At 48.4% G+C, this 1095253-nt stretch overlaps 11 protein-coding genes and 5 long non-coding RNA genes across 44 annotated transcripts in view; 7 read left to right on the top strand and 9 right to left on the bottom strand.

Moving 5' to 3' along the window:
- Nucleotides 1-5128: 5128 nt before the first annotated feature.
- On the top strand, nt 5129-38038 carry PIK3R6 (phosphoinositide-3-kinase regulatory subunit 6). 5 transcript variants are annotated; one of them, XM_083804791.1, is made up of 23 exons: nt 7100-7920; nt 8024-8177; nt 11370-11436; nt 14124-14456; nt 18050-18167; nt 20686-20769; nt 21817-21908; nt 23700-23768; nt 24020-24152; nt 24978-25047; nt 25441-25624; nt 26031-26178; nt 27120-27206; nt 27463-27919; nt 28703-28802; nt 29566-29688; nt 30165-30275; nt 31790-31880; nt 32570-32640; nt 32876-32966; nt 33446-33516; nt 34573-34685; nt 35443-38038. In XM_083804791.1, the coding sequence occupies exons 5-23, from the start codon at nt 18155-18157 to the stop codon at nt 35597-35599; spliced, it is 2265 nt and encodes a 754-aa protein (XP_083660917.1). In that variant the 5' UTR covers nt 7100-7920; nt 8024-8177; nt 11370-11436; nt 14124-14456; nt 18050-18154; the 3' UTR covers nt 35600-38038. The 5 variants fall into 5 exon arrangements, with proteins under 5 accessions (XP_083660916.1, XP_083660917.1, XP_083660918.1 ...); XM_083804792.1 differs by lacking the exon at nt 11370-11436; XM_083804793.1 differs by lacking the exon at nt 14124-14456.
- Nucleotides 38039-46751: 8713 nt separating this feature from the next.
- On the top strand, nt 46752-68277 carry LOC310883780 (bMERB domain-containing protein 1-like). Of its 4 annotated transcripts, none has more exons than XR_014573861.1 (7): nt 46752-46922; nt 55165-55285; nt 61036-61109; nt 64451-64565; nt 64688-64761; nt 65107-65350; nt 65848-68277. XR_014573861.1 is itself a non-coding variant. In XM_083804635.1 (7 exons), the coding sequence occupies exons 1-6, from the start codon at nt 46859-46861 to the stop codon at nt 65489-65491; spliced, it is 567 nt and encodes a 188-aa protein (XP_083660761.1). In that variant the 5' UTR covers nt 46754-46858; the 3' UTR covers nt 65492-65524; nt 65848-68277. The 4 variants fall into 4 exon arrangements, 3 of the variants coding, with proteins under 3 accessions (XP_083660761.1, XP_083660760.1, XP_083660759.1); XM_083804635.1 differs by lacking the exon at nt 65107-65350 and adding an exon at nt 65373-65524 and having other exon boundaries at nt 46754-46922; XM_083804634.1 differs by lacking the exon at nt 65107-65350 and adding an exon at nt 65373-65532 and having other exon boundaries at nt 46755-46922.
- Nucleotides 68278-68396: 119 nt separating this feature from the next.
- CCDC42 (coiled-coil domain containing 42) lies at nt 68397-77798 on the bottom strand (the record flags this gene model as incomplete). Its single annotated transcript, XM_083804784.1, has 6 exons — nt 68397-74644; nt 75670-75891; nt 76351-76548; nt 77070-77174; nt 77279-77615; nt 77722-77798. The coding sequence occupies 6 exons, from the start codon at nt 77796-77798 to the stop codon at nt 74231-74233; spliced, it is 1353 nt and encodes a 450-aa protein (XP_083660910.1). The 3' UTR covers nt 68397-74230.
- An 18030-nt stretch (nt 77799-95828) lies between these two features.
- LOC310883850 lies at nt 95829-103851 on the bottom strand. The gene is made up of 5 exons (XR_014573895.1): nt 103825-103851; nt 99839-100673; nt 98443-98924; nt 96149-96285; nt 95829-96044 (listed from the first exon to the last, which is right to left on the bottom strand). It is a non-coding gene; the product is annotated as an uncharacterized lncRNA (long non-coding RNA).
- Nucleotides 103852-131639: 27788 nt separating this feature from the next.
- Nucleotides 131640-234773, top strand: MYH10 (myosin heavy chain 10). 2 transcript variants are annotated; one of them, XM_083805033.1, is made up of 42 exons: nt 131640-131740; nt 134288-134665; nt 147470-147626; nt 169504-169531; nt 180018-180120; nt 186074-186103; nt 189786-189878; nt 193663-193726; nt 195368-195466; nt 196441-196584; nt 196891-196986; nt 200696-200814; nt 201236-201388; nt 201805-201978; nt 203741-203914; nt 205678-205792; nt 209311-209504; nt 209906-210027; nt 210343-210412; nt 210512-210672; nt 211306-211414; nt 211497-211628; nt 212586-212792; nt 214142-214279; nt 214910-215033; nt 217210-217381; nt 218098-218310; nt 218422-218566; nt 219935-220141; nt 220955-221059; nt 222098-222250; nt 223291-223539; nt 224093-224305; nt 224873-225085; nt 226445-226606; nt 228071-228199; nt 229515-229603; nt 229844-229967; nt 230078-230286; nt 231553-231661; nt 232050-232222; nt 233059-234773. In XM_083805033.1, the coding sequence occupies exons 2-42, from the start codon at nt 134321-134323 to the stop codon at nt 233201-233203; spliced, it is 5961 nt and encodes a 1986-aa protein (XP_083661159.1). In that variant the 5' UTR covers nt 131640-131740; nt 134288-134320; the 3' UTR covers nt 233204-234773. The 2 variants fall into 2 exon arrangements, with proteins under 2 accessions (XP_083661159.1, XP_083661160.1); XM_083805034.1 differs by lacking the exon at nt 186074-186103.
- A 1229-nt stretch (nt 234774-236002) lies between these two features.
- On the bottom strand, nt 236003-262702 carry NDEL1 (nudE neurodevelopment protein 1 like 1). Of its 7 annotated transcripts, none has more exons than XR_014573955.1 (11): nt 262605-262702; nt 255202-255299; nt 253659-253812; nt 252227-252375; nt 251055-251191; nt 249009-249182; nt 247984-248075; nt 245496-245647; nt 243566-243697; nt 242374-242408; nt 236003-237757 (listed from the first exon to the last, which is right to left on the bottom strand). XR_014573955.1 is itself a non-coding variant. In XM_083805038.1 (10 exons), the coding sequence occupies exons 2-10, from the start codon at nt 255285-255287 to the stop codon at nt 237750-237752; spliced, it is 987 nt and encodes a 328-aa protein (XP_083661164.1). In that variant the 5' UTR covers nt 255288-255299; nt 262605-262702; the 3' UTR covers nt 236003-237749. The 7 variants fall into 7 exon arrangements, 4 of the variants coding, with proteins under 4 accessions (XP_083661164.1, XP_083661162.1, XP_083661163.1 ...); XR_014573956.1 differs by lacking the exon at nt 262605-262702 and adding an exon at nt 261558-261698; XR_014573957.1 differs by lacking the exon at nt 262605-262702 and adding an exon at nt 256475-257154.
- A 6904-nt stretch (nt 262703-269606) lies between these two features.
- Nucleotides 269607-275495, top strand: RNF222 (ring finger protein 222). The gene is made up of 2 exons (XM_083804834.1): nt 269607-270475; nt 271663-275495. Exon 2 carries the CDS (start codon nt 271690-271692, stop codon nt 272332-272334), a length of 645 nt encoding a protein of 214 aa, XP_083660960.1. The 5' UTR covers nt 269607-270475; nt 271663-271689; the 3' UTR covers nt 272335-275495.
- Nucleotides 275496-291925: 16430 nt separating this feature from the next.
- Nucleotides 291926-302613, bottom strand: PIRT (phosphoinositide interacting regulator of transient receptor potential channels). Of its 2 annotated transcripts, none has more exons than XM_083804859.1 (3): nt 301988-302613; nt 301378-301656; nt 291926-295514 (listed from the first exon to the last, which is right to left on the bottom strand). In XM_083804859.1, exons 2-3 carry the CDS (start codon nt 301378-301380, stop codon nt 295092-295094), a joined length of 426 nt encoding a protein of 141 aa, XP_083660985.1. In that variant the 5' UTR covers nt 301381-301656; nt 301988-302613; the 3' UTR covers nt 291926-295091. The 2 variants fall into 2 exon arrangements, with proteins under 2 accessions (XP_083660985.1, XP_083660984.1); XM_083804858.1 differs by having other exon boundaries at nt 301378-301505.
- Nucleotides 302614-362064: 59451 nt separating this feature from the next.
- Nucleotides 362065-367654, bottom strand: LOC310883779. The gene is made up of 4 exons (XR_014573860.1): nt 367561-367654; nt 366446-367421; nt 366027-366269; nt 362065-365466 (listed from the first exon to the last, which is right to left on the bottom strand). It is a non-coding gene; the product is annotated as an uncharacterized lncRNA (long non-coding RNA).
- Nucleotides 367655-367915: 261 nt separating this feature from the next.
- On the top strand, nt 367916-384102 carry LOC310883778. The gene is made up of 4 exons (XR_014573859.1): nt 367916-368041; nt 368719-369514; nt 377187-377337; nt 378928-384102. It is a non-coding gene; the product is annotated as an uncharacterized lncRNA (long non-coding RNA).
- Nucleotides 384103-521257: 137155 nt separating this feature from the next.
- Nucleotides 521258-774084, top strand: SHISA6 (shisa family member 6). 4 transcript variants are annotated; one of them, XM_083804849.1, is made up of 6 exons: nt 521258-521963; nt 535676-535836; nt 580282-580377; nt 748935-748997; nt 760937-761062; nt 769341-774084. In XM_083804849.1, exons 1-6 carry the CDS (start codon nt 521293-521295, stop codon nt 769889-769891), a joined length of 1668 nt encoding a protein of 555 aa, XP_083660975.1. In that variant the 5' UTR covers nt 521258-521292; the 3' UTR covers nt 769892-774084. The 4 variants fall into 4 exon arrangements, with proteins under 4 accessions (XP_083660975.1, XP_083660974.1, XP_083660977.1 ...); XM_083804848.1 differs by having other exon boundaries at nt 760937-761089; XM_083804851.1 differs by lacking the exon at nt 748935-748997.
- LOC310883868 lies at nt 580424-633363 on the bottom strand. Its single transcript, XR_014573903.1, has 2 exons — nt 619178-633363; nt 580424-613128 (listed from the first exon to the last, which is right to left on the bottom strand). It is a non-coding gene; the product is annotated as an uncharacterized lncRNA (long non-coding RNA).
- Nucleotides 774085-775769: 1685 nt separating the features above from the next.
- DNAH9 (dynein axonemal heavy chain 9) lies at nt 775770-995893 on the bottom strand. Of its 6 annotated transcripts, none has more exons than XM_083804841.1 (70): nt 995280-995893; nt 994005-994908; nt 991156-991352; nt 989338-989496; nt 987834-987964; nt 985540-985751; nt 985112-985345; nt 982742-982909; nt 980295-980411; nt 978772-978922; nt 977639-977753; nt 975573-975641; nt 974210-974336; nt 971480-971735; nt 970184-970425; nt 968361-968496; nt 966903-967099; nt 966397-966821; nt 964317-964539; nt 962190-962356; nt 960972-961842; nt 958963-959093; nt 957708-957834; nt 954126-954278; nt 953014-953139; nt 952119-952358; nt 950904-951064; nt 949672-949828; nt 948715-948819; nt 945456-945613; nt 942836-942974; nt 941333-941620; nt 940648-940858; nt 938242-938369; nt 937625-937733; nt 937063-937210; nt 935252-935426; nt 930045-930218; nt 929074-929281; nt 925574-925739; nt 924430-924532; nt 922839-923078; nt 915660-915821; nt 914667-914863; nt 913787-913949; nt 911513-911636; nt 909333-909475; nt 906493-906654; nt 905285-905518; nt 898639-898899; nt 894865-895290; nt 891862-891981; nt 882970-883158; nt 881437-881672; nt 879479-879601; nt 877618-877822; nt 869920-870084; nt 867450-867590; nt 863471-863641; nt 861473-861595; nt 848245-848438; nt 841905-842053; nt 838558-838685; nt 821244-821471; nt 817454-817645; nt 816769-816960; nt 815821-815991; nt 813151-813333; nt 805945-806334; nt 797348-799346 (listed from the first exon to the last, which is right to left on the bottom strand). In XM_083804841.1, the coding sequence occupies exons 2-70, from the start codon at nt 994350-994352 to the stop codon at nt 799119-799121; spliced, it is 13392 nt and encodes a 4463-aa protein (XP_083660967.1). In that variant the 5' UTR covers nt 994353-994908; nt 995280-995893; the 3' UTR covers nt 797348-799118. The 6 variants fall into 6 exon arrangements, with proteins under 6 accessions (XP_083660970.1, XP_083660969.1, XP_083660967.1 ...); XM_083804842.1 differs by having other exon boundaries at nt 995433-995893; XM_083804844.1 differs by lacking the exon at nt 797348-799346 and adding an exon at nt 775770-787763 and having other exon boundaries at nt 994005-995804.
- On the bottom strand, nt 820109-821235 carry LOC310883865. The gene is made up of 2 exons (XR_014573902.1): nt 821049-821235; nt 820109-820938 (listed from the first exon to the last, which is right to left on the bottom strand). It is a non-coding gene; the product is annotated as an uncharacterized lncRNA (long non-coding RNA).
- Nucleotides 995894-995945: 52 nt separating the features above from the next.
- ELAC2 (elaC ribonuclease Z 2) lies at nt 995946-1011589 on the bottom strand. The gene is made up of 24 exons (XM_083804847.1): nt 1011315-1011589; nt 1011187-1011237; nt 1011043-1011113; nt 1010421-1010485; nt 1009703-1009760; nt 1009129-1009197; nt 1008454-1008609; nt 1007893-1007951; nt 1007172-1007230; nt 1007011-1007083; nt 1004714-1004826; nt 1004124-1004222; nt 1003788-1003926; nt 1003626-1003711; nt 1001864-1001973; nt 1000990-1001086; nt 1000412-1000550; nt 999725-999763; nt 999453-999562; nt 998950-999049; nt 998744-998864; nt 998458-998536; nt 997579-997723; nt 995946-996838 (listed from the first exon to the last, which is right to left on the bottom strand). Exons 1-24 carry the CDS (start codon nt 1011572-1011574, stop codon nt 996596-996598), a joined length of 2541 nt encoding a protein of 846 aa, XP_083660973.1. The 5' UTR covers nt 1011575-1011589; the 3' UTR covers nt 995946-996595.
- Nucleotides 1011590-1027481: 15892 nt separating this feature from the next.
- Nucleotides 1027482-1095253, top strand: part of MYOCD (myocardin) — a 254475-nt gene continuing 186703 nt past the window's right edge. For 4 of the 6 annotated variants that reach the window (XM_083805192.1, XM_083805196.1, XM_083805184.1 and 1 more), the window contains exons 1-2: nt 1027482-1027769; nt 1030135-1030233. The gene's annotated coding sequence lies outside the window, so the exon portion shown is untranslated. The remainder of the gene's footprint in view (nt 1027770-1030134; nt 1030234-1095253) is intronic. The other 2 variants (XM_083805201.1, XM_083805195.1) reach the window with 2 other exon arrangements.

Below are 1095253 nucleotides of genomic sequence, written 5' to 3'. Positions count from 1 at the left end.
CTGCTCTTTTATGGGTAGTTTTAATGGTGCACTGGGCACTTCCATCAGCAGGAAGCGATGGGGTAGCTCCAGCTTTGCCCAATCTCCAGCAGCCAGTCCACAGGAGATTGGGCAAGGGATAAAGGAAGAGATGTGTCCTGTCTCTGCATGCTACAAGAGCACCATCAGGACCCCTCTCTGCTGCAGCCTGGGTGACCGAGAGGTGTGTGGCTCCTCTGAGATGGGGCATAATGGAAGGGGCAAAAACAATCTGGGTATGGGAGAGATTGAGCCATGGCAGAGAGTCCTCCTCTGTTTAACTTCACAGCCATCACAAAAGGAAGGATGTGCTAATCTTTGGTGGGAAGCCAACTTCTGCCCATCGTAAGGAGCCATCTGTGCTTTATCATATGGCTCGAGCCTGTGTGCAACCGAGATGCTTCCAGTAGTTGTGCCAGTCCCTCAGGCCAAAGACCGCCCAGACAGGGAGGGGTGAAGCCTTCAGAAACTGGAGGGATGCTGGTGTTTGTCCTGCTGTCTCTGCTTCCTCACTGAAGGAAAAGCAGGAGAGGCACTTGTCCTGAGCAGAACTGCTCGAGGAAAGATGCTTTGGTGAGGAACAGTGCCCAGGTAGAGATGTCTGCCTTTTACCTCAACTCTACTCTTTCCTGGTAGTCATCAGTAAAGGCATGACAGTTTTTGTGGGACCAAGCCGAAGCCCTCCTGCAGCCTTCCCATGCTGTCCTCTGCTCCTGGGGAGCTCAGGATCAATGACCTCTGTTGCAGTGAGTGAGCAGCCTGGTGGGCTGCATGCTGGGGACTGGAGCCAAATGGAGCCCCCAGTCCCCTTCCAGCTTGGCCTTGGAGGCTGGGCTGAGAGGTGGTGTCCCCCTTTCCACGGCCATTGGGGTTGGAGGATCAGGGAGGGTCAACGCTGCCCTCCATGTCCCCGTCCTCCAGCACGGAGCTCGGTGGCCGTGCGGACATGTAGCTGGAGCTGTGCCGGAGGCGGGTGGCCGCAGGGCGCCTGCAGCCCGTAACTGCTCCGCGCTGACGGGCAGAGTGGGCGTGGGTAACGGCTGCTGGTCGGTGACCATAAACCATGGCGAAAAGCAGGCTGTGACACCTTTGTCTTTCTCGTTTTCTGTTAGGATGTGTTTACAAATATTTTAAGACAGTGGGAGAGATGCTTTCTGAACTCTCTCAATATGACTGGGGTGTCTGAACGTGCAAGCAGTGGGGCTCCGGTTAGCATGCACTGAGCCGCGTTAGTCACCCCAACGCCTTCGGATACCCCTGGTGCATGCAACCGTGCCAGGAAATCCTCATAGCTGTACTGCTCCCTCTGCCTGCTTATCTCTGCCTATCGATGCATCACTGCTGTAACACGCACACGTTTGACCTGGGTGTACGTATATACGGGTATGATATATCTGCTGTGATATAAACGACACATCCAGCACAGATGTGGGCAGGTGGGTGGGAGTTCACCCACCCACTGCAGATTTCTAAAATGTCTACGTACTTTGTATGGTTAAAAAAAAAAAAAAGGAAGTTTAGATGTGTGTGGGTCTGTGTGTAGCGTGAATCTTTCTTACTTTAAGAGATCCACCCTGCCTGAGCGTGTTATTAAGTACAGCAAGCAGTGCAATACGGGCATGGTTTGGGTGTTGACTTATGGCCGTGCAGAGCAGGGAGGTGCACGTGCACACGCGTGCTCTCACTGCAGAGTTTCTCTTTCAGTAGGCGCGTGAAAAACAAAGCAAAACAAAACCTCTGCAGCCTGTTGCTCTGCCCACAGCCAGGCCATGCCAACACGTGCAGCCCCCAACCGTGAACGTTTTGCTCCAGTGTGCTCAGGTCCCCCCGCGGCGGGGTGAGGATGGGGGCTGCATTCACCCTGCGGCACCCGCTGCCCCCAGGGGCTGCCCCGCAGGAGCTGCCTCATCCCGAGGGTGCTGGGTTGTTCCCATGGGACGAGGGGAAGGTGAATTTGGGCTGCCAGTGGCTGGAGGGGACTGAGGAACTGGGAAATGACCTCCAAATAGAGGCTGCATCATTGCAGTGTGGGGTGCTAGAAAGAGGAGCTTCAGCTATTCCTCCCAAATTCTTTTTTTTTTTTTCCAATTGTCATTGGTTTTTTTTTGTTTGTATGTTTTTTTTTTTCTCTGGGGAATTTCAAAGCTTCATTTATGATGTTTTTTTTCATTTCTCCTCTGTGGTTTACATCCATCTTTCTTCTTTCCAGAGCTCTCCATCCCTGGCTTTAAAAAGCTCCAATATATAAAATCCCAAAGGTGATGGGCAATAGGAAAAAGATGCCTGACAGTGAGGAGATGGGAAGAGAAAAAGGAAAGAGTAAATCAACAAAGTAGTTTGTCATGTTGTAATGCACACCAAACAAATCTGGCATTGCTCGTTGTGATGTCCCTGTATAGGAAATGCCGGTCTGGGCTGCGAAGCAGAGGCTGACCCAACAGAAATGTGTCGGTGCCAGCAAGGGGACTCCAGTGAGGGAATTCTTCAGGACCACAAAATTAGGAGAGAGCAGGTGGTATCAGCATGCACTTTTAGTTCTGCAGGCAACACCTTTCTATATCTGGTGGTGTCAGCGATCCTTCTGTCCCATCGGGTGACACCGGCAGGTCTCCCCATGTCTCACTTGAGAGGACGATGCCCCTTGCCCCATCCTACAAGTGCAGATGATCCCACTGTGGAGGAAAGAGGATGCAGGGTGCCGGACCCATCCGGCAAGCTCCTTGCTGACCTGCCATGAGGAGGAAGGACATGGCCAAGGCACGCAGGTGACAAACAGCAGACGCGGGAACACCTCAGCGTTAAGAGAGGCAAAGGGGACACTGGGGGCCAGGAGCATGACAGCAGCCTGCACCCACCTTGTGCGTTAGGGGTGAGAGGTAGACAGGGAAAAGCTGGTCCTGTCCGTGCTGGGAGGGGAGGCCCCTGGGGATGCTTAAAGGTGTCAGAAGGGTGATGTTGGAAGTGCCAAAGCTGTTTTGGTATGAACTGTGAGGAGCTCAGCTGGGAGCTGGAGGCTTCTGTATGATTGTCAGCAGCAGGGCTAAGTGCACCCAGGTGGGCTAAGTGCTGTAAATCACCTGAGATGAAGAAATTCCTGCCCAGGTGTTTTGGGAATGAGCCACGGGATCCCTCTTGTGGGGACTTTTGGGAATGGGTGGGGAATAAATGGGGTTGAGATTGGAGGACAAGTGAAGGACCAACTTCACCGGGGGGAAAGGAGCTGGAGAGCTTTCACCTTAATTCACCTGCTGGGAAAATGCCAGCGCAAACACACCAACCTTTTCAACAGACCTGGGAACAAGGGGAAATGAGGGATTGGTGGTGCTGCCTGTAAGGGAGCTGGGGAAACATGGACCTGGTGCAGCGACCACAGGCTGGGTGGGAGAGCGCTGCCCACGGCCTGAGAAAGGTGTCATTGCCAGGCTGGGGGGCGGAGGACGGAGGCACAGGGTGCCTCCCTCTGTGGCTTTCTGGTGTGTTCATTGATGAGCTGGAGGAGAAAACATCCGAGTTATCCTCCCAGGTGAGGCTGAGCAGAGGAGGATGGTGACTGTGCTGGAGAATCATGATTTAAAGTGAACTGAGCTGACACCAGTTTATTTTATTTTTATTTTATTTTTTTACCTACCCATAGGGTGCTGTTCAATGGAGACCAGCACCAAGTTTCTCCTTGGGGCAAAAGTGGCACCTACACTGGTGTGGCCGGGGAGGTGGTGGTTCTGCTGGGAAGGCAGTGGGGACGCTGGGGTCACGGGCTGGCTCCGAGCTGCTGGGTCCCCACAGGGAGTGAAAGGCCACCAGGCTTGGCCAGAGGACTACCACAGGCATGAGGCAGCCGTGCCCACCCTCCTTCCTCCAAGAGCTGCCAACCGATGGACGCGGTGGTCTCCGAGGGGAGGTGTGATGTTCAGACCCAGCTGGAGAAGGCCGGCAGGGGATGTTGCCAGGAGCGCTCAGGCCAGGTAGGGTGAGCGGGCAGAGCTGCTCGTCGCGCTCGTGTGGGCATTGGTGTGGGATGGCTTCTGGGGTCTGGCCTGGGGTTAAGCAATAACCTGCCCCCTTCTCTGCCTCACCCAGCGGGCTGGAAGCTGCAGCGGTGTTTCGAAAGCCCTGCTCGTGCTGCCTGAAACACTGCCGTAAGAGCAGTGCTGCTGCCTGGCTTATCAGCTCGCCGAGTGAATTGGAACAGAGTGGCTGTGATTAAAAAGCGCTATTTCCTGCTGTGTGCTATCGCTGGCAGAGCTGATAAGCTCGAGGATTTGATCTCATTCCAGAACTGTCACCTTGGCACCCCCGGGAGAGCTGTAATTTCTGGGAAGAATCTGCTGGGAGGTGTGGGCAGCGGAAACGTACAGCCCTTGGCTTGTGGGCACGCAGCACTTAAGATCTGGACAAAAAGCCATCCAGTGTGGTTTCAAGCAGCTGATCTCTTCCGCGAAACAGGCAGTCACTGGCCGTGCGTGCAGCCCGTTGGCACGAGGCAGCTGCAGCACCCGAACGCATCTCCTCCTCAAAATGTCCTGCTCACAAGCAGTGGCCTCGACCAGCGGTGGCTTCTCCATTGCTGGCACTGCTGGGTGCGTGCCCAACACATTGAATGGTGGGATGGAAAGGAAAAGCTTGCTGATTTCTTATCATCTGCCTGCTCAAGCTTATCACAGTCATTTTGCTTGGATTTTCAAACCCATAATTAACCTGTAGGTGAGCAGTTGTCTCTCCTGTTGCTATTATCTTTATCAGATAAGGCCCTTGCAGGACATGCCATGAGGCTCCCCAGATGTGAAAAGTCCATGGCTCATTATTATTGTCTTGTACTTGCTTCTGTTTTCTTACCACAGACTTTTTCAAGACAAAAAAAAAAAAAAAAAAGGTGTTGAAGATGACTTAGTTTGGACAAATCAAAAAGGCAAGGTAAGGACCACAAAACTGGCAGTTTGCTTGGCTTCCCCAGTCCCCCAAATACCCCCATCCTCTTTATTTGTTAAAGAGAGAGGAAAATCAGAATCAGGCTGGAAAATAGAGACGTGACACAAACATATCAGTTTGGTCTGTGACATGCTACCTTATAAACTGGAAGAAAAGCATCCCTTGACTAAAACGTTGGTGATTCGGACATCTGCCAATGGAGCTTTCCCTGCAGGCTGGGTGGTTTGGGAGGAGCAGTGCTCAGACAGCGTCCTTTTCTTTGTGCAAATACCTTTGCTTCCCTCAGAAACCCAGTTGGCTCGCTAGGTCTGTTATTATAGCAGCCACGTAATGATAGAAAATTAAAGTGGGGAAAACTAAACTGTCCCTGAATAGAAAACAGGGCAGGAGGAGAGGTGCCCAGAGCTCCCATTTGACAAGGGAAGCTGCTTTGTGCTTTCGCTGGGTGTGAAGCAGGAACCAAGATGGGAACCAGACAGCAATAGGGAGGAGAAGCAGCTCCATCCCCAGCAGCCTCAGCACCACTGCTGGAGGTGGGCGCTGGGCCCTGCTGCAGCTGCGAGCACCGGAGCACGACGGCCAGCACAGAGCGGGTCCCACCAGCACGTCACGGCCCGCTGGGTGTGTAGCACTGTGCCCTGGGTGTGCAGCACCGTGCCCCCAGGTTGTGCAGCACCATGCCCGCCAGCAGCGAGCTGCTGCTGCTGGTGTGGTTTCATGTGCTGGCGGCTGTCCCAGCTCAAGAGACGCAGGCTGTGTGCTGTTCCCCCAGCAGGAAAGCCCCAGGCTGGGCAGCAAGTTCCCCTCTGGGCTGGAAAACCCCTCTTGAATTAGTGCTTCAGGTGAGCTCTTTGTATTTGTTTTAGCTGGAAAGATTTCTTCCACAGAAGGAGGATTCAGGGATTCAGAAAGCACTTTGTATCCTGAGCATGCACAGAACTGTATAGGCATGGCCCTTTATGGTGCTCCTACAATACCTGTAAATCCCCGAGGATGATGTTGTGGGACAAACAGCTGTTTTGTACTGGGTCTGTGCTGTTTGCCACACAAGTTCTCTCTCTTCTCCCTCTCTTTCTTTTGGTTGTTTCCTGTTGTTTGTTTGTTTGTTTGTTTGAGCTAAATGAATTTTGGGTCGGGATCCCAGTGGTGACGGCACTGAGGAGGTTGCTTGGTGTGCACGGCAGAAATGGGCCAAGGGGAATGCCAAGCTCATGGCATCCTTCTGCTGTAGCTGTGTGGTGAGAGAGGGTCTGACTGCAATGAAAATATGTCAGGGGTGAAGGTTTGGGTCCTTCAGAGGCTGACTGAGAGGGAAGGAGTAAAAATGTCCAGCAGCAATGGGAGATCCTGGCCTTGAAAGGTGCCTGTGCAGCATCACCAAAGCAGGAGCACGTCCAGTGAAGGGGTGTAAGGAACCTGGTGCCAGCCTTTGCCCCTCCTGTGCTACTGCATGGGGATAATCCCTGTCACGGTGTCAGTGTGCTGGCTTCACCCCTCTCTTTGCTTTGCAGTTTTCATGGAAACAGTTTCTGCATGGACACTTCTGCCTGCAGCAGGGGTTCCTGCCCGCTGGGTACCTCCTGCTGTAGGACAGACGCAATGTGCTGTCAGGACATACAGACAGGCATGGGAAAGTAAGGTATTTAACAGCACTGCCCAAACCTCAGCCACAGCATGCTGAAGAAGCTCCTCCTGATCCTAGTAGGGAAAACCCTTTGCAAACAGGACCCCACATGCACATGCCCCTGCCATGCTGCCCATGGGGCCGCTGGCACCACCCCTGCCATGGCCACCAGGACACATCCATGGGTCCTTCATCAATGGGAGCAAGTGTGAACGAAGCCAAGAGAGGGGAAATGTGGGCGTTATCATCCAGTGCTGCATGTGGCTGCTGCTTCCCCAGAGCCTTCCTGCCTGTGGGGCCATGTGGGGCAGCGAGCCCCCACTGCGGGGATGCCTTGGCACCAGCGCAACCAGTAGGGACTGGAAGCAAATCACACCGACAGCCAGCCGAACGGCCGCCTCCTGCTTTTCCCTCCTGGTCAGGAAGGAAGTAGGTTATTTTTAAATCAGGGGCCCAGGTATGTAACTGTACCTAATGCTTTTTCTCATGTAAAAGAAGATGGGAAGTGATACGGTGTCGGCTGCTGTTCTCACGCTCCTTCTCGGAGCGCGTTCCCCCACCCCATTCCCTTACCCCAAAGGAGCTCAGGGCCTCAAGCATCACTGCAGGTGACACTTGGGGGCTGAGCACACCCAGCAGGGCCCCAGACATGAGCGGGGACAGCCCTGGTTTTGGCAGTCCCCAGATAGGCTGATGCAGACGTGCAAATGGGCTGCGGTCCTAGCGGAGCGTGGGGCCCCGCAGCAGCCCTGAGCAGCCTCACCTGCCCCCCCCCCCCCGCATGGCCTCATTTCAGCTCAGCCCGGCTGCTGTGGCCCCGCCACCGAGTCACGAGTGGTGACAACGTGACGCCCCGCTGAGCACAACCAGGCCTGCTCTGGCCGAGGACGCTGCCAATGCGATGACGAATTTCCCCGTGACCCCTTCCCCGGAGGGGCCGGGTGTCCCCTGCCCCGTCCGCGTCCCCACATTGGCACCGGGCAGCCAGGGGCTGCTGTGGGCACCCGTCCCCACGGCAGGGGCTTTGTGCAAAAAGCAGATGTGCACGGCGTGCTCGGGGCTGGAAGAGCTGGCAGGGGCACAAAACTTCGTGCTGGAGCTGGAAAAGCCTCCCGCTTGGACAGACTCCTCCTTGTCTCTGTAGCAACCCTGTTTATTTCCCAGCGCGGGGTGTGCAGCGTCAGGCACTCTTGCTGCCCGGGCTGGGAGGCAGCAACCTCCACGCCAGGAGGCCCGAGCCCTGGCTAGGCTGTGCCCCAGCAGCCCAACCTGCACGGCTGGTTTTTGGGGATTAGGGCAGGGCAGGGCTGGAGCCCTCTTCCACCCGCTCCTGCACGTCCGGAGAGTGCCGGGTGAGCGCGACCCACGCGGTGACAGCTTTCTCCTTAAGGGGCTTCTGTCTGAAAGAGGAAGTTGTCTTGAAATAACTTCAGCGCTTCCCTTTTCACTTTGCAGACTTCGAAGCGTGCAGCCGCCCCGGCGCTGCCCCTGCACCCGCTGGGCAGAGCGGAGCCCCCGATGGCTGCCCCCGGACCCTGCTGTGCCCCTCCGTGCTGGATGCGACCCCAGGTGCACGCCTGATGCTCCTGCTGCCTGCCCCACCAAGCAGGTAGGGTCCGGACGAAGAGCATCGGGTGGCTGTGCGTGCACGAAACGCTGCTCTCACCCTCCTGCCCTGTCCCTCTGCTGCTCCTCTGGGAGACCCCTGCTGCTCTGCTGCTCCCTGAGGAGGTCTGCTGTGCTGTGCTTTTACCGGGCAGCTCTGTATATATCAGAGGTTGGAAGTGTGCGTGTGTGTGTGTAAATGCAGCATCACCCTGGCATCTTCCCTGGAAGACCCTGGGAAGCGCTTGAATGGGGTTGGTGTGGTTTTCTTGCCTGGGGCGAGGAAGGGGAGGGGGGCACTGATGGTGCTGGTGAAGGGGAACGTGCTGCTTATCTGCAGGAAAGGAGGATTTGTGCGAGCTAGCCTTGCCAGCCAGCGTGATCCTGGTGGGAAACAGCATTTGCCCTGGAGTTTGTCCCCTGAGGCTGCCGGCACCCTGGGGCGGTCCTGGGTGGGCTTGGTGTTGGTAGTGCTCTCGCTCCGGCATTCATCCGAGCCCCCCCATACACCCTCCTGGCAGCCGCTCAGCCCAGATGGAGCAAGCAGCTTACATCACTGATCTGGGGCTGTTTCAGTGCTAGCTCATGCTTATTCATTTTGCTCCGTGTGAAACAGCTCCCTCCCAGTTGCGAGGACCGGAGCCGCTCCCGGCTGTCACCCGCTGGTGGCCGAGCTCTGGCTGCTGCTTGCGGGTGGCTCGCGCCCGTGCTGGCCGCTCGTGCAGTCGTGTGGCCTCCCACCTGCCCCTGCCCTTGGCCCGCTGCCTCGGCCCTCCCTTGGGGGCCCCAAGCGCTGCGGCGGTGACAATGGCAATCAACAGTGATGGCAGTGGCGATAACGCGGAGAGCTCAGCAGCCCCGGCTGGAAAGGAAACTAAAAAGTGAAGTGCTGGGGGCTTGGGTTTCAAAAACAAAGCAGATGAGTGAGCTGCGTACATGACGCAGGTTTTAGCTCTTCCTTTGCATTCTCTGGCAGTCTCTTTTGGCTGCCTCTGAGGTACCAAGCCCGAGTGGCTGCACTGTGACCACTCGCCTCCCGGAGATGCTGTTGCCCTCCCAGGGGAGCTCGCTGGGTGTCCATCCAGCCCTGTGGCCACGTTTCTTTTGTGCCCCTTGGCTACGCCTGAAGGAAACAATTTCCTCTGGGCATCAAGGGCTGACCGATCACCTCTGAGACTTGCACAAGCTTTTCCATGGGTGCGTCTTTTGCTCTGGTCCTGCAATCAGTGCATGGCTTCCAAGACTCTCAACCAGTATCCAAGTTCCTCTGTGGATGGTCCAAATCCACAGGACATTACTCAGCCTTTACAGCTGAGCATCCAGAGGCATGTCCTACATCTGCAATGGTAGAAAATACGTGTCGGTCTGGTGAAATATATGGCATGAATCTGTTCTAACTATGCAGCTTTCTCCCAGGTTTGATCGGAGGAAAGAGCTTGGTACCACAAAGCCTCTGGGCTGTCCCGGTGAGACCTGAGCTCGCTGCTTCGCAGGGCTCTGCCCTGCAGCCCCTGCCTCCAGCCCTGAGGTGCTGAGGCTCCAGCAGCTGGCACTGGGCTATCCTGGCATCAAGTGGTTTTGGGTTGCTATAAACTTCATCTGGGATTGTGCTTCCACCCCAGCACATCCAACAGGCTGTTGGGATGGGGGCAGCAGCATCCCTCCCCAGCAGTCCTGAGTGCCCAGCCTCGGGGGGATTTGACACAGAGGAGCTCTGATAGTCACAAGAGATGACAGCTGCTCTTCTCTTTCGGAGAGAGCTGGCCCAAGGATCCTCTTGGCTTGGTTGTGCTCAGCCTTACCAATGCTGACCATGTCACCTACCCAGAAGCGGGGGCTCTCGGGCCTTTCTTCCAGTTGCTTTCTTGGTTTTTGAGTTTTGCTGGTGCTAATGGCTGTGCTGAAGGGAGATGCCGTGTTGGCTGAGTCACGTTGTTCTATTTTGAGGTGTGACATGCCTTGAAGACAGCACCGTCCATCAAACGTGGTTTGGGCAGGAGCTCTCCAAGGGAGCTGCTGCTGTGAGCGAGCTGTGCCCCATGGGTTTGGGTTGTTCAGTCCGGAGTGGCCTTACTGGGGGATGTTTACGGTCCTGCCGAAAGCAGGGGGTTCTGCTGTTGGCTGTACCATGTAATTAAACCTCATTGTTGGGCTTGCCCTCATGGTTCCTCACTATATGCTTTCCCCTTCCTTGCTCTCCATGTCAGCCCTGTGGCAGGAGGCTGTTCCCCGCTGCCAGGGCATTGCCAGGAGCACCCCGTAGCCCTGTCCTCCACCGACACTGGGGCAAGGTGCCATCCCCAATGTGCTGGTGTCACCCTGGCTCTGGTCACCCTGCCCTGGTGGACCCCCAAAGCCCCGTGCAACTCTTCCACCCCCCTGCAGCCCCAGCAGCTGCTTGTGCTGCACCACAAGACTCTGAATGTGCCCTGAAACTGCTGCTAAAGCCCCAGATGTCTTAGTAAGGGGTCTTAGCAAATCTTTAGCAAGGATTTGCTGTCAACACGCAGCTGCTTTATCCCAGCTGGTGATACAGAGTGTGTCTGTAGGGTGAAGGGACTGTGCCGTGCATTTATTTCCCCCCTCAGGCTGACAGCACTTGCCTGGGCTGTTTGTGCGAGCAAACCTGGCAGCAGTTTTCAGAAAGCGTTTATTTTTTCCCTCCGATTGTTTTTCCAAAGCCGACTCCGGGAATGGAAAGAGAGATGCTAAATCTAAAAAGCTGATGCTTCCGGAAAACTCGTTTCTTCCCTTAGAAAGAATGAAACGTGACGTTGGCGAGGAAGTCTCCAAAGAGCCGTTAGTGTCCAGGAAGCCGCTCCACTTCCACACCAGCTTTAGCAAAGGGGTTTGGGGCTCTTTTCATCCTGACGGGCAGATGAATATCCGCAGTGGTGTGGGCTGTGAAAGCGTTTTGTTACTGAAGAGCGTCCCTCTCGCCCCCTCTCTCCGCGGGCGTGAGCCTCCTGGCAGGGACGCGCCTACCGGAGCAGCCGGCAAGGAACCGGTGCAGCACAGAGTTGCTGGAAAGCAGAGGCTGAGCTCGAGACGCCTTTCCTTGGCAGGGAGAGCCTGAGGGAGAGCATCTGGTTTCGTATCAGAGCCGCCTGAAACCACAAGCCCTGCCAGGTTTTGGAGCTGAAACTGAAAATGGGTCCAGAAGGGATCGTGCGTGATTCCCCTGCTTCTTCTGCAGGTCTCCTCCGCCCCGGCAGCCTGCTTGAGTGGGGACAGAAATAAGGCTCCTCAACAGACTCTCCCAGGTGATTTTTATGTGTTTTTTTGTTTCATAATGAGAGTTTGGCTTAGTTTTCTCTTTAAATGTGGCACATTGCGCTCAGGTGGTTGGTGTAAGGTGAAATGGAGCTTGCCCTCAGTGTTCATCCTTGGCCATGGGTCGGGTCCTTGCTGGGGCCTGGAGCTGTTGTTACCCGGATGGTAAGGGGGGTGCAGGCTGGGTTTGTTCCACGTTCCTACCCAAGCTGTGCAGTGGGGCTGGAGGTCAGGATCTGGCCCTAAAAGCAGCCGCTCCCCTGGCAGGTGGACATGGTCTAAGAGGAGGGCACAACCAGGAGGGCAGAGCTGCTCTGACAGACAGCGCTGGAAGCTCTTGCCGTGGCATCGGGTTGTCCCAGTGTAGGTGGTGACCCTGGGTCCCAGAGGAGCAATCACGTGGCATTTTGGGGCTGTTGGCTGCACTCTGAGCAGCCCAGGGGTTGTGATGTCAAACAGGCAGGTCGCCTTGGGGGAAAAGTCCCGCTCGGAACTGCCTCCAGCTCCCGCAGGAGAAAACCGCCTTTGGCTCATGTTCGATCCTTCTGCTCCAGCCACTCTCGTCGGAGCTGGAAGGAAACGCGGGTTGGGAGCCGCCCCAGCGTGAGTGCTGTGTAACGTTAGACTTTCAGAGGTGCTGCTTCCATAAGCGAGCTGGCCTGCAGCCACCTGCAGGGAGCAGGGGGAGGGCAGTGTGAGGGGTGGCGGGTGCTGCTCTGCCCCGCAGGACGTCTGCCACTGCACGGCACTGCGCCGCGGGCGCTCTCGTGCCTCCCCTCCAGCTCTGCGCCTGCCGACTCTCCCTTCGGGACGCCCCGGTGCAGCACAGCTCGCTCACTGCTGCCGATGGTATTTGCATGATCTTTCCTTGCTCTGGCTCCTTTGGGGTGTCTGCTGTAGGATCGGGAAGGGCTGGTGCCTGGTTGGTGGCTGGCGGTGGGATGGGGAGAAGGGAGAGGAGGAGCATGTCCAGGGAACAGCTTTCCATAACCTGCTCCTGGGCAATGCACGGGTTTTTCTTTGCAAGCGTCTGTTATTGAGCTGATAAACTGGCACAGGAAACCTCAGACATACCCGTGTAGTGAGTTTGTAACCAAATACAGGGCTTCAGAAGGCGTGGAGAGACAGTCTTTGGAGCGGGACTAAATATATCTCGGAGAGAGCAAGCGTGTGTGCATGAGCTGTGCTTACCCTGCTTCGTCACTGATGTCCTTGGGCAAGCTGGGAGAGGGGACATCCCCCAGGACTGGGCATGGTCAGCAGGCGTCCAGGCAGTGATGCTCAGGACCCCAGCCAAGGTGTGCTGGGCAGTGGAGGATGCTTGAGTGTGAGGGCAGGATGGAGGGACCGAGCTTCCCACCTGGCTTTGGGTTTTCTTCCACAGCTTTAGGTATTTCTGCGTCACTCCTTCTGTCTTGTGTTTCACATAGTCTAGGGGGTTGTGTTTTTAGCAATTTCTGCCAGCTTTTGACAGTCTGAGCAGCAAGTCTTTTGGGGAGCTCGTGAATCCCCGTGTGGAAGGCCGCCAGGGGACGGCCTCTTCCCTGATTGTGGTGGGGGCTGAGACGACTCACATGGATGGACACTTTTCCATCCATCTGCCGTGGCATTTCCAACCCCACCCCAGGCAGTGCCCTCCAAAAGCTGCCTACCTGGGCTGCGGCCAGCAGAGGCTCTCTGGTGCCAGGGCAGTTCTTACGGTGGCTGGAGGGGACCACGGGATGTGGGGGCTTTGTTGCTGAATGGGCTGGGGGAGCTGTGCTGCTGCAGGGTGGGACATGGCCTCCTGGGGCCGAGCTCTGTGGAGGCACTTGGGTGCTTGCTGGCAGTATGTTGGCAGCTCTTCCAAAACCCCTGGCAGCCTTGGTGGTGGCACCATGACTGTGCCGCGCCGTGCTCCAAGGGTCCCTGCTCAGGGCTGCGAGGAGCCTGGTGGGCAGGGGGTGCTCCAGCCACAGGTAGCACGGTGCTGAGCCCGGACCCGGGCCCTCTGGGACCATAGGTGACATGTCCTGACACTCACAGGGGCACTAACCCATGTTATAACTGAAACAATCCATCCCAGGCTATCTCAGTGGTGCGCGGAGGGTGGGCTGATGGATGCTGAGGAACAGGCTCTGCTCACACTTTCTCTGCCACCCTGGTAGCTTAGAAAAGGAAGACATAAAGACCTTTAACCTGTGATCTTATCTGTGTGTTTCTGGGGTGAATTGTGCTTTCACTGCCAAGTTCTTCATTTTCATGAATATAGCCAGATGCTGCCCATAACTACCCCAGCTCCTGGGAGAGGTGGCTTTGGAGTCACGTAGGTTTTATCACTAAAAGCCTCATGGCTATTGAGAACTGAAAGGAGGAATGTGGCTTCCCTTCTTCGTTCCCTTTCTTTTATTTTTTTTTCCTGTAAACGAAATAAAATACAGCTGATGCCTTGGGTATTTTAAGAATTGCAGAGAGGAAGCAGGGAACTGCAGCTCTGCAAAGAAGTGGGATGAGCGCAGAGAAGCCTCTGGTCTTGCTGAGCTGGCAGACAGCAAAATAACCAGTTACGGGATGAAATGTGTCTCGTGTCTGCTGCAGGGAAGAGAAGAGATGCATGGGGAGGAGGGGGACAGAAAGCGGAGGAGTGGTGTGGTTCAGGGAACTGAGCAGCTTCTGCCTCTCGCCAACACTTTTGCAGGGCCAGCGTTTACGCCCCGTGCCGCCGTATTTCCCCTTGGCTCCGCTCTCATCTCCCCACCGTCGTGTGTGCTGGCTGGGGCCTCTGAGCCCTTCCTGTTTCGGGGTAGAAAGCTTGTGGTCACCAGTGAGCAGCGGGCTCCGACACACGCACGCAGAGCAGAAGCGAGCCCTGGCAGGGTTCAACGTGGGCTGCCGGTGCCGGAGCTCAGGATTGCTGCTTCGCTGCTAGCTCCTGCCTGCATTGCCTCCTCCTCCTTCTCCTCGCCATGAGCCTGCCGGGACCATCCCATGCCCTGCGGTGACGCTGGGAGCTGGAAGGACACAAGGGAAGGTGAGTGCAGCCCGGAGAGAGGTTGGGGATGCTCCTTCCTTGCGTGGTCCCCCCGCTCCCAGCGCAGCGGGGAAGACGTGGGGCTGGCATGAGGTGGGAGGTATGTCCCCAGCCTTCTGGGCACGACTCCTGGAAAGCATGTAGCCCTCTCTCTTGCAGGCTTGAGGTAGTCCACCAGGTGTTTTTTTTCCCAGAAATGGGAAAAATATCCGCCTGCATTGACACAGGGGCCAGCAGCAGCCCCCCGCTGCTGGGTCTTGGGATGTGGCACCGTTGTTGCTGAGGGCCCCCTGAGGTCCCCTTGGCCACCCTGGCTGAGAATGTTCCTGTGTGAGACGCTGGGCCAGCTTGGGAGAGGGGACCTGGGTCAGAGAGGGGCTGCAGCACATCTCAGACACATCTCTGTGCCAGCTCTCCCCACTCAGCACCAGGGCTCACAGCACGTGTGGATCAGGGCTTGATGGGCTGTCACCAGGGCCTTCAGCCCCATGGTCTGCGAACAGAAGGGGTGGAGATGACAAAGGGGCCTTGGCTCTGTGTCCCCTGCATGCATCCTTTCCAGGTGAGAAGTGGTCCCAGCATTGCACAGTGTGTCACATCTGGTCCCTGTTTGTGGCTGCCGCGTCCTGGGAAGAGCCTGGCTGGCAGAGGGGTGTTGGGGGCAGAGCCGTGGTGATGGGGACAGATCCTGTTGCAGCCTCGCACGGCTCTGGGGATCCCATTACTGGACACCATCTCCCACTACCCTGCACCAGCACTGGCATCTCCATGTCTGCAGTTGTGCACACTGCTAAAATGCTTTTTCACCCAAATCAGTGTCTCTAAATGTGGCATTGGTGCTTGAGATGGTTCCTGTGTCCCCCAGGGACGCTTCCTTCTAGTGGTGGCCAGCGACCCCCTCCTACCCACATGGCCTTCCCCAGGACAGGGGCTGGCATCTCCTTCCCAGGGCTCCGAAGGTCTTTGCTCCCTGCCAAGCTGAGCTCAGCTGGTGGTGCCATGGCCATCTGGCACAGATCAGCCTGGCTTCATTAATGTCACCTGGGCAGCAGCCCCCAGCTGCACGGCTGAGGGACCAGGGACATGGCTTTGGCAGCCAAAAGCTCTTCTGAAGAATGGCCGAGCCAGTACACTGTGTCGACGGAGGCTGGCGTCTCCGGCATTCCCCGTCAGCTGTGTTTGCTTTGTGAAGGCGAACGGAGGTGTCTCCCTGCTGCTGCTCCAAGCAGCAGCCCGAGCTCTGGTCTGAGAGTGCTCTGCACAAGGCTGAATTAGCCCTGGTAGCAGCACAGCCTCCTGCAGCTTCAAAGCCCTCCTCGCCGTGTCACTGGGCTCAGGTTTGTGCTTGTTGCTGCCAGGGAAGCCCTGGTGAAGCCCAGGAGGGGAGGTGGGCACTGTGCCCACCCACGGGCTGATGCCATCCCTCTCCTGCCATCTTCAGCCCCACCTCCCCTCCCTGGGAGTAACTGGGCTGACCCTGACCTTTCTCACCAGCCTGCTTCTACCTATCTCCTTTTGCGCCTTGTACAAAATTTGTCCTCCTGCTGGACTCTGAATATGCCGGGGAGTAGTTTGGGGAATTTTATGTTGAATTTTCTTGGGAGACTCGAGTCCTTGGAGCAGACAGGCGGGCTGCTGGCCCCATCTCAGGTCTTTGCAAACAGCGAGGAGTGCCAGCACTTCTTAAGCAAGCAGGTGACTGAGAAGCAAAGTTTCTAGGGCCCGGAGCAGCTCACACCACCCCGAGTTCTTTTCTAAATCTGGAAAGCGAGCACCGGTGCGCCGGTTCCCTCCCACGCGCGGGTAGGTAGGATGCGGATGTGGAAAACCACCGACACAATTAGCAGCCGCCTGCCTTTCGCTTCGGCAGACGCCTCTGCAGGCCCCGAAGAGCCCGGCATGCACCCAGCCCCGTGAGGGGGCTTTTTCCCCGCAGGAAATATCACTTTGAGAGCCACGGTGCCGACCAGCCCACCAGTGATGTAACGCAGCTGTGTGGTGCTGGGCAAGGAAAGGATTAGAGCATCGCTCGCTCCTGTAGCCAGTGGCTGGGGATGGTACCGCCATCGAGGAAATACACACAGCCAAGAGGAAGCCAAGCATGATGACATCCCTGAAATAGAGCAGCACCAAGGCAGCCCTGAGGTGTTAGACACTCCTTGGCAGCCTCCTCGTCCCCTCGCCGCCGCCCCAGCAGGATCTGGCTGTGCTGTCCCAGGAGGTGGCAGGGGATGGGGACGCGGGGCTGGCACCAGGTCGGGTGCTAAGGGTGTGCCGCAGGAAGGAAAACCCTGCGGGCATTCCCGCCACTCACCCACAGGAAAGAAATGGTTTTCTGAGCTTGGTAGTCCCTCCCCTGCCCCACCACATGTCCTGGGTCTGCAGACCGGGGTGTTGGTCTCGGAGGAAACCAAACATCCATCCCCGCAGCGATGTCCACGTGCTGCAGGGACGCGACTCCCAGGTCAGCATCAGCTGAGCTGGGGGGTTGGAAGTGCCCCCTGCTCCCTGCCCTGCACCAAGCCATGCAAGGAGAGGCAGGGGTCTCCTGTCATTAGCCTCGGGGCCACAGCAGTCCCTGTCCTTGCCTCCCTTGTCCTCGCCGTCTTCAGTTACTTGAGGCTGGGAGCTGCCCAGCGGGTGGTGGAAATCTGCAGTGGTGGCTTGGAGCCAGCCCCAGCCACAGAAATAAAGTCCAGGCGGCTCTGGGGTGGGTGCTGAAAGCTTCACTTTCTTCAGGAAGCTTTTAGTGAGCATCTAGGAGCAGCTGAGAGCAGGATGCTCTTAAGCACGAGTTGTGTGTGGCTGGGAGAGTTCTCGCAAGTGTTTGTCCATCTCCTGCTACACTCGATGGGTTGGGTGGGGGATATGTACAGATTTAGGGCCTAAATGGGCAGAGACAGTTCTTAAATCTGTAAATTAAATTGAGAGATTCCTAAATAGAGCAAAGACATGAGCAGGAGTGTGGGCTGATGGTCTGACTGTGCTTGGTGGGACCCAGAGGACTGACGGGGTCCCATGGGTGGGGAAAGGGCAGCTGCGGGGACGCTGCCTCGCTGTGGGCACTGGGTGGCCCTGTCACTGGCAGATCTCCCTTCCTTCCTCCTCCGCTTTCTTTTTCCTCTTTCTTTGGAGAGAACAATGCTCGATGGCAAGGGAAGCTGTCTGGCTCCGGGCTGGCTTCCCTCTGGAGCGTAACCGGCTCCTGGGCTTTCCTCAGGTTTTGTTTCTCTGGGTGCTAGATGGGGATGGGAGCAGACCAAGGCAACAAATTAGAAACCTCGTGGAAGTTCAGCTTCTCTTCTTTATTTATTTTTATTCCTTTTGGACTTCACATTTTGGGCTCAGTTTGCCTTAACCTGAACATTTCTTCATAAATCCTGGGGAGGAGAGGGCTCCTGGTGCTGCCCTGCCTGGCAATGCCCATCCGCGGGGGCTTCTTGCAGCAGGTCCCGAGCGCACAGCTGGGTTCAGCTGAACCTTTCTGCCCCAGAAACCCCAACATGGGACATGCCCTTGGGACTCTGCCTCACGATGTGCTCTTGCCATCCCCGCTGCCAGCCCCAGCTGACCGTGTCCCATGGTTTCTGCAGGCAAGACACCGGACCCGAGGCCATGCCCGAGCAGAGTGAGCAGCAGCCGCGCACTCGCCCATCGTTGCAGCCGTGCCCGTGCCCTGCTGCAGCCCCAGCCCGGCCATGGAGAGCACAGGTGGGTGATGCTGCTGCACGAACCCTTCCCCACCCCATTCCCTCCACTGCCCCAACAGTCCCCAGTAAATACTTGTCTATCTAACGAGGATTGATTGTCGCTGGGCAGAGCGATACCACGGGACCCTGCACTTTGCAAGGCATTGGTAAACCCTGATGGGTGGTGGCAATTGAGACACGAAACATCCAAGGAATGGCCAAAAGATTTGCTGTAGGGTGCCACCAGGTCTGGTAACCAGTCACAGTCAGATTTTAAAGCAATCTCACATTTTGTTATCAGTATATCAATGCTGAAATGTTTTATTCCATTTACAAGCCACTGCTGGCTGTTGCTAGTGGGCTGAGAGCATTTTTAGATCAAAGTGCCCCGTGTTTGTGTTGGAAGGGGTGTTCTGATGCTTCGCTCCCCACCAAGAGACCTCGGCGTATCACGACTGCAGTCGCTTTGATTTACAAAAAGAGGACACAGTATTTATACCAACGCTCAGGAAAAACTTCCCGTAGTCATTAAAAATATACACAAATGAAAAGAATGGGAAGTTTCATGTAGTCCATTACAGTGTGTAATCCCTCAGTGCAAAAACAATGAACATAGTAGTGAAAAGGAGGAGCTTTACCAAATCACTGCAGGGAAAACAAAAAGGAGAGAAAATACAGATTTCTAAAGTAAAACTTTGACATTTCCTCAAATAACACTTCCAAAATGAGAAAGATCCCATTTCAAAGGACACTTCTGTGCTGTAACCGTACTGTGTGGGTATGATGGCATCAGTATGCTGGCCAAGATGGGATTTTCCCCATGCATACACACAGCTTTGGCAGCACACAATGAACAATTCTGAACCCAAACGTGTGGTTGTCTTCTAACACAGCCTAGACTGCAGTCACAGCAGTAAGTGCTCCTCTGCAGAAGTTTGGATTCCATGGATCCCCTGCCCGAACATCCCTAACGGGGTGTGCTTCCCTGGGTAAACAGGATATTTTGGCTGTTGTGCTGTGTGCTCAGGAATGGGTCATTCCCCATACTTTAAAGTTTGCATTTCCCAGTCCAGTTTCATCCAGGGCTTGTGCCTGGTGCCCCTGGTCACCATCCTGCTGGAACCTTGTCATTGCAGCCCTGGGCTCGGGGAGGGCACGACTGGCTTGTCGTGGGTCTGGCCATGCTGCCTGCATGGGAGCTGGGGCTGAGGAGGCTGCAAGGATGCTGGGGCGGGCTAAGGGCTCCTGCCTCCCTGCTGTGCATAACTGGCGGGGAGGCTGGTGGCCCTGGGGTGCCACTCGATGCTGCTGAGAGATGCATCAGGAAGAGCCAAAAATCATCTCTGGTTCTTGCATCAGACCTGTCCTGAGATGGGGCATGGGTCTGCATGGGACAAGGGGGCAGATGCTCAGAGCTGCCCCGTCTGCCACACGATCATGTCCCTGCCCACAGAAGCCTCAGGTTGTGGCTCGCTGGAGATGCCTCTTGCAGCTCCCGTGTGGCTGAGTCTCCGGCTGAGCTGTGAAATCCCCCCAGGATTTTTTCCTTGTAGCTCCCAACCAATCTCCCTCAGGAAAGGGGTTACTGTGAATACTGAGGTCCTGCCCTGGATCAGGCCATGTTCTGGCTGCTGTAGCCTACGGAAGGAGCACATCACCTGATAATAGCCGACTTTATATAACGAGTTTCTTACTACAAAGGAGCAAAAGTCCTTTTGTTATGGGGGAAGAGAACCCAGAGCAAGGAGGGCCACAAAGCCCGGCCATGGTAGAATAAAGGGATCCTGCATCTCCCGTCCGATCCCCAGCATGCCTTCAGGCCTTCCACATTTGGCTTTTATTTCACAGCTGCAATGTCCCAGCGCTGACATGCGAGCTCCCTCCTGATGGCAAGTCCCCACCCCACAGACGAGTCATGCCCCAGATCAGCTCTGAGGTTTTCAGATTTATTTTTGGCCGAGAGCAGGATGCTGCTCAGCTCTGACGTGCACAAAGAGCGGGTGGCAGTCACCGGGCTCGGTCCCTGCCTCGGGGTGCTCAGGGCCCATGGGTGGCAACTGTGGGCTGGGAGAAGCTGTGAGAGCTGGGTGGTGGGTGAGGGTGAGGCCGAGTCCACGTGGTGCCAAAAAGCAGAGGTGTTTCTGCTCTTGCACAGTGCCAAGCTGTGGTTTTCTTCCTTTAGCTTGTATATTTAATGTGCGATTTTGTAATTCAGCAAAGGGAGAGGGATTCTGAAGAGCCTGCGCAGAGCAGTCCTCTGCAGAGCATCTGTGCCACCATGTCCCCCCAGGAGGGCTTTGCTCCCCGGTATGGCTCCATGGGCCACCAGTCCATGGGGTGGCACTTGTCCCCCTGGCTCCAGTGGCCCTGGGGAGGGCTCTGACCTGTTGCCATCAGGGCTCGGCCAGGTCTGAAGCCTGCTGCTATACCCATCCTGAGGGATGTGCACCCAAACCAGAGCATCATTCCCCCTGGGTGCCCTGGGTGCCGGTGTCCCAGGGGTGCCACCCAGGCTGCTCACGTCCTCTTTGTCCCCACAGAGGTGGAGTCGGACATCCTGCGCCGTGTCCGCACACTGCTGCGAGAGCTGGACGGCCACCACCCCGCCTGCCAGCGCGACCGAGGTGAGGTCCTGGGGACAGCACCGCTGCCACCCGCACTGCGCACCGGGCGCTGCGTGGCCCCAGCCCCACACTGGTCCCCTCTCAGATGACACCAGGGGACACGAGGTGACCTCACGTTCCTCTGCCCCTTCCAACCTGCTCTTAGAGGTGCCAACTTGCAGGTGCCTCCATGCACCAACCCCGGTGTTTTCCATCCCTCCTCCACGTGGTTCCTCACCCTAACCTCAGGCAGGGGTCCAGCACTGGGGCAGGACACGAAATGTCAGAGCCTGGGGCTCTGTTCCCAGCTCTGACACCAGCTCACCCCACAGCCCCTTCCAGCTCGCTGATACCTGAGTTTCCCAGTCCCTCCCTGCGGGGCTATTGCTTTGCCATGCACGGCTCAGCTCCGTGCTAGGGAGCCAGCTGAGATCCCTGCGTCACCGTAGGGGAGAGTAAAACTCTACTTGACCCAGCAATTGGACTGCTACAGCCCCGAGGAACTTAATTGATTTTGAAAAATTGATTTTACTTGGAGCACGCAGGATATTTTACAGTTAATTAAATCTGATTTTTGTCTGGAATGAGCCTCAACAAGTCTGCAGGGCTGAAAAGCTTTGTGGTCCTTGCTCCAAGTTCTTGGGGTCAGCAGCCACACCGTGGCTCAGGTGTTCCATGCTGGGACCAGCAGGAACCCCAGATCCCTGGGGCAGGCAGCGAAAGCAAGCAGGGAGGGAACAGAAAAGAGACTTGATGTCATTTAGTCCATTTCCATGCCTTGCTTTTCGCCAGCTCCCCAGGCCCAGGTTTTTTGGGATGCTTTTCCAAGCGTTTGCCGGTGCTTGACATCAATGCTGCATCTAGAGTGAGGGCAGCGGTGTGACTTGTCCCTGCAGAGGGTCACTGATTGAAGCAGAGGGTGGAGAAGCCTGGGTGAGCTGTGAGAGTGATCCCAGCGGTGCTTTCTGCAGCAGCAGTGGCCAGGTCGCCCCATTCCTCCACCACACACAGCTCCCCACCCATTGCGGCTCTGCGGGGCAGCCTCACCTCTTGTTTTTCCCTTCTCAGGGATGCTGCGATGGACACTGCACAAAAAAATTGACCAGAATCCCAGTAATAGCTCCATCCTGGTCAGGATCTTGGTGAAAGAGCTGGAAAGGGTGAGTGTCACCTCACAACCATCCCTCGGGAGGGGGTCTCACCTCCCCTGCAGTGCTGTCTCCATCCTGTGGCACCCCAGCCTTGACGATCCCCTGGGTAAGGGGTTTTTAGGGAGTTTAGGGTTTTTGGAGTCTGGCTGGGGACTGTAGCTCACAGCCACAGGCGGACAGTGTTTGCAGCTTGCAGACTGCACGGTGCAAAACACTTCCAGCCGCCCCCAGGTCCCCCGCAACCCTCTGGGCCATCTGCAGCCTCAGGTACAGTGGAAATTTCTCCTCCCTGCCACTCGTTTCCTTCCGAGCGGTGTCAGATCAGAGCCATCCAGCCCCGTATCCTGTCCCGAGAGCATCTGACGGAAACTGGGCGATGCATTTTTTGATTCATTGACTTGTCTCACTTTCTGAACTCGGGTGAACCTTTTGTACCCGCAGCAACCTGCGGCGACCAGTTTTGTGGTTTGATGCGATGCGACGTGACGAGCTCACACCTTTTCTTTACGAGCACACCTCAGTTCTTCCGGTGCCGAGAGGAAGAGCCCACTTCCCCCAGTCCTCCCCGTGTGCGGGGACACATACCCTGCCCTCCCCGGGCAAGGAGCCCCCTGCATCCCTACTGTCAAGTGGCTTCTGCACGTCCAGGTAGACAGGAATGCCCACATCGCCCTTGGCTAGGGATGCAGGAATTCCCCTGGTGGGGCTGAGGTCTGCTTTCCCCTGCAAAAGCCATCTCAGCCCCTCCCTGCTATGCTTTTATCCCTACGTTGCTCTTATTTTCATGTGCCCAGGAGGGATGTCAGGCTTCCTGGTCTGTAATTCCCTTTGTCTCCCTGAAGCTCCTGGAAATCAGTGCCATGTTATTGTATTTTTTTCAGCCTGCTGGTACTGCAGCAGCTCTGAGCAGGCAGTAGCAACCACTGATAACAATTCAGCAATTTCATGCTTGAGCTCCTCTGGGGCTCTGCCCAGAGATCAGCTGGGCTCAGCAATTCCGTATTACTCATTTCATTGATCGTTTCAAAAGCTTTGCTGCCATCGGTTCAATTTAACTCGGATCCATCAGCACATCTTCCCTGAAAAGAGGTGCAGGGGGAGGCTCCCCAGGCACCAGCAGCAGCACGGTGAGGAGCTGCAAGCTCTGCAATGCCTTCCTGTCTGTCCAGCAGGGCCACAAGAGCGAGGGAGAGCATCCAGCCCGGGGCACCTTCATGCTGAAGCCCCTTTTCCATTAGGGCAAAACAAAGCTAGATAAGGCATTGCCCCCTCCCTGGCAATGAGGATCTGTGAGGTTTTTGGGGTGGAGATCCCTTTGTGAGGTTTATCTGAGGCTGTTCCTGCTGCTGGAGCAGTGCTAGAGCCGGGCCAGGCTGTGGGCACGTCCTGCTGGCTTCCCACAGCCTGGGACGGGGATGCACGTGCAGCTCTCCTCCTGCTCTGGTTCCACACCCACCAAACACAACAGGGGTTTTTCCCAGAGGTTTTATATTTCCATGCGAATTTTCACATCAGAAATGCACTCCCTGGTGAGCTCAGATAGAAACTTTTGTTCTCCCTCTCCCACCACGGGTGCTGCTCCTGCTCTTGATGGTCTATCACACACCCATAGCAGCCCATGGCCAACTCAGGCAGCCTGCCAGGCAGGACCTGTCCACCCCAGAGACACCCTGCCCACCCTGATAGCCCGGGGAGAGATCCCAGACCTCACCCTGGTGCTGGGAGCATCCTCCTGCACCCAGAGCATGCCAGGAGCCACGGTGGATGCCCCAGCACTGACCGTGCCTTTCGGTCCCGCAGGCGGAGCGAAGCGACTACCGACATTATATCATCCCCCTGCTGCACACGCTGATGTACACCCTGATAAAGGTAACTGCTCACAGGCTTCACTGGGACAGAATCCTGGGGAATCAGAAAAATGCATGTCCACAGCACTACGGTGGGTACTGCTGGAGGCTTCTAGACCATCGCAGTGCCTGGTTCTGCTTCATAGATTGCATTTCAACCCAGGCTGAATGTGGTGTAGCTCTGCACCCCCTTTCTTGGGGTCTGTTGGGGGGAGAGCACCCTTCGGGATCTTTGCCTGTGGCATCTCCTTACCTGCCCCTTTCTTGCCACAGGCTCCCTGTACCTCCGACGAGCTCTGCAGCAGAGTGTATGACTTCTGCAAGAAGCTGCTCACCCTGCCCAAGCCTTTCTGCACCATTGGTTTGGACTACGCTGTCAGGCTGAAGATGGAAAAGACAGCACCGGGTATGATGGCTTCCCTGCTCTACCCCTGGGTTTGGGGGTTTTCCTTTGCCTAATGCAATGAGCCATGGCAGGGATTTCTGCATGGGGCTGGCCAAACACCTGGGGTCTTCAGAATATGCTTGGGTGGGAGGGTTCCCCTCTCCTGATTTCAGGTGGTTTCAGCAGAAAACCTCCTGCTGTTGGTGGAAGCACCTCTGAAATCACATGGGGTTCCTGGGAGTCTGAGCCCAACTGCATCACCCTGACCACTGCTCCCTGCTACCTCCGGAGCTCCAAGGTCCCCCCCAGCAGAGGTTTAACCCAGCTAAGAAAAGAACTTCTCTGGGGAGCACCAGGAGGCTCGTGAGAAGGTTGCACACTGTATTGGGTGCCTGAACACAGCGGGGTGGGTGTGGACCCTTGGGTTGTCCCCACCCCAGGGCCAGGTGAGGGTGAAGCATATCGTTCCCCACTCTGAAATGTGTCGTGCCCTTCGTATCCTTCATATCCTCCGTATCCAGCACTATCCCCCGATGTGGCCCCATGGCTGTGCCTGGAGCCGGGCTCTTCCTCCTGCTCCTGGCCCCCTCCTGAGCTCATAATCCACTAAACAAAGGAAGGGAAATACAGGAAATTATCCCTGAATAGAAGGGCTTTTCTTTTTCTGTTGCACAGCCTATCTTTGTCCTTGATTATTTTTAACCCGGGGCCTGGCTCTCGGCTCTCACCTCGGCTCCCCAGCACCGGGTGCCGGCCGCCTTGGCAGACTCTCCACGGCCCAGATCCTGGCTGCGTTGTTCTGCCTCTGCTCTGACTCCTGCCTCTTTGTCTTCTCACCTTCACTAGGTATGCTCTACCAAAGAATGGTGATTTCCGAACAAAGTCTAAAAAGCGACCCGTACCCTTACCAGGAAAAGTGAGTAGCATCTCTTGAAAGGTGTTGTGACTTCTAGCTCTTTTATCGCCTCGTCGTTCTGTAGTGAGTCCGTCCCTTTCCTGCACCCTGGGTCACAGTTGGATGCAGACACTTTGCGTACAGACTGCATGGCAGGAGGCAGTCGTGGGGGATGCAATGTGGTGGCATCCAAACAAGCTTTGTGCCGGGAGGAGCACGTTCCTCCCACCTGCCCCCGTTTATTTCCGTGGGCCTGGCAGGCATGCAGGGAGGGTGTATCTGCCGTGACCCTTCTCTGTGTGGGCAGAGGTGTGAGCTGCATGCACCAGCCCCAGCATCAGTAACGGGGAGTCCTCATCTAACCTCATCTCACCTCCTCATCTCCCTCTGTTCCCACCCACCCACCCCACGCAGGATTTTCATCTTCGCCGACCCGGAGCTGCTCTCCGAAGCCATCTGCAACGCGCTGGTCACCGACACGCAGGCGGCTCGGCTCTCCCAGAGCCCGCGGGCGTGCATGTGCTACGTGATCATCCACGCCATGCAGGCAGCCCTGGGCGAGGGCTGCGACCTCAGCGGCTTGAGGATGAGCCTCCAGGTAACCAGCAGCACCAGCACGGCACCACGTATGGTTTTCTAATGGTCCCACTCTTGCTGGGCACTTTGGAGCTTATGGCAAGTGGGGAAACTGCCCCTGGCACCTGGATGCTGGTCTCCATCCTGAGTACCCCCAGTGTTACTTGCTGGGCTGGGCAAGGTGAGGTGGCTGGGCAAGCAGGGGTGGAGATAAACTAAAAACCCTTTGAAATATGAAATAACAGCTGCAGCAAAAGCCAGAGGTCTTGAATCTTCAGGTTTTCACAGCAAAGACGGGCTCTGGGGCTGAAACATGGGCTCACCTGTGAGCACATCTTCACAGGGTGCATTTGCCCCCTCCTGACATCCTACCTGTGGAGCTTCTCCTCTTTTCACACCTCTGGGCTTTAACAGCATCTCTGTGGCAGGACATGTCCATGAGTGAGGTTGAGCACTGGTTCCAGCAAGTGGTGGCGGCTGTCGAGTGTGCGGGAAGCGAAGCGAGTGTGGACCGTGGACAGCACGTGGAGAGGCTGGAGAAGATTTACTGCGCCCTCCTCGGCTCCTTGCCACCAGGTGAGGCCCCTGCCCTGCTGCCTGTCCCCGCCATTGTCCTGTTGTCCATCCCCAGCCCCCTCTGCCCCAACTTCAGCAGCATCCATCACTGGGACCGGTCCTTGCAGCCCAGCTCTGCGCTGCAGCCCCATGTCGGGGACGGGATTCAGCAGGCAGGGCTCTGTCGTTTGCAAAGGGAGCTGTGGGAAGTCCCTGTCAGCCAGGGTGCTTGGTCTGCAGTGCTCTGCTGGCGTAAGGTACCTCCTGGCATGATCCAGACTGGGGACACACCACACCCCAAAACCTCGCACCAATGCGGAGGGCAGTGGTGCTGCCTCCTGCCCCCACGACAGCAGTGCTCTGTCCCAGCGTGGTGACACTGGGGCCACACGGACTGTGACAAACATCCCCATGTGCCCTGGCTGTTCCTGGTGCGAGGTCCCTGTGTCCTCCTCATCTCCCCAGAAAAAGCCAGAGGCTGTCCCACAGCTCGGAGATAGGAGCAGCAGCCAGTGGTGCAGGGAGAGGAGCAGGACCATCTCCTTTCAGTCTCACTGCTTCTCGCAGAGCCCTAATGGGGTAGAAACAGCCAGCTGTGGTGGGGTCAGAGGGTCCCTTCATCTCAGCTGAGATCACCAGGGAAGCTCCTGCCACCTGGGTTGGAGGCTCAGTGCTAGAAAAGGTGTTCTTTATTCTGCAGTCCCTCTGCTGTCTGCAACAAAGCAAGGTCGTTCAATTGCCTGTGCCTCAGTTTCCCCATCTTCACTTCTCCCTTCCCCCAGATGTGCAGGTGCTTTCTCCTGGCACTCAGAGGGCTGGGATGGCATCCTCAGGTCTGCCCAGGGGGTAACCAGGGTGGGAGAACACCCAGGGCTATGGCAGCCAGTGGCTGAAGCAGAGCACCTGTGGGGGTTCGTGCATGGCCTGCTCCCATGTGTTAAGAGCACCCTTGTGTCCCCCAGGTGATGCTCCCCTGGTGAGGCTGCAGGGCATCCCTCTGCCCAACCCCAACATCAGCTTCCACCTCTGGAAGGAAGACGACCAGCTCTGTAAGTGGGGCGTCAGGGCTGGATCAGGGGAGCTGGGGGGAAAGGGGTGAAGGAGATGAGGGGGGCACCCCTGTGAGATACCCTTAGAGCACCTAACATGAGTGATGTTGAGCTGTTCATGGTGGAGTGGGAAATGGGGCTGAAGGGGGGATTTGGGCCAGCTGTGGTTGGCGTGAGAAGAGGGAAGATGGGGCAGGACGAGGGCTCAGACTGGGTCTGGCTGCGTTTCCCTCCCTGAGCTCCCTTCTACCCACAGGGAAGGAGCTGGTGCTGTTCATCCGCCCGCTGTCGCAGAGCTGCGAGCCCGATCGCCTGAGCCAGGACCTGGACAACTTCGAGATCCAGGACATCATTTCGGAGTGCGAGTGTTGTGAGCAGACCCGCTTCTCCGTGCTCTCCACCGACAGTGGCATCGAGCGGGACCTGCCGCTGGTGGCCGAGGAGCCCTTCGCCCCTTGCAGCGCCGACACGGAGCAATCCCGTCTCCAGAGGAAGGGCGGCATTAAAAAGAAGCCATCCCCACTGGAGAGCATGGCGTTCCTGCAGACCGGCTGCAATGGCCCCGGGGCGAAGCCCGCAGCCAAGGCGCAGAAGAGGACAGGCGTCCCCGCCAAGCCCCCGGCTCCACTCCAGAGGCTGCACACTGCGCGCGTCGTGCTGCTGGGGGACGACCGGGTCCTGGGGCGCCTGGCCCAAGCCTACCACTCCTTGAGGTGCCTGGCTGGTGGCCACAGCACTGTTGCGTGGGGGAATGGGGTTGGGGCTTCGCTCTGTTGCAGCAGCCAGGGTGGCTGGGGATGGGGTTGGGCTCCAGCGCTGCCTGGGACAGGATGGGACCTGGGCATTTTGCACCCAAGTGTGTCCATCGTAGAATGAGTCACAGAATGGGTTGGGTTGGAAGGGACCTTCAAAGGTCATCCATCCACCCTCCCACCATAGGCAGGGGAATCTCACAAGGTTGCTCAAAGCCGCTTCCAACCCAGCTTTGAACACCTTCAGGGATGGTGCACCCACAGCTTCTCTGGGCAGCCTGTGCCAGGGCCTCACTGCCCTTATGATGAAAAAATATTGTCACTGGCTGCACTGCCCAAATGATGACACGGGGAGTTTTTCCCCTCTGTGCATGAAATGGGTTAAAAAAAAAAAAAAAAAAAAAAAGACCAGAACAAAACAATAAAACAAGACAAGACGTTTTCCAATGTACAAGGGGAGAACCCTAAATGAAAGCTCCTGGCCCAGGCTGGGGCTGGGCTGCGGTGCAGAGCTGGACACAAAGGGGTGGCTGGTCCCAGCCCAGAGCCCACCCATGGGACACCCCTTACCCCATCATCTCCCCTGGGAGGATTTGAGAAGCTGGGGGCTTTCCTGCCACCTGTTGCATTGGGCACAGGAGACAAACAAGGAGGGTGCATGCTTGTGTTGCAGAGCTGCTGTCGGGAGCCGTTTTCTTCCCCCTTCACCCCTGAGACATGGCTATTTCTTCTTTCCATGTCAAGGAAGCGAGAAACACGGCGTGTGTTCCTGACTCCGAGGCTGAACCTGCAGTTCTACTACATCCCGGTCGTGACGGGGCAGTCGAGTGCGCCGACAGCCGCGGTGAGTCTGGTCCTCCTGCTGCCGGGAGCTGCCGTGTTTTCTGGAGGAGGAACAGGGGGCTCCCGGGTTTCACACCGGTGAATGCCTGGTTCCTAAAACAAGGAGGGTGGGAACCAAGGTGGGACAGCTGGGCTGGGTTTGCAGGCTGCCTTTGGGGATCCATCAGCCTGGGAGATGTTTGGGTCGCTCCAGCCACCCACAGGGGTGATAACTCACAGCCCAGACATAGTACTGAGTTCTGCCGTTATGCTCCAGCTGTGCCCAGCTTTAGGGGGATAAAAGGAGCTTTGGCAAAGGACTGGTGCTCATCTCACCTCCCAGGCTCTCAGAGGAAGCAGTCGCCTCTTTCTGAGGGCTTTGCCTGCTTGGTGGGGCCCCAGCTTTTGTTTTGCAAGTCACCACATTGCAGTTTATCTTGGGCAAACTTTGAGCTTTGAGACAGTCGTACTTATTACGATATTTGAAGGTGGCCCAGAGCTGGCTGTGGGTCCTAATGGATTTGCCATTATAAAAATTAGTATTTCTTCTTTTAATTATTCACTGATTTTCTGTTCTTGAGCACCTGCTGAGTGAGTGCTGCAGGAAATGTTTTGCCATCTTCTTTGGATCAAGCAGAAAAGCGGGTCACAAGTGGAGGGCTCCCTACGGGCAATTTGCTTCCTCTCTGCCTCCTAGCATGGTTTCCCCAGGAAAAGCCCCCGTTTCTGTGGCTTCAGGTATTTTGAGCTGTGGTTGTGCCCTGAGCTGTGCATTTCTCCCACAGACCCATGATGCTGCCAGCCCCGAGGAGCTCTGCGAGGTGGCCGGGTACCTGGGCAGAGCCGACCCCTGGTACGAAAGCAACATCAACACGCTGTGCCACATGATCCCCAAGCTGGCCACCATGGTACGAGGAAACCTCCCCACTTCCCCGGTGCTGCCCGAGCCTGGCCCCTTCCCCAAACCCCTGTGGCACCCAGGGATGAGCTCCTGCCTGCAGAGCCCTTATGAGCTGTGGGTGGAGGCTTTCGTCCTGCCGGGGATGGTGCAAGTGGCTGACTGCCCCAGCCCACAAGGCCCCATTTGCTGCGATGTTCTTTTTTGGTCAAGGGACAGGAAATGGCAGATTTCAAGAAAGCAAATGTAAATGAGGCATTTGCTGAAATACCCCAGCTATCATTTCCTGGCAGTTTGAGCCACCATTGATAGCCTGCAGAAAAGGCTGGCAGTTGGGTGCAAGCCTTCGCCTCTTCCATTGGCTTTGGCTAAGTTGTGGCAGAGCGGCCGAGCTCATTGCTCAGTAATTAGTAGGAAGGTGTGCGGGTTTGTGGCAGTGTTTTTGTGAAGCGAACGTGGCTGATCCACAACATGATTTTCCCCCAGCCTTCCTCTCCGAGCAAACATCTTGTGACTGATCTCTTCATCACCGACGTGATCGCCTACTACGTCCGCATGGGTGCCCAGCCCGTCTGCTTCCAGGTCTACACGGTGAAGGTGGGTGCCCCATCTCTGGTGCTGCCCCGTGGCCCTGCGAGGCTTGTTCCCCGTTGCTAGAAGTGCTCTGCAAAGCCACTGGGGTCTTTGGGCAGCTCTGAGCCTGGATCTCTGTGCCCTCCAGCCCTTCACCTCCTTGCCAGGCTCCCAGGTCTGGTGGCTCCATGTAGCACAGCTCAGCTGGAGTCAGTGATCCTGGGAAGGCTATTTCAGGATCGTGAAGGTCAGCAAAGCAAACCTTGAAATCACCCCCCACACCCATAGGTTTCTTGCTCTGCTCGACATGGGTTTGCTCAGGAGCTCTGTGCCTCCTTATGCTTTGGGTGCTGTGGTCAAATAGGATTTTTCTGGGTGGCTTTGCTAAAACCTTACTATACCTTGTAGGGGCTTTGCAGGGTTTCCTGAAATGCTGTTTTTCTTTGTTTCCTGCGAGCTTTTCTCTGAAATGGTATCAGAGTGAGACCTGGCACTTGGTACGAGAGCAAAGAACTACTCTATTTGGTCATGAAATACCAACCCCCATCTCTGGCAGTTTTCCCTCTTCATAGCTTAAGTGACACCAATTCACATATCTCCTTTTAATCTAACTGTGGCCAACCCGGTGATCTATTGCACCAAAGGAGCAGACATTGCACGGGCAAACTGGCACGTGGCTTGCAAAGAGCTGGAAGACCTTTGGGAATTACTGGTACAGCGTCGCCCAGACTTGATCTAATAACATGTAGCTTGTAAACACCCGGAGTACCTGGTTCTCAGCTTGTGTGGTGGGGGATTTCGTTCTCTCTGAATTTTTTTCTACTCATTTCTCCTCCAAGACAGAAATCAAGAGCAAGTGAGAGAGTGGGTGACTCAAGCAGGGGAAGAGGAACTGACTCTAGATGTGGTTTTCAGATAGAGGCACCTAAACTACCCTGCTGTCATACAGGGTATGATTCCGCCTCATCTGGAAGCACTGAGCCTGCTTCACCTTTTTGGTTAAGACCACGCTGTTCCTGTTCAGCTGCAGAGAACTTTCCTGGAAGTGAGGGTCAAGCCCCACAAGAGCTGGATGTAAGCAGAAGCTCTCCAGGACATTATCTATATGTTTTCTCAAAACAAGCCCATGAAAAGAAAAATAACACATAGGTCTTAAGTGACCAGTTGATTTAGGTGTATCGGAGAGAAATTACATGCCTTGAAGCTAAGCCAGAGTCTGTGGTCAGGCTCCCCTTGACCTGGGTTGCCTCTGGGTGCATGGCTGGGGACAGACTCATCCGTGAGCGTGCAGTGACACCCAGTGGCAAGGGACACTGCCCATGGCTCTGCCCGCTGCCTTGTACCCTGGCAAGGTCTGCCGTGCTCCTGGGCTTCAGAAATCAAAAATCAGATCTCTCCATCCCATATTCCTCTGGCCGCCATGGGGAGGTCATAGATTCCCTTTCACACCTGGGTGCTCTGGAGAACCTTCTGATGTCACGACCCCAGTGTGGTGTCACAGGGTGACTGAGGACAAGGCGTTCTTTCCTCTCTTTTAGGTTTTCTTCAATGACCCAGCACTGGAGCCAGCTGAGGACGTCTTCCTCACTGAGCTGTGTGCCCAGGTGCAGGACAGCATCTCCCACAGAGGTGTGTGTTTCCTCCCCATGGAGCTCCACAGATGGGGCTGCCACCCTGGTGGGGTCCCACCTGCCCCAGCTCCCTTCCACCCAGTCCTGAGCCTGCAGCAACCAAGGCCATGCCATGCGATCATGGGGCTGCATCCATCATTCCTCAATGAGCAGGAGGTTCCCTCAACCCCTCTGTCTCCCTCCTGGGCAGGTGATGCCAGCCTAAATGAGACATCTTGTGGTCACTGGCTCCTGGTCAATCAGGTTTTGTAGGGGAGGCTTTGGTTGGATCCAGGAACCTCTGAGGTTGGACCAACATTTTATTCTGGCTGAAGGAACAAGCTGATAGCTTTAAAAACATCCCCTTTTCCAGATGTTTTCCCTGTTAGAAATTCTGCTTCCTTGAGTTATCGCTGATGGGACAAGGGCGCTTGAAGGCTGGTCGCATCCGGCACCCCAGTGTCTGATCCAATGGACGCTGGCCACCGTGGTTGGGCACAGACCCTCTAGTGAGTCCGTGGATCTCACTCACTGGTCCTTTTGAGGGCACAGAGCCCAGCTGCTGTAGGCAAGGACTGGGGCTGGTGTGCCCACCCTCAGCTGCTCTGTGATGGAGGGGTGCATTGTCCCACGGGAGGACCGCTCTCCTCTGGCTGCAGATGGGTGGGATGAGGGAATCCTCAGTCCTTCCTGGTTCCTCCCTTGCAGAGTTAAACCTGACCAAGAAGAAAACGACCCTGGAGGGCCCTGGCATAGATCTTGCAGTAACGTACAAGAAGGTAAGTGGGGCTCTGGGCAGCCCAACATGCCCCTGCCCACACACCTGGCACAGATCTCCCCAGAGCAGTGATCAGGCCCTCCTCCTGTCCCCTGGAACTGCACTCCGGGAGAGGACAGAGAGGTCCCGATGAACTTTAAAAGTCTGTTAGCTAACCCTATATTTGTGAAAAACTGTCCCAACGCCCCCCAGGTGCAACTCTCTGCGTGGCTGAATTAACAGAGCCTTTCCCGCAGGTTGTGGTGAGCGACCGGGCAAAGGAGGTGTCAGCGTCCCTGCGCTCTACAGGCCTCGTGATGAAGGCCATCCCTGCTGATGAGGCCGAAGGTGGGTTCCTCCGGCTTAGGAGCAGGTGAAGGAGGTTTGCTGAGTTTTCTGGTGCTCCACAGAAAAAATCCGACCACAGTACTTAGTGCCAATCGTGCCTGGGCTGTGGGGTTAAATCCGTGACGTACACATACTGGTGTCACCACGGCCTGTGGTCGTGTTTTCTCGTGAATGCCGTGTGTGGGGCTCCCTGTAACCCGGGGTTCTGCTTAACTATAATCTGGTCTTGGCAGCACCTTCCTCTTGCTGCAGCCTTCCTCTTTCACCTTGCCTGGAGCACAGCCTTTGAGGTTTCACCCTGAGCATGACCCCATGCAAAACCCTGCGTGTAGAGCTTGCTGAAGTCCTCCTCTTCTGCCAGCCAGCACATCCCATGGCCCTCTCCCAGGGGACCTGGTATGGGACGAGGCACCGTCTCCACTTGAAGCTGAGCTGAGATCGTACCACTGTTCAAGGCTAACACACTGCTTCTGTTGCAGATCTGTTGTGTCTGAATGTGAACATCACTGAAATCATTAAGATCAACAACTTGTCGGGACGATCCTTCTCAGTAAGTGGCTGTGGATGCACCTGGCCCTGGAGGGGTCGGCCTTAAGGAAAGTCCTTAGAGCAATGGGAAAGGGGGAACTCACCATGGGGAGGGGAAGGTTCTGGGGCCATCCTGCGCTGAGAGGGTTTTCCACGGAAAAGTCCGGTTTTTCAAGTCAAAGCCCCAAGTACTGTCCCTGCTGCTTGATACCACACCAAATCCTGTGGACACCCTGAAGGACTGAACTGTCACCGAAATTCTGTGACCCCAGTGACAAAGTGGAGAAAAAAGGCTTAGCCCCAGACATCATGGCCCTGCTTGGGTAGGGGAGGGGATCTGTAGTTCTGAGATCAACCCCATTAGCTCCACAGCTCCAGCAGCAGAGTCCTCTCCAGACCACTTGTGTCAACCACTTCGGGGCCCACCAGAACTGAGGCTGTTGGGGAAATGCTGTACCAAAGCATAAAAGGGAAGCAGGAACTTCAATGAATCTAATCAGCACCTCAGAGAGATGGATATGCAAGAGATAAGACTGAAAAGCAGGGCTCCTGTCCCTCTCGTTTTACATGAGATGAGACGCTGTCCTGTGGGGGTGTGTCCCTGCAGTTTGGGTTGCAATATTATTGTATTTTTGTGCCTTGGACATTTGGGGTTGCCCTGGAGCCTTCGGTTTCTCAGCTGGTGTTTCCAGATAGCCAGTACTCTCTTGCTTATTTTCACCTGGCTTTTGAAAACACCATGGTGCTGTGGCCCATGCTGCCCACCAAGGTGCACCAAGGCCCAGGAGAACTGGCCACGTGTCCTGTGAGACACCCCAAGCCTTGCAACCTGTTCAGATTTTGCCAGTTTGCAAAGTCTGCCCTAGCAAGCTTTGGCCAGGTTGTGATGTCAGAAAGTGGAAGAGAGAGACACTTCTATCTTTAATCAGCTACCTTGAGTCACCTCTGAGGTTAAAACAGAAAGAGAAAGGCATCATTTGTCCCTTTCATACCCAGCATGCACACACCACCAGTCACCGTGTGGCACAGGGCAGGGAAGTGAAGCACTCACTGGGCTCCTCCTCCTTTCTCAATCCAGGCTGTGGCAAACAGGTTGAAAACACGCGATATCAAAATCAGGAGCACAGAGCAGAGGCCCTTCACGGTGTGCCTGGACAAGGACAGCAGAAGAACCTACAGGAATGTGATCAGGTGAGGATGCCCCACGTGCCAGGCTCTGCACATCTCACCCGTTACCTTGCATCCCTCCCAGGAAGAAGGGCTTCCAACGTGGAAGAGCTTTTCCCCATGGAATCCTAGTCCTAATGTGGTTATATTTGATAAAAGACCCATGGGTAAATCCATTGCTTTTCCAGGGAAAGCAGGGCAGAGTGGTGCTCTCCTACCTTTGCATTGTGGGGTGGTAGTGTGAAAAAAAAAAAAAGTTTCCTCCATTTTAAGTAAGGCTCTGTCATTAAGATGGTAGAAGGAAAGGTAGATCTGAGATCTTAGATCTTCTAAATTGTTTTGTGGAGCTGATGTTCTCTACACTGACTGCAGTCCTCACTGGGGTATCTCAAGCATATGAAGGTGTGGGGAGAGTTCAGCCCTGCTAAAAGGGCAGGGATTGCTGTGGCTATAGTGGTGGCAGTGACATATGATGTGCTGGAAGTGAACAGTCAGGGTCTGCGGTTCATGTTCCATAAGCCACGTGGAGCATAGGTAAAATGTGAGTTTCTGAGAACTGAAGTGAGCCAGGCTAAGGCCACTGGTTTTGTGGTTAAATGCTAATATACAGCAGCCCATCTTCCCAGCCAAAACCAGTCTGAAAGCACAAAAGCAGCTGTGTCTCAGCATGACAGCCCTCCTCTGCAGTCAGCAGAGAGACTTGAGGTTTAGTCTGAGCTCAGACTCCGGCCCTCAAGGGCAGGTTTGCACGAGCGGTGAATGTGTTCTTGTACTCTTGCAGTGTGGAAGTTTCGCCCTGCCTAGAGCCCAGCTACTGCTTGCAAAAAACAAGGACAATGAAATCCAACGTGCACGAAGCAGAGGATGTGGGCCTTGTGAAATACATGCCCAAGTCTCTGCTGTTGCCCATCAACACGTTTGCAGGAGTCATCCAATGAAGCAAATGAGAAAAAGCTGATGTGAAAGATGTGACATCTGGGTCCTCAAAGAAGGGATGGAAAAAGAAAACACACTAAGAAGCCACCAACAGTGATTTTACGACCATAATGGTGTTTCTAGAGCTGCAAAGGCAGAGGTGGAGAGGGCTCACGGAGGACAGCTGCGTGCTGGTGAATGGCAGTGGTGACCACAGCCAAGGACCCCTGCCAAGGGGCAGAGCTTTCCTCAAGAGCTGAGACTTTCAATCTTTTGCACAAATCAGGAAAAACCTTTGAGCTTTTTAATTTCAGGAAAAGGACTGAGGAAAATGCAGCTCAGGTGATGGTGTGTGCTGTGTTGTGGATCAAAGAGCAATTACTATTGGTAATATTTATTACTGTGGTGTCTCCTGGCCTGGCAGAGGATCAGGGCTTGTTTTGCTGGGTTCTGCACAGCAAACTTAATTCTGGCACAGGATGATGTATTTAGGCAAACCGGCAACGGCTCCCCTGACTCAGCCAGGAAACCTCACTGCAAGCCTGACCACAACCGGGAGCGTGTGTGCGTGTGTGTGAGACTTCCACTGCAGGAAGCCAGTGGGAAACCTGCTGTTGTTTCAGAGGGTCTATAGAAGATAACAGATGGTGTGAAACAGGGATGTGGGAAATCTAGTGCAATATTTGACGGTGCTGAACTGGACTAGAACTGCTCAGGCTGCCGAGGGTTTGCTCTGAGAAGCAACCTCCTGCGATCGATGGAGAAGCAGAACACCTGGGAGACTTCTCTGTTCCTTTCCTCTGCTGCTATCATGGTGTAGAAACCCTCCCCTCGTTTGCAGATGGGCTCCAACTAACCCACTTTTATGGATGGTCATGTCAGAGGCCTTGTCTTCATTCCAGCTTGTGGCTGACTGAAATAATGGAAGAAACGAGGTGTGTATTTATTGACTCTCTGAATGTGGTCTGAGGTATCTGGGGCGTCTCCAGGGAGTCTTCCAGAAATTTGTGTTGGAAGGGATTTGGGATCAGTCCTTCTATGACACTATCAGTTTTTACTCTTTTGGCTCCCAGATAAATCCTTACCTGGGTTGCCTTCACTCAGAGGTGCTTGCTTGGATCTCCTGCCCTAAGGAAGTGTCCTTCGGCTTTGTCTGTGTGCGTAGCAGCTCCTCCAGCTCTCCCTGTCACCCATGGGGAGTCCCTGGGGCCAGCTCTGCAATATGAGGTGATGCTGACCCAGCTGCTGTGGCACTGGCAAACCCCTCTGTTAGCCCCGATGGCTTGTGCCAGCTGGAGAAATGCTGGTGTGGGCTCAGTTTTTGTAGCCAACCAGAAGTCAAAGCTGTAGTTTGAGGCTGTGGTTGCCAAGGGCAGACACGAACCTCCTGAGGACAGCTCAGTTCTTCCTTGGGAAAGCTGCTGAAGGTGAAAGAAGAGCCAACTATGGCAGGGCGAGTCCCAGCCAGCAACGACACGGGGGATACTGGGAAATGCTCCCCCCGAGCCATTTCACCCACGCCTGGAGCAAGGTGCCCACCTCTATCCAGGTGTCCAGGTCTGGAGATCCTTCCTCTGACCTGCCCCACACCTGTGGGTTGTCCTCCTGGCTATATCTCACTGAATCCCCCAGCTGATGTCCCTCATGCTCACCTTGGCACAGGAGGCGTTTTGCCTCCTGTTCCCAAGCTCAGGGTTTATTCACTCTCATTTTGAATGCCCCATGCAGACCCAAATTAGCACTGAAATACATTACTGCGAGTAAAGCAACACCAGAGCTGTGGGTGGGTGATGCGTTATTTAGCAGTGTAAAGAGCCTCCTGGTCCCCAAAAGTATTAAACTGCCAAACAAGCACAAACACCTGAAAGACCATGTTAGGCAACAGCAACATGACCATTTCCCCAGCTCCCCAGCCTCAGAATCCCCCCGCAGGAGTCACAAACCTGCAAGAAGATCTCAGCAACCGTGTTTGGCTCTTCAGTACTGTTTTTCACCTCCACTCACTCACAAATCAAGAATTGTTGCTGCCCACCAATGCCAGGCTTAGTCAGCAAGCATTTTGGCCCTGAAGGGAGCTGAATTTGGAGAGGAGGCTTGGGAACGAGTCAAGAAACATACGCTTGCACCAACAGTCTTCCTCTGTGAGCTGCTGCATATGCTAACTTTGGGCTTAAGGGGGTGGCCAGTGGCTCTTCACACCTCTGCTCCCTTGGGGCTTCATTTTGGGGGGGTCACACATCCCTGGCATGCCTGGCTACTGCTTACAAAGCCATGAGGCCATGCTTTGGGTTGGAGCTTGGTCTGCGGTGTCCAGAGTTGACTCTGTACCGTTGTAAATGATGTAGATGGATTATAAGTTATTTGTACAGGTGTCAGAGATGATCTGTATCAGAAGATGCGATCATTTTAATGCCAATTGAAAAAATATATATATATATATATATAAAAGCACAGCAGAACTGGACAGAATTGTTGGTGTTTATTTTTTATATTTGCATGCAGCTGGGGTGAGTGAGGAAAAAGTTGGTAAAAACTACTAAAAAAGAATAAAAGGACATTTGGCCCTCTATGCCTGATGTCTTCTCCTCCCCACCCTGGGGCTACCTGCTGTGTAGGTAAACGCTTCATTTCCATAGTGCTCTTTTGTGAAGGGACAGGCAGAAATGGGAAAAATGCAGAAATTTGGAAGCAGGAGTCTGTATCCCCCATGCTGGCTGCCCCTCGACTCCCCACTGTGCTGCCGTAGTCTGTCCCCACAGCCCGGCCCCCTCCAGCTCTGTTTCGCCCCAGTCTGAAACACCGCCCTTCTCCAAGCATCCTCCGGAGCCCTTGTACTGATCGCCACTGCTTGTTAAAGCGGAAAACAATTCATGAACTTGTGTCAATGAATTAGCTCTGCTGTGAAAAAGTCTTTCACGGGTTGTTTTAATCATCCCTTGAAATCGCGGGCAGCGAACGCAGCTCACAGAGCTCCTTAGCACAGGGGCAGTGTTGGGGTCTCCCCTGTGCCCTGGGAGCTGCCAGCTTTGGGACAGCTCCATCTTCTGCACAGGGCCTGGGCGAAATGCCTGGAGGAGCATGGCAGTGTCTCAAGGGGATAAGGGGGGACATAACTGCCTGGGGGCTTTGGGGCTGTGGCAGCTCTATCTTCATCTCTTTGCACGCCCAGCATGATGCTGAGCAGATGCAAAGCTGTCTCCAGTGGGACGATGGGTGACACTGAGCTGGCTTGCCTGGAGCCTGTGTGTGTCCTGGTGTGGTGGCCTGCTGTGTCACCCCGTGGTCCCAGCAGTGTCACGCTGAGGCTGGCTCCCAGCATGAGTCGCTGCCTCCTCCTCCTCCTCCTGCATAAACCCGGAGCAGCCTGGGCAGCCAGCAGCACTTGCAGGTGCCAGCTGCCTGAGCTCTGCATCCTGACCAACCTCCCCCTTCCATCACTGCCTTGGACAACCCCAAAACACCCGCTGGCTATAAACTATTCAACACTTTGTGAAAAGGATAAAAATCATCTCTTTTCCAAGAGCATTCTGCACCAAAATGAAAAACTTTGGAGGCAGAATGAACCCAGCAACAAGAAATCCCAGTATAGATCACTTCATGTATGGAAAGGAACCCCGCAGCTGACTGAGGGGGAGGAGGATGCTGTGCAGGCACCATTAACGGTGGATGGATGTGTCTTCATCGCATGGCCTCCCTGCACCACTGCTGCAAGGTGCCAGGAGTAAATCAGCCCTAACAGCAGTGTTCAAAGCCCCATCCATCCATAATTCATATCCCACTGGGGTGATTTCGGAAGCTCTCTGCTCAGGTAGCTCTTCCCCTTTTTGGCTGCACTGTGACCCCCCCTACCCCTGCCTCCCTGGGGGTGCCGTCTCCTCCCCTTGCCTGTGTAGGACTAAATCTGTGTCCTAAACTGAACCTGCTGAATCCAGGAATGTCCTCAAGCTGCCTTACCTGTTCCCTTAAACTCAACAGCACACAGATTTCATCACCTTGGCAAGATTGCTTACAAATGAAAATTTGCTGGGCTGCACTCATGAAGAGATCTGGGTCAGAACTTGAATGGGGTCGGGGACAAACCCCAATCCTTAGGGGCCTTTCAGCTGTCATCAAAAGCTGTTGTTAGTTTAGTAGGTGCTTCCCGGGTCACAGGGCTACATCACCCCGTTGCAGAGGGATCCATTTTAGTGACATCTCCCTGAAGTTTTACAAACCGGCTGCAAAACCCAGAATATTTGTCTAAATACATATTTAATGTGTAACATGCAAGTGGCATCGTGATCTCTCACCCTGCTGTGTCCTGGATTTGGTAGAAAGTTGTGGATAATCTCTTTCTGTGCATACATTGATTACAGATTATCTGTACATCAAATGCTTTCAGTGTAATTAGCTCCCCTTTTTCTGGCACAAATCCACTAGGCCATGCAGAATAACCTACCAGAGTGACTAAAGATAGACTTGTCCTCGAGCCAAGAATAGCTGGAACTCTTCATTAAGTCGCTGCTTTCTCCCAGGAATTCAAACTCAAGTTGGGAACGATTTTAGTGTCAAGAATTTATCCCAGCCTTATTACCATACAATACCTCAGGAACTCTAATTACGTGCTAGTAGAGTACGTGGCTGCAGCGCTGTGTGAGCAGCACACCCCGGAGCCCTGCGCACAACCGCGAGACGGGTGCTGCAAAAATAGCTGCGATGGTTTAAAATGCTGTGGCTCCTTCAGCTGGAAGTGATGGCCTTCGTTTGGGGCCAATTAAGGGGATTGCATGTGCTCTGTCTGTCTGATTCCATGAAAAATCAGACGGTGTGGTTCAAGCACCACAGGGGGAGGAGAAGCCTTGCAAGGAGGGGTGGTGCCAACCATGTGGCACCCATGGGGGTGTCCCCAGAGCCCCGACCTCCCTGGTCGGAGGTGTTCAGAGTTGTTCAGCCACCACAGACACCAGCAGTGAGCATTTAAGGTATAGCCCAAGGCTTCGTTTCAGTGTAATAATAATAATTAGTGGTTTATTATTATTGTTAAACCAAATAGCACATCTTGTCCTGATTCAGGGAAGGATCGTATTTATACAGCTCGAAATATGTTCTGAATTGCCAACCATTATGGAGGTGAGTGAGGCAGAGGGTTCATTTGCTGAAGAAACAGCACCAGTTTGGTTAAACTAGTCTCCACTGCGCTTTATGCTATTTGTGTGTGAGGACTGTACAACACAGGTGACCCAGTTTCTTCTCTGGTGGTCACAGACTCTGCAAGCCCCAAGGGTAAGGAGGGGGATGGACTTGAACTGGTCCGTGTGAGACAGCTTCGCCCCGAGCCGGTCTTGCTGAAGTAAGAAGGTGCCAGGGCATTTGATGTCACTGGGAATATGATGCAGCCCAGAAGAACCAAACTGCCTTTGGGGAAAACATGATGTATTTTCAGCCACGTCAGTTGTTATTTTTGCATTACTGTGAAACAACTGGCCAAAAAAAAAAAAAAAAAAAAAGGTGTTGAAACCTCTGTTTCTGTAAGTTTTATTTTTACACAGCAAATTGTAAGGCGAAAAGTGATTATAAAATAATGTTAGATTTTTACTGTTTGGCTACCTGACGGTGAACATTAGCACATTTCAGATGCTTGTATAGAAATCCTTTTTCTTTTTTAGCCCCCCTGGTGTTAGTCCAAGGCCTAGGCTGGGCTGTGCACTTCTCCTCTGAATTCAATTTGATTTAATTGTGCTCAGGTGGAAAACCATCATTAGTGCTGGGGAACGTGTTGTGCACAATGACAGTCTTTGTAGCTCGTGCAGTTCAAATTCCACATGGATCCATGCGCACATACTCTGTGAGACGTTTCAATGGGTCCAAGTAAAGCAGTTGTAGTAGGTGAGGCACCATTTGCCAACAAACGCCAAAGGTCTCTGCTTTTAGTGACACAATGTGCAGGAGCGGCAGGTAGTTCTGTTGTACGGCTGCTGCAGATGGATGGGAACCCAAGCAACCCACTGAACCAAACACTTTATCTTGCATTCTTTTATTTTTGTTCCCAAGTTACAAGGAAGCTACTGAAGTCACAGATTCTATCTTTCTGGCAGTTATTTTATGCCAGGATATTGAAAATCTTTCCTTCAACTCCCATCCATGTGCATCTCACGTCTGCAATTGATTTAAGTAGTGTGGCTCTCTCGGAATATGGAATCAGGTGAAGCTCAGTGGGCACCGATCTCTAAATGTTCATTTTTCTTGTGGAGCTGATTAGAATAGTAAGATCCTCTCCAGCATTCTCCAAAGGCATCTGTAATTCAACTGCAACTATAGCATGCTGCTTCATGGACTGTACTGAAACCCATCCAGACAAATTTACACCTACTTTTTGTAATGAGTCTTTTCCCTAAATTGTAGCTAGATATTGTCCATTTACAGTAAGTCCATTTAGGTGTAATTTAACAAGATCAGGTGAGCGATGTTTTTGAGAACTGTGGAGTTATTCTGCATGTTCTGCATCTTAAAAGTGAGAGATCCTGAGCGGTCTTTTCTTCTGTGATGGAACTTAATGCCTCTAGGGCATGGTTTGTGCTGTCGTGGTTGCCCCTAGTAAAAGTACTCCTCACTTTGGCCACCTTTGAAGTACAGGCAAGACATTACCAGTCTGATTTGAACTCTTGGGTGAATTATGATTGCAGCACGATACAGAAATTCTGTGCCTGTAAAATATGGGTCTCATTTACACACCTCAAAGAATCAGGCAGCTCCCGACCATTGCTGGGGTGAACACTCAGTAGTGCTAATGTAGGGAAAAAAAAAGGATTCTCTCATGAAATATCTTGGCACTCTCAGCTTGACATCTGTACTGCTGCATTTGTCAAGAGGGAGCCAAAGCAGAGGAATCTCTGCTCCGTCTCTGCTAACTTAGATTGTACATTTCTCTGTGAACGGATACAGTTTTTGTGCATGGTTTCTCCCTGGGGCCACTGGTTTTGCTGTGATATAAATTACTTTTCCGGCCAAAGGCATTTTTTTTTTTACTTGAAATTGGGTGTGTTGACACCATAAAACTGTGAACCCAGACATACAGCTGAGTATGAGGCAACTTTAAAATTAAGCTTTGCTTCACCTTTAATATTTAGAAACCCTGCCTGAAGAAATCAAGCAACAGAAAAAGTAGTTATCTCATACTGACCTTATCAGTACAACAGACCGGGAAGTTGTTGGTACCAGGGCTTTGGTTTTGAAACTTTGAAAACATTTCTAGCTCTCATCAGGTTGAAAGGTCAGAACTACGGAGGTAATTATAACACTGAGAATAGTAGGCTTGTTCTAACACAGGTTTTTATCAGCAGCAAAAGGAATTTTGAGCCAGGAAACACAACCACGTGCTGAAATGATTTTAATAGTCAAAGCATGAACTGAGAAATGTGAACATGAATTTTTGACAAATTCTACAGAAAATAAGCTCATTAAAAAACTCCAGACAAGTTATTCTGACAAGACATGGATGCTGCCCTGAAGCATTAGGCATTCAGGTCCTCGGGACCGACCTGAGGAAGTGCTTTCTCGAGAGGTGACGAATTGAAATTCTAAGCTTCCTTTTATCATCAAGACGTGAGCAATTAAGCTGGCAGTGAAGGGCCCTGCTCACATCACTTGGAAGTGTTTTTGAATACTCTGACTTTGTTGCATGTGCCTTAGAGGCACCTGCTGTTTGCTGCTACCTGCTCAGGTTGTTTGAGGGGCTTCAACAAACCTGGTCCAGCCCAGCTTTCTCCAAGCTGCAGTTTCATGCTCTTTGTACTTGCCAGCACCTGCCCAGGGTCTGGGAGGTTGTATTACTGTTTCCTGATACTGGATAATGTTCTACTCAAAAAATTACAATGAATGTGCACTTTCTGTTATGTAGGCACTTGATTTCCACAGAAGTAACTATGTACAGGGAAATACTTTGTGTTTTTAAGAAATATTCTGCTAGTGCCATGAAAGCGTTGCTGTTAGTGACGCTCTTCTGATGAAGACCAAGGTGAAAATCAGCTCAGGATCCATTAAAACTTCTTTGCTGTGGATTTGAGGACGTAGAGCCTCTTCTGTATTTTCTCTGCAAAATGGATTTGTACGTAATGATTGCATTCAATACAGCAGACCAAGTAGTGTGCATTAATTGGATCACAACTCTTTCTATGACTCTGGACTGCTAAATGTAATCCCATGTTTTTAGGGAGAATAAAGCAAGCACATAGAGTGCTTTAAATTTAAAGTGCAGACCACAGCAGATCTGGCTACTCATGGCAAAGGTAATCCTGTAGAAAATTTGACTGAAGAACCGATTAAAATATTTACACGTTCATTTTCACTGCATTGTGGAGCAATCAAAACAAGGTGAGTCACTTCAGATCTGAGTTCATAATTGCAGCAACAGTGGATGCTCATCATTTAATGAGCTGAGGAACAATCAGCTGGTGGGCTATTCTTACTTTTGACATGAAATAACAAAATAACAAAATTCTGTGGCTATATATGTGCAGGAAAAAATTTATCTCTGAGCTCAGCCTTGCCTGCCTGAGTGGGAGCCTAAGTTAAAAATGACAGCACAGCTCCTGTACATAGACCAGAAAACTCAGGGTGTTCCTAGACAATTCACTCGAATCACAAAACGCAGTCTTTCTCAAAAAAACACTGTTTCAGCTCCTGCCAGGGTTACACACAGGTTCATGGCCTCGTGGCTCGGTGCTGCTCCTGCCTGAGAGCTGCTCCTGCATTTTCAAACAGTCGCTAGAGCAAGGTGCAGCTGTGGTTCCCCTGCTCTGAGGCGCTGCTGCTGCCTTCCTCGCCCAGAGCAGCAGCTCCCACATCCTTGGCTCATGCACAGACTCTAGATTTTTGTCTCCTTGCTTTGCTACTGGGTTTATACACCACAGTTCGCCTCAGTGAATGAGGCACTGCCTCCCTTGCAAGTGTTCTCTTTTAAAGTACTGGGGTGGAACAAAGCTAAACAGCTCTGACTGCATGAAGCAGAACACAGTTCTCTGGTTTTTGCACTTGGGAGTTCCAAGATTTGGCTCAGTTTATAACAGTGGCAGCAAGGACTAGCTCAGCAGCCTGTTTCATTTGGCGGGAGCAGTTCGACAGGAGGATGCTGCAAGGTGCCGAGAGCAGGTACCGCAGTAAAGGCTTTTCTCTGCAGGGTGTGATATTCGGACCCATCCCTTATGTTGCCATGCTTCTATTTTGCTCACTGGCAGCTCATTTTACTGCAGCCTGGGCTGCTCCCTGAACCAGCGACTTCATGTGTTTTCCAAGGGTGAAGGAATCCCCTCCGTGAGCCCAGTCTAACCTCTTGCCTTGGACCCTGCTCCTGGGGACATCAGTGCCAGCTGCAGGCATGTCCTGGCAGAGCAATGTGTCCTAGCAGAGGGCCTGTGCCCCCTCTGTGTGCTTTGGGCAAGGTGGTGCTTAGCTGGGTGCCGTCGCGGAGGACTGCAGGTTGTGGATCCCAAATGGAGCGGTTGCTTCTGCTGTCAGAGTCCCAGTGAACGGCATTCAATCCAGCTGGTAGCTGGCACCACCAAACACGAACACAAAACAGTTTTCTTTCACATTTTTATCAATGATTTGGACGACGGGGTGGAGGACACCCTTAGTAAGCTGGCAGACGACAACAAGTTGGGTGCAAGTGTTGATCTCCTTGAGGGTAAGAGGGCTCTGCAGAGGGATCTGGATAGGCTGGACCGGTGGGCTGAGGGCAGCTGTATGGCCTGCAACACGGGTAAGTGTGGGGTGCTGCATCTGGGTCACAGCCACCCCGTGCAGCGACATGGGCTCAAGGATATGGCTGGAAAAGGTGCCCAGCAGAAAGGTGCGCTGGGGATGCTGGTCTGCAGCCAGCTGCCCACGGGCCAGCAGCGTGCCCAGGTGGCCAAGAAGGCCAGCACCACCCCGGCCAGCCTCAGGACCAGCGTGGGCAGCGGGGCAGGGAAGGTCTTGTACCCTCGTGCACAGCACCGGTGAGCCTGCACTTCCAGCACCACGTTCAGATTTGGGCCCCTCAGCTCCAGAAGGGCACTGAGCTGCTCGGGCCTGGGCAGAGGAGAGCGGCAAAGCCACGAAGGGGCTGGCAGAGAGGAGCTGGGGGGAGCCACTGAGAGAATTGGGGCGGCTCGGTCTGGAGAGGAGGCTGAGGGCAGGCCTCACCGCCCAGTGCAGCTGCCTGAGAGGAGGCTGCAGGTGCGTGCCGGTCTCTTTTCTCAGGCAGCGAGTGATGGGAAGCGAGGCCATTGTCTCCTACATCGGATATCAGGAAGGATTTCTTCATGGACAGCATGGGCAAGCACTGGAAGGGGCTGCCCAGGGAGGCGGTGAGGTCCCCATCCCTGGCAGTATTTACAAGACATTGTGTAGTGCTGGGACACGGTAGGTCAGGCTGATGATTGACTTGACAACCTTGAGGGCCTTTTCCAACCGAGGTGGTTCCATGACAGTATGACCAATGTGAAGCCCTGCAAGCGGGAGGGTTTTAAGCCCATGCCGGTTCCCCACCGTCCCAGTACTGCCGGACTGGGAGAAGGCACTGGGGTGGTGACACCTGTCCTTGCGGCATCCCACAGAAGAGCTCGGTGGCGGGAGGAGAGGAGCAGCTCTCACAGCCACAATCCCCGTTCCAGTGGGTGCTGCCAACAAACCTTTGACTTCCAGACCACCGCGTATTTTTGAACGTTTTTTAAACACTTGGCTGTTTTATTTTTCCCCAGGGGGAAGTTACTCATGATGGGAAGTGCAGCCGCCCATGCCCACCTCCTCGCCCTGCTTTTAGGGGCCCCGCTGAACCCCGCATCCCCCCGCAGCACGCCCCATGCCGGCTCTGCACCCCCACATCCCCATTCCTGGCAGGAACCCCAAGCCCGGGGGCTCCACCAGGCAGCACCTTCCAGCCCCACTGCTGTGACGGGGGGGGGGGGGGGGCTACTTTTATTATTTTATCCTTTATTTATTTATTTTACCGGCTGTTTCCGAGGCGGGAAGGGGAGAGGGGGAGCGCACAAAGGACGGACTGGGTGGGGACCGGGCCCACCCCGCGGCCTTGTGAGGGGGGAGAGCCCCTGAGCGGTGGGGCCGAGGAGCGGGGCCGGGCCTGGCCGGGCCGCAGGGGCCGGGGCCGGGGCCGGGGGGGCGGCGGCGGCCGGCAGGGGGCGCGGCGGCCCCGGCGGAGCGGAGCGGAGCGGGGGGGAGCGGCGGGAGCCCCCCCCCGTCCCCGCCCGGCGGAGCGGAGCGGAGCGGGCAGGGCAGGGCCGGGCAGGGCCGCGCCGTGCTGCGGCATGGAGGGGACGCGGACCCCCCCCCGGTACGGATCGCTCGAGTCCACCCGCTGGCCGGAGCCAGGTGAGCTCCAAACTTTCCCCCGGGTGGCTCCGGTGCTGCCCCCGGCACCCCTCCGGTTCCCCCCCCCCGGGCTCGGGTACCGGAGCCCCGCGGGGCGCCCCGCAGCGGTACCGGCCCTAAGGGGAGCGGGGCTCGGGCTGGGGGAGCCACCGGGCATGGGGCGGGGGAGGAACGGGGCAGGGACGGGGGGACGGGGTGCACGGGGAGGGAGGGGAGCAGTGGGGGAAGGAGGCTGCAGGGAGGGAAGGGGCGGCTGGGGGAGAAGGGATGGACAGCAGGGGCTGGAGGGACGGGAGGACGGAGGGGAGAGAGGGTGGAGGGACCGAGGGATGGATGGAGGGGAGGAAGGATGGAGGGACAGAGGGCTGGCTGGAGGGGACGAAGGGTGGAGGGAGGAATGAGCCCCCCACCCGGCTGGTGCTGCCCAGAGAGGTGCGGAGCCGCCCTGCTGTCAGGCCCGGCTGTGGGCACGGCTGTGACCGGCAGGCTGGGTGCCCACGCTGCCCTTCGCTGCCTTTTCCCGTTCTGACCACTTCCTCCAGAATGAAATGGGGTGGTCCTGGGGGGGGGGGGAAGGTCTGTCCAGGGGGATCACCCAAATCATAGAACCTGGCCTTGGGGTGGGAGGTGATATCCCTCACATCTGGGCTGTGGGCACCCTGCGGAAAGGAGGCTCCTGCAGCCCTCCTGCCAGGGCATCCTTCCAGCTGTAGTCCTAACCTATGGACAGCACAACCTCTGCCCTTCCCCGTCCCTTTCTGCTCCCCGTTAACCCCTTGCACCCAGCAGGACAGGGGCAAGCAGCCGCAAAGTCATGGAGGGAGGCATGGAGCAAACTCCAGCACCTTGCTTGATGCTGCTGTGGGGTTGTTGCCCGTGAAGCTGCTCGGCTCCACGGAGAGCTACCTGAAGTGTCCATCATTCTCCTTTGTGCCTTCCAGAGCAGCAATATTTATCCCCGCCATCTCCTGCCTGAGAAGAGTGTCTGGGCGAGGGCGTGCAGGGGTCTGAGCTTGTCCTGCAGGACTGGTGTGCTCGGCCGTGCACTGCAGGTTCTTGAGGTTCATGTCCCTCTGCCGGGCACCGCAGGGGACAAGCACTGTGCCACCTCTGTAAACGCTGCCCCAGAGACGGGCAGCACGTTGCGGTTGCTCTTGTTATCAAACTTGCAGAGCAAGAGCTGATGTTGGTGGGCTGAGTGCCTCCTGCCCATGCTGCTTTCTATGGCAGGGAAAAACCCACAGCTGACTTAAAGGCCTCTTGGGATGTGGCCCAGGTAAAGGGCCCTGACCCCCCTCCTTGGGGCACTGTCGATCAGCCGCCCAACTTTAATCATGAAATAAATCGCTCGCAACTCAACCCTGAACTGGCTGCTGCTGTGACTCATCCCAGACTTGCTGCTGGCTGTCTAAATGTTTTCACCAAAGCCATACGGAGTGAAAGTCTCCAGCTATTATACTCCTCATTAACGATACTGTCTTCCCCTGGGCCATGCGTGATGATCAGAGCATCCCCAAGCTGAGATCAAAGCTTTCTCCCCTTGCTTGGTTTCCCAGCTGGAAATGCTGCCTGTTGGGGCACTTTGCTTGGGCAGCGTGGGGCAGATTTCCTTGTGTGGGGCTGATTTCTGTGTGTGGGGCTGATTTCTGTGCCTGGTGCTGCTGCCGGACCAAAGGGGCGCTGGGCAGCGTGGCTGCACACACGGTCATCCCACTGCACCCCTGAAGGGACACTCAGACTGTGAGCTTGGACACACGTTTAATGAATGCCCCTGCCGTAGCCCCTCGCTGGTGCCAGGCACTTAGAAATGGGTGTTAGAAACCCATTCTCAGCTTTGGCAAAACCACCTCTGGGGACATCTTTATCTCAGCTGTCTGCAGGGCTTTCAGTCCCTCGTGAGCTCTGAGTGTCCACGCTTCCATCTGCGGTGGCTTTATGGAGTCGCTGCCATCACACAGGCTGCACGGGGCCCCAGGCTGCGCGGGGAGCTGTGGTGTGGCCTGTGCCTGTAGCTGGGGGGATCAGGGTCTTGGGATCCCCCGCGTCTGCCTGGGGAAAGCATCTCCTGCACTAGCAGAGAAGATCCATGCAAATCCCATTCGTTTGTCACAGACTTACGTCATCACATGGAATCACAGAGGAATTTGTGTCAGGAGGAAACTCTGGACATCTGGAGTCCAACTCCCTGCTCAAAGCAGGCTTAGTTAGGTCAGGTCACTCACAGCCTTGTCCAGAAGGAATATTGGACCAAGGATCAGATCCCTTGACCTCTCCAGTCCCAGTTCTTGTTTCCTGAAGGGGAAACATTTTCCTGCTGTCTAACTGGAACCTCCCATGTTCCAGCTTGTGCTCACCATCTCTTACCTGATCTTTGCACACCTCCAAAAGGAGTCTGGCTCCCTCTTCTCTGCTTCCTCCCGTTAGGTAGCTGAGGACAGCCATGAGATCCCCCTTCACCTTTTCTCCTTCGGGTTGAGCAAACCTGCTTCTGTCAGCCTCTCCTTGCCCATCTTGTGCTCCTGTCCCTGCCCTTGTTCAGATGTTCAGCTCTTGGCAAGACTGCCTGTGGTCCTGGGCAGATGCTGGTGGATGGAAGGGGTCTCCACCAGCAAGCTAATCCTATCAGCCTCCTGTAGGGTAGGGTATCCTATCAGTAGCTGGTGGGTTGCTGCCTCTATGCATTCACTGGTTTCTAGTGAGGGTTGATGGATGTTTCTCGTGCAGAGGATTAGCTCTGTTTCCCATTGCCCAGGTGTTCCTGCACCCCACAGTGTCTCCGGTCCTGCTTCCCAAGCCCTTGTTTTTTCTTGGTGCCAATCAACGTGAAGGATTGGCTGATGTTGGGCAGGGCCTCACCCTTATGAAAAAGCCCAGCAACAGCAGCTTTGGGTTTCTGATCCCGAGGACTTTCTCCATTCCTCACTGAAAATAGAACGGGTGGGGAGAAGGTGCTTGGGGCAGATTTTAAGGAGGCAGAGGGAAGAGTTGGGGGCTGGCGGAGGCCCGAATGGCAGAGGCAGAGGGTGCTCCTGCCAGAGGGTTGTGGGCTTCATTTTGCAGGAGCTCTCACCTGGGGCTGCCCTCCCTCCTGAATTAAGCAGCTCCAGGCACACGACTCCCTGCTTAGAGCTCTTCTCCAGGACTTACTGCTCCAGTGAGATCTTCCCTGCCGTGCTGAGGACACGTCTTGCCTTAGGGACACAGAGTGCCCCGTCCCAACCACACCACCAAGGGGAGCTTCCAGCTCAAATCCTGCAACAATTGCTCTGCTGCATGGCGTAGACCTGTCCCTTGTCCCCACCCCACGGGTCACTCCTGACCTGCAGCCTCCGCTGTCCTACAGAAATGTGACCGCGGGGTGCATGAGGGCAGCTCCTCCTGCGCACCGTGTCCCCAGCCACGCTGAATTCCCTTGTTGCTGATTTGAACCCAGCCCGAGCCGAGCCAGCAGCTCTCTCACCGCTGTGGGCAGCTGCCTGTGGGCTGACATCGCCCAGCACTGCCTCCTCCTCCCTTCGTGTGCACAGGCGAGGGTTCATTCCCGCAGCTGGGACGGCTGCGGCTAATGAGGTTCTGGGATGAGAAGGGAGAAGGAGCGATGCTGACACCTGTTTCAAGCCATTGTGCTCACCGCTGTGGGTGGGAAGCAGCTGGCTGATGACCTGAGCCACGAACTTCTGCCACCAGTGATCAGAGCTGTGCTGGGGGGTTCGTTCACCCACCCAGGCCAGCAGTGACAGTCCCGCTCCGCCGGGCCCACCCCTGTGCTCCGAGCAGGGCTCAGATCTGTCCTTGGCTAATGAGAGCTGCAGTCAGCTCGTGTCTTTGTTTACTGGAGCATCTGTAAAACAGTCAGCCTTGTCATTTCAGCCTGGTCACTGCAGGGACACTTGGAGCAATGCAGCTTTTCCCTGACAGGCCTAGAGCCGCACCGAAGTGCAGGGAGCCGCCCCAGGGAGCGGCTGCCTACAGGTGCACGGCGGCCGTTCGGTCTGCACCCTGTGTGTGTTACCTGCTTGTCCGCTGCCTTCTGTAGGGATGTGTGAGCAGGGCACACATACAGGGAGGTGTGAGCAGGGCACATATACAGGGAGGTGTGAGCAGGGCACACATACAGGGAGGTGTGAGCAGGGCACATACAGGGAGGTGTGAGCAGGGCACACCTTCAGGGAGGTGTGAGCAGGGCACATACAGGGAGGTGTGAGCAGGGCACACATACAGGGAGCTGTGAGCAGGGCACATACAGGGAGGTGTGAGCAGGGCACACCTTCAGGGAGCTGTGAGCAGGGCACACATACAGGGAGCTGTGAGCAGGGCACATATACAGGGAGGTGTGAGCAGGGCACGCATACAGGGAGGTGTGAGCAGGGCACACATACAGAGAGGTGTGAGCAGGGCACACACAGGGAGGTGTGAGCAGGGCACACCTTCAGGGAGGTGTGAGCAGGGCACACATACAGGGAGGTGTGAGCAGGGCACATACAGGGAGGTGTGAGCAGGGCACACACAGGGAGGTGTGAGCAGGGCACACACAGGGAGGTGTGAGCAGGGCACATACAGGGAGGTGTGAGCAGGGCACATACAGGGAGGTGTGAGCAGGGCACACCTTCAGGGAGGTGTGAGCAGGGCACACATACAGAGAGGTGTGAGCAGGGCACACCTTCAGGGAGGTGTGAGCAGGGCACACATACAGGGAGGTGTGAGCAGGGCACACACAGGGAGCTGTGAGCAGGGCACACACAGGGAGGTGTGAGCAGGGCACATACAGGGAGGTGTGAGCAGGGCACACATACAGGGAGGTGTGAGCAGGGCACACATACAGAGAGGTGTGAGCAGGGCACACATACAGGGAGCTGTGAGCAGGGCACACACAGGGAGCTGTGAGCAGGGCACACACAGGGAGGTGTGAGCAGGGCACATACAGGGAGGTGTGAGCAGGGCACATACAGGGAGGTGTGAGCAGGGCACATACAGGGAGGTGTGAGCAGGGCACATACAGGGAGGTGTGAGCAGGGCACACCTTCAGGGAGGTGTGAGCAGGGCACATACAGGGAGGTGTGAGCAGGGCACACATACAGGGAGCTGTGAGCAGGGCACATACAGGGAGGTGTGAGCAGGGCACACCTTCAGGGAGCTGTGAGCAGGGCACACATACAGGGAGCTGTGAGCAGGGCACATATACAGGGAGGTGTGAGCAGGGCACGCATACAGGGAGGTGTGAGCAGGGCACACATACAGAGAGGTGTGAGCAGGGCACACCTTCAGGGAGGTGTGAGCAGGGCACACATACAGGGAGGTGTGAGCAGGGCACACATACAGGGAGGTGTGAGCAGGGCACATACAGGGAGGTGTGAGCAGGGCACACATACAGGGAGGTGTGAGCAGGGCACATACAGGGAGGTGTGAGCAGGGCACGCATACAGGGAGGTGTGAGCAGGGCACATATACAGGGAGGTGTGAGCAGGGCACATACAGGGAGGTGTGAGCAGGGCACACCTTCAGGGAGGTGTGAGCAGGGCACACATACAGAGAGGTGTGAGCAGGGCACACCTTCAGGGAGGTGTGAGCAGGGCACACATACAGGGAGCTGTGAGCAGGGCACACCTTCAGGGAGGTGTGAGCAGGGCACACATACAGGGAGGTGTGAGCAGGGCACACACAGGGAGCTGTGAGCAGGGCACACACAGGGAGGTGTGAGCAGGGCACATACAGGGAGGTGTGAGCAGGGCACACCTTCAGGGAGGTGTGAGCAGGGCACACATACAGAGAGGTGTGAGCAGGGCACACCTTCAGGGAGGTGTGAGCAGGGCACACATACAGGGAGCTGTGAGCAGGGCACACATACAGGGAGGTGTGAGCAGGGCACACACAGGGAGCTGTGAGCAGGGCACACATACAGGGAGCTGTGAGCAGGGCACATATACAGGGAGGTGTGAGCAGGGCACGCATACAGGGAGGTGTGAGCAGGGCACACATACAGAGAGGTGTGAGCAGGGCACACCTTCAGGGAGGTGTGAGCAGGGCACACATACAGGGAGGTGTGAGCAGGGCACACACAGGGAGCTGTGAGCAGGGCACACACAGGGAGGTGTGAGCAGGGCACAGACAGGGAGGTGTGAGCAGGGCACACATACAGGGAGGTGTGAGCAGGGCACACCTTCAGGGAGGTGTGAGCAGGGCACACCTTCAGGGAGGTGTGAGCAGGGCACACATACAGGGAGGTGTGAGCAGGGCACACACAGGGAGCTGTGAGCAGGGCACACACAGGGAGGTGTGAGCAGGGCACATACAGGGAGGTGTGAGCAGGGCACACCTTCAGGGAGGTGTGAGCAGGGCACATACAGGGAGGTGTGAGCAGGGCACACCTTCAGGGAGGTGTGAGCAGGGCACACACAGGGAGCTGTGAGCAGGGCACACACAGGGAGCTGTGAGCAGGGCACACACAGGGAGGTGTGAGCAGGGCACATACAGGGAGGTGTGAGCAGGGCACACATACAGGGAGGTGTGAGCAGGGCACACACAGGGAGGTGTGAGCAGGGCACACATACAGGGAGGTGTGAGCAGGGCACACATACAGAGAGGTGTGAGCAGGGCACACATACAGGGAGCTGTGAGCAGGGCACACCTTCAGGGAGGTGTGAGCAGGGCACATACAGGGAGGTGTGAGCAGGGCACACATACAGGGACGTGTGAGCAGGGCACACCTGCAGGGAGGTGTGAGCAGGGCACACATACAGGGAGGTGTGAGCAGGGCACACATACAGGGACGTGTGAGCAGGGCACACCTGCAGGGAGGTGTGAGCACTGCCACCAGCCCCCTGCCCGTGCCCGGGCGCAGCCGCGAGGCGCTGCGGGGTGGCAGTGCAGCGGGATGCTCGGGATGGGAGCTCAGCATCCCGGTCCCTTAGCAACCGAGGTCCTGTCCCCTAGCAACAGCAGCCCGGTCCTGTAGCAACCGCATCCCTGGTCCCGTAGCAACCCCAGTCCGGTCCCTTAGCAACCCCTTCAGGCCGATGGAAACCAGGCCGGGGACTTGGGGGGGGGGTCCTGGGCTTGTTTGCAGCAGAGGCAAGAGCTGATGGGAGGCAGCGCATCCAGCCCCACGCTGTGTCCAGCCCACGTATCCTTTGGTCTGTCCTGAGCAGGCGCTGTCTCCTAGGAGCATCCCAAGAGTTTAGGATGGGGAACGACTGAGGATTTGGCATGCTGGTGTTGGCTGAAAGTGGCCTGGATGGCTGCTGGAGAGGGAGGCATTCTCCGAGTAATCCTCATTCGTTTCTAAGCCTGAAAGGGAAGAGAACTATTCCCCAAACCAGTTATGCTAACCTAAACTATTCATATTTCCACTATTAAACCTTCTCCACCAGCAGCAGCATTGGAAACATGCCTCACTCTGGGAACAATTTCTCCAGCAGTTTTGGGGGCAGAGGACCAGTGAGTGCGGGGTGCTTTGCCTTGTGCCTTTGTACTGATCTCTTCCTGCCCTGCATGGGCGAAGTCACAGGGCTGCAGAAAGGCAAAGTCTCGCAGCAGAGATGTGCACTGTGGAGATCCAAAGGAAGCACAGTTTTCCCCTGATGTGTATGATTGTTAATGTTGTCTCATAGCCTGGCCTTGCTGTAGCTGCTGAGCCCCCCCCTCCCTGACCTGTGCTGCGTGTACATCACAGGAGAGCCAGATTAGCCTGCGTGTGATGAATGCGCTGCTGCACGTCACTGATAACAAGCTCGGTGACATGATGCTGAGAGCCAGACTGGCAGGGAGCTGGGAGCTGGCCTCATCTATCCCATAAAACAGGCTGGGGGTTGATGCAGGCTGTGCAGGCTCGCAGGCACTGCGTGAATCAGTGGGACATCAGTGGGACATCAGTGGGACATGGCTGGAGGCAGAGCTGGTGGTCAGAGCAGGATGATGTCTGCTGGACTCTCATCCTGCCCATCCCTCAGCTTGCCACCGCACTCTTCTAAAATATGAGAGCCTCTTTTTCCCACAATTTGCTGTGATGTTTTTGCCTCTTGTCCTGAGTCAGTGACATCCCCTTTTCCTGACTGTTTCCCCAAGTGGTCTTTCCATGAACATGTCGGGCTGTTTCCTCTTGCAGCAGCAACCTGGAAAAGAGCTTAAAACTGCGCATGCTTACTGGTGATGCTGTCTGGTGTTTGCAGGGGGTCTGGGAAACCCCATCGTCCTCAGCACCTTAAATGTCAGCTGCTGGCTGATGTGGCTCTGTTTTCCTTTACAGAGGATGAAATTGTTTCCATGGCCGACTCCACCACCACCATCGATGACATCGAAGGGGAGCTCTTCAAAATCGAGAGGATCAGGGAGATCCTGGTGAGGAGGGAGTCGGAGCTGCGATACATGTGAGTGCTGGGAGCCAGCCTATTTCTATGCAAACCGAGTTCATGGCATGGGTTTAACCAAGCTATAACACGCCTGTGTTCCACCATGAGCACCCCATCTTCTCAGCAGGTTCATGCTCAGCTCTTGGGCTGGGATTGGGAAGGGACCCGAGGTTTGGTGGCTCATTGCTGCTCTCTGAAGATACTGCTTTGCCCCAGCGCGCAGATCTCTGGCTGTTGAACAGCCATGCGCCCACAGTTTACTGTCCCCACGCTGCAGCGTTATGCATCCTCCCAGCTCCGATGTGTCTGGACCAGCCTCGGTCCCTCATTCCCAGCGCAGCCTTTGCAGCCAAATGTGGAGGGAAGGGTTTTCTCCAGGGCTCACAGCAATAGTCAGAACAGTTTTGGAGTAAAATTTTGGATGCCTTTCATATTTAAGGCAATCAATAGTCACTGTGCTGCAGTGACTGAGGGTGATGAGGAACATTTTCTCAGGATATATATTGGTATCTGCTATGGTGTGGGAGGAGAAGGACTGACTTACCCACACTCCAGGTTATTGGCACAATGGTCTCCACTGAGCTCTTCCCTTTTGGAGTATCAGCACAGAGAATTTGGGTGCACAGAGTGCCAAGATCAAAGTGGCCCTGACAAAAAGAATCACAGGATCATGAATAACCAGAGTTGGAAGGGACCCATAAGGATCATCAAGTCCAGCTCCTGTCTACCCAGCAATTCAGACCATATGACTAAGAGCACAGTCCAAATGCTTCTTACACTCTGACAGGCTTGGTGCCCTGACAGTGTCCCTGGGGAGCCTGTTCCACTGTGCAACAACCCTCTCGGTGAAGAACCTCTTCCTGATATCCAGCCTGAACCTCCCCTGTCGCAGCTTGACACCATTCCCGCGGGTCCTATTGCTGGTCACTAAAGAGAATAGATCGGTGCCTGCTCCTCCACTCCCCCTCGTGAGGAAGCTGTAGGCCACGATGAGGTCTCCCCTCAGCCTCCTCTTTTCGAGGCTGAACAGGCGCAGTGACCTCAGCTGCTCCTCATACTTCTTCCCCTCTAGGCCCTTCACCATCTTTGTAGCCCTCCTCTGGACACTCTCCAACAGTTTCACGTCCTTGTACTGTGGTGCCCAGAACTGCACACAGTGCTCGAGGTGAGGCCGCACCAGCGCAGAGTAGAGCTGGACAATCACTCCCCTCAACCGACTAACGATGCCGTGCTCGATGCACCCTGGGGTACGTTTGGCCCTCCTGGCTGCCAGGGCACACTGCTGGCTCATATTCAGCTTGCTGTCAACCACAGCCCCCAGATCCCTCTCTGTGGGGCTGCTCTCCAGCGTCTCATCGCCCAGTCTGTACGTATAGCCAGGATTGCCCCGTCCCAGGTGCAGGACCCGGCACTTGCTTTTGTTAAACTTCATGTGGTTGGTGATCACCCAGCTCTCCAATCTGTCCAGATCTCTCTGCAAGGCCTTTACACCCTCAACAGAGTCAACAACTCCAAGTTTAGTGTCATCAGCAAATTTTCTCAAAACACCTTCTAGTCCTACATCCAAATCGTTTATAAAAACATTGAAGAGGACTGGCCCTAAAATGAAGCCCTGGGGGACCCCACAGGTGACAGGCTGCCCATTTACCACAACCCTTTGAGCCCTGCCCGTCAGCCAGTTATTCACCCATCATGTGATGTTTTTGTCTAGCTGCATGCTGGACATTTTGTCCAGTAGGATCTTATGAGAAACTGTGTCGAGAGCTTTACCGAAAAGGCAGAAATAAAGCCAGTTTGACGAAGAGAGTTGGCCACAAGAGAAAAGCTCATGAAGCAAAGCTGCGACAAAGCTGCACAGCCCCTCTGGGGCCACTGGGGTCTGCAGTCCTGACTCTGGCTTAGCGGGCAGAGGCGACTGGGAGGCAGCCGAGAAAAAAAGCAAAGATCCAAGGGGCTGGAAGGCTCACTGCAGCGTGAGATGAACAGACGGCGCTCCCAGCACAGCTCTGCATATCATGCATGTGGTCTCCAGCTTGCAAAGACCTGCATGCCATCAGCGAGAGGTAAAGCAGGGCGCTTGGCCAAGACACCTCTGAGCCAGGAACATAATGGGGGCCATGCCCTGGGTCAGCTCAGGGCTGCAGAAAGCCGGGTCAGACCCATGGAAATGGGGCTCCCAGCTCCCTGCACTGCCCTGGGGCAACCCTCAAAGTCCTGGTGTGGGCAAAGAGCGAACATGCCACGCACATGGAAGTGAGATGTTATTTGTCGGCCTCATTAAAATCTCAATGATCCAAATCAAAATTCAACACGCAGTTATGATTTGAATTGCAATGATACTAGCATTCGTGGTCTGAATTGATTATGTTTTTTTTATATCACTAACTTGCTATAGTCAGCCCAGTTCTGAACTCCCATGCTGTCAGGTCAGCCCAAAACCTGGGATTTTTTGATGGTAATTGCAAAAAACTGTATTTACTGGGCTGCAGCACTTGACATGCTGCTGTTTTAATGTGTTTGGGTCTCTGCTGGTGCCTGCACCACAGGGATGACAGGAGCCTGGCAGTGCCCGTGTAAACCCGCTGCCTGCAGTAGCCGTGAGCTGGGCTGTGGTCTCGTGGCTCAGATTTGGAGTGATGACCTCTGTGAGGGATCAGCACAGTTTGTCCCAAATCTATTGCTGAAAAGGATTTTTGGAAGTCATAAAAAGTGAAGTACTTAAATGCTTTCCATGGCAACCAGTACCTAAATCTCACAGGTGCTGTCAAAACTCACAGCTCTTGGTTTTCCTTATCCCGTTATTTGTTTTCTATGTCCTGGGGTGGGTACAGCTGCAAAGTTCATCACTGGGAAGTTTTTGGAGGCACCACAATTGCATGTCTGAGCAGCTGGGAGCCACTGCTGGGGACAAGGGAACTCCCAGGTCTGGCTTCTGCACGATGGGTTTAGACAGGATGGGGATGTGGGGCTGCAGTGGGGATTTTTTCCCAATGGGGGGAAAAAATAGGATCAGTTGGACTGTAGGGCTCAGGGAGACGGACATCTCTGTTGATGTGCCACCAAGCGGAGATGTGACTCGTCTAGTCAGTCCGTAGGGATCACTGTTTTCTTCTTGCTGGAGATGTCAACCTAAAACGTTCCAACATTTCTGAGATGTCTGTGCTGAGGAAAGCAATGACACTCCCGGTATTTCTTCCTTTATAGGGCAAAAGAAAGGTCTGAATTTCCTACGAGAGGTGCAGCTTCACGCCTCAACTACTCCGTGCAGGAGTGACCTGCTCCAATCCCAGAGCCAGGCGGGGCAGCACAACCGTGGCTGATGCTGCAACGTTATCTCAGGTGGCAGAAATAATCCCAGCTCCAGCAGCAGCCTCCTGGCTGCTTGGCTTTGCAATCTCTCCCAAGTTTTATTGAAATGACAATTTTTATTAGTGCCCGTTCATTACTTTTATTATCAGTTTTCAAATGATTTAATTCGATTTTAATTTTAATATTTCAGTTATCATTTGACTCTTTATTTTAATTTTAATAAGTCTATCACCGGCAATCAGCCAGTTGCCCATGTGTCCTCTGCAGCCCTCCTGCTCATGCTCTTCACACAAGCTCAGGGCTCAGCCACCAAGGCACGAGGAGCAGGCGATACGAGGACAGACAGACCTCCCTCTTCTCCCCACACAGCTGCCAGCCGTTGGCATTGGTGGACCTGCTCAGTGCAGTCTGCAAACAAATGAAGACACTGTCAGATGGAACAAGGGAATAACAGAGCCAAGAGGAAAGACTTCCTCCGCCTGGGATATTCTCCTCCTACAGCGATATCACACGGGGTCCCTCTTCATCAGTCTGTTCGTTTTCCTTTCTCTAATTAATATTTCTGGTGTCCTCGGCACAGCTGACAAAGCTGCAGCTTCGAGTAGCTCCAGTGTGACTCATATCAGACTGGGTGGACGGCGTGACTCAGTGGAAGGGCCGGCAGGATTACTGAAGGTGCAGACAGGGCTTTTAATAACGAAGGCACATTTGTTCAAGGTGGCACCAGCTCGTGAGTCGACTGTGTATTATCTGTAGACACAGATCGTGTTTTAGGGTTTCTCATCACTCACAGATGTGGAGCTTCCTAAAAATCTCAGCTGAGCTCTTCCAGGATGGATGTTTTGCCATGCGCCCTGCACAGCATCCATGGGGCGAGTTCTCCTGCCTTCAGGTCTTGGATGACCTTGCGAAGCTCATGCTAAGATGCTGGGGTGCTTGGTAGGGTTCAGGAGGACATACAGAGTCTCTGTCAAGGTAAAAAAAAAATGGGTTGTCTGATTCCTTGATTTCAAATGAGCCAGTGGCCCAAATCCCCTGATTAGGGAGCTTTGTTTCCTGGGTGCCTCAGTGCCGAGGAGAAGCTGCTTTAGCAGCTGCCAGCTGGGCAGACAGTGCTGAGGCTCGGGATGCAACTTTGACTTTTCCCAGTCCTCCCAGCGAGGGATAATGTGAGAGGTGTTCAGGGAGGGCTCAGAGCAGGAGCAGAAGCGTCAGATGGGTCAGTCTCATCATGCTTTTGTTGGAGATGTGGCTGGCCTTGGCCAGCCCCAGGCTGATGCAGTGCTAGAGACTGAAGGGAGGCAGATGGGGCTTGGTGGCCCTTGCATCACTGCTCACTCTCCGTATGAGCTGCTGGCAGAAGGCAGGAGGACTTGGAGGAAAGGACCTCGAACAAAGCAAGGAGAGCTCTAATGCTAGAGGCTGCTGGCAGGAGAGTGGTGGGGAGCACAGCGACGAACCAGGGGCAGCACTTGGTTATTGGGGTTGTGACTTCTCTCACCTTCTGGTGTCACCTACCCAGGGAGATGCTTGAGGGTGGCTTGGTTCATGGTAGAGGGAGGTCTCAGCCATGAGCACTGTCAGCTGTTGGGATTTCCTTCACCGTTGGAGAGTGCACAAAACCCTTCAAACTGAGGCATTAAAGTTCACTGTGGCCAGACATCATCATTCCTCGATCTTGTCTAAGTGGGGCTTCAGTGAGGGCACAAGCATGTGATTCTTTTTGTGATAAATCAATGAGTAAACTGGGTTAAGCCTTCCCCACTAGCTGCACTCACACTGGTGTACCTTTGGGGGTGGCTGAGCATCCATGGTGCTTCCTCCTCCTCCCCGGGCATCACCACGCTGCCCCAGCACAGTGTGTGCCACCCTGCCGCTGACACCTGGGCTAAGCTCGGTGCCTCCTTGGGCTTGTCCTTCTTGGTGTATTGCTGCTGGCGTGAGATGATTTCATTGCCCACGGCTTCAGCAGGTACCTTTTCTCTTGTTGAAATGACCTTGCTCCTCAGCGGGCACCTGCAAAGTTTGCACACTTTTCCCCTGTGTTGTATTTCATTTTTCTGACTCTTTTTTTTCATTTCTGCAGAAAGCCAGTATTAAAGTGTCAGACTTTTTTCGGTGGTGGCAGTTTCCCTTTGCTTTTGGATTTTGCTATTTAAGGAATGTAATTTTTTTTTTTTTGGAGAAGAAACACAGCTGCTATTGCATGTGCCAGGTTTTAATAAGGTATCATTGTCATTAGAGTGACAAAACTTTTGCTTTGCCAACAGCTGGTGACACAACCCGTTTAGCTGCAAAAGCAGCTCTGAGATGAAGTGGCTGCCGATTCCCATGGGAAGGCAGGTAGATCTGCGCTCCCCACCATGGGCACTGAGGGCATGTGTTGGGTTTTGCTCTGGATGTTTTACACCTTTCCTCTCCCAGCGTTTCCCTCAGTGGTTTCATTCGTGTCTCTGCAGGATGGATGACATTCAGCTTTGCAAAGAAATCAGTCGGCTGAAAAAGGAGCTTCAAAAACTGATAGCCCTTCCAGGTAAGGCTTTGTAAGACTTCAAAGAGCTGCACCCTGCCTCTGCACTCAGCAGAAAGATTGCCATGAAATGCAAGAAGCTTTTCACCAGGTCCCCCCTTGAGATGCTGCTGCTGCATAAGCAGCAGGAACTTGGCTCCTTGGGTCTGACCCGAGGTCTTTCTCGGGACAGGGAGACCTCGTCCAGGCCTGGGCGGACAGCAGAGGAAACAGAAGGGGAAGAAATATGAGTCCTCTGAGGAGCAGCATGGGCCTGGTAGAGGGGGAAGACAGGGAAGGGTTGAGTTAAGTTCCAGTGAATGGTGGGACCTGCCGCGTCCACCGAGAACATGGCTTGGGTGAGTTGAGGGGAGAAGCAGGGGACATTGTGAGACCGCACCTTGGAGGCAGCGGGATGAGAGAGGCCTTCAGAGGCCTCAAGAGCATGGAAAGCAATGAATTGATGCTGTGACCATGTCAGAGATGTCTGTCAGCGGCAGGGCAGAGGGCAACATCTGCCAGGGCAGGGCTCCTGGTTGCAGCCAGGGTAAGGTGGGTGCTGGGTGTCCCTGTCACAGCCAGACCTGCCCTGCCCTTCTGTGGCCAAATCTCAGCTCTCTAAAGGATCCCCTTCAGCCAAAATACTTTAATGAAAGCACACACCAAACAACTCCAGGTTCGAATGAGAAAGAACAAGAAGGGATTCCCCACACGCTATTGCCATCGCTGTTCATAAAGCTGTGATACCGCCCAGGACACCCCCATTCAGCCCCAGGAAGGGCTCTGGCTGTGTTTTCAGGACCAGGTGGGAGTCAGGTCCCTGCTTATTTGTACTCATGCGAGCCTTAAGATCCGGACCTCGGTTACTTCCACCACAGGTACCTCGCTGAAGATGCTGTGCTCACTGAGACCACGGAGTGGGTAGCAGGGGGCGATGCCTGGGTCCAGCTCTGCACATCTGCTTCCCAGAGCAGCTCAGCTCAGCGGGTCTGTGCCCGAGGTTATCCCCAAGCCAAGGGTGGCGGGGACCTTCTCTGCTGCCGTAGTGACGCTATGCTGTGTGTGTTTGTGAAACACCAGCACACAGACTGAGGCAGGTTAGAGCCCAACAGCGGCTTAATATGCAGGTCTTGGTCAGATTAATACAACCTGGCCGCATCAGAGGGAGGTTCAGGCTGGGGGGGGGGGGGAAGATTCTGCCATGAAGACAGGAGCTGCATGAGAAATGTAGACCCACATCTCGTAGGGATTTTTAATTCAAACAGCTTCTAGTTTGTAAATTAAGGCTTGACTTAAATGCTAGTTTAGGAACAGAATTAAACTTGTTGTTTTCTGAAGATTGAGGAATGTGGCTGGCTTTCCTTCATATGCTTTGGTCTTTAATTTTCAAGTCTTTTCAGTGTTCCCAGATTCAGCTGAAGCAGGAATGCTGCTTACATGAGGGATGCTCTTTTTGCCTTCTTTATAACTTGGCTCAGATCAGGCTGTGCTGGAAAAATCCTGCAAATTGCTGGCTTTGTGAGACTGTAGCAGCAGATCACTCATAAAAATGGGTGTTGAGGTTTGGTTCAGAGAAGGATTCAAAGACGTCAGTGCTTACTCAGAGCTCAGCCAGACCTGTGGCATGAAATCTCACCAGACCAAACTGCCTTTAATAATTCAGAGAGATACCGTGGTCATGATGGACTCTGACATCAGCAGGTTGGAAAAAAAGGTGCAGCGTTTGTACAGTGGGTTAACTCTGACATGCTCTAACTCAGGAATGCAGACTGCTAACGAACTCCAACTAAGCCGATATGTTTGTGGCCAGCCTGATGTTTCTGATTTTCACAGCATCCTAATGACACCATAAAGTGCTTCAATTCCTACCAGACAGGTGGGAGCTGCTGCCAGAGGCTGTGGCCATGGCCCTGTGACTTTCCATTAACTCTTCATGGTGAAGGACCTGTGTCTGTGTCCCAGATCAGGTTTTTCTGCCGGGGAGCTCGAGCTCACTCCCTGCACAAAACCACAATTGGAGGAGAAGCCTTTGTTTTCTGGGGGTGTTCCCAACAACATGATGATAATGAATTCCTTCTACTCAGACCCCCACAGCAGCACCTTCCATCAGTACATAGCAGACTTTAAACTACAAATCAATCCACAGTTTATGTAACTGCTGAGACCCCGCTGACAGGGTTTGCTCCATACTGTGAATTTTGCTGCATTTTTATTTAGCTGAAGGAAAACTGGAGATTGATCCATCGTGTGCTGGATTGATTTTGGAGCTGGCTGCTGAATTCAGAAATGGTGTTAAATAGCTGCAGCACAGACAGTCACAATTTCCTCCCAAGGTAGCTCTCCATTTAGATTTAACACTCCTCTATCATCTTATAGAATCATAGAGTGGTTTGGGTTGGAAGGAACCTTTAAAGGTCATCTAGTCCAATCCCCAAAGATCTCCACATATCCTGCTTGCCAGTATGTACCAATTTATATAGAACATGACATCACAGTGATGTGAGAGTTTCCTGGGTCTTCACTAACTCACTGCCCAAAGATACGTGGCACAAGTGCTTAAGTTAGGTCAGTCTGGGGGTGCAGGTGACAACCAGGGCTAGGACATTCAAAATAGCCTGGCAGACACTTGCGGTCATCCTTGTCATTGGGGGTAGATGGAGCCCATGTAAGTGTTTTTAAAGGTCAGATGCTCTGGGTAAGATCACAGGGACGGTGCTCAGCAGGGAATAAGGCTATGAAAAGCAGTGGATCGTGTTTTCATGTCTTTCTCTATATGGGATAGTGGTGCAACGTGTTCCCAGAGCACATGGGCATTGTTGATAATTCCCCCCTTCTGTTTTTGAGTCACTTGGATCCCTGGCTGGTTTCTCAAGGACCTGGCTGAGTGACAGCCGGGTGGGGTCTCTGCAGGCTAAGACCATAGTTGGGTGTGCTGAGAGGGGAAATGTGGGCTAAGCACATCCTGGCAGAAGGATGACATCTCAGTCTGACATTTCTGTGCACCTTGGGACCAGGTGCCCACCCTCTTCAGCACTGACCCCTAGAGAGCCATGCTGTCCCACCAGTGAAACCACTTTGCTTGGGGACCCTTCCTCTGCTTTGTGAAGCTCCCAGTTGCATCTTGCAATGCTCATTCCCATGGAATTCTGGGGAGAAGCCCAAAATCCAAAGTTTGATGACGCCAGACCCAGGTGGTTTGAGATGAGGTTGTCGCTTATTTAGCAGCCTGTATCTGGGTCCAGGCACTTTGGGTTGTTTTTTTCCCCCACTCTCATATCTGCTCCCAAGTGTAGCAGAGCAAGCTTGGCCTTGGCACGGGAGGGATGACTACCGCTGGTATGTGAAATGTGCTTCTTGTGCTGCAGAGACCGAGAAGTCCAACGAGGAGAAGCAGAGGGAGGAGGAGCTGGTGCAGCAGATACACAAGCTTGTGGAAACTCGGGATTTTCTGGTGGATGATGTGGAGTTTGAGAGGCTCAGGTAGCTGGGTACAATTTATTCCTTGCAATGAGGACAGTGCAATCTGTCCTTAGATCGGCGTTATGCCTTGCCAGATGCCTCGCTGCTCATTTCCCAGGTGCTAACCAATCTCTTTATCACAGGGAGAGAGAAGAAGACAAGGAAATGGCAGAATTCCTGCAAAGTAAGCTCTCCAAAAGCTACCTCCAGAAAGCAAGTAGGTGGCCGATGAGTTTTATTCCTCCCATTGAACCTCCCTGCCAGTTTCTCCCTTCACTAAGCACTTTGTTCACAAGATTTCATTGCTCTTTGTAGGGCGAGCTTATCTGGAGGCCGTCTGTTGCTGGAGGAGGGTGTGGGGAAATGGCAACTTTGGGGTGCTGGTGTTTGAGATCATATTGTGGAAATATCACAAATCAGTAGAGATGCTGTGCTTCCATATACCCTCCTGGCACTTCTCAGCCACCATGTCCTATGAGAGCTGGGACAAGTGGGTGTCCTTTCATGGTTCATGTACTTCATCTGACCTTTTCTAACCATCCCCTTCCATTTCATCACACAGTTAGCTGAGGTCACAAGTCACGGTATCCATCCAGCCGTCCTCTCTTCATGGCCTCTGGTGGCAGGCCACCCTTCCCTGTGCCTCCATCACTGCTGGAGGAACACCTCCCCAGTGTGGTGGGCATCTCCTGCCTGGGGTCCCAGTGCCTCTGCGTGAGGAGGGGCAGCACCACAGCCCTGAGAGGAGCTCTCGGAAGAAGCAATGGGCCTGTGCCCTTGTCAGCAAGCACACACGAACCCTAAAGGTAACAATGCCTCTCTCCATAGCTCCTGTCAAAGAGAAAAAAATGACTTCCAGGGGGCAGCAAACCTCCGCTCCGTATATGACCAAGACAGGCCTCACGCTGCTCAAGGAGTGCTGTGGCTTCACCTGCTCCATCATGTAGCCAGTCCCCAGCTCCTCTGCACAGGACATGACCGTGGTAGTGTACGCCTCCTGGGCTGGGTGACAGGGGTTCCTTGGGGTACTGGGGCTGCCCGTACAGGGTGGGTGAGCGCTGATATATGGGACACAGGGCTCCTGGCACAGCAGGAACGGGGTGCGAGGGACCACCAGGCTGCAGCCCTGCTCTATGGGGCAGTCACTGGGGAAAGATGCCAGAGCCCCACTGTGTCCTGAAAGGGGCTGGAAGGGAGGCAGCAGAGGTGATGGCTGGGAGGAGGCCGAGGAGATGGAGAGAAGCATGAAGGGGATAATGTGGTTGCAACCCATGGTTTCCTATTTCTTTCCTTTTCTCCCCAGGTCTCCAGCCAGAGTCCACTATCTGCTGTCCTCCGAGAGTTTCAACCTCCCGTCATTATTCATGCTTCCCACTGCAGCACCGCCACTGAAGAGACTTTCCAAGTGGGCTGGTGCAAGCTTGAATGATGGCATGTCTCCTTGGTGCCACGTCAATGGTCGTCTCCTCCATGACATCAACACTGAATCCCACCTGAGCTCAGCTTGGCAGAGGTGTGTGCAGCAGTGAGCCCACAACAAAGAGGTTCTGCACCTGCCAGAGTAATAAAACAAGCACTCGGAGCTAACCTTTGGAGAACATTGTGCTCCACCATCCAAGACACGCTGTTGCCACAGATCTCATCCTTGGCCTTGTACCAACTTGTGAGTCTCTGTGGGATGGTTCCTAAGGACTTTGTGGGGAATGTCTCTGGTCTGGGGTTTGTTGTGTTTGCCTTGATGTTATTGCCAAGTCCCCTGTGGCTCTGGGTAGATCTGTGGGAAGTGGGAAGGGCAGTCCCCTGAGCCAGCTGAATGAAGGGCTAATTCTTGTAGTTCTTGTGATGTTTTCACCTGAGTGCAGCTGTAGTGTGTTGAACTACAGGCAGATGATCTGCTTTCCCCACCTCGCTATTACTGGGTTCAGTTTCAGCTCCAAAGAAAAAGAGGAAATTAGAGAAAAAGAGGAAAGGAGACAAAATCAGACGAACAGAGCAACATGCAAAGGAAGATGAATCCAAACGGGAGACTAGAAATGTGGCAGGGAAGGTGGAAAGAGCAGGTGAGAGACACCCTCACTGCCAAGAGGGCACTCAGCCCTGCCCTCCAGCACCCATCCAGTGCCCCTGGGCTTGGCACCATGAGCTAAGTCCTGTGTGAAGGGCTCACAGCACCCCGAGGTCACCCAGTGTCTCAGTCCTGCTGTCCCTTCTGAGCATCCCCATGTGGAGACGGCACAGCCAGAGCTGCTACACCCACTGCAGCAGGACAGGGGCTCTCCTCAGGGAGTGTGAAGGCCTCTCACATCTCCAGCCCTGCCTGCCCTGTAGGGTGGTGTGGTTTCACTGGGTGGCCTAGGGTGGCTTCCCCTTCGGGTGGCTGCCCAGGAGCTTGGGCTGCCCTCTGGCCAGAGTGCTGAGGCCTTCAGCTCAGCCCTGCTGCAGCTTGCCGGTGGGCCTGGAGGTGGTGGGTGCCTCTGCCTGGCCCAGGGGCCAGCGTGCCCATGCCAGAGAGGTCACAGCCCACCTGTCTCTTCTCATTGCACCTGAAAGCACATTCATCCCTATAAAACCACGCAGGTGGGACACTTCCTGGTGCAATGTCACAAGCAGGTCCAAGTTCCTCCTGCATTTCTCTATCAGCACTGCCAGAAATCCCAGTTCTCTAACCTTTGAAAGGGGGTTTCCACTCATTTGTCCTTCCTGCACAATCTCCTCTCCATGTGGTTCTTACCAGCAGCAATGAAAGTCCACGAGCTCTTAAGCAATCCCTTTGCACACTCACAGGCTGGGGTGCAGGGCCCCAGCAGGCTGTCACGGTACCTGGCCGTCTCTAGCAAACTTGACCCCGCTTTGGTTCAGGTCTCCTCTGAGCTGACCTCAATGGTCTCAGTCTGAAGCCTGCTTACATTTTGTGCTGCTTATTGTTAACGACCTGCTGCATCCTACAACCACCCCTTGCTGGTTCCTGGTGTTCCCCTTGCTTTGGGGAGGCTCCACTGCAGGCTGGAGGGAGGATCACAGAGGAGTGAGTGGGTCGCAGGGAGCTTCCCTCTGCTTTGCCAGCCTGGTGTAACAGCACGAGGTGCCTCCGCACCGCAATACACGGCCGGGGCTGTTGCTCAAGCAGCAGTGACAGGCCAGCATCAGTAGCATCCAGCCTGGAGCTGGCGGGACAGATCGGGCCTCTCTTGCTCTCTGCTCTTCCAGACCCTGTCCCGTGGCTGCTGTGCCTGGCAGCGCTGCAGCCAGACGTGGAGCAATGTGGGTGCTCACTGAGACCCACGCAGACCCATGGCTCAGGGCCTACAAGACCCCTCTCACTGTGCTCGCCTTCCCCAGGCCTTGGGAAGGGTGAATTCCTGAGCCAGGATGTTTTGTTGGGCCAAGAGGGAGCCAAAGGCCGGGAAGGGCCCTTGATCCACTGCTTGGTCCCCAAATTCATCCCTACCTCCACACCTCCAGGCCCCAGGAGCCAGACTTCAGCTGCTGTGCAGTGCTTGGGCAGGCAGGGAGGATGGCCAGGAAGGAGACGGGGAGGATCCTGACCTGTTTTGCTCTGTGTTTGCCGGCTGTGTTTGTGTGGCTGGTTGTGGAAGACAGGCTGCTGTCCTGGTCATACAATCCTATTTGGCCTGTGTTTTACCTGATGGCAAAGGTGCGCAGCACACGGGAGCGACACTCGTTCATGTGCATTGATTTCAACCCAAACAAATAAATGTCTGTTGGAAGCTTGGCTTGTAAATATCTTCTCCTGCTTGGGGCCTTTGCAGACATACGTTAGGCAGTGTCGCAGCAGGGCAGTTGGAGTGGAACAGGAAGAAGGTCCCGAAAAATCAGGCTGGGTTTTGGAGCTCCCTGGTATTGCAGGACAGAGCATCCCATGCCGCAGCAGTAAGATATCTGACCCTTCCCTTTCTGGCTGGTGACCTACCATTTCACTTTTGGGTCAGGCTGAAAAGTCTTTGGAAAGGCAGGAGACTTCCTTTCTGGGTGAATATCCTCACATCTCTGTGAGCACTCAGAACTCTGCACTGGGTTAATATCCTTTAGCATGCGGAGCTCTGCACTGTTTTGGTGTATTTATTCATTTATTCACTGACACAGGTCTTCTGTCCTCGCCAAGCCTAGTGGTACCATTTGTGGATGGGTTGTGGCACATCAAGGGTCTCCTACACGTGATGCTTGGCTCAGTGGATCTCTGAAGGGATCTGGCTGCACCAGCTCTCCTCCTGGCCCCCAGCTTGTTCCCTCCTGCCTCCCCCCCAAGGTGCTCTCTGGAAGAGGAGAGGGCCTGCAAACTGTAGGTTCTCATGGATTTTGGTGTTGCCTGTCCTCATTGAGTCAAGAACAGGAGAAGCACCTCGTGGTGGCCATGCTGGGGAGGTGGGAGAGGGGCTGGGTGGGAGCAGAGAGCAGGACAGCCTCTGTGCATCGCTGCAGATGCGTAGCACCAGGGAAGCTCAGGGTCACCCACGGACACGACGTGTGCTTTGGTGCCAGCGACTGCTGAGAGGGGGCCAGGCAGCTCCGGCACCCACACCCTCTCTTGGATCAGGCAGCTGAAAACCGTATGTGCAGAAACAATGCTCTAATTTGTGTTTAATGGCTTTCACGTCTGCCACCTGGCACCCACTGGTGCTTGGCGCGCCAAGTCCTGGGTGAGTGCTAATTAGGGGGTTAACAAGCCAGTAACATCTTCTGAAGTCGCGGCTGAAGACAGCAGTCGGTGCTAGCACGGGGCTGTGTCCCTGCCTCCTTGCAGAGTGCCTAAGGGGAGGCAGCAGTCTGCAGGTGAGAGCACCAGGAGGGGGCTGGAGGTGACAGTGCCCCTCCGTACGGCCATGTCGGAGCACATCCCGTCCCTCGGGCTCACGGTGGCAGCAGGCACTTCTGCTGCTCGGGGGCACAAGCCCCTACAGTGGAGATCTCACCATCAGCGGTGGGACGGGAGCAGTGGGGACCAGCATCTCCAGCTCCTGCCCACGCTGATGGAATAGCAGGCTGCTCCAGGGGAAATGCTGACAGAGTCCAGATTAAACCAGTAACAACATTGCAATGTGCTGGGGATTTTCCATCAACAAGAGGCAAAACAGACTGTGAATGTAGCCAATACTTTAATCATCTCTTCTCTGTGCCAAGAGAAAGAAATCTTACAAAAAACAAAACAAAAAAAAAAACAAAACAAAACTACCCAAGCCCAAAAAAATACAATGCAAACAAACCCAAACCCTGCAATTCCCCAAGAAAAGGCAGGCTATTAATACAAAAAATCTGTTTATTATACACAGCATCACAGAACTTAAACCCTGATACCTGATTAGGTAATTTTAGTCTCTGCTTCCATTTCCCACGGCATCGTGAGTCACGTTGCTTTTGCTTCACCCCCCACAAGAACGCGGATGGGGCTGGTAGGAGTGCGTCTCTGTGATGTTCAGCACACTGTGCTCGGGGAGCAGGTCCTGCCATCTCCTTCGCTGGTGCTGAGGTCCCCAAGCCAGCAGGATGACTCCAGCGGGAAGGAGAAGGGGAGCACAGGGGATGGTGCAGGGAACCCTGCCAGCACCGATGGTTCCCTCTGCGGAGCAGGACTTAGGACTAGTGCAGCTCCAGCCTGGCATCTTCTGAAATCTCAGAAGTACTGAGGGCAGAGCTTGTCTTTTTGCTAGTTTGGGAATGCCTTGGCTGGCTTTGCCTTGGTGTAGCTGAAAGGATTTCCTTCCCTTCCAGATCCTCAGGGAAAGAGCAGAGGAAGGATGAAATGAGTTTCCCAGGCTGGAGCAGCCAGTGCCTGTCCCCCACACCCGTGTGTTCTCTGGTTCCCCTTCCAGGCAAGCTCATCCAAGGATCCCTTCATTCCAGCCATGGCAGCATCAGTGCACACCTGAGGTACCACCTCGTGCCCCTAGCCCTGGGGGCACCATCTCTTGCCAGTGCTTCTTGAAGAGGTGTCTTTGGGGGCTCCTAGTCATGAGAGGAGAGGATCTCAGGTTATTTGGACCTCTGGCAGTCATCCAGGGCGCAATCACCTGGCCAGAGCCCCTCCAGCAGACCCATCTGTACAGAGACCAAGTCATTTGGGGCTGGAAAGTAAAAAGGTGCTGTTGTGGGGGTCACACATCTCTGAGTGCTGCTGGCTAGGAAGACCATCAGCTGTGGCTCAAGCAGGCATCAAACCTCCTCTGGAGTGCTCAGGGAAATACCCTCCTGTCATGCCTCAGCTTTGTCCCACCACCCTGCTCATGACAAACATCCAGCAGGTCCCTGGGGATAACTCCTTTCCCCTGCTGTGCCCACAGGTGGGGATCCCTGGGCAGGTTCCTCTCTCCTCTAGCTTGTCTGCAGCCCCTGTAGTGCACAGCCTGCCCTTGTCTCTTTACAGGAGCTTTCTCAGCCGTTCAGAAGATCACAGTCTGTGTCCGAGGAGCAACACCATCTCTCTGGCTCCATGGAGGAAGGAGAGGAGAGGAGGAGGGATCTGGTCAGATCGGTGCCTCTTGTTCTCTTTCTTTCCCGATGCTGAAGGTTCCTCCAAAGAGCTCAGCTCAGGCATCCAGATACAGGACAAGTCACTGAACATGCCAGCACTCAGTGTCCAAAGGACTTCAGGAGACCAGGTCCATCCACCTTTGCTCTCCAGATGCCCAGCCTGGAACCAGCCATACCCACAGGCCACCACGTGCAGAGCGGCAGGCTCAGAGCTGCAGCCCCCCATTTTCCTGGGCACAACCTCTCCTCTTCCATGGCCAAGTGGTGGCCACGGGGGAAGGAGAGGGGACAGCTGAGTCACCTTTCAGTGTGGGTATAAATGCTCCTGGTCCCTTTGGCTGTATCACTGCCAAGAGGAGATGCAAGGACACAAGCACACAACTTCATCTCTGCTGGGATGAGTCATGAGCTGACTTTTCCAGTGCAGGCAGCAGCTTTTTACATTGTCACCAGTGCCTTTACGAGACATTTGCCAACCTCTGGGCCCCTTGAGGGCATCAGCGAGATGTGCTCTCCTGCTTGTTTTTATCTCTCCCTTTGGCTGCTGGGTGCTTGGCCTCGCAGAAGAGCAAGAAAGGCCAGGATGCGAGGCAGTGCAAGATGGGGAGCTGCTGCTGACCGTGGGCTGAAGGCTCTCAGATCCATCCCTGGCAAGGAGAGCTGCTATCCAAGGAAGTTTCCAGCAGAGCAGATTGCCATGGTCCCCACGAGACCCAGCCTGGGGTGAGCACTGGATCTCCTCATGCAAACAAAAAGGAAGATGTTTGCTTCCCATTGAGAAATTGATTTTCATTGGCCTCAAGTGCTCTGCACTGCTGGCTTCCCAAGGCAAACCCCGCGGTCCCACCCAGGGTAAGGTTTCTGCTTGCTGGAGAGAGAGGCCCGGGCATGGCAGCAGGCAGGGGCTGCCCTGTTATGGGTTTGCAGGACTTGCAGGTTCCTTGCACTGCAGACCCACAGCCCCATTTACCAAAGCGAAGGCCTCCCATTGTGCTTACCCCACCTCTGCTCAATCCCTCCCTGAGCACCCCTCGGGACACTCCAGTCCCTAAGTCGTGCTCCACTCTGCTGAGGTGACAAGTAACTGCCCCCTCCTTCTGGCTGGCCTGTGGGTGGGAAAGCGACCTCTTCCTCCTCTGTCCTTCACCTTCTGGGGGGCCACGGGCCCGCCGTGCTGCTTCTGCTCCCAGGCTGGGCTTCTCTTTCCTCCTTGCACCCTGGGGTCAAGGACTGGGTACACATACACCAAGCAGAAGAGAGCCCAGACCACAGTGCTGGTTTCACGGTGACTTTGGTAGGACATTGATCTGGGCTCCTGCCACAGAAAGGACTCTGCAGACTTCAGCACAGTGGGGCTGTGTTAACAGCAGGGCTCTCAGTGCACCCATAGGCTCTGCAGCCTCTTCCCCCATCCCAGGGCTCTGGTTGCCTGTGCTCAAGGCCAGCCCTGGTGTGGGACAGCCATGTAACCTGGGATCAGACTGCTGGAAAAACAGATAAGGTGTGAGGTGATGTGTGGAACCTTCACTGGAGATTCCCCCACCTTGCCTGGGAGCTGCATTTACATTTAGGCCCTTGCCCTTGGTCTTTACCTTGCCTGTGCCTGGCTGATTCTCATCTCGACTTGCCAACTTGGCTTTCTGGCTTGATCTTGGACCTGCCTCATCTCAACAGACCAGCTTGTTAATCGCTGGCCTTCAGCTGTGAACCTCTCCTGCTTTTGCTCACCTGCCATGGGGCACCATCCTGTTGGTGAGATACTCTCCTGCCTGCCTTGCTGTCACCTTCACTGCTTCCCTTGAGGAGCAGCCCACTCTCCTGCTCTTGCTCCTCCCTGACAGTTATTATCCCCATTTTACAGAATGAACATAATAAAATCATTAAAGTGTGGGCACATCGTGGCTGCATAAAGTTGTAACATCTTTTACTTTTCCTTGCCAGCTGAAATGCAAACTGCCACTCACCTCCCACCGCTCCGGTGATCTGCTCAGAAGAACACAGGGCACGTCTTGGCCCACACTGCATTTACACGTCAAGTCTTCAGAAATAAATGAGCTCTCTTTTCACATATAGCAGCTGAGAAGCAATTACTACCCTTGCCTCTGCAATGGAGGCTTTCGCTGTTGTGTTTTCTTCTGCGTGTTGCACAAGGGCATTTTCTGCAGCTGGATGGTAGCTCTCTAAGCTTCGCTTGGCCCCACATGGGGCTGAGCTCAAGAGGTTTGAGGGAAATCGGGTTCCTGCATTGATCCTGTTAGTGCACACAGTGAGCAGCCAAATGCTTCCTGCAATGCCTTTGGTTGGTTTGTCCTTCACCTGTAACTATTCTCCACATTTTTCCTAACAGAAGTGTGGGGATGAGTTCTGGCACATAGTGCATGGCTGTGCAGGGAAATCTACATCCATGCATGTGCTGGCTGTGGTGGCTCTGAAGTTCTCCTGAAGCACAGTCCCACATGCCACTGCGATGTCCCTCTTGCATATCTCAGAGCTTAAAGTGGGTGGTAGGTCCAAATGTGAACACTAATCCCTAGCAGAGCCTGTATGCCGATATCCCAGCCTGCTCTTGCTATCTTGCATGTTTTGCTGGGACGCTGTATCCTGCAACCAGAATCCTATCTGCTGGACAAGGCACCGTATTGCCTCTGGGCTGAAGCTGTGTGATGGAGTTGATCTGATGGTTCCAACCCTCCCAAGAAATGGAGGCTTATTAAAACATTGAACTATTTTTAATAGTATGAAAAGGTCTCAGTGACTGTAGAGGAAAGAAGAGCCAGAAAGGTGTGAAGCTTCATTGGCATAACCTATGGTGGAGTCTACAAGATCCGTGGGGCCCTCTGTCCTCTTGCCCTCCCACCCTGGTGGGCCTTTGCTGGCAGACCAGGTCAAGGTGGCACGTCCCTTATAGTTCCGTAGCCTTAGCTGCTTGTTGGTGTTTCTGTATGTCCTTCCTTTTCACCTCCATAGAGATGTCTGTGAGGTCTTGGATAAACTGCTGAACCTAGAGTGAGGAGGAGAGATGGGAGAGCTCAGAGCTGGGGAGTCTCCCTGCAGGGATGGAAACGGCAGGCCCTTTGCTGGTCCTTTCGGAAGGCAAATTTCACTGACCAGGCTGAGCAGGAGGATAAGGCCTTTGCCTTGCTGGATCTGCACCACCAGAATGGGCTTTTGGGGGTGAGTTCAGGGCAGAGGTGAATGGATCAAACCTTGGACATGGTTGATCTGTATCCCCTGCCCTGGCCTACCTGTCTCCCCCCCTTGTGCCCCACAGGGCCCACACCCTTCTGGGCCTCCATGTACAAGACAGGCCTTCCTGAGGTCCTCTGCCCAAGAGGTGAAAAGGGAGGAACCTGCTGGGCAGCTGGAATTCCCTGGGCTCTCCCCTCCCTCGGGCAGCTGAGGGTTATAGCTGCTCCTCTTTCTGAGCAGGGAGAAAGGGTCTGGGCTGGCTGTACCATGTCCAGCTGCATGTGGTTGTCATCCACTGGCACGTTCAGGCTTCTTTTCATCTGCTTGCTAATGCACTGGAAGAGGTTGAGGATGGCCATCCTGATGGTCCCCAGCTCCAGGGTTCTCTGGGTAGCTATGTTCTGGATGTGGGCCCAGCGAGACTCCTGAGGGAAGAGGAGATGTGCAGCATGTGGACATACCCCACAAAGATGCTGCTTTCTGGGGACCCTGACTTGGAGATCTCAACTTCCACACTCATCTGGTTTGCTAGGGAGATCATGAACTTGCTGGAGGTGGTTCAGCTTGGCATGATACAAGCTGATTGAGGAACCACCACAGCTGCTCCTTGCCCCAGGAGCTTCTCCATCTCAGCCAGCCCCTGCAGTCCGTGTCTGGTGGGTCTCACCCCATGTGCAGTCCCCACAGCAGGGCACACTGAGAGCAGCACACCCCACTGCCACCCTCCCAACCAGGCTCTGCCCCAAGGGACGCAATTCCTGGAGCCTGGGATGTCCAGCAGGGGGATTTGGCGAGGCCCTCTCAGAGCGATGCAGGTGAAGCTGAGGGCCTTTCTGTGCTCTGAGAGGGGACTACACGTCAATGTGCCTCGTTACAGCCCCATTCACCACGAGTCAGGTTATTTTTGGACTGGGTAAGGAGGGAGGAGAGAGGATGAGCCCTGTTGGGCAGATGTTGTGTGAAGTATGAATACAAATAGTAATAAAACCCAGCAAACCCGATTTCATTCCAAGTCCTGAGCCACCAGCAGTGGAGGCCATGAGATGTGCCACACTGAAGCCCCACCGTGAGGATGCTACTGCAAGGAATGGTGACTGGAGGTGGGTATGGAGGTCAGGTAAACTTGAGCAGCACGTGGCAGAGCATGCTTGGGTTTTGTGCCAAGCAGAGCTCCCCAAAGGCTGGCTCGCTTTTCTCTGCTGGCTGAACTCAGTGTGAGTTCAAGCAAGGACTGAAAGATTGTGATGGTTTTGTGAGAGCCTTGTTATAACCCTTGATGTAACCTGCCCCAGACCTGGCCTGGCTGTCTTCAGTCTACAGCCCCCTGGAGGGATGAAGCCCCATTACTAGGGGCCTTGCCATGATCCTATGGCTTTGTGATGAGCCATCAGCTGCTCCTGACACAGCCAGGCCTTGGAGATCTTCCCCTGCCCACCCCATGTTTCCTCACCCAGGTGAGAACATCACTGTGAGCCTCATCAAAGCGCAGTTTGAGCTGAGCCAGCTCGTTGTTGTACTGCAGGATCTCTTCATCTTTCTCTTCAGTGTACTGGGCCAGGAGCTCCTTGGCTTGCTCAGACGCTTCCCTGCGCCCCCGTTCTGCCTGCAGCAGGTCTTTGTGCATTCTCACCAGCGTCTTGTAGCGCCAAATGACTGTCTGGATCTCCTCAAACTGCAGGACAAGGCTTAGTAAACTGCAGGGGTTAGTAACCTCCCTGCCCTCCCCTCACTGTGAGCAGCAACACATCCCTGGTACGAGAACTTCCCACCGTACCAGTCCCAGAACTGCCATATTCAAGCTGTGCTATTGCACCTCTCCCCTGGGTGATCAGTGCTCTGATAAAACACAAAGCACTCCTGCAACTGCCTGCACCGAGCCACCTGGACATGGGCAGGGGCCAGCTGGGGTTTCAGGAGTATGGGCAGTGCATGGCGGGGTGCCCAGGCACCCCTGAAAGAGCAGCTCCCCTTTGCAGGCAACCTCTTCCCAGCCCATCTGAGGTCTCTGGGTTTGACTACTGCTATGATTTCCTTGACTGTGTCTTATCTCCTTTAGGTCTGATGCCAATGGAAGCCCCCCCACCCCCACCCCCCTGAAGCCATGAGCTATCTTCTTCATCGCCAAACTCACGTGCGAGGCCTTCACCACATCCTCCAGGTACTTGCTGAAGATGGAGTACTTCTGCACTCTGTCGCTGAGTTTCTGGTGCTTATTTTTCAGGGCTTCCAGTTCCTTCTTAGCTCTCAAAAGCTCACTCTGCTTTTGCATCTTCATCTCTCTTTCCCTGCTGGCTTTCTTTAGAGCTTGGATTCGCATCTTATTGTTTTCCTGGTGATACATCCTCCACCAGCACACACACACATAGGGAAAGAAGGAGCTGGGTCACTCAACAGCACTGGCAGCAGTGAGCTTCCCAGAGGAGAGCCCAGTGCTGGGGCACCCCTGGGAGCACGCTCACCCCCAGTTAACAGGGCCATCTCTCTAGCACTGACACTTTGGTCTTGGAGACATGGCACTACAATTTTCAGACCTACTGGTATCTGTCCTTGGGTGCCAAAAGTGGAGACAGGATGAGACCCTCCTGGGGGTTGCTCGGGGCCCTCAGGGCATCCCACTGGTGCACAATGAGCTGCCTCCTGCACTGACCCTTCCAGGGCTTTCCATGTCTGTGGTGCAAAGCCCTGAGCTGCCCTGGTTCCCCTGCCCCCCCAGACCTGTTCCTTGCACCTCCAGCCTTAATGGAGATGTGGGCAGACAGGGGTGTCCCCAGGCTCTCTTCCCAAGGGAGGGCAGGAGCTGGTGGCGAAGCCTGGGGTGGTGCTGGCTACGCTGAGAAGGGGCAGCTGTACCTGTAGGACCTTCCCAGATTTCTTCATGTAAGCTTTGAGCTGAGCCTCCTTGATCTGCAGGTCCCTCCACCGGCAGGCGATGGCTTCCATCCTCTCCCTGAAGGCCTGGTAGGGCCAGAGAGAGCATGGCAGGGCTCCTGTGCTGCAGCCACCCTCCAAGAGGCCACCAGCTGGCCCAGCCGTCACCAGAACCCTGCCACCCTTCTCACCTCCTCCTTCTCCTCCAGAGTCTTTTGCATCTGTTGGGCTTGTTTCTTCTTCTCCTGGAGGCAGATAAATGGACTCAGAGAGTCCTCCTCCGTCAGTCTGAGTTTCCTGCAGCAGAAGTTTTCACTGAGATGACACGCTGGGCTCAGCGCCTCAGCGGGGGTTGGCCTGCCCTGAGCTGTCACCGCTCCCCAGACCCATCTCAGGTCTGTCCCAGCAGCATGAGTCTCCCAGGACCAGAGGGGATCCCACGGAGGGAGCAAGGGGGTGTTACAGAGAGGAACAGGGTGGGGAGGGAGGCGCAAGGGAGAGCAAGGTGGTGGAGATGAGGAGGAGAGATGAGTTCACTGTCGTGGAGATAAGGGATGGGAGTGTGCCATGTGGGGACAGGAGGGGGGGAGGAGACAGGGGAAGAGGATTGGGCAGGGTGGAGGAGATCCCTCACTTCAGCAGGGTCAGGAGATGCTGCTTGAACTGCACGCTGAAGTAGGCCGGCAGGTCCTCACTGCCCCTGGCAGCCATTGCTCCAGCCACCAGCAGCTCTCTGGGAGCCCAGGGCCTCCTGGTGCAGCTCGGCCCCGAGGCACGCCAGGCACAGCCCTGCCGGCCCACGGGCTCAGCGGTGTGTAGGAGACACCCCCAGGTAGGGCATGGACCAGGGGGCTCCTGCCTCTGCTCCCCCAGGGCCTTCCCTTTCCCCGGCTGTGCTGGTGGCCACTGGCTGCCGGTGGCCTGTTGGCCCAGAACAGCTTCCAGGGGCAGTTGGAAGGTGCTTGGGCAGTTACATGGCAACCGAAGCGGGGCTTTTTGTTACAAACCTGGAATTATTGTCAGGCAAACATCACCCTGAGCTCACTATGGACCAGTAAGCTGGGGAAGGGCTGCCAGATCTGTCCCCTTTAAACAGCAAGAAGAGGGATGGTGCAGGTGGGGACCACTAGGGATCCTCCCTGGGAAGGTGCTCCCCACCTCCTGCCGTGCGGACTGGAGGAGCTGGTGGTCCCCAGCAGAGCACGGGACCCCGCAGGGCGAGCAACCAGGAAGGGAGTCCCAGCACACCCAGCTTCATGCGCTTGCTGCAGAAGTGACGGTGATCTGCTCTGTCACACAGAGCTGCAGAGCCGTGCATGTCCTCATCCTCCTGCGTCTGAGCTGTGCTCTCTGAAATAAAAAATAAAATAAAATAAAATAAAATAAAATAAAATAAAATAAAATAAAATAAAATAAAATAAAATAAAATAAAATAAAATTAAATTAAATTAAATTAAATTAAATTAAATTAAATTAAATTAAATTAAATTAAAAAAAAATGGGGGGAGAGCAGTCTGAGGCAGGTGCTGGGCACTATGATCAGCAACTGAGGCAGTTAAAGTTCATTATCATTATGCATAATTGGAGACAGACATTTCCAAGGGGAAGCACTGGCTGACTTCCCAGCCTCACTGAGAATCCCCCATACGTGACACTGTCACATGCATGACAGGCAGGCTCTGGGGAGCAGGCACTGCCACCAGCCACCCTCCTGCCTGAAGGCATGTCTAGCACCAAGGGCTGCCCCGAGCCTTTGGACTCACGTATTTCATTGTTCCCTTGGAGCTGCTGGTCTTCCACAGCAAGAGGAAAAAGTGCAGCCCATTATGAAATCTGTGGGGTTTTACTTTCCCCGATAGGTGGCTGTGGGATCCTTGAGCTTCACTCTGATGAGCAGCACTACAGCTGCTTGCGTGTTTGTGCAGGAAGAAGTCCCACTGGGTTTTGTTCTTGCTGGTCAGCAGAAACTGTAGTGAGTCCAAGGGGTTCACTCAAATGGTAGCTGGGCTGGGGAAATCTGGGGACCTCCCAGTGCTCCTGTGGCCAGGGAAAGCCCCTTCCCATGCATCCATTTCTCCACATGTTGGCAGTGGGGAGCTGATGATTTCCTCTGCTTCTGCCTCCACCGCCCCATTTCGGCAGGCAGCAGAGCTGCTGGGGCGGGAGGTCTGTGCGCCTCGTTTGTACAGCTCCTGGTGACGGCCACTCCTTGTGGTGGGCTCCATCACCACAATACCATAATGACGGGCATAAAACATGTGCATTGTGGCAAACAGTTCTGACAGCAAGGCCTGGTCGACCCAAAATGTTATTCGGGGGTCACCTGCGGGCTGAGAAAGCTGGCTGAGTGCAGGACTGGTACATCCAGAAGATGTGGGGGGAGATGCCCTGTGTACCTCAGGTGATGTCTGCTGGGGTGAGCCCACATTGTGCACCCTCTCCTGAGCACCCAGCTATCCCGGGGGGTGTCAGAATGGCCAGGGAAAGCTGCCCCCGTGCCAGCTGTGGGGTGGGAGCTCACACATTTCATCCAGAAGATGCCGGCCCTGTGCCTGTCCTGCAGGGGCTGTGATGGCCTTGTCCTGATGGGAAACCCTGAGAAGGCGTTTCACCGCAGTGGAAGTGCCTGCAGACAGCTTTTTTTTTTTTTTTTTTCTGTTTTAATGTTCCTAATCACTGTTTGCCGCTTTTATCCTCACACTGAGGTTTTATCTTTGACAAACGCTTTCCTCCTCAATAGGCTATGCATTAAAAAAGAGTTTCTTCCTATTATGCTCTCCATAGCAACTGCATCAGCTTGCCATGAATAAATTACCCCTGACTTGACATCCCTTATTAGAATATAGAAAATGCCATTTCTGAGTCATAGCTACCCAGTAGGAACCTTCTCTCTTCATCCCTTAGGTACATCCCCCATTTTTTACACTTTGAAGGAAACTATTTTTTTTTTTCTTTTAAATCTCCCGTGCTCCTGAAGACCCTGGAGTTGAAGCTTGATGGAAAGCTGATGCAGACTTTCCCTTCTGGCCATCAGAAGCTCCCAGTACAAAACACTTTTGGTGATTCCTCCAAATCACACCAAGCTCTGTATCGGCATGTCTTTGAATGATCACATCTCTTCCCAGCACCTTTCCCCAGTTCTTAGGTCCCCAAGGGATGTGCTGAAGGGAGGAGATGACCCTCCAGGGAGATTGTCCCTATGCCTTGGGGACGCAGACACCTTGGAGATGCTCGAACATGGCTCTCCATCAAGTGCTCTGCCCTGGACAACTCCAATTAGCCAAAAGCACTTGAATTTTCCATGGGACTGTGTGACCACAGCCCAGGAGAGGGAGCACTTACTAAACAAGTGTGCAGTCCCCGCAGCATCCCAGTCCTGCCCCGTTCCCCAGCCTCAGGACAACTGCAGGCAGCCTTCCCGAGGGTGGCAGGAGTCCGGCCCTCGGGCACAGCCCTTCCTCGGCCCCTGCCCCGGCCATGTGCATGCAGCCGGTGCTGGTGGCAAGGCAGGATGAATTTGCTGATCTATAAGGGAAGGGGTGGGGGAGCCTGACTCACCGCTTAGCGCCTCTCCCCACGTCGCTGTGCTCCCCTGCTACCTTCTCTGAGTCATCTGGTGGATTTCGGCTTAACCCTGCAAAGCCAGGGCTGTCGGAGGTGCCCATCTCCCCTGGGAACATCAGTGCCTCTTCTACAGGCTGGGCTTTGCTCTGCAGAGCAGAGGTTCTCCATCCCTAGGGTTTGCGGGCACTGATTTGTCCCAATATCTGTATCTGCACCCCAACCCGGGGGCACCTTGGGGTGCACCTCCCACGCCACGGGCTGGGAGGAGGCGCAGGCTTGGGGGCTGATGCAAGGAGCAGCAGGAGACAGAGCTAAGAAGTGGTTTCCAAACAGCAAGCTCTGCACCTGCTTGCAAGCCAGCACACCCTAAAATGGATGTAGTCATTTCCAGGCATCTGTGAGACAGCGCAGGCTGATGGGAGAGCGCAGGGCAGCTCTGCTCTGCCGTCAGACAGATGTGTGGACATGGAAAACCCTTCCTGGCCGCTGTCTCTCCCACCTGGGGCAGGGTGACCTTTTCTGATGCAGTTTCAGTTTCCAGCATCCGTCCTGGCCCCAAACCGGCCTTTGTGGTGTCTGCAGGGCAGCCGCTGCGGGTGGCCCTCTGAAGGTGACAGCAAGTCAGGAGCACCAGCCTTGCCAATGGGGTTGTGTCATTGCAGGATATGTCCCTGTTACATCAGGGTTTTGCTGCTGGTCCCTGTGTGTTTATGTAGGGACTTCTAAGCCCTGAGCTCCTGGAGTCACGGGATTATACAAGACTATTCAATCTCCATGAAACAGAAGTTTCCAGTTAAAGAAACCCCCCTGGAAACTCACAACCCCAAAGGTTTCTGCGTGCATCAGGCTCTGCGGTCAGGGCAGCAATTTGTCCAGCTCCCCTCTTGCAATGTCATCTCTGTTCTCATTTAGCTGGGTTGCAAAACTTAAACGTACTGCTGACCCCACTAATGGAACTGCACCTGGGTGTGTAGGCTTCGTTGGAGAGGGTTGTTCCACACCTCCCTGCTGTGCCTGCTGCTGCAGCTGCTGGTCCCATCCTGGCCTGGTTCGGCCTGTGCAGGGGATGCAGAGGGCAGCAAAGCCAGGAGATGAAGAATATTTGCTGTGAGCTCTCAGCACAAGAGAACAGCAGCCTGGATATTTGGGTGAAGAAGGGAGAAAGGGAACGCTGTTTCCTGCTGCAGAAGACCAATTCATCTCAGGCATCTGGGGATGTTTCCATTTTAAGACTTCATTTGCTGAACACATCTTTATCGCAAGTGAATGAGACCAAAAAGGAGTTTGCTCGTTTGTGTACAGAGAGGTCCATGAATCAAAAAAATAAGGGCGATGCAGCAGGGATGAGAAGCAAACTATGACTCAGTGTCCAGACACCCCCGCGGCAGCAGCGATCGCTGGACCATGTTAAGATGGGTTTATTCACTTGCTGTGTGATGGGGAGGGTGTGATGCCTGGCAGAGCGGGCTGGCTCTGCTTCCAGCCTCCAGATGTTGCCTCTTCTCCCAGGCAGGTGCTTCTGCCCCTTCCCAGGGGTTTCTGGGCAGCAAACTGCCCCTTACCCTTGTTCAATTCAAGCTGGAGTCTGGGTTGTGTCTGCAAATGGCAAGTTTTAAGGGTAATTATCCAAAGTCATGGTAGATGGATTCAGTGGAGACATCCCCATGGGACAGGGCACCCCAAGGTCCCTTTGTAGATGGCGAGGGGGTAAGCGCTGCCAGGGAATAACCCTTCTGATGCCCAGATCACCTTCTGGAAGCTTCCGCTTCCCTCCAAGACCTATCCAGGGCACCTGCCATGAAAATTGACATACCCAACTTGGCCACCTTGAGTACCCTGGCTGGGCCCTGCAGCCCCTCACTTGACCTGGTGCCTGCTTAATCATTGGGTTCAGCCCCAAAATGCCCGAGTTCGTCTTTTGTGGTGCAAGTCATCTCCAACCCAGAAGCACCAAGAGCATGGTGGTTTCCCAGGGAAGCTCTGACAAGCACAGCCGGCATTGTGGCAGCATCAGGAACGCAGAGGGAACATCGCTGTGAAAAGAAAGGATCTCCTTTGTGTCTTAGAAGAGTTTTGCCTGGGTGAGTCAAGTCCCAGCCACAGCACCAGCCTGAGGCAGTTCTCAGGCTGCCCAGCATGGGGACAGGGATGGTGAACTGATCCTGAATGTTCCTCTGGGCAGAGAGACCCACCATGAATCAGTCCCCCGGCTCCCACGCTCGGCTGTTCTCCAGCACACCAAATTGCTGCAGAGATAATGAATTTCCTGTGCTCTTCCATCAGTCAAGGCTGCCTCTCCTACCACAGCTGCAGGAAAGGTCTTGCCCTCTTTTCTTCCCCAGCAAAGGTTTGGTCACAGTTCCACGGGAGCTCAGACGCACAGCAGGATAACTGCAAGGCCCCAGCTTCTTGGATCTCTTGGGCCGGGTTCAGCTCTTGGGTAACCAAGAGGAGCCCAAAGCCCTTTCCCAAGCACTCAGCCCCGGCTTAATTCTTTCTCTGGGGCTTTGAAAACCTTTCTGCCAGGCCTGGTGGCACCAGCTGACACCTGACTCCACTGAGCCCCAGAGGAGACGTGGGCACAGGTGGGACTGCGGAGGGACCGGTGAGCACCCCTCAGGGCACAGAGGTGCTGGCAGGAGGAGGAATAGGGCCCTGGTGTGGGCAGAGCCACAGCGGGGTGCCTGGGTGTCTCAGCTGTACTGCAGCTCCTGACGAGGCCCAGAGCTGAGATACGTGAAGTCCCTCTGGGGATGCTCAAAGCGTGGATGGAGGCTCAGGCTCCTCACAGCGTTCAGAGCCACCTGGCCCTCGGTGTTGCAGCACGGCTCAGACCCAGAAGCAGACCAGATCTGGCCTGAATCACGTCACCTAAACCCAGATGTGCAGGGCAGGATGTTTCCCTGAGCCACGAGGCTCCGCTGGTGCTCGCAGTTGCTGAGGAGGGCACATTTTTGTGTGCAGCTGGGGCTCTTCTGAGTGCTGACAAAGCACGCTACGTGGTCAGCCAGCAAAGCCCCTGTCTATGGTGTTGCCTCATCCTCCGTTGCAGCCCAGATAGGTCTGACTGTCCCACCATGCTGGACATAAACCCCAGGGGAGGATGCAGTGATATGGGAGCTGTTTGCAGGCTGGGGTCACCTCTGGGAAGGGGATGCTCAGGGCCTGATACCTGCCAGGAGACCAGGCTTTCCCCACAAATCCCTACAATGGTGCAGAAGCCTTCTCAGGTCCTTTCATGCTGCTCTGTATTTGTGCACTAGTTCCCTTCTCACTCCTCAACACAAATCCTGCTGAAATCAGTCCCGAGTGAATGACAGAAGGATTTCAGAATTAGACCCTGCAAATGCACAGTTTTGCCCGATTTTGTTTTTAGGCACTGCAGACTCCTCTTCATCCTGTGACCCCCCCGAGCACCTCCCTGCACACACACAGGCAGTGCTGCCATCCCCAGGCTGTGTCCATGCAGTCCACATCACCTCCAGACCTGCATTTCTCACCCTGAGTGCATGCAACCCCACAAAGCCCAAATGCACATATACTCACGCATTACAGCTGCACAACCCAAACCAGGAGGGAAAATATAGCCCAGAAACACAGGGCCAGCCCCAGCAACCTCCTCTGAACTATCTCTGCAACCAAACCAGGTTTTGATGGATGTGTTAAGCTGCCATAATCCGTCCGTGATTCTCCTGCAGACACAGCCCGGCCCCTCGCCCTCAGCTGCTCATTCCCAGCCCTTCACACCCCGACACTGGCACAAGTGTCTGGGTAGCCCTGACCTGGAACCGACTGCCTGGAAAACAGCATGGCCAAAGTAAAAGAGCAGCTCTAGAACCCACAGAGCATTTGCATGGATGAAGATTGTGCCCAGGAGTGGGGCAGTGCTTGCAGAAGGGCAGGAGATGGCTCGTGCCCCAGTGGCCGTGCTTCAGGCTGCTGCCTCCAGCCTGGAGATCTGCCCCGAGCAGGGCTGAAGCTGGGGCTGGGCTTCCCGTGTGCTCTTTGGACATGCCCCGCAGCCCAACATGCTGATACAGCTCGCAGCATCACTTCTTCCTTTCTGCCGGGTCATCAGGCCTGAAAAATGAGGACATGAGTTTCATTTGGAGTGAACTGATCCATTTAGAAACCATTTAATGATTCCTCCTGACTTGGTCCAATGTCACTCTGATGATGGGTTCGTGGTCTCTCTCCTTCTTCTGGCCAGGTTTGCTGCTTTTCATCATGCCCACTTTGAAGCATCCCCATGAGCTCCCCCAGGCCCCCAAAATGAGTACATCCCATGTATCCACCTGGTCTTTAATCCTACCTCTTCTCTTCTGCCTGTTTTCTCTCCTCCCCTTTCATTAACTCTCTGGTCACGTCTGGATTTCTATGAGGATTAAAGCTAAAAAAAGAAACCACCAAACTCTTCTGCATTCCCTGCATCCCCCTCTGTTAGTTCTCCTTCCCCACTGAGCAGAGAGCTGAAGCTCTTCTTCATCTTCCTCCCTGCAGGTGTTCTTCCTCCTGCCTGCGGTGCCCCTGCACGCAGCAGCCTCTGCTCTTCCATCACGTCCCCCTCACTTTTCTACCCCTCCACGTTCAGATTTGCTCATGTGCAGTTCTTCCCCAGTGTTTGAGGGCTTGTGCAGCCCTCCGGCACCTCTCCCAGCACATCCTTCCGTGCTGCGATCAGTTCCCCTGGTGCTGAGCTGAAGTCATGCTCAGCACTGCCACCTCTCCTGCCCTCCGTGCCCCCCAGGCCCCCTTCCAGGAGGGTCCCTGCGAGCTGATGCCTGCCTGTTTCTTTTCTGTCCGTACCCCACAGCTCTTGTCCTTGGGTTTTGTATCCTCACATTTCAGATGAAATTCGCCCATGTACCTTTCCCCTGCTCAGCCCTTATTTAAGCTGAAAATGATGAGTGAAGAGCTCTGATTTGGATGTGGCTCCTTTTTTTTTTTTTTCCACCCAAACTGGCCCCATCCACACCTTCTCCCTCTCAGCAAGGTGCAGCAGGGCTGGTACAGAGGACAGGGAAAGCTGTGTGCATCCAGCTCCTCACCACGCCGCCACAACAGTGAGGAGGTGATGCCATCCCCAGGCTCGGGGAAAAATAGCAGAGGCTTTGAGCAGCGAGGAGGAGATGGGAGCCGAGGCACACACCCAGGGGCGGTGGGCGCTGGGGGTGAGGAACCAGCTCTGGTTTCCACATCTGTCTCCTCCAGCACACAGCCCTGGGGCTCAGCAACCCCCAGAATCTCACACGTGCTCTGCAGAGGGAGCAGTGCTGGTCTGCGGCGACACACGGCTCCTCTTGCACCAGCTGGCCCAGGCTTGTGCCCTCCCAGCACGTACTGGTATGTCACTGGGAGCCCCGAATCTCCCAAATCTCTCTGCAGAGCCTCTGAGGACAGGTCCTGCCACGCTGCAGGTGGAGGTGTGCCCTGCAGGGCTTCGTGCTGCCCTGGGGGTGGAGAGGGAAGGTGGGCTGATGTGCCGCGGTCCAGAGCGCTCAGGGAACATGCGGCTGCACAGGCTGAGCCAGAGGATGGGTTTTACACACAGATCTGGGCTCTCAGAGCCCGGCAGGGAAGAATGTGTCCCAGATTGGGCAATTTGGATATCTTCAACTTCCTCCATCGAGCTCTGAGCCAGATGGATGAAGCTCAGCTGAGGGGGCTGCTGGGCAAAGGCACCTCTGTCCTTCCCTTGGTGGAGCTGAGGAAACTGGGGGCAGAGCAGGACACGGGTCTGATAGAGGGCTGCAGCCCTCCCTGCCCTCCTGTCCCTTTCCTTCCCCTCCTCCACTTCTGCTGAGTCCCCAGACCTTGCTCTCCCCTCCCAGGGACCTTGGCAGTGAGGTGGCCAGGCTGTCCCTGGGGTTTGGGAGGTCCCATGGAGGGGTTGGGGCCAACCCTATAAACCAAGGCTGGCTCCCTGGGTACTGGGGTCTCTTCTTCCCCCTGGTTCCTCACCCCATATTGGAAGGTGATTTCTCCATCCCCTCCTCTCTTCCTCTTCAACCCCCATCCTGTCCCAAAAGCAGTTGCCACCAAAATCCACAATGCCATGAAAATTAACTGGTAAGGGGAGAGCCAGGAGGATCCCATGGAGCTGGGAGCTCAGTGCATGGTCTGTGGGGAGAGCCTCCCTGGGAAGGGATGGAGACCTCCTGTCTCAAAGAAGTTCACACCCCAAAGTACCTGCGTTTGTGTAATTAATTCCCTGTCTGAGGGCAGCACAGTGACACCCCTGAAGGGGCTGTCACAGGGAAGGACCCCCAGGGCGAGGTGATGGGCGTTTCCTCCGGTCTGGTCCTTTTTGCAAAGTGTACAGCTGGAAGTCTACTAAGGCAGTTTTATGGGAGCTCATGCTGAGAGCTCAGATTAATTAGCTGGCAGCACTGCTAATGAACTCTGTTGTGATGAGATGTGCTGGGAAATGCACAACTTGGAGGCCTTTGGGAAGGGGGGTCTGGTGGTGGGCACAGTCCCTCTCCAGCCAGGCTGTGTCCTCGTGCACAGTCGTATCTGTTCCCTCCACCTGGACAGCCACAGCCACATCCCTCTCTTTGTCTCTCCTCCATCCCGTCCATCTCCTGAGATCCTGCAGCAACCAGCTCAGACAGCCTGGGAGCATTTCCCTGCTCGCTGGCCCTGCGGTGCAGTAGCTTGGAGGCCGGGCTGAGGCTGGGGCTGCTCCCACCACTCCTTGGGTGGCAGCAAAAGAGGTCTGGGAGCACGAAGGATTCCTCCAGGCTCCTGTCTTGTCCTCTGGGAACAGCTGGGAGCCTCCAGGAACTTCACATGTCCCATTTGCTCCCCTTTCCAGCCCAGGTCTCCATGGTGGGGACAAAGGACACCATCAGCTCCTGGGTAGAAACTTGTCTGACTTGCATTTAATAGCACCACTGGCCTGAGGTTTGCAGGTTGCTTTTTTCTCACCTCTAAATTCGCACCCCACTGGTGTTATCAAAACAGCACTCCCTCCAGGGCCACCTTCTCTGTACAGATGTTTGGAAAAAGGCAAGTTTCATTTGCACCAACAGTTTTGTACTTCTGCCTCAGGACAGGAAAGATGCCAGAAAAGCCCCAGGAGCGAAGCGGCATGTCTGGTGCTGGCAGGCACACGGCCGTCCCTGCTCTCCTTCCCCTCGTCCCCCAGGCTGTGGGGCAGGGACATGCTCCATCAGCAGCCCAGGTCCGTGGGTGCCTGTCCCAGCTGAGCATCCGTGGGGTAGAGAGAGAGACTGCAGCTCTTGGGCAAGTAACCCCCAGCCCATCGAGCCTGGATGCTAGCTGATGGCGCAGGGCTGGTCTGGGCTCTGCGATGTGTTTCCTACTCTTCTGAGCCCCAGCAGCCTCAGGACTGGGGTCCCAAAGGGCTGTGAGGATGCCAAGCCTCCTCTGTTGGCCACCTCCACGTTTCAGATCCCCACACTCATAAATAAACCGGGGCCACACTTGGAACCATGGGGCAGGCCCCCAGCCAGGGGCTCCCCACAGCTCCCCGGCTCCTTCCCTCCTTGGCCGCTCTCCGCTGGGAGGACGGACGTGTCTGGGAGATGTGAGCGCTTGAAATCCTGCCCGAAAACAAAACATTTCCCATGCTAGGGAGCCAAAAGAGACAAAATGGCCAGTGCTGAGTGCTGGTCCTCACCCTGACAGGAAGGGGAAGGCAGGGGAGCACCCAGCCTGGCCAGCACGCCAGAAGCCATGTGGATGCAGGCAATCTGGGGGAGCTGCGAGGAGGAACTGGTGCCCAGTCCGTGCTCAGTGTCCTATCCCGAGGCACATCCTCCACATCCCAGCTGCTCGTTGCAGGAGCTGCTCTGGTCCAAGCTGGGGGCAGCAGGATTTCAGGGGGCAGTGACTCCCACCCCATGGAAAGCAAGGGATGAGGTGGCAACCCAGCCGCTGCCTGTGCTGGGGAAGGGCAAATAGGTCTGGTGGCAGCAGGGCTGGGACAGGGGGTGGGTATGGACGTGCCTCAGAGCTGCTGCCACCACCCTGCAGGAGATGCTGAGCCCTGCCAGCAGGCAGGGATGTGCTCCAGACCCCCAGGTCTCACTGGGGTGGCATCACAAGGAGCTGGCCACCACCATGAAGAGCCCTGGGAAGCACCATGGGCACCCCTGGAGGGGTCTGTGTCCCCTGGGGGGGGGGCTAAGTGAAGGCAAGGAGCTTCTGTCCCACAGAGTTCAGTGTGTCCCTTGAATCACAGCAAGGAAATTCAAACTATGCGCAGGGCAGAAGAGTTCAGAACAAGCCCAAGTCCCCAGCCAGCCATAAAAGTCTGACCAAGATGAGGCAATGCAAAAAACTCATAATTCGGGCAAGCAACAGACCCCAAGCGGAGCACAGCAGCTCGTGGGGATGGTGTCAGCTCATCTCTGCCTCCAGGGTGAGGCTGGTGTCTCCGACGGTGGGTCTGCGTCAGGTCCTGGTGGGAACTTCAGCTCCTGGGGCAGCGCAGACAGCGAGGATCTCTGGGCACTGCTCAGCACCACCAAGGTTAGGCTAAGGCAAACGGAAGAGTGGGGGCCTGACCTGCTCTGCTAAGCTCTGGAAGACGGCGAGATGCAGCCGGCATCTCCCCTACAACTTGTGCCGAGACCAGGAGGGATGTGGAGCCCTGGGCTGATGCTGTCTGCGTGCTGCTTTGGCTTCCAATCCCCAGGCTTGCTGGAGGGGCTACAGGGGACATATCTCTAGGACACCCTGATCTTGGCGAAGGCTCTCAGGAAGAGCAAGAGGTGGCAAAGAGCTTGGCAGACCCAAGCTGAGGAGCAGGGCTAGGCACCAAGGCAATCCAATGTTGAAATGAAATCCCTCAAGCCCTCTGAATCCTTCAAGCAAGCCACAAAGCTGGCCAGGGTGGGACCTGCCTAGGAGCAAAGGGCAAAGGAGCATATTTTGCGTTTCGCTACCCTTAAATAGGGAAGCAAGAGCTGCCTGGAGCCCCTACCCCTGGTAGCAGAGCGACCTTCGGCCCTGCAGGAGGCTGTGCACGCCGGGTGCGACCTTGCAAGAGAAGGCTGAAGAAAACCAAGCCAACCTTTCTCCAGGCACACGGGCTGCCAGGGCCTGTCCGGGAGGTCAGAAGCAGGAGGCCAGGAATTCAGGAGAAGAATGTATTTGTTGTTTGCTTTTTGGGTAATGCGTTCTGGGTTGTGGCTAAATCCTTCTTCCAAAGTGCTGAGCCTGTTGTGAGAGCTGGGAGTGACCCACAGATGCATGCAGGGGAAAACCCACAGCACATTCCTGTCTCTCCTGGGCAGGCAGCTCCGTGCCCCTTCTGCTCAACTTTCCAAACCGGGAGGAAAATTGCTGCAGGGACGCTGGTTGGACCCATCAGCCCCAGGACGTGGAGTCCCAGCAGGTCCCAACAGGTCCCAGCAGGTCCCAGCATGTCCCCCATACCGGGAAGCAGTCCCCCAGCTGGAGCGGAGCCCATTCCTTCCCAAGACATCACGCCCCCGAACCCGAACTCCTCAGATCCCACTTTCATCAAACTCCCACTGATACGGGGAGCCCACCTGGAGGCACGGAGCCCACTCCCCAAGTCTCAGCAGGTGCTGAGCCCCGGCACCTGCAAAACCAGCGCTGCTGGGGCTGGGAGCCTGCACCGAGGGTGAGCAGGGGCAGGATGCGCCAGACGGATATGTTTCTGAGTGGGAATGCTGCTTACAAGTGTGCACAAACGCTCTTGCTTCCCTGGGGACCCCAGCAGTGACATTTACTGCACTTCTTTGGAAGGGGCCCAGACAGGCAGGAGGATGGGATCCAGCACAAGGTCCCTGCAGGCAGGCTGCAGAGCTGCAAGGCCCCCGGGGAGGAGGAGAGCTGAGCCCACGTCCCACAGCCTTGCCTGCTGCTGGGTCACCCCCAGAGCAGGAGCCCAAAGGGATGTGAAACCTCTGTTTTGGAAGGGGATCATTCAAGGGGGCTTAGACCCAGCCATGAACCTGATGAGGCTGTTGTGCCCCACCACGTCTGCAGGACACGGAGGGGGCCCTGTGCAGCTCTGGCTTCTCCACAGCACTTCTCGTCCTCACTGGGGGGTCCTGGTGGAGAGGGGAGCACATACCTGGGTTCAGGACCTGCTGCTGCAGTGCTGCCACCCTGCTTCTGGCACATCCTGCCACAAGCAACCAGGCTTGCGTTTGCAGCTGGCCTTTTACCAGGGACACCCGCCACAGGGTGCAGCCCCGCATCATCCCCGTGTCCCCCAGCAGGAGCAGGGCAGCCCCGCGGCTCCCACCCGCCTGTCCCGTGGAAGCACCGGGGGAACAGACGCGCGGAGCGGCCGCTTCCCAGCACCGCTCGGGGCCGTGCTCCCTGCTGGCCTCGCGCTGCCAGGCCTCTCGCCGTAAATCAGAGGATTTCCTCAGCGCAGCACTCCTGCTGCCAGACCACAGCTCTCGCCTTTGTCTCTCCTTCCCGACTTCCTCCCTCCCGTTCTCTTTGCCTTTGCTCCAGAGTCGAACCCCCTTTTTGTCAGGATGCGTTGGCAGAGCCCCGGCCCGTCGCTGCGTGTGTTTACTTGGCCCCGCATGGGACATGAAGGCAGGGGCCAAATCCTTGCCCACCAGCATGGAGAGCTGGCTCTGAGCAAGCAGCTCCAGCAACAGTGGCTAAATTGTCCAGTTTTGGCTTCCATCCCCACAAATTTTTCACCTCCTGTGGTTTTGAGGCATTTGGGGCATCCTCCATGTCCAGCATGGTGTGTCTGCAGTGCCAGGGGAGGGTGCTGGTCTCTGCCCTGCTGCCGGGCAGGACAGACAGACAGACAGACAGCAGGGAGGGCTGGGGATCACAGATCTGCCCCACACCTTGGGTGGTAAAGGAGCGATGTGGGGCGCAATCCCAAAGTCGTTTGGAGCAAAGTCAAGGGGTTTGCAGCCCCACAGCAGTGCTGGAGCCCGCGGTGCTCCCACCAAGTGGGAAGGATCCCAGGGCAGGGGTATCATCCTGGGCATTGAGGGACAGGGCAGTGAGGGAGAGGGCAGTGAGGGACAGGGCAGTCCTGTATCCCAGCCAGGGCCTGCAGAGACAGAGAGGGACAGGGAGATGAGGCACAAAATGGAGGGCAACAGAGGCAAGCTCCTCTGTGCCCAACCATGGCCTGAAGCTGTCCGCTGAATACCCAGCGCATCTCCCCTGGGACTGCCCGGGGCTGTCCTGCAGCTCACAGTACCTGTCCTGTGTCCTCCTGGGGCCGGGGCAAAGAGAGGTGGCACTGGGTCCTTCGGTGACAAGCCAGCCTTCCCTGGGGCCTCAGGGGAAGTTAGCTGGGGCTGCGCAGGGCTGAACCCGAGACACTTCAGTCTGCGGGGAGTGAACTTCCCTCCCTGCCTCCATGCTGGGAGGAAGGCAGTTCATCATGAAACAGCTCGGGCAGCAATCCTCACTGAGGAGCCTTACCCAGAACCTGCCCCGGCATGGCAGCACATGAGACATCAGAGCAAATACTCGCTCCTGGCGCCGTGCGTTGCGCAAAGAGCCGCGGTCAGCCCTGGCAGGACCTGGCCGTGCCCAGACACCGCCCGCCCCAGGGGTCTGTCGCTGGGGACAGGAACCGGAGTCAGGAAGGCGATGGATGCTGCTCGAGGGGTGTGAGGAGGAAATCAGGAGCTGAAAATCTCTATCAGCCCCGAGCCTACTACTTCATTAACAGCGAGGCATGCAGATAAGGACAGACACGGCTCCAGGAGCTCCTCTGCAGGACAGCAGCTCCATCGGGCCGGGCTCTGCCAGCTGCACGGTGCCACGGCAGGGACCCAGTGCCACCATGTGCCCAGGTCGGTGCCGAAGGTGCCGTGACAGCAGCCAACCAACCTGCTTACTGAGATCCCTCCCATGAGAAGGAACAGGGAGAGATGTCTCCTGGCGCTGCATTTTGTTTTCCTCCCTGGAGAAGGCTCTGACACAGCGTGACAGGAACCAGAAACCTGGCTCCTCGCCGCTCGCTCTGCCCAGCTCCAGTCCAGCAACAGGCGCCGTGCTCAGCAGAGGGGTTCGGCTCATCCATCCACCCCTGCTCACTGACCAGTGACGTCCCAGCTGGGAGGTGGCTTGCAGGTGCCCTGGATTTCCATGCTTTGTCCTCTTGCGGTGGGTCGGCCCAGACTGGCACTCTGACGCAGGTCACACTGTGCAGCATCCGAAGTGTCCGTGAGGGCGGCTGCTGCCATCTTCCCATCCCCTGGGGCTGCAGGTGCCTGGTCCCCCTGCCCAGCTCACCGCTGTTCCTTGGGGGCTGACAAAAAGGGCCTCTCCTTCGCTGCAGCTCTGCAGTCTGCGTAAAGCCCAGGTGGCAACAGCCCAAGGCGCTGAGGAGGGGCCCTGTGCAGTGAGTTGGGTGGTCATGGTGGTGGGACCCTTCAGCAGAAGGGAAAATCCACCACGGGCTCCAGAACTGCTTCAGACTGCTGGAAGGCTGACAAGATGGAAAAGGAGATGCAGGCAAAGAGGGAGTGCTAGGTTTTCGCTATTAAATTGCAAAGCAAAGCAAAACAGTCAGTGTTTCCACTCCATTTGGTGTCCTGCTCATTTGGCATTGCAAACTGAGACGAAAAATAGGGTTTTTTTGCTGCAAGACTTTTCACACAATCCCATTTAGAGAACACTGGTGATATTGCACTGGTTGAAAGATAGCCGTCCTGGATGCCCTTCCTCAGGAGGTGGCTGCTGAGTGGCCTGTGCCATGGTCCCTTCCTTGTGCTCCTGTGGTCCCCAGAGGCTCCACATATGTAATTGAGGAAGGCTGAAGAGCATCTTCTTACCTCCCTGGTACTTGCTGTCCTCTGCTGGGCGCTTGTGGTGCCATTTCCCAATTCGTGTGTGCAGTTTGGGGGCCCAGGAGCAGCCCTGACAAGCTGGAGAAGGCTGTGAGGTGGCTGGGGACCTGGAGCACAGGGCCCATGAGGACAGGCTGGGAGAACTGACTTTGTCCAGCCCAGAGAAGAGAAGGCGGAGGGGGATTTACTGCTAGCATCCATCTCCATCCATGCAGATATCCTGAACGCAGACTTCAGCCAGCTGAACTGTGTTGACCCCACTCAGAGCTGGGGTTGGACCAGAGGCCCTCTGGACATCAAGTCTTGTATTTAAAGAGGACTAGCCATGGGGCCTTGCTCAGGGCAGCACTAAAAGGACTTGTCTGCCTACCCACCTCCGTGGCCTGTGAGACTCAGAGAGCCCAGCTCTGTGGGAGGCACAGCGGGGTCCTCCCCGGGAGCTGCCACCAACAGCCCTGGGGTGGGAGAGCCCAGAGTGCCTGGGGACCTGGGCCCAACTCCCCCGGTCAGAGTCTGGCTAGACAGAGCTGCATCTCCAGACAAGATTCTGGTCCTGAGACTGGAAAAATAGTTGAATCTGTTCACGTAACTTGTCCTAGAGGAAAGGGATCAGCACCCAGGAGGCCCACTTGGCAGTTGCCTAGCTACTGGGCTATAGGAATGCTGTAGGAAGGGCTATAGGAAGGCATTAGGAAGGTTGTAGGAAGGCTATAGGAAGGGCTCTTCCTCAGTTTCCCAGTGGCATCGCCTAGTGCCTGTGCAGCTGCCCTTTGGTGTTGCGGCACACTGGTTTGCTCAGACAAAGAAGGGGACAAGGCTGTCACCCAGCCTTGCCTGGAGGTTGTCCTCAGACAGAAGAGGACTTGAACCTTGAGCCTTATCTGCTTCCTAAACAGCTTTTAACCAGAAGAGGCATCAACACCAGACTCCAGGGGTCCAGGCTGCAGGGACAGAGGGCTGTCAGGCAGAGAAGGAACAGGCAGAGACTGCACAAGGGGGGCGGTGAGGAGGGTTGCATCCTCCCATCCTGCTCCCACCTGGGCTCTTCCTGCCTCCCCGCAGAGCACCACATCCTGCACGGCCCCGTCCCTCACCGGGAGGCTCACTCCCATCACAGCCCTGGCAGCCCAGCTCGTAGCAGCCTTTGGGCTCAGCTTTGCTCCCTGGGGCTGCCCACGGATGGGCACCAACCCCAAGGGGCTGGGACGGTCCCTGCCCGCGCATGTCCCACGCGCTGGAGGTCGGCCGCTGCCTCTGGTTGCAGGATTGAAGCCCCGATGCGCAGCTTCGTGGTGGGAACCACTTTTAGCCAGCAAATGGCTCTTTGCAGATGCAGAGAGACAGGAAACATCTGGATTGTCATAGCTGGCAGGTTCTCCGTAAACACAGGATACGTTCATTAAACAGCCGATTTCCCTTCCCAGCCTGCGGTGGGTGCCAAGAAGGCCCTTGCTGAGGTGGGGCGAGCCCCAGTGTGGTCTCCCCTTCAGCACCACACACCTCCTCCAAGGGTGGGGGGGCAGGTTTGGGGGTGCCAGGGCTTGGGGTGCCCCCAGTGACCCAGCTCTCAGCCCCACCGCACCCAGAATTTGGCAAGGTTGGGCTCTGCAGATGTCTCCTGGGGGGACATGGTTGTTGATGTGCTGTGGGTGACCACCAGGGCAGATGGCCACAGGTTCCCATTGCTCCTGCGTGGCCTCATCTCTTGGTGGCCCACACACCAAACCCCCAGCACTGCCTGGTTAGTACAGACTTTCCAAAAAGGAGGGCAGATTCTGATGCAACCACCCACAGCCCAGCCTGAAACACCACCTCAGGAGACGGCACGGTGTTGGCTTCCTTCTCTCTTCTTGTTTTGGTCTTTGAGGGAGCAGAAAAGGATTCCACACCGAGCACTGTAACAGCTCCAGCAAGACCCAGCAGAGAGTTACTGCCATCTTTAATACCACCTGGGAATCTATCAGTGGGGAGAATTTTTTATGCAAACTTTATGGTTAGGGGGCGATGGGATCAGGGAGTTGAACCTGGAAGTTTTAGTGAACTTTTCATGTTTCAGCCTCTGCTTTCCCCAGTGTTCCTGTAAGTTGTGCAAATGGCTGAAAGGACTCTTGAAGGAATCATTCAGGACAAAGCAAGGCTGGTGCACGCATCAAGCACGGCACTGTGGTACCACACCTTTGCCTTCCCTGGGTCAGGTTTCCCCCACGCTCCCTCGCAGCGGTCCCTGAGGATGCTCCACATCGGATCTCCTGGCTCTGGAGGGTCTGCAGAGGGGAGATGCAGCATAGGGGTGGCTGCCTGGCAGGTGCGGCTCACCCTCTTTGGAGATAAATGGAGGACTCTTAGTGCTAAGCTAAATTAACCTTGAAAAATTCATGTCACAACTGACTGCAGCAATTAGTTGCTTTTAATGAGCTGCTTCACCCAGGCTGATGTGCAAAGGTCCTGGAGGAAATCAGCATTTTCTGCACATGCCCCGACGGCTGGTGGCTGATAGGAACTGGCAGCCCCCTCCCGCTTCCCGGTCAGGAATTCCCACGTTTCAGCTTTTGCACACAGGTTTGTAAGCACAAGCTCTGCGATGAAGGCTCCTGAGTCTTCATTGCTGGTGCAGCAGTGATTTTCAGGAGAAAGGCAAAGACATTAATTTATTAACAGATGCTAGGGAAGGACAAAGCGTGGCAGCATTTAGTGTCAGATCCCACCTACCACACTGTCCCGGGGTCTCTGCCCTCCTGAGGCGTTTCTCTCTGCTGGCCAGCCCAGCTGAGGCGCTGAAACAAAGCAGTAGCCTTGGTTCTGGAGGTAGGAGAGGCACCAGGTGTTGCTGGCTCTGTCTGGGGGCCCTGCAGAAGACATCTGCCTAACCCATTGCCCTTGCTCCCATTCCTGTGCTCTGCTCTCCCCCAGCAAGAGGAATGCAATGCACGGGAATGCTTTAGGGCCATGCAATGGTTTGGGGTTCCCTGGGGAAGCCAAGCTGTCCTGCCACCCTCCCAGGGGGCCATCACGTGGGTGAGCTGCAAGCACCTCCAACCTTCCTCCCTCCTGCAGGGGTCGGTGCCCCAGCATTGCCTTTTCGGGGAATTCATGAGCCCACACAGCTCCTGGCGAAGCTCCATGGCTCGTCTAAACCCGCTTGCAGGATCAGGAGCCGCTCTGACAGCTGCTGGACCAGATGTCTGGCTCGTCTTCCCCCGCCTGGCTCTGCAGGTCGCTGCTCCCACGTTGCATCTCCCTGCCTGCTCTCGGCACCCCGTTAGGGGCCCCGTGTGGCCCCTGAAGTTCACCACTATCTCCCGCAGACTCGCTTGGAGGCATGGCTCCTCTGAACCAAACCCTCTGTCCGAACCTGCCTTGGCTCCAGTCCCTGCCCCGAGTCCTGGTGCTCGGCGTTGGGCTCAGACACGCAGCAGCAGTGCTGCTAGGTGCCACGTGTGCCTTGGAGCTGCGAGATTTGCTCTCACAAAAGCACTGCATAACCCCCAACCTTACATTTAGCTGTTCACAGGTCCGGGTTGGAATAAAACATTTTCTAGAGATTCCTCTGAATATGGTGTAAAGTAAATACGAATAAATCTAACATGGAATTCTTTTAAGTGTAACCACGCCTGGTGCATGCCCTCTGTTTGGCATACAGACTCCCAGTTTTCTGTTTTAAAAGTTATAACCCCATAAAATATCTCCTGTACCAAAGATAAAAAACAGATTAATATCTACCCATTAGCCACTGGAAGAACACCAATGTTTTCTTTTATTTTTCCTGGTGCAGCTCAGAGAAGCCCCTGCTCATGCCTGCACCTAGGACAGTGGGTCCAGTGCAAGCTGGAAACTCACCTCAACACCTCGCAGCAGTAGCATTCTCTATCCCTACCAGACACTCCACGAGCAGAGGGGATGCGAGTGTGTAAGGTGTGTAGAAGAAAGCTTTTCACAAGCAGCAAGACTGTCCCCATCCCCAGGGTGTACATCCCCAGGGGTCAGGAGGCCACTGCAGCACAGCCCGAGGGTGAAAGCACCACATTCTGGGGGGAGCTGCTTCCTAAAATCACCATCTAGCTGCTGTCTGATAACCTTGGAAGTAGTGGCACCAAACCCAGATTCCTCAAGCATGGGGCAAACCTGGATGTAATTGAGCCTTGGAATCTGCTGCGGTGTCAGATTTTGGTGCCAGAAGTGTCAGAGAAACAAGAAGAGCCGTGGCAGGATGTTGTATGTTTTTGCTGTGATTCAGCAAGCCGCATGCAAAAAAAAAAAAAAAAAGAAAAAATCTGTGCAACAACTTGAGATTCACCAAGCCAAACTCCAACCCGCTTGTTTCTCAAAAGCTTTGTCATTTCCTGGACGGTGTCATTAAAGGGGATTGAAGTGTTCAAGACTTGCTCCAAATGTGGCAGATGTTGCAACGCACCCTGGAGCTCTTTCTAAGTACGCACGTGCTTTGCAAGCAGAGCACTCCAAAAAAGGGCAAATCCTTCTAGGTTTGGCGTTATTTGCTCAGATCTACTTTCGGGGAGTTGATTACCACACCTGGGCTGGAGCACCCAGGTCTGAATATCACCGATATCCCCCACCAAGCCCTGGAGACACCTCTGCCCCTGTGCCTCGACATCCCCAGTCCTACGTTTCTCCTGCTCCTGTCCCGAAGTGCTCCTGGACTGGGAACGAGCAGCTCTGGGTCAAGCCAAGGCTTGGTCCGGCACAGTCCCGGCAGGCCTGGCTTGCTGTAAGTCTAGGGAGGAGCCGGGACTGGCGGAGACCTGCTGGTGCCTTACACATGCACACACACGGGGAACGGCTCCACCAAAGAAACCCCTGCCCCGTATCCGCACGGTGTCAGAGCCGGCCCCAAGGTTCTGGGCTACAAATCCCTTCTCCAGCCTCCCGGGGTGCAGAACAGTGGGGACCCCCCCGTCCCATCCCCACCTCGGCTCCACCAGCCCCACTGCTCAGACCCCACGGGCCCCCCAAGAGCCCAGGACAGGGCTCTGTCCCCAAATAACCTGCGGGGTGCCGGTCCTCTTCTGTGGCTTTTCGGTGTCTGGCAAGGGGGCTGAGCACGCTGAAGGTTTTCTCTTGGTGGCAGCCCAAGCGTGGGTCTCTCCCCCTTCACACATTTTCTTGCAAGAATAAAATTCTTTTTTTTTGGCATTTTAATGTCTCTGTTGAGACTAGTAGGAAGTGGTCAGCATGTTCTAGCTGACTGGAGTCAGCAAACAGGCGGGCAGAGAGACAGCAGGACAGTTTAAGCCTCTGTGATAGAAGTGTTTGCTGCAAACACTAGCAAAGCAATTCCCCCTTACTTAAGTTCTTTTTTTTCTGGATTTTGCATTTTACTGCAAGAAAATAATATCGATTCGGAGTCGCTTTCTTTTAAACCAAACTGGAAACATTTATTTTCATATTAAATAATCCAGGTGAACTTCCCCCGCTTTAACTCTTCTCTGAAGACACAATTAATAGCAAATGACAGAAACAGTCTTTCCTGTAAAATTGGAATAAAGAAACAAAACATTGTCTTTAGAATTGTTTGTGTTGTCAAAACTGGAATAATTAAACCCAAATGGAAGTGAAATGTATCTATGATGAGAAAACTGTTATGGGAATCAGATAAAAGATTTAGAGGCCAAGTTTGAAACCCCGCGTTCATCTCGACGGATCTGTGACCGGAGCTGGTACGTGGCTGCCTGCCAGCAGGCTCGTGCAGCCCCCAAAATCCCAGGGCCCCATCTAAATCCAAGCCATAAACATTTGGGGGAAATATCCATTCTGTTTTCTGAAGAGCCCGGTGCACTGGTGAATGTTGAACAGACACTAATGACAATAAATATGGCTTTATCTATGATTTAGACTTAAAGCTCCTGGAGGCAGAGCGCATTTCCTATTCAGGGAGTTTAGGACTAGGAAAAGGCAGTAAACCCTTTGTTTGACCTCCTGTATATGCTCATTTTGACCCGTATTCAGCCTGCAGCTTCTCTCCTGGGTAAATCACAACCTCAGCAATGTCTGCAGAGCGGGGGACACCCCGAGGTGGAGCATCTGCCCCTGGTCCAGCTGGCTGTGACCAAGCCCCATGTCCTGGGGTATCCACCAGGGCTTCAGCAACCAGCAGAGCCTTCCCCAGGGCTGCCCCATGACCTGGGGACAAGACCCGCGCCAAGGCTTGCTCCATGGACTCCTCATTAGCGAGGTGGAGCTCGTTATCAGTGGGTCCAGCCCAGCAGGAGGTATGAGGAGCATCCAGCTGGGACGGGTGCAGCCCCATGGGGTGGGTGTCTGCCTGGTGGCACCCTGTGACTCAGGGGCTTGCAGCATCTCGACTGATACAACGGAGAGGATGAAAGGTGAATCTCGGGTGAATTCCTCCCACAGCAAATTTGTACCGAGCTGGAGACCCACCTGCTCCATCCATCAGGAGTGAGCCCCTCCTAAGCAGCCTCCTCTTGCTTTGCCCCAGGCTCTTCCACTCCTGTTTCTGGTTGGAGCAGCCCTCATCCAGGCACCGGGACATAGATCCAGCTATGAATACGCGTGTTTGCCCTGGGATTATCTGAAGACGTCTAGCCCAAGTCTCCTGGAAGCCTGAAGGACCACAAGACTTCTCCTCTCCTTGGCGCACCCCCAGGGCAGGCAGCTCCATGATGTGCTTCTTTGTCTCTGCTGCACATCCCTGTCTGCCTTTCTGAAGGTCACCCATGCCTGATCCAGCGGGATCTCATCTGCCTGGTGTATCTGGCACAGGTCCCTGCTTTCTGGAGCAGGCTCCTGCTCTGACATCGCTCTGGAGGTACCAGGGCTGTGAAGGTTTTTGGCTCCTTGCAGGTGGGGGCAGGGAACAGGCAAAGCTTCTGCTTCTGGCACAGCACAAACCTTATGCAGGTTTAGTTCCCTGCATGACTCCAGAGGCCATGAGCACTGCTAAGGCTCTGTTGAAGCTGATTTCTCTGCCGACACAGAGGAAAACCTGAGGAGGTCACCCCCAAAACTGCAGAGATGGCTTCAGGGCCACCCTGGTGCATGCAGGAGGCTGGATGCTGCTCCAGGTGGCTGTCCATGTCTGTTCCTGCTGCCGCTGGGTGCAGAGCACGGCCTGTGACATCCCAGACGGAGCAGGACTGGTCCCCACTGATGTGACAGCTCCAACAGCAACAGCTGAGTGGCACAGGGATGGTCACAGCAGGAAGCAGCACGGGGCTGAAGGTCTGCAGTGACCCGTTGTCCGTCCCTGGGGAGCCTGGTGTGGCATAGCAGGAAGAAGGGAAAGCTCGCAAAGGAGCTGCAGGGATGTCTGACCTCACAGAGGCCCCAAGCAAAGAGAGCGGGATGGGATGGGGTGGGGTGAGATGGAATAGGGTGGGGTAGGACAGGGTGGGATGGGATCATGTGTGATGTCCCAGGAGCACGCTGGGGACATCAACAAAGGGCTATGGCTGTGCCTGGGATACGCAGCTGGAGATAAGCCCCCTCCGGTATGCTGACTCCAGATAACTCCCACCATGCGTGCTCGATCAGCATCTCCTCCTGCCTGCAGAGCCCCAAGCACATTCCTCAGGGTTTAATCAGCCGGGTGATGGGGGCAGGTTCCCAGGGCAGGAGAGGAGAGGAGAGGAGAGGAGAGGAGAGGAGAGGAGAGGAGAGGAGAGGAGAGGAGAGGAGAGGAGAGGAGAGGAGAGGAGAGGAGAGGAGAGGAGAGGAGAGGAGAGGAGAGGAGAGGAGAGGAGAGGAGAGGAGAGGAGAGGAGAGGAGAGGAGAGGAGAGGAGAGGAGAGGAGAGGAGAGGAGAGGAGAGGAGAGGAGAGGAAGATGACTGCTCTGGGAGCAGAGGAGCCAAGCTGTTTTAGGTACTCTGCATGGCCCTGGTTGGGTTATTTATAAGGTCTGAGGTCAGGATCTCTGGATCGAAACGCGCTCATTTCTGCTGCATGTGCTAAGGGCTCCAGGGCTCCAGGGCCCTGAGATCAGCTTCCAAATACAGCCCGGTCCCCGCAGGCACCGAGCCACCCCGCCGGCCCAGATCACGTCCCTGCTGCTCCCCGGGCTCGTACACACGCTGCCCGCTCCCCCTCGCCCAGGAGAAGGCAGGTGTGGGGTGAGACGAAGCAGAACACAAACATCGCGTTCATGCTGGCTGGTGCTAATCAAAAGCTGATGCTGCACAGCCCAGCCTGCAAACATTGCTGGGGATCTGTGGGAAAAATGGGAGCCGCACGGCAATTCGCGCCCCAGCTGCTGCCTTATCTGCTGGAAACGTTATCTCGTGCAAACTGGAGCTGGAGCTATTTTATTTTCAGCTGAGTAAAAATGTGTCAGTTTTATATTTATATATGAGGCCACAATCCCATGGGAAATTAATTTGCCCAACGGCAGAAATTCTGTCATCATGGGCATCAGTCAGTCTGGGAATGGGGATCTCCAAACCAGGGCTTGAAATTGGGGGAACAGCTTAAAATAATAAGCACGGGAGGATGCAGAATAGTGAGCAATTTATGTGTTCCTTCCTAAATGTAAATGTATTTAAGGTGCATTTTGTCCCCACAGCCACCCCAGGCATCCATAGCAAACTGGGAACCTCCCTGGGGACACCCTCGGCTGCGCAACCCTGGGCACATCCCTGCAGAAAAGGGTGCAAGGCACAGCAAAGCCAAATCCTCACCTCTGCACGGGGCTGGGGGCAACCCAGTCCCCAAACCCTGCCTCCCTCCCTAGACGTTCACTGGGTGCAGAATATCCCTTGTTATATCCCCCCAGCCCACCAGCGGCCGTGGAGCCCCTGCAATTTGCCAACCTGGACAGAAAGACGGACGGACAGTGCCATGGCTGCCAAGTCACATAGAGGCATTTGCTGCCCAGACTGGGTGGCCGATGAAAGAGCCGTGGGGATGAGCAGGACATTTTGAGGATTTTCTCCTTGTTCTTGTCCTTGAGACAGCAAAGAACATGGGCTGTCGTGGAGGGGAGGGAAGGGAAGGGAAGGGAAGGGAAGGGAAGGGAAGGGAAGGGAAGGGAAGGGAAGGGAAGGGAAGGGAAGGGAAGGGAAGGGAAGGGAAGGGAAGGGAAGGGAAGGGAAACACCAGTTCTGTGACAAAAATGGGAAAGACAACTTCTCCCCAGCCTCATGTCCCCATGCTGTGGCTTTGTACCTGTTCTCCCCAGCCTAAGCCCCATTTTTATATCTAAAAAGCCACCTCCAAGCACAAGACCTCTCTCCCTCAACAGCTGTGCAACCTCAATCATTCTCTCCAGCCACCTCTTCCCTTTTCACCCATCCTTAAACCCAAACACTCGCTAAGGGAGGGAGGGGGGCGGGTAAACCATCCCACCCTTCACTGGGGCTCCCAGTCCCAGTCCAGCTGGGACTGCTGGGATCAGCTGATGGATGGGAACAGGACCCATTCCGTTTGGACCCCATCACTGCCTTCCTCCACTTTCCTGCTTTGGCAGTTCTTTCTTCAAATCCACAAGCTTCCTTTAAGCCTGCAAATGTTGCTGGGAGCTTTTATCCTTCCCTCTCTGCTCCATCCCGCATTGTGAGCCTGTATTTACAGACCTCACTGCGGCCGTGCAGAGTGCACAGGCTGGGCTCGGGCACTATTATCTAGCCAGTTAATAATGCAGCTGAATCCCTGAGGTTTAATGAATAAATCCAGGCTGTTTTCTCATGGAGACACTCCCACCATTGAGAGTACCCAAAGTGAGTTGGCGGCAGCCTGATTTATAGCCAAAAACACCACGGCCACGCCAAATGCTTTTTCTTCCCTTGTTTTTTTTTAAGGGGGAAGCCATTCTCAGGGATTGGCACAGAGGGAGATGCTCCTGCAAATAGCGGGGTTTGGTCGGACCCAGAAGTTCGAGTTTCACACGGTAAATGGAGACCGGCAGCAGCGCAATCCCGAGCAGCTCCAAGGCTGACGTAAGAGCAGCCCCGGAGCTGGCTTGCTCACCACATACCTAATTTTCCCATATAAGGCCAAGGAGAGCAATAACTCTCCTGGCAAGCAGATCAATAAAAACAGATGGTGGGCTTACAATTAGAGATTAAGCACATACCAATCCAGAACAAACAGGCCATAAATCATACGTGAAGGAGGGTATTTATAGTTTAGATCACATTCCTTAATTAATTCAAAATGGCCCAGAAAAGAAAATAATACAAAACTGCTCTTTTCTGCTTTGTTCTTGCCTTGGTTTTGCAAAGCTGCATTCTTTTCCTGGTGGGGGGGAGAAGGGGACGGGGCAGCCATGGGAGCTACAGCTGTGGGAGGAACCCGGCTGATGGCAAGAGGGCTGCAGAGCAGCACAGAGTGTGCAGGGAGAGGGCTGGAGCACAGCCGAGCCCTGAATTTACCTGCACACCCCAGGTTTGTGATGCACAACCCATACATGCACCTCAGAGCCAGGTCGATTACTGGTGGGACACGGTGATGGATCCGTGGGAGGAGGCTGCAGCAGCTCCAGAGGCATTTCCATGATGGGCATGCTCTCAAGCCATAAGTAGGGATCTCCTGAAGGACAGTACAAGAGATCATCCATTAGTACAAGTCCTGCTAGCAGGGCTTTTGATCTTAATAGCAATTAATGAGCCCACTTTGCATTTCATTTCAATAGTTTTATACAGAAATTAGTCCACTAAACTAACTTGCACTACAAAATGATAACAAACACCTTGCTCTGGAGGGGAGTGCTAAGCTGGAGGCAAACAAACAGGACAGAGAAGAAATGCCAGCCAAAAGGGTATCAGCTCTGAAAATATACCTGCAGGTATATTATATAAGGGTCCCAGGCTTTCTGAAGCAGCTCTGTGATCCAGTCCAGACCTCCAGGATAGTTTGCAATTATTAATTTTAATGTGAATGAGGTGCCCAAAACCCTCCAGCAGTCCAGGCTTCAGCAGCCATGTCCTGCAACTTGTGCTCTTAGCTCCAAAATGATGCAGCTATCTCAGAAGTCTCCTGTGCACCCTCCTCCAATGTGCAGGGGCTGCCGGGGGGCACTGTGCCCATTCCACCATGCAAATGATGGCTTTGCAGATTGCACAGGCACCAAGATATTTGTGTTCTTGCCACAGCTCTGCATTTCATGGGTTTTGTGGGGGTTTTGTGGACTCAAAGACACAAGATGTGATCCCAGCCATGACACCTTCTCAAGATAGCCGTCATGCAGGCATTGACTGACAAGCAAGCCTAATCAGCATGCAGAAGAGCTCATTAGCTGCCCGCTATCAAAACCAATCTGATGACAGCCGAGGATGGTGTCATAAATCAGGAGTCCCGATCAGGAGGCTGTGGTGGGGCTCTGCATGCTGCCTGTGGGACGTGGGCCCAGCCCTGTGACCGCCCAGTGCATTGCCAGACAAGTGGGGACTGGGTGGGGGTGGGTGGCAGGTGACATCAGGGGCCACTGGAGGTGACACTGTTGGTCACATAATTGTCGGTCTGGGTGGGCTGCACAGACAAGAGGTTCCATCACAGGGCAGGGGGTGGATCCCCAAAGCATCACTGGGGGCTGTTTCATGGGCAGCCCAGCTGCAAGGACCATGATCTTCACCAGGCAATAATTAATTTACCTGCATTATAGAACTGTAGAATGTCCTGAGTTTGGAGGGACCCACAAGATTATTGAGTATAACTCCTGGCTCCACACAGCACCACCCAGAAACAAACGCTTATGTCTGAGAGCGTTGTCCAAACACTTCCTGAACTCCGGCAGGCTCGGTGTTGTGACCTCTACCCTGGGGAGCCTGTCCCAGTGCCCAACCACCTCTGGGTGCAGACCCTTTCCCTAACCCCCAGCCTGACCCTCCCCTGTCCCAGCTCCATGCCGTTCCCTCGGGTCCTGTCGCTGTCCCCAGAGAGCAGAGCTCAGCGCCTGCCCGTCCGCTCCCTGTGAGGGAGCTGCAGGCCGCCATGAGGCCTCCCCTCGGCCTGCTCTGCTCTGGGCTGAACAAACCCAGGGACCTCAGCTGCTCCTCATACGTCTTCCCCTCTAGACCCCTCACCATCTCTGTAGCCCTCCTTTGGAAGCTCTCCAAGAGTTTTGTGTCCTTCTTACATCGGGGTGCCCAGAACTGCACCCAGCACTTGAGGCGAGGCCGCAGCAGGCCGAGCAGAGTGGGACGACCCCTTCCCTCAGCCGGCTGCAGTGCCCTGAGGCACCCCAGGACATGGTCGGCCCTTCAGGCTGCCAGAGCCTGCTGATGGCTCAGATTTGACTTGCCATCAGCCACAATTCCCAGGTCCCGTTCTGGGGGCTGCTCTCCAGCCTCTCACCCCCCAGGCTGTACGTACAGCCGGGGCTGCCCCATCCCAGGTGCAGAATCTGTCACTTGCTCTTGTTAAACTTCATGTTGTTGGTGATTGCCCAGCCCTCTTATTTGTCATGATTTCTCTGCAAGGCCCCTCTTCCCTCAAGGGAGCCAACAGCTCCTCTTAATTTACATCCGTAAACTTACCTAATAAACATTCAAGTCCTGTGTCCAGATCATTTATAAGGCTGTAACCCGTGTACCACCCAGTCCATGAGCTGGCATCACTTTCTGGGGCTCTGTTCCAGCCAAGACAGGACCCATAACTACCACCAGTGTCCTGGTTCAGGCACCATTTGCTGCTTGCAGGGCGTTCGACCCCCGTGTGTCTCCAGCTTCCCCATCAGCACAGCCACCACTGCACATCTCACACACACCTCAGCTCCAGTGATATCTTTGTCCATGAAATACACCAAAAGATGCCTTTGTGTTTCTGCTGGATGGATGTGGAAGGAAACAGCCCCTTAAAAACTCTTTTTGGGGAAATGGTTTAACATTGTTTTTGCTCTTACCAAACCAGAAAAAAATGTTTTTGCCCCTCTTCTGTACCCTGAACCATGTCTCCAACATTTCCATTCTTCTGTCCAAAGTAAAAATATGTTGATATTTTTTACACAGAGCGTCCACAAAATTTTGACCTACCAGAGGAGATTTTTCCTCTGACCAGCTGGAACAATTCCCTGCGATCACTGGAGTCAGGTGTTCAGAGGCACGAAGTCCTTTTAGCCCTGAAGGAAAAGCAGACCCTGGTTGTGCTTGGTGCTGGGAACCGCCTCTGACAGATGACCTGAGGAAGACCATGAAGCATTTTATAACAGGAAAGAAATGCCACAGGAGGTGCCCATAATTTAGCAGGGTGCCACACCCAGGAGCTGGACCAGGTTTGCTGAGACCCGGCAGAAATGGGTCTGCCTATTAGGAGATGTCCATAGGATCTGCCTGGGGTGATCAGAGGGATGGTGCCCCCCAGCTCTTCGCAAGCTGCTGCCACCCCAGCCCCAGCCCTGCTGCCTGAAGAGGTGGGGAGCTGCAGAGCGAGGAGCTGTTGGCAATCCCCTCCAGGCAATATTTGGCAATTCCTGGCACTGGGGATGCAGACGGGCACGGCGCACAGTGACTGTATCTCCTCCTGCACCCCTGGAGCAAATGGGGCTGTGGTGCTGCTTCTGTGCTGGACTTGCTCCCTGCAAACAGGTGAACATCCCCATTTTCAGCCCCCTCCACCTCCACAGAAGTCCCCTGTGTGGCTTTCACATGGGCAAACCACAGATGGAAATGCCTCCCGTCCCATCTCCATTAGTCACAGCTTTTGGGCAGTATCCACCATTTTGGGCATCTGCAGCTCACAGGCCCAGCCCAACACTTCCCCTGGGGACTTCTGGCAAGGAAAGGATGTTCTCAGTGGTGTCCTGGTCCCACAGCAGGTGGGATGGCTCGTGCTGGGACAGATCCAGACCACAGTGGAGAAAACAAATGCCCAGAGCTGTTGTTTTTGCCCATGACTCTTCCTGCTGTGACAGTCATCCCAGTGGCACATGATATCCCTGAACCTTTGCAGGATCTGAGCTATATTCGCAGTCCCAACAGCAAGGTCCACTCTATCCTGGGGTGCAGCAGATCCTATCTGTCTGCTTTCATCTGCTATTAAATCACTCCAGGAATCCTCCTCTAGCAGTTAGGCAGCCTCCTCCTCCCTTCTGGAAAACAACAAAAAAGCTGTTTTGTCAGTAAATGCGATAAAAATCTTCCCTTCATCTAGATTCAAGGAGAAGCTAATCAAAATATTTTCACAAACCTCACAATACTGCACTTGCCAGGGTTTTTGTGGTGTCCTGATTGCAGCAGGTTCCCCTCAAGCATTGCCCCAGCCCAGGAAAGGAAAAACTGCAGCCCCCAGTGCCCAGGGACATCTCCCATTGTCCCCATGGCCATGTCCCCAAGCTCACCATCACCATGAGGTGCAACTGTCGAGCAGCCAAAAGCCTTGCCCACCTGTGGGTGCAGGGCTGGGGAACAAGTTCACTCGCTCATCTGGCTGAGCTAGAGCAATTAAAAGAAAAGCAGGTTAAAACCTGCCGTTCTGCACAGCACCGGACAGGAGACAGCGTCTCAGGTGAACCCAGCCGTGGTCTGCCCGGTCCCATGCTGCCCACCCAGCTGTGGCTCTGCTCTTGCACATCCCTTGCCCTGCTGTGCCCCTGCCCATCCTGCCTGGGGCGTGTGGGTACCAGCAGCCAGCCCCTACCTGGGTGGCTGTTGAAATTGTGCATTGCAGCATCCCATGGGTTGGCGCCCGGGCGTTTCTTCCACCTCTGTTCACACGGTGAGATTCAGTGTGATGCAAAGAGGCACGTCTCAGCCAGTGCCGCTGAAAGTTAGTATTCCCTGTGTCCCAGGTTGTGAGCAAGCTCGTGTAACAGACCCACAATCATATCAGGCTCAGATGACTGGGCAATGCCCAAGGGACGTCCTTGTCACATGGATCTGCTTGTCCTCCCTGGGCTACCAGCCTCCCTGCAGCGCAGCAGCTCTGCTGCCATCCCCTCTGCTCCCACCATACCCAGCAGCTCTACGTCCACCCTGCTTCACCCCGCCATACCCAGCAGCTCTCCATCCACCTCTCCTCCTCCCACCAAACCCAGCAGCTCTCTGTCCATCCTGCTTCATCCATAGCCAGCATCCCACCCCAGATGCTATGCTCCATCCATCCCACCTTGTCCTACCCACACATTCAGCTACTGTCTCCAGCTGTGGTTGTTGCCAGAGAGTTCCCTGGATGAAATGTCCCTGGTGGCCCTTTCTTCTCAGATTTGCAGAAGGTCTTAGTAGTTTTCTGGGTCAACCCTTGCAGAATCGAAGGCAGGCTGCCTCCTGCAGCACCCTCAGGGCAAACATCATTGTCCACAGGCAGACACAACCAGAGAAGTTCACCAAGCCGCAGCAGGATGACTGAGATGAGACCGAGATCTTGGCATGCTTTTATTGACAGCTCACACACCTCCATGTCCCCTTGGCACCAGGTTCTGATAACATCACCAGCAGATGGGAGCTGCCTTCCCTGGTACCGCTGTGCGCTTTCACCGTGCAGACTGCTGCCTGCCTCCTCACTTTGCATCCGTTTATGAGGCTGCGGTAACGAGGATGGGATGTTATGTTTCCATTTCCACCTTTCACTGCAATTTGCTTAAATGTATTAGCACTGACGTGTGGCCCAGCCCCTGCCTGGCCAGGTGAGCCACATCCGCCAGAAATGCATTTCATTTGTATCCTCTGTAGCTGTGGTGGATCTGGGAAGGCTGCTTTAAACACACAAGAATAAGGATCTATGACAAAGTCATATTTTTCGTTTGTTTTTCTAAACAGTATAAAGAAATCTGTGCTGCTTTGCTCCTGGAGATAATACACTTTTCCTGTGTATTGTTACACGCTATTTTCCTTCATGTACTCTATTTTTGGCACATGCAATAAGCCCTAACATCCTCTCCTATCTCTACGTTCACTGGAGTCCAGTTTGAAACATTTCTGCCCTTTATCTTTGCTTTTCCAGTGCTGAAGCGATACCACATATCCTTTAGACTTTATTTTTGTCTTATGAATCACCAACCTTTAACCAGGATCCTAGTGGCTATAAAGAACCCCTGTTCAACAACAAACAGAGCAGGGGCAATACCGCAGCGACTCCCCGCAGTCTCCTCTCCAGCAGTAGCTCTGGCAGCAGTTTGCATCCTGCCGGAGTCTAGACAAGCCTGTTTGATCCAGCAGAGAAGTATTAGTTCAAGCTCTGGACTTTGCTCCCACACATTTTTATCAAACACTCTCGAGGTGCATTTGAAACCTCTAAATCTTCCCCTGTTAACAGCCCATTTGCAGATGGAAAAGGTATTTCTGCAGTCTTGCGGGGGCCATTTGTCAAGCAGGATTCACTAATATTGGCTTCCTGTAAAAAAAGGTGTGAAATATTTGTGCCAGTTTCTCCTCCTATGGAAATTTTGATGCTCCAGCACCACACTGCTCTCTGGGTTCACCTGTGGCAGAGATGGGTATCCGTGTCCTGGGGTCTCACTGACTGACGGCCTGGGGAGGCATTTGGAAAATACCCAACTCTTGGGCAGCTCAGCTCTGCCATCATTTCTGCTGGAAATTGTGAGCTTCACCACCAAAGCCTTGTCCAGGGGTGGCAGGGGACTTTCCCTCCATGCAGACCTGAAGAGAGACCCCTGGGGGCTGCTCTTGCTGTTCCTTGCATGCTGAGCTTGTTGGGGTCCCTGGTTCCTAGGTGGGAACCTCTGCGCATGGGGTTCCTGCCCCGCACCAGGCAGGTGGACCACTGGCGTCTTCACGGTCCAGGAGATGTCCTCCAAGCTTGCACCCCTTTGCAGTTTTGTGCTTGTCTTGTGTCTCCTGGGGAATAAGACATTTACCATACTGCATGGGCAGGCTGAGCCTCGTGCCTGTTGCACACCTGTGTGATCCAAGCCACTGGGCTGGCAATGTGGTTCCCAACACCGCTCACACTCTGAGGCTCTCCGTACCCCATCCTTCTACATCTTTTTGTAATAAACTCTCACTCAGGCCCTTTATTTCCATTATAGTTTATTTATTCCATCATCTTTGTGTTTTTTTGTTTGTTTGTTTGTTTTTGTGTTTTATTTATTTATTTTATTTTTGATTGAGACTTAGCCCAGTAGTTCTGGCTGCTTCAGAGTGCCTAAGACCCACGAATCGCATCCCTCTACTGCTTCTTTCCAACTCAAAACATCCCCTGTATAAAGTGAAATGCCCCCAACCCCAGTAAAAATGGTTTTATTTTGCTACGCAGCCCCCTGGTGCTGCCAGCCACCCAAACGGCAGTGAGGTCATTGTATCCTAAAGGAGAGCTCTTTGCTTGTGAGCTCGCTCCTGTTTTTCCAAGCCTACCTGCCAGAGCCCTGCTAATGCATACAACGTAAAAATACTTGGCATAAGTCACCTCTCCCAGAATTTTTCCCCTTGAAAGCAGTGGAAATATTCCTCCTACATACGCAGTGCATCGGGTCTGGGTGTGAGTGGAGAGTTGTGTCAGCCGCTTTCCCGCGGTGATCAGTGCACACCTCCACCCCTGTGTGGGCGTCCAGAGTGATGTGATGCCTGGCTCTTCTCTTAGCCCTTCTCTGGGGACAAGCTGGGGCCCCGCTGGGCTTTTCCAGCTCCTTGCAAAGAGATGGGTGTTTCTCTGGCTGGGAGAAGACATCTTCAGGCTCCTCCTCTACAGCCCTGGCCTCCTCTCCCTCCAGCTAGCAGTTGTTCTGCTAAGGAGTCTTTGCCCCTTGCACTTCTTGCTTACTTGCAAGAAATTGTGTATTTTTCTGTTTGTATCTACTTTTATGCTTAGATTGCACAACTCCTCCTCCACGGGGATGAGTCTTTGATGGCAAATCTAATGTTTCCCACGTGCCTACATGTGTGCCTTTCAGTTCGCTGCTTTGGAGTCTAACTTACAGACAAAAAATGTCCTGATTGCAGACAGCCTGCTGGTCTGCTTGTCCTCCTCACTGCTGATCACATCCCCAAGGATTTCCCAAGCTAGAAGATGCACTGTCTGTGCTGACACAGCCCTAAAAAGCAACAGGGTCCCAAGTAAATCCTAGATGTGTATGAGCTTTGTTTGTTGTGTCCCGGGTTGCCTAGGTGCAGAGATGGCAGAACTTTCTGCCTTGGGTCCCCGTCCCTGCAGTGCTGGGGCCACACTCACTGCCAGGCTGGCAAGAGCCCCACAGCTGGAGGGCTCGGTGTGGACCAGGTTTGTTTGCTTACCCAAAGCCAGCTCTGGGATTTTCACCCCTGGTCTCTGTTGCAGTTTGGTGTTGTGCTGAGGACTTGGTTTGCCTCCTTGCCAAATGGCACGACTGGCTCTCAGCTGCAGCCTGGTCCTCACCTCCTTGCATCTGCTGCTCTGACAGCATCTCCCCTGGTCTCATTCACCTGCTGATCTAAGGATACCTGAGACTGCTCCAATAGCTTCGTTGTTGACTTTCACTGAGTTACACAAAAGCCGTGAAGTGTCAAGTGCTGAAACCTCGCTGCCCCACCTCTCCCTCGCCAGTGGCCTCCATAGCCTGCAGCTGCAGAGGGAAGCACTGCTAAAAGTGCTTCCCGCTGAGCTGGGAAGGGACCTCTGGGTCCATCTGGTCTAACCCCCTGCTCAAGCAGGGGCACCCAGAGCAGGGTGCCCAGGACCAAGCCCAGATGGCTTCTGGAGATCTCTGAGGAGGCATTATTAAACTGCTCCACTCTTACTCCAAGTGCTTACTTAGACCCCAATGGAGGCTCAGCAGTCCAGGCTCACCAGGGCTGTGGCAGAGACCTGCTTTGGTCTGGTGGCTCTGCTCTGATGCATCCAGAGAGCACCTCCAGCAGCTCTGGGCACCATTTCTCCACCATGCAGTCCCACATGAGGAGCGAGGCTCTGTGCATGGGTCTCTCTGCACCACAAACACAGCAGGAGCAGCCTGGCAGCCACAGGGCTGGGTGAGCATCCCAGGCCTGCTGGGGTGCAGTGCTCATAACGTGGACATCCCTACAGCAATGCTGGTCTGTCCCACCCACTCGTGGGGCTCGGATCCAACACCTCCATGCCCCTTGGCCACAGCTGCAGAGCAGAGGGCGTCCAGACCTTGCCCTGCACACTTCAGAGCACAGCAGATCAGCTGGACCTGCTCCAGCAGCATCGCTGCCCCTTGTCAGAGGGTTTCGGTACAGATTCCCAGACTTGCGATGAAATCACCCATCAAAAGGCAAGCAGCGGTGCTCCCGCCAGACATCTGCTGTGGGCTGCTGGGGAAGGAGCTGGGAAAATAAACACATCGTCCTGCACACGTCTCCTGTGGCTGGGAGGATGAAACCAAACCCATCCTCATGGCCCCAGCTATGAGCTAGGTCGCCTCAGCTCCTGGGCCATCAAACACACACGTGTCCCCAGTTAGCAGGTAAGAGATTCACCTCCTGGGCAGGGACTTCCAAGGCCACAGGCAGAACCTGCCTGGCCAAATTTTGAATGTATCCAAAACAGGAGGTTGTCAAGGGCTGAGTAGGAGCAGGATGGGGAAGGAGAGAGGAAATCAGGAGAAATACCTGGTGAGAATGGCCAAAAAAAACACAGAGCACAGGGAGATGAAGTGGAGAAAGGAAAAAAAAAAATTAAAAAAAAGAAAAATAGAAAAAAAAAAAGAAGGGTGAAGGAGTTACAAGATCTGACCCAGCACCACGTGGATGCCCCTCCTGGTGGCAAGGCCCAGGGCAGGTGAGACAGCTCCCCACTGCCTGTGCCTAGTCCCTTGGCATGGAGAGCCCAGGACAGCACCGCAGCAGGATGCAGGCAGGGGGCTTGTGCCTGCCTTGGCACGGCTCCTGGCAGCACCGGGGCCTGGAGCACGGTCACTGCCCCCTGCAGCCACTGTCACAGCAGTGACGTGACCAGCGAAGGCTCAGCCCCAGCATGGACTCCCATGGGATGCTTTCTGCCAGGACACTGGGGAGGTGGTGGGGTCTGTGAGCAGAGGGACAGAGACGGCACAGGGCAAACCCCAGGAATAAAGAGGAAAACACTTCCTGGGGTGCTCCTTCCCGATGAAAATGGGGTTGCTCCTCTCATCCCAGCATAGCATTCGGGCTCCAGCTCTGTCCCTTCCCTCTCCTCTGCCCAAAGGCCACCCAGCTCCTAGCGCCCACCACGTCCCACGATGTCTCTTTGTTCCAGGAAGAGTTTCAGCTTCTGGAAGACACGAGTCGGCTCCTTAATGTATTACAATGTAACAAGCTTGGACAAAGCAGCTTCAAGTTTCCCCCCGGGGGGATTCAGCGAAAGCTGTGATTTATCACGTTCTGCATGCAGCACTTCCCCAGGCCGAGCGCCAGCCCCAAACCATGCTAAAAATGTTCCTCCTGCCGTGGTCGCTGACCTGAGTGTGACTCAGTGAGCGGGGGGAGGACAGCAGCTTCTCGCAGGGGTTTTATCCCTTCGTGCAGGAACCCTTTGGAAATATTCATCGCCCCTCTGAGGCACTGGAACACCGCTGCTACTTCAGAGGAAAAAAGGAGTTAAGGATGATAAAGTGATCGTGCGTGCTCACGCTGGCATGGGTCCAGGAATTATGGGGGCCCCAATTCTGAAGAAAGAGATGAGTTTCGAGGAATTTGCTGCCATTCCCAAAGGTCTTCCAGTAATGGAGTACTCCCAACAAGGCAGAGAGCAAGAATCCAGTCGTGTTTGCAAACCAGAGAGTTGTCTGAAATCCCTGCCATCGCTTCCAGATATTTTTCTTGCTGATCCTGTACTTGTTGCAGAGCTCCCAGGATGCACTTGTGATCACAGCGAAATGTGCTAATTACTAACCGGGAACTGGTTATGTTTAGGATCATGAATTTATGCTGCAGGGTCCTTTCAAGTTAACTGTAACAGCCTCGATTAATCCTTTATTTACAGTGAGCCAACCCAGGTGGAAACAAGCAGAGGGGAAGAGGAGCTGGGACTCTCGGGTTCAGTTCCTTGCTCTTCAGCTCAGTCCCCGACCCTAGACACTGCTTGGCAGAAGAAGGCAGGCCTGGTGGTGAAGATACTAAACCAGGCTTTAGGAGATCTGCAGCCAGTTCCTGGCTTTGTGGCAGATTCTCTGATGACTTTAAGTGAGTCTCCTAAGCCACCATCCCAGTCCCAGGGCACGCAGCAGGAGCAGGTGTGTGCAGCATCTCCAGCGTCGGGATAATGTCTCCTGTTGGGTGAGGTGAACGCTCTGCATCCCTGGCAGTAGGGTGGGGGGCCCGTGCCCAGCCGAGGAGTTCAGCACCGAGTGCCCACTGCGTGCCCACCCCCAGCACGGATGCCCTTTGGTTGAACATCCCATGCCCTGGCCACAGGAGGCAGAGCAGCACTGAGCTGCTGGAGCTCTCCCAGGGCTGCCACAAGGAGGAGACAATATGGGTTTATGGCTACCTGGGTGGCGCATTCCCAGTGCCCAAGCAGTGGTTGGTACTGGTGAGAAGGTCTCGGCCATCTCCAGCTGCACAACCACAAATCCATGTGTTCTGCCTCGGTCCCAGCCCATGCTGGAGCTGCAGCGTGCAAGCAGATCAGCCAGCAGCCTCGTCCCACATTAAAGCTGCTGCAAGTAAAACCAGAAAATACAGTTGTCTCGCCAGCAACCGACAAGGCAACGGCCAAACCAGCCAAGCGGGATAGAAACCGGTCAGGTAGCACCGCTCAGCCCAGTTAGGCTGGGCTGGGAGCAAGGCAACGGGCAGGTTTAGGAACCACTCATCAGGCTCCTTCCAGATGCCTCCGTTTGCACACCCAAAAGCCACTTTCGAAGGCATCAACTATGGACAAGGAGGAATGTGGGCGACATCTCACTGCTGGCCCCAGTGGAACCGACCGCAGCCCTGGGGACACGGAAAGGCAAGGTTTCTCCATCTGAGAGCTGCCTGAGGTGGTGGTTAGATGTGATGGAGGAGTGGGTTTGGCTTGCTGGGCTGCACAATGAGGGGTAGGAGGAATCCACTATGCCCTAGATAAGGAGTGGGGCGCACACAGGAGTGTTGGTGTAGATGGCATCACTCGCAGGGCCTGCTCAAGCTCCACTTGGCTAAAGACCTCTTCCCCTTTTGGTGGGTGGTGACTTGACTTCAATTATTTGTTCCTTCAGCTCTTCTGTGGTGAATTCTGCAATAGGAGCAATGCCATCGGAGACATTCCTCCTGGACTGGAGTTCTGGAGAACTCAGAAACACCCCTCAGAATGGAGGGGGGCTGCCATCCTCCGCTACAGCAGCTAAGGGCCCCTGGTTGAGATAGCAGAAGCCAACCATGGGACAAATGCATGTGTGGTTCATCCTCTGAGGGCTGGTGGATCTGGGAAACTCCTTGCCAAAGGAAGCTGTGGCTGAAGAAGGTCTTCATGGATTCAAGGAGACACTGAATAGATGCTTGAGAAAGAGATCTGGTGAGATTTGCTAAACCAACAAACCACAGGAGGCTCAGGAAATCTTGCATGTTGAAAGAATCTGGAGGCTGGGAGAGTATCTATGGAACCAACTGCATCTGCTCAACCTAATCTTACTCTTCCCTGTTCACTTATGGCTGCTGTTTCTATTGGATTTCGCCCAAGGGTTGGGTGTTAGCTCCTCCAGCAACTATGAAATCCTCTTCTTTTCCCTAAAGGGGGTCTTCAGAAAGGAAAAATTATGTGATTATGGAAGATGACCAAGGGAGAGAGAAATCAAATGATAAAAACTCTTAAACTGGGGACATGGGGTGGGGGACCCCAAGCTAAGCAGCCCCCAGGCTACATACCACCCTGAAAGGCTCTGCTTGGAGATGTGGTGGGAGAGGGATGGAAATAGGTCCCACTGTCAGTGGGATTGCTCTGTGAAGCTGTCTACTGCTCCAGGGAAAGGTCAGCTTGGCTGGGGCCGCAGAGGCAGAGTCACAGAATCACAGAATCATCTAGGTTGGAAGAGAACTCGGGTCCAATGGCACAGTGGGTGTGAGTAAGAAGGTGCAAAGAGCTGCCAGAACCTCATCAAGAGGCTCTGGAGGAGCCAGACCATTGCTGAAGACAAGCAACGGGCAAAACAGATATTTGGTCCGAACCAATAGGAGGTTCAGGAGCTAAAAATCCTCCCATGTCTTCAATTATACCAGCAAAAAAAAAGGCACCTTGGACCTTCTTTATCTCAACTAAACACGTGGCAAGATCATGTCAAAAATATCTTCCCAGCCTGCCTGTGTCCTCCTGCAGAGATGGGTGTGCAAGGAGCCCCAGCCAGGCCCCAGCAGCAGGGCTGGGAGGCGTGAGCCCCGACCCCAAGCTCACTCCCTGCTGCGGGGAGCATGCAGGGCTCGGCTGAGCCCTGTCCCGAGAACCTCCAGCACGGTGGCAGGGACCTCGGACAGGAAGCTGAAGCTCCACCAAAGTGGGCCTGCAAGCATCCAAGATGTGTTGGATGTGAACTCTTTCATCCTTAATTTATTTCGTTAGTGTGTGTCCGTGGCTTAATGGGAACCACCCATGAAAATCCCTCCTTCCCCTTTAATCGTTAGGGGGCTACTCAACGAAGAGTGTTGTGACCTGTAATGTATTACAGCAAAAAAAAACCACACATCTGGACACAATCAGCCCCATGCAGCCATCAAGGTGGGGAGTGGGACCCACTTGTCCCAGTGCCCTGGGCAGGAGCAGCACTGAAGGATCCGTACAGCAAAGGGGTAGAAGGGGCAAATCCCAGACTCGGGTCCGCAGCCTTTCCCCAGACAGTCTGCCAGGACATCAAGCAGTCAGAAACAGGAGTTTAATTTCCAGTTCAGCAGAAAATGAGGGCAAATCTGCCAGGTTACAGCCAAAGAAACCCCACCATTGCTGTGTTTCCATGAGGCCATTTCTCTCGCACCAGTGCCCGATGGAGACGCAGGAGCTCAGCCTCCATTTCCAGCCCCAGAGCAATGACAGCACCGTGAGATGCTGGGCCGGGTGCAGGATGTACACACAGACGTGGGGGCCCTGCCCCAGGTGGTTTGGGAGGGTTTCTTTTTCTCCTTGAGGGATAATTTCACCTCTTGGTGTTTTTTGTTTTTACAAAAATCTGTAACTTGGAACATTTTCTGTAAAAGGAATCAAAAGCAAAAAATCCTGGTTTGGGGACAAAGCTATTTCCAGTGGAAAAGATTTTGCTCTGCTCATTCCTGGAGAAAATTGCAGACACGGCGTAACTGGAGGGAACGTGCTGATGGGGAGCAATGGGGAGAAGGGTGGGAGGTGGAAATATCTCCATCCAGCTGCAAATACCCTCAACCAGGGATCCTGGCTCCACCTCTGTGGCCACGTCCTGGACCAGAAGGATGCTGGAGCGAGCTGTGCTCCTTGGTCCCGTGGTGACTCAGTCTCCTGCCCTCCGCTGCTGGAGCTGGGAAAGCTCTCGAGAGCCGGCCCCCAGGCCTGCAGAGGAAATCAGCCCTGTCCAGTCACCTGGAGCTTGCTGACAGATGATTTACTTTTCTGACTTGGCTGCCACTGAGGGACCATCAGCTGCTGTGTGGTGTCCTGGCTGGGGGCTGACCTGCAGGAGAGCAGCTCTGCAGAGAGGGACCTGGCCGTCCTGGTGGACAGCAGGCAGAGCGGGAGGGAGGCAGCAATGTGCCCTTGTGGCCCAGAAGGCCGAGGGGATGCCGGGCTGCATTTGGAAGAGTGTTGCCAGCAGCTCAAGGGAGGCGATCCTCCCCAGCTGCTCGGCCCTGCTGAGGCCACACGTGGAGCATTGTGCCCAGTTCTGGGCTCCCCAGCACCAGAGGGACATAGAAGTACCGGAGAGAGTTTGGAGGAGGGCTCCTAAGATGGTGAGAGGACTGGAGCGCCTGTCGCACAAGGACAGGCTGAGAGAACTGGGCCTGTTTAGCCTGGAGAAGAGGAGACCGAGGGGAGATCTCAGTAACGTATATATAAACACCTGAGGGGAGGGTGTCGAGAGGATGGGGCCAGTCTCTTTTCAGTTGTGCCCAGCGACAGGACGAGAGGCAGCGGGCACAAACTGAAGCACAGGAGGTTCCGGCTCAATGTGAGGGGGCACTTCTTTACTGGGAGGGTGACAGAGCACTACAACAGGCTGCCCAGAGAGGCTGTGGAGTCTTCTTCTCTGGAGATATTCAAAACCTGCCTGGGTGCCATCCTGCGCAAGGTGCTCTAGGTGATCCCGCTCAGCAGGGGGTTGGGCTGGATGATCTTCAGAGGTCCCTTCCAATCCTGCCCATTCTGGGATTCTGTGCCTCTGTGACCCTGCAGGCCTGGCTAGGAGGAGGCCAACACTGTCACTGAAGCATGAGGCCTGGAGGCCTCAACCACCAGCCAAGAGATGGGCCAGGGCGAAGCCGGCAGGGCCAGGCCGTGCTCAGGCTGAGGGGTCCCATCCTGGGAGCCGAGCACAGCCGGGGGGCTCAGCTGGGAGGGGGGGGTCCATGGCATGGGGTTGGGGATGGAGCAGCCGGGCCGGGGGAGGCTGCAGACAGATGCTGGTGGGTGGCCACCGTAATGCTGGGAACCCACGGAGGTTCCAGCGCAGGGTATCCAGGACCCCTCTTGCCCGGGTGGTCTCGCTAACCACAGGCACTCAAATAATCACCAGTTCAGCGTAAAAATAAACAGGAGCATCTCGACTATCTGGGCCTTCAGGGCGTACCCGATTCTCATTTTGAAGATGGTTTCTTCAAAGGGCTTTTTGCTGGGAGAGAGGAGAGGACCGCGGCACCACGGTGTTTCCCTGCAGAGTGGGTGATCGTCCCGGCACAGGTCAGCAGGGCAAGGGGCTGTCACCACCCACACACGGTCCTCGGCACGGAGCATCTCCCGATGTGTTCGTGGTGCTCAGTCCCTGCTGTCACCCCGGGATGATCCCGGAGGGGCTGGCGGTGCCGAGCCGCAGGTTGCAGCTGGCCCAGCCCTGCTTACCCCCAGAGGCCACCTCGGAGGCGAAGCGATGGCGGGGCTGATAGGGACGTGCTGAGCGAGCAGAGTCAGGGTGTGGGGCAGGTGGTGTCCTGCTCTGACTCATCCCCAGCCAGGCTCATATCGATGTTCCACCAAGGCTACACAGCCGAGCTCGCCGCAGTCACTGCTGGCACCGGAGAAGGGCAGGATTCAGCCCTGTGGTCCTGTCCTGGGGATGAAATGCAGCCTGGATCCAGCTGTTCCTTCTGCCACTGCGTGTGCCAAGCCAGAGAGGAGCCACCAGCTCCTCTCCCTCCCAGCCCAGGAACGGGGCTGGAGCACGCTATAAAACATACACAAACATTTGCCTTCAAGGCTTTCTACCCTTTACCCACCCGCCCTGAAATTACCACCATGAACACAACTTTTTCCAGCAACAGAATTGCAGCTGGAGCAAAGCAGCATCCCTCAGAGCAGTCTCCGGAGCTGCACTGCTTCACACGGGCCGGCAGCACGGCCGTGGGGCCCTGTTTCTGGCGGGCAGCGGGGCTCTGCGCTGCAGCAGAAAGGTTGGGAGTCAGGTCCAGGGGGCACCTGGGGAAAGGCAAAAAAAGAAACAAAATCATTGTCCTGCAAAGGTATTTGTGCAGGCTGCCGATGTGTGCTCGCAGCTATGGGATGAGGGGAAGGACTGCTTAGATGCATCCAGCAGCACAGCGTGTGTGTGAGAGAGAGAGATTTCTCATTAAAAGCAATCTTTTCCAAGTTACTTTGCCCTGAGATATCAGGTTTAAAAGATTTCATAGAAAAGGGAGAACTGAAAATCTTGAGGCAGCTTTGGCAGTCATAACAAACGTATATGTTACATGCACAGAACGGAATTAAGCTGGAGTTACGGGGAAGCTCAGATATCAGTAGTCTGGGGTGAATAATATTACAAGTTCATTGCTATTAACCTAAGCCCAAACATTAGAAATCCAGGAAATTCGGAGCTGAGGTTAAGCGTCAGGGAATTTCAGGCATGCCAGGAATGCAACGATCCGGCACAGAACACCTGTAGTGCAACCAGGGAGGGGAGAAATGAGGGGGGTTACATCTAACCCAGCCCAAGTGGGCGCGCGGCTCCCCGGTGTCACTGCGGAGCAGCAAAAGCACCTCCAGCTACGCAGAGAAAAGGGGGGGGGGGGCATGGTTGTGAATTAACAAATGCATTTGCACACAGCTCCCGTGCATGATTTCGGGTGGTTTAGCCTGCCTGCACATGTTCCTCCCGCTACACGTGCAGGCTTTGGTTATCCTTAAGCAGAAGTCAGGATGTTTTAAAAGAACCAGAGAGCCAGGGGACTAAAAAGAGGGAAAATTGAATTTTTGTGCCTATGAAGGGAAGGTTGGAAATGTGAGCAGCTTGGCTGAGTTTGCAGAGAGCCAAACCAAAGCACGTGGCTTCAGACTGGGTAGATCCGCGCCCTTTCCCTCCCACTTTCCAGCCAGGGGTGCTGCCTGGATGCTTCTGCAGCAGGGGCACGTCTGGCCACTGCAGTGTTGGCAAAGCGGGGACCAGCCCAGTAAAAACCAGTGGGAACCAGGGCCAGGCAGCTCGCTTGGGAGGCTGAGACTGGAGGCTGGTTGGGAATGGGAAATCCCAGCTCTGCTCTGGACTCCTGCTGAGCTGCTTATTGCGGGCCACTGCCAAAACGCGTCGGGACCCCACAGTGATGCCAGAAGGGCCCGGTCGGGGCTGCAGACACAGCACCCGCCAGCAGCGCGCGATGAGGGGGCTTCGCTCGAGGCCACCTCTCCCTTCCAGCTGTCACTCGCTGTTTGCATCCAGGGCCTGCACCCGTGCAGCACCGCAGGAAGCCTTGGAGTTGCGATTAATCCCCTGCGACAGCTCGCTGCAGGACGCAGGAGCGTTAACCCCTGCGGCAGGCGCGCAGGGGTTAAGCAGGCAGAGCCGTGCAGCGGTTAATCAGATCGGAATCCGGTTTAATTGCAGGTTGCCGTCAATCCTTGATGCCTGCTCTTACAAAGTGATGGAAAATGACAAATATTTATCCCTGCTGTGGCAGCAGCCCTTTATCTTCCCACACTGTCATCAGGCTTTTCCAGCCCGGCTTTCGGTAGGGAGCGTGTGAGCAGATACTATATAAGGGTAAAAGCTGGTTTGGGCAGCTGTCAGCGTTTGCATTCGCTGCATTCCTGGGAGGAGAGGCTGGGGGAGGAGGTGTGAGGTGAGAGGTAGCTCCTGGGCACCCAGGTGCTGCTGGAAGGGGACCCGCAGGTCCAGGGAGCAGGGCAGCATCGGCACCCTTGGTGGGCACAAAATGAGGGGTACGTGGGACCCTGGCCAGAGGAAAGGGGGTGCACCTGGTGTTAGGTGCCCCTCTGCAGCCCTTTTAGCTGCCTCCTTTGGAGAACCTGGGCTGGGAGCTGTGAAAGCATCTCCTGCTGAGCAGGACCTGCCTGGCCATCAGCAGATCATGGCTATTCGAAGCTCCCAGGAAAAGGGTTGTTTCCAAAAAAAAAAAAAAAGAAGAAGAAGAAGAAGAAGAAGAAGAAGAAGAGTGGAGGATTATTTGAAATCTCTCCCTTCACCAGATGCCTTTGAGGCAGGGCGTTTTTAAGTACTGGAAACAAATAAATCGGGTGCTCCTGCTAGGCTGCCGAGCGGTCCTTTGGCTGTGACACAGCTCATCAGCCTTGTGCTGCTCGTGCATTACCTTGCTACCGTGGGCAGCGATATGATCCCGAGCGGGTTTGTCTCCCAGACATCCTGCAATATCTCACCTCCCGTCAGGCGCTGCTTTCTTTCCTCCACAGCGATCTTGGTTTTGGGCGGCCGCCAGCGTTAAACGCTACCAGAAGGGCTGGCGGGCGCTCAGCCCGGACTCGCTGCAGGTCCCGGTCGGCTGGGGGTGAGGGCTGGCTTCGTGGGGACCCCGACAGAGAATTTACATTAAAAGGGGAGGAAAGAGGGGAAAGAACCCTACAGAAAAATGAAATTCCTGACAAGGATGTGTTTATTAAACCCCTCCATCAACCGCACCTCCTGTAGTGAACCGATAGCCCCGTCCCCTGCAGCACGGGCTGCCGCTGTTGAAAGCAGCCCTGTTAATTGCATGGACATGCTGATGGCTTGGTTATCCCACGTGTGCTCAAGCTGGGGGATAGGGGGCTCTTTATGCATCTTGAAATAGTGACTTTGCCCCCTGGGGTCACTCCATTCCCCAGCTGAACTTGGGGGATGTCCTTCAATCGCCTCAGCTCTTCTCAGCTCTTCCGTCCTCTTTGGTGGCTGCACCACGCAGAGCCATCGTTCCTCCGTGAGCACTATTTAAACACAATGCCTGTGAGAGCACCCTCCCTCTGTGCTGACTTCCACGTGATTTTACCCTGAAAAATCTCTGAACTCAACCAAGCTCTCCTGGAGGCACAGCAGCCACGGTGGAGGTTGTCTGAGCAGAAAAAAATGCAAAAAAGGGTTATTTTATTTCTCCCAGAATAACGTTTAGTTTCCCCCCCAGTGATGAGACCTGTTGGTGCTGGAATAATAACACACATATAAAATCACAGCTAAGGAAGAATAAATAAATAAAGCAATGGAAACAAAATAAATAAAAAGAGCTACTTTAAAAAAAAAAAAAAGAGATGAGGATTCGATCAGCCTCCTCAAACCCTAGGGTATAAATACAACACCCTCGGGGACGCCCCGTGTTTCCAGGCGGCATGGAGCTGGCTGGGCTCACCAGGCCGGTGCAGTTGGGTTACGGGGACACTTTTAAGCCGGTTGCAGATGGCTGAGTGCGGGTGGTTGCAGCCGCTGCTGTGCTGCCGTGCCACGAGTTGCACCAGGGGCTGCGCCCGCTCGGCTGAACCCAGCAGGGTTCCTCCTGCAGCGAGAGCAGGCCTTCCTGCGGTGCCTTCCAGCAAAGTCAAACAAGACCAAGGTTAACATCCAGGATAATTAATAGCTGCGTGTTTGTTTTACAAACAACCTTTTCAGATGCTCAGACCAATCTCATCCATCTTAAACAGATGAGAAAAGGCACAAGTCCAATTAAATATAAAATCATTGCATCATTTGCAAATCACCTTTATCTTCTTCCTGAGGCTCTATAAAGGATTGCCACTGTGGTGCTTGGCCTCTCTCTGCACTGGTGAGCCGGGAGCAATTTCTGAGGAATGCCCATTAGCCCCTGGTTTCTCCGTGCCCCGACACAAGCTGCACCCACACCAAGGTGGGAAATGGGAACGCTGCCTGCAAGGGAGCAGGACGATGATCATGGGAACGGGCAACGATCACAGGAATGAAGAGATGATGACGGGAACGGGGCAATGATCACGGGAATGGGGCAATGATCACAGGAAGAAGGAGATGGTCATGGGAATAGGAAGAGGACTGTGGAAATGGGGAGATGATCGAGGGAACAAGTTGATGCTCCTGGGAAGGAAATGGGGAGATGATCAGGGGAACAAGGCGATTCTCCTGGCAATGGAGTGATGGCCACGTTGGAAGAGCCCTACGTACTGTGATGCTCTGCCCTTTCAGCCCCTGATGCCCCATGGGACCAGGCCCCCAGCCGTGGTGTTTTGTACCGCTGGGCACCCTTTCTGTGGTACCCAAACCCTTCAGGCCCTTCCCTCTGCTTGTCTGCTGCCCTTCCTCTGCAGTACCACATTTTCTGAGCTCAAAACAGGGCCGCTCAGAGGGTCGGCAAGCAAGGGGGGTGGTTTAAAACTCAAACCAAGACTGCACACAAGCTGAGTTGCCCCTGCTGAGGTGGACAAGTGCCTTGGGTGCTCTGCTCCAGCCCTTTGCTGATGCTGAGCCCTCCCGTAGGGCATGGGGCAGGCTGGGTCTGTCCCCATTCAGCCCAGGCACGTGGCTTTAGGCCCCCTGAAGCCTGCACCACACCTGCACCACAGGGACAAGCCGCAACAGTGATCACCCCGGCCTTAATGGTGCTGTGCAGACTCGTTTTCCCTCTGGGGCCAGGGGAAATGCTGGTGCCCAGCAGATGCTGGAGCTGACCTCCAGCAGGGCAATGTTCTGCGCAGCCCTGCCAGGGGCTAACTGCTCCTGGCCCTGCTCATCCTCACCCACCCGAGGGATTTCGGAGCAGGGACTGGTTCCCCCGTCCCTTCTGCCCAGCGCAGGGAAGGGGTTGGCACATGGCCGAACGGTTCCCAAGTCAATGACCAGCTGATAGCTGAGTATTGGCTCGCTAATTAAACCGGTAGGGTTCAGTCAGTCATTAAATCGGATGGAATTAAATTGAATTAGATCGTGGCTGGGGGCTAGCATCCCAGGGTGAGCCTGGCTGCCAGGGCTGCGCTGGGAGCTCCCTGCACAGCGTATCCGACAGAGCCGGCATGCTGGAGGGCTGAGGTTTGCTGCAGTACGGATGTGATGGAGGATTGCCAACTGCTTCACCCGGCAGGAACATCCCCCGGGAATAACGCATCTCCCAGCCCGTGCTCTGGGCTCAGCTGCTGGGTTTCCAGGGGAGGGGGCTTCCCCGCTGGCCCTGAGCCTCCTGCTGGGAAGCCAAAGATGAAACAGGCTCAGAGGAGGACTGTGAGGACCAGCTGGATTGTAAAGGCCAGGTCTTTGAATGCGATATGATAAAAACAAACTGCACGCGATAATGATAATGGAAGGAGAGCGCCTTTTCCCCCTTTCAGGCACCTTGTGCCTTGCAGTGGTGAACTGGCTGAGGACAGGGATCCTTCCTGCCCGTAGGACCCAGAAGCAACGCATCAGCATGACCAGAAAGGACTACTTGTAGCAGAAGACATAACCTCCAGAAACTGGGTCTGCCTCAGCCCCTGCTGGACGCAGGAGGTGAGGGTGGCTGGGATGTGCTCCCCTGGCCCTGCCTCTGTGAGGTTCTGGTGAGGGAGCTGGGCAGCACATCCTGCCCGCCCTGGGGCTCCTGTTTCACAGCAGAAGCCGCGGTTTGCACCCTGCAAGAAGCACTTACACGTCCATGCTGTAGCCCTGCTCCCTTGCCCGCAAGGGGTGAAACCCTTGAGGCCACCGAGGGGTGCCTGGGGCCACGCACCCAGCTGGGCTGTCCCCAGGCACAGCCCCAAGCCTCCGGGATGGCAAAGGCACCGCCGAGCCCAAGGTTGCTCCTGCAGCCTGACAGAGAACAGCAGCAGGAGCCGCTGAGCAGGACGAGCATCTCCTGACTGCCCGTCCCCAACACCCGCACGTATTTGGGTCCTTTCACAGACACCTCGGTGCTGGCCCAGAGGGTGAGAATAATTTATTTGAAGACAGGAGAAAGGCCAGGGTGCCAGGACGCTCATGCGAGCAGGCGGCAGCTCCTCTATAAAAGGCCCCGCGATCGCCTTCCAGACTGGTGATTCAACAAATGCAAAAGTAATATTCAAGCTGCCTGCTGTGCCAACTGCTGGCTGTCGGCGGCAATAAAAATGCCATAAATCAGCTCCAATTAAAGGCAGGAGGCTCCGGCTGAAGCCGGGAAACTCCCCGACATGCCGAAATCGCCGAGGCAAACCCTGCACGCCGTTACTTGCCGCTTGCAGTGGGCGATGGTGCAGTGCTGCAGCTCTTTGGGTTTTTCAGGGTTAGGAGAGTCGGAAGAGACCATGCCTGAACAGAAGGCAGGATTTGGGAATGCTTTCTGGGAATGCTTTTCCACGGTTTTCCAAGGAGATGCAAGCTCCTGGGGTCAGGTCTGGAGGAGGTGAAGTTGCTGCTAGCTGCCGAGAGTGCTGACGGCCCCATGGGATCTCCTGGCGCGCCCGCCGGCCCCAAGGAGCCCACACCCCCTGGCACAGCAGGGAGGCTGCCCAAGAGCAATATTCATCTCTGAAACAGGCCCAAGGCTCTCAAGCAGCCGTCAAATCTCTCCTTGGCAGGTCCGTCAGCTGCCTTCCCCACCTTGCTTTTCGGCCGTTTGCTCCTCAGAGTGGGCCCTGGAGAGTTTTTCTCCTCTGGGGTGTGCAGGGACATCTGACAAGCCTGAGGGGGCGGGTGGGAGGCCGGGTGTGGAGCTGGGACATGCGAGAGCAGGCTCGGTTTCCAGCATGGGTCCCATCCTGCCTGCCCGCCCTGCCCCTGCCTGAAGCCCAGGGGTGCCCATGCAGCCAAGGGCAGCCCCGTCCCGATGTCCCCACGACTCTCGGCATCTCACCTGCCCCATCACGGCCACGAGGTCACCACGAGCCCTGCACGGAAAGGCTGCTTTTGTCCTGACTCTGATCCTCCACTTCCATGGAGGAGGGCTTTCACTGGGGGCGCTGGATGTGCCCCAATATGAACTTTTTACTTTTTTGTGTGTTTGTTTGTTTCTTTCTTTGGCGATCTTTTTTGGGGGTAAAAAGGAATGGTTTTAGTTGAATCTTGTCCAGAAAAAAAGCACTTGGAATGGAAGTTCTGGTCCCAGCAGCAGGATTTGTCCCCTTCAGAGCGGCCATGGGCCATCTTCTACCCCCCCGCTCCGTTCCCCCACAAGGGTTTCAGTACTGTGAATTATTTCAGGGGCAGCCCCCTGACTTCTGCCCAGCTCTTGGCCAGCCCAAACCTTGAGCCATGCGGGGAAATCACGTTCCTTGGCAGCACTTCCATATGTGACAGATCTTAAAACCATTGCTGGGTTTGCCCAGCTACAGCTGTGCACTTGTTTCATATCAGAAAATGTGCTGGCACCGTGGGTGGAGGGGTAGGTAGGACAGGGGATGGACAACCAGGGGATAAATAAGATTTCCAGCTGGGGTAGCCAAGGTGGCTGCTGTACAGGTGCAAAGGCAGGAGCCCTGCCTATGGGCAATGGAGACAGTGCACGCTGCAAACAAACGCACGCTACATCCGAAATACGCAGAGGGGAATCTTCCTCATCCTGTGAGAGCTGTGTGGCGTGCTCATCCTGCTGGCGGCCGAGCACCTAACCTTGCACTTGTGCTGGGTTCTGGATGAGGCAGATCTCCCCTGCTCAATGTGCCCTTCACAAGCGGATCTCTGGGAAAACACCACCATTTCCTTTATGGGTTTTGAAATCTACAAAGTGATGGCTGGGTTGGAGTGCTTGATCTTCTGAGGTCCGTTCCAGCTTGAAGTGCCCTATGGCCCTATGATGCCTGAGAAGTTTTCCTTCTGGCCTTTCCACTATCTAACGGCTGAATCATTTTCCCTTAAAAACAGTACAGCTAATGAGAAGTGTTTCTGCGATGCAAACTGTTATAAACTGGGAGGAATCACAGGCTCCCAGCCGGCCGGCCATGCAGGGGCAGCTCCCCAGACCTGCAGCACGCGGCTTTCCTGGGGACAATTTCCGATCCCAGGGCGTGGTGAGCCAGGCGGGGGAGGAAAGATCTCGCAGACAAGTTCCTGCTTCGAGGGGAACGGGAGGTTCAGATTTCGGGCTGTTTTTCACAGAGGCTTGTGAATGAGCTCTCCTTTTCCTTGAGGGAAGAGAAACGCATGCCAAACCCTGTGCAGAGGGTGGAAGGCATGGCTATGAAAATCCTGTTCTACCTTCCCAGCCTCTGCTCCTTGCCAGGGCGTTGGATGGAGGAAAAGGGAAGGAAGAGGGAAAGCAAGGAGCAGGCCAACACAGGTCCTGGTGCATGGCCGGGTCTCGCTCCTTGCAGGGTCGCAACAGGTTGATCCAAGCCAGATCTCATCCCACGTCCTCCGCATTGTCCCTTCGCGGTGCAGAGGCCAGCTGCCTTTCTGCGGAGCATCCCGCGTCCAGCACAACCCTCAGCACACAGCCTGCAGCGGGCAGGGGCTCGCAGGGAGGGAACGCAGACCTTTCGCTCTGCTGCTCGGATCTTGACTCAGCTGCTGCAGAGGTGGCTATTTTTGCTGATCTGACATCAGGTTCACAGCATCCTGCCCAACGATCTGTTGTGCAATCCCCCTTTGTGAGTAAGAAGCAGACTTTCCATTCCTGATTTAGCTAACTTTTTAAACTATCCAGGGCTAAAATATATGATGGGTGAGACAATGAAGCTCATATTTGGTTCTGATCCCTGCGAGGCCCGGGAGAACACCTCCTGTTTCAGAACGTTTCCTATTGACATAGGAGATAAAAAAAAGGCATGGTCCTGGAGGACAGCACGCTTCAAGAAATAAGTGTAACCTCATGTTACTGTAATTTATTACATCTCGGAAGGCTTTGAAACTTAAGCATTAAGCATGAGGCTTAAATTTCCAATTCTTTTCAAGCTTCTGCCATAGAAATGTTTACTATACAGTCATTTTATTGTGGAATAATTTTTCTTTTATTCCTACACTTCTCTGTTTTGATCCCATGCAACAAAGCAGCCAGTTTTTTACATGAGCAATTCTGCCTTTCCCTCATGCCTTCTTTCTGAAGGTGTCAAAGCACATTATACATCAAAAGTGCTCTCACCTCTGAAATGGCCAAGGTGAGAATGAAACCTCTTCCTTTCCATGGTGAGCGAGGGCAGGGGAAGGCACCGTGCTGCCCGGAGTCACAGCAAGCCAGGATTTGAATTAGAAACCAGATCCACATGAATGTCGTCCACATGTCCCCTTGTCGCCACTAAGCACAGGCCAGGCCTGTGCATACAAAGCTCCTGTATTTAAATACTTCATTCCAGCTCGGTAATGTTTGGTGCTTGAAGTTACCGAGAACGATTTGACCCAGAAAGACGCTGAAATGTCCTGCTTAGCAGAGACACGGGCTCCTGAGGGAGACCAGAGCTGGCTCTGTAAATCTTGGAGATGCGCCCAAAACCTGCCGCAGTCAGAAAGCAGGGCAGGCAGGGAGGGCGCCAGCCTCTGCAGGAAGCGAAGACGTCAAATAGTCCAGGGACGAGGGTTGTTTGGCTTATTTGTGGATGCCGGTAGGGACACGGGACCGAGCAAACAGCTGTTGCACGTCGGTTATGTGTTTTCTCCTTGCAGAAGTTTGTTTCCCCAGCAATGTCCAGAGCAGTGCTGGGATGTAAGCACCCATCTCCCGTAATGGAAATTAGTTTCTCGGTACATGCCAACAGCAGTAAAACGTCTACATTAAAAGTGAGTGAAAAGCATTTTTCCCTAAATCCTCCACATTGTCTCAAAAATCTCTAGCATTCCCTTAGACTTAAGTGGTATTTGTTTACCTGCTTTGGTTCCAGCTCTGGAAACACCCTGGGCGACATGCTTGGCTTTAAGTACATGAATGCCCTAGTAGCAACAGTATCATTAGTCTCATGTTTAAAGGTAGGGAAGCAATTTTAGGATTAGGAAATAGCTGAGTTCCTATTTCAAACAAAAGCCCTTTAAAAATGTGTTTTGTTTTTTTTTTAGCCTGCTCTTTCCAGTCTCCCGAGGAAGATAAAAATATCATCTTTCCCTCCATGGGTTAAAAACATTCAGTGGATTTGGGGAATTCCTTCCTAACACTGGTCTGGATAAAAATAATTGTGTGATAAAAATAATAACTTAATGCTATAACCCTGACATGCTCCATGTGGCATCTATGGGATCCTCAAAGATTTTCCGTGGAAATCATTTTCTAAAAGAAACTAAAGTCTTCAGTGGCTCGTCACTAGAAAAGTGTTTTCTGCGTGATGCTTCTGTTTTTCCTTTACAAGATGTTGGATGCCTAAAAATGGAAGTTCTGTGACTGAAGCAGCAGGACGTGTGGGTGCTGCGTGTCCAGCGCCTCCCATGCTGCGGCCCGAGCTGCCCCGAAGGCAGTCGGCACCGGCACACACCGCCCCGAAACGTGCTGCCGTGTGAGCGTGCGGCTTTTCCACAGGGAGCAAAGCACCCATTGGGATGCTCCATTGCAAAGAGGGGCTGGCACTGCTCGGTGAACGCCGGCCAAGCATCTCGTGGAGGCCTGCTGGCCGAGCAAGGGAGGGTGGCAGGTCCTGTGAGGTGCCACACACCAAACGCCTGTGTGGGCGCAACGCGACGTCCGCACGGCGCTGGCCTGTGGCTGCGCGGGGCGGCTCGCCACGCAGCTCCGCCGTGCTGGCCTCGGGAGTGGCAAGGCGAAAACAGCTGGGGAGTAACCAGTTCAGCCTTTCGGCTTTCATCTACCTGCGTTTGCGAGTCAACACCCTTATTTTTCTGTGAAACAGGATGTACGAGACCTCCCACTGGAATGGTAATTAAGAGGGAGACTTTCATATAAATCCAGGTGCCAGGAGTTGCGCAGGAACTGATTTGTGTGCTGAGATGAGCAGAGATGACCGAATGATTTCTAGCTCTGTGCCAAGAGCCTGGCTCCCCGCAGCTCCCCTTATTGCCTCCCTTTCTGAACTGAGCAGTGAGCCCCCAAACGCTAAGCTGTACCGAAACGGCACGTGCTGCTCTGGAACATTTCCACAGCCATGCTTCCTAACCGCGGGAGACACCCTTCCTCCCCTCCCCGCTTGCTGCCCTGGTCAGGAGGATCTGCCACAAATCCCCTCCACCCAAATAGCTCCAATTCCTGAGCCACCCGCATTTGCATTTGGCCTGGGCGGAGAAGCGGACCTGCAGCTTGGGCGATGGAAACCCTCGGTGCCGCCAGCTACCTGCTGGCACGCGGGGCTGGCCGAGCTGCTGGGAGCAGAGCCTGTGCCCTTTTCTGGGCGGTTTAACGCACCACGTGCAACCCCAAAGAGCTCTCAGGAAAGGCTTGGCAAAAAATCGTGGTTTTGAGGTTCTCCATCTCGCAATCGCCGGGCCCATCCCAGAGCCAGCAGCCCCGAAGGCCACCGGCAGCGGTCACCGAAGGCTTTGGGAGCCCCCGGCCGTGGGTGCTGTCCCAGGGACACTGCCAGCAGCTTTTGTTTCCTGCCACAATTTTCGGCTCACCCGCTTCATTTGGAAAAGCCTTGGCAAGCGGGTGCGGGCAAAAATACCCCTCAGGGTTAGGTTTAAGGAGCCGGAGGGCAGAGCCGGGAGCTGAGGGGAGTCCCAGAGGATTCTGTGACAGAGGAGTCGGGGACCCACGAAGGCTGGAAAAGCCCTCCGAGATGTTTTAAACTAGAAGAGGTTTGGGTTAGGCTTTAGGTGTAAATTGTTCACTGCGAGGGCGGTGAGGCGCTGGGGGGGCTGTGCAGAGGAGCCCGGCGGTGCCGACCCCGGCTGTGTGGGACCCGGCCCTCCTGAGGGGGAGGCGCGCGCCCGCCCCGCGCTGCGGCACCGCGCCCCCCCCCCCCTCCGCTGCAGCGTCGGGAGCGCGCCGCGCCCCCCGCCGGGCGTGCTGCAGCGCGGGGCGGGGCGCCGCCGTGACAGACGCGGCGTGCGCCCAGTGAGAGGCGCGCTGCGAGCCGAGCGGCCAATCAGCACCGGGGAGGCGGTGCGAAGCGGGGAGGCGGGGCTTGGAGGGTAAGCGTGTGGAGGTTGCTATGGCCGTAACCGCGGAGCGGCCGCGCGGCGGACCAATGGGCGGCGGCGCTGCGCCGGACGGACGCGCGCGGCGCCCAATGGGAGCGCGGCGGCGGCGGGGGGCGGCGGCGGCGGCGGCGGGCGGGGGGCGGCGGGCTCGGTGTGGCGCTAAAGGCGCGCGGCGGGCGGGGGCGGGGCGGCGCGGGGCTGAGCGGCGGCGGCGGCGGGTGGCGCTGCTCAGGTGAGGGCGAGGCGGGGGCCGAGGGGGTCGGCGGCGGCCCCCGGGCTCCGGAGGGGGGCCCCGAGCTCCCGAGGCGGCCCCGGGGGTTCGGGGCTGAGGCGGCGGCGGCGGGGCCGCCACACAAAGCCCCCGTTGTGCGGGCCGCGCCCCGCTGAGGGCAGGGGAAGGGGCGGGCGGCGGTGGCCATTTTCTGCCGCCCGCAGCCCCCGGCCGCGCTCCCCCCGATCGTGGCCGACGGGGCCGGGCCCTGCGCGGGGGGCGCTGCCCGGGGTGGGGGGGGAGAGTGGGCGGCGGGGCCCCGCCGCTTTGTTCCGCCGAGCCCGGCGGGTTCCCGAATATTTTTTTTTCCCCGTTTTTTTTTTTTTTCCTCTCTTTTTCCCCTTCTCCGGGGAGCGCCGGGTGCCTGCGCGATAAATGTGCGCGGCTGCGTGCTGCGGCTGGGCGCTATTGTGAGGGGAAGAGCCCCGCGAAGGGCAGGGCAGGGCGGGCGGCGGCCGGGGGGGGCTGCAATTAAACACGGGGGGTGGGGAGAAATGATGGGGGGGGGCTGCAATTAAACACTGGGGGGAGTGATGGGGGAGGTCTGCAATTAAAACCCGGGGGGAAAAATGATGTGGGGGGCTCTGTGCGATTAAAAAACGAGGAGGGAAAATGCTGGGGGGGGGGGGGGGGGGGCTCTGCAATTAAAAACCCAAAGGGGTAATTGCTGTGGGGGGGGTTCCGTGCGATTAAAACCCTGGGGGAGATGCGCGCGGAGGCAGCCCCGATCCCCTGGACGTACCGCAGAAATGCTGCGGGGCCAGGCCGTGCCTTGCTTCAGCCCCCTGCCCGCAGCACCAACGTCGCCGCTCCGGTTGTCACCCGCGGTGTCCCACCTCCAGGTCCTGCCGCAGCGCCCTGCAGAAGGACGGGGGCCGGGCGGTGAGACCCCCGGCTGGGGCTGGGAACAAAGCCATCCCCAGAGAGCCGTCCCCGCGAAGGGGAGCAGCCCTGGGCGAGTGCTGCTTGGTCTCCGCTGGACCATCAGTGGTAATCCAGCACAGGGGAGGCGAGCGGCTTTGTGAGCTGGGGTAGGAGGCTCAGGTATTACAGTGGTGGGCTTCTCGAGCTAAACGTAGCGTTCCTTGAGTAATTTCCAGTTGTTCCTGGCCAAGAAGCCCATTTATTGCTTATGGGGTCCCTTTAGCGTTTTCATTTTTCTCCACCGGACTTTTCTCTCAGAGGCTCCTCTGAAATACTTTAAATGTTGAGTCATCACCTCTTGATTTGAATTAAGCAGTCTGTAGTAAACGGTCTGCTCCTCAGACCTCTGGAGGATTCAATGACTTCATGCTTACTTTACATTAAAGTTGGACAACGTAACAATCCTCCTTGCCATAGATGGAGACGCAACTATTGTATTTAATTACACGTTCTTCTGAGGGCGGGCGTGTTGCAAAACTTCCAACAGCGCGCATACCGTAGCATGAAAGATGACCAACGCAGTTTGCGAAATCTTCCTTGCTTTTGAAGCTAACCTCTAGGTTACCTGCTGGAAGAGGTTACCATTTGCTAATGGGACATTCTCCAGCAGAAAAGATCTAGTGTGTGAATAAGCACGATCTTTAATGACCTGGGCAGAAGGTGTCTGGCTCGACCTTGTTGCTCTCGGGGCGGTTACAGATAAAAACTGCCGAGTCTGGGAGTCCTGGATGTGACGGTGTTATTAAGGAAGGATGCGGTGGCCTCTTCCTGATAGGTGCAGATTGGTAAAATGAGTGTGCGGGAGCCCTTGTCAGCAGCTTTTCATTCACCTTCAAATTACCTGTGAAGCTGCTGGAAAATCTAACTTTGGTAGTCTTTGTGCCTCGAGGTAAACCTGGGAGCTAGAGATGTTTTTTGGAACATGGCAATGCCAGTGTTCACAACTGCCAGCAGAAGCAGGCTGTAAAAGTACAAAGTCTTATGTCTTCAGGAGGAATATGAGCAAGGCTTAGCTAGGTGGAAGGCTTGCGGAACCCCCAGGTGTCAATGAAGTTCTCATCTGTAGCTGGAAGTTGGCTTTTACAAAGTAAATGTTCTGTTATCTTACGTGCTGTAGGTTGCTGTGGTTAGCTCTGCGCTGAACACTCTGATATTCACTGTTTAGTGGAATTTAGTGTGCTGACTGGCTAGCTTATGTTAAAACTGCTCCTCTTCTTTATTTAAGCACAGAAGACGAGCATGTATTTTTTTTATAGTTTCCACTTTTATTGCAACGTACGCCAGCTAGGAAGAGATGGCTAGGTTCAGTTTATACTGCTTTTTCTGCAGTGGGTCTGGGGGTCATATATGGAAGACCACTTTCATGTATACAGCGGTTTGATTGTTCTGAAGGCCCCTGTGTGTGCAGGGGCTCTCAGGTGCACAGCACCTTCTTCATACCATGGAAGACCTCCACAGTACATAGTCATCCGAGGGGAGATGCAGGTGTTGATGACGGGGCGTTTAATTGAGGGCATAGTTCCATTCCTCCGTAAGAACCCGGTGTGTAACGTGCTTCTTGCTTTTCTCCTTTCTAATTTGCAGGGTAACTGGTAGCGGACACCTTCACTTCCCACAATGGCACAGAGATCGGGACAGGAAGATCCGGAGAGATACCTCTTTGTGGACAGGGCTGTAATTTACAACCCTGCCACCCAGGCTGATTGGACTGCTAAAAAGTTGGTGTGGATTCCTTCGGAGCGCCACGGTTTTGAGGCAGCCAGCATCAAGGAGGAAAAGGGGGATGAAGTGTTGGTTGAACTGGCAGAGAACGGAAAGAAAGCACTAGTGAATAAAGATGATATTCAGAAGATGAATCCCCCCAAGTTCTCTAAAGTGGAAGACATGGCAGAATTAACCTGTTTAAATGAAGCCTCTGTATTGCATAATTTAAAGGATCGGTATTACTCTGGTCTCATCTATGTAAGTACTAATTACTAGATTCATTACGGTTGCTAATTCAGCTAAAGCTTATCTGATTCCCATTCCTTTACTTATTTGAAATGGAGGAAGTGGGTCTTGGCTCTGATTTTGATAACGTGAATACTTTGTGTCCTTTGCATTTAGATTAGTCCAGGGTCTTTTTCTGTGCTGTGTACAGGTCAGGAACTCTGTTGTCATAAAACAAATAATAAAAAATTCTCCGATGGAAATAATTCTGCAAGCATCTTTCAAAAATAGAATGCTAAATGGCAACTCTGGGTGCTTAGCTCATGCCGCTCGTTAGAGTGCTTGCATCAGACATGCTTAACTGATACAGTGAATAGTATCAAATGGCTTGTTTGAACTGAGGGCAGATTACAAAACCTAACTTTGCTGAATTACTGCTGTTTAATTGCTCATATGAATAAGCATGTATCTTGTTTTAACTTGCTGTGCATTAAAAATGCTAATAAGAGGCTATGCTATTACTTAAAAGTTGAAGTTGGAAAGTGCTAGGAATGCAAAATGTCTCTTTGGAATCTAATATCAACTTAGTGGGCCAGGAAAGAATGTGTTCAAGTGCTTAAAATAAACCAATAAGATAAAGCTTTCTTTTTCAGTGGTTTTGAAGCGCTCGTTGGAACATCTGGTTTACTGCTATCGTTCTATCGAGTCAGAAATCACAAAGCCATTGATGCTGCTTTTGACCCCGTTCCTTCCTTGAACAATGTTGAATGAGTGTCTGTGGCATACAGTTAAGAGTAGCTCCTTGTCTCTTGGCAAACCGCTTGCATAGTGACTTGTTGAGTCAGAGTATCGCTGAGAGCTTCAAGTAGACTTTCTATCTTAAAAGAAGCTGCAACATCTGCTTAAATACTTGGCTCATTTTAATAAACACTTGTCCTAAAGCTTAAATCCATCTTATTTAGTACCTCTAGTTAGTTGGCTTGTTTCCCCTTCCATCTAGGTACTAGTCGGGTATGTCTTTTGCTTGACCTTTGGTAATATTTGGGCGTAATAAAAAATCATACGCGATTTCAAAATATTCTTCATACCTGTGCTTTTGTGTTAGTTTCCTGTGTGGGCTTTTGTTTTTTAGTATTTCAAGGTCTTCCACCGAGAACCTTACAGCGCAGCTCAGCAAAAAATACTTCTGGAAACCTCCCTGCAAGCTTATAAGTAAACTAAATGGCTAATTAGCGAGGACTGGATTGAAAATTAAAAGTAAACAAGTTGATAGGTCAAGTCGTGAGTGTACGTGTGAATCATAGCGCTAGCTATGAAATGCTAGTTACGATAGTTGTGTCAGTGTAACAAGAGTTAAAAGTTGCAGACCTTAAATGCCAAAGCAAGCCTTAATCTAAGGACTCCATACAGGAAGCGTAGCCACAGATGCTTCTGGAGGATGCTGCTGAGAACCGGTCGCTCTTCTGTATACGCAGGTGTTACCCTGCTGGGACACTTTGGACCACTGACAAGTTAAAGCACTCTCTGTCTTGGAGGGAGGCTGGCTTATCGTGTATGTGGAGTTTCAGTGATCTCATACAGGTGGCTCACCTCTCTTTCCCCCCACTCCGCTTCCCAAAAAGGTGCTCTCTGTTTTCACGCTCTGAGTGCTGAGGCAGGCTCTAAAACTTGGTTCCTTGGCACCGAGCGGCGGCTGTCACGTAGGAGGATTACTGCATCAGTGTGTTACTCATGACCTCCCCGCCCCCAGGCTGGAAGAAGTTGGTTGGGATCAAGAAGCTAATGGACTTGTTGGCCTTAACTGGAGGTCTGAGTTCCAGCAGTGCTGCTGGAGGATGCTGCTATTACCAAGAATAGTTATGGCTTGTTTGAAGTAAAAACCCCACTTACTTTGGGGGTGCGTGTGTAGGGGAAATCAGTTGTGAGCACTGTTAGAGTAGAAGCTGAATATTGGCAAAGATCAATAGGCCAGAGAGAAAGTTCATCGGCAGTTGGAGCTGATGGCAGTTTTAGCACAGTTCCCGTTCTTCTCTCCATCGGAGATCCCTGAACTCCTTCAGCCTTGAACTATTGCTGCTGCTGAGAGCACACCCAGCAGCGGTGGCTGCTTCCTGTGTAACCTCCTGATGTACGCTTGGTATGGAGAGCCAGAGCTAACGGAGCTGGTGAAGTGGATTTTGGCCAGATATCCACAGCAAGGGGCAGCTGAAGGCGTGTTTGTGTTTCCAGATAACCGTAATAACCAAACTGAAATCTTGCATTTTGGTGCTGGTCTTGAACAGTTAAGGTATAGAAACCGCATCAGATTCACCATCTCCTAATTCTTAATAGGTTCTTAATAGGTAGCTCACAACATTGCCTTTCTAGGAAGTAGAAGGTGTCAACTGAAGTAGGCGCACGTTTTCTTTCAGTCCCTAGAAAGGAAACAGGAGCTGGGGAATTTGGCCAGCTGTCTAGTCATCTGTCTGCAATCTACCTCGTCAAGATGAGACTGCTGGAGGACCGGGAGGACTGACTAAAGCTAGCTCGTGCCAGTCGGCATGGCCCAACTGGTGGTGCTCATCTCATCGAGGAGAGTTTCACGTGACATCTGACGAGGGCTGGTGAGGAGCTCCTGGCACTTCTGATATCTGTCGCGTGCCGTGACCATGGCCTCCGAGTTGTGTTAGTAGTGTGCTGGGGGAGATGAATACAAACGGAGAACGGGAAGACCAGTGGCTTGCTGAAGGTTGTACACGCTTGGTTCTTTCTTTATTTCTCGTCTCCTCATGACAGCACAGAGGATGAAAGGAAGCAGGACTTGTACAGGAACTGCTGGGAAGAAAGGTTGGAGTATCAATGTTGGTGATCGCAGTTTTGCTTAGGAGATGAAATAACGTCATTTCTTGCTCCGTTTTTAACATCACCTACTCAGTTTCTTGCTGTAAGGTTTATTTTCAGCATAGCTGAAGAATCTTAAAACATCTTTCCTAGAGAAGGTGTATTATTTCAGCAAATTATTCTGAAGTATACTATATATCATCACCCTGAGGAGGGGGCAGGTCTGTCCTTATGGCCTATTGTGCTTGGACTTTGTCCTTCTCAGCCTGCTGATGACTAAGCACAATCCAGCCCAATCTCCCAAGTGATCTGTGCTCGTGCTCATGTTTAAGAGTTTTGGTCGTCGTGAAGTGCGAGTGTTGGTTCTATGGAGGCACAGCCCTCCAGCACGCTTCTTCATTCCTGCTGCATTTGGTGGCAGTTTTCACCCTGGTTATTGCTACAATAACCAGGGTGAAAACTGCCACCAAACGAATTTTTCCAGACTTTGTGCTAGGGATATCAGCATTTCTTACGGCAAGGATGTATGACTTGAATCACCGATATTCTTCAGTGTATAATTAGCAATATTCTTCGGAGCAGTCAGAATCTGGGGGTATTGGAAAGGTTCCCAGGAGAACTGCCGAAAGGCTGGGGGTTATTCTGAATGTTTGGCATTAATATGCTTTGCTCAGGCTAGTCTTGTGGTCGTTCTTCAATATCCTTATGCCTGCTGAGCTGAGGTCTAGATGCCTTTCTGGGAGTGTCGCTGTAAGAAGTGGGGGTCAGAAGTTCTGGTTCATCCACTCAAGCTACAGACCTTGGGGACCATCTTTATTTTTACAAGACCTGCGTGTAAGATGCCCTCTAGGTATCAGCCCTAGCTTGTAGTTTGTGGTGAAATTGCGTCAGGTAGACAGGATCTTTAAATCAGACCACAAAATGGAGGCATCCCCTGGATTTTAAGGGTCCATCAGCCACGGATGCTGTGATGTTCTCCGGACCGCTTGCTTTAATGCTCTGTGGCAAGCTGCGAGGTTGCTCGCCTCGTCACTGCGTCATGAGGTTCTGGGTTCCTTGTGGGCCAGCTTCTGAACTCACAGCCCAACCGTGGGCGTGAACGTAGGAGATGGGTGCTGGGCTGGGGGCTGTCACTCGTGGCTCGGGTGGTGTGGTGTCACTTGGCTCTTCTGGGGCCGGGGGGGTGAAGTCTGGCTGAAGCAGTGGCTTTGGGAGCTGTAGCTGTCGCCTCCAGCTGAATCCATGGGGAGAAGGGGGACATTAGAAATGGGCCTCTTGTTTTGGTGGGAAGGGATGGGGCTGGTGGGGGGGGGGGGTCACCAAGAAGGGAGGGTTTTGTTGGAAAGCAAAGTGCTGGGGGAGAGACGCTGCACCTCACGGTCCGGAGGGGCAGAAACTTTGCTGCTTTGATGGCGAGCTACAAATGAGGTCTGAAGGCTGCAAAGGAGCCTGTGGTGTAGGAGGAAGCATTTTCTCCATCTTGCTTTTCTCTGAGCATTTTGCTATCAGCAACATCACAGTCTATTCAGAAAGGTTATACATAGACATGTCAGTTATGTTCAAAATTAGGTTTCTGTGTGAAGTTTACTACCCAATTTGACTCATAGGGCTGATCTGAAGGAAAGAACTGAGGGAATATATATTTTTTTTTTACTGTTTTCTTCTCTCTGCACTTGGAAGAGAAAGAACTTGGCTTGATGGCTACTCACTGTGCGACTGAATTATTTGCTTTCACTTCAGAGCAATTTTTTTCTTCTAAACTGAATTGAAGTACATTTCAAGGGATGCTACACGGCTCCTAGGACTCTGAAACACAGAGGTCAGGAGTGTTGCTGGTCGCTAAGTGATGTCTTGGTGCTTTGTTAGGCAGCATTCTGGATATAACTTTCTTAGTATCTTGAATTACGTCACTTCAGTGTTTCAGTTGGTCGAAATGCAACTGGCTGCCGAGATCAGGAAAGTAAATACCTCATTTCTGCTAAATGGAAGGTGAGTTGTTCTCAATGTTGCAGACACTGGCAGCGATTGAAAAGGAAGAGCTAACGACTTACTATTTCTAAGACGGGGGGGGGGGTGAAACTAAAGCTCCGCTTTTGTGTCAGTGCTTCCATTTTGATGGAAAATGGAAGGGTCTTCCTTGCCTTTTTAAGCATATTTTAAGCGTTCCTGTGTTGATACATGCTGTGTGAATGGAAAAAGAGAGCCTCGTGCCCATGTTGTGAACAAGCATTTTGTTAAAGCAAAATGGGTTTCGTTCTAAATACACCTGCAAACACGAATAGCATGGCTCCTGCATGGGCTTGGCACAGCTTCCTGCTTTTCCAGGAGAGCAGAAAGCTGAGGGTAATGTTTGAGCACACGGCTGTATTTTAATGGTCTTGACGGATAAATGCAGTCTAATATCTGAAAAGCTCCTGGAAAGGTGGCTGAGTGTCTACCCAGGGGCTCTGTAAAAGTTCCAGAGTTTGATTTTGTGGTCTGATTGAAGGAAGATGCGACAGGACCAAAAGTATTGCGCTTGTGCAGTCAGAGGTTCCTGTCCCTGTACCCACTAAGGTGGGATGAAGGCGTTGCTCACTTAAACACGGAGTCTGATGAACTCAGTATCTTTTAGGCTTTATAAAAACCTATTTGGAAATATGTTGCTCCCTGTGTTCCATCCTAGTCCCAGCTCTCCTGGACGAGGAAGTCATTGCCCACAGTTGACTCCAGGGCTTTGGGATGCCCCCGTAAGTCAGTGCAATAACTGCTGAACAGCTTCCTGACCTTGTTCAGCCAAAAGGATTAAAGTTAATAGAAGTCCTCCAGCGCTTGACTCCTCTTTAACCCGTGTCAGTATCTGTCTCACCTCTTGCACTGGTGTCACTGGGGGATGTTCCCTGGGTGCTGGCAGTCAGGGAGCCCGTGGCCGAGATGCAAAGAGCCCAGACCTAGCCCTGGGAAGGCTCAGCTGGGGACACGTGGCCGAGGTGCTGCAGGTGAGGTCAAGTTAGAGGTGAGCGGTTTTGCTGCCCTTTGAAGAAGAGCAGAAGGCTTGGGGAGCGGTGCTAAGGAAAGGGTTAGGTTCAACTCTGAAACCTTCCACGCTTGAACTATGGATTTTTACCACCCACCCCTCAGTTTTATTTTAGCAAAGACTCTTCCAAAAGGGTTGGAAAGTGTTCGTGTGGCTCTGAGAGCCTGTAGAACTCTACAGGGAGAGCAGTAATTAGCAGCATGTGCCCACTGGTTTTTGCCTACCAGCAACGAAGAAAATGTGCTTGCTGCTGTGCAGTTGCAAATACTTCAGCAGATATTTTTGATAATTACCACTATTATTTCTGTAATTGGTATGTAGCCCTGTGCTACTTCCATTTTTTTGCTGTACTTTCTATTTTATTGAGGCAGAAGGGGGGGGGAGGGTGAGAATTACGCTGCAGCCCCCAGTTCCAGGGCCTGCTGTGGGTGTAAGGTCTCATAAAACTGCACTTGAGGAGCAGCCTGTAACTGGTTTCTTCTCTTAAGCTCCTGTTCCTGTGAGGCCAGAACATAACCTAGAACAATCTGTGTTATTATATAAGCCTCTAATTGCTTTAATTTTTGTGCTGGTCCAGCTGGGAGTGCTTCACAGTACCGAATATTGCAGACTGGTAGTAACAGAGCCTGCAAGAATGTGGGTTTGTAACTTGCCTCGGCTTCTCCTCAGCACAAACCAGTTGCTGGCTCTGGTACCTCATATAATGCAGCAGAAACACCAGGGCTCAAATTGTAAGTGCTACTTAAACTTCAGACCTTGTTTTTAGGCTAATTCTGACTTTTGGAACGTGATCAAGTTGAAAGAGTTCAGTGTAGCTTTCCCTTTGCTAGAAAAATCTGAGGGATTTCTAGGGGATATATTAATATCCCTTTTTGCCCCCGGGCAAGAAGAGATACAAAGAAGTGCGTGTTCTTGTCAGATATTCTCTGCTTCTATTAAAAACGGTGGCTTAGCAGCCTGAAAAGGTGCAATAATTTGGTTCCTGGTCTCTTGTTTAAGCGCCCAGCTGAAGGAACGCGCAGTGTTGAGGACACCCCCTCAGGCCACACGTCTGCATCAGCGCTCCCAGGTAGCCCGTGCCAGCCTTCTGCAGGGCAGTCAGGCTCCAGAAGGCCGTACAGAAGCCTTGTGAAGGGATATTAATACCCCTCTGGCCCGGGTGCAGCCCGGGATCATGTTTGCCCTCGTAGCGGCTGGTGTGGCTGAAGCAGCCGCGCTGTCGCACACGGCGTCAGCCTCGGGGAGGGGGAGCCGCCGGAGCGGGAGCGTAGCCCGCACTGCTGGTTTAAACTTTGTTCTGTCTTTGAACAGATAACCCGGAGCCTGTAAACGTGACAGCACAGTACTGGTGAATGCCCTGTCTGCTGGGCCAGCTGTAGAAATCACCTGTAGAGAAGTCTCTTCCGCAGTTTGGGCTGCGCTTTTGCTTTAATGGCTCGTGTATGGGTTGTGCTCCGTCCCTTTCTCATCGCCCTGAAGCACAGGACTTGCACTTCAGCTGCCCTCAGTAGCATCCCGTGGCTGTCGTCCCCAGCCTTTGTCGCAGCTGAGGCTCCCACTGCCCTACAGCGTCCCCTCACCCTTGCTGGCATCCCTGACCCTACTCGCTGGGTGCCCTCAGGGCTGACTTAGTTTTTTTAGCCATATGGGCCTGTTTGTATGGAGATGGCTGGGGTAGTTCTGGGGTTCCAGGTTGCTGACGGTGCTGGGGAGCACAGGCTTGGGGTGGTGATGGTGGTGTGGGGCTGGAGCAACCATGTGGCCTCCCCAGCCCTGTGGGGGAGGAGCACGGTATCTGGCAGGGCTGCTGCTGGGCATGGTGGAGAAGGAAGGTGTTCTTCCTAGGCTACAGCCTTCGGCTTTCCTCCCCTGCGAGGCTGAAGAGCTGCCTCCCCTTCTGTGCAGCTTGAATTTAGGCTGGGGAGCTATATCATTGGGGTAGGGGGCGGTACGTGGGAAAACCGTGCCAAATTCGGAGGCTTTAGTGGGGCTTGGAGTGTGACAGGCACCTCCATAACATTAGGAGGTGAAACTAGGCAAGAATGATGTTATGGCAATGCAACTTCCCGGTCTGGAGAATGGGCTGTATGATCACGTACATGGGGTGCAGTTCTTCTTTTCCAGATAAGAAACTAGAGGTCCATAGGTCCATGCTGCAGTTAACTAGCTGTAGGAGATGCCTAGGTGCTTATTCCAGCTTGATTATACACGTAGCCATAGAGTAAGTCTGGCATTTCCTATATTCGAAGAACTGCAGGTAAATGTTGAGTCTGGATGCTCTCTGCTGAACTGATTTTTACAAAGTCAAAACAATGACCTGCATCTTGCAGATGCACTCTGAAATGACTCTTCAAAGAGGCTTTTTGGTGTTGCAGCAGAAGCTGCCAACCTAACGGCTGCAACAGCGTACTCCTTGGCGCAAGAGCTGCGGCCCACATGCGTGCATCTCTTTCTCGGGCTGCTTGCTGCTAGCAACATGCTGTCGTTTTCAAACGGGCCTCTGCAAGGAAGCTGAACTCCGCAGTCTGGGATAGCTTACCAAGATCTAAATTACTAAATGATATACTACTGGATAAAAGCTTGTAAGCATCTGGAAATATTCAAATGCCACAATTAGTGTCCTGAAGGAGAGTTTGTATAACAAAGCTCTGTCAGAGCGCTGCTTTACTATTTGTCTCTGGAGCCTTGCCTGGAGCGCGCGCATTCCAACGTGCCGAGCTGCTGCTGGTTGATGTTGTCTGCATCCTGTCCCTCTGCAAAGCAGAAGTGCCTTTCAAACTGTTAGCTTGTTTGCAGCTGATTGCCTGATCTTGAGCTGAAGAAGGATCAGTATATGTACCTACCCTGTCTGCTGAAACCTCCCGTCTGGTTCTTTGTCCAGACTGGCTGCTTTTCGGTGCTTGATTCTCACTGCAACTCAGGTTCCTGGCAGTCCAGGCAGAGTTCAGGTCCTGCAGGGCAGGGAGGAGGCTCAGGGCATCGCTGCCCCACCTGTGTGTCAGAGCTTTGGGCACCTGTAAGCAGCTGCCTGGTGGAATTCAGTAAGCAGGGTGTTTTTTTCTGTGGCTGGTCACTGAGAACCTTCTCAAGGTGTTTTAAACAATCTCAACTTTCTCATGCCTTCAGCTTGCATGCGGAAAGCCCATACCTTCTCTTTTCACGTTCTCAAACTTACTGTCTTATAACAATGCCCTGTGAAACTTGCAGTTACAAAATAGCTGGATAAAATACTTGGTGCCGTTTATCTCCCTCCCAATTAAATTTGACTCAATAAAAGCAACACCCTCCCTTCTCCCACTGTGCTTATATTGCCTAGCAAACCAAGAAAGCTGTCTTGCCTTCTGGAATAGATGACAGGAAATTTGGGACCCTTGTGGGAGATCTTGGTTCCATCTTGAATGAATGAAGGCTTTATCGTATAGTGATGTTTTGACAAAAGTGTGACTCTAAATTCTGCAGGGAAACGGCTGGAGAGCGAACTGAGTGACAAATATGCAGGAAATCAGGATGCTGGAGTTAAAGGTGCTGCATGTGAAAGAGCTCTGTCATGGTAAAGACTTTAGTGGTCAGTGGTAAAAGCCTGTCATCTGGACCTCAAATAAACAAACCTCAGTATTGATGAAACTCTCAAATTGTTCATTTGCTTATTGCAATCGCTCCGGGTTCACTGATCCATCCAGTTACTGCACTGGGAGATAACCCAGAAGCCTTTCTAGACTAGATATCGTCCACAGAGCTCTGAAGAGTTGTTGAGCTTGCTGTTATAAAACACGTCCTCTATGCACCTGAACAGTGATAACGCTCCCTGCGATGGAGAAACAGAAGAAGCTAAAGCAAGCAGGGGAGGGGAGTCTTCAGATGGGTGTTCCTTCCCCTAGCGCTTCATATTTTTTCAAGCACTTTAAAAATTTTTGTTCGTTTTTATTTACAAGGTCGCTTTGTTCACATCTGGGGCAGGGCAGTGATACTGGAAAACTTTCTTAGGAATATAAAAGGACCAAAGCAACTAATAACGCTTCAGATGACTTTGGAGAGAACAGGGGTGTGACTGGAAGCCCCTGTAATGCAGCGAGCGCGGATCACACAGCTTAACCATCGGTTACCGTCTGAGAGCTGGCAGCCTCGGCAGGATGTAGCCCGCCGAGGTGAACTGCCAGCCTGCGAAGCTGGGTAGGGAAAAAGCAGAGCAGGGCTCAGAAGTGCTGCGGGGTGAAAGGGTCTGGAGTCCTCCTGGAGGAGGGAGGGCCCCTGGCTCCTGGGAATTCGTGCTGCTGTGGTGGCCAGAGGATGTGCTGGGACAGAAGTGGAAGCAGGCTTTAGCTGCATGAATTCTGTTGCTCATGACCAGGCCTCATCTGTCGGCAGCAGTAAGCGAGCCTTTGTCATCAGGTGAGGCTGTAGTGCAGAAATAGGGCACGGCTGCTGCGCAGTGAGCTGGAGCTGGTGATCGCAGGGTGGCTTGCTGAATGTGTGCCTCTTCTAGCTATCCTTATCTGAAGGCTAGAGTGAAAATCAGGCTTGTGATTTTTCTGATGTCTTCAAGCCGCTGGTGCTACTTGTGGTTGAATGTAGGTGACCTCACCTGAGCCCAGCAGGGAGGCTGGCTGCCTGGGAATAGGCTCCGTATCGATCGGTTCCCCAGTCAGTTGTACCAGGCTATCAAAGCAGCCGTCCTGCCTTCCTTCGCCCTTATGATATCACCAGCAGCCATGAATGAGACCGGTCAGGAAGCTCGTTCCATTACCAATCAATCCATTTTTGACACTTGCTCTCCATAAAGAGAAGTTGCCAGCCCCGTGAGTTACTGCAAGAGCAGCAGAGCTGGCAGGAGGGGCGGTGGTAGGATGGTGTGCTTGGGAGGGAGGCCAGGGAGGAACTGCCCTCCCCAGCAGGCCCATGCTTACCTTGAGTTAATGACTGATAAGTTGTTCTTTGTGCTTGGGTCAGTTGACCTGATAACATCTGTTCCCTTTCTCTTGAGAAATAGATGTTATTACCCAAGATGTTTGGCTGGGTAAGGTGCTGCGGTGCTTATCATCCAGCAGATCTGACCACAGCAGAGAGATTCCTTTCCAGTAAGGGCATTTGACGTAAGATCAAATTCTTGTTCTTTATTGATAGCTCCTGACTCAACTCAGATCACCTTCTGTCTCTCTTTCCAGGATCCCTTTATGTGCAGAAAGAACAGGTTCCTTTTCTTCCAGATAAAATCATATGAATATATTATAAAAATAAATAGGGAATTTAAAATTCCTTGTTCGTACAAATGTACCAGAAAGAAAGATTCACAAATCAACAAATATAGGAAGAGTCTTGAGTTACGGCTTGGTGTTGTGTAGGCTCCCAGCAGCTGGTGATGCTGCCTGGCTGACTCTGTTCCTCCCTCCTCTGAGACTGCAAGGCAGGAGGAGAAAGTCTATGTGGCTCCCAGAAGGATGCTCGCTGCTTCTGTCAAAAGAAAGCTGGTCTCTTGCTAACACTCCTCTGGTAGTAAAGATGTGAATGATATTAATGGCTAAAGTAACATACTGCCGTAACTTGCTCGATTTTTCCTTTCGTTTAAAAGAAAAAAAAAAATTGCGTAATGGATTGAGAAGAGATGGGAGCCACTCTAGTGCTTTGGGTGCCTTGGTTCAGGGCGACACCATGACTTAACTAGTTTTTGGTATGGTGCGAGGCTGTCTTGCTGAGATCTTACCTTTGATACGTAGTAAAGCCCACGCAGCTGGACCAGATTCAGCTGTATCTCCTAGTTGGCAAAATGAGTGGTTTGTTATGTTTTTCTTCCATCCCTATAAACATAATAAATACCAGCAGCTTTATAGGTGTATGTGTGTACATACCGCACACACGATAACTTCTGTAGAGCAGAGATTGAACTGTTCTCGAGTTATCTTTAATACTTAATTCTTACAGAAATGTGGTGCTCTACGTATCGCTTGCAACGTGTGCTGAATTTTATAAAAATTGATTTTTTTTGTGCGTGCAGACAGAAATCCCTCAATAAGATGACATTACTCTTTGAAGTCAAAACTTGTTCTTTAATCTCTTGACGATAGAGCACTCCTGATAATGTTAAAGTTGATACTGAACAGAAGGCAGGTTATGAAACGCTGCCCGCAGTGCCAGCTGCCAGGCTATCCATCACCTGGGAGAGGGAAGTGGAAGGGATGATGTCTCCAGGAGGAGGTTGCTTTGGGATTGAAAGAGACCGAGCAGAAACGAGATGCAATAACAGGAAAAAAGTAGGATAGCAGAAATAATAGGCTTTTTCCTTATCTAAGTTACTTACTAGAATAATTACTTCTTAGTGCAAATAACTAGGGTTTGCTACTTGCAGAAGGCCTCTGTTCTCTGCTCTTATCGACCACTGGTAGTCCCAGCTGAAATTTTTTATGAAGAATATGTCGTCCTTCTACTTTTTGAAGTCTGGTTTTCCACACGTTATATTTCAATTTAATGTATATTTCTTTAACATTATGAAAAATTTTAAGGTATTTAGTAGTTGGCTTCTTTTTTCCCTCCTCCATACAATGTGATACAGAAAATGTCTGGCCCCTGTTGTAAGCTCTTTATCTTTGTTTAATTTAACAATTCATACAGGAAGATTATTGGATAAATCAAGAATATTGATTCCTCCAAATATGAAAACTGTGAACAGGCATTTTACTGAAAGAGTTGAACATCAAAAGATGTCCGTACTCCTGGAACTTTACAGGTGGAAGGGAGATTTAAATAACAGTATGAAAGAGGTCATACGCTCTATTTCATACTTATTCACATTTATTATCTTTAAATTACTCTTTATGCAGGTAAAGAGCCTTTTAAGGGACCTAGAAACCAATAATTTGAATATAACATGTATTAAAGTTGGTTAACAAAAGGGACCTTAATTCTGATGTAAGATAATTATTATAACCTGTGGAAAAGTGTCTTGCTCTTTATGGTTTTATTTCAGTACTGTGGTTACTAACAGAACCCTTTTTTTCTTTCTTTTTAAGACCTATTCAGGGCTGTTCTGCGTAGTTATAAATCCTTACAAGAACCTTCCGATTTATTCAGAAAACATCATCGAGATGTACAGGGGGAAGAAGCGCCATGAAATGCCACCGCACATTTATGCGATATCAGAATCTGCGTACAGATGCATGCTGCAAGGTAAGACTGGTAGATGTTAATTAGTTGATTGCTCTGAACTTAATGTACCTAAAACCCACGAGCTTTGTTTTCCAGCTGTGTAGTAGCTTCTAACACAATCAGAATTTCTTGTAGTATTCGAAGGAAAAGAAAATGCTTTCTATCTAGAACCTTAACGTTTCAGAATAGGAATGATTTGGAGCCTGACCCCCGTTGGCATGCTCCTCCGGCTTCCTGAGGCACAGGAGCAAAGTGATGCTAATAGGAAGTGTACTGTGCCAGCTGGGGGCACTGGAAGTTGTAAGAGAAATTCTTTCTCCTACAAGGAAAAGAGATAAGATTGATGTCAAGAGTTGTTAGTGTGCTGTCTTTGAAGTTTGAATGAAGTAAGAACGAAAAAGTGTGACTGGAAAAGGGAAAGCTTAAGTCTTAACAGCTTGTTTCTATACTCCTGTAAAAATGTTGACATTCTGGCCCCGACAGAACTAATCTGAAGTGACAATGAAACGGTGTGTTTTGAGTTCAAAGAAAGGTCAGTCAAATGCCTAGTGCCAAAGATTTTTTTCCTCCAAGCGCTATGGATTTCGTCCATAGTAGAATAGTGTAACGTTATGGTGGGCACACGCTTTGGGTTGAAACTGAGAATTCTGATACTTACATGAATGTGTTGAAACAAAAACACGCTGGTCTTGTGCAGGTGCTGTTCTGATACGGTGTGTGGTGGAAACACAGCTAATACGGTCCCATATCGGTTCGTAGTTTGCTCTGGGGATGGCTGTCTGTGCTCGGGCTACCTTCCTGAGCTGAAAACATCTGCATACAGAATCTAGAAAAACATGTGTAATGAAGAGGCAGGCCTGAAAAATCTCCTGTGTTGTGCTGTAGGCCCATTACAGGCATCCTGGGAGTGGGTTAAAAGCTGCTTTGCTCAGACAAACTAAGAAAACTGCTTCTGCTACCAGCTTAACAAACCATTAATATGTAGCAGTTTTTAGACAGATATTTCCTGTCTTTAAATAAATCGTGTTAAGCCTTTGTTTCTTTAGTTGTGCCCCTGTTTGTAGGGCTGCTTAATAATAAACTGTCAGTTGTTTTTTTTGCTGGGTGCTGAGCACTTTTTCATCCTAGAAACAATTCTGCCATCACCACTGAGAGGGGAGATAAGGGGGCACGGGCAAGCAAGAGAACAGCAGCAAGCTGGGGTGGCCCAGACTTGTCATGCTTCTTAACGAATATTTTGGGCTGGGTTTTACATTACGCTGGGGGAGAAAAATGATGGCCTCTTGACCAGAACAACCTAACAGCTCAGATCAGAGGATCCCTAAAAGTACACATTTGTGACAGAACAGAACAAACTTAAAGATCATCTTAATGAGTTTGTTCACAGAAGTCTCAAAATTCAGTGGTTTGTGGATAAGGGCTTCCCAAACCAAAAGCACAGTGTCTTTTAAATTGACTTGCGCTGTACTAGATCAGATCTGTTTCAAGAACTTGCGCTGTCAGTAGTTATCAAACTTTAGATCCTCTCTCTTTGTTCACAGACCATGCTAGTACTGACTTATATCTCTGGAGATCTTGCCACGTGATATCTGGAGATCTTGCTATGTGTACAAATTTTACTGGTTTTGGAAGGTGAAGCAAAACTTTTTTTGCATACCTTGGGTTACAATCTTGTTTTCTTTCCACACTGATATATAGGATTTTGTTTTGTATCATCTCTATTCACATCTTTCTGCGCTTGCTTTCTTTTTGATTTTGGTAATGTGAATTGTTTTCACTTGAAAAAATGAGAACGTAGATTGGAATAAAAATAGCTGGAAACAATGCAACAGAAGCGTTTTATTATAGAATAATTTCTTCAGGGTTAACTAAATCTGTGTTTCTGGTGTCCTTCACCTGTTTGGAGCTGTTCCCTGTTTATTTTAGAAAGCGATTGAGATCAGCCAGGGAACTTTCCGTTGATGGCTTGCCTTCACAATTGCTTTGCTAAGGATAAGTAAAAGCTCTGGAATAGACGTTAGCAGTTCTACACTTGGCAAATATGTTACTTAGCAAACTGTTCTTGCCTGAGTGGGTTAGTGTGGAAGAAGAGACCTCCAGAGGAGGGGGAAAAAGAATGCCTCTGATTTTTTCTAATGGACTTGGTGAAACTGTTCACAGACACTGCTTTACTTTGGAGGAAGGTGGGGCGCAGAGTTCTTCTGGACATGTTTGCCTGAAGTATGAGACACATTGCTGATTATATTGGTGATTTCCCTGGCTTCATGTATTCTTGCGAAGCAGCGATGGGTGATGATGAGACTGCCTGGGGAATATTTAAAGTGGGATAAGTGGGAAGAGAGGTGTGGCACCACCATGCTCACTATTGGTCCTTCATTGCTTGCAGAGACTCTTGATGGGAGCTGGTGCAGAGGAACACAGCAGCACTTGAGGGAACAGGATTTAAGTCTTCAGATAATGGGAAAACTACACTTGTAATTATAACAGTGGAGGTTATTTGGAGCATCAAATAATACTTGTCTTAACAGTAGGAGATTATTACAATATTCAACTTAATTTCTGTCTATCATTTGCAGCACAAGGTCAAGTACTGAGTGTGCCTATAATTTGGTAGGGAGAGCTGGATTTTCCCTGCCAGCCAAGGATTTAACACAATACAGTGTCCTTCATCTTCTAATTTTTCCTTATCTTTTGCTAGACTCTCCTAAATGAATGAAACAGGAAAAAAAAATGTGTAGGAAACTTGGCTAGTAGAAATAAGTGTCTAACCAAGAACTAGTTGTTTTAATCACAGTGCTTCAGATTAAGTCATCAGCAGTCTCTGCTAACAAAGCTGTATTTGAAGCATAATCCTTGACAAAGATGCTTTTTCTGGGAAGTTACGAACATAAGTGGTTACAAAACTTTTTCTACAGTTCGCATCCATGTTAGTGCACGTAATTGCTTTGGGAGATGGGATGGTAGAGGGAGAGCGGGTTGGGGATTCAGTTCTTATTCCAGTTAGATTGCAAATGATTATTTTGCTACCGTAGCATATTTTAGTTTCTTTTGATATGGGTGACTACTGTGTTTCCAGTATTTGACTTCTAGAACTTAATTATTAGGATTCAGAACTGAGATTGAAACCATAGGAATGCAGTTTCTTTAGATAATATGACCATACCCTTACAGAAGTACTTTAACCATTAATTTAGTTGTTGGCTGCGTTTTCCTGGCCTGCTCAGTGGTATTTTGTTCAGTATAAAATCATGTTTACTTTCCTTCTAATCATAACTACTAATTTTGTAGGTGTTTGAGATGTGTTTACACTGATTACCAGGATAGCTGGACCTGAGCTCTGTGTCTAAACACCCTGACTTTTTAAAAGGCAATTTCTCTGTGCTGGTAGTCAAGGGCAGAAAGTAAACATGCTCCTGCTGGGGCGGTTAAGGCTTTCATGCCTTTAATTCAGAGCCCAGATGATTAGAGATGAACTTCAAGTTTCTGCTAATCTGAACCTTGGTATGTTTAAGACAATATTAGGGCTTACCCTAAAGCAGAAAGCTTTATTTTGTTTGTGAAAACAAAAAGGCTGTTGGTCAGCAGAAACAGAACTGATGCATCTGAATAGTTACTCATCTGAAATGGTGCTGGGAATGCTCCATTTTGTCAAACTAGTGATACAAAGCTCGTCTGAAAGGGCTGTATGGGAGCTCTGCTGGCTGCCAGTCATCAAACTGCTGCTCTGTTCTTGTCCCCTGGAAGAATTTCTGCCGAGGACCTTCAGCGCTGCAGGCATCCCAGGTCAGCTCTCATCTTGCCCTTCAGTGGGGAGGAGAATGGGCTGGAATCTGTTCTGGTATTTGTTAAGCAGGGAGGACAAAGGGTGGGGAGGGGAAGGAGCCAGAGAAACAGAATGTATTCAGGAAGCCCAGTTTCTCGTTTCTGAGAGCAAATAGTGTTCTGTGGGGAGATGTATCGCATTAGTGTAAGCTGTCACAAGAAGGAATGGGGTAGAAAATTGTTTTTAATGGCTGTGTTGCAGGTGGGCAGCTCAGTGGTGGTGCAGCCATGATGCGCGAAGGATTTGAGACGAGCTTTGCAAAGAAAAGCAAACCTCTGGTGACTGCTTCATCTCCTAAGCACTGACTGCTCTGCAAGCAAGCCTTGCAGTAACGATTGTGTGAACAGTCTGTTAGTACCAAGCAAGACTTTGGGTGCATTCTGATTATGACAGTCAGGATTTCCCTACTGGAAAGGGCTCATTACCTAGTGTCCTGACCTCAGAAGGTAACATGCGATGTAGCTTTACATACTGGGTTTCCCCTTTCTTTCCCCTAGTAATTATTTTTCAAAATAGTGTGGTAGTAGGCTAAGTGTTGCTTCGCAGGTGGTTTAGTGGATTTCTCCTGTGCTTTCTCTTCATTTTCCTAATGTTATGTTGGAGCAGTGAGTGCACATAACCCAGGGGCTTGTAGGCACACTGGAATTGTTTAGCCCTAGACAGAAATCCTGTGCATTTATGCATAGGGTTGGAGTAGGCACGTTTCACAAAAGAATCCCAGACAGAGCTTTTCAAAGCTGCTGGACAGTTGACATGGTCATAAGGAACTGGTGTCCTAATCCCTGTGACAACATTGACCTTAATTCTGTTTGGTAATACAATTTGCAAGACTTGCTGATGTTCTTCTGTACTGCTAAAAATGACAGGCAATGAGAAGCAAACATTTTGACAGGGACTCGGATTTTCACTAAAAATCTGATGTCGTATGTCTGAGCGTTCCCTTAGGACTGTCTTTTTTTTCTGACTGACAATGGAGGCTTGACCCGATCGCGTGAAAGCAGCGCTAACGTAAGTAGTAAAAGCACTAGAGAAAACTTGGCTTTCTCTTCTCCCCCTGTACTTCTAGAGGAAGCGTGGCATTGTTTTATTGGGTCTTTTTATTCATTGACTCTTAAAAATGCTTCGGAGGAAATACTAAGGGAAATTTGTTTGCTTTCGGTTGCCAAAGACCAGCTTGCCTACTGATATTACTCTTGTATGATTATACTTAGTCTCTCCTTTTTGTCCTGTTTCCCCGAGGACGTCTTGATGAGCACTAAATTAGCGCTGATATTTTAGGACTGCCTTTAATCCTGTTCCAGGGAAGGTTTATCGGAAACTGCGTAATACGTGAAGTGAACACTCGGTGTTGGACAAGCTGGCACTGCCTGCAGGTGCAGTGTTCTGCTCTGTACAGCACCAGATTGACTTACATTTCTAGTTAATCTTGACTGAAGTCCTTCCTTTGGGGAACTGTTTCTTTTTTTTTAATGGAAGAAAATAATGTAAACTAAAATAAAGGGTGGCAACCCTCTTCTGTGAAGGACTACTAAATATTCAAATGGCAGGGGAAAAGATCACTATGAGATTGAAGAGCCTGGGAGCCATGACTAGTATTCTCATGTGAAGGGCACATAAAACCTGTTATATGTGCAATTAATATTCTTGGCATTTTCATAATAAATATTCTGACTTATCAGAAGATTCCCCAAAGCTTTTTAACAAGTCACAAGGTGCAGGGTGGCAGTCTCAGCAGAACCATCTGCTTGGTAAATGCAATGTGAAGGATTTGGAGGTCTCCTCATCATTACGCTGATTTGTGTTTTCATTTTGTCTAATCAGGCTGGCATGGAATACAAATGCTTAGGTGACAAAGCAATCTTGGTTTTCCTGTTATTGTATGCCAATAGGGATGTGACACACAATGGTTTTAATGGCTGGAAGGAGGGAAGGAGAATCTTAAAGGAAGAAATCAAGTAGAATAACTGAAATCCATCATGCTGAAACTGTCTTCCGCCTCATTATTTCTGAAGTTGAAGCAAAATGAGAAATGCTTGTCAGCTGAACCCATTGAGCAGTACTTCATCTTTCTCCCCACTCTTCTGTTCCTTGGTGCCTGTCTACCTCAGTGACTCTGAGGTTATTGATAGCTTCATGCCTTATTAGACCATCTCTGAATGATATCAATAGCAATTATTTATTGAACAAACTCAGCTGAGCTTAGTTTCTAGGATGAGACTGTCACCACAGTCTTGTTTTTTTTGTCAGTGTTGTTACTGTTTGAGAAGCTTTTGGTAGGGTAGTACTTGGGACAGCAGTTCTTAACCTTTGTCTTTGTGTCAGAATGTGTTTGGAGCCCTGCTCTAATTGGTGTTCGACTTCAGGGTTACAAACGTAATTAGGCATAATGGTACTTACAATAAACTACTCTTTTCTTAACCCTCAGTTGCTTAGAAGTATTACTTGGATTGGTTAACTTAATTTGTGTGTGCGCAACTTCAAGAAGTAACTTTTGCATACTTAAAAATGAGAGAGGAGTGACAAAGCTTACGTGAGTGTTCTTAGTTTCTTCTATTCTTCGTTTCTTCAGTGCCTGGCGGCTTCCCCCGCTTCGGAGGTTGTGGCAGGTTAGCCAGCTCCACGGTCCTTTTAGTCCATCATCCGACCAAATGATGGTAACTTGACAATGTACTGTGCAAGCTGACCTCATAAGTGATTTGTGACTCTGCTAGCCTATAGACAGGAATTCAAGACCAAGTGCATATAACTTATGAAATCATTCATGCGATGAATCATTTCGTGCCTGTTCCTCAACCAGCACCATCTGTTAGAGCCCTATTCCACAGTTCTACTTCAGTTTAAACTCCACCTATTTCTGGGTAGTTGTGAAATAAAAAAAAAATCCTTTCTGCTTGTCTATTTGGTTTTATCCTTTAGATGCCATACTTACTCCTTGTGCAAAACTCATAAATGCGTTCTGATCTTGAGCACGTTGCGGTGTAACAGCGCTGCTAGGCGGTGCGTGGCTTTGCACGGTCGCTGGTTTTTGTCACTCACGTCTGCGTTCCCCTGGAGCGTTGAACTAAGAGTTTAGCTCCACTGTAACTGCTACCAAGCTCAACTGCAGGAGCTCCTTTTTCCTCCACCCTCCTAGTACTTAATTTCCTCGCTGTGTTCTGGTGAAGAAACAAGTAGGAGCAAATGGAGAGAAGTGGTGTGAGGGGCTGGTGGTGTGCTGCTCTTCGTCGTCAGTACTCCAAGGCTCACGTCACCAACACGGTTATCAACGTGCATCTCAGTGCAAGCTTCTGCTGCTTTCCTAGCTTCCTTAACCAGGAGCAATGGTATCATCTAGGATCCTTTGCTTGTCTGCCCCTGATGCTTTCAGGTATTTGGCTGCCTAGATACTCCTGGCAGCCTTGGTGCATTTTCCTCAGTGGCTCAGAGTTGCAAGGTGGCGTGCATCTCTCTAGGCTGCAGTTTCAAAGAGCGAGCGAGGTGTTTTGCATGTGAATGGAAGGAAGCTCATGGCTTTCCAAACACTGGGGGCATTAGGATTCTTTTTATTCCAGGGCTTTTTTTTTTGGCAGGGTGGTGGTAAGGCCATCAGCTGGTGTGTAGAAGGAAAATTCAGAAGAGAAAGCAAAGCAAAGTGATCCTAGCTTTGTCTTTGCTAGTAAGGAGCTTGGGGAAGTTCTCAGGCTGGGAAGTTTTTCTGTTTTTTGTTTTAGGAAGATGGTGTCAGAATCATCCTGAAGTTGCAGGGTTAGTAAACAGAAAAATGATGGCAGCACACTGCAGGAACCAGGTTCTCCATCTCGGAGATAGCCTCGCTGACCTGCGGCTGCACACAAACACGTGGCACACAGCTGCCGTGGTACCGAAGCACCCGGACGGTAGCCATGGGTCACCATCTCTTGGAGGTTCCTTTTCAGATCCAGGAACCTGAAGAGCAGTACGTGTCATCTGCCAAACGTGTTGGTGGAAGCTGCTCCAAAGTACAAACCTAGCCTTTGCAGGAAGACATACGTACACGTGGTTATACGTGTATAAAGGCCCAGTCTGGCTTGTCTCAGGAGACATTGTGCCTCTCAAATGCACTGACCTGTGAGTGGGTCTGCATGGACAAGAGGTCATCTAACACCACCTTATGTGGCTTTTCAGAAGGAGCTTGCTAATGATCCTTACAACAGGCTTTTGGGTAACTGCAATGTGGGGAAAGGCCATAGCACACCGAAAGGACTGGCTGAAGACCACCCAGTCCTATTCATTCTTTCCTGCTTTTTATGGCTTGGCAGGGTCGCTGCTGAAAATCCCACGGAACATATGCTTTTGTTCATGCTCCTTACAATTTTTTTTTCCTCTGGAAAAAGAAGGGGTTCCGTGATGAACCTTGGCTTACATTTATTTTTGGGGTAGCAAAAACAAGAGCCCAGTGTGAAGGACTGTATCTCAGAGCTTACAGCAGTCAAGTGGCACCTGGGATGTATTGCGAGGCATAAGCTTACCTTAGTAGTGTTGGAGCTGTTACTGCTTTAGTAGGAGCTCTTGGATGAACCAGAGCTGTAGCAATCTAAATTCATTGGTCAGCAATAATTACATCTCAGGTGGAGAATGGGATCAAACCAGGGAATGCTGTGCCCTAAACTTGAATACACTTGTATCTTCGGTGCTTTGTGCAGCTCTGGCCTTTCCCTGTCTTGGGAGGAGAGGAAATAAGACGGGAAAACATTCAAAGAACAACACGAGTTATCAAAATTGCATTCAGCATGGGAATGATAACTGAGGTCAGAAATAACAAGTCTAAATCTGAAATGGCACAGGGAGAGGGAACCGTGATCATGCCTCCCACCCATCTCTTCCTATGCAAGAACAAAGGGTCATTAATTGAAATTCACCAGCGACATGTACAAAACAACAAAAACAATTTTTTAACAGCGTAGCTAAACCGTGGTAGTGTGTGCCTCAAGATACAGCGGCTGCTGAAAACCTATGCTTGTCAAAAAAGCAACTTGAAGAATTCATAAACTTAAAGCCTGAGGTTGACGGATCAGGAAGCTGCAGGAGGAATTGCTGGCTACTGGGAAAGTGTTCTGGGGAAACATCCTTACCTGTTAATTTTGGTTGTACATCCCTGCTTCTACCTGTTGTTGGAGTGCGATACTGATTCGGTCCTGGTATATCTGGCTAAATCAGGAAGCTTACCTGAAACCTGCATGCAGAAGAGCCCAAGGTTGGGGTGTAACAGCCTGCGCCTGCCTAACGCTGGTGGCTCTGGAGCATGGTGGGCGAGCGGGTGCCCCACTGAGCAGTGCCTGGGGTGGCAGGAGGCTGCTCGCAGCTGGCTCCGAGAGCTGGCGAGGCTGTCGGAAGCTGTAGTGCGGTTCTTAGTTTAATGCGATGGCACGGAGCTCAGTTACTTGTTCCTGGGGTCTTTCCGTAAGTATTATTTCTCACTACACTGAAGTGTTAAACTGGCCATGAAGAGGCAACTGGTGAAATGGCATTTTCTTTTCTTTAAATAGTTCTTCGTGATTGCATTCAACATCTCAAAGGAAATAGATCTAAAAGATTAGGTTGTTCTTTTTGCCTTTACAAAACCATAGGAAACATCTTTAGCGTGGGGATGAAATCAGAGTTGTCAAAAATTATTGCAGTGTTATCAATTTTTCTTTATCCTTGTTTTTTTCACTTCCCTTTCTTATTGAAGACTAATGCTGGAAGAAGCAGCATTAGGTGCTGGAACTGGGAGGAGAAAAGCTGTAGCTGAAGGGAAAATGCTGTTCTTTCCTGCCCTTCATAGGGGTGCACCAGGAGACTTCTTCCCCCCTTCGTCATGCATCAGATTGTTAGGTGGAAGCGATATTAAGCAATGTAAGCAGCATTCAAAGTTATTTTGTGACCGGTTCATGAGCATTTCTGATAGGGAAGTATTTTTTTTTTTAACTTATCAGCAGATACAGAAGACTATCAGATGATCCTCTATTCTTCCAGAAGCAGCTGTTTGCATCAGGTCTGTGTGCTCAAGGGGGAGAGAGCGAGGGAAGGTTTCGAGGCTTTGCCCCCAGTGACTACCATAAGGAACACGCGTTGCTTGTGTGTAGTCAGTAGTCAAGGGAGAAGTGCCTGCACACGTGCATGTGAGTAAAAGCTCTTTTGGCCATAAAGAAATGAGCATCTTGGCAGTTGTTTCATCTGAAGGCAGGATTTAGATTGTGAAACTTCAAGTTGCTGAGGTGAAGAAGTTTGAGAACTTGCAGGTGATGTAGGTGGCGGGGGGGGTAAGTGTAGTGTTTGTCTTCAGCTTCTGGCTTTCTTTAAAAACTATCAAAACCTAGGCTTCAAGGAAATCTGTTTAGAATACAAGAAGGCAGCATTAACTCGTGTCCTCTGAGGAAGGGATGCCGATGTTTGGCATTAAAGACTACCCACCCACCCCTTACAATGTTAATTGGTGACAAAAGCAACGAATCGCTGCAGAACACTGGTGGGTGGTTGCCCTCTACCCTTCTGTACCTAGAAGATACCCTTTAAGCACCGCAGTAAGCACCACAGTGCTGGGGTCTCAAGCTCTCAAGCTATTGTCTCTTGAAATTCCTTATGGGACAGTAACAGTGGCTCTTACAAGTTCCTTAGGACAGTGTTTTGGAATTTGGTAGTGTTTGGTGATTCAGAGGTACAACTCAAGTCCATTGCTGGAGAATGGAGATGTGGGAGGCCTGTGCACCAGGTCTGAGACTTCGGATGGTTTCAGTGAAACACATTCCTCAAGGGGCTGAGGACAAAAAGCCAAACCGCTGGCCACGTGGTGTTCAAGTCACAAAGCCTGGCTATGTCCTGTGATCATACTTGCTGTTTTTCCGAACTTGTGGAGTTCAGGCAGAATGAAATAGCTTAGGAAGAGCCCACTAGAGTGTGTGTTGGTTCGTAGCCAGTTTTGCTAAGTGGTTTGTGCCTGCTTAATTGTTTGGGAGGGAGAGGAGCAGAAGTAAATTAGCGAGCCTAAATGACAGATATGACTGCTCGAGGACCTCCTTGAATCATTGTTTCGGTTGACAATGTAACCTTTGTCTAGACAAAATTGTACTACATGGGAAACAACAATTTAAGCAGGGTTGATGGAGATTAGAAACCACTGCTATGCTGAGTACTCTACAGCCTAAATAAACCTTTTCCAGCTTGTGGTTGCCAACTACTACTAATCTTAGGTTACTTCTAAGCAGTATGCAAATATAACTGAAAAGTGAGCACAGGGATGGCCTGAGTCGGAGATTTAGGAGTTGCTCATTTCTACTGGGAAAGCTCGTTGGGAGCCACAAATCAGGCTGGGAACTGCTCATCTGTATCATCTGAGGAGCAATAAGCATAAACAAGTCCTTGCAGCTCTAGCTGGGGCAGTTCAGGAACTTGCTGCCTTACGGATCGTTAGTGCCCTTCAGCGAAGCTGCGTTAAACCCGTGTGTGAGAACCAGTCGTCGGCTTTGCTGGGGGTTCAGCGACAGGAGTTGCTCTGGCTGGCCCGATGGGCTCACTGCCATGGCGCTGGGAGCGCTGTCCCAGCCGAATTCGGGTGGTGCTGTGCTACCGGTACCGGCAGGGCCTTCCCCTGGGCCCTCCCGCAGCACGATCAGCCCGTGGCACTGCACCGTGTCCCTCGCCTTCCTCCGCGCTGAAGGCCAGTGCGCGTTCTCCGCTCGCCTCCTGACCTGCTGCAGCTGCCCTGTTCAAAAGCCCGAATAAACCTGGCGTTACCTTACAGGTCGGGGGGGTTTGCAAGCATTATAAACCCATAGCTGCTTGAATGGCTTTGTTGGGGAAGGAACATCTTCTCTCTTAATTTCTTTTCACAGACATAGCAAATCTGCTCTCATTTCTAAGCTGGGCCTACCGAGCTTCTCTTGCAGTGCTAAATAAAGCAAGGGAAGGACTGACAGCGAAGGCACAATGTTTGAGCTTCTTCAGACTTAGAAATTGATTTTTATTTTTTCTGTCTAGTCCTCACTATCTGGTGTATAATGGAGAATCAACCCACGGTTTCATTAAGTGGGCAGGACGTAGTCTGACAGCTATTTGTTTTCTCCTTTTATGCTGATTAAGCCCTGGCTAGCAAGTCTGAAAACAAATGCCACGGTTTTTCTTTAGGAATTTGGGTAATTTCAAGCTAATGTTGCCAATGCCTAACACTCAACTTCTAAAATAGCTTCAATTCATAGCTTGCTTCATTCTTCCAGGATTTGATGATGCTGTGTTAGGTTGGCTGTTTGTGCGGCAGCCTGGGCTATCTGGGGTGAGGAATAATGAGTGTGGTCATGAACTCTGCTGCAGACGTGCGAGAAATACTTGTATGCAGCGTACGGTTTGCCATAAACAAGTTGTAGGGTAAACCATGGCTGGGGTTTGACTGACCTCTACCATGCTTCATTTAATAATAATTAACTTGAGGTACTTAGCAGTCAGTCAGCAAGCAAAACTGAAGCGTGGCTGGTGTGATTTATCTCAGACCTCACCTCTTCTAGAGCAGGGGATAGAACCACAGTTCTTCATGGCTTTTTTTTTTTGAACTTCACAAATTACAGGAACCTATGTGGTCTCTTCATCAGTGTGCCTGTCCCCGTAGTGATGAGGTGCTTTCTCAGCCCTTCACGAAAGGTTTGGATCTATTTGGAGCATGCCTTGGCGTACGTGTATGAAGAACACAAGAGGCCGGACAGTTACTGGTCTGTCAAAAGTGGTTTGTGGCGGTTCCCTGCGACAGCTGCCTGGCTTGTAGGCAGAGGAAACGTAGCAGACACAGTCTCCCTGTCTTGTATCATGTTGTGTGGGAAAGAGTAGGTAAACAGCCATGGTTGGGAATTAGTAATTGATTTAAGTACAACAGTGCTGTTCGCTCCTGTCTTTGAAGTGGACGGCACTGGGCTGGAGGACGAGGTACGGTGTAATTCTTTGTGGACTGGTGTCTGAGCCACTCCGGGGCTTTCCAGTGAGTTGTGTGGAAAAAGTGGGAGTGCTGATGAAACTAAACTATTAAGTACAATTATTCTAAATCTTTTAAAGCCACTGGGTAACAATGAGGAGTGGGAGTGCATCTGAATTTGATCTTCTGGTATAAACTGCAGCATTACACATTTTAGGACAATTAAGAGAAACTTGCAGAAATTCTTACTAGTTTCAAAGCAATTTGACTTAAAAGTAAGAACTTTCAAAATATGAATAAGCCAATGGTGACAAGAAAGAAAAAGGTAAATGCAGTTTCAGGGTGCAATAAGGGAGATACTTTTTCCCCTAAAGATAAAGGTGCCGGTGCCCTTGATCACTTTTAATCTCCAGCAGTTCCTCCGAGCTTGTAGAAGGTTAGTGCAACTGTCCTAGTTGCCTTTCTTGAAGATGGCTGTGGTATATCCCTGTGTCACCTGAACCTCCTGAAGAGAGAGAGTAACCTCCCAGTGACGTGGTCCAGCACCCTTAGCACTGGTGGATGTGTCCCGTCGGGTCCTTCGGGCATGTGTAGGCTCAGGTTCCTGAAGTTGGTAAGGGCTGATTAAATTTAGGTGCTATAGCTTGTAGCATCAGCTTCATAGTGTTAGCAAATTACATGCTTTCTAAAACATTCACTTGCATGCTTAATGGGTTATTGTTGGCAAAATACTGGGTTCCTATAAACTGCCTTTGTCTTTGTGGAGTTGCAGAATGTACACCGAAGAACGATGACTAAGCTGTACGTAGCAAAGGCTATTGCACAACTAAAGGTAGAGGTGAAATGTAGGATAAGCAGTGCTATGGCAGGAATCTCATGGGGAGCGTAAGTGTCGGGTATATTTGGTCTGCAGTAAGGTAGGTCCTCAGCAAACCAACTTGTGCCTGTCAGTCTTCCTGTTATGCTCTGGAGATGTTTGTTGCAAGTCGCTTCGTAGTGTTAAGTGTTTGATAGTTTATGGAGTAACTAGGCAACATTTTAAAGATCAACACAAAATATAAAGGCATGCTTCATCTCTGTAACCAGATCTTTTTCCATGCTTATCAGTCCAGTGGGACTCTTTTTGATTTTAAAAAAGTTATTCAAAGCTTGAAGTCCGAGAATGGCAAATTGTCAGACCACCTGTCTCCTTTATAATTTTGTGTGGCTTTTGTGACCCAATCCTGTGAATACTCTGCAGCAAAATCTGTGCTGATGGGAAGGTCTCTTTCCTGGAGGCAGTGACCCATTTTCACTACAGTTGTCAGGAATTCAACTTTTAAATCTCTTTGAATTGACTGATATTTGAGCCTGTTAACCTACAGTAGAGGACAAATATCTATAGAGCTTCCAAGCCTGACAACATCGACAACAAACAAGGGAATTAGTGAGGTTATCAAGCTTGTCTAGGTTTGGCTATTACACTTGAATATTAAGTGCTGTCTAAAAATAAAGCCCTCTGTTCCCCCTACACCACCACCCCTTTTTGGGAAGATAACAATTTGTCCCATTGGAATAAATCACAGAAGTCCCCCTCTCCTCCCCGCCAAACAAAGCAGCAGCCTTGTTAGCTATGCCTGCTACAGAGCCGAGGCTGCTCACTACGGGGCAGGTATTTGATGCTGTGGAGAAATAAATGGGGAGGCGTGTCAGAACGGGTGACCTGGAGGAGTCTTGGGCTTGGCGTTGGGGGATGAGCCTCGGTGTAACCGCAGTTACAGTGCCCCCTAACCTCCTGCTGTTCCTGCTGGTGGAGGGAGGGGTGTGTAGCTCCCCGTAGCTCTGTCTTTAACCTGTCTTGGGAAAGCAGGTTAAAACTTTTGTGTTTGTCCTTTTTCTAACTAACCTTTTTATCTTGGCACGCTTTTTTCCCATGTTCCTACCGAGGTGTTCTTAACCTCGATGCTCGTCAGTGGAGAGGGAGGCGCCGGTCTCTGCTCCCTGGTGACCATGACGGGACGCAGGGGAGCGGCACAGCGCTGTGCTGGGGGCTTCGGACTGGGCCTTGGGAAAAACTCACTTTCTGTCAGGGTGGCCAAACACTGGGGCAGGCGTCCTAGCGAGGTGCCTGATGCCCCATGCCGTCAGTGAGGGCTTTGGGGCAATTCCCTTGTTAATGCCCTGAACTTCTGGTTAGCCCTGAAGAGGGCAGGCAGGTGGACCAGACGGTCTTTGTAGGCCCTTTCCAGCTGAACTGTTCTCGTCTAAATAACGACCAGAGGCAGAAGGGAAGGCGCTTATAGAAAGCGTGGGGTGGTTCTGAGGAGGTGAATGTTTGTATGAAAGCCACTGGATTTCACGGTGACAGTAAATCATATCCAAGTAATGAGCTACATGAAATCTGAAAGCAGATAATACAGCTGTGGAACTGTTCTGATAAGCGTGTGGCTTTGGTAACATGGTAGCTCACAAACTGGGCTTTTTAGTAGGGCTTTTGTCGTTCACTATGTGGGGTAGCCCCGAATGATTCTTCATTCATTCCGCATCAAATTGAGATGGTGGATCCAGGTGGTGGCTGTATTTTGGTGTAGTAAAGGGTAACCAGAGCAAAGGCAGTTGTAGAGGGCGGGCATCTGTTTACCTGCAGGCTGCTCTGTGGTAACATTTCTGTGCCTACAGCGCTACTGCCTTTAGTTTTGTTAGGAAACGTGAAGACAGATTCATCCTTTTCTGTGTGATTATCTTCTACCAATTTATGAATGACTGTAGTGTGACCAAAGCAGAACCAAGTCAAGCTTTTAAGAAAAGCTGCTTTGTTAAAATACAGCCATTCCTTTGTAGGCGGGCTCTATAGCTTTGAGCTATGACTTTTCTGAACATCCTGCCTGAACCAATTACCCAACAAATGTACGTAATGGTACATCTGGAACCTTCCCCAGAGTTAACGGGGGTTTTGTTAGGTCTAGTTTGTTATGGGGGAAATGTTCTTCTATGGTTTGGAGGGAGGGAAGAGGAGGAGTAAAACATGCTTGTATTCTAACAGTCAAAGCTTATTTTATGTATTTGCATGGTGATGTAAACACCAGGATCTGTTCTTACGAGATACTCAAGCAGGAAAGTGTGGCGACTCTTGCAGCCAGCTTTGTCTGAGGAGCTGCCAGCTGTCCCCATAGGAGCGTACTCTGGGGAGATGTGAAGTAGGTTTAAGGAGAGTATAGGAGAAAAATAGCTTTCAGAGCAGCAATTCTTCTTGTCTTTGTTTTCCGGTAATTCTCCTTGGCCTCTCTTTGAAGACTTGGAAGCGCTCAGCGCTGCCCGGCATGCCTTCCCCGCTGCGGCAGCCTGCACCGGTGAGGTGGCTCTCGGCCGGGGAGCAGCAGGTGGTAGCACAGCAGCTGGCTCCTGCCTTGGGGCGTGAGGCTTTGCTCCGGGTGGGGGAGAGAGGAGAGCAAATGATGAAAGGTGCTTCAGTGCCTGATACCTCCAGGTTCTAAATGGGTTAGTGGGTAGCTTAAGCTGATGTAGGGATTAGCTGTTCCCAAAAGAAAGGCCATACATCACCACATCTCACTTATGCTGGCTACTCTTTTTTTTTCCCCTTTTATATAATTTTTCTGATAGGATTAGTTTTCTGCTGGTGTGAGTCCCTGATCTGTTGACCACAGGCCAGGCGACCACCCTCACTAGCTCAGAGGATGCAGCAGGAACACGTGCTTGGGATGGAGGAGATGACACCTTCAGGTGGCAGAAGCCATCGGGTTGGGGACTGTCTGCAGCTCACCCAAGGCAGGGAACGTGCTTTTGTGGGGGCTTTAGAGTGACCGGAGCGTGGGCTGCTGCTGGAAGGGGGGATTCTCTGGCTTTTTGTACGTGAATTCCAGTGACAGTGTGGCAGTGCTATAAACTGGATGCTCGGGGTGCTGGGCTGGTTGAAAATGAAACTTCATTAGCCAGATCAGCCGCTGGCGCTAGCGGGGTTTGCATCTGTGCAGTTGGTCCCTGCTTCAAAGGGGGGAATGGGATGGAGAAACGGGGCAGGGGAGGCAGAGACACCAGTGGCAGCTCAAGTTGACCAACAGCCCTGGGGAACTTTAGGCTAAGGCTATTGTCAGACTGTGTTTCCTTCGTGCTTCCTAATTCTTCCCTTTAAAAGAACACGTTACTCTGTAGAAAGCTTATTTCACAAGCAGAAATTTGAACTTTTTTTTATTCTTAGACTGCACAATTTTGGGACTTTTTTTCCAAATTTACATTGCACAGGTGTACTATAATATTTTTAATGTTAATCTTTGTAATTTGAAGACCTTGAGAGAGATTTACATCCCAGCTGTATCCCTCCAAAGTGAAGCAACAGGTTCCAATGGGACTTCCTTGTTCCTTTAATAACGAAGGGTTGGTCTGAGGGTTGCGTTGAATGGAGGTAAGAGGGGGTGCAGAGGCCTGGGCTGCTGCCACTCGCTTGTCTCTGTGCCTGTATTTGTCTGAGCAAAACTGAGCAGCTGTGTTGGGTGAGCACCTCCAAGCAGCGAGCTGGGATGCCTTAGCGTGTGGCCGTGCCTGCTCGGGGACAGGGCTGTGCTGGCGCGGCAGGAAGGCACATGGGGTGCCCTTTGCCTGGGAGACTGGAAGCTGCTCGGTTGTCCCAGCCTTCGGATGAAATGTCCTGGGTCCCGTGGGGGTACCCTGCAGCACGTTTGTGCTGGTGCGAGAAATGGTGTTACTGAAGCTGTCTTAGAGGTGCTTCCCCCCGCCCAAACGGTCTGCTAGAGCACGTACTGGAAGTGTAAAGCACTCGTCGTGACTGCCCGGAGTACCAACCATCGCAGACCGAAGCATCCTCACCTGCTTCTGTGGAGCAAGAGAGACAACTAATGCCATGCTTACCCATACTCGTCATGAGACTGACTGACTTGTATTTCCTAGGTCAGTTGCTATGAAGGTTGGCAACGCAGATAGTCTAATCTGTTCTGCTTTTTACTCCTGAAACTTGCTTATAAACCCCAAGGGATTTGTTGGTCTAGTCTTTACGTCTTTCTGCAGCTGTCTCGTGTGGCGTGTTATCTCATGAAGGCCCAGTTAGTTCTGGGACTGTTTTTAAGAATCTCAATGCTTATGTGGAGATGTGTTTTCATAATATTTTCATGTTTCCATGAACAACCACCTCAAAATTCTGTGGCATTTAAAAAAAATTAAAGCTATTAAAATTATTGCAAGGGTTAGCAGATTATTTTTTTAAGACTCAGACACATTCTGTCATAATAATCTGTTTAATGGGCTCACTGTTGCACTTCAAGTTGAAATTGAATCAAAAAATCAGTCTTTTAAAAATATTGAGATGTGCGTCCAACGTGAGAAACGCAGTTCTTCTCCCCTGTCCCAGATGATGAGTGTCCCCGCGGTGACCGATAAGGGTTGAGTTCTTCTGGGACACAGGCTAGCAGATGTGGCCAGTGCTCTGGGGATGCTTTAGGAAAGGGCCCAGCTGCTCTGAAAACAGACCCCAAAAAGACCCCAAATTGTTTTGTCTGGGGGAGGAAGAAATCAAAGCAAACAAACCGTAAATCACTCTTCCCTGTTAGTCCCTTTGCCAGAATCTTGTTCAGAATGAATCCAGGGCAATGGGCGCTTCTCCTCTGGGACACGAGTCAGCCAGCACTTGACGAAGCGGCGTCCTGAGCCCTCCGGCTGCACCGCCGTCACTGCAGTTGGGTGCTGGATCTGGCCGTTAGCACGAGTGATCAGAACTTGAAGCTCGTGGTTGTCTGTCTTTCTTTACTTCCACCTTCATGGCTTGTGACTTTCAGAGTCCAGATGGAGACAGTAAAACAAATTTGCAGTAACAAATTGGAATATCCGCTAACTTCCTCCAGACCTGTGCCAATTCAGGCTCCTCGACATAGAGAATGGAAAAGGTTTTCTGCACTTGCTGAAGTTCCTGGTAATGATAAAATACCTACAGCTGTCTGGACTTTCAGACACGCTTCAGGACAAATTGGGTTGGAAAACTCATTTATACAGTGCCTTGCATGTTGTGGAGCACAAGCTTTGTGTGGTGAACTGACAGGCAAAATGTGGGATCATACAGAGCACTAACACATGCTGCTGCTTTCTATTGAACTACTTTTGTTTTCAAGGCAAATGTTATCTGTGTTCTTAGCATTTTAAGAAGTAATAAACTAAAGAGCTGATGTTTAGAAGAGGTTTTATTATTTGACAAATTGCATTGGCCTAGATGCAGTGACAAAATTGCAGAAAAGTTATTCCTGAGGAGTCAAAAGGGACAATTGAATTGTCACTTTAGAAAATGTCTCTGAATATTAAAGCAAGAAATACCAGCTTTGCACTCATGGTACCAACTTGGCATTTGTTCAGCAGTTTCTTCTAAAAGAAGAAATAACTTGCGTTGCCCTATGTTATCTTGATTTTGCTGGCATACAGTGTTGCCTGTGAAGTTTGTGAGTCAGGGTTAGCTACGAGTCAGGGTTAGCTACGAGTCAGGGTTAGCTACCCCTGGAATCGGGTCAGGGTCAGAAAGTTGCTCGCTTTTCTAGCTTGCCCTGACAGCTGGCTGCATGGTGCGCCTGAGTACTGGAGTTCTGTGCTTCGTCTCCTGCTGCTACCAAGAAGTAATTTCTGACTGGGCTTGCAGGACCAGCTGCCCTAAATCAAAGCCAGAAGAACGAAAACCTTCAGGCTATGCTCTTAGTATTTCTGCTGTCGTACTCCCCCTGCTTTTGCTTACTGTCAGCTTTTAGTTCCTGCACTCCGAGGCTTTGCCCTTCCTTTTTGGTGAGTCTGGGCAGAGCTGCTGTGCATCACACAGGTGGGGGAGGTCCGGTACCATCCCCGCAGCCTCGCTGGGAATACTTTGAATCTCACTTCTTTCCCACTTTCGCTTACGTGACTTGTGCTCCCTGCTGAAGCATCACCCCAGACCGTTTGAATGTTAGTTGTCTGTGCAGTGGCTCAGAGGGATCGCTGGTATTTCTTGCCACTTCTGAACAAGCAGGTACGAGGGGTTCAAAGTACAGCCCTGTGCATGTTTTAACGCTTTCACTGGGAAAGCACCTTATACTTTCCTTCATACTTGACATTAAAATGAAGCCTAAAGCTTGCCAGTGGTGCAGTCCACAAGCGCCCGCTTTAGCTAGCTGTAACAACATGCAGTAGCATCTCCCTGCTTTGAAAGTCCTTGAATTCACGTCCTTCAAACTTTCTGTTCACAGACTAATTGAAAGTGCAATGTTTTGCTGAGACTAGGTCTTTTTTTGCCCTGTCTGCTTTTTTTAGGTGCTTTGTCTATACAAAGGTAGCTGTTTGATCTAATGCAGTTTGGAGCTAGAAGAGGGGTCTCAGCTCTCCCTCCCACCAGCTGAAGTTTTGGGGCGGTTGTGTCCCGATGTGTTTTAGGGCACGGAGTCAGCCGGCCACAAATCGGACCAAAACCCAGCACGGTCCAGGCCGCACTCCTGCTCACCCCGGGGCTGCCTGATGCTGACCTGAGCACTGGCACAGCTGGAGGAGGAAACCAGGACGCGACGGCCCCTTCACAGCCCCTCTATTTGCCGTGCACCCGCTGCCTTTGCCCGTCTCAGCCCCAACCCCGGCCTCGTCCCTGCATCAGCAGCCCTGCCGGGCTGTGCCGAAACTCCCCTGCTGCTGCGGGCCTGCTCTGGGGCCACACCAGCACTTCTCAAATCCCAGGGGCTTGGCGGGCAGCGTCAGGGAGGGAAATGCAGGTCACTTGCTGGCTTTTACACGCTGGCGAGGGCTGAAATTCTACTTCAGCACCGATATTACACAACAGTGTTACGAGCTCGGCTCGCTTCGAGGGTAGGGTGACTGCAAAGCTCTGCAGTAGCTTACAGCGCGGGTTAGCAATAGCTTCTCTGGACCCAGTTAGAAGTGATGTAAAAATGGTTTGCATTACTGTGCTTACCTGAAGTGATGATAAATATGTTGAGGCTGTATGTATGAACATAGATCTGTTTCAGAGCTGTTGAGCATGTTGGAGAGAGGCCTTGTAGCAACTGAAGCTATTCGTCGTATTGGGACTGGAATCTGTGTCCTAGAAGGAATTCTGGTCATCGTGTTGCCTCTTGCTCCCTTCCTGTGCTCCATCACAGCTCATGTTTGAGGAAAACGGGTGGTGGGCAGCGGGGAGTCTGATACGTGGACCCAAGATTTACATTTCAACAAGTCAAAGCTTGATTGTACTCATTGTAATGCAATCCGTTACAAATGACCGATTGGGAAACAAAGCGTGTGAAGTCCTTAGTTTGCAGGAGGCAATTGTGCTCCTCTTGGTGTAAGTGACAAATAGCTGAAAACATAAAAGCAGCAAAAACTTTGTGATGCAAATTTATGAAAAAAAGTTGAACTCATCGAAAACTCAGGCTCAAGCAGGGGAAGAGGGCACCTCTATCTGAGATGTTTTACTTTCTGCAGGTATACTTGAATGTTTTGATTATATAACTTTTAATATGTAGTGTATGATGAAATATGTTCTGTAAATATCCTGTAATTATGAAATACCTCTTCTAGGGTATAACTGACCTTCAGGCATTCTTTTCAAAGGTCATAAGCGCAGCAGTGGGAGTCAAAAAAGTGCTGAGCCACACCGTGTTGGGGAGTTAACTCTGTTCAGTGTTTCCCTGGATGTCCTTTTGACGAGCCTGTAATGAATAAGCTAGATCATGGAAGCACTTCAGGCGTGCATGTTAATTAAAAAGAATGAAAAGCACTAGAGGAAAGCTCTTGCTTGCTTGAGATATTCATCCTATTTCCAAGTAGTCATTTCTGGTCATTAGTATTGTGTACATGAAACTGTTTTGCCTCTTGCTTGATGCTTAGTATTTGAAATTCTTTATTCAATGAATTTCAGATGAGACAGAATAAAAGATGTAAGGTCAGCTTTGTCTGAAAATGTTTAAAAAGTACTGTGCATTATTATGAAACTTAATAGAAGATTTTTGTTTCATGACGTGGCAGAACTTCTGTGAATGTCTAAGGTGGTGTTTGTTGGGGGGTGTGTGTGAGAGCTTAAATAATTAAGCAATATTATTAAAACTAGTCTGAGAGTGCCCTTAGAATTGTTAAGCTAAAAAGCTAAATTATCTAAATATTCCTTCCAAAGAAACTGTCTTGTAAATTAAGGGATAACAGACACAGAACTATAACCGTGTTCATTCTTGTTTTTGCAGACCGTGAGGACCAATCAATTCTCTGCACGTAAGTAAATGCTTATTTTCTTTTGGGCATTTTGGGAAATTCTTGTTGTCAAAGGGGAAGGTCTCAAGTTCCAGGGGGTCTCTGGTACAGCTGTGGTAGTCCCAGTCCTGTCTTTAATCTTGTCAGGCAGTGACTAATGGTTAATGATGTAGCATGAAGTCATGTTTTATGTAGGGAAACACTCTTTTAATAATGTAATTCACCTTATTGAAGGCTTTATAGGCTTATGTGGCATTTAAGAACTGTAGTTTAAAAATGTCAGTTGAGATCTGAATCAGAAATAATCTTTGAAATGTACGTATCTGTCTGAAATGCTGTATTATATCTACTCTGTGTGTAGCCCCTCAGGGGGACGTGAATCAAAGTTGGTCTAGAAACGCTGCTGAGCAGCAGCGTAGCCTTGGATCTGCTTCAGACAGGAGAGCTCTGAACAAGCTGCCACTCGGTTTCCTTCCTGCCTCCTCTGTGTGTGCCTGAGTTTGCCCCCACCCAGGAGCAGATTTCTTGCTTCAGCTGAAGCTTCCTGGGGATCTGGAAATGAAGTGGTGTGCGAGTCAGAGCAGCCGAAGTGCGTGTTCTAGTTCGTGCCACCGCTGAGCCCGTCTGTCTTTGGGCTACTGTTGGAAGGGGCGAGCCAATTTGCTCCCCCCTCCCATGCAAGCTGTGTGTTTCTGCTGCCGGTGAAGTTAGCCCTGGGAGCTGGCACTCAGCGTAAGCCAGTTTGGGGAGCTAAGCTAGCAGAAAACCGACCTTAGCACAGAACGCGGCTTTTTAATGGTAGGGTTCTCCAGGCCTGCACCCTGTGCGAAGCGCAGAGTTGGGGAAGTGTCCGTGTTGATGGCAGCCTGGTGGCTAGGCTGCTTCATGAGAACCCACCCGGAGTACTGCGCTCAGCTCGGGGACCCTGCTGTAAGAAAGACATGTTCAAGTGAGTCCAGAGGAGGCCACAAGGATGCTCAGAGGCTGGAGCACCTCTCCTGTGGAGCCAGGCTGAGGGAGCTGGGGCTGTTCAGCCTGGAGAAGAGAAGATCCCGGGGAGACCTCACGGCGGCCTGCCAGTGCCTGAAGGGGGCTGCAGGAAAGCTGGGGAAGGACTCTGTCAGGGGGTGTGGTGGTAGGGCGAGGGGTAGTGGCTTTAACTGAAAGAGGGGAGATTTAGATTAGATATGAGGAAGAAATTCGTTACCATGAGGGTGTGAGCCTCTGCCCAAGGCTGCCCCAGGAGCTGCGGGTGCCCCATCCCTGGCAGTGCCCAAGGCCAGGCTGGGTGGGGCTGGGGGCAGCCTGGGCTGCTGGGAGGTGTCCCTGCCCATGGCAGGGGCTGGAATTAGGTGGACTTTAAGGTCTCTTCCAACCCAAACCATTTGGTGGTACAAAACCACTCCATGGCTCAGTTCTGGAACTGTTTGCAATTAGCAGCCTTGGATATAACTTGGATGTGCTCAATTATCTGAGGGTAAGGGAAGACGTGGTAGCTTGGCTGTGTGATCAGCCGACCATGCTGTGTGCCAGCGTACAGCAGCTGCACTGAGGCCATAGCGTGAGAGGATGCCAGCTTCCTGAAATAGCTCCGTGGTTAGGTTGGGTACTGGGAGGAGACCTAGGTTCAGTTTCTGCCTTGGTGTGAAGGGATTCAAATCTTCATCTCCTACTTCCTACAGACGTGCCTTAACTATCAGATTGTAGAGAAGACTGAAGATGGACCCTCTCAACCTACGCTTTTTTTCACTATAGATATTACGAATACAAGGTGTTTAGGGCTGGGGGATACAGAAGCAAGTACAATTCTGTAGTAAGATCAAGGTTCACCCAGCTAACACAGCCGTGTCTAGGTCTCTGGTCCCTGCCCCTAGTAGAACTTGTGGCTTTGTGTTAACTACTTTCTGTGCAATGTACAAAACAGCTCTGAAAGCGGGGATAACATCCCAGAGTGAAAAAGGCCTTGTCCTCTGAGTTTGTGGATGCTGCACTAGCATGTGCTTGCCTCAGGTGAGCTCTGCTGAAGTAGCTTCATGTTTTTTCTGTGTCTGCATGAACTTTGTACTCTTCAACATGGTCAGCCGAGGTCAGAGTGGCAATGCTACAGGATTTAGTGAAGACCTGATGTGTTTGTAGATCAGAAAAAGGCTTTAAGATATATTGTTTTCAGTTTTGTTATTACCTCACCTGTAGGGTTAATGTAAGCTCTCAATCCTTCTGGACTGAAAAGGCAGTTGAATCCTGTTTTATATCTAGTGCAGCACTTCAACATGGAATATTTTGGAGCTTGTGACAGGTTCCATGTCTTGGCTACCAGGCAGTTGGTAAGCTGCTTAGTTGTACATCCATTTGCAGAGAGAAACACAGACGGTGAGGAGGGGACACGCTTTCTTATGGCCAGACCTCAGAAGAGGGTGACCACATCACTTCTGAAGCCTGGAGTTGCTGGGGACTGCTCTGAAAGCCGTTATAAGATCCTCAGAGATGGTCCCACTTCTGCTGGATGTCAAGTATTTGTTAACGGATTTACTATTCCATCTAAAATCCCAGAAGCAAGAAGCAATGGACAGTAGATCTCATAAGGATTTCAACACTGTTCTGGAATCATACTGCAAAATGTAGTATTGAAACTGTTACTACCATGACTCTGGACAAGTTTTGCTACCTATAATTTGCTGTCTTGGATGTACCAATGTTAAGGAATAAACTTAGCAGACGTGTGGCAGTGTCTGACAGAAGCTGAGTTTCTGAGCAACGAATTCCAGGCTCTGTTGGCTGCCTTGTTGCCTTAACTTGCATTTTCTCATTGAAGTACTTATGCAGCAGCATGAAGAACCACTTACTGTGTATTACAAAGAAATACAAATTTCTTCAGTAATGTGGACAGATCTGTGCCCTCAGCATTATGAACGGTAAGGTACCTTATCTCCAAACTTGACCTCTAGGACCAAATAACATCCAGTCTAGGTCTTGCCTTGTGAGAATGTGAAGGCACATCAGTTGTTAGGCTCCAAGGGTTCTGCGCTCTTGAAGCTGACCACCTCACCTCAGCTTTACCGGCCCAGGAGTCTTTGCTGATGCGACACTGCTATCACCACTTGGATGCTGACTGTAGAAAAGCATCGTAGGTATTACCACATTGCTCTTCAGGTTAACTTTTCTCTTGAAACACAGATGTCTTGGTGCTTCTCTCCAAATTGGATACAGACCTAAAAAGCAGCACATCAAAAGCAACTGCATTCTCTTGCGCAGTGCTTTTGAACAAATTGGTTATGGAGACAGCTGCCTACTGTTCCTAAGGAGGCTTCTCCATGGGCTTCATGGCAGAGCCATATTCTTTTGTCAGGTTTGCATTATAAACTCATTACTTGACACCTGGTCAGCTGGGATGTTAAATGACCTCCAGCAAGGCTGTGGCGAACTTGTTTGTGTAGTAGACCAAAAGGATGTCTAACGCACTTTGCTCAAGGGTGAGCTAGTGTCCAGGACTCCTCTCTATTGCATTGCTGCTTCTGTGGTGAAAAGGCAAACTGGACACTTTCCTTCCACGCCACTGGTTTTACAGGTCTTAGACTAAGGCAGGAATAAATAAGGTGGAAGGAGTGTGTCTTAACTGCACTGGAGGTGGTTTCAGAAACTTCTTTGGCAGTTCATAAAAGGCTTGATGTCTTCTAATCCCAGACTTGTTGTCTCAGGGCGTCATTCATCTGATCGACCCCGATCTTCAGTAGAGCTGAAAGACTTCAGAATACTTTTTCTCTTCTCCAGTAGGAGTAACTCAGAGGAGTATTTCAAGCTAGCTGCGAGAAAGGAGACATCACAGAATCATAGAATGGTTTGTGTTGGAAGGAACCCTAACGCCCATCTAATTCTAGCCCCTGTCATGGGCGGCAGGGTCTCCTCCCAGCAGCCCAGGCTGCCCCCAGCCCCATCCAGTCCGGCCTTGGGCACTGCCAGGGACGGGGCACCCACAGCTCCTCAGGGCAGCCTGTGCCAGTGCTTCACGCTCTCTGAGTAAGGAATTTCTTCCTCATATCTAATCTAAATCTCCCCTCCTTAAGCTTAAAGCCATTACCCCCTGTCCTATCCCCACACCCCCTGACACAGAGTCCCTCCCCAGCTTTCCTGCAGCCCCCTTCAGGCCCTGGCAGGCCGCTGTGAGGTCTACCCGGAGCCTTCTCTTCCCCAGGCTGAACAGCCGTCGATTTGTGCATGCAGGTGAGTGGGGAGTTCCAGCGTGCCTGCCACGCTCATCTCTCCCGTTGCCTTGGCTGTAACTGTCTTTCTGTACATCCTGGAGAGGGATCTCTCCTACTACTCAGTGAAGGTCTGCCTGGTTAACATCTTCACTGATCTCTTCCTACCTCTAGTTGATCAAGTTTCCCGTTTTTACAACTTGCCGAGAATCACCTTTAATTTAGTTTTCCCAAGAGAATTGTGCTGAAGAACAGCCTGTCTCACTGAAACGCTCATCTAAATGCAGCGTGTGGAATAGGCTAGGCTGATGGAGAGTTCTGCAGGCAGGCCTCTCATTACGTCCCGCTGTTCTGGAGGTAATGGGATTACTTGAAGGTTTCCTGTCCCAACCTAATCACCTGCTGACGTTCCCTGAGGAGCTTGGGGTCTGTCATGCCCAAAAGATGAGTTTTGCATAAACTGGTGTGATGTTAAAATTACTAATCTCTTCTCAAAGTTGAACCTAACACCAGGAATGGAAAAAAACTACTGCTGCTTTCTCTGGATGCTTGTGTCAGCAGAACATCATGTCCTTTACCTGGCATGGAGGCTGCCTCTTCAGGAGGGTGTTACTCACCGCCAGCTGGTGTGGCTGTCACTCAGTTCTCCCATCCAGACTTGCTGACATAGATGAATTTTTGGTCTTGGTGTGGAAACAAGAGTTGCCTTCGAACATAAAACAATGCGCCGCCTTCTCTTCCTCTTTTTTTTGTTACTTTGTTCTCTCTCCCTTCTTGTCATTCACTTGCCTGTTCTCCATCTTTAAGGAACCAAATGCAGACAGTGGTCCCAGTAACTTCATGTTCCTTCTAGCCTGTAAGTACCCTGTAAGCCTGTATTAACCCCGCATCCATAAGAAATCAATTACGGAAAAGTGCTAACTTTACACTCTGCGCACACCGAAATGACAAAATAGACAGCGAGGTAAGATGTGAAATTGTAATGAGAAGCTGTGCAGGCTTTTCTCTTTGAGAAGCTGCGTCTGCTGGACTCTCGGTAAGATCTGTTGTTTGTCTTTGATTACTGTTCTCTGTTAAATAGGAGCGCGTGTCAGGCTGCTGGAGGCTGATGATCAAGATGAAGAAACTTTTGTTACGGCGTATTAGGAATATGAGAAATACCCAAACATCTCCTGGGTTTGTTGTCTTTAGCTGCAAGGTGACTTCTGGAAATTCAAACATGCAAACAAACATGCCGTACTGCACTTTTTTAAGCAAATAGATTCTAAATTTGAGAATCTTACTACAAGCTTATGGTATTCTCAAAACTGAGACTGGGTTTGATAAACAGTCATTTAGCAGATGCTTGCAGCCATACAAGGATATCTAATCTGAATTGGCTTCAGTAGGAGTGGTGGGGCGTGGAGGGAATAGAGGCTGCTTATTAAAGGACAGCAGCAGCAAATACCAAGCATTTTTGTATACAACCTCTGGCCAGAGTCCAACTTGTAACATTCCCTAGACAACTGGTGTTGAGATGATGAGAAGCATCTAGAGGGGAATGGAGAGGCTGTAAAGCAGCCTTGTGAATAGTAAAGCCAATTAATACTCCTCTGTGCTAGCCCAAACTATCACTTAGACCTCTTCGTTACAGAAAATTAGCCAAGTAATTAAAGCGTTCTTTTAATTACAGGTCTCGGCTGTAAATATCTGTTTATAACTGGCAGAAGACTTGCTCAGTTGCATCTGGGAATAAGTCCCTTCTGTTCTTCGCAGCCGTTGTTGTGAGGAGGACAAAGGCCTCTTGTTGGGGCTCTCACTTGCGCAGTTACTTTCTCCTACAAACAACTTAAGTGCACGCATCCGTGGTTTGGTGCCTAAGTGGCCACTTGGTGTGAATCGAAGCAGTGCTGCCTGCAGAACTGAGCAGCAGGTCGGCTTCCTGGGTCTCGTGGAATCAGTCCTCAAGGGGAACTTGCCCAGGTGCCAAGGTGGTGGTGCCGTGTCTCCTCCTGCCGGGTGCTCAGCTCCTACAGGGCCTCCTGCCCCCAGGTTAGCTTCTCATCCCAGGGCCTCCTGCTGATCAGGAGTGACAAAGACTGATCCTCCTGGGGCAAGGGAAAGGTCTGAGTCCCTGCATGGAAAAGTACTAGCTTGTTTGGTTCGTTTTCGGTATTTTAAATCACTGAGAGGTGATCTGTAATAGGGTAGATTAGACAAACTCAATCGGATCACCCCGGTGTATTGCAGATGCTTGTCTTCACAAACCTTGTTCCTGTGCAGTAGGGACTGTGTGCATGGGCAACAAGACGAGGAACAGTCTTTCGCAATTTCAAAGCTTTCTTTGTACCTGTTTGTGTCCTTCTGTCCTATGTGAGTGCCAGAGCTACATCTCAGGTCCTGCATAGCCCCTGCTCTGCCGGGGAAATCAGTGACTCCCTGGGCTGGTGCTAGATGGGCGCCAGCCCTCACAGTGGGACGTCAGCAACTTTAAACTACTGCGAGTGTCCAGACAACAGAAGTCGCCACTACAGGAAGAGGCGGTGGTGTAGCCTAGTGCTGCGCCTGTACAAGATGTGTAGCTGGCAGTAAGAGGAGCGACAGTTTCAGTGCTGTTTTCCTTTAGAACAGTGCTTCTGTTAGGATAGGTCTTCCACAGGCAGGTGTTTGACCTGCTGATACAACAGAAGTTGCCCCTATAGGTGAGCCGCGTGGGAAGAGCACACCGCTCTCCTGGAAGTCAGACCTCGCCTCCCATGCCTGGACGTTGCCTCTTTGCTTTGTGACCTGCGAGTCATCTCCCACTGTGCTGGTTTTGCATGTTTTCAGATGGTAATCTGCTCAGCAGAGGAAATGCCTCTCTTACTTCTATGCGAGATTTAGGTTAGAGTAGCTTGGGGAAAAAAAAGGTGCAGCTGGTTGAGAAGTCAGTCGGTAATTCTTGCTAACCAAATTGTAGCTGAGATGAATTTGCCTGAAGAATACTTTCCTTTATTGAAAATGACACTGTAGGTTCACATCCAGTGAATTTAAAATCATGTAGAAACTTTAAAGTGTTCTTGCTAGCTAAGGTTTTCCTACTTTACATGTGCTTGAAGCTTATTCAAAGCAGAAGCTTTGCTGGTGTGGGGACTAGTGCTTTAACTCCAGATAATGCAAAAATTTACCTGTGACCCTCAGACTTCGTTTGACCCATCTCTAACGTAGTTTGTACGAAGGGAGAGAGCTTTGTTAGTTAATGGAATAACCTCACACATCCAACTTGAGCCTAGTGCTAAAGATGGCTTGCTTGGCTGATTCCACCTGGTGTGCCTGGCATATTCCATAGATGGAGTTGAGATTTGATTTCAGTCTCCATTTTTTTTCTGCTAGTAATGGAATTGAAACCAAAAGAAGGGGTGAAATTATGACCTTACTGCAATCATCAGCAAAGTTGCCATTGACTGAAGTAAGGCTAGGATCTCAGCCAAGGGTTTTCAGTGTTTAATTTATGGTAACATATTAATTGAGTTGTATTAAAACAAGGTTTTGAAAAAGTTAATCTTTAGCTTCGTGATATCATTTCCATTCCATAAATATTGTACATTGTGTTACTAGAAGTTTACCTTTTTTGGGCAGGTTGGTAGAGGTAGAAGATCTTAATTTATTTTTTATAACTCGTGTTTGCCCTCCTGGGAAAGAATTAGAGCATGCAGATGTCCTTATTTCTATAAATGAAGAGGACTTTATCCTAAATCTTCTAATTCTTTTAGAGTATATGGCAGCAAAGCTATCTAGCTCTGTATCCTGCAGGAAATATTTGGCATACTTGTAAGCTCCAGGGAGAGGAGAACTAGGATGATAGCATCCATTAGTATTGCTTTTGAATGAGAACTTGCATAAAGACCTCTAAAAATCTCTACTAGATTTAAGGACTTTTAGCAAAAGGAATGTATTGCAAGCTTTTGACCTTCCCGTGCCACACGAAGCTGTGCTGGTGTGTATGCCAGAAAAGCCTCTTGATTAGTGAACTCCTCTAAAGCTGGGTGCTGCCCTTTAGGAGGCTAACATCTGGACTGTATTTACTGTGCATTTTCTTTTCACTGGATGTGTCAGGGTAGGTTTTCATCTTTAAAATTTAATAAACTGTTTCTGTAACTTAACAGAAAAGATTATTTATCTAGTTTTAAAGTCACAGCTAGCAATGTGTTCCCAAGCTCTGATGACAATAAGAACAAATTGTATTGGTTTAAAATGTAAATGTATGTTTTGTTGTACTTATTTCCTTACTTCTGTTACTTGCTGGTGTAGTTTTAGCATTAAAAGTATTTTAATATACACTTAAAAACAGGCAATACTGCTTTTATTATCACTTGTAGTCATAAATTATGTTAATATGAGCATTACACTAAAGGGGAAACTAGAAGTAAAGACAAATTGGGAAGCAAGAATGGGCATTGGAGGTATATTTTCTGCTTATTGATCTTCACGTTTGTCTGTTACAATTTTCTATGTAACAGACATAGGGGCCTGGTAGAAATGGGATTTTTCACTGAATTAAAAAAAAAAGTGTTTCCCCTTGTAGCGGTCCCAAAGTACACCCAGTTTGTGTAGCATATTGATGGTATCTTGGCAAAAAGGAAGCCCAGTTATTCATTAGCTAATTCTTGGAGTAGTTGTCTTTGTAACCAGCTCTTCAGGTTATACATTCCACGTTTATTTTCCATGCATCGAGCAAAGCTGGTGTAGCCAACACGTTTTGAGGGGCCTGCCTTCTGCTCCTGCAAGCTTTTCAATAGTCAAGTATTTGTGACTTCTGCATTTTTCTTCTTGTGTTCTGTTCCGATTATATCCGTTTTCTTGTGAGGAAAACCAGAACAAAAATGGTTTGACAGGACGAGGTGGGTGCTTCCGAGATGCCACCAGTAAAATCCGGTGCCCTGGGTAACCTCTGGTATGGCAGACCGCGGTGCGGTAACTGAGGCTGGGATCACATCCCATAACCTGTCTGCACAACCGTTCCGTTCAGTGCTCTCAGTTAGGTGTCTTCCACAAAACCTGCTCACTGTTCTGCCAGGTCAAACACATCAAACACCACCAGAAATTCATGCCTAAAGTAGGGGCTGCTAGGAACTAAGCACCTAAATAAGTGCAGGCGAGCTGCAAAACTGGCACACAGCATGGTGGGGGAAGGCATTAGGAAGACTGCAAAAGAATGTGCTTAAATTCCCCCCAGCAAATTCACACTTGTGTTTCAGAATCGTAGCTGAGAGCTTTGGAAGCACGTGCAATGTATCCTTGCCACTTTTCTGGAGTAGTTGGTTTCTGAACGCTAACTTGAACAACCGTTGAACGACACAAGAACTTCCACTCTTCCAACGTAGCCCCACATAATGAAATGCTTTTTAGTTTCGTGTACTTAGCGCTGCCACTGGTGGTGTCCATCTCGTGCGGAATGGGCTTCTTCAGCACGGCTGAAATGCTGTTGAATCATGGTGAAGTCGGGCCTGGCAGTCCCCTTGCGTGGATTTATTTAATGGACTGTATTTAACCAGATCTAGGTTAAAAAGGCTTGTGCCGTCATTTGTGGTCACTGTGACAGATGTGGCCAGACCTCTGCCTGTACCATCGAGGCAGCTCCTTGCTCTGAGTTTGGGATGCCCCTTACGCAAATCTGGCACTAAATTCTGTCCAACAATCTGCTTTCAATCTGCCTCTGTCTTAATGTTCCACATCTGCTGTCCCTATCGACCTGTGTGCTGTGCCACTGCCCTAACTCACTTGGTGCTGAAGCTGCAGCCCCGTGGCTGTAAATGTATTTGGGGCTCGCTAAGAGCGAGGTGAGCAGTGCAGAGAGGCTGGATGTTTAAAATGTTTTACTGGGCTTTGGAACTGGCTTCTAGAGATGCTAAGCGTTTCCATCAGCCCAGTAATCCTCATAACCGGGTCCTGGAATATAAGATACACTAACTGTTTAATAATTGAAATATATATGTATCCGCACTGTGAAAAAAAATCTGTCTCAGTCTTTGTGATCAAGGCAAAGAACAAGTCTGTTTCTCATTACTTACGGTAATGTATGAATCCAGGCATACAGTCAGAAGCTTTTAATCAAACTAATGTTATATATTGTATCAACATCCTAATGCTGAGGAGATCTTTAGGATGTAGAAGGTATTTTAAACAAATACTTTGCAGTTCCCTGCCACACCACTGCTTTTGGATTTAGATGGTTACTGGGGTTCTGTTGCGTAGTCTAAGCCATAAATGGAATGAAGTGAGGTTGTTTTAAACAAAGAATTGATATACTGTTGAAAATTAACTTTGAGGAAAATGTTTAAAATGTTTTGCAGAGGTGAATCTGGTGCCGGGAAGACTGAAAACACTAAGAAGGTTATTCAATACCTTGCTCATGTTGCTTCCTCCCATAAAGGAAGAAAGGACCATAATATTCCTGTAAGTTGGGAAATCTTTTGTTTTTTTCTATTCTTTTGGTAAACTGCTGTCTTCTCTTGGAGAAAAACAAAACAAAACAAAAAACCTTTTGAATCAAAGATAAGCTGTAATATAATCCCTGTAACTTTGATCAACTATTATTTTCTCTTTATTAGTGGCTAAAATGAGTGGTTATGTCAAAAATTCTAGTTAATGTTAACTGTTTAACTGCTTTTTTGAGATTATGGGCTTTATGCAAGAATTGTAACTAGAAACAGTATCAAAACTTTGCTACGTCTACTTCGTTTTCAAAAAAACTTCTTCAACTCTGGTGATTCCTAGTGGATTTATTTCCCATTACATGCAGCTTTTAGTACTAGCACATGTGAACAGAATTTCTTTCAAAACTTAACTGGGGGAAAACCATCAAGTTTAAAAATTGCCATAGACCTTCCGTATCTAGAAATCAGCAGCTAATAAAAAGCTTGGCTTTATTGCATTACCAACAGGAGGGTATATATTTTTAAGTTGGAGAATCTTGATTTTTTTTTTTGTAGCAAATCGCTAACTCTGATCTATGCAGAGCTTTATTCAAATTTGCTGCTAATCTCTCCCAGAATTTGCACTGAATTTTTAGCAATTCGCAAAACATGAATGGGTTTAAATATCTGTTACTATGAGGACTTGGAACACTTAGCAGCGGAGTATTTATTTATCTTTACTACAAGGAAGAAGCCAGCTCCAGTCAATGCTGCTGTATGCCCGCTTTTCTCCAGGAGTACCGCAGGCATCTGTGGTGGTTGGAAGCTTTCAGGCTGCATCTTCTGACCTAGCAGAGATGTCTGTAACTTTTCTTGTGTATGGCACGTAGCATTAAGGTGCTCAGTGGAATCATAGACTTGTTGAGTGTCAGGACTCAAACTCCTGGAGAAACCGGAGATGACTTTTGACCAATTTGTGAAGAAAAGAAAACCGAGAATTTGAAGGGGGAGAGGAAGAAAATTGCTCTGCAGGCAGACTTGGAGGAATCTAGCTGAACGTATGGAGGGAACATGAGTCTTCACTCTAACTGAAATCAAATAACGTGACCCTATGTATTACTTGTCGAAAGTGTTGCTTGTTTGTTACACAGGGGAGAGGAAAATTAGTCTTTCTCAATGTATATCATGCAGTCTGAATGGGCTGCAGGTTGTGCCTACATCAGTCGCAGGCCTTAAAAAGAAGTTTCTTGCAATGGAGTGTCAGCAGCATTGGGCATGTGTGCATGGCATTGCATGGTATGTTGGGAGGGGACGGGGCTCCGCAGAAAGCTGTTCAGAACGTTATCCATCAGACTTGATTTTCTGCGTAGGTTCTGGTTCGTGGATATTACTGGTTTTCCGCTGCATAACTTGCAACAAAACCAGCAGCACCTTCTTCAATTTCTACATGAGTAAGATTGCCCACAGCTTTCTGGGGGAAAGTGAATTACGCAGCGTGGGTTTGTAGCAACTACTCTTAAAGCAACTACTCTTAAATAGTCTACTGATAGAATATCTTAGGATATTAGATATCCTAGATACCTAATTAGATATCTCAGGATGCCTCCATTTGAAAGAGTTCCAGAAGTCTCTCATCCAGGTGCTTTTCAGAATGGGTCTCCCTTCAAAGCTAGATTACGTTGCTCAAGACCTGGGCTGAGCAGAAGATTTTGAAAAACTCAAGGGATGAAGTTTATATGACCCGTCCAGGAGCCTAACCACTTGAAGCCCTCTTTCTGAATGCCTAAAAAGCACTGGATATTTCTTTGGCCTTTTTTGTGCTGCATTTCCGCAAGCACTTGGTGCCAGTACGCTAGCTAAGAGAAGCACCCCTTCCTGAGCGTTGTCAGCACGATTCCTGTGGCTGCTCGCTGGGCCTGGGAGCTGATGCAGGCTCGGGCTGCTGTTCTCAAAGTCAGCCTTTAACTGAAAAGCGTTTTCTCCATTGTGCTTATTTTGTGGCTGATACGAGGTGAGGGGACGGGGAGAGAGGAAAGTTGGGGTAGAAAACATCAGGGAGGGGAAGGATGAGTTGCCTTTTTAATGCAGCGTTGTCAAATTCACTTTAAACCCCTGGTTGAGCTGCAACTTAATTCTGTACTTAGCAGTGCCATCAAATAGGGTAGTGGTGCTTATCTCAAGAGTTTAGGAGATGGTTGTCACAATCGGCTGCTTTGTGAGCCATTGATGACTGGCATGATGGAGACTGGAAGAGTTTTATTCTTTGTAAAAGGCAGCTTAGGCACAAAAAGGAACAGGTTAGTGTCCTGAATGAAAGTTCGGTGCTCTGCTCACGCACTTCATTCACTGCAGTGCCACGGTAAGCACTGAGTTAAGCAAATACGTATGGAAAAATGCAGATTGTTTAACCAAACCAGCTTTGAAAATACAAAGGAGTCTTTCCTTTTTCTGTATCAATTTGTTTTTATTTATGGCAGACAAAGAATGTCCAACCTCCACAACTAACACTGAAAAGCTAAGTAGTGCCAGAACTGGAGTTAGATGTGCAGTCCTTGTTCCTCTTTACATATTCACCAGCAGGCTGTAGAGGGCTGGTGGTGATCTGTAACACCATGCTGTACAGCATTCCTCTTCTGCTAAATAGGCTTGTTAGACTGCTAGTCATGGATTTATTTTTATCCATCCTGATAAATAATTATTGCTGACATGCATTAATGATACTTCTAAATGCTGCATGGATTTTTTTCAGAAGCATTTTGCACGCTGATGAATGAATAATTATTTTCCCAACACTGTTCTGAAGGCTAGGGTGGATTTTATGCCTGTTTTGCCTGACAGACTGTTGTAAAGCTGTTAGAAAAAATGTAGCTGACAGTTCGACACCTCAGGCCGTGGCCAGAGTAGCACTGGTGTTCTGCCATGTCCCAGCTGCTCACCAAGTGCGTTTTTGGGAAGAGCAGGTTGTGAAATGCTTGGCTTATGCAAGGAGCATCGCGCAGGAGCTGTGCCTGTCCTGTGGAAGACAACGTTGTCACCTGGGGCATTCAGCTGCTCGTCCGTGAGAGTTTTTCTTCCCAACAGGGCTCACTCCTCTCCTGCTAGCTAGTAGCTGTGTGCCTGCAGATGAGTCCCGCCGAGTCCCTGGCATGTCGTACTCAGGCAGGGTGCTGTGGGAAGGCAGTCAGTAACGCATTGTAACCACGGAGAGAGGAAATACCGTGCTGAACAGCCTTGAAACTGCAGCCTCCCAACTTGAGCGTTGGAGTCCATAGCCACGCTGTCTCTCTCGTTCTCTGCCCAAGGTACTGTCCTGGGCGCTGTGCTAGGCAGCGAGGGTGGGAGGTGATGTAGAAGAGAAGCAGTGTTATTGGGGGGCTTGGCAGAGCGAGGTGAGGCTAGGCTAGCCCCTGAAATTAGGAAGAGAGGCTAGGCTTTCTAGAGGCAGCTGTACTTGCACCCGGTTATGAGCATAGGCTTATCTACAGATTGAAGGTGGGAGGAAAGTGAGCCTGAATCCTCGCCCAGGGCATGCTTGGTTGAGCTTGGGAAAGGGCACGTGTACAATCCCCTTAGTGTGGAGCAAGGGAGAGAAGCTGGAAGGCGTTTGTTTAAATCACGGAAAGCTTTAGCTTCACATCCCACAAGTCTGAGCTCTGAAGAACTTGGGTGAGCAGGATGTTAAGAACTTTGCAGGTAAAGCTGAGTGTTTTGCAGGCAGAGAGCGTATCATGGTTTATTCCGTGGTTATGGTGCTGCGTGTGGAGCAGTCTTACAAAGATGAGCACTGTGCCGTGGCTTTGGCATCTCAGACCAAAGGTAACCTCGCTGGTGTTATTTGGTCTGCTCAGCTGCCCCCTGTTCCTGGGCCACAGGCAGCACTGCCTTCGCTCTCAGTTGTCCTTCTGTAGGCCCAGGAGGTGGGGAGAAAGTATGTTTGGAGGAAGAGAACAAGGACAGGTAACTGCTGAGTTTGGGGAGGAGGCTGATCCCTCTGGAGAGGGGCTTGGGCAGGTTAAGCAAGGAGACGTGGAGGAAAACGAGTTCTCATGGGCTCATCACTCGCCTGTATACTGAGGTGGGAATAAGAAAGGAATGAAATTGTGGTATTAAGGAACGCGTTACAGAGCTGCTTTAGCGTGGTTACATAGCAAGCCTTAATTCTGGCCCTTGGGTTCTGCTTCAGTTTGCAAACAGGTTTTGGATAGGGAGGAAAGTCAGTGCAAAATAGAAGAACAGCACCGAAATGCACACCTGACCTGGCACAAGGAGAAGTGCTCTCTGTCGCTTGCTGCCCGGGGTGGTCACTAACCGGTGTGTGCTACCGGCCGACTGAGGCTGGGGAATGGTCTGTGCTTGTAGACTGCGGAGGGGCCTGGACCCTCCTCGTGGTCTCCAGGTGAGAGCAGCAGGTAACAGACGGACTGCCAAGACTCAAAGCAAGTAGCTAAGTTCTATGAAAACTCTATCCAGCCATCACTGACTCCGTTTGCACTCATCCGAACCAGAGCTAGACAATACCAAGATGAAAAGAATTAGACTTTTTTTTTCTTTCCCCTGCACCAAAGCCCTCCCACCCCACAAAACCTCTATTTTCACGAAAATCCAGCTTGCACGATGGTGCTGCTTTAAGTTTCAGAAACGACTATAAATACTTTCAGGTTTGTGACTGCATTTATTTGCCCCTGCAGCTGAAATGCTAAATGGTTTAATTCCTTTTATTAAATTCAAAGAGATGAAACTGGTTTTGAAGCGCTGGATCTTGGGTAGGCCAGTTCAGGCTGAAGCTTCTCATAGGGAGGATTTCCCAGATGCGCTTTAACTGCCCTGATTTAAATGCAGAGGAGTTGAACGTTGGTCTGGTGATGCTCAGCTCTACTCCTGGTGAGGGCAGAAATGGAGACCCCGAGGGAGCAGTGATCTGCTCTGAACATGGGTAAATGAAATGCCTCCTAGGTGTACCAATCCTCTTCCACTGAGTGCAGCACTAGTCTCCTGCTGGAACAGCTAACCTTATTTTTAGATACCTTAGTTGTTTTCCAAGCGGGTATGATTCAGCTCTGCTAAATTCACCCCGCTTAGCTGAACGAGCCAAACCGTTGCCAGCTGCTTTGAGGACCTCTCTCCAATTCTGTTACTTTGTGCTAAAACAGTTCTAAAGCTTTAGAATAATAGGCATTGAGGAAGTGTGCATCTGGCTTGGTATGAAAATCTCTTCCCCATATTTCACGGCATTTTCCCCATAGGCTCTGTGATGTGAAGCTCAAGATTGGAAAGCTTGCGGACAGAGTAATGGAAGTAATGACGGGATTTAAAATCTGAGCACTTCTGCAGAAACTCTGCAGAGTTGAATTTTGGGGGCTTTTATTATCTTTATTTATCTTCCATCCCACTTGGTGTTTTGTACCCTTCTTCCTGGCAAACTTTGTAGGTTTTCAGTTTAAGATCTTGCTTCTTATGTGGATGGTCACTCCTGAAAGAAAGAAACAAGACTTCTCTCTATTGTAGGCTTTGCAGTTGTGAAGTACATGTTGTACAGCACAGAAAGAAAACCTCAGGCTCCTTCAGGATGGCTTTCCTCCTAGGTTCTGTCATAACCTGCTTGGTATTTTTGAAGAATAATGATCATCTTATCCATACCAAACCACCTTGCAAGGGCTAAGACTGGAGAAAGTTACTTAGTGTTGTGGGTTTCTTTGTTATTTGGCAAAAATGTGGAAAACCGTGTGAAACTAATAATGCTGTCGCCCTTTTTCCTTGTTACTCAAGGTCCATCTGTCATCTTGCATTTTATTTGGAATTAGTTCTTTGCATAAACACAGGTTTTAGCATTTTGCGCATGCAATGACAAGTGAATAACTTTCTAAAATTAAATAAGTTTCTATGAAGTGAGTTTATAGTTAAGCTAAACCTACTGACATTAATAATTTGGGATGTAACTTTTAGCTGGAATGCTTGCTTGCTAACATATGCGTTTGTTTGTTTGCAATGAACAGCCCGAATCACCTAAACCCGTGAAACATCAGGCAAGTGTTTTTCTTTATGCTTCTAAAGTTTTGTAGGTCAACTTAATACATTATTTCTATTTTCTATCCATTTGTATTTACCTGTACAAGCTTTCCCACGTGCTTTATTCAGCTAATAGTAAATTTAGTAACTGTTTAATGGCTTCGTTGAGAGAATGGACAGAGGCTCCTCGGCACCACCAAGCACTCCCACCCACCGGCGGGGGCTCTCCTCCTCTTAGCTGAACTCCTCTAGCAGGCTCTGCGTCAACGTGCTGCTGAGAGTACAAAACTTTTTAATGCTAAATAACCTACTAAATAAATGGCAAGGATCATTGGAAGTGACAAAATACTTCTGGTTAACGTGTGATTTTGCCTGAATGTTTTTATAGCTGCTTGGGTAACCAGAGAAAGACTTGATTCTCAAGCGCGTAAGGCTCACCTGGAGTCGGGCATCTCCCCTGACCTACTGAGGTGATGCTCATTCCCTGTTGCTGCCTGAGTTAGCGTTTCCTTGTTGGAGCTTGAGCTGCCCTTAGCTCCAGCCAGCCCACGAGCGAGCAGCTAACGCTGCCTGCTCCCCAGTGCCTACCCCACAGGCAGCAGGAATCGCAGCGCTGCCGGGGCCTGAAGGGGCACAAAGAGGAGGGCTGGGTGGAAGCTGAGGGTAAGACCGTGGAAAGAGATGAGCGATTTGCTCCCACGTGTTATGCAAGGTACATGCTCCAGTCTCTAACCTGAGGTGGTAAGTGATGCCTTTTTGTCACGGGCACAAGCCTTTAAATAAAGAGAGAGCTTTGCAAGAGCTCCGTGTGGTGTGACCAAGGCCTGGTAACTCAAGAAGCTGCCACGAGTCAGTTCAGCTGATTGTATTCCCCCCCTTGCGTTTTCTGAAAGCTGGCTGTGGTGCAACTTGGAGGGGGGAGGAAAGAAGCTGTGGTTTATTGGAGACCCAAGTCCCATGGACAGCTGTGATGCCTTTGCTAGTGTGTGGTAACTTGCTAAGCCTCTGTAACCCAATCATGTGTCTGAGCCCCCATGGTCTCATTTTCAGAAGTTACAGACATTCTTAGTATTTAACCTAATCCTTCGTCCATCCAAACCTCAGACAGTTCTAAGTTTTTCTGTTGTTTTTTTGCTAAAGAATTTCTCTGTTCCAAAAATAAATGGAAGAGTTGAGTTTAACCCTCCTTTTGCTTAGAATTAGCCTGCCAGGGTTGAGATACACTGCTTGTTGCCAAACACTTGAAATGTGTCAGTGGAAACATGCTAATCCAGAAGTGTTGATATTGCATAAACCATAATCATTAACATTTCTGTTTCAATGTCATTTTGAACTACAGAGTGGATCCCTGTTGTATGTGAGTAGCATGTAGTTTCCCTGCCTCACCCAGGCTTCACAACGAACCGAGTCACTGGGATGCTGGTTTTTCTGAAACTGAGACAATAAGCCCTCCTTATCTTGACGTTGCCCTGCATGAAATGTTGCATGACTTCACTTTTTCCACAATATTGCGATACTGCTTTTTCCAAGTTCTGCTTAGATGCCTATGCTGGAGGTATGCCTACAGGCCAAACTTAAACTCTTTCCAAAGCACTAAATGCTTCTAAAAAGATTTTTGAGTGTAAAGCAATCTATCTAGAGATGAAAACTATGAAATCCGTTTCAAAATTTCCACCGCTATTCTTCTCTGAAGCTGTTCTGCACTGCGTGAGAGGTTTGCTCTTAGATGGCCACGAGAAGTCTGCTTGTGAACGACAACTGCAGCGGCTCGCTAGGCTGTGATCGCTGTTTGTCCTCGCTGTTTTCACCCACGTCTGAGGACACAACTGAATGTTTTCTTCAGATCCCACGGGATGCACGTAGATGTGCTCTTAAGAACTCCGCATTCAGTTGCAGAACTTGAGTACAATTGTTTTATGACTTGCTGCAGAAGTTCCCATGCACGAAGCTGCATTACTGTTGCGGTGCACAGAGGCACTTCAGAGCATGGACGTTGCGTGCCTGGAGCGCGCTGCTTGCGTGCAGCACCGTGACGCTCTTCAGTGGAGCTGGATTTTGAAGTCAGTGTGCTTTCTTTTCCAGAATAGCTAGAATTTGAAATGTAAGCTGGGACGTGCTTGCTGCGTTTAATATACGTAATGTGGTTTATTTCAAGCTGTGTACAGCACGGTAAGCAAGCTTCCCACTTCTGGTTTGGTGTCTGAACAGGAGCTGGTCGTGTGGCTGGGAGAGGGGACGGGCGGAGTGGTGTCAGCGAATGCTTTTCCACTACCTGCTGCCTTTACACAGCAGCCGGTTAGGCTATGAATTGCAGATGTCCACGTAGCAGCGATATGTGATCTAGCGTTCTTCCAGTTGTGATTTATTTTTTTAGAGTCCTTAGGAGCTCTTTTAAATAGATAATGGTGGTAGACCTAACCTGAGGTGTGTAGGCATGCCTGCGGTGTGTGGCCTGACTAGCGGTGTGTTCAGGGCTGAGATGAACACAGCCATTTCTTCTTTAGTTACTGCAGAGTTCAGAGAATTTGTAGTCCCAAAGGGAATACGTTTGGATGTAGACAAGCTTTGGGCAGATAGCCTGAGGTCCCATTAGAGAATGAGCAGCCATTCCTTCACAGAAGGACTTGAAATATATTTGAATATAAAAATAAAAGCCTCTTTCAGGTGTTAACTAGTGACTTTTTAAAATTCCTATGTAAGAATTGACCTCGTGGAAGTCTCAAGAGACTTGCTTCCATTCTTAATTGCTCAGTGTGCGGTCTTCGTCCATGCTATAAATAACTGGAAAAAGCAGGTTTAAGAACACAAACTTCAGTTTTTAAAACTACATTCCAGAGACATACAGCTTCATTTTTTTTCTTAAACCATCCTTCAGAGCAGGAAAGCAATATCATATTTTCCTATGTGCATACATGCCTCTTGGGCTCATGGAAGCAGCACAGACGGTTTTTGTTACCAGACCTCTTCATGGACAGCAATTGTAGAAGCTGTTGTGCAATTTCCTTAAGATAAGTACTTTGATTTCCACATCCATTGGCTTGAACTTAAGGAAGCATTAAAAAAAAATGCATTAAAGCTGCTGAGCAATTTTGGTTGAATTGGGCAATTTGAAAATGATCTTTGTGTTCGGCGTTGCTGGGTTCCCATTATGCCATTGTGGCGTACTTCTCAGGTGCATTCACTTTAGGTCAGATGTTGCAATAACATCAATGTAAAGCTGATGGAAAATGAGCACTTTGCTGATTTAAAAGTCGATATGAGAAATACGAGTACGTTGTCAAATCACTAACGAGATGGTATATGAGTCACCTTGCACTAAAATCTTAAAAATTAAATTTAATTTTATTTCTCTCGAGCATTTGAAGTCTGTGCCTACTTTCATTAGCCCTAAATGTGAATTTTGTTTTTCCACGTTCAATGATTTATGACATCCATTGACTCCTGTTCGGTCACCTCTGTGTGTGTACGTGTGTGTGTGTGCGCTCTTAAATGACAACACAAAACACATTCTTCACTGGTTGGAAGAGACTATTGGCAGATCTAGCAGTGAGGGGGAAGGATGGTAACCTCCTTCTGAAGACGGTATCACTGCCACAACCTGGGTAAAATGACTGTCAGGAAGAAGCAGATTATAGGAAGCCTTCATCACGCAAGCACTGTGTTTATGTCCATTTGCTTTTCTGTTTGTATGGTTTTTAGGGGGAGCTGGAGCGTCAGCTTCTTCAGGCAAATCCCATTCTGGAATCCTTCGGGAATGCAAAGACGGTGAAAAACGACAACTCCTCCCGCTTTGTGAGTTACTCCTTTTCTATTTACAGTCTGTAAATCTTGATTACTGTTCATGGAGAAACTCCTTTTTAGGAGTTTAAGTAGTATCAGAAATTTTCTTTGCTCTTTCCTCAGTGGCTTCAGGTTCTGTTATAAGGCTTTCTGCGTTGTGTTGCAGTCACTGAAGATGAATCCTCATTGGCTTTTGGCAAAACTTGCTTTAATTTTATCTAGTTTCCAACCTCCACTATCCTTGAAATGATAATAGCATTAGTAACATAATGAATGCAACTATGCTGTCAATATAAACTATGGTTTGCGTACGCAAATTACTGCTGTATATCTATAAAGGATGAAGGAATACAGCATCTCTAGGATTTGGCTAAATATGTAGCCTTCCTGTCAATAGCTGTGACTGTATCGATTGGTTTAGAGAGAACATCCTCAATTAAAATAAAGCACCAGACTTGCATATAAAAACACTTCTAAATCTCGATGTGCTTCTGACCCCTTTGCTGAAGAGAAGCCAGAAAGTGTGACTTACCTTCAAGGTGTAGGGCATCCTCACGCAGCAGGTTGAGTTTTGTTGGGTCAGTGCCTCGTTTTATTGGTAGGTAACTCTTTGTGCGTTCCATTGTTCTGAAACCAGTAGTGGAATTTGGGGTGAATAGCTATTTACCACTTTTTTAAAAATTTCCCTTAAGAAAAAAAGCAGTCTCCTGTTTTCAGGGGAAAGAGGTTTTTAGTACTGCTTTATAACTGTGTGGGAGGCATTAAGTCTTTTTTTTTTTTTTTTTGCAAGAACTGAACTAAAATTTACAGAACAAATGAAAGATTTCTTGGCTGCCTTGACGTTTCAACGGTTGCTTGGATTTATTTGTATGAATTCAGCTCAAGCGATAAGGACTCTGGAAAGTTGCATGGTTAAATCCTTCAGATTTATCAATCAAGGAGGGAGAGCAGAGTACTGTAGAAATTCAACTTCAGTAACTTTTTATAGCCACATTACTTAAACTACTGGCTGATGCTCGTATAAGTTGCATTAGGATTCATAATATCAACAGGTTTCACTGTGCAATAATTCTTTGTTCCATTTCTCGAATCCATCAAAGCTTGTACTAATTTAATGAAGATACTTTTTTCCTGCAAGATGTTAGCATCTGCTCTGTGTTATGTTGAAGCCTGCATTGCCATCATGAACATAATCACTCAGATGGCTCCAGCTCTATTTTTATAAAGGAGCAAGTATAATGCATTCCAGATGGTGTCGTCTTTATGCAAATAAAAAAAAAATCTGACTTAAAAAACGTCTTCCCACAAAGTGAGAACTGCTGTTGTTCAGCACACACAGGCTTAACAGTCTTTACTGTGCAGCATGAAGAGGCCAGGCTGTCCCCTGTTTGCTGATAATGCCAGGTAATAGTGAAATAAGGCTAGTGTTCGGTCACTTTTTCCCCTCACCTCTACAAAATGCATGTATTTCCTGTGTTTCAGGAAATAAAGCCTGGAGTTTGCAGTGGATAGGAAAGTTAGTTCTGGAATATGGACCTAAGAAGACAAATGCTGCTTCCCTTCCTACGTGGTTTTAAAAAAGCCATGTACTTCAGTGCTGTAACGGTAGCGTAAACAGGATCCTGTTGGAGACTAATGGTGGTCATCTAGCTGAGAGATTAAAGACTTCAGAGCAAGGTTTTCCTGTGCTCGTTGAAAGGGCATATTCATATTTCACTCTCAGGAAGATAAACTAGATCAGTGACCTCTCTAGTATCGGCTTCAGTGGTGACTGAGCTTGGAGGCTGAGAAGGTCCCCGTCCCCTGGTGGGCATCTGCCTCAACTGGCTGTGTTGCCTCTGTTTGTTTCATTCCTGGGGCTGGGGGCTTGGCAACAGAAATGTAATAACTTTGAAGTGCGAAATAGAGTAGAGCACTTCTGAATTATACCAGGCTAGACCTTATGTAGTGCTTCATGCTTGCTCTCACACAAAACGTGACAACCCAAGCCATGTCATTCGAAGAAGCATCTCTGTGACCCGTTGTGTGAAAAGCTGTCAGCTGCCTCGCTGGACATGCGGGTACTGACACGTGTGGTATATCTAGTTTATTGGCTGAATTTCAGCAAAACAACGGTTTTATCTGTGTAACAGTTCCAAATATAGCTTTCTGGACGGTTACTGAACAAAAAATATGGTGCTTTAGTTCGAAGTTGAGCTTAGAGCATTCTGTTTCTTCATACCCAGAAATCTGTGTTCAAGTGCCTGGTCTCTTACGGGGGGTGCTTGCAAACAAGCCCCAATCTTTCCAGCAGTCATTTTAGCACCACTGACTTTCCAACCAAACTGCACGTTAAGCAGTAGGGTTGTAAGCACTGAAGCCAATTTGAAGTATTCCAACAGTTCTCCTAAAACTTGGAGAAATCCCTGAGCTGAGGGTGTGCAACTGAGTCAGAGCAGTCGCTTTGCTCTGAGGCCGAGTCGAGGTAAGGCTGGCTTGGGGGTTCCTTTCTCTGGGTGCTCTGGCCTGGCTGGGGAGAGAAGCACAGTCAGGCTTGTACACACAAACCTTTTTGGCATGAATGGGCTTTATCAGGGAACCAAGAGGTCAAGGGTGTTCTGGTAAGTGATGGTTTGAATGATTGCGGTAACTTGTTCAGGTGTTGTAATTCTGCAGCGTGGCAGCGTACTGCGGAAACACTTAGTGGGTCAGGCCATTGCTGGAATACATCTATTCTCCACACTAGTAGAGCAGAATATTTAATATGGAAATCAGTAGTACATTCCCTGAGCGAAAGGGATCCGCCAAACAGGAATTCTCTTTAACGTACTAATAGCAATAATCTGTCAGACTTGAGATATGGGAGGACCTGGATAATGATTTCAAGAAAGCTTTCAAAAGGGCTCCACGGAAGATATTAGTAGGTGACTTTGTGCAGATATCATCAAAAGAAGCATTCAGCTGGCTGTTAGCAAATTGCTGTGATACTCCCTGAGCTCCAAAACCTGTTTCTATGTAGATAAGACTATAGAAGTTGCATGTGATGAAAACAGAGATCCTGGTGTGGTTGCAGAGTATTCCCACTGGTTTCTTCAGACACTTGCATCCAGGGAAATACCAGTTTCATGAGCACAGAGACTAGAAGTGGTCCAAATCCAAGACAGAACCAGTGGGGACCGTTTGTGGCAAGCGACAAACCAGGCTGGGGAACTGAAGTGGCTTGAAACTGATTTGTTTGAACTCTGAGACCCAGTACGATGTGTTCACTTGCAACCAGTTTCTTCCCAAAAGCCAGCGTGTGGGGGAAGTATGCTCTGTATTTTCTCCTTTGTGGGGAAAAGGAGATGTGTGTGGAAGAAAGGGGTGTATTGTCTCTCTAGGTCCCTTCTTTACAACCGCTAGACAAGAGACCGTGGAGGTAGCAGACAGCCTGGTCCTAGGACAGGGAGTAGGATTGTGATGGCTGGGGTAGGCAGCATATGGAGATTTGGGATTGTTGCAGGTAGAGCAAATGTGGGCATGCCTGAGGATGTTGGTGTTCCATAGAAATGTGCACACAGAAAATTTCAGCATTGCTCTACTCACACTTAACGTGTTCTGTCAATGTGAGAGTCCTGGTGCATCAGTCTTCAGAAAGTGTTTGAATGCAGGGTAACGTGTTCCACTGACGGGACGAGTACGCTGAATGGAGAAGTTTTCACTTGAACTTGTGTGAAATGCTTATTACCCAACGTGCAGGTTGCATTGTTTTCATACAGACAGCTGAGTTGTCGTAATGAAAAAATAAGTACTTACAGAAATCTTTTTTTCTTTGCAGGGCAAGTTCATTAGGATTAACTTTGATGTTACTGGTTATATTGTCGGGGCCAACATTGAGACATGTATCCTCCTTCATGCTACGTCAGTGTGAAATGCAAGTTTCAAATGTTTTTTAACCCTTGATCTTGTTGGAATGTGGTGAAAGGTTACCATATTTCTGGATTCCTTTGACAATGTCTCTCCTCCTTTGTTTCAAAACAAGTGCTTGAATGTCATGAAGCCGGCATGCTTCCTCAGGCTTAGAAATTGGATATACCAACACTTAGCACTCTGAAGTCTGCTGGAATTTTAGGCTAGACTTAAAAACAGGGTTTGTCAAAGGAATTATTTCAAGCGTGCTTGTTCTATGTATGTTATCTTTCTGAGGGGACACCAGAAAAACCCCACTTTCCTACCTGGAACCACTGTACTGTGCCAAAGGTTGCCCCTCAGTGCTGCAAGAGCAGCTCTCTGCTGGGATGGAGATGGTGCTCAGCAATGAGTGACAGCGCTGGAGGTGCTGTCCTGCCGGTCACCTTCTGGTTTTGCAGGGCTTCTGGATACCGGGGAGGTTCGGCAACACAAGGCCTACTACCAATTAACGCTGAAGCCTAATTCAGTTGTAGTTTTAAGGTCCATTTTTATGTGTGATTGCATAAGAACAAGTAAAAACACTTATCCTGAAAGCCTTCTCTAAAGTTGTTTTCTAAGGATGTGTAAACTTTTCTAGTCTGTTTAGCTGCTTCTCTGTGGGGAATAGAAACAGGGTGGCCATAAAGTTATGAAATGAAGAGCCTTGGTAAACAATATCTTGTGAGTATTAATCATAAACATTGATGCAACTAAGCTTTCATTCTGTGCCTGTGAGTTACACTGCTTCATTTTAAGGATAGCGTGTGTGTTTGGTACTGTCATAAAATATAATTTCCCAATAAGGCTGGGAAAAACCTGCAGTTATTCAAAATATGCTTTAATGTTGAACAACTTTTTTTTCAATTTGGTGCTTAGTACAGGAACGAGGGCAGTTCTTGCTTTTATGAAAGTTTTGAATAGTTTTGCCCAGAGGTTTATGAAAACAGGAGGATTTATCTTTTAGGGAATTCTTTCTTCATCGCAGGAACTTGCCTTTGTGTCACTTCAAATAGTGGTCCCACATTTGTTTTACAATATGGAATATCAAGACATGAAAATTTAAGTAACACAGCAGCTTGTTGCAGCTTACTGGACACTATCAGCTGCACAAATTCGAGTTTGGAAACTTTTTAAAGGCAATGAAGAATAGTCTGTTTAAAAAAATATATATATACTTGAAAGAAATGCTGAATGTACTAGAAAGAGTACTTTAGTGTTCAGCAGCTGCTGGGTTTTTGGTACTTTGAGTAGGACTCAAGTCCTAATAGAAGAATGATTGAAAAAGAATGAGACCAGCTCCCCCTCCCACTTAGGTCTCAGTGATCCCTTACAGACATCAGCTGTGTGTGGCGGGGAAATGTAGACAGCATCCAAGAAACGAGTTTGCTGGAATTAAATGTGGGCTTCTATCTGTCTGAATTTGAAACCCCTCATTTCAAGTTACTGAAAGTTTGTATTGGATGTAGTTCCGTCATTAGTATTAAAGATCCTTTTGGTCCTTACATAATTATATAGCCTGCTTTGAGTTCCGTGTGCACTGGATGGCTTTTTTTACCAAAAATTCTAGAGCATCCTTGACTAGCAGTAATCAGACTTGTTGGAGAAGTCTCGCGCTGTTCGTCAGGCTAAAGATGAGCGGACGTTTCATATCTTCTATCAATTGCTAGCCGGAGCAGGAGAGCACCTCAAGTGTAAGTTAAGAATCTCACTGTTTAAATCTGTTGCATTTGTGTGCTGAGTTTGTTATTCTAGTGTTAACACAGTTGAGTTTGAACTGTTGTTTGGTCTCGAAACAGCGAGTTTTAAAAGAAGAAAGAAATGAAAAGCCAGGTGGCTTATTTTGAAGTAACTTCTGTGTTTTGTCAAGTATGCTGTCAAACAACTGTTGCATTTCAAGCAAACGGCTGCTACATGACAAAGTCCTGTTTGGGCAGCCTGGTGTCCTCGGTCTCTGGCCAGGAATCGCTGGATTGAAACGGCAGTGTGCTCCCAGCTGATTAATAACAAATCTGGTTGGCAGTGACAGCCGTACCCACACCGGGCAGTGCCTTCAAACCAGGGAGAATAGCAGCCATTTCGTCAATACATAATGAAACTTTCATGAGGCTTTCTTCACCCTTTGCAGTACTGTGCTGGTTATCTTCTACCCTTTTCTCCTGGTAACTGGGGATTCCTGCTAGGCTGTGATAAGTGAAACTATTTGAAGGTACAGACTTCAGAGAGTTGACCCACTTTTTGTCCTGTGTTAAATAAACTTGCGTTTAGCATCCTTGATCTGTTTATCATCAATACCCAGCTCCACTTCTGCTTGTGTCTGTTACCTTCGAATAGAGATGCTTGTTTTAGGGTACTTGAAACAGGGATTTATGATTATGCTAGACCTGAGTCAGGTAATGTTCTTTTTGCAGGCATAATGCATTAAAGAGCTAATGTAGGATGCTTCAGATAGGTGTTCTGGGAATCTGGCTTCAGCTTTTAGGGTATACTTATCTTTTTAGTTTTAAAAGAATGAATTACTAAGCTGGTATAATGGCTTGTAGCCATAGTTGAGGAACTGATTTTGTAAAGCATAGGCTGTGTGTTTAGTGAAAACAGTGTACAGGTGGGTGTGAACAGCAGTTCCTTAGCTTGTTGTTCTTTCTCTTCTCCTTTACCCCCAATACAGCTGACCTGCTGCTTGAAGGATTTAACAATTACAGATTTTTATCTAATGGCTACATCCCTATTCCTGGGCAACAAGACAAGGATAACTTTCAGGAGACTATGGAAGCAATGCATATCATGGGATTTTCACATGACGAGATCTTGTGTAAGTTAAGCCTCTTGGATTGTTAAAGTGTACTTCTTGTCCCGTGCACGTGTGTACACACTTGCTAATTTAATGTCACCAAATTTAATGTTGTTTCGGTGTCTTGACAGCCTGCAACAAGTGTTTGCTTAATGTAAGCTTAGAGTTGAGTTAAAGACATTTGCCTAAAATGTGTGGTACAAACTTATTTCCTTTCTGAACTTGTGCTTCAAGTTTGAAAGGAAAATGATGTAAGTAACAGAAGAAAAATTTGCTAAGTTGAACTCTCTTCAATTAAACTGGTGCATATGTCTTTCGTTAACACAGCAATGCTGAAAGTGGTGTCTTCAGTGCTACAGTTTGGGAATATTTCCTTTAAGAAGGAGAGAAATACCGATCAAGCCTCTATGCCGGAGAATACTGGTAAGTTGGTCACGCTTGTATGGCTTCCTTTAACTTGAGCTGCAGTTTTCTTCCTATCGTTTGTTTAGTGCATATCTTTGGGTACAGAGCAGCCTTCTGAGCTTCCTTGTTAAAGTTTCTTGGCAAAAAGGCACCATGATTGCGATGGTAGTAGCCAACAGGCAGTTATTAAAACTCTCATCTTCCATTCTCATAAAAGCAGACAAATTCAGGTATCCATCAACGGAATTTATGCTGTTTGCATTGCTTCTAAACTTTAAGTATTTCAGTTGTAGTCCTGTTTATTGCTATCTACAAAGACTTAAGCACTAGGAAAAAGTGCATGCTTAAATCCATTTGTTTTCTTTGGTTCCTGACAGCAGTTTTCTTGCCAATGATAAGAACCCTGGAGCCAAGCACAACTTCCATAGTGAAACGGCTGAATGTAAGAATGCTATATTTCAGAAAATCTGATTTCTGAAGTGGTATGGTAGTGTGACTAAAATTTATCAGTACCCTAAATGCAATGCAATCAGCGTTTTGAGGAGTTCTTTCTTCACTAAAATAGCTGATGAAGCAGTTCTCAGATTTTGAATTTAGTACTTCAGTTGTGGCCTTTTAAAGGCTGTCATGGAAAGTCAGCTTTGAGAACGGACCTCAGTGCATGGAGCAGTAGGAATCATTCATGAGACCTGCTGCACACGCACGAATCAAATTCTTGTCTGTCTTGTTTCATAATTGCCCTAAATTGCTGTGTGCGCGTACTGCTTGGAGTGTCCAAAACTTTTGTGATTTCCCAGGGCAGTGGCCTGCTGCCCAAAGTACTCCAGCAAGCAGGTATGGATTAAAGCTCGACAATCACTGACTGGACACTTGGCTGGCAGTTGGCATTTGGGGTTTTGCAGGGAGAAAGAAAGGTTGGGTGGGTGGTTGGGTTTTGGGGCTTTTAGTGTCACCTGAGGCAGCTCAGAGGAGTATGTTTCCATTTAAAAGGTGGAATGTACGAAAGATATAAATGCCTCTTACTTTCTGACTATCTTCACTTTTGTTTTATTACTGTTGGTTTTGGGCATAGAATTCTAAAGCATATCTATATCCAATAGTGTGCTATTGAATAATTTTAATACCGAATATAGAATTTTGAATAAAAAAGTGAAGATGCTGAAAAGATAAAATTGCAGTTAAAGCATGTTGCTGTTCTCCTGCATTTTAAAACTATTTTACTAGGTTATCTGGTGATATTTTTTTACTGTACCGTTTTAAAGACACGGAATGAAACTGATCTTCATCTGCTTGTCATCTGTATTGTCACACCTCACTGATGGGTTTCCCTAATATACTACAGAGAAATAAGTGTCATGACAGTGACAAGTTTAGAGGTGTCTGAAATAGGGCAGATTTGTCTCCCCATAGACAGGAAGGAATTTGTGTGGGTAGTAAAGTTGTGAATCCAAACAACGTGGATTAAAAAAAAAAAGGAATAGTTAAAGAACCATTTCAAGTATAAACATAAGAGATAGCAAACAGTTCATATAGCAGTCCTGGAGGAAGGGGAGAGAGAAGCTGTTTTTACAGAACCAATTCACACTTGCCAGGTTTAGAAGCCTTTCTTCCAAAAGGTTCATAAGCAATTTCATAAGGTTTGTACTTCAACTGTAACAGAAGCTTTTCCAGCATCTTTGCATTATCCAGAAAGTAAAAGTCGGATAGCCAGGGCTTGCTACAATCAGTGGACAATTAAGTGGACATTCCTCAGCTGTAAGTGAACAAGATGAGTTGTATGTTGGTTTTGGTGCAACATTGATCAAGATGAAGAAAAAAAAGAAACAATCCTACATGTCAGTGATAGAAAAGTTGCACAGAGCGCTTTTAAATGATTTAACTGAAGGAGGGAAACCAAGTGAGTGAAGTAGCATGGCCCGCTGTTGTCTCTGCTGTTGGTGCAGCCCGGGATATGGCTGCTGTTCTGGCCTGCAATTGCACACGCTGCCGGCTCATGTGGAGCTTCTCATCCACCAACATGCCCAGGTCCCTCTCCTCAGGGCTACTCTCAATCCATTCCCCACCCAGCCTGTGTTTGTGCTTGGGATTGCCCTGACCCAGACCCAGGGCCTTGCCCTTGGCCTTGCTGAACCTCACGAGGGCCGCACAGGCCCACCTCTCAGCCTGCCCAGGCCCCTCAGGACAGCAGCCCTTCTGTCCAGCACGTCGACCGCACCACACAGCTCGGTGGCATCGGCAGACTTGCTGCGGGTGCGCTCAGTTCCCCTGTCCACGTCCCTGACAAAGATGTTAAACAGTGCCGGTCCCAGTGCTGGCCCCTGAGGAACACCGCTTGTCGCTGATCTCCACCTGCACACTGAGCCACTGACCGCGACTCTGAGTGCAACCATCCGGCTAATTGCTTACCCACCGAGTGCTCCATCCGTCACCTCCATGCAGCTCCGATTTAGAGACAAGGATGTCATGGGGGACAGTGTCAAATGCCTTGCACAAGTCCAGGAAGGTGATGTCAGTTGCTTTTCCCTTATCCACCAATGCTGTAACCCTGTTGCAGCAGGCCACCAAATTTGTCAGGCACGGTCTGCCCTTAGTGAAGTCAAGTTGGCTGTCACCGGTATGGCTTCACTAAGGGCAGATTGTGCCTGACAAGTGCTCATGTAGGTAGCTAAAGTGAAAGGAATACTCAATTTGTGATGCCATGTTAACTTCACTGATGCAGCTATGTTTTGATGTGTGAACCATTCTAATGAACATGTAGCAGACAGAACTGCAGACTTTAAAATCAAGTAGTAGCATTTTGAATACCGTACAAAAACATCCTCTGCTTTTATGTTGGTATTATCTTTTTTTAATGTAGGTTTATAAAAAAATATTTTTATTTCAACAGTAAAACAATGAGCTGCCAAACTAGAAAGCTAAGAGGTTGAAATACTTACTGAGTAGAGTGTGGAGAGCTTCCTGCTAAAGGGCAACACTTACCCAGACCTAAAAATATCTTTAGCGTCACTTTCATTTTTAGACATTTGGAATCATAAGCACCTAGCCTATTGGAAAGGTTATTTGAAAAAAGGGGTTGATGCAGCGAGAATATCTGATGAGGGTGTGGGTAACGCATAATTTCAAACAGTGAACCAGGACACCAGGAGAATTCAAGCTGTCTAAAAGTGAGCTGCTGTATGCATTATTCTAAGCAATTTAAAACATGGGTTTATAATATTTTGTATAAACAATGTATTTTGCTGTAGTCTACAATACAAGCATTCATAGCATTATGCTGCCATACCTGCCTAAACTGAAGCACAGGTTTTTAAGCAACCTTTAACGTGATGGAGTTGATGTGTGACACCATGCTGTGCTTTTTTTTTTTTGGAGGTGAGAAAATGTTCCCATTAAAGTAATGAAATGAAGGCCTGTGTGTGGGCAATAGACTGCTGCATGACCTCCTTGTAACTTTGTGAAATGTAGCATTTTCCGCATTCCCTTAAGGAAGTTCAGTGGGTACTTCTGTAGACACTTGCGTCAACTTTTGGGATGAAGTCCCACAGACACAGGCTTTGCAGTAGGGTAGGTCTGTCCACAAGAGAAGCGCATCTTCCTGACAGCTATTTTGAATAGCTGTTAAATTTTTCAGTTGGTTCATGAATGCCTTTGTCAGTAGCCTGTTTCACCCATGTTGCTAGCTGCTGTGGAGGATTTAAGCACTTACATTTATTACTTCAATCTCCAGTTGCACAGAAACTCTGCCATCTACTGGGAATGAACGTGATGGAGTTCACCCGGGCCATACTGACACCACGCATCAAAGTCGGCAGAGATTACGTTCAGAAAGCCCAGACCAAAGAACAAGTAAGTTGTGGTGCTATGAAGATGAAACTGTACCTCATCCTGATTCCTTCTTAATAAGGAAAGGTGGCATTAAATGCATACTGGCACCAACTTTGTTTGCTGTCCTCATTAAACATCCTTTAAGTGGTAAAAGTCAGTGGTAGAGTAGAAGAAGCTTCCTTTTCCTTGGCCTTCTGTTGGTTTTATCCTTTCATGTAGTTATACATACCAAATGCATAGAGCTTTTGTTTTTATGGTACTGTGTAGAAACGCATCAACATAACATCAAACTGCATACTATTTCAGCTGCTTGTTTTCTTTCCCCAGTGGTATTAACGCCGTTGAACTTCTGTTGTTGCTCAGTTATTTTTGATAACATCCATGTCCGTGTTCTTTTGATGACTTTTCCAGAGTAAATAAACTTTCCTGTTTGGATTTACAGGCAGACTTTGCAGTGGAAGCTTTGGCAAAGGCCACCTATGAACGCCTCTTCCGCTGGCTTGTTCACCGCATTAACAAAGCTTTGGACAGGACCAAACGACAGGGAGCGTCTTTTATTGGAATTCTGGATATTGCTGGGTTTGAGATCTTTGAGGTATTTTAAAACACTGATCAGATTTTTCTTTTCCTCCCCATGTTGTTGTGCGTTCAGGATTAACTGTAGAGCTACTAAACACATGCATGTTCCAAGGCTGCAGAAGGGTTTTGGGGTTTGTAGCACATGAATGCTTTGACAACCCTGAATTATAGTGCCAAAAAATCAAACAGTAAACCATTCTCTGATATGTGATGTTTCTACAACAATTATGTTTCCCTATTACGTGCTAGTTCAGTATAGGTACCAGGGAACATAAGAGACTTTGAATAACCTGTTTTCCAATTTTCTTTACAATGTACTTGAATGTTGCAGGGCTTTCAGGGGATTTCCTTACAAGGTCAAATTTTTGACTTCCAAATGTGTGGTAAATCCTGTCACTGAATTATTCTTGCTTACTAATGTTATTTTTGTAGTTGAACTCCTTTGAGCAACTCTGCATTAACTACACCAATGAGAAGCTTCAGCAGTTATTCAACCACACGATGTTTATCCTGGAGCAAGAGGAGTACCAACGAGAGGGTATAGAGTGGAATTTCATTGACTTTGGACTGGATCTGCAGCCTTGCATTGACTTGATCGAAAGACCTGTGAGTTTGTGCATTAATAATACTCTAAGGAGAAGAGGTTCATCTCAAGGGTTTGTCTTGCAAATTGTAGGACTGTACAGAGATTTCTTGCAAAGCTATCGTGGAAACAGTTAACTTGAATGCTGAATTCCAAGGCCTAAAATGCCACGTATTAATAAAAAGTATTTATCCTTAAGGGGTTTTGACCCGATATTAGGGTGAAACACTCTGCTAAAGATAATAAGCAACTATTTTTATACCTTTTCCCTTGCACTAATGAAGTCTAGTCCTTTCACTTTCATATTAAACCATGGCAGTGCATTATAGGAGCTTTAGTGTGGTGACTTAGTAAGAAAGCTTTTCAAGACTTAAGGTAAAACTTATAATTTGAAATCAATGGAAAAAAATCTGAAACTCCATTTAGGATAAACTTTCTTGCAAATCTGCCTTTTGAATAGGACAGTAATATTTTAAAGGTGGTGTTATCGCTGCACTTTGATATTCTGGCTGCTCAATATACAGAAGCTGAATAAGACTTCAAAGCAGTAGGAACAGCTGGTTTCAGGAAGGGACTTGGAGGACTGAGGATCATAGTTCCTGCAAGGTTCTCTTTGCATGTCAGAAATATGCTGTCAAAGTTATTTTATGACTCTGTTTAATTAAAACTAGAGCATTGCAGTTACTGCTCTGTACGTTCATCTGTGTGTACTCTAGAGTACCCAGAGTCGGCAGTGCCAATGATGCTGTGCATCCTGAAGAGCAGAACAGACACACTCTGGCATTGGTGGTTTTTTGTTTGGTTGTTTTCTTCTGTTGCAGTAACAAAAGGGAAATCTTATTTCAGTTATCAAAATGTTGCATTTTGAGAGTGGAGCTTAAAGTTCTGTCTCCTTGGAAGGTAAAATCTCTGCCAAAAAGACTGGAGGCTTCAGAATGGGGGTGTTCTCAATATGCAGATGTTTTAAGTGAATATTCTAAAATGCATTGAAGTACTTTTTTTTAAAGGAAATGTCAGTATGGTCTTAATTGTTCAGCAAATGAAGTATGTGATGCTATGTAGTAGGCAAAATATAAACATCTTCAAATGTTTAATTTCTGAGTTCATTAGGAACTTAGGAAATACAAATCTTTATGGACTATTTTTCCATTCTGTTCCTGTGTATATCAGTCTGTCTTCCCTGAGGAAAATGATTGTCAAACAATTCTACAGCTGTACAATGCAAGTGTTGCTTGTTCCCTACTTCATTCTAAGAATAAACAAACCCTCTAATGGAGTAGTGTATAAAACTGCTGGCTGCTGAAGTTAAGCCTGCTGAATCCCTCTGGATGCTGCTACTGCATATCAACACAAGGCTTGGCAAGGGAAGGCTTGGTGGCTGCCACAGTAGCATCAAGTGGCTGGGAGGGATAATTGTCTTCAGTTTTGCCAACATTAAAGCATGACAGTAACTACTGTGGAAATCTGGGTGAGCTGCTGCATAGGTATGTGCTGTAGAAATGTTTGGAAGGGAACTCTGGAGGTCATCTATTCCAGTCTCGTCTGAAAGCAAGGCTTCAGGCAGTACTAGGTCAGCTCTATCGGAGTCCATATACATTGGAATGAATTTGTTTGAACCAGTCATAATGCCTTCATGGAGCTGAATTCCCCCACAGTTTGCTTTAATTTATATCATACTAGGATCAATTTTTTATTGTGGCATTCAATTACGTGTTTTGAATACAAAATATTATGAAATATATGCATATTAAATAGTAACACAAATAAAATCCATCTGAATTTCAGGCAAATCCTCCTGGTGTGTTAGCATTACTGGATGAAGAATGCTGGTTCCCTAAAGCTACTGACAAAACATTTGTGGAAAAATTGGTCCAAGAGCAAGGAACCCACTCCAAATTCCAAAAGCCAAGACAGCTCAAGGACAAAGCAGACTTCTGCATTATTCATTATGCAGGGAAGGTAAGAGTTAAATATTAGATACTTGGTTAGAAACGTTGGTTTAAGGAAAGTGTTATGAAGTACATAGCTACCAAATTTAGAAGTACTTGTGCAAGAAGGTGGCCTGGTTTTATTTTCTTGGACATAAGGGAGTGCCCTGGTGGAACTCTTGTTACCAAATAGCAGACAGAAATGAAAAATATTAATATTAAATAAATATTTCAATTCACTGAAATTTTGTTGTCAGGCCTTAGAGGTGAGTTTCTTCAGGGCTTACTAGAGTAGTCTATTCAGAGTATCTGTTCCCAAGTTGATAATGCATAAGCAGGGCTATGTCAGTACCATCGTGTTCAACTTTATTCCCTCAGTTCAACACAAGACTGTTCCCTTCTATAGCTAAGCTGATACCCTTTCACCTTTACTGTTAATTCAACCTTTATTTTTCTGCTGAGGGGCAGAGCTTGGATGCAAGGTAAACTGGTCCATGAAGCAGCCATGTAATCCTTGTCAGCATTTTGTAGACATTTCATGATCACCAAGTCTATTCTGTAGGGTCATACTATGTAACCAGTTTCATAAATAGCCAAACTTAATCCTAGTACCATTTCTTGCCCTGATTTAGAAGAAACTGACTGTGAATTGTACTATCTTTTAATTTAAAATATTAATGATATCTATTCATTAATGTTTGGTGGCACCAACTAGATAATTGTAGCAAAAAGTAAAATAAATGTGTTGCATCAATATTTAAAATAATAACTTAGAAATAGTCAATCACTGTTGCTACAGTTAATAGTAAATTGGCTGTGAAACAAAAGATTGCCTTTAGATAATCAAAATGAAGTAAAATATCTTTGTACCCAAGTACAAAGAAGTAGTTGTTTGGCAGCAGCCGGCCATTCTTCAGAACATTGCAGGCACTTCTGTGATACTGGCCCTGCATTCATTGTGTTACCGTCTTCTGACAGAAGGTGCTTTTCAGTTACCAATCTGAGTGTGTATTTCCTTCAAAAGTGAAATCCTTGTAAAATATCTTCCTGTAAGAAAGACTAAGATGCTCTCAGCTGGTTTTAGATGGTGGGAGTATTTGTATTTGGCTTGCCTTCCAAAGTCCTTATTTAGAAGTAGCTACCTTTTGGTCTGGTTGAAGCAAAACCATGCTACCCAGAGGTTCTGTTAGATTTTTATTTTTTAGAGCTCTCTTTTGCATTGTGATGAAGTCCATGTTGGTAGCATGGAGTTTGCAACTGCTGAGCTATAGTTTCATGGCAAAACCACAGAACTGGTTCTTTCAAAGATAAGATCTTTCCTTGTTTTGTTTATAGAACAAAATGTTTAGGTAGATCTGCTATAGTGAAACTAAAAATTTATTTTTTCAGCATGTTCTTAGTTTAACCTAGGTATTTATGTACAATAATTAAGGTCTGTGTTGGAGTTCTTTCTACATCTTCACAGCAAACAGCAAAGCCTTATTTTGTTAATGCTGCTAAGCTGAGAAATGTATGCTAGCTACTAGTAAGCAAAAAGTCAGATTAAGTTTAAATTGAATTCATTATTATTTACTTTTACTCTTTCAAGAGAACAATACGTTTTAGTGGTACTTTGAAGTGCTCTGAGGAGAGACAACTAACTTCTGGCAAGCGAATATTAAAAAGAATGGGAGAAAAGTTATCAGTATACTGTTTTGAAAGCTTATTTTTAAAGCTAGAAAATCTAAAATTAAGAAAATCTAAAATTAAGGCTGGTAGTATATTGTGACCGTTTGCAATTTGTCTGCTCTACAGGTAGACTACAAGGCAGATGAGTGGTTGATGAAGAACATGGACCCCCTGAATGACAACGTGGCTACACTCTTGCACCAGTCTTCTGACAAATTTGTTGCAGAACTTTGGAAAGATGGTAAGAGGTCATGCTCTGAGTACAGAAGTTGTTAGAGATTTCTCCTTGCTGGATTAGTTCTCTTTTTTTGTGCCTGTTCTGTCCTCACTTCCACCTCTTCATTGTAAATATCTACAGTGTTTTCTCTATGGTTTAGTACCAAAAGTACAAGAGGGAAGCTGCGTTGCTCTTACGGCCCTTTGCACATATACCATTTCTGAGTAGCTGCTTCTCACATTCATTATTTGAACTGATAACTCACCTACTACTTGTTAACCTGTGTCAAATTTTATCTGTAGAATTATGTCTAAAACTCCTGACTTGCTGCATTGAAGTCCTGAATATAAACAGCTGCATCTTACATGAGCAGCACAGTGCAGGGGTGGGTGATACCCTGGAAAACTTATTTCCTGAAATAAAACTCATTAACAGCCAAACCAGTGCTTAGATATTCCATATTAAAATCAAATGCAATATTTTTCCTACTAAACTGCACGTTGCTGTTTAACTGGTTTAACCTGCACGTCAACTTAAAGTATTTCTCGCCATTTTTTCCCAAAATGCTCCAAGAAGCAGAAATAGCCAAATAACTACTAAGCAGGGACTCTTATAGTTTTTAACATCACAGTATATTAATAACAGTATATTTACATGTCATAGTGCATAAAGCCTGTACTTTCTTACTCCAGGAAAAATTCCAGCTTGTGATATAGGTGTTGCTGTAGGTTAATTCAGAGTTTCCATCTTCTCAGGAGTACTTACTTGGCTCAGCTGCAGAGAGGTGTTATAATGAATATATTAAGAACTTTTTGGTTGGGGATCTGCTCCTTCCCTTTTGCGTACATGTGTAGAAATGAAAGTGGTTTGGTCCAAACATTCAAAACCTGCTTCCACAGATAATTGAAATGTGCATGGAATATGTTACGGCCTAATAGCCTTTGTAGCACAGTTAAGTCTGCTTGCAATTGATAAACCTGTTCTGTATACTAACTGAAGTGTCTTGTGTGTCTGCTCTTCTGTCTTTCTGTTTTTGCTGTTTCTCTGCCTTAGAGATTCAGAATATTCAGAGAGCCTGTTTCTATGACAATATTACTGGTCTTCATGATCCACCAGGTGAATGGATATAAAAACCATAGGCCTACTAAAGGCAGGGCTGTTGTATCTACAGGAAAACCATTTTTGCTCGTAGGCTTGCATGAACTTTTTCATTTCATGCTAAATTTAGGTATACCTCCACAAGGCAAATGTTCTGAGTGCATACCTATTCAGTTGCTGCTGCATACATATAGCATCTATATTATGCATTGCATTTAAGCATTGCAGATGAAAAGGTTTGTTGCTTCCTAGTTCCAGAATTGCTTCTTAAATGATAATTCTGGTAGCTCCAAGTATTTGAGACAATGCATAAGCTTTATAACACTATCAAGCTTCTTTCTGCAGTCCAACATTGACAAAACTCTGGATGGTTTAGAATGTAGGTATGGCTTTTGAGAAGGGGAGGTAAAGAATCTATGAAAACTATCAGAAATGCTGCAGTTTTATTAGTGGAGTAAATAAAATAAATTTCTCCTTGACTTACTGGAGTTGTTGTATTTTAAAAACATGTTTAATATTTCCCCTCATAGAAATTGCATGTTTTTTTAAGGTATTAAAATTAAACCACTTACTTAGATATTTTGAAGAAGCTTTAGATATTTTTATCCAACCTCTTCATCCTTCCCTTCTTCCTCTCCAAGTTTTGAAATGTGTGTGTGAAGCTTGTGGCTTCAAACTTTGCAATTATTACTTGAAGCCTGCTGTTCTTGATATACTACATACTTTAGGCTACAAGTGGTGTTTACTTAAAAAAATAAAAAAATAAAAAAAATTACTGGAGAGTGAGTTGAGAAGTTCTAGCCAATAGGTAATTTCATTCATGCTGTTCAGTGACTGCTCTTAACCTACAGGGAAGACATATTAACTTTAATATTGATTATTTCAATATAAATCACCTTAATATAGTTGGAGGACAGAGGGGAGCAAAAGAAAAGACACACAAATTAATTTTGATTTATTCACAACATTTTAAAACTGTACCTGGTCTTAGATATGCCAGATAAAACTGAATGGTGTCCAGTTGTTAGTGGTGTCTGTTGGGTGCGTGTTAAGTTGTTACATTCATCTTCTGTAAGATTGATTCCCAGTAATTTCTATCCCCCTTCTTCTGTAGAACTCAATTCTGCTCCAAAATAAGTATTTGGGATATGCTCTTATGAACAACTTGCTACCAACTTATTCTTCTAACTCTAATAAGCCGCATAGATTCTTGCATTTAAAACTATGTGTGGAGGATCTGGGCTCTGCTCTGTGCTACATGAGACTTGCAAGTGGTTATCCAAACTTGTTGCCCTGTATTTTTCTGCTTTTAATCTTCCTGTTTTGTATAGATTTTTGAAAGCCATATGCATACGAGTATGAAATAAAATACTGTCACTTTCTGATTCTTTATATACGAAACTAATTCTGGTAGTGTTTCCCTTTGCTTTGGTGTAACTGAATGTAAAGATAACATTACAAAAACTTAAATTACGTAATAATAAAAATTAAATTACATAATCTCTTGATTTCATGGAGAACCAATGCATGTTGTATGTTTATTCAGTACTAAGTACCAACTATTATTAAGACGTAAGCCATCTTTTTCCATGTTTAAGCAAGCTGTTCAAATAACTGTTGACATGCACATAGAATCACAGTCTTGTTCATGTTTTTGGCCTAAGGGTCTTAATGATGACAGTCAGATTTGTAATGTGGGCTGCTAAAGAAGCAGCCAGGGAGATCCTTACCCAAAATGTTTCAAAATCAAAGAAAACCTTTCTCTATTCTGATGCTTTATGGCAGCTTTGAAGTGCATGGGTGTGCAGTTTTCCTGTTTTGAAACCCCTCTTTTGGTGAGGGAGGTCTCTGCAGTTGTATATAAAACTTGAAAGAATTATTCAAAATCTCTGAATAGCAAAAGTCTGGCAAATACTTTTTCCCCTCTTGTCACTGAAATAATACTATTTCCAACTCTTCTGTAGATCATTGCCTTCAAACAAATTTGAGCATTCAGTAAAACTCATACTTAACCTATATGATTGTCATAAGTGACTCTTCATTTTAAAAAAATATGAACAGATAACTAATTCCAAATGTTCAACTCAGAAATATTTTGTATGGTAAGAATTCGAAGAATTGCCAGTTTCTAGGCAACTGTCTTTCTTAAAAGTTCACTTAAAGAAAATGGCTTTACTGGTCATGTGGAACTGCAAGTAAAGAGCTGGATATTTTAGTAGGTTCCTACTAAAGCTACACTACTCTGCTGTATAAGTTTGTGGCTTCTGGTTCCACTGCTTCTGCACAGCGTCCCTAATACCTGCTGACTGCCTTGCCTACTGATGGCATCTTCTGTCATTTGTTCCACAAAGCTTTTGCTGCTGCACTATTGCTCTTCTTTCTGTGCATCTTTATACCAGACAAATATTAAGGTTCACTTAATTATTTTCTCTTGTCCTTCCCAGTGGATCGTATTGTCGGTCTGGATCAGGTCACTGGAATAACAGAGACTGCTTTTGGCTCTGCATACAAGACCAAGAAGGGCATGTTTCGTACTGTTGGGCAACTGTACAAAGAGTCTCTCACCAAGCTGATGGCAACGCTCCGAAACACTAATCCCAATTTTGTTCGCTGCATCATTCCAAATCATGAAAAGAGGGTATGTGCTACAGACTACTCCTTGAATTCTTTCTCCTTCTTAATAAGAGTATTTATATGCACTTTAAATTATGCATGCTGTCTGGGTATTCCCTTTGAAATGAGAAGGCAGGTGTTGCAAAGCTTTCACGCTGACCAATATGCTTTGTGCTACCTGATCTAGTAGTTGCTTTGCGTAACTTGATCTAGTGGAAGGTGTCCCTGCCCATGGCAGCAGGGTTGGAACTAGATGGTCCTTAATGTCCTTTCCAGCCCAAACCATTCTATGAATATCTTCTCAGTATTCCCAAATGCACCCCCGATTTAGACAGTTGATTTTATAGAGAGTATCTTGAAAAATTAAACTGCAGTTTTTCATGATTGCAAATTAAAAGTTTAAAAATCGTGTTTTTGTTTGTCCAGGCTGGAAAATTGGATCCACACCTAGTTCTAGATCAGCTTCGTTGCAATGGTGTTTTGGAAGGAATAAGGATTTGTCGACAAGGATTTCCAAACAGGATAGTCTTCCAGGAATTTAGACAGAGGTAACAATGTGCATAGTCTCTTGAGGTTTTTATTTTTGAGATGAAGTTTCTTGTTCAATTATTGGAAGGAAAAAAAAACCACACAAGTAGAACAAAATCCATATCAGTGTGTGATGTCTTGAAGTGGTTTGAACTCAAAGCAGTTAAATGCTTAGTTTATCCTAAAGAGAATAAGGAAGGGAAAGCAACCTAAAATGGGCTTCTGGAAAAACTTTCTGGAGGAACTTCTTAGTCATGCACTTGATGATAATACCTGTATGGGTTTATAAAAATATCGATTACTGGTAAATATAAAGACTCTTTTTTGACTTCAAGGTACGAGATCCTTACTCCCAATGCAATTCCAAAAGGTTTTATGGATGGTAAGCAAGCCTGTGAGCGGATGGTAAGTATTTATGCCTAAATATTGTTAAAACACTGAAAAGTTGAAACAAAAAATGTCCTTTTCTTGACAAAAAAGCCATATACTTGTCTATCCATGTAGATCAGAGCCTTAGAGCTGGACCCCAACTTATACAGAATTGGACAGAGCAAGATATTTTTCCGAGCTGGTGTCTTGGCACACTTAGAAGAAGAACGAGATCTGAAGATCACAGACATTATCATCTTCTTCCAGGCAGTCTGCAGAGGATACCTGGCTAGAAAGTATGTGTGCTTTTATGACTGGATCCGCTTGTGATCACAAGTCTCTTTGATAGGTAGCTTGGCTTCAAAACTTCTATCTAAAGAGAGATTTTTCTTAAGAAAGTATGTTGCCTGAAATATTGTAGTTGTGTCCAAGGCAAAGAGGTAAGTCTTCACCTACTAATTCTAATCAGACTTTGTACCTTCATTCCATAACAATATCTGCTTTTCTAGGTCTTGACTTTATGACACATGGAGCTGTTTACTTAAATATGGCTAATGATGGCAAAAAATCTCTCCTGCTCAATCATAAGTTCTCAGAAGTACTCTGGAAAACTGTTTTTATGAAACTAAGGAGGAGTTCGCTGTCTAATCCATCCTGATTTTTATCTCTTTGAGGAAAAAGTCTGTTAATAAATAGCATTTGGAAAATGGAATCCAGCCCTTGCCTATCGCCTTTACTTAAGGAGTTAAGTGATTGACTTAGGTCAATATAGTCATTAAAACTTAAAAAAAAAAAAAAAAAAGGTCTGCAAGTGCTCTAGGGTTGGGTAACCTTTGTAAAAAAAAAAAAAAAAAAAAAAAACAAAAAAAAACACAGATGGGTGCATATGATGTTTTTAACATGAAATGCTTTGCTCTTTCTGTCTTCAGGGCCTTTGCAAAGAAACAGCAGCAACTGAGTGCACTGAAAATCCTGCAGAGGAATTGTGCTGCATATTTAAAGCTTAGGCACTGGCAGTGGTGGAGAGTCTTCACAAAGGTTTGTTATATTCTGTTACTTTCCTTGACTTTTGTAAATAGGTGAATGTGGTTTCTCACTTGTTCATTTCAAAACTTTGCAGGTGAAGCCTCTTCTTCAGGTGACTCGTCAAGAAGAAGAACTTCAAGCCAAGGATGAAGAACTAATGAAGGTGAAAGAAAAACAGACAAAAGTAGAAGCAGAACTTGAGGAAATGGAAAGGAAACATCAACAGGTTTGTGCTGCAGATCAGCTTTTAATATGTGAAATGTGTTGCACTACCTCCTGTATTGAGGGAGGCATGTAGGAGAGACCTCTGATCAAAATACTGCTTTTATCAGATGAGTTAACTGCCTTCACACTTGGCTGAAAACAGGAAAATAAAAGTTGAGCATTCCTTCAGGAATGTGGAAATACTGTATTAAAGGAAAAAAAAAAAGGCAAAATAATAGTTCTGTTAGTGTTCCCTGGCTTTGAAAGAACCTCACTAGCAGCAGCATTTTTCTCTTCAATTATGCTTTCAGGGTGGGATATTTCCATGCTGTGTCATGGGGACATAGGAAAAAATTTTTGACAGTTATTGGGCAAAACATAAATGAATTTATAGTAAATAAGACTGGTACCACTTTGAAGAACAGCTGAAAATGTGTCAATAGAGACAGATACGTATTTGTCACTGTGGTAGCTGAGACATGATAGAACTGTGATGGATATCTAGAATGGGAAAATTTTAATTCCTATTCTTGAGTTTACATAGCAAGAGGTAATGTTTCAGTTCTATTCCAGTGACTGCAAGAGCCAGCCTCCCTCCAGCTACCTGGAGGTAGCTGCTCTGCTACTGTGCAAGGATGAGGGGTGGTTCCAGCAAACAGGCACTTCCCTCACCTTTTTGTTGCTTGTAGAACAGTGCAACTGGGGCAGGTGCACTGGTGGGGTCTGCTCCTTAAAATGGGAGGGGCAGTTGAGTGATTGTTGCTGTAGCCCTATTCCTGGAGTTGGGGTCTTCTGGACTGCTGATAAAGCCCTGTGCTAAGTTTTCACTTTGGGTGTGAACCAGGTAGTCTAGAATTGGAGCAGAACTTAGTCTTTAGATAACTTTGTAGTTGTCATATGTGTGTAGTCTCACAAGAGACTTCAAAACATCAAGTTTTTACTGCTTTATAACTTTGTACTACTTGTCTAATATTTGCAGCTTCTAGAAGAGAAAAACATTCTTGCAGAGCAGCTGCAGGCTGAGACGGAGCTCTTTGCAGAAGCTGAGGAGATGAGGGCTCGCTTGGCTGCCAAAAAACAAGAGCTGGAAGAAATTCTCCATGACTTGGAGTCCAGGGTTGAGGAGGAGGAAGAAAGAAATCAAATATTGCAGAATGAGAAAAAGAAAATGCAGGGCCATATTCAGGTATGCCTCTTGGTACCCGGAAATGGAAAAGCATGCAAACAAAACAGTTATAAGGGTAGGAAAGCTTACCACCTCCACAGCAAGGAGGAAGTCAGTTCCTTAGCACCACATATGGAATAAAATTAATTTGAATTTTTTCTTTTATCTTACTGTGTTCAGTGTGTTTAGATTTCTGTGGGCTCCAAAGGTGTGAGGATGAGGAAAGAAAAAGCAGAAAAGTCAAAATGCACTGTTCTATCTATTGCATATGCAGATAGAGGACTAAAGGCAGCAAGCACTTCTGAGTGGGCAGGAACCAGGAATAGCTGCATGGGTCTTACCTGTTTTTTTCTAGAGACTGATGGGATAATATCAGTTACAATACCAGTTGTGGATGCCCCATCCCTGGAGGTGTTTGAGACCACATTGGATGAGGCCCTGGGCATCCAAGGGTGCCATCCCTGCCCATGGCAGAGGGGGTGGAACTAGGTGATCTTTAAGGTCCCTTCTAACCCAAGCTGTTCTGTGATTCTGTAAGAAAATGTTTTTTGATTAAATCCAGTGATTATCATGAAGAATATTCCTCCTTTGAATTTTTATGAAACAACTTCATCTCCTTTGAGTGAGTTGTTTTTTGTGAAGACTTCAGATGCTTCCCTTTGAACACCTGGAGACCTTAAAATCCTTATGGGTTGTGGGGATCCATAACTTAACTGTCTTTCAAAATACTCAAAGTACTTGATAAATCCCACATCCCACAGCTTGTGATGACTTTTAATAAGTATTGATGAATGAAGAGAAGCACAATAAATTATTACTTTTCTGCTAGTATTTAAGTATTTGTGCCAATCTCTGAACAATTTCAGCTGTAATGTTGAGCTCTAGACTACAGGAATTCAGTCTCCTGATTTCAGTGTGAGTCTCTTCCCAGACGATTACACTGTTATACCCAAGGCCCTATTCAGATGCAGTGTGCTAGAAAGTATATGACATAAAACCCAATCTAACTTGTTTGTCATTAGGTAGTGCTGGGTCTATTTTCCCTCTGTGATGGATTTTTATTTTATGTGCAAAATCAGGAAGGTGAAAGATTGTAGTGGAGTGAGTAGATGTTTCCTAGAGAGCATGCTTCAGCCAAATCTAAAATACAGAGTACAAAAAAAAAAATTCCATGTGTGTCACATGGCCCTTAATTTCATTACCAGTTTGTTAGATTCATTTACAATATCAATAAAATAAAAGTATTTTTTTTAGTTTTATTTAGGGCAACTGGCTCTTTAAAATAATACTTTTCCACCCAGCAAAAGAAATAAAATGTTGACACGTAGGTAACCTGGAAAATGCACACATGCACTTGCCTTTCTTCCCAGGACCTAGAGGAACAGCTTGATGAGGAGGAGGGAGCTAGACAGAAGTTGCAGCTTGAAAAAGTGACAGCTGAAGCTAAAATCAAGAAGATGGAAGAAGAGATCCTACTGTTGGAGGACCAAAATTCCAAATTTTTGAAGGTGAGACCAGTATGCATGGGTAGAGATTCTGCTCATAAGTGTTAGTAATGCAAGTGATGGTTCTCAAAACGTTTGAAGCTGCTGCTGTCTTACCATTAGAGTTCGTACCTTGAAGACTTGGTGGGGTTTGAACAGGTCGAAGCTGAGAGACTTGGAGTTTTTCAGAAATGACCTTTAAAAGGGTGGCGTTTGCCATGTGTTCTTAATGGTTTCATGAGTCTTCTAATCTAAGAGCTTTAAACATTGTTTGTCATAGCTACGGTTGTTCTTTGTTAGCCATACAGATGCTACCATTGTTTTCTCTGATCTATACAGATGCTCTTGGATGACAAGTGAAAGTGACCTGGTTTTGCAAAAGCGCGCAGTAAATGCTGTACAAAAACAAGACCTTCCATGCCTTAAATTCCAAATCTCTCATTCTTGGGAAAACAAATGTTCATGTTTCTATACTATTCAAATTGATCCCTAAGATTGATGGGTCAGTCACATGAAATAAAACGTATTAATACACTGTATGTGAGACCTCTATATGGATTTCATACATTCAGTTATTTGTGCTGTTTAGAGACTCTTTGAGTCATCTTTTAGAAGTTATTCTCTACACACACCCCTGCCCTTTCTCCTAACTAGGAAAAGAAGCTGATGGAGGATCGAATTGCTGAATGTACTTCTCAGCTGGCTGAAGAAGAAGAAAAGGCCAAAAACTTGGCCAAACTCAAGAACAAACAAGAGATGATGATCACCGATCTAGAAGGTTTGTTCTTACTACATTTGCCTATTAACAACTGGGAGGTGACACCAGAGAGGAATGGATCGCCTGTCACAGCATTTGCAGTATCTGTCCCATTCTGCTAAACATACCCTTACATGTGGATACCTTAATAGCTGTTATTTGTTATCTATCTTGTCAGAAACTGTGCTTTTTCAAGGCTTGTTGCATCTGGCTGCTCCATCTTACTCTTCTTTAACTTGTTTTTCAGTTTTGAGATTGTTTCAGTTAGATGCATTCTGAAATTCATGATGTTGCAGGAATTTTTTTTAGTAACAAAGTAAAACATCTGCCTTGTGACATTGCTACACTTTTCTAAATAGCATATTAGGCAAACATATTTCTGAAATAGTGTTACTAGCCAAAGCATACTAGAAGCCTAAGCAAATCTGAATTGTTTTGTTAATGTTTTGTTTATCAAAAATAGTTCAATTTCTCTGTCTGTTTGTTCTGGATTGTTTAGCTATGTTGTCACAGGCTAAACCTGCCCTATATGTAACCCTTCTTGATTTAAAAAAAAAAAAAAAGTGGTACATAGCTATTACACAATGTGAAGAAACTGCCAAGTCCAAGCTGCAAAATATAAGGCAAAATTGCTCTTCGTGTCCTAATTTGGAAATAGTTTTTCACCAACTTTATTATGGCATGTCTTACTACATCTTTTAAAATGGATGTGCTTATGGGAAGAATAGCGAAGCTTAATTTTCTGTTATAAGTAGGTATTGAACTAATAGGGATAGTAGGGGATTGATGTGCCTTTTCTTTAAAAATCATTCAGAGACCATAAGGTGAGCATAAGTAAAGCTTGTTAACTGGAAAAAAAATGCTTGAGTAGTTGTTTACTCAAATTAAGATTAATGTTTTTGAAGATATTTGACAGATGGGTTTGGTTATGGTGCCATTCCAAGACATTTTGGATGACCAAAAAAATGGAAATTAAAGCTTAACTATAAGGCATGCAATTTATTGGCTAGTGAAACACTGTAGAATAATATTTACTGTTGGAGATAGTTCAAGAAGCCTTAAAGCTTTCTCTGCTAGGGTCTTGGCACTGTTAGGCACTGAAATTCGGACCAAAAAATAATTCAATTTACTGTGAGCTTTCTCAATTACAAAGTTGGGTCTTGTGACAGTGTTCTATCTAAAGCTCCTGAGAACTGTAATGTGAAAACAGAAGGGAAAGTGCAATTTTTTTGGTCAAGAATTGTTTAGAGAGACTATTAGTCTTTTTTCTGGAAAATCCTAAATTGCCCTGGGTGGCACTAAGAGATGATTCTTGAGCATGGCTCTCTTTCTATATAGAAGATGAGGTCTTAATCCAGGATGTAAAAGAAGTCTGTACACAGAAGACCCACAAAATATTGACTAAGTCTAATAATTTATGATAACGTATGTAGAATTGTGCTAATGCTATGCTAAGAACTAGTGATTTGGCAAAACCTTCCTGTCACTTCAGTTTATTAACATACCTAGCCATTAGCAAACTGCTAAACAATGCAGCTAGAAACTATCTTGCTCAGACAACAGGCAGATAAACTAAATGCATTGTATTGCTATGGCACCGATCAGTGGATGTCTTTCACAAAGAAGTGCCTCAGGGCAGGAGTATATCAGCTTGAAAAGCAAATTACTCTAAGGGTCACAAACCTTGCTAAATACCAATGCGATGTGACTTAATGGCACAGATGTTTCCAAAAACTGTGATTGTCCAAGTTTTCTTAAATCTGTATTATTTTCCAGTAGACCTTTTGGAGTCTTGCCTAGCCCTTCAAAAACTATGCAAACTGTCATTTTTTCCAAGCCTTAGTTGATCTTCGTTTTTGAACCCGTATGCCTGTTATCATCTGTCCTAACAGCTCAAGCTGCCCTTCTCTTAGATCCCATTCCTATTTTCTGTCAAGATTGGGTTGTTTCTGTTCCCCTCAAACTTTCCTTCCTCTAGAGTTGCCGACTTTTTTCTTAACTTTCTATGTCATAAAGCTCTGCTTCGTTATTTCATTTTTGCCTGTCAGCCTTCCAGTTACAGACTGGAGAAAGAATTGACACAGTATAAACTAAACTTCCACCCTTCCTTCCACCCTGTTCCCCTGCCCATGAACTGTCTGAGGGTAATTGGAAGAAAAAAAAACACAACACTGATAAATCTTTGTCACTTTCCTAGAGCGCTTAAAAAAGGAGGAGAAGACCCGTCAAGAATTGGAAAAAGCTAAAAGAAAACTTGATGGTGAAACAACAGACCTACAGGACCAAATAGCTGAGCTGCAAGCCCAGATTGAAGAACTGAAGATCCAGCTGGCCAAGAAAGAAGAAGAGCTGCAGGCTGCTCTTGCCAGGTCAGAGCACCATAGGGCTTATGACTACAGAAAAGTGGTGGAAAGCTACTCTACCAGACTGCTTTTCAGTTGTATAGAACTGGGAATATTAACACAAGCCAGTTCACACTTGTGCTAGGGCATCTGTAGCCATCCATGTGCTGTGAGTGGACATGGCAAAAAAGGAATTTAGTGTTCTATCTGTGTCCTTGCTCTACAAAGCAGACAAAAAATTGTGTACTTGTGAAACTAGCATTGGATCTTTATAAGCTTTTTAGTCTCCAGATTCAGGCTTAAGAGGGAAAAACATGAGATTGTCAGTGAGTTGTCTTAATGGTCAGAGTATTTCCAGTGATTGGGATAAATTATCAAGACTTGTGCAGTAGTCTTGCTGTCACACAAAAAATAGAAAGGGTGTTTATATTATATTGAATAATGATCTGTTATTTTGCAGAAAGAGAAAATTCTACAAACAGGGTGCATTTTTGGAACAGTGTTTAGTGGCATTTACTAAACTGGAATACTTGGATGTTAACTTGAAAGGTTGATGATTCTTATAGTGCATCTTGAGGCATTGTGCTTGTCAAGACATTAAGAAAACTACTACTGCACTACCTAAAAAGTTTTACAAAGTCTATTTTTTCTAAACTATCATTTGTGTATATAATTAAAGCCAGACTGTTATGAGAATAGATCTGAGGCTAAGAATTATTAACTGCTGTGCCCCTGTTTAACAGAGGTGATGAAGAAGCAGTTCAGAAGAACAATGCACTGAAAGTGATAAGAGAGTTGCAGGCTCAAATTGCAGAACTCCAGGAGGATCTTGAATCTGAGAAAGCATCACGCAACAAGGCAGAAAAGCAGAAGAGAGATCTAAGTGAAGAGTTGGAGGCTTTAAAAACTGAATTGGAAGATACCTTGGATACCACTGCAGCACAGCAAGAGTTGAGGTAGGGTCATACACCTGTGTAAGGCACTAATAAAAAATAGTCTTTAATTTACCAAAGACTAAAATGTCGATTTTTTTTTTTTTTTTTGATAATCCTTGATGCTTGCTCTAGGACAAAGCGTGAGCAGGAGGTGGCTGAGTTGAAGAAAGCAATTGAAGAGGAAACCAAGAACCATGAAGCACAGATCCAGGAAATCAGGCAGAGACATGCTACTGCCTTGGAAGAGCTCTCTGAACAGCTCGAACAGGCCAAAAGAGTAAGCAGAAAATGAATTACAGAAATGTATTGTTCTGCCTCAGGATTTTACACAAGTAATGTAACTGTTCCAGTCCCTTCCACTGACATCTGCGGAGCTAAGTTGTCTTTCTCTTTCCATATGTTACTATTGTAATTGAATCAAATACATCACACATGTAACTATTAGATAGTCTTGGCATCTGTCTGAAAAGTCTTCATTAGACTTGGAAACAGTGCACCTAGAGATAAAAGTCACCTGGGAATTATCCAGCTGGCCACATGCTTATTTGGTGAAAAGCAGTTCTCAGCATGAGAGAATAGCAGAATGCTTCCAAATATGGTAATTGTAGCATCAGGACTCGCAAATAACCAAGTAGAGTGAAGGTAGTGTAATCCAGATACTCTTAACTTAGCACTTGTCCTGTGAACTCCAGTGCTAGATATCTGTGGAGCGTCTTGCCTATTTGGACAGCTGTAATGTCTTCTCTGGTAACCAGAGCAGGTAGGAGGAGGCACCACCTTGTTATTGCACTCAGGCTACGCTAGTAGGAATAATGCTGTCTGAGTGTCTTGTTCCAATACTGACAGAAAAAATAAATCTGTAGGCAGTTATAGTAATGGTTGTCCACAAATTTATTTGTGGACAATTCGTATACTGTAGTAATATTTTTATGTAGGGAGTACATGTTCTATGTAGGGACTTCCTTAAAATACTGAGAAATATAGCAGTTAATGCTGGTGAGAATCACATTTTCTCACCTGAAGATCTCATGCATATACTCTCTTCTTGTTCATTAAATGCTGTCACTAACAGTATGAAAAGATGGAAAAATACGCCACAATTTTAAACAAAGGTCCTCTGAGATAATGTCAGTTTTGGTGATATAGTAAGAACGGGACTTAAAGTAATTGGCATAAGAGATATTTCAAAAGATTTTTGACAAATGTCAGAGCAGTGGTAAAAAGCGCTTTGTTATGCACTTCCAAGCTGCTATGCCTACTAAAATCAGGGCAGCTTTAGTTAATATCTTTCCCTTTATTTCTGTGAGATGAGCCATGCTGATCTGTTAATGGGCACATTCCTTCCTACTTACAGTGCTACTCCGTCATTTTACAGCACTGATGTCCCAGTTCTTGTCATGGAAGTGTCTTCTGGTGCTCGCTGATACCTGTGGTGTTTGCAGGTGGATTAACTTGCATTAACTTGTCTTTGGCTAACATACACAGAATCTCACATGGCAACGCTTTAAACACTCTACTTGCAACGTGCCAAGCTCTTGTTTTATCTTCGAACTTGTAAACCAGATTTGCTGGACTGAATATATTTTTTAGCAGGAGACGTTATTGATGTGTAACAGTGTTGAATTTTTCTTTTTGTCTTTCCTAGTTCAAAGCAAATCTTGAAAAAAACAAGCAAGGCCTAGAGTCTGACAACAAGGAGTTGGCCTGTGAAGTGAAGGTATTGCAGCAGGTCAAGGCAGAGTCTGAGCATAAGAGGAAGAAGCTTGATGCTCAGGTACAAGAACTAACTGCTAAGGTCACTGAAGGTGAAAGACTGAGGGTGGAGCTGGCGGAGAAAGCTAACAAGCTGCAGGTAAGGCTTTATGGAAGTCCTAAACTGCTGAAAAATAGGCAAGAAAGTATAAGCCTCAAACGTATACAGAAATAACTAGGAGAAACATCTTTCAAAGATGCAGTTACGTTTACGGGAGCTGGGCTTGTAGTTGCCATGGGAGGTGACCTCAGTCATGCACTTGTGTGTACTCGAGGGCCCTTAAAGTGGTGGTGTGCATCTGAAGCAGACAGCCCAAAAAGAAAAAAAAATGGAAAAAAAAAAAGAAAATGAGCAAAAAGGAGCCAAGACTGGCCTTTTGAGCTATGGCAATGAGTACTTTAACTCAACCTAAAGCACTTCAGAAAGGGGATGGCCCAGTTCTCAGAGGAAGATTCCATGTAGTCTCTCACAGTATCCCATAAGTAGCATAGCCTAAAATAACAAGAGTTGGCACCTGGCAGTAACCTTTGCGCTGATGCTTTGAACCCAGCTGCCACCCTGATAATCCCTGAATCCATGATCCCGTAGGGTATATGGCCCTATAATTAAAGATAGCATTTAACTCTGAATGCAGATATTGGCATGCAGATATTAGAACGACATGCTCTGCTAAATGGCATGCCTGCCATGTTATACCACTGAAGTTCAGGTTTGACTTCCAACTTTGTTTCTAGTCAATCTTCTATATTTTTAGCTAGTGGTATCTATCGCTCTGCTGGGATCTAATGCTGTCTTGCCATGCTTGGGATTTGTTGTTGAGCTTTGTTTTCTGAAGCTCCAGCTCCCAATGGGATGTAGGATTTGCTGTGAAGTCGGCTGCATGGTGTTACCTTTGTACTGCTTGCTTTGCAGAATGAATTGGATAATGTCTCAAGTCTCCTGGAGGAAGCAGAGAAGAAAGGCATCAAGTTTGCCAAGGATGCAGCTAGTTTGGAATCGCAGCTTCAGGATACACAGGTGCGTATGCAGTGCAGCTTGAAATTTGCTCTCAGGCTTTGTTCCTCATTGAAATGCTAACTGCATGGCAGAAAATACACTTTCTTTCATGGTTCTGAAAGTCCCCTGGGTAGAATCTGTATTTCCCATTGAAGTCTAGTGAAATGTGATGTATAATGACTTTTCAGTTACGTGTGGAGCCAATTTTGCAGTATCTAAGATTCTGTACTTGATAGACTGTAGCCTTTCAGTTTCCCTTTTATTTTTGTCTGTGGAAGATAAGTATTAAGTCAGGAAAAACCTTTTGAAGCAGAATGTTATAATGTAAGTAAATAAGGTCCTTGGGGTATATGAAAGGTATGAGAGACAATACTGTTGTTTACTTGCAGCTTAAGTTCTTAAAACTACCAGTGTTTTTTTATTTTAAATATTGCAGCTTTATTCATGTAGTCATTGCTCAAATATACTTCTGCCATGTATAAAAATGCTGATGGTGATTCCTAGAATAATGCTAATCATAATTATTAGCATAGAGATCTGTGAGGAACAGGGTTGGGGGGAGGTTGTTATAGCTTTCATTAATTTCTGTTATGACAGAAGTTCACATTGCCAAATTACAACTGTCTTTAAACTGACCTGTACATTTATGCAATACAGAGAAACTTGGAAGCATACTTGCAGGATTTACTGCTGTATTTTCTTCCTAGGTGATTTTAAAATAGGTACTCTGATTTGTCCTAAAGAAGATAAGTAAATTTTGAAAGTGACTTCTGTGTTCGTTCATTCTTTAAAAAAAAAATAATATAATCTGTGAACTTCTAGAATGCGGTGGTATGGATTCCCTAATCAAAAATGTCTTATTAAAGTTTGTTTGCCCAGAACAAACGATGAATACTTTCTTGGAAAGCCAGACTGCAGGTGCTTTTCATAAGCATGTCTCTGTACAAAAATACTGCAAGAAAATAATTAAACCTGAAACTCTTATGGAGTAGTAGAGGGTGGTATTCTAAGGCCAGGATCAACCAAACTGAGTTTTGAATATGCTTGTTCATGTAACAGGAGCTTCTTCAGGAAGAAACCCGCCAGAAACTCAACCTGAGCAGTAGGATTAGGCAGCTGGAAGAAGAGAAGAACAACCTGCAAGAGCAGCAGGAAGAGGAGGAGGAGGCCAGAAAGAACTTGGAAAAACAAATGTTAGCCTTGCAGTCGCAGGTAAGTGGTTGTAAATGGCAGGACTTCTGCAAGGCCTGTACGTTCCAGGTGAGATGGAACAGGTGCCCCAAACCTCTTGGAAGAATGTCATCTTAAGTTGCTAAGCTGCAATCCATCATATCTGAAAAGCTGTGGTGGTCAGGTGAAGCCCCAGAGAAAGCCAACCATATCATGGGCTGCATCAAAAAGCAGCATGGCCAGCAGGTTGAGGGAGGGGATTGTCTCCGTCTACTCCACCATTTAGACCCCACCTGTAGAGCTGCATTCAGCTCTGGGGCTCCAGCATAAGAAGCACTGTGGAGCAGGTCTGGAGGAGGGTCACGAGGATGATCAGAGAGGGCTGGAGCATGTCTCCTATGAAGAGAGAGGCTGTGAGAGAGCTGGGGTGGTTCAGCCTGGAGAAGAGAGGGCTCCGGGGAGACCTCACAGCGGTCTTCCAGTGCCTAAAGGGGGCTGCATGAAAGCTGGGGAGAGATCTTGTCAGGGAGTGGAGTGATAGGACAGGGGGTAATGGATTTAAGCTTAAAAAAAAAAGGGGGAAGGTTTAGATTAGATAAAAGGAAGAGATTATTTACTCAGAGGGTGGTGAGGCCCTGGCCCAGGCTGCCCTGAGGAGCTGTGGGTGCCCCATCCTTGGCAGTGCCAAGGCCAGGCTGAATGGGACGGGGGCAGCCTGGTGTTGGTCTAGCGGAAGGTGTCCCTGCCCATGGCAGGGCAGTTGGAACTAAATGATCTTTAACGATCTCTTTCCACTCAAGCTACTCTATGATTCTATGATTTAACTTCCAGAAATACTGGACTGGAATTCTGAATAAAATTTCCTGTGGTCTTCCTCCATTTGCAGTAATGAGTAGCACAACTAACTGTAACGGGAAGAACTTCATGTTGTTTAATATGCTGCTAGTTCACAATTCTTGTGCTGCTTTAACTGGTGATGATAGCTGTTTCTGGCTTTGTACTTCGGACCTGATGCTCTTGTTTGATGCTTTTGTTTCCTTCTCATGATGTACTAAGTATCTTTTTCTTTTGATAAACTTCAGTTAGCTGATGCTAAGAAAAAGGTAGATGATGACTTGGGAACCATTGAAGGCTTGGAAGAAAATAAGAAGAAATTACTGAAAGATACGGAATCCTTAAGCCAGCGCCTAGAAGAGAAGGCAATGGCTTATGACAAACTCGAAAAGACAAAGAACCGCCTGCAGCAAGAGCTGGATGACTTGATGGTGGATCTAGATCATCAGCGCCAGATTGTCTCTAATTTGGAGAAAAAGCAGAAGAAGTTTGATCAGGTAATCTTGTTTCCTGTCATCTTGCTACTTTGTATGACTTTTTAAAATGGCATCTTGTTTATATAGTTACTACATAAATGAGTACTGTAAATAGAAGGATCCAGCTAGAAGAGTTCTGTTACTGGTAAATTTGATGTGCACCGTTTGGCCCTTGCTATGAGAAGGCACTTATGATTTCAGTGAGCTAAATTCCATGTTTGAGTCTTGTTAGATTAAGAAATAAGCTTTTTATGTACAAAAAATAAACTATATTAAGAACAAAATCTCGACTTAAAAAGCATTATTGTAATTCCTTGTAATAGACTAAGAAAGGATGTGAAGACCAAAATAATGTAAAACTTACATAGTCTTGAATAGTAGCTTCCTTTCCTCATCTCATCCCAGAACAGCTTTAGTTGTTTCCTTACCAGCACTTTGATAAAGTCGTGAGAGGCCAGTGAACTTCTGAAGGCCAGTTAAACTTTGAGCATTAACCATTTGATTGACTAAAACACAAGGCGGAAAGGACCTGGTTATAATATTTGAGATAAATTAATTTATTTCTTATGTTCAGATGCTGGCAGAAGAGAAGAATATTTCTGCCAGATATGCAGAGGAAAGAGATCGTGCTGAAGCAGAGGCAAGGGAGAAGGAAACCAAAGCGCTGTCTCTGGCTCGAGCCTTGGAAGAAGCCCTTGAAGCTAAGGAAGAATTTGAGAGACAGAACAAACAGTTGCGTGCAGATATGGAGGACTTAATGAGCTCTAAAGATGATGTGGGCAAAAATGTAAGTACTTTCCCACACCTTATTTTTGTTATACACTGCATGGGGAATAACACAGTAAAACTCTCTCATTAGAGAAGTATGTTTGACGCTAAATTAGAGACACTAAATTAGAATTTCCATTTTTTGAAGCTGATATGCAACCCAAGGTACTGGAGAGGTGAACACTTAAAATATGGGGTTGGGGTAATCATTCAGGCTTAATTAACGTTATCTCTTGAAAAGATGTGAAGGATGTGCAGAGCAGAAGTTGCTGGCCAAATGACTTGTGGCACTGGAGCTAGATTTAAGAGCTTGTCTCACTACTACTTTTTCTTTGTCGCATTGACTGTGTCACGCTGCACAGCTCATCTGTCTAATAATCTGCATAGGTTTTTGCTGGGTTCTCTAATACAGACTTAAAAAAGCTGCTCTGCCTGTTCTGATTTGGTGTCAGAACACAAAGCATAGTGTACTATGTTCATGTAATGCTTTATTTCGCTGTAGTAAGTGTTTTTGTTGAGATACCTGGGTCTGATAAATGTTTGTGAAATGATAAAGGAGAGGGTCTGATAAATGTTTGTGGCTTAGGTCCATGAGCTGGAGAAATCCAAGCGGACTTTAGAGCAACAAGTTGAAGAGATGAGAACTCAGCTTGAAGAACTGGAAGATGAACTGCAGGCCACAGAAGATGCTAAGCTTCGTTTGGAGGTGAACATGCAAGCTATGAAAGCCCAGTTTGAGAGAGATCTACAAGCCAGAGATGAGCAGAATGAAGAGAAAAAGAGGATGCTGGTTAAACAAGTATGTCTATTTTACTACACTTCATAGAGGGAAGGGTGTGAGGTTCTTTTGCAAAAGCTCTGGCTTTGGTGATAACTTTCTACTAGAAAAATAAAACTATTTGCTTAAAGATCCCATCCTATAGAAGTCCCTAGCATTGGTCTTCACAAATGATAAAATGTCTTGTTGAAGACTGGCCACTGTCAACTGTTAGTCTTCTACTGAGGGACCTTGCAAGGCAACTGGATTCTGGTCTCCTAACCAAAAGCACTCAGTGTGCAAGCAGAGTCTTTGCTATTGCTGCACAGGTGTATTCCAAGGTCACTGGTATGTTATTTGGACTCTCAAGCCCATCCTGTTTGGTGTAGAGTAACAAATCCATGGATCCTGAGATAGACTGAAGGACTGTAAGTGAACTGCTTCCTAAATGACAACCCTGGAAAAGATTTCAGATTTTCCAGACTTAAAAACTCTAGAAACACGAAGCAGATCCAAAGACTCAAGAAATGCCTTTAAAATTTCATATTTTAAGAGATGTTTCTAATTAAATGCTTCTAAAGCTTTGTAGAGAAAAACAACAGTATTTCAATATTCATCACAAGAAAACAAGAACTTAGTTACTGAAAAACTAGGAATTATCAATGTAAAGATCTTGTAGAAAGAAACACAAGCCTTGGAAGGCTTTTGAAGTTTTACAGTGCAAAATGCCATTAACTGGCATGGGATGAGAACAGAACCCTTGACCTAACATGAGAAAGGAAGCTTAATTCAGGGGTGAAAAGTATGTTCTTTCACGTTGGTAACCTGTGTAATAATGACATTTCTCACAAGTCTTATTTTTGCGTAAGTTTGGCTTAGTTCTTGTTGGCTAGCTGCTTAGCTACTTTGCTTTTCTGTTTTGTTTTGGAAAAAAAAATAGTGTATAGAATGCTAGTAGCACTGCTGTTTCTAAGAGAATGACTTCATTCTTTTACGGGAGGAAAATGAGGTGATTCTACTTCTTATTTTCCTTTTAGTGGTTCAATCATAACTAGTGACGTCTGCCCCAGAGTGAAACCTAAATGTGGATAGAAGCACTGGGCAAAGAGCTGATCGCTAAATAGCTAAACAGATGAAATGAGAATGCTTCAGACACTGAGTTATTGTCACAGTTTTCTCTTTTGTCAGTTCGGAGGTCTGTGCTTCCAATTTGTGGATTTGTTTTTGCCATCTGCAGTGTCTTCCCCTGTAGATTGCCTTCTGCATTCTCTTGGTCACTCATTACTCAATCAAGTAATGCTCATTCGGCTCTACAAAGGCCTTTTGGATTTTCAGACCATTTGTTAAGATTTCGTGTTTGTTCCATTCCTGGGATGGAGCCTAAGTGTCTTGATTTCACAGGTGCGAGAGCTGGAGGCAGAACTGGAAGATGAGCGCAAGCAGAGGGCTCTTGCTGTGGCAGCCAAGAAGAAAATGGAGATGGATCTGAAAGACCTGGAAGGTCAGATAGAAGCTGCAAATAAGGCTCGAGATGAAGCAATCAAACAGCTACGTAAGCTCCAGGTAAGTACAGCTAATCAACTGAGCTGCTTTGTCCCCTGGTGGCAATCTGTCAAGGGTGATGCCTTCCAAACTGCAAACATATCTAATGGAAAGCAAGAGGGGTATCTGACTCCACTGTGCTGGCATGTGTCAGAGTATCTGGCCTGAACTCATCATCTGTTCAAAATTCCTCTCATCCTTTTGTTGCTAAGGAGTTAAGGTTGTCCCCAGTGTATTGTTATTCAATAGTCAACTTTTTGTTTCAACACTTTGCATAAAGATTTACTGAATATTGCTTTACAGACTGCATTTCTTACATTGTGTGTCTTTGAATTTATTGATTTGGGCTCAGCTCTTCCTGACTGCTTCTTCCTCAAGATGAACATCTTAAGGCATTTTCAGCCAAAATGCTTTAGAGAAAAAGGAGTAACTTTCAGTTGCTTTAAAAAAATCTGCAAGAAGCCCATTCTTTTCTGTTTGGCAAGAGAACGCAGCCCATGTGTTGAGGATTTATTTTCCATTCCCAGGAAAATATTCAGCATTTGGTAGAGTTCAGTTTTGCCAAAGGCTTTCAGTGCCATGACCCAAAGGTGCGGGAGTGTGAGGTCATGGCAAGACCATGTAAGGCATATGGCAAATTAAATTGCCTTTCTGCCCTGTCCTCTCTATTTCTTGGCAATCCAACCAAGTGAAGACAGTTCTGGAACTGAGTCCAGGCTCAGGATGAGGAGGAGAGGCTAGGTTAAAGCAAGAGGTGCTGGTCCATAAACAGTATCATATTCCTCTACCCCAAAAGAACAGGTCAGATAGAGAGCTGAGCTGTGTGCACTTTCATAAAAATCAAATCACTTAATGATCAGATTAAAATCACTTAAAATAAGTGATTTTGTGCTCAGTGGCATTCCAGAGATGCAAGTACAACTTAAATGCAGTTTCTCTCTAACTTTCATACTCTTTTAGCATCTTAAGTCAAACTTGTGAAAATTCATACGCACTGAGATCTTAGCAGTGTGTATTAATTGGAAGCTAAGCATGTGCTACTAGGTTATATGTACAAAATGGTGAATTGCTACTTCTGGACTGAGAATAACATCTTAGCTTGCATACTTGCAATAAGCTTTTTCAGTCAATTAAAGTATATAGATTTTTTTTTCCAAGTCATTCCAAGCTTCCCCTTGGAATTCCAACTTCCACGAGTTTCACGCTTGATTTCAATTGAGCAGCTCTTTATTTGAGCTCTTTTCTCTACAAGAAATATACCAAATAAATGAGGTAAAGCCCTATAGTGAGATTTCTGACAAAGAATGAGTGATACAGAGATGAGAAAATGAAGTTTTACTATAAAAGTAACTGAAAAACACATTTAAGTGGAATGAAGGTACTTTGAGGGGGGGAGCCTTTCCTCTTAGGAGATGAAAAGCTACAGAGCTACTAATCTCATGGTTGTCCTAATGCAACATGGCTGTGGTTTTCTTCTAACTACAGGCTCAAATGAAAGACTACCAGCGGGAGCTGGAAGAAGCCCGTGCATCCAGAGATGAGATCTTTGCACAGTCCAAAGAGAGTGAAAAGAAGCTCAAAGGTCTCGAAGCAGAAATACTCCAGCTCCAAGAGGTGAGATTGAAATCCATGACATTTTTTTCTTGATAGAGTAAGAGGAAGATTAGGAGGGGAGAACAAAGAAATGTAAAAATCTATACTGGTAAGCTGAAGAGAAATAAGAGACAGGAGACCTTTCTCTTCCAATCCCATCACCCTGCTTCCTGCACCAGATCTTCAGTGAGCTTATGGCTAAAAAGGAATCGTTGCAGTAGCCTCCACTTCATTTCTCTGACTGGGCCACATGAAAGCTTTTCTACTGCTTAAATAGACTTGATACCTCACAAAATGTGCAAGGTGGTTCAAAAGTCTATGAAGGGTGTGGTGTACAGTGTCAGTACTGAAACTGATGACTGGAAATATTAAAACCTGAGAATCTCTCCTCAGTGGCCATTTAATTCTGCAGAGGCTTGTTGCTGTCATCTTGGTTCTTCATCCCTCCCCTACAGGCATGTGTTCCCTCACTGTTGGCAATTTGTGTAAGAGCTCTAAGACTTGCTCTGCATCACTTATCCATCGTTATCTCCTTGTTCTGCCACAAGGTCAAACATTAGCAAAATTTCCTTATATGAAAGACTTTGCCTCTTTTTTTGTGTATGTCCTGTATTAGCTACAAACTGAAGTTAAAGCGATCACAGATTTCACTACTTTCAGCCTTTACAGGTGGCCTACAACTTACTGGAGCTTCTTCATGTGTTATTCTCTTTTGTGGACTTCAAATTTGTCAGTCTTGCACTTGCAATGCATTTAGTTGTGCTTCTTAGCAAGTGCCTGGGTGTTTCTTCCACACGATACAGTTGATAATATAAGATTCAGTGCTGGTTATACTACTGTGCTCTAATTTTCTGTATTTTTCTTACTTTCATGCTGTGTACTCTGGAGGTGTAAGACCCTAAATGACTAAATTCAGTGCTCATTTTACATTATGTTTATTATATTTATTAGAGCATGTGACAATGTTTTCTTCTTATTGTTTAGGACTTGAGTGTCACTAACTACTTTCTGCAAGGAACACACTTGCAATACAGTACGAATAATACTGAAGTGGTTTTAGAAAGGATGAGTGAAGCATTATCTTAAATATTGTCAGTGTTCACCGTTCGGGGACGGGAAAAGTAAATCCATTGCAGTCATATGGCAGTTAAGGGGAAAGAAACTTCATGATGAATTGGCTGGTTGTTACCAGCTAGCTTCAACAGCTGCTGCTTCTGCTTATCTATTAGAAGACTTCAGGGATATTTCATCTCCCAGAAGTTGTTGGGAGGCTAAATTGATTAAGTGTTGCAGGATTTCTGAGATGTATAACAAGTCCTTCCTGAAACCTTTGCAGGAGTTTGCTGCGTCTGAAAGAGCCCGTCGTCATGCTGAGCAAGAAAGGGATGAGTTGGCTGATGAGATTGCAAACAGTGCTTCAGGAAAGTGAGTCATCAAATGTATGAATGGCGCATCTGAAGAACTGTGGGCACCAGCAGCTGTGGTTCTCAATAGCCTGCGTGCAAATTCTGTATTAATCTGTGCTTATGAAAAACTCCCTTGTTATGAAGGGAATTGTCAAATTGCTTCTTGTGACACTTGCGATGCCTAGATTATCAGAAGAAAACTGGCCAGTTGCTGTGTATTGAATCTGAATGTGTCTTGACCCAAATACTTCCTTTCTAGGTCAGCACTGCTGGATGAGAAGCGCCGGCTGGAAGCTCGTATTGCACAGTTGGAGGAAGAGCTCGAGGAAGAGCAGAGCAATATGGAGCTTCTCAATGAGCGCTTCCGAAAGACCACGCTGCAGGTGAATCTGTGGTGTTGGCCATTGCTGTCGGGACATGTTGTGCTTCAACGTGTGGTTAAGTGTGGGCTCTGACTAGCACCAAATGATCTATTTTCCTTCTCCTCTGAAAGGTTGACACACTTAATTCTGAGCTAGCTGGAGAGCGGAGTGCTGCCCAGAAGAGTGAAAACGCACGGCAGCAGCTGGAAAGGCAGAACAAAGAGCTGAAAGCCAAGCTTCAGGAACTGGAGGGATCTGTGAAGTCGAAGTTCAAGGCAACAATTTCTACTCTAGAAGCCAAGATTGTTCAGCTAGAAGAACAGCTTGAACAGGAAGCAAAGTAAGGAAAAAAAAAAAAATCTGTTTGCCTTGTTTGCTCTGTCAGTAGAATGTGTGAAACCTCTGTGCCTTAAGTTATTGTAGGGCTGAGATGCAAGCTTAAAATGCAAGCATTAGGTTTCATTATTTAGAAACCTACTGTCCAAGGGACAAACTTCAATGAGATAGTTGAAAAATGACTGAGGTTGAAACTTTCAGAATCTGTGCTCTTTAACTGAAACTCCTGAATTAATTCTTGAAGTTAACCAGGTGCTTGTGCTGACTGGTAGGCTCAGGATCCACGGGGTGCTGAAGAAGTTTCTTGAGATAAAACATCCCCTTGGGATACTGGTCTCTTTGGCTTGACAGCTTAGATTAGTTGAGACATTCTGAAAAGAAGGACCACAAAGATGCTGGAGGGGCATCTCTCCTGTGAGGAAAGGCTGAGAGCTGGGGCTGCTCAGTCTGGAGGAGGAGGCTCAGGGTGCTCTGATCAACGCGTGCAAATACCTTAGGGGGGAGGATGCAGAGAAGAGGGAACCAGGCTCTTGTCAGTGGTGCCCAGGGACAGGATGAGAGACATCAGGCACGAACTGAAACGGAGGAGGTTCCATCTGAACATCAGGAGGCACTTCTGGCTGGGGGTGACCAAGCGCTGGCACAGCCTGCACAGAGAGGTGGTGCAGTCTCCTCCCTGGAGATCTTCAAAAGCTGCCAGGACGTGGTGCTGGGCAAGCAGCTCTGGGTGACCCTGCTGGAGCAGGGGGTTGCACCAGGCGACCTCCAGAGGTCCCTCCTAGCCTCAGCCATTCTGTGAGATGACACCAGTGCTCTGCAGGTCTGCTTTCCCCAGTGAGTGCTCCCACGTCTGTTCTTTCCATCTCAGTCCTTGGAGGGCTGTTTTTTGCTAGCTCATCCTAGAAAGATTGAAAGGAGACTTGTACCACCATCTCCGTTCCTTCTGGCTCTGGCAGAGGACCATGTTATTGGTCAGCAATAATCCTAAAGCTGCTCTGCTGAAACGTTGTGAAGAAGCACTTTGCTGTCCCTCCTTCTAGCCTGCAAACCGTACTTGTACTGCCTCAGTGCTAGTACTTTGCTTTTAAAGCTGCCTCCCAGCTAAGCCCCAGGATATTAAAACTGAAGTCAGTGCTGTTAACGGTGATGGGCTTGTTAAGAGGGCTTAAGCCTCAGTTGCACAACGAGGCAAGAGCTGGTCTGGAAAGAACCTTCCAGAGGCTTCCAGCCTCCATGTACTGAAACAAATTGTGGCTTTTCTTTATTCTAGGGAAAGAGCAGCTGCTAACAAATTGGTGCGCCGCACAGAGAAGAAATTGAAGGAAGTCTTCATGCAGGTGGAAGATGAACGTCGACATGCAGATCAGTACAAGGAGCAGGTAGGTGGAGTGGCTTAGCTTTGGAGGTTTGTTTCTCAGAAAAGACAGAAAACTTTGAGCAGAAAAGCACTGTTAAGAAGTGCTTTAATGAAATGATCTGAGGGAATCCTAGTCTTGATGACTAAACTGCTAGAGTAGTTCCTTATTGGCTCCTAGCAGTCAAAACCTCCTTGTGTTAACTCTGTTGTGACGATCTGTTAGGCATCCTGGTCTCCTGGACCCAGGAGCTCTACAGTGTTTCCAGGGATCCAGACTGGAGTCTGCAGTGAGGCGGCGTATCCAGCAGGGGTGGCTGGGGAGACAGGGTGTTAGCTCACCTCTTCGACCTCTCAAGTTGCAGGGTTGCAGCTGCTGAATTTGATCCCGATGACCTGGTTTTGTATTTTAGATGGAAAAGGCAAATGCCAGAATGAAGCAGCTCAAGCGCCAGCTGGAGGAGGCTGAAGAGGAAGCCACACGTGCAAATGCTTCCCGACGTAAGCTTCAGCGTGAGCTGGACGATGCCACTGAGGCCAACGAGGGCCTGAGCCGGGAAGTCAGCACCCTGAAAAACAGGCTAAGGTGAGTGGTGCCGGCACCAGCAGGCAGGGGTTTATCTGGGCCCCTCTGTGCCCATAATGCGTCTCCTGACCATCCAGCTGTGGAACTCCAGAAGCAGACCCAGGGGATGGGTCCAACTGGAGTCTGCTGGGAATGGCTGCCTGAGCCTGATGATACCAAGGAAGTGGCCAGGCCACAAGAATGTTCCTGACAGCTCCTGAGCCTGAGCTCTTTGGAGCTGAAATTGGCAGGTTCCCCTGGGGGCTGGTGGTTCAGTCCAGCTGTGGGTAAACATGGCAGAGATGAGACAGGTCTGTCAGGCTTTGCCGGTGGCAAGCACTGATTCCCTTTTTGCTGGCCCACCCTGCGGGAGTGTTTCAGCACCTTTTTTGAGAGCAGGTCTTTGAGATCAACATTTGTAGAGAGTACAGAAGGGGTCAAAGGAGGTGGTGCTAGCGCAGGACAAAAACCATCGTGAGATGCAGAGAGCAGCTGAGGAGGCAGGAGGATGCAGTGCAGCACTTCACAAGCGAGCAGTCGGTATTTTTTTCAAAGAACCTGCCCTGTTTAGTACTTGGTCAGTGCTCGGTGCTCACACAGATGATATTTTTAGTTACTTGGGAATTCCTAAATTAAAGTGGTGTAAACTAAGAAATCCTGGAGTACCGGCATGTGTTTGACTGCAGCATGATGACCCCTGTCAGAGAGGGGTGGTTTCAAAACACGCCTCATGGAACTCGTGGTGTGATGTTCCCTTGCAGCGCAGCAGGGAGCTCTTTCGGGGCACCACCAGCACCGTGGTGCTGGCTGTGAGCGGGAGGTGATGTCTGCAGCTGCGTTCTGCTTGTTGTTTGCAGGAGGGGGGGCCCCATCACCTTCTCCTCGAGCCGATCTGGGAGGCGCCAGCTGCACATCGAAGGGGCCTCCTTAGAGCTCTCAGATGACGACGCGGAGAGCAAAGGCAGTGACGTGAACGAAGCGCAGCCAGCCCCTGCTGAGTAGAGCCCCTCACACCATTTGCATGCAGAGACCTTTTACACAGTAGTCGGCAGAACGAGGAGGACTTTCCTGACCACCAAACTGCCTTGTGGCCCTAAATCTGCCTTACAAAATGTCGGCATGCTACAAGGTTACTTATCATAGGTCAACTATGTCTTAAGGCTCTCCAGCCTCACCATACTGTACCCTGCTTCAGATATAGGTACAACTGCTTTTTTATATATAGTAAACAAAATGGGATCGTCTCTGTTCAGTGCATCTATTTTCCAGATACTCATTGTAAAGCCATTTTATAAAGCATCATGTGAAGGATGAAACTTTTTTTTATCAATACAGAAACTTCATTCCCAGAGGGTAGGTGGTTGGGACAGGCCCATTGTCATGACTATGCATGCTTTGTTGTACAGACAACATCCTTCCATTTCTTCTGTGCTCAGACGGCCTCGGCTGTGTTGAGTCTGTTGGATCATTGAAGACCAAACTGCACCTGCATCTTTTTCTCCTAATTGTTGTGATCAGCACACAATCAGTGAGTGAACTGTGAAAAGGCGTTGGGAAGTGTTAGAGGGAAATGTAGGGATGAATGAGTAGTGTCCATTTTTTAACCTGCAATATCATTTTGAAGTGTTCTCAGCACCTGCTTCATCAGTTAGTGTTCATGCAGTACAGGCAAACTGAAATAGCGTCACCGTTCCTCTCTGTACAGTACTTCTGCGTTTGTAGTGTCCTGCTATTGACATGCCCAACAGATCTGTATATATATTAAGGCTAGTATAATGTGAACACCAGTGGAAAATAAGCATACAACACAGGCAAAATAATTTATTAACTTATGGCTGAGTAGTCGTCAGGACATGGAGCCGAGAGGCTGCACAGTGAGACCGTGGCCAGCCTGGTGTCACCGATGGAGCCGGGCCGAGGGCAGCGGCGCCGCCTGTGCGGGGCTCCCGCGGAGTCTGTGGTTTACAGGGGCTCGGAGATGGATGTTGCCTGCCTACGAGTTAACATGCCAGTGGATGTGAATCCTTTTTTTTGTTGTTGTTTTTTTATTTTGAACAGTATTACAGCGAGTAGTTAGCATTCTTTTTGTTTAAATAGCTGAAAAACTGACATTACAGAAAGTGCCTTAGACACTACAGTACTAAGACAATGTTACATATAATTTGCCTATATAACAATGATTTAATGTATTAATTTTGACTGTGCTTCATATCATGTACCTCTCTAGTCCAAGTGGTATTATTGATATTAGTGACAATGAATCAGTGTTAACTAGGAAACTTCCTCTGCCACATGCTCAAAAAACATGGATTTCCTTTTTTTGGTTAAAAGCTTTAACATCTGTCGCAAAGGTTTTGTTGTGTGTGTTTGGATATTTTTAATCAAACTGGCTGTTGACCACCAGGCATCTGACTGCAAATATCTTGTTTTCTTGTATACCCATATTTCTAGACAATGATTTTTGTAAGACAATAAATTTATTCATTATAGATGTGGCCGCCTGCTCTGTTTACTTACAGGAAGAGCTATCTCCTGAGGCTGGCATAGACCTTAATAAATGAGAATATGACTGGAAGCTGCCTTTTCCCTTTTTAGTGTTTTGTGGTTTTTTTGTTTGCTTTGGCTTTTTTTTTTTCCTTAAATACAGTGTAAATTACCAGTCAGGCCTGAGCCTTTGCCCTTGAACCTTCATGGCAGTGCGGAGCTGGAGCACAGAGGGAGCTTCGACCCTACCTGCTCATTTTCTACACCATGGCACAGGCACAACACCTTCCTCTGAGCTCCATTGTGGTTTGGAACAAGCTTTGCTCTCTTTATTTTACTTTTTCTTTAACAGATGAAGTTTCTGTCGAAGTGTGGTGTGGTGTCAGGCCTGGGGTGGTGGCAGGAGGGAGCAGGCTGCAGGCAGAGGTGCTGGGGGCTGCAGCAGGCGGGGCTGATCTCTGCAACCTGGTCAGGGCTGAGAGGGCTGAGGGCAGGCTGCAGGCTGGGTCTGCCGGAGGTGCAGAAACCAGGGCAGGGGCTGGGCCCCTGTTCCATGAAGGGGAGCTGGGGGTGTTTGGGAACGTGTGAGTGCCCCTGGGGGCAAACCCCTCCCTGACGGTTCCAGCTGGGAGGGGCTGAGGCTGGAGCTGTTCTCAGGGCTCTGGCCTCAGGTCCCCCCTGGGGGCTGCTGGCTCCCTGCTCCTGCGCCTCCATCAGGGCCGTGCCTGCTGCTGCTTGTCCTGCCGGCAGGGAAGGGCTTTGCCACCCTCCGCAGTCTTCTCAGCGCTGCACGGTTGGGCCTTTGTCCGCCCCATCGTCCACGTGTGTGACTGCCACAGCTGCCTTCCTGCAGCGTGCAGGGCACCCAGGCTCCACGCGCGAGCAGTGCGTGGGGTTTGGGGTTTTCTAAGGGATGGCTGGGGGTGACTGCCTGCGACAAAGGGGTCTGGGTCTGTCCCTGTGCCTCAAGGGGGCGGGTGCCTCTCCCCACCTCCACCCATGGGGCACAGGGCAGGGACTGGGGCTGCTGGTACCAGCCGGGAGCAAGAGCAGTGCCTCTGGGGCCAGTGCAGGGCTGGCCTGGGCAGCAGCAGGAGGGCCTGGGGCTCTCGGGGGGGGGGGGGTCCCAGGAGCACCTGGGCTGGAGCTGAGCCCATGCCTGTGAGAGCAGCTGTGCCCGTGGGGTGCTGCTGCTGGAGGCAGCGCTGGCACAGCCCTGGCAGGGGTGCACGGAGCCAAAATCGCTGGAGGCTGCAGCTGGAGGCCTCAGCCACATCCCCAGGCTCAGCTACAAGACAAAATACAGCCACTGCCACCTTTTCTGCAAAATCCACAGATTCCACGTTAAAAGAACTTTATTTTCGGAAGATTACTTGCTCAGCTTAGTCATTTTGCTGTTTTTAAACCGCATCAATATCTGTGTCACCTCGGTGGTATGGTACACTGTCCTATTGAAACATGCCATATAGATTTTGAATAAATAAAGCTACAAAGCCCAAGTTATGTACAAAGATCTTAGGCAAAGGTATTATGTTTACAAACCTATGTACAATAAAACAAATGTAAACAGTCAAATGCAGCAGAGGATGCACAGGAAAGGAGGATCATACAAGCCCTAACAGCAAGGGGTGATGTTCCCACCGCCCTTCTGCTGGGGGCAATGTTTTTTTTTCTCAGCGCTTGTAAATAAACCGATGTAGAGCTGCAGAGCCAACGGAATGTGATGGACCAAACTGGGAAGAAGATCTTTTTAACCTACTGATCAAATCCCAGCTGGGCTTGCTGGTTCATTTTGAAATCCACCAACTCTGAGGCACATAGACAGAGAACTCGCACAAATACATTGCTTGAAAGACCCACAAGGTACACAGTCGCCCAAAACTGTCACAGAAGCCTGCAGGTGACACTGTGAAATCCAGTCATATATTACACAGATCTGAACATGGTTTTGATGGTTATGGGGTCCTGGGAGGGGGCATGGCATGGGCAGTGCGGCCCATTGGCTTAGCGGCTTCCTAGCGAGCTCAGCGTCTCGGTGCGGAGAGGCGGGGAAGGCTCGCTGCGCAGGGTGGCTTCCCGGGGCTGGGGGCACTGGGGTGCAGGCACCCCGCAGACCTCAGCTCATGACAGCAGCCGCACGTTGCTGACCTGCCCCAGGTCCCGTGCCAAGGCTCCAGCCCCATTCCCGCTCCTGGATTGGGCTCAGGGCTGTGACAGTGCCTGACAGGTGCTGGGCTTGGGCCGGGTGCCCCCAGGGCTGCTGCCACCCCTCTGCTTGCTCCCCCTCACAGCCCAGCCCCAGCCGAGGCGCAGCCCCCCCGCTGCTCGGGCTGCACAGGCAGGGCTGCAGCTGCTCTTGTCCTCCCTCCCCTTCCCGCTCCGGGGCAAGGCCAGAGGCAGACACCCACCAGCTGCACCCTGCACAGCCGTTATTTATTAATCTGCAGTAACTCAGTTACAGACCCGGACCTGATCCCCAGCTGCAGATGTCTTGCCCCCTCCCTCACCTTACCCCGTGTCTGCCTTGAGGGGTTTGAGCCTGCTGGGGAGGAGAGCAGCTGCGTGGTTAAGTGGCAGGATCGTGGAGGGGACGGGCAGCGAGAAGTGTGGCCTTTCAGAAAAGCAGCGAATGTTTTTGTCACACCAAACCTAAGTTAGAGAAGAGATAAAGTGACAGGTCAAGGAGCACCTGGCCAAGGTTTTGCAGCCCCTGCAACAGAGCACGACGTGGCTCAGCTTGTGCGACGCGGCGTGGGGCCAAGTCAGAACATGTCCACTACAGCAACAGGAGAAAGTTAACTATCAACAAGACACGAGGGGCTGTGAGCACAGGGCCTCCTCCAGCAGCAGCCAGGCAGGGACTGCTGCACACAACGGGGCAGGTCGTGTTCCAGCGGGGTGGGAATGGGGAGGAAACTGAAGCAGTTCGTCTCTTGGTGGGCTGAGAAAAGCATCCGCAAGTCCGAACACCACCTCGCGCTGACTCATACGCTCAGGGGGAGCATGCCAGGTGCTGATGAAGGTCTGGAGGCTCCCAGTCCAGGGGAACCTTGATCAAAGCCATTTACTGCCCTGAGAGGAAACAAGAGACAGGCAGGTGAGTGACAAGCAACCCCGGGAGCTGGTCCCGCTCACCTCACCCACCACCAGGAGCTGGAAGACAGACCCACCTCCTTCCTCCTCAGACACCTCACAGCACCCTCCCCGAGACACAACGCAGACGGGGCAGTGGCTGCAGGGGGAGCCGAGGGGCCCCAGCCTCGGGGGCACAGCCACACTGTAGGCCTGGTCCCCCTGCAGCTCCCCTTCCCCGCGGGCTGCAGCCGCTGCCAGGCCCAGCAGGGCACGGCCGGGGGCAGCTGCAGGGCCAGCTCCAGCCAAGCCCCCGGGGTCCGACACGTGGCTCTGGGCAAGCTCTTCCCAGTAAAGCAGCTGGGGAAGCGTGTACGTACACAGGGGTGTCCGCACAGCTCCAGGACAGCCGCACAGCGGAGAAGGGCTCTGCGAGCGCCGGCTGCAGACGCTGCAGCACAGCAGAGGCTGGGGGGCAGCAGGGGCTCCCCTGCGAACCGCCAAACCCCCAGGAGCCCCGGGCTCGCCCCCTCCCAGAGCTGCTGTGGGAGGTAAAGCACACAGAGCCCGCTCCCTGCGGGCTGGGAGAGGGGCACCTGGCTACGACAGCTTCTCGCTCCCTACATGGCTGACACTGACATCTTCTCTAATCAGGCTCAACTCACAGCACCCGGAGCGCACCCCCGCTGCTCACCATCGCCACAGCCTCAAGGCCAAGGAGCAGTTCTTTCCCTCCCTCCCTCCGCCAGGACAGCTCACCCACCCACCGGCTGCCCCGGAGCGAGCACCTCGCCCCCGCGTGCTGCCAGCTGAAAGTGGGAACAAAAAGAAGCTGGAGGGCTCCGGGAGCAGTCAGAAGCAGCTGACCGGGAGCTGTCTGCTCTGAGGCCTCGGGCTGCACCCAGGGCAGCGCTCAGAGGAGCGCGGCCTGACGGCCTGCCAGCAGCTCACATGAGCAGGGCCTCAGGGCTGCGACAGGCTCACGACTGGCCCCAGGACAGACGGCTGCGGGTTCCGCACAGCGCTGGTCCCGTGCTGCTCACACTCACCGCTGACCCTACACCTCCCGGGTCTGGGATGTACAGACCCTGCCAACAAACCCAGAAGCCGCTGCCGTTGTGCTGGACAATTACAAAACCCTTCCAGAAGAGCAGATGAAGAGCTCAGCTGCACACTCGCGAGCAAGGTCAGATTCCCACGGTAACCCGGGGCTGTGCTGCTTCCCACACCAGTGCTAAAGCACGGAGAAAACACCTTTTCCATCTCCTCCCCACTAAGCTTGAAATTTCAAGCCCCATTGGAGTATTACTTTGATACATTTCAGAGACGAGTGCCTCCAGGACCGCCTGCAGCAAAACGCTGCTGGAGGAGGCTTAGGGGCAGACGCGTTTTGCTAACTGATTTGAGCGAAGGGGCAGGCAGCCAACCTCCTCCCAACATGACTCTGCAAATTACTTATCAGCTAGAAAGCTGCTCTGCCAACTAGGACAGGGGAGAAACAAAAAAACAAACAGGATTAAAACACGGTAGTTTGCTTCCTTTTGAACAGAAAACTGACGTTCAATCGCAGCAGCATGGAAGGGTCACGTCTGGCGAGTCACGTTAAACCCAGGCTCTGCAGGTTTGTCGTGTTTCCCTGGGCAAAACTCGGAGCCCTTCTCGCGACAGACAGACGCTGCCCCACGAGTGCCCTTGCCCCACGTGCTGCGCCCTGCCTGGGCTGAAGTGGGACAGAAGTGACGGCCGTGCCCTCGCAAGGCAGCGATCGGCTGTGCCGTGGCACGAGGCCGAGGGCAGCGCACGCAGCAGGGGCCGCATCCCCACAGGGCTCCAGCTGCACTCGCTGCCCGCGGCCGCCCCGCACTGCCCGAGGGACGCATTTGAATTAAATCCCGACACGTGGCATTTGTGCATGGCACTACACCAGGGACCGGCCAAGCCAAGCAGCCTTCGCTTCTGGTATTGCTACTTTTGGGGCACTGGCTGCTCCCAAACAGGGTTTCACCCCGTGGGGAAGTACTCAGCCGCAGCCACCCCCACCCAACAGACCTGTCCGTGCAGGCAGCTTCACCTCTGAGGGATGCCACGCACGTCTAGCCCTGCCCAGCTCCTGCTCTGAGGCACGTTTGGCAGCACGGGCCCTTTTCAGTCTCCCAGAGGTACACAGACAAGGCCAGAAGCCACGAAGCCATCGGGCACTCCGCACAGACGCCACACAGCTGGGACGTGACCCAACCTAAAGCACCAGCATTGCAAATTATCCCACGAAGCCTCAGACAAAAGGGAGAACGATCCCCATCTCAGAGCCGGGGGCAGCAAGGGGATGAACGCTGCAGACCCGGCGCTGTGCGGCACCCCCCGTGCCGGGGCAGAGGCCTGTGGGCACCCCCAGCCTGCCCGGGCGCTGCCCGCAGCTCCGGCCCTCGCGGAGCGCCCCGCTGCCTGCACCGCAGCCCAAGCACTGGGGAAAGGCCAGGGACTCCCTTCTGAGTCCTGACCTCACTCTCCGAAGTGAAACCACCGGTGGAGCACGTCGATCGCTCCAGAGGGACCATGGCCCTGTAACCTATCTTTACAGAAAAGCTGTTTTAGGCAGGGGTGATGTGGATTTGCTGGCAGCAGCGCCGTGAGAAGTGGTGAGCATGAGGACAGCGGTCACGCGAAGAGGTGCCAGCACTGCGCAAGATGGGGAGTGCTCCCAGCACTACGATGCACAAGGGAGACAAGCAGGCTTTCTGATGAAGATGGAGAAGATTAAAACCTTGTTTAGAAGCTTTGTGAGGTTTCCCCGTGATTTGCTAATTAAAAGAATATCAAGACAGAGCAGAGCTCATTTGCGGCAGCAGCTTCTCCCCGGCTCAGCTCCCAGTGAACCCGCACTGTTCATTGTGTACTGCTCGCCCAGACTTGCCCTCGGTGCAGAAACAAAGATCAAGAAGCAGCTTTGATTCGCAGGAAGCCAGATCAGTAAGTGGGGCACAGGAAAAGGCTTCGAACAGTAGCAGCAAACGGGGGGATGCTGAAGGCTGGCCTTATGGCTGAGTTTATAGATGTTTTAGCAGCCATGGACTTCTGTTGTTAACAAAAATGCACAAAAGAAAGAAATTAGCGTTACTGCAGTTAGAAACAAAGGAAAATAAAGTTAAGTGGAGCAATTCTTTAAGAAAAGAAAACAACTGTAGTGTGGTGGATGACTACTGACCAACGAGAACAACCTGGGAAGGGAGGTCTTGTGCTCAGTCTCCGGGGCCAAAACCCTCCCGTTGTGGCACACCCAGAGCCAGGAGGAGCACGCACATCACTCCATGCTCACCGCTCCATCCAGGCTGGCACACACACGGGGTGACCGCACGCAGAGCTGGCGGTGCCGGGCAGCCTGGGGACCTGCCCTGGGTGATAAATCCCGGCCAGGCCGCTCGCTTCCTGCCGCCGCCACTTTCCCCGCTCGCTCGGACCCGACCCAACCCAACACGCTCTGCAGCACCCGCCCTGCGCTCCTGCTCGGGGCTCCTCACAAGTCAGGCTCTGGCGCTTCCAGCGGAGCTGAAGCCACCGGTCCCTGCTGGGCACGTCCCCCGCAGCTGCTTCTGACGGGCCCTGCCTGCCTGTCCTGGCAGCAGCATGAACCTCGCGCCCATTTCCAACTGCTCCCTCTGCCCTGTGATTACTTAAGGCAGGCTTTTACTCACTGATCTGTATTTCGAGCTGTACTTTGCATTTAGCACAATGTCTCTGAGACTCCCTCGACCCGTAAGCATCACACAGAACCTCACCAGAAGATTGTCTCGCAGCTGAACAACCCAGCCTGAAGAGTACACTGATGTGGTCAAAGCACACTTGGAGCCCAGCTTATCAAGGAAGCACGAGCAGAAGGTTCCCAGACAGACGAGTGCTTTACACCAGCTCCCTGACCCTCCCGAGTGCACCAGCAGCACAAGGAGGCACAACAACACGCAGAGCGGAGAAGCAGGCAGGAGGATGGGGCAGACTGAGCTGGCGGGGAGCTGTGCTCCAGATGGGGCAGGGCACTGACCCTGCACACTCCCTCAGGAGCAGGATGAGCCCTGGGGTCCTGCTCCCGCTGCTGACAGGGCAAGGGGCTCACAGCCCTGCTCCCCTCCTCCCCCCTGCTCCGCAGCGCCCTGCGCAGCACCTCGGTGCCTGCTTGCTTTGCCACGACCACAGCTACGGCAGCTGAACGTCAGCCAGCCAATGTCCAACGCAGCGCTGAAGGAAAAACATGACCAAAGGGCAAAATTCACCAAGTTTCAAAATGAAGATTTCACCAAGGTTTCAAAATTCACTAAGTTAGCAGCGCTACTTCGCCCCGTATCTCTGATGCGTCCGGTTCAGTCAGAAGCATGCAGGTATTTGAAAAAATATTAAACCAAGAAAGCAAGCAGCACTCAGTCTTATAGTTGCAACTGGTCACAGCACCAGAGAAGTTTATCTAAAGTAAGGAGAAACAGAGATTATAGCCTCAGGCTTTGCTCATTGCCTATTAGTTCGTAGTGCCAGGAGAACTACGTCATGCAGTTAGCACAACCACCAACGCTGCACCTCCAAGCACCAGAGTTAAAACGCATGCAGCTTATCATGTAAATGAATTCATTTACCCATGACCAAGGTGGGGAATATGACCTTTTCACGCCTAGTGGAGAAAAATTGAAACAGTTTATGCACACAATACAGACATTCTTGGGCATAACCCTGGATGCAAGGAACGGGGAAAAGCAGGGGTGCTGAACCAACCCTCGCCTGCCCTCTGCTCTGTGACCCCTGTGTAAGGACACTGCTCTGCATGGGCAGGGGGGGATCCCCCTCCAGTGACCACCAGCACCCCCACCACGCTCCAGTGCTGAAGTGCATGACCCAAATAAAAGCTTGGAGCACTGCAGAGCACCTTACAGGACGTGGATTTGCTCAGCTGCACCTAATGTACCCACATTTAAGAAGGCTCCCTCTTTTCCTGGGATTTTTTTTTTTTAAATAAGGAAGACCAGGGAACAGCAAGACCCTCAGTTCCTTTCAGTATTAGACCCTCAGTTCCTCAGAATTACAATCAGGGCCAGGGACATCAAGCAGAGGTGCTTTCCACGTTTAAACTTTAGCTTGCTTTTTTTAAAAGAAAAAAAAAATCATAGCCCAGCAGATTCACAGAAATGCCCTAAGAATAAACACCGACTGCAATGACTCTGACGTGCCGGAAGGCAGGCAGAGGAGCAGGGTAGAGGCAAACAAGCAGTTCATGCCCCAAGGAGCAAACACCCAGTCTTGGCTCACCGCTGTCCCTGCTCAGCTGTTCTAGTGCCAGGCCTCTGCGGAACCCATCAAGGTCAGAACCATTTTATTCCCCAACTGGATCGAAGTTCATAACAATTAAGAACAATTACAAGAAGCGAGCAGCTATTGGAGACCGTTCTCAGGTGCTGTTCTGCTAGGTCCTGGTGTCTGCACAGAAAGATCATGTTCCTAAAGGAACGAGTCTGGAGGAAACTGATATTATGCTAGACTTGGTAGAGCGTAGAAAAAGGAAAAAAACAGTAGGTAAGTCCTGCCTCCTCCAACTCTCCAGCAAAGCTCACTTGCAAGCCCAGCTATCCTCCAAACGTCCCCCGGAGCGATGCTGAGGTGACTGCTCCTATCCCTGCTCCCACCACGCCAGCTCCTGCACCTTGAGCCGCCTGCTCAGCTCCACTCAGCAAGCAGAGAGTAGGCATTTGAGGAGAGATGGAGGTTCATCGAACATTTTAACCAACAAAATGGCAAAGGAAAGTAAATGGAAGCGTAACGACGTGACTGAATTACCTCTGTCACAATCCCACCACCCAACAACTGGCTGTTCATAAGGCAGCGGCTGCAGATTGGACCGGGTCTACGAGCACGCGTGGCTGATTCAGGCTCCAGCGACAATTTGGGGCGGGGAGGAGAGTACAGGGGCTGGAGAGAAAGGAGGAGAAGAGGGGAGAAGAAAGGGCACTCCTCAGCTCAGCCCCTCGTGCCCAGCCGCCGTGACGTGCAAGGGACCGCACGGCGGGGCCGGCCTCGCCGCCGTGAGGGCTCTGCCCGGCTTACCGGTGCGGACACAATTATTCAGGCTTTACACGGGAACTGCGGCGGCGTGTACGCAGCACAGACACCGCATCCACCCCCAGGGCACCAGAGAGGCGGGAAGGCAAAGCGAGGGCAGCTGCGAGGGGAAGGGGCAAGCCCCTGACCCCAGCAGCACATACGAGAGGAGGGGAGAGACAGGACAGCAGGGCTCAGCAAGGGTCTCACAACGTGCGGGCGTGCGCATCAGTCATTTCCACGCGCTCCTCTAGCCTGCTAACATCCTCCAAGTCTGCTGTAGAAGCGCTCTACCAATAGGCTGCCTTCCTAAGCCTTTTTCAGCTACAACCTGCTCTGAGCTGCAGGCAGCCAGCCCAGGTAACAAATGTGATGACAATCTGGATAATTAAAAGTGACCCCCCCCTCCTCCCCCCATGCAGCAATCAGCTTATTTGTCACACCACACCTCAATATAGCCACGCTGCCTGCTAAGAGCAGCTCTAATCTCTCCCTAGCACTATCCCGACAGCTTGCACACGAAATGAAGCCTGGGTTGCAAGCGTAAGCACTGCTGTGGGGGTGTGTGGACCCCGGTCAGCCTCCCAGTATGCAGACAACCCTGAAGTCTGTCCGATTTGCAAATGATGATGACCTTGTTAAGTATCTGAACACTTCCTTTCCAAAAGCAACCAAAAATGGTTGCTGTGAGAACTCTGTATGCCAGTTTCTAAGCAGCAGCTTGCCCTGCTACCCACATAGCAACGTGATTCAGCTCACAGGAGAAGGATTGCAGAAGCCCAGCTTGACTGTTCTCTATATGGCACTCTTTAGGTTGCTAACAGCTCATTTAATGCTCTAAAATAAATCCTAGATTGAGGGTGTGCTGAATATCAGCATTAAAACTGCACTGGCTTGGGGTTTAACAAGGAAGACTGGCACCACGGAGGGAGCACGGAGGGTGTTTTGCCCGGTGACACCAAGCCCGGGTTTCAGTATCACCGAGTAGCCCCGGAGGAGCGCTCGGCTGCGCCTCCTGCCCTGCAGCGCTGCTCATCCAACCACAGGGACGGGGACGTCCTCCTGCTGAGCCACTTCCCCATACGAGGGGAAGTCATGTGAGAGTGGTTTTTCCTGTGAAAGCAGTTTCTGGCCTCCCAGCTGATGCACAACGCAGCCGGGACGAGTACAGCTGCCCCTTCCATCAGCCAGAATTACACAATCAGTGACATTTTCTTTTCCACTAATAGAGGAGGAAGTAAGGAGGGCCCCACCCTCCAAGCGAGCCTGTGCTGCCCACACTAAGCTGTTCGTACCGAGGGAGCCTCCAGATATGTGGTTAAGGCACTCCCCACGCACCAGTAGCTATGGCAACTCCACCACTATTTCCTTGAGATCCTTTTGAAGGCCACGGTCTCCCCACCAGCTGGGAGATGAGGCAGCAGAGGGGCAGAACTGGTGCTGACATCCTACCAGCTGAGAGGTCACACACTTGCTTTGCTCTTCGCCTTACCTAAGCCTACATTATTCTTGCTTCTCTGTCCCCTTGAGAATTTGGCTCCACAAATCATTTGTCTTATTGGATGAAAGCTGTGGTGGGCTAAAAACAGGCCAACCCACCCCCCGGGCTTCACGTAGCACCCTGAAACATGCTCCCCCCCCTTTAGTGTAAAAATAAACCCTGACTTACCCTTTGTCAAAGAAGGAAGTATGTCCTGGATGAGGGTACTTCGCACCATTGCTGTTTATCATGCTGCTGTTAACGTTCCCTGAAATATAGGATTTCCGCGATGCCTGGTCCTTTGCAAAATTTCTGCAAGCAGCTAATTTGGATTCTAAGGCCTGTGAAAGGAGAAAAAAAGTAAGATTAAGAAAAATATTTTACTGCTCAAGTTCAGGCTTTGACATGACCACAGATGACCGTGATCTGTGTGATCACCCCAGTGTAATCATCTTTGGCAAAAACTGAACTAAATGGGAACAAAGCTCTCATTTTCTCTCTGTCATCCATCCACAATTGAAACCCACACAATGAGATGCTGATGCTGACTGCCAGGCACATTTTGCTTCCATCAGGGCTAGGATTTTAGAACATATCAACTCTCATTTAGGTACCGAAAGTAAGAAGGTAACTTGGCAGAAGTTACTGAAACCTCTTGCTTTAAGAACTTGAGCGAGGCTGGCGTAAACTAACCGGAGGACTCAGAGAGAACAAAAAGCAGAATCGTCAGGTTTTGGGAGTGACTGCACATTTGGAAAATTGGAATTTTTCCCAGGACAATGTCTTCTGGCATTTCTTTCTTAATCATTGTCTGAAAAACATGGCTAGTTTCTTAATCCTCCCTGATAATCTTCAGCAGAAGAGGTGCTACTGACACAGCATAAGACAGCAGAAACAAAGGCAGCTAAGCCCATCCTCAGGGTTTCTACCTCATCTCTACTATTTCCAAGCTAGCCTTGCAAGATCTTTTTCCCCCTGTGCAAGGTAACAGACCTGCCTCATCCACCGACTCCTGGCAGGAAGGAGACCCAAACCCTGATTCTCTCCTCCACTTCAGTACGTTCCCTGCCCTTTCTGCCATTTATCACAAACCGAGGTTTAGCTTGGTAAGACTCTCTCTGGTCCAGCAGAAAATCCTTGCAATTATTTGCTATATCCACCCTGCACGTGTATGAATTCCCACACTCGCAGGCACATGGAGACAAAATTTCAACTCAATAGTACATGGGGCTTTGTCAGATTCCATGTAGTAAAGTACTCCATTAATACCTTACTGATGTACTAACAAATAAGGGAACGCTAACATCTTCTAGAAACCCCTTTAATCTTCCTTAGTGATTTTATATAAAGATACCTATCTATCTCTTGGTCTCAAAGCATCTTTCTACTGGAAATATCCAGTGTGATCTGCATCAAGTAATTTGCTGTCTCACAAGCAAGCAAGAAAGCTGAAGGGAACTTCTTGGAGAGAAAGGGAGTCTGAGGCATGGGACGAGGTATCCTGCGTGTAGCCAGCCCAAAGAAATCCTGAACATCCTATAATTATTACTAAACAAATGCATGAGCTGGAATTTTGCATCACTGGCAGAGCGTGTGTTTAAGAGTAGGCTGGGAAAGAAGCATGCTTATTTGGCATTTCCTGTCCTTGCAGAGTAATCACACAGGATTGTGATTAAGCTCCCTAAATCCCCTGCAGACTCTTACTCACAACGATCCCATTTTAAACATGCCACTCCATAACCCTGAGTCGTCCTGTTGCCCTTTCAAACCAGCTTTGAGCTCACCAGCTCCAAATGTAAGCAAAGATGTCATTTTTAGCTCAAACTTTGCTGAAACAACCATCTTGACTGCAGCTATTTCTGTTTTCAGCGTTAACCACAAGGGACAGAGGAAAGCCAGCCCTGGAGGCCAGGCACCGAGGCTACCCATGCTTCCACTCAAAACACTAACCACTGTGGCACTTAAAACAAGCTTCTCGTAACTCAAAAGTCACGTCTTCATTCAACTGGAAAGCCTGGCATCCTAAGAAACACCGTAACAGATGTTTAAACCACTTCTTCCCTGCTTAGAGTTGTAATCCCTTTAAAGGCTCACACATTTCACTTCCCGTTTAACTACACATGGGAACATTTGGCTTTCTCCTGATTTATTTTTTCCCTTTCTTACCCAAAGGGCTCTTTTTTAAAATTTATTTATTTCATTTTTCAGCAACACTTGCAGATCTCCTCAGGCACAAGAAGAAACACTGACAGTCCGATTTCAGCTCACCTGCTGTGACATAAAACAACTATGCAATGGGCACCCCAAGTCTAAGGTTCAGTTCTGAGTCCTGGTCTCATTACAGAGAAAGCTGCGGGACTCATTTGAAATATGCACAAGTGCCCAGTGATGTCTAGCCCCATGTACCAAAAGGCTTGAAGATTGTTTTTACTCCAAGTATGAATTTCATCAACAAAGCTGGCATCAGAACTTCAGCAACCTGCTCTACAAATCAAGATTAAAAAAAAATAATATATTATTACATACTAAACACTAGATGTGGATGATTTGGAAGAGACACATTGGAAACTACGGCATGAACTCAACCTGGGCCACAGCCCTCTATAATTTGCTTACAAGGATGAGAGCTCAGTGACAACAGCACAGAACTAGAGACACTTCAGGACAGAGCACTCACCCCCACTTTCCGTAAGAGATCTCCCACAATGTTGAGTGCAGATATTCTAGCTGAAGGAGTAAGAGGGCTGGTACCAAATCCGTTTGGAATAGCTGCAAACAAACATTTTATTACGTGAGTTGCTATGTGACTTGCTCCTCCACAGTTCAATTTTTTAAATAACTTCAGTATCAAAGGGTAAATCCAAAATCCTACTGCAGGCTCTTCATACTGTTACTCCACAGTAACACAGGCTGCACAATCACTAGCCACGGAAAGAATAAAAAGCTTAATTCCTGTCCACTGCCTCCTTTTCCATTAGACCTACATGCAGAGTTCATGCACTCCCCATCTGCAAGGCTTCTGCCTGCAATCTATCTAATGCAACCAGAGCTTCCCCTGGAATCTACTCTAATTTAGAAAATAAATGTCTTAATCCTTGTGATTGTCCAGAGCCTTCCAGATGAGAAGAGGACTGGACTAACATCCTGCTGCCTCACAGAGAAAACAGCACCCCTGAAAGCAACTGTGGTAACAAAGGCAGTCTAGACTGTCACAATTACTACCCACCATCTACCCACCACTGCTACCCTGCACTTAAGCTGAAATATCAGTCACTGCACTGCCCTGCAACCCCAAACGTGCTCTACTGCAGCGTACAATCCCCACCACCCCAAAGCAGTAGCTCAGCTTCTGAATCTTTCTTTTCCGTAAGATTTGCTCATGATACTCAGTAAGTAGGCCTGATGCTGGCCCACGATTTAAAAATGTAATTTTTAAATAAATAAATAAATAAAATTTAATAAATTTAAAATTTAAATAAATAATTTTTTTTACATATTTTAAATTTAAAAATGTAATTTTTAAATTACATTTATGTAATGCCCGTTGGATCCACATGTACCACGTTTACTTAAACATGCGGATCATATACCACATGATCCACATGTTTACTTAAAGTTCACTAACATGGACCTGGTCTGAAACTATTTTTGACAAGCAGAGCATAATCCCAAACAACTAGGCACAGCTTCTAGGAATTCTACCTTTTGGGGAAGGAAAACTATTTTCTGATCCTTTTCCAACAGGTGTAGCTGGCAAGGAGAGAGACGCCTGGACAGCTGAATCCATCTTTTCACAGTCTAGAGTCGGAGAACTAGGTGCAGACTTTCGGGTGACTTCTTGTTGCCTTTCCCGTACCGCGAGCTCTTGCCGTAAGTCTGAAGTTGGAAGAAGGAAAATACAAAACACACACATTATATTAGCAACAGATTTCTCTAACATGCTAATCGTTTTTTGAGAGGGGAAGGGGGAATACTTTGCAATAACCGAACACTAATTCGCTGTTGCTGGCTTTCTCCAGCAAGGAGCCCCGTCTCAAATCAGACAGCTCGATACCAGCACCTCCCATTACAGCTGGATGTAAAGAGGCAGCAGAGATCCCCCAGCCCAGAGAGCTGCGTGACCCCAGAGGGCACAGCAGGTGACTTGACCTCAGCATTCTTCCCCACTTGTAGTTTGGTTCCATGGAAAGCGTGCTTCGAAATACTTAGCTGGTTACAAATGCCTGCTGAACTGCATTCAGCTCCTGCTCAAATAGAAGCTGGGAAAACAGATTAATGACCTGGTCTTGTGTTTCTAATTCCTCATGTTATTTTTCCAGTTAATAATTCACAGGACTGCACACCAGCCAGAGACAGTCAAAGGGCTGTATCCAGTGTTTCTTGACTCCTCGGCAAATGAAAGAGCAGGCTGAAGAAGCCAGTAGTCCAAACGAAAGAGAATCATAGAATACTCTGAGCTGGAAGTGACCCACAAGGATCATCAAGTCTGTTGTACAATATGGCTTTTAAGTTATCCTAAATTTTTAGGAAAGATTTTGAGCAAAACAGCACAACTGAAATGAAATCCGATTTGGATTCCTAGAAGAGTATTTGTGGCTGTTCAATCAGAAATGTTGTATCTGATTTTGATATCATATCTGTTCTTTCAGTGGCTAGCATTCCTGCTTGCTTACATGGGAATAACGTGCAACTTTGCTATTCCAACAAATGCTAAAAAATTTCCAAAGAACTCATCCAAGACAGAGGACGTCTCATTTGATGATTCTTCCAGTGTTCTAGAAGATAATCCCCTAGGTTTTGCTGTTTTCTCCAGTATTATTGCCCTAACCCTAGGCTGCAATACATACATATCTTCAGAAAATTCTTAATCTCCCTTCTCACATTTATTATAAATAAAACTGTTTTCAATAGTGGCTTTCAATTTGTGGGGCACAAACTTGCTTCAAAGAGGCTCACAAAGAACACCAACAAAAAAATCCCAGCCTATTGTCAAGTGTATGGCCTTACAGTCAGATCGTGGTCTTCATTGAGGAATTGTTTTAGAGCGCTTCACTTTGGAATGAACGTTGAAAAACACTGAACTACTGCAATGGCAGGCTTATGAGCAGATTGCCCCATTAGAGAAGTCGTGTTCCCCAACCATTAAAAAAATAGAATACCAATAAAAGAAAAGTTTCCCCCATGTCCTCAATGTGAAACACACCAGGGAATTCCCAACTCTTGATTATAACCCAGAAGACTATCTTAAACATCTCTGATCCTACAGGTCTAACCACAGTCTTTACTGGAGTATCTTTAATAAGCCAGGTGATTTCCAACAGATTTAGAAAGTATACAGTAGAAAGAATTTTAAAAGATAGTTGTTTGCCATTAATCATGCATTTCCCTGTCATCTCCTGTACTTTCCCTTCCTATACAAGGCACAAAACCACAGACAGTGGGATCTTTTGGAACACAGTTCTCAACTCCATTAGATCTGCGGAACACAGTTTTTGTCTACTCACTTTGGTTAAAAATCCTGAACGAATCTGATATTAATTTGGCCCTACATGCAGATTTTTTTTAGCTACAGTGGACATACAAAGAATAGAGAATATACTGTTAGTAAGCAAATCCCAATGCTTACATTACAATACCAGTTTGAGTGTCATTATGTGAGCCTTTCTATAAACACAAGCTTTGGTTGCTACATGTCTGTTATCAAGCCAACTATGTACCAAGACACAGAAGTAATCAAGAAAGCCGTACCTCTCGCTTCATCCTTTAATCTCTGTACAGAAACTAGCAATGATTCCTTGTCATCCAGTTCACTTTCTAAAAACGCATTTCTCTCAATGGCCTGGTTCAGCCTTTGTTCAAAGTCCTCCAATGAAACTATTGTTGCCCTAGAAACAAAATCCAGAATATTAGGTTCTTCGGCTCAACTAACATAAAAGCGTATTCAAAAACATACTAGAGGAAAAATGTTAGCAGGGTCTACATTCAAGTTAGTCATCTGAAAGCTATGGAAATGCTTCTCCGAAAGGACTAAAACTCCAGAGAAGCCAGGGAGTGAGATGAAAAGAACATGATAGCATCTGGCTCTCTGAAATGTACCAAAGAGCTGGAAAAGAGCCAGTCTAGCGCACCTCGCTCCATTCTTCCCAAGCCATTCTGCAAAGCCGTATATTTTATCAGTGAATCACCTCAGGAAGAACAGGCAACAGCCCAGAAAGCAGGGCACTGGGATATTCGTTCCATGATTTCAGTGGGACAACTCATATGTGTCAAAAGTTAGTCATGAGGTTAAGAGCCTTGTGGAAACTGGGACTCAGCTCTTAGATCTTTTTGCCAGATAGCCGGAGGCTCATTCCTGGTCCCACTGAATCAATGGCAAAATTCCCATTCAGCAAAACGGAAGCATGATCGACTCCAAAACTGGGCGTTTCTAACAGCAGCCTGTTCATTTTGTGCACTTATACAGGCCACATATGTTCCCTACAGTCATTAAGCTGTTATGCAAGGAACAGGAGACTCCTTTGGCCTGTTCAATTTAAAAGGGACTATGTAAAGCACTGGCTTCTTACTTCAAAGGGGCTTTGAGCTACAAGGATCACAAATACAAGTCACCCAGCTGGTAGTATCAAAACCAGCGCACTGGCCTGGCTTGCTCTGAGCCTGCTTGTGCTGCTCAGTTCTCACATGAGCATGAAGCATTTTAGGTTTTGCCACAAGCTTTTCTTGATGTAATATAACACTACCAGCTGATGGAGGTGAACTCCGGGAGTAAAGTTGCACTGTACAAAGAATCAAGCACCATTTTTTTAAACCATGTGCTTTTTTTTTTTTCCTCTTTAAAGAAATAATAAAGTGATGAATCTGAGTAACAAAGAAAAGATCTAGTGAATACTTTAAGGAAATCAGAGGACTGCAGCCTTCACCTCTTTGCACGTTCCAAGTCATCGTTGGCCTGTTCCAGCTCCCTCACATACTTATGTAGCTGATCTTTAATGGCCCTTGTCTGGCTCAGGTCATCCTCTAACAACGACACTTGCTTGTAGCTTTGTGCATACTGGTGCTCCAGTTTCTCCTGAAAGAAAGAGAAGTAGCGAGATAAACATCAGTAGCATACACCCTCCAAATTATCAGTGGTAAAACGGGACAAACAAAGTGAAATACTAGCTGCAGTCTGCTGATCTGGGATTGCTGGTAACGCACAACAAAAAGCGTGAAGGCAGAAGGAACATACTCCAAACATCAAAACTGGACACAGGATAAAATGACAAACACCGCATTGTGCGCCGACTTCTCATCACCACCCAGCTGGCTGCTCAGAGATGCATCCCTGCATCTGTTCCTAACAGCCTGCACTGACAGCTGCTCTGAAGCCTCAAACATCTAGAAAAACAGAGAGAAATCTAACTGCACAGCCTCCCCTTCAGTGCCCCTCTCCCCTGACAATAGCCACACTGTTACCAGAATGCATCTGACATCTCCGTTACCAAAAATTAGAGCTGCTGAAATCTGTTACAAAACCTCCAGGTCCACAAGCTTATCTTTGAGAAACTGGAAGAATCAAGTCCCAGACATGCTCTCATCAGCTCTAAGGGTACAGACATGGTCTTATGGAAAAACTACTGACCTTAAAAAACACGTACTGGCCTTACAGACATAACCAGGACTGGATATGCGAACAAGTAATCCCCCAAACCCTATTTCCGTTAGGTACGTTTTCCAACCCTTGCCTTCACTAAACTAATCCGAAGTTACCAGAAAAGATACTTTTAAAGAACCCCAAAGAGGCAAGAATTTGTTAACACAGAAGCATTAATTAAAAGGCATCATCTGCACACACAGATCCTTATGCAATTCCTGTCTCCACAGATATGGCTGTTAAGAATTAGGAAAAATCGCTCAAAGATGTGCACAAATCACCCATCTTCAGCTTTCTTTAAGGTCTCGTAAAACCAAGGAGACATTCTGGCAAAAAAAAAAAAAAAAAGATTGCAAAGAAAGATGACAACGCAGTGGTCTGACAAAACATACTTGTGTTGTCCACCCTGTTGCTATGCTGATGTTGCCTGGGTAAATAATAAAGCTACCACTTGGCAAAGCCTAGAGAATTCAAATAAACAAGCACAAACTCAATGACAAGAGTTTAATGATGTGAACAAGAAAAATTCCTCTAGAAATTTCTCTGGTAGGTTGCTGCCTTATTTGGAGCACATACTGGAGATCCTCAAGACAGGATCTTAAACAGATGACTCCTTTACTTCATTTGGATATTCAGTGACCAAGAACAGAAAAGACAAACTAAAATGATATCCAAGACACATCTGTAGGAGAGGCAATGCCATTACACACAAGACCTACCTTTAATGTTTCCACTTCATATTTCAGTCTTTGGTTATCTGCTTGCAAATCCCTATTCCTCTGCTCAGCTTGCACTAGCTGTGCCTCCAACTCAGCCTCTAATTCTCTGCTTCCCTCCTGAAATTCAGCCAGCTCTTCGCGAGCTTCCTGGAAGCTGTAAGGAGACAATTTAATCAGTTGAAAATGCAGCATCTCTCAAGTTAAAACAAAGTCCACGGCTCTTTAAAAACAAACAGCTGAAAAAACGCGAGTTTTAAAGTACTTAAGCTTCATCCACAGACCTCTGCAGGGGAAAATGAAAAAATGGGGAAATAAAGAAATTACATTAAGTTTAGCTATAAAAGGAAATTCACTCCCTCACATCAAACAAACAGCTACATTAAATACATGTGCAAATACAACCTGTATCAAGGCTGTTTCCAGGAATCAGGGAACCTGATGAATACTTTGTACTCCCCTAGCTTTCACCCTAGCAGACTTGACAGAGTCAGTAAATAAAGTGAGCTTTTAACCTGCTTCTGGTCAAGCACCGTAACAGAACGAGTTACCGTATCTCTGCACTACCTGGAAATTTAAGGTTGCTGAAAAGCATTAAGCTTTGAACCTTAGGGTTACTAAGCACTTTGGAAGGAAGCCAGCACTTACTAACCTTGTACCACTGCAAGGTATTAAATTGCTAAAAGTAGCCACTCCGCATACTTCACTTATTAATTTTTCATCGTTACCATACGTCATAGCTCAGCTCCTAGCAAGCTGCAGGGAAAACTAACAAAGCTTTAGGAAACTACATACCCACTGGCATCAGGGGGAGACTTTTCTGCCACCCAAGAACAGCCCGGGAAACCCCCCACGTGAAGGACAGGCCCCTTCACATGCCCACTCCCATCCCCATTCCCGGGAAAAAAAAAACAAAACCAAGGCCAAACAGAAAAGCAGCTTGCACATTGGGCTCTTTGGGCTTGAGAGAGGTTTCACTTCTATTGCACACAAGTAACACTGAACGCAAGAAAAGCTTTCCAAAGAGAACAAAAGCTGGGAGCCTCCAGTCACTTTTTGTAACCAAAAAGCCTCGTGCCCCCTTAAAACATGCAGTGGCACAAACACAGGCTGGACTACGAAGTACAGTGCATTTCAATAAATCGCAGCAGCCACCAAATCAGTCACTTTTTATACCAGTAACTAAACTGCGAGAAGCCCAAGGGACCAGCAATGATATCACAAAGCCCAAAGGCAGCTACTTGCAATAAAACGTCAAGTTACTACTCAAGGCAGCACTTTAATTATACAAAGATGCACGTGATAGCAAAAGGGGCCCTCCTCTTGCTCAAACATGCCCAAAACATAGCCTTGAGTTCCTGGCATGGTAGCACTAAGGAACACTCCGCTTCCACAAGGCTGGTAACATAAAAGCTGGATTTAAAGCTGGAAATAAAGACAGCTTTTTTTAACAAACACCTAATACTCATTTTGGTAAAACCTTGCAGAGAATCAGATTAAGCCACATTCCGATCATCAAGAACTGTCTGCAAATCTACAACAGTACCTTTGCTTGTACTTCAAGGAAAGCTCTTTCCAATACGCAGTTTCCTCCTTTGGACTTGAAAAAGTTGGGATTTCTTCACTGTCCATGATCAGTACGTCCTGCAGGGCACAAACACAAGGACGTGCTCAAGATAGGCAGACAGGCAGACCGCCCCGAAACTGCTGCTGGGTGCTGGGCTTCATGGCACGGCCTGGCAGTGGCATCCAGGCTTGGCACTGGCCAGCAGGACGCTAACGATCCCCAGCGACCATCACTCGGCAGATACCTGCCGCAAGTAATGAAATATCATCCGCCTTCAGGAAAGGCTTGTGCAGCAGCCTGAAATGAGACCAAAAGCGTCGGCTGCGTGCTGTAGCTGTCACTGAAGCATTAGCTAATGCCACGTGCTCGTTTAGGACCACCGCTGGTAAGGATGCTGAAATTTACAGCTACCACAGTTCCCACTTCCATTTGGAAAATGTTCTCAGAGGTTCTGCCTGCTGCTGCCGGCACCACGATGCACGCTGCCATTCCTGTTAGGGCAGCAGAGGCACGAAACGAGCGAGCCCAAACGCTCTGAGGTCAACAGCCAACGAGCCGTGCTGTGGGCGTTAAAACTCCATTTACTCTCCCCAGGTTGAGCCCAAGCTAATTTCTGCTTCCGTACCGATGAGGCAGGTAACAGCGGCCACCCCGACACTCGCTGTGCCCTCCCCAGCCACCCCAGGGCAGCCCTCCCCAAACCCCGTGCCCCCCCCCAGGTCAGCAGCTCCTGCCTGCCGGGGGCGTCACCGGGCAGGTGCCAGCCGCGCTCTGCGGTGCGGGAGCAGCCCCCGGGGTGTCACGCAGCCACTTGGGAGCTCTCTCCGAGCTCTTACTCGAGGCAGTCATTTCTCTCCACCCTCTCCAACAGCCAAGACTCAAGCTTGGTTATAAACTCCCAGAAAGGAAAGGAATAAGCTGAAACCAACCTCTTCGCTATGGCAGAGGCTTCAGCCAGCGCTCGTTCCCAGCTCATGCTGGCAGATTAACCCGCCTTTCCCTCTCTGACAGGCGTCAATAGCCAGCGCTGTCCCTCCAGGCCTAACCGTGTCACGCTGACACGTCCCGCATCGCCGTGACCCACATTCCAGACGCCCAGAAGTGGGACAGAACACCCCAGCGCTCTCACCAGAGGGCAGACGGGCTCATTCCCCAGCCCGGTACTTAGCTCACAGAGCGAGGCACAGCCAGCACAGCCGCTCTTCGGCTGGGACCGCAGCTGCCACCACCCAGGGCATGGGACCGAACTCACCCTGTGGGTGCTCAGCACCCCAGAAGCGCCCCGACTGCCTCCCTGTGCTTCCTGCACCTCTCAGCGCTGTCAGATCCAAGCTGCCCGTCACCGGCCAGGCCCCCACGCTGCCCGACACCTGACCGCGTTTCCTTTCCTGCGCTGCCCTGAGCTGAATAAAGCACCCGTGTGGGGCACCGCCAGCCCTCCCGGCACGCGTCCGTGCAGTCCTGCTGTACCTCCAGACGAAAATGTCTTTGGCGTACGCGCTTCAGCTGCCGCACCTGTGGGCAAGGCGGTTTAATGGCAACCCAGGAACAAACGGTGCAAAGCGCCTGCTTACGGTGGATGCGGAGCCCGTGAGTCACCTCCCGAGCCGTCAGGGCTTCACAGCCGGCAGCAAGGCGAGCAGACAGCTGCTGTGGCTCAGGCACACGTCAGGCAGCTCCTGGACTGCACGCGCAGATTTGGGGGGGGGAAGAGAAAGCGACGAGCAGTTTGCCTCGGTTACTGCTGCGTGCTGTCCGTAACACCAGTCCCACACGGATCACGCTGAAACCGCTTCAGTAAGAGTCTCCTGACCTTCCCCTCAGCCTCTCCAAGCGTGCCAGCCGAGGGCCTAGAGCAGCAAGCAGCACATTTTCCCCAAAATAACACAGGCATAGCACTGAACGGGGTCAGCTCCCAGAGCTCCAGAGGAGCTGATCTAAGGAGGTAACCCGCCAGGCAGCCCCACGTCAGCGAAATCCAGGATGCGTTGAGAAGAGAGCTAGCACGAGGAAGTGCCTTGCGTCATTTCCTAGAAGTGGGCGCCACAAGGCGCGCCTGGGCCCGGGACTGCTTCCTGCCAGGAGGCTGGGGAGGGCTGCCCGGGCCCCCCACCGCTGAACCTGGGGGTTTTCCACCCCTTGTCCAAGCACCGCTTCCCTGGAGACACCGAAGGCAGGAGACTCGCCCCGCGGTGCTTCAAAGCCGTCAGCGCCCCTCGTCCTTCACCAGTGGGGTGTCGGAGAGGGACAGCGCCGACCTCCCCAGGCCTGTCCGCGGCCCCTGGCACAGTTTTTAGGCGGTGGCAGCTCGCGCCCACCCGTGCCCGCGGTCCTTCCTCGTGCCCAGCTGCCAGCCCTGATTTTTCACCTGCCTCCTGTGCTGCGGAAACACCTCCGCCAGACACCGACACACTAAGCTCTGACATCCACATCCCGGTACGCGTGCACGAAGCTGTACCACTCGCTTCCTCTCACGTGCGCGGGGGACAAGAGCGAGACAGGAGCGCACACAGCACACAAACGCGGCGGTTCGGGGCCAGAACGCTGCTTTGAGCGTCAGGAGAGGCAGGCAGCTCCCACGCCTGCCACCGCTCCCCATTCCCTGGGTTCACCAGGGCACAAGCGCCCAGCCTGAGGCATCTGACGCGTGGGACGGCGTCACCCACGGCGTGCCGAGGGTTGCACAAGGAGCGCTTTGCTGCAGCGCGTCGCCGGCTGCCCCGGCTCGGGGCTGAGCCAGAGCACGACAAGCCCTTCCCATCCCCGGGCTCCGCGCAGACATGGCGCTGCCAGAATCGAGCCTTTGACAAAGAACACTGAGGCTTTGAGGACACGGACAAGACAATGCAGCAGCGTCTTCCAGGGGAAATGAGAGCAGGCTTATGCCGCTGCCCGCTCGGAATTCATGACAGCACAGCTCGGCATTCACGCAGCGCCCTGGGAAAACTCAGTTGCGCGGGCATAGCTCCAGGTCCGAGCAGCCCTAAAACAAGAGCTGCGTTCAAAGCGCCGTGGCTCCTTTCAAGCCCCCAGTACACAGCAGCGGGACGGAGTAACTCTCCTCTTAAAATGGAACAGCTTTTCTATGCTGTGATTGCACACAAAAAAAAAAAACACACACACATAAAACTGCAGCTTGTAGGTTATGAACTTCTCTAACTGCGTCTTTTTTCTCTTCTTTTTCTTTTTTAAAATGGGACAAATGTGGTTTCCTCACCTCCAGAAGCATCCCGCCAAGTGGGACGCTCAGCATTTTCTGAACCCCACATTCAGCAGAAGGAACTGAACTAACAGGCACCCGGCACTTTCCTCAAGTGCGTTAATGGACCTTGCATTCAAGGCCAAACCGAAATCTTCACTGAGCCACCCCTCAGCTGAGCCATTAAAACACAAACACAGCACCTTAAAAAAAAGCTGCCCTGGCTCCCCATGTGACTGGAGGCTGCAGCTAGGGCTCTGATCAGATGTCAGAGCACAACACGACGCTCGACATCCAGCGCAGCGCTTGGACTCCTCTCCGCCCCTTCCCACAGCTCAGAAGCCGCTGCTCCGCTCTCAGGAGGCAGCTCAGCGACACTTCTCGGCTCACCAAAAGCTACAGAAGCACATCCAAGGCGATTCGGAGCCTTGCTCAGATGCAGCTGCGATCGCCCAACACTTCCAGGGAGCAATCACGGAGAAGAGGCACAGCAACGGCACTGAAGGCACCAAGCCGTGGCGCGAGGCGTCCCACATCCATGCTTTGTTTGCTGACCCACCACCAAAGGTGGCACAACCGCCAAGCGACCTTTGGAACTGAGCAAATAGCCACCTAAAATAGGACTTGGCAGAGAAATCCTGCCAAGGTCACATCCAGCCTCCAGTTCCCCGGGCTGTCGGAGCCCCAGAGGGGCCGGGTGCCTGCCCCTTGGTGCTGGAAACGGCTCTGCCAGGAAGCATCGCTGGGGCCCGGCGGGCAAACCCAGGCCCTCCACCTCCTCCCATCTCAGGAAAGCAGAAGAAAACTTGTTTATGCCATTTCTGGTTGTCAAATCACAGGAACCAAGAGGTAACCCCCGAGCTGGCGAAATTCTGGATTTGTTTATTTTATCTCAAACCCAATTTTGGGCTCAAAGCATGGCTGGGCACCTGAGCACTCCAGAGAAAAAAACAAAAACAAAACAAAAAAACATAAATTTTTGTTGTCTTTCACTTATTAGAATATGGAAAACAAACAAACAAAAGCCGTGGATTAGGTTTCTGCAATCAATTTGTGCTTGTTTTTCTCATCCTGAAATAGGAGCTGGAGGCATTTTCATACGCGTGTTGGAAGGCTGCCTGCTCCCATCACTGCTTCGGAAAGCGAACCTCTGTCTTTTCCTGCAGTACTATTTTTGAACTGAATGTTCTCCGGTGAACCACAACAAATGCCTCCTTGCCTCTTCCAACAGCAGCATACGAGCTTTCAGGAGGAAAAAAGAAGTCAGAGAGCACGGCGTCAGCACAGCGCTCCCTCCCCGGCCGTAACCATAAATCCTGCCCTTCCAAGGCAGGCAGCGCGGCAGGCAGGAGAGAACCAAACCGACCTGCAGGATCCTTGAGCCAGGCTCAGGCTAAAAGCCTCCGGAACAGCCAGACACCGTACAGTAAAGCCTTCTCATCCTGACAGCCTCTGTGGGATCGGCCTTATTAATGTAATACAGCAAGCCCGTCTTGCATGCATGGCCAAGGCTTGCACGCCTAGCAAACAGGGTACCTGGAGGCGGAGAGAGGGACGTGCACCCCCACACCAAAAAAAAAAAAAGAGCAAAACCAAACCAACCTTGCCACATTAGCCAGCCCTGCGACACAAGCAGGGAAAACAGAAGGAAGGCACTAATATGGGAAGCCTCTTTTCAGAAATGCAGCTACAACTACCAAAGGCATCAGAATTCCCTGTTAAAACCATCGTTTCCTTCACACACCTGGCAGCTTAAGACAACCTGCCTCGCCTCTACTTGCTCCCAGCAGCACCACCGAAGCACCTCCTGCCCAGAAGCAACGGCCTCATCTGAGAGTTTAAGGCAAACACAAAGAGCCTGTGACAGAGGCCGGCACACAGGTCCCTTGAGCCTCCCCATTATCTCAGCAATTAATGCCATCCCAGTGACGAAATTCCCTGGAAAGGCGGTGGCCATAGGGCTGAGACGCTTTTGGACACTGCCAAGCGAGTGACTGGGAAGCTTGAAGGGAGGAGCACTTAACGCAGGTTTCTCCTAAGGTGGGGGAATCCTCTGTTGCCTTTTAAATCCCTTACAATCTGGCGGTGCCAGGGAGGGAAAACCTTTCTGAAAAGGCCACCCAGCCACAAGTCACAGGCTGGCCATAAGCAGGGGGACTCGGGTCCCTTCAGCAAACACTTAACGAGATGGAAGTTGTAAAGAAATCCCCGAACTGTGCTCTGATCGGGGCTGTGAAGCTCAGCGGGCTGTACCAGCAGAAGGCCCCTCTGGGGCTACAGCCGTATGGAGGAAGCCACGCTTTGATGGGAGCGTCTCCTTCTGCCCCGGGGTGAGCACAATAATACAGTGGTGAAAACGCACTTTGCTTGAGCACACTTCGATTTTATCTCGATTACGTTTGCAGGGACACAAACATCAAAACACCGTACGGATCTCCTTTTTTAGTCCAACTTCCCCCACTTCTCAAAAATAACTGAGAGAGATTGAAGGAATAAGGAGCAGTTTGCTCCCGTGCTTCTTGGTAGCCTAATGCCAGCCACCTCCAGTGACAACTCTCCTCGTGGCACCAAGGTCACGGACATCACCAGCCTCACATTCCCTTTCTCTCCACTTTTCCTTTCCCTTCTCTTTCCCTCCCCTGCAACGGAGGTGTTATCTCACACACCTGCGGCTCCACGCGATGAGGAAAGGAGGGTTTTACCCCCAGGAGGTGGGGAGGAAGCTAAATCCGTACGCCTCTGGATATACACCTTCACCTTTGCACTCTTGGTAACGCGCAGGATCAAACTTCTGCGCACCAAAAGGTGGACGCCTGGGCTCTGGCTGCACACACACAACACGGACACAGCCCGGCCAGGTCTTGTTCTGAGAGCGGGACAGAGCCGAGGCAGCCCTGACGCCAAAGCCCCAGCCCAAACCCCACAGCACTCACCCCCACCCGTCACACCCCTTACAGCCGCACCTACCCGGCGCTGCCAGCCAGCACGTCTGTGCAGTCCCACCGCTGCTGCGCCACATTTAAATACAAACAAATAAATATCAAAGCCTCCCGGCTGCTTTTCTGCCCCAAGACGGCTCCTTCCTGGGCCGGTTACCAATATCTCACAAAACACTGACCTTGCCAAGGCCGCTTACCCTCTGTGGCGTCCAGGAATTTTTACGCCAAGTAAAAATCGCTCGAACATCCAAGGAGCTGCACCGTGTCACTTATTCAACCGTCACTTCGAGCTCCGCGGGCCCATAAAGCAGCTCTCTGCCCTCACGACCATGCCCGGGCGGTTTCAGAGGGCGCAGCCAAGCCCTGAGTCACCGAGCGCAGCCCGGGGAGAGCACCGAGGGGAGCCGTGTGGGCGCGGGCAGCTCCCCGCCTCGCTACCGCGGGGAGATGCTCGCGGGAGGGCACGTAACCCAGGGCCCGGTGCTGCCTTCTCGCTCCCGTCAGCGCGCTCGGCCTTCACGGCTCGTCTGACGCGATTTGGGTCAGAGCCGTCAGACCCCGGGGAGAGCGGGGCGGGGGGGGCTGCTCGTGTCGGTAGGGCACGGGGCCCGCCGCGCCGCGGGAGGGAGGCTCGCTGACTGGAAGACACCTGAGGGAGACCTCCCCGAGGCGAGGACCCGCCGGGCAGCCCCGGGCCGTTTCTGCCGGAGCAACGAGCCGGGCGGCGGCCGGGAGCGCGAGGCCCCCCGGGGGCGCGGCGAGGACGCGCCCCGTGCCCCGGCTCCGTTACGGGGCTGCCCCAGGGCCCGCTGCCCCCACGCCACGGCAGCCCCGGGCAGGCCGCGGCCCTGGGGACCGGCCGCGGTGCCCCCGAGCCGTGGCGGCGCTTTGGGGCCCAAAGCCAGGAGCGGGGCGCTTCGCCCCCTCAGGGTGCTGGGGGGGGGGGGACTGGAGGGGGGGGGCAGAGGCTCGCGCAGGGCGGTGGCCGCGCAGCCCGGCCGGTCGCGACAGACGTGCGCTCCCTCCAATAGCAGACGGCGGAGCCGCTCCGCCGGCCAATAGCGCTCGCGGGGGGGCGGGACGTGCCCCGTTGTCAGTTGGCAGCCAATCGGCGGGGCCGCGCGGGGCGCCCCAGGCCCCCGGACTCCCCCCCCCCCCGCAGCCCGGCCGAGCCCCGCAGCCCCCCCCCGGCTCCCCCGCACCCCCCGGCCCTTGGCCCGGCCCGGCCCGGCCCCGCCGCTCACCGGGGCGCATCGCCCGCCGCAGCCTCCCGGCCTCGGAACCGCCTGATCCGGGCACCGCGGGGCGGGGCCACGTTATTACGCGAGGCGGGGGGGCGGGGCGAGGCGGGGGAGGAGCTACGAGGCGATGGGCGGGGCTACGAGACCAGTGGGCGGGGCTACGAGGCGAGTGGGCGGGGCTACTAGGCGATGGGCGGGGCTACGAGGCAATGGGCGGAGCTACGAGGCGAGGGGCGGGGCTACGAGGCGGCGGGGGCGGGGCGTCCTGTGGCCACGCCCCCTCCTGGGGCCGGCGGCGCGGGGTTGGCCGAATTCCCCACTTTTCGGGGCAGAAACGGCCGCGGGCAGGGCGGCGAAGCCCTGGAGCCCGGGCCCGGTGCCCGGCGTGTGCTCGTGCACCCCCCGCGGCCCCCGAGCCCGGCTGCTGCGGGCAGCCCCCGCGCCCCATCGCCCCCCGCCTGCAATGGGGCGCCGCCGTCCCCTGAACCCCGCCCCGGGGGCAGCGGGGAGGGGGGGGCGGGAGGCAGCCCGGGACAGCCGGCCCCGTCCCGCTGTGCAGCCCCGCGCGGTGCTGGGTGCGCGCAGCCCAGCTCCGGGCAGGCTGGGTGCCCGGAGCAGGCTGGGTGCCCAACGGTCACCCGTTGAGAGCCTGATGGGCCCCAACCTGCTCCAAACCCCTCCCAGCACACAAACAACCCCTGGGGGCCTGCACCCACCCTGTGCCCCCTGCGTCTGGGGCTGCCCCCATCCACGGGGCTCCCCGAGCTGTGCCCTAACCCTTGCAAACCTACAGCCCTGGAGCAGGCTGGGTGCCCGGCACTCTCTGGAGGGGGTTGGGTGCCCACCGTTGTGCTCTTGCAGGGGTTGGGTGCCCGCCGTTACGCTCCGAGCAGGTTGGGTGCCCATCCCGGTGCTCTGGAGCAGACTGGATGCCTGTCATGGCCTGGAGAGGGCTGAGTGCCCATCTCAGGAGCAGGTCGGGTGCCCACCATTTTGCTCTGACCATGTCGGGTGCCCATCTTTTCTCACCGTGCTGCCAACACCACCCGTTGGCACCGTGTCCCCGCTCTCGGTGCACTTTTCCCGACGCCCCAAATCTGCCCTCACCCCCCGCCTCCTCCCAGCCCTGCCTCTGCCAGCAAAGCCGCAGCAGCGGGGGCTGCCTTTCCCAAGATGCCCGCCGTGCCTGCCTGGTTAACGCCGATTTTTAAGTCAATATTTGCTTTGAGGTGCCTCCCGGCTGCACCCCATTGTAAGCCGGAGCTGTTCCCAGGCGCTCGCCCAGGGGCTGGGCGTTTTCGGCCGCACAAAGGAGCAGTCACTTAGCATTAGGGGCCGCACAATGCGGCCGTGTCTGCCGCTACCCCGGCCAGATTTGTGTTTCGCCAGCAAAAGCCCCTCGCCTGAAAGGCGGCCGAGAGAAAAGGGAGACGAGAGAGACGTGATGTGCTGGAGCAAAGGCGGCCTCTCACGGAGGGGGGCAGGAGCCACGGCTGTCCCACGGTCCGGGCGTGGGGATGCCGGCGATGTCCCACGGGGGCAGCCCATGTGGGGAGGTCACTGTGGCGGTGGGTGAGCAGGGGGACGCGGGGCGGGGTGGGCTGTAGGTTTGCAAGGGTTAGGGCACAGCTCAGGGAGCCCCGTGGATGGGGGCAGCCCCAGATGCAGGGGGCACAGGGTGGGTGCAGGCCCCCAGGGGTTGTTTGTGTGCTGGGAGGGGTTTGGAGCAGGTTGGGGCCCATCAGGCTCTGAAGCAAGTTGGGTGCCCCCCATTCATCTCCAAAGCCGGTTGGGTGCCTGTCCTTGAGCCCTGGGGCAATTTGGGTGCCCGCATTGAGTGTTGGAGCAGGTCAGGAGCCCGCTGTTTTCCAAGGGGGGCTGGGCACAACGCACCTTTTAAGAGCTACCGTGCTTTTACTCCCAGGCGTTCCCTCTGAGAGGCACTGTCAAAGGCACAAGTAGCCCCAGGGACTGGATTTGGGGAGAAGCGGCTTGTCCAGACAGGAGCATCCAGGCTGGGGGGCAGAGCTGGGAGCAGCCCATAGCAGGGACAGGCCCCCAGTGGGGCACACGGGGCCGTCAGCATCTCCCCTACATCTCCCGTGCCTCCATGCTACCACCAGCACCGATTATTTCCCAGTGTAAGGAATTTCTCATTCCTTATAGAGCCAAAGCAGCCAGGGGAGGGCTGGGTTCTGCAGAGCCTTAGGGCGAAGGAGGCTTTGGGAGAAGGAGAGGCCAGGACGGGGGGGGGGGGGGGGGGGGGGGGGGGGGGGTGCCTGCCCTGGGCTGTGCTGGGTGGCACCAGCGAAACGTGCTTGTGGCTGTGCTGCTGTGAGCGTTTACCCATGGGGACGTGGGCTGAGAACCAGCAGCTCATTGTACCCGGAGCCCTCGGGAGCTCTGCGGTCGTCCCCATCCAAATGCCACACCAAGAGCTGCGGCAGCGTTTCGTCCTCGTAACCCGGTGGGTTGAATCGTGGCCATCTGAAGCCATCACCAAATGGATCTGGGCACCAGGCTGGCAGGAGGTGGCTCGGGTGGGGATGGGGCGGTGCACCCCCAGCAGGGGCAGCGGGAGGGGACGGGCGAGGAGGCAGGGACGGGGAGAGACGGGCTGGGGAAGGGAGCAGGGATGGGGCTGGGGGGGACATGGGAGGGACATGGGACAAAGGCAGAGACACTTAATTTATCCTCCCTTTACTCAAAGTCCCCCCGCCCTGAGCTGGTTGCGTACATCCACACAGAGGCTTTTTTGTCAGTAAAAGCTGCTATTTTTACTGGCTAATCTGAGTGCTGCTTTTGGTGCTGGGCGATATTTGCCCAATTGTTTCTTTTGACAGACTTTGCCAGCAATTCTTAAAAAAAGCTGTTCACAGCTCTGCCTGCCTACTGAACGCACAGCCGCCCCCCAGTGATGATTTTTTCTTGATTATTGCCCTGCTGCTCACTGGGTGCAGGGTTTACCCCTTGTGCACCCCACATCTTTCGGCACCCATCTTCCTGGGGGTCCCTGGGTGGGGATGGTCCAGGAGATGCGGGAAATGTCTCCAGAGCTCAGCCCTGGCCAGGGGCGCTCGGGTCACCCTTCCCTTGCTGGGCACCTTGTTTTGGGTGCATAAACCCAGGCACGGCAGGGTGGGGAGGATGCCCTTTGAGCCGAGCATCACATCTCGACAGCCCCCTGGGTGTCTGGTGGGCAGGCTGCCAGGCAGCCCTGGTTGGCAGAGCAGCTCTGCACGCACACGCTCCGTTTGCAGCACTGTGTGGTCATAAACCCCAGGAAAAATCGTTAAAGTAACCCAGATCGTGAGCACCGCCATAAGTGAATATCGAATGCTCCTTTTACTGAGCCCGTTTTTCCTTGTGCTGCTCCGAGACGTGTGTTGAAGCAGCAGCTGGAGGCTGACCTGTTCTGGCTCCTGTTAAACTGCCCCGCTGCTACCCCAGCCCTCCAGGAGCTGGGGCTGGGAGGAAAACAGCAAACTGCAGCAGGCTGGCAGCCAAAAATGCAGAGAATAACTCATTTTGGTACAGGACCCCAAAACGCAAACTCCAGCAGCCTGTTCTGCTAACATTGCAGGGTTTCTGTGCCTTGTCCTCAAAAATATGGCTCAAAGAAACTGCCAGTGAAAAAGAGGTGAGCATCTGAGCCGGGGTGTCCCCAGCACCTTGTCATCTCACCTGGCTCTCTACCACACTCGCTCCTACCTGTGCCAGCAGCTGGCGTGCAGGGGATGAGGGTTCAAACCCCGGTTGCATCCCAGACTCCTGCAATGGCCCCATTCAGGCCTCCCATGCCAGAAGCAAGGGGAAAATCCACCTTTGCTGGCCACGTTGAACCAGAGGATTTGACGACAGGTTCAGCATGCTGCTTCCCACCCTGGCCCTGTTCCCAGGAAGGATTTGCCCATCCTTGTGCTTGCAGAATGCCCAAGCCCCTCTGCCCTGACCACTCCGGAGGGCTAGAGGCAGCTGCCAGCCCCGGCTGAGCAAACGCCGCCTTCTCCCCAGGAGTGTCTGCCTGCTCGCTGGAAAGCTGTGTGCTTTCTCTATTATGCAGGAGGTGCTGTGGATTAGCATTGCAGCGGCACCCCATCCCCTTAACCATCTCCCCAAGGGGCTGGGATGGGAGGTGAGGTGGGACCGGGGCAGGGAGGGGATGCTGGAGAGATGGGGAGGCAGAGGGGATGTGGGCCAGATCCTGACACCCCATTTGTGCCTTGCTCTGAGAACAAGGCCCAGGGAAAGCCAGCTTCTGGCACTCTTGCATCTGTTTGTGGTAGCAAATAATTCATCAAAACCTATTTGCCTCTGGCTTTTGGGGCAAATGGTGGCAAAGCTTGTGTCCATATGGGCCAAGCCTGCCCTGCAAAGCAGGGACCAAGCCCAGGTGTGCAGTGGGAGCTGGCACAGCCCTGACACTCCCCCAGTCCCCATGGGGTTGGGACTGTCTTTGGGATGGGGACTAAAGACGGGGTCTGTGCAGCTCAGGGGAAAAGAAAGCCTTCATGGAGCCCCTGGAGACCACAGTTGCCCTCCCAGGTTTGGAAAAACCCTGTGTGCCACAGGGCTGTGTGGCTCTGCATGGGCCGGGTGGGACCAGAGCCGATGTTTGGTGTCAGAGCAGGGCAATGAGGGATTGCACCCGGCTCACGGCAGGCTGGGGCTGCGATGCCCGGGTACCACAGGTAAAAGGGAAAAAAGGAAAGCAAAAAGGTAAAAAGGAAAGCAAAAAGCTAAAAAGGAAAGCAAAAAGGTAAAAAGGAAAGCAAAGCAGGCAGCACCCGCTCAGCAGATCCTCACCCTGGTGGGAAAAGGGGAATCGGAGAGGGGTTTGGGGAGGCTCCAGCCGTTCCCCGGTGCTGACGGGCATTTCTCACCCCGAAGGGCCGGACCCAGATGTCTCGCTGCAGGAGGGTGCTCGCGTCCCACCCAGCCGGGGGCAGCCCCCCGGCCGTGGCACCGCCAGCTCCGGGCCTCGCCGCTCCGCGGGTGCGGGCTCGGGGCTGCTCCGCGCACCCGGGTTTGGTTTTTGGGGGGCAGCCAAAGCACGTACGAGAGCACCACCTCCTGGGCGAGGCACAGAGCACCCGGGAGGCCGCTGAAGGAAGGGCTCCTGCTGCTGCTTCTGGGGGCTCGGGCGTGCTCCCCTGAGCCTGTCCCCAGGCTGGGGACATCTCTGCAGGCTAAGGCCAAACGCAGGTTTACTTCTCCCCTCTTACCCTCGGCTCCTTCTCACCAGTGCCAACCACCCGCTGTGCTTGAGAGGTGCCTGGGAAGAGGTGGAAGGAGAAGGGGCTGAGCAGAACCTCCTGTAAAGCCTCAGATCTGCAGGTCAAGATCTGAACATGAAATACAAACCACAGTAAGATGTCGAGTAAAACTTCCCAAATTGGCTGCCAGTTAGAGACGTGGGCACAATGATTCCTCCTTCCCGAACTGAACACTTCACCTGGCTGAGCAGCAAAGCTCCCTGTGTGCATCTTGCCACCAAGAATAAATTGGGATTTTTCTCACCAGGATCCTGGCCCCAGCTGAGCAAATGGACAGGGACATACCTGGGATCATCGGAGACTTCCCTGTGCCATCGGTTAGAAGTTGCAGCACGGACTTGACATGGAAATGCCGAGACCTATGGCACCAAACTCACACAGAGATCAATCTTCTGTCTGTAAGTGTGCTTTGAAGATAAGCAATTTTATGTAGCTATACATGATAGCTTTGTGCCTCCCGTCTGCCTGGTGGTTGGGAGTAGGAAGTCTGGGTGATGCTGGGGAAGATTCGCAGCATCCTTTCCTCCTTGTAAAAAGCTGCAAAGATCTGCCCCAAATCTGTCACCGTTGCAGGGAGGGGACCCCGGCCACCCCAACCCCGCAGCCAGGGCTGTGTCCCCTCCTGGGTCAGCAACGTCCCTGGTCTGCGGGAAGCCGCCGGTTCTGGGCAGAGCAGCTCTGGCTGTGGTCATGGGCCAGGAGCTGAGCTTGGAGCCACCTCCTCACCTGGAAAAGGGATCCTGGACCTGGCTTTGTCCCTGAACCTGGCCTCTTGTTGTTCAGGCACCGTCAGACCCAACCCTGTCACCCAGCAGAGACGCGGCCGTGCGTGGAAATGGGGCAAAGGCACCGGGAACGGCCGTGACCGGGAGAGGACGAAACTGCTGACAAAGCCGGGGCCGCGATACACCAAAATCCCTTTGATTTCAGTGAGGCCAAAGCTGCCGAGGGAGGCAGACTTGTTTTTCCAGTGCCTATGTATAGTGCCGTGAGCTCATAGTTTCCGACGGCGGAGAGTATCCGAGCTATGGGAAGCAGGAATTTCCACCCCGCCGCGGTGCCAGCCGGGAAGCTGCAGGTGGGGGCAGCGCGGCCGCCCCGCATCCACGGGCACTGCCCCGGTCACTTCTCCCCCCACAGCGCCCCGGTGGGTGCCAGCAGCCCCAAGGAGAGGTGGTAGGATGGGGGTGCGCACCCCAAAGGTGCCGGTGGGACCCCAGCCCTGGCTCAGTCTGCAGAGCTTTCAGCCTCCACCAGTGTGAGAAATTTGGGGTAGTGAGGGGAGTGGCTCTGTCCCTGACCTGCGCAGCGGAGCGGATGGGGATGATGTGCTCCAGATCTCCCTACAGCTCGCATTGGGATTTCATGGCAAAAGAGGTCCCCTGGGCACGACCCCCACCAGAGGTGCTCTCTGCAGAGGCCAGATGCATTTTGGTAGCTGTCCCACGGCACGGCATGGCATGGTGAGGCTGCACCCTCCCTTTTCCTTCCAGAAACCAGCCTCGTGTTGTAACCGCTGCGCCCACGGGTGACTGATACTGCTGCCCACGCCTGCCACCCGCTGCCCTGCCAGGGCGTGAAACCATCCCTGCTCCCATTGCAGCGACTCTGGGGATCCATCGATGAGTTTTTGGGTGCCAAGGCTGCATTAATGTGCTCATCCACCTCTTTCCTGCTTGCCCCATAGTTCCTGGAGAGCCTTGGGCACCTTCCTGAGGTTGGAGGGGTGCAGGACCAGGGATGGTTGTGCAGAGCCTCTCTGCCCCCAGGCAGGATCTCTGCTTGTTGTCCAGGTTTCTCCTGAACCACGGTGGAGACTGCAGGTCCCCAGGGCATTCAGGTCCCTTGAAGCCAGGTTGGCCACCCTGTGGCCACCGCCTGGGCTGGGGAGGCTGGGAAGAACTGAGGTGGTGGCAGGAACCATCCACCCTGCAAACAGTTTTTGGGAGGCTTTGGAGGGAAGATGCCTCTCGGCTCCTTGCCTGGGGGTCAGGTGAGGAACGACAGCACTCCAGGATAAGGGGCAGGACCACAGGAAACCTTCTCTCTGTGGGTTTCCAGCCCTCATGTGGCCAAGCTGTGACTCACAGATAAATGCAGGGGTCCCACCTGCCCCAAATCTGCAGCAACTGATGCTGGAAACCGCCAGGCAGGAGTGAGGTGCCAGTGGCTCGAGTGCCTGCCCCGCTGTGAGCTTTTGGGGCTGCCCCCAGCCATGCTGGGGTTTGGGTGAGCAGCCAGCAATGCGGCCGGGGGGCAGCACCCCCTCTGCCCCTGTTCCAGCAGGGTTTGATTTCATTACACAAAGGCAAGCAGGCAGGACCTTACCGCCCAGCCCTGCCTCCGACGCCTGACGCTGGCTCCTCACCCACTCCCTGGTGAAGATCAGGGCTTTAAAACCCGAACGAGTTCCTCCACATTCACTCCCCGGGAGCTGCCCTGTCCCCGCTCCTGCTTTTACGTAACGTGCCCGCATGAAACGCGCAGCCACCACCTCCGTGTTATATAGGCGTCCCGGTCCCCGTCCCGGCTGCTGCTCGGCGCTGGGGACAGTGGTGCCGTGCATGGAGAAGACCCTGCCCAGGTGCCCTGCAGCAGGTAGGGGGGCTCCGGGGCACGGGGTGAGGGTCTCCTGTGGTTCTTTAGGGAGCATCAAGTCCCTAAATCAGAGCAGGAGTTGGGGCTTCCTCCCCTTGAGCAGGGAGGGGATGGCTTCTTGTGTCTGCGTGGCCATCCCGGTGCTGGGCTCTGAGAGGGGCTGCCGTGACCACATCTCCTGCAGCTAGGGGGATGGTGAAAACTCCAGAAATATCTGTGAGGACACCCATGGGTGCACTCAGGCTTGCAAAAGTGGGTGCAGATTGTGTTGGGTCTGAAAACACTGGGGGGGCTGGAGGGTTGCCTGCTTTATGGAGCTCCAGCTGCTGAACCACTCTAGGAGAAGGGCGCTGAGCATCCCTCCTTCACCTTTTCTCCCTCTCCCTCCCCTGACCCCATGCTCCCTGCCCTCGGAAGCACATGGGTTTCCTTCAGACCCAGCCCATGCAGGGGGCTCAGGACCGAGGTGGCCGTGGTGGCCCCGCGCTCCCTGGTGCCCGAGGCCAGGGCAGGGGCCGGGTGAGGTGTCAGGGCCGGGCTGTGCCCTGCCCGCTCTGACTAACAGCAGACGCCGCTCCTGGGGCTCGCAGCCCGCACCGTGCTCCAGCGGTGGCCCGGCCACCGGGCTGGGACGTCCTTGGAGGGAGCCTGGTGTGGGGCTCGCTGCCTGCCCGCACACGCTCCCTCTTCACCCCCCTGCCCCACCTGCCCATCCTCCCAGTTCCTCCACGTCCCCCAGGGTGGGAAGGTCTCCTTTCCTCGGCAGGTTTCTCTGTGGGATGGGTCTTCCCACCTCCCATGGCTCTGGAGCTGACGGCAGAGCACAGAGGCACTGGTGCCACGCACCGAGCTTGCTTTGCCTGCAGCAGGGTGCCAGTGGGTGCAGCCCCTTCCAGGGGCTCGCACCTTTTCCCTTTTCCCATGGAGTTTTGCAGCTGGGGCTTGTTGCTCCTGGTGGCTCCAGAGCTGAGGTCCTCCCATCATCCCTTTCCTGCACCAAGTTCCAAACAAGTGGGTTTAATACATTAATGAAAATGCCCTGCCTCGTGGGGACCGTGCCTCATTGCCACCCACACATCTGTGAGAGGGCAAGGGCAAGAGAGCAGGGAGGAGGAGAGATAGAGCATGCCAACCATTGTGCCCCAGACCTTATTAACCTTATCAACCCCCCGCATCTTTCCTCGCAGCTGGGGAGCACCCGGGGCCCAGCAGGGATGTCGGAGACCTCGTCCAGCAAGGAGGCCCCCCCGGCCGAGTGCCCCGTCTGCTACGAGAAGTTCCAGCCGCTGGAGCACACGCACCGCAGGCTCAGCTGCGGGCACGTCTTCTGCCATGACTGCCTGGTGAAGTGCCTGCTCTCCGCCAAGCTGGACGGCCAGGTGCAGAGCAGCATCATCTGCCCCGTCTGCCGCTACGTGACTTTCCTCAGCAAGAAGAAGGCTCTTTGGCCGAGCAACCTGCTGACGCTGGAAATGCCCCTGTCACCTTCCTCCTTGTCCCAGCTGGCCAAACCGGAGCCCAGCAACACCTTGGTGGTGCCCAGCCACTTTGTGATGCCGGTGCAGAGCTTCGACCGGTGCCGCGGCACGGGGAGCAGCCCCAGGGACTCGCAGGGAGAGCTGGCACGGGAAGCCCACATCTTCGTCATCAGCAGCCACGGGATGCCACTGGTGGACACGGACTGCTCCTCCCTGGGGAGGAGAAGCCTAGCCGAAACACGCAGCACGGTGTCCTCCAGCTCGGCCCTGGGCTTGAAGTGCTGTCAGTCGCCCATCGCCCTGGCCGTCCTCCTCATACTGACCGTGGCCATGCTGGCGGCCGTGCTCCCTTGGCTGCTGCTGGTGAAGAGGGACTCATAGCAGGGATGGGACCGGCTCGGCTGCTGCAGTGCTGCCTCTGATGCTGGGGCTGGCGCCTCCTGGAAAACCTCCCTGGAGGGAGCCCAGAAGCAGCTCCAGGGGAAGCTTTTCCATCTGGCCAGGGACTTCTGGGTGTTTTTGAAGATCTCTGGGTGCTCACATGCTGGATTTTTTTGCATTTTGGCTAAAACGTGGCTTCTCAAGACCTGCTAGTGGGTTTCTCTGGCATTTTAGTGGCACAATGGGGCAGGAAGGGACCCAGCTCGCTGCCCACGCAGTCCCAGCCATGCCCTCCCTCAGCCCTGCTCTCAGGTCCCCAGGGTGGGGGCCATGCTCCTGCTGCCACCGTGTCCCTTCTGCCCTGGGCGTACAGGGACAGGCAGCAGGGCAGGGGGCAAAGCCAGGTCTAGGCTGTGCCAGGGGCAGGTTTGGGAATCCCACCCTGCTCCCCATGGTGTGGGCATCCGGGATGTGCAGCTGAGATTTGGGGATTTCTGTGCCCTGTCTAAAGGAAGGGCGAGCGGGGGCTGCTGGTCACCCCCTGCCAGAGCTGCCAGCGGTGACGGCGACGTCCTCCTGCCACGCTCCCCCCGTGGCTGGGCACCCCAATGCTGCCTCTGCACCCTCACCACCACCTTTGTCCTCCTGACCCAGTGCCCAGCCCCGTGGGTGCTGCTGGCCTCGCTCATTCTGGAATGTGCCCCAAGGACCTCGGTGCTTTCAGACTGCCTGACCCCTATGGAGCAGGAGCAGGATGTCCCTCGCTGTCACCCGCAGGAGGTGGCGGCAGGCAGGAGGGTGGCACTTGGTCCCCGTGCTCCCTAAGTGAGATTCCCACTGCCTGGCTGGGCGTCAGGTGGCCAGAGTGCCACCGAGACAGCTTTGGGATCATCCAGGACGTTTCAGGGGGACAAATAAAACCCACCTGGGGCTGGGAATGCTGCTTGATGGGAAAGGATCAAGGCAGCCCATGGCCCACCTCTGGGCAGAGCCAGGACACCACTCATTCGCCCCCGTGCCTCAGTTTCTCCACCTGCGCACTGACCCCCGCACGAAGCACTGGGAGATCATCTGAGGAAAAAGTGCTTGAGACACCGCACCGGAATGGAAATCCTATTTCATAACAAATAATTACCTGACAATAACGCGCCCATGCCTCATCGTTTAATAATTACCCTTGTTATGACGCCATGTGTCAGGGGAATTACTGGAGGGTGCCAGGGAGCCACCCCCTTTGTAGGGGCTGCCCGGAGGTGGGAAGGGGTGGAGGAGCCCACTTTTTGCTGCTGTTGCTGGAGTCTCGGGGATGCTTGGCAAGGGGGTGGCAAAGAGCCTCAGCAGCAGCTCCGGGGTGCGGAGGGACATCCTGAGATGTGTCAGGGTGGAAAAATGGAAGAGGGGACCAAGAGGTGCCGTCAGCAGGGACAGGCAGTGCCGTGGGCCTCGGCTGGGGCTCTGGGGGCATCCCCCCCTTTCGGGCAGGAGGTTGCCACAGGGTGGCACTGCTTGGCCAGGGATGGCTGCGGGGGCTGGCGTGGTGGCAGGAGCAGCCCTGGGCGGTGGCACCCTGCCCCTCCAGCCCCTGCCTTGGTGGGCGAGGGTCACGGAGCCCCCCCGGGAAGTCCTGCAGCAAGCACACCCCGGCGAACCAGGGCCCAGTTGTACCAGCAGCCACTGCAGCAGCCCAGAGCCCCCCGCTGCTCGGGGCCAGCTGAGTGCCCCCGGCCCCACGTCCTCACCAGGGCCACCCTTGGGTGCCGGGGCCTGTCCTGGGGTCTGTGTGCGTCTGGGAGGGTGATCCCAGCCCCTTCCTGTGCAGACGGAGAAGCTGCCAGCATCCTGTTTGCTCCTTATTCGTGCTGATGGCCGGAGCCAGACCTTCCTGAGCCCTGTCCGGCTGCAGGTCCCTGGGGGAGGTCTGGTTCTCCTCACACCAGACCCCCAGGCGCTGCGCAGCTTCACCCCCACCAAGGGCATCGCAGGGCTCTGAGGCCATTTCCAGCTCAGCGCTGAGTCACTCAGGGCTTTGGCTCCTTGTGGTGACCTGAACATTTCAGGGACAGGGGCAGCTCGGGGCCGTGCATCAGGTGGCTGTGTTCTCTGCAAATGTCCCGGCCCCCCCCCTGCTCATCACCTGCCGTGGGGACACTCGCGTAGTCCTGCCTTGCCCCTGCCGTCTCCTCCAGCAGACACCAGCACCGGTCTGTGGGCGGTCAGTCACCCACTCGTGTCCAAATTCTCCGGGCAGCATCTCCTTGCAGAGTTACTGTCAGCTGCAGGCTCCTGGCACGCCGCTGGTACTTGCGATTCAGGCTGGGAGCTGCTGGAGATCCCTGGGGATGCCCTGGGGGCCCTGGCTCCATCCCAATCCCTTCCCCTTTCCCCTTTTCATTGCTGGAGAGGGCTGGGATGTCCCGTCCCTTGTCCCCTTGTGAAACTGGGGCCCTGTCCCCTGCCACAGCCCAGAGGCTGTGGTTTTCATGAGCAAACCCAAGCTGCCTAAGGCAGGAGCCCATTAGGGCAATTATTTTCTAAGTGCATTTGGGAGGGAGCTAATGGCTCTCCTGCAGATAAGGAAGGCCAGCATGCATGCACACAAAATTAAAGGTCAGCTAACAAAAGGGCCAGAGGCATGTCCTCCAGGCAGCTCTGGAGGAGGGGACACATCCCTGGTGGGCAGGGGCTGTGTAGGACCGTGCAATGAGGATGAAGGGCTCATGCGATGGGGCAGGATGCCAGGAGCTCTGATGCTGGTCTGGGACTGCTCTGCAAACATGTGGCAAGAAATAAAGCCCAGCTTGGGCTGAACTGGGGTAGAGTGTGGGCATTTGGGGCATTGGGAGAGTGTGTGTGCAAGTGTGTCGGTGTGTCCTCATGTCCAGCAGGCAGCTGGCTGTGCTCAAGGTGCAGTTGGACGTGTTTCACTATCAGTGCACAGGTTTCCATGCCTGTTTTCATGCCTTGTATTTTATTTCAAGCAGGTGCCGATGTATGTGCGTGCCTCAGTAGAAGTTTCCAGAGACACTTGAACTGAAGTGAGTGTCCGGGCACCTTCCCCCCACCAGCCCTGGGGCTGTGGCACCAGCTGTCCCCAGGGAGGGACATCTGGCTGTGTGTGATGTGGAGCCTGCCCGTGCTTTTAAAGGAAATCAAAGTCCCCTCTTCACTGTTGTGCTCTGCATGGGTCAGCCTGGGGTGTCCCTTCCCTCAGGACCCTGTGGTGCCCACAGCTTCACCTGCTCCAGCAGCACACCTGCCCGGCCCGGTGGGGCTGGAGCTCTCCTACACCTTGGTCCTGGGCAGGGAGATGAGGGTGGAGGTGCCAGCGGACCCCAGGAGCTGGTGTGTCAGAGGCTTTTCCCCTTCTCTCTGGTAGGAGAGGTCTCCAGACCACGTCCCTTCCCAGGAGCCCTGCGGCTTGGCTGTGGGCTGGATGAGAACAGAGACATGGCCCCAAGTCGATGAGCAGCATCAGAAAGTCATTGCTCTTGGGGTGGCCGCCTGGCACTGATGGCATTCCTGGTGCCAGCCCTCAGCCTGCTCACAGTGGGCACCAACTCCTGCCGTGGGTGCATGGCCCTATCCATGCTGGGTACATCGAGGCACAACCCCAAAATCTGCCTTTCCCACTCACCCATGGCAATGGGGTGCACCAGGCTACATGACCCTGAACCAGCAGCCAGCAGCCCCGCTGCAGGCAGGATGCTTTGGCGAGCACCGCCAGGTATCGCCACCGCGAAGGCAGGCAGGCTGGCCTGGGGACCTGCCCTGGGCGCCAGCTGGCTAGGAAAGGGGTGGGGATGTGTGTGCCAGCTCAGTGATTTGATAAGCATGGCCATCTGGAGCAGGCTCGGATCTCCTGCTGCAGGTTTCGGAAGCCTGTTGAGAAAGGACTCGGGCACAGCAGCTGTCTGCCCATGCAGGTGCTCCTGAGGATGCTTCTGAGGATGTCTCTGAGGATGCTTCTCACATGGAGAAGCAGGGCGAACAGATCCTTTCCAACAATACGTCCTCTGCCCTTCTGAGAGAAAACTCTCCTGCACTTCCATAACTCCCGTAGGACCACCAGCACAGTCACCATGAGCACAAGGGCTTACTGCTCTCTTTTTAGGAGAGGGAACAAAAACCACGCCAGGGCTGATGGGTGTCTCCCAGGCAGGGAGGAGTGATCCACAGGCAGAGCGTTGCTCTGAACTAGAATAGCTGGGTGAGGAGTGCGTGGCGATGGATGGGTGTTAGGTGGGTGGTGGGGCTTCAGGTCAGTGTGAGAATGGCACTAGCTGGAGGTGGGCAGTAGATGGATGCGTGCCTGTGCGGGGACAACAGGCTGTGGGGGGTGACCGGCAGAGTGGTGCTTGTCCACATTTCTCCATGCTGTGTGGACAGCGGAGAAAGTGGGCATGAAGACGACACACAGGACTCTGTAAGGTGACCTGAGCCTTCCCACGATACTGTGGCCCTCACGAACCCCCTTTTGGTTAGCTGGCACCGTGAGCTGTGCATACACCAAGGCTGTGCTTGCAGCTCTGCCCAGCTGGTGCGGGATGTCCGCGTGGAAAGGGTGGGTGGGAGTCCCAGGAAACCCCGGCCAGTGTTGCAAAGAGGCAGGGCCAGAACCGCCATCAGGCTGGCAGACAGTCCTGATGCGTTTAAGACGTTCTCCTGCACAATGTCCTGCCATTAGCTTTGCCATTCCTGACCCACCTTCCACCAGTGGCCCCATGGAGTCGTCTGACTGCAGGTGGATGTGGTGTGCAGCAGCCAGCGCAGCATGATGCTGGCTGCTCTGCAGGACCCGGGGTGCTGCTGGTCCCAGTGTCCCCCAGGTCGTCTCCTTCCCTTCCTCTGCCTAAAATTGCTGGCTTGGCAACCCGCCCTCAGTTTCCAGTGTGGACAGGACCCGAGGAAGATCCCTGGCAGCTCCGGTGTGTGTGATTTCCCAGGCTGGAGGGCACACGCTGCCCTTCCCACGCCAGCAGCTTTGCCTGGTGGCAGCAGGGCTGTGTGCTCTGGGTAATGGCTGCATAATGCGTCATTAGCAGGAGAAGGTGGCGCTTTCATGGCTCGGAGATGGGAGAGGTGGGAATTGCGCAGGGCCCAGGAGTGCTTACTGGCCAGGCACGTCAGCAGGCTCCATTAGGAGCCAGCCTCTGAGAGCCCCGGCTGCATCAGCTGAAATTTCGGCATGAATAATTGAGAAGAAAGCTCCTCTGAGCTTCCTCTCCTCCCCTGCACCCAGCCCATGAAGGCTGGAGTGGGGCTGGCCTGGGTTGACCAACTGGTGTGGGACACGGACATGGTGACACTGACCCAGACAGGTGTCCCCATGCCTGGGTCTCTCCAGCCAAGATCTTCTAGGCTCCACCTCCAGCACACAGCAGCCACCTTTTCACATTGCCCACCTGTGCCAGCATATGGGGCATGGCCCCGGGCTGGGCTCTTTTTCTGGAGCCTTGCAGAGGAGTGGGGTTCTCCAGACCTAAAATGGGCCTGGGGGCCTGGCAGTACCTGCGGGGCTCAGCTGGTGTCCCCCTGACACATAAATGCCCGTGGCTGCAGCAGCTCACCAGGACCAGATGCCCATGTCCTGCTGAAGGTCTGATTGCTTTTCTGTGACAGCCATTCACAGCCCTATTTTGTCAAAAACTTAGCAACCGGACACAAAAAGAACCAAAAGCCTGAAACACCTTCAGATCCCGGGACAAGCAGGGATGGGCGATGCTGAGGCGGGGTGTGCTTGGGGTGCTGCGGGGCTGGTGCTAAGCACCCAGCTCCCTCTGCACGGACAGATCCTGGAGCAAGCATGCAGAAGCCCTTACCCTGCTCTGGGTTCATCTGCCACCACATGCTGAGAAATGTGTACATGTGACGGGAAGGTCTAATGTTAATTTAGTTGGCTCTAAGATGTGGAGCCTCCAGGAAAACTTGTCCTTATCTGCTCAGATCCATCAGGAGTTGGAGCTGCTGGGCATTGATACAGGGCAGGATTGCACGCAGCTGCTGGGAAATCAGGGGTGTCCAGGGACCCTGGGGGAGAGCATCCTTGGGCTGTTCCCAGCCAGGCCCCAGAGCTGCAGCGAGCCCCAGGGAAGCAGAGGGATGCCAGCCTTGCACAAGGGCTGCTCTCACCAAGAGATACTCTTTAGCTTTATTCCCAGCCCCTGGGCGAGATCCTCTGGCTGCTGGTCGCGGTCACTTCTCACCCATCTCGCTAATGACTGCAGAACTTTCAAACGAGCACCAATTAGCTTCTGGCCAGCACTCCTGGGCTGATCCATTTGGAGCCCAGCCAGGGCTCAGGCAGGCATTAACGGAGCTCAGCTCATTAGTGGAGGCTGGGAAGAGAAGCAGGGCTGGGCTGGGAGGGGTGGCAAGACCCGGGGGATGCTGTGCTGCTCCCGGGACAGGACGGCACGTCCCTCCCATCCCAGGGACTCTGGAGGATGTAAGGGTGCATCTGTTTCTGCTGGCAGCTGCCTTTGCCCTTCCTGGTGAAAAACAAGCAGGATCATGCTTCCCATCCTGTAAGTATGGCCACAACCAGGCCTGAAGGGCCGCTGAGGGCTGTGTTGTCCCAGCAGGTGGCTCCAGGATGAGGTTCTGTCTCTGCCCGAGGGGGGACAAGAAATCTGGGCTCAGCCCAGCCATGCGCTTTCTCTGGCTCCTGGTGAGCATGTGAATGTTGCTGGACATTAGGAAAAGCACACACTTTTCTTCTGCCCTGAACCTGAGGGGAGGTCTGGAGCGCCCAGCTGAAGCCAAGAGTCTCATCTGGAGGCTCTTTAACAGCTCAGCCCTTGTCAGCTGCTTGAAGGGACGCTGTGTGTCCAGAAGGGCAGGAAGATGGGACAGGCAGCGGCACCCTTTGTGGCTGCACGTGCCACACGCCCTGAGCGTGACCGATACCAGCAGCCGACTGCAGCAGCCCTGGGTGGGGACAGAAGCGAGCCTGCGAGTCGCAAGGCGGTGCCCAGCCCCAGGAGCTCAGCGAGATGGCATGAGGGTGATGATGGCATGAGGGTGATGACGGCACGAGGGCAATGTCAGCAACGGGCTGGCATGCGGAGGGAGGAGGCACTGTTCTGCCTGCTGCTTCCCACCCCGTGCACTGCCCTGCGCACCTCCACGCTGGGCAGCTGCAGCAGTCAGGGGGCTGGGGGGGCTCAAATCCCAGTTCGGAACCCGCGGCTGTGCGGGGAGGGGCAGGGCTCACTGCAGGGGGCTGTGCAGTGGGGGAGACCCAGCTCCTCCAGGACACCCAAGCCCTGTCGCTACCCGTCTGGCGGTGCCTGCGGGTCCTGGTCCTCGCCTCGGGTCTCCTTCCCGCAGTCTGTTCTGCTGCCCTGCCTCTGAGCAGAGCTGGCTCTGCCCACGGGTGAAGCACAAATTTAACCAAATTGCTGCCTAGGGGCTGGCTCCTTGCTTGATCGGCCACGGGTGGACATCAGCTTCAGGCTGGTGGGATGCCCAGGAAGGTCAGCTCCTGCCCCAGGCAGAGGGCACTCGCTCAGAGCTGGTGTCCCAGCGGTACTGCCTGGGGTCATTGCCTGTGATCTCCTGACAACGGCTGATTCTGAAACGTCTTGGCCCCTGGAGTCACGGGGATTTGTAAGAATCACAGGAGCTCTCTTAACATGAGTTTATATTTGAAGGAAAAAGGATGTGCCCCCCCCCGCCCATGACTGCAAATGCAGAGAAACCAGCAGTGACTATTTTTATAATGTACTTCCTCCTTTTTTATTTTTTTTTTAAATAAAAAATCTTACTTGCACAGGAGGGGGTCTCCCCATATTGCCTGAAAAGGATTAATGCTGCTGCTGTTTGCTACTGACGTTCTGTCTCTATCTGGCATATTCTACACATTTTCCAGCTCTTGCTGTCCCCTGTGTAACAGCCGCCCGTGGGCAGAGTAACCACAGCCAGAAGTTCCTCTTTTACCCCACCACCTACTGTCAGTAAACAAAAGGCTTTGAAAAGGAAGGCAGCAACTTTAATGAAAAAGTCCCAGACCGGTGACACCAAAACCCTTCCTCCAGAGCAGAGCAGAGCAGACCGCCGCAGAACACCCTGCCCAGGCTCTGGTCCATTTCGTGTCCCCAGGGCACAGCCTCACACCCTGCTCGATGTGGCTGGTGCCACCCCTTGGTATGGGGATGCTCTGGGCCACGTTCTGGGGTGATAGGAGGTGGTGCCAGTTCTACCTGGGGCAGGATCAGGCCCCCAGCGTGCCTGAGTTTCCAATGTCAGTTACTTGGATGGTTTGAGGCTGTGGTGAGCAGCATATCCATGGACTTGAGCAGGAGCCTTCCTGCCCTGGGAGGGCAGACGGGATGGTTCAGTGGCTGCAGGGCCACCAGTTGCTGAGATGCCAGCCCTGACATCAGGCTCATGAGCCCCGGGAACTGGGGGCAGAGAAGAGCTGCTGGGTTCTCCCCGACCACGAATTCCCATGATGACAACTTGCCCATGAGCCCCACTGCAACTGCTGTTGGCCCAAGGAGATAAGTAATAAGGCTGACATGGACAGCAAAGGCCTGATACTACCCGTAAAGCATTATTTTGTCCAACCTGCTTTCTAGGCAGTGGTGACGGTGGGCATCCTCCCCTCAACCCTCCTGTGGAGGCTCGAGTGTCCTGTTCCCTGTGTGCTCTCCCTGGGAGCTCTCTAACTGGGCAAGAAATTGCTGCTGGAGCTGGGCTGAGTGCAAGCAGCATGTGTGCAAATGGCACCTCCATCACCCACGGGAGTCTGTGGAGGTCTTTCTGAAATGGTGGGGAACGTCTCTCCTGTAGCACATCGGTGCAGCTCTGCTCTGAGCCTCTGACAGATGAGCCCCAAGTGCCAGCGCTGCCCTGTCCACCGGTGTCCAGAGGGAAGGGCTGACGGGAGCACCAAACTTCACCTCGAAGGGGAAGTCACAATCGAATAAAGCTTGGTAATGTCTTAAATGACTGAAACCAGATGTCCGTAACGGAAAGTGCTGAACAACCCATCGATGGGTATTACGAGTGCTTTCATCCTGCACAAAGTCTCTGTGGACTGCATCAGGAACACAGGAGGAAGGAGACACAGATCTTTTGGTTCCCTCCCACCTGAAAGCTGTGCTTTGAGTCAGCAGGGAGCTTGTTTTGGTGTTGATCCACCACCAGTTTGACAGCTGAAGCACTAAATCCTTTCTGACCTCTGTAGCTCCAGTAGATCTCTAAACAGAGACCTTCTGAGCATTTCAGTAAGTGCTGCTTAGAAAGTGCCTGAGATCTTGCTGAGATTAGCTGAAATGTATCTTAGACCTCCACCCAGCCACCTGCTGGGTTTTGTTTAGGAAATCCTCTGTCCTGCTGAATTTTGTCGTCTCCTTCTCCCAGCAGGTGCACCCATGTACATACGAGGTCCCCAAGCACATCGGACCCGCACCTCAGGCCAGCCCCCAGCAGCGAGCCCTGCTGAGCCTGTTCTTCACATCGCGGAGAGCTTGGCAGACCTGGTCCTGCCTGCCGGCCGGATCCTGCCAATCCACACCTGGCCCCTGCCAGGACAACTTGCAGTCGTTCTGCTGCCACCAGGTTGCTCCTGTTGGGCTCTGGCCGTGGGTCGGAGTGAGCATGGTGTGCTCAGGGGGGATGTGAAGGCGCCGTGCGGGGTGGCTGCACTTCTCATGCCCAAGGTGGTAGTGATGCACCCGGCAGATCCGTATAGTGCATCTCTGTGTGTTTTCAGTGGCAGGTTTGCAATAGAAGACCACGTCTAAGGGTGGGGTGACGGAGTCCTAGTTTGGTGCTACTCCTCTCCATCTGCTTGCTCCTATTCCTCATATTCTGGTCATCTTCTGTTCCTTATAACAGATAACAAAAAGAGATGTGAATACTTTAAAAAAGCCTGCTGATACCTAAGAAATTCAAGATCTATCCAGTTAGGACATGTAAAATCAAAATTCTGGGTCTCAAGGGACCATTGACCACCAGCCCTGTCACCTGTACCAGCAGTACCAGAAGTACCAGCAGACTTCTGCCTGGATGACAACCAGGATGTCCCTGGGCTCACAAGGGCAGCCAAGCCAGCTTCACCTGGGCACTGTGATACTCAGGACCAGCCTGGGTAAGGGTACAGATACGGCTGCTAATATTTGGTCACAAAAGGAGTTTTTCTTCTGGAGGATCTGGACAAACCATCACAACCATGACATCAGAGGGGTTGATGTGCCCCCCCCCACTGCCACCAAGGTGCAGAGGAGGGAAGAGCAAGGCTGTGATACAGGGGGCCAAGCCTACTGGGAGCATGCACAAGCCACGGATGAGGACTCCTGGCATGCACTTGTGTAACGTTTTGGGGTTAAACCAGCAGGCAGGAAGAGCTGGAGGCTGCTCGTTTTGGTGAGGAGCAGTCCACATCAGGGGGGTGACCGTGGGAGCGCAGGAGGAGGGCTGCTGGTCCCCAGTGCCCTGCACACATGGGCACCGAGCCCCAGGCTGCGAACCCCCCCCGAGCAAACAGCGAGAACAAAACCACAAAAACCCCAAGGCTGGGAGATAAGCTCTTGGGTCAGTAGGGCCCTGGGCTCGGGCCAGCTCTCCCGGTGCTGCACAGAAGGGAGCCTCCAAGGGACAGGGATGTGCAGATGCTTCCATCTTGCCTCTCCTCCCCTCGGTGAGGCCGGCCCAGCTGCAGACCTGGCAGGGGCTGACTATGCCAGCCACAGTGCTCTGGGGACAGGGGAAGAGGGGTGTCCCTGTGTCCCTGGGGTGGAAAGGGACATCAGAGACGGGTGCTAGGGCATGCAGGCTCTTGGGTGTCCACTGTGGGAGAGGATGGGACAAGGAAGGTACCAAAGGTGGGAGAAAGCCCTCGGTGCCCTACTGTGGGCACACGCCACGAGAGGCAGGATTTCCTGCTGGTAGCAGTGCCCGGCTGATTGCTGCTGCCCAGAGGTGGGAGCCCCGAGGGCACCAAGCCCTGGCTGTGCCCGCACCCCTCCAGAGGCTGCCCAGAGGAGGAGAAGGGCACTGGAGGCACCTCGCACACCCACAGGTGTGGGGACACGCTCGTGATTTGTGCCCCAGCCGGAGAATGGTGCCCACCCTGCCCAGAGCCACGTACACTGGTGAGCATCAGAGAGGAGACAAACTGCAGAGGGGAAAATGGACCAGCAGGTCACACCCCATGGGGACCACCGCCTCCCAGGGGTCTTCACGAGCCTGGCAGTCGTGGTAGGGGGAACAGGTGGTGACGGGGACCTTGCACCCATTTCCACGGGGTGTTGTCCCCAGGCAACGTGCCGAGACCTGCGCCCAACAAGGGACAGACATTGAATGGTGACAAAGCCTCAGCCAGGCTTTGCGGCTGGATCGAACAGGCTTAGCATTCGCAATTAAAAATCCCAGAGCAAATAAAGGAGGGTGTTGTTAACCGCTGCCCTTCCTCATGTATAGCTGCAGTATCCAACTAATGCTTGTTACAGGCTCTTATCTGGAGGCGCATCAAGGAAATGCTTGAAGGAGGTAGTCCCAATGGCACCTGGGTGGAAAAGCACCCGGAGACCTGGTGGTGGAGGGTAAAATCGAGGTGCTGGCCAGGGCATCCCACCAAGTGCAAGGGCTGTGAAACACTGTGACTCAGGCTGCAGCTTCCCCACCGTGAGGAGTGCAGAAAACGTCCGGGCTGCCTCTTGCAGTCACTGCCCTCGGGATGAGAAATGCGGAAAAATCAGTAAATAAAAACTTTTCTCGCTAACTGTGAGAGGCTTTATCTATATAAAATCATGTGAGCAAATATCTCCCGGGAGGCTGATGGTTGGGGATCTCATCATTTGGCAATCTTCCTCCTGCACTGTGTTCGGTCTGTGTGTGCCTGGGGCGCTGCCCTGGCTGAGATGCCAGGGCCGAGGGGAGGTGAGTCCGGTCCCAGCGCACGTGCAGTGGGGGCATCGCCCTCGTCTCTGCCTCCTCTTTGTCTCACGCATTGCTATAAAACCTTTAGGTCCTTGGGACGAGGTTGGCTCTGGGGTGTCCTGCTGTCATTATTGTGTGGCATACAGCTCCGAGCACTGCAGGACTGTTACTAGTTAATTCAGGCTAATTGGTTCCAGCAGCCACACGGGCTCGCTGGTGAGGAGGAACATCCCCTTGGGACACCAGGAAGGAGGCAGGACACCGTCCGCGGCGGTGCTCACTCGACACACGGACATTTCCACCCCCGTTGGGTTCTGCAGTGGAGTTATTGCTCGCAGGTGAGGCCAGAACCGAACCCTTTGCAGCAGATCCCAGCCAACCTGGAGGTTTCTGCGTCACCTCCATGGGGCTGATCTTCAGCATGGGCCCAGCGCCGCACCGCCTGATCTTTGTGCCCACTGGAGTACAAAGTCTGGAGCAGCCTGATGTTACGAGAGCGTAATCTCAAAGCCAGTGCTCAAACATGGCACTTTGTACCCAGTTTCCGTGTGTTCAGCATTTGTCACCAGGCTGTGTGCCATACCAGTGCTGTGGTGACATGACCTTCCCTTGGCTTTTCCCCATTGCCTTACTGCGAACGCATCCCCTGCTGGAGGAGCCTTGGGCAGCCCTGGAGCTCACGGCAGTGTCACACGGGCGTGTGGAGCTGAGCTCGGCCCCAGGACCATCGGGGCTTGCTCTTGCCCCTGTTTGCTTGCTCGTGCCCCATTTGCACAGAGGTCTCACTGTGCGACAGCCTGGGTCTGCGTCATTCTCAGTGACTTTCTCTATTTGCCCAGGCTGCAATTATCTCTGTGAGGGTGCTGGCACTGCCAGTCCCTCGGCCACTAAGAGCTGTCATGAGACAGCTGTGGCTCTCTAGGACCCGTAGCTCACAGCATCGTCTGTGACCGATGAAGAATGGAGCACATAAACCCCAGGTACAAACCCCACTCCTGGTTTCCACCCAAGCCACCTTCCCCAGACTCATTTGCACAGGCTCCTCACATCAGACCCATGCTCCTGCCCATCATTAATCCACCCCAGAGCATTTTACATGTAATGTTGCTCCTGAAGCGTGGCTATCACCGACAGGTCCGGCTGCCCTGCCAAGACCTCGGCGCTCCGCACGGCTAGCGAAGCGTCCCTGTGTGTGCCGAGCTGCAGGTACCTTTCCCCCAGGGGTCCGTCTGGGTGGGCGATGCTGCAGGGAACAGCAGACCCTTCCCTTTGGCCTTTTGGGATGCTCTTCACCGGGTGAATGATGCTTTGGAGCTTCCCGGCAGGTCAGGATGCTCTCCCAAGTGCGAGTTTCCATTTTGGCTTTGCTGGCGCCGCGAGTCAGTTAAATCCCAGCTCCCTAAAGGGGACCTCGATGTTGAATGTGTACCAGAAGACCCAGAAGACGAGGCTGAAGGCGAGCAGCAGCGACCCCATGTAGATTAAGAAGTCCCAGTAGCTTAGAGGAGCAAAAATCCCCAGCAGGAGGAGGATCAGGCCAACCACATCGCACAGCAGGGCCAGCAGCAGGATGGCAGCGCAGTGCCCGGCCAGCCCGCGGAGGGCCATGGTGCAGCCCCCGGCACCGGCAGCATCCCACGGTCCCTCCCCGCAGCCCGGCGCTGCCAGGAGGAAGTACAAATGTCACAACACACCTTGCAGAACAATCGGGAGGGAGCGCACGACACGGCTTTAACCGTTTCGTGGCCCTGCCGTCGCTGCTTTCGCTTCTCCCGGAGCAGATCTCAGCGCTTCCCTCGCTTTTTGGGGAAACTGAAGCAGCGGGGCTTTGTCCGGAGCGTCAGAAATACACCTCCCTTGCAACACCTCCAGAAAGCAGGTCTTGCTGGAAAGCCAGAAATCAAACAACCTGTGTCATCGCCCATCCCCAGAATGAGAACTGTCAGGGCAGTGACGTGTCGCTGCATCAGGCAGGAATTCCCAGAGCTCCTGGCTTGTCTCGGAGCAGCTGGTGTTGCTTGGTGCAATCCCGGACTGATGCTCCCTGCTCCCCCTTTGCCGTGTAGCACTGGGCGCATCCTTATCCCCCGTCCATGCCTGCTTGGCAAGCAGGGAGAGGCTGGGGGTGGCGGAGGCTCCTGGGAGCCCTTGGCTCTGGGAAGAAAAGCCCAGGGCATGACCGCTGCGGGTGGCAGCCACCCGCCCATCTCTCGGCCACCCTGAGGCTGCAAGGCTGGCGTCAGGGACAGGCTAACGGCCGGAGGGACGGGGACACCACCTGCCTGGCCCCAGCGCTGTGCAAACCAGAGCATGAGCTGCTCTGCCCGCTCCAGGAGGTATTTTATTCATTTATTTATCTATTTTTTCCTCCTCATCTCAGAACAATGAGGGCTTTTGAATATGCAAATAAATAACTACTCTCTTCTTTGTGCATTGTCACCCTCCAGGGCCTGGGGGAGAATCTGCTCCTTGCCAGCCCTGGATCAGTCACCCAAGGGCTGGCAGGAGGTGCTGGGGCACAGCTGCTTTCAGGACCTGAGCACCCCGTTTTCAGGAACCAGATACATTTCCTGTGGTCTTTCAGTGGGCTACTGTGATAAAGGAGATGGACAGAGGATGGAAGAGAGGTTTTGCAGCCCGGTTCAGCTGCATTTTGATGAACCTGCTGGAAGTTTAGCACTGGCCCTAGTCACAGTTTTTCAATGAGAGCCCTGTCACTCTCCTCACCCTCTGGAGGGAGGGACCTGCTCATTGTCCTCCCTTCTCTCCCACAGATGTATCCATGTATCCAGTTCCAATTTCTTTTTTTTTTTCTTTTCTTCCCACCCCCTCCCCCCCAAGTCTTTACTTTTTGTTTGCTGAATTTCAGAGAGCTCTCCCATTAAACAGACGGTTTCATGCCTTGAGACTTTTCTGTCCCTTCTAGCCCGTCTTTCTGCAGCCTCCCAACAGACATCAGCCACAGGGGACAGGGCATCACCCCAGGAGTCCCCTCAGACCAGCGATGTCCCCCAGAGCAAGCAGCTCACTGAAGACGGATCTGATGCAAGGAGCTCGCGTCAGCCCTGGCCTGTCCAGCCCCACGCTACGAAAGGCCGGTGCCACCTTGATCTCATCAGGTCAGACCAAGAAGTCTTCTCCTCTTTCATGCCTTGGGTATGAAAAAAAGTCCAAGAAAACTTGTGGAGGTCATTGCAAGCCTGAAACAGGAACTGCTGACCCCACTCCAAGGGCGGAATGCCTCTGGCACCTCCGATCCCTCCGGAGGAGATGCTGCGTGGTGGAGTGGCCTGTCCCATGCCTCCAGAGTTCCCCCAGGTTTGCTCTGAGGCCTGGGCAGCATTTACCACTCAGTCAAGGCTTCCTTCAGGCCCTAAAGCCGCAGGTGGCGGGCTGGTTTCAGCCCTCGGAGGAGGAGAAGGAGGAGGTGGGCTCGGAGCTGGCCGGCGCTCACGCACCCAAATGTCTCAGCGTGGGGAGGTGCAGGGGGGATGGAGGCTACTGATGGGAGAGTTCAGCAGTGCCAGCTCTCCCCTCTCTGTTTGCCTCCTGGCTTTGATAAGCCAAACGTTGCACAGCACGTTGGGGGATACCAAAGGTCCAGCTTGGATTTGCTCTGCGGGAGGAAGGGTTTTTATCTGGGTGCATTTCAGTGGTGCTGAACTATGCCAAGCAGTGTGTGACAGCAGCGATTTGCCCATGATAGCACTCAAGGAAATGCGACACACTAAATAAAGTCACTCCCCTGGGCTGGGAAGGAGCCCAAAGGTTTCCAGAAGTTCATTCACCTCCAATTAACAGCTCAGAAAACTGCACCAGCTGCATTTTGTTCCCAAGGCATTAAATAAAAAAATAAAAAACAGACAGCGCTGCCTACCTCTTCTGCCTTTTTCTAGCCCAGTTCTGCTGTAGCTGGAAAGATGATGTTGGAGGAAAACGCTTGCTCCCGGAGCTGGCCCAAAACAGGTTTGCAGAAGTATGCGGCAGGAGCGAACCAGTTCTCCAAAGGGAGCAGCGAGCACAGCTTCCCCCGGTTACACACTGGTCGGGCGCAGCGGGAATTTGAGCAGGTGAATGGAAGTGCTCTGACAAAATCTTTGCCTAACAGGTGTCAGTCAATATTTGTTTAACTACAGCACGGGGACATGAATCCTTAAAAATGGGCACGGAGGGACTGCTTTCCTCCAGGCCAGCCCCCGTGACAGGTTCAGCAGGCGAGAGCTGGCTCAGACCTGGACGCTCAGACCCGGTTGAAGGGACAGCTCGCCCACTGCTCCTCCGGGACCCAACGCAAGCAGAGATGGAATTAACTTCGCTGCCTTATCCCAAACCCAAGCACTGTGCAAAGCTTGGTGTCAGCAATGGGCACAGCAGCCAAAGGTGGGACCCTCGGGGGCTGTCCAGGCATGGGCGCAGACCAGACCCAGCGTTCTACACCCTCAAGCCCTGCGGGGGAAAACCCACAGAAGAACCAGAAAGGGTCTGGAGCCCCCTCCCACCAAGCATGGGGGCAATCAAGCTCCCACCTCCCACCTTGCTGTGAGCACCAGGCAAAGCCAGGGAAGGCTGGCGGCACCGGCACAGGGAGGGGCTGCAGCTCTTCCCAGCGTGGAGTTAAACTGGGAGCCTTCAGGGCCCATCTCTGCTCCAGTGCCTTGGTCCCTCAAGCCAGGATGCCTCCGAGTCTTCGCACATCCGAGCAAGGCAGGGAACCTTCAGCCCCATCTGACCGTCCCGGGAGCACGGCTGAGCTGATTGTAGATTGCAGCCCTCCTGTCCATCCCACCCTTTAAATCCCCAGCTCATTGCTGCCAGCATGCAAGACCTAAGCCTGCATGTCCCTGCACATCCCCATCTCCCTCCCTGTTTTATGCCTTTGCCAGGGACAGCCTTGGGGGCCTGACCATCACCGTTTCTGCCTGCACCCAGCAGGGACTTTCTGAGCTGGTCTCAGCTCTGCAAACAGTTTGCCCTTCCCACACCTGTGCTCAGCTTTACACTTATTCAGGACAAAGGAAATGAAAGCACTTTCTAATAAAACAATTCTTTCCACCCAGAGAAGACAGGCAGCAGGGTGGGCAGGAGCCAAACTCGGCTGAGACCTCCGAGGGCTTTGCCCAGAACCAGCACCATGGGCTAATCCTGTGCAGGATTAAGAAGGGCAGAGGAGGGGAAAGCTTGGGCATGAGCCAGGCCATCTCCATGGCAGGGAGGGCAGAGCTGTGTCCCCGCCGATGCTGAAGAGCTGCACCATGGCCCCTGCAGCACCCACGCTGCCATCCCATAGCCCTGACCCACACTGACCCAGGGTCTCCCCAAGCAGCACATCCTGGTTTCTTCAGGAAACACTTTGCTATTGACACCCCCACCCCCAGCAGCTTCCATCCTTTGTCACAGGTAGGTCCCTGGAGGATGACACCACATCTGCCAGCTGTAGAAACGCCCCAAGGATTTGGCTTTAACCCATACAGAGCCCACAGAGATCGGCATCACCAGGGCATCGCCACCTGGCCCCCGGGACGAGGCATAGGCAGAGGAGTCGAATTGCTCGGTCTCTGCTGCCCTGCTCCACCAGGACCCCCCCAGGCATGGTGCCTTGGTGTGGCGTGGACCGGCACGGCTCTGACCGGCATGGCTCCAACTGGCACAGGCACCTTATGGAGTGGCACGGCACGGCACTGCATTGACCGACAAGAACCAGCACGGCATCGCACGGCACAGCACAGGCACGGACTTGACTTGGCACGGACCAGCCCCAGCCCCAGCCCCCAGCCCTCAGCCCCAGCACACGCGGCTGGGGGGGCACTTCCAGGCCCTGTTCGTTGGTGCCTGGAGCCCCTGGCCTGGTGGCAGGGTGGCTGCCCTGTGGTGCTGGCTGCAACCTGCTACCCCGGCTGAGTTAAAGAAATTAAAAAAAAAAAAAAAAAGAAGGAAAAAAGAAAAAAACAGCACTGCTTCTGTTGCTGCAACACACAGAGGCTCTGGGTAACTCACAGCCCGATGTGGCTGCAGGGTTTGAAAACCCTCGGTCACGGCTGCACCAGGCCGATGACCGGATTTATTGCCTCCGTCTGCGTCAGCCTCCGCCTGCGTCAGCCTCCCCTTGCATCAGCCTCTGCTGGCATCAGCCTCCCCCCGCCTCAGCCTCCCCCCGCCTCAGCCTCCCCTCGCCTCCCTCCGCAGGCCGAAGGGGCGCAGCCAGGCCGGGCTGGCTCGCATCCACCTCTCGCAGCACGCGAGTCCGAGCTGGTGCGACAGCTGCCGTGCTCCAAGTGCCGAGATTTGAGATTTTTTGCCAGGGGGAGTTTTCTGGGAGGTTGGAGCTCGCCCAGCAGGATGCTGCCTGCACCCCGGGCTGTGAGGAAGCAGTGGGAACACCTCGGGGTGCCCATGGAGGCCGGTAGCACATTGAGGCATCAGCCGGCCCGGCTGGGCAGGGGCTGAGGGCTTGGAGGTGCAGGAGAACCATTTCCTCCTTGACCCGCTCGGCAGACACGATGAATTTTGCTGTGGATTTCCTGTTCTTTTTATAGAACAGGGGAAGCAGATTGCATCAAATCTAGCTATAGTAAGAGATGGGCATAATTGCATTTGTGGCTAACCTGATATTTCCTTTAAAACATGGTGGGGCTTTTTGGTCTGATTCAAAGCATCCTGGAAGGATTCAAACAGGCTTCAGCAGGGGTGGAGAGGAATAGTGGGGAGCAGTGAGACCTACTTTGTGGGAGCATGGGAACGACCCAAAGGAGCAAACTGCCCTGTGGTCAGATCCAGGGTCCTTCCAGCCTGGTGCTGTCTCCAGCAGTGTCAGGAGATGCTATTTGGAGATGGCCATGATGCTAGAGGGCACGTCCCTTTGTATTTACTGTCTTGTGGGATCTGCTGTCCATAACCCTGCTTTGAACCCGCAGACACCTCCTGGTTCTGCAGCCTCCCATGCATGGCAGCGGGACAAGGAAGTTCTCTGGTCCCGCAGCACAGAGGCAGGATTTCACTTTGTGGAAGCCCTGTGGGGTTTGGCTGGGCCACAGCAGGGTGACACAGCATTGTGTGTCAGCTCCCAACAAAACCCTTGAGAGCAGCCTCCAACCTTGCCCGCACCTCCTTCTCCTGAAGTCGCTCCCACCCAGCTTCTCTCAGCTGAAGATGACCGTGCATTTCCCAGGGCTGGGAGCAGTCTGCATTGTGTGCACAAGCACAAAATCCACCCAGCCTCCCAGGAGCAATAAGGCATTTATACTTCATGCAGCAAAGAGGAGATCTGGACTTCCGTCTGCATCTTGAGCTTTGAGCTGTTAATTTAGCTCTCCCTTCAATTAATGTTTTGTCCCTTTACCCCAGTGACCCCCTACAGATCTGGGTAGCAACTGCTAGGACACACAGGATGAATGCACCCTCCTCAGGAGCTTTGCTGATCCCCAGGCTGTTGCCTTCATCCTCACCTGGGCAGGCTCCGTCCTCTTGCTGCCTCCTTCCCGTGCCACCCACACTCCCCCCTCACACCTCACGAGAGGTGTCTGCAAAGCAAACCCATGGACCTGAGACCCTCACCCAGGGCACGTGGCCAGCACTGAGCAAACCTGCAGCTCCAGTCCCCTCATCCTCCCCCCGCTGTCCCAGCCTGGTGGCCCCCCAAGGCCACAGCATCCCCCATCACACACCTGATACCGCAGCCTTTCCTCTCCAGCATCAGCTATGAAACACCACACGTGAGACCACAGCAGCAAGGTGAAAGTCCCTTGGGATATTTCGCTTTAATTAAATTGAATATTCACGTTATAAATGGCCAACTTGGAATCCCATTACATTTGTGATCTCAGTGACTTCTTATCCTATTAACACTTCACTGACTTACTCCTCGGTTGTGAGACATGGAGGACAGAACCCCCTGCTCCATTTTCTGCTCTGTTTGGTGCTTCGAGTCCTCCTTTCACATCCCTACGGGCAGCGAGCCTGGCGAAGCAGCCTCTGGCTGCCCAGCAGAGCTGTTTGCAGCTGAGGCCATCCCAGGTGCCTCCTCCAGCCTGGGCAGCGCCCAGCACCAGACCTGCAGGCTGGAGCCAGACAGGGAATGGGGATGTCCTTCGGGTTGCTCTGTGATTTCTTCCTTGCAAGCCCTGCCATTTGTTTCCTTTTCCAACTGCTTCTAATCCTCGAGCAGCAGCTTGAGATGAGCTGCTTCTGCCCACTGCAGCTGAATCAATAGAGCTTTCAGCCTCGTGCCAAGCCAGGGCTGAAAAAAATAGCAGCGCACCGCTCAGTGGGATGAATGGCTGAAGAATGAACGGAGGTTTGCTGGGTCCGGTGCCAGACCATGCACCTCCAACACCCCATTCACAACCTGGCACCAGCCGGCCGGGGATGGACGCTTCTGCACTGCCCAGGAAATGCAGCCTGGGGCAAAAGGACATGTGTTCCTCGAGTACCCATCACCCAGCTGTGCCAGGCCTTGGGGCTCTCCAGGCACTGGCCCACCTGGATCACATCCTGGAGGGAGCCCAACCTCCCAGCTCAATCAGGTCACTTGAATGCCTTGGGCCCTGGGTGCCCCAGGCTATATCTGCAGGCAGAAATGCTGAAGTGGCACTGTTTTAAGGGAGTTCAGCCAGAGGTGGCCAGGAGGTTAAATAATTCTGCATGGGGAGTCAGATCTGGGCCCTGAGCACAGTCCCCACAGCTCCAGCTGGTCCCTGACTGCACCGACCACATCTCCCTTTTATCTGACCATCTGGGCTCCTGACGGTCTGCAGCAGCAGGATCTGTTATCCTCCCCCCTTTTGCTGGGTGTCTTGATGTTATCCAGAGCTCCCAGCATCTCTGGCTATCGCCTCTGCCCCGCTGCAACTCTGCTGGATGCAACATCTGAGATGATGGAAAGTTGTTCAGGCTGCGTTGATACCCACCATCCTAATTCACTGCAAAATATTGTAGAGTTTGCTGTACCTCTTTTCCACACTGTCCTCCTCAAACTTCATTGCCAGGAATCTCCCACTGCTTTAACGGGCCTGATCCATGTGAGAGGGTGGGAACACTCCGTGGAGGCAGATCATGGCACCAGCTGAACTTTGCTCCTCAGATTAGAGGACTTGGAGGGATTGTGACAGCCCGTGGCTTCAGCATGTCGCACATCCTGAAAGTCCAAACTGATCTGAAGAAGTGGGCAAAACAGGAGGAGCAGAGCATGTTCGCTCTATCAGTACTAAACAGTGGTCTGCAGCAAACTCTGCCTTGGCTCTAAGCTGCTGGGAGGTGGAGACAAACCTGGAGAAGGGTCTCTGTTTGCATGCCCCATTCATGGGACTCTTCTCTAGAATTCCCTGGGAGCTGTTGGTGGAAGTGTGGCACAGAGTTAGGGAAACCTACGGGTTTACACAAGCTTCTTCTCATTAGCAGTTATTGGAGATTATCAGACCCTGGCTATCTGTCAAATACATTGCAAATTCTCTCAGAGCACCCCTGCTGGCTTTTCTGCCTCCCATGGCATTGGAAGAGCAACCTGGCTGCCTCAGCTTTACGGTGGAGATGCAGACTGCAAAGAGGACCTCGGTGGGGTCTCCTCTGCCGTGTTCCTCTTCTGCTTCTGGTCAGCACCAAGCTATGTCCTGCCCACACTTGGGGGTGCTGAGTCCTCACCCCACCACAGGAGTCAGGGCACCCGAGCCTTAGCTTGCTGAGCTGGGGGCCTGGCCAGAGGTGCAGACCTGATGGGGGTTGCTGCGGGATCCAGGATGGATCAGCTCTTTGGAAAAAGCAGACTCCTGTCCAGAGTTAGGAGCTGGTTGATGTTGTGCACCCATTTATGTCAACCCAGGTTTTGCTGTCCAGAAAGAGATCAGTTCTTCAGACTGAGAATTAACATTTCAAACTTCTCTTCTAAGGCCTGCTGAAAACATGAAATTAAAGCAAAAACCATGCAGAAAGGATCCTCGCTTTCCTTGGTGAATTGCCTCAAAGCACACATTTATTAAGGCAGAAATACAAAGTGGTGGAGACAAAGAACTTGCTTGCTTGCTTGTAGTCCAGTTCTGGGCTCATGGAAGCGCCAAGGCTCAGTTTTTGGGTGGCTCTGGCAGAGAACATCAGCGTGACTGGAGAGAAGCTACAAAACAACTTAGTCCCTGCAGGCCTGGGGGAACAGCCTTGCTTAAACACCTTCTGCCAAGGGGAGCTAAAAAATTCTGCTTGTGGTGCTGCTCCTCAGCTTGACCCTGTAGAGGAATAAATACGTGTGAACGCCACACCCCCGAGCCAGAAGTGAGCTCTAGTTACAGCCGTGTCTTGGCCACCTGTCATAATAGAGCCACACGTGGGAACTGCAGGCCATGGACGTCACATCTGCTCTGCTCTGGTGACGTGCGTTGTCCATTCTGGTGGCTTCCTCTGATACAAAGCGGTGTGGCACCGCGTTCTCCCGCTGCCCCTCTCCTTGGCTCTGGATGAGCGGCCTTGGGCCCGCCATTGTGTAGGTGCGGAGTGCCGACTGCAGGCAGCAGCGCTCACCCCAGGGCGGGGCCCGCTGGTTCCTCTCCACCCAGGCACCCTGCCGGAGCAGCCGGGCACCAGCCATGCTCCGAGGAGCGCTGCTTTCCCCACGCGTGGCGGTGCTCGGCTGCTGTGCAGGATGCAGAGCGCTCCGACCTGCCGTGCCGGGCTAGGCCGCAACATCCCGCTCTCCTCTTTTTGGGATTCCTTGGGTGAAATGCAAAGTTCGCTTACACACTGGGCACCGGTACAGTGTGTTCTGCCTGTAGGGAAGAGACTGTCTGGGGTAATTTCCTCTAGGAGGGTACAAAAGCACGTTTCTTTTTATGGCTAATCAGCGGAGGAGGGTGGAGGGGAGGGAGCCTTCCTGGGAAGGCCATGGGCTGCCCTCAGCGGTTGAAGAAGAAGGACTTGAGGCTCTGCAGGAACTGTGACTTCTGTCTCTGCTTCTGCTTCTTCCGGATGATGGGGATCCAGACTAGGCCACAAACGAGGAGCATCAGTCCCATGGACAGAAAAGCCGGGCCACACATTTTGTAAACGTTTTTGTTCTTGATTTGGATGCAAGACAGGCTGGTGATGACCATCCCAAAGAGGAAGACGGCTGCTCCGACAGACACGACAATGACGGGCTTGTGGTATATTTCCCACTTGCTCCGGGACGCGCTGGTCCAGACGGACTCGCTCCGGGAGCTGATGCAGAGGGTGCTGGCCGTGTTGCTGGTCAGCAGCTCCTTGGACTGAGGGGACTTCTCGCTCCCATCAGGGCTCTTGGGGGGATTTTCCATGGTGACAGGGTCAGAGGAGGAGACCTGAGATGGAAAGAAGAAAGAGCAGTGCAGGACTACTGCTGGAGGATGGACTGAGTGCTTTCCATCAAGTCGTTAATCAGTAGCATGGCCTCTGGCCAAGTCAAATGGAAGTGGAGAACACTTTGGGAGTTGCTGCAGTGGGAGGAGAGCACCACACCTATCTGAGCAGTGGAAATGAGGAATAGACAACTGAGTCCTGCAGGTAGGCAGGACTGAGGGTACCTGCAGGAGTCCTACTGCCAACCCATGGACACCAGGACAGATTATGTCCGTTCCCCAGCTTCCAGCTCCCACAGAGATGCAGTGGTGGGATGATGGTATCCCTGGAACTCTTTTTCCTCCCAGACCCCCACTTACACTTCAGTCTTGTGGCATGGTCATCTGGAGGAGAGGAGGCTCTGGGGAGACCTTATCGCACCTTTTCAATGTATAAAGGGGACTTACAGAAAAGACAGAGAAAGGCTTTTTACCAGGGCCTGTAGTGGCAGGATAAGGGGAAATAATTTTAAACTTGAAAGAGGACAGATTTGGACAGGGAATAAGGAAGAAATTTTTCACCATGAAAAATGTGCCGTGGCACAGGCTGCCCAGAGAAGCTGTGGATGCCAGATCCCTGGAGGTATTCAAATTCAGATTGGTGGGGCTTTGGGCAACCTGGTCTGGTTGGAGGTGTCCCTGAACATGCCAAGGGTTTGGAATTAGGTGATTTTTAAGGTCCCTTCCAACCAAAACCACCCTGTGATTCCATGATCTCTTCCCCTTGCAGGTGGACAAACTGAGGCAGGGGTGCACCACATCGGGACCACGCAGCGGAGACCTGGAGGCACCTTCCTGAGGGCTGAGCTCCTGCTTTAGACCCCTGGAGTTGGCTGCTCCTCGCTGTCACATCCAGCTCGGACCTGTCAGCCCTGTGCCCTCAGCACAGAAGCATTTCCTTGTTAAGTGCCCAGGAAGGGAGGCAGGGAAGCTCCCATCACACAGTACGTATTCTCCCAGCTCTGAGAGGGCTCACAGCTCGCACTGAAACGCTGCGCTTTGCGGTGGTGGGGTCAGAGATGTGGCTGCCTCAGGGACCCTGCCTCTGCATTGTTTTTTCACCTACTCGAGGAGGAAATGTATTTTCCCAGAAACAGCATGCCTTTAGCACACAGAAACCATTATGGTAAAATGGAAATGCTGTGCATTATGTTAACCAGCATTTCCTCGGGGCTCTGCAGAGGAAAACAGGGCATGAAGCTGGCTGGGGAGTGCTCACGGCCTGCGGGACCCTGCACACTGCTGAGCAGCCCTGCAGGGATGAACCCACCAAGCTCAGCTCTTCCTGGGCACCATGTGAGCCTTGAGCCTGGCACTGATCCAGAGCAGCTCATCTAAAACCCTGCTCAGGCCCTTGTTTGGCACAGCAGGCTGGGTGTTTGCCTGCCCGTCAGACAGTTCACAAGAAGATGCACAACATGGGTTACGCCAGCCTGGGTTTGCATCCTGCTTTGGCTGCAGCGAGGTGTAGAGGAGATGAACACAGAGCCCGGCGCCTGCAGCTCATTTCCCGCTGCTGCTGAGCAATGCCAGGGCTTGCAGCTTGTCACTGCAGCTGCACGGAGCTGCAAAGCTGCTCCAGAGGCACAGTCGTAAGGAAATCCATCCCCACCTGGGCCATGCTGGGCCCAGTGCCCACCTAGGGATACCAGTGGCTGGGTGCCAGCCAGCACCTCCCTTGTTCTTTCACCCAGGTTGCCTGCCCAGGTTTCTGGTTTATTCTGATGCAATTTTTCAGTTTATCCCCCTGCCAAAGCACCGGAGCACTGTTGCAGAAATGCAGCCCTGGTGGTACCAATGCATTTTGTGCTATTTCAGGTTTGCCCAACTTGGGCCAACAAACAAACAAACAGACAAGACAATCACAGTGGGCACTGTTTACATCCCTCCCATCTGCAGCTTTCCCCCTTCTCTATCGAACCAGGAGTGGCAGGGGCACAGCAGAAGACACACATCCCGATATATCAGCTACAGCGCTCCATCAGGGGTGACCAAGCACTTGATGAGTCTGGCCACAGAAGCAAGCCCTGGTTTCCCCACTTCTCCTCCTTTTGAGCTGCTGATACTCTCTGCAAGCTGGTGCAAAGTCTTACCATAGATGTCACTTTGATAGTTACTACCATGTTAGATGCAACATGCACGAGGAGCGGCTGAGGGAGCTGGGATTGTTCAGCCTAGAGAAGAGGAGGCTCAGGGGCGACCTCATCGCTCTCTATAGGTATCTTAAAGGAGGCTGTAGCGAGGTAGGGGTTGGTTTATTCTCCCACGTGCCTGGTGACAGGACGAGGGGGAATGGGCTAAAGTTGTGCCAGGGGAGGTTTAGGTTGGATATTAGGAAGAACTTCTTTACTGAAAGGGTTGTTAGGCATTGGAATGGCCTGCCCAGGGAAGTGGTTCAGTCACCATCCCTGGAGGTCTTTAAGAGACGTTTAGATGTTGAACTTAGTGATATGGTTTAGTGGAGGACTTGTTAGTGTTAGATCAGAGGTTGGACTAGGTGATCTTGGAGGTCTCCCAACCTAGACGATTCTGTGATATGCTCCTCTGTCAGCTTCTGTGATGCAGCTCACTTCACACTCCTATAAGCTGAGGGTCTGAGCTGCCACAGGGTCCCAAGACAAAAATACTGAGAGCAATGGGGCACATCTTCCTGCAGTGTCCTGGGGACAAAGCAAGGCAGGTTCTGCATGGACCAAAACATGCCCAGGAGTCAGCCCAGCCCTCCGAAAACATCCCCAGCTGCAGTTCTGCAGAGACATGCCCAGATCCTCTGTAACTGTTTGGCTGGAGTGCACAGCCTGTGCACCAGCCTCCTTGCTTTTCTAATTCAAAGCTGAGCTTTGGCAAGGCTCTTCTTGACATTTCATCCTAGGCAGCCATGGCATTTCTTGTCTTTCTTCTAGCATCTATCGTGGAGAGGTTTTATGATCAAGGCACAGTACAATTTTAATTTGGCTTTGTAGCTGGAAATTTGCTCTCTCCCCTGGAGCGGTGCCCACGTCTCTTATCTCAGCAGCCTAATGCAGCCTGTCCTGCCCAGCTTCCAGGCACCCTGCTCCCTGCTTGCCCCTGTGCTGCCGCCCTGCCTCTGCCTCTACACTGAGCTCTGCAGAGAGCCTTCCTCTCCGCTTTGCAGAGTGTTAATGTCGGGCTCCTGCAAAAACCATCTTCTTCCTTCCTGTCTTGCATTTGCACTAGAGTGGATTTTTCCCTTTTATTTTCTGGTGTAACCATTCGTCTCACCACAATTCCCAGATGCTGATTGTTTTTCTAGCACTTCCCAGCAGAGAGTGATTTTTTGATCACACTTTTCTCCACGTTTGGTCTTTTTCCTCTAATTTAGGTACTCTGCTTCATATTTTTGTTTGTGCTTTTGCATGAGGCTCTACATATTTCCCCCCGTTAGCTAGGGAAGGATTTCACTCCCTGCAAGTAGCTGAGAATTTGTTACCAGCTCTGCATGTGTCTGCAGCTCTTGGGAGAGCTAATGTGATTTCAGCTCCTGCTCTGCCCATGCTCCATCCCTAATTCATCACAGATGTGCTCATACTGGAAGATGCAATGCTTGTACTGAGCAGCCAGGCAGCATAATGCTATCAGGTTTCCTCCACATTTTTAATAATTATTGTTGTAAGGAGAGCATCAGCAGATGACCAGTTGCTGGCTTGAAAATGCCTCCAGAGCACGTATCAGATATCATGTCTGGTGTTGTGCTGCTGCCTCTGAAGCCTTGGGAAGCTGTTGGTGGCAGAGCTAAAGAAGGACAAACCTTGTTTGATGTTTCTCCTCATTTTGCTTTTCCAGTGCTTTGTGTGCAGATGTTCGGTGTTTGAGCAGGGGGCTCAGATGGAGCACACCTGCTGGTGGTGCTGAGGACCTGAGTGCCAAAGCAGTGCAAGAGGTGCTTGGGCACATCCTGGACTTTGTGGGCATCTCACGGTGGTGCTGGGGAGGGAGCCTGTGACTGAGCAGGGCACCTCAGCCCTCTGTCCCCCGTTTCTCAGCCCACCCATCTGTGGAGGGGCCTCTGCACCCACCAGCGCCCAGCAGTGACAGCTCTCATCTGGGTGGCTAAAGCAAGGAGCCACACGGGGACCCGTCTGGGGACCACCGATACACTCGGGAGGAGCATGCTGGGCTCACGGGCAATCCGTCCCTCTCAAACGAGTGCCACCAGCCTCACACAGCCAGAGGCAGGAGGTGGCCTCACGAAATGCTGAGATGGATACCCAAGAGCTTTGATGAACCATCTCATTACAGGTGATTTAATTTGCCTGCTAGTCTGTGTTCTTACAAGGGCAGCAGTCAGGTCTGTCTGCAGCCATGGGGACCAGAAATCCTTTAGATGCCTCGAAGTCTGAGACCAGCACAAAAGTCCCCAGGCTCTGGGGGACCAAACAACCTGCAGATGTGGCCGGAGTTGTGCTATACCCGGTGACACAGCCCGGTCTGAAGGCCCTGCTCCTGTCCATGGGCTTGTGCCCTCTTGGCAATACAAGGGCTGGATTTACTTCTCCAAATCTTCAGCCTGGCCACCTCCTTTATCTATGGGGAGGCAGCTGTGATTCTCTGGGAGCTTTCTACATGCTCCTCTTATCTCCTTGCAGCACCCAGCTTCTGCCACTTTGCACAGCCAAGAACACCACAGCTTCCCCAGCTGGGACAGGAACCACCTCATCCAGGGCTTGGTGCCCACCTCCACCTGGCCTGTCCTCTTGGGCAGCCCTCTCGGCATCCGCAGGTGGAGCTGATCTCCATCCCAGGGCTAAGCGAGAGCCGGGAGCACCGGTGGTGTGGGTGAGCGTGGCGCTGCCTGGGACTGGGGGTGATGCTGCCGTGTGCAGGGCAGTGCTGAGGGGATTTTGCAAACCAACTACCAAATTTTGTTGTAAATCCAAGTTTCTCTGTGGATATATTTTGCCTTCCTCTTTTGTCAGGATGCCTCCCTGAAGAAGGTGTCCCACCCCACCGCCTGTGGCACCAGTACCACAGCTGGGTTTGGGTGAATGGTAGCTCTGGTCAGATGGAAATCACCCGAACACAGATGTGCTCATCCTTCTCTTGCCCATCCCTGACCCAGCGATCTGAAGTCCAGATACGGCCACACCAAAGCTATGGGCTGTCCCACCGAGAGGCTCCCTCAGACCCTCGCACTGTCCCACGGCTCTCTGGGGTTTCCCTTGCTTTGGGGAAATGGTATCAACAGGTCCTCTGCTGAGCCTAGGGGTGAGACCCAATGGGTTCATTTGTCCTTCAGCCAGAAGAGGTCTCCTGCCTGCCTCCCCAGTGGGTGGCCAGCAAAGTCCTCACTGGTGGGTCATAAGTGGGAGGAAGCCATAGGGAAACTGATGAAAACTGGGAAAGGTTTTTTGGGCATAGCTTTTCCTGATGCTCTGGGGTACCTCTGTCCGACTCTTCACTAAGTCCTGCTCTACCCTCAGTACACGCCCCCCCAGATGACAGCCGTGGGTCCGTGTTTGCCAGGAGAAGGGACTAGCTGTGTTAGGGAACCCAAGTGGGATGGAGGGGTGGGGGGCAAGGAGGGTGCTGGACCGACGGGCACGTGCATGCTCTTTGCAGAAACTTGGTGTTGAGATGCCTTGCCCAGGCCAAATTTAATTCAGAGTGGCTATCAATCAGGTCCAGAGTTAATCAGAGCAAGGTGCATATCCAGTGAGCCAGCGTGCCCAAGTTCCCCTAAAAATGAGGAAGGTGGGCACTGTGGGACCCCCATGGCCGGGGATCCTAGAGGAGCACTCAGCAGAGGGGACAGGAGGGTGTTGGGTGGGACAGGGAACCCCAGGGGAGGGACCGAGCGCCCACTCACCATGCTGTGCCTCGGTGGTCCCGGCCGGTTGCACCAAGCATCCCCCGAGTGCGCAGGTGGGAACCCAGCTGCCAGGGGGCACGCAGGGAGCGGTAACGAGGGACGGATCCTGCTGGGCTGAGCCGGCTCTGCGCAGGGAGAAGAAGGAGCTGTGTCAGCACAAAGCACAGTGCTAGAGCCCCGTCCTCTCTCCTGCCATCCCCACGACCCCACTGGGGCTGGTGCTGGCCACGTGGGCACCGTCCCTGTGGAGAGGCGAGCTCTGCTCTGAGGCCAGGGCTGGAGAAATAAGGCGAGGTGTCAGGGGACTGCACGCTGCCTACGAGCCCCGCCGCATCCTGGATGTAAACTGAGCCGGAGCCAGCGTCCATTTGCTGGTGTAGTGGAGCTGGGTTGGGCCCAGCCTCCAGCATCCCTTGGGAGCAGCTTTTCAGCATCACCCAGGGTTTGGATGGTCCCACCAACACTCTCAGGCTCTCGATGAGTGAAGAGCATCTGCAAGCCCTGTTTCGGGACTCAGCAGGAGGATGACCCCAGCCTTGCTGCGCTGCATCCCCTCGCCCTTTCCACCACCCCCAGAACCAAGCCCATGGAAATCCGCCCTACTTACGTGGCTGCCCACCGCACCGGCGGTGGGACAGGCTGCAGCTGAAGGTCCTCCTCTCCTAACCCATGCTCACTTCCAGCTCCGCATCCCTCCGGATGTTGTCTATCAGGCTCTGTTGAGTGTAATGAGCATATCCCAGCTCTGATGAGCTCACCAGCCCATCAGGATATCGTTTAACTCTTTGTTTCCCTGCCTTGGGCTCCTGCGAGGCCGACTTCTCGGCAGCTTGCCTGGCAGGGCTTGATGAAAGGCCGTGGCTTGGAGGCAATCCAGCGGCGTGGCAGGAGGAGCAGGGTGGGTTGGGGGCTAGAACAGGGCTGGGGTTTGCTGACTTGGACTTCGGTCATCAGCAAGTCCCTGAAGCCTCTCCAGGCTGTGATTTCTGCAGTTCCCATGCAGGGGGTGGTAGCCAGCATCTGCAAAACACTTCGGGGCTCTTGTTGAGACATTTGATGGATGCAAGATATTAGCAGCTAGCTATAAATTAACATCCTGAGCCCATTACAAGGAGGGGGATGGAACGCAAATCCACAGCCACACTTTAAAACCCTCTTACATCAGTGTACTTGCTGCAGGGAAGGGATCCAGACCGACACAGACATTGCTGGTGGCCAGGACTGGGCTCCAGCATCGGTGGCCAACCCCAAGGGCTGCTCGTTGGCTCAGTGCAGTAGCAGCACCCAGAGCTGCACTAGGGTCACGGGCAGGGAGCAGGAGGGTGGGATGGCTGAGCAGTCATGGAGATGTCGTGGGGATGGACAGACCCTGTGCAGGCAGTGGGATGGGTGCAGGGCATCCCAGGGCAGTGCATGGGGCTGGAAGGGGAGGAGGAGGGTCCAGAGGGACCGTGCAGGTAGGAAAGCATCTCACTGGGGCATGGGGAGCTCTGGCAGGAAAATCAGGGAGTTTGTGTGAAGATGAGGTCCCTCAGCTTGGCTCTGAGCAGACCTTTGGCCAGGGGTGGTTGGGCATGGGCCAGATTTGGACCTTTTCAACAAGGAGCAGTGGGCTCACAGGCTGGGGCAGGGGCAGAAGCAGAGAGAGACAGAGGTGGGACAAGCTCAGCATCCTAGTCTGTGCTCTGCTAGGGCTGTCCTCACCTCCTGATGGGGGGCGGGTGCGTTAGCTGAGCACAAGGGCCAAGCCCCGGGGAATGGGGTGGCTCCAGTGCATTTATCTGAGAACCAGGAGCAAGAGGAGCCAGGTATCTTGAGGGTGTTAGGGGATAAAACGTTTCTCTGTAATTGGGAGAAATGGGTGGGTTTGGGTTTTCTAATCCAGGTCCACGGGAGCAGATTATTTAGTTTAAAGTAGCAGTTGGGGAAAAAAAAACAGAGGTGGAAAGGCTTCACTCCAGCACGACCTGGATGATTTCATGAGCTGCTTCTGCCCCATCCCCAGGCTGAAGGGAGCTGGTGCTGCCCCCGGGGATCACCCAGCCTCACCCAGCTCCCATCAGGGCCCCCCTTTCCTTTTGCCCCCCAGACTTGCCCCATGCTGCCCGCAGGACCGGCCCGTGGGGACAGAGCAGGCAGGGGCTTGGGCACGGGCTCTGGGCAGATGCCTTTTGAGCCCCCCCTTCATGCCAAGGCAGCTTGCCCAAGGCACGGGGGGGGCCCTTAGGGCCGGGCTGTGCCCCGTGGGCTGGGTGAGCGGGGTGCCCCCACGTTTGTCCCTCCTGCAGCTGCAGCGGTTGCAGATCAGCCGGGGGGGGGGGGGGAAAGGGGGTTCCCCCGATCCCGCAGCCCAGCCGGGCCCCCCGTGGGCTGTCCTGGCCGCTGGCCCCCGCCGCAGCCTCCTCCGTGGGTGCCTGCTGCCCCCTCGCGGGGCCGCGAGGCCACGGGCCCGGCTGTCCCCGAGCCGTCCCCGAGCCGTCCCCGAGCCGTCCCCGAGCTGTCCCCGAGCCGTCCCCGAGCCGTCCCCGAGCTGTCCCCCAGCCCGGCGGGGCCGCCCCCACGCGCGGACGGGTGCCCAGGAGCTGCGGGCGGCTCGGCTGGAGGGGGCGGCAGGGGCCGGGGGTGTCGGGATGCGGCTCCCCAGGTGCCACCACCCCGCGGTGACAGCAGGGCAAAGCACGGGCACCGCCTCGGCTCCTGGCCGCGTCCCCTTGTCCCCAGCCACCCCACCCCACGCCAGCACGGCTCCTTCCTTCTCCAGGCTTGCTTCTAGGGCAAGTGCGTGGGTCAGGGATGGCCAAGCCCACCACAGCACGTTATCCTTTCCCTGGATGGTATGGAGGTGACGTGACCCTGTGTCCAGGGAGTCGCAGGCAGCTCAGGCGGCTTCAGAGACGCTTATGGCCACCTGCATCGCTCTGGGCTGGTGGGCTCAGCAGCACGAGGAGATGCGGTGGGGTGGGACAGGCTGGGATAGGGTAGTGTGGGGTGGGATGTAAGGCCGAATGGGCAGGAGATGCCCAGGGAAGGGCATGGAGCCCAGCAGCAGGCAGCTGAGGAAGTGTGGATCTGGGTTATGGAGGAGCAGAGAGGCAGCAGAACCCCCTGGGTCATGGAAGGCAGGGTGGGCACGGCGGCACGAAGCTCCTCATGCAGCCTGACTGGGTGTTGCTGGGTGGGGAGGTCGGGCTAGCCCTTCCCAGCCCATGGTTTGACTTTCACCTTCCAGCCGTGGTGCTGGCGGCTGGGTTGTGGCTCTTGTTCTGCTGCTGGCGCTGCTGCTTGATGGAGAGCTCTGCACTCTGCCTGAGATGGCTCCTCATGTCCTCAGAGGCCACGTCCACCACCATGGACATGGTGATGGAGCGACTCCTGCTCTTCGGCACCCACCACTCTCCTCTGCTTCTTCCCATGCTGATGTGATCTCTCTCAGTAGGCAGATGTGTCCTGGGCTCCTGAGGCCTCCATGGCACAAACTCACTGCCCCAAAAGTGGGCAGGGGCATTCACCCAAGCAGTGAACAAGATCGGTCCCATGTTTGCTCTTTGCAGCCCTCCTCCTCCCTCTGGCCAGGTGCCTCCTGGGCAGCCTCTTCCTTTTTCCATCTCCCCTTGAGGTGTTTCCACGCGAGCCTTACAGCCTGCCAGGGAGGCACCGTGTTCTCTGCCTGAACTGGTGGTTTCCCAGGTGGTCCAAACACCTTGTGCTGGAGTGTAGGAATAGGAGATCCCCTTCCCACCACTTGCTAAAGGTCAGGCTGCATGGTCCTGCCACATCCATGCAGAGAACCTGTTCACTGCTCCATGCCTAGCAGAGCTCCTGTATGTCTCTTCCATTTCCAGCCCCAGGTCCATGCTCCTTCCTCACCCAGTGCCCATCAGTGCCCACGGCAAGGAGGGAGGTGGTGGTGCCGGCAGATGGTGAAGGTCTTTTCCAAGCAACATCATTCCACCACAACAAGAGGAAGGGAAAGCACGTGGCTTTTGGATGTGGTGGCATCACAGAGCTCCTGGAGACCTCGGCACCCCCTGGGCTCCTAGCTGGGGTTTCAGGCCCAGGGCAGACATCCCTGGGGGCTCACAAGGATCCAGGACAACCAGCTGCAGGCATTCAAAGGGGACAAAGGAAGCAAACAGGGAACAAAGCAGATACCTTCATCTTCTATAGCACCAGAGTGGGAGGTGGGTGACAGGAGACAAAACCTGCCCTCGCCTCAGGGATGTGTGTGGGCATGGGGGCATCTGTCCCCAGACATCCCTGCCTCAAAGCAGCAGCTGTCCCTGAGCAGTGCTCCTGGGCCGCAGCAAGCCCACCCTGGGGTCTGTGAGACCGATGGGGAGACAGGCTGGAAGGCACATTGCTGCTCATGTCCCAGCTCTGCCACAGATAACACATGAAAGTCACTTTATTTGCGTTAAATGGATAAAAACAAGGGTCTTTCTCCATGGGAGAGAGCAGGGACCTGGGCAGGTGCCTGGGAAAGGAAAGGAAAGGAAAGGAAAGGAAAGGAAAGGAAAGGAAAGGAAAGGAAAGGAAAGGAAAGGAAAGGAAAGGAAAGGAAAGGAAAGGAAAGGAAAGGAAAGGAAAGGAAAGGAAAGGAAAGGAAAGGAAAGGAAAGGAAAGGAAAGGAAAGGAAAGGAAAGGAAAGGAAAGGAAAGGAAAGGAAAGGAAAGGAAAGGAAAGGAAAGGAAAGGAAAGGAAAGGAAAGGAAAGGAAAGGAAAGGAAAGGAAAGGAAAGGAAAGGAGCTCTGTTCCTCTTGTGTCCCATCTAGGGTGACAGATGGGGTGCCCCGCCTCTGTCCCCACAGCTCTACCCGCAATGGGAGGCCACTTTCCCACGGGCTGCTGCAGGGTCCGGCCAGGCAGAGGACGACATCCCAGCTCTGGGGACGAGCGGGGCTGCGAGCCCGGTCCCTGCAGCAGTAGGTGGTGCTGTCGGCCTGCTGGGATGAGGCTGCTGCATCCTTGTGCAGAAGCAGACGAAATCTAACCCGGCATCTCAGGAGTGCTGCGCCCAGTACGGGACTCTGGCAGGGGAACCTGCACCCCAAAAAGCCTTTTCCATCCCCTCTTCCCCTCTCCGCACTAGTTCCTCTGTCAAAGCCTGTGCTGCAGCTGACGGGCACTGCTCCTGCAGGGCTCTGCTGTGCAGGCTGCCCTGTGCTGGGCCAGCATCCCCACCCCAAGTGTGCTGGGACACAGCATCCCTCTCCCAGGTGCTTGCCTCATGGCACATGGAGCTTGTGCATCCCAAGACGAGATGACAAAGGCGGCCCCAAGCAAGCCCAGCAGCAGCCGGTGTCCCAGCTGCACATCACCTCCCTCCCTGGGGTGCAACTGAGACCTTCCCTCCAGTGGTGGCACATGCAGCAGTGTGCTCAGCAAGGCTGGGGCACTGATTTCCCTGCCCCATGCAGATCTCCTGAGGCGCACAGAGGGTTTTGACCCATTTTTTTCCTTTTTTGGCTGTGGAGATAATACTGCAGAAATCACATTTTGGTGTTGAAAAAATGTTAAGCTTGAACAGTGAGACAAAGAAAAAAAACATTTTAAGCCAAGCTACAGTGGGAAGCCTAAAAGGTCAATTCAAAATTCAGTCCCATAATATTAAAGGCACATTTTTCCATACGGCCCCATTGAGGCCAGGAGAGCCAGCTCAGTGGTCCTCTGGGAGATGTTTCTGCTCATCATTAACAGCAGAAAGCCAGCAGAAGAAGGGTTGTGGAAGCTCGTGGTCAGCTTAGTCAGCTGCTTTACCCTGTGTTTTACCAGCACCCAGAGCTGAGGGTCCCCAGACTGCTGCCCTGGGAGCAGGCAGCCAAGCGAGGGGCAGCAAGGGACAGGTCCTCGAGCTGCATGGGGACAAGAGCGGCTGGTAAGTGGGTGTTTCATTCAGCACTAGTTGCCACTGAGGATTTGAAGAGACAATACGTACCATGGCATTTCTCTACTACCATTCCTCCTGTGCTGTGGTTTGATGTGGGTCATGCCCCGAACACTTGTAGAATGGGGGAAGAGAAGATACAAGGGAAGATAACTGGGAAGGGTGCTGGCCTGCAGTGCCTCTGGAGACCGTGGCCAACAAAAAGGGATGTCCAAGGGGATCTGTGTGGTAATCTGCAAAACAGCAAACCAAGCCTGAGTTCACTTTCTTCCTCCTTTCCCTCCTCTCAGGGTCCTGTGGCAGCTCCAACCTGTATCCCCAGTCTCTGCATTGATAAAGATCAGCTTTCCTACAAATCCGGGGTGGGAAAAGTTGGGGTTGAAGGGATCGGGGTGCAAACGAGGCCATGAAGCACCTTGAGATCTCCAGCTCGCTGGAGTCACCATCCTCCGTGGCAGCGTGGGGGAGATGCGCAGAGGTGCCTGGGCTTTCACTCCTGGACTGACCGCAGGGACTTGATCAGGGTGGAGAAGAAGCTTCCATACTTTGGGTACTTTTGCCCTTGCTCATGGAGGCCGGGGAGACCTCAGCACCCCTCAACCCATGCCGGCTGCTCGGGCTCCCACCCCAGGTCCCAGCCCAGCATGGGTCGTGCCTCCAGGTTCAGTGCAAGCAGAGCGGTGGCGTGAGTAAGCCCCTGCTGATAAGTGGCAGGATGTCACATTTTCCAGGTTTGGCATCTCAGATTTGTATTGGGGTCCTTCACTAGCTGACAGGGAAATGTTCTTTATGTTTAAATTACTATGGGGGTATAGATAACAACTCCATAATTAGGTTTGCACCTTTGAAATCTTATATTTCTCTTGCAGCTTGAATATTTATGCAATCACTGAGCTTAGTGCGTCCCAGTTCTCCACATTATTTATTTATTTATGTTCAACAAGGCCGTAGTTGTTAAATCACAATGTTTTCAATAAAAGGAAAGAAGAAGAAAAAAGCATCCCAAGCCCAGAAGTGTTTTTCCTTCTTTCCTCCAAGCTTCAAGCTCTTACCTTGAATCCTTTGTAGGTAGAAGCCCTGGAGAACAGTTACCCTCCTATTCGTAATGTGTCTTTAAAATGTATATAAATTTTTTCTCTAAAGGAGAAAAAAGCTTGTCCAAAATGGGAGCTGGGGACTTCTTGCTGAGCAGTCCCATCTCCCACAGAGACGCCAGTGACATCTGTAACATATTCCGGCAGCACCGGTTACCACCATGGGTCTGGATCTCAGACATTGGGCTGCAGAGGATCTGGGGAGTGAAGATCTTCTCCCTGATCCACATCTCCTAGGCAATAGCACAAATACAGCAGGACGATAGACGGGTGAGAGCTGAGACAGTGCTCACACTTGGCAGGAGGCTATGAGGCTTTCTTGTCTCCTCTGATGCTATGTGACCCGGTTCCCATGAGAACAAGCGTGGGGATGTGCTCCAGGGAGCCCTTGCAAGCCATGGTAGATAATTAGTGCAGGGATTCTGTGACCAAGAATGAAAGCAGGAGGACCATCAGCTACATGGGCACCAGGGCAGATAAAGTCAGGGGAGAGGGATGGGCTCGCTTGGTCTGCATCTGGCAGATGCAGCTCCAACCAGGGCTGAATACGGCTATGTCTCCATGGCAGGGTGGGACACAGCAATAGAGAAACTCCAGCCACAGCGCCGTGATGTTTCTGCAGCTTCCCAAATAGGCCTGTCCTTTACGGATCCTTGGTTCCCCACCTGCCCTGTCCCCCATGGCAGGAGGCTCGCATGGTCTTACTTGCTGGCCAGGACTTCTCCTGCTCTGCTGTGACTGCCGTCAGTGCAAGGCACGCAGCAAGTGGCCGGTGAAATTGAGGGCATTACAGGTTGGGAGGATTTCTGTTTGGAAATACTTTGTACATGGATTAGGGATTAAAATAAATTTATGAGACAATTGCCCACTTCAATTAGACAAGGACATTAAAGCATATTTACCCATGGCTTGCTCTTAGCTGCTAAGTGGGCTGCAGAAGGACGTGGCTTCTTCAAAGTGTCTCATGTATTTATCTTTTTAATCGCTTTTTTAAGCATACATGGTTTATTGCTTTATTGATTGAACAGAGCTTTGAATAATCAATATGGCTTTAAGAATTCACTGGGAATGACAGAATTGCAATTAAGTAGAGTATGTGGAGAGAGTGTTAACCCATCTCATTAATTAATGAGGTCACTTTTTCAAGTGTTTCATAGGAGCCGTTGGGAAGAAGGTGGCAATTTATTGTAGTCCCTGGAGGTGTTTTTCTCCTTCCTTCTGCACGGTTATCTCAGACTCCCTGCTCTGTGCTGGTGACCTTCACGTGTCCTCCTACAGCGTCTTTGTGCAATGCAGGGCAGGACCAGGGCCAAGAGGAATCACAGCCTGTCCCGGGGCCAGGGCCTTCTGCTTCGTGCCTGCTGCATCCCTGGCCCTGGGAAGGGACCCTGGGGATGGAGCCAGCCCCGTGTCCTCGCCCTTCTGAGGCTGGGAGAGGCAGCAGCTCCTGGGAGGTCTGCTGGGTGTACGTGGGCTGTGGCCTCAAACAGGCCCCGACAGTTTGGGCTGTGCAAGTTGCTTGTTTGAAGCAGCCTGCCCAGCTCCGGGTCCCACAGACCTGCCCAGAAGGAAGCTCTGGGGACCTTTTCTCACCCGCTCTTGACAACACTCCGCATCCATTCACAAGCCCTTTGCAGATGGAAACTGGGGGAAAAACACATCTGCCTGCACCTTGAGCCAGCTGAGCATTTAGGAAAAAGAGATTTATGTTTATATTTACAAATAAAACACCTGTTATGTCTCTGCTTGCACTTTGCAGTATGTGCATTGTTCAGGTAGGAAGAAAACTGCTGACAGCTCACAGAAAGGTTTCCAGAGCATGAGCACTTCAGATATTCAGTGTTTGCTTGTCCGAATATCCTTATCTGAATATCATCATTCATCGTTCCCTTATATACAAAGCTTTGGTCCCCACCTTCTAATAAGAAGCCAAAAAAGTGCTATTTTAGGCTTTCTCAGTGAATTGTTTGTGATTAAAGGGACCAGTTGGGAATAGCCTCGGAAGCTGGGAAGTCTCCACACGAAATATTGAGCAATTCTTAAGACAGAAAACTTTGCTGAGGTATTTGTGGCACAGAAATGGGACTGGTCTAAGAATGACAATTAAAAGGAGACAGAGAAAGCGGCAGCATCTGATGGCTCATGAGGAGAAAGTGTTTTCAGCAGGGCCAGGCTGAGATGGACACAATCTCTGGGTCAAGTTAGACACTCCCCTTCGTGCTGGGGCTTCATGCTGGGGCAGTCCTTCAGTGGTGGTGACTGTAGGAAAGGGCTCAGGAAGTGCCTCTACACATGTGGTGACATGCATCTTCAGATTTTAAAAAGGAAATTTGTCTTGGTGGAAAATGGATTTTGAACAGACTAGTTTGAAATTATTTTTTTTCTTTCCCCAAAATAAATAAATAAATAGATATATAGGTGTGTTTTATGGAAATATCACCCTGTTCAAAACAGAGCTGTTTTTATTAAACTTGGTGCAGTAATCTCCCATGCTAGCACTGCTGGGCTGAGAACTTCCTGCAACGTGAGCTCCATCTCTCCAAGCTGAGTGAAACCTGCACTGCGTCTCCAGGGATGTCAAAGGCAGAGCCCTCTGCGAACAGGGACTGCAAAATGTAACTCGTACTGGCATCGCATTTTGGGGAACTATGTAAGAAATCTCTTGACAACTTGAATGCAGTGAGGTTTCATTCAGCCCTGACCCTGCCATTCCCATGTATGCCCTGGGGTGGTCTGAGTGCATCGGGATGGAGACCCAGAGAGCCTGAAATTTCAGGATTTCAGGAAGCCTGAATTCCTTCTTTCACTAAGACTTCCAGTAGCACCGTAGTGGGGTAGACCACAGGGCTACCTCACCCAGGGTCAGCAGCAGACAAAAGCAGATGCTTTTGTGGGTATAATACAGCAGCAAGCAGAAAAGCTAGTCCCCAACCCTGCAGGAAACCTGAGCTCATGCATGACCTGGATAGGACCATTTTGTGCATAAGGCAGACTTTGGTCTGTACTCAAAGACCTACTTTATGCCAAGTTTTTGTACAGGAAAAAAACATCTCCATGAGTGGTGTGCCCTTCTTAACCTGGCACCTCATTTGGCTTCAGCAAATGCGGGACCTTGCGAATCCTGGCCCAGCTGTGTGCCTGGAGCTACTGTCCAAGCATCCTGGGTCCCTGCACAAAGCTCGAGGAGCTTTTCTGGAGAAGCCAGACCCACCGTGCACCGCACAGTGCTGCTGGCCCACTCACTGCCAGCTGCAGAATTATCCAGATCCAGCCCAGGTCCTACCTTGGACATCTCTGCAAGCAGATGGCACCCGGTGGCTCTAGGGACAATAGCTTGTAGGACACAGTTACGTCAGAGCAACCACAACTTATTTTCCTCCGATGTCTTCCTCTCCCCAGGCAATGGGACTGATGTAACCAGGCCAATTTCTACCGCTTGGCAGACTGACATAATTAAAACAAGAGAGCTGCTGCATGTTGACACACTTTTAAAAGGGAAGGGCTGGTAAGAACCTAAGCGACAACAACAAAAATATTTATGTGAATATTTTATTTATTAAAATTCCTCCTGAATGATTCTAAGTCCCTGATATTTATTGATGGCCATCTGAGGATTAACTAAATGCAATGAAGATTTTTGCATATATATTGTGCAGGCACACACTTCTTCCATTTGAGTGTCAAGAGGGGTGATGAATAGCACGTATTAAATCCATAGTGGTCGTGGAGAATCAATCCATCTCCTCTGGGAAATTAGCTGTGTCAAGGAAGGCAACGCCGAGGGAAAGGCAAGCAGCAGGCATACCTGGGGATGGACAAGGGCTCCTGTCATATCGATCCGTGGAAGAGCTGCTTCATGGCCAGGAGCGGGGCTGCCTGGAGCAGAGTGAGAGCTGGTTCAGCTGGGGTTAGCTGTGGAGCCGTGTGATTTCAGCTAAGCTTTGTCATGAAAGCTGAAGCAGAGACATAAATACCTGATCCTCGGCGTGACTGCTGGTTGTGTGCCATCTATTGCAAGGCTGGACAATCCAGTGGGACGCATCTCACCCAGCCTGAGTGATGGGACTTATTTTCTGGTTGAGACAACAAGTGTAGGAACCTCCACTTGGGCCGTGTGATCAGAGATAGAGCAATACAGTTGTTGGATCCGGATGAACATTTCCCCTGCATGTACATGACTGAATCTGCTCTGCTGTACTCCAGGCTCCTTTCAGGTCTTTTCTCAGCAAGCTCTGTCTTTCCCTAATAAAGACTATGGCAATTTCATGATCTGTTTTCCAAGTTTCAGATCTGCCATGTAAATAACTGTTTTATCATTTCAGATTTCCATTTCTCCATTATTCCGCATTTTTCTAGCAAGCATCAATGAGAACCACGTGGAAACAAAAAGCAGGTCAGTGGGACAAATTAATTCTCTCTGTCCTCTATGCTAAGACTTTATGAGAAGTGGCTAATCATCTTTGATTCCTCTGGTACTCCTGGTAATAACATTAGCCACGACCAACTCATTTAGCTCATCTGAGGATTTAATATCTAATTCAACAGCACATAAGAAGAGAGCAGGCAGCAATGTTCAGGGAGCAGTAACCCTTTTTCATGTGCTTGCACTTTTTTAAAACAGCTTACAATGACCTTTTGAAATTAATTTATCAGTTGTGAGAATCTGCTAGACCTCGGTCATAAGGTTTTTGCCTCAGGGCCTCTGCAGATGAGTAACGGCATCTCCTGCTTTCCAGTAAAGGGCAGAGCAAAGACCCTTGCTTGCTGCCCTAAAAAGTCTGTCTGGGTTCAGCCAGCCTCCTCCCCCTTGTTCATCATGTGTGGAGCAGGATGAGACCAGGTATCTGCCCATCACTACCAGTTTCCTAACCTCCCAGGGGCTGCAAAGCCTTTAATTTCTCCTTGTCTTGGTCTACCACCGAGGAGGTCCCACGGTGCTGTGCCCATCTCCCACTCAGCCCAGGGAGGTGCACGGCGGGGCCGTGATCTGCAGGCTGCACCAGGCATGCCATGGCGGAGGATAACGCTAAGCCTATTTGAGCTCCAAATGTCTCCATTGTATCTGGTTTACATAAGGAGCTATAAATATTCATTCTCCTCTCCCGCTTGCTTGTTTTCCTTGTTTGCATTTTTAATTGTTGTGGCAGCTGCGGCATTTTTAAATTCAGTGGTGAGATCTGTGTGGCTGGAACGTGCTGGGAGGACGTCTGATACGAGTCCCTTCAAGCTGGGAAGCAGCTCGCAGCATGGCCACATCATGGATGTTGCCCTTGGGCTTCAAGAGCAGAAGGATCCAGCAGAGCAGAAGGAATGGGGTCAGTCAGTGGCTTCCTTTGGTATGTCTGGCCCTGTCTAGCCCTCTCATTACAGCATCTTTTCTCTCATTTGGACATAAAGAATGGTGTGAAGCGCCTTCCTTAGCTAGTTTCAGAGCCAGGAGCCTTTACGTGCTGGGCTTTAAGAGTGCTTGGCTTTGCCAGGCATCTCTGGTTGGTAGCTGGAGCACCCTGCCCTGCTGCCAGCAGAGCTCAGTGGTCCACGAGGCGGCTGCAGGGCTCGCCCAGCCCTGGGGGCAGGCACGAACTGCAGGGCTCAAAGCAGAGCCCCAGCTGGCTTTGGGTCTGGGGCGGGGAGAAGGAAGGTGACGACCTTGATTTATTTATTATTTCAGTCTGACGTTGGCTTGCACAAGACTCCTGCACACCTGAGTACTGCATAAGGGAAAGGCTGGGGTCTGTCCTGGGACCAGCAGACAGATCCTGATCCTGGCTTTGTCCTTGTTTGTTGGGACTCGCAGAAGCTGCTCCCACGCTCTGCAAGCACAGGCAGGAGCCTTCTCCGAGGGAAGGGACCACCATGGGGACTGGCACTGGGATGCCCACGTGGGTGTGTAAAACCACAGTGGTGATAGGGATTTGTTTGAGAATGGTGTTAATAGCGATATCTTTCATAATTAAGACATCAATTAAACACTTGAAAATTAGGCGGAAATATCAAATAGCGCATTAACTGGAAAATTTTCAACCAGTGTAATCCTATGGCCTTGTGATGGGTGGGTTAATTATCCTTCATTAAACGGAGCTGAGATCAATCTCAATATCTCGCTATTATTTCAGTTTCTCAAAGGGGAGGAGAGTTTCTTGTCTCAAATTTTCTGCCTGCTGTACCCGAGGCGGGCAGGTCAGGCTCCCAGGCACTGAATCACACGTGCCCAATGCCCCCCTCTTCCCCCACCGCCCAGCACTGCACAGCCTTTGGAGCTGTGAATTCTGTCCCTGAGGGACAAGAGAAAGGGCTCGAGGTCCCATCACGCTCATGGGAAGATCAGATCTGGAGAAATGGCGTGAGGGGCCAAACTCCCAAATGCCCATGAGTTGCATCACTGAGGTCTGCACCCACATCCCTCCTGTAGCCCCTGGCTTCTCCCCATTACAGCAGTCCCTGTAGATCACGGTCTTGCTCTGGCATGGTCTGGATACTGTAGGTCACCAAATCAGTCCCTTTCATTGATGGGACCTCCCCAAGTGAGCCACTGATTGAATATCATACAAGAAAACCGCAGCACCCGTAGGCTGGAGCTGGAGGCTCTCTCTCATGTTCCCAGCCTGACTGTCTCTCTGCCAGTGAAACAGAGAGTCTGTGTTAATCAGCACTCAGCTTTTAGTAATTACATTATTTATTGCAATATGAAAACAGAATAATAATGATAATCACAAAAAGGAATTAGCCTGGCCAGAATGAGGCTGTTAATTTTGCTGTGTCAGGTTGAACAGGATCACTTTCTGGAGCATTTTTCTTGGAATGGTTCTGCCTTGTCTAAACTCACTTATTAAAAGCTGGCTGTGCTGCCCCTGCTAAGCCAATGTCTCAAGGTCAACAGCAAACGTCCCTCTATGGGGAGTGCAGTAACGCAGGGCCCGAGGTCAACGGATGAATAAACACACCTTTCTCTTATTATAAATCTCTTTTATCCCATGTGCTCTGAATGCAGCTGCCTTTCTTTGGCTCCAATCTGCAATTTATATGGCAGTGTTTTCTCTGCTGGAGGAATCGATACACCTGGACAAGACTTGAAATCAGCAGGATCCAGCACTGGCCAGAGGAGAAGGCTGAAATTTATTCAGGAGGTGAACTCTCACACTAGTCTGAAAACTAAAATTGTTTAGAAGAGCTCTGGGGACACACACCCCAGGGTCATGGAGACCCACGTTGGGTCTGGTGGAGCTCAGCTCCCATCCCACTCACCTTTGCCATTTTTCTTGTGTGTCTTCAAAACAAATTAGCTCCGAGCTCAAATTCTCCCTGATTAGCCCCAGGTTGCAGCGTCTTTCCTTTGAGTCTGTGTGAGATACTGAGTTAGGAAGAAAAAAAAAAAAAAAAAAAAAAACCACCTCTATGTCTGGAGGGGGGAAACACAAAGCTTTCTTTCTATGTCCTTTCAGGCAGAGATGCAGTGCCCCATAGCTGTGGCTTCCACCTGAGGCAGTTTTCAAGCTCTAATGAAATCCTCCTCTCCCTCTGAGCAGAAGACATTAAAAACAAACAAGCAAATCTTAGATAACTTGAAGGTGGCATTTCCAATGTTGTCACCTCTGGTGATTTTAATTGCAAGTTCTGAGATGCTGGGATTTTCTTTCAGTCCTGGGACCATGTGACAGTGATCAGGCTCTGCTTCATTTTTAAGAAGTGGGGTGGAAAATGTAATCTGTGAATGCTCTGAAACCAGAACAACCACCCGGAGTGGTCTAAAATGGAGTTTCTTCCCATACATAATTTTGGAAACTGTAAAATCCTCAGTTTTCTGCAGTAGCCGGATGTCCATGTTCTAAGATTAAAGTTTTCAGACAGATATTTCAGGTTTCAATAAGGACTATAATTTCATTATATCTTTTAATTGCAGACCTCCAGTATGCAGTTTTATAACCCCAGCTAAAGACTTGGGGTTGGAAAGGATCTTGGCATGGTGTGGTCCAGACCTTTTGTGGAAAGCAGGGGCACATGGCTGTTGGCTTTCATAGCAGGCAGAATTGGCCAGTTAAGCAGGGCTTAACTGACTGATTAGATCTCATCATTATCATGGTATTTGTATTTAAATGTGGACAGGGGCTGTTTCTCTCTACACGTGACAGTGATGACCAAGATGTGTGCGCTGCTCCCCTGCCAGGCCAGGAGAGCTCCTCTTCATGCACCCACAGCTTGGCTGTGCCAGCTTGGCAGGCTTGGGCCTCTCTCAGGGCTAACTTCTCACTATCATGGATCGTCCTTGCTCTCCTTTTGCTTGAGACTTTCTGTTGTACGATCCAACAAATAACCCTGATGATGGAGAGCCTCTCACCTACCAAAAGGCATGTGAAAATCGCATGCAAATGGCCTTCCTGGTCCACTTTCTTTTTACCCTCCTTCACTATCCAGGTTCATGACATGGGATGAAGTCATTGCTTAGTAGAGAGGATCTGTATGAAGAGCTACCAATTTTCAAACAATGACAATTTATCTCCTAAACTGAAAGAAGCCATATAAATAAACTGCAGAGGCCTCTTGCCTGTGAGGTTAGCTGTGCAGAGAATGAAATGTAGCCAGCCTTCGCTGGGAAATTGTTCTGCCCTGAATCTTGGCTAAAAAGGAGTCGGCCTCCAAACGACTGGTGTTGCTGCTTTCCCAGTTAGTCTCCAGCAGTGTAGCTCCCCAATGATGGGTCCAAAGTGTCCCCTGACTGGGCTGCAGGACCATTAGGATTAGTGCCATACCCAGGTAGTGCCATACTCTTACGCCCATGCATGGTGGTCTTCTGCTTCAGTAATGCATGGGGCAGCCTCAGCTCTCCCAAGCCTATTCCAAAGGTAGGACAGGGTTTCCAGCAGGATTTTCAGAGGGTCCTGAACACAGCAGAGCTGGTATTTAATGATCTGGATAAGCCTGTGAAGTGCAAGCAGGCAACGAGCCATGGTGGGGAGATTTTAGTTCACTCCGTGGTTTGGTTCACACCGTGAGGTTTGTGATGAACGTGATGGGGTTGGGTCAGAACCCAATTCCTCTTAACCTGCCCCCTCTCCTGAGCACCAGAGTTGGACTGGGCTGCAGCCGGCACTGTCACCACCACGGGGCGGTGGCTGTGGCACTGAGGCCTCGCGCAGGGCTGGAAGCACGTCTGGGATCCATCGCTGCTGCCCTCCCAGCCCCACCTCATACCTCACAGGTGATGTCTGCAGGGACGTTTATACTCCTGTGAGGGACAGGTTACCTCTTCCAGGGAGGACCACAGCCCAGTACTGCCCAGCTCCAACCTCTCCTGAGGGCAGAAACCAACAGAGCAGAGGTCTGGGCGTGGGGCAATGGGCTGCAGGTGCAAAGGGGTGGTGGGGCCAAGCCAACCCTCCCCTGCTAGGGGCCAGCAGATGCCCCGAGCCCTGGAGAGGAATGAGGTCCAATGTGCTGTTCTTAGCTCTGCTGGATAATTTAGCAAAGACGGTCTGTTTGCCCAAAGCTGGCTATTAGCCCATGCAACCATGCAAAGCAGAGGAGTCATCGTGGGGGTGAGCCCTGTAGCAAAAAGCCTTGTGTTTCTGCAGGGGTAGTGAAGCACAGCAAGCTCTGCGCTTTCCGACTGTGCATGCAGAGAGCAGAGCTTCTTCAGTTAAACAAAACCAAATTCATTTTAGCCCAACTGTCATTTGGGGGTAGTTAGTGAATCATACTTCAACCCAAATGAATGTTATGTCCTCACATGGTAAACAGGAGCACACATTATCTTTGCAGTGATGAGTCCTAGACAGACCACAACAAAATTGATTTTTCTTGAACCGAGCTTTGCTTGCTGTAAGGGAAGTTATAGTACATAGATCTTGGGACTGGCGAAGCGGGAGCCGACATTAGGCTCTTCTATTTGCGATCCCTCACTGGTATCACAAAGCCAAGTGTGAAGCAGGTTGGAGGAATCTGGCAGAGTTGCTGACAAGACAGATGGACCTCTGGGAGAGCACAGCAGGGTCACTGGATAAGGATCAACGTTATGGTTGCTGCTGGTTCTCTAAGAAAACAATTTTCCCTCAGCTCTCCAGATTTGAGGATTCATGAATCAAGTCACGTCAGCCTCCTCAGTCTTTACTTCTATCCAGCTATCCATCCCAATGCGATGAGAGGCAATTGTCAAAATCTGGGCAATGGCTTCAGTTCCAACCCCATCAGCAACTTCACAACAATTTCTCCCTACCAGCATTAATCACAGAAAAGGTAAAATGCAGCACAATGCAAAGCACTGACCTGGGTTTGGAAATGCATAGTCTGAAAACACGAATGGTGTGATCTCCCTGCCTCCCTGATAGTCTGGGCTCATCGAAAGGGAATAAAAACCTATTTTACTGTGTAACCATATTTAGCAGCCCAAGTTCAGAGCTGAAGGTGAAGCAAGGAGATTTTGGACTGAAGTCCTTCAAAAATACAGGGATGGCAGTAGAATTATAATTAGCACTTCTTTTTCTGAAATAAAAGGAAAATGTTTTTCTAAATTTAAAACATGCAAAGGTGCACTGTTATCTTTGAAAATCTAACAGGTCTGATGCATTTTAGTTGTTGACAATTCCATTGGACATTTGACTGGCCAAGCTACTACATTTTGGCAAAAACTTGCACCTAGATTTCAGACATACTTTTGAGAAGCTCTACATCTCACAAGCAAATTCGTTCAGGCTCTTAAAACCCTTTTCTTTGTGTTCCTTGCATTGCAGTGTGTGCAGTTTGTTCTGATAAATCTAGTAGTAACTCCTCGGTGGGGACATGGGTATCCTGTGTCCTGTACCAATGTGAAAGGCTGGTGCTGAAATGCAGACATTACCCACTGTCAGCGCTGTGATTGCTCGTGCCTACTAGACTGATGCTAGCGCAGGGTGGAGGTCGCATGATTATAGGGTAGAAGTAGTCCTGATGTCTGCAGCCCAATTATTTCTAAGATGCATATCTGCTGCCCTAGATTGATCCGTGCTGCTTGCACAGTGAGGCACTGCTATTTGAACACAGTGGGATGGAAGCAGTGGAAAAACTGCTGGGTTATTATTAGATTTATCTCTTAGTCCTGAGCAGCAGGTGGGGAAAGTAAGGGGACAGCTTATTTTAAAGAGATGGAAAATCCCTTGTTCTGGGAGGTACATCTGAGGAGGGAAAACAAAACAGCAATTCTCCCCTTGGGAGAAGAAAAAGCTTCAGGCCTGCAAAAAGCCCGCAGAGAAGAGAGATCGGCGGTGTCATCCTTTAGACGAGTGAAGCACTGATGGGATGAGACATCTCAGCCCGGCCAGGTTGGGAACTGCTGCTGGTCTGGACCTACATCCGACGGCAAAGCACCAGGACGTGCCAGGCTGCTCAGAAGGTACACTGCCTCCTGCTTTGCAGGGGAAGCTGCACCAGACGACCGTCAGAGTTCCCTTCCAGCCTAAGCCATTCCGTGATTCTGCAATTCTGTGAAATGCCCCTGTGCTGTGGCCATTTCTGAGAACTGTTTTCTGGTTTTCAGTCACCCACCATGTAGTTAACACAATGTACTTGCCTATAAAGCTGGCTCCTCATCGGAAAGGTTTCTTTGCTAGTAGAACATATTGCTTGTGGCTGGACACAGGGTGAGCAGGGCTGAGCTGCGGAGTCCACTCATGCACTCCTGCGAGCTCAGCAAGACGTGTTAGGAAATAACCCTGATCCTTGGAGTGGCTGGAAGAAAAGGGTGAGAGTTTTAATAAAATGCACGTCACCCGTTTCAGATGGAACAGAAAGGCCCCCTAGGGATTAATTGTATGCAAACCACAAAAGAATGGCCATTAATTTTCTCCCAGCTCATAACATACAATTTTCCACTAATATGAAAGCTTTAATAAGACTACCCATAACCTTTATGCGTTCAGTAGCGGTCCTGGAAATTGCAATTATCTTGTGCTCACCACAGAATGTGTAATCCCAGCAATAGGAAAAATGTCATCTCGTGAAAAGGTTCCCAGCCAAAAGCCATCATTACTGTATCGTACAATTTGTTCGGCTGTGGTTACTGCACAGCTATGATCAGCTTGGGCATGGGTTAGGACTTGGACAGGGGGGTTTAATGCTCTCCTAATGGAGTCGCTGCACGGAGGCTGACCGCAGCCCTGTGTGTCGCCGCATTTTGCGCAGGTCGTGGCTCTGGCCCCAGGGTGGTGTTGTCCGAAGGGGAAATTTTGGCAGCCCCGCTGCTGAATTGTCTCATTGAAGGCCGTTTTTCTCACCTCCTGCCCGGCTTTCCCGGGCAGGCAGAAAAGCAGCACACTGTCCTGTCGCTCCGTCTCACTAGGTGGAGATCTTTAGTTGTCCACTGTGCCGGGCTTTGCTTTGCTGTCTGCAATCAAGATCTGCTGAGAAACTCGGCCGTGGATTTTCAGATGCTGCTTCAGATCTTTAATTTTCCGCTGGGATATACAGCTCCCTTTGCCGAGGACATATGGGCTGCCAGGAAATAGGTCTTTTTGTGGTTCCACTTTTAGAACATTCCGTGTCGGATTTTTATCATTTATTGACTGAAGAGAATGAACACACTTGAAAGGAGATTTGCCTAACAAACTAATGAAAAGGAAACAATAGCATAAACAAGGAACAAGGGCAGCTCTCTGCTGCCAACGGGGGGCCTTCGGACCCACCCTCACCTAGCAGGATGAAAACTCAGCACAGACCCTCTTAAGTTGAGCTGTTCCAAGTTTTACCACATTATCTTGAATGGAATTTTGCTCCTGAACATATAGCTTGCTTAAACCAGCTCTCAGCAAGTAAAGTGGTACACGCACTCTTATTTTTTCGGAGAAAGATGGGGAGCTCTCATTGGCAGGGCCAACAGGATTAAGCATCACTCTGTTCCAAATTTCTAGCTAGCAATAGCAAAGAAAAATGAGATCCCATGGGTGGAAGGTCAATGTTTTTCAACAGTAACTCTCTCCACTGCAGCCAGTAATTAATCAGGAGGCTGGCTGAACCCCGAGTGTTGTTGGAAGTTGAATATTAATTTGCCCAGTCTTGGAGGCACACAGCTGGGTGCCTTAGATTTGACAATAAAATTTCTAGTAAAACAAAATGATAAGTGACAGAAAGGTGAAAAGGATGGGGTAGCCACACATGGCAGGTATATGGACTTTTGTTTAGGAGTTCCTATGGAAAAGTGGATGAAAAATGAAGATTCATTGAAAGGAGCATTTTTTATTTTTGCCACAAGGGAGCATTAGGAAGTATCTAGATCTTAACTTGAAAACAAAGATATTCTGCTGGAAACTTGTATCTTTTCAGAAATGTTTTAGAAACATTTAAGTTCAGGGGCAAATCTGTTCAACTGATTGCTGAAAACTCTTCAAGCTTTTTTTATAAAAAAAAAGACTGAAAAATGTCACGCAGAGGGATATTTTTCTAGGAAGTGTTAGCAAAACGCTTTTCAGTGAATCATTGCAGCCTGCTTTCACTCGGCAACTTGCATTGTGAGGTTCTGTTTCATCTCTTCATCCTTACCTGAAGTATCTGCACAATGGGTGGCTCTGTTTTTAACTCAGGAAAGCTAAAATATCAGTAGCTAAGAAAGGAAAACAAGAGCAGAGTTGTTGGATGGTGGCCGTGGGGATGATGGAAGGTTGATCCTAGGGCTGGTCTGGTAGGTCTTCATTGGAGAAGGATGCGGATGTGGACATGCTGCAAAGCTGGAATGTGGAGGAGGAGGGAAGAAGGTGCAGGGGAAACGTGGTGCAGGGATGGGAGCAGAGTGGCAGGGAGCTGGGTCTGGGCATGGCTCTGGTCTGCGACGGGGCTGCCTGTTGGATCTTGGGATGGCAAACCTTGCTTTGAATATGTCTCGGCATGGGAGAGAGGGTGTACTTTTCAAAGAAAGCAGTATTTGGGGAGATTTTCTTCTTTGTAGGAAATCAGAGCAAGATCCCCAAAAGGCTGTCCTTTTCCTTTTCCCCCCTCCTCCCTTTTCCTTTTCTTTTTTATTTGTCTTTTTGCCTTTACCTTCTTTTTTCTTTCTTTCTTTTATCCTTTTCCTTCCTTCCTTCCTTGCTTCCTTCCTTTCACATTCCCCCCTGGGATCAGCTGTGATGCTTGCATTGCAATACTCAGATGAGGCAAGCACATCTCTGCTCTGCAACCATTTCTGTCAGAAAGACTGATGGACACATGCAAATGAGGACAGAGAAATTACTTTGTGACACAGATTTGTTAAGGAACTGATTCTCAAAGACCCTGGCTTCTGGAAATGCAGGGTGGGCAATGGGTGGGAGGGTGATGGACGTCTGTATTTTCAAAGCAGTAAGAAGAAAATAGGGACATGTAACAACTCACTATGGGGACAAAAATGAATTTTCAGTTTCCTTGTGCTGGGTTTGATGCATGTGGCTGAATGTGGGGAAGAGATTAGGCTCCCCAGTAATTACTCTTCCATCTGCACTGAGTGTCTGGAGCACCATGTGGCCTCTGGGGAGAGACCCTGCTCCTTCTGAGGGTCTTTCCTCCCCAGTACCTTCATCAAAGGAAACCTTTACATGGCCAGATTTTCTCTCTGGAAAATCTCTCATCTCTCATCTGCCCATCTTTTTCCAGTGACTGCAGGGGGAGCCTTGACACAAAGATTAAGACGGTCATCTAACTTTCAGAGTTAAAATGGGTGAAAGAAATTATCACTTTTGATGGAAATCTGTGAATTAAGCCTTAGATGGGAGAATTTTAAATGCTCTCCAGGAATCTGCAGTACAGTCACTAGCCAACAGGCTGGTACTTTGCTACTCGTAGTAGAGCTTCACCAAGAAAAGGAGGGTAAAGGTTTTTATCTTGCTCTGAAAACAAGCTAATAGATGCCTCAGAACACCTTTGGTTAAGTTCAGCACAAGCTGTCAAAGCTAGGGAACAAAACCTGAGCGAGAGGCCTCCTGGTATGCAGCTTCCAACAGCCCATAGCCCGAGAGCTCATGTAGGAGTATCTGAGGGGAGACAAAGAGAGAGAATGCGACCAATTTCTAGGGCTACTGATTTCTAAACATTATCTGTCATCTTGGTAGAAGATGTCTTGTGCTAATCTGTGAAGATGATGTGTCTGTTGCTCCCACCAACCTGGCTCCCTGTTTCTGGTTGGGCCTATGGAGACCATATCCTAACTGATGAGAATCTGGACTGAAGCTCCAAGAAGGAACAAACCCAGCTTGGGTTTAAGATCCCAGCTGGTTTCCACTAAAAGAGATGATTAGGGGGCTGTAGCATATGATGTGCAGAGACAGACTGCAAGAACGGAACCTGTTTGGTCTCGGGAAAAGAAGGCGAAAGGGAGAGAGAGATCTTATTGCTGTCTTCATCTCCCATGGGAAGATGTAGAGAAGACAGACACAGATTCTTAGAGGTACATGGAGTTTGGCTAAGGGGCAAGAGGAAATAGTTGCAATACAGCAAACACTGATTAAATATTCAGAGAAATATTTTTCTGAATATTAGCTGTGGGGGTGGTCAGACACTGGAGCAGGGGTCTGGTATGGCTGTGGGATCTTCATACTCAAAGATATTCAAAACTCACCTACGCTAGGCCACGAGCAACCTGCTCTAATTGAGAAATCTGCTCAGTCTGCACAACCTCTATTTCGATGATTTTCATCTTGCCAGCACTTAGCAGAGGGCAAACATGAGAAGGAGCAAGAGAAGGGGTTTATGCCTGGATGCCAGAAGAGGCTGTTTATCAGTCAGGCTGGGGTATCCTGTCCTTCAGAGGCTCCACAAATATGCCATTCAAAGTGGATACTTTTAGTGAAATGTGCAGAAGGGAAGATGGACCTGACACACCAAGGTGAGTCTTTGAATGACTTATCGTCACAGACTGGCAGATGCAAGGCAGGGTGAGCAGTGCCTCTTCAGGGCAATATATTTTAACTGAAAACATTTCTGGATGAAAAACAGCAGTTAATCATATGGAAAAGTTAGACTCAATAAGAAATCGGGCTTTTCTGGAAAGAATACACTTTAGAAATCCCTGGTGAATACACTCATGCTCCCTGAACTCCTGAAGTTGCAGCAAACCCCAGGATCCAACAAAGGGCATATTTTCCTTGTTCTCAGCTGACTTCAATATGGGCTACAGGGAAGTGTAAGAGGTTTTGGTGCTGGTCCCAGAGCAGGACATTATGGCAACTGGAAGGATGTAAAGCCCCCCAGGTCCTGCTGCCCAGCATCCCACAGGGCTACCCCTTTAGGAACCAATCTGTCTGTTATGGAGGCTTTGCTTTTCTCCTCAAAACCAGCAGGCTGCATTCACATAGTGGATAAGGTCCTGAAGTCCCACTCCAGTGCTTCTAGAAAAGCTCTGCAGGAATTCCCGGTGTAAAGCCTTTGCTCTGGCCTTTACACTTAAAAGCATCTCCTTGTTATGCCCCCGGTCTGCTGGGGAATGGGGCCTTGGACAGAGATGTCTCCATTGTGCTGCACACAAACAGCTCTCAGGGCACTGTCTGTCTGTACACAGGTTAGTGCTCTCTAAAAAAAATGGCATTTGCATTATGCACCTGGCTGGGAAGTGGCGGGGTCTTGCAGCAGGACTTGCAGAGGTGGCTCCTGAGAGCACGGATGCTCAGACAAGGACTGTGGGGCCCATCAAGAGAGGCAGGAGGGGTGCAGCAGGGAGGTGGCCTGCAAGGGGATGATGCAGGTCCCTGGGGATTTGTGGTCTTTGACTTGCTCAGTGAAAGCAGCGTTACCATGATCCATGCGCAGCACAAAATGTCCTGCACAAATAATCTGCTGTTATCCTTTCACCACAGCTGAGAACTGAGTGCTTCAGTCATGCAGCTGGCCCGTTTACACAGGAGACTTCCCCAGCCTGCTTCCTGGGCTCTCCTGAGGTACATTTCTCTGCAGCTGAACAAGGAAATGTTTCTCCAGTGTGCTTTGCATGAGCACACCCCCCAAGAGCCACAGCAGAGCAGACCCTCACCTCCCTGCTGCCACTGACTGGGATCCACTGGTTTGCCCGCCCAGGAACAGCCCAGTCGACAGGACAGGAGAGACCCAAGGTCCCAGGAGCCAGCACTTCCCAGACCTGGAGGTCTGACCATTCCAGCGATGGTGGAGTTCATCTCCGGGAGCTGACTGGCCTGAGGTCTCAGCCCTGTTTTTGTCCGTGTTGTGGCTGCATTAGCAATCGTACTGCCACAGATTCCCAGTGCCACCATGGAGGTGCTGCCTCCAGCTCTGCTCAGCTGGCACTGGAGTGGGGAGCATGCTGAGATCAGCGTGTTCCCACCTCCAGGACATCAGTGGGTATCTGCAAGCTGCTGTGATGTCAGCTTGGGATGAAGGCGTGCAGTTCTCTTCCCTGTCTCACCTCTCGCTCTGGGTACCCACATCTCCACATCCTTGCAGCTGATGACAGTCACCTCATTACTAAAGCAAAGAGACAGCACTGGAGTGGTGGCTGAAAGTTGTCATTCAACATCATGATGGGGTAGTGCAGCTGTTCCCCACTACTTTTTCTCATCTCACAAATTCCTGTATGAATGACAGCTTTGGCTTCCCCCAAGGACAAAGATTGTGGAGGGATGGTGTTTCTCTTGCAGAAATTGGGAATTCAGCCTTAGGGTGGAGCACTGGCTGTCCAGACCCGCCACCAGCAGCATCTGTCTCAGCTGCAACCCACAGCTGTGAGTTTCAATGAGCAGCAAAGCCCAATGACCTGCCACAACCCTGCAGAAAAGTGGCACCGGGCATGGGGGTAACTAATAGCTGGGCCCACTTCTTTAAATTGCCCACCACTGTCAACAATCCCTGTCATTGAGGAGTAACCTGATGTCTTCAGATGCTGTGATTCTTGCCAGGATTAATTTTCTGGTTGGCAGAGAAGGCCAACGTCAGAAGCTTTTGCCAGGAACAGTGGAGAACAATTCCTGGGGTGGTCGATCTGTTATTCAAGTCAGCACTATTGTCACAGGTGGTGAAGAAAGCAATTAGGCTGCAAACACAACAAAATAGAATGGAGACTGAGATCCTAGCAACAAGACCGGGAAGGGACAGAGCTGGCTTGCCTGGCCATGATGACTACATCTTTCTTCTTAACCCTGCAGCACAATAAAACTCAGCCCAAACTGGTGCAGGCTTCCATGTTGATAGGGGTTGGGGCAGTTTCTATGAATGTAGAAGTTTCCAGTTATGCACAACACTGGGTGTGGAAGGACTTTTTTTTTTTTTTTTTTTCCATTCACAATTCTTCTGCTTCCTATTGCTTTATAAAGTAGCTATTGCTGCTGTCACAGTCCCACGTGGCTGGAGGTCTCGGCAGGTACAGAGCTCCACTGAAGTTCTTCCTGGCTGGAGAGGAGCAGATCAGGGCTGGATATTGTGGAGAGATCAAACCTCAAGGTGCAGTACTGGGATGCAGAGACTGCAGGCAGGCGTCTTTCACAAAAGCCCCATGTGGTTCTTGCCATCCATTGTACACATGTGCACACCAGATCTGTGCCATATACCTGAGCACACCCTTGCAATAGATGGCAGTGGACACTGCAGTGGGTCACATCTGCTCCCATCCAGCAGCCCTGTGGGGACTGGCTCACCACACAGAGGAGAGACTTTCCTTCCCGATTATGAAAAGACCAAGCCAGGACTGCATCTGAGTTCAGCTTTGCTGGGAGCCAACTACCTCGAAATGTTCAGGGTATAAAGCAAAACCCAACCAAGTAACGATGAGCAAAAGCTCTCTTGCTCTGAGTCCCACATTAAAGGCTTGATGTGAATCCAGGACTTAGTGAAGCTTGTGAGCTATCTGCAGTCAGGGTGGAGGAGCCTTCTTCCAATCCAGTGTGTCACCTTGACCCTGCATCTTCTCCCATCCCTTGTCCTTGCTACTTCCTTGCCTGCTCCCTATGGGCTTGTGACCCAGATGATGAGGCCACTGGGATCCGTTTTCCTCTTCTTTCTGCTATCCAGGTAGATATTATCTCCTGGTCAAGGACAAAACACGCAGCTTCCTTGGCTAACCTCAGAGCTTAAGACATCTGTACAGCATAATGTCTCTGTGACACCCAAAAGCTCCAAAAAAACAAGATGTGAACAGGAAGCAAGGCTGAGACAGCTGCCTAGTGTTGGATCTGGTCTCCTGTCTGCTCTTTCTTTATCAGCCATCATATGAATTTCTGTCTGTGGCTTCTTCTTCCTTTTCATTCATGAGGAAACCAGTGTCTTAAGTAATTCCTTGTAAAGGGCAGTGTGGCTAATGATAGCTTTGGGTGTAAAACAAGGTAAATATGAGTCAGCAATATGTCTTACATCTATGATGGCCAGTTGCTTTCTGGGCTGCATTAGGAAGAAGTAGCAAGAAGGTTGAGGGAGGTGATAACTTACTTCTATTTAGCACTTGTAAAATTACATTTGAAGTGCTGTGGCTAGTTTGGGGGCTGGAGCTCATGATGGTTGTGTTGAGACACAAGAACAGGCTGAAAGAGCTGCATTTGCTTGGTGTCAAGAAGAAAAGGCTGAGGGAGATGTTACTGCTGTCGCCAACCCCTTAAGGGCAGCTACAGAAAAGCAGGGCCTGACTCTTGGTGGTGGTCCATTGCAAAAGTGTAAGAGGCAAGACACAGCAAAGAGAAGTGACTAAATATGAGGAAAAACAAAAATTTCAAAGTGAAGGACATGCAGCCCTGGAGCAAAGGTACAGTGATGTTGCTAATGCTGTCCTTGGATACTTGGAACTTGACTGGATGAAGCCCTGAGCAACCTGCTCTGACTTTGAAGGTACCCCTTCTCTGAGCAGGGGCTGGACTGGAGGCCTCTGGCAGTCCATTCTGATATGAATTATTCTATGAATCTATGATTTTCAGGCTGTCTGAAAAAAAAAGAATTATGCTGGAAAAACAATCCCAGCAGGGGTGAGTTTGCTTAGCCACTAATCAGAAAGGAATTGCTTTCCTAGTGTACTATCGTAGCTTTACACACTTAATCTGCATCTTTGCTGCAGGAGATGGGAAAATAACTGATTCATTCATAAAGGAAATTCAATTAGGCAGCAGACCCAGCCTCATGGATACTTAAAGGGCTGGAGATGTGCTGTGAAGGGCATTGGTTGGCTAGCTGTGCAGAAAATCCCTCATAAGTCTTTACTACAACTTTATGAGGTAAGGAGCAGCTCAGCACTGAAGAATTAGACTTGATTTCTCCTAGGAAAGGGGGCAGAGCCTGTGACCCACTGTGGGGTTGGGGTGGCGAGAAGATGGGGTCTGAGGTTGGACCATACATTTAGCCTGACCATGGGAGTTAAAGCAGGGCTTCCAGCAGGAAAATCTCTCCGAATTGGCTTTACCCACAGACATGGCTTGCTTGTGTGATAGCTCTTGCTTGGTGAGAACAGTGCTCACGCAGGTCCTGGCTGCTGCTCCCAGTCACTCCTGGACCTTACATATTCCCATGCTGTAACCTGTTATGTCACACCCCAACCCTCCAGCTGTGTAGGTTCAGGGGACAGGAGGGAGCCCAGATTTGAAGATGGATGTGGGTTGAGCTCCTCAGCTGGTCCACATCAGTAGAGCCATGGAAAAAACTTCACCCAACTGCTTCCTAACAGATGAACTTCAGCCTCCAGCTCCCCACTGAATAGGGCTGCATGGATGGATGGTACATAGTGCAGCTTGAACCGTAGCAGGCCAGGCAAGGTGAGATGCAGCCAGTGCCTGTTGGCCCCATCAGAGCAAAGTGTTTGTCACATGCCACTGGTAAGGCAGAGACTCTCAGTAGCTCTTGTTTCTCCTTTACTTCCTCTTTTGAAACTGAAATTTAGGGTTTTTCCTGAACATCTCGCTATCTGTTACACAAGCATAGCAGAGCAGAAACTCCCCAAAGGAGGAGAAGTGGCAGCTCTTCTGAAGGACAACACAGCAGACTCCCCAGTATGCTCCTGCCAGCTCCAGCTCCTCTGACCTAGCCATACTGACAGCACATGGACCCAGTGTCCCCTCCGAGCAGTTTGGGAGAGCCCCTCACTGCTGATACAGCATGCATGGGCCACAGCCAGAGCTTGGTGAGCTGTACTGCCAGGGCTGACACAGGGCTACTTCCCAGACAGGGATTTGCAAACGTTAAGTCCTGGCTTAGGCTTTGCTATCAGTGACACATCCAGAAGTTCTGTTACCGCACGGTGGTAATCAGCCCAGGGTGATGGCTTCCTCCCAGCTGCTTGTGCACCCCCAGCCTCCACGCTGGCAGGGCTGCAGGAGAAGCAGAAAACTCCTTGGTTCTGCATAAGCACTGCTCTGCAATAGCTAAAACATCGGTGTGTTATCACCACTACTTTCACAAAAAGTCCAAAAAGCAGCATAGTATGAGCCTCTAAGAAGAAAATTAACTGTATTCCAGCCAAAACCAAGACAAGGCACCATCTTGTGCCCTGAACTGCCATGGTTTCAATTTTATTCAGTAAATCAAGCACATATTTATCAAGCTTCTGGGTGACTTTACTCATCAGTAAGCATGATTTGCAGGTCAAAAAGGTCTGTTGCATGGCAGAAAGCACCTAATGAAGCATTACTTTATGCTTCTGGGGCTTAGGCATTGGTGGTGCAGGTACAAGAGGACAGTACCACAGCAACCAAATGATCTTCCCAGTGGCTCTCTTTATTTTTTCACATGCTCTGTCCATAGCAGTTTTCAGCCCTTCCTCACTTACGACTCCTGAGGAGGTCTGTGCACCAGTCAGTGTCACTAATGCTTTCTGCATGGGTTTCTTTTGCTGTTACTGTTGTTTTGCTTCATTTTGTTCATAATTCTCCCAAAGAAACTACATTCAAATCTGTATTTGCACACATAGCTAAGTCCACACTGACCCATATCTGTATAAGATGATAATATAGCCTTGCATCAGTGTCAGGTGAGACCAGTGATCCATCCTGCACAAAACACTGTCTCTGAAAGGCTTCTGAAGGACATAAGGACAGGCCCAGCATGCAGTGATACTTTCCCAGGGCACCTTCCCAGTCTCCTGAGTCAGAGTACAAGGCTTGTTCCACTGTCTGGACCTGCCCTAGTTCTTGCACAAATGAGCTTTGCTCTCAGCAAGGAAGACCCCATCATGCTGGAAGAGCAGAGCTGTCTGCTTGAATCCTTATCCCAGCAATCTGTGTGAGATTTAGAGCTTGACATAACAAAGTTCAAATTAGCTGTCATGTTTTTTCCCAGAACTGCCATGGTGCATGAAGTCCTGCCTATGTTGCTCATTCAGACACACCTGTAGAGCTGTCTGTCAAGATCTAGCTTTTGAGACGAATCTTTTGGGATGGAAGATGTGGAATAATATCATTATTATGTATCTGATTCTGATGTTAAAATCAAGTGCCTTGGTGCATTGGAGAATTTCACTGTATAGGTCTTTGAAGAATGATCTGCAGGGTAAATCCCTCTCCAGCTGAAATCTAGGATGAATAGACAAATGCTGTCCTTAGCTGGAGCAGGGAATGTCTAGGAAATGGACCTTGAAGAAATGAAAAAAAAGTAAATGCAGCAGTTTCTCCTGCTGTGCAGCTGCTGAAGCAGTGAAAGACAGAGAAATATGAAGGACAGGCTACCGTAACATATGAGCTCTGTCAACAAAAGAAATGTCATGTCAGCCTTGGATGAACACACTCAAATCAACAATGGACATTGGATTGACTCAGCTGGTGTCAGGATGTCCTATTAAGAGATGGATGACTTCAGAGGAAGAATTTCTCAATCCATTTATATGAAGGATTCACTTCTAAATTCAAAAGGAGGTTCAGAGCAGAATTGCTTTAAAATTTATAACCCAGCATCTGTATCTCTTTTGTTTCCCTGGTGAAGCAAGTGGCAGGAAGGTGAAATATTCCCAGAGGATGGCTGGACCTCACACCATTGCTCAGACCCTCCACACTCAACAGCCCTCCTACAGCTGGGACCCATAATTCTTGTCTCTTCCTGTCCCTGGCACTTACTCTGGTTGAGCCAATATAATCCAGAGCTAGATCAACATTCTATTACAGGCTTGGACTCCAGATAACTGTGCTAGGGTCATAGGCTTTGAGCGATGCAGGTATCTTCTGTCTAGGATAGCTTGCTTGTCCTAAAGGCATCCTAGAGGCAGGAAAAAAAAATATTTCTGTTGTCAGTCTGGGGGAAGGACGATGAGGAATTGCCACCTCTCTGAGACCCTTTCAGATTTCATATGTGCTCTTTCTTTTTTCCAAGTTTGCAGGGCACCAGAATTACTTTTTCACTCTTCCACTGGTATAGATTAGCATTGATACACTAAAGGTAACTGGCTGAGCTCATGTGGCATTTAGACACCTAGAGAAATGGCACCAGTGACATTCCTTTGGCCCCTGTTAAGCCCTTTGAGAGATGGGCTTGGCATAATCCCTGAGATGCCCGAGTCTCTGTTGCTACATATGTGCATGGTGACCGAGGACCCAGAAACATGCAGAGCTGCTTGAAGCCTAATTCCTGCCTTACCCCTGCAACATCTTTCTCTGCCTGTGGTGGCTTGATCAGGTTAAAGCTTAGAGCACATGAGGTAGCCACCAAATGTGGTCACAGGAGTGAAGGCAGTCAGTAGGGCTTTCCTCTGAAACGGGTGAGACCTTGGTTCATGTCCTTGTCAGCATCTAGCCTCGAGAAGGTCTGGGGTAGTTGCATTCTCCTGCCATCCCTTTTCATGGGATAATTAGTGCTTACTGGGTCAGAGGGAAGGTGCTCCGTGTGCTAGCTAAATGCAGCCTGAGAGTGATGCAGGAGGAGAGGCGAGGCAAGGCAAGGCAAGGCACACCTGGGCTTTTGACCTTGCCTGATGAATATACTGTTTGTGAGTGGAACTGCTCCAAAAGACCGGGCCACCCTCTTGTTCACTGAGCTTCTTCTCTAGCAGGCAATCCTGGACCATTTATTTCCAGTCCCTTATTTACCAGCTGTGATCTCAGCACAACCTGGCGTGAGATCAGCAGCCCCTTGTCTTCTGACCACATCCAGTTTTCCTGACTTAATTTTTTTGCAAGTGATCACATGGCAAATACCAAGCTGGACTTTCATGGCCTCAGGAAAATTGTGGTGTGGATCCTGTTCCAGCAAACACTGAGTATTGGCCCCTGCCATTTCTGCCTGCTTGCTTTGATGTGTTAGCCTAAATCCTGATGTCTCTGACCTCACGAGCAGAGTTTCAGGTCGTCCTCGAATGACCTTTTCGTCCAAGGATGAATTTAAATAGGGCTGGTCAAAATCACTCTCAGAATCAGTAATGCTTTGTGAATTTGTCAGGCTTTCAGGTTCTTAAAATCTTCCTAGGAGCTCAGTGAGTTAAGTCAGATTCAAAAGATGTCAGCAAGCTCACCGATGTACAAGAGAAATCAGGAGGGCAGAGCTGCAGAATGTTGGAGGATGGGAACAGGATTTGAAAGGACCTCAGCAAAACAGAGACATTGACCAAGAATGGGCTGTTTTTCAGGTTTTTGTTTGAAATGATTTGAGGCTTCTGAGTCAATATGAACACAAACCAGGAAGGCCACTCTGTGGGGCTCTCTCCTGTCCCCCAGCCCGCGCTAGAGCAGTGCAGACCATTTCTGCGGGTGAGTGTTGTGCCAGCATGCTCAGCTTGTGCTCTGGCCTCCACCTGCAGACACTGCTCAGCTGCTAGTCAGGCTCCTTCGCCAGCTCTTCTCTTCAGGTCTGTGCTGATCTGGGCCTGCCCCTAAGCTGCACAGCACTGTCACTGCTCCGGCGGTGGGGAGGACTCCGTCACAGAGGGCGGCTCGGCTGCAGGCCGCAGCAGCAGGCCTGCAGAGCACGGGCCTGGGTGCCTGCAGGGGAATGGCTCTTCCCTCAACTGTGAATCACCAGAACTTCATGGACGGGGAAGAAATAAGAAGTCATGACATCTCTGAAGGTGCCTCTGTTAGTTCCTTGTCACCTGTCATGTTTACAGCCGGCTAAAATCTTGGAACTTCGTAACACATTTCATTTTTGTTTTCCCTGGGGACAGGGAGAGCTGGCAGCTGTCCGTGACCCCACAGGGACCTGCCACCCGGAGCACCAGCCAGCCCCAAGTGCTCAGCATTTGCCTTCCAGGCTGTTTCATTAAAAGGGGTGATCAGGGGGCTGTGCTAACCCACGCAAGCCAGGGATGAGGTCTCTGGGTGGACGTTCCCCCCCCCCCCCGTCTCTGCAGCTCCCCATTACAGTGCCTTGGCTTGGTGATTCCTCCCCTGCACCAGGTGTGTTCTGGGGGTCTGTTCCCCCATGACAAGAAGAAACCAGAGCTGACCCACTCCAGATCAGAGCAGAGAGTTTTGTTACAGAGTTTTGTTACAGAGTGCAGTTGCTCCCCGTCTTGGTGGATAAACACCCAGGGAGTGCCAGGAGAAGACATGCAGAGGACACGGTGTGGAGGCTGTGTTGGCTATGGGCTTCTCTGCCTGGGCTCTCTCACTTCCATCTTTCTTCTCCAAGGGTTCAATGGTGCAGTGAAGAAAAGAAGCACAGACAGCAGCTACGCAAGTGAAAAAAATAAAATAATAATAATAAAGCCAGGAATGCTGATAGCAATTAATGTATGTTAGAAGTTGCAAACTGAAGATAACTGTCAAGCTGATGCATCTGGGAAAATCTGTGGCTGGCACAACAAAGGGATAATAAAGCATAAATTTTGAAGTATATCATAAAATAAATCTGTTCTGAATTTGGGAAGAAGCGAGGTGAATAGTACATGAGGATGATGAACTATTTTCTGGTACCTTGACAACTAAAGATGATGCTAAACAGCATTTGTCATCAGTGAAAATATTTATATCAGCAAGCTTAGAAAACTTTTACTCAAGGGACTTGAAAGAGTTGTCTTCCTTGGCAAAGAGTATGAATTGCCAATAGGCCTAGAAATGCTGGAGACACCATTAAAGGTCAGAAGAGCACTACTGGTCTGCCAAAACTGCAGCTGGGCAAATGCCTGTGGGCTTGAGAGATAGATGCCAGTCATGGAAACACCATAAAAAGTGAGATGGGATTCTGTCAAGAGTGAAAATGAATATGTTTAACTCCAGTAAACAACCTTAGAGAAAGTAGGTCTCATCTGACTAACCTGATTTTTTCTTTTTTTCTTCTTCCTTTTTTTTTTTAATGATACACAGATTTCATTGGTAATGATATCTACAGAGGTGTGATAAAGATAGATATTTCATGACACTGTGATGGAAAACCAACTGTCCCCAGAATCAGTAAAGCTCAAGCCAAGGGGATGAGGGATCTAGCACCCTCTGAAGAATGAAGTTGAGGGATGAGTCTCACCACAAGGAGATATTTCTCATGGGGTTCCAAAGGAGACTGGACTTACTGCATGTTTGAAGGACTTTATTTCAAGCTATTTAGTGGAGATATAGCTGTAAGAGTTAAAAGACTGCACAAGGAAACAGATCTCTGGTTCCCATCCCAGCTTGGCCACAAGATTTGTTAAAACATTAGGCAAATAACATCAATTTGCTGTGCTTTAGTTTTGCTGGCTGTACACCAGGAATATGTCTGAATAGGAAAGGGGAAGATTAATGTCCGTGTATCCCTGGCCTGGGATATGATATGCTCCACAGCATGGAAAATGAAAGTAGAGTTATATACGTTCCGTTCATTCCTGCTGGATGAAAATGCACCCCAGTCCAACCCATGGGCAGCAGGGATGTTCGGTCCCACTTTTCAACAAACTAGAGCTGCTAGGGCTAAGTGGCACATGGGGTTGTTCTACCAGGCATTGCTTAGATTGTCCTGGAAAATCAGGGCCCTGATGTTTTCTGGAGGAGCAACAAACTGTGATAACCCAAGCTTGTCTTAACAGAGCTCAGTTCATCCTTGGCCATTTTTCTTAACTGTTGGTCTTAAGAGAGGACTTTCACTCTCAAATCTTGGATTTACATAAAATATATACTATGCACCTTTTTATTTTATTTATTTATTTATTTATTTTGCATGTTCCTTCTGTTGAAGGCACTGAAGATATCACTTATAGCTATGTCCTGCTTTAGGATCCAGGCTAGGGCTGGCGTCCTTTAGACAGAAGTATGCAGTGACTTGACGAGAAGCAAGTGACTTTTCTCTTTCCCCTTTGATGTTGTTTATTTGTCACTCAAGGTTGCAAAACTTTCAGCTCAAGTGACCTTTTATTACAGATTATTTTCTTCTCCAATTTTTCAAATCACTCACAAGAGCACACCATGACTCTGTATTTGCCATCAATGTTTATGTAATCTATCAGACTCATTCATAACATACGATATTTTGCTAGGTTATCAGCCCCAGTTCCAAGGATGCTTTCCCAAAATCCAGTAATACCAAACTAGACTACCAACCTCTCAAAGGTCCTTTTTAAGAAAGCGATTCCATTTCCTACCTATCCATTAAACCATATTTCCCTGGGTTTGGTGCCCAAAGCTTCAAACCAAACTTCTGCAGAGCATGTGTTGTCGTGACAGCCCACTGCTGTCTGCTGCCTCCCACAACCATGTCTAGCATTGCCTGTCTCACAAATACATCATGTACACACTAAATGACATATATAGAAATGGCATTCCCTATTAACTCCAATTCTTACTATTTGGAAGAGTAAAACAGAACCACTTTGTCATTTATCTTGGTATAACTGAAACAATCTGGCCTAACCACACAGCTGAAGTGTTTGGAGCCTGTTTACCTGCATATATCACAATTTAGAGTAAGTTCTACCTTTTCTTTCTACATGGTTTTTAGCAGTATCAAAACCCGTTTTTGCATTTCCTTTGTAGTATTTGTATCTTCTCCAAGACTTTGACTTCTCCTTTATCATGATAATATTTTTCCTTAGTTCTGCTTTTTCTTTATCTCCCTTCTTTCTTGTTTTGAGAGTCTTGTGTCCTTAGCAGTAAAATTTCTGTCTCAGAGACCTAGGGCAGGACTCATCCAACAGATTTAAACATCTTCAGTGCAAATATTTACTTCTGAGCTAGTCCAGATTCCCTTTATAGTTGACAGAAGCTCTAGGTATTTTAATGCACCTTCATCTCATCCTTAGGTAGGCGTCTACGTTAGGGCAGATGAATCATGCTCCAGAAGTGTCTCTTCTCTCCTCTGGCTGTCAGGGGAGTCGAGGGTGACTAGCTCAGATGTTGTTTTCTACAATGAGGTGACATGAGTCCCACTCTGTGCAGGAAACATTCTCAGCCCTGAAATGTTCTGCTTCCCCAAACTATTATGAAATTATCATCATAGCATTCAGTTTTACCTCTAAGTCAGCTCATAGACTCACACAATGATTTTCTCATTGTCTGATTTGAATTTTAGATCTCTTCAGACTGACTAGGCTTTCTCATCACTGGTTTTAGCACTTTCAGTTGCAGCAGGAAGCCCTACATCATTGGCCAATGTTGAAATAAAAGATAAAGATTTACCTTTGGTTTGGCATGACATCCCGATCACTGGATTGATGAAAGGTTTGTGCATATAATTTTGTTCTTTCCTTTATCCTTTGTAATTTCTTTCTGCTTTGGTGTTTTCATTCCTTTAGGCTTTTGTAAAACAATTGCAGTTTTTGCAGCTATTATGCCTCTGTCCAAAAGCCGGCACTGTATAAACTATTGTGTTATTTATTATCATTAATATATATATATTTAATATGTACAGTCCTGCCTTCAGCTTGTCACTAGCTTCTCTAATTCTTTGTTGCTGTTCTGTCCTTGGGATATGCTCTTTTCATGTGCTCTGCACACTCCTTGCATTTTGATAACTCAGTCACCTGCAGCTTCTTCATCTTCTCCCCCTCCCCGCCCCACAAAAAAAATGAAAAATAAGTAAATCCATAAGATGATCTGGCACTTTCTTGCAATCTGTTAACTCAGTTTTGCTAAGTTAAAGTGAAGCTCCAGTTTTCTGGAGTTGAATCCCCATTCTCATCCACAGCTGTCTCAAATTCAGATCTCCAAAAGGATGGGAATCACTGGAGCTCTTTGCAACCCTTGCACTTCGTCATATGACACATCGTTCATAGTGCTCTTCAGCCAACATCATTGCTTTTTTTTCCAGTATCTCCATGAATTGCCATGAAAAGCTGAACTCTTACATGACAATGTTCATTACCTGACACACTGCAGGAGAGCATTAGCTGTGTTTGTACCCTTGGCTTCTCCACTGTGCTCTTCTCTCACCATTCTTCTCACTATTGTGTTTCAAGATGCACTCTTCTACTTTTACTTCCTTCCCGTGCCACATTGAGGTATGAGGTGAGGATTAAGAAATTAAATCAAGCAGGACCGCGAGGAATTTGTGAGGGATCGAAAAGTTGCCTCTGATGCTCTGTCAGGACAATTGCTTTGCTTGACATTGGTAGGAGATTTGACATGGAAGAGTGTGTCTCAGCATCCTGGGGAGCCAGTTGCCTCTACACAGCAGAAAGAAGGAAATCATTTGCCGTGAGAAAGATTAGGGTTTGTTGTCTTCAATAATTAAATCAAAAACAAATAACCTTTTTTTCCCCTTAAATTTTGGTCAGTAACTGCTAGAACACGTTAATAAATATTGTCAGGCTGTTAAGTTTTGCACTTCATACTCCTACCAAGAATGGAACATTTTCTTTATGTATATTTATTTAAGCAATTATATAGCTTAACACATATTTATCAGGCTGACAAATTCTATTCACATGAAATTATGCATCTTTAATTGATAATTTGTGTTAAGCTCACTTGAATAGAAATTAAAATTCAATTAACATGCATTAAACTAGTATTATAAAATGATCTTGGAATTAACAGGATACAGGGAAAAATATGTCTAAACTTGGTCTGCATTTAAAATGGATTTATCAAACATTGCTGCATTGTTTGTGGTAATGTGGTGAGAGAGTTTCTGGTTGCCATATTCTTCAGTACTTGAGAACTAGAAGAAGTCTTCCTCAGGCACCTACATTCTTCTGCAGAGAAGGTTTTTTTCTTTCTTGATAATCACAGTCAGCTTTGCCTGCTCTGGGCAGTATTTTGAAAACTTGGCATGCTCAGCCCTCACTGGGATATACTCCTTTCTTCACTGACTTTAGAAAAGCTCTTACTAACTCCTCGGGTCCTTGGCTGCAGGGATTTATGGTGAATTTTATAAAAAAAATAAATAAATAAAAATTAAGTTATAATTACACCTTACGGTTATCTGTCATAATTTTACTTTCCATTATAATTGCTTTTCAAAGGTTGTCCTTTTTTTTTTTTTCTTTTTAATGTAGATTTTCTTCCAACATGCAACATGCAGAGAGTGGGGTTCATTCACCCAAAAATTAACACATGAGAAGACAGGGAAAAAGGCTTAAGACTACTGTACAGGCATTCCCTGTGGTCACTGGCAGGAGGCAGACTCCCCTTGGGCTGGTGTGTCCCATCCTATGGCAGACGTGGGAGGTAGGTAAGTGGGCAACAGTCTCCCAGACAGGGTGGACACGTCCTTCTGCTGGCTTTGGGGTGCCACAGCTTCTGGGAGTTGGGGACGGATGCTTGGCTCAGTGAGGAGCTGGCTGTGGTGCAGCAGGATGTCGGACTGATCTCGCAGCTGGCACCAAATGGTTGCTGATGCAGTTATTGTGATATGCTGGGTCAGATGCTGTGGTCAGCTTCACCGCTGCTGACTCCACCATTCACATGGAGCTGAGGTGATCCTCCCCAGCTGCTCGGCCCTGCTGAGGCCACACGTGGAGCATTGTGCCCAGTTCTGGGCTCCCCAGCACCAGAGGGACGTAGAAGTACCAGAGAGAGTTCGGAGGAGGGCTCCTAAGATGGTGAGAGGACTGGAGCGCCTGTCGCACAAGGACAGGCTGAGGGAACTGGGCCTGTTTAGCCTGGAGAAGAGGAGACCGAGGGGAGATCTCAGTAACGTATATATAAACACCTGAGGGGAGGGTGTCGAGAGGATGGGGCCAGTCTCTTTTCAGTTGTGCCCAGCGACAGGACGAGAGGCAGCGGGCACAAACTGAAGCACAGGAGGTTCCGGCTCAATGTGAGGGGGCACTTCTTTACTGGGAGGGTGACAGAGCACTACAACAGGCTGCCCAGAGAGGATGTGGAGTCTTCTTCTCTGGAGATATTCAAAACCCGCCTGGGTGCCATCCTGCGCAGGGTGCTCTAGGTGATCCAGCTCTGCAGGAGGGTTGGACTGGATGATCTTCAGAGGTCCCTTCCAACCCTGCCCATTCTGGGATTCTGTGAGAGCCTTTGGCAGTGACCGCATGTGAGTTTGGCTGGTTGAATAAGTGAAATGCTCAGGCCAAAAAGCCATTTCAGGAGGTTCTTGTTTCCTGTGCAAAAGGACAGACCTCCCTCCAGCCTGCTGCTGCAGCTCCAGGCATCAGGCTGAAGGCTCTGCATGGCTTGGAGGTTTTTGTACGAGTTTCCTTTTGTGCACAGCGACTGAGACATGTCAGGGTAGGCACTGGCATTGTGCTACCTAAAGAACAGTGGGTAGAGCTTTTTAATTCCATGTTATAAACTGATAGCAAATGCTAGCGTGCAGAGCAGGGTATGTTTGGCCAAATGTAAAAATCCAGCAGCATCACTTCACCTATAAACAGGCTACAGCAACCTGGCACAAAGCACCTGCTGAAGTGGAAAGGACTTTGTTACACATGACAGACCCTGTAAGAGTTCTGTTGTAGAAAGTGTCCTCACTTGCAAGAGATGGGAGGAAATGAAGTACTTGGTCCAGAATTATTGAGCTCTGTAAGCACTTTCCTTTGCACGAATATCCCAATGCTTTCATCTAAACCTTCTCAAAAAGGTCTGTAGATTTTGATGTAAGAGGATTTATTTCTTGGTAACACCTTCCACCTTTCACTTTTTACATTCTGTGGGATTTCAAAGGCAGAAAAGGTTTTGAAAGAGATACCAAGTAATTCTATTGGATAAGTTTGGTGCTAATTAGATGATAATGTCTTTCCCTCGGTGTAGCAACTTGTTCTGTTTATGAAATGAGAAGCCTCTTCAAAGATGTCAATTTGGGAACATTTTGTAATGAAGATGAATATTTGTATAATAAAATCAGTGTATCTGTGTCCTGAGAGATAGATACTTAATATATTGAGTTTATCAAGGTCACTTAATGCTGCAATTGCTCTCTAAACTAAAGAGCCATCTAAGTATAAGCATTAGTTATATTAATTGGGGAATTAGTTAGTTATCTGACAGTGCTTAAACAATTTTCTTACCAAACTCAGAAAGACCAGAGAAACCTCTGCAAAGATAATTAAGATGAGACAATGCCTCCTCTAATGATCATTCATGATTTAGACTTTCTTTAAGAATTAATTGTGCTCAGAAAAAAAATATTTTGAGAGCTAGTGGATTGAGTATATAACACAAGGACTAAGAAGCAGAACATCAACTGTCTGTAAAGATCTGATAGAACTGGAGGGAGATGTCAGAAAACAGCATGAGCATGTGGAAAAAGCCCCACTTCAAAGACATACCATGAAATTCTTGCAGAAAATTCTTAGGAGACAGTTCCAGAAATTGCAGTGAGGCAAAGGAAATGGTGGTAGGAGGCAGCTCTAATGATTGCCTTGGGGAAGTGGTCTCCAGTGAGATGACAAGCAAGGACCTGAACCTCTCTGAAGCCCCATGCAGCAAACTCCTGGGCATCCCTTGGCCTCTGGGCTGGGTGTTGCATCCTCCCCAGCCCCGCCAGCCAGGTGGCTGCTGCCAGGAGCTGGGGAGCTGGGAGGAGGCAGGATGTGGCAATGGGATGAATTTGACCTCCTGCACTCTTCAGCTTCAGGGCCAGGAGTAAGAGGTCACTTCTGGGGAAATTGGGACATTTTGCTTGCAGCAATTTCATTGGGATGATAGGATTTATGGTGTTAGCAGCTCCCAGTTGACACCAAACTGCTTAGACTGGGAGGGAGCTGGGCTTCTGTAGCGTGGTGACGGGAAGCCCATGGGGGGATCTAGCAGCACTGCTGCACTGCTCCAGAGGTGCCCATAGCGAGGACAGGGGCACAAGGATGGGACAGGAGGTGGTGGTAGAGATGGCAGCCATAAGGGTGGGAATGGGTCATTTAGGTTATCTCCATCCCTGGCAGCTCTCCAGATCTTGCTACACATATCCATGGCTTCCTGACCTAACATGACTGTCCTGCTCAAAGTGGGATGCTGGACTGAAGACCTCCAGCAGTCCCTGCACACTGAGACTTTCATGTTTCTATAATCCTTTCATAAGCATTGAAATAATCTGTCTACCCTCGGAGCATCCTTTCCAAGATGGAAAGGCTCACCACACTCCTTTACACTATTTGTAAACCGGTGGCAGTACACAGTAAAGATTTTGAGCAAACCTTCACACCTCTGGAGAGAAATGGAAAGATTTCTGCTTCTCTTCAACACCCAGAAGCACCAAGGCACAGAAGGATGAAGGTCATGTGTCCAAACAGTCATGGAGCCAGGGGAAGAAACCAGGAGTCCTGTCTTCCTCAGGAGACAAACCCCAGCCAGCAAAAAACAGGATCCAGGAGGCCTGTCTTTCAAACAATGCACCATAAATTGAATTTCGTTCATCAGATTTCACATCAGGATAAATTCATCTCTAATTAATTGCAGTCCAGCAACTTTATGGCAATCTCTTCATGAAATCACTAAAAAATATGACCTGGGTCAGACCTTTGCTCAAAGGTCCTGGTGACTGTGAACTTTGGCTCTGCATCTTCCTTCCTCATATGTTTATAAAGACCCCCAGAGCTCCTGGAAGGGCAGGAGAGAGCCTGGCATCCAAGGTTGCACGAGTCCCTGCTGCAGGACGGCAGCGTCCCCTCCCCAGGGGACACCGGGCGAAGAGCATAATGGGGTAGGCATGTTCTGTAATGAAGAGGCAGTTTGTGGTGTCTGATAAGAACTACTTTACAACGGAGCATAATCTACTGTAACACTTTATTATGCCTAATGCAATGGGAGAGTAAACAGGGCTGACGAGAATTAAAATCAATTGCATTCTCTTCTCAATAGCGATATCAGTTTGTCGGTAATTACTTGTTTGTTGTCTTCATTGTGAATCCGAACAATTCCAAGGTTGTTAATGCTCCAAGAGAGAAAATGAAATTACATATTCAATTTATTCTACGCAGAAACAAATTACCAGAAAGAAAAGAGGGGATTTATTTGCATTCCCGCGGTGGAGTTGGTGACGTCCTCTGTGATGGAGCTGCCGCCCTGCTGTGTCCCTGGGGAATCGGTGGTCCCCACACAGCCGTGTTGGGCTCTTGGCTGGATCAGGGCTCTGGCCAGGAGCTTTGCTGGTGCCCGGCCTTTGGGAGCTGCCTGGGACTGGAGCCCACATTCCTTGTCCCTTCTCTGCAGGGAGGAGAGGACATCTGGGGGTCCCTGCAAGGATAGCACTGCTCTCTGGCACAGAGTGGTGAAACCAGACTGTGCTGGAGTCACAGTCATCTGGACTTTCACCCACCTGTGCTTTGTGATGCCCAGAGCATCCCAAACCCATTCTCCATTACACCAGTGCTATCAGAAGATCTACCTGGTTTTCCATGGGCATGAATGTATTGGGATACAGGGACAAGGGAGACGGTTTCTGCAATAAAGTATGTGAATTAGTTTAAGCTCTTTACTGCAGGAAATGATATCTTTACCCAGTTAATTTTTACAATGCTTAAATTCGTCTTTCTTCAAATCTGACTTAAATATTAATGATGCTTTGCATTTCTAGTGCCTTTCATCTGGTGATCTTAAGTGTATCTCTGAAAAAAAAAAGTGGTTGGTGGTGTGGAGATTTTTTAAATGTCTTACAGATACTAAAATGCAACAAATCACCAGAAGAACCTGCTTCCACTCTAAAACACAGAGGCTGCATTTTACCCTCTTTGTGCCAAGGTTCAGCCTCAGCGAGCCTGTCCTATGGTCTGATGAGCAATACAGAACAGGACATCTCAGCTGGGGAGGGCAGAGTGCTTTAATGACACCTCTTCTAATTAAATATGGATGTTATTTGAGCTGGGATGTAATTAAGTAAGACACACCATGAAAAAGTGTCTCTTTCAGAGAGAAGGTCACTTGTTTGATGTCCAGAAGCAGAAAGTTGGTCTGTAAGGGGGCTCAGGACAGCCTTGAGCTTGTCAGTGTACAGAGCAGTACAAGACAGTGATGGAGAGGGACATATATTCCTCTGGGAGGGGGAAAAAGAGTCAATATGTCATACAGCTGGGGGAAGGAGCTGGACACCAACATGCACAGGGCAGAGGGATGGCAAGAACATTCCTTAGGAGCAGTGCCAAGGAATGGACTCATACAACATGTATAGAGGGGATAGGAAAAAGGTGAGCCGAGGCTTTTGTGACCTCTCCATGGTTGTGGTTGCAATTTGGGCCCTCTCTGGGTGCAGTGACTTGCAGTGGCTGATGCTCCATAGACCAGCAGAGAGCCTTGTCAGTTGCTTGCATTGATTCAGGCACAGGACCAGTGAGACTCCAGCAAGCAGCACAACCCTGAGATTCAAGTGGCTGCTAAAGCAAGGCAGCTGCTATGCTTTGAGTCTGCTCCAGGCCCAGGGAAAATGACAAAACGGGAACATTTGCCAGAAAAGAATGCAGAACTAAGTGGGGAAAATGCATTTTAATGAAATGCAAATATGTTTCCCAGCATCTAGGAGGGAATTAAAAGCATAAATAAATAAATGAAAACCAGGAGCAAGCATTTGGCACCAGGCTTCAAACTCTGCTTAAAGGGACCGTCCCAGCCCACGCTGCCTGGGCACATCCCTGCCTCTCCTCCTGCCGCCTCACCTTGCAGGGCATCGCAGGAAAGGAGCGAGCACTGCTGCTGGCTTTGCAGGCTGTTAGGTCTGCTGCCAGCACTGTGCTGCTGGGGACTCTTTCTAGCCCAGCTGTGCTTGGACAGCTCTAGTGCTTAACTTCAGTCTGGCTCAGGTGAATCTTACAGGCAGAGGAAAAGCCAGAACACTTTCTCCCTCTAGAGTGCATCTAGACATAGACCCTGCCAACGCTACTCGCCGCAGGTCTGAGTGAGCCCTTCTCTGTTTTCATGGTAAGGCATCAGCAGGGCTTGGTGCATTTTCTTACCTCTGTGCCTTTCCCAGAAGAGCTTGGCAGGCAACTCCTCAGGTGAACCCATCCATCCCCTTCTCTCCTTTATGTATCTTTAGCCTCTTTCTATCTCCGGACAGGAGATTGCCTCACATAGTGCCTGTGCCTCCTAGCTAAGCCCTAACTCAGCTGCACTGCAGCGAGGGATGCTGCTGTCCCCACTGCCGCTGTCCCCACTGCCACTGTCCCCACTGCTGCTGTCCCCACCGCTGCTGTCCTCACTGCCACTGACCCCACAGCTGCTGTGTACCCCCCCCACACCCCCTGCCTGCTCCCTGCTCACCTGCCCCCAGCCAGGAGCACGACAGGCCGGTGGAAGGAGCAATCCTCCCCCGCAGCCTGGCACAGCTCCTGTGCAAACGTTTTGCCTCTTCTGCCCTGATTCAGCACTGCCGCAAACCCCACGAGGCACCTATCTGGAACTTTAGGCCCAAATAACTTTGCAAGTGTTGTTTTCCTGAGCAACATTATTCTCATTTAAGACTACCCTGTGTGCATAAAAATCTCTCTTAATGATTTCTCCGTCAGCTGTTTCTTTTCAAGACCTTTTTCTCCTTCCTAGAAATGCGTGACACACTATGGAAATTATGTAAAGCTCCTGCACTCTGTGGCTATGAATAGTGGTTTCTATTCTGTGGTGGTTTATATTTGGGTTTTATAATCACACTCATATTTTAAGTTTAACCAAGGCAAAATTTCTCTAACAAGGGCAGCAAACAAAGGAAAGGAGTTTAAGCTGAGCAAACGAGCGCAGGAGTGTATCCTTCACTTTCTTAATGCTTTCCTGCTTCAAATTATTCCCTGCGCGTTCCATTTAGACAACGTATACAAATGATTTGTAGGAGTTATTCACCCTCGAAACATAATAACACAGCAGGGCTGTGTCGCTCGTAGCTCCGTTCCTGCTCGTTTCAGAGCAGCCACGCGCTTTTGTGTGGAACTCTTGCCCATTTGTTCTTTATTAAAAAGAAAATTAGCATGAAACCCAGCTCTCCGCTTAATAGTCTCCAAAGCTGCCTAGCAAATACTTTTGTTAAACCAATACAAATCTCTGCTGTAATTCCGCTCTCCTAAATGGAAGAAGTGCACACAGTAGATTTAAATGTTGGCCGTGACTGGCGACAAAACAAGGTAGCTGTGCTTGAAGCTGTGCGTTATTAGCATGACGCAAGACACGGCTCCCTGAGCTAATGGGAGCAGGAGGGAAGCAAGGGCTGGGACTGGAAAATAGCGTCTTCCAGAGCATGGCCTTTTTATTTAGGCTATTGGGATTTTCTGTATGGGCAGCGGGCCTTGTATGGCACTTCAGAAGGGATTTGCCAGCTCTATTGCAAACATAACTGTTCTCCAGCAAACCGGCTGGCATATTGGTTACTCCCTTCCTTAGATATTTACAAGTCCAGGCTAAAAGTTCATTGGGTTGTGGTCACCAGAAGACAGAAACTTCAGGCAGGCTTTCTGCAAAGGCAAAAGCTGGCCAAGGAGGACAGAGCACCAGTCTCGGAGCTAAAGCTGCTCCAAGGATGTCAGACTACCTCGGGTCATTTCACGTGGAAAGCAGTTTGTGATGCTCTGGAAAGCCGTGGGCTGCATGGCCATGGGAGCTTCTCATCCAGGTTTGCCATAATCACTGACAGAATAGAAATGATCAGTACTTTTTGAATCCTAAATAAATGTTTTCTACACAAATCTTGTATGATAGAGAGAAAGTGCCTGATTCAAGACATTTGCATGTGGTTTTTTTGTTGTTGTTTTATTTTGTTTTGTTTTTCTTATCAATTTCATTTCTGTAAGGAACTGGTTTGTGAAAGAACAATTTAATGGAAAACTACTTACGTCAAGCTTTTCCTCACTTTTTGTCATCAAAAAAAAAAAAATTCAAAATAAGAAAAAGAACTTTTTTTTTTTTCCCTGGCAGAAGTTGGAACCGCATGTGATTTTGTTGTGCTTTCTCCAACAGTTTTGGTCAGAAAGGGACAAGCTGTCTTCATTACAAGTGAAAGTTTCAGCTGGGCTTTGGGAAGGCTTACTCATTTTAACAATACTTTTACAAGGATACGTCTCCCAGGTCCTAATTCTGCATATTAATGCTGACAGAAGACAAAGTGCTTTGGCACATTCAACCTGTCTCTCATGTTTTATACTTGGATTCCCTGCTGCTACATGGTCAGATAAATCACTTTGAAAGTCAGTGCCCAGACAGGTTGTCTGTCTCCCTCTTGCCTCGACACAAAATTGACCGTGGATCTTTGAAAACACATTTTGGAAGGTCAGATGTAGCTATTCCTCATTCCTCCTCCCTGGTGTAAGTACAACCCTTGCCCTAAGACAAGACCTTGGAGGTCAAGCGTTGTCCCAGACTCGTCTGCCTCTGCCACCTCCTGGACTTGGAATGTTGGCCTTGGCTCTGCTGAGTGCTAGGGTCTGCATGCATCAATATATGGAGGGACTGCACCCAGGCAGATGGGGAGCAGGAATGTGGGAGTTCATGGAGGAAAAACAAGGGCCAATGTGGTAGATAAGGGCTGATACAAGGGGGAGATGCCCAGGGACATCCTTTTCCACAGTGATTCAGAAAACCCAGGTCTATGGGTAAACAGAATATGAGAAACAAACAAACAAACAGATAAATAAATAAACACCCTTCAACTGGCCCAGAGTCATGATGTGAAACTGGAGACACAGCCTTGAGGGAAACATAACCTATTCCATGCCTGCTTCGTTGTCCTTCCCCCCCCCCAAATCACTGCTCTGCTCCATGATGCACAACTCACACCCAGCCCAGCTGCCTCTTTGGTGGCGACTTGTCCTAGGAGCAGGTTTTGACACGTGGGAAAGATGAGATGAGTTACTGTGTGAAGATTCAGCAGTGAGGGTGAGAAATGGAGAGTCAGGGTGAGACAAGTCTCCTCTCCCTTCTGCTAGCATGCAAGCTGAGCGATCCCATCTGCTGCCCGTCCTGCTGCAGCTGTCCCCAAAACCTAGGACCCAGCTGTGTTGGGGCCCTGCATGTGAACAGAGAACAGAGCAGAGGATGCTGTCACTCAAGAGCCACAGAGCACATTTTGTCAGGAGGTATGTCATAACTCAGCAGAGGAAACGAACCAGCAGTTGCCTTAATGATGTGTTAATTACATGAGTGTCACCATTCCCCATCAAAGGCACCTAATCAGGGGAGAATGCTGAATACATGTTTTTAGATGCCTCATTATGTGGCTTGCATAGAGCTCAGTGAGCCTTAATGAATGGGTTTATTAGATGGAGGGAGCCTGCAAGTCCCAGGTCTGCCCATGGAACTGAGCAGAGGATGGGGACAGCAGGAACCTGGGTAGCCCAACCTCTGCCAAGGCGACTTCTCTAATCCAGACCCTCATCTGTGGTGCCCACAGCTCAGCTACTGCAGATGTGGCAAGAGCATGGGTGAGACATATGGACATGGGCATGGCGGGCCATGGGTTGCTTCATTTCTCTTTTGGACTGAAACTCTTCTAGCTGGTTCCTTCTGTCTGAGTACAGATGGCCCATCAGGGGCGACACTGAAGTTTTAAGCTGGTGTCTGCCTGTGATCCTGTCAGCAGCTGCCTGTGACCCTGTCCCACCTGAAGCCATGGAAGTGCTGAGTGACCAGGATGCAGCATGCAAACCGGATCGTGCTGTGTGCAGGAAGGCGCTGTTGCAGGAAATACAAGGACATGAAAATTTACTGCTACCACTTACTCTGCTGGCTCGGGTCACTGCAGCCTTGGCTGGAATTTCTGAACCATCAACTAGAAAAGGTCTTTTCTTGATTTTCAAACACTTCCCACTTGTTCAGTGCATCCCATGCTTTAAGGGCAGCCCGTCCACCATCAGAGAGACCAGTCACATCCAGACCTGCCTAACACACATTAAGATCCCACCTGCCCGTCTTTGCAGCAGCTCTCTGGGCTGTCCCACCCGCAGTGAGACCATACTTTCAGTAACCTGCCCATTTATCTGTACTTATTGACGTCAGACCACAAGGGCAGACAATGTCCTCTGTGTCCCTTCACAACAGGCAGGGGAGTTCCCAGCAATGGCCACTGTCAGGGACCGAACAATGTTATCACTGAGCACAATTCTGCTCGTTATTTCCATGCTTTTTGTACTGCACCAGATGGATATTCATTAAGGTGAGTATAAGTTTTAGGATGAACCAGCTTTCTTTTTTAAAACCACTGTTCTAGCAACCCTGGCAGTTTTATTGAGATTTACAGGAAAGTGACCAAGAAATACAATGGCCAAATCAAGATATCTGTAACCAGACAACAGGAATGTATTTCCTGCTCTTGAAAGTCTGTGCAAGTGGGAAGCAGACCACAAGTTTCTGTGAGTTAGGTTGAGAGACCTGGTTAAGGAGCACAAATCATAGCTGGACGGGTAACCCTTGATGTGCCCATGGTCCGTCCCGCAAAAGCACTTTCACCTGGATCAGTCTCAGGATGAGGACCCCCAGGACACTGGGAGACTGCAGGAGGCTGTCTGCTGAGGGTCCATGGCTAATGGCCGGGAGGGACAGACAGTTTGTACAGGACTTCCTGGGAATTTAATCTGACCTGGAAAACATCCATGTCAAGTCCCAAGTAAGACTGTCTGGGAAGAAGGAGGAAGAGCTGCTGTCTGCCATGCATGGTGTTCCCCAGTTCACGTGGACACTTGGAAATGGTTTGAGGGCTCCTGAGAGGAGGTGGTTGGGCTGGGAGCAGCCTGAGACAGGGGGACCCCTGGAGGCTGAAGGTCCAAGAGCAGCTCAGGCCTGAGGCTGACTCCCAAGTCCTGGTACCTGTAGCCTCAGCCTGGACGTGCCCTTCTGGTCCAGGCCAGATGGCCTGAAAACCACCCCTCCCTGGCTCTTGCCAGGGAAAAGGTCCATGCCAGGGAGTCCCCTGCCCCTCCTGGGTAGGCAGGGACACCAGCATGGCCCGGAGTGACAGTGAAGTGACAGCCACAGCCCTGCTGCGGGAGCACCCTCAGATTTATCGTTTGCAGGAGCAGAGGCTGAGCTGATGCACAGCCCCTTGGAGCTGATGCAAGGAAAGCCAAGAGGACAAGACACCGAATATTCTCCTTGCATGTATGAGAAGATCAGCTGGTAAAGACACCGAACGGTCTCCTGCTGCAGGCATCGTGTCTTCAAAAGCCACCAAGTCCCACTCCTTGGACTGCAGAGCAGCAAAGCTCTGTCCTTCAGCGAGTGGTGGGGCTGGCTGTTCCCTGCAGGAGCAAGTTCTTGCAACCCCTGTCACACTAATTGCAAAGAAACCCGGCTGCGTGGCCTCCTGGTGGGTTTTCAATCCCCTTCTGAGCTGCTGCAGGTTTTGTTTCCCTTCAGGATCCTTTGGCAGCCCTGTTATTTTGTGCTCTGCATGTGTCATTCTTTATAAGCTGGAACTGTTCAGTGCTGGGATAGAGGCTGATAAATACTGAGGAGAAAGAGATTTGGAACACCTCTCATTTTTTTTTCCTTCTTTTTTTTTTTCTTTTTTCTTTTTTCCTTTTTTCTCTTTAAGTGTCAAATCTTGTACTGTTCCAGCTTTCCTTTCCACAGCCCAATTTCCTCTCTGGAAGCACCTGCTGAGGCAAAAAGGAAAGGGAGTGAGGATGATTTGCAAGTCACATACAGCTCTGAGGATGGAGAACAGGACAGAGTGATGTCTCTCTGTAATAAACTGTGTCCTTCAAGTCAGGAAGCCCCCACCCTGAGGTTTGTGGACATGGGCCTCACAGACCCTCTCTATCAGCAGATACTTGCTGTTAGCCCAGGGCAAGACTCACCAGCCGTGTTAGAGGAGGGGAACGCATTGTCCTGCTCTCTGGAGGCTCCATGCTGGACACTTCCACCTGGGTGGCCTGTCAGTTGCTCAGCTCCTGGGCATGTTGAACTCAGCTCCCCCCTTCAGCCCAGGATTCACTCCAGGAAGGCCCCAGATGTGACACAAACATGTTCATTCCCATTTCTACCTTGTTCCAAGGCTAAGCCAGAAACCTCCTGCCCCATCTCCTGTGGCGGTGGCAGACTTGGTTCTGCTCAGATATGCAGTCAGGTTCCCCTTTGGAGCCACCACGCAGAAAGCAATGCAGACAGACACTGAGTGGGAAATAAAGGACAGCAAAGAATGCCAGAGGCATCTTCTCTGCTCTTTTGGAAGCCTTCTATTTTTTGGATGCCTGTCTGTTCCCAGCACAGGACCAGAAGAGATCAGACTGTAACCTCTGCTTTCTCTTATGTGATATTAGTTCTGCACCTCCTCTTTCCTGCCAAATTTCTCTCCAAGCACAGTGCTAAAACCTCACAGGCCTTGAAAAGCATTCATTTGAAATCACCTTATTAGACATGTAAAGTTCATTCTGATCGGAGATGCGCACAGCCCATGCGTGCTGTACCCCAGCGGTGACACGGGGTAGGGAGCTGGGGAGCTCCTTGCCATCAACATGCCTGGTCTAAGGAGAATCCTTCCAGGGATCTTCTCACAGGTGTAACAGATCTTTTTATGCTATCTGTTATTTTTCTGCCTCTCTGTAATCCCAGTAAAGGTTCTCCACTGGAGGGGTGAAGGTGTTTGGAAGCAGGCAATTTTTGTTTCTCTGTCTGCAGAGAGAAGCTGAGCTGCTTATCAAGCTCAGCATCTTTCTGTCCCCTGGGGAATCTCCTTTTCTGTCCATGCTTCAGATTCAGTTGGCTTTCTGTCAACTCCAGAGTTTAAATCTTCTTTGCTTCTCCGTACTGATGGGTGTCAAGTCACGCATAAGCACAGGGGTTGCCCCCATGATTTAGTTGCCTCTTTAGGTTCTGGTTTCCTTCTCATTAATTGTCTCTTCATTTTATTGGCTCATTTAGCCCCCTCTCAGTAAAGAAGAAAAGACTTTGAACAGGGTGCTGACTAAATACTTCTGGATCTTGCACCTTTGCCTGCTTTGTTTTCATCCCATTGCAGGGAAGGATCAAAAGGGAACAAGTTTAATCACGGAAGATGACAGCAACAATGCTGAAAGCACTGGGAATGTTACCACAGATGCACAACCTCACTCAGGAAGCTGTAAACATCCCTTTCAACTCCTAAAATAATGAAGGTGCCTGCCACCTTCTTGTCCTCTTTGATCTTTGCCAGCAGCTTCGGCTCTGTGGGTGACGGTGGGTGATGTGAGCAGTGGCAGAGGGCGCAGCGTGGGGAAGGCAGGAGCCAGTGTCCCGCTGTGGGCTACCCCTCTCCGTCCCTGCAGAGCAGGGCCTTTCCCAGCATCGAGGTGAGGATCCTGAGCCATGGCTGGGCACCGTCACCATGTCCTCTGGGGACCCAGCAGGGCTGGAGGGTGACTCCAGACTGCTGTCCCCATCCAGACAGTATGCATGGGGCTCTGCTAGAGGAAGCCCAGACCCCAGCCACTTGCAGGCATCGATACAAATAGTTCAGAGGACTCCACAAAAAGCCTTCAACAAGCCTCAAACTTTGCTCCCTGAAGCAAAACAGGCAGCAAATGAATTTTCACGAGCCCACGAGCTACCAGGGGGCAGAGCTGGCAGCAGTGCAAGGTGCCGGCAGTGGTGAGGATGGTTGTTAACCACCAGCTGTTCATCTACAGGTGGAAATTTCTTTCTGCTGTATCCTGACTATACAACCCAGTGCTGATCTAAGGGGAAGCTCCCTCTGGGAATATGAAAAGCCCCAGCTCTGCTTACCCATCCTTGCAAATCCCAGCAGCAGCGTGGGAAGAAGGAGCAGGAAGCACTGCACACTCCTCTTGAGAGAAATCACTAGTTTTTGCTAAAAGGGAACAACTCTCATCTCCACCGAGCAGGATTCAGCCCTGCATGCCTCCAGGTGAGACATTTGCGAGCTCATTAGCAAAGCCCTGAGGTCTAGCTAATAAGTGCTGCTTGCTGTTCCAGCATGGGAAATCAGGCTGCCTTTCTAGGCAGATACCTTTATTAAATCAAGCTGTGACCTTCGGGACACTTAGACAGACACGGGCTTCCACTCTCAGTGCACAGAAGTGGGTGTCTGCTAATCGCTGCCCCCCTGGGTCCTCACAACGAGGGTTTTCATTTTTCCCCACACTTAGGAGTAGTTAGAAGGGGGCTGAGCTGTGAACTCCATGCCCAGAGTGCCAAAAGGGAAAAGGCTTTGCTCTCTCAGATATTTCTGACAAATCTAATAGCTGTGCTATGCCAGCAATAGTGGGGGTGATTGGAGCTCAGCTGGGAGGACCGGGCTTGCTCCAGCTCATGAGAGTCCTTGTCTTGGGTGAAAACCTCCCTGGGATTCAGGGCATGACTCTTCTGTCAAGATAGCATCGGTGGCTGTAGAGCTCAACTGATGCTTGAGTGTTGCATGCAGATAGATCAGGTGGGTTTGTAGGGGCTGGCTTATAGGGAGCAGGGCAGAGGGGCGAATGCTCCAGGAGCAGATGCCCAGTGAGCAGGATGGGAGGTGGGGGCTTTCTGCAAGCCCCAAGGAGCAGAGAAGCGGGGCGGGAAACACTGACACAATTAAGAGACATGCTTCACCCCTCTTCATCCATCCAGCATCTGTTTTAATGTTCTGGCTGGCTTGATTGAAAACGGTAACCCTTCACACCGTGGCCCCCTGCCAGCTGTGTCTTTCCAAGAGTTGCTGCTGATGCATTGTGGCTGCCGGGGGAGAGATCGTGTCGCCTCCAATCACCTCAGCCATTCACCACTAAACGACATCAGGCACGGCATGCATGGCTGGCTTCCTCCAGTCATCCTCCCGTTTAGCACTAAAAGCCTGGATTTGACGGCAGAGGACACGGCTTTGTTCCTCACCTTGCTGCTGAGCTGATCATGTCTCTTTGTGACTCAGTTTCCCCACTGCAGATTAATTTCATTTCCTTTGCTAGCACATTGATAGCCACTGCAGAAAGTGCCACACTTGGACAAGGGGTCACTATTCTGCTACAGAGATTTAGGTAACTGGTCAAAAATGTATAACTCTGCCAGGAAAACAAACCCACTCTGTTTCTCTTTCACAAAGTCCAGATTCTCTAAATTTCTTGTGGGATGATTATTATTATTTATTATTATTATTATATAGAGGAAGCTTTTTACATTTTAAGTATCAAAAAATTATTGGTTTTCCCCATTTTGCAATTTTTTTCCCCCTTGTTCTAATTTTCTGCGGAATTTTGCCAGTACTGGATGGCTGGCAGACATGGGCTGTTTCAAAGCTCTCTTGTCATTCTGCCATTACACAACAGTGAGGGTTTGGAAAAGGAAAAGGGGGAAAAATAGGAAGACACTTTCTGCTGGCAGAGTAAATAGTTGAGGAAAAGATATAAAAGATATAACTTCAAACAAATGTAGAATTAAAAATAAATCTAACAACTTTGTTCACTTTACAGAAGTTCTGTATTGAAAAATATGTCCTCAAGAATGATGTCCTCCATCAGATCAAAACCCTCTGCAGCTGGATTCATCTGTGATTTTGAAAGAAGTAAAAATATTTATTTGAGAAAGCTTCTTGTCCTGATGCCTTTGCATATTGTGTCTGCATGTAGGTGCAAATGGCACCCTCTAGAACAGCCACAAGAACTAGCTCCAACTACATTGAGCAGGGTATTTTCTTTCTCTTTTTTCTTATTTGCCCTCTACTATGTCCTTCTGGAACTTTTACTTTTGGGGCTGAAACACCTTATTTAGGGGAAAAGGGTGCATTCAGAAAAGAAGAACTACATTGGATCCAAAGCATTCAGGACAAGCGGTCAGAGCAAAACCATTCTTTTGTAAGCCGTCAGGGGGACAGGTCTGGATGACAGGGTGACAGATCCTGCTGTCTGTCCCCATCAGGGCTCTGCGCTAGAGCCTTCCGTGCCGTGGGGCTCAGCGCTGGGCTGGTGGTCCTGCCGTGGGTGGGCGGCGCTGTCCCTTCGTGCAGGGGTCACTGTGCCTGCTTCAGGCTGTGGTGATCTGGGACTGAGTCCTCCTGGAGATGTCACACCACAGCATTGCTCTGGACCTTGTGGCACATCCAGAACAAGACGCACAAGTGGGGTCCCGTGCCCCCCGTCCCACAGGAGTGTATCCCCAGCCAGCATGTCCCACGGTGCGGGCGGTGGTCAGTGCGCAGCACTGCGCATGGGAAACCTCACAGTCACGCTAGTGAGACTCTCCTAACACTGAATTGTTAACACTTATCTTAACCGTCACGTTATTACCACTCCTTCTCTTCAGTGCTCATGAAAACCACCATAATAATTTTAAGAGCATCTTACGTAGCCCATGAGAGACCTTGAGGCAGGAGTCTGCTGCATGCATTCCGTACAAAGCCAATGGGTTTGTATCCAGCTCATACCACACCTCTAACAATTTTGTGGAAACTGCAAACTCTAAAGCAGATAAAAATGTGCCTCTGTAGGTTATAAAATGCCACATCCAACAATCTTTTCTCCTCTAGAAAATGGACAATGAATGAACAGTGTTCCTGATAGGATATGAATAAAGAAGGTGGCTGCTGGACTATGGAGGGGGAGTAAATGAGAGAGAGCAGCATGTCCCAGGCTTTCATCCAGCACCAGGGCAGGGACCAGGGAGATGTCTGTGCCTGCACGGGAGGCAAGGTCTCCTCGGCAGGGTGGTGCCTACACTGGCTCCTGGAGCACCATTCCAGGCCTCCCCATTGTGCCCTGGAGCTCTGTGCTGCTGGGACTGAGGCTTTTCCTGCAAAACGTCCTCTACTTGATAAAGTTATGTCCACACTTCTGCACTTTCTGAACCCTTTGCTCCTCCACCCCCACAGCTGCTGAAGTCACTGTGCCTGTTTTAGCACTATGTTGAGTCTCCAGTTGTTTCCAGCTCAGTGGGGCGAGGGTTTCCATCCACCTCCACAGCTCCTTTCCATTTTCAATTGCACATGGTACAGGTCTACGTGTCTGCTGCAACAACCGCTCCTGGGGATCTACACTTGTGATGAGCTCAGAGCAGCCACAAAACCCTGTGGTACACACTGGTGAACCTCACAGCCATTTCTTGCAGGAGCAGGTCTGTTTCTGGTCCATTCAGTGGTGCACCAGCCCCATCCCAGCTTTTCCCTGCTTGGCAGCTGGCTCACATTGCCAGAGCTTTATGAAGCATGTTCTTTCTGGGAGCTGCTGCCTCTAACAGTGGCTACACCAGCTGCTTCCCCATTCTCCTCCTGATTTACCAGGAGCTGTGTTTGGCAGTGTCTGTCACTCTGCAGATATCCGCTGCTGTAGCTAATGCTAAGTTTCCACAATTATTTAACTCTCCATGAATGCCCCTCACAATGTGTTTATGGACACTGCAAAAGGCTTGTTTCTGTTTTTCGATATTTTTTTTTTTTTTGGCAGAACCTCCATTCCCATTAAGTAACCAAAGTGCAGGTGGCACCATGTGGCAGGCGAGTTGTTTATAAAGGGCAAGGTCTGCGGTTCTGTGCATCTTGTGACTTGTTTCAAGTCTATTTACAATCTCATATTCCAACTGGGTATGAGGAAAAAACTGCTTTATAATACCTTTCCCAGGAGTGATCTCCACCACACTGATATTTTTTAGTTGCTCCTCTTCCAGCATGCCAACACACATAAATGCTCTAGTTTTGGTAGCTTTCCCTTAAAATCTGCAGCCCATCTTTGCTCACATCCCTTTTTTCTTTCTCTGTTTCTGGTGCCCTGCATGGTTTTTATTGCCAGCTGTGTGCTGAGATTCCCTCTGTTCACTGCCATCAGACAGTGCCCAGAGCAGCAGGCACAGGGCAGGCTGTTGGTTGACTGCCCTGTTCTCTGTTCCTGCTCCTCAAGCAATTTCCTCCGTCCCACGAAGTGTGGAGCCAGGAGACTCACCCAGCACTGCTTTTTGTGGTAGCCCCCACCAGAGCGCCTGTCCCAGCCCTGCTCTGCCTTCTCGGCTCACCAGCGCAGCTGACCTGCTGCATACCGCTGCCTTCTGGCAATGAAAGGAGCCTTCGTCAGCTTTCCTCTGGCAACATTTAATGAACCTCCCTAACTCATCAGTGTACAGCCTCACCTCGGTCCCCACAACATGTGATGTATGTTAGATGCAGCGAGAGGATGCTCCATCATCACAGCTTTTCTCTCCTGAGCAGGAGCCCAGAGGACACAGAGCACTCAGTGCTGGGGCTGCAGGGCTCTAGTGGACAGCACATCCTCTGCCCCCGGGCGTTTGCCATGGGGACAGCTGTGAATTTGTGTAGCTGCTGCTGCCCTTTGGTGGTAGGAGGACGGTTGGACCAGATGAACTTGGAGGTCTTTTCCAACGTTAGTGATTCTGTGATTCTCCCTGCCTGCCTCAGGAGTGCAATGGGACCTGGCAGGCTGAGAGCCTTCCCCCCACCTTCCCCAGCTCCCCGGCATTCAGGGCTGGATGATTTATACTCTCATGCTTATCTCAAACCCGGTGCCACCACCATCCAGCGAAACAACAAATGCAACCCCTCTGCTCTGATCCTGCTGTCTCATCTCAGGTCGCTTCATCAGAGGAGCCCTGTGTGGTGTAAAACATCCCCCTGCTTGCTCGGTGCCCGTGGAAGGGCTGCGGGAGGAAAGGAGAGCCACAGCTCCGAGACGGGAGAAATGCTTGGCTGTAGCAGATCATGCTCCTTGTGCAATGAGTTCTCTCATATTTTATTTTAAATTAAAACAATGCTTAACCTTGATAAATTGTGATTTAAGCTTATAAGAAAATAGACTCAGGAATAAATAGCTTGCTCCAGCGTGAAATTGAATAAATCCGAGTTGAAACGCAGAGTGTTACTTACAGAATAACAGTAAATGATGTGTGTGGTTTATTGTTAAACAAGAGCAGAGCTCTGGAAATGAGGTTAAAAGGAAAGCTGTCAAGGGTGTATTTTGCAGCTCTTTTCCAGGAAAAAAAAAAAAAGAAAAAAAGAGAGAGAGAGAAAAAAAAAAAAGAAAGAAAGAAAGAAAAAGAAAGAAAACTCTGTTAAAGAGGAATTAGGATGGGAGCATTTATCACTTATTGACTGGAATAAGTCTTAGCAAGGCAAAAACTAGCAATATCAAGAAGGTGAGGGAGTCAAGGGGCATGATCAGGTTAAAAAAACCTGCAGACAAACCTGCAGAGACAAAGTTATTAGAGTAATTCCAGCTTCTCAAAATATTTGCAGGATTTATGACATATATGTGACCTCTCTCCATCCTTTCTGGTGCTACGGGTCCCCGTGAAGAACAGATTTTCTGAAGCACTTAACATCGGAGAACCACCAACATGGAGGGACAGGGAAAACAAGAACTTGTGGGTGCTGAGTAGGTCTGGGAGGGGGGCAGCCACATGGGATGTGGTGCGGGGACTGCTGGCACCGTGTGCCTTCGAATACAGCCCCTGAAACACAACTGGGCTGCTGAACCCTCCCCTCACCCTGCTAGCTCTGTTCTGGGTGGGCATCAAGAAGAAAGCCTTCCTGCTCTCGCTGGTAACCAGCATGCTGGCTCTTGACACTGCCTGGTCAATAAACCTGCTCTGAGGTTTCTTGGCATTGTAGCAGCTGGGATGTGAGTAGATGTAAAGATCTCATAGGAGTTTTCCAACAGTTACATCTTTTCTCCCACCTGAGGAGCAGATGAATGCCAGCCCTGCCTGCCAGAGCTGGAGGAGAGCCCTTCCTCCCCTGCACTCAGATGTTCCTCTGGTAGGGGAGCTACAGTGAAGTCAGTAAGAGCTGCACCAAACAGCTCACACACCTGGGGAGCTGTTCCCTGAGGGCAGTGCCTACAAGGTCTCGCAGCCTGCATGAACAGGAGGCTAGAACAGGGAGACGTGGGGGTAACTGCTTGTGATAAAGACCATGGACAGTCAGAGCTCCCACTGCCAGAGACTGGAGCATCCCTGCATGGGAGCACAGGCATGGACCTCGCCTGCTCTGTAGAGGACACGTCTGGGGAATCTGCCCCTCATTAGGAGGGTGTAGGGACAGGAGAGGGAAGGCGTTCTGGAGGAAGCATCTCCCACCACCCAAGCAGCACAGTCCATTTCAGTCTCTACATCATGGCTCTCTGCATATGAAGTTTGAATTTGGAGGAGAAAAAGAATTGGGTACTGGATGTCCCATATCTTAGTACTGCAAACTTGTACCTCAGCTTTGATTCCTGGAAAAGTAATTAAGGAGAGTAGCACCTGGAAAATACATGGAGGTGAGTAATAGCCAGCCTTGATTGTCAAAAACAAATCTTATAAAACCCATCTAATTTATTTCCCTAAGAAGGCAACTGATCTGTGGGCAACACAAAAGCAATAGATATTATCTGATGCTGTGGCTGCTGTGGCACTTTTAACTCTCTCAGTCATTAAATTCCCATAAACAAGCTGAAGAAATATGTTTGAGATGAATTTACCACATGGTGACACAGAACTGGGCAGACAACCAGGCTTAGAGAGCAACTACCGACAGCTTTTTTTCAGCCTGAGACAGCTCACACATAAGGCCTTCTCCAGGCGTGTTCACCATCCTCATTTATGAGCCGTACCATGGAAGATAAGATGTTCAAGTTCCCTGTGTTTGAAAATGGCCTGAGGTAGCAAAGGACTGAAAAGGACTTTAAATGACGTTGAGACTGAGGAAACAACCAAAAAACAGTCTGAAGTTCAGTAAGGATGGTGCAAAGCACTCCTTTTAGGTGGAATCTAGCTGGGTCTGGAGGAGGTGACCGCTGCTCCAGCCACCAGATGCAGCTGGGGGATCATGCCCAGCTCGGAGAGCTGCACAGTGAGACGACCACAGTAACCCAACAGCATCCACAGATAAAAACCAAGGATGATCAGAAACCTAAAACCACTAAAAGTGGTCAGATGAATTGGGGTTGCTCAACTTTGGGAAAGAGAAGACAGTTGTATACTCAGCTTGGAAAAGGCTGCCGTGAAGGTGGGCCTTGTGCCAAGAAATGGTGGCCAAGAAATATTTGTCTAACGGTACAATCAGCATCGCACCAGATGAATTGCATGAGGAGGGTCTAAGCCTGTCACCAAAGTCATCAAGGAGAAGCTAGGCAAGAGGTTGAGTTGGTTTTACTTTGGAAAGGTATGGAGCAGACAGTTAAGGTCTGTGGGATCCTTCACAACCTTGTGGGTCTGTTCTTTAGTACAAAAGAACTGAGAGCTTTCCTGTTGATAACACCCCTTGTTGGCTCCAGGCAGGGAAACACAGGAAGAGCCTTTGGCAGTTTTTGGTGTCTTTTGCACTCTGCAAACAGCAAGTGCCCCGAAGCCCTGTTCACAGCTGTGCTACCCCTCTACAGCAGAGAATGGAGGCAAATCCTCAAGTCCCTCTGGAGGTGCTGCCAGGATAGCCCCAGAGTGAATTACCTGATCCTATTGTCCCAAGGTCTCCAGGAGCTGGAGGACGGAGGGGTCCCCCCTGGCAACTCCTTGCCAAGGGCTGAGTCCCCGTGGCCAGCTGGGGAGGTGTTACAGAGCACTCATCCCTTCCCAGCTGCAGCTCTTACAGGAGAGAATGATAAAGCTCATGGTATTTTCTACTCCTTCAGACAAGGTTGGACACCTGCTATGCAGAGTCATCTCGGAGCTATTTGTAATTACCTCACCATGTTGGGCACTGACCTGTAAAACTGATGGCATTCACCTGCCATGCAGTGAAAGCTTGGCCACATGCTGCTTCAAATGTGACTGAAAACACCACTTTCTGTCCATCCCCACTTGTGCCTCATGTGCTGTTCACACTGTGAATGCCCACCGAGGTGTTACCAGTGGGTCTATTTAAAATTTGTGTAAGCCTTGCTTTCCTGTCCTGCCTAACCCCGCTGTGATGCACGTGTTTCCTTCTTGCCAGCTTTGCTGTTTCAAGTGGCCTCCTGGGTCATTCTGCTTTTCTACCCCTTGGTTATACTTGTTTCCACTTCCCCTGCTCACATCATTGCCTTTAGGTAAAAACTGTACTGCAGGCAATGGTGTAAGCACGGAAATTGCTAGCTGTCCAGCTCGGCTCCTCTGAAATATAGCTGGTAGCTATCTGCAGGGGAAGATAACAATTTTCTTACCATATTCTCTCATAACTATGAGCCAGCCTTGTGCTGAATCTTCCCTGAAAATTGCTCTCCTGAGTTTTAGCAAAAATGCAACAAAAATATATCCCGGGCAGTGAGAGATGCTTCAGAAATTTCTCCATGGGTACTTTTGTGCCCAGGAGACAAATTTAGGTAAGGCTGCCCACCTGCTCTGCAGAAGTGCTGGCCCCTGGAGTGCAGAGGGGGTCATCTCCACATTCATGGCACTTCGATGATTTCATTTCAAGGCTGGAAATGGTCAGGAGGGAAAAAGTTGTGGTCTTGAATCTCTTCATCCGACTCAATCAAGCCTGTGTTTTCCCATGACAGCATCATCTTCCCCATCTTTGAGAGTGCTGTGGCACCCCCTCAAGCAGCTTGGGCTCTGGTTCCCAGTATCTGTCCAGTGGGAAGATTTGTCAGTACTCCTGGAGCTTGGAAAGGGTGACATTTCACTAAAATCAACAGGACCAGGGTATCGATGTGGTAGTAATACCTGCTCCAAAAAGCTCCTGGTTGCTCTACAGCTTCCATGACTCCAGTCTGTACCATTCACAGCAGAGCAGAGCCTTAAGGGCACGTGGCACTTTGCATTGTCCAGGATGCTGTCTTCATTGCTGCTGAGCAAACTCAAGCAGCGAGTGTGTTGGGAGTTAATTGCTTGCTGTTTGCAAACTAGCCGATGAGTGTTTGATTAGTTTCCTTAATTTAGACATGATCATCTAAATCTAAGGGAGAGTCACTGAAAAGCTGTCTACAGCTAGGGACTCAGAGCAATTCATTCAGTATTGGTACTTCCTTTCATAATTTCTTTCCAACTGCATACATCATTGTCTTTGTTTGGGTTTTGAGGCTCAGAAAAAAACCTCTTCAAATTGATCTGTGAATCTTCTGTTTACCCACAACAACTACAGCAGCAGTGACTAAGTGTCCCGATTTGCTGCTTGAAGTCTTGGCTCAGCACTGCTCTCTGATGAGGTGTGGGAAGAAGCAAAAAAATTCTCACTGACTCTAGCATTTAGGGTCACCTCTACAGAGCAACCAGCCTCTGGCAGGCAGCAGCCGAGCAGGTAAGATGCAGTATGTCCAAGCATTCAGCATCAACCACATCTGTGGACTTTCTATTTGTGAAAAATCAACTTCAGGCTCATCACTACCACTGAAAGTCTCAACAAAGATTATACTGAATATCTCTATTCCCCAGATAAATCCAACTTTGGAGTCAAGGTAGGGCATCTTTAGGGAGATCTGCCTGTGCTCAGGGACATACCTTTTCTTGCCTCTCTGGGATATGGTCACATTCACATTTTAAGCTTCCAGAAACTGAATTGTGCTCACACTAAACTGTCATTTACTAGTGGCTGAACTGCCCTAATGCCATCTGCTCTGGCCATGCTCCAGCCCCTACAAGTCAACGGCAGGTTCTCCTGATTGACCTATCAAACCTCAAAGCCATTAAAAGACCTTTAACAGAAGTGTGATCTATTACTGACAGGAATCAATGTAAAGACTGATGCTAGTGTTTTCTGGAGTAGGTCCTAAAACACTTATTATTTTAAAGCATCCATGCAATCTAGAAGCAGAAAAGACTGGAGAGAATAGTTATAAAGCCAGTCTGCTTGGGAAGTGGGTGCTGTCAGTGCTCAGCTGTCAGTCATGGGTAGATGAAGAATGGGAACTATCAGGAGGAAAAGCAGGGTTGAAGCCAAACACTCATTTAAGATAAAAAATGTGCAGTTTTGTGGTGAGGAAAACTAAGATCCTTGCAGTTTGGCACTAGCTCTACCATTCTCTCCAGAGTATCAAAGTCTTCCTGACCTTTGCTGAATAGAGGATGTCTTCTTGGGATGGAAAGCCAGCATCTGCACTGTGTATGTAAAAGGGGTAGAGCTGGGAGCGTGACCAACCTGTCTGATCTCCTGTGCAGGCAAAAGAGAGGACTGTCCTGCTTCAGGGATGATGAGAATATGTCCCTGGCGTTGCTGTCTCACTTACTGACACCGTAACATGGTGAAATCACACGACATCTTCACTCAGGTGAATGACAGAAGATGTTTATCATTGTACTCCCTCTCAGCAAGTGACAGAGGTCATGAGTGGAACAGCAAAGTGAGCCGAGCCTTCAGCGAGTGAAAATGGTACAGCTGGGCAGCCGCCGGGGCTGCCACTGTGTCAAGGGCAGTGCTTGATTGACTCCAAGTCTTGCAACAGCAGCTGGAAGAGGGGCTCAGCAAGCCCCAGCTCAGCAAAGCGTGACGTGCTCAGGACTCCAGATGGACCTCAGCCTCCTTGGAAGTAGGTCAGTGACAGGCAGTAGGATTTGGCCAACTAAGCAGAGGTGCCTAAAGCCTCTGGAGGGGCTCTAGGCCATCCTGCCTGTCCTCCAGCTGTCTTTCCAGAAAGACAGTCTCCTGAACGTGCTGTGTCAGATCTGCCCTGGGCAGATGTCTTGCTCACCCCAAGATTCCTGAAATGGGACCAGACCTGTTTTGTTTATGGCATTACAGGGGAATCAGTCCTGAATTTTGAGTGAAGCAGATGCTTTGCTTGAAATCACCTGCAGATCAAAATGGTTCTTCTGTGTATTCAGCCTTTGTAAACTGTGCCATCTTACCAGCTGAGCTCCTCAGGGCTGCTCTAGGCTCATTCTTTCTTTTTATTTTATTTTTTCTCTTTAAACATACTAGGAGCAGGTCAAAAGCACAGCTGAGTGCTGTGAGGTGGAAGCTGAAATCAGAGCACTTCCTTTTCTATGGTTACAATGATCTTGGACGTCTCATTTAACCTGTCTGTACTTTGGGTCCCAATGACAAGGCTGGAGGTAAAGAAATGCAAGACTTCCCTACTTCATATGCTTGAACTGATATGACGCTCTTGTAGGACCTTTCCACTAGCTGTTGGAAATGTGCAAATCCAGTTCGCTAACGGAGGTGTTCAACTTAGCTCTGCACAAGGTTGTTGCTCATTAGTTGACAAAAACAAATTGAGAAGCATTAGTTGAGCAAATTTTGATCAGCTTTATTGGCCATTCCCACCTCCTGTAGGTGATACACCTTGTGCTGGCCAGAGGCTTGTAGGACATTCCTAACATCCTATGCTGGATGGAAATGACAGCTAGAAACTTTATGAACTCTCGTCTTGGGGCTAATTTACTTTCTGATCATGTTGCAGCAAAACACAACACCCACTGGCAGAGGCATTGCTTCTCTTCTGTCATATTGTGAGTTTCTCTCATGTGTCTGAGAAACATAAATATGATGTAAAACACTCCCTGGACTCCACATTTTTTTGAGACACACAGCACTTTATAAAGGAATAATGTGTGTGCATGCACAGCTCACAACAAGACATTACATTCTGCACTGCAGTCTGGCCCACGACAGCAGATGAGACAGTGTCTTGGTGGTGCAGCTGAAGTGGGAAATTCAAACAGCAGGGAAATTGGAGAACAGAGCAAATAGCTTTGCAAAAGTCCCAAGTCTGAATAAGCAACCTCATGAGTCTTCAAAATGAACAGAAGGGAAGTGGATTGTCTGCAAGATGTGCAGTGACGACGTTGTTTGCATTTCGCTGTCTTCTAGGAAATATTATAATTTTACTAGTTAGCACTTCTCAAAAGGACAACACACGCATTCACTATTTGAATGAGCCATTGCTGTCACATCCACCTAAGCTGCCATTGTTGTTGCTAAAAGATTTTACTTACGTATTTTGCCTTATGTGCTAGAGCATTTCTGAGTAGACAGCCCCAAATTTGATCTATGTACATTAACTTAGAAATAATCATAAATAGCCCTAGAAAGAAAGTGGATTTCATTCCCATGAATGAATGGAAGATCTCAGCCAGATCATATTAGACTGGTAGTCCAGCCAAGAGGCCCAGGTTGCCCTGCTCTGGTGCAGAGCCCTTCTGCATCCAGGTGCAGCAGCTGAGCACAGCTGCATCACTCAAGCAACTTGTTTGTGCATGACCCTGTTGTACATGTCACATTCAACCCAGACCAGGAGACTCATTACTGAAACAGGATCCTACAATAATAACTTTCTATTTTGGTCATAAATATTTAGGGATTCATCCTTGTCTGGTAAGTAATTTTCCTGTAAATTGACCTTGACAGACCACACCAAGTCAGTGCAATAGAGCATCATAAACAGGACAGCACACCATGTGTATTGGAAATTGAGAGCTTTCTTAAATATGATACAGACATTTAATTAAAGCAAGTCAGATATGTAATCCTGCAGAGATAATGCAACTAACTTCGCAAAGTTAGGCATTGAGTCTCTGCATTTTTGCTGAGTCCTGATTCAGGCTTCCAGACATTTTCAGAACAGAGTCCCCCTGGAGAAGCTGGCCCTACAGAGGTAAGATAGGTGCCAGAAGAAGCCTACAGGTGGACATCTAGACACAGATCTGGAGCTGAATCTTACTCTGCATGCTGACATGTCAGATAGCCATAAGAAGGGGGATTGAACCCCTTGATGTCTGCTGGATTCAGTTTATAACATCCTAGCCCATGACTGTATTTCTGGGATTGATGCTGATATGCATGGTCTGTGCCTGCAGCTCCCTCCTTTACCCCTGGCCTTCCACAGAACTGCAGAATCCGGAACAACACTTTGCAGCAAATTGTGTTCAAGTTGAGTTTAGCCCCTTGCTAGTCATTTGCAATGCTAATCTTGATGGAATGCACACACCAGTAATGGGCAGTTAATGGGCTGTCTAAACTTGCTTAGGTCTCTTTCAAGGATGAGGTTTGCAGTAATAACAAAAGCTGAAGCACTTCACAGGGTTAGAGGCAGGGACAGTTTGCCAAGTCATACTCTTTCCTCATTGAGAAATAAGGAATAGCACAATCTTTAAAAAACCCTTGGCTCTTACTACTCAGTTTCTTAGAACTTAGGTTGAAGACAGCAGCACGCCCTGCTTTGATTTTATTACTCTTCCTTCCTGTTGGCTTGCCTGGAGAATGTTTTTTGCTGTCCTGTCAAGAAAAAATGTAGATGAGGCAGTACTGAGTGTGCTTCGTTGTTTGCACAGCTCAACACAGGTTTTTGACACAGACGCCACAAGGCACATGCTTCCCCTTGATTCATTTCTCTTGTATTTAATAATCCTGCCCAGCTTTCTGACTTAGCAGGTTCAGCAGCTGGTGGAGCTCTCTAATTCCTATAGCTTAAGAATGAATCAATTAAAAAATATATATATATATTTTATATATATATATATATATATAACTTTTCAGATGTCAGGGACCCTTCCCAAAGAATACCTGTCTTCAGCGTACAGTTTCCTATCCAGCTGATTTGGTGGTGAGTCTCCAAAAAGGATAAAACTGAAAATCTGTCCTGACAGCAATAAGACAGACATTTTCTGCTCAAACACATTAGGACACTCCAATACAGAAACAGCAATTAAGAACCAAGTCCCTTTGATGTACAACAGCAAATCATGAAGCTGCAGATAGGAAGATGGAAGACCCGTTTGCTAGTAAATAAAATCAAGGTGGGTGACAGGAAGAAAGATAAGGCAGAAAGAACCCACCGTGGGCACTGCAACTGATGTCAACTGCCAGATGAGCGGCAGGACGCCGGGACGGCAGCGGAGCGCTAGGCCTCAGCGGTGGGGTGGCTTCAGCAGGGTCCTCTGAGGGGCTGAGGTGGGGCTGGGTCCATCTGCGGGGGGCTCCCCTCTGCCTGCTGCCTGTGCTGCCCTTGAAGCGATGAACAAGCCATCTCCTCTGATGGCCGAGTCCAGCAGGGCTGCTCACACGCAGGCTGCTTCTGCCTGGAAAAGGGCAGAGGCGGGAGGAAATGAGGGCTTTGGGGGGAATGGCAGCCGGGGAGAAGCACTCGGGAGAGGTCCTGAGCAAAGGCTGGTGTAAGGAGAGCAGGTAGGAAGCCTGGAGAAGGGGGACAGTGGGAAAAACTGTTCTTTGTAGAAACCCAGCACCACTTACCGACCTTCAGCCTGCTAGAAATCCTGTTGAAACATCACGCTGGGGCACGGGGAGAGGCACAAAGGCTGGCTTATGCAAGGCCTGAGTTCTCCAGGGAAACATCAGACTGAGCTGAGCCCTTTTGGCTGGGAGACCAAGGATTTCCAGGGGAGTCAGCGTACCCCAGGTGGGTTTTGTGGCTGATGCTGTGTGACTTGAGAATCACAGCCACTTAAGATGAGCTAAAAGAGCAGCCACTATCTGTTTGCCTGTCACAATGGCTTATTGATTTACTGTGCCAATAACTCAGCAAGTATTACAGGATAGACATGAGAAAATATCCCTCTTAAAATAAAAAAGGGGGGGGGGGAAAAGAAAGAGGCAAAAGAGTGCCTGTCTCCCAGTTGTAAACTTTAACTGCTCTTCACTGTCACTTGCCTACTTAAGAAGTTATTAATCCCATTAAATAGCAAATAAAGACAGTATCTGCCAAAGGATATGAGCCACTAATAAACTGTAATAACTAATTACAGTCACCCATTTATTTTCACTTCACTTTAAATTAAGTGTCTGGGCTACTTAATTGTGTACAGCAACTCCCTCCCTGCATGAGCAAATGTACCAGGCAGATCCCAGGCCTGATGCTGGGAGCATGGGGTGCTGAGAGCCTCCAGCGCTAATTGCCTGGAGAGACTTCACCAAATTAACTGCAAATGGTTGTTTAAAGCCCTTGAAATTTCTTTCGCCTCTGTTCTGAGCAGCCATGGAAAACGAGATTTGGAAGTGTGAAGGAGGCTGGGGAGCAGCTTTGAGATGTATACACGGGGGGATTGCTTGGTATTAAGAAGTCCCTGCTGGCGTCAACAGATGGACCCGAGGTGCTTCTGTTTTGTCAGGATGATTCAAAGCTCACAAAAGATGCTGTCAGCTCCTGCGATTCTTCCCCTCCCTCCTGGGTGACAGCTGTGCTGGAGAAGCTTTGGGTAACAGCTGCTTACAGTCTAGGGAGGAAGACAGCCCCATTAAACACTGCCCACCATCACTTTTCCAGGGGTTATTTAATCACAGAATGCTTTGGGTCGGAAAGGACCTTAAAGATCATCTAATTCCACTGCCTCTGCCACGGGCAAGGACTCCTACCACTAGACGAGGCTGCTGAATTTCATCAGAAACCAGTCTCTTTTTCCCATCAGAGGTGGGAAGGGAAGATCTGACCTTGCTGCCAGGCTCTTCAGGGGACCAACAGCCCATAATTGCCCTGAACCACCTTCACCTGTAACACCTGCCCCTGCATGTCCATTGGCCCAGAAGAGTCCCTGAAGCTCTCAGCCTGAACCATGCTGTGGGTAAGTTTGTGCCCAGGCTGGTTCTTAAATGATTGCTTATGGGGCTTCATGGAGTGACCCTGGAGCTGTTCTTGTTACCCTGAACTTGTCTGATGGTCACTGGTTCCTCTTACAAATGTGCACCAGTGCATGTTGCCGAGGGACCTGCTAATTCTTCTTGGTGCTTCTCCTGTAAATCAACCTTTCCATATCCTTACCTTCTGCTAGCAAAATCAGACAAAGCTATTTCCTTAAGAGGGTCATGTTGATACACTGGACAAAATCCCAGTTCCCAGGTAAGCAAACACTTCTCTCATATTTCTTTCTTATTTACAGAGAATACATTTCCTAGCTAAACTGCAGCACCACGTAAAATAGAGATGTTTCTAAATACATCTGCCGGTGCAGTAAGACATTGCTGTTCCCTGGAGACGCTGGCAGTACCCACCGCACATACTGTCCAGACCTGGCTTCTCATCAGTGCAGTTTCAGGAATTAAAACTTCCTGAATTAATAGAAACAGAAGAGAGGTGAAGCTGGCAGTGCATCTCCCAGGTGTGCCTGTGATGCTTGCTGGAGGAGCTCTCCTACTTTGCTCTGCTCCTGCCTCGAGCGCAGCGCTGTGAGAGCAGCACAACATCTCAGGTGGAGATGGCCACCCCTAAAGGAGCAGAGATCCTTTCTGCTTCCTAGTTACCTTCAAATCACCCTGAACTCATGGCAAAAGTTAGTGTAGAGATAAAGTGTACTGAAAAAGTCCAAATATAGGTAACCCAGTTACAGTACGATAGCAGAGTTCTGAGAAGTTTTGTCCTCCATCAGGCAGATTCAAGCTGTCAGAACATTTAACCAATATCACCCTGGGGGATCTGGCTTTTATGCAAGAACTCTTCTTCCTGAAATTTCCTCTGGAAAAAAAAAAAAAAAAAAAAAGATGATAGAGGCTTGGAATGTGTATAATCTTCATACACAGCCTCCCTTAGAGTTCCTGTTTGAGATAAAGCACTCCTCCTGTCGTCCCCATGGGTTTCTGTGAATGATTCAGCCTGAAGCTCATTCTTCGAGGTGCTCAGAGTTCCTGAACATGGAATACGGTGCCATCCTTGTGGCGGAGGGAAAGGGGAGATCTGTGGTGTAGATGTCTGTGGTGTAAATGTCTGTGGTGCAGATGTCTGAGCACATTGTCCTTCACTCCCTTTAGAGTCACAGGAGAGTTGTGGGCATTTCTAGATTGTGATTGATTTGACCTATAAAGGGAAGCGGGGGCTATTGGTTTGTATGCCAAGATCTGCACCATGACTGGGTGAATTCCAGCCTTGTGTTTCATAGAAGGTGCTTTGACAAGTGCACTACTCACCTACATCGAAACAGTGATGTGATGATAACTAATCTTTCTGGGGTGACAGCAGATTTGGCATGCGTTACGTCTAATCTGAGTTCTGAGGGACACCATGATAAGATTCCTGGTCAAGATCAAGGGTGCTTTTTTCCCCCCACTATAACTTACGTCACAAAGCATTAGCTTGCTGCGAGTCCTAAATCATGTGTTATGTCTAAATGGGGAAAACAGAAAAGAGCATAAGCTCTGGCAAGATAAATGTAAAATCATAATAAGGCAGGCCAAGAAATATTTCTAGGAACAACTTGCTAACAGTATAAAAACTACTAATAAATCCTTTTGAAACACATCAGCAGCAGGAAGACTGCCAGAGAGTCTACAAGGCCAGTAAATGAGTGAGGCATGAAAGGAGCAGCTCAAGGAAGATAAGGTGAGAGCAGAAAAGCTAAATGAATTCTTCATATTGACGTTTGCAGTGGAGGAGCTTAGGGAAATTCTATCCGTGGAACTCTTCTTTATGGGATATGAATTGGAGGAACTGTCTCAATGAAATGAATAGTTACAAAACCCCATTGGGGTTTGGAAGTGGCAGGTTTGTGGATAAATATGATAAAAAGTAAAGGCCTCTGCATAACATTTGTCAGGGGACATGTTTCACAGACGTATTAGTGCTCTTTAAAGGAGCAAGGGAACATGTATAGAAGGGTGATTTGATCGATACGGTGTTCATGGATTATCCAAAACCTTTTAACTAGATCAAGCAGAACTACGGAATAGAACTAGGAAAATATACAGAACAGCAATAAGGATGTTCAGAAGTATACCATGATCTCCACAGGGGGAAAGAAGAAACTGAAGGGAACTCTTCCATCAGGAAAAGCAATGTCCTAGGAGGTACAAGAATGCCCCTCTAGACTGTAAGTGGCATGCAACAGGAGAATAGTACATTATCAGGTTGTTTCTTAAAACCTCAAACCAAGAAAGAATCATTAATATATGTAACTAATGTAATTAATATGTATCATACATCAGCCAGTTTAAAGTAAAAATAAGGAAGTATAAGGAAGTATAAAAATAAGGAAGTATGTTTTTATTCAAGTTATAATTAAACCATGGAATGATTACTGCAAGGTGTTGTGGATATCAAAATTGTGCAGGAATTCCTGAAGCTATTAAACAAACAAACAAACAAACAAACCCACACTATGAAGACATGTTAAGTAGTGATTTAAAATCTCTCATTTAAAAACTCCCTGAGCTACTGACCGGAAGCAGAGGAAGATACAGAGAAGGACATGTCTCATACTCGTACTTAAGTTTGCACTCTGATTCTTTCTAGACAGAGGATACAAGGTTGATGCACCCTTCTTCTCATCCAAGGTAGACCTCTTTTCTCCTTGTCTTGCTCCAGACCTCTGACAGCTGAGTTGATGAACGTCAACTGAGCATGCAGGATCCACAGTCTTGGAAACCAGCCCTTAAAGCTGCCTCTTCAAAATAAGTGTGCAGAATTTGTTCTTAGGAACATTAAATGAGTTCAGTTTGCTGGAAAACTGCAGAATTTGTTCATTAGTCCAATACAGCAACAGCTGGCAATGGTCATGACATCCACCAAAGATATGTGGCAAGTGACCATCAACTTCTTTATGTGGATTATTTATCTTGAGGATCAATGGAGACTTGCTGACCTTTCTGTTCCATGTGTTGGTCACCATTAGTGGCAGCTTTCCCAATTTTGTGTATTAGATCCATGATGCATCCAATGGTCTGATTTTCTTCTGTAAAGATCACTTTGATCTCATAGCAATCATCGCAGCTCCAATCTGAGCAGCTGAACCAAATTTTATGTGATAAGACCTGTGCAGAAGTATGTGCTTTAACTTGTCCTGCGATATTCACTGTCTCTGGCATTGTGATGTTGAAATCCACAAATGTTTCCTGCTGCTTCCCATGGCAGATCAGAATCCTCCAGTGAAGTCTGAATGCCATGGATAGATGTGAAATTTTGCACAAGAGCTCAGTCAGTTGGAGGTGGGTATTTGTGAAGAAAAACTGGGACTTCTGATTTAGTTCTGGGTTCTTCTGAGGAAGGGAAATCAATATTCTAGCCATGTGCAGCAGTTCCAGTATGACTGAAATAAACTACAGTTCAAACCTCTTTTTCATCAGCTTTACAGTATAATCCACTGACAGGTGTCTTTGAAAATAAACAGCAGAATGATGAAAGCTAAAATTCAGCATGACTAGAGCCTTCTGCTGGGTAGATGCTGTGATATGAGTGTTTATATTCACTTTGCCTACATGAGTGAAGGGGAATGCTACATTGCAGTGGTTGCAGAACAATTCAGTGCTTCGTTACTTCTTAAGAGGTTCAAGATTATTTTGCGTTTATTTAATTTTTCTTTATTTATTTTTATTGTTGTTGTTAGCTGCTGTAGCTTTCCTACAAGGTCCTGAGCTTTGTTTTCCACTATATAAAGCACCTCCACCTCGCACCTGTCCTGAACTTGTCTCTTACTAGCTTCATCTGATGACCCCAATCTCCTAAACCATAGACAAAGAAATCAGTTCTTGTCCATTTCCTCTCGGTAGCTCTGGATTTTGGAGCCATCTAATGCAGCTGACACTTTTACAGCTACTTGGATGTTATAGATGTGGAAGCCATTCTGCATCTTTCATTTTCCCTGTTGCTCCTTGAACACCTTCAAGTTCTGCTATAATCTTTCTGATTTACATGATGTTAAATTATTTAATCAATACAAGAGCTCTCTCCCATGCCACAGTGGCCAACACAGAGCTCGCTATTTTACGTAGGAAGTTAGGATCATTTTTTCATCAAGCAGATGACTCTACAATGATTTACACAGAATTTTAGCAACCCTTTCACTGACCAGTTTTGAAATCCTTCTGTAATTCTCCCTGTTTAGCTTTTGCTCGTTACACTGAAAAAACACTGTTACCAGCAAATTTTACTTCAATATTCACCTGCTTTTCCAGGATGTATAACAACATGTTTGTGAATACTGTGAGGGATGAGGGACTAAACCCAGATTTCATAAAATTTATGTGGAAATTAGGGTTTAGCACCTAGAAACAAGGCTATCTGAGCAAAGGTGGAATAATTTATCATTTACGTCCCATTGCCAATAAAGCCCTACTAAGTCTAAGTGAGGAAAGACTCAGAGCTGGTATAGTAATGCACAGATTCAGTGATAATAGGGGCAAGCATGATCCTGGTCCTGATTTGAACCTTTTGCAAGAGACAGCAATGTTCTCTGCCTTTTCCATTCCTTCAGCCTATACCCTGGTTATTCTGACAGTCTTTGTTTGGCTGCATTTTATAACTGTTATTTCACATCCAAAAACTTAATTTAATATATTTCATGTGTGTAAAAGTGGAACATTTCATTAAAATCTATCTCTGGTACGGAGGGTTTGAAACAAACAGTCAGTGGGATGTTACAGGAATCAATTACTCTCCTTTGTCAATGAGGACAGAGCAGGGAGCTTTGTGGGTTTGGTCTGTGACAGTGACAATTCACAACAAGGTTATGAAAACCCCTCCAGCTGGCTTCTGCCATGAAGCAAGTTGTCAGTGGAGGTTTTAGAGACATGTGAAGCTCAAAAAGTGGAGCTGATTGAAAACTGGGAGGTTTTCCCAGGGGAAATTTCTAAGTGAGACAAAATTGTCAAATGCTCTGCATTTAAGTTTCCAGGCAACAGCTGGAAACTAACCCAGCATTTTCCTTTTGGAATAGGTTGTTCTTTAGCTGTGTTTTCAAACTGAAAAGTTCAATTTTTGTATTGCTTGCTCTATGTTTCCCTTGGTGAGAAAGCCACAGAAACAACTGGGGAAAGACACTCAAAGAAATAACAACTTTTTCCCTTATAAAAAGAAATGTTCTCAATAACTTCTCGACCCTTTTGTACTTCTGGGGTCCTGTTATTTTCTCTCTGCAAGAAGGGCTTTCTCCATGTTGTTACAGAAAGTAGAGGCATCATCTCTCAGTTTCCAGTTGCAAAAAGCAGAATGGAAGATCTGGAGAAAAAGAAAAAATCCATGAAAGATTTTGCTTGGTTTCTACCCACCAGCATTTTCAAATTAAAGTACATAGAATGGAAATTTTCATTAGTCACAGTTTCTGGAGAAATGGTTTTTAATAAATCCCCCAAACTGGAACCACAACAACAAAACAACCAACAGAAGCCATTTCATACAAATAAAATCAAGTTTATACAAAGAGCTGAGTCTGTAAAGCAGAGGGAAGCCTAGCAGAGCATGCCTTTGACAACAAATAAAGTTCTGGTCATTAATTGCTGATGCTGTCAAACTCTGGGAAGTGCTGGCACCCAACCCTGAGCCCCAATGCCAGGGAGTAGGTCTAGGCTGGATCAGCTGTGTTTGTTGGAGAATTGATCTACTGAGTCTGGAGCTGAACAAAGACAATAAGAGACCATGGTTAACCTATTAAAATGTTGTCACATCACTTGTCCCAGCCCCATCTTCCCCTCCTGGCACCTTCAGTGCCTTGCAGACATATTCTGACACCTCTGCTCTCCATCCTCCAGCTCTTCACATCTCCTGCTCCATTTTGGTCTTTCCAAGGCTTCATACACACCTCCCCTGCCTCAGTTTCCTCTACTAATCCTCCCTGCCCAACGTGCTCCCCTCTCTGCCACAAGACACACCAACTCCTGCAGGCTGGTCTCTTTTCTTTGCCCTTCTCCCCAGCTCCCTCCCTGTCACAGCTAATGCCTCTATGCTGAGTCCTGTCCTGTCTCCCACCCTTTACCTTCTCCCAATGGACTGTGCCTTTGGAAAACAGCAGATTTTTCTTCCCCCGATATGTGTATGGCCTCACTGGCCCTGCGTGCCTTTTGCTGGTGATGGTACGAGCCAGGGCATGTGTGCATGCTCTGCTCTCACACTTCAGTTGCTGGACACATGTTGACCACAGCATGGTGTCTTCAGCCAACGGCGATGTCCTTGGGACATTTACTCATTTAAGTGCAGGGTTTGATGTCTACCTCAGAGGGGTTTCTAATGTTTTCTTTCTGGATTAAGTATTCAGCTTTAATAGCTGCAGAAAAATTACTAACTCCAAGCTTGACAGTATCACCCTGGGACTGTAATTATGATGTTCAGAAACAAAGCAGTCAGCAGCACAAGCTGCTGTGATACTGTGCTTTGCTTGTCCCTGTCAGGGCTGCTGCTGCTCTAAGTCAGATGGTGCTAACTGGGCCACACTGGGGAGAATCCACCCTGTGCCGAGGGCCTGTGTGAAGCAGCATCATCACAAAGCCATGTCAGGGACATTTCTGGTAAAGCAGGTGCTACATACCCAGAGACCACCACCGTCCTGTGCACAGAGACATGGATGCAGTTGTCCTAGGACAGCAGATCTTTCCTGTGGCTGGACGAGGATATGGCTGGATCTGTTCTTTTTCAGAACTGCAGAGTTCTCCATGCTCTTGGGACTATAAACTCTGCTTGCCCTATAGGAAGAGTTAATCTTGCAAGAGTTATGTGGGATTTAGCAGAGATTCTCCTGAAAACTGGAGAATAGAGAATGACTTCCCTTAGCTTTTGTAGGTCAAGCTCTCTGCCAATGAAACCAGCGGGGGCTGGGATCCCAGTCACCTCCTGTGGATGTAAACCTTCATAATACTGGAATCATTTAGGCTGGAAGGGACCTCTTGAGATCAACAAGTCAATCCTCCCCCACTGCCCAAGCAGGGCCAGCTGCAGCAGGCTGCACAGGACTGCCTCCAGTTGGGTTTTGAATGTCTCCACAGGTGGACTCTATGATCTCTCTGGGAAACCTCTTCCAGTGTTCAGTCACCCTCACAGTAAAGCAGATTACTTGACTGAGTTCAGATAGAATTTATGTGTTTGTACTTGTGCCTGTTGTCTCTTGTCCTGTCAGTGGGCATCACTGCAGAGGCTGGCTCCCAGTTCCTCATCGTCTTCCATCAAGCATTTATGCACATTGGAACTGAACACATGCACATGTGCCCCTGAACTGTCTCTTCTCCAAGATGAACAGCCTCAACTCTGTAGTCTCTCTCTATATGAAAGATGCTCTAGTCCCTTGATCATTTTTATGACCCTGGGCCATATTCAAAAGAAATCATCTCACCAAAGCTGCCAAGCTCTTTTCTGAACCCCAAATAAAGAGGAAGAAGGGTCAGATGAAAATCCTTTGTGCTCAGTGAAAACCAGCTATCACCTTCCATTTCAGTCATCTTTCCTTGGTCAGTTCACCAGGGCATGCACAGGGCATTGTGCTGTGATTTTCTCTCCAGGCTCTGGCTTGGGATCTCTTTGTTCTCCTGCAGGGAAGCATATAACTGGATGCTTCCCAGTCCTTTTTTTTTAACACCTTTGTCTGTAAAGAGGTTAGAGATTTGAGATCCTACTGATCTGCAAATAATAGTTCATTATTATTCCCCAAGCTCAGAAGAAGCTTCAGTGAAACATAAACATTATGCTGAAGTCAGGGAAAAAGTCTGCTCATCTACCAAATGTGAAAGTAATCCTCCCGTTCCTCTGCTCATTCTCTGATTATCCCAGTTCTCTTCTTCAGGTGCTCAGCTTCTGGAGCTGCTTGTCTTTGTGCAGGCCTGAGGTCACTTTTCCTCCAGCAGATCATTCTCTACCTTACGTTCCCCCACCGTATCTTTATTCAAGCTGTATTTTCTGAGAACAGATGTGCATTCCTGGAGGAGAAGTGATGATTCTCCTCTCTTTGGATTTGCAAGGATTCATCCACCAGCTGAAGCACAAAGAAGCCCCAGAAACGGGGTGGGAACTCAGGGTTCTCTTTCCCAATAGTAATCTGAAAATGTCAGTCCTTAGAAAGGTTCCTTCCAATGATGGTACACCGTGTTCTACCAGAAACAAATGGCCTGGTGCTACTTTATGCCCTTGACATGAGCCTATGCCTCCTCTCTGTCATTTAAGGAGAATTGCAACAGCACTTCCCTGCTCAGTCCTCCTTGGAGTTATTTGCTGTGTATGAAAACAAAAAGCAAGAATTCTGCAAGACATCAATTTGACTCAGTTTTGAATGTCCCTTTGGGACTGCAATTAGCTGGTTCTCTCCCTTCTGTGCTGATGCAGCACCCCATTCTGACTCCTGTTCTGCCTAATGAGGACAAGTAGTGCCCCGTGGCCCCCCGAATATTTGCTGTGCACTGTCAGAGAGAGATGTCCGAGCATGAGCAGGGGTGGTTTGTGTCGGTGTGGGAAACAGGATGAGCAGATAAACAAAGCAAATTATGTTTGCCCTGAGGGGAGCACATTTCCCTCAAGGCCTTGAACAGCCTCTCAACAGGGTCCAGAGCCAAGGGCCAGGATTATTTGCCTTTCCTAAGACTTATTTTCAAAAAGAATTATACGCCCCAGTGGTTCCAGTGGTGGGGACTGGTCACACTGTGAGGAGTCCCCTCTGGTCCCATGTTCCTTCATCCTCGCAGTGCATAATGCTCCGTGCAGTGCTAATGAGCCTCCACTTAACTGAGCAATATTTGTTTCTTAATTTGTGAATGTTGTTGCTCTTCCCTCCTCTAACGGTCACTGGAAGTGTTATTTTTTTGTAATACGGCTTGTCCTACAGTCAGTGCAAATGGCACAAAATCTCCCAACATTCAAGTTTCCATCTCGGGTCCCTGGGTTCGCTCATGAGATGGAAACAAATGTACCAAATGCCATATAACAGACTGTATTTCCCAGGCTCTGGTCCCCACGCTGTTTCCCTGCTGTTCCATTTCCCTCTCCCACTTCAGCCATTCCCAGTCTCTCCCCAGACCAAGCAGTTTTGGTCCTGATGGCTTCTTTCTTCAGAGCTAGCTCAGCCCTCTGGACTGTGCTGCCAGACCAAATAAAGATGAACTTTGCCTTCAAACAAAAGGCAAAGTACTTTGTCTTCATTTTTGTATAACTCCTTGGCTTAATCACATCACACTTCCACAGATGGAGTTGATAGCTCTCCCAAACAGCGTAACACAAAATAAAACCAGTAATAAAAATAACTGGCCTAATCTTGTTCCTGCCGGCAGTGCTGGTGAAGAGATAATTTTGTTGTTGTTGCTTGTGATAGATGCTATGATCCTGTGGTGATGGCTGACTACGGGACCTGTGTATCTAGAAATGTAAATGGGCTGGCACCATCACAGGCAGCAGTCCTCAGCTCCCTCCTGCTGCGTTCGTTCCTGCTTCGAGTCACGACGTTTCTCAGCATCTCTGGAAAGGTGGGACATAGCAGGAGGCCACTTCCCCTCATTGCCACTGTCCAAGCGGTTTCTTGGGGCAGGAGGGTACCTTTCCCAAATCCTGACCCTGTGCAATCGTTCCACGTGCTCTGGCTGCCCTGGCCCACTGGTGGGATAGGGGAGTCCTCTCCTGCATGCTGGGTGCTGGGAGAAGCTGGTGTCCTCCAACGTGGGGCAGCCTGGGGTGGTCCTCTGCTGAGCCAGGGTCAGCTTCTGCTGGGACATTCCTGCAGTAGAAAGTAAATAGTATGTTTGGCTGGTGTTTTCAGGTCTGTGCTGTTTTATAAACACCCTGACTTTGAGTTATAAGCAATCAATGAACCCTTCAAAAACACAGACGTTTGAATTCCTGAGTGGCATGAGTGCAAACGTGTGCCTGCAAGAGCAGAGCTTCTGAGCTGAGATGTGAGCAGCGACCCCCGGAGAAGCCTGGCACAGCCACCCTATGTGCAGCCCACCCCCGGGGCCAGGACCAACCCCTGCGGTGACCGATGTGCTCAGACATGGGCTGCACTCACAGTGCCGTCGTCTCGCATACCTGCACGGCAGACTTAGAAAGGATTAAAAGAAAACTCCCTCTCTGCACATTCACCATGGCTTATTCATAAACTCCATAGCCTGGAAATTAGGGAGGGATAAACAGAGGTGTCTACTTTGGGTGGAAATCCATCATCTTCTGTTTACTTACTTGTAGCAGGTAAAACAAACACCAGAAGCAGGTGATTCCATAGAGCAGGCTGGTGGTCGGGAAGAGCAAGTCGAGGGGTTTTCCTACAACCACCCAGCAGGACTGGGTCAAAGAGGTCCCCAAACCTTCCGGGGGGTCGGGGTGGGGTGGGGGGGTCTGTTTTCTGTCTCCTTCAAGGACAGATATTAAAAGGCTGTGTGATTAAACTAATGAGGTCTGGAAAAGTAGATACCAAATCCTGGCTGGGGGGGTTGTATCAAGCATTGAGGCTTGATGGATAATGGATGGGAAAACATCCCTTTGCTTTGAATAAGGGATTTCTGTTTAAACATCAGCTTCCTGAGAAAAGCTGACGTTTTCCACATGAATTTCATCAGTGAAAACAGCATTTTTTGGTGACCAGTGCAAAGAGATACAAATCTTTAAACAAGTACTGACAATCTGTGAAGTAGAGGAATTAAAGCCCTGGATTCCATACTCATGTTATTGCAGGAGGACCTCCTCTTTCACTTGTTTTGAGTCATTTTTATGGGATTGCCTGTCTTTCATAGATTCACAGAGAAACTTGGAAATGACATAAATTTAACTGAAAAATTCACAATCAGAAAAAGACAAAGACACCAGATATGCAAAAATATGCGTGTCTTTATAAAATACCTATAAACAAATATATGTATTTATGTATGTTTTAAATAACCTTATAACTTCAGAGCAAATCTAGACATTTCAGGAGGAAATGCACTCATGATCTACAGGGTCTATGAGAAATAGTACTGCCTTGTGTTTCGAATAGCACAGTGTAGAAGAACAAAAAATGTTTTGTTTTTTTTTTTCTAATCTTTTCTCTCTCTCTCTTTTTTTTTTTTTTTTTTTTTTTAAAGCTTCTGTTCTCTGTGCAGGTCACACCAGAGGCAAATTTTTTCCCTGGGGCTTGTCTAATGGCTATCCTCATGGCCTGCCTGCCTTTGTTACCTGGCCCAGCAGTGTAATCAGAACAGGCTCCACAGACGTACCAGCCATTGGAATTAATACTCTGTCACATAAAAGGGTCGCAGCAAGCGTGGGGATGTTATTCTTCTCAGTGACAGGGAGAGCAAGGCCTTTTGTGGAATCATAACATTGCACGGTGTTCAGAAAAATAAATGCAGGGTTTTCTGCCAGGTTCACCTGAGGCTGCTGAGCTCCACTCAGAGCCAAGCTTTTCCCCCAGCCATGAATATGCAGCAGTGCTGGAGCCAAAGGTCCTTCTCGTCTGTGAACAAGTACCTAATCTCTCTGAAGGCTCAAAGCATCGCTCCTCTTCTGCTTAATCCTCTGCCCTCCTGGCAGAGAAAGCTCCAGCCACAAGAAATGGCTGGAATAGCTGATGGGAGAAGCTTGCATGACCTTGGTGAGAAACAGAGCAGGACAACTCTGCCTGCTCTGGCATCCCTGCCCTGCTCCTGGACACCTCTGCCTCCCCAGCTGACCCCAGGATGGGGACTTGCTGTTCCTTTCCACCAGCCTAAGAGAAATTCTGCTCACTCGTAAGTTTTCATGCCTACATTACAGCATTGATATTATTGCTATCTTTTAGTGTGACGGTCCCTGTAGACAAGATAAAATCAATCCATAGCCAGGAGCTCACTTGAGCTCAACACAAAATCTGTTAAAAGATGCAGCATGGGGGGGGTTGTGTCCTCCCAGCTTCACATGACTGTGTCCCCCGGCCACCGGTGGTCAAAGCAGCTGCCAAAGGGCAGAACACTGCTTCATCCCGGGAAGAATTAATGAAGCATGCATGAAGGGAGCAGGGCCACGGTGGAAAAGGCAGTTCTGCAGTCGATCCCCTTGGTGCCTGCACTGAGCTCAGGGAGAGGATCTCCTCTGCTGGCCTCTCCATGGGAGCTGAGGGACTCAGCCCTGGTGAACCCCGAGGGTGGCCCAAGTCTGAGGCTGGGGCCAGATTCACCCACCTGAGCTCAAGCCTGGAGCTAGAGAGCTGAGCGTGGGCCGGCCCGACCCAGGGGAGATGCACACCAGCAGCAAGGGGCTGACCCCAGCGGGCAGGAGGCCCACCTGCTGGAGGCCCTTGGCCCTCCTTGGTGAAGGCAAGGGGAGCTGAGGAAGCTGAGGTCTGATGGGAGGTGTTCAGCTCTTAGACAGTGATGGTAAGGAGGTGAACTCAGGTTGAATTCCAAGGCAATGAGTTTGCTCAACGGTATTTCAAAGAAATTTCAAGAAATCCGATCACACTTAACCATAATATCAAGCAAAACAGCTTTAGGATTGGAACAACTGTGCATTGACAAGCTGTGCTTATTACAGTGAGTCAGAGTAATGCACTTGAGATAAAATGTGTTTGCCTCATGGCAGCAGGTACTAAACTTCTGGGAAACTGAGTGATTCATAGCCCTGAATCCTCTTGAGGATGATAACAATCTTTGGTGTAACAGAGCCCTCCTTAGAAGTTAGTCTGCTCTTTAATTGTCATCCCTGGCAAACGTATTCAAAGAAAAATACAGCAACCTTTTTAGCTGAAAATGTTATAGGCCTTTAAATAGCAATGAAGATGAATAAGGCAAGGCTGCTGGCTTTACTGGGCTTATATTCTGCATTTAGAAACAAAAATCCTGAGCCATGGAAAATTGGTAAATATCTCGCACCCTGCACTGTGCAGCGGAATCAGGTTGGCAGCCAGCTCACTTTGCATCTGAAGAGCTGCAGCTGAGCTTCAACAGAGCCAGGCAGATCCTCAGAACCAGCAGGCTCCTCAAGGACAACCTTTGCCCTCGGGCTGTGAGTTTTAGCCATCTGGGCAAGCTGCCCTTATCGACCAGAAGGGCAAAAGAGCAAGCGGAGGCTCACAGCTCAGAGCATCTTGGTGATGTGCCAGGGAAAATGTCATGGACCAGACTCTCTCCTGAACTGAGCAGGGCTGGATGCATTAGCCAGGGCTTGGGGCAGGACGTTGTCAGCGTTGCACGGCTTCAAAAGTGGCAGTGGGCAGGGGGACCACAGGCCCCCTTTCCTCTTCCAGTAAACCCAAGTGTATGATATCCAGACTGACACTTTGGTCCTTCCCTCCTCATCAGGATCTGGTTCAGTGAGGAGTGGCCACCAGCCTGTGCGCAAGGCTTAGGCACCACTCCACTTGTCTACAATCCTTCGGCTTTATCCCCACATCCCTGACCATTCAGCCACACTGGGAAGTGACAGGGCGACCCATGGATCCAAGCGGTGGAAAAAGCTCTGCCGACACAACATGAAGGGTTAGCCCTGGGTTCTGGGGCTAGTCCTGCGGCTGTGGATTGCTGTGTGTAAAGGGAAAACCCAACCTATGTCAAGCTGATGTTGGCTTAAAAGCTGGGAGCAGTGCACTCACCTAGGGATGGCAGAGAGGAGCTCATGGGCCTCCCAGGGTGGCAGGAGCAAACAGGCACATACCCAGGCTCTGGGCTATCCATGATAAAGGCAGCTTCAGCCCAGAAGCTGAAAAGCGGTGTGAGCAGGGAGCTGAACCCACCTTATCTGATCTTCTCAGTGAGGTTCATTACCACAGGTTCGGTGCTCTTCTCACAAGTCTGCACAGCTTCAGGGGCATGGCAAGCCCCAGATACTGACATCTCAAGTGTCTTTGAAGCTGATAGCTGTCTGTTTTCATAGTCTTTGTCTCCTTTCCCTGTACTCCATTTGCAACATTCTCTTTTATCGTCTCCCCTGTGCCTTCAGACAGACAGCAGTGTGCATTTAAGCAAGGCAAGAAAACTGCACGCTGGCTGCAGACTGCACAGTCCATTCACACACATGGGAACAGAGGCATAGGATGGCACACCAGGCTTAGGACACCTCCATATTCCCCACGTCAGCACAAGGCAGACCTTCAGGATCCCACAGCCCTTCTTGTGTGACTCCCACCACACAGAGGAGCTCAATTTCAGGCCCAGAGTGACCCACAACACTGCAAGGATAGGGGAGGGAGCAGGTACAGGGAAGCTTAGGGACAATTTGGTCCAGTAGTCTGGGACTAAACACACTAAACAAGGGAGTGTTGAGTGCTAATTAAACCACGAACTATGCAAATTCTTATAATGTAAGTTTTTCCCATCTAACTGAGCAGCCTGGAAATCTTCAGAAAGAAAAAAGATCCTACAATGGCTAAATCATGCTCTCAAGGGTATGGTGGGTTTTTCTTTGGACTCTAAGGGATGCTTACACATGCCATAGTTTCAGTGCATCAGTTAGGTAAAGAAAAACTGGTTCCAGAGTAAAAAATACTGTTCTTGAGCCTATGAAATAGGGATGGTCTCTGAAATGTGATGTGACTCTCATTTCTGAGGGTTTTAGGACACTCTCTTCACTATTACCTCTGCAAGTCTTCTCAGGACACAGCTGCAAAGAGGGAATTCTAGCTATTGTGATGTAGAAAGCCAATGCGATCTTGGACAAGTGAACTGTGGATGATGGGGTGGGGTCAAGAGGAGAACATGGGACCCACATCTGGTACTCCAACCTTAAAATCTCAGATCTCTGAAGGAAGGAGAGCAGAGCTGTAGGGCTCCACTGGTCCAGGAAATGAAGGTTAAGCGCTAGCGGGTGGCTCAAATTCAGACATTTTTACTTGTTATTTTTAATTTTTGACTTCAAGACAAATTCATCTGGTTGTGGCCACTGCCTACATCTTGGAGGGGAAGCAAGAACAAGAATTACACAGGACAAGCTGGAATTTCCCTGCTCCCTGCTGCTTGAGGCACACAGCAGCTGCTGCTGGGAACGTCTTTGCTACAGACAGAGCCAGTGGGAGGAATTGTAATTTCCCCGTAGGCTCAGTTTTGTTGAAAAACCCTCCTTCCTCTTTCCACTCCCAACTTCTCCCCAAAAGACACTGTAGGCTGTGAAAATGATGAGGACAATAAAATGTGTTGCTCAATTATCCTGTATAGGAGTTGATATAATTCCAGCCCACGAGCACAGAGTGCACAGCCTCCCGTGTCCCATAGATTAACACAGTGTGCATTACATTTGCTGCGGAAAAGATTAGGGAATCAAGGGAGATGGAGGGGCCAGCTTTTATTTAATCTAATGGTTGTTCTATCCGATTTCCTGCAGGCTCTTTTGATTTTCAGTAAGCAGGCAATAGAGATCAGCTGGGTTTTTAAAGACTTGTCGACACAACTCCTGATAAATAAAGATGAGCTGCAACAGGCGAGTATTCTCTGTGAAACAAAGCAGATGATACCCTGAGATCATTTGGCCAGGGGCATAGGAGCGGGTAGAGTATGACAAGGAAGAATTAACATGCAGAGCCTGGAATCTAATATTTCCAGCCATAATAAGCATCAGGAAGATTGTGAAGAGCTGTAGAAAATCAGTTTACAATGCAAACCCAGCAAGGATGCAAGCACTCCACTCCAGGGTAAGCGTGCTCATGTCTTTTAGGGGAAATGTTTGGTAGCCTCCTACTCCTCCCTGTGTCACCAGGGGAGCCCCCAGCGGCAGGTCCTGCATCAGTTCAGCTTGTGCAAGAGTACACACACAAGATGAGTAGTAACAGCAGTGTGGGGAGCTGGGTTAGATATCTAAATGCATAAGACCTCAGTACACTGATAAGTTCTTGACATGCAGCGTGAGCAGCTGATGTGCGAGAGGGACAATTCTAAATCAGAATGTGGTGAACAGCTCACAGTTCCCATCCAAGCCAGGAGCTGGAGTGAAGGAAGCAGCAGGATGCCAGGACCAAACACTGAATATAAACATTCACCTGCTCTAGGGGGGTCCAGGACTGAGCTTTCTCCACTCCTTGAGGTGTCTATGTCCAGAGTGCACTTCTCCAGAACTGGTCTCTGTTTGCTTCTGGCCCCTACAAGGCCATTCCGTTCTGATGGGTGCTGGCAGGGCCTTTCTCTTGGAGAGGGGCAGGTCATTTAAAAAGCTCACTGGCCAGGCAGGAAGGATCTGTCTGCTCCATGCTCGCCTGAAATTCATGAGACATCTGTTACATGAGCAGTTATACCTATATCTTATCAGCCTTTCCAAATCACATGCACATTCTTGTGGGCAACTTCTCAGTCCCATTATTCCTGTTGTGCCAGCCCTTGGCAAGATTTTCACCACTGATGTGATTGTCTTCTATGCCTCCAGAAGATATCTCTTGCTGGGCTCCTGTCTCTTATTAATGAGACTGACATTTCTCTGTCATTTTGTGTTGTTCTGTGACTCTCTGTCACCAGATGACTAAAGTTTCTTGCCCCATGCATGTGTGGGAGACCTCTCATTAAACACAACTGCTGAGGGGACTCACCTCTGTTCCTGTGCCAGCAGGGGTCTGACAAGGATTTCGTATAACATGATAGGTTTCAGAACAAAGGGCCGTCCCTATCATTCCTGTTTGTCCCATGGTTCTTGCCACCATTATCCCCAGCAACACTGAAGACCTGTAAAACTGGACCTTTAAAACACAAGCACCATGCTGAGCATCTGCCCCTGCAGCATCAGTTTGTGGTGCTGTTCCACTTGCAGGCAGTCCAGGGAGTTCCCTGCAGAAGTTTTCTGAAGTGCTCTGTTTGTTTGTTTGTTTGTCTGGGGAGAGTTAAACAATATGACAGCACCTACAAAAGGCTGGGAACAATGACAACTTCAAGATTTTTTCCCAAGTGCGACATCTGGGGATTGGGATGGCTGCAGAAAGCCCCAGGCCCCTGTGGTCTCTGCCAGGTCCATGCAGTGTGGGGTGTCAGGGTCACCCCAGCTGGCCCAGCCTGGCAAATGAACTCAGCAGATTTTGCCGCAGCTCTTGAAAATGTTCCTGCCTCAGCTGCCTGCCCTGTCCCTCCGCTGTCCCTGCGGCACGGGGTGGGCTGGACATCCACTGCTGCAGGCACTTCAGCCTGGCACTTAGAGCAAACTTGCTTTGATCAGCAGTTTAATCAAGTAGGTTGAGGTGAATCAGGGTCATTGCGGTGTGGATGCACCTCTCCTTCCTTCCATCCGCTTTGCTCCACCAAGCGCTGGCTCGTGGCAGTGCAGTGGGGCAGATACCTGCACCACGACATCGGTAATAACCTTTGATATAGCTCATGGAGGGGTGTGGAGAGCTCTGCAGTTAAGGCACTACGACAGGGTGGGCAAATAAAGACCATCTAGAGACAGACAGGGATATAAACGAACAGGGAAGGAGGAAAAAGAAACTCTGAAGTGCGTTCTGGAGCAGAGATAGGTAATGGCAAGACAGATAAAGAGTTTCACGTGCTGAACACCTGACACACAAAAGGAGACTGGTAATAACTCCAGCTCTTCTCACACTGCCTCTGTGCAACCTCTGTTCACTCCCCAAAGGGATTTAGGCTTTCCACTGAACACCCCTCCTCTATCCACTGCAGGACATAAGTGAATGGCAGTCAGAGACTCCCACTGACTGGTCTCACTCACTCTCTTGTAGGCATCATGCTGAGGTGGGAATCCACAAGCGATAGGTCAGCCGTGGACTCAATCGGTTTGGCATTATACACTGTACTTTGTAATTATTGAGGCTGCATTTAAACTTCTTCTAAGGGCCAAGGGAACAATTTTTGATTTATGAAATAATATCTTTTCCTTTTCTAAAGTAAATATTTGGTGTCTGCTAAGGTTGGCTCTAATTCATATCTTGCTGCAGGGTAAGTTCTGTAATAATGTCACTGTGTTTGCGATAACAGACAATAGCTTTGTTATAAACTATGGGAATTCAAGTACCAACCAGTGTTGCAGCAGAGATTCTCCAAGGAGAGGGACACGGGAAATGACTACTGTTTATTGCTGCTGGAACATTAGCAGCAGCTAGGTTAGGTCACCTAAAGACTTCTGCGCTAGATGCGTTCTAACTGCTCATAACTTTTCAAAGCTTTGCAATTTTCTGCTTGTCATCATTTTTTCTTTATGTTTCCTCTTAGCTGGTTCAACTATTTTTTTTTTTTTTTAAATCAGAGATAATTCCTTATGAAAAAAAACATAATTTTTGCAACCAGACTCATACAGCACAGTTGATTGACTGCCACCGGTCAGCAGAACACTGCTGTACCACATTGATGGAAGGAATCATGTACCTACTTCTTGGAGACCCTTCCATTTTCAGCAATTACTCTACTGGGTCAAGACCACAGAACTGGTCCTTTCTTCTCTATTGCTGTTCCAGGTGCACTTTACAAAGCATGCACTTGCTAAAGGAGTCACACTGCCGTGTGAAGGATGCAGGAGCTATGGGAAAACAGCATGATTGTGTCCTCTATTTGCAGTAGGAGCTACATTGTCAGGGATTTCACTCAGAAGCTGGCATCTCTAGACAGGAGAATGAAAGTCCCATCAGATCCAAATTTATACCTAGATCAAGAAAATGTTCAGGATTACCTTGGTGGAGTCTATTGCTTCCCTCCTTGCTGAAGGAGATGAATAGGTCTGACTGAGGCAGCAAAGGAGCTTTGTATGAGGACTAAAATGACAGCTCTTGAAAAGCAAGGGGGAGAGAAGGATATTGAGGCTGCAATAGCAGAGTACACTGTCACCTGGAAGTGGGATGTCAGGATAAACTTGGTCGGTGACCTCAGTTTCTATTGTGCTATCCGTTGGCTCTGTTAATAGTTGAGTCCTTCACTTCTGCTGTTCTTGGTTTGACTGGTGAGACTGAACAAGCCCCTGGTTCGACCAATTTGTTCGTATCTCCTAGTGCCTCCAGCTCTCACATAGCAGTTCAGCTGGGCAGCAAAGTCCTGGCAGGCCTGAGGAGCAATACAGGCTGGCAGACACAAATGACACCCTGCTCGCTGAGAGAATCATTGCAGACATCCACTGGGAGTCCCACAGTGCTTTGGTGCAGTCATGGAGGGCTGCAAGACGTGGCAAGCTCAGACTAGTCTGCTGCTGTTCAGACACTCCTCTTTTTTACTTTCCTTTAAAAATTACTACATCTTTTCATCTTTTCCTCATTTCAAGTCTCTTCTCTCTCTCTCTCTCTCTCTCTCTCTCTCTTATCATCACAGGAAAAAAAAAAAAAAAAAGGCTTAAGCAGAGTTTGATCTAAGGATGCAAGAAGGCAGAGGAACATTTAACAAAGTTTCCTTCTCTTCTGGTTTTGCCTGTATTACAACAGTGCTTAGCTCTTTAACAGTGTCTTTCATCGGGTGATCTCAAAGTACTTCACAGGCACTGTGCAGTCACTGCCGTGACTGTGCCAAGGCTGGATGAATCCACTGTGAGCCCAATTGGAAATGCACCATTCTTCTAACTTTCTGAGGGCAGCTCCAGCCTTCATCTTATCTTTCATGTCTGGGCTCAGCCCAGAGGAGAGTGCTTTGTTTATATGAGTAAGTGCTGAATTGCACAGGCTATTTTTGAGTTATGGGTATCTGAGAAAGCATTCTGCTTTTCAGTTTCTTGGAAACCAGCTATAAAGCTTTTATGTCGCTGTTGCTTATATATCAGGAAAATGCCCTGAAGCAGAGGCTTCCAACTCGTAGTCACTCATCTTCAGGAAGAACTTACAGATGATGTTATTTTGCCGTGTTGAAATTGATAGACTTTTTGCTATTTTGGAGGATCTACTTAAAAAGATGGAAAAGAAAACAGACCCGTGCTATATGAACATCTGGGCAAACTGTTGTGACTGAGACGATTAATGTATGCTGTCCCTCTCCACTAATTAATATCCTTGAAAAGCTCACAACTTGCTTATTTGTGCTTAGGATTTGAAGAATGCTGTTGCCTCTTTCAACAAAAAAAATAAAATAGAAAAGTCACTCATGTCGTGGTGATAGTGGATTCTACTCATTGCAGCAGTTTTCAGAATAGGGTTTACAGTTTTATTGAATTCAATAGGCTGTGGTCTCTGCAGGAGCTATTACATCAGTGTTCAACTCCTTACCAGATGCCAGAGACCACGACCAGTGTTCACATAGCACAACTGGATTTCTGAAGTATCTTCAACAAGGAGAGATCTGTGTAGCCTGAAGAGCCTAGGTGTTTCCTCTGTGGAACATTTGTTATATGGAGAATTAAAATGCAACGTAAAAAGATGATATGAGCAAAGGAAATCCAAAGAAAAGAGAGCTTTTGAAAATATCCCTCCATCTGGAGTGGGGAACAGGGAAGATAAGCATGGACCAACCCACACCTTTGAGAAACACTTTGCTGTTGGGTTTCGAGACCGACAACTACAAGCTGGAAGTGTAAAGGAAAAGGACTGTACATAGCATCATGTCCTATGTTGAGCCTGTCCCAGCCAACAGCACTGGACCTTCTAGTCCCTGCTTTTGGACCAGAGGTCTAGTATACAAATCTTCCCCTGCCAGTGGCTGTGGCTGTACACTGAGAAATGCCAGCAGGAGCAGGGATATTTGCCAGTGCTACTGATGGTTAAATTAAAAGGAATAGCAGGAGGCATGGGTTCTGGAACTGCTTATTTTGTCAGATCATTTTGCAATGACTGTACCATGCACATAGTTATTAATAGTCTAATGACATCTCCACCTTCTGCTTTTCCCACTTTGCAATAGCACAGGGTTGAATGCCAAAGTCTTAACTTTCCCAAGAGGTAATTGCATACTTGCACGTGACTTTGGCTGGATTTATTTTGCACAATCAGTTCTCTCCCTCCTGAGAAGACAGGGTGGGTTTTAGGTAAGCCAGGCTGCAGCTACATTGTCCCCCTACTCTCCCGGAGAACACCTGCACTCTGTCTGAGCAGTCTCTGTGGTGCTAAACCATCACCTTCTGCCTTTGACAGTCCCCAGGTAGCCTTTCTCTGGTCCCTGTGTTCCTTCTACCTTAGACCTGAGAAGCAATGGCAGGAAGCAAAGGGTGGCAGAAGCTGTGCAGAAGCACCTGAAGTGCTCAGCAGGTACGGACACTGCGGGATGTACCTCATGGGCACCTTGCAGGGTGAGCCACAGGCAACAGAGCCATGTTCTGCTGTGCTTCGCTACATGAGGAGGGGTCTTTTTCCACCCTCATAGTACTGGTCTGGCACAGCTGGCCCTTAGCAGGTCTTCTGAACCTCCATGATGTCCATTCATGCCTTCACCATGATGTAGCTCTGTACAAGTCCATGGAAAAGACTGTGAGAGGCTCTTCTCTCCAGCTTGCTGCAGGACTAAGACCTTCCTTTCAGCTCCCAGCACAGGACCATGACTTACAGCCAAGTCAGAAAAGCAGAGATGTAGCCAGAATGCACACATTTGGGTAGCAGACGCGCTGAGGTGGTCTCAGAGACACCACAGGGCTTGTAACCAGAGCAGGCAATCCCCACTCCCTGTTACCACTGCCTGGCACAGGTGCTGGAGCAAAATTGCTGTTATCCCATGGCAGATTCTTGGAAAGAGCCTGTCCTTGTGTACTTCCCTCAGCCTTGCCCCAACAAGTGACAGATGTTCCCTGGTCTAGATGGTAGATCTCGTGGGGAACATGAAGCCACACACACAAGTTTCATGTCAGCATCAGCACAGAATGTTTCTGCATGCAAACACTTTTCTGCAGCAACATCTCCCTGTATGTGGGTTCAGGGAGGCCAGCCACAACCACAACCCGTAACTGCATGGTTTTCTTCACATTGTGAAGTTTTCTTTCCTATCTCTGTCAGATCCAAGTTGGTGCTGTTCAGAGGGGTCAGCCCTGATCAGCCAGGGGAATCTGGGGCTGATCATATATGACATGTTGTTGTGCCTCTTGGAGAAGCGTGGGGAGAAGGACCTCCCATTCCTTAAAAATGGTAATAAAAAGTGAGCTCAGTGGTAGATTGCTGTGTCCTGTGTGAAACAACCGGCTAAGAGACTATCAGGCTTTGTGTGCTGTGGGTTTAATCCCCAGGCCTTGTACTTGCAAGGATACCACGTCTGGGCCTTGTGTCTGTGCCTGTATCTTGTTCCACACGTCATGGTGGATGTAGCATTTCAGCATTTCCAGACAGTGGGGTGCCCTCAGCTCTTTCTCTTTACTGCACACATGGGCACGCTCAGAGCAGGACAGGACTGCATGCACAGTTTATTTCCATGGAAACTGAAGGAAATCCTGTCTGAATGAAGGAAAAAAATAGGCTAACATGGACAGAGGATCCCCATGATCCCAATTAAGTGTACTGCGGACAGAGGAAACAGGAGAAGCCTTTAACCCAGTGCCCACTGTTTGCAATACCATAGTGAGAAGGCTGGCCAACCACTGTCTGATGTTGCTCACATCCACGCTATGGGCACCTGAACCACAGAGGAGCAGGAAAACAAAGCAGGGATACAATGCTGCTTCTACTGACTTTGATAAGGTCCTTCTGAGCACATAAATGTTCTTCAGCAAATAATCCATCTTCTTTCTTTGTGGGTTAATGTGGGGCATGGGGTTCTCTGCTCCTTTAATCACCAGGAAAGAATAGCTCAGTTGTTTTTACTGCGTGTTCAGCTTGGTCTCATGTGCCCAGGTCTGCCTGGTGTTGAAACAGTTGAAGGCTGGGACTGCGTTTACGTTTTTCTGCAAGAGACTGGGAAGACCTGGCCACGTAATTAACAGCGTGTCTCAGGATTTTGGAAGGAACCAATAGGTTTCTTCTGCATCAAAAGTATGTGGCATCCCACTGCAAACAATACATTAAGTCTTAATTTCTTCTATCAGTGCAGGTGATGCTGATCTGGACTTTTCTTTTGCTGGGCAAAGCCTGGAGAATTATATTTGTTGTTCATCGTTTAACATGTACTTTCATCACACTGTGATAAAATATGGATAGTCTGGACAGAACGCTCTCTGTCCATTCAAGAGCCCTAAAAAGTGATTATCAGCTTTCAAAGAGGGCAAAAATTAGCCAAATAGCAAATCCTGGTTTTGTTGCCATCTCAATCTGTTTAATGCATTCCAAAGAATTAATGAAAAGTGATTTGTAAGCAACAGAGTATCTTGTGGGGTGGGTTGATGGTGTGCGTGGAGAGGTCCTCAGCCACCACACACTGTCAGCTTCAGTGCCAGTAACCACCACTAAAAGGTGCCCCCAGTTCAGAAAAGAGGGCAGCTCCAATCTTCTTTGCTTTTACACCAGGCCAACGCACTGGCTTCATGGACTTTTTTGAATTTACACTGGAGATCAGGGTCTTCCTCTGTGCTGGAAGATTGTGGGACATCGGCAGACCAAGGCCTGAGGCACACAGCTCATTGGGTCCGCATGTCCCCAGAGACTCCTTGGAGCACAATCAGAAGTGGGTGAGGACATTATAGTGTAAAACAGGTTATTTCTTTGCATTGCAGATCACAGGTGAATGTACCTAATCCTTGTACCTTGGATAGCTGTGGGAGCAGTCTGAGCCCACCAAACCTGGCATCAATGCAAAACACATCTGCGACAGTGAGTCCAGACCCTAAAGAGGATACACAACCCCGTGCTGGCTGGCTGGACCAGGCCCTTCCCTGCCTCCATCCCCACTGTCGGTCAGAGCAATCTGTACTTTATTCTCAGGACTGGTCTCCAGAGGCTCCTTCCCTCAATCCGTTTCAAGCCGCAGCGCATACAAGTTATCTCTGTGTCTCTTTTTGGTGTTGTCCCTTCAAACACCAAAATGGCTGTGGCCAGAGGGCTGACACTGACCTGGATCCATCCAGAGGAGAAACTGCTGAGCAAACCCCAAGTTGAAAAGGTTTGAAACTTTCCCTGCCTCCCCTGTCTCTCCAATCTCAGCCTCCCCTATGCCGGAGGCACTCACAGCACGGGCCTTTCCTGCTGCTGCTAGTTTTTCCTTTCTTCTTTCTGTCTTGGAAGCAGCAGCCTTTCACACTGCCTTGTTCTGTCTGAGGCCCTTGTGATCAGCAAAAGTCAGAAACAGCTGTGCTAAGGCTCCATGAGACACTGCTGGGCTCACAGAGCCATTGGGAGGAGAAGCAGAGCCCACTGTTCTGACGGATGCAAAATACCTTTGCTCTGTACGCACCAAAAGAGACCTTCACATCATGTACATGAGGAGTTGTGCACAGTGTTTTCAGATAGGAAAACCCAACAGATGCTCCTATTCAACAAAAACCCATTGAGTCCTTCATGTGGGCACACTGATGGCATGTTCAGAACCACCCTGTTTCCCTGGTACCTCCTGACCTTTCCGCTGCTTGTCCCTGTGCTGTGCACAGCTCCAGAGTCACTGAGTGGTTGAGGCCAGACACAAGGAGTGGATGTGATGGCCGTGTCCAGTCAGGCTTTCAGTATCTCCCAGGGTCAGTGCAATGTAAAGCATAATTAAAAAGAAACAGACCAGGGGAAAACATGACAGAAAAAGTCAATAATTATCCCCCACCCCTCACCCCCCCCCAAAAAAAAATATTGTAACACTATAGCACTGTAAGCTAATGTTACACTCAAAAGAAAATCAAAATTGTTAAAGGAATAGGGGTTCATCCCAAAGAGCCAATTGTCTTCGACTCTACATTCAGTATACTATTATGGGGGAAAAGCACATCACACATATATAATGTATAAATATATATATATATATGCAAATATATAATATAAAAACATACATATATATGTTTTAAATTCCAATTTAAGTAAGAAATATAACTGACTGACTCAAAATTATCCTCACTGCAAGGTGTCTCTGCAGGGCAGATGGTGACTTTCTTAGTCATATTTGGTCTTCTTTTAATGGCAATGGTAAAGGTTACTGCTTGTGTTTTATATCAGCTCATTTTGCTTGAAATGCAGGTAGGAATGATTGTCTTGAAATTGCTAAAAAAAGCAGCTATTGGGGGACTGTGGAAGAATAATCTCTCTTTTCACAAAATAAGCATTTTCCAGGTTAAACACCAAATTACCACTGAAACATCTCTCTGCTGGAAGTGGCCTCCTGCTGCTGCCTTGTGCCAGGACCTGGCCTGGCCATGGGCCTGAACTACAGAGGAGGCAGCACCCCAGTGCACCCAGTGCCCTCCAGGAGGCCATGGGGACGGGGAACACCACTGCTGATCCAGGAGTTGCCCTCTTTGGGCTGGCCAGGGACAGGGAGCCTGCAGGCATTGGGGAGGCTCAGCATCTCTCAGCTGCACCAGTGTCTGTGGGCAGTTTTGCTTCTTTGATGCCATGTAAAAGCTTCTTTGAGAAGGGCCTTCCATCTTTAGGACTGCCCCAGTACCTCCATCATTGAATGCTTTCCTCCATGTGCCCAGTACGTCTTTCCCATCCTCCGATTCACTGCAGTAGTCGGCGTGCCCACCTCTGCGCCCTGAGCCCCGGCCCGGGGAGGTGGAAGGAGCACACCGGGTGGTCCGTCTCTGATTCCTCAGCTGACAGGTTTCCAGGGCAGAGGCTCCAGAGGACCATGGAGAGCCCTTGGGAACCTCCAGCTTTGGAAGGATGGTGAAGTGGTGTCATGGGTGTACAGTGGTCATAGAGTGCTGCAAGTTAAGTCCCTGTTAAGCACTGCAGCCAAGGAGAAGCTCAGCACCACCCTGCCTGGACTCATCCTCTGGGATCTGCCTTACCTCCGTGCAGCAAAGCAGAGTGATTTGTCTTCCTCCTCTGTATACATAGTCAATGCTCCTACTAGTCCTGGGGGCTCGGGCTATCCAGCCACTGTTCCACATTGCAGCAGAGACCTACGCAGACAAATTGCAGCAGTGGCAGAGCAGCTGAGAGGCCAGCCAGAGGCGGTGTTCCCTGGGCAGCCCTCTGTGTAGGAACAGCAACACGACGACTCACAGCACCGATTACAGGCATTGAAAAGTGATTGGGCATCCTGCCTGTCAGGAGCATGGCATGAGTTCAGGCCCTGAACTTCCCAGCCTCATCGACCACAGTGCTCAGTGACTGACAGCACTTAGAGCAGCAAAGCTATAGCACAGCCAGCTTTGGCCTGAGAGCCGTTCAACAGAAGCCAAGGGGACAGCCTTCTCCCAGCTGTGCTGGGAACCCACCGGTATTATTTCCCAAGGACCAGTGCAGAAGACAGACCATAAGGGGAACCCCAGCCAGGATCCCACAGGAGCTGGACAGCAGACGTCTACCTTCTGCGTGAGGGTCCCCAGTCGCTACCTTGAAAAGTCTGCATTTGAAAATTCCATTATGCCAAGCTGCATCGTTTGGCACTGCTAATATCCTGCCCCCAGCCCAGGCTGCCCCCAGCCCCATCCAGCTTGGCCTTGGGCACTGCCAGGGATGGGGCACCCACAGCTCCTGGGGCAGCCTGCGCCAGGGCCTCACCGCCCTCTGAGTAATGAATTTCTTCCTCATGTCTAATTGTAAATACCCTCTTTACATATCCTTGTAAAAAGACCCTCCCCAACTTTCTTGCAGCCCCCTTTAGGCACTGGGAGGCCACTGTAGGGTCTGCCCAGAGCCTTCTCCTCCCCAGGCTGAACAGCCCCAGCTCCCTCAGCCTGTCATCATAGATGTGCCCCCATCCTCTGAGCCTGTGTTTCCTTGAGCAATTAGCTCTGGAATGACTAAAGACGTTTCCCAAACAGTCTAGCCACAACCCTGGGCCCTGAGCTGGGAGCAGGAGGAAGCCTGGAGCCCCAGACTGTGGTAGAAGTTATTTATCATGTCAAGAAGATGGCAAGTGGAACTTGTAACTGGCCAAGAGTGAGGAGGGGATGTGCAGGGGATCTGCAAGGAGGATGGAGAGGTCTGGAGCATGGAGGCAGATAGCCCTGGTAGGGAAGAGCACAGTCCAAAACAATGAGCTGGGCAGAGAAATCATAAAATTGTTTAAGAAATTTAAAAAAGTTGTGAAATCTTATTTTTCTCCTCACCCTTCCGGGTGCACATAAAACCAAGCTTCAAACTGTCCCTGCTGCTCTGAGAGCTGGAAATGTCTGGTTTCTGCCCACAGGGACTGCTGTGATTCTCAGGCAGCTCTTCCTTCCAGCAGCTGTGAGCTTTAAGGATCGTCCTAAAAACCACAGGGCTCATGATAAAAGCTTTGCTTCAGATTTTATCATGTACCAGCAAGAGCTCTGCTTCCAGGCCACTGTCACAGTGACAGTCAGGAGGGGTTATCAGCACAAAGCGCCAGCGTTCGCTTCCTTGGAGAGGGACATTATTGTAATGAGAAAATAAGAGATTTCAGCCCAGCTGAGCTCTCAGTCTGTATTACCTCGGGCAGAGAAGAACGTCTTTAATATCATCAGTAGAATATGAGTCATCAGTTTTGTTTTGTTTTTAAAGAAAAAAAAAATCTGCTCTGTATTTTATCAAGAGGAGAGAAATAGGTTGAAAGGTAATTGGATCCTGTTGCTTCCTAAACAGCTAAATATTTACATATAGGCTGGGCTATTAATCATGGCCCCATATGGCAGGAAAGCTTGCCATAGCACTCTGGGGAAAACTGCAGTGCGCAAGTGTGTTTGTCTCACAAATGTCTCCCTGACAGCTTCACTTTCATCACAATCAGCTGTGACACCATAATTACAGATTTGGGGAGGTTTTCAGCCTCCAAGTGATTGATTGTTTGATACACACAATTTAGAAGATAGATGTTCCTATTTAAATTAACTACTTAGCAAGGGAACTGGCTACGCAGGAAACAAAGTGGAAGTAGTACGTGACTGTGCCAATGTCCAGGAGAAAGCCCACAAATGATTCCCAGCCCTTTCTCCTCCCAGGGCCTCTGGGTAGATGTGATGGTAGATCCGTAAGTGTGGCTGCTGCATGTTCAACCTCTCACCTCTTCTCTCCAGCAACTTCTTCAGCTGACCACTTGACCCTGCTGCTCATGGGCATTTCCAGATTCTGGATCCCTGAAAAAAACTCATGTTAAGTGACCAAAAGAAGAGATCTTGTCTGCTGTAGTTATTACTGGCCACTGATTTATTGCTTTTGACCTGCGGCGGCACTGATCCCTGCTACCTCCAGCATGAGCTGCCCTTGTCCCAGTGGCAGTAAATCCCAGGGAGGGACAGGGTGAACACAGTTTCTTTCCATTTGCTCTGTGTTTACCAGCTGTCAGTTTTACAGAACAATTGCATTCAGGGTTGTCTTCTCCTGTGTCAGGACTGACCGTTTTTTATGTCCTCTTCTGTGGATCCTAGTAATTTGTCCTTGCTCCTTCTGCCTTTTTCCATTAAGTCCTGTATTTACAGCATCTCTCTTTTGCTCAGGGCATGGGGGGTGGGACAGGCTGGGAAGGTGAGGGGAATTGTCCTTTGTGTGAGAGAGCAGGCGGTGTGATGGAGCTCTGCCCTGGATGGATGTTGTTCCAATGAGCACTGGTGGGTCAGGCCTGGAAGCCAGAGCAATGTGGATGCTTGTGCACACACACTCTGTGCATGCTGATTTTGCGTGTTTGACCATGCTGGCCAGCCTGCTGGTGTTTGCTGGAGGGAGATGTTGGGTTTGACCAGTTCAGTAATTACAAATTAATAGTAAATATAAATTGATATTAAGAAGCTAGACCGACATGAGTGTCAGAAAGAGCTGCTGGTCAGCTCTTTCCACTTTAGACAGCTGTTTGGAAGGCCTGGATGTTTTCACAGGCTGTCTATCACTCCTGAAAAAAGCTGCTTGAACAAAACCAAAAGCTGTTTTTTTTTTTTGTTGTTGTTTTTTATTTATTTTAAATCTGCATGTGTGGTCTTCTATCCCTACAGCATCTCTTTACTGAAGCAGACAGAAATCCCTGACCTGCAGTAATGTTACATTTCCCACAGAGTGCCACACGACACTCCTTGTTCTTTTCCAGAGGACTGTGATCACTGGGACGAACCATTAAGCTCCTTCTTGCGTTCCCTCATTCTCTGTAGAAGTCTTTTCTTTCTTGGGTCTTGCTCTTTCAGATCTGTGAACGTTGTGTTGCTTCCTTCACAGTGGCCCCCCTGAGGGAGGAAGGATGGAGGATATGATGTTCCACACCAAGCAGCTTCTCACAGCTTGTCTCATGATTACTAAGGAGCTGTGCTTATTCCTCATCCAAATCATTTGTGCAGCCCTGGCAGTAACTGTATAGCCATGGAGGGAGCCAAGGTGACCAGTTAGCTGAGATCACAGCCTTCTAGTGCCTCCATGGTTTAGTGACACAGCCAGGGCCAGTATAATCTTAAATCCCATGAGTAACATCTGTTCAAGGATTAAATTGTGGTTGAAAGCAATATGCCAATTGTATATATGAATAGACTTTATTATTATTATTATTATTATTATTATTATTATTATTATTATTATTATTATTTTAAATCAAGAAAGACAACATGGCAAAAGTCAGACTTCAGTTTTCAGCCCCGAGCCTTTTCCAGACCCTGCCTTCCTCCAGATCTGCCTCAGGTGTGTGCTACCAATGTGGCTCGGGCTGAAAGGCTCTTCCTTTCTCCTCTCCATTTCCTTCTGTGAGGTCTCACCTGCATCTGCCCCACACACACTTGGTAATGAAGTGCCCCATAAACCATTCTTTCTTCACCCACAGGTGAACAGGCAGTCCTGACAAACCCTGACACTTCTTCAGATTTGATGTTGTAAGTTGCTCCCAGGCTGGCCTGTAGGACACCTTCTTCCACCCAAGAACCCAGTGCAGCTTAAATGAATGGGAGGGCTCCTGCAGTTTGTGTTGCACTACATTTTAACCCACTTCATGAATTAATATCTTTGTGGACAAGGAAATGCTGACATGACATAAAAGCTCTTTTACCTCAGCATGTTCTTTTCAGGACTAATTAAAGACAGACACTTTTAGCATCTTATATTAGCAAATCCCTTCCTTAACTGTTTTAATTTTATTGATTAAGTTCAAAGTCTTGTGAAATTTACTTTGCAGGCCTTTTAATATGAAATAAAATTAGTAGCTAGTATTTATATTCTGAATGAGCTATTCATGGAACCTTTCCCAAAATGCAAAGAGGAGGAAAAGAGGGAGGCATTCAACCTTCTTTGCATGTAATGCTTGCCTGAAATTTGAATGGTAAATTTTAATTAAGCTAGATGGATAGCAGAAATGATTGTCAAAAGCTAATGAAAATTTGTTTTTACAGAACTCTTTTTTTTTTTTTTTCCTGCAGTAGGATGGACAGGTGCAGCTGGCAGGTTTGGCTGGTGGTAAAAGTCCTCTGCTCTCTGAAATTGCTGATCTGATCTGCTGTAGCTGAGGGTGTCGAGGAGATGCACTTCACCTGCACTGTGCATGACCACTTGGGAAGCCTCTCCAATGAAGCGATCCCCTCTGACTCCAGTAGGGCCTGGATCAGGCCAGGGAGGTGTTTGCTGTGTTTCTGGCCAACTGGACTGTGTTAAAGAAGCTGAAATTAAAGTGTCAGGCATCAGAGACAGCAAGCAGGACTTCTTTACCTGATTGCACCACAATTTGTGTCAAGGAAAAGAGCTCAATACAGCAGTTGAGTGACTCTTTTTAGGAGTCCCCACCCTCAGTAATGGCACAAACCCAAAACTTACTTCTCCAATCTTGTTGCCCTAAGCCTAAATATTACTTTGTGGCCAAAAAATGAGGTTGTGTGGAACCTGAGAGATATTATTTGGGTCTTGGTTGCTAGACCAGACCAGCGCAGACAGCAGCAGGGATGCTCTCAGGCCATTTAGACCCAGCAAGTTGAATTTTTGTGTGATGACAGGGATTTCTAAAAGGTTCCATCCAGGGTTTGCCTCGTGCCATGAGCCACACAAGCACACATAAAGGTCTCTAATCTAAGCAGGTGAATGATATCAGGTGAACGAGGAGCTAAAACACAACCAACAGCACATCAGAGGAAGAACCAATGGAGGAATTACAGCCCACGTCCCATGGTCTCTGCCTCCGCACAGCGGTGTTGAGGCCGTACCACATGCACTCGGGACTGATGACAAGACTGTGAAAGCCTGCAGCACTGCTTGCACACACTCTGCTTTGCTTCCTTGCACCAACAGCCCTGCTTCAGGGCCCCGTTTCACTCTGCACATGTCACTCCAAGCCTCTGCTGCTTTTAGTAAGGAGGTTACCTCCTTCCTGAGCCCGCTCGTACCAGACAGCAACGTTTCCATTTCCATAGTAGAGCATTGCACCTTATGGCCACATTTTTGAAGCCTGTGGGCATGACATTCATGTCTCTTCAGCACCATATGCCTCCTCTGGTACTTCATTTTTGTATTCTTAATTCTAGAGCCTTCAGTGAAGCTACTTTGGATTTACACCATCTTAGAGCAGAAGAAAATGAAGAAGGTGAAGCCCAGTCAATTAATGACTGCTTCACAGATCTTACAGAATTGCCTTTGTAATTAGATGCTGAAGTACCCCCTGGTTGAGAACAGGCATAGAAACTGCTTTTTTTTTTTTTTTTTTCCCAAGTTATCTGGAGATCTCAAAATGTAGATAGGGATTAGTGGGATTTTCAGTGTTTCACCCTGCATAAATACCAAATATACTCAGACATAGCTTCGCAGTGCTATCAGACTGTGATTTTGCAATTGCAATGGTCAGTTTGAGAAACTGAATACATATTATCTGTAAAAAAGTTACCATGTTGTATGCATGTGGATATGTGCATAAATGTGCACTGTTTTATGCACATATCCACATGCATACAACAGTGTCTTCACCTTTATGCTTTAATCTAATGTAAGAAGAGTTATTAACTATCTCTACTAAGGGACAATATTTGTAAGGCAAATAGACATTTGCCTAGGCTGAAATTTGCAATAAGCTTTGAGCTCAATTTATCTTCTGGATGGCAGAATTTAGCTTTTTTTTTCCTCTTTTTTTTTTTTTCCCCAGTAAAAATTGCAGGTGAGACAGTAACAAATATGTGTATATATATATATAAACCTCAAGGCAAATACAATTTTGTGTTGGTAATATATGTTCTTGACAGAGTTAATGCTTTGGTAGCCTTTTCCTTGACCCCTTTAGATGACATAGCCAAAAATAGTTAAAAATGTGATTTATGATGAGTCCTGCACTACTTTCCTGGATGTATCTCAGAGATGGATTTGAAAAAAAACAAAAACAAACAAACAAACAAAAAACAACCAACCAACCAAAAAAAAATCAGCTCCTCGGAAGTCCCTCTGCTACCTGTCCCCAGTCTGCATCCTGAGTGTATGAGGGACTTGCCCTCGTGTTGTTTGATACAGGATGCTCATCTCCAGCATTGAAGACAAGCAGAAAACTTCCCAAGCAGGATGTTTTTGCAGCAGTGGTATCCCTTCCAGCATCAAAGTACAGACCAAGCTAAGAGCTGTAAGTATTTGGTACCAAAGGAAAATGCCATAAATGAGACTGCACCAGGCCAGGGCCAGAATTTCAAGGCCACGTTTAAGGGCTAACACATAAATCTGCAGCCTGAATTTCAGTTCCTGGCTTTGCCTCCTGGCTCCTGCGTGTCCCTGGGCTCTCTCTGCCTTGGATCTATAAAATGGAGATGGTATTAGTTCCTGGCCATAGCAGCGTGTTAGGAGAATATATCTATTGATGACTACAAAGTGTTCGGGTAACTATGGCAACAGCGTGGCAGTTAACTCGGGTGCATATTCTGCCTTTTAGTGTCTTGCGAGAGAAGTCAGACACAGTGCTCAAAGCCTCTCCCCACGCGCGGTGCTGACTCATCAGAAGCTGCCAGCCGCTCTTCCCGTGAATTATTCTGGGGAGGTTGCTTATGTTTGGATTGAAGCAATGGAGGAAATTTTTCAAAAACACCTTGCTTTATTGCTTGCTGGACAGATTATGCCCAGCATCACGGCTTTAACTTGGAAACAGTCCATTATGTTTTATGGCTATAGAAAAATAAAGCTGAGATATAAAATTTATTGCCATGAGATAATGAACTGCAGGGGTGAACGTTCAGTGTAACACTTCTCTCTGCAACGTGCAGCTCTCACTCAGTGATCATCCTACCCACCTCTTTGCAGTTTGTTTATATGATAAGGACGCCCTGAGCCTCCCTGGTAATACACCAGCATTTTCATTTAATCAAAACAATTTAATCCACTACAGAAAGAATCTAAGGCAGGCAGGGGAGAAATTGATCCATGGAGAACAGCAATGGAGAACAGCAATGTCATGAAGAGGGAAATCTTATCTAAACTCGGGGGAAATATGGGTGGTTGCTTTTTGTTATATTGCTAGCTGGAAAGCTTTGAAGAGATAGGCTGGGACAGGCTGCACCTGCTGTCTGTATGCATCCCTGGAAGGTGTCTGCAGTGCAGGCACAGGAGCTGTGGAAGTGACGGAGATACACGGGAAGGGCCTGGAGGAGCCCCTGGAAAGGCAAAGAGCTTGCAGAGGATGAGCCAGGCACTGGCAATGCTGTCACCTAGCTGGGCACCGTCCCTGCTGGGGCTGCTGCAGGAGGTGAGTGGAAACGTCTGTCCCTCTGTCCAGGAGCCAACCCTGTCCTCAGTGAGTGAAGGGGACAGAAGTCCCAGCAGCTCAGGTGATTTTGTTCCCTTCTCTCCCCTTTCTGATGAGAGAGATGAGTAAAACCCAACATGTCTCAACTTTTGTATTTGAATTAAAGACCTAGTCAGGTCTAGGTTGTCCTTGGAGAGGAGAGAGATTGCACACATTTATGAACCTGGGTAAGCATCCACCCTCCATGCCTTTGCAAAACCAACTAGCCAAACAACAACAACAACAAAAAAGAACAAAGGACCAACCTCTCTGCACCTCTGATCCTACTCCAAAAAGCAGCAGGAGGTAGGACCTCACTTGAATACGAAGCTTGATTTTTTATATCCATTTTCCCCCATTGTCTTTAAGCAGAGCTGTATTTTATTTGTATTTGACAAATAATGTGTATATGACACATTTGTTTGTGTCGTATTGTTCTACTATTTTTTTTTCTGTCTAATGCTTTGGAGCTGCAGGCAGAGCAGTTAAAAAACATTGATGTGAAGCCCATCCTTACCTTTCCTTCACCTGAGCCCAGCACTCCCTAAAAAGTTTCTTTCCCGATGGATTCCCTCTGGCACAGCCAACGCTCTGCGAGCCAAGTGCACTTCCCCTCTTGCCAAGGACACTTGTCCAGCAGCATCGTTTAAGGAGGCTCTGCTGGCTCCTGGCCAGGGATACAGTACAGCTGATGGCTTCAGCTGATGACTTGCCTTTCTCACGGATGGCAGGGCTTCCATCAGAGCATCTTTGTTTTTCATTGCAGATTCAGGGAGATGAGCTGAAATTTTCCAAAATGATTTAGGAACGTTGCATTCTACTTTCAGAACCCAGTGAGGTCTAATAAATGTGTCTTGAAGTGAAGGCATCTTGAACATCTTTCCCTGTGTTAATACACTATAAAGCCGTTTCAGAGGTTCCCTAAGTGTTTTAGAAGCATAGCTCCCCTTAACTTTGGATGAAACGAATATTTTCACAGACTTAACAGAAAGCCAAACTCCAGGCACTGATTTCACTCAAACCAGCATCAAGCCATAACCTTCCCTGGACATGAGTCTGGATTAGTCATAACGGAGGAGTAGCCCCAGACCTTCATGTTTGACTGAAATGAAATGAAAGTGGGTGTAACTGATACAAAGCTGCTGGAAACCATGCCTCTTAGGGAACCTTCCAGCTTTTTGCAGGGCCAAAAAAAAAAAAAAAAAAAAAAAGAAAGAAAAAAAAAAGTAATGTTTAATTATTTTTGTCTAGCCAATCTCTGTTTAGGGTTGTTAAGTTTCAAGTTCCGGGGTTGCCCACAGCCACAAAGAGCTAGCACCATCTGCAAAGAAACACATCATACCGTTGGCTTCTACGTTAGGGACTGAGGCTGTACGCAAAAGGTATTGCACTAAAAAGGAACTGCAAGCCAGATGAGTTGTCCGCAGGAGCCTTTGGTTCCCTGATCGCAGAGCAAGTCATCTTCAGCATTTACAGCCCAGGTCACCCTCACTCCTCAGCGGTACCCAGGGTGCGAAACACCCCAGCTGGTAAGTGCTCTGCGTTCCTCTTACTAGCGGTTCATCTTTTGGTAGATGACTTGTCGCACTAAACTTGCTGGAGTGGACAAGGCAAGATCTCAAATCAATGTCCTTGGAGAGTGTGTGCTGCCCAGCAATGTGTTTGGAAGCAGGAATAAATAAATCTTCCCAGACCCTCACTGCCAGTAATTGTTGAACGTAGTACCAGGGCAGCCCAAGGAGCCAAGACCCCACTCGCAGGTCGATGACTGCTTAAGAGTTATACACTCCTTCACTTACTCATCCCAGCCGACAGACTCATGGTGTGCCAGACCAGCCCGGGTACAGAAGGTGACCACAAGACTTAGGCCTGGGAACAGGTCCCACGAGGGAAGGTGTTACAAGGAACCTATTAGAAAGAGACTTTTCTGGGAAAATTGGACCTCCATGGCAGGGTACACAATGTTCACAGGCACCAGTACAGAGGGGAGAGGACTGGTCTAGACCTGCCTCCTGCCAGCTGGAAGTCAATGAATGAAAACATTCTGCTCAGCATGAGCAAGAGCTAGTGGCAAACTGGGCAATTCAGGTTTTGCTCCAGGAGGCAGTTTTGACTCCATTACTGCAGCGAGAGGCAGCTAGCATCGCCCCAATTCACTGCAGGCTTCCTCGTGTGCAGGGGGCACCTCTCAAAGGGAAGGAGCTCCTGTGCACTCTTTGCACCATCCCTCTCTTTAATCATTTTCAAAGTTTGGCACTAGCCCAGGAGAAGTCTGGAGATAAGTCTGGTCACAAAGCAGCCCTCCAGAAACCAACACATTTTGTCTGTTTCCAAGGGAGCGGGTTTGCTCTTTGATCTGGTGGCTCCAAGGGGAAGGGAAGGGCCTCACATCTTGTTAAATGCTTTATTCACACACATGTAATTAAGATATCCTGTATCTACAACTCGGCATGCCTTTAATTAGAGACATTTCAGCATTAGAAGCGCTGGCAGAAACAGATAATGGTGTTGCCTTTGCGCACTGCCAGGAGACAAAACCGACCACGGGAAAAGACAATTTCCCCATAAATTAACTGTGTGCTCTGCCATGCCATTTGATTCTCTGTCCCCCACAAGGCTGATGGAAAGGAGATGAAATGAGACCACTGCCGTCCAGAAGTTCTTGCCAAGTTCACAGAACGCGAGAGCAGCTTTGGCCATGTGGGAGGCACAAAGACACGCACAGCCAGGCATCCTTTTTAACGCGGCTGGTGGTGGAAAGGGCAAAAGAGCCCATCTGAGGACATTCAGGGCCCTGTCTAGCCTCTGAAAAGACTTAGCATGGTGCAGTGGCTTTGCCCCAGGCCACCTCACACTTCCAGCCCCATGCCTGAGTCTGGTCCGTGCGCTGCAGGATGAGAGGAAATCCTTCATTTTCCTACCTTGTGTTGTTTGATTCCCTCTGGGCCTCAGGCTTAGTGCCACCCATGGCCCTGGTTTTGGAACACAGACATAGATGCCCACGGCATGTGGATAAGGCCAAGAACACTTCCCTCCAAGAACACAGATCCTACTGCTGGAGTCATCTCAGGCTGTTAATCTCTTGTGTAGTTCAGGATGATTTCCCTGTGTTGCCCCCATCACCAGCAGTTGATAGGGACTCTGAAGGCTGGCAAAAGTTGTTCAAGCCTAGGGCAAACTAAGGTGTTCAGGTGACAATGATCGGTGATGACTCAAGGGGAAAGGACAGCAAACTGTCCAAACCCACTTTCTCATGCCCTGGAGCAGTGCAGTCAAATGTACAGCTCCATCCAACCTCACTCACAAGGTCCTGGGTCTTCATGGCCCTGCTCAGGGAGAGATGGGGAAGAGGAAATCTCTTGATTACAGAACTTCTCTGGTCTCAGTCTAACAATGTGTACAGGGAGAAGCCTCCAACAGCTGGGGGCACAGATGTTATTTGAGAAGCTAAAGGCCAGCTGAGAAAAGTGGCAAGCTGAAGCCAAGGAAACTCAGACTAGAAACTAGCTGATCATATTTAACCATTGCAACTCCATGACTAAGGATGGGGATTTCCTCCAAATCCACACATTTCTCAACCATTTTCCGGTGTCTTTCTGAGAACTCTTCCATCCTTCCAACACAGGCAGTGACTTTGATGAAGAAATCTCAGGATATAGTTTCCTAGTCTGTGTTATCAAAAAAAGTTCAGCATAGAAATAATTCTACAATGGTCCTTTCTTCACCATCACCTCTAGGATTATTCTTGCCCCTCTCTTTCATTTCAGAACAGTTGCTTTGCTGCTACAGGACTGTGATCCCAGAGGATTACAGAGGCAATTCATGAAATAAGAACAGGGCACCGATGTTATCTGTGGGCTACACACATTTTGATTTAAGTGCAATGCTGGGCATTTCTCATACTCAGGGGTTGATTTAGGGGAAAGATACTAAACTGAGCAATAAAGGAAACTGCCACTTGAGAAATCTGTTGGTTTTTTTTTTCACTATCTTATCTTTACGTGTGAGTGAGAATTATTCTCTGACAAAATGGCCACCCTCCCTTTCCTCAGCAAGGGAAAGAGTGTTTTGCTTTCAGTGTTCTGAGCTCTTTAGTTACTTTTAACAATAATGCAGAAGATTGTCTTCTCTACTAGAATGTATCTGGCTACCAGCTTTTTGCCATTTCCTGAACGTGGACCGAAGAGGTGCAGCTTGGCAGCAGGGAGCAAACCTCCAGAGGAGCCCTGTGGTGCTGGCAGAGCCCTGCGCTGGAGCCCTGGTGGGACAGGCAGGAGGAGAGGGCAGGAGGCATGGCCAGGAGGAGTCAGCAACACCAGCAAATGCTGGGGGCTGCTTGGGGGAGCCAGGAGAAGGCACGCAGCTTGTAAAAATGGTGGCTTTGCCTGGGGACCTGAGCAATGCAGATTTTACTGAAAACCAAAAGGTATCACAGAGTTTTGAACTGGGAGCAGGGCTGTGGGGAAAAACACAAACAAACAAATAAACAAACAAACAAAGCAAACTTCTCCCTTGCAATGGCTGAGACAACAGGGTGGCCAGCTGGCTGCAGGTGGGCAGTTTTTTACAACAGAGCAAAGCTTCTCTAACTTCAAGAGGTTTTTTTATCCTAATTTATGTTCGTATAACACATTTTTTCTGAGTTCAAGAGGTATTTTGCTATTTTTGTGCTCTGTTAAGAGAAAGGTGTGGACAGATCTATCTCAAGTCTGTTGTCTACTTGGAGTCTTGCTTCATGGTGCAAGTGTTGGGCTCATCTCATCTGACAACCAACATCAGCTCTGTTGACATCTTCGGCTGTTCTTGTCCAGACTCCCCTTCAGCCAGCAGAGAAAACAGCACTTCTGCTTTACTGCTTAATGCCCCTAATCTGCCAAAGGATGCTGCGAGCTGCCTCCTGAGAACTCTTTCTCTTGAATGACTACAGGAGAGTCTAAAAAACACACAGATTTTAATGGGAACCTGTATCTTTAAATACATCCAGAACAAAAAGAGGTGGCAGATTACCAGGACAAAGGAATTCCCCATGGGCTACACATAGCACAAACCATGACAAAGACATTCAACAGTCAGAGTCAATAACTGAAAATTAATACCAATCTATGGCACAGTTATAAGTGAAGGAATAAATAGATAAAAAGAAGATTTTATGAGCTTCAACTCAAGAGAAATTTGGAGAATCACAGAATCACAGAATGTTAGGGATTGGAAAGGACCTTGAAAGATCATCCAATCCAATCCCCCTAGAAGACTGGGAGAAGTATGGGAGATTTTGATTTTGGACTTCCTATAAGCAAGAAAGTGGTTTGACGAATGATTCTAAATTTCCCAAAAGACTCCCTTAATTAATTTAAAATCATAACCCAATTAACATATTTATCACTAAATATCCATACAATTAATTTTACTAAGCATCCATACAATTAATTATGTACTCAGAGATGATGTATGGTAGTTGGGGAAAGGAAAAGAAAAAAATATCTGGATTTATTATAGATAAGGAGGAAGTTGATTTATGAAAATCATAACCCAGAATGTGATGAATGCCCTTTCAGGTGCAAACCTCAGCTCTATTTTAGTAGCAGAGTAAGCACCAGTGTGAAAATTGGCCACACGTTTCTGGTTTTAAGAGAGGTGAGTGGGTAAACTCTACTCCAGTTCTACCAGGTCCCAGTCCTTGGGGCCAGGCAGGATCGAGACCCTTCCAGGAAGATGTTCTTAGCAATGGGTTGGGTCAGGCACAGGAGAGGCAATCTGCCTTCCCTCCATGCTCATGTTCAAGCTTTCTTGTCCTGAAGACCTCATCAGGGCCTAGGGAAAGACAGGGTGTCAGAAATCCATCTCAGTAGGCAAACAGGTGGGCTGGAAAACATCTGTTTGTAATGAAAAGACTGGTTTAACTTTGTCATTTTAATCAAAATACCAATTTGGGGAAAATGCTCTGAGTCAATACTTCTAAATGAAACATTTTGTTCAGAGGTGACATTCAGAACAACTTTGCCTTTGAAGAGAGAGAAAAAAAAGTTTGCATTTCAGTTTTGCCAAAACAAAGCATATTCTCAGGGAATATTTTCTTGCTTAGTGCTTTTACATGTCTTGTTATTCTGTGGTTATAAAACCACTCAGACAATGAATTTTACATCTGCTCCAATATTTCTCCGATGTTATCTAAACCTATGGGTCCTGTTCTGCCCATACATAAACCTTATGCCATTCCGACACTGCATACTTTCATGAAAGGTTTAGTGGGCTACAGATTTCCTTACAGAGATTTCAAAAATCATTGTCATCCGAGTGTGATCTTCCTCTAACTGCTCACCTTATGGAAATGGGCTGCTGAGTGCTTCTGACCCATGGACGGTGTCCGAGCACATCTCAGAGGTCTCCAGTGAACTTACCCAAGGATTCAGAGTTTGGACACCTAAGTTTCCCTCTGCAAATGCTTTCCGTCTCATCAGGGAGAAGACAGCTCTGCTCTGGCTGTGTGAGCTTATTTCGCCCCTTCCACCTCGAAAGACTTTTGAGGGGTACCTATAGCACCTCGGCTTACGAGGAGATAACTTTGTCTTGTTTTCCTCTAAATTTTAGATCTAGAAAAGGGCATACTCCTGCTCAAAATATGCCCTAGTTTCAGGTGGAACTTCCAGTGTTTATTCTGCAGCCTAATAACACTCCAAGTGGTGCTGCTAAATACAAGAGAGACTTGTTTCTCCCTGGAGATCAAAGCTACACCAGCTCAACTGTGCTGTGTAGCATTGCTGCAGGGGCTGGCTGGAGAATCATTATGCTGGAAAGCCTTTTACCTAAGATTTGTTCCCAAATGTCTCAGTACACCAGGCTATCTGTGAGCTGATAAACTCTCTCTGAGTTTGAAGATGAAGGAAAAGACACCCAGGTAAGAGGATTCTTCTCTTTGGGTCTCATCTCTGGGAGGTTTCAGGTGACCTTCCCAGGAACCCCCATTGATAATTTGTCTGCATCATCCTCTTTCTTCCTCTGATGGACCGGTGTTTATTTTCTTATCTTTTTAGCCTGAGCAGGGAGAATTGAAAGATGCTGGAAGCAAAAGTTCATTTCTGCCAGGTCATTAGGAAACCAATCAAAGAGGGGATGAAGCTTTGGGTGATGATTTTCACTGACATCAGAGAAGAAGGGCATGGTCTTGCCTATTCAAACAGTTCAAAGAATTCTTCATATGGAGGAAGGAGGACTAAATACAAAGATTGAGATGAAAAGAAAAAAAAGAAAAAAAGAAAAAGAAAAAGATCAAATAAGCTTTAAAAACCTGGATGCATGTGGTCTCAGATGCCTTCTGACAATAACATGTTATTGCTCATCGTTATTGCAAGACAGCATTAAAACTGGTCTAGGACTTTAATTATACATTTCACGACCGTGGTATGTTGCTATTTCTTCTGCGTATAGGAAACAAAGAAAAAAAAGTGAATTTCTGTGTTTATAATAATGATTTGAAGGACAGTGAAAAGGTCCCCAATTTGCAGTTTACCCACAGTTCCTGCTTTGAGGTCTCATAAGCCTAACCCCACCCAAACACACTGTGCTCTGGACTTAGCACTGAAATTGCTATAAGCTGGTAGTTTAATGGGACTTCCTAGATGTTTTGAGAAGGCTATAAGAAAGTGAGCGCTAAATAGATCATAAAGAGAAACTTCTATTTGCAAAGGAGAACAAATGGGAACTTTTAGCCCTGGTACAGCATGGGGTACAGCAGAGCTGCAGATCACTGCCACAAAGCTCTCTCTATGCAGAAACCTTGCACAGAGCCTGGGCCAGCACATCCCACAGCTTCTGCACAGAGAGAGGAATGTCACTGCCAGAAGGAAGCTGGAAATCTTGAGTTCTCCCTACAATCCTTGCCCCTCTTTGGGAATGATGGGGTGTGGGGCTGTATCCCCACATTGCTCCTGGGCACAGGGGACGTGATGCATTGATTCAGAGCGCGGTGGGCTGTTGTGCAGAAGGGATGGTGGCCAGGTGGGCAGCGTGGCACAGAGGGATTGCTCAGCACTGGCAATGCTGGATTTGTGCCCGGGCACAAGGCCCCCAGGAGGAGTGGCACTGGGACAAGCCACTCTTCGTCCCATCACTTCTCCACTGCTGAGCATCTTTCCATTGGTCATCCATAAAGGATCCTCAGCTGGAGCCACTCCTTCTCTGCCCAGGCTCCTCTCCCACAGTCCCAGCTCATCACCCTGCTGCAAATCACCATGGGAAGTGTTTTTAGACTCTTTTCTACAGGCAAAATGTCTAGGCTATTTGTGATAGGCATCAAAGACAGGCATCCTTTAAAGGGAGTCCTCTGCTCTTCCTCTGGCTGCAGCAAGGGACCAGGGCAACCAGCTCTCACTCTGGGATGTTAAGAGACAGCAGGGATGAATCCTGCTTCTGCTGCTGGTGTCGTTTGTGACTTGTCACTGTTGCTGTTTGTTTCTGTGGGAATTGCCTCACTTACTCTAAATAATTTAGAATTTTGTACACAAAAACTAATCAAGAACCCAAATTATCTCCTTTTTAAGCATGGGAAGATATGCAGAATCAGCCTGAAATCATTTCAAAGATAATAAAGGCAGATTCAGTGAGAGACCAAAAAGCATAGCGGGTACAGCTGTGAGCTGGTCTAGGTTTATCTCAGCTAGTGAAAAGCAGACAAAAGGTACTGGTATGTTGAGTATTTCATTTTTTAAACAAACTACTTGGTTGCATGCAGATTTGGAAAAAGAATGAATATTCTGCTTCAGCAGCTGAACCAAAAAAAAAAAAAAAAAAAACAGAAGAAAAATGGCACATGTCACACCGAAACAAAATTGGTGCTGTTTCTTTTTAAGCGAGACAAACGCTGCCTTTAAAAACACTATTTTTAGTCCACTCAAATTTACCATTGACATGAAATGAAATGTTCGTCTTCTTTGCAGAACCTAACCCTCCTGCTAGATCTTTTTCCTTCAGTGGGGGGTCAAATTCCAGAACATTTCTTGTCACTTTGAAATGTAGTTTGCCTCTGTGAATTTTAGCTTTCTGGTACTTTCAGTGTTTGTTAAAACAAAGTCTGAACACAGCTTTAGAGGGCCTGGGTCACTGTTACCCCAGTCACCAAATGCCTCCACCTCTGTGCTCATATGGGCTCACCAGAGCAGCACAGTGCAAGTTTTCCCAGCTTGGCTTTTATTTAAAATCCAGGATGAAGCCTATTGCTGTGAACCCACTGCTGTTCTCGGATAAAAGCCCCATCCTGCTGTGGGGAGCAGGCAGAGCGTGGTCACAGCAACCTGGCAGAGCAGGGCACGTCTCCAGCTGGGCACTGTGCCCCATGGTGAACAGATGTATTAGGGAGGGAGGTGGTGACAAATTGAGTTTTCTCTGACATGCCAATTGTCTGAATTATGTGTCCCTCCACCAGAATGCAGCCTGTAATCACAGCAATTATACATGACTATCATTAATAATTGCATTTCACTTCAATCAATTTTTACTAAAATATAGCCATTGTGCCAGGTTTCAGTTAATTTTTCCTATATGTGTGTCTCAGGCATTTGCAATATTCTTGTGTGAAGATCATTCAGGACAAATGACAGGATGACATGCTACATTTCTTGGGGGAGCCAATTTTTAATTAATTGTTATTCATAAACTAATTATTGGATTTACAAATGAGTTCTCAGGAAATTCATTTAGCCCTTAGAAGCTGCATGTCAGCCATTTGCAGAAGGATATGAGTCTGCTTTTCTTCGTAGGAGTGTAAATCCATGACTTGAAATGCAAAATAGCTTTTTCCCTGGAGCTCTGGGGTGCTGGCCAAGGTCATCCACCATCCTCCCTGTGCTGGCATTTGTCCTGCCTCAAACTTGGTTTAAAAGCAGTTTTGAGAGACAATTTCCTTACAGACCTGAATAAAGAGGTGAAAAGATATCTGTAAGAGTAGATGTTCAGGAGCATCTCCAGGAGAAAGCTGCCATGTGATACCTCCAGGAAGCTGAGAAAAATGTACATTTGTTTTATCTTTTATTTCTTTTCGTTGCTGCACACCCAGCCAGCACAGAGCAGCCAAGTCTCCTTTCCCTCTGAGCAGCAGCGTGTCCATAGGGATGTGCACATGCTTTCCATGTGCAGCTGCTGCCTTGCATCCCTGTGCCACCCTGTGCACGAGCACCTGAGTAATGCAAGAGTCTGAGCAAAGAAGGGAAAGGAAAAGTGAGCTTCCACTTCCTCCTGAGAGCAGACATCCTGGGATTAATGGTTATTGGCTGCTATTTCTCCTCGTTGCTGGAAGGATCTTATTTAAAAGGCCATGAAGATGAATGTTTTTCTGCAGAGAGTTGCAAGAAGGGTCCTCTGAGAGCTGCTGGTGCTGCTGCTCCCAAAGCTGGGAGAGCACTGCCAAGCATCTCGTCTCTGCTTGCAGGATTGGCTTTAAAACATGGGGGGCTGTGGTCCACCTCTGCCAATTCTGCCACCCTTGATCCCTGGACCACATGGACCACCTGTTCTCTGGAGAAGTGGGAGCTCTCCTTGCTGCTGCTCCTCATGTTGCACGAGGACACGTTGCCCTTTGCCTTGCCCCTCATTCTGGCTGCGGTGGACAGCTGTGCAGAAGCTCCTGTCTTCTTTCCAGGTTGTTTCAAAAAGTCGGTGGCCAGGGGGAGGAACAGAGGAGACATCTGCACAGCTCCGGGGCCAAGGGCAGAGCGGAGGGCCCGGGGCCATGCTGAGCAGCTTGGCTGTCCCTCCTTCTCCCTTCAGGAGAGCTCAGAGAAGTGCTGCTCACCATCTGTAGCAGCTCCTCTCCCTGGCTGGTCCCCAGAAGGAGCGAGGGGGGTCAAGGGCAGCCTTGATGGTGTTTTATCCAGCTTGGCCTGACACTACAAATCCCAGAGTTTCCATTTTCAGGTCCATCAGGGACCAAGATGTCACCATGATCTTTGAGGGAGCTCAGCTGATGGCAGTCTGTGATGGGGAAGGACATACTTGTGACAGCAGGAGTGCAGGGTTAGCATGAGCTGCACAGAGGAGGAACACGCTGAGCAAGAAGCTACTCCAAATGAGAAACAGGCCCATCTCCTACTGTAAGGCAGTACTGTCTCAGTGGAGAGACAGTGGTGCACTAAACATTGTACCTACAATAAGAGGACTTACGGGCACCAAGGCTTTTCTATTTTCATGCAGAAGTTGGGCAAAATGAGCTGAAGTTTGGCTCCGAGGGAAGAGAATGTAGCACAGATGCCCTGGAGAGCCAGTACTGATGTTCTGATTGCTAACAAGGGTTGTTGCACAGGAGCTGTGGTCTCGCTCTTTAATCTGCTCTTGGCTCAGGAGCATTGGTTCATTGCAATGAAGCTTGCTGCTCCTATGTCAAGTGTTGCATTATGGCAAACTCAGGTGAATCTGCAGTCCTGGATGTTGCCTCTATTACAGCAGATTGTCTGAGCTGCAGGCAGTTCCCTAGGAATGTTCATTACCAAATGCAAAAGGATCTCTCATGGAGTGCAGGAGGAAATTTGGGAATATTAAATGGGTGAGAGGAGGAAGAGACATCCCCTGGTGAGTGCTGATTCCTGGTGAGTGCTGATGACCATGTTGATCTTTCACCTGCAGTTTTTTTTTTTTTTTTCAGCACTTTTGTCTGGCCACCACACACTGTGCCTGGACCAGGACTCAGCTGTGAGCCTGCTCCTCAGAGCCCCAGCTGGGTCTGCTCATCCCATCACCTCTAACTTACACCCTCTGCTGTCCTACTGGTGTCTGCATGAGCATCAGAAAAACACGGAAGGGAACTGTGAATAGAGACACAATGCCCACTCCTTCCTCTAAGGACAATTTTCTGATTAAAATTTATTATTATTATTATTATTATTATTACCTGGGCTCCAGGTGCCAAGTGAATCCTCATGTGGGCAGGAGGTTGCCCTAGTGAATCTTGCCATGAAACTGGCTCCTTGTAGCTCATCTGTGGTGTGCTTTTCTGTTGAGCAACCTGTCCTCAGTCAGGGGTCTTAATTGTTTTCAAATACATAAGATGTTTGTGTTGTTCTTGCCGGAGGTGCTAGTCAATTTATTAAGTACTGTCAATGTCTGGCTGTGTGTTAATGCAGAGATGCTTCTGACTTGTGGTTTGTAACTGAGGGGTTTTGAAGGTGTGACTCTGCCTGAAACCCTGAAGAAAGGAGGTTATTTGAAATGCCATTATCTTATGGCCATGTCACCTTTCATCCCTGCACTGTATTTTGAAAGTCAAACATGCCAGCATGGATAATCTGAAGAAAGCTTCTCAAAGCCCTCCCAGACAAAACGGATAGACAGATGTCAGAGGTTCTGTTACAAGGAAAATCTTGGTTCAAACTGAAATCAAAAGTTGCTATGAGTGCTCCTAAAATGAATGAAAAATGTTCTTGTTTATCCTACTGAAGTTTGCAGAAGCAGCAAAAATCCGTGTACACTGAAAACCTCAGTGATTTGTCAGCTATCATGAAACCAACCACTTAATGGATGGGAGGGCAGAGCATTTTTAATCAAGTCCTTCAGATGTTCAGAGGAGGGAAATGTTGATTTTGGTGTCTCTTGGGAATTAATTTGGGGTCCAGCCGCTCTGCTTCTGGTCCAGGAGGTGACTGCTCAGCCCCCGGGCCCCTTCTGGCAGCCTATACATTTCCTTGCCATGTGTTGGAGATCCAAGAAGCAAATGGGATGCCAGCAAGAAGTGAGGCTGGCAGCTTCCCTGCAAGAGGCCTGCCCCCCGCCCAGAATAGAAAGGTGTCAGAAACTAAGCACGGGCTTAATTCCCCACTGTTTTGACTGCAGAAGCTGGAGCTGTGACTCCACCTGCAGTAATTTCCATGTTCCTGGGATGCCCATAGGAGCTGTATTTGGAGGATGGTCTTGGTTTGATGTAACAACTGCACCACAGCATACAGATCACGTCACTTTGGAAATACTGTAATGGTACTATGTCAGGTTTCTTTTCGGGATGCTATGTTCAGTTCTAGATCCCTTGTCTCGGCTGTGATGCATCAGAAAGGAGCAGCAGTCAGTCATGGGTGAAAGACAGAGCCCAGGCTTGGGACAGCGGAAGAAGAGGGGACAACCGACCTGATGGAACTGCCTGGGGTTCCAGGGGGCAGGACGGGGGGTGAAACCCTGCCTAGACCACACAGACATGGACTTCTCCTTCCCCTGACTCAGGCTTGGGGCAACATCTGAGAAGCTGATGGTAGGACACCATGATACCCTGATACCAGCGACATGTCTCTAGTGTGACTCACTGTCACTAGATTTCTTCAAGGCCACAGTTTAGCAGAATTTTACAACACAAAGTGTTGTAACACAATCATCACATTACACAACTTCTCTTCATCCACTCCTCATCACCTCCATCATGCTGGGGACACCCTGTGTGTTATCCAGCAAACATAATGCAGAGGAACCATCTGAGTGATGAGTGGCCCCAAATTCCTGGGTTTGTTGACTGTACCAGGCAGAGTCATGCAGCAGTCATGGCTTTGAATTTGCTCTTCCATCTTCTGAAACTCAAGACAGAGCTGCAAGATCTCTTGCACAAGAAGGGACTCAAGTGCACTCCGATCCCTGAGCCATTTTCCACTGCAAGGAAAACATCCGACTGCACTCTGCAGGGCTTGGAGCAGCCTTTCGGCAGTGTTCACCTCCCCTGTCCATGTGTGCAGTGGGACCTGGTACAATCTGACCCACTCCTGTAAGAAAATCTGGGGCAAGTCTGCCCTATGTCAGGGAAACCCCCAAATATTTGATCCTTTACAAGCTGAAACAAGGACTTTGCCTCCCTGGCTGTTCTGTTTCTTCTGCACACCCAAACCCACCTGCTGGCCCAGACCTGAGCCCTCCCTGCAGTGTCACCCCACTGCCAGCTGTGGTTGAACCAGCTCAGTGGGTACCAAGGTGTTTGGGAACAAGGGATTAATGGGCAGGATGAAGGCACAAGTGTGGCAGCATCAAGCTCTTTTTTCTGGGGAAACCAGGCGGGAGAACCAAATCCTTTACCTCCTCTCTCTTCATATTACTGCTCCCCTCCCTATTCCCATAATGCTGGCCTGAAAGTTGTCCTGCACATTTACTTGGTAAAAGGAGATGACATTCCTAGTCCCTCTAGAAAGCTCCTCAAAAGGGACTGAATTGTCGATGGGTTGAGATGAGAACCCAAGAACCTGCAGAGCCCAGCACTGGGCATGGATTAACTGCAGTATCTTAGGATAAGTGACTGGAAAACCCTTAAGTATTTATTTTTCTTTCAAGAAGATTCTTTCATGAAAAAAACTCCTTTTCTCTAACAGATACACGTTTTAATTTCAGCCTCAATGCTTCACACTTCAAATAAAATAAAAAGATTTTTTCATAGTAATATTTCTGTAGTTTCTGAGGTGGAAAGAAAAACAGCTGAACAGAAGTGTGTATGACAGCAAAAATGCACAAAACCTCTGAAGACATACACCAGTGAGACTGCCTGTCTCCGCCAGCCCTGTGCCTATGTTAGCATACTCATTCCTCGCCTTGATGCTCTCTTAACTCATACCCGTTGGAGGCTGTTTCCCAGACAAATCTAGTGTCTGGTCCCTGCACAGGGACAAAGCCAACTTTTTTTTTTTTTTTTTCCCATGTTTAATTGTTCCCAATCTTCATCCACAAATAGCTGACTTTAAGGAGAAATATTCAAGAGCTTCTTTGGTGAGTCTTTTCTGTTTGTCCCCAAACAAGGTAACATTTGTTTCAAAGGGGCTAGGCTGTGCTGCCTGTCTGGCCCATAGAAGGTGTGTTTCTGCAGGTGGAAAAAAAAAAAAAAGTTTGTGAACCTTTAGGGTTAACTCAAACTGCAAGATCACCCCACACTGAAACTCATACAGCCCTGATTGTTCTTTGGCTTTATAACTGTGATTAGATTGAGACCCCAAGACTGTATTGATTTTGGCTGTTAGTAGAGTTGTCATTAGGTTAAAAGTGGCTTGAGTGATGGAGGGGGGCAGAGGTGGCTGCCGCCTCCCAGCACAGTTCAAGTAACTGAATTTTGGAAAAGGGCATTAGCTGCTGCCTACAAAAGGCAGGGCTGAATTGCATCCACCTGTCTTCAAGGAGAGGTACCAGTGCTGAATGCACTGAGCATGAGTTGCTCCTCACTCATGCAGGAATGCTTTGCTGCAGAACTGGAGATGTTCACCTAAGCCCAGCCTCTCTCCATCCCAGAGCTGGGGCAGGGTGGGCAACTCTGCAGGAGCACTGCCCCGAGGGGCAGGAAGAGTGGCTGGGGCAGGCGGCCAGCTGGGGAGAGCGGGCTTACAATGACGGAGGTGAAAGCCTGATTCCTTAGCCTGCGCTAGACCTGCCAAATGCAGAGCCCCCCCACCAGAGTAGCAGTGGGCAAGGCAGGTGAGCGAGAGGCAGGACACAGGCAGGCTGGTGACCTGCAGTGCTGCACTAGCGTCCTTTACATCCCTCCAAAGGAGATGGCTTCGCTTGGGCATAGGCAAAGCAGCCTGTTGTCTTCACCCTGCCCATAAAGATCTTCCAAGCAAACGTTTTGGACTGGTCACCAAGATGAACGTTACCTCTGGTAGCAAAAGGGATGTAAATGACTTCCCGTTTTCTTCATGGAAATCAAAGGACGAACGGCAACAGCAGAAAAAAAATACACAGTAAAAACTACTCATTCCAATTGACCTTGCTGGTTTTCCTTCGTTCCTACAATAATAATTTATAGCCAGATTTCAAAACAAAATGGTGAGTCTGGAAAATATTGAAATGAAAGTATTTGCCTTTAACTTGGGTTGTTTCTTCTCTCTCACTCTCTTTCTTTCTGCTTTTTTTTCTTCTTTTTTTTTTTTTTTTCCAGCTGAAACTATTTACTGATTCACAAAAAGTTCTGAAATAGCATTTTTTGAGAACATCAACTATTTGTCACAGGGAAAATAAAAAGAGACCCAAAATTACCCGGCTGTCTGTCTCACATTCTGCCATTCACCCCCTACCTGAGCTTGTCCAGTCTTTGGCAGCTTTTCTCTTAAAAAGTAAAAAATGGCTAATATCACACAGGGTATCTGCAGCCAAGTCCCTTATTTCATCTTTTAGCCTATGAGTCATGCAGTTTGCTTCCCAGGTTGTGGGAACTGTTCTGAAGCAGGACTGCAGGGAAGGGATGACCAGGGTCATCCCACTGGGCAAGTCTTCCTTGACCCCGTGTTTATGGGGCATCATTAACTGCAGAACTGGAACCTCTGGTTGATTGTCACCCTTTCCAAATACACCTGATGCTAAACCTGCCCCCCAAACTAATTTCTGCCTCAAAGGGTTTGAGGAGCCTGGTGATGAATGCCAAAATATTTCAGCCCATCATTATCCACTGCTGTTCTTGCAATAGAGAAATAATTGATAAGCTGAAAGAAAGCCAGGAGGGAAGCAATCCTGCACTCTCTGCTGGTGTCTTTAACTCCTTCAGGCACTGCCATGGAATGGGATCATTCTCCCCTGCCGCGTAATGCCATACCAAGAAAAGAACAGCTGTTAAAATGGATATACATATATTTTAAATATCTGATCTAAATATTGCAGTACCGAGGGAACAAGCCCCCTGATACTGCCCTGCTGTTGTCCTAAGAACCCAAGAAATGCCTACCCTGGCCGAGCAGCAGGGGTTGGCATACAGGGTCTGGGTCCATGCTGATGTGATGTGAAGGTCGCTCCTCTTGCTGTAGGCAGCTCCACTCCAAAAGACACTGAGAACAGATAGACCTCGAATCTCACTAAGTTTTTTTTTTTTTTTTTTTTCTGGCACCTGTCTCAGTGTCACCACAGTAGTTAGGAAGGTATGTATAGAAACATAGAGTCAGAACACATTGCAGATGAAAGTGAGCAGAATTAGAAAAGATGGATGAAAATGCATATGCAAATGAAGCTTTCAGCCCTGTCAAGAAACTCACCACGGCACTCATTTATTACTTTATTAAGACAGCAGATGGCAAACTGCTAATGAATGTGAAAGACATTAAGGATTTTTATAAACAAACAGAAAGATGCTAGAAGAAGTACTGGGAAGAACTGCTGGGTTTGGCAGCAGAGCCATACAGACACTCAGGTAACCCCCCCGTGGTAGGCAGGAATGGAGGTGGGGCTGCAAAAGCTCTAACAAAGAAGACCCCTGGAGGTGTTCACTTGTGATCTGTGCCCTTCTGGGTGTGAAGAGGAGCAGGGAAGAGGCTGAGATCAAGCATAGACCTGCTAGGAAGGGTAAGGCAAACCAGACTTGGAGCTTGAGCCAATCCTTCTTCCCAAACCAGCCAAGGTATTTTGGAGGTCATGAGCCATGCCAAGAGTTTGATTGCAGGTGAAATATGGGCCTCAGGGAGCTCTCCTCTGTGCTTTTCCCACCACAGCACAGACTGAGCAGAGAAGCAGAGACATAGACTCTGTGAGCAGTGTCCCCAAAGCCACCCCATCCCGAAGGGCATCACCAAAGCCAGAGGGGGGCACGGCTTCCTGGCTCCTGGTCCTGCGGCCAAGCCCAGCAGGTCCCTCCTGAGGCATTTCCAGTTCCAGGTGACTTTGCTGAGCCAGGATTGCTCCTCAGGATGGCTGCTCAGTACTGATTTTCAGATGCAATTGTTTAACATTATTGGTATATTACGCACCTCTTCTCTACATAAGGAAAATTATAAAATCTTCTAGTTTACTATTCAGATTTTCCTCCTTTAACCTTTTGCTCCATTAGCTGAACACCAGCTTCCATGACCAGTTTATGCAAAGGGGTACGATGGACCTTGTACAGACTAAACAGCACTATAACTCTGCACGGAAATCTGCCATAGATCTCCTTCCTGGAGAAGATGATCCATAAAGTCTTCAGAAATATGAATCCTATCCTTTTCAGCTGCTGCTAAAATCAGAAGCACAGACAGGTAATTTCAGCCAATTGAAACTTCCCTATTCAGAAGATCGCCCCAGGGGAGGTTGGATGGCTTTATAGCCAATTCAATTTGGACTCCATAGTAAGTATAACAGGTCTCAAAATACTGATCTGAAGGAAAGAAGAATTTCACAGATTTCACAGATGCCCTTTCCCTGTGACAATGCATCTTTAAGCAACTTGTGAGGGCTGAGATGCTCGGAAGCGTCAAGGAAGAGTTTGTATGATTTTTCCCCCAGGACTTCTAAGACTCCTCATAGCATCATGGGCAGATGAATCATAGAATCATAGAATAACCTGAGTTGGAAGGGACCCACGAGGATCATCGAGTCCAAGACAGAGCACCTTTTGTTATGGTACCAGCAACACTGGTACCATAACAAAAATAAAAAGAAGAGAAAGATCAGAATTAGTAAAATTATGAGTCAAAAACCACAAACAAACAAACAAACAAACAAAAAAAACAATCACAATTACAGAAACTGCAGGAATAAATGAGATAAAAATTACACTAACAATAACTGACTCCTTTGTTTAAGAGAAAAAAAATGCTACGTTAACTTGGTAACTACACACCCAACACACCTTCTTAGGAGGAACAGTTCCAAGCAGAAAGCAGAGACCTCAAGCACATTTGCAACCTTAACTGCTTATACAGATGTCCACAAAGGACCGGATTGCCGAGGCTTTCTCCCCAGTCCATGGAGACATACATGCATGTTCAGGGCACAAAAAAAACCCAAGCACAAACACAGGCTGGGTGGAGAATGGATTGAGAGCAGCGCTGAGGAGAGGGAGCTGGGGGTGTTGGGTGACAAGAAGCTCAACATGAGCCGGTAATGTGCACTTGCAGCCCAGAAAGCCAACTGCACCCTGGGCTGCACCACCGGCAGCGTGGCAGCAGGGCGAGGAGGGGATTGTCCCCCTCTGCTCTGCTCTCGTCAGACCCCATCTGGGGCCCTGCGCTCAGCTCCGGCCCCCAGCACAAGAAGGACGTGGAGCTGTTAGAAGGAGTCCAGAGGAGGCCACGAGGATGCTCAGAGGGCTGGAGCACCTCTGCTGTGGGGACAGGCTGAGGGAGCTGGGGGTGTTCGGCCTGGGGAAGAGAAGGCTCCGGGGGTCACCTCACAGTGGCCTGCTCATGCCTAAAGGGGGCTGCAGGAAAACTGGGGAGGGACTCTGTGTCAGGGGGTGTAGTGATAGGACAGTGGCTTTAAGCTAAAGGAGGGGAGATTTAGATTAGATATTTGGAATAAATTCTTTACTCAGAGGATGGTGAGGCCCTGGTGCAGGCTGCCCCGAGGAGCTGTGGATGTCCCATCCCTGGCAGTGCCCTAGGCCAGGCTGGATAAGCCTTGGAGCAACCTAGGCTGGAACCAGATGATCTTTAAGGTCCCTTCCAACCCTCCCAAACCATTCTCTGATTCTATGCTGCTGGTGCTCAGAGAGCAATCTTAGCCAGGACGGACAAGGTGTAGAAGCTCAGGAGCTGGGGTAGTAAAGCTGGGAGAGAATTGTAGTGAGAGGATTCACATGCTTTCCAGTCCTCTATGTAAATTGGAAATGAAAAAGTAATTCCATAACCAGTCATTGAGTATCTAAGGAAGATAGGGAGACAAGCAGGATGAGAATTAGGCCTTTCATGCACTGTAGTAAGCTGATCTGACGTCTCATTGCTGGAGTTGACACTTATTACTGGAAATCTCAGCTTGTTTTTTACCATCAATGAGTCTTTTCTCATAATTTCCTCAGATTTCTTCCTGTCAGGTCACTTCAATATTTCTTTGAAATAAAGACAGCCTTGTAAATAAACGATAGCCGAGATGCTTCCCAGTGAGATAAGACAAGCCCTGTCAGGAGAAGAAATGAGGTTTTGGTGCAGAGTCAACAAGAAGCACGTCTTTTGTTGCAATTGCTAACTAAGTGTAATTAACTTCCTGATGAGGTTCAGGATCTTAAGAACTGATTGGAGTTATAGACTAATAATTATTCATGAGAAATTAAAAGACACTAGTTACAAGGAACTGAATGCTTAATTTTTTTTTATTTTTTTTTTTTACAAAGTTCACTGAAGCAAACACATCTGTGAGGCAAGGCTACTGATGAATTCTCAGTCTGCTTTTGGGCAGGGCTCTGGAGGGGAGTAGAGGGAAACCACCTTCCTTAATTTCTCCCTAAATCTAGTCTCAGGGAACTGTCAGGCTCTGGAGGGAGAACAATGCAGCTCCCCCAGTGTCAGAAATTTCTTCCGAATGTCCTACTCAAGGCAAGAGATTGTACAGAGGTCAGAAGGTGAATCCCGTGGGCATTTCAGGGTTCTACAAACTCCATCAGTGCTCCATCAGTGACCTCCTTTATATGAAGCACGCAAGTCATGTACCACACTTAGGGAGGAATCCTGGCTCAAAGCTTACAGCACACCCTGAGCATGCAAGACTTGCAGGAGACAGCAGCAGCTCTGCTCTGTTCTGAGCAGGAAAATAACCAAAGCTTATTTTATCTTTCAGCATCAGTAGCTTCTCCTTTGATCCAGAACCAGTAAGTCTGAACTGCCACTAAACTGGGAAACTACTGCCCTGGCACAGAGAGAAATGGCTTGCTCACATCTCCTGGTTTTAGAGGATTACAGCATTGTTGGGAATTCCCTACACTTGGCCTTAATTACAACATTGCAAATTAAAGGCTAATCAGCAGCAGCATGCCAAATTCTCCAGGAGTCCTGCAGCTCCGAACAGATCCAGGCACATCTGAACTGTCTGTACTTGTTCCTTGCAAAAGGGTCTGCCTGATTATTATTTAGCTGTTGCCAGAGAAACCCACGCCAAAGACAGCCTTTTGGGCAGGAGTCTAGCAGGAGCCTTGGCCAGTGCCAGGGCTGAATTCCCTGGCAGCATCGTGGCACTCACCGCATGCTGCTCCGTGCCACTGTCAGTTTGACAAGCCTTCTGGCAGCTCCAGGTGTTCACGTAAAATGTCAGATGTAAAAAGAAAGCACTAATTTGGAAGATACTGACCTAACAATGCAGTCAGGGTGTTTCTGGTACTCAGGCCACTCACCCAGGGAAATGAGTCAACTGAGAAGAAGAAATTGCTTGTACACAACAGACCAGAGCCGGATCTTTGAGGGATGAGGTGGTTGGGTAGGCACCCAGCTCTCCAGCTGCATCCCATACATCATGAACTTATTTTATTATAAAGGGCATCTGGCAGTGAAACAGAAGCTGAGGCTGCCTGGTCCTTCCTGTCCTGGGCTAGCTTGCTGGGAATACAAGAGAACAGGTGGGTAGGACTGGAGACAAGGACTCCTTCCCAATAAGAACAGGTCCATACTCCGGTTGTTCCCCCATGGGTGAGAACCTGCCGTGCTGCTCCATACAGAACACACACATGCACACACACACTCCTTAGTTCTTGCAGGACAGGCTTTTAATCACATCCAGCAGAAAGTGTGTCAGTCTAAATCAATGCAACCTGCTTTTGGGTGAACAGCCTTGCTCTGTGCTAGGTGGCTCTAGTTAGACACACAAACATCACTGCACAAGGAAGCCTTGAGAGGCATGGAGAAGTAATAGTGTAAACCAGCAGTAAGGAGTCTTCTGCTCCATTCTCGCAGTGCCAGGGATATCTGTTTAATGCTCCCTGCTCTGCTTTCCAGACAAGAAAAAACAGCTGAGAAAAAAATAAATAAATCAAAAGCAACTGTCAACACTTCAACATTTTGCTTCCTATTTGGCCTTTCCTTCCCAGAGCAGCAGCCCTCAGGCTCAGCAGAAGCTGGGGCTTTCATTAGGGTGACTGAGGAACCCCACTGCTGCAAGAGACACTTGCTCCTGTGATGTAAAAAGCCAGAGGAGCCTGAAGAACTATTTCATACATCTTCCTTTATCGTCTCGATGGCAGCCTTCCCCTCCAGGGTCTGGCAATGTGCACGTCACACCCCAACACCTGTCGCTGAGCTTCACATCCACCTCTCGCAGGTCGGTGGCTCCTCACAGCTGCCCCCATGCAGCCAGTCATGACAGTCCAGCTCCAGTGAATGCACAAACCAAGGTGTGATAGCAGGGACAAGAAAAAAAAAAAACACAAACAAACAGGAAGATGAGAAATAATCCTGGAGCCTTTCCTCCCTGAGGTGACTTGTCCCCACTCTGCTGGTCTCCCCAGCTGCCAGTCTGCTCTGGGTCCTGGCATCACACAAGTCTTCTTGTTCCTCCCATTGCCACCTCATTCTCTTGGTCCTGCCATGTATATTGCCTCTAAGGTGAGCAGAGATAACTGTGCTGGTAGCAAAGCACAGTACTTGTCCTTCCATGACATCTCCTCTTTCAGTTACCGCTAGTGTTGCAGATTGTGGCGTTTGAAAACTGTGCTATCAGAAATCCCCTCTGGTTAATACGACCCAGCTTTTTGCTGTGATGCCTCCTGTCCTGCCAATGATAACACTGTTTCTGGCAACACTCATGCCAGCTTGCAGTGCTGTATGCCGTATTCCCTCCTCCTTCTCTCTGAGTGCAGGTGAAGATGTTGAATTCACGCCCCAGAGCACATCTGCCCACCTGACATTCAGGCAAGCACACCCAGAAAGTCTGGGTCCACTACAGAAAGAACTAAATAGCATTATCGTTCTCAATTTCGAAGGCAGAAGGTAAATGGAGATATGGTGACACTGAATATATAAAGTAAATGTGTTTAGTTTTGCCAGACTGCTTGATAAAGAAACGCTAATAAAAAACCGAACAAGCAGGAAATTCAATTCCAGTCTCATCATATTCTACAGAGATGTATTGAACTGGCATTTCTATAAATTGAAAAATATTTTTGTCACCAGAGAAGTAAATCTATATAACTAGAACAAAGTGCTGGAAATGTGAAATTTATGAAAAACAGAACGAAAACAGAGAAGAAACTCGTGTGCCGTTTTGTCTTACCCAAACCATGTCACAGAATGTGGTAGGCAGGTCCCTTGGAGCCAGACAGCTATTACACTGAGATCAGGTGTGAGCAGGGCATGGGATTGCTATGACTGTTGGTGGTGTTAAGGTAAAACCTATTTGGAACAATTTACTTATGGCCTGACAGATAATTTTAGCCCAGGTAGGAGTGTCTGCTAGTTCCCTCTTTGCAGGACACAGGACCAAAGGCTATATGGCAGAGACATGCACATTCTTGGCATTCTTCCCCACACAGCTCCCCAAACCAGGATTTACTTTGTCCTGGAAAGTCCGGGCTCAGACCCCACAGGGTGAGTGGAGGGCACTCAGAAGGCAAGGGCAGGATCTGGCTTTCAGGTCAGCATGTCCCAGAAAGCTTCCTGGGGCAGGCAGATGCGACACTGGAGGTTGGAGTCGCTCCATATTTCTCTGGTGCAGCAGGTAGAGCCAGCTGGGACCCCTGAGGGCACTTCAAGAGCTCCTGCATCCCATGCCTGTCCGTTCCTTGGTTCTGGGCAAGCTTGTGCTGAGCTGGCCCACCTGGCTATGCATGAAGGGACTGCAAAGTTAGTGAATGATGCCCTTGTGAGTGACCTTTTACAACTCTGTCATCCATGGTTGCCATTTCTGTATCCAAGCAGTCTTTGCCTCAAACAGGGGTTCCTCGGAGAACTCACTCCATCTTCTTGGCATCTATCAGCCTCTGGGTGTAGAAACCTCATATCTTGCTGGGAGTCAGAGACATAGTTGCCTTCATTCAGCTGTCCATGTATTTTGCAGCAAAGTGTTACAAACACCATCAGTTCATCAACCAGTCCATCTGCAGGCAGGGTGCTTGTCCAAGTCCTCCCCTCTCCCTTTCACTTCCTTCCTTGCACTTGTCATTTCTTCATCTTCTTCTTTATGGATGATTTGGATTCCTTGTCAAAAGCTTCCAAGGAGGAAGACAGATTCTTACCCACCATTTACTTTCTCTGCTTTTTATGTAGCTATGCTTTCCCAGCATGCATTTTTTCTTTGAGAGATATTTCTAATCATACAATCACAGAATCAAAAGCTATCCCAAGTTGGAAGGGACCCAGAAGGATTATCAAGTCCAACTCCTTCATCAAGTCCTACTTCTAAGGGCCTTTGCATTCCCTTTGACCCCTTCCTATGTTTTATTTCCCCATTTTCATCTCTTACTTCTTCCTTTGCCTGTCTAATTCATAGATCTTACTCTGAGAAAAATGCCCGTACCTGTTCCTTTTTACACCCACTGAATTCCATTGCTCCACTGAAACATATCTCAGAAACCAGGGGATCACAGACATACCCTATGTCACGATTGACTCAGACACAATGATAGAAAACTAGACAGCAGTGTTCAGCAAAGAGACTGTCTATGCAACCGAAGCAGAGAATGGACTGTCAGGTTTCTCCAGGAGTCTCTCAGTACCTTGGTATATCAGGGTCTCCTCCCAGAACTGCTTGCAGTGCATAGCTTTAGTTGATAAACTGAACGAACTTCCTTGGGCTAATTTGATCTGCCTTTATCTTCACTTTGAAGACCAACTTTGAATCAGCAACTGATGTACAAAGAAATTTGAGAGTCCCACAATGGTTTCCTGTAGTCCTGTTTGGATTCTGTTTCCACTTCTGCTTAATCTTGACACACCAACTGAAACTGCTGTGAAAACTGCTTGGCACTAGGGAAAGATTTCACATCCTGCCCAGTCATTGAGGTGAGACTGGGAGATGAAACTTAACAGCTAAATTAAATCTGATCTTTATGGTAGAAACAAACAAGATCTAATGAGCACCTCAGCAGTCCCATCACACAGTCCTGTCCCTTGGATTTGTGTTGACAAAGGCTGCTGATGCCAGTGGCAGAAACCTGAGAAAAATCATTCAGACATGAGTGCAGTGTATAAACAAAAGTGTCTTTCTCCTTCACGAACTAATTCCTTTAGAGCTTATGCATGAAGTATAAAGTTGAATTTGAGTTAACAGAACATTAAGGGAATAGTGACAAGGGAACTGGTCCTCTGCAAAGAATACATAAACCAGATCCATCACTCATTGGATTCTGCCTTGGGGTCTTCACATATTCTTTTAATTTCTGTTCAGCATCCATTCTTTTGGAGAGGAGAGATGTCTTTCCAAAACTCACTATTAATTAACTGATATATCCCAAAGCATTTTCTGTGGTCCCACAAGCTTTAAATCAATGCAGCATCAAGGACTGCACTGTTCATCATGGGTCTTTTAGGTAATAGATAAAAGGAACATAAAGAAACATCTATTTTTCTATCTACTTTTAAAAATCTTGGTAGGTTAAGGACATGGTCTGGCAATAGTTTAACTGTTTACCTTCAGGATTCTTCACCTCATGTATTCCCAGAAACTTTACTAGTGTCAACTGGACTAACTGGTGTAACTTTGGATGACGGTCCTCAGAAGAGACTGTAGGCACTGCTAAGAAAGAGAACCAGTGCTTTGCAAGGAAGAATTGGGTGCGTGATACCTCTCTGGCTAGCTTTCATTGTCCCGTGTTTGGGATATGGATCTTGAATTCTTCTTCTGAGTGTCCTAATTCACACCCTAGTGCTTAACCTTGAGCTCTGAATCATCATGCTGTGTCAAGGGGTTTAAATTTCAGGCATAGCAAAACTTACAAGAGGGTTGCCTAAGTCAGTTAAACATACCTAGCTTGTACCTCGTGCTTTAATCTTCATTTGAACATCAGCTTGGCTAATATTTTTCTAGAGCTGATAAGCCCTCTCACCTGAAAATACTCACTTGCACTGCATTCATCCAACAAACCTGGCCAAGGGTACGAGGAAAAGATGTATTTGTCCTTCCTATTCTCCTGAAGAGCAGCTTTTTTGTGTCCCACCACTCCACCCCACCCACCAGGAGAAACACTAAAAATACCAAACCCAGATCTGATGGTGCCTTTAACAACTTCTAAAAGGGAGCTTCTCCAGATTGTCTCATTCCTCTTGAGTTCTTCCCGTGTAGGGGCTGGACCAACACCTTAATAAATGACACTCAGCAGAAGCCACACTGTATGAAAACTTGGTTTAGGACAGGTCTTAGATAATAAGGTCTCAGTCTATGCAACCATATAGTGAAAAGCAGCAGGGAATACTCAGTGCAGAATACAGCTCTTTACCCCTAAATCGGTGACCCAAACCCAATGCAAACAGCACCTCTACTACTACCATAACACAGATTTACACATGGGATTTATTGCTAGCTGCTGCTTCCTGACAGGTTGGGGTCCACCATATGGATTCTGGGAGCCTTTCAGTAGCTGCCTGAGTTTGGTTACCCCCATTCAACAGGCTCTGCACCTTTGCACTGCAGCTTCCTCAATGCATTGTGCTGAGTTTCTGAGGGCACCAACACCACAGCCTGTGTGATGGAGCAGATGTTCTTTCAAGCCCACATTTTCACTCCTGTGCTACCCTCCTCGCACAGTCCCTCTGCAGGTCAGGGCTGACAGGGATGTCCCCATGGGTCCCATCTTATGAAGGCCCCTGTGGGAGTCACTTCCTGATGAACCATCAGGTTGTACTTCAACCAAACTACATCAGCCTGGTGACAGATTATCTCTACTGTGATGGTCGTTGAAGGAAATCAAAGTGCATAGCTTTTCTTCAAAATACCTGGAGAAATGGACCTGATCAGCTCCATGGATCCACCTCCCTGTCCTCTCAGCCCTACTGGTTTCCTGGGGTGAAAAGAAGAACATTTTATGGCTTTCCATAAAGCCATAAATGAGTGTGGCAAGGCACACTGCTAGCAGAGAAGGCAACGCTGGCTACTCTTCTTGGTGCCATTGAAACCTGCTTAAATCCCTTGATAATGCTGGAGCTATGGGTGTCACATAACTTGAAAGTTCAAAGGAGTCCAGCAGTGCTGTTTGGTGTTTGGGCCCCTTTTTCAGGCTTTCAGGCCTCTTATAACAATGTATTAGAAGGGAGACTATAGGAGCTCTCAGACTCCAAGGCTTACAGGCAAGAAGAGGTTTAATCTAATTGAAAATTGAGCCCCATTTGAGGTCTGCATAGTATGAAGAACAACTTGTAGCCCATGGTGCTATGGTTGCACTCTCATGCCTCCAAGTGGGGCAGCTCTGTGACATCTGCTCAGGGAAATCCCATCCCAGAGTCAGTCCACAGAACCAGCCGAGAAGTTGGGAAAGTTCCCTAAAGCAAGCAAGGACAACATGTCTGCTGCTAGGAGAAGTCTGGAAAATCACTCTTCCACACCCAGATGAGCTAGCTCAGCATTCATACCAGCCAGCTCTGCTTGGAGGGGAAAGGAAAGAAAACAATTAGTGAGGAAATAAATGAAAAAAAAAAAAAAGGAAAAACAAAAACAAAACAAGAACATTTTGCTACAAGGATGATGAGGTGAAGACCTAATATTTCTGCAAAATGACAGACCAGATATCCATGAAAAGCACAAAAATGGTCTCAGATATATGCACTTGCAGCCCAGGAGAGGATGGGAATGTGAATAAATTTATTTTGCTTTTGTCCATGCTGGGACTGTGTTCAGAGGGGTACTCAATATCCATTTTTTATATTTTTTTCTATCATCCACCAACCCTCTTCCCTCAGTTCACTGGAGTCATCCCACATAAGGTGGGTGGTAGGACTTCTGACTCTTATCTGGGCAAGAGATGCCTCTTGAAGACTCACGCTGTTGCAATGGTGGGTAGGAAAGAAACAGACATCTTTGACAGCATTTTGTCTCCCGGTTTCTTTCATCATTTGCATTATTCCATGGAGCAACTAAAAATGTTGTTTTAAGTGGCACTGCTCCTTTATCATCCCAACTGTCATTTGCCAGAAAATTCAGAAAGCCAATGTAGAGCTTGAGTTTATTAAGAAACCTCACTGAAGCCTGTTCTCACTCATCTTACTCAAATAACTACGCCCATTCTCATCTAGCAAGTCAAGCCTGACTCAAAGAGCAGTGAACTGTAGGAGTGAACAGAACAGTGGCTGTTGTCCCTGCCTGGATCTCCCTCATTTGCAAGGCAGTGCTGGGACCTGGACTGTCTGTCCTGGAGTCAGTGGGACAGACTGTCTTGGTGACCAGCAGGTCTGACACATACCCCTGTTGGCTTTGCTGTCAGTGGAGTCTGGTGCTTACAGAACCTCGTGCATGAAGGAGCCCTGTTGCACGGTGCGTTACTTAATAGTGTTCTCCAAGCTGGGGCTTAAGTCCTGTTCCAGACTCTTTTTCTGCAGGATTGATCTTCTTCCCATGATCCAAGAACCTTTAGGCTTTCACAACTTGATAACAGCACTGGCAGCCTATTCCACTTCGGGGGACTGGATAAAACCACCCTTAAAGCAAGGGATAAATCAATAGGATGGGATAGGGCAAAGGTGGGAATAAAAGTAATTGGGCAATCATAAGGCTGGTAGTGAGAGGAGCAGATTTCCCAGAGGAGCTAGCCAAGAGTAATACATGTGTAGGCTTACAAAAGAGCTCCTGTAAATCGAAATAACAGATGTGGTCGTGAATATAGCCTTTGTCAGCACAGTATAATTGGGATGTTCAATGGCTTCATGAAAATGCATTGACTCCTAATTGCTATAGCACCTGCATTCCTCAGCTAGCACAAAGCTCCAAACCTTCAAGGAGATCATAAAAGAGCTGAAAGTTTCCTGGCTTGCAGACAGCTGCATTTTTTCAGCTCCCCTGGCAAACTGCACAGTGACAGCTTGGACCAGCCCCAGCAAGTCCACTTGGCAACTGTTCCCTATTTTGCTGCGGGAAGCAAGCAGGAGATGACACAGGCTCCAACAAAATGAGCACAGAGGTTGATTTTTTCTTCTTTCTGTTGGTCAAGTTGGCAGTTCCTTGGGCAGGACTCTTAGAGTAGTGGGAATGAAGTGAAATGATCTTACTCACCTTAGAGAGTCTGGGCTCCTTCAGTCAGCAGGGACTGAAAACTCCCTTCCTGGATCACCTCCTTTTCTGCTGCAGTGCTTCCAAGCACCTCTTGCAATCACTCAGCATCACACAGGAGTTAATCGTAGAGAGCTCCTGGCATGTGAAAGTGTCCCAAGTGCCTTGAGTTTAATCAGGCCACAGTTCTTACTCCTAAGCTCAGCAATACTCTGCAAACAATGCTCCAAAACAACAGATTTCACACTGAGTACCACAAGGTCAAACTCACCCTGTGGCTCATGGTTCCAACCAAATGCCATTTTGCAGCTAGAAGACCCCATCGAGCTCATAATCCATCAGCTGTGCTCAGGGTGGCATGCTGCTAATATAAATGATACATACCCTCACACCGCGCCACCAACCCTGCTGTCAATTCGTGGCTGGGTGGGTGCACATCACAGGTCTTCCCGTTCCCCAGACCTTGCTCCCCAGGGCTGAGGGGTTTGGTGACTTTTTCAAGAGGATGTCCTGAAACCCCAGCTCTTGAAGCACCAACTCAGTCCTTCCTGTTTTCACGCACATGACAGATGGAACAATGTACTTTCTGGACTTTGATCTCTGTTTTCTCTCTGTGTTTCCTCCTAGATCTTCCCTTCTTTCCATCAAATTGAAAGAGAACTTTCCCTTATGGCAAAGAACTTTTCAAGGAGGTCTTTCACTTCCCAGTATCCGTGGATCTCTACTTCAGCCACATCTCTTTTTTGCCTACGTCCTCTGCATCCTGGACTGTCCTCTGCTGCCCTTCACACTCGCTGTTTCTCCAGCCATCAGTGACACTCATTATTTCTGAATGCAAAAAGTATGAAAGACAAAAAATTCTTTCAAGTTGCAGAGGCTGGGCTGTCTTGTCATTAATCTGTGGGGAAAACAAAGGAAAAAAATAAAAAAGAAGCAGCAATCACTAAAAGCATCTCCTCCCTGAGCAGTTTGAAAGGGACGGAGCTCCTCTGTGATGTTGGCAATACCATGCAGCTCTGCAGGAGAAACACAGCGATCTGCAGTGGAGGTTTGTAGAGGTGCAAGCAGCAAAGAAAAAATGATCTTGCTTTAATGAATAACCTTAAAATTCACGTGTTGTAATCTCCTCTAATGAGTTACTTCTCCTTCACAGAGTTAGGGTTGCAGACATTAGGGTTGCTCTTGATTCATCCTGTAAGCAAAGTAAAATATATGAGCTTAAAAGTATGTACAATGGGTTTCCTTATGAAAGCAGATGTTCCGTCTTACTAGAGCTGCCCCTGCAAGGAGTACCAATCCCACCAGCACGCTGCAGTGCTCATTAGGAGATCCCATTAGGAATCAGACCCCAGAGCTCTGCCCACACCCTTTGCCCTGTCACACTGCTGCCTGCTCGAGGTCATCGATGGCGATGTGGCGGGGATGTGGCAGAGGATGCTGCTGAAGATGTGATTGTGAAGCGCTGCGGCAGGGGTGCCAGCACGTGCTGCCCTGCTTTGGGACAGGATGAAATGTGCATGCCAGCTGACTGCTTCTGCTGCCACATGCCCCTGAGCTGATACTGGCATGACTGCCTAGGAAAGGGATTGCGTTAGCACCACTCCTGTGGCCTAGGCCAGCTGGGCTGCCAGTCTCAAAGGCTCTTCCTCATAGAAACGCGCCTCATAGAAACGCACCTTCAGAGTTAACACTTGTGCCAACTGTTAGCAGGGCTACATCTTGCTTTCAGCCTTGAAACCATACCAATATGTATGGTCCTGTATGAACCTGAATTCAGCATCCCATGCATGTCCAGCTGGGAGAGATTTACTGAGTCTTTGAGGCTCTCCATCAGCCTTTTCTGTTATAACTCCTTTCACAATCCAAAGTATTTGCCAAGCATACTGTGCATAACCTTCTCCCCACACGCCTGCATAGACTGGCGTTTCACTCCAAGCTATGCTAACCCATAGCTCTTCCTGAAGTCATCAAGTTTCAGTTGTATTTTATTTATCATAGGTTTACACTTCAAAATTTAACCTTTTAGTATTTTGTAAGGTGATCTCTTGAGAAGGCAGTGCTTCTTCCTTGCCACATAGACATGGTTGCCTACAGGCTATACACAAATAGTCTTCCAAATCTTTAGCCTTTTCCACTTCTATCAGCTTTGATTTCTTGTAACCCCCTGTGTCCAGCCACTAAGACATACCTGGTGGGTTCTTGCTTTTGTTCTAATTCTCTGAGTGAATAAAGCATACCTGAGAACACTATCACTCTAAGTAGCAACAGGGAAATACCTGTGAACTGTTCCAATGCAATCAGGAACTGTTCTGGAAACATGATATCACGGATTGCCCAACTGAAGTGCTGCTACACCAATGCACACAGCTTGGTAAACAAGCAAGAGGAGAAATTCGATGGTGAGGCACTGGAACAGGTTGCCCAGAGGTTGTGGATGCCCCATCCCTGGAGGTGTCCAAGACCAGGTTAGATGAGGCCCTGGGCAACCTGATCTAGTGGGTGGTGGCCCTGAACATGACAGGCGGGCTGGAACTGGATGATCTTTGAAGTCCCTTCCAACCCAAGTCATTCTATTCTATGATAAATAATGGCACTCTGGAGGCCATCCATTAACCCTTTAGCTTCTCACTCACCTTGGTGTCCCCAGCTCTTCATGGACACTTGACATAGGCATCTGCCCACCAGGAAGACCTTTGTACCTGCTGCTCTGCTGGTGCTGCTGCTCTTGTAGAGATGAATCTTTCTCCACGCAGGAACTGGGCATCTCTGGTATTGCTGCTTTTCTTGGCAGTGGCTCCGTCTCCACCTCCAGAAGGTCCCTTCTCTACAGTGAAAGAGAGGATTTTGCCCAAGGTTGCCCCAAGGCTCAACTTCTTGTAATGAACAAACAGACGAATCCCCAGAGTCATTGCAGAGAGCTGAGACCAGGGTGGGGAGCACCCAAAGAACAGCTAAGGCTTCATGTGATGCTCAGCCAGCACCCAGGATGGAGAACAGCAATGGGCCACTCAGTCCTCTGAGCCTTCATGGCAGGTCACCAGGTTCTCTGTATAGAGGGAATGGGGACAAGGGGTTTCTTTCGGGGTTCTGTAGCCCCAGGAGCATGGCCAATTTGTTGGCACCCTTATATTTGTGCTTCCCATCCTTGGTTCAGGACTCAGAGGCGCTAATGCCCCACTTCAGTCCGGGAAGACACTTTCACCATGCTTTTCCAGTTGATTTAATTCCTCTGACACTATCATGTCTCCATGGCACCTGCATCATTTATAAAACTCCTCCCTGCCTGCCAGGGGACAGAAGATATTATTGAGGGTCTGGAAGGTTATGCCACCCTCCCACTCAACCCCTACGAAATAATTGAGGAACCCTTGGTGTTCAGCTCTGTGTTTTCCTCTTGAATGACACTCCAATGCCAAGGCAGGGCTTATGGGCTTACAAGAAACAGCTTTTGTCTGGTCTCACTGCTCTCTAGCCCTTTGCAAATCTTTCTGGAGGTTCCTGCAGGTACTGTTTTGCTTCTTAAACATTTTAAACCAGAATGATGTTTAGCAAAGCTAAGGCTTAAGCAGCCTCCCTGCATCTGTCTCAGTTGGGCTGCTCAATGGGCTTCAGTGCACTGAAAGCTGATAACAGCAGCCCGTCTTGGAGAGCCTGGGTCTACATCCAGGCTGAGAAGCTCAGCAAAGTCAGGGGATGGCAGCCCACAGCGTCTGATCAGGAGTATGCTTCATGGCACAGTTTTGAGCTGTACTAACCAGGAGTGTCTCAGGGGTTAACATGGACCAGGGACAATTTCCATGGAGTTTTGGGGAAACAGCTACGTTTTTACGGAGTTTGGCTGTATGGCTGTACTAGCTATGTTGCACCAAAGTCAGGACTGGAAAGAATCCTTGGGGTGTTTAGTCTCTAAAACACTCAGACCATGGTTACCTCTGAGAGTAGCGGTTCTGAAAGGTTAAAGAGTTAGTCATTAGTTGTCCTCCCACTATTATGGGGGAGGTATACAGGGACCTAAGAAATCCACCACTGTAAATACACAGGGAGAGTGTGCTGCAGCATCAGATCTTCCAAATTCCTAAACCAATTACATGCCAAAAAAACCCCAAGATCTCAAAAATGTAATGCAGAACAAAGCCAACAGGGTTATTTCTTAGCTCCACACATTATGTCCCTTGTGTTTTGACTGCTGTATTTTGACTGCTGTCAGCATGGTCTGTATACAAGATTAATTAAATTAACTCTTTTTTTTTTTTTTTTTTAAACAAACTGTAGAGTACTGTTTCTCCATTTTTAGCACTTGTTTTATTAAAAATGAGTCTATGAGTTTATATATTAATGTCTATACATATAACTTACATTTATATACACATATATAAATATATATATATATACTAGACTCCCTCACCACCACAGGCACACTTTCATTAAAATGGGTCTTCATATGTCAACCACTATTTACATTATTTAGGTGACATGAGAGTTTTCCATACAAATTTTGTTACAGCTGGGCAGCTCAGGAAAATTTCCAGAAAAAAGGCAAAAGGACACAAAAAAAATGGGCATTGGTGTTTGTTAGCAGGAAAGAGAACAGAGAACAACGGACCTCTGGAAGGCTCTGCAGATGAGCGATGGGTAGCAGAGTGTTTGTTGCAGGGTATGTGAACATGACCTGCACTGCAGAGAGAGCCCAAAGCAGGAAGGGGATTCCCCCCGTATTCATTTAGGCTTGGCTGCCAGGATTGGTTTCTGAAATGTAGTTGGGCACATAAGGATGCAAATAAGCACCCAGTAGGATTTTTAAAAGCACATAATCCCTAGTAATTTTGTGGGAGGAAGGCACTCGAATACAGATAAGAATCTAGTTTTAAGTGCCTAGCCATTTACAGAATAAATCCCAATAGATGCCTACCTACTCTGTTAGATACCTACACATATTTTTCTTCCCTGGAACCAGCTTAAACAGGAGCCTCTGGTAGTCCACAGAGATGCAGTTTCAGTTTCTCAAGACCTCCTGGCAGGCAGCAGCACCAGGAGGGAAACCTTGAAGTTTCTGTAAAGCAGCACCCCCTGTGATTGCTGTGAAGAGTCTGTCTCTGCTGAAGGCGTAGTAACAGACTGGTACGGCACCAGATGAATGCTCTGGCATTGTAATAGTCAATTATATGCAAAATGCATGCACAGTCATTACTCATTAATTAATTTAAATAATTGACTTCTTCAGAAGTATGTATGATCTGTCTCTTCTGCAGCTGCTTCATTTGGCTGATCTATTGTTCTGTGGACACATATTAGAAATGTTTGTGAAAAGCACAAAATATTTAGTTTGTGAGTACTGTGCAAGTAAATATTCTTTTTATCCAAGTACTCCAGAAGCAATTAATTAACACCATATCCTCAAAGAAGAGAGCCTTTCATAAATCATTGTCAGTAAAACTACCTGGTCTGGTTGCTGGGGAAAAAAAAAAAAAAAAAAGAGTTCTATTTGCACAACCTTGGACAAGTCTAAAGCAAGAACAGCCCAGCTGGGTGAGAAGCCTCCCACCTAACGAACTCAGGCAGGGATCGTGAGAAGGGAGCAGTGCCTATGGCCTTGATGGCTCAAGCCCCATGCTGGCAGTGCCCTAAGGGATGTGTGACACCGTGGCACTGACATCCATGATAGGATTCAGGGCTATGCCATGCCAAGCCCCATCAGGAGGGCATGGCCACCTCCGCTGGACACAGCACTTGGAGCCAGCCCCTTTTGTGATGCACAAAATTCAGAAGAATTCCCGCTTTTCCAGGAGATCCTCTCCTTTTTTTCCTCCATCTGGGCCTTTGCAGATGTTTTACTGTTGCCCACCACCAAGGAGACTTCAGCATCCTTGTTTTCTCCCTGACTTAACCAGAAATGGTGTTAGCCTGATTATTGACAGTCTTTTCTGGGCTGGTAGCACCTGGACAGTGGATATGGGCCCTTGACCAGCATGGAGGTCTTTCCTGACCCTAAGTTAGATCTAAACTTGGTGTCACAAACTTCCTTCTCCTCCTTTTTTCTTTTTCTTCTTTTTTTTTTTCCCTTAGTGGCCAGATGAGGACTTCTGGATGTCAATAATTTCTCTTTTAATGCTGACTCTTCTCCTGACCCACACTGTGCTCTCACCCAGGCCACTGTGAATGTCTTCTCCACTGCGGGTGCCTTGCTTTCAGCAAGGGTACAGCAGAGGCTGGACCATGCCAGAAGATTTTCAGAAGAATGACACTGATTTGGAGGAAGGCTAAATGATTATAATTAAGATTATCATGTTTTGGTTTTGTTTTTCTCACTTCCCTTTTATCATCCCAACTATAATGTGATTCTATGATTTTCATCCTAGCTTTGCAGATGGAGGCAAGTATTTAGTCTTTGTTACTTGGTAATACCAGAGCCCTTCTTGACTGCAGAAGGAATCTATCTATTGTAAACACAATAATCCTTAGCACAACCCTTCCAAACATCATGGGGAGAGACACTGAGCAAGGACTTGATCACAGATCCAGTGAAGTTACTAGTGGGAAGAAGTTACCAACTGTGGTCACCAAAACAAGAAAGGAAGAATATCTTTTCTAAGCGAATAACAACCTGCAAAGGAGGATACTGCAATCTCTGAGGAGATTCAATGTGTATTTTAAAATCAGATTTGGGAATCCAGCCATCTGTCCAAATATTGAAATTCATCAGCCATTTCAAGTGGGAGTTCGTCAAGCAAAAACATCCGAGGGAGCTCCCACGCCTGCTGTGTTACTGGGCTTGGGCCACAGCCAAACACCATTGACACAGTTTTCTTGCTCTTGCATCTTAAATTTTTTTTTTTTTTTTTTTGGCTGCAAATCATCTCTGAGGCTGTGCAAAATCTATCTGCCAGTTTGGCAAAGTCACGTGTTATGTGAAAGTACTACAGGTGCTAGTAGGATTTTTCATGTGTGGATAGAGACAGGAGAATGTTCCCTTTCCGTTGCTCCCTTACACATCCCTTGAAGAAGGGACCCAGCAATGGCCTGCCCTGCACCACTCTGCTGTGTTTCCTTTCAGACCTTCATTAGCAAGACTTTTTTTTTTTTTTTTTTTCTGCAAATATCGTGGTTTTTTCAAAGTAAGGAGAATAACTAAACAAAGCTAGGGAGAAAAGCTGGCGCAGACACCTCTGTGAGAGGGCTCAGCAGTGGACAAAGTGGTTGCAGTTGCTGCACCAGTGTTTAGAAAGCACAGTTCTGCTCTGGAAAGGACATTTGCCTCCCATCTGGATCCATGCTTTCAAACAGGGCTACTGTTGGTACTATTTGCCACAAGCTTTGAGCCAGAAACTGGGCAATTTTTATGGAGCGGCCCAGATCTGCAGTCTTCAGGCATTGCAGGAGACAGAAGAGCCAGGCCAGAAGCAGCGCGGGTGGAGATGCTCTTAATATTGCCACAGCCATGAAGGGGCTGATTCAGCCTAGACTAAGGAGTTCTGGCTGAGCAGCTAGGAAGTGCAGGGAAGAGTGCGGCTGTCCCCAGCAGAAGGCAAAGGATGAACAAGGTCAAGGTCTGCAGGACACAGATGCGACATGAAAACTTCTGCAAGTGATGGGATTTCCACCGGGTCTAGAGCCTGCCTTCAGAGCAACTCAGTCTACCCTGGGAATGAGAGCACCTTAGCTCCCTTCATATGGCTCTGTTCCAGGTCCCTGACTTGCTAGAAGGTGTGGAGAGCTGCATCTGCCTTGCACTCCCCAGGCATGGCTGCTGTGCCGTGACACAGCCCAGAGAAGGTGGGCAATCTCATGCTGATTTGACTCATGATTTTTGATCTCCAGCATTGTCATTTCAGGAGATGTTTTTGGTCAAAGCCACACTTTGGATGGTTTTGTAGGATATCCTGAATAACTACGGATAAGAAAATCAAGCCTGGGACCTAATTGTTCCTGTGCTTTGAGTAAAAATCTGGTTCTGCGTCATCTATCCCATCCCAAAGCGTCCCATCATCTGCTAGGCTTTCAAGATAGCTCTGTTCCAAAACCCTGGGCAGATTCAAGGGCAGAAGTGAAGCAGCACATGGCAGACCTGGGAAGTCTTCTTTGCAGAGAGCTCTGGTAAAGAAGTTGTCCAAGAGTTTCTGAAGGCAAATGAGGCAGGGGGTGAAATCTGTATATCATGCAGTTGGTAGGAATGTACATTGTTTCTCTGAACAAATAGCTGCCACATCAGGAGGCTACCACCTGAGGCTTTCCAAATATTACTTCCAAGAGAGATTGCTCTGCAGCTGGGATTAATTCCAGCAGTTTAACTTGCATGGATAAACCCAGTCTCTCCAAGAGAACCATGTCCTCTAGTTGTAAGTCAGGGGTGCCCTGCTGTGTTGAAACACTGTGCCCCTCTAAACCTACCAACAGCATGGCTGTAACTGGTCTGGAGAAAAGTGGATCCCCTTGAATATCTTCTCTCCATGGTGGGCCAGGGTAAAGCCACATAACAAGGTCCCCGGTGGGTCACTGCAGGCCGACCTGCTCTGCTGGGTGCGGGAAGTCACAGAGGTGAAGAGTGACGGTGGTGCCCCACCATCCACCACAAGGTGGAAAGCAGAGACAGTACCAAGGGTGGGAGAAGGCTGCCCAGCGGGGGAGCTGCCAGCTGCACTGCGCCCTGTGTGGAAACCTAAACACTAGTCCTTGTGTTCAGGCTCTCTTTGAACAGTCAGAACAGGTTCCTGAGGAACTATTGGCTTTCTATAGGCTGTCCCCATCTTGTAGATGGACAAAGGTCACTGTATATTCCCAAATTGCAATAAAGATTGAATTATTTTGCTTTTCTACATGTCCCTGCCCAACAGTACTCACTCCTCTTTCCTGCATCCTCTCAACTTGGCTTTTTGTTCATGAACTCAAAGTTACAAGCTTTTTTTTTTTTTTTTTTTTTTTTACTCGGGGGATTTGGGAAGTTTATAACACAATAAATCTCTCTGTAATCTCATAAATATAAATGGCAATATTGTGAAGAATAAAAAAGGTGCAGAGAAATCAGAATAATTAAATCTGAGACTTCTAATACCTAATGAGTCCCTTTGTCTCAGGCTGTGATTAGGAAGCCATCATTTGTTGCATTTTCTCTGATGGAGAACTGCAGATGAGAAAACTGATATGCCCTCAATGCTAGATTTGTGCAGCACCAAACACCAGATGAACTGCATATACTGAAGGCTTGGGTAAGGTCTGACTAGGGCATGCTGGAAGATTAGCAGACGAGCTTCCAGTTTCACAGCTATGGGGAACATCTGGCAACAGATAAGCAACAGCAGGATCTGGCAAATTATTTCATCTACTGATTTAATCAGTGTTTGGAAACCCTCTGTGCACCAATATTTCTCCCCTGTGTCTTGTCTCTTTTTAATATAGAAAATCTTCAGTGTAGCACAGACTTGAAACAGGTCACTCTGGGAGGAAAATTCTGTCCTCACAGATGTTTGGGATCAGCTAGACAAAGCCACAGCTCATCTGATCAGATATTGGAGACTGCCCTGCCCTGCGAGGCAGGGTGGACTGGAGATTTCCAGAGGTCCCTTTCCACCTGCACTTATACAAATATTTTATTTCCTTATCCTCACAGACTTCTAAAGGAGGAGCTAAACCAAGCTGATGTATCTCGGCTGTAGCATCTCACCTTGTGGTGATCTTGATCCTGTAAGGTGCTGTGTGCTTCCTCTGGTCTGAATCAGGCTTCTGTAGCATTCAGGAGGCACCCATAGCTTGACTCTGTTTCTTGTTCTAATACAGAGAAGATGTCAGATTTTCTTTTTGGATTTGTCCTTCCTACTCTGGAAACTTGCATAGAAATGGAACAAAAAACCAGGCACGCCTCTGCTCTCAGCATAAGGCAGGATCAGAGCTTTCCATGGCAAACATGGAGAAATGTTTCTGAAGCAGAAAACAGACATGATAGTTCCTCCATTCATTGTTCCCTTGACATGTCACAATTCTCTACCAGCATCTATTTAGAGGAACAAGGCTCCAGGTACAACCACTAGCCAGCTGAGGTGGAGGTAGGATCTCAGTTTGGCTCCAGCTGGAAATAGCAAAGGACCTGCCCCTGTCCTTGCCCCTGACCAAACTGAAGATGGAGTCACCTACTGCACACAGTCGACCGGGTGAGAGCCTTTGCCCAGACACTGGTCAGTCCTCAGCAGCCTGAGCCTGCACCTCTCACATTCCCCCAAAGCAGGACAGCTGCTGAGCCTTCTGGGACTTCTTGGGGTACATCGTGAGATGACGTACCGCCGGGATGAAGGTACATGGCCAGGGACAGGCCCTTCTCAGAATGTCCTTAGGCAGCAGTGAGCAGTGCAACAACGTCAGCAGAGGTCGGTGTAACAACATCAACAGTGGTCAGGCGAAGAACATCAGCAGTGGTCAGTCCAGCAGTGCCAGCAGTGGTCAGTCCGACCACGCATGTGGAGGTTCTTCACAGGCTCCAGGCAAGCAATGTTCTCTGAATTTCAGCAAGAGAGTGCATTTCTCTTTCTCCCACGTCCAGACTGTTTCAGCAGCCCTAGCTGGGGAGGTGATGCACAGCCTGACTTGGAGAGCTGGAGCTTTGGTTTTACATCCCTTGAGGGAGGAGGAACCTCAGCACATTTGTGTGGAGTGACCAAAGCCAAGACCTGAGTGCAGGTTGCTGTTTTGGGATGGGTTTTCAGTAGCAGTATCCCAATGACATAATTTCAGGTAGTTCAGACTTGTGTGTTTTGATCTGAGCTTTTCTTTCTCAGCTTCCTTTAAAAAAGAAGGCAGCAGGAGAACAATTCAAATGAGGGGCTTTTAACTCTATTATAGGTGCATAGGCAGTTCAATGAATCTCTGGTTCTGTATAAGTGGTATCTGTACAACATAGGTTAACTGGACCTCTCTAGACATTTTGCCAGAGAAACTGGCCTTCCTCTGTTGATTTTATGTACTTCTGGAAGCCAGATTCACCCATACTTTGCCAGCAAGGGTGGAGAAAATAGATACAGGGTTAAGTATTAAGGGTAGAAGATCTAGACTGCCCCAGATGAAGCACAAATACTTATGAAATGAAACCTTGACAATGAGCTGCATCTCATAAACAGAAGTATTTACTTCATGGGACAATTGCTTTATAGAATAAATTGCTAGGATACTTTCCCATCCAATTACACCCCAAAACACTGTGGGATGCTTTGGGTAATCATGATCAAATACCACCAAGCTGTCTTATAACATTAAAGAAAATATTTGATTGCCAGAAATCCATTACTGAGTAGACATCTGTGCACTGAACTCAAACCATGAGAGTATTATTCATTTTTTTTGCAGACTGGTTCCCTGTAATATGCCTACTCATACTACTGTACAAACACAGGATTTGCATTGACTTATGAAGTCCTGCAGCTTTTCATACTGTACATTAATTAAAAATGTTTTGTTCACAAGAGAGGAAGGAGAAAGTTTCACGGGAATTTACAAAGAACTTTCTGTAATTTCAGGAATAGATGCAGGGGCTCTGGCTTGGGGTAGGCTGGGACATTGTGGGGAGGCACTGGAAGCCCATGGCACCACTGCCTGTGGTGAGCAGGTGAACACTGACACAACAGCTTGCATGGGGGTCACTCAAAACTACCTCTCTGATAAGCAGTGCTACAGTTAGTAGGCCGATACTGTGCTCAAATAACATGCAAAGCTACTTAAGCGGTCTAGTTTTGACCACAAAAAATATGTGTCTGTTGCTCACTGACATGCCAGATATGTGATGCTCCCTTGCTTATGGAAGAGGTCCCGATTTATTCTCTATTTCCCTTGGAAATGACAGGTCTCCCTACAGCTTCTTAAAGGATTATGGTAAAAAATAATCTGTCCTTTGTGATGGTTATGAATAGTCAAATGTAATATCAAGGACTCAGAACCAGCATTGTTAATCTAACACCATCTCTAACTGAAAGCATCTGAGCAGAGGCTCAGATGAGTTTCTGGAGAAAAAAATACTTTCCCCTTTTAAATACTCTGGCTGGAGATGCAAGTCTGTACGAGCCTCAAAGGCAACCTGTTGCTCACAGTACAATCTTTTTGAAGCTGTACGTGGCACTGAAGGGCGTTAAGGGGTCTTACCTGGAAAGACAGGGATAAACTAGAACAAGTAGATACTGATGAGTCCAAGGAGACAGCTCCCCAGCAGAAGACAGCTCCAGCAATACCTGGCTATGGGAACATGTAGCCAGAGGAAGTTCATTCTATGTGAACAGCAGGGTCAGGGGAAGAACTACAGAAATGTTCAAAAGAAATTCAGATTCCTAGCAGTTTGTTTTCCTGATTAACTTACTTATTCTGAGCAGTCCTTCTTTTTGTATGAATTATATGTGTCTGCAATCAGCAGGACTTGGGAGGCTGCTGCCAAAAGGACAGTTCATCTGCTCCAAAATACAGAGATTAGCTCTTTCTGGAAGAGCATCTACAATCCCTGTGGTTGTACCTGTAAAGAATCTAAGCCTCGGAAACTCAATTTTACACCAAAAAGAAGAAACAAAAGAAAAAAGAAAAAAAGAAAAAAAGAAAAAAAAAGAAAAAAGAAAGAAAAAAGAAAAAAGAAAAAAAAAGAAAAAAAAGAAAAAAGAAAAAAAGGAAAAAAAGGAAAAAAGAAAAAAGAAAAAAGAAAAAAGAAAAAAGAAAAAAGAAAAAAGAAAAAAGAAAAGAAAAAAGAAAAAAGAAAAAAGAAAAAAGAAAAGAAAAAAGAAAAAAGAAAAAAGAAAAAAGAAAAAAGAAAAAAGAAAAAAGAAAAAAGAAAAAAGAAAAAAGAAAAAAGAAAAAAGAAAAAAGAAAAAAGAAAAAAGAAAAAAGAAAAAAGAAAAAAAAAAGGGGGGGGGATGGGAGGGAGGGGGACAAGGTTTGTTTAAAAATGCCAGCATGTCAAAACCTAAGATGTCAACACAACCAAGAATAAACATAGAGCTGCTGACCCAAGTCAGGTCCCAAGCGCCGCTCTCCCTTTCTAGCTAAGCTAAACCAAAACATCATGCTTGATTTTTCCCTCTGCCCTGTGTGGAGAGACTGAGAGGAGGCCCTGGAGTCACAAGCTGAACCACATGAGCAGAGGAAAAGGAAGAGGCTGCTGTTCGTATATTTGTCCCACAGGAGTCTATACGGTGATTTATAAATATTCATTTCATGATAGGTGCTTATGCAAATAGCCCTGACTCTGCAGAGTTTAATTTATCCTTGGAAATAGAGTTCTTGTTACTGATTCCACACTATTTTCCCTTTAAAAGAGATTCCCTCATCTGGTACATCACATGCCTAGTCTCTCCCCAGGAATTACCAGCAGAGAAAAGCCCATCACACCCACCTGCCCTGTGAGTGATGATCGCTTCCTCACTGCTCACGCCGCTTTTTTTTAATTCTCTTGCTTCAGTCTGAACAGATCCAGAGAGTATGTACGGTTTAGAAACCTAAATGATCCTGGTGGAAACTTTGGTTGTCCTGGTGCTGCTCAGTGACATTCCTGCACACCTCTGCCCTCCACCCTCATCTGCTCTCTCATTTATTGCAGCAAAACCGAGCTACCAGCAAGAAGCTATAGGGACGCTCCCAGCCTCTCTCTGTCCTGTGTTGTGGCACTGAACACAGAGGGTCAGATGCACACTGAAGGTGGTGGGTGAGTGGGAGGCAGGGTGGACCCCCTCAGAGAGGGACCTTTGCTACCAGACCTTCTCTCTGTGAATCTCCTGGGATCCAGGACAAGCAGCTTCTCCAGTTCCTGCTCCGGCAGTTTCTCAGGAAGAGAGCTGGGCTGGGAGGAGGCACACCTGAGGTTATCGAGGGCTTTGCTTGTTGAGTAGCAAAGATTCTGCATTCACCCCAGAGAGCAGAGAACACAGCTCCAAGAGCAGCATCGCCACCTGCTCCTGCACGCTGCCCCTGTGCCAGAGCCTCCCCCTGCCTCCCCCTGCAGCTTCGTGGGGAGGTGACGGCCAGCACTAACCACTGCAGGGTGGGGGACATGCACTGTGAAGGTCAGCTCAGCATCCAGAAGGCACAGCCCAAGCCACTGAATGATGAAGGACTCCGCATAAGGCAGGGACAACTCTGAAAACCCTCCTGGGCTTTGCATTGACAGCGTGCTTTTAGGAAACCCCAAACACCTCGCTGCTTGCTCCTGGCTGTAGCGAGCAGGATGTCAATTGAACTTGGCAGCACAAATATTAAACAGGGTGAGGGTGGGGGTTAGGTGCTCACCGGCCCTGAACAGATCCAGTGAACAAATATGTTAATTTAAAAAATAATGCAAGCAGTGTGCAGTAAAGATTTGTGGAGCTCATTAATGTTTGAAAACAGCTTTGACATCTGCATGTTCTGTTCAGCCGAGACTTTGCTGTTCAGCGCCTGGGAAAGAAAATGTAGCAAGTGAAAGGCTTTCAGATGTTCCCAGAGAGCCCGTGCTCGGGAGCAGGATCACCCCTGCCTCATTGCAAAAACCCTGGGACTTCCTCCCACGGCTTTGACAAATGCCTCTAATACAGTCGTTAATAGCAGGTCCTTGCAAAGTACTGTGAAATTGTATTTGATATTACTGAGCAGCCCAAAGAGCAATTACCTTCAACATAATGTGTCTGACTCAGATTTTATGATGAAAATATAGTTTTAGTGACAGAAATGTTCACTTAATTACTCCCTATGCACATAGGTGTTGCCATTCATGTTTGTCCAAGTCCACATCACTGGCAATTAGCATCTGCCGCCAAAGTTACCAGCAATAGCTATTTTATGATCGCAAAAGGGATGGATTTCCTTCCTCTTCACAAATGACTGTGGTTCACACAGAGTGTGTTTCACTTCTTGCTGATAGCCACAGGGAAGCCGAATTCTTGTAAATAAGTGAGTAGGTCATGTCAAGAGTATGAGCTGTTGTCTGTGTGGAGGAGAGCTTATTACAGGTTTATATTTACCCGTCTAAAAGCAGATCCTTATTAGGCTACAGACAACACAACATCCTGCCATCAGCTGTTTGGTACAATCTGTGCAGTTTAATTAGACAAGTCCTGGAGAGGAAACCAAAAATGCCAAGGGGAAGTGCCCAAGTCAAGAGATTTCGGTTTGTGTCCCAGCTGGAAATCCTGCCATAAAGAGATCTATAGGAATTTGTCAGGAATGAGCCATTTCAGAGAAGCAGGTGATTTTGCCACAGTTCCAGCCAGCTAGGAGCCTGTCCCACAGCCGTGCTTGTTGGTGCTGTCCTGCAGGTGGCCAGCCCTGAGGCCCAACAGACCTGGAGATTCCAACCACCATGCTGTGTCTGCCAGCCTGGGCTCTGTTTTGCTATGCCCACAGCTTAGAAATGTGAAATGATCATAATGATGAGAGTGATGTTTGCAGCATCCCTTGTGAAAGAGTACTGAATGGGTTTTCCAGGGACCCGAGCCTGAGGCACTGCTGTTCTCATGCTCCAGCCTCTTGCTTCTCAAATGCAGCAGCACTGGCCAGGTACTGTCCCCATGTGGGGAGGACAGCTCACAGGAGAGGAATGCATACAACTTTTAATCTGTGTATGGTTTGAGGATGCTTTATTTTTACAGAAGAAAAGGCCACACTATCCTTTCATAGAACACACCACTCTGAAGTATTTCAGTCACAACTCTTTGCACTTTGTGGTTTTCAGTCAATATGAAACATATTCACACTCCCAAGACAGAAGGTACTGTATTACTTTGTCATTGTGACCAGATATTCCAAAAATGACCTGGGATTGTTTTACTGTTTTGAATAAATATCTTCTGGGAGCTGTAGTTTGAACACGTGAGGCACAGACCTTGCTACGGGGTCAGATCCATCACTGGGTGGATCACAATGCTCCAACAGTGTTGTGATTCCCATGATGTGCAGAGTCTCTGCTTCAGTGTAAAGTGGGTTACACCGTGGCAAATGCAGAGTGATAAAACTGCCAGCCTCAGAGGAGAGTTTCAGAGCCACTAGTAATAGCATCCCTTTAGTTATTTGTCATTCCAGGAAAGCACTGCTTGACTCTACATGGAGGTGTACCAAAAACCTCCCCCCAGAAAGGAAATATTTTGAGTTGAGTTGAAACAACAGGGAAAAAAATAATAACAATAAGAAGAAAAAAGCTTCATTATTTGCTTTTAATAAGAGAAAATCAAAACACTCTTCAGCCTTATGAAAAAAATTTCCTTCCAGCTTCATTGTAGGAATTAGACACAAATCTCCCCAGAGTTATTGCTAGGGACAACACCAGGCCAGTTTCATGTATGATGGATCTTAATGATGGGATTTCATGTGTGACTGTATGGCAGAGAAATGATGCAGGGATGAGAAAGTACCAAGCACCAGAAGAGAAGACAGAGAAAACTCGTTACTGCGGGAGAAGTGAGCATGGGGTGCAGCTGAGTGATACCCCTAATTTGTTATAACCTTGTTTTCAGGATTACATCATCGGAAGCTGTCACACTTCCCCACACTATTTCAAGTGAAGTTCACTTTTATGGAATATTACTGATAGAGGAGAGGGTAGTCCTCCTGTGAATCTTCACTCCTGTCACTGTGTAAAGGAAAATCTCACAGTGCAAGAGGAAAGCAGAGTGAATGATGTGTGAGAAAATGTATTTCCACACAAGAGAGATTTTCCTGTAAATAGGATCTTGCTGAGCAACATAGGCTCTGCAGAACATGTCAGCTTGTGCACTGGGAGGTGCTAATAGCTTCTTGTATTGCAGGGAGAGTTTTTGGCTGATGAGGGCCTGAGAGAATTTGACAAAGGCTGGTCTATGTTGGCTGTGATACCCCTATAGAGTAGGATCTGACGGACCTAAAGTCACAACACAGTAGAGGGCTATCAGAGAGACTGTACGTAACCTATGCAGCAGAGCTGTGCTATGGGACACCCTCATCCTGCATCCATCCATCAATACAAAATGAATGAAACAAAACCAAAGCCCTGGCCAAACCCACTGTCCAGAGAGGCTTTTTTGTTGTGTTGTTTTGTTTTGTTTTGTTTGTCTCAGGGTTTTGAGCCACATTCTGTTGCATTTCAGGTGTATTTTATTTCCCGCAGGTGATGGCCATCATCTTTGGGCTCAGGAGGTACAGTTCTGGAGATGCTGCTCTTCTGACAAGTGCAGCTCTCACTGCATTGCTCTGCTCTTCGGTGTCCAAGCCTGCAGACAGACAGCAAGGAGACCTGTATCTCTGCAGAGCATTGTCCCGTCCTCCCCCAGTGGATCAGGCTTTGCCAAGGAGCACCTCTGCTGAGCTGTCTCCCTCTGTCACCATCCCTTGAGCCAGCATGGGAACCAGAGACAATTTTCTGACCCTGATGATGACTCATTCAGTCTGTGGATTTAGCTTGAATTTTTAGGCCAAAACTGTGCACAAAGATGAGTGAGTGAAAACATCAGTAGCACTGGGGGAGCTGGATTTGTCCTTGCTGCTTTCTGTCAGTACTGAGCTCCTCAGAGAAACCTTCTGTTTCTGCAATCACTTCCAGAAATTATTCATCCCAAACCAAGACAGGAAACTAAGGCTGGATGAAGGGTTCTTCCTATTGTAGAGAGAAGAACTAAATTACTTTAGGACCTCCTAAAATAGTTCACTTCCTTTTTAGGGATGTATGTTTAGTAAGAAATGGTTGAAAACAACAGTACTTTAGCCCAGAGAAGCTCTTCTGTGTGCTTTTGTATGCTACTCAGGATGAGGAGAAAAATGATCCCTAACTGAAGAGCTTTGGAGCAGCAGCAGTGTGATGTCGGTGGGCGGCAGAGCTGGTCCATGAACCATGGTGGAGCAGGGTTCACTGTCTGTGTACAGTGCACATGGTGGGACACAGCCATGGTGGCTACACCATGCCGTGAGGATCCTGCCCCACCACTCTGCTGACAGCCTCATTGAACATTTCCGCTTCCAGCTTCAGCGAGTCTTTGGTGAAATTTTTTTGGTATTGTCTCCTGACAGCTGGTTTCATGTCGTGCTGTTGGCTGCCATTCACTGAAACCAAAATCACTCTGTTACAACACTCCTGTGGGTAGCACTGGGTGAGCGCTACCAGAGGTGGTGAGACCAGAGACCACTCCCAGCACCTAGCACCAGACTTTACAGAGCAGGTCTTCAGCTGGGCAGATATCCTGGAGACCCTCTGTAGGCACTGGAGAGAAACAACCTCCTGGGGAGCAATTCATCTGCCTCAAAGGAATCACACCCTAGGAGGCTTATTTGTCTCTGCTGACCTTAAAGGCTGGTTCAGGAGGGTTTAATGCTGAATTTTACTTCTGCTTGCAAACAATATTCATTCTCAGACTGACTTATTTCCTGTTGCCAGGCTTTTTGGTGCAGATTCTGTGTCATTGTTCAAAAAGGAGGAGAATTTGCATCCGGTGTTGCTCACTGCCCAGTGCTGAGTGGTCAGATGGCTTTATCTGTGCAAGGTGCAGATGCTGAGGTCTCTTTGAACAGATTTGCACACAGGCTGTGTGACATAGTCCAAATCACATGTGTAATGAAAAAAAGCTCTGCTTGAATCAGAACATGAAGAAAAAAAAAGCGGGGGGGGGGGGGGGGGGGGGGGGAGGATATTGGATATTGGATATTACCCAACCACCCAAATATCTGCAATAAACAGTTCTCTGCAGTTCTCTGCTTTGTAGTGAATCAAGCTCCAAACTTTCATTTGCAAAACTGATGGAAAAACAGGCTTGCTTTTTAAACACCACGTCCCTCTACCAGGAGGTGAAAGGTGTTCAGACTGCAGCTCTTCCATCCAAGTAGGTGCAAAAGAGACCCATGGTTCCTGCTTAGGTTTAGGTGCTGGAGAGAGAGGCACAGGACTGTGAAGGTCAGGTACACCAGCATGTGCAAGCTGTTTGCCAAAACAAGAGAAGTTTTGGAGGCAGGAACTGAAGGTGCATCGCTCTTGGGCAGGCTGTGAGCTGTTCTGTGAATGTTAGCCTCTGGCCTGAGTAAGAGTAATAGTAACAATTAATAATAGAATGCTTGAATTATTGATAGCAGTAATTAATAATTGAATAACTAAATTCTAGGCACTACTATAGGGGTTCTTGTCACTGTAACTCAAAGTATTTTGCAAATGTTAGAAAATTAATGTCAGAATATTTTGTCAAAGGCAAAACCAAAATAAAACAATTTCCTTGGGCCACTCCATCAACATGCAAACACTGTGGACATTTTCCTGAGAGGGATCTGGCAGGAAAGCCCCCGGGGCATGGTGATGGTGCCACACTCTCAGGAATACCTTGCTCCTCAGGAACCTCCTACCAGCACAGGGACTCCACGGACATGTCCAGGCTGGTGCATGGCCAAAAGCAGGGTGGCGAGAAGCAGTGAGGGATTTCTGGGCCTGTGATGCACAACCAGGGCTAGGCTGGGACCTCTGCTCCCATCTGCCATCTGCTCAGAGGAGGAGGCAGTGGAAATGGCAGGACATACACTGGATCTCCTTTTCTCCTTTTCCTTATCTTCTGGTCTCATGGACCAGAAAATATCACCCTTAATTTCACCTTCCTCTAATTTCTTTGTTAGTCAAATAATTTCTTTCCAAGACACATGGTCCTCACATCAGGTGGAGAAGAGAAGAAGAATCTGCCACACCAGCGTGGTTCTGGCTTCTTGTTTCTTTGTCTGTTCTTGGGGTAACACAGCTGGAGAACCAGTCCAGTGTGTCTGGAGGACATGAACGTCCTCAGACCTTCTCTTCACACACAGGGTATAAGATCATCAGGTGCCTGCTCCTGTTTCAGGTGCTTCCTACAAGTTAATAATCACACGGTAAATCTGATTTAATGACGAAACTTTCTGTTTAAATCACTTGGTCCAAATTTTAGCTCTCTCTCAGACCTCTGTTCCTCCTCCATCACTGTTAGTGTTCTTTGGATTAAGGCAGAAGACAATTTCCTAGGTAGTGCCTTTTTCATATTGTGCCAGTTATGCTCATTTTCACTTTCTCATTAGAAAATGTCTCAGCTCCAAAGCATCTCAAAGTGTCTCTCTACCATCTGTAACTGCTCGCTGTTCCTCTCATTTGTGCAATGGTTCTCTCTCTCTTTCCATGCAAGGCTTTGACTGCTTCTTTTGTGATTTCCAAGAGCTAGGATATAAATAAGGACATCTATTTTCCACCACAAACAAACTTCTGTTTTGAGTGGTAACATTCATAAGGACAGACAGTGGCTGTTAAAACTATTTTATTTTCTTTCTGAATATCAAAAGATTCCCATTCACCTTGAGTTTTGACACTTCTGATATACTCTGCTCTTTAGAATTAAACTCGTGTTACCATCAAAGAAACAGAGGGCTAAAGGGGGGATTTCTAGACACTTATGGAAGTACACTTCACTTTTTCACTTCAAAATAAAGGACTCTTAGAAAATAATGCAAACAATTCTTTCTGTAGTACAGAGAATTGTATTGCTCTTGGTCAGTCCCTACTGGCTCTCCCCCAGGCCTCAATAAGGATTTGCTCCATAACCTTCCCAAGGACCAAGGTGAGGCTGAATGACCTGGAGTTCCCTAGCTCCTTCCTGAAGATGGGTACAAGGTTTGCCTTTCCCCAGTTGTCATGAACCTCCTCCAGTTGCAATGACCTTTCAAAAATGTTAGAGCTTCACAAGGACAAAACCCAGGTCCATCCAGATGCATCCTATCCAGTTCATAGTACTTATGCCTGCCTTAAGTGCTCTCTAACTGTGTTCCCCAACGGGGGGTACTACTTCATTCCCAGAGACTCTGCTAGCAGCTGGGCTGTGCTGAGCAAGGGGTTTGTCAGGGACTTTGACATGTGCCTAACAACTTGACTGGGATACGACCACACCTCTTGACCTTCTCTCAAATGCCACAAACTATTTCTAACCATAAGAAAACCCTGCCCGTGAATCACCTTTCAGAGCCAACTCAAACATGACCATTTTTTTCCAGAAGCCACCAAATGTCACTAGACTTCCAGAAGCTGAGTCCTGCAGTGTCCAAATTAACAATGTGGTGGTTCCGCAAAGTGCGGGAAAAACTGTGGGAGAGACCAGGTGAAGTCAACCACTGCAGCCCAGCTGAATAACACAGCTCCTGACATTCCTCATCACTGGCACTCACTTGTGCATGTACCGATGTTCCCTTGAACCAGAGCATGGGTATGGGATGTTTTAAAATCAGTCTGAATCTAGGTCAAAGGCATGAAATGAGTTTGGGATTCTGCAAATTTTACTTGATTAGTAAGAAAGAACAATGTCTTTAGAAACATTCTTCCCACTGTCTCCACCGCTCTTCTACCACCTCCATTTTGGCTCATTACAAAACCTGGAATTAATTGGTTGCCAGAACAAGTGATATTTTGCCATCTGCTGATTAGCACTGCTGTGTCTTTTGGACAGCAGGCAGGGGTACTGGTGGGCCTGAAGTGCTGCTTGAGCTGAAGGCTGCTTCAGGTTTAAATCAGAGTTATAACCCAGACTGTTTCTCTTTAGGTTGCAGTCTGGTGCCGCCTTGAAATACACCTTCGTCAAAGTGCAGCACAACATTGCACCTCTATCCATCAGTCTGGTGCTTCCAAGAAGTCTTCAGATCTGAGTGAGAAGAAAAAAACTGAGAAGGGTTGGTAGGAAGGGACCTCCTCATGAAACAGGACTACTGCAGGATCAGCTGGATATTGCTGTCTCTGGATCAGGTCCCCCTGGCTTTGTCTAGCTAAGTCTTGAAAGCCTCCAGAGACAGACCCCACAGCCTCTTTGCATTACCTCTTGCAGTGCTGCCTGACACTGGGGAGAAAATGATTTTCTTAATGTCCAGTCTGAATCTCCTCAGCTGTAAGTGGCTTCAGCCCCTTTTCCTGCTGTCCACCACTCTTAAGGAGGTTGATTTCATTGCAGAAAATTAGATCACCCCTTCCAGCTGCAGAGACTGAAGACCCCATCTTCAGTATCGTTACAACTAAAAACCTTTGGTGATGAACCAAGTCTGCTCAAGGGCTCCAGCCTCAAAGCACAGACAATTCCCCTGCAGTGTCTTGGAGAGAACAGCTCTGTGCATGCAAACCTGGCCAGGCCTCCAGTGCAGTAGCAAAGAGGATTATTATTTAACTTCTGCTTAGGATCCCTCCAGACACGCTATTTTGGCACTGTATTGACTTGAAGCAAGGTGTCTTTTTTCACCAAATCAGTGTGTAAACCTGTAAAGTCTCTTCTGCATACATGCATATAGACATCCCACTTGTCTGGTCTTGACACCTTCTGCATTACAAAGGCCATTTTAGTAACTGCACAAAAAGAAGCAGAGAGAGCTGTTCACAGTCATCTAGGGGATAAACAGCAAAGCAAATAACTGAATCCCAGTCACACTGCTTGTCACCCTAGCCTTAACCTGCTAAAACCAAGGTGAGCTGGCCTTCTGCAGCTAAGCTGATCCTTCAGACTCCCATGACAGCTTCCTGCCCTGTGCTCACATTGGAAATATTAGTTCTCGGGGTTTGACTAGCTCCTGCCATTAGAAACTGCCTTTCCTTCTCTGCCTTTCATCTTTAGGCTCATTGACCTGGTTAACATCTTGCCCACTTCACCTGGCAGCAGCAAACTGCACAGTTCCCCCTGTGCAAAGCCTACCTGCTCAGCAGATTTGCTCTGGAACGTACATGACTTCAAAGAGCTTTTTGATATGATCCCTTCGCTGTCTACAGGAAGGATATTAAAACACACTGTTACATTCAAAATGTCATTATGAGCAGAAAGAAATACATCTTAAATATAGAGGAAAGATTTATTGTTAGTAAAACTGATGTCTCAATAGTAATTATACTATTGTCCAAATTACCTAATAATTATGGAAAAGTCTCCTGAATATAATAGCTAAACTTGTTACACAAAATCTCCCTAACACCTACCCTTTGTACTCTGTGGTTATGTTCACCCTTTCTGTGTCCCTCAGGGTCCTCAGAGGACCTCCGGGGGAGATGGTGACAAGTTTTTGTCATCCAGAATCCTCCGCCAAGAGGAGCACAATGCTCATGGTGACGATAGCTTCCTCCTCACTCTTAGGTCTATTTTTACAGCCACCTGCAGATAGTTCCAGGGCAACTTCTGCTGTCAGCAAGGCCAAGTACCAGGGATCATCAGTGATGGAGTGACAGCTCTGGTCTCACAGATAACTGCTGCCACAAAAATGTATACACTGACGTTCTTCGGTAGCTTTAGCAGGCTGAGAGTGGGGCTTTCCTAGAACCAAACAGTGATTCAGGTTTGCCCTGGAGGCTGTGGAGAGTGCTACAGTCAGACAGTTTTCAGAAACCCTTCTGGGCATTTCTCTGAGGACTGTCACAGCTCTGAGCAAAACCAAAGACTTTGGTGATGTTTGGTGACATCCACACCCCAATCAGCTGAGGCTGTGAGCGCACCCAGAGGGAGCAGGTCCCTGTCGAGCATGCTTCACAACACAGTGACCAGCACCATGCCACGCCTGCACTGACTGCAAGCGTCCCGTCTGTGCCTTGTCTGTGTACCGGCCCCTGCCAGTGCAGGGGGTAGTCACACCAGCAAGCACCCAGGGCAGTGCTGGAGAGACAAACAGCACCCACCAGTTTGCCTTTGCCTCCGGGAAATCAGGTTTCCCATGTACAGAGCAGGACAAACAGCCCCTCTTTGCTGGTGCTTCTCAGTGTCAAGGAGACACAGGTATCAGCAGGTCACATCAGGTGTGTGGTGCTCCCTCCAAAACAGGTGTTTCTGCCACAGTTTCTGTCATGCTTCTGTGTGCAGTCTGACCCACAGACATCTGGTGAAATAAAAGCTCTGAAAGGCACAGCGAGGAGGAGGATTTGCACAAAGCTTTTTCTCGGTGTGTAACTCCTGTTCTGCTCATACATTACTCGTGGGCAGATTGTTATTCTCTCACATCTATGAAATAACTCAGTGCAGAGTTTCTGTGAATAATTTCCCAGCTGCAGGTGCTCAGCAGTCTGTTAGAGGGGAACATCCTTTGTACAAAACCCAAACTGTTCTGGTTGGGTGCTGCTCATGTGGCATGTTTTTGTATCTCAAGATGATGGCCTTAAAGCACATAGGTGCTTCCTTGCTGAAAAGACAGTAGAGACTGATGGATCATCCCTAAAAAACATCTTTTTAAAAGAAATCCCTTCCTCCAGTCTTTCCTGGAAGGCAGACAGGAAGAAGCACACTTTAAGGTGTCTCGCTCTGCATCTGATCTGTCTTCTACAGGAAAGGGGTTTGGTCTTCTGGACACCACAGACACAGTAATGAATTATAATTAGCAGCAACAAACAAGTCACTGACAGTGTGCTGGAGTGAACCTGTTCCTCACTGCAGGTAAGAAGGGCTTGGGATGCCCAGATCCTGCACCCACGCAGCTGTGTGGCTTCCTTGTGACCTGTCCAGGAGCTTCTGCTGTTTGCACATGAAGGCCACAGTGTCAGGAAAATAGAAGGTCATGTAATGGGGGCCGGCGTTCACATTTAGTCAGAGCCCTGACGCAAGTCTGGCTTATGCCTCTACCTATAGTTCCTAAATGGGATTTATAGGCTGTTGTGTCTGTGGGACCAGGGAACAGTTAGCTTGCTTTAGTGCAGTGGCAAGTGCAGAAAAAGACCAAAGAAAGAAGGGAATAATCTCTTTGGAAAGGAGTTATAAAGATATTAAACATTTTTAAGTCCTTGTTTTTGAATGACTAGGTCTCTCATGATCTTCATGCCCATAAGATGCGTTATTGCCACAGCTCAGCAAGGCTGCACAAGTTAATGTCATAAGCACACGCAGGGCACGGCACTGAGTGCTGCTCTGTGGGTAGTAAAAAAAAAAAAAAAAAAAAAAGCAAGAATTTCCTTGAGTCATCAGAGACCTTTCAGCAAGGAAACTCAGAGCCAACCAGCAGATGGAGGGCCACAGTCATTTGTCTGGAATTAATCCCGGTGAAGATCATGCCCCAGACTCAGCAGGGAAGCAGCGACAGCTGCAGCACCAAAACCTGCTGGGCTCCAGCAACTCTCAGTCAAGGGCAGAACTTGGCTTTGTATTTTCTTTTAATTATTGTTCTACACAGGGCTTCAGCCTGGCTGCTTCCACTGAGAAGTGGATGCTCCAGGTAACAGAAGTGCATGCTGCTCCCTGGAGCATCTCAACCGACGGCAATGAAGTAGACAAGTGAATGCTGGGGCTGCATAGGCTGGAAATCCTAGTGAGTCTGCAGAGAAATAAGAAGTTTTATATCCACAGGCCAGACTCTGTGTTTTGAGAGTGTTCTCAGGTACCTAAATCTCAATGAGTGAGAAATGCCAGTCTTTTCCCAGCTTTTTTTGTTCCTTGGTGTGATGGTATGTCAGTATGAGGTGCCTGAGCTCTAACTGGACCTGACCTTAAATCCCAGTTCCATTCCTTGCACTTCTCATGTAGGCTGTAAAGGCTGCTAACACCTGTGCCTTTTGCTGCAGGCTACACAGGCTGTGGCTTGGTGACAAAGGGCTCTGAGGAAGGTTCCAGACTCAGACAGTCCTGTAATGTCCCCGTTCTCTGTTTATCCTCACCCTATGCTGCAGCTCTGTATCTCCCACCAGGTCCACAAAGCTGTTGCTAGGCCTGTCCTTGGCCTTTAGCTGGAGACATGACCAATATTAATAAAACCTGCAAAGCCTTGCTAATCACGTAAAATTAGATCAGTTCCCTTCTTGGTTTCAGCACAATCTCCCAAGCAGTTGTGTTGGCACTGACAATGAGCAGCGATGGCAGGGATGGAGATGTCACTGCAGCCAGTGTCCATACCATCAAGCCATGGCCGCAGTGAATGAAGAGTGAGAATAAAAGCCACCTGTGCCTGTTTGCTAGCTGGATCTCTTGTGCACGTTCAATTCCTGTTGGCATCACAGCCTGGGAAAAGTGAATATTTGCACTCTGAGGGCACAGGCAGACAGCGTAAAGAGCCAGAGCCTGTTCTTCTAGACAGGATAATGGCTTGGGATGCTGGTGCTAGTGCTGGTGTATACTGGATTCTTCTGTTATCCTTCAAACCTTTGCCTGCAGCTACATACCAGTTTGTGGCCCTACTTCATAGAAATTCTGCATCCTCCTCCAAGGGTTTGATGTAGTAGCTATCCAAGTGCAAAGAAGAAGCTGATAGCTTCAAGGAAGGAGGGTCATGTACACAAAAAGCCAGGGGCTGTGAGATCAGTGCCTGGTCAGTTCCACCAGGTGGGTGCTCCCAGACATGTGCCAGGGAGGAGTCCACTGTGCAGCCACTACGTTACACCATCATCTCTGGTGCACCAGATGAAAGGGCATGGCTACACGTTTTGCTTTGAAAAGTTCAAGCCTTTTGCTTTGCTAGAAAGGTGACTCCAGGCAGGCTGTTCGCCATCAGCAGGTGTCTGCATGTTCACATGCATGGAAGAAGCACTAAGCTGTATCCCAGTGTCTCCTGGCTACAACGGGCAGAACAAAACACAACCCTTTACCCAGGGCTAGCAGCAGGACAGGCATTCAGATGGGCTTTGATCAGCTCTGTCCTGAAAGACAAAGCCACTGAAGTCTGGATAGTAGGCTGTATGTCATTATCCAAAACTCTGACCACGGTTGAATAAAGATTGCATGCATCCAACAGACATTCAGTGATACTCAGGAACTGATTCTGTTTCTCTCTGCTGAAAGGTCTTTATGTGCACAGGGAACTTCTGTTGCCTCCAGGTACCCTTCTGCATGCAGCCCACGGGGTATTCCCACCATCTTGTCTTGCTCCACCTCTGTGCCTGATCCAGAATTCCCTGCCATACAGTGTGCTTGGTTTCTACCATTGGAGAACAGATGAAATCCCCTTTGGAAGCTTCTGGCCTTCTGGCATTTTGCTTTTCCAGAATTAGTCTCCAAATAACTATGGTATTTTTGCAATCTGTCTGAAAGCAATTAGTAAACACGAAAGAAAGGTGAAATTCATCAAATAAATTAATCATTATTAAAAAGAAAATCAGTTGGTGCAAGCAATTACCGTGAAAAGTCAGGTCTGCTTCAGCTGGGTGTATTTTTGGAGATGTGCTGGCCTGTCTTGACACAGCCATCTGTAGGGTCTGCCTCTGCATGAGGTCTTGGGGGACTTTACACAAGCACCAGAGAGAAGGGAAAAGCTGCCCTGAATTCTTCCAGAGCTGCAATCTGCTACAGAGCTTCATCTATTATCAGGGAGAGCAGATGTGAAAGCCCTGAATGACATCTCTAATGGGTCCTGTTGTTAGTGTCTCATTTCTGGCTTCAAGAAAGGCAATTGGATTCTGGAGTCTCTGGGAGTGATGGATAAATGACAAGCAATTTCATGAGCTAGAACTGAATTGATGTGAAAGCGAGAAGCTAATTGGATTATATGCTTGTCAGGAATCTTTTTTGCTGCACTGTCAGGATTGTTCAGAGATACGGGCTGCTTTGCACAGAGGCAAGTCACAGCTGCAAAGAAACCAGCTTTCCTCTCTCTCTCCTGATGATGACAGGACCGCCAGTGACAGCAGTGCTCCTCCAGACCACCACAAAACCAAGAACAACATTGGGTTCCCAGGTCTTCAGAACAATGTTTATTGAAATCTTCATTAAACGCCTTGTCTCCCTTTCAAATCTGAGGGATGGTCCCACTGTCGGGGGCAATGGATCAAGAAGGAAGAGCAAGGCTTCTCACAGTGGCACATGGTGGGAGAATGAGAAGCTGCAGACAAGCTGAGATGAGACATTCCAACAGGATGTAACAAAATCTTCTCCACCCTAGGAACGTTGCAAGGAGTAAGAGTGGTAGCCCAGAGAGTTTCTGCAGTCTCTCTCCTTAGATGTTTTCAAGACCAGACCGGGTCACATCCTGAGCAATCTGGTCTGTTCATAGAGCTGACCCTTGACTGAGGAGGAAATCAGACTTGAGACCTCCCAAGTTCCTTTCCCCCTTGAGTTATCAAATGATCCTGTCATCTGGGAACCAGATCCACTTTCAATGACACCAGTACCAAAAATCTTCTCTCGTCTTTTAGTACAGAGGCTAATTCTGTGAAATGAATATTCCAAAATATGAAAATGATCTAAATTCATGGCACTATACCATGTTGGAAGGAAGTGTTGGGGAAAAAAATCCATGGAAATGCTGTTATCAAGTCCACTTTGGTCCTACACTAAGAAAATGGTGACTCTTAGCAAAGTCACACCCAACTTACCCATGTGGCTTAGTGAATTTGGCACCAGTCTGGTTATCACTGACTACCCCTCAATGTGGAGTCGGTACATGCATGACATCAGAATAACTGCTCTGTCTGTAACTGGTGTCATCCCGTTTTGTCAGAGACTGTGAATTCAGTCCTTGCTGTTTATTTCAAAATGCAAAATAAAATCTCCACTAAATCAGATGGAGCCTTGGCACTTTGTCCCAGGTGGTTCTGGCCAAAGAGTGCCTTTTATGCATTTCTACATTCATCCCCTGTGACAGTCTCAGGAGTCTGACCACAAGGTGGTCGGTGATGGGTCCCCTCCCTGAAGACACAGAAACCAAAGACCTGGTGGGAATTATACTCCAGATATCCTTTTGGCCTGGCCTGATAGAGAGTTGTTTCTCTGCTAGAAAAGAAAGTAGGAAAAATCCAGTCAGTATTTTGGAGAGGGTGTAGGGCCCTGCTATCCGAATCTTGGCCTGGTCTGTCCCAAGGAAGAGTGTGCCATGGAAAGGCAGCTGCCAGAGGATGACAACCAGTGTAGAGAAGCTCTGAGCCCACTGAAGTCCACGAAGTTCTCTCTGGTGAATATATTCACCAAGGGAGGCTGAATGGTGCTCCGAGCCTTCCTGAATCCAGAACACCGCAGCACTCAGGGTTCAGGGCGCTGCAGGTTGGGACTGCAGAGCGCGTGGTCCCCTCTGCGCCCCAGGTGACACAGCAGGACTCGAGTCCCTCTTGGGGACACTATTTGCAATAGGATGTCACTGCCCAGCAGTAATGTGGGGCCACCCCTATCTTCTCTCACATGACAGGGAGCAGAACATTTGGGCTGTAGGCGCAGGAAATCCAGTTACCTCCCTGTCAGGTGGCAGTGGGGGTGCATTCAGCAAGAGAAAGATAATTGGAGCCCTCGGTGAAGGTACAAAAGCAGTTTGGATGCAAGTAGAACAAATATTTTCCTGTGCTCCGAAGTCTGGTGCAGTGGAAGGTGAACATCAGAAGAAAGGTCCCCAGGACACCGGTGTGCTGTGAGCTGAAGCGGTCAGACAGAAAATGTCTTGCTGCCACGGAGCTGGAAGGCCAGGGACTTGAGGCGATCGTGGTGGCATCAGGGCTTTTGGTTCCATCCAGCTGTGAAATCTGCTGAATTAGATCATTTTTCGTTGTCTCCATTCTTTGAGAGGGCATTCAGAGAAGGGATTGGGCAAATGTCAGAAGGATCAAGAGGGCTCCATTAGTGTGAAGGTCTTTATTGATTAAAGGATTTAATCTTGACTTTTTAGATGTTTATTTTTGCTTGTTGTAATCAATTTTAATTAAAATGTCTTTGTGGATTTTTCATCAGGTGGCTCTGTCATTTGGGTTTCGGGATGCTTTGTATTTTCTGATATTTAATCAGTTCTGTTCACAGATATTTTTTTCCCTTTAAGATTACCTTCACAATGAGCTGTGCTCTTCAGAAAAATACAAGTTTATTAAACAAACAGGGATCTCGGGGGACAAAAGAAACACTGCAGCTGCTGGCTATCATTTTCAAAGTACACATTTCCCATTGCAGCTCATTGGCAATGCAGCACGGGCTGAAACTCATCACTATCATTTAAGGCGTACGATATGCAGCAGAGAAATTGAAGCCACTGATGCAGACAGGCTCAGTAAAAAGGGGGGCACTGAAGTCCACGTGTATTTGGAACTCTCCTCTGGTTCACAGGTTTGATTTCCAGCTCTGTGCGGGGACACCAGCAAGTGCTTTCCCCGTTCTCTGGACTCAGCCAGAGAGGACAGAACCAATGCACTGTGGCTGTGGTTCTCCCTGTTATGGTGTTTGGAAATTCCTAGTTCTGGAAATCAGTTCAACTCATCCCCAGGCATGGTGTCACTTCAAAAGCACATCGCCATGTTGTAGGTTTCTGCTTCCCGGAAAGGATCCTGCTCCTTTTCTTTAAGTAAAAAACATCTGAAATAACTGTTCACCCTGGCTTGGCAGAATCTGGATAGTTGTACAAGGGCAGCTCTGAGGAGACTGTGGGAAAGGGCTGGGGAGGGATGCGATGTGACAGTGTCTGCAGAAAACCAGGAGGGAGGGTAAAAAGCAAAGACTGTGGGAGCTTGGGAAAGAGGTCAACGTCAGAGGAGCAGTCTCTCCACTCCAACACCACTTTTTTAGTGTTTGGCTACATCCACAGCCTCTGAACATCAGGAGCTGCACAGAGCCAACAGTGATGGTATGCTCAGTGAATGTGGCAGGATCCATTCCCCAGGCAAACAAGAACTGTGCATGTAACACAGGAATTAGGTTCCCCATGTCCGTGGGCTCCCAAGGTAGCATTTCCATTTTTCTTTCAGACTCTGTGACCTGGGCAGTTCAGGCACTGGTTTGGGGGATGCTCACACCTCTGTCTGTGCAGCACATGTGAGGCAAAGCACCATGGGCTGTGCCCACGCCTTCCCATGGCCCCTGGGCCATGTTTACACAGCACAGGGATGATCTGGGGACTTCCTTGCTGGTCCCCTTGTTTTGGAGCTGAATGGAGTCTCTGAGCCCTTCTAAGGTGACTTTTTCTGCAACTTCTGGTGTTTTAAAGTACAGGCCCTGACCCTGCTTGCTTGCTTTTTTTCCATTCTGTGCCGTTACAGTGAAATCAGATTGTACAGTTTCATTTTAACTCCCTTCCCAACCCAGCAGCTCAGCATAGCCACTGATTACATGACTGCATTTTTTTAACAGGATGAAAACCTTTTCTATTCATAAACCATATGGGCTTTGTTTGGCTTTGTTTAACAAAGCTTAAATTTGAAGCTGCAGACTATTCGGTGCCTTCCCACAGCATACGCAGGCAGCACATGTCCCTTGCTGACAACTCAAGCAGATCAGATATTATTTGCCAAGAGATTATTCATCCAATATGCCTGTTATTCACAGTGCAGTTTTCCTATTATTCATCAAATTTTACCATCCTACCAGCTGAATTCTCAAACCTAGCAACCCTTGCTGCTCTGTAGCATCAAAGTGAACCAGCCCAGCTCCACATATCACCCGTGCTCTGGGAAAGGAGGTGTCTGAGCCACCGACAGCTCCACCAGATCACTGGAGACTTCCACGGTAGGTTCCAGAGGGCTAACTCCGTTGGAACAGCCCTGTCCCCAGCACTTTTCTTGCACCCTCACCCCGGTAATAAAGAAGCAGTGCTGTTGATGGACACGAGCTCAGAAGTGTGGGTGCCGTAAGGTGCCCCCATGGTGGGCCATCACCCGTGCTGTTTCCCTCATTGGCACCAGGTTCAGGTGTGGTCCAACTGCTGCAGAAGGCATGCTTAGGGCCTGGACCCTGGGGACATGGAGGGGAGAAGCTCTTCGCAGCTTGTCTCGGAAGCAAGCAGTCATATTCCAGAAGCTTCATGTGATTTCTTTCATAAAATATTACAGGGTATTAAACCTAACCTGATTTCCTGGGTTAAAGCACTTTTCTGGCAGTGGTTATTTTATTAATGCTTTATTTTTACATCTTAATTCTTAGATTTATTTCTTGATTCGTTTAGGAGCACAATTGTCATGCAGTTAATGAAATAAGTAATATTTTCTCATTCCAAGAAATCTCGTTAAGCTAATTAGCATGCTCCACTGGCAGATGAGTTTGATTATACTCTATTAAATGTGTATGTTATTTATTTCTTTGCTTGCTAGGCCCTGTCTCCTCCTTCCCCATCTGAGGTTGAGGAAGGAATAAAGCCAGGACCTGTCACCCCTGGAGAAGTCACCCCTGCCCAGCATAACGGGCAGGCTGGCCACTGCCACCCAGGGCAGGGGAAACCTTCTGCATCAGGGGGCGAGCAGCTCCACTCCCATGAGAGGCCACTGCCGGAGCCCATCTCAGAGGCTTCCCCTATTTAAAGTGAGAGACAGAAGAGGCACGGTTCAGTGTCACCTGTCCAGCTCCGTGCCGTCTTTCCATATCCAAGTCTGGTGCCACAGGTCCAAAGCAGGTGACAAATACTCTCCAGGGTCTTTCCAGTGTGAGGACATTTGGTCCAGTGCCACTTCTGATGGAAGGAACTGTTTGTGCCTGTCCTTCCCTGTGGGTCTATGCATAAACCAGCACCAAATGAAGTGGAAATTTGTTGTTAAACTATGCAAAACCTCGTCTAGACACACTCATTTCTCTTTGATTATAATTCAGCTGAGATCGGTTACTGACAGAGTGATATTAAATCAAAAAGAAAAAAAATACCTGTATGCTGCTTCCTCCATCTGTAAATCGAAGCCAACGAATTAATTGTGACAACCACTCGTGGAGGGCTCAGGACATCCTGAAATTTTGTTCTGAGCTTCAGCTTCCCAAGGACCAGTTTGCAAAGAGGGTTGCAGGAGCTGAGCTGAGTTTCAGTTCATTTATTCCAGTAAACTGCAACTGTGTCACAGCATGGGGCAAACCTGCCGTGACCCCTGCAATAGGTCTGAGCCAAGCTCTGATTTGACCAGCCAAGTTCAGCAATTAGACCCACCTCTAACACCAAACAGATGACAAACTGCTGGGCAGACTGGGATTCTGGTCAGGGTTTTGGGTCTCTCTGTGGCATGTGGAGGTGCAGAAATGTCTCTGGGTTTGGGAGCAGAGCCGGGTACCGTCTGTAACATCTCAAAGCAGGAAGGATTGTAAGGCTCCAGCATCCACCTGCAGGAGGTCCAGCTCTGTACCTGGGTGGCTTTGTGTCTATTGCTGTGTCATACCCGGGGAAGGATGATAACTAATAATACAAGAAAAGACATTGAAGAAAACCCAGAGGCCGGGGTGCTCATGGAAGAGCACACAACTGCATTTCTAGAGCAGTCCAAGTATTACCATTCTTCTGAACCTGGTGCTTTCTAACAGGAAGGAAAGAAAGCAAGGCAGAAAACTGCATTTCCACCACATTACTGGGAGGTGTGACCAAAACCTTTACATAGCTACCATGAGAATGGCTTTAAGGTCTCTTACACTCCCACTGAGAAAGATTACAGCTCAAATCCCTTTTCTAAGGCAGTCTGAAATTTCCTGTGCTGGTTTTCAGAAAAATCTGTGCAAGACCTGCTGAACAGCAGCAGCCCAGGACAGCTGCCTGCATTATCTCTGCATCCTCTCTGCATCCAGGGCTCCCCTGATTCGAGAGCATCCTTTGACAGTGTTTTAAGTCATGGGATCACAGCAGGCTGTTTTGCCACTCCTGAAGTTGGAAAATGTCAGTCGTGCCTATGAAAATGATCAGCCCCTTGGCTTCATATGAACTCACACAGCATTGTTTAATGGGAGCTGATGGCCTGTTTCTGCTGTCCCACACCCACCATTGTGACTGTAGCTCCTGGTCATCAGTCCTGCAGCCCCTTTGGTCCCTATGCAGCACAGGCCACAGCATGTACAAGGTGAGGTCTTTCTGAAAGCCCAGTCCACCAGAGGAGGTGGGGATTTGGTACAGAGCAGCTCCTGCCAGGCAGCAAACAGCTGTTTGACAGAATTCTGAACTGATTTGATACAAACCAGGCCAGTGTGAATAAAGAAATGAAACAATCTGATATAGGTAAAATATTCTACCCCTCAACCCATACGGGAAATACTATCTTCTCAGAAAAAAAAAAAAAAAAAGAAAAAAGAAAAAAAAAAGTAGCTATTGGAGAAAGGACAAACACAACTCCCAGGGGAAAATAATTTGACACAAAATTCCTGAGCAGATCTTGCAAGAGGATTTGCAGACTCCAGCCAAGGAGATGCAATGTTGCTCCAAAGCCACATGCAGCGCAAGCTCACACTAGTTGACACCATCATCCTGCTCTGCTCCGGTAAGTGCTTTAGTTTTACTGCTAGCCATTCCTATTGGAAGCTTTGCCAGCATCTGCTGCTGGATTTTCAATCTTGCATTAAGAAGCATAATGGGCTTCATGCTTTCTTACCAGGAAAAAAAAAAAAAAAAAGAAGTGATAACAGAGCATTTCATCATGTGGTAAAGTGGAATTTGGTTGCCTATTGAGCCGTCTGATGGAAATGCTGAAGGAGCAGAGGATGAGGGTCCCTTCATTCCATGCTAGGAAAAATGCTTACCAAGGGGCTTCATAATTAACTTGTTTCTCAGTGCAGGTGGTGATTGCACCATGCAGCTAACTTGTGAGGCCAGATGGAAACCACATGTGATTTGCTCCCAAGCAGAACACGTTCCTCCCTTTGGGTTTCATTAAAAAGTGAGTGATGTTCCTGCAGGCGATCAGTGTGGAGAGTAATGAGGCCCCAAGGAAGACATTTCCTGCAGGGCACTTTTTTTTTTTTTTTTTTTAAGCTGAAGCTCAGGGTTTTCCATTTATCATGATACTAAAAAGAGCTCTCAATTCCCTGTGACATGCTCTAATAGGATCACTGGTACTGAAGCATGGAGACCTGTGCAAAACATCTCAAAAGGAAAAGCTTGCTCAGGCAGGTACAACAAAGAAAGGACATTGGAGGGTTCTTCTAGGGTATATATTGGTGTTTACACCTTATTTCTGGTCTTGACCAGTTTGTGTCTAAATTTCAGGTCCTGGTTCTTGTCATACTCACATATGCTGAAGAGAAGGGTCTGTCATCCCCTTTCTGAAAACAGTTGCTCACACTTTGGGAGCCAGGCACTGGTGTTCACAGGCAAATTCCTGAGAACAAAGTTCCTGCTCTGCTCTACTCCAGAACAGCAAGTCCAGGATGAGTGCCACAGTGCACACAATGAAAAGTGCTTTTTGGAGCCATAGAACCACAGAATCATTTCAGTTGGAAAAGACCTTCAATATCATCAAGTCCAACCATCAACCAAACCCCATCACTAAATGACATCCCTTAGTGCTATGTCCTCGTCTCTTAAACACCCCCAGGGATGGGGCCTCAGCTACCTCCCCGGGCAGCCCATTCCAATGCTTGACCACCCTCTCTGTGGGCACATTCTTCCTTGTTTCCAATCTAAACCTCCCCTGGCACAACCTGAGGCTGTTTCCTCATGTTCTGCCACTTGCCACTGGGACCCCACAGTTGGATTCACTGATTTCTTCACCAGCAATAATTTGACCTGCAAGGCCCGTGCTTGTGGTGACTTTCAACAGAGTATCAACATTAGCAGTACATAAGGGTGTTGGAGGAAGAATCTGCCAATATTCGTATTTCCAGCTCAAAATAGAAGATGGAGTGGAATATGCAAAATACAAAGAGAAAAAAAAAAAAGAAAAAAAAAGAAGAAAAGGGATCAATTTTTTTTAGGATAGTTCATAGATAGAAATGTTGCCCTTCAGGTGCAAGGCTCAGCCATTAGCCATAAATGCTGTTATGGAGAGGTCCAGAGTTAGTATTAGACCAGGATGCAAAAGGTTTGGGCAAAATTCTCATTGTCTGTTGTGAGAATCTAGGAAAGGATGAAGCAGGCTGACTGAAGGTAGGTAAGATGGAGCACATATGACCGTCAGCCAGGCATCCCTTTTGCTATGAGCCCTCCAGACAGAGGAGCGAGCCATGTACCTGAGGTCAGGTCACAGCAGTGGTGCATGCCACCCACGGGAGCACGGGCTGCCCGTCTGTCAGCGAGCCATGATTGCTGGCCCCAGGGTGGGACAGGCGAAGCGGAGCAGCAATGAGAACAGGCCACACATCAGGGTGGGAGACTTAGATGTCCTGATCGAGGGGATACATGTATTCCTCAGAGAACCATGTTATCTTACATGAAAATTCTCTTCTGATTCAATGGATATTTGGCAGCAAAGCTTCTATTCTTTTAAAATCTTTTATTATATTGGAGCTATGCAGACGGCAGTATTAATGAGGGGCTGTGCCTGTCTTATGACATACGGCACTGAGATGCTTCCTGTTACAGTGCTGACCATGGTGAGTCCTTGCAGGGCTAAGGTGGAAGCTCTGTTTACTCTGATACACGCTCCTTCATCATCTGTCATTAATTAATCTACCATTACTGTAAAGTGTTAGTGATCCTTGCCCTGCCAAAATGCATTTCTCCCTCAGCTACTCTTTAGCCAGTGCAAGCAGAATCATATTGGCATGGTGATTAAGGATTATGAAGAGGAGACATTATCATCTCTGAATAATTTAATGAATGCACACTTAACATGAATTGTAGCTGTAAAATCAGGCTGGCTGCATGTCGGGAAAGAATTCTTTGTTATCACATTTATGGCTTCTTTACTGCTCTATGATAGCTCCAGGTAGGGTTATCATAAAGGCTTAAAAATATTATCGTAATTCACCACTAAAAAGTGTCGCTAATGCAGATTTAGTAACACTTTTCCTGTGATGCTTTCTGCCTGTTCATATACAGACTTCTGAAAATAAAATTAATGCTCCCCAGACCGCCACCTCTCAGGCCTCCCAGCTCCTGGACAGGGATGCAGCTGGAGCTGTGAGAATGGACGTGATACAAAGCACAACCAGCTAGGGCTCTGCAAGACATTCATTTTACAGATCATTGATCAAACCAAAACCAATTGTGCTGATAAATAATTATTCCTAGACCAGCCAAAGCAACACAAATCCAATTTTTTTTTCTTTTCTAAGAGATGGGGGGGCGGGGAGGGGGGGAGGTTGGGAAGAGAATCCTGTCATGTCTGTGGGTTAGCCAAGATATTTATCTGTTCTGGAATGAAAGAATGCATTTAGGTTTTGCTTTTAAAATTTCAGAACTAAGTCTGTTTTGCAGACTGGATCAGCTCAGTTTCCAATGGTCTCTTGATGCTGGGAGCATCTGTAGGTGGTGAAGCAAGGCACGGTCTGGTGAGAGGCACTGGGATATAGGCCAATGGCATGGAGCACCCTGTTGAGGTCCAGTGCCTTGTGCAGACTGGTGACACTAGACTAGCTTCTACCACCAGTAAACAGCCTTAAAGAGAACTGTTGCCACAGGGAGGACGTGTTCTGAGACTGTCACTTTGTGCCTTAGTGCCACGTCCCAGCAGGACTACCCTCATCTGCAGAGAGAGCTGTGATACCTCTCAGGCAAAGCTAGACAACCTCACCATGCTTTCCTTCAAAGAATGTGTTCCCTTTGAACATCAGATTCTTCTATGGGCAATGAGTTCTTGAAATCCAGCTCAGGTTACATCAATACACAGCTCTAACTGCTCTCAAATGATGCAGCACGCTGTGTGTCCGGGCATGTCAAACAACTCTAACATCTGAGTTCCAGTCCTCACCAGCACACCAGACCATCTTCCTGACACTCCACATGGTGCCATATGGCATAAAAGGAAACCAGAACTCAGATTCCAAGCAAGAATGTATCCTAATTTAGCCCTGTTCATGATGTTTGTTCCCAAAACTAAATTCATACAGTTGACAATTCCACCCACCCCTCTTATCTGTCCTGCCCCACTTTGTAGACAATCCACACAGCTGAATTTGCTTCCAGTTTTCCCAAGCTGCTGATTTTTTTCTTTTTGATTTGCCTATTTCTAGTTTTGTATATGCTAACAACTGTTTTCTTCTTGTCCACCTCATCAAAGCAAAACCCCAAATGCGAGGCTCATCTTCTTCAAAACCTTCTCCCCATGGATGGCCCCAGATGGTGTCTGACAATGAGCAGCAACTTTCCTTCATCCTTTTTATACGTGTGAATCCCTGAAGGTGACTGGGAAAATCAGGAGCTGCTGCCAGCAAGCACTTCCTATGCATAATAAAGCACAGGAGGCAAGGAGGCTTTTTCTGCAAGCATTGTCACGGAGTCCTCAGCACTGCTTGTGTGCAGCGGACAGGAAAACTGACAGCTCAGTGGCTCTGGAAATATTTTTCTTGATTAGCAATACAGAAAGTTTTTATTGCTGGGCTGTGCCCAGCGTGGTGTGTCAGTGAGGACACACAAGGCTCTTGTTAGCTCTAGGCAGTTACCTGCCACAGGGATCTGCTTCATAAGCTGTTAAGATGGAATGCACGTTCAGCTCAGCTGCTACTGAGAAGGGGCAGAGACCTGGGCTGTCCACCCAGACACAGTTGCAGCAGTCCCACCTCTGAGGCAATGTCAAGACTCTCATCAAGCACAAGCCAAATACTGTGTGTTTTGTCCTGGAGGTAATAAATAAATAAATAAATAAATAAATAAATAATCTCTCCTCCTTTTCTTGTGGCTCTAGTGGAGCCCAGGCTTTGCCCCGAGTTTGTGCCTTCGACAGACCCAGAACTGAACAAAAGCTCCAGGACCGCCTTTCCTACTGTCTCAGTAAACATCCTGCTGAGGAGGGATAGTGTTGAAAAGGTGTGGGAGAATCTGCTTCCTTTACCCTACAGCTTTGGGATTCTCCTGTGTATCCAGGCAGAAAGTCAAAGACCTCTCTGAAGAGGCTTTGGAGAGCAAGAGACAGATCGGACATTCTTCAGGACGGACTGTAGTGACAGTCTTTTGAGGGATGGGGCCAAAGATAGCAGCTGGATATTGTATAAAGCTTCCTGCAGATCAAGAAGAGTAGCTGAGGGCTCTGCTTCAGCCCTTCTGGTGTCTCACAGTAGAATAGCAAATACCTTTACTTCTCTTAAGGCAAATAAAGACTTAAGAAAGCAAGACTTAAAAGCTCTTTCCCTTCATACGTTTCCTTGTAATGAGTCTGCTCACACTCTAGTTAGAAACTCTCACCAGTTGGCTTTGGGATGCGATTTCTCCATTTTGACTGTCAGTTGGCTGGATGACTGTCAGCATCCTGGTTATTCAGCATGACCTGTGCTCACTCTGGTGTCGCTCCTCAGAGATGACACTGGCCTCTTGTCCAGCTGGCACGTATGGCTGGGGAACTCATCCACCGCCGGCTCGCATGGAGGTGCCACTGCTTGCACAGAAAAATGAATGAACTCATGAGGAAAATTAGCAATTACCCCATGATGTCTTCCTTATGTCTCTGCTTCAGAGCTCTCTCCATCTGACACATGGCCCGCTTGCTGTATTAGGAATAAGTGGCTGTCTCAGTGCTCCAGCCAGCCATCGCAGCACATGCACAGACACCAGCTCTCTGAAGAACCCTGCCTGGACCCCATACAAAGCAGCAGTGGACACAATAACATCAGGTTTGTACAACTCCCCAAGAGCTGGATTTTCTTCTTACCTGACATCTCAGTTTATTAAAGTCTCTCTTCAGCAAAGGCTGCAGCAGGTTGCTCTCTATTAAGAATGAACAGAAGGACAGGTCTACAGTGACAGCAGTACATGCAGGAGGTTGTTTTTGTTTTTTTTTTTTTTGTGGTGTGAAACCCTGTGGCTTTCAAACTCCATTGCTGTAGCCCAAAAGAAACAAGCTGGAGGAAAGTCTCATGTGAAGGAACCCCCAGGGAACATGACTAGCAACATCTAATGGCCCAGGCAAAGAGCTGGTTGAACTCAGTTGGATATCAATGTCTTTAAGGTGACCGATCTGAGGAGTACTTTCTTGAAAACCTTGATGAAATGCCTGGTAACATTCAAGGGCTTGTTTGATATAATTCTTTCTTTTATTTGGGAAATCATTCAGAACAGTCAAAACCTGTGAGAAAGGTTGATCCTAGCCAAATCTGCTTGAGTCTAGGCAGTCCAAAGCTTGAGAACATCCTGCTCCTCATGCCAAGCCTTTGGGTAATGAAGACATGTTGTGTACCTCCTCCTCCACAGCCAGACTAGAAATACTCACAATTCCATGAGACAGCCATAGTCCAGACCGTTCCATCGATCCTTCTGGGAACTTCGGGAGGACTGAGCTTAGGATCAAAAGCCAAGGTCAGATGGAAATGTGGTTTTGCATTTTGCACACACTTAAAGAACATGAGCCTACAATTTTGATTTGGATTTCTTCCAAGTATATACTGGAATGAGAAAACCTTTAGAGATTCTTCCGTCACTAATAGGTTTTCAAGTGAATTAACATGAACTCAAGGAACAAAGATACTATATTCATAAAACTTAATAGCCCTTGTAATTAAAAATACAGAGATATATATTAAAAAAAAAAAGAAAGAAAAGAAAAGAAAAGAAAAGAAAAGAAAAGAAAAGAAAAGAAAAGAAAAGAAAAGAAAAGAAAAGAAAAGAAAAGAAAAGAAAAGAAAAGAAAAGAAAAGAAAAGAAAAGAAAAGAAAAGAAAAGAAAAGAAAAGAAAAGAAAAGAAAAGAAAAGAAAAGAAAAGAAAAGAAAGAGAATAATAGCACCTATATAAGTGAACGTGTTGCTCTAAGTAGCTGTTTGAATCAAACACTGATGCCAGCAGTTTAGCTTCACCAACTTAAACACACTTACTTAGTGTGCAGTACCTGAGGGTTTGCTCTGCTGTGCCCTCAGGTGCACCACAAAGCAGCTGCAGAACCTTGACAATGGCCAGATAGATGCGGACTAAACCCAGCCACGTCCTCTGCAGCCAGGAGCTCTCTGGACCTTGCTGTCAGCCTGCACTTCTGCAGCGGGCTGTGACAAGTGCAAGTCCCAAGAGGACAGCCACTTGACACCCCGGACTTTACTGTCCCCCAGTTAACATGGCAGGAGCTCAGGACATCTATGCAATGACTGTACTTTCCCCTGCTTCCCTAACCACATTAATTGAGTGGGAAGGAAAATTTTATCTAATATACATTTCAATTACAGCTTATTATTGAGTTGGACTCAATGACCCTTGTGGGTCCCTTCCAACTCAGAATATTCTATGATTCTATGATTATTATTAACATTCATCAATATTTTTCCTCCATAAATAATCTTCACAAACTTTTCCCTTACATTCTTCGAAGCTTGAGCAGTTATGCAACTTCCATGAGTCTCTGACAGGTAATTATGCTGTGCTTTCATATTTATTGCAATAGGAAAGAAATAATCAGATCTGCCTTTCTCGAGCATTTTGTAAAGAAAGGCAGAGCTGCAGATAGATGCAATTGCTTAGGGACTGCTGAAGTACAGAGTGGCTGTGCCATTTTCTCCAGTACTGGTCAGACACAAACTGCCTGCAAAGTTTTCATCTCTCTTTGCAGAAGGGTGGTGCTCCGGCAGCTGGGGGTAGAACCTTGGTACCAATGAATATTCACCCAAAGGTCGTAGCTCATGATGGAAACATAGCTAGTTTCTCTCACCATATCTGGAGCGAACGGTGAGGCTTTGCATAAGGCAGAGCTGTGGGATGCCTCGTTTTGAGAAGCTGTGTCCTCAGCTCTCGGGTTCTACTGCTGCTGTTTGATGAAAGCCCAATATCAGGGATGGCTGACAGCAGAGGGGATGGGCACAGGGACCTGCAGGGATCTCACCGCGGGATATAGGATATCAGATGGAGCTGTTCAGCCTGGAGAAGAGAAGGCTCTGGGGAGACCTCACAGCGGCCTGCCAGTGCCTGCAGGGGGCTGCAGGAAAGCTGGGAGGGACTGTGTCAGGGGGTGTGGGGATAGGACAGGGGGTAGTGCCTTTAAACTAAAAGGGAGGAGATTTAGATTAGATATGAGGAAGAAATTCATTACTCAGAGGGTGGTGAGGCACTGAACAGGCTGCCCCAGGAGCTGTGGGTGCCCCATCCCTGGCAGTGCCCAAGGCCAGGCTGGGTGGGGCTGCGGGCAGCCGGGGCTGGGGGCAGGGGGCCCTGCCCATGGCAAGGAGTCAGAATTAGATGGGCTTTAAGGTCCCTTCCAACAGAACCCCTTTTGTGATTCTACAATTCTATCACACCAGCATATCCAGCCACTTTATTCTTTAGTTGAAATGTACCCTAGTGCCAAGGTTAAATGAGAAGTTGGGACACACACAGACTTTTCTCTGGCTCTTTTCTACGGTCATTAGCAGAGCCTGTCACAACTATTTTGGCGGCATGAGTTTCCATCACAAACTCGCCATTTTATTGAAGTGGAAATATTTGTGGTAACATCTCCATTCCCTTGGCATTTGATAGGAGGAGGGAAAAATGACTTTCTGCTTTCATTTCAATACTGACAAAACTTTCCTTTTTTTTTTTTTTTTTTTTTTTGAGGCTTTCCACTTAAATATGAGTTTATATCACCATAAAATATATTTCATTGCTGTCAAAAGAAAATGTTTGCATCTTGATGAAGGAAGAAATTTCAATTAGGCCTAGTAGGAACATTTGACAAAACACATTCCCATGAAAACATACTGCTTAGTTGAAAGCCAGAATATTCTGTGTATGCATATTGGCTTTAACATAGTTTTGGCAGTGGGTTTCTGAGTTTCAAGGTTCCCTTAGTGAAGAAACTCAGATTGAAACCCCTCTTTTCCACTTTTCAACTAAATATTCAAGCAACTGTGAATACCCAAAGCTTCAGATGTGTTTTTTTTTTCCCCTTGCATTACAAAGACAAAAATTTTGAAGCACAGAACATTATCTCATAGAACTGTTACCCACTAGCTGTATTTAATTTCTCTGTTATTGAAACAAGGCAATTTGACTGGTTTGTCTCAGTGCAATCTATGTTCAGAGAGGAGAAGCAATGGCACTACATTTTTTAGCTGCTGCTGCTGTGCTGTTACCCTAAGTGAGTAAGGAGAAAGGTGTCAGGGCCAATTTGCTCACTGGAGAGACCCAGACCTGTTTTTGCACTGGTCTGTTACTGGTCAGCTGGAAGCTGCTTTCATTTCCTATGGTCCCTGCCTGTAAAACACAGCAGCATGGAAAGGAGGAGCATGTGACTATCGGGTGCAATACAGGCACTTGGAAGGAGCAGACTGATTCACGTCCCCTTCAGAGAAGAAGCTTCATGGGAACAACCACAACACGAAGCCCCACTTGAGGATGCATCCCTCAAACCTGCAATACAGACCCAAGTTTGCAACACTTTCAGGAGACTGGGAATCACAGGTCACATTCCCCAAAACATGTCATCAGAAAATCGCTTTTTCATGCTTCCAAAGAGATCATCACTGCCTGACTCTGCCAGCCTGCTCCTGCTTTCCTCCTCATCAGAGACAGGGAAGTGCTGTGTTCCCAGGGCTGCCACAACTGCCTCCTCTCCCTCTTTTACACCCCAGTTCCAAGTCTGAGAGGAGGATGCAATGAAACAGGTCTAACAGACTCTGAAAGGCCCTTCAAAGCTGAGCAAACAACCAAGCCCTTTATATTCAACTTAGAAAACTTTTGAAGATGGGAAAACAAACAAACAAACAAAATTGAACAAACAAACAAAAAATCATGCACAGAGGAGGAAAGCCTGTCCAGAACTCAGTAGTTCGGAATTACTTTTGAGATTGATGTTGTTTCACAGCCAAGCTCCCCTGTGAGCCTCCAAGCCTCCTGTTCATGCATGGTGCTGCCATCCCGGGCTAAGGGAGCAGGTAACGGCACTCAGAGCCTGTGAAGAAGCATGGGGGTCCTCAGCTCGTCTGCCCCAAGATGAAGCAGTGAGATAGCTGTGTGACTGCACTGCCAAGGCAGGTTGTCCTGCTCCCTGGCTCCTGCAAGAATCCTGCCTGTATCAGCATGGGGACATTTTGGACTTTTGCTCCAGGGGCTGTCAAGTTATGGCTTTTTCCAGCATCTTTTCAGGATAACCTCACGGAAAGTCAGTTTTTTCAACAGGGAACACGTATGTCACTGGATTGAAATGAGAAGCCAGAGGAGGAGAAACAGAGAGCGGTGATTTACCGTCCCCATCTGAGCAGGAGTATGAATGTGTCTGCAACATGCTATGAGAGGCCAGACAAGCAGGGAAAGCAGAATGTTTAAGTTTGTCCATGTATCCCAGGCTAACATCCTGGCAGAGTTCCCAGAGTATCCCAGGCTAACATCCTGGCATACCTGACTGAGACAGGGAATGGACACTATAAGCAACTGCCAGAAACTAGAAAGAGAAGAAACATCTCTTGTCTTCAAACTTAAACGCAATTTCTAATTTAAAAATAAAATAAAAAAAAAAATAAAAATTGTTTCACAGCAGTGACTGCAGTATTTTCAAATTCAGTATCTTTTTAGGAGCAAAGAAACCAGTAAGGTCCAATGCAGTGTAAATGCCGTATTTCAAAGAGGAGAGATACATAAAAATAATGATATTTGTTTAGAAGAAACTGAAAAGAAAAGCTTAAGGACAAAAAAAATCCATTAGAAGAATGAAAGTTGTTTAAGCTGTGTGGAAGGCTCAAAGGAAACTTATATCACTTACCAGGTAGAACAAAAACTGCAAGATGGACAGTGTTGAAGTTTTCAAAGACCAGGAAGTAGCAGAGCTCTTGCAAGAGCCAAGAAAGAGAACTAGAGGAACAACTCACTAAGGGCATGATAAACTACTAATTAATTCCTTTTAAATTCATGAAGAACAGAAAAGCAGACGGAAAATATAGCACCAATAGCTGACCAAAGTGTTAACACAGCTACAAAGAGAAAGGCACAGCAGAGAAGCTAAATGAAGGTGTTTAGGGATGTGACACCCGTCTTGATGTCAGATGATGCAGAGGAACAGTTTCAGACCTCTGGGTCAGCAGAAGGACCTTTTGAAAGATTCAGTAAGATGAATAGTAATAGACAGGTGAACCAGGAAGAATTTACCTAACAAATTACAGAATTACTAACCATGGAGTGGAGCATCCTGCAAAAAGTCTCCTTAGTATAAGTGGAAAAGTCAGTAATAAACACTGTATCATTTATTTCAAAATTGTGTGGCCCAAATGTGGGAACCTGCAGATCAGTACACTTGATCTCCACCACAAGACATCAGTAGAGATGGTAAAGAACAGAATTAGCAGAGAAGTGATAAATGTGGTATGATGAAGAAAGGCTTCAATGCAGAGAAATCTTCTGGAGGGTTTGGGAGGAATCAATGAATAATCGAACAAGAGCCAGGATTTTCAAGAAACTTTTAACAAGCTGCTTCACTGAAGCAATGGGATAAGAGGGAAATCCCTCGCATGGACTAAGAACTCATTAAAAGAGGAAGCAATGGGCTGGAATAAATGAAAGGCAGTCCCAGGGCTCTGTGCAGTGACTCGGACTTTTCAGCATATTCATAACTGATCTGGAGAAGGGACTGTATAATAAGGGGCCATAGCCTGCAGATACTTTATTATTCATGGGAATAGAAAGGAAAATTGGCTAAAAGCAGTTGTAGAAGGACCTCATTGTACTGAATGACTATGCAATAAAGTAGCATGTGAAATTCAAGTAGCTGCATAGAAAGTCATGCAGTGGGAGAAAAGCAAGCTTAACTTCACATGTGAAGTGATGGGCTTCAAACTACCTCCCATCACCAAGCAAGGACAGCTGAAAGTCAGAGATGAACACCTCGGAGATCCACAGTGGGCCAAAAAATACACTGAATAAGAAGAACTATCCAGAAAGAAAGCGCTGAAGAGAGAAAACAGATTTCTATTGCATACATCAAGAATGCTCCCCCGTTTCAGAGCATACGTCTGATTGCCTGGTCACAAAAAGACATGGCAGAAGTGGAAATAGCTCAGAAAAAGAACAAGGATGAGCAGAAGGGATCCACACTGGTAGCTTGGGTCAAACAAACTAGAATTTTAACAATATATGGTAGAGAGGGAATGTGGCAGAGATTTATAAAGTAAGGAGGCATATGCATAATCTAAAGAGGAAAGCATCATAGAGAGTTTCTCAGCCTGTACCTGTGCTGTCTTCAAGTTAAATGACCAGGTAGCAGGTTCACAACAAGGAAGGAATTGATTCTTCATGTAGATGTAATGAACTCTGGGACTCCATGCTTCAGGATGTCATGGATACTAACATTTCATGTATTTAACCCATGTGTTTATTTTAGCCATTTTCAGAACATGAGAAAATCCTTGAAGGATTCTTGGAAACAAAATCTTGAAGGACTTTAACCACAAAGACCGACTTCAGAATTTTCTATCTCACTTCACTGGAAGCTGACCATAAGAAGAGAAGCATGGCTGGCTGCTTTCTCCCTTCCTCCACTCTTCTGTAATACCATCTAGCAAATGTGTTTGGAGACAGCATACTAGGCTAAGTTGAATCCATCTCCACCCACAAAAACTCCTTCCTTAGGCCTGGGCTGAACTTTTTTTATGTACCTACTATGTTGCAGCTCAAGTGCCAGCTTCATGACTTCTGAAGTTGAAGGACCCCTCGTCCTCCTCACCAGTGAGTGGGAACAGAGAATGAAGTCGTGTGCTCTGAATTGGGATGTGCTCACCAAACAAACAAATAGCACTAATGCCCCGTGCACCAGAACTATCTGATCGACGTCTTCCAAAGAGACTGGAGCTGTCCGCAGCCCAGCAGCTCACAGCTCGCTCTGAACTACATGAGGAGCCACAACGAGGAGCCTCTGGAAACCAGACACATGCACAGCACCGAGAAGGCCACAGAGTCAGAAATATTCACAGGGCACTTGGTCTGGTGTCCAAGAGAAGCCCATGTGCAACACCTATCAGAAGCTGCCTGGCTTCAACACCTCTTTTTCAGCTGGTGAATGTCTGGAGAAGAGTTCAGTGCTGGTTTTTGATTAAGTGTAGTCTCAACACAAAGTTCCTAGCATGAAACATGGCTTCTTTCTAGGCTGTCCATGTGTGTTTGTGTGGAACAACTGAAGATCTGATAGAAGCAGACCACAGCAGCTCTGACTGACGGCAGGGAAATCTGATTCAGCAGGGCTATTCTTAAATTAGCGGGCATTGGAGCCAGCTCGATACTCCATCTATCTCATTTATCTGGGAAGGCTCTCTTCTTAATAGGTCATTTGCCCATTTTAGCAAGAAAAGCATCAAATTTATGCTGTGGTGTGTGGTTTCTTCTGGATGACCGCCACATGGTAGTGAGAACCTCAGTAAATCACATTTCCATTTCATTGGGCAAGGCAGGTTTTTGGGTATGATAATCACCTTGTTCCTCCTACGCAGCATGTTTAGAGGGCTGGGAAGAGCTCTGGGGGAGATGCAGCAATGTAACCTTGAGGCATGCTATGGAGGCAATGCCCAGCGCTCTGCTTGCTGAAGGCACTGCCATTCACATCATGCTTTCATCTAAGAGGAGACAAAGTTCACATGCAGGGGATTTTGTGGAGCAGTCTGGACATGTGACATCAGCAAAAAGCAGGTAGCTGAAGATCTGGTAGCTGGGAGTTAAGTCCTAACAGAGTCAGTCTAGAAACAAGCTCCAGTGAGGCTAATGAAGCAGTCAAACTCTTGGGATAGGCAGGCAATAAATCATGTTTCACTTGAAATCCCTCTAAAGCAAAATGGTAGAGGCTCTAATCATGGTGAAGACATGACTGTGTGAGTCTGGCCATGTGTGGAGGTCAGGTGGGATAACCCAAGTGGTGTCTCTTCACCCTGACTCGCTGTTGCCTGTGCTGTGAGGTGCCTGCATGCTTGGGATGCTGTGGGCAGAGCCAGCACCGAGAGCTGAGCAGTCGCAGCACCTACTCAGTGACAAGTGTCCCTTCTGCTCTGGTGCTCATATGCTGCCTGATTGCCTGGGTTCCTCTGTTTCCATCTGCTAAGCTGCCATCCTATAAACCCAAAAGGATGTACACCTTCTGAAAATCTCATTATTCCAGTCTTTCCTGTTGCCTGGCCCTGTGACTTGCAGACCTGTTCTCCACACCTGAGCACTGACTGCCTTTCAGTGCCGGACTCTGCCTCACCCAGCTGCAGGATCCACAGATTGAGCCCATTAACAGTCCAGCACGCCCCATCTGCAGCCAACAGCAAGCAGAATGGGGAAAGCAAGAAGAAGCCAAGAGTATTTCAACCAGGTTTCGAGGAGAGGGGTCGCTAAGCCAGGATAATGAGCAGAGGGATGGAGTGCAATCCTCTTCATATTTCTGGGGTCATTTTCTCAACTGGCACCACACCAACAGGAGAAAATCATTCCCTCTTCAGTGCCTCCATTTTCAAAAAATAACTAAGGGTCCAGAAACCCGAGGTCTGCTTTAACACAGACAAGTAGTAAAGCAGTGAGCAAGTGACCCTCATCTGCTGGCTGACAGAGCTGTGGCCTGGGTACGTGGGGCTGGACCCCCATCCTTTGTCTGCAAAGGAACAAGGGGGCACTGATCTGAACAACATTAATGACTACAATTTTGGCAGCTCTTTCTTACAGAAGTTTTGCATTAGCTCCCAGGGCAGCACTCTGGCATGGAGTAACAAGATGTTTGCATATGGAAATGGGGGCAAAGGAGCAGAAAGTGCATTTCCTCTCTCTAGAGCAGCAGTGGTGCTGACTGTACTGTTCTCATCTCTATCTGGCACTTGCTACTCAGGAGGGAAGATAAAAACACAGAAAGAGTGCGTAAAGAGCCACAACAGGATGTGACTGCTGGACAAAAAGTGCTAGAGTGATGGGAAGTGCTTATTCTGTCTTGCTTTTAGAAAATAGATTGAAAGCTGTCTTGATGAAAGATAAAGTTACCTTATGGAGAGAAAACACTGAGTGTTAATGGACTTTTTGGTCTTGAAATGAAAGACAAAGCCTGAATCCATGCCTGGAAACTAAAGCCAGGCGAATTCAAACTGAAAGCTGGGCACAGAGCCTCAGCAGCAAGAGTGACTAGACACAAGGGTGAACAAACCACAGATGGACCAGGGTATTCTCCTTCAAATCCTGGTGGACCACCATCTTCACCAGGTAGAGATTCCCTAGGCTGCAGAGCCCCTTCGGTCCAATCTCTGAGCGCTACCCAGCAGGATTTCCCAGGCAGGGTGCTCTCTGGTAGGAAGACATCGGTTATCACACCTGACGAGGGCACTGTGCTGGGATCCAGGCCTCCTGTTTCTTTTTTTGTTTGTTTGTTTGTTTGTTTTTTTGTTTTGTTTTGTTGTTGTTGTTGTTGGTGGTGGTGGTGGTGGGATGGTTTTCATTTTGATTTGTTCTCTGCTAGAAGATTTTCTACCTGTAATCAGCATTTGGCAACCCCAACTCCACCCAATGACCAGTGCCCCTGTGGGACAGGGATAGCGGTGTGCCCTGCTCTGTCCTCAGGCTCCCTGTCTGGGCAATGGGACAGACTTGTTCCTGATCTTGGTCACTAAGTTCTCATTCATATATCAAACATCTATTCTTCTGAGGTGACGGAAATAGAGCAGACATTTGATATATGAAGCAAGAGCTTCTCCAGCTCTGTTGGCTGGAGTTGGATCCCAAACACTTTTCTGTTTGGGCAGCAGTTCACAGCAACCCACATCCACTTGTGTCTCCACGGTCTCTCTGGGTGCTGGTTCCGTGAAAGCCCAACCCAGAGGATGCCTACAGCTTGCTTTGCAAATGGACTTTTAGCTCTTCTCACTGCCATCACTAGGGCTGCTCCTGCTCTCTGTGCTCCCCACGCACAAGAAGCAGAGCTCCTTTCACCAGGGGACTCTCACTGCCCCTTGCATCATCCAGGCCAGGGACTGATGGAGACCAGGGTGCCTGCTAGCAGTCCTAGATGTAGGAGCTGGGAGAGACAGGATTCAGTTTCCTCCAGGCAAAAAAAAAGCTGGGTGAAGGTCCATGAGGATGGCCTTGTGTGGGAAGTTCGAACAAACCAGAGCTTCAGAAAATTTGGTATGGAGACAAAAGGCTCCTGCACGAGAAGACAGATGGTCTCTTTGGTATGCCTGAGAAGAGAACAAGCAAAAAGAAGTTTCAGGAGGAATGTGAAGACACTCTCTAGTGTTGTGGTCAGGCTGTGCAAGAGAAGCGTGGTACTTATGTGCCTGTCACCAGAGACCTGCAGGCCAGGCTAGACAAGCATCTGACAGGAGTGACCCTGGTAGGGCCTGTCTCATCCTACCCTTATGACCTACAGCACTTCCAAATAGGCAATTAATAATCACCATCCGGCTGTCCCTGTGCAGAGCAAAACATCCGATGACAGCTGTCACCAGGAAAAGCACTGAAGAAAATAATACAAAACCTCAAAACAGGGCAGAGCCTTCAGTGGAAGTTCCTGGACTACAGTAAGCAGCAGCAGCAGCAGGAGTGGAGGGAGGTCTGTCCTTTGGCACAAGAAACAGAAACCTCCTGAAATGGCTTTCATATCCCAAACGTTTTGCTCGCTCAACTGGTCAAACCATGGGCAGATGCTGCGAAGGTCTCGTCTCCATTTGGCTGGTTGAGTCAGCAGAGGTGAACCAGGTCATAACATCATAACCCAGCACTAGAGATGGGCACCTTAAAAACTCCACTGACAGCTACTTGGGACCAACAGCGAGGCCTCTCCCACAACCTGCTGCAGCACAGCTGGCTCTGAGCAGAGCCACGGGGGCAGGCGGAGAGCTCAGCCCACAGCTCCCACCTCCAAGGGGCGGCGTGCTTTGGTGAGGTCGGGGCAAGACTCCTGGGTTCCCCCTTCCTCTCTGCCAGGAGCCCTTCATGAGACTTGGGCAGGCTCTCACCTGCCCTGGGCAGTTTGTACCCTATGGGATCAGGGTTGAAATTCCTACAGCCTGAGGCTGGGACTCGTGCCCCATGCACAGCCCCAGGGCATGGTGAGAAGGTGCCATCACACGGAAGGACTCTGCATATCTGCTCTTCTGTTGGCAGGCACTGCATGGCTCTCCTCTCTGCCTGGAAAGGTGGGATTGGGAAGAAGGTATCTCCTTGGGAAGACTCAATTCTACCCTGTGCTGAAGCCCCCTGTACCAGGTTGGGACTTAGCAGGTGTTCTTTGCCCTGCTGCACTGAATTTGAGAGCAACATAGAAGAGGGATTCTTGGTCATTCTGATGTAGGAGGTAGTTTCAGACCATGTGTCTCCAGAAGACCAAGACCTCAGGAGAGGGAAAGAAAAGATAGGAGTAAAACATGCTTCAGCAGATTCTCCTTTCTGCATGACATGTACCTCCATCACCAGATCCAGCCAGATCTCTGCCTGTCTTTGGGAACCTTCAGCTCTGAAGCAGCCACAGAAACACTCGGTGCCTGTGCTGCAGAAGGTTAAGAAGAAATTATGGCTCTATCACTCCACAGACGGACCACAGAAGAGTTCAGCATCCTCCACCCACTACTCTCTCTGCCTTAAACTTGCTCATGTTTCCAGCACAAGGCTCTTTTGGCTGTGTCTGTACACCTCTGACCAGCGGGCATCAACCACCACCCTACAGAAGAGCCTGACCTGCTGCAGGTCCACAGGGGGAGAGCACAATCCTCGCTGAGCAACCCCACTCAGGCTGGGGTCAGCATGAGCACCCTGCACAGCTCTGTCTGGGCCCCTTCCCCGCCTGCGCCTCCGTCCCCTCCCCACCAGCAGCTCTGTCCTCTCTTCAGGGCTGCTCTGATGGGGATGCCACCGCCTGGGAGGTGGCAAAAGGAGAGGAGCTCTGTATTGCAGAGGGACTCCACCATCAGGCCAGCCCCCGGGGACAGGGCCTGAGGGACAAATGGACATGTCCAGACAACACGGGGGACAGCCGGTGCTGAGCACTCTGCTGTGTGCTTTGAGAGTGATGGTTTGGGTGCCTGTTGGTGTTTTTATGTTGCTGTCTCCAGGAAAGTTTGTACCTAAGTCCATTTGAGTCCCTGTCTCCAGCCCTTGCTACAGCATCCATCCGTAGCTCCTTAAGTACTCTCCCATGGGTCTTCTCCTGTTCTTCAGCTCAGGATTGAGTTCAAAAGCTTAAGAGGAAGGAGCATGCATGAGACATCCCAACAAGAGTGACACAGACAGAGTGGGATGAACTCTTCTGCAGTCCCAGTGATGCTCAGTGCCGGGAGCAGAGAGGACTTTTGGCCAAGAGAAAAATGTGGTTTGGCATAACCATGAAAACATGGTGCTTGTTGCATGGGACAGGTTTGTTGGGATTTGGTGCTGACCCCTCACACCACTCTGTTCCTGTCTGTCAGTGTCTGTTATAAGCAATGCTTTCTGGGTCTTTCTCACAGCGACACAGGACTGACATTTCTGATCTTAAATCAGTTTGCAACTGATTATTTTTTTTCCTTCTGCATTAGCACCTCCATACCTGACTGTGGGAACCACTAATTGAGGGCTTGCAGTAGCCCATCTCTTCTAGCACAGCATCTTGCTATTCACTTTTCACTGCAAAGGTGGCACTAAGTGCTCGTTTTCTTGCTGTCCTCTCCTAGCTCAACAGAGACTGGATTTTATTTTTTTCCCCCTTATTTAGCCCAGTAAGAGACTCAGGAGCAGTCATCAGTTGTGCTTGTTAAGAATGGGAAGCCATCCTTCCATCCTGCAGCAAGACCATGTGCCTTAATGATTCCCTAGCTAGTTCAGGGCACGTTCTGCATAATGAAATCAAGTTGCTGGGATGCTCTGCATACACATACACGTACAATTTCATTAGCTGTCAGGCATAAAATGGCAACATGCCCTCAAAAACTACAAAACTTGGAACCCTAAAAGCAGGAGAGAATCTTTCAGTTGTGCATTAAGAACTCCCCAGATGTCTGAATCGTGCTTCCTTGCCCTTCATGGCCAAGGAGATGCCTTGCATCTGAGTTTAAACGACTTCTGACCCTTGAGATCTCTGAGGTTCTGAAGAAATCCTCTGCATCTTTTCTGGAACCAGCAGTACCAGCAGGTCTGGGGCTGAGCGATGTTGTTTGCCTGGGGTTTCAGCTGTGTTCTGAATGTCTGCTATGGGAGGTGAGGGAGAGAGGAGTGAGCTGAGATACCACAAACTCCAACATATTGGTACTGGACCTCCACAAACAGATACCACACACGTTGTCTCCTGCATCTCCTGGGACCTGCTCTGAAGCTCAGTTCCTGGCCCACAGTTCTTGCCTGGGCTACGCCGTGGGTACCCCACTGATCCCCAACCTGCTCAGCTGCCTTCCAGGCTTGACCCTGCACCTGCTTCACCACCAGGGACTTGTCCAGCAGTCCCCAGGCTCTTGGTCAGCCCTGGTTCCTGTCCCCAGGTGGGCTCAGTCACCTGGACACTGTGGGACAACACCCTGCCCGCCCCTGCCTGCCCGCCGTCACCTCGGTGTCCCTTCCCCGGCAGCACCCACTCAGTGCACAGATGGCAGAAGGGAGGCAGAGGAGGCTGTGTGCTTTCTCCCAGCTGGCAGGGCAGGAGGACACAGATTTTCTGCAGCTTTTTCCCAGATTGCAGCTTACTCCAGCTCAGGCAGCTGCAAGGGAGACCGGGAAGAAACGTGCCTCCTCCCGTCTGCCCAGGGGAAACCTCCCAGCCACGACGGTGGGCGGCTCTTGCAGATGGACCCTGTGCTGCGCCGTCCTTGCCAGCGCCAGCTGGGAAGCAGTCCTCTGCACAGATTTCTCATGGGAAAGCCTCCCGCGTGCCGAGTGAGGCAGAGGGACCTGGGGAAAAACGAGTACAGCAGCGATGTGAAATGCCAGGGAGACCCTTGCCAGGCTGCATGCTCATGGCAGTGCCCAGCCTGTGCTTTGTGTGCATGTGAGAGGTGACTTTGCAGGGATCTTCAACTCTTTTGATACAACGTTCTTTGTGCATAATAACAAATAGCATGGGAGTGAGGTAAACATTCACTTGGTTACAGTATTTATGACCATTATTTACGGCAGCTCTGCACAGCCACAAGGAGACAGCATGTGTGACAGATGCACAGTGCTTTCCGCTGTGCTTTGTCAACAATAAACTTACTTTTGAATTATGTGTTTTTCCTGCAGGAGACCGAGCGATTCATATTTGTTTCAGTCCATGTTAACCTTCAATGGCCTCTGCCCACAACTCGCACAGGAAGCTGCAGCTGTCAATCGTGTCCTTTTCCTGCAGCGAAGCTGTGGTTAATTAGTCCAGAGCTACCTCCCTGCCCTACTTTGGAAGTGACATTTACTCCTCGAGTTTCTTCGGCCGCTGATCTTTAGCTCTAATTAATTTCCATGCTGCTCACAACAGCCTGAGCTCCATGCAGTGGCTGCTGGTTGCCATTGTTGGGGGAGCCTTCGCCACCTGCTGTGCCCTTCCCGCACAGCGAAGATGCAGCCAGCCTCCGTCCTTCCCATAATAGATGTGCTATTAATTGGCCTGACTCCCTCTGCCACGTTACGAAAATTTTTCTTCCTCATCTGCTAAGCTTTAAGCAATGGCAAATGTTAATGGACAATTGACGGAGCAACAGGAGTTTCCTGTAGGATGCTGCTCAGACATAACCTACTGCTGACTAACAGAGTCAGGTAGCGCCCACTGAACACAGGGAACTTGCCTACACTTCCTGATCTGCCAGAGAAATACCGAAAACTCATCAGTCATGGACGCTTTTAATTGCTGAACATGTCAGAACAAGGCAGTAATGACCGTGTTGCTGCTGCACATCTCAGGACAACTCTGAGCTGGGATAACTAAGGGGCTGACAAGAAAAATCCCCTGTAGTAGAGGGCATACCCTGGAGAGGATCCTGGACCTTCAAAAGTCGAATTGAGTGATTCATCCAAGAGCGTGCACTGCCTGGCTTTAAAGCTCTCTGCAGTGTTTGGTGCTGTTATCATGTCCTGAAGATAAAAAAGCAGGGAAATCAAATTTCTAGCAAAGGGAAATGAATGTTCCTTCTCTAAAAGAGCCTGAGCTCCCTGCGTCAAAGCCATCAGTACTTATTTTACTGGCTGCAGATGTACCTCTGCCATGCATGCGTGGCCCTCCATTCATCTGTCTCGCAGGTGTGTTGGTTTACATTTTATAGATGGTTGGAGGTATTTTATGGGGAAGGAGAGGGAATCTCCCACAAATTTTGAACAGTGGATGAACCGAAGCACCCACTAAATCATCTGTAAAGCAGGAGAGAAGTGTGCAGTGAACGCTCTCACAAATCTGTGGGGCTGTCATGCTCCACCACAGTGAATGCATCATGTGTTTAGTTAGCAGTTATGCTTTTGTTTCTGTGTGCTGCATCTCTAAATCTCACCTGTCTCTCCAAGACGTTCCTGGATTTCCGGCTGTGGAACCCCTAAAACTGGGGAGGAGCAAGCCCTGCATAGGGAGGAGGTCTCTGCCTGGAGGGAGCTCTGGTTGCTTCTCTCCTGCTGGCTGCAGCTGATGGCTTTCTGCATGCGTGAGTCTTAATTACCTCCCGGAGTCCTACTTAACGGGGATTTGTGCAACCAGCTCTGATACCCCCTGATGAATGGGTAACAGAGGAGCAGGGGCCATCTCCTGCAGCACAGCCTGGCGGAGCTATGGTGGGTCATGGCTCTGATGCTGGCATCCTACTCTCGAGATTTCATCAGCTTCAAGGCCCAGGGAGGGAAGATTCCCCATCTTGCTGCAGGTTTCAGCTGGTGACAGGTCTGCCAAGCGGCCGCCCCGCTGTCCCCAGTCTCAGCTGTGCCTCAGGGGCTCGAACCTGAGCAGCTCCCAGATAAAAGTGGGCAGTTGTTCGGAGAAGTTTTTCTTCTCTGAAAGCAGCACATTCAGAACACTTGAAATCACTCAGATGTGCCTGGAAGGTTTCTCAAACAACTGTATCAATGAAATAATATGTACATATATATATATACATGTAAGCATATATATTGCTTAAAGCTATATGTTTTTCCTCACAAAATTTTCCTAAATCAATTCTTTGTTAAAAAATCAAGTTAAAAAAATTTTCAGGACCATTTCTGGAGATCCCAGGTTTTAAATGGCCTGAAATTTGAGTATAGAAGATTCTTGTTCAATAACCAGCAGACCAAAGAGCAGTTCACTTACAGCTGTACTGCCAACTAACTACCCTGCATCCTGCAGCTCAGACCTGGGCCCAAGGACAGCAGGAGGAAGGACAGCAGGACCTCTCCCATGGGAAACATCTCCAAGCAGAGGGATGAAATAAAAGGTGGGATATCCTCTCCCCACTCCTCCAACATCTCCAGCCCCTGTGGAAAACTAGCTCACCCCAGAGGTGCGAGATCTGTCACCATGGGCATCTGCATTGCTGTGCCGTGAAGTGGGGCTGGAGCAGGGGCCAGGCCAGCTGCCAGCACCGAGAAAAAGCTCCCCGAGCCGTGGCAGGCATGTGGGCTTCTCCCACCGCACGCTCCTGCAGTGAGGAGCAGACGGGCAGGCTCCGTTGCGCTGACTCCCGCACCGCGGAGCCAGCCTGCAGCCATTCTTTTTACTGCTGATGCTGCTTCCTATGGAAACAATTTAGTGCTAATAAGCTCCATTTATAATAGTAAGAAATGGTTCGGTGGAATAATTGTCACTAAATACCATTCAAGGCTTTGTTGCTTTTCCTGCGTGTTGCTAATTATTCTGCATCTGAAATAGCACCCAGAGAAACCACTGAATGCCAGTGAATAGGGTTCTCAGCACTCAAAGAGGCTGAGGCAGGGTATGATTAGAAATATCAAGGCCTCAATCCACCAGACAATGCCTTCCTTACTGTATCTGTTTCTACAAAATCACAGCCTTTGCAAAAGCTGGGGAAATGCAACGTCCTCCACTGAACCTCAGGGCCCCAGCAATGATTTAGGAGCAAGCTCCTAGCAAAGGGGCAGTGCTGCAGGACGGAAAGCCATGTGGACAAACTGATCCCCTGTCAAATGCTAGAGCAGGAGTGGGAATGAAGAGGGAGGGTCTCTCTGGGCCAAGGTTGTCACAGGAGGGGACATCATGGCTCAGATCCCGTAACCCTGCAGAGTTCCATGGTGAAGAATCCCAGGCAGGAACAGACTCACCATCCTTGGTGCTGAGTGGTTGCACTGAACTGAAGTCCTTCTTCAAAACCCACTTGGCAGCACCATCATGTGCTCTGTAAGCCAAGCGGACGGGCACTGACCCTCTGAGCCAGAGACAGCAGGATAACTGCAGGTCCGCTTCCTGCTGCTTAGAAAGCACGGGGTGAGGACCCAGGCACGCTCTCCTAAGCCCCCCTCCAGGAGCAAGGCAGCCCCATCCTTTACAGCTCCATCAGCAGTAAATCGACCTCAGGGTCTTCACCAACAGCATCAGATCTGCAGCTGGCCTCTGATCGCAGAGCTCAGCTCAGAAGCTGAGGTTCCCATGCAGTGGGTGAGGTTGCTATCAAATAGAAAGGAGCACACTTCTCCCCTACTTGCTTCGTAATGTGGCGCATTCTGCAGCACAAAATGCTAATTTGATTTGACTGACCTATCGACGAGCCAAATAAAACAAAGTTAGGCTTACTAGTTTGAATCTGTGCCAATAATAAACACACTGACCAGCTGTGTCACTCTTGAAGCTTCTGACAGTTTTTCTCCATGGTGGAGCCAGACAGGTCTGTGTAAAAATAAAAAGAGAGGAACATTGGTGTGTCTCATACCCAGACTGTAGCTTGGTTAGTCCTAAAATCCCATGAAAAACATGTGATTGCTTTATGATCAATACTCGCCCTGCATCTCAAGCTGAATATTGCTGTTACAAGCATACCACTCATTTTTTGGCTTTTAGTCTCCTTTTCAGGTAGCAGATTAAAATGTCCTTTCACTCTTCCAGCCCAGAACTAACTGCAAAGGGACAATCCCTCTTCCCACGTGTAACAGTGTAGCTACAAATGAGGTTTGCACTGAAGGAATTCAGACTTCTGCAACACAAACATCTTCTCACACGCCAGCCACACCAAGTTCCAGCTAAATATTGTCAATCCATCCTACTGAGCTGTTTCCTTAATTACTCCAGCTGCTTTGGAAAGCTCTAAAGAGCCTGTGAGGAGTCCTGAAGAGCTTCACCTAGAGCAATCATCATGAGCTGAGGAATGCCTGGCCACTGGCAACAACTGGTACAGAGCTCCAGAAACACCCAGACCCATCACACGTGGGCACCCAGAATTAAAGAAAAAACCAGCCCAGAACACCTTGCAGAACCCAGACAGACTGAATTTCTCAGTTTCACCAGCAGCAGTGTGTGATAGCAGAATGATGCTGGAAGGCCCCACGGTGGGGCTGCTGCTGCTGTGCCCAGCGGTGAGAGCCCTGAAGGTCCCGAGGCAGAGCCTGGCTGCGAGGCTGAGCACCAGCTGCGTCTGGGTGGGGAGAGCTCCAGGAGAGCACCCGGGAGCACATTCTGCTCACTCCCAACCTAAGCAAAGCAAGGTCCTTGCTGTCACTGCCCAGCACAGGGCAGCTGCAGTTCCTCATACTGCCTGCAAATCAGGGAAAATTGATTACTCAACAACTGTGAGCATGTCCCCGAACCCCCTTCCTGCTCATGTCCAGCACCTCCTTGCCCAGGTACTATCAATATTTTAGCTTCTTATATATGTATATATAATTGGGTTTTCTTTGTTTGTTTGTTTTTCAGTTTGTGTCTTTTTTTGTTTCAATTTAACATGTGGGTACAAGCAGAAGTTTGGTAAATTCTGAGAGTGCTTTGGCTTTTCACTGCGGGCTTGCTTCAAAATAAGATTTTGCAAAAGAGATTTATGTAATTAGCACAAAGTGGATGCATACCTTATCAGGGGCTATGAGAAGTGAAAACTGAGACTGCTGTGAATTTTCCAGTGCTGACATTTTTAACAGAAGCGTTTGTTCAGAGGCAATTAAAAAATTGCAAGTAAACTGTGCAAAGTTGCTGTAAACTCTTAAATTAGAACCTTTAAAAAGATGATTAAACGATTTCCTTTTGAATTACAACTGGTATTCCACTTCATTTAATGCATTTATCAATAGGCCACAATCAGTAGCTGTGTCGTGTTTCACATAGATATCACTTCATTTTCTCTCCATGTGAGATTTTTGCAATCACACCAGTTTTTAATGTTCAGTTTGCTATATAGGGATATTGGGCACTGAGTAACAGCATGAGTGCAGATCAGCAAAGGACAGTTCCAGGCATCAAGGCACACCTCATTCATCTGATAGCATGCAGAAAATAAGAGATTTCTACTGTGATCTTTACCAGCTGGGTTTCACTTCAGAACATGCATGGTAGCTAAATTCTTCTCATCACATCTGTGGTCACCTAATTTCAGACCTTTTCCCAGGAAAACAGAAGCTGCTGCTTTGAAAACAGGGGCTTGCTGCGGACCTGTCATCTCTTTGAAGACAACACAAGAGCAGTGGGAGCTTGGTAAGGGTGTTTTGCAGGAGTCCGAAGAGACATCATCTTTGCTGTCTACCCACATGGATGTTTTCCCTTCCTCTGGCTGTTTTCTGCACTCCAGACTTAAACAAACCCACGATCTCTGCAGTGCTGACAAAACCAGCAGCACTGGGATCTTGGGACTCTGAATCCCAGGTGGTTCCTGTTTCTCCCTTCAGTAGTGCTGGATTGAAAAAGCAGCAAAGCAAGCAGTGGCAAATGCCTTGCTGTAAGCACGGGGAACATCCAGCTCCCTGGTGTGGCACTGGAGCACGGCTTGCATAAAGCCCTGGTGTAGGTGTTGGGTGCTGAGTGGGACCCCGGGGGATGAAGGAAAGGGGGAAGCCCCAGTGCTGAACGCACACCCAGCATTCAGGGGTGTAGCTGGATGCTCCCGTGGGTAGCTTGCTGAGAGCTGCGCGAGAAGTTTGATCAACACTGGACCTCTTCAAGAAAGAGCTGAAGCAGCACAGCTCTCAGACCTCATCAGGGGTTCCCTCTTCTTCTTCTGGGAGCTGTTTTTGTGCTGGGGGTCTCATGACCCCAACTTGACAGGTCCCAGCTTGACCTTGGACTTTCCCCATCACTGCAGGCTTGCCTGGGGATCAACACGCTGGCTGATCCCAGATGCTCTCTCCAGACCTGATGCTGACCCCGGATTGCTGACAACCTCACAACTCGCCCCCAGCCCCTGCTAGTCACTATGGCCTTTGTCTGGCCATCAGGACTCGGCTGAACCCACCTCCTGGTGTTTTCCCACCCACAGGAGGAAGCCCTGGAAGCCCTGCTGCAAAGCTGAGTTTTCTTCTGGGCTGCGTTGAACATCGGCAGAATATTTCCCCCGTACAGGCCGTCTGCACTGAAACCAGCTCCTCCAGCACAATCATCACGTGGCCAGCCCAGGACTGATGCACGCACTGCTGGGAACCACACTCGGTCATCATGGCCTTTTGGTCTATGGCCCCTGTCCTACAAGCCAGGGAGCACCATACAGCTAGAACACACCCCAGTCTGTCCCTCACAGGTAACATGTCCCGCATGGGCTGCTCGCTTCTAGGACTGAACAACCACAATGGACCTTGAGCTCTGGAAATTAAAATCTGAGTCTTGTACGTCCCACACAGGGCCAAGGGGACTTATCCGGTCAGTCCCTCAGGCATGGTTGATTCGAGCAGGGCTTAAGGTTTAATTCTCACCTAGGTTGTCAAAAATATTTGCCATTTGAGTCACAGGCTCTTATCAGTTTAAGGAGCTGAGAAACCAGGTCTTGGCCTAGCTTCATTGTGCACTTATCGGTGAGGAAAGAGATCACTTCGAAGTTGTAGCCATGTATCACTATGGTAACCTCATAATTGACATTTCTGGGGTATTATAGAGTCTGAAAGCCATAAACTTAATGAAAGTATGTTTTTATTGCACTTCAGCTTCATCTCTGATTAAATCAAATTTGCATAATGGAAAGTTATTACATTTCCATGTTTCTAATTTCCCCCTTTTTTTTTTTTCTCCTTTTCACTTCTTTTGCCAAGCGCGTCTAAGGTTTTGTTTATGGTGCAAGCTGCTGAAGGTCGCCTAAGCCATGCTTGTGCTGAGAAATGTTTTTAATAATTTGTGTCAGAGGAGCCCAGGAAGTGAACCCCTGAGAACTGGCTACACTGTGGTTCTTTGAAAAGTCTCTCTTTCTTCCCCATAATGAGAGAGCTGCAGAGCCTGTACATTATTAAGTGGTTGTTGCAAGAGAGAGGTGCTGGAAGCACTGTGAAAGGTAATTTGTCAAGGAGAGATGAAGCATACTGCTCTTCCCCAGCCTTGCCCTCATGCCACCTTTGCAAAACATTTTAAGCAAGCGTGTATGTTTTTATTTTCAATAAACAAAAGCTCACATCTCTGCCAGCAAGTAAATGATAACGTGTTCCTCGCAGGATTGAGTGACGACTGCTCCTAAATGCAGGTTAAGCAGAAAAACCCTGTGGGAAGATTTCTTTTCCTTGTCTTCCCCAGGACCGTGGAGCAAAGTGCTCTGCACACCAGGTGTGCTCTGCACACAAACCAGGCACTGCACAGGTCCCCGGTGTCACGGGGGACTTGCACCAACCGACTTGCTGAGGCCCTTTTGTTTTTTTCACAAGTAGCTTCACAATGGCTCTCATTACTGCAAAACATGAGCTAGACTCATGCAGGCTACAAGAGTCTAGTGGCCCCATTTCAAATCTAGTTCTCCAACTGAGGTCGCAGAGCCTGTGTGGGTGAATGTAGAGAGCCCCAGCTCCATGCTGGGCTGTGGCCATGGCAGTTGTCCATCGTCCACGGCTGATGGCGCAGGGTGGGATGGAGGGCAGGGGTCCATGGTGTTCAGGTGGAGCCTGACAGGTCTCCTGACTCTCACCCTTCGAGGTGGTCCCATCCCTATCCCGTGTGCTGCTGAACAGATCCACGTCTGAGCAGGAAGCAGCACCTCTGAGCAGCACCGTTCCACGGGAAGGGACTGGAGGTGACGAAGAGCTTTTGGCTGCGGGACGATCGTTCCTTAATGGTCTGTTAAGGATTCAGCTCTGCTCCGTGCACCAAATGACAGAGCTCTGCCCCGGCACTTGGGGACCAGGCATCCTGTGACCCATCAGCACGCTCCCATCACTGGGATCATAGAACCACAGAATGTCTCGGGTTGGAAGGGACCTTAAAGATCATCTATTTCCAACCTCCCATCATGTTCAGGGCCACCACCCACTAGATCAGGTTGCTCAGGGCCTCATCTAACCTGATCTTGAACACCTCCAGGTATGGGGCACCCACAGCCTCTCTTGGCAATCTGTTCCAGTGCCTCATCACCCTCTGAGTGAAGAAAACAGGGATCCCTATCACATTTGTTGTTACTAACAGTGACATTCTGAATGCTGCACTGTTCTCCACTGCACTTCAGGAGGACACAAGGAAGTGGGAGAGGGACATTTTGACCTCTCAGAACCTAGAGCTAAATTCATGTTTTTCTTTCCCAACTAGTCTTTTGCTTCAAAGGCAAGAAGAAGCACCAGGAACAGGTGAGTTTGAGGTGAGACGTAAAGGTAACGACTGGCCAAGCATCAGCAGCTCCTTCACTCTCATTAGTGTCTTACGCACAGGAGAGCCCTGTCTCAGGGCTTATCTGAAGGTCTGTGAGTCTTAAAGCCTGGGACACACCATGCAGGGCTCCAATTCCTGACCACCTTCTTGTCCTACCCTTTGGCTTTCCTTCCATGCAGCACAGAGCACAGTCAGTGCCTTCGCTGTAACGTCTCCGCTCCTGTTGTGGCACAACTTCTCGCAAGCTTTCCCATTGAAACCTTCACCTCTAGAGAATTTTACTGAGCCATTTGCTCTAGGGTTGAATGCAATTAGCAGGTCAAATGCCTGAGATGCAGCAAGAAAAGCATGTCTGCAGATGTCCAAGTCAATGAGCTGGACTCACTCAGTGCCACTTGGTCCCAGGCGATGCCTGATCCTGAGCAGGTAAGCTGAGGTCCTGAGCTCTGACACATGGCCTAGCAAATGTCATCGCTGCCACAGCCGAATGCTTCCTGACAGGTCTTTACTTGCTGTCACCATAGGTGAGGCCCTTTTTAGTGCCATCTTGGAGATAACTGATCTTCCCTGAAGAGGAAAGCTGCAGGAGGTCCCCTGGGTGTCCCAGAATTTGTCACTCCGCTGCTGTGCCATTAACCTAGGGCATGCTGGTTTCTGTGCATATGCAGATCCCTTGGGATCTGTGCAGGCATGCAGGAGCTCAAAGAACGATGCCCTTCAGGCCAAAGCAAGCCCTGCACTCACCTCACCTGCCCACTGGTGGAGGGTAAGGAGCCCCTGGGCCACCTTCTCTGCTCCCGGGCCACCAACTGCGAGCTGTACTTACCATCCATATTCCCCACCTGGCTTGCTCTCCCCTTTCTCCTCATGCTGCTCCCCTCCCCATAAATACTGAAACACACTTTTCTAGGAGTCTTGATTTCTGCCATTCTCCTGCAAAACGCCTGCCCATAGGTGACATTTGCACATGAGAGTTGGACGAGCTGCTTGCAGCAAGGTCTCAACCCTTGGACATGATGGTTTTTCACTTCCCTACCTCATTGGAAACTGCAGACATTTAGGGCTTGACAGTTTAGCTGGAATCTACACATGTACTTTTATATTGCTCAGATGTATTTTTGTATTGCTTGGTGAAAAGCAAGCTTCTTTGGGTTTTCTTTTCATTATTATTTTTTTTTTTTACTGAGAAAACAGACTATCTGTTAAAAAAAAATCATCTGGAAATTCTTTTCTTTTCTTTTTTTTTTCTTTTTTTGTAAACAGAATAATTTTGACAGTCTTCAACAAGAAGTGATAAAAACTGCACTCCAGGGATTATGGGCAATGGGGCTGGCAACTCTAATGAAAATAAGCAGGAATTTCCACCAACCTTTAGCTAAAGACCTGTCCTGGAGGGAGGAAGAAAGAAAGCCACATTGTAGAAATGGGCAGGTAACAGGCTGCTTAATCATTTGGCAGGTCAGCCCCGAGGAACAATGGGTGGACATACAGAGTCAGAGCCTGTAAGTCTGGCATGGGAATAAACAAACGATGTTTGCAGCAAGGACCTGGTCTGAGACAAATCTCACCCTTCTGGTGTGGGACAGGGACCTATCCAAGGACCAGGAACATTTTTCCAAGGAGTAGGTGAGTCAGAGCTAGAAATCCCTGCACTATTAAATCTTTATCATTGAGTCTAGTATTTTCAAAGCATTTCTCAAAAGTTACATACTTGTTACCTTTTTAATGCTTTACTTGGTACTGAAGTATGTTTGCTTTTTATGCTATAGGTTAAAATGATAAAAGGTTGCTTATCTGTTCTAGTTAAAAATGAAACATCAAAGGCTGGGCTCCTTGACATCAGAGTTAGACCAGTACACATTACTCTTTCCTCTCTTAGGCACCTGCACACCTGAGAAGCAGTGACACAGTGGCAGTGAAAACAAAACAAAACAAAACAAACTAACAGAAACACAGAAAGACTTCATCTGCATGGTAGAACATGACTTCATCTATCGCCATCATGCTTGCAGAACAGTGGCAGGACCTCAGCAAACCACTCAGTGTCCCTGCAGACAAGTCTTTTGGCACACTGGAAAATCACTGCTCCTTTTCTGTATGCACGTGATCTGATTTCACCTTTCTCCTGAGCTGATTTCTGTATGTGTCCCTTCTAGGGAGGGAGGTTAACGGGTTAAAAAGGCTTGTGCGGTTGTTTGCTGAATGAACTGGGATAGAGAGGGACTGCAGCACACTCTTTGCCAAATGCCACCCAGGCAGCATCTGGAAAGGCAGGCAGCAGAAGAGTTGTTGCTGATGACCACAGCATGCTTTGTAGTGCGTCTGCAAGCACACATGGCAGGAATATTTTGCTGCATGGACGCAGTGAGAAGGAGTGGAAAGGGAACCTTCTGGGTGCTGCCAGAAATGTGCCTGGTTGCCCTCAAGCAGAGAAGGTCCAGCTATAAAACACCAACCCTTTGGAGAACACCCAAGTCAATGTTCTTTTCTCACAGGACAGAAGAAAGGAAAAAAAAAAGTTTGTTGTCTGTGCAGTTTCCAGCCTCTGCTCCAAAGCACAGAAGCGCTGGAATTACTCAAAGACTAAGTCTTCAGTGTTTTTCATCTTAACAAAATGAAACCTTTTCTCTCCAGCTCAGTCTCAGAAATAGCTACTGTGCTTGGATGAAATGCTACAGAATGGTTCAGTCTGTGCCAGATCCCCAGCATGGAAACCACCTGCCCCAGAGGTTCAAGACTGGTGGAGGAGCAAGGAGCTGAGTGCAGGGTCATGTAACTGGAAGCACTGGCAGCCTCTAAAAGTCCAGTCTTACTGGTCTCCCCCTCAATATCAGTGTGCTTCCAGTTCAGTGCATGGAGCATCCTGCTGCGTGGGGACCAGCCCTGAGGGATGCTTTTTGTCTTGGGTGGGGGCAAATTCAGGCTCGCTATGGGATTTGACAGACTCTAAACCCTGAACACCTTCACCATCACCGTTGCACCATTGTCTTGTGAGGATCCCACGGGGAGAAACCCACTTTCAAGGGGAGCCCATCCAAAGCACAGTGAAGGGAGGGAGAAAGCCAGGGGGGAAGCAGCCTGCCTGGCAGGCGAGCAGGGCTGGCTAGCTGCACGTGGGGTGGGTGCAGCTCTGTGTCTGAGCCCCAGGAAGGCTCACGGGTGGCTCAGCCAAGGGCACCTCGGGGGGATGGCCCTTGGCCAGCCCATGGGGTCTACTGATGGCCTTGGACCCCATGTGGACCTCCACAGTTGGTGGTGCTGGGCAAGTTGTGTCACCAGCCCAGGGTCAAGCAGGAGGCAGATGTCCTGCCTGGGGCAGGTGAACCCATTTTGTAGAAGATGGTCTAGCCTTTACCTGACCAAGCCACCAAGCTTGGAGGGGAAGGGGATGGATCCTTGTGCTCCTGCTTGCATCAGGACACTGTGGGGTGATTTTCTCCCAAGCAGGCCCTACAGATGTGGAGATCTTCTGGAAATCCCCAGCCAAATGCAACAGAGAAGGTAAGGGGCGAAGAGGATGAGGAAATCCCATAGAGGGGAAGAACAAAGCAGAGATATGGCCAAGGGATAAACTTAGTGGAGACATTTGGACCTGTCCAGAGAGGACATCCAGCCCTCCCCTCAAGAGCATCATCATACTGACCCTGTGCGCAGCCGTGCATCAGATGCATCCCACCCAGCCCTTTGGGGGACAGCACAGCTGCAGAGTGCAGCAGAGTCTTGCTGAGGGCACGGTGGGAATAGCAAATGAACCCTGCCTGCTGGCGTCCCCTCTCCTGACCATTAATAGCCTCATTTCTCCCTCAACAAGGCAGCATGTGGAATGCAGAGGCACGGTCTCTCTTGGGGACAGTATGCCTGATCCCAGCCTTGCCCCAGCTTAATGAGGAGCTGAGGACCATGAAGCAGCAGTAAATGATGTGCCGTGGGGCCGCAGCGGCGGGGCAGGCTGCCGCTTGCTCACAGCAGAGCATGACAGCACTTGCTTCAGTCGTAAAAATGAAAATCAATAAAACTGGAGCAGTGAAAAACCAAGGCTCATGCTTGGCAGAGCAGGGCAAATCAGGCATTGGATTGACACTCCGGGGGGACAGGGCAGCTTTACGGGGCAGGCGTTAATGATCCCACTGAGCCCCGCAGAGGACTGGAGCTGGGGTTATCGTTCCCTCAGCAAGCGCTGGTGTCTGCTGCCTGGGGAGCGATAGCACTGGCGAGACTGGCTGCAGGACCAGGGTCAGCAAGGAGACACCAGCCCCAAGGAATGAATGTTACACACAGCCTGGGCTCACCACAAGGATGTCGAAGTCCCTGTCCCGTGGCAGAACCGGTCCCTTGGAAAGGGCTTGGGCAGAGCCCACTACCCCTGAGCTCTCGGGCAGCAGCATCACTTCCATCCTGGCCCTGGGAGGCAGCAGGAGGGCTGACCACGCTGCCAAGAGCACTGCTTGGATCATTTCTCAGCCAGTCCCACTGAGGGTCTGGGCTCTGTCCACTAGGGGAAATGATATTTCATCATCCATCCAGATCCCCCATAGATAACAGAAAATCCAAACTGCCATCGCCCTGCCTGGCCCAACCCATTTCATATACCCCTGGGCAGCTGATCACTATTTCTTATAGATTTTTCTAACGACGATGGTAAAAGACCTAGAAATTGGTACAAAGCGCCTGCCACTTCTGTAAGTGCCACTCTCAACGAGGTGAGGGTCAAGAGCTTTTGTCAAAATCCGTGTTCCCATTTGGTCCTACTCAGGGTGCTCTGACCTCTGGCACAGACCTGGAGCAAATGGGCAACTGGAAGCAGAGGACAGGGATGTGACGCTGCTGACACAGCACCGTGCCTCGGGAGCAGCACCTGGCACACTTCAAGTTTCAGAGATCTGAACTGAGTCAGAAGCACGACATGAAAATGCAAAGCCAGGAGGAGGATTCAAACACCAGAACAGGGCAGGCTCATGCAGTGGAGATGCTGTGCTGTGGTCCTTTTGCTGCGGTGCCAGGAGAGTCTGGACCTCCTGCAGGACTCATTTCATGTCAGATGGCATTTTGTGCAGACCCTCGGACACCCAGGGTATCTCAGACAGTGCCAGACACCTCTTGGGTGACTGGATCCAACCCCAGCATTCTGGTTTCCTCCTGTCATTACTGAGTGGTATGACAAGCTCACCATCTCCCATGGAGCCTCTCAATAACATTCGTTGTGGGAAGAAGAGACCAGCCCAGAGCTGGTCACTTTTAAGGCATCCCATGTAGCTTCCCAGAAGTGCAAACCTGTTCCTGGAGCCCATGCAAGGCTCAGCAACATGGTGCTAAAACACCTTTTGTGCCAGTGACCAGGAAATCACCCCTTACACCAGACCGATTTTAGGGTAAAGTATAAAGAAAAAACATGCCCACTGTGCTCCAAGTCCTAGGAAGGAACAGAAGTGATTCAGACACAGATTTACATAGATAAGGCAGCTTCTTTCACACACTCACCAAGATGAGAGGCAGTCAGAGAACTTCAGTCACGATTGTGATCCACCAGGACTGAGCAATGGATGAAGTTGGTCTCATTGTGCTGGAAATGCCTTTGGAGTTGTTGAAATGCTCTGCTGGCTGTTTGGGGTGGGATTCAGCACCCACATGTGAGGGTGTCCATGGCTGTCTGAGACATCCGCACGGGGTGAGCAGCTGCACCCCGCTGGACACGGCACCAGCGGGAAGACCGATGCCTTCCTCAGATGACGGCAGGAGGATCTTTGCTGTTGTTGCTTGCAATGACACCAGTCCCCCCTGCTTGGTTAAAATATGACACACACACACACACACATGCACCAGAATACTGGCACTGAAACCAGCGAAGCAGAAATGGAAAAATCCAAGAAAACTTGGATTATTCTAAAATAGATACTTTTTCGTTCCAACATGACAAAAAGCAAGCTTTTGATAACCTTCCAGAAACAAACCTGTCCTTCTCCACACTCCAGCTTAGAGATGTCCTACCCAGAATCATGCTCGGTGCCTGGCAAAGCCAGGAGCAATGGGCAAGTCTCTGGCTGGACACTTTGGTGAGGTCTGGGCAACCATTGCCAGCTGCCCCAGTCAGGAACAGGTTAATTTCTGTGCAGCTGAAGGAATTTGGACTAAAGCCTTTGTGTCACCAAAGAAGCTCTTTTAAATCCAGATTTCTTCTGTAAATTTTTAAATGATGCTTTAAGAGTTAAACAAAACACTGGCTACTGCCTTTTAAACAGAATTGACCTTTATCGTGATTTTTTTTTTCCCCTAGGTATGTGCTAGTGTATTTTAAAGTCATTTTATTGTTCTTAAGGTTTGGGAAGTGAGTGTTTGGAGTGTGGGGTTTAAAAAAGATCCAGCAAGCAGAAATCCAATATTGACCAGAGGCCAGATTACCTGGGCTGGGATTCCTTTGCATGCCCCCAGAGGCCATGCAAACTTCACTGGGGTAAGGGGGGGATGTGGAGAGGTGACACTGCCAGTGAGACTGACTGTGAGAGGCTAACAAGGAGTTTTATGAAGAAGATCTTATAGGGATTCACTGTCTCCAGATCCTGGAGGAAAATGGGCACTTCCAAGGACAACAGCCACTTTGTAGGCAGGGGGGGCGTTTGCCTGCGAGGGTGCAGTGAAGAGCAGGGCTGTTCAAAGGAGACAAGTAAACCCTTGCTGTGGTGGGATGGGTGCCCAGCATCAGCTGCTCCCTCCCTGCTGTCCTGCTGGGCATGGAACAAGTCCAAGGCACCTGGACCACGCTGCCACCAGGAGGTGAAAGGCAAAGAGTGTGTGAAGCACCAGATAGGTGTGATGGAGAGGGACCAAACACCGGAGAGCTCTAGCAGGAAGGGAAGAAGTAATCCTTTGGCTGCTTGACAGGGGCCTGCCAATCCTGCAGTAAGCAATGCTTGCAGCCTGCAGCGCTGGGTAGGATTGTCCCAGAGAATCAGGTTTCTATTAGAAAATTCCCATTTTTCTGCCTTTTGATCAGAACACGAGCCTGGACACTGTTTGCTGAGGGCAAGCTTTTGCCTCCACCATGAAGGAACATTATGCAGAGAGCTGAGCTAGATGATGGAGCAGATACCCTTAATGCAGCAAATATTTATGTACCCAAATACGAAAATCTTCAGGAGCCTGCGGAGTCTCACACAGGCACACTGTAACATGGCATACTGTAGTGTGCAGGAAGATGGTAGAATCAGGGATGAACACCCCAAAACTGGCTAAAAATCCCATTTAGGGCATAGGTCCAATCTGGATACCAATGGGACTTGTTAGCAAAAACCGTACAGCATCCGATTCTTCCCAGAGCAGGGAAGGAAAGTCCTTGAGACATCAAAGCTATGTGCATGGGAGACAATATTCCCTGCTCAGCTCCACCATCGCAGGCAGCAGGAGGGCACCGGGGCAGCTTGGCACCCTGGTGGGAGAAGCTGGCATCGGGTGGCAGCGGTGGCCTCGCAGACGCTGCCAGGTACCCGAGCACATCCCCGCTCCCCAGCGTGCGTGGTGCAGGGGCAGCTTGCAGCTCTCAGGGGCTTTAGGGGCATTTCTGAGCGTGCCTCAGTTTCCCCACTGCTTTCCTGAGGAGGCACCTGGGGGCTGTGACCGCGCTGCCGAGGGATGAGGAGAGCTCAGGGGGAGCAGCGAGGAGGCACCGTGACGGTGGCTGAGCACGGAGGGGTGCTGGCCCGGGGCTGGGCAGGGGGGACTGGCAGGTGGCCGAGCCGTGCCGTGCCGTGCGGTACCGGGCGGTATCATACATCACCGTGCGTTACCGCACCGCACCGTGCATCACGGTGCCGTGCCGCGCCGTGCTCCGCGCCGCCCGGCGGTCCGTCCCTGCCCTCTAGCGGTGCCGCCGCCCGGTTCCAGCCCCCCGGGACCACCCGGCTGCTCCCGTGCCCCCCGCGCAGCCCCCGCTCCTCCTCCCGCTCCGACCAGCGCTCAGAGCCCCGCGAGGGGCCGGGGCCGGGGCCGGCGGGGCTGCTTCTGCCGCCGGGCCGGGGGCGACCACCGAGGGTCGGGGGGGCCCGGCCGGGGCCGGCAGAGGGGCGCTGAGCTCGGGTCCGTGGCGGCTCCTGGCGCAGCCCCGGCCCGGGGCTCGGTCGTCACACGGCCCGGGGTTGGGGGGGAAAGAAAAGCCCCCGAGAGGGCAGGGGATGAGAAGCAAGAAGCGGTGAGCGGGTCCCAAAGACCAGGAACGGGTGTCTTACCCGCTCGCCCCAAAGCACTGGGCATCATCCGCTGATTTTACCAGCCCTCGCATGGTAGGTACAGACGGTGCGTCCCTGACCCCCAGCTTTGGAGGTCTGAAAGCTGTGTTCAGCCTCACCTGGCCATGCCCTTCCCTCTGCAGACACCTGCCAGGCACAGGCAGCTCCGGGGGAGTCTGAGCCCGGCAGCAGAGGCTTGCAGACAGCTGGCTGGGGCCAAAAGCACCTTCCCTCACCCATCGAGGGAGTCCTGGAGGCCTGCTTCAGCTCCGCAGGCTGCTCCAGTGCCCCAGTACTGCAGAGGATCTAGGCTGGGGCTGCACAAAGCCAACAGGCCAAGATATATCAAAGACCTTCGGGGGGGAGGATGCTCCTTTCTGGTCTGCTCCCTTCCACCATGAATGTGCTGGAGAATTTCTACCTGTGGACCCATCTGTGGGTCACGCTGCAGCATCTCAGTGTGGTGTCTTGTGCTCTCCAGTTCCCCTGGGCCTGATGATGGAAAGGACTTACGAAGAAGAAGGGAGGATCCACACCAGGTATGCTCCAACACATGGAGCAGAGTTGCCCGAATTTGGCCAAGTCATCATTTTTTTCCTATCAAAACAAGAAATTAGACAAACGTTGGAGTAGTCCTGCTGCCGAGAATGACAGCAAAAGCCACAGGACAGGCATTTCCCTGGCAGGCAGGTCTGAAAGAGGAGCTTGGGGAAATAATGCCTGAGCCTTGTTTTCAAAGAGGGCATACCTCAGGAATTCAGATCAGAGTTTTCCCCCCTCAAACCCATCTGCTGACAGAAATAGGAAAGGGTCAGGACAATAAGTTTCATTCAAGAACAAGTGTTTCCTGGGCTGACTGTGTTATGCAGATAACCACAGCGCTGCCAGCACCTGTATGTGCCACAAAGCCTGTCTGGGAGTGGACTGGGAATGGAAGCGATGCAAATATATCAGGGCTATACATAGTCTTCCTGTAAGGAGAGGCACTTTCGAAGATAAATGAACCTGGTTTGTTAAAATATACAGTGAAATCAAAGAGGAGCCAGAAGGAGGTACAAAATAGATCATAGAGATATGGAGGAACAGCTGGAGTAAATTAAGTTAGGTAATTGGAGCAGGATAAGGTAGGTGAGCAGCAAAGCTGGAAGGAGCTATTCTTAGTGCAAGCATTTACCATCAACAAACGCAGCCCTCGTTTTTGCTAGTGCCTGGCCTCTGTGCAGTTTGCCATTTGGTCGAACCTGCTCGTTATTAAAAACTGGTGATGGCACTGGTGTGGGAGCATAGGGCCGTGGCTGGGGGGCTCTTGGAGTGTGATGGGGAAGGGGATGCAGGGGGAGCATGGCTCTCCTGGCACCGTGCTCTGCAGGAGGCAACAGCCCCATTGCTGGGGTGTGCTGGGCACTGGGAGGACAGGGTTAGCCTTGCTTTGGAGCCCAAATGGCTGGGGGGAATCCTGCAATGCCATCTACATTTTTTTTTCCTTTGTGTGGTTTAGCTCATGGTACATTTTCCAGCACCTGGACTGTAATACAACCTCGTCAAGCGGGATGGTAGCCTTGTCAGAGCCTCCAGCTTCTGGGAGCTGTCCCAGAGGCAACCGCTACCCACCCAAGGCTGGCTGCACCCCAGGGTGCTGCTTGGAGCAGGGGGTCCCATAGCTCAGCCGCTTTGTACCTGGTGCCAGAACCCAAGGTAGAAGGGCAGCTGCCTGGGGGAAGGTGGGGAGCTGGGGGCAAAGCCCCACGGGCAAGGTAGACAGGTGGCTTTGCCCTGAGCACACGGGGAGCCTGCCGCCCCTCCTGCTGGGGCCATGGGCATCAGATACCCAGCGGTGAGGAGGGCGCAGGTCATGTCGAGGGAGCAGGACCTGTTTCTGCAACTCCAGCAGACTCCACTCCAGACACGGGCCATCAGCTTGGGAGACATGAAGAGCACAGCTGTCCCAGCGGTGTCAGGTGTTTAAAAGCAGTGCCATTTCCAGCTGGCATCACCTCTGCATGCAGTGGCATTAAGTTTTCCAAACATTTCTCGGTGTTGTGAGCGACATCCCTGAGGGACCATGCCAAGGAGCTCTTGGGCACTTACCCCTGGGAGACATGTCATGGTTAATTTACATCGCTGTTTTGCTATGGCAAGATGGCACGAGCTGCCCTGGTACTGCGGTGGCTGCACGTGAGGATGTGTTTGTTACCTGAGCACAGAGCATCTGTTAGTGTCTGGAACCAAATTCAGCAGTGTCAGTCCTCCGAGTAGAGCCACTGACTCAGATGGAGCAACCATTCAGGTCAGTTAAGTCTCCTCCATTAGAAAATGTCAATTAATACAAATTGTCAGAATGAAATACCATGCTCCAGCCTCTTCTTATTCCTCAACTGTAGAAGAAAATCCCAGCAAGCAATTTAGAGTAAATACCTTTATTAAACACTTACATGAAGCAGTTAGGATTACAACACATCTGTAAACAGGGGAACAAACACGTCGATATAATCTCGTAACAGAACAAAGCATGTGCCGAGGGGACAAATCCGCCTGCCTAGAAAAGGCAGCTCTCTAGCGAAGAACTGATAAATAAATAATAATAGGAAGGACCAATTCATAAATATGGAGGCCTTGAAACTGTGCAGGGTGTCCACTGACAATGTGAGCAAAGTGTGGGGAGCTGCTGGGGACAGAGCCCCAAGGGGCCACCACGCGTGTGGACACCGGGATGGGAGGGAGCCTCCGGCCAGCACAGCAGCACCTGCCTTGTCCTTGCTGCCCCAACGCCACCCTGTCCCCAGGCAGGAGGGGATGGGTGCGCCCCCCACGACCACCTCACAAAGCCCTCAGCCTGCCACGTGCATCCATGCAGGAACAGCAGCACCCACTTGAACTCTGGGGTGCCCCAGAAGGATGAAGGAGCATGTGGCAGCCTGGTGGCATGGAGAAGGCCAAAGCAGCCGTGTCGGGGAGCAGAGAGCCGTGCTGGTAAAAGCTAACCAAGGGGGGGAAATTGGGAGTAAATAGCTGAGGTCGGATCCCCCGCTGTTTGAAGGAGCAGGGCTCAATCGAGCTCCAGCTCCGCATCTTAACCAACCAGAGGCACAAGAAAAGCTCTGCTGCTTCCTCCCCCCCCCTCCACAGCCCGTGATGCTCAGGCCTTCCCGTGCTCAGCACTGCTTGCCCAGAGCTGAAGAGGGGCCTGTGCTAAGAAGCCACATCCTCCCCTGGGCTGTGTTACCTTGATGCAGTCCTTGCCCCCTCACGCAGCTATTTTCGCTGGAAGTGGGAAAGCACGGTGCAGGGAGATGAGGTGTTTGGGGCTGTGTTCAGGCAGAGCTGGAGATACCAAACCTCATCTCCAGATCCCAGCTCCAGGCATTTCCCAGCTGCTAAGCCTGGATATACTCACCTTACCTCAGCAGTGCTCTTCTCTTGTAATTTCCACCTGTCCCAGCAACTCTCCCTCCCGGGAAGGAGAGAGCAGGCACAGCTGCTGCTGGAAGGAGTCTGAGCTCCTGACTTGAGACATCCATAGGAAGGAGCCCCAGGTACTCTGGGCACAGGGACGAGGCTCCTGAGTGGCACATCTGGCTTTTCCTTCCTCAGCTAAATTTCACCCAGTCATAAGCTGCTGAAGCTCCAGTAGAGGTGCATCATCATGGCCTTGGTCTTGACCAGCAGCAGCATCAACATGTGGTCACCATATCTCTGAAGCCTTCAGCTGAGGCCTCCCCAGCACGATCTTCGTTGTCCCAACCATGCTGTAAGGAGAGCTAGAGGCATCCCCTGAGGGCTAAAGAGAGCTCCGGCCTTCAGCAAGGAGCTGGGGTAGTGAGGCTCCTCCTGCACACTTTGTGCTCTTCCCCACCCACCCAGGCCAGTCTCTGATCCAGTAGTGGAGCTTAAACCAGGATCTTTGATGCTAAACACAAAGGGGAAACAGGGCAGGAGCAGGTGTGTGAGCTCAGAGCTCCCCTCCACACATCCCTCAGCCCACTCCCCCAGTCCCAGGTGGATGGCAGCAGAGGCAGGGACAAGCTGCCAGCATACAAATGCTAGCAAATGAATTTCATAAATCAATTTACTACCTCTCCTGTTCCCCAGAGAACCCCTGCAAAATTAATGCATCTCCTTAAAACATAAATAAAGAAAAAAATGCAGGCAGCCTGGTGTGAGTCTGAGGGTTGGGGATAAATGGTGGAAGAGAAAAAGCATCCTGGGACTTGGAAGCAGAAATTTAAATGCATATTGTTTGGTTTGTTTTGCTTGAGAAAAGTAAGGATAAAGAGACCATCATTATCATGGAGTCAATAAAATTAGAAAAGACACACTGGTTGTGCATCGTGTGAGAGCTGTCTGGTTTCTTTTGGGGTGGGGAAGGAGATGATTGTTCTTCTGACAAGGAAAGAAAAGCATTGCTATTGCTGGTAGCATTTTGTCTCAGCAGTCGTCCCACAGTTGATCACTCCATCATGGTGAAGATTTACTCTGAGAGCTTTGGTGTTGTATAACACTTACTAGCAGTTTTTCTTTGCTTGTAAAGAGTATGAGGAGTCAGCAATGTCTATCATCACTTCTTATCCACCTTTAGCTCGAGTAAAGCTTTACTATTTTTCCAGAAAAAGGATTTGTCAGAAGAGGTCATAGCTTTTATTACTGCAACTGATAGACTGGAAACAAACGGTCAATCACTCAGATGAAGAAGACTTTCATCTGTGACATGGGGCTTGTCAGGCCTGGGAGATGAGCACTGAAACTCCAGGAGCAAAGGTGCACTGGCAAAGATTTATCTCAGAACATCATGTCTAATGGCCTGTTCTCCCCATCCCCTTGTCGGGTCTCATTAAGAAGAACTAACAGCCTAAGGAAATTCTCATCCAAAGAACTTAATTAAGGTGGTGTTAGGGTTGTGAGCACCTAGAAATCATTTGCTATCTGCAAGTCTGGCTTTCAATTAACAACGAATGAGAGAGAGGAGTGCAGGGACGTGCGAGAGCACAGCTGCAGGAGTCTTTGCTTCTGGGCTGGCCCAGAGGCCTTCTGCTGAACCCTGGGTCAAGCAGAAAAGGCTGGAGGCACGGAGCGACCCTGGGGTGAAGGCTCCCATCTCCCCAGGGGAAGGAGTCCCAGCGTGGTTCTCAGGTAGACCCAGCCCCGTTCAAAGCCAGTGCCGGAATGTCCCTTCGTGTCACCAGGGGAAAGGACGCTCACTGCACAAATCCTGCAAGCCCTCTGCAGGTGCTCAGCCTGCCTCTCAAGCAGGACATCCCCTGCTTGTAAGTCAGACCTGCACAGTAGAGAGCTGTGGTCCTCTGTGCAGAGGCCAGCTGCACTTCTTAGGCTTCAGGCAGCGTGCCTGATAGCCCAGGGGTAGCATCCCACCGTGGGGTTGCCTGATAGCCTTTCAAACCCACCTATGTTTCTTGTGGCAACGAGTTCCCCACTAACACCATGTTCAGTACATGCTAATTTGGAGCCTGACATGCTTAGGTATTTATTTATTTATTTATTTATTTATTCCCTGTCATCTTTGAGTTAAAGAGCAAACCTTAGGACACCTCTGAAAATTCCAGTGCAAAGCAGCCACCTTTCTCCTATAGATACAGAGGTTGGACCTGGGTCTCTGAATCACCACACAGGTGGGAAGGATGCCTGCGTGCCGCCGTTTGCAGCCTGCTCATGAGAAAAAATAGTTCTTAATCACTTCTGGGCAAGGGCTGTGTTGAGCTGCTCACACCATGCTCACAAGAGGTGAGATTCAGCTTCATTTGGCAGGTCCGATGCATCCACACCAGCGTGCTCCAAATTACAAGCCATGAAACCTGGAATCTTTCCACCTAGAAATGGCAAATGCTACCGGGTCAGCCAGAGCCTTGTCCCCAGGCAGAGGAAGGACTCCACACTTCAGAGGATCGTTCGGGGGGAGGAAAGCTCTGCTGCAAAGACCTTTCCTCCAAGTCCCCCAAGAAGCTCCACCATGTCTGCTACCAGGGCATGTCTGCTACCTTCAGTCCCAACCCCACAAGTCTTGACTATTCTTTTGACTACTCTTGACTACCATTTTCCATGATTTTTGGTAATCAACAGTTTTGCAGCTGTAGAGATCAGCAGAGCTCCACCAACTCCACACAGCTCTCCTGGCTCACAGCAGCTACCACCCAGCTGCCGTTTTGACCTTCCCCATCCCCACTGGCGGATGGGTGTCTGGGAGTGATACAAGGTGGGGTGATGCTGGTGAGACAAGCAAAGCTCCCACAAAACCTCGATTCCCACCTCCTCCTACTTTGTTTGGGAAACATCAAAATGCCTTGGAAAGTTTCTGAAGTTGGTAGGAACTCAGATCTTGCCCTCAGACAGAAAAAGGGCTTCTTTGTTGTTGTAAAACAGGCGGACTGGGAAGACATTTTGACCCCTTTTCTGAGAAACCAAGTTGCAGAAAATGCCTCTGCAGCCCTACAAAGGAGAACAAGTTTTCCTTTTTGTGATTTCATACTCAAGTTTCATCAGATTCATGCGAGAAGGGGTGTTAAACCCAGAGTCTTGGCAAGACTCCCGCGCAGGTAATTACAATTCAGCTGACCTAAATTTCTCCCCCAATGTCAATTGAATGCATTTTTCTTTTTTGCTTCCTATCCTCAGTGAAGTGAAAGTGTCCTAAGCAGTGTGCGCTCTTCGTCATACTGCTCTCCTTCCCAGGGCCGGGCACATGTGGTGAGAAACAAAGCGATCTCCACTGTTCCCAAGGCTGCGACGCTACTCGATGGTCTTCTGGCAGAAAGCTGCTACAGGGGGACAGAGGACAGTTATGAGATGAAGGCTGTGGAGCTGTAACCCACCCGCATTTCATCAAGACAAAATCCAGCCCAACCTCCCTGGAGACACCAGCCCCCATGTACACGGCATCTTCTCTGCAAGTAAGAATGCAAGTGGGCAAAAATCCTTCGTATGGATTTTTGTTTTCATGCTTTGTGATACTGGTAATAACAGGAAAGTGGAAGGTGGTGGAGGAGGAGAGGAGAGGAGAGGAGAGGAGAGGAGAGGAGAGGAGAGGAGAGGAGAGGAGAGGAGAGGAGAGGAGAGGAGAGGAGAGGAGAGGAGAGGAGAGGAGAGGAGAGGAGAGGAGAGGAGAGGAGAGGAGAGGAGAGGAGAGGAGAGGAGAGGAGAGGAGAGGAGAGGAGAGGAGAGGAGAGGAGAGGAGAGGAGAGGAGAGGAGAGGAGAGGAGAGGAGAGGAGTTTCTGGCAGACACTGCCACCACCTCGCAGCAATGCAGCAGCCTGTGAAAAGCAGGATTTAGGGTCTCTGTTCAGGTGCCAGCTGGCAGTGCCTAACTCACAGTGAATATTCCCACTCCTGGCACCTGTGATCCTTGCCAGTGGCACAGAGAGAAGCCGGCGGTGTGTGCTCCTGCACGTCTGTCCCAGGGACATACCCATGCCTCCGGCCCATGGACATGCAGTCCCCATTTCACCTGAGAGGGAGAAGGAGCTGGGACAGGGGTACATGAGGTTCTTATTCTCCCTTTACTCTCCAGGGAAAAAAGTGCCCTAGGACATCCAGAACACAATTCACCAACCCCCTCCGGAGGCACCTCTTTTCCCGCAGTGACTCAGAGCGGTGCTGGCTCTCAGCACGGACCTGTAGGTGCCTGAGCTGGCTCCGGGGAGCTGAGTCCTGTGGAGGTGGCTGTGCTGGGAGATGTGCCTTTCTCTGCAGCTGCCCTCTCCCCACCTGCATCACACGTGTGTGCATCCTCGCTTGTGTGTGCATCATGAACCACCTGGTAAGCCTCAAAGTAGTGCTGTCCCCTCTGATGTGCTTAAGGCATCATGACTGGCATTTGGGTTATCCACCCACTTACAGCCCCTCAGAGGGTACAAGCAGCAGTCCTTGGTGCACATTGCTTGCCTCACCATTCCTGGAAATAACCCCAGCTTACAACACTGCCTGCCAGTGGCAAAATTAAAATAAAATAAAATAAAATAAAATAAAATAAAATAAAATAAAATAAAATAAAATAAATAAAATAAAATAAAAGCTCTTTGTTTGTGACACTGTAAAATCAGAGCCCCAAACCTGACTTCTGCATTTCACGCAGTTCAAAACATTCCAGTGAAGTGAAAATATCCAGAGCATTTCTTTGGGGGCATAGACAATGGGCAAGCAGTTCCCCATGAAAAAATTCTCTCAACACAACTGTCTTCTCCCAGCCTGCTGTAGACAATTCCACAATGGGATAAACTGGAGGGAACAGACAGCTTTTTCTCAGAAGAAGTATTTGCCCTTGGAGAGGACATTTGGGAATGGCTTTGCTGAGGACCCTTCAGTGACTGCACCCCTGTTTGCACCAGCTGAAGCTGCCTGCAGAGCTCTGGGGTCTCTTTGGTCCACCTTCCCCAGCAATGGCATCAGGAGCCCTACAAGAAATGAGGTCTGGACTAGTCCAGCAGGAACTAGGCTCATGCAGGAAAGCAAATGCAGAGGGTGCCCAGGGTGGCCCTGACCTTTCTCTGAAAACCAAAGGGGAGTGTGCTGCTTGTACCTGGCATCCAGGATGCTTTGTAGGCACATGCAGCCTGAACAGGCCCAGGGGAGAGGCAGAGCAGGCTGCATAATGTCATAGGAGGCCACTGGTGCAGCGTGGGGAAGAAGCCTTTTCTCCCAAATGCTTTTCCAGTAGTCTCAGAGTCTCTAACTGAGTCTGCTGACACCTTATAAAAATAAACAGCCCTGAAGAGACAAGCAAGCTACTGGCTACCAGGTGGCTTCCAGCCACCCCACACCCACTCTGCCATATGTCACACAGGGACCTGAAAGCAGCATCTCTGTGCTGTCAAGAAGGGAGTTAAAACAGCCAGTACGAAGGACCGTGGGCTTGCTCCTCGCACGAAGCCGCTGGGAGAACTTGCAGGGCTGGGCAGACCGCGAGGCTCTGCAAAGGCTCACCCAGGGCCAGAGCTGGAGGAGTGCAGCATCTGTGGTGTCTGCTGTCTCGCTGAAGCTTTTGCATTTTTAAAGGCTTCCTCCTCCAGCAGAGTGAGGAGTTCCCAGGCACCGTTTGGCTGTGCAGCTGGGGCTGCAGCCCCTCTGCCTGGTGAGGATGCCCTGGGCCCTCAGCACCAGGCACCCTGCGGGGCCCTGCAGAGCATCACTGCAGCACGGACTTGAAGCTGCCTCTTGTTCTCGGTCTCTCCCCCAGTAACTACTCCCTGCTGGCTCTGGAACTGGCTCCGGGTGCGGGACCATTGCCTTCCGAAGGGCGTCATGCTCCGGGTGGCCCATTGTTATCCAGGGCTGAAACCAAGGTGGGGACCAAGCATGGTCAGCACTGCCGCTGAGCAGTGCAGCAAGGACACAGAAGCATGAATGTCTCTGCCTTGTCCCACTGCCCTGTGCCTCAGGAGTGCTGTGCAGTGGCCCACTGAATGTCCCCTCTGCTTTTCAGCTCCCACCCTGATCCTCTCCCTGTTGTTCTCCGTTCTGGCTACCAGCCTCCACCTGCCTGTGCTGCCTGGGGGTGGCAGAGACCTCCTTAGGCTGGACACTGTTGAAGAGAGCCCCATTCCCCCCTACAGGCTAAATATACACTTCTCTTGAGCAATCTTTTAGGAAACACTGTTCTGCTGCTGTACTCCACCAGTGCTGCTTTCTACTAAGTGCACTGCTGACTCTCATCTGCTGCAGTGAATTCAAGATTTTCTGGATCCCCGCCTGCGATGTCCTACATGTATTTGCAAGGGCCGCCCTTCATGCTCCCCTGTGCTGCTCTTTGATGTTCCCGCTCACTCCCCTGCATGCCCCTTTCTCCTGAACAGGGAGATGCTGGCTGATCGAGGAAGCTGCTGTGTTTGTTTAAGTGTCTCCATCGCTCATTGCTTTATTGTGCGTGTGAGCCCAGAGCAGGCAGGTCACAGGTTTGTAGATTTGCAGTGAACATGATTTGTGTCAGAACAGGGGTCAGTGGCGTTCAAGAGCTGCTGTCTCCTCTTTCTTACCTTGCCAAGAGTGGGAGCAGTATCGCTGTGTGCATGCCCTGCCTCTCCTCCTGCTCCACGTGGGCAATGCTCCTCCTAAGCAGCCCAATTCTTCTTTCCATCTGGAGGGACTCTGGACTTGCCTCTATGCAAGTGCCCATAGGTTTTGGTTTTCTTGTCCTTGCCGTTACCTGTAGGCACTCACCTGATGCCACGTGCATGGCAGCCCAGAGTCCTGCGCTCTTGCTGTAATACCTGGCTTTGCATCATGAAGATTCAGCTGGTGCAAGTAAAGCAGCTCGATCTCTGCCTCTGCAACCCTACCAAAACCACAGGGGGATGCACCAGAGGCCAGACTGCAAATTCCTCTGAGCTTCACATCTGGGATATAACCAAAGCTATTTTCCAGGAGGAAAAAGTCTGCAGAGTCCTTCTGTTCAGAGGCTCACCTCCCCTTTTTTTACAAGCCTGAGAAATTCGGTCAAGCCCTGTGCTAGTTCTCGGCACTCGGCAGCGTGGTGCATGGAGGAGGACAGGCACTGCCTGCACCAGCTCCTCCCTGCCCATCTGCAGGGAAGGGAAACAGGGCTGTGGCTTTCTACATGCATGTAATCTACAGGCCAGGGGATATTTCAGTGCTCAAGAACTGAATTGAAAACGTTCTTTCTGTCTTTTCTGTAATTGCATCAATGAAAAAAATGTAAATAGAAATTTTAATAAAAGTATAACAGTAACCAGATCTAATCTCTAACCTTTTGAAATATAAAGAGGCTGTTTTATCTGCTAGGCAGCACAATCTTTCTCAGCAGCAATGGGAATTTGTGGGAGTTAAATTAACTGAGGCAGTGCTCCCCTCTTGCTCGTTGAATGTAAGCAAAACATATTGAGGATTATTGCAAACGGAGAATTAATAAAATCTGAGTGGGGAAGTTCCAAAGTCCAAGCAAGTTTGCTATCCGTTCCCCACGCACAGGCAGACAAGCACGGGGAGCAGCCTGCCTCTCACACAAGCCGGCTCTCTGCACGGCTGCTTCCATTGAGGAAGGGGGAAAGCAGCCTGAGGATCCTACAGAAGGGCTTTGCACTGTGAACAAGGCAGCTGATGGAGTGGTTATTCTTTGAGATCTCAGGAAGATTGCAAAAAGCTTTCCAGAGCCTGTGTTTCTTTGCCCTCTAGCCCTGAATATATGGGTGTCTCCATCGCATCTTATGGTCTGCGCACCGTGCTGCAAATGTGGGACATGTCCATCGATTCTCCAGTGCCTCACAGCAATGACCTTTTGAAAATGAGGTGCAAACATGGCTTGGGGTCCTGGCGGTGTCCTTCTGCTGACAGACTCCTGGCCTTCCATGGCTTTTCCAAACCAAGCTGGAACAAAACCAGCACAACCCAGATCTGCTACAGCTGGGGAGTTAGGCAGGGGTGAGCATCTTTTACGTCAGACACCTACAAATGCTAAACACAAGGCCAGGGAGGGGACGGGGAGGTGCCTGTGTCCTGCGGAGCAGCAGGGCAGGCAGCAGCCAGCCACCCTGGTGCAGAGGACCAAACAGAGCAGAGCAGAGCAATTCATCAAACACCTTGGTTCTCCCCGTGCTATCGGAGTGCGTTTGACCAGTTCCACCAACAGCTGTATGCTGTTGGCCATGCAGTTGATGAATCCTTCACCTTTCCATGTTGCTTTTCTGTTACTCCAGGATCCAGATTCCATTAGTTGCTATCAGGCTTTTCTCTCTCAGCCCTCTCTTCTCAGACAGCACTGGCCAGGTGGCTTCTGAGGACTAAATCACAGCCCAAACTTACACCGTCAGGAGCGTGCAGCTCTGACTGATGCTCACTAAATTCGTTCAGCATGTGGGTGAGTTGTCACAGCTGTGCAGCTACTTTCAAGTGAGACAGAGTTTGGCAAAAATGTCTTTGAACCATGGGAGTATTCCCAGAAACACCACCACAGCATCCCGGCATTGCAGGTCTTTGATTTATGCCCATTTCTCCAAGCTCACATCCTGAAAAAGTGCAGGGAATGAAAGGGAATTTTCGATAAAAACCTTGTACGTCCGTGCCGCACACATCCCCACACAACAATACAACAGACTTCCCTTTCGTTCCTTCCCAGACACAATCTCTGGTGGAAGCAGCCCGGCCGGCTGATGCATTTTGGTGTCCCCACGTCCCACAGGCTCCGTCCCCTGCCCAGCTCTCCCGCACGCTGCCGCACGGCTGGGGACGATGCCTGCCCTCTCCTGGACTGCTCTGAGAGCTGTTGTGCCGGCTGCCGGCAGCAGCAATCCACTCCTAGCGTGTGGCTTTGACTGCTTTACCAACAGAAGTGGCAGCAGCACAAAGATTTAAAGAAAAAGCTCCTGTCACGCCCCGGGGATGGGGCAAAGGCAGCCTGCCTAAGCAGTAGCGCCTGCCTCCAGCATAGCAGCCCTGGTCCCCCACCAGCCCTGCTCCGTCCTTTGGCGCTGCTCATGTGCTGGGTAAAGATTACCCAGGCCTGCCGTGTGAGCCATGCTCTCATCCCTGATTTTTCTGAATTTTGAAAGCCTGGGGTTTGGCTTTCTTCAGTCTCACTCACAGCCCTAGAAAATATCCTAATTTCAGAGTGCTCTGGGCTCTGTTCAAAAGAGCTTTTCATGCCTCCCATTTTCCAGCTATTTACCTGGCCTATGAATGACTGGGAAGAACTGGGGATTTTAGGAAAGGTGTACAATACAATTCATCTGCAAAGAGAAACAGAGGGACTTACAGAGGGGCAGGATGTATCACATGGACTGAAGGCACTGCCATGGCTCGGCAACTCATTTGCCTGATGCAGAGATCTCCCCTACTGACACGCCAGCTGCAAAGAGGGGGATTGAACACCAGACAGGCTGTTCTGCTGGGCAGCCTGACTGTCTTTTATCAGGTCACTGTGCGAGCACTGCGCTGGCTGTTGTGCTGCTCGACCTTATGCAAAAATGCGAGGCAGTGTGCCTTTTGGCCAGCCCTTCCCACATTCCCTATTGCTGCCACCGTTCAATGTGCCCCAGAACACTTCCTCACCTCAGCTTATGAGTGACTGTCAGACCACAAAAGCTCTGTAGAGCCTTAGATCTGGAGGTATCTCATTCTCTGCTCCTCCATGGCCTCACTACCGTTATCCCATTCAGAGGGAGCGATGAGAAGACCCCAGGAGAAGCCCTGCCAGGGTAGGTACTATATTACTTCCTATATGAAAGCTGGGTGGCACCCCACCAACAGCACAGAAATCCCCCAGGACAGACTCCAGGTCCTTCAGCCCCTCCAGTGCACCTTGACGTAGGGAGCGGGCTCCAGGAGACTGCCGTGGCCCGGGAAGGGCTGCTTCTCCTTGACACCAAGGCCCAGGTGAGGCTGCTTCTCCTTGGCACCAAGCCCGGCTCTCCACCCACCAGGCAGCAGGAATTGCCTCTAGCCGTGGTGCAGGGAAGGGAGGCAATCCTCCAGCATGGGCCCTATTGCTGCAGCCGCACCGCGGATGGGGTTTGGGCCAGCATCGCTGCCCCTGCCCTCCCGGGGTCTCTGACTCAGCCGCAGGGCACAGCGGGATGGGAACAGCCCCAGCAGTCACTGTCCGTGTGACACCCACTGTAACAGCCTCAGACTTTGTTTCCCCAGAACATGAGTTTCTCCTTAAAGAGCAATTGCAAATCCATGCAGCACAGCCTCCGTCTCTGTGTCCTGACTACAAAGCAAGCCCGAGAGGCTCGGCATAAAACACAAGAATCTGATTGTTTCGACAAGCTGTGGACTCCATTTTATCAGCCTTCTAGTCCCACAATATCTACAGCCTGGCCTACTTTTGCTGAACAACTGCTCTGTTTTCTACCCTGTCCCATCCTATCCTATCCTATCCTGTTCTATCCTGTCCTATCCTGTCCTGTCCTATCCTATCCTATCCTATGCTATCCTATCTTATCCTATCCCATTTCATCCCATCCCATCCCATCCCATCCTATTTCTTGTCTGTAGGATCTTACTCTGTGCCCACTACTGTAACTTCTCTGGATCCTCAAGTGCAATAAGCAGAGTGTCTGCCCCCTCTTCAGGAAATACACACACAATTAAGCATCTTATTTGGTACATTTTGTTTTGTTTTCTGTGTTTATGTTAATGAGGACCCCCGGGCAGTAGCAAGGAGGCAATGATCTTTAACCACTGGTGGGAGGTCGTTCTGGGTACCCAGCTACCCATGCAGGAAGAGAGATTCCTTACTGATCACAAGTGACAGTCTGAACTGTCACTTCTGTGATTGAGAAACTAAAAGGAGCAAAGAATGGAGTGGCAATCCTGACCTACAGACGATGCACACTAGTTGTACAGCCTCCGAGCAGGCTGAACCCTCTCTGTGAACCATTCAACTGCTTCCCTCTGCTTAGCATCAACTTTGCTTGCTCAAGTTCAGCTGAATCACCTCTTTATCCCTCACAGGCTGTTGAACGTCTTTTCCAAACAAGAGGAATTCCTTCCCTGACAGAAACACTGGCTGTAGCAGTCAAGTGTTCAGGTAATGTTTAAGACGCAGCAGTTGATGCCTAGGGTGTGACTTTACCACTTGCGAGTTGATGCACTTCCAAGGTTTCCGTTGAAGTGCAGGAATGCAGAGGAGCTGCTGAAGGGTGACCTGCGAAGGCCCTCCCAGCTAGGGTGATGCTGTCAGAGGAGCAGGCAGGCAGCTCTCTCCAGGATAAATGTTCACCACAGTTGGTGGGAACTCATAGCTGTGCAAACGGCTGGTCATAATGCAAAGCTTTCTGAAACACAAGTGACAGCAGAAAAGAAGGCTGCTGGGAAATGCTCCTTGTCTGCTCCATGGCCACAGAGGCAGCTGTGAGTAATTTGTTGTGTTCAGCTTGCATGTCCCAACTGATACTGTATGACCCCTGTGGTCTGGCTTCCACCCTCTTTGTTCATTCAGCGTAGATATCAGAAAACCAAAGACACCAATACATGCTGTTTAGGTCCAGAGGCCGAGCAATTGAACCTAATCACTCAAGTTGATAACTTTCTGTTCTGTGAATGAAGGAGTATAAGCTGAATTTGCTGCGGCCCAAAAGTCTTCAGGATTACAACAAAACAAAGGATTTTTCTTATGTGCTAGCAGCTGGGAGTGCCCTACCCACAGCTCTCCTGAGATGCTGTCTGAGCCTGTGCTGTCACTGGAGCCCTGGGTGAGGGGGGTATGGCCACAGGGCTTGCTGAGCTCCAGGCCAGGAGACCATCTCAGAGAGGAAGCTACCTGAGGCCTGTGATAATCAACACCAAAGTTAATAACTCTCATTCTGAGTTATCATCTGCATCCAGCCCACGGCTAGGTAACGATCGTGCAAGGTGCTGAATGTGTTCAATCTGGTTCCTTCCATCTGCTTCTCTGCTGACCAGGACAGTTTCTCCTGGCTCAGACGGGTTGGTGATGAAGCATATTGAGCTGTAGGGTAATCTGAGTGGAAGAACAACTGCGAGGACTGCCAGATCCAATGGGAGAGTCAGATCTGTTGGACGTTGATGGAGCGGTGACCTGCTAGGTGCTGAGAAGAGTAGGAGTCTGCCCGTGTGTTAGCGAGGGAGGCTGGTGCCACAGTGGCAAAGGAAATAACAGCAACATTAATGATGTGAAAGAAAGCTTGCTGGTTTCCCTCCCATGCACATGTAGCAGGATAAAGGAAGCTAACCACCAGTACCCAACATGGGGGCATACCTGCATCCATCATCTATCTGCTACCACTCAGCTGGCACATTGTCCTCAACAAGCTGACAAAGACCCAGCCTGTGGCAAAGACACAGTCTGCAGTGACAATAGCAGAAAGCCCACGCAGGTTGTAATGTCTTTCCGTTGCATGGCAGATACCCATAAAGGACAAGAAGCCCATGCCGAAGCCTCAGTATTCTCGTCTGTATGCCTGGATCCTCAGGGGATGCCACGCATCGCAGTGAGTAGTGGGAGAGTCTCCCTTGGGCTAAATTTTCTGTTACCAACAAGAAGGCATCACAAGATTCCACAAAGCACAGACACACTACTGGGTGAATTCCCTCCGGGCAAAGCAAGGCTCTGGCAGCTCAGAGGGGACAGCAGGACTGACCTCGGAGCTGGATCTCTGCACACGGAGGAAGGAGCAAAATGCCTCTGGCAACCCTACACCAGTGTTGCCATGCAAGTGTATTTTAGAGGAGTTCAAACCAGGAGGAAAAGCAGGAAAAGAAGATGAACGTGTGAGCTGTGCAGGCATCGGCACTGTCCCCGCTTCTTCCATGAGGAGAAGACACCAAGCCTACTTCTGCCCACCTGACAACAGGCCTTTGGGTCTGCAGAGGAGCAGTGGTAAGAGAACCTTCTGGAGCCTTCTCTGTAAGCAAACCTGGAGGAATAATGAATCAGGCATTTGCTGGAGAAGTTTCTTTGCGTCTGTTGGTCCACATGGACATTTCATGTGACTGCATTGATGAGCTGCCGAGCCAAAGCTCTGGCTGGTGCCAACTTGTCAAGCCCCCCCGGGAGTGCTCGGCTGTCCGGGCTGGTGGCACCTCCTGCTGCTGACACCATCACAAGCAGCAGCAGCATCTTCATACCCCAGGTGGCACAGGTTGGTGCCTGCCACCCTGTACACATCTGCCAATGGCCCTGCAGTCACTTCTCCAGTCCTGCTGAGACAGAAAACGGAGGCTTGAGTGCTGAGAATGCCCCAAAGACAGGCACACACATCACTGCTGTGTGGCATCACAAGCCCGCGACATCCACTGCCACAGTGGCTGGCTGGATAGGAAGAAGGAGAAAGAAGATGTTTCCACTGGTAAAGATAACTACAGTTCCTCAAACTATACAAAACCATATAAAACACAGAATTCTCTCAGGCTTCAGGGAATAAAACACCTGCTAGAGGCTGATGAAATGCCCCTTTTTCTGAGCTAGTTTCTTGTCATTTCCTCAGGAGGCTGCTCAGGACACTGCAGAAGGCGCAGATCCTGTCTGGTACTGCCCATTTTGCTTCCTGCCCCCTGCCCCCTCAACGTCCACCATCACAGCTTTCGCTCCCCTCACATCTCCCCGTCTCGTTTCCATTCACTGCCTGTCCTGTCTCTGGGCCTAGGCAGCCTTCTGCTTAAAACAGACGTGGGATCCACCCTATACCTCCGCTACACTCATAAAACAAGCCCACATTGAGTCGAGCAAGAAAGAATTCAGCTTCATAGAAATAATCCCCCAAACTCCTATTATTAGCTTTTTGTAGCTACATTAATTTTAGACGAAAAATTAGGTCCAAAGTGCTGAGCTCATTTTAATAAAGATTCACGGTCACAATTTAATCCCCTGACGAGGAAGAATCAGCTTTTGAGCACATCAGACTCATTACAAACTCCTCACAAAGTCATCAGAGTCCGACAAGTGGTGGCAGGGAAAACAGGCTAAAGGTGAACGAGTCTGTGCACGGATCAGATTAAACAGAAGTTATTGGACCTGCACTTCCCTTCACTGCCAGCAGCCATGGGATTTCCAGGAGAGAGATGAAAGCACCCAGCAAAGAAGATAAACAAGCCAACAGCTCTGAAACAGGCACACTGATAAAAACAACCGGGGAGGATGGGACTTGAGACAAACCAGAAGGTGCTGGAGATTTCGCAGTGTTTTCCAGGTGGGGATGGAGCCAGGGAGTGGGGCTGTAACCGGAGTGCCCTGTCCTGGGCATCTCGTCACTGCTGTCGTGGGTTGGTGTGGGGCAGGGTCCCTTCTGCTGCATGCGTCTCAGCCACTGTCCTTCCCTTCTGCAGCCAGCAACGAGCTGCAAGCCCCAGGAAAGCCCCAGACATCCAATATCGCACCTCAGTGACGGTTTCCTTCCTTCCACATTCACTTTAGCTCTTTCCATCCCGTTATTTTGGCTCAGGGCAAGGCAACGGGATCACGAAGGAGATCTGCGGTGACTTTGTCCTTCATTAGCACGTTTATTGGTGGTGATAAATGGAGCGGGAGGAAGCAGAGGCACCGGGGTGTTTCGTCATGGCCTCGCTCCGACATGGCCCAAGCAGCACCACAGGATGGGGAGCCCAGACCTCAGCCAGCACTGGAGTTCTGTGCAGGCACACTAAAAAAGGCGAGTCTCTGACCCAAAATATTCTGTAGAGCAGAATACTTAACACTTGGTGCTCTTCTCCAGGTGATATCAGTTTGCTAGGCATTTTCTATGTCACTGTAACACTCGGCATAAGGAGAGAGGAGTCTTGAGACAGTTTATGTCTCAAGAACTATGGATCTGGACTCCCTTAGGCAGGCAGCCTTGCCCACGTGGGAGAGGATGCTGGGTTTCCTCTGGTGGTGACTCCTCTCCCCAGAGCAGTGCCTCTGCACAGACCTCAGTCCCTGTGCAAGGGCGCAGGAAACAACCCGATGAGAAGAAGACGCAGATTTGTCCATCCCAACCTCACACACCTTGCAAAGCACCCACCTTAGAGAAGCAGGGGCAGGGGGCAGAGTTTCAAGGCAGTTCTGGGCTAAAGATCCTTGCCACGGTGATTTTAACGAAGCCATGCCGGGGAGCTGGAAGACCTATAATGTTTGGAGATGGCCTCCCAGTAGGAGCCAAACCCGCTGCTTCCTCCTCAGAGAGCAAGTAGGAAGGAGTCTGGTTTGCAGCCTTTCACATAAGCTTTTATGGGATACCTAAAATAGGAGCATTGTCCCCAGAGGGAGGACAGATGAGCTGGGCTCACAGCATGCAGGGTTCAGAAGGGCACTGGCACTAAACCAGCTCACAGTGTCGCTCACCTGGGTGGTGACAGGCTACACGGGGCTCAGGCTGCCTCCTCCTGCCTCCCTTGAGTTCGGGGTCAGCTGCTGCTGAGGCCTGGGCACCCCAGGCAGTGATTTACCAGTGTGACCTGGGCATGTCCGCAAAGCCCACTGCTCCTAGGGCAGAGCGGGTCTTCTGGAGGAAGAAAGAGACTGTCTGATTTCCCCAGTCACCCCCAGCACCGGAGCAGATCGAGATGGCAGAGCTAAAGCTTTCTTTGCCAACCTCACAGCCTGTGGGCTCTCCTAAGGGAGTCTCCAACCACGAGCTGTGGGCATTTAAACTTATGTTTAATGAGTCACAGCGTGATGTACAGGGGAGGAGACTTTTCAGGGGTGGTTTTCCCAGTCCTCCTTCTCCCCCTACACCACCCTCCCCACGTCCCTGAAAGCCACTCGTCTGCAGCTGCAGGGCATCGCTTCAGCTCCGTCTGCGTGCGCTCCTCTTTGCTGTGATTCCTCTCTGTCCTCTGCATGTCCTTACAGCTGGCAGTGCCTTGTATGTCTTCAGAAAATGTTTGTAAAGGCTTTAGTGTAGTTTGCAGTGGGACATTGGGGAAGCACCAGTACTTTGAGGAAATTCTGGCGTGGGGGCCCAGTGGCTCACAGCACTGAAATCGCCTGCGCTTGCAGAAAGCTTGCTCAAAGATACCTTAAAAAAAACGGTGGTGGCTGTGCCTGGGTCACTCTGGACACGGATAGCCCATTGCTAGCCCATCCGAAGGCACCCCCAATCACCCTGGAGAGGAATTGGTTCAGAGACGTGGGGAGTGCATTGGCCAGGTTGGGGGATGCCTTCTCCGCCCTGAGGGGGACAGCTGAGCCCGCACAGCAGGGACCTGGGACACAGCTGGGCTGGGTGCAGGCTGGTGTAGCAATTGCCGAGAAGCCTGGGGAGGCATCTCCCTGCACAGGGGGTGGCAGGGCCATGGGGCGACGCCTGGCAGCACTGCGTCCTGCTGTGGGCACTGCCCCGGGACAGAGACCTCCAGAGGAGGTGACGGAGCTCTGCCCCTGAGCTGCCTGGGGCAGTCCTGCTCGGACCCCCGGGCTCCATCGGCCCCGGCAGCCCACGCCTGTCTGTAGGGCTCCACGCAAACAACCTGTACGCGTTTATAGGGCCTGCTCACACACACTTACGGGCCCCACATCCCACTCACTCCAGCAGAGAACGTAACAATGCGTCTGTCCCCGGGGTCCCTAGAACCCATACACACCTACAGGGTCTACGTAGCCCTCAGACTTTTGCAGGGACGACCGCGTTCCCTGCCTGCACTTGCGGGGACTGTAACCTCACACCTGAACACCCGGCGCACACACTTCTAGGGACACACGGACTGCACACCCACACCCCCTGCACGCCCCTCTGGTCACCGCCGTCCCGTGCACGCCCACAGGGACGGCACAGCCCGGCGGGGCCGTGTCCCCCCCTCCCCTCCCCTCCCGCAGCCCCCCGAGCCCACGGGCACCGCGCACAGCCCCGCGGGGCCCAGACCCCGCACAGCCCCGCGGGCACGGCGACCCCAGCCCGCACCCGGGGCCCCGGCGGCGGCGGGGCGGGGGGGGGTGGGGGGTGCGCGGTGCCCCGGGCGGGCCGGGGGGCTCGGGGGGGGGCTCGGACCCGGCCCGTCGGCGTGCGGTGACGCCGGCCCGGAGTGATGTAAGGAGCGGGCTCGGCGCCGGTGGGCGGGCTTAATCCGGAGCGGCTCGGCACGGCTCGGCTCGGCACGGAGCGCGGGCAGCCCGCCTGCTGCTCGCGGCCGCGCTGCGGTCCCGCTCCGGCATGGTAAGGCCGTGGGCGGGGGGCGGGCGGGGGCGGGCCGGGCTGCCCGGGGCGCGGCGCGCTCTGACCCTCTCCCCGTCTCTCGCAGCCCCTCGCCGGAGCAGCGCCGGCCCGCGCGGGACCCCGCCGCCTCCAGCCGCGCCCCGCCGGGCTCCGCCGGGCTCCGCCGGCATGAAGCGCCCGGCGCCGGGCGGCCGCCGCTGAGGAGCCCCCCGCGGCAGCGGCAGCGGCGCCCCCGCGCCCCATGGGGCAGCGCCGCGGCCGCTGAGCCCCGCGCCCCCCCCCCCCGCCCGCCGCCCGCCGCCGCCCCCCGGCCGCCCCCCGCCGCCGCCGCCGCCGCCCCCCGGCCCCCGCCTCGCCCCGCCATGGGGCCGCGGCACCTGCTGCCGCCGCTGCTCCTGCTGCTGCTCGCCCTGCAGCTCCCGGCCCCGCCGCCGGCCGCGCAGGCGGCCGGGCCCCCCCGCGCCAAGGGCAACCGGACCCAGGGGGCGGCGGCGCCGCGGCGGACCCCCAGGCCGGGCAAGGAGCCGCTCAACCAGACGCTGGCGGGCCCGGCGGCGGCCGCCCCCACGGCGCTGCCCGGGCGCGGTAAGGGCAGGACGCCCCCCGGCGGCGGGGGCGGCGGCGGGGGCTCGGCCCCGGCGCACGAGACGTGCTGGGGGTACTACGACGTGAGCGGGCAGTGGGACAAGGAGTTCGAGTGCAACAACAGCCTGACGGGCTTCCGCTACTGCTGCGGCACCTGCTTCTACCGCTTCTGCTGCAACAAGCGCGCCGAGAAGCTCAACCAGAGCCTGTGCCGCAACTACAAGAGCCCCGAGTGGGCCCACCCCACCACCGCCAGCGGCGCGCTGCCCGCCGACGGCAGCAACGGCGCCGACGGGGACGCCGACAAGTACGACCCGGACAAGGACAGCACCAACGCCACCGTCTACATCTCGTGCGGGGCCATCGCCTTCGTGCTCATCGCCGGCGTCTTCGCCAAGGTGGCCTACGACAAGGCGCGGCGCCCGCCCCGGGAGATGAACATACACAGGTGCGATGCCGTCCTCCCCCCCGCTGCCGTCTAGGGACGCCCCTTTGCCCGAAGGTTCCCCCGCTGCGCTGCCTGCCCAAGAGTTTTCCCTTTGCGCTGTCTGGCTAAGGGTTCCCCCATTGCACTACCCGTTCCGCTGTTCCTTCTCTCAACCAGCGGTCGGAGGTCTTCCCATCTGCGCAGCCTGTCAAAGAGTTTCCCCTTTGCCCCACCAGTCCAAGCATTTCCCCTTTGAGCCAGCCGTCCGAGCGTTCCCCTTTCGCACTGGCTGTCCGAGGGTTCCCCAACAGTACTACCTGTCCGAGGGGCACCCCTCCGAACTATGTGTCCAAGGCTTTGACTCATGGCCACTGCCTGGCCATGAGTTTCCCCCTTGCGCCACCCTTCCGAGCATTTCTGCTTTCCACTGGCTGTCTAAGGGCTCCCCTTTTGCCCGTCGTGGCCAGGTGATCTTCCATGGCACTGTCGCTTTCGAGGGTCTCCCCTTGAGCCACTCACCCCAGGTTTTCCCCTTTGCGTGGGCTGTCCAAGAGTTCCCTCTTGGCGCCACACAACGAAGGATTTTCCCTTTTACCATCCATCCAGGGCCCCCCCCTTGGCACTGTCTGTCCAGGCACCACCTCACCCCTTGACCCATTCCTCCCAAACCCCTCCAGCTTCAATCCCAGGGACCCGTCCCGGTGCCCCCCTCAGCTCCCCCCAGCCGGGGGGCACTTTCCCCTGCCCTCCGCCACTCCCCTCAGCACCACCGCTGCTGGCCCCAGGGGGGCTCCGGGGGTCCCCAACCCCATGGGTCCCACCCTTTAGGCCTTAGGAGCAGCACCCGCGGGGCAGCTGGGGAGAAGTTGAGGAAACGTGCAGGCAGTTTCTCTGCGTCCTCCCACCAAGTGTCTTTTGCCAGGCAGCCCCAGGGGTATTAGGGAAAGCAGTGGTAGCAGGGAGTGTGCTTTTTCTTCCATTGCTTTTTTCTCTCTCTCTCTTTTTCCCCTTTAAATCAGATAACTCAAGCTCATAGTCCTTTCTGCCTGACTGCTAGGGAAGTAGTTTGATATCCTTTCCTCGTTGCTGTTTTAACATTTTTAATAAGAGAAAACTCTTTTGATGTGTCAGAGAAAAGCCTGTTTAAAAGCAAAAGCTCGGGCTTCCATTGTACTTCTCCTTTTGGACAAACACATGTACGTTCTCAGCTCACATTCAAGTCCCTTCAAATGGTGTGTACTTCTAGAGTGCTGGGAATCCAGGAGGTTCCCATGTTTGAACATAAATTGTCGAGGAGCTTCTTTATAAGAACAGCTGTGAGCACATCAGTGAGAAAAGTCCTTGCATCTTGTAGATGATGTTCCATAGAAATTATTTTAATTAAGAACTTTTAATCAAAACAAGTAAAACCTTGGATCGTATTTTTGAGACTGAACTTCAAACGCAGTCAACAGAGTCTGAGGGGAAGAATTTTAGCTTTTTACACTGAAAAAAGAGGTGAATGACGCAGTTTTTATTTATTTGGGAAGATGTGTTTTATTTAGACTTCTTGCTTTATAAGCCTACACACACGGGGGTGCTGGCTGGTGTAAATTGCCGTTTCCTCAGTGAAGCCAAAAAGTAATGCTGCTTTACACTTGCTGAGGGTTTGGCCCATGTATTCCACCACAAACCCCATCACTGCAAGAAAATAACTTTGCAATGTTAGAAATACTGTAATAACTCTTTAGTCACCTGTGTCTGTGCGGGTCCTGAAAACAGCATAGTCAGAAAATGGGCTCTTTTAAGTATTTTCTTAACTAAGGGCTAGTTCCCCAACTGTCCAGCTCATTTGGCTTCAAGGCAACTTTGCCTGTGCATTATCTTCACACTAAATTTGGAGATCTGGCTCGCGTGCCCATATGTTACTTCTGCTCTAGCTCCAGTGAGCTATGGGGTTGGCTCCTTTGAAATCAGAGACAGTGTTGCCAGACTTGTCTGAATTATTCCTGATGTTTTCATTTCTTTGATGCTTGCTTTTCTTTATTTAGATAAGTTCTGGTGAAATGATTCACCTGTGTGTAGAAGTATGAATGGCAGATTGAGTGCTTGGAAAGCTTGACTTTCGGTGCATTTTAAGGAATTGATTGACTTCTATAATATGGTAGCTGGTAAAAGATTATACCTTTCAGAGCTCTGTTACCTGAACTTGATCAACATTGCACGATGGTTTAAATATTATGAAGTGCATTTCCAGCAGACAGGGTCTGCACTATCTGAGGAATAATGCTATCTGTGCTCTAAGCAGAATGTAAATGTGCGGAGTGGAATGGTTTGTCTTTGTTTGCTTCTGAGAACTGCTGCTGAGTAACAGGGAAAGAGAAAACCAGAACGTAGTCAGATATTTATATCTGTTTGAGGCTGTGTCAATTGGAGTTAAGTGTAACATCCAGAATAATTCACTGTAGGGATGACACGTGCGTTAAATCTCCGTGTGCATCCCACCAAAACCTCTGAGATGAGGAGAGCAAGAGTTTAAACAGAAATCCTCACTGTCCTAGAAACAGCCCCTCGCGAGCAGTATCCTACACACGGGGAAGATTAAGCAAGACCCCCCTGCACTTCAGCATAAGCAAGATCCTGCTTTAAATTTCATTTCATCGTAAATGGTCGGTTAGCAGAGCTGTGTGTAGATGCTGCTTCTCTGCTACCTTCTCATCCAGCTTTTACAGAAAATCCTTATTAACTCCGTTAGAAGGAACGTTTTGATGGAGGCAGGGCTCATTTTTCTGTCTTTTGATAGAAAGGAGAGTTAACAAATCCACAGGAGAACCGTCACTCTCATGTGGAATGAAAGGCCGACTGTGCGCTGCGATATGCGTGTGCATTTCAGAGCTGAAGATCCGCTCCTGCTTTCAGGCACCACCACGCACCTTTAAAGCAGAGGCACTGCTGTGATCCCGGGCAGAGCAGCGCCAGGAACTGATACTTAGGTTCATTTGTAAGAGCAGTAAGTGGAAGTGCTTTGAAAAACAGGAGCTAAAATATTCATATTTTACAGAAACACTTGGAACGTTTTAAACGCGGCTGATTTTTTTTGATGATTATAGGATCTTTCAGCCTGACCATATGTGACTGCCTCTTGTCTGGATCTTGCTCTGGAGTTACACAGCCGGAACTGATGCATGCTGGGCTCCAGAGAGAAATTGGGGCTGATTTCTGAGAGTTATACCGAGCAATGCTTTGCCTGCTCTTAATCTCTGATTGCAGGTTTGTTTTTGTCAGTTTGTCATTTTTTTTTTTTCCTCAAGCATTTCTTAAGTGAGCAGACTATTTGCTTTATTTTCAGTGCAGGAACGAGTTAGGGAATCTTGTGCAGTGAACGAGGAATATCAGCTATTTGTTTTCAAAGCTGGTTATGTTCTGTAGCAAGGAGGGGCGACCCAGAATATTTTCCTCCCGTGGTCATGGCCCTAAATCCCCGCGCTACAGTACATAAATGATTCACTGTTAGTACTGTCACTCTGTGACCCCTATTTAGCCCTCAGCAGCAGGAACCATTGCACTCATTGCTCAGTTAGGAATGCACAAATTGGAAAACTGTTTATAGTTTACAGCTAGGGTTGGAAATGTTACTGATTGCTTGCCGCATGGACAGCCGAAGCCTTTGCTTGCGAGCCAGAGAGAGCTAGTGGCAGTGGTGGCCCCAGGGCGGCGGTGGAAGCCCAGCTGTTCTTGCGTAGCTGTGAGAAGCAGCGCTGGGATTTTTCCCAGCAAATGAGCTCTGTGCTCTGCTAAAAGGCCGCTCGCTGGCTCCGTCCAAGCACGGCGTGTGTGTGATGAATGTTCTGGCTTTTGAAAGGGAGAAGGGACACAGGCGCCTTCTGCTCGGAGCGCTTCGCGGTCCCCTGCTCCCAGGGCGTCTTTGTTGCTGCAAAGAGGAAAGATATTTGTGCTCCTCTTTTCTTCAGTCCCTGCCCGCGCATCCTCCGCTCTGTGAATAACAACAGTGACTGTCTCTATAAATGAACATCCTTTTCCCAAGCAGGCCCCGGTTGTTAAATTGATCCGTTTCTTGCCATTTTCACTCTGCAGCTCTGAATTTCAACAGGAACTGGAGGCAATGGATCTGTTTGTCCACAGACCCAGGAACGTGGTGTGCACGGTTTTGCACAAAGCTTAAATACAGGAGGTTTTCTCTTCCTGCAGGGTGCCCCTCACCACGGCTCTCGGACCCTGTGGTTGCCAGAGGAGTCACTGGAGGGTAGCTGGTTTCAGCCCTCTTTACAAACAGTGGATCTTGTCACAGCTACCTGTCTCTTGGCTTAGTTTTGTGAATCGCGGTCACAGCTGGCTCATCCAGCTCTCCTCTCCACTGCCATGCGTTGCTCGAGCCAAGCAATCAGACCTCGTACCTCCCCAGGGCAGGGAGAGTGCTGCGAGCACACGTCTGGCCATGGGGATTGCATGGAGAAAATTATTTCTGTGATTCTGTCATTGTTTTCTTGTTCTTTCTGCTGATTTGTTTTTATGCTCTGCTTATTTTTACTCCACTCTGTCTCATTCAACCGACTCGCTCACGTCCCTTTCAGCTGCTCCTTGCCCTGCTTTGTATCCGTTGTTCCTGATGTTTCTGAGTCTCGGTCGTGTTGCCTCAGAGCAGGTGCCCATGACTAGTCCTGCTTCCAGCCAGCACCGCCTTGTGTAGCTGCTGTAGCTCCCGGCGGGGAGAAGCCCCGAGCCTTCTGCTGTTTGACAGTGATGGGCTGCCCCTTCCCAGCGAGCCCAGCCAGGGCAGGATATGTGCGCCTATGTGTGGTGTACCTGGACAACCCCTCCTTTTGTTTGCTTCACTTACATGTACTGGGGAAGCCTTGGTCTGAAGCACTGGTCACAGTTTGGTAACTGGGTTTTGCCGTGCTTTCCACACGAAATCTGCTTTGGAAAGCCTTTGGTAACAGCACGGAGACTCTGGCTGCCCCTGAGTTTTCTCTTTTCTTTTTGAACTTCTCCCAGTAAGAGAGGCTGCTTTTAAAAACCATGCTCCCTCCATTGAATCCTTTCAGCGTCTCTGTTTCTCATATATTTGATATTTTTCTGCTTTCTAATTAACTTCCTCTATTAGTAACCCTCCATCACAAAGTGCCAAGGGAATCCAGCCCAGCTCTGAACTTGTTTTCTTTTAGTCTCATATCCTTAACTACCAGTTGATCTCTGTGTCTTTGGAGATCAGAAGCCTTTTAAAACTTCTGTTTCACATAAGAAGATCTAAACCTTATCAGGAAAACCAGATCATGGTGTTTTTTTGCCTGCCTTTGCCCCTACTCGCATGGGCAATCTGTATTTCCTTAGATCTGGGTGCTCTGTATTGTGCTGAGGTCTCAAATATCTCATTACCCAGGCAGATAAGCCTGAAATTCTTTCACAACAAATAATTTGCTGGGCTTTGGCCCTTGCCCCAGTCTCCTTTGTTGCAATGACAGGAACTTTTAGAGAAAGCAGAGGCTGCATCAGTAAGTTTAAAGTCCTTTAGTTGTACCTACAACATAGGCTTTGGTGCAAAATAGACGCCTTGTGCAGGAAACTGCTTCTGTGTGCAGAACAACTGGCCTGTCTTTCAAAGTGCTGCACATCCACCAAATGCTCTCGTTGGCTTTGTGCATGCAGACGCACGAGCACAAACAATAGCACACTGTAAAACTGTACCAGGCCTAATTCCTGTAGATTTTCATCATTCTGGAATACCTACTATTTTTATTTTACCTTCTTTCTCCAACCAGGATGAGTGCTGAGTTCCTTTTCTGTACAACAGCACTGCTCCCAGCGCTTTCCAGCACCCAAGCCTGCTTTCCCGGGCACGCCGCTTCACCAGGCTCGCCCTTGTGCTCTGGATGAAGCCGGGGAAGGCTGGCACCAAGTCAGGAAGCTTCAATTTTTACTTTTTAGTGACAAAAGCTTTGCATAACAGTCTTTCTCTTTGGACCCAATGTGTCACTTCCCGAAGGTTTTTGTACTATCCGTTGTTGTTCAGTGATTGTAGCAAATTCCTTGCCCACGTCACAATAAGAGCTGGACTTAATCAATGTGTATGTTAATGCTAGAGATGTAAACTGCTTGAGTAATGTGTTCAGTTTAAGCACTGCTGGCATTTAATATCCTAGATACAGAATGAAGAACCTGTCCCAAAGACAGGAGCTTTATTTTCCTGTTGCTGATTCCACCTCACATTTAAAGACAGGAGATACGATGAGCTCACAGCGAAACTTGTGTTCTTGTTTCAATATAACTCCTATGCCTCTTCTGTTTCAGCAGAAGGGTATGTTCCACATACCTACCTCCATACAGTGGATGCAGATCTATAATGTAATTACATCACTTCTGTGTTAGCTTTGAGTTCACCAGGAATAAGTCCGGCCTCATTCTTTTGTCATAAACGGGAATAAGGATCCGGCCCCTAGTATGTTTGTAGTTAAGTTTTCAGTGAAATTTTTTATTAAAGATGGCCTAAATTCCAGAAGCTTCATAGATAGTTGTTTTTCAGAAGACATCTGACTTGTCCTTCTTACATTTATTTTTAAGAAAGAAAACTTCCTTAGCTTTACTGAGTGCAGGAACTTAAATGCTTTGCTCTTGGGTGTCCTCATGCTTAAATCCTTCTCCTTCGTAACGCCACATATGTGTTCACCCATTCCTGTGCACATACATACACTCACAGACATACTCAGGCATCTGCCATGTGCCCCCTCGAGTTACTGCAAATGACCATTTCCAGAGTTCCTCCCCAGAAACCCTTCTCAGAAGTTGCAGATACTTTCACTTCTCAATGCAGAGACCAGTTATCTCTTTTGCTGATCTGGGACTTGTGTGTCTATAGCACGCTGCCCAGCCCCTGCACCTTCAGAGGCAGTGTCTGAGGGGGCAGAACTACTTCCAGCCCTCCAGGTCTGCATCTTCAGGGTTTGTTGGCAGCAGCATCCCCATGTGTCCCTCCATGTATCGCTTTGCAGTGGTTTCTCAGGCATTGCTGTGTAATCAGTAAATGCCCCATCCTCCTGGTGGTAAGATCAAAGATCACCCATCGCTTGCAGGTGATCTGGCTCCTAGCTGGACAAACCACCTCTCACAGCCGAACTGCCTTTTTTTTCTGGGTTAGTAAGAGGGCACCAGGGAGTCTTTAACCTCACTCTTTTTTTAAGGACTTTGTAGTGAAATCCTGGCCATGCTGAAGTCGATTGGAGTTCTGCCACAAACTCCATCACAGCTATGCTTTTAGCAGGCTTTTAGCTCAGCCAGACATTGCTCTTTTTGTTGCGTTCTGCCAGATCCATTCGGTCATTCTTTTTCTATTCTTCCCCAAATTCACAGGGACTTGGAATAGGCAATTCTGTTTTCTAACACCCCCCCCTCCTTGCCCCCACGTGAGGAAGTCAGATCCCCAAGAGAGGGGATTTTCAGAAGGCACTTGACTGAATTTGTGAGTGTACAATCTGCACTGCTGAAAACAGTCAATCCCTTTTCCTGTCCACCATCTGCAGAGTTCTCTTCTCCATTCTGATTTCCCACAGATGACATCCTGGCCTTCTGGAGTTGCCAGCAAAGCTCCCCATGTCTTCAGTAGAAGGGAGACCTGTGTCTATGCTCACACTATCAGTTGGTGCTGAAAACCTGTGGATATTGGGAAAACAGGACACCACTTTCTAAAAATACTGTGGTGAAGGACAGCACTCCTCCAGCCTGCTGTTACCTCACTGGTAATGAAGACAAGAGGTTAAGTTTCGTGGCAGGGTTGGTGAATGGGCAGCATGTGCTTAAGCGAGCTGATCCTCTGCAGCCACTGCAAGTTTTTCTTCCCTCCAGCCACAAGGTCCTTCAGCCTCTGCAGATGAGCATTGCCTCTGCACCATACTCCCTCCTCTTTTCCCCTTCTGCTGCCTGATGTCTGTCCAGCTGAGGCAGGGGCTGTTCTTCCTTCTGCAGATCAGAGTCTCTACCAAATAATGTATCTTACTTTATTATAGTCATCCAGGAAGCGATGCCACACCTCAGGACGCTGTTAGCTGAAGGGTTTGACATGCACTTCCCATGACGATGTGTAGCCCCAAGATTAAGTAAAATAAGGCAGATAGCAGGGCAGGCTCTATGCTGTCTCTCAGAGCTCTTTTCAGAGGCAAATGCTGAAGTGTGGCAAACTCAACTCTTAAAATAACCATTCCTTCCTGTTTCAGCTTTTTGCTTCTCCCCGTCTAACTAGGACCTGCTCCCCCCCCCCCCCCCACTCCAAAAGGGGAGGGTTGTTTGTGCACTGGAGGTAGCCCGTCAAATGCAATCCTTCTCTCTTGCGTGCACGGTGCTGTCCCTGAGGCTCTGACATGAGTTCTGCATTTCCACAGATATGTCCTGCAAAAACCTGACCAGCATCCAGGGATAGCTGGATGTGTGTGTTCAGGTGGAGCGTCCTTGGTTAGTGGACAGGGCGCTCAGCTGGGAAACTGGGGGCTGTGGTCCCAGCCCTGTCCCAAGCTTTCTCAGTGACCTCAAGCAAATCCTTTCTCCTTCAGTGCACAGAGCACTTGAGAGCAAGGAATTCCTCCCCAGGGGTGCAGGAGACAAGCAAATCACCACACCGGTGTTGCTGAAGCCAGGAAGCTGCGGTGGTGGTGCCTGTGGAAGATGGGAGGGTTTCCAGGTTCCTGTAGGACCTGTCTCTCAGCCTGGGCCTGCTCTCAGTGCCGTTGCCCAGCCTGAGGACACCCCACTGGAGTTGTTGTTTTAGGGTGGGTCCAGAAGGATCGGGATCTGCTTCCTAGAGGGAATTCCCTCTGCTGTGTTTTGAGCCCATTTCGTTGTGGGGTCATGGGTCTGCATCCTCCTGTGGGATGGTCCGGGTTGGCTGCATGAAATTCACAAAATCGCTGAGGCTGGAGGTGCTTCTGGGGGATTTAGTCCAGACTCAAAGCAGGACCAGCTACAGGAGGTTGCCTACAGCCAGGGCCAGTTGGGTTTTGAATGTCACCAGGGATGGAGACTCCGTCAGGCTGGGAAACGTGTTTCAGTGTTTTGTCACCCTTAGCACAAAACAGTTTTCCTTGTGTGTGAATGGAGTTTCCTGTATTCCAGTTTGTGTGCATTACCTCTTGTCCAGTCACCGGACACAGCTGAGAAGAGCCTGGCTCCTCCTTTACACCCCCGGTCTGGGTGTTGGCACACATTGATGAGGGCCCCGAGCTTTCTCCAGGCCGAACAGGCCCAGCTCGCACAGCCTCTCGCCCATACAGGAGGTGCTTTAAGCCCTTCACTGGTTTTGTGAGCCTTCACTGGTTTTGTGAGCCTTCACTGGGCCTGCTCGAGGATGTCCCCGGGGAGCCCAGCACTGGACGCAGCCCTCCAGGTGTGTCTCACCAGAGCTGAGTAGAGAGGAAGGATCATCTCCCTTGAGCCTGCAGAAGCTTTATTGGCAATTTACTCCCCTGTTGCACAAAGAGGCTCCTCTGCCCCAGCCCACATCAGTATCCTCCACATATCTGCTGGACCCTACCTGTTCTTCAACGTGGTTACTTCCTGTCTGTTTCCTACATTTTATCACCCTTTCTCCTCACTTTCTCCTTGTTCTGTTTTCTTTTTCCATTACCCGCTGCCATTGCCCCTCTCCCAGCTTGCCCTCACTCTTTTCTCTGTTTGTCTGCTGATTGCATCCTTCAGCATCAGGATCCCAGCTAACAACCAGCCTTGCTGCCCTCCTGCTTACACCATCCCCTTTGTCCCTTTGAATTTCCAACAAGCCATTTTCTTCCCCTTTTGAAAATGGCCACGACTGTTTCTTTGCACTAAGGTCCTTGTGTTTGTCCCACTGTGTTTCTCCCCTAAGAACTAGTCTGAAGTTACACAAGCTCCTTACCCGCCGAGCTGTCTGGGACCTGGGATGCCTTACAAGACATCACTGGGTCTTTTTCTGCGCTGCTAGTCCAGCACTGGTCTGGGATAACGTCCCTGATGTCAGTACCTCTGTTCTGGGTTTACATGGAAAGAGGCTTTAGTGTTCTCACTTAAATGAGGTTAATGAAAACACTGTCGTAAATTGTTATCTCAGGGTATGATTGCACAGTTACGCAGCTCTGGCCACTCCACCTGCTGCCACAGGTAACGCATTCTTGCAAGTGAGGTTTGTTTCCCTGAGATAAAACGCATGTCGTCTTAGAACGATTTCTGGAGTGCCTTGTAGCCTGGGGCAGGTGAGTAGGATGCTGTTGACATCACTGAGACTAATTACACCCAAATGGCTGCACATGCAAGACCCAAATATTTCCAGTGACTTTATTACCCTGCTCGAAGCTTTACCCTGAAGCTTTTTCAGTGGATGATTAGATAGGTGTACCTGAAAAGCTCATGCTGACCAAATCCTTCCTCGGTAAGCGTGACTGACCTTCCACCAACGTGGGATTCAGCCCTCTGTGCTTTATGGAAATAAACTGGATCCCACAAAGAGATGTGATTGAATTGGCAAGGAGCTAACCAGTTTGATCCAAGTTTGACTCTCACCTCCACGTGTAGTGTTTTGTTCTGCTGGTGCTGGACAGTGTATTTTTCTTCATAAACATTAAAGAAGAGGACTAAGAGTGAGCAATCAGGACACACAACTGTGTCCTTACTGGTGTGCTTAGAGATATATACCTTCGGCATGGTTGAACTCACATTATTTTAGTCCCATACACTTACGAGCTATGCCTTGCTTTTGATGGTTATGTTCAATTTATCTCACGTGTAGCCTGACATAGCAGACATCACTTTCCTGAGTATCACCCGTGATAACCTCAGTGCTCCTGAGGGTAACAGTCTCCTCCCTGCCATGTGGCTGGCACCTGGCTAGAAAGCATTTCCATGTCATGTTCTGACCAACACCTAACCCAGAGAGTAGCTCTTGTCGCTGCGCCTCCAGGAGGAAAAACAAAGAAGGGAGTAAACTCAGTTTTAGCATCTGAGCTGTGCTTGTGCTGGTGCTGAGTACCAGTGGGTTCAGCTCCTGTGTGTTACCAAGCAGAGCTTTATGGGGAACTGGTTGCAAACTGAAATATTACCCAGACGTGGTTTGCCCTCATGGAGGGCAGCAGGTTCAGGGTTCGCCTCTCAGGTAGATAGAGTCTGAGAGGCTGGCTGGCTCCAGTCCTATTAAAACATAGTCCCTTTAATTGCCTCAGTTATTTTTAGTGAATGGAGGCAAACTGTCCGCACAGGAGGCAAGAAAGGTAGTTCTTAGGACTGTATCAAACCTCAGTCAGAGATCAATAATGGTAGAAGAGAACAGAGTCAGAAGAAAAAAGGTGACCTGCAGTGTGAGGTGTGAACTCAGCATTGTAGCAGAATTTAGGTTGGAAGGGATCTCTGGAGGTCCCTTGTCCTGCCATCTACTTAAAGCAAGGCCAACTTCAATGCTAGATGAGACTGTTCGGGGCCTTATCCAGCTGAATTTGAAAATCTCCAAGCATGAAGATCCCTCAGCCTCTCTGGTTCCCCGTTTCAGTGTTTTACAACCCCACTGTGGCTTTGTTTTCATTTATAAGTAAGAAGAGGTTCCCTTACTGCAACCTGTGCTACTTCCCTCTTGTCATTTTGCTGTGCACCTCCAAAACAGTTTGGTTCCATTTTCTCCACAGCTCCCCATTATAGGGCCGTGGATCCTCTCTTGGCCTGTTCTGGTCAGGTTAAGCAAACTCAGCTCCCGGGAGCGCTGGCCTGTGCTCTGCCATCTCTATCCCACCATACTTCCAACTCCATTTCCACGTCTTTGAGTTTTCTGTACTGCCTCTGCGTTCCTCACCTTACACAGCCCCTTCTGAATGACCTGTCCTTTCCTGCCCAGCTGGCTCTTATTATATTAAGCTAAGTGGTATATAGTGTTTTAGTGCTATCCACGCTGTCATCTTCCTCTGTGCTCTAAGTGATTGTACTCTTGACACCAAGAGTGTCTTCTGCAAGTGCTCAAAATGAGCACAAGCCTCTATGGGCTAGTAAATAATGGTCCTAACACAGTCTGCGTGATTGAAAAATGACTCTTAGCATTTCTGAACTGCACATACCATTAAATGGTCATCTGTTGCTTAATATATCTTGGAGATATGTACTAAGGGCTCAGTTCTGCCAACCTACCGTCTTTAGAAAATGCGTTGTCTCCAAAGGGGTGTACTGGATCCTGATGCCAAATAGACCTTGTTAACTTCCCACATCCTCCCCAGTCAGCAAAATCAGTACCGCAGTGGGGAGGTATTTGCCTAGAAAAGCCGTCGGGTCTACCTACTGGTGGCTGAATGGATCCCCTCAAGGGGAGGGAACCGTGCAGTATCGTGTAGGGCAGGGATCTGTGCTGTCATGTGCCTGCACATGACAACATCTTTACTCCATATATATTGTATGTGTGCATGTATACACATTGTGTAAGTGGGTATAGCCTCTATGTCCTCTGTACAAATGGTAAATAATCAAATAACGTTAAAAAAATATTCTTACGCTGTGCAGGGTGGGTGTGAACTAATGTATTCCTGCTCTGGAGCCTCTGAGGTCTTCCAAGAGGTTCTTCTGTAGAGCGCATTAGTGTTGCAATTCATTATGTACAAGGATGGCAGTCTGTAAAGGAAATGATTTGGAAAATGGAATGGACTCAGGTCCCAAACTATTTCTCATATAAAAGACCAAAAATATGGCATTTAAGAAATGCGAGGAGATATGAGCAACACCATCATCATTCTCATCAATATGCAATGAAGGAATTTCTCCTCCTTACATCTTTCTTGGTACCCGAGGTGACATTAGGCAGATTCCTTCTGCCAAGAGAAAGGAACCTTTCAAACTCCATCATCTTTAAATCGCTGCTGTCCCTTATAATCCACACGAGCCACCCCTTTTCCTATGGCTCAAGAGATAGCTTGTAGCTGCACTAAGAAAATCAGTGCATTTCACGCTGTAATTGTTCCACTGTGTCCGTGATATTCACAGAGGAAAAAATATTTGAGTCTCCACTCATCCAAGGGGAAAACATTGGATGCAGCTGAATTCTGTGACATTTCTTTTCATGGGGAATAGCAGTGAGACCTCAGAACCGTTAAAGAAGTCTCTAATGGACCAAAAGCTAAAGATAGGCTAATGGCTGTATTGACATTAACCCATGAAAATATTTTTAGTCCTTTTCTTATGGACTGCTGGTTCTCTTTTAAGAAACCCACTCCCATCACTGCTGTGTATTGAGCTTCTAGCAGAAAAAGCAAGGATTTAAGAAGCATGGGGACTGGACTGCTCATCTGATTCAGTCCTGAAGAAATTTGATGTGTGCAGGGCGGTTTTGGTGAAACCGTTATAAGCTCACAGTGTCGGAGTCTTAGGGCTCTGCTGAGTTCCGTGGTGACTCTTTGTGAAGACAGGGCTGTGTGTTGTGGAGAGCAGTCCATCTGCACTCTTGCTGACAGCAAAGACAGTGATGGAGAGATGACATTACCCTGGGGTAAAATAAATTAGTAAACAATAGCTAGGCAAACCTGCAAATTCATGCAGTAGACACATGCACAGAAAAAAAAAAAAAAAGACAAAAAGACACTGAGCTTTTAAGCCATATTTTTTTTTGTTTTGTTTTGTTGTTTTTTTTTTTTTTTTCTTATGGTAGAAATCCAAGTACTGCTGGTTTTATACAGTGACTGTGGAAGTGAAAATGCTGAATGCAATTCTGGCTGCTTTGTGAAAATGTTTTTTTCTTTTTTTCCCTCTCTCCCCAGGGCTCTGGCTGACATCTTAAGGCAGCAGGGACCAATCCCAATAGCACACTGTGAAAGAGAGACTATCTCGGCCATAGATACCTCCCCCAAAGAAAACACCCCAGTCAGGACATCTTCCAAAAACCATTACACCCCTGTGCGCACCGCCAAAAGTAACCCAGGTAAGTGCTGCTTTCCCGCTCTCTTTTCTGAGGTGGTTGTGGCAGTGGCATGTTAGAAGTCAGCAGAACATCACACTTTACCATAGCAGATTTTGAAAACTCAAATTAGGATAATAAATGTATTTAAAAGGCAATCAAATAGAGCAGAGCAGTGCAAGGATCAGTGGTGATGATTCTTTAAGGGTTTTGCTGAACAGAGTGGCTGTTCTCTCTAGGCATTTTAAAAATTCAGAATCAGTGAGGTATAAATTCAGCTCGTACCAAAATGCTTGCATTAAGCTCAGAACATTGTGTATTTCCAACCAAACACACATGCTATAAAGCATAATTGGGCTCTCTGCACACAGCAGCTGGGAAGGAAGAAATCCACCTAATGGAGGCCACCTTTTTCACTCAGGTGAACTGTAGGCTTGTGCCAAGAACAAAGTGTGGAAGGTGACCTAGATGGTATCCCAGGAGCTAAAGGACACCGGCTTGCCTTGGCCTTGGAACTGGGACACACAAATGTTTTTCTGGTTTCTGCTTCTGGGGAACTTGCTCAAATCACTTGACTGTTCTTTGCCTTGATTTCCCCAGAGAAATAAGGATGCAAGCCTCTTAGGTAAAGATATTACTCTGATTGGTTTAATGCTTCATATATCAATAATTGTCAAAACAATGCCTTGATGGTTGCTGACCATCTTTGTTAAGTGGGATGTAGTAGGCTTCCCTTCCCTTTCACTTCTCATCTTTCAGTTGCAACTGGATGTGTGCCTCAAAGATATGCCCTCATTCAGTCACAAGCTGTTCAGCCTCACACAGAAGTTTCTGGGTGGCGTTTCCTGGCCTGTGCCACCCAGAGATCAGAGGAGGTTTTGCTAATGGTTCCTTCTGGGGAAGCTTCTGAAGGAAGCCAGTGGGAGCTCTGGCTGCTCCACAACCTGCAGGACTCGACGTGCTCCCCTATTTGTGGGTAGTGCCCATGGCTGAGGGCAGTGGCTAGTTTCACTGCCTTGTTGTGGTGACTATTAGGAAGGTTTTGCTGCAGTGTGCCACCACCCTATGGAGACAGAACCAGGTGACCGTGTTCTCATGAAGGCTCCTTTACTGCTGGGGACAAAATAATTTCCCTGAAAAGTCAGAAGGGTTTCTTTTCTCTCTGATTTTCACACAGAGGCCAGTGAACCCTATAATTTTATTTATTTATTTATTTATTTATTTATTATGCTAAAGAATTATACCTGTGAAATAAAATGCTGGGCTGGAGAATGGTGAGGTGAGTTGTCTGGAAGAGGAATGTGCTTTTTCAAATCTGCGGGCTCATGAGAGGCTCTGTGATGCTGCCCCCGGATAGAAACACGAGAAATAAGGGTACATGGCCAGGGAACACGTACAGGCTTCATCAGAGAGCAACTCTGACATAAGCCCTACAATGAGGTGAACCCCTTTCTGAAGCCCTGCTGCCTCTTCCCATTGGCACCAGTGGAGTAACGGGCATCAGTTAGGGCAGGCAAACCCTGAGCAGCGATGAAATTCCTTGCTTGCAGCAGCAGAGACCAGCTGAATACTGGAAGCCTGAATTAGATGTCACATTTATGCACTGCCAAAGCTGAAAAAAAGGCAAATGGGAAGGTTTGCGAGAGGAATACCTAATTGAAGTATCCTTCTCGGGTGCCTTTCAGTAGCCAATGGCTCCAATGGATGCTCTCAGGACTTACTACTAAAGTAATGGATGCAAGGACCAGAGCATGGGTGCCATGAGTGGGGTGCTAGTACAAATATTCACGAATCCAGCTCGAGAGGAGAGGGACTTCACTTCCCGCACGGCCACTGGCAGCTGTCGGGGCAGTCAGTCACGGCTGCTTGGGGCAGCCAGTTGGACCGAACGTCGCACTGAGCCCTGGCCAAAGCTGGGAAAGAAAAACTTGGTCTTGTAGTTTGCCCAAAAGAACTTGTTCCTGGCTCAGTTGTGTCCGTTATTAACATGTCCTCATATATCATATGAGACAGAAAGCTAATCACTTACAAAAGATTATGTGCTCATAAAACAGCTATACAGTTAATGCTTTTTTATATTGTTTCATTTGCAAAATAGGGCAGTGCTCCATTCTCACTGTACTTGGTTGCTCAGATTATTGCAGGAATCAGGATGAGTGAATGCTAAAATCTTTAAGGTTGGGAAGGAAGTAAAAGTTGGAGAACAAAACTGGGTTATATCACGCTAAATTGGAATAAAGCTGGTAAGCCCCAGTATAGAAGTGTAAGAGGGCTCACTATCCATCTTTCCTTTTTGAAAACAAGAAAAAAAAAAAAAGAGGGGATTGAGGGAAAGCTGAGGGGGAAAAGGAGGCAGTAGCATGTAGTGGTGGGAACCGGGCTAAGCACTGCTCAGTGGTGCTGTAAATTGTCTTGAGAAGACCACAGCTGTAGTATTTTGCAGTGCGGTCTGAAGCATCAGGTCTACTGGCTGTGGTTTGTCTCATGTCTCCAGAGTATGAGAGGTTAAACAACCAGAAAGGACTACAGTAGTTGCACACAGACCGAGATTGAGTTTTATATTTGTTTTACTTGGAACTTTTGTTTCCAAACTTAAAACTAGAAGGACACCCTTAAGTCTTGCTAAATAAACCATGGCTTCATTTTTCCATCAGGCTGGTTCGGTGTCAGTGAACAAAATGATTGTGGGTGACAGTGACAAATTGAGGTGGTCCGTGGCTGAGGCAGCAGAGTCCAAACACAGCAGCGTGAGCAGATGCTGCTGAGGACTTGCCTGCGGTGCATAGCTCGCTGGGCGCTGCTCGGTGTTTCCTGATGTGGGTATGGAGAGGTGACCGTTTCCCACCTGCAACCGCTGCCCCTCCGGCAAGCACTCAGACAGCCCTCAGGGAGTCACAGCAGCAGATCACAGGGTGGGAGCTTCCTCTGGTAGCCCACCAAACTGTGGTCGCTGTCTCCAGCTGCTGCAAGTGGCCAAAGGAGAGCTGAAGACCAGGGCAGACACAGAGAGGAGTCCTCAGCCGGGCACTGCGCATTCATTCACCCGGGCACTGCGCAGCAGGGGCTTTAAAGCTGTCAGAGCTCCACGGCGAGCAGGAGGGCCCGGTGTTAGGTTTGGTCTGCACTTCTCTGTTAAGCTTTGAGACAGAGAAACTCAGGTCTAACTAAAACTTTTTGAAGGGGAAAGAGAAAAAGTGGGTCTCTTTGTCCTAGGCATGGGGACAATTACCGTTCTTCAGATAAGGACGCTGGTCTTCAAGAAAGCTTCACCCTGCTGCCTTAGAGCTGCCGCTTTCCCCAGCTGGTGTGGGGGCTGGCTGTTCATCAGAAAGAGAATACGTTTCTGCTTGGGGGCTCCACGTGCCTGAAGGGCATCTCCTCAGGGATTCTTGCCCCTTCTGCTTTCCTCTGAGAATCAATCTTAAGTCCTTCAGGGATGGCAGGGAACAGTTCACACCCTGAACACTGAGATGTCCCACTGACATTTCTGTTCATGGCTTTCACACAGTGCTGCTGTTTTGGTACAGGTAGGTTCTTTGCAGATAAGAAAAGCCAAAGTCTGTGCCTACAGATTGCTTGGGTCAGAGCACACGTCTCCAGCTGTGCACCACCTAATTAGTATGAGCTACAGCGCTCTCTGTAGACAGGAACATTCCTTCAGCCCACACAGACCTCTTGTTAGTTCACTGTTTGCTATTGTGAGTAACAGGTATCATATGATGAGTCTGAGATTACAGGAAATCCATCTCACCTAGCTATCTATTGGCATTTTTAATGTCTCCATCACAGTAGCAACTTTAGGCCTGTCGGAAGGAGAACTCTGTTAACATTTCCCCAGTCTTCTCTCCCTGGCCGTCACCTCTCCTGACACCTGCTGTGAAGGTCAGTGCCATCCATTTGCCCAGTGGATGGCCAGCAAGCATGGACAGGGATGAGGAGGGGTGGGAGAAAGGTCAGTAGTTTCAGTGGGCTTGGAAAACGTCATACATTAGCAGCAATGCAGAGACAGGAGCTTTCGGCTCCCGTGGGGGAAGACGCTGTGTTTGGCACAAGGGGCAGAGGTCATACCAGAGGCAATCCTTCTGCATTGTCCACAGTCAGCTGGTGTGCCAGGAAAGACATGGGCAGTTCCTGTGACAGTGATGCTGGTGGCCACTAGCATCTGTGGAAAAATCATGACTAGATTCTCAGCTCAGACAGCTACCTCCAATGCCGTTAGGTTTTTGAAGCCCTTCTGAAAGTCAGATGCAAGGAGATGGTTTGCTTTCACCCCAAAATGCAGTTGAGAAAAGGACCTGCAATATTCAGCCCCTGCAGAAGTTGTCTGACAGGAATTTTCTGACTGCCATGGTGGTGGAGGAGCAGCCAGCTCAGCACTAACCATCATGCAGAGAGCGACCTCGTTCCTCCCCTCCAAACCAGGACCAAACCACAAAAGACTCCAAGTAAAACTTTGAACCAGGTCTTTGGCTGGTGTAAATCAGTGTGGTACTGTTGTGGTGATGGGACGTGGGCTTGGTTTAAGTAAAGCCCTGTGGCTCAGGGAGGCAGGCCTATGGCCCAGGCTCATAGCTGGCACAAACCTATGATGCTCTGGGGCAGTGCATGGTGTGAATTGGTCATTTCTTCTCTCAGTCTCCTTCTGGCTCTTCCGTTCTGTCTCTTCTTCATACAATTCACTTTGACAGTATTGCAAGCCTTGAGAAAGGGGATACTTGGGACCGTTAGACTGATGTGGGAAGCTCTGTGGGAGGAGAATATCTCCAAATGTGTTCAGGACAAGGTTGTCCTTGATGCCACTGTGCAATGCTTTCAGAAATGAATGCCTTCAAGGCAGAGCACCTACCCAACCATGAGGCAGGTAGGCAGGTAGGCAAAATCTGTGCCTGGACTTACACTGCTTCTCACTACCTCCAGGATCAGGAGGCTGCAAAAACAATGGCAAAACTCCTTCTTTTTTGTGCTTGGAGAAAAGAATCTGGCCTACTTTTATATTCTTTTATTCTGTAAATTCTCAGCGTACCACATTGCCTCACCAACAGGATATGCTGAGTTTGGTCTGAAACCAGCCCTAGACATGCAGGTGAAGAGCTGACCTCTGGGGTACACTGAGATAATTTGCCAGTGCACAAAATCTTCTTCTATTCACCTGCTGTAGGGATGGGGGTGCCTGCAGGTGTGAAGAACAGCCTATTGACAGGATTACCACTTTCAGTGCAGCAAACAACACAGGCTAATGCTCTGATTAGCCTGATATATCTGGGGAAGGCTTTTAATAAGCCATTTGAGTCAGGATGTTCCAGAGATGTACATATTCAAAGTGCTGTTTTCAGCAGTGCCTTCCACCCAGAGGCATACTCTGAGCTTGTTCTGAATGTGAACAAATGCAGGAGAGGCCTTTAATCTTTATGGAAATTGTAGCTAACATTTCTAGCCAAACATAGGCAGAGCAGCACGGGGAGTGCATCCATCCTCCTTATCGCATGGGAGAGGAGATCACAGCAGCTGGCTGTGCCCTCCCCGGCCTGCACGTGGGTCAGCACACACGCTGGGCGTTTTGTAAGGCCAGGGTGAGCCAAGGCTCAGGTCTCCTCCAGGTTATCCACGTCTTGTCTCTGTCCGTCCTCCTTCCTTCCCTTTCCCTCCTCTCCCCCATGTCTCCTGGCCTCTGCTTTGAATTGGTTCCTTTATTCATGCAGCAAATTCTCCAGTTTCTCCCCAAAATCCCCAGCAACTATTTGAATTAATTTACCAAAGATCAGCGTAGAAATGTATGTCGAAGGCGTTCAAATTCCCTGCTGCTTCACAGTTTGTGTTGTCATTTACAGCTGTTCAGGGGAATACAAAGCAGGTGTAAAATGATCCCCCAGTCCCTGCAGTAGCATTTTACAGCTCGTGCTCTGTTGTAAAGCTAGTTAAGGTGCAGGGGGGTGAAGAATTAGGGAAACAACTTGGAAAACACCCAGAGAGTTCCAGGAACAGGGTTTTTCTTTTCACTGTATTCCTAAAGAGAGAAACAGGACAAACTCTGAAACCTCTAGGATCTCTAGAAGATAAAGTGGTTGAAAGCCACTCAATCTGCTTTTCCTCCAAGCACATCTCTGTTACGGTAATCCACAATCCTTCCCACACCTTTTCCACCTAGGAAAATCCCAAATAGCTTAATGCACTTCCTGAACAGACAGAAAATGTCAGATTTTTCTGTCTCAGAGCATTTTGACTTATTCAGTGTCCTGGCATCCAGAAAACCATTGCCAAATGGGAGAGAAAGAAAATTATCCAGCAGAGAGTGGGGAGAGGTGGGTGCAGCTGGAATTGGGGCAGGATAGCTAAAATAAGACACTGTCAAAAAAATGAAATAAGACATCTCCTTTGGTGTGAGGAGCTGGGTTCCTCACCTATTTAGGACCTAGGTTAGACTGTACAGTGTCAGATAACACAGGTATTCACTTATCCCAGCTGTGCCAGAGCAGCTGATGTCCTCCCATCCTCCGTGGCATTGCCAATCTCTGTCTGGGAGATGGGAATGCAGAGCACAGAGAGGCTAACAGCTTAGTTCAAAAGATACTTGGTTTTACATCTTCCCTTGACTTCAAAATAAATGCTTAAAACCTTGTAAATACCTGTCGCTGAGTCATTTGTGCCCCAGGACCTATCAGGCTGAGAGGGGACGAGTGCTGCTGATCCCTCCAGCCCTGCTCTGAATGTGTGGGGCACGCGGCCTCGCGGCATGGGCGCGGACCTGGCTCCTTCAGTCCTGCCTCCATCTGCCAGCGAGAGCTGTTATCCCTGTGCTGGAGAGCAAGCACCTTGTCCCAGAGTATTTGTAATTCAGGAAACAGAAGAGAAGGGATGGGTCAGAAAGTCAGGTGAACCAGTGACAAAGCTATCTCCCGTGAGCTTAATTCCCCTGATTTCAGATGGATTTTTTAAACTAGTCACTATTTCTTTGCTTATCTCGTTTTCTGGACATCTTCCTCATCCCCTGCTGCCAGTGGTTAGGGCCTGGAGCTGTGGGGATGTTTAGCCATGGGCAGTGTAAAGGTTTAGTACATGCTGCCCACTAATGACAGCATTAAAGCCTGTGGTCCCAGTGCCCTCCACAGCCATGCAGCCTCCGTCCCTCCCTGCACGAGGCTGGGACTGCTGCCTCCAGCTATTGATTTAGTCTGTTCTCCTGAGGGTTTCACTGAGCTGTGAAGTTTTAGAGAAATTGGTGAAAAAGAACCTTGGGGAAAACTCCGCCCCACTAACAAGCCCCGTGAGACAGCAAAATATCCCCACTGCATATATATTGTGCAGTGAGCTTACTGGAGAATAAAAAGCAACAACATTTACAACAGTTTCTTGTGTCTCACATCCAAATATTTGCTGTGACTGATGTCAGGGTTTCAGGCATCAAAACAGCTAACAAGTGACAAAATTTAAAAATTTGCAAAAAAAAAAAAAAAAGTCTCCACTGTGGAGAAAAACATGGGTAGGTGGAATGTGTGTGTATATACACACATATAAATATAATGTCTTGATACTCGCATGAGCCACATAGCCATGACAGAGTAGCAACATCCAGAGCTGCAGAATAAATACCAGGCCCCTGGTAAAAGTGTTTTGGTGGAATTTAGCATTCATTGAGCAGAGTGCAGTCCCAGAGCCACAAGGCCAGGCACGGCAGTGCTTATCATCCACAGCGATATCTAGAAATGCTAGGTTACTATGGGAACAGCATCTCTTTTTTAAGAGCAACTAATACAAGTTGTGAGCAGGAGAGAGGATTAAGCATATAGATTTACTTTGAAACAAAGCCTCACAGTGAAACTCAGCCTGCTGAAAACAAGACAACCACATGGAGAAGGGACAAACTTACTGAAACAGGCTTTTCTGGCATTAATGTGCAAAGAGCATCCTGTGGGCTGATGCCAGGGCCCTGCACGGTGCAGGGGATGGAGGGATCATGGGGATGTGCTGTGCCCGGCCTGGGCCATGCACCTGCTTGCTGCACACACACAGTGTGCGCCTCCTTCCCAGCACCGGGCTTTGGTTTTGTAACAGTTTTACTGGATATATGAGCAAATCCTGGGGCTCAGTGGGGCACAGGAGTGTTGCAGTAACACCGACCACAGGCAGTGAGAAAAGAGTTACTGGAGGATGGAGGCTGTGTGTGTAGGGGGTCCATGCAGTGCATTTGGATGCTTTCCCAATTCCTTGGTCTGTACAGCTGGATTGGGGATGGCAAATGAATACCCTTCTCAAACAACACAAAAGCAGACATGGAAACAGTTACGGAGTGTGACATATAAGGTGGGATGGTGGTTCATGTCCTCATCCTGTGTTGCTCAGAGATCTGGGCAAGGATCAAAAGCAGAGGGGTGTTCAAGCAGGTATGTAGCACAGCATGTAACTGAGAGGAGTGTTAGAGGTGCTGTGAGACAGGGTAGGACAGATATTCCTTCTCCTGGAGAGCCAGGGGTGTCTGAGCTGAAGTTGCCATCTGCCAGCCCAGCACTCAGCAGCTGCCCAGCTCAGGTCATGCATCGGAGGATGCAGCAGGCGAGGGCGTCCTGCTTCTTCTCAGGCTTTGATTGAGCCTCATCCTGGTTCTTGATTTGAACCTGCAGGCTTCCCCATTCTTCCCCCCACACTCCAGTTTCACAGGCAGTTAAGTCACCTTATGGCTCTTCTGCTGCTGAGCAGAGGGCTCCATCCGTGCCTGCTGCCTTGGGCGCTGGCTGCAGCACGTCACGTCCTTCTGTCTGCTGGCTTAGCTCATCCACCCAGCAAAACCAGCTCAGGAAGACGCCTTCCAACACTTGAAGGTGCAGGAGTGCAGTCAGGAGCAGTGCTGTGCAGGATCGTCCTGCTTCGGCAGCCCTGAGTTTGTCACCACTGAGCTGTGTCCCATGTAAATGTAGCCATGAGGAGGAGTTTCAGAGGTTGCCTGTGAGCAAGGATGCAGGAGAACCTGTGCTTAGATGCTCTGGCAGCTTGGTGCAGCTGGGATTCACCACCAGCACCTCCAAGGCTACCTTTGCTTGGAGATGAAGTGGGCTGAGTCACCAGCTGAGGTTCAGGCCACTGGGTTTGGGATTTTCCAGAACTCATTTTTGACCCCATGGCAGTATTTCATAATTAAAACCCTTCTGCTTGCAGTTAGGGTGTTTTAGTTTTAAGCTTCTCGGTATTTTCCATGGGGAAAAAACCAACTAAGCTGCTGTCTAACCAGCTCTGCCCTGAGCTGTCCCGCAGCACTGCTGGGCACTGTGGAAGGGTAAAATCGTTCCTGCAGCAGGTTCGCTTCTCCCTGTCTGCCTCCATGTGTAGTGCTGGATCAATTATTGTTTGTAAAATGCATTAGATCTTCAGATGAAAGGCAGAAACACAATGTTTTCTTCCATTAATCAGAGCAGTTTAGAGAAAACATCAATTTAAAATGTTAAAGCCAATTTGCAACTTGTATTGACAACAATTAAATTGGCCTCCAGAAGGTAATGCAACTGGTCGCTTTTGACACTGTGAGGAATGAAATCTTTATAAGGACTTTCTGTGTGTTGAGCTTCCCCCCATTTTGTGGTTGCTGATCCTATCACACTCTATATAAACAGAGGTGAGGAGCTGGAAGCAATACTCTAATTAAGAACGTGCCATAGTCACTAAACTCTCCTTCCCCTCTTATTGACCCCCTGCCCAAATATTACAACTCAATCTATGCTCCGCTTTCATTCCTTTCAGCTTCCTTTGTTTTGGCGCCCAGCTGACTTTACTGAGTTAAAAATTACGCAGAAATGTACGGAAGCAAAGCTTCACCCCTTTATCCCTGGTGTTAGCACTAGAGGCTGTGGTCTCCAGCACTGGCCACAGCCTCCGTGAAGAGTGCTGGTGCTGGCACTACAAGGCCACAGGAACTCCTACAGCCTTGTCGTGGAAGTCTCTCAGCTCAGCATACAGAGCTGTGAGAATTAGGGTGATACTGGGGAAGTCACAGTTAACTTTCCATACATCGCTGGTTGCGTAGGTATTGAAGAGCTTATCTGATGTCCAGAAATGTAAGTTTCTGAGACCTTTATTAGGGAAAGCGGGAGCATCTCCAGCAGACGGTATTGCTCAGGACCCTGAAAAACTAGTTGATTTGTGGTTTTAGTCATTGAAATACTCAGAGGTTTAGCCAGGTATCTCTTACTGCCTTGTCTCAAGCTCTGCTTAGCCAGAATGATGAGATGAGAAGTCTGCAGGGCTGCCTCCCTGTTTCTTTCAGCTGTGCTTCTCTGCATGAGGCAGCTTGAGTTCTCCTTCGCAAGGCTCACGTCTTTGGGTATTCCCACCTTCTGTGATACACGAGGGGTGTTTTCTGGTGTCTTTCAGCAGGAGATTGTTTCTAGACTGAACAACAGCAGGAAGGTTTGGCTTATATTGAGGATCTGGAGGCAGCTTTTATCTGCAAACAGCATCGGTGCAAGTCCCTGTTCCTTCTGGCATGCCAGCCATGTGTGTGCAGCTTGGGGATTCAGTGCATCTTGCCTCCTTTCCTCTGCTCTGAAGCATATTACCCTTGGACCATTTTACTTGTTACAGGTAGCTGGAAGGACTCCCATGTGGCTGTTTGTATAAGCATACCTAAGAGGGAATGATCCCCTTCTCCATAAAAGGGCAAATCTAACTACTCTTTCTGATAGATTTAAAATATTTGAGCAGGAAGAAAAAAGGAGTACATCTGTCACAACCTTACTTACAATCAGGGAAGTTAATGGAAAGATTCCTTCTGATTCTCCTGGGCTTTGGACAAGGCTTATGCTGCAACATTAGCAAATAATGTAGTTCACATCTCATCAAATCCGTCCCAGGAAAATAATTCTAATGCATGTGGATGGCCTTTTGCAGCTTCCTCCTCAGATCTGTCCCTGGTTTGTCAGCTGTGCCAACACATCTATCTTCCGGTGTTAAATCACTTCTGTGGATAGCTGTTGCACTCTAAAACAAAAACCATGGAAGATGTTCATTTGCTGCCAGTCACAGACCAGTGCTCCAGTGCTCGGAATAACCACACTGAAAATGCAGTAAGATAAATATTAATTCCCAGGCATGAGTCTTTTTACCCAATATCTCCAAACTGCAGGAACGCAGCCTCTCATTTCACATCTCTCCTCAGTGGATCCACCGTTTTTCCTACTGAGAAGGCATTTCTCAGCTACCTCCACAGGCCGGGTGTGGCTATACTGTCTACATCATGCTTACCAGAGGAATCTGAAATCCAGATCAGTCCTGGGGCCATGTGCCAGATCCCTGTACTGTTCCCATAGGCAACCTGCACTCAAAATTCAGGTATCTATACATCCCATCTTCCTTGTAGCAAGCAGTGCTGTGGTCCTTATATAGGATAGCTTTGGGGAACTTAGCAAGGAATTAGCCCTTGTGTTGGCTGGAGGGTGAAGGAAGGTGTCGAGATGTGTCCATGCTGTAGACTAAATGCAGTATTAAGCCTACTGAAGTTCTGCAGGCTGTGGGAAATCATCGACAGTGAGTATGGCAGCATGGCATCCAGGTTGCCCAGCTCAGCAGAAAAAATATTTCTATTAAATGCTACTTAAATATTAATATATGCAGTGGTCAGGAAGCAGGGCAATGGATGGGAAGTCGAAAGGGCTCTTTATGCTCAGGGTGCCATCGGGGAGCTCCAGCTACGGCCATCTCTGGAGTGTCCCACAGCTGCCTTGGGGCTGAGCACTGTGGATCTCAGAGCTTTTCATCCAAAGTTTCCAGGTTTCTGGCTGCCCTCGTTGCATCACTTCGGTGCCTGGTGCCAGCAGAAACTCACAGCACAGGGTTAGCTGCTGTCCTCCTCCTGCTGAGGCCACTTGCTCTGGAGGGGTCACCCTCCTTGATAAGCATCTGAGAAGGACAGAAATGACCACAGAGGACTTCAGGTGTGACTTGGCTGGAGAAGCTAAGGTGGAGGAGGAGCCCTAGTGTCTGTCCTTTCCTTTTTGTCCTCGGCTCCCTGCTGTGCACCAGCCCCTGGGCAGCACCAGGACCTGGAGTAACGTCTCCACATTACTCCATTTGCTTCCATTCTGCACTCACCTAGCATGGTTCTGAGTGTGCTTGCCCATCAAAGGATTCAGGTAGATAAGGAGAGATTCTGATCATCATTGACTGTTCTTATGGGAGAGCTGAGGGGCTAGACAAGTTGCCACAAGTTGTTGTGATGCCATCTGACATGCAAGAGAATGATTGTTTGGCACTGTGGCTGCCAATAAACACCAACATGGCGTGTTTGTGGAAAAAGTTGCTTTGTGGAAAAAGCCTCCCTGTCACTTTCCCTCAAATACTGCTGGCATAGAGACCACGGGAGGTCCCTTCCCATGGGAGGAAATTCTTCACTGACAGGGCGGAGAGGCCCTGGCGCAGGCTGCCCCAGGAGCTGCGGGTGCCCCATCCCTGGCAGTGCCCAAGGCCAGGCTGGGTGGGGCTGGGGGCAGCCGGGGCTGGGGGCAGGGGGCCTGCCCATGGCAAGGAGTCAGAATTAGATGGGCTTTAAGGTCCCTTCCAACCCAAAGCACCCTGTGATTTTATGAAAATACTCCACATAATTTCTCAGTTTCAGTACATAGAGCAGAGTTGATTGTCCCTTTCTGATATGCCATATGAGACAGCGAAGCACCCTGATGAGGTTTGCGCTATCACACCACTCGAGGAAAAGTGTGGTTTTGGGTAATTTGTGCTGTCCACAGAAGTCACATCTCGATATGGTCACGTCTGACACCAGACAACTATTAGATCACATGGGAGATTCCCAAGTCCTTCAGGTTGGATAGTTTTAGTCATAGAATTTGAGGAAATTCTAGTTTTCCCAGCATTCAGATTTTGAGCTCTTTAGTCCATTGGCGTCCCAGACAATCTCCCTATTTTATCTTTCTTCTTGTCCTCTGAAGTCACATTACACCCGTATTTCAGTTGGAGTCTATTGAGAAGGTCTGTATTATGAAACCAAACCCCAGTCCCAGGCAGCATAACCTCTGGTGTGCCTCCTGGCTGATGGAGAAATGTGTGAGCTGTTGCATCCAGAAATAACTGGGCTTTCCTGTTATCAGTGGCGTTATTTCTCTGGTCTGGAGGTGGGAGTTAAAACTCTCCCACAATGACGCACTTCTCAGTGGTATATGACTGAGAACATTACAAAGGTTTCCATTGAAACCTATGTCCCACTGTGCAGGTTTGCAGCGGGCTTCGGGTCCTACAGTAAGCTCCTTTTCAACATCTCCATAATTATTTCACCCATGGATTTTTTAGAAAACTTTTTTTTTTCTTTTTAAATCCAGGCTAGCAATTTTTATTTATTTGAACAGATTTTGTTCTATCCAAGCTGTCAAACTGAATTGTCCCTCCCCACCTGGAACTCAGCGCCACTAATGCCTTTCTTTCTGCCTCTCTTGAGGAGCACACGGCTTTTTGTGCCTGATTTTACAGTTGCATTGCTGCTGCAGACTTTCTGGTACCCCTGCAGTGTCCAGTTGCACGTCCTGTACCAGGTTCCGCTTCCTTTCATCCCAGGCTCCAGGCAAAGCCATTTGTGTCACTCAGTCCTGACTATACCCCATAGCTTTCTAGCCCTGGCACGCTTCTAGTAGTGCTTATCTAACCACATTTCTCCCAGGTGCCTCTTCATCTCCTATTTGTGCACTCCACATTTCACTGCTACTTCCTTATGTGCTGTTGTGCCAGCTCCTCTGTCTGTCTCTGTTTCTCTAAACATTTCATATGGATGCAGTGTGAGAGACCAACACTTTGCACAGGATGCCCGGGATCTTCAGCCAGGATCTCAGGGGCTGAGCATCATGCTCAGGATCAATATGACCAGAGAACAAGGAGCACAAGTGCCCAAGGCAGGCCAAGCGAGGAACTCCAACCCCAGGGATCTGCAGTCTTTTCCAGGTAGCATGGTTGGTCTGGGTCAGCACAGCACAGCGATCAGGATCCTGCTGCTGTTAACTTGTGTGGTTTAGTAGCCAGAGGAGCGAGGGGTTAGTGCTGAAGATCTAGTTCCTTCTCTGTAGGAGAACCCCATGATCTTGTGACATTTGGTTCTCCCGTGCTTGGACGTCTTCAGTATTCACGAGTTCAATGCAAAGAGCTCCTTCCCTGCCCTTGGCACCAAGGGACATCACGTGGCGGCTTGGGGAGTGCTGGTTTCTGCACAGAAGTACAAATGTTGCTCTTTTAACTCTAGTTCTTGCCTTTCTGTGCTCACTCCGTGCACAGACGTCCACGTGTGTCCAGTTTTGCAGGCATATGTGCTTCTTTAGGAGCTGGCAGACCCCAGCTGTCTGGTCACTCAGGTCGGGATTTGCACAGATGTGGTCCCAGCGTTGCATTACGTTGCCGGGTGACACCTGTGAACATCGGTTTAACATAATTGTCAGAATGATACTTGGTGGAGCTAATGAAATATTTACCTTTGAGCAGCTGTAAGATCATTAATGTTTCACTGTCTGCTGCCAGCCAGCCCTTCGTGATTTACAGCGTTGAATTGTTTATGAGGCTAATTGCACTGCCCTTCATAAATCAGGCACTCAGGCTTTTCTGGGGCACTTTCAATTAGCAAAAATTCTCTGCCCTGTTGGTGAGGGCATCCATGACAAGAAACTGGGAGACGGAGGCTGGCACGACCGATAACCTCCCATGAGCCTCTACCCCACAGCACGACGGAGGCTCAGAGCCCCGTGGAGGTGTGACGCTGCAGCCAAGCTCACAGCTCCCTGCAGCTTGGAGGCACTGCTTGCATTCAGAGGTGGCTCCTTTCACACCTGCACTAATGTCTTGGCACCTCGGGTGTTGCGTGGCGTGTAAGCGCCTGGCTGAGGCATGCTGGCTTAGCTCTGGGTAGGCAGGAGAATGGGGCAAAGTCCAGGCACTGTCACACCTATGGAGAACATGAGTCCTCGCCAGGAGAAGGATAACTTGGAATGAGAGTTTGGTTCTTCCTCTCAAGAAGTCCGGCATTGCATTAAAGACCACAGCTATGTTCAGTCTTCCATGCATTTCTTTCTCTCTAGTTTGATAGGCTTGGGGATTTTTTTGTTTGTTTCGCTTTTGCTCTTAGCATTTTGTGGGCGAATTATGTCAATTCTTTAACCATAGCTAAAGAAATAAGTATTTTTTAAAAGACAACATCCTTCCTACCATTATAGTGGGAGAGGTTCAAATTTAGAATTGCCCTTAGTTTTTGGGACAGTATCTCCAACTGTGCTTGAGAGAGCTGTCTCCTAGACAAGTGGTATGCATAATGCAGAGATTTCCCCTGTGCTAGAGGAAAGGAGGTTTTGCACTTGAAAAATGTTTTCTTTTTTCTTATGCTATCTGATGTCTTCACTCCACCTTTGCTGGGTTGATTGAAATACGGAGTGGGGACCAAGAGGGCTCACACCGAATTTTTTCCAGAAGAAACAGGACACCAAGAGTCTTTTCAGATTTTCTCAGAATTTGTGAATCTCAGGCGTAGTGTTGCTGATGCTGTGCTTGGAAAACTGTCCCCAAAGGTGAAACGCAGTGATTTCATAGTGAGTAACGTGCTTGGGGCATGTAAGTTTATGTAAGAATAGAACAAGGAAGTAAGAGGATGGACAGCATTTTCTAATAAAACTTCTATTCAGGTAATCAAGGTTTGGGTTCTTTAAAATAAAGGAAGCAAAATTTGCAGGCAGAGATTGCTAGAGAACTATGGCAATGTGTATTTTCAAAACATGAGGATACTAGAGGAACTATACTAAAACTATTGGCAAGTGGCTTGATGAAAGCTGCACTAATGTTTGCTGCAGCGGTGGGGACAGGAGATTTCCATGTGGTGGGGCTGCTTCTGAAGGGCTCCCTGAAACTAAAGAATCAGTGACGTGTTGTATGGAACTATCAATGAAATGGTAAAAAGTAAGCGGGACTCGATAGTGTGCACTGAAGGGATGTTAAAGCAGAGCTGCTCTGTTACTCTGAGGTTTGGTCTAACCATTTAATCAGCCTTTGTGCCGGATGAGGGGAAGGTGGCAAATGCAATGCTCATCTTTAGAAAGTCTTTAGAGACGATGCTGGGAATGTGAAAGATGCGCTGGTAGAGCAGGTGCACTGTGAGGGATTACAATAAAATGAGGCAGAAGAGTCGAGATGGCTTTTGTGAAAGGAAAGCACACATTATGAGTCTGCTGTCGCTCTGTGAAGGAATCGACTGACAGGTGGATGGATGTGATTCTGTCAAAGCAGTGCAGTCATTTTCCTTCAGAAATTGTCAGTGAGGTCTTTCATCAACAATGCTTGAAAATACCATGGGATAGGAGGAAAGTCTTCTCAAGAATTAATAGGAGATTAAAGGATAGAAAACAATGATTGAGAACAAACAGTCGGGTTTCACACAGGGTGAATGTTATTATTGGAGTCCTAGAAGATCTGTTTTGGGACATGTGCTGTTCGATGCGTTTTTGAATGATCTAGAAAAGATGTGCAGTGAGGTGACAAAAGGTTGTGTGTGATGTGGGTTTATTCTGAACTCTCAGATCTGAAGCTAACAGCATGGACTTAACTGTATGGAGACAATCGCCTAGCAGAAAGATTTCCAACAACAGAGAGAGGGAGACCATCCAGCTGGTCCACTGGACAGGGATGCTGACCACCTAGCTAGAGATTTGTGCCTCAGTAGTACCCTCTTCATCTTTGTATTTAGTTGTTCAAAATAAAAAGTCTTGCAGAAACTGTATTCTGTATTTGCAGTGTTTCAGACTGTCCAAGTCTCCGACTGATGTCACCTCTCCAAGAATCAGGACAGTTTCTATCAACCAGGTTTCCTCCAAGACCTCTGGGTGCTGTAGCTGATGGTCAGGTCTGTTCAGGGACTCGTGGCACCTTCTTGAACACAACGAGCTCCTGGATGACTGAGCAATACGGCTCATGAATCAGTCCTCCTAGGTGTGTGTTGCAGCATCCCCAGTGCGTGCAGCATCCATAAGGGCACTCTTGGTCAGACAGTTTGCACTTCTGTCGTGGCTTGGACTACAGCCCTGTCTCCTGGGCCGCCCCAATGGCCCTTCAAGGCAGCCAGCTCTGCAGATGCTCAGGGAAGCAGCTCCTGATTAGGAAGCAGACATTGCTCTCCTTGACCTATTTGCTCATTACCTTCCATAAATGTGATTTTGATTAAGGAATTTTCCTAAGTAATTACGATGGCATTAGCAATTCAGCCAAACAGAAAATAGTCCTGCAAGCAAGGTGGCATGGTATCTGCCCCGAAGGCCAGTTTGCTGACTGCCAAGGGACGGTCAGGGACAGGGAGCAAACGCCAGCACTGTGGGTAGGTGAGGGAGGTGGTCAAGGCTTTGTCCTGCCCACGAGGACACAGGGTCCCCCAGGTCGCACCCGAGGTCTGTGGGCAGCTTCTGCTGCTTCCCATCACGGCTCCCTGCAGCTAGGGTGAGGTTCTGCCACAAGCTGCAAATTCAGGGGTTAAAACTACGCTTGCTTCCAGTTGCTTGTTAAAATTAAAATGCCTGCTGAGCTCTTGTTTTGCGCAGCAGGAAAGCAAGATAATACAGCCCTTATGATGAACAGGCTGAATCCAAGGAGCTGATTCAGTGGTGGCCGCCCCACCTCCTGGCCTGGGACACAAGGAACAAACTCGGTGTCCCACCACTGCCCGTAGCCCCCGTCCCGAGGCAGAGCCCGTCTTGCAGACCAAGCAGCTGATCAGACTCGAGCTGCTAAAGCAGCCCCCACTCTACAAGCTGGCCTCAGCATCCCTCCACATATGGCATTGCCATGATTTTACTGAGCCACCACGTACTTTCTTGTTAAGACTTTGCCACCAGGGAACTCTGCCAGCATTTTTCCTGACAGGAAATGACCAAGATCATGTGCAAATCTGGCCCAGGACTAGCAAAGGACAGGCTCAGCGTGACTCAGCCCAAGAAAACTGTTTTCCTCGAATAAAACTGCTTGACAAAGGGGCCGAAGCTGAGCTCGCATTCAAGAGAGGCAGAAAAATAATGGTGTCACCTTTAAGATCAAAGCGCCTGGCTGAATTCCTCCGTATGAGAGTAACTACCTAGTAAACAAAGCCAGCACTCGCTTTCTGCAAGCATCTGCCTTAGCCTTCAGCAGCTTTCTAATGCAATGCTGGGGGAGTGCTGCCAAACAAAAAGGGACTTGTTCCAGGGCTTCGGCAGTGAAAATATAAATATCCCTCTTGTTAATTTTGGGTGCCATAATCCATCAGTGGCTGTCTTGTGCAATTTAACTCTGTGACATCTCCTGACAGCATGGGCAGTAAAGCATTCCCATGCTAATGTAGAACAGGCAGGTGCCAGGGCATTTTGCTCAGCTGCCCATTGTGCCGAACAGAAGCATCCAGGGCTGGTGGAACAGTCCTGGTGCAGAGCACGGGCACCTGGGAGGTGCTGGCTGACCGGTGCAGTCACTAATCACTAATCGTTAATTGGTACAGTGTGTGATGGGAGGTACAAATGCTGACAAGGACAGCATGTGAGGAGCTCTAGGGCCTTTGTGATGGCCATGGCCTGATGGCTGGGCACAGGGGTCTAGAAAAGGGGCTGTAAACATGGAGCCTGGCTTGCAGTGTGCAGCTGCATCACGTTAATGGTTAACAGTTGGACTTTATCATCTTAGAGATCTTTTCTAACCTAAAGAATTCTATGATTCTGTGTTCTCCTCAAGTGAGTCCCGCAGAAGACTTGGTTAACACTGCATCAGGTGGTTTCCAAGTGTGATACCACTCTCATCCAGTTTGGGACGACGTGGGGCGGGCTGGCATAGCTTGCTGTACTGCAAAGGGGGAAGATCCCAACAGGTGAGATGAAAGGGACTCCACTGCATGGAGAGAGAGCTTGAAGTCTGGCTTCTGAAGCAAAGGCAAGGCTGTGCTGTTGCTCACAGCAATTCGTCAGCCTGGGCTTTTGACAGTTTGGGTGTAGAACAACAGATAGAACTCTGTGAGATCTGCGGAGATCTCAAATCTGGTGCTGCAATCCCACGTTCTGGCACCTGGCTTAATGGATGTGAGCCCTTCTGTGTCCATATCCTAGGGCTGCATCTTAGGAAGGGAAAGAGAGAGGCAAAGACAGAATAGCTGCGTCAAGTCACTCCTCTTCAGATTGGTTTCCAGCCCTGAAAGAGCCTGCAGGTCTGGAGGAAGAGTGCCTGTGGGTCCTGCAGGTAAGCCAGGAGCCGTAGGGTGCCTGTCCTCCAGAGCCTTGCTGAAGTTACAGCAGTCGGCAGTATCAAGCTTAGCAAGTTGGCCCTTCGCAGCCAGGCAGGACACCTCCCAGGCCTGGCCTCCTTCAAACACCTCCGAAGTGCTAGACTCCTCCATGTGTCTGCACACAGGGATTTACTAGTGTTTTATTTTAGTGTGGGTATAAGACTCTGATCTGTCAGTTCTCTCCAGCCTCTTCATTCAGCAGCAGCATATGATAAAGCACCTCCGGGAAGCTTCTCCAGTCCTTTCTCTTCTTCTCAGTGCCTTTTAACTTACAATTGCTTTCCTAATTTTTTGTTCACTGTAATTCTATTTATAATATCACCCTTGCCTTATAGGCTTGACTGTGGATGTTTGTTCCCTTTTGTTTCTGTTTAGCCATTTCCAGCCCGTTCTGGACAGCTCTACGGACACCTCTAACCCTTGTGGAGCAGCTAATGTCAAATATGAAATGTGTTCAAGGTGTCAGTGATGCATTCAGCCTATTAAACTTGTGATCACAAGCGTGTTGCCAGCTCTCCATTGCGATACGCACTGCACATTCATGTTAGCAGCTGAAATACACAGCAGGCCTGGCAGCAAGTTGCTTTGTGAAAACCACCTCCCACAGTTGTGAAGTGGGATTCTGTAGCGATCTCTGTTGTGGGACCCTTGAAACAGGGCCCCCTGGCAGTCTGCACAGTGTTGGCTGTGCCGTGATCACCCATTGCTTGTCAGTACAATCTCTCGTGGTAAAGGATTGGAGCTATCTTCAAGGGTCAGTTGCAGAGCAAAGTCAAGTAATTCAGGGAAACATGAAAACATATAATCTAATAATCAATAAAAAAAAAGTCTGATAACCATGCAGGACCAACTTCTCTGTTATTCCAAAGCCATTTTCAAAGCAGTATTAACTTTCTTTCCAGAATAACCATGCCTTGCTTATAAGTGCTGGTTTTAGTGTGTTTTAAGTACTTGATGGAGAGAATCAGAATCCATGATTTATTTGCAGATGGGGAAACTGAGTCAGGAGGCGGTACAGACCGTTTCCACGAATTCAATGAGCCATCATGAAGCCAAGACAGAAACAGTTGTCAGGTCTTCTGAGCCCTGTGTTGATGTCTGTCTTGTAGAAGATGCTGCATTCAGAAGGAGTGTGCTTAACTGTGTGCTTGGATCGAGGGCTTGAGGGGTAGGTGTTATTGCTCATGGGTGAGTGGTGGTGAGTGACCAGGATGATGAAAACACTGTTCAGGGCAACTTCCTTCAGAAAAGAAGAATTAATTTTCTGGTCCTTTTGCAGTAGCTGGGGTAGAGGAAGAAGTGAGAAGTGCCGTGGAAGAGTTTGGGCAATGACGTCAGGAGGCACTTGATGCTCAAGGAGCTCCACCATTACATGAGCAATAGGTTTACTAGAAGGGATGAGTATAGAAAGGTGCACTAGCAGCTGTCTGCTGAGTTGGAAACAAGGACAAGAACATGCTCCAGGGCAGCTGCTCGTCAAGACAAAAGGGGATGGGAAGATGCAAAAATAAAACTAGGGAGATTGTCAGAAGGGTCCCAAATGTAACCTACTACAGATGGCATGGGAAAATGAGTAGGTGATAGGATTCCAAATGCTGTTGAGTATTTGGGCATTACGTCCCTTCTCCAACTGATGTAAGAAAAGAACAAGATACTTCAGCACTTCAGTGAACTTCAACAGGCACCTATCTACATCTTTAGGCACTTGAAATACCTACGACTTTCCCCAGTCTTTCCTGATGTCAGCAGGATTTGTCTCATAAGTACTGATTTTTCTTTCTTAATTGGGGCTCAATTTGAGACGTGAGAGTTTCTGAAGATGTTGTTCCTAACTTCCTTGCTTCCAAGTAAAAAGAAGTGGCTACGTTTAGTGTGTGAAATAGGACAACTTGTATCCTTAGACTGTCAATTCCCATTTATTTACTCACAATTATAAACAGAGCTGTTCATAAATATTAATAAGGAAGCTCCCAAAGCGCAACTGAGAAAATAAGTATTATCACCATTTACCAGTTGTCTGAAGCGCAGGAGGAGGCACAACTTGTCCAAAGAGACCAAGCAGGCTAACATCATAACCAAGTCCAGGCTGTCAGCTTTCCTTCTGTCATAGCCATCACTGACGCGTCCCTTCCATCATCACTCTTACGCTTAGCAGTGCCTCCAACCACTGTGCTCACATGGGCGAACATTCAAACACTTTCTTCATAGCACTGACTTTAACCACCACACCCCTTGTAGGAAAAGTTTGAAGAATCTTGGGTTTGGCGGGTGTGGAACATGTCAGTCTTGTTCCAGCCAACACACAAACGTTAAGTGAGTAAAGTTTTTCCTAGTAATGTCTCAGAGGAGCAGACATCCCTCAAGACCCTGTGATGCTTGGGTCTTCAGCCAAAGGCTGAGAACTGCCTCTCACATCTAGAGACTCACATCCAAGAGTCACCTCTAAGGCTGCACAGGTCACCGGAGCTCCTGGTGAAGTGGAGGGAAGTTGGAGGTGGTTTTATCTGAGCTATCTGGAAATTAAGATGTTCTTTTCTTTCCACTGAAGATAGAAAGGAGTGGCCAAGGGAGGACTTACATGTCTGGAGAGCTAAGTTAGGGCAAATGAATGTTATCTGTAAGAAGCTGAAGCTTTATTTTGTCTGTAAATAAAATGGAAGATTTAATTCTTCAGCTAAAGAGCTTCCTTGCTCCTTTCTGTGCCAGGCACACAGAGCCATTACACAACTCAGATGAGGAGAGGCTGCAGGTAGTATGGCCCAACAGCTCTCACAACACTCTTTTAGGAGTTAAATTGTGCCCTGAAGGTATCCCAGCTTCTTGCCATCCAAGTATTCCTATTTAGCTCAACCAGAATCTTGTCTTCTGCTCAGGAGAACAAGCGCTTCTCCCTCACAAGGCCCATCCCCTTGTTTTCCTAGAGCTGGATGCTGCTGTAGCTTGTGGCAGTGGGGAAAATCCTGGAGCACCAAAAGCCCAGACATGGTCGGGGAGCTGGGCAATGCAGCGAGGCTTTGCCACAGGGCACACCAGGAGATGCAAGGAGGACTTTCCACCCAGGCACATCTGCAGTTTCTAATAGCAAATTTGTTCTACCAGAGGCACCCACAGCAGCTGGCATCTGTCAAGCTATGGCATTCAATTGGGAATGATAAACTGCTCCTGCCTTCCTTGAGGGCTAGATCTTTAGCATATGGATGGCTGGTCAGAGGGCTCACTTGCCTCACTTGTAGCCCCTTCAGAGCTGGGTTAGATCACTCATCGTGGCAGGTGACATTAGACCACAAAGGCAAGACCTATTATAATTCTCCCTTTCTCAATGCTTGGGCTGAAGTGTGAGGATCCCTTCAGAAATGCAATAGAACCTGTGACTCTCTTTTCATGCTGACATTTGACGATCTTTTGGAAACTGTCAGGTGTCTTTCTGGACTTCAGAAGAGGGTTGTGTTGCATTTTGAGCAGCTTGGACCATAGCACAAAAGACCCAGACGTACATGATGTGACTCAGTTGGTGTTCACATTTTCACATGTGTGGGGTGCCTGTGGATTTCAGTGTGCCAGATACATATAGAGCTGGAGGAGATAAAGAAATATTGCAAACAGAGCTGATCCTGCTTGTGAACCTGAGGGAAATGCAGTGCTGGAATAGGTTGCTGGAAGAAACTCCCAGTGTCTTGTAAAAATGTCCACTGCTTCCTAAAACAGAAGGAAAGATGATCTCTGTGTCTGAGATGTAAAAAAAAAAGCCCAGTGCTTTAGACATAGCCATTGAATTTTTTGACGCCTACAAAAATACATACTCTAAGCCTGCTTCTACTAGCATGAAAATGGAAATCTCTGGCAGCTTGATCTTCTGACCAACCACCCTCCTTCCACAGCTACAGAGCTCAGGATAAGAATGGGAGAGCTTTTGGTTTGGTGTGTGACACTTCCTGTGGTCTCTTGCCCTTGCCCAGTTCTCTTGCCATGCACCTTTCCCAGCTGTGAGCTGTGAGCTGTCCCTTCCCCCTGCCCCGTTCCTTCAGGGACTGCTCAGCGCAGTCTTTAACCTGAACGGATAGTGCTGCTCCTGCTGTTAAGGGGCTTTGGCTAAATTATGCCCGTCTCTTTCTCTTTCCTGTCTTCATTTCTTCTCCACCTTTCTCCCTTCTCATGTTCCTTTCCCTTCCTCCTGTGTTTTTCCATGTCCTTCCTTCTGTCTTCCCTCCTGCTCCCTGGCTCTATGTTAGAAAGGGGAGGAAGGAATCATCCAGATCTGCTGTTTGACCTGTTGAGATCAAGTGTGAAAAGTCAGTGAAACTTCCTGACATTTTTGATGATCTGGGTCTGAAACTGGGGAAAGGGGGGAGGCAAGAGGGAGGAGAGAACAGAAACCCTGCGTTTCGGCACAGGCAGGATGGCACCACGGTGCCAGCCCCGCTGGAACTGAGCCTGGTGACAGTGACACTGGGATTACCCCAGCAGCAGCAGTAGTTCGCCCCTCCATCCGTGCCTCCTTGGTGCCAGGCCGTTCAGGGCTCATTGCCTATCTTGAAACCGATTCCTGGAAGCAGTGTGCCCAAGGAGCTCCAGAAGCTTTGTCGCTGGGAAGGGAACATTTTTTTCATTTGTGTATGTGAACAGCACACTTTATTACTGGCTGATTTTCATTAAAGGACTAAGGCTCCCCAGGGACTCGTTTCCTTCCTCCTGCAGTAGCAGGGGTGGAGAGCGTGCTGGGGTGGAGTGATTGCTGCTCAGCGTGTTGCAGCGGCTGCAGCGTGCAGGGGAGGAGGCTGCCCACACTTCTCTGCTGCTGCTTTGCTTTTAAGATGCAATCGTCGTGGCGTTGGCGCCATAGCTGGAGCTCTAATTATTTCATGCTTTGGGGGCTGATCAATGGCTTGCACCAAGTGCTTATCAGTATGGTGGGGCCTGATCCCGCAAAGCACCAGGTGCTTTCTGGTATGTGCAAGCCAGGCTCCATCCCTGGTCTCTCTTTCATTTATGGCTGAGCAGCATTCACGTGTGAAGTCCTGGATTCCCCACTTCCATGTCTTTCCTTCCCTTCAAGTAACATACAGAAATCAAGAGACACAAATTTTGACTCATGTTTTACTCTGACAATGGCCAGTTTCTCCCTTACAGGAAGGTGCAAAGCCTCCCCATGGGAGATGGGAGATAATCTGCCTTCCTTCATAGGAGGATCATCCCACTCTCCTGGAGTTAAGAGTTTACAAAACATAAGTTATAATATTCTTTTAAAGTCGTTGGTTAGTTTTAACTATTATCAGGATACTCTGGGACCCCAAGGGCAGTTTTTCTTGGTATTTTAGGTTTGTTGCAGTCTCCAACTCCCAGCTGTGAAGCACTGTGACGTGTCTTTGCTGTCTCCTGCCCTTTGGGTTAGACCGTAGGATGACAGTCTCTCTAAAAGCAGCAGACAGGATTTTTTTATATATATATATTTCTCTCTCTTTTTTTTTAAATATTATCTCAAATTCTCAATTTCTTTCTTGGGTTTTCTTTTGAACACACTGATGTGTTTATCATTGACATTCTCCAAATGAAAAAGACAAGGTTTCCTGCACAAAACAACTTGTGACTTCAACAACCATGCATCTAAAAAACATTACAAAAATAGTGGAAGTCCAGGCTGAAATGTTTGATTGTCGTGATAGATTCTCTGTGTTTTTTGTGATGATGTGGCAGTACAATTTTATGCAATTTCAACCCCAGTTTCCATCCAGCTTTGCCTGAGATCTCCAAAGCAAAAATCTTGTGCTGAATTAAAGACCTAGGTCTTCTTGATGTCTTCTGGTCCCTTTTTCCTTGTGGGTCAGGCACTGAAAAGCTGATCTCACACGTCTTCAGCAGCTATATGTCATTTAAACCCACTGCAGATGCAGAAACACCAGTGTCCAAATAACTTGTGTTTCAGTTTGCTCATGCTGCCCGTTATCTGAGCACAGAGGTATGTTGACTTGGGATGACACAGTCTGGGTGTATTTGCACAGCACCCTGTGCTGGGATTTGTCTTTGACCTTCATCCTGGTATGGAGGAAGGCCACCATACAGGGCTGTGGTCCCTCTGAAGACGCTGCCTGCCTGCATCCTGCTTCTCTCCTGCTTTGGGCGTCCAAGTTCCAGATGCAGACAGCTGTAAAATGGGAGGAATTGCATTTGCTGTGTGTACTGGAGGAGCACAGAGAAGTCACAATAGTGCACTTTTTTTTTTTTTTCTAAAACAGCAGTGGGAACTAGTGAAGGGACACAAATTTCCATAGTCCACCTGAGAAATCTTTGTTCTGCTCCTAAAACATGCCATAACACTAGTGAAAAATTTCCCAAACCAAACTGAAATCTAAATTGCTTTCCCTTACACAGCTTGTTCATGTGTTTCACTACATAGTCACTGTAACTCACCTTTGTGAAAGTTACCGGCAAAACAGGCCAGGCACAAGTGTGATGGTGGACCTTGAGCACAAGGGATTGTCGATGGTCATTATCATCACCCTGTCAGAGTTGTGTCAGAATTGCTATGTTCATGAGGTCAGCAGCCATAAAATTATAAAACTAGTAAACAAACAAACAAGTAAACCAAACAAAAACAGTCAACCAGCCAACCAAAAACCTTTGAGAACAGCAAAACAGATGTAGTACTCATGCTAGACAGTTTAATATACCATTAGCAATCAATGTCAAATAATTCTTTTCAGGCTTCCCAATTTACCATGTTCTCCCCAGTTCATTCCTCCCCTCCGAAGAGCAAGTTCATTACATTCAAATCTCGCGCACACGTTTAGAACCCTTATAAATAGTGGAAAAGACTGAACTGCTGCATGCTGGGGGGTAAAATCAGCGACCATTTCCATTCCACCCAAAGAATTAAAAGCCAATTAACCTGGACCATATAGTGAAAAAGAGTGTAGGATGTGTTTTGCTCTCAGGAAGCTGATGCCTGGTATTGTCATTCTTGCTTTGTAACCCAGAATCACAGTTCAACATGCAGTCCAATGGCCTATACACAGCTGCGGTTGGCTGGGAGGGACCTGAGATCCAACCGTGTCAAAAGAAGTCAGAAAATTTCTTCTTGCTTTATTTCTTGTTTCTTACCATTATATTCACATGGGATCAAGCTCTCACAGAGCATTTCTTTTTGCTCCTGAGCTTGGGAAGGACTCACATAGGCCATGCCCCAGCTGGCAGAACGGGGCTGTACAGCAGCACTGGGTGCAGTCAGACCTTCAAGTCTAAAGAACTCAGTGCTTCTGAGCAGATCCAGCAGCCTGGTGCATCAGTGGGCAGGATAATACCAGGCACGCCCGCCTGTGCAGACTGTCTGGGTACCACCAGCTGGCTGCAAACAGAGATAGTGGGTGAGTTGTGAAGCACCTCATGTTCATGGCTGTTTTCATAGCAGCTTTTAATTCTTTCTCATATAAATCTGCAAGCATTTGCTGCACACTCTCCTGGACCATGTGGTGTTTAGCTCAGCAGGTGGAATAGCTTTGACCTTTCTGTTGGTTAGGTTGGTATATGTGTGGGAACATCCAGACCTGTGTATGCCTGGGCTTGTCTCCATTTCAGCACAGAAGTAGGACAGCAGCTTCTCTCCCCATGTCCTGCTGGTTGGGATGGCAGCAGCAGTGTAGCTGCAGCAGCATAAACCTCCTGAAGTCTGGTGGGAGCTGAGAGAGTGTTTAATGATAACTCAAAGGTATTTTGGGGAGATAGGCTTGCAGTCGGATGGGCTGAGTGACCCCCTCGATCAGACAACCATCATCACTGACAGTCAGACAGTCTGACTCAGTGGCTGCCCTGATGGTTTTGAGACAAATCATTCAGGCAGGAACATGTTTGCTGTATGCTACAGAAGTGCTGATGTTCTGCTCAGGGGTCCTCACTCAGCAGGGAAGTCCTTATTCTCTGCCACTAAGGTGCTTGTTAACATGGGGGCTCTTCTCACCCACCTCCAGGTAATGATCATTAAGCAGGACAGGGACGAGGTGTTCCAACACGGCAGATGGGGTCTCAAAGTACTGAGCATAGTCTCATGAGCTTTCTTGTCACTGTCCCTGGAGCTGGCATCTCCTGTGGCACCAGAGCAAGAGCTGGGAGCAAAGCCAGCTTCTGCACTGCTTCCCCTGGCCCCTTGCTGCTGGATTCCCAGCTGCGAGTATGTTCAGCATTTCCTAAGGAGAACAAGGCTTTGACAGTTTCCTTCCATTTCCAGTTATTTTAAGACTCACCCTGGTGGGGGTGCTAGGGTAGGAATGTGTAGCCCACAGGACCATCTCCAGGAGAGCCTTGTACATTCACCCCTTTGTGCATCCATAGTACATCTTCACAGGAGGATCCCACCAGTTCGGGAGCAGGAGGCACATCCTCTGTCACCTTTCTGACCACCAATTTTCCTTTAAAGTCACAACTTTGCCTGTCCCTGGATTAGTGCAGTGCTCCAGGAGTCTGCAGCCACCCTTGCCATAGGAAACTCTCTTTTGCTGATGGGGGTTATGACCTTGGGTACCTCTTGGCTTTCTGGACATCCCGGTTCCAAGACCACCTTTCTCCCCACAGTTTTGGAACCCATCTCCATAAGGGATCTGATGGCACAGGATGCCTGAGCATCCCTGCTATTCAAGTACCTTAAAATGCAGCGTGAGCCTGGAAGACTCTGTACTTTGTGCTTTTTAAAGCCTGGTGGGTGCTCGTAGTATCAGTGAATACCTTCAGTTGTGTGACTTTCAGCACTTCCCAAGAGTCTAACAGAACAGTTTCTCGTGATCAGGCATTCTCATTTGTCCTAGTTCTTCCTCTCCACTCTCTTCTTCACTTTGCTATTTTTTCCTTAGCTACCCTTCATGCATTTCCACTGCTTTTCTCTGAATAAGAGTTACTCCTACACCATGAAGCAGAGAAGGTCATTGCTGTGGTGACCAGACACTGGTGCATTGTGCAGTTTTGCTGAATATCTCTTGAAGTTGAACCTAAGGGCCCCTAGTCCTGAATTTCCTTCACTTTAAGCACCTCAGGAAACTCAGTTCTCCCACTGAGAACTGGGATATGAGGTCCAGGGCTTCCCGAGCTCTGGGTCAAGCTAACCCTGGCAGAGATCAGGAGCAAATATCTTTGTGTTCAGCTCCATGTGGGAACCTTCCCTGGCATTCTCCTTTCCCTGCTGTGGAAGCACACAGCTCCCAAGGGGATAAGAGAGCATCAGAAACAAGATCCTCTGCACAAGGCCAAGGGTGAGGTTCAGACCTAATTCCATTGAAACGGTACCTGAGACAGATCCGGACAACTTCAGTAACACACTTCTGACCCTTGCAAAGGCAGTCAGCTGTCAAAGAATGTTTATCTCTATCTTAAAGTTCCTGCTGAAGAACAATCACTCGATAGTGTTCTCCCTCCAGCTGTGAAAAAGCAGCCTCTACCTTCCCTTCTGCTAATACCCTTGAAGCATGTATACAGTGTGATCAGCCCTCCCTTTGCCCTTAATCACCTTCTCCCAGCCTATATAATTAAATTCTATCAGGTATTGCATCCAATTTTTCAGGAGCACCCAAAGAACAAAAGCCAGTTCAGTTGCAGGCGAACAGAACAAATTAATTAGAAGGGGAATATTAGGCCCTCTCTAAATTAGATCAGCAAATCTCCAGCAGAAGAAGCATAGCTTGACTGCCTATGATGCTGTTCACTTCCCGATCAGCTGCTCAGCTCCACAGATTGTGCATAGCTTTCAGACTGGCAGCGTCACTAGAAAGTGGATTAGGCTTGGAGCAACCTATGCTAAAAGGCTCTCCAGGGCACAAATCAAAGTGCAACTCCGGGAGTTGGTGGCCTTCTGCCACTCATTAACAAGGGTACAAGATGTGTCATTAGACTGCTTCACTGTACTGGGGGAATGTCTCCCTGTCATATCCCTGCCTGCCTAACCCCAATAAAAGAGGATGTTACTTGATCGTGGAGTCCTGCACAGCGCTATTTACCAACATTCCTCCTAGCTATGGAGATCTTTATGAGTAAGCACTGGAATTATCATATAAAACCAGATCAGATACCCAGAAGCAACTCTTTATAAGCATTTAAACAAGTAAACAGACAGCATTGGTGCAACTTACTGCTAGCTCTAGGAATCTGCAATTTTGGGGAATTACAACACATCCTCCTGCTCCGCAGGGAGGGGAGCATGCAGATTGCAACAGGAGCTAAAGGACCGGCGCTCCACGTGGAGAGCTGCATATGTCCTGTGCTCCTGATCCAGCGTGATCACCAGCCCAAGCACGGCGTTTCTGCGTCTCCGCTCACAAGTGACACATTGCTCTTGCCATGCTGATATGGTATGAAGAGGTTTGAAAAACCCCAACAGTCTCATGTACCCTGCCCTCGCTCCTGGTAGAGACTCCTGGTTGTTAAGGGGCCTGCAACTCGACCAAAGTCTCACTTCTTCCCATCTGTCCTGGTGGAAGGCACCTGCTGAGCTTGTGAGCTGCTGCATGTGTCTGCGCTGGGAAGCCCTGGGTGCACGGGCAAGTGCTGGAGACGTGCCCAGGTGGCCTCCTCCTGTGCAGCTGGACGTACCCATGGTCCTGCGCCTTCAGTGCAACATTACTGATGACAGGAGCTCAGCAGGAGAGGGGAGAGCCAGCGGAGGAGACATTAACAAACAGGCAACTGCTAATGATTCCCGTATCGAATCCTCTGGCTCGATCTCCTTCTGTTACAAAGAAAATAAAGTGGCGTCACAAGAGACTCATGTCAGAACCGTATTAGAGCAGGAGTCCAAAGGAGCTTGCTGTCCTCCTTGTGTATCATGTACCGTATCGTTTGCCAATCTGTTTTCACCCAAGCTGTTTTCCTCTACAGCTTTAAAAGTGACTGAATTTAGAAAAGATTCAGGACAAACCCTGATTTGAGCTCCCTATAGCCATACCATGAATGGGGCAGATTAAGGGTCGTTCTTAAATATAAGAGGATTGCTTAATACCAGTGAGATGATCAGCTCTGGGGGTTGATATGAGACAGGATGGGGCTTCGAGAGCAGAGCATCTCTGAGAGGCAGTGCTGTGGTTTAACTCCAGCAGGCAGCTCAGCACCTCAAAGCCCCAGGCAGGGTGGGGGACAGAACTGGAAAGGTAAAAGTGCGAGAACTCATGGGTTGAGATGCAGACAGTTTGCTAGGTAAAGCAAAAGCCACAAATGCAAGCAAAGCAAAACGGGGAATTCATTTGCCACTTCCCATCTGCAGGCAGGTATTCAGCCACTTCCAGGAAAGCAGGGCTCATTGCGCATAACACTTTCTTGGGAAGGCAAACATCCCCCACTGCCTCCTTCTTTACCCCAGCTTTTATGGCTGAGCATGACGCCATGTGGTATGGGGTGTCCCATCTGGGTCCTGCCTGTGTCCCCTCCCAGCTTGCCCAGCCCCTCGCTGTCAGGGCAGCAGGAGAAGCACAGAAGTCCTTGGCGCTGTGTAAGCACTGCTCCGCAGCAGCTGAAACATCAGTGTGTTATCAGCATTATTTTCAATGAAGTCCAAACACAGCATGCGTTTTTCTCTCTCAGAGAAAATTAACTCTATTGCAGCCAAAACCATGACAGATAGTCTGCTCACATTAGCAGAGAGCACCTGAAGCCATTTTCCTCTTCTCGTTTACCAGTGGAGTGCTTCACCACTCACACCATTTGGTCAACCACCTTGGTCAACCTCATCAATTTCCTTCACTTCCCTTTCCATGAAAGTTCCCTAGTAACTTGTATGCTGCTGCATCTTTCAGGTGAAGGTTTTCTCTCATCTCAACCAGCAAAAATAAACCTTTTCTTTAATACCAAATTCTCTTTATTTAATAATCTGTGTCTTTACATCCTCTGCCGTTTCTGTTCACGCTGATAGGACCAGGCCCCTCAGAAAGTCACTAGGGTTGTGACATACATAAAGTTATTTCATCTCCTTTTATCCCGTCTCCCAGAGATTTCCTGAGATAATGTGGTGTAAGGACTCAGCTTTTCAGAGTTAACTGAGGCGGCAGCAGCTGCATTCTCATTAACTGCTTTACCCAGAAGGAAAAATAAGTCGTTATCACCGTTTTCCCCTGAAAGTCATTGTACAAGTATGCAGGCTGCAGTGTGTGCCATGTATTTCCAAAAATTCTGTTTGTTGAGAAATACCCTCATAAGCCAAGTGCATTTGGGGATGGTTCCGAAGTTTTGTAGCTTCCCTATTCAAAATGATTTTTGTAAATGCAATCATTTCAAGCATTTCTGGAATTAATATCTTCATACCAAATTAAAATTGCTGATTTAAAATCAGTTGAGCATGCAGGCATAAACCAATTTCACCTAGCTATCTCAAGAGATGTTATTTGGAGATAAAGGGCCAAAGCTGCAGAAGTCCCTGCAAAACAAAATCCCAAAGCAAGACTAAGAAGTCTTGCAGTTTGAATCAAAGATCATGTTACCTCTTATCCTCTGGAGACTTTCCATTTTCAGTGTAATTTGGTAACAACATATTCATCTCCTTTGCAGAAGTATGTTGCTCTAGTGCATAGTTCTTGACATAATTTCTGAGCACCTGTTGTAACAGAGCAGTAACTCTTCCCTGCTGCTTCCCCTTCAGAAGTCAGATTACAGAGTGCTGGAAAAGCACTCGACGTTCCCCTCGGGTTACTCTTTTGTGTAAGTAGTTGCTGCTGCTCCCTTGGGAAGGTTGCAAAAGTGTTGTTGAGGAAAGAGGTGCAGTAGGAAATGCAGAAACAGAAGCGGCCGTGAGTGCGTGACTGGGAGCGGGAGAGGAGGTGTCCACTGTAATATTCAAGTGGAAATGGGTAAAACCATCCACATTGTAGAGTAAGTGGAGAGGTCCAGCTCTGCCATGTTCATACCTTGGACACTGAACACAGGCCCAAACCCTCTAGAGAAGGAATGGGAGAACCACATTATATAAATTATTTACTAATAATGCAGGAGCAGGGGCTCCACATCAGACTAGGGCCCTGAATCAGGAGGGCTCCTGTGCATCACCTCGTTGAGCCCACGCTCATTCACCAGTACAGGTGTCATCATCAGTCCTCCGTTATTTCTAATTTCTATGTGAATTCTCAGTGCATGTGAGTTGTCCGTGGGAAGCAGAGGTTCAGTCCTTTCTCATGGCACAACAAAAAGGTCTGAGTCATGAGCAACTCCAGCAGCCAGGTCACTTGAGGTACCCTGGGTTGCTTGTGGTTACCTGAGATCACCCGGAGCTAGCTGTAACAGCTGTACCTCTGTTGGTCATCTCAAGTAAAAGCAGAGTACCAGATGCATTGTGTGGAGCTAAGGTTTCTTAATAACATCAATTTATTGTGAGAAGCTTAAAGGTCTAATAATTTCAGTGTTGCACAGGCACAGACTAAAATCCAACATAGCTTTGACCAAGACACCTAGTCCCATATGTAAACTTGTCTCAGCAGGAGAAGCTCGTAGATCTGACCACAAGTAAGAAATCCAGCTTCCACATAAGGAGAGCACACCGGACCCTGTGCTGCGTTGCCTAAGATGTTTTAGCAGTGAGAGGCAGTGGAAGCAATCAGCAAAGTACGAGCAAATGGTGAAGCATGGTGGTGTGCTACGAGCAGAGCATAGCACGGGGCTGGGGCTGGTGGGACCAGCCTCCTCCTGCTCACCACTGCTGGGGAGAACTCGTGAGCCATGAAATATAACACTGTTACGGGGAAAGCAGCCAAGATATTCTTGAGATAATTAATTAAGGTGGTTTCTGTAAATGTGTCATCCAAAAGATTTTATGTGCGTCTAAGCTGGCATTTTCTCTGGCTGCAAACTTTTGAATTTCTTCCATACTCATCTGGGAGTTAGTAGTGGGAGAAAGAAAACAGATTTATGACGATGCTTCATGGTTGCAGTGTTACACACAAAATCCTGCACAGCCCACAGGAGATCACATCACCTCGTATGTGGAGTTGAATTTGTATGGTGAGTTAATTAACGTCTTAGCACTCTAATCAAAGCACAGCTAACAGTTACAACAATACCAACACTCGTAGTTCAAATTAATACAGAAAGGCTTATTTATAATGCCCTTAAAATTAATACATAAAACATACTAGTCACAGAATCCCCGAAGGGTTTGGGTTGGAAGGGACCTTAAAGCCCCCCTTGTTCCAGCCCCTGCCATGGGCAGGGCCCCCTGCCCCCAGCCCCGGCTGCCCCCAGCCCCACCCAGCCTGGCCTTGGGCACTGCCAGGGATGGGGCACCCGCAGCTCCTGGGGCAGCCTGCACCAGGACCTGAGGCTCACCCGGGGTCTCAGCTCCATGTCTCTCTGCTGGGCTTGTTGGTGTTCGGCACTGGGGGCGGCCTGGCTTTGTTGGGCTGTTGCCACAGGCTGTTCGCAGAGCGGGGCCAGCCCAGGGTAGGTGACAGCCCCTGCATTGCTTCCACAGCTGGAACAAGCCAAAACCAGCCCAGGTGAGCCCAGGCCACCCTGAGACCCCGCACTACCGGTACAAAGTCTGGGGATTCACTGGTAGCAGCAAAAGGCTCGTTAACTGTGCTGCACCTGCAGCAGCTTTTGGACGCTGATGGGCAGCCCCCTGTGAGCCATGGCGCTGCCACTGGCTCTGACGGCTCCACGGAACAGGGAAGATGCCAAGGAGCTGATGGCTCCCTCCCTCTCTCCCTTCTTCCTTCCTTCCTTCCTTCCTTCCTTCCTTCCTTCCTTCCTTCCTTCCTTCCTTCCTTCCTTCCTTCCTTCCTTCCTTCCTTCCTTCCTTCCTTCCTTCCTTCCTTCCTTTCTTTTTTCTTTCTTTCTTTCTTTCTTTCTTTTTCTTTCTTTCTTTCTTTCTTTCTTTTTCTTTCTTTCTTTCTTTCTTTCTTTCTTTCTTTCTTTCTTTCTTTCTTTCTTTCTTTCTTTCTTTCTTTCTTTCTTTCTTTCTTTCTTTCTTTTTCTTTTTCTTTCTTTCTTTTCTCTCTCTCTCTCTCTCCCTTTTTCTCTTTCTCTCTCTCTCTTTCTCTTTCTCTCTCTCTTTCCCTTTCTCTCTCTCTCTTTCTCTCTTTCTCTCTTTTCTTTCAGCAAGGAAGAGGCAAAGTCTACAGTGCTGTGTGGCAGGGAGGGAAATTAAAGATCTTGTTTCTGAGAGCTGGGAGAACGGGCTAACCACTTAACTAGATAAAGCCATACGCACATTGCAGTGCAAACCTGCAGCCTTTAATCATGACTGATATTCTCAGTATAAAATAGTTTAAATCAACCCATAGTAATTGTTTCCTTGCTAGAGAATTCAGCAGGCTTATAAAACAGTCCTTGGTCTCTATTATGTTTCCCTGAGAGGGTATTATGTGCTAAGTATGAATATGTGCGTACTGGAGATATGTGAACTGATTGATGACCTGGTTTGGAAAAAAAAAAAAAAAAAGAAAAACACAACTTTTCTCCCCCTCCTGAGTCATACAATACTTGATCTGCCTCTGCATCCCTGGCTGTACAATTAAAGGGTGTGATTAAAGATGCAGAAGAAATATTAAGGGCTGCTTCATCATTAGTTTTTGACAGCCTGAGCCGTGAGGATCCCCCTGATGCATGGAAGCCCCCTGCTCTGCTCGGGTCTGCTCTGATGCCAGCCCTGTGCAGAGCTGAGCACGTAGGGATGTAGCAGGATGGCACAGCTCTCCCTGGTACCAGTGGGAACGATGGATTTACACTCTTGCTGGGCTCTGACATGTCTGAAACTCCTCTGAATAGGAGCTCCAAGCCTGCTGGGTTGCTCACAGGCTTGTTAGTGGCTTTCTTGTGCTCAGTGGGCAAGGGCTGCAAGTTGTCTATGGAGATATTAGCCAGTGTGGATGTGCTTGTGCTTTCACTGAGCTGTATGCTACTGGGCACATGGAGGAAAGAGGTCCTTATTTCCGCAGGGGAAAAGGCTCAGCATCTCTTTCCCTCCTTCTTCCCTTCCATGGCAGAGGGAGCAGCTCCAGCACGGGGGCTGGGAAGCACTGACAGCTGGGCACCCTGTGGTTTGGGTGAGCCCCTCGACCCTGGTGGACCCGTCCCATCCATCAGGTCACTTCTGCTTGCTGTACTGCAGATGAAAGGACTGTCCCTGCTTGGCTTTAGGGGGCTTGAATGTTTGCTCCTTGTGGAGCTTCAGAGCATGCTTCATGGCATGCCCATGTACAGCTGTGCGGTGCGGAGAAGCACACCACAGGGAGCTGAGCCGTCTCCTGCACAAACCAGGAACTTCAGCAGGCTTGTCTGCTAACCAGCATGTGCATTTGGAGCCTTGGAAAGGTGCTGTGTTTTATTCTCCTATCAATTTAATCCTTTCTCATTGAAAGTGTTTTTATTTAGAGATCTCAGCTCATCATTGTATTTCTGTCACCTCTGGTGCATGTTGCTGGTGAGACCCTCCAGCACTGCAGTCCTGTGTTCTGCTTTCACAGATTTCATTTTTTAAGTTAACAGAATAGCAAAAATTGATATTTTCTGAAACCTCATATAGCTTGTTATGGCTTCCAGGGAGATTGCAAAATCAAGGGCAACTGCTGTACTTAACGGAGAAAACAATTAACAAAATGAGATATTGCCTTGATCACTTATCGGGAAATCTAGTACTGCTTTTATCTTTACTTTCTGCATCTTTTCCAATGCCAGAAAAATACAAGAGCATGACCTGGACTCATGCAGTTTGCTGCACTGGATTTGGCCACCTGGTCTGCTGTGCAGTAAACGGCATATTTTTGGCATGGCTGCTGTTTGGGACTGACACAAACCCCGTGCCAGGGAACTGTTCCCCATTCTTGCGATGTGGGAAGTCTTCCAGTGTGCGTCATTTTCCATAAAGCCCAGTTCCTAGCCAATAATTTTATTTGAAAGCTCCAGTATTCAGTTGTCAATAGTAAGCTTTTACCTTTCCTCGTTGTGAAGAAGGCAGGAAGATGTGATGCTCTCTGAAAGCTGATAAGCCAGAAGTTGCACTAAAAAAAAAAAAAAAAAAAAAGAAAAGGAAAAACAAGGATCTCCCAATCTCCCAATTTTGAAGTCATCCTAAGCTGAATGATCCTCTCCTTCTGTGTGGAACCTGCAGTTCCCCCTTGGCTTGCGAGTGATCCTGGGCTGACCTTATACTGTGTTTTCTGATGCCCTGGGCACTCAGCCAACCCCCATGGGACCTGCACGCATCACAAAGACCCTCACCTAGAAGACCATGGGGCTGAGGACTGTTAATTTAAGCAGGGTCAGTCGCTGTCTTCAGCGGCGATGGAGAACAAGAGGGGTGATGCAGGGACAAGGGATTAGCATGAGGGAAGGGGAGGAAGAGGAGGCGGCAGTGGTTTTGAAAGAGGGTAAACTTGTGGATAGGATTATTTTATCGATACAGGCAAGTACAACTCTCATTACCCCACCAGTGTAATTTAGCTAAGGAGTATCTGTAAGGCATAGAAAACTCCATTATTCCCTGTACTGATCTGGACTACATTTAGTCCAAGCTCTGGCTACACGATGCTGACAGCTCATCCTAACTACAACTGAACTCTTCCCAGTTGCTTTTTCCATATGTTTGCACTTTCAGAGTAGACACGGTGATCCCAGAACTATGGAATTAAACCAGAAAAAACACACCGTGGTGACCCGGACCATGCTTTCTTCTCACAAGTGTGAGAGGTGCCAGGTGGCTTCTCTTTGCTTGCTTTTTTAGTAAGAAAATGGTAATGTTTCTGTGACATCCCTTGGGTGCCCTTTCTTATCATTGTAATCTTTGTTAATCTGCACCCCATGCTGCAGTAAAATATCACGGTGCCTGACCTGACTGCAAATGTGTCCATCAGTGTAGCCCACAGCTGTGTCTAACACCCCTAACTTCCGATTAAGGAGGTTTGTGCACTTTCTGGCTGCCCCCTGTGGCTCCCTAGCCTCAAAAAAGAGAATCTGGGGGTCTACAGCTGTGCCTCCCTTTGCTTTCAGAGACTTTTGTGTTTAATGAACAGGACAGACAGATGTGCATGATGCGGAGCCGTCTGTCTTGTGCTCAGCAAACACCTTACAGTCATTTTGGCTGCTCACATCCTTTGTCTCACTCTGCTGATTTGTGCAAAGTAGCTGCAGAAGAAGCACTCCAGCAGAAAGGAGCAGCTCAGAAACAGGTAGTCTGTGGGTCTCCCCCCCCCCCCGAAAAAGGATACATTTTTTCCCCACAGAGATCACAGAATCACAGAATCATCTAGGTTGGAAGAGATCTCCAAGATCACCTAGTCCAACCTCTGACCTAACACTAACGAGTCCTCCACTAAACCATATCACTAAGCTTTATATCTAAACGTCTTTTAAAGACCTCCAGGGATGGTGACTCAACCACTTCCCTGGGCAGCCCATTCCAATACCGAACAACCCTTTCAGTAAAGAAGTTTTTCCTAATATCCAACCTAAACCTCCCCTGGCGCAACTTTAGCCCATTCCCCTCCAAAAAAAAGAAGCGCTCACACAACCCCTGAGAATCGGCAAGAGCTGTTTATTGCCTGGACATCTTGCAGCTAAGCCTGTGGGATGTCCATGGTGTTTGTTGGCTCCAAGCTAATGCTTGCGATGGAGCCTGAGCAACGAGTAGGGGGCTTGCCGGGCACTCCTCCCATGCTGTTGGTGCTCTCGGATGGCAGAGCACAAAGACATGCCACAGTAGTCCCAGGTCTCTTCTGGCCGAGGTGGATCCACTTCCATCCGTTCCTCCACATCTGGTGGATCCAGCTCCATGGGCTTCACGGTGTTCGGCAGAAGGCTAAGCCAGTCTTTGCCCGGGACTGCCCAAACGGGGTGCCTTCCATCCGGAATGTTTTCTGGCCAGGGTGCCGAACCAGGGGGTCGTCCAGTTCCACACCTCCGTCCCATGCCACCATCAGTTTGATTTTCATGCATGGTTCCGATGCTGCCATTTGTCTTACGGCCATTACTGGGTCCCGCACTGTGCTCCTGACTACGGGCACACCTCTGCTCCCTGTGGCTGTCTGCCTGATGTTCCTGACTTTGCCCCACGTCACTGTTGCTCCTATGGTAAGGCCCAGGCACCCTGTCGCTAGCTGTTTGAGGGGCCGGCCTGTTTCCCACATCACTGCGGTGCCAATGATACTGCCTGTACCTGTCTGTGGGCTGGGCGCCAGAGTTCCCTTGGGCACTGGTGTCTCTTGTGCCACCGGCGCTATCCCTCTGCCCACAACACCTCTCCTTCTGGTCAGGTGCATTCCTTCTTGGTGCTTCACTGGACTGCATCGCTGTCCTCGCACACCAAGAGGCCTGCTGCTCGCCTTGCTCCAGTCTCCTTCCAGCCGCACAAGCTGGCAGTCAGAGGGCCCAGATGCTCAGCAAATGGTGGGCCAGCTGCAGGGGGCCTGTTTTATAGGGCCCGAAGCAAAGGCGGGGCAGTGGTGGCCACTGTGACCTCAGCAAGCCTCTGTGATGGAGTGGCCCATGCGTGGCCAAAGGCGGCTGCGTTGGGAGCGGCCTGGAAGATGCCCTCACGTGGACAAGGAGGAGGGTTGGGGGGGCTGAGGGCTCCTTTTCTGGGGCTGGCTCCCCCGGGCCATTTGGCTTGCCAGAGAGAAAGGCTGCCCCTTGGCCACAGGGACTGCCCTGCACCTCCCGTCCTGTGCCCTGGGTTTATTTTTAACACTGGTTTTTAGGTAATTTCATTCTATTCTTTACAGAAATAAACAGAAGCAAGGTGCATCTTCAGCCCTAATTCCCATGTGTGCTTTGTGCTCCGAGTAAAGCATTTCTTCCTCACGTCACATCTAAGCTAAATCTCCCCTCCATTTTTTCAAAGCCATTATTCCTGGTTCCATGGCTACGCTCCCTGACAGAGTCCCTCTCCAGCTTTCTTCTAGGCCACTTATATGGGTAAAGTTAGGTGGCAAAAATGCAGGACCTAGTAAATTGCAGCCTTATCCACCTTGTTCCACACATTCCACGTGACGTTTTCCAGCTCAGGCTCTAGCCTCTCATCAGTGTAACACAGAATCATTAAGGCTGAAAAAGACCTTCAAGATCGTCTGGTCCAACCATCCCCCTACCACCAATGTCACCCTCTAAACCATGTCCCTAAGCACCACATCCAGCCTTTCCTTGAACACTCACAGGGACAGTGACGCCACCACTTCTCTGGGCAACCCGTTCCAATGCCTGACCACTCTTTCTGAGAAGAAATGTCTCCTACTTGTTTTAATTGTTGCAGAGCAGTGCTTACATTGAGTCAAGGACTTTTCAGCTTCTCACACTGTCCTGCCAGCAAGGAGGCTGGGGGTGCAGCAGGAGCTGGGAGGGGACAGAAGCAGGACAGCTGACCCCAACTGGCCAAAGGGGTATTCCATACCATGCTGGACAATTAATGTGGGGTGGCTGGCTGGGGGACAGGAGATCTGTCTAATAATAAAGTTTCTGCTGAGGTGTTGAGGTGCTGGGACTCACTCCTCTCTGGATGTGGTTTAATTCCAAGGAAACCTTGGGGCGGGGAGGAGGTCAGAATCCCAGTGTGTATCATCTGAAAGGCTGTCCACGACAGCCCCTGTCTGCCCTTCTCCGGGTGATGTAATCCGTGCTCAATAATACCATTTCTGAAAGGTGGATAACAGCATTTTAGTTCAGCTCTAATAATTCTGTTAAATTGGAGCCGGGCTTGTAATTGCTGTTTGTGACTGAGTTTGTTCCATATGTGTGTTATGCAGGATGCAGTTGTAATGAAACGTTCCCTCTTTGAGCTGTATGCCCTAAAGAATATGTCTTTGTTTCATGGCAGGCACAATGCTCACCCGTTCTCTGCCTCTGATGTGTGTTATAACCAAAAGAGAGGAAAAAAAAGTCATGTTTCTCCTTGTTTCAATTTCTTTTGGAAATTTTAAGTTGTGTAAGTCCTCATTTGCTTTAGTAACACACTGCCTTGCTGGACTCCAGGTCATTTCTGTTAATGAAAAAGCCTGCGAGCCCATGTGCGTCTGAGAGTTTACATGCATTAGAGCGCACGGATATGAGTGAGTGAGACCAGGGGGCAAGAGAGCAAGAAAAGCCTCTTCCAGGCAGTCAGACACAGTGCTCTGAAGCAGCATTTATATTTCATTCTAGTCCTAAGAAAAAGATCTTATGGATGCAAAATCGCCCCAGAAATACTGTATTGGAAGATAGCATGCTCCATGCTGTGAGATCAGGTAGGTGGGTGGTTGTGTCACTTTGGAAGTAGGGCATGCTGTGAGGCTCTGTCGAGATCAAATCTGGTTCCTGCTCAGGTCTCCTTGTTCAGTGATCAGCTGGTGCTTCACAGGCCGGGGAGCTCCCCTTGTGAACGTGGGGCAGAGGCGCGGGGAGGGGACACAGCTGCCCAGCCGGACGGCTCGGGGCTGGTCGAGTGATGGTGATGCTGGATGTGACCCTTGGTGGCTACCAACAAGCCCCAGAGAGATAACACCAGCTAGGTGTAGGACACCTGGGTGTGGAAAACCGTCAGACAGCAGCTAATTCCACCCAAAGCAGGAGCTGTAAAAGAGGGAAGGTGTGCTGGGAGCCTGAGGGCATGAATGTGCAGGGCTGGGCTGCCTTGCCTCGCTCGTGGCACTGATCTGCTGCTCTGGCTCTGCTTGACTTCTCTTAGTTCTCAGGTGGTGGGTTTCAGCTCCTGGTAGCTGCAGCCCACAGAACAGCTTGTCCCAGGGAAATGCACCATCAAAAGGCAGCTTTGCTGTGATGTGCTCTCACATCAGGGAGGAGGGAGAGCAACGCGAACGCTGCCTGTGGACAGCAGGTACAAGAGAGCCACCAAACTGTCCCCACCCCATTTCCCCAGCAGATCTAGCCCAGGGTTCTCCATGTGCCTGCACGCCCGGGGTCCCACAGTGGCTCTGTGCCTCCACCTGGCCCTGCTGGGCAGCCCAGGGCTGGCAGCCTCCAGCTCCAGGATGGGCTCCAGGAGCCTTGCTGGGTTACAGAGGGGTCCTTTCTGTCTGGAATGGCAGGGTTTGCTTGGATGGGTGTTGATTAGCAATAAAAATATCTCAGATGTCTGAAATGAATTAAAAATAGACCCATTTACACTTGTTTTGCCAGGAATCAGGGCATTTTTAGCTCTCTCACCATAAGGCAAAGACCCACCTTCAGCCTACTAAAAATGAACACCTTGGTTAAGCTCCCTTTTAGCCCATTGGACAGTCATCTCTATCAGCAGTTCAGCTCAGCTCAGCTCATGGCTGAAACCCCATTTGGAGGGCCCAGACCCTCTCCAGTGACCATGGAAAGATGCCCAGCCCCTAGGTGAGCACACACACAGCTAAAGGAGGAGGGAGGAAGACATCCCCAACGAAGAATGAAACAGGGACGTTCTCTGGTTATGCATAGCCCTGTCAGCACCTACACTGTCCTGCAGCCCTGTGTCCTTTACGTGAGGTCTTTCAGCTCTGCTGTGGCTCCTGGACACATGCAGAGATGGTGAGGTATGGAGGAGCATTCAGGTTCAATCTGAAACATCTGTCAAGAAGTGATGAAAATGTCTGCTTGAATAACAGGTCCTGAGCTGGGCCCACCAGCAGCCCCCAAGGCACTCCTGAATGTAAAAGCTTGGTACCAGCACTTCTACACGGTGAGGGCAGGAGAAATGATCACAAGTGAGCAGGAATAAAGAACCATGTAAAACAAACGTAGCATCCCGTAATGTACCCATAAAAAGGAAAAACTTGTGCTACTTGAAGTCTACAGATTTGAATTTCTCATGGGAAAACATGACTCCTGTTCAAATGCTAATAGGTTGTTATCACAGGAATCTTTTAATTTAACTATTATGTAGTGTAAGAAGGGGCAGAGCAAGGTTCAGAGAGCAAAAGGCTGATGAATGATCTTAAATCTGCCAGTAAATGTTTGCTTTTTTTTAATATACTTTGCCTTCTTGATCTCTGACTTAAACAGATCCTCCAAAGGGATATAAAAAGAGAGCCCTGGTTTCAGCTAGAGGTAACAGAACACATTTGTATGTTTCTTTTATCCTTGTTAAAAACTGCAAAGGTATGATACTGATAAAGTGCCAATCACCTGAGTAGTTGGCTCTGAGAGCGTACAAGTTGATGGAATATGAGCAAAAAATGGCCTACTAGAAAGAAAAAAGGCAGCACATTTTAGAAAAGAGAGGAAAAAAAAAAAAGAATTGGGCACTGCAACCACAAACCACCTCTGCAGGCTTCTCAGGGCAAGAACAAATCTTGCATAAAGCAAGAATAGCTTCCAGGGAGTCAGAGGCAAATGTCTGCCATCCTCTTCCAGGAACACAGCAGGCAGGGTTTGCAGGAGCTGGGTAGGAAGACAAGAACAAGAGACCAGACCAAATTCTCTCCTGTGAAAGCAGAAAACCCTTTTTTTTTTTTCCTAGAAACATTTCTCAGCCAATTTATGGGTGGATGCCTGTACATTTGAAGGCTTTTGCTACCACCTTGCATTGCTATAAATACAAGAAGAAAACTGTCTCACTGCTAACTCTCCCAACCCTGTAGACACACTTTGTGTGTGTTTTGAGAAGTTTACAGGGAGCTTGAAGTGTGTTTTGAGAAGTTTACAGACTGACCTTGACCAGCAAAACTATGTGAGGAAAGGGAGTGGGATGCTTTTTTTATTAGATAGGAACAAACATTTTTTCAGAAGGATCTCCAACGTGATCCGAGGATCTCCAATGTGTTCCCATGATGGCTAAGTCTGTGCTGGGCTCTCCTGGCCAGAGGGTTGCTGGTGTCCTCCCCAGGTGGGGAGCAGGGTTTGCAGCCTGCCCGGCTCCATTGCAGGGCAGACTGATGGCACAGTTTAGACCCTGAGAAGGTGCTCACCTTGAGCCCACCTGTACGCAAGGGGGACTCTGGTGACAGGGGTAGTGGTCTGCAAAGTCAGCAGGAGTTGCCAAGGCACTGTGGTGGGAATCGCTGGCAAAAAGGGAAAGAAGAAAACTCTGCAGAGTATTGAGGTTTCAAAGTCTCTGTGCATTTTAGTTTTCACAATGTTCCCAGAAAGCCTGAAAACGTGTGAGAACACACGGCATTCAGTCTGTGTTTGAAAAATAGTGAAGGGCTGTAGCATCTGTCAGAGGCAACATGAGCCAGCCAGAACATGGCCCTGGGCTGCATTTCCACCTGGATCCATGATGCCCATTTTGCCCTCCCCACTGCCTCCTGACTCAGCTCTCCTGCTCGGGTGCCGTGTGCTGGACCATCTGCCCTGCTCCCAGCCACCGTGGCTCGGAGGAACAGTGATGCATCGGCTGCTCGTGCAGAAAGGCGCAGAGAAGATGGAGGCTTGGTAGGGAGGGAGCTGCATTCCCAGCCCCTGCGGCTGCTTTGCTTCCCTCCCCCGGCACCTATCTTATCTTTGCCTCCTTCTAAAATAAAAGGAATAGCAAAATTAACAACATGAAAAAGGGAGGAGATGATAAAGAGTATCTGGAAAATTATCTGTGTCCTCATTTCAGAGCTTTGCATGGTAACAGGGAGGCAGAAGGCCTTTTTCCTTATTAATATTATTAGAACATTAAAAAGCTGGATGTCTCCTGAACAGTTGATAGTACTGTGTTGTGATGGACTGAGAGAGCTCCTAGGAAGTGTTCTGCAGAAGACTATCACACTTGAGGAATTATCTATGGATGTTGTTCAAGGACCAGAGCAAATAAATCAAAGCTAAAAGACAAAGTCTGCTGTCATACTGTTAATGGGCACTTCGGTCCAGCCTGGACAAAAGAGATACTTGCAACTTCACTTTTGTGCTGAGAAAAACTCCAGCAGCAGTGAACAAATGCTGTCAAGGGCCTGGCTGGAACCAGGATGAATCAAAGCCGCATCTCATCTGATGTCTTTTAACTTCTCACTCTTGAAGGCCTGAGTGAGTCCAGTTCCTTGGGAATGCTGTTCCTAGCAAACCTGAATCCGACACACAGATGGTCAAATTCCCTGGAATTTGGGGTGTTTGGTTTAATATAGGGTATTTGGTTCCCCTGTCAGAATCTGTTCATGACTTGGCAGCACCAGAATACTCGTCTTCTTCTTCATAAGTCTTTGTCCATATGGGAATTAGGGTTTGCTGCTGCAGCTGTTATGTTCTGCTGTAGCCTCTGCTTACCATTAATAATGCAACCATGTGGTCAGGCCTTGGTACTCATATAAAGGGTGACAGCGGGGCTACACAGCACATATTTGTATATATATTAACACCTCAATAAAGTTGTTTGTTTTGCTTTGTTTTTTTTCCCTTGGCAGGTCCCTATGGAAAGGATATTTATCGAAGTGGAGGGCCAGATCTCCATAATTTCATCTCCTCTGGGTTTGTCACGTTAGGACGAGGACACACGAAGGGTACAGTGGAAACAATTTTTTGCTAAATAAAAAAGATTCTTTTAAATAAATAAATAAATAAATAAAAAGCTATAACTCAGAAGCTGGGTTCTAAGTGCTATGAGATAACAGTATTGGACTGCACTCGGTAGATTTAGTCTAGCAAATATTGCTGCAGGTAAAATACTGTGCTCCTGGCAGAACCTTTTAAATTCTAGCAAGGGAGATGGTGGGAGAGTGTAGAGTCAGACAGCCAGACTCCAGACTCCACTCTGACTTTGCAGTTCAACAATTTATACTGCTTTGTGTTTTTTTGGGTGCATGGATGCAAACCACCATTGTGCTGCTGTACTTATAAAGGGGAAGGGAAGGAGTGTAATGCCGTCCACGGGCAGGCAGTAACAGTTCAAGAGTGTGTTTCTGGATTTCTTTTAATTTCTGGGCTTTTTTTGGGACAGGGTATTATGAATATTTTATAAAGTTATTTCTTTTTAGGTCCAAAACATATATTTTATGTGTTCATATAATCTGTGATATAATGTACAAACATGAAAACACAAAAATATACATATACTGCTCTGTGTATGTTCTGTGTATATGTACTGTATATATGATATATGTTGAGAGACAGTTGTAGCTATATTAGATAAGTAACCGTATATCCCAGGAGTTGTGGTGACACAAAAGCTGTGAGATTTGACTCGAAGTAGCTGGTCACCAGAACCCCAGATGAATGTTCATTTATGACGTTGTTGCCTGTTTGGTGAGTTTTTATAGTGTACAGTGAGACTATGTTGGGAGCATCTTTCTGTTCACACCCACACCCTGACCGAGTCACAGTGGTGCACTGGCAGTGGGTTGCGACACTGGGATTGCAAGCATGTGCCATGCCAGTACGCATCTGGTTTTGTGTCCTGATGACTTCTGAGACTGTTGTACCTTTCTATAGACACAATGTATGTGGAGATACCTATATAGACACAATGTACTGTATGTGGAGATGTGTCCATGTGCTCGCCTGGTTGAATGCACCTGTGTTGTTTCCGTGGATGACCATGACTCACAAATTATTAAACGACCTTTATTTTTTCTTACATTTCCTGCACTTTTTCAAATTTTCCACAAGTGTCATCCAAAGCAGTGTTGGTCCTGTAGAACTGTCAGAGAAGAAACAAATATATGTATATTGTCTGTGTATGTCTGTGTGTGCTTAAATAAAGTTTACTGAGGCTGAGGCAGCACCCGTGGGACTTGTAATACAATACCTGGCAATTCCATCCTGGCACTGCACCGGTGGAAGGAAAGCAGAGAAAACCACCATGAACCTTCAGGCGGGCTGGGAACTAAAGTGGTTCAAGGAAGGACTCATGGATGGCGTGTCACACAAAATTTCCCTTTCTCCTCCCCACCAAAAAGAAGTTTTACAGTCATGTCCCAACACATTAGGCCTGGCTGTATTTAGGATGAGGTAGAAAGTGTACCCAGGAGAGGCACGATCTACAGAGTGGTGTGTCCTGATGGCCTTCATCAAGAACATGGGTAACCCTGGGCAGAGCCTTGCAATCTGCCTCCTTGTCTCAGACTTTTGAGTTATCTTCAAGCAGTTTTCTGTACAACATACTTTTTTTCCGGTACCTTCTCAGATAAAAATAAAACCTGCTTTCCTTCTTCAACTGAAAAGGCTTGGGGGGGTTGTTCTTCCTTAGATGGGCCAGTGGGTTTCACACCTTTCCCACTGGCTTTGCTGGAAAACCCACAGAGCACATTTCCCATCCTTGGGAAGATGGGAGAATGGGCAACGGGAGTCCAGATTGTTTGTGTGCCACCTCTCTGAACAGCCATCAGATAGGTTGCTATTTTCCACCCTATCTGATAAAAGTGTATAAAAGGCTTTTAGTTGAAGAAATTCAAATATTTGGGCTGTTAATGGACCTAAAAGAACGTATTGCCCTTTGAATTTACTTCTAAGTTACCTGTAAATTTGTGTTTTGTTTGAACAATGCTGTAGTGTTAACTTCTAACTTCTTAATGGTAAATTCACATGCCCATGCATGATTGGTGCAAGTAATTAACGTGCACACATTCTGCAGGCAAACTGCCTTGTTTGCTTGTGTAGATTTGTCTTTGTTTGCAATCTGATTTGATTGCCTATTTGTTCTGTGAAAGTAGGACCTTTGGCTTTAGCAAGTGACTTAGGGGCTCTGTCATTATGTTTGTACCCTATATCATTTGATTATTTCAGGAAGTATTACATGATAGATTCCCTGTGTTCTGATTGAACTGGCAGCGCAGGTGTACATGTAGACAGGAAAGATGAGTGCTCCAGCAAGGCATACACTCCTGAGCTTTAGCTGAACTACTTCATGCTCAGATTTCATCTTATTTCAGTTCCAGTGCATGAATTAAAATCTCCACCTCAGCTACTATTAGCCAAATAACCTCGTCCTATGTTGTCATTACACCACTATGGAATGGCTTTCTGCTTTTAGACTGAACAAAGCCAATGAAGTTTATCTCAATATTTCTTTGCACTGGGAGACACATTTTTGGTGTTTTCTCAACTGTCTTCTGCTGTGGCAGGACTCCAAGTGCTGAGTAATATTTAAAGGCTAGTCTATTTTGGGCAGAAGACAAAGATGTGAGACATGCCAAACTACCATGGATACCAAATCAGCATATTCACGTCTGACATCCACAAGCTCTTGCAAGATTGTGATTTATGGTTCTTATATGACATTCCACTGGGCGATGCATCACTGTCTGGCATTTAAGTCTATAAAGTCACTACATAGCGAGTTCTTCAAACCACAGTAAAGGCCTTCACTGTCAGTCTGTCACGATGACCTAGAAATAAATCCAAAATCCATAGAAGGTCTCCATGGTGAGACACACAGCTGGGTTAATTTCATCAAACTTTAGGTAGCTAGAAGTTGGATGTTTTATTAGACACACCTGGGAGAAACTGGCACCTCTAAATGAGCACTCACTGGCTGGGCACCAGACACTTCTTGTCCCCATCTAGCCATCCGAGAAATTCATGTGGATCCTACTTGTAGTTGCTACTATAGACATAGCTACTAGTGCTCTGTTTGCTGTGAGAGTTGCTATGAGAGTTCAGTGCTCCAGTGAAACAAGCAGGACCAATGAAAATGGGATATTCCTCTGTGCACTAACCTAATTTAAAAAAAAAAAACAAACACAAACAACAACACACCTTTTTCAACATATTCTCTGTCTGAGATTCCTGCTAATATCAGGTGTCCCAGGTTGAGGCTACCCCAAAAAGACCATACTCACAGTCCTGCCAGGGCTCTGCTCGGTCACACAAGCTGGTATAGAAACTTTTCCAGGCACAAAAAACACGGGGCAAGCAGCCCCGTGGATATTGAACCACAGTGAGTCAACATGTCTTGAAGAATAGTAAATTCACTCCAGATCAAGATTGTTGAGTTTTCATGTTAAAAAAAAAAATAAATGCAGATTTGATTTGATTTTGATTTTGATTTTTGACTCTTGATTTTCTCTACGAGCCTCAGACCCTGAAAATTATTTCAGAATTTGAACTGGGCTCCTTGTGTTTCACCAATTTTTTGCCAACAGCAGAAATTCACTGAGCTCACTTCATATCTAAACAACTTGTTTTCCTGGTAACTCTGCAACAGTGTTAAATATAGTGAAGCTTTTGCAGGAAAAGTTAAAATGAGCACTGGGTGGTCAGGAAACAGTGAGGAACATGGGATTTTAGACTCCTCTACTGCAGAGCCATATAATAGGGAAATAATAGGGAAATCTGCTAGTTTCTTGTAAGCTTATGCTAGATCCTTGAGGAGGTGCAGAGGTAGGGGAGCAGCTTGAAGAGCACATGTGGAAAGTTCAGGAAGAACCAAGTGTCCTTCCTCACAGCCTGCCCAATACTACTTTCTGAAATGGGACATCTTACGTTTGGTTCAGGGCTGGAAATCTTTATTGGTCCAGGATTTGCTGGGAGATGTGCTCTGAGTTAAGGCATCTATCTGTAGCAATCTTTTTTCTTGAAGTATCCCACTAGAATTGGCACCAAAGATGTTCTCCACTGGTGCCAGTAGGCAGGAAAAAAAATTGAACCATATACCCAAGACAGTACGATATGGTTGTTAGAAACTGACTACACTGCTGCTGGCATCTCTTTGGAGCATCCTGCAGTGTGGGAATTGTGAAAAATATGTTGGTGTAGAGCCTGGTGACTGAGCAATAATAGCTACCCACAGTTAGGTTGTATCTTGTGATATTTGGTGCAAATATGGTAAGATTTACAACCTGAACGTGTTTTTTACCAGCTGGTGCTTCTGTTCTCACTGTCCTGCAGCATGGTTGGTACCTCATGCATTCACAGAGTGGCCCGGGGGACTGTTTTGGTTGTGCAGCCCATCATGTTAGGTACAGCTGTCCAGTCTGAGACAGGTTTGGCTGAGCACGTGCCTGAAGTGTGGGAATATGGTACCTGTCCTTTAACAGGATCTTACACCCACCCCAGCCATAGCATCACCCTTTGCCATCTCCTGATAAATATCCTGCTCCCAGTTACCTGAAACAATGCACAGAAATGCACAGGCAGAAGGGAGAATGAGAGGTCTGCTGTTGTTGGCTTCTGGCTTTTTCACAGGCAGTATCTCCCTCAAATCAGCATTTTTCTTCCACATATGCAAAAGGAGCAAATTGATCTTCATTTAGACCTGCCTTAGAAAATGATCGCCTTTCCCTCCCAGACCATGTGTAGGTGAAAGAGTTGTTCTAAGGACAGACAGACCACATATCCCCTGGTGTCAGAGCAGTGGAAGATGGGTTCTTCCATCTTCTTATTGAACCACATGAGTTTGAGGTTTGGAAGCTGGAGGGATTTGTGAGAGTGAGAAGAGACAAGGTAATGCCAGGGTGGGAGAGAGAGCTCATATGCTTGAGGTGGCATCTGAGTCTCATGGCTGCTCCTCACTTGCTCGCCTGCCCGTGGGCTCTGTTTAGCACAAGCTGAGGGAGGTGTCTTGCCACCATCTGCTGCCAGTCCATGGCCAGACCTTCGGCTTGTTGGGGAGCGCCCTGCAGCCTCCTGGGGATTCAGATCACTCTGGGTATTCCACTGTGCTCTCACAGTAACCCAGTGTGCCTGTACCAGGAGGTGGAGGGCCTGATGCCAATGGGGTCATTACACAGGTTTCTTGCAAGACAAATTTAGGGAATAAAGCAGCAGCTTGCTCTTTCTGACAACTTAACATTTGTTTTGTTATGAGGGATCCTCCTACAAACATGAAAGAGGACAATGCAGCTCCAGATCATACTTAGCAACCAAGATCTTCCCAAGCTGCTTCGGTGTCTCAGCCAGCTGAGGTGGGCGGCAGCTCCACTTCTCATCTTCTTCTGCCCTCACAGCTCCGGAGCTTTCCCAGATCCCACTGCAGGGTGGTTGGGGTTGTTGCCCAAGACAGCATCGCCAAGTTTGTGTGAGTGTGGCTCATAGAAAAGCACATTGATAATGATAGGGCTGTGGAATGTCCCGTGTCAGTATGAGGATCAGATCATTTTCTTCCTGAGAGGTCTTGATCTGCCCATCATTGTACTGCCTCATTTGCACATTCTTTCCACCTTCATTGGTTTTTCTGTGAGCTGAAGAATATCTGACAGGCTCTGTATTTTATAAATGACATGTCTGTATGCAAACTAATCTTTATGCAGACACCTCAGTGGATTTATAACATTCAGCATGCTGTGAGCTCTGCATAGACCCTAGACGTGATACAATGTGGTAAAATGGGATTGGGTATTTATACTTGTTGGCACTACATCCCCCCCTTTTACACACACTTCTGTTCCTTTTGGAGGCCCTGGCATACAAAAAGCTGAGCTCCTTTTAAAAGCAGCAGCTCACAAACCAGTTTTACTGGTTCATTTGCATGTAAATATGATTGGGGGGGTGGAGAGAAGAGATTTATTAATTTAATTATCATTAGCAGTTTGAGGATTCTGACTCCTTCCTCTCCAGCGCAGTCCTGTTTCCCTGCTGTTGTAGCTGTTTCCCTGTTGTCTCATGTTAACAACCTCGCATTTCAGTTTCTTTCCTGGTTCATACCCTTAATTTTTTTATTTGGGGGTCTTGGCTTACCTCTGTTGCAACTCAGCATTGGCCCAATGCAGCTTCAAAACATGCAGTGAATCAGCTACAGAGCGGAATTTACAGCCTCCCCCCATCATTAGTAATCTACATGTGCAGTAGATTCATTAAAATAGTGGAAAAGAGAAGTGTAAGGGTCATTTTTTTCATGCCTGCATCTGTAACACACAATGAATAGATTATGCAAAAATTGAGGGTTAGGTATGTTGAGTCCTTTTTCTCATTAAACACTTGTTAGACATATCATATCAATGGAGAGATGTCAAGCCAGAGCCCGCAGCATCCCAATGAATCATCTTATGGTCATCCTGGATAATATCTAATGATTTTGATGGTTTCTTGCAGTGTGTGTGCTAAAGATCACTTGCATTCTGATTCCAGATTAATTTCAGCTATTGCATATTCTGACACTTAATTGTATTGACTTGAAAATAGGATCATTGGGATGTGGAAACTGCTGCACGGCTTTGCAGAAAGATTCCATTATGCAATAGGGCATTTCAATCCACTCTGAATTATTTAGCTGACTCCAGACACGACCATCCATTTCTCAGCAGAGTCTGGACAGCTCTCTTTTTTATAGCCCTCTGAATATCTGGGTGGGAGGAGGGTGGGAGGTCATGGAAACCATACCAATGCCTGCAGCAGTTGTACAGCGTGCCACCTCTGTAGACCAGGAATGGGACGAACCTAAGCCAACCCAGATCAGTCCCTGGGGTCACCTTCTGCTCTGTGCCTTGAAATAAGTAAGGTGAGAGGTTCATACCCTTCTGTCTTCCAATCAACTGGCCACAAACCTGGCTTAAAGCACAACCTAGGGAGACTTCTGGAAAGGGGCTTTCCAAGCTAGTGTCTCCCACTCTGTGAGCAATGAGAAGGAGGAGGATTGGCAGATAATCGGAGAGTCTTCCTGAAGTTTATTGAGGAAGCAGCAGAAAAATGACCACAAACAGGGCAGGGAGTGCATACATCACTGCTAAGCCAGGAAATTCAGCTTGCTGTGGCAAGAAGCCCACAGCTGCTCCGCAGCCAGCTGTTAAATGGAGTCTGCTTCCTGCACCAACAGCAAAAACTTCCCCTGCAGGCAATCTCACTGGTGCACATGAAGAGACACTCATCATTTGGAGATCATGTCGCTCACCACCTCAGCCTGTTGATGGCGTTTTTAACTTGACCTCATGAAACATGCTTCCTGGAGGACACAGATAGGACTGGGGTGGGAAGCGAGGATGCTAGCCATGATGAGTTGCCTCTTCTTTCTCTCTAAGTGAACATTAAACCCAAATGTTGTGTTTGAACCACCCTGCCACTGCTGAGAACCTTATGTTTCCATGGCAATGTAAAGAACCGAAGCTATCTCTAAACTCATTCTCCTCCTGTAGTTAGTGAATCATTTTCCTGCCCACTTCCTTGTCCTGCAGACTCCACTGTGGCCAGCACTCCGCTGAGTGCCCATGGATGGTTTTCAATAGTGTAGTGTTCTAGAATAGATTTCTCTTCTTTCTGCTATGTGCTAACAGTGTATCAAAATAAATTGCAATAGCTGAGAGGAGAAGAAAAATGCCCTGCCTATTATTGTATGCCCTTTCACAGAGTCTGTCAAGTCTCCGCAACATTTTGGCAGGTACCTTTGAATGCTGAGCTGAAGGCTGGTGAAAAGCTGCCAGTTACAGCCCAGCTATCTATGAAACAGGGAGCTTCAGCTTCATGCCCCAAACATCTCTTTGAAGATTTTTTTTTTCTATATCTATTTTCAAGAACTGATTTATTCTAAAAAAAATATGATTTCCTGCTGCAATGTTACTGAGCATCTTAGGCTGGTTATCTGTATACAGAGGGATTTTAAGTGAAATTAGGAATCACCCTTGTATTTGGAATACTGTTTCTTTAGCAGGTCACCATTCAATCTTAAATGTGTTTGAGGATTGTAAATAAGGAATTTAAATATTATGAAAAAAATGGTGATTCCTAGGTGAAGATGGGGGACTTAGCAGATCGATCTCTAATTCTGAAGCAGTTGTCTCCTCAGAACAGCCACATCCCACAGTCGGAGTTCAGCAGGTGAAGAGCTTGGGTATGTCCAAAAATTTACTGCTACAGCAAAGCTAGTATATTATATAAAGTTTATCTTCGTAAGTCTCTTGGAAGAAAAATTGGCTCATTATCTTAGAAGTGATTTTTGGACACACAAGCCCTAGATTTGCTTTCCAGATTTGCTTTCCATGTTCAGTACACATGGGAAAATTATTTGGTCCCAGGAGCTTGAGTTTACCCTCCAATAGTCTGTATAAAGCTGCGGACAGTTGTAGGGACTTCATACAGTGACTGCCACAAATGTAATTGCAGACAGTCTTTGAGAGACAGACTTCTGTTCATTTATTGGCTTTTTCTACTCTTGGAAACAGATTAATCTCAAACTCTTGATGGTGTGGGGACCTGTGGCCGTGACTGTTTCATATTGTGTTGAACCTTTCTCTAACATCCATCCTGACCCTCCCCTGTCCCAGCTCCATGCCGTTCCCTCGGGTCCTGTCGCTGTCCCCAGAGAGCAGAGCTCAGCGCCTGCCCCTCCGCTCCCTGTGAGGGAGCTGCAGGCCGCCATGAGGCCTCCCCTCGGCCTGCTCTGCTCTGGGCTAAACAAACCCAGGGACCTCAGCTGCTCCCCACACTTCTTCCCCTCTACATCCCTCATTGTCTTCGTAGCCTTGCTTTGGACACTCTCATACAGTTTTAAGTCCTTCTTATTTTGTGGTGCCCAAAACTGCACACAGTGCTCGAGGTATTAATGCTGGTGACACTTGTCACTGAGCTGTTAATCTTCCATTCATAGAACTGCAAGAACACTTCAGAGGTCTGAATTGAAGCCAGATGATTCCTGCTCTCTCTGGCTTAAAGTCAGGCTTGTACTCTCAGCTAGGCAACAAAATCCTTCTCTAATCAGTGGAGAGAGCCTGGGCATTTCATCTATCCTGATGCCACAGGCTGAGGTCATCGACAGGACCTGTATGGCTGTCACTCCGCTTCTGTGCTTTGCAGTGTGCCAGGATGCGATGTGGGCTGCTGGAAGCCTTGGGCTAGTGGGAGATAGAGGGCTCACAAGTGGATGGCCTGTGCTGTCACAGGTTGGTACAGCATATGCTGAAGGAAGTGCTAAGAAGTTTTCACAGTGAAGCCCAGGTCTGAGAAATCAGAATCTTATTTTTCCCCCTAGAGGAGAAGCTTATGTCTGGCACATACATAAAAGTTCTTGTTTTAGCTGGAAGATATTTCTCAATGTTGAGTTACTTTTTGTGCATTCATGGAGAGACCAGGCTCAGCAATTTCCCACCTGCCAGAGCAGCATTGCTGTGATTCAGTTTAGGTTTTGAAACCAGGTTGTGGCATACCTTTGTCCTAGGCTGGGGAAGTTTGTGGAGTGCAAAATTTGCTCCTGCTCTCTATGAACAAAAAAGTGCAGAGGTCCCGAGGAACAGCAAGGTGATGGGATCAAGTGCACTATATTGTTTGTAACTGCTTTGAGGCTGGACTGAATTCACTTTCCCTGTGGCAAGAAGACTGGTAGGAACTGCTTCTGCTGCCACCAAGGCGGGCAGAGGGCAGTTACCTTAACGTTCCACAGTCCTCTCAGGACTTGAGGAGGAACAGGAGCCCCCATCCGTAATTTACGGAAGGTGGGGATGACTTGCTACATGGAGTTTCTTAGGTGGTGGTAGGGCCAACAGGTTCTCCAAGAAACCCTAAGAGAAGGACAAATGATAATGGGGAAGGGCTGTGGGCTGAGGGATGGGGACAGACTTTTCTTTTTGATTAGACTTTCCAAAGCAAGCCCTGCAATCTTCTTCTTGCCTCTCTTCATAAACCATCAAGTGCTATAAAAGTTATGGTCTGTTGAGAAGAACACAGTATTAGGGCTGACCAGAGATGTTGGAAAGGAGAGGAGGGGTTGTACTGAGTCCCCCAGCAGCTGCATCAGAAAGCACCCCTTTTGGAGGGCTGAGACCCTTCCCACTGCTTAGCTCCTGACTGTTGCTGGGACAGCTGTTTCCTTTCTGAAAGCGTCTCCATTTCTTCTCAGAACTGGAACAGTCCCATTCTGTCATCCATGCTCTTCAAGGTGTTGGTTTAAAACTCCCCTGGGTCTTGAAATCCTTCAGGCAGTGTCCATCACACTCCTGAAAGCAGATGACAATAATCACTTACCATAGCGCTGTGCCCTCATTTTCTCATATGAAGGTGGCCATGATGATTTCTCTAAAGGATTTCCTAGATGAGCGCATCATTTCCATGCAGTGCCTTGAGGATGCTGCTGGTGCTGTCATGGAGTAAAGCTGCCAGAACCCAGGTCTGCAGCAGTTTCTAAGACTGGTGGTTAGATTGAATCCAAGATTTTTTGTCTGACAGGTGAAAAGCGAGAAGCATCTCTTTTTTGCTGACCTTCTTTCTAGATTATCGGCTGCAGAACAGAGAGCAGTGTTTCAGCTGGAGGCAAATGATGAGACAGTCCCTGTAGAAACGAGGTGCATGGAGCAGGAAGCATTTGAGCAGGAACAGATCTATTCATGACAATTTTTCTGAGTCTTAGATAGTCCTAGCAGTAAATGAATGAATAAAGAAGCTGGGATTTTGCCAGTAATTCATATAGCTGACATACAGTTTCTGGACCACAGCCTAGTTCCTCAACCAAAGAGCAGATTCCAAGCGCACTTTCTGCTAATGATCGGTATTTTTGAATCGATTTCAGTGGCATTGGCTTGGATCTGCAGTAGAAAATACACTTATGTATGCCAATGCAGACCTTACCACATTGCTGTTGCACACCTGCCCTGTTCTCCATCTTGAGAAAATCATGGTTTTTTTTTCCCAAGATGCATTTTTCCCTCTGAGCAATGAGCTAAAGGCATGTTAGAGTCTTTTTATTTTTCTTTAAACGTGTTTGAACAAAATGTGCTTATACTGTGAACAAAAAGAAGCTTAGTAGTCAGGCTGAAAATTGATCCTTGGCTCTAAGAGCCAGACTGGATTTGGCTAATATATGTTCAAATTCTGTGGGCAAAGCATAAGGCAGAGTGAGTTCGAGGGCCTGCCCCCCAACTGTGATAAGAAATGCTAGTGCAGACAGCAAGATGTAGATCTGCTGAGTAAAAACCCTCATCCTGCACAGTCATATTTCTGAGATCTGCTCTTTATGTGGGGCCATATCTGTGCACACAGCTCACAGATTTCTCTCTAGAAATGCAAGCCTTCAAAATTTTATTAAAGCACTATACTCTTATCTATTCTTCTTATGTCATTACCCTGTCTCTATTGTTTAAAATATAACATTTTATTCTAAAGTATATGCTACTGTCATTAATTCAAGCTACGATCAGATACCAAGAGCATACTGTCTATAAAAGGCATGTCCTCATATTCATTTTAAACTAAGAAACTAAAAATAAAGCTAGTTCAAATATAGGTGATGAGAATAACCTAAGACTCATGTTAGGAAGTATAATATGAATGAACACTTAAAGGTGCCTGACAAAGATTGTGTGCTTGGAAAGAGCAGTGGGTAAGAGTCTGGAAAGTAGATTTGGGACAGAGAAGTCAGTTTGGTGACTACTATGCATCTTCTCTCTCTGCATAGCACCTGAAAGGTGTTGAATTAAAAATGCTCAACTCAGCACAGCTAGCAAGAAATTCTGTTTCACTCAGTGTAAGGATTAGCCTGTAGATTTCAGTGTCACAGGATGCTGCTGAGATCAAGAGGGTGCAGGCACAAAACACAGACTGTGATGCTTGTGCAGTTATTGAGATAGGCAAAGTTACTGTAAGTGTCAGAAGAACGTGGTCCCAATATCCATGTCTGAGGCTTAGGTGCCTCAAACGGTGGGGACTGGGGGAAACCTGCTGAAGTTCATGCTGTCCCGAATGTGTCCGTGGCAGGAGCTCACCTCGTAAAACAGTTCATACTGTCTACCCACAAAGCTCCAGAAATACCCTCAATTCACTCCTGTTTGGCATGACCCGAGTGAAGAATAAGAGGACACTCCAGCCTAGGAGAGCAAGAACTGACCGACATCTGCATGGGAGGAGGTTGCGTCCAACTCACGGTGGCATTTTTGCAGATAGCACAAGGTGGGGGGCCCCCGCTGACCCTCCCTGCTCTGCTGTGGCCTCTGAGCACTGCAGAGGGGACGCAGTTTTGATGCTGTGCTTGGTGGCACCTCATCCCTTCTTGGGGTTTCTTGGCCTGCTTGCCTCTCAGGGTCCTGGTCGAGGTTCCCCCAGGTTAGGGGACATCCAGCTTCGTGCTGTTCCCCAGATGAGGTGGGAGTTTCAGCCTCCTGAATACTTCTACTGCTGCATGAAAACTGAGCACAAGCAAAACACAGACCCGCTGAAGTTGTTGAGCTGACCTCAGTCTAAGCTCTTGATGGGTCATTGATAGCCCAGAGCCTTAACAGGGAGGTGTTTTTCTTCCTGCAGACTCCAAATTACCAAGAGCAGGCTTCACCAGCTGCACTGTGCCTGGGCAAGTACAGGGCTGGCACAAAACACCAGCGAGTCTAAGTAAAAGCACAAATAAAAGATGAGCAGAAAAAGGCGAATGTGTGGCCTACCCTCCAGTGCCATATAAGAAGGCAGCCCAAAGGGATGCGTGCACTTGAATGCACAAAGCCCCAGCACTTTGTCTTGCATCTTAACCCCTGTTCCCTGCCTCCAGGCTGGCTGCAGATGAATACAAGACCACCTTGTTGGCGGCACGGCAGTCACAGAGGGCCAGGCTGCTCCCTTCCCACCCCTGCCCTCCAAACACAAAGCAGAGCACGAGGCAGGTCCTGCCAGCAGCTTGGCAGCCTCCAGCACAGCCTGCGTCTTGTAGTACAGCCTGATACTGACTCTCCTGTGTAAAACACACACATGGCCCCGTGTCTCCACATCTCACTGCTGGAGCAAACTTCTCTGGCTCGTCAGGGCAGCACCTGGTAGCAAGGCACTGTCAGTTCAGACTCTTCTTTTGGTGAGTGATTGGAGTTCCTTCTGTTCCTCCAGCTACAGCACAAGGTTCTGGAAACTCTTGAGCCTCTGGTCTTATTTCTCAGGATCCCTGAAGTGGCTGGTGATTCTTTTGAAAATTTTTGCGTGCAAATCGCAGGGACACAGACCCTGGCTATGTAAGGAATGCAGACAGCCACAGCTAGCACGTGTCAGGAAGCCACGGGGACAGCACGTTCGCTCCATAGTCTCCATCATGGTCTCCGTCATTGATCTCCCATTGATCCTGCCACCAAGGAGAGCTCTTCCTCCTGCTGTCAGGAGTATCATGCACTGTTATGTTCACACTCATTATGGAGCTTTCACCCCTTAGATGTGAACAAAGATTTGAATAGAGCAAGTGAAAACCTAATAGATAGCTGCTGTTGGATTTTCTAAACAAGCCCTTCAGAGCTGCTGGCTTCTTTTTCATATGCAGATAAGAAGGAAGTACCTTGAAATATTTAGGCTGAACTGCAGAAGAGGCATTGAACAGAGGATGGCAATAGTAATAGAGAAAATTTTAACCATTTGCAAAGCATTTTCCTGAATGAATATTGCCCAAGGAACTCACCAAATAAACTGGAATTACTAACTTAATTTTGAAGCTGGGGAACCAGAGATGGGGACAAGACAGGAATGTGGATCCAACATGATGCAAAGATCAGGAAAAAAGTTTGGTGGGAAGAAGCAGGAGACTGAGTGGTAAGAGACACAGTGACTGTGTCTACCTGGAACTGTGGCATTAGCCATGCCCACCACACAGCTGAGGTGACTTTCAGATTATATCAGAAAGGTGTTCAGATCTGCAGCATCCTTAGGATGGCCCAGGCAGCACAGATGAGACAGTTGTGGACCTGTTCAGGCTGTCTTTGTGCCTAAACATATGCTTTTCTTCAGGAGAACGCTGGCGTACCCATTGCCTTCCAGGTTTTAGGACAGTCTCATCAAGAAAGCTTTCAGTCACAGATCTCTGTGTACTGAGAGCAGTACTGGTGAAGCTGAGATTAGACAATAGTGACTTTATGTCTGTGGATTCTACAGAAAATCTTCAGGAGCATTTGAGGGGAAATAAAAGAGCAAAAGCAGTGTTCATTTTTCTTCTTCAAGTTCCTTCTCATCATCTTGCAGTATGGGGGCTGGCTATAGCGTGAGAGACAATTCCCAGCAGAAGTCCCATGTCTGCACAAATGTTGATTCAGACAGTTATCAGCAGAAATTTAGCAGCATCAATATCTTCTTCTCAATTCACTGCAGGATCCGTGTGGCAGAGCTCTGATTTTTTTGGTCCACTGGCTTTAGTGGGACTAGGACCCCTGCCAGGTTATGCTGCTGGCTAGGAGAAAAGCCTACATTTGCCTGTGCATGCTTACTCACGTGGATTTCCCGGGCATGTGTGATTTCCCGAGCAGCAGATTTTTATTTTTATTTTTTGAAACAGGCAGTAAAGACAAAGTAGAGTCAGTGTGGCATCTCCATCTGACTTCACTGCTCAGTCTCCCTTGGTACTGCCTGGGGAGAAGGAGGCCCTGCTGTGTAGCACATCCTGCATCACACGTCCAGACTAGCCCAAAGGAGCCTCATCGTAACCGCGCATAACTTCTCCCCTGACTACCAGGGTGACTGCCTCAAGAAGAGACTTCTCTGATACACTGGCTTTGAGGATTCCCACCCTAAATGCTCAGTCCTGGCATTGATCAGATACCCTGGGACAGAAGCCTCCAGCCCTCAGGATCGATATGGGCCATCCACTGGCTTTTATTACTGGAGAACAAGGAAGGAAGAAAAACAAACAAAGAAAACCAGCAAAAAACAAAACCTGGTGCCTTTGAGCTATTATTTAGTCCTCTCTAGATAAGAAATCACCCACAGGAGGTGCAGGAGCCACTGAGCAGCTTCTCTTTATCTACTGTGTTTGAGGAAGATTAATTCAATCTGGAGCGGGCACAAATCCATGGTACAAAGAGGGTTTGCTGGGGAGCAGTGGTCCTGTCAGGCAAGATGACAATACAGGAATTTAGCTTGCTTAGCCCAGAAAAGGAAAGCTGGGAGACATGCGAACGTCCTGCACAAACACAGCAGCAGCTTAATAGCTGGGAGGGAAAATCACGTGTAAATTATAGAACAATACCAGCACAAAGGCAAGCAGGTGAGGATTGGTATGGATAATTTTAGTCCAAGAGGTTTCAAGGTCAAAGCTGTGAAGTTCTCTGACAGTCAGCCATTTAGCATATTGGTACAGGTTGGGACAAGCACGCCAGCTCTGCAGCATGGAGCTTGGTCAGTCCATGAAAGAACCATATGTCCCAACATTCCTGTACCAAGGCTCAGAGGATGACAACCTTCCAGTTCTGGTTCCCTTTTTCTAGCTTAGGAGCATGGTGAGGTAGCTTGGAGCCCAGCAGGGACAATGTTTCTGTAATAACCCTGTGCTAGCATAGCATGTAGAATGCCTGATGGGAGTAGAATAAAGGACAATTTCCCAGAGAAGGACAGATTATTTGAGTCTTTATAGCTTTGTTCTGAAAGGACAAGTAATATGCCCCATGAAAGAGCTGCTGTACCTCTGAGTATGTCAGCTTCTGACTGCTCTTTTTCATGAGAGTTGTGTCTATTCGCAGCCTTATTCTGCAGGAGCTGAAGGCATCAGAAGTAAAGCAGAGCAGGCTATTGCGTTCTTCTCATCTGCCCACTGGTTTTCTTGCCAAGATAGGGCCCATGCCTCAAACATTAGGCCTCCAGGCCTCTCCAAAGAGGACACACTTTAGTCCACCCTCCTTTCTCAGGTGGCCCAGTGCCTTGCAAGGCTCACAATAACTTTGGAGTCTTCTATATTGGTCATGTAGATGGGATTCATATCATCTTGCTTATAGCATCTAAAAATTGGGCTCTCAGTCTATCGAAGCTGATCGTGTAGGCTCTCAGAAGGTCTGGGGGAGAGGTAGGCATCTCTTCAGTGGCTCAGTTCATCCTAAGATAGATGCATTTCTCTGCAGAAATAACAGCTTAGGTGATTAACAAGACTATGTGTACAAGCTTTACAGCTAAAAACAGGGATTTTGAGTGTAGTTTAAAATTTCAGCCCAGCAGAGCAGCCGGGATGGACATTTTTCCCTGTGTGCTCTCAATACATATTCTTTTGTGCCAGCACAAGCAGTGGTGTGACCACACAACAGGCCAGATTGGAGACTTCACATGTGATTACACCAACCCTACAGTGGTCTGAGCCCAGAGCAGCTCAGTATGTGTCCTCTTGGATGCTGCCCTGGCTCGAGGACAGGCAAGGCAAGGACAAAGCTGGCAAGTGCAGGGGAGGAGTGATGGGACTGTTTCAGCAGCATTGCTCCTTAAAGCAAGTACGAAACTCCAGCGCCAGGTGAAGCCCGCTTTGTAGCGTCACAACCCAGTGCATCACAGTTAAAGAGCATGGCATTATAGAAAGGCTAGCCTGGATTTGTAGCTGGCATCGCTTTTTGAGATTTGTGTTATGAAGTACAAGAGCTCTGGCCAATGCAAGCTGTATTTATCTTGCTTGTATTGATCCTTGCTGTGCCACAGTAATTTCTTGCCTTTAAGGATTCCAGGGTGTTTTAATGGAAGTCTTCACTGATAGGGGGGAGGAAGGGAACAGCAAAATCCCTGGTTGCTATATGAAAGCAGGAAATTTTGGTTTGGGAAACCAGCAGGCTTCAGCCACCCAGAGAATGGGGCTTTGTCAGGTGCTGATGCTGGAGCACATGGAGGCTGAGATTACTTTATCTGCGTGTCCCCATGAGCCGCTCTCACAGAAGGGTGGCTTTCCCCAAAAATACCATCAGTGGCTTTCTAATACAGAGAGGGAGAGCTAAAACACTGCAATCCAGCAGTTGCACAAATGGTGCACAAAGCCATGCTCCTGTCAGGCTCTGTGGCAGTAGTGCATTTGGAGGAGCCCGCTTAGGATCTTTTTTTCTCTAGCATGCTTTTTCCATAAGAAAGATGACAATGCAAGCATAGCTGGAGGCAGATTTGTCTGAACTGTAAGGATCTGAACATGCCTGTACTTCCCCCCCATCCCCTTTAAGTCAGCTAATGCTATCACGTTGGGGCCGCATGCAGATTTACAAACCGTATGCTGCTAAATTAGTCTCACCACCCAGTGTGAGGAAAGTTCAGAAGAAACCCAGGCTTCTGTTTTGCAAATCTGCAACACAGAGTTGAGCCCTTTGATGGACTCCTCTGATGGCCAGGAGCTGTGAATATTCAAGATGTCAACACCAAAAAAAAAAAGTCTGAAAAAAAACAACAGAAAACTCGTCCCATCACCACAAAGAGCAGTGCTGTTTCCCTAGCGTGACAACAAACATAAGTATCACTTTCTGAATAGGATGAGGCCAGTATAGGCATTTATCCCATCATGAACAGTCCTGGACAGGTGGTAACAAGGGCAAATGAGCTCCAACTTAGTAGACAAGAGGGAGACCCATTTTATAAGCTTTAGCCACCATTGTGCTGCTTTGTATCATGGAGGCAAGAGCAAGGGCAAATATTGGGATGAACTGGCCAAGACTGTGAGCTGCAGGCTTTGTCTTAGTTGGAAATAATTTTTTTTTTTGTCACCAGGGAAACAGAAGCAGAAATGACAAATGCTTTCAATTTGTCAACATTTTCCATGGATATTTTTGGTCTTCTGGTGAAAAACAAAGCGTAGATATGTCTCAGTTTAAAACTATCCAATTCACTTTCCAAATTGAAGGTGGAAATGTGGTCAGAGGGCTGAAGGCATAACAGGGGTTCCTTTGGTGCCCCTGCCACTTGGGACCACCATCTCTGTGGGCTCCTTGGCTGGACTCCATCCGTGAGTAACCATCACAGTCACCACCGCATGTCACATCCTGGAGGTGTCATCTGGTAGGGTACCATGAACCAGAAGGGAGAACAGGAACATGAAACACCTCAGCTGCAACTCAGTTCTTCACTGAAGACAAATTCTAATTTAAAACAGTTTTGTTTCCGGCACAACTTTGAATATTGATGTCTATAAAATGGGTTCCTTTGTGGCGAAGAGTGTGGGGTTTGGTGAAAGAATATGTTTTCTACATAGTTTTAAGAGGAGAAATACAGACTTTCCTTTCTGTAAAAGTCTCTCAGCACAATCTTTTGATTTGTGAAGTTAATCTGGAAGAAATCCTCGGAAGTGAATTGAGGAGCTGTGACCTGCCTGGACTTTCCTTAGCTACGAGCCATGTCTCTGGAGATTAGGTTTTGCTGGGCTGATAAATCCTGCTGAGATTTCTATGCAAGTGCCTTGTGGAGAGCAAAGCTCTTTGATTATCCTGTTGCTATTCGTCAAATGCAAAGGACCATGTAAAAAAAAATTATTTTCATCCTTCAGAATTGCTATACTTTCCCTCTCCTTTTGATGTTTGAGAAGAAAATAGCCCCATGAAGCAACTTGATTTCTTCAGAGCTATTAACAAATCTTCCAGGGTCCCAGGGTGACATAACAGGTCTGGACTGACTCATTCCGTTTAACAGTGTCTCCTTCCAGCCAGAAATAGCTCTGTGTGCAGCCATAAAAAACGTGAATCAATTAATGTCTTTTATTAACCAGAAATGCAGATAAATCCCCTGAATCAGGCGAAGGCATTTTGCTGGCTGCTGTTCCTTCTCCCTCCCCATTCTCTGTATCTGGCTTCTTTTTTAAAAGATCTTTTTGGAAGTTGACTCCAGGTTCACGTGGACATTTTTTGCAGCCGAATCTCAGACATTCTGGCTTGTAGAAAGATATGTCAGGGAGGTGGTGGATCCTGCTCCAGGAGATCATTAGCATGCTGGGAGAATAAGGAATTAAAAAGTGTCTTGGCCAGGGAGCACTAAGTTAAATAGGAGCGTAGGCTGAACTGGGAGAATGAAGCAGAGGTAATGGCTTCACATTGAGTATGTGGGTGTATAGTACATGGGGAACTCAATGAAAATGTATCCTATGCACATACGTTAGTGGTGTTTATATTAAAGAAAGAGGCACACTCTGCTCCTGGCTTAGCTGTGAGTGCAGCCGCCTCCCTTGCTGTGATCCGATGAGCCAGATCCCAGCACCTATATCCTGGGAGCTGAAGGAGGAAGAGTTTCACTTTCTCTTCCACTCTGGCCAGTGCATTGTGTTCTGCATCCCATGGCCCCATGGCCGCGCTGTGTCCCACTCCAGCAGGGACAGTCACTAGTGATCGCTCAGCTTCAGGGACTTCCCACTGAACCCAGTGAGCACAGGCTTGAGAGGAAGCACAAGCTTGGGAATGCTCTTCTGCTTTAGGGCTATACTTTTGGGTTTAGTATTCATTGTTTAATACTTAAAGGAGGCCTGAAAGTATCAGTCAACATCCATATTTTCATTGCATCTTCTTATGCAGTAGTCAAACATCATCTCCAAGAGTTCACAAGGGCATTTTAGCATCCCTGCCTTTTGCTAAGCTCGGTGCCAGTAACAGTCCATATACACAGATAAGGCTTAGTCCAAAATCCTGCTTGCTGCTATTTTTAAAGGGAGAGAAAAAACACCTTATCTAAATAATCTCTACATGAAAATAGGTACATGAGTCAGAACACACGTTGAGAAGCAGGAAGGAAAGGCTTTAAATAATAGGATTCATTCAGCTAAACCGTCTAATCACCCCTGAAAGTGAAAGATTAGTTAAAACAAAGGACTTACTTATTATCTAGGAAAATAAAAAGGGAATCTGATTTTTTTCACTTCCTCACACAGGGAGTACAGGGAGTCTGCATTTCATTATACACCAACCCAAAGGGCTTCAATAACTCCAGCGGTGGAAACAGAACTACAACAATTTATGAACGCCTGCATAAATATCTCCCTGCACCATTGCTTCAGTTTAACCTGCTTGCCAGGAGAGTAGCTGGAGAGGGAGAAGAAGAGAAAACCCGATCCACACTTGTGTCTGGGAGCACATGAATAAAACCAGTGCAATCCTCAAAGAGTGGCTCATTGTAAGGATTTTAAATCAAATGCAAACAGGCTCCACTGCACTGTGCATGGGCAGAAAGGGAAGTTCTAGGCAGAAGAATCTTTATAAAAGTTTTATGTTACTCCTTAAAAGAACAAAATACCTGCTGTGCGACAAAAATATGATAGTCAAGTAAAATGATTTTTAATTAAAAACAAACACTCAAACCTGACTATTGCTAATAGTCTGCTCTGTTTTAATAGATTGATTTTTTTCTCTGACCTTTTCATTCAAACTTGAGATTTAGTCTGGTACATTTTCATATGAGGAATATGAATTACTTGAACCTTCCAAGTTCATTTATAATCTGCCCATGCTAAAGATGTTACTGTAGCCTCTGATCTATGCTGACACTCAGTGGAAAAATCGGATTTCTTTTTTTTTTTTTCCTCAAGCATATGAACTTTGAGAACAGTGGGATGCTGTGTAACTGAGAGGTAGGAGGAAGGAAAGAGGAGAAAGAAAGATGATACTACTAACAATCTGTCTGCAGTGCTGAAATATAGCCTTCCTGTGCTTCAGTGTCTGCAAATTTCATATAACTGTGCAAAAGCTAGTTTGATTGCCCCCTTCACAGGTAGGGAGGCAGACATGGAGAAGTAAGGACATGTATCCACAGCTGTATAGCTCAGTGGTATGGCTGGGACTGGAGACCTGCTTGACTTTCATGCACTGATACGAGATGAAGCCAAACGGCACAAAGTATTATGGAGAAGAGGTGAACACCAATGGGGATATCAAGCTGCCAGTACCATGCATGTGCAACATCCTTTCCTTTGATTTGGTTGTTCAGCTTGCCAAATCAAGAGTTCCAGCAAGCAGCATCCTTTTTTTTTTTTTACTTATGAGCCCTAACACTGCATTCAAAAAGAGATATTGTTGTAGTTATTGTTACTGTTATTCTTATTACTACTACTACTATTGTCTCAAAGATAAGGATGCTGTCTCTTCTGGTTGGGCAGGTGGCAAGACATTAGCTGAGAAAGTGGCATTTGGTTTGACAAAACTCTGTTTCTTCTTCTGTCGGGGAAAGAGACAATTAATAGTCATACTTGCATTTAGTCAGTGGATCTGGATAACATCCACTTAATGTGTCAACAGAGTTAGCTAATAAGTATTCCACACCTCCGCCAACTCCATTGAAAAGCCATGGAGAACAGCAAGGTACAGGAAGCAGTCACATGTAGTACCAGTGTTTGAGAGAGGGACAAACAGTTGTCCTGGCAGTGGTCTGGTAAGTCTGGTAAGTCTGATTTAATCCTCAGCACTTGCTTCACTATTACAAGCAGAAGTATCGATGACAATGGTCATTAAGCCAGAATTTACAGAAAAAATGGTGGAAATCTGAGGTTCCTAAAGAAGGTAAAGAAAATCCTTAGAGGACAAAGAAAGAAGAGCTTCAGAGAGCAATTCCATCCACCAGATACATGCTCTGCTGATAAAATGCTAGGTCTGTGGCACAACGAGGTGTAGATGCAGGATTTTCCCTCTCTTGGGGTAAAGAGCAGCCAAAAAAACCATCAATCCTTGAGAGTTCTGCCCACCTCAAACTGTGATCAGAACCAGTCCTGCTCTGTCTTGATTTCAGTTGAATGTTGCTGAGTATTTCAGTCTTGGGAAATCCTTCACACAATTAATTCGGATTGTCTTGGAGATGAGTGCTGACTAGGCAAGAGCAAAAACTGGGCAAAAGACTGCAATCAACAGCTAATGATACACTGCAGCATTTCAGATAACAGAAGGAGCAGTAGCAGAGTGCTAAAAAGGGCCAGCATTTGCTCCCGTCTCTCCTCACTCTTCTATTAACCATCCCACAGTGAGCAGGCCACATGTTAATTGCATCCACACCAAAGGCTAGGAGCAAAAATTTGACTTTGGTGTCATGCCAGGGGTAAATAGTGAGGAAGTCTCCTTTCTCAGCATGCTTTCCCCAGACCTCAAAGGATCCTGGCAAAGCCTGGATTTGTCTTTCCTCAGGGAGCTTTCTCTAGTGGATAGACAAGGTCCTTTGCCACGTAAAGGGAGAGGCAGGTCCTGGCACTGGTGCTGCTGTTGGCAAGGCTTAGCCTTGGAGCAATTTTCCTCCCAACTGTAGGACTCCGAGGGTGCCTCAGAAATTTGGTTCAGATGCTAAAGCTGCTAAAGTGTCATCCCCTTCATGCCCTGTAGAAAGGCATGGCCCGGGCATCTGGCTGCCCTGGTAACACCAGGATCAGACGTGGATTTAATGGAGAAGGCTACACCTGTAAGCCATTTGCCAAGTGTCTTCAACTTAGTAAGTGCACCTGTGCCCAAGAGCCTGGGTACAGAGCCGGAAAACTGCTGGTTTGTGTGGTTTCCAGCACAGAGCTGGGGCAACAGCTGGGCAGGCAGATCACAATAGCTGCTGTCAGCAGGACTTCTGCTACCAGCAGAGCCATACCCTCTCCTGTGCAGCAGGGGAAAATTGCAATCAAAATAAGTCTACAAACCCTTTATTTGCTCCCAAGTGAGACAGCCATGTTCTCAGTGACAGTGTTGGGCAGATGAAGACCAGGAGAAGGCCAAGCAAAAAGTGAGACCATACCATGTGTCTTGCACGGAGAGGGTGGTAGAAAACCTGTGTTTAGCGGTGCTGATGGGAATCTGGACCCCTCTTCATCCTACACATCTTTGCAGAAGATATCAGGAGCTCAAGTGGCACTCAGGAAAGCTTCTGAGCAAAACACAGTCTCCAGAACACTTGGAGAGGTAATCAGCACCATTTCAGGGCAAAGGAAATGTCAATAGGGCTGAGGCCTTATGTCCTCCAGCTGTTTGACCCCTGTTCAGAAGTAATATTTTGTGGAGAAGGCACCCAGCTCTTTAGTGACCACAGAATAGGCCTTGTGGCTCACAGGGCAGAAACGATTGAGTATCACTGATATAATTACAGAAGTGAAAGAAAAGCAGCATCTTACAAATTGTGGTTAGCCTCTCATTAGTCTGGTTGAGTGATGACTGTATAAATGAGTAGGGCTTATTTAACAATAAATGCCATTTTTAAATAGCATATAGAATGATACAGGCAAATGTAATCAGGAAGTACATTATATTAGGAAAAAAACATTTGGGCTAAAAAGAAGGAAAATAAAGGTTTGCTGGTGGATGCTGTAGGCGAAAGCCATGTGGAAGCATTTAGAAAGATTTCTGCTATTTGGATTCTGGTGGTATCACTGGCAATCAGGGTGTTTAAATCCCCTAGACAGCACTGGAATTGCTAGCCTTTAATCCAGTTTGATATAAGGAAAATTGTTGGGGCTGCCCTATTTTAGTGGAGGAGAAAGGAAATGTGTAGTATTGATGTTGTAACCACCTTTGAGACTTGCTTTCAAGAAAAAATGCTGTGTGAGTGTGAAATCCCTCTTATGAAGTAACCCTTGTCCCAGGAGAACAAAGATGACCAGTCCGGAGTGCTGCTATGGACTGTTAGCCCAATACTCATATAAATGTCTTGGAAAATTTCAATCCATATTGTCTCAGATCAGTTCTGTATATATAAAAGTTCTGTATATATAAACTATGCAAGGTCAGCCATTAGGCAAACCAGTTAGAAAGGCTACCAACAAACTAGCCAGATATAAAGCAGCTATTTTACCTAATAAAGCCTTTTGGAATGACAATGTAGTTATAGCATGTTCCAACGGCAACTTCACCTCATTATGGAGTTGATTTATTACCAGCTTCAGCAGACCAAAGGGACTAAATAAGCATCATCCGGATGGGACTGCCAGAGTACCTCTGTGACTAGCCGGATGAGTGATGAGTCTGAGCTGAGGACCTGTGGCAGCAACCACACATGACGCACCAGTTCCAGCTGGAATTATATATCTAGTCCTCCTCCATGGGGCTTTGGCTAATTGGCACGAATGAGAGCTGAAGATGACATTAGCAATTCCACGAGATGGATAACAAAGACATTCCACTTTATAGATTTCTCAGCTCAATGTCACTTAGCTACGTGACTACCTGCAAAGCTGTACAGATGAAAATCCATCCTGAGTCGTACAGGAGTTGTAACACTCTCCATTAGGCTTTCAGCAGAACCTGCATTACCTGACAGTAGCCACGTAGTTAGTGAAACCTGTGAAAAAAATCAGTAGTCATGTGCAATTTGGACCACAGGCAACAGGAGGACCTCATGACTGGGCGATGCTGCAGAGGAGGATAGGCAGCTACAGAATGATGTCCTTGGGGTGAGACAGGCATCCAAAGGCCTTCTGCCCCTTTCTACAAGCAGTGCCTCAAGGCAAGAAGACCTGCTCCCATTCACCCTGTATGAAAATATGAAAGAACAAAAGAAAACCCTTATACATAGCCCATACCCATCAGACACCATGCTTTGGTGTCTGAGCCACACAAGCCCAATAGCAGAGCACAGCAGGACTTCAGCTCACCTAAAACAGCTTTTGAAGGTGTAGTTGTGAAAGTCCATGTATGTACTCTTTGGTACACTCAGTGTGAAGCACACTGGTGGCATGTGCAGGCCTTTATTTTGGATTGCAGGCACAGCACAACTTACCGTACACACAGAGACTCACAGCACTGTTAAAGAAATCATTGCGTCCCTGGAGTCGGTCATGGCTTCACAGGTAGTGTGTGAGGTTCTTCTCCTTTATCTCATCTTCAGAAACATCAAATACCTAGGCTTAAAGGCAATAAACACAGTTGGGTCAAACCACTGAAATTTCTTAGACATTAGGTAACTCAAAGTGCAAAGAGCATCTGGCTGCATTTTGAGAGCACTATTGAAAATTTTACTAGGTGCTTTTTAGTGACTCAGGAGCTGTCAACATTTCACTTTAATTGAACTTGATGGCTAAATTAACATTATTTCTATTAATATCATAATTCAAAATGAGCAATAAGATGACAGCCAGGATAGTCTGAAAGCCAAGAGGCTTGGAGGGCACTGCTGCGTCAGGGTAAGGCAGCCTGGCCACCTGCATTCCCTTCCACTTCCACCTGGAGAAGATGGTGAAATTGGGCGATATAATCAGGCACCCCATTTGATTCCAACTGCCATTTTCACTGACAATTTAAGCAAAAGTGAGAAGAGAATGAGCAGTAGCCTTAGTGACCTTCTCCTCTTGTAATTGAGGTTTTTCTGTTCTTTTATGAAACGACCAGCCTGGAAACTTGTAATTACTACTAACTTTCCTCAAAATGAAAAGAACTGCCAAACTAAAACCTTAGTCCTGGCAAATGTAATTACTGACTAAAAAAGTCCTAGAGAAGCCAGGATCATGAGGGTATGGGAAGTCCTGTCTTCATCTGAAGACTTTCCTGGTGATCCTACTCCCTTGATCTCACACAAAGAACCAGTTAATTTTCACACTTCCTTTTGATCCTTCAAAGATGGGGAAACTTTCACAACAATTCCCTTTTGCAACAGAACAGTCATCCCCAGAACCTAAAGCAATTCTGTTTGAGCTCTTCATTCCCTCTCCCCTAATACCCAGTGTGGAAGAGGCAGGTTGCTGCAGGAGGCTGGCAAAGCCCTTTATTGGGCTGGCTGAGCATAAGAAGGGGCAATGAAAGCAGGTAATGGCTAAAAACTTTTATTGCATGTTTAAATGCAAAGGAGAGGTATCAGCAACCTTCAGCAGTGCTGGGAATCTGGGTGAACTGTCAATATGCAGCATGGGAACTCACATGTAGCTGGTTCCTAAAAACAAAATCTGAATCTGGAGTTTCCTTAAAGCTATCTGGATGTGCTCCTTGTTGACAGCAAGGTGCTCCGTGTGGTCAGGGCGTGTCACCTCAGCTTTTAAAAGCAGCCATCATCAGATGCTTTCAGTCTCCATTGCAAAACCCAGCAAAGGTGCACAGAGTCTTGACCATGTCATTTTTTTCACCCCAAAATTGCTGCATTAAAAAAAACGTCAAGTTCCCAATTCCAAGCGAGAGTGACAGAACTGAGGTAACTCTGAGTTGGGCTCATTTACATGTACATATTCCGACTGAGATTTTATGTGATTGCACAGAGCTCTGGTCTCATCCTGAGCACAATACAGATGCTATTTCTGATTGGGTACCTGCTCAGTATCTCATTAAGCTCTCCATGTATTCACGGTGCCAGGCATGCTTTACTGCATATTGTCCATGGTCTGCACTGAAGACAGAAATATCAGTTTCCTCATCACCTTTTCTAAGATGATCAGAGCATATTAATTCTGTCATGGTATTTTTCATTTCATTTTCTTTCACACAATTTTTAAGGGAAGGCGTGGTATATTTATTACAACCAGGTAACTCTGCTCAGATTAAAGCCAAAGTGGTCAGTATAGACAATTTACTAATGCTAAATTAGATATTTTTACTCTTAATAGTCTCATGTACTCCTGTCTCTTTTATCAAATAAGTTATCTTCACCAACTCCTTTCTGTATGCTGTCAAATATTGCAGCTCATGAACAAAATACTTCTGCTTGTAGCATTTTATAGCACTTGTATTCACAATCTCATTGCCTTCAGCTGTAGGTATGAGAGCAGAATGTTTCCGTAGCTCTGTTCCTGGAATTTCAGACCCATTTTGCATTTCGGTGGAACACTAAGAAGTAGTAGCAAAGGAGTGCCCTATAGTGCCCCTATAGTGCCCTACCCTGCGTGCTCTTCAAACTGCAGGACTTCAAACCCCTGCTGCAAAATAAACAAGTGAAGTTATCAAAATACAGGCAAACCCTTTCCTTGCTATTTTTTACTTGGTAAATGATTAAACATCTTTCTGGGGAAATAATAGCAATAATAAAAATGAATAAGAAAAGACTAAGACTAAGACTAAGACTAAGACTAAGACTAAGACTAAGAAGAAAAGAAGAAAATCAGCCCTGAGGAATACATTTAACATGAAGAGGTTTGGCCCAATAGATTCAATTTTCAAAGTCATTATCAATTGGAAACTGGTTCTTACAGTAGAAAATGCTGGGCAAACTTACATTTAGGCCTTGGCCATCATGACTGGGGAAATAGGCTCTTCAAGTATTCTCATCCAGCACATATGGAAGCATGGGGCTATATGGAGTGGTTTCTCACAAATATTTTGTGGCATGGGTTGAATTTTGCACTGCAGTACTTCTCAGTCCATTATATTATTTGCTCTGAATGGCACTGAATTCTGTTTCTCCACATCTAGCTAATATATATGTGAACACTTACTAGCTGCATAGATTTCTTGCAAGTAGCAGGGATTTTTGAAACACATGCAGCCATAACTTGGCAGTACTGATATACTTTGTAAACTCTTTATCGAGGCCTGGATGGTTCATTCTCTTGGAGTTGCAATCCTCCAAAAAAAGGTTAAACCATGACCTGAAAAATACAGCTTGAAAACAAAACAAAACAAAACAAAAACATCCAACAACCTGAACCACTAGCCAAATGTGGGCTGGAAGAAGAACCTGAAAACAACCAGTTTTCAGGGTTGTATGAGACAAGGATGTATACAACAAACAAACAAACAAAACCCACAAAACATGAGGTGGTGTAACTGGTTAATACAGTGTGGTCATGGCAAGTGGCTCTGTGGTGGGTCAAGCAGACCTCTCCCTGCTGGGTACATGCTTGCATGGTGTAGGATTCTTTTTTTTGAGGGGCAGGGGAGGTTGACTGGGCAAATCCCTGGCGGATCCCTGGCTTGGCTACATCTGACTGCAGCATTTATTTTTGTGTGGTCACAGCTGTTTGTGGCTCCAGTTGCATACCTGGGCATGGCTGTCTGTACCCTCTGTGATCTTACTTGACAACTTTCTTTAAGCTGGCAGAGACAAGGTAATTAAACCTGAATTCATTGCTAACCTATGCATCAAAATGCTGTCCTTGGATCCAGTTCTACTCCCCGAGGGTTACTTGAGATACTGCTTGAGTAGTCTGAATCATGATCTCGTCAGAGACAATAAGATGCTGAAGACAGTTCTTAAGTGCTCAGTTTAAGCTCCTGTCAGGGAATCCGTCCAATGACATAACTAATACATTCTCAATTTCCAGAGGCATCATTTTATTTAGTCTCAAAGTTAGCCTTGCTTCATAGTAATTTGGGGTCAACCCAATGTAAAATTGAGGAAAAACATATTTATGTCAAAATTATAGGATTGCAAAGGAGGTTGACAGTAATGAACAATCCCAGTTAGAACACATCAATTATTCACAAATACATGTGTGCACACACGCACAAAGTGAATACAGCTTTCTGAATAAAACCACAAAGCCAGAAAACATGGGGAAGAAAACCACTGAAATAGGAACAAGTTCAGAATTTTAAAATTCCAAATTTTCATTGAAAATACACATTTGCAGGAAAAAAGAAATCTTCTTCATCTGAATCTCATTTTGCTGTTGGATGAAAAAATGCCTACCCATAGTGTTTCCTATATGATATATTATTTTATTACCCAGGCTACCAGTGAAGCCCTTCTCTAGAGAGGTCCAGCATAGGCTGTTAGTTTACCCCAAATTCTCTCTTCTTGTGCAGACAAGGAGGAAAGGAGCTATCAGAAATATCAGCATAGATTCAGTAAGTTTAGCTGTTAATGTTCTTCAAGGACAGACTATAAGTCTTTGACAGATTGGTCTGAAGTCAGTGGAGTTCACTTGACGCAGAACAGATGAGGGGGAAAAGGCTAAGGAAAATCTCTGCTGTGCACCCGCATGGGCATCTACTTTGCAATAAGTACGGGGCAATGGGCTACTTAATAGAGGAGTCACACATAAATGAAGATTAATGCCTGCTTTGTGGAGGACAAATGCATTTTTGCCAGCATGGGGTACAGTCCAGTTGATTTTATATCCCATTCTCTGCTCAGGGAGCTATCACACTGACCCTATGTGAGTTCCTCTTGGTAAGAATGATTGAAAACCTAAAAAAAACCCAACCTTTTAAAGAAATCTACGGGTCATGGCTATGCTAACTTTATCCTCGATGCCTAGTGAGGTTTGCACAAGGAAAGCTGCTGGTGACAGATGCTTCACAGCCAAGTCTCGAATCCGTGCAAGTGCAACATCAATGCTGCTCCACCAGTCACATCCACTAGTGACAGTGGCACTTGGCAGTGAAGCACCATAAGGGCATTGGTGAGGAGACAATTCCACCTCCAGCAATTCCCATTTTGTCCACTGAAGTGCAAGTGCTAAAGTAAGATTTTGGAGGGTCTGATCTGGAGAAGCAAGTGCCATGTCCCACCCCATACAGTTAACTGAATGCACCTTACTGTCTTCTCTTGGAAGGATAGTAAGAAGTGCCAAGGCAGCTTGAGAGTGCTGTGGGTCACCAGGTGGAGTCCTCTGGACCACTCTAATGGTCTCCAGTATTTTAAAAGAATCAATTTTCAGTTGAAAATCTTAATTAAAATAACAGGAATAAAGCTGTGGCTGAGCGTGACTTGCACAGGAGGATATCCCTAGCTGGCACTTCTTTGTGTACCAGTAGTTCAGCATGAATTTGCAAAGCAGCTCATAGCCTCTCCAGAAAGGGAAGTATCTCAAGAGACTTCCCATTCCTGTTCTCTGTGTTGGGTGATACCACAGCATGTCAACACAGGAGCAGAAAAATTATTGCTGTCATTCCAGTTTGCACAAGAGGCATTTCAGAAAGCTTCTGTCAATTCCAGACTTCCCAGCCGTGCCAGTTTACTGCCTGTATCACTGGTCAATAGTGTTCACAGATCAATAGCAGAGTATTTTATCTGTTCACAACATAAAGCTTAGAAGATATTCCTCAAAAAAAAACCAGAATGCCTGATCACTGTACTTATTTAAATAAGGCATTGTTTGTAATTATTGTTACTGCAGATTAATGGTACTTCAGTAGGATCTACAGAGTCCAAGTAAGATCAGTGTTGTATGGCTGCAGTAAAAGAAAGAGTTGTTTCCCAGTTTCCCAGTTTCTGACAATTTAAATATTTAAAATTAAATACAGAGAAAGTGTTATTACACCCAATATAAACGTGGCCATCTGAAGCCCTAAGAATCTGAATTGCCAAAAAGTTAGGCATGTGGTCTAAGTTCAGACATGCCTGTGTCTGATAAATTAGCCTTGGAAGTGCCTATTTCTCTGCACTACAATCAGAGAACCTTAAATTACTGCTTTAGATTGGACTCCTCATTGTCAGAAAGGTGACGTGGGCAGAGAAATGCTTCCCAGGTGGCCCATTTTAGTCACCCACACCTCTGATTCAAACTCCAGCTTCTCACCCCATCTCCAGGTCGCTGGCTCCCTGTCCCGACCTGTAACACTAAACATCCGACAGCACCCTGAGACGTTTGGGGACAAGCTGCACCCAGATGGAAACTCCACAGCCACCAGCTCCTGCCCAGGGCTCCTCGCACATGGACGATGTGACCGGTTACATTTGGACACACTCCCCAGCTGAACCTGACCTCTGATCAGATCTGCCGAACACAGTCGGATAATTATAACTAATAACAGGACTATGATTATTGTTATTATCATATTACTAGTGTTACTTCTTGTTCCATCATACAATTTTCATCTTATTATTATGCTACTTATGATTTGGTCATTATTCAGATAATAAAGCCAGATGCTCTGACTTGCTTCAGAGCTTCATCCTGCTGGATGTTGTAGTATCCCCTGTGAAAAGTCACTCCTCACCCTGAAGCACTTAAAAATCTAATTAGAAAAGACATAGCAGCATTATCTTCATCTATCAGCAGCTTCAGTAGTGAATCTGTGCTCTTCAGGACGACCAAGGTCACTTTAGTAGACTTGCTGAAGAATTGGTTGGACTCTCAATGTTTGTGATGCCTGTGCTAGTGCCAGCTCCTACACAGCTCTAGAAGCAACCATATTTCAACCTTGCTTTGCTAATTCCTCCCGAACCACATGCGTGCAGACCTGCCTCACTTATTCTTTTATACTATACACATTATCTCCTCAAGAGATGTATGATTTCACATAGAAAAAAATAAATAAAAATCCCAAGCAGCAAATAAATGTCTTCATCCACTGCTGGGGAAGGAAGGCTGCTGGTGGTGCCACGGTTGCTGAGAACAGCTGGAGCATGGGGCGATGCAAAGCCACACGTGGGCATTTCATGTCCAGGTGGAGGCCCGTGATGAGCAGTGTCCCTCAGGGGTCTGTCTTGGGACTGGTGCTTTTCAATATCTTCATGAATGATATAGACGATGGGGTCGAGTGCACCCTCAGCAAGTTTGCAGATGACACAAAGCTGATGCGGCTGATACCAATGAAGGAAGGAATGCCGTCCAAAGGGACCTGGACAGGCCAGAGAAGTGGGCCCACATGAACCTAATGAGGTTCAACCAGTCCAAGTGCAATCCCTTCCAACCCGAGCCATGCTCTGATTCTATGATCCCTCTCAGCAAGGGTTCCCCCTGCAATGAAGACGCAGACAACTCCTAGGCCCCCTTTTTCATTTCTCCACATCTAGATTTAATAAATCCAATGTGGCTAAAACACCAAAATTAGAGCCTTTGTTTATTTTGCCGTTTTCCATCTTTTCAAAAAGGTCAAATGTTTAAAATGATGTATGAGCCATGAGCTACAATGCTTATTTATGGCTCTTGCAATGCTTTCCCCAGGACTGGGAAACAGTGGACATTCGCAATCAATTAGACTTCTCTGAACAGCCCTGTCCCTGGTTTCATTAGGAGGTTGTCACAAAGTTATTTCAAAACCTTGCTCAAGTAAATTGGCTGCAAGCAGCGACTGCTCAGTCTGCTGCTGCCTGACACTCAGCTCCAAGGAGCAAAGCTACAGAAAGGATTTGTTTCACCTCAATATTAAATTGTGACATGCAGTAAGACTGCTAAAACACCGTCTATGAGAAATCTGTGATTACCTGCTGAAAGTATCACATGTAAATACCTGCTGCATGGCTTTGCAGTGTAAGGACCCTGTTTTTAACCAAACAGTTAAGCAAAAAATAATGAATGAAAAAATAACTGAAACAGAAATTTTGAGGATTTAAAAAACATCCAGATATTTAAAGGTTGTTTGTTTGTTTCTTTTTGAACGAACTTGAAGTGTATTACGAAATGCGTTTGGTATGTGTATGCTGAGATGCACTCTTTAAATTTTGATCAAAGTAACCTCCTCGAAATATTCTACAAGTGCTTTAAAATGTCAGTCCACTAGGTCAGAAACTTGGTCCTTCAAAAATGAAAATTCAGAAAATTTTGTTGGCCCGTAGCTCCAAAGGCCAACAGCGATATCCTGAGGACAGCTGCCAGCTGCCAGGTTTGCTATCTGGGTCATCCATCTGCAGTGACACATTTCAGAATGTCAGCTTTTTGACATCGTTGGTAAAACCCTGGGAGGAGTTTGAGCACATCTCTGCAGTCCAGGTTCCAATCCTTCTCAGAGCATGATGGGGATTAAGTGCTCCTGGGACAGGTGTAGATGGACAATCAGAACCCACTACCAAGAGATATTTCTTTATAAACCCCTACCTTTCCCTTTGCTGTGGAAAGTCATTCCTCTTCTAATTGCTGGGGTAGCAGTGAATGTCCATCAACTGGTTTTAATTTGATATTAAATCTTGCTCTTCTCTAAGCTTCTTCTTGCAAAGAGGACATTTCATGTAATCTTTTTGGCAGTTCTCCAAAATTCATTTTCCTGTATTTCAGGGAGGGGAAAAACAAACAAACAAACAAAAAGCAGTTTGGTGTGGACTTGGTAAGAAGACAGGAACCAGACTGTCACTTGGTTTCCCTTTGCAGTCAGAGGAAGAACGTTCATTTCTCCTGCCTCAGGACTATTATTTTAACAATGCAAATTTTAACTGATAAAAATTGAAATGGCCCTTCTGTGTGAAAACTCCATTTTTTCTTACGTAGGGAAAACACGTCTGAATTGAAGAGATCATACTGAGAAATCTTTAGCTTCCTATGGGGAGCTGCAGGCCAGCTGAGTCAGAATTCGTACAGGTTTTCAAGTTTCTCCATTCAGCATTTCCAGAGGAGCAGATTACCTAATTCTGCCCCTCCTTCAGACGTGGATCTGGCACAGGCCACTGCCCTCCCATTATGCCAGTACTGACTGTCCTACATGGAAGCGAACAGATTCTTGGAAGCAAGCAAGGTTGTGGAGCTTGTTGGTGGGTGATGCTGTTCAAACTCCTTTCCCTAGAGTTTCTGTAAGTGCCTCCTTGCCCAGGCCTGGGAAGATGGAGCAGCCAAGACTGTGATATTTGCCTGTTCTACAGCTGTTCAAAAGCCCCAGCCTTACTGAAGTTTGAGGGCTGACTTAGGGTGGTACACATGCAGATGTGAAAGATCAAGTTACCGAGTCACAAAGAGTGGATCTCCTTCCCCTAAAATTATGGGAAGATTTGCCAGTAACTCGGTCTGTACCCTAAGTCTCCCAGGCGATCTTCTGGATTCTCCTAGAGAGTTTTAGAGAATATGGCCCACGAAGTGAAGTCGTCTTTGTAAGAGAAGTCAGGGCATGCCAAGAAGTGCTTGCTGCTTGACATTTGTTCCTTATTTCTCCATTCACTTTAGCACTCAAGGGAGCAAGGTAGTCTCACTTAACCTGTGCCCTCCAGGAGTCACCCAGACTTCTCACTAGTCACTGCGAGGAAACCACCCCAAATAACTGTACAAAATGCACAGAGTGAACTGTTTGCAGGAATCTCAGGGCACAACTGTGGCAGCAGCCATACAATAAATGACTCTTCATGTCCCAGTCTCAGACCTGCCATGAAACTTGAAGGAGGGATGGTAAGTTTTGGCTTTTCCTAGGTGCATTACGTACTGTATGTATGGCTGGAGCCCCAAAACCCAATCAATGTGTTCCTACCAATGTGTTCCTAAAACACTGCTCATGAAAGTGCCCTGCTTTCTTATTTTGAAATTGTTGTTCTGGCCCCACTTTCACACCAAAATACCTGCTGGTCCTAGTCAGAATCAAATGTCCTGAAATGCCCTGTCCTCATGTCCTTGTCTTCCTGCAGGCATGCAGGCTATGTCCAGATACAGCTGCTCAGAGCTGGAGGGCAGTGACCGAATACTAGTTTATCCACTGTTCCCTACTTGGTATAGGCAAATATTGCTTGTAGGACTCCAGAAAAAGTCTGCTTGTGCCAGACATTCTCAGTCTCACCACAGACCTGCGTGTTGCGCATTGTACAATCCACGAGAGGGAATGGGTCTGACTGTCTGGGATAGAGCCCCTGATGGGAAGGTACCTGAAGGTTCCCACATTACAATTAGCAATCAAAGTGGCAGATAGACTTGTAGCAGCAGAACTAGCTAACAAAGTGGTATTTGCCAGGGTAACTAGATAGATGGATGGATGGAGAGATGAACCAGCATCCCATCTCCCAGTAACTTCCATACGTCTGCTGATGGGAACACAAGGCACAGCAAATATCCCTTGTCCAGATCTAGAAAAGGAGATGATGTACTCAGCTCCTACAGATTTCACAGGAGCAGGAGCCTCAAGGGCTCTTTAGGTTACAGAATCTGCACTTTGTGGCAGCTTTTACTGCAGGAGAGCTTTTATGCAACCCAAAGGCATGGGGGTCTCAGATGCTGCAGTGAGCAGAAGCTCCTTCAGCAGGTCCACATACAACAACAGATGAGATCTCCTTGGATCTTCTTTCTCCACCAGTATGGCCACAAGCACCCATTTTCTGCATTTCACAGGATTACCAGGAGTATTCAGTAACACACTGGCAGCATTGCAACTGTCTATACCTTCCCTTTTAGTTTCTTGTCTTTCACTTAGGGTGAATGCCTCAGTGAAAGTGCCCCAGATCCAATAGAGTCATGTGGCTCAGGCTTTATTTGCTGTTATTGCTGCTTTCAAGTGGAAAATTGATATAATAGCAGTTCTTTCTCAACACACAGCAGTCTGCACATTTGTACAATGTTCTTTGAGGACGATCAGCATCCACTGGCATAGAAAAGTGACAGATGCTGTCTGCAAATAATGAGCTGAAGCCGTTTCCTTTGGAAGGGAACTTAAGCAAAGTCCCTTTGAGTCTGAAAAGCCAGTGAGGTTCCCATGTGGCATCAGAAGCTGCTTGTAAGCCTCTGCCTGAACGGACATATTCTGTTAGCTCATATGGCATAATTATGTTTTAACTGTTTCTCTTATACAGACTCCTCTGGAGAGAGGAAATAACCAATTTACTTATTTACTGAGTATTTTCTACCAGGGACAAGCATGAAAAAGAATGAAGCTTATGGCTTCTTCTTTTGATCCCTGCAGTGATCCAAATATCATCTGCACGAGTTAGAGTGACAAGGTGCAGCTGTATGATGCCTAACCATGTGGTACATTTATCACATGCCTTTGTGATCCTCATCTTTGCTCTTTCCATCTTACACGAAAATCATTTTAACCATCTAGGCCATTAAGGAGTCTCACACTTGTGAGACTGAAAGAAGACCACAGAGATGTTTCCTCCTGAGACATTGATTCTCTCTCCTTGCTTAGTGCTTTCATCTAATGCAGACACAGCCATGTGCCAGGGGCAGCTTTTCCAGACATAGCAGTATCAGGTGTTGGAAGTCATCCCGTTACCTCCTAGTGCAACAAGGAGTAAGTCCAAATTACTGAAAAAAAATGAAGGATTCAAAGCTTCCCAGGCAGACATTTTCAAAACATATTAGTGGAACAGAGGCAGAGTTTTCCTTTAAGTCTGCAAATCCACTTTGTTTCGATCATAAAGCATACGTTTCAGAGTTTGATAATTTGTGGTATTGCCATAGTCCCGAATCCTGATAGCAAAATCAGATATTTTGCTCTGTGAGCCTTTAGCTCCTGAGGTCTCAGAAAGAGAGAGACAGTACTTGTGGTACGAAGCGCTTTCCGTGTTTATGTAGATAACTGAAATTACCAAAAGTTACCAAATGCATGGGGTTTCTTCACAGCAAAGCTAGCTCTTGATTTGCTGTCAGTCTCACTAGAGGGTTTGGAAAAATCTATAAGAATTGATTTTCTTCTAGCATGACCTGTTGTCTTGGGCTCCTTTACTAGTGGAAGTCCAAGCAAATCCAAAGTATGAAGCTGTACTTTACCACACATTAGATGGTATGAATAATGGAAGCTGCATTGCACAGCACATTAAATCAGCACACAAATGTATCAAAATAATGAGATACCATCCTTTAAGGAAGGACGTAGAGCTAAGGCACAACCTCAATCTTAATTCTCATTTTCTAATTTATAGAATCATAGATTTTAGGTTGGAAAAGATCATCAAGTCCAACTGTTACCTTTTTATTTCTAAAAGCATAATTTCCAAAACTTCCTGTGGCATTTCTCCCAGGATTCATCATGTGGCATTTCTCCCTGAATTCATTTTACCTCTTTACCTTTCATCTTTCTACACTTTTCTTTCTGAGCATCTATTTAATTAATCAATACCAACATTGTTCATAGATTCTATAGATAAAACACATTAAAAAAAAAAAGGCAAAAGAAGGGAATCATGTATTCTCTTAGAATAGTAATTCCCTCTGGACTACAGCTTAGTAGATGACCTGATCCTACAGACAGCAATAGCAGTGGGTTTGAGCAGTTGTAAAGAGCAAGTACTTTTGGTCTGTGAATGAATGCAGAGGTGTGGAAGGCACCAGCAAACTACAGAACTGCCCTTCCTGTCTGCTGCTTCTCCTGGCTTTCCCGTTCTCCTAAAATCCTCAACGATTGCTGCAGAATGTATCTGTAGCACTGAGACTGGTCACTGATAAATGACAAATCAAATGTGAGCTCTGCTCACAGAACATTGTATTAACATGAGCTGCAGTCTGGTTGCATTTAAAATCTTCCAGCTCTGGACCTGAATGCTGAAGATCCTTTTTATTCAGATTTGGGAGGTTGTTGTTTGTTAGTTTGAGTTCTGCATTGTTCAATGAACTGTACCCTGTGAATCGGAAAACCCTGTCATAGAAAGGATAATCATATAGTGATAGGAAAGGACAATAATGCTGTGGAGCCTAAAAGGAAAAATATCCCCACTCCCAGACAGACACACCAGGTAAAATTCATCTTGCTGCCCTAGCTGTCGGGTAGTTAGTTGCTTGAGTTGGGTAGGCCCTGTATGGTTAGTGGGGAAAAATGAGCACTTCTGAGAAAGAAATAATCCCATCCTGGGTCTAGAGTTGCTGAGTTGAAAACACTGTCTCATTCTATAGAGACAGAGCTGTGAGCACTAAGGAACTGGCAAATAAATCCAAAAGAAAAAAAAAAAAAAAAAAAGGAAAGAAATGAGGATAACAAGGTGAGGTTTCACCTTGTATCACATAGAAGTGCTGGGATGGAGACAGACTCCAGGTCCTGAGAGCAGCATCCAACTCCTTAAACATAAAGCTGTTTTCCTCTCCCTGCAATCTCTGTTATTATCCTCCTTCATTTTTTTGTCACAAATGAAAAAGATATCTCATAGCCACAGCTAAACCTAGCACCACAAGGACAGAGAAGGGCATCCAAGAAGAGGGTATTTTGTGCCCATAGAGTCAGAATGTGCCTCCTAGAGCAGCTGTGTGGAGTCCTTAGGACCTGGACACACAGGTCACACATTTTCCCTAGAAGAAAACCGTATGAAACCATTTGAGAATAGGATCAGGCTGATGCAGAGCCAGGAGGCTGTTCAACATTTATTTTGGTGATAGAAAAGAGTAGAAACTTTGGTTAAGGTTGCAAGGAGGTCGGCAGGGCATGGATAACCAGCTACAAGGCACCCTTGCAGGCAGAGAGCCAGATCAAAGATCCTGGAGGGGAATTCTGCTGCTGCAGATGGAAGGTCAAAGGAGGAGCTGCAGAAGCCTGTGGAGCTCTGAAAAAAGGCTCTGAGGACATGGCAGGGGATGAGGGCTTAGCCACAGCCTTTGGCATGGAGAATGTGACACAGTGCATTGTCTTGTTTTGTTTTTATCTCTATTTTTATGTTTCTAAAGAAAGGCTTGGGGACCAGGCAGCAGCAGTGCTGTCACGGGAAGCATGGCTTTCCTTCTCCATCTCTGCACAGTTTCACAGATGGACGAGCAATAGGGAACCTTGGGAAGGTGCTTCCCATGGGAAAAGCTGGTGGGCCCCCTCTGGGGGCTGGCTCTCCCTGCACTGCCCTTCCTCCTTGGGGCTGTGGCACCGGGAGAGGGGGACTCGGTGCTTTCAGCCACCAGCAGGCCAAGGACCTCCTTCCTGGTGGGTCTCCAAGTGGACATGTCCTGCTGCTGCCCCCCACCCTCCCTCCCCCCGTTAAGGTGCCTCTCAGACTCTTGAATCAGTTCCCAGAGGACCTTCCGTGCTCAGGGACAATTTGAGGTCACTGCCTCCATCTGCAAAGATCTGGCTTCCAGATTCGGGGAGGTGGATGGGGCACAGGCCTGGGAGCATCCCCAAGGGCTCCTGGAGCAGGGAAGGGAGCTGGCGGGCTGGCAGTGAGCACCCAATGTGCAAACCCGAGGGCATTTGTGCTGAGATGGGAAACAGCGTGAAGAGGCAGAGAAAATGGTGGGGGTTACATCGCCCAGCACCCCCTGCTCTCCGTCCAGCGCCCCTGCCCATACCGGCCTCAGCACTGCTCCGTGCCCGCACGCTGCAGCCAGCCCCGTGCCGCTGCCTTCCCTGCCTGCAGCGCCTGCCCTGCCTGTGCGGAGGCCTCGTTCTGCCTAATTGCACGGAGAAGAACGAACGTGAAATGCTGTCTTACCTTGCGCACCACCTGCTTTGTTAGTCGTGCAGCAGAGCCCGAGGGAAGCAGAGGGTTTGGATGTTTGGGCCCTTCGGGCAGCTCTGGCGTCCTGATGCTCCCTGCAGCACTGCCACAGCTCCTCTGCCTCTGTGCAGCAGGTTTCAGGCACACAGCAAATGCGTTTGCTGGACAGAGTCCACCATCTAGAAAACACAGTCACCGTGAGCAACATCAGAGCAGCACAGGTGATGCTGGGACAAGCAGGGTTTCTCCCTAGGCATAAAACCCACCCGATCCAGGCTCCTCTGCTTGCTCCTCATTATCTTGTGTCTGACTGCAGCAGAGCCCTTGTAAGACTGCTGCCAGAACAGCTGGTTGCCAGCGATGTACGGAGTGATCGATATGTTTGGCTTTTCATGTTCATCCATCGTGTGAATCTGCTTTCATGCTTTCATTATGTGAACGAGGATTGAAGGCAGCTCTGAACTTTGCTCTCGTGCCATTTACTGCCTTTGGCCTGAATCCAGAGTCCACGCAGCTCCCTGCTGCTCACCTGGCTCTCTGCAAAGCAGGGTTAATTACTCCTGCTCCTCCCCATCACCAAAAAATAAATAAAAGCGCCAGTTTTAGAATCTGAGAAATCTGCCCAGTGCAGCCAGGCAATCTCCTCCACAGACAGACAAGGCTCTGGAGTGAAAGCCAGAGGAAAAACAGAGCTCCCAGTTTGTTTACTACCTCCTGGCAAACATCCATGCCCAGCTTTTTTTATACCACTTCCCCGGCTTTGCAGCCTAGAGAACAAGACGCAGCTTTGCCCTAGCTATCAACACACCGGTGGCTACCAGCAGCATTTCTTGCTGCTCCAGCAACAGCGCACCCAGGACCCTGCTGTGCTGAGATTTGTATCTGCATGTGTGCAGCTCATGCCTGTAAAGGCAATTTGCAATCTGTAAATACAGGAGTGTGAGCGTGTGTGTGTGTGTGTGGTGGGGTGGCTAAGAGACTTTATTTAATCCACACGGCATTGCAAAAAGCACTTTTATGGGTTTCTGAGCTATCATGGGCAGGAAAGCTGATGAGAGAGGGATATTTCTGAGCAGGGAAATCTGTGGAGGTTTCTGGATAGTGGAAGGAGAGAAAGGCTGTTCTGGGGGGGTATTGATGGACAAGGACCAATTCTCCTAGATGTAGCCCAAGGACCAGAGCAAGCAGTGCTTTAGAAAAAGCCTTCAATCCCTGGGATGAGTAATTTTTCTTTAACCCTTTTCTCCTTTTGGCAGAAGGGAAAATATGATCCTAATGCGTTTTAACACTAGAATGCAATTCTAAAAGGGTTTTAGGAACAATTAAAACAAACAAACCAACAGACAAAAAAAAAATAACCCTCCCAAATGTAAAGCCAGTTTCATTAAGGACCTGACTCCAGCCTTTCCCCAGGACAGGCAGTCCTGGGTACTGGTCCTGCTAGAAGTGTAACCTCCATCTAGCCACCGGCCAAGTTTTCCAGGCTTTCCAGCATGTCCCCTTCAAACCGTTACCTTGGGTTTTTCCTGCTTTGAAGAAGCCTGCTTTCCCTTTGGAAGCATTAGAGGAATAATGGGGCTCCGCGTCCACCCTCCTCTCCACCTTCCTCTCCTTTGGTTCTCAGGGCTGCCCAGATGTCCATGCTGCCTGTGGTGGTGCAGAAAGGGTCAGTGCCATCAGGTGACAGTCCCAAATGGCAAATGGTCCTCACTTCTGTGCCACATTCCCCAAACGGGCATGATGAGTAGGAGAGGGAGTTATTTTTCTACTACTCGCATTAATTATTCCAAGTCAAGATGGCAAAAACACAGCATTTTATGGTGGACTTTTTAATTGGGTTGTGATTGAGGTTAACAACTTAACATTCAAATCAGTTACCATAATAAGCAAAATAAAGAGTCAGGGGGCTGGAAGGAAACAAAGCTAATTAAAATAATCAGCTTGACTTTGATGGGAACTGGCCTGGATCCTGCAGCACGCATCGAGGCTCAATGCTGTATGCACCATCCACAGCCTGGCCGTGGGTGTGTGTTGCATTAGCAGGAACAGTGACAGAGCCAAAGCGCAGGAAGGTGCATTCACGAGTCAGCTTGCTTCTTGCACTGTTTTCATTCCCTTGCATTTCGTTCTTTACCAGGAACAAGGAAAAAATGCCCCTGAAGATCTTTTCAAAGAGTCTCAGGCAGCATCCAAGTGATGTATCTGCTGTCTTGTAAGAGCAGCCTCCAGGCCAAGTTAGGTGGTCAAGTATGGCCAAAGACCATCCACCCTGTTGCCCTCCTGAGCATCTTTGCGGTGGCTTGGAGGTGACCCAGAGGGAAACTGCACATGGAATGGCCCATGGACATCTGCTTTCATCCACCCTGCCTGGCCTTGAAATCACAGAATCACAGAATGGTTTGTGTTGGAAGGGACCTCAAAGATCACCCAGTTCCAACCCCCTGCCACAGGCAGGGATGCCACTCACTAGGTCAGGTTGGCCAATGCCTCGTACAACCTTGTCTTGAACACCTCCAGGGATGGGGCATCCACAACCTCTCTGGGCAACCTGTTCCAGTGCCTCACCACCCTCTGAGTGAAGAATTTCTACCTAACCTCTAATCTAAATCTCCCCTCTTTTAGTTTAAAACCATTCCCCCTTGTCCTGTCATTGTCTAATGGAGCAAAAAGTTGCTCTCCGTCTTTTTTATAAGCTCCCTCTAAGTATTAAAAAGCTGCAGTCAGTGATGAATTGTGGCAGGTACCAGGCACGCACTAAGGCTCAGGGTGGTTGTTAGATAAGCCCCCATGTAGAGGGGCAGTAAGAGCTGGCGTGTTTGAGTCACCGTGAAGATGTGCTGCAAGGTCTTGGCTTTCAGAGGGCTCCAGGTGGGCACAGGCTCTTAGGTGGCTTGTGACGGTGTCCTGCCCAACAGCAGCTGTAACATCCACCAAGGCCTTGGTAGTGTGCCTTGCCTTGACAGCCATTATGAGGGCAATGTACAGTATTCTTAAGAACTAGTCAAAAAACATTAACATATTTATTAGTAATGCCCTAATTTGAAGGGATACTGAGTTCTTTTAGGTGTAAGTAGTTCTTAATTATAATGCAACAGGAAAACTCATTAGAGAATAGAAGCAAACTTTCAATTAATGTCATCTTTATCCAGGAACACTAGATGAGTTATTTTTTTCTCTTTTTTTGATATCTCTCTCTCGTTTTTGGTTTTTTTTTTTTTTTTTTTTTTTTTGCCTGTAACGAGGATCTGAAAACATTTGCTAATTTCCAACTATTATAGTTACTTCTATGAAATAATGTGATCTCCTATTTGCATATAAGAAAACATTTTCTGTATTCACTCTGACTCTGAGCTGCCCTATTTGTATCAGTAAATTGAGCTGCAGACTGCCTGCACATGTAAAGAGGAGTCTTTTCTTATGCAGAATAGCAACATATTTTACCAGTCCCATGGTGAACATCTAGCATTATTTCTGGGGTTTATTTAACCTAGTCTCTAATATCAGACTCTGCATGAGTCTTAGCAGTGTGGCTGAGCAAAAAGCCAAGTGTTGTCTCTTGCTGACTGTTACACAAATATTTCGTTCAGTCTTTTTTGAAATGCTCACCTCACTTCTTGTTCCAAATATTTTACTTTCAATTTCATTTTCAGTCTCAAAGCAAAAACTCCTTGAAATAAAAGAGTCTTCAGGTGCCAGGCATGAATTGCATATCATTGAAAATTAGTTGAATCATCCACTTCCAGACTCACTTGGAGGTGGGCTTGGTTTTCTTTGTGATCTGTGAACATTTTGTTCAGATTTGGAGTGTGGTTCTGCTCTGTTGCTTATATATCAAAGAAGACCATCCACTTGTATCCCTAACCTACATGCCCTAGGAAAGCTGATCTTCAGCTGCAAACAACCAACCCAGTGATGTTCTGTGTCTCTGTGCAAGCTCTGAATGGATGTCTTTGGATATAGATCAGGTAGATCAGCTTGATCTCACGTCTCCAGTGTTAGCTTCTAGCTCTTCTGATGTGCTTCTCGTGTAGCTATGCCAGTGGGCATTGACAGATATCACAGGGAGGGTGCCCACTTGCTGGGAGTTCTCACCAGTCTCATGGAGTAGGTATTTAAACCCTGTAGAAAGGATTGAGAAAGGATCTTAGGATCACTTTCTGCTCATGATTCTCCCATTGAATGAAAGACCTGTGTTGAAGTTGTCCAAAATGATTTTGAAGAGGTAGGAAAACTGTGTTGTGCAAACCTATTTTAATAGAGAGAAATGGCAGTGGTCAGGAAAAACAGTCTGATAGACTGGGGTTGGGTAGAAGAGCAATAAGAAAAATATTTCATTTTGCCCGTTTTGAAAAACGATCAAATTTTTCATTTGAAATGTTTTAATCCTAGGTTAGTTTCAGTCTTCTAAAGAGAAAAATCCATAAGAGTTTCATTTGACCATAGCCATTTTTACTGTTATTTGTTTGTTTGTTCCTGATGGAAAAAAAAAAAGTTTCAGATCACTGCAAACTATTTTTCCTGTTGATTTTTTCCTAAATTTCTCCAGTGATAAAAAAAATGAAATCCACTGTTCAAAAATCCCTCTTCATTAGACCCATTAGGTTGGTGAGGAGGGTTGCTAGAAGCCGAGTGATAAATGGGAAGAGAGTATGAATTTGAGGCAGCATCCCTGAAGGCAAGGCTCGTGCTATAAACCAGGGACCAGGGTTTGTCTGAGAAACCTCTTTTTTTGAAGAAACCTCTTGATCTCTAAGCCTGGAGTTCAGCTGTCAGACTCATCACTGTTTCACACTGATGCCATTAGAATGAGCTCAGAACGGCAGCAACCAGAATTGCTGTGACCTTGACAAAGTGTTCCTTGACCCAGTGGATAAAGAAAATGAAATGTCAGGGAGGAAATGTCACGTCAGCCTTTGAGGGAGGTGATGCAAGAGGGATGGATAGGTTGCTGTGGGCACATCACTCCAAGCCCACACCCATGTCCTGCAATATTGAGGTCCCTGGGACTGGGATGATGCAGTCGCGTCGCTCCAAGGTCTTGGACCCTCAGGACGTGGTCACTCTGCAGGACCAGGGACAGAGGCTTGCCTTTCTCAGTGCCTTTCTCTTGCCCTTCAGCTTATACTCAGCAGCTCTTCCTCCTGAAGCTCCTCGTGGAAGCCTGTTCCAGGGTTTTGTTCCTTTGATGGCTGAAAACTTCTTTCAATTTTCCAGTCTGAATTTATTCATGGTTAGTGTATACTTTTTGTTCTTGTGCCAAGTTTGTCTGTTAGATCTTCTCCCTCCCCAGCATTTTCCCTGCCCACGTTTATTTATAGAAAGTGTTTTTTTTCTTTTTTTTTTTTTTTTTCGGAGCCCTCTCAGTTCCAACCTATTTTTCCAAAACCTGAATTTTGAACAGCTGTCCAGTCTTCCTCTCTGTCTGTCTTTTATGTTGGGGGACCTCATCTCTCCTTGGACTTCTGAGGTTCATTTATACAAGCCTGGGTCAAGAAGGAGTACGTCAGAAGCTTGTTTTTCTTGGTGAGACTTAAAAGTGCCTTTCAGCTGTCTCTGAGCCCTATGTTTTTCTTGTCAGTTTAATATGCTTAGTAATAACACCTACCACTTTTATATGTCACACTCTGCACTTCTTAGACAACTACACATTGACTGGCAAAGCAACACAAAGAAATTGAATTTAACCAGAAAGGAGAAATGTTGCTTTCTTAAATAACCTTTGCCTCTTCCAGGTACTTTTGCAGGTCACAGGATTAGATGCCTTGGTGACTCACAGCTCTCCTGCCTGGCAATTATTAGTCTGTGGAGCTCAAAGCAATTACCAAAGCTTTAAACAAACCTTTTCTGTGTGCAGAAACCTCAGTGACACTATTAGCATCTTGCCAGTGGATCAGGAGTGAAAGTCCGCTGGAATTGCTGCTGGGGAATGCACAGTAAGGCTGGTAAAAATACCATTTGCTTGAAGTGGGAAAATATAAATAGATGTTTTAATATAACTCAATAACACATATCTTCACTGATACTTTACAGACAAGGAGGATAATATATTGTAATAATATAATAACAGTTCCTGTGAAAAGAGTATTTTTGGATGAAAAGTGGGAAAAATCCTGTTTTGAGAACTGAAAAAATGTTTCAAGTTTTCAAAACATAAAACCTACTAGGAGGATGTTTCAAAAAGAATTCAGTTCTTCAAGGGAAATATTTGTTCCTTTTGAAAAGATGATTTCCCTTCAAATACTATTTTTGGCGAGCTCTGTTCTGATGGCTCCATCTGAAAGAAAAGCCAAAGGGCACTTGAAATGGAGAACTGTGGCTGATCCCAAACACAGCACAATCTATCGGAGTGTTTCTGTTTAAAGTGATCTTTGGATATGTTCCCATTGGTATTTAATGTTAAACTGCATCAGCTGCACATATAAATGGAGCTACATCTTTGGCACATCCGTAGCTGTGCACTGTATCACCTCAGCTTGGCATCCCTGGGACATGGACCATATTCTCCTTGGTTTGGTAAGTGCAAGGGTCTTTAAAGCCTTGGGTTTTTGCTGGAAATGGAGAGTTGGGGAGAGTTTGGGAGCCAGAGTGAACCTGAGCTGCAAATGTGGGGACTTCCAGCACTAGAGCAAGAGAATGAGGTGAAAGCTCAGAGTCTTCCCCAGTGTCACCCAGGAAGTCAGAGGAAGGGCTGAGAATACATCCTAGCTCTCTCCTCCCCACTAACTCAGCCAGCACTGGCTTGTATTGAAGGTGGTTAAGATATTTGGGGTTATTCAGCCTAGAGAAGGGGAGGCTCTGGGGGAACCTTGCCACAGCCTTAAAGGGGACTTACAAGACAGACGGGAGGAGACTCTTTACCACGGTGTATGGTGATAGCACAAGGGGTAATCTTTTTAAACTAAAGGAGGGTAGATTTGGATTATATGTAAGGAAGAAATTCTTTACTGTAATGATGGTTGGATACTGGCACAGGCTACCCACAGAAGCAGTGGATGCCCCATCCGTGGTAGTGCTCAGGGCCAGGCTGGATGGGGCTTGAAGCAACCTGGTCTGGTGGAAGGTGCCCCTGCCCATGGCAGGGGGGTTGGAACTAAATGATCTTTAAAGTCCCTTCCAACTAAAACCTGATTATGTGATTCTATTTAGCATAACAATTTAAGTATGAAATGTGGACAGATGTCACAGACTGCACATACCGAGCAGAACGAGGGAAGGTGCTCACTGAAAATGTCTTTTTTTACAGCAAAGCCTGTACAGCTAGCAAGGAGGTTTTCTGTGACATCACGATGAGCTAACCATGTAGGATGCAAATTGGCACACAGATAAGCATCCCTAATTACTACTTACCTTGTAAATGTCATAGTTTGTCAAACGGTAGGTAAAATGTATCATCCTAGCTAAGCTAGAAGAATACCGCAAGGTGTTAGCACAGATATTTTAATACTCAACTAATTAAAAAAAGTCATCTTTCACTCCTAGGGGATTAGGTTGCTTTTTTTTAATGGAGACTTGAGGTGTCACACCATTTTCAGATGATGTAATTAACCTGACCTATTTGGTGGCTCCATATTAATGTTTCTTTGTGATGGATTTACAATATAGCTTCATTATTAAAGACTTCAGAACAAGATTTATTATGATCTTGGTTCTTTCCGTTCGTTGTTTTTTCCTTCTTGTTTGGAAGTGAGTCAGGACCCCTGGGCGCTTTTCTTGTGTCTCCCAGTAAACTCTGAGTTGCTCTGGAGAAAACTTAGGGGTTTGACTTATCTGTTTCACAATTTACTGTGTTGCAAAGTGGGTGCAGAGATAAACCACTGAAGGGTTTCGAGGCTTACGTGATTTATCTAAGTGCACAAAGCACCAGAGATGAAGCAGACTAGTGAGTTTTCAGCTGGTACGTATTGTTATTCATGGTCATCTGTCTTCTTGCAGCTCTGATCCCAAATCCGCTGCATTTAGTGCGACTCCCACTGACTGCAGTTGGCCTTTGTTCGTTTGAAAAGTTTCAAAGGCACTGAGTACACTGGGCACCCAGCTGTCACTGAGAGCAGGGGGGGGGCTATTCATTAATCCTCATTTGTAACTTAAAGGAAAACCTATAAAATCCCCGAGCTGAGCATTTCTTTCAGTAGTAAGTTTTTTCAGTCAAGAGTTGGTTTAGAGAGAATTATATATTAGAAACACTGCAACACTCATCACTTTTTTTTTTATTTTTTATTTTTTTTTATTTCTAGAACAAACTATTATAGGGGAAAGTGCAGACAGATTCCCATACTTGTCTTAACTTGAAAGGTTAGAAGCCAGCCCAAAGCCCACTGCCTGTACTGTTTCATTGATTGGCAGAGGCTGGACACCCTTAATATATCAGTATTAAATAAACAGATGTAAAAACTAACCAGAGACTTTAGCTTCCGATACTTTGCGATAATGATGAAAGTTTATTGACTCCGAGGGTAATACCAATGGAGTTACTGTTACACTTCAATAGCTATGGCAAGGCCTTTTGTAGGACACTGGGAAACCTACTCAATATTTTGATGCCTCACTTGGAGCTGAGCTTTCCTAGAGACCTGCTAACTGCATACATGCTTGGTTTGCTCCAAGGAGAACCTGTCTTTAGATAAAACATCGCCCACTGTTTTCCACCAGCACAAAGTCCAGCTTTCAGGACTAAGAAGCAAATATTTCAGGTGAAAACTCCATCCCTGTCATAGCCTGAGTACAGGCAGGAGAGATGTTAAACAGGGCTAACAGTGCCACATGCAACATGGATTTCCTGAGCAGAAAGTGTTCTCTGCAGTGTCTAGGTCATTCCTCGCATCAGAACACCTCTCCTACAGTAGACAAAGCTATTTTTCCGGTGCGGAGCTGTCCCTGTGTGTTATGCATGGGGAATAAGAACTCTCTCTGTCACCGGACACAGAAGATTTATCTAGGAGAGGAGGTGGCCCTGAAACACCATCACTGCAGTAATTAATTGGCTTCTGCTGTAAAGCACAGCAGAAACATTTTGAGAGACATTATCTGCTGTCCTGCTTGAATTAAGAATTCATAAGAGCACAAATCATTCCACAGGCTTTGTTTTGCTTCAAGTTATACTGTATACAAATTATCTGAGAAGAGAAGCTGATTAATGACAGAGAAAGAGAGAGCCCAGCAGACAATACATCTCCTCTCTATCTAATCTCTTCTACCTTCCAGTCTGCCCGCCTGCGAGCAGGACAGTGTGGTGGAGAGCAAACCACATACTCCACCTCCTGCCCCAGGCCCCTTTTCCGTTTCTCTGTGTCTCACCAGGGTTATGATAAATACAGACTTCTGTAAAAAGCTTTTGGTTCTGAGGCCAGAGGAAAGCAGCTGTCATCCTCAGCAGCATCTCTGTTGCGTTCAGAACCTCCATCACGGCAGAAGGCTGCTTTACCGTGTCCTTATCACCTCCAATTTGCACCAAGCATTCATTGGATTGTCAGGGAGGAAGATGGATGTGAATAGCTTGTCTGTATCCTGCAATCCGTTAGATAACTAAGTTTTTCCTTGTCTACCTTCTTAAGACTTCAGATCCTGTGCCAGCTTTCCAAGCCTGGTGATATTGGTTGGTGTGAGCTGCAGCAGTGGATGGGACAGAGCTGGCATGGGAGTGAGACATGCATTTACCAGATGTGCTAAATTCTTCACTGAAGTAGTTACAAGGCCAAACAAATCATCGCAGCCTCCTTAGACAGACTGGGATGTGGTCTGCATCCCCCAGACAGATCAAGCACAGCTGAATGTCAGCTGCGTCTTTCTTCAGATGCAGAATGTCTTCTGCATCCTCCCTCATTGCTTCTTCTGACGTGTTCCCAAAAGGAGACAATGTGAACAGCTTTCCCTGGAGGCTTGCACAAGCAGCCTAGGGACCTATTTTTGATGTATATCCTTCCCTTCAAAAGGAGGTTCTGTAGAGGCTGAAGCTGTTGGCTACAGCTACAGCTGCAGCTGAAGGTGTCAGTCACTGGTACGGCATGTTCACAGCCCAGACCACCCCCAGACCCTCTGCCAGTTGGTAGTGTGGCCAGCTTGTAAGCCCCAGCCACAGATGAGCATTGTAACAGACTGTATTTCTGTGCCCAGTCTTGTCCAGTGGCGTTGTAGCATCCACCAAGAGTCAAGGAAGCTGTCAGGGATCTACCTTTCCTGGACGAGCCGCAGATATCCATAAAGTTGCTAAGCCAGCCTCCTTTGCCAGCCTGCAAGGAAGCGGCGCCAGCTGTGAGTGTACAACAAAGCCGGGGCAGGCAGAAAGCGTGCCTGGCAGCCACTGCAGCTGCCCCTGCCCTGGGTTTGGCCTGAAGATGCAGACTTGCAGAGCTGTAACTGTTCTAAACAGAGGAGTGGGCCACAGCATCCTTAGTCTGTAAGAGAGGGACAGAGCCTGTGGGTGCGGGAAAGGAGCTCGCAGCCCCTAGGTGAGCAGCAAAGCCCTTCCGGACTGCACTCAGAAGCAGCTGATGTGGCCAGAGGGAGCAGAAAGCTACAACCTGGCTGTTACAACCTGTCCACCAGCATCCTCGGAGCTCCGTGGGCCACTTGCAGGGAAGATCTGCAGGTGGAGGGATGAGTACCACGGGATCAGGGCTTGGACTGTGCCCAGGGGTTGAGGATGGGGATATAACCCTGTGCTGGTGTCGGCTGGGGACAGAGCTCTGGGACAGGGCAGTGTTACGGTGGATAGTGCAATTCTGTTTATTTTACAGGAGGTAACTTCAATGTGTGTCTTTTTGTTTGTTTGTTTACTAAAGAAGCCTTTCAAGCACAGGAACAACAAATTTTTACTTTATACAGTGTTTTAACTTTTTATTGATTTTAGTTTTAGGCTGACACCAGTTTGTTTTCTCTGCCCACAAGCAGAAGCTTTTTTAGGGGAAAAAAGATCTGAGGGAAATTTTAAAATGGCTTCTCTTTTTTATTCCAAATTGGAACGAAAGCAAATTTCAGACTGGTGGAATAACCATTTAAATGGCAGTCCCAGAGCCCTCCTAATCCCACAATAACTGTCACCCTTCATTTACCACAGAAAATGGGGGAAGCAAATATGACCAGAAGCAATCGCGCCCATTGTTTAACAGGTTCTTCTGCCTTCTAAGGTATTTGAGTCCAGGCTAAACAGATGTGTCAGGATTAACACAGGTAGGGTCAATGCCTCCTAGCAGGAAGGTGAAATAGATGACCTCTTGAGAGTTATCCCAGACATTTTCCTATGAGTCATCACCAATGACTTAACCTATTACAGCACAGGGCACCGAGTTAAGATCACTGATTACAGCAGCATCGGCTTCCTGATGGTCTCATATGCCATGACCCAGTCTGGCTTGGTTTATCTTGTGAGGATCAGCAGGATCACAGAGCACAATGTGCTCTGGCTACAGAATGATCTATGGAGCATCAACTCAAGTTAAATTAAGCTCACAAAATAAGCTTTTCAGTGGGAATGGAACAGAACTGCAGCGACTGGAATTAGACTCAACCAAAAGTGTCAAGGGAAGATGCAGGCTGAACCTGAGCTTATTTGCAGAACTTAAAATGAAATCACAACTTGCTTCTTTCCTGAGCTGCCACTGGGATCTGAGCTGGAGCCTTTGACCCACAAACTATGAATGCAATTTGCCACCACTCTAGGTACCTGGAGAGACCAGAATTGGGGATATCAGTATGCAGTAAGAAATCAAAGCAATAAGTCTGCTAACAAATGAGAATTGCAAGAATAATTGATTCTGAAAGAGGAACACAGCAAACAAAGCTCAACACATTTATTTATACTGAACATCCTTACTTCCAAAAAAGACTATCTGGAGGCTCATGAAAAACAAAAAGAGTGAGGGGAGGTGACCCTCACTCAAGACCCTGATTTCATATCTTTAGAGGAGCTAGCAAAAGGTAGGTGAGGTTTGGGGCAGAATCTGGACCGAAATGTAGAGAGGGCTGGTTGCTGATGCAGAGCAAGAGGGGGAGGTGGAGGAGGACAAGAACAAGAAGGACGAATGAGGAGGAGGGAGGGCACAAGACCTCCAGAAACTCTGAGGTGGAGAAGTGCCAAGCCACAATACAGCCAGAGAGAGACACCCCAGGAAGGTGGGAACTTGACAGGGAGAGAGGTGAAGTAGAAGACGGTGCCAGAAGACAGATGCAGTGTGTTAGACCACCTTTATTCCCACGTATATGCTGGTACAGGTATTACCAATAGAAATACTGTGGTAAGGGGAGAACAACTCAACAGCTATGTAAAGATCTCAAAACCTCCCCAAATGTGCCCAAATGGCTCTGCAGTCTGCCTGCTCTCTGGCTTTGTAGGCATCTGCCTACCCTAGACTTTGGAGTGACCACAGAATTACATATTATTGTTCAGACGTATTGTGGAATGAATATAATTAAAAGCAAAGAAATTGAATCATCTCCAATCTAATGGGGAAAGTACAGCTGATAGTCTTCATATGGGGTAGTTGAATTTACTACAGAAAAGAAAGAATTAATGTGATCTTTGCTGCTCAGATGCAGTAACTGAAAGACCACAAGGGAAGCCAAAGTTGGATATTAGCTCTCTGATTTAAAATTAAAACAACTGATCAATTGTCCTCACTAGAATTAACAGCCAAATAGGGCTGCAATGTAAAACTGAAAATCATTGTCTCGATCTGGCCAAATCCAAATGTCCAGGATCTCTTAGGATTCTTGTGGATATTTATTATGCTTGAATGAATTGTATTTTTTGGTACATAAAATACAGATACTAAGCAGTTGAAAAGTAAAAGTCATTCTAAAAATGAGCACTTTTTTATTGTATGCGTTAGAAGGTTGCAGAGCTGGTCAAACTGTGCAGCAAACAGCATGCTTAGAAATGGGCTGCAGTGCCTATAAAGAAGGTGAAATTTCAGTCAGCATTTTATGCAGCAATTAAAATTAAAGAAAGTGCATCTTCTGTGATCTGGGTGGGGAAAACAGCTGCTCTTAGTGATCAGCATGATCAGCCACTCATTAGCTTCTGTTTAAGCTGTGGCGGCAGAAGTGTTGTGTTTCCATTTCTCTTCCCTGATTCCTGTGAGAGCGTCTGCTTATTAGTAAGCGCAGGCATGTTACCATGAGCAGAGACAACCAGTGTGTGCTTCCCAAATCCCACCTGCACCAGCAAATGCCTCAGTGATGTCCATGAGCATGTTTGCTAGGGGAAGCTTTGTGTAATTCTCCCAGAGGTATCTTTCGTGAGGTGCAATCCAGCATCCCAGCCTGTCCCACAGCACACAGGTGAACCAGGAAGAGCGCAGTCAGTTTGGGAACTGTGGACATGGTAGGGACAAAAGCGATGTGGAAGAGATTAATCTACTGCTCTGCCCTAGTCCTCTTGGGCCTCCAGACTCATTCCTCTATAAAGTGACTTGGGAGCCTGACCTGAGAACTGCTGCATTCCACACAACAAATTGGGACGCAGACAAAAACCTCACTCAGGTTTTGCAAAGAGATAGAGACAGGTTTAAGGGTACGTATACCTTCACAGCTTGCTATGAAGTATGTGATTAATTTGTACTTGAAGCTCTCACTGTAGGTAAGGATCTCTGTAGGAGCTGGTGTAACTCTCTGAGGCTCCAGCATCAATAGTGCTCTGGGCTCCCAAGTCCCTCCCAGGGCACCTTATGATCATGGCCAATTGTCACCTTTCCGAGTGTAATGGAGGTAGACTATCCAGACTTTCAGTTCTGTCATCTTCTGTTGTTCTTTTCCTCGTGAAAAGCAACAGGCTTGTAAAAATTGAGTAATCTGGGATTTCTGCTTCCTTCTTTATAGTTTCATTGCTTAGGGTGAAATATTCCGGCTTGGCACTGCCAGGCTGTTTGTACTGTTGCTGATCTTGGGATTCTGACAGTGTTTGTCCCTCTTGCAGGCTGAAGCATCTGGGCACAGCCCTTTGCAGACACCCCTACTTGGGGAGATGCTGCACCCACATGTGGTTCTCACAAAACATACATAGTGTACACAAAGAACCCCACAAACATGCAGCTTGTTGGAGATATTGCACCAAAATGCCTTCTGAAGTGAACAGCAAATGGAAACCTCATGGTAAGGTTTGGGTTCAGTAAAATAAAGGGCAGTGCTGTGTATCTGCTCTGCATTTGAATTAAGCCAGATAACAAGGAATTAATGACCCAGAACCCAGGCTTATTACAGCATCCCGCCTTGGTTATTGCTCTGTGCAATTTTCCTGTTGTATTTAATCTCTTCTCGGACACTGATACATCCTCAAAGCCTGCACGGTTAAACAGGGTGTGTGTTGTGGTTCTTCCTGGGACTGCCAGGACTGCAGGTGCTGCCTCCGGATCATGTCCCCGGAGGGGGCTGCAGAACAGGACTTTGCACAACTGTAGTGGTATGCCAGGATGGGGTTCCTGCTCGCTGGCAAACAGTCAGCTGCTCACTTTCAGTTGGAAGTCTTTTGTTTTATGTGTAACAATATATTTTGTTTCCAATTCAAGATTTTTCTTTAAATGACAATTGAAAGATGTTTCCTAATGAGCTAGTTCTGAATGAAAATATAAATGATTTCCCTTGAAAGATGTCAAAATGGAACATTTCATCTGGAGTGGAGGGGATTGCTTGTTTGCTTTTCTTTTTCTTAAACAGATAGTTCAGCAAAACTAAGATGAGTTAATAAAATATTTCAGATTCTGACACATTTTTTGCAAAAAAATGCAAACACTTGTAAAATGGTGCAGATATCCAGGACCCTGCCAGCTCCACTACATTTAACAGAGCTGCTCTCTAGGGCTTTTTAATATCCTGAACAGGTTTTCTCCTTTCTGCTCTTCAACTCTATAACTCCTATTCCTGTGCTGCCTCTCAGAGCTCCTTCTTGGTGGTTTGTTAGAACTGCAGGGGTGGGATTTCAGACCTGCAGAGAAATGGACATAGCGGTTGCCTGAGTGCACATGGAGGATGTTTTGTTTTGAGTCCGGTGAAGAATTACGAGATACAGCAGATGTGGGAGGCATGGTCTGTGGCTATGGCTATGCACTCCCGGCAGAGGGAGGGGGATCAGTCTCATAGCAGTATAAATCAGGAATTTCTCCTTAGCAGGCAGTGATTTTACACTTGTGTAATCCTTAAAGTTAGTGAGACTGGAAACAAATCAGGGAGTGATTTTTGAAAATCTATTTCTCCTTCTTCACATTGTTTGATCACCTGCAAGAGGGAGGAAATGAAGTGCAAGAGCAGTTCTAAAATGATGGTGAAATATCAGGTACATTAGGGGAATTCTGCTCAAGCAGTCTGTCATCTTGCCTCTGTTATGAAGTGGCAGGTACCTGCCAGTGCCATCAGGCTGGGAACAGACAGCAGCACGGCACTGTTTTGTTGCTCAGCCCATCCACCCAGGTGAAGCATCCCACCTTGCTCCCACCCAGCTCCTTTTGTCCACAGGAACAGATTTGGCTGTCATGGTATAGCTGGAACAAGGGTCCAGACAGAGTCAGTCACATCAATTGAATAATTTATTATCTTTTTTTTCTCATCTCTTGAACATTCTTTGTGCTGCACTTGTACCTCTGTACTGCCACCCCAGTCTTGTCCTAAATAAACAGCCTTTCTCCAGTTGCTATTTCCACCACTGGTATCAGTTTTGCTACATCTGCACCAAAATGTGGTATATCTGATAGGTATTCTTGGCTTTATATAATGTCTGGACCATTGTGTTCAAGAGAGAGAGATCTCTGCTTGAAATGCCCACAATGCCATAGCTTTGCTGGTGTCAGGACAGCTGTTTTCAGAGAATATCTGGATTTGATTTAAAGGCTTCTTCTGATGGAGACTCAACACCATACCCAGATGATTTCTTCCAGCTGTGAGTCTCCATCACATGTGTATATTTACACCTCCTTCACTTGCATACGTATACACCACACTTGTAGAAATGTGTCTGGTTTCAGGTTCCAAAGGCTTCTGTGTCACCTTTTTCTACTTGACAAAGGTGTTTCCCCACTACTGGTATCTTCCCAGTGTAGATATCTGTGGGCTATATTTGACTCACAGTAATTCTTTTGCTTTGATAAATTAAATTAGCTCAAGTTTCTCACTAGAAGTGTGTCTTGCAGGCCACTGTGTGCCCTCAGAGCGGGTGGCACCACTATGTGTCCCCCAAATGTGGAGACCGGTGCACATCGGGACGTGCAGCCCAGGGCTCTCTGCCAAGGAAGGAATAGATGAGGATGAGTACTGAGCAGGAGATAAATGTATTCTTCCAACTCATTTTTCATCTGGATCTTCTTGGTAATAGCAACAAGCTTTTCTGTGGCTCTCATATGACTCTTCTGTCATCAACGAAACTCCCAGGATACTCAGAGAAACTGTGTAATTTCTGGTATGTAAGTTTAATTTATGAGGAGAATAACCTGGTTTGGGATATAAAATGTGAAGAAAATAGATTTGTTTACTTAAATCTATTTAGTTTCACTATAATTTGCCTAAATGGAAAGGACAGTGGTGTTATATAGCACCTTTTAAACACCTAGGACCTAGGGGGACTTGTGGAAGAGCTGAGTTCACATTTGGTTGGCTGCTGAGCCCAAATGTCCTCTCCTCAGCACCAGGTAGTGAAGGAATACTCTATGTCCAACCAACACCTTCTCTTCGAAACACAAATCTTCCTTCCAGATTTCTTGTGGGGATTACACCTACCTTCCCGAGGGCTCAGGTATTGACGTTCTGCCTGCTTAGATCCCAGCTCAGTCCGTGAGCACAGGGAGAAGCAGCAGCTGGGCAGAGCCCCGGGCAGGTGCACGAGCTGTGCCATGGCTGGTTAGGCTGTGTGTGGCTTCCCTACGCCAGTGAAGGCGTATTGCCTCTGTGCAGACACAGGAGTTACTGACCTCCCCTCTTCTGCTTTGGGATTTCTGTAAGCAAAATGCTATACCCGGGTGTAGGGAGTGGAAAGTAAATAAATAAACCACCTGTCACCTGGATCTGTAGATTGAAAGTGTTTACATGGAATAAATCAAAATCCTGCAGGGTTGTAGCATGACATGCACAGCATGACAGAGAGCTGAACTTACAGTAAACTCCTATATTCCTGAACCCTCAGGCAACATCTTTCTGAACAACTTGCGTCAATAGGCTTCAGGCAAGAGCATGCTAACACCTGTCCTGTGAATGTACCCCGTTATGTATTGCCAAAGGCCATTCTAGAAGTTGACACATGCACCTGCACACATTTGTGGAATTTAAAATCACAGACAGAGCTGTGTCACAAACATCATTATGGGCAAAAGGAGCTCAGAATTCATCATTTCAATTAACGTTTTAACAGTCTAATTGTCCAAATTGTCTAAGTAGAATAGGAAAGCCACCTTAATAAAAAGTAAAACCTGTTATACGGAAGCACCCAGGTAACTCTGTCCTCTGGTGTTGTACCTCTCCATCTCCTTCTGGATCCTAAAATCAACAGTTCCCTCCTTCCCAAAAAAGGGAGGAGAGGTTGCAAGAAGTCATTGGCATCGGTCCTTCAATGGATGGAGTTTGGTGTTGATAGTGGCTGTTTCTCCCTCTTTGGTTTGGGTCTGCTTCTGGCTATTTTTGTGCATTTTCTTGTGATAACCTGCTTCCTCCTCGTCAGCACCCAGCTAAAGCCTGAAAGTTGCCCCAGCCCCAATAACATAAAGGGCTGTTCTTTGTCGCCAAGGGCTACCTGGCTTTGTCAAGCCATTGCCATAGACTGGTCCCAGGGCAGAGATAACCCAGAGTAAATCCCGGTTCCTGCATTGTTATCACAGTTAGAATAAGTCAAAACAGCTCAGGCAGGTGGAAATCCAGACCAGTCCTGAGACCCTGTGCTGTAAGTTCAAAAGAAAGCCTGTTGGCTTCCACTGGTAATAGAAAAAATAAAATAAAATAAAATCATATTTACCAGGCTACCAGTTAGGAACAGCTGACAGAAGTTGCTCTGTAACTCAACATAATTGGTTTCTTTGCTTAATATTGTCTGTAGGTGCTCTCTAAGGCTGTGTAGCCAACTGTCTGCAGAGCTTTTGTTCTGCCAAGCACTGCTTAGGGAAGAACACATCCACCACCACTTCTGTGGTTTGGGTACAAAGGCCACTGTGGGCAAGTAGGCTAAGAAGACCTCAAAGAATTGGGATTATAGGTAGTGGTAAGGTGAAGAAGCTGCAATTTGAAAAGGGAATGCCATAGAAAAGAGAACTGAGAGGTATAGGGAAAATAGCAAATAAATTGGCTGTTTCATACAGTGGACCAACGCTGTCTGTCCCTAGCATGACCTAAGTGCTTCTGTCCCATAGGGAAAACAAGTTTATTTGTTACTCACATCTTTAATGTTTTCTGCTTCATTGTATTTGCTGAATTCACATCCAAAAGCACTACGTTTGGTGTCACATGAGGAGGAAAAAAAAAAAAAAAGCAAACATACAGCTAGAGCTTCCCATCCCAGGCTAGTATGTAGTACAATAAGGAGATTTCTGAGGCACATCATCTTAAGGAGAATTTTGTCTATATCATGCATCAGTGGGCTGCAGTGAGAAAAATATTCATGGTGGTGAATTGACATAATTCCAGGAAGAAAACCTTGTAAAAAATCTGAACATTCCTCTATTGTTTGTTACTTGTTTGACTGGGTTATTCTGCGTTCCATTTGCACTGCAGTATCATGCTGCAACACTAAGCAACCAGATGGAGACAGGGAAAACTTCTCTTAGAACTACAATAGATGAAAGAGATTTAAGGCTTATATGCCCAAAGTGCAATTTACAGATGAGCTGGTGTCTGCTTGTGGAGTCCAACTGTAAAGTCTAGGCGACCTCCTGATGTCAAAGAGGACAATCCATCTAGCAAGGTTAAAGGACTGGATTTAGATTAATTCAAGAGCTTGTCCAATAAGATAAAGCAGTATAGTGAAGGTAAATATTTGCAGCTTTATTTGCTGTGAGATTAATGTAATTGGTTTGGATTCCTTCACATCCTCCAGCCTCTTCATAAACACTGCACACTGTTAAATGCTGCAATAATGAAGGCATTTTGTCTTCATCATACTGGAGGGCAAGAAGCAGGGGAGAGCTATTCTTGCAAAATATTAGCCCAGTTTTGCAGACCCCAGAGGATCTATTAATTTAGGTTAGAGGCTCTGCATCTAAGCCAGGGCTGAGCTTGGTGAGCGTGTGAAAGGTTTTCATAGCTCCATATCTATCTCCTTCCTCCCTCCCTCCCTCCCTCCCTCCCTCCCTCCCTCCCTCCCTCCCTCCCTCCCCTCCTTCCTTCCTTCCTTCCTTCCTTCCTTCCTTCCTTCCTTCCTTCCTTCCTTCCTTCCTTCCTTCCTTCCTTCCTTCCTTCCTTTCTTCCTTTTTCTTCCTTTCTTCCTTTCTTCTTCTTCCTTTCTTCTTTTTCTTTCTTTCTTTTCTTCCTTCCTTCCTTCTTTCTTTCCTTCTTTCTTTCTTTCTTTCTTTCTTTCTTTCTTTCTTTCTTTCTTTCTTTCTTTCTTTCTCTGTCTGTCTGTCTTTCTGTCTTTTTTTGTACAGTCAACACAGAATGTAGGCACAGAACAACCAAAAGCATTAGAATTTTGTCTGGATCACCCGCCCAAGGGCTGCCAAGTAGGGCTTTAGACTGCTAGGAAAATTCCACAATGCTGTTATCTGGCATCATTGCTGTGAGTTATTGCATGCAGAAATCCTGACAGTTGTCTGTCAGATAATAAGTGTAGGAACTGATCTTAAGGAATTGGGAGATAAAAGGGAATGAGGAAAGGAGAGTTTTGTCCTAGTCTGGTCCCAGTCACCAATGCAGTTCTGTCTCTGTTCTCTCTCCATGGGAGAGGAGAACATGACTTCTCTGGTAGAAGCTCAAGATAAACTCAGCATCTCTTCAAGATAACTATTATTTCTTAGTAGCTATCTCCCTCCAGCCAGCCACAGCATCACAGCACTGCTGGGGTTGGAGGCAGCTGTGCAGACCACTTGGTCCCATCCCATTGATCCTACTGAAGGTTGCCCAGGCCTGTGTCCAGCTGGGGGGAGGGTGAACGACATGGGGATGATGAAACAACTTTTTTGTGTGTTTGAGTAGAATTTCCTGTATTTTGGTTTGTGTTCATTTTCTCTCAACCTTTCACTGAGCACCACTGAGAAGAGCCTGGGTCCATCCTCTTTACTAGCCCCATCCCTGCTGAGTCACTCCAGCCACAGGGCATCAGTCTTTCCTTCTCTCTGGCCAGGTTCTCCCCTGTCAGTTTCCTCTAATGCAGGCAGAAATGGACTTTGGCTCTGTTATTCAGAAAGTTTGGCTTTCCACCCATTCCCTGTCCTCCTAGTCCTGGCCATTAGAAACACAGATGGACAATGACAAACCGAACAGAAAGCAGCTCGCTTTCACCGTGCGAGCTGCTGGCAGCAGCTTGGTGTTCAGGAAAATGAAGCCCAGCCTCTAAGTATGGCTGGTTTCTGAGCACACGGCCAAACTATGGTCTGTGCGGGTATTGATAGGCATGAGTCCCAAACTGGCTGTTATTGGAACCATCTTGGTGATCAGAAAAGTGAATCTGTCCCAATTTGTGCAAAATCAATTAAAATCTGCATGGCTCCAACAAAGTCCAGCTACTGGAACCTGCTTTTGTTTCCTCAGCCCGTCATGACAGTCCTAATTACTTGCTTCTTGTTTTTTTATACCATCCATTCAACGTTTGCTTCAGTGCTCAGAGACTGTTAAGCACTTTGGGGACTGTTTTAAATATTCAGTTGTCTGTCTCGATGCTCTGTGATTTACTTTCCAACCTGGAGACATTCATTAGTGGGGTGCTTCACTGGAATTCATACATATTCTATGATTATTGTTACCAAAATGACAGCGTCCACATTGGCTTGTACAACAATAACGACACATGGCTTGATGCGCTCTAAAGCAGCTCCCAACTGCAGATATCGATTAGGCAGCTTTGGCTTAGCTACTGAAGAGCAACAAATATTGTTTATTACAAATATCCTATGCGGTGACAGCAATGATTCACGTCACAGAGGAAGCTATCACACAAAAGAAATGTAGATCTCACTCAGATTTTCCTCTACACTGAGTGTGTGAGAGCCAAGCGTGGGGCATGGGAGCCTGCGGGCTGGAGGGCAGGTTGCCACACCACGCGGGTCTCAGAGGGGAAGGTGAGCATGGTGAGCTAAGCTGGGGGAAGTGCTGGTGCAGAGAAGGAGCACCGCTATTCAGTGGCCCCGTCAAGCATTGCCACACTACATTTTATGGAGTAACACTTTTCTATGCTGTAGCTGACCAGATTTTGTCTTTCTGAATTCTGACCCAGTCAGGAGACCTGAGCACCTGGAAGGACTCTATAGTTTCAGTAGAGACTGGATGGGATGATTCAGTGACCAAAACAAAACACCAGGGAACATTGTGTTTGTGGTGCTTTCAGTACTGTCCCTGCTGATGATGAGGTAAATGAGGGTTGGTGAGGGAGGCACTACTGTTGTAGGGTTACTCGCTCTGAGCAGTGCCCCAGCCCACCACATGCACTCAGTGTACGATGGTTGTCTTGTCATCAGCCTTGCTCATACAGGCTTGGCACTTTAGCTCCTTCTTCAGCTCTAAAAGTCTTCACTTGAACCCATTAGTGGATGTCAAGGCGTAATCAACACATTACTATTTGTATAAGCTTGCTGTAGGTGACTGTCTCCTGACTGTAATGTGGATCACAGACATATATGCCAGAATGTGAGCATAAGCTAATTTCAGGTCTGTGATTTCTCTATAGAAATCACCATCAAATTTAGATCTGTTGCTGTTAGCACAAACCACCCACCCAGAGACCTGAGTTTTCCTGAAGCATTACAGAAAGCATTTCCCTTTTTTTTAAACTCACCAATTATCTTGCTTCCTTGTAGCACTGGTGTGCTACACCAAGGTTGCTCCTTGGTGAGAAACCTGCTATAGACCTACCCAGTACCATCCAGTGCCGTATCTCCCTCGGACAGAAGCAGCTTGGAAAAAAAGTGCAAAACTCATGAAAGCACAGAATGATTTTTCCTCTGTCTCCACACTCCTCTTACAACTCCCAGTAATGAGATGTTCAGGGATTTCCACACCTAACGTTGTACGTGGGCTATTGCTTTTGCCTAATCTTTTTTTTTTTTGTGTGTGTCTTTTTTTTCCCTGCACATATTAATGAGATTCACAGTTTAACTAGTCACTACATGAACAAATACTTCATTCTGTGTTCTTTAAATTTGCTGAAATGATAATTTCCTTGGTGGCCTCTCATGCCTGCATTTTGACAAAATGTGAATAATCTGTCTTCACTTCCTCCTTTGTCATTCACAATTTCAGAGACCCTGCATTCCTGCTTCCCCAGGGTGAGCCCATGTAGAGAACTTCTTGCAATGTAGCTTCCCAATCAAACCCATAAATCACCATTGACATAACATTAGAGCTGAAGAACATCTGTTATCTGCTAATGCCAACAGTGAGTCAGAAAATAGAGATATGTGGACTACAGAGACAAAGGAGCTGAGATTTAAAGTAAAGGGGACTGAAACATAGCCGAAACCTTTGATAGAAACCCAGCCTAGTGCCTTGCTGTGTAGCCTGGTAGATCCAGCTCTGAGTTTGTGAAGGGCTCTCTGTTGGACGTAGATATGTTCTGATAATTGAAAGAACTAGTTCTGATCACCAGCTTCCTGTCTGTGTGTCTTCAGTGATTAAATGCCAGCCCTCCTTATTATAACAGCATGTCATCAGGTCTGGTCCTGCTCACCTGGGGGCCTGCTCAGCACCGAGTGGATTACATTCACCAAACCCCTGCTGATACCTCCTGGGAATAAGTGCTGGGACCTGTTTTCAGGATGCAAGCTTAGTTTCTAATGGATGCATTTGCACAGAACAGTCTCTGGGTGGCCATCACTGATGAGCAGGGTCTTTAATATTGTAAATAGTTCTGCCCTGCCCACACTGATGACCACTCGTCTACCAATGGAAGTCATTAAGAGATGCTGCGGACCCTAGGACCTGTCAGCTCTGCTGGTGTAAAGAAGTGGAAGCCTTGGCTAAGGTGATGGTTCCTGGAGGGTGCTGGATCAGCCCCAGCTGTGGAGGAGGCTGAAAAGGAGATTACAGGGATTAGGAAGGTGGGAGAGGAGGTTTACCACCACACGTCCTCAGGATACTTCCTGAGATACTTCTGAACTTCCAGGGTGAGCACCATTCCCTGTGCATGCTGTATGCTGAGCACGGCTAGTGCTGGATTCACTAGGTTCATCCTGGGGTGGCAAACAGCCTGTCTACTAATGCCAGCGAGAGCTGAGTATTCAGTAGGGAAGAGGCTAAAGGAACAGTGTAAAGCCCCTGTTTGTTTCTCTGTCTCACACTCAGGAGCCTTTCCATTATGCCAGTAGGAAACATTGCTCGAAGGAGAAGTCAGGTGAACAACTAGCTGCTGTCTCTGCAAACACATTTCTGGCCAGTCTGGTGAAAATCTCCTCTTCACAATTTCCTTTACGTCATCTCTTTCTTCATTTGTCTAGCACAGCAGTACCTTAGCAGAATGCTTGGCAGAGCATCATCCCAAAAGGCTCCATGAACTCTAGGGAACAGGAGCTGCATTCATGACAGAAGCATTCAAGCAATCCCAAAAGCTCAGGGCAAGGAAGATGTTTGTGCCTCAGGAAGAAGAAGGCATGGTGTAGGTGTCCCACTACTTGCAGCACTAGACTGCAGTTATTTTTCAATGGGATTCTTCCTGCATCTGTGGGCTGAGCCACTCCAGCTCCAGAAAACCAAGTGCTGAAGAGATCTGGGCATCTCTGATCACACTGTTAGGGTCTGCCAGGGGACTCACCTAGTCCCACAGGTGCAGAAGACATGGGTGGGGGAAGGAGGAAGGACACTTGGCTGCAAAGCAGCAGATGCAGCTGGCAGTGTACAAATAGCACTCATGACATGAGTGCACAGAGCCCAAAATGTTAGATCCGCTGAGCTTTCTCTCAGCACTGCTCTTCAAGAAGTCACAGAACTCACCCACAGGGGTGGCAGCTGCCCCAAACCCTGATGATCATAAAATCATAAAACAGTTTGTGTTGGAAGGGACCTTAAAGCCCATCTAATTCTGACTCCTTGCCATGGGCAGGGCCCCCTGCCCCCAGCCCCGGCTGCCCCCAGCCCCATCCAGCCTGGCCTTGGGCACTGCCAGGGATGGGGCACCCACAGCTCCTGGGGCAGCCTGCGCCAGGGCCTCACCAGCCTCATTGTAAAGAAGTTCTTCCTAATATCTAATCTAAATATATCTTTTTTTAGCTCGTTGTAACAGCTCCATGTCCTTCTTGTGCTGGGGCCCCAGACCCGAGCACAGGGCTCCAGGTGGGGTCTGACGAGAGCAGAGCAGAGCAGAGGGGGACAATCCCCTCCTTGCCCTGCTGGCCATGCCATTTTTGATGCAGCCCAGGATACGGGTGGCTTTCTGGGCTGCAGGCACACACTGCCAGCTCAGGTCGAGCTTCTCATCCACCAACACCCCCAGGTCGCTCTCTTCAGAGCTGCTCTCAGTCCATTCTCTGCCCAGTCTGTATTTGTGCTTCGGATTGCCCCGGCCCAATGCAGCACCTTGCACTTGGTAGTCTACATGGAAAGGCAAGGAAGGTGTCTACATTTACTCATCTTGTTCTGAGTCCTCAGAGCTAAAAGGAGTTGTTTGTATTCGTGTTAGGAAACGGTTCCTCTCCAAAGCAGGGAAAAGCAGTAGCATAGGCAGGATTTCCTCAAAGGGAACGCCTGATCATTTGAAAGTCATCAGTGGTGGCAGAAGGGAGCTGGGCTGTTTCTGGGAGGGCAGCGCTGGCTGCGGCGTGCAGCCTGCAGTGGAGATGACCAGAGCACCTGGTTTAGCATGCAGCCAGCACACCCACTGCAGGCGCTATAGCTAGTGCCAGGCAGCAGGTCCTGGAGGCCTCCTCCAAGGCAGGAAGCTGGGGAAATTAATTCTGGAGCTTGTACCATGCAGCACCAGCAGACCTGAAGTGCTGCATGGTACAAAAGCAACAAGCAAAGAGCAGCAGGAGGTCCCAAGGGAGGAGAAGGAGCACTCCAGCTCTTGTTCCCCCCTGTTCCTTCTGACAGTTTGCACCTCCAGAGGTCCCTTCCAACCTGACACATTCTCTGGTTTGCTGTGATTCTGTGATACGGACACAAGGAACCTCCTATGCCTACTTCTGGCCATGCCTAATTGCATGCTTTCTCTTTGTCTGAAGGAAGGCACTGCTTTTCCTGACACTTTCTCTCTTTCGTTTTGTCCTTCCTGGGCCAAAACTGTTTTTAAATTGCTCCTTCCCCTGGTGGATGCCACTGGAAATCAGCAGGGCCCTGCGATTCTTGCATTCTTACTGAAACTCCCTGCCTTCACGTTGTCTGCTCTGTCATCTCCTGGGGTTCTGCTTGCTCCAAACATGCCTAGGACAGCACAGTCCTGGGCTGAGTTTGCGTTCTCTTGTCTTGCGAAGTACTCACATTCCTCCCATTACTGTCCTGGCTTCCTGAAGCTGGGATGCTGGGGATTCAATAGGAGATTCAGCAAATTTAATATGAGTAGCCAGCAAAACACTTAGTTCACTCCCTGAGATATTATAGCTGAAGTCACTTGAATCACTCAGAATGGTAACACTTTCCTTTCTAAAGGGAAACCAGCATATGATCTAATTAGTAATGTCTTTATCATTCTTTAAAGCCTGCTTTTGTTTTTAAACAAAAAAAAAAGCATTAAAAGAAGGCAAGAAAAGTATATATTTACATAAAAGTAATTCAGATACATGAATGAAAGGAAATGAACCAATTTAACAGGCAGGAAAGGTTAAAGATGATTACATGCCTTATAATCTATGCAATTTCTCTGCAACACTCTTCATTCTAGATTGTGGTTACTGTAACATAAATAGCCTCATATTTCAGGCCGTTCCTTTTAAATCAGTAAAAAAAAGTGTTTTTAATGCATTAGGCAGAGAATGATGATGTTTAAGGAAATGGATCGATGCCGGGGAACAGTGCACACCTGGCTTTTTTGCATGCTGTATAGAAATGTCCCCAACTGCTTTTGAGATCTGGAGAGCAGCAGGCTGAAATTTTCACTCATGCTAACAAAGATATAGTGTTCCTCCTCATGCCGCTGTGGCCTCAGCAACAAAAGCTGCTATGAAACTGGAATGTTTCATTAACCAAGTGTGGATCAGATGAAATCCCATGTGGGTCCTCTCCAATTGTGCTCACCAGCTGAGCCCAGAGGCGATGCGTGCAGGAGAATTGCTGCAGTCTGTAGCTCCCAAGGGTCCCACCTGTCACTGGGCTGGGCACTGGCCCTATGAGGCGCAACAACCTGCAGAACAGGCAGTCCAAACGCACAGCTGGTGGGGAGAAACACAGGCAGAGGGAGAGCTGGAGAAACCCGTCCAAACTTTCCAGTGGCAGAAATAAGACTTTAGTTACTGAGATCTTTGACCTCGGCATCTCACAGTGGTTCTGCATGGCAACTCCTTCTTCCCTCTCATTTTCCCCATCACAGCTTTCCCAAGTTTTCCTCCTCAGTTATATTTCCCTCCCTCAATCAAGTCTTTGGTGTTCTTCCAGGCTGCTTGTAGTAATGCTTTAGCCAGTGTTCAAGAGCAGAAGGCTTGTCCATCTTTTTTCTTGTCTTCAGATCCTTGTTTAGGATCTCAGTCCTCAGGAGCCTGGCTGCCAACCTGATCCTCTACTGTTCTGCAGATCTCTGAGTCAGGGGACACCTCCTGGACACAAGGACCAGAGTCCACACTGCGGAGCCAGCACAAAGCTTGCATTGCTTTGATGTGACTGTCCACCCAAGTCCTTTATTCTCTCTGGAGAAAGGTCTTTTGACCCCATGGTGGTCTTCCAAGCAATACTGTCCCAAGGCTGCCCCTTTCCTGGGCCTGCAGTCACTGCCCAGTCCCAACTGCTGTGGCACTCCAAGGAATGAGATGTGCACATCCGTATTTTCTTCTTGTGTTAGTGGCAGATTAATGAATTCATTCCCGCTCCTCTCAGGGGACATCATAAATGTTTGCAAGGCAGTTCAGAGAGCTCACCACCACATGTTCATGCACCTCGTTTCATTCTGTGAAATTTTCTGTTTTGTGAATGCCTCAGGCATTCTCCATACTGCTTAACCTCAAAACAGAGCAAATGGCAATAGCCCTCTGAAATTCAGGCTTTCCTTTCAGTGGAGAGCAGTTCACACATTTCAGATATGAAATTTCAAAAATGCACATGCTTTAGTAGTACATTGAAAAACATGAATGAAAAGCGACACATTGGAGCTTCAAAATAGCCTGGGGTGCGATTTTTCTGATGAGGAGGAGGGATTGCGAAAAAAAGAAGGATAATTTTAATGCACAACCCGAGATAGAGCTGGGTGCCTTTTTATGTCAAGAACTGATCATCCTATTTTTGAAACAGTTCCTCTTTTTAATCTACATGAAGGAGTCCCAGCGAGGGAGGACTGTCACTGCACCATTCTCTTTTGCATGTTTCTCACAAATCTGTGCTATGAGTGTGTAGGTGCCACTGCAGTCAATAGGAAAAGAAACTGAGAATTTAGTGTTGAGAGCACAAGCCAGCATGACTAAGAAGAAATCCCCCTTAGGCCCCAGGAAATAGGAGTCATTCCTTCTTTGTGGAAGTCAATCACTGCGAGGAGGCAAATGTCATAGACCCAGCTGGAAAGCTTCAAGAAGGTCATTTGTGATGTGCGAGGAACAAGTCAGAGCACTGTTCTCATTCAGTCACAGGACTAAAACTCTACTCTATTTCCTAGGAAATGTCCTTTTCTATGTATCCCCAAGGCCTGAATGTGCAGGCTGGCTCGTTGTTCCTTCCCCAGAGACCCCTGGCTGCCCAGCTCCTGGCTGCCATTCCTCCTGCCACCCTGGTGGTGGCTTTGAAAATCCCAAAAGTTCAGTTGTTCACGAATTCTGTTTTTCCAAAGAGGATTAAGCCTGACTTTGAGTGCAACAGAAGGAAATGATTAATGGGCAGATTCCTTTTCCAGCATGCCTAAGAACAAGGCATGCAAGGAAGGGTGATCCATGAGCAGAGAGGTCTCGCCCTAGCACCTGCCAGCAGGAAGGTTAGGAGATCCAAGGACAGAGATAAGATGGACAGAAAAAAAAAAAGTAGAAGTAGGCTAAGACAGTTTCGTACATGCTTCCAAGCACTGTCCCCTCCCCTGAAAGCAGCATTCAGGACCCTTCCAGGATCCAGGGTGATCAGTTCACCTGACATTAGGAGATGCCTGATGGGTATGTACAGCTGAGAACTGCCACGTGCATACCCTGGGTGCTCTGGGTGAGCTATGACCAGGGCTTCACTGCAGGACAGACCTCGGTGTGCAGCAAGTGAGACTGATTTTATACACCCTGCTGACCCAACACCCAGCAGCTCCTGCCTCAGGACAATTTGTTGCTGACTGCAGGACACAACCCTGGACTGGCGCTAGACTTGAACTGCTGAACAGCTGGAAACACAGGCTTGTCACTTTGGTATAGTGGCGTGCAAGTCATTAGCAAGTTGAATGGCACAATCAAATGGACAGCAAGGCAAAAATCCAGTGAAAAGGTAGTTAACAATATTATTAATTGATGACACAAAGCCCAGGCAGTGCATTAAGCTCTGGGTGTCCTGCAGAAGATCATTTAACCAGACAGAAAAAAGACAGCAGTAGCACAAACTGCTGCAAGTGGTTAAATTATAGAGCAAGCCAAAGAGTTGACATGATTGATTAATCTCTATCAGAGCATCAAGAAACTATGAAACAAACACACTCTGGTGGGCTTTATCTCCCAAGTGACCAGCAGAAGTGTCAGGTTTGTCTGCAGTTATCAGGAAGGTGGTTTGTATGCAGCCGGGGTAGCGGCACAGTTAGCCATCCATGCAGAACGCTTTCTAACGTATGCATCTGATGCTGCAGGCTGGAGATGGAGACAGTCTCAGGCCCCGAGGATGGAGCTCTTCTGCAGCTTCGTGCTCAGGAAGTGCTGGAGCTGCTGCATCTTAGCATGACGGCTGCAGATCTGAATTTCTAGAGCACCAGACGTTTCAATGGGAAGCAAAGGGGACAATGCAGTTCCCCCAGGGCAACTCTTTATTAGAATCCTGCTACCTGCTATCACTGGTGACACATTGAATAGCTTAGCAGCAAGAGACAAATACTCAAAGAAACAGATAATCTCATGGAAAGCAAGCAAAATTCCCACTTGCATCCTGCTCTTAGATGCTGCACTGCCTCGCCCCACTCCAGCTGTGCAGGGGAGCTGCCAAGTCCTCTTCTCCAGCCCCTTTGCCCTGTAAGCACGTCTGCTCTTCTGCCCTTGGAGGGCTTGCTGGTGGGGAAAGCCTGGGCTCAGCCTGAAGCCCATCTGCCTGCAAGTCCTGTATGTCCCGGAGCCAGGCAGTATTTGGTTTCTCCTAAGCTGGATGGGCCGTGGATCGCACAGCTGTGTGGGCGCTGGGCATGTGAAAGGCTGGATCAGGTGAAATGGGTGAACACAGGCTTGGTGCAGAGCTCCAAGGTGATGTGTGGGGCAGAGAGGGAGCACTTCCAGGCACACTGAAGTTCAAAGCATATGCTGGAAGCTCCTTGAATGGTCCAGTGGGTTGCTGTGGGTCTTGTCCTGTCGATCTGCTCCAACCTTGACACATTTGCTCCTGGCAGTGCCACACCAGTATCACACCACTGGATACGTATTACATCAGGTTGGTGAGAAGAGAGGTCTTGGAAACAAGACTGATGCAGAGCTAATTTGGGGGAATTTTCTGAACATGCATGCTATGTGTAGAATGACAATGGCAGGAAGGTTTTGAGACTTTGTAGGCAGTGAGAAAGATATCATTGCCCTGTACAGCCTGTACAATTTCTTCTGCCTGGGTTATCCTCCCTGAGACCTGTCATTGTTCCCAGCCAGTCCCAGGGGGTGAGAAAGGATGCTCCTCTCTACCAAGTTGGCAGGACGAGCTGTAATGATCCAGCATAGCACCAGGGACTCTGCAAAGGACAGTGTCTTGCAGTCTACCCTGCTGCAGAGCAGAGCTGGGAGGCACAGTTACGCAGACTGGAAGTACTGGCTTCTTCTTGAAGGGGAGTCTTGCCATGAGGACCTCACCAGGTAATTTTCCCCAGCAGAATAATCTCTGTTGAAAAACTAATCTGAATTACAGTGGAATCTCACCGTCGTCTAAGTGATTACCTAGTGAGACCGATCACATCAATGCCAATTATGTTCAATGAGTAAGAAGCTGCTGATGGGAGGGCACAAACCCAAGCAATCTTGCACGGTAATAAATGATGTGTCTGTTCTTCCTGATGAGTCAGAACAGAGAGGGGAAGCACAGCAACTCCCCATCGCTCCCAGGCCATGGGGATGCCAAGTTACATCCTAGAATCCCAGCAAAATCCAGACAGACTCATGGCAATGTGCTGCCTTCTCTGGGGTGTCACCCAGAGCATAGCAACGGTGAATTAACCAGATCAGTTTTGGAGACTTTGTGTAGTTCAGATAACATCTTTGTGTGTGGATTGCTTTCACTCCAAGCAGCAGCACTGTGATTGTCTTAGTTAGTTCAGAGCTGGAAGTAAATACCTTGTCTGATCTGCAAAGAGTTGCTGGACATTTGTGAGTCAGAGCTGGATCTCGGTTCTGGTATTACACTGAGGTCTCATCACAGGTGGCTCAATCTCTAACAACAAGTAGGTGAGGCCTTTGGTGTTACATATCAGATTGGTCTCCTGTATTGCCCGCGTCTGGCAGATCACACTAAGCCAAGTCCCAGCTGAAATATGTCTTCTTGGAGAGGGGCATATGTTCATGCTCAGTGGGCAAAGAGTTGCTAGAAACACATACACACACACACACATACCAAGGAAAGATGGAAGATCCTGCCAACTTTGAAAAAGATGGGGAAGAAAATGTAAGAGTGAAATTCATGCATGAACTTCGTGGAATTATCTGCAGGTAGAGAAAAGCAAGAGACCTGGTCTTTGCTGAAATGCTCAGAGCAATTCCCCATTCCCGATGCAAGCCCACACACCCCAGGAAGAGGTCGGCAGAACCCAGCTGACAAGCTGAGGGGGGACGAGCTCTTCAGCACATAGACTTTCAGGAGACTGTTTGTATCCTCCGTCAAGGTGAGATGCTCCACTCCTCCCAGTCTCAGCTTCTATTTAGCTAGCAGGCACAGAGCTATTCTTTTCTTTCCTACAACCTTATTTTATTTTTGTCCATGGAGGCAAGGCTTCTGTACTTTCATTTGTATATATGCTCTTAGCTTTGTTCCACTTCTCCAGACCTTTACCTATTTGGGTCTGGCTCCATATACCAAGAGTAAAACATATATTTATGGAATAAGTCATTTTCAAATTTGATCTTGCTAATTATTACCTTCATTATGGCTCAGTCCTGAGGGAATGCTTGAGGTTTTGAGAGCTTTCTAATCAAATTGTTCCAAAGCTCATTTTGAGGTTCGTTAAAACATGCAAGGATCTTTCATCTTTATATATCTTTTGAAATTGCTAATGCTCTTAAATGAAATAGGACTCTCATGCAAAAAATGCAGCATGGCACCAAATATAGTAGGTGGGTCTTCCAATAAAGAAGTGAAGAGGGTGGTAATTTAAATTTTTTTTTATGAATAAACTTTTTCAGATTAGGTAAAGAAAATGAAGTGAAAAAAAGTTCTGTGCGTTCAGCAGAGAGCAAAGTTAGCTTGTGGGCTAAGATAAAGAGTGAACTTGTTGGAAAAGGTCTCAAAAGCCTGGCTTAAAACTCTAAGGATAGCCATGCAAAATCACGACTCTGACACAAAGTCACCAGCACTCTACCCAGTTCCAGGAGGATCAGAAGTCTGTGCAATGGGCTGGTGAAAGAAACATGCCATAAAGGAAAAAGGTCAGCTGTATTTCAGGTCACATTCCTACGTAAAATACTGCTTGACCCGCTGGGGGTGCAAAGTTGGGAACCAAATTTCTTTCTTTCCAAGTACATTCTGCACATCACCAGTTATTTAATAGCTTGCATATCTGTAGCCATAAGGGAATCATGACCATATTTTTCCTTTTAATTTACAAGATTGTTTGCACACTGGGATGCCAGATGGCCTGAACTTTAAGTTAGGAGATAATGAAGTCAAATACCAGCCTCCCATCCTGAGAGGAGGAATGAAAAACCCTCTGAATAGACAGCTTCTTGCTGAGTGCTCACAAACATCTTTGTGCAGGGCATAAAGCCTCTGCAGGGGTAGCAGTCATACCAGCAGGTTAAAACATCTCTCCAGTCCTCCCTTAACTGTACCTCCAGGCTCTATCAGAGAGCAACAGCTGCAGACCCTCCATACCTGCTATGGGATGTGAAGTCCATTAGATACACAGTTGTGGATCCCCAAATCTTAATCCCAGTCAGTACCTCTCTCTGCCCCTTCCCACTAGGACCTGCACACAGAGTCAGAGAATCACAGAATGGTTTGGGTTGGAAGGGACCTTAAAGATCTTCTAATTCCAACCCCCTGCCATGGGCAGGGACACCTCCCAGCAGACCAGGTTGCTCCAAGCCCCATCCAGCCTGGCCTTGAATGCTTCCAGGGATGGGGCACCCACAGCTCCTCTGGGCAACTTCTCTTCTTTGTACTGTGAGGTGCTCAGCCCTTTGTGGCCAAGCTGACCCTGTTCTCGGTGACCTTAATGCAAGGCTGGGGTAGTCAGAGCCAAAGGTCCCAAAGACTTTTCCCTGCAGGTGTGAATTTCATCACGATGGAGATTTGTTTAAACTGAGACACTGCAATTAAGAAGTTGCAGCAAGCTAGTGGTGGTCAACAGAGGGAGCAAGAAGCATCACTTTTAGGGTAGATAAGTCACTGCAGGGAGGTTTGTTTCTGTGAACTTAGGAGGAGCCTAGATAGGTAGTTTAGATACAGATATCTGTGCCATCATCACACAGAGAGAGAAGAATCTGTCCCTTATGATCACTATAAACTGTAGTTTTTCACACACCTGAAACACTATGCATGTGATTGGTTTTAAAGAAGTCATCAGCCTCCAAAAGGTAATGTCGGACCCACTGAGGCAGTCTAGACCCACAGTACATGTGCTCCTCCAAGCTGGACTGAAACTTAACTGAGCTGGATGGTTCAGGCCGGGGCACGACACGACCTGTCGAGAGATGTGCTGGGTCAGTCTCAAAGAGCATCACTGACAGTAAGGAAATGAAAGTTGGTCTCCTGAAGCCAAATTGCTAGAGTGCTCCATCCAAAACTCTTTACTACTAGACTTCATGTTGCAAATCTTTTCTCTGCCTTCAACAAGGCCTTGTTAAGTGACTGTCATTGCAATACAGAGGGTAACAGTCTTCAGGTTTGTCCTATGTTCCTCTCCTTTTCCTTCTTTAATGCTGCAGTTACAGTTTGGTTTTCAGCAGTTTTCAGTGCTCTCTACGGGGAAACAATCGGCACTAATTGATAAAATGCTTTCATTTACTTGGTGACAGAATTATTAGAAGCTGATAGTTGATGGAATGATATCACACAGCTTTTTTTCCAATGATCACATTAATTATATATCCCTCCTGCTTTCTTGTCTGGGGTACTGTTGCTTCCATTCATGCTCATTTAACTAGATCGTGCATTTCATTAGAAAACAATGACGTATGATTATATATAGGAAGAAACCCAGCCATAAATAGTAGCCTGAGTTTCACAGTTTAACATTAGGAAGACAATCATTTTTTAAAGTGTATTTTGGAGAAGAGGAATATTTATTTAATTTATTCAATAAAAGGCTGGTCTAGAGTCCATTGAACTCCAGAAGCCATCCTGTCAATTCAGTGTGCTGTGGATCTGCATGTTAATGAGGTCATCACAGTGGAAGGGGCACCAGCAGGAGTTTCATAGCTCTTCAAGCTCTTTGTATTAATAATTAAGTAATGTTCAGTCTTAGGAAGACACCCCATGGAACACGAAGAATTTATTACAGAGGACATGACTTTGGAAAAGGGGACTGTGTGAGGGTTGGGAGAGCACCATGGACTCTTGTTAGAAGTCTTAGCTAGCATTTATTTTTTCTAGAAATGAAATTACAGTGTCAGTTGAGATTCCAGAAAGAGAAAATTGCTTCCATGCTGGTTATGATGAGCTTCATCCCTGAACTCATTTCAATCATGAGTGTAACATGTCACAAGTAGGATGTGGTCCAACCCTGCTCTGCTGATTTCTCTCCCTTTGCAAGATCCATGTTACCACTCCACCGGTCAGTGCTGAGAGGAGATGTGTTCTTGTTTGTGTAACATAGACTCAGAGACATAGACCTCTGTGTACGGGCAGACATTCACAGCTCCTCTGCAGCTGCTACTCACTCTACCTCCAGTCCTAATGCCAGCAGGCCTGGGTAACTATGATCCCAACCCTGATCTGACCTGGTCTGGACCTCTCTCATTTCTGCTTTTTATATCCCATCCTCCCTGTCCTAAAAGTAGGATGAAAGCTTCTGGATGTCTTGTTCTATGCAGTCTGATAGAATGTGCCTGTGGGAGAAAAGAGGCTGTGCTGCAGCAGGCACCGGATGCCTTGCTGATGGGTAGCAGAGGTACCTTTCACTCGGAAATGTTAAAGACCTGAAGGTTGCTGACATCAGCTATTAGGGTTATCTCTTCCTCCCTGAGCAGCTGTAGCCCTGCTGCCTGCTGCAGTATGTGGTACCCAATTCTGATTTGCACGTGAGAAAGACAGATGTGCAATTAATTCATGCTAACTTGGGAATTGAGCCCACCAGACCCCACAGGTACAGGAGAGCACAGCAGCTGTGTCCTGCAGGGAACACCTTCTTTCCTAACTGCAGGAAGAAACCAGAGGCATTTGTCATGGTCTGGCAGCGGAGGCACAGGATGGTCCTGCTCTGAATTCCAGTGCCTCCAGTGGCTGCCATTCACTCCATGGACTTCTGCCTCACTAGTCCCCTTAGGAAGACAAATCCAATCACTCATTTTGTTAGACATGAAATCAAGACATGTTCCTGTGGAGAGGAGCAGTCCTGAGGGATCGTGGTGCCCTTAGATTCATTATGCTGCCCAGAGCCACAGGAAAGTTTTTAACTGGCATGTGGAGCCTGTGTATGAAACTCAAGGGGAGAGCAGTGCTGGGTTCAACGCCACTGGAGATGAAGGCTTCAGTAAGAAACCCAGGCTTGGGGATTCTCTTTCAGGACGTAGCTGTTTTCTGGACAGCATTTTTAACCACTCAGTTCATTCAAAAAAGAGAACAGACAACGTTTTATGTGAAGCACTTGTCACTGCAAAGACTGCAAAGCTCCTGCAATGCCAGCTGGAACCTTGCTTTCTACCTCACTCCTGAGAGTGAGTTATACCCAATGCCATTACCCAGGGAGGTTGCATCTTAGGAGGGAAATAGCTGTAGCCCAGCAGAATTCAAGGGAATGCTTTAGTAAATTAGGTGATATTTACGAAAAAAACACAGGTGTGTCCTTCTCCACAAGGCAAACGTACGTGTATTGGATTTATGGAGTCACCATATGGTTACTGTTGTGCAACAAACTGCAGATTTCAGCTGTGAATGTCGCTTCCGTTAAAGCTTTTTGCTGCTGGACCATAAGAACAACGGTCTTAGCTCCCAGTAATTTTGGAGGAAGCAGAGCTCCTTACCACACAAACGTAGCAGCACTCCCACCTAGAACACACCTCATAGGGAGGAGAAAATACAGCTGGAGACTGCAAGGAAGAGAAGCACTGAAAATTCTCCAGCCCCTTCTTGGCCTGTTATCTGCATGCTGCTTTCTCTGCCTCTGGGAGATCTTATTGAGAGGTTCCCTAAATCTGGTGTGCTTTTGGTCTCAGTTCTTAGAAGGCAATGATCACAGCTTTTATCTTTGATCTTGTCTTTCACTTAAAAAGAACAAAAAATTAGTTTCTGGAGTTCGTGGCTAGGAAAAAAATGAGCCATAAAAGCCTTTAAAGGCTTCCTGCATAGCCATGAGAGAATCAGTTTGGGATAAAACAAAGGAGAAGGGAGCTATGGTGGTCTTAAGTTACCCCGCAAAGAACTTAGAAAGAATATTTCACACTCAGATGATATTAGAAATTAAGCCATGGTTTGAACCTTTTCCCATTGCCTCTGATATGCACTCAGAAAAGGAAAGAAACACTCCAACTGTCTCCAAGCTTTGGGACAGCTATTGAAGGTCTCTGCAAAGGCCAGGATGACCAGCAATAGCTGCAAGGCACAGTACGCTGCCTGTATTCAGTCACGGCCCCACCAGCCTGCAGAGGCAGGAAACACAGCTGTGCCACTTCAGCTCACTGGTCAAATGGAAAAGTGATGTAAAATCATTGACAGACATAATGACTTGCATTAGCTTTTGAGATTGTTTTTGTTTTCACTTTCTTACACAAAAACAGCCAAATTAAGCAAATTTTAAAAATTAAAGCACTTCATTGTGAAGATGTCAAGGGAAAATGCTCCATTGTCTGAAATGAGGAAAAAAAGCCAACAACTTGTAGTGTTGTTTTTTGTTTTGTTTTGCTTTGTTTTGTTTTAATCCCAGATGGAACAAACCTAATGAGTTCACTGTGAGGATGGATGTAGGCAGCCTAAACTTGCTTCTTTGGCAAATGAAAGATCTACCTCCTCTTCCTTTTTATTTATTTATTTTTCCACTGCAGTTAATTCTGCCCTAAATCCACCTCCATCCTGCCTGCACGTCTTAAAAATTGCAGACCCTCCCAACTTGAGCACCAAGCTCTGCTGCATGCATTTGCCTCATCCGCAGCAAAATATTACAGAGACCATTGTCTCAGCCCCAACTCCCTTTATGCCCTCGGGATAACTGATTAAACTGTTCCTACAGCTGCTGCACATTATAGGGGCTAATTCTGCCCCTGCTGTTGAGGAGGAAAAAACACAAACTCAGAAAAAAATACCAGTGGAGACACCTTGAAATCTCAAGTTTCTTGGAGGGGCAGCAACGCATGCCTTTAATAGCGTGTGAATAGGTCATTATGCAAACTGCAGACGGTGCTTCCTAAGCCGGCCTTTCTCAGGAAGGACTGGACTGGGTTGTCCACTATAGGGACAGCTTTGCTGCCGCACTGGCGTGATCACGTCCCCAAGTATTTGTAGCACAATGTGGAATAGCCCTCTCTACTTCTCCAAACGCTAGGCAATTTGCTGAGTTTGTTAGGCGCGTTCACAAACGACTGTAGCATTGCTAATCCATTTACTGCTCGCTGCCATGCCAAGACTAACGCTTCATTAGAGGCGAGGAACAAAACATGCCTCCTTATATGCAGTCACTGCAAGCTGCACTGATTTTGCATGCTGTATCGTATTATGCATGCCATCCTGTTAACTTGATTTAGCGTAAGTAAAAAATTTGTATAAAGCAGAAATTAAACCCAAATCCTAGTATACGGTTTCTCCCTTCTAGCTGTGCTATCAGTTTCCCCTTCAACCATACTTCATTACGCACTCCTGTCATGACCTTTGCTAGTTTTAACCACTTTCCTTCCCTGGGGCTGGCTCACTGGGCTGCAATTACAAATGTTCAGCTAATATGTTGCATGTAGCTCTGGCTACAAACTAAAAGAGGTGCTCAGCAGCTGTAACAGTGCAGTTTAGCAGTGCTATGCCTTTAAATTACATATCCAGCATCTCTTATATCTGTACTGTTTGAATCAAGCCATGATGATGTGCGTCAAGGAGAGCTTCTGGGAACGGCAAAGGTTCCCACGTGTGGATTTGTGATGGGGAGCAGGGGAGCGATAAAAGAAAAAATAATGAGAAAGGCAAAATAAGAAGAGGTGTGTGGTACTGCATATACATCCCAAGGATGGCAGTCCTGCAGGTGCGATGCTGGACTGGAAGCAGGAGTGGGTACAAAGCTGTTGGGAGGGAGCTAGGGGATTTGCAGTTCCCCCTGCACTCAGTCTTTGCCCTCTTTGATCTACAGGTTCTTTAAAATAAGAGCATCTCTGAGTACACTGAGCCCAAGCACAAAGGATCATCTAGGGGTACCTATTCATAAGATTAAGGAATTACATACATTCAGTAAAACAGTACTTCTATTGCCAACATTTTGCTACTCTTCTGGCTTGGGAGCAAACACATTGCCCCCTTTGCAATGGGAATAAGGACTCCCCCAATGGTTGTCAGTGACATATGAGACAGGACAGACTCTAATTTGCTGTCCCGCGGCATTTGGAAACATCTGTGGTTCTGAGAGCCTTGGGACAGGGCAGGAAACCCACAGTGGTAAAGGGCACTGTAGTGAAGAGAAAGGAAGCACTGTTACAGGGAATTGAAATAAATCCTTTGGCTCAAGCCGAGCTGCCATGAGCTATAGTGTCAGGCAGAACTGCTGAGATATTGCTAAAAATACAGAGGAAGAGATAGAAAACTGTGTCTGGAAAAATCTCCCCCCGAAGGATGAGGGAGGTGGGAGTTGGCCTCTAAAGGTGGGCACTGACTGAGAGTCCAGCTGGAACGCGTGGTACAAAGGTGCCCTGCGTGGGAAGCAGTGATCAGAGGGATGGTGTCTAAGCAGGGAGTGGAGCACCTGGGAAGATCTGTTGTCTTCACAGAGAAGCCTTATTCTTGACCTCTGAAGCACTGGAGAAATGTCAGGGTGTCCACCCCTGCCAAGGATGTAATCAGAGCAAGGAGAAAGGAGAACAAGGAAATGGACTGGGCTCCTCACAAAGGCAGAAGCAATCCCAGCTGAGTCCCTGCTGGTGGACACCTTCTGCAGCTCTGCCTCCCAACAAGGGGCAGCAATGGCATTGGTTCAAGGGCTGTCAGAGAATGCAGAGATTGCATCAGGATTAACTCTGTCCGCAGCCAGTGCTCTGTTTTATAGAGTATGGTCAGAAACCTGGTGGGTCTTTGGGCCAAAGGTGTTTTATGTTTCAGCAGAACAGGTCACTGGATGTTCCTTGAATGTTTTAATCCACATTTCAGAAAATGACCTTTCCTTTTTATCTGCTTGTATGCTTCTACTGTCACTGACACAAAGGTCACGATCTTGTCAGAGGCTATAGAGATATCCTGCAGAAATGGATCTAGATTGTGTAATTTTAGAACGCAGTTGTCTGTGATGCATTTGTTTCCTTCACCTGGAATAATTTTTGTTTGTTTTGTTTTGTTTTGTTAGCATGTTTAAGACATAATGCCTTGGGAGAGGTTTCTAGATCTAAGAATAAATGCTTGGTCTCCTAGAGCCAATGTGTTTGGCAATGAAACAAAGCCAAAGCTTTGTGTACTTCATGGAGAAAGAAGCATGTCACAGAGCTAAGGCACAATGGAGCAGAGATTTGTATCAAGAAAATACAGCAGCACTGTGTTGAGAAGCCTTTACAAATAACTTCCCTCCCAGGAATGCCACACATCAGTCACTCTGACTCAGGGTTTATGGGTTGTGTACTGCTCCATCGTTATGAAACAGATTACAAAGTCTAAAGCTGAGCACTCACACCAAGCGTCAGGGAGGCAGATTCTCCATTATTTATTGCCTGTATTTCACAAGGTGCCCGCACCCCCGGAGATGCAGCAGGACCTTGTGATAGGAGCAGTAGGAGCAGACTTCCTCCCTCAGGGGTGTTCACAGGGTACAGGCATCTTCTTGTAACCAGCTTACAGGCCAAGCATAAGAGACTGCAGATGGGTATAGAAAGCTGGAAATATTAACAAGTGTGAATTATATTAAGGTATTTTGCACAGGTACAAGCGTGTCTGTTGCACAGATTATGATGTGGACTTCGGTGGACTGATAGTGTGCACCTACAGGTACACTATCCCCAAAGGGCTGAGAGATGAGAGGCTGTAAGTGCCGAAGTCTGTAGATGAAAATGAACCATCTCATGTTCTGCTTGGTGTGTGTTCACTCTGATTCACATTGTGTCTTCACCACTTTGGACTGCAAAAAGCTTTCATTACAGTCTGTGCTGCTGTGTTTGGGATGCTTTATGTATCATCATGTTGCAATAATGACCTGCCACAATAGCAATGGCATGATATTGACTGGAATAATCCTGGGTTGATTCAGCTTCAGATGCTCAAAAAGGTGTGATGAGTGGTGCAGGAAATGTCATGTTACTTCCGTCCCTTCTTTCCTAACAGCTGCAGTGGACGTCCAGCTTGGTCCTGGATGTCATGTTAGACTGCTGGGAAGGTGTTGGCTAAAATGCCCAGGGCTAGGTAAAGTCTATAGGGCTCGTGCTGGGTAGAAAGTCAAAGCAGGACAAATGGAAGCAGTAGAAAAGAATTGTGCATATTTTCAGTATTTCAGCTTACTCCAGCATTAAAACAGCAAAAAGTTGTTGTCCAAAACACGTGGAATTTTAAAAGACGCTTCTTTTTTTTGCTATGTAATGCTGCTGAATTTCTGTATAGTGTGTGTTAATCTTCTCTTTCCAGAAAGCAGAACTGAAAACTTCTATTTGTTAATAAAGCTGGATTACATGGAGTAGATGGAGTCGGGAAACTGCAGTATTAAAAAGCAGCAGCAAATAATGCTACTTTTCATTGGATAGAATCATTGGATTCATTTTTTATTTTTTTTTAATTGAACTATGGAGCTACTTGACTGCAATAGGCTGTGCCACAGTCCTTGTACCTGGCAATGCCCAACTGAGATTACTTAAAAGCTGAGAAAACATTTTAACTAGACAGTCTCAGAACTACCTATTACACTTTTATTTTTATTGAAACCTATATTTCATCACTCACATGAGACATGAAAAATCAATTTCACAAGACTTATTTTTTAAAGCAACATGTAATTGCTTGCAAATGGGGACTTAGACCAGAAGTGCCTCCTTCAATTATTCAGTGACAATATTACAGAATTAGAACACGATGTATATTACTTTCTTGACAAATCAATAAAAAATAAATAAACAGCAGCAGATTGGCCCCATGCTTATGCCAAGTCCACTCCCAGAATGAAGTTTTATTGGTCTTATAAAAATTAAGTTTATATTATGGCATTTTAATTAGAGCAGAGCGTTCAGTGCTGCTGAGTATTTATGTTAATTGTTGGTTTCTGTAGACAGGACAGCCAGGTTGGAATCGCTGCTCTTGCTGGTACTTGCCATAGTTATAGAGAGGTGCTTTCTTCTGAGTTTGGCTTCTGAGAAAAGATGAGACAGGAAGGTAGAGCTGGATGTGAAGATCGGATAAGGAATGCTGAGATTTTGATGTGTTTGTGTGTGTGTGTGTCTTTCCTTTCTGAAAAGAGAAGAAACAAAGATGTTTAAAAATATTCACTCTGACTGATAACAGAAATTTGGGACATATCTTGCAACATTTCCATTTCACTTTCGATCTTAGAAGATACTTATTTCACTTTTAGTATGACTATAAATGAAATTTTGAAACAAATGTCATTTAGAATAAGAAAAAAAAAGATATTTTTCAGAATCTGAAGAGATGTTCAAAGAGTTTATTATTGTTTGCCATTAAATGTACAGATCTGTCAAAAATCTCTTTTCTCATAAATACTTATTGTTTCAAGGAACCATCATTTGACACCTCTAGCAAATGTTGGGAAAAGAACACTGAGGAGTATCACTGAAATGTTAAAAAATGATAAAATAGCTATATATATTGTATGCTTTATCCAGCATTTGAACCAAAATTTTATCCTAGGTAAACAATTCTAGATCCTTGAAAGAGTCTGCTCAACTCAACTGGAAATTAATTCTTGTTTCCATAGAAAATAAAATTTCTAGTTTTAGCCCTACAACTATACCTATACTACTTTATTATAGTACAAAATCATAGTATATAGGGTTGGAAGAAAAGATGTGTTCATGGCACATTAATAGACAAGTATTTGGTTTAGTGTTACAGCCACAATGTAGTTCAGAACAATCAAGCACCTAATAAGAAAGAAGACTCTTTTGGCAAACCCAGGGAATCCAGATAGTAGGATCATTTGTCCAAAATAAACGTTTTAACTGCAAGCAGCAATCCAAAATTTTTCACTGATTTTGTAGAGAATAAATTAGGAAAGGACTCTGGAAAATAGGTTTTTCCATGAACATCAGTGATTTCTCTTCCTTTGCAGTGTCAGGCACTTGCAGAGCCAATCACATCTGCTGCTCCAGACTTGTAGGTGTCAGAATGGATTTTTTTTAAATTTATTTTTTTTCCCACTGGGACAAGAAGGAGAATGGGTGTGGAGGAAAGATGTGACTGTACTGTCTGGTGGTGAAGAGGGTCCTGATGTTTTTTCAACGTGTGAATAGCCCCAGAAATGCCAGTGAGTCTCTTCCAGGATTTTTAAATGCTAAATGATCAGATTTCCTGAGTTCAACCCAATGTGCTGTCAAATTTAGGTTCTTTACATTTGGAAAGGTCAATTGGTTGGGTCTCAGCCCAACTTCTTCTCTTGACCCAACACTGAAGGCTGTGTTGCACACGCAGAGAGCAGGAGTGGCTGGTTGTGAGTGGGAGGCTCAAGTGCAGCCATGGAGGCTTCCTCTGCAGCCACCCTGGCAAGTCTCAGCCAGGACAGCCTGCTTGGACCAGAGGGTGAGGGCACAAGACACAGGATAGTCCAGACAAGGGCCAGGACCAGGGCAAGTCCAGGAGTGCTGCTGTAAACACCTACAGAACGACACTGGGAGCATGCACTTTCCCCAGATGCTCCTAGGTCCCTGTGCTAGTTTTAGCTGTGCCGTGGGAAACATCTAGCAGAGTTCATGTCCCGTTTTGGAGCCTGTCTGCCCTTGGCACACCTTGAGCCTACCTGCTCTGAGGCAGCAGCAGGGATTTTCGGCTGCCCAGAAGCATTCCCCTGAAGGATGCAGCTGGGACAGGTCTGCAGTTTCTTCCCTTGTATCAACTGCATCCCCCATCATGTGAGACAGACCCGTTTGCCAACAAACTCCTTCAGTCTGCCAGCATCAAATGATGCTGAAAACAGCCACCGACCACACAGAATTACTCCTGCACCTGCAGTTTCTATTGTTTTTAGTGGGTGCTGGAAAAGCTCAAGCACGCCTTCGCCCAGCCTATTTCAATACTTCTTGTAGCAATACCCCTCCACACACTGGGAGCCATCCAGCAGTGATAAGAGCCTGTTTCTGAAACTAGGTTTGTTCTAAAGTGGCTTCTCCTCTAAACACTTTGTCTTCCTCCCTCCTGCAATGAAAGTTGCCTTTCAGGCCAGTTGCGTAACAGCCAAGGTGCAGATTTAAATGTACAAATGCCTAGACAGGAAGAGTGGAAATCTCACAATATTTGATTAACCTGAATTATTTGCTTTCATAAACAAGTAGGTTTTGAAGATCTCTCCAGGACTGCAAATGATTTTGGCAATTATCTCAGAGAGATAATTACAGATTTCAAAGGAGGATGCTCTAACAGGGATAAGGGAGGATACAAGGTGACCTACTGCAGTAATCCACCATGAAGATTAGGGAGGAAGACATCAAAAGGAGCTGAGTTTATTGATGCAATTTCTATTAACAGGATTAGTGGTGATAGCAGAGGAAAACTGCCCCGGACAAGAGATGTTAGAGACGTTTCTTTTTAGAGACCAGGAAACCACGATTGTATTCATCATCCTCGAACCAATAATTTCTGTAGGCACCTCCACCTGGGTGAAAGGCTGGTACCCCACTTCAGTCCTCCTCCCACCAGAGAAAATCTGCTTGCCCTGAGGCTGAGGTGGAGTGCTCTTGCTGAGGTTAAGAAAGAGTGAGCTGTGTTGCAAGCCATTACTCTTGCTAAAAGACCCTGGCCCAGGAGCTGTGAGAGTGAGCCTTGGCACTGTCACGGTCCCCTCCAGCAGCAGGGAGCCCTCCTGGTCCACTCCTCCTGTTTGGCCCTTTCAGAAGGTGCAGAGGTTCAGACACAGGGGGCCTGTCTGGGACAGGAGTTATTTTAGTACATGTTCTCTAGTAGGAGAACAAGAAAGATGCAGACATTTCTGTAAAACCTTGGTGAAGTCTGGTAGGTGTGCATCGTTTTCTTGGGTAAATTTTCTTAGCTATTTTCACGTGTTCAGTACCTGGATCTTAATGATGCTGAGGAAAAATAAAATTAAAAAAGAAAAAAAAGAAGAGAAAAATCAAACTCTTTTTCTGATCCACATTCATGTAGATGAGTTTGAGTTTTCCTTCTTTTTTTGGCTGTGAGACTGTTCACAACAAGTTATGAGATGGAGAAGTGCTTGCTACCTAGTTCTGTTTTATTTGTCCTGCCAATAAGGTGGTCTGAGGGAGTCTTCATATGGAAAAGATGTTGTGAACATCTTTTTATAACAGAGCTTGCTGTTATGTCTGAGAAATATCAGTTTGATTGGATTCCCAGATTGCCCCTTCCCAGGTCTGCTCCTGATGAGATAATGAAGTGCCGCATATCAAACAAAGTACAATGGAGTATCCACCATGCCTTGGCTTTCTGATAAATGCTTAATAGCAAAACTCTTAAAAACAATGACTAGAACTGTAATTTATTTCAGTCTAGGATATTAAGTTTTTACCAATAATTGCATTTTTCCCCCTAGAATTCTTGAAAATGTCTGATAAAACACATGATTCATCCTTGGCTTGAGGTATGATCCCCAAGAGTAACCATTGGTTTGAAGTAAGAGGGATATGGTGTTGTGTTCAGAGAATCTCTGATTAAATTTCCAGATTCAGAGCTGAAACGTAAATGATAGATGGCAAAGAATAAACATGTCATGGTGGGAAGTGGGCAATACATTTCCAGCATAGCTTTATATAGATAAAAATTGAATTTTTAACTAATAAAAATTTTCACAAACTGGGGGAAAATACTATTGAAAATTACTTGGTTTACTTAGTTTCTATTCCATAGAATATATTCAATTCTATTCTATTCTGTATATTCAATTTTCTATATTTCCTTTCCTTTCCTTTCCTTTCCTTTCCTTTCCTTTCCTTTCCTTTCCTTTCCTTTCCTTTCCTTTCCTTTCCTTTCCTTTCCTTTCCTTTCCTTTCCTTTCCTTTCCTTTCCTTTCCTTTCCTTTCCTTTCCTTTCCTTTCCTTTCCTTTCCTTTCCTTTCCTTTCCTTTCCTTTCCTTTCCTTTCCTTTCCTTTCCTTTCCTTTCCTTTCCTTTCCTTTCCTTTCCTTTCCTTTCCTTTCCTTTCCTTTCCTTTCCTATATTCCCTGAAGGAAATTCAGTTCTTGAAGGGGGAAATAAAACTGTCTCTCTCTTTCTAGCTGCTATCCCCATGATGCAGTATTCTAGATTAGAATGCTTAGCCAATTAGCCCCAGATAAATTCTGTCACGGTAAAAACAGACTTGAAATTCCCAACCACCCCTAACTTCAAATTTTCAAGAAAATGTTCATTTGGTATTAAATAAAAAAATAAATAAATGAGACAGGTTTTTTTCTTAAGATAGCATGAAAATCAAGCAGAGACTGTAACGGCCATGGTCTGGTGGTGTAGTTGGCTGAGATGAGCTTGCTGCTTCATCTGTGCTGCATCTGGTGAATGGTACATGTGATATTAACAGACCTGTAATCTGCTCCCCAGCAGAAGGCAAGGTCCAAAGCCCCTTTGGGTTGATGCCTTATATCCAATGAGTTGTGTGTCCTACAAGTGCTGTACCAGCCAGATGTGGAATATTTGGTGGCAGGGTCTCACAGGGGTCAGGGTGCAGAAATGGTACCTGCAATACCTTCCACTCACCATAGTGTTTCCCATCTGCAAGGTCACTGAGGACCAAGGAAATCTTGGAAATTGCAAACAGAGGATGTGTGTCAGACTTCTTTTTCACAGACTATCTCTCTCTGGGAGGCAGCAGGTGGCAATCCCACAGACTGACTTCCTTCAGCATCACACAGGGCTTGTGGCCTCCTGGACAGCTTTTCTGGCCCCTTGGCAGTTCCTTTGGGAATCAGAGCTCATGCTCCTCAAGGAGGTCTAGAGATTTAGGTTCAGCTTTTTAGACCTGTCACGATAAAGTGCTGAGGATGGAAATAAGGATGTGCCCAGGATGTTCCCACACAGTACGAAAAAGGGATTCAAAAGAGCTCTGCAGAGATCTGTTGATTCCTCCCATGCCCAGGAAAGTGTGATGGCTTGGGTGTTCCCCAGCTCCAGGAGCACCAGGCCATGTCAGGAGAGCAGTAGGTTATTCTGCTCAGAGCTCCCTGTAGGCAGTCAGCAGCGGCACAATGCCGGAAAGGAGCTGTGTGGTGTGAGGAGGCTGCGTGCAGGTGCCTCAGCAGCAGCTCAGGAAGGAGGCTGGAGGCTGCTGAGACACCAGTCCGAAGGCTACTGGTGAGAGAGGACACGTTTGTGAGTCTGGCCAACATCCAAGAAGCAGCGTAGATGAGAGCAGCATATCCTCACAACTTCAGGACTCACCATGTTCTGTTCTGAAGGGTCTGAACGTCTCTGTCTTGCACAAGAACTGGGAGACCCTACACCTAAGCAAGCATGGGAAGCGCCTCCATGCACACACCAAACCAGTCAGCTTAGAAGACAGAGACTTCGGTGTGCTGCAGTATCAGTGCCAGCTGCAGAATGGATTTCTCCTCGAGCAGCAAACAGTGGTGCTGAGAACCTCACACCCACCTCCTGTCTCTCACCTGCTATGCTGCCCAGACTCGCCGAGGAGCAGTTAAAAACTGTCCCATTGCAAAAGCTGTATGAGACCACCTGGCTTCAGCACAGAGCAGGTTCACACCATTCGGAGTCATTTTCTCACCCCAGTTACCTTGCTGGCCTCCCACACCCCCTCCCAGACCCAGCACAGAGCTGACTCCCTCATACCGACGTGTAACACGCTGAATAATTGATGATCTTTTTTGCTGACTGAACTGAAAAACTGATTTTTTGGGTCAATTCAAAATGAAATTCTTTTTTTTTTTTTAACCTCTCTCTTCCACCCTTGAACCAAGATCTGAAAAAGAAACCCACAGACAAGCATATTTATGAGTGAATTAAACATTTCATTTTAAAATTTAGTAAAAGCTCTTTCCTATGTCTTCTTAGGTCAGAACAGTCAGAAGAGGAACAAAGGCAGAATAGCAAGAGATAGGAAATAAATGGGCTACGTCCCTGAAACCTGCAGTTCCGTGTTTGGCTACCCACAGCCTGGGCTTACGCTATGTGACCTTATCAGCTATGCAGTGTCCTAGAAAACTGAGAGGCAAAACTGAGCTACAACAACATTCTTCACGCTGGCTTAAAGATCTTTGCAAAGTCTTGTGACAGTGGCCTAACCTGCTATGGTCTCATTAAACTGGAGATGAAAGAAAAGTTAAAAAAAAAAAATTTAAAAAAAATGTATATAGAATAGATGAGTGAAGCCAGCCCACCAGAAAGGGACAGACAGCAGGAGTTTTGGGATATCTCCAGGGCTGCTGAGGGCATGACAGACCAAACTGTGTTGAGGAAAATCTCTGATCATGCTCCTGATTTTCTGTTAAAGTCAGATTTTTTTCAAAGGTGAGGAAAAAGAGGTGTCTTGAAGGTGATGCCCTGTGTCACCTGCAGGGATAAGGAAGAAGCAGCAGTAGTTAGCACAACGATGGCTCTGCCTTAAGGATCCTTCACTTCTTTGTATAAGGATGTCATGCATCAGCAAGCAGCTGCATGAATAGTGCCAGGAAAAATACAGAAAATGTCCCACCTCTCATGGACCACAGCTCTGTGGTGGCAGGTCTGTGACCCTGCGCAGCTCCCAGCCCCCTGTGACTGCTCTGCTGCAGCTCAAGCTGCCCAGAAAGGGGGGGAGCAACAGGAGGGAGGGGGACAGAGAGGATGGGAGGAGGGTGGACATAGGAAATGTTGGTTTCTTTTTGAAAAGCTGAACATGAGAAACCTTTTCTTGAAAGATATTTTCTGTGCAAAAAGTAACACTTTTTGTGACACTTTTTGTCACAAAATTGAAATCAGAAGTATGGACATAGGAAAGCATGAAAGAGGAAAGTATCTGTCATCTTTATTGAAATGTTCATGGTCCCAGCTTGCTTCTTCACTTACTCCTTCTACAAGGGCCGAAGGAGTGGGTCCTGGCATGCCATGTCTTCTGGCAGGATGCTGAGATCAGGGATCTACTGCTCTTCTGCCTGGTGTCAGCAACCATGACCAACCAGGATGTGATGGTGGGAACCATCTAACACACCATCACCTGTCCATTCAATGCCCTGTTCAACTCCTTCCACGTTGCATGGACTGAAGGATATACAAGAGGCTGCTTGTAGGTAATGCAGGGCTTCTTGTTCACTCCAGGCTGCCATCAGCTGGGAGGGAGCTCATGGTGGCCCATCTCTTGTATGACTGTGGAAAGGACCCATGCACACGCAGTTTCTCCGAGGGATTTTTTCTGACACAGAAAACATAATGCTTGCTTCTGCAAAGAAGGGTTGAAAGTGATGTGCTTCTTTCTCTGTGAAACAATAAAAATTCTAAGCTCAGATCAGATGTGAACTAAGAACTAAAGGCATTAAAATAAAGTAAAATAAAGCAGAAAGCTTTTGCAACTGATACAAAAATAAAAATTGCAAAACTGAGTAAGCTATTATTTATATTACATTACTGAGAGTCCTGCTGAATTTGGTACTGCACAAATATATCATGAAAGGCCTGCTTGATTTTAGACCTAAAGATTTCTGCTGCATAAGAACCTGGGAATATTGACCCCTGAATCATAATATAATGACATAAATATCAACAATTGTTGAGGGAAACATCAAGGTTTATTGACCAAGGTGCAATAGCTACCTAGGTTTACAGAACTAGGAGGCACAGCAAATCATGCTTTGTGAGACAGGCTGTCAATATGGACTTTTATCACTTACCTTAGCTGGAAACGTCTGCCTCAAGATTTCATGTGCAGAGAGCTGATCCCCTCTCCCAAGGCAGCTCGCTTACAGGTGGAGCTGCTCTGGCCGTGGCCAAGCCCGTTCCCTCTCACTGACTCATGGCCACGCTCACAGGCAGACCATTTTTATGAGGGTAGCCAAGACAAAAGATTTTCCGAGGAAATACTTCTGTGGACATTTTCCACGCAAACCACCTAATGCAGAAAAGAATTAAGTCTGACAAAGGAAAAGCCATGCACATTCAAACTCCCCTGTGTGTGCACACTATAATCAAAATGGCAAGTAGGAAATTCCTGAGCAACGTTTGGTCTAGCAGACCACATCCCATTTTATACGTGTGCCTTTCAAATGTAGCGTGTGTATATTCACATACCTATTTATATGCTGCTTTGGGGAGCTTATCTAAGCTCTTCACTCTTTGCCTATGTGTGCACACAGGCAATATTTCTGGGTCATAATCTGTTATCTTCCAGAACACAAGCCAACCACCAATAACTGATGCAGTTCAAAGAGAACATTTTCCCCAGGCACTTCATTTGATAATTATCCACCGTGGGGTTTCTCATCTGTTATTGGCCCCTGTTTGGACAGGAGGCTGAGCTGCGGAGAGTCCTGTTGTGATCAGGTCTGGTGATTTCAGTTATCAGAGGTCCTACATGATTACCTTTCCTGAAGCCTTTCCTGTTCCGAGGAGAATGTAAGCAGATGTTTGCACTTGTCGCCACTTTTCAGGCACTCACAACTCAGGATTTTTCTATTCTGTGCAACAGTGGGATTTACCTTGGACCATTCCTCAAAGCCTCCTGCATCCTTCAACCATCCAGATGCTCACCTGCATTTCCTGAATGTCAGAGTATCAGTCTGCTGAGAGATTCCTATCTATCTGGCATTTCTCCCTTTCTACAGAGGTGGAACTGAATTCAAACATGAGGTGACACAGCAAATGATGTCTCTTTCACTTTGCATACCTGGTTGTGGAGCTACCTGAACACATACACAGCTATATGAAATACAGAGTGTAGAAACACTCACAATGTCAGATATTTCATTTCCACCCACAGCCCCTGATGATGGACTAGTCACTATGGAAACTCTCCCAGCCTCCTTCCTTCACCCTCCGTTATAGATTGTCACTACTTAGTTGCCACTGATGGCAGACATCCCATGCAGAGATGTTCAAGAAGACGGCCCAGGAGGTCTGGGGTTGCTGAAGCAGGAAAATAGAGGGCACTTGCATGCCAGGCTTCCTGAGGAAGCGCCACTATCTCACTGATACTTGTAGCACACATCCATCCTCATTTCAAGAGAAAAACCTCTCCTGGCTTAATGCAAATTCAGGGAGGGCAATGAATATTCAACAACCTCCAAAAAGGAAAGAGGGAAGCACTATGAAATTTCAAGCTGAATATTAAGCAATAATTCCTATTAATTAAAATTAGACTTCAAGGACTTGAACAGAGATTGTAGTCAGCAGTAGTTAGATGGAACCAAATGAATATTTAGCATCTCTTATTCCTAGGATTCAAATACTCATTGAGCTGTGTAATATTCTGACTCTATACTGTCCAGTGTAGCACTTTGAATTTAAAATATAATATGAGAATTGTACAGAAAGTGGCAGAAACAGTCTCATTATTGCTAACATGTATGTTGGCAGATATACTGCTTTGTTGTAGCAAAACATATAAAGGCCCCAGAATTGCCTGTTAGTTTTTAGAATGTTCTCCTGCTAGGTTTGTTCATTATCAGAGTTCTTATTTTTCTGTTGTGATGCCGTGGTGACTAATTTGGCAAATTACTGGGCTTTTCTGTAACTTCATTGGTCATAATCTAGGGAGAAAGAACAACAGCATAAAGGGTCACTCTTAAAAATAGGGCCAATGCTCAGGAAAGTTCTGGATAACATTTAAACGCGTGTTTAAGTACCAGGCAGAAAAAGGACACACACACACACAAAAAGAAGAAAATAGCAAATTCTCATTAACGATAAGCCAAATGGCATTGAGCTGCTGTGTTCATTATCACCAAGCTCTGAACATCAGCACAGATTGGGCTCAGAGGCAATCTCAGCTTCAGAACTTCTGGTGTACACTATTACTATGTTTGCTATTATTATTGTTTTCATTTATTTACTTACTTTTTTATAACTTCATCACATGAATTGTTATCATTATTTTCCACACTAGTTGTTAACTGTAATATGAAATCTATTACCAATGACTACATAATGTCCAGGAAAGACTCATCACTGAGGAGAGATTTAAACTTCTTTTGTTGAACTTTCTTCTTCTACCACATACTTATAAATTTGCAAAAAGTATAAATTCTGCAACACAGTAGATCATGCCTTTCCTAGCTACACTGGTGTGATCAAGTAATGCAACTGGTGAAGAACTCACTCTCCTTCAGAATCTGTTCTTAATATATCAGGAAATTACTTTTCTATATAAAAGTTGGTTTGTCCTTTAATCAGTCCAGAAATCTGGAGGTCCAGCTTGCTATTGATGTTGTTTAGCCTGTAGAAAGTTATAAAATATTCAAAGTTTCCTTGCTTTAGCTATAATTTTGGGGGGCATTCATATTTTCCCCGCAGCCACCATGAAGTATAGCTCAAAGTTCACTCCAAGGATCCAGCAGGATATGTCCTTAAACTGAAAGGATTTTAGTAAAACACATTTAGATGGTTCAGTGGATACCAGTCTTGTAATTCTAGTCAGCTAGACATGGGCCAAAGCACTCTTTACTCCCATGGACTATGTGACATCTCGAAAGTGAGGCAAAGGTTGTGCATTAAGGCTTCTGCTGAACTGGGCACGTCTTGAAGGTGTGCGAACATCAGATGTCAGCTTCCTCCACTGCAATCTCAGAATGACTTCACCTGCTTGGCCTGGGATCGTACCTTGGTGCTGGCTGACAGCCCTTGAGGAGAGATGAGAGTTGAACATGCCATAGAATAAAAGCAGAATGAATCAGACAGGTGAACCTCCTTGCATATTTCTCTTTTTCTCAAATGTCGCCAAACTAGATCTCAAGCATGGAATTAATGTGATGACCTGGTACCGAATTCACATTTACTTCCATCAGAATAGTCAAGGTCAGCTCCAGCTCAGCTACAAAGCACGTGCGGTACCATTAACACAGGGCCAAATCCCAGAGCTCTGTAACGTCTTTGACAACACGACCAAAATACCTGGCTCGCGGTGCTTAACCTTTGCCCATGCTTGGGTTTGAAAATCTGTCTACACCAGTGTTTTGACAAGTTAGTAATAATGGATTAATTAGCATTCTGGGGGTAATGCAGGGTCCCTCTCTTGCAGTGAAAGCCTCTGACAGTCTTGATTCTCAAGTTACTTACTGTGGAATGACCCCAAATCTCTTCAAGGGCTCTCGTTAAACACAGCCTCCCCTTAAAAAAATTGCTCTTCCTGTGGTGAGCCACAAGCAAATATTGTAGCTCTGTTTAACGAGTTTGTTCCCCCCATCATGGGCCATTCAGTTTCAGTGACACAGAGCCCTCTGTTTATGTGTTCCCGTCCAGACAAACCAGGTAATCTGGCCGGCAATGGCTGCAGCCAAAGACCCTGCTGTTAGAGCTTGCTAAAAGATACACGTCCAGCCCCTGAACTTGTCTGCTGCAACTCCCACTCAGTCTGCAAAGGCAAAGCATCTTGAAAGCTTTTGTGAGCTGGGTAAGATCAAAGAAATTTGGTTGCATAAATCGTAATATTTCTGGAATACTAAACTGGAATAGCATTGTAAATGGACAGAAATGTAAATGAGGAAAGTTGAACAATTTCCCCTAACGTACCCATCTCACCCTCACCAACCTCAGCCACCAATTGGGCTGGCAAGGACTGCTCTTGTTTTGGCACAAGTGAGCGGCAGTGGGGTGCAGCGCTAGGGCTGGGCTGAGATGGAGTCCTGCTCAATGGGGCTGCAGATGGGCTTGCAGCCTGCTGTTCAGACCCTGCTAGGACTGAAATATGCATTAACACACTGCTGTTCTGCTGGAGGTGACCCCACTGCACAGAGCCACGGGGCTGATGATGTTTAACGCATTGAACTGTTATCAAGGTGGGTGATCCTTCCCATGGACTCAGCACCAGCCAGACACATCTGGAGAGCTGGGTCCAGTGATGGGCTCCGCAGCAGAAGAGACATAAGGATATCCTATAACGAGTCCAGAACAGGGCAAGGGAGACGACAAGTATCTGTCGTATGGGGAGAGGCTGAAAGATCTGGGACTGCTCAGCCTGGAGGAGGCTCAGCAGAATCTTATCAATGTGTGTGTCAGTGCCTGGTGGGAGGGCATAAAGTCAGATCCAGACTTGTCCTAGCTTTATCCAGTGCCAGGATGAAAGGCAATGGGCACAAACTGAAGTACAGGAAATTCAGTGTAAAGATAGGAAAATACGTTTACTGTTAGTGTGACTAAACACTGCAACAGGTTTATGGTGTGTAAAGTTGTGGAGTCTCCATCCTTGGAGATATTGAAAGCCCAGCTGGCATGGTTCTGGGCAACCTGCTCTAGTTGAACCTGCTTTGGGAAGGGGGCTGGGACTGATCTCCAGAGGTGCCTCCAACCACAGTGTTTCTGTGATTCTATGTTTCTGTGATGCTTCTAACTGTTATTTGGGCTGCAGTTTTGTGGGGCAGTGGTTGATATTGAAATTTCTCATTTTATCTAAAGCTCTGTGCTTCCAGTAAAATAAACCTAATCCCATGCTAGGAGAAATGCCCTGGCCCAGTGGAAAATAACTTCTCATTCAATCCTCATTGCTGTGCTTCATAGTTCTTTGGAAAGGATATGAATTCACTGGCATGGTTGAACTGTGCTCTGCATCTATTTCTGACCATAACAGACAACAATAGTGTAATTTCTACAAGACTAAAACAAATATTAGCTCAAGAGCTCCTTTAGATTGGTATTTCAAGTTGATAATATAGAAGTCACAGAGCTGAGCAGAAGGTTACAAGCAAAAGCTCAGTATTATTAATCCCAGATGTAGCACCAATGTTTTATCTGTCAAATCACTTCATATTACTATTTTGAATACCTCTTGGAAGCTAAAAATGCCTCAAGCAAACCCAAGTCATTAACTTGTACATAATAAAAAATAATAATAATAAAAAAATAAAAAGTTATCTGCTTAACAAACGAGGCTGTCTTTTATTAGTTCTATTCATAAAGGGACCAAAAGAGTTTCCTAAGCATGCAGACACTAGTGTGTGGGCATCAGCTGAAACCATGGAGCATAGATCTCTGCTATTGACTAGCCTCTGTGCAGGCAGTTTGGCTAACCATTTGTATAAAATAAGTTTACTCCAAACTCCTTGCCGTATCAGGGTTGCTCTGCATATTTCTAAGAGTCCCCAGTCAGACCAGACTCTGCTCTTCCATGAAATTATTCTTCTGCATCAGGACAAAACCAAGGGTTTTCAGGACTGAGAACATGGAGATGGGAGCAGGGGGAAGGAAGATCAGCCAGGGTTCCCATTACATCTGGTGCATCTAGGAGATGTGGTTGCACTGAGGTAAGAATATCTTGAACACGTCCAGCCAGAACATCCTGAACACTTCCAGCAATGCAGCCCAACCAGCAGCCGTCCTCTCCTGTTGGAGCGGCTGTGCTCAAACCCATAGGACCGAACCTCCACTTTCCCTATCGAAGGTGAAAGCCCTCACCACAAGACTTGAAATACTGCCTCTGCTCAAGCCTCAGCTCTCTCCTTCCCTCTGATTTTTGACTAGAAATTCCATCTAGGTGCCAAGACATTTTTCCCAATTAAGAATGTGTTGACACTGGTACATTCCCACAAGCAGCTCTAGTTTGAAGACATCTATGCTTTTTGAGGAAAAGCTGTTTCTGGAAAAGCTCACTTCCCTGCTGTGATCTTGCACTGTTCTGTGAGCCATCTGGGTGACATTTCCTCCCACGCGCTGGGCCAGCACCAGGCTTTTCCTTCTCCTACCTGTACCTTCAACGTTCAGTCCTTGCACCCATCCCTGGCCAGAAGGTGCTTTGCACCTCTGCAAGGTGCTAGAAGTGATCCTGCTCCTGTGTCAGAGCATGCAGCAGCATGCAAGGTGATGCCTTCCCTGTTCGACCAGGGCTTCTATTTAATTTGTCTTCCACAGTCTCACTGATAATGATCTGCATACAAAGGTTCATTAATAGGGCAACACACAATTTGCCCACATTAGGGAAATGAGAGAAGAATTGCTATGTGTCAGTTACATTTGCATAGGCTGTGAGATCATTTTACATTTAATTCAAATTCCTACTGAGGACATGTATGGATCTGCAGAAATGCAAATACATTCCCTTTTCTTTTCTACAGGGGTGACCTTGTGAACTCAAAGCTTCCTAGAGCAAATATTAATGTTGTTACAATTGGACACCCCAGTGGAACTGTCTGAATAGGAAAAGGGTAGCTGAGAAGTGGAGATCACCTTTCATCTCTGGTGGAAGGACAGAAATCTGTTAAAAACAGTGAAACCTAAAAAACAGAACACGAAATTGAAACACCTCTTGCAGTGTCCAAACTGCCCACTGAGAGGCTGTAATGTGCTTGAGTCTTGAGGGATCTTGCAAGCAAGAGCTTGACAATTTCCTTGACCCCATGACCAATTTGCACTAGACCACGCTCCTCAGTGGCACAGTCACTGAAACAAAATCCCACCTCAATTCCGCCAGCAGGATAGAAAGAAAAAGTGAGAAGAAAGAGGAGCCAGTCTGGCTTCAGAGGGACGAGTGAAAGACTCCAACATATTTAAGGTAATAATTGAAGTTAACACCTAAAGCAGATGAAAGACAGAAATCACACTTCTGCTCTGAGCACATACTGTACGGTGGGTAAAATTCATCTATATTGTGCTGCAATGTTGTTGATTCAGACAGACATGTTTGACGTGTTCAAATATACTAGGGCTGATTTGAGCCTAGTTTGTCCAGGCTGATCCAAAGGACCATCTTCAAGGCTTGGAAAGGAGCAGCATGGTCCAATTTCTTGGTGTGGTGCAGGACTCAGGATCATTCAGGTTTATCTGTGCTGTGATTGCATGCAAATCTCTGCATGCTTTTGTCAAAGTGTTTTCACACACCAGTTTTCAGCACCCAAGCTAAGAGCCTAGGTTCCCCCTGCTCTTTGAATACTTCACGGAAATAGAGACATTGCCAGATGGCTATTCATCCAGCCTAACTTCACCAATATATACACCAACGCTCTCAGGGAATTTGATAGGCATAATTTTTAAGCCGACGCTGTGATTTTGAGGATATATTTCCTGCTATTTAAATGTCACACAATAGTTTTCAGATAGCTGGTGTCTGCGTGAGTCATATCCTTTCCCACTTGTTTGGTGATGCAGAGGCAGGTTACACCAGAACTGGGAGAAGTACTACCAGATGTTCTGTCCAAATATGCACGGTGATGATAACTTGGGGGAGAAAAGGAGGCAAAAGTGCTTGCAGCTCACAGGATCTATCAGTTTCGCTCAGAGCATCAGAAGACACCAGACCATTGGGTTTTGCCTTTGAAGTCATGCAGTCCCTTCCAGTGTACTTAATGTAGCCAAGAGATTGGAAATTAACCACTTGCACTAAGACTCTGAGGGAAATCCTTTGTGCTTTGTGCTCTAGGAGAACATGCCCCTGTGCCCAGAAGTAACAAGGTACAATGAAAATATCACTGCTGTGATACCATGACCTGATATACTCAGACCTTTTATGGTGGGAGAAATACGGGTAATATTCTTGCAGCCCAGAATGCCAACTGCGTCCTGGGCTGCATGAAAAGAAGCGTGACCAGCAGGTTGAGGGAGGTGATTGTCTCCCTCTGCTCTGCCCTCGTGAGGCCCCAGTTGGAGCACTGCGTCCAGGTCTGGGGCCTCCAGCCAAAGAAGGATGTGGGGCTGTTAGAGCGGGTCCAGAGGAGGGCCACAAAGGTGATCAAGGGGCTGGAGCACCTCTGCTATGGAGAAAGGCTGAGAGAGCTGGGGATGTTCAGCCCGCAGAAGAGAAGGCTCTGGGGAGGCCTCGTTGCGACCTTACAATACTTAGAGGGTTCTTATAAAAAAGATGGGGAAGGATTCTTTACTCAGGTAGATAATGATAGGACAAAGGGGAATGGTCTTAAACTAAAAGAGGAGAGATTTAGACTCTAGGAGGAACTTTAGGAGGAAATTCTTCACTGCAGGGGTGGTGAGGCACTGGAACAGGTTACCCAGAGAAGCTGTGGATTCCCCATCCCTGGAGGTGTTCAAGGCCAGGCTGGATGAGCAACCTGATATAGTGGGTGGCATCTCTGCCCATGGCAGGGGGCATGGAACTGGATGATCTTTAAGGTCCCTTCCAACCCGAGCCATTCTATTATTCTATAAATATTCTCAGGACAGCTACCCTGCCTTTCAAGGGTGAAAGCAAAACGATGAGTTGTTACATGCTGTAAAACTAATTATTTTGTATATATCTGTCAGCATTTTTCCCTGACAGCTTTATCATGAGCTAGGAGGGTTTTTGAGATCTTTCAGAATCAAAGCCAAAATCTAAGTTACCAAAGTACAATTCTCCACCCAAAAGCAGACATTTAAAGCAATGGGATTTGGTCTGGTGTCCAAGCCTTGATGGGCTGGGGAAGCAGAACAGGGCTCTTTTCTGCAGGATCATGTATATGATGTTGTATAGCCTGAGATGGTTGGGTGATCAGCATGGGTCTCCAGCTCCCCATCTGCCAAAGGATCTGTAGGGACATCGGTTCTGCCTTAGTTTGCTGGCTGTAGCAGGGAGTGGTAATAACCAGTTCTTAGTGTCATGGCACTGCACACAAGGACAGAGAGGATACTGTGCTGACTGACCTGCCATCCCTAAAAAGATGCTGGTGTTTTTCTTTTGTTTTTTTCCTCTAGCTTCACTTAAACCAATGATTCAGTGTGTTCCTTGCTGCTAAACCCACACAGTACCAGCATCCTATTATCTGCCTCAAGAAATTATTTTTGATCGGCATTGATTCGTGTTTGACAGAATTGTCACCTACAGTATTGTTCATCAAGTTATTTTCTCCAGGTACTAGTAATGGAGTGACTCTTATTTCTCCCGTCAGTTAGCAAGGCCCCAAAGTTAAATGCAGTGTTCTGCTATTTCCTAAAGCCTTAGCCTTGTCTTTCACACCTGTATTTACGATACTGGTGCCCTCTGTTCTCACAGTTTCCTGAGCTGAGGGCCAGTGAATCCTGCATTCAGCCTTACTCTTCTACTGCTTGAGGCTTATCCCCCACTTCTTGTCAGCAGCAGGTTCCTCCCTCCTTCAAGTCATTTAACTCCAGGTTGTTTAAACTAGATTTTTGGGCAGCACAAAGAGCATCATTTTCCTTTTTCTAGAAATGTCGACACTCCAAAATGACCCTCCAATCTGCACAGGAATGAAGGCAAATAGGAAAGTTTAGTCTTAGGGTTTTGTTGGTGGTGGTGGTATGGTTTGGCTTGTGGCTGTTTTTTGTTTATTTGTGTTTTTGTTGTTGTTGGTTTGGTTTGGTTTTAACGAAGATTTCAATGAAATTAACTGTTTTCCACCCGAAAATAGTTCATACTAAGATGTTCAACCAGTTTTGCCTGAAAAACCTATTCCTCCAGCTCTGGTTCCAAAGCAATGATCAAGGAAGCATCAGCTCTCCTGTTACTGCTTTTGGTTTATTCCAGCACCTGTGCAAATCAGGGGGCCGCTACCAAACCAGCTCCACAGCACTGGTTATAAACCAGTGAGTGTGGGAAGAGGCCAAGTACTGTACTGGACTCTGGAAGAGTTCAGAGAAAAGCAAGGACAGAGGGAGGTGGCATAGACGACAAACTGACAATGAATGAGAAAATTTATCCTATTTAGCCAAATCCCAGTCTGGGGAACCATGAAGAACAGCCAGTGCACAGCTCCCTACATCGTGTAAGGATCTCTCCCTCCTGGAGTCCCAGGAACTGCAGGAACACAGTGGCTGCACCTCAGGTGCATCGTGCCCCATCAGGAGGGAGATGTGTTCTTCCCCTTCCACACCAGCTCACGGGGCATGTGGCACCAACCTGCTTGTGCCTTCCTGAGAACCTCGTGGGACAATGCCACACCGCACCCTCTTATCTCCCCCTGCAGAGCTCTCCACCACCATTTAGGGCTATGAAGGAAGATGACTGAGGGAGTGGAGAGGCTTGTACAGAAAGGAAAATCTGGAGAGAGGTGTTACTGGGACTGCAAAGTAAGAATGAGGACAAGTCCTCATTCTCAAATCTTCTATTTCCCACCCCAGTCTTACGCACTTCTATCTTTTCTCTCTCTCATCTTTGCATTTCTACCATAGCGAACATCCTAGCAGCCATGATTTCCCAAGGACTGGCAGATCCTTTATCTTTTGAGACATTTTCCATCAGCTTGTCTGCAGAACCACAGGAGTGCTCAGGCATCAGCCCACTATTGAGTATGTAGAAATTAGAATAGTTTTCTCTGTCTTCAACTCATTAATTTGATGGGACAGATGTGTGGTAGGGCAAAAGAGGAGCTCCTTCCTTTTTGGGGCACATAGTAGCTGGGTATGGAGCCCCGGCTCATCAGCTCACACTCCTCAGACCGTCAGATAAGCGTAAGAATTGAGATAGATTTTAACTAATGCTTTCAAGATTTGTTTATTTTTTTTCTTTTTTTTTTTTTTTTTTTGAGAATTACCCAGGTGTATGTGTTGGTGACATGTTAAACCTGGGTATTTTAACACTGATTCATAAAATAGAAGTAGTCTGAGAAGTAGTCCTTGCAATATTGCAATTGATCTGAAGACTTTTTGTGTCCTCTCCCATTGAACCAGCTCCCTGGCACAAATGCCCCCTTCAAATCTCTTCTTAGTACAATCAACTGATTACCTCACCCTATCTGCTGATACCTTGAATGTGTTTGCTTAGGGGGGCTCACAGCAACTTTGTCATAATCCGGTTAAAAATTGAGAAATACAACAATGAATAAGGCCTGGGAAATGTTCGTTCGCATACCTTGGCCAGGTCCTTGATGAATCTTGTACCTGAAGGGTTTGTGGATTATCTGAAAGGGCTTAAGATTTCTTGACAAAATATTGGTTTGTCCTACCAAGAAGGTTCAATAATATGTACGCTGCTGGGATTCTGCTGTTAATATGGGTTAAATACTGAAATATCTAAGATGTGATGATAGAGTAAGAAAAATACAACAGATTTGTTCTCTTACATAAATCTCTAAAGCTGTTCGTGTTAACTTTAAATTGATGGAAACTTTGTATGTGTGGAAAGCATATCCACAGCTCCCAGGAGAAAGCCCAGTCATTTTCAAATCAAACAGATAAAGGACATGCTGCTACTTAGCTCAGGGAGTAGTGACAGAAAACAAGAAAGTGCCTGCAGATATTTGTTTGAACTGCTGTATTACATTTCATTCATTGTACTTATGACAACATCTTTCCTTAGATTTTCAGGTGTTCTTGTTACCTGCCTTTTATTAGGTGAAGTTACAGGAAGCTAGTTTTCAGACTTTGTTTTTGAGTACTGGCACTGCAAACTAGACAACGAAAAGTCCAGCACTTAAAAACACACAGAAGTGTGTTGCTGAGCTTCAGGTACCACATACTAACAAAAACTTGGTTCATGTGCATTTTTGAACTGATGCACCAGGAGGTGTGTGCAAACAACCACAATGAAATAACACAGCTCTTCCTCTGAATTTAAACCAATCAGCCATGAAGTGAGTGAAAATTGTGAATATTAGGGCCGAATAATTTCTTGATTTGAGAAAATTGGGCTTTGTTCCATAATGAAATCAGGGATTCAGACAGCACTGAATTTACTGAATATAAAGCTGGCATACACATATCAGGCAAGCTGAGATGAGATGACAGATCTAATAAATTGTTTCTCTAATAGCTAAGCCCAAGCAGAGAGAGGAAAAAGAGCTCATCTCAGGAAAGCTATATGGGCAATAAAGTCTTGAGATCCTCCATCCCTGGAGGTTTTCAGGATGAGGCTAGGAAAAAGACAAAGTTCACCTGATGTAGCTACAACTACACAGTAATTGGCAGTGATCAGGATTTGAATGATCACAACCAAACATTAGGAATTTGTTCAATGTTCCCAAGTTCCCAGTCCAGTCTGTCAGGAGCCAAGGTGCCTTCTGCAGTCACCAGATAAAAATGGGTCCTTTCTAAGCACAATTCATCTTATCTAAGATCTGAATTGCCTCCTGGAGGGGGCTGTAGAAAGAACATAGACTTATGTTTTTTATATAGCTAATATTAGGTGATATGTATCCCATTTGAGTCTCTTTGCAGCTGTGCAGTATTTACTGAAGGAATGTGCTGAGAGAAGAATTTTTCCCAGGTTTTACTCTACATTCTCATATTGGGAGCTCAGCAGACTCCTTTGCCATGTCCCAGCTGTTTGCGATAGGAGGTTAATCTTTTAATGAGATTTTAGAAGACTTTATTGCTAGTTTTATGTAAGGAGTCCAGAATCCCAGTGTCAGGAGCTTAATAAATAAGGTTTGTTGGTCTAGGGAATTCCACGGATCTGGAGCAAAAATTACAAGAGAATTTAGTCATAGATTAGGCACTCTAATAGTCAGGAGCTTATTCTCCTGTACAGTCAGTGAAGAGAAAGAAGCTCCTTTATTTGGCAATTCAGATCTCAAATATAGACTATTTTCTGTTGCTTCAGCAACTCCTACAGTGTATTAAGCTTTGATCTCCATCTTCATAGCAGAGACATTGGAAGTAAAACCAATATTCACATTTTTCCATTACACCGTTATCATATGGAACAAATGAATTCTATGTAACAATAAAATCATGTTTATTAAATGCTATTAATCAGCTGTAAGCCCCATAGTAGCTTACTGCTACATGCAGAATTAAGTTTTACACTTTGATGTAAGATTACCTGGAAGTATGTATTATCTGCTAACTGTAACTAATGGATAACTTGTGAAGGTCTTGAGAATACAAATTCTTCATGAAGTATCCTCAATTTTCTCTGATTGTTTTTCATGGAGCCTTATGTTTTCAGGTGAAATGAGAAGTGCATGAAAAGCATATTCCTTCTCCAGCTGCAAGCTGCAGAGATTTGAAAGTTGCTAGCAACGCATAGATCCTTTTTACAGAACTTTTTTTTTTCTTTTTTTTTAATTAGTGGGCCATTTCTATACCAGTAAGTAAAAGGAAATTCAGGTGAGAGGGAATGAGACAAAAAAAAAATTAAAGTTCCATTTTTCAAAATAAATTATGCATTGATGTCAGTCATTGTATTTAAACTCCTGAATATTTGCTGTAAGGTGGAGCTGAGTAAAAGTCAAGGATGGTTTCATTAGGAATACAGTACTAAAAGGCAACGACACTTCTCTACCCAGTAGGATCCCAGTTGGCTAAATAGAAGGCAGCTGCTGAATTCTTCGTTTAAACTCTGACTTAGTAGTCTATCGCACTTACTATACTTTCTAGGAATTGCTGTCTGGAAAAGGGAATTTCCCTGGCAGCAAAGCTGGTTTTCTGGGCACCTGCAAATGAGAAGCTAGGAGCGATGTGCTCATACAAGATGCATCCTCTGGAGCAGTCTGCCCTCCATGTACACTGTCTCTCACTCTGTTCAGTGATTCCAGCTTTTATGTGGAATAATACCACCCACCCTTCTGTCTTGACATGATTTTGCAGAATATTTTGGCCTGAACTGAAATATGATTATTCCCAATGAACTGTTCGTTGTTTCCAGCCATCTTTGCTGAATTTCTGCCTATGTTTCTGGCCTCATTTGATCCTTGAATATTTTTTCTCATCCCTTCTCATGTTTGGATTACCTCTCCATGCAGCTCATCTATGAATTTAATTAATGGGTGGTTGCAGTGTTATGGGAAATAATAGATACAATATGACATAACATATTCAGTCCTGCATGCACACAGCTTTATCCGTTACTGTCCCTCCCTGTCCTTCCCTTGCAGCCCTTGATCCATTATTCAGAGCTTGCAACATTGCCTATGGATTTTTTCTGTTGCAGTTGTGAGCTGTTACCTTAAATGCCCTCGCCAACTTGCTCCAGGCAGTCTCCCATGCAGCATGCTGGATCTCCAGGCATGGCTGGGCCTGGATCCCACTCTGCTCCCTGGGACCCCCATACCCCAAAGGTGGGCTCTGCAGGGCAGGACACCCAAAACTGAAGCTCTGCAGCACTCAGCATTGCAGGGCCTGCAGTGAGTTTTGGATCAAGCTCCTTAATCACCTGTTAAAGTAGAATGCTTAACTGATGGCAATTCTGGAAGGTTTCTCTTCTCTGGCAATTCTGGAAGGTTTCTCAAGCTGAGAAGACCAGAGTTGCCTTTCAAATATTCATCTTTAGAAGAAGCACAGTGAACACCCCCAGATTCCCACTTCTCGGTTTCCTCATGGCTTCTTTTTTTTTTTTTTTTCCTCTCCTTTTCTTCTTTGTGCTTTCCAGGAGATTATAACAGAGGTTGACAAAGTGCTAATCTTGCTGAGGATTATGCACAAGGAATCTGTATTGATTTTCTTTTTTCTTTTACAGAAATAATAAAAGCCTGCATTGCAGGGTTTCAGAAGCTGCTGGGGATGATAAGGCACTTTTTTTCTAACATTAAGGTTTTTGCTTGCATAAAATATTGATTTATTAGAGAATCTACAAATCATGCACTTAGCAGAAAACATGTTATATTTATATAACTGGAAATCCTCATTAGTGTACATAATAGCTGAGAAATAATAATACAAGGAGAGGAATGTTATTATTATTATTTTTATATAGTGCTGTAAGTTTATACAGTGCTATAAAAACTGTGCATGTACTCCCTCAGACACTTACTGTTCAGTGTGGTGTGTATGTCCTGCTGGGTAAATATTTGATTTCTAGCAAGTGGATCTAATGCTGTAGTAATTCCATTTTTTTTCCATTGTATTTTCATGAGAGCTGCACCAGTTTAAACAGAAAATCTACCCCACAGCTAGTAGTTACTACGGCTGGACAGGAGACGTTGCAGTGCTGGATCTAGAAGAAAGAGATTATTTCACAAGTATTTGGCAAAAGTGCCTCACACTGCATGGATCAGAGGCACGAATTCATTATGCTCAAAGTCTTTAAGAATTATATGAAACAGCACTGTGAAAGCTATGCCTTTGGACCATTAATTTATAAATGTACCTGTAGTTTCACATATTGATGTTGCAACCTGGAAATCATAGAACCATAGAACAGTTTGGGTTGGAAGGGACCTAAAAGATCATCTAATTCCAACCTCTTGCCATGAGCAAGGACACGTTCCACTAGATCAGGTTGCTCAAAGCCCCATCCAACCTGACCTGAGTGAATAACTCCAGCCTGTGTCTCAGAACCCAAACCTGAAATCTTTTCTCTGAAATGGCACATGGGGAGAGCTGTGACAAAGTGACAGAGTGTTTATGGAGGACAGATAAGGAAGGAGAACACAAGGGGACTTTGGTCACCCAGCATAGCCCTGGCTGTGCACGCTGGAAGGGGTGTCCTGGCAGTGCTGGTCACTGGAAACAAAAATGAATTAAGGAAAAAGGGGAAGGGCATTTCCCCAAGCAGCAGAAAGCTGTGGTTGAAGTGTGTCATGACAGTCCAGCTTGCCAGGTTCACTGGGAGAGGCATCATGGTGCAGTCTCTGAAAGGAACCTAAAAGCACCTGTCAGCTTGTCTCTTTCAAAACTCAAAAGACGTGGGGAAGGAAGGATGTTTCCCTGTCAGTGGGTGCAGCATGGGTGGGTACATCAGTAAATCCCAGCAGTGAGCACTGAGAGGCATGACACTGAGTATTTACTAGGCAAAATAACAAATCCTCAGCATCCCAGCAAGGGGCATTGCCAGGTGTGGAGGACACCTTCATCTCTCAGAAAAATGGTCTGGTATGTCCTTCGTACCCCTGATAGAAGGTTTTGCAACAGGCAAATCCTCCTTTCGCTTCCCTACCTCAGGAAATGGACAGGACCTGGAATAGCAAGGAAAAACAGAGATTTGTCGAGAATAAATTGCAAAGATCAGGACTATTACCGCCAACTCCTGTTAGCCCACCTCCTCAGACAGCCCTGGGACATTATCTCTTAACTCTTACTGTCCTCTACTTCCTTTTCAGAGCAAGCATAGGTGACTGGCCTTCAGAAAGCCGTAGAGTGGAACAATTTCAGGTCATTTCTCTCCTGAGAGGCACATTTTCAAAGTAAGGGCTTGCTCTGAAAAGTACCCCGTCACTAAAGCGCAGCTCGCTTCCCTGCCTGTTGCAGAAGGAACCCCTCCATTGCTTTCACCAGTGTATCCAGTGCAGGTGGGGAGTAGCTCATACCTGGGGCACTGGAGATGATGACAGCACGGCCAGCTGGGACTACCATGTGCCAGATTGCCAGCGACATTGCTTAAAAGGAAAATGGGAGATGGGCAACCATCTCTCCTCTTCTGTGGGGAAATAAAGGTGTCCTGCAGGACATTGGTTTTGTAGGGCTGGTGTGTTTTCAACGTCCTTCTGTGAAGGCAGGACCTCTAATAAAGACATGGTAGTATGTAGTACTGTGACCAGTCAATCTATCCTGGATGGAGAGGGAGTTAAAATGCACTGAGTAACCGCAGACCTCTTTCAAGGACTATAACTGACAGAATGATGGTTCATGTCCCCAAATTGTCTGATCTGTTTCTGAATACCATAGGACATTGTGAGTGCAAAATTAAGTGCATGATCTCTCCCTCTCTAGAGTGCCAGCTGTTAGATCTGTAGCTGCAAGGTGTACCACTCCATAAGTTTTTATTTCTCCTCTTCTAATTTTAATTAAAAGAATCCCAGCCACCTATGTGGAAGAAAACACCTTGTCAATTGGAAGCTGAGAAAGTCATGGGTATTTAGAGATCTTGGGATGTTTAACGTACAGGCAGTCATTTCCCCAGTGATTTTGGCATCTGTTCCATCAGATGTTTCTTTGTAGCAGACTCCAAATCATATAGTTTAAATGAGATATTCGAAATGCTTGCATCGTGTCTTTTGTTCAAAATAAATAAATAAATAAATAAATAAATAAATAAAAGATAAATAAAAAATTATTTCTCTAGAATGACCAAAGAAAAATAAGAGTGAAAGCTCACACTAGTAATCCTGCTTCAGCTGTTGTCATTCTCTTTTAACTTCCCATTAATTAGGTTTCTTTCCTATCAGTAGCTCCAGAGGCTGAATACACCCAGCCACCCAGCTGAAAGTCACATTTGCCATAGTGAACAGTGTGGTTTTGGAATTCAATGTTCGCTTTCAAGGGAACTTTCCCAACTATTTCAGCAGGATAATAATCAGCAGATTTTTGTGAGAGATTTGCTGTTTACTGCTAGAATTGCTCACCACTTTCAAAACTAATAAGTAATTGTGATAGCTTACAATACAGTTATAAGGCAGTCGCAGTGGTTACTCCAGGAGAAGTTGTCTATCCAAAGCATTTCTGAAGCAGTTAACCTTGAGTATGTGAAATATATAAGAAAGCTACTGTTATGGAAGAATTATTAGAGCTATTTATTACTACAGCTAAATGTAAATACCACTTTAAACTGAGCTTCATGCCCCAAAATTTATAATGTACTTAAATAAATAGATCCCACTTACCTGAAACACTTCTAGGGATGGAACACCCACAGCTCCTCTGGGCAACCCATGCCAGTGCCTCACCACCCTCATTGTAAAGAATTTCTTCCTCATATCTGATCTAAATCTCCTCTCTTTTAGTTGAAAGCCATTACCCCCTGTCTTATCACTACACCCCTGACAAGAAGTCCCTCCCCAGCTTTCCTGCAGCCTCCTTTAGGCACTGGCAGGCCGCTGTGAGGTCTCCCCAGAGCCTTCTCTTCTCCAGGCTGAACAACCCCAGCTCCCTCAGCCTGTCTTCGTAGGATAGGTGCTCCAGCCCCTTGATCATCTTTGTGGACCTCCTCTGCACTTGTTCTAATACTTCCATGTCCTTCCTTGTGCTGGGGGCCCCAGAGCCGAATGCAGGGCTCCAGGTGGGGTCTGACAAGAGCAGAGCAGAGGGGGACAATCCCCTCCCTTGCCTTGCTGCCACACTGCTGTTGGTGCAGCCCAAGTTACAGTTGGCTTTCTGGACCGCATGCACACATTTCTGGCTCTTGTTGAGCTTCTCATCCACCAGCACCCCCAGATCCTTCTTCTCAGGGCTACTCCCAGCCTGTATTTGTGCTTGGGACTGACCCAGCCCAGCTACAGGACCTTGCACTTGGCCTTGTTGAACCTCACGAGGTTTGCACAGGCCCATCTCTCAAGCCTGACCTGGTCCTTCGGGACTCCCAAGCCTGTCAAGGTCCCTCTGGACTTTGACTTCACATTCAGACATACAGCTGAAATAGAACAATGTAATTGCACACACAAGCATCCCTAACCACTGAGACAATGGGCATACCCTGCTCACCTATGTTATTATTAAAGTTCCAGTTGTGTAATTCATACTGAGATTCCCTGAGCTCTTTCTGTCATTGGAGTTAGCAAGGGTGTTCTAGTTAGGACTTGCCAACAAGAGTACAAGAATTGCACATTCTAGCCATAAATAAAAGTCAGTCTTCTGGCTGTATTTTTTTACTTGAGACCTAGTCTGTAATCTGACACTGCATTGAATTTCTAGAACACTTTGAAGATAAAAGCAGTCTGAGGGCAAATCTTAAAAAAGGATGATGGGGCGGGGCAAGAAGTGTATCACAAATACTCTATCACCCCTTTCAGGTCCTGTTTTGTCAGTCTTTCCATAGATAAATCAAAAAGACCACCAAGATGCCAACATATCTCTTGGTTGTATTATCTTAAGATGGATTTTGTACCAAATACACAAATAAATTGATTTTTAAGTCAACTGTGCAGATGTTTGCATAATGTTATTGACATTTAAAGAGAGTCAGAATTTTCTGTTCATTAAAAGTATTAAGGAAACCATTCTCCCATTTAATAATCCCTTTAACAGTCTGATTTATTTTTCTAATGTATTCTGTTAGCAAGTGTCAATACATCAGCATTTTTCCTTGAAGTCAAAGCTTGGAAGGATGAAATCTTCCAGATAATTGATGGATTATTAAAAGTCATTATGAAGAAGAGGACAAAGTGGAGTCATGCTGGAATAATGCAATACTAAAAATATTCTGGACCCATTCTGAAGATGCAGCCAAAAGCACTGGAGAGCTTGGTCCTATCTGATATCTATCCATTAAAACGTCATCTCTTATCACTTCATCAAGACTCATCTTACATGACCAAAACATCTCACTAAAAATCTGAATTGTCTTTTGGAGACAATTTTCATCCTTAATTGACTGCATAGGGAAATAGTGTTCCCACTGCAAGAACAGTTGCTTACTGAAGAGCTTGGGTCCTTAGCTGATGATGTGAGAATACTCCAGGACTTTATCTCCCAGACCAACCATTTCATCACCTTGACTAACCAGTGTGAAGGAACAGATGTCTGACACAAGCACCTCTTAACTCACAGTTCTGGCTTCTCAGAAAACTTAGCAGCATGCATACATGGACTGCCCTCTGCTCACGTTACAAGGAATTTCTAAACTTTTGCTTTAGTGTCATTTTCCTTTCACTTGCTGTATGGTGCCCATATATCCCTGGGCACACTTCAAGCTTGTACTAAAGAAACTCATTGAAGAAACTACTATTTTTTTGTTTTCTTATGACCTAAAATGCATCATTCCTCTAGCAGCCACTAGCCTACTTTTGAAAAAATAATAAAATAATAATAATTAAAAAAAAAAAAAAAAAAGACAGGAAAAGGGGCAAATGCTTGGAGCTAGCAGATAAGCGAAAAAAGCTAAGGAAAATGACAAGGTAACTTAATAGCACTGAAAGCAGAGCTGCTGTAGCTGACCAGAGCTGAGGGATGACTTATAATGTGATCTTTCACAAAACGTACCAGATCTGATGTCACACACAGGAATATATTCCATATAATTTCATATCATTCAAAACAAAACAAAGCAAAAAACCCAACACCTAGTTCTGATGAATTCCATCTATTTTCTCAATGGAATTAATTGTATCTTAGCAAAGGGATAGCAACGGTTATCCTACATCTCTGGAAAGAATAAAGGTGGTAGCTGTGTCTTCTATGATATTCACAATAAAGTGTAGTGAAGATGTGCTCCTCACAGCCTTGTGTGAAACAAAAGTTTTGTTGACTGGAGCCACTGGGGATCCATATGAACATCTAGGGTGACCTCCTGCACAACCAGGCCATACACTTCACCATGTGATCCATGCACCTTTCTTACCTCTGCTAGCTGAGCTAGAGCATTTGGTTTAATAAGAGACAGCCAGATCTTTACTAAGGGCCTGAGAAAGGGAAAAAAGCCTTCACCATGTCCTTTGAGAAGCCACTCCTTTTATCTTTTGATATATCCATTACTTAATATCTTGTGACTAATTTCATCCCTTGGCTGAAGAATATTCAAACATATATTCATTTTCCATGAACCCAGTATGAATTTAGATCACCAGAGTGATGCATATGGTAACTGAGATTTACTCCCTGAGAAGGCTGGGCAGATATGTTTTTGGTGGCGTAAGACAGAGATAAGAGCTTTCTCTTTCCAATCTAGGTTGCAGTTTCTCCCATAGCTGGGTTGTGTGAATTGGGGTTCTTATGCAGGGTTTTTAGATCAGGTTAAGAAGTAACCCAAACTGGGAGGAAGGGTTGGCCTTTTCTGTACTTAAATAGCCAAATTCCATTTTAGAAAGGAAAAATAAGGGAGCTTATTTTGGGGTTGATCTGAAGAACTCCTTGATGGTGGCTGCTGCAATCAGAGCTGGACTTGGCAAGGCAGTGGGGAACCTCTGGCCTTTCCCAGGCTTTTACTTTCATTCTAAATTCCTAATGAAATCTGTTTTTCCAGTGATGTTTATTAGTTACCTGGCAAGTCAAGGAATATTGTGTGCCATGAATAAATTCCTTTTATACTTTTTGGAATTATTGACATGATTCCTGAAGTAAAAATTGCATTTAAGATTGTTTCTTCCAGAAATGACTCGGGTTGAATGGTATGTGTTTATCACTTTTAAATCAAAGCATGGGGGGTGGCTCACCCCCAGCCAGCTTCATTGCTGTTCTCATTACAGGATTTCCTACAAAGGTCACATTTAACTACTAAAAATAAATTCCACAGCCCAAAAAACAATTGTTATTCAGCAAACAGTTTGAGAAAATATAGGCTACTCCTGTATTAAAAGTACAGATCCAGGTCACTGAGCTGACCTACTTAGGGGATATTTTAGGGCCTCCCAAAAGATTTCACGTCCTCCAAATGTCAATCTTATTTCAGTTCACACATCAGTATAAGTCTTCTTACTTCAGAGGAGACTGCTATTTAGATGTAGATTTTATCAAAGTTTAACCAGCTTAACATTTCTTATGAACAACTCATAGAAAGTTTAGATGAACTTAACTCCAGTGTTTAACAGCAAGAACTTGATTAAAACTTAGTATTTTGGTCCCAAATCATATGACTGATTCAGACCTCAGTCCCTTGGATTGCGTGTGTAATTCTATCAAAACTAGAGAAAACTTGGTATGTGAGCAGAGTCAGACCTCTCTGTTTAGATGCTATTGTTAGTGTTGTTCTGATAGGAAGCACTTTCTGAACTCAGACAAGGGATAAAACTCACGAAGGAACCTGATTTTCAACCTGATTTTCTAGCTCATGACTAGGGTGTTAAAAGCCACAGGCAGAAATCAGGAAGTCACAAGAGAATTGAAAAAGAACCCTTCTTCCAGCGAGGAGCAAAGCCAGAAATAACACAGGAGGACCAAGGTTTAGGTCTCCCTCTTCAACATGTCTTGCCAGCTGCCCCAGGCAAGCGCCTGCTCTGTGCATTGGTTTCCATGCATCCTGTCCTGAAATGTTGTGCAGAAAGTCTGGCACTTCACATGGGGTAGATAAGGTAGCAGGTACCAGGTATTCTCTCCTCTGTAAGCCTAGCTTACATGAGAAACAAGAAAACTGCTCCAAGTTTAGTGGACCTTAACAAATTTGACAAAACAAAACAAACGGAATCCCAGAATGGGCAGGATTGGAAGGGACCTCTGAAGATCATCCAGCCCAACCCCCCTGCAGAGCATCATCAGCTAGAGCACCTTGCGCAGGATGGCACCCAGGCAGGTTTTGAATATCTCCAGAGAAGAAGACTCCACATCCTCTCTGGGCAGCCTGTTGTAGTGCTCTGTCACCCTCCCAGTAAAGAAGTGCCCCCTCACATTGAGCCGGAACCTCCTGTGCTTCAGTTTGTGCCTGTTGCCTCTTGTCCTGTCGCTGGGCACAACTGAAAAGAGACTGGCCCCATCCTCTCGACACCCTCCCCTCAGGTGTTTATATATACGTTACTGAGATCTCCCCTCGGTCTCCTCTTCTCCAGGCTAAACAGGCCCAGTTCCCTCAGCCTGTCCTTGTGCGACAGGCGCTCCAGTCCTCTCACCATCTTAGGAGCCCTCCTCCGAACTCTCTCCGGTACTTCTATGTCCCTCTGGTGCTGGGGAGCCCAGAACTGGGCACAATGCTCCACGTGTGGCCTCAGCAGGGCCGAGCAGCTGGGGAGGATCGCCTCCCTTGAGCTGCTGGCAACACTCTTCCGAATGCAGCCCAGCATCCCCTCGGCCTTCTGGGCCACAAGGGCACATTGCTGCCTCCCTCCCGCTCTGCCTGCTGTCCACCAGGACGGCCAGGTCCCTCTCTGCAGAGCTGCTCTCCTGCAGGTCATTCCCAGCCTGTAATGGTGCTTGGGGTTATTCCTCCCTAGGTGCAGGACCCTGCACTTGCCCTTGTTGAACTCCATGAGGTTCCTCTTGGCCCAGCTCTCCAGCCTGTCGAGGTCCCTCTGAATGGTGCACAGCCCTCTGGGCTATCAGCCACTCCTCTGGGCTTTGTGTCATCAGCAGACTTGCTGAGGGTGCACTCTGTTGCATCATCCAGGTTGTTGATGGGTAAGTTGAACAAGACTGGACCCAGTACTGACCCCTGGGGGACACTGCTAGCTTCAGGCCTCCAACTAGACTGCACCACCAAGCACAATCCTCTGAGCTCTGCCATCCAGCCAATTGACAATCCACCTCACTGTCCACTCATCTAGGCCACATTTCCTGAAACCAAACCAAACCAAACAAAACAAACAAAACAACAAAACACAACTAGAAAACCTTAGTTTTAAAAAAAAATAAAGTCCAAAAAATCCGATATTTGAAGTAACTCTGATCAAGATGATTTTAAAAACTCCTTCAATCTTCACAGCACATTTTTAAGTGCTACCAAAATCTGATCTTGTATACCCCACTTCCCCCGTCTTACAGCAGGAAGAATAAATCTACCCCTCCTCCTCCCTCTTGATGGGAGCTAAGGACACAGGTGCAGATAAACTTAGCTGGAGCAGAGACTCCATTAGGAGGATTATTTTACTCATTCTAGCAATGGCCTTCATGGGGAGCAGAAGAACCTAGACAAAATCTCTGATCAGGTGAGGTGGCTCCCACCCCAGAGCTCTGCCCACCCTGACTCTCCCTGCAGAATTATCAGTCCCACTCTGGGTGCACAGACTCTGCCTTCTGCTGATCATTCTCAGAGACTGCAACCCGCCTCCTGCTTGCCTCACAAATGTGCTTCTCAGCATTTCCAAGACGACATTTTCCCTTTTTGAAATACCTTGCCTCTTTAATGTGTTCTGTGCCCCATGAAGAGCAAGGACTCTTACACTGAAAACTCATATCAGTTTCTGACAACATGCTTCCAACTGACAATTAATGTATTGTTAAGTTTGAAACGTCTTTTTGATTAAACAAAGGTTTCTGGGAGAGCATGCAGGAGCAAGTAGAGTCAGTTGGCAGTTTAAACTGTGCAGGACACATCACTGGTAGGTGAACTACCTACTGGAGCCTGCCGAAGAAGTATCTCCTGGTGGGAGGGAAGCATAGCACAGCCATGATATCACAAGGGATTCTAATTAGCTAGTGACATTACTAGAGCAAGACCATTACACCCAGCCTTGTGCATTTCAGTCTAATCACATCTTCAGATGGAATAATACTTTAATAAGCCTTAAGCTGGAATTGATTTTTTTTCACACACCAGGAATTGAAATCAAGGCAAAAATGGTTGGAAATTACTTAGCAGTTATCAAGAATTAAGGAAAATCTTTTATTATTAATCAAAGTGGATTAATATATATATATATTAGTATTGAGCAGCTATAATATGTTTTGCCCTGTTTATTAACCAAGTTCAGCTGAGGATCAGACTCTTGGAATGGCTGTCACTTAAGATGTCTGCTGTTTGCTATTGTATGACTGTTTATCTGCTTGCATCAGAACAGCCCTCTGATGGATAAGTTGCCTTCCAGTGCTTTCAATTTGTGTAACAGCATGGTGCATCGTGATGCCATTAACACTGAACAAAAGAAATCTATTAATAGAGAGGTCTGGATGGTCAATAACTCCTCAGCATGTATGCATGGTAAACACTCAAGACGCCCATACTAGTTATAGTTTGCTATGCTTCAGGTCTCTGGAGATTACTTTCAGAAGATCAGATGTCTTTACATACCCTGCTACCACTGCAGAAGTCCCCCTGCAGCCATTCATCGGTCTCAAACACAGCATCTCAGCAGTTCAGTATTGACAGGCACCCTGCAGCCTCCCCTTCAGTGCCTAGTGGGTCCAGCGATCTTTCTGTTCATGGGGTGAAAGTGTTTCCTAGTGTCTGTCAGGGCATATCTAGTGCAAGCAATGTTCTGCCTGTAGTCCATTCATCCTTGTTCCTCTCCAATTCTACCTAGATGCTTCTCTTAAGACATTTTGCACTCTCTTGTGCTGCTCTTGTGCTGCACATTTGGCCTGAGCTCTTTCACTGTTTCCATGGCATGTGCCCCTACACCTCTCCATATAGTAGTTTGTTGTGTTTGTTTTTGTTGTTGTTGTTGTTTTTAAACCTCCTTAATCTCAATTCAACATCACTTCTGCCTCCCTCCCAGCCTTGCCAGGATGTCTCATTAAACAAAACTGTCTTCCCTGGCCACCCTCCACAGAGCAATCCTCCCAGGCATCACCACTGTGTCTGGTCTTCCCCGAATTCACAGACAGCCACAGCCCTTTTCCATTGCACCATCTAGATCCATGCAGAGAGTTCCTGGAGTTATTTTACTCCTCCTCAAACCCCCTAAGTTTTTCTCTAAAACAGCTAGTTTTCCACTTCACTCATGACTTCCTTTCCCATAAGAGACACACACTATCCCATGGGTACTGTGTCACAACCAAGAAGCGTAATATAAATCCACACAAAGGAGACCCAGTTCGCCAATGCCCAAAAACTCTCATTGTCTTTCTGGGGCTCCCCATACCTAACCACTTTGCCTGAGAAGAAGGTCTGATATGGATTCCCACGTCTGACTCTACCAGGCAGCTGCTTTATGGGCACTCTCCATCCCTTAACTCTTCCAGCATAGCCTATTAAGAATTCTGTCTGATTTGTACTTGCTGCCGGTGAATGTTTCTTGGAAGTATAGGGACCAAAACATGTTTTTACTTAAGGCCACCTGCTTCAACAGGCTGTGCACTCATATCGTGGTATTTCCTGCATGACTCATGCCAAAGCAGCTGCTGATGTAAAACTGTAATTGTAGCCACTTAGAAATGGTAAAGCTCCCTGCCTGCTATCACAGTATTCTGATAATTAATCGTTATTAGTAATTAATGTTGAGGGGATTTCAGACCTGTGAAGTCAACTTTCACAGCCACTTTGATGGAGAAAGTGCTGAGTAGCCTGGTAGATGTACTACATGGCCCGAGAACCTCTGACTCAAACGCACCACTTTGCATGGTGGTCCTGCAAAGACCAGATCACAATCTAGAGCCAGGTCTTCCTGCAGCCTATATTTTGGCAGGGTCTTTACTTGCTGTTTATCACAGCTGGATGACTTTTTTCTACTTGGACTTGTCATTCAACATGGACTTTTTGGGAAGACCTGGATATCAGCTTTGCTGGGGAAGTGAGCAAGTCTGGGGTTTAAACAGACTGGGGAGTCACAGCTAAAACTGATCTGGATGTTTAAGGGCACTTACAGTTATAAGGTACAAGGAGATGCAAAATAATATTTACAACAGCACCTAAGAAAGCTAGAGTCTAATGACAATAAAAACCAATGGATTAGTTGGAATATGTTTCACATTGTTGAGTCATTGCATGAGAAGAGAACAGTGTCTCTTGGATCAAGAGACTGGAGTCAGTGGCCTGGGTGCTATTCCTGCTAGGGTCTAGAATATTTCGTACCTTCTTCCTGTTTTCCAGCAAAATTGAATTTTCTGTCTTTACACAGCAGCTTCAGCAGAAGGCCTGGAGACAATGCATGCTCAATGATCTGATGGTTATGGTGGATCCAGGTGACCAAGTGGGCAGGGGAAAGCAGCCCCTTTTTCTGAATTACCTGTTGCATGGAGCTGTTTACAAGCCTTAGGCATGGTTTTGACCCAGATCTAGTTATATGCATTTGTAGGCACTAAATGGGCTACATGATGCTCATCTTCAGCACAGACTGAAGAGGGGACCAGCTCTCCTCTGGAATAATTTAGAAGTTACAAGCATTGAGCTGAGAGTGCACCAAGAATAAGATGAAATCCTGAATGGTGTCTTTCAGAAGGGCAATTTTAAGCACAGACATATTGTCCCTCCAGTGCCTAAATCTTTTGGAAAATCAGGACTTTAGGAACTGGACAATATTATGGTATTTAGGTTTCAGAGAAATGTGTCCTGCAAACAGAGCACCAGGCTAATGTCACTGCCACACCATGCACTAATTAGTCATTTCCATGTTTATGTGAGTTTGGATGTACTTATATTTAAGCTGAGCTATTCATACTGTTTTCTTATTTCCTTAATTGGAATATTTTTTATATAAACCTACTGTGACCAAAGGTGATCTTTATGTTAACTGCATATGTTTTTACCCTTGCTCAAGGGTTAATAAAAACATCTGCAGGTTGTTTTGCTATTCTTATCAGACAGGCTGCTTGGAGATATATCTGAGATGTGGAATATGGTACTTGTTTTTCTCATCAGTTTCTCCAGCACCACCCCCTATCCCATCAAATTTTTTCTGTTTTCTTAACTCTTTCCACTGCAACCTCAAGTCAAAATAAATACAGTATTTCAGATGGCTTCTCATGAAAATTATTATGGCCATGTAGAGAGTGTCAATAACAGATGATGGCTTTCTATGCATTGCTGAAAATGATATTGGCCTCTTTTGATTCTCTTTCACACTAGAAACTTTATTGCAAACTTAATCAAATGTTTTGAAAAATACTGAAGTAGTGTAAATAGAGATTGACAGAAAAAATATCTTGGCATAAATAGAGCTGCAAAAATATGTCATTGAAGAGAGCAAGCTTAGATGGCTTGAATAGAACATTATCAGACCTCAGGAATAAGAAGCTGTTTCCCTCATGTTCTGGCAGAAACATCCTGGGAATACAGGCATGTATTTGGTTCAGCAAAATTTTCTGCTTTGTTGGTCCTGTGTGTGTCATTCAGCATTGGTACTTCATCTGCTTCCATCAGTGGCTAGTTGCCCTTCCAAGAGGAAGGAGAGGCCCAAGAGTGCTAAGAGGGGAGATAAATGGTAGAGACCTTGAAGGATAGAGGTTCCCTCCTAAGAACTATCAAATATTTGTGCAGTGTAGTTTGAAAAATTACAAAAAGTACTCATATCTGACCGAGATTAATTAGAACCTTAACTCTCATCAATGTAAGTAATGGTAGTGCAAATAACTGATCCACCTATTGTATGTCAGGTCCCTCCTCACTCCTATTTTTGAGCACAACCATTTGACAAGGGTTGATTGGATTATATCAGTCATCCCAGCATACTCTCCCTCTCTCATACTACTTCTTATTCATCTGCTTTAACAAACTGTGATATATCTACAGAAATCATGGTGCTGTGTATGATATGTCCTGACAGCCAGCCAAGATAAAGGATATATGGGAGGATTTGCCACTGAGCACTAATTAATTGTTGTTATCTATTTGAAATCAGGTGAATACCCCAGACAGTATCCCAGGACACCACATCTTTTCAGCCACTCCTTGAATAAGGATTACCTGAACATTTGACATAAGAAATAACAACACTTTCAAATGGCATTGCTGGAGAGGAAAAAAGCTCAGGAAGTCCTATTATTCCCTTTGCTCAGAGACAGTGTTTTTCAAGTACCAAGGGAAACAAATGGGACAGAAAGACAACTCAGGGACACCATGCCAAAGTCAGGCTGGCTGTGGGTTTTGCTGTAGGAGAGACCAATCATTTAGATTAGTATTGAGAAAGGTTTTAAAGAAAAATCTGGGGAAAAAAGAAATAATAAAATTGTGAGAAAGTGATAGGCTGGAGATCCAATCCCAGAGCCATCAGTCTAGGCTTCAGTTAGACCAGATGTCAAGGATAATGGGAAGTAACAGATTCCCACTGAAACAATTGTGTGTAATATAGTACTTATTCTTGTCCAGAAGTCAGAAGGTTTTAATCGGGTTGAGCTGTGTCTAACACCTTCTATTCAGTGACAGCCTGGCGAGTGAAAAGTCAAAGAGAAGGTAGTAGAGGAAAGACAGAAGACACTTGTAACAGCAGGAACAGCAAAATATTGATGGGCTTACAGTGCTTACCCCGATCTTAGTTTATGGTGTCCATCTTATGGCAGGTACTCATAAGCACCAACAAGAAATAAAAAGGCAGTGATAGTAATTGTTTCTGTGAGTCACCAAAAGATTCTGAGGAAGACGCAGGGCAGCCCAGCCAACCAATCCAAATTGAACCTAGGTAACTCAGGCTCTGCTACAAATATACCAGTAAAATAAAGCCTCGCAGAAGAATGCAAACAATTAGCTGATGCACCAAGATTTCATTGGACACTTCAGAGCTGTACAAACATTTGCAGAATCTAGGAAACTTGACTGTCTAGCACAGCACCACTGTGTATTTAAAAGGAAAGGAAAGAAGGGAGTATTTTGTAGAGAGTACTCAGAAAATACTTCTCTCTTCAGTGGTCATCCCAGATGCTATAATTCTGGATGGAACCATGAGGAAACCAGTCTTGTGTTGGAAGACTTTATTTCAGGGTGTGTCTTTCGAGTCTGACAGCAGTGACTCCCTCAGGACTGTATCTCCAAATCCTTGTCTCCAGGATAACCAGTGATACGAGGGCTCCAAAAGTGTCTGTGAGAAAAAGGACATGAAAGTCCAGGAGGCTGAGTCTAGCCAGAGGTGCTGAGCGGGGAACCTAAGGGAGAAATAGGCATTTCTGTCTGCGTCATTGCAGCTTGTGTCAATTACACTGAGCATCTACCAGAAACAGATATTGTTCTGTTAATACTGCATATTACTGTTGCCAAAATGAATTTTTCTCTGAATTTCTGTTTTGCAAGATGTTAGTTCAGTAAGAAACCAAATTTCAAAAAACAACACTTCCTGTGAAGTGTAAATCCTGGGTGTGTGGCTGCTCTTCCTGAAGACTTACAGACCAGATCTTTGCACGTTTTGTTGTGACCAAGAATTTCTGGACCTCGGCTCTGTGTTTTGCTTTCTGTCTCGTCTGTGCATCTGTCGGTCTCTGTCAAATTCAAATGCTATTCTTCCACTCATAAATGGAGCTGAGGCTTCTGCCTCAAATCTTAAGGAAATCGTGATTACTTGGAATTTGTTGGGTACCAGTGTAGGAGTGGACCAACCAAGTTGTTGCAAAGTCCATATCGAGCTTGCTTACAAGTGGTTCTTCAGAAAGGTTCAAAGTGTCACAGTACCTCTGGGAAGGAGGGATGGAGCTCTGCCAAGAGGGACAGATTCCTGTCTCTGGATGGAGATAAGAGGGCTCAGAGCCTCCCCGCCACCCAGCCTGCAGCCCAGCAGCACCTTCCAGGGACAGTCAGTTGTCACCAAGTTCTTTCTCTCTCCAGGGATATAGGAAGGTCCCTGCTTGATGCCTTCTCTTACTCAGAACATATCTTGTGCACAGCAGGGAACAAATTCAAAATTTTTTTTTTTTAAACCTCCTGTTAGTTCTCCAGGCAGCTCTTCCACTGTCTTCTGCAGAGTAAAATGAATGTCTCAGTGTTGAAGTGCCTGCTTCAGGGGTGCTTTCTGACCTCAGCTGACTTGTATCTTCCAGTTTATAAAAAACAGGCTGAAAATTATGCCTGATCTAAAAGCAGATGTTTTCAGGCTGTTGAGCAAACAGCTGCATTCTGCTTCTAGTCACAGGTGGGGTGAAAGGTGAAGTGACCCTTCAAGGGCACTAGAGTGTCCAGGGCTTGCTGAATCTTCACTAGGGATCTTCAGAAATATTGCCTTTGTGCTAAACTAGTTGCATGGAGAAGGAGCTTGTGCCTCTTACTGGATACAATTCTCACCTTCATTTTGTATTGGGGCAGTAAAAATAGGAGTAGAGAGGAAAGAGCTAACCTGCAGGAGAAAGCACCCCAGGGGTGCTTCTCTGGGTCATGCAGCAGCAGATGTCTGTCAGAAGTCTGTCACTGCATACATGGAGCAGCCCAGGGAGAGAGAGAGGCAGCAGGATTTTTCCCCCACTAAACACACCAAACTGGTGTGAACACATCAACAGCCACCACACAGCAGAGCAACACGATGCAAAATATCCTCCAGTTCTGTTCCAGACCTGGCTTTGTTTCAGGCAGGTGAAACAAAATCTTCCCTGTGATGACACTGCGTGTGGTAAGCTTTGACATCTCCAGCTGCATGATTTCACCCGCTGGACTTGGTTTTCGGAGCCATGCATCAGAGGATCGAAGACTTGCTGCTCGAGGCCAGCTGGGCTGTGGTGTGCAGGAGGTCATTGCTGTCTGCTTTTGGTCCTGTAACACAGGACCAGGCAGACATTAGCTTTCACTCCACTGAGTGGAAAATGCCGCCTCATGGAGTTGTTGAAGTGGGAGCAGTGTCTGGGCAGCTTTATGTTCTGAATAAGAGAACATGAGATGCAGTGTTAAGTATTGAAGTTTAAAGCATAGGGTAAACAAGTCTATCTTATGATGTGGGAGCCCAGTCATTGCTCTTGAAGCAGAAGTTTTGGGGAAAGCATTAATCCTGTCTCAGAAATGCTCTCTGCCTGGAGTCTCAGGGACTCATCGCAGCCATTCTCTCCTGAGAAATCGTTAGGCGCAGGGGTTGAGGAGGCCTTAAGTCTTCTCAACGACAGTAAAGAGAGAACCCCTCTTCCTTCTCACATCATGCTTCCCCTGGCCTGGCCTGCTGCATTTCCACAAGACGGATGTGATGACTGTATTGGCCTTATGTGGCAAGGGTTTGGTAGTGAGGGGCTGCAGGGGGGACCTCTGTCAGCAGAGCCCAGCAGCTGCCCCATGTCAGATCAGAGCCAGCTCCAGCTGGCTCCAAAAGGGACCTGCCACTGGCCAGAGCTGAGCCATGAGCCAAGCTGAGCCAAGTTCCACCCCCCTTGGCCTGTGGAGAGGCCCCTGGTGGAGCAGGCTGTCCCCCTGCACCCATGGGTCCCACACGGAGCAGATCTCCACGCTGCAGCCCGTGGAGGAGCCCCCGGTTGGAGCAGGTGGATGTGGCCTGGAGGAGGCTGCGGCCCATGGAGAGCCCCCGCAGGAGCAGGCCCCGGGCCGGAGCTGCAGCCCGTGGAGAGGAGCCCACGCAGGAGCAGGGGGTCTGGGGGGAGCTGCCGCCCATGGAGGACCCATGTTGGAGCAGTTTGCTCCTGGGGCATGGACCCCGTGGTACAGAGCTGTGTTGGAGCAGTATTTGAAGAGAACAGGGCAGTTTGTTTGTAGTTTCTCACTGCTCTAGACTGTTAGTCATAGGCAATAAATTATATTAAGTTCCCTACCCTGAGTCTGTTTCTCCCATGACAATAACTGGTGGGTGAACTCCCTGTCCTTATCCCAAACCTTGAGCTCTTCTATTTTTATCCCCTCCTTCCTTCGAGAAGTGGCAGGGGGAGTGAGAGCAGTTGTGGTGTAGTTTAGCTGCCTATCATAGTAAAACCACCACAGTAATTCAGCTTAGTCACTTAGTGACAGAAATTGTCCCTTTGATACTTGTCAGCAGGTGCCTCTCAGGAGCCCTCCTAAGACCTGCAGCTGATGATAAGCAGACTTCTAGATGTTCCTTGCAGCTTGGCAAGAAATGTTCCAACGTAGTGAATTTTCCTTATTCATTCTAGATTCCAACAGCCCGAGAATTGACCTGTAGGTGGGGGTTAATATCTTTTGGACAAATGAACTTTCTCCAGCTGTACTTGCTCAAAACAGCTAGCAAGTTTAATATGAAATCTTGCATGAGTTTCTGTATTACAAAGAAGATGTAGCTTCTGGTTACAGAATTGAAAGTACAGTTGTAAAAGACCAAATAATAAGAAAAAATGCAATTTTAGAGCCCTCCTCTATTCAAACTGCTTTTCCTACTCTCCCTGGGATTCTGCGAATGAAATCAGAGTGATAGGAGGCCTCTTCTCTGCCCAGTTATATTCATGGTTTATTTGATGCTGTAGAATGCAAATGAAGTTTCAAAGTATGTTGGAAGAGCTGCCTCTCTTCTCTTTGAGGGAATCTGGCTGGGCTTCAGCTTGTTGTGAATTCTCGGTGTCTGAGACTGCAGACGAAGCATCCTTAAACTTCTCTGAAATGAATTTCCTTTGATGTTTAAAAGGTTTTGAGAAACGTTGACTCCTTGTTTCTGTTCACCTTTTTTCCCTCAGGGAGGCAACTGGTTTGTAGCCGTATCTGCTTACCTTGTGAAATCCTCTGCATTCAGCACAGTGTACCAGCTATATATCATAAATAAGCCAGTGGGCTTTGTTTTTTCCTGAGCCCACACGTTGCACATGTACCAAAGCAGATTCTGAATCCAAGGATGGATTGATCCGCCTGCCCCATACATCTGCTGTCAGCTGCCAGGACACAACCAGGACAGGTCTTTGGGCTGTAAAGAACTTGTTTAGATGATGCCATTGCACATGGGGATGCCATTACAGACACTTGTACAGAGATGCCATTGCAGGTGCAGATTCTATTCCAGATGCAAATAATCACAAATTTCACACATTTGTTGGAAAATTAACTGCTGAGATTGGTTTCTTAGGACTCTTACCTGTGCAGCTCCCTGAATGCTCTCCCCAGGATGTCTCCCAGGGCATGCAAGTGGGACTCCTTGCTGAGCCTCTGCACCAAACCCAACCAGCATTTCCAAAGAGACTAACATGTATCTATTTGATTGGAAAATTGCTCTAAATCTAGAGGATTTCTTGAGCTCTGCAGAACAATTGTGTAATGATGAAAGAGCTTTTAAACCCTCCAAAGTTGGTGTGCTTTTTTTTTTTTTTTTTTCCTCTTTCTGTGGTTCTGTGGCCATAAAATGAAATGTTTTATTCACATCCATACTCCCATGGGTACAGTTTCTGTAATAAAAGATGCCACAAATGAAACTCTAATGCTAGGACTGGATTAGAGCATTTTGTCATTAAACTGCTTAGAATTGTTTTCAGTCTTCTCCTTTAACTCGGATAAATTAGTTCATCATTAGTTTCCACAGTGAGATCTCCATTTTCTTTTCTTTGTATTTGATACCAAAGTTCTTCAAAGCAGCATTCCTAGTAAGATACTGTATGAGAGAGGAGACATACTGTGTCCCCAAACAGGGTTGCCTCTCATTTCTGAACCAAAGTATGTCAGAACAATTTCAGAGAAAAAAGATGTTGCTTCTGTTATTAGGCATGCATATCTCATTTAATATCAATGTCAAAAAGTATTAATATATCAAAAATTATTCTGACAGGGCAAATATATTTTTGTTTTTATATTTGTGATTTAAAGTAGTTCTGAGAACTCCATTACATTGAAATGTTTGCCTTGCTCAGCAATAGAGAAGAGGCAAAATATGCTAACTGGCTTTCCAGCACTGCAGCAAGCATCCAGTTGTGCTCTTGTGGTGGGAGGATTGGTCTAACCTTCAGTTTTCTTGCACGTCACCTCTGAAACCTTGTCTGAAGACTGTGGCATTAAGAATAGTCTCCTCCTCCTCCTCCAACCCCCCCCCCCCCCCCCCCAGTATCACTCATGTCTATAACAACAGGCAACAAAGGTCAGCCAGAAGAATTGAGTCCAGGTCATTGCTTACTTGACCTCTTCAAAAAACTGTCCTGGAGGCATATTGTTAAATGTTCTCTTCTCTAGGTGTTCTCCTGCAGTGGTGGTGCTCAGCCCGTCACCGATAATTATTGCTACCTCCAATGCTCTCCTCTGCTCTTTCACCTTTTCACTCTCTATTCAACAAAACAAATTACTCAGAGGCAGAGGTTCATCTAGACCAATTCCAAGTATTTACTTGAAGTGTCTCATTTAGAAGCATGTTGTATGTGAGGCGCATAGGCTCCCTCTTTAGTCAATGAAGAGAAATTGGCACTTTCAGAAGAACAATGAATTGAGTGTGCAGATTTCCATCAATCTTGGCCCAAGCAAAAATCAAAAGGTACAAAGGGCCACTTAGTTTGGTCTACCAGGGCTACCACTGCCAGACACAACCAGAAATCTCTTTCCACATACCTGTATGTCTAGACTCAAGTCTCTGCTCCTCAGATTTATTCCTCTGTTAGCTTCACAGGAGCATTGCCACGAGTAGTGGAGTGGTCCAGGTACCAGCCCAAGGTTCCAGGCTGGATTCTATTTTTCAGTTTACAGACGTTAGATAACCTTCAGCATCTGCCCCTGTGCAGATAGAGGTGGCATTAGCATCAAAGGAGGATGAGGATTGATGTAAGTACATCAGAGGCTGTACCTGCTGATTCCACCTCTGAGGTCACAATGGGGGTACAACGGCATGGCTGTACATGCTCACTGCATGGTGAGGACACAAGCGGGGTAAGATGTCACAGTTGAGCATCCAAGAGCAGAGGAGCTGGAGGAAGTCAGCTGGCATGCAGAAGCCTGTGTGAAAGGAGTGCTTTATCACTCAGCACCCTTCCCATGTCAGCCAACCCCTGTGACAGGTGAAGAAGCTAGGTAAGAAAGATATTTTCAGTCAGAATTTACAGGACTACAGGGAGGAGTAGCTGGATTGTTTTATACTCTATTAAACTATAATTTCCCAAGGTAATTCAGCAAATTGCCGAGTGAAGAAATCCTGATGCCTACTTGAAAGCTTGAAACTGCCCAAAGGCCTAATGGGATTTTTTGGCTTAGATGGGAAACATGCTCCTTGTGATCATGATGTAAAGGGGATCCGTGTCTGCCCAGCACCAAGCGGGCTGGGAGCACCCTGAGCGCTGGAGCAGCTGGTCTGTGTAGCTGATGCAGGGCGGTCAGCACTGGTCTGATGCTTGGTAGCAGCACACAATCTGGGATGAAGGTGACCTTCACACTCAGCCTGTTAAATGTAGTTGGTCTTACGGGGGATAGTCACTCTGTGGAGGAGCACTCATATTTTTATGACAGCCAGTGCTTTCAGATGTATCCTGCCCTTGAAATTAACTCTTTATTTTTGGATTTACTGGCTTATACCTGTGCAATTCCTTTGTCCTTATTTATGTGACAGTGAGTCATGCCTTTCTTCCCATCCTTAGCTTCTGTGTAACTTTGATAAAGAAGAATGCCTCTGCTTTGGTCAAGTGAAAGCAATAATCCCATCAAGTAGGTAGGAAGTCCCATGGGTGACCCACGCTTGGACATATCTGGTCTGAGGGTATCTAATGCTTGGGAGAGGTGTCCTACTAGCACCCCACAGGGAATCCTTAGAAACAGAGTAGGCAAGTGGGGCTGAAACACAGAGGAAAGAGACAAGAAAGTGTATAATCATCCCATCGACGTTGCATCTGGTTAGAAATGGGCACCTATCCTTGGCCAAATTTGTGCTTTTGGTCCTCAGCCATGAACCCTCTCCTCAGAGAGATGCTGAGAATGCTCCTGTGGGCTCAGTAGCTTCAGCACAAGTGAGGTCTGAGCTCTCTGTTAACTGTGATGTGCAATGGGACAGCAGGGGTGGAAACCAAGCAGTCTTCAGGACTATCACTGTGTGAACAGTGGTCCTCCACTATATGGCCTTAATATCCAGTGGAGAAAGAACACTTGAACGTGCTGGAGAAATTTAGACCTTTGTCTCCATGAGGAAAACAGTTCATTGGTCATTTGTTAGCTAAATACACAACAGGCTGTTAGGTATCTGGATGCAGCTTTAATGGAGCAACTGTGTGAGCTGGGAAGATATGGCCCACAGCAGAAGCCAAATGTTGCATTGATTGCAGACATAAATAATAAAAGTCCCTGGAAGATTTATAATGATACTAACAGAAAATTTTACCTGGTGGTATAATTTTCAATCAGTAGCCAAAACTGTGTGCTGTAGCCCAGTTTCCAGTTATGCTTTTAGCATATATTTATTAATGTTAATTAGCGCAAGTTGTTCAAATGTATCTGCTAAAAGGCAATATCAGCATATCTTATACTGATGTATTTCCCAAGGAGGATTCAATGCAGTACCTGAGAATAGTCATGCTGGTTCAGTAATGAGATCTTTATTATTCTAATAATTATCATGGACATGAATAATATTTTACACTTAGAAAGAAAAGTTATTCTTAAAGGATTCCTGTAGATTCCAATCCTCTTCATTTCTACAGTGCATCCTAAAAAGTCCAGTAGCTCGGTCCATGGAGGCTGCATGCCACATGACATCCTTAGAGCTAGTGGACCTCAGGACACTTTGCAGCTGACCAGTGCCCCTTAAAAGGCCTATGTAGGGAAAGGACTTTTTATTGTCGTTCTGGCAGGTTTTTTTTTCCAAGAATGTAGGGACTACTGGGAATCATCATAAAATTGTTTATCTGCTTCATGTTCTCCTTGCAGTTTGAGTAAAACTGTGGTGTCTTCGCATGTTTGGCACTCTATAATATATGACATATTAGGATATGATAAGTACTTGTAGTGAGTAATCTGAGTTTTTTTCTTCAAAGGAACCATCTTCCTCATCTTACCAAAATTTTCTGTTCCTCCCTTAAGCCCCTTTTTGCGGAGAGGAGGGCAGGGAGGGTAAAATCTGTGCACATAGTTACACAGCATGAGGACCAGAAAGCAAAAATGTTTGGGAGTGAGAGGGTGGTTCTGCATTTAATCTGTGGCTGAACCATGCACCCACTGTGACACCAGGAAAGGTGTCAAAGACCAGAATGAGTAATTATATTCCTCTGCCAGGTTTTGTTGAGGCCACCCCTGGACCACAGTGTGCAGCTTTAGGCTCCCAAGTTCAGGAAGGAGGTAGAAGAACTCAGAAATTTCCAGCAGACAGTAGGACAGTCCGGGGCCTGGTGTACCTGGACCTCAAATAGTTGCGGAGGGTGCTGGACTTGTTTTCCTGGGAGGGTTATGCAGCCAGAGAGGTCTCTTAGAAAGGCAACAGCTTCTCCATCCTTGGAGGTGTTCAATACTTGGCTAGACATATCCACAACCCACTCAATCTTCACTGGGATTGTGAAGAGTTTTTACTACGATGTCAGTAATAATGAGATGGCTTGGTCCAAGTTGGAACTGTGTTTTGAAGACCTTCCCTCGATTGCATACAGCCTGTCACAAGGATATCTTTGCTAACAGGATCAGCAATAACAGAGCAAGCACTGACAGCCACATTGAAAGCGGCACCGCTTGCTTTCTTAGGCAGTTCTGGTACTGTGCCTTAGGCAAATCACCCTTGTTCCTGTGCATATTCTCCAGCATTTTGTCAAGTCCTGTTTTAAATAATTGGATTTCTACCACCCATCATAAATATCATATTAAGCAGTCTTAGAGCTTTTCTTAGAAATCTTTTCCTGATATACAATCCCCATTTTCCAATATCAGTCTCACCTTTTAACTTCAGGCTGTCCCTCATCAGACTACACTAAACAATTTTGCTCCTCAACCAGCTATTTAATCATTGTTTGGCCAAGCCATGCATAATTTAGTTCCTTTAATCTTTCCTATTTAGCTTGTCATTCAGTCATTTTGTGGCTGTTTTGAATGCCCTCTGCTATTTCTATGACCTTGTGCTGCCAGTATACCCAGATCTGTTGCTGCACAGGACTTTTGCTTTCTGTGTTGTCTACAAAACTATAGGGTGATGCTTTCATGTGGCCTGTATGCAGATTTGTGTCATATTTGCCATTCCCTTCTACTCCAAGATTTGCTTACCCATAATCACAGCACATTTTCCCTTCCTAACAAGTATTTGGAACCCGGGATAATTCCTTCAAAGTTCTTGAAATATTTTCCCAAGCACATTTCCTTTCTCAGGCTGCCCTTACTTCTTCGAGTGAGCAACAGCCGTTCATTCAGTTATAGACATAGACATGTAGTTTATAAAAATCTTAGCCTTCTTATTGAACCTTTTGCATAAAGTTGATATCAGTATAGACCTACCCCTTCTGGCTATATATCTTCTGATACATGGGAAGAGAACTATCTAACGGAAAAAGTTGTGATCTAATCCATCTTGGCTGAATTTCCCTGATTAAGATGGAGAAGAATATGAAAATTAAGAAAGGATTGTTGAACCTTTCAGGGAATTTCAGACCCTTAAACACAGACTTTGACAAGTATGCTGAAGCAGACTTCCATGAGAATATCTGGGAAGCTACCCTGCCACACTAGGCTTACACTTGGGAGAATTCTGAAAATAAGGATATGAAGACTTCCTTTAAACATTCATAACAGAAACTCTGCAAAGTTATTGCTCCTGCAGCAAGACTGTCCACTTGAAGAGCACAGGAAGGGGCTGAGTGCTGCTTGGAAAGTGACAGGAACCTAACGTCTGTGCCATGGAACATGACTTTATCTTACACTGGTTCATGCAGTCAGGATGTCAGGAATGCAAGTGTATGTAGAACATGAAGAATGAGAAGGGCATGTTAACATGTGAGCCAAGAGGAATAAACTCTTGCAGACACGGCTTAAGATTGTCTCCCCAGCCAGAGAGAATGGCTCCTCGTGTTTCAAACTTCTCATGCTTTGCTGCATCGTGCTGCTTTTGCTCCCAAGGACTGAACCCTGAACTCCAAGACTGATTCCCGGTCACCAGGGTACCTCCTATCCTTCTGCCTGTCTTGCTTTGTGGAAGCATCCACACACTTCCCCAACAAACATCAGCCGCTGTGATGGCTCCAAAGCCTGGTAAAGATGTCAGACAGCCCATTCAGCAAGGCCCCAGCTCCACCCCATGCTGAAAGGACTGAAACAGCTCCACAGTAAATGCAAACATGTAATGGAAAGTAATTACCATCTGCTGCTTTCCAAAGCAACACATCCGAATTACCAATTGGGAAATAATTACAGCCCACAACCCTCCATCACAAGGGCCTCAGCTTCCTTCTTGAATCTGCATAACTTCCCAATTCTTCTCTAACTGCAGCCCTGCTACAGGTGCTGACACATCTCTCACCTTCCTGTGGTTGCTGAAATGCACCAAACATCAGGAAAATATTTGTTGAAAGTAAATAGTGAGATCTATCCTGGGAGGGCTTCTCTTGTATCAGCCAGAGGCATTTCACCAGCATTTCATGCTACTTACCCCTTGAGCAAGAATTTGAAGCTGTGAGGGAGGGCAGGGAATTGCGAGCCCAGCTTCTGTTCATTGTTTTCAGGAATTTTAGCACCTATTTCAAAATCTAAAGCAAAGAAAGGAAGCTAGTTACTTGAAATAGGGCCCTCTAGGGCATGAGTTCTGCCACACAGATCACAGCACCAGATCCTCTGCAAAAAGACCTATGCACATCTGCCCATGGGATATTCCAGCCTGAAAGCCCTGCGTTTAATTTATGTGAATATACATTAAAAATGAGCTCCTTTGCTTTGCATTTGCCTTCCCCTTCTTTCAGGCTGGCAGCAAACGGTGCACACAGTGCTCCCTCCCTACCAGTGCTGCTATGTGCACTGGGGCATTCAGCTCCGCAGAATCGCAGCCATCCACAGCATCTCTTGAGGGGCGTTCAGCTCATCCCACAGCAGCACAACAGAGCTGATTTCATTGTGTTGGAGCTTCCCTAATAGCTGGCTGTATATCAAAAGGGAGGTGGAGATGAGCAGCTTCTGATCTGTGTGCTGATAATAGAATGATTAGTGAGGCCTTACTTAGATTTTTGCTCTGTTCCCTGGCTAAGGACTTCATTAGCCCATAGTTAAGGGTGTAAATATCTGGCAGTTGCTTGTATCCTGAGGCTTTTAACCCTCGTGAGAGCACTGTGTTTTTCTTGCATGTGTCCCTGTGTTAACAAGCCCAAATTGCCAGGGAGGCTGGAAAAGTCCTTCAGAGAGAATAGCTGCAGAAGAGAGGACCTTTGCACTGCAGATTTCTTTCCCACTTGATAAGCAAGTTACACTGTTCAATGTCCAGTCTTTAAAAGGTTTCTTTCTGGATGCATAGTTTGGACAGAATTATCCTCAGTAAAACCATGAGCAATGGAAAAGTATCTTTATCTGCTGACTGAAGAGAGAAGACCTAAGTCATTTTCTGTATGGTGGAGAAGTGGACTTCAGCTAAATTGCCAAAGTCCAACCAGTTTCCCAGAATAAGGCTAATCCAGTCAGATGAAATTCTCAGAAGCCAGAACTGCCATTTATGCCTTTTGCTAAAAGTTGGACTTTTTTTTTTTTTCCGTGGCCTCCAGTGTGTGGTAAAGCTAAGGTTGAGCCATCTTTTGCGTTCTCACATCCTTGTATGTGTTGCTTTCAATTTATAGACCCTGGACAGTAGTAATGATTTGAAGTAATATTAGTGTTCAGAAGAATGATAGAAACTAGGAAGAAGGATCAGGCAAACAATACTCTTGAGTGGTAACTCTCAAAGGCCAAATACAAACTGAGCTGGAGGAAGTCAAAGACTGAAAACAGAGACAGGATGATAAAGTTTACATAGAAATCTGAGCAAATGATGGCAGGTGGTAGAAATGACTGCAAGAAAGCCAAATTTTGCAGACATGAGGTGATCAGGAGAACTTGGAGGCCATGTAGCAGAGGAAGAGGCCAGATGCTGGAATAGAAACATCTCTGAAAAAAAAGGAATAGATTTGCTGCAGCAATGAATATGCAAAAGAAATCAGCACAAATGCAGATTAGGTATCTGTGGAGAGGGAAGAAGCACCCCAGCCTGTAAAACTAAAAGAGGACAGTAGAAGTAACAAGAGTTAGAGTCCAAGAAGAACAGAGGACTGAGTACATGGAAAATGAAACAGAAAAGCAGAAATGAAAATGTTCTCGGAAGGCAAAGGAAAGGGATTGGAAACACAGAAAGAATAGTAGAAAGGTCTGTGTGGTTGGGGAGTCCTTATTAAGGACTTCCAGTGGGACTTTCACCAGAAGAAATCAGGATGGAAGGCATATCATGTAGATATGGCATTGAAAAGTATTGATGAGCGTAAGAAAGTTACCACTGATTACATTTCTTATTGAGACAAATGCTGCTGCTGCATTTTTGAGTAACTTTCTGTGGGATTTATAGGATCTCCTGAGACATAGCAGGGAAGCAATGACAAAATAATCAGTAAAAGATAGCTTCAATATTGGTGCTAAAAGAAAGGCTTTGGGGTGTTCATTCTCTGGAAGGAAATCAGATGAAAATACTCCTGACAGATGGGCTCCACCTGAGGAGAAAGCTGGTCTGACTGAGGAAAAATGAGGCGAGAAAGCTGGGAGATGCTCATGCATTCCCGATAACTAGTAATGACGAATAGTAATGCAGGAGAAGGAAAGTCAGGTAATGAAAGCAGAAATCTCAACAAATAAAGTGTGGAGGTAAAATTATTAATATTTAATATTTGAGAGGTCTAGGTAATAATTTTTCCTAACAAAAGGAACATTCCTTTCAACTAAAAAATAGCATTATGTGGTTGTTTCCATTCCCCCATTTCTGACCTAAGATGTACTGGATATGCCTCTCCGACAGGCTCCACCAAGAGCTGGCATCTCAGTATTGTCACATTATCCAGCTGTTTGGTTCCTTCTTAGAGCTGTGACAGTTAACAAGGTACTTAAGGAGTTCTTGGCCTGGTTAAAATGATTGTCTGGAGTCCATCCTTCCCAAGGATGGATACCTGAATTTGTTAGCATTGGAATGATTGATTTTCCTCCCTTCTTTTTTTTCTGAAACAGTATAGAAATCAGGTCTCTGCAATCACTAAGCAGGGAACAGGGGAGCGGAGGGGGAGATGATGTCTGAATGTTCTCTCATGTATGAATGGATTCCAATATTAGCATGGGAACAGCAGCAGCAACCACAACAACAGTGAGAAAGAAACATAGCTACTATGAAGATGTGAAATTGGACTTGGTAGAGTTAACCAACACATAGAACTAGCTTTCTGGACTGGTTCTTGGGTATGTAGGTGTGGAGAACTATACAAGTTAGCTAGTAATATGATGGATGAGAAAGAACAGCAAGGAGATCACACTGATGAAAGTTTGTCATTGTCATTCCTAATATGGGATGGAATGGTAGAAGGAATCATATCACAGAAGTGTTTATAATGAGCTGAAAGCTTGCAGGATCAGGCGTGGATAGGGTAAACATTAATGGAGTGTTAGTGGAGGAATTTTGTCAACATGGGTGACTTTAATTTTGTAGATAATAATTTACAGAACCAGAAAAACTCACAGTTGCAAACGTCTGGTGCCTTAGACATGATAATTATCATGTTTCTTTACCAAATAATCACTCTGTAAGCAAGAAGCAATACTTACACAGAGGGATTGCAAGACATTACAAATGGCTGTTGGAATAAAATAACTTTGGGTGGAATGATCATAAAAGGTTTCAACTGGAATTAAATAATAGTAAAAAGGATGGAACTGGGGGTAAAGCTCTTCAGTTTAAAAGGGAAAGTTCTCATAAACTCAGGGAAGTGTTGAGCAAGACCTGAAGAGTTTGAGGACCTCAGTTCAGAAACAGCAGGTTTCAAATTCAAGGTGCAAAACAATTAGAAGACTGTACCCAAGCAAAGTTTGCAGGGAAGGCGGCTCCACAATTAACTGAATTTTAAAATGGCAGATTAGGAGTAAGCAGAACCTGGAAGGGAGGAGAACAACTCATTCTGCAAGCAACGCAAAGAGGGAAGCATGATTGCTCACAGATGTTTTCTGTTTCCTGTTGCCCATCTACAAAAAAAATATCACAAAACAACCAAAACTCCAACGTCAAAATTTTAAACAGTCTCCCATGCCACTTATCCCCACTGGGCAAGACTCTGCACAAGTAGCCTGAAGGTACACACATGCTCTTTCACAGGCAGAGCATGGCAAAACAGCATGCATGGACTGACAAGAAGGCAGCTGCCAAACAGAATATATAACAGCAGAAAGATGCTTATTTTTCCCTAGGTTGAGACACTCATTTGAATATCTCTCATCTACTCAGCTGCCAATTTTTTGCAAACCTTTTAGGGTCTTAATGATCATAGGTGATTCTACTGTCCTTTCAGGTGGGGCTGAAATTTGGTCTTGGGTATGAACTTGGGAAACCATACTAAAATATATATATATATATATATTTATCAGCAGAATAGTACATCTTAGTGGTCAAGAAGCATAGTGATGAAGACAGAACAGTCAAGTGTCAAAGTGAGTTATGTCCTAAACCAGAGAAAAAAGCTTTTTGGTTGTATAAATGAAATGAGGATAAGGAAAGAATAAGTGAGGCAACTGTGAAATGAAGGGGAGGCCAAATTAAAGCCAGACTCAGTATGTCTCCAAAAGAAAAGGAGGACCTGGGTACCATTTTATATTATGTGGTTGTTTACAAGGGTATCAGAAGCAGGATGGACAGAAAGAACACAAGGATAGAGATTCTTTCTTTTAGAGATTATCTCTAAAGAACACAAGGATAGAGAAGCTTTCCCGAATAGGCAAATACATCTTTCAAACAAGCTAAGCTGGGGTTCATCTGAACAGCAACTGGAGCAGATAGGTCCTTTCTGTCTGACCTGGGGGGTCCAATTGCCTGAAAGAAGTGGCAAACGTTGCACAGTCCCTCTTGGGCTTGTGTCTTGGTGCCACCTCTGAGGTCTGTCTGTGAGCCTGTTTCCAGATTTTGAGCAGCCCCTGCCACCCAGCCTACCGGAAACTCCTCTCATCTGTGCCTCACTGGTTGTCCCCAGGGAGGTTTCACCTCCCCTGCTGACCCTGAGCCCCGCAGCCAGCAGGGAGCAGGAAGCACTCCCTGCCTGGTTGTATCCTTGCTGGGGACAAAACAGAAGCCATCTGCCATGGACGTGAGGTCTCAATACAAAAGGGCAAACAACCTGATCTGGAGCCTGAATGATGAACTCAGCTTAATGCAAGCCTTAAAACAGATTTGGAAGGCAGAAGTAATTAAAGGCATGGATATAAGTGGGAAATGGGCTAGAACGAAGCATAGCTTTATCCAAAGGAGATTGTGGCAGGCTAATCTGATATCTTTCTCTGATAAGGTAATGGAGTTTTCAGACAAAGGAAACATGTTAGATACCATCTTTGTGGACTCTAAGAAGGCATTTGATATGGTGTCACATGAGGAACTGATTAGTGATGCTAGAGAAAATAAGGATTACAGAAGAATTATAAGGGAAGGGAGGAACTGCATAGACAAGACAGCAAGAGGTTGTGTTGAAAGGGAGAAGTCAGGAAAGAGGTTACAAGAGCTCCTCAAGGGATTGTCTTTAAGTACAATCCTATTTAATATTTTCATTGAAGATCTCAATACAGATATGTTAGGTGCAAATTACACATCTGGGGAGCATTGTCAATACAGCCACAATTCAGACAATGGGAAGAGGCAGACAATCCTGAAGACAAGAGAAATCAAAATGGGAAGAAACATTAAAAAAAAAAAAAAAAAGGAACGTACATGGTTGTGGATATGTTTAGGATTAGAATAAGGTGTTACTGGTCACCAAAGCAGTGAGAATTTGGAAGAGTATTTCCATAGGAAGCGTAGGTGGGAAAGTCACTGTTGTAGTGGATCTTTCCAACCAAATGAAAGCCTACACTGCTTGTAGCCGTAACAGAGGCGTCTCGGTGACCAGGAGTCTTTAGCCCATCATAACTTCTGCCTCTCATTTACAGAGAGGCAAGCTGATTTCCAGGAAGGCAAAACATAGTTTTGCTGAAGATGTATCAGAAACAAATGGATTCTTCACTTAGCTAACTGCCAAGCTTTGTGTCAGACTCCTTTTTTGCCCTGTTCCACAGGTGTGTTAGATTTGGGGCAGGAGTTACAGTGTTATTGGCAGTTACCTGAGGTGCTTCATTTCTGTAATCCCTTAAAACACAGGAGAGTGTTTGCCCTCTGCAGGGCAAATTAAGCTTACTCTTACTCCTTCCCATTCCTTTCCCTTTCCTCCATGGGGGGAAAAAAAAAAAAAAAATCTTTTTCGGAAGTATTTAATCCTAAACATATCTTGAAACCTGTATGAGTGGGTGTCCTGTGTCCTTATCTCTCCCATTACAGGCCATTTACTGGACAGATTACATCTCCCATAGCAAACTGTGGCTGATGCAGTCCTTTTTGCTCTGCTCCTGACAATGGGAAGATAATTCCAATGTATTTAAAAACTTCAGAATGGAAAAAAGTTGCCATCTGGAATTGTGCATGTGATGGAAATCCAGGTTTCTCTCACATTTAACATGTTTAGGATTTTCATTCTGCCCTATGTACATGAGAATCACTTCAGCAGTGGGTCCTGGACATGTTGCTCCGCTGTCTAGTCTGGGTGTGAATCCAGTCTCATCCTGACTATATCTCGCAAATTCAATTGGGCACATATCTCCCTCTTTGTACTCTGTTTTCTCTACAGAAAACACACAGGCCATGATCTGGAAAGATATCTACAGTAAACCCCAGCAGCCCCTGGAGTGAGTTCTGCAGGGCCCCTTGGCAAGTTCAATAGTCATCTGGAACAAAAAACCAACAGGGAGAGTGGGTGAAGCCAGTTCCCATTCCTCTGAGATTATAAGCCACTAAGTGCAGGTTGCCCTGTATGTAGGAAGCGTTTGACCACTGTAGATATCTCCATCTAAGTCAATCTCACCAGGATCTCTTCAGAGTCCTGAAAGAAATAGGCATTTCCCAGAAATAGGCATTCCCCAGAAAGAAATAGGCGTTCCTATGGTACAATTCATCTCACACATCTGAACACAGGACTTCCCATTCCTCCTCCTGCCTGCAAAGGGAGCCTGAGTGGATTAGCTCAGAGGGACACATCTGCATCAGAGGTGTCAGAAAGCACAGTTTTGGAAGTCTGGGTTCATTTCACCCAACTTTCAAGTGTCATGATGCTGGAAGAGCCTCTCATTGGAAAAAGGTCAGTTCCCTTATCCCTCATTACACATCATCTTTTCATATCTATTTAACATCAGCTGCTTGAAAAGCTATTATTCCAGCATGTTCAGTGGTGAAATGGATGAAGTGCTTTTCTCCCCCCATGCTGTGACCTCTGTGATGGTTGTGAATAAAACTAATGACAATAAATTATAGAGGTGTTGCTGGATATTGCCAGAGGAGTGATAAAATGTGATGACAGTTAATAGAGCATGTTTAAGAGACACAAGGCAACTGTTGTCTACCCAGAGACACCCAAATGCATTCTTAAATAGAAAGAAGTGACATTCCAGTGCTCAGGCCTATATTACTCAAAAGCTCCCAGTGGCTTTTAGCTCTAACCTCTCTGGTGCTCCACCTCGTAGGGCATCTGCTGCACCACATCTGGATGTGGAGCTGCAAATAACACCCTAATTCATCTGCAGCTCTCCATACTGTGTCAAGCATGTGCGACACATACTAGTGCAGGATACGGGTGTCTTGATCTGTATTGTTCTGATGGGTTGTAATTAATTTATCAAAAAATAAGTGTGCCTTGACCCAGTGGACAACCTGGCAGGCTAAGCCCTCAGCCAACCTGAAGAAGGTTATATTCATCCATGCTTAGTTCTGCAGCGGACCCATTTGTAAGCTGATATCCCTTCCACAAGTCTGGCTACTGGGTGGCTCAGTTCATCATTCTGTGGGCTTCTTTCCTTCTAAGAAGTTATATCACTAGCAGTCACCCACAGCAGAAGTGCTGGCACAAGTGGCCACTCCAGGTCATTACAAAGGTCCCTCAAGCCCATTACCTGCTGACAGCTGAAGCTAAGGAAAGTTGGGAACAAGACACATCCAGGATGGCATGGTTCACTGAGATGCCCAGCTCTTCCAGCCACAACAACCGTGGGGAGCTTTCTGCTCGCCTTCACACTGCGCCAGCTCAGCCAGGCCCTACACATCATCTGTCTCCAGTCTTTGTCACATTCTCTGCACAGGTTCCTGTCTTGTCCAAGTCCCAAGAGCTCTGGCTGTTGCTCTGACCTCTTTCCAATAAGGCTGAAGCCCCCTCCTGTCACTGAAACTGTCCCAAAAGCCTGTGGTTTCCTCTGTGAGAAAACCTGTGAACACCGTTACCCTGTCCTCATCCCACAAAGAAATGACAGCCTCCCTGCCTGACCAGGGCAATGCCATCTCTCACCTTGGTTTACTCCCTGGTCCTCTAATGCAAGGTAACTCTCGTTAATATCCTGCCTTTATAATCACTGCACCTGCAATGCACCTTTCAAGCTGAAACCCCACCAAATAATGCCATAGCTAACCCGAGGCTAAACACACCACAGCAAACACCAGCCTCCTCACTCCCTCCACAGCCTCCCCTCTGTAATCCTATGGGATCCCTTGTTCATAGTCCCTGTGCTTCTGCTTCTCCAGTGTCCTGTCCCCTCTGTGAGATGGGGATGTGTCTGCTGCTTCATTGGTGTGTCTGTAATCACTTCACAGCCACAGTAAGAAGGTTTTCTGTTGTTTTTTTGTTTTGTTTTGTTTTGTGTTTTTTTGTTTTGTTTTGTTTTGTTGGTTTTTTTTTGGTCTCAAGGTCCAAGGATGCTGGAGACTAATGTAGACACTAACCTGGGCAGCTCAGCTTTCCTCTTGGCCCAAGGCTCTCTAGCAAGTCCTCTGTGTTGAAGAATACCTGTGCTTCCTCCTACCATCCTGGCAGCACCAAGTAGCAATACATAAGCTCTCTCTTTGCTGTAAGACTGTTCAGTGCTGCAGCCAGCACTTGGTCTGGGACGTGGAGTGTTTCTGCAGGAACCAGGCAGTCACTGTGGCTAACTTGAGTAATAAATGATCTCTGTCCAAGATTTGCCACAACAAAGGCCCCTGCATGAGCTTAGATGATGCTGTTCTACAGCTGCAAAGTTGCAACAGACCTTTTCCACAGTAAAAGGCAGAACTACCCACTCAGACATGCTGCAGTCTACCAAATGAGTAGTGGTACGGTCTAAACCTAGTGCAATTATAGTGCTCATGTGCCAGGCTACAGAGGTGGCAAATGAGGAGTGATGGGGAAGGTGAGACCAGACAAAGGCTCCACTTCCCCCTTACCAGAGACTCATGCCAGCCACTTTTTCCCGGCTCTTCAAACTCCTATCAGAAACATGATCAGCCATCTCCATGAAGATCCCGGAGCCCAGGCACCTTGCCTGACTTTCAGATGGCTGAAGTTACGGGACATGCATCCTGAATATCCAGATTCTTAAGACTTACAAACAACTGGGAAAATGCAAAGACAGTTATTCCTTGCACATCTTTGCCCAAACACTTTCTGAAATGTCAGGCTTTCTATGAAATAAATTAATGTCAGGCCATTCTTAAAAGCACTGATGGTAGACATCAATGTATAAGGTTTCTGCCTGCCACAAAGGGCCTGGGACTTCATACCACATAGCTCTCCATGCTTTTAGCAGTGCTGGCTGCTATTAAGGAAACAGCGCTTATCCCTAGACATTTTGGTCTGGGTGAGTGCAGTCAGTCAGAGAGCAGATTCTTTACGAGGAGCCATTGCAGGGCCTGATCTGGAGAGGGGAAACCTGTGTTGTGTGATAGGAGAGTGTGTGTCAGCTGAGAAGGTGGGTGGAAGAGTTGCAGCTCCATAAAACTGCCTAGTAAAACTCTGTCCAGTGTAAGAACTTTCAAATACATTCTTCCAAGTCTTCTGGGATAGTCTGGGAATATAAAGGCAATGAGGCAGTGGCTAAAGCTACACTGAAAACAGCTACTTAGGAAAGAATGAGCATCAGTCAGATAAAGAAAAAATCATCTCAATAGATAATGCTCAACCAAAGGGCTGCACTTGTAGCTCAGAACCTAAATAGAAGGCCTCTGCATCCTACCTGTGCAGCCATGAGGTGTCCCACAGAAACAGTTTCAGGATGACCAGTACCTTGCCTCTACGTCTCTGTCATAGAATCACAGAATCACAGAATCATTGGAGTTGGAAAAGACCTCCAAGATCATCTGGTCCAACCATCACCCTACTACCAATATCACCCTCTAAACCATGTCCCTAAGCACCAGGTTCAGCCTTTCCTTGAACACCCCCAGGGATGATGACTCCACCACCTCCCTGGGCAACCTGTTCCAATGCCTGACTGCTCTTTCTGAGAAGAAATGTCTCCTAGTTTCCAACCTAAACCTCCCCTGTCGTAACTTGAGGCCATTCCCTCATTCTGTCCCAGAAGTTTAAACACCTCTGAGCTCCTCCAGTCTCTGGGATTGCTGCCCATGAGCAAGGGCTCTTGTAGGCAAACATGGAGGAGCAGAGCCTCTGTACCACAGGAGCCCCAGGTTAGCCCAGATGTAGGCTATGGTTGTTGAGGGTGTTGGTAGGTGAACTGCTTTGTGCTGCACAAATGTCAAACCAAATGTGCTCCTGCCTTAATAACCTGTCTGCTGGAAGAAGACCCTTGTGTGCCTCTGTAAATCAGCTCAGTACTGAGGAGTATTGAGGCACAGATTGTCTCCTTGGCACTGAATTCAGATGACTCTTTTTCTGATGGCTAACAGTGGCATGAACTTCCATATCTCATCGCCACATATTGTGGTCTTGCTGGGTCTGTCTGGTATGAGATATTTCCCCAGTGACAGGGATGCTGTGGGTATACTTCTGTCACAAGCATCGAGTCTTGGTAGAAGAATCATGAGAAGACAACATGTTTGGATGCTCTTGGCAAAAAGTGAGAAACAGATGTTTTTTATGGTCTTTTTGCTTTTCTGCAAGAAACTCAGCACTGCCATGGTCTAAGTGAGAGTGAAGCAGATTCCTGCTGACAGATTGTTGCTCCAGTTCGGTTTGTCAGAGCATGAACAAACCCTATCTGTGGAGATGAGGTGATCATGGGCTGTGTTTTTAGAGGCTGCTGGGAGATTTGGGTAGCTCTGAGTGTGCTCAGCAGGCATCAAGGACAACAAAGCTGGGAAGCTGGAAAAGAGGCCCACAGGCAAGTCCCCATTACTATTGATCCCACACTAGGCTGAAGTGTAAAGTGCAGGTGTCTGTCTGATCTCTTAGCAAACCCAGGCCATTCTGAGGCCTCAGAGGTCCTTCACACCTACTCTTGGTCCTGCCAAACCCTCTGGATGTGCTAGGACCTCAAGTACCTCTGCATTTGTCACTAGTTAGAAACTGTGTTCCCTCAGTCCCTGCACCCTCTCCAGTAACACTTGGATTGCGGAGCCCAGCTCACAACTGGTCTCCTTTAAGCAAGGGTTGCTCCAGCCCATTCTCCTCCGTGGTCTGGTCAAACCTGCAGTCTCAGATGCCTTACTCAGCTGGACTTCCTTGAGGAACTAACTGCCTTTAAGCCTACTCCAAAACTGAGGTCAATTTATTTCCATCACTATCAACTTGCTGTTCTCATCTCTTCTGCCCTCTTGCCAAAACGTCCTTAGGAAGGACAACATTGTTGGAACTATTCTTGAAGCTGAGGAACTTGAGGGCTTCAGCACAGTAGCCAGGAAATGCTGTGTAAATCACAGCTGGAGACCAAGCAAGGTGGCTGTGGTGGTGATAGGTGAAGCAGATCCCACAGGTTCTGCAGAAAGGCATCTCAGAACTCGTCCTGCTTGCTCTGTGAGTCTGAGAGCAACTGCAGATAAGAAGAGTTTGGCCGCATCCCACTCCTGAACAGGAACAGGATAAGAAGGAAGGGTAAATAAAGCACAGCAGCACTCATCTCCCATTCCAAATAGCAGCAGCCCAGAGGCTGTGATTGCTAATTAAACAATATCTCCCATGCAATGCAGGCAATGAGGGTGACATTTACCTCTTGTAGGCTATAAATACCCAGCCATAAGCAAACATTTCTAATCATTGATTACGGGTGAGATTATTTTCCCTGACGTTATAAGTGATTGTTTGTTTATGCAGAGTTAATGGGCAAGATCATGCTGGAGGTGCTGGCCAAGGATTCAGAAATCGTGTCTGCATCAGTGCCTTGGCACCATGCTGAACTAGGTCACCATGCTTAGGAGGGCATTTCAGACCCTCCAGCACAAGACGCAGACCTTGTTTTTAGGATCTGTAAGTAGAGTGGCAATGGTTCCACCTCAGGGACCAGTAGTTCAACGTGGAGAGGGTAGCTGTGCATGCTCGCTTTGCTTCAGAGGTTGCTTCCCCAGCCAGGCCTGAATGCCTGGAGGCCATGGCCTTGCTGTGGAGGGGGCAGTGCATGGGGACATTGCCCGCATGCCTGGCTGGGTGCAGCCCCCCTCTCAGGTGGGGTGAAGGCAGCCATAGCGCGCTATTGGGATAACTGCTGGACAGAGCAGACCTTCGACCAGTTCATGTGCAACCCATCCAGAATCAGAGCCCATGACAAGGTGGCAAGCTCTTCTGCTGTTGCAGGCTGCTGTGTAAAGGCTGGATATGGAGTGTGGAAGCAGTGGGGGCAGTGAATATGTTCAGATCAGCCCTTAGCTGTTGTCACAGCCATCTGGGGAGGGGGAGCATTTTCACTGCACCAGCCTTTTCCACTATAGGGACGCTCACGGGCTCCCCACACCACCTACTGTCTTGTATAGCAGCACAGGGTAATCCAAAGGGTCTGCCTGAGAAAACTCCTGCATAGTGACAAGCAGTGTCAACAGCCCTGCAAGGGATGCAGGGAGATACAGAGATGTGCCTGCTGTAATGATTTGTGACAGCTCCCTTCTTACTTCAGGGAGTGAAACACATCAGCGTGTGGAAGCAAATATAGCAAAACAAGCTTGGAGAGCTGGGACCAAATGGAGCTAGGGGAACTCCTGTGCCAACAGCGTCTTTGCTGGTGTGTCTATATTTTATTTAGTATGTTTTTCTCTCCTAAAAATAAAGGGAAGCTGGAGGGACTGAGACAAAGGCCTGTTCAGAGACAGGACTATAACTGCTGGGCTTATCTCTGCTGGCGAAAAGTGCCTTGCATGCTCACCCTGCTGTAGCCTTGATGTTGAACCAGCAAAGCAGCTGCTGGATGCAGCACTCACAAACAGTTTCCAGGCTGTTCACATGCTCATCACTAAGCTTTCCATAATCTATCTCACTTATTGAGACTGGAAGGTTGTTATCGAACAGTGCTTAGCACACTGGTGTCTGGTGTCGGCTGGTTGCTTCTTCTACTATCATGCAAATGTACTAACAAATACCTGTTTCACTGCACATAGCAACCAGTGGCATATCCCACAGATGACCACTCATCTGTAAAAGTAATGGTTGGTTTTAGATAACTGATCATCTTGGTGCTGGTGCTGCTGACAGAAAATGTCATTGTCAAAGCAGGTATCTCATGATGCCACTGGGTAGAGTTTCAGAAACCCAGACCAGCTGCCTCCTGTCTACGAGCACCTGGGAGGATCTGCTCTTTACCTTCCTCCTCTCAGGGACCTTGCTGATTGTAGGAGCCTTGAGGCATTCCTCTTGCAGCAAAGATTTCCTACCGATCACGAGATAACTCAGCTATCATGATATTAGGTCTGATGGATTTCTTGGACAAGTCCGCTAGTTCACAATGTCCTCCAGGACAGTGAACAGATGAGGCGAAGAGCTTTAATTTCAGGATTAGATATCCTAAATATAACAACAGTTACTAAGCTGGAAGCTTGAAATTAGGATGCAAGTTGTTTTCCTCTGTATTGTTGCTTGCATGTAGCTTGAGTTAGCTGTGCTGAGAAAGTTTGTGTCCTTGCTGGGCTGTTCACACTTCACGGAGCTGCTGCCCCATTCCCCACAGCTGGAAACAGGTGCCTCTTTATGCCTCTACGGTTCCAGTGCCTTGGGTGTGCACTGAGCTGTTCAAAATATTTCTAGAACTATTTTTTGTTGGAAGCTGAATTCACAGCAAAGTGAAATTCACCATAAAAAGTGTCTGCTCCCCAGGGAAAATGCCAAGGCTTTTCCTGAAAACTGAATGCCTCCAGAATCAAAGCATTTCTGGTTCCTTGCCAAATCGCATAGCCATGGACTCCTGCAATATGCTTAGCTAGAGGGAGAAATCGGTGTACCACTGCAGAAGGTGTCCAATCAGAAAGCCCTCATAAAAACCCATAGCTGCAGCTGCAGCTACCATAAAGTGCCACAGCACTATTCAGAACCGAGTTTTGCAGGATGTTCCTTGAGTTCCAAGAAAGCTGCGGGATTGCATAAAGAAGAAACTGTGAGGCTGAGAGGGACTTTGGTAGTGGCAGATTCAGCTGAGAAAGAAGCTGCCTCATCACTACGTGGTTGCAGATGAATGCCATGACTGTAGGTGAACATAGAAAGCTGCCACACAGGGTTGTCCTTCTGCATGCACCATGAGCTACATGCTTGCTACTTTTGCAAAGTCATTAGTATTAGTCATTTTGCCTGATGTTCTTCTCTTAGGGTCATTTCTTCTCAGTTCTTCCTTGGGGTCACACTGGGGCCTCCAACAGTTTAAAGGGCACCAGGGTATCTAGGGGGTTCCAAAAACACCAGAATATCCGGTGATATCAGAATATCACAAATATCTGCTCCAATATGGGAGTCTGCAATATGTGTTGCCAGGTATGGATTTGCCATCAGCCATTCTCTCTTCTCTCTTCTGTACAGTCAGCCAGCATTTGTTTCTGTGATAGGCCACTGATCTTGTGATGACATTAGACAAGCCAGGGAGGGTTACCTTTGAACACCATCACCACACAGGACACTGGGAACCAATTGTCCTCCACTTTTCCAGACTCTTCTGGGTTCTGGCTACAGAAACAACATATATATGATGCAAAGTAACGTTACTTACTGCTTTATTTCCTGAGTCCACGCCTCCATCACAACAGTTATTTTCCTTGATCAGTCAGTGACTAGCACTACTGTTAAAGAGGTAATGAGAAGATAAATTGTGCAAGGCAGCTGACAGCAAGAGCATGAAATTATGTCTCTGAGGCTTGTTGTCCTCAGGGAAAGAGGCCCTGATGGCTGGTGCTGATTGCAACCCTAATTGGGTTGGTAGGAGTGCTGGGCTTGCCCTCACAAGATCCTTTCATTGCCCACCAGGGCAGCACTGAGGCTGCAAGGAAGTTCAGCAAATTGATCTCTGCTTGAAAGTGCAATTCAAGAGGTCCAAGAAAATATGAGGGCAAGGAGGAAGGGAGAGCGCTGTACACACAGCTGAGCACCGGCTCAGTTTTATACACAGAGCTGATGTCTGTCTGGGTTTTGTCACACTGACTGAGCACCCCAGAAATCAGTTTCCATCTGATGATGCCTGTGAGACAAAATAAGCAGGGCTGGGCTACAGACTTCTGGGAGGTTGCTGGTGGCACCCTCTTAAGGTTTTAGAAGATGGCATATCCAGGAAAGTTACAAATGTGACTGTGCACCTATCCCCTGAAGACAAGGGTCCTCTCTCAGTGAAGGCTGCTTCCTGTCTGTTCACATCCATGGGTTAGGTCCAGCTTGCACCTAGTGCTTCGTGCTGGGCATATCATGGACAACAAAGTGTTAAATAAAGGGATGTGAATAGGCCATGAAGCGTGTCTATGGGACTGCCCAGCTCTAGATACAGTGCTGCACCAGTAAAACAAATCTGGTACCAAATACATAAGGAAAACAGAGAGGTGATGCTGGCCACACGGTTCTGTGAGGCCCACAGCACGCAGCGCAGGTGAAGATTTTGTTAGTAGCAGTGTGCAATAATACTGAGCTCCTGATGGGGACCAAGTGGCTCTGCCATCAGCCTGAGTGCTGCAGAGCACTGTCTGGTTTCCCTGCTAACGATTCATCTAGTGAGGGGCACGCACAGGAGAGCGGCAGAGACTTCATAGAGAGACTGCATTAGGAGCTTTGAAATATTGATGCCTCTGTGCTCTGCACAAACCATCCTTCCTCCACCCCCCAGGAGGGGAAGGGCAGCTCAGGGGGGTTATTTGTGAGCTGGAGCCTCCTCAGCACTGGCAGTCAGGAGATGCAACCCACTGGGTTGCAGCGTGCAAAGTGAAAAGGGCTTTTGATGCAAGAGAGGTAGACAGGAGCAGGGCAAGGCTGTGGCTGACAGATGGAAAATGCCATGGGACTTGGAAGCACAGAGCTTGTCGTGGGGCTGCTCCTCCAATGCTGGCCTGCTGACAGGGGCTTCCCCAGAGCTGCTCGTCACTGCAGTGGGGGACACGCTCATGTGGGTCTGCTGAACGGGACTGGCAGTGGTGGCACAGCTCTGTGATTGTGGCTAGGATCTCATGTTAGTGATGATGAGGGAAAAGAGATGAAACATGCCCAAAGATGCTTCTCTGTGCAAGCAGCTGCCTTTGATACAGCGAAGAGCCTGTCAGTGCAGGGACGTGGGACTGTGCCCTGGTGGTTATATGAGTTCTAGTACAGTGCAATCTATGTGGGAAGATGCTTGTGCATGGAAACACCAACACCACCAGTGAAGTACCCCCTGAGCCTGCTAGGAGCTCAGATGGACACAGAAGGGTTGTTCTGAGTCCCATGAAATGCTGTGCAAAGTCAGAAGAGCCAGACACAGGACTACCTTGTGACTAAATGGCATGCTCTGAAATGGTGCTTACTGTCTTCATGCCATGCACCAAGTCCAGACAGGTCCACACTCTTGGGACAGAGCTGCCTGTGTCTTGATTCAACAAGCAGTCTCACCAACTGGCTCTTCTGTCCTCCAAACACTCATCAAGCTCCAGTTCAGAACGGCAGGGAGAGCAAGCTCTGTTAGGAACTGCATATTATCTCAGGATCCCTTCACAGGAGGAGGTTCAAACCTTCAGAGGCTTCAAAGCAAACATTCAGTGGGGCTGCTGCTTTATGATTTCTTTCAGGATGTGGTGGGACTTTTCCCCTGCGTCCCAGACCCTGGACCAGGCCCGGAGAGTGTTGTGTGGATGTTCAGCATCTGTTGGGCTGGGTCCTCATGGCTTTGGGCCATGTCCCAACAAGAGCAGGCTCTGCTGCAGAGAGGACTTTCTACTCTTCAGGACACCTCTCCTGAAGACCTTCCCAGCACAGCAGAGCTCTTGAGCAAGCACAGCTCCCTGCCATGGTTCCTGCAGGATAAAAAGCAAGCAGGGAAGTATTCAAGACTCCCTGAAAATTCAGATCCCATGCTCTGCCCCACTGGTGCTCCCCCTCTGCCCTCTCAGGCTATCCTCGAGTGTGGCAGGGTTGAACAAAGCCCCTGTGCTCATTCACATGCCAAGTGCCACGGTGGGGCTGCAGCAAAAGTGTTGGTCTGCCTGGGGCTCATAACAGAAGGGTGAGTGAGCCTGCCAGCAGGAAGGTGGGGAGGAAACAGGGGTTGCCAGAAAGCCGTTTGCAGCTCCCTAAGGCATGAAGAGGTGCTCCCTACACCCTGTCCCTGTTAACAGAGGGTGCTGATGGTGGGGCTTGCAGGCTGCCTCCCCTCCTCTTCGCTGCCCTCGCAGCAGCACTGCAGATGTTGCAGAGGTGCTGCCACAGCTGTCATGTCGTGACACTGCATGAGATCCTGGTGCCACACCACTTGCTATGACCTTGGAAGCCTGAGACCATGGCAGAGCCCTCCTGGGCCAGTGGTTGCATCTCCACTGAAGCTCCAAGATCTGTGCTTTATTCAAGATTCCCCAAAGTGATGCCATCTGCTCCAGGTTGTCCCACCTGCCCCCACTGCAGGCACTGCCAAAGCCCTTCTTCTCCTCGGGACCCATTTTTCTACCTGCTGGCATGTCTGCAATGGCAGATGGGACATGGCAGCTGCAGAGTCCTCAGGTCCAGCCCCACCACACGAATAACAACACTTTGGAGGACATCCTGGTACAGCAGCAGGGTTAGCTCATCCCTGGCCCCAAGGGCAGGTAATGCTTCAGTGCCCAGCAGAGACACATCTGATGGCACTGGATGGTGGCCATAGCTGGAAGCGCACAGGATGCACATGGAAGTGCCTCATCCTGCAGGCTGGTCTGTCTGTGACATATAGGTGGCAGAGCTGGAGCAAGAAGGCAGCACGTGACAGCTTCTAACCCACCCCTAGGGATGTAGCAGGAGGGCTAGGAGCTGGGGGAAGGGTGGGCTGTGAGTAAGGTGGGGAAGGGGAGATCTGGGGAAGGGGCTGCAGAGAGAGGGATGCACTCTTGCCAAGTCATTCTCCCTCCGTCCCTGGGGCTGGTTCAGGGATTTCATACCTGGTTGTGTTCAGCTCTCTCCACGCTCCTCAGCCATTGACTAACCAGGCCACACTAGCACAGAGAGGCCAGCGGGGTCCACCCGCCGCCATACCAGATGCAGAGAAGCTAAGGCACCAAAGGGTTCCTGGCAAAAAGACCCATAAGGAAGAAGCCACATCTGATGTGCTGGGCATTGCCCCATACCCATGGGCATTTCCACAAGCTGGAAGCTCTTCGGGAGTCACTCCAAAGTGCTTTGGCCTCTGCTTCTCTACTCAGCATCCAGCAGCGTCACTGCTGGCTCTGGCAGTGGGACCCCAACCCCTGTGCACCAGCACACCAGCAGCCCTTTCTGGGTGCCTGAAGTCAACGGTCTATGAGTCCTTCATATATATAAATAAATATATATATATATATTAATAAATATATAGATAGCTATAAGTGTATATGTATATTTAACCTGTGCTCCTGCAGGAAGGACTGAGGCTGAGGCTGCTGGGCATGACTTAACCCCTCAAACACTAGGCTAATTTCAAACCAGAATAGACCCAGGTATGAAGAAATCAATGCAGCAGCGACCATTAGATTTACTTGTCCACCAGATGATTTCCTGGTTCAGGGTGGGAGCAGCCCCAGGCAGGACTGGGAGCTGGGGGCAGAGCTTACTTTCAGCCACTGTTCCTGTGTCATTGCTGCAGGCTTCTGCTGGGGGGCCTCTGGCACTAGGTAACTCCTCTCCCATGAAGGGAGGAAAAGCAAATTGTGAAAAACTCAAATATTTCACAGAATGGTTGTTCTGTGCCCAGCCTCGGAGAGTTCCTGTGAATATGAATAGCTTCATCTGGCAGCCTTGAGCTGGGCCACTGAATGCTTAGACAGCTACCTGTGGCAGTGCAGGTCAAGGAGCAGCAAAAAGCAAAGCTTTCTAATCGCAAGATCTCCCGTGATGACCTGGCTGGTGGCACTGCTGGCAGAGGACTGGGATGGATGACTGAGGGCACAAAGCTCACATGTTGCAAAGACGACTCAGAGCCCTGTGCTCAGGGACAGCAGTTTTTATTTGCCTGGATCTGCAGCGTGCAATTTATTTATTATTATTATTAACCTTGTAACATTAAAAACAGCTCCTGATCTGGCTTGATGCTGTGTTCGCAGGCTGCATGTTGCTTACCAGGCAGCAGGCTGGACTTGTGCCATTTACAGCAGCCTCAAAGCCAGATGCCGTCGCTGCAGTGTTTTCCCAGGCTGTCCGTGATGAGCTAAGCACTGTGGAGCCTCTCCGAGGATGAGCACCTTCTCTTACCCCTTCCACAAGCCATTCTCCTACCACCACAGCATGCTGAGTCCCAATCCGCAGACCCTTTTCCCCAAAGGATACTGACCTCTTCCGAGCCCCATCACAAAAGCAGCTACCAAACCCCCTCTATCAAGAAAATCACCCATGCTGTTAATTCTGCCCTCCACTTTCCACCAAGGAGTCCCAGCATAAGGTGCAGCCCCCCAGCCCCTGGTGAGTGTGCAGGGTGTGTTAGCCCACTCTTTGTATCGCCTCCCAGCCACATCACCTCCCTGCTCCACCCTGCAGCTCACAGCTTAGCCCACCAGCTGTGCCCAAGCCAGCAAGCCTGACCTCCCCAGGAAATTATGATTTTGCCCTAAATATTTCTGCCGTACTGCCTGCAGCCTGGCTTCTCTGCTCTTCTCCCTGTTGCCCGCAGTCCCTGTTATACTATCTGTATGGCTTCTGGAGAAAGGAGCTCTTTTGCAAAGTGGGAAAGAAATGAGAGCAGGGGGAGGCAAGCAAGAGATGAGACAAAGACTAGATGAGATTTTTTTCTGGACCTTCTTATGCACTCAGGTTGTGTTTCTGCATTAGAAACTCTTGTCTTGAGCATCATTCACAGAGTGTGACTTGCAAGTGCCGCTTGTAGTCCCTATGATGCTGCTGTCTCCCAAGAGTCTGGGGAGTTGCCATCTGCGTAGACATCTCAGCAGTTGTGTCCAGGAGCAAATTGTACTCGTGGTTACTACAATCCTACTCATCCATTTTTAGCATTGTCATGAATTGTTGAACGGCTGCAGCGTTCCACCCTAAAGCAGCTGTGTTTGGTGGTGGGTGTTAAAGATTTAAAGCAACATTTTTTCAAGTGTGCTAAAATTCTTTGTAAGATGCCATGTTCATTCACTGCTCATCAGCTCCTGCCACACTAACGTGTCTGAACCTCTGGCCGTGCTGAGCTGTGCTGTGCTGCGGGGAAACGGTGCAGCATCGTAGCCCCAGCACCACACTGTTACAGCATGGTGGGGGGGGATCATCTCAGCAAAAGGACCGTGTTTTCATCACCTGTTTTTATTACTGCCAGACCCAGCCTTTGCATTCTGGTCAGGAGCTAATGAATCACGATTCATTGCTTCGCTCGCAGAATGCAAAATATCCAGGGGAGAAGAAATAGGAAAAATCCCAAGTCCAGCGCAAGGGCTTGTTCTCCGCCTGCCTCCTGCAAGCAACACCAAGAGGTGCTAGTGTTCACCATCTGACTGATTTATGTGCCTGGGGGATGCCACCCCTGTGGCCCTCATCTGTCCCAGCCTCAGAGGATTGCCTGAGGCCAGTACCCTGCATCGTAGGCAACTGTCTCTTATCTTCCTGCCTTCTCCCCCTGTAAAGGCATCATCACCTTTCTTGCCTCTTTTCCTCTTACCTGGTGGCTTTCAGAGCCAGGCTCCATGGCTGATTCAGGTTCTTCTTCTAATTTCCAGCCAAAATGTGTTCACGGCCAGATCAGATCCATTTGGTCTTGTAACAGCTCCTCCCTCATTGCTCCTTACGCAACAAGAGACATTCAAGTGAAAAATTTAAATGTTATCTTTAGATCTTTTTACCCAAGCCCAGGTAAAATCCACAAGATTTGAAGCCAAGAGTTAATTGACTTTAAAAATAAAATAAAAAAAAAGTACTTTATATCCACAACAAGAATATCAGAGCTTTTTCCATTAATTAATAGTAATTAATAATAGAACTTACAGAATAGCTAATTAAATAATTAGAGGGATGTCTGGTCAGCCACCATGCTTTGCAGTGCTCTTCCCCCATCCCTCATGTGTCTGGGACCAACACCACAGCTTCCTCCGTAGAAGTCATTCCCTGCTACACAGGGGTTTCGGGCACAGAGGAGGGCTGCCGTGAAATGAAAACTGACTTTCTGATAATTGCGTGTTGTCCTGCCAAGAGGAAGTTTGCAAAGGGATGCCGCCTCATTTTCTCCTGTATCCCTCCCACCTGCCATCAGCACCCAGCGGGGAGTGGGTCTCTCCCAAGGGAAGCTGTGGCAGCTGCCAGGCTGCTGGCAAAGCCAAGGGCAGCAGAAAGAGCCAGGTGGAATGGAAATAGTGAACCTTACTAGCTGTGTGTGTTCAGGTGGGGACGGGCAAGAGAGATTCCCAAACCACAGTGAGTCACTGCTGGAGTCTCTCAGAGCAAATAAGCCTGGTCAAAATATTAAATGGAAAAAAAAAAATAACAACAACAAAGGAAAAATAAAACAACAAACACTGGTGACATTTTAAGCAAAGAGGAACTAGAAGATGCAAAATCTGTGAATGCGGAGGGTTGTCTGTGATTCCAGGTACTCTCCGAAAATCCTTTTCTTCCAACCTGGGCAAGACAGGCAGCAGTGCTGGCGGTCTGGGGACACGCGGGTCCTGGGGCGAGCCTGCGCCCCAGCATGGCAGGAAAGGGGTCCATGAGAGATCTGGGAGGAGGAGTGCTGAGATCAGACTGTCAATGAACTCTCCCTGATGGAAGGGGCAAAGCACATACATGAGCCCTTCTGAGTTGTGCTCCTGTGTACCAGGGTGCAGAGCTTTCTCCTCCAAATGCAGATTAAAGCAGGGCCTGGTGCAGGGTTGCCTGTCCCAGGAGCTTCAGGCGGGTGAAGGTGGTGAGGAGAGGGTTCACAGAATCACAGAATCACAGAATCATAGAATCACCTAGGTTGGAAGAGACCTCCAAGACCATCTAGTCCAACCTCTGACCTAACACTAACAAGTCCTCCACTAAACCATATCACTAAGCTCTACATCTAAACGTCTTTTAAAGACCTCCAAGGATGGTGACTGAACCACTTCCCTGGGCAGCCCATTCCAATGCCTAACAACCCTTTCGGTAAAGAAGTTCTTCCTAATACCCAACCTAAACCTGCCCTGGTGCAACTTTAGCCCATTCCCCCTCATCCTGTCACCAGGCACATGGGAGAATGGACCAGTCCCCACCTCGCTACAGGCTCCTTTAAGGTATCTGTAGAGTGCAATAAGGTCGCCCCCGAGCCTCCTCTTCTCCAGGCTGAACAAGCCCAGCTCCCTCAGCCGCTCCTCATAAGACTTGTTCTCCAGACCCCTCACCAGCTTTGTTGCCCTTCTGTGGACTTGCTCGAGCATCTCCATGTCCTTCCTGTAGTGAGGGGCCCAAAACTGAACACAGTACTTGAGGTGCAGCCTCACCAGAGCTGAGTAAAGGGCGACAATCACTTCCCTAGTCCTGCTGGCCACACTTTCTTATACAAGCCAGGATACTGTTGGCCTTCTTGGCCACCTGAGCACACTGCTGGCTCATATTCAGCCAACTATCAACCAATACTCCCAGGTCCTTCTCTGCCAGGCAGCTTTCTAACCACTCATCTCCCAGCCTGTAGCTCTGCTTGGGGTTGTTGCACCCCAGGTGCAGGACCCGGCACTTGGCCTTGTTGAGCTTCATACAGTTAGCCTGTCCTCAGAGCCCCCTGTTTGCTTTTCTGCAGGCTGCCACAGACGCCTCCTGGCTTCTGCGGCTGCAGCTGAGGGCTGTGGGGCTGCTCTGCCCGGAGAGCAGCTGAGGAACATCTGCAGGGCGTTCAGTGCACTCAGCACTGGGGCCCGCCACTGACCCCCAGGAGCCTGTAACCCTGCAGCTGAGCTCAGGGGAGTGACTCCTGGTTTGCTTTGCAAAGCACAGTGAGTTTTATGGCTGACAAGTAGCCACAGTAGTGTCATGTGAATGTCCCAGGAAGGCGACCATGGGCTTGTACTGAAGCTGCTCTCAGCAGCTGGGCTGAAAGCCTGCTCCAAAACCAGCCAGGAAAACTCCTGAGCAGGTGGGGAGCGGCTCCGAAAGCCCAGCTACACCCCCTGTACTACATGTCGGCTCAGCTCTGGGACAGCCCTCCGATTTTGCAATTCTTAACAAGTATTTACTTCTGTACAATCCTTAGAAGGCCTTTTTTTCCCCATGGCACACCCAGTGCATGGCATTGCCAAGTCCTTTCCCCAGACACGTGCCCTAAGCCAGCAGCCGAGCGGGGGCACGTGGCAAAGCGCAGCACGCGGCAGGAGGAGCTGGCGTCTGGTGGGCACGTCTCTTTTGGGCCCCTGCCCGAACTGGGGCTGCCCTGCCCGCAAAGCTGTCATCAGCTGCATTGAGACCTGGCCATGGGACACCATCACAGCCGAGATGTTGTGTTTGTGACAGCCGAGTCCATCAAGGCACCCATTCTAGAGGAGAGGCTGATCTCGGCCTGCAGAGCTCCACGCAGCCTGGATTTACAGCCCAGGGGTTCACAACGCCTAGCGCAACAAGTGCAGCCTCAGCCCAGCCTTCCACCCCCTTTGTGCAATGCTGGCACAGAGCCATGGTCAGCCAAACTGTGGGCCTCACCCACCTCTGAAAGGAAAATTTTTGGCCGATCTGTGCCCCATTCCAGTTTCTCCACACCCTGGCTCAGTGTGAAGCAGCCCAGCAGCAGGGAGGCAGGGGGGAAGGAGCTGGCGGTGCCACCAGCTCTCTCTAGGCAGGGAGAATCCACGTGGACCCCTGGCTGCTCTGCTTTTCTTTCTCTCACCATGTTAATGACTTTCACAAGAAAAATGGTAGACATTGTCACCATAGGACAGGTTTTCATCCTTTGTGTGTTGAAGGATCTCCAGCACTCCTCCAAGGAGATGTATTTCTCCAGTGGATTTGTTTTTCCTACATTTAGAGCTGAAGCTGGAGGTGGTCTGGGTAAAAGATACCAGCATGAATACATACAACACTAAGCAAAAATGTCATTTGAGGAGAGGAGAGCACATGCATGAAATAGCAAAATGGTCACATGAAATGAGGCTGAGTTTGCATTTGGTAGAATTTCCCAAGCCTGATTTTGGAGAAATGTATCTCTTCTTCCGAAGTGAAATGCTCCAGAAAAGAGCCTTAGAAAGGAAACTGCCAGGAGGAAAGTTGCTTCCAACTTAGCTGTTAACCAGTTCATTTAAGAGGGCTTATCTGGCAGGCACTTGACACCCTGCTAGCCTCATGGACAAAATGTTTTTGACAGCATTAAATTGGTGTCATAAAATACCAGGTGTGAGAAAGTCAGGTGTCTCCTGAAGATGCCAGGTTAAGTGACGCTGACCAACCAGCACACTGACTTTCAAATGTTTTGCAGAAGGAAAGCAGCTGGATTTCCAAGCTCTGAGATAGAAGGGGATCGTGTCAGCCAGGGGATGGGAGAAGAGTCTCAGAGGGACTTGACAGTAGGTCTGGTGGACCCATGGTTCTGATACCAGTTGTGTGTCAGTACCTCAGTGACATCCACCTAATTGGGAAGGCGTTGCCCATAACAAGGACAGCTGTGCAAAAGAGAGGATAATGTCATCCAGACTGTACTGGAACACATGCACATGTGTTAAATGACATACTGCATGTGATCAGTGCCAAAGTGATGCCCCCATAGGGCACCCCCTCCTCATACTGCCTACACTGAGCACCCCGCTTTTCCCTTTAAGAATTGTTTCACACACCCATGTTTTTCAAGACCTGTAATTGTTTGCTCTTCAACAAAGATCTGCAGTACCAACAAAGTGTTTGGCTCTATGTTTCCTGGTTGAAAATGGTTGTTCAAAATTCTGTGTAGAGACTTCAGATAAAATCCCTTCCTGCTCAGGTTTCTCCTCCTTTGCTGCCCAGAACCTAGGTCTCTGGTCTAGAAGTCCCTCCCCAGTAGGTTTTGCAGCTCATCTCTTGGTTCAGAGGGAGCCACCTTCCCCAAGGGATGTGCTTTGCATCTGGACTTCGCACTCTGCTGTATGTCAGCACCATCTGGACAACAACACACCACAGCATCTAAGGGCAAAGCAGACAGAGAGTAAAACAGAAAAAAAAAAAAAGGATTTTCTGCATTGGGAAAATGTCCTGCACATTATAATTGCATCCTGCAAGAAGCACTTTGCTATTCAGGGAGCTCCTCCTCTTCCTTTTCCCAGCTTCTCAATCTGAAAACCAGTTAAGGGATTTCCCCAAAGTGCTGGTGGTTTTTCAGAGTCAACAGGGAGAAGGAGAGATGTCTGCATGTCTACAGCTTGAGTTGGTGATCTGCTTTGGATCTCAGACGAGAATAATCATGGCCTGTCTCTGCAGACTGTGAAAGGAGCCCAGGCCTGCACAGGGGAGACAGACGCATTTGGACATAAATTTCACTCCAGCTGTCTGCTCAGCATTACTCTGGAGAAGTGTGCTTTCACTTAAATTCCACCCTTAAATCACTGCATGCTGAATTTTTAAGTGAATGCTGTGGAGAGGCTTACCCATCATGGAGGCAATGTGGTTTTGCATCCACAAAGCAGAACTTTCCCAGTCCTACCATCCCAACAGAGCTTGCTTGGCTACTTTTATAGTTCAGCTCTCTCCCCATTTTCTCTCTATTCTTTACTGTCCATGCTCTCCAAGGACAACCTACACAATAAATAGTGTAATTAATTGCTTGGCATCCCGTGTCTCAGCGTTATTTTACCCAAAGGCTGCAGACAGGACTGCTTGCCACCTTCAGAAGGCTTCAGTCAGGCTGTGTTATTTCATCTGAAATACCTTGGTCAGCTGAGGCCAGATTTTCCCTAGTTACAGGGTGGTCCTTGAGCAGTATTTGAACTAGCGGAATTTGCAGTTCTTCAGAGAACGGAGATGTGAGGCTTGGAAAAACTGTCTAGCTTGGACAAACATAATTTTTCTTACTGAAATTGAAATTTGTGATCTTTACTCTGAAGACATGGACCACATGCTTATTGAAGTTTTGTTCCTCTAGTAGCTTCACATTTGGTCCAGAATTACCTAAGCAAACCAGTCCCTTGGCACAGTGCCCTGATCCCTCCAATCTGACAAAAATAACATTTGCCTCTGAGAGGCACAGCAGCAACCTCTTTCCCATCTCCAGCTGCTCAGCCTTACCTCCAACTTTTGTTCAGAAACTGGGATCAGGAAATTGATTTCCTGCAAGATTATACAAGATCATATAAACACTAGCACAGGCACTAGAGAGGCAGAAGTGTGTGGCTGAGTGCTGAGGAAGGAGCAAGATCACCTCCTTCAGTAGTATCATGCACTTATGTCCAATTAATATGACCACAGAACTGCTTTGCTTGGCCTTGGTGAACTTGGTACAGATATGAAATAAAACAACAATAAAAAAGCTATGTTCCAGCAAGCATAGCTGAGCATCAAATTTGCTAACATAAGTATTCCCATGGAAGGCAGAGAATGAGTAAATAGATAGAAATTGCTTTACCTACAGGAGAGTAGTTCATACTGCTATAAATATTATACTCTGCCATATTGCTAGGTTTCAATGCAGAAATGTAGTAAATATTGCATAAGTTATCAGGGGATTTTCAGTATTACATCCACACATGTTAAAGAAACTGCAAATGAGATCTGAAAACAAATCTGAGGTTGGATTAAAAACCCCAGGTTCAAAATAAATAAAAGTTGAGTTCTTTTGTTTGCCTTCAGGGCCTTCAAGGAGTAATGTGCTATTGCTTCCTCTCCTTTAACAAACAAGGAGGAGATGATCTCCTTTTAATGAAAAGACATGAAATTTCTATCTAATCAAAGGATGCAAGGACCTGAGGCTTTAAATACTTATGATAAAATACTACACTTCTGCTAAAATTGGGATAGTTTGACAAAAAAAGCATTTGTTTTACATGATGCTCATCTTCTATGGAAAGAGATACCAGGATGCCACAAAAAATGTAGTGTAAAGACAAACTAACAATTTCATCATAACATCAGTGCTAGTTTTAAAACTATTACTTCAGTAGTTAAAATAGGGTTTCCAAACATAAGACTTATTTGAGCAAAACTAAGAATACAGTGACTTCTGTAACTTACTGGCAGTATAAACAGATTCATTATTTAGAAATATTTCAGTGTGCCAAGCAATTTGGTACACTGAAATCCAGGCAGGTTTCCTGCACTGGATGGACTCTAAGTTCTGTGTTAGGCTGATACCGGCTGTACACAGAGCTCGCACTCAGCCCCTGCTTCTGTGCTTCTACTTCCTGCTTCCCCAAAAAGGAAAGCGAGTTCTATGAAGCACATCCAGATCTTCTCATTTTAAATGACTTTTTTTTCCCTTTAACATTAATCATCCAATTTTCCCAACATCTAAGTCACTCTGAGACTTACAAATATACCAAAAATAATAATAATCATTGAAAAAAATAGTAGTTCATCATTTCAGCTGTTTTTGAGTAAGCCAAGCAGAAAATTTCTAATAAGAACATATGGAAAAGGGCTTTTTAATTAAATATTTATTTTTTAAAAATTAAAATAACTAGCATGCATAAAATATCCAAAGAGCTGTGCTTCATAGGAGGAATGTCGTACTGCTGGCGGTCAGAGTTAATACAGCTGTCCTCAGCTATTTCAAAGAGTGCATGTCACCCTCTCCCACATCCAATCTGATGGAATGGAAACACTGCAAGAAGAGAACGGATAATTAATAGCAAAAAGCTAGATTTTGATGCTGGAATATACAGATATTTCTACAGGAGTTCTATTTTGAAAACCACCATTCAATGTGACTCCAGTTAGACTTAAGCAGATGCTTAAAGTTAACCATCTGCTTAATTGCTGCTAGGATTGGGGATGGATTTAAATAGAGCTTTTAGTTCTTCTTTAACATAGTGCCACTCTCTTTTTGCCTTAATAAAGCACTTATGCCTATGGTTCATTTTAAGTGTTTCATTAGCTCTAGTGACTTCACTTACATGCTTAAAGTTAAGAATATGATCAGTGTTAGATTGTATCAGGGTCTTAATTGTCTGTACAGTGCTGGCCCAAAGCAATGTTCAGCAGTTAACAAGCATGCAAACAAGTCCGGCTTCCGGGAGCTGAAAAGGCCAGAAATCAGCAAAAGGAAGAAAAAAACTTCAAACAATCATGACACAAATGTTCTTGTTCCTGGCCCCTAGCAGAGAACTGTGCAATATAATGAGAAAGTCCCTGCTTCACTGTCCAGGCACCTTTGGGCTGACTGTGTCTCACTGGCAGATTGACAGCAAGTGAATTTCCGTGTCTTCAGTGTGATTTAAAATCAGTTGATGAGTTAAGAATCTGCTTTCCTTTAGCATCATCTTGGTTATAAGAAGGTACATTTCCCACTCCTAGGCCAGAGCGGAGGCTGGAAGGACCATGCCCAAATTTTGGTGTAAGCCCACAACCCACCCTCCTCGCTGTGGTCTGTGGGCATCTTCCTCTAAGGCTACAGGAAAAGTACCTGCCCCAAGCTATTGAGGGGGAGATAAAAAATTAAACAAGGAAATTAATTAGGTGCTGGAAATGAACTGACTTCACATCTGAGCTTGGAGGAAGAGCATTTTTCTCAAGGAGTTTCGGTCTGTTTTGGTTTTCCATCTGGGTAGCTGGACATAATGAGCGATTTTACAAGAGTTCCCTGCCTCCAGTCCAAGCTCTGGGACTCATAAAGAGGTGTTTTCCTCCCTTGAGTTTTCTCCCAGTTTGAGTGTCACATTCACTTAGAGATAAAATTTCAATCTGCAATTTCACTCCATATAAAGGAATTGAATTAGTTACTATCCTTTCTGTGCCTGGCTAGTCAGGAGACAGTCCTATGTGGGGTGGATTTTTGCTTCTGGAGCTAGAAGTTCCTTTTCCCCTCATTTTCTGAGTGTTTTTGCATGTGAGGTTACGCACGCTGCAAATTCACCAGCCACCATGCTGGCTCTCTTCTCTGCCCCATGGTGTTACAGATGCCATTGAACTCCAGCAGCCTCCTGGCTCCACTGCTCTTTAAATCCTTTTTCCTGAGAGCTAAACACCAAACTGGTGTTTGCTTTTCTACCTGACCCAGGGAGTTAGAGCACAAGGGTGTGTTAGAGCATCTCGTGGGGTTTCTGTTTTTCTAGCCCATGACATAAGACACAGGGCCACTGGACACTGGTGCAGTGGAGCATTGGCTGCATCACTGACTGCATACCTGTTTTCAGAAAACCACACTTGGTTGCATGGGAATCCAAATAAAGTTGTTTGTTTTTTTTTTTTGTCTGTCAGGAAGCTGTCACTAGTGAATTATGCCCAGAGAGTAACAAGCAAGGTGGCCTCTGGCTTTGGCTTTCTGCTAAGTACTCTGTATGTTCTGTATAAAGGGAGAGCAGGATGGGAGGGTCAGGCTTCCCTGGTCTGTTCCCTAAGGCGCAGCACTGAAGAGGGTATTTGGCTTTCTGCTCTCACAGTGAGAGTGCAGTCCAACCCCACTGGAGAGCCCTTCCTGTAGTGATTTCATCCTCACTTTTTGGTTGTCTTGATACCTCATGAAAGAGGGAAAACATGGGGAGGACTTCATGTTCCTTTTCCTTCTCTTTCCTGCCAATACCATGGGGTTAAAAACAACCACATATTTCTTCCGAAGGTATTAGCATAATTCTTTCTCCACTCTGAATGTGCAATAGCTGGCTGTGTTCCACATAAGATTGCATTTAACTAATTCTGCTTTAGAGACCCATACTATTTATATCCTCTAAAATCAACTTCATCTTCAGAAATGCCCTTTAAAGGACACTTTTTTTTTCTTTTTTTTTTTTTTCTATCTGACCATATGTTTTCACTGTGATCTGTGTATTTTAGATGTGTTTCCAAAGGTTAGCATCCAGGACTGCTCCCCCCAGATGCTGTTTTTGCATTGCTATCTAATGTTAGTCATGCAGCCTGCTCAGCTGTTTGATTTTTGAGAAACCCAGTCCATATTTATCTAATTACTTTGTGTTTGGAGAGTCGGTGAGAAGTTCTCAAATGCACAAGAGATCCCAGGCACTGACTGTCAACACCAGCTAAGTTTGTACAGTGCAGTTTCCCTCCAGCCGTGCAGAGCTTTCTGTCCCAGAAAGAAGGTCCCTGTTCTCTTTCTCTTCATCTGGATTTCTTACGTTAATTTCCCCATTTCTTTTTCCTGATTTATGCTGAAACATGCAAGAAATGGCAGCCTTAAATATACAATAAATAAACAAATAAATAAATAAAATCAAAGAAAATCAGAGCAAATAAAGTCTGAAATGCTACAGAGAGATTTTAAACTCTAGATTAATCGTGAGTTCAAACGTCCCCATTTTGGGGGGCTTATTGTCACTATTGCTTTCTAAATACAGAGGCATGGCTGCTGAAAAATTCCTATGCAGGACAGGTTTCTTTTCCAGAGTCTCCTGCTGGTGAGTCTAGTTAGCATTGGAAAAAGCTGCACTATTTGATAGATCTTATATTCCATTGTGTACCTGGAGGAAAAACATTTCTTCATCAAGAAAACAGCTTTCTCCAAAGATGCTTCAAAAGGTATCTGTTTCCTTGGAGGGAGATATTTGAAACTGTATAACCTTTATCTTCAACACGGTGTTGTTCTTTTAAAATATCATTTTAGCCAAGATTGGGAAATATTTTTTTGTAGTTTTCTTTTTCTGTAGGTGTATTTTTTAACTCTAGTTGCTTAAAAACAAAAGTTGTGTTTTCCTCATAGGGAGGTCTTCCAGAGAGTTTTCTTTTGCAGTTCGGCACTGATGGTTTTGAAAGAGTCAGTGAATATCTACACAAATGCACCATGAAGGAGAGATGTATTTGTGTGTAGGAAGTTCAGGGGTGGGTATAGCTTTCATGGTATGTGTTGCATCACTAGATTTAAGACACGTGTAGGAGGAGGAAACTCTACGGTGAATGAGAGTGTGAGTTCTGAGTGCTTTCAACAAAGACAGATGTTTTTGTGAGCAAACTTGAAGCTCCATTGTATGAGACAGTCCTTCTCACACTACCATTGTTTGCTCAGATGTTTGTGGGAGAAGGATCATTTTCCACAACGGATTATCTTCCACCTGTTTTTGGTGTATCCAACAGGCTGTGTGATTTTTCTCAAGTGGTCAGACTGACACTCCAGAACTTCAGAGCTCAATGCAGCTAGGTATTTTCCATCTGCAGCTCTATGTTTGCCTCCTCCTTGATATCTTACTGTTCATTTAAGCCTCCATCTCCTGTAGCCTTAAAGGAATGAATGAACAATACCCGTTACTGTGAAGCAGTTACAGCTTCCATACACAGCCCTACCTGTCACAAAGCCAAGGAAAGGAGAACATTTCAAAGGAAGTGAGATGTCCCCTGTCCCCACATATGCTTCGTTATTCTGCATGAGGACCACCTCTAACTATGGTTGTCCAAGCACTTCAGCCTCCAGACTGGATGATTGCACCCATCTGCCTTTGAATCATGCATTTCTAATACGTTTTACCCTCAGCTCCCCCCATGCAATAAACTATTCCCGCCAATGCTGACAGGCTCCAGAAGTGTGCATAGAAAGTCAGACATAAAGGATTAAAGCTGCAATATGTGATCTTCAGTAGCCAAAATAAGATCCTTCTGGGAAGATAGTTCTGGTACTTACAGGTGTTTGAGTCTTCCAGTCTGGGCTGCGCACTGAGCATGCGGCAAAACCCATCACAGGTGGTGTATACAGGTATATGTAAAAAGCGTATGCACTCTCACATTATGTCCCTGTAGCAATACATACACACTTACATAAAAAACCTGCTGATAAGAAACTGTAAGCAGCCCAACAGTAGAATCTTAGCTTCCCATCAGTAACTTGCTCTGTTACAGTCAGTACTTCATCTGGGTTGACCTGGGTTCTGCCATTTCTTTCCTTCACTCGTTAGACTAGACTCTTCATGCGTCCACATAAAAGTAATTTCAATTTCAAAAGACTTCAACTTCCATTGCAAAAACAAGAGGTCAAAAAGTAGCTAATGACCGAGTTGAAGTTTCCTGTGAAATCTTAGCTCATACAGTCTTTGCACACACAATGGATTTTTTTTTTTTCCAGAAGAAATATCTGCCTTGAGCTCTGTTTGGGCAGGGTAGCTCTAGGCATTAGTCTCTACCATATAGTGGAGCAGGAGCACCAAGATGTGAGAAGCAGGCACCACCTGACAACTGGGCAGGCTAAGCACTTGGGTGGCTTCTCTCTTGCCACCAGTGGGGAGGCTGCAGCCAAACCACTGCACAAATCCTGCTGGCAAGTCTGAAGCAGCCTGAGGAGTGAGAAACACTCACCTGCTGCCTAACCTTGCTATGTGAGCTAACCACAGAGCCGGGCTGGCAGCAAGGGCTCCTGGTGCTCTCGGAGATGCTGCTGAGGGGGCAGGCAGGAGGTGACCTTCTGTCGGAGGATGCTGGGGAGGCTCTGCCAATGTGGGCCTGCCTCCTGGGAGCAGCCTGGAGGAAGCTGAGCCATTCAGTTAATCAGAGCCTTTGAACGTCACTTTGGTTTCTCGTTGCTGAAGTTTCCAACACCTGCAAAAAGATTTTCAGAGGTGCTGAACTCCATCAAGCTTCCACAGCCATAACTAGCGGGATGTGCTCTCACCACCGTGATGACAGGGCTCGGGGAGGAGAGTAACCAGCCTAGGACAGGGCTGGGGTTGGGGGAGCATTTTCAGCTTCTCCATCCTCCCTGTGCTGCTGCATGGCCTCAGGAAGTGCTTTCACCTGCATTCTTTATTTTCCCCACGTGTAAACCAGAAATGGTTGCACCTGCCTTACCTTCCCCACAAAAGTGGTATGATTAATTAGCATCTTAGTTATGCTTGCAAAATCCTAATAAAAATCCCCAGTATGATCTACAAAATTTGACCTGTCTGTTCCATGGGGGTTCCTCAAAGTAATAAAATCTTGCAGATGCAGGTACAATTGCTCTCTTGCTCAGCTTAAATCTGGGGCTAACAGAGCCCACCCTACCTGCAATGAGAGTGTAGAAACCATTTGTGAGACTTAGATGAGAACTAGAGGGAAGCCTTTATGGAAAATAACAGTTCCATAATCAGTGCAGTATTTGGATGGCGTGGGATACTAAAGAACAGGGCCATTCACCACTTAATGAGGATTAAAATAACTCTTGAATAGCTGCCTTATTCCCTGAGCATCCTGTTCAATGAATGAGTCATAGGATTACAGTTGAAAAATAGGCTGGAATGGTGGAACAAAAACCTGACTTAATGAATATCAAATTAAAGGTTTGTGGACAGCCTTTAATCTGGTATCTCCAGTCCCTTTAATGACTGATGTTCTGAGTTCACTAGTACCTTAATTTTTGTTTTTGACTCTTGTGTCCATTGCTACAGTCCCTTTTTTGGGTGTCAGTTTGGGTATCGTTCGCCAGGTGCAGAAACACTCTGCAAGCTGGATATCCGTAGCATAAAAGTATAAAGTAATTAGTTATTGGCTAATGTACATGAAAGACAGCTGGGTTTTAATGAGTATTAGGCTTAGCATCTGTATGCTCGTCACCCTGGTAAGGCACCACAGAGTCCTGGCTGGGCAGGTCTCCCCTGGGAGGAGACCAAGGGCTCAGCCTCTCCCAGCTCCCTGGGACAGTCCCCAGTGCTGGGAGATGCCCTCTGCCACCACCCTGTCTGATCTGAACTGATCGGAGAAGGCTTCCTGTAGAGAAGGGTCACTGTCTTCTCTCCTCATCCAGGCACGCTGCTTGGCTTTGCCTGACCAACATGGCAGCAGTTGAAGGACATTCAGGAGGTACCCCCTGGACCACAAATTGTGGAAAAAAAAATGCCCAGTGGGGACAGGCAGATGATAAACTGGTAGCTTTGTGCCACAGGTATTTACATTCTCATCATCACTTCCTGGTCTGCTTTCTTCATTGCCTTGGGGGGTCTCCATCTCTTTCAGTTCATAAAGCCTGTAGTCTTTTGCTGCATTTAAGTACTCTGGAAGATTAGCTCTTGAAGGGGTTTTTCATTTCATTAATGCAGATGGCAAACAGTTATCTTGTCATCAGAAAAATAAACTGCTTGTTATGTCTTTTGCTGAATATCTCAGCTGGAGAGTAAGGTTGAAGGTAGGCAAATGCTGAGGCTGCTGAAAAGACCAGAGGGGCAGAAGGCAAGAAAGTGTATTTCATAGGGCAATGGCTTCTGTTGAGTCCGTTTCTTTGGTCCTGTCAAATATAGATTTCAGAGCAGTTCCCACTGCTTTAATAACTACTGCAAAACTAACACAAATTATTGCATGACTTTCAGAGCTATCATATATCTGTTATATAGCTGGCATATATTAAAAATATCCTTCTTTTGCTGTTTTTATAAGGGACTTTATTAGGGAAGACAGACCAGAAAATACAGCAATTTCTTTCCGTATTCTGACACTTGCTATTTTTTCCATTGGAGATCACAATAAATCAAGTTTTTATTAACAATAAACACATATAAAATCCCTGAGACTGAAAAAAATATACCCTAGAGTAGAGTAAAACAAAGTAGCAAAGGAAAGGTTACTTACACAAAGGTCCTTACACAAAAAGAATTGTTTAAGAGCATCTCCTGGATAAGAAGTGCAATGGGAATTCTTTGGGGTATATTTAAAGTTTTCTTCACCAGTTACTCAGAGTTTTACACCCTGAGGCAGACAATTGACTTTGCAATTTATGCTGCAAATTAGAGCTGTCAACCCTGACCACAGGAAGAAGAGATCCTCTCAATGCTGAGATCGGTACCTCCGCAGATGAAGACCCACCTCTGAGAAGAAGGGTGTGAGGGGCTGTTCAGTCCATCCCACCCCTGGAGCTGACCCAGGGTGCTCTGATTTCACATGCCCATTAGAGATGCTCTCAGGTCCCCAGGAGTCTGATCCTGATCTGCTCTGGGCACTTACAATGCCCATTGCCCAGAGATATCTGAGGGAGTTCATATTGTCCCACCGCTAAAGTCGCTCAGCTACTTTTGTTGTTGTTTTGGTGACCATAAAGCATTCTGCATATTCAGTGGAAAAATTATGGCTTTGTGTTTTATCATCCACAGTAAAGAAGACATTTACGTTTCTTAAAATCAATCATTGGATGCCACAGCTGACACCAGACTAAGTCTTTTAAAAAATGCAATGCCCTCTCAGCAAAATCTGGGAGATTATTAATTGAGAGATCTCTCCTCTCCATCTGGAGATGCTGGCTGGGGACACTGAGGAAAGGATCTTGGGGAAGTCTGGGGAAAACCTGAACCCCTCTCACGTGCCCATACCCACACCTCTCTGAGGCCTGACTCCAAGCTCAGCAGAAACCCCCTTCCTGCAGGAGACACCTGGCCTGGCCACGGGGGGCTGCCAGCCCACGTCAGTGTCACCTCCACGGGGAGACCTAGAGAAACAGGAGGAAGGGAGGAGGAGAAGAGACGAGAGCTTGGTGACAGTGCACAAGATTATCTGATGCCCTCAGCACTGAATGACGGCCTGCCTCGGAAGAAGCTGTCCCCTTTTCAGCGTCCAAGATGTCACTGCCACGGGCAGAATTTGGGTGCTGGGGCCTGTCCCCAGCAGTGCTGGCACTAGTGGTGGCAGGCGTGTGAGGTGGGCAGCACAGCTGGGGGCTGGACATGCCGTGCATGTTGTGTTGTCGGTGGGGCCACTTCCCTGGGGCGGATGCAAAGGACCTCCTGCAGGGACATGACAAGGCAGGAGATGTCAGGGCAGGCTGCTTTGGGGCTGGTCCCATGGTTGTCTAAGTTAATGCAGGTGCTTACGACTGGGTCCTACATGGTAGCGTTAAGCCTTCTGGAGGGCTCGGACAGGCTGGTACCTGCAGCAGAAGGGCCACCTGAGCAAGGCAGCCAGGCCGCCTAGACAGGCCCTCGTCCCCTGGCACCTGCAGGCTTCTCTTTCTCCCTCCTAAAGACTTGGTCTTTTCCTCACCCCGGAGGGACACAGCCTTCTCTTGACCTGTGCCACATTTCTCCTGCACCATCCCTCATGCAGACCCAGCATCCCATCCCTCCTGCTCCATCTTCCCTTCTCATTCTCCCTGTCATTAACGCCCCCACCACAGCCCCATCCCCACATGGCTTCTAGTTCCCAGAGCAGCAGTTATAGGATTCACGTGTAGACCACAGACACAGTCTTGTGGGATGCAGCATTTTGCTCTGTCCTAACTGCATGAGCCCATTTCCTTTGCAAAGAAACGTGAAGCCCTTACAGCCCCGTCTGTCCATGGGGCTTCTCCTGGATTCCCAAGGCTCTGGGACCACAGGTTTTCTTTCCCACTGTAGAATGCCTCTTTCTTTCTGCTGGTTATTGTATCTGATCACTCCTCCAGCTGTGTTCAGAAACTTTGCATTGTGGTCTGGCAATTCAGAGCACTATGAATCCTTTATTTCCCTGATGGAGTTTCCTAGTAAATAGCTTTGAACTCAGATCCTTGTCTCTACAATAGATATGCTTCTGCCTAACTGGCACTTCACAATTAACAGCATTATCTTGTTAAACCTGAAGAGGTGTAGGAAGGCTCAGCCATCATTTTAAAGCAATTTATTGCTTAGAAAGTGTTTACAATAGGCTACAGAAACTGTAAATGAAGACCAGTACTGCATTCAGATGCCTGATTAGCTCAGCCACATGAAAATGCCAATAATTCAGGATATGACTATTTTGGATGCCATTTCTTAAACGGTAACCTAAGAGCATGTGAGATTTTTCAGAGAAAAGATGAAGGGAAGGGAAGGGAAGGGAAGGGAAGGGAAGGGAAGGGAAGGGAAGGGAAGGGAAGGGAAGGGAAGGGAAGGGAAGGGAAGGGAAGGGAAGGGAAGGGAAGGGAAGGGAAGGGAAGGGAAGGGAAGGGAAGGGAAGGGAAGGGAAGGGAATTAGGGTGAAATGGAAAGCTGAGTCACAAGACCATGGCTCCTACTCATGCTGATATAGTCATACTGTCCCCAGTGAAGACATATCTTGCCCCAGCAGTGAGGTTGCCAGAGCAAGTCACTGCTTTGGAGTACTCTGTGTCTCGAGGAGAGAGAAAACTGTTGTTTCCCTTCTGGAACAGTTAATGTGCTAAAGTTTTGCCAGTTACTGTTTTAAATGCTCACATTTCACATGCATGTCTCCATCATCTCTGTGTAGCCTTTTATCTGTCAACTCCTTTAGTGTGAGCAGCATTAGTAGAGAATAGGACAAACAGTTTGTATCTTTGGATGTTTTTAGCAATTTGATTTGAAAAATAGCTTTGCCATAGCCACGCTGGAAGTCCTTGCTGTCCTTAACTACGCTGCATAACTGCAGCCTACGCCTGGCTGAAACCCAGAAGAACTAGCATAGGTACCACAGGCTGCTATACAAAGCACATGGAAGTATGGAGACCTCCTGGGGAAATACCTCACTTTTTAAGGACAGAAATGGCTGTGTAGAAATTTTCATGCTCAGTGAAGTTACCAGGTGAAAATGTCAAGGATAGGTCATCATAAAATACAATAGGCTCATTACTCATTACCTGGTTTGCACCTTTCAAAAATAGATTTAATAATTTATAAATAAAGTAATAAATGGTGGATGAAATAACTGATAAAATACATAATGAATAACAAGTTGAACATGATCCCATGATGCACTCTTGTGGCAAAGAAGGCCACCAGCATCCTGGGTGGCGTTAGGAGAAGCACTGACAGCAAGTCGAGGTGGGTGATCCTGCCCCTCTGCTCAGCACTGGCGAGACACATCTGGAGTGCTGGGTCCAGTGTTGGGGTCCCCAGCACAGGGGGGAGAGAGAGATTCTAGAGAGGCTCCAGAGTAGGACCACAAAGATGTTTAAGAAATTGGAGCATCTGCTGTATGGGAAGAGACAGAGAGAGCTCAGACTGTTTAGTCAGGAGAAAAGAAGTCTTGGGGAGGATCTAATCAATGTGTATTGATACCTGATGGGACAAATAAAGAAAACAGCCAAGTTCTTTCACTGGTGCCCACTGATAGGACAAGAGGCAATGGTCACAAACTGGAATACGGAAAATTCCAATTAAATTTAAGAAAAAAAACTTTCTTACTATGATGGTGGTGGAACGCTGGAAGTACTTTCCACCAGTGGAGATATTCAAAATCCAAATGCTGGCCAATGCTGCTCTAGCTGACCCTGTTTTGATTAGGCGGTTGGACCAGATGATCTCCAGAGGTGTCTCCAGTCTCAGCAGTTCTGTGATTCTGTGAACTCAGGAATAGAAAAACAGCTGTAAGAGAGAAGCAGTTGCTCTCAGGGCACAGACACCCCTGATGCACGCTGAGCAGAATGGCTGCCTTTGCAACCAAAAACCCTACAAATTCTGCATAGAGGAGACTGCTCTACAGTTCTGTATCTGGCAGTCTCAGCAACCCAGCTGCTGGCTGTATTGACTAAACACCACTCAAATGGCAATATCCAGAACACATTTGTGCCTGACAGTGTCGTGAACTGAATATAACTGAAGTCTGGCCCAGACCTTATCTCTAAAACTTTTCAGAAGCACAAAATATTTAGACTATCTAAGAGAATAATCAAGTTGCTGATTGGCAAGTCTCATGATCTAGAAATATCTACTTTTGGAGGAGTTTTCTAATAATAAATTGTTTTCTTACTCTGGCCAAAAAGTATAAAAGATCTAATAGGAGTTGAAGACAGGTGATTGAGAACTTAAGTATATAATGTTTTTTGGTAGCAAAGTCTAAAAATACTGCAGTTATTTCTTTTAAGTCATGTCAGACTTACCATCATGTAAAGTCTTTTAAAATTGTATTACCAAAAATGTCTGTTTGAACGCCAGAAAATGTTAAAACATAATGTAGGGATTAGTGAGCAGAATTCTGTGCCATACTTGCTGGAAACTGGATGACAAGTGTCCTAGCTGATCCCAAACCTCTGAAAGTCCCTCCAGACTGAGAGGGATTCCAGAAATATCAAAGAGTTAAATTTATACCGTTCATCTTCTGATCCTGTTTTCACATTAAAGTGAAATGAGTATGGAGGAACAGAAGCAAAATCACAGGTAATGACTGCAGGATTTTTGCTTGCTAAAACTAACCAACAATGGAAGATCCAAAGGAAAATTCTATCTTAGGAGACCTGTCGGCCACTTACTGAAGGGCACTTTAGATGCCTGTGGGAACCTGACCTCCTTTCAAGGTTTGCTCATAACATACTGGTAGCCAGGCTAATAAGCTTTCTAACCTTCATTGGCTGTGTATTTGATAAGTATCTGTTTTCTAGATGGAGATGCTAAGTAAGTTAAGGTGCCTAGTCTGTTGACATCAAAAAAAAATAAAAAAAAAATAACCTCTGGTTTTAATCCTGGCTGCACACAGACATTCAGCATGTTGTGCAAGGAGATGAATTTCCAGTGAGATAAAGTAGCAAACAAACCATGTCAAGCTGTTCTTTTAATTATTATTGTTTTTACTGTGCTTTTTTATCCAGGGAGAAATAGCTTGTATGAGGGACCAAGACTTTAGCTAGGTTTTCAGTAGTTTGTGGGAAAGTAATGAGACTAATTTGAGAAACATGGTGCTAATGAACCTCGATAGGGTAGATGCCATAATGGCTGACTAACCATAAAAAGTGAGTAAATATCAGTAGAAAGATGAACTGATGTATTTCCGCATTCAGTCTTTTTGTTACTGGTGGAAAAGGAGTTTGCTTATTAAATTTACAGATGATATGAAGCTTGGATGACCATAAGTCTATTAGAAGACGGGATTGGAATTTAAAATACTCTTTAAAAAATTTGAGAAATAGACTGAAAATAAATTGATTAAATGGAGAAAAATGCTATGCATTGGACTGAAACAAGAATACTAAAAAACTTTGTATATGTTGAACAAATGGACAAGTTGCAGTTCTTTTGAAAAGCAGGAAAAGCATAATAAATCATAAACTTGATATGAACCAGGAATTTTGCATCATTATGGAAAAGGAAAATATTGTGCAAGTTTGTGTGAACAAGAGTAGAGCACTTGGAAAAATCCACACACTCCACTTTGTACTAGTAAGGTCTCCTCCCGCAAACATGTCCCAGACTGGGTACCAGGCTGGAGAAGGATCTAGTTTAATCGTAAAGCGTGCAGGACACTAGGATGGAAACAAAGGCAAAACAAGTTTTATAGGGAAGTATGCAGGAAATGATGTCATTTAGCTTGAAGAATAAAGTTAAGGGAACACAAAATAGCAACTTTGCCATAAAAAACTATTGCAGAAAGAACAGGGATTTTCTCCATGTTCCTGGTAAACAGGAAGAAGCAGTAAAAAAAGGTAGTCTAAAAAAGCAGTAAGAAAGTTATTATGAAACAGGTCTCCTAGGGACAAAGAGAAATATCCATGAGAGGTTCTTAAGAATAGCAAATTAGACATTAGGCATGAGATGTAAAATCCTTGAAATCTTCTCCCCCTACTTTAATACAATCCCCATACCAAACAAAGAAGTACTGGACAAAGACAGGTAATTCCTTATTGAATGTTTTTCTGGAAACTAAAGACAGAAGTCTATCAGCAGTCACTTGTCTAATGTTTTTTGTTACAGTGAGACAGAGAGAAGAAAATTTTCCAACCCAGAGGACAGTTACTAATCACAAAGGTAGCAGTCAATCTGCCTTTGACCGCTCCACTCCTACTTTTCGGCATGGTGCATTTAATATGAATCCACCAGGTCTTGTGGTAGTCTCAGCTCTCAGGAGAGAGAGAGCTGCAGCCCAGGTGTAGCTGTTGAACTCTTCCTCCTGCATTTATGAAGCTACTGACTTGATCCTTCCCTAGACTCAATGTGACATCGCTGTTGTGTAAGGTTGTGGTCTCAGTGGGAGGGTCTGTTACCTGCGTAGCTGGGGATAATGTCCTGGAAAGCTCCATGTGGGATGGAGAAGGAGGAGTGGAGCTGGGGCTGTGAGGTTCCAGCAGCTCCCAGGAAGGCACCACTGGTGTTGGTTTGTTCCTGGCTGGGCATGCTTCTTACCTTTACAGACAACTCTAATTTGCAGGCTCAGCAGAAGGGGAACAGTTTGCCATTATCATGTTCTTCTTGCATCTGGAATTTTAAGTGAACTACATAACATAAACTTCTGCTTTCTTAAGCATTTTCTTCTTTCTTTAATCATGCTGAGATTTCCTGTGAATACTGTGAGCTGTAATTATCATCTGTAGATCAGTGGGTTTGCTAAGCTGTTTCTTAAAGGGATCTTTTTTTTTTTTTCTGTGAATTTCAGATGACCAAGAACAAAATTATAATCACCTGATACTAAACAGTGCCACCCAGACACCTACACATGGTAAGAGAAAACAAAGAGCAAAATTACACTTGTTGTAACTTTCCTCTGCCAGCCAGTAACATTTACTGGTATTAAAGTATGTTTCATGTTAATGGAATGGTTCCTATGGCAATGATGCATGAATGATGGATTCCATTAACATTAAACATAGGACCATATTTTACATTAGTGCACACAATTAAATATGGCCCAATCTTTTATAGCTTTACCTATCAACCTTGTGGTTCCCCCTGTCTGGTTGTTCCTTTCTCACTATCACATCAGCAAAGTTGTGTGAGATTTAACCATCCAAAACAGTAAAAATGATAACCAAAGAAAAGTCCGTCTTGTCAGCCAAGCCCCTCAACTCATAGTGCTGCTTGTGCATTTTTTTTAAGATACGTTAGAAGGACAGTGAATACGGGGTAAGGGCTCTTAAGCTGGCATGATTTTGGTATCATGATATGTGGCCAGAATTTGGGTTAGCTCTACCTTAGCTCCCTCCTTGCTTTGATTGCTGTTGTGGTTTAACCCAGCTGGCAGCTAAACACCACACAGCCGTTCACTCACCCTCCCCCCTCCCTCTCTGGGATGGGGGAGAGAAACGGGAAAGTGAAGCCTGTGAGTTGAGATAAAGACAGTTTATTAAGACAGGGAAATAATAATAACAATAACAATAATAATAATAATGTGTAAGAAAACAAGTGATGCACAATGCAATTGCTCACCACCCGCTGACCAATGCCCAGCCTATCCCCGAGCAGCCGGCCCCCCACCCCGGCCAGCCACCCCTATATATTGTTTAGCATGACGTCAGATGGTATGGAATACCCCTTTGGCCAGTTGGGGTCAGCTGTCCTGGGTCTGTCCCCTCCCAGCTCCTGCTGCACCCCCAGCCTGCTCGCTGGCAGGACAGAGCGAGAAGCCGAAAAGTCCTTGGCCTGGTGTAAACACTGCTCTGCAACAATTAAAACATCAGCATGTTATCAGCGCTCTTCTCATCCTAATCCAAAACATAGCACCCTACCAGCTACTATGAGGGAAAATTAACTCTGTCCTAACTGAAACCAGGACAATTGCCTTGGCTCAAGATTAGCAGTCAGGTGTGGGCAGCATGTCCCTCCCAGCATCACAGCAATCACAGACCACCCAGTCAAACCACCTGCCTCTTCCTGGCTCCATCCAAACCCAAACCAGTTGCTGGTTCTCCCTGCCACTGTGTAATCAGTGCAACTTCTGAGTGCACCCCAGCCCTCTGTGCTTTCTTCCCTGTTCACCTGCTGCCTTGTCTGGGTCTCCTCCTTGTTTTTCCCTGCACCCTTCACCCTGTGAATGTGAGATATTCCTCCAGCACTCACAGCTGGAACCTCCTCTCTGCTGAGGAACAAGTAAATGATGAGTAGATCTCATCCTAATATGTATTGGTTCTCTCTACCTGCAGCTCTGAATTGCTGTATTTGTTACTCTTTGTGTTCTGGCATTTGTTTTTAACTCTCTAACTTCATCCTGACAAATATTAGGGAACTGATTTATTGTGAAAGTTGTGTGTGCTTGAATAGGAACTTCCACACTTTGTTGTAAAAAAGTCTCCTCAAAGCTTTGGTGTTTCCCCTTCCTACTGGGTGGGTCTTGCTGCTGTTCAGTCTGCATGTTACTTTCAGTTGTAAGACTAGTTTTTTTTTCTTCCCATCTGCCAAAGAACACAGCGGAAACATCATCTTTAGATCTTGCAGTAACGTAGAAATATTTATTGAACATGATTTGAAGGCCTCAAACTCTCTCAAACTACCTTTTAAAATATTTTTTTCTCTCTCTTTTTTCTTTTTCTTTTTTTTTTCTTTTAATATTTACTACTTTCATGAGAAAAGTAATAGGATTGGAATTGTATTGTCTTCTTTCTGTATGCTACCACCCTTCTGTGGATGCTTCACATCCACAATGGCCTGGGATACCAGATATGCCCCAAAAGACACAGATAAGCCCAGTTTACCTGTGTCTGTGGTCTGTGTGCAGAGGTTTTAACATAGCTCCCCCACCAGATCCCTACTGCATTCAATAATTCAGAGTAACAATGTGCTAGAACAGTTAAACTTCCCTCTGAGCCTGACAGATGCTTTTCTTTTTTATCTACTTGAGAGACAAAACCAAAGCAGAAGTGTGCATGATCTTGGATTAGAAACTTTCGTGTTCTTGTGTGTGTGTGTGTGTGTGTGTGTGTGTTTCCCTCCACTAGTGTGCCTTAAAAATTGATAGTTTTAAACGAAACAAGGGGAGATTAGAGGTTAGGAAGAAATTCTTCACTCAGACAGTGATGAGGCACTGGAACGGGTTGCCCAGAGAGGCTGTGGATGCCCCATTCCTGGAAGTGTTCAAGGCCAGGTTGGACAAGACCCTTGGCAACCTGATCTAGTGGGTGGCATCCCTGCCCATGTCAGAGGGTTGGATCTGTGTGATCTTTAAGGTCCCTTCCAACCCACGCCATTCAATGGTTCTATGGTTTTAAACAGTTGGGTCATACAAAGCAATTTGAATGATCTGACTACAAATAACTGTATGATTCAGAGTCATGTTTGGTTCCTAAGTTATCCATATGGTCATGGACACTTTCATTTATGATACAGGTGTGTGCTGTTGATTGAGCCGTTGCTTGGTGTCTTTAAAGAGCTATTTGGACCTTTCAGATAAACGATCAAAAGGGAGAATTCAGTATTCATAATTTATTGCTGAAATTCTGAGTAAATTCTGGCAAAGCCAAAGATTTAATTTAATTCTCTTCCAGGGTAGGACGTGGCATATATTTTCTGTGTGATTATGCAGATTTGTAGGTGGACATGATTTGTCTTTCTCAGCACTGCGTTCGTGAGCTCTGTCCCTCAACCTCTCATACCCACCACACTGTGACACCTTCTGCAAGGAGCAGAAGAAGGGAAAGAAGCCAGTGTCAGGCTCAAGACACGTCCTGCATCACAAGTGGCCCAAGTTCATTCTCAACTGAAGTAAAACAAGCAGAGAAATGTTCTCATGATACCAGCAGCAAGCAAGCAAGGCAGCAGATGTAGGTGACATGCCTCCAAACAAACAACATTGTTAACACAGAATATCACTTCAGCCTGAGCAGCCAGAAAATCCCCCCCGCCCCGTGTCTGGGGGATGCACTTAGCCTGGTATATATGATGGGGAGAGTGAGTTGTTGCAAACTGGAATACCTATCAGGATGAAAACTCAGATCCTCTGGGTTGGTGATCCCATCCCCACCATCCCAGCAACTTCGTGGTTCCTTACTTTCTCCCATTATTCCCATTACAATGCCTCTCCAAAGTCATATAACCTCAGCAATAATCAGAGGAGGCTCTCCACATGTGATAGACGTGGGGCCCAGGGCTCTGCAAGGGACCTTCTCGTCTAGGAGGGATGAAAGCCAAGCCCCCTGAGCTCTCCTTTCCCCACACTGTACCAGCTAGCCTTTTGTGGGTGTAAAGCAAATGGCACCAGACCATTGGCTTCCCCGATGGTATTGGGAATCATAACAGGACCTAAGCAGGGAGGAATGATCCAGATGTCCTGTTGCAGTGGAGCAGCTGTTCCACCAAACAGTGTTTTGGAAACACCTTTCTGTACCTCTGTCTGCAACTCAGTGTTTGTTCAGCTGAGACAGAGGATTGCAAAATCCAGTTTCCATGGACTGATACTTCCTGGTGGCCCATGTCTTGCTGCATGCAGATGTCACTGTGACAAGACCTCTCTGAATGCGCGCAAAGCTTATCAGCACCATATGCAAACACTCCCTTGTATTACTGCGGCAGTTTTTTCCTGCAAATAAACAAACTGAAATAAAGTAAATCCATGCTCACAAGGACCAAGGAAAAAAAAAAAAAAAGGAAAGAAGAAAAAAAAAGGCAAATTTGGCATGAGTTATGTGAGCTGTTCACATTCAACATCAGGTTCCCAGAGGTCTCAGTCGCCAAGGGTCTCAGTTTTAACCTGGCTTGGGGTTGCGGCACACAGCTTCTCAATGCAAGGGTATGCCCATTGCAGTGGGTCGTGCAGCCATGAGATCATGATGTGATTATACCAAATTCTTCTGATGCAGGAAGGAATAACCACTAATTAATGAGGGGATCGTGTATAATCTGTTCTGTCAGGCTGCTATCATTTGATTAACCTAGTGCTGTTTGCAGCACAGCCAATGCAGGGTGAGAGGAAAGTCTCCCTTTTCCTGCTGCCTGGCCAGCAAAAAATGTTTGCAGAGAGGTGACACGTTTGTGCTGTCCTGCAGAACGTGGCATGGGGAAGACACTTTCCAGTGAAGACCATGATGAATAACCAGAGGCAAGTGGGTCTGTCAGATCGTGGTCTGCCACACCAGGATTTCATTTCTGCTGTTGCTGAGGGCTCTGAGCTCCCCAGTGTGACTTTCAGCATCTCACCTCTGAAAGAAGGCTGTTGACTTTCTTTCTGGTGTGGGTCTGTTCATGTACCTAATTCATTCCTGGGGCACTGAACGTCCCATTACAGAAATTTCTATGGGCTTTTAGCAACCTCAGTCTAAATTCTGCTTTCAGTAACCTTCAGGCCTCAGTTCCACTGAAATCAGAAGTTTAACGTTGGTTCCCTTAGCTCTAAACTTCAGCTCTAGACATCAGCTGCATATTTTAGCTCCAAATAGAGAATTCCACACCTGCTTTTGGAGTAGTAGACATTTTGTATACAAAAGGTGAATGTGAGTGCTCAAGTACTCGTTTCTGTGTGCAGCTAAATTTTGCATATGAAATGCAGGTACACCTTTTGATACGTTAATTTGTCGTGTTTATCTACTTAGTCTTTATACAAAATAAGCACATACAAAATATTCCCTTATAAAAAACTTAAAATATGAAAAAATAGAAGATAGGTGTACAGAACTGAAGCAGTGTAGCATTAGCTATCATAAATATATATTGACTGCCTGGGTTCAGTTTCTGTAAATCTTATTTATTTTTTACTGCTACTTAAGTTTAATCTCATTATATTCAGTGCATATTTAATTACACTAAACCACCAAAAACCTTGTATAAACATTTTTATGTCTATATAAATAACAAGGAAATTGCTAAATAATATAGTTAGTAGGAAGTTCACATCATAATTTTTATGTCAGTTCATTTGATAATCATCTCAAAAAAATACCTGGTAAAACCAAAAACCGTAAGCAACAAATGGCTTCACTTTGAGTTTTTAATTTGGTCAAGTGCTTTTCCACAGATAATGTCTGGGTTTACTCTGACAGAGGTGAATTCAATTCTATAGCAGTACCCATGTGAACTTTAAACAAACTCCTATGCACACATGCATGTATGTGTGCCTCTCATTTATAACCCTTCCTTCCTTCCTTCCTTCCTTCCTTCCTTCCTTCCTTCCTTCCTTCCTTCCTTCCTTCCTTCCTTCCTTCCTTTTTTTCCTTTTTTTCCTTTTTTCCTTTTTCCCTTTTTTTCCCTTTTTTTCCCCTTTTTTTTCCCCTTTTTTTCCCTTTTCTTCATTTCAAACATTCAGGACATCTTCCTTCCCACACAGTAACAGGACTTTGGGGGATATATTGCTATAATAATTCTTGCATCAGTTTTCTAACATCAGACCAGAAACTTTGATTTGGGACAATCCCAGAGGATATGAAAATGGTTCCCTATACTGTCACATCTCCTCCAGCAATTTGTTGAGAGTCTATTGTGTTTAAGACACTGTTTACAAAATCATAACAATTAAGGACTGTTTAAATTAGATTTATCCCCAGTAGAAATATATGTGAGAAAATTAAAGATAATCAGATCTTCAGTATATAACCTACAGAACAAGTACACACATTATGTTCACTGCACTTTCTGCAAAGCAGCAGGGCTTTAATGATGGAGATATCAGTGGCAATCAGTGATTCAGCCACCTATTGCACAAACTTTGCAAAGCAAAGTACACAGAGATTGGTGTGTTGCAGTACAGTTCCAGTTACACTCTCATGAGGCAGACTGGAGCCAAGTGTTTGGTGAATCAGGATCACCATTCACCTGACTCGACCTGGAAATTTGCTGGTAATGTCCTTCAATGCAGAGCCAGCCTCAGCACAAGGGGTGTATTTGTTTTGCTTGGGTTGTGGTTGCACTTGAGTCACGCGACAAGTGATAACATGTGCTGACCTTCCTTTAGTCAACAGAGGACAGAGAACAACCTTGGGACAGAGCACAGACAGAGGGTTTCAATGGCAGCTTCCTTTACAGACTTCAGCATTGAAGCAACTGGTCTTTGCTTTTTAGACAAAATATTTTGTGTGTTCAGACAAAGGAATCATTGTTTTCATGGTCTTGTTATGGAGGGACTGAAACAGGGTCCCAGCTCTGTGTGCAGCCCCTCTGCGGAGCATGGAGGCCTCAACATGCAGATGGATGCTGTTCAGACGCCCCTGATGTGGCCCATGGCCCAACCAGATGTGCCCCTGGGTCTCCATTCTCACCTGTGGGAGGACCCTGAGGAGCTTCTCTCTATGACAATACCACTGGGAAACAAAGGGCCACATGAACTGGATAGCTCTGACACTGGCCTCAGGCTCTTCTTACAGAAGCAGAAGACCCTGAACTATAATTGAGGCAAAACAGTGTCTTTATCCTAAGTGGACGTGAGACTGGTGGAAAATAAATAAATTAATTAATAAAAAAGTTCTGGAGGTAAAACAACAGCATCATAAAAATCAGAGCATGCAGAATTGCTGAACCCAGTGGCTCTTTGCTATTTGCATTGCTAGGAGTGCTGTCGGTGTGGAGCTCCCTGTGGCACAGCCAGAAGGTTGTGGTGCTCCCTGCATCACCCCCAGCCCACTGGGGGCTTGTTCCTCGCCTTAGTCCCAAAGAGCTGAAAGGAGAGAACCCCAGCTAAGCCACCCAGAGTGGATGATTTGTGTCTCTCAGTGGCTGGAGCTAATACCAACTTACTGACTTTTCTAGACTGCTGCCAGGATCACACCTGATGCATTTGCCTCTTTGGGTCTGCTTCCCCTCCCTGCAGGTGCAAGCTTTGAGCAGGAGGCACTTGCAGAGGTGGAAGGAGTTAACAGGCTGATGTTTTCCAACTGCAGTCTCAAATTTGGCAGGAATGAGTCCTGGTCCCAGCTGTGCACCCTTCTATGTGCTGGCTGCTCTCATGCCAGAGCCATGAGTTGTTTTCTGCATCCCTGTAAAAAGACAACCAAGGGAGAAATGAAAGTGTCTTTTGCGGTGATTGCTAAGTGCAATCGTACTTTCTGAAGTTTTCTCTTTCATTTTAGTTGGCAACATTATTCCTGTCACCCTGTGTTGTGGTGTGTAACGATGCTATGCCCTGTTAAGCACAGTGTGCTCTGAAGCATCATGTCAATAGTCCCTGGGTGATATAATTCAGGTATATTATTAAATCATGTGCATACATCGTAACATGTAAGGGCATCTTGCAGTGTGCTGGTATAGCTCACCCTCTTTGCTTTTTAACCCTTCAGATTGCTGTTCTGTACTCAGCCCCGAAAGACCTAATCCAAAAGTCATCCTGATATGCAGAGGTGTTTTATTTTCCACTAACTGAATTTTAAACCCCACATCTCCAATTCCTATAAACAAGGATAGCTATTCCCTGAGAGCTGCTGATTTACACCACAGAGGATCTGAGCTGGAAATGTAAAAACCTCTCTGAGATTCTTTGTGAGACATGCAAAAGACTATTAATAACAGTATTTATAACACGAAAAAAAGAAGTGTGAAAACACAGATAGCTCCCTCCAAAAAAGCTGAAGATACAAGTTGTAAATTTTAATTCCAGTGTGTGAACATCAGCTCTGTGCCTGCTATAGCAGCGTGTCATTCCCAGGACGGCTCAGGCGGTGCTAAGTCTTGGCACAGAAGGCTACCAAATGTCATCAGCAACTACCATATTTTCTTGAGGAATGTGTCCCTTTGTAAGAGCTTGCATCCGAATCAGAGAAGACTTTGCGTCTGAGCCTTCAAATGGCTGAGCAGAAGGCAATGCTGGGGGAGCAGTGTGTGCTTTGACAGAGGACTGAAGCTATGATGAGCTGAAGCTGAGCAGCAGAAGGCTTGGTTGTATCAGCTTCTCCTAGGTGACATTGTTTGCTTTCTCTGGGTGAATGTTTTAAAAGGCATCTGTTGAAATGTCTTGCAAAATTCACACAACATATGTGCAGACTCATATGCAAATATGGAGCACATCCTTTTTGCCACTTGAGCTTTGTTTAAAACTTTGCCATAAATTCAAGGTGTTTTTTTTTTTTTTTTTTTTTTGTCTTGGTTGTCATCTGCTCCTGTCCTCATACATGAAAGTTTCTGTTCCTCATGTAAACAAACTTTGAAAGAAACTGCCTTCAAAGAACAAGGACAGAGCAAGACACTTCACAGACTTCAGGTCTGGTCGCCACCACACAAGCTTTATAAATCTTGAGATTGCTTCTCAGCCCTGTGCTTGCACAGAGTTTGCAAAGTGATGAAAGTACAATGAGTCTCTCCCTCAAATGACAGCAATTTTCTTTCCTTCATAGATTATAAAGCAATGGGGTGTATGCATAAAGCAGAAGTGTGAATCCATAATGTCCACTCAGAGGCCAGCTGCAATTGCCATCCCCAGTGCATGGAGGGAAGTGCTGCAGCCCCCTAAAATCCATGCAGGTGATGTGCCAGCCCTTGGAAAGGCCATTGCAGGAGAGGTGCTCCTCTGGCAGTCCCGCAGTGCCGCAGTGCTCCTGGTTCCTCAGGAGCAGAGCTCTCTGCACTGTCACCACTCCCATCTGCTGCAGGGTGGCGCCTTCTCGAGTCTTCCTCTAAGACCCTGGTCCAAATGGTACAGGGGAGCCTTTCTGAGCCTGGCCCATGAGTCCACTGGTTTTCATGGAAGTACAACAGGGTTTGGACTGGCTCAACAGTTCTGGCCCATGAAGCGGAAGAAATGCACTGTTCTTGCTTGGTAGGTCGCCAAGAAGAAAGATTAGAGCTGCAAAGGCCAAGTCTTTGTCCACAAAGACGCCTGCTCCCTTCCTGAGCTCACCGTGCCAATGTTATGCAGCCTCGTGTGTTTGGCAGTGCTGTCCCATGTCACCAGCCCTGCCTGTGGCTGGAGCAATGCAGCACTCTGGCAGCAGCACTGTGAAACTGCTGATGCTCAGCAGAAGAGGAAATTCTGCAGGGTTGAGCCCTCTCCTGCTGAATTAATCAGAGAGACACTTTCTGAATTTTAAGATGTTGCATTGGCTGTAAAAAGGTGTGGTTGCTTCAATGCTGTAGCAAAAGAGAATCTTGAAACCAGTAGAAATGAGGTTGCTGGGTGATGTTCCCATCTCTGTAGTGCACTATGCACTGGGTGAGCTTCATTTCATCCATGTTCCTCTGCAAATAGCTTTGCAAATTTGCCCAGACATAAACTGGGGTGTGGCTGCAGAATGGAGGTAAGGCAAACACGGTCTAATACTGATTTTCAAAGGTAAATCCAGTAACCATAGCACATTGTCCATCTTCCAGCGGGCATCTCCCATTGCCCAGAACACAGAACTGAACTGGAATGAGTGGGAATGATGGGGAACAGAGCAGTGTGCCACCTCATCTGTCTTGCAGGAAATGGGGAGATCTTCCTATTTACATCATGTTAATTAACTATGTCTTGCACCTTCCATAGGAGCCAATAAGCACCACAAATGAAAAAGAGAGACCAGAGAAAATTGTGACTCAAATACATTGCAGGAGCGATGAACTATTAAGAAACTTTTGCTGAACTGGTCCCAGAATTTAAATTGCACAGAATTTTCTCCTTACCAGAGCTTCTCAGGCCTCTGATCTTTCCCTCAAACTATATTATACAAAAGACATCTGAAGTTATCTTTGGTCATTTCAGTTTATCCCTTATTTTACTGAATGATAAGTAGCGGATTTCAAGGTGACTTCTAATTTGGCAAAATCATAATGGTCTGTTCCTGACTGACTGGATGGAAAAAGCAGTAAGAAGATGCAGTGATTCTGCACAAGCCCATCAGATAAATGTGTGGCACTTAATTTCACACATCTCATGCAAGCAGTCAATTAATGCTCCTGCTTTGGCACTGAACACAAGCTCCATATATATGAGTGGGCTTATTTCAGCTTGCCCAAACCTCCATGCAAAATGGAGATTATATACAGGTTCTGGCTGTAAAAATTGCAGAGGTGTTACCCAGGGTCCTTGCCACACAAGCACTAATAGGAGTGGGGATATAGTTTCCATGCTGATATAGTCTCTGTTGACTGGATAATATCTAATCGTTTCCCCCTCCCTTGAATATGATGCATTTCCTAATCCTGCAGTCAGTCTGCGAGACGTGCGTTGAAGTCATCAGCAGAAAAATAATGCTCTCAGAGAGATGACACATTAGCTATATGCTCACTTGGAGTTAAGTTCTTTTTACCAGGTAGTAACTATTCCAGTAGCATAGTCCTGCTCTGTAACTCAAACAAGGCTCCAGGCAGGACCCAGGCAGCAGGGGAGGAGATGATACGACTCCTGAAAAAAAAAATAACAACAGCAACAACAACAGCAACAACAACAACAACAATAATAATAATAATAATAATTGTGGGAAACAGTTGAATCTGGGGCAGAAGCTGTGCTTTAATTCCCACCAGTCCATAGATCAGGGGAGACAGAGGGTCTTCAGGCACATGAGTGAGTACTGAGCACATGTTGCGTTGCTCTTCATGAGCACCCTTTTGAAGAGTGGCAGGCAGGTGTGAAACCAAGCCTTAGGCATTCTGCTGCTCCTCAGCTGCATCAGAACATTTTGTCCTCTGATTTATATCATCACAGCACACTCGGAGTGGCCACCTCTTTGGTCTTTTAACCCAGCTAGTGCAACCCCATCACTGCTACAAGCCCACACAGAGCCCCTTTCCATGACCCTGTAGCCTCTTCTAGCTTTGCTCCCAACAATTGCAGCTCTTGCTATTTTTAATACTCTTATCTCTGCCTACTTTAATATTTGAACACCTGGGAGTTATAAATGCTTTACTTCAACAGGCCTCTGTCCCTCAGCTGAGCTGATGAAAGACCTTTTTCCATCCAACTTGCAGCAAAGGGATGTGATTTCAGTTACAAGGCAAACTCTGCAGATTGCCTGGACTTCACTTTTAACATTGTAGTTCAGTGCTAATCTTTATTGGCAGTGCCCTCGGCGTTAGCATCCTGACAGAGGATGTTTTGACATGGGCTGGGGACTCCCTCAGTGACCAACATAGCGGAAAAATGTAGGGGAGGGCATCCTCCAACCCTGCTTCCCCACCTCAGGATCCTCCCCAGGCCTTGCCTCATCTTGTGACTGCACCTAGATGTGCTCAGCTCTGCTTCATGCTTCCCACGTGCAGGGGATCGTGGCCATCCCTAGGGCCCACCAGATCTCTGGGGCTGGGGACTGGGCTTTGTACAGGAGCTTCCAGGTTCAGAGCACAGGCCAGCAATCTGGCATGATGAGAGAGCAACTTGATTATCAGCCCCAGTTAAAATGAACCCACAGACACATTTCTGTGGCTATGAGGAACGCATATCTTGCTGGGGTGAAGGTAGGTGATGGTGTCTGAACTTGTACAGGATGCGCTGGGGTTGGTCCCACCACACTGTGGTGCAGCCCTGCAGGATACGTGACCCACCGTCCACCAGCCCCTGGGAGGAGGGCTGCTCTGTCTGTCTGGGGACTTTCAAGACAGCAGTTTGCTTCTCTCCATAATTGCTGTGGAAAAGGAAACAAAGCCACAGGACCCATTTTTTACCAATCTGCGGGTACCAAGCTGAATTATGCCCAAGAGCCTGTTGCTGAGGCTGGCTCAGATATAGCTCTCCTCCCTAGCCAGATCTGTGGGGATGGCTCACCTCTCATCTTGTTTTGGTGCATGCTGTGGACGTGTCTTTCTCTCTTTTGTTGTTTGTTTTTCATTTTTTTGCAGACAAGCCACGGATGAACAACATCCTTACTTCTGCCACTGAACCTTATGATCTGTCCTTCTCCCGGTCCTTCCAGAACCTCTCTCACCTCCCACCATCCTACGAGTCTGCCGTCAAGACAAACCCAAGTAAATATTCTTCTCTGAAGAGACTAAGTAGGTGCCAGCTCATTTCATTTCCTTTGTATCGCATTTGCTCATAAGCCGCGGTGGGCACAACTTTAAAACAACAATCTTCCTCCCTCTGTTGTTGCACTGCCCAAGTTGGCAACTCTGGTAATGATTCTTCCGACTGTCACTTCCCATCAAGGAAGAGCAGAGAGAAAGAGTCCCTTCATTACCGTGAGAGCACACGTGGTTATTTGCTTACTGACCTCCTCACAGCGCTGCCTCCCACCCCTCCACCTCATATCTGCTCCTGGTGGAGTCATCTGAGAATCCTTTTTCTTTGTGGCGGAGCCAAGATGAGCCAGGCTGGCTCTGCCTCCACCAGCCAAGCTCGCCTCGGTGCTCACCATCCGCATGAGCAGCTGGAACCAGGTGACAAACCTAGGCCAAAGAAAAGCTGCTGAAATGTCTGGGAACATTGATTTCAGTAGGAGCACCTCTGCCTTTCAGCAGTGCTGAAATCCACCATGTGTCATGGTGTGTGTGTCCGGAGCCGGTCCTGACCCGCACCGTACACTAGTCAATGATGCATTTCTGATGTCTTGGCGTGTTGCTCTCTGCCCTGTTCACACCATTTAGTATCTGTTCTTTCTTGCTGTTTTACATATTGCATTGTTCTGACAACTTTTCTGTAATGCACACCACTGTTGCTGATGGTAAATCTCTTCAGAAAATCATGGAATTCTCTTCAGTTTGGTGGGATTTTGAAATAAGTGATATTTTGTGATGAAAAACCCTCTATCCAGACTGAGACATCAAGTTTTTATTACGTTTCCAAGTACATTTTTGGGTGCAGCCAGGTATTTATACTGCTTAATTTAGAAAAATAATTTAGGTGTCTATACTTGCAATAGTTTCATGGAAGGTAGGTGGGGATGACGAGTAGATCTTACTTCCTTAGTCTGTATAAAATTTGCATTCCCAATTCAGCCAGATAACAGAGACACACAAAATTAAGCAGCTGAGAAGCCCTTGGACTGTCCGTAACACAACATTTGGAGCTCTGTCTCTCAGCCATAAACATTTTCCACTCCCTGCATCCCTGAGATGAGCTGTCCATGTTCTTGCGCAGTTTTGATGATATTACCTGATAATGGGAAACTCTTGAAATCATGACATTGAAACATTACTGCTTTAAAATGTTGCTAATTTGAGATGATGACTTATTTTAATTGCTCAGATGAAATTGCATAAAAATATATCCCTTGAAAAGCCCCCAAAATGTTCTTTTATTTGCAATTGGTTTGCAATGCTTGGGATTACCTGGAATAAATACTTCCAGTTCAGAGGCTGGAAGAGCTCTTGAAATTATTGGGAGGAAGTTAGGGAAGCGCCCACCAGGAACTGCACCAATGACTGCTCTTGTTGTGATGAAGGGAATGATCAGGGCCTCTTCCAACCTGTGATTCATCTTTTGTGTTACGTGTTGTGCATAGATTGAAAGTCACTGAATGCTCCTTGAGTAAAGGATATTGATGTAGCTCACTGAAACGTTAAAAAACAACCAATGCGTGCTAACTGAAACTCCTACACCTTTCACAGCCAACATCTGGAAATGTATATCAGATTTGAACATTACTCTCTACCCACTCCTACCATGCTTACCTGACTCACGCTGAATATAAATTCACTCAAACCAAGCAATGCCACCGGTGCACTGGTCATTACCTTGCTAAATGTCTGGCCCATGAGGTCTGGAAAATTTTGCTTTGCAGTTGAAGAAAGGATAGGTCCCTCCATGTCCAACCTGCCCCTCAGTGTGTCACAGAAGAAGGGAATATGTATTGTCCTCCAGCACTGTTTTCTAGATATTTGTATAAAAAGATTAAAACAGGCTTGTGTTAAGGTACCAAGCTCAAATGCCTTCAAGAATGTGCTGAGCAGAGTCAGCCTTCCTCTCCTGAGGCATTCCTGACCCTCTGGGCAGTTACATCCCTGTCCCCATTCAGGATACACCTGGCAGTCAACACGAACCTAAGAATATGAGAGTTCATCTCTAGCTATTGGCTATGGAAGATATGTGGGGTTCATTCACGCCTTTACCTTTTCAGCAACATCAGCCCTAGAAGGAAATCCCTGCATAACACAAGGGAAAGAGCAGTTATTTTCCTGTCACTGTCAGGTCTAGACCAGTCCATCCCCTTGCAAAGAGCCTGACAAATGCTAAACCAACAGCCTCACAATATATGTTTAGGTAACTAAATAAAACTTTCAGCTCTGAAAGTGCTAAGCATTCCACGCTTCCACTGGGCTTTCATAGACTCAACACCTCTAGGATAACTGAATCATGTTCTTATATCTGGTCTTCTCCAGAGCCAAAGGAAAATAAGAAGCCAGACTTTCATTTCCAAAATGACAACAACATCATTTTCTTAGTGCATATGTAGGAGCTAAAGACAACAGAAAGTCTGTGGGAACAACAACAACAGCAAAATAGTCTGGGCTTTGCAAATGAATTATTGCATTTGAATTTTTCATATTTAAAATAATTTGTTTCTAGTGAACTGCCTTTCACGCTTAAAAAAAATGTGTTGTTCTGAAAAATTCAATAGCAAATATGATATTTCTATTTAAGTCAAACAAAATGCATAAGATACTCTTAAAATCTGTGTTTCAGCTTATTGTCTGGGTTTCTTCAGGCTTTCCAGACAGCTGAAGGTCACTTGTTTTCCCACAGTTAGCAGAGGCAAGTAGTGAAAGACAGTTTCTGCCCAAGAACATCTGAACTGAATAATCAAGGCGTCTCCAGGAACAAAGACTTATTTACTATCTCCTTGCTAGAGATGAGGAGCCAGAGCTCAGCGAGGCTATGGTCAGACCTACCTCACCCTATTTTATCCTGCAGCAATCAGGCATCTTTTCTCTGTTTCATCCAGGCACCTCTATAACCAGTAAAGGACAGTCATATCCACATTAGAAGGTGCCAGTCTCTCATTTGCTCCTGAGTTGCTCTGGCAAACTTACCTAGCCTATTGCTGGATAACAAGCCTGATTTTTGATGCCTAGAGCTTAATGAAGTATTTCCCAGTCTAGGAGACTCATCTAGGTGATTTGTGCAACAAGGAAGCACAGTTGCTTCAAGGCACAGACACCTGGAGACCCAGCGGGGAGGTGCTACCAGTGGAGCCAGGCTGGAGGATCTCTCAGGGCCCCTCCACGGGATGCTCTGTGCCAGCTTTACCTTCACCCTGCTGGTCTTGTGCAGGGGAAGAGCAGTGGTGGATGGGGTGTGGGAACATGCAGCTGAGCAAGAGCATCGGTGTTAATTCTGCCCTACCCAGCACCCCAGGGAAAAGCTGCTTCCAGACAAGTGAGAAAGGTCACTCAGAATGGAAGCTGATATTTTCAGGCATATTAAACCACTTGGTATTGGCTGAAGAATCATCACAAATGACTAGGCAGCTTGAAACTGTTAAAACCATTTGAAACAGGAGAGACAAGTCCAAAGAGGGAGTACACTGGAATTGCTAAGAAAGAAAAGCAGAGAAATTACCTTTGAGAAAAGCAAAAAAATGGCTCTGATGACCCTGCTTACAGACAGACATGCACGTGTTTTAGTCATGCTAACTTACAGCCATGAGAATAAAAACCATCCTTGGCTTTTCCACACTCTCTTCCCAGAACTCCACCACTCATCTCCCTAATTAGTGTCAGAGGAGCTCTGCTCTGCCTTACTGCGATGGGTTTGTCTCACTCATCTTAGACATATTGAGGTGAGACATATGGGGAAGAACACTCATTTGGGGCATTCTCTCTAAATAAGAGACGAAAACAAACAAACAAACAAAACCTCTTGGGCAAGTCAGCTTGTCCTAAAGCCAAGTCAAGAAGTCAAGATGAAGCACTCAAACATTTGTGAAGTTTGATGAGACCAACCCTGGTCAATCTTCCAAAGACTAACAAAGGGGGAAAGAAGGGGAAGGGGAAAAAAAAAAGTCTAGAAAATGTAATTTCCAGTAATTCCACTTCCAAGCATTTGAAAAACATGAGTAAAGCCCTACAAATATAATACTGATTTTGAAGAAGAAGAAGAAGAAGAAGAAGAAGAAGAAGAAGAAGAAGAAGAAGAAGGAAGAAAGAAAAAGAAAAGGAAAACGAAAAGGAAAAAGAAAAAGAAAGAAAAAGAAAAAAAAGAAAGAAAGAAAAAGAAAAAGAAAAAGAAAAAGAAAAAGAAAAAGAAAAAGAAAAAGAAAAAGAAAAAGAAAAAGAAAAAGAAAAAGAAAAAGAAAAAGAAAAAGAAAAAGAAAAAGAAAAAGAAAAAGAAAAAGAAAAAGAAAAAGAAAAAGAAAAAGAAAAAGAAAAAGAAAAAGAAAAAGAAAAAAAAGAAAAAGAAAGAGAAAGAGAAAGAGAAAGAGAAAAGAGAGAGAGAACTCACTATTAATCAATAGACTAGTGTTTTCCTTCTATCTACTCATCATTTCTGGCCTTTAGAAATCCACTCAGGACACCTTTTTGAATTTTAAGCACATCCATGAGGGAGAAACTTGTTTGATTGCAGTTTTATTTTGGCTAAAATTAAAAATGTCAGTTATCACATGAGCATCGGTAAAATGATAAGGGGTAGCACTATGAATACCTCATTATCCCTGTGAACTTTCTGGTGCAACAAGGATGAGATGAAACAGACTAGCAGGTTTCAGGTCTTGGAGACATTTTGGTTTCAGCAGACAAGCATAACCAGACATCAGCAGTTCCACCACCACCCATGGGGTGAAGCACCTGGAGCCTTGAAGCTCAGAAGCCTGGAGCTGTGCTTGTTTCACTGCTCTTCACTGCAGCAGAAAAGTTGCCACAGAGCTTCCTCCTTGGCACGAAGGCACTCACGTGACACAACGCACCCAACCCCTCCTCAAACTCTGCTCTCCATCGCTGGTCCAGTACTGCTCACCTGGCACTACCTTTCAGAGACAGCAGCCTGTTAAATGTCTGCCTGGTGCCTGCTTAAGCCAGCTAGCATGGAGTTTGTGGGTTTGATTCCTCTGAGATGGAGATGTGAAGTTTGTCTGCACCTGAAAATGTTTCTGGAATAGCTGTGCCAACATCTACATGTGTCTCTCAGCAGCAAAGAAGGAGACAGCCTGCATGAGCCTCAGAACACCTTTAAAATGAAATCAGGTCCCTGAATGGGTTAGCCACTGCTAGCAAAAGGCCGTGGAGACTTCTACACTGCTTACAGAGATGGAATATGGAAGGAAAGGATATTTTTTATGTTTCTAATTGGCTTTTTTTTTTTTTTTTTTTAGAGTGTAGACCATGCTGCATTTTTTACCTAAATTAGCAAGGAACAACTTTGAACTACTTTTAATCAGCTGGTTCTGCCACCTCACTAGCAGAATCAAACTGCTGCAAACATCACTTAAACCGGTTTAGCTCCTGCTGGCAATTACCACAGCCAGGTGTGAGCATCCAAGCACATCTCCATGTGGGATGTTCTCTGCTTTAATTACATCTATTTAGAGTCACTTGGGCAAATCCAGCAGCAGTTCTCTCTTCCAGAGCAGAGGCCAAGTGCCAGAGTGCTAATTGCTCAGCTCCTACTCTGCAACCAGCCTTACACATCATTATCAAGTCCGTGCACATTAAGTGTGTGCAAGTCTACCTATGGCCACATGATAGAAAACAAATGTCTAAAATTCCTGTGGCCATATCAAAATTCCCCGGTCCTTCTCAGGCTTCCTAGAAGGTAATTTTGAAGGCACAAGGCATTTGATTCCAGGGGAGCTGCTGTCTGACATTTGCAACAAGATTCCTCCAATAAGTTTTTGATTGCAAAAAGCGACTCATTTCTACAATATATACTCCGGTGAGCAAAGCGTATTCATGGCAAGCATGCCAACAGAGGAGCGCTCTGGGTAATCTTCATACCCTGGCAATGAATAGGCTGTAAAGAAGAGCTTGACTGAAATGATGGTGCTAATAGGGCATGCACTTCAGCACACACATTCTCAGTTCGTATTTTTGGATGCTGAGATAAGACCAGCCATTCTCTTCACGGATCTTCTAGGGTATTTGGACTATTTGCAGAAACATGAGTAACGGCAGCCAGGCGGCATCAAAGAGAGCACTGAGCATGTGGGATAGGAAAGGTGGAGACCAGTGCATGAGAGCATCCAGCACAGGCTGCTTAAAGCACTCTGAGTTCCTCCTGAAGAGCTCAAGACACCAATTTTAAACTATTCTCTTGTGAGCTAACTTCTGGGGTGTTGTCAACACTCAATCTTGTATCATAAGACATTGGCATTTCCTCAGATAACTCTGCCTCATGGGACAGCCAGCCAATTCCTCATCCAATGTGATGTCTAAAACCTATAGATCTATGTCTGTGTCAGAGTAAACAAGGAATTTCCTCACCAAATTTCTATTTAACTACTAGGTATGTTGAATGTCTACATAGACTGTAAGCGTTTGAGGACACGGTCTGGACCCACCATCCCATGAGAGCCATGTCTCAGGACAAGGTGCTGTCCCATGAGAGGATCATCTACTTCACACACCCCATGGTTGCCTAGACTGTCCTGCAGCAGAGCTTTGCAATTTTTATCACCTGAGCATCCTCAGAAATGCCACACGTAATTTTTTCCTCCTCCTCCATCTGATACTTTCCCAGCTTACATCACCTACATCAATGGAGTGAAATACTGAAGCTGAGAAAAGGGGTTCTTTTTTATTATCTTTATGATGTATCTTTATTGTATTTATCTTATAGGCAAAAGACTTTGCAAAGGAATTTTATGACCGGTCCCAGGAACTGTGTGTGGCCTATAGGAGATGAGGTCTTTGCCCATCAACACTTGGCTCGAGATTGATAAGGAAAGGGCATATTGGATGATGTGTGTTCTCAACTCTGTAGTCCCTGTGATACGCAGCTCCCATTAGGTCACTCTGCAAGAGACCTTGCTCTCTCTGTAAGGTGGAGAATTTCACTTTACCTTTGTGTGGGGAAGCCCCTTCCTACACGCCAGCTGGGGTTTTGTTGTCTTCTCTAAGGAGAGGAAGGCTGCCTGCCACATGCCTGGCATGAGTCTCACTCTGGGGTTTCCTGAAGTCCCTGATAAGACAGAAAGGATGGGAGATGGACACATCAAGGAAATATCTTAGAAAAAGAAATGGAGTAGAAAGGCACATACAGATTCTGAGCACAGGGCATTAAACACACCTCCATCCCCCAGCCCATCGAGGCCAGTGTGGGGCTTTTTCACTTAATGACAGTGTACGTCTGGTAAGGGACTGGTGCTCTGTGCTTTACACCTCTGCAGTCACAGGCACATCGTAGCAGTCCACAAGCTGCACTGGCTTTGAAGCCCAGCGACTGTTGATTAATCTTATATATCTTATATGCTTATGGCATATGAACATCAATTAGTTTTACCAGAAAGTTGGGTTGTTTTTTTTTTTTTTCTTCATCTTCAAATTGCAAGTTGCTTGAGTCAGGTCATTCCGTCTGCTCTGGGATTAAAGTGGTATGTTGGGAAGTATCTGCAACAGATGACATCCTCGTATGTTTGAAATCCAAAAAGATGATGCTGTGTGTCTGTTTCTGTGTGCTGAGTTCCTGAGTAACAAACAGATAGTTTAAGACAGAGAAGAAGCAAAATGAGCAAGAAACTTTCCATGAGATAAATTCTACAATATCAGACAAAATATCTGGAAAACTGGAAAATAAAATCTCAGACAGATGATTCAATGTCTCAGAGAGAGCCCACCACAGCTACTTTTTTATAATTAAAAACAGACATTTAAAATGAGACGACATCACTTAGGGATGCCACAGCACATCTACATCTGAGGCCAGAAATGAGGCATGGGTTTCCCCAAATGGGGAACTTGGCTGCCCCAGCTCACCTTCCCTATGCTTCCTTTGTATTGCGAAGGTGATGTTGGATAACTTCACCATGACTTGCTGTTTGTGTAAATCGTGTGGTACCATGGTCTGTACTCAGCAGCGCATGGAGTCTGTTGTGTCATGGTGCGGGAAGGTGTGATGCATCACACAGGGAATTGCATCTGTCTCCATGCAATTGGAGCTGTCTCTGTCTGCCATAAGCCCATGGCCACACAACCCATGCAGGGCTGGTGCCTCTCCAACAGGCAGCACCCTGATGTGGATGTCCATGCTCAGGTCCAGCTGCTGGAGACAGTCCTCAGGTGTCATTAGGAGGCTTCTCCATGGCTGTGTGAAGCACACAGCCTGTGGGACATGGCTCTGACATTTCTAACTGTTCCCTTTCTTTTCCCACAGCTGACAAAGAGGCTGATGAGTATTACATGAGGAGGAGACACCTGCCTGACCTGGCAGCCCGGGGCACACTCCCTATCAACGTCATCAAAATGTCTCAGCAGACCAACCACAGGGAGAGGCCCCGCCGTCCCATCAGGGCCATGTCCCAGGACAGGGTGCTGTCCCCTGAGAGGATCATGCCCGAGGAGTTTAGCATGTCCTATGAACGGATCCTCTCAGACGAACAGCTTCTGTCCGCGGAGCGCCTCCACTCCCAAGACCCCCTCCTCTCCCCGGAGCGGTCAGGATACCCCGAGCAGTCGATGTCGCGGGCATTGTCACACACAGACGTCTTCGTTTCCACACCTGTCTTGGATCGCTACAGGATGACAAAAATGCACTCCCATCCCAGTGCCTCAAATAACTTGTACAATACCTTAGGTATGAACCCAACTTCCGCCAAGCGCCAAGCATTTGCCTCCCGACGGCACAACACGGTAGAACAACTGCATTATATTCCAGGACACCACCATCACTACCGCACAGCGAGCAAAACAGAGGTGACTGTTTGATATCATGACCTCGAGCATTGTAGATATTCAGTAAGGACCGGGGTGGCCACCGCACCCCATACTGCAGTGGCCTTATAGGCCAAGATAACCTCTAATAACTCAGTGTCTGAAAAGACTTCTCTGACAGTCCCACCCACATTGTTGTTTTTAAAGCCACCCCTGCATTGATGACATAAGGAGAACCCAACCAAACTGAAGTTAGTGAGGGATAATGGAGGAAATTTCCTGACATGCATCAGTTTCTGTCAAAGAAAGCCATAGTAGTAGATGGCTCCTTTCAAGGGCTCACCTGCTTTATCTGATTATTTTTATCGATTTAGGACTTTTCAATTGCTACAAGCAGAACCAGTCTCACGCAGCCTGTGACGGGGAGGAGAAAATGCAGCACCCCATCCTGGCAGGAAGGGGCCCTGTTCTCATCCCTCATGCCAGCCATCATGGTTGCCCTTTCAGTAGCAAGTAGGTAAGCTTCTGGCTGCTGGGGGTCACCTCCAGACAGCTTGGTATCAGCCAGCACCCATCCATCTGGTCTTCCTCACCCTTGGAGCAAATTCAAGGGAAGACTTTGCTAGGGGACTGGCAGATCTAGGTACGAGAATAGCCTGGCTGAGAAATAACAATTTAGTTTATATTAAATATACTCATAAGATAAAAATATACTAGTGCCTACAAATCGCCTGCTCTCTCAGTGTAGGAAGTAGTGGGGTTGATGTGTTCAATAAGCACAAATATACTGAAATGCTTGTTAGACCCTTTCTCCACTCATTCTAGTATCTCGGTGTCTCCAACGTGTAAATAGGAAGGGGGAACAGGTTCTCTCTTCCTTCAGCTTCTTGCCACTGCTGAGCCTACAGCACCAGAATTTGTTCAGCTTCACGCTGCTGACCTGTACTGGGGGAAGCCCTGACTCCACGGAAACTCCTGCCAGGAAAGGCTATTATGGTTTTCAGTGAGCCTGGGTTTCTCAACAAGAGTTTCTTTTCCTGACAGTATTTTCCACTGGCCCAGTTCCCCTGTTTCTAGACATATTTCCTCCTCTCAGTTGCAACCTAGAACTCTGTATGTAGCAAATCTCTTTCTATCCCTTAGCAGAAACACAAAGCTGAGGGTGTCTGTCTACCGAAAAGCAGGCCGGTAATTTTCTGTGATTGTCTTACTAGGTAATGGCCCAGAAAAGAAACCTTCCAAATTCCAATTCCACTGAGTCCCAATCCTAGCCATGCAGACAGTTACATTTCATGCATATAAATTATATATCCAGCATAATTATAATAAATGGGCATGTTGTATATCTGATATAATGGTAATTAGATACTGTATATTTGTAAAATCTTTAAAAAATAGACTCATGGGTCCAGAATTTGTGAGGGTTTTATCTCTGGCTTTCTAGACAGCTTGAGATCTGATTTATTTATTTATTTATTTATTTATTTATTTTCTTCTCATTTTTTGCTCCTATCAAATTCTGTGGAACCAACTCACACTAGAACGCACTTCTTTGGCCAGGAAAGGATCTCAGAGGTTCTGAAGGCCCCCCAGACCCAGTGCTGTAACTGCAGTAGTGCCGGACACTATCCAACACTCGCTGTCCTTGGTGTGAACTCAAAGCACCACCACATGTACCACACGCTCAAACCCCCGCACCCAACCCAAATGACAGGCATGCTCCCTCCTCAGGGTGAAAAGATGACTGACTTTAGGTTGCAAACACGTTCCCATATGGTACTTTTCACATCCTACTTACCCACATTCCCCACTTGACTCTTTACTAAAATCCATTTAAATTAGCTCTGTTCTCCTCCCCTCAAATACCTCCCACATCCTGGCCTTAATGCTGTTCCCAGCTCAATACTACATACAAGGATTGTGGGTTGTTGTGAATTTGACGCTCACGTGGCAGCTGATGATGGAGCACCTGGATCGCCTGGTGCAGAGTAGGCAGGAGGAGCATGCTGTCTACTCCAGGTGGAATTTAGAGAGGCCACAGAGGGGGAGCCAAGCTGACTTTCACTGTGCTGCCTTTTTCAAAAGGGATCCGAGGCCCTTCTCTTTCCCACACCTTCCTGGGGTTGCTGCTCCTAGTTCATGGACTTTCTTCTGCCCCACCTGATGGAGACTGTGTTCAGAATAGAATCCATCTGAGAGAAGTACTGGGGCTTTGTTTGACGGAAACTGAGTTGGGAAGGAACAAATAAGTGTCTCCATGGTCCAGATGGTCAATAACGTGCAGCCTTGGGCAAAACTGTTCTGGGCAACAGACAAAATTGTCTATGGATCAGGGTAGAAGGTCAATAGCATGGGAGGGACAAGAGAGAAAAGGCTCACACCTCATCTCCTGACCTTTCCTTTGATGGACACTCCTCTCCCCAACTTCCTTCAAGCTCCTCAGCTCAGTCACTGGGTATTTCTTCACAGAATGCAAATCCCTGTGAAAACATTGCCCTTGGTGATTTTCCTGCAGTGTGAAATTCATGACTGATTTGAAGAAAAAAATGCACATGGCTGATGGGGAGGCAGTCCCTGCTGAGATTCTGGGGCCTTTCCAGTCATTTTTGGGCCAGACAAAGCCAGGGTCTTCTCTGCAAGCAGGGAAATGTGAACAGTGTGGGAGAGGAGAGTCCAATCTAAGCTCTCCAGGAGCTGAAGTGGCAGGGCCAGAGGAGCAGAGTGACCATGTGAGGCCACGGGTAGGTGAACACTCCTCTCTTTCCACTTCCATAGCTGTATGTCTCAAGCTCTAGTCCTTGTCTAAATGTTCAGTTTGTGAGCTAAGAAGCTGCTGGACCAGATGCAAATACGGAAAATTTTCACTCAAGTAGCCCGTGCAGATGCTATGCTGTGCTCCAGGCCATTTGACCTCAGAGCCTTCTCTTATTCTGACCAACATCACAGGCCCTCTGATAACTTTTCCTATCAGGCAATAATCCTCCAAAGAAATCTTGGCCCTGTTTCCTCACCTCTTCCACCCACACAACAGTTTCAAGCAGATGTGTCCCATGAGAACCATAAAAAAACATTTATAGGCCAAATCTTTTCAGGGACTCTGTCACCACCACGCAAAATTTTCAGCAATTTCTTTGAGAAGGCACCATGGCCTGGATGGCTGCAATTTGTTTCTGGGCACTGTGTGTTCCCATGGCTTGACCTGTGTGCTGGAATGTATTGCTATCTAGAGGTGTAGCATTTTAGCACACAGAGGTGTTCTTACATCATTTTTAACTTATTCCTCATTGTGACAGTTTGTCGCTGAAAGGACCCTTGGGCCAGGACTGGAAGTCAAGGTCCACAGTCTAGTCCCTAGCACTTCTGTTTTCTGTAGTCAACACGTGATGATAACAGCAACACTTCCCTATTCCGCAGAGACATTATGAGGGTTCATTCTATAATGTCTATGAAGTGCTTTGAGACCCTCTCACAACAGACACTGTAGAAGAGCAAAGCGTTTTTATTATTGTTTTTCACCATTGTCCTGCCACATCATGTCTGATGTGTTGCAATCCAGTGTCTACCTGCAAAGAGAGTGCTGGGTAGGGGAATGCAGCTCCCCAGACTTCCCACTGCTTTCCTTCTGGTCATGGTCCCACTGGCAGGCAGCAGCTCTTAAGGATGCTGTTACCTGCACTGTGACTTTTCTGCTTTCTTCTCCTCTTGTCTGAGTCACCATCTCATTCTGCACTCAGGAGGAAAGCAGCAAGCAGTCACATTCCTCTGTACAGTAAAATATAATCTGCCTTGATTAACCTAATATACTATGAAGAATTGATCTGTCTTTTTCTCCAACTCACAGGTGGAAACACACATCTGTGGAGCATCCAGTTCCCAGAGTGCATGTGCAGGGACTGGGGGAGGGTGATGTAGAAAAGTTTATATTATTTCCTACAAACTCATAATTATTTGCATTCCCCAAGCAGCAACACCTAATAGTGAGCTGCACTGGGTTTTATACAATTATCTCATTAATACAGATACACGTATGTATATGTGTATACATATAAATACGCATATATATATATACATATACATACTGTAAAATGCAGTCATCAGGTTCCAAATGACCCTGTACCAATTTAAGCTTCCAAAATTTATTGACTCAGTCTTTGAAATGTGGAAAACTATTTTTAATGAACCATGCAGATCACCACATGGAACAGAAATTTTGTCGTAAAAGACTTCTAAAAAGAACTTCTAAAACTTCTAAAACTAAAAAGACTTCTAAAAGACTTCTGACAGTGAATTGTGTTTTAAGGAAAAATGAAATATTTTTCAATGTTTTAATGTTCCTTTTATAAACAATGCTCTGTTACTTGGGGATGGGGGTGGGATGGTGGGTGGAAGAAACAATTACTTGGAAATAAGCCCTCCTTTCCTGGCCTAGATTTAATTTCTGCTTACTGTTTTGCTAACCTGGCCGGCTGCAAAGCTAATCCCATGCATCTGGGCTTCCTGCATGTGTATTTCTGTTCTTGTGTCTATCAGAAGCTTTCCCACCAGAAGTCTGCAAGAGCCTGGCATCAAGTTTTTTGTAAGAGATAGGTAGTTCCTGGTAGCTGGGAAGATTTCTTCATCTTCCACAACAAACAAAACCATCGTGAAACAGGGTAACTTTAATTGTATTTGAAGTAAGAGTTCTAATTTGTGATCAATTTGCCATCTGCAGTTCATGTGATGGAGAAGTAGCTTGTCTTAGGTTTGTTTCAAATTTAGTGCTTGGTCCAGAAGGAGGGACTCTGCTGAAATATATTTAACACATACAGATTTCATGATCAGGTGTATTTCAGTTGAGTAAAAGTTAGTAAGGGGAAATATGTGAGAAGGGGGCTTAAATATTTTCATAAAATGTGTTGTTAGCAATAAGCCTGTGCTGGGGTTGTTTCTTAGAGAACAACCGCTTCCGTGTTGTGTGTCCATAAGTGGATGGTAGAAGGTGTCGTTCCCAGCCTCTCTTAGCTGGTTCAAGGCTGCAAGAAGGTGCCCTCACCGAGCCCAAATCCCAGCTGGGAAAACCAACCTACGCTTCACCTGCTGGGGGCAAGGGGAGAGTCAGACCCATGCTGTGAACATGTGGGAATAAATCTGGAAGCGAAATCTCAGCAGCGAGCGAGGCGACGTCCCGCGTCTCCACCACGACCCGTGACGTACAGGAGGTCTCCGCCGGAGGAGACGCGCGTCGCCCCATCCCCACCCTCCGCCCATGTGCTTCGTATCCACTCCCAGCCTTCCATCTGTAAACCTGCTAGACATTTTTGTAGCAAGAATTTCTTGGCTCTGAGAAAGACACTTCTTACTGTAATATTTTTAGTTTGGGGGACAATATTTCCTAAGAGGGGTTAAGTGGATATTTTTGTGCTTTAGCCCAGTTTATGGATTCCATGTTTATTATACAGTAGTACTGAAGAGGAAGTACATTTGTATCTGTAACTTTGCACAGACTCTTGGTTAACCATTAAACAAGCTTCAAGATGAGCAGTATTTGACTGTTTTTCTCCGTATTATTCTTGTTGTTATACTTACCTGTAAAAGCACATTCTGTATGTACTGTAAACAAAAATATTATCAGTTTAGTAAAATTTAGAGTCTTAAGGATTTTTCCACTTTTGTCAGTAACAAATATTTATGGATTCAAAAATAAAGGCGATTTCAACATATAAATTGTTTCCTTTTTGATATCTATTGGGGAAAAATAAAAGGCCATTTTCTTGGCAGCCTTCCCAACCTTTGTAACCAGCGTTTGAAAGGTAGATATCTTTATTTCTGTGTGTACTTAAATAGCATCTATTAAAACAAAAGCTACAAGGTCTGGAAGAGTCATTATTTTTATGTATTTATTTATTGCATTTCATCATTATGCCAAGAAATAGCAGAGTGAAGAAGCAAGACATTATTACATGTTGTAAAATTTTGTCGCTCAAGCCTATAAGATTTTATTTTAAAATTGGCCTCCTTTAATTTTACATTGGCAAGCCGTGATTCACTATCCATCTAAAAGGCTGTACTGCAAAGTCAGTGAAATGTCCCATAGCACTGGAGGCTTCAAAGAGGGCTTTGCTTTTACTCTTGGCAGCTTGGCACACGCAGGAGTTTCTTCATCATTCATCCAGGGTGCGAGCAGTGTCAATGAATCCAGACTCTGCTCCTCGCTAAACATCCCTCATCATAGAGGGGTGACAACAACTACCATGGGGGGGCAACTGCACTTTCACCTCTGCCAGCTCTGAGTTTGGGGTTTCTGGAAAACATGGCAGTGTTTATCTCTTGCCTTTTTTTTTTTTTTTTTGAGGAAATGTCAGATTTTGTGTTTTAATTTTAATATTCATTTGCCTTGAGCATTATGCAAATTTGCTTATATATTAAAAAAAAAAAAAGTGATATCTGGTAATTGGGAAGGATTGCTGGAAGTGGAAATTGTTGAGGCACCAGAAGGCTTTCACAGCACCCCACTGAGATGGGCTGAAGGAGGGCAGGAACCTCAGTGGGGCTTCCCTCCCAGCACAGAGCCCCGACAGCCTGTCCCCATGCTGCCAGGCTCTGGGAGAAGCTCTCCTCATCTGCTGGTGCCACATTGCCCCTGTCCCTTCTCTCCTACCTTGCAGCTATTATGGGCCAAGGCATGAAGCTCCAAAGGGTGATGAGCCCCAGGGGTCCTTCCCCACCACCTCCTCAGTATGGTGCAGAGGTTACCCCATCACCACCCCTCACCTGCCAAGCTCCTCCTCGGGCTTTCCCCATTGCTTTCTGTTCCTTTGCTGCTCTGCTTAAACAGATTAAATAAGGTTTGGGCTGTAACACACCACTACCCTCAAGAGGAGACAAGCATTTCCCAGGGCAGGTCTGGTGGGAAGATGGGGCCTCTTTCTGCCCCTCTGGCTGGGATTGTGCTGGGGGTCTCCTGTCTCCACAAAAGCAGAGCTCAAAGTCAGCAAAGCATAATCAGCACTTCCTAAGAAACACACAAACCCAGCAGAGTTAATTAAAAAGCGTTTTAAAGGGAGAAGTTTCATTTTGCCTGGCGGTTCTATTCATAATTACCCAATCCTTTGTAGTACTAATAAGTGGGGAGGGAGCAATGGGGAATTAGCTAATTTCTCCACTTCCCATAAAAGGTATTGAAGAGAACAGCAGGATTTATGGCATTGAGAACCAGTGATGACTGAGATGAAGCTGGAGCCAATTCTTGCCTCAAAGGACAATAAATCCTGCTGTTTCCAATTCCTGTAATAATTGATTTCAGTTCTATGGTGAGGACCTTAAGCTCTGATATCCAGCCCTCATTCAAGCTGTCTTCGCTGGCCCCACTAGGTGATCTCCACAGGATCCCTGTTGGTGGTCAGAGGGGCATCTCCAGGGGCATGGGCAACCTGGCAGGATCCCAGATGAGGTCTCTGCCAGACAGTTCCTGCCACACAGGGTCTGATTTCACATGTGCGACTGGAGGGACTCTGATGGATGGCATGGAGAGTGTCTGGCCTGCCCCAGTGCAGGCCATCGCAGCCTACCCTGTCCCGGGTCACTCGGCAGGGTCCTCCTGGGCTGTGTGGTGGGAGGCAGTGGTCCCTGCCCTCTGCGGGCACACACCCACGTACACAGCCAGGGTGTGGCACAATTCACTCCCACACTCTGTGGGTGAAGGTGTGGTGATGAAGGCCCCACCTTGTCTCTCTGGAGATCAGTGCACAGAGGAGAGCTGGCAAGGCAGGGGCGTGCTGAGCAGGTGTCCTCACTGAGGACTGAGGCAGTGGAGCACAGAAAGAGCAAGACCAGCCATGGGCAGAGAAACAAAACAAACAAAAGGGCTTTACCTGGTAGGCCTTGTGGATGGGCATGATGGCATTGTGGGGTTACCTGGGGAACAACAGGGTTGGATTTTGCCAGCAGTCTCTTCTATGTGGTGGAGATGGCTTAGTCACAGGTCAGTTCAACAGCAAGGCCGTGATGCCACCTCCTCGTGTGGTTGTTGGCACAGAGCACAGCCAGGGCTGCAGGGAATTAAAACACTCGACAACAAACCAGCAACCTGTCCCTCTGGGGAGGGTAAGATCCAGAGCCAGAACGGACAGGGCTCTGTCCTCTCCTTGAAGGGAAAAATACAGAAATGTTGCTGGGAACCCACAAAGGTGGTGGAGTAGTCTGATGGAGGACAAGAGTCTGGGTGGGAGGAATGGCCAGCCCAATAAGCCTCATCTTCCCAGTAGCTATCCCACCACCCCTGGCTACAGCACAACAGATGTGGATGTTTCCCAAAACCTAAGGATTAGCCCTGCTCTCAGTTGCCTTGTAAAGACATTGAAAACAGATGACAAATTAAAGGACTGCAGGATAATTAACACCTGTCAGCATGGGTCTGAGAAAATAGATCTTGTCAAAGAAACTTGAAATCATTTTCTAATATTATTAAAATTTGGTCTGTCAAGGATGCAATACGCTTAGTTTTTCCTACAGTATTGGATCATGTGCTACTTGACAATCTGATTAAGATTTTATCACTGCACATTATTGAGAAAGCTGATGTTAAATGGGTGCAGCAGCAGGGATCTGGCAGATCTCAGATTGGGCTTCAGTGGGTTTTACCCTCTGAAGAGTTGTTGCAAGTGGCATTTGGCAGAACTTAGCATAAGACCATATACTGTTCAACACTGAGCTCAGCAACCCAGAAATAAAGATAAAATCATTGCTGCTAAAAGTTGCAAGAGACACAGAGGGGTTTGGAAGCAAAGATCAACAAAAGTGGAAAGTTCTGATGCAAGAGTATTCTGAGTCCTTTGAACAAAAAGTGCCAGAATACAGTAAAAGAAATCAGCCCTCCAGGAACTGGAGCAGGGCTCCTGGGACGGATACAGATGTCTTAGTGGAGAAGCAGTCCAACTCAAAACTGAACAGGGGAAATGCTCTTCAGCGAGGTTTTTACAATGATCAGCATTTTACTTCATAGCAAGAGGCTGAGAGGTGACTTGATCACTAAGTGAAAACATTTTTAGGGAGTGAAAATTGTAAGATATTAAGGAGCTCTTTAATCCAGCATCAGAAGAATCAGCTGGTGAGACCTGAAGCCAGACAGACTATCACTGTAACAAATTAACAAGGAAAGTGAAGTTTCTAAGTATGGATGATTTCAAAAACTGAGTTTTTTGTTTTCTGAAAAGCAAGTCTGCTTCAGCAACCCCAAGTTCCTTGGTTGGGTGCTGGGTATAGTTGTTGATTATAAGGCATTGAGACCAGATGGGTGATGTTTCTTGATGTAATAAATGCTATGTGGCTGCTAAGACTTATTGCTTCAGTAATTCTTTGAACAAGATATCACCTTTCTCTCAGCTATTTTCATAGACAAAACCCACAATTTGGTGAGCACTTCTATGAGTTGAAGTTCACTTCAAGCCTGGATGTGCTTTCTGCCCACGAAGGAGGGATCTGTTTCCACAGGGCATTTCCTCCCAGGCACTAGCGCGCTTACAGGCGTTTAATAATGAATGGAGGTTTGCAAGAGCCTCCAGGAGCATTATCATTCTCTGCAGAGCAGAGAGGACATCAGAAGGAGAGACCTTCGGAAGTGACTCACCCCAGTCACACAGTGAGTCAGGAGCAGCCTGGGAATACGCCCCAGTGCCCCATCTCCCTCCTTGTCAAAATGCCAGGTAGCAGCTCTTCCCTTCTGCCTCGAGCTTTTGGGAAGCACTTTTTGTTTATTTTAATTTGAACTTCAGGCTGCTGACAGAGTTCTGCATCTGCCAAAAAAGCAGTGCTCTTCAGTTCAGTTCAGTTGCTGTAGGAGAGGGACATCCATCAGGGGACGGAGGACAGGTCTGGATGATTTGCAGCACATGTCCATTTCAATACCCAAGTATGGCCAGGAAGTCCTTTTTGCTCACCTTCTTGGTGTCTCTCTTTGCTTGCCACAAGACTGCATCAGGGTAGAAATCATCTCAGGGATGACTAAATAATCTTTCAGAACATTTAGTGCCAAACTGCTGCCTCAGAACTCTTTAGGAGCCAGATCTGCTCAGAGATTTTGTAGGGTTTATACGTTGGACTGAGGTGCCTGCTGTGATCAAAACTGCTTGGCTGCAACAAAGCTCAGGAGCTACCTCAGTCTTTTCAGACCAGGATTCATCTAACCCTGATGCAGTAACTGAAAGATGTCCTAGTGCAAGGTAAAAGAGTTGCCTAATACCAGTTGCCCTTTGGGCTGCCCAAAAAGGGATTACTTTGGATTGAAGAATTTATTTTTTAGCTTATTTAAGAAGTGAGCACCTGCTGCATTGCTCAGATTTCCACCAGCAAAGTTCCACAGACAGCACACTCTTGCTGAGTGCTTTACCCAGGCCCTCCAGATCCCAAAGAATCCCCCAGCAAGGTGTGGTTTTTCTCCTACTCCTCATGCCACCTCTGTTCCATCAAACTGCCCCCAAACCACTGGGACTCAGGTTAGCTAACCCTTACCAGTGACTTCACCTATCTTCTGTGTTAGTGGCAGCATTAAGAGACCAAAGAAGCCTGGGAGAAGAGCTGTTGTAGGAACAGCACGGACTTATTTGGCCACCTTCAGTCTTTGCAACACCTGGCACCACTGGCAGTGATCAAGCACATGGGAGCACTCAGCTCAGCCAGAACTTTGGGATTTTCAGGCTCAACTCTGTGCTGAGAAGTCAGGAGAATCTGTGCTGCCGCAGTATCTGTGCTGTCACAGCTAGCAGAGCTCCATCTGGGAAGTCCCCCACAGAGACATGTATTGCACAGAGGTTTCTATTCTGTGCTCTAGTGGGAAATGGAGGAAGAATAACTGGGCTGAGGACTTTGATAAATCAAGTCACTCAAGGAAAAAAAAATGCAGATAACTAGGAGAAGCTGCTTGCAGCACTCCTAAATCATCTTCCATGCCTGTGTTTTGTTCCTTGCATGCAACTAGAGACTGACTTAGCCCAACAGGGAGCTCACAGTGGAGCATGCAAGCAGGGAAACACGCACTGCCTTGTTTATGAAGTGTTTGCTTTAGTGGTCAAGAGAGGAGGGAGAAACCTGTCCGTGCAGGGCAGGTCTGTCACTGGCCAAATACATGTGAGCAGGCACAGGGAGGAGATGCACTGCCAGCAGCTCAGTGTCCACACAGAACCACAGCAAGCAGCACCATGGCAAGATGCTACTTAGTGGAAAGAAATAATCCTTTTTACTCCTGCTCTGCCTTGAAAAAATAGTTCTGAAGACAAATCATTCTCCTTCTCTCTGCCATCAGAACCTGTCAGCACCAAAGAAAACTTTGCTCAAAGACTTGAAAGCTTCTGCTATTGGCCAAAACCCCTTGTGATCAGCTGAGATTCTGGTGCCTGAACTGTCCCTCTGCCCCATAGCCACTGGTCAGAGATGTCTTTGTCCTGGGTTTATGTGGCAAGGTTTTGGTAGCAGGGGCCTGCATGGGTGGCCTCTGTGGAGAAGAGTCCAGAAATTGCCCCATGTCAAATAAGACGGCATAAATAATAATCGTTCATAGGACATAAATAATGTCCAGTCCAGGTCACAAGACATAAGTAATGTCCAGGTCATAGGACACAAGTAAGGTCCAGGTCCTGTGACTCTTTCTTTCACCACCAACCTGAACAGTGCTCTCTGATGGAAGAAATGCCATCCCTTGTTGTTTCCTTGCTCCCCGAGCAGCCTGGCGTTCACAGCAGACGAGACAAATTCCTAGTCCTGGTCCTGAGAGAGGGTGCCTTCTTCACTGCCCATATTTCACATCCCCTACTCTCATTTCCAAGAGCCTTTTCAGTGGCATTCATCACTGGAATACATCAGGCTGTATAAAGGTAAGTTTATCTCCAGATACCCAGATGAAGGGCCAATGTTTTCCTCATTGTACAACGACTTAAGGCTTGGAAAGGTAATCGTAATTGTGTTGGTGCATTCTCAAGGGCCAGGTTTATAAAAGGAACTTGTTTGGGAAGATTTACCATCACAGAGCATCTTTGGGACATAAAGGAAGAGCCTCAGCTGCATTTATGAATTCCTGCGAATCAGGTACCGTCGTGTCCGGAAAATGAGGCCCAAAATCAGTGCTGTCTTTTGTGCATGATTTCCTAGGCAGCACATGGAGACACAGGCACCAAACTTCCAGCCATTGACCAGCAACACTGCCCATGACCCCATCAGCCAGAAGCTCTTCCACACTCCATGCCCAAAACTCCTTCCAAATTTGATGTAGGGCTCTATGGGTAGTAGTGTCCCTTCAGCACCCAGCCCTGGCATGTCCCTGGAGAAGGTCTGTTCTGTGCAGTGCCTGAGATGGAACCACAAGAGAAAAGGAACCTGCAATCTGTAATGGACTGCACAGCTGTTTTTTTGTTGTTGTTGTTGCTGTTGTTGTTTTGCTTTGTTTTGTTTTGTTTTGTTTTGGGGGAGGGTGTGTAGGTATTTACTAATTGATTTAGGGTTTGACTTTGCATTTGGTGACAGGACATCTCATGCAAACTTGTGGAATTGCCTCGGGTTAGTTCTTTTTAATAAACACTCAGTAAAATACAATTCCAGCTTCATCTCCCAGGCCTCCTCTATCTTTCTCATGTCATCTTCCAGTTAGACACCCACCAACTCCTAGCAGCTTTACCCAACTCATCCCAGTTCCTCTCCTGTCCCAGTCTGAACACACTTCACTGCTTCCCTGTAAGACATCTTTCAGACACTGCTGAGCAATGTTATTTTTTTGTTTGTTTGTTTTTATAAACATAAAATCATATAAACACACATAAAAAACACACATATAAACACACATATAAAATCATCTGAATGTGAGTGAATTTTCATAGGAATAGGCATTCTTAGGCACTGGGGCTGTTTGGACAGACCCATTAGTTCCCACCCCCCAAAGTTCACACAGCTAAACATTTTCAAATAGCTTTCAGAATTTTGTCCAGGATTTTTTCAGTTTGATGCAGAATCTTTCCTAAAAAAATGTCACCCTGAGTAAAGTTTGCCAAAATTATAAACCTCTGGGAAGAGGGTCTCTTCCCCCCAGGACATGCTGAGCAGCCAGAACCACGTGCCTCCCACCAGCCCCGAATGCCATGATAGCATGCACACATTTTCACAGGGAGTGTGGCAGACAAAGCACTTACCAAAAGGAACTGAGGTAGTACCAAAACCTGTGATATCTCTGCTGCAAAATATAATCTAATTAGTAACAAAAAGTCCACATTACTTGCCCAGAAGCTATCCTTCTATCACGAAACCATTGCTCTGTTCCAATTACTGTGTTGTCAATTATGATAACTTCTGCAAGAAGCCTTCTTGTTATAACATCCCCCTTTGATATGTGGCTGCTCTGCTCCATCTCCTTTGAAGCTCATTATTTTTATTAAGATTAATTTAGGATTAATTGTGGCTGTAATTCTCTAAAAGGAAAAATACGAGGCAGGTGGGCTGGTGCTAACCTGTTTTATTGTGCTCATGTCTGATTTCAGGTCAAGGCTGAAGGCAAATTCACTCCTGGCTTTGCACACTATGCAGTACAACCAAGGACTTAAGAAAAAGAGAAGTACAGTTCTCACAAAATTTTAACTGTGCCCTTTTTGAGTGTAGAGAGCAGTAGAAAAATAGTCCAAGCAGCAGGCCACCTAGAACAACCACTTTGGCATTATAGCCCCTTGTACAGTCTGCAAAGAAGGATGCATGAAAATTTATATCCTGTATTTGTGACAGGAGGTTGGATAGAACTCCAGATGCTTTATTATTCACAAGTCTCTATTTTAATATTTTGAGTAGAATATTATTTTTGTTTTGGCAGAGCTGTCCTTTAGATCAGCTGATGATGAGAATAGAAAAACCTCTGAAATACACCCAGCATTCATTTCTGAGCATTTTTCTTTTTGCCTGAATGGCTGAAAACCCTGCTCAGCTCATCCCTGTACTGCCTAGGAGGCTGATGGTGCTGCAATCCCCCAGTGCCTGTGGGAGGATTGAGAGGATGCCATACTGGACATGCAGAGAGACCAGTGAAAGCTCCTAAAAGCTCGCTAGCATTTCTTCAGGGACCTCTAGGCCATGGCTCAGCAGGGATTTGCAGCCTGTGTTCTTGAACAGATGGGCCCTGTGAGACCACGAACTGCAGACCTACCCCAGAGATCTGCTCTCAGCTCTGCCTGTTCAACCCGAAGCAGCCACAGCTCTCCCATTTTCTGCACGCCACTTGCAGCCAGGCCTATTTATGCCTTCATCCCCTTCCCCTGGGGTGGGAACTACATATGATTCATTGCCAGTATTGCTGGACTTCGGGCAAAGAGAAGGAAACGCACCTGATTATGGGCAGAGGTCACCTTGCTTTCCATCTCCATGTCCCATCTCATCCTCAGCCAAAAAGTGAACTCACAGGCAGAGTTTATGTCTTTTTGAGCCAAAAGACAAATATTTCTTTCTGGAGATGTGCCCCATGGCCTCTGATCTAAGTGAGAGGCGTCTGCCCATAGTGCACTTCTGCAGACCCAGGTCTTTCATTATGTAGGGCTAACACACAAAGGAGGAGAAGGTCTCAGGGGACAGCTCTTAAAATGGACCAGGACAAATTCCTTTGCTCCTTCGTATGGATGGCCATTGGTTTCTCTTGCCAAAAACCAATGCCTCTTCACGAAAGCCTCGGGCTGGTGGCAGCTCCCCACAGCCTGCTGTCCACCCGTGGGAACCACCAGAAGGTAAGAGCTGCCAGCAGCAGGTACCCCTGCGCTCACCCTGCTGCAAAGCGCCCTCCTCCTGCAGCAGGAGATGCAGCAGCCCCCGTGCCTTGTCCTCGCTGTTCATATGAAGCCATTGACTCACCTCTTCCTATGTGTTTGGTGGCCTTGTCACAGTGTCATTGATGTCACCGGGCGTGTTGCAGGTTGTTGGTGGTTATCCATGTTTTCTGTATGCAACTGGTGAGTCCGGGGTAATTGCTATGACTGATAGCAGGAGAGCATGTTAGTACTCATTAGAGACAAATTGAGCTGCCTGCTGTGAGCAAAATAAAGAGGTATTTACCCAGGCTTTCTTAGTGACTGTGTTTACACAGAAACATCCCCCTGTCTGTGGGATTGAAGAGATGCTCTTACCCGAGCCTCCAAAGACTGGGTGGCAAAAGGAGGACTGCATGGGGAGGCTGAACATGGGTGGTGTGGTATCCCTGTTCTGCCTGTGTTGGAGAAGCTCAGCCTGGGGAAATGCATAGTGTTAAATATGAAAGAATCAGCCAACCGTGCTGGAAAAGCTTTACCACAAGGAGAATCTGGCAGCCAGCTTGGATTCTGGTTTAATCTCCTCCACTCCCCCCAAGCTGGTGCTTGCTGGAACCAGGTTATGGCAGCTTGGTCACGTCTGCTCACCCTGTCCCTCCAGGCTGGGCTGTTTCTCTGTCCACAAACGACAGCCAGCTCAGTGCTACCTTTACCTGCAGGTGAGTGGATGGGAAGACATGACACCTTTTCTACAAATGGAGGGGGAGAGGAACCAAACATCTCAGGACACGGCTGAGTTCAGCAGCTCATCAGGCTGGACGTTTCCCATCTGCTTCCAGGGCAGGCAGTTGCTGCGGACTTTGCAAGGCAGAGGCTGGGCAGAGCCAGGGTCCTGCTTTGCTGCTTTCTGCCCTGCACACCAGCAGAGCTCCCGTCCCTCCGGCATGTGCCTGACTACTTGAAGAACAGGGAGGTTTGGGGAGCGCCTGCAGCCTGCAGCGTGCTGGCTGGGACTTGCCATTGATGGACTATGGTCAGGAGTGGCAACCGCTCATCCCCAAAGAATGCCAGGCTGTGTTGGACCTGCTGCCCTCTTTACTCGCCCAGTTATGAGCACTGAGGGTGCCAAATCATGATTTTCAACCATCCCTGTTAAAGTTTGAAGATATTCTTCCAAGGCAGCTAGCTAGCAGGTAATTAGACAGATCAAAGAGCTCAAGAAATGGATTTAGTCAAACGCTGGATTATGTGATTTAATCCGCCTTCCTCATCACGTCTTTTTTCAAAGGTAAATTCAAATTAGCACCTGCTGGACAGCCTATTAGTCAATGTCCTGGCTCTAGTACATTGGAATTCAAAGGATTTCCATTTAAAAGGAGACAATTTCTCATTGTCTCAGGAGCAGGCAGCCACCTCCTTCGCTGTTAATTAACAAACCCACTATACAGCAACAACACGCAGTCATACCTGATTCAGGCTGGGACATCCTTCCTGCTGGGAAAACTTGCTAAAAACTTGATCAGTTTTAGAAAATAAGTCAGTGCACGTTCATCCCTATGAGCACAAAGCCTACAGGAAAGAAGTGGGGAGGATGTGTTACAGGATCATCTCCAAGTATTGTGAGACATGGTGATGACCAAGGTGGGGGAAAAGCTGTGGGAAAGCCACTGTCTCACCTTCTTCCAGCCTGCACCCCTCTCTGCTCTCCTTGTGGAATCAGATGCAAATCCCAGCTCAGGAACTGTACGGGTCAGTGGAGCTGGAAAAATGGTCCAGGAAAGGATCACACTCTCCACCCCTTGTCCTTTCCTCCAGCTGCTGCCGCTGCAGCACGCCAGCCAGCTGTGGCTTGAGAAAAGGAGGCCCTTTGTGCTGACATGCTGGGAGGTGATGGGGCACTGGGGGGGACCACAGCGAGGGCTGTAGGGGGCTGCACGTCCTCCTGCACAAAGGGCACACCACAGCAGGGGCTGGCAGCAGTGGCTGCCCTGCTCCTCTGCAGTCACAGCTTTGAGTGAGCCGCCAGCTCCTCCGCTCTGCAAGACAAGGGCTGACAGCAGGCAGGATCAAACCCAATCCACTGGTTTTAAAGTCAATCAACACAGCCAAGATACAGCCTCCATTTCATATATAAACACACATATATATACTTAAAGGTAAGCTGGCCGGTGTGACTGCAGAGAGCTCTGGCTTGGCTTCACAGCTGATGCAGCCATGACCAAAGCTGATCCCAAAAGCCCCAGCACTGACCTGGATTTAGGGTTCGAAGCAGCACCGCAGCTCCACGTGGCTCAGCAGCAAGACAGCTAACACTGCTCTTAGATATAGGAACAGAGGAGAGGGCTGGGGCAGGGAGGTGACTTTGGCTTCTGGGGATGACTATGCTGAGGCCAGCCACACACATTAGAGGAATGATAAAAAGTGAGAGAGTGCAAAAAAAGAGCCATAAAATGTTCTGAGGACAGGAGAGGACACTTTGAAGTGAAGGGTTTAAAAGCTTGATCTGTTTAGCTAATTGAAGAGAGACTTGAAAGGCAATGTGCTCGCAACAAATAAGTAACTTAATGAGGAAAAACATCAAGTTCTGAAAGGCTCTGCAATAAACTGGGAAAGACAACAGGACTGATATCTGGGAGCTGAAGCCAGGCATAGACCGACTGGAAATAAAAGGTGCAGATTTTACCGGAGACGATGATACAGGAGCAAGCACTGTCAGAAGTGGTGAACTCTCCCTGCCAGTTTTTTCAAGGTGCCACTTCTGGAAAACACTCGTCCTTGGCCTGGTGTGATTTCACCCACCATACTGCTGTCCACAGGAGCCCTAGCTACAGCCTGCAGTGGCAGCCGGTCCCTGCAGCACTGCAAAGGCATCACCAGTTCTTAAGTGGTCTTTGCAGAGAGACGTGTTTGCTCATCACCTCTTGCTAACTCACCGCCTGCTCTGGGAGTCCATCCACAAATTTTCCTGACTGATCTTTACAAGGAAAGGTTATAAGATGAGTTAATTTTCTGTGGTTCTTCAGTTCTCCAGGTTGAACTAATAAAACAATCTTCCAGGAAGACTGAAAGCGTTTGATTGCTATCTTCTTTGAAGACGAGCATGGGCAATGGTTTTCCTTGGGCTGTTCTCCATTGGGAAGGACTTGGTTGCCTTTTGATTTCCCAGACAATCCTTTTGGCTACCACGATATCTTAAAAAAAAAAGAAAAAAAAACAACTGTATCATAAAAATATTTTGTACATATATATTTATGTATAACACAGCAAAAAGAAAGGTTTAGCATAGATTTGAGGATGGGGCCATAAGGACTATTTGGAGGAACCCTTACCACTTGACATTATGATCAGCTTATCATAAGCCCATGGATGAGTGGGTGTGGATGGGTGATATGTGGTGGCCAGGGTAATGAGGAAGCTGTTTTCTTGCCTCCCATATAACAGCAATCCTGGCTTATTCTTTAGACACAGATTTAACTTTAAACCAGACAATCCTCTGCATACATGTGGAGACTGAAGGGGAAGAGATGGCTCCTGACAAAGCAATTCTCCACTCTCATCCCCTGTCAGTGTTAATAGAGCTTTTTTATTGTTATCCACCCATCAACCCACGCCAATTATTCTATTCTTCAGGCTACTGGCACTGCTCCCAGATGCAGAGGTCCTCTGAAGTCAAGTATATCCCAGCCGGCAATCAAATGTCTCGTTAATTTGCAGAGATGCCTCTCGTTCCTTCTCCCACGCACCATCACCTGTGCAGGCAGCCTGACACTTTGCCCCAGCAGTTCTCCAACACATGTCCCCAGTCCCTGATCCTCGGTCCCACCAGCCTGGCCGGGTTGACACCAGATGCTGTTGTTGTCATAACCATCCCAGATGTTCCTAAATCAAACAGGCTGGGGACAAATGACTCCTAAGAGCAAACAGATCAGGCAGGTGGCCTGGCTGGTACAGAGAGGGGAGCAGGATCAGGCCTGCAGGCAGGCAAGGCAGGCGCATGGGCTGCTGACCCACGAGGTGCTGCTGGCTCCAGCGCAATCTCCCAGCAGAGCCAGAACTGGTTCTTCTAAGGAGTGCTGAAACACCTTCCCTCAGGAGCCAATTCACCCTTAGGGTTAGTGCTAAGGCCACAGAGGACGGAGTGCAGTGTCCATGATCAAGAGAGAGATGGTTTAATCTCTGGAAAAAGCCCTGTGGTGACCCGTCTCCAAGGAAGTTGAGCAGAAAAGAAGACAATCACTTTGCTCTCCTTACGCCTGCAGGGACAGGGACATCTCAGCTCTGTGCCTGGGGTTACTGCCGGGCTAGTAACCAAACACATTGTAATGTAAAAGCATCAGCACTCAGGTATCCCCATCCAAAACTGAGATGCTCCCAGTTAACTGCTATGCTCTGGGCATCTTTTCCAATGCTGACATGTAGGTGTGCTGCCAGCACTGACATGCTCCCCTTCCGCAGTTAGGGCACGCTGGGATCGCAGTTCCTGGTGGAGTCCTTCCTCCCGAAACCCATCCCCTCACTCTGCATTTCCCAAACTGAAATTTTATTAGCATATTATACGTTAGTAAACGAAATGCCTCCTGTGGACTAAGTCTATTATGTCTGTGCAGATACCTTTGTCAGCCCAACCAGTAATTGCATCATTTGTTTGTTTGACAAGACCTATGCCCTATAAAGCCTCGGAGACTCGCAATAATCACATTGCTGGCATTTCATTCAGCATCAGAGGGACTGCATATGGCCTTTCATTCATACTCCATTCCTAAGCACCTCATCTAGCTGGGTCATTCCAGGTGGCCATTTCATTATGTTCACATATTGTGGGGCCTTTGGAAATTCTCATGTTTTCGAGGGCAGCTCGAATGTGAACATAGCTGGGTGGGCAACAGCCCCAGCTCTTCTACGGAGAGCCACAGGAAAGCCAGCTGAGTGCATTGATCCCAGAAGATACTAACACCTCTGCTTACTTCCCTTACTGATTTCTCACATCTCACAGTTTGGTTTGTGAAGGTTTGTTTTTCCTCTGTTTCATTGTTTTGCATTCAGATTTATTTGCAGTTGCTAATGCCATCCATTCACCACGATCTTACACCTGTCTTTCTGCTTGTGGATTTTTGCTTCCAAATACCTTTCCTTGAGGAATTTTTAGTTTTCTGTCCATTTTCTTTTTTCCCTTTACATTTTTCTGTTCACAATTATCCTCAACTTGGGGAACTCAGTCCTTCTGAAGAACAGTTAATTGATTTCCAGGCCTGACCGCTTTCCACACCATAATTAGATCCATATCCATGTTCCCTCATGCCCCGTGCGATGCCTTTTGTGTTGGAAAGTGAAGGCCAGACCTCGCGGGGATTCCAGCTTGCTGCTCGTGGCCTCCCTCACATCTCCTGGGCAGGAAATGCCATGCAACCCCTCTCCTCTCCCCCTGCATCAAGGAGCCCCGTGCAGGAGGATCTTGTGGGGCAGAGCATGACGCGCAGGTTGGGGCATGAGTGGTAGGAGAGGGGGGCTGCCTCACCCCATTTCAGGAACATACGGAAGTAATCTGCCGACAGCAAGATGGTTTTGTGATGAATATCTGGCAGATCCCATGCTCTCAGCCTGGTGCAGGCATGAGCTGAGCTTCTAATGGAGTGAAAGCAGCCACAGGTCGCTTATCAGAGCTGTTAAAGGGAGGTGCAGAGGGAAGGGCCCTCAGCTCTCCCCAGAAATGTGCCAGGTAAAAGCAGGCTCTGGAGCCTTGGAGACCCCCAGCTCTCCCAGGAGCAGTGCATGGAGAGCATCTTCCTCCTCAGCATCGTGCCCTGCTGTGGCAGGCACTGCCGCGGGAAGGAGGACACCACACGCAGGGCGATGCTCTCGATGGGACGGTGTGCTGTGCTGGGCCCTGTGCCATGCACCGAGCTGCTCGGCGTGGGCCCTGAGCTCACACCGAGGGGACCTGGCGTGGTGGTGGGGCCTCTGCAGGTGCTCTCCGCTGTCCCAAGCTACCTCAGCAGCTTTTCATGAAAACTGCAGCTCAGAGCCCAGCAGGAGAAGCTCAAGGGGTGGACCTGTCACATCCAGCACCCTGTCACGTCGGCACTGAGGGTGAGAAAGAGGCCATGGGCATCCTGTGTGACCCCATCTTACAGCCACAGGTACCTTTCTCTCATGGTGTGTGGGGGGGTTATCCCATGGGGCCACCCCTCTTCTCTGGTGCTCAGGACAGGACAGACCCCTGGAGAGCAGACTTGGACTGTGCGGGATCCTAGCCTGCATCGGGAGGAGTGTGGACTGCAGGTCGAGAGGTGATCCTCCCTCTACGCAGCCCTGGTGAGGCCACACCTGGAATACTGTGTGCAGTTCTGGGCTCCCCGGTACCAGAGGGATGTAGAACATCTAGAGAGAGTACAGCGAAGAGCCACGAAGATGATTCAGGGATTGGAGCATCTGTCCTATAAATGAGCTGGGCCTGTTTAGCCTAGAGAAGAGGAGATTGAGAGGGGATCTCATCAGCCTCTATAAATACCTGAGGGAACAACATAAAGAGGCTGGGGCCAAACTCTTCTCAGCGGTGGCCAGTGATAGGCCAAGGGGTAACGGGTATAAATTGAACCACAGGAGGTTTCATCGCCATACAAGGGGGAACTTCTTTATGGTTTGGGTGACAGAGCACTGGAACAGGCTGCCCAGAGAGGCTGTGGAATCTCCTTCTTCGGAGATATTCAAAACCCACCTGGATGCCATCCTGTGTAACATGCTCTGGTGACCCTGCTTGAGCAGGGGGGGGTTGGACTAGATGGTCTGTGGAGGTCCCTCCCAACCTCAACCATTCTGTGATTCTGTGGATCTGTGTGAGCTGTCCCTGACTTCCCAGCAGAGCGTGGTAATAAAGCCGTATGAGCTGGCTGCAGAGAGCAGAGATGCTTGCATCGTGGAAAATTAATGAGAGCTCAGTTGGCATCTCCTGTCATTACTTTGGGGTACGCAAGTTAGTCCTGGCCTGAAAGCATCCCCTGGCCACTGCCCCGGGGCATCCCTGGTCCCTCTGGGGCAGGGACATGGGGAGCAGGGGACACGGCTGGAGATGGTTTCCCTGGCACTCCCTACCCCCAGACCTTCCCTAGGGATGGGATTCCTCAGCTGGGAAGGGTCTGGGGAAAGGTCAGCTTCTGGCTGCACTCCTGCCATCCCAAAGTATGGCTGCTTCAAGACAATTAATTAATGCAAGCAGCAAACTCGAGTCTGCTGATGGCCAGTCCGGACCAGTCCCTGGGCCACTGGGGACCACCAGTGCAGCAGGCAGAGCTCTCCCCAGTGACACATGCCCCGACAGCCCAGAGCCCTGGGGCTTGTGAACCCGCCCGTATTTTTGTAGCTGGCATCTCCGCCACCTTCCAGCCTCGCATCTGGTGCAGAGGCCAGGAGTGGGGCCCTGCTGCATCTGCTGCTCATCACGTGAATAGCCCCACTCAGCTGCTGGAGGCCTGATCCATACCAGCCTGGATGCTTCTGTAGGCTCCTTTACCTTCGCCTTATCCTTCCTTTCACTTCTGAGATGCTACAGCACACACTGGGGAAAACGAGGCACGCATACTGGTCATCACACCACCTCCTGGCTGTAACAGCATGTGTGACCAAGGGGCAGGACGTCCCCCACAGCAATGTGCTCTCCTCCTCTGGCTGAGCAAGGATGCCCTGCCCCTACCCTGTCAGGGTGGGCTCTGGGAGGAGGTCAGCCCACCCCACTGCCCTGGGAGAGGGAAAGCCTGTTGTTCCCCCATGGTCCCTCATCCCCCCAAGGTCCCTTGTCCCCCCCATGGTCCCTCGTCCCCCCATGCTGTGCGGCCTCCTAGGAGGGGCGGGCAGCACAGCCAGTCAGGCACTGTGGGATGCCACCCCCATGTGGGGCACCGATGGGGACTCCTGCCCAGGAGGCTGGCATGAGAGTGTGAACATCCAGGTCTGCATGACGAGGGACAAATCCTATCCATGCTGTTCAAGTCATCCCAGCTTCCTGTGTAAATACACCTATTAAGAGACAAATGACATCGGCTTACACCAGGTTCCTTGGGTGGAGGCATCTCCACGTGCTTCTCACCAGCATCTTCAGCCAGCCCCAGTCTGAGAAGACCTCCCTACATCCACAGGCAGCCATCACATCCATCCATGTATCAAATACCTTTCCGAAGGGAGGTAAACTCACTCTGTGTTGTGAGTACCTCTGATACCTCTGATAGCAATTTATTTCTCATTATCTAATCATTTTCCTCCTATCTGTCACTTCTTCCCAATAATAGCATTACAGTAATTAATTGAAATGCTTGTTAAGTAGACAGAGCACAGGCAACGTGTAGGCAATGTCATAACAATCCAGTTCCATAAATAGCACATGGCTACGGCAGAAGGGAAAGCGGTTTCCAAAGGGGCAGGGTTTCCAAAAGAAAAAGCTGGTTTTGTTCCGATTTATCCTGCCTCTGCTGTGAGAGAGTGAACGGCCACATCCAGCCAGCTAATCTGTCAGGCAGCAACTAACAAAACTTATTTCCCTTCAACAATTACGCATTCACTGTATAATTTGCTAAGGCCCTGTGAACTCTGCCTGTCTCTTACAATCATTTCCCCATTTATCCAGTCCCACACGTACCGTGTGTGTTGATGACTCTCCAGCACGAGGCTGCAGTGGAGATCTCTGCTAAGCACACCTCGGCTCGGCTCTGCCTCCAGCAGAGTCATCGGGTGCCGCACTGTGGTCTGGAGCATCCTCCTGCTCGCTCAGCTTGGAGGTAAGCCCACATTTGCTGGCCTGGACCAAACTTCGATCATGGACATTTTTCCTTGTGAACCTTTCATCAAACCTTATACAACACTGCAAAGGTTCTGATTTCTACAAGGCAGCATTTTCAACAGTGAATCTAGGCACCCTGAAACAGCCCTTCCCTGGCACTGGAGGTGTTGCAGATGCCAGAGATACAAAAGCACTCAGTTCCCCCCATCCCAACTCCTGCCACACTCTTGGGAGCACTGAGCCAAGATATTGAATGCAGATTTGGATTTTTTCCTCAAGTCTTTTGACACCAATCGGAATGAATGATGTAAGTGTCCTAAAGGAAAACTTTGTGAAGTCTGTGCGTAGGTAAGCAGGCTGCAAAACTCTAACAAAGTAAGTAAAGCCTTAAATAATCCTTCTGCACTAACAGGCACACTAGCACTCAAATTAGAAGGGCTGCTCATGACTCCATGAATATCTTCTGCGGTCTAAAAGCTTTTTAAATGAGGTGCACAAACATTAACAAGGTAAATATATTTGTAGATTTGTTTGGGCAATTACAGTCATTTAAGAAACAATGCATAATAATGGACATGAATCTAATAAGCCATTGCTAATTAAATGTATTAACGCCACTTTATAAAATGAATGTGTCTAGCTGATACATTAAAGCTGGTTTTGTTCTGTAAATAATTGAGCAGTAATACGTGCAGAATTTGCATCACTGGGCATTGCCCGTGCCTGTTAATAGTCGCAATAAATTTGCCCCAGTGCAACCAATCTACTGACCACCAGCCAGGTTCTCCTTTCACATGTCGAGCTTACATTTTCCTTTGCTCTGCGAGAAATGGTTGCAGTAGAATTGAGTTGGTTAACCTCAACATTTCAGGCACCGTTACAAGGCATTTGTGAAGACTTTACTTTGAAATGTGCTCTGCTGATTATAATTTGCAGCAGGTACAACACTCCCAGGCTATGGAAAAGCCTTTTCGCTGTCCCAGGAGAGCTCATTCAATTTTGGCTGATATGAAGTGTTCAATAGCACAATTTTCCTTCTTTTACTTTCATCCCCTTGGAAAATGTCAGCAGTCTGGAGTTAACTAATTGACCACAGACTCTTTGAGTAGCCAGCCCCAAACCAGCCCCACAGGGCTCTGCAAGCTGCCAGCAGCTGCAGAGAGGTTCAGAAGAGGTGAGAGCTTTATAGGGCTGCCCTGGGCATCCAGTGCCACATGAAATCGTGGGATGCAGGATCTGGCTGAAATGGGACAGGGCAAAAGGGCGGGAGTTATGCGTTTGTCCTCAGGTGTAAGAAATCTCAGCATCTCCATCAGACCTGGCATCTCTTGGGCATTTCAACAGACCTTGATCTCACCATGAGATTGCAAAGATGGGTCAGATGTCTTGCTACATGAGCCACTTTCTTTCTGCTGGCTGCAAAGGATGCCCAGAGACCAGCTCAGACTGAGACACTTACCTTTTCAGTGCCCAAAGTCAGGGCACATGAATGTTGTACTGCGATGCCAGCTGGTGAGCAGCCCAGCACTCAAGGGGCAATAGTCCACATTGGGTTTGCATTCAGAGCTTCCTGCTGATGTAAAAGGGGTGAAATTTGTGAGAGTGCAAATAAAAGGACTTTTTTTTTTTTTGGTCTTGTTATTCCTTATTAAAAAATGAGGTGTGATTCCTGTGTCAGGAGAAGCCTTAGATGTGCACCAGTCCTGTGGACTCCCCTTGATTTTCCCTCTTGCCCTTGCAGCAGCAGGATGAAGAATGGTGCCCACCCCAACGCCAATCCAGACACTGCCAAGGATAGTGTCATTTGTTGTCTCTGTGGATCAGCATGAAACACAAAGAGGTGATGAAAACTGCTCTTTAACACCAGGCAGGGTTTTAGTGCTGAACGGGAACTGGGACCACTGGACTACGAGGCCACTAGCCATGGTGACAGGTGAAACTCTGCAGCCCCATGGTGATGGTCCTGCAGCCCCATGACGCTGGGGTGCATAAGTCTGTGTGCACCCAGGCTTTACCTCACACCCCAGATTCAGAGTTCAGAAGTGACCTGCCCTGATGGGGCCCTGTCTTTGGACCTTCTTCAGCAAGGAACAGCCTTGCAGGATGCCATGCTGAAGCCAAAGCAAAATCCTACTGCTCCAGGCTCTGCCCTGCTGCATGTCCCACAGAGACATGCAGCTTCCTCCAGCCAGACAGGCGGCACCATCTGAAATCCCCGCGTGCTGCCATGAGGGGCTGAGCGTTTGCTTCCCATGAGAAGGTGCCACCCCACCACACAGCCACCGGCTGATGACCATGGCTAGCTCAATGCATGGCTTCTGCTGGCACTCGGCAGCTCTGCCAAAGGCCAGGTCGTACCCTCATTTTGTTACGTGGGTGCTCTGGGAGGACACAAGCAGCAGCAGCCACAATCCAGCTGGTGAGGAGTGATGAGAGACATCATCTTGGTCTGAAAGAAAAGCCAGCCCGAAAAAAACGTGACCACTTTCTGCATAAGGAGCCCTGACCCTCACTGCCCGCTCTCTCGCTACACCCCAGGCCTTCCAAGCAGCAATTTGCCATTCGGAGGGTGGTGTGTGACCACTGCAGAGGCTGCAGGGCTCCTCTGCCTTCAGGAGCAAACCTCTGCACACAAGAGGGGCTGTGCCAGCCCTGGTGACAGGGTGCTTCACAGCTCAGCCCCTTCCACCTGACCACGGGAGGGCAGGAAGGCGCACGCTGGAAACGCCAAGCAGGCAGCTGTCTTGGAAGAGCTCACGGACAGAAAAAGCTCACCTTTGACTAATGCACTACTCCTAATGAATAGCTTGGCCAGCTGTATTTAATTGCCTGTTTTAGGCAGATATGGTTGGAAAATCTCATGCCTGTCAGATTTTTTTCTCCTCCCCTAAAGCACCAAATTATTCACTCTCCTGTTGTAGCATTTTGCAGCCAACTCTTTCCCGTGATGATTTTCAAAGGATGAAGAATGAGCACCCTGGTGACATTTCTAGTATCTATAAATATCTCCCCACTACCCTGCCTGCCCAACTGGTGAATTATGCAGGAAGATATATATAATAAAACAATCGGATCCATTTTGTTGTCAACATCCCATTCTTCTTCAGCTGGCAGGAGAACAGCCCAGGCTGTTGCTCCGGAAAGAGCAAGCAGTGCCTGGGGAATTGGTGAACTTATCCTTCCCTGAAGGTATGGGGGCAACTGGAGGGCAATACTGAGCAGAGAGAGGCTCTGGTATGCTGGAAAAAGGAAGAGGGGGGGGTTAAAAGAGAGGAAACATGAAATTTTTGACAGTAACAGACTCCGGAATGGAGGAAATCCTATGGAACAGTGAGAAGCCTGTGGTGGAAGGCGCTGTAAAGAAATATCAAAGAAGGACTAACCAAGCAACGTTATCTGGAGCACAATGCACTGTACGTTCTGCTCCTGCTTTTACATGTTTAATTCAACAGTGCTCTGTGCATCTATACGTCCTGTATGGTCAAATACATGGCGAATTTAATGCACTCAACTTGCAAAGCTCTTGGTTTTAACTTAAATTAGGAGGAATTTGATTTAATTTAATAGCCCTCTCCCACTAACAGACCTCTTCTAGCAAGACAGTGGACATCTGGAATAGTCTACAGAACTGGCTACGTCATTTACAGGTTAAGAGCACTTTTAAAATAGGAAACTTTGACAGCTTTCTCCCTTGTATTACATATCATCTGCAGATGTCTTTTGCTAAGCCGTAACTTGCTGCCTGACAACTAAACAAAGTTCTTGCCAGAAAGTGTCCTCATCTAACCTTGCCCTAGAAGGTCAGTGTTCTCCAGAAATGCAAAGACAAGGATTTTGCATCTCTGCATTCCCTCAGGAAGACATCTGCTACACTGCTCAGCCCGAGACAGTTACTGTGGAGCTCCCACAAAACCAGAGAACCTCACCCTCCTACATTACTTTGGGTAGAAAGCAGATGCCCTGGATTGGCATGGGATGTCCCCATCAGTGTGAGCTGAGGCCACCGAAAAGATATGAGTTTGATATGAGGCTGTGAGGAACCCAGTGCTGCCCACCGAACGTGGAGCCTGCAGCAGCCTCCACACATCCAGCCCTTGGCTGGCTCCACAACCACAGGAAGCTGTTTAGGAGTGGCAAGATGCAAGTAAGGAGGGTTGAAGACTACCAAACACAGATCTGCTCCTTGGCAGCAAGTTGAATCATCCTCTTCTCCATCTCCCAGCATAGGGCTCTCCACAAAACCCAGATGAACTGAAAGCTGGATGAGCCCTTGTGAGCATCCCCCTCTCCATAACTGACTGGCACACAGGCTGGCAGAGCTACCAAGGCCACAGGAGTACTTCCCAGCAGGCCAGGGAAGGGTGGCATTGTATGGCACGTGGTGACAGCACAGGACCATGCGACACACGCCTGCTTCCCTGCACTGCTACACGTGGTCAGCAGGGAACATCAGCACTGCTGCTTCCTGGCTTTTGGCATTCTGAACACTGGGGATTTCACACTTACCCACTTCTTTAGGATGCTCTGGCCGAGGAAGCCATCTGATGAAACCTCTGATTTAGAGACCTCTCTGGAGACCTTTGACTGTAGAGTCCTCAGGTGATGCTGGTGAGCTCCTGCTCACTGAGATGAAGCAGTGGGCTCAGCCCAGGCTTCAGAGGAGCTTTCCACAGGATTCCTGAAATGCTCTTCAGGGAGGGCATGATGCCATATGGCAGGTCAGAGTTGTCTCAGTAAGATACAGCAAACAATGCCAGATACCTGCAGCAAGCTCAGAGAGGGCAGTGACCCCACTAATGAAAAACCCATGGCTACAAGCATGGTGAGGGGCAGCAGGATACCACATACCAGATGAGGAGGAGAAACAGCAAAGAGCAGAGGCAGGGTCCTGTGCCATGCCACAAAGCACTGCAGACTGCAGGGAGAGCGCAGCACAGCTCCATGTCCCCAGGCAACCCTAACTCCACATGTCCTAGCTCCTGCAGACCGAAAAGCACCGTGTGCCTGGCTCACTGAGGTAATGCACAGCCCATCATCCCTCTCTGGAACACATCAGCTCTTACCCACTCCATTCATATTTACAAGTGCAACTATCCAAACAGGTGCATTTGTCCCACCTGTCACTGCACACACTCTCCACGCAATGAGTAAATGTGTCATACTGGTCTCCAGGCAGTACTAGGCCAGGAACAATGATTTTTATTAGTAATTTTCTATCATTATGAAATAGTCTTCTTAAATAAGCCCCATGCTGTATTTTTACTGTTGATTACATTAATCACATTAGATATTAGTACTATTTTCAATGGTTCTAAAGTTTACAGGAATATTAGCAAGAAACAGAACACATCCACCACAGCTGCTGGGTTCAACATTGCACTTATGAGAAAGAAACATTCACATACAGAAAAGAACAAGATCTAAAGAATTTCACACGTCACTGAACTACCTATGATTCTGGAGAAACTACTTCTGAATCATGAAAGAGAAATGAACTTTAATTTCAGATTTGAGCTTAACACGCTCTGGGTATGGAAAATCTGGGTGTGGGTTTGGATCTTCCAGCACAGCAGTGCAGGAACCAAGGGACATTGGTTTACAGCAGCCAAGAATCTGGTCCAAGTGTCTGTACCTCTCTCAACTCCTTGCAGGCTCTATTTAGGCCAAGAGGCCACTACGCAGAGAGATGGAGCTTGGGTTTAGCCTAAGAATATTGTTTTCAAAATTGTCTGAGAAAGAAATTGTTAGGGATTTTAAATGAGGCGCGCTGCTGGTGAGTCTAGATCTGTAGCAGCAACGCCACACCAGCTAGCACCCACTTGGAAGGATTTTCTCTAGTTTTAAGGTTAAAAGTCCACACATAAGTTGGCCCTCTTTGGCGTGTTTTGTAGACAGGACACGGGTACACACTACGGATATCTTGCTTGTCAGCTGGAATGGCTTTGATGAAAATGACAGGCATGGCCGGGGTTAGTTCCTTGAGCCTGGCATCTGTGATTATCCCGGCCTACAAAGGAAAGAAGAGGTCTTAGTTAGATTGCCAAAACCTCCATCTGCTGTACCCCGATACACATGATCACCTGTAATGTTTATACAGGCTGGCCTTACGGGGCAAGTGCAAACATCTCCCCTGAGATCAAGGGGGTGGCTAATTCTATCTGAGGTAAGGAGGGCCTGGATCAAACACCTGCCTATTTCATCAGATGCCTCCCTCAAATGTAGCTTATTCCAAGGGGACTTGTACAAACTGATACCCGCTGTCCCCAGGTGCCCAAACCCACAAATGCCTGAGCAGACATTTGTGAGGGAACTATGCTCCTGTCCATGTCTTTGTCCAGCTCCTGATCTCCTGTCTACATCTGCATCTAGCCTAGAAGTCCTGCCTACGTCCAGGGCCATCACACTTGTTCTACACCCAGCTCTTACTCAGGGTTTTGCCAGACCAGAACCACTTCACAGGGAGTGAGGGCCACCTAAAGGGGTCCTACAAGAGAGCTGGAGAGGGACTCTGGGTCAGGGGGTGTAGTGACAGGACAAAGGGTAGTGACTTTAAACTAAAAGAGGGTGGATTTTGATTAGACATAAGGAAGAAACTTTTTACTATGAGGGCGGTGAGGCACTGAACAGGCTGCCCCAGGAGCTGTGGGTGCCCCATCCCTGGCAGTGCCCAAGGCCAGCCTGGATGGGGCTGGGGGCAGCCCGGGCTGGGGGCAGGGGGCCCTGCCCATGGCAGGTGAATTGGAATAGAATGGTCTTTACGGTTCCTTCCAACACAAACCATTCTGTGATTCTGTGAACATTGCTTGTGCTAGAACCAACAGTGGACACCTGAGCAGGGCTCAGGCTGGAGAACAACACTCCCCTAAGAAGAGCTTAAAAGACATCAAGTGAGCGTCCCACCACAGCACCACGCCTTGAGCATGACCTGGGATAGCCTGTCTACTGTGTACTGACTGCAGAAAATGTTTTGCAGGGCCCCAAAAGGTACCATGGGCTTGTTTCCAGTCTCACAGTTGCTCTCATGAGCACAGGGGATTCAGGTGGCTTATGCCTGAGAGAATATAATCTTAAACTAACAAGCCCACATTATCCTCTCCAAAGCAATGCTCGCTCTCAGCAGGCTGCCTGACCTGGGAGAAAGATGGGATGCTGTCAGGGCAAGAAATCAACGGCTTGTTTCACTAACTCAGGTCTCTCCAGCAACTTGTGTTTCTCTTTCTGACAATAAAATGCACTCCACATCAATCAACTTCCAGGAAAGCCTGCAAAATTGCTTAATGGAGGCTAGAGAGAGCAAATGAAAACAAATATGGAAAAGGAAATAAAACTTCTCAGTGCTAAAGATATTGCTTCTCTCTGCAGCTTCGCTTCACATATCATTATTATTTCAAATGCTCTTAGATCAGAGTTGTGGGATGAGATTCAACCTCTCTAATAGTTTGCTTAGTTCTGCAAATGAGTGAAGAAAAATAATCCCTCTTGCAATACATCTTGCTTTAATTGTACTAATACCATCTGTTACACCAAGCTAACAATAAACCCAACTCTGATTTAGGATTTTGGATTTCCAATGTGCTGAACAAACATTAAATAATTCTTACAATACCTTGCATAGGAGCTATTTATCAAACATTATGATGTTCTCTTTTTAAATCCATACCTTTCATCTCTGAGATCAGATTTTGATCAGATCTCTCTCTTTTTTTTTAACTGATAATAATTCAAATCAAATTTCCAAGATATATTTTACCTATTTCTAGGTTAACAAGATCTGATATCTCCTGGAGGTATCTCTATGGGACATATCACTGTGTTATGTCTGGGCTGATTTGCATTTGCATTTTTTATCGCTCTCACAATCAAAATTAATTCCACTCTGAAAGGAATTTTTTCTAACCACTGCCACAGCACACCTGGTAAAAAGCCACTCTTCTGTGCTCAGAGAGCTCTAGGCCACAGATCCTAAAGGAGTCTTCACTTCTGCTCATCTTGGCTTCTGAACAGGCACTTTGAAGAGCAGACGTAATACATTGCCACATACCAAAGGACACAAAGCAGTTGTCACAAGCCAGAGATGATGACAGATGGGCCCAAGTACACATGCAGTGAGCCAACCTCCCTTTCCACTCAGCTGTATTTTGAGGTGTTACGAGCATGGGTGCATCTTATTTAGGGTCTGTTGGCTTAAGGACCTTTTTGCATGGCTTGGTTGCCTTTCAGAGAGAGTTGGATCTGTTTGCAGGGCAGGGGGCTGATACTGCCAGCTGGGTGTGCTGGCTCTGTCTGTGATGGAGTTAACTTTCCCGAGTAAAATCACCACAGTAAAACCACCACACGGGGGCTGGTGATCTGGCCAGCAGCGCAGCCAGAACATCACTCCAAGGTGGTCCGGAGACATCTCCATCTTCAGCTGGAGATGCGAAATGAGAAGAAGAGCCCTCTGTGGTGTATGCAGTGGAGAAACACTAATTGTGTTCTGTCCAGCAAAGCCAAACGAGAGATGAATTGGTAACTCTGACTAGTTTCAGAATTGAGGTACAGATGGAAAAGTATTTGCCAAATTACGCATTTTTCAAAAACAACTGTAAATGAGAGACTGGCTGCTTACAGCACAATTTGCAGATGTCCCCTCCGTGGCTGCCTTGTATGTTTATCACTGGAGACCCCAGCTTCAGCCACATCCCACTCTGGCTCTCTTAGCTCACAAATGCACGGCATTACTGACAGTTGACATCTGCAGGCAAAGGCTTCATGTGACATTCCATCTCACCCCCCCAAAAGAAATTTCAGTCTCTGATGCATGAGATTTGATGTACCATAGCCTCAGCAGAAGGCTACGTGGCAAGCTGAGATGGTCAGGGATCACAGCACTGGGCTGTACCAGGGCTGGGCTGCACACTGATGCTGTTTTCATCTATACTAACTTCTGGGAAGCACCTGAGATCAAAAAGTGAGTGATATGCAACTGTTCCCAAAGATATTGAGCTACCTGAACCACCAAATAAACACGTGTTCTTACTGTTCCTCGCCACACAGATCTGTCCCTTCTAAGCCTCTCCACTGGTTGAAGACTGGTGCTTTGCATAGGATTAGCTTTATAAAGCACATCGAAGCTCTAGCTGGTGTGCCATGAAAGATACAGACAGTATTAAGCCACTGCTCAGCACTCCACGCACGCCTTCCAAGGACAAGGCAGTGTGTTTTCTACACACTGCAAAGCTCTTTGTGGCACAAAACCCACCTCTCCCCTTGTCCTACCGTGCTCCAGTGCCCTTGGTGAGTAGCAGGGCACACACCTGGCATCAAACACTCCAGCCCTGGGAGCGAGAGAGCCAGGAATCAGTCAGCAGTCCCAGTCTTGAGACAAAATGTCTCATAGTGTTACCAGTCAAACCCTGTCTTGCTGAGCTCCACTGACTTTAACAGTGCTACAGCAACAGATCATTTGGACCCAAAATAACCTGCTTGGTTTCATTTCATTTAATAGCAGCCTGCAGTTTTGTAATGAATGTTTTATAAATTTAAGACACCCAAGGGCAAACATAAATGTTTAAATAAATAGAAAAATGTGAGTAGGAGAACACAGGAGGAATTCTCTCCCTTTTGGAGGCAAAACTTAAATGTGAAATATTACTTTAAAAGTGGAGGTATTCCCCAGAGGAGTTCTTCTAAACATGACCTGCCATTCTTATCAGAGGTTTAACTGGAAGAAGTATACAACCCAAAATAACTGTGCAGCTGTTTTAATAATTCTTCATCCATTAATGTATACTGGTGCTCACTGGATTACAGGTAAAACGAATAGTTCCACTGGGTAGAAATGATATTTTGGTGTGAGCAGCAACATATGAAAATATTCTTTTTCTTTCTGAAATAAATTGAAGCATGATACCCAGAGATTATGAATGGTTCTATAAATGTAATTGCTCAGTATCTTTCAATCAAAAGGAAAATGTAACCAGAAAAACACATTTACTGAAGTCTAGGTTGTCTCTGAAAAGAAACTGCACTGCTGAATGCAGTCACCCATACAAGATATTGGAGGGAGCAGAGGAGAGAAGCCACATGTACCCCAAAAGATTTCTGTCTTCACACCACCAAAACCTCTCAGTCTTTACTTCCATTACCACCTGGGAAAGGGCAAAACTAGGCAGAACTCAGCCATTTTCTAGTAATGGTGGCAATGATGGTAACAGAAAACATAACAGCAATCACTGGAATTTGTTTTTACTGGAACATTTGACACACAAGACCAGTACTTTTTAAAAACCCTCTCTATTCTGCTGTGCCCAGCTGATTTGTATCAGCTTAAAATGTTCATTCTTGAGGGCAAGTGAAATCCAGGGTTCCCTGTAGCAGGGGTTTGTAACCTCCAAGTGCTGCAAGGGTGTTTTTTATTTTTTTTGTACGGCAGCCACACCAAAGGCTTAGGAAAGGAACAGACAGGGAACTGTAGGGGCTTGGTAAATGGACGGGGCTTGTCCTTGTTCTGCTGCGCTGACTTCTGCTGTCAGCAAAGACAAATCCAACATGGGAGGAGATCTGACATTATAACCATGTGAGACCTTTACAGCAACCTTTTGACAAGGTCCTTGCCAATGTTTCTCACTGGCTGTGGCTCCCCAGACCCAGCATACACGTTGGATCCCAGAGAAGAAATGGCCTGGAGCTTTGCCTTTCCCAAGGGTTGCAATAAAATGTGCAGGATGCATCAGTCAGTGAGTTCTACGCTTTGCCTAACTTTCTGTCCTTCATGGAAAACTACTGCAGAGAGAGATGAAAAATAAATGGAGTATTAGATTTGAATTGCAGGGTCAGGATGGGATATGGTGTATAACAGGCATGGTCCCTCTAGTCAGCATCTTACCACCAAGCCCCACAACAGATAAAGGAGGCTCTTCAAGGTTAAGGCTCTGAGGAGCTGCCTTTGAAAGAAAAGCCTCCTCCTTTGAGAGGACAAACTTGACACAGGTAAGTAAGTTCTGGGTGACCCACTTTGATCACCCTTCACTCCCTTGCAGATCAGTGGCAGCAGGAGCATTGCACTGGCTGCCCAGAGGAAGAGCTGCATGAATCACTGTCATTTAATTCTCACGCGTAGCACAAATTGGGATTCGAGGTACCAACAGACCAGGCAGCTCACAGGACCAAGCCCAGTGGGGATTTGTCAGACTAATGGCTCTCGCTCTGCAGACTGAACTCCTAACAGCTGACAACTGTCAGAAGGAATGACAGGGACAAGTGTGCTCCTCTGGGATGCTGCAGCACGAGGTGCTCTGTAAAAGGAGCGCTGACAGCTACACGGGCAGGAAATAGCAAGCGAGCAGGCTTCCCTTCATGTGCCTGCTTGGTGAGTGTGGCTCTCACCCTGGCTGCCCCGAGGCTGGCTGCTACGGCTGAAGGGCATTGGGCCACATCCAGAAAGGGGAAGAAGAGCAAGGGCCACCATCCTTGCTGTCTGTTTGTCCAGGACTTGCCTCCCCCACACCACATTGGGCCATCAGCCTGAATCTGCCTTGGCCATACAGGTTAGACCTCCGTGCAAGCTTTATTTGCCATCCTAAGGGGATGACTGAAGGATGTCATTCACTTTTGGTCACAAGCCCTATCTATCCAGATGACAGCATGCACCACTCAACAGCAGAGGGACAGTGGTCTGGTGTTGGCACATACCACCCGTTTAGCTCTGGGGATATGAAGAGGTAGGATCAGGACCTTACAGTCAGGGTCCTCTCCTTTCTCCTCACTGCTGCTAAGCAGGGGACAGAGTAGTGACATTGTAAAAGTCTGCCATGTAACTTTTGAAGGCAGCAGTAGGGAACTGGGGTTGTTTTGTCTGGAGAAGAGGAGGCTCAGGGGAGACCTTATTGCTCTCTACAAGTACCTGAAAGGAAGGTGTGGGGAGCTGGGGGTTGGCCTCTTCTCACAGGTAACTAGTGATAGGACTAGAGGGAATGGTCTCAAGTTGTGCCAGGGGAGGTTTAGGTTGGAGATTAGAAGATATTTCTTCTCAGAAAGAGCAGTCAGGCATTGGAACGGGTTGCCCAAGGAGGTGGTGGCATCACCCTCCCTGGGGGTGTTCAATGAAAGGTTGGACGTGGTGCCTGGGGACATGGTTTAGTGGGTGACATTGGTAATAAGGGGACGGTTGGACCAGGTGATCTTGGAGGTCTTTTCCAACCTTAATGATTCTATGATTCACAACCATGCAAAGGTGCAGGGGCTTTACAATCTTGAGAGGACCCCACATTTTGTGTCTTTCCTAACACCGTGAGTACCAACAGCTGTTTATGTACTCTGTCAATGTCATTGAGGTTGAGATTCACCTTGCAGAAACCAAACATGTCAGTCCAAGTTGGCCAGCTTGAAATCCCTTCATAGCCACAAAACAGGCCACTCCTAAGGGGTGATCCATCTGACCACCCTGGATACCTACCCAAGGCTGCAGAGAGACCCGGTTCTTTCCCACCCCTATAGAGGCAGCTCAAACATCTGCTTTAGATGTGTGACTGTCTGGGCTGGGAAGTTTCCCGAAGCACAGTACCAAGTAATAAGGGCATAAAGTCTGTGATCCCTCTCATAACACTACAGCCTTGGGAGCTCACCTGTGCATCCCAGCGCGCACCCTCCATGAACAATCCGTGGACATAAGCCCCTTCCCGAGGAGGACTGGCAAAATCTTCCCGGTTCTTCTTCGTCACATCACACTGCAAGGTCATCTTGTCCAAAGGCCACTCATTCTTTCGGGCTGTGGACTGCATGATGGCTGTCAGGAAAGACTGGGGATTGAAGAACCCAGCAAGCCACACAGCAGAGGGTAAGGAAAAGTCTCCCGTCCAGGTCTCCAGCTCCTTGATGCGAGTGAGGAGGTCAGCAAACCACATGCCCAGGCTGGCTGTGGAAGGATAGGCCTTCTTTATCCAGGACTCAGGCACCATGTCCAAGAAGAGGGCATTCTGTAAGTTCTCCATGTCACTTGTCATGGTCAACTCTCCCTGAGTAAGAGAGGGCACAGTCAGCAGCAGCAACTATTTAACCTGAACAAAGCTGTTTGACAGCAGAGGCTGAGCAAGGAAGTGTAGAAGAGCGTGGCACCCTACACTGTCACCAGTGTTCACGTACTGTGAATTTCTTCACGAGTTTTGGGTTTTCATGAATACCACCGACTGCAGCCTAATACTCCTACAGTCTTATCACCCCTACTGTAAAACTATTACTTGGAGGAAAAGCTATGTAGGAGTGACCGTGAGCATGACTGTCCTTCAGCTGCCCCAGTGTTACTTCTGTTTTCTATCATTGACTGAAGATCTTTATAGGGCAGATTTTCAGAGACGCAAAGCTGTTCCCACCAATGCTACCAGGGCAGGGCACTGGGGTCTCTGATAACCTACTCCAAATTGTCCAAATGTTTGTTACACCAAGTCCTTTCTGCTTCCTCTCCTCCACTTCCCCACACTCCCCTCCTCCTTTAATACTCTGCAGTGCAAGTCTTTCTTTTTGACTTCACATGTTGCCTGCAAATGTAATCACAGTTTCTTTCACAGCAGGGAAACACACAACAAATTAAGATATGATTCAGCCAAGTGGGATAGAGAGGCTTGGCTTTTCCTCCACCCAGCAGTTAATTATTAAAGCTTTTAGAAACCTGCATCAGTTTGGCCCAAACAGGAGAAGAGCTGGAACATCAATTCATGGTCAAAAAAGGGGGTTCTGCATAACAGCATCCCCCTTGAACTTCTGGTTCTTTGCAGCAGGCCCCCAGTGTCTGCTAGTTGAAAATTAAGAAAATTCCTCCTGTATCCAGCTGAAATTACCTTATGTCTAAGCAAGAGATGCCTGAACGGCACTGATGCTGGAAGTGCAGCTGACAGAGGCTGATAAGAGATGCAGCAGCCTGTGCAGCAGTTTGCACGGAGGGGCACACAGAGAGGGCTCACAAACTGTCGAGGGGGGCACACATTGGTGGTGACAGGCCAAGGGGAACGGTCCTCAGCACAGGAAATTCCACTGAAACACAAGTACAAACTTTTTTTACTGTGAGGGTGCTCAAACGCGGGCACAGATTGCCCAGAGAGGTTGTGGAGTCTCCATCCTTGGAGGTACTGGTAACCCAACTGGGCATGGTCCTGGGCTACCTGCTCCAGCTGACCCTACCTTGAGTGGGGCTGGGGGGGATTGGACTTAATCTCCAGAGCAACTAATCTGCGATTCTGTGACACTCAAACCAGCCAGACTGCAAAAACAGAACTTGCAATTGCAGGCTCAGCTGCTACTGGCTCACAGTGCCCTGCACGATTTAAAACTTTGCATGCCCCGTGCTGAGACGGCAGGGCACAACACACCGCAGCAGTTTGGAGACAATGTTGATCACTGGTGTCCATTATAAATACCTACTTTTGTCCCCTTATCATTTTGCCAAAATTTATCTGACTTACAATTTCTCTTTCCCTCAGGCTGAGTGTTTTTGGAATGATTAACTGAACTCAGTCGTGCCATTGCTGAGAACGAGGGCGAGGGAATTGGGTCAGTCTATTCACATTAACAAATTCCAACTGTTCTTTCACAGGACTTCAGTGCCTCCAGCCATGAGGTCAGCAGAGGTGCCCTTTGCAGGGGCAGGGAAATCTATGAAGCTTTAGCAAAAGTTGAAATCCTTTTAAAGCAACCCCTGACACGTGTTTAGCAAAGCTTGTCAGAGTCCAGCAGTTAGAAAATCTTTGCAGCTTATTCCTACACTGACTGTGCTGCTTCCCCGCCGAGCTCTGATCTGCAGATTGCACTGACAGGCTTCAGCAGTCAAGATCACAGCTAAGACCCAGCCAGACCACAGCAGTGCAGTAACAAGCGTCCTTACTGATGGCCCATGTACCTGGCAGTCACAAATGGAAGCAGGCTTGGTGCTGGGTGATCAAGACTCAGGGCATGCTGGCACTCCCAGGTTAGCAAGCATTTTTTCTTAAAGTACGTATAGCATGAAGAGACCAGAGACACCCAAGCTAGTGACCGAACTTGTCATCCCCTGAGCTAACCACACTGCAAACATAACACACAGAGGTGCTGGATGACAGCTTAAACAAAGGACTGAGCACACATCTGCGCAGGCACTGTGCCTTGTCAATGGGACAAAGGACGTCAGCTGAATTCAGGCACCAGGAACATCCACTTTGGCTTTTTAAACTAGACTTGGAATACTTATCTTTTGTATTCCCCCATAAAAATTTCTAAATTTCAACTATAAAATTATTTTTTTTGGCAACGGGCAATAAGCACTTCAGTTTGGGCACTATCAAAAGCAAGGGCAGTACGGCAGTGGGCCCCAGCACCCACCAACTCAAATCGGAGCTGAGAGTGCTTCTGCACCGCCTCCAGGCCTGGAAGCCACCACAGACCCAGGACCTCCCTTCAGAGTTGCCCCCCACAGATCTGTGGCTTCCCGTGCAGAAATCCCCTCACTGGGAATTGTGCACCTCTCAACAGGCTGGACTGGCACAAAGGATTATTAAACCTCTGCTCTAAAGATGACTTGTTAAAAGCAAGCAACTCAACCTGCAGGGTTTCCCCATGGAGAACAGATTTCTAGTGGACAGAGAAAATCATGTGTACAGAGGTTTTAAGATGGTCTTTTTTTTAATGCTCTTGAAGCTAGATGTGACAAATGAGGTTAAATGAATGGCTTGGTGGAAGCACGGCAGTTTGCTAGTCCTAAACCGAGCGGAACAGCTCTAACTGCCTTTCAAAATGCACACCAGCCTCCCTGGTTTCATAAAGCTACTCAACAGCTTTGTGTGAGCAGGGAGCAGGTAAGTGTCTGCCAGTAACTCACCTCACCATTTCTATTCAATGATTTTATATTTGTAGGGAATCTCAAAATGGCAGGTTACCCGGTAAAAGGTCTTCAAAGCCCTGAGTAATTCCAAGCACAAAGGTTAAACACCCTTGAGAACGATCTCTCATTTTGGTATTTGCTATGCAGCCACACAGAAATATAAAGGCAGTGCATGCTCCGTGCATTTCCCCTCAGGTACCTGAGTTTTTTCAGTTTATAACACATTTGAAGAAAATTTAGTGACCTGCAATTAAAGGTTACACAACAGAAAAGCACGGCCATATCCAATCAGAGGAGCTGGTAGATTGTCAAAATGATTTGACCTCAGCAGGGAACAGTTATCATGATTTTGTTATTTAACAACTTCTGTTGGCACACAAATGCTGAAGTCACATTTTGGTTCCTTCCTCATTCGTATCACATGGGTCATCATCACACATCTCAGGAGAACATAGTTGCTTATTCAGTAGGCTGGTGTCAGGTTAAAACCATGGCAGGACCACACAGAAATTGTCGTCTGATGGGCAAAGTACTGCACTGGTCACAGGAGGACACTGAGAACCATGGGACCTTCTGGCACGGACAGTCAGAAGCATTATTCACTCCTGGAAAGGTTTTGAAGCTGGTAAAAATATTGTAAAATGCGTGCAGTCAGATTGATTTAAAAACATAATCCTCGTGATCATATATCCTGTCTAGTTTTACTTTCAGGAAACAAATGAATTACCAAATGTAATTCTCAGGGAGGCTTGAGAAAAGCAATTTTTAAAGCCTGCGCATTCGAGCATACTTGCTGGAATCTCCTGCGAGGGTTCAAAGCATCTATAGCCACTCTCTCATATAGTTGCCCAAACACAATTATGCATACATTTGCATTTCAGATGCTGAATACTGAAGTGCATCCGGAATGATTCAAGCTACTTTTTTTTTCCCCAAACACTGGGTGTAATTTTCATTAAAGACACCCTTGAAGAAAATCCTAATCAGCCTGCAGACATTCCCTCAAGATGAGCAGACTATTGTTTTCTCAGTTAAGGTTATTTTCACTTGATACAGCGAAACAGTCCCCCCAGTTAGCCTTATGAAATTTGGTCTTACTGTATCTTTTTACAATATTTATTATCCTTATTTTGGAGGCTTATCCTTCACTGAAGTTCCAAAATCTGCTCACAGAAATGATACTGGGTACAACATTAGCATGCAAGTGTTTCAGCCCAGCCACTGGTCTCACTGAAGTCATCCAGAACAAAGGGCTTTGAAATGCAACATGTCAGTTATTTTTGATGGCTACCAGTCTATTGCAATTTCTCTCCCTCTTAATGGGATGTCTCCTATTTTTGGACCAAACAATCGCTTTCCGTTACATAAACACAATGAATTATTCAAAAATTCAAATTAGCCATGACATTTCCAAATTGCCTTCTTTTAGCAGTTAGTCAGTTAAAAACAATAGGACTTGCTTCCTCTGTGTTTTATTTATTCTCTTCTGAGATCCACGGCTCCTGTTATGTAAACTCTCCTCCTCTGAGTGCTGTCAGTCAAGATTCCCAGTCCAGAAGATTAACGTGCATTAATGGCTCTCGTAGGAGCTGCTCTCAGAAGGAACAATTGAAGAATGATTTCTCTTCCAAATCGAGCACAAGAGCTAGCTGCCGAGCTGGGCCAGCACCGCTGCCTACAGGAGGAGCCAGCAGCAGTGACCCCGGCCATTACGAGACACCCAAGGCACGGGAAGGGCCCCTTGGGTGACGCTGGGCAGCAGCATGGGCCCTGCACAGCACCTGACTCAGTCTGCAGGGACCCACAGCAATCTCTGTGTACACGCACAGAAGGATCACCTGCTGGCTGTATCTAAGACCACTCAGTCTCTTCAGCACACACGAGATTAAGAAATGTTAACACGAATATGTGTACCTACTCTGAGTAGTCCTGAAGTCCTGGCCTTTTGGTCTCTGAATCCCACTGTAGGCACTGAGGCTGTTGTAGGCATTAGAGGTGCCTTTTCTGATGATGCTATCTCAATTCCTTGCCATGATTTGTGGCAGGGCTTTGGGAAGAAATTTGCCCCTTCTATTATTGCCTGATTTCCATGGTATATATTGCCTGTGGTTTATTTAGGCCCCTGCTTCCACTCATTCTCCCTACCAACATTAAATAGCTTACTCTTCTCCATGTTAAATCTAATCACTACACTTTGTTCAAGTTACAATTATAGCTTGTTTGGGGCTCAAAGACTGAAACATTAAATCACTTCTTTCCACCTGTCTCAGAAAACACAATTTTCACCGCCTCATGCTAGAAAATAAAGGAAGTCTGTTTGTAACAACAGACTACACAAATATTAGCCTATTTCAAAATGGACTGAACATACTGGGCCATCACAAAGCAGATATGATATGTCTGTCTGTTCAATCAAGACAAGAAGCGTCAGCAGTGAACGCAGCGCAGAAGTGCCTGCGCTAGCACTGGTCTGAGCTGCTGGGTTCTCAGTGCACAGCACAATGGGGCTGGGATTTAGGAGCAGCCTAATCCTCTTCCTGAGCTGCAGATACCTAAAATCCCAGAGCCAACCCCTAGCACCTCTGTGTGCACACTGCAGATATACCATTTGAAGATCTCTCTTCAAAGGTGCCCTCAGGAGACTGTTGGGACTGTCATTCAGTCTCAGGACAGGTCCTCCTTGCTCACCTGCCAGCCCTGTCTATGGTGTCAGGACAAAGTAGTTGCAGGTCCTTCAAGCATGGTGACTCCCACGCTATGCAGAGCACTTTTGTGAGCTGAGTTTTGGCAGAATGCGAGGACAACCTGTCATTTGGAAAACAATGGAACAGGGAGTGCCCAGGGACTGATGTTCCTAATTGCTGCCTCACACCATGAAACTGCCCAGAGAGTAAGTTTGTGGCAATGATGAGGAGAAGGCATCAGGGTAGCGCTGAAGCCACCAGCTTTGTACCATGACCTCCAGGCATGTCCCTTCCTTTCTAAGGGATGTACAGCAAATGCAGTCACCGTGAAGAGTCTTTTGGGATGACAAAGTGAAGAAGGAAAGTTGCTTCACACTGGTAGGGCTGGCCAGACAGATCCTCACGCACTGGCAGTGCAGCCTGATCTATGCCCGTTTATTATTGAATATGAAGTCAACAGCCTCTAATATTTTGTGCCAACATCTGCCTGGGAGGGAATTCAGAAGATGACTTCCCCTACCATCAGATACAACCTCAAAGCACAACCCTCTTGTGCATCCTGTTGAACCGAGAAGCTTGCATACAACCTGGCATGTCCTGCCAGCCCCAGAGCCCTTCACTGTTCTCTGTAAGAAATGGCCAAAGCCATTGCCCAGAAGGACACAGACATCATTTTTCCGGATCAGAGTCTGGTTTCTTACCAGGGTGGAGAAGTAACTGTGCATGGAGCAATCATAGACAGTATCTCCATAGGGGAGGCCAGCTCCTGAATCTCCTCTATTTGCAATTGACTCACACCCAGCAAGGGGAGTTTTAGCCTTTCCAAAGCTCTTGATTTTTATTTTTATTATTTTTGCCTTTTTGTCTCACAGCTCTGGATATTATTGCATCCTTACACATGACCAATCTTTCCTTTGATTTCAGCCTTTAATGAGACCTTGCTACAAACTCCCCCCTATTAACTGGATGTTTTGTGAAAAGGTATGATATTTTGGCTACATTTTAAATAGGCTACTTCTCAATTTCTGAGAGAGCTATTGTTGCTGTGCTACAGTACCAGGTAGACTGAAGTGCCTGAAGCCATCATTATTATGTGTATCTTTAACCCCATCCAAAGCCTGTGCTCATGGCTTGGGGACAATGTGCTGTTTGAAATGCATCTGTGAATCCTTCACCAAGGAGTCAAGCTGGTTTTGTAGCTAGTAGTGCTGAATACAGACTGTGACCCCTTTTATTCCCTGAGCACCTTTTCATCATCAAGATTTTATGATGTTGTGGTTGCAGGTATATAGAGCTCCTACCTTCAGCCCCAGGTCCAGTTCCTTGAGAGAGCGCTTTATTTCACTGGTGAGGATGTTCATGCGTTCACATTCCTGGAAGGCAACCACAACATATGGTGTCCTCTCCTCCACTTTTGTCATCAGTTCTGCAATGTTAAACTCATCTATCAGCTTCTCTAGCATCTCATCCAGAAGAGCTTTCACCTGTGTGCCAGAGGGAGAAGAGAGAGGGATGTTAGTGAATGGCCCGCGGGGCTTTCTCAACTGACAGCTGCCTGAACATGGGATGAAAACTCCATCTGCCAGTTGCTGTCTCCAAAAACAATCAGTGTCAGCTGCCCTGGGCATTGCACCTTTCAAAGAGCTTGCCCCATCCTATTAAAATTCAAATGCTTACAAAAGTTAATGCCAGATGAGAAGTTTTCAAAATGATGGCTAAAAAATGTCACTGTGACATGTAACGTTCTCCTTTCGTCTCAGGTCTGCACTCTTACTTCTTCTAAGGTCAGACTCAATGCAGGCAGACTGAGGGGGCTATAGTCTCAGCTGAGCTGCGGGACACCCTGAGCCCATAAGCTGTTTTTCTGTGGTATATTGATAGAGAGGTGATTTTATAAAATTGAATTTTAAGCTGAATTTGGCACTCTGAACTAATAGAGCTATGGAAGACAGGTGTAATAAAACAAAGTTATTTTGGGTTGGAAACGGTGTCATATCTCTAAATACTAAACAGGGAAAACAATGCAACAAGATGCCTCTAGTACCTAAACACTAAATACAACAGGAAAGTCCTTTCTGGTTAACAGTAAGACATGAAGCCCCTAATCTTCATGGGACCATTGTTTATGTACAATATTTTACATTTTTACTTATACATTACTCAGATACAAAGGTTCATGTGGACCACTGGACAACTCGGTATGGAAGTCTCTCATACTGTTTCCTCAAGGACTTTTCAGGAGCATGCTACACACAGTTATGGTTCCAACGGTTTTCACGTGCAAAAGCTGGTGTGTGGGTGACAGTGACAGCTGCCAGCCAGTGGCAGAAGCAGCCCCTGGGTAATTTCATTGCCATGCCCTCTGGCGTTCGTATTTTGGACTCTGTACTCCCATTTCCTCCCATTGCTGCTCTCCAAACTCTCCACACACGTCAGACATTATGAAGCATTGGCAACGCGTAGGCTGTTATTGCAACCAGCAAGGTTGCTGAAGCTAAAGCTCAGCTGGAAAAGCTCTTGAGCTGCACCTGAGATGCAGTATAGAAATACTCTGCAATTTGAAATTTCCCTGCAAATCTCTTTGGCTCTCACTTTTTCACAGCCATAATGGCTCGTTTTCTGTAACGTGGCCTCAGAAACTTGTGGGAGTAACTGGACTTGTCAGAGCTTTGGGAAAAAAAGACAGCTTCCCAGCCGTTTCACTGCAAGATCTCTAAAACTGTCTCAGCCAAACAAGGGGCTGAAAATCCTCAAAAGGATCAGCTAAGACACAACTCCTTCCTCACTCTCTTGGAAGGACTGAGTGAAAGGGGTATGGCCAGTGCCAGCTATACCTCAGGAAATGAGAGAGGTCACCTCCAGGAGAACATTAGTTGTGGGAGGATCCCCGGGCACGACACAGTGCGGTGGGGCAAGACCCACCTTGCTTCCAGGCAACTTTTCTTCTGTGATCATGAAGCCCCTGAGGGCAACTTTACTGTCTCAAGGGGACTGCAGCACAGCCATGCCCTGTGATATCGCCCACTGGCTGGATCACCCACTGATAATTCTGCTTCTCTAGCCAAGGACTCAAATTGTAATTAAATGGCAAAAAGGGTTGAGATAGGAGGAAAGGTATTCACATTTGCTATCTTTGAGCATCTCCTTTGACCTCGCTACCTCTGGATTATTCCCCTTACCTCAAACTCCTGCATGGACTGAAAACTGAACATGCCCACCACTTCTGAGTAGCCCTTAGGCAAGGTCTGTAAGTTCCCCAGCAGCATACCAAGCCAAAGGAAACACGTGAAACCACAAACTTCACAAAAGCTTCCTATCAGCCATTCATTAATTTGCAGAGCTTGATACAGAAGTCTTAAGTCTACAGAAATCAAAAACTGAGCAAGCGTTGGCTGTTTTCAGATCCTGTTATGAATGCTTGGGCCAGATTTTAATGTGCTGTGACTTTCAAGAGGAAGAGCTGAGATCAGTCTGATACATGGGCACAGTAAATGAGTTCAGCTAGGAACAAGGAATTACAAGGCCCCTGGGAGCTCGGGAGCTGGGTGGGACCTGGTGGCAGCAGTAACTGGTGGGCTGAGCACTGGGTGGTACATTGCACCCATCAGACAGTGCGCACGGGAGCCCATCGGTATGCCAGTCACAGCCTGGTGCACAGGGACTGGTGGCTCAGAGACAGGGGAGGCCACAGAGGTTTATTTGCAACGTCGTCATGGGATGATAATGAAGGCACTGCAGTTCAGGGGGTAATTAAAAGCCACTGTCCTATTACTGACAATACTCCAATTACATCCCACCACGGTTATGTTCTGCATAATATGAGGCTGGCAGTTTTAGACACTTGGTTTGTATCTGGTAAAAGCAGAACACGTTATAATAAGCAGCTCTGAGTCCAGCCTGAGCTAGACAGGGCTGCTTAGGAGTGAGAACAGCTATAAAAATTCAACAGCCCCTTTCTCTACCACTCTCACCGTTTCTTCCCTGGTCACCACTCCTCCTTCACCCATGCTGCTGTCCCGGGGCTGCATCTCTAACACGATGCGGAACAGCTTCTCTGAGGTCTGGGTAAGGAAGCCGATCTCAGCATTGGGATGGAGGCCATACAGATAAGGAGACTCCGGTGGCAAGGTGTCGTCTATGTACTGTACGGAGAAATGCAGGCTTAGGTTAGATACACAACCCAGGACGCTTTGCCTTCAGAGCTCTGGGTGCTGAAATTTATCACCCACCCAAGAAAGTAAGCCCAGGCTGATACAACGCTGCGCACGGTTTGAACACCAGATGGGACAAAGGAGGGTACAACTGCTTACAGAAAAAAAGAACTGCTTTTACTCCTACTGTGAGGATTTGGTAATTGCTAAAGTTTGGCTTGGCTACCTATCTCAGGCCTGGACCTTCTCTAGCAATGATCTGCTGTGTGTTTCAGCATCAATACTCCAAAATCCCTTGTGGGAATTTAGCTTCCCATAGTTAAGTTTTATGAACAAAACCAGCCTAATATGCCTGTCCCTGCTGCTGCATTTGTGTACAAAGAACGGATGAGATCAGTAAGTAGATCAACAAGACCCTTCAGTGTTTCTCATCAAAACTGATGATAAAAGGAGTTTGAAAGGGCCATTTTAGCAAACAGTATGTGGATGTAATTTTCCAGGAGCCCTGCTCAAGTCTCAAGAACCAATACAGTTGTTCTATTCATGCATGAACAGAATGGGCCCATGATGAAGTAGCAAATTACCATTAGACTTGGTTCATCCAAGGGAATGCTGAAACATCTACAGAAACAGCACATAATGGGAAATAACAGGAGGTGTGCTGAAACACTGCAGTCCTATTCACTGCCTCCTAAGACAGATTATAGGGCAGTTATAGAAAACGTTACACTTATGTGTATAAATAATGACAGAAAACAAACAGCTTACCTGATGATAGCCATTATAGTCCATGCTCCCCGGGAGGGGGAATCCTGGAGCAAGGAAGAGCTCTCCCTCCAGCATTTCTGGCTTAATAAATTCTTCCAAATAGGTTTTGCAAAGTCGCCTGTCCCAGTCATCTGTAATGTGACCTCCATACATAATCTCACCAAAGAGGTAGCGTAAATCATCATATGGGACCTGAAGAATAAGGCAGGAGGGCATGACAGAGTTCAGGCAGCCTGAGCTCCACCAGCAGCATCGCTGAGCTACAGGCTGCAGCTCTAAGTACCGATTTGCACAGTGAGTGCTCCCATTGCACTATTTCAGTTTTCTAAGTAAACAAACATTAGGCAGTAGTTAAATCCTGCCCAGGGAAAACTGGATCACAGCATAGACTTCATGCAGTTTCCCACTGAAATGTAAATTTATTCTAAATTCTGTTAAACCAAAGACCACTATGTATTTCCAGTGACTGAAGACTACAGGCACTATTTGATATGATTTATAAGCTGCTGCAGATGCGAGCAGCATTGTTTCCCACCTCACAGGCAAAGATACACCAGACTGTGATGTTATAAAAACAAAGATATGAGGGAAAAGGCATTCATGGAAAATTCCCAGTAGTTTCAGCACAAGCCAGCCCATCACTGGCCGTTAAAAGCCACCAAAGAGCCCCTGCTGATTCACCCACCTTTGAGCTGGCCTCCAGATAATTGTACAGCACGTTAACAGAGATAGTGAGGTCTCCAGTGTTGAAGGGGTAGGAACGGTTCCAGCCTTGGGGGCCAAATTTGCGCCTCTCTGCCACCACGGCATGGAAATAGCAGAGGGCAAACAGGATGCTCTTGAACTCATTCTCCCGGGTGCACATCTCCAGGGTGTCCTGCAATACAGGCAGAGAGGCAGGGCTGTGTCAGTCTATGCCGCCTCCCAAGTATCAGACTTCGGACAGGGGTAAATTAATTTTCCCCATCAGTTCATTTCTGCTTAACTACACATTCCCTAGCTCTCTGAGACAGTGGACTTGCATTGCAAATTTATTGGCAAATTCCAATGCATCATTTCCAAATTCATGTTTTCCTTTCCACCTTTGTATGAGGAAGACATCCTGACAGGCAGGAGGGGAAGGAAAGGTGCCCTCACTCAGCACCAGCACGTGCCCCACATCCCACGCAGGGAGATGGAGAGAGGCACCACAGACGGGAGCGGCAGCCCAAGGCAAGGCTCCTGCTGAGGAGGACTGCACCTGGAAGAACCAAGCTCCTTCCTGCCCCTTGGGTACCAAAGGTTTCCTCAGGGCAGCATTCCTCTGAGCCGCAGGGCTGAGGCAGCAGGGAACTCTCCCAGGAGGGCTGCACTCGACGCTCTGCACCAAGCCAGCCCGGCTGCACGCCGCGGCAGTGGATTTGCTGACAGCACGACCTCGCGCAGCGCACCAAGGCAGGGATGGGAGGAACTGCCAAAGATCCAAGCAGGGAGGATCAAATGCTTGGGAAGAGAAAATAAACCACCACCACCCACAAAACCCACAAATGCAGCTCTTTAAAGTCAGCACAGCATCTGGTGCTTCCTCACCCAACTTCCAGGCTACGCTTGAAGTCTGAATACCTACACACACACAAAGGAGTGGGCACAATCGTGATGGCAGAGGTGGAGAGGAGGAAGCCTGAGTCATTTCATCAATGAAAACGCACAAAGGGAACCGGTCTCTAAAGAGCTCTGAAGGGCGCTGGATAGTGACGAGTGATGGCCCCAGCGGGCACTGATGGGGAGCCTGGGCAGCTGTGCCTCTCCCTAGTGCATGAGCATCACTGCCTTGGACAGCAGAGCAAAGGAATGAAGATCTGGAGGCGCACGCACAGCGTGAGGCTGAAGATCTGCGCTCACAGATAGATCTACAACCCCTTTCTGTGGTTGAAGCCTGGTGGAGGCTTGCACAGCTCCTGGCATTGGCAGGAAAAGCAGATCCCCTGCCCCATAGCAGGAGGGTGACTGGACATCCCACAGCCAACAGCACAGATCTCCCCAGAACTGGGCAATGAATGTATTAGGAAGGACTTGCCTACACCTCCGCCCATGTCACTGCAAGCCCTCCCCAGGACCAGCGTGTCCAGGATGCGGTGGCCCTGACCTGCACGGCTGAGCCTGGGGCTGAGCAAGGAGGGAGCAGCTGCACCAGCCCCTCCGTCCTCCCTGCCAGGGAGGGCCCCTGTAGCTCCGCTCATTTACATGACAAAGACCACAAAGGACACCTGTGTGACTTCTCTTCATTACCTTCACCTAAAAAAAATCTGTGACATTAGACCTCTAACCAGCTGATAGATACCCTTGTTCAGGGTCTCTGCTGAACAGGGGGAAACAGTTGCTGCAAAACATGCAGGACGCTGGCTAACTGCATAAAAGGACCAAGAACAGCCCAAGCACTATTTTCCCCTTGAAGCTCCCTTAATTATCACCAACCCAATGAAGAACAGGTTCAAATATGCGCTGAGTGCCTCTCCCATTACAGAAAACACCTCTGGACTTCAAGGAGAGCTTGCTTGAATGAAAACTGAGTATGAACCCATCTCAGGCTCATTTGGTCTCTCTATTTCGTTGTGCATTTTTATTTCAGCTACAAAGCAGAACAATATTCCCCACACACAATAATGGGCCTTCTTTGTGGCTTTCAGCTAAAAGTTAAATTTGAACATCTATTCTGTACAAAGCAGAGAAATGAGGTGTAAAGGGGCCCCACCTACTCACTCCAGGATTTGTGATAAAAGACGTTTTATAATACTCCAGCAATTTAGAAAATGCTAATTACTATCTGATTGAAACGAGCAGAGGCAGGATGAAAACGTTACTTTGGGTGAAGGTTCTCCCCTCCCTTACTCTTCAGGATGTTTTGTGAAGTTCAGGATGATGAATTACAGTAGATAAAAATGGAATAATCTTCTCTGACTGTGTGCATCAATCCTTGTGCTGTGGCTTCCAGCTTCACCTCCTCAGAGAGGGCAGCTCCCGAACTCGAGATCCCCCTGTACCTATGTGCAAAAAAAGGTTGTCCCCATTTCCCTGCCCCATGGACCAGTGCCTGGGGTCCAGCACAGGCTGTGGCTGCTCCAGCCTGGTCCCAAATAACGTGGAGAGAAAGAATCATTCTGCAAGATGTGCCCTGCGTGCTTCTGGAGCAGCCATCTGCAGAATGGAGAGGTTGCAGTAAGTGCAGTGCTAGTGCCACGAAGAGGCAGTCTGAGGGGTGAGAATGCCTTCAGGCCCTTCTGGCAGCTGTGGGTTTAACAGACAGGGTCTTGCTGTGAGAACTCAGCATGCCAACGCAGTGGTGATGTGCGAATGAGGGTAATGGGCAGTCAGGGCAGCTGAGTGCAATGGTCTGTGTCTTTAGTAAAGGTATCACCATAAAAGTGAGCAGTTAGCCCTTAGCCCTTTGGCTCATGCAGAAAATGGGGTGGGCAGAAGTGCAGCAGTGATGCACGACAGCTCCAGCACTGCCTGGCAGCCTGGGCTGCTCCTGGGGAGGCACCACGCTGCACGTGTCCGGCTGCTCCTGGGAGCGTCCCTGTGCCATCGTTACATACATTTATCCCTGCCCCTGCAGTCACCAAGAGAAGAATATTCACCCATCACTTTCACAAGCTTCATTTCTGTGTCCCCTGCACAGGAGACTGCTGCAGTCCAGCAGCAAAGAGCAGGGACGGTGGCTACTGCAATGGGAACGTGGGTATGTGATAACTGTGGGCTGCATGTGATAAAAGCAACAACCTACCATCGGCTACTCTCCTTGTGGGACACCAATACTCAAGACAGCCTACTTTATCCTCATCTGGAAAAGCAAGCCCTCCCTGCAGAGAGACTGCAGCGCTAAATCACAATACTTGTGATGTCAGCGAGGTTTTGAGCTGAACGGGCCTTGAGGCACACAGGGCAAAGTCCCCCTGAACTGCTCAGAAGAGTGACCTGGGATGCATCGCATCAGCAGTGCCGAATCTCTACCCCCAGTTAACCAGCAGGGCAAAATGCAAGGTTTAAGCTGCTCTCCTCTCCGTGTCGCTGGGTGATAGATGATAGATGTAATACGTCACTCAGCAGCCCAAAATGGAGTGACACAAATACAGAAGTCAAGTCAAATCATGACAAAAGTCTCTCTCAAATGCTGCATTCAGAAATTTGCTTCTGTAAAAAAAAAACACCCTTTTTAAGAATCATACATTGATGATAAAATGAGTGAATTGGACAGAAATCTGGCTGTGAACATCTGCGAGAATGTGACCGTTCAGGATTACCTAAGTCCTCCCTTGGAAAATGAGTGCTGGGAAAGAGATCTGGAGAACAGAGAAGGGCTTGATGGACCTGGAGACTACGCGACGTGAAGGGACTCGCGCACTCGCAGCCTGGGACTGGCGAAGTCCCCACGCGTCGCGGCTCCAGCAGCTCCAAGCTGACCCACCACCGATGGGACGTCCCCGCTGCCCTCCTACCTGGGTGAAGTTGTCGAGGGCTTTGTGCAGGTTCGCGTGCATCCCGGTCGGGGGCTCATTGGTGATTTTGATTGAGTTCTCCAGGATGCCCTGGGGAATGATGTGGCTGTCCGGGGAGGGTGCTGGCTCCGCGCTAATGAAGACACGGAAATCTTGGTGGCTGCCCTCACTGTGCTGCTCCAGCTTCTTCTCCAGAGAACTCAGCCACTTGGCCACCAGGTGGATGTTCTGGCAGGGACAAAGGGGACATGGCTTCATCAGTCCCCCCCCGCTGACACCCACATTAATTGGGCACCAAATCCGGCACACAAATGAATGGCACCCACCAGGCCTAAGCACTGGAAGTTGATACTTGCCCCAAGAATTACACCTGTGTGTAATTCACAGCCCCAAATATCCTGGCACACCACTTTTAAATTCACAATAGTCAATATAAATAACCAGTAATTAAGCAAGTCATTCATGGGCTGTTTGTGTTCTCGGGGCTGACAATCTCCTGTTCATTACAGTTACGTACAGCTGATGAAGTAATGTTATTTCCCCAGATGTTTGTTCATTTTTAAGAGTAACAGTAAGGACCATCAATACCAGTAAGTGCAAGTTAGTGGGAAAAAGTCAAGCTGGTGGTTTTGTAAAGACATTTAACATAAAATATTTAATTAGTCATGCAACTAGTTACACATATCTGTCAGAAAATTAAGCAGTATTATGGAGAGGTCATAAAATGAATGCAGACTTGCCTCACTTTTCCAGCTACAGTCCTATATCATTTTCTAAAATTCCAGGCAAGAAAATAGCTTTTCTTACATTAGGAACAGGGCAGATCACCCCACAGCAGGGGTTCTTGGTCTAAAACCACCATAATTTTAAAGTTACGTGTGTAATCCAAGCTGGCTCTGCTAACAGGCACTGTGGAAGGTGATTTATCCCATCCAGAGACAGGACAAGGAACTTCCTAAACATAAATTAAAAGCAGATGCCAAAAAGATAAACTGTTTGCAGGTGGCAAGGAAATTGCATTAAGGAACCATATTAGAGACTTAGAATAAATATATATCACCTATAACAAGGATCAGAAAGGAGCTCTCATGGTTAAATAGCAGAGTAATGGAGACTATTAAGAGTAAAATGACATTCTTCAGAAAAAGGAAATCATGTCCAAATGAGAAAAACAGAAAACAGCACAAAATCCAGTCATGGTAAGGCTGAAAACGATTTTAAAAAGCAATCTTCTGAAAACCATAAAAACCAATAATAAAACCTTCTCCAGGCGCAAGAAACTTACCACAGAGCCTATAAAACTAAAAGATGATCAAGGTGTACAGGGAGTGCCCAAGAAAGGCAAGGCCACCACAAAACAGCTCATATTAGGAGGAATATTCACTGCAGACCCCGGGGAGGGTCTCCTCCTGTTTTACAGCCTGTTTTACAGGGGCAGAATCGCTCACATGCTGAGGCTGGAGGTCACCCATCCAACCCTCCTGCTCCGAGCAGGGTCAGACAGAGCTGGTTGCCCAGAACTGTGTACAGACAGGTCTTTGAATAACTCCAAGGACTGAGCCTCCACAACTTCTCTGGGCAACTTTTCAACCACCCTAACAGTAAAAATAAATATAAATTATAATGTTGAAGGAAAATTTCCTCTCTTTCAATTTGTGCCCATTGCCTCTTGCTCTTTCATTGGGCACCACTATGAACAGCCTGGCTCCATCTTCTGTACTCTCCCTGGCACAAGGTATTTAAACCAACTGATAAACCCCTCTGAGCCATTTCTTTTTGAGGCTAAATAATCCCAGCTCTCTCAGACTTTCCTCATATGACAGATGCTCCAGTCCCTTAATCACCAGAAAGACTCTTAAATTGAAGCAGCAGATGAAGAGTTTTTAGGACAAATTAATAAACTAATAATAACAATTTACTAGGACCAGATGGTAGCCACCCTAAAGAAACTCAGATGTGGAAGTGGTCCATTACTGCTCGGTAGGCACTAGGCAAACTGCTAGGAGCCTTAATAAGCAGTGAATCAACACACAAATGGTGTGAATTAGAGAAAATGAGAAACATAAGATTTCCAACCCATTTTAGGTAGCCAACAGAGGGATGCCCAAATCTGAGCGTGTCACCATAAATAAACTCCCATTGCGGTTGCTGGAAAGGCAGAGGTATCTCCAGAAGGTCACCACACCAGCCTCAGGAATCACCCAGGAAGGTGGAAGAATTGCCTCCATGGGGCCAGTGTCTCTCCATGTTTGGACCTTAATCCAAATAGAATATTTATCTTTCACTTAACAATGCTATTGCAGCTGAGGAAGAAGGTCTCAGAGACAAGCAACCAATTAAGGCATAGGAGACAGGCTGGGAAGCTACTCACAGGGTTTGAACTGCTCACCATATTCGAAAACCACCTGAAAGAGTGAATGATTAGTGAGCTGACAAAATTAGTCATAAGACAAACTAATTCCAGGTAGTAAAAACCAAACCTGATGGCAAAGAAGTGCAAAAGTACGCCATCATTCTAAACGACTGGCTATGATATGGCAGAAGAAATTCACTGTTGATAGACACAGTAATGCACGCAGAAAATCAACCCTAGCTATATATATGTGTAAACAATGACGGGTTCAGAATTAGCTATTACCACTCCGAGATCTCAGAGTCCTTATGGTTATTCTCTGCAAGTAACAATTCAATGCTTAGCAGTGCGACAGCAATCAAACGTCAGCAAAGGAACAGCAAATAAACTGGAAACATTATTATGCCACTCCATAAATCCATGGCAGGCCTTCATCTTGGATGCAATACCCAGTTCTTATTTCTCTGTCCTTGGAAAGATATAGCTTCCATTCAACAAGCCACAAAATTGACATGGACTTGCCAACTTGGAGAGAGAGATCAAGGCAGAGGTGATGAATGAAGGATAATAACGTAGGCATGAACAGAGCAGTACATTCTTATACGATGCATAACTAAATTGAGAATTCATTGTATCAGGGTTTTGTGGAGGTTGAGCGAATCCGGAATGAAGCTGAGCTTTGATTCACAGAGAGACACATCACTGCGTGCTTACCCAATTCATACATCCTTTCCCTCAGCATCTGGGCCTGCCTTCTGACAGGCAGGGAGTTGGGCTGTCTGCCCCAGCACGGTGCTTTTATGGACTGATGGCACAAAAGAGCACTGAGGGAGCTCCATCGTGAAAACACAAAAACTTTTGTGCTGGAGGTTTCGGTTGCCTCTTACAGGCTGCTTCTGGAGAGATTCCAGCCAGGACTGAGGAAGAGGACAAGCAGCTGCAGAGAAGGAAAGGCTGAGGTGCTTTGGGCATGGGTTGGGATGGGAGCGGTGGCCATGGTCACAGGCTATTAGCAGGGATGAGTCAGCACTCAGAGCTGCTCCATGAGACACAAAGAACCAGATGGCAACGCATCTCTCCAGAGGAGCTGTGGGTACCTCAGGAGAGAAGAAATCTGGCTAAAAACTCAGTCACATCTGGAATCGGCACCCCTTGCACATCAGCGACTGCCCTTGCATGTTCACCACATCCTTGCCAAGTCTTGGGTGCAAAATCCAGTGTCACTTTTGTAGAGGGATCTTGTTAAGGATTGATATATTTCCATTTGGTATCTCAACCATACTTTTTTTTTTCCCTATATAGACATATATATATATATATACATATATATATATACGCAGTTATGGTGAAGGCTGACTTCTTGACCCCTAATAGTGACTACAGTGCACGTGTATGCTCATCCTGGCTGTGCATGCACCACAACCCAGCTCTACAACAGTGCAGCCAGCGGGCTCCCCTACCTTCTGCACAGAGCAACCCCCCTCTCAGCTACCACAAAGCAAGAGCTCTGGGATGTTCTTGGCGACACAGGCACATCTTCAGTACAAGCTGCTGCTTCACAGTGGCTTTCTGCTTCTGGATCTGTACCAGTTTTCAAGGGTACTGGAAATGGGCACGTCTGAGCACAGATGTCTGGAGCTGAACTAATCATCCCACCAGGGCATCATGGAGAAGGTGGGTCATCTTATCCTAACCCAGATGCAAGCACTAAATCATAAAGTAACAGAGCAAGTGTGGTTTCAAAACCGCAATGTCTTCTAAAAATGTGCACTTAACTATTTCCATTTTCTTCCTCTCTGTGGGGCTGGGTACAAAGTCCACCAAGATCTCAGGGAAAACTTATGCTGTCTCCTTGCCCAAGTCCTCCACGTTTTAGAAGTTATAACCAACTCCCTGCCACTTGATAACTTTAGTTTCGTCCTTTTTGCACAAGATTTTATGAGGTTGTTTTGATACCTTATGTTAAACAAATTGCTATACAACTCCTGCCACAAGTCAGCCTCAGGCTCTGACGAGGCAACTGCTTCGCACACGGACACCTTGCACACCCAGTCCTGCTGCCCCAAAGCTGATTCACGTGACTGGGAGCAACATTTCTTCTTTAGAACTGCACACGTTCAGTCTCCTTCCCTGAAAGGATTTAGGGTTGTGCTGATGTTATATGGGTTAAATGGAGTCTGAGGCATGGGAGCAAATGAGGAGAAGATGCCTGAACAAAGCAATCCTGTTCTGGGGAAGAGACACGCCACTGTAAACACCAACCATACGAAGAGCAGCAGACAAAATGCAATTATATCTGACTGTTAACACACCAGTGCTTGTCTGAGGTATTTAGGATTTCAAGAGATGAGGTAATTCCTAGGGTCCGGGCAACCAACTCAGTCTAGAAGTTCAAGAATAAAGCAGGAATGGACCAAAACACATAACCAAAGTGTTTTAAACAGCTACAGAGATTTAGTAATTTAAGGGAACAGCTCAACAGAAAAGCATAAGAAAAACTGTTCATTAAGTATCAGTTTAATCACAGACTATATACCTGACCCTGCTTTCATCTTTAATTGGCGGTTTCTTCCTACATCTGCTTTTGTGGTGTTAGATGGCTGAAAAATAATTGCTTTAGCTTGTGTTGACATGACACCAATGACCATTATTTGTCAGCATCACTGCCTTCAATATCACAGACAACTTAAGAAACACTTCTAAAAATAATCAAAGCATTTATGTATTATTCTTTTATGATAGAATGGATGGAAAATAATATATGCAGCAAAACATGAGTTGATACTAAGAATTTATGATTTGATCAAATGAATACTTATGCAAGAAGTAGACATAAATAAACATACAGCTCAAAAATTTTTCTACTAAAAGGACAGAGATGCTGTGGAGGAGATTCACAGGTTTGAAGGAAACCTTGCAAATTAATTCTCAGCAGTCAGATAACACCACTTGACAGAACATGACTAATGACAACATATGCAGTCATAATAATTGAATGCTATGTCAATTATCAATAACGACACAACACAGACAATGCTTCCTTAATACCAATCACAGCTGAGCTACTGAAGAACCACCTCCCCTTGCTTGCTTTGAAACCTGCCTCCTGATGGTTTCATAGACTGCCTCTAGCTCTTCCTTGGGAGAAAGAGGAAATAATTAAGCCCTGTCCACTTTTCTATGGCTCAGGGCTTCATACACTGCCAATATTATCTCCCTAAAGCACACTGTGTAGTTTACACTGCAACAGTTTTTGTGTACTCCTGATTCCAGAAGAGCTCCAGAAGATACATTTATGCAGGACAACGCAAGTTAATTCATTGCTTTATTGATTTTTTTTCTTTTATTTTTTTTTCTTTTCTGTGTTTTGAGGTCTGTGAAAAGAGTTGTTGTGTAAAAGACAACTCTCCAGCATCTCCACTTTGTCACAGCTTGCAGCTCAGTCTCGGCTGCAGGTAAAACTGGGTTACAATGTCAAATTCATGGGCACATTACCTTTCTTTATGAATGGAGAGATAAAGGAGCAGGTGGGAGCCAAATCCTGCCAAAAGCAAACAGCTGATAAGAGGGTAAAAAAAGGAACCTGAAATATCTTCCTGTGCACACTGACCATTACCACTGTATCTCGCCCTCTGTTATTTCCCTACTTTGCATCATGGAGTATGAGACAGAGAGCAAGTACCAGAGAAAGAGGGTCCACAGGCAGGGCTGGGGGCGTATGTGCAGGAAGACGGGAACTCCAGAGGCTTTTCTTTGGGAATGCACTTCCAAGCACCTCTGTGTGCTTGTACTTCACAAGGCAGAACGTATATCACAGGACGCAAGTGTTGCTGTGGTAACCATCAGAAATAGCAGCACATACATACAAACCACAGACACTCCACAGCACGCTCCCTTTGCTGACAGTTGCTGGAGACCCTGCACGTTCCTGAGAGGGGCCCTCTCCTTCACGCCTTATCTGCAATCACCTCCCTGAGCAGCGGGAATTAGTTGTATTTACAACGCCTCCTTCCCTTACGAGATGCTCTCAGAAAATTGTCACTGATTTAACGGTAAATCTGAAAGCTAGGCTTGGCAGTTCAGAGACAGCCCCAACACTTCCACCTCCCTGCTTATGGTGGGCTGTAAAACAGGAGAAATTATGGCAGAGTTCCTGCCTATGCAAAGTGCTTGGATTTCAGCAGCAGCCACCTGAGGCTTCTCAAGACCTCACTCCACAGGTAATGCTCACCAGTGAAGAACACATTTGATCCCTGCAGAGCCAGCACTCTTAGCTCTCCCTTAAGTCTTCAACCTTTATCGATACCCTCTACACACAGCTCTGAGGCGGACTGCAGCCTGTAACAGCAAGTCCAACTACTTTGCCGTCATTTAGCCCCACCTCTGAGCATGCTGTCCATTGTGTCACTGTGGGCCCTACGATGATCCCCATCATTTTACTCGGGCTGGGCAAACTAAGTAGCTCAATGTCATCTACAAAGAGTGACTTCTCGATACTTGTGGGTCCCTTCCACCTCAGGCTATTCTATGATTTAATGGTTTCAGTATTTTGGTCCCTATGATTCTCTGCTCACCATCTTAGCCACTAAGCAATGATGAGCATGATGGCACCACTCAGCATTTTGCTGCACTGGAAACTATACAGCTATTCCCACCTTTTGTTTATGGATGCATCTCCTCTACAATTTGTGGTGTGATTTCACCGGTACAGACACAAAACCGATACTGGCCTAGCTATAAAGGGACTGGCAATGTTGAGTCAAGCCAGTCCAGGTATCAGAGGGGTCTTTACAACTCTGCTAACACTCAGGATCTTGTCTGGGCCAACACTGGCCATACTAAAGCTGTGTTGCAGTAACCTTACTGCTCTCATGTTTGTGTAAGCCTCACCTGCTGTGGCCACAGCTCCAAATGAGAACCTGGCCCTTTTCTGCTAGAAGTTGAGTAAAAATAGGCTGATCTGTGACCCTTCCACTAAACACGGTACAGAGAAGGCAAATGCAAGTGGGGAAAAGGAACAGAAGAAAAAAAGAAAAAAAAAAGAGGGACTGGCCTGAAAATTTAGAGCACTTCCAGGATACCTGCAAGCACCTGAGTGTTGTTAGACCAGTTTTGGAATGAAGCATAATGCATTCTTCAGGTTCTTTTAGCACAGACATGCCTGAATGTTGAAGATAGCAAATGAAATGTGCATAGGACCATTCCTGGGCCTAATGTCAACACAACTGCCCCTTTCTACACTATTGACCCATTTTACACTCCAAAACAGGCTGGGTTATATCTGAGATGTCTACTGGGAATGATCCCTGGCCTATCCTTACTCCTGAACTGTCAGGGAGAGACCCAGCCATCTTCATCCACAACCAGGAGCAGAACCTGTGCTGACAATGAGACAGGAGAGACAGCTGAGGTCCAGCCCGGCAAACGTCTCCTGGCACTGCTGAACTGACAAGTACAGACATCACCTAGGGGTGACGGCAGATAGGACTGAAAAATTCATGTACAAAGGCAAATACAAGAAGGGAGTAAATGGTGACTGAATGAGTGAATGGAGCATAACAGGGGATCTAAAGAGAGGATGGTAGGACCCAGCAGAGACACAGGGCCAGCTGGACTCAGCAGTCCATGGTCAGACCAGAGAGCTTGTTCAAGGCAGAGATGATGGCAGGGCACTGCCCTTCTGAAGAGGTGCACTGAAACCATTTCTGCAATGGCAGCTGCCAGCTTGGGTCTCTCCTGGCCCCTGTTCAGAATGTTTCTTTTTTTTTGATCAGCAACAGAAAAATAGGGATAACATAGATCCGCTTGTATTTTGAAAGAATGTGGCACAATTTAAGGCTTGAGAAGGCATTTGAGTTTGTCCTCACGTCTCTTCCAGCCACTCCAATGCTTCAGTCTTTGCTTGAACCCCACAGTCCAGAACTCAGGTCTGGACTTCAACCCAAATACAGGCATTAGTGGCAGGAGAGACTGCTGGGATTTGCCAAGCCTGGGAGCAAATGAGCATGAACTACAGAAAATCTGGACTGATCTCGATTCCCCAAAGTTTTAAAGACAGTGCTGGAGGTTATCTCACCAAAATTCATTTGATAAGATAAAAGATTTAAAGATATGTAGTGATGAGCAGGTGGAATGCACAGCAAAGAAAAATGGGTATTTCTTCTTTCATGTACACCTAGGAATGAAAAGATACTGTGGCTGGAAGGAAAAGTAGTCTTTTTCTTTACTGAAGCAGAGGCTTAGTGCCAAATGCTTTTGTGAGCCTAGAATGGACAATATGTCTCTTATAGGACAGTATATCTCTCTTGCTTGCAGCTAAGTTTGGTGGTGAAGTGCACAGAAAAAGGCTCCATTGTGTTTATGATGCAGTAAGGAGTGCTCTGCCAACGTCTGGATCTCATACGGTTTTGCTCTAGGAGCTCACTATTATTCAATTTAGTACATGAAGCTGACTCAGTGAAGCAACAACCTATGAAAATGGAAAGATACTCAAGAATTAAATTAACATGATTGCAAAGAGAGGGAAATGACATTTTGGCTAATGGATGAAGACTACAATTAAATTGGGAATATCTAATGTCTGAATTCTTCCCTGCATCATTTCATTCAGATCTACAGCTGTAAACATGTAAACAAATTCACTGTTTCTTTGCCATTAGGCTGAAAAACATCATTTGGTGATTTTGATGGTCACTGCCCTACAAAAAGCTTCAAAACAGGGCTAGAGAAGGAAACCCAGCAGACACAGCTCATGCCAGCACATACTTAGTGCTCCTTGATGTGCAAAGCTCTTTTCTCCCTACACAAATGAGACTGCATGCACCAGAGACCTGACCTTCACAACCCCAATCACTTTTCCTTGTCTGTGACCATCAGGTCCAACAAAGAACCTCCCTTCAACAGCACCTCAGTCACCTCCGTGAGGATATTTTCACCAAAGCACTCCATAATCCTCCTGGTTTGCCTGTGCCCTGCTGTGTGGCCCTTCCAGCAGTTATTAGGGTGGCTGAAACCCCCCCCGAGGAGCATCTCAGCTTCCTAAAGTGTTCTCTTCCACCCTAGAGAGAACAGAAGATACTTCTACCTAGGACCGGCGTGGAAGGCAGGTTAGAATAATCGCTCCTCAGGTGCCCACTACTATTGACAGGAACTCTGCTTACAACAGGCTCATTATATAGAAACAGGCTTATTATGCCCCCACCTGTGGGAGTGCGGCCATGGGGGTCGACAAGCCCCATGGTTGGTGATAACATCAGACTCTCTAACGATGAGGCCATCAGGAATGTAAAGAGTTTGGAGGGAACAAAGAAGGGTGATTCCAAAGAACTGGTGATTCAGGAAAGCCATCTCGGGTTGCTTGTTCTCCAGCCTTTAAGGCATGGAAGTTGCTGGGTGTTTGCGGCTGCTGGGCAAAGTTGTTGACCAATGAATAGTTAGTGGGAAAGGACTGCTGTGGGGAGAACAGTATAAGAAGGGAGCCTGTCCTCAAGATGGGGATGCAACAAGGAAGAATGAAGATATGCCCTCAATATGAGGGATGAAGTTAGGCCTCAGTAAGAGAGCTGATGTTATGTCATCAGTAAAGGAGTAGCAGTTACTGATCCTGAAAGAACCCTGCTGTCCGAGTGGTCATTACACCACACCCACCTAGTGGGGGCATAATAAATTCATGACCTGCCATGAATTCCCTCTCTGGTGTCACCTACCTTCATCAGTCACTAGGATGAGCAGTGACACTACGATGTTAAGGGCCTACCACATCAGGACAGCAGGCAAGACAGGAAATCAGACATACAACATCCATGCCAAGACCCCCAGTAAACTTACTAAACACCCTCTTGAGAACAGTTAAGGCTTTGCTACCACACCTGTGGGGAGACTGTAGGGGCCTTCACTGCTCAGACAGCAGGAGAAGTTTCCACTTCAGTTCCTACCTGCTGTTTTCACGGCAGGGATTTCTCCTACCTGAAGCAGCTCTTTTTCCCTTTGCTATTAGTCCTGAGCACACAACTTTGTTCTGTTCTACTAAATTTCACCCTATTTGGACTACTCCAGGCCTATAGTCTGCCCCAGTTGTCCTGTATCACATTTCAATCTTTATTTGTATTGACAATACTTGTCTTAATAATATACCAGTGCAAAGCCGTTAACACATTCTTTTTTTTTTGAGCCAAGGCAATGTCTTAAGTGAGACTAGTCCCTTGACTATTCTTTAGGAGTTCTGCTGGCAACATTTAACTTCTACAGCTTCGCTGATACACTCCTGTGTGGCACCTGCAGCCTTACTACAGCTCTCATTAATTGGAGCTGCTGCATTTCAGAGAATCACAGAACAAGGTTGGAAGGGACCTCTGGAGGTAATCCGGTTCGACCTTCCTGGCTCAAGGAGGGCCAGCACGTTTATTTCCTCTAAAACGTCAGTAACCTTTGCAGTGCAAACTATCTGATAGGCCTGATCTATCTTCAGCAAATTCCTAATACAATTGCTACTGTTACTTACATTTCTTACTTATTTTGCCCTCCAAAGTTTGTTCTGAAACTTTGCGTATTACTGAGTTAAGACCAGTCTGCTCCAGTAATTTCTCCCTGTTTTAGAAATATATGCTAAATAATCCGTTATTTTCTAGTCAGATGGCAGCCTCTGATTTGACAGATTCATTACAAAAGCTTGCAATGGATTCATAGTTTCTTCCACCACTGTTTAAATATTCTGGGATACAGATTATCCAGCCCTCTGAGTTGAACACATTATTCTCTTTGATCTGATTTTCCTCCTACTTTTAATAAATCTTGTTTTCAAGAAAAGTACGTTTGCGTGGGTGTTTTGAACAGCCAGCCCTCAAGGACACAAAGTCTTTTAACCCTGGAAGAGAGCTGTCACCAAGACTCCCTCTGCCAAAATATTCCAAGCAGGGACCAGAGAGTCACAACAAGTGACTTTGGAAGATGTCATTAGAGGAATGGCATGGATCTACATGCTGGGCCTGCTGGCAGCAGGGCTCATCTTCCACACAGCTGCACCACGGGAGATAGGAGATTGTTCAACTGTGCATGGGGTTTTCCACAAGGTGGAAAGATGTCAGCTGCAGAGGGCAGAGCCCTGCTGGACCTTGGTCTATCTCCTAGCAGCGGTACCTGGCTGCTGCCTACCTCCAAGGTCACAGAACTTACCATAAGGAACAAACTGACAATTAGCTCTATCTCCCCTTTAGAACTGAATGCTACCCCTCTTCCAATGCATGGAAGGCTTTGGAGAGGAAGGTGGTACCTGGTGTATGTGTAAAACTGTGCATGTAACACCAAGCTGCTACAGGCCTGTGCTCCCCCACCATCCTTTCCAAGGATAATGCCCTACTGTGGGCTGCTTTCCCATCATTCCAGCCCTAAAGACATAGCTGGGAAGGTAGGAAACATGAAGGAACCAAGGGATTGATGCACATGAAGGATGCCCAAGAGGTGACAACCCTCTGCCCAGAAGAGCCCCAGTGCTGCAGCAAGGAGGTGCTGCACGTGGCAGCACAGTTTAGTTGGGACCCCCACTGTGCACAGTGGTCACACTGCTGCAGCTGCCGGGCACCCCTCACGTATTTCAGAGAAACTCAGGCAAGAGGACAGGCTGTAAACAAATGCTCAGTCCAACTGCCAGATCTCCTCCTGCTTGAATGTGCCTCCTGTGTGACGCCCAGGACGCCCAGGTCTCTGCACAATCTGCAAGAGATGCTCCATGTAAGCACATCCACCTCTCAGAAAAGTCCTGTGTGAACCTGCAGGAGGGGAAGTGCTTTTCTCTGGCTGAGCTGGCTATTCCCATCCAAATGACACACCACAAGCCTTTGTGAAATGAGCTGGTTTCCATCACCTGAACGTTTGCATGCAACTCCATCTCACATCTTAAAAAGTAAGAATAAAAGAGAGTTTCTTTCTCCTCAGGGCAAAAGAAATATATAGCATTTGGAAACTCTTGAAAAGAAAACCTGTTTTCTCAGTAAATGACCTGCAAGAGTATCCCACAGCTTGTAACATGACAGAACCTGCATTTCTCACAACCTTATTAATAAGAATCCAAACACTATTTACATTTTCTTTCAACCCAAGAGAAACATTAAGGTGGTGGTGGAGGGGTAAGATACTAATATGCGCATTTATTCACATTTACCTGTTTTTTTCCTGATGTTCTTCATGGATTTTCAGCATGCCAAAGCAGTGGGGTTTCATGCTTGACAAAATCTGCTTTAAAAGCTTTTTGTTTTGTTTTGTTGTTTGTTTGTTTGTTTTGTCTCAGTTTCTTATGCATGGAGATGAAGACCATTTGAACTGCTGTTAGCAGATTTTAGTGACCTAACAAGAGACCAAACCTTTGCTGGCTACTGCCTGCTGGGCGCTAGCAGAGAGCTATGGCCCAAGTAGAGCACAATAAAGCTGGCCAGGACGCTTCTGGTAGATTTTTCTTAGAAGATGATGTCAACTTGTCAAAACTGAAACTTAGAGGCCAAGGGCTAGCTTTGGTTTCTTTACTTTTTTTTTTTTTTTAAGACGTTCTGGAATGGTCACTCAAGTCTGCACTGGAGATATTTAGTGCACGTGATTTCCACTAATGGGAATTAAACACCTTCAGGAGTGGGGTGAGTCAACAGATGTGCACCCTCCTCAGGTTCCCTTCTGCACCTCAGCTCTCCCACCCATACAGCCACAACTCTTGCCACACAGTCTGAATACAGACTTAAAAACTGCTCTTGCTGCTTCAGGATCAACTTCTGCTGCTGCCTCTATCTTGTAATGATCAAGCAACACGTTAACCAGGTATGGTGTAGCTGCTTGACAGCCCCAGAGATCAGTTCTGTAGTGAAACTTGCTGCGGAGGGTCACCAGATGAAAAAGCCCCCATTTTGTATGCTCTGTAAGCTCTGTTACAGCCACCACCAAGCGTTCAGAAAGCTTCTCAGCTAAGACACTTTTTCCTTAAATCTTCTACTACAGACTGACACAGTGTGGTTACAAAAAGGGCTTGCCTAAAAGGCAGGTCCAAAATTCTTATGGCAACAAAAAGTCTTGAGAAAAATGTGATTTTGTGCAAAAATCTAAATGAATATGAAAAATCTAAGACTTTCTTCAGTTTTTCAGGTGTAGTTCCATTGTTGTCCCACCTCCACAGCAAACTTCTTTCCACCAATTTTTATGAACACTTCAAATTGTATTTGACAGACAACATTGGAAGCTCAATGCCATGCTATGGTTAGATGGTATACCTGCCTAAGGTGAAAGTTCCAGATCAAAATCCTGTGTTCTTATTATGGCCAGAAAAATATGTTTTAAACCCCTACAAATCTATGAACTGTTTCTAAGGAGACCCAGATGCTAAACCTGATATTAAATGGATTTCAGAGGAGCTCAAAGATCTTCCTTGATTCTTCCATGCCAACAAACAACTCAGAAAAGAGTAGCTGCTGGGCTTGTGCTGGGGTTCTTCTCTGTGCCGCTCAGGTAACATGTCCTATGTCCTCCTGCAGCAGCTGTGCTTTTGCCGTAGATAGTCTCCTATTCTGCAGTTGGACCATCTCTGTTTTTAGCAAACAGTTTTATCCATGGACTTGATTCTCTCATCATCTGTGCCACCCAATAATACTGGTGTAGGCACTGCAACAAGGGGCTGCAGCTCAGGGGAGGCAGGGGCAGTGCTGGTACTAGAGAATCAGGAAGCCCCACCGGTCAGGCCCTGCAGCAGGAGAACACTCTTCTTTCCATGAGAATGAATGACTGGTGCTTTCTGATGTTCTGCCTTGTCAAACGACTCATTCCTGGAAACCTCCATTTTTAGGGTGAGCTGAAAAACTTTCAGGTTCCCAGGAGAAACACAGATGCTGCTTTCCTTAATCTGCCTCCTACGATGCTGGTTTCCTTTCAGGGGGTAACACTGGCCAGTCATTACAATTCAGAAAGGATCAGTCCCACATCAGCAGCCCTTCCTGACGTAAGAACAGTTATCCTGCTGCTGCAAAACAGCAAGGCCTTCCCAACTGTTTCAATGTCCCTTAACAACTGATTCCCACAAACATAACTCCCCGACTCTTTATTACTCATAGTACTTGACTATCATTATTTCTGGTTCCAATCAAAGACCGGTAATGAACTACATGCGTAAAAGCCATTTAGGTGACCATATCAAGTGTTTGTCTTGGAAAGCATGTGTACGGGTTTATATGAGTCAGCAAGTTCAGTGGTTATCAGGGGAGCTTTACTCCACGTTACCTGAAGAGTTGATCAGTGGACAATAAAATGCAGAAGTGAACCTAACAGCTGTTTTTTGTCTGCTCAACAGCAAATGGGAAGCCTGCATGTAGCTGTCCCGTGGGTGGCATACAGCCTCCAAACAATGAGTTTGATTAACGTGGGTAAAATTACCCTGACTGCCTCTTGAAATCTGCTCTGTTCCACTCTCCTATTATTATTGTGATGATTTATAAATTCTGGGGCATTTTTGCATATTGAGTTGTCTATGTCGTTCCAGGTCCTGTGTAACTGATCTACAAACACTCCTGAAGCTGTCTGTAAGGTATCTGTCATCAAAAACCTTGAAGGAAAGACCTTGTCAAATAAACTGCCATATGGCAAATATTTGCCATGATCCACCTATGACTAAAACAACAGGAGACTCCTTTGTGGGATTCTCATTCATTCCTGCTGTGATGAGTTTGGATACTGATTTATCAATATCTGGAGTGGTCAGCATTTCAGCCTCAAAAAAAACATTTGTTCAACCTTGCAAAACAGTTTGCCCAGAGGGCCATCTGATTTCAGATGGATTTCTGCTGACCACAAAAGAGTTGAGACCAACCCGCCCAATTTAGGGAATACCTATTTAGCACCTCAGCCTGCTCTCCCTTCCCTTCTCCTCATTTTACATAAAGATCAAAGCCTTGGAAAGAAATGGGGGCGTGAAGTGAAATACAGTGGCACAGTCTGGAGTGGAGCAGCTTGGCCCTTCTGTGTGACAGGTAAGATCCATTGCCCTGTTGTCACTCCACATGCCTAACCAACACACCAAAGGCAGAAACTGGAGAGAAATGGTACTGCCTGCCTCAAACACCCGCTTGATGTTCCCAAGTCTGTCCTGAGAGTGAACCAACGCACGACACCCACCTCCCCGTGGGGCCCTGCCTGGATTGCTCAGAAGGTTGGTGACTACGAGAACACGAAGAAAGAGCTCTGATCTCTGTTTTGAATCAGTCTTGTCTACATTACTTTCTGCTAAACCAATCACAACATTGTACTAGGATGTCTATGTGTATGAAGTTTTATCAGTTTTGTGACCACAGCAGAGAAAATCCCAGGTGACTGACTGACCCCAGCGAGACCCAGCGCTGGCATCCAGCAGCCTGTCCTCGCCACCACTGCCATGCCCCCTGAGTTTGCCTCATGCAGTTTGCTTCAAAACCTGCCAGCAGCCAGCTGCATTAAACTCTTCTGTCAGCTCCCAGGGGAGCCTGTCTGCTCTGTGCCACTGGAGATAGTCACACTTGGCAGGTGTTGCTGGAAAGCCAGTTAGCTCGACCATCAAAATCCTTCTTTCATACAAATCTCATTTCTGCAGCTCTTCTGATTGAACATTCAGCGTCCACTGAGACCTTTTACTGATTGCTCTGCCTGCCAGAGATGTGAATGGGTGAAACAAAAACACTGAGGCCCACACTACTCATCTGCTAGCACTGAATCAACAGACATGGTCACTGATGTTAAAAGAGATCCTATACAGCAACTACTCCCCATTAGAGGGGAAAAAAGAGAGGAGAGGAGAGGAGAGGAGAGGAGAGGAGAGGAGAGGAGAGGAGAGGAGAGGAGAGGAGAGGAGAGGAGAGGAGAGGAGAGGAGAGGAGAGGAGAGGAGAGGAGAGGAGAGGAGAGGAGAGGAGAGGAGAGGAGAGGAGAGGAGAGGAGAGGAGAGGAGAGGAGAGGAGAGGAGAGGAGAGGAGAGGAGAGGAGAGGAGAGGAGAGGAGAGGAGAGGAGAGGAGAGGAGAGGAGAGGAGAGGAGAGGAGAGGAGAGAAGTTCACTTTGCAGTACTGAATGGAAGACATTTTATAAAGCTGCTTAGTTTCACCACCATCTCAAAGGCGGAGGCTAGCATTGCAGCTGTCTATGTTAAGAGCTCTGGAAAAGCTCAGAATTGTCTGCCTTGGAGGAAGCTTGCAGCAAGAGCATGAAGAAAGATCAAAATATCAGTGGCATTAATTTAAATCCAAAATCAGGCCCGTAGGCTCAGATCAGGACTCCAAGCATTGTCTTAACCTAAACCTTATACAAACAATTCAGTGATAATAAATGTTTATAAAATCCACATCAAGGAAATCAAAGGGATTCCCAAGACCTGCAAAGAAAGCTGGTATCACTGATTGCATATTAGCAAACCAAAGCACTCACAGAATAAGTGACTCCAGAGAGCACGTGGTGAAGACAGAACTCCCCTTGCACCCTAAAACACTTGGCAACATTTTGCTGAGTTCTGAAGACGGCTTTAAGCATCTACCTGTTTTGGGATGCATAAAGGCAACAGCTCCACTGCAGACAGCCTCTGCCTTTCCTGCGGCAGAGCACACATTCTTTTTGCTCATTTAAATACATTGCAGGTTTTGAACGGTCAAAAGAGAACCCATCTAACAGCTCTCAGGAACAGCTCTTAATGTATTTGTGGAGCAAATAAAACCACAGTCAGGTGTAGCACAACCTTCTCTCAGAGGACTCCCTGCAACTACACACTCCATTGAGGGCTCAAGAGCAAGAGAACCAAGATAAAGTCTGATAAAAACAATAGATAACAGCAAGAAACAGGTGGAAACTGGCAGTTTTGAACATGCAGATAATGCTTTGTCCCATCCCCCACCAGACTGGCATGATAGCCAGCCCTTGTTAATTCGATCAGTGCCAGGGAACCCGGGAGGATGGCAGAGCTGTTTCCAAAGACACCGTACCTGAAGGATGACCCAGTGACCCTCCTTTGCAGCCAAATCTAGAGCTTGTTCAGCAACTACCTCTTGACCTTGTCCAAGGGAGACATTGTGGAAATTCCTGTTGTTAAATGTATAACCAAGTTTTTTCCCTAAAAAAAAAAAAAAAAAAAAAAAAAAAAGCAATGTTCAGCACTTTTTAACTGGAATGGCATGCAGCACAGCCGAGCTCAGGCAGCAGCAGCCTGGCTGAGTTCAGCCTTATCAAAAACCCTCACAGAAGAGCTATCACACTTCTTACAAGAGTTATCTTGTCTCTCACACACTCCTTGCCAAAGCACTGAAAACAGCAGTGGCTTCTTCCAAACTACTTTTAATTGCAGAGCAGCATCAACACAAAGGTACATTATTACAAAGTGCCTCTTGTTTAAAGAACACTATTCCCCTGCAACCTTGTATAAAAACATATTTTACAGTGGTAGAAATTAAAATCATTTCCTGCTGATTAAATAGTCTTTGAACAAGATATCGTTCAGTGGGGAAATGTGCCACGAGAATGCATGCTCAAACCAGCAGTGAGGTTAGGAACCCTTTTGGTTTTGAGCAGGCAGCAGAAACAAAATCTGTGTGAGAGTCTTGTGACCTAGACCAAGGCTCCCATGTTTCTCAGATTTAGGAATCAGCCACCCTTCTGTTTTCATCTTGGATTTTGGCTGTGTGTAGATGCCACCAGTTGTACCACTATGCTTGTAGGAAGGCCCATGGCTGGCGGGCTGCAGCAGAGCCCATCAGAAAGGGTGCTCCAGGACCTGCAGGACCACTGCAGACCATCTCATGCACCGGGGCCCACACAGTGCATGGTGGGAACCCCAAAGACCATATATTTTAATATGCTGCTCTGTAGGAAGAATTAGCAGCTATTTAGTGTTTCTTCATTTTGTCCCTGATGCTCCTCTGGGCTCCTCCTTTGGAGGATGAGCACTACGTTTTGCTCCCGCAGGGAAGCAACCCCACAAACGTCCACGCTGGCACCACGCAGTGTGGCAGGATGCATTCAGCACAGCCAGGGAGCCCCCATGTGCTGATCTCTTGGCGTTGACTACACGTATCTCTACAGGCAGACAGCACACGCACCCTTAATTCCTGCTGAAAGCAGATAAGTTTTATAGTAAAACAAGGAAAAGATTTGTCTAACAAGACTGAGGATGCAGCTCTTGGTACAAGATTGGAAACAGATGGTGATATATAAACATCCAAACCCTTCCAGTTGCTCAGGTTTTCTGCTTAGCCTTACTACAGAAAAACCCCTAGGACACAGCATTACCCATATTTGAGAACTTCCACTATTTCTTTCTCACCATCTCTGGTTGCTACCAACTTTGAGAGCTGCTGATCCACTCCTCACAGAGTAACTCTGCCCTCAGGACTCACCCTCTCAAGAAGGGATGGGGCAAATTTACAGAAGGTAGGTACCGCCCTAAACCAGGTGGTTAATCATGTAAATAAAACACAGTTGTTATTTCCCCATCATGGATGGGAATGGACTGCAGAGGGACACACGGTGAGCCTTCACCGTCTGCCTCACGAAAGATGATGCCAGACTTCCTCCTTGCTGGTGGGGAGAGGAGAGGGCACAGGGCAGGTAGGCTGTCCTCAGCAGGGACACGGGAAGCTTTCCGAGACCAACAGTGTTTGCTTCAGGGTCCTCCCCATATTGCAAAGGAAAGGCCCCATGAGAGGGCAGCATCTGGAAGAAGTCATCCTCCACTCAAAAGCCTTATCAAGCCAGACATGCACTTCAATAAAACTTAATGAAGGGCAGAGAAAATACTGAAAAATGAATATGGACCAAACCCCAGCGAGGCAGACTTGAAGGCTAGTGTAGCTGCACTTAAGCAATGGCTTCAGTTTGTCTATTTTTTTCACTTACACTAGCTGTAACTTTTCTAGCTGACTAACCCCAGGTACTCAACTACACATATCTTTACAATTCCAATTAAACCACTTGTGGCTGGATTTTAGCGCTCGATCTCCCGTACAAGAAAATATCACAGGAGAGACCGGATCACCAGTGTGGCTCCAACAGGAAGACAGGCACAAGACAACACCTTCCTCATGGGGTCCCCTTCAATTCACAGTAATGAGACCTGATACCAGGGCAGAAAGAGACCAAAACACAGTGCAAAGCCCAGGAGCTGCCCATGACCAAATACCACCATCTGGCCTGGGACTGACTTGGACATTATTTGGGAGGACCCAGAATGTGCATCACGGAGAGGAAAATGAACCCACAGCTCAAGAATGAAGTGGTCAGCCACCTCTCACCTGAATGATGGTTTAGTTCTGTGTTACTGGTGACTCTGCTGGGGCTGCCAGCCCTGCTGAGGTTTAGTCTAAAGACCTGCCTGCTAAAAACTGGCCAACAGCTCTACTGATCATCTGATATGTAATTCATACAGTTTAGATGTACGTTAGCACTGGGGCTTGACCAGGAGCAATGGTCTTAGAGATGTGAGAAATGCATGACTGGAAAAGGAGAAAGGGAGAAAAGACATCCGATGAGCACAGTGGAAACCCGGAGCAGCCCTAAAGAAATACCCAAGGGTATCTGGCCCTCTGCTCCAGAAGGATGGAGCTCCTCTGCTGCAACAGTCTCAAAAGAACTGACTGCAGTGACCTCAATTTGGCAGTGGTCCAGTGAGAAGCTGACCCCATTTCCTGATGTACTGTAATTGCCATGTTCAGGCTGAAAACCGTAATGCATCCACAGTGGAGCTGAGACCTGAAGCAAAATTCTGTATGTTGGTAGCTTCAGAGCACAGGCACTGACTACAGCACTTGGTGTTCCACGGCAATCACTGGCTTCTCAAACAAGGCAATTCAGAGATGCCACTTGGGCTATGAAGCCAGCTGACAGCACTACCTCATAACATCCACACCAAAAACCACTCAGGAAGGATGGGATTAAAAACTAGAAACTCTGCCACTAACCAGCAGAATGTTACAAGGAGCTGTTGCTTATTTTTAGCTATCTGACAGCGTATTAGATATCTCTGATGTAAATTATAGGTTGTGTACAAGACCAACTCAGAGATCGTTGCTGTGTGAACCACACTGGGAATCTCAGCATTGCAGGAAAGAGACAAGTTTAAATTAAACTTTAGATGAAAATCCAAAAGTCTTTATTTACAAAAAAAAAAAAAGAAAGAAAAAAGAAACAATCACATTGTCTCACAATTATCTGTTTTTACCAGATTACTCCATTATCTACAAACAGATGAGAAAAAAAAATAATAAAATGTCATGCCAAGATAATTACGGAGAAGATAGAACACAATTCTGTGGTATGCTTACAGACATGATTTATTTACCTTGTTTCTCCACATCCTTCAGTGGGTCAACTCCTGGAGACAGGATAAAAAACATTGGGGTTGCAGGTCCTGATTCCTCAAAGGATGTTGCAAAATCCAGGGATCTCCCTACCACATATTTACTGCCAAGCTTTTCTTCTACAAAATCTCTGCCAGAAAGAAAAAGAAATTTTGCTAGTCTACTATTGTTTAGGAAAGAAAGATTCCCCTGCAAATAATTAATTCATTTTAATTTTGCTGATTCAAACAAATGAGAAACTTCATGAAAAAAATGGGTATAAAATCATTTTAGAGAGGGTCTGCAGAATGGGCTCTGGGACCTCTCACTATCAACGTTTGGTACTTTTAACAGGTGTAAAATGACACATGGCACACAAGTATCTGAGAAACGACAAAATTATAAGGACAAACAGTGGGACCTACCCACCCAGCACTGTATGCAGAAGTTCAGTACAGTTCAGTACTAGCTTGGTTCTGACACAGATATAACAGGGAGAAGAAATAGTTAAGTTAATGTATAGAAAACTGCAGCATACTTTGTAATCCACACAGCATTTGAGAGGCAACAGCATTACTTCAGATGTATCACCAAAAGCCACAAAAAGTCCGGGTGATTTAGAAAATTACTTTGTTCTGGAAGGATAAAAGGGAAGAGCCCTAAGAATATCCAGCACATGCAGCTGAGCCTCTGCACGAGAGTCACAAGGAAAAATACAACTGAGCAAACAGGAGCGGCCTGAACAGCAGGCAGCGTATCGAGAACGTTCAGGGTGAATTTCCCTGGGGTGAGCTTACCAAAAATCACTGCTTTATAAAAGATGACACAGTGAACATTGATTCAAAGGAAGAGGCATTATATTCAAACCCCAGGAAGGAGCAGTTGCTTTTATAGCAAAGGTGCATGACTAAGGCCTTTTGAAAACCTCGGTACAAGAGGAACAAAAGCATCGACCAGTTTTGAACTGGGGGACGATACCAGAATAAGGCAGCCAAATTCTAAGAGACCTGAGAGACTCCTTCAAGGACTAGTGAAAGGCAGCTGGAATAGAAATGCCAAAGGGATTGCAAAGAAAGAAATTCCAATTTGTTTGGTACCTCTTAAAAGTAGATTTCTCTGGTTTGGGCACAGATTTGCTAAAGAGCTGCTGGAGAGCTTCAGTCCACAAAAATCTAATGAAGTCCATGAGATACAAAGTCACAACATTCTTGTTCTACATCAGGCCCTGGCTCCATGAAAGCCTTGATGTCTTTCAGATAATGTATTCATAGGAGTGGTCCACAGTATAAGCAGTAGGACTTGTGAAATAGTACCAGAAGAAAAGAAAAAGCATCCTGTTTAGACATATGAGTGGCTTGCAGCTTCTCTGCATTATATGAAGCCATGGCTGACAGAGATCCTTTAGCTGAGGAGTCCAGTTAAGTCCATAACCGTGGCAGAAGGTGCCAGTTGCCAGAGTCCACAGTCATACAACATTGTTTCAAAGGTCCATCCCTCAGGGAAGGACTTGAAGAGAGCTAACTTTGACCTCTTCAGGGACCTAATTGGAAGAATCCCCTGGGCCAGGGCCCTAGAGGGAAAGGGGGTCCAGGAGAGTTGGCTAACATTCAAGCACCACTTCCTCCAAGCTCAGGATCAGTGCATTCCTACAAGAAAGAAGTCAAGCCAGGGGTGCAGGAGACCTGCATGGATGGGCATGGAGCTCTTCGGAAAACTTAAACAGAAGAAAAAAGTGTACATGATGTGGAAGAAGAGACAGACTCCTTGGATGGACTATAGGAACATTGTCAGAGAACACAGGGATGCAATGAGGAAGGCCAAGGCCCAGTTACAATTAAATTTAGCAAGAGACATCAAGGATAACAAGAAGGGCTTCTTCAAATACATCAGCAACAAAAGGAAAACTAAGAAAAATATGGGTGCACTGCTAAATGAGGCGGGTGCCTCGGTGACGGCGGATACAGAGAAGGTGGAGTCACTGAATGCCTTCTTTGCTTCAGTCTTCACTGCTAAGGCTAGCCCCCATGTACTACCAAGCCTGGAAACGAGAGAAAACCTGGAGAGAGGAAGACTTTCCCCTGGTTGAAGAGGATTGGGTTAGAGGTTATTTAGGCAAGCTAGACACTCACAGATTTATGGGCCCCAATGGGATGCTCCTGAGGGTGCTGAGGGAACTGGTGAGCCTCTCTCTATCATCTTTAAAAGGTCTTGGAGAACAGAAGAGGTGCCTGAGGACTGGAAGAAAGCCAACATTAATCCAGTCTTCAAGAAGGAAGACCAAGGCAACTACAGGCCAGTCAGCCTTACCTCTATCCCTGGAAAGGTAATGGAGCAGCTCATCCTTGAGGCCAACTCTAAGCATGTGGATCAGGTGCAGTCAACAGATTCCTCAAGGGGAAGTCAATATTTAACCAACCTGATAGCCTTCTGCAATGAGATGATTCACTGGATGGATGAGGGGAGAACAGTTGATGTTGTCTACCTTGACTTCAGCAAGGCTTTCAACACTGTCTCCCATGACATCCTCCTGGGCAAGCTCCAGAAGTCTGGGATCCATGAGTGGACAGTGGGCTGGATTGAGAACTGGATGGGTGGCAGAGCTCAGAGGGTTGCGCTCACAGTGCCAAATCTAGTTGGAGGCCAGTGGCTATTGGTGCCCCCCAGGGGTCAGTACTGGGTCCAGTGTTGTTGAACTTATTCATCAACGACCTGGATGAAGGGACACGGTGCACTCTCCACAAGTTTGCAGATGACACAAAGCTGGGAGGAGTGGCTGAGACACCAGAGGCCTGTGTGGCTGTTCAGAGGGACCTGGACAGGCTGGAGATTTGGGCAGAGAGGAACCTCATGAGGTTCGACATGGGCAAGTACAGGGTCCTGCACCTGGGGGGGAACAACCCCAAACACCAGTACAGGCTGGGGGCTGACCTGCTGGAGAGCAGCTCTGAGAAGAGGGACCTGGGGGTAGTAGTGGACAGCAAGTTAACCATGAGCCAGCAGTGTGCCCTTGTGGCCAAGAAGGCCAATGGGATCCTAGCCTGCATTAGGAGGAATGCGGAAAGAAGGTGGAGAGAGGTGATCCTCCCCTCTACTCAGCCCTGGTGAGGCCACACCTGGAATACTGTGTGCAGTTCTGGGCTCCCTGGTACCAGAGGGATGTAGAACATCTAGAGAGAGTACAGCGAAGAGCCACAAAGATGATTCAGGGATTGGAGCATCTGTCCTATAAGTGAGCTGGGCCTGTTTAGCCTAGAGGAGATTGAGAGGGGATCTCATCAATCCCTACAAATACCTGAGGGGACAACATAAAGAGGCTGGGGCCAAACTCTTCTCAGTGGTAGCCAGTGATAGGCCAAGGGGTAACGGGTATAAATTGAACCACAGGAGGTTTCATCACCATATGAGGGAGAACTTCTTTATGGTTTGGGTGACAGAGCACTGGGACGGGTTGCCCAGAGAGGCTGTGGAATCTCCTTCTTTGGAGATATTCAAAACCTGCCTGGATGCCATCTGCTCAATGTGCTCTAGGTGATCCTGCTTGAGCAGGGTGGTTGGACTAGGTGATCTCTGGAGGTCCCTTCCAACCTTACCCATTCCGTGATTCTGTGATTCTGTGAAATTACACCCTGCCAGCTGCTGGACTGATCTAACCTCATTGTGCATGTGGAAGCATGGTAGCACAAGGTGTTGCAACAAGCCCCTTGATGATGTTCTTCAGTAAGACTGAAGTGTGAAATAGGTCTTTACACTTGGAATTCCTTCTTGAGAAAGTTAAGGTTCTTGGTGATGGACAGTAGAGCACTGACCTCACCTATGCTCTGCAGAGTGAGTCAGGACAAGAGTGGTTTCTCCTGATGGCTCCTTAAACCTAGAGAATAAAACACCCTACACTAATATCCCCAGGGACCTGCTAAGCAGAGTGACTGAAAAATCTAACTTTCAAGGCAGGTAAATGCAAGGTGTAGGGAGGATGGTAACCATCTCATTTTAGATAGCAAATAGCTTTCTAGACCATCTGCATGATGCTGGTACATATGACATGAGACACAAAAGGTCTTAACACCTTTCTGAACAGCAGTTGGAGATGAAGTAGGAATATTCTAGGGTATCTAAAATGACCCTAATCACCTATGTTTAGGCTACTGAATTCTTCCTTCACTCCTTAACAGCATTTAAGCTCTTGTCAAGCACCTATCTCAGAGAGATAGGAAGGTTACAACTATACTTGTAGTGAAGTTCATTAATCATCAGTAAGGAATTTAATGCAAATAGATTTACAGATATCCTAACTGATACATAGAAGGAAAAGATCTGCAAGTTGCGAACTGCAAAACAACTAGTGGTATCCAACGACACTGCAGAAGAAACTCTCAAAAACTCAATGAATTTGTTAAGACACATGATGTTGAAGTGCTACTGGCTAAACCAGGAATGTTGAGGCTGAAGTCCTCAGGGTGAGAGTATGCAGCTCCCCAGGACATTGCTCGAAGGGTTCCCCAGTCTTTGAACAGTCACAGACTCAATACAATTTTGAAGATGATTAGGAAAAAGGGATGCCAGATGACTATTAGCCTTCTGTGTGGTACCTATCAGGGATGCTGACTATTAAATTCAATCCAAAGACCTCTTTTCTTTCCCTACATCAGACTACGAGCTGTTACTGACTGACATGAAAAGGACAGATGAATAGACGTGTGTTTTTTAGAGAGTTGAATCTCTTAGGAGCACCATATTTCCTCACTAATGGAACAATATCTGCTTTAGCCAGACTGCTGGCTGAAGAGAGGTTTGCAGAGTATGATACTTTTAAGAAGAAGTCAGGAAGTCAAAGGCATTTTGACTGTCATTATTACCACTAATAATTTTGCATTTGCTTTGGGGATACAAGGTTTGCTTGCCTAAACAAAAGCTCTTCCTAGGACATTAGGGACTACTTTCTGACCATGTTGTATTTCAAGAAGAATTTTAGTCACAAACATCTACAAAGTCTTGGGGAAGGCAATGTAAACTGTTACTATTTGAAAGTGTTTATGTTCTACCCTACTTCTATGTAAGAAACAAACAAAAAAACACCCCATATTTAAAAGTTCTTGTGCAAACAGAAAAGCTTGACATAACTCTAAAAATATCCAGCCAAGGTTTAGAATGTGGATTCTCTTACCTTTTCACAAAAGAGAAGTATGAAAGAAATTGAAACTTTATGTTCCAGTTATTTTTGAGCTATAAGAGTACCACTATTTTGACTGAAAGAAACAAATTAAACTTGCTGAAACAAAATATGCACTTAAAAGCTCAGAAAGACAAAAGCTTATTCTACTCAAGCTAAATAACAAAAGGAAAAGCAATGTTTTCAGCTGAGAGAACACATGGAGAGTCCAGCCCCAGATGAGTAACTAATGAAAAAGAAGATGGTTTAGAATGGCATAATTATGATAAATTATAGCATTTGATTGAATAAAATATAATAACATTGACCATAATGAGACTTCACTCGAAGTCTTGACTGCATTTTTCTGTGCATTTTAAAGCACAAACAGAAATGTAGCTCATGCACCGAGTAATACAATCTGCTACATGCACCTGTATATGCACACATGCCAGATGGTGGAGCAATATAAACTATTTGAGAGGCAGTGGCGTAAGAGGCTTTGTAGAAATGTCAGATCATAGACTACCAGGACAGAGAAGGAGAAAACAAGTCCTAATGGAGTGAAAGACTTTAGTTTCTCCTGGAACAAGCATATTGCTTTTGCATATGTTCACGAAGTTTAGACTCGCCTAGTTACCTTTAATATATAATTTACACCTACAACTTTCAGAACTAGCATCACATAAATTTTGAATTTTATAGAAAAAAAAACAAACCAACAAAATACCTCTATGAGATTTCCCTTTACTTCTGCACTTTATTCTTGCACCTAAGGAACAACAGTCATAAACAATCTAGTAACTAATATTGACCTTAACGAATTCTAGAAGTTGCACTGATTATGAAAAGACTCTAGTGCATGTGTTATGCCTGTATGATGATGCTCATTGCTGGCTTGGCATTTCTGCTCTTCACTCAGTGCTAGGTATACTGCTTCCCTCACCACTGGCAATATCACGGTTAGATCTCCTGAAGCAGGAAATTTCAATTAAATGAATTAAATGACTCTTGCAGAGTTCAGAGATGACTCATTCAACAAAGACCCCTTTATAGTAAACCATTTTGCAGAACTCATAATCCATAATAAATAAATCCAAACATATTCCTGAATTACTCCTGTTCCCTAGAAAACACTGACCCAATGTTGCCTGATAAGCAAGAGCATTACAGAGCCAGTGAAGAAGCGCCCCTACCTGACTGCGTAGGTCATGCGGTCGGGTCGGATGGCTCTCATTATGCACAGGCGCTGCAGAGCTGACTTGTTCTTCCATTCCTGGGGAAACTTCTCCTTTTCAGGACACTCAGATTCAACAAACTTCTTCCACCGTTTTGCAGAACCCTCAATATCCCGATCCAGGTTTCTGAATTCTTCCATAGATGAGAGAGCCTGGAAAATTCAAGGAAGGTCTTCAGAAAAACAATCCTACATGTCCTTGAACTTGAACTGTTTTTCTAACACTACTGGCTGCTCATGCTTTGCTCCATTAGAAAGCCCAAAGCTGGAGCCTGGGAACCACAACCAAAACCCCACCAAGATCAGATTTTGTCCGTTCTCCTTTTCCCAGCTCTGTTGTCAGCACATTGTCACAGCAAAAGATATCAACATGGATGATTTGCAAGGCCACAGCAAGGGGGGGACTGCGGACAGTTTCATACTTGCGGAAGGTACATGCTCTGAGGGTTTTTTTGCCACCTGCATCTTCTGAACTGAAACGTCTCAAGGCTGCCCACAGAGTGTCAGCTCTAAAATCATGCTGCACCTAACACAGCTTCCCTGAGGCTCCCACCCACATCACTGTGAGGACCTTCCCCTGCCAATGAAGCCACATCTGCATCCAGGTCTTCTCCCCCGCAGCACAGGCACCGCGACACGGGACTTTGGAAGGGACAACACAGGAAAATCTGGTGTCATCCACAATGCAGCTTTCCATAACCCAAAGTGAGAGGAAATCTGCTCTCCTTGTTTCAAAACCAGAACTCAACAATCTCAGGTAGCCAGCACGTGGTACTATGAGTTATCCCAGAAATGAGTGATTTGAATGTGGGCTGGAAACTGTGAGCCCACCTCTGACAGGAGAGCACACCACTGGCATTCCCGTGAGCTGCAAGTCTGCAAACAGTCCCCCTGCTGCTTCAACAGAGGGGATTGCGCAGCAAAACCACATCTGATGGTAAAACCTGCCTTTGGGTCTGGGGTGCTGTCTGCATAGCTTGGTGCACGCACTGTGAGAAGCCGCAAAGCTGGGACTTCGCCCTGCAGCTGAGGTGACCGTGGAGCCACAAATCTCATTAAATGCAAACTGTAAATCCAAGAATTATAGAATTGTTTAGGTTGGAAAAGACCTCTAAGATACAGTCCAATCTTTAAATGGGCAGGTGATTCCTTTGTATAGACATGCTTTGTATAAACACATGTAAGCTACTGTGCTGGTGTAAGATCACTGAGTTTTTTACATGCCAAATACAAAGACTAGCTTCTTGGTGCTACAGGCCTGTAGCAGAAATAGGTAGCTGAGGTGATGTACAGCTGAGCAATGAAGTGCCTAAATGATAATTACAATGAAAATGTAGCTAGACTTTTTTTTTTTTAAATGTTCCTGCCACTGTAAAGAAGTGGTGTCTATAAATATTACGCAGAAAAGTAAAGAATCCAAATTATCTTTCATACAAGTGGTAGCAAAATATATTGCACTACTTGTAAGGTTCTTTTGGATTTCAAGCAAAATTCTCGCTGAAACAAACATCTTCAGCACATTTTGCATAATCTGAAGCTGCAAGCAGTTGAACATGAAAAGGAAAAGACAAGTGGTGTATAAAAGACAGTGAATGAGCTATTTGCTATAGAAACAGAAGGACATACTCAGAGCAAAGCAGAAGCTTCTTGATGGGCAGAGGTGTTCCGCACCATTAATGCTCCGGCTCACATCCCATACAGCTCTGCTACAGAAAGCAACCGAGAAAGCGCCTTGAAAAATGCTGGTGTCATACCTTGTTCAGATCAACTGAAAAAATACACGCTTGCCAAAGGGCTTTGAAAGTCATGCAAATGCCCTGACAGAACTGCTGAGAGATTGCCTTGGATATGATGCTGTTGCAAATAAGGCAGAAGACACTGCAGGCCACTCTGCTGGAATGGAAGGAAAGCCACACTGTCCCTCTGGAAAGGCTTCCCAATGAGAGTAGGAGAGCAGGGTTAAACTTTGGTCTTTCTAACAGACTGAGTTTATTTAGAACCCTACTTCAACCTGGAGAGTGAACCAGGGGAAAAAGCACGTCAAAGGGGCTCCTTATAACAAATGAGTTTGTGCTTTCAGCAGTGAGAACACCAGTAGATGATGGAGAGAAAGAAGTCACAAGGCTGATCCCCGTGGGTGCCATTGACACGGGACGTTTGCTGAATATTACACTCATAGCATAGCAGATGCAATGGTTGGAAAAATCCTCAGGAGGTTTCCAGTCTAACCTCGTGCTGGGACTAGGTCAGCCATGGTACCAAAATGCTGAACTCTAAAATGAAGCCTCCTCAGCCCCTCTTGGTGCTCTGTTGTAGAGCTGCACTACCCTCTTGGCGAAGATTATGTCAGATCTGAACCACCCTAGCTGCAATCTGTGACAGTTGAAACTTTTATTACATTCACTGCAACTAACAAGGAGAGCTTGGCTCAGTCATCCCACAGCTGTCCTACCAAGAGCTGTAGGCTGCTATGATGCTGCTGCGTGTTTGTCTCTTCTTCAGACTATACAAGACAAATCCCTCTACCTTTCTTCACAGGTCAAGTGCTCTAGGACCAGAGTCAGAGCTATAGGCACAGATTTACTTGTAGATATTTCTATACATGCTTCTGGAACAAATCAAGCCTTGCCCAAAGTCACAATTTCATCAGTAACTCCACAAAAAAAGATCAGAGTAGAGCACGTGCAATACCACTCAATAGCTGCAGAATGGACTGACTTCATCTCCATGCCAAACTGCCAGGGACACTGAGAACTGTGTGAAGAAGGGTGTGAGCAAAGTAGTGACTCAACAGATGTTGCTTCCAAGTGTGGATTATCTCTGATGTGGAGAAATTTCAGCAGCAGAAGCCATTGCTCTAAAATCAGAGCCACATCTTGCTTTCTGTGGAAAACTGGAAAGCAGTGTACAGAACATGAGAAACTGAAATTCACCAGAGCAACACCACACATTCTGATCTGCCAAGTGTCTTGTCCTTGCAGTGATAAATATAATTGATGCACCTCTCCTACCCGCACACAGAACAGCAGCAAATGCTGAATTCAGTGGATTCATCACTGCAAGTGCTTATATAAAACATTTTAACATTGTTGACTTCTGAAGTGAGTTACTTAAAATATCACTTCAGAACTTTGGCTGCTGCTGCTGCTTCGAGAATTCTCTTAGTGATGTTAACAAGGGAGACTCTGAAAAACTGCTTTCTTCTTACAAAATGACAGACATGTAATCAGAGATGATAGTCTCTCTCTCTCCCTGAACAACATGTTGCAGAATTAAGAAAGCTCTAATTGCAAGTATAAAGTCTCTATTATATAAATTAACACTAAAATTTTCATTAGTCAACAATTTTAATTGCATTTATTAGGACTGATGGTATTAATAAGATATGCTACTATTTAAAAGCTGCAGCAGTGAAAGCTATCTCAATCAGTAATCTTTCTGTGAATATTAATTGCTTTTCAATACCTGCTGAGATATTTTCCAAGAACCTTAGACCAACAATAATATATCACTGTTTCCAAGCAGCAGGAGGAAAAGCAAGAACATAGATAGGGACAGATCAACCTGTGTAGTAAGGCTATTTTTGTCAACATAATGAAGAATAAATTTGTCAATTAAAGTTGTCATGGAAATGGAGAGAGACAAAAAACACTGACCAAAATAAAATATGAGCAAAAGGACTGGAGGGCTCTAGTTCCTGTCTATGCAACCCACATTATAATCATCTCTGATGGCTGGAAACAGGAGGCTCTTGGGTTTATATCACAAAATAAGACTTTGCCAGCAAAACAGGGCTTCTCACACTATGTCAAAGCACGGATCATTGTTTTCTCTGAGTGATTTTTCATTCACTGAATCACAGACAATTTGCTTTATCACTTCACTTTGCTTTGACAGTTTCTCCTCTAAGTCAGTACCAACTTCAAATTGGAGCTGAAATGTCAGCAGTTCCGTGAAGTTCACAAACTCACAAATGCAAAGCCCTCTCTTTCCCCCCACGCTTGTAGGGAATACAGTGAGTATCAGCCATCGTCTTGGAGAAGGAAACCCTAGTTGCCACAGCACAAGAGCTGCTGATGTGCTTACACACACTCCTTGAGAGAGTCAGACAGAGGCCAAAAGGAAAAGGGAAAGAGCCTGAAGACAAGGACACGACAATGTCTTAGAGGGTCAGGGAGAGGTCCCAGGCAGTTGGGCACAATGAGAAGATGAGGTACTCATCTCCCCCTCACTGCTTGCTGCCTCCAGAGGATGGGATGAATCTCCAGTGGAAAGAACACCTTCAAAGGCCTGGTGCCATTGCTGCCACATGCAATTTATCTTTTATCGCCAGATACACACAGCAACAAGCTTTTGTAAATCTATTAGAGAAAGCACATATACTCTTATCACAAAAAGACAGTTATTCTAAGGACACTACACAGCCAAAACTGGTCCCAAGTTTAGACATTGCTTCATAACATTTTATATAATCTAAATCAAAAAGAGATTATCTCTCTGTTTTCTTCCCACTGGCACTAAAAGAAAACATTTTTTAAGACATACATATATATATATATATATGTACTATTTCCATAATTTAAAATATCCTACCCCAGCATCATCTAGCTCTGTTCTTAACAGCTCTGGGGCAAGCCAAGCCAAAGCAGCTCCTCATTACCATGCTCTGCTCCACCATAACTAACATGGAAAGTAATACAGTGCAAGTAAAACCAGCGCTGCCAGAGGGAGCACCTAACACTTATTTACAAGTTCCCCAGCAATCATGAGACTGGTTTCTAAAAAAGACATCATAAAGTCATAATTAAAAAATTGAAGCTATTTTTTAAAAGCTATCCTTACTTTTTGAGCCTTCATGTTATAACTGATTCATACTTCAAGTCTGACCTCCTTATCTATCTTGCTTTCAGAAAAGAACCTCTACATAAAAAGGGCTATAAGGAACACATCAAGCATCACGTGGCACTCTATAAAAATCACACAGTTTGAGAACACTGGAAAGAAATATTTAATATTCTCACAATATTAATAATCTGTGAGATGATTAAATCATAGAATCGTAGAATCATTAAGGTTGGAAAAGATCTCCAAGATCATCTGGTCCAACCGTCCCCCTACCACCAATGTCACCCACTGAACCATGTCCATAAGCACCACGTCCAACCTTTCCTTAAACAACCCCAGGGAGGGTGACTCCACCACCTCCCTGGGCAACCCGTTCCAATGCCTGAATACTGAGCAGGCTCCACAAAACGTCCATGGTGCTCAGCATATGTGCAACCAACCCAGCAACTACTGCTTCTGGAAAGGCAATATCCTGACAATGGCATTTGCAGAAGCTCAAGGGCTGCCATACGCTGGGGTGGCCCCCAGCCCGGGCAATGATGTGCACATAGTGCAGGAAAGACAGGCTTTTAGGCTGGAGGTTAATGATGGTTGAAGGGGAATCTTTTCTGGATGCTAGGTTAGGTTTGCTATCCAGGTTAGGAGTGCTTCCAAAATGAGAACTAGGATTAGATTCAAAGCCTACTAACGCTGCAGTAATTTAAAGCATTCTAGCTGGGCAGCTGTCCCCATGGCTTGGCTGCACACGTTGGAGCTGTGTTCCAGCAACCTACCTGGGAGACACAGTGCTCCCAGGGAGGAACAGGGAAATCCCATCACAACTCAGCATCCTAGGCTATCTGTCTGTACATGGGATTGTATAGTTTGGAGAAGTTTGTGCGTGAAATTTGCAATGGAGTTAAAGCAGAGTGGCTGCATGAATGTCTGATACTTGGAAACAACCTTATGTGTTTTCAAAACATCCTCTGAAGGTCTTGCGTTGTCCACCCACACTGTAAGTTATGCTTATATAAGTAAATATTCATAATTTCTTTCCTTCATTTCCTGTGGGTGGCTCACATCTCCTTAGGAATACCAGCATCCTCACAGCTGGAGAAAGAGAGCTCCTGGAAGAATGGCAAAGTCAAACCTGCATCTGGCTCAAACTGATAGATTGGATCATTCAGGAAGGAGACATATAGGCAGATGAATTACTCCATCTGAATACTACTGTTAACTAGGAGAATTAATGTAGAAGATGATGGATTATTTCCATCTTTCCAAGACTAGGTTTTTGGTTGTATTATTCATTCACTGAAGGTGTTGTTCTGTTTAGCTGCACTACCTGCATTATTCAACTCATGAGGAAATCTCTCCTGAAGGTAAAAATAAAGACATGATGGTTTTGTCAAACTTCAATCACAAGCTATCTATGCCAGTCCTTCACTGTCCTCTGTCACAGATTTTCCAAATGTCCAGTGTGAATCTTTTTTGCAGTACTTTGAGATGTCTCTTGCTCTCTCTTTGACTGATTTATAAAACTGATTACTCTCTTCCCTTCAGAGAAGCCTTTTTGAAGATTGTACCCTCAGTCTTCAGGCCATCAGACATAACTCCTCCTTTTCTCCTCCTCAATCTCTCCTCACGGTCATGTTCTCATGACACTTCTCACTGCTCTCCTCTGTTTCCAGAATCCACACATCTTTCGGGAAATGCAATATGCAAAGATCAAACCAGACTTCGGCAGAGGCCTGGACAACTCTGAGTGAAGTGGTGAGTGTGTCCCCACGACTCTGTCAGACTATATTCATCGCACAAGGGCGTTCCTATTCAGGAACTGGTGGTAGTGAGGTGCACTGTGGTGCGCACAGTGGAGATGGTTCTCAGATCATCAGTGCCTCCACAGAAGGCCATCTTATGTTCTTCTTGGTGTTACCAGCAGGGTTCCAGAGATGGGTCTAGAGATGTCAGAGGTCAGCTGAACTATGCCTCAGACACTTAGTGCCTCAACACTGCCATGCAAAGGAAACAGTTACGAGCTCTACCATGTTACAGAAATAAGGAGCTCAAACAGGTCCTTTACAGAAGATGTAGATTTAAAGAGATGAACTTATAAAGAGGAGCCAAATCCCAGCCATCTGCCTTCATTGCCCTTCTAAACACATCTTACATATCTAGGCACAATATATTGGGTCCAAAGTGGGATGACTGCTTGCACCCCTTCATTGCTAGCAGAGCTCTGCTCTCTGCAGTCACTCTTGGGACCACAGCTTACTCGAATCTTTTCAGGAGTGCACTGCAACTGATTATATTTTTTTTCCTATCTTTCAAGCAAAGCAATATGACATTAAAAGATACATAACATCTAAAAAAAAAAAAAAGATATTTGATATCTAAAAGATATCTCTTCCATTCCATTTAGAGGGAGCAAGGACTTTAACATTCAAAATGACCAACTAAGGGCAGGCTCAAAGTCATGGCAGGGTGCACTGCAAGTGAAGGACACGGCCATAGAGACATCCAGAAAAACTCAATTTCCATTCTGCAATCAAACCAACAAAGTACGTCTTTAAATATTTGATGAGATCAAAATCTCTGCTGTATCTCAGATAAATATCAGATCATTAGCCAGCAGGTTAAAAAAGAAAAGGAAACAGAAGACAGAAGGATCTCAAGTAGTATTCTGAGATGCTGTGAATATTTCTCCGAGACTTGAGTGCTGGTGAGGACAGATGAATGTCCTTAGGAAACTTATAGATGAGAGCAGATAAATGCACATTGGAGTGTCATAATCGATGTTTTCTATCAAAGATGCACTAAAAGGCTGTACATCTAAAGAACTGAGTTAACTGAGTTAATGGAAGAGATTTAATTAAGACTATGATTCTCTGGCATAATAATAATTTTGAATGTACATAGGAAGCCGTGAGCTGCAAGTCTTTCATATTTGACCAGCCTGATCAAAGGACCTTGCTTATGTGAAAAGAACACAATATATGCAGCAGATTGTATCACAATGAATCTTTGACGAGAATGAAAAATTTCAGTGTCTGAAAACTATATAAAGTGAAAGTTGGAAGAGAGTTTTCTGTTCTTTTGTCAGGAAAATCCAGTTTTCTTAAATGTAAAATATATGAGATGGTATTTTTTCTCATAAGCCACACACAAAATCTTATCATCCACATTCTGCAAAATTATAAATATGGAGTTAATACACTACTTTGTCTACTGCTGTTCTCCTCCTCGAAAGCTGAATTCAGTATTTAGAGCTCATTATTCAACATCACATTATTAAACAATGCCCTTTCAGTAGCGTTTTCATATCTACATAATGAAAATTCTTCCTCTTCAGAAAAAGATGAGGGAAATGATTGGGATGAAGAAGTAATCCAAGCTGGCCAGGTGTATTCTTGCTGTATATTAACTAGCTTCACTTATCCTATGGGACACATCTGCATTCAGCAATGAGGATGCGCTGCAGAAAATATCACAAAGAAAATCAGACTCGGGAAATGTTCATTTGTGTAAAGGAGATCCAGTGCTGCCTCTATCCAGCCTGAGGGAACAGGCTGCCGAGGCAGGAGCCAGATGCACACACAGTTAATCACAGGCAATGGTTCTGCAGGAGGCACAAAGCCATGGGGTCAATGCGGACATGGCTCCACAGGAAGGGAACTGCACAAAGGGAGGAGCTGGAGCATGGGAGAAGTTTGCAGCACAGAGCATCAGGGGACACAGAGAAATCCATTCACCAACCCTGAGCTAGTCTCAGTGGCCTGAGACCCACCCCGGTCTCCTAAAAAGGGCTAGTTGCAGCCAAGACAACCACAAAAGCAAGGGCCACATGGACACACACAACCTGATGATGCCATTTCTGTATCCATGCTCAGAGCAGAACCATGGCATGAGCTGACTGCCCTCTGGACAAATGAAGAGCAGCTCTACATGCTGCTCTGGGTTGAAGGGACCCCAGTGCATCATTTCAGACAATCCTCATCTCCCATACAGGTAACAATACTTTCAGCTTCAGGTTGTACACAGAGGAAGTTGAGTTTCCCTCCTTGGAGATCTTCAAAAGCCACCTGGACATGGTTCTGTGCAGCCTGCTCTAGGTGGCCCTGCCTGTGCAGGGAGTTGGACCAGACGGCTTCCGGAGGATCCTTCCGGATCCCTTCCATCCTCAATCATTCTGTGATTCCATGATCTTTTGGCACTGGAGATTTTCCAACAAAGGGAGAAAAAATGGGGAAAAACCTACAAAGGACCACCTCTACACTGATTCTGTTTTAAGTTCAATCTTAAAAAAAAAAAAAAAAAAAAAGAAAGTGGTCCCTTGCACACATTTCTGGCCTGATGTCCTATGCAGTTCAAGCAGTAGCAGCATTGTATCTTTGTGGTCTAAGGTGTGGCCATACATTTACGCGTAAAGGTGACCAACAGTCAGAAGAAACAGACAAGCTTGCATGCAGAGAAGAAAACTTCTTCAGAAGTACCAACAGAAACCACAACTTCCAAGCTAAGAACAGGGAACACAGCAGGTGAAGCAATTATAATGTGTCGTAATAAAGGAAACTGAAAAAAGAGAGAAAACCTCAGTAAAAGAATACTTCTGACTTCTCAAGGGATCACTATTAAATACTTGCAATAGTGGTAACCGAAACGACCAACACTATGGAACACGTAATTCAGGGACTCTGTAAAGGTACTAGTTTCACTCAGTGGCATAGTTTTCTCCCTATCCTGCTCTTAACTAACCTTTCCACAAGCCAGAGGCAGTATTTGCACCGAGGCTGACAACTGTGTCCTTTGCTAACCTCTCCCCTTGCTCCAGAGCTAACAAATGTGCCTCCACAAGGGCTCCACAGGAATTATCTTCTCCCATAAAGGCTGACTGAGGAACTGAATTGAGTTAAGCTCAGAGCAGCTTTTTCTCAACCTGTACTTAGTTTGAATTCAGTTCCTGTGCCAGGCTTAAGGAAGCACTAAAAAGCTTGCAACTTACCTATTTTTCCAAGTATATCAGCAGATCTAATAAAAGATACTACCTTTCCCTGAAAACTGAGCCCTTCTAGACAGGTACGTGGATTTCTTCATTCAGTAGTAAATATTGAGCTTCCCTGGCACAAATGTTACAGCACAAAGCTCTGGGAAACTTTTTGCTGAACTTAAAAGAAGCTGGAAGATGAAACCGCAAATGTGTGTCAACTGAGCAAGTATGAGCTGAAAACTGCTGCACAACTGCAGAGCTCTGTTAGCCTGTATATATTATTAATCAAACAACAATAAGAAATAATCAGCCAAGTTACACAAGGCTGTTTGTATGCCCAGAGTCCTCAACATTTAATGAGGTTTTCTTTGAGGTTAATGTGCCCAAAATTGGAGGCACAGAATGGGCCACAAATATCAATATTGATTTCTTTTGGCACAGCTATCTTGGCCTGATACCTCTGGCAAATGCAGTGTTTTGCGCAGGAGCATTTTCAATGTTCCTCTGAAAAAATTATACAGAATGCTAAATTCCACTTCAAATTTGAAATATGAATCTGAAATGTACTTTGCTCAAGCTTTGTTGAAGAAACAATTTATTACAGCACTTAATCTTTCTGATAAAAGAAAAGGAGATTTTTGCCTGCTAATAAGCTGTATAGAAGCCATGACTAATTAACCTAATTATAGCAGTCTGTGACAAAATGTGATTGTACTAAAACTATGCCTCAAGTAGCTGGAGTTGCCAAAAACTCAAAGGCTAATAAACCAACACACATTAATAGAACATAAACACTAATAAAGTTGACACCAGCTGTATTATTTATAGTAGAATCAATATTGCAAACAATCATCACAAAAGACAATCTGAAGAGTATTCAGTAGCCAATAATGAAGAATTCATTATCCAGAAATCCTGAAATATGTTAAATTAGGGCAGATCATTGACCAGTGGCTGCAGCTCCTCGAGATGTGCAGTTCATGGGGACAGCATATGCACAGTGAGGCTGGAGACATCTCATTCTTGGAGCCTTCTTGGACGCATTCACATCCTGCCATCTCACAGCTCAGCAAAAGGGTGTGCAGAGCAGCTTCTTCTTGGTATCGCACAGTTTCTGTCTCAACCACAAACCCCAAGAGACTCAAAAGGAGAGAGGAAGCTGAGTGGGAAGGGCTCAGCTCAAAGAAAACCAGCTACTGCAATGCAGCTTCAGGCGGCAGTCCACTTTTATGCTCCCTCTCAATTTCTGCCTGTCTCAGGATAATTCTCCAGCAACTCCCCACACATAGCGACTGAGTGATAGCTACCCAACACCACATCAGTTTTGGAAGGATGGGTGAAAGATAGTGGAGTGCAGGCTGCTGCTGGCAACAAAGCTGGGGCATGCAGCTGATGGAAAAGAAGACGACCTTGTGCAGTGATGCACTGACACTGTTTGAGCTCTGATGAGTATGAGCTCCTTACCACTAGTCTCATGGCCAGCTCAGACACAGTATGCTATGCACTTTAACACTCTTTCTCCTGGATATGTCAAATACACAAGAATGGCAAGAATAAATTCTGAAGAATGAATGATAGGGAGTTGATGTTCCTTCTGGTGTTTATAAGCCTGACCTGACTGTACCAACATCATCACAGTAGTGAGGCAGTTGCAGCAATCATGATGGAGCACAGGGGTACATGAAAGGCCATTCTACCCACGTGTGGAATGGAGTTGGCTGGCACAGAAAGGATCATCTCACAAAGCAGAAAACTCGCTGCAAATAGAGGTGTCTGCTTGGAGAGTGTATCACCTTCAGGCAGGGCTGGTAAAGGCATCCTTGTGCACTACAACAGTATAGTGTTTTCTACGATGCACAAAAGGATCTCCAAAAGGAGAATCAGAGCCTGAAACCCGTGCAATATATGGTGGAAGTAAGTTCACCTTCCAGAAGAAGCTTATAAGACTGAAGTAGAAAGAAGCTTTGCAGTGCAGAACCCTTTCAGTCAGTAAAGAATTCCAACTCAGTAGGACTCGAGGAACTGGAATACAGACTTCATGCTTTATATCCCCATGCTGAACATGAGCATGACAGAGCAGAGTTGAGAAAGCCTGAGATTTCAAACAATAACATGTATGTGCAGGTACGATCTATAAACATCACACAGTCCAAAGAAAAAATACACTATTGCAAAGCATGGGATTGGTGGCTGAGCTTCCCTAATTATGTGTGTTGACCCTAAGTGTTCATTTAATTTGTCTTCAAAGGGGTAACAAAAAGAAAGCTGCTGCTGTCTGAACAGCAAAACACCAATAGTAAACAAAAAGATGATTAAAGAAAGGGTGTAGATTTTTTTTTAAATTCTCCATTATTATGGAAGTACATCTTTGAGAGGATGAATAAGACTGGTTTAGCAAGAAGTTACAAGTTTATTTTATGGCTGAAAATGTGATTGTGACATTTTCAAGATGAGCTCGCTTGCTTCTGTTTGCAGAATGAGGCAGAGGCTCCATCTTCACTGCTGGTAAGAGGCAGAGATGGTAATTCCTGGTCAGAGCAGACATGTTTGGCATGAATATTTCCTCACCACCATTTGAAATCTCTGTGGGTGACCTGGACTAGCAACATCAGCTCCATTTGATTTCTGAACTGTTGCCTGAACTTAGAGCTCTGTCCCTGGGTCAGAGAATGATCAGATGTCACAATAAAACAAAGGTACAATCTCAGACAAGGTGTGAACAAACACATGTAACTTGAAGAATATTCCTATCCCTTCCATGAAACAAATCATACCCTGCTGAATCAGGTCCAAATCCAGCACAATTCACATTTGTTGAAAAATGGGTGCAAAGTTGGGATAACGCACATCTCTCTAGGATGCTCTTCCTCAGCTCTTGCTCCAAAACACATGGCAGTTGTTAGACTGCCTCACTGCCATGATAGCATTTTTTGTAGAGGGTCTATCACCTGGCACTGCTCTGTCCTAGGACATCTCTGCAGATGGTCATATATGCCTTTAAGTCTCACCTCCTCCCACATACAGTGAATATGTCAATGTCCTTTATAATCTGTAACCACAACACCCAGAGGACATTCTCATTCCTGTCTTACAAAGAGAAAAGCCTAAATCTCAATGGGAAAAATCACCTTCTTGGGGACACACATCAGGAGTAGGGTCACAAAGAGCCCACAAAATTGATCTTTTACCTAAAAGTATCTTTTACCTAACTGTAGGTACCTACAGAACTCTCCATTTCTGTGGCATTTTTGTGCTGCTTCTTATGTATGGTCAGAACTTTGCTCACCCGATGCTATAAGGTCTGATCTGATGGCTGCTGAAAGGCCCTCAGAAGAGACAAGGAATGCTGATTTCACACAGCTCAAATGAAAGGTACCTTGATTCCTCCCCAGGAGTAATTAGACAGGAACTCCACAGGGCTTGTGACTCTGGTCTGTGCTGGGTATCTTAGTAGGAAATCCAGTTCTACTGCGTTGATTTCTTTACTCATCAGTAGTATCTGTAATTTCAAACAAACAAGATATCCTTGAGCAGTCAGGATACAAAGCAGTGATGTACTCTTATCAGATTAATAATTCAACTCATGGAGCTGTCAAATGCGCAGCTAAAAAGTACACAGTGCCCAATGTTGGAGGGGTGTGATGAAACAAACCCTACAGATGCTCTGGGTTTCCCCAAAAGAGAACCCAGAATAATCATAAAGACTGGCAACATAAGAAGGTCAATATATAGGAAAACTACGTGGCAAAGGCTGTAGTTTAGGTTCACACTGCTGGCAGAGACACAGGTTGGAGGATGTGCTGCAGTCCCTGTACTTGATATCTGCAGCTAAAGAACAGATAACTCCTGCAAGGAACCACAGCATGAATCCTTAGGGTATGCTACCAAGGTCTTGCCCATCTCTCACCATCTTGTTCAATTTTGAAATTAGCTGGAGACATACTCCAGTATGAGAGAGTGCTAACAAAAGCCTCACACTACGTGCACCAAGAGAATAAGCAGGTCCCTGAGGTCTCAGACAACAGAGAGCTGGAGAGCATCCGGCCATTCAGCTACTCCCAGTGTTTTTAGCACCAATGGTGTCTCTGGGGACCACGTGGAGTAAGACTGCCAGAAAAATGCTCAAGGTAATTCTGGAGAGCCTTGTGGGTTCATGATCCCAGCTGGAACCGCCATTCCAAGTGTACTGCCAGACTGCCAAAATGTCAGAGACAAAGTCCAAAAATCCTGAACGCAATTTCTGGGAGGAAAAAGAGCAGTGCTGGAATGGTGAATTTCTCATTTCCTTGTCACAAATGCTAGACTGTACCTCATTATTGCCTACAGGGCAACGGCTTCAGATGCATGCCTGGCATCTCCTCCACCAACAATGGTAATGAGCTACTCAGTTCAATAGCCAACTACTTTTTTATACGGGAGAATCCTGGGTCTCATCATCCAACTTCCTCCATGCACTGTAACTGTGAATGTTGGTTTTCCTGACATGCTGAAGTGATGTCTATTTTCAAAGCTATTTTCAAAGCATGATGCAGTAATGTGTGCTACTTATATAATATATATAACACTTAAACTTATTATATAAGTATTATATATATACTTACACTTATTAATAAATTATTTAAATTTATTCAGACAAATATATTCGAAAATTTAGGTGTCTTTTGGTTCAGAATTAAGCCTGACTGTAAAAAATAAGTTGACTTTTTACACGCAGACAATTTATTAACTAAATATATTGTTAGATCCATTCACATATATATTTACTTTTCCTTTTACACACAGTATTTTGCTATGTAGAATTAAAAAAAAAAAAAGATCATGGCAATCACTGGCAGACCTGTACAGTATTTGTGCAGCTCAAATTTGGTTCATGTCTGCATTCTACATGTCAGGGCATTTAAGTAGTCATTCACTGCATAAACTTAGTAACAACTTCATAACATAATGCCAAGAGCTGTTTACTGTCTGAATTTGATTTCAGCATAGAGGTATACAAATGTCTCCTTGCTCAAATTGTAGACTAAAAATTATAGTATCACACTAGACAAAAAAAAAATAGCAGCTATGTAGCATGTATTTCTTTTGGAAAAAACAATCAGACTCGAAGACCAGCTTCCTTTTCTGTTCTTCAGGCTCTGCAAGCAGGTATGTCTCTCTCAAACAACTGTTTGTCAGCGTAATGCAAATCAAACAGAGCATCTGTGACTGTTATCAGCAAGACAGGCAGAGAAGGAAATCAGTTCCACAACCCTTGTATTTGCTGCTCTGATGCTGAAGGCCATGGCTGTGACAGCGTGGGCCTTCTCCACATGCTGCTGTCTTTGCCAGTAAAATAAATCATTGCATACAAATGGCATGCAACAGTGGCGTTTACCTGGAAGGTGACTTGAGCAGTGTAGGTCAACTTATCACACTCAAACAGCCCCCGGGTTGTGTACTGGAACACGGAGAATGTAATGCTGTCAATGAGGTTCAGCACTCGCACTTTGAGGTTCTCATCTGGAGATGCCCTCTCCATGGCTTTCTGGAACACAATCCTGAATGCCTAGGTGAGGAGACAGAAAGACTGCGATGGCTTCGAGACGCTCTTTGTGTGGATCACCTGAAGTGCTGCAATAAGTGAAGCCACCTCAGACACTCGATCTCTGCAGCCACAACCAAAGCAATCCCACCCGGCCCACAGCCTCAGGAGGCAGGTGAAACGTCCACAGACCAGTCTCTGTGTCTGCTTGTAGGTGCCTTTTCGTGAACAGACAGACATTGATGACAAACCCCATGACACTGTGATCGCTTGGGCTTAACAAAGTAGTGTGGAGACAGGCAGACTGAATTAAGACACAATGAGTATAGGAAACATTTCTCAGACCAAGTATGTTCTCTCAGAGGGATCACACACCCCACTTTCTCTACAAACATTGAGCCAAAGATTCTGGTGTTCCCAGAGGAAAGCATACCTCTCGTTTCACAAACGTTGTTGGAACTTAGAAAAAGCAATTCCCATACATACAAAAATGTCCAAGGAGTATTTTACTGCCTGGATTCAATGAAGGACTGGGTGAGAAGGGCAGGCGGGCCTTCACCATGTGGAAGTGGGATTAATCAACCAGTAAATTCCCCTTGGGAGTGGGTGCATGCATCAAGAAGGATGCTGTTATATAAGATAATAAGGATTCTTGCAAAAACATTCTGATCTAAATTTATTTTCAAAAAATAACAAAATAAATAAATAATAAAAAAAAGACTTAGAAACTTCCAGAACAGACTGAAGAAAACCCATTTGCAAATTATCAGGTGAAACTGGGAAAAAAAAAAAAAAAAAAAAAAAAAGCCTATGTCCTGATTAGCAATGCAAAGACTTGATACACTGGGACAAAGTTAATAGGAAATAACCAGGCCAATACAAATTAATAACACCAACCAGACGAGCCATGGCTATGTTGACAGCACTATGTTTAAGGCTCTACAAAGGGAGAACGATGCCTCAACAAATTAAAGTAACATTGATACCTACTGCATTATTAAGTAACTGCAGAATGGATTTTCCTGCTTACATTTCTTTAAATAGTGTTAAAACATGCTGTGGAGTCGCATATAAATCTTGAGTTCGCTAATTTATAATGGGCTTTTAGCTGTGTTGTAAGTATTTTAAAATCATCTCTGTGTATCTTTACACAATGTTTTATGATCTGTCATCAAAATTTATTAGATAAAAACATTTCACCAAATAATTATGTATGTATTTATACACATTACTAATGTTAACTGGAAAACATAAAACAAACAAAATACAGATGAGGTAGATTAAAGGTGAAACTTCAGACATTCCTGTATCTACCATGTATATATAGGGAATTAATCTTTCAAAGGGCACCCTTGCATGAAAGATATCTGTACATTTTCCTGGTAAAATTATTTCAGCATATGAGTCGTAGATAACGAAAAGAAAAGCTTCTTTGTGGATGTGGCTCAAAATACTGTATTCTCCTCTCAATTACTTTTTCCAGGTCACTTGGCAATGTAAGAAACCATTTAGAAGAACTACTCGATTACAATGCCATCTCATTTAACCCTCCATTCCCCAAAACACCTTTCTCCTGTAACAAAAAGTGTTTTCCATCCATTAAAACATAAAAATGGAACTCTTCAATAAATAACCAGAGGCTCTGCTGGCCAGAACCATTTTTACTGCAGCAGGTCCTTAGAAGCTGTGCAGGGGCCAAGACAGCCCCACTGTCTTGGGCAGAACAAACAGGACACAGAAAGAGGGGTTCTGCCTAAGGAGCTTCCAGGATAAAGGAGATGGTTTGAGAGAAGCCCCCCTTCCCACCAGCCAAGGAGCAGAAAACAACTGATCACATGAAGCTCAAACATGAACCAAAGACAGGAGCTATGAATTCACCACTGGGCGTATATTTCACTCCAAAGATTTTGCTCCTCCATTGCGGCAAGTGGAGTCTCAGCCCACTCATACTTGCCATAAAAGGGGAAAGCCAGTATCTCAAAGCTAGCCAAGAAACTTGGAAACACGACCATTCCCAGAAAAGCTGCTGCCTTCCTGCTGGGCTCTGCTGCCACGTGGCAAGTAGGACGTTCAGCCCCTTCACTAGGACCAGTGATAATTACATTGCCATCAACTTGTCATGTTGGAAATGTTCTCCAGGTGTTCTAGTAGAAACAGCTCCAGGTTGGAATGTTCTCCAAAGGAGGGACACCATTTCCAGCTCTGTACGTAATGTGTCCACACACTACAGAGTGACACTTTGCTGAGCAGAGGATATTCTAGGTTGACAAGAAAAAAAAAAAACCAGCAAGGCCTTTGGAGCACAGCCCCTCTGGCTATGTCTGTTCTGCATTTATTTTAGGAGCACAGGGCAAGAAGTGGGCTCTCTCCCAACATCATCCCCATTGGGCGTCCATACTGCCACCATGAGCATGCCTGCAGTTGAGCCTGCCAGCTGGTAAGATGCCCACAAATCCCATCTGGATTTCTAGTCTAAGACCCTTGTAGAAAAGGTTGGAGTCCCCCTCTTTTGTCTGATGACTGGATGACATTGTGAGAAGAGCAAGAACACAGCCCATGTGAGGGCTCCTCCAAACTGTAGCTAAGCGTGCGTGTGGGCTCACACTGACAGGCGGTGAGCATTCAGGTCACGTACATAATATCTATACCAACCATATGCAGATGCCAGGTCTGGGGTCACACCATGCTGTTGACTATCTTAAAGGTTTTGGCAACCGTACTGTAGGAAGCATCTAGGCTCCTTAGCCCCAGCTGTTTGAGCTGTTCTTGTCTCGGACAAATGGAAGTGGGCATGATTTGCCTTTTGTACAAAAGGTGGCAATAAATCCCCGGTGTTGTGGTTGCAGCGGGACAGGACTGTATTTAGAGAGCGATTTAATGTTTTAACACTGTGTCATTTGGGAAGTCAGGACTGTTTCAAGATCAAGATCTTGAATAATTGCTAAGGGTTGCAGCAATTTTCATTAACTTATGAAATACCTGCACAGACATTATGACCCTGATGACATCACAGATACAGAATTAAATGCAAATATAAAGCAAGATTAACTGAGGGAGAAAGTGACTCCAAACGCTGTGCAAAATCTCTGTGCATAAATATATAAAATACACAGAAAAAAGTACTTTATGGGCTCTTTCCCAAGATGATCTTTTTCAGATCCATTGCTCATCTTGATCTGCCAGGACAAAAAGGCTGTGCATATGGAGGAGATAACAAATGGCTTGTAGAGTTCTGCTTTGCAAAAAACTTCTTGAATTTTTAGTACTAAAGGCTGTTAATGCACCTCTAAGTCAGACAGTGACTTTTCACTGTGACTGTGACTTCAGTTCACTTGCTTAGAAAGAAACCAAGGAAAAGAAAGAAAAGCTAATTAAGGCTGATCTAACCTGATCTCATTCTAACCACCTGAGGTGGAGATGACCAGCAAATGCAGAATCAAATACAGATGCCAGCCCACACACAATATGCAGCACAGATGGACCTTTTCCTTCAACATTCATGCTGCTCATCACTGGGTCTTGCGGGCTCACTGATAAAACACCATTCCTACCACCATGGGCAGAGATAAACGCGCTCTGCTCATCATTTGCAAGAAGTATCAGACAAATGTTTCCCAGTAATCACTAAACACTCTCACAACTCGTACTAATAATAATATAGGTAGACTTACAAAGATTGTTTTTTTCATAAAATCAAAGCAGCAGAAGGAATTGGATTAGATCACCTTCTTATTCAAATACTCTCAAATACCCTCTAGAGAAAACTTTTATGCTTGGTAAGAGAAGGAAGGAGCTCAGCTGCCTCCTGCTGCCATGGGAGCAGGGACAGTACCTTCAGAGAAAACTGGTACATGGGATGGATGGCATGGAGATCATTCATGGTGAAGTACAACAGAGAGGCCCGCGTGGCTGCAGGCCTGTAGTGCTCCCTTGCCTCGTTAATCTTGGCTTCAGTCACCTTTGACTCCTGGACCTGGAAGGAAAACACAGAGCAAAACTAAGGTGAAAAAATCCTTGCAAATTGAGTGAATCTGCAGCTCAGGGAAAGGTTGTTATCTGCCACAAAGATGCTAGGTCAAGAAGTGGGCAACTGGCATGTGGTCTCTGCTCTCCAGACCATGGTGCACCAGGCTTGAGCCATTTGCTCCTAGCAACCGCCTTCCTCTGGTATATTCTCCATTTAACTGCATTTATCCTCACTTTGTCCAGTCCACTGCTTCCCCAAGCCCCCCCTCCTGAGTTCTCACTACAGTTCCTGCTCTTCACTAACTGGAATTATTTTCATCATCAGTGAGCTTCTCCTGCTAATTGCCCCCCTCTTGTGCAAATCATTAATAACACAGGGTTGAACAGACAGTGCTTCTTTTGAGACAGCTTCCCCCAGGGCTGAGAACTGCTACTATTTAATGGCTATTTGCTGCCTTTCTTCTCCAGCATCTAATGCACCCCTGCCTGGATGGTCAGGTGTCAGCACAGCTGCTGTGATGGATATGGTGAAAATCCTTTTGGCAGATACATCACTCTAACTTCTCAGTCCTATTCATTCTTTAATTCCACTTCAGCATCATAAAGTGACATCCTTGATTCTCTTGGGGATTATTTTAGGCTCAGACTACATACAGTCATAAGTGTCTTTCAGCGCTGATCCAACTAGCTCAGCGAACCATTCAGTGGGGACGTGGCAGAAAGGGGCTCAAGCATGTGTGGTACAAACCTGCAGAGCACAACACAGCCCCCAGCAAAATGCACACTGCTGGGCCTCTCTCTGCCATGACCTGAGCTGATACGAGCACACCAAACCTTCCCAATGAAGCTCCGACTGAGCCTTAATCTGTTGTCAGCAACCAACACATGTTGGGATCCATGGGATTAGTCTGTTTGCACGTCCCTGAAAGCAATGATGGGCTGTAGAATCTCAAAAAAAAAAAAAAAAAAAAAAAAAAAAAGCATCTGCAAAGTTTCTTGCAGAAACAAACACCTGCATGGGCCATGAACATACTTAACACACCCATCCATGTCAGAATGTCAGATGAGTTTTCCTCATCCCCATGCCCTCTCTGGTAGCACCTACATCTCTTCACTGACTACACAGGGATGTCAGGGTCTAGCCTAGACTTAGACTACTTTCAGTTGTGCTACCCACAAAATACTTACTAAATCTAACAGCATAAAAGCCAGAGGTGGGGAAGACAGTTGCTCTTCTTAAACATAGTGGGGAGAATTGGTATAGGAAAGAAAATACTGGCTGAACACTATTTTGTGTAGACAAACCAGGAACAGAGGAGGGGTTGACTTGAGAAGCAGAGTTCTAACATTGTCCTGAGATTGCTTTCCATGTGGGTACCAAAATCATAAAAAAACAAATCCAAAGTCCAACATTCATCCCCATTGCCACAGAGTTGGCAGTGACCAGCATTCCAGCCTCATCTTGTTCAGAAGCTGAAGCATATCAAGAACATTTACTTCAATAGGGAGATGCCAACCTTGCCATGTCAAAACATCCCTTCAACATGCCCTTTGAGCATACTGTCCTTAGGAAGCTGGATGCATATGATGTCCCATAAAGAGCTAGCAGAAATCATTCAATTTTTTCATGTGGAGGCAGTTCCAGCCTGACCTGAGCACATGGGTAACCTACCCAGGCAGCATGGACCCACGGGCTGGAGGACAAGTGCAGGCTGTGAAGATGAAAGGACTGGGGAGGGCAGCAGCTGAGGATGGTCTGACAGAGGCCCTATTGCAATCCTGTCATGACAACATTTCTCAAGTTCCCTCAGCATCAGGGCAAAACCACCATGCATTTAACTATCCCCATGTGGCCAGCTAGGTGACCCAGGTAAGTGACAATACTGACAGTGCACAGCCATTGCAACAGCTGATTTACACCTTAAGGAACGGATGGGTATGAAATATCCAAGTTCTTGCAGATTTACTTGAGATCACAAACTCTACAGTCCCCTGTCAGTACTAAAACGCAACCTAATTGAAGAAGTGTGATGTACTCAGAATTATGCTGGAGCAGTTTAAAGCTGCCTTGCTACAGTGTGTAAATTTTATCATCTTTACATCAGGCACTGCCATTTTCTCTTGGTCTTAAATAGGCCATTTAACATACAAAAGCTCCAACGAATTAAATAGCTTGAAGCTGGCCAGAATGGAGAGCACTTCAATTTATACCACTTTCTATTTGCTACTCAGCAAAAGTCATAGAGACCAGCATAGCAAAAAAGCTATGTTTCACCCACAAACCCTTAAGGATAACATCATACACATTTTTCTCTGGGCTATCACTGTCTTTTTACCTTTTCTTCAATTTCTGCTGCTGTCTGTTTAGTGATCTCCAAGTTTTCCACCAATGCTGTGTCTCCCAGGAAGTTCCCAGATGCCGATGACAGTCGAGAGAGCAAGTTGTCCTCTAATGTTTTCAAGGTGATTTTGAATCCATTCTGTTGCTTCGTGAGATCTGACTGCAAATAACCAATGCAGAAAGTTTTAGCCACAAAACATGCAGTAAAGCAAGGATTAACCACCTTCACATAGGGATGGGCTTCTAACTAGCCATTGCCACAGTCCAATATTGATTATTCCTGCTCTCTATGATTCTTGGATATGGGCAGAGCTCTGAGGATCACTCCACACCTAACATATCATTGATTCAGAGAAATCCTGAGCAGCACAGAAAGCATCAGGAGAACTGAGCCCTTCCACTAGAAAAGTATTAAACTGCTGGAAATGGAACAAGAGGAAAAGACATTCAGCCTCCATCTCAAACACACATCCTGCATCTCTTTCTTAAAAGGAGCTATTTATTAGGCGTAATTCAGCCTGGATAGTCCCTATGGAGCAAGCCTACATACTAACACAGCTGCTACTCACCCCCCTGTGAAGCTCTGCATACCCCACTTCAGGTCAACACCAGTCCCGCTGGCAATGAGAGCTGAGGGACTGAAAGCAGATGGTGAAACAAGGGCAGGCTCACTAGGGCAGAGATGAGCACAACTCATCTCAGGCTCAGAACTGAGCAAAGTCACAGTCTCGCTCAGTGCTGCTCCCAGTTGGACCCTGGCCTCAAGACCTCACAGCCCATCAGCTAGCTGTGTGAGAAGCTGTACATGCCAGGGGAGGCCCCACAAAAACGGGTTTGCAAAGTTAATGCGAAGATAGCCAGGCAGAAACAATCAGCAATCATCTTGCCTCAAGGGCAGATCTTTTGAATTCTACCAAAAATTCCTCCTATTTCTGTGAAATAATTCTCCCTTGGCTCTCCCCAGCCACTTGTTCCATTTCCCTCTTCTGCAGAAACACCAGCGATTAACACTGTTCATGGTGGAAATAAAAACTCAGCTGGCTTCTTTTTGAAATGGTCCTCCAGAACAGATTCTCTTCTATGAAATGTCACTGCACTATTCTACATGTTTGCTCAAGGAAACAGCATCTTTCCTGACCTTCAGGTGCATTATATTATTTCACTATGGGGTCCTACTGCAAATGCCTGTTTTTAATGGCATGACAGAAAACATCTCATAGCAAAGCCATGCATCTGGTTTGGATGCTGCTAAGTTATAAGCCTGGTGACTGTTCTCTACAAAAATAAAGTCAATCACTAACATGCTGTTATGTAAAACTCTGTCAAAGAGTAGTGTTTTAAGTACAGACACTGTATTTAAGTGACATAACCAAGCGATTCAAACAACTTGCAAAATAATGTTTTAAAGGCCTTCAGAAATCAGCCAGCTCCATGAAGTAGCAGGGATGGTGCACGTGCAGTGCATATGAAATGGGTCCTGGGCCACACCAACTGTCCCATGGCAGATTCAGTGGCATGAACCAACAGATTTAATCCTCCAAAGACTCTTTCTGGAAAACCTACCCAACCTTCCAACCACCCACAGGGGCTGAAAGATCCCCAGAAATGGGAAGTGTATCATCGTGCCTCTTCCAATCCCACAAAAGGGAGCCACTAATATTTGCTCTGTTGTCAGAGGCTTTCAAAGAGATTAACTCTTTCATTAATAAGTAATCTTTCAATATTTGGGCTGAAATTTCATATACTTGCTGCACACACTCATTCTATGTTAATGTCAAGTCAACTATTCAGCAGACTGTGCACTGAAGCATGCCGTTTATTGGTATTTCAGCTATAAATGGCTGTTCTTAAAGGCCTGTTCTGTAGGCATTACACACAGGAGTTTGAACATGGTGGTAAATATTTCACAAGTCTTGAAACAGAAAACTAACATGGCTAATTTAGTAAGTTCCTGTCACTCAAGCATAGCATGCCTTGAAAAATGACATTTTGCAAGCTATTATTCCAGACCACAGACTGTAAGCCCTGCAGTTCTTAATGAGGATGTGTGTGACTTTTGCTCCAATAGCTTGTAATCACCATGCAATTTCTGAAAAGCACCCTTAGAAGGGCGCACAATGCTGTATTTCCCACAACAGCCTGCATCTGTTGCAGCTTTATCCTGCTATTGTTTTCAGCAGTAGCAAGGTCATCATTTCTTATTTCTGCAGTGGAGCTCATTATCTGTTATTTCACAGTTGATACATAACAGTGCTAGTTCAGGGAAACAGGTTATTCTAAAACCCTTTAAAATCTTGCTTCATGAAAAACAAAAAAAAAAAAAAAAAAAGGCCCCCGGAGCTACTGGGCAGTTTGGCAGGACTCATTACCAGCACCATCCCAGGTCAGATACCAGACTGCAGTGAGCCACAGCAGCCACCTGTCCTATCTGCTGGGTTTACTCTACTATCTTAACATCACAAACCAGATAAAAACCAAACCATTCAACCAAAACCAAGCAAACAAAACCCCTGTATTTTCAATCCACTTCTAAAGAGCTCTTTTTCTTCCTGAATTTCCCAGCAAGCCATGTGACCAGGATGGTGGACTGCTGCAGTCCACCTGCAGACCTGACAGGGAAGGTCTCAGGACGTGGCATTGCTTGCCTTGGCCTGAACTGGTTTCAGTTCCTTTGAGCTGTGGTTGTCTCAAAGCCAGCTCCCTAGTGGTGTAACCTGTTTTAGCCTGGCTTTAATTCAGAGTCACAGCATGCAGTTATTCTGCACAGCCTGAACCGCCTCTAGAACAAAAACATGGCAGAGTACAAATGTGGCACATTATCTGAGGCTTCAGACTCTGCACACCCATCGTAGCAGGCGTGCAATGCTGTGGATGAGATAAAGCCAGTTCAAAGGTAAGAAGGAACAAAAAGACTCAATAATGAAGAAAGAGATTTCATATGCAGACTGTTGAGAAAACATGTATAAAGTGTTGGTGTTACTGTAATTGGACTAATAATAACCCTGGACGCGCTTTTGAGGGATCGGGTATGCTGACACCGGATGGGGCACAGCTGTCCAGAAGGGGCAAGAGAGTTCTGGGCAGTAAGCTGGCTGGGCATATCAGGAGGGCTTTAAACTAGATGTGGTGGGGGAAGGGGATGCAGCTCTGAGTGAAGAAAGCATATGTGAGAACACCATCACTCTAAGTAACGACAGGGAAATACTTGTGAACTGTCCCAATGCAATCAGGGAGGGCTCTAGAAACGCAATACGACTGATTGCCCAGCTGAAATGCCTCTACACCAACGTACGCGGCATGGGAAACAAGCGAGAGGGATTGGAAACCATGGTGCAATTAGACAAATATGACCTGATTGCTATCACCAAAACATGGTGGGATGGATCACATCATTGGAACATTTGAACAGAGGGCTACAAACTCTTCAGAAGGGATAGACAGGGAAGGAAGGGAGGTGGTGTTGCCCTCTACACTAGGGAAGGAATTGATTGGGAAGAGTTGCCTTTGAGAAACAGCCACGGACAGGTTGAGAGCTTATGGGTGAGAGTTAAGGACCACACCAATAAAGGACAGCTTGTGGTTGGGGTCTACCACAGGCCGCCTGATCAACGGGAGCCTGTGGACAAGGCATTCTTGCTTCAACTACAAGAAGCATCGCACTCGCATGCTCTCATCCTGATGGGGGACTTCAACCACCTGGATGTCTGCTGGGAAAACTACACAGCAGGCTGTGAGCAATCCAGAAGATTCCTGGAGTGCATTGAGGGTAACTTCCAGGTCCAGGTACTAGACAAACCAACCAGAGGAGAAGCGTTACTTTACCTGGTGCTCACCAACATGGAAGAGCTCATTAAAGAGGTCAAGACTGGAGGCAGTCTGGGCCGCAGTGACCACACCCTGGTTGAGTTTGCGATCTCGAGGAATATGGGCCTGACGAAGAGCAAAGTCAGGGCCCTGAACTTCCGAAGAGCAAACTTCAAGCTATTTAAAGACCTAGTAGCTGAGATCCCCTGGAACACTGTCCTTAGGGATAAAGGAGCTGAGCAGAGCTGGAGACTCTTTAAGGATGTTTTCCTTAGAGTGCAAGAATTCTCCATCCCCCTACGTAAAAAAGCAGGCAGGGAGGGCAGACAACCAGGATGACTGAGCAAGGATCTGCTGGTCAAACTGAGGTGCAAGAAGGAAATGCACAGGCAGTGGAAGCAGGGACATGTGGCCTGGGAACAGTACAGGGATGCAGTCCGGATGTGTAGGGATGGGATCAGGAAAGCCAAGGCACAGATGGAACAGAGCTTGGCAAGGGATGCAGAGAATAACAGGAAGGGATTCTAGGTACATTGCTCAGAAAAGAAAGGCCAAGGAGAGTGTACCCCCTCTGATGGATGAGAAGGGTGAACTGGCAATGACAGACATGGAGAAGGCTGAGGTACTCAACAACTTCTTTGTCTCAGTCTTCACTGTCAGTCAGGCTTCCCATGTCGTTCATCTTCCTGAACCCATAGATGGAGGCTGGGGGAGCAAAGTCCCACCCACTGTAAGTGAAGAGCAGGTTGGAGACCACCTGATGAAAATTAACACGTGCAAGTCTATGGGGCCCGATGACATGCATTCCAGGGTCCTGAAGGAATTGGCTTATGTAGTTGCCAAGCCTCTCTCCAACCTATTTGAAAAGTCCTGGCAGTCAGATGAAGTCCCTGGTGACTGGAAAAAGAGAAACATCACTCTTTTTTTAATAAGGGCAGAAAGGAGGACCTGAGGAACTACAGACCAGTGAGGCTCACCTCTGCCTGGCAAGATCATGGAAAAAATTCTCCTGGAAGCGGTGTTGAGGCATATGTAAGACAAAGAGGTGGTCTGAGACAGCCAGCAGGGCTTCACCAAGGGTAAATGTGCCTGACCAATCTGGTGGGTTTCTACGATGGAGTGACTGCATCAGTTGACAAAGGAAGACCAATCAATGTGATCTACCTGGACTTCTGCAAGGCCTCTCACACGGCCCCTCATGACATCCTGGTCTCCAAATTGCAGAGAGATGGATTTGAAAGGTGGACAATTCAGTGGATAAGGAGTTGGCTTGAAGGTCGCACCCAGAGAATGGTGGTCAATGGCTCTATGCCCAGGTGGAGGCCAGTGACGAGTGGTGTCCCTCAGGGGCCTGTCCTGGGACCGGTACTGTTAAATATCTTCATCAATGACATAGACAGTGGGATCGAGTGCACCCTCAGCAAGTTTGCAGATGACACCAAGCTGAGTGGTGCAGTCGATACAACGGAAGGAAGGAATGCCATCCAAAGGGACATGGACAAGCTTGAGAAGTGGGCCCACATGAAACTAATGAGGTTCAGCAAGTCCAAGTGCAGGGTGCTGCACCTGGGTTGGGGCAATCCCAGGCATGAGCACAGACTGGGAGAAGAACTCACTGAGTGGCCCTGCAGAGAAGGACTTGGGGGTTCTGGTGGATGAAAGGCTTGACACGAGCTGGCAGTGCACGCTTGCAGCCCAGAAGGCCAACTGCATCCCGGGCTGCATCAACAGAGGGGTGGGCAGCAGGGGAGGGAATTGTCCCCCTCTGCTCTGCCCTGGTGAGGCCCCACCTGGAGTCCTGCATCCAGGTCTGGGGCTTCCAGCACAAGAAGGATGTGGGGCTGTTAGAGCTGGTCCAGAGTAGGCCATGAGGATGACAAGAGGTCTGGAGTACCTCTCTGTGAGGAAAGGCTGAGAGAGCTGGGGCTGTTCAGCCTGGAGAAGAGAAGGCTCCAGGGAGACCTTATTGCAGCTTTTCAATACTTAGAGGGGGCTTATAAAAAAGATGGAGAGTGACTCTTTGCTTGAGCAGACAGTGACAGGACAAGGGGGAATGGTTTTAAACTAAAAGAAGGGAGATTTAGAATAGAGGTTAGAGGAAACTCTTTGGAACTAGGTGATCTTTAATGCCCTTTCCAACCCAAGCCATTCTATGATTCTATGATGATTCTATTAAGTTGTTCATTTTATTAACAATAAATTCTCGGCTCCATGTGTAAGGTTGCTCCATAAGGAGATTTTGAGAACAGCACCTACTGCACAGGTCTGTAAGAGCCACCTCCATCTGCCCATGCGCCAGAGCCTTCAACCTTCCCCAGCTGCCAAATCCATCCCTGTTGTCCCAGGGAATAAGGAACTGCTCAGAGCACACCTTGATACGTGGCCTCTACTTTGGGGAATCCAGCAATACAAACACATATTTTCAAGGAGCTCCCCACAGCTATCAGACAACAGCCCCAGTGGTTTTGTCCATGTTAGCAAATGAAATAGAGGCAGAAGAAGAGAATCAGAGTGGGTAAAAAAAAAAGTCTTAAATATTCCTACAGAAAAAGAAAATTGCATCCCACACTAATCTATATCTACTTAGTGTTCATGAAGCCCCAAATCCCCTGGAGCTGGAGGCATAGCTGACACCCAGGGATAGGTTTCCATGGTCTTGTGTCCAACCTTCCTCTTCCACAGCACACACATCCTGAAGAAGCAAGGACTCCAAAAGATATGATCCCTATTTCACGTCATTTTCACTGCTCCCTAACACACAGTTCTTTTATAACATGGGAGGAAGTGCTGCAGATTACAAATTTTCAGAGCCTAATAGTGGATTTGATGACTGCACACGATATTGAATTTGTCTTTCTTATTGTGACAACAGCCATTAACAGCAGTGCTGCTGAGGCTAAGAGGAATGGTCCTAAACGCACCAGCAGTTAATGACACCGCTGTGATCCCCGTGGTCAGCCCACACAACCCCCTTCTGTGCAAATCAGCAAAAGCAAGTGCCCGCACGCAGCCTGTGCATGCCGGCGATGAGCGAGTGCCGGGGTGCCTGATGGAGATGCTCGGGGTCCCTCATGGTCCCAGCAAGATAACCACGGATTACACATTAAATCAGTTCATTACGTACTTTTTATGCCATCTTTTGGCTCGTTAGCACATGAGCCTGTTTAAAACGAAATGCATCATTAAGACTGCACAGCTAACGTGTTTTAGAATCTCATTAAATGAAAAGATTATTACAAAACTGGCCTGGCCTGGCTGAATGTGTGCAGTAAATTTATTCCCACTCTCAGTAAATATTTAGTATTATACATATCCATTACATTGCTAAATGTGCTGTTAGCAAAAAAGCTTTTCTTCAAAAAATTATATTGAAACTGAAGCCATACTTATTAAAAAAAAAAAAAGGAAAGGAAAGGAAAGAGAAAGATAGAGAATATTTTGGCCAATTACAAGACAGTTGGAAGAAGAACCAGAACAGAAAAAAATAGTTACCAGCCTCACAATATTTACAGTGGGAATCTGATACCATAAAAGCATAAAATTAAGTGAGATTAATTCCACAGATATTATTTTGGAAGTAAAGTCTAGAGAAAAATGACATAATGAGAATCTCAGTTTCCACTTACAAGAGGAATAGGACGAGAAATTTTTACCCAAATTTTTGGAGGAAAAAAAAGACTTGAAATTCCAGTTTAAGTGTTCCCAAAATGCCAAGAAAACAAAAAGTTGAAGAAAAAAATCCTCATCTGAGGGAAATCTCCTGATTTTACGGAGAGCTCTGTGATCTCTATACCTTTGCACATGAAATGCTATCTGTTTTAAAATAGCTGTGTTACTTTTAAAAAAAAAATATTTTACTGCCTCCTAGTGCAAACTCCCAGCTACTGACCTTGAGCTCCTCCAAGTCTGGCCTCTCCATGCTGACCACTGCTGCAAGCAGCTGGTCCTCCAAGCCATCCTGTGTGACGGTGAAGTTGATGAGGGTGCACTGTGCCTGCAGCTCGGGTTGGAAATGTGGGTTTGCCAGCTTTGTGTGGAGGATGAGACGGAAAGCAGGGTTGTATTCACATTCTTTGTCCCCGATCTTAATGTACCTGAAATTACAGCAGCAGAATGAGCGCACATCTCTTCCAGGATGTTTCACCCAAACACAAATGGTGGTATCAGCCAATGGAATCTACCAGCAATGGGACTTTGCACACAGCAATCACTTTTAAAGCAGAAAGTATTTGAAATTGGACACACTTGAAACACTCCTGATTTAGGATAAAAACCCCAGAGTCCTGCCCCTGAATTTCGGACTCTCTTTGAGAAAACTCACAGTTTCCAGCATTGGGGTGGTCAGTATGAGCCAGGAACCTTCCTTGCTTTATATGGAGACCGTATTCTGCCTAAGGCTGGTGTTACATGGAAGAAAAGCCTCCCAGCATTGAAATTCTAACTGGCTACAGCTAAAATTGTCTGGTCTGTGGGCTTGAGCCAGGCTGGTTGATTGCACTGAGCTTGAGCAGCGAAGCTGGGTTCAGAGAGCAGCTTGGTGCCATTCCTGGGAGGTAACATCGCTTGGGACCCAGGAACTGAGGTGTTCTGAACCCAGGTTTGGCAACACACATGGGAAACAGAGGAAAAGGGGAACTGGACATGTATGAGGACAATAGTGATGCTTTCATAGATGCAGCTGGGCTGTAATGGAAACAGTGGTGTCACCACAGGAATTTGAATACACTTTCCTGTCAAACATCAGCTGACGAAGTCTCTTCTTGACCACCTCTATTGCTTTTACAGCTGGGAAAATGAGGCAGAGAGAGATCACACAGCACAAGCAGTTCATGGCGGTGTCCAGGAGTGCCCTGATTCTAAGAAGCCTTCCTGTGCCTGGACTACCAGAGGCCATCTGTGAGTTCTACAGCAAACTACTGGGACTTGAACTGGTCCTGGAAAACTTTAAACCCACAGTTAAGTAAGGAAACGATCCTTAAGGAACTTAAGGAATGGGAGATCCAGCACTTAGCCAGGATTTTGTTCTTTACTTCTGAAAGCCAGAAGCAGGGCTGCAGTTGGGGTGCTGCAGGAGGCACAGACTTGGAGAAGCCCAAGCAATGTGCATCCTTCTAAAGGCAGGCGACTCTGCTCTGCAAAAACTGGAGAAACAGCATCAAAAGAGTCCCTGATCCAACTTTAGTGCTGAGCACAAGGTTTTATTGGTTGCCTTTGAGCACATTCTAAAAATGTGCTCATTTTGCACAAAAATGTCAATCCCTTGCTGCCCCTCTCTCTGAACTCCTCCAGGCTGGAGGATGACCAGTGGCTGCCATGAAGAACTTGCCCTCATTAAGAAACACATATATTCCTAATGCTTACATCTGTAGCTGTAATCCTAAATGATTTAGTGTTTGCTAAAATCCAAGGTTACTTTTTCTTCACAACAGCAATAGCTATTTTGGTAATAGTTCAGCACCAAGATAGCCAATTACAGACACCAAGGTCGTTATACAAAAGGTCTCACTTTTACATGAGGTTTGAATGGCACTGTCCAGCTAAATGAAAAAGCCAGGTTTATTTCAAAGCCATCCTTTGACTGAATTGCCTGTGACTGCCTGATTTAAAATGCTCTCACTTCTGAAGGGAGGATGTTAGTGCTGCCATAGAAGAGCACACAATTTGAGGTCAGAAAAGGAGAGCACAACAGCACAAAGATCCCAAACACCACGATGGAAGCACACATGCCATTAAACCTTCCAGAAGCTCACCTTCCTTTCTTGATCGTTTCTCTCCCCAGTAATGGCCCCAGAACCGGATCCACAGATTCCTCCAGGTTTTCAATCAAAACCAGTTCACCCACAGCCAGGGCGCGTTCCATCGTGTCCAGATACCTGTGGGAGACAGTGGTGGCACCCATCATGGCGAGGCTGGATGCGATGCTTTGCAACAAGGGGGCCATGAAGGGGACAGATGGGGGCTCTGCACTGTGAAGGCAGCTATGTGCACATACCAGAACTTGCAAGAGAGGAAGAGGGGCAGGATGGTGTCGACACGCAGTGTGGAAAGGGGCAAAGTCTTGGCCGTCCAACAGAGAGAATGGGATCTCAGGTCTCCCAGGGACAAGCAGTAACAACTGCATCTTCTTTCTCAAGGAAAGAGCATGGGCAGCAGAGAACAGAAAAGGCTCAGACTGTTTGCTTTGTTTTTATCAAACACTTTGTTTTCCCCCAGAATCCACTGGTGCAGTTAACCTTGCATAACAGCTAGGAAGAACAGCAGGTTGCAGCTCCGTTGTGCACAGGGTTTAAGGACATGTTTAGGACAGTGTGACTATCATTTAATTCTTCCTTCCTCACAAGGAAATTGGACTCCTCTGCACAGTGCCTAAGTGCTGGTCAGGGATGCTCTGCACTGGGAAGGGCAGGGTCACACACTTGTGCTCGCTCCTTTGGGGCTGCTCTGCATTTAACGCAACTTACTTCTCTGCAAAGAGGAGAGCAGGACCCTGGGCAGGCGGGGAGGGTGCTCACCGACTGCTGCTACTCCATCAGAGGAACCACTCAGCTAATTCCACTGGCTAAAACATCGGAACCTCACACAAAACTCCCCTCTCAGAGTACTCTCTAGCTGGTATGTGGTCAGGAGGGGAAAAAGATGTTCTATGGTTGTACTGATGCCTGTAATGGCAGTATATGAATGTTACGGGGTCTATTTCTCCTGTTCCAACCTGGAGGTTTGTAGCTAGGTGTCTCCTCTGGCATCCTTACTTTTCCCCAAGCTCCTGAATAACTGCAAGGCATGGTGACCTGGTTGGCCAGGAAACAGAAATTTGCTTCTATGAAAAAATATAGAAGTTTCCAAATGTATTGTCAGCCCACGTGAGAGCAAAGCTAATAACTTCTTGTTATTTTCTATGAGGAAAGCAGAGTAGGCACCAGTGGAACAACCTGGGCAACCCCAAGACATGGTGAGACAACAGATCAGACCCATGCACTGAGCTCTCAAGCCACTCTCACCTATTGCCAATGCTTTGTTCTGTATATAAATATATATATATATATATATATATATATATAAAAAGTCTCAGGGCTCATGTCCAGGCAGGAATCTAACTGTGGGTCTGCTCCTTCCAGCTGGGAGTCCTTACTAGTGGGTAGAAATCAGTGTGACTTGATACAGCAGAAAACAGTGCTCTGACGAGAGATAAGAGCCGAGTGGAAAAGCCTTCCCACAAAAGATTTGGCTGGAACAAGGCAGAGGTGCCATGAAGAAAACCTCCTAGCTGCTGCCAACGTGGGAGCAGAGTTAGCCCATCTGGGTCTCAGGGAACAGAAAGCCTCAAGCCAGTTTCACCCTCTCCCTTCGTCCAACCTGTAGGAAGCTCCACTCATCTGCCTGGGTAAAAGAGTCAGGACACAACGCAGCACGAAGCTGCGGGAGGACGACATAGTCTTACGTGGAGCTCAGCCTCCAGCACGTCGCTCTTTTCATTCTCCGTTTCAGAGGAGTTTCTATGGTAACTTGGCCGAGAACTAAACAGCCCCTCTATTTAATGAGGAATCTCTATCATTTTGGTAATGAATAAGCAGCTCATGCACAAATACATTTGAGGGTTTTCCTCAATGTAATTGGCTCTGATGGCTGCAGTTAAACATACGCTCTTCATCAAATACGACAGGCAGATAGCCATTAAAAGATACTGTGATGAGATAAAAATGATGTTTACCCCTTCTGCCCAATTCGGATCACTCGGAGGTCTTCACCATACTTGTTTTTGATCCATTTGATACCCTGTAACTGGGGATCCACCATGAGGGGCCAGCGTTCGCAGTTGGTGAGGATGGTGGCATTTTCAGTGGACATGCGGTCAGCCGGCAGCCCCTCGTTCTGCCAAGCCGCTATGTCAGCATCATCTGTCAACATGGTCAGAGGATCTAGGGATGGAGTTACAGGGATGGGCACCTGGCAGGAAAGGAGAAACGTGTCAGTACAAGGTGGTGAGTACAGCTTGCAACATACTCCAGAGATGAGCAAGCAAAACAATTCAAGCAAAGTTAGCCTAATTAAGAACTGAGAAGTCTTATTTATCAGTGGCTTGCCATTCTACAGGGTAGTTTTGATCTAGTATTAAGTGTTTCCCACTACTGTTGTGAATGAACATAAATTATGCATGGATCCCAAAGATTTTGCCTGCGGAGTACTGAGAGCCCCAAACGGCTGCAGCCGCACTGAGCAAGATCAGACCACACTCTGCTATGCACAAGCTCTCTGAGATGACAGCTTGGAAGAATATAATTAACACCCTCATCAGCCTGCTGTTGTGTTGCAAAATGGCATCAGCAGTTCCAGAAACACTTCTCTGACATGGGAGGCCACTTCTGGGTGTGACAACCAGAAAGTTATCTGTGCCAGTCATCTGAACAGAAAGGGTCTTTAATTTTCACATGGAAATACAGGCAACTTCTGTGAAATTTCTAAGCACCAAGAGAGGCCATTTTTGGAACAACACTTCCTTTTGTAACCAAGGTTTTGTTTTTTTTTTTTGTATTAAGAAAGCAGGATGATTTTTTTTTTTCTCTCACATCCTAACTTGTTGATTTTCTTGGCTTTTTTATTTGGGCATCACTGCCAGTTGTGACCTTATTTAAAAGCCTGTTGGCATTTCACCAAGATTTATAACATCCAGTTAGGTAATGATGTGCAAAAGCTCAATCCTGCAGGAGACAGAGCACTTGCATTTACTTATGTATGAAGTACCTGGTAGAAATTAGTGAAATATTAAGCAAACCTGAAGCATGATGGTTTCCATCTGGTCAAAACAGCAAGACATGTTTGAAACCAGCTGAGAGGCATGACCAGCATGAACAGAGCTCATGTCCTACACGAAGTACCATCTGGAGTCTTTCCAAGCCTACCAAAGAGCTGGCAGTGAGCTCTGCCTGCTCCAAGCAGTCCCTTTTCCATACCGTATCTCTCTTTCTGGGCTATCCCTGACTCCTGCACAAATTGGCAACTGGGCTCCATGTTTGAGATGCTGCACTGGGACTTCTCCTCTGTCCATGGGAGAATGGGGTCACTTGCATGGATCAAGGAGACCACAATGTCTTTCCCAGAGAGCAGTGAATCAAGCATGGCTATGACTTGCTCCTCAGTGCAGCTTGGTGGGACCTCACTTAGGAGACTCCCTATGGACAACAGACTCCCCTTATGGCCATGTTATGCACAGTAACAACTGCTTTTCAAAGAAAGCAGGGCTTACTTTCAACTGGTGCAAATATGGCTTCCAGATTCCATCCAGGAGGTCTTGCCGGTATTTCTTGGTGAAGTATCCCAGGTAGGAGACAAAGGCCGTAATCAGTAAGACATCTCCACACAAGGTGCTCTGTTGCTGTTTGAAGTCCTTCACAACTTCAGCCCATCTCACGTTCTCAGAGGCAAGGCCTCCAACCTACAATTTGCCAGGTCAAATTGATCATTACAGTTGTTCTGTAAGCAATACCTAAGGATCTGGCCACATCCATACCTTGTCCCTGACTTCAAACATCATTTCCTAAAGTTTAAAACCTGGATGGGAAACACCCAACAATTATTTTGCTAAAACCCTCCTGTTCTGTGAAAGGCTGGTCCTGCTGGTGAGTCTCAGCTGCCTGCTCCAGACCTGCTCTAAAGTCATCGAGGGAAGATCCATTACTTCCTCAGAAGGAATTAATACAATTTTTGTGGGAGCCCATCAACTGTTAATTGCCTCAGCATTACACCCTCTCTCACTCAGAGGCTCCCCTCCAACAGCCACAAACTTCAGCTATTTCATACTGTTTATTATGACCCCTGCTAGGTGACATTTTGCCTTTACAGTCACAAACCCCTTAGGTCTGCATTTTCTTTTCCGTTAAGGCCCCATACAGAAAACACTTGCTCATGGACACTTTTCATGAGCGTCCAATGGACAAGCCATCCAACTGGGGGCTTACCAGTATTGAGGAAGTTATGGTATCTCCCTGCAAAATGAGGCATCTCTACATGCACAGCCAATTTCTTTGACCACTGGTACTTTTTGGGTCCCTTGTTCATCAAATCAAGTGATTAGAAGAGATCCTGACCCTATTTTATATTTATTTTTTTAAAGAAGACTTCAGCTCTAGCAATTAAGAAACCCAGCCTGAAAAAATGAACGTAATGCATCCTTCAGGTTCGCAAGCCATAAGAACCCAACAGAGTTTTAAGCTGGCATTATGGATTTTGAGATCAAGAATGCTGAAGCTTATGGTCAAATTCACAATCACCCTCTTGATGTCAGGATGATCTGGAAATACCCATCTAATTTAAATATTCCACCCTAATCACATGTCTCTGCCACCAGCCAGGGCCAGCCAGCATTTTCTATTTTTCTTCTTTGGTCTGTAGTCCACACAAGCTTAGGATTCTTTTTATTTCTTGTTTTTCTTAAAAACTCCTCTAGATCTTTGTCTTTGCAAACCACCCCATGTAAAGGGGTGGTTCTCTCCTCCTAGCTCATTAATAAGACGTTAAATAGGGCCAGCTCTAACACAAATCCCTATGATGTGTGTTATCACTTTGAATAACCTATTCCCCTAAACCGGATTGTTTCTGATCTGCAGAACACAAGTCCCCAGGAGGGCTGACACCGCCACCATCTTTGCTTTAATAGCCACTGATGAGTTATTTCTTCATGACCTAGTCTAAGGTGCCATGGATGCCAACCAACCTTCAGGTACCTTCAGCATCTTGCAGCCAGGAGAACCACAGTTTAGCCATGCTTTCTGTAAAAAAGTGCATCCTTTTATGTGCTGTCTGACCTTTTCAATTGCTAAAATCTGTTCTCACAGTGGAAAAACACTGAACAATCAAGCCTGCTTCACCTTCTCCGTACCACTCATGATTTCAAGACCTTGATATCCCCTCTGCTGTCTCCTTTTGAGGTTGAAGAGCTTTAAGTCTATTCAATAATTCCTCGTACAGAAGCCTTTTGATTGTCCTTGCAATCTTTATCTTTACTGAATGATGTAATCTTTATCCTCCAGTTTCTTTTTATCGTTACCTTCTCCACACCATTTTCAATTCTACTACATCCTTTGAGGTATGGCAGAGGGGGTGGAGGTACAGCTGCATGTTCAAGATTTATTTGGAATGGGTTTATATAGCAAGATGGGGACTTTTTTGTTCCGGTTTTGTTCTCTTCTTTTCCTAATAAATGCTAACTTTCAATTTCAGCTTTGGTTTGGGGTTTGTTAATTTCTTCTTCCTCTGGGAGCACAGAGCTCACACACTCACAGAACTGAATTCTCACAGAACTCACATTCCTGAATGATAATAACTAGCTCAGCATCACTTACAGGGCATGCAAAGTAAAAACTAATTTTTCCAACATGCATTACTTTACATTTGCGTACTCTGCATTTCATACCTCCATCATGGGTATCATTTTTACAATTCTTCATAGTCTTCATCTCTACTGTATTCATATTATTGAGAAACTGTGCAACCTGCTTAGTCACCACCTCTTCCAGATTGTTTAATCATAAATGATCTGATGAACAACAAGATCTAACAGAAACCTGCAAAAATGCCCCTGGTGGCCTTCCTGCCTTGACAAATCCATCCATCTCTGAGAACCCAGTGAAAACTGCCTTCTAAGCAGTCTTCTACCCTTTCTTTCATCATCGTGAATCACCACCCCGCTCACAAAGACGAGGTTTCCCCAGTGCCTTTCACTATCTCAGTGCGTGCTGGTATCCCCTTGGACTTGCCTAGTATCCCCCTAGACTTGACTAGTAAGCCTAGTCTTAATACATTTCCTAAATGTATTAAGACCATATTAGTTTTCCTTGGGACTACTTGCAGGCCAAAGCCTGAACAAATAGATTCACTTGGTCCTTGTGGCTGCTGGCCAACGATCTTTTGGTTTAGAGACAAACGTGTTATAATTCCGTAATTACACATCTGTGTCATGTATTACTTGATTTCATCCTATTCCTGCAGTTCCCATACCAAGGCCATCCAATTATTTCAACTATAATCATGCTTCTTCTTCATCTGTGGGCTTTTCCATTTCTATTTTCTCAGTCTTACTGTCTTACCACACGCAGCCATGTTCACTAAGTGGAGCATACAAAAGCTGGAAAATACCAGGCATCAGGCAGCATGGGATGTGCCTGCCCTGCTCCTCCTCTGTGCTGGACATGTGCTGGAATCCAGTTGAAGCTGAACAGACCTCGGTCTCGGCCCACTTAACATTTCTTACGTAATCCTACTTGTTGAAAAAGAAGCAAAGAAGTACTTTTAAGGTAGAATCATAGCCAGATTATCCTTAATCTTAACTCCAGTTAAAAGTGCATAGAAGTCTACTTTCTCCATCTTTCTTTTGCAGTTTTTTAAGGTGAAGTACCTCTAGATCCTTCCTCCAGTCTCCTTGAGGTAAATTCTCATACTCCCATTGCTCTCCATCGCTAAGAAGACTAAGTCATTATTATTTGATCTTCTAACACTTGTAGACTCTCTATATACTCCTAATTATTTTCTTGAGGTGATTTTTTACCTATTCATATCCTGGCCATCTTCATTAAGTCTCAGTCCTTGCTTAGATTACACCCTACTGACAGTTTTAATCTCTTTAAGAAATCCCAGGTGTCTTCTATATCAGATCCAAAAGTTATTTGAATTCTCTTTATCTCATTTGATGACCTTTAGCTCTTTAGTAATGAGGGATAGTGAACAATCATTCCCTATTCTACTTCCCCATACTATTCGTGATTTTATTGGCTTCTGTCACATCCATCACTACATGGTCTCTTTTCCAAACTGAAGAGTCCCAATCTATTTCTTCACTTTGAATATGGAAGCAGCTACATACATCTCTGTACCATCTCTAGGTCACCTACTGTGTTCTGATGGGTTAACCTAATTGTGTTCAGCATGCCAGATGGAGGCACACCACAGATTTGGACTGATACAATAATTATTTAACTTTTGCTTCCCAATTTTTCTAACACTCAATCTGCCTTGCTGCCTCCAGACATGTACTGCACTGCTGTTTCTGAGAACTCTGCAAGAACTCCAAGAGCTCTTATATGAGTGATAATAGTGCAATTAAGACCTATCAATGTAAATGCATGATTAGGGTTCATTTTCCCTGCATGCAATACTTTGCATTTATCACTAAATTTCATCTGCCACATTAGCATGTATCCAATTACAAACACCACCAGCAGCCATCCTCCCTTTTCTTATCCACAGGTCCCTAGACATTCCCTCGTCCCTGTCCCTTGGATCCTGGAGCATCTTCCCTAGGTCATCTACAGTTCACAAAATGCAAAACTCAAATTAAGGCACTTTGGAAGTTCAGCTTATCTTCATCTGCTTGGTTCATTTTTCAGTCCAAAGCAAACACTACCTGCGTTTAGTTAGGTGTATTCTTCACGCAGACTCAAATATGTTTGTTTCAAAGTCTGGGAACTTAATTCCTGCCCAGTTACATAGTGATAAATCTAGGATGTCAAATAAATGGCACATCAGTAAGGGCTGTTGGGATCTATTCCAAGATCAGAGCCAGAGATGAGACAGAAGAAGGTATGCATTGCACGACAGTAAGCTGGGATGCAAGTTCCTTACATACACTGCAAAACTGATCCATTTTTGACAGCTGGAGTAGCAAGCTGTGCTTTCTAACCAGGTCTTTAAAAACAGTTAGTGGCATTGGCACCAACATAACTTGTTCATCTGCACTTACAGCTGTGTTTAGTGCTCCCTGGCTGCAACCCCTGCTAGCAGCTCCTCACAGAGCAGCTCCATCCTGTAACCAGCAAAGGTGCCCGGCGCTTCGAGGAGCCCCAGGGAGTCTCTGCAGGAAGCACTGCCCTGGTGGCTCCCGCACAAACAAGAGGGCCGTAAAGTCTTTCTATCTTTTCCAGCTTTTTTCTGGCTCAGTTGTGCTGGGTAAAGAGGGCTGGGAAGGAGGGAGCACAGGGAGATCATTTATGGGCCTTAGCTGCAGCATTAGGAGAGCATCACTCACACCTCTTTCCAAATCTTTGCATTTGGAGACATTGCAGCAGCACACACTGAACACACTGAATAGGACAAATATCTGGTTTTGTTTTTTTTCCATTGTTTGTTGTTGCATTCTTTTTTAGGCTGTGCCTTCATCGGAGCAACAGGAGACTCTTCATGGTGGGGTGTGTGTGTGTGTGTGTGTGTGTGTATCCATCTTCTGGCATGCCATAAGCAAAACCATAATACAAACAAACCAATCCCAGCCCATCTTTCTGTGCTTTATAAAAGCCCGGGGTTGACAGTGGCTTCTCCAGATTCTCAGTCTCTTATCAACGTTTGTGACTGTCAGAGTGAAAAAATCACCCGGCTCTGCGAGGCTGATGTTTGCCAGCTAGAGACCAACAGTAACCACGCTGTTTTCTCCAGCAGAACCGTGGGCATTGCCCAGCACTCATCTTCCTCAGCACTGCAAAGACTGCCACTCACGTGATGCTCCAGTTTTACATGATCCTAGAGGCAGGAATAGAGATTTGCTTCCACCTGGCTCTGCTTTTTCGCTAATGATGAAATGAAAAGGGAGTTTCAACCTGATGCTGGGGGAGGGAGAGCACGCCCTGGCACCGGCTGGGGGTGGAAGACAATGACATTAGCAAACTATGGAGAAAATGAAGTTTAGCTCATCGCAGCTATGCATGCAGCTTGACAAAGGTCTCCATGTTTCCAAATGCAGAGCAAAACCACTTTCCAAGTCCATTTCCCCGAGCATCACCTCTGTGAGCACATGAGGACGTGACAAATTGTGGTCCCCGCCACAGCAATGTACTGCACTTGAGCAGAAGCCCAAATTCAATCTAAATGAAAATGGCTTAAAAACGTCAGCAGGGACTAGAAGGGCTGAAAAATAACAATCACATTTAAAAGTAGAAAGCCTAAATTCCAGCAGTGTTCTCTATCTACCCCCAAATCAAAATATCCTCATCTACCCTGATGCACAGATCAAGCCCCACACTAATGAATCCTCATTTTTCCTTTCACTATTTTCTTTGCTTCTCTGGGAGTATCCTCAATGAAAGACCTGAAACCCAATCACCTAAACAGTCTTGTTCGGTAAATAAGAGACTGAAAGAACCACGGGAACGGTCAGTGTCACGTCCTGGTGACCAGATCGGGCCATGTGGTGGTTTTACCCATTCACACAACAACAAAGAGGAACGGGATGGGAAAAGAAGTTTGTGCTTAACTGTTTCCGAGTTGATTTAAAAATTTCAAGATCTCAAAGTTTGCAATTGCAGGTTTCCCAAAGCTTTGACAGCAAAAGGATTCCTCCCAAAACCGGCCACCAAATCAACCAGAGCCTTTCAAGGGGAAAGAAACAGGGAGGATTTGATGACACATTATTAAACTGTTATGTGAAATAAATCATCAAACCTGTACCTGAAGAACGACAGCCATGCTCTGTTATTTACCAATGAAGGACAGAGTCCAGCACCAGCAAAGCACTTGTACAAGCTCTGCTTTTATGCAGGTGCTGACCCTGAGCCTGTGAGCAGTTCCAGTTAATTAGTGAGGTAACGAACACACTCAAAGGCAAATATATTCCTACAGCCGTGGCTTCACTGAGACTATAGTACCCATGCTACAAACCCCATGCTATCAGACCAGGGACAGACACGTACATCATAGCAAAAACCTTAACTGCAGCCACAGAAAGGTTGTCTAAAATTTGTTCCAATGTCTTATCTTGATTTCAGATCAAAAGCTTTCTTTTAAAGGAAATTATGAAACCTTACAAATCATAGAGCAACATACAGCAAAAGTGACAATCTATCGTGTTAAAATATTTGCTCGTTTTGGTTTTCAAGGACAATTTTACTAATATAGCTAAAGCCTCAAAAAGAAACACGCTGTTTTTCCTCATCAAAATATCACAGTTGCACCTCAATGAAGACTTGCATTTTAAGCCAAAAATTCACATGCTAAGCATGCACCTTTATGAAATCAGGCTCTGTTTGTTACAGTGGTACTAATCGAGGTGAAATTAAGCTGTATTCAGTGTAAAACATACACACATATGCATATATATTTATGTGAAAAGAACTGAAACCACCATTTCTGTTTCTTTTTCACAAAACATTTTCTTCTTGTACTTTGTGTTTAGCAACCCCCTACATGACTCAGAGCCACAATCTACCTCTGCATCACATTAAACAGGATTTTGTTAGGCTGTGGAAAGACACAGGGAAATACTCATCCTGCAAAATGCCCCCAGAAACATAAGCGTCTTTTTCAAATGGAAAAGCTACTTTCCTGTTTTAATTAAAGGTTTTGCAAGCATTCAGTGCAATTTAACCTGAAGAACATGAAAGCATAAAACTCCTTCTATGGTTGCATAAAAGAGATCTAAATCAGTGTAGGAAGGGACTTATCTGCTGTTTGTCTTTGACCCTTTATATCTGAGTACATCTCAGTCCTGACTATTTGCAAAGCAGCCAGCTGTGCTACAGCAGTGCTGCAATCCCACTTCCCAACGAGGCACATGCAGATTAAAGACAAAAGTTTTTTTTCTTATTTTGTTATTTTGTTGTTTAAAGTTTCCCAGTATCAGACCATGCAGGGAGGTGAGTTGTGCAGTTTCCTGGGAGCACTTGATGCCCCACTAAATGCAGTATTTTTCACGTCCCCACAAAAAAAACACCCAAAATCTAAACAGCTCTGAAAATCCAGGGTAAAGCAATTTGCTGAAGGTCACTGAAGAAGGTCTGAGAGCAGGAAATGGAGGACTGAGCACAACTCTCCGTGTCCAAGGCAAAAAGCTTAAACCATTTGGCTATCTTTTCTTCTTATCGCTGCATGCTGTGTCGGGACAGATGACTACAAGTTACAGCCTAGCACAGCCACGATCTGGTAAAACAAGCAGAGAAATCTGCATCCAGCAACACTTCTAGAAATACCTTTGTCTTCTAAGCTGCCACCAGCCCCACCAGCAGAGGCAGCTTTTACAAGAGAGATTGAGAGCAACTTCCACCTTCCACCCCTGACCACATGCTGACCAGGCAGGATGCTCTCCTGAAGGTGCAGGTGTAGTCTCTTGCAAGAGTGGTTTCAACGTAATATCTGCCCTGCTCCTGGGAGAAAGGACAAGCCCAGCATCTGCTATTTCACCGCAGCTACAAGGGCCAGGCGGCACAGCCACCAGGATGGGGCCATGCACGGCAGGGACTCTGCCCACACCCCAGGCACCAAGGCGCGTGGCAGCCGTGCGCACGCCGCACACCGCGCCAGGCAGGCGCCTCACGTGCCAACGGCCGCAGCAGGGAGGAATTGCACCGAGTGAGGCTGTACTCACAGCAGTGCCTGCCTACCTGCAGCTTCCCTGCAGATCAGGTGAGTCAGATGCTTTAAAAGCATTAAAAGCACGGGGCCCTCCACTGAGATAATGTCAATGCTGCCTTTGCGTGCCAGTTCTAGGCTCGAGTTGGCAGAGCCAGCTGCTCAAAGCAGCTCCAGCTCCTCCGCCCCCAGGACAGTTTCCCACCACCCCATTTCATTGCACATGGGAGAGTTGGCTTGCTCCAAACGGCTGCTGGGGAAGCCAAAATACAAAGCGCTATGGGCAGTTGCAGCAGGCATTATCACTGATCTGTGAAACAGTGACAAGGGCACTGCCCCAGCAGAAGACCAGGAGGCTGCGTGTTCTGAAGATACAACAGACTGTGATGCACCCTGATGGACTGATAACGGAGACGTGCATTTTTTTTCAGAGCTTTTCACTATTTTCTTTTTGTCACTTTAAAACCTGCAAAGCTACTTGTATACTCCCAGCTTTGTCTTTATGATACGATCTTCCGGTCGTATAGTTTTGGTCCCATCAGTACTTGATCATGCAATTAAATAACAGAAAGGAGACGAGAGCTGTGAAGAGAGCATAGCCAGCCTCTTTAAACACATGCAGTGCCTACCCCGATGTATGAAAACAGCCAAAGCAAAATCATTTTCATTACTAAAAACTTGCTGCTCTGCAGGAAATGTAATGTATTCCATAAAAATTAGAGGATGTAACGTACTGTGCACATGGCTGGCATCTCAGCAGCACCTGACACCTCCCATTCATGCCATTACCATTCCATCTGCTGACACTCACCAGCCGATTTGCAAGAGCGATGGTACATGCTGTAGCTTCAGCTTCTTGCTGACATTTGAGTTTGTCTGAAGTGGCCTTCTCAAACTTGGCTGTGAGCTTTCCCAGGTTCTCATTGAGGCGCTGCATAGGAGGGAAAGGAGAAAACAACAGCACAGTTTTAAGGAAACCCCTTCTCAAGACCTGATTCACCCTGAAGGCAAGGTGACCAAGCTCCACCACGCTGCACGCTATATGGCACCTGGGATGAAGCTCTGAGCAGCGACATGCTGAGCAATTTCACATGCTTGTAGCCCACCTCATCTGCAGGGGGCAGAGGCAAAGAACACAAAAAGGCGGTTTATTTGGGGCTCTGTCCTGGTGTGAATTTGAACTGGGAAAGACAGTCTGAGTGGTCCTGATGACCAAGTACTGATGGCCAACACTACAGATGAGAAACGAGTAGGGCAGCTAAGAAAACAGTTCTGTTTCCTGATGTTTCAGCCACCTTGGTCTCAGTCCAGGGCTCTGCTGATTCCTCAAGCTGTTGCTTAAAACCCCAAGGGGCTCCTTCAATAGCTGGCGATATGCTGGAGCCACCTCCAAGCTGCGCTTCCTGCACACTGTTTTGCTCTTCCAGAGGAGCCCAAGCTGGGTCACAGCATTAGGTGGGACCTTCACACACGCAGGTGGGCTGCAAAGTGCTTCAGGGCTGGGATGGGGCAGAAAGAGCCCAAACCACTTGGAGTCCCTCCATGCTAGCAAAAGAGAGACTCTTGCTTGGACAGACCTGCTCACACTTTGGTCTTAAACAAGTCAACAGCTCCCACAAGTACTTGGAGCATTCCACTTCTGATAAGAGAAGTAGAAGTAATAATTGATCTTATCTATAGCCAGTGCAAACTGTTTAAGGCTAACTGTCTGTAAATCACTTTAACACTGTCTGAGCTATGCACTAGAAACAAACTTGAAAATGAAAAGGATTATATTAGGGATATCTGCAGCTCTCCTCTATCTTGAAAAACACAAAGCAGCCTCTTCTCGAACTGCTTTGGAATTCATAACACAAAACGTTTGTATCTTGACATTCATATGAATATATGTGCATACTTTTATATAGATATATTCAAATATATATATATAAAACCCCATTACAGATGTATGATCTGATAAAGGAATACCTATGAGCCACAAAGACCAGAACCCCCCTGCAGTACCCCACCCCAGTACACACTGATATATCAGTGATATATCTGATGTATCTCACACCACAGCTGCCAGCATACATCTTGCTCCTGCACCGCCCCCCCCCCCCCAGATTCATCCCAACCTCATTTCCCAAGCAAACAAAGGAGAGAGGAAGGTACTTAGTGTTTTGGATGATCAGAATAGTTCCATTTAATACTAAAGGTGGGTATATTGGCATCTCCGTGTCTGTTTCTAAGCAGGTATGTATGAATCAGCATCACGTCAGTGAAGCTACCCAAGATATCCCAGCTTGATATTCAAGCATATACCTCCATATCCACCCCCACGCAATGAGCAGATTTTGCCCATCTGCAAACGGGAGAACTCACCTAAAAGAGTCAGCTTTGCAAGTATGTGCCAGTGGAGTACCACTAAATCCCCTCAGATTGCCATTTTCTTTACCAAAATCCTACTTCTTTAAAGAAAAAAAAAAAAACAAACTAGGCATTAAAAGCTTTGGAAACAAACAACATAATGGGATGTCATCGGTTCCCCAGCAGCATATTTCACATCTGAAATGGGAAAATGAGAGTCTAAAGACCTCTAAATCCATCCCTGCTCAGGTGCTGCACATGCCCTTCTTTATCTGCAGCATGAAGGGACTACCAGAGAGCTCTGTAGATTTAAAAAAAATATTTTTAATTAAAAGGGCAGTAAACATTTAAAGAATAAGCAGCCCTAGAAGGTATCAAGAAAGTCAGCTATATTCTAACATGAAGATGTGCTGGGAGAAGAGGTGCATACTCAGTGAGGTCTGAGGGACCGTGCTGCCCCCGCCAGAGGGACATCGCAAGGTCACGTAACTTATTGTAAGACACAAATTTGGTCCCCGTGCCACGTCAGACAGCTGCTAACAAACCTTTGTTTCAAAAGGGGATTCTGCATGACCTGTGGTGCCAGTGTGAAAGCACAGCCCCAGAGGATCCATCAATCACCAAGAGCGATCCCAGACCCACGGCAACCTAAGAAGCCACGATCTGGAGCACAAGTGAGGGCTGCTCGTGGCGGGAAGGAGCTGGAGAGCAGCGAGTGATGGATGGATGCTGCTCCGCTGCCCAAGGGACGGGCTAGCAGGATGCCCTCATGCTGGCTTCCACCCTTTGCTATTGGTAGGTATTGGCCAAGAATGGGGGGAGAAAAGGAGTACGTTTTTGAACATTTTATGAGAGAAGGGATGGAGGCTATTCTCCACAGAAATTCACTTTTAATCATGCAGTAATTTAATCTATTCAGTGATTCCTTTTTTTTTTTTTCCTTAAGTAGCAAAAATCTAAGTAAGAATAATACAAAGATATGCTGACAGAGAGCCATGCCGTGACAAATTATTAGACTCTACTGGAGCAGTCGTCATCCTGCAGAACGTGCCTGCCGCCAGGGACTGTGCTGCTGTGGGAGCCAGCCTCCAGTTCCTGTTTTCTGCCCCTGTGCAGCACACGGGGAACACACACTGGTTTGAGATAACGAGTTTTCTGAGGGCTCACAATTAGAGGCAAATTACATTTTAAAAATTAGGTAGGAATAATAAGAATTAATAACTAGCCTTTCTGTTAAGGTACAAGCATGATTGGAGCAGAACAGATGAAACACATAAAGCAGCAATAAAAGGGAGGTAAAAGACCTAAAATCTACCAAATCTTTGGATCCACCCTTTTAAAAATACATGAGTGTGGAGAAGCAGCTTTCTCCAAAGCAAAGGATTTCTCCCCAGAGCAGTGACTTGCATGGGTCCCACTAAGGGGTGAGCCCATGCCACAGCTTGCCTTGCTTTTCCAAACTTACGGCAATTTTGGCCTTGATGCTGGCCAGCTTGTCCTGGGCAGCCGCCAGCTCAGCGTTGGCTTTGCTCAGAGCCTGCCGCTTCGGCTCCACGTCACAGTACACCTCGTGGAAGCGTACGATGTTCACCACCCAAGAGCAGAGGCCAGCTGCAGCGTAGGACTTGGTGGTCACAAATTCGGGTTTAAACTTGGGATCTTGTAAATAGGGCTGGAGGGCTTTGAGGCAGTTCTCGTGGATGTTCTCCTTGTCAAACTTGATCAAAGAGTCCAGGAACCCATCCACCCTGGCCATGGCGGCTTTTGCTGCCTTCCAGCTCCTGTCCTTGGGAATCTTTCCTCCCGGGGCCATCAGCACCATCACAGCAGCAGTGACATTGCTGACAGCCGGAGGTGGTGACCCGAAGGACCTCAGCTCTGTCAGATTCTTCTGAAAAGGGAAAACAAGGTTGTTAGACAAAAATGAATGGGATTTCTTTTTGTTTTGCTGCTAATAGAGTCAGGCTCCCAAGCTATCAATCTAATAGATTGGGTTTTGCTTGGCCTGAACACCACTGTCTCTAAATCACCACCGTGCATGTTTATAGCACGTGCTCGTCTCCCACATCCAGCTCTTAGTATCTCACCCAAGACAAGCACAGCACAGTTTTTCTCCACAAAATCCCAACCTTTCCCTGGGTCCTGCCCCTCTACCCAGAGCAGCTCAGCCAGGGCTCTAGAGAAAGGAGTTTTGTGCACTCTCAGTAGAGTGGGATCAGGAAAAGGAAAACCTTTCCAAATAACCTCTATATAACAGCCTCCAGCCCCTCTAAAACTGCCTCACAAAGCTTCCCCTCAGGCTCAGCTACTCCCCATGCCAGAGACACCCATGCAATGCAGTTTGCATGCACCCATCATCATATGCATTACGTTTGCATGGATCCACTAGATCCATCATCCAGCCCGAATTTAGGCCCTTTAACCAAGCACCTTCACCAGGACAGCAGTCAGTGCCGTGAACAGGCAGTGCCCCCATAGAGAGAGCTGTTTGGCTCTCAAATGGGATCGGCTGATCCCTGGGGACACACTTGTGCATGGGGGAGCTGCCACCTTCCCTGCTGCCAACACAGGTGGTTTTACCAAGTCCCTAACGTCAAGCAGGGCAGATCTTAACCTAAGCATAAAACTCATCTGACACTTAAAATCCTCTCTGTGCATACACAAGTTAAATTTTCTGTAGGAAAAAGCAGTGCAAGTAAATCAGCTGCTCTCAGATGCCATGCTATATTGAAACAAGGATAAGGGCTGTGTCAACACCAGTTTAGGAAATATCTATCCATGAACTTCTGTAGTCCCTGTTTCTACCACTTCTCAATAGCTTTTACTCGGTATGCTCTGTTCTGTATTTTCTGAAGTTCATCAGCTTCACTCTGAAGCAAGTTTGGTTTCTTTGAGCATCCATTTTTGGGATAAAGGTGTCTGCTAGGAAGCTGTTACCAAATGTGGTCTTTGCTTGCTGTTAGCTTTTGTTAATAATCAAGCTGATAGAGACAGACCCCTGGGAGCCATGTACATTTGCAGTATAAAATGTCCGTAATTAACATGCTCAATGACACGGAGCTGGCTGTGAGCACAGGAGCGCATCTAAAAGCCCTTCTCCATCCCATCCCCTGCCCAGTTTGGCCAGGACCAGGGCCACAATGGGCTGTGCTGCTTGGGGTAGCTGGGAGGGCTCTGACATCAGCCCTTGGTTCAACAACCTGTAGCTCACTGGAAACGGGATGCTGTACTGGTACCGCTGCTTTTTCACTAAGAAGTGAGTGCTCTGTCACAGGACAATTCAATAAATTGCTCTGAATTCTTCTTCCACAGATTGGAGTATCTCTGGGATAGGAACCAGACCTAGACTGTGAGGATGCTTGCACTGAGTGCTGCCTGCCTCAGAAACACCGACGGCTGTGGCATCCCTGAATGCCTCTGGATCATCTCAGGGGATATTCCTTGAAGGCAACCATGCAGGAGGGTCATTGCTTTAGATACCGTCACTGTCTTTGGCTCATTGTCTCCTGTGCAGTAACCGTACAGTGCTGGCCAAGCAGCATGGGCTGCCCACCTGCCTCTGCAGGACAGCTGCTGCCTCCTCTTGGAGAACTGCTCCATGCCAAACACTGACCCACAGCAGGGGAAGGCAGTCCCCAGGTTGGTGTGCTGCAATCTCCTCCCCAAAAACGCGAGTGAGATGCCAAAATGCCAGATCTGCGGAGTCCCATGTCCTGCATTCCAGGGCCCAGGGGATGTGGATACTGAGAAAGAGCCCAGGCACCCTCATGGGGGGAGCAAAAAGCACTCTGAGAAATAAAAGGGCGTTTTTGTCTCTAAAACCCGTTTTCCCAAGTTTTCTAACGTAGTATATCTGGGTTTGCATTTTTGATTTTTTGATTACTGTCCAAATAAGATGGTTTAGATAATTGGGGAGAAACTATATATACACACATAAATATTGTTGATTATTCACGTCAGCAAGCAGGTCAAGCTCTCTGATGCATCTCAGATCAGCAGGTAAAGGAGTTCACATCTTCCAGTGCCCTGCTAACACTGCTTTACAGGTCTCTAGAAAAATCCCAGCACCTCCCTAATCTGTGCCTAATGAGATATTCTACAGCTCCAACATGAACCAAGACTAATGAGGAGGCAAACATTTTCCCTTTGTACAGTCCCTTCCCTTCCAGGAACAAGAGCCAAAACAACACATCTTTGCTGCAAAGCCATGTCTTTTTTGAAAGGTAATCACTTTGAAAACACACCCCTAATGACTTGCTTTCTTCTCCTCCAAAAAGGCTATGACTGAGCCATGATTTGAGGCACGATTGAGACATTATGATCTGATTATTACATGGTGCATGGCCACTGCTCTGCCCTGTGTGCAGTGGGAGTTTGCTGCTCCAGATGCTGCGTGCACCGCAGACAGAAGACAAATGGCAGGGACGTGTCTAGGGAGCACATCTCAACGTAGGGCTACAAACAGGCACTCCTGGAGCACTCTTGAAGTAAAAAACCTTCCAAGGTACCAAAAGCCTTCCTTAAGTCACTGGCTTTGGGACCGCTCTGACTGCAGGGGACTACCTCCTGGTTAGTGATATCCACAAGGGCTTCTTCCCTTGGAGTGGTTTAAGAAGCGTTTGGACTGTGCACTTAGTCACGTGGTCTGAATTTTTGGGTAGACCTGTGTGGTGCCAGGAGCTGGACTCGATGATCCTTGTGGGTCCCTTCCAATTCGGGACATTCTATGATTCCGTGGTCTTGCCTGCAGCAATGTCTGGCTCTACCGAGAGATCACCTGCCCAAGACAGTGTGCTGCCCTGCCCAAAGGCACTGCTGAACACCACAACATGTCTCTGCACCTCGGTGCTGGACATACCCGAACAGGGAATGAATGAGACTTCACTGCCAGCGCTTCTTGTATCAAGCGAGATCAGCACTGTGGTTGGCAGCTCCCGCTGGGCTGGCTGTGCACTTGCATAGAAACACCCGGAGTGAACAGTGCCGATGCTCTCTCTCACACCGAAACAAAACGTCACAGACAACAACACCAGGCCTGCTCACAGCCAGCAGACAGACGTGTTAGGTATGTGCAGGCCGTCCTGGCGATGCAGGGGTGTGCAGGCTTCAGCACTGCTGGTCCTGGCACCTCCGCCCTGACCAATGCGGTGCCCCAAAACTTGGGCCAGAGGATGGCAGCGACAGCCCCCACTGCAGATGGGAGGGAGGTACTGGCTTTCCATGCGAGCCCTTGCCCTACCTTGTTGAGGGTGTTCAGAGCGGCCTGGGCAGCCTCCAGGGCAGGCTCAGCTTTGGCCAGGTCCTCTTCACAGTCCTTCTGTTTCTGCTCAACCTCTTGGGTGATGAGCGCCACTTTCTGCTCCTCCTCATCAGCAACTGCCTTCTCCCTGCTCACTTTCTCTGTCTCCATGCCCACCACATGGATCAGCTTGTCAGCATCATCGTTCTTCTGCTTCAGCTCCGCTTCTTGGGCTGCCAACTTGGCCTTCAGGTCATCCACCTGGAGAAAAGAAACACGTGTGCGTACATGAATGCTCAGAATCTTGCTCCCCATCCTGCTCAGCAGCATGGGCTCACACTCTAGTGGGGCTGAGCAATAGCTAACAGCACCGAGGGCCCATGTATAAAGTGATCAATGCCCTGGGCACACAGAAAAGAAATATTTCTAGCCATCAGCAGGATATTGCAGCTCTCCTTTGCTCCAGGTTGCTCAGGTAAGGGGCAGTGAGAAGCGTGCATGGTGCACACACTGCAGCAGCCTGCAAGCAGCGAGGAACCCAGTAAGGAAGAAAGCAGCACCGGCAGGATGAGCTGCTAAGGATGCTGACTCAGACCAGCCCGTTGCCTCTGCTTGGGAACAGGACAGAGGTACAAGGGCAAAGCAAACACTGCTTTTAGCAGGATCCCCTGAGGCAAGTGGAAGCCCTCAGGTTAGGTGTTCCTGGAATTATTTTTGCACAACACAGGAGCTCCACCAGATACTTGCAGCAAGCTGCTCTCGTTACTAAGCCAAACGCACACAGTTTTCACCCATCTTTCAACACAAGATCTGATGTTACGTTGCATACACCATAGAGGAGGCATTCCTTTGCGATGTTTTGCAATGAGATAACACATGCTATGATCCATCCACGTTTTCTTTTCTCAACCTCGACACCAGCGAACAGAGCAAGCAGTGTTTGCTGCGTGCTGGATTTGAGGAGCCGTGCACCAGGAGCCAGCGCTCCCCGAGCCCCCTGCTCGCCCCACGGGCACCCTGCCCTGCACTCACCGAGGGGCTGCTCACACCCTGCAGGGCAGCTGCCCCCTCCGGAGATGGCTGAAGTGCCTGCACAGCAGGGATGCTCGCACTGGCTCTCATTTAAGGACAGAAGCTTTCTCTCTAAAACCAACTGTTTTCTCTCCAAAAGCAACTGTTTCAATGATTTTACAAAGCCTCTGTGCAGACTGCGGAGTCTTTCACTGTCCTGCGGTTGAGCTCATAAAGGATTGTTTATAGCTCTTGGCTATGTCTTTACCATGTAAAAGCACTACAAGGAAAGTCAGACGCTTGCTTTTGTTGATAATTCCATTTTTATGTAAGACGAGAGAGAACAATTCAACAGCCACATAAACTGAGGCTATTGACGTTCATCATCAGCTTCAAGTGGAGAGCGGTTTCTCAGGAATCTCATTGTGTTCCTGCACTGCACTGCACGCTGCATTTCCATCTCCTGCTGCCCAGTGCTACAATGCTGTTTTAACCAGCACAAAGACGCGCCTGTAAATCCAAATGGCTCCAGGCTCGCAGGAGCACGTAATCCCTTCAGTCAGCAAACAGAGAGCAACCCCTTGTGCAGCTCTAAGTCTTCTGAGATGGCAGGAAATTGAAGCGGGAGGCTTTGCTGATTGTAGATCTGGCTTGTGACCTTCTGCCCCAAATCAGTCATCAGGTGCGGAATGCACATACGAACGGCAGCTCTATGGGTTTACACGACCAGGACAAGACAAACAAGGGATTAAAACCCACTAGCTCCCAACAGCTCTACAAAAGGAACAGATGTAAACTCAGCCCCCAGCGCAGCCTGTGAGAACAGGCTGACAAAACCTGCTTTCAGCCAAGCACGTATTGTTGGGATTAAAAAAGAGCAGGAAATTCAGTTAGGGCTCCGCCTGAAAGAAATCCTAATGTCTGGACGCACAGAAGTGCGTGCTACAGAGAAGGCACCTGCCCAGCTGGTTTGGGTTACATGTTAAATTCCCAGCAGAACAGTGCTGGTTGGAGCTGTGACATGGACCTGGGGCTCTGCTGAACCATTAGAGCTCACCACATCTAGGGGACGTTTGGTGACCTGAAGCCTTCCTTACCTACAGCAGGATTTGGGAACGTGTTAAGTAATTGTTGTTTTTTTTTTTTTGGTTGTTTGTTTGTTTTTACCAGTGAGGCTAAAGCTCAAATGCAGTTGAGCAGAGACAATTTGAACGTTTGTGCAGTGGATAGAAAGAAACATCGGCAATACCTAAATAATCAAACTCACTGCCCTCAGTAAGTTCCTGGGGGGTAGTGCCAGGAACGCAAACTGATGACCTTACTCCTCCAGTTTCACCCTGTCAGCACAGCAGACAAGTTTCACTTCAAACTATACTTAAGCAAACACAGTCTGTCACATCCATTTTTCCCTTTCTGCACATCCTACTGCCCCCAAGTGGGCACTCTGCTGGGAGACCTCCCGCCGTTGCCTTTGGGAAGGCACAGGCACAGCAGAAGCCATAAATGTGCTCCTGTCACTGGCACGTGGAGCCATCCCCAGCAGTGCTCTGTTAGGAACAGAGGCGTGAAAAGTTCTCCTGTCTACAGAGCTCCCAGTAACAGAAGGTACCAAACTTCCCACCTCTCACACCAAGAAGGACCTTCCATCCAAAAAGCTCTTGTACATAGAGCTAGTTTTGGGGGGGGGGGGGGGGAGTTGTTTGTTTGTTTGGGACGAAAAACCCAGAAGCCTGTCACATTTTCAGCTACTAAACCAGGTTTCCAAAACCCAGAGGTGGCCAAGCCTGACCATCACTAACATCTACTATCTAGGGATGTGCAGAAAACCTTCCCAGCATAGCTCCCATCTTCTGCCCTCTCACAGCCCAGAACTTCACCAGCAGTCACACAGCCTCGCTTCTTGCGCTGACAACCCCATACCCCTAGTCCACTCCCCCCCAAAAATACAGAAATGTTTTAAACCATTCAGATTTGGAGCAGGTCAGCCACAATCCTTTGAGCATATTTCTAGGTTGTTCTTCTCTGGTCGTGCTGGAGTCAGCTCCACAGTGCTCCTGCTTGGGGCTACCAGCAAAGCCCAGAAGGGAACAACGTGATGCACAAAACAGCACAATACAAACAGAGAACAGCACGGAAAATATTACCACGTCACTCAGTACCTCTTCTTTGGAACTGGTGCTCAGATGGAGAGGATGAAGACTGATGGAGACAAACAAGAGGTTTGTCACCAGGATAAAAGAGCCATTCTGGAGACTGAAGCCAAGAATCCTTATTCATCTGGTCTCAGCGCAAAGAAAACAGTGAATACTCAATGGGATGGGAAGGCTGAAAACCAGAAACCCATCAGTCTGCGAGACAGAGCCCAGGAAGGCACTAAAAGGCACAGGGGCAAGGGGGCACGTGGCCGGGGCATCTGACATGTGGCCATAGGCATGAACAACGGGGCCTCTGGGGCCACAGGGAGAGAAGCAGCTCCACACAGAGGGGCAGGAAGAGACTATTTTATGTCCTGAACAAGAGCACAGGGCTGGGCATTCACACCTCTTCAAAGGCACAGGCCCTTACATCTAACAGTGGAGCAACCATACTTTATGAATAAAAACTCAGACACGTTGCAGAAGATTCATTGCCACATCCAGGGGAGGTGAGACAAACACCACCGACTTTTCCAGTGTCTACCACCACTGGTGAAAGCAGAAGATTCCTTTTGAGTAACACATGGCTGGTAAGCAGGAGAAAGCAAGAATTACAAGAGAGTAACAGTACAAAGGGAGATGAAGGTGGCATGGAAAATCACATCAGACAATCATCCCAAAGCAAGGAGAGACCACTACTACCCTCCTTCCCATAGGCAGCATCAGGATAATAACCAGATCAAGGTGTGAGCAGACAGATCCAGCATGTGCCTTAGCACACAGGCTACCATCACTGGCCAGAAAAGGTCGGTATTCAGCCTCAAACTGTGGTAAGAAATGTGAAAAACCTGCGAGCAGCTTCCTGAGTCCTGGACAGTTGCTGATAAGCAATTAGTAATGTGAGGTAGAAAGGGGAAGAACAAGCAAACGAGATATTCAAGGGTAATGTACTGTGACTCCAACAGGGAAGAAAGAAGTACTTGCCTACCACCAGGACAGAATAAGAGGAATTATTAAAGAACAGAAAACCTGGAGGGCAGACTCCCAGGAGATTCATTTTATCTGATTGTCCCTGCCTTGTTTCAAGAACACAAAATACATCACAGAGGTCAGCAATTAATTGATAGAGCAAGCAAGACTTGAATCTGGAATCCAGATTTGCAATATTAACTGAAGTCATTCTCAAAATTACTCAGCAATGGGCTCTGAGCAGAGCATTGACCTCTTCAGAGTGAACACCACTGAAAAACAAATGACTCATCACGTAAACCTTCCCAAGTCTATTATGTCCTAATAACTGGAAGCCATCTTCTGCTTTTCTGTGTACCGAGAAGGACAGCCACTATCTTCAGGGAAAGATGGTTAGGCTAACAAGCTAATGAAAAACATTTCCTTTGAAGAAAAGTTGGTCAAAAGTAGAAGACCAAATGTCAAAAGGGAAAAAAATGGAACTGGAGGGGAAAAGAGTAAAAGGAAGGAGAGAGGTTATTCTGAAACTACAATGGCTAAGTCAAAAAGTGTCCTGCAGCTATTTGCACGTGTCCCCATGCCGAGGCCACACTGAACAGTCTATAAGAATACAAACAACTCATAACTAGCTCCTCACTGGCACCCAAGCACCGGGAGCCTGGGGAATGCTGACAAGGGGACTGCTAGTCCTCCGGCCTGAGGCACAACCAGGTCACACCCGGATATCAAAACCCTCCTTCACTGCTTGGAAAACACAAAGCCACAGCGTACCGCTTCCAAGCACCACCAGCACACCTGAGCACCAAGCCCAACCATGTCCATGTTTGAATGCTAAAATTCAGACACTTAAATCCACATTTAAGACCAAACTTTCTGGTGCGATTTCCAATAACATTAAATATCCACACTCTGGTTTCAAATCAACAGCAGTTTTGACTGTCACGCATATCTGATAATTTAGGTGTTTAATTTTAGGCCCCCAGTGCTAATTTTAGATACAAATTTGACATATTTGTCCTGACTGCTCTGCATCTTAATCAACTTCACAAGCTGCCTTTCTCCGACCAGACATGAACTTTATGTTCTTTTACGCTTTTTGCAACAGCAAAACCTCCAAGAGAGAGAAGCCCCACAGGTGCTGTGGCTTCCCGTCTCACCCCCCATCCACCACTGCTCAGCGCCTGTGTTGTGACTTGTCAGGAAACCCTTGCCAATGCAACGTCCCCGTGAAGGTAAGCCTGAAGAACAAAGGAAGGTCCCCACATTCGGCCAACACTGCTGGGCCTTGTTCCCTCTCAAAAGGCCAGGTTCCTATCAACAGAGAACAGACAGAACCCATCTTGCCCACCACTGCGCTATCATCAAAAACAGCAGCACCACACACGGCAGTGCAATTATTTGCCTCCAAGGGTAAGGTAGATGAAAGGTCTGCATTGCAGGGAGGGCACATGCTTTCAGCTCGGGCTGGCTTCACTAGATACAATGGGAGGTCTCCACTAATTAATGTTCAACCTCAGCTGCCTTCTTTCAAAGGAGGTACTAAAACCTGCAAAGGGGGCACGGAACATGCCTGCTGCCCTCCTGTGTCCTCAAAGACCTGCCCTGCACCATGAAGAAAGCAACTGTTTGATGTGAGATGTGGGCTATGGGAGTCGAGAGGTACTAATAAAGCCCCTACATCGATCTCCAGTAAGGCACCTATCCTGTTAAGCGTGACAGACTTGATTTATGCCACCAGAGCACATATGAAAGAACTCAAACCTGCTAGTCCTTCATTCACACCAACCTCTGCATTTCTTTGAAGCAGCTTCAGGAGAGGCCCATTTGCCACAGTAGGAGCTTGTAAGTGAACATTTATAAGAGTTAATAGAATATGAAATGGAGAGAAAATAGGAATTTAGCAACAGATGTAGACAGCAAAGCTCTGAAAGGCTGTTTGAGTCACTGAAGAGAGGTTGTGAAATACTCAGAACAACATCTAGTCGTTACCACAGAAGCGTGCCAGTGATGCTTTCAGCAGGGGATTTCAGGACGGCTAATCTACACTTCAGACATGCACTGGCTTTCCTTCAAGACAGATAACATAACACAAGGAAAAATGAATATTAGCTTTATTTTAAAAGGACGCTTTATTTAATATAAAATACAAGAATCTTACCAAAGTTATTTAGATTTCTTGGATGGAACTCCAAAAATAAATGATCTTCCTGTATTTTATAAGCTATTTTGTCACTGCAGCTGAAACACAACCATTTAAAGAAGATGTATGCATCCAGCTGTATCCCTACCTCATTTTATTTTCTGTGATCTTTTATTTAAGATTAGCACCACCCAAGTAGCAGATATGACACATACATCTCTTCCCTTCTTTCCTGTACAGAACAGAACTTCTCCTCCAGGAATCCAGTTCAAGCCAGTCGAGAGCCAGATCTAGCACAAATTTTACATGCTGTACAGCTTCAGCCTGTAAAGCTCTCCTTTGAACCAAACAAGGAAAACCAGCAATGTTTAACCCCAAAGGGTTTTCTCACCTGGGCAGATGTGCTGTTGAGCTTCTCCAGGCCATTCTCCAGTCGCTCCATTTTTGCTGTTAAATCCCTGCCCTTTTTCAGTAGCAAATTCTGATAGAGCTTGATTTGCTCAAGGAATGACTTGGGAGTGGTGTAGTTATATCGCCGTTCATTGCTCAGATATAATCGGGATATCTCATTGACAGTCGTGTGGACATAGGCCATGAATTTGCTTATTGAATCTTTCACTGAAGCCTGAAAGTAAGATGAGAAGACAAGGAGAAAATATTTTACATAGAACAACTGTACATAGTGCAGACCTGTGCCGTATATAAAGGAATTTATTAGCATTTTATACTGCTGCAGAAAAATCCAGGGCATAACAGATCTGAGTTGATCCCTTTTCATTTGTTATCTCTAAAATAACTTCAGCTGCTCATGTACTTTATACCTCTTTTTGTATCTTTTTATCTCTTACTTTATCTTATACCAAGCAATTTTTCTAGCATTCAACTCTATAAAATAACATCCTTTTAAGTAGAAATTTGGGCTTTTCTTCTGTATAAATGGCTAAAGTGCACATATACAAAGAAACACTGTAGACTTTATTCTTCCAAAGTTCTGTCGCAAAAAACTAAACAAACAGAATTGCATCTCCATTAGTCCAGTAGCAGGTTCTCATCAATAAGAACTTGACATCTTTTTGCCCTTGAGAATTACAGACTCTCGGATACGCATGTGGAGAGAAAAGCGTTTGTTCCCTGGAATAATCAGAAGCATTGGGTTATTTTCTGCACTGATTTGTAAGCTGCCTTTCTTGCTAGCAAGGCAATCATTTCACTGACAATACCATCAGTGTATAAATACACGTGAGCTTGGTGGATGTGGCCCTGCTTCTGCTAAGGTCCATGCTACTCTCTGAAACACCTGGCCCATATTTCACAAACTTTGTTCAATTAAATTTAACATAGTATGATGCTGCCAGCAATTCCTCTACAAAGTCATCCAGATGTCCTGGATGAGAGCCTGTGGGCAAGGAAGGCAAGCAGAGCATCCTTTGCAATACTCTCCTCATCTTACAGTGCACCGCCTGCACTGAACGGAGGGATGCGGCCACACCTGGCAGCCACCAGCACCGCACAGCCACGCCAGCACTTGCACCCTGCAGAGGAGCTCAAAGCCAGGCACGGGGCGGGCACCTCTGGTTGAGGGCCAGGCGAGATGCTCACCTCCACAGCCTTTGTCTCGCGCAGGAAGCGGAGGCTGACGGACTCGAGGGCCTCCCGCGGCCACTCCTGGAACCAGTCTATCGCCGTGCAGCTCACGATGGCGGGGAACCTCCTGCTGCGCACTCGCAGCTTGCTGCCGACGGGCGAAAAACACAGCGCGACCTGAGGAGCCCAGAGAAGGGAGAAGCTGAGAAGGCACGGCCGGGAGCAGAGGCCCGGCTCCACGCACACAGCCCAGCCCGGGCTCCTCCAACCACTTCCAAAGGGAGACCTCGTGCCAACACCTAAGGGTACAGTAACCTCGATCCTTGAGCCCTTGCACTTTATGCCAGCGAGCCTGGCCTGGAAAAGGCATAGCCTAGCAGTAAACACATTTTGTGTTCTCTGCAATAAAAACAAGCAGTGGCATTAAGCGCTGCTATGGTCAAAAGCAGCAGCCTGGCACACTTCCAAGGCTGCAGCCAGGGTTTCGTATAACCACTCTTCACCACCACAGCAGTGACACAAAGCTTCGCCCGGCAGGGAACAAGCATCCAGATTGAATTGGTGCAACAAGGAATTAAAGTGAATGGATCTAAATTCTCCTGGCAGGACCACGGTTTTGAGGCAGGTCTGCATGGATCATTTCCCCCACAGCCCGCTCTGAAAACGGCTAATGTGGCTCAAACTCAAAGTCTGTTTTTATCAGGTTTATTTCTTTATTTATTTACCTTTTACTTTTTTTTTTTTTTAATAGGGAACACTCAAAGTGGAATGGAAGTAAAAGCATTTGGGAATGCATTTTCCCTGCTCATTGCATTTCCACACAGCAGGCCTTTTGTTTTCCAGCCTTTTTTTTTCAGCCCAACAGCTGCTAAAAGTTTCTGTGTTGCAGTAAACTGCAGAGCCTTGGGGTCTCTGCAAAATGTCTTTTTCATTACTCTGGGGCCTGGCCAAGGGCCTGTTCCCTCCTCTGCTCAGCACCCTCCCAGCCCTGCACTTTTTTCGGTCCTCTCAGTGTTCTGCATCCTTCCCTCTTCCACCTGCCTCTACCTGCAGACTGGTCCTTCCTTCCCCTGCTGCCTTGATCCCAGGAAGGCACCACCTCTCCCTTTTCTAGAGGCAGCATCCTCGCCTAGGGTGTGAAGTTAGGACAAGGCAACTTGCCTTTCCTCTCTGCTGCCCACCACCAGCTTTAACAGCAAAATAAGTCACAAGGACCAAAATCTGCCACCACCATCCATCACGAGCCTTTTCCTGTAAGCCCCCTCTTGTTGGATTTACGAGTTCTGCTAAACAGGCACAAATAAGGACATGGGCAGGTTTACACCACACAGTGAAGTAGCAGTATCTGAGCAAAAGCCAGTGTGGGAAGCAACATAACTCACTCAGTGAATCACCCCTCTCCAGCTTGTCAGCCCTGGCTGGTACCTGCACAGCCTCGTGAGTGCCATGGGGCAGGCTGCCATCAACTTGGACATCTCTATAAGGTAGCACCACATTCAACATGAGCCAAAACTACTTTTTAAGAAACTATGAAAGCCAGCCTGTAACACGACCGCTTTCACTTCCATCTCAGAAGGTGCAGCTGGACTCAGAAGTGCTACTCCTCTGACAGAGTCACTGCGTGCTCACACACAGGGGACAATCATGTAGAAAACCTTCCTACACCTTCAAGCATAAGCCTCAGGTACCTCTGTGCGTCTCTGTGAGGGCCGGGCAAGCTTCAGGAAAATACCCATGCACAAAAGCCCTCTTCTGCACCTGCACTGCTCTGCCAAGACACTGAGGCAGAAGGTTTACTGGTGCTAATGCTCTATCAGGCCAAGTCCCACTGCTGTGCTGCTCCCTGAGGACCAGCACGCCCTGGGCCAGCAATGGCTCGATCAGCTTTCTGCACAGTGCACGATGCTGTCATGAAATGCTGGAGACAATAAACAGCACTTCCCACCCATCTGCTCTAAATGCCATTAAGGAGAAGGGCAGACAAGGAAAACAGATCAGCCTGAAGGAAATCACATCCGCACTGTCCTTCCAGTGTACCAGCTGCAGGAAAGCTGAGGAAGGACTCTGTGTCAGGGGGTGTAGTGACAGGACAAGGGGAAATGGCTTTAAACTAAAAGAGAGTAGGTTTAGATTAGACATAACGGAAACAATCTTTACCGTGAGGGTGGTGAGGCCCTGTACCAGGCTACCCAGAGAAGCTGTGGGTGCCCCACCCCTGGAGGTGTTCAAGGCCAGGCTGGATGGGGCCTGGAGCAACCTGGTCTGGTGGGAGGTGGGTTTGGAACTAGATGATCCTTAAGGTCCCTTCTATGAACCATTCTCTGATTCTATGAAAAGTCTCAAAACTGTCTTAGGATATTTGGACATATATATAAGGCCTTTATAAGGCTGGGAATATGGGCTGCAATCGAAGAAATCCTGCATGCATGTCATGCCCACTCAGTTCCCAGAGCTCTGGTTTTAAGATAATGTTTTTTAAATTATTCTGGCTATGGATTGTCAACAACTTGAAGATGGATCCCCTGTGGAACTTATCCAAGCAGCAAGACTCAGTCCTGATGCACCCCAGCTGAATCCCCAGTGCATTGCTTTGAAAATGGAAAGGCTGGTTCTGCTCAGCTCTTGCAAGAGAAAACTTGCAACTCCCATAGCGCTGTCTAAAGCCCAAAAAGCAATGACTACAGACAGCGATTTTTATGCTTCAGTACTTGCTGAGAGAATCACAGCACAAACAGGCAGAAAAGCCTTTAGGCTGCAGGCTGATGTCCCTACAACGTAGCCCAAAGGATTGCCAGCCCGTGCCCCTGCACTGAGGTCGATGGCAAGGATCCAAACTCCCCCAGCCACTGTCTCACCTTCAGCTGTCGTCGAACACGCTCTATAAAGAACTTCCAGCAAGTGTCCCTGGAGTCCACCAGGCCCTGGCCTTTGACTTCATTCCTCACACTATTGATGATGTTTTCAACTTCATCGTCTGGGAAGAGGTCGGGGATTTCACCTAGGAGAAGAGGGCACGGTTTGGTTTGCTGGCCAGGATTTTGCTGCAGTCTTAGGGCAAAGTGGAACGGGTGCCTCCCTTCCCACAGAAAAGCCATCGCAACAGGCACCCATGAGCCCCAGCAGCAGGAAGGTGGCACAGAAGGTCATTCTGCTAAAAAATAAACACTTGTGAGAGCCAACTTTCTTGTAAAAGCCCAGGGTAAGCAAACATAGAATAGAATCAAACTATAGAAAGCTTTTTTTTTTTTTCTCTGATTTACAGTGCTAATTTGATTACAGAAAAATCAAATACCTAATATGCTTTATGTGATAATGAAATCATTTTAGTTTTGCAAATGAATTTGATACGTGTACAGTCTCTGCAGCTGTTCAATGCCATTTCCATAGCTTTCAAATAAGTCCCAAGGCAGTAAAACTTTCTAAAAGATGAACTTTTAGAAATCTTTCAAAAACTTCTACAAGTTAACTGTTATACAACTGATTGCCAAAAACATGCCCAACCAAGTTTTTTATTTTTTTAGTTATTTTATTTTATTTTTCCCCTCAGGGTTCCCTAGTTTATCACCTATTTGCTTCCTTTCTGGCATCTGATTTGATTGTAATCATCATTATTGAATGAGATACCATCAACATGAGCATAAATCAGCTAGGAAAATATACTAATAGAAATCTGCTGATTTATAATAAAAAAATAATATGTATTTTCTTCTGGTTTCTTGAAGGATGATAAGTGAAACAAGAAAGAAAAACCAAGCATGCAGATAAAGGAGAGCAGCAAGAAGCCAGCTCAGTCAGCGCACACTGTGTGGCTCCAGTTCATATCATCAAGAGGCAGGGTCCCTGCACGGCCACCTCCTCAGTCTGGCTCCAAGTCTGTGCTGCTGCCTTGGCCCCTGAACCTTCCAGCCTGTCCCCATTTCCCCACAAAGCAACCACAGAAAAACCATAATGCCTTTCAAAGGAGCTGTAAGATGACCTTGACATCCCAATGCAAGTCTGTCCTGCCCCTTGGCTGCAGAACACTGCAGAGCTTTATCTTGAGTCACGAGATGCTCGTGTCACCTACAGTAGGCAATGAAGACGGTGGGAGCTACTTGCCACCCTCCGCAGCATCCCGTCATTACACCTGGTTATGAATTCATCACAGTCAGGACTTGTTTGCTGCTCAAACCATCTGGCCAATTTATAGCCACATATGTCAACTCTGGAGTTACAAACTAACGCTCTCCTGTGCTGTCGACTCTCCACCCTGTACCATCCATGGAGGTCACCTGAACCAGCTGGTATCTTCCCACTCCAGCTCATAAATAAGGCAACAAGTGGCACACAGTTATAGCAGTGATTTACCAGGGAATCTGGGGAATAATCCCTCTCTGGGTTACCTTGCACAACCACAGTGACACCTCTCCATGCTCCCCCGTTCATGGGGACTTCCCACATGCACACACTCGTGCCATATTCTGCATGGAAACAAGGCATTTGCATGGAGACAGACTGTTCTGCAATTGTTTGAGCAAGCAGCAACCGAAAAACTTAAATGCATCCAGAAAAAAATGAAGAGGAAAAGGACTGGAACGGGATAAGCAGCCACATGACACCCACAGACATGGTTATCTGGTGGCTCTGCATCATCCACTGACTCACAGATGCTCCAGTCAAATTTTCTAGCCAGATGCAATCTTATTTTATCAGACAACTAGCGTGTGGATGCACAGTCAAACTTCTATTCTGTTGATACGTTCCTTTGGCTCTGTCCTCAGCTGCCATATCACAACAGACATCACTTAACATCCACAGGCAGCATACCATAGAAGTACAGGAAAAACTATGTATAAGACTGCAGAGAAAGAAAAAAAATCAACCAGATGGAGCGAATCCTCACTAAGGAGACCCGAGCGCCAATTCTACTCTAGAACTTGACTCAAAACTTGCTTCATATATTGCCCTTCAGCATATTCCAGAGCGCTAGATACTACCATGAGCAAATCCGCATTGAAAAAGGGAAGAGGAGAAATAAAAGCAGCACAAGACATACCTGATGCCAAAAAGTCATTTACCAGCACCAAGAACTGCTCATCAGCCACTTGCATGTCGGTCATTAGGAACACAGTGCCTACGTTCTTCACACCGGCTTTCAGGTACAGGCTCGCCAGATCTGCCTGCAGGTTGAAAACAAGCGGACTTCGGGTTGCACCTACCTCCTGCAAAGCGTGGGCTAGGCACCACACCCTCAACAGGTAGGTTCAGAATCTTCCCATTACCCGCAAACAGAGCAATTGCAATTAATTGTCATGAAAATGCATTTTGGACACCCTCTATCTTCAGGGCTGAGCCTTCCCAGGGACAGGAGGGTGTCTATTGCTATCATCCCTGCAAGGCTCATTACCAAGCAAGGCTGGACACCGAGGCTAGAGCACCACAGGAACTGGGAGAGACAGCAGTGCTTGGAAATGTTGATCCTTGGTATCCCCATGCTGTAGATCTCAACTACACTAATAAATTAACTTATATTTTTTGCTGAAGTGTTGTAACATGTTTTTGTTCATTTGTGAGGAAGAGATGAAGGTTCCTTGTACAAGCAAGGATTTTCCCAGTTGTGAATTTCTCCCACTCAGGATACAGAGATGTTGGCACAGCCTGCTCACCTGTAAAAGCTGTTACATTTCTAAGGGGATAGTGCCCTGCTAATGAAGGACACTGAGTTTTTGAAATCCAGGTTGCTCGTGAAATTGCAAAAACCACCATCATTCAGCTCAAAGTCCATCCTTTCCTTCCTGCATCTCTAAGAAGGACACAAGACACACAGGGGTGCCTGAAATTGCACACCAACCACTGCCCCAGAAACTTTTAGAAATTCAGCACACAAGTACACTTCTTCTAAAAGAGTCATTTGTTAACTTTCATCACTAAGAAATTTGGATTAGATTAATTATAGCAGCAGGAGGGGCCAACAGCAGGGTGATCTGTCACCACCTTGCTCTTCCGTAGCTGAGGAAAAAAAAACACACTCCAGCTTTCATAAATTCTTTGAAAATGAATACAAAGAGACAGGAACATCAAATTACCTTCCACCTCCACAGACAGAGCGGCATTGAGGTGCTTTGAAAACATGTTTATTATTGTTGGGATTTATCTATATTTCTAGGTGGGAGTGCAGGTTTCCTAAATAAATAGGCAGGTAGGAGCTAGGAAATCCCATGAGTGGGCCTGAAAACACAGAAGAGAGCTGAGAATACCCAACAGATGGTGGGACAGGCTTGCGCAACATAAACAACTCGTGCACAACCACAGGTCATCAAAATAAAGATGATGACACTACAGACCCAGCCCTGCAATTGCTGTAGTATAAATACTGACCTTCCAACTGCTGCAGCTCATACCGAAGTCCCAGATTTAGAGTTAGTGATGTTTCAAAAACCTAATGCTGCTGACCAGCAAACCAAGAGCTGGAAGGATGCAGGTAGAGGTGAGAGCCCCAGTCTGACAGCAGAAAAGGCCAGAACTGATCCGTTCCTATTTGCAGAACTGGGAAAAATGGTAAGCAACTGGGAAAGCCTGGGTTAAGACAGGAAGACACCAGTTGTGCTCCAGGCTTTGCCAATAGCACTTGCTACAATGAGACCTCCCTTCCTGGCTGTGATGGGGATGGAACCCAAGATCCTGTCTCCCAGACAGAACGGACTGGAGTTACTGTGGTTTTAACTTTTACATTTTTAAGGAGAGTTCTTTTGCCAGTAGACAATGTATTTCTAAACCATTTCAGTGATACTTTTAAATGTTGATTTATAACTCTTAAGCTCATTAGTCTGTGCATAAATATAAGCACACCACATATTCTCTGTAGTGAACCACCCACTGCCTACTCAGTCCTTCCCTTACCTAAAATGCCAGATGAAGAACTGAGTATGATTTGTGATCCCTACCTCTCTCTCCTGCTCCTTTTTCACCTCCAAATCACTCCACAACAGACACGTATCAGCTAATTACTATGCCTTGTTTTAATTATAATCAATAATCTGAACTTTTCTGCTGGGTTCTTAATATTGCCCGCTGTACACATGAAACCTTGGGCTGAAGCACTGTCAGTCCTGGTCAGCTCAGAGGAACGGCTGAGGACTTCAAGTCAGCCCCTGTAGACACACTTCAGCGAGATATTTTGCAAGGATCACTCCTCTCTGCAGTGCAATGTCATGGCTGGAGCTTTTGCATCTTCACACCAGCGTTACTCAGTATCAAGCAGGACAAAGTTTTCAGGACAAATTCTGCTTTTTAATTCCTTTCCCCTACCTCAGCCTTAAAAGCCACCTACCTTCAGGTCAGGGATCCCGTAGCCTTTCCTCAAAGTGATTTGGAAAACCTCCAGAGAGCTGATGAAGGCTGCCAGCCTGGTCAGGCTCTGCTTGCCACTTCCACCCACACCAACCAAGAGCGCGTTTCCTCTGGGGGACTCCAGGATACGGTTGATGCGGCAACTAAATTGCAGCACACAAAATCTCTCATTAATATCAGTATTTTTCTTTTTTCTCTGCCCAGTGCCTTTCTATACATATTTTATTCACTAAGAAATTGTATTCTGAATGGGATGAAAAATGTCACTCTAAGAGATATGTCAGCAATCAATCCTGATCTCCGCTGAGACCTATATAAAGGACACGGCTGATGAAAAAATAGTTTGGTGGCAATTTGGACTGTGTCCAATTCTTATTCCACCTGCCAAGTCCTACTGGACAGAAATCATTTAAGATGAAGGCCTGGCCATCTTTGCAATAAGGAAAAGAAAGGAGAAGGAAATAGTACATTACACAGATGTGCAAATGACCGAGAACAAAATTCAAGGATCTGATGCAACTCTCCACAGGTTTCTTTACACAAAATGTTTGGGGTCCACGTTCAGATGAGGGGGGTCCTGCTATGCAATAAAACCTATTCGTATATGTCTAAAATAACCACCAGCATGCAATACCTGCATCTCACAGCCCCAGTCACCCTCACGGTTTCAGAAGTGCCCTCCAAACGCCAGCTAGAGAAGTAGTGCAGTACTTGTGCAGGACATGTCACGTGGGGAGCTGAAGCTTCTGCACACCTCCAGCTCCATCAGCTATAACTACTGTAGGTGCCTACAACTCTATGGAAGCAATCTATGCATATAAATGCTATGATGAGATTATAAAGCCAGAAAATCCCCTTACACATGGCACATGGCATCCTCAAATAGCACCAGGTTCATGGCAGCATTGACTTCATTGTAGTTGTCCATGGCTTCCACAAGGATCTGGTTCAGCTCTTCCCAGGTTGGAACAGGCCTATAGCTGGGTTCGCCAATGCCTTTAGCAAAATGGCAATAAACATTCATTTGCTTTGTCTGCTCTAAAATCTCCTCAATGTCCTGTCAAAGAAACATATATACGCATATATAAATAAGCACCGGAAAAAAATCTGTAGCTCTATGCCATCTTTCCAAGTAAAGTATCAGTGCTCCAGAAAATACCTTTATAGTTGTACCTGCGCATTGGAAGAGGTGGAAGAGAAGCAAGAGGGAAATGGGAGGAAAGAAAAAAGCCCTGATATTGACATCCTTTGCTCACAACCTTTTGTGAGGCATAAAAATGCAACCCATTGCCATAAGAGAATGTGGCCACGTGAAAAGGCCTGCAGCAATAGCCATAACATTACGCTGTGCGTGGACGATGATAACATCTGGAGGAAAAAGAACTGTCTGCACTACTTATCACTTCAGTAATACCTGTGTAATTCCTATAGCAGCACTGCTGCACCAGCCTGATGTAAAGCAGGTCTAGAGCTTTCATTTGAAAGGTTATTTTGGAGAGAGGAAAAGCACGGAGGCCTGCATACCCATTTTGCTCTTGTTGAGAGAAAGGGAATCTGACCCTTCTCCTGCTTTTGTCATGAGAGACTCAAAGCACTTAAATAAAGCAATTAAATTAATTCACAGAGTCCAAATGTTCTCTTCCCAACACCCTTATGGAATGCATCATTTACTTATATCACAACATCAGCAGTCCAGCATATGGTGTAGAAAGTTTGCTCCTGGGCTCCCATCAAGAGCATTGCCCTCCAGGCAAGTGAGACCTGGGCAGGCCTCGAGTCAAGCTCTGTTCTCCCAGGGACCTTGACTGTGAGCGTGTTATGTTATTATCAGAGTCACAAACCTCAACACTTACATCATAGAATTTCTTCACCACCTCCAGCTGGATTTTATCAAAGGTACCATAATCCTTTTCTTCAACCATCTTATCCCGGTACACCCGGTTTGACTCATGCAGGTAGAGCTTCACTAGGTCTTGGGGTTGCTTCAGACATTCCGGGGTAGAGAACAGAAGGCCCTGTGGGGAGCAGAAATAGTCAAAAAGAAACAAAACAAAACAAACGGAACCCCCCCAAAACATAAGGGACCAACCCCAGCATCCAGGCTACCACAGTAGAACGGGGTTGCAGAACTACAAACGCAGAGCTATTACAGCAAACTGCCATCGAACTTCTGAATAAGCCCCTACTCAACAGCCCCTAGAGAATGTGAACTTTATTACCCGAAATTTCCCAAAGCGGTTTATATTGGTTATATTCATTTTAATAATCCAGAACAGGATGCTCAGTGCAGCCTGGCTGTGTTGGTGATCCTGATCTCAGCATCAGCAAGGATGGAGAGCCAGCTGCCAGCCCAGACGTGGGTCCCTCTGCACCCCCACACCATGCTATGGGTGCTTTTTCAAGAGGAAAAATTCATTCAGAAATGTCAGTGGTGATGATTTTTTAAAAATCAATTAATTTTAATTAGGTGCATTCTGCCTACAGGAAATATTAGTTGCTGTCTGCTTATCACAGTATGTTTACCATGAACTCTATTAAAATGCATAAAAGAATTATATTTCAAAGAGGTGTCTCCTATAACTAAGCCTATTAACAGCACACAAGGCTTTCAACGGCATGAATTAAATAGACAGCTTTTATTTCTAACATCTAATTATTTATACATAAAATATAAAATGCATTAGAAGCAATGTAAAGCATTCTCTCTCGTTCCCACTGGCCCATGGCTCAAATCATTTGGGTTTCATATTTGTCATTACAGCTGCCAAATTGTTATTTTATTTATTTCAGAAACAAAATGAGTGATAGAACAGCTGACAACTCGACAAGAGAAAGGGCTAAGGTGTAACCTCTCAGGTCCTAAACTGATTAAAATTAAGATTAAAACCACTCAGTCTCTCTAAAGACACTTCAAGCCACAAAAGATGTTGTGGTCTTTATGCTAGCACACATAAGGCTACTTAAGAGGGGAGAAAACCCACAGTTCACTAATCTTTAATGAATTTATTAACTTAATAGCCAAACATCTCCCCTTTCCTCACTTTGGAAACCAGTGCTGCCAGTCTCTTCCAGCAGCATGACCAGCTGCAACCCCAAACCGCGATGGGGATGCTCTGCGCACAAGGCTGAGCCTCCCCCACGTGCCACAGAGCCTACAGCCGGGCCACGGCGGATGCGTGGTAGTGGGTCACCGTGTTTGTGTTGGATGTGGTGCCAACACGGCGTAAGAAAGGATAACTGCTCTTTGCCATGCCAATGTAAATTTTACCCATCTGGCCGCTGAGTCCTCAGCCAAACCTTTCAGTTCCCGCTCCTGAACAGAACGGCCAGAAAGCGGTTAGGAAGTTCCTTCCGCCAAGTGGAGACTTCTCTAGGCTACCATACCAAATATCCCAACATCCGAAAGAAGACAGCAAAACAGCAGAACAGGCCTTTGCTCAGAGGACCAACTGTGCCATCAGGGTCTAAGGGCTCGCCCAGCACCTTGCAGAGGAGCGCAGGGACGGGCTGCAGGGTAAGAGCCACCCTCCACCCTCCAGCCGAGACCGATCCCATCAGGATTTATTATGCGGTAATCCAGAATGACAGGCTCCTCACAATCTTAATAATCACCCTGGGAGATGATGCGCATTTGGCACGGAAACAGGAAATATGCTAATGATCCCAGCACGACTCATCTGCCATGTTTCTGTCAGGCGTCACCGTGCCCACCGCAGCTGAGGAGACAGGCTGGCACGGCTCTGCAGGGCAGGGCCTGACCCCCACCGGTGACTCGTCTCCTTCCACAATCTCCACGAAAAGAAGAGCAAACATCACCCGTGATCCCGTCAGCCTGCCAGGGAACATGTCCTGTCCCTGGTGTGCTCTGCGCCCATCGTGGCTGCGTTGAGGGAAGCGTTCAGCTATTTCTGCTACCCACCAGAGCTCTGCAAGCAGTGACGAGCATCGGTCAGCTCACGCTTCACAACATCAGCTCTTCTGGGCAGTTGGCCACCCAGGGCTGGGGCAGGACAATACCCACTGCGGCTCCACTAATGAGTGCAAGCATACATGCTCATCTCAAACCCAGTGTTATCACCACCTTCCATCCAGGAATGGTCTCCAGATACCATCTAGGACATTCACCCCCCAGCCACCCCTCAAGCTGTAACCCCCCACAACCATCAGTTTACCCAAAACTTCAGAAGCCTTCCTTGCTCTCAGAGGTATGCATGCTTCATCTTTACATGGAAACAGATTGCACGTAGACAACCTAAACAGAAGCAGAAGAGGGCTCTGCACGTACAGGACAACCCTGGGTAAGTCAAAGCATTTGTTTGCATATTCCTATTTAGGACACAATAAAACCCACATGCATAGGGAACCTGAATGTTTGATTTAAAAAATAAAAATAAAAATATCAGCACCAGAGACATTTGAGCCATTCTTGCAAAACCCAGAAAACTACAACAGCTGTCCAGAAATCAGGGTGCAAATAAATGTAACACGAAGTCTGGACACGGGGCTTGCCAAGAAGTTAATTCTTTGCACTTCTTCCGCTTTGCATCCTGTAATGCTCCCTGCCAGCACGGTGAATTGCTGCTAATGTAGCAACCCGCAACCAAGAGAGGGGAGAGAAGCACCGGGAAGTGCAGCTCAGCCTCTGCCCACTGGGCTTGGAGCTGGAGGCAGGGAAAGCACAGAGGTGAGTGTGAAGAGAGAGCTAACACGCTCCACGGATCAGAAGGTGACAAAGCACAAGTTCTCTCAGGTACGAAAAGGTAAAATAAATAAATAAATAAATAAATAAAAATTAAATTACTTTTTCCCTTTGCAACCTCAATACCATTTAAAATAACAACAACTTGTGCAGCACAGTTACCCCTTTCCAGCCATCCTGCACTGCTGGGCTAAGCACCCTGCCCGCCTCCCTTCCTGCCGTTACTCTTGGGGCTCCTGGGGCAGCCTCAGCACTGTCGTGTCACAACTCTGACACAAAAACAGTGACGAACACAGCATTAAAGAGGATGTTAGCCATCAATCCAGAGTCCTATTTAAAGGTACCATACCAATTTCTAAGCATGTTAACCAGGGAGGACTGACAAACCCTAACCACCCCATTTGCACCTCATACTGTGATGCTGCATTTGATGGAGCAACCCCTAAGCACCCGCTGGAGTCTGGATCTCTCCTAGGAATAGAAATGACAGAGGGCAAGACAGAAGCGGAGGGAAGCTCTGAAACCCGACCAGCTCAGAGCACACCGATAGACAAATGAGCATCTCAGATAGGTCGGCAAAGCAACATTTTCAGCGTCGCAAATGTGGGCCCAGATGACCAGATCCTGACCAAGCCCAAAGCTAAGTCAGGCCCACAGCTGTGCCAGCCTGAGGAACAACATGAAGGTGCCACCACCAACCCTGCGCTGGTCTCGCAGCATCTGCTGTCTCCTCTCTCTGGCTACCACAGCATGCACCAGCAGACCATGTGTAAGGTGCCTTTTGGCGCTTGTGAGCCCAAAGCTTCAGCAAATTCAGCTATGGGTACGTATGAAGATCCCTCCCTCGTGCCGAGGAGAGCAAAGTCTGCCAGCCGCTAGGGCCCGCGCAGAGGAGCAAGGCACGCTGGAGCCACCACCACTGTCATCGTGCTGCCAGGTTGGGAGATGCCGTCTCTTCTCAAGTGCCGTGAATCTTAACATGACATGCTCCTGGAAATCTTGTTATAAATGGGAATAAAAAGCAAAATACAACCCTGCTGAGTCTATGATTATTTAACAGAGATGACAGATATAATTTAGAGCATAATACCATGGTAACCCTTTCAGACATAAAAAAAGACAGCAACAAGGCTTCCTCTGGTGTGAGCCAGCAGGGAATATATTTTTAAAAAGCATAATCCACCACTCTGTCACTGCATAGACCTGTCTTCTTTAATCAAGGGTAAATTGCCTCAAGCGTACCAATCAATTTAACTCTGCAGTGCAAGGTGGGACCCAGAGGCAAGAAAAGGCACCACAGAAAGGCAAGACAAAGCTTCAACCACAACCGGGACCTGCTACAGAGGGAAAGCAACAGATAATGATGATGAATCCAAAGACTCATCAGGTTAGAAAGGACTGAAAGGCAGCTTTGCCCCTTCAACAATAACATCAGCAACAGCACAAGATTTAGTCCAAGGACAAGGAGCCAGGGCTGCCATTCCTGCTGACTGCACCTAATCCCACTCTAGCCTCTATGCCCTTCACCCTGTACAGTGATTTCCAGTCTCACCCTCAACAGTTTGGGCAAGACATCCACATGGGCTTGGCAGATACAACACAGGAAGACACCCCAGAACCCAGATGGGATGACCTGACATTTCAGAAAGCACACCAGATACCCACACTGGGGCAATCAAGTGAAACCACACCTGTGCCCCTGGCTGGGGGAACTGGGCTGCATTCCCCAGCCTGGGATGAACTTAGTTATCCTCACAGCTCTGAAGCTGAGTGTCTCAATCTGGAGCCAGTTCCCTCCTTAGATCTGCACAGTGTCAATGTCTGACAGCAGGACAGTCACCTCAGACTCCTTTCACCACTGATGAAGAGGGTACTTCAGAAACAGAGTTCCTCTGAGCTCTTCCGCTCGTTTCTCCCAGGATGAGTCGAGCTTGAACACCACACAGAAATGCCCATTTCCCTCTGCTGACTAGCCAGGCAAAGAGGAATTCCACCTCAGAAATGGTCATTTCAGCTTAGTCAGGACAAATGTGAACTTTGCTTGGTGAAGTCAACCCACCACTCCCAGCCAAGCCTTCAACCCCTGGGTTTATAGGCAGCTCTTTTCCCTTTGGTTTCACCAAATTTTATTTGCCTAGCCAGACCAGGCTGATATTCTGTCTGATATTCTGCTGTCATTTGGAGTGAACACCTTCTAGAGTCACCTACAGCTGAACCCTTGTACTGAGGAAAGCAGACATCAGCCTGATCAGAGCAGGCCAGATGGTGGTGGGTGAAGAAGGGCAAACATGAAAGCAACAAGTTCCTGTATCTGTCTGTCAGAAGGAATTACTGCTGACTGTTGCTTTTGGGTAGTCTTCCTTTTTTTTTTGTGTAACACTGAAATGCATACTAGGTTCAAACTCATTCATTCTTCATTAGCTGCAACAATTAAGGTACAGGTTCTTTAAGCATTTTGTAATGAGACAATTAGCACAGGACTCCTTGTCATAAGAGCTGTCAGGAAGTTTTGTCAGGCAAGCTGGGCTTGCAAGGCCCTACTTAAATGTTTAGGTACTGTATTAATATCTAATATGGTATGATAATGACAGAGACATTGGACAGACTGTAAATGGAGCCGTTGCTAACGACCTGTGCAGAACCTTCAATAACACAGTATAGAGGCAGCACGTTCCAAGGGTTGACTCCTCCAGAGCTGCAATTTGCATATGTTTTGTGCCTTTAACAGTTATCATCGGCTGTGTGTATAATTACAGCATAGCTGGTATAACAGCAATCCCCAAACGCCTTTTATATATGCAGCTATTACACATTCCGTGTTTGATTGTTTGTCTGGGATTAAAAGGAATTTGAAAAAGGCATTACACACTGACCTACAAACTTTACATTCACTGATTCTCTCTCTTCCCAAAGGGTAAGGAAACTCAGATGACCCTGTTTTTCTTTATTGGTGGTGGGTTTTTATTTTGTTTTCAGATGTCATCACATCAAGGATCCTATGAGAACACAGACCAGATGGGTAGACAGCAAGGCGGGTGGAGAACTGGCTCAAAGGTCAATGTTGTTAAGTCTAACTGGAGGCCAACTACCAGTAGTGTTCCTCAGGGGTTGGTATTGGGGCCAGAGTCCAGAGCTTCTTTCACACTCAGTTTCAGGAATAAAACTGTGTTCCAGCAGAGCTAAGCAGGAAATCAGTAGTTCTCAAAAACTTTAAAATACTTAAGGTAAGAAAATATCAAGAGCAAATACCATAATGAAGGACTTCAAGAAAAACAGAACTACCATCTAAATAAATATTACAAAACCAAGAAGCCAGATTCCCCTCCTCCAGCAGCTATGTGAGAAACTAAAAGCCATCTAAGCTCCTATCACTGCCCCTACCCCAGAGTCCTGGCATCTAGACGTGACAGGATGTTTTCAAATATCCCACAACTTTAACACCTTTCAAACAGACCACAGTTAAAATTAAATTTTCCCATCTAAATGCTTCTTTTCTCTCTCTCTGCTTCTCAAAGCATAGGTTAACTAGAAGCCAGGATTTAAAATGACCCACACCCAAAGCCATAGGCTGGTGATGTTTAGCTGAGCAAGAGTGACAGGTCTGATTCCTCCTTCATACAATAGAGTTATTAACTTTTTCAAGTTCCTGTTCTTAGATTTCCTTTGCTTGTCATTGTGCAACTCCTGCCTAACAGACCAGATCAGAAGGCACTGAGCCTTCATTACCTACTTTGTAAAACAAACATTAACAAGGACAGAATAAATTACAAACTGGGGTTGTACAACAGGTTGGGATGATTCGAACCTCTTCATTTTGCTGCTGACAACTTTCTCCAGCTTTATTAATCAACCTTAGGCTCCAAAAGGCTCTTTGAGCCTTCACACTGCTTCAAAGTATGAGATTTCAGAGAAAAAAAAAATCTATCACTGTTAGAAGAAAACAGTTCTGAAGCCAAACAACTGAGATTGGAAACTTCTCCTTGGTGGAGAACTGGCGCTGGTGGTAATTCAGTTTCAGTAACTGACAGTTGACTTTCAACTGAGTTATTTATCATCTCTTTAAATGTCATCCATCATGCATGTGCTGAGTACCTGAACATTGAGAAAACATAAGGATGTGCCAGTACAGACTCACATACGGTACCGGCCCCAGCCAGGGCAGCTGAGATAGTTACTGTTCCCCCGTCTGCATAGTCAGTAGCCCACTAAATATCCTCCACCTGCTTCAGTGCAATAAAAACACTTTCTGTAGCGGGGCAGGGCCATTAATGCCCCCACAAGTAGAACTGAGGCTTACAAAGGCAAGCCCAACTCCAGTGACAACTGCACTTACTTGGAAGATATTGGAGAAGTCTCTCAGGTTGAAAATGTAGTGGAACTTGATAGCTGTTGGCAGAAAAGTAGCAGCTACTCTCTGGTGCAGGCCCAGGGCCAGAGAGATCAGCTGCTGAGCTGACTTTTGCACAGCCCCTGAGAAATTCCCGCTCGTCAGGTGCTGCATTAAGATGGTGCTGTAGATCCTGGACAAGGCATCCTGCCCGGGGATGGAGAGGGCGAAGACACAGAAGTGACGCTGAGGAAAAGAAAGTAAGAGATGGAAAAGTCAGAGAGCTGGGCAATCACCTCTCCGTCAAAAGACACTCGGGGACTTCCTGTCCACCCAGAACAAGGCCATTTCCAGTTTTGCAGCAGATGAAAACTGGCAAGTGACTTCTTTCTTGCTCTCTGAATGAGAGATTTTCAACTGCATTTCACGGCCAGTAGGTGAGAAGTTCAGTCCATCTGATGGTCTCACCATCTGCCAGTGGAGCCTAGTCACTTCTCAAACACTGTGTTTCAGTGCTTCAAATTCAATAGACTTAACCTGAACTTGTGTTACAGCCCTACAAACCTAGCAGTAAAAGTGGTTATATTTAGCAGCCCATTTGGATTCACCTCCTCACTCTGAGCCTGCTTCCCTGAGCCTTGACTTTCCTGGCTTCATCTGATCTACCAAATACAGCCCCTGACCTCTTCCCTGGCACTAAGGCTGCGGTCGCACTTGGCATCCCAGAAAACCTCTCCCCTCCCAAAACAGGTTGGCACAGCCACGCTGCCTGTTGGAAGGTGCCATCTCCCAGAATATCCCTTATTGATGTGGGACTCATTCTCCAGAGGAGGTGCCCATTTCCAGCCATGGGATGCTTCCTATTAACACCATAGAGCAGCTAAAAAGAAAAATGGCTTGGGCTGACTCTGGTCATGAAGTTTCTCCAAAAAACTGTGATACTGCTGGAAAGGGCACTGCCCCTCTGCTTGCTGCTTGTGCCCCACAGGGGTCCACAGGAACCACTCGGTGTTTCATCTGCAGGCACAGGGCACAGCCAGGCTGCCTCCATCGGGCTCTGCCCCCTGCCACAGGCTGCCACTGACACCTCCTGCCTCAGAGAGAGGGTTAAATAACTTCAGCACTGAATATTATCAATAAGGTCAAGTCTCTCAGCTCCCAAAAATCAATACGCTTGGTCGTGTATCTTTTTTTCCATTTTTTTCTTTTCTTTTTAATGAGAATATACTGCCAGCTCCATCAGAAATTTTAGAAACCAAAAGGATTTAATGAGCTCTGCTCCAGAGGTAAATACTAGCTAATGAAGGCAAAATCTGTATGAACCAGAACACTGTCCCGAAAGTAGGTGCTAAGCTGGCAGGCAACCTGTGACTGCTTCCTCTGGTGGAGCAGCAGAACATGAGGAAAAACAAACAAGACAAAAAGGGAGCAAGTCTGCTCTCTTACCACTATGATTTATGGTCTCCCCACTGAAACATGCAATTTCTACTGATAAAACAAAAGCAGCACCTGCCACTGGTTTTCCTCTGGCTTCACGCTTAAATAACCCACTCTGAAATAAAATCAGCAACTTGCCTGACCCTGAACAGGGCTTTACCTGCAGACGTGGGTTGATAGTGAAGCTGCCAGCAGTCGGGTTCATGCACGATACATACTGCACATTTGTGATCTCCTTCAGCGACAGCTTGGTCCTGTCGTACCTTTGGGCAAAACAAAAGCAGCAGCTGGGTGACCGCTGAAGTCTGGATTGGCTTCAGTGCCGCAATGAAGCTGGAGATCCAACCCTGCACCTTGCCAAGGCAGTGTCCAGGCTTGTCCTGGGGCACACAGGAGTCCTGCTCTCTTGCTGGAAATCTTTCAGCTTCAACAACCTGTAGCTAATATTTATTAGCGGATAAGAAGCTCTGAGCAAAGCCCGCAAGTGTGTGACATCCTATGGGCGCTGCTAAGAGCGTGGGCTGAAAACCCTGACGTGCCCAGGATGGGCCACACTGCATCCTGTGTGCCACCAGCACTCTGACCTGTGCAACCAGCAGAAATGTCTCTCTGCCCCACTCCTGCTTCACCCACACCCATGGCCCCAAACTTCTGCCTGTCTCTATACCCAGGAAGTCCTGAATTTCTGCCTGTCTTCATACCACGGAAGCTTTTGGCCAAGCTCAGGTGCACGCATGTCTAAGAAGCTGGATGCTGCTGCGCCTCCCTGCCTGGTATTCCCCATGTAGGGAGATGAGAATATTCCTGTCCCTCACAGCGCTACCAGCTACCATGTAAATTGCACCCATCTCCTTCCCAAGCACCATTACTTCTTTTTCTTCAAATTACTTCTGCCTAGAAAACACTTGTTTGCTGCTGCCTGCCTGAAAACATCAGGCGTGCACAGCAGGGGCTCAGCAGGGAGGCTGCATCCCAGCAGAGGCCAGATCCACCGCCTTCCCCTGATCTCAGCGTTGCAGGGCACCGAAGCACAGCATCGTACTCCTCTTGCAGGCTCTGCATCAAGACCACAGCCCCAGAGCATGTCAGGAGCAGAGCAAAGCACCTCTCAACCAGGCTGGGAGCAAGTGAGTTGCTTTGGTGGGGAAGAGGAAATGCCCTAAGTGCGTGCCCATCAGCCTCCAACCCCAGAAAGATGCAACGGCAAAAGCAGGCCAGGAAGGGAGAACTGCACTTCAACTTCATCCCGAAGGCTGGAACTGAACAAAAAGGTCTTGCATGATGCAGCCCAAGCAGCCTCCTACCAGTGACCATAGTCCAGGTGCTGCCTGATGAGTGTATGGGGCTGCACCGTCCCGTAAGCATCCACTTCTGGCATGTTCATGTCATCGATGAAATAGATGAGCTTCTTTGTACCCGGAGGGCCATAATTTCTGCCAGCCTTTTTATCCAGAGGCTTCTCAAGCACACCTGTATGGAGGCAGAGATGCAAAGTTAAACCAACAGCGGGCTCATGTCAGCACAACAAAAAAAAGGCTTCCCACCCCAGCTCCACGTTGTGCTGCGTGCAGCTGCATCAGCCCCGAGGAGCCGCGCGGTGCACAGGACGGGCAGGACTGCTCTCACAGCACAGGGGAAAGCGCCGGGCCCCCCGCAGCTGGCCCAAGGAGAGCTGGTTGCTGCTTTTTTGGGAGGAACAGTTGGTCTTGGCACAGGATGCTGTTCACCAGCAGGACAGTGGCTGCCCCCGAGCTGCATCTGGAGAGTGGCTGGGAGCCCTGCACAGGGCAGGCTTTTTGGTCCAAATAGACCCAAACCAGAAAGTTATATTCCTTATTTCAAACTAAATATGGCAAGCTAATAGTCTGCTGCAAAAGGGATCTACTTCAGACCAAACAAAAGCAAGACTGAGCCTCAGAATCCCTTCTGCATCATTTTTTAAACTAAATCTTACTGTCTGGGCTTATTCTGACCTATATCATGCCACTGGTTTTGTGAAGGTAGATGCATTTTCCCTCATTTAGGCAAAAGGAATCCGTGATTTGGGGGGCAAATTCCTGGATATCATCAGGACAAATAAAATAATATGTTAATTTTATTAACCATGTACACACAAGTTCCCTGATGCCCGCCCGCCCGCCCCCCCCCCCCCCAAAACGCCCGAATCTCCAGATAATTTGACAAGACTAATTTCCAACATGAGCTGCCAAAATACCACCCAGTTGTCAGTAGGGTCATGCACGAGCAAGGAAAAGGATGCAAAGAAAAGTTTCTTGTTTTAAAGTTTTGGAAGATATTACTTTGTTTTAGCAGGAGGCTGAGCTTATATGTTGTAGATTATAAAACATAATGAATATTTACAACACCAGGCTGATATTTAATAAAAATCAACCGGTATTCCTGCACAGAATGTTTCATAGCTATTGATTCCAGCCTAAGCAACCTTTACTGACTGAGTAAGTGGAAAAACAAACAGAAGAAGTTATCTTCTGTTCAGATGGGATGGATTTTCTCCCATGAGCTGACTTCAAGAGCATCTTCAGTCTTGGGGGCTCATTGCTCTTCCAAAGATGGAGGCAGAATTTGTTTCATTTACACAGGGTTGTCAACAGACACATAGCAGCACGGTAAGTAGCATTTTTTGTAATTAGACAAGACCTGCAAATGTAAATGGGACTGGGAACTTTTTTATAAAACTCTCCTTGTTAAAGCTGTGTATTTAATCATGTGCAGAAGTTATTAAGGGAGATTTATATTCTGTTTTTTCAGACCATGAATTATATATATTTTAAATCACCACTTATTTTTTTTTTTTTTACTGCTTCAGTGCGTTTCAGAGAGCTTTTCTTTCCCACTACTCAAAATTCAGCTGATTTCTTGTCACAGACAGTTGCTGCACAAAGGAATGAATTGTGTTAAGAAAAATGATGAATCTTGCCTCAGTGGAGTATCTCTCCCCCTTCAATAAAACCATAATATTTGAGATTTCTGGTAGCAAGTTAAATTAAGTGTTTCAAATAAGCATTTAATTTAAATTTAATTAGTCCTTAATTAACATATAAAATCAGCCCTTTTTGAGGTTAAACAAGTATGCAGGAGATTCATCACACTGAAATGTAATTACTGTGGATCAAGTGACGTGTTCGTGAAAGTTGCATTTTAATTCGAAGCCATATCTCACAATAATAACAAAGGGTCCGCGTCTCTTCCTCGGAGATCCTGACATACTCAAATTAGCACCTGAAAGAAACAGTCACTGCAAACGGGGCTTTGCAAGTGTAATTCCTCCTGCCTGCTGCCTGTTAACTGGGGGGGGATGTTTCTTGCAATTTTCTCCAGGCAGATCTGGAACGGAAAGGATCGGAATCCCAGAAGCAAGGGAGGAAGGGTGCATGGAAGATGGGGCTGCATCTCCAGGGGGAGCGGAGGTCCAAGACCGCAAAAAGCAGTTGGAGGAGTAGACCAAGTCCAGGTAAAAGAGCTGAGAGTAGCAAACTTCAGGAGAACAACAAATGCAACAGAGTGGCTTTTGGTCAAAACACACCAAAAAATCCCCCACGCTGGCCCCAGTCCATAGCAGAGGGGATGTCTGGCTCCATTTGTCCCTATGGACACGGCTGTTTTGTAAGCCACGGGGCCCATAAGGATGGTTTGAAGCATGTACCTGCGCTGTCCCTAAAAGACCCACACTCTGCTACTCATAAATCTCTGCACCAACAGGCGCCTTGTCTAAGAAATTGTTGGCTTTAAGGTTTACCTTTTTTAAAGAGGAGAAAAAAAAAAACAACAAAACTGCTTTGTATCCATGTTTTTACAAATTTAAAGAGGTGCCTGCTGGGGGGAAAAAAAAAAAAAAGCAGCCAACTGACAAACTGCACAAAAATAGAACAAATTAACTCTAAAAAATGAGCAGTAGGGAAGCACGCCGAGCAGCATAAATCATGCTTCCCAATGCTAATCTCATAGCCATGTCTTCATCCCCAAGCAAGATGACTTGCTCCTCTCTACAGAGGACGAAAGTGCCCGTCTCAGACCATAGCTCATGGCCACAGTAAATAGGGACGCACTGCCAGGTCTGTCTGTATAAATCTCAGCACCTGCACACGCTCGCACCATCCGTACAGCAATAAATGAGCACACATTCCCCCACAGAGGCAGTCAGGTGGACAGATAGACAGCATAACCCATTTACCAACTCAAGGGCATTTCATGGAGACCCCAGATCGGGAGAAAAGAAAAGAGGGGACCAGATAGGAGAAAAGGGAGGCTACTGCCATGTCCCTGCTCAGGGCTATGAGACTGGCTAAAAGGTGAGACAGCACCAGAAGCCAGCAGCCCTGGCTTACAGCCTTGCACGTCTCCATTAGCACCATCCTCTCTGCTAATTGGGATGCAATTCCTATCATCGCACCCTGAGGATAGTTTGGATCCTAGCCAAGAATCTCACCCTATTCTGCATAGGCTTAAATTCAAGCACCTTAAAGACACACCTCAAGTCAAGTATGAGCTGTGTGCTTTGCGAAATAGCAGCAGATTTAAGCACACACTTTGGCACAACCCTGAACCAGTCATTGGCGTTCAGAATTCAAATCCGCATGTTCGAAAGCATCATCTCCCACAAAAACAGGGGCCAGTGAGCTCAGGGTTTCACACCGTCAGCAGAGAGCACACAAACCACACAGGCAGCACACCTACGGGTTCCTCTTCAAGCGCCACAGTGAGTGCCCCACTTCAAACCCCACTGGAATCCCGGGAATTGGGTGCCCTGCCAGGCAGAAATCCCATGTCCCAGCCGTTGCCTCACCTTGCAGCATGGCAGAGGTGGTGTAGTAGTTGAACGGGACCTTCTTTACCACGTACGCATCCGTGTCCAGAGAGGAGAGCTTGTCCCCCACCAGCACAGACTTCCCCGTGCCCGCATTGCCCACCAGCATCACGGGGCGCTGGCGCTCCAGGAGCCTGTCCATGAAGTACCGCAGCCGGACCGTCTCAGTAGTGGGCACCAGGCAAGCCTGAGAGGGGAATAACAAGAAAGTGAGTGATTCCCTTCACTGCCACAATCCCACAGCCATGTTCTGGGGAGAAGAAAAATTGGGAAAGCCAGGAATGGGTGAGGAGACCCCTGCTTCTAGATCTCACTGGGAAGGGGAATGATAAGCTGCTGCCAGCCGTTACAATTAAACTGTCTGCAGAGATGAAACCTTGACAGCTGGATGCTGGCAGCAGCATCTGGATCTCCCCACAAACAGACATTTTGCTAAAATGGTAACAATTTTTTTCAAGTCATCTGTTCCCATTGGCACTTCTAAAAGGAAGGAAAAGCGTAGCTGGCAAACACAATTTCCTACCTGCAGAAACTCTCTTTTTTCGGCCCAACCATTAAAAACATCCCTATTTTCAGGTTGGCACAGAATGACGACATGGCGTGCTGGGGGCTTTGTCACTACGTTGTGTCACATCCCACTTCTTTCTGTGGGCCACACTCCTTGGCCAAATCCACCCCTCTGCCTGCACCCTGGCGCCCGCTCCTGGGTCATCGAGGTGGATCTGAGCCTGCCCCTGATGTACATTGGTCATAACTGAAAGGCCAGTGGAACACTACTCTTCACAGCCGAAGCACAGCAAAGGAAACTGGATAATTTAGTTGTACCTCATGCAGAAAGCCATCCTTATTAAGAAATGCTTGACCTTTCATCATACTTCATCAGAACGCCCGCTTACAATCACTAAAATGCATTAATTCCTCCCTGACAAAGCCACACACGGCTCACAAACCTGTAATGGCATTTCTGGATCAAATTCAAACTGGGGAATCAGTTTAGACCAAGGCTCAAACTTCTTTGTTTCGGGATCAACGTAAAAGTCGAAGACTGTTCCCTGAGAGGGAAACTTAATAGTCTTGAATTCTGCCACCCACCACTTGCTGAACTCCACTCTGTAGTCCACAAGCTGCAAAACAAGAGGGAAAGAAAATATGTTAATCTCGAGAAATTCATCAGTGATGGAGAATGTAATCTTGTCTGAGTCTACCAAAGGGGGACTGGTCCTTAAAATATATTCCACAGTATAACGATCTTACTCTTTTTCCTATTCTTAAGCCTAATTTTTCATTTTCTCCACTTCTTCTCATCACTCCTTTTTACTCACCCAAATAATTCATCCTCTGTGTTGATCACTCTTGGTATGTCTGAGATTAAATGGATGGATCAATTTGAAAAAGAGAAATACGTGCCTGTGACTAAACAGACCACTTGATTGATTCTTGGTGCCTGCTTCTTCCAACAGACAAGGACACAACATCCGTCTACATCTGTGGTCATGGTTAGTCAAAGCATGCATACTAAAGCCTTTCCTCATAAATCATGTCAGTCTGTTAATACTTAGTTGTTGTCTTCTGGCCTCTTTTCAAGCTATAGCGTTCTGGAGAAGCAGAATTGTACCACTACACAAAAACACCGGAGAGGGACCAGGCCCCTTCAGCCCTGCTGCATTTCTGCCGCACTGCCCTGGAAACATCTGCTGTCTCGGCTTTCCCCACTACGTCTTTCTACGCATGGAGATTTTGGAGCATCTGAAATTTTGCAAGAGTTGGGATGATGCTTTTGCTTTTGACACTGGTTCAGGATTTGCAAGATGTGCTTAGCTTCCCCTTCTGTTACTGATCTCCTGTATGATACTGGGCAAGTCCCCATAAAACAGTGGGTATTTCAGCATTCTGCCCTGGGGAGAAGCAGGCAGGGGAAGGAATAGAAAGTTGCTGTTAAAACGATATCTGTGAAATACTGGATGCAAAATTTAGCTAGTTTTAACAGTCGCCCTGGGGCATCTATGGGACTCTCCTCCCCACAGCCATGCGATGTGCTTTTCCAGGACAGAAACCCAGCTGGGACTGCCAACACGCTGCCTGTAGACTGATAAGCCTCCATCAGGAAACACAGGTTTGAAATGAGCTGAACATCCACTGTAAAGTCCCCTGAGCTACCATCCACCAAAAAAACCCAGAGGATGTTTAAAAACAGGTTATTAGTATCCCTGATTTTGCAGCCTCGTGCTATTCAGAGAGGTAGAATAACTGTAATTCTCCATTCTCCTGTTGTTCTAACTCTTCAGCGCCAGTTGCAGAGCAGGCTTCAGCAGAGGGACGTGCCTCAGTGCTAAAAGCCTTCTCACGAGGATGCCCTTGCCCCTGCACATCCAAACTGCCTGCAGCTGCACTGAGCTGCGCTGCCTGCCTTCCCTCACCGAGCAGCTTGGTGGAGATGCTCCAGCCCAGCTCCTTTGCCAGAACAGTCTTCAGATCAAACTGCTTCCTTAATAAAAACCCTATATGGATTTCCACTAATTCCAGAGCCTTGAAATGGCAAATCTATCATCTGTTTTTACACGGAGGCTCCGCTACCCACCAACAAGCGCGGGGTAGCGGGAAGCCTTCCAGACTCTTTATCCTGACATTTCAGCAGCAAAAGGTCAACACGAAGGGCACCTTCAATGGAGAGCAATAAACAGATTTTATATTGGATCATTTTTCATCAGGCTTCCCTTCATTCGGACTGCTGTAGCCTTACACTCTCAGCTCTGACATTTACAGAGCATCAAAAGCAGCGCTGCATAGCCCAACCTCCAAGCCAAATCTCCCGGAGGGATGCAGTGCCTGTGCACAGCTCCTCCTGCAACCCGCACAAAGGATGCAAGAGTGTGCTGCTTGATGGCCCACCAGGCCCTGGCAGTGCAGAAACATCTGCAAACCATGCTGGGCCACACAGAGCGATGCCAGAGACCGACCCCGGGATGCAAAAGAGCTAGACTGTGGGGAACATGGCACCCATCTGCCACACAACTGCGCTCCCACCAGCTTGCTGAAGGAACCTTAAGCTCCTCTGATTAGGCAGCAGTTGCACTGCTGCAGCAAGCAAAAGCAGTGCTTCCAGGCTTTGCTGTTTTCTTTTTAATCACTCTGCACTGACAACACTGAGGCTGATTATTTCCCACCTGGCACATGGGAAATGGAGGGGTCAAGTCCTCCACAAGGACTGGGAAAGCTGGGCTCTCACAGCCATCAAGAGAACTTGAAGGGTCCAGGTAGGCACCAAGTCTAGCTCGGGCTGTGCTGCTTTTCATTTTTGGAAGCATCTGTTCCTTGCTATGAAGCAAATGTGAGCAGTCCAGCAGGTGTTTCTGGCCACTGGTGAGGCACGTGGAAAAAATACAAAGAGACCCTGTGAGAGCACTTGAGCAACATCTGCAAATGGCAAGGCCTCTGCCCAAGCTGGGGTACGAGCTTTGGTGTCAGGTCCTTCCAGGGACCTCCTGCATAGTCCAGGCAAAACAGGGGCCCGCTGAAGATCAGAACTGCACCTCTGAGCCCTCAGTAGCAGTCCCCCAGCACTGGGCAGACCCCCACATCAGGATAACGTGCTTTAGACGTGGGGATGAGGTGTTCTTTGATGAGAAGATGCAATCACTAGACAGATTCCCAGCAGGGACTGGACAGACCCACAGTGAGCAGCTCGAGCAGATGCCCAACATACCTCTAGACACAGGCTTTGCAACTGCTCACATTGATCCCTGTGCCACTTGCTGACAACCTGGCACTCAAAGTCCAGGACTTCAGGTACCATGTGCGCTCTTAGACCCTTCTTTAAGTGTCTCAGGTTTCTCCTGCCTGCCTCTGAACCAGTGACTTTCAAATTCTCCAGCTTACAAAGCCATCCACCTGGAGGCAGCAAGGCCAGCAGAGGATGCAAAACCATCACTGAAGCATGGGCACAACACTGTGGAACAGAGCCAGAGGTGGCCCCAACACCAGCAGTGTCACAGTGGTGCTCGGACATGCAGCCCACCGTCATCTTGTCTGTTATTCCTGGTAACAGTGGGGAGCTGTAAAAAACAGCAGCTTTTCCAATTCCTTGGAAATCAAGAGACAGCCAGACTGCACCAAGCTGAGCCACGCAGCTGGGAAATGGGGCAGAACAGGGAGCCAGGGTGAAAATAAATCCCCCTTCATCCTTCCCTGCTTCCCCAGGGCAAGTCTACAGAGGATCTCATGGTCTCCCCCTGTACTCGGCTCTGGTGAGGCCGCTCCTCGAGTACTGTGTTCAGTTTTGGGCCCCTCGCTACAAGAAGGACATGGAGGTGCTTGAGAGAGTCCAGAGAAGGGCAACGAAGCTGGTGAGGGGTCTGGAGAACAAGTCTTACGAGGAGCAGCTGAGGGAGCTGTGGTTGTTTAGCCTGGAGAAGAGGAGGCTCAGGGGAGACCTCATCGCTCTCTATAGGTACCTTAAAGGAGGCTGTAGCGAGGTGGGGACTGGTCTATTCTCCCACGTGCCTGGTGACAGGACGAGGGGAAATGGGCTAAAGTTGCGCCAGGGGAGGTTTAGGTTGGATGTTAGGAAGAACTTCTTTACTGAAAGGGTTGTTAGGCATTGGAATGGGCTGCCCAGGGAGGTGGTGGAGTCACCATCCCTGGAGGTCTTTAAAAGACGTTTAGATGTAGCCCTTAGTGATATGGTTTAGTGTAGGACTTGTTAGTGTTAGGGCTGAGGTTGGACTAGATGATCTTGGAGGTCTCTTCCAACCTAGACAATTCTGTGATTCTATGTTCCCATACGAAAGCCTCCACCAAAGCAGCTGTGCTCCAGCTCAGCAGGAAACGTCTGTGCTTGTCCCACTTTTTGAGCAACAGTGTCTGACGAGGGGCTGAAAATGTGCAGTATTAAACACTGACCTTGAGAAAACTCAGTCTTATAACAATACCACCACTGAAGGGATCACACCCACCCTGTCTAAAGCAAGCTGATGGATTTGGAGGCTGACAGCTGTGATTAATGCATAGGATAGATGTACTGCGGGAAGCAGCATGGAAAGCAGTGCCCTGTCTTCCTCCGCCTCTCAGACACCAGTGTACTTTGAATGTCAAAGACTGGTGATCCATGGCCTGATTAACCCTCCTGCCCCAGGGAGATCTTGGCCTCTAGGTTGTGTCCTCAAGCACTGTAACCCTGGGTGAGGGACATCAGTCCCTCAGTAGCTTGACTGAGCCCAGCAGCTCACACCAGAACACACCAAAGAGCCGGCTGCCCTGAGGGAGCTCACGGTGAGTGCCTGCAAACATCAACCCCAACCTCCGCGAACTGGCTGTGCAGCTACTTTTCTGCATTAAAGTGGGACAAGGGAGACAAGAGGTCCTGACAAAGGTCAGAAGAGCCTTGGCCAGACCCTGAGGGACTCACACCCTCTGAAGAGGGACTCTTTTTCACTTTTTGTGTATGATTTTCACAGATGCTCAACAGCCATATAACACTTCTGGCCAGATTGAAGACTTCAGCACCCAAAGGGCACCAAACTTTTGAGCTTCTCTGACAGCCCCACAGGCTCTCCAGGATGCTCCAAGCAAAGAGTACCTCAAAGGGCAGAGCTGCTGTCTACTTCCACTTAAACGGACACCTGTAATCCCCATCCTGCCCCACTGACCACATCTCTTTCTTACATGCTTTTATCACAAATTGAGGACAACTGATTCCTGATGTAAACCTATTTTTAATAAAAGCCAGTGGTGGCAAAGCACCATCTGGTTTGTGTTGCACAATGAAATGCCTATCTGCACAATCTGATGATCAAGACTGCCCCGCTGATATATTCATCTGATAAATCAGCCTTAATTTGATCACATTATACATATCCACATGCCTCTATAAATTAACTTCATGTTTCTCCCCAGTGAAACACGTCTACATAAGCAAACAACCCTCCGCCTTTATCGCTTGACCCCTTGGCCTTTCTGCTCTGGTGCTACACCTCAGATAATGAGGTCTTCTGCAAACTGAATCGTTGCATTCAGGTTTCTAGTTGATTATCATCTACATGCAAGCCCCAGGAAACCAGCATTACTGACAAAGCACATTTTGGAAAGTACTAAAAAGAAAGAAAGAAAAAAAAAAAGAAGCCTGTTTAGAAGATTGCTGAAGCAGCAGCTTCCTTCTTACCTGGTCTTGAAACATTGATCCACCAAAGGCCCAGACAGCAGCAAAGACAAAGTAAAGTTCATACAGCTCCTTGGGACAGTCAGGAGGTGTGTTCTCCTCTGTCAGAAGGCATTCAAGGAGGTAGCACAACATCTGAACCATGCTCTGCTCAGGAATGGGAATAATCTTCTTAAACCTAAAGGAAGGAAATTGAAAGCACAGGAAATGTAATTGGGTCCAGATATACAGTCACTTACAACACAGGAAGTCAAGTCTAGAAAATCTTTTTTGGAATATTAGCATTTTACTTTTCTTCAGTGTGTGTCTTATTCAGGGGTACAGAAATAAAGAGAACACTCATTCTCTTCCTTGGACCTGCTGGCACTGGCACATATACAAGTAATAACAGTAATCAGAAGTTTCAAGCATTTTAAAACTTTGATCCTCTTGAAAGAAGTAAAATGGAAGACTTGCTAAAGGCAATGATTTCCTGTGAACCCAACAAGTTCAAAAGTGGTCAAATAGAGGAGTAATAAAATAAACCCTTTCATCTTGCCATTTTACATTCATTTAAGCTACACTTACAGAATTCCAAACTAATATTGCAGCAGCACTGAAGTCTTCCATAAAGTAATTATAGCTATTTGAAAGGTTAGTTCTACAATTTCTGAATTAAGCAAGGTACCAAAATACTTGGCTCAGGGCTGTCTGCAGCTAATCCTACGGATTTCATGCTCTGACACAATGGTCAGCAACAGAGTGGGAAATGTCCATTGGACTTGCTGCCAACAGCTACAACCAGCTTGGTCTCACAGGGAGCAGTTCCCTATTAAGATGCCCAATTCCTATTTCCAAGGCCACTGCTTTCACTACATCAGACCCTTCTGAAACGTCCTCATTGTGGTTGATAGCACCCATGTTCAACTGCATGCTGATTTTACTTTTTTTTTGGTGGTGGTGGCTTTTGGTTGTTGTTGTTTGTTTTTTTTAAATGAAGGTGGAATTTTAAGAAGCAGAGTATGGGAGAAGCTTCCTTACTCGGGTTTGCTGGGACTCTACTTTGGCCAGTCCTCATCATGTTATGATTAAGAGAGCTGTCTCCCACAATAACCAAGAACTGCATGACTTCTCTGTTGGCATCACCTTGAAGCTAACTTAAGCCAAGGAGCATCAGGGCCTTTCCAAAATTCCAAGTTCTTCATATGCATTGCATTGGTGTCCAACAGGCTGGATGTCTGCAAATACTGACTTCCTTTTTTTCAAATGCATCAGGAAAAGAAATTCAAGAGATAACTGCTTCAAGAGCAATCCTACCCTCTCTCACAAACACCCATTTCTTTCTTATCACTGAAGGATGGGGAAAAAAAAGTGGGAAGAAGGAAAAAGGAGACCTGCTCTCTCTCACCTTCCAAACAGCAGGCTGAAAACTTTACTTCAGCAATGGCCTAAAATCTCTTCTACTGAACAGTGATTTGTGGAGTGGACTTGGGTCCAGCCTGACAGATCAGGAGACCAAGACAACTTCTCTTTAGGATCTCCTGGATTTACTTTCCAAGAGATGCAGCACTGACACAAGAAGTACAGGACCAATCAAAATCAGATGAAAACCAGACCCAGATGACAAAGGAAGGACAGAAGCGTTGGCACCCAGACCTCGCTTCACAGTTTCTCTGCAGTTAAGCCAGTGATGCTGAAGGCTCTCAGGGGCAATGAGGAAACCCTGCCACGAACGCCATGTGTCCCTCAGCCCCAGCACAGCACAGCTGGTCTGGAAGGCAACAGGTGTCCCCCTGCTTTTGCTGGTGGAGATACAATCACTCTGCAGAAGTTACCTTGTTCTGAGGGTGTCCAGACAAGGCGGCAGGTACTTATCAAACAAAATGGTCAGGTTGGCTCTTTCTGACTGGATCTCTCGCCTGTCAATCCAGCTGCTCACTGGAGGATTCCAGCCCAGATCTCCTGGGTTGATGTACAGGATCCCTTTCGGCCCAGGGTAAGAAAAAAAACATCATGAGGACACAGCAGAGAACATTCCTTTCCTTCAGCAGAATTGCTCAGCAACTTTCACACAACCAGCTACACCCCACCCTGTCCACACAGGGCCCTGCACAACAGGAGCACTCTCTCGGCACTGCTGAAGCTGTCCTCACCCATCAACAGTCGGAGAGCTCAGAGTAAATCTCCAAGATGATCACAGCTCCATGTATGTATGAGGACAGGATCCTCAGTTTGTCCATGTGCTTCTGGAACATGCTCTGCCCACCAAAGGCAGGTATGATCCCAGGCTGGAAACTTTCAACAGGGACCAAGTTGCCCAACAAAAGACTGCTTAATGGCACCAGACCCTGCTTTCTCCATGCAGCATCCCCAACTGAAGCTCGGCCCAGGACTCACCTGCTCTGGACACGGTTGCTGGCGTGGCTGTGCGCAGGTGGCTGATCTCAAAGACCAGCCGCATCGTCGGGTTCAGAGGGATTCTCTCATTGCTTGCCAGGGTCAGCACCTGCACGTGGCAGACAGACTATCAGCTTAACCCTGAGATTAATGCATCCCGTGGGAAGAGGAATGAAAAGTGCTCGGTACTTTGCACTGAAGTTTGGTTGCTGTCAGCTCAGCTCCTCCAAGCAAAGCAACTAATTTCTAACAGGTAGTAGAATGATCCCTCTCTCTTCCACAGACCAGAATGAACTGCAGCACTCCCTTAGGGTGGGAGAAAAGGTGCAGAATTATGACCTTATTTGCCATTTTTAAAGGGCCTGAAGTTATGACCAGGACATCTGTGGTTACTCAAGATACCAGTTCTCCAGGAAAGGGAAATTACCATAAAAGCATGCTTTGGGCTATTTTCCTCAGGCACTATTTTCTTTATGCAATATTGTTTTGTATATCTGAAGAAACATCACCATAATTGCATTATTCTAGGAGGTGTTATTTTGGCATGGGCATTTCTCCTAGGCTGAACCACACCATGCAGTCAAGGAATGTCCACTTCTTTAACTTATACTAATTACCTTATTATCATCCATCACTGTATTAAGAGACTCAATCCACATCGGATCAATATCCCCATCTAGTACCATCCACTTGGGACCATCATGTGTGATGTTGGCCAGCTCTCGCATGATTGATGAAAACAGTCCTGGGAAGATGACAAGAATATCACGATGAACAAATCTGCCACCTGCTCTAACATTTTTCTCTAGCATCCTACTAAAAACTATCATAATGAATGCTTTCCTCTTAAGCATTCAAAACTCTATGCACCTGTACGTGTTTTAAGCAAGAAGTATTTCTATATTATGATATGAGTCTAGTTTGCTTTGAAGGAATCGTTATGAAAATGACTGAAGACCTATACATGAGCTTCATTCCCGCCAAGAATAAGGGGTATGAAAAGTGAAGAGTAGATACTCAGAGGCAAAAGAAGGTACAAATTACACAACACAGGGAAAGCCATCTGAATATGCCTTGGAATTTCTTCTAAGTGTTTTTTTGTGGCTCAAAGTATTTCAGGGAAATCAAGATGCATTAAATGCCAGGTCATGGCTTCAGTGAGATTGAGGGGAGAACAAGCATAGAATGACATTGAATGACAGAACAAAATGTCAGTAAAATCAAGGAGACAGAGAGGATACAGTGTCTCGAGGGGAGTAAATAATGAATGTTAAGAAGAGCCAGGATGCTGGGAATAGAACAGCAGTACTGCAGAGAAAATGAAAACTCCACAAAACTATCGCTCTCCTCTACACATGAAAATACCTGGGGAGACACTGGTCTTCATGAAAAAACATCAGGCAAACAAAAAAAAAAAAAAGAAAAAGCACCTCTCTCCTGGTGAATTGTAACAAGCCCACTTCTTTTCTCCAGGAAAAGCTATTTCTTTGTGATCCAGACCAGGAATGGCTAGTGGCATTATATGACCAAAGATAAAGCTTGCATAGAGCAAATGCAGAACAGCTCACCCAAAACAGGTATATGATTCTGAGATCAAGTCAAAAAAAAAAAAAAAAAACATTTCACTGTCTCTGCCTCCACTCAGCTCCTCACATGTTGAGCACGTGCCTTGGAAACTGCCTCTGAATCTGCTCCAAGATCATTAGTATCAGAAACATCTACTGTCTCAGAGCATCAATGCTCTCCTCATATGCACTATGACAGCAGCAGAGAGAAAAGTGCCTCTCTTCTAACCTTGTGCATCCACACCACAAAGCTGTCTTGGGGCTTAAAAGAAGAGCTTGGTTCTACAAAGAACACTTTTAGGATTCCCTTGTGGGACCTTTTACCATCTAAGACGTACAACTTATTCAGCTCCCATTAATGAACGGGGTGATGGGATGACAGCATCATCTCTTGTTGGACTGTGGGAAAAATCTCCTTGCTGCTATTTAACAAAAAGAAACAAAATTTTAAGGACTAGTTAACACAAAAGATATTTGCCTTGAAACCTCAGGACAGAGCCATCTACTCTCTGCTGCAGGCTAGAAAAGACTGGAAACCTGCCTTTAAAAGGTCCCTCCTGCTGTTCAGTACCTGCAGTCCTCGATCTGCTGCTGCAGCCACTCTGCATAGTTCAGGCTGTCCCCCACACTCCCCTCTGTCATTTTTGATTTAGGGTCCCTAATTACAATTAAAATGAAATTAACCCTGACACTAGAACAAATCAGGGGGGTCAGATCAGGTCCGCAGTGGGGGCCAGGAGAGGTGGGCGGCAGTTCATCTCCTGGTGAGATTCTGTCCGAGAATGATTTACGGCAATGTCTTCCCTCACCTCCCCCACACCTCCGAAACCTGCTGCCAATGTAAATCAAAGCTGCCTTTCCATATTAGACAGAGCCAAAAGTTTCACTCTAGATCTCCGTGACCTTTCAGAAAGTTTTAAATGCGCAGCTTGTTTTCCTCAGGAGTGATCAGGATCAACAGATTGGCAAACAATGATGTACTGCAGAGACGGGAAAGCAATATTTGGTGGAAAATACTGTGGTGGAAAAGCGTCACTTTAAGGGCTGGTTGTGTTTGCTACCAGTGACAGCGATGGCACACACTGGGGGACCCCAGCGTACACCCCAGGGCAGAGGGGAACCTAGCACCTACCTCTCTTCTGTCACTAGTCCAGCCGAAAGACTGTCTGCCCCATTTAGGAGCTAGTAACTGTTGGTCTTAATGGACATGACATTTATCCTTAGGGCAATAGGATAAAGCAGGTTTATGCTACACCTCCCATTTGAAGATCAAATAGCTAAAACATCCTATAAATCCTTTCAACCACAAACTCTCACGTGGGTGTGAGCAGCAGAGAAGCACCCGGGCTTTGAGACCTGCATACAAAGAACCAGTCATCTGGCTGCTGCTCAGACAGTTCATTAAAAAAAAAATAATTCCTTCTTTTCCTACAGATTCAGGGATGAAAATACACTCACCATCTTTCCATTCTCTTGTTGCTGGGTTAATGATCCCAAAAAGCTCATCGTTGGTGACCGCTTTAGGGTTGAGGTCTGTCCAGACAGGCCGTCGCTTCATTATCTGGTAAGTCCTGTGCAGAGATCTCATCACCTGGGACTTGCCCGTGCCTGCGTTACCCACCACAAAGACAGAGTGCCGAACTGTCAGCAGCTCCTCCAGCTGCACCACCTGAGAAAAACATGGCCAAATTTCACACAAAGATGCCATATTATAGATCAGCTCTACAAAGCAGATTCCATTGGACTTTTTGTTTAGAAAGATGTGACCAAGATGCTCAAATCAATTTGGCCTTGAGTTTTGTATAGCCACTCTAATCACAATGGGTGAAAACTTCAGCCTGGAGTCAAATCTCCACCAGTATTTTCATCTGTCAGCCATCAGCTGACAAGGCTCTGCTCTCCAGAGGCCATCCTGTCATGAAGCTACAAGGGTTAGCCTCTTTGTAAACTCAGGGAGTGAGTCAGTGCTGTCTTTTGGCAGACATGACTGCATCAAAACCATCATAGTACACCGTGTCCTCCATCAAGGTCAGTCTGCAAGGAGAATATTGCACAGAGCCCTCTCTGTAGAAACAAAGATGATTGAGAAAACCCATATGACCTGATGGAGATGCAGGTATGGCAGAAGATCGCTTAGTCTTACTTTGAGCACAAAGTTGTCCTCAGCCTGCAGTCGGAGGTCCAACACAGCCTGCCTCACAAAAGACTCAAAATTCAGGTCACGTTTCCGAGGCACATCCAATGCGGGGAAAAGATCCCCAATCAGCCCCATAAACACCGGTACATCATCAGTCACAATCTTGGGGATGTTGAAGTCACGAAGAGAGCGCATCAGAACTTGGTCTTCAGGTCGCTCTGGGTCATCTCGCTTGAGGGAGCCAGCGACAACTAGCACTGACTTGATAGCCCGCAAGCCCCAGTCATAGTGATCCTACACAGGAGAAAAAGGAGGGATGAATTTATGCTTAGACAGCACACCGCCATGCGGGGGCAAGACCCAGCAGCTCCAAATGGCCAGACAAGCTGGCAAGGGAAATACATCCAAATCTGTTATTTGCACTGCGGCCAGAGACCTCCTCCAGCCTGAGTAACCCGATTTCCATTTCAGTAGCTGAGATTCCTGTCAGGGGCAGTATTAAAGAGTCAGACAGCTCAGCTGTTCCTACCACCATGTGGGCTCAGAGCTAGCAGTACAAACAGCAGTAGGACATGCACTAAGCAAGAGCTAAGCAATTTGTTTCACCTAAATGACAAGGCAGCTAAAGCAAGGCCAGCCAGACCTATGGTAGCCCAAGCTGGATGTGCACAAGCTACCCAGGTGAAAGGCTTGTTAGTGAATTATGAGGTCCCAGATACCCAGGTTTCTCCACAAGATTACCACGTTTGTCACATTAGGCTCCAGACACAGCCCACTGAGCAGGGCCAGTGAGGGCACTACTGAAAAAGGACCACAGAGAGGCATTAGAAGAGATCTCAAGCCTACAAGCATCTCTTTATACCCCTGCTTTGTTAACACCCTTCAGAGCACAACGCAACACCTGACTGTTCCGAGTGACAGACCACAGCTTCCACCAAGGCCTCTGAGACACGGCACAAAGTTTCTGTGACCAGGCACTTCCCCGAGCCTTGTGCTGGCACAGCCATGGTCAGGTTTTCCACCTGGAGTCCTGATTCAGTTCTTCTCTGGACCCAGCTTCGATTTATACAAATGATGACAAAGAACAATCTAATTAGAGCTTTGCACTGAAAGCAACCCTACTTGGTCAACATCTGACAAGACAGGGAACCATGAGGCTGAACTCGGAGAGGGACAGACATCGTAAAACTCTTGCAGGATGGAGAATCAATAGGAACTAACAGACTGGAAAGCAAAGGGTCAATGAACACTACCCCAAACATGGTATCATTTGAACCCCGAGAAAAATCTCTCACAGTAACACAGCTGGTCAAGTACGTATGTCCCTGCAGATCTCCTAGTAACACAATTTGATCACAAACCTTCTCCCAGCTGCCAGCACAACCGCAGCCATTAAAGAAAAGCTGGGAAGCTTGAGCCACAGAGCTGAAATGGCAAAGCACCTTGTTCCCGGTGACTTTGGAGATCCAGATGCTTCATTGCACTGTCCAGACATGGAAGAGGGCTCACCTGCTTGGACAGGAGCTCTTTGCAGAGCTGGTACAGAGTAATGAACTTCCTGGCTAATGCGCGGGCCTCAATGAATCCCTCAGCCACCAACATAATTTCACAGATCAGCTCAAAGTCTGGCACAACCATCGCACACGGCCTGAAGAGACAGGAGAGAAAACAGTGCAGAACAAGTATTTCTTGACTGCAGGTCTTCTAAGGAACAGAAACAATCAGCTGCCAATATTAGTGAGGACTTGTGTGGGCTTGAATTCAGAGGATATATGCAAAATATAAAGCCTACACTACAGAGTGTCCCTGCCCATAGCAGGGGGATTGGAACTAGATGACATTAATGTCCCTTCCAACCCAAACCACCCTATGATTCTCTAATTCTATACTGCTGCTTATGCCAATCCCTATGGCACAGGAGCAGCCTGTCCAGCTCTTGCTGGGTTTCTCTGAGCTCTGTTCTGAGCTGAAACACAAGCTTGCCTTTAAGTTCACCTGAAAACACCTGTGCCAGCACGGATGAAGGAAAAACACAGTACTCAGAAGAAAATACAGTTGTTGAAGCCTCCTTCTTACAATGATTCAAGATTGCCTTTCCAGGCAATAGTATTATCCTGCTGGATAGAATACCAAATGCTGGCAGCACTGCCTGAATCAGCAACAGTGAATTACATGTGTGATACCTGGGAAAGGACAAAAACGGTGGCCTGGCCAAGGAATTTACAGACTGACGCAGACTGGGGCCTCTCCCCCACCTTACGCAAAGTCTTAGCACTGCTCCTAAAACAGGATGGGTCTCTCCCAGTAGAGGTAGTGCTGGTGTGGGAGCTGGAGGGGAAGGGAGGTGGGGGTGAGAGCCCCGTGCACGGCCACCGACAACATGTCCGAGAAATGTGCTGGTGGGGAAATGGTTGTGCAAGCTCATGGAGAGACTTGTGGTAACGAAGCGAGTGGGATAACGAATCCCAGAGCAAAGCACACAGAGGATGTGGCCATCCGGGAGTGCTGTTCCACAGTTAAGTGCAAGGGAAGCAGACAAACGATCATGCCCTGTCCAGACGAAGGACCAGGGCTGTGCTTTCACCATATTCAGGTACCGAGAAATAGGCCAAAAGGCAGCAACAGCCTTTGTTTACTGCAAACGAGGAGCTGGTTTGCAGACATAAGAGGGCAGTGAATGTACAGCGTTATCTTCCAGGACCACTCCTCTAAACCAGGTCATGCACTGACTTTACCATTGCAAGGGACACAGCTCAATTTCCCTGCCGCTGTATTCACAGACCCTGGCTTCTTGTGCAAGGCAGAAATCTGTGAATCCCCAATGCATTTCCCCACGGAAAAAAAACTCAAGCCTGGATATTGCCCACAGAAACAAACTCAAGCCTACAGTATTGGTGGACAGGAAAAGAGCAACTGACATCATCTTCCTGGACTTGTGCAAAGCATTTGACACTGTCCCCCATGATATGCTTGTCTCTAAATTGGAGAGATGTGATGGATGGAGCACTTGGTGGGTAAGGAACTGGCTGGATGGTCTCACTCAAAGAGTTGCAGTCAACAGCTCAATGTGCAGGTGGAGATCAGTAATGAGTGGTGTTCCTCAGCGGTCAGCACTGGGACCACCACTGTTTAACATCTTTGTCAGGGACGTGGACAGGGGAACTGAGCGCACCCGCAGCAAGTCTGCCGATGCCACTGAGCTGTGTGGTGCGGTCGATGCGCTGGACGGAAGGGCTGCTGTCCTGAGGGGCCTGGGCAGGCTGAGAGGTGGGCCTGTGCGGCCCTCGTGAGGTTCAGCAAGGCCAAGGGCAAGGCCCTGGGTCTGGGTCAGGGCAATCCCAAGCACAAACACAGGCTGGGTGCAGAATGGATTGAGAGCAGCCCTGAGGAGAAGGACCTGGGGGTGCTGGTGGATGAGAAGCTCCACATGAGCCGGCAATGTGCTCATGCAGCCCAGAAAGCCAACTGCACCCTGGGCTGCAACAGAAGCAGCACAGCCAACATGGCAAAGGAAGGGATTGTCCTCCTCTGCTCTGCTCTCATCATACCCCACCTGGAGCCCTGCATTCAGCTCTGGGGCCCCCAGTATAAGAAGGGCATGGAAGTATTAGAACAAGTCCAGAGGAGGCCCACAAAGAAAGGGGCTGGAGTACCTTTCCTATGAAGACAGGCTGAGGAAATTGGGGTTGTTCAGCCTGAGAAAAGGCTTCTCTTTATGAGAAGAAAAGCCTCCGGGGAGACCTTATAGTGGCCTTCCATTACCTAAAGGGTGCCTACAGGAAAGACGGAGAGGGACTTCTTGTCAGGAAGTCTGGTGATCGGACAAGGAGTAATGCCTTTAAACTAAAAGAGGGCAGGTTTAGATTAGATGTAAGGAAGAAACTTTTTACTCTGAGCCACTGGAACAGGTAGCCAAGAGAAGCTGTGGATGCCCCACTTCTGGAGGTGTTCAAGGCCAGGCTGGATGGGGCCTGGAGCAACCTGATCTAGTGGAAGGGGTCCCTGTCCATGGCAGGGGGTTGGAATTAGATGATCTTTAAGGTCCCTTCCATCCCAAACCATTCTATGACTCTACTTCCCAAACACCAATTTTTGCCAGTCTTATACAGGTGATGAAACCCAGACTCACCTAAATAGAGCTTTTAAATTCTCAGGTAGCTCAGTTCGCCCTGCATAACCAGGGTTCATGGTGATGAAAATACCTACTGAAGGTACTAAGTTAATGTCTTCTCCAAGAAAATTGAAGGATTTCTTCTTCTCCCTTATTGCATCCTGCACACTCTTTACCTAGGAACCAAGGCAAAATTTTAGTATTGATTTTCAGGTAAGAAAAAACACATCAGAAGACAGTACTGCTTTCCTGACACTTGGCCCCATAACAGACAGGGCTTATCACTGTTCCCCATATCCCTTCCTCCCCCCCCCCCTCCTTTTTTTTTTTTTTAAACCAACTCTATAAATCTTTATACACTGGAGTAAATCTGTGTACCAGTATCAATCTCCCATCACAGTCAAAGCAGAGGAGAGAACTGAAGAGTCTGGGCAAAGTGCAAAGGAGCTGCAAGAATCTGCACCATTGCTCCAAAAGACAGTCAGGGACATGGGTCCACATGAGCAGCACAGGAGCATGAAATACCCCCAAAGCCACCTGCACCTCACCCAGGCTTTTGACATCAGCCACGGGAGACTTCTCAGCACATCTCACAGCAAAAACCCTGCTAACAGCCAAGTCACGTCTTTCAACTTCCTCGCCTAGCAGGAGGCCAGACACCAAGAAAAGACGCGGGGCTGCCCGCACCTCCACAACACAGCCAACACCCCAGCGCAGTCCCAAGACTCTGACACAACACGGGCTCGACTCCCTTCACCCTATTCCTCTCACCCCACACTCAGTTGTCTTCAGGGCATCCCAAAACCCTCCTGTGCCTGTCCTGCCCCTTGACTAAAATGCTAGGCCCAGAAAAGGAACAGCATTTCCCAATAAACCTGACCTCTTTATATCAAGCTTTATATCACTTGTTAAGATTTTGAAACATCAGATGCTTAATTTAAACCAAAACCACAAGGCAGAAGGCTTCCCCTGCCACCTTCGCCCACTAATGTTACAGTCTTTTACATTTGCCTGATTGCAGTTTTGTTCTCATTCCTCACCTTCCAAAGAGATTGAGTTTATTAAAGCTAGATCATCTTTTTGCAAATAGAACTTAAGCAAGGGAGGAATCTATTTTCACCACTCTAACCTTACTAATGTTTGCTATCTTAAAGTTAAGCAATTAATCGATTTTTTTTTCTGTAAGGAACCATATCGACATTAGCTGCATGACTAAGACAGCCAATTAAACATCGCCATGGTTACACTCCTAATAGCAGCCAGGAGACACGATGATGGAATGACAGCCGTGCTGCTTTCTTCAGATGCGGTGCTCCAGCCAGGAGCGAGAGAATCATTAGCAGTTGAGTCATATCTGGGCTTCTTTTGTTCAGCTTCCCCTTTTATTTTAAGATCCTCAAAGACTTTCTTTCAATGACAACTTTAAACTAGAATCTGACAGAAGAGAAATTGAGGGAAAGACACACAAACTCCTGTACCCGCCTGGGGCTTCTTGGGGATGTCACATAAGGTACTAATTATGACTGAGAGGAAGATGAGAAGAGTGAAGAGTCCATAGAGGGGTTCAGAATGTCTCTGGCTGAAACACCTACAAGAGTATAGAAACTTCTGGGTTCTAGATCTTTCTTTCTGCAAAACTGAGTCCAAAAGGGAGTCTAGGAAGAATTCCGCACCTCAGTCAAATACTGGGATCCTAAAACCCTGCACTCAACTGACACTTGGGTCCAGAACTTAAATCTTTCATTATCCCAATTTTTCACAATGAAGTTCCCCAAGGTTCAAAATTTTCAGTGCTGCTCATGTCAGAACTGTCTCATTCTGGACAGTGCAACTGAGCACCCACTCTCCTCCCAAACTCTTGTTGGAGTTTGGAAGCTACAGGTTATCCAGACAGCCTTCCTGCACACACATCCCTGGTGTTTTCAGAGGACATCAATGTGATTTAGGATCTGGACAACATCCAGACACAGCTCTCACCTTCAAAGCAAGTGCCAGGAGAAGCAGCAGGGCCTGCTCTCACCCTGATGCCCAGTGGTTTCTGCCAGGCTGTCCCAGATTTCAGCCCCTGCCAGAGGGGATTCACACCTGCTTCCCTTCGATGCTCCTTCACCGCTCACCAGGCACAAATGAGCAGCGTGCAGAGTGCCTCTCCTCATGCCATCCTTCCCTCCACGTAAAATAATTCCAGATTTCCTCATTGGCCAGTAAGGGGAGGAGGAGGAGGAGGCAAAGTGCCAGAATACATATAAGCACAAGAGAACAGAACTCCCCAGCATGATGGGGAGGGCAGTCTCCTTTTCAGCCCCTCTCTCAGGGCTGCTGATGTGCTTTATATAGGACTCACTAATTAAATGAACTTAACAGTTAAACTAAGAAGGAGACAAGAAACCATCCTTTAGGGAAAAACACCTCTGTATAACCATGCATAGCTCAAGTAGCCCTCTCTGAATTTTAACTCCATGCTCTCAGTGTATCTGAGGCAAGCACATCAAGCAAGGCTGCAGATCTGTTGGGGGTTCCAGTTCCTGCGTATCATCTGTCCCACATCAGCATGGGCATGCACCAAGCTGCACCCATGGGGCTGCAGGCTTTCCTTCTAGGAACTGTGCCACTCAGCTGGGAATGCCCTCTGTAGGCATTTCATCATGACAGATACTGAAATTAAACCTACATCCACATGAAAACAAAGAAGGAAAACAGACTGCAGAGTCTTGGTGACAGGTAAGCATGAATTTTGTTATCTTGGACATATTCCTATTTGTTACATATGATTCACAAGTTGTGCCTGACTGAAGGCCATAAGTAACCCCCAGGAAGTCCAGAAGATCATGGATTAGTCCCAAACATCCCCCTCTCCTCCATGAAAATTATTCCCTGCATGGCAGACTGAGTAGCCATAACACAGTTCTCCCCCCTGAAATGATGTGCTACAACTATGTCACAGCACGTTAATGATACGAGTGTCTTCCTCAGGAAGACTACGTAGAGAGCCACAGTGCATACTGATCTGGAAAAAGGTGCTATAAAGAAATGCCTCAACACAAATGCTGTAACTGCAGGAAGGAGAAGAAGCAACAAAAATGTTTTCAGCATATTACTGCTACATTTTGTCAGTGCTGTAATATTCATGTGATTAATCTTGGGATATAATCCCTCACCTGCCTACACACCGAACTGTGAAACCAGCAAAATGCACTTTCCATATTTACTCTCACTGTGAAGAGTACAACGTGGCTCTGTCTTGTTTGTGGTTTTTTATGAGCATTTCTCCACTCACCTGTACAGCCACCACAGAAAGGACCTCAACTGAGATCCTGTTAAACTCATCAAAGCAGCCCCAGGCTCCCGTCTGGGAAAGGCCTTTGTAAATATTCCCACAAGACTGGAAAATAAAAATAAAATCAATATAAACTTACAAGAATGAAATTACAAATGGAAGCAACTCCAGAGGGGGGGGGGGGGAAGAGAAAAAAAAGATTTTATTTCCCAGCCTGTTTATTTATAGCAATTTACAGTCTATTGTGAGTATTTAGAAAAGTGCATGGAAACAGCAGGGACAACTCAATTATAATATTTATAGCTCTGCACAGTTTGCCACTTGATTTGCTAATTGCACTTTCTCAATATATCTGTGCACTAGCTTCATTTAAAGGTCACCTGTGCTGAATTACTTATGGCCCTACTTCCTGGGAGAGCCCATAAGCTGAATAAAATATGATCTGAGGCTACCAAAATCACTGTACCATGCCAGACCAGCAGAGAGCAAAACTCAACCTGACGATCCAACCTTCTGCAGTGACTGAGGTTTCAGCAGGTTTTGCCTTTATTCTGGCAGAGAATCCTGAAAAAGCCAGGCCAGGTTCCTTCTGATGCCAGGAACATGATTGGGAGAAATGACCAGGGCCGAAGGAGCAGCACAGCCTCAGTCTCAACTGAACAGGCCAAAATTTTTGAAGCATTTCACATGAAAATCGAACTCCAAAAGGGAAGCGAAAGGTGTAATGAGGCAGAAATCACAGTTCAGGTTTCTGCCTCCCAAAGAACTGCATGCAAGTCTTAGAAAAGAAACAGGAAAAGAAGAAGGAGTTCAGTAGAAGGGAACATAGCAGAGATCTGAGGAGAGGTGGTGGACCAGAGTGATCTCAGTTGGATTACTCTCAGTCCTTAGGTTTCATCAGGCCCCAAACATCCCCAGCCCAACATCACAGCACTGTGGCCAAGGGGGCAGCAGTACCTTGTAGTCCATCTGCTCGGAGCAGTTAAACACGTACACCATGATGCCTAGGGCTCGCCCCAAATCTTTAGTAGTCTCTGTCTTGCCAGTGCCTGCAGGGCCTGCAGGTGCTCCGCTCATGGTCAGGTGCAGTGACTGCGTCAGGGTGATGTAACATCTTTCACAGCAAAAGGTGAAGGGAGAAAAGAACAAGACTGAGACTTGGTCCTACAGGTCACTGTTGGGGTGCAGAGCAATGGGACTGAGGCAGTGCACCCAGGAGATCGTTTGTTCTGCAAAGCAATACATGAGCAGAGTGCATGTGCAAGCTAAAGCTCCTCCTGTGTCACCTCTGCCTGGTTCTGTTTTCTCTAAGAGATACTCATCATCTTCCACCAGTCTGCTGATGGGTCTTCATGTCCAGACCTGAGCTTTCTTTGAAACCCTATAATGATCATTGATATTGGGCATATCCCACATAGCATGGGAACAGGTTGGTTTTTCTGAAAGCCCTTCCTCTTGCTGTCCAGTGCTATCCAGCCCGGAGCATCCCATTCCCCATGACTTGCAGAAACCTGCTCAGACAGCCTAGGAATGGTCCCACCCAATGCTGCAGCAAGCCCCAAAGCTCCTCTGTCATGCTGATGGCAGACACCAGGGAGGTGCCCACACACAGTGTCTGTACTCCCTGTATAAGCCACAGAGCTGCAGTCAATATGGTCAAAAACTGATAATGCACAGGGGCTTGGGTCAGCTGGTTAATATGGTTGGCCTGAGCCACCTGAGGTGCTCCCGGCCACCGAGATGTCACACAGGGTGGGAAGACGTGACACAGGGTCCCCAGAACACTTGAATGTTTCTGGATTGACAGCTGGAACACTGCAGAGCATCTCAAGTCACTCTAGGTGCCCCCATTGTGACAACTAAACCAAGCAGTAGGTGTCTACTTCAAGATGGGGAAAAAAAGTTTTCTAGAACCACCAACTAAATAGCGTGGACATCCCATGGAAAGGCAAACACCGACAGGTGAGCATCTTAATCTGTGAGATAATCCCACCCCAGTAACTGAGGCACAGATACCCCAGCAGGTACTACCATCAAATCACAGATCAGGTGAGAGTTAAAACTCTGCCACCAGATTACTGGGATGTGGAGAAAGAACAAGAGGGACGCGGGTGTCAAAACTAAACCCATCCATGTTTGGCAACTGCGCCTGACTGCATGGCGAAGCCCATTTGTGCCTGGGGACCTACCTGTCGGTCAGCGGAGTGATCACAAGCCGAGGGGTATTGCCAAGGTATTCGTAGGAGTAGAGGAACTGGGCGTCACAGATGTTGGCAAAGCAGTGACGCTCCTCATCCGACCATCTGTGCCGGAGCTGTGACAGCCAAACAAACGCCTGCGCGTTGTCCACCTGCAACGCAACCACAAGCACCATCACAGGAAAGCCAGGGATGCTGGGCATACATGACGTGGGTGCGAAAACAGTGACTGCAGTGAAGTTTTAATCGAGGACAGATTGGTCTTCACTGTGAAGCCAGGTGCAGTGAGAAACATCACCTGCCTATCTCCTACCAGAACAGGGGAAGAAACAAATCAGTGACCACATTGGTGGGAGAAGAAAAGAATACCCAAGCGAAAGAGCAGCACAGAAAGACTTCTGCAGAGGAGACTTAAGAAGCAGCAAGCTGTGAAGAGGATTTTATAAAGTAAACAGAGTAAGAGAAGGAGCAGAGGCTGTCTTGACAAGGAAGGGGCCGCAGACAGCACCAGGGAAACAGGCTGGGGACAGGAGACAAGGGCACCCATGGCCAGTGCTCTCTGCACAACTGGCAGTCAGGCCACCAGGAAATGGACAGTTTTACTGCAAACTGGGCCAAGGCACCACCAAGCCAAGCTGAGCCCCTGGAGCCAGAAGCTCTGTGAGCAGGCTGGCTGCCTCCAAGAGGACACATGGAGGTTGGGAGTGGAGCCAAAACCCAGTGCATGCAGGACCCCTTCCCATCCAGCTACAGGGCTAGACATTTGGTGCAAAAGGTGTGCAGGACAAAGGGAGACCTGTCCCTGTGGCCCCACACCAGATCAAGGAGGCTACAAAACAGAAAGCCTGAATGCTTTTTCTGACCTTTTAAATCTGTAACTGAGACCACATCCAGCAGCTTCTCAGCATGATGCCATTGCCTGCCAACATGTGCCTGGGCACAAGGGCCTAGGGCCACTCTCTCACTCCTGGCGTGAGTCTGTGGCAGTTACGAGCAGCCCCTCTGTGTTGCAGGGCCCTGATGCAGAGCAGCACTGCATGGCTGACAAGGGCTTTCTGCCTCCTCACCATAAACGCTGCCAAAGTAAAATCAGCCCTGTGTCTCCCACTGAGGCAGTGAGCTCAACGGCTTGTGGTTGGTCCATCTCTCCCTTAACCCCCACTCTAAATACTCAGACCAGGACCACGCTGAGCTGCAAACACAAACCTTCTGCGCTATCATCTTTGCCACCACATCCCGAGCGTGGACATCGATGGTGCATATGGTCATGATTTTCTGCCTGTCACCCTTGGAGAGCTGCCCAATCAGCATGGTTACAAGGGTGTTCAGCTGGGTCACTTGCTTCTTGTGATATTCCTTCATTGCATTCTCGTAGCCTTCCTCCACCCTGGCAAAGGCAATCCCAACCTCAGTCGTCCACCAAATCTGGGTGCAGGAAAGAGCCACCTAGGGAAAGAGGCTGACTCAGTATCAGGGAAAACAGCAGAACTTCCTTACATTTGAGCGTCTGATCCATGGGGAGATCAAAGAAGTATCCATGACATGAAATTAAATATTTTTGATACAGTGTTCACAACAGACAGGACAACAGGGACCTGCCCTATGACATTCATTTAAAGCATATCAATGATACAGACATATTTAGCAGCTACTTATTTGTAAATGTGCACCTTTTGCGTGCCAGACACAGCAGAGGAGGAAGAGCTGGAGACCACATGGCTGCCAGAGGTGCAAGTGAGTGGCTCTTTCCTCTCATTAGACCTCATGATTCATTTTCCTGCTGCACCTTTTTCCTTTGCTGAGCATATAAACTTCTCTTTGATTCACAGGGTGAAGTAGGCACTGCCCAAGCCCATGAGATATGTAACCCAAGTGTGTATTTTCCCTGCATGGGGATCAGCCTGGAAAATCCGTCAGGAGATCGACAGGATACAAGACAACTTAACTTCCATCCCTCCTGGACAGCACAGTGGAGACCAGGAACACCCCCACTCACAGCTAGAAGCCATTTCTATAAGATGGGAAGGGCAGGACTGAAGGGGAAGCCAAGAGCTGCCTTTCCCGTGCACCAGCCCGAGAAGAGGTGAACAGCAGCAGATACCTGGGCAGGGTAGTCAAAGAGCCACTGTTCCCTTGGCTTCTCCTCATAAGCTGATACAGCTTCTGTCATCTCATCTCTAACTGTAGCTCTCATGCTGTCCAGTACGTGATTCAGCCAGACCTCAACCTGGAGAGATTAAATCACAGTAACACATCTGCTCTTAAGCACTTTTGGCAATTAGTGAAGATACAGAATGGCACAAGCATCTCAACTCTTGAGTTAACCATGCCTCAGCCTCATTCAGACTCAGCTGATTTAAATGACTCTGGTACTACAGGATTAGCATGTGTAGACTCTAATAATGACAGGCAGATTTTACTTGAACTCCAGCTATAGAAGAAACCAAAATGAACTCCACTGATGAGTGGAACAGCATGTTCCACCTCCAGGCCATGAAAAGAATCACACCTAGGACGTGGGCACAATCTCCCAGCAGCAGAAAAAGCTGCTGCTGAACTTGGGAACAAGATTCCGACTGAAATTAGTATTTCAAAGGCTAAGTCCTCCCAGAGAAGATAGTATAAATGCAGAGAGCTCCGTCACTGTGGAGTTCAGTGACTGATACACACTCCAGCTTCCTATAACAGTCCATACAGAAAGGTGCAACTACAGGAACAGATTAGCTGAGCAATAATGGGATTCTTAAATTTCATACTTTAACTTATCCTATTAAGGAATGAAGATGAGGAAATAAGAAAAAAGCCTACTCTTTCAAAAGATGCCCATGCAGAGGTACTTTGGAATAGCTTAATCTATTTTCAATATGTAGCCATTCCCTTATTGAATAAATTTGTAATAAGCTGTAAGAATAGCATTCAAAGTGTCTTACAAATTTTAAAATAAATAAATAAATACTATCTGGAAAAAGGCCCCAGCTCGTGCTGCCACTGTGGACTGCAATGCCTATGCCTCACTTCAGCGAGGACCTAACCACAGTGAGACCAAGGGCTGTGGAGTAAGAAGGAGTTAAGTTACACAACCACCTCTTCCAGCCTTTCTCTCATAAAGGAAGAGTAGCGAAGCTCTACCCCATCTTGGCGACAGAAGTCCAAACAAGGGGCGGGAGAGCAGACCCCACCAGACAGTTCTGATGCACGAGGTTTCCTTCTGACCTGCCCACTGCAGTCACAGTGTTCGCTGAAGCTGACATATTCCTCCTCTCTGCTGTACATTCCCAGGCCAATCTTGGTTGGCTTTTGCTCAGAGTCCAGCTGGAATTTCATCTTGGCCAGGTTGTCAAAGAGTTTGGAAAGATGACGTTGTACCTGCAAAAGGAATTGTATAAATAAAGTGATCAAGACAGGACAAGCAGAATGGCCACCACCATACACACTTCACAAGCGGAGTCATACTCAAAAAGCATGCTCTTGGATGTCTTGGTAGGACCACAACTTTTCATGCATGGCCAAGGTCGCAAGCCTCTTGTCCCTCCTAACACTTACATCTATTTCTACTTGATTTAGTAAGCAGATGTGCCTTAATAAAACACATTTCTCCATTGAGAAATATCCCATTCAGGGTAAAAGCACAGAAGGAAAACATTCAAAACACTACATGACCTCCTAGCACCCATTTCCCTACAATGTAATGATGAGAGGTCCACAGTCATTGCTCTACCTCTTCTCAGTCTCAGCATATTGGGGAGTTTTCTTTGCTGTGAAGCTCCCTATTTTCTCACTACTAGAAATCAATATTATGCTAATGAAAAGCCTTGAGTTTTTCTCAATGGAAATAAAAAAGACCTTTACTTCTGGACAAGACCCATGATAAACAGCTCAACAGCCCACACCTTCTACGAAATCCCCATCGTGACCAAAAGAGCTCTTCCAGAAGGAAAAGAATAATTGAACCCTGTTCTGTTCACACCTGGTTAAGTTTGAAAAGTCATCGGGGAGGGGCCAGAATTGCTGCTGTAGGCATACAGCATCAGCACTTGCCTTCCGGGAGCTGAGCAGATCACCAGCGCTTCTTCCAGGTCACTAGCCAAGTAAATCGCTGCGTGTCACACACCGCTGCCAACATAGGCAGGCTTCTCCCAGGGCTGTTGTTCTCCCAGCAAGGGTCAGCCCACAAAGCAGTCCCAGAGAGGAGATGCCTCTCTCAGGGCCAGCCAGGGATGGGGAGATGGAGTCCAGGCAAACTCCCACAGGTGGGATGAGATGAGAACAGCCTGAGATACCTGGTGTGCTGAAGCCTAATGTGCCGATGCTTTCAAAGAAAGATGGGTGGACTTATCCATTTAATTCTGACTCCCTTAGTCACAAAAAATTACAGCACTCCTTCTCACAAGCTGCAGGCTGGCATATCTCAGTATTCTTCTTATGCATTTTCAAGCAGGGACAAATCCTGAGTGCTGAGTACTTCCAAGAAGAAACTGCCACTCAGTATCTCCCAAGATAAACATCTCTCCTTTCAAATCTTAAATAAACCACAGAAAACTTTTCTTACATCTAGAAGTTTCTGCTCACACATCCCCACTATGCACTCCCATACCCTGGTCAGCCTGCACAGCTTCGGGCATACTCCAGCACTTGGTATAATCCTGCCACAGGAGTCCTGAATACACCCGAATCCACACAAGTTCAATATCCAGTTCAAGAGAATAATAGCATTATGTATTTAATCCTCCTTTAGGAATGATCAGACTTTGAAACTACAGTGGAAAGGCTGAGAGTGTATCCATGTATGATCCTACTTGACATTTACTTTGATTTTATTGCAAATAGATTCAAATAACAGAGAAAACACCAGGAATTTCTTCTTACCCCATGGAGCATTTTGACATGGTATCTTTTGTTTCCTGCATTTTTTTTCCTCTCCATTTTAAGCATCAATCAACTATGTATTTGTGATGCTCTGAGGGCTGAAATTACCCGGCAGCAGAGGCAGATAATAAGCAGTGGTAAAGGTGAGCGATAAATAACATTTCCAAATGCATGTACAGACCCCTGCTCTGTGCATACATTCACATTCCTAATTAGATGGAAAGCTTAGAGAAGGTGAGATTATCCACTACTGAAGGATGGAATAAAGTATTTATTTCCTATTCAACAGTCTTCATTTGCTGCAAACATTTTGATCAGTTTGATAAACCAAACAAAAAAATATTTGGGACAAATAATGCATCCCAAGCGAGGCCAGACAGAACACAGCACTACCAGACAAAGTAGCTGAAGCTTCCTGACAGCGGCTCCCATAGCACTAATAATTAACCCTAACGTCACTATGCTCTGTATGGAGAAACTTCTGCAGAACTTCTCGGGACTGAATCCTCTGAACTATGCCCACTGTGGGAGAGGAGGAGTCTGTGCTTATCTGGGGAAGGCTGGGAAGAACACAGGCAGGTCATTTCCTAAGGTTAATACAAGTTCTTCCACAGGCTGATCCAGAAACCAGCCAAAGTTTGACAGGAGGAATGGTGCATTGCAAGTGACTTCCCCATACCTGGCATTCAGGCAGCATCCCCAAGAACCCAGACTGGAGGAGATAAGCTGCCTCGGTCAGTAAGACCAGATCTCTAGCACGGGAGGTCAGACACCACGCCTGCACCCTGAGGCGTGCAGGGAGGGACAGCAACCCAGGAGTTCTATTTGCTGGCCTTGGCCATGGCCACTCACTGTTCAGCCACCAGCTGTCTTGCCTGTTTGGCTTCATGCTCCTCCCTTCACCTCTAATGAGGACACCCCAAAAGGCCTTTGCACCAGGGAAACGAAGAAGTGGCTGAATAGCGAACGCCTTCTCAGCCTGAAAAAGGGACCTCTCCGGGATGGCAGTAGCTGTCAACATTTCTACATCTGAATGCCCAGACTGCAGCTCTTTCAACAGCAGTTGAAGGGTGGCATCCCAGGTTCAAAGTCCAAGGTCAGCAACAAGTTTTGGCTGAGATCTTCAGGGACAAGGGTTTCTTCTAAGCTCACCATATCCCAGCACAAACAAAAACAATGGTTTTGCATCATCAGAAACATTGACAAGCTCTGCTGTGTGCATTGCTTTCAGAACAACCCACAAGTATCACCAGGGCTACATCAGACAACACAGTGTGCATTGACTTTCAGACAATCACAGAATATCCTGAGTTGGGAGGGACACACAAGCATTGACTCCAACTACTGGCTCCACACAGAAGCACCCAAGAAACAACTCCTATGCCTGAGAGTGTTGTCCAAACACTTCCTGAACTCCTGCAGGCTTGGTGCTGTGACCTCTACCCTGGGGAGCCTGTCCAAGTGCCCGACCACCTCTGGGTGCAGAACCTTTCCCTAACCCCCAGCCTGACCCTCCCCTGTCCCAGCCCCATGCCGTTCCCTCGGGTCCTGTCGCTGTCCCCAGAGAGCAGAGCTCAGCGCCTGCCCCTCCGCTCCCTGTGAGGGAGCTGCAGGCCGCCATGAGGCCTCCCCTCGGCCTGCTCTGCTCTGGGCTGAACGAACCCAGGGACCTCAGCCGCTCCTCATACATCCTCCCCTCTAGACCCCTCGTCATCTTCGTAGCCCTCCTTTGGACACTCTCATACAGTTTTATGCCTTTCTTATACGACAGATGACAGCTAGCTGTGAAATAATTATTGTTTAAACAAGTGAGGCGGGGTTAGGAAAAACACTCAAAGAAAGGATAAGCTACAAGTTCCAGGACAGTGTCTTCCACTGTAACACTACTGGCAGTTGGAAAATGCAAAGGTGACACAGAGCAAGGCTTACCAGCTGTGGGTTGGTGCCATTGGAAAGAATATCCAATAAATCTGCAGAAGAAATGAAGTAAAATCTGGGAAAGGCCAACCTCTTCATGTCCAAATATTCAGCCAAAGCCTTCTCACATAGAGACAGCCTGAAGAAACAAAGCAGATGAACAAAGCCCAGGACAGGCAGATAAATATCCCTTTGTGTTTCACACTGCAGTTTAGGTTGTCAAGCATATTCCCCCCTCCCATGGAGAACTGCAAACATGAGCTGAACCTGTGGCCTGGTCCTCTAAAGCATTTCCTGAACAGGACATCATAGCACATGGAAACTCACAGACCTCTCTCTGCTCCCAACGGTCAAACAGCCTAGGAGCCAGAGGAGCCTCATAAAAAAGCAAAAAACAAAAGTGGAAGAAGCTGGAAAGGGTTTGCAGTCTGACTCGCTGTTTTAGACAAGCTCCTAATTTCCACAGGTGATTTCACACTGGGATGAAAGTTTCTATAACTGTTTTTATTCTAACAAGCTGTATTTTAAAGTCTTATTCAAACCTAGTCAGCTTTTTGTATTCATGAAGCCTGAAAGAAAATTTGTTTGCTCCAACCTAAAATAAATCTTTCAGTGTTTACATGCTAAACTGCTGCTGAGCTTACAAACTTCATAAATAACATGCAGCTAGTCCTCTGTGAGGAGCACTGGCTTTATCTGATTAAAAAAGAAAAAGCTTTGTTTTAGGAGGGTAGTTATTACCGACAAAATAGCTATCATATTAAGCTTTCAGTGTGTTCCGGGCAGACTAGCTCATATGTTAAGTGAGAAGTGTATCCATCTCAGGACAGAAAGGTCTTTCTCAGGGAGTCTAGCTATACCATGTGCCAAGGGTATACATGCAGAGATAATTTTGTAAATTAAAGAACATGGGCTCAGCTCTGCTGCAGATATTCCTGCCTGGACTGCTAAGTAGACATTTAAGACATTGTTTTTGGGGTGGCAGTAAGGCCATGTGTTATTCAAACCTGCTGTATGCCTACCTTTGTATGTGTGCAAATCAATACGCTGGATGAGAATTTGCATGTACACAAAGCCAGACTCCACTATGGGGGCTTCAACATGATGGATCACAAATGAAAGGACTCAAGAAAGATCAGAAGTGCTGCAACTTGTGAATGCAAACGATGCTGCACAGTCTAAGAAGAAAGCCTCAGAGCACAGGTTAAACTAACTTTAGAGCTGATCCCAGTCTCTGAGAAAAACCTGGGACTGAAGTTCTACCTACCTACTCTGAACGTCCTCCAGTTGTTGGGACAGACCTGGTTTGTTGGTGGCCTCAACTACATTTGGGGTTTTCTGAGCTTCATAGGCCAATTCTTTAAAATCAACATCAATACCTTCGAAGCGTTTGGAGTCCTAAAAAGCAACACAGAAGGACATACGGTAAAACACAAGTTTTGTGTTAGAAGATCCCATCCTCTAGGTACTGTCTTTGCGCTGAAGGGAGATTCTCCCAGAGTCCCTCCTGCCCAGTGCAGAAAGGGTCCCCTCCACCATTTCAGAAGGGCTCTTCCACTCACGTACCCAAAACAAGTCTCCGATCAGACACTCGCCTTCTTGTTGCTATATCCCCAAGGGGTCGTGGATAAAGTGATTGTGCAGAAGTCGGTGCTTAGGATCAACCATTTTCATGGGGTTGAATTCCCCTTTGAATGTCTGCTCACAACAGTTCTTCTCATATGTTCAGATAACATATCAAGCTTCCCTGGCCGTAGCAGCAGGAGACCCTGCCACAAGGGAAAGGCTACTGACTTCGTGGATGTTTACTCTTCCCCTCCTGGCACAGCGTAGGAGCCCCACTGCCCACCTCTGAAATGGAGATGGTGACTCTTGCAGAGCAGAGCCCTTCCTTGCCTTGAGCAGGGCCATGGAAACCCCATGCTGGCAGCAGAGGAACACACTGACAAATATGCTCCATGCCTAGTGGGGACCCTGAATTTTTGGAGTTTAACAGTGAGGAATAAGTAAAGCTATGTTCAAAATGTTTCTGCTCTTCCCTTTCTCCCAAATCAGGCCACAAAAGAACTCCAAGCTTTCTTGGTAGCACTTCCGTGCTAACCTGTGTTCAGCCCTGGTAGCAAAGCCCTGGCTGGAGGGTTGCGCCCTCCACACAAGCCACGCAGCAGGCTCCAGACACGCATCCCATGCCCCGCTGGCACACTGTCGCCAAGCCCTAGCTGCATCCTGAGGGTGTTCAGCCTCCAGAGACACTGAGTTCCACCCTTTCTTCTAGAGAAGGGAAGAGGCTGCTGACCTGTGCCACCTGCCAGGTGGGTATTGAGTTGCAGACAGCTGCCCAGTAGGATGCAGATCTAAATCGTGAAGCAATTTCATACATATCATCAGATAGCTGTTGGATATTAACAGCTTGCTGACACATGGCACAGCCTTCACGGCTCTGATTTTTAGGACCTGTCTATACCACCCAGTAAGCACAGTGCACCCAAAGCAGTGAGAGGGACATTCCATGCAGACCAGGGCAAAGGGATGGAGACAAGGGATGGAGACCCATTATCAGGGTGTCACTGGGCTGTGCACACCCTGTCTTAGGCTGCAGTCCCCGGGCTCCACCCAAGACCTGACAGCGCACACGGATGGAGACGGTGGGAACATGGTCACCTGCAGCTCACTCAAAGGCAGATCCCTCAGCACGGATGCAAATGGTCCTGCAGGGCCAAAAAACAGCTTGGAGGATTTTCTCAAAGGAACCTGGTGTAAGGCTAGAAGATGGACTCCTAAAGACACCTCCAAGGAGGTGACCAGCTGCTGAAGCAGGACAGGTAGAGAGAACTGCTGCTGCCCCCTGCGCAAGCACTAAGGGCATGGAAGGGGACGCTGCCAGAGCTGCTTGGCTCAGCTCTGTTTTGAGGACTCGCAACATTTGCATCATTACCCCAGTCCCCTCCCCTCCAAGCAAACAGGAAACCTGCCCGCAGCACTGAACAAAGCCAGCAGCCTTGCACTCAGTCTCCAGTAACTCCGTATTTGCTACACAGCAGTGGAGAGAAGAAAATCAGCTTCTCCGTGTGGCTTAGACAACACACAATAAAAAAACATCCTCGTGCAGCACTAGGGAAACTACTACAGCACTACAGGAGTCTCTGGAAACAGGGAGGCAGCAGGTGAAAAGTCCCACTTTGGGGAACACAGCATTATAGATAACCCCATTTCATGCAGTGGAGGATCTCCTTCAACCCCTTACAAAGGGAAGAAATGGGACTTGGGCTTTCTTACCTCAGGAAGCTGTGTCCGTATATCTTCTGAGCCTATGAATATGCTCTCCAAGTGACACCACGTACGCTGCACTTCAAACCAGAGAGAAATGACAGAGTCCGCAGTAGACAGCTTCCTCTGCCATGCAGACACTTCCTCCAAGAAAAAAGCAATATATTTGGATGTCATTAAATTCTGCAGCTGCACCTGGTTATCTTCTAAAGTTTCAATGAGTTCCTCGTCCGACTTCAGCAATGGAATGTTCGTCCGTGAGTGAGGCTCATACTGAAACTCCATGGTGCTCCATGTCATTTTTAGCTCCTTCAGGACCTTCTCCATACTCATTTCCCTCACTGCTTTGTCCACAATTCCACGAACCTCATCCTCAAAGTTATGCAGGTTGAGCTTCAGGAGATCAGCCAGCATGGTGTCTGAGTCCATCACAAACTTCACGCCTGTCACCTGCATCAGTTGATTCCAGTGTCTCTCTCTAATAGCGGGATTTTGAAGTTCTGCCACAGCTTTTAGGGCCGTCAGCATGTTCTTCACCCTGCTGTCCAGCCCAGTGAAAGCATCCCATGCCCTCATTTCCTTATCCAAATTCCGAATCTCTCTTGCAAACTTTCTGCACTCAAGATCCATGTTTTCCACATTAATATCCACCCATTTGGTGGTCTGCCAGTCATCAAGGCTAGTATTCACAATGGAGATCACATCCCAGAGCTCTTTGAGAAGACGTATCTCCTTTCTGCACTGCTTCAGTTGTTTATAATCTGGCACCATGACTTCAAACAGACCAGCTGATTCATATATCGAGGTCATGGCTGACTCCATTTGTTTAATCTCAATGTTCTTTGCATCCAGCAGTTGATAAGGCTTTTCGGTGTCAAACCTAAAAAGAAATGTTATTGTAACAACTTCTAAAGAAAACATAAAACAAATGGTGCCTCCAAGAGACAAAGCAGAGATGAAACGTCTGTAGCACATGCTGATGGTGCTTCCACATGACGGTACTGATGCCACCTTAAAGCAGTATTGCACACTCAGCATATAAATCCAATCTTTTGCTAACTCTGGACAGTGTTCCCAGCAACACAAAACCCCAGGTATAACAGATACAACGCTGTGAGAAGGTAGGAAGTGTATGCAAAGGCTACGACACATGTCCTTAGGACACTCAGAGATGACCAATCAAGGTTTTTTCCTTGGGGCTTCTGTGATGCTATAATTTGCCTGTACCTGAATGGTGCTTCTTTCCGAAATCGCTCTCTGAATCTGTGCTGCTCAACATCAAACGCTGCACAGCTCTTGCGCAGAGCTGTCATTTCGTTTGCCTGCAAAGGAGCCACATGCTGCTTCACAGCTACTGCCAGCTTCTTTATATTGTTCCATTTTTCTGGCAGCTCCTGCAAGCAAAATTTAAATGCTGGTAGGATGTATTTGAAACCTGATAGAAGACATATCTGATCTGTTTATGGATAATCACAGAACAGGAAAAGCAACAGACTCTGCATCTTACATTGTAAGGAAGTTTTCCCAAGATATGAAAGCTAAACACGCAATTGGGGATAACACCACATATTCACAATCTTGAAGAATAATGAAGACTGACACCTTAAAGCCAACTGCTTGGATTATAAAACTATTTTCAGTAATTTCAAACTAAAAAAAAGGGCTCCCACAGTAAATTCTGTGCTCCCACAATGGCTCAACACTTGAGAAAGCAGTGATGCTAACATTGATGCTATCGCTGAGTCCAGCAGGATCTGGAGACTGTTGAGAGTGACTAAAGGCAGGAGGATGGGCTGTGTATGCCAGCTCATCAAATCAGCCACATTTTCAGAGCTAATTAAGAAGCAGAACTCTGGGGCAAATCCCTCCAACTTATGCGTATAAAACCAGTACTAAAACCAGGACTGGTTTCTTTCCCGGGTCTGCAGCCAAGCTGCAGGCATACACCACTGCTGACAAACCACCTGCTGCACCTGGGATTTCTTTCTAGAGGGGATTTACTTCTCCTCACTAGGCTTTTGGGCCATATCCTCAGCCCTGACACTGGCTAAAGGCTCTGCTGTCCCTAAATGCCAATGCTTTGCTCTTGGAGACTCCACTTCCCCACATGGTTTACCAGCCTACAGCAAAGACTTTGGGTTTCTTTTCGTTCTAGACCACAACTGAGAAGATTAACAGAGACCCACCAACACTATGGAAAGAAGTAAAATAACCTAGAAGCAGCTCTGAGGCAGCAGAGATGGCCACGGAGTGGCCAGTCCCTCGTAAGGGGTCTCCTTCTGGTACTCTGCATTCCAGCCTCAACAGAAATCTCTACGGGTGAGCCACATGAACAAGGCAGGGCACACATGGAGCTGCTTCCTTGTCCTTCTCATCCAGACTACCAGCTCCAGCTCATCCGTGCCCCTGGCCATGGAGGGAGCGGTACTGAGAAGAACTTCCCTCTGTTTGTCCCACCCCATATGGAAGCAAATCAGGCACTCAGCTACGTGTTGCTGGCACTTGACAGAAAAAAAATAAAATTATTTTGTTATCACCTGCATCTGAAGGGAAAAGCAGAAAACCAGGGAACTGCTAAACCCCCCAGCTGCCATCCAAGCCTGCAGCAGAGCCTCTGCTGCACAGGTGCACAAGGCAGCAACATCTCCCAGAAAGGCCCTGCTTTCATTCTTGGATCCTGCCCAGACCCCTCTGCCCACAGCACTCAGTGACTACAGGGTATCCATCAGCACGTACCCGTGCACTTCTCCACTGTAACATTGTCTTGGGTGTTTCCCAGCACTCGTCCCCCAACTCACGGTCCCCTTCACTGACGCAAAAGGAATTCCCACAAGAAAACTGATTCATCAGAGCCAGATCTGGAAATGTGTCAAAATACTTCCAGAACCTGTTCCTGGTTACGTCCTCTGAGTCAAGAAGATTTGGTGCTGCAGATCCAGTGGAGGACGGAAGTCCTCTGAGAACACAACTCCTCTGCCAACATTATCCTCCCCATCTCCACAGTTGCCAAGAACTGGCTTATTTAAAAATAATTATAATTCAACCTAATTAACAGATGTATTTGAAAATGCATTAATTTTTTCAAAAGTAATCGCTGGGAGTTGGAGCAGGCAATTCTATGTTTTTCATACATAACAAAAGGCTTAATCTCTGCTTTAAAAGAAAATCTCAATATAACTCCAAAATGTAGAGCTATTAATGCACATCCCACAATAGCAAAACACTATCCACTGAGGCCCTCTAATGACTGGGAGTGGGGTCTTAAATATTCCTGCAATATTCCTCTTAGACTCACAAGGTCTTTGACATCTGCTCCTTGGCAAATTTGCGTGTCCACCACAAGTTTTTACCCACCTCTAGTTGCTTATAGACTTCCTCGGGCAGCTGTTGCTCGTAAGTCTTCAGCAGTTCGATGGTTTGCTTCAGGGGCTCAAACATGGCATCAGTGACACTGTGCCTTTCTTTAACAGCCATGAGATGACCCATAATCTCCACCAAGCCATCATAATCTCCTTTCTCAACCTTTTTGCTCAACCCTCTATCGGCAATTTTTATGAACTCTTCAAGGTCGTTCAAGCTATGTAATACAAAGCAGGAAAACACACAATGACGGGGAGTTCGGGAAAGTTTCCGTACCAGTTTCACCCGGTTCTTAATCTCATCCACTAATGGGCATAATGAGCAGAGGCATGATGGGCTCCTGGATCATTGGTCTTTCCTAGCACTGCCACTCTTCTGTTCTCTCAACATTTTTAAGTGCCTGCTTAAATTCTGTGGATGTTGCTGGGTGAATATGTATCCTTAAATTCTTCACCTAATAAAGACTAAACTGCTGAGTCAAGGATTCTTAGCAAGAACCCCTAATTGCTTATTTTTAAAGTTACATAAATGCTCTTTGCATAGAAGTTACCTATCAGAATCATGGTCCTGAAAGAACATTTTTACTGGGCTTACATGGCAAGGGTTTGATAGCAGGGAGACTGCAGGGGGGACCTCTGTCAGCAGAGCCCAGCAGCTGCCCCATGTCAGATCAGAGCCAGCTCCAGCTGGCTCCAAAAGGGACCTGCCACTGGCCAGAGCTGAGCCATGAGCCAAGCTGAGCCAAGTCCACCCCCAGCCTGTGGAGAGGCCCCTGGTGGAGCAGGCTGTCCCCCTGCAGCCCACGGGTCCCACATGGAGCAGATCTCCACGCTGCAGCCCGTGGAGGAGCCCCCGCTGGAGCAGGTGGATGTGGCCTGGAGGAGGCTGCGGCCCATGGAGAGCCCCCACAGGAGCAGGCCCCGGGCCGGAGCTGCAGCCCGTGGACAGGAGCCCACGCAGGAGCGGGGGATCTCAGGGGAGCTGCCGCCCATGGGGGACCCGTGCTGGAGCAGTTTGCTCCTGGGGCATGGACCCCGTGGTACAGAACTGTGTTGGAGCAGTTCTTGAGGTGCTGCTGCCTGTGGGCAGCCGCCGCAGGCTCAGTTCTGGAAGGATGGCATCCCATGGGAGGGACCCCGCGTGGAGCAGGGGCAGAGAGAGGATCAAGGAGCAGCACAAAGTGTCATGGACTGACCGCAGCCCCCATTCCCCGTTCATCTGTGCTGCCCAGGTGGAGGATGTAGAAGAGGGTGGATGGGGGGAAGGTGTTCATAGTTTGCTTGTAGTTTCGCACTACTCTAGCTTGTTAGTAATTAGGTAATAAATTTCATTAATCTCCCTATGTTCTGTTTGTTTTGCCCATGGCAATAATTGGCGAGCAAACTCCCTGTCCTTATTTCAACCCCTGAGCCCTTTTCCATTGTATTTTTTCCTCCCTCTTCCTTTAAGGAGGGAGAGAGCGCTTGTGGTGGTGTTTAGCTATCCTTCAGGATGAAACCACCACAACAGAAGAGGTCATACCATACACCAAATGCAACAATCTTTACTACTGCACATCTGTAAATACGTCTTTGTAAGCAATGCAAGACCTACGGTATCCTTCAGTTGCAACTACTCAAATATATCACCTGATGCATCATCTGGCACAAAGCTGGTGACAGAGCAGCTATTCAGAGCAGGGAAACCATTATTTTAAAACTTGCTTCCAAAACTCCCCCTTTTTGTGACTTTCAAACTACCTCCCCATGACTACTAGATTAGACAGGTTGGATCAGGAGAAATGGATAAACAGACATACTACCTAAAACCACACAGTACGTCCCAGGAGAGTCCGCTTGTGGGATGTTACTGGTACCAAGTCCACATAACTCTTTCACTTTTACCCACTCAGTTCCCAGCAGGGACCAGGGGACAGAAGATGCAGGGGATGTGATGGAGTTTGTATGCAGTATGGGCCCCCTACCCTTGCTCCTGTATTTGTTATCAGTGTGAAATAATAAAGCCCAGTCAAGACGAGAGAGACACGGTTCAATCAGCACAGGTCCTGGGGAGGGGAGGCAGGAACGGCTTTTACCTGTGTGTGACGTGGTCAATGAGATGCTGCTTGAATACCAAACTCCACCTTTTTATTACATTCAGCAAGGATGCCTTGATAGGTCGAGCATCAACTTTTAACCAGCTCTGGAAGATGCTGATGGGCTCGATGCGATTCACCTCCTCATAAATCTTCTCATAGGAGTCAATCTGCTCTTTGAACTGCTGAAGCGTGGGAGGTGTCTCAGGGATCCCATCCTCTGCATGAGCCTCAATTTCTCCAGCAGTGAGGATGTGTCCGTAGAGAAGGAACTGGCGGAAGAACTCCTTTCTGTCATCACCGTAGAGGTAAGAGTAGTGGTCGAAGGCATTACGGTAATCGCAGCAGGCTGCCATCACGGCTTGCACGCGTCCCATCAGGTCATGGCGCATGTCAGCCAGATCAGCCATGTCCTCCATGTCAGCCTAGGAGAGAAGAGGAGAGCTCAGTAACAGCGGTGCCTCCGTGCTGTCACGAGGTACGAGGAAGCTCCACAGCCACCAGACCTGGTAGTGGGGGAAGCCACTGTGCTTGGCCAGCCTGGGCACCAGCGATGAGATCCGGTAGATGTCATTGAGAAGACCTTCCACCATGTCATAGAAGCCATCATTTGTGCCAGGGTCCAGGGAGGGACGAAAAATCACATCCGGGATCACTAAATCCAGCTGCACCTCAAACACAGGAGCAAGCCCTGCCTTGGGATCTGATAAGGAAGACCAGAGACATCAGCATCTTTTTCAAGCGGAGAAAAATGATCTTGAGCCACCACTAACTTCCACCACAAAGCACACGGTGTGCCCCATAAGGACACAGGCAGATGTGATCGCAGACACCTGCTCACTGGGTCCTGTGATATTATGCCTGCAAACAGCCCAGAGGAGATGCTGGAAAACTAGCTGATGTTCTAGCACCTACAGAAGATCACACTGGAGAACAGATGAGACAAAAATGATTTACGAACTGGAAAAAATGTTGTGGAGTGAAGCCTTAAAGAGACCAGGCTCTTTAGCTAATCAAAAGGGAGTTTGAGAGCTGAACAATTACAGTGCATAAGTACTTGCATAGGAGAAAAACATCAGAAACCCAAGAGGCACTTTAGTTTATTGGAAAAAGACATGGAAAAAAAAACACAGCAACAGGAAAATGAAGCCAAATTCAAATGTGAAATTATGTGCATGCTGGTGACGAACTTGATTCAATTCTCCAACTCAGTGTGTCTTCACATCCAAGAGGGAAGCATTTCTGGGATGTGCTTTAGCCAAACACAAGCTGCTCACAGCAGAGTTAGCATACCTCCACAGTGGCCTTAGGCAGGAGATCTGATACAGGTGACTCCTGAACCCACCTGATCTTTTCATTGGACTGATGCTGGAAGACTGAGTTTTTCTTCCATGCCTTTCATTAGCAGAACCAGCTCATAAGACTGACCACAAATGGAAGATGGTAAAACCCTGATGCTTTGTGCATGGGAAGGCAGGAGATGGGTGATGTCCAAGCTGTAGTACAGACTTGGGATGACTCCTCAATTTTGCCTGTCCAATCCCTGCAAATGGTGCATTGTCCTCTCCATCCCTCCCCCCTGTGACCAGGAGACCCACCCTGCCTGGAGGCTGCCCCAGTGCTTGCTATTGACAGTACAAGAGGCACAGTAAAAACTCAGGAAGAAAAGAGCAACTCCTAGACACAAGGGAGAGCGCAGAACAGAAACAAGTAATAGAGAACTGACTTCTGCAATGCTTCTTCCTCCAGCTCCATTCAGTGCATCCCACCTCTGCTGTGCACAAGGGATTCAAGCTGCTGCAATCGCCAACAGAGACAGAGAAAAGCCATCACTTCCCTTCCCCTCCAGCACAGCCCACTGACCCCAGGCACAGACTGCATTGCTCCCATTGCAAAGAAAAGCAGGAACCCTCCCTTAGGCGAGACCAAAGCACCACGACCAGAGGAGAGGGACCATCAGTTACCTGTGTTTTCCAGGAGGTACTTGAGTGAGCACTCAATGGCAGTAAAGAATCCGTCCAGGACTATCTCATCCACATAATCCACATAGGCCTTCCAGACATCAGATGCTGGGTCTGCAGTTAAGAGGCTCTGATTTTCCTGGAAGAAAACAAAGACACCTTCAAACACAGTAGGGCTGAGTCTGTCCTACAAGAGAGCTGCTCACAGCTAAGGACAAGTGCCAGTAAGCATGTGGGTACTGGTCTCATGGAGGGACTGGAAACCAGACAGCTGTTACTACTAACATCCAACTAGACGGATGACTACTTACTTCTGCCACAGACTGCTTTGTGACCTGAAACGAATTAAAATAACCGAAGGTAAAAACAAACTCAGTGCAGAAGAGGCTTAGCAGCTCTGCAACATATTTTCCTCCTCCTTTGAAGTCCCAGAGGTCAAGGCTGCTTTGCACACCTGAGGCAGAGAGTGCTCAAGGGTCTCAAAGGCTCATTTCAGTGCATGAAAATCCAGCTTTGGGCATCTTTGTGTTACCCTGAGTGGACCAGGCCTCCACAGCAGACTGTTTACACCTCTGCCCTCCAAACAGGCATCTCAAGAAGACCACAGAGCTTTTAAGTTCAAGAAAGGGTTTTTAAAGAAACCTCAAAAACAGGGAAAGATTGGGAGCAGAAGACAAAGGGTTTGCCAACAACCTCCCTCCTCAGCCCACTGTGCTCCCTTCCTCCAGTTGAGCCAGGAAACTCAGGGTTTTCTGGGTCACAGCAGAGACCCATCCCCCCAGGGTTTATTCCTTACATCCCCACGGGGCCAGGCTGTGTACCCACTTCCCTACCCATCTCAGCAGCCTCCCAGGTTCCGCTGTGATCAGGTCCCCTGCCCTGCCATGTCCTCACTGCTGCTTCTCCTGCCCCTGCAAACAGTACTGGTGGTGCCACCATGCGAGTGATGCCATGACCACAAGAGCCCATGCCCTCCTTGCCCCCCCCCCCCCAGGAGGTGTCCTCATCTTTTGGGCAGTAGGTGGAGGGGGCTTCGCCTGTTACAGCAGTGGCAGCAGAACAAAATCCTTGCCCCACTGACTGCACAGATAAGGGGGTGAGAGGCCCAGGACTGACTGCAGACAGCAGGGCACAGTGAGCAGCAAGGGCTTGGTGTCCCAGGGAGGGTCAGCCAGCTCTCTCCAGAGTCCAAGGCCAGATGGTGACCCTCAGGAGAGAGCCTCCCAGCCAAGGTGCTGTGCCCAACTTCCAAAGCACATCACACCAGGCAGGTGAGAAGCAGAGCTTTGGGGTTTCTCCTGCACTCCAAAGAAGACTCAGCAATGGCAGTGTCTCTGGAAAACCCCACAGTTTTGGATAGCAGCTTTTCTCCCATCACTTAGCTTTTCCCTGGATTGCCAGCATCACCTCCTGCTCCCTCAGTGGGTCAACAATTCTGAAACTGAAAGGTCAGCTGCAGCCAGCTGCCTTTGTATTTTCAGGTATATATTTTGGAGGGAGATTTGTCCTCTGACTGGGATCCCAAAGCCTGATGCATGACTCCCCTCTAGTGGTTCCACAAGAGCTAGGGCTTGTTCACTGGGCTGCAGCTGCTCTTGTCCCTGCCCTGAACTGGGTCTCCAGCAGTGCCCAGTCAGCACTACCACACATCCAGCCACACCAGCTCACTCATCAATATTATTGTTAATTAACACTGGGTAAAATTTGCAAAGGAGTTGAGAGATAATTTTAAGTTGAAATAGGTCTGGACAGTTTCAACAGAGCAGAGAGAGACACAGAGACTGTAATGAGACAACAAACCCCTGGGGATCACCCCCACCCCTCACCTTCAGCAGTGAATGAATCCTTAGCCCTGACTCTCGGATCAGGCTGTAGCGCTTTTCCAGCCGATCCTTACAGTCCTCCAGGCTCAGCAGTGACTCCTTTTTACCATCTTTCCTCTCAAATATGGGTGACCCCCATGATCGCACGATGGTCTGGATTTCCTCAACATTGTTTTTGGCTTTCTGTGTCCTCCGCTCAAGGTTATGGACAGCATCCATCACCACGGAGATGTGATCCCAGACACCTGGCCAGAAATGAAATGACCAACTGCGTTTTCAGAGCTGCTGGTACAACTTCTCATACACCCTTAGACTTTTTGGCCTATGGTCTCATATATTTCTCACCCATCATTAATGCAGGACTTACCATCTCAACTGACAGAGCAACTCCCTGCTGCGAGCTGCTGCCAGCTCTGTCCTACCTCAATAAGCCACAGCACAGTCGCCAGGCTGTGCAACCCTGTCACCATCACTAGAGCAGGGACCTTGCACCCACAGCATGGTCCCAGGCACCAGTGAGAGTTGCATTTAGATGCAGGGAACTTAGGGCAGGAAAATCCCTCTAGCTGTATTGTGCAATAGAGCTCTCTGGTTAAGGTTCTTCAGCATAAGGACTTCTGCTTTGCATGTTCCCAAGGGAGGACACTTGTTCTTGTTCGTACCACAAGCCTGACGACAGAAATATACATTCCACCAGTGAGCAGTTTGCTTTCACCAAGAGGAAACAAATTGTCTTCCTCTGCTCTGCTTTGCAGTTAAAACTGATCAAGCAAGAGCACTGGTTAAATCGTGCCAAAGTCATGAAAAACCCACCTGCAGCTGCAGTATTTCATCCTTCAGGAGAAGTTATCTAGGTGGCCCTGCTCCTTACTGGGACGAGCCAACCCCAGTGCCAAGTGGCTGGACCATTGGTTCCACTCCCTGCATGACTGGGAGAAAGCAGCGCCTCGGGTACACAGGCACGCAGCCACACAAAGGCTGCCTGGGCTGGCACCGGGTGGCCAGCACAAGCAGGGAGCAGAGGTTTCAATCTCAGCCTTGCAAGCTCTTACAAACCCAAATTTGGCCCTCTCTAGACTGAACCTGAAGGGAGCAGAATCCCACCCACAACCCCAGCAGAGCAAGGGGACAGGAAAAACAGCAGGTAAGCCGGGCGTTGCCCTTCATCTCCCCAGCATTGGTTCCGCTGCCATGCTGGGAGCTGCAGCTGAGAACCAGGTGACAGATGTTGGGCACATGGGAGAATGTGATGAGACCCAAGGGTAGGTACTCGTGTTCCCTAACGCACAGCTAGCTCACCCTCCATCTTCCAGTTCAGTGTTTCCTCTGCCTCTTTCAGCCTCAGGTCGATATCCTGCAGCTCCCCCTGTATTAAAGGGTACTCAACCTCCAGGACTGTCTTCAGGATCTTGTTGTATCTGTTCACCATCAGCTCCAAGTTGGCCACCATCTGTCGGTACAATTCCTTGGAGGAATAGATTGCTGCAGCTGTTGGTGGGATGTCTCCCATCTGGCTGCCGGACAGGTAGCTCACCTCCCTCAGCACTGAAACCAACTGGAAAACAAGACAGAGCTGAACACAAGACAATCCCCCCCATTTAAGTGGCAGACGCTCTTCAATCATTTCTGAATGTTTTAGGATTTTTCTGCTGTTTTGTTCACAAATCTGCATGCTCTGAAAAGCACCCAGACACCTCATAGTCTGTACTGTCTGTCTTCCTTTGATCTCTGCCTCTGGTTTTCTTTCCTGCCAAAGACAGACAGCTTTGCTAACAACCAGGCAAGTAAACTACATGCAGCCTCTAAAAGCCACGATGAACTCTGAATCTCTCAGCCGTGCTCATCAATAGTCTGTCAGGGATATGTTGTCTGCGAGCAGAGCTTAGCAAACAGTTATCTAAGAAACAGATAAGATGGACCAGACTCTGGTTCTGTTGTTTGCTGGGGGCTGAGTGGCATTAAAATATAAACAAATACTGTGGCCCAAACCCAGCGACTCCTGTTTCAGTGTGTCCACCTTCCAACAAAGCCTTCTGCTGCCGACCTCTCCTAGCCCAACCAAAAGCACTCAGTGCCACTGCGTGTTTGAATAGCGATGGGCTACACTAAGAGGGTTTATTAAATTATAAACCCGGTATAAATGTATGCTTGCAACAAAAGGAACAGTGAGGTCTTCCAGCATAATATATCGCTTTTAAGACTGAAAATCTTCATTCAGTTTATTCGTAAAGTGCTCCTGGAACTGCACATGTTGAGAGGGTGACAAAAATTTGGCATGTTGTACAGGCAGCAGCCAGGGTGAGGACTGCCCCTGACTGGCTGAGCTTGGGGTGCAGCTCCCTAAAAATCACTCTCCTTTTAGGTTGGCAGATTGTGTCATCCCTTCCTTTGAAGGCATGGGGAAGAAATCACCCTCTGATCCCATTCTAGTAGTGCTCTTTAGTCCCAATTCCCTGCCCCAATTTCAGACAGGAAAACCGGGAAGCTGCAGATATAAACAGAAGCAGGTAAAGCCATAAATCCATGGACTGAACAGCCAGGAGTCACTGCCCTGGGTGACCCCAGGGGCAGGAAAGGGTTCCTGAAATCTCCCCAGCACTATCTTACATTAGCCAAAATCCGACACCCAGCAGAACTGGCCAAGACACACAGAAAGCACACTTCCTGGGAAGGGAATTCATAATATACTCAGAGCATCTTCAATACCAAAGTGACAACAAACACAATGAGAAGAAGGAAAGCAGGGATGAAGGAGGGTGCAGAGGGCACTCTGGAAAGGGGGCTGAATGAAAATGGAGTGGAAGGAAAGGGAAACACAGGGGGCTGAGGGAACAAGATGGCAAGAGAGATGCAGCCAAGTTCTCCTCCTTTCTTCTTTGTACTGGAAGGTCTGGGACATTCCCACCACAGGGCTGGAGTTGTCTTCTCCTCGCTCTCCTTCCTCCATTGAAGGCAAGTGCTGGAAGACTCTTCCATGCTGAAGGGTTGAAAATACATCCTTCTAGGCAAAATGAGGTGCTCACATCTATTCTGAAGGGGATGAAGGGGCAGCTGAACAGACATCTGGGGCACTGGACAGTCCTCAGTGTGAAAAGCTGAGAAGAGCAGTGCAGAAACACTCAAAGACTGCTACAAGAGCTGAGAGCAGGCACACTCAGCACATCACAGGCTCCAGATCCTCTCACCAGGGTGGAAAATATCCCCTGAGGCCATTTGGCTCCCACCTTAGCATTGAGCTTCCAAGGAAAAAGACAAATCCTTTGGCTAAGGGCCAAGCTTGAATGAGCTGTAAAACCTAAACATTTTAACTGCAGCATACCCCAGGAAACTGGGAAGTTTTTGATGCCAACATGTCCCTGGCCCCTAAGATTCAGCCTCTCCCCATTAAATGGCATTTTTACATTTCACAGATCCTGGCTCCCACCAGACCCCAGAGGCTCTCAGTCCACTGCTGGCATCTGCCCTAGAAAAGGTGGATGGTCCATCCTACCTGTGCTTGAGACAGGGTTTTGAGAAACTCTAGGGGACAGAGAAAAGATCTTAAATCTATTCTAAGCCTCATGCACTGCAATAAAGGAAAACCAACAGGCACAATACTGCAGTAACAAAATAAACCCTTCATGGGGTATTTTATACCCTTCCAGGAAGCCCAGAGATCACATACACATACCATGAACCCACCTCTGTAGATGATGCTCCAACAGTCTCCAAACCAGTAGCAAGTCTCATCTGAAGATGCTAACACCAGTTAAATATTGGGTACTCTGGGACTTCCTATGACTGGTTGTCACTAGAATTTGCTCTGCTTAAATCTCAATCCTGATAATTTATCGGGAGATAGAGCCCACAAAGAGGATGGTAAAGTCATGTTACTCATCACAGAAGAGGCTCCACAAATGTCAGCAGAACAGATCTGATACCAGTCCCACCAGATCTCACTTACATGATGGGGAACACTGAGAAAAAAACTGCACAGCAGGGAGACATGCCCACAGACAGGCAGGAATGGTAGCTGGCAGCAGTTTTTACCTGGGGATCAAAATTGACTGTGATCAGTTTGGTTTCTGGATCTCGTCGGATGAGTGGTTGAGTGAGGTTGTACTGTGATTTTTCAGAGACCGTCTGGGACCAGTCTACATACAGCTTTTCCTGATACCTGTAGGGAAAAAAAGAAAAAAAAAACATCCACCATGCCATGTAGCTACTGAGCCTACAAGATGTGCATATAATCAAATGAAAGTCCACTTCTGAGGGCTGAAGAACATGCAGGATGGGAAAACCCATCCACACCATTTCCACAATTAACTTGACTCCAAAGACAAACACCCCAAAACCAGTGACAGACTCAAGTCAAGAAGATAAACACTCAAGTACCACTTTTAGCAGATTTGGAGACAGACTTGCAAAGCATTTGGCCTGAAGACAGATATTTTGCCTAACAGATAAACAACTACTGGGCATTTCCCAAGTGTCTACGCAGGACAGGTGCCTAAAACCATACAAATCCTGGGGGGTGGATGCAGTTGCTCTCACTTCTCTTAGAGAAGGAGACCATCAGCCTCATGGAAATGCAGCACTTTGACAACTCACTGACACTGCTGGGGGCTGAAACTGGGTCCTGTTACCTCGCATGACTTGTACAGAACCAACCACCCAAGCAACAGAGTCCCTTCCGAATCACGTTGTCACCTGAGCGCTCTGGGAAATGTCACCCAGAAAGCACCTCTGTTGAAGTCACCCAGGATCCTCCCATTGGTCTGCCCCCTCCTGAAAGGCTGCACCACAACTATCAGATTTTTTTTTCCTTTTTTTTTTTTTTTTCTTCTTATTTTGATCATTAGGAACAGGGCTGCTTCCACCTGCCCGGTGTTCCCCAGGGGTCAGGTGTCCCAGCTCCCTTCACTGCTGACAGACAGCAGGCCCTGCGGGGATGCGTCCTTGCTGGGGAGGTGGCCTCGTCCCAAGGGAAAGCTCAAAGCGATCAGTTCAGATTTAATGTCAAACTTAAAGATACTAAGTGAGGGACAATAAATCTACTTCAAGTTGTGGAAAATACGCATTACAGCCCGTGTGGATACATGCTGGGAATGGGCACAAGCAGCTCGGACTTCCAGTCAACTCCGGTTTTCTACCACAGCAGCTTCTACACCCAGCAGAAGCTTGGACCAATGCTAGGCTGCATGGAACCCATTCCTCCCAAGAAAGCTTCACGTTGCAAGACATCACAGAAAGACTGTGGCATATAGCAGAAGGATTCCTCCTCCTCTCTCATCAGAAGACCCCCTCTGACTTAGAAAGGGACATCCCAGGCCTTGGGCTGGCAAACATGCTGGGAGGTGGGTTAGAGAACGTTGTTTCATACAGCTACAGCCTGGCCCGCACCACCCTTTACCTGTCAAGCAGCTGGAGCATTTCTTCGTACTTTTCTATCACTCTTCTTCCTTCAGCAGAGTCCAGGCAGCTGGTAGCACAACAGAAAAGCTCAGCATTACTTTGCCCATGGAAATGTGCGTTTAGCTCTGTAAGACTGCAGTCTGTATCCACCCCCTTCCCGAGATCACCCTCCAGTTTGTAGGACAGACTGTTACCGACTGGGGACATTGCATTTCACCCCACCATATCACCAAAAATCAATTTGCTGCACAAAGAGTGCACTGGGGCTTGGGCAGCCTCTCTTATGTGTTTGTATGGCAATCTGCAAAATGGGAACCATACAGGGAGGAAGAAGAGATCAATGCTACTGGAGGAACACTGGCCTCTTTAACATATCCAATGCTCCCAGCTTCACATACTGGGCTTACACAGAGTATGGCGACCCCTGTTTACCAACCAGCACTTTCTGAGTTTAAGGAGGCTCAAAAGGAAGCAGCACGTGGGTCCTGCTGAATGCAGATCTTTGCAGTGCCAGATTTGTGTCCCATAAACCACAGGAGCAAGGAAGAGCAAAGACATCCCACAGCGCAGGAGGCAGAACACCAGCCACACTGCCTGGGCTGTACAGATGCCTCCAAACCCAGGGAGGCAACCAGCCAAAGTAACTCTTTTAAGAATTTTTCTACAGGCTCACCCACAATTTCCAACATTTCCTGAAAATAGTTGCTGATTTTGGAGGATATTTTGACAAAAACTGGATTAGCTTAAAACCTAGCAAACTCCCAGTGAGCTCAAAGGACACTTTGTGTCTACTGCAAGTTCAGCTGAAAGCACAGGGAGAGCTCAAGAGGTCACCACTGGACAAGCACTGATCAAGCCCCAGCAAAAACATCATCTTTCTTCCTTTTTAATCCTTCTCCCTTTTCAAGTTGTATTGCAGGAAACAGAATCATGTCTCTCCTGCTGCAGGCATGTTAGCGACTGCTCTAAACAGAGGGAAGAAAATCAATGAAAAATGCAGGGTCTGGGTCCTTTTCATGGTTTGTGAAATTTGCTATTCAGATTCAAACAGGATGTGATAACCTGGGCTCTGTGCTGGGGATGGTCCAAGGGCCTGTCTCGTTGCACTAATGTCTGTATTGTTGCAGAATAACAGTGCACTTAAAGACACTTACATAATGGCAATACACATTGAGAGAAGGCTGCAAATATTGGACACTGATGGACATGGCTTATTTGGGTCAAGCACATAAAAAAAAAAGTGGATCCATTTACTCAGAATCACCTCTAGTACAAGTAAAGCTATTGCTGTGAGCCACAAGGTACAGTCCCTGGGGTGTCTTCAGTTTTCCTAGGTCTGACACTGTTTTGCTTATGGCACTTTTATATGCTGTCTCATCAATGTTGAAGTCTACAGGCGGTGTCATCAGGTGTGGTAGCTGGGAGCTGCAAGCGTGGGGTCACATTTCTCCAAGAAGACCCACAGGAACAAACATTTGGGTGAAAAATATCCCAGCACTAGTTTCTTTCCTAGGTCTTGGGAGATTTCTCCCTTGTTTAACACTGAGCAAGCTGTCTTCTGCCAGTGCCCAGGCCATGTCCTCATGTGTTCACCAACCTGAAACTCAGCTCTTTCAGCCTATCTTAAAAGAGTCCAGCCCAGCACCAGTTGAGCACCTAAGCAAAGGCGCTTTACAGCTTGGGCAATCCCAGAATCAGAGCTGCAAGCCCAGGACTGGATTGTTCCCAAGGAGGTGCTGGAACACACATGGAGTGGGGTTGCTGAGGAAAAGGTTCCAATACGTCTTTCAATTGCAACCTAGAACTGTGCCTGAAAGCTGAAAAGCCCATGTAGTATCCCACTGTGCCTCTTAACCACTTCCAAACAAATCCAGTTAATGAGTTCCTTACAAAAAGATTGTAGGGAAGTTGAAAAGCGCCAGCACTATCACTTCACACCTCTTTGACCAAGAAATACTTCAGCTATAGCCATTGAATAACATTCAACACAGAACGAAAATCAAGATTGATTAGAGAAAAGATATCAAGATAGTCATAAAAAACTTAGCTGGAACAGACACGCAGGGATGCGTGATGTGCCTGAAGCGACCAAACTGCGCCTGGATTCGTGCTCTCAGCTCCCGAGCCCAGCCCAGCGCTCCAGCTACCACCGGCATGTTCTTGTGCACAGGAGGGGATCCTGGGGGGGCAGATTGAAATGGTATTTGACTGAACACTGCATTTGTAACCTCACAGATGAATGAAAAGCAACTCATCTGTGTAAAACTGTGCTGATTTCCCAGCTTGCTCCCTTAAATCCAAGCATCTGATCCATTGATGCTGGTCTGCGACCAGGAGAGGACTCCTAGTGCCTCTGGACCTTGAATAAGGACCTGAGAATGTCTCCAATCAATTGAGAAGCCCAGTAAACATTAGGAATGGAGCTGATACAGAGGCATCCTTTGCCTGGGATGCATTCCCTGCTCCCCACAACCACTGGTTTAGGGATTTCTGACCAGGCGCTAGTTCTGACCATCTTGTCTCACACCCACTTAACACCCCTTAAATTCATGGCAAATGATGGGCCCTTCCCTCCGTTAATCTCCCCGTTCCTTTTGTTAACCTGTACTAATTCCACCAATGTTGCCTCTTCTGGACCTTGTCTGCTTCCTGTACAAGCTTTCTGAGTTGAGTGAATGGTTTGTTACTCAAAAATCCATGCATAATCTAATAGGACCCTACCCATTCACTCCTGTTACAGCACACATGGAAAATACTAAACCTGGAGAAGGTTGATTAAACCCTTGGTTACAAACTCCCAACTTGCATACTTTGCATTTACAGTATCACACGGGAAACACTGTAAATTCACATCGTGGAGCACATGAGTGGGTTTGCAAGCTCCACGGAGTGTTAGAGGCAGCACATAAATGTGGAGAGAAAACTCCCATCACACCCTTGCTAGGGGAAAAACACAGCAGGTATCTTCACTCTGAGCTACATACCATGTATACACATACCAAAAGATATTCCTGCCCCCCAACAGATTATTTGCTTTAATACTAAGAACAGAGATTTCCCAGGCATTTCTACTTCCACCAGGAGATGTAGCAGATGAAAATTTTTGCAGTGGTTTTCTGGTTTCCCTAGAAAATACAAATTATTTTCCCCCAAAAATTCATCTAAATCCAATTCTCTATAAAATCAAATTTACTCACCGAGCTCCAGCTCTGCCTGGATGTGCCTGGAGTAGATCAAACTAGCATCATTCAAAGCACTGTTGAACATGCTGATGAGGAGAGAGTATTTGTCAGCAGTATCCGCAGCGATTACTGGCCGCTCCAAAAGGCTCCCATACATGTACAGCAACTGAGGAAGGAAAAGAAAGCAGAGGGAAAGCAATCACAACCCTGATTTCTGCAGAGAAATCCACTGGGACTTCCTCACTAACCCAAGTGCTTCACTAATGTGCAACAAGGGGCACATGGAAAGGGGAATTTCTTTTCTTTACTTATTCTCTCTTTTCTTTACTCTATTCTTTCCAGATAGCTCTCCCTTTATTACAGAGCTCACATTTTCTCTGCAGGTGAACCATATCCCAATTGTCATTTTTCAAACACTTCAAAATTTGTTATTTTCTCAAAAATAACCCGAGGATAAATACTATCATTTTCTACAATTGTTTCAACACTTATGTTAAGGTTTTTCAGAAAATACCCATTTAGTTTTTCTGCAAGATTGATTCATTGGTAAACAAAATAGCCTTATTTCTAGAAAACCTGAGCTTCCAGAACTGAAATATACCTGTGTACTACTGCATCCAGCTCTGGGGCCCCCAGTGTAAGAAGGACATGGACCTATTAGAGTGAGTCCAGAGGAGGCCACAAGGGTGCTCAGAGGCTGGAGTACCTCTCCTGTGGAGCCAGGCTGAGGGAGCTGGGGCTGTTCAGCCTGGAGAAGAGAAGGCTCCAGGGAGACCTCACAGCGGCCTGCCAGTGCCTAAAGGGGGCCGCAGGAAAGCTGGGGGGGGGACTCTGTGTCAGGGGGTGTGGGGATAGGACAAGGAGTAATGGCTTTAAACTAAAAGAGGGCAGGTTTAGATTACATATTAGGAAGAAATTCTTCTTGATGAGGGCAGTGAGACCCTGGCCCAGGCTGCCCAGAGAAGCTGTGGATGCCCCAGCCCTGGAGGTGTTCAAGGCCAGGCTGGAGGGGGCTTGGAGCAACCCGGTCTGGTGGGAGGTGTCCCTGCCCATGGCAGGGGAGTTGGAACTAGATGATCTTTAAGGTCCCTTTCAACCCAAACCATTCTATGATTCTATGATATTAACAGTAATACCCAATTCATAGCAGCATTTTTTTTACCAGGAAATCCTAGAAAAAGCATAATTCCTCCGACTCATGGACAAAAAAATAAAACTGGCAACTGAAAGCATGATTTGAACAATTTCTTAAACATTGAACAAAGCTCCATTTTGTCCGTCTTTATAGGAAGAGCACAAATACTCGCAAAGCTTTCAGCAAACACCCTGCTAGCAGCTCTCTGGTTTCACAGTTTGTGAGGGACCTGTAAGCCTGAGTGTCACTGAGACAAGCCTCAAAGCTACAAGCCTCATTGTCCCACTGTCAGCAAACACCAGCCCCGTGTACCTGTAGACACAGCACTGCCTGCCCTCCTCTCGTACAGCCTACCTGTAGGTTCCCTGATTTCCCTTCTACAAAACGGATGTGACATAAAAACCTTAAAGGCATGCTCCAAGTCCGAAGCATCATCAAAAGCCTGGACGAAAATAGTTGCCAGCCGCCGGTCGATGTCTTCTACTTTTTGCTGGAAATCAAAGGCATCTTGCTCAAAATCCTGTAGGAAGGCAGAACAGCAAGCCATGAAATGGTTGTGGAACGACACCATGAAGGTACCCAGAGATGCTGTGGAGTCTCCACCCTTGGGGATATTCATTCTTGGAGATACTAAACCCAACTGGACACACCCTTGCTCTAGCTGACCCTGCTTTGAGCATGGTGTTAGACTAGGTGGTCTCCAGAGGTCCTTCCAACTTCAACAGTTCTGCTTCTGTAACTTCCATCATCTTCTGGCACTAATTTCCTTGCCCAGATTGTAATAAATCCTTTGAAGCTGAAGAGCAAAAGCTTGTTTGTTTGTTTGTTTTTTCCTACAGGAAAAAAGCCCAAATCAAAGACTGGGCTTGACAAACTATGAGACTTCAGCATTTCTAATTTGGACAAAGTGGCTAAAAATTAGGCCATATGTCTCTTACATGGAAGGACAAAGTGCAAGGCAACAGCTTTTACTATTACCATCACTGAGCTTCAGCAAGACCAGATACCATGTTTTAGCTGAAAAAAGAGGTAACAGAAGGTAGAAAACTCTTGCACTGAAAGAATGAGCATGACACAGAAGGCCAAGGGGTCACCAAAATCAAGCCAGCCCCTGCAGAGCCATGGTCACCGCTCCTTCCGTGCCCACCATCCTGAAAGAGGAGCGATGTGGAGCAAGCAGCTTCCCAGCAAGACCCAGCCAGCCAGCACTAGGGTTGTGCCTCCCACTGCAGAGATGTTACTGGGAACTACAGGGAGTGAAGTGCAAGCTGCCCATCACTGCGCCAGACAGGCCCTATCACCGTAGGTGCAAGGCACTGGCCTTGCATCCCGCTACCAGCGCACTCACTCTTCATCCCAGTACAAACCTGAGCAAGTCAGAAGCCGCTGGATTTTGCTCCAGGATTACCTTCTTTTTGGACACCTGCTGTGAAGGGCTGCCCCATGAGCAGTGTGGGACAGGAGCTCCTCACCACCAAGCTGCCCTATGGCCATTTGTTTTAGCACTCCCTCCTCCGGCTGCATGTATAGCCCTAACCCTGTCCTGCCAGCTAGATTTAGCAAACTGATCCCAGGGCAAATGGGACAAGCAGCAGAAGAAATCGGAGATCCTCTGAGATCACAGGACACAGATTCCTTCAGTAATGCCATTCCCATCCTTCCTTCATAGCCTACCCAGGCTATGCTGCGTGGTGTCAAGGCCAAGAGTAGGACCATAAGGGGGACAGCAGCTCACTTCCTGTGCCCTGCTTGTATGACATGTGCTAGCGTGAGCATCTGGGATCTGCATGGCCACTGAGCCATGACTTTGAGGACTGGGAATATTCCTTTAATTAAAGCACTACTGATATTTAAATATGGGGTTCTTGAATGCTGAGAGCACCAGATGTCATGTGTGCAACTAGACAAGAGCAAACAGAACCGCAGAGGTTACCTGAGCTGGCCTTCATCAGGCAAGCTAGGCACTGAGACCTGGAAAGCAAAACAGTGTGGATGTTGGTACAGTTCACACACCCCCGCAACCTACAGGAAAAGTTTGTGCAAAAGGCGTGAAAATGCAGGCTTCCCAACTGGAATGGTCTAAGGTCCTGAACTGGCAAGATAGGGTCCTGAACCACCTCTGCGCTGGTGTGGCCTCACCTCGAGTACTGTGTGCAGTTCTGGGCACCACAGTACAAGGACGTGAAACTGTTGGAGAGTGTCCAGAGGAGGGCTACAAAGACGGTGAAGGGCCTAGAGGGGAAGACGTATGAGGAGCGGCTGAGGTCACTGGGCCTGTTCAGCCTGGAAAAGAGGAGGCTGAGGGGAGACCTCATCGCAGCCTACAGCTTCCTCTCAAGGGGGAGTGGAGGGGCAGGCGCCCCTCTTTAGTGACCAGTGATAGGACCCAAGGGAATGGTGTCAAGCTGAGGCAGGGGAGGTTTAGGCTACACATGAGGAAGAGGTTCTTCACCAAGAGGGTTGTCAGGCACTGGAACAGGCTCCTCAGGGAAGTAGCCACGGCACCAAGCCTCTCAGGATATAAGAAGCGTTTGGACTGTGCGCTTAGTCACATGGTCTAAAATTTTGGGTAGACCTGTGTGGTGCCGGGAGTTGGACTTGATGATCCTTGTGGGTCCCTTCCAACTCGGGATGTTCGATGATTCTATGAACCTGCAAGAGCTCCCATATCTCTGCAGAAAAGGCCAGTGGCTTCCAGCGACAGTTTTCTCTGCAGTGACAGATCAGATCATACCAAAAGGAACAAAAAGGTGGGAAGAAGACAGCAGGACTGCACATGCACCAGGGCTTCACTGCTGCTCTGGAAACACATACATGGTGTTGGTGTTCCCGGAGGCCGGTCCCACCTACCGTGTTGGTCAGGTCGAGGCAGTCATAGGTTCGCTCTGCAAACACCTTGTATGCCTCCTGGAATTCCTCATACACATCCAGGACCTGCTGACTCAGGGCTTTCCCTTTAATCCCGCTGAACTCGATCTTTTCCAGCTTCATCAGGTCCAAGGCATTTGTCAGGAGATCCTTCAAAGCCAGCAGACACACACAGGTTAAGATGATGACAAAGACAATGAGAACAGTTGTCACAACAGGGAGCTGCGCTCGCTGCCGTGCTGTGGGACCTCCCCAGGCACACCACTGAGCAGCACATGCAGGAAGGGGGGAGCTGGATCCTGCCCACCACGGGCACCGCTGGCTGCGCACAGCACTTCCCATTCTGGTGGGACCTGCAACTGCTACTGGAAATACTGTACCAACTGTGAAATTGCTTTTAAGTGTAGCTAGGGGACACGTTCAAAACAACATGAGGCCCATCTCTACTGAGGTGGGTAGGTGGGTCTTTTCCTCCCCATCCTCTGCAGCCTGGCTGGGCCTGACCCCCCAGTGCCACCTCCCAGGACCCAGCCGTGGCAGCAGCGCTGCCACCACCGAGTCCGGCTCTTCCAGTAGGACTCCTGGTGGGGGGAAGCGAGGGCTGGTTGGTGGTCTGCAGCCTCAGAGGACCAGCAGGAATGTGCTGATGTCAAGCACAGGGATGGACCTGCAGCCATCCGGAGCTCCAGGGACAGCCCTGAACACAGAGCTCAGCACCCCAAACAGGCGGCATTCAGCCAGTGGCAATGCCTTGGGGATGGGGCTGCCAAATGGGACGCAGCCTCCCACGCTACGCCAAGGCACCACCAGGCTTCGGTGCCACCCTCCAGGCAGGAGCGGGGAGACGCCATGTGCTTACAGCTCCCACCAGGGTCAGGCTTATCGGGAATGGCTTCCAGACAAGGGAACGATTGCTTGCTGAACCCTCCTGCACTGCTGAGGGTAGGGTGCTAGCACAGAGCCACCCTGGCCAGGCGGCAGGCTTACAGCACATGAGCAGTGCAAAAGAGCAAAATAAAGTGGGGGAAAGAGCCCTTCTCTCTGCACATGCTCATGGGCTGCCTGTGCACCCGTAACTGTAGCCTTTACAAAATTCTGAAACTGCATGTTTCAATAGCATGTGCGCTATGGAGAAAAAGAACATCCACTTTAACAAACACTTCGTAAGGCAGAAGTAACAGATACAATAGCTGCCCTTCACTTCATCTTACTAGGTTGCTTGAAAAGAAGAGGGGAGGAAACAGAGACAGAGAGAAGCAGAAGCCTTCCTCATTAATGGGAAGTGTGCGTAATGCTTTTAATTATTATTTTACAGCTCACTTCTCAGCCCCCTGCAGATCCTCCACCTGGCTGCACACGCTGCAGCCTTTCACTGTCCCTGGAGGTATGGGACACCACGCCCCGCTCTCTGCCACCACGGCCGTGCACGTGCAGCTCAGACGCTCCGTAGTGACTTTCTCCTGTAGCCCATTTTCGTAGTAACCAAGCAATGAGCAATCGGTGCCCCTGAGCCTTTGCAGAGTTACAGAGCATAATTAGTGTCACTCATATTGTTCTCATGATGACCTGCAGTTACTCCTATGCCTATTTATATTCATCTCTACACTGGCAAGCATAATTTGGTTTACTGCACAGCCAACCTTACTGGAAACCACCGTTATGAATAGTTTTAAAACAGTCATCAGTCATGGTGATTTTCAACACAGGTAATTCAATAATGCATAAAAATATACAGCTTACTTCGGCCAGTAAAACCCTCTGTTCCACTACAGAGAACAAGAGAAGCAGAGGAGCAGCCCAGATCTGCCTTTAAATAGGTAAACGGGAGCTGCAGCACCCCAGGTTGACAGACCATCGGGGTCTGAAGGGATGACCTGGCGAGCACCGTGTCCCTGCTCCTCCCCAGGCCCATACGGCACAGCCAAGCGGTGCCCAGCCTTGAGGGGCACGCATGGCCTCTCCCAGGCAGGCAGGACCCTGCTCCGGGGTGTCGCCGGGGGACAGAGCCCAGAGACGGCACTGCTTGATCCACAGCCCTCAGTAACCCCCATTCCCTTGCCCCAACGGGCAAGGGAAGTCCAACGGGGTTCTCCCCCCATTGGCAAGGAGTCCGACGGCGTTCTCCAGAAGAACAAACACACCTACCAGCACGAACAGAAGGACACAGCTGTGTAGCTCACTCATTCACTGAGCAGGGCAAGGTAAAGCAAGGTCCCAGACTTGCTGCAACAGGAGACCTATGAGCAGCGAGCAGCCTCATCCCCTGGCACCCAGTGAAGGTGTTAACAAGTGAATTCATGGCTACAGAGCTCTTCTGAAGGCCTGAAATATCTTCCAGGACCAGATCCTCACCTCCACCATCCCCAGTCTCTTCAGGAAACTGTCCAGCCTTGCAAACACCATCGTGGCATGGAAGTCCCACTCCTTCACTTCTTGGCCCGGTTCATAATATGTGTGAAGTTTTTCCCTTCTGTCCTCAAATGCCCCTTTGAATGCATTCAGGATGCTGAGCACCATTTGCACCTTGCCCAGGCTCTCTTCCATCTCCCCTTTTAGAAGGTCTTCTGGAGACAGGTACACCAGGGCCTGGAACAGCAAAATCACACCCAAGAGATCACTTCTGCCATCCCATCAAACAGTCACTTCTCAAGCTGAACACGTTTCAAGTTAAACGTGGCTTAAAAAAATCATTTTGCCACAGACGGGCTGGGGAGAGGAAGAGAGAGGAGACATTATTTTAAAAACTGCCCTCTGGAAACAGTAGCGTGCTGGCCACGCACCTGCTGGATGAGAAGATTGCAGATTTCCTGGAGCAGTACTACCACCCGCGCGGGTACGCTGTAGTGCTGGGAGGTGACCCAGGCCAAACACACCACGTGGAGCAGGGGGAGCAGGAGAGGCTTCACCTCGCTGAACTCAGCCCTCTCTATGGCCTCCAAATGGCGTCTGAGGGGCAGCAGGTGCAGGTGAATGTCCCGGGCTTCAGTCAAAGCTGTGAAGAAGCAGAACTGGTGAAGCCCACCCAGCTGTGGTGTGCCCGGTTATGGGCCAGAAAGCAAACCATCCCAGCAAGCATCACACATACTCAGATACCCATGCACTGAAAAATTTCTTGACCACTGCTCATCTGAGGCAATAATCAGGAAAGGAGACAAACGGACAGCACGGCAAGGGACAAGGCAACAAAGCCAGGTCCGCAGCACCCATCTGGGGCCAGGCCACTTGAAGCAAGAGAACCACCGGGAGAAGCCGACCCAGCACTGTAAAGCAAAGCTGTCCAACAGCAAATTAAGATAAAGCTTTCAGCTACTCAGATTTGATTTGTACATCTGTGTGACTTTATCCTAAAGAACTATCCTATGGAGCAAACACGTGAATAAAACCAGGTGATCATTATGTAACTAAATCCATAGACAAACAAGAAGTGACAGAAGTACCTGAATGTGTATAAAGATAACCCCAAAATCCAAGATGAAGAAGAAACCCCAACTAGCAACACTGCCCTCCCAGCACGGATGCAGGGATGCAGACATCAGCCATACCACCACACCAGCAGGGAGAGCACGGCACCAGGGAAAGGGACGGAGACTAAAAAGCTGATGCAAACAAATCTGAACTGTGTTGTAATGGGAATTCACACTTACAGCCCAAATTATCCAGTTAGTATTGCTGTAGCTGTACTAAAACCTAATATTGGTTGTATTTTGATTAGACTCTTAAAGAATTAATTAACAATGAACTCTTGGTACAGTGGGTGCTTCTCTAGCCTGAATAACTTGTACAACGTATAGCGTGACAAACATCCTTAATAGATTACATGTTTCCAGGTGGAGAAGTGAAGAACAGCGTTATCTGCCAGCACGAACACAGCTAGCAAAGCCTGAGCAGCTGGGATGAAGATGGACGCAGAGGGTCATTCATGGAGAGGTACAGGGCACGGAGCAGCAGGACGACGTTGCTTCTCACTGTTAGAGGGGAATTTGTAGTGTTTCCTTCGGATGAACTTAACTCCCCTAAGCAAAGCACACTGGAATAAAGATTGTGCTACTTTCATGTAACTTCATGTTTAAGGCAGAAGTCTGCTTGATTAACAGGGAAAAATACGCTTCCTTCCTTACCAGACTTCTTATTAACAAAACAACAAAAAAAGCCTTTAATTCCCTACACTAGAAAATGCAATTATTTCATTCTTTTGCTCTCCTGTCTCACTGAATTGTGCCAGAATGGCAAAATAAAGAAGAGAAGATGGATCTGCTGGCGCACACCACCACCTACAGGCCACCCACACCACTCAGCTGCCTGAAAGAATCTGAAAAGGCGGCGAGGAGAGCTGCGGGCTGGCCAGACCTTGCGCTCTGGGAGGACATTCTGGATGGGGACATGGGCAGACAGCTCACTGCATAAAGATCCTCTGCGCAGCTTCGCAGGGGAATTTAAGTAATTTTCGGACAGGGCACAAAACCGATGGCTCAGACATTCACTGCATCACGGTTATAGAGGTTTTGGACACTGCTCAATCCCACCAAATGTTACTGGGGTGCCTTGAGCCACGCACCAGGCTTCTCGGGGCAGAATAAGCAGAGCTGAGCAATCCTGCACAGCACAGCCTGCAGGGTCAGGGTGGGAGGCCATGCTCAGCCCCGACACCTCCCCTGCAGACTGACACCACAAGACCTGGTGAAATCAGGTCTCAAGGTACACCGTGTTTCAGATCAGTTGAGGCTAGTCCTGCTGCGTTACTGTGAATGCTTTATTACGACAGACTGAATTCCCAGATCTGCTCACCCTGGCCTTTGGGAAAAGTCTAGCTCAACAGACCAGCGATCAACCTTGTCCCAGTATGGAAAAAAAAAAAAAAAAAAGCATCAGAACAAGCACAAGCAGACCAGTTTTACGCCACAAAACAGCAACAGGGCTAGCAATGTGGTTGCAGTCCCCATGGTCACAGTGACCTCCTAATGGCCAGCACCATTACAAACACATTGAGCTTGAAACCAGTTAAACCAGGATATAAACAAAGGCCAGAAGTCAGCACATCGCATCCAGATAGGCTGAAGCTGCCCCAGTACCTCACCTGCTTCAACATCCATGAGCATAGACTTGAAGGCTGGGAAGTAGCTGCTCTCGATTCTCTCTAGCACCTCCATCATGTTCCTGACCTTCCTTGTTGTCAGCTGGTTGTAAATGCACTCCAGGTCATCACACCTACGACACCCAAGACATGTTACAAGTCCGTATTGGGTCAGCATCAGCTGTCCACACAAACCATCCATTTCCCTGGCCCTAATTCCGGATCCCCTCCAGCTTGAGTCTCAGTGCTGAATGAAAACAGTAAGAAGCTTCTGAAGGAGGCATGGACAAGGCCTGCGGGACACACAGCTGGCACTGAGGCTCACCATGCCGGCAGCTCCGCTACTGCTGAGAGAAGCCACCAGTTATTTCTGCAGGCATTAGTGAGAGCTCTCCTGTGGGCTGGGCTTTGCCCTAAGTCAGCCCATACCAACGTGCCACAGAGGTTTTCAATGGCAGGAGGGAATTCCCTGCCCTGTCTCCTGAGCATCTAAAGCCCACTGACGGGAGAACAACAGCCAGCTAAGCTGCACCATTTCCAGAAGGCCCTTCACAAAGTTGTCAAGTCAGCCCTTCTGACAGAGGGCTCTACCATCAGCGAAGTCTGCAACCATGGGTGGGTGCTCACACCTCACCCCTGCCAAGCACAGCTCAGCTGTGGGATCGAAATTCATCCATGCTGCTGTGGCACTGAAAAGTTCTGTAGACTTTGCTGTAGGGGCCAGGGTCTCCTTGCGGCCATGGAGAGACAGCAATGTCCCAAACCCCCCCTCATCTGCGAGCACCAGCTGCTCCTTTAGCCCCAGACCTAGTACATGCCTGTGGATAACAAACATGCTCCCAGACTGGCTGAGAGGACTAGCATATTCCAGCCAGGAGAGGCTGAGCTCAGAAATCAGCTCTGCGTTTAAAAAAAAAAAAAAAAAAGAACAAAAAAACAAAAAACACATTGACAGGGCCTGTTAAATCAGTAGATCCTTTAAAAATAAAAGATAGCGATAGCTTCTGAGAAGGCTGCATTAGTCTTCACTACGCACACTAGCAGTAGTAGCTGCATTAGTCTGCCACTACCACAGGGCACAGCAACGAGGTCTTCTGAGGCACAGAACCAGATTTCTGTTTCTTAGGAAGTAAAACATCTTCTAGGCCTCAAAAATAAGTTTCTTGGGCAGAAAAAAGAAGATAGATCCAGGGAGGTGTCCATCAGCTCTTACTGCTGCAGCTGGTTCCTAGTGAACTGCGATGGTAAGAGCACTTCCAGAACTGCTCCCTCACGACGTGAGGGGGCCGGCGCTAGGGCTACGTTAAAATACAGCCAGCTGCCCCCGGTCTCTGAGACACTTTGCAGATTGCGATTATTTTATGTGCGGGAGCAATTCGCCTCGGCTGAAGTCTTTCCACAAACCCGAGGCAGCCTGCTCTTTTCAGCTGGCAGAGCAGCTCTGTCTGCCACCAGCACGCAGCCAGCACCAGAGCCCACCACGCTCCAGCCGGGCTGCCCGGGGTACCTGTGCTTCCAGAACTCCAGCTCCACCTTCGGGCTGGGGTTGCTGCCTTGCAGGAGAGGCTCTGAGGACTCTTTCTTCAGTGCTCTCTGGATCTGGTAGCTCCAGTCTATGATAGCTGACTCAGTGGCATGCACAAGGGATTTATCTATCAGCTCCAGGCTGCAAAATAACAGACCACCCAGTTAACTTTGCTTTCCACTTGTTTGTATTTATTACTCAGCTTTATCTGCTTCAAATGACCACGTGGGCAGCTGGATTTTACAGATTATGGTCTAGCTTCACATTTCAAAACCACAAAACCATCAAAAAACGTAAGATTTTGCCATTGCTTTAATACAGGAATTACATCCTAGAGAAAATGAATGAAGCTCAACAGCAACCACAGCAATGTGGGCAGCAACACACTTTGATGAACGTGGTTTCATAAAAGGAACGGTGGAAGCGAAGAGCCAGCCACCACCTCTCAGCACAGCCAGCCCCCGAAGCATCAGGTCCGTTCGGGCTCCGGGTCCAACCTGCAGAGCCATCCCCCCAGCAAGATGCTCTCTTCCTGCTGTTCTTGCTCAACCCACTCTCCCGCACTGCCACGAACTCTCTCGCTCTAGACGGGCTGGCACACTGCGGACAGGTCCCCTCGCTGCCTTGGAAGCAGTAATGGCTCCTGCAACCCCACCTGCCCCACGTCCTGTCCTGAGCAATCAATCCCACTGCACTAACAGAACTCTTCAGGCCCCACAGGGTGCAAACGTGTAGCCCAGGCACGGCGATGCCACAATGTGCCAAGGGATCTGCCTCTGCCTGCAGTCCAGGCTTTGTTACCTTGCCCCGGGCCAGGCTTACAGCACTGCAGTGTTCAAAGCCCTGCCACCTCTGGCTTTGGGCACCAAGCTGGCTGCTCAGGGGGCCAGGGTGGAAGTTCCCCCCAGCTGCAATGTGAGCACCCTGCCTGACATATCAGCTAGCAAAGGATGGTGATTCCACAGCTGCTAGAGGTACTGCAAGACAAAGACCAGCTGCACACAGGGCCCAGCCTTCCCAAGCTGTCCTGACCAGCCAGAAACGCTAGGGTGGTTTTCCTGGGGACTGTCCCTCAAGGACTGGAAGTGAACTTCAGAATCCAGGGAGGTTTAACCATGAACAGAGACAACTGAAATTACCAAAGTGGCTCATCTACACCTTGAAGAGAAACACAAGGAAATGCCATGGGTGTCTGCAAAACCACCCTGCTTCTACAAGAGGATACAAGCAACAATTTCCATATCACCGTACGGGACCATGAACAGTTTAGAAACTTGCAGGAAGTTGTAGATGTGTTTTCATGTACCTTTGAATAATAAATCTAGTTTTAAAGGGAGGCAGAATAGTTCTGACCAAGCAGGCAGCATGAATCATGAACAAGTGAATCACGTAACTTCTAGCAGTGCATTTGCGGGGCATGCTCTGGCAGACAGAAACCAGAGGGAATTTCAGCCAGGAGAGCACTGGCTTCCTGCTCAGTGGCAACAGCAAAGCAGCAGAGGTTTTGCCCACAGGGTTTGTTTTATCCCATCGACCCAAGCAGTTTGTTGCTTTGCTGTGTACCCTTTGCTTTTGCACTTGCTGAGCTTCACCCACCTGCCTGTAGTGTTGCGTGGTCCCCAGAGACAGAGTCCATGAACTAGAGAGCAGGTAGAGCAAAATACACCCATCCAGGCAGCCTGGATGAGCAGCAGATGATGGTGAGCAAGAAGAGCCACCACGGTCAGTGAGGTGTCCCCAGAGAGACAGCATACGCATCAGCAGGAGATAACCCAGAGGAAAGCACGGGGCAATACTCACAATTTCTCATGTTCCAGATCAATGTTCTCGATTCCCTCTGAGCCTGCTGGGAGAGGCAGCACGGTCCTGCCTTTTACTTGGCCAACCACCACGGAGACAGCGCTTTTTAGGCTGTGGACATGATGTATAATGTCCTGCGACACCACTTGTGGCCAGCCCTGGTGGTTCTTACGGTTCGTCAGGATGGGCACAATCACCTGTAGCAGGAGTCATGAAAAAGCAATGGATAAAAAAGAGCTGCAGGAGACTGAAATGTCCCCAGGCCCTGAGGTCCCTGCTCAGCCAAGCTCGGAGTCCCAAATTCCTTGCTGCCCCAAGCAGCTTGCTGCCTGTGAGAATCAAGGGCAGGTCAGAACAAAGGGACCTCTCCGCAGGCCCGCTTTGCTGCCGATCTAAACCATTGTTCAGATGAAACCCACCCATGAAACTTGCTGCCCTGGCTCCGACCGGGGGGTGTGAGAGCTTCCAGCTCCAGCAACCTCACGCCTCTTGCGCATCATTGAGGATCACAAGGTTCAGCACCCTTACAGGTACTAATAAAAAAAAGCTGGTGTCCAGCGCTCTTTGCGCTCCTTTACCAACCACGTTCACCTCCATCAACTGTCCCGGGGCTTCCCCTGCCCCTGGAGGGCACAGGACAATCAGGCTGCCAGGATGGTATTTCAGAGCATCCGCCCGGCTGTTTTGCTGGGCGTGCAAGGTGAGACCTGGGACAGCTCTGGGACAGCTCTGCGCCGTTCTCACACAAGGCCAGCGGCACGTGCTGACGTACCTGCGTACTGCTACACCTCCCCGACAGCAGCAGGGCTGAGCCCCAGCGTGCTGAAGGGGGAGCTCTCCTGGTACCCCCTGGGACCTTCTTCTTGGTGAGGGTCGCCTAGGTCCCCTTCCAAACCGCACCGCAGGTCTTCAGCACAGGCTGCTTTTTACGTTATTTTCCCAAGCTGTGGCCCAATTAATGGGACTTTTGCCACCTCCAGGCTTTGCACCGGCAGCACAAGGTCTCAGGGTGACCTGGGCTCACCTGGGCTGGTTTTGGCTCATTCCCACTGTGGAAGCAATGCAGGGGCTGTCACCTACCCTGGGCTGGCCCCGCTCTGCGACCAGCCTGCAGCAACAGCCCACCAAAGCCGGGCCGCCCCCGGTGCCAAACACCAGCCCCTGTGTTACCACGGGGAGGCTGCAGGGAGCAGCTGTAGCCGGGGCTGATGAGAGGGGAGCAGGCTGCGGTAAGAAAAGGTATTAAAATAGCTGCAACTGGACCCAAAATTGAGAAGGAACACCCCAGCACCACCATGGTACCGTGCTGGGGCAGCCAGGATGCTGACGGCTCTTCGTGCTCACCACTGGCACTGCCAGCCCGGGGAAGGCCGGCATCAGCCACCCCACGGCCAGAGGGACACAGGAAGGGGGAGCCCAGCCCCAGGAACGTGGGCAGAGAGTGTGGGGCTCACACTCAACAGCTTTAACTACATTATTAGCAAGATTTTTCTCTGACTTAAATCATGTGGACTGCTAGTACTGGTATTATTGTAACGGGCCTACTAATAGCTGTTTTATTTTCTTATTAGATTGTTAAAACACTAAGGGGACTCAGAACGAGTCCCCAGCTCCACAGAGTGGCGGTGTGCTCCCTTCAGCCATGCCAAGGGTTTGTGTGCGACAGGTAGAAAAGGTCACCCCAGCTGCGACCCACAGCTCAGCTCCCTACTGAATAAAGACAGTTTTGGTGTGCTGATGCCCTAAGTAACCCATGGGAAGTTTGGCACAGACTATTCCTTTGACCAAAGTCTTCTAAGACTGACCTAAAATCCCCAATAAAAGGCCCCTTGCAAGAAGCGCTCTGTGCAGCCTCAGGAAATTCAAGACCCTTTTCACCTTCCCACAGACCCCCCATTCTGCTGACAACCGTTCTGTTTTCCTTTAAGTCTGAGCAGAAACTGGGACCAAACCCAGGCACGATCTGCTCCCTATGGGAACACTGCATCCATCTGGAACAACTGGGGGGAGAGAAGCCTGCAAACATGCCATCCAGGTGCACAATCCCAGCCATTGAAGGCAGCCAGGAAAATGGGATCTAACAGCATCTATTGATGCGTTCCTACCCCAAAATCTCTCTGTAACAGATGGAGTTCACAACACGTACCACACGCTACCTGCCACCCATCTATAAGCAAAACCGTGATACAAAAAACAGTTTGTGTGGACTTCCCGAGACCACAGAACTCATCAAACGCCTCAGAACAAAGGCTCCCTGTGCAAATAACGCATTATCCCACAAAATCAAAGCCAGCCAGCCAGGCAGCCTGCTCTTGGGAACCCAATCAGTCAGTCAGCATCTTACTACACCAACAGTGTCACCAGAATTGCTCAGTGCAAGCAGCTCCTTTACTTTTCCATTGCAGTGTTGCTGCGGAGACCCCTCCGGGTCAGGAGTTTGGTCCAGGCAACGTCACGTAGCTGAGGGGCTCTTGGCGGGCACAGGGAGCGCCCACACCTCCTGAAGACCCCCTAGGAAAACCACGAGCCCTTCGGCAGGCGCTGAACCGCAGGAGGCTCCGTCTGAACGCCTGGCAGCACTTTTGGACCGTGGGGGTGAGGGAGCACGGGCTGCCCAGGGAGGTGGCCGAGCCTCCGCCGCCAGAGACCTCCAGAAGCCCGCTGCCGGCGTCCCCCCTGCCTGGAGCGGGGCTGGGAGCCGAGGGCGCCTCCAGCCCTGCGGCCGCACGGCGGTCGGGTCACCGCCACTCCGCGGGCCCACCGGGGCCGAGGGCCGGGAGGCTCCAACGAGCTCCAGCCCCCCCCCCAACCCCGGGGGCCCGCGAGGGCGGAGCCGGGGCCGCCCTCACCTCGCGCAGCAGGGCGGCCAGGTGCTGCAGGGCGTCGGCGGGCAGGTCCCCGGCCAGCAGCGCGCCGGGCCCGGGGCGCCGCAGGAAGAAGAGCGCCTTGGGGCGGCCGGCGGCGGGCGGCGCCGGGGGGGGCCCCAGCAGCAGCTGCCCCCCGGGGCCGGGCCAGGCCAGCAGCGCCGGCCCCGCCGCCCCGGCCAGGAAGGCCCGCAGCTCGGCACGGCCCGCCCCGCGCTCCCAGCGCTCCGCCGGCCCCCGCAGGCCCCGCGCGGCGCAGCGCAGCAGCCACCGGGCGCGGGGGTCCGGGGCCTCCTCCTCGGCTCCCTCCGGGCCCTCCTCGGCGCCCTCCATGCGGCGGCCCCGGGCGCTGTTTGCGGGGAGGAGCCGCCGTTGCCCGGGGACGCGGCCGGGCCCCGCCCGCCGCCCAGCCCCCAGCCGGGCCCCTGGCGGCCGGGCCCGCTCTCGGCGAAAGCCTCGCGGCCAACCCCCGGGGGAAGGAGCCCTCCTTGCCCGACTGCTGGCACGTAACAAAAGCAACGGACGATTCGTAGAACTCAAAGCGAATGAGTTATCAAGTAGGCATGTGGTTTATTTCGGCGCCGGGCACACGCGGGGTAGCTCCCAAAGGCGTGCGCGCCCCGACGCGGCAACTTGCCTCGGTTGTACGCAGCAAAGAGCGACACGTGCGTGAAGGTTCCCGATACGCCTACGCATATGCAGAACCTGTCCCCGCTTTGTATTAAAATCAACTCCAAGGAGGCATTTCCATAAACCGCTCCCATCTGCGCCTGCACAATGCCTTCTGGTGGTGGTCACCGGGGGGGTGTGAGGATGAAGGCCGGTAACTCCTCTTCATCACCAGTGGTTGACCCCCTGCCTTTGTGCAGACGCTGCTGCTCCTCGGCTCCTGTCCAAACCACAAGGTCGGTCTCAGCTGGTTTTTGAGACAGGTTCCCCATTTTGTCAGGAACCATCCTCTGCGGGGGGCCCCGAGAGCTAGTTAATGTGCACAGCAGTAAGCAAAGACACTCAGCAACGTCTATTTTTAATGCAATTAAGCAAGCCCCCATTCTTCCATTCCTGGCTTTAATCATAACGATTGTTTGATTTAGAAATCATTAATGCGATTAAGCAAGCCCCCCTTCTTCTATCCCTGGCTCCACAAAAGGCCCCCCGCCACCTCTGCGCAAAGGACAGGATCCAGCACCGCCCTCCCCCAGCAACCGCCCGCGATCCTATTTACACCCGTGCAGCAACAAGGGGTTGCTCAGTCCTTACTCATGGCTGATCCCAGCTCCCTGCTGTTCTTCGCAGCCAAGCAGGAACTTTTCGTAGTACCCAGCTGCATCAATTACTAAGTTTCCTCCTTAGACAAGCGTAATGTTAAAGCACAGCTAATCCACAGTAGATGCGTTGCTGTCTATTTCCTACCGCCTTCAAATGAAGTCGTAACTCTTTTTTGTGCGCTGTTATCATTTGCTGAGCACTCGAGGGCCTGGAGCCTTCAAGTTACTTCTGCAAATTCACTCATTGAAAAAGCTGTGTGCTGCTCCCCCACCTGCTCCAAGGCATGTAATTACAGCAGCAGGAGGAAGTCTGACCCAGAGAAAGCCTCAGAAGTACCCCCCTCTTAACCACAGACCTGTCCTACATCAGCTTCCTTTGCCAACTTTCCTGGCCCCTAATGGATTCAAAAGCTGCCCCCAAGCGCTACCCCCTTGAACTGTGAGGAACGAAGCTCTTCAATGGAGGGTAACAGAGGCAGGCATGATTTTTCTAACAAAAAAACACAACCACAACTGGCACGAGGCTCAGCAGAGTGGTATCTGTCTTTACACTTAAGCTGTAACGCAGAAACACCAAAACAAGGTCATTCTCTGCAACAAGTCAGGCAGTTCATAGCTCTCACCAAATCCTCATGAATCCAGGCAAAACACACACATGTATGATGTTGAATGGTTTATTCAGACTGTAAATAAAGGTTTTAGAAAACCTTTCTGATGGGGAGGGGGGGGGGAAAAATCAACCAAGAAAACCAAACTAAAAGGGGAACTCAGCAGCGTTCAGATCCTTAAATCAACCTACATCTCTAAAAGCAATTAATCGGGTCCCATTTTACTGTGAAATTTCCTCCTACAGACTAGGTCCTGATGCCAAGTTACATCACTCGTATACCCAGAGACCTGCCCACCTTGTTCTGGAGAACCCACAGCCCTTTGAGGGCTTCTCAGACCTGACCTCCTGCAACTCCCAAGACTGTAACTGCTGCTGCTACATTACCGATAGCTTCTAGTATAAAACCAAAAAATAAAATAGTTTGGAGAAAATTCTTGGCTGAAATAAAAATGGTGTGGACTGCTGAGACCCAGGAACAGGAGCCGCATGGATACTGTTGCCACAAGGACTCCCAGCTGCTTACAGCATGCTTGGTAGCTTCAGCCCACGGAGATCCACTGACCACCGAGCACACCCAGACGCTGAGGCCCGACCCTTTTCCTGTTGCACCTGCGGGCAGCCCCCGGCACCACAAACTTCAGAGGCCTGCAGAGACAGAGCGCCCCTTACAGAGCAGAGAATTCTCAACCTTTTTTCTTTCAGTTTACTGTTTTAAGCTTCTTGTTTGATACTTCCTGAGGGCTCTTGACTTGTTTCCGTTTCTGGCATGGTGTTTCCTCGTTCTCACCACCAGCCAGTTTGTCCATGACTATCGCAGCCTCCTTCAGAAGGCGCTGCTCCCGTTTTTCCTTCCGCTCCTCCATTTCTACTATGTCATCTGCAAACAAAGCCTTCAGAGGTGGGATCAGCTTTGGGATAGTCGGAAAGTCACCAAAACGTACCTGAAATAAATTGGGCACAGGAGCAACTGCTTGAGAATTGCTTTTTGTTTTCCTCCCCTCCCGCCTTAGTCTTTCGCCTGTTCAGCTGGCAGGACATTGCCCCTTCCTCTGTACAGCACCCAGCTCTTGAAGGTCTTCAGTTGCACGTACACTAGGCAGGCAGGCGATATTTTCAACCCTGCAACAGCCAGGCTACCAATCCCACGTACCAAGTTACTTACGTTTTCCTCACAGGAAAGGATGTGCGCGCACATCCTCTATGTGCACACAGTACAGCTCTAACTGGCTAGTGAGCTATTCTCACCGTACTGAATGCAGCTGTACAAACAGCAGCTCTACAAGGTTTAGGCTCCCAGATGTCTTTTGCAGAAAGCCATTAAGACAGCACATGAACTACGAAGGGAGCAGGACTGGAAGCGAAAATATCTTTTCAGCTGGCAGTAGCACACAGAATAAAGGCGACATGAGGCAAGTATCCAGAATGTTAAGAATGAACTGCCGGTCTCAAGAGCCCTTAGCACCTGTCTTGAAGTGAAACTGCTCACTGTGTGCCACCCATTCTCCCCTATGTCACTGACACCTCCTGACAGCCGTAAAAGGAGCTGTTTCACAGGAAACTGCTCTCAAAAGGATATAGTGTGTTAATACATCAGTAGAAATGGAGAATTTAATTCATGAGCAACCATCTCCAAGTAGCACCGAAGCCTTTCCCATAGTATGGATCAAAGCTGTCAACTTACCCTCATATGATCAAATGCAATTCCAACCTTCTCACTAAAGTCTTCACTGAACAGTGGGATCTTGGCATACCTCTGGCTGAAGTGATTGAGCATGATGAACTCTGCATTCATCTTCATCCCAATCTGAATTGCCTGAGAGGTTGTGCTGCAAAACGAACAGGAATGTGGCACCGTGCACATTTGTGACACACATGCTGGCTAACGCTGCCTCTCCAACAGGCCGCAGCAGGCTGTGTCTTGCAGCTAAGGTCCCATCACACCAACAGCAAGCACTAGATACAACACCTGCTGGGCACAAGGCATCCTGCTCTTGCACACAAGCCCAGGCACCTTTTCCCCGACAACTTGCACAGGTGACAAGTCTCCCACTTCCAAATGACCCGAGTGCAGGAAAGATACTAATTAACTTGAAGCTTAATTGTTAAGTGATTCACAAACTGGGGACAAACTCTCCTCACGGGGGTGGCAGCAAGTTCAGCTTATGCACAAGCTGCTGCTCTCAAGGCTCCCCACTTTTGCTAGGGGCTGCACTCGCATCACTGGCTGAAGAGCTGTTTGAATTGTGCAGCTAGTTGACAGGGGTAGACGACCTTTCGGCCTCCTGAGTTTAGTCCTCAAATGCAATCAAGCAGAGGGCCCTTCCTTTGGCCCAGTCTATTTCTAGAGTTATTACTGTCCACTTAAAAGCTTTCCTGATTTCTCTTTGGGAATGTTCAGGAGAGCTGTGAGAGTACAACTACTACAGCGAGCAACATGCCAGTCTTAGTGCTGAAGAGCTCTGTGCACACCACAGCCTTGGGCCCTTCACCATCAGATCTGAGGTCTGTGCCTAAACGCCTTTACCTTCCTACAACGCTAAGACAGCAGAACACACCCCACCTGTGTGTTTTCTCTATAGCTTCTTTTTCCATGCCATCTTCCAGTGTCGCTTCATGAATCAGCAGAGTAGCATTTTTCCCTGTGTAAATAATTGTACATTCAATCTTCAGCTGAACACAAGCTAGTTCCATCGCCTAAATAAGCATGTGAAGTCTCACCTTCCACCCCCACCCCCCTTAGCCCTTCACAGGGTTGCAGGCATAGCACTACGGGCTGGGGGTGCCCTCTTTGGTTACTAACAGCTCGAGGCCTTAAAGAAATTCTTCAGAGGGTTTTTGTCACCTACCCATTTTTACTAAGGCCATGCAGGGCATTGTGTCACCAGAATAGACTACCTTCCAGCCAGATTTGTGGATCATCGAACATGCAAAAGCATTTTTACAGTGCTGGACTTCACAAGTCTGAAACTGAACAAGAAACAAGCATTAGGCCTCAGGTCCCCTCTTGCCCCTTGTCGTAGCACCTGCTGGCCTTGTCAGGTCATGAGCTTACCTCAGCCAAGTCATAGATCTCTAACAAAGAGCTGACAAACCCTTTGACTTTAGGTTTGATGTTCTCACAGCCTTTCACAAGAGACTGGGAAGTAACCATTCTGTGAGGGAGGGGAGAAAAGAGAACTAAGGACAGGTACAAAGTAAAAGCTGATCTCATCTTTGAGCAGCCTATTTCTCACAGAAGTTGTCTTCAGTGCCTTACAAACCAAATATTTCAGTTCACTTGTGTGTTCTTGCCCTTGCATTAACTATCCAGTGCCCCAGCAACTTGTCCAATCGCTTCTTCCCCACTGCCAAATTCCCTCCCTTTGAGGAATCCTTTTACACTTGTCCAACTCCCTTTTCCTAATCTGCATGCAAGTCTCTTAAGTAGCACAACAGAGTAACAAACCCTACCCTCTCCTTTGCAAGTCACACATCACAATCCTACACAGCAGAAGGAGTCAGAGCAGCCTTCAGTGAAGCGATGACATCTCCCCGCATACCACACAGAACACTCACTTGATGTCTCCGAGAATTTCTTCACAGTGGTTGTGGTACTCATATAGCCAAGGCATGATCTGTTCAGGTGCTACCAGAAACAGAGGGCTAAAAGCCTGACCCAGGGAGGCCTGGAAAAGCAGAGGCAGAAGGAAAATCAGTACCAGGTATACACCAAATCGCAGAGAAGAAACACCTAGGGAAAAGATGGTGCTTTTTCACCAATAAGGGGAAGTTTCCTTCCCCTCACTCCAAGGCAAGCTTAGGAGCAGTGAAACAACAGTACAACTTACAAAAGCTCTCCGCCTCTCCATCAGGATGTTCATCAAGCCCTGCAAAGGCAAGGAAACAACAGGAAGTGGTAAACGGCCAGTGCATAAGTAGTAACAGTGCTGCAGCAACTCATCCAGGTGCAGTTTTTGGAAAATATACAGTCAGAAATACCTGAATACCGCTTTTCCAGTAACTACACCTAACTCAACTGGAACGCTGTCACCACCTACGCCACGAGCTGATGACCAGCAGCCCACACTCAACACGTGCCTCTCAGCCCTTCTCAGTGCTGTCTGCTCCCAAAAGAAAGGTGGAGGGCAGAAAGCCTCCAGCCAGCATCTCAGTCCCAGACTGGTTTCCGGACTCAAGACAGCAGACCAACAAACAGCTTGCCTTCACCAGGCCCAATCTCAAACAGACCAACTGGTCCTTCTGGGAGTTTATTGCAAAGCACTGAAGGAAGCTGGGTTGGATAATGATTAAAAAAATATGTCTGGATGATCCTGGCAAGTCTACAGGGACCACTAACAGGAAGCAAAAGGGGATTAGAAACAGACATGCAGCAGTGGCTGGGGAGCACAGAGGGCAACTGCGGCCCTTAAGAGCCGGGCAGCCTACAACGTCAACTGCAGCTACACACATCCAAATCCCAAACAGCAGAGCAGACCAGCACACAGCCCCTTCTCCTTCCAAGGCATTAAACCTACCGAATGATGATCGGTATGCATGTGAGACACAAACACAGCTGCTATGTTACACAGCATTTGGTCAACTTGCTCTCCGTAGTGGCGACAGAGCTGTCCAAACGTTCCTTCCCCACAGTCCAAGAGCAGGGATTGGGTAGAGCTGGCAAGACAAGCGACAAAGACATTTGGCAGCCGCCGGATAAGTTCTGACCGGGGCCTATTCAGGGTGGGGGAATCTTTTGGGCTGAAGGGCAGAGAGTTCTCAGTGCTCTACCTCTATTGCTACTCCAGTCCTACCAGCCGAGGCTCTAGGAAGACTGTTCTGTCTGCATAACTCATTCTGGTGTTGTGTTGATGCTGAACACACTCTTAGGGCAGGCAGCAAAATGAATGAGGGCATTAAGTGCTTGTCTTTACAGGCAGCTCTCAGGTCTTCCCCACCTACAGAGAGACACGTGCCTGGAACAGAAGTCCTACAGACTCCACCATAGGGGCACTCGCCTTGTGTGTCACCAACACTGTTGTCAAAACAGCCCTTGGGCAATACCCTTGCGATACTGAGCCTCCCTGAGCAAAACACACGTGAAATCAGGATTTACCTAATATTTACCAGCGTGGAACTGACGTTTCGGATTTTCATCGGAATTGCTGATCCTGTTCCCAAGAATACAATTTCGGGATAAGCATCCATTTTTTCTGCAGAAAACGCACAGTAACAATTTGTAAGCAGGTGTTATCCACATACTGCCTAGTCAGACATGGTTCAGTTCAACAGCACAGCATCTCCAGAGTCTATATGCCCAGTACATTCCTTTTTGCCTGGCTCAGCCTCTGGCTTTCTCAATGTATCAGAATTCACAAGGGAAGATGGAAGACAGGGCAGGTACCACCACAGAAGCACAGCAGAACACACAGCTGCATATACCAATGCAGGCAAAGGAAGACTCTGCTCGCTGGACAACACGGATCTGCTAATTCAAGAGGGACCTAGCTGCTGTTCCACAGTGCCCTAACTTTCTGGATGGGGATTCAGAGCGAGTCAGTGGTGCTGGACCATACCAGAAAGCCTCACTACCACCAGGGCAACTGAAATTCAGAGAATGCCTTACGAGGAGCTGGTTCTAGAGGAGGACATCTCCCAAACATACGGGCTTGCACTTTGACTGCTACGACAGCATTCAATGCAAGCGGAGCTCTGGTCACCACAAATAACACACGAGTGCTACAACTCTAGTTGTCCCCAACAGTGCTTAATCCCCAAACGTAGCAACTTTAGAACAACAGAAACAGAAGGCTGTATAACTCAACAGAAACAATCTGAGTTTGGGCTCAGCCTGAAATCTGCACAGCTCTAGGAGGATTTAAGAGCACCTTTCAGGCAGCGGGAAGACTGAACATCCACAGCTCTGCTGGACTCTAAAGCACTGGTTCATCAGGACCTCCTACTTGCCATGACAAGTTGCTGATCCTTACCTGGTACAGCAGGCAGGCTCTCTTTGCACTCCTTCACACGAGCCTGGAAGTCAGGGAGTTCCAGGGCTTCAGCAACAAATGCATCGTGATCACAGACAGTCACAGCATCTCTGAAAGGACAGGCCAGGTATCAGGATGTGACATGGAATGGAACAACAACAACAAAAAAACACCTTGCTCTGGAAGTAACTGTGCCAAAACAGCCTCACAACAACGGGTCAAATGCTCCTTCCGGGTTTCATTTTGAGCAGTGGCTCAAAATTCACGAGTATGACGTGGGCCAGGAAGGCTTGGTTAGGCTGAGCCACCCCAGCAACATCATCATCCCACCACACTGAAGATGCTCACGTAAAAGCACTATGTTCCCCTGCATTGTCCAGATCCAGAGAGCTGTCAGACACTAGAGGGCTCTGCAAAGCCCTGCGTGGGAAGCGGGAAGACTCCTGAAGAGCAATCCACAAATTCACACACAGCATGGTTGAGGCCGGAAGGGACCTCGAGATCAACTAGCCCAACACCCTTGCTCAAAAGCAGGGTCACCTAGAGCATGTTGCACAGCATCACAGCCAGGCAGCTTTTGAATATCTCCAGAGCAAGAGACTCCACTGCCTCTCTGGGCAACCTCTTCCAGTGCTCTGTCACCCTCACAGTAAAGATGTTTTTCCCCCTCATATTCAGATTGAACTTCCTGTGTTTGAGTTTGTGTCTGTTGCTTCTCATCCTATGACTGGGCACCACTGAGAAGAGGCTGGCTCCACTGTCTTGACACCTTCCCTAAAGATATTTATCCACACTGATAAAATCCCCTCTCGGCCTTCTCTTCTCCAGACTAAACAGGCCCATCTCTCTCACCCTTTCCTCATAAAAAGAAATACATTCCATTTTCCTAACCGTCTTCACTGGACAAGCTCCAGTACCTCCATGTCTCTCTCATACTGGGGAGCCCTGAACTGGATGCTGTACTCCAGGTGAGGCCTCAACAGGGCTGAGCAGAGAGGAAGGATCACTTCCCTCAGCCTGCTGGCAACATTTTTCCCGATGTACCCAAGGCTAACTGTAGCCTTCTTGGCCACAAGGGCACAGTGCTGGCTCATGGAAAAGGCTCCAGGCACCAATCAGAAGCTAGGGGGTCCTCAGCCTGCATTATAGCGCGTGCAGTACAGCAGGCCTTCAGGTACCTTAAAAACAGAAAGTTAAGCTCTTCTTAGTATCTGGGAACTCTTGTTCTGCCCGAGAGAGACAGAAATTTGAGTCCAGACAGCTGGTGTTCTCTTACATCACGTCCCTCTGCCCTCAAAAGCCTCATTCAACAGCGTCTCCTATTCACCCACAAAGCAAGCACCAGCGTAGGAACCTGCATCTGTTTGACCACCTGCAGCTTTCAGCTGATACCAGGCTTTCTGGGTGTTCAAAATGGCAAATTTTTCACCAGGTTTCCTGAACAATCTCTCCCTGCCACCACCTGCTCTGCCAGAGCCACAGTTGGGTGCGCAGCACATGAGATCAAAGCAGAAGACAGAGGCAGGCACATGAGGCTACCAGAGCAAGGGATGAAAACAATCCTCCAGAACCACTGGTCAGGTGATGTTTTCAGCAGTTCACTCACCCCCATCCTCGTATACCTTTTCTTAGGCTTTCAGGGACTGGGACAAGAATCTGCAAAGGGTACCTACGTATTGTCCTCCTTCAGCATAGAGTAACATCGAAAACATGCCTCAAGCCGCCTCTCAAAAACTGGGAACCCACAAAGATTCCCACTGACCTCTGCCACTCCTGTTGGGGTCTGAACTGGTATTTCAAAAGGCACTCTCCTCGCACAATGGGCACGCTGCATCCAGCCTCTTCTTCCTACAGAAAGGAGAGCGACATTAAGCACATGCTTCACTCAGGGGAGAGGTACACAGGCAAGCAGGGCCTTGCCTACCTTGCTCTGGTAGGTGGTGAGCAGAGGGAAGATCTCTGGGTGGATGAGGTTCAGCTGGGTTTGGATCTTGTAGCTACGTGGGTTGTGCACTGCAGAGCACTTTTCATTGAGCACCAAGTGCTGAGTTCCAGGTCCAAATCTGTAAGACAACGATAAAACATACAAAGTTTCAGCCCTGTGTTGGGGTATCCCCACACCTGAGGCACTTGCTAAAAAAAAAAAACCCTCACTCGTGAGCCAGCAGAGTCCTGCTGATACCCAGCATCTAACCCTACTCTGGGAAGAACACGCTGCTGCCCAACAACGACAAAGCCAAGCAGTCAGAACACCACGCACCTTTCCAGCCATTGCTGGTAGCGGCTGTCCCGAAGCACTGATTCTGGAGTCATATGAATAACCATGGCCACCTGGTTCTCAGGAAGCCCTTCCTGGTACCTGCAGCACATTCAAATACAGAAAGGACGGCTGAGCACTGGTCCCTCGTCACCTTGCTACCCCCCCAACCCTCCAGCCTTGGTTCACCCCCCAGAAGAACGCTGACACAGATCTCAAGAGCACTGCCCAGGAGCTCGAGGCTCCCCATCACAGTGGGCCCAAGGCTCCCTTCTGGGGGCTCAAGCCAGTTGTTCGCAGACACCTCCCCTCTTCCACGCAGGGCCTCTGCCCTCTTCCAGGAGCAACACCATCTGCAGAGCCTTTCAGAAGCCCAATGTGCCTCTGCACAAGCCCCGCAGAGATATTCCGTGTAGTCTAAGCATCCAGGCTCACCGCACAGGAAAGCGATGTCTGCTCTGCTCCACAGCACTATGCCAGTGCACTTTTCCTCCTCCAAAGGGCCTGGTAAGACCCCGCACAGACCTGCCTTTTCTAGAAGGCTCAGCACGGACATCTACCCCCAAACACCTCAGGTCACCCAGCTCCGCTACCTTCGGAAGGTCTCGTTTTCACAGACAGCGTCCACGAAGCCCTCGTGAGGACACTCCAGCACAATGAACACTGGGCCGGGATCAGGAGGGGTGCACAGTTCTTCAGGCGAGAGCTGCAGGCAGATGCACAAAGACCACGCCACGGTCAAGCTGTACAAGCAACCGCTCATACACAGCCACGTCAGGCTCAGCAGCCGTTCTACCAGCAAGCCCCAGCAGGTTGCCAGGACTCACAGAATCAGCTCTAAGCAGCCTCACTCCACGTCTGGCAAACAAACCAACACAGTTCCTGTTCCCATTCTGCCCTCTCATTACACAGGTCTGCATTTTGCTGTGTCCCAGGAAACCTTAGTTCTGGTCTTAGAACAGGCAATAAGCCAATGTCAAGAACGGAATTTTAGCAGCTTCTAGGTTCCCACTGCAGATTCAGATGCTATTAACAGCTTGCTCAAGAATCACAGAATTGTAGGGGCTGGAAGGGACCTCAAGAGATCATCGGGTCCAACCCCCTGCCAAAACAGGTTCCTCAGAGCAGGCTGCCCAGGTAGGCGTCCAGACGGGCCTTGAATATCTCCAGGGAAGGAGACCCCACAACCTCCCTGGGCAGCCTGTTCCAGTGCTCCCTCACCCTCACCAGGAAGAAGTTCTTTCGCATGTTGGTGCGGAACTTCCTGTGCTCCATTTTGTGGCCATTGCCCCTTGTCCTGTCCCCACAAACCACTGACAGAGGTTGGCCACATCCCTGTCTCCCACGCCTCAGATATTTATAGACATTGATGAGATGCCCTCTCAGTCTCAGTCTTCTCTTCTCCAGGCTGAACAGACCCAGGTCTCTCAGGTCCCCTCACGGGAAAGATGCTCCAGGCCCCATATCATCTTTGTGGCTCTCTGCTGGACTCTTTCCAGGAGATCCCTATTATTTTTGTACCGGGGAGCCCAGAACTGGATACAGTACTCCAGGTGAGGCCTGACCAGGGCAGAGTAGAGGGGGAGGATCACCTCCCTTGACCTGCTGGCCACGCTCCTTTTAATACACGCCAGGATCCCATTGACCTTCATGGCCGCCAGGGCACACTGCTGGCTCACGGCCAACCTGTTGTCTACCAGGATCCCCGGGTCCTCCTCCACAGAGCTCCTTTCCAGCAGGTCATCCCCCAGCCTGTACTGATACATGTGGTTGTTCCTTCCCAGGTGCAGGACTCTCCACTTGCTTTTGTTAAGCCTCATTTGGTTTCTTCCTGCCCAGCTCTCCAGCCTATCCAGGTCTCGCTGAATGGCAGCACAGCCTTCTGGTGTGTCAGCCTCTCCTCCCAGCTTTGAGTCATCGGCGTACTTGCTGAGGGCGGACACTATTCCCTCATCAAGGTCGTCGATGAAGATGTTGAACAAGACCAGACCCAGCCCCGATCCTGGGGAACGCTGCTAGTCACAGGTCTCCAGCCGGACTCTGCGCCGCCGATCACCACCCTCTGAGCTCAGCCAGTCAGCCAGTTCTCAACCCACCTCACTGCCCACTCCTCTATCCCACACTTTCTCAGCTTTGCTAGCAGGATGTCGTGGGAGACAGTATCAAAAAGAAAAGAGGCTCTGCAAAATTCTAATGACGAAGATACGTCAGTCCTAGCCCCTAGGTTAGGATCTTCGCTTACAAATCACCCAGGACATGGACAGGGCAAACTCTGCCTCTCACTTCAAACTAACATCTGAGTAAGACCCTGCACATGGGAACCGCTTAAAAACCGTGGTCTAAGAGGTGCAAAAAGAGTAAGGAGGCAACAACGGCTACGCAAGCACTCAAACACCAAATTTAAAACATGCAGGGATCAGCTCCACTCATTCAATCCTAAATCTGAGCCAGCTTTGAGGACTTGTGAAGGGGAGGCTCAGAAGCCCTAACAAATTGCAGGCGTACATCCCCAGCCACAAATGAACTCGTGTCAGAGCATACTTCTCTAACCACACCCCTGCAACAGCCCCAGTGTCACAGGAGCCACTTTCAGCAACAGCTTGGGGCTGAAAACAAGGGCCAGTCACCAAAAGTAGCCACTCAAAGCTCAGAAACAGCAAAAGAGCAAACACATGAGCAGGGATGAGAGGAATAAGCAGAAAACCATCACCCATCCTTGCCTCAAGGACAAGGATTAAAAACCAGACAAACAAAACCCACCCACAACTGGAATTGTCCCAATGCCCGCTCGTAACCAGTCTTTTTCTGCGGTATGCTGTGCCATCCTCCCGCCTTCACCGGACCCCCAGGACGACACTAAGCCACAGCAGAAAACACACATTTGTCTTACCTCCCTGCCTTCGAAAGTGATGCTCTCCCCATTTTTAAGAGCTGTAATTATGGGCAGAATGGCTGGAGTTCCCCTGAAAACAAGGCCACCAAAACTTTTAGCTTGGCATCACCAATATGCCCGGGCTTGCTCCATCCCGCAGGCTGGGCTCCTGTACTTACACCGGCAGCCCCATCTCCTGCGCTTTAACTGCTAGGAATTTTCCCTTCCTTGGGTGAATCTGAAAAAGTTAAAACAACCACAGAAATTATCAGCCACACAAAGAACGTTAAACCATGTCGGGAAATAAGCTCCATGTTCTTCCAGTTTAGCTGTTTCCCCAGAAGCCAAGGGATTTTTTTTTTTCCCATTTTTTCCCCTTTTCCCTTCAATCCCAGATCTTGAGAAACAAAGCCTTCCCCACTGCTCCAGTTAAGACATGGCAAATCTAGTGCTCTGTTTGTACACCATTCTGGAGACATGAAACAGCAAGTTTTTTAACAAACCATCTCCTGGACAAGAAGGCGGAGTAGTTTTATATGATCGGTTCCACAGCCAGCAGTCTAACTTAGTCCCCAGAAGCTATCACCAGACCTTCTGGTTCTCCAGGATCATGTTACTGCTTTTCCCTTCCTATTTTTGTGATGCAAGTGGGACAGACTTCCCTAACGTAAGCATCAAGCAAGAATGGAACTTGCATACTCTTGGTTGGCTGCTTTGTAAAGAGTGCCACTGGAAAAAAAGAAAGTTTTTACTGGTTCCTACTCATACTATAGCTCCTCTGACCTTTGGAGAGTAGAACCACCAAATAACTTATAGATCCCTGCACGAAAATACTATTTCCAAGTACATCTATTTAGGAAGATAAAGTATTGACCAAGAGATCTCTGTGCTCAAGCATACTTTACAAAGGAAAGCCATCACCAGATCAGGATGCCTGCTGGCACGTTTCTGTTCATCACCTGCAAAAGAAAGCAAAACTACTGAGTATCTTCAATGACTACCACCTCCCTTAAAGCTAAGATGAATTTTTTGCTATGGCAATAACAGAAGCAACATCATCCAGCCAACTTGCAGCCTCTCAGCAAAGCGTTCCAAGCACCTAAGGCCAGAGAGCCCACAGCTTCAGGTACAAAACTAAAATAAATAAAACACAAGTTTGAAAATTTATCAGTCCCAATATCCACTCATAATTACATTGCAAAGGCTGGAGCACCCACTCCAGCCAGAAGCAAATCACTACACAACCTAAGCACGCCCCAGGTAGGAATCACGCCCCATTTCTAGGCCTTAATAGTTCTGCATTAAGTTCCAAAGTACCAGAACTCAATTTGCTCATTGTAATTCTGCAGCCAAGCTCCTCTACAGACCTCACTGCCACAAGACAAACAGCTTGGAGGACACATGAACGTTCTTAATTTGCTTTTTATTTCAAGAAAGTTAAGGGTTCCCCATTGTTTTCACCTGTTTTCTTTGGGCTTTCTTCTCCTTTGCCCTCATCCAAGCTTGGACGTGCAGCTTTTGGAGATCCAGGCTCTGTGTCACCTTTTGGGCTATTCTCACCTTGTGCTGATAACGCTGGACTCTGAGGAAACATACTTTCAGCATCTAGTGGTTTTCCTGTCCCAAATTGAAGAAAACCGGACACATCACTCAAACAAAAGAGACAAATAGGAAAAGCATGAGCAACATTTCCTCTTCCATGACGTTCATGTTCAAACTGTACCAGAAGACAGTTTGACCGTCTCCCCCCAGTTTGACTTGCTCTTGCATGTACCAGCCTCTTAAATGTCTGACGGCACCTGAAGTAAGTCCTTCAGATTCTCTCAAAACAGCTAAACTCTGACAAAGTTATGTCTGTGCCCAAAGTATTGCAGCTTTTAGTAGTAAGAAGACTCTGCTGGCTAGTAAAGCCAGATTCAGTCATGTTTCACATGCCATTCTTTACCCACAACAAAAGGAGCAAAGGCTGACTCAGCACGTCTGCTTTCTTTGAAAGATCCTTCTGCTGAGAAGGACATGTAAATTCATAAGCCTCTCCTTACTCAGGCTTGCAAATAGAAGCTGCTATTTCAATCCCCTTAAGTACAATTACTGAACAAGTGCTTTTCCTGTCTGCCTACAGCATCACATGCTCACCTATAAGAGGTATTTGGTGGACTGTCATCGTCTCGTCCTTATATTCCTGCTCTGTGTGCAACTGCACAGCTGGAAAGAGATCAGAAACAGTCACTGAGGAGTTCAAAGAACAGATTCATGCTCTACAAGAAGATCAGAAAAGCATATTTTCCTCTCTTAAACAAAACCTGCTGAACGTCCCCCTTTCCTTTCTCTGCCCCACTGCAAAGATCAAAGAATAATGAAAGCTCTTACCAGCCCACTGGCCACAGAACAGCCCTTACCACCATGGTAAACAAGCTCACTGACAGCCTCTGGGAGCAAAATGCCTTAACAGCGCTTTAAACCTGAGTTCCATGAGCTAGTCTGGCAGACTGGCAGCTGCCTGCCAGAACCAGAGTTGGAAACACTGTTTTTCTTCCAAGCAGTTCTTGGGATGGGTTTGGACACTGTATCAGATCAAAACAGCTATTTAAAACCACCTTTGAAGGGATGTAACTAGAGCCTTTATTCTGCAGTTGTTAACATTCAATGCAACTTTAGCTACAGCTGAAACAAAAAGCTGATGTTAGCTGTGCTCCCCTGATGTACGTACCTAAATCCATTCTTTTTAGGGGTCCAGGAAAGAGCCGAATTGCTTTCAAGTAGTTTTGCTGGAAAAGAGACAGTGAGTCAGGAGGCCTCCCCTCAGCAGTGCAAACTACGAGTACCACTGTCAGCAGTTAAACCTTACTTTCACGAAGCCACAGGATCAACGCCCCGCAGGAGAAAACGGGCAGCATGCAGCCGGCCGGAAAGCACCGGGCAGGTGTCCCACCTCCAGTGGGCATCACCAGTTCGGAGAAAGGAAAACGCAGAACCATTCCTCCCATCCCTTGAATCACCATTACCTCCCGCTAAATATTGCGAGGAAATTAAATAAGGACAAAGACTGGAAAATTTCTGCTTAAGGCAATCGTTACCGGCTTAATACCACGCCTTGGCTGGAGATCAGATGCCAACTTCCTATCAAAAGGAAATGTGGGGAGGAAGAGCAGTCAAGAGAACAAAGGATGTTCTTTTTTTCCTGAAATTATTTTCCAGAACACTAACTGACAAAACAGTTTTAGGAGAAGCCTGATGCTGTCTTGCGTGTAACTGAAGAGATTTGCTTTTTAAACCTTTCCAGCAGAGCCTTCAGACTGGCACTACATCGGACCGGCACCTTATACCTCTAAGATGACTCCCTGCCTTAATACCAGCTCTCCCAGTTGCAAGGTAAGCATCAATATGTGAAGGTTTTTCTCCCCTTTCTGCAAGCTTCCACTACTTACCAGCTTTGGTGGCCCTAGGAAAACACATCTTTGAAGCCCCATAGCCTTTAATGTGAGAATCATACCTAAAACACAGCAGAGAAACAGCTTTACCACAGACCCACTGACAGGTCGTACCAGAAAGCTCCCTCTTGCTGCCAAGGAGCGCTGGGTGTCTTGTGAAGACCAGGCCTGAACCTGGATGCAAACTCAGTTCTGCCACAGCCTTGTGCAGGTTTCAATGAGTCAGGTATCTCCGCAGATATAGCCAATATCCGCTAATCTTGAAAATACCCGTGGATCTTGACAGTCGTAATGTGGAACAAGCTACCTGGGGAGGCCATTACCCTCCTACTTTTTGGGGAGATCCCCAGCCTTGTAACGAACAAAATCCTGGACAACCTGCCGTAACCTCAGCCTACTCTGAGGACAGGCAGGGAGCAGCACCCTTCCAGCACAAACCAGCCCGGCTCACGAACGTCTCCGTGCTGGCGGCGCCTTCCCTCTGCGGGACCTCGGGGCCGAGGCAGCCACGTGCGCGGGGCGGGCAGCGCCTCTCGCACCCCGCTGCAGGTGAAGGCGCTGCAGAGCCTCAGCTGCGACCCCACAACCACCCCCCCCCCCCACACACACACACTCTCACCCGGCAGCCCGCCGACGTTGGCCCACGCCAGCCTGCTGAGGAAGACGCAGTCCAGGTGCGAGATCTTCAGCCTGCCGACACAGCGGGGCGCTCAGCGGGGCCCGGCGCCGCCCGGCCCGGCCCCGCACCCTGCCCGGCGCTCACCTGTGCTCCTGCATGGCCCGCTGCGCGCCCTCGCCGCAGTTGAACAGGTACCTGGGGGGGGACGGGGGGGGTGAGGCCGCCGGCAGCGCCGGCCGCCCCCAGCCCCGCGCCCCCCGCCCCCCGCTCACCGGTTGAACTCGGAGAAGACGAAGACGGAGGCGCCCGCGTCGCGGCCGCCCGCCGCCACCACCTGCGCGTACACCGTGCTGGGCCCCGCCAGCGCCGCCCCCGCGTCGCGCCGCCGCTCGCGGGCCCAAACGTGCCGCGGGACGCCCCGGGGCCGCCGCGAGGCGCCCCTCGGCCCCGGCCCCGGCCCCTCGGCCATGGCCCTGCCCGCGCACCCCCGCCCCGCCAGGCCCGGCCGCAGCGCCCGCGCCAGCCTCCACATGCGGCCCGGCCCGCCCCGCCCCGCCCGCGCCGCGTGACGAGGGAGGGCCAACGGCAAGGCGACGGCGGCCCCGGGGGACTCGGCGGAGAGCGGCCGCCGTCACGTGACGGGGGCCCGCCAATGGCAATCGCCCCGCCCGGGGTGGCGCTGAGGGGCGGGCTCAGCGGATGCTCGCGGGCGCCCAGCAACGCCCCCCCCCCCGCGCCGCTTGAGACGGGCGGGGCCTGGCGGGCCTGTTCCTGGCGCTGTCCCCGTCCCGTCCCCGTCCCCGTCCCGGCGTGTCCGAGGCCCCGCTCACGGAGCCCCGAGCAGCCCGGTGCGAGCAGGAGCCACCCCCCCCCCCCCCGCCAGGTCCCCCGCAGCCACACCCTTTTCCCCGCTTTCCACCAGCTCCTCTTCCCTACGAGCCTGCTCCGGGCCCTGTTTACAAGCCCGAGCTGATCCAGGCCGCAGCTTTGTTTATTTCCAAGCTCTCTCAACCCGCTCGGAGCCCCCTGGGGCTTTCCGTTTGCTTCAAAAAGAACCACTGAATTTTACTGTAACCAGAGTACCCCAACGTAAACAATCCGAACCATCAATATCCCTTTTCTTCCTTACTTCCAAAGGCAAACCTTATCTTTCTCAGCCCTCTGCTTTCCAAACACTGTCTCCCTTTATTCTCGGTGCCAATGCTCTTCCCTTTCTCCTCCAGAGATCCAGGCAAGCAGGCTGGGTGGGGACCTGCCCAAGAGCTCAGACCTCGGGCCCCGCCGTGGCTGGTTACAGATGTTCTGTCAGTCTTTGTTCAAATCCATAACTCGTTTCCATCTCTCCAGACTCCCATCTCTTCACACAATAGTTCAAATCAGCATGGTGTGTTTTTGTTTTTTGCCCCGCACTTCTGGATGAAATAAAGGGATTGTTCCCCTGAATGGCAAGCCCTGTGGTCATGCACGTTTTCCACATTACAGTCCTGCAGCCTAAAGCTCGCGCACAGCATTTGGCTCTGCTCCCTGAAGCCACACAGGAAGAGAAATCAGTTTAGATCTTAAATTGTTTCCCAAATCCCAATGCAGTTGGAGTTTCCTAAAGGTGAGTGTACTGGATCTGCGCATTCCTGCCCCTTCTTCCCTTTGTCAACAATTTTCTGCTCAGGTGAATAATTAGGAAGTGTGAAAACAACTGCCCTTTTTTTTCTTTCTTTTTTTTTTAACACCTCTGGGAGCACAAAAGCTTTCTTAGGGCTCTGACCAGCTGGCATGGGATTTCCAGCCAAAGTTTCTTTAGTTGATGAGATAAGTTAATGATGGTTCTGTGGTATTTTTAGTCAAACATTTCCTGGCAATTTTGTTTAACCTTGCTGGCTTGACTTTATGTGCACAGTCTAGTGTTTAGAGCTGTGATTCCAGTAAATTCTGGAAAGCAACAAAGCTACCTGCAACATCTCAACAGTCTTGTGAGGATTTCACAGGAAGTAGTCAAAAAACTCTGATTCTGAATAGATATCAGTGACAGCACAGCACTGTCCTTTGCAATTCCAGCCGTAACGTTTTCATGGGAGCTCACATTCTGGGAAGAAATTTCAGACAGGTTCAGGGCTCAGAAGGAGACGTCTTCTCATTTATAGTTACGCCGCTTGTTCTGGGTGAGTGTCCTAGTCCTACAGATTTTCTGGCAGGGAAGCAGGGACGTCCCAGGGCTTAGCTCCTGCAGTACTTCTAAAATGAATGGCTCGCGCATTTCGCCGACTTAACTGTCATGATTCAGATTTCCTTGGAAAGCTATCTTTGGGATTATAGGCAGGGTGCTTGGTAAAGCTGGGGAAGATCTTGGGTTCAAATGTTGGGCATGACCTTGTGTATGTTGGGAATAGTTTTAAATCCTGGAGGCTAAAGCTATCCCTCGCTTCTCAGAGTCATCTGGAACAACAGCTGTGATCCATCAGCGCATGTTCTGGGTGCGCAGAGGCAGTGAGCTTTGTCTGGGTGGTGGCGAGGCCCAGGAATTGCCCACAGACATTAATGCTGCAAACGGCATCTCTGTATTTCTCGGAAGCACTTATGTGGTGCTACAGGGACTGACTGAAAATATTTTCTTGCCCTGTAAGCTTCCACTGCATGCAGGAGGTCCTGCGCTGGCATGGTGCTCTGCAGCACAGGGCAGGCTGCCCAAGCCCACCTGTGGTGGCTGCAGAGGATGTGAGGAGCACACCGAAGAGTTTCTGCCAAGGAGCTGAGAGCAGAGCAGGGACTGAGGCCTCTTGCAGGAGGGTGTTTGACACCATTGTGACAACAGGCAGCACCCTGCAGAGGAGGAACCCCCACCTCCCTGCCCAGTAATGGGCCAAGGGCTTGCTCTCAGCTCTAGCTGAAGCTAGACTTCAAAACCTGACCAGGGGAAGCCCAGGTTGGTTTGCAGCCTCCTGCTTGCGTGTTCTCCTTCTGTGCTCCTGCTTACATAAAGCCTGTGGGCTGTCCCCAAGTCATTCTTATCCCATACCTCCCATGTGCAGCACTGGTGCTGACAGGGGATGCCTGCAAGTGATCAGCAGCGATCTGGGAGGCTGTGGTCAGTCCGGGCTCCTGCCAGGCTGGGATGGGGCACGAAGCTGAGCATCGCTACAGGAGCAGGCAGTGCTGGGGCAAGGGGGTCACCTGGAACAGCTCTCCCAAACCTTTGATCACCAATGTTAAATTACAGTCTCATTTTCCCCTGATGTCTCATCTTTCTAGCTTGTGAAGATCACATGCAACAATCAGCCCCAGCTTGGGGAGTCGTTATGAAATCAGTGCTGCCTGGGGGTTGTGAGGAAACGCACCCCATCTGGCCTTACTTAAATAATGCACAGTAATGCGCAGTTTGGTTAACTAATTCAGCTGAAGCGATTACATCAGCTGTGCCATAAGAGAGATTTAAAAGTAATCTCCCAATAGATGCCGTGAACAAACAAGGGAGGGTGCTTATCTCTGAGACTTTTCCCCAGATGAAACTGGTGCTTCAATTTGTTTGCTAATCCAGAGACTGTATATTACACTGATCATCCATTATCCCCTGTAGTCTAGAGTTTTATTAGAAGAGCAGATTTACATGTAGATTAAAGATGACACAGGACAGTATGAAGAGTTTAGGTGGGTCAGAGGTGCACTGAGGCTTCCTGTTGCTTGTGAAAATAACCAGCCCAGCTGTGATAAGAAGCAAAGTGAGAGGAAGACATTGAGACCACAGCAATAACCACAGATAACTGGTCTCGGGCAAGGGGTTTTCCCCAGAGAGGGAAACTGTTGGGCATGCAGCTGGAAGAGCTCAGCTGGTGCTCAGTGCATGTGTCCTCTGCACCGAAGTGGTTGGGTGTTGCAGGGCGTGCTCAGGAGCCAGCCCTCAATGTGCTTCGAGGCCCAGCCCGGCACTGGGCAGGTCCCTCTGTAGCTCAGCAGTGGCAGCGGCGGTCAGGAGCACCCCGCCAGCAGCCCGAGGGACTTCCCTGCGGGACGCTGCATGGCCCAGGGCATTGGTGCTCCAGGACCAGGCTGCCCCAGACCCCCTCCCCTGCTGCCCCAGGCGCACTCCTGCCTGCCCTGCCAGGGGCTGTAAACTGCACAAAATCGAATTGCGGATGGACACGTGTCTGGAAGTTGAAACCAGGGTGGAGGTGATCTGCTCCATGGCTGAGAAGGGTACGACATAGCAAAGAGCTGGGATAGAGCCGGGCAGGATGCAGGGTCAGGGCCAAGAGCCGAGAGCCGAGATCCTTCCGGGCTGCAGGGAGAGGAGGCCTTGCCAGGAGCGATGCTCCTCGGCGTGTCAGCTCTGTTCTTTCTGCCATGGTCAGCAAAGAAGCCGATGTGGGTCTGACACTCCCAGGGTGGCTGCAGGACAAGCAGGGAGTCAGCTCTAAGTGTCACGTTGTTTCTTCTGCACTGGATGTCAGAGTAATGCCAACAAGAGCTTGGGGATGGGCTGGCGTTTGGCAGCGCTGGATTACAAAGAACCATTTTCTCCTTTCTCAGTGGAGGCAGGTCCAGATGAGCAGCCGGGGACTCCATGAAAGGAGCCCAGAGCTTGTTCTGCCCTGCTGCTCCTTGACTTGACCCCATGGCAGCGGGCACCACCCCTCTGAGCCATGAACACACGGCTTTGGGTGAGCTGGGCCCTGCTGAGCAGCGGAGCAGATGGTGTGCAAAAGAGCAACGTGACCAGCGAGCCTGGGATACACCTACACACACGGGGTGCACAAAGGGACCGATTTGGCAGGCTGGGGCCCCACGCCCTCTTGGCTATGTTGTTGTTTCATCCCATTCCCCTTCCCACCTCCACCACCCTGCGCAGCCATCAGTCACCCACACCACCTCATTTGTCTCCTGCTTAACCCCAGAGCCTGCAGCTGTTGGCTGAATTCTGCTTTCACACCAGCCCAGCACGTCCCTTGAACATCACGCTGGCCTACAAAAATGGCATCACTTCCCAGTCTAGGACTGAACAAGGGAGCCCATAGCAGCCTCTGCCTTCATGCCAGTTTGGACAACGAAATTGCCTTCACCTCTTGAAAAGAGTGTAACTTTCCCCTGTAACAACCTGAGCTAGCCCAAAGTGGGCTAGTGGTTTCACCTCCTATTTGTGCTCACACATAGCTACCCAGAGGTAGAAGAGCTTTGCTTTTTCAGCAACGAAAGGCAGCCCATAGTGCCCTGTATCTTACAAGGAAGAGGAGCTTTGCCAGCTACCTGTCGAGACCACGGTGATGCTGGCCAGTAAAATGGAGCGCTGGAGCCAGAAACTGCTGAAGCCAATGGCTTGATATCGGTGAGCGAGCCAGGGTGCGGGCTCGCCACGGTGGGGGAGGCATGCAGATGTTAGGGACCATCACCTCTCTACTTGCTGGTGTCCATCCTCCAGTCCCCAGCGTACACCATGGAGGCATGTTCAAAGCTCCAAGCCTCTAGGCTGTTCCACGTTCACGCTGCTTGCAGCAAAAGTGTGGATACAAGGTTCCTTATTGTCCGGACCTTTCCCCTACCCCTGCCCTCACCATCACACGCAGGATTTTGTCTGCAAGGCAGCTGCAAAGCAGAAGTATCTTTGGTGCTCCCTGCTCCAAGCTCCTCATCTTTGTGCACGGTTGACATTTGGTGTACACAGGAGAAAGGCCAGCCTGCCCCATCAAAGTCTTACCAAACTGAAGATCAAGAAGAAATTTGTTTATTTGCACATACATCTTCAAAGAGAGAAAAGCCCAAGTGCTAATGGGTCTTTTAACCCAGTGGTGAGTAGCATTAGCCATGACTTGAGGAGAGAGAAGGAGCATCTGGCTGCTCTGCTCTGTAAAATAAATTTGTAAATAAATAATTGTAAATAAAACCTGGAGCACGAGGGAAGTGGGGAACAAGGCATCGTAACAAGGTCTGTGGACACTAGCTGTGCTCTCTGATTGAGAGCTACAATATGGACAAGGCGGGGACCTCCCTGGAGAAATGCCTACCCTGAGAAACAGCATGTGTAGTATCGAGAGACCTTCCACATGATGTGACAGTGAACAAAAGAAGGCCAAAACCAGAGTCACAGTGTCACAAACAGCTTGCGAACTGGGTTGCACAGAGCAGTGAGACAGCAGGGTCTCACACAGGGTCCCCTCTTGCTTGAACACGCAAGACCAGAAGCTCAGGGGTTTTCTCAAAACTCCTGCCCAATCTGGCTCTGCGGGACTGAGGTTGTGGATTTGACCTAGCAATAATCAAGGACAGGCATCCAAGGAATTCAGGAGGATAAATCAATTTGGCAATGGTGATTTTGCCATGAAAATTGTATTTGAATTGACATAATTGATGGAATCACTACAGGAATTGAATTTTCAGGTGTTTTATCCCTCAGATTAGTGACATTTTGCTTATTAAAAAGGCTTATTTCTCACTGACAACTAATAATGAGAATACTTGATACTTGATAATAATGAAAATATTTGTCAGGAAAGTCTCACAAAGCAGCACTGGGCATCACAGGGGCTGCCTTACCCAGTAAAACCTTCAAAGAGGTACAAAACAAGTAGGGAAAAAATATAGGCAGCTAATGAGGGAAGATAAACAAATTCTTTGGGCAGCAATACCTGAATTTAGAATGATTTTGGGGTGCAAAGCTGAACAGCAAGGTACGACCTAGGGAGCTTCATTAAAGAAGTTTACATTTCTTATCTGTAATCTCATCCAGACCCCCGGTCCTGTTTTTGCCAGAAGAGCAGGCATGTGCATGTATCTGACCCCCTGCAGAGGCAAATCTCTTTCCCAGTCACTCCTGTCGTGGCGTCATTGCTTTCTGCTCTTTCAGTTAAAGGAAGGCAAACATCACGCACTCAGTGGCAGGGCCTCTTGATTATTTCCAATTCTGGTTGTCAAAAGTATAAACAAAATCAATTCCTGTTTGTTTGTTTGTTTGAGAAGGATCAAGGTCCTTTCCCCCTGTAATTTACTCTTTGTCTTCTGTCCATGGCACATGAAAACCCATCCGGCATTGTTTACCTGAATTTGTTGCTGATGTTACATGATTTAAGTGAGCCTTTGGAGAGGCAGATCGCAGGGATCAGACTGAAACCGGGAAGTTTAGTCTAAGATAAATACTAAGAAAATCCAAACACCTGGAAACACAAGAGCACATAGGCAGGGCATGCAGACAGCCTCAGCTTCAGCCTCACCGGTTCCTCTACCTCCTCCTCTCTTCTTCGCGTTCCTTGCAGACTTTGGGCCTGGTTTGCACAAGCCTTGGCAGCCCCAGGACCCTGCTGCCCAGTCCATCCCTCCTGCCTTCACGTGCCCTGGCCCAGCCTTTCCTCCTTTACCTATTCCCGTGGCAGCTGCAGGATGTGGCAAATCACAGGCGTGCAGAGAATAGCCCCTGCCTCTGATTTAGGAGGATTTATTGCTGTGCTCTGCTTTTCTCCTGACACATCTGTACTTCTTACTGCATGACTGGGGAGGTTGGTTTTGTCCTGCCAGAGAAGTGATCTGGGTCTGCTCACACTGTGCAGAGCCAGCCCTGTGCTTAAGCGCCTGGCTTCTTCCAGCCCGGGACGGAGCATCACCAAACTGAAACCAACCTGAGGGGCTCTTCGGGGCCAAGTTTCAATAGCGAGTAAGGCTCGGTGTGCTTCTGGGACCAAGGGAGAGCGAGAGGCAATGTGGAGAAACATCTCCCCGCCGTGGGAGAGGGGACTGCCCGATCTTCCCAAGCACGGGCAGAAGGCTTCACAGCACGGCAAGGTCTCAAAGATGAGACCGACGTCCCGCCACCAGGCTGTTGTCATCCTCAGCGCGCTTCTGGGAAGCAGGCCACACACAGTTTTGGAAGGCTGGCTTTGGCCTTGATGTTTGCGCCCTCAGCTTGAACGCCAAGGGTCGGGAAAACCCCAGCTCTGTTCCCAGAGACCCGAGCTCAGAGCCCTGGGACCTCTCCACCTCCGGGAGCCACCTCCACCCCTCCCGGCCCGGCCTTGGCGCGCTGCAGGAGGCGGCCACCGCGGCCTCCGTGGCCTGCAGGCCTCACCCCAGCCCAGCCTGGGCACACCGAGGGGACGAGGCCAGAGCCCCCCGGGCGGGCGGCGCAGGGCGGCGGCAGCGGCCCCAGCACGGGGACCCGGCGGCTTCGGGCTGCTCAGCCCCTGCGGTGTCCGCTCGCCCCTCGCAGGGGCTCCCCCCGCGGAGCCCCCTCCCACGCCGGCACCACCCGGTGCTGGGGGAAGGGGACGGGGACGCCTCGCCCCGGGGACGTGGCCGCGCTTCTCCCGCAGCCCCGCGCCCGCTCCTGCGGCGCCCGGGCCCGGCCCTAGGTGGCGGCCGGCACCGCGGCTCCGCGCCTGCCGCCGGCCCGAGGGCGGGGGGGGCGGGGGGGAACACGTGCGGGGCCGGGGCCGGGCCGGGGCCGGCTCCTCGCCGCCCCCGGCCCTTCCCAGCCCTCGCCGCCGCCGCGGGCTCAGTCCCGGCCGCAGCCCCCGGCCGCTGCCGCCCGCAGGTGCCGCCAGCCCCGCTGCCCCCCCCCCCCCCCCCCCCCCCCCCCGCCGGCCCTGTCCCTGCTGCTGCCCTCGGTGCCCCCTCCGCAAGGTGCCGGGCCCTGCTGAGGGCCGGGGGAGCGGGGCCGGCTCCTGCTCGGAAGCACAGACTGGCCGAGGTGGGCAGGGACCCCTGGGTGCCTCTGGTCCCCCCCTGACCCAGCAGGGACACCCCGAGCAGGGGCCCAGCACCACGTCCAGGCGGCTTTGGGACATCTCCCAGGAGCCCCCGGCACCTCTCTGGGTACCTGTGCAGGGCTCCGGCACCCGCCCAGCACAGAAGTGTTCCTGGTGGTCAGACGGAGCCTCCCGTGCTCCAGTTTGTGCCCAGTGCCTCTGCTCCTGGCCCTGAGCACCACTGGCAAGAGCCTGGCTCCGTCCTCTTTGAACTCTTCTTCAGGTGTTTAGAGGCAGGGATGGGATCCCCCTGAGCCTCCTCTTCCCCAGGCTGAGCAGTCCCAGCTCTCTCAGCCCCCCCTCGTAGCAGAGGTGCTCAGTCCCTTCAGCATCTCTGCAGCATTGGACTCACTCCAGTGTGTCCACATTCCTTTTGTACCGGGGGCCCAGAAGTGGACCCAGTGCTCCAGGAGAACACCCCCGTTTACTCTGGGCTCCTGCCCCACGGGGTGCCCCAGCCCCTGCCCTGGAGCAGCCCCCGTCCAACTCAGTCCATGCCGGGGGCATCAGCAGTGCCTGGGGCCCCTGCCTTGCCGAGGGCAGCACGGCACCCAGGACCAGCTCAGCTCCAGCCACAGCTTGAGCAGCAGGGTTTTTGCAGCTCGCCCATCCCAGGACCCTCTGTGGGACCTGCAGCTGGTGCTGGACATGTGCAAGCCCTGAACAGGTAAATTGGACCATGGAGCATCTGCGGAAAGCATGGACCCGGGCGGAGCAGTGGGCCTTCCTCCTCTCTGAGTCTGCATCCCTCCAGCCCCAGCTTCACATCCTGCCCGCCTGCGCAGCTTGCTGTGGGACCCTGTGGGAGCAAATGCCCAGGACCTCTCTGCTCCTTATGGGGACAGCCGTCATCCCTACAACCTCAGTATTCACGCCAGCGTTTCACCAGCAGCTGAGTTGTGCCTGGGGAGTGGTGTAGAAGGAGTGGGACAGTCCGGAGATTTCTCCAACCAGTATGGTGGATCCAACCCTGCTTTGCTGCCAGGTGGGCTTTGCTGGTCCTCAACCGCGTGGGCCCAAGTGCGAATGGGGACACCAGGATCCTGCCCCTGCTCAGAGCAGTCCTCATGTCCAGAGCCGCGAGATTTGCTGGGGAGAAGACACGCTTCAGTGGGCGGTTTGTGGTTCACCCCTCGACACAGCGCTCGCTTAACTCCATTCCCCCCCAGTTTATTTATGGGCCTTCACCTCCGGCACGTCTTCTCCCTGACGGACGACGTTTGCACATGTCCTTCTTATCCAGAACATGGGGCTTTGCAGCCACTTTGCTATTTACTGTAATTTTTAGCTCAGACACAACCAGAACTCCCACCCTGTCTGGGCGTCTCAGTGCAAAAAACAAGACTAAACTATTTTGGGATGTTTTTCCCTTTTCCTCATACTTGGGTGCTTTCCCATGTGGCTAAGCCTTCAGAGCCTTGGGGAGGGTGAACCTGCTTCATGCACCCTTCCAGAGCTGCCCCCGGGCCCCCCCGTATGCGTTAACCCTCCTGTGACCATGGGCACTTCCCACACGAGGCGTCCTTGTGCTCTGCTGGGTTTTCTGAGCTCTGAAACGTATCCAGTGTCAGGAGATGAGCTGGGAGCGAGACAGACAGGAACGACCCTCCCTCGCTCCATCCCTTTGCACTGTCCTCCTTGCCGGCTGCTCTGGTGACATCTCCCCAGAGCTCTGGGAAAACACAAGCTGCTCCCCCAAAGTAGGCTGGGGATGTGGATTTGACCCTGTTTGTCTGGCACTTATGAAAAAGAGCCTGGAAAATGCCCCTTAGCCTCTGGCGCTCCCGTTTTAGTCCTTGTTTTGCAGCACACGCCACCCCTTGCTGGGGAGAGGGCAGCACAGAGCCGGAGCAATGTGCAAACCTCCCTCTCCTGCCTCTGTCACAGCCAACGGTCTCTCCATTGAAGTTTACTTGAAGGTCTAATAAAATTTCTAAGCTGGAAAAATCTTTATGCGGAGGGCTCGCGTTGTTTAAAGGCAGAGGACCATAAAGATAAAGCCGTGCCTGTGCGCTGCTCCCCTCCCGCTACCAGGGCAAGGGGCCGCGGCACAGCCCTTCCCACCGCGGACGGAGGAAGAACTTGTTTTCCTAACGAGAAGTTTGAAGATTAAAAGGGGAAAAAATCAGCCATTTGGAATCCTCTACTGACGCTGCAAATACCCTCGTTAATAGATATGTCTCGTTTTGTTACCTCATTTTAATTAATCATTAAACAAAGACAGCTGCCAAATTTTGGCTCTGGCTCCCAGCCTACAACTGACTTGCAGCTCTTGAAAAATAGACTATTTATGGTGCCTGGGTTTAAAGCTTAAATTTCTTGTATAAACTTTACCCTTCCTAAGAATAGCGTGGGGAGTGCATTGCGGCTGCATCCGTGGTGCCCCGTGCCCCAGCCCCGTGGGGTCTGTGGCAAGGCTGGGGGAAGCAGGGTCCCTTCGGCTGCTGGTGACCAGTGCAGAGGGACAGCTGTGCCTGTGCCCCATGCCAGTCGTGCGCCGTCCGCATGTGGGCAGGTGCCATCGACGTGGGAGGTGGCCGAGTCACAGGGCCGGCCTTTGGGCAGAGCACCCTGATGTGGGAGAGCATCCCCGTGCCCTGGGGCTGGCCGGATGGCTGCGGGTCCCCTGCATGTATTTGTATCCCCGGGAAAGGGCAGAGCATGGGGTGAAGAAACTACCACTACTTGTGCTTAGGGCACGGCTGCTGCGTTCAGCCCAGCCGCTGCCCCCAGGACTGGTGTTCCCATCTCCCATTCTTGTATCCACCTGATACCGGGGACTTTGGATTTTGCACTGTGGTGGCAGAAGCTGCTAAACTGCCTGCACTGGGGACCCAGGGCTGCTGTGCCTTCCCTTGCATGGCAGCTTGGTGCTCCACAGGTACTGGCATGTCGTTTTTATTCCTTCCTACTGCTACTGTGAATATTTTCCTTGTTCGGTGTACCTCGGGGACAGGCTGGAGCCTGTACCTGCCATCCCCTCGGACCACAGGCAGGGAAGGAGCCTTCTCAGGGGCTGGTGCAGCTCAGCAGAAGGTGGGCACAGCAGCACAGGAACAGCTCCAGCAAGGACTTTTTCCTGGACTTGGTCCAATCCCCCTGTGCTGGGTGATGCTGGGGGGACTTCGGCTGAAGCAGAGGCTGTGGGCAGCACACGTGCCGGCACTCTTGCAGCGCACCTCGCTGCAGGGCTCGTGGCGCCTGCACACCCTCCACATGTGTAACCAGGAGTGCAAATGCTCCGGGATTTGATGCAAACCAATCCCTTCTGAACAGACGCCATCGACCTCCCTGCACTCACACACGGCTGAAATAAAGTCATGGAAACCTGGAGCAGCCCTGTCCGATGCTGAGCCGCTCTGCACCGCGCTGGAAGCATCCCGCTGCTGCCTGAGCACCTCGCAGAAGCACCGGCAGCCCAGCAGCTCTCGGCAGGAGGCACCGCGTCTTCTCGCTCGTGGGCAAGCCCATCCAAAGGGGTGGCTGCTGTCGTGCCCTTGGTAATAGTGCTTCGTGTGGTTTTTATTCAGCTGGGTCGAGTGCATTGGGACTATTCCATCCCCAGGAAGGTTTGGGTAGTCCCTACTCTGCGCTGCAGGCTCTGCTGTCTTCTGGGGGATGTGTCACGGTCTGCACGCCCTTTGTGGGACCTGCAGCCGCAGCGGGCTCCTGCACTGAGACGATCCATGTGTCTGGGTACATGCGGCGTGCACCTGTGATGTGTGGGGCCACAACCAGGCTGGGCTCCCGGTGAGCCAGGCTGGCACCGGGGGTTTTTAACCCGCCCAGCACCTACGGAGCAACTGTGATGCAAGGACTGGGAGAGAAAAGTTTCTGCACAGTTGCTGGCCACATCCTGGTGGCTCCATTCGGCAGCCGGTGCTGGATCCGCACCGACTCTTGCTGAGCAGCCCCGAGAGGGACTGGGGCCAGGCTGCAGGCGGGATGAGCTCCTCCAGCTGCGGCCGGCAACCCACAGCTCATATTTCACCCCGCTCGCATCTCTCCCCGCTCGGTGACACCAAACGCGTGTCACACGTGCTGGAGGCACGGGCTCGCCGCCCCCCTCCTGCCCACGCATCCCAGGCCTCTGATCCTCCATCCTCTCCATCCTCCGTCTCCCCGCTGAAATGGCTAAAATAAACTGATCGCGCCACCCGCGTGGTGCTGGGAGGCCGAGGCTGGGTGGGGAACCAGCGTGGCCGTGCTGTGCCAGACGCCCCAGGTCGCAGCTCTCCTGCTGAAAGCCGTCTGTGAGGTGGATCCGTAGCCCTCTGGAGCTGCCTCTCCCCCCTTTTCCTGGCCCAGCCTCCAGTCCTGGGCTGGGGTTCTGGCTCCTTTTCCTGCCCCACCTGGGGTCTTTTTGCAAAACTGCTGGGGAGACTTCCTAGTGTGAAGACCTTCCAGCGAGGGCCCAAGAACTGCTGTAGCAATGCTGTTGTGGACAGCAGAAGGCTTGGAATAAAGCTCTGAGAAGGACAGATTGTTCCACTGCCTGGTGTGGATTGTTAACTCTGAACCCTAATGATAACAGCTTAAATCACAAGGCAGTTACTATATAGCAAATTAGTACAGGAACACTTTCCTCTCCACCTCAGCAATGTCTCTGTTTCCCTATGCTTCCAAGTCTAAAAACCTCCTGCTCCTAACAGACACTTTCTAGAGCCTAGTTCTGCCTTGTCCAAGCTTGGGGAGGAACCTCCTCCTGGAGAGGAACCCTCGTCCACCTGGGCAGGAGCAACCCCAGGCACCAGGACATGCTGGGGGCACCCCACTGGAAAGCAGCTCAGCAGGAAAGGACCTGGGAGTCCTGGTGGGCACCAAGCTGAACGTGAGTCAGCAATGTGCTCTTGCAGCTTGGAAGGCTAAGGGTATTCTTGGCTGCATTAGGCAAAGTATTGCCAGCAGGTGAAGGGAGGCGATCCTTCTCTACTCAGCATTGGTGAGGCCACACCTGGAGCACTGGGTCCACTTCTGGGCCCCCCGGTAAAAAAGGGACGTGGACCCACTGGAGTGAGTCCAATGCTGCAGAGATGCTGAAGGGACTGAGCACCTCTGCTACGAGGGGGGGCTGAGAGAGCTGGGACTGCTCAGCCTGGGGAAGAGGAGGCTCAGGGGGATCCCATCCCTGCCTCTAAACACCTGAAGAAGAGTTCAAAGAGGACGGAGCCAGGCTCTTGCCAGTGGTGCTCAGGGCCAGGAGCAGAGGCACTGGGCACAAACTGGAGCATGGGAGGCTCCGTCTGACCACCAGGAACACTTCTGTGCTGGGCGGGTGCCGGAGCCCTGCACAGGTACCCAGAGAGGTGCCGGGGGCTCCTCGGAGATGTCCCAAAGCCGCCTGGACGTGGTGCTGGGCCCCTGCTCGGGGTGTCCCTGCTGGGTCAGGGGGGGACCAGAGGCACCCAGGGGTCCCTGCCCACCCTGGCCAGTCTGTGGTTCAGCGATTCTGTGAAACAGACTGTGGGACCTCTCCTGGGCAGATTGTCTGGACGTGATATGAAAGCGACTTCCACAGGGCCCATCATGCCCCTTAGTCTGTTTTGGGTCTCTGCCTTAAGTCTCTCCTAGATGAAGAGCTGCTTTGCCAAAGAGCAGAAGGGCTGCGCTTACACAGTGCTGTGTAAATGAGCCCGGTGGGAGACAAGGATTTATGGGAGACGAGGATCTGTGGGAGACGATGACTTGTGGGAGAGCAGGGGAAGGGCTGAGGAGATCTCACTGCAGTGTACGTCTGCCCGCCAGCAGCTTTTGCACACACCAAAAAGTTTAGCAAAGTTTGTTAGTATGAACAGCAGGTTCGCAGGCGGGTGAGTTTATGGTGAGCCAGATATAAATAAATAGAAGAAAAAGGATTTTCCCTGCACAGGGGAGCAGAGTCCTGCCTGCCATGCAAAGGCTGCCCGTGCGCTGGGTGCGGGCCAGAAGAGGGGCTCTTGGCTCCCAGGCAGCAGGCACCCATGGGGGGGTTCTTCACGGGAGTGACCTGCTGGTACCGAAAAAAACGAGTGGTGTTTTTTAAAAGGGTAAAATTTTGGGTGGGCAAACTGCAGGCACGGCCACCCCCAGCAGTGGTGGCACATGCGGGTGCGCGTCTTTCTGCTCTGCACCTTGTAGGAGAGAGCTGCAGGGAGAGGGTGCATGGGGCAGACGCAGAAGAGGCACCGGGTGCATGGGCAGGGAGCCCGAGAGGGCTTTGGGGCTTGGGGTTAGCAGGGAAACAAGAGGCAGCCCGAGCGGAGAACCTGCCTCTTGGGCTGCTCCTGCCTTCAGAAGCCACCATTTAGTGCTGGTACAGAGGATGGCACTGGGAAGAGGCTCTCTGCGTCCAGCTTCCAGCTGACAGTGGTGGTCTGTGAGCCTCCTCGGGCTGAGATCAAAGCGCAAGCTCAGGTAGGGGATGGATGCTGTACTGGTGCTGCTGCCCTGGCTCAGCTGTGGAGGATGGCCTGGGTTAGCCTGAGCCCAGAAAAGGGGCTTTATGGGTGGGAAAGTGATGTTATCAGGACTTTGAGATGTAGATGAATTCAGAGGTCATTCAGCAGCAACTTGTTCTTCACTCCAGGATCAAGCCTGGAGAAATCAAGTCCGTTTGGACCCGCTGATGCAGTGAACGTGATATAGAGCAGCTCCATTGCTGAGGTGAGGCTGTGTCCCAGGGGTACAGGGGAGCAGAGTCTGCAGGCAGCCCCTTCCCCTTCCCAGCCAGGGTTGCTCCCCAGAACTGCCTTTGGCACCCCTTGACCACAGCTTGGTGAGGGTCTGTAGGGTGTGGGGCTGCAGAGGTTGTATGGGCACACACCTTGTTCCCCTGGATGTACCCCAAAACAAATAGAGAGGGACCAACCCTGGGGTGTTCAGTGCACTGGACCCTGTTGGGGAGCCCTTGAGATGCTGTCCGGCCCCTACCGCTGTTTGCAGCTGGTGTGCCACACCAGCTCGGTTATCAGTGTTCGGACAACGCTCTTTGAAATACGATTTAATATTTGGGTGGTTCCGTGTGGAGCCAGGAGGTAGAGGTGGAGGTGGCAGTGGTGATGATGGTGGCAGTACAGATAGAGGTGGTGGTGGTGGTAGAGGTGTTGTTGTTGGTGGCTATGACAGTGGTGGTGAGCGTAGCGGTGGAGGTAGAGGTGGTGATGATGGTGGCGGTAGCGATGATGGTGGTGGTAGAGGTGGTGGTGGTGGTGGCAGTGGTGACGATGGTGGCAGCGGTGATGACGGTAGCAGTGGAAACGACGGTGGTGATAGAGGTAGAGGTGGCAGTGGCAGTGATGGTGGCGGTGGAGGTAGAGGTGGCAGTGGCGATGACGGTGGCAGTGCCGGTGGCAGTGGAGGTAGCGATGGCAGCGGCGGTGGAGGTGGCGGTGCAGGTGGCGGCGGCAGCGGCGCTGACGGTGGTGGCGGCGGTGGCAGTGGCGGTGCCGGTGGCCGCGGAGGCAGCGCGGTGCCCGCCCGCACCCCGCGGGGAGGCCGCCGCCACCCGGCCCTGCGGGGCGGCTCCGCCCCTTCCTTAACTCTTGCGGGGGCCGGGCCCGGGCCGGCGCCGGGGGCACGGCGGGGGGCCGCGGGCCGGGCCCGGGGCGGGGGGCGCGGGGGGGGGGCTCCGGGCCGGGCTCCGAGCCGCGGCCGCCCCCGCGGGGCGAGGAGCGGCCCCCGCGGCCCCCCTCCGGCCCCGGGCCCTCCCCGGCCCCCGGCCCCCCCCCCCCCCCCCCCGGGCCGGGCAAGGTGAGCGCCCCCCCGGCAGCCGCGGCCGCCCCGGCCTCCCAGCCTCTGCACCGCGGGCTGCAAGAAGTTAATTTATTTTTGGAGAAGCAGCCCTCCGAGTTTGTCTAATTCCATCCGCACCAGCTCCTTTCACTCTATTTTAAACCCGTTCTTACTGTGCTGCACGTTTATAAAAACAACCCCTGCTCCCTGATAAAAGCAGCCCCAACCCGCGGAGAAAGCAAGGAGTCACAAAAGCAGCATCTCCTCCGGGACACTCTAGCTCAGCCGAAAAGTCCGCAGGTAATTTGCGTTTCCTACTTAACGTCTTTCTGTTCTCCCGGCTGCTTTCTCACACGCGTGTGTAGCTCCGGCGACACGCGGCACCGCCGTCCTGCGGGGCGAGGGAGCGCCGGCAGGCGTTGCCGCTGCTTCTCTTGGGCTACTGCTGGGGCCTCGGTGGCCACTTGCGCCTGGCAAGTCTTGGACTACGCGCAGCCCTGCGTGGGTCGTGGAGCAGGTTAGGACCGGGCACAAGGTGCATGTCAGAGGTCAGGAGCTAGCCGTCCGTAGGGACAGGCAGGGCAAGGCAAGGAGGAGAGGACGGAGCCGTGCAAGGGCAGGGCGATGGTGAGGGGCCGTCTGAGCTCTGCCCCAGGAGCCTTGCTCCTCTGCGGCTGTTCGGAGGCTGCCGAAGGTTTCGCCAGCCCCGCTGCCCTGCCCGCAGAGCGCGACCCTCCCGGCTTTTGTTCCTCGTGCTCCTGCTTTGGCAGGGGCACCGGGAGCTGGGGAGGGTCACCCTGGCTGCGCCGGCCGCTCAGCCGCTTAATGCGATTTCTCCGTGACTCACCGATGCAACCCACAAAAACTGTTTAGAAAAGCTCCCGGCATCACTCACGCTCCAAAATCCAGGGCATTTATGGACCGCTTTGTTTCATTTAAACGAACGTATTGCAAAATGCTACCCGACGTAAACGACTGATCTCATTTGTAGAGCTCTAAAGCGCTCACGGGAGGTTGGGTTGGCCTCTTGCAGGGCTTTCTGCTTTTTCAGGGTTAATGCTTTTGCAAACGCTGCCTTGGCAGCTGCGAAATGGTTACACATCCCGCGGCTGGGCTGCACGGAGCAGGACGGGGCGGCAGTGCTGCCAGCCCCAGAGCAGCTGCCCAGGCCCTCTCCTTCCTGCGGCACCGCCAGTGGTCCCCTCTGCCCGTGGTCCCCTCTGGCATCAGGGTGGCCCTCGGGGCACCTGCGGGATTTGGGGAAGAGGGCTGAGGGTTGGGGTTTTAGCGCTGGGTGGTGCAGATGCTGCTTTGCTAAAATCCGTCTGGGTCCTGGTCGACTTCTCCCTGTTGCCTATTGGTAAAGCACACATCAGTTCAGCTCTGAGTAAACAACAACTAAATATGCAGAATGGCAGAAAATGATAGGATTTTTCTTTCTTTTTTTTTTTTTTTTTTAGAATGGTATAACCTGATCTCTCCTGCAAATGACACTTGTCATATGGCCTGAGGGATGGCAAAAGTCAGTGACCCCTCATCCCCTCTCTGGTGCTGCTCTGCCCCTGTGTTTTGGTGGTCCAGCGTGCAGGGGAGGGGAGATGTGTTGTTGTGAGGAGTATCAAGCTAAAAATAGTTCCCCCTTTCTGCTCCATCTGAATGGGCAGCCACATATGACTGTACATGGATTTGTCTGATAGTCCCATTTCAGTGTAAGAGACAAAATATCTTAGTTATGGCTTTGTTCTTCAGCTAACAATGGGTAGCTAAAAATATCCAACTTTGTTCCACTCAATAAAGTTCTCTCAAGGGGAGACACTAACGTTACATTTTTGCCAGATCCGTTCAAAACGCAGCCAAAGAAAATGCGCATTTTTGCCAACAACTTTTCATAAAACTTGTAACGAGCAGAAAACTCCATACCGCGCCGCGAGCGAGGCTGTGCTGTCTGCTGCGTGCAGCATCCCGGGGCTGCCGGCTGCCCCGCTCCCCGGGGGCGTTTGAGGAGGGCAAAGCCTGGCTGAGACACAGCCGCCACCGCCTCCTCTTCCTTCTCTGCTTCCTCCTCCTCCTCCTCCACGCGTGCTCGTGCTGCACCGCAGTCTGTGGGCGCGCTGGGACTCAGCGGCACGGGGCGATGCGCTGCTGCCTGCTGGTGCCTGGCGGGGGAGAGTGCCCCAGCCCTGCCAGTGGCAGCTGCTTGGTGGTCGCTGTGGTCTTGCTCCAATTCCCTTATTTCCCGTTTTATGGCAGCCGGGGCTGGAGGCCAGCCCAGCCGGCCCCGTCCTGCTGTGCAGGCGCTGTGCGCGCGTTAAAAGCCTGGCACGGCTGCTGCAATGCGCTCGCAGCCTGACAGCCAAGAGGAAGCCAGCAGGGACCTCACTGGGCTGGCACGGCCCCACGGAGATGGGAAGGAGATGGGAAGAGATGGGAAGGAGATGGGAAGGAGATGGGCCCTCCCATGCTCACCCCCGTCTCCAAATTAAATGACTGCTTCCCCATGGCTGTCACCCCGGTTCCCTGATCCGCCTGCAGCGCTGCGCGGGCAGCAACTGCACGCAGAAATTGTGGGGAAAAGAGGAAGCCAGACCCATCCTTTACATCTGTGGGTCCAGCTTGTTCCTTGGGTTACAGAGCGAACCCTCTCCCACGTTCCCTTGCCTTTCAGCCGTGGGCAGAGCAGATCTGGGTGACCCCAGCTGAGGACGCCCCTCTTTCCACATTGAAGCTGGTTTGGACGAGGAAGCAGCCTCACCGTTTGCTACAGGTACTTTGATTTCTGACTTGCAAGTGCTCAGGCTCAGCTGGAGCTCATTTTGGTTTGGATTGGCAAGGTGCCCACCAGGTGTTTGCTGGGTGGGACCCAGTCTTAGTTTTGCTTTGCCCAGCAACGGGAAAAGAAGTTGGGTTTCTTCTGTCTTCTACTGTACTGCAAGTTTGCATTCTGCAAATCATTCTTGAACTCTTCTCTGAACCAGCATTTTCCCTTTTCCAGCATCCCCCCTGTTCTGTAGGCACAGCGACCGCTAAAGATTACCTTAATTCTGGACCTCTCTGTGCTGCATTTGCTCTCCAAGCCACGGTGCCACACCCAGAGCTCCCACTCAACTGTTTTTTGCTCTGCCCCTCCCTACGACCATGTCACATGGATGCTTCTCTTTGGGCACCCTCTGTTTTGTAAATGCCGTGTTAGGCCCTGCTGGCATTTAGGCTCCTGTGGCTGGGACATTTCAGAGCAGGGAAGGTTGATGGGTTATGACAGTAGCAGTCCCCTGTGCCAAGAAGGTAGAGGAGCCCTCGATGCCCAGGTGGGGTAAAGGCAGGAATAGCTTTGGGAAAGGATCACCACAGAGATCACCTTGGTGAGGGTGGGCTGACGTCGGCCAAAGGAGAGCTAGTGGGGTTGGTTGGATGCCAGTGAGCAGCTGAGGTTATTGCTCGAGGAGGGATGCAGCCAGGGAAATGGGCCAGGGGATGCTGCGTGGCCCTTCCATGTGCCGTGGCCAAAGCAAAGCCTCCCTCTGCCTGGCGGTTACCCTGTTCCTTCACCACTGTGGGCATGGAGGACCTGTCCTCCTGCCCCAAAGGCTCCAAAGGTGGGCTGCGTACCCCGGGTGGACAAGCGCGTCCTTTGGGAAGAAGCCGCTGCCTGAAGTGATTCATGCAGTGTTTGCGGCTGCAGTATTCCCGGAATGTACCTGCTTTATTTCTTGGCCTTCTCGCTTGTTGTTGGAGAGGAGCTGAGTTAATGTTCTGGGTATGGATGGTGAAGGGATCCAGCCTCTGCACTTGGTGAATACAGCAGCTGCGGTTCAGGCCATGGTGGAGGTGCTCGGAGGGTTGCGAGCCGGTCGGGAGGCCCTGCGAGATGACCGGGCGTGGGCACTGCCTGCCAGGCCACGTCCGAGGGCCCTGTGTCAGCACGGGCGGCCCGGCGGCCTCAGCAGAGCGCTCAGGCTGGCAGGGAGGACTTCGTGCCTGGCCTGGAGACATCGCACGTGGGGCCAGCTCAAGGCTCCCTGCTCCTGTAGGCCGGTCAGCACAGCTGTGCTGGAGGAGGGTTCAGGGGCACAGCAGAGAGCCTCGCCTCAGTGGGAGTGGAGGTAGGAGGCACCAGTGCCGCACTCATCTGCCTGCCCGTCCCCTGCTCCTCCACGCTGCCGGCTGGTGTCCTCCATCCCCAGCTGCGCATCCCACAAGAGCAGTCAGCCCCTGCGCTTGTCTGGCTCCTAGAGGGTGGATACTGCACAGGCAGCGTGCATTTTGAGGTGTCAGTGGTCACTTTGAAAGTCCCCCAAAGCCCATTTCTTCTGCCAGCTTCCTTCCCATGGTCTCCTCAAGGATTCGTGCCCATCCTTGGGACTGGGAGCCCTCAGGTGCCTTGGACACAGAGAGTGTCTCCAGTCCTGTGTCCCTGGGTGGAGTGAGGAGCAGGGAGATGAGCACCTCGGGTCATGGTGTCCAGCTCCTTCATGGGCATGTTGCTGTTCTGGAGACTTGCAATAGCACTGTTGTGGTGGGTTACAGGAGGGACATTTCTGGAAGGGGGCAGGAGGCAAATTCATAATTTCTTTGTCTGAGGTGGTCCGGGGTGATTTCCTTGCTGAGTCTGCAGAGCCTGAGCTGTAGAAGCACCTCCCTTTTGAGACTGACCAAACGGCACAAGCCTCAAAGGTGATGTAGGCACTGATATTCAGGAGTGTGATCCTAAATGCTCCTCCCAGGTTGTGGTGGCTCCGGGTGCCTGCTGCCAGCCTGGCAGTCTGGAGGCAGAGCCGTTGCTGTCTCTGGTGGCCCATCTGGCTGCAGGTGGCCATGGGCCTCAACCTGTCCCAGCCGCTTCCCAGAGGGGTGGCTTCGTCTGCCACTGGCCTTTATGCAGGGACATTGAGCAGCCAGGAGGTGAGGTTTAGTGGGGGAGGCAGGGAGAGGGAACTTCCATACTTGTCCTTCCTTCTAAGCCGACACAGAGCTGGTTTTCAGCCCCAGAGACAACAGTGCAAGCAACGCAGGGGAGGCGAGCAGAGAGGCCATGGCCAAGCCCAAGCACTGACACGTGAATGGGGGAACAGCCTGGCAGTGCAGCCCCTGCCTGCACTGCACCTGCCTGTTACCAGCTGCCAGGAGATGGGGGCTTCTGGCTCGCAGGGGAAGCTGTGGACACAGGAGAGGTACATCAGAGGACAGTGCTTTGGGACCTTCTGTCTCTTGATGCCTGCATGGCCCTAAAGTGAGATCTCATGACCTGGGGTTTATGCATGTGACCTAACCATGAACTGCTGTGGTTATCTCCTGTCCCACCAGCTGATGCTGCTCATTAGGTGCTAATGATTTAGGTAGAGCTACAAGGTAATTTCTGAGAGCCTGTGCAGGGGTCATGCTGTCTGGGGGTTCCCAGCTCTGCTGTATGTGTAGTGCACATGGCTTCCTGGTCAGCACACTCCTCAGCTTGGGTTCGCAGGGCACCTGAGAATCCTGCTGTCAGGACTGTCCCCTCCACACGCTGCTGCTTGGCATGTGGTCCTGTTGCCAAAACACCCAGTGCAGCGACCTTCGTGATCTTCTGGCCACCGCACCTGGGACCTGCCTGTGTCCATCGTGCCGTGTGTCCTAGGCACACCGCAGCCACCAGCTCGGCGCTGCTGGCATTGCCCTGGAGAAGGCACCAGGGTAGGGGATGTAGGTCTGCCTTAACTGCATTTTCTGACTCATGTTGATTTATGACCCAACCTCAAGCCAAAAATACACCCAGCTTACACGGGCACTGCTGGAGCAGACGCAGAGGGCTTATCAGCTGTCCCCAGGGACTTCCTGACTCCTGACCTCATCGTGAGGGTGCGAGAGCCGCGAGCACCCCGCAGGCCGTGCCCTCCCGCCAGGCGTCCCTCGGGGTGCAGGGCAGCTCCTGGGCTGGCAGCGGGGCCGTGCACCCGGGGCGCGCTCTGTGGTGTGGCTGAAGTTCCCCCCGCAGACAGAGCTCTGCCTAGCAAAGCGTGGGCAAGCCCCTGGACGGCTTGTTTTTGCGCAGATGCTTGTCCATCTACCGGCACACTGTGCGGCTTTGTTCGTGATGTCTGCCAGAGGGGCATCCCTGGTGGGTCTGCAGATGTACAGTGAAGGACAGGTAGATGCCTGTGCAGAGTGGAGAAGGAGTTAAATGAAGAAGAATAAAATCCAGGCCAAAACGGGCAAGTTTTCCCATCCAACCCTCATGTTGACCAGCCTGGGACTCCCCAATACCTGCCAGCTCCTGCTCTCCTCTGGATCTGCCTAACATGGCCTCTACCAGGCAGCAGGAGACCTTGGGGCTGCCCAGAGCTCCACTTCTGGAGCCACAGGGCAGGTGCGCAACCTGTGCCAGCTCTGCACTGACCCCTTTTGGACTCCCTGTGGTGTGTCCAGCACTGAACATGCACCCAGGGAGGTTTCTCATCATCTGAAGTGCTCAGGGCCTCTGCTCTGGAGGGAAAGGGGACCTTGTATTGGCACTCTGCATCTCTGTGAGCATCGCCCACCCGACAGGCAGGCTCTGACCTCTGATGAAGAAGCCTGTCCATGTCTTCTGACATGTTAGCAGCATGAATGGTTTTCGGTCTGCTTGGTATTCCCCATTCCCTGTAAATATCTGGGCACTTCATGCACCTGCAAGCTCACCATCCACATGCCTAAGTCAAGCTGCTGCCACACTGTGTTGTGCCCCTTGTCCTATCAGAGCTTATGCAAAGCCATGGCTGCTCTCAGTTGGCATCAGCGGGGACTCAGGAGTGCCCTGTGTGCACAGGGTTGCTTGGAGGGGAGCTGGCATGGGCCTGCTGGGGAGATGGGGATGCAGGACCTGCAGAAACCTGCTCTGGGTCACTTCTTCCCCATTCCCAGCAATGCGCCCACAGCCTCAGCCACATTGCCCAGGGGGCTGTCCCACAGCAGAGCTGTCCCTGTGCCCTCAGAGCTGCCACCACAGCACAGCCGCTCACACCTTGGTTCTGCATGTCCCTAGACCTGTCCCCAGTGAGTGCCCAGGACGTGCTCCTTTCCTTATGCTCACCACTCCCATTAACTGCAGAGCCAGTTTTACCCTTCCTGTTATATTTCAGGTCTCCCAAGGCCAATCCATCCCATGTGGTGTTGTAGCCAGTGGTGGGGAGGAAAGCACAGTGGCTGTGGACTGTTGAGGATGACAGTCTGGTACAGCCTTATTAGAGGGGCATCTCTGCTCTTAGGATGAGGTTCTGAGCAACGGGTTGACACCATACCCACAGCACGTTACAGTGTGTTACTCCCAAACTGATTGAGTTTTGCAGCTTTTCTGTATTTCTAGAAGCACAACTGCTGCTGAGGAAGGGCAAAGGATTGGGAAACTGGACTGAGCATCTCACTGTAGGAGCCGGTTTTAAGGCATTCCTATAGGGGCTTGCTGAAATGCAGAGGGACCTGGGGATGAAAGAGCTGAAGAGAGCACATGGACCCAATTGGGTGCAGATCCAGACCCCGCGTGTCTGTGCGTGTTGTTCCCTATCTGCACTGCAGGCTAAGGCAATAAATCAAAGTGGATCACTAGGAAAAGGGCTGTCAGGGCAGGTCATTTCTCAGGGCTTTGACATCGGCCAGCCAGCTGCTGGACGGGGCATATGGAGTTTGTTTAACCACCAGTGGCAGCACGTATTGCCTTGGGTCCAACAGCTCACTTTGCAGTGCAAGTAACAATAACATGCGTGTGCAGTTGACAGAGCGTTGCAATGCCATGTGGGATTTGCTCTCAGCTCAGGAAATGTTCTTGGGAAAGTCTTTTCCCTCCCAGTGCTAGCAGAGGAGGCTCGACTCCTTTCTGAAGTGGGATGATGAATAATAACTCCCCAGAGATGTGGCAAATGCTGTGAAACAGCCTTGCAGAGCTGTGAGCCCCAGCTCAAAGGGCCCTGCTGCGTTCTGTCCCTGGAAAACTTGCAGCATCTCATTTCTGCTCTGCGAACAGCACGTAGGCATCTCCACCAGCGGCTGTCATCACCGCCCGAGGAGCCGTCCCGGCACGCCGCATGGAGTCCCCGGGTTCGTCGCTGACAAACGGCTCCCTCCCTGGAGGCTGCCTCATTGCCTGGTGTTTGTGTGGCTGGTGCAGAAGGGCAGGAGTGGTTGCAAATGGCTCATCGAATGCTGAGCTGCTAAGTGGGTTCAAATAACAGAAATGGCCCTTTAAGTGGTGGTTGAGCTCAACAAATCCTTCGCGCAGTTGCTTGCTCATCCCCACGCCTCTCCCTGTTTCACCAGAACTTTTCCATAAGGTGGCTCCAGGCCTGTGTCCCACCACGCTCCCTCGTCTAGGCCTGCGGAGCAGCCCGGGGTCCCGGGGCGGTGAGTGTCCTCACCCTGCTCTGCTGCTTTCCTGCAGCAAAATGGTTTCCTACTCTCTTTAGCAGTGCAGTCAAACCAGACGTGCAGGAGGTGCACACCTGCTTTGCCAGTGCCTCAGCATGGCAGGGATGGTCTCACATCCGTGTGGCACCTGGTGCCACCACGGTCCTGCCAGGCTCCGAGAGGTCGGACAGCGCTGCTGAGCAGGGCCCTCCACGTTGTCCCAGAGCTCTGTCCCGCCGTGCTTCATCTTCAGGGATGTGTGACCATGAAAGTCAGACACGTGGCCTTTCAGTAGGGTTTCTAAACACACTCCTTAGTTGAAGTTGAACAAGGATCCTAAAATTACATATCTCTACCAGCAGGGCCGGCCTTGGTTTCCTCCTGGGGAAACTCTGCTACTCCATACCCAGCTCCAGGGCTGCAGAGCTTCAGGGAACTGCAGAGGAAGAGAGCGAAGACGCAGCAGTGGCCCACGGCCGCTGGCTGAAGGTGTCTCTGGTGACTGCCGTGTCCCACCGGAGACACCTGCCGTGAGTCTTGACTGGGTTGAGACCTCGGTGGGCTCTGGCTCCAGTGGACTGAGCATGGGGAGCTAACGGGGTTGAAGGGCGGAGAGCTCCTGGGCACAGCACCATCTCAGCACCTGGGAGGAGGGGCAGGGATGCCACCTGGGACCACAGCAGATGGCTTCCTGGGAGGGGAGGTGTGTTCAGCCCAGCCCCTGGCGCAGGGGGTGCCCCGCCGCGGCCGGCAGAGCACTGCTCTTCCTGAGCACAAGGGACTGCTGGTGCAGCCGGGACACAAAGGGTGCCCCGAGCTCTGGTGCTCGCAGCCGTTAGCCCACAGCACACGGCCAGGCCTACAGGAGATAAGGGATGTCTAAGCCCAGAGTGGGAGGCAGCAGCTCTTTGGAGAAGTGTAGGATGTGCCAAGAGCCCTGGTTTTGTACTCTAGCTGCAGAGCAGACTTGACAATAAGCCCGTGCAGGCTCTTCCGTTGGGGATTTTCAGCCGTACAGAGTGCTTGGTGGTATCTGCTCCTCTGCTCTGCCTTCTCCAGGCCATCTGACTGCAGCACGCACGCTCTGGCTGCCCAGCATCCCAGCCATTTGTCACTGAGAAATTTAACTTTCTGAAGTCTGCAAGCTTGCTAAGAATAAACTTAATAAATTAGTGAGCGTATTTAAAGTGCACCACTGCTCGCTGATCTGGCATTTTAATCTACTCGTGAAGCTATCCAGAGTGTTTGCTCAGCGTGTGGCCAAGTTCTGAAATACTTGCATGCTGCTATTGTCAGTACATCTTCTGACCCTTTGCGAAAGGATGGCAGGAGGAGTGAATTTATAAGAATCTTCCACTGGCGAAGGTAGCGGAGCTGTTCCTAACACACTCGGTAGTTATCTCCCTTAGATCATCTTCGCCTGTTATTCCGATCGGGTGGAAGAGATACAATTAAACAGCGCAGCTGTGTTTTATGTTCTCCAGGGCTACATATCCTCTTCAGTGACACACATTCTTTGCAGGTCAGTTGTAAAACATGTTTGATGTTGGCACACAGGCAGCCGGAGCAAGCCGAAGCCGCTCTTTCTGCTGGGAATGGCGGCAGGGAAGCTGCAGGTTAGCCTCGCCTCGCCTGTGAAGGCGAGAAGCGCCCTGCCCGCTCCTCCTGCCTCTTCCCGAGGCTGCAGGCGGGTGGGCAGCAGGGAGCAGGGGCTTGTGCAAACAGGACAAGGGCAAAGCAGCTGTGTGCAGGGCTGGTTCTCCTCCCCTGTTCCTCTGCCTTGTTGCAGCAGCGTGGATAACAAGCTTCCACAGGCTTTTCTGCAAGCTGCCCGTTTCTGCCAGCACCTGAGGGTTCACAAAGCCCTGAGGAAATGGAGCAAGGAGCCCCTGGTCACGCTTCTTTCCGTGACCATCTCCACACTCTGGTCTGTGCAGGGTGTGGGCTTTGAAGTCCTCGCACCCCCTGAAGCCACCTTCACTGTGAGCAGCACCCAAAGATTTCCAGCCGCAGGGCAGTGACGCAGCCCCGCTGGCTCCAAGCACTGAAGAGACCGCAGGACTTCTCAGGACCACGGGGCTCGGCGACCAAGCTGAGCAGGGAACCCAGGAGTCCCTGGCCAGTCTCTTTGCTTGGAAGTTGTCATTTCTAGGTAGTGAATCATCTGCCCTGTTTTAGACATCTACTTAGTGCAAGATGAATTGCTTCCTAAAGACCACGGCTATAGAGGCTATACCTGCACACGCAGGTGTGCCGTGACGGAGCAGGCTGACCCCAGCACAGAGATGTGGGATTAGGGATGTTAGAGATCAAGTAGGAGCACACTGGGCCAAGTTTGTAAGGAAGCCCAGTTATCAGTTAAACCTGGGTTAAAAAACAAACAGTTTGAAAAGGAATATTGACAAGAACAAAAACTTATTTTTTGTAAAACAAAAAAAGCAAAAAGTTCATTTGGAGAAGGATGGAAAAGGGGAGTAATGAAAGAGAAACTAATTACAGCTGTAAAGGGTAAAGTACAGTAGAGGCCACAGACCCTGGTGTGAGATCAGGAGTCTGGGTGGGAGTGGAAGTCACCAGGTGCTAAGGACTGCCCAACGCTCAGTAAAAGGTGCCCCTTCCCCGCTGCCCATCCCTTCCTGAATTCACAGCATGTCACCTTTCAGATTTTTTCCCTTCTAAAATTGATCATAATGGGCCCTTCATGTTGGAGACCTGTTCAGCAGCCCTGGGTCCAACAAGTGGAATAGTCCCAGCAAGGAACCGTGTGTCTGCCCCAAGTTCAAAACGTCCGTGGCTCACAGGCTCCTGGCACGAGGAGGTCCTAAGGTCTTGGAAAGAGAAACCGTTGCTTCTGCTGTGCTGCATGGTTTAATTAAGTTGCCATGATAATTCACTTCTTTTGGCTCTACGAGGTCACTACGGGTCTAAGAAATGGCTTTTTTTTTTTTTTTTGTGGCAAACATATTACCAAGAAAAATACTATGTTGAAGCTTTTGCTGCCAGTGAGACATGACAGAGAAGGACTCCGTTCCTGCCTGTAGGTACATGCAGCCAGCAAGAGTAGTGATGAAACCCTTATCATAGCTGTTTGGACTATGAGGACTGCAGATATCTTTGTGATTATCTAGTCTGGCTACCAGGTATAACCTGAGCCCAGATTTACTCCTGCTTGAGTCAGAGCAAGCAACCAAGCATGACGTAATGTTTGCTAATGATGGAGATTCCCACACTGCCCAGGAGAATTGTTCCAGTGGTTCATTACCTTTGCTCCTATGTCAGTAAGCAGTGTGCCACATTTCAGTTCACCTACCTTCAGCTTCCAGACATCAGATCATAGTAAAACTCCATCTGCTAGATTGGAGAGTCTTCTGTGGGGAAATATATGTTCTCTAGATAACCCACAGCTGTTTTTTGGCAAGCAAAGTAGATTGAGCTCTTGAGGTCTCTCACTGCAAGGTCAGTTCTCTTTTATCAACTTCACAGCAGCTCTCCCAGTCTCTCAGCATCCTGGTGAGCGGTGAGCACCAGAACCAGGTGCTGGATGGATGCAGGCACCCAAATGCAGAGTAGTGTAATTTCCTCACTGCCCCCCGAGGCTGCCGTCCAAGGAATGCAGTGGCCTTTGGGCCACCTTCCCATGCAAGGAGGGTGCAATCAGCTCAAGCTCTACAAAACTCCCCAGGGTTTCATAATCACCACTTACCAGGACAGAGCATCCTGCCTTGTATGTATGGCCGATAATCTGCGTTCTTGTTCCTAGATGTATGACTATATTTGGCTATATCAACTATCTGCTTGTGCCCAGTTTAACCAGCAACCCAGGCCATTCTGTAGCAGTGATCTGGCTTCTTCTCTATTTGCCGGTCTCACAATCTCTGTGTCATCAGCAAACTTTACCACAGATGATTTAATATTTTTTTCAGATCATTGATAAAAATGTTGAATAGCACAGGGCCAAGAACCGACCCCTGGGGAACTCCACTAAATCCACCCCTGCTGGGTGAGGAGTTCCCATTTACAATTGCATCTGAGACACGTCACCCAGCCAGCTTTTAATCTATTTAATATGTGCCATGTTGATTGTGTATTGTTCTAGTTTTTTTATCAAAATGTCATACAGTACCAAGTCAATTGCCTTGCAGAAGTCTAAGTATATTACACCACCAATATTATTTTTATCAATCAAACTTGTGATTTCATGAAAAAGATGAATCTTTGTTTGACAAGTTCTGTTTTCCGTAAGTCTATGTGAATTAGCATTAATTATATTTCTTTGGTTTAAATCGCTGTCCGCTGCATGCTGTAGCTGCCTTTGGGGGTGACTGCCCAGAGCTGCGGCCAGGCTGACAGGCCTACCAGTATCTGGTTCAGCCAACGACTTCTATAAACATTGGCAAACGTTAGCTTTCCTCTATTGCTGTTGAGTGTTCTAGCGCATCCATCCAGAGATAGACTAATACAACCAACAACTTCAGAAGAGATGCATTTATTCCTTTTATATCGAGAGAAATTGCTTCTCATCAGCTTCGGGTTTGCAGACCATACATTGTCCTCAACTCTTGGCTTTTCTTATCAGTTTTCTACAGTTTCACACTTCTCATTCATTATTATCAGTTTCCACTTTCTTAAGTTATATATGGTTTTCTTATTTTTCACAGTTGTCTTCACTTCCCTCATAAGCCAGAGTAATTTTTTTTTAACCAATGTTGCCTTCTTTCTCAATTGTGGGATTGTGGTTTTGGGGCAACGCGTAAAATGTTTTTCAACAATTCCCAGTTAGCATTCACATTTTTCTGATTAAATTCTTCTCCCAATTGATTCGGTTCATAATTGTTTTCAGCTCTGTGAAACTGAATCTTTTCAGCATTAAGTAGATATATTTTCAGAACAGAGCTTCACTTTAAATATTCACTTTATTGTCATTTTGCTTTTCAGTTAAATAAAATAAAACATCAACTCTTAGAGATACTTGGCATGTATTTTAGGGTCACTGAACTGGGAAATGGGAATTGTTCCTGAGAAAAGATGTTGTCATGAAAAGTTTTTTTTTTTTTTTTGTCAAAGTATATATTAATTTGAATAAATTGGGGCTTGTCTAAAATCCAAAGCCATGGAGATGACATCGTCCCTCTTTTGGCAACTGAAGGTTGAGACATTTAGTCCAAAACTTTTTTTCAATTCTCCAAATTTCCCAAACATTTTGGATTTGGCAACTAAAATGAGAAACTCTTTAATCACTTCGGGATTGTTCAGATTTAACTGGAAACCCAACTTCCTTTTATCTCTCTCTGTCTCTCTCTCTCTATCTAATTATTTATTTTGTGGGAAATGTGTATTTCCTTTTGAAATTACGAATTTGGTGTCCAGAATACTACATTGCATTGATAAAACATTTGAACAAGCATTTGAGACTTATTCTGCAGAGGATGCCTATGGCTAGAAGGTCTCTGGTGAGGTGCCCACCTCATGCAGGACTCCTCTGTCCCCAGAATGGGTCCCACTATTCACACTCAGCCTAGACTATTGGTGCCACGGGTGGCTGGCTGTCTTCCCCCCAGAACAGTCAGGGAAATGCTTCTGGGTCATTCGTGTTGATCCAGCAGCCAAACCAGCCTGTGCACGGTGGGGAGTTCATGTGTCCCCATGGGAAGTGGATGAAGGCCAGCTAGGCAGGAGATGTCACACCTCCCGCTGCACCTTCCCTGGGGTCGCTGCCAGCTTTGCATGTCAAGTGGAGCATGTAGAGATGAGGGGAAGCCCCAGGTGAATGTTGCTCCCAGAGCTGGTAGAGGTGTGACCAGGCTGCTTTATGAGGCCAGCTCAAAACGGCCGTGGATGGCCATGGAGCCAGCTGGCCAGACCGGTGCAGGCACTTCATTGCCCGAAGCCCACGTGGGGAGCAGAAGAGAGTCTGGGATCACAGTGAGTGACTGTTGTGTCTTGTGGGACTATCTTCTAATGCGTATCTATCCTCAACCTCTTGCTTCTACTGAAATGCATACATGGCTCAGATGATGGCTTGTGGGCTCCCATTGTCTCCTACCGCTGGCGCTGTGAGTAAAATCCATCAATTGCAAGTATCCATACATTGCAACTGGTCACTCAGGCTGTGGGGTTGGGTCTTTGCAGACCCATAGGTGACACCTAGGAACATTCAGGATGGCGAGTTGAAGAGATTTCAGCACAGTGCCTGTCTCTGCACCCTCCCAGTCAAGACAGTTTGCTTGTATGGAGCCTTGACAAACACGGTGCTTTCCCTCATCCCTTCTCTGGCTTAGACCCCAGGGTATGCCGACCTCTGCTCCGCCCAGACATGGCACGCTGCCTCTGGAGGTACGATTACAGGAGTTGACATGTCTTATTCTTATGAGTCACTTTTTCATTCACGCCCTGAGTTTCTGCAGAGCCATTTACTGGCTTTCAAAGGCAGAAGGAATCATCTGCTCTGACTTCTGCACAGCAGGCCAGCGACTTTCATCCGCCGATTCCTGCATCCTTCTGCAAATTCTGGTCAAGAAAAAGTATTTATTTTACAATGAGATACCCAGTCATGAATTAAAGCCTTTGTGCTGAAAGTAAATCTGCTGCATCCCTAGGCAAGTTGGTCCAATGGGCCAATAGTGCTCAGTGTTAAAAGTGCATTGCATATTTCTGCGTAGATCCTGTTTTTGCCTGCCAGATTAAAGAGCACTCTGCCAGAGAGGTCTGCCTCCCACACTGGTGTTGCAGGATAACTGGAGCCACTCATGCTTGCCTGCAGAAAAGAAAGCCTGTTATTCCCAGGAGAGCTCCTGGTTTTCTCCAGACCTTTTGAGCTCCTTTAGCACTCCCAGAGCCGGAGACAGCCCAGGCAGGCTTCCCTCCCCGTCGCCATCCATCTCTTCCTCTGCTTCTTTCCCTGGGGAGACCTATAGTACTTGTTCTTGCTATTAAGGGCAGTATTTCTTCCATGGGATGTTTCCTCATGGCTTTCCATCCCCATGTTCCCCAATAGACCTGGGAGTGTTTATTGTCCTGTCCATGACAGACATTACTGCCTCAGTCACTCCACCAAGTGTTGTAGCACTCTGCTGTTGGCCCCTGGGCTCTTCAGCTCTGGGATGTTCAGGCCTGGTGATGGACCCGTCACATTGACCAGTTCCTCCAGGCCACCAGGACTCTCCAGCCGGCTGTGCTGAGGTCCCCTGGTCACCTCGTGGGACAGCAGCTCCCTTGGGGCAGCATGAAAGCAAAGGCAGAGCTGGAGGGACGTGGCCACTCCCCAGTCCCCCATGCCCCAAAGCCAGGAGCCTCTTGGCTGACCCCATAAAGGGGCAGTGCCAGTGGGAGAGCCCCCACTGTGACACCCAGGTCTGCTCATGCTCTCCCCCCTCTCCCTGCAGCCCTGGGTCACGTAACGCGCTCGGAGCAGGCCAGACAGACTCTCTGGCAGACTCTCTGGCATCGCTTTTTCAAGCCTGATTAATGGGGCCAGCTCTCCTCCAGATTGAACTCAAGAAAATACCATTATCTCCTGCGCAATGACTCAGATATTGTATTGCAACATCTTGTTGGTTATGTCAGATCGCAGGCAACGATATTAAAAATGAGCATTTTACCCTGGACAGGGTATTAACTATGAAATTAAATCTGTATTTATTGCCTTTAGCCACGAGCCTCTGGACTCTTCCAGAATAAATGTTTTTAGTTCCGTGCGGGAAGATTCTGGCATTTACAGGCCAGACGTTTCGGAGCAGAGTGTACACCCATGCGCACAGCCACGCGATGCCCTGGGCCGCGTGTTCCCGTGCTGCCTGGCGTTATGGCAGATGCAGTGAGCTCACACTTTGCCCAGGTGAGGTACCCCTGTGCCCTGCAGAAGCCCATGTCAGGCGAGCACAGAAATTATAATATAAATGTAATTTATAATTATAATATAAAAATGTAGGCTTACAAGATATAATAGCAATACAAATATATTTTATAGTTAAAAATGCCAGCTGCAGGTATTTGCCTGAGTGTTTTTAGCCATAGCCTGGGTGAGCATCATGTGGGTGGAGGGAGCTGCCAGCGGGACGGGATCCATCCCCACTAGCAGGACACCAGCCCTGGTGCTGCCATGGGATGGGGCCGAGCAGGGGCTGGCTGCAGCAGGAAAGCCACCATGTTTCATGTGTGATAGTGTCCTGGTGTGCCTGCCTGCGCACAGCCTGCATGCCCCCAGGCACTGGGGCTTGGTCTTCAGCCACCACTTCCACGGCTCCTCAGGCCAGGAGCTGAACAAGAGGGTTTCACTGAAACGGATGTTTTGCACAGGATAAGGTCTGTTCTGGGAAAAAAAAAAAAAAAAAGAAAAAAAAAGTATTATTTCATGGAATATAAGTATCAGAATCAAAACCAGGTGACTTTGTTCAAATACAACTGGTTTATCAGTGGCATTTTTCAGTTAAATAACGGAACAGAGGTACCTTTAAAAGACTGATGAGAAGTGATGATGTTCACTTTGTTCAGTTTGAAGCTCCCTATGTGCAATTTCTGCCTCTTATTATTTATTTATTTATTTATGTTTGACATATACTTGGACTGGCTCTTAGATCATCTGGAGCTTTTGTTCTGGATGTGTTTCTGGTGGTGCTGGGCTCTCTTACTGGCCTTCCCTGGGTTGTGCCTCCTGGAAGGTGAAAACCATGTACAGCCCTGAGGGACGTTGCCAAACGCACCTGCAATTCATGATGAAATCCAGCCAAATCAGGTTTCCAGTGACATTTCCAGTGCCGTGGCGTGGCTTGAAGCACAGCAAATAAGGCCAGGGCCTCGTTCAGAGGATCTTAACTCTGTGGCACTATCGGAAGGGGAAAGAAATGAAATGCTCCAAACCTTCTTTGAAAGCCTGTGCAATGTAGCTTGCACTCCCCAGTCATGGCAGCACAGCTTGGGATGGCCCCTGCCCGTCCCTGTGCAGTACCCTCGGTGTGAGGTGGTGGGATGCCAGGCTTGGCTTCATCCTGCTGGCATGGGTGTCCCCAGGCTCTGCCTCAGCTGGGCCCTGGGCTCACCATGAAGACCTTGGCCACCTCTTTTTCCCTCAGCCCTCCCTGCTTTCGTGCCCAGAATCAAGCTGAAACCACATCTCTTGGCTTGTGTTCCCCACTGTGGTTTGAGATGTCCGCTATCCCACAGGGCATGAACATCTCACCCAGAACATCTTCCCCCCCGGGCAGGACCAGAGCACAGGCAGATCGTCACTTGCCCCCCTTGGGATAGGGTGGGATGCAGCTGATGGATTTAAGGGCTTTTCCAACAGGCATCGAGTTTGGCAAGCACACACTTGTTGTTAAATGCAAGAATACTTCATTGTTGTCAAGTGTAAAAATCACTTTCTGTTGTCTTGTGAGAGCAAACTGCTCTGGCCTCACACAGAGCCTGCTGGCAAGGAGCAAGCCCCGAGAGCCGGTCCGCATTTAACAGGGCTGCCTGAGGCCTTGGGAGACAGAGAGCAAGCACGGTGCTCGTGTGGGCCAGCCCTGCCGATGGGGCCAGCACGCGCTGCTCGCTTCGCTGAGCTGGACAGCCTGCTGCCAGGCCACCCTTGCTGCCGAGGACGCAGGATGCTGCCATGGCCACCCCTGCTTCCCAGGGCCACCTCAGAACCCTCGGCCCCGCTGCTCTGCCGAGGGCTGCTGGTGGATGGGGCTGATTGTCCGGCTCATGGTGCTACCTGCAGCATGGCCCACGGTCACAATGGAGCCTGACAACATGTTGGGCCATGAGCCTGGTCTGGCTATTAAGACCTGGGCTGAGTGTGGAGATGGTGGGCTCTATCCTGGTGCTCACCGTGTGGCCCTTGTCCAAGTGTGTGCACGGGGCATGCCGCCCTGAGGAGACAACTCAGAGGGGAAAGCAACCCAGAAAGAGACCCCCATAGGCCTACTGGGCTCCCTCACCTCTGATCTGCCACTGCAGGCGTGGGCTGATGTGAGGGTCTTCTGGGACCCATCTTCTGCTGATGTGGCCTCGTGGATGTCCCAGTCTTTTGACTAGTAAACCCCCATGGAGACAGGTAGTGGATTGGCCTGTGGTTGCCTTTTCCCTGCTCAGAAGACACCCATGGGTGCACACAGCCATGGCCCCAGGAGATGTGCTCAACATGGGGCTGCTCTCTCTCCTCTGTCATGAAGAGGAGGTGCCCTGGTTCTTTTCCTCCTTAGCTTGAGAAGATCAGAGACCACTTGGGCAAAGCCACTAGCTTTTGTCCCTTGAGATATCCTTGGGGCCCAGGGGATGTCATCCACCCTTTGCCAGGGGTGAGATGTCTGCTGCTGCCAGGGCTTGAGGATGCAGCTGTGCATGGCCACCAACTGCTTGGTCCTTCCCAGTTTCATCCTCCTTGCAGGGAGGGAGGACTCTCTGGGCGAGAGGCTGGAGCAGGTTCCTCAGAAGTCTCTTCCCACTGATACTATGATACTGTCCATAATAAAACAAAATGTGACTCTTAAAGAATAAGGGACGGAAAGGTGCTGTTAGTCCTTTGAATGCTTCTTCTGCAAGGTATCTGTGGATGCTAATCCACCTTGGGAATTTTTAGGAGTGTTTAAGGTAGCATCTGGCTCATCCAGGTATGTGAACTGTGTACATCCCTAGCATTAGCTGAGTCTCTTACGACTTTAACCAGGAATTTCCTTTGCTCAAATGGCTGGTTGAGGACTTACTACTTCTGTCTTGTAAGGTAGTTCTCTCCAAATTACTGAGATGCAGTACTGATTGTGGCACAGTGTGGCTTTCATCTGTGATGTTATTACTAATTGAAAAAAAAAAATAAAAACTTCATTGCGACAGTAAACAGGAAATGTGACGGGTACATTCCTCCAGAGGGGACTTCTCCATGAGCTATGACCAACTTTCTTGAGCTAGGAGTAGCAAGCTTACACTTACAAAAAATGAGAATGTGCAAGTTTCTCTGATCCCTTTGGCTTAGGGTTAGGACAGAGCAGCCCTAGCATAGCTGACCAGGTCAGCCATGTGGTATTTTAGTTTGCTGTGGCATATCCAGAACAGATGCATCTCCTGAAGTGGTGGCATGTTCTTGTAAATGTATGCAGTGCACAATCATCTGCCACATCTCCTGCTGCTCTGGCCTTTCAGTTATACAGGTATTCTTCAACAGGTGGTATTTTTAGACTTCTAGGATTAATGGTGTTGTTTTTGCTGTGACTCTTCATAACAACATGAACTAAGAGCACTGAAGTGGCACGAAGAGGCAACTGCATGCTCTGTTATTTGTTGTGCAGGTAGAGAAAGCTACAATTCCTCAAAATAAGACTTTTTTGTGAGTGCAGTGAGTTTTCCCTGTGATTTGATGCTCAGCATTTGCAGAAAAACAGGATTCCGTACACATTTCTGGGTAAAGAAGCAAGACTGTATAAAAAAAATGTCTGAACCAATGTTTCCTTCTAACAGTGTAAACCTGTAGGACCCTGGAGCTTGACTAAGCATGGGCACAACTCGTGGGAGCCCTCTTTGAGCTGATGTTGTTAGTGAACCAAAATAAGATAGAAGATGGAAATATTTGCAAAAAAGATCCAGAGAGGCCTCAGGAATGTAGAGGAGCAATGGCAGCCTCACCACAAGTGTTAAAGATTGCTTTTTAGGTTTTCATAGAAGACTTGCAGAAAAGACACTGGGGCAAAAAGCCCATTTGCGCGAGTGCCAGTCAGGAAGCGTCCAAGGAGGTGGAGATGGACAGGATCTGGCATTTACAGTAGATTGTCTCCTGCTGGTACAGGACGTGTAGGACTGTTCTCACATGGGGTCAAAGACCATTGCCTCGAGTGAAATCTCCCCAGGAGGTGCCCCTGGCTCAGTTTAGTGTCCCGGTGCAATGAATGGCTGGGAAAACCAGCAGAGAGGAGTGGTTTTAGCAGTCAGCTTGAGTGGACCAGTTGCTGCCAAACTTATTCCCATAAAAAAGAGACTCAGTGATCCAGATCTGATACCAGCTCTTGATGTGTGGCTTAGAGCCAGGCATTTTTCTGAGCTGGCCCAAACAGAGCTCAGAGCTGGGGGAAAAGGGAGAAAGTAAGAAACCCCACCTGAACTGGCAGAGGGTCTGCAGAGACTCAAGTGACGAATGTGGCTGAGTATCGATGAGGGCTTCCAGGATAAACTTGCACTGAGCAAGCAAATAGTCACTCTATTGGGGTTGGAGTTCAGTAGAGGAGGCCAGAGGCACTCAGGGAGCCTTGGAGTTTGCCACAGATCCCAAATCTTTTCTGGCAGAGACACACCTGAATGGGAGGTAGCTGTGAGCAGGGGAGATGGACACTGGTGGAGATATGGCTCCATGTCTGTTATTAATGGCGGAAACCCGTACACTGGTCCTGGCCAGAGAGTGCGTGAGCAATTAGAAAAAGTGATACGTCCTGTCTGTAAAACAAGAGGACTGGCAAGAAGGCAAAAGTTAGAGAAGCAGTTGAGTTAAATACTGGCACCTTCAAAACTCACCACTTAAAGACCCTTTCTGGTTGGGATAGCTGGTCCGAAGGCACGACTGAGCCATCTGAGAAAGGGCCAGCCCTAGCAAGGCTAGAAAAGGACATCTGTTTGCAGTATCAGAGGTGTCTGTGGTCTAAGCACTGCCAATGCCAGGGCTGCTCTTAGTGACGTGAAGAAAATATAAGCCCCAATATAGCATCCACACCCCACTAACAAATTCCACAGGTCATAGCACGGGCACTCCCAAAGAGCTGCTTGAGGACTCTGGTCTTCCCCTGCTTCCACAGCCCAGAGAGCAGCACACTGGGCTTGCTGAGTGGCTACAGACGCGACGGTGTGGGGCAACTACTGCTCAGGCACACTGAGGCTTCCCATTCATGGTGCGTCCTTGGTTCCTGAGCAAGGTGATAGCTCCTGCTGCAGTTTTCAGTGGTTCCCTGAGGATGTTGAGGTTCCATCTGCTCCCCAACCCCACGTTGCTCATCCTGGGCAGTTTTCCATCAGCATGCTGCATCTGCTCTGTGTTCTTGCCACAGTTTTTTTCTGCTGTCTCCCCTCTCCTGGCCCAGCTCTGCAGGCAGAGGTGGGAAGAGAAGGAAAGTGAGGTGACTGACTCGAGGAGCAGCATGGAAGGCAGAACCAGCAGCATTTTACTTTTGCCCAAGGGATGTGGCTGTGGGAAAGCTGCCTGTTACAATGGGTCAGCCTGAAACAGGGAAGGGGTCAGGGACTTGCTGGCTGTGGCTCAGCTGCTGTACATTTGCCACCTTTGGGTAGTGCAGACCACTGAGAAAGTTCAAATTCTTATTGACCCTGGAGTTCCCTTTGCTGCCCAGAATTCGAGTTGGGTATAATCTGCACTCTGCCTTGTAGTTCTTTCTTGTTTCTTGGAAGTGGAGTTGTTACTTCTCACTCTAGGATGAACTGACTTTGGCCCCAGGGCCTCTCTGATCCTGGCATCGTGGCCATTGTCCATCAGCCCGGCAGCCCTGAACTCCAAGGAGAGTTGTGAGGTGCTGCAGGATGCAGTAGCAGTTCTGAGTCCACCAAATCATCCATTAATCAAGGCCTTGCTTGTGGTATGGCTGCAGTAATGAGGCTTTGAATTGCCATCTTGAAGGCATTTGTCAAAGTGAGTCACACCTGTATTATGGTCTCTTATCTCCTCTTCACTTATTTGGTATCCCATGTCCTCCTAGCTGTGATTTAGTGTCTCCCATAGCTACATAGTGCATTGTGCACGAGCTACGTTCAAGAATAGCTTTCAAGCTGTCAAGATAATCTTGCATTCAGCTGAAATGGATCTGCGTCAGCTTGAGCCAGGAACCACGAGGGACCTCCTGTGATTTCAGAGGGGTTTTAGCTTTCTCTGCTCCTCCCTCGTGCTGGCCCAGAAAGGACATGTTGGCTAGAGGAGATGGATTTTCATGGGCTCCTCTAGGAGGTGATGCAGAAGCTGCCTGAGCCTCTCTGAGATACTTTTCATCCTACCTTTCTCAAAGCTCATGGCCAGCACTACTTGGCTTGTGCTGCACCTCCTTCCTTGGCCATGGTGGTGGATCTGTTTTCTGAGCGCTCTTTGCCTCTGCTCTCTGCAGCTGCAGCACTCGTCTGCCTGGAGGGGACAGAGCCAAGTTTGTTCCAGCTGCAGCATAGGCTTCCTGCTCTGCCTCTCCCACCTCTGTCTCATACCTAACGCCCCACTGAACCACAGCATTGAGCCCTGTTTATATTTTTTGTTTGAAACACACAGTCATGATGCCGCTGATGATGCCTGATCTTTCTGCACCACCTGGCTCTGTGCTTTCCTGAGCCCTGGTGCTATGTGGAAACACACTTTTCTTCATTGATTTTCACTGTGCAAAGGAGACTACTTTGACCATGGGGTATGCAGTGGTCTGGATGATCTCTGCTTCACTTGAGAACAACTTTGCTGTGTCATTTTTAGGTAACCTGTGTCCACCAGCGGCTGTGCATCGCAAACCAGGGGTCCCTGAGACACGCCCAAAGAAGTCTCAGCCCTCTCTGTTTTCTCCCCGGCTTGCTTCAGACTCCGTCCTCCAAGGACTCAGCTGAGGCAGGTGGTCCAGAGACAGCACTGAATATGGGCCACAGCAGCCGGAGCTTGGCCACAATGCCTGGCAGCTCTATCCAGAGCAAAACTGGGACGTGGTCCCCCAGCTCTGTGTGCAAAGCATCCTAAACCCCAGGGCAGCATCCAGGGGACTTTTCCTTTGCTGGGGATGGCTCTGCACACAGACACTTTTCCAGGCTTTTCCCCCAGCACTTGCAGCACAAATGCTGTGTGTTCCTGGGGGATGCGCAGTGTGTGACCGTGGTGGGAACCTGGGGGTCGCCCACCCACCTGCGCTCATGGTGCCCCTCTCTCCGCTCCCCAGACCGAGCCGCTGCTGGCTCTGCTGCCAGCGGGGTGGCCGCCAGGGCTGATTATTTCTCCTGTGCTGCACTGATGGGAGCAGCTGGCAGCCGCCTCCTTTGCGATAAGGAGGAACTAAAAATAAAGGCCAAGCCATTGTGGTGTGGTCCCCAGGAGGCTGGGCTGGCTGGGAGCGCAGGGCTTGGTTCTGCCACCCAGCCTGGTGCTGAGCTCCGCAGGTGTCCACGGAGCCAATTCCTTCACAGCAGCCCTATCTGAAAGCTGAAGGGTTGATCTGCAGCTTGCCATGGGGTTTTGCTGTCCTGTGCTCGCTTGTTCCAAGCCAGTCTCTTGCAAGCAGCTGCACAACGCTGGGGAAAGGCTGGAGGAGGGATGCAGAGGAAGGATGCTGTGCTGCCCAGCTCTTCTCCCTCACTCGGGTGCTGTTATCCTAAGGCCAGGAGAGCACAGATGCTCAGCACAGCTGTGTGTGGTCTGTTCGGGGCACAGCTCGTGCAGGAACATTGGCTGAGCTGTTCTCTGGGTCAGTGGGAAAGCAGCAGCCCAGCAGGAGCAAAGCTGATGTAACCTGCAGAAGCTGCTCGTGCTAATCCTCCCTCATTGGGAACTGCAGGGAGCTGTGGTCCCACTGCTGCCTTGAACTTCGGGAGGGAGGGAAGCCAAACATGCAGCAGCTGCAGTGCGCATGGGCAGCAGAGCTCCCACGTTCCCTCTAGAGGTTTGCAAGTATGATGACTCCAAGCTGCTAGTGATGATTTCCAGGATGAGAGATGTGAGTGCTACTGAACAGCACGAGGAGTGCAGCAGGCACAGTCCTTCCACCAAACACCCACGTTGGGCCGGGTTTTCTGCAGAGTCTGCAGGAGGATGTTTGGTTCCCTCAATAGCATCTTTACCCTCCTAACTGGAAGGGGGAGATCCAGCAGAGAGTATTACTCAGAACTGGGTTTTCATTCAGCTTTAGAAGATCCTCAACAGCAAAGCTGAGATCTAGGTACACCGCCCTCAGTGCAACCCCAGGAAGATCATGGAACCAGACACCAAAGCTGAGATCTTCAAAGATTTCCATTTTCTGTCTGGTCCTGAAGTTCCTGAGTGTTGCTTATGTGGGAAGGAGCTGTTTTAAGGTGGTGTCTTTCTTTCCATGCTCTTCTGTTCCAAACCCAGGCTGAGTTCTCCTGCTGTTTGCATGGTGCTCCCCCAGTGCCATGACTGCGTGGCCCAGAATGGTGGAGCAGCTGGTGACAGCGGGGTGCCCCTGGAGCACAGGGGTGGGAGGAGACCATCCATGGAAAGGTTAAGGGCAGCGGTCTCCCTAGGGCAGGTGAATCCAAATCTACAAGGCTACCGAAGGCTGCATTTATCAGTCTCCTCCCGGAGCGGCTTTTCAGCTGTGCTATGTGCACAAGGACCTCGCCACCCACCCTCACCATGTATATTCCCATCGCACTGCATGTTATTAGGCTTCCATGGACTTTAGAGCTTCCCAGTTCTTGGAAAGATGCTGCATAGTAACAAATCAGTGGAAAGACCTGGAACCAGCACACTTTGCAAGTCCCGCTGCTCATGCCAGTGCACATTTCTCAGCCTGATTTGAGTAGAGGGGTGTTCTTAGTGGTGCCCGCTTCTCTTCCGCCTGGAGCAGCTAAAAGGCACTGATGCAAAGTTGCATAACCCAGCCCTGCTTGTGTACACGCTTGAGAAGAAACAGCCACGGAAAAATCCTGTAACATTCCTCGACTGGTCCGTCTCCTGGTATCAAAGTGTTTCCTGCTTTGCTTTCACCTTTGAATTTTAATCCAGCGGCTTTGGAGGAGTCCTGAGAGGGGTGGGCGAGGGCCCTGGGGAGTACAAGACCCTTCTGGGGAGAGTTAAGAGCAGAGTCACGTCGACTCCCCTGGGGCAGCGAGGGGTCGCTGGTGAGGTGTCCCCGCCCGGTGGCCGTCTGCCACCTGGGAGGTGCCCAGCGGTGGCCCAGCTCCTGGGTCAGCGCAGACACCGCTGTTAGCCCAGCCTTGGCCTGCCGGGGAGGATCCACAGCACTGGCTCTCCCTGCTCCCCATGACTGAGGAGCCAAGGGCAGTTCCCTGGCACCTCGAGAGGCAGCCCTCGGAGGCTGCTCTTGGAACAGAGGAGCCCCCCTCTGCCCTCACCTACCCGTTAACAAATCAGCCCTGCCTCTGCGAGCCCCCCAACCCACGTGTAGGTGGCTGAATCAGTTTGTAGCTACAAGTGTGTCTGTTTGTTTTTTCATGTCCTCCTCTGTTATTTGACTAACGGCAAGGCTTTGCGGAGAAATGGCAAAACAAGGAGACAAAGAGCAGGTCTTCGGCCCTCCTGACCTCGTCTCATGTGGGATCCAAGCTGGCAGCTCTTGGAGCGGGTGGTGCGGTGACGGTGCAGTGCCCTCCCCGTGGCGGGCACCTTGGTCGCCCCGAGATCCTGATTTCTGGGAAGAGCTGGGCAGGGAAGCTCGACCAGAGGAGAGTTGAAATTTCCCGTCCTTGGAGGAATGGCCGTCCGTTGCAGTGCCGTTTTTTGCTGGTGTCTGGCTGGGGAAGGAAAGCGGTGTGGATCTTCACGTGGTGGGCACGAGAGCACAGGACACTTAGTGGCAGCTCTGCGTCGCCCCCAGGGCAGCTGTCGACTGCCCTTCTGCAGCTTCCAGGGCAGCTCAGCAGCTGGCTCCCCACCGAGGGGACCCAGGAGGTTTGGCTGGCTGGAGGACAGGGGCCTGTTGCCACCGCTGTCCCCTGGCACGGCGGTCGGAGCCCTTTGGAGGGGTGGCTGGTGGCCAGCGCTGAGCCGCCACCCCTCGGGGAAGCCGTGCTGCGTCTCTCGCTCAGGAGCCTTGCTTGCAGAGACAGCCGTGTGCTTACCTGGAGGCTTGCGCAGGTCACAGGGTTGGTGTATCTGCCTGCCCTTGGGGAGCACAGCATGGCTAGATTAGTACATCTCTTCCTCCTCTGCCTGGTGCACAATTCTGGGGGACTCATCTAAAGGAAAGCTGCGTGCTGTGGTGACACTGCCCCCGAAGCAGTGGGCATGCCATGCTGCCCAGCCCTGCCGGTGGTCAGGTACGGACCCTGAATGGTGGCAAAGGATGGGTACGGGAGCCCCGGGGACATAGATTGTTATAAAGCTCTGGGACTCCCTTTCTCCTCACCCTCAGCTGGCTCAGCAGCCTCTCCAGGAGAAGGAAGAGGGGTCTGGCTGCTGCCCACAGCAGGGCTGGGTGCGGGTGGCCGCAGGATGGATGGCCCTGTCCAACCCTGCCCCACCAACATCGGGGGAACAAACATAGAAGACACACCTGCCTCCAAGGGTGGTTGTGAACCATGAACATGAGGCAATCCGGGAAGGAATTAGGCTTTATTTCCTGCTTTCTTACATGTATGGCACCTCTCTGTGGAGCGGGCAAGGGTTGCCTTCCCAGAGAAGTGGTGCAGAGCTGTGTCCTGATGGCTTCCAGCCCCAGGCTCATCTGCTGGCTGGCACTGGGTGTGGGGAGCACAAGCGTGCTTCGTCTCGCAGCTCCTCTGGGTCCTCACTGACAGAGCATCAGCCATCAGCCCATAGCAGCTCCCAATTAAAGCACCTGCCTGTACGTCAGCATGTGTAACAAAATCTGTGGCAGATCAATAAACTCTGCATCGCCACTGAATTAAGTAGGTGTGAGAAAGGTTCTCTGATGCGTTCTGGTCCATGCCCAGCTCTCCAGCTGCCTCCCCTGAGTGTCTCTGAAATGACACTAATGGCTTCCTCTGCCACTTCAACCAGGGCAGGCTGTGCTTGCTTGGAGAGCAGAGAGGCCTGTTTATTACCGTGTACCTCGAATGTGACATTTAGACTTTGCCAGTCCTCACCAAGGCACAGCACATTGGCTCAATTGTATAGATTCACTTTATGACTCACTCTGCAACTTGATGCATTATGTCCAGATAAAAGATACTTTATCCCTATGATAAAAACGGACACAGATGATGTCAAAATAAAAGAATGTTTTCTCATCCGAATAAAAGTTGAAGCTGCCGTTCTCGGGGTTATTTTGCTTGAAAACCTCCAGAGAAAGCAGGACTTTGAGTTTTTACCATTTATAGTTAGTTTTAGAAAATTCAGCATGTGAAGTTTTCTATCTGACATCCTCCTCTCATTTGGACAGGAGTGTCTCTGTGCTGGTCGTCTGGGACCGCGCTCTCGCTGCTGGGACAGGGGGTGCGCCACCTCCCAGAGGCGCCAGCCAGGGAGGACCCAAACCCCGTGGGACACGGTTCTTCTTGGTGCAGAGGGAGCAGCTCGGTGCGGGGCACTCATGGGCTGCTGCCAAGATGATGTCCCAGATGTTGCAGAAGAGCTTGCACCTGGAGGGCACGCAGTCATGGTTTTCAGGGGTTCACCCAGCTGGAGAAGGGCTGTACTTACCCACGCCGCTGCCAGCAACTCGGGCCCTCCTGCTGCAGGATCACAGCCATGCATGAGGGCGGCTGGTCTGATGGAGAGCCCAGGCCGTGGGGGAGCTGTGTCTTCCTGGCTGCATTTCATTGAGCAGGAGAACTTTATTTTTAGCAAACAATGCCAATTAGAGAGGGATTGTTCAATGGCTGCATCTCAGTGGAGAGCAACAGCTGCTGGCACAGCTCTGAAGGACCCCATCTGCGGAGGGGTCCTCTTGGGACCAGGCAGGGGGCAGCTGAGATCTCTGCTGCTGCTTCAGCTTATGGTCCTCAGCTTCTCTGCAGGTTCCTTGAGCAGAGGAGACAGGGATCACCAAGTGTCACCAGAGCCCATGGTCTGCTGAGGGAGCCTGGATGTGTCCTCTCGAGACACTGAGTCCAGGTGCCCTTCACTCACTGGTGTCAGAAGAGCCTGTGCCTCTGGCCATGCTGGCTGTAGCTGGGGAGGGTACTGCTTGGTGAGAGATCCGCAGGGGTGCTGAAGCCTCGAGAGTTGTGAAGGCACCTGGGGAAGACTAAACCTCTGTCTGCACTAGCTGGGTTGGGCTGTAGCAGAAGTTCTGGGAAAGTGCAGAATTAAACACAGGTAGGAGCCATGTACACGAGCACCCTGCACCGATTCTCAGTTCAAAGGTAAATTGCTCACATTGCTTCTGTTAAATCCTTCTTATTGATATAATTAAACATTCTCTGGGGACATATCATAGATCACCTACGCCATGAGCATGTGCCCTGTGCAAAAGAGTGAGCAAGTCTCTCACCCAAGCATTTCTTCCATTAGCCTTTGTCCAAGGAAGCTACTTAATGAGGATGCCTTAGGGTGAAAGTGCCAACCTTGGGGTACCCAAAGCTTTTGGTTTCTGTTTCTCTGATTGTGAAGACCAGGTTCAAGCCTGTGACCTGAATCAGTCAGCTTAGGACCTTCAGCCTGAGACTGTCCGTCAGAGAGAGGCCCGGAGACAGCTGGGAGGTAACGGTGGTAGGACTGATGTTACTGATGAGCTCTCAGAGATTAAGTTTGCTGAATGCATCAAAACCCTGAGCCCACTACAGGCTGCAAACACGATGCCCTCCTCCAGGAAGCAAGAATGCCACCACTGCTGGCCAAAGGAATTTATATTCACTGTGCCAGGCTTTTTTCATGGTGAACAGAGAGCCTAGCCCTTGGTTAATTTGCCAATGAAACAACTTGTAAGAAGGTGAAGAGAGACCGCACGAGGGAAAGAATCAGAATCTCAGAGATTTTGATCTGCCTCATTTTGGAAATGAAAGAGCCTGTTGGCAATGGCAGAGCTGCACATGCAGAGCTGGAATCGCAGCCCGGGGAAAAAGGGAATGAATTAAACAGAACAAGAACTGAGGGACTCTAAATGCTGTCTTCGACATTTCAGTAGAGGCCTCATAAATCTAGACAATTAAGAGATGCAGTTAAGGAAGCCCAAAACGATTATGTTAGGGCAGAAGGCTGGCTTTTTGGAAACAAAGCTCTCTGCAGCTCAAGCATGAGGCCATGCTGGAGCAATGTGACCTGTGTGACTCTTTAGTAGCTGGAGGAGAAAGGCTGGATGAATGGAATGGGCTGGAAACATCATGGTTGTTAACTCATGAAACACAGGGCAAGGCAGATGCTCCTTTGCTTCAGCCTCTTCCCTTTTTGGGATGCTTGTCTGAATCCCGAGTAGCCAGCCCTGGAGGCACCTTTGGGCAACATGGGAGAGGAGGCTCTGTTGAGGTCCTCTGGACAGCTGGTCTCGTGCATCTGGTGCTGGGTGATCTTCCACCAGCTCTGCTGATAGGAGTCTCAGCCTGCGCGATCATCCACCTGCCTTTACTGAGTTGTCCAGGGGCGTGCTGGGGCTGAGGCACGGTCTGCTGCACATGGGCTGTCAGCAGCTGTGCTGGATGCAGCACTCAGGGATGTGGAGCTGCTGGTGGCACCTGGTCCTACATCTGGGTACCAGCACCGCCACCTCCGTGGGAGCGCCCAGCAGGGAGTGTGGTCTCAGTGCAGGTGTGGAGCTTCCCAGCTCTGTCATCGGTCCTGCCTAAGCAGGGGGCTTTGGCCAGATAAGCTCCAGAGATGCCTTCCAGCCTCAATGGGGCTGTGATCCCAGGGGTGGTGTGGTTTGTGCCTCCAGCCCCTCAGAACTTCCAGTGGGCAGGCAGCGCTGCCCATGGTGTTTCCGTACTTGTGAGAGGGGAGTTTGGCACCTTACTTGCAGTGGTCACCCCCCGTTACGCCTTTTCGCGGCTCAACAGCATCACCGTTCTTGAGTGGGGAGGGGAGGGAAAGCTGCGCCAAGGAGGGAGACACAGGACTTGGGGGTACAGAGCTCTGGTCTGGGGGAGTGCGGTGGGGTGGGCAGCCGCAGGACAGCCCCCACTGCTCCCAGTGACCAGTGGGGCAAGCGGCACCCGTGCGGTGTTGTGCAGGGGGGCAGAGCAGGTGCGAGGCAGGAGAAGAGGCAGCTCTCTGGCCAGCTGGCAGAGAGGGCTCAGCGTCAGCCACCACAGGCAGACAGACCCTGCGGAGACCCCCGGATGGGGCTAGGGCTGTGGGAGCGGGGTTGCATCTGGGCATCGCTTCCATCTGTGCAGTGGCGGCGGAGGAGCTTGGCTCCAGGATGCCTTCGCTGTTCCTGGCTGCCCTGAGCTTCCCTGGGGCCCATTCACGGTCTGGCCGTGCAGGCGGAGGGGATGAAGCAAGAGTTCACGGGATGCTTGCTGGGAGGAGAGCATTTCCCGGTCTCCCTTATGCAGGAAGGTGGCTGAGCCAGGCGCAGCAGGGGTCATTCATAAAAGTGGCCGGGGCCAGGGGCACCCGGGCAGAAGCGGCGGTGCCCTGCCTCGCTCCGTCCCCCCATGCTGGGCACGGTGGCAGGCACAGCCCTTTGGCACAGACCTGCTGGGAAGGATGGGCTGTGTTTTTTGCACGCGTCTTGCTCACACCCCTGCTCAAAGAGCAAATCCAGAGGTATTTTATCCTCTGTACATTTGTTTAAGGAAGTTTAAAAGCAAATTTGGCCCCTGGCTTTGTATCCTTGCTCCTATAAATTCAAACACCTTGGACAGAGCATGCCTGTGCAGTCTTACATGTGACATTTAGCTAAAACCACTTACAAACAACTTGCATTACAAGTTTATTCATTCCCTGCAGAATGTTGGCTCCGCTGAGCGTCTCGCGAGCCATCTGCTGCGGGCGAGCTGCTTATCTTTGCTATCGGAGCCCTCTTCTAAATATTATGACCAAACAGAATTCCAAGAACAACATCCATCCCGCTGCACTGCAAATGCGCAAAGCTGATAAACTGTTTATATATTATCAGCTAAATAAGTTGGGTTTATCTGGAAGGGTTTGCAAAAAAATCCTGTTGGGGCGCTCGGAGGGAGTGATTTTTGCCAGCGGTGCTGGGCAGGACGGGGAGGTCACCAGGGCTCCACCCAGTGTGCCACCTTGTGCTGTGCCAGCCCTGGGGTGCCCATCGTGCTGGCAGGACAGAGGCCACCAGCTCCTCCCCAGGAGTGGGACCAACACCCCGATGAGCTGTGGTGCAGCAGTGGTTGGGCACCAGCTCCTTGCATCCCCTTCATCTGGCACCTGGGACCGGTCTGAACCACATGCCCCGTCCCCGGCAGTGCAGACCAGAGCTCTCAGACCTTCTGCTCCTCTGGGTGCCAGTGCCCGCCTGCTGGGTCTTGCTTCTCTCCTGCCCCAAACCTGATGTTTTGCAGCATCGGGGTACCTTTGGACTGTCATGCTGGATCGCCCGTCAAGGCAGACTTGGTGTCTGGCCTGGCAAACCAAGGAGCTGTGTAACCTCCGTGCCTCAGACAGTGGTGGGAGCCAGCTAACCCTGGCGCCTGGGACAGTGCCCAGAGCCTCTAACCCCAGTGCCCCAGTATAAATTATCTAAATGCTTGTGAAATCCACCCAAAGTGTCTCTGCCCCTCCCAGTGTCCAACAGCCCAAATTCGGTATCACGGAGTGTTTATCATTGCACATTTGGGTTTTTCATATGGCTGAGGACTTGCCTCTTGGTATCAGCAAGCCTTGGGACAAAGCCTGGGGCAGAGGTCAGAGTGGGTTAGCACAGCAGACCCTGGCCATCCTGGCAGATGAAGAGCATTTATTCTCCCCAGGGGACTCCAGCTTGAAGGACATTGTCTGCTGGCTGCCAGAAAGCAGATCTCACCACTCAAGTGAGTTTCTGCTGTCTCTGGCCATCCTCTCCAGGAGCACTTCAGCGCAGCCTGAATGGGACAATCCATGGGCACTGGGCCATGGGGCACTGAGTGACAGTTGGTGGCAGCTTCTGTGGTCCCCCTGCATGACTGCGAGCAGACAGGGAGTGGAAGGAGAGCCTGTGGCATTGAACGCCACCAGGGCTACCCAGTGCTGGCCAGGCTTTAGGACCTTGCCACCCTGCCGTAAAGGGATGGGGTGTCCGACTGTGCCTGGGATGGGGAGCCAGTGGGCTCAATAAATGCCAGGGTAGAGACATCTCAGTCTGGGTGGGAGGGAGAGGAAGAGCAGGGTACGGGCTGGGTACACCTCTGGGGAGAGCAGGCAGCAGGGCAGGGTGCTGAGGCTGCAGGGGGTGTGGGTCGAGGTGTTCACCCAGCTGTGAGTTTAACAGTGATCCTGAAGCCAAGGGGGTCTCCTGGTGCAGAAAAGTGCTGAGATATGTCCGTGTGCATCTGTACTCAGCCAGGGTGGTGGTGCTTCTCTGTCAACCCAGTCGTGGAAGGGTATTTCTCCTGCTAACACCTGTGGAGGACTGGAGCTCTTGGAGCAGTGTGGAGAGGGCGGCTGTAGGGAGCTGAGCTGGGCTGCATGGCAGCCAGAGAAGATGCATGGCAGCCAGAGAAGATGCAACATGCAGCAGCAGCTAAAATCTGTACTCCACCTGGGGACAAGGACACAGGTTGTGCCAACCAGAGGGCAGCAGGGACTGCGGTGTGGAGGTGAAGTCAATGCAAGTGGGCTCGCTGCACAGAAAGGGCTGATGCCTGGATGGAGATCAGAGCACTAAGGAGGAGCTGTGCTTTCTGCACAGGGTTGCTGCAGAGGGAATATCATACGCTGACCTGAGCCCATGCTTCCCAAAGTGTCTTCAGTTATGGGAAATGTCATGTAATGACTTTAAGGCTGAGGAAACTGCCTCTGGGAGATGTGTGGAGTTGGGCGATCCAGGTGTGCTTTGAGAGGTGTCTGCTTTATGGGTTAACACCTTTCAAGCAGCTCAGTGCAGTCCAGCCCTGACTGGTGCAGAGGTGGAGATGTGAGGTCAGGTGCACAGGTTTCCAGGGTGGGCATGAGCAGAGAGCAGCAGTGAGACACTGGGAAGGGTCTGCGGCTGTGGCAGCAAAGGGTTCTCCTCTGCCATGGTGTGGTCAGATGGAGACTTGGTGCCTCTTTAGAAAGCAGGTGCCCTGTATAAAACCCCGGTCTCATGAGTCTGTGTGGCAGTGAGCAGTGAGATGGGGTGCAGCTATGGTGAAGGGGAAGACCCTTAGTTTTACAACCCTTTTATTTCTTTTACAGAGCTCTCCACACTCGTATGCAGCATATGCAAGCCACGTGGAAGGCAAGCAGGCTCAGGTGATGACTGAGCAGCTCTTCCATCAGTCACTATCTGTGTGCTCTTCATGGGCTAGGGCTGTGGCTGGGAGCTGGAGCTCTTTGCTAAGGTTGCCTGAAGGCAGCAGTCACAGTAGGGCTGATCAGACAGTTGGGACTGCTGTGGTTCCTGGCACACAGGAACCTTGTGGTTGCCCTCCTTGGGCCATGGCTTCTCTTCCTTTCTCTTCCTGCAAGCTCATACTATTGATCTTGAATCACTTTTCTCAGTGGTAGGTTATTTCCACATTGTTTTCATCTAAGGAACAACTCATTACACCAAGACCTGGTCACTGCAAGCCGGTCGTGGGGGAGACCCTGGCTCTTGAGTCCTGACAGCTCTCATGACACTTGTGGTCTTTTGTGGCAAATCTCATGACCTTGTTTTGGTCTTGTTTCTGCATGTCCATGGTGGAGAGTGGTGGGGAGGGCATGAGCCCAGCTTCGCCCCAGCCCCGGGATGCTACCAGCCCACTGCTCTGCTCAGGTTCAGTGTCCACTGCTGGTCTAGTGAAACATACCCCTGCCTATGGCAAGGGTTTATCTTCTGGGGCTCCTTCCAACCCAAACCATCTCATGATTCCATGATTCTGTACTTGGGCCTCTTTGCCAGCTCAGTCACAGCTGGTGACATTTTGGGGTCGCTGCTGTTTTCTACCACCAGCAATGAGGGCATGTCCCATTAGGTGGCTTCTCAGCACCGCAGCTCTGTTCCCTCCTTGCGTTGTCCATCTGGAGCTTCTCTGGTGGCAACAAGCTTCCTGCTGCTGGAACGGGCTCTCGCCCTGCTGTGTCCAGACTCCCAGAACACTGCTGGTCACAGGCTGGTCTTTTCCAGTCTTCTTGTCATTCCTGAACCCAGGAAATGGGAATGAAGAAATTTCCCAAAGCAGACCTCCAGCGTAAAGAGGCACTCCTTGTCCTGGTAATTCAGGCTGGCTCTGAGCCTCATCGTTCTGCATATCTTGTATACATGAAGCAACCCTTTTGCATAAAGATATGGAGTTTATTAGGAGACATTGGAGCTTAGGAGCTGTCAGGAGTGGAAGTCGGTTTTCTCTCTGACACGCAAAGGGCCTTTTATAGGCTGGAATGGGCACAGGACCCCCTCTGAGTACCTCCCCCTCGGCACTCAGCTCGCCCCATCCCAGGCACCACTTGGACTTGGACTTTCTCTGGTTTGAGATGGGTCCCCATCCCTTGCTATGAGAGATAACACCACAATCTAAGGAATCTCTTGAGCTGAACTCATTTAAACACACCCACACAGAGAGACTGTGCTCCCCCAGGCTCCTCTTCTCCCCAACACGCTCGTTAACCCTCTGTCCTTTACTGGAAGCTCACAGAAGCCATAGGAGCCTCCTGACCCTGAGTGCCGTGCCCTTCCCCTGCAGTTAGGCCACCGATACCACAAGGGTTGCAGGATCAGCAGCTCTGCTCCTGGGGCTCCTCTGAGCCCGGGCTGCCCGGGACCCGGAGCTTTCCCATTTCCTTTACTCTTTGGCGCTCTCAAGGAGCAAAATGATCCCTTTCCCATGCTTGAAGCCGTATTTTTTGGCACCTTTTGTCTCCACATCCCCTCTCATCCACTCTGTCACTCTCACCATAAGCAATAGTTGCCGTAAGGTGGCTTCTCCCCATTCAAATGTGGTTTTGCATTTTTTAGGTCTTCTACTTTGGTGTCATTTCTCCAGGCTTCTTGGTCCCCTGAGGTCCACAACATGCGTATGGCAGACAGAAGTCCATCCCTTCCTGTCCTTTTCCTGCTCTGGGCCTTGCTACCCTGGCTCATAAAAATTAGCAAGTGATTTTTATGAATTTTGCAGCCACAAAACACCTTTCTGGCCTCAGAGCTCTCAAAGGACAGCTGTATCCAGGCCTCCCAGGGGAGCTGGGAGTGCTCTGTTTCTCCAGAGGTATCAGCCACATCTTTCAGTGGAGAATCACATTTAGGGACAGGTCAGTGTCCCCAGACCAGCTCTTCTTCCTGACCTGGCTGCCCAGGCCCGTCACCCTCTGATTGCCACAGGTGGCTCCCCCCTCCTGGTGGTGGAGGTTCTCCAAGACCTGGGAAAAAATCGGTGCTTTTACAGTCTGTAAGGCAGGAGAATGCGCCCAAAAGAGAAATCTTGACTTGTTTTCTGGACCGTTTTGGACTTGCCTTCTACCAACACTTAAAGCTTCGGCTCAAGGCGCAGATCTGTCTGCCCCAGGCTGCCCAGCCATCCCCAGAGGGCTGAGGATTTTGCTTCAGGCCCATGCCATCTACCCCCCGCTGGCGTGGTTTCTGCAGGGCGCAGCACCCGAGGGGAGCCTGGAAGCAGAGGTGGGTGAGAGCGTATCGTCCGTACCCTGGGCGGTCTTTGCTGAACAGAGGAGAGGTTGCGAGCCAAAACCTTCTGCCAAAACTCCAACCAGATTTCTGCTGCCTGCCTGCTGCTGGGGGACCCAGGCCTCCAAGCACGGCACGCGGGTGGTGGGAGACTCCAGCTGAGCAGAAGACACGTCACTGGGAATCTCACTCATTTGCAGCTCATTCCAGTGGCACAGCTGTCTCCTTTAAACAAAGTTTACGCAATGTTACTTAATGCTTCAGCATGCCTCTACCAGGGAGATGTTCAGCTGCAGCGTGTGTGACCTTTCCCCACCAAGCCAGTTTGGTCTGGGTCTGCGAGCGGGATGCCAAAGCCACAAGGGCTGGGCACGGCAGTGGTTTGGAGCGGGATCAGGCTGCTGTGACTGCGGTCCAGCTCTCCCACTGCTCATGCACACCAGGGACAGGGCTCACCAGGCAAAGCTGTCCTGGGCTTTCCATGGGGACTCATCCTCCCTCCGCCCAGGCCTTTCTTTCGCTCGGTCCTGCACGCATCCCTCTGCGCCAGCTTCCAGCTGTGGCTGGGGGGCCAGGAGCTCCCCAGCAGCTGGGGCGAGGGGGCCGGGAGGGCTGGAGCTGTCCTGAGCCCCACAGCTGTGGCTGCAGGTATGGAGCACACAAGTGAGCCTTGCTCTGGGTGTGCTCCGTGGCAGGTCCTGCTGCAGGCTGCTGGTGTCTGCCCTGGTCCATGGCAGGAGAAGGAGAGATGGGAATGGGCTGTGAGTCGGGGTCTTGCATCATCCAGGGGAAGAAATCCCCCTGGTCTGTGCCTCAGTCTCCCTATTTGCAAAAGAAGAGAAGTGCTATAAAAACAAGTCCCCACCATATCGGGACTTTCTTCTCAGGTCCCAAGGTGCTACACAATGCTGAAGCTTCCCTGGTGCCCAGGAGGGGAGGCTGGGGCGTATTCATATAGGATCCTTCCAGCTCTTTCAGTGCGTTCGTAAGCCTTTTCTTAATGTGGAGTTCCTACAGATGATTCTGGGGTTGTCTCCTCCAGCAGTGGTGGGAGTGCAGCACAGGGCGGCAGCCAGCAGATTTATGGCCCTGGTGTCTAGACCAGCTACGACCTGCCTGGGATGACAGGTACATCCTGGTGAAAGGTATGCAGCCTGTCTCCAGCCGTCTGGCCCTTCATCTGGCAGCCAAGCAGGGGGAAATTGCCAAAAAGCTCCCTGCAGCACTGCCCGGGGTCCTCTGAAAGCCATGGGCAATGGGAGGGTTGGTGGTGTCAGGAAGCCCCCCGTGCTGCGCACAGCGGATGCACCCCCTGCTCGCGGCACCCGCACCCTCTCTGCTGTGAGACCAAGGGTCCAGTGGGACCAGGGTGTCCCTATTCGAGCAGACGCCCTCGTCCCGCAGGCAGATGGCTTGTGGCACGTCAGCGCTGAGCGGGGTGGCCGCAGGGACACAGGGATGCTGGCTGCTCAATCCTGCTCGCAGCGGGCGGGGAGGGGACTGGTGCCGCACACCCAGGTTGTGCTCTGCTCCTTGGGCTTGTCGCGGGCGCAGAAGCCCCCAGGTGGGTGTCTGTGGTGGGGGGAGCGGCTCTGCCGCTCACATCCTTGTTTTTTGGGTGTATCGGGGATTTTGCACCATCTGCCGAGCAGAGCAATCCGGGCATGTGTCAGTGCGCAGATGTGCACGCACACGTGCCTGGTGGTAAATATACAGATGTGAACGTGAGGGACAACATAAATGTATACAATAATTTTCCACAATTAAGAGATGTTTTAGAGCAGAAAATTTCCATTTTAGGCGTACGAACATCAATTTTATAAATAAAAGATTTAAATAAACATTAACATGGATACATCAACACACACACATACACACTCACACACGCACTTAAAATAGGCTCCCACACTATAATTTTAAATAGTACAAAACAAATGAATTCTCCAAATATTGTTTAAACTGGCACGGGGGGTTATGATGTCATCTCTGTAGTAATCATAAACTTGTTTTCCTGTAATAAATATGATCGTTTTTCCCATTAACAGCTTATTAGGACTTTTGGTCTATGCGAGACCAATACCAAGCTGTGGCTGGTTTTGATTGCTGAGGACTGCATTAGGTCCCCATCCTCTCTGCTGGCTCACTGACGCTGCTGTCAATAGTCGCTCTTTTATTTTTCTCATCCTTTTCCTCTGGGGAAATAACGAGTGGTGCCTCGCTCTTGAGCAGGATCTCAGTTTCTGCAGCGTGCAGTGGGACCCTGCTCACGGGCTGGGTTGCCAGCCCCAGCATCGCCCTTGTGGCAGCGGGATGGGGCTGATGTGAGGCAGGGCTGTGGGGGCTGCGGGGGGCACAGGGGACACAGCCAATGCCCTCCTGGGGGCTGGAGCTAACAGAGGGCACCAAGCTGTCAGGGCTGTCCCCTCCTTGTGTGGGTTGGGGTTGTAGCTGCCAGAGGTGTCCTCGGACAGAAGTGCGCATGCTGCAGGTGAGCATCCTCCCAAGTAATGCAGGGCCTGCCCCTGGCACTTCGGCGGCTCCGCTTGGCATGGCCTGTGCTGGAGGGGAAGGTGACAGTCCCTTCCCTGGTGACAGCAAAGTGGTCCCAAGTTTGCAGGTGGCTGCAGATGAGAGCTACTCCCGGGTGCCCTGCCTGGGACAGTGTCTGTGTCCCTGCAACGTCCATGAGGGTCTCTCCAGACCCTGACCATACAGCTGGGGACACTGAACGTTCCCTGGGATGGATCCGGCACGCTGTACTTCCCAGGATGTCTGAGCATCCTCCTGCTGTTACAAGCCCTGTCTTACCTTCCCTTCAGATGTGCAGCCCTGTAGGAAACGCTGCTGGAGCATGCCAGCTCTGCTCCTAGAGCTACGTTCATTCACACTTATCAGCACCAGGACACGGTGTCTCTGAATGACTTAAAAAAATATTTGGAAAAATCTGTCTTAAGTATATTAGTCCACTAAGACTCTAAGTCTTCACAAGGGCCTTAATTCCAAGGACGCTGATGTGTGCCCGTGCCAAGGATTTTGCAATGCGGTGACACGCAGGCGGCTGGGCTCGTTCTGCGCCCCGTCCTGCTGCCTCGAAAATGGTTAACAAATGTCTTGCTGCTGGGAATCTGTTTCTGTTTAGCTGGGAAGCAGTGGGGTTCTGAACCCTGCTTTGTAGCACCCTGCTGGCAGCTTTTGTCATTCTCAGGCTTGGCATATTATTGGAGCTATTAAATGATGTTGCATTGCCTCATTGTATTTAGATTTTAAACATATTTGTAAGGCTTTTAAAAAAATTGTTCTCGTTATTAAAGCAATGTACCAAATACCTTCTAGTAAATAATCTGTCCCAGAAGAGCTCTGCTCACCCAGAGCGGGCTGAGGAGCAATAAACCAGCAAAAGGAGAGAAGAAATAAATAGCAAGGATGTTAGAGGGAAGAGAAGTGGGAAAGCACTGGGCGATGCGGCTGAGCTGCCTGCAAGCTCCTGTTTGCCTGCACAGCCCTGGCCAGGAGGTGCCCGGTTCCCAGCCAGGAGCCAAGGGCAGGGCGCCGGCAGGGGCTGGCTCAGGAGCGGGGTGATCGGGAACGCGTTTCACCGCGTGCCACTGCCTCTGACGGGGCTGGGAGCAGCCGGGGGCACTGCCATGCAGAGCTTGGCAGCCAGGGACACACGAAGGAGCTCAGCGGTCTCCCTGAGGGCTGCCGGGGAGCGTGGGAGCAGCTTTCGGAAAAAACGGGCTTTGCTGCGTTTGCTCCTGAGTGCCTCGTGTCTGAACAGCGTTGTGCTCAGAAGGCAGGGTGAGGCCCTTCACGCCCGCTGCAGCTCCCAGGCTGGCTAAAACTGAGGGACAGAGCCACCTGCCTCTCCGCCTCTCTTCTTGGAGGTGGAGATATCTGTGTTTGGGAACTGATCGTAACCATAACTCATGTTATTCTAGCAGTAACTTTATCCTTCTACCTTGTCTTCCCTGGCAAATGACCCAAATGCCAAACTTTGCTTCTAGAGGCTTTTTCCAGATTTTGGCTGAGCCTTTGGCTCCACATCTGCCGACGAGCATTTCTCCTCACCCTTCGCTCAGAGCAGATCCCCGAGGGCAGGCTTCACCTGCTTCCCAATCCCCCCCAGTGCCGGCGGTCGAAGGGGCCGTGGTGTTGGGGCAGGAGCCAGCAGGAGAGCCGCGGCACCCGCGGCGTGCCCCGGCCCCGGGCTGCCTCCCCGGGCGGCTGAGCTGTGCCGGGCAGGAGCAGCAAGGGTCGCTGCTCGCTGCTTACTTCCAGAGCCACGCTGCCTCTGTGCCAGCATCCCCGGGCCTGCGGCGCTCCGAAGGCAGGGATGAGTTCTCCCCCAGCTACCAGCCTCCCCAGTGCTTTAGCAGCAGAGCTAATTACTCGTGATTTGACTAACGGTGCTAGCCTGGGCCAAGTATATATTAGGTCAATCTTCTAGAAGCTGGGAAAGGACCAAAAAGCAAACAAGACCTAAACAACAACAACACAACAAAAAGCCAAGGAGAAAGGAAAATAGCTGTGATACTCTTGTGATGTCTGTACATGAGTATTTTTGCACTGAAGGAATGCAGATGCATTTTTGCTGTGTTACAGCACAGCTTTAGACAGACCAGCAATGATGCACTGTAAACAGACCATGTTAAAACACATAGTTCTCTCTAGATCTTTCTGCAGCATTTTCTCTAAATAGTTATTTTGTAATAGGCATTTTATTTGCTTTGCAGAGTCCCTAAATAGCATGAGTCCAGCTTCAGGAACATGCATGTTCTGGAATTTATTTTCAGGGGCTCTTTATTTAGCAGGCGTGCGGCAGGCGAGGTCCCCAGCAGCCGCTACCACCCGGACCCGCAGGCGCAGCACCAGGCTGGGCACCCGGCCCTGGGCTCCCCGTGCTCTTCTCCCCGTGTTGCTCATCCAGCAGAGGCATTTCAGGTAGATTTTTCCTCGCCCAGTGGCTGGTAAATGAGGATGGAAATATGCAATGTAAGGGGGTGATCTGTGGCTCCAAATCCTTTTGATTTGTTTCAGAGGCTGTTGGGACATTTTAGGAGGTAAAGACAAATTCAATGCATGGCCAGAGAATGTATCGAAGGGAATTTTCCTCTCAGTTATGTTAGAAGAAATGGAGGTTTTCTGGTATCTGATTTGCACCCAGATCAAGATGGTTTGGTTCCTGGAGCGCCACTTGAAGTGCTGGACTGGTCAAGTGTGACACTCCAGAGACAGCAGAGAGGAAGGTGGACATGGCACCGAGTGCGGGACGGTTGGGAAAGTTCTGTTATCTCCCTCAAGCTCTCAGCCCCCGAGGCAGTGAGACCAGAAGGTGGCCGTAGCAAGGGGGATACATCCCCAAAATGTGGGGAATTTGTGTCAACTACCCCTCTGCTTCTCCACCCTCGCTGCGTGATCCCAATATAGAAAAACTTTTGGAGGAGGGACTGGGCCTTGACAGCAGCATCTGTCACTTGGCTGGAAGTGGGATGGGGCCAGGAGAAGTCCCGGTGTCAGTGCTGATGTTCCCAGTGAGCTGGAGGATGCGCAGAGGTTTGGACATCACCCAAGCTCTCCTGCCTTCCCTGGGGCACAGGAAAGGTAGCCCTGTGCTGAGCATGGTTGGGTTGTTTCATAACAAAAATCAGTAGGAATTTCCCATATCTTCCCAATGTTACTGTTAATAATACTGCTCCCCCAGGTTAGGAATACAATTAAAAAGCTGCCTTCTTTGAGACCATATTTCTTTTTTTTCTCATTGGTTGCTCTCTGATGCTTCCCCCTCCAAATCTCCCTGTGACACCAGCAGGAATTCCTTTATGGTTTGTGCAAAACATATTGAAAACAAACGATAAAATATTTTGCTTTTGCTAAAAGGGGGAGGGGGAAACAAAAGTTAAATGCAATTTTCTGTACTAGCCTCATCCATGGTGCCAAGTTTTACCCCTTGTGTAAAACTCAGCTCGTTTACCCAAGCGACATAGATGCAAATCCAGCACTTTGGGATGGGCGAAGCTGTTTGGGTTTGGAGATCACGCTATATAAGTGTATGCAAAGGGAGAGCTTGCCATTGTGGTTACCAGCTCCAAATGGGAATGGTATGAATAGCCAAACTTTTCATAGGCGTTGTAAATTGTGTTTCCACAAACCAACTTCCAGGAATAACAGCATGCTTTTCTAAACGATGTTTGTTTGCTCTCTGCACCCCTTCCAGCCCTCCCCCTTCTCTGTTCTGCTTTTTATTCTTTTTCTTCATTCAAGTGATGAAAACTTAGGGAATATTTTGGTGACTTTCACAGACATTTGTGATTTTCCTCCTGAACTGCCAAAGTAAAAGTTGGCCCAGACCAGCTAAAGCACTTCCACTGGGATTTGAGGATGGTAAATCAGGAAGAGGCAATACTATAGTGAAATCTTGGTTAGAACTTACAATGCCATTTCCCCCGTTGCAATGAACGGAAAGACAGAAATAACTTCGGGAAAGTCTTCTCTGCCTCCGCAAAGCCGGTTAGAATTTGTAGCAAACCCAAAGCCTTTCTCCTCTTCCCTGCATGCACACGCTCCACATCTTGCTCATTAGTGCGTCCTGGACACGAGTCCTTGGTACTTTATCTGATACAAGGAGGGGAGCAGCTGCTGGACACAAGTTGCAGTAACGGCCCACCTAAGTTGTGTGAAAACTGGGTCGTTGTGGGAGGGGGGGCAGGACCACGCAGGCTCCATTTCTGAATCATTCTTGGAGATGTTCCTGTACAGGCCACACTTGCAATCAGACTGTTTTCAGACCCATCTCCAAACAGCCTGTAGGTGAACGTTGTTGTTAGCAATGCTTCAGTTCTGTAATGCTGACAAGACACTGCTGTGTCTCAGCACAAAGAAAAGATCCCCTACAAGGTGCTCCTCCACCTTCCTCCAACACTAGATAGATGGAGAGGGGTCTCCTGGTGGTGTGCCTCACTGCGCGTGGTTTGCCGGGCAACGAATGTGGTGATTTTCTGGCTTGTTGGTCACTGCAGACACAAGAGATGCTCTAGAGCAATGCTGAACCCAAACATCACTGACAGGCATGGGGCAGGAGTTTGAAGCTGTCTTAATCTGGGGCAGAAGTTCTAGAAACTGCTGCTTCTGACACTATCAGCTGATGAAGGGAGCCTAGGTAGTGATTAGTGGGCCTGGCTAGAAGGGGAGAGACAGTCTGATGTTGAAAGGAGAAGGTGTTGGTTTGGAGAGAACTGCTGCAATTCTTCAAAAACACACAGAGATCTTATGTTTTTGACTAACTGAAAATAGTGGCCTTGCCATAAAACCAGGAAGCATGCTGGAGAAGTCTGTGCTGAACACAAGGCGAGAAAGTGCAGTCAAAGCGCAAGAGGAATGTCACCTGCCAAGAGGTGAGGGAAGGAGAGTGTCACCCAGGCGGGACTGGCTCCAGACAAGCCAGAGCAAAGACTGTGTGGGGTTGTGGCACTGGCATGTAAATGCAAAAGGAGGTAAACTCTAGGAGAGAGAGCTGTTGAAACTGTAGGACATCACTGCTGTCACAACACAATCTAATCAAGATTTCTAGAGAGGAAAAGGTGTTTTCTAGCCATCAAAGCAGGGAGATACCGAAAAGTTTCCGAAGAAGTAAAATGAGGAACAAACAGAAAACTGATGCCACAGAGCTCATGATGTCAGGGACTGGACTGGAATAGACAGTGTTGGTTGGCACCTGCATATCCCCTGAATCGAGGTCTGTAAGGTGCTGTGTTACACAGGGAAGGAGTGCAGGGCTGAGGCTGGGCCATCCCGGACAGCAGATCACACTGGCTGTGCTGGCCCTGAAGAACCCCCATGGGCAGACCGCAGAGCGCCAGAGGTCACATCACTGCGACGTGGCATGAAGCACCCAACAGCCTGCCACTGAGGGTCCAAGGAGACTGAGCCAGATTCTCCCTTGAGACATATTCCATGATTATTCCAATTTCAGGGCCTTTATGTGTAGTATAATGCTGCCAAAAGCAGGGGTTTCATGGAACCAGGATCAATCTGGTGGCACAAGATCCCCGTGACTGACAAAACATCAGTGGAAGGCATGGGAGAGATCTCATGAAGGAGCCATAGTCCCTTTCCATGAAAGCTTGGAAGTACTGATTTAAAACTGAAATAAGCCTTGATGTTTAAATGAGATTTTAATTAAAAGAATCCATTCTAGGATTCTGCTTTGATTTGTTGATTCCAGGCTTTTTAAAGGGGTGATTCTGAGCCATTCTTTCATACGGGGAAAGCAAGCAAGTTACTTTTTTAGAGAAAAGGGGAACTTCTCCCATACTCATGAAACTTCAGGACACAGGGCTTCAGATAAAATCCCTGGACATCAAGCTGGGCGGTCAGAGCTTTCTCACAAGGTGGTGAACCTGCCCGTGGCACTCTGTTTCCCGGGGCAGAGGAAGTGGATGGGAAGGCCGGCAGAGCCCAGGAGGAGAAGCCCAGTCCTCGCTCGGTGGGAGTGGTGTGTGGCGGTGGGTGAGCAACGGGGTCTGTGCTCCCTCCTGCACAGTTGCCCCCCAGCTCGCCGAGCTGCATGCAGACATGATGCTTTCCCCTCCGCTGAACAAGTCACTGCATTGTCTGGGGACTGTGGACTGGCAACTTCGTATTCTCTGGTGAATTGCTCTGCTAGAGAATCCAGTCCTATGCATGTTTCCATTTCTATACCCACTGGTATAACATCAGGTCCCGGGAATGCTCCCCCCTCCTGCACTCTTTCAGGGGGTATCGATGTTTCCATTTAATGTGGGGTTTTTTGCCCTCACTTAGGAATTTTACAAATAGTTTGTTTATTGTGTCAATCTCTGCCTTTGTGAGCAGAAAGGGGAGCATCTGGAGAGCATCATGAACTCTTGGCATGGATGCTCCTGGGAGGCTGTGCTCTCCCCAGCGTGAGAGAAGCAGCCCATCCCCACTCCCCAAAGCCCCCATCACATCCTCAGATGGGGTCCTGCCTGAGTACATCCTTCTGCTCCCAGCCATGCGGGGGGCTGTGGCAGGGTGCAGGGACAGCAACGTTGGCTCTGCCAGCAGAGAGTGGTGTGCCCTGCTGTGGGCCGTATCCCCCTCGTGAGCTCACCTGCCTGCTTTGATGGCAGAGGAAGGTCTCCTCATGTCACAGCTCTCCTGTGAACCGGCACGGCTGATGCAGGAGGTAAAGGCCTGTCTCTTCATGGGTGCCAAAGCAATGTGAGGCTGTTGTGTCTACCTACCCTGAGGACTCAGCAGACCAGCGGCCACCAGCCGTTGCATTGAGCCTGCTTGTGAGCAGCAGCCTCACCTCTGTGTCAGCTGGAAGTTTCCATCACCGTGGAGTTTAACTGAGGGAAAAAATAAAAGAGTTGATTAATCTAAAGGAAAATGTTGTATAGGAATGCACCAGTTAGAGTTAAAGTCTTATCTGGAAAGGTCAGCGCAGTCTGGGAAGGAATGCCTCATTAAGACAGAGGGAGACCACCCCGCAGTCGCCGATCACCTACCGGTCAGGATGCGGCTGGGAGGGGGAAGACAGCAAAGAGGAGACTTGACCTTGGATCCCCACGTCCCAGGAGAGCACAGTGCTCGTTACACTCCAGGACAGACGCATGCCTTTCCTGTCTTGTTGGAGCTGCTCAGTTGTGTACAGCTAATTAATATTCATTAAGTCAAAGGGAAAGTTGGATTGCAGTCTGCTTGTTAAGGTACAGACTTGGGCTCAAGTTCAAGCGATTATTCCTTTATTTATACTGTGGAAAGATGCAGCGGGACAGGCCGTACAGACCTGCGAGCCTGGCGATTGGAGCACTCAGCTGGGGTCTGGGGGCTTCCAGCCAAGTCCCCTCTCTGCCAGCACTGGAGAAGGCCTTGGCCCTCCTCCCCACACCCCAGCGGTTTTCCTGCCATGGCAGGCCGTTTGGGAGTGTCTTTGGTTTTTCATGGAAATCACTCGAGGTTTTGGTTTGCTCCCGGTGTGGGATGGGAACATTTTCTGATGCTTTTAGAGGTTTTGTTGGAATGAGGAGGCCCAGCTCCCGCTGTGAGCGCTCGCAGGCAGGCTGTGCTGGCCTTGCACGCGAGGCGAGCGAGCAGCATGGTGGTGCTGAGCGCCCTCGGGGCACTGCACACCCTCTGACGTCCGCAGCCAGCTGTGTCCCAGCCCTGCCACCATCCCTCGCTGTTGGCGGGCAGGCACATCCCTTCCTGGGGAGCGCTGGTGGCGGCAGGCTTTTGTCACCTGCTGGGACAACCTGCAGAAGACCAAAGACACTTGGCTGTGCCGCATGGGGCACTGCTGCTGCCTGCCAGCCCTTGCCACTGGCTTTGTGGTGGGTTGGAAATGGAAGCTGTAGCCTTCTCCAATGCTTTCAGTGGGTGAAGGCTGGGGACTCTCGTCCCTCATCCAGAAGGGACATGTTCACTTCTGTGCCAGAAGGTTGTTATACAGGCAGAGCAGACACCGTTGCTGAATGAGGAATGCCTGAACCAACCAGAGCCCCTCGCTGACTGACTCCACAGCCATGCTGGATGGGGTCGCATTCCCTGGGATGCCATCTGCACTTCTGCAGGCTGAAAGTGGTCATTTGGCAGTAAGCGAGCTACAAAGCCACGTGCTCATGTCTGTGCCCCAAACTGACAACAGGGTAACTCCCAAGGACAATGCCTGGTGGACATGAACAACCTTCTGAAGATGCCCCTCCAGGTCAAAGAGACCCAACTGAAGGTGGGTTATGGCTCAGTGGTTTCACATCCACCAGATTTCAGCAGGCACCAGGCAGATAGCTGGATGTAGACCTTGAGTTCACAACAGGCATGCTGGGATTTCTAGGTGACAAATTTGAGGAATATGCTGGAGAAAGCATGCCATGTCTGCATGTGCTCAGAGGTGGGTTCTGTACCACCCCTCCGTGTATGAGGATTGTGTACAGCCATAGAGACAGCCCGTGCCCTGCCAGCAGAGCTGGTCACACTTTTCTGCCAATTCATCTCAATGGAAACTTTCCATAGGAACTAAATTTGTTTAGAAAAACCATTGAAATGAAACATTCTGCTGATGTCAAGATGTTTGGCTTTTACATTAGCTGGTGAACCGCTCTGATTTTTTGTTTTGACTTTTTGTTTCTATATCCTACTGACTTTATTATTCCAGTATACCTCATAAAAATAAGAAGTAAAAGTTAAAAAAAAAAAAAATCAAACCAAATTACTTCAATTGGCCCTAGTGCCATTCTTCAAATTACACGTGACTGGCCAGTTGGAAATCTGTTGTTTTCATCCTGATTAGAGACAAAATCAAATCTCTGAATATCAGAATTTTCTTTGAAATGGGATTATGACCCTGCCAGCTCAAGTTTCATAGGCATAGGGGCTGGCATGGGCAACACGCTCCCCCCCCTCCCATGCTCCATGATCAATGCTGATGAGTCTTCTCTGCCTCTTTCTGAAAGAGCAGCAGTGGAGGCCGAAGGAGCAGTCAGCACCCTGGTATGCCAATGAGTAGCCTCCATCCTTGAAAGTGTGGATGCCACCCGGGGTTGTCTAGCAGCGCTTCTGTGACCTCCCCTGAGGGTTGTCACTCAGAAGTGACAACAGACATCCACCCCTTCCACCCTCAGCCCATCTCTCCTGGGACTGTCAGACAGTGATATACACCATATCCTTGAGGAAACACCTTGCTGCATCTTCCCCCTGCTCCGACCTCCCCCAGGAGCTCCTGTGGGCAACCCCCACAGCCCTGATGTGTGCTGGGAGCAGGCAGCAAAGCCATCCCTTGTAGCAGGGCTGGCACAGGCTTTCACCATGTCTGTCGTTTTTGGAGTGGCTGCCCCATCTCAGGATTTTCCAGCTGCCTGGGTTCCCTCTGCTCCTCCTGCACTTTGCTGCCAGCCACTGTCTGAATCCCATCACAGCCATGGTGTGACAGGTACAGGAAACAAAACTGCTGCTACGTCTGAATCCTTACTGCACTGGTACCTCTGGGTACTGTGGCCAATGTCACCCCGCTCCAGCCTATCTTCAGCCCAGCCATACCAGGGGCTGGGTACCATTCCTGTGTCCCAGTTCCTGCTCTCTGCTGCTCCGGGGCACATTCTCCTGCCGCACACCAAGGACAATTCTCTTAAGAGGTTGGGTGAGAGGCTTTTCAGCCAGAAAATGCTAGTACAGAGTAATCTAAACATCCCATGGGACCATTTCCATTTAGCTAAAAAGCCTGACATACTACTGCTGACGCACTTTGTTTCACACAGCTAGGAACTCTTCATTTTGCCTCTGCCTGTGCAGTCGTGCTCTGCCAACACCTTGCGGGCAGGGGCAGGGGTTCTGGGCTTTGTCACCTCTTCTGCCATCGTTCCTGAGCAAAACCCACCAGGAAACAGCCACAAGGACAGTCTGGGGTGGCTTGTGTGAGCTCTGGATCAGGTTTACCAACAGAGTATTTTCTTAGGATGATCTCCAACGATCCTTTCTAGGTGCTTTTTAGCTCACTTGTCCAAAGCTTTGTCATGAGCTGGTCTCATCAGCACCCTGAGAAGGAGCAGCTTCTCTGGGGATGGTGGAGAATGACTGGATCCACTGCCTTAGAAAGCCTGGAGGTATTTTTAATGGGTTACAGCACAGCGAGGAGCTGCCGGTTAACTCACTTGCAATACTCGCTATTTGCCTGCCCCTTGTAGACTGAGCGAGCATCCCCTGCCCGGAAGCTGTTGCGACCACTGAAGGTGATTTGCAGCTTGGCGGGGGAAGGTTTGGACAGGACTGCCAGTCCCTTCCGCCCCGCAGGGCTGGGCCACCACCGCCCGTGGGCAGCCCTGCGCTCTGCAGGCCTGGCTGCCCCCAGGAGCCACGGCGGCTTCCCCCAGCAAGACCACATCCGCACCTCCCTCCCTGCGTCACGCCGCGGTGGCGGGGAGTCCTCCGTGCCTGGGAGAGCTGGTCTGGGCTTGCGACCTTCAGCACAGCACAGGGTTTGTTTATACGCCAGCCGTCTGGGTCTCTTGGTGGCCCCTGGGGACAGCTGCCTTCGGACGGCTTGAATAAGCGACTTGGCAAGCCCTGCGTGTAAAAGCTGAAGGCGGATGACCCCTAGAGTCAGCCTAGGAAGTGCATCCCTTCCTGAGCAGCTCCAGCCGTGCCCACCAGCCCCATCCCAGGACCGCCGGGTTGTGGCTGTGCTCCAGGCCCAAGCTGGGCCTTGCCGCGGAGTCGCTCCCTGGGGAGCTGGGGCACCTCTGTCACCGCGGGGGGCCTGAGCGGGGACAGCCCCACGCCTGCCCTGGCCTTCCGTGGGAAGCAGGGGGACCCGGCACAGCGCCGCTTGGCACAGGGCAATCTCAAGAGCCAGGAAGGGATCAATCCTGCACACACCAGTTGCAGGGCACCCAGGGACTGCAGTTTGGGAAGGACGAAGGCTGCACTTGTGGCACCGCTGTGGGAGGCGTTCAGCCCCAGGCAGGATCAGACCCAGCTGGCAGCACCTTTCCATAGCCCAGAAGGAACATCTCCACTGCGCCGGTGGTATAGATGGCACAGGGACCTTGCCTTAGACGGTGACCCTGGGGATGCCACGTTGGTTCTACCTGCAAGGTGCCGCACTTTGCATTACTGATGCAGAGACAACCCACTTGCCGTCACCGCTAGCATGCCGGTGTCTGCAAACAAAATCAAACAAAAATTGCCTTTGGTCAGAGTGGATGGATGGTCATCTTCTTGTTGGCAGCAGTAGACCTGATCAAGGGGGATTTTTCTTATTGGCATAATGAGGTCTCCCATGTCCTGCTCTGTCCGATCACTAGCTCGGGGAAATCCCTGTAATACACAGTGACAGTGATATTCTGCCAGGTAGTTACCCATCCCTTGTGCCATATATGCACTGATTTATTGCACCGCTATCTTTTATTTTCAGTAGTGTTCCTCAAATAGGGTCACAAGCAGCACGACATATCACAACTACAATATACCTGTGATATCCTGCAGCAAGGAGTCCCCCAGGTTAGCTGCTTGGCACAGATGTGCATGTTTGTAGGTGCACGCGTCCATTTTTGTGACAATGTATTTTGTCAATTCTGGAGGCTGGGGTGGGAGGGGGCATCTGTGTGGTCCCTGCCTGGAGCACATTAAATCAAGAAGCCACCAGTGTGCTTCTGCCTTGGGAATGGCTCAGCCTGAGTTGATGCTCTCAGTGTAAGCACAATCTGTGTAAACAGGCTGGAGAGACAGGAGCGTGGCTCTACCTCTGTGCAAAGAAGGGAACTGAAGGAGACTGGGGAAAAAAAAAAAAAAAAAAAACGCCAACTTCACCAACTTGCATTTAAAAATGCCCTGTTCCTGTCCTCCTCTGAGGGTTGTCCTCACCTGCAGATTCACCTGTAAGGCTCAATGGCCAAGCAGGGGTCAGAATGGTCTCTCCACATCTACAGCAAAGACCTCAGACAGTCCAGCACAGGAACCAGGGGTTTCTGTATTTGAGCTTTTTCAGGAAATCAAAATATTCTGTGAGAAATAAGACTTTCAAGCAAGTTCAGGATGTGTTCCTAACGGCTGGACAGGGCTCACACAGCGTTGCAGGAGGAGGATCTGGCATGGCCAGGAGCTGGCGCACATTGAGGACCATTGGGACAGCTTAGAGAAGGTTAGGTTTGGGGCCAGGGATGGAGTGAAATAAGCCTGCAAAAGAGGCTGTTTGATGTCATGAAGTGCTGAACTTCACATGCTTTGAGGTCTTTACCAGCCTGTGACCCACAGCTCCAGCCAGGGTTATGAGCAGAAGGCCTCTCCTCCTTCTCCAAATGGTCCTGCAGGGCAAGCAGTGCTTCGTGATGGTGGTGGACCTGAGGACGGCCCTGGTCCCTTTTCTCTGTGAACTAAGTCACAAGTCTGCGGAGGGTGCCAGAGGGCCATGCAGGCTGTGCCTGGAGGATGGAAAGTGTCTTGCTGGCATCAGTGTCAGTCACTGCAGGGAAACATCAGATGGGGATGCCATCCCAGGCAGATGGACAGATGGACAGATGGTTAGACGTGCAGTGTGCCCTGCTCCAAGGGCCTGTTGGATCACACCTGCCACCACTGTTCCCATCCCACCCTTATGTGCCTACCACCCCAGGCTGGGTGACCATGGGAGATGGACTCACCCTCTTCGTGCTTTCATGACCATGGATGGGCCGGGGGTCTCGCTGAATCCGACAGAAATTTTGCCCATGACATCAGTGAGGTGGAGACTTGACGTCGTTCTATTTAAAGAGGTTATCTCGAGCTGCCCTTGGCAGCCCTTTGAGGGTGGGATGCCAGATTTTTTTCCCAAATTATAGGTGAAATGTGCCAGGAGAAACGCAGCTAGAGCTGGGCTCTCTGCCTCTCAGCAGGCAGGGTGCTGGCAGGCTTCTTGTTGGGTCGGTCGCCAGCACTCGGGTGAGCAGGGAGATGCCAACACCTTGCCACCCCCCACTCCTGGCCCTGAGCCCACCCCAGCACTTGCAATGCCCCCTTGGTACCTGGGATGCCCTCAGCACCGTGATGCCCTCGGTACTGGTGATGCCCTTGGTACCTGGGATGCCTTCATCACCTGCAGTGCCTCAGTACTGGTGGTGCCGTCGGCACCCCCAGCTCTTGCAGCCCCCACAGTGCCCTGGCACCTGCAATGTTCTCAGCGCATCAGGGCATGATGGTAGTGTGCTGGAGGGGGAGAGCTTTGCTTCCTCAGCTTTCCCAAGCTGTGTGCTGACAAGAAAAGTAAGCAGAAACAACAACAACAAAAGAAGTGAGAAAAGAAGGTTAAAAAAAATCATATGCTGGAAACTGGGACTGAGATTATCTATCACTACATTTGACCCCATCCTTCAAGGTGTAATTCTTTCCCCCATCCTTCAAGGTGTATTTCTTTCCCCCACTGATCAACCTTTCCAAAAATGTCTAAGAAGACTGGGCAGTGAGGGGTTTGTGCTTTGGGCCCATGTGGCTGGTGAGGAGTGCTGGGTGCTCAGGGCAAACTCGCATGCGAGTTCTGGGTTAAACATCTTCCCTTAGATGTCACTTTGGAGATCACATAGAAAAGGCTTGATTTCCATATTCTTTATTATAACTAAAATATCTAAAGGAATCACTGATGCTTTCATGCTTTAGATGCACAACTGAAATGTTATAAACATGTCAATGCAAAAAAAAAAATAATGCTGTTTAGTTAGGTAAATTTGTTTTACTATTACATTTTATTTTTGTTCTTATGGTATACCCTTTGATATTACATGCTAGGTAATATATTGTAACTTTTAATATAGTAATCTGACAATATGAAATCTACTTTTTTAAGTTTTGACCCAGTGAATGTCAATACTTCTACACATTGACTTAATGAGAATCAGAAGAAAACTCTCAGTGTTGACATTTCCTGAAAGGTGGCAATTGGGCGTTCTTGTGCTTGGCTTCTTGCAGTCTGATTTACTGGTTCTCTGATTTGTTAGGTTGTAATTCATTAATCCTTACTGTAAATTAGTGCAGGGGAAGTCTTGAATCAACCCGTGTGCCACAACATGTGTACACCAGGGACTCTTTCAAATGCCTGTTGTGCTACACTCAACATTTAACTCTTAATTTTTTTTCCCTATTCCACCAATAAAGCAAGGTTTATTTTGCAGGCAGAATTATAAACACCCAGCCTGGAGCTGGGGACGGGCAGATACCCGTTTGTGTGACTGGGGGCAGCAAACCTCCTGTGCAGACATGAGTGCATCACCGGTCAAGTCACTGGGGAGGTGGGACCAGCACACCCCAGCCAAGCGGCCTCTTGCAGCCCAGAGCTGGGGAGGGCAGACCCTGGCCTGGGTTGGGGAAGCATCTGTAGGAATCCTCTGCACACCCTGCTGAGTGCCCGTCTGTCACGCAAAGCTAAGCAAGTTGATGAGAAGCTGACAAGCCTAAAGGGCAGAAGATCCAGAAGTGGGAAAAACAGTTGACCAGAAAAATCACTGGAAACAGGCAAACGCTTGAAGAGGAGGTAGAAGAGATGTAATCTCCTGTGGCATTGGAGCAGAGAGCCCCGCAGTGAATTTAACTGGAGACAAATGTAGCCTGGACATCAGCAAAATCTTGTATTCTGTGCAGCAAGCTCTATGGGAGCAGAGTGGATCCCCAGGGGGCAGAGCCAGCACTCTATTGCTGGAGTAATTTAAAATTGGATAGGACACGGTGCTTGGGAACAGGCTGCAGAGGCTAATGTGGGGTTGTGACTGCATGAAGACCCAGCGTGAACGGAAAATGCATGTTTGTTGCAGAGGGATGTGTCTGATGGTCAGTCGGTGGTTCCTGGGTAGGAGCAGATAGAGGAGCAGGACACCAGTCCTTGCTGAGCCCCAGCTCCTTGTGCCAACCTGGGGAGGGGACTCCTGCCCCTCACCCCCTTCATGGACAGATCCCAGCCTCTTTGTGCCAGGGAAGAGTCCGGGGGTGCTGGGGATGGGACCCGCCATGGAGGACAAGTGGCATCTAGCAGTGTGGGGGCTGCGCTGCACTGTCCCCCCCCATGGGGATTTACAGCACGCTGCCCGGCTCCATGGACCTTAGCACCCCTCTTTAAAGACATCATCACAAACAACAGGGCCGGGAAGCGCTGGTGAGGTTACACCACCGTGCTCATGGTGGACGAGGGCCAGCCCAGGTGCAGCAGGAGGGCAGCTGGTCCCAGCGAGAGCTCTGGGATGGGGAGGCACTGCTGTGCCCCATACAAGGGGATGCTGGCATCAGCCAGGACAGCAGGGATGGCTTCAAGCGCCAGGTGCTGAAAGGGCATGTTTCCCTTACCTGAAGGGGGACGGGTTGCCCTGTGGCACGGGGTGAGCAGCCTCGGGGTCCTGCTCTTTTCCCCCTGTGCAGCCTCCCCAGCACAGACTGCTGGTGGCCAATGGGTGAATCTCCCACCACAGAAGGCAGAGGGGCTGCTAAGGGTCTTCCACCCCTGCGACGAGCTGCCCAAGTCTGTACGCTGCCTTGCCCCAGGGACAGCCACTGATCTCTGCCCCGGGCTATGCTGAGGCTGCCAGACGTGGGATTTACAGCCCCTCTGATGCTCTGGGCTTCAACTGGTTTCACCCCGGTTCCTCCCTCCACCAGAACAGTCTCTTCCAGAGCTGCTCCTGCACTGACCCCTCCGGGCTGGCAGGCAGCTGCCGAGCTGGAGCCCGCGTCCCGCTTCGGTGTTGCTCTCCCACGGTGCTGGTGCTCGGGGAGGCACTGCGGTGCCCAGCACAGTCTGCTGGTGTCAGTCCTCCCAGCCAGGGCTCGTACCCCACTTGAAGCTGCCTGAGGTCACAGCCGCATGCTGGATAGAGCCACTTCCACTTCCTTGCCGCCCCCCCCCCCCCCCCGCAAGACAACCCCTCTCCTAGGCCTTGCAGAGTTAAAAATAGAGCCTTGCTTATGGAAAGTTCACTCTGGATGAGAGACTTAGCAGGACGCCTCTGAGGTCCTCCTATGAATGTAAATCAATCGCCGTGTTCCAGCGGGAGTGGGCAGGCAGGAGCAGAGCAAGCCCCCAGCACACAACCCGTCCTCCCTAATCAGAAAGCGACCACTCGGGGAATGCGCTCCACTTTCTTCCTGCAGCCCAGGAGAGCTGGTGGCTGGGTCACGGGTGGCTCCGGCGGGCGAGACCCCAGCTGCTGCATGCGCAATGCAGCAAATAGCCCGGCATGGTGCTGCTGCTGCCCCGCGGCACAGCCAGGACTCGTGCCCATGGTTTTCAGCACAGCTCAGGGCAGAAGGGGATGCTCTGCTCCCTGTGAAGCACCGTGGGTGGCTGGGGTGCAGTGGGAGAGGGGTTAACGCAGGCCCCGGTGTGCTAGGGGCGGGTGCTCGAGCCACTAACAAAGAATAGTAATGAATGGAAAAAGTGAAGTGTTTTTTCCCTAAAGCAAACAGCTCGGTCAGATTAGAAGCTCGGAGTGCGCTTTACCCAACTATTAATACATTCCTCGCTCATCTCAAACTAAACAGCCGCACTGAGCTCCAAGTTCATAAAAACAGCATCAAATCCATGAGAGCACAGTACATTTATAGTGTCAGCCAGTAAAACTGCCTGCTGGAGGTGATGGTGCTCTGGCTCCCTGCCTGGTGGGGAGGGACAGGCTGGGCTGAGCAAGAGGTAGACCGGCAGACCCTTGCCCTCCTGAGCAGAGGCTGCTGGCAGGCATGGAAGAGCCTGGATCTGCCATGCTGGAGCTGCCCTGATCAGAAATACGGACACAGGGCAGGTTGGGGCTGCCAGACCCCGGGGGCTTGCATTGGTGGATGCCAGCTTGTGCTGTGGGATGGGCAGGGATGTGGTGCGTGCCATGAAAGCTGAGAGGTGGGCAGGCTCCCCGTGCCGAGCAGAGGGATGGTCCCCAGCAAGGATCTGCACCACAGCGGTGCATGGGCAAAGGGACATCCCTGCTCAGCTCTCCTCGCTCACAAGTGCTGAGGCAGACAGCTGCTTGCCAGATCCCTGCAGCTGTGCAAGCCAGCTGCAGCACGCACCTCGGGCCAGCTGCAGCCCTGCGCCTGCAGCGGAGCAGAAGGAGCCAGGGGCGGCAGCGTCCCCTCTGCTGTGTGCACGCAAAGGGAAGGTGGATGATTTGCTGCTGGGGCTTTGGTTCACCCCCGGGCTAAGCAGAGTGAGCAGCTTGCTCCTGGTGCACCAAACACCCCTGGTCTCGATGCCACCTACACAGAGGCAGGTTCCCCTGCTCTGTCTTAGGGACAAGGTGCAGAGACTTTCTGCATTTGGTGACTGGGCAGCAGAGTCCCCAGAAGTGGGATCTAGTAGTGCTTTCTTCTCATAGCATCTTTCCTTTGTGTTTGTCTATGCTCAGCACTTTATCTGTTTAGCTCTGTTTGGGTTGGAGTTGTTTAAGGTGACACATCCAGGGCAGATGCTTGGGCTGGGCATTGCTGGGGGCTGGAGCTAGCTAGAGCAAGCCAGGCAGAAGACATGCAGGAGCCCAGGAATCCCAGGAGCTCATTTTTCCCATGGCTTTGCTGTTGGTCCTTAAAAGTGTGTGCAGGCTATGCTGGGGACCAACTGTGCTTTCCTCAGAAGGGGCAGAGCTGTGACCCTGTGACAACAACATGATTTTATGCCCAGGTGTGATTCCCAATCCACATCCCTTCAGCAGAACATCTCTGCTGGGCGCTGCCCCAAGTAGCAGCGGTACAAACTGCTGTTTTGAAGGGAGACCTTTTCTTTTTATACTTCGTCCTATGTCTGGGAAAATTGAGGCATTTTTCAAAGAGCAAAATACTCAGAAAAGTCATCACAGAAGTGACGTGATTCTTTACTTCATCAGGGCTGGGCATTGTACAGCATCTGCCCAGCCGGGTTCTGCCCCTCGCAGCTCGGTGCCTGCCCTCTGCCCGGGGCGTGCTGGCCATGCTGCCCTCACCCACTCAATGGCCACGTGGCTCCCATGAGATGGGTCTGAGGGGTCCCACCGTGGGGTAGGTCTGGGCAAGGAGCCCAGCTGACTGGGTAGACTGGGAATGCCAGGGAAGCAGAGCAGCGGCGGGGGCAGACACAGGGTTAATGATGAAAATCCTTGACGGGAAATGAAAATTTCCCATGGAAAACTGCGATTTCATTTTTCTAAAGCTGCGTTTTCCTGAAGGAAAAAGAGCACTGTGCAGAAAGTGGTGCTTGCTTCTCCTGCAGAGGAGTTGACTTTATTCTGCTTTGTTCTGTATTTTGCATCCAGCTTGTAACTGGGGTCCAGTTCCACGTGCACCTCTGCAAAATCAAGCTGAAGGCCACCAAGCACTGGGGGTGGGTCTGGGCAGAACACCTAAATATGTCCACCGTCTGGCAGAACTCCACGCCAGCCTTTTCTGGCTGGTGCACATCCACTTGCTGGGGCAACTGTTTGGAAAATCACCCTTTTGCTTGCTAACTGTCTGTGTTAGGGGACAAATGAGGCTTCTTCCATGACAATTTTGTATAAATTATCTGAGCAATAACAGTGCTGCCACCTCACCCTGCCAGGGACTAGACCCACACTTCAGATATTTCTTCATAAAGCTTTTTATACATAATACCTGTTGCTGTGCCGAAAAGGTCCTGTAAAATGTGCCAGGACACAGGACTTGCTCCAAAAACTGTTTCTTATTAAATCATCTGGGTGGCAGAGGAAGAAGCTGATCAGTGATGAACTGATAGAGCGTGGCCCTGGGAGCTGGCTGACCTCGGTGTCATGGTCTGCCCCTTTTTTGTCTTTCCCACACAGTGCAAAAAAGAGCGAGTCTAAAGCAATGCTATATATACAGCTCGCTGTACCATTCATCCGGGCAGTGCAAAGCTGGGGTTTGTACTGATCTGTCTGGCATTAGCAGATCAAAAGGTTATGTTATTGGTACATTTCTGCACATCCAAATCATGAGTCATCATTTCCAGGAAGCCAAATACTTACTTAAAGATCTGTGATGCAAACTGTGTTTCCCAAATATTTTATTCCTAATGCAACAACTCACACTGGACATTGAGGCAGGGCACACAGTTTATGAACAGCTGAGCTACAAGGCTGAGGTAATGGGTCAGAGCTGCCTCTGAGTTCAGCCTGATTTATGGACAAAGTAATTTTGTTATGAAAAATAAGTGTATAAAGTACTTGGATGCAACAGTAAAACCATAAACAGTGCACTTTGCCTTCACATATAAGAATAAATGCAAGAATGTATCAGAGCAGAAAACAGGCTGAGATGTGCCTCCTAATATTTCATACTGAGATATAATTGCTAGTTTTTCATATTAATAATTGCAATTATTATTGACAACGTTGAAATAATTTTCAGCCAGGTGCATTCTGAAACTTCCATGGCACACTATTCTTCAACACAAACCCACCACCATCATCCCCTAAGAGCCACAGGAGAAAAGCTACAACCAATAGCCGAATACAAACACTGCCCAACAAGAAATAAAGGGTAAAAGTTCTACCAAAACCATGAAATGGCAAGAAAAAGAAAACCATTTCAGGAAGGCACAAGTTATCGACACCTGATGGCCAGGATGTCCGGCTGGCTTCTTCGCTCTGGCAACAGGTGCCCCTGAGGCTGTACTGGCAGGGGGAGGACGGAGGCAGTGGTCGCCCCAGCCCTGCTGGGCCCTGGCACTGCCCCACACTGAGCAGCAGAGGGGAGCTGCCTGCGCTAATGATGGCTGAGCTGGAAACGCACCTCTGCAGATGGGATGCTCAAAGGTGATTGAGCACTTGTAGCTGAGACTTTCCAGTCCATGTGCCAAGGGGGCTAGATCTAGGACCTCTTCCAAAAGCTTTGTCCATAATTCAGAGCTGGAAAGCCCTGAAGTTTGCTTTTCTTCAGGTTAAAGCTCACAGCAGTGATATTCTTTTCTAGCAACAGTAAGAGCAGGACACCCTGGCTTTCATCAGCCTGTGAGCTGGGTGGTGAGAGGCAATCCACCTCCCCTGGCTCAGCCCACATGGGCCCTGCGGTGTGCAGGGTCTAGCTGGGCTCGAGGAATGGGAGAGTCTTGTCCCTGCTTGGATTGCCCGAACTCTGGCTGTCTGTACGCTGGGCAGACAGCAGGGCTTGGGTGTTGAGTTGCAGTCATCTATCGTGTCCATATGCATCCCTCAGCGTGGCTCTGGCGTGAGCAGGACTGTCCTGGGCAGTTGGGGATGAGCATGGGCAAGGGAGGCTTCCCACACGTCAGCCTTGTCCCCACCAGGTGTGTGCACAGATGGGCAGCTAGACCCGGATCTGGCCATGGCTGCACCTATATGCGGCCAGCGCAAGGGCTATTAACAACTGAGACCAGCACAGCTGTGTCCCATGCCTGGCTCACCCCTTACCAGGGGAGCATCCCCAAGCTGCTGCTTGTCTTTCCCATGCAGCTGGCTCTGTGATACGGCAACCCGGCGTTTCTCAGAGCCGAATGGAGCAGAGGTGTCTGAGGGGGTGGATAAGCTTCCTTAATCTCTGTGGGATCCTCCGTGGTATCTATTCTAAGGTTGGCTGTATCAGGCTCTGGGAATGAGCTGTGCTGCTGCCTGTCGGGCTGCCAGTGCTCCCTGGGGACATTGTTCCTACATTTGTGCACTTCCTGGGTCGTGTGGCCAGGGTCCCTGATGGGGGAGACACTGTTGGGGCTCTATTCCTGCTGGACCTTCAGCTGGCTGCATGCTGGGCACCCCACAACTTTCCTGAGATGAGGGAAACCAGGCTTCAGGCTCTGAAACTTTTAGGTGCGTCTCCGTTTTGTGGCACACTGCCTGAATGAGCACCATCTCACAGCTTCATCAGCCAGCTCCTGCAGCAGGTGTCTGCCAGCAGAGGCTCCCCCGGTCCCCTGGATGCCGGTGATGGGGTTAGTCATTCTGAGCATGTAGTCAGTCGGAGGCATAGGCATACGCTGTTGTGCAAAGGTCTGGAGCGCCTTGCTCCTCACTTAGCACACAAGGTAGTCCCAGCTAAAGTTTCTGAGATGGGTATGTTTCCTTGCCTCTCCTACACATCCTTTGAGGTCTGGTCAGAGGAGCACCACCTGTAGCAGTAGTGGAGCCCGCGGAACACAGAGTCTCTCTGTGACTTCTGCAGTCACCGTCTGCTAGACCTAGCTGGGCCCACGATCAAAGAGGATGTCCCGCAAAAAGCCAGCTCCTTCTAGGACTGTGAGAGGGAAGAAAAACAAAAGAAACAAAGAAACCCTTCCAAAAGTTTAATTTTAAGAATGGGAACAAGATAAAAATACAAAAGTTGTTAAAAAGGAATTCAAAAGAAAAGCTAAATGGGTAAAATATTTACAGAAGGCGCAAAAACTGTTTAAAGACAAAGTATTAGAGGCTCAGAATAAATATATACAACCAATCTAGAATGTGCTAAAATATCCAGGAAAAAAAAAAACTGTCATGCCTTAGTAGTGAAAGAGGTTATAAGAAGAAAAGAGATATTCATCAAAATTGAAATAATTTCCAAAGAAGGAAGATAGAATGAAGTATAAAGTCTGTCTGTTAGATGTAATACCCATAATAAGGACAAGCCAGAAATATTTTTAGGAAAAACTTGCTAAATGCATAAAAGCCAATAATAAAATATTTCTCAAAGCATAAATATTAGGAAGCTCATTGGAAAGTGGGTAGGCTGTGACTCAAATCTGTGTAGGAAAAGACCAAAGGAAGTTAATGTTGCAGTACAAGGAGTAAACAGCTAAACTGACGCTTCGTGGGAGGAAGGAGGAAGTGTCCCATACCATGCCCATCCTTTATACAAAGACACTCTGGGAATAAGAGCATATAGAATAGATCAGTGACTTGACCAGCAAAACTTTTTCAGGTTCAGATTGTTTTTTTCTCGAAGCCTTGCTTAATCTCTACATTAAACCAGGGAATGGCTCACTGTGGTGTACAGCTTACCCTCAGGAAAAAAGGTGACAGTGATGGTATTTTGGGGTGGTATCTAGACATATCTTGGGAACTACGCACAGGTAAGTCCCTTCTGGGTTAAATGGTAGAGGTTACTATAAAGTATGAATTAGTGGGCATGTGTTTAAAGACAGTAAAATGGGGAGTAGCCCATGTGGCCATTACAAAGGGATGTCATGCATTGTCAATGTACTGGCATCCTCCTAGAAGTGGACAGTCCTCTTCTCAATGAATACCTAGTTCAAGGATAGGTAAAAAAAAAAAAAAAAAAAAAAAACACAGAAAAAAAAAAAAAGACAGGAATAAACTGGTTTCCAGGGTGGAGGGAGGTCATCAGCTGAACCACAGAGATCCATGCTGAAGGGAGGAATCTGGGAAGGGGTGAACACCAAAGTGACTAGATTCTTTAGGGTGATCTGAATTTCCTGGCTGCAGAGAACAGCAGAGGACTCTTTGTGTCCCTGAGAGACAGTGATAAAACAGCACAAACAGGAAAAAATAGTCCCAGAAACCCCACCTCAAAACAAAGCAAAAAACTTGATAACTCTTTCTTGGACTGAAATACCAAAGGTGGAAGTATTCTTGAGGCCAAACCTGAGCTGAAACTAATGAAACATTTGTAAACATGGTTGGCCTGAAGCCCAGGGTCCCACAACAAGGTGCCATTCAGCGCAGGCACTTGCATTCTGAGGGAGTGTGAGCTCCCACCCTTCCCCTGCCCTGTGCATCTCCTTACCTTAATGCCACCTCTGCAACCCAAGTCATGCCACCACCTACCGTGGGAGCTTTCCGCACGTTCTTTGGTGACCTCCTACTCTTGCCTGGCCAACATACGACAGCCAGGCACTGTGTGATTCCTCGCTTCCCACAGTGAGGCACCTGACAGCTGTCGTCAGCAAGTCCTGTAGGTGTCCGTCAGACCCCATTCCTCTCCACGACCCCCCTGTGTGTCCATAACACCTTTAGCTCCTCTCTCCCATCTGACTGTCACTGTGCTGGCTCGAGTCATGGCCCAGCAGAGCCATGGAAGGACATGAGAAAAGCTGTGCTGGCACCGGAGAGGTGCCGAGGAGAGGGGAACAAGTGGCGGGGGCTCGTGCCCATCCGTGGCTGAAGCCATGTGCTGCATGCACCTTGTGTGACCCCAGGCCATTTTTACATGCAAACAGCTAATGAGCTGCTGGACTCAAACTGGAAAAACTTCAGTCACATCTGAGCCCAAACTGGAACAGAATGAAAAAAATGCAGTGGTTTGACTCCCTGCTAATTGAGCACTGGGCTCTGAGTTAGCAATTACCACCAGGGAAAGAAATCTGGGGTTCTTGGGCTAGGTCATGGAAAACGTCAGCTCAGTGGGGGGTGAGAAGGGGAATCAGATGTCAGGAATGATTAAGGTTGGAACTGGGAACAAAACAGGAGATGCAGCTCTGTTGTGGTAAGCCCATAGCACCGCAGGCTGGCCAGTGTATCTATTCCTGCGTTCTCTTTCTCTCCCTCTTACTTGGTTCAGAAAACCAGAAAGGGGCAACCACCACAACCACAGGAATGTAGCGGTGTCCCTAGGAACCATTAAGTAGACAAGGGGTTTTTCACTTGAGCACGAGTGTGATAAGGATAGGGAAAGTATATAGCAATCCTGAGCAGTCTGGAGAAGGTGTTTAGGGGACAGTCTGTCACTGCTTCACTCTGTTCAGGAACTAGGAGGCACTCGGTGAAATTGTCAGGTAGCAGATTTAAAGCAAACAAAAGGAAGTACTTTTTCACACAACTCATAATTCATCATGAAACTCATTACCATGGGACAGTGTAAGGCCAAAAGTATAACCAACTTCAGAAAGCAATTACATTCAGGAAGAAAAATTGTCAGGACTATTAAACACAAGGGTCCAGTGATAACCTCTCACTCACCAGATCCAAGGCTGGGAAGTGCACCAAGAAGTCTCACAGCAGAGCTCCTCAGTGTCTTACATAGTACTCCAGCATGTGTAACTGCTCACCAGTGCAGAGGGCATACTGGTACTGGGGGACGTAGGGCCGACCCAGTATAGCTGTTGTATGGTCTCTTTCAGGCTCTTTGTTCCTCTCCTGTTGAAAGCTGTCCTCACCTTGACTCTCAGCCTGAGGGAAATTAATTTGTCTTCTCCTTCAGCTGTGGTCTTTAAACATCCCAAAGATAGCCATCCCCATCACAAATAAATGAACCTCTCCTGTGCATGATTCATTTGACTGGGTATAGACATGCCCGTGCCCCAGTCCTCTTCCGAGGAGCTGGAAAACCTCATCTTGCCAAGGTTTTGCCTGACCTTTTGTTCCGGGCAAACAGGATCTGCTCAGGGCTTTAATTACCAGCCTGTTCTCCGTTAGGTGTACAGGAACCATCCTCTCTCCTTAGCAACAGATATATGAGGCCAAAACAGAGAACCAGTAATTCACTGGGTAGCTCATCAGCAGGAGTTAGATGCAAGTCTCAGTTGCTAGCTTCCCTTTGTGGTTAATGAAGAGAGAGATTCATCCTCAAATGGATCCGTTTGACCTGCCAGAGCCTTCAGATGAGATGAATCACACCTGGACATGCCACCCTGTTGTCATCTGAGTGACTGGCTCTGATCCCAGGACACCAGGCTCTTGCAGAGAGGAGAAGGCAGCTGAAATGCTGCTGCACCCCAAGGAGCTGCTGCCTTCTGCTGGGGCAAGTGCCACCTCCTGGTGCCATGCCAAATGGCTGCCCTCCTACAAATGGCACCAATGTTTGAATTGCTCGGACAGCAGGGTATGCATGTTGGGGTTAACAGAGACCAGGGACACCATGGAGACCCTCACACACATGAGCACCCATGCACAACCCCCAATGGGGGCACTCCAAGCAGCGAGCACTGGTAGGTAATGGGTGTCATGGCAGAGCCGGCCCTGGAGGCTGTCATTAATGCCATAGTCACACGTGATTGCTGCAGACAGAGACCCGGCCAGCTGCAGAGCTCTACAGTAACCAACACAGACATCTTCCAAGTACATTCAGTTCACTGCCCTGCTTCCCATCCGCCCCCACATTGGCGAGTATGTAAATAGAGGATATTCTTAGCAGGGAGGATTCCCAAGAAAATGCCATGTCTCCTTGATGCAAGCAAGGGTTTAGCATGCTGGCATGGGGAAACACTGAGGTCTTCCTAGTGACAGGAGAGTCAGAGGCTCCCACACTGGCCAGGGGTGGGGTGAGGGCTGGGGAACACTTGCTCTGCCCCAGCAAAAGAAAAAGGGGTGCAAATGCAAAGCAAGTAGATGAACACTCAATTCATGGGACAAAATACCTGCTGGAGGGAATTGCCTATTTCTGCCCTGGGGATAGACACTTCCTACTCTTCTCTGGTTTCAGTGATGTCTCTGGGGCCGTGGGTGCTTCCCACAGCATCACAGCCCCTCAGGGAACAGACGAGTGGTGTGCGCCCACCCCTGTGTTAGTGGGGCAGCAGCTGGTGTCCTTGGGCATGACCACACGCTGTGACAAATTGCTCCAGGCCATCCTAGACATGATGGAGCAAGGGACGAGGCGAGGCGGTGGGGCAGCTGGGAGCTGTTTGCTGCTACCCGTGGTGCCCGGCCCGGGGTGGAGCACAGGCACAGGGGTCAGGGCCTAGCGGGCTGACTTCGGCTCGGCTGGACTTCCTGGCCCAGACAGGGACCTTCCTCTCCCTTGTGGCTGCCTCGCAGGGAGCATAGCAATAACCCTGGGCAGCCTTTGCAAAAGGCATAGCATGGAAGCTGTGAAATCTGGGCACAGCTTCTCTTCAACATGCCTGACAAAGATAGACACAAGACTCATACTTTTCCCTGATGTGACAGGATGTGCAAGCACAAAAGCCTGTGGGACACGAGGCCTCGATCCTTGGGGGCGTGCCAGTTGGACCTAGCAGTGGTGTCGTGGGCATGCAAGCCTGGTGTGCAGAAGGAATGGGTTGTTGTGGGGGCAGAGGATGCTCTGCGTGCCCATGCGAGGCTTGGCTGGAGGCTGCTCTGACCCCATCACCACCACGTCCCACCTACCCCTCTGAGGTGCACCGGCCTTCACCTCGTCGCCCAGCCGGCTGCTTCCTGCTGAGGGTCTTACAAGACTGTTTGGAATATATGGTTTCATACAGCTCCATGCATACTGCTTTTCAACATCCTACGTAATGTTTAGTCACATTTAATAACAATAAAAGTCTCCTTCGCAGCCGCATTCTGGAAAATGGGGCCGATTTTACTAAAAACAATGAATGTGAATAGTTCATGGTCTTCTCGCATTACCCAGAGATTTATCACATCTCTTGCATAATTTAATCTCTACATCTGTGGGACACAAATGTTTTACATTTCTTACATTTATGGGCAGACATCGAAAACATCTGTGCAGACCCAACGCACAAAAACATCTGGAAGACATCTCTGCCTTTTTATGACATACGTCTCCTGATCTTTTGTCTGGAACAAGTGTGCTGCTATCAGTAGTAGCTTTATATGTCGGTTACTGGGCTTCCTGGTTGGGCTTTGACAGGCGCAGGGGAAAATGTGATCAGCTCTGAATTTCAGCCCATTTCAGCAATGAATTTCTGCAAGTGGGGAAGCAATTCAGGGAGCTTCCCACCCACCCACGCTGTGAGAATTTGGACCAGGATGGGAGCAAGGCAGCCAGGGTTTGCTACTAAGCTTGTGGACAGGACTGTTTCCCGAAGGTTCAGGCTGTGCTGAGCTGCTGCTGTTGTTTCTCTGGAGCATCCCAGGAGTGTGCAGCAAAGTAGATGAGCGGGGGATTTTCTCTGTAGTGTCTGAAATAGGAGGTGGCTTGGTGGGGACTTCAGACATGGGAGAGGCCAGGTCGCCCATAAGGACCTGGGGGATCATATGCCCCCCGAGTATTGGCCATATTCTTGCTGCTGCTGTTCATATCCCAGCCCAGAGAGAGTGAGCTAAGCACTTCCCATGAGTAGGGTGGAAGGGAATCACAGCACGTGGAGGTCTTTGTTTCAATCTGCTGCTTCTGTACATTCCCAGTGTTGTGTCTGAGACCTGCTGGCTGCATCTCGTTGAGCCCAGGGAACAGGGCACGGCCTTGTGCAGGCAGCGTGGGGCTCACCAGCCATTGCCCTGCCTGCACCCACTGCAGAGTGTCGCCACCAGCCCCGCCACCCTTCCCAGCTGGAGGGCATCCAGCCTCTTCTGCAGTGAAGAGAGCATAGGCATCATTCCTGGATTATTTAGGCCCTGCCACTTGGCCATTAGGTTGAAGAATAGGCTGTGGCTTGTTTTATTTTAGCAATGTGGATGGAGATGTAGCAACTCATGGACATGCTGTGGCTATTACTGGTTGCCTTAGAGATCTGGTTGGGAACCTGCTGTGGTGGTGGAAAGGTCTAGAGACACTGATGAAATGTTTTGGGGGACTGAGAGAAAAGTGGTAACAAGCATGATGGGTTGTGTGGTTTGGAGCAGGAAGGTGGGTCCTCAGAGGTGTAGCAGGAAGTCAGCTTGGTCAGCTGAAGAGAGTGGATAAATATGCCATGAAGGGAAAGGGAGAGCTGGGAAGAAGCCTGGAAGAGAAGCAATACCAGTAGTGATGAAAAGAGACGCAATGTGCTAAGAACAGCAGGCTGGGGAATTATTGTGGCAGGCACGAACAGTTGCTGGCAGTTATCACTCACGTGTGTTTAATGTAAAAACTGGCTTAAGCAGAGCTGGAAGCTTGGTGGAAACCAAATGATGAAACTTTCTCTAAGTCTGTGCTCTGCTCTGGGTCACGCATGTCAGATTTTCTCCCTAGACAATGCCTGTGTTACTCCATCAGGACCAGTCCCGCATGCTCCAGTGATGGGTGATGGTGAGCAGGTGGCATTTGGGACTGTGCAGGGACTCACTAGGTGTGAACCAGCTGCCTTCTGCCTGGACAGAGACCTGCAAAACATTGCTGGGGAAACAAGTCCAGCTCTTTACAACCAGTCATCAAATGCCCTTCCTGCATTTCCTGCCTGCTCCTGGAAGGGCTCCTGGCCACCTGCCATGAGCTGTCAGTGGCATTTGCCACAGGGTGCCTGCCCCACAGCAGTGCATGGAGATTGTGGCACCCTCCCACCTTCTACCACCCTCAGGAAGACAGGTGAAATATGGTGTCCTTGCAACCAGCCATTGCTTTCCTTGGGGCTGTTCATGTGAAAGGGTTTCCAGGGCAGCATAGGCTGCTTGGAGGGGTTGATTGAGGCTAACATGAATGGACATGGGGCACCTGTCCCTCTTGGACATTCATGGGGAGCTGGGCCCATGCTGCAGAGTGGTCCATGCTCCCAGCCAGGTGCTGAGCACGGGAAGCTCCAGGCAACAAACCCTAAGGCCAGCTCGTGCTTCCCTTCCTGGCATGCCCCTACGTTCTACAGATATGCTCCTCAGACCTGGTGCCTAGGCAGGGGCATGGTTATGCCCATCTGATGTCTTGGGCTGGTGACCCACCCTGAGCCACCCAGACAGGCAGAGAGTGGAAGAGAGCATGGGGACTTGAAATAAGACAAGTCCATGGGGACTTGAAATAAGAGAAATGCCAGCTGTTCCCCTCGCTTTTGTGCCTTGACAAAGTCATTGGGGCTGCAGTGATGCTCTGTGAATACGCCAGGGGATACGCATGACCCAAGTGTGTGCTTACTTGGCAAATGCACTTGTTGCAGTGGCTCAGGACTCCAGCAGGGACCTCCCTGGCATGGTCAGGATCTATCAGTAATGGCAGGTGAAATGACGAGGGTTGAGGTGTGTCTCACTGACACCCCAAAGAACAGTAACTGTGCAGGTGAGAACGCTCCTGGGACTGTGTGCTCCCAAGCCCCAGCACATCCTACGTGCACTTGGCCCTTCAGCCAGGTTTCCCTCTTGGCCCCTGCCTTGTTCCTGTTTCTCTGAGCAGGAGCTGCCCGAGTTCAAGGCAGACCTCCTGGCAGCAGCAGGGAGGACTGCTCCTCTGGGAGCTCGGCTGCAGCCCCATTGTTAGCACTGCCTGTTCCCAGCCGGACTGCTCCGCGGCACAGCTAGAGGATCTGCTGCTGTTTGTCACGTTCAGCACAGCAGGAACAGGTCAGCTCCAGAGGACCTTGTCTTTTTGGTTAGGAGCAAGGCAGGAACACGCACAGCAGCTGCCCTGTGCTCGCAACGTTAATTCAAACGAGCCCATGCATGGGGACAGTGAGCAGCAGGTGAGCAGAGAGGCTGGGGGATGAAGGACGTGACTGGAGTGCCACCGCTGTCACAGAGGTGAATGCTCTCATCTCGGAGCTGAGCACTGGAAAGCACCAGCCAGGTCTGCTGGCCGGGTGATGAGCCTGGAAGGTGACTCCCAGCAAGAGGCCTCTCGTGACATTAAAAAAACTTCTGTTGTGCTCCAAATAATAAGTCAACATACCATTGTTTTCTGCACAACTGAGCACCTTAAAAATGCTCATGTCAGAACAGAACAAAACTTGTATTTCAGAAAGTCTGAAATGTTTTGCATGAGTTTTGGCTTCTTTTTCATTCCAGGAAAAAAAAAAAAAGTAGCAACCTTAATTGTTAAACAATGTGTCATCATGACAGAAAAATCTGGAAAGATTTTGCACAGATGTATATATCGGAGTTCTTTGAACATCTTCAAATTTATACCTTTCACATTTTTAACAAGGAAAAAAAAGTTAGTATGTTCTTATAGATTTAAATTTTGACAGATCTGTATTTGCTAGTGCCAAAATGTTTTCCTTAAATTTTGTGAATAAAT

The sequence above is a fragment of the Anser anser genome (assembly GCF_964211835.1).
Source record: "Anser anser genome assembly, chromosome: 19".
In the NCBI taxonomy this organism is placed as follows: domain Eukaryota; kingdom Metazoa; phylum Chordata; class Aves; order Anseriformes; family Anatidae; genus Anser; species Anser anser.
Note: the sequence above shows the minus strand (reverse complement) of the source record. Positions and strands in the feature narration are given on the sequence as shown.

Excerpts from the sequence above, each read along its gene's own strand:
- PIK3R6 (XM_083804790.1), top strand. Across the intron at positions 23,769-24,019 it reads TGATGTACACCCTGATAAAG|GCTCCCTGTACCTCCGACGA; the intron begins GTAACTGCTCAC and ends TTCTTGCCACAG. Across the intron at positions 30,276-31,789 it reads TCCAGGTCTACACGGTGAAG|GTTTTCTTCAATGACCCAGC; the intron begins GTGGGTGCCCCA and ends CCTCTCTTTTAG.
- LOC310883780 (XM_083804635.1), top strand. The coding sequence starts at position 46,859 with ATGGAGGGGACGCGGACCCCCCCCCGGTACGGATCGCTCGAGTCCACC. Across the intron at positions 46,923-55,164 it reads CACCCGCTGGCCGGAGCCAG|AGGATGAAATTGTTTCCATG; the intron begins GTGAGCTCCAAA and ends TTTCCTTTACAG. Across the intron at positions 64,762-65,372 it reads AAGCTACCTCCAGAAAGCAA|CTCCTGTCAAAGAGAAAAAA; the intron begins GTAGGTGGCCGA and ends CTCTCTCCATAG.
- MYH10 (XM_083805033.1), top strand. The coding sequence starts at position 134,321 with ATGGCACAGAGATCGGGACAGGAAGATCCGGAGAGATACCTCTTTGTG. Across the intron at positions 195,467-196,440 it reads AGCAGGAGAGCACCTCAAGT|CTGACCTGCTGCTTGAAGGA; the intron begins GTAAGTTAAGAA and ends CCCCCAATACAG. Across the intron at positions 229,604-229,843 it reads GCAAACAGTGCTTCAGGAAA|GTCAGCACTGCTGGATGAGA; the intron begins GTGAGTCATCAA and ends CTTCCTTTCTAG.
- NDEL1 (XM_083805035.1), bottom strand. The coding sequence starts at position 255,287 with ATGGACAGTGAAGAAATCCCAACTTTTTCAAGTCCAAAGGAGGAAACT. Across the intron at positions 245,648-247,983 it reads ATCTCTTACGGAAAGTGGGG|GCCTTAGAATCCAAATTAGC; the intron begins GTGAGTGCTCTG and ends CTCCTTTCACAG. Across the intron at positions 243,698-245,495 it reads ACTTCCTTCTTTGACAAAGG|CCCCTGTACTCTCCTCCCCG; the intron begins GTAAGTCAGGGT and ends CTTTCTCTCCAG.
- RNF222 (XM_083804834.1), top strand. The coding sequence starts at position 271,690 with ATGTCGGAGACCTCGTCCAGCAAGGAGGCCCCCCCGGCCGAGTGCCCC.
- SHISA6 (XM_083804848.1), top strand. The coding sequence starts at position 521,293 with ATGGGGCCGCGGCACCTGCTGCCGCCGCTGCTCCTGCTGCTGCTCGCC. Across the intron at positions 535,837-580,281 it reads CACCGCCAAAAGTAACCCAG|GTCCCTATGGAAAGGATATT; the intron begins GTAAGTGCTGCT and ends TTCCCTTGGCAG. Across the intron at positions 761,090-769,340 it reads TTCTTCTCTGAAGAGACTAA|CTGACAAAGAGGCTGATGAG; the intron begins GTAGGTGCCAGC and ends CTTTTCCCACAG.
- DNAH9 (XM_083804841.1), bottom strand. The coding sequence starts at position 994,352 with ATGGAGGGCGCCGAGGAGGGCCCGGAGGGAGCCGAGGAGGAGGCCCCG. Across the intron at positions 966,822-966,902 it reads GTGGCTTCCCCCACTACCAG|GCTGACATGGAGGACATGGC; the intron begins GTCTGGTGGCTG and ends CTTCTCTCCTAG. Across the intron at positions 923,079-924,429 it reads CTATCAACCCACGTCTGCAG|CGTCACTTCTGTGTCTTCGC; the intron begins GTAAAGCCCTGT and ends TCTTTTCCTCAG.
- ELAC2 (XM_083804847.1), bottom strand. The coding sequence starts at position 1,011,574 with ATGTGGAGGCTGGCGCGGGCGCTGCGGCCGGGCCTGGCGGGGCGGGGG. Across the intron at positions 1,008,610-1,009,128 it reads CCACCAAATACCTCTTATAG|GAAAACCACTAGATGCTGAA; the intron begins GTGAGCATGTGA and ends AATTTGGGACAG. Across the intron at positions 997,724-998,457 it reads GCTATAGAGAAAACACACAG|CACAACCTCTCAGGCAATTC; the intron begins GTGGGGTGTGTT and ends TTCGTTTTGCAG.